The sequence below is a fragment of the Equus przewalskii genome, chromosome 16, assembly GCF_037783145.1.
Source record: "Equus przewalskii isolate Varuska chromosome 16, EquPr2, whole genome shotgun sequence".
Taxonomy (NCBI): domain Eukaryota; kingdom Metazoa; phylum Chordata; class Mammalia; order Perissodactyla; family Equidae; genus Equus; species Equus przewalskii.
Genome location: NC_091846.1, coordinates 76,124,219 through 77,264,907, shown reverse-complemented (window position 1 = coordinate 77,264,907; position 1,140,689 = coordinate 76,124,219). Strand labels below are relative to the sequence as shown.

At 40.6% G+C, this 1,140,689-nt stretch overlaps 1 protein-coding gene and 2 long non-coding RNA genes across 6 annotated transcripts; 1 reads left to right on the top strand and 2 right to left on the bottom strand.

Annotated features, from left to right (window-relative positions):
• Positions 1 to 199,292: 199,292 nt before the first annotated feature.
• On the bottom strand, positions 199,293 to 214,774 carry LOC139076534 (uncharacterized). Its single transcript, XR_011528258.1, has 3 exons — positions 212,837 to 214,774; positions 212,486 to 212,637; positions 199,293 to 203,592 (listed from the first exon to the last, which is right to left on the bottom strand). It is a non-coding gene; the product is annotated as an uncharacterized lncRNA (long non-coding RNA).
• Positions 214,775 to 439,957: 225,183 nt separating this feature from the next.
• MYO16 (myosin XVI) lies at positions 439,958 to 1,037,638 on the bottom strand. 4 transcript variants are annotated; one of them, XM_070579270.1, is made up of 35 exons: positions 1,037,213 to 1,037,638; positions 891,506 to 891,769; positions 849,805 to 849,875; positions 837,775 to 837,918; positions 807,252 to 807,360; positions 800,307 to 800,431; positions 791,543 to 791,668; positions 779,868 to 779,943; positions 777,053 to 777,209; positions 758,760 to 758,910; positions 750,102 to 750,212; positions 741,427 to 741,492; positions 731,826 to 731,953; positions 726,905 to 727,010; positions 718,917 to 719,034; positions 704,334 to 704,481; positions 664,201 to 664,312; positions 659,731 to 659,848; positions 658,869 to 658,940; positions 656,107 to 656,248; positions 628,791 to 628,863; positions 619,627 to 619,779; positions 615,205 to 615,405; positions 590,657 to 590,732; positions 584,528 to 584,703; positions 582,116 to 582,196; positions 581,417 to 581,622; positions 547,099 to 547,201; positions 529,553 to 529,649; positions 522,306 to 522,552; positions 520,146 to 520,417; positions 505,392 to 506,474; positions 483,034 to 483,192; positions 467,142 to 467,227; positions 439,958 to 441,334 (listed from the first exon to the last, which is right to left on the bottom strand). In XM_070579270.1, the coding sequence occupies exons 2-35, from the start codon at positions 891,729 to 891,731 to the stop codon at positions 441,107 to 441,109; spliced, it is 5,547 nt and encodes a 1,848-aa protein (XP_070435371.1). In that variant the 5' UTR covers positions 891,732 to 891,769; positions 1,037,213 to 1,037,638; the 3' UTR covers positions 439,958 to 441,106. The 4 variants fall into 4 exon arrangements, with proteins under 4 accessions (XP_070435371.1, XP_070435369.1, XP_070435373.1 ...); XM_070579268.1 differs by lacking the exon at positions 1,037,213 to 1,037,638 and adding an exon at positions 977,361 to 977,510; XM_070579272.1 differs by lacking the exon at positions 1,037,213 to 1,037,638 and adding an exon at positions 954,926 to 955,047.
• Positions 947,039 to 964,890, top strand: LOC139076533 (uncharacterized). The gene is made up of 3 exons (XR_011528257.1): positions 947,039 to 947,531; positions 953,283 to 953,430; positions 962,071 to 964,890. It is a non-coding gene; the product is annotated as an uncharacterized lncRNA (long non-coding RNA).
• Positions 1,037,639 to 1,140,689: the final 103,051 nt, after the last annotated feature.

The following is a 1,140,689-nucleotide window of genomic DNA, read 5'->3' as shown; positions in this document are numbered from 1 at the left end:
CTTTTCGTCCTCACCCCAGTAGGGAACCCCTTCCACATCTCTTTGATTTATGCAGCGAAGTGAAATACAATGCTGACGATTCTTGCTTCGGCAACGATCTGTATATAATACAACCTTGTAGTCACATGCAGTTGGCAGTTTGAAAATGCTGACCATCCCTTCAGGATCTTGTTAGGTTCAACTCTTCCAGCTGGGTCTCTTCTTGTCTCTTCAGCTTGTTCCCACTCCAGAGTTCCAAAAGATCCTGTGTAGCAATTTGGTGGTTTCCTGTCTGCTTGTCGTTAGCACCTCCTTGATTTCATGCTAGAACTACTTTCCTTGAAACCATCTGGACACTCAAGTTGCTCATGGCCTTTGTCACTGCACATAAAAAACTTCTGCTCTCTGGTTCCTCGGATCTGAGCTGTCCCTCCTAAGTTTTCTTTTTCTGCATTTCAGAATGTCCTCCTTTCACCTAGGAGCTCTAAAAGCTACTAAATTTTCTTGTCCTGCCCACCTGGGTGGCCCCAAACTCTCATCAGATAAGGTGCAACACGCTCCCATGTCTCCCAACCTTCCCGTCCACAACATTGTAAGTTCTCAGATGACCTCAGCATAAGACAAAAACATCAGGGGCCGGCCCCATAGCTGAGTGGTTAAGTTCGAGCGCTCTGCTTCGGTGACCCAGGATTTCGCCATTTCGGATCCTGGGTGCCGACATGGCCCCGCTCATCAGGCCATGCTGAGGCAGCATCCCACATGCCGCAACTAGAAGGACCCACAACTGAAAATACACAACTATGTACTGGGGGAATTTGGGGAGAGAAAGCAGGAAAAAAAAAGGAAGATTGGCAAGAGTTGTTAGCTCAGATGCCAATGTTTAAAAGCAAAAAACCCAAAAACATCAAGTTGGTTGGTAGAGTTTCCCAGAAAAGGTACATAAAATACTCACAAGTAGCTGATTAATTAGGATGTATTTAGCTGCAAGTCGTAGAAAATGCAATTCAGTGGCTTGAACCAGTGTTTCTTCAATGTTGGGGCTTATCCAAATCACCTGGAGTGTGTATTAGACCAGATCGCTGGGCTGGCTCCTGGACTTTCTTTTCGGTGGTCTGGAGAGGGGCCCAGATTTGCATTTCTGATAATTTCCCAGGTGATGATGATGTTGCTGGTGTGGGACCACACTTTGAGAACCACTAAACAGTAAAGGGATTTATGATCTCACATAACAAGTTCAGGGTTAGGTTACTTAGGCAGCTGAGTGACATCATTGGGGGCACAGGAGCTTTTCATCTTCTCAGTCAGCCATCCTCAGGATCTTGGCTTTTATCTCAGTGTTACAAGTGTTTATCTCAGTGTTATCCCCTTGTGTTTATAACATGGTCGTAGCAGCTCCAAACAGCACATCTTCCCATAATAATATCCAATAAAGACAGTTTCTCTTCCTTGGTCCATTTTTGGAGTGATGCAAACAGTCCCAGAGCCCCCCACCCCTGGCCAGCACCACCCCACTTCTCATTGACCAGAACTGGGTCCCCTGCCCATTCTAACATTGGTCCCTGGGAAAGGAGCATGTGCTGTGGTTGATTTACAGTAAATAAGATTCACCCTCTGTGGCTGGGAAGCAGTCAGCATCCCCTGAAGCACCAGGCTGCAAGATATTGAACGAAGGGTGGGTGTTGGTAACCAGCACTGAGAAGGGGTGGGGTCTTGTCAGTAGTAGCTGACAGTGTCCGCGACGGCTGCAGAAAATGAGCATGTGATCAAAACCATTTTCCAATGCAATTATACCTCAAATATGGGGTCTCCATTTGTGGTGCACGTACTCCCAATCTCCAGGGATTTTGGAAGGGGGATTTCTAATACAGTACAACTAGAATAAGACGATAAATTTAGCCTTATCAAAAACACAATAGTGATGCTGGCCTGTGTTTACAGAATTGTCCTTTTCAAGACTCCAGCCATCATTCTACCGCTCTGTTCTTCGTGTGTGTTTGTTTTTGTTATTAAATTCGGTGCAACATTGGAAGCTATTTTATGAAAGATCAAGATACAAAGGATGGAAAATTGGGCTTTGAAGGTGCATTAAAGTGAGGACTGCTTAGGCTAGAAAGGAGGAAGCTGCGGTGATTTATTGGGATCGGTTATGTTAGAGGCTATGGCAAGAAAAAGATGTGTCACTGAACTTCTCAAAAGAAGATATAACCAGAAAATGGGACAAAAGACACGAAAATACGTTCATTTTCCACAAGGAATAATTTGATAATAATGAAGATTATTAAATACGAATATTGACGTCAAAAGAATTTTAGATGACATTCCTTGGAGGCCTTAAAAAAGAGGACTTTGTAGCCATCTTTCTTTGAAGGGACGGGAGATTGCCAGGTCAGCCATGCAAACTCGGCCAGCCCTTCCCACCTGGCCGCCACATCACCCGACTCCTCGGTCGGGGGTGTCGCTCTTCTTGGTACTTGCGTCAACAGCACCCCGGACTTGTGCAGGGCACAGCCTCAAGCCCATATATCCTCGTCCTGTTTCTTGTCCTGGCGTCTCTGAGGATTAGGGTACTACTTAGTTTTGGATTTAAGCAGGGAAAAGAGAATTCTTCTAGTGTGTCTTACACCTAGTTTACTATGTTGTGAAAGTATGCAACAGAGCAGTGTTTAAGAGTCTGAAGGAAAGATCCGAAAACTTGACGGAGAGATCAGGACCCTAGCTCATTGCTGACCATCCTCTACCTCTATAAAATCATGCTCATAGAGCATCTCTAAATCATGGCACTTCAAGAGATCATAAAGTACACTGCAGCCAAAGTGACAGAATGACCTTTATAAAATGTGTGTGTGATCATATCTCCATCTTGGTTAAAAATTCTGCACCCCCTCCCCCACCGCCCATCTTATAGGAAAGGTCGCAATTCCTCAGCCTAGTAGACACAAAGTGCTTTGTGATCTGCTCTCCACTTGCTTCTTTAGGCTCACCTTCATGGCCCTCTCTCCCGTGTCCCACGTCTCCTGCATGTCCACGCCTAATCTTACGAAATCATGTGAATTGTACCCTGTTTGCATACAGAAGAAAACATATAACGAAACTGAAAGAATTGCTGAACCTGAAATAAATGTTATTTATCTGGATATATTATTTCCTAAAAGATCCCTGAAGAAAATTTAATGCAAAATATTAGAAGTATTTTTAAAATATACTTCTAAACGTTACACATCATTCCTTCACTTCTTCCTTCAAAATCTGAGGCCATTCATGTTCTCATTTCCTCTCACCACCCCTTTCCTCTTTTCCCTCCTTATATTTGTTAGTTACATTATTATTATTACACTGTCAAGGTAAAAAAATTACATTTCTTCTGTAATACAATTCACATGGCTTTAAAATATTCAGCCTTTATTTAAATTGACTCATTTCCTGCCGCTGGTCCTTTGAACACGCTTACTTTCTGAGCCATCTATTGTCTGGGTTTTGTTACTAAAAACAGAAAACTCAAAACTTTTTTCAAGAAACCTTTATGCTGCCTGAGTTGTCTCATATCTGAGAATATGTGCCTCTTGCCTTTCTAGATGAGGAATAAATTGGTTGGGTAGAATATCCTTGGGGCACATGTTCTTCTCTCAAGAACTTCATATGCATTCCTTGAAGTTGGGAAGCTTCACCAGGATGTGTCTCAGTCTGGAGCGTTTTATTTCAAATGCCCTCGGCGATACCGTGAACTCTGCATTTGCAGAGACAGCTTTTTCCTGATGTCAGGAAAATGTTCTTCTGTTACACCTTTGAATACTTGTTATTTTTAATTTGTTGAGTTCTCCACTTTAGGGACACTGGTTATTTTGATGGGCTTTATCTTTGACACATCTTCACATCTGTGACTTTACCGTCTCTCTGTTTCTTACCGTCTTTCTCTTGTTTCGTCTGCCTGTGTCCCTGAGTCGTTGACGTTTTCTCTGTGTCCGTGGTTGAAGTTTTGGTGGATCCTCCCTGTTCTTTATGTTTCTAATGTACGTGTTAGTGCGGAATCAGTGTTGATTTGGTCCTCAATTCATTGTCTTTAGAACTACATTCCCCCTTTTCATCGTATCTTGATTTTTGTTTACTAATTCATTTTTGAGCTCTTCATTTATTGAATCCAGAGTTTCTCTGAATGGCTTCTGAGTTTGAATCACTTCGGGGAGGTTGGGCTTGTTAAAGGTACCCGGCACGCTCTCTCTTCTAGCTAGCTTCTCCCCCTCTGTACCCTCTCCCAGTGTTGGCAACAGAGGTCCTGAACTCGTCACCAAATGTTAGTCCTTTTTTGACTGTGCCTTTGCATAAAAAATTCTCTTTGCCTGGGAGTGTTGAACGCTCCTTCCTTACCTGGAAATTTGTACTCAGTCTCCACGATGACTCCATCATGTGACTCGGTCAGGATAGGCTGGGTGGTGCTCCAGTGGCAATCAACTCCCAGATCTCAGAAGCTTATTCCTCACTCACAGTAACTTCTCCAAAGTGAGTGGGCAGAGGTGGGGGAGGACCGGAGTCTAGCTTTCTGGAGTCCCCAGGGACCCAGCTGATGGAGGCATCATTGTTTGCTCCACAATCGCTGTACACTTGATAGGACACACGGCCGATTGTCCACTGCCTCTTAAAACTTACACTCAGAAGCGAGACATGTTGCTTCTCCTCATTTTCCTTGGCCAGAGCTGATCCTATGGCCGCATCTTCAAAGGGGATGGGGAGCAACATTACCATGTGTCAGGAGGAGGAAATCCAGAAATATCTGGTGAACAGTTTTAGTGACAACACCACCTGTATTCAGCTCACTAAACAGAGCTAGTTACTCACTTCTCCGGGCTCCAAAACACTCTGCTCACCCCTCTGTTATAGCATCTTCCGAGCCTAACTGTATTATCTGATTACATCCGTTTCCTCCGTGAGGGAGCTCCTTGATGGGAAGGATCACGTTGCAGAGACAGGAGCTGCCCAAACTCTGCTGCCATCGCTGCAAAGCCACAGTGCTAAGATATTTACCTACGTTCTCGTTTCACATTCACAAACCCTGTGGGCTAAGGAGTATTCTGGACACGGAAGCTCAGAAAGATTAAACGACTTGCTCAAGGTCAGCCAGCTAATAAACAGCGAGTCAGAATTCAAAGCCCTTATTCCAGGTCCCGGCTCTTTCCCGCTGTGTTTTGGTGGAGATAACTCAACACGTGATACATGGGAGGCACTCAGCGAGTATTTGTTGACTATTTTGAATGACTACATGTGTCTCATATGCCACTATAATGGGACCAGACTAAGTGAGTTCGTCGTTTTGAATGATTAAACTGTATACTTGCATTATTTTCCAATAGCTTGTATATTGGCCTTATGAAGGCATAAAGTTCCTCAGGGAATTAATATACCTTCTCTGAATTATAGTAAGTGACCAATATTGAATCCCAGCACTCCCCCACCACTTCATGTGGATGGGAATTACATTTTGCTACCTATAATCAGAGAAGTCAAAACAACAATGCTTTAAACATATAAACGTCTATTCTCTCAGGTAAAACTAGATCAAATGTGGGCATTCCAAGGCTGGTGGTGTTTCCATCAAATTTCCTGGGACCAAGGTTCCCTGCCATTTAGCTCTGCCATCCTCAGTGCACATCTTCTGTCTTCAAGTTTGCTTCACGGGCCAATGTGGCTCCTGCAGCTCCAGCCATCACATTTGCTTTACCAACAAGACAGATGAATAGGGAAAGCGGAAAAACAGGGCCTCTCCTGGCTTAGTCAGCTACTTTATAAGTGAACCTTCTCTTTAAGTCTTGCAGCCTGGACTTTGGACATATGTAAAAGCTGCAAGAGAAGCTGGGAAACAGACTTTGAACTGGGAGCATTGCACCCCAAAATGAAACCAGGCTCTCAGTCTAAGAGGGGGGAGAATGACAACTGGGTAGACAAAAGCAGACTCTGACACATCGTATATCTGGATCTAACTTCAAACACAGCTGCTGCTTTTGCATTAACTTGATCACATGTTTTGATTTTTAAAATATACGTCTTTTATTGGGTTTCCTTCTCTTTCAAGGGTTTGTAAAGTAGTGTGACTGAACTGAACGAAGGCCTCAGTCCAGAGGCAGGTGGCTGTGGACCGTAATAAAAGCATGGAGCGTGGCGGACTGATGATTTAACTAACACGAGGTTCCTCTGACCTGTGCGACACTGGATGAGAAATAGATGTGTGGATGTGTCTGTGAAAAACGGCATAACCTGATTTTGGGAGAACAGCTCTGCTTTCTCAGGGAAAAGCGCACAAATTTAAAATTACTAAGATTACACGTGAACCTCAATTCTGGTAGCATGTAACCGAGCCTGGTCCCTCTCTCGGCTGCCCGGAGGCAACAGGGAAATTCGTTGAAAGCTAATTCACCACAGGAATCACTGGGCCTTGCAGAAAATGCACTCGGCTCTCCCTCTCGGAAGACATCGGCGAGCGCTGCCATCCCCACCAGCTGTGCAGACAGTTGCCTTCAAGTAGTCGAGAAAATGAGTCACGGTCTGGGCCTGCATGGCTGAAACACGTCACCGAGAATGCTTCCCTTCTCTGTTCATCTCTCCAGCAAGTGTTTATTGTGCATCTCCTCCACGTCTGGGGTTCCTCCAGGCCCTGGAGATGTGTGTGAAGAACTTGAGCCTCTGCACTCACAGAACTAGTGATGAACAAATAAACACAAAACATGAGTTGAAGACAAACAAGACAGGGGATAAGGACAGAGGGGGCTAGTGTTGGGGTGAACGGTGCCAGCATTATTCCTATTGGGGTTCAGAGAAGGCCTCTCTGAGAAGGTGACACTTGAGCAGAGCTCTGGGGGGCCCTCTGTGTGGATATTCAGAGGAAGAGCATCAAAGGCCTAGGGACCAGCATGTGCAAAGGCCCTGGGACAGGAACATACTTGACAAATCGGAAAAACAAGAAGGAGGCCAAAGATCGGTGCCTGCTCTTTTCACACTTTTTACAGTTCACTATTTAACTCTCACTTTAAATGAGAATCAGTTATGCAAATAGCCTATCTAAGTTTTGCCATTTAAATGTGATCATTAAGAGTTTTGCTTCACTGCATAATAAGAATGAGTGGAATCGGAGAAAGGACAGCATTAAGCAAACAAACGGGAAACTTCCTTGGCTTCAGAGAGCTGTTCTTTTGGGATGCAGGTATATCCCATGAGAAGGGGCAGGACGCGGGTGGGCTGGACACGAGTCCTGTGTGTTGTGTCTTCCTGCAGAGGGAATGTGTGATGCCCACGCACGCCGGAAGGGCTGTAAGTGAAACATCAGGCCGTAGTGCAGCTCTCGGAACCCGGTTTCTGCTGGGGGACCTGCCTCAGCTCTGCCGCTTCCACAAAGCACCTGGTTTCCGCAGTGACCCGGTGGTGCAACGACTGTCTTCGCTGAAGGACAGTGCGTAGGAGCCAAGGTTCTCGGCTGCTGAGCATGGTCGTGGCACGTGGGCGTGTGCCCATAAGCTGTTGTCTGTGGCCCGGCCCGTGCCCGCCGTGAGCAGCTGGTCTCTGCTGCAGGAGAATGCCTGTGCTGTCTCATCTGTCTCCATCGCGGGCTAACCCCACGGAGGACTTCTGACGACATCCACGGTTGAAGTGAGTTGGGTCCTGTCCTAGCAAGATCTCGATGCTGATGTATTCATCATCCCACATGTAAGATGGTTCATTTTGTGAGTCAGTGTAAGCAAAACTTACCAGGCTGCATATTTTCCTTATCCGCAGATATAATCATTGTTATTGCCTTATTGGTGTCTTGGTCATCATCGTCTGATAGGAAGTGATGTCTGATGAAAAGGTCCACGCTGTCCAAAGGAAGGCACAACACCAAAGTCATTGTCCCTGTTCTCCCACGGTGATAAGCATTGACTGACACGCTGAGGGCGGGAGATGGGCACGTCTGTTAAAATAACCAGAGACAAGGTTTAAAACAAGTGCCATCTCTCCAGCTGTGCTTTTACAGGACACCTCGCTCCACCATCCCACCCGCCATGCCAAGGGTCACCCAGACACCGTGATGCTCATTGCCACTTTGCAAGATTAAAGAGATTTGCTGTGTCACTGTGTCATGCTGGGTGCGGGTGAACAGGTTTCCCCTGAAAAGTAACAGAGGCCAGTATTTTGTGACGGCAACAGACGACACACACTGGGACCGTCTCTAGGAAGCTCCTTGATCCTGGCAGGTGTGTTCACAAGACCTCTCAGACTCCTTGCATCAGAGGAAGGGCAGCCTCTGCTGCCACAGAGCTGGGCCCTCCCTAAAGAACCATCACTGGGGTGGTAGCAGCCTTCGGGCTGGCCAGGGCACCTGCCAGCAAGGGCTCCGGGTGCTGCCACCCAGCTTGGCTCTTGCATCCCACTGGCTGCTCTTAGCCCACTGAGCTGGGTTGGGTTTATCCCCAAACACCGAGCCCAGCCTGGGCCCTTCCTCTGTGCCACAGCCGCTCCCTGTGGAGGCACAAGTAAGGGAAGGATGCCCACTGCCCTGGGCTCAGGAGCCCGTGCCCACTGCCCCGTTTGCAGCCCTAACAGGGCCCCATCAGCCACAGGCTGGGCTGTCAGGATCCTTTAGAGATGTCAGGCTTCTCCCTGGCCCGCAGCCAAGATCTTGTTTACTGCTCTCAAAGCAAACCCGAGCTCCTTCCTCCCGTCCGGTCCATTTTTCGAAAACATTAAGCTCTTGGCTCACAGTCAGTGCTTCCTGCTTTCATCTGTGAGGGCCAGCAACAACCATGTCCGGCCAGTGGCCAGAGGCAGCTTACCGCTGCCCCGGAGGAGGCGCAGAGGCCCCTGCACAACCAGGTCTGCGCTCGGTGCTTCGATGGCTGTGCTTTCCCTTGTCACCCACCCCTTCCAGGTACTGGAAGTTGGTCGACTGTTGAAGACGCCATACAAAGGGCAGCATGTGTAACTCGGGCCAGGGGATATAGAATTAAACTGAGACCTCTGCATCTAGTTCAATCACGCAGTCCCCCAGCTTGGCTGGACACCACATCTGCAACATGGCGGCCCCTGGGGTTGTCCTCCAGTGTTCTCCTAAGGCCTGGAGTCACTCCCCCTCCTGGCACCCACTAGAAGCCTAATTGAATGCGGCAGGAAGCAGTCACGAGAGCCTTTTAGCATTTCTCCTGTCTTTCAATTGTGTACTTTCTCAACAGGAAGCAAAGCTGGTGGGTTCAGAGAGTCAGGGCCCCTCCCTTCCACTTAACCTTCCCCTGCACATGCATTCCAATTTCAAAGGTATGTTGTTTTCCTTCCACTAAAAGTTTTGTCCTAATTACCTGGAGGCATCCAGGTGTGGCTGAAAATATGCTCAACCCCTGGAGTAAAAACCCACACCTAAGGGCAGCGAACGGAGGGGCAGGGCCGCTGAGTGCTGAGAGCAACCTGTGGCTGTTTACCTGGTGACTCAGTCAGGATGCAGAGGCCAGATGGCTGGCACCTTGCAAAGGCCCACGGGTGCTTTCGTTTGATTGCTTAAGAGTAAGTTCCCCAGAAAGGGGGTTTCACACGTCCTCACCCTTTCTGTAGCACTGGAGGTTCCTTACACTGCTCTTTGAGCTATTATCTTGGGGAATAAAATAGAACTTTTCATTATGTTTCCCTGGCATTCAAGGTTGGGTAGAAAGATGAGAGTTTCAATTATTGAACTGCATCAAGGTGCAAAGGTACGTAAATTTAAAACATATATCAAAATAGTTTTTGTGTCTTTTTCCATATAATAATTTCTAATCTTTATTTGTCGCTATAGTCTAAAGGCTTGTGTCTGCTCCAGGTTCATTTGTTGAAACACCAAAGGTGATGGTATTGGGAGGCGGGGCCTTTGAGAGGTGGTTGGTTACGAATGGGATTAGTATCCTCATAAAAGGGGCCTGAGAAAGCTCCCTCCCTCCTCCCCATGTGTGGATGCAGTGAGAAGTTGGCAGTCTGCAACCCAGAAGAGGCCCTTGCAGAACCGGCTGTGCTGGCACCAGGATCCCGGACCTCCATCCCCCAGAATTGTGAGAGGACATCGCTGCTGTCTGTAAGCCGCCCAGCGTAAGGTGGTTTTGTTATAGCCTGAACAGACTAAGACATGTGTCAGGTACCCGGTTGTGATCAGCACGTGGAAGTGGCTGAACTGATGCTATATGAGTACAGTTAACACTAACAGACAGCAAAAAGGGATGGAGTGGGCTCCCCTTGGTCTCTAGTAATGGAGACTGCAGGTAACTCTCCCAGGGCCCGGGAGAGAAGCCCAGGAGCCTTGATCCGAGTCCCACACAGGGCGAACCTCCCCCGGCTTCTTGCTCCTCATCAGCAGCAGGTAGAGGGGAGAGCTCGGAGACTTCTGCTGTTTTTGCGAGATAGGAAGTGTGCGTGAAGGCGCTCTGTGAAGAGTGAGTGAGGCGCTGTCCCGCGTGAGCATCAGAGCGGCAGAGGCGGCAAAGAGGAGTGTCGGCAAGCCACGTTGCTCTGCTTTGGTGCACACCTGAAACCACGCCTTCGAGCCTTTTCCTGAAAGGTGAAGAATCTGTTTCATTTCTTTGAAGGTTTCTCTTTGGAAGAACTTAAGTCAAATGTCATTTAATGCTATGTAATTGTGCTTCTCAAATGTTAACGTGCACACAGGTCCCTGGGGATGGGTTAAAATGCAGCTTCTGATTCACTGAGTCTGGGGTGGGCCTGAGTCAAGCTCCCAGACGATGCTCATCTGCAGGTCTGGGGTCCACACTTTGGGTAGCAAAGCACAGAGTGAGTGGGAAACGCATCCTGGGAAGAGAAGCTATCTCTTAAAAGTCAGTGACTCCGCTGTCTTCCATTCTCTCTCAAACTCTGCCTTTCCCAGTGGGCACCACAGTAGGGCTAATGAACCAGAGTGGAATAGGGCCATCGACTTGTGACTTGGCACTAGGGTATCTGTAACCAGTCATCCAAGCATCTCTCCTCTGAGACTGAAGTGCTGAGGGTCTTGGCCCCACTGGGTGCCTCCAAGGCAGGATGGCCTGGATCATCCTGGCATGGATCATTCCATTGTCCCACCGATGAGCCCACCCAGTGGAAGGGGTCTCTGCACATCTACCCAGACACAGGACAAGGAGCCTCCGCGGTGAGTAACTATATTTTTCCTCAGCATTTCCTATGTCACCCACGTGTCACAGAGGTCCATGCAAGAGGTGCTTCCTGGAGTTTGGGGAGAAATGACGAGCAGTCCTGCAAAGTCAAGGTAGGAGCTTCTTTCCTCCCCCTACTGACCCCCGGGCTCCTCCTCCATGAGGCCGTGGTATAACTTTCCTTTTTCCTTTCTGAGAATTTGCCCGAAGGTGCCTGAGGAGTGGTCAGTAAATCAAACTGCCTTTTCTTGTTTCTGTGCTGCTTGGTGGCCAGCATTCCTGTGCTCGGTAGGAAAGCCCCGTGATGCTAACCCAGATGTGAGGAAGTGATCCCCTTTTGATTAGACTGTGTGTTACACAGCTTCTTTCCTTAGCATGGTTTCCTCTCCCTGTCCCCTGAGTCAGCGGTCTTATCTGTCCCACTGCTTATCAGCTCAACAGCCTTTCCCGGATGCTCTCATGCCCGCTCATTACTTCAGCTCCCGACACCATACCCTGTGCTCTGTCCACTCCTCAACTCTGCCTTCCATGGGTCTCAACTTCACATAAACAACTCCCAGCTGTCCAGCTCGTAAGGTTGTCTCACAGGCACCTTGTGCTCAACACATCTGAAAAGCAAGCCATATTCTTGCCTAGACCTGCTCTTCCTCCTGAGTCCCCCATTCAGCGATTCTTGCCAAACATTCTCTCCATCCTCCTCACTACCACATCCTTCCAAAACACAAAATCTGGGATGGCAATCTCACAAAATCGTATGGCCCCAAATACCCTTTATATGCCAATGACTCAAATCTACATAACATCTCCACCTGTGTGTCTAACTCATGCCTCAAAATAAACATGATCAAAAAGACCTCTTTATCAAGCCAGCCCTGAAGGCCTAGTGGTTAAGGCTCAGTGCTCTCACTGCTTTGGTGGCCCCAATTTGCTTCCTGGTCACGGAACCACACCAGCCATCTGTCAGTTGCCATGCTGTGGTGGGGGCTCACATAGAAGAGCTAGGAGAAGTTAGAACTAGGATGTACAACCATGCACTGGGGCTTTGGGGAAAAGGAAAAAAAAGAAAGACTTCTTTATCTAACACAGCCCACCCCAACCCACCAGTCTTCCCCACTTTGGTAAATAGCACCACCATCCACCAAACACTCAGGCCAAGAAGCTAGAAGCCATCTTGGACTTGTCTCCATCTCACACTCCACATTCAGTCCTTCAGCAAATCATGGTGTCTTCACAGTGAAAGTATATGCCACCCCTAATCCAACCCCCTCTCACCACCTCCGCTCAGAGTTCAAGTCTCCATCACCTCTTGCTTGACTCCACACAGCCTCCTAAGTGGACTCCCCGGTGTACTCTTCCCCCTTCCTTTCCATTCTCCATACAACCGGGTGAGATGTATGCAGCATAAATCAGATTGGATCCCTCCCCAGTGGCTTTCCAGCCCACTTGAAGCAGACTCCACACTCCTTCCCATGGTTGACAAATGGCTGACTGTTTGTTATAGGCATCCATCCCACTACCGGTCTATACGTCAACACATTAATTTACCTTCAAATGTTTTGGATCTATGGGAGCAACTGAAAATGGGAAGGGAGAAAATAATGATCTAATTATTATTAGGTAATTAATATTCATTTGGATTAAAAATACATGCACACATTGACACATATCTGAATGTTCACACAGACACGAAAGTTTTAAACACAACCAATATATGAATTTATATAATAAATGCATAAGAATAGGATCCTTATAGGACAAATAGGATCCTGCATTTTCCTTTATAATGTGATGTCTACCAATCCAGTTCCAGCACATTCCGCTGTCTCTTGCTGATGACTTCTGCTTACTGCTACAGACATTTCCAGTCAAGTCACTTGCCCACCAGTTACTTCCTGTGGCACATGCCCCTTCTGGAACCTTGTCTTTGAGCTTCTTGCTCTCTTGGCTGTCCCCTGCAGCACCCTTCTCCGTGGTCTGGGGCTGTCCCTGGACACAGGCCACTGTGCAGTTTGGGGATGGAACTCTCATTTGCTTCTTGACAGAGGGAAATGCTGACAAGCAGATTAAGAATAAAAATACCAAGATCCTCTTTTCCTGAAGGCTTTTAAAATACTGGAACCTCAAGGGGAGATCTGGAGTGAATATGGAATTAGCTGTCAGGGGAAATCCTGAGGCTGAAATAAGTAGGATGTGGGAAAATAATGGAACAGCGTTCTTGGGTTTGAGTTCCTAAGCCACGGTGTTAAGTAATTGGCATAGAATCTGGCTCCTTATGTGACAGGATAATTTATTTCATACCATATAATATGTGACAGTAGCCACAATACTTTTCGGGGGAGATGGGTTACATAAAAATTATTATGTAACTTAGCGTTACTGTGACTTCAGTTATTTCCTCTTCTCTGTCACTTACAAAAAACTGATTAACAAAGAGTGAACAGGGGATGGGATGGACTAGGATTCAGGAAAAAGATCCTTCTCCTGTGTGACATTGAACAAATTATCTTACCTCTCTGGGCCCCACTTTCCTTATATGTGAATTATCTCACAGGTGACTGACTTAGACTCATTCAGCAAATATCTGTTGTAATCCTTCACCTTGTCTCAGGCACAGTCCCTTCATAAAATTCATTAATCTTATACTAAGTGACAAGCGTTAAAATGCATCGTATAAGAAACGCTGAAGATCCTTTACCTAATTCACTAAATGACATTCTGCATGACAGATTCTAGTGTCAACTAGCAACTCCAACATCCACTGAGGAAGTCTTACCAGAAGTTGCAAGTGATCAATTGCCAAGATTTCAAACTCCACAGTCCCCTGTCTGGCCACTCCCCCGTTCTTCTTCATTCCCTCCTCTTCCTCAAGCTTCCTGTAGCAAATTGATTGCAAAAACGGTCCCACATACTCCCCACTCCAGCCTTGCCCTGCATCCAGCCCCCCGTGATGCGCCTTTGAGGCTTCCTCCTCAGAAGTACAGTCTCTTTCTCCAGTCCTGAATGTGGCCAGGCTGCGACTTGCGGTGGCCAGTAGAACGTGGAGGAAGTGACGGGTACCAGTCCCATATCTAGTCCTCAGGAAGATTGCAGCTTTTGCTTGCTCTCCTGGAACCCAACCCTCGCCATGGAACAAGCTCAGGCTAGTCTGCCGGCTGACGAGAGACCACACGGAGCAGACACCAGTCAGTCTGTTGTCCCAAACATGTAGAGAGTCCAGTCTAGATTAGAAGTCAACCACCTGAGTCACAAACTCAAAGCAAAACCTTCGGAGCCAAGGGGAAGTCTACTGGTGTCTGCCATTGAGGTTCTGTGGTTGTTCAGTTCGCAGTAACATGTGACAATAGGTACCCTTCTTGACTTTGTCCCCCAGTGAATGGTTATCGCTCGTCCCTCTCTTCTCTCCATGGTTTCACCTGCCTTTCTATCCACCTTTATCCTGAGGCGGATGTTTAAGCAAAGATCCAGTTGAGAGATCAGCTGAGAAAGGCCTGATAGATTTCAAATTCCTGGCCCTAGGTGATCTTGTGGTCGGGGGCATTGCTGACCTTGGCTTGCAGGCGACACCCCAAGTCAAATCTCTAATTTCTAACTCCAATTTGGGTCTCTTTGATGCTTTGTTCTTCCTGTCTCTTTTACAGCATGGGCATTCTCCCTCACCTCCTCTGTCCTAACCAACCAACATTGGTCCTGGTCCTGCACAGGTGATCCTTGGTCCACACGATGTTGTTCACCAAGTGGAGCTCCCTCCTGCCTCCTCTCTCCACTACGTTCTCCCTCCTTTTCACACACCCTATCTTCCTTCCTTCTGCCTCATCCGTAGTCCGTCAGCTGTTCAATGAGCTCTTAATGGGAACCTGTTATGTGACAAGGACATCATTCCGGTTTGAGTCACTCTCAGTCTAAACAGTGTGGGCGGGTTGGTGGGAAACAAGCATGGGAGAAGATAAATGACTGGCTTGTGTCACTAGAGCCTCGTATCAAGAACAAAGACTGTTGGAGACAGCAGAAGCTGCAGCCACTAATTTGGTTTTGAAGAGTCAAGGGAACTTGAGAGATGAACTGTGAGCTCCGCCTTGGAAGGGAGGCAAAAAGGCCTTTTCCAGGTGGAGAGAAGAAGACAGAACGTGTCCGTCCCTTCCCTCCCTGGTCGCTCTCTCCCTACCCCTCTGCAGTCTGGCTTCGGCCACCGCCAGCCGAGGAAAGGGTTGTGTTGACAAGCTTCCAGTTACCAAAACAACCCATTGCTCCTCTGGAGCCCCCTCTGGTGACTCATTCCTGGTGAGTGAGGTCACGGCACCATTTCTTGAGTGCCACCTCGAACCAAACACCTCGAATCCCGTTTCACCCTCACAATAACTCTCATTTAAAACACGAGAGAACGCTGACAGAGAGAGCTTAGACCAAGTCCCAAGGTTTTGTGACCACAGAGGAGCAGGACCAGGGCTTACACCTGCGTCTGTCTGCTTCCAAATGTGTGCCCGCAGCCGCCCTGCCCTCCCTCCTGGGCCCCGGTGGCTGAGCTTCCCCGGCCTTCACCCTCCTTGAGTCCTCTGCTCTCTAAAGCTCATCTACCCCACGTTTCCATCAGTGAGCCTCTCTGTGCTTCATTTCCTTCCTCTGTGATCTGGCTCTTAGGTTTCTGCTTCCATCTCGCTGCAGCCGCCTCTCAAATCCCAGAAGCCAGGATCTTGCATTCATAACGCCCTGCAGGATGCCTTAATTTGGTTTTCCTCATGGCATCTTAAATTCAACACATCCAAAATTGGATCCCTGTCTTCCCTGAAAGCCAGTTCCACCTCTTGACCGCTTTCTCAGTCAATGAGGCTGAAACTCAGAGCGGGCAGCTTACTTCTGTCAGCCCTGCTGGCCTTCCCCACATCCAATCAATTTCTGTCTTTGAGATGTCAGTCAAATCCCTCCCATCCTTGCCACTCCCACTGATAACATGACTTATTACACCTAGACATCCCGTCCCGTTTCTCTCCCCTTCAGTCCACCTCTGTGGTGTGGCCAGGGTAATCATTTCAGACGCTGAGCTTGGATTATGTCACTGCTCTATGAACAAAACCTTCAGAGTTCCTCCTTGTTATGGAAGGAAGTCCAAACTAAATGTTGGTGTTGCAGCCCTTCCATCTCTAGCCCCGACTCCAGCCTTATGTCATAGCTCATCAGCACATCCACGGCCCAGGGCAGGAAGGAATCAGGCGCCCTCGCCCTGTATCTTCAAGGGTCCTGCTTTCTCCTGTCCCCTAACTCTGCCTAACTCCATCCTTGGAGGCCCTTCTCCCTTGTCATCTCCTCCTCTAAGGCTTCCCAGATCCCCTCAAACACATGACTGATTCAGAGCACTTTTTTGGGGCCATTTTTGCCCCTGAACTGGGGTACCTGCTTTATCCCTTTACTAACGTCTGCCATGTTCTTTGAAGTTCGGAATGAGTGATTGTCCCCTCTCTCATGAATCTTGACTCTCGCGGGTGTAAATATTTAGAAAATGGACTCCAAATAATCAGTTATGGTTATAGGAGCATGGTGGTAACTATGGTTTCCTAACTCAGAGGTAAGCCCTTTAGAGATGTGAAACTCTCCCACAGAGCAGCCTGGAGAGGAATGCCTGTGGTTGCTAAGGAGCAAACAGCTTTAGGGGAGCTTAGAGCTGGGGGTGGGGGGGCCTCTCACTGATGCAAGTTTTTGCACCAATCCTGTTGGATCCCTCAGAGAATGTGAATGTTTGGGTCTTTGAAATCATTTGTTTGTGCAATTGTGGGTTGGTATGAGAAAGCAGTCCTGTAGAGAACTAACTTGGGATTTTGAGAAATGACTTTTGTGGCCAGTTTGGGTAGGCCAGCTCTCCTCTTCTGTTTATTTTGGCAGGGCTGTTCTTGAAAGATATGATTATGTGTAACTCAGGCAAATAGATCATAAGTGTATATCCTTTTTTTTTTTTTGGCCTCTTGGGTTTAAAAAATCTATTCATAAGAGGAATCTTAGATGTTTCTTTAGAAGGCCTAACCAATTGATATTGGCATTTTGAGAAACCCTCTACCTGAATCCCTCATTCACTGAAAATTATGTTAAACTCCATAATGTGCACATTTTTTTAAACATGTGGAGACGTTACAAGGAATAAAATACAATCTGAGTGGGGGGCAGCAGAGGCCAGCTTTCCCTCCAGAAGCCAAGGTATCTTAATGGAAAATTAAGTTGTCCTCCAACCCACACTTCTCACCCCATCAGCAGCGAATACACAGATTTCCGCATCTAGTGAGTTGGATGTTCCATATTATGCTCTAGTTAAGGTTCAAAACCCTGAGGTGGTGTCCTAAAGGCAAACACACAAGCCAGCAAACCCAGGAGATTTCCTCTGGTTCACAGCTCCTTCTCCTCTTCCCCTCTGTTCTCCCTTCCTCCCTCCATCTTTCTCTCTCTCTCTCACTCTCTTTCCCTCTCCTTCTCTTCCTCCCAACCCTCTCTCTCTCTCTGTCCAGGCAGATGTTTCGATCATGTCCATTGACCTACTAGCTGCCATGACACCGCTGCCCACTCTCTTCTCCTTCCGACCCCTCTTCACTTGCTTGCTAGAACAGCGCACCTGCAGGTGTTCCTCCTTCCTCTCCGCCTGCCCTTATTTGGTCTGTTTTGCTTGTTCCTTTACTGGCCACACCTCCCAACATTATCCTGCATGCCTCTGGCCTCAGACGTATTTGCTGTCACCACGGTCACACCATCCAGTCCCATGGCTGTAAATGTGCAAACACCATCTATATCCCGATGGCTCTCCGCTTGACGTCCCCTGATCCGTATCCTGTGGCCTCCTTGGATTGTGCCCTTGGATGGCCAATAAGTGATGGGAGTTTAACACGTCCAAACAGAGTGCCCTCCCATGCTCCTTATCCTTCCTGCCGCTTCCCCACCCTGCTCTAAGGCAACTCCTTTCTCCCTGTCGCCTAGGCAAAAAGAGGTGGCGAACTCCCCGCTCTCGAGGGCAGGGGAGCCTGCTGTGGGTGCCTCCTCGCCTCCCACTGACGCCCCTGCCCAGCTGCCCGTCTGTCTGGATTCTGGTTCCTTCCTCACTGCTCTGCCTGCCTTTGTTCTTGCCTCCTTTCAGTTCATTCTTTATTAAGAAGCACTTCGACCCTGTTAGGAAAATAGGTCAGATGTGTCCCAACTTCACTCAGAGTAGAAGTCTAACTGTGTCCTGAAAACCTTTCCGTTGGGCTCCCAGCTCCTTCTCTGAAAGCTTCTCCTGGAAGCTCCTGTTTCCACTGGCTGCTGCTGCTCCCAGGTAACCCCATGGCCATATCTCGCCAGGTCACCGTATGGCAGGGCTAGGCGTCCACCCGTGTCTCCCACCTGCTCCCCATGAAGGGCAGCTCCCTGTGCCCCATGACCTCTCCCTCCGGCACCCATGGCCTTGTCTGAGGGAAGCCCTGAGCTGTGCTCTCCAGCCGCCAAGCTCTCAGCACCTGGAGTCATGGCTGCCCCAGGGCCAACTCGCTGGGAAGGCTCCTCCATTGCTTCCTTCCCTCCTCCTTCCCCTCTCTGCTTCCCCACTGTGCTTCCTGGAGTTCCCTCCCAAATACGTGACTTGAACCCAAATCCTTGGCTCAGGGACTGCAGGGTGGGGCGGGAGGGGCGGGGGGGGGGGGGGGATATTAAGAGTGTTACTTTCTCAGTCAATACTTCCCTGGCTACTTATTTAAAATGGAAACTCCAGCCATGACCACCAGGTTCTTATACGCCTTTCCTAACTGTCTCTTTTTGCTCCTTGTCCCTCTCACAGTTCTGTGCATTTTATTTATCTTGTGTATTGTCCACCCTTCCCACCAGAAGGCATGTGACGTGGGGCAGTGGTGTCTGTGTTGTGCACTCCTGCTCATTCAGGCCCCAGAAAAGTGCCTGGCATACAATAGGCATTCAATAAGTTCTTTGTGAATCTTTTGTCTTGACAAAATGGGACATTTCTTTTCAAACAGGTGTAACATTACAGAACCCTGGAGTTGGGAGAGGCCCCGGATAGAACTGAGTCCTACTTCCTTCTCAGTGCAGAGAGCCCGGGATGACCTTCCTGACAGGTAGTTGGGCATTGCCCTCTCCTGGAGTTATTCTTGTGATGGGGATTGGCGACGTTGCACAGGCTGTTCCTCCGCTAGAGACCTCAGCTCCAGCTGACGAACATTTCTAAGAGAATGCTGATTCCCAGGCAGAGCTCATGCTGCAAGGTGGGCAGGCTCCACCTGCAGCTCCGGGATGGACAACTCAGCCTCTGTCTGGCTGTCGAGTGGTTTGGGACTGCTGCGACGGCATCCGAGGGAGTTGCGGGCTCGTGGAAGGGGTTTCCCAGCCTTACTGAGAGGTCTTCTAGAAGTGACTCACCCAGTGGACTTAAGTAAGTTCTCAGGTGATCAGCCCAGGACTCCAAGAGGAGCCAGCCTGGGAGGGAAGCTACTGAGGATGGATGAGCAGAGAAATGGAGGGAACCTGAGACTGACGGCACGGTGGCCTCCTGGCTCCTCCAGTGATGGAGCAAGCCCTGCCTTCGGACTTAACAGTCATAGGAGCCGCTACATTTCTTTATTAATTAAACTAGTTTAATTCAGGATTTCTGCCATCCTACCTGGCACACACACAGTATGCAGGAGAGAAATATTGTAGACATATTTCCAAGGAATTAGTCAACCGTGAAGGAATTTCTGATGATACAGCTGATATCTGGTATGGCAGTCACCTTTCCATGGCACCCTAAACTCTCATCGCAATGAATCCTGACCTTCAGTAATCTCTTCTGAATTTTATAAATAAATGCTAAGTAGGGAAATAGAGTAAGTTTCTTTTCAGTCAATCAACTGGGTTTATTTATTTATACTGGTATCTACGTCCACATGTAAAAAATCCATTATATAAATTTTGAAATAATCTGCTCCTTGATATATAAATTTAGTTGCCTTCAGTACAGATTACCAGTTGTACCAAGATTATGCATTTTATAATTTAAATCACACTTGATTTTATAGGGAATAAAGAGTTCTCTAAAATCACAAAAAAATATGTTTATTTAACATAACTCGAGAAGTTCATGGAAACAGTCCAAATTATAATTCAAAGTTGAAAAGGATACATTGGGCTAAAGTGTCTAAAACCTGAGGAAGAAAGCATGACTTAATTTCATTGTCTTGGATGGTAGGTCTATTAAACGTATGTACTTAACTAGAAAATCAGCCCTGGCCTTATTAGATATCTTAAGCCCTACTAAGAATCTTCAATTTTTAAAAAATGGTATTAAAAGTTGCAAATCAGGACACAAAGTCTGCGAATGGGATAGGATGTTGGAATCTGAACCCTGTTGAACAATTTCACACAGTGAGTGGTCAGATCTCTGATGATCCCCTCATATGTATAAATTCATACATAAATACAGGAATTAAAACGAGTCAGCTCATTCATAAAATATGAGTTGTTTGCGCATGTTTTCCAAGCACTGCTGGGAAAAGAAAAAAGGGACAGAAAGAAGTAGGCTCCTGAAAGAGGTGACTTGCGTTGGAGATAATCGTCGGACGACTTTGCAGCGATTCTCCCACAGTGCACGCCCTCACCCAGCGCTGCCCGGCCCGCCTTGGTGGGCAAGAAGCGGTGCCCTTTCTCAAGGCCATATTAAAGCGCACGTTCCCTCTGACGACGCCAGTGAAGGCAGGACTGGCGTCTGCTGCCCACCTGGGAAAGTTTTAATGGTTGAACTCTGCACAGCCCGGCTGGGCGGAGCAGCGGGAGATGAAGCGCCTCTGCAGAACCAACCAGCCTGCAGGCATTCCCGAGCTGAGGAAAACACTTTAATTAATATGTAAAACAGCAGTGGGAAGAAGAGCCAGGTTAATGTTCAAACTACATCACTACGGGCAGCGTTCAGGTTGTGAAACCCGGGGACACTTAACAGGAGTTCCAGTCTAAAGGCGCAGACGGGCTGGTGTGCGTGAGCAGCATCTGAGGTGCTGGAAGCCCTTTTATCTACCCCCCACCCCCCACAGTGGTATTCCTCTTTCTGTGCTTAAAAACATTGCCTTTGACTTGCACACTGCTGTTTTTAATTTGCAAGGCACCCTCCACTTACGAAACCACCGAGGGCTGCCAGTGGCTGCAGGCAACTGTTTGGGCCCAGCCTGAAAGCAGCATGGACCTGGGAGAGCGGCTGCCTAACGCTGCTCTGCGCGGGCGGGAAACGTCCTGCGCTTGCCTGGGCCGAGGTCACGAACTCTGACCTGGGCAGAGTGTCGCACATCCTCGCTGGGCAGGAATCCACGTCCGGCTGAGCCCTGATCCTTCAAGGGGGGCGGTATGTGAAGACACGGAGCTGACAGGTCTTCCCTGGATTGAACTGGAACAGCTTCATTCAGTGTCTGAACGATTAACCCACTTAAAGAGCAGGTGCAGCGGCCGGAAGACTCACGGCATCTGAACACGCGTGTGCCTTTGACTCTCCCTCTTGAGGGCTCACAGGTAACTCGAGAGCAAGGTACCTTCGAACTGGCCCCCCCTCCTTAATCACCCTGCGAGGGAGGAGCCAGAGCTTGGAAGTGATGCCGTGTTCCTCCTGCCTCTCAGGATCCAGTAAAGTACCCTGTCTGGCCACTAGACAGCCAAGCATCTCCAAAATAAGGACATTTTCTCGGGTCACAGACTTCTTTTAAGAATTAAAACTTTCCTAGGAAGAAATCTATATTTCTTATTTGCACATGTATGCAAAATTTGCATACATTTTCATGGTTTTCCACCTACCCTCTTCTGGCCCAGTTAAGACCTCTCCTCTGGAGTCCCACCTGTCCCACCTCCTCTGCCTTTGTCTCCATTTGGAGCTCCACTCACGCCTGTATCTCGCCTGGGTTGTTACTATAACCCCTGGCCTTTGGCAAGGGTTTCCTTCCTCTCCGCCATGCTGGCAGAGCTGTCTGTCTGCAGGCCCCAGGGCTCCCCGGGGATCTGCAGAAGAAAGCCAGAGCACCAGCCTGGCATCGCAGTCCTGTGGGGTTCCTCTCTTGCTAGGGGCCTGCCAGATACCTTGCGTTTCCGTGGACTTGCTCACGCTGCCCTCCTGCTTCTTCCAGTACATCCTCTTGGCTCTCTTTATAAGTCCCCTCTCCTTCTCCGACTAGATAGCACATATTTTCCTCTGAGGCTCAGGCCATTCTCACTCCCGCTGGGAACATTCCTTGCTCCTCTGATGGAATCCTATGCCTCCCAGATATAGACTGGAGCACCCTGGGCCTACCTGGGTCTAACAGCTCAGTGTTGTCACTGTTGGCTGAGCGTCTGCCTCCTTCATTTGACTTTGAGCTTCTGCAATCACAGTTTCTGTCTTCTGTGTTCTCACGTCTAAAGATCCCAGGACAGTGGCAGCCCCTGATTCCTACAGGGAGGACGGTGATCTGTAGGAGGTGGTGATCTGGGGAGGGCACTTGTTTCGAAGCTGAATTTCATAGCAAGTACAATGTTCTAACTTACAGTCAGTGTATACTAGGGGTGGCGTGAAGGGTTGATGGAGAACATACAGGGCAGGGGTTAAAGCCCCTGTCCCTACCCTCCACCACCCCCTTGGGTGTTGCTCCTGTCCCTGTACGCAGCCACACTGCCAGGCACGTAAGGTGCTCGCTGCACATTTGTGGGATGCACAGATGAAGAGATGCTTGGAGGCTCAGAGGAATGGCTCTGGAGAGACACAGTGCAGACCTATGGGTGGAAGAAGCCAAACCCAGGAGTCGGAAGTCAGAGCCTCTAGCCGCCCTCTGCCCCGAGCCACATGATTTCTCTATCTCCGTCTGTCTGTCTGTCTCTCACACATACCTATACCCATGAGCCTCCCCACCTTTTCAAGGATGTTGCCTCGTAGGCTGTCCTGTGTTCCATTGCTTTGTACTCATTCCTCTACTCAGTTATCAAGCACGCCACAGGCCCCTCCCCTGGGACAGGCCCTCCTCCAGGCTCTACATTAACCACCGGACACCAAGCTCTTTATCCCATGGTGTACCCCTCACCCCAGGACCACTGCTTGTGGCTTCTTATTCACTTTCCCCTTTGTTCGGCTCCCGTCTCCACCACTCTGCTGAGACAGCTCACCAGCCTTCTGATTGGCAGGTCCAGAGGACTCTGCTAAGCCCACGGCCTTTGACCTCTGTGAGGTGTTTAAACCACCGACCACATTCTGCTTCGTTGGCAACACGCTAAGGCCACCACCACACAAATAAGCTCTGTCTCCTCACTTGCTGTTCGCTTTTCTCTGTTTTCCTATGGCGTCTTTCTGGGCCATTCTTTCTCGACTGATTTAGCAAAAGTAAGGATGCATTTCATTTCCCATCTTTCAACTCTTTCTTAAAAGATTTCATTTTCTGTCATTTTCTCTTCTTTGTTAGAGTTTTATATTGTTTTAGTTATGGTGTTTTCCAAGGCCAGATCTACACTTCTAGCCATGCTCAGTTCTCTGTGGCGCAGACTCTTTTCGCTAACTGCTCTCTGGTTAATTCTCCTGTTTAAATGACAGGCAACTCAGATCCATATGTCCAGTGTGCGTTCCACTGTGTACCACTCACGGTGTCATAGTCTTTCCATCTGTGTAGCTTCAAATTGCCTCGTTCTTCTTACAGGCATCAAGGGATGCCGCCACTCACATATAAACAAACAAAAAACAAAACTAAAAACAACCTCAAAGGAACTTATATATGGAAAACCATATTATTCTAAAATAATTAAATTTGCTTGCAATTTACAAAAAGACTCATTTTTTCATGAAGATAACACAACTATCTTGGTTTTGTTTCTCTTATTGTAAACAAAGTCAAGGCAAAAAAATAGGAATTTATTGGCTCATGAAACTAGAAACTCCATGGATTGACCTAGAGCAGTGGTTTTCAAATGGAGCGTGCATGGGACTCACCTGGAGGGCTTGTGAAAAGGTATTGCTGAGCCCCACCGGGAGTTTCTAATTCAGTGAGTCTGGGGCGGCTGAGAATTTGCATTTCCAACAAGGTCCCAAGTGATGCTGCTGCTGCTATGCCAGGGACCCCTCTCTGAGAAGCGCTGGCCCCGAGATTCTGGCACTGCTGGATCCCTGTGTTCAATGATAGTCCCAGGAATCTGCCTGTTTCTCTCTTCACCTCTCCACATTGTATTCCTCTGGGTTTATGTCCTGATACTGTAAGCTCCTGGCAGTCCTAGGCCTGCAACTCTTCAGATTTAGTAATTTCAGGAAGAGACTTTCCCAACATCCATATAAATTTCCTAAAAGATGGCTCTGGCTCCATGTGGGTCACATGCTCACCCCTGGACCGGTCACTTGGGTACCCTGTGGGGTAACCTGATTCTCCAGCCTGGGTCCCAAGTCTACCCCCAGGTGACAGCTTCTTTAGTGACAGCTCTCCTGCCCACTTGCATTCAGAATCCTACTTAACGGAAGGAACAGAGCGTAGGGCAAACAAGATGCGATAGGTGTTGACATACACCGAGCTGGGCAAGGGACTCAACCTCACGGAGCCTCACCTTACTTCCCCAGGTAATTGGTTCAATAATACCCACACTTCAGGATCACTGGGGGATTAGAAATATCACCTGCTGGAAACAGCCAGCACACTGCCTGCCACATAAAATATGTGGAATCAAAGATAGTTAGATATTAGGGGAAAATTGCTTCGTCTGGGACTCCTCCTTCTCCCAGTAAAGGTGGTTCATTAAATGCCTGGCAACAGGCAGGTGGAGCCTGATTATTTAATCAGCCAGGCATGGCAGATGCTCCCACTCCTGCAGATGGCAACCAGGACCCCAGTGCCACCTGGGACCTGATGTTCTGGGCACCCCTCGTCCAGTGGGGGCAAAAATTCCTTACCTGCCTGAGTGTCAGGGCTGGGGCTGGAGCCGCCAGACCATCCCCATATCAGGGCCAAGTGCATATGCTCCTGCTCCTTGACTAGTAACCACACCCTTTCCGTCCATTTATGTGAGAACTAAGGTCCTCCATTGGAAAATTAGGCATATGTTTAAGAAACACTCATTCAATTAGCACCTCTCAAGTGTCTGCATCCCTTTGGTTAGAGAGGCTGGGGCACAAAGCCGGCTCCTTTCTTTTGCTAAGGTTCCTTTTTGTGTGGCTCTCACTCTTTCTTCTTTGTGGAAGCCTTCTCCAAGACTTTGGTAGTCACAGGTCTGCAAGGGTGCTGGGAGGTTAAAATTTCCCTTCTGCTTAGCTGATAATTACAGCTCTATAGCACTTTCTTGCCTCTGAGCTCCAATACGCAGAGCTCCTCTAAGGAGCTTGTCTTAGGGTAATTAGGGTACTCTGTTGTTTGGGAGGAGGGGTGGGTCAACTACCTGAACGTCTTTGCTTTCCAGTGGTGGGCTTCCAACCATCCAGCAACCAGGAGGATGATGACTATGATAACTATTATTTGCTGAGCACTTATTCTATGCTGGCATTGAATCCTCACAAAACCCAGATGGGGAAACTAAGGCTTGGTGAGATAAACGCCTTGGGCAGGACCACCTAGCAACACACAGCACAGCAGAGCTGGAGAGCCAACTCTGCTCCGACGCCCCGTCTGCGAAGGCAGCCCTGGGCTGGAGTTCCCCTGTGCGGAACCGGGAACATGGAGTTGTTGATGTTGTTCTAAATTGGATTACATACAAATTCTCTCCCCCTGCAATCTTCAGTGAGATTCCTGGCAGTCGCTGAAGACTCACTGCTTAATTGTTGCCACCAGGGATTTTCTCAGATCACTGCTCTGGGCCCAGGGCCATCACGCCAATTCACCACGCTGAAGAGATGCCTTTGTTGGTGCAAAGGCAACCTCAGGTAATCCACGTTTTGATCCACCTCTGATCTTAAGCACCAAATTAATTCTAGAAGTTGCATAAGGAAAGGTCGACCCTTCTGTTTTCTTTGGGAGCGGCCGCCAACAGCGTGGTGGGTTGTGGGGGATGGGGCGAGCCAGCTGGGCTTTGTCCCTGCCTTCGCCCCCTCTCTGCTTCCGTCACCGGGCAGCTGCGTTTGAGTAGCTGGAGAGTCCTGCTCCCGTGTCACTGGCAAGCGCGTGACTTAGAATAGCCTGAGATTAAAATACTGGACTTCAAATCCCCAGGAGTCAGACAGCCCTGTCGCAGTCAACTGGGAGACAGCACAGCACTTCCCTTCTTGGCGGGTAGACTTATGTATTTGAGCTACCCTTTAATGGTTTAGAAAAGTTAAACAGAACCACAATTTTGGAGGCCTCCTATGGTTTTCTACCTTCCCTACAATTCGGATATGGTTGATAGGTGAGTGAACCAAGTCAGTGAATGAATAAACGAACCTAATGAAATCAAATGCTTGAGAAGACGAACGATGATAAATACGTCATCTAATTTCTATTTGGGGCCAATTAGAACTTCTTAAAGTTTTGGGACTAACTGGAAAGCATTCACACTTTATGGAGAAAATAAATCACTAATTTTTGGATATCTCATGCCACCATGGAGACCACACATTATTTACCCGAGAAGATTTACAATAGCTGTCCTGTAAACCTTTACAGTGCTGCATCCTGCGACTGTGCAAGTCAGGGCTCTCCCTCCACCTGAGTGGGGGCGGTTGAAAGATGGTGGCATCTGCCAAGGCTTTACTAGACACTTGAGGGGAGAACAGGCCTCGTTATCCAGGCACCGCACGCCATTGGGTCTGGCCACCTTTCTAACTGGCTTGTTTTCCCTTTTTTGGGGAGGTATCACCTGTCGAGGGAGGAACGCCCATCACCAGCTGACTGGGTGTTGAATTTAAGGAAGTCTGGAGGTGACCAGAGAAACCTGCGATTGAATTTTCGTATTAATGAAAGTCTGCGTAAATCAAGGCTCACACGGCTCTTACTGAATAAAATATTATACCTGGAGGCAGGAGGACGTGCTGTGTTTGACTATCTTCATTAATCTGTAAGTTTGCTGTGCAAGGCTGTCAAGAAGAGACTTTCCCTTCCGTATTTCTGTTTTCTCAGGTCAAGAAAATGTTCTTTCCTTCGTAAGACCATTCTCTTTTCCCTAATAAACAACTGACCATTTTTTCAAGGATTTATAAAGTGTCTTAGTCATATTCAGGTTCAAGGCTTGGCTGGGTATAACTGTAGGCGACCGCTGCCCAGCATTCTGCATTTTATTTTATTTTTTTCTGCTTTATCTCCCCAAATCTCCCCTGTACATAGTTGTATATCTTAGTTGTGGGTCCTTCTAGTTGTGGCATGTCGCATTTTATAACGATGATGTTTTACTCAGTGATAGTCAGGTCAGGTACGTTTTAATTATAAAGACCATTGTGGGGTCAGTATAGTAACTGACTGGAACTATAGACATGCTGCCCAGGCTGCTGGCTGTGGTCCCAGGCCAGGCTCTGTCAATGAAGGCACGAAGGCAAGGTCAAAGCTTAAGCTCAGCCTTTAGTGGGGCAGTCATCATGAACTCTGGAAAACTCGATACCTTAAATATTTTGGTATGGTCCAATCAAACAGTGTTCGTGACCTAGTTTGACAGTTATCCAGGAGGTGCAATAAGGTGATTTTTCTTTTAAACTACCTTATCAACCAAGCAGATTCTTCCATGTGGCCATCTGCTCATTTTGCAGCCCTCAGCTGTTCTTGGAGCCGAAAAAAAAAATTCTGCTGTGGAAAAATCAATGTACTTCTCTCACAGAGACTTAGATTTAATATGTCACAGGAATAGATGTCACAGAAATACCTAAATTGATAACACCGATTATAACTCCATTTGATTGAGAGATCTTGGGGTAAATTAAGCACGGCTCAGTGTAGGGTTAATCAGATTATTTAGGTTATTGTTTTAATAACGAATTCAGCAATTTTAGAGAGTAGACTAAGAAACCCGTAGCAATTTCACACTGAAAACGATTTCAGACTTCTGTCCTGTAGGAAAGTCTTGTTGAGACTATTTTCTTGGTGTTTTTGAAACTGTGCTTCTGTTTGTAGTTTCAAAAATAAAAGCTTTGAATCTGGCTCCCTTTGGGGTTCAGCAAATTATCGCAGTATGTTTTGGTTTGTATTTGAGGTTCTGTTTGGGGCGAGTCCCAGAGTTGGTGCCGCGTTTGTGACCAGGGCCCGATTTCATCAGAGCACGTCCACAGCAGGAAGAGCCAGGTTGGCAGCACACAGCCATGACTCCCCCACCACACCTGCATTCACAGCCACGACTCTGCCTTCGCGCCCAGAGGGGAGAGCTTCTAGAGGCTTCTCTACTGTAGATTGCCAGGGGTGAGCCTAAGGAGAGACAGCGAAAGTGTCAGTTAGCCGATGAACACAGAGATCTGGGTGCCTGACTTCTCTCCCAGCCCCAGCACACCTGCTGCGGTGTGAAACATGGCCCAGCGTGCTTGGGTTTGCCTCTGGAGCCTTGCGGAGGCTCCCGAATCCACCAAGGGCCCCTCGCGGCCACCCCACACCCAGCCCTCCGTGTCCTTGAAGCCTGCACGTGCTGGGCTCTGCGGCAGGCCATGGAGCCCCATTTTCACATTTGAGGAAAATCCGACTCACAGAGGACTCATGTTTGAAAGTCATAGGACAATAAATGGTGGAGTTCATTCAACTGCCTCTTGGCTCCCAAGCAGGTCTGTTTTCTATCTTGCAGCCACCGTGAACACAGGTAGACAGTAGCAGGTAAATTGTAAACTTCAACCTTTTTACAGGCAGAATATCTGTGAGGACCACAGGAGGATAATTATAAAGATCTCATGCAAATCAAATATTTTAATACAGCAAAACCAGATACCAGCAACCCTTTCTAGCTGACCTTAGCTGCATTGTCGGCCAAGCAGTATTTTCGTCAATCATCCATAGAAAACCTGTTATTTTTTTGGAAGCAGTGTCCCTCATCCTTGCCACAGAATGGCTTTTTCTGGATAAAAAATAGACTGTGGAGCCAGGATCTAGTTTTTTGTTCCCCAGAAGTGGGCTGCCCTATGGCTTGGGAGAGGGGGCAGGAACACACTTACAGCTGTTTCATCAAGACCCCTTCACCTTGACACTCGGAGTAAGACACTGTTCATCTGGTCGAGTAAACCCTGAAGGTCACCTAGTGGCTTGGTCACAAAATCTATATAGAAAACGAAATTTATATAAATCTCTACTTTTCATTTGCTCCAGATTAATTAAATCAAGCAGGAGACTAGAATATGCTGCCAATGCAGAATATGAATAAAATAAAGAAGTATTTACAAGAACTGTGATTACTGATTCTAGTATTTGGTAAAACTCAGAGTGTGATTCGCTGTAGAGGTGTTTTTGGTTTTTTTCCTTCCTTTTTCATTTGTCTTTTTAACCGAGGAATGATGTTTTCCATTATATTTTCCTTTTTTTGTGTTTTGTGGCTGGTTTGCCCCACTTACAGTTCTCACTCACCTTCCTGAGCTACATCTTCACACATCATTGCAGGGACCCTTTAAGTGAACAAAATAGTCCCTTTGAACCGTGGAATAGGTGAACGACCTTTTGAAATAAACACACACTCTGGTGCAATGCAGCCAGAAAAACCAAACGAATTGACAGCCAAATAAAAAGTGATCGGTTCAATTTAGGTACACCTGCCAGCTCAAGGCTGCCAGCCGGGAAATTCCTACGCATTTTCCTAAGTGGCTGTTACATAAAATATTGAAGTCGTACGTGTCTGTAAGTAACCATTGCTCTGGTATTTAAAGAGCCTTGTTCTTTTATTTTTCCTTCCCGGAATGGAGAATCAAGAGACCAGGGTGTACATACTGAAAACGAGAAACCAAATCAAACAGTGGCTTATTCTTTAAAGTAAACAGAGCAAAGGCTATTGGTGGAGATGTGGCCAAGAGCTGCTCTGTGCAGACAAAGAGGAGATTATGAAGACAAAAATCTCTTGCACTGAAATAGTCATCTTTAATGACGGAACTGCTTTTAATGTTTTTTATTTGCACGGAATGTTAAGGGTAAATGTTGCTGACAAATACTAATGAGAAAATGGGAAAGACTGTTTATAGATTTGGGGGAGCTCTGAAAGTCCCTTCGCCCTTGGCCTGCACGGACCCTGCTTCTCCTTCAAAGCCTCACTGCGACCCCTCCTCTTCAGGGAGCCCCTGGACCACCCCAATCCTTTCCAATCTCCTCTCCTCCGTATTTCTGAAACCCACGAAGTCGTGCTGTCAGTGCAACACTATGTCACTTGGTTTAGCTTTTTCTCTTTAGCCAATAACTGGGGGCACAAAGGCTGGCCCCATCCAAGGTTCATATTTGAAAAACAACAAAAACCAGAGTGCTTTTGATGAACTCTGTTCTGTTTTGTGTGGCATCCCAGTCTAGCCATCTGCACTGAAAGGAGTGGGGGTGCCTTACCTCTGTCTCTTTCCTCCACAGCCCCCAGCGCCATACTGAGCGGATCATGAATGACTGATGGACGGGTGGATGTGGAAATGTGTCCGGGTGATTGCACTCTGGCCTTAAAAGTTTATTCAGATATTTGGAACAAGATCACAGACTATCTCCAACAGCTAGTAAAATTCAGTCCTTTAGCCAACTGGTGGAAGGTGAGCAGGCTACCTGTAAAATTGCTCCAGGGTCACCCTGCTGCCAGTTCACAGACAACTGGACCCCTGCTCTGGGTCACTGCTTCTGATGGGGGGCTGCTCTCAGAGAACTGTAAAGTGCTGGGATGGTGGTGGTGTTTGGCTTCTCAGGTCTGACCCTGGTTGGAGCCGTTCTGTGTGCTAACACGTCTGAGCTCTTCGAAAGAGGGTCATTTCCACACGCTGCGCGATGTTGCAATGGGAGCTGGGTGTTTCCCGACGAGATGGCCGGACCCCAAGTTTCTGGGACGGGTCTCCTATCAAAAGTCCTTAAACAGAATATGGCCAAGGATCTAAAGCCCCTTTGTTAAGACAGGCATTGCCAACCCACCTGTTCACCTTAAAAGCAAATTCTTACTTTCGATTCCAACAACATTTCTTATAAATGTCACTCAAAGTACTAATTTTCTTCTTCCACAAAAGCAGTAGTCTCTCTCATACAGTTTTTTATGAAGTTCTGTTGAGAACTGTGAAATACTCAACTCCTGTTGTGTAGGGGGGACCAGCTACGAATTCTAAGTGTAAAATTAAACTTTACGGTCAATATAAGCATCGTCTTCCAGCCCTGATGATTAGCACTGTGACACTACATCTCCATTAAATGGTGACCGTGTGAGGATGGCATCATGGTATTAAGAAATAGATTTGGTATAAATAATTATTATCAGTATGTGTATATATATATAAATATATATATATATATATAGTGTGTATATGTGATAAAAGGTACGTGTGGTATATATACATTTATGATGTATGTGTATATATATATACTCATATGTATATAGACATATGTACATACACATGTACACACACTACACATATATTTTAGTTCTTTTGGATACGCTATTTCTTTGTAAAATACGTGTTTTTTCATCCCAAGAAAACATTTGTCTCACAAAGATGGACTTGAAATATTTAAGCTGTTGATTTAAAAATAATTATCCTTGAAAAAAGCATGATCTGTGTTCCATTTCACAGTGTCCTTTGATTCCTTCCCATGCCCTAAAGAATTACATTTTAAGAAATTTCATCCTTTCGCCCCTTCCGTAATTTACCATTAACTTGAATCAGGTGCCTGGAACACTTGAAGCTGTTTTGCCAAATCAGTAGGAGAATTTCACTGCCTTTTTTTGAGGGCTTCTTTACCTTGTCTTTTTCCAAAGTTCTTCCGCTCCAGAATCTCTTCTATATTAAGCAATAGAGTCTCTTTATTGGTAATCAATCTAATAAGTGATCTGTTTACCTGGGTTTTGTGTTGCCAGAAGAATTTCTAAATACTCCTTACAAAAAAAGAAAAGTATATTTTGTGGGAAGTAGAACTACCCCGTAGCTACTTACACTCATGTTCACAATCAGCACGTTGAATTAGGTATTTTGAATTAGATTTTTTGTGCGTCTCCCATTGATTTTATAAAAGGGCATTCTTTTTTTAAATTGAGGTAACGTTGGTTTATACTCTTATATAAGTTTCATATGTACAACATTATAATTTGACATCTCTATACACTATAGTGTGTTTGCCACCAAAAGTCTAGCTTCCATCCATCACCATAGAATTGACCCCTTTTACCCACTTTGCTCACCCTCCAATCCTCTTCTTCTCTGGTAACCACCAATCTCTTGTCTGTATCTACGAGTCTGCTTTTGTTTTGTTTGTTCATTTTTTCCCCATTCTATATGTAAGTGAAATCATATCACGTTTGTCTTTCTCCATCTGACTTATTTCACTTAGCATAATACCCTCAAAGTTCATCCATGTTGTCACAAATGGCAGGATTTTTATCTTGTTTATGGCTGAGTAGTATTCCATTGTATATATACAGTCATGTGGCACATGATGACATTTTGGTCAACGATGGACTCCATATACAACGATGGTTTCACAAGATTAGTACCATATGCAGCTAATGACGAATTTCTCAGAGCATGTCCCCATTGTTAAGAGATGAATGACTGTGTACCACATCTTCTTTATCCATTCATTCATTGGTAGACACTTAGGTTGTTCCCATATCTTGGTTATTTTAAATAATGGTTCAATGAACGTGGGAATGCATATATCCTTTCAACTTAGTGTTTTCATATTCTTGGATAAATACTCAGAAGTGGAATAGCTGGATCGTGTGGTAGATCTGTTTTTAATTTTCTGAGGAATTTCCATGCTGTTTTGCATAGTGGCTGCATGAGTTTACATTCCCACCAAGAGTGTACGAGGCTTCCCTAACAGGACATTCTTATTTCTCATTTTTGAGTTGTATTCAGTTATAGTTGGCTAGTAGGTATATATTAAATAATACTATGGTTTCTTAGGAAAAAGAGTTTGATCTTTGAAATAAAGCAGATTTTTTCTTATATTAAAATCAAACAACACAAGATCAGAGAAAAAAACTCTGAGTATAACCAAATATCCATTGAGGCTCTTCTACCCCAAAGAAGCTTCTATTCCCACTGTGCCATCAACTCGGTGACAATGCAACCTAATTCAGAATAGGACCATCTCCTCTGGGTCGCCTTTGGGGACAGCTTCCTCAGGAGCTTCTGAGGAGATGCAGATGGAGCCCCGGCTGCCTTCTGCAAGCTGGGTCTCTATGTGCACTGATGACTTCACAGCTTCTCCATGAGGAGTGTCCTCGGTGCTTTCTCTGGGACTGCCATGTGGTCATCCCCAGGCTGCCTGGGGCCATCCCCAAGGGTCCAGAATTGTGGAACTTCATCTGATTGTAAGAAGGAAAGAAACATTTTTATGCACCTATGATGCGTAGGCTCTGAACTAGGTGCTTTATATACATGACCCCATTGACTCTTTATTCCAGCTCCAGAACATTCAGCTTTGGCCGATCTTGAGCTTCAGAGCAGTTAAGTAACTTGCCCAGTCACAGAGCTGGTAAGTGGGGAGATGGTAAGGGAACCCAGGTCAGCATCGAGCCTGTTTTGCTGCACCTCTCTTACTGAGCTTCGTTGCTCTGTGACAGACGTTCTTGCTTTGTCCTATTCTCACGGCCTCAGAACTGCAGGCTCTTATGGGGTTCCTTATTCATGGCTGCAATTCATCCCCCAGATGCTCGGAGCTCTGTCACCTACCCCAACCCTGCTGAATATGAATCCTTAATGATACTTATATCCTGCCCACCATTCACCCATTCTTTCCTTCTTACAGCCACTCACTCCTCCAAGGTGTCGATTACATTCAAGGCACTGGTTAAGAATTCTCAGTTTCAAAGACACCCTGTACTTCCCTGGAATGCATGACTTCTGATCCAAAAATGACCATAATAATAACAGTATTAATAACAATTATTATTATTATTTATAGCGACAGTGTTATGGGTCGAATTGAGTCCTCTCCAAATCCATATGTCGAAGACATAACCTTAGAATGTGACCGTATTTGGAGATTGGTTCTTTACTAAGGAAGTTAAGGTAAAATGAGGTCTAGATTCGGCCCTAAGCCAATATGACTGACGTCTTTATAACAAGAGGAAATTCGGATACACAGCCATGCACAGAGGGAAGACGATGTGAAGAGATACAGAGAGAAGATGGCCGTCTACAAGCCGAGGCGAGAAGCCAGACAAGATTCTCCTTCACGGGCCCCAGAAGGAACTGACCCTACTGACCTTGATTTTGGACTTCAAGCCTCCAGAACTGTGAGGGAATACACTTCTGTCGTTTAAGCCCCCAAATCTTTGGTATTTTGTTATGGCAGCCCTGGCGATGTAATAAAAACAGCAATAACTACTGTATTTATGTATGTCACATAATGTATGCCTTTAAACATGAGCAAGATGTGGTGCAGAATGTTTTTAATGCAGCATCTCACGTAAACCTCCCGCTAACTTTAATGCTGTTAGTACCGCTGAGATTTAGACATTACAAACTTGCCCAAGACCACCCAGTAGTAGGCAGGAAAGCAGGGTTCAACCCCACACTTTGGGATCCAGAGCCATGGCCTCGATCAGTGGATTACTCTCCTCAGTCTAGCTCGTGAAGTCCTTCCTGTTTGCTGGATCTGAGCGTTAGGTGTCCCCACTGTGAACTGTTCTTCTATTTCAAATGTCAACAATGTCGTCAAAACAATGATTTTTTTCAAAGCGGTATAATGTTCAGGGGACATTCAATTAAGTAGGGGTTCTCATATTCCCAGTCTCCACATAGCAGAAAAAATCTGTTCGAATGAAGGAGGTAATCTCGTTAGTGAGCCATTACCTTGAACTGAAGAGCAAATACGCTTGTTATTTCTGGCAACAGCAGGTTTTGGTCCTGAGCAAAAGTGAGCCTGGTGCAATATAGAGTATACTTTTATGAATAGATCACTGTTTACAACACACAACCAAATGTTGCTTCAGAATCAGCTGGGCTTCCTGGCGTGTGGGTCAGGGGTTGGCAGTAGTCCGTTTGTGTGTGGCAGATCTCAGAGTGCTCCCGTGGGGATGAAGATTTCAGGCTTCCTCTGCCCCACCCCTCACCGAGGCAGCTGAAGAAGACGTTTTTCTCGTGGCAGACCTAGAAATTGACATGGAGGCAGAACGGAGAGTGAGGCTTTGAAAACCAGACGTTATAGACTGTACGTCAGAAATTTCGACAAGGCCGTCTTGGCAATATACCTTTCAAATGCTTCCATTTTGGGTTGAACTGTGGCTTTCTTAGTGGGTCTGACTTGCTTTTTCATATTGTTCAACATTTATTACTTTCTGTAAGACTTACTGATCTTACAAAGATTTTCATACAAAGATTCTGGGAGATCAGTATTTGGTTAACTAGTAGAACTTTCCCCTAAAATTGTTTAAAGTTCAAAATCTAATAGCAAGAGATGGCCTCTCAGTTTTGGTGGCCTTACTGGAACCAGATCGATTGAATTACTATTCCTGTCTGTTTTGCGGCATCCTTATACTAACCAGGTAAAACATACGGTGAGTCCAGGGGTTGTGTTGGTCTTCATTACGTTTCCCTCACCTGACTTGCTATTTTGAATTTTGTACATAATGAGAATTTGAGTATCCCTCCCCTTTTTACCCTAAAATATGGCTAGTTTTACCAGTCAGTCTATACATTTAGACAATTATTCTTTCTCAACAGTTAAGATCTTAAGGCGAGAGCACACTTGTCCTTTGGCAGAGAGAGGATATGGTGAGAAGAGCGGAGGCTGCGGAGTTCTGTGGGATAAACCACACACAGGATCGAGGTGGTTTAAAGGATGGATTGACAGCTGACCGGTGAGAGGTGCTCTACCATAAATGCTAGCTTTCCTTCCCAATAGACTTACTCTCAAGGAATCAGACAATTTGAGATCAGAAAGGAACCATCCCATTGTGGCCAATGGGAGAGAAACTTAGAGCTAAGAGAGACACAGTGACTTGTCCAAGGTCACACAACTTGTAAACGGCAACACTGAGATTACAAAACAAGTCTGATTATTAGTTCAGTATTTTTCGGCAGAATTCCAATGTTACCAGTTATTTCATAAATCAGACCCAGCTTGCAAACTGCCACAGGATGCTGTCTTGAAAGGCAATGACTGTGAGTGCTCCCCTTGTCATTTCATACCCAGTGCCTGGTACATAAATGGGGCTCAGTTATATCTGTCAAATTAAAGTGTAAAGAACAGACACGTCTTCTCTTAAGGATCAGTTTCTGATAATTCTAATATTCATTTAAGAATGCTAATAGTTTTGACCCTTCCTTCGCTCATGAATATGGTCACTTGAGGTTGAAAATAAGGAAAACGAAGTAAAATTCACCTGCGTTTTGCTACTTGTTATTCGTGAGAGTGAAAAGTTTCATGGCAACAGAAGATAGAAATCAACGGGACAATGGAGCTGGGAGGTTACTTTTGATATTTTCCATTCGCCTTACATGTGTTCCCCATGATCACAAATGGAGAAGTGGAAGAATATTAACAAAATACATATTTACAAAGCCCACACTCAGCAACTTTTGGTAACACTTCAGGCCATTAGGGTCCACCAGTACAGTTACAGACCCAAAGAGTTCAATTAAACTTCGAAAAGCTTGCTCAGCTCTGTTGCCTCTAGAAAGTCTATAGGGAAAAGTATGGAAAAAAATCTCAACAAATCATTTTCTCTATGTGGTATGGTTCCAAGAAAGCGTTGAGACAAACTTCTGCCCTAAATTGATCCATCTAAGTAGATACTGAAGGCAATGTAGAAATACTACATCCGAAATAGTAAGAACAATTATAAACAGACTCCTGAAACGTGGGGACGTGATGTCCCACATGGCGACTACAGTTAATAATACTGTATTGCATATTTGAAAGTTGCTAAGAGAGTAACTCTTAAAAGTCTTCATCACAAGAAAAAAATTGTTTTGCAACTGTGTAAAAAAGCGAAAAAAGAAAATTCCTCAAACAGAAGAGAAACTTATTTTTCTATTTGTTTAGCAATATAGTCTTTTGTGAGGTATCTTAGAAGAATCTGATGAGTTTCCAGTAGGTAGATTTATCAATACTTGCTATTCTGTTGACTGTGTCCTTTACCTTAAAATGCATTTATAATTTTTTAAAAGTCTGATCTTATGTGTACAAACACCCCTCAAGGATGGTCTAAATATATTTGAAGTAAAAAGGCAATAACTTTCAACTGTACTTAGGGGTTATTTTGTTTTTCCTCCAAGCTGATTCAAATTGCTTCTCAGATAATCTGGAAAATTGTGCTGAAATGGCTAATATCGCAAAGCACGAGCGATCATTGATATTTTTGGTAGAACGATAGCATCCAGAGGTTGGAAGTTTAGCGTGGAGACCAAAATGCTCTCTAGTAGGTGAATTAGTCTGTTTATCAACTAATCAGCAGATGTGTTGACTTGTTAACTTTCCTCCCCCAAGCCAGCGTTGCCTCCACCCTGGGCACTTTGCCTAAATCTCATTCTTTCTCTCTGAGGGCTGTCTGCTTAATCTTTCTGAAAGTGTTAGCTGATAACTTAAGGTGTGACCACTCCCAGGAGTATTGCATTTCAAAAGAGGCCTCCAAGATAGAAAATACCTCCAGGAAAGGAGCAGGAGAACGGGGACAGCGGTTAGTTTTTAACCTACTTGGAAGTTGAGTTCCAGGCCATTTAACTGAGCCTTCAGCTAGAGCCCCCTCTGAGCTCCCTCCTGCGCACAGTTCCCTCCGACTTTGAGAGCCGAGGACTCTCAGCGAGTTTCTTCCCTTTCCAGCATCACATCACAGTAATTTCAGCCTAAAATCGAGTTTACTCACCTGTGTGTTAGCTACAGATTGCAGCTGAGTGTGGTTGATTTCATCCAGAACAGAAACATGAAAGCTATTCAATTCCTAAACGTCATCTTAACAGCATGTGAAAGAAAGAACTCGCATTTCCAGGACCCTGTGCCTGCTACAACTATTCACGCTTTCATTAACATAGCGATATATTTTACGCTTTGAGTTTAAAATACAATTACAAATCTGGTTCCATACTTTCAGATATTTGAACGCGCTTAAGTATGAAGCATCTGATGTGCCAGGGTTTACTCGCTAAGGTGTTTTCTGCCCATGTGTGTATGAACAATATGTATATTATTTACAGTCATGTGCCACATAACGACGTTGCTGTTGAGATGGACTGCATATGTGACGGTGGTGCTATAAGATTGGTACGATGTGGTCTAGGTGTGTAGTAGGCTATACCATCTAGGTTTGTGTAAGTTCACTCTATAATGTCCACACATTGACGAAATCTCCTAACAAGCCATTCCTTAGAACGTGTCCCCATCGTTAAGCAACACGTGACTGTATGACTATGTATGTTAATAGTACATAGGATGTGCCAATATTTTCCACTTATTCTCAGATAATGAGAGTTATAATAATGATGATTTCTATGTTCAAGAGCAAACATTTCTGGAGTTCTTACTTATGGTCAGCCAACGCTAGACACTGGACATACATCCAGGAATGTATCTATGGAACTTTAAGTTATAAAGGTTTCTCTTATCACATTTCAATCTTTCTCCATTTTTCTCCTTCAGAAAAATGATAAAATAAGACACACGACTGCTTTCACGATTTAGGGAGATACGTTCAGTTTTAGGTTTCTTTAGCCTTTAGGGTTACCACTGCCTACTTTGCATGTGGATTGCTCAAGGACAACAGCTGACAACAGGAGAATATGCCTCCCAGAGCGACTTGGTCTTGTGTATTTAATAGTGACGCACGCATGTGTCCTGCAGACGTCCCCATACAGAGGGTCAGCTTTGTGGACTGTCCCGGAAGTGCAGGCTGGAGTTCGCTTTCCCAGCCTGCTCCTGCTCACTGGGTGCAGCCATCCGTCCCCATGTGGAAGGACCTATTTTGGTCCACGAGCAAAAATAAAATCAGCAGTCTTGATTTGCAAAATTTGGTGACTGCTTCGCAGTAATTTAGTTTTCAGATACTTACATCTCCAGAAATTCTTTTAATCTTTGCTGAATAATAATATTGTTTTTAAGTTTTGGGTCAAAAAAAAATGGCTTTCTCCCTGAAGCAAGGCGGCAGCTCTCCGTTCCGCAGACAGTTCTGCAGGAGGGTAGAAGGTCTGGCCCCCTTCTATGGGGTAACCTCCACGTGACCTAGGACAGCTCCCACACTTCCCGCTCCTAGACTCCTGCAGCCACCTGCTAGGAAAGAAGTCTAAAGATGTCCTATTCACCCAGTTTTCAGTTTTCCTAGTTTTCTTCTGAATGCTACTCAATAAGCCAATTTTGAATGACATATTTATTTATTAATGGATATTATTTTCACCCTCATTTAAAAAACAGTTTTCAATGGGAAATTTTTTTTTTTTTTTTAAGATTTTATTATTTCCTTTTTCTCCCCAAAGCCCCCTGGTACATAGTTGTATATTCTTCGTTGTGGGTTCTTCTAGTTGTGGTATGTGGGACGCTGCCTTAGCGTGGTCTGATGAGCAGTGCCATGTCCGCGCCCAGGATTCGAACCAACGAAACACTGGGCCGCCTGCAGCGGAGCGCGCGAACTTAACCACTCGGCCACGGGGCCAGCCCCTCAATGGGAAATTTTTTTTAAACTTACGAAAGTAGAGAGCATGGGACATGGAGTAGCCATTTATTTATCACCTAGTTTCAGCAATTATAAACTCATGACCAGTCTTGCTTCATGTGTATCCTTCCACTCTGACTAGAGTAGAAAATCGAAGTGCCTGGACGAGTGGAAAATCAATTAATAATCTTGGTGAGCAGCTATTGTGTGTGTGTTTGTGTGTGTGTGTGAGAGAGGGAGATATCCGTGGGATTAGGGCTTTATTAGCTCTTCCTCTTAAAGGTATTTTAATATGTAATATGGCTTGTGGACTGTTGTAATATTAGCATCATAAGCGTGGCTCCAGAAAGTATTAGGCCTACATTTTAATTTTAAACTTAATGGCTTAATGTGTATATTTGTAAGACATCACATATCCATGTGTAAATAGAAAAATACAGTCAATTTTCTGGAAGTTCATATATCTAGATAGCTGTCTTTGTCTGGATAAGACATCTAGTTTATGTTTAACAAAGAATGAGGCAAGAATGGGTTGTGGTCATGGACGAACAGAGAACCTAGGATCTGGTCACTGCAGGGTGACCTTAGGTAAATCGCTAAATCAATTGCTCTGGGCTACATTTTCCTGCTTCTTTCACTTGTTAATTAAATCTGTATTGAGCCATTACTTTCTGTATGGCACTGTGGGGAACACCGGGACAAATACGTCATCATTCTAGACACAAGGGGCTCCGATCTAGAGGATTGGGAGTAGGGGCTGGATATTCTCTAAGGCCGTTTCCAACTCTGGTAGTATGTTTTTAACTATTTGTTTGATGTTAATATTCTTTTCCAAAGAATTCACTATTCCTCCTTACTTACAGGATAACACTTTTAGTCTAATATTTGAGAATGACCACACTCTGACCCAAATCTGCCTTTCTAACTTACATTTCTACTTCTCCCCTACTAAAATCATTCTCTCCAGTTACAATGATTTCTACTATTATTGTCACCCCGACAGGGGATCATCAGAGTCCCCTCTGCTTCCTGGGCTTGCACAGCTTCCCTCTGAGTGTTCAATTTCCATCTGTTCTTTAAGAGCCAACACAATTCTTATCTTCTCTTTGGTGATCCAATAGCTTTAATTCCTTCCCAGGACCCAAGGTGTGACTTATGTGGAAGATCTTCAATTAACAGGATTCCATTTTCAACTTATGAAAGAGGTATATGTTCGGGTCTTTCTCAACAGCTAATAATTTTCAAAAATTACTTGATCAGTTGCTAAAGATTTTATAAATCATGACAAATGGATTCTCTGTTAATTGTTATTGATTACACAGAGTTCCAAATGTTTCGATATTTGGAAACACGTGGATGTCTTTAGCAGGCACATAAAATTTGTTTTATGATATTTTCACAATCTCATTGGAGAAAAAATGTCTGAAAAATTTTTTAAAATTATTTTCTTTTACTAACTCTGCTCCAACTAAAATGCAATCTTAAAAATCCCAAATGATGCTAATTCTTGTGTTCAGAGACCCTGACAGGCATTTGCAGCCCTTTCATGGATCCTGTTTTGTTTGAGCCTTGAAATAAACAGTGAAGTAGGAGGTTTCCAAGCTCAAGTGTTCTTTCACATCTAGTGATGAGGAAATCAGGTTTAACACCCACCTTTATAGTGCTGTACGGAGAGCAATAAACAAACCACAATCTGGTCTATTTGGGCTAATCTGTTAGCCACAGGACCTGAAAGCTGGAAATACATCTGGAATATGCATAATCTGAACAAGATGAAGTGAAAAGCGAATATGACTCCCAAGAAAAGACAGGGATTCTAAGAACGGTTGTGACTTTGCCTGCATGCTATATCACAGAGGGGTCGAGAAGAGTGGCTGGTCCCTGACTCCCCTAAGTCAGAGTCTGCCCTTCGGGGCTCTGGTCTCAGGCGTGCTGCCCAACCTCTGGGGCCTCTGCTTCCTCATCTGTGAAACAGGGGTTGTGCGAAGACTGGCGGGCTTCAATATCCCGGGAGGTCTTCTATCAGTGCCTGGCACACGCTCCACGGGGTGTGCTTGCTTTTCGTAGTAGACAGGTGAATTTGATCAGGGTGGTAACTAAGAGCCAGCTTCATGCCATATCTTGCTTGTCTATATTTTGCTCTTTATTCAGTTCATTCATTTATCCATGGATAAAATGAACCACTTTAATAACTGCTTCTCACTCATGGACTCATACTAATTACTTGAGTACCTGTATGTGGAAAGCAATGTGCTAGGTGCTATACATTTATGGAAGATGTAAAGAGCAGGTCTCCCCATCTGGGCTCATGGGGCTGCAGGAGTATCAGGTACAGGCCACACAACATTCTCACCAGGGAACCTCCGGGGGGCGTGTGAGCTGGGCACCGCCCCCCTCAGGAAGTCCCAGCTCCACAGGATGGTCAATGTAGCTTTCGTTCTCTTCACACAGTCCCTGCTGCTGGCCTCGCCAGTGCTCACCTGCTGTGACATTCACCAGGCTGGCCTTGCTCCTTGGGAAGCAAGGAAGGGAGGAGAGGATGCTCCCCATCCTGCCCCCAGGCCCTCCAGCCTAGAAAAGAGTACCAAGGACCACTAGCACCAGTCCCCACTCCTGTTTATCCTCTTTTTAGCCGATATTGTTTCTATGAATGCTCTACTCCAACCCTCTTCCCATGACACCCAGAGTATTTACACAGACATTCTGAAACAAGCATTGCCTTTTTGTCCAAAGATTTGTATCATGACCCTTTCCCTGCAATGATTTCCACTCTTTAAGTACTGGATCCCAATTTTTCTTCGGAACCACACTGTATTTCCATGAACTCTCCCAGGAGGCTCCCCGCCTTACTCTGCAACTGCTCAGCTCCCACTCCTGGGGCCCTGGAGAATTTCCACACCAGCTGCAGTTACTCCCTCCTCTCTTTAAATTTCTCCTGTGACAAGATGCGTATCACTTTGCATCAGGTTGCATCATACGATGTCAGAAAGCTGAAAGAAAACAAAGTGTTTTCCCCAGGGAACCAGGCACTCACAGCAACAAAAGGAGACGGGTGTGTGTGTGTGTGGGGGGGGGGGGGGGGTGGAAGGGGTGGTGATCTTGGGTTTCAATTGCAGAACGTCTACCTCTGGCTTTAAATAATCATTCTTTAGACCCACCCTCTATATTGTATTTTTTTCATGGACATTAAAACACATTCTTAGTTCTTAGGTGTTTTCTGAGGCTTCAAATTCATTTTGCTGTATAATAACCTTCAAGGTTCAGTACACGACTTGATTTTGTGTTCATCCCATTTCAAGGATAGCTGATTAAAACATCATCAACAATACAGGGGCACCTTGTGGAAAACTTCACCCCAGAACTAATATCCTATTGATGACTGCCCTGCTTTGCTAAAAAATCACTTACTGGGAAAGACTTTCTGGGGATCGAATGTTTTGAAATAAAAATTTATGTATAAAAAATGTGTGTGGTGTTGTTTTATTTAAAACGGAGGCAACAGTATGACTTGAATTTTATGTATTTTTAATTGTGATTTTTTTTCTGCTGGTACTCTTTGATTAAATTTCAGAAAAGGAACTTTACGTCATATGGATACTGACTTTTTCTCTGGGGAAATCCTGGTCCACACGCCAAGCTAGGATCTTTCTCCCAGGGTGAGGGTGAGCCGCGCCGTGCTTTGCGGGGGCCGTGCGCCTGCCTCACTACAGATGTGCAGTGGAGTCTAGGGAAGGTTTTCAGTGCACTGAACTTCTCTGATGATCAGAAATGCATGCTCACAAATGTGGGAAAATAAGTCACAGGCTGTGATCTGTCTCTAGTTCACAGTTCTAGGATAAGAGTAAGTAAGGTGAAATGAGTCCAGTTTCCTCCCCCGCCCACGCTTTCTCCATGGACAGGGAAATCAGGCCATCCCGAAAACTTTGGGGCTGAGGTCACCTGCATGACTTCTGCATCCCTTCCACAGGCCCACCTACTTTGAGGGGCATCTTCAAGACACCAGGCCAGGAAAGGGTGGGAGTGGAGATTCTATCTTGTGCTCTGTTCTTCCAAGATAATCTAGAGTTCTCCAAAGTGTCTGAGGACATTTTCTCTACTGCATTTCAGAAACAGTGCAACTGGTGCCAGTGCTGGGGGCAACAGTACGGAGGACAAAGGAGAATAATTACATGTGGACCATGACCCTCATTTTGCTTGCTTTGGTTCTGAGCATGCCTGGGAGAGTTTGATACCCTCTCTGGGAGGGTGTCATGTAGAAGAACAGGGCTGAGGGCAGGGAGTCCTCAGGCTAGATCCACGGTTCTGGACTTCTTCAGTCTGGGGACGATTAGTGGATCCACTAAAGGTCGTAGAACAAACCCCAGCAGGGCTCAGATTTTGGCCTTTGATGTGCTCTGTGCCAGGGCTGCGGTCAGAGCTGCCCCACTGTCTGCTCACTCCCCTCTCGCCCCTCTCCATTCCCACCTGAGCGTGGAGGCCTGGTCCCTGCCCCGCCCAGAGCTGGGGCTGCCTGTTGTGTGGCGTGTTTCTCCTTGGCCTTGTTGCATCTCGTGTCTCACACTTCTTGTTTTCCTTCCCTATTCTCCAGCCACACGGATTTTCTTCCTTGCTTGAGCACACCATGTTCCTGCGGCCTCTGGCTCTTTGCAAATGCCGTTCCCTTTGCTAGAAACACTCTTCACTTCCTTTGGGCCACGTGATTCCCATGGACCCTTCAAAGCTCACCCCAAACATCACTTCCTTAAGGAAACTTCTTCCCACTCCTCAGGTTAGGAAATTACGCTGATTTATGATGTTGCAGCGCTTCATCAATTGTTACAAAATAAGGTAAATAGTTTCAAGGTACGCTGACGGAATTTTATGCTTTGCATTTCCTGGTGTGCGGCTTTCTCACTTCTCAGCCTGGGCAGCCTCCTGCCCTGGGGGGAGGACGGTGACCAGCGATAATGCAAAGAATAGGTTGATTCAGTCACATAAGGGTAGGTAGCTTCTGGCACACTTACTAGGACATTTGAGAAATACACAGGGCCTGGAGGCTAAACTTTATGCTGAGAGAAAAAGATCTCCCAAGTTTGGGATCTCCCTTTTTGACAAATTCAAAACTAGGCAAAGTCGATTTGACCATGGGGTTTCGTATAAGGAAGGTACTGATGAAACAGAGAAAGGGGTACGGGCTGTCTGGTCCCAATCAATGGTAGGCCGAGAAGGCAGACAAAGTAAGGTGAAGGTAGCTGATGCTCAGGGTGCATGTCCACTCCCAACTGGGGGCCTCCTCTTCAAGGCTGACGGGGCAGGGTGGGGGTGGGGGTGGGGGTGGGAGTGGGGGTGGGAGTCCCATGCAAAAATCCAGAAAGATCCAGGGTAATCTGTTCAGAGTAAAGGGCTTTGACCATGCTTCTCACTGAGGACTTTGAGAGCAGATGTGGTTGTAGGCTGCCCCTGCTCCAGCACCCAGGTTACAGTGACAGTGACTTACAGGGCACAGGGAGATAGACCACAGGCCCAAGTTTAGCATCCTGGTGGCCAATGGCACGGAAAGCATCACGATATTCCTGTGAATCTGTGGAGGGAGTGGAAGGTAGCTAGAACATTCCAAGGGCATCTCTGTGTCGAAGGCTGCCTGCACCTGGAACCTAAGAGAAGTCATGGCCAGGGAGAGTGAGGCCCAGTGAGCACCGGAGTGGCTGGTGCCTTCGGTGAGAGCTCCTGAGGATACAGAGGCCAGTTGTTGGTCAGGCACACACTTGAGCTGTGAAGAACAGGAAGCCATTAGGACGCATCATTGGGATGGAGGGCTCAGCCGTCTCAGGGGATTATGTGAAGCCCGCACACATTAGTGGTCAGCATGTTCATAGTAATCGGCTCTGCAAATCCAGATCTGTATTTGAATCTTGCATCTACCAAATACAAAAGTAGACAACAATAGGTGCATTATTTAAACTCTGCAATTCTCAAGTTTTTCACTGGTAAAAATCTCATTTTGTTGTGAAAATTCAGTGAGTTTAAACAAGTAGAGCGGAAAGAGCAGTGCCCATTGGACAGAACCCAAAATAGCAATATTAATAGCGAATGCAAAGGAAAAATAAACAGTAGGCGATACAGCGGGCTCCTTCAAATTGGTTTTTAAAAGTACAATTCATTATGACAATATAATATCCAAGAATATTTATGAGCCAAATATCATAGGATCAAAAGATATTAAATAAAATCTGGTAAAAATACAATAAGAAATTGGCAAAGTACAGTCTTAGTATAAGTCAATAATTTTCCTATTATTATATACGTTAAGTAGACAAATGTTAAACAGAAGAATCAAATAATGTAATTAATACATTTTATTTACTCAATATTCATAAAAATTATGTTATCTTCAAATGTCCATGGTACAGTTAAACATTGACCGTTGCCTGTGTCTCAGAAGAGAGCTCCCTAACTCCCACAGGCCAGATTTTCTGACAAAAGCAGTAGAAGTAAAGTAATAACAAAAAGTCCAAAGTGGGGCTGGCCAGGTGGCATAGCGGTCAAGTTTGCACCTTCCGCTTGGGCGGCCGGGGGTTCGCTGGTTCGATCCCGGGTGCGGACATGGCACCGCTTGTCAAGCCATGCTGTGGTAGGTGTCCCACATATAAAGTAGAGGAAGATGGGCACGGATGTTAGCTCAGGGCGGATAGTTCTCACCAAAAAGGGGAGGGTTGGCAGATGTTAGCTCAGGGCTAATCTTCCTCAAAAAAAAAAAAAAAGTCCAATGCAAAAACTAAAACTAGGTAGAAATCACAGGTACTCCCTAAAAAATCCTTGAGTGGCAGAGAAAATTAAAACTGAATAAAGAGATTCTTTAGAAGATTACAGTGAAAACATCATTACCGTAATATATGGGATATAACCCAGGTTGTGCCAGGAGAAAACTATGTAAGTTTTAAAGGGTTTTATTTAGAAATGAGAAAGGATGGAAATAAACTATCCGTTCCACTCCAGAAGCCAAGCAGCAACAACAGGCAGAACCCACCTCAATGGAAGCATGAGGAAGAAACTAATAAGGACACAGAAGAAATTATTGAACAAAACCTGAAAACATTAGAGTAATCATAGTAATTTGAAGGTTGATTCTGTGAAATGAAATATTAACATGGAGAGAAAGGGGGAGAATGTGCAAATATTCAGCATTAGAAAGGAGAACGCACCAAGAGGAAGAGAACGCACCAAGGGGAAGAGCATGCAGGGACCCCAGCTCCCTCCTTCCCACCCTGGGGTCCCAGGAAAGATGCTCACTTTCCTGTGCCTCACCCGCCCCACTCCTCCTAGCGGGTTACTATCTGCAAAGTACTTAGAAGAAGATTTTTAACAGAAAATCTGTGCGTTTGTTAAGTAAACAAAAAATATGGACAGGAGATTTCAAAAGTAAAACAATACTGTGCACAGCCAGATGAGAATACATTTTGAAATCTAGCTGAAATGAATGAATTTCTAGGAAAATATATTTACTAAATGGAACTTAAGAGGTGACAGAAAACTTGAATTTATCATTGCTATGGAAGACTAACGACATTCCAATTGAAATATTCTTCTGTTGGTAGAAAAAAATTTTTTATTCACTCATTTGTTTAACAAATATTGGTTGGTTATTTGCTACACACCTCCTGCTGCTTGCATTCTAGTGAGGGTAAGATAATTTTTCTCATCTCCGTTTTTTAAAACTTTCAAAAGTAACCTGTACTCCTTCTTAAAAAAAAGAAATGGAGAGAAAGAGAATGAACTGGTGAAGATAAAAAGCAAATGGCTTTATCTTTTTTTCCCAATCACACGAGTCTGTTCTGTGTCCTTTTAAATGTTGATCTATCCATCTATCTATCTATCTATCTATCATCTATCTAATTACCTATCATCTATCTATTTATCTATCATCTATCTAGCTATCATCTATCTATCATCTATCATTTATGTATCTCTATCTCTCTAATTTATATGTGCATGTGTGTGTATTTAGCCTCTGTAGGATGAGTATCCATTTGTTCTGCAAATTGTTTCTTTTCCGTTACAGATGGCCCTCCATGTCAGCACATGGTATTATAATTATGCAAGTTTTATTCTCTTCAAAACAAGAAGTGCGATTGAACCTGCAGCAAAGGAAACCTAATTCCACACCCCTCACCCCTGCTACCTGCAGCAGAGCGGTCCAACGCCAAGGTTTTCTGGCTTCTTTTGGAATTCTTTGTGAGTTTCTCAGCTTCCTCGAGCTGCCACTGGCCCATTTGTATCACATTGTCCTCTTCTATTTTTCCGTTGTGGGAGCTTTTAGAATTTTCCTTTTATTTTTGGTGTTCTTAAATTTTCTCAGGGCACATCTGGATGTGGATGTATTTTTTCTTCACCCTGTTCTGTCCTTGGTGGACCATTACATAAGAAATGTCAGCTCTGGAAATATGCTTCAATTATTTCTCCTACTATTTCTTTCCCACTAACATTACTGTTCTCTATTTTTTAAAACCTGTTTGATAGTTTGGCCCTCCTGGATACATCTTGCAAGACTTTTACGTTTTCATTTGTTCATCTGTCTGTTTATTTTGGCTTTTAGGGCTGGAGTTTCCTTTGACTCTACCTGCTGGCTGTCTGATCTCCACAGAGGGGGAGAGCCTCGTCTCAAGAACCAGCTTGGTGTTCCCGTTGGATTTTTATTCTCTCTATCCCCTTTCAATTACTAGCGCCTCTTCCTTTTCTGGGACTGCGTCTTCTTCTTCTCCTTCCCCTTCCCCCCCCACCCCCCGCCCCCCTCCTAATTGTAGCCAATTCTGATTTTATGGGTGCAATTTCCTCTGTAATCTCTCAGGATCAAATTGGATTTTTATCATTGTTATTATTATTTCTGCTTTCTCTCAGGTGAGCTGTTTTATTTGGCCATCATTATCATTACCTTCCACGCTGGTGTTTTCCTTCTGTTCGGCGGCCCTTGGCTGGCTGGTTTTTATGAATGAAGGCCCGGTGGATTTACGTAGGCGGTGATTGTGGGTTTCCTCTGCAGCGTGCACATCTGTTTCCTGAGCAGGCCTCTTCCGTGAATGGCTAACTACAGGCCCCATATAAGTGGGTGAGGCATCGACAGCAGGAAGAGCAAGCGGGCATCCTGGGGACCGCCTCCCGCCCCACGCCCCTCCCGGGCCAAGCGCCAAACCGGGGAGGTTGTTCCCTGAGAGCTGATAACGCACTCAGAGATTTCCTAGCTTTTTCTTCACGGCTCCTTCGTTGTCTCAGCGATTTTTCACAGCACCCCTCAGCTGAGAGAACTTCCTAACAGTCCTCTTTGTAAGTAGTTAGGTCCAAACAGCTTATTAACTATTTATGTCCTAACGACCATATAGCTGTTTGAAAAACCAGTCGGTATAAATGGAAAGAGTACACTTCTCCTTCATGCTTAAACAACCCCCACCAATGAATGGTGGGCTGTAGGCGCCTGTTGGTTGCTGTACAACATCTCGAACCCTGGGATCAGACCGGATACTTCTTCCCACTTTTCTGGTCTACCTGGATTTACCAGTGGCAATTCCTTTTTCTTTTCTTTTTTTTTTTTTTTATCATAGCAACTGCTGAAAAGCTCGCTTCTCAAAGTTCCGACATCATGGAAAGCACTGCAGTGTGACCTAAAGCTGAAGCTGAGAGCTGCCTGGAGCGAGCATTTCGCGCGGGGTCTGTGAGCGGTCCGGGGGGGCTGTGTGTCCCCCTAGGTGTAAAGGCTCCTAGAGACCCTGCGCATGCGCGGCGCCCGGGCCGCGGTGCGCACTGTGGCTCCCAGTCTGGCGACCTCACTCCGGGCCGCCTTGTCTGTTCTTCCTCGCGCTCGCGGGACGGCCTGGGGTTACTCAGCCCGCATCGGCTTCGTTTGCCCCTCAAAAACCTCACCGGGAAATGTGGTTTCCCTGGAACACAGAGTTTGGCTTTATCTTTGGGAGGAAGGTTTCCTCTGACTGTCGTTTCTAAACTCTATTTTGGGATCGGGGATGGGGACTGAGTGACCCCCCACCCTGACCCCAAATCAGGTCTCTATTTCACCCTGATGTCTGGGTGGTGGCAAACTCTTTACGTTCTTGACTGTGCGCTCAGAGCTTTCTCCGTTGGGAAGTTTGCAACATTTCTATTCCACTGTTGTTCCCGCTTTTTCCGCCAGTACTGTCATGTTTTTATTTAAGTATTTATATCTTTTTTTAAAAAATGGAAATTTGGGAAATAGAAAAACTGCAGTCATCTGTTTAGTGCGCCACACTGAATTCTCTAGAGCTTCTAACTGGGCTGGACCACAGTTTTAATTCTTAACATTTTATTGGAATCAGAGCAGTGGATTTTGAATCATGCTGAACCTTTTCACATTCCACATTTTATTCTGTCAGTTATTGTCTAGCTTGACTTGAATCCTAAATCATAAAAAATATAACCTCCATGGTTTCTGCATTTTTAAAGAAAGATTTTTGAGGTTCAAAGTTAGCCAGTAATGTATTCAGGAGTTGGTAAGAATGGACACTGGAAAATAACTCTTTTCTGGGATAAGGATGACAAAGGCAGAACCACAGAGACAGATTGCCGCTAAAACGAGCTCAGTTTCCAATAAGAAGAGAACAGTGACCCCCCACCCCCAAGAAAACAGCGAGAATGCCAGCTCCCTGAGTGGCTGGACCCCACCTTTGTGATTCTGTAGTCAAGGCCAGACTAGGGGCAGATGACCTTGAAGGGTAAAAACTCGACACATACTTTTTGGAAAATGTGAGACACATTAAAAGGATACAACAGAAGTCCCTTAAATTATCCTAGTAGGAATCAAGGGAAAAATAGGCCACAGAGACACGTAACACACAGTGTGGCTTTGCCTGGCAGCCTCGTGGTGGAGTGTTTACAAATTGCTGCCAGCTTATACTTTATCATACATATGACTTTCTGAGCTGGAGGACACTGCCATGGGACAGAGTACCATATTTCCTCATCCCAACATCTCACAGAAACAAGGGACACGACGGTGTGCATTTACGTTGTGGCACCTTCAGGATTGTATTCAACATGGCAAGAAATAAAATTACCTGCAAACCTCTTCATGGGAATCGTAATCAGCTGTCAGAGTAATGTCTCTCCACCCATATGCCCTCCTTAGTGGAATCTGGGTTCCTCGTCTGTGGCCAAAGCTGTAAAGAGTAAACGTTCTAGGGGCATCTCCCATACAGTGATCATGTCAAGCCTGCATACTGGTTTCCAATACCACACCTATGTCTTGACGTCTTTCCCTTGATAGCTGGGTCTGAATTTCCAAAGGCTGTGTGAACACATGCACAGACACCTCCAACTGACCCTGTCCCAACTGACCGATCTTCCTCCCCACTGCCTCCTCCATGCCTCCCATAGGAGCTGATGACATTAGCCTGCATCAGTCTCCAGGTAAGAATGTCGGTCTCTCCTGTTTCACCTCAATACCTGGCACAGAGCCTGGCCTGCCTCTGATGCTGCCCTGCCATGCCCCAGGCCTGTCGAGTCTCTCAGGGAAATAGTTCTCAAATCTTTTCCTTTCCTTCCTTTCTTTGTGTCCTCACCAGCATCCTTCTAGCTGGGGCCCATTCTCTTTGGCTTGGAGCTTGTCCTGACGGCCTCTCCAACGCTGTCTCTCCCAAGACACGGCTGCCAGAACCCTTTTCCAGAAACACAGGTAGAGTCACCTTATCGCTCCTCTAGAGCCTTGAAAACTCTCAGTATATTCGGAGAAAAATCCAAATTCCTGGCAACGTGACTCAAGGCCTGGCACAGGGTGGCTGCAGCCTGCCCGGGTAGCGTCATCCTCCGTTGCATTTATCCACAAGCCGTGTGCCACTGAGCTTCCCCAAACACAGCTTTCATCTTCGCAGCCCGTTCTCTTCTCATGCCGAAATGAACTCCCCTTCGACACCTGGAGGCTCTACCCACACTCGAATGTCCTGCAAAAAGCCCATTCTGCAAGAAGTGCTTCACTCCTGAGCGTTCCTGCTGGTCCTGACAACCACTTCTGGGCTCGCAGAAACTTTGCATTGCCCCGCTCTGCGGATTTGCTGGTTTTGTTTGCCTATTGCTCATTACTTGCCTTCTCCAAGAAAGAAATTCACTTAAATGACTACAGCTTCAGTTCCAGACTAGTTATCCTTTTGCTACCTTTTTGGAGGCCAGGTTCTCCTTTCTTCCAAATTTACTAAGCAAAACACAATTCTTAAGAAATCTATAAACCAGAGAGCAAATTTGGCACCTTGGCAATATAAATTTCTTGTTTACTGAGATTTACCTGGAAAGAACTGAGTGAGCTGAAAATCTGGGGCTCTAATGAGCAACATTTGACCCTTCTGGAAGAATAATTTCCGTTGTATAATAGATTAGTTGTAAATTTTTGAAGCATGTATAAGATTTTTTTAAAGTTACATGGTGGTTTTGAAGCTATTGGAAGGCCTGGTAAGTTGCCTAGTTTGCAGTAAGTCCCATATGCATCAGAGTCCCTCCACACCCTGGTGGGATGGCAAACAGCAGATGTTTTGGGAAAGAAAATGGAAAAGTCAAGGCTGGGACAAAATATAATTTCCATCATAATTATCTGAGAAACTTATCTGGGAGCCAAATGTGGGGGGTGGTTTATGGCTGGTTCAAAAGCTGTGTTTGTGTTCTCCTAGTGGAGGGGGAGAGGAAGGGAAATGAAGTATCCAGGTAGGCTGGGGACTATGCATTTAAAAAACAGATGGAAGAGTGGAATCAATCCGCTCATCCTGGCTCCGACTTCTTTGTTTTGGGATAGAAGGGGTTTTTCTTCTTTAACTAGTTGTAAGGGAAATCAATGGAGAAAATGCGTTGACTAAAAAAATAATAATAATTTTATGAAAGACTTGTTGAAGAATCCAACTGTTTCATTCCAACTGCTAGGCATTCTGGGCGCCAGTTCCAGACTTATCATGAGTTAGCCATATTATCGCAACAAGCCAACCAGCGTCCCCAGGCCTCAGTTTCTTTGGCTGTGGAATGGGGATGTGGATGGGATAATGACATAGAGCTCCTTTGGTGGCCAAGACCCAGGTCTTCAGGGTTCTGTGAGCTGCTCAGTCGCTCATCCCTGCAATCATGAGATAACAAACCAGACTCACAGTGTGTTAGGGTCGGACACCATTGACTCCTTCCTTCTTTCCTCTTTTAGCTTCTGGGATGCTCATTTCTCTTTGTTCTTTTCCTTCTCTTTGGCTACACATTCTCTGCCCCATTTTTCCTCTCTGTTCTTTTTAGATATTGTGATCCCCCTAGTCACATCGCCAAACATTTTGTTTTCCCCGACTCTATATATGATTCATCAAAGGCAGCTGCATCCCTACGTATGAATTCAACTATCCAATTGTTCCTACTAGCTCAGACATCTTTCCGGAGCTTCAGACGCACATGTTCAACCCGCTATAGACGTCTTTGCTTTAGTGCCCCAGAAACCTCTCTAACTCAGTATGTCCAGAGCTGAATTCATTATCCCTTGCCCTTAATTGATCTCTCTTGCAATAGAATACTAATTGATTTCTTTCCCTTTAATGTAATCCCCTCCCATCCATCTTCCATACTGTCAACAGAATGATCCTACTAAAACCCAAATCTAATCATGTTTCTCTCATGATTAAAAATCTTTAGTTTCCCCCTTGCATTCAAAATTCATTAAAAACCTCCTTGCAGCTCTTCACAGCCCCGTCTTCGCTTACTTCTCAAGTCTTTGTTCTCTACCACTTCAACCTTTCAGGCATACAGGAAAGTTGATATTTTTCTTTGGTGCGCAGTTCCATCAATTTTGACTCGTGTAGATTCCTGTGACTACTACCACAGTCAGGACACAAACCAGCTCCATCATCCCCAAAACGCCTCTGGGGCTAGCCCTTTATGGTCAACCCGCCTCCGTCCCCAGGCCTGGCAACCACTATCTCTTCTGCACCACTATAGGTTGGCCATGCCAGGGTAGTCACAGTGTAAGCAACCTTTTGAGATTGGCTTCATTCGCTCACCACAACGTCTTGAAGATTCATCCAAGTTGTTGTGTATACTGAGCTCGTTCTTTTTCATTGCTGAGTCATATACCATCTCACCAAGATACCACAGTTTGTTTATTCATTCACCTGTTCGGGGGCATTTTGGTTCTTCTCAGTTCGGGGCAATTATAAATAGAGCCGCTGTAAGCATTCATGTCTGGCTTTTTGTGTGAACGCACTTTTTTATTTCTTTAGGGTAAATACCCAAGAGTAGGACTGTTGGGTCGTTTAATAAAGGCATGCTTTACTTTACAACAACCTACAAAACTGTTTTCCAGAGTGGATGCCTATATTTTTCTAAAAACATTCAGAGTTGATTCTGATGTTGTCTTAGTCCATTCGGGCTGCTATAACAAATACCGTAGACTGAGTAGCTTATAAACAACACCAATTTATTTCTCACAGCTCTGGAGGCTGGAAGTCTGAGATGCCGGCCAATTGGTGTCTGGTGAGGGTCCGAGTCCTGGTTTTGTAAAGGCACTAATCCCATTCAAGGGGGCACTTCCTTTATGACCTAATCACCTCCCCAAAGGCCCATCTCCTAACACCATCACGTTGGGGGTGAGGTTTCAAAGCAGGAGTTTTGGAGCAGGACACAAACATTCAGACCATAGCAGATGCACAGGCAGGTTTGGGAACCATGGCTGTGTATAACTGTTCACATGTCAGTCTCCCCTGTGAACTACAAGCTGCTAGAAGACAGAGACTATGCGTGTCTATTTTTGTAATCTCTGCACCCCTGAACCTAGCTGAGTGCCAGCACCCACTTGCTTCTACTGAATGAGCAAGAGAGGCGGCAGCTGTTGCTGTAATTGTCTGTGGGGGTGATAAGCGGGGTGCGAACAGCTGCACCCCCAGAAAGTTTGACACGCCAGGCAGGTAATTTTTAACACTCCCCACCTGCATGTAACAAAATTATTTTTAGTGATGATCATGGAATAATCAGTAATAATAATGATTTTCTTGATTTGTTCTTTAGTTTTTAAACAAATAAACTGCAGTTAAAAATAGTACACTTCTGTTTAAAAAATGCTCTCCCAATTCAGTAAAATATTTTATGAACTAAAATTCGCATTTAAGAAACAAAAATATTCCATCTTGCACGTCACCCTCTGTCTCACTATTTGAGATTTTAACTGTAAATAAAAGCTCAAAATGGTCACCGTGAAAGACAGAACTGAAATAACTCAAGTTCTGTTTCTTTGTCTTTAAAGTAACTGTTCTATTACTTCCGATTTAGAATCTGAGGTTCAGATGCAAGAATACGCACCACCACAGGGGTTGAAGGAGCACCTGGAGCAAGCTTGACCTGGTGCACACCATTGAGCTTCTCCCCTCCACAGGAAGGCAGGCAGCTGAATCCTCCTGTGTAGGGCCCACTGCATAATTGGGGTTCGCTGGATTACCTTTCGTGAAGAACATGGTGTTCAGTAATCCGTAAAAAATACAAATGCATTAACTGAAGTTTACTAATCTGTGTTAGTTTCCTAGGGTTGCAGTAACAAATTACCATGGACCGGGGGGACTTAAACAACAGAATTATTGTCCCACAGTTCAGGAGGCCAGAAGTCTAAAGTCAGGGTGTCGGCAGTGTGGGTTCCTTCGGGGGCTGCAGGGGAGAATGTGGTGCAGGCCCCCCTCCCAGCTCTGGTGCTGCTGGCGATCCTTGGTGTTGCCCGGCTAGTGGGCGCGTGGCTCTGGTCTCCACCTCCGTCTTTACGTGGCCTTCACCTCTGCGTGTGTCTGTTTCTCTTCTGTTCTCACAACGACACCAGTCGTGTTGGATTCGGGGCTCACCTACTTCACTACGACCTCATCTTAACTTGATTACACCTGCAAAGACGCTCTTGCCAAAATTCACAGGGCCAGGGGTTAGCACTTAAAGGTAAGGTTTTGGGGGACACAGTTCAACACACACACGTACACACACAACTCGACAGTGACAACTGCACTTGTTTAGAACTTAGATCAACAAATGCTTTTCTGCGTGTGGAGGAGTACGTGATCACTGCGTTTACAAAGATTAGCTTACTGTGATGATAAAAGCAGATCACTTTTAGTTGGTTTGGTTACTGTGCTTAAAGCCTTCCCGACAGGACAAACTCTGCACCCCTGGCCAGCACCCCAGCCCAGCCCCTGGAGCCACTGCCTCGGACCTCCTCAGCAGGCTGGGATAGTGGCTGAAATTCCTGCTAATGTTCCTTTTGCCTTCTGGTCACGCTTTCAAACAGACGTGGAACAGCATAAGGGAAGTTACGGGGTCCTTGGAGCACTGGACTAAATGCCACTTTTCTTCCTGGACCATGAATTTTACTCGATAGTAAGCAAATTTAATATAACCATAAATACAATAAGGAGTAGGTCTTCAATTTTACATATACTTTAAAAATTAAATAGGAGACAATAAAATAGACTGTAATCCTAAAGTTACTCTCCTGGGTCATTATGTTAAACAAATAACTTAAACAAAGACGCGGTGGGAGGAGTCCATCTCAAAACAGTGAGACATGGAGTATTTCCAAGTATGACTTCATCATCACTGTCATCACCATCATCATCATCACCATCATCACCATCATCACCATCATCATCATCAGCTCGCTCTCACTCATAAGTGGCCCTGGACATAATCCCCCATCCTTGTTACCTCTGGTGACAGTTTGTGAGCGCACGCTATCAGGTGGGAGCCAGCTTCTGTGCTCAGAGGAGCATCGTGTCCCAGGCTCTGGATATGGCTCAGAGCATGTGGGCCATCTTTTCCTGCAAAGAGCCGGGTAGTAAGTACTTTAGGTTTTGTGAGTCAGACCTGTGTCCCAAAGCTCGACTGCCATTTTAGCCTGAGGACATCCACAGACAACACACAAACAAACAGGCGTGGCTGTGTTCCAGTACAACTTTGCAAAGACAGGCGTGGACCAGCTTCAGCCCAGGGGCTGCAGTTTGCTAACCTCTGACATGGAGGAAAAAATGACTGAGAGAGCAGAGTAAGCATAGATAACATGGAGGAGGAGGCACTAAAGGTTTCTATGTATTAATTGTCTGTCTTGAGGGAAAATTTGTGGGTTTTTTTTTTTTTGCTGAGGAAGATTGGCCCTCAGTTAACACCTGTTGCCAATCTTCCTATTTTTTTCTCCCCAAAGTTCCAGCACACAGCTGTATATCCCACTTGTAAGTCACTCCCGTTCTTCTACATTGGGTGCCACCACAGCATGGTGCGATGAGCGGGGTGCCCGGGGCGGGGGGTCTGTGCCCAGGATCCGAACCGATGAACCCCAGGCCACCAAAGCAGAGTGCGCGAACCTAACAACATGGGGCCAGCCTCTGAGATTTTTTATACTTTCACAAAACAAAGAGAACCGTGACTTAGAGTTCACAATTTACGTCATTGATTTCAGTAGCTCTGATACTTCAAGCATTTGCTGTGCGTCCTCTGAGATACTGGGACATTATGGAGATGGCGGAAGGGCGAAGGCCCCGGACCTCACCATACGTCACCTGCATGCTCACCCAGGGAGCTGCTAAACCTGTGTTTCTCAGGCTGTGGGCCCTGACCATTTGCAGGTCAGTAAGCCAATTTAGTGGCTCATGACGTGCATTTAAAAAATAGACCTGGTCCGACTACATGAGACCAGCATGGAAAATAACAAGTGCATCCTTTGTAGTATGCAGTATTTTGTGACTTTTTGTTGCTCACTTGAACATGCATGTGTGCTAGGTTGCCACACTTAATCATAAAGAACTCTGAGTAGGAAAAGGAAGTTGTTTCGATGAAGTTAAAGCTTTGGAAAGAACACAGTCAAGTCGCTAAAATTTTTCTCAGTTAAGTTATATGTTTGTGCGGTAATAGTGAAAAATAAGGAAGCAACAAATCTAGAAAGATTCTGCATTTAGATTGTCTCCCGAGGGCTTCTTAAGTTCTTTAAATAAGTCTCAACTAAAATTTGAGAATAGGCCCTGAGGGTATTATTTACATTTAAAAAAAAGTACTAAATTCCAGTCCGCTGATCCATCTTTAAGACACGCCTTTCTCTCTGAGCACAATATTGGTGTGGGAGCCTATAGTGGGTGCACAGACGACTTTTCTGATGGCCTGCTGGGTCCAGCTCCTCCCTGAACCGCCAGGCCCGCAGTCCTGGTCCCTATCTGCTCAGACATCCTTGCTGCAGTCGGCAGGTACCCTTGCCTCCTGCCTGTGAGCTGAGGTCAACGTGAGAATGTTCTTCAGCAGAGATGAAGAACAGCAATTTCCAAGTCCTTCTTCCTCATGATCCTGGATCTTGGAATGGCTGGTTTCGATCTCCTCTTTCCACTGTCCCCTGGCCCCCTGCCAAGAAAGACGTGCAGCTCTGGGCACAGAGCACTAGCAGGACAGAAGATGGACCATACCGAGGCAGCCAGACGGGCCGCCCATCCTCCCTAAGGCTTCTGTCCTGCAGAGCCTCTCCTGGCTTGGCTCTTCCCGGAGGGCGTGCGCCTGCGCAAACGAGGCCTTTCCTCCTCTTACCTGGACTGGGTTGGGGGTTGGGACTCCACAAGCATCGGACCACCTCATTGCACTAACCGAGCTCCGGAGAAGCCAAGTAAGATAAACAGTGGCCCGTGACCACAGGCGGTCCCTGCTAAAGGCAGGGACAAATCGATGTTGAGAAATGTACTTCACGACCCAGGAACGCAACCCAGGTCATCATGTTGAGACAAGCCATGATTTGTAAAGAACGCACCACTCGACAGAAGACAATAAAAATCTTCTGCTTTTGCATAGTTTGATGCATTCTCCTTAGGAGGGTCTCTTTGGGGGCGGTTTAAACTGAAAACGAACGGAAAGCAGGAAACACTCGGTCTAGCGCTTGGTACCACCTCCTGCCTTCATGTCTGAGCCCCAGGTGGGCATCTGCAATTGGATAGGAGCCAGGCCATAGAGCTGCTCTTGGCTGCTGGACTGGGGACCACGTCCCACTGGTGGCAGCCGGCTGTGACCATGTCCACACAATTGGCAAATCTTAGCACAGGGGGAGAAATGTCTTGTTACCAGCAGGGCGGCTGGGAGGTACAGCACTGTGGCGGTTTTGATTATATTCCCTTATGGTGTGATCCATCAACGACAAATAGACACCATGATGTGACTACGTTGTCAGCTTTTCAGAATCTCTGGGGAGAGAGGGAGGAGACTAAACATTAAGGTGTAAATGTTATAAGTGAAAAATATACTTATTTAGCCCTATAAATGAGTGAAGCTCAAAACATCCAGCAGTGTTTTTATTAATGTTTTTTTTGTTAGGAAATATCGATGGCTACTTATTACATATTCATTATTAAAATATGTACATATGAAAAGAGAGACTAATATAACAAACCCTCACGTCCTCACCACCAAGCTTCGCTGTATGTTACTGGCATTTTGTCATGTTCGCTTCAGATATTGTTTAGAGAGTTAACAATTAGATTCTGTAGAAGCCTACCCCACTTCTTACCATCCTTTCTAGAATATTCTAAATGACCACTTTTGTAAAGCAGCACAGGTGAGCACCTGACACGGCTGCCTGGGTTCCCCTCTGAGCGTGACATGCAGAAGTGGTGCCGGCCGTGAGCCTGCGCTGCGGAGCACACGGCGGGAAGCGTGGAGCCCGTTTCAGACAAACGTCCCTGCTGCGTCAGCCTTGTTTTTGGTTTTGTGGCAGAGAAGATAGATTTGCTACTGCCAGGATGCGTTCTTCGCTGATAGCATCTTTCCCCCCAGCGTTGCCAGGAGGCACAGCTATGAAATAAAACGCAGCTCGGCTGGTCAGGTGGGACCTGAGCAGCCCTGGCAGACCCCATGGCCTGCCGTAATACAAAGGGTGGCGCTACCTCAGTCGCACAAGAGATTATGCTTCTATTTTCTGCATTTCTGTGAAAAGCTAACTTTCTAGTAATGTCCACAAAGCTGTTTCTGCCTGCACGGCGGATGCAGCCATCCGTCTCGGTGCAGGATGCAGGCGTTGGTGCCTTGCTGTTACCGAAACTTCCCTGAGCCAGCCAGCGCTCCACTCCCACCGCCGGATTCGCAGCAGAACAAAAATGGAGACTGCGGCCTGTGGTGGGACAGGGTGAGAGTCATCTCTGCACTTCACAGGGGGAGATGAAACGCCTCCTGGACACGTTATTCTGAGAAGTGATCAGGTGGAACCAGTACCCCGATGGCAGAGTGTAAATCTGTGAAACGGACTGCTGAGCAGTGGGCTTGCTCCGGTGCCTGTTTCCCTGGAAGTGGGTGGGGTTTGCCCAGGCCTTCTGCGAGGACCAGGCGCCCGAGCTCTGAGCGCGGCTGCTGTTCACACACCCAGGGCAGGTGGGGCGGAGCCCTGCTCCCCTCGCTCGCTTGTTCATCTGGCTGCTGATTTCAAAGAAATCTGGGCCTCAGACAGTTTTCAGGAGAATATGGAGATGTGCTTTGGCAGGAATCAGGGCACCTCCTCCAAGCAGACCTGCCGCCTGTGGTGGCCGGGCGTTGTCGCCAGCGCACAAGCTCATCCTTCTTTGCCTCCCATGCAGTGAAAGTAAATGAGGCAAACCATAAAAAGAATGCTTTGAAAACTCGCCTCTGAAGTTGAGGATACAGGAGTGCCTGGTGAAAGTGAAATGGGGATTCTCAAAAGTCAGACAAGTTCAATCCTAAGGACTTTGACTTTCTGCTTATCTCCTAAAAGAAGTCGTTTGGAGGCTATTTAAATGTGGAAAGCTACAAAGGCTTTGTGGACACATCGGCTCTAGGGGGTTAAAGAGCAAATCCAGCCCAGAGCTGGACACCTGCCGGCCCTCTTCCTGGAATGCTCCTGTCCCAGATAGCTGCACGCCTGGCCTTGAATTTCTCTTTCAGTTCCCTTTTTAAATGTCACCTTATCTGTGGGGCCTTCTCTGACCACCCGAAGTGAAACCTCCTCTCCAGCCGCATGTCCTGTTGTTTTTAATCTCAGCCCTTACTACCACCTGCCGCACTGTGTTACTAAGTGTGGTTTCATTGTTTGTCTCCTGTTTACCCCTTCCCGAATGTCAGTTCCATGGGAACAATGCTCGCTGTATTTTATCTGCGGCTCTGTTCTCAGTCCTGAACAGTGGCCAGCACAGACGGAAGAAGCTCCCGTTGATTATTTGCTGAATGAACGAAAGATTGAATAAATGACTAAACAGAACTTTTAAAACTCTATGTTCTTAGACTCCAAAGTTTATTTCCAGGGGGTCAGTGTTTGTTCCCGTTTGTGTTGTAGCTAAATAATGTATTTATATCTTGTTCAAAAGGGATGTATAGTGTCTCACAAAATGCACGGGGAATAAGATAAAAATAGATAATGAGATCAGAGCCAAGTGAAAAATCAGGGTGGCTTCAACTTTGCAGGCAGAAAACACATTTTCTGAAAAACGCTTTCTGGCATACTTGAAGACAGAACATAGGAAGCGAAGGATCTCTCAGGACAGAGGTTCTCCCAGTGGATTGCTGTGGAGGACATGTGTGCTGCGGGCTGAACCAAGGCTTCCATCAACCGAATCACACCAGGACCTTCCCCTGCATGCACAAGGTGGAGAAAGGACATGGAGCTTTCTCAATTTGAAAAGTTCTCCAATAACTTTTTCTTAAATCTTTGGCACATTCTACTGCTTATCTGCCAGAAAGCGCTTAAACGGATAAGAAAAAGAGTGCCGGAACACCAACCCTTAGCAGAATCCCCTGGAAACAGCTCACCGCGGTCGTTTGACAGCTGGGTTTTCACCGAGAGCGGGGCTCGTCATCGTGAGTTTGTGTTACATGCTCTCAATGTTGACATACCTTTAAGCACTAAAAAGAAAAATCCTGGTTTTGAAAATAGAGTTGGATATCAATATTTTATTATGTTTCATAACTTTCTGACATTTCACTCCCCAAATAATTTTAAGAACCTCTGTTTGGACATAATGACTTTATTGGGTAGTCAAAAACGTGAATTGAGGCATTCTTCCAAGATGATTTATGCCCAGAAAAGTGTTATTGAAAATAAGGAGGCGTCGGTTTTACTCAATTTTGTTCTTTTTTTTTTCCCCATGTGATGAAGATTAGCTTTTTCCATTGATCAGAATGCCCCAAATAATTGTTCAACATTTAAGTTGATGTGGGCCATTTTGTCACACCCTAAAATATCAGCCACAACATTACCCTTTAAATACAAAAGTCCAGATTTGCTCCAACACCTTTGGTCCAACATCTTTTATATTTGGCCTCCATGGGCTTGATTTGCTCCAAGAGTTTTGGAATGAGCTGGTTGCAATTATTCAGCAAATGGCAAATTGCAGGGGCACAAACAAATGACTGTAGAAAGCATGATGATCGCCTGTACAATGGTGCATGGATCTGTGTCAATCGTACCACTTCTCCTCCCCCTCTTCCCACCGGGTTTATGAGACACGGCCCTGGGGATTCATTCTGTGCGGATTCCAGCATATTGAACCAGCACAGGGGGCAAAGCCAACTTGAGCTGGACTTCTCCATGATGGACCATAGGGCCGCCTGGCCCCGCCCTTTCTCTCAACCCTTCCCTTCATTTTTGCCTGTTGACACAGGCTCTGTGGGTTCCAGATCTTAGTCTTCTATTTTTCCAGACGGTTGCCTAACTTTCCCCTTTAGCCTAAACGCAGCAGAGCTGTTTGGCGAGGGCCGATTGCAGTGGCTCTGCGTAATTTGCTGCAGTTTCAGCTCAAGCTGCAGAAAATCCACGTTTCCCGAGCGAGCCCTGCAGTAAACATCACCTTTTCCCCAGTTGACCTGCTGCTGTGCCGAGAACACACCCAGCCCTTCCTGCTCGTATTACAAACTTAGACTTGACCGTGGGCCAAGTTCCTTCTCACACTAGGTTTTCCATGAGCGCAGGGACTGAGGCCCACGTAGACAATACCTAAGTCTTTTTAGCCTCTGGGCTACAGATAGCTGCGTAACATTTATTTTGATTAAGTGAAATTTATTGTGAGGAAAACAACTGGAAGGTCATTCCTCGTGTGTCCCATTTTCAAAAATTTGTTGGTTTTCTTTCCAATCACATGACCCCCTTTACAAGCAGAATGTCTGAAATCTGACTTGTTTTCTCAGTCCCTCACTTACTCTGGGGTGCCGAAGTATCTCACCAGGGCTCAGCATTTGGGGCAATTACAGGTTTGTCCTGGAATGAGCCCTATTACACAGACGGATTATCCTGGCTCATGGGAATGTGAGAGAAGTCCAGGGCTATAGGTTGGTTAGCCGTGAAACACATTAGGAAATATTTTTGACGTACAATAAAAACAAATCGGAGAACTGGAAGCTTCTGGGTTAGGCTTAAGTGTTCTGGGAACGGGGTCAAATTATCTTACATATCCTCCAGACTTTGTATAGTTTAACAAATCTTCTTTGCTTTAAGAAGTAAAACTTTCAAACTGCATTATTCTTTTGGTGCTGACCTCCTCCTCCCCATGCATCACGACAGCAGGTGTGGACGGTTTTCTGGAGCCGACGACCCCTGTTGTGGTTTGCTTGCTTTCGTGACATGCGCACCTGCTGGGTTATGAGCTGCTTCTCAGCAGCGAGTCCCTCTCTCCACCTCTCTCTTCTTCTCCTCTACACCTGAGCACACAGAGCTCCTCCCTGGAAAATCACACAACTGTGTCAAATGATGTTGCAGCTGGGCCTTGGTGGGCTGGGGAGGGAGTGGCGTCCTCTTTCAGCCTCTGGAAAGCTGCCTTTCTCATTCTCCTCCGGGGTTATTTTTAACTTTTATGGTTTTCCCACGACTTCCCACCCTATTCCTTCCCCACCCCCCACACTGAGCTGCCCCTGACTTAGACTTTCAAAGAAACAAGAAATCACCACGACAAATTCCTCGACTTGCAGATCACTTCCCCACCAACTTACCTCTGTCCCTTCACATGTCTCTTTTAAGCTCAGATCAGAGGAGAAGTGAATCCTCTTTTATCAACTGACTGTTTGTGCCCTCCCCAAATTCGTATGTTGCAGTCTACCCTCCCGGTGTGATGGTGTGAGGAGGTGGGGCCTATGGGAGGCAGGTCAGAGTTAGATCAGGTCATAACGGTGGAGCCCCCACGATGGAATTAGTGTCTTTATAAGAAAAGGAAGAGACACCTGTGTTCTCTCTCTCTTCGCCATGTGAGGACACAGCAAGAAGGCAGCTATCTGCAAGCCAGGAAGAGTTTCCTCACTAGAAGCCGACCATGCAAGCTCCCAGATCTTGGAATTCCAGGCTGGAGAACAGTGAGAGACAAATCCGTGTTGTTTAAGCTGCCCAGTCTGCGATGTTTTGCTATAGCAGGCCGAATTGACTAAGGTAGCCTGTAACTCTTCAAGGAAACACTCAGTAGTGCTTTTTTCTTCATCAATGAGTCTATCTTCCCCCACTTGTATCTCTTGTCTTTTTTGCCACTACCTTAAAGAAACAAGAACAGACCCCCTATATACCTTCAATGTCAAATGTTCCCGTCAGCCGAAATCTGCTTATTTATCACACGTTCTCTGAGCATGTTTTTCTATACTCAACACTTCATTAGCATCACCATGCTGATGCTTACATTTCACACTCATTCAACAAGTTTATCTGGCAGACAGTTATGTCAAAAACTAGGTTGGATCTCGGAGCGAGGAAAAGAAAGAGCTACAGTACCCACCGGACTCAGAAATTATGTTGCTGATTTATGGGATTGCTTATCCATAAGCATCAAAATTCCAGAACTTGTGCCTTCACTGCTTATGCCCAGTGAGTGCCTGGTATGAACAAGGCTGAATAAATAGCTTCTGAATGAATGACCGAAGTTTTCTCCAGGAGGTTGCAGTACAGGAGACGAGAGTAACAGATCACAGCACAACTGCGTGTGTGGCGGGCCTGACGAATGTCTTCAGGGTGTGCTGTGCCAGAAACTGCTCCTGACTGGTTGGTGGGAAAGTTTTTTTGAGCTATGTCAAAGAGGGAAAAGGAATGGGTTGGGTGAAGGAGGAGTCTGTGTGTGGGGGGCATTCTAGGCAGAGAGATGAGAAGAAAGCTCACTGGAGAGGGGCTGAGAACAAGCTTGATATGTTCGGGGAGATTCTAGCAAGAGAGTTTCGGAGGACAAGAGGGACCATGTGTGCACTGGGGAGTGGGGAGGTTACAAAAGTGAGCTCCAGCTTTGTAACTTATGACTGGGGATCCAATGAGAGGGGATGTTCCAGTTGGCATTTATGGAAACCGTGCTGATTGCCATGCGAAGTTTATTGGGATGGGGCAGGATTGGAGTGGGGAGACCTTTCTGGTGACCTGGGTGGGGAATAAAGAGGGCTGGGCATTGGCAGTGATGGTGGTATTGGAGAGAAGACCACAGATCCATGCAGTCTTGAGGTTAGAGAGGTGAAGGGCTCACAGGGTGGGTGAGGAGAGACACCTGTGGAGTTCTCCTTGGTTTTAAAACAGGTTTTACTTTACAAACAATTGATTCTATGTTATTTATTACTCTAGTTTCCAAAAAAAAAAAACCAACCCAGCTGCTGTGCCATAGAGGAACAGACGACCAGTCTTCCTATGCAATGAGGAGCAGAGGGTGGGAGCTGGAGAACGAGGGGCCTCCCCCTTGTCCGGGCTACTGTGCTCTGGTTTCCAGGCCTCGGCCGGCTGCACTGACTGGGGGCTGTTTCTCAATCCGCTCCTATTGTCCTTCTCCTTAGCTGGCCTGTCTCCCAGATGCTGGCAGTGGGTTGATGGGCAGTCCTAGTTTTCTGTGTTGTGTTTTTATCCTTTTCTGTGTTTTCATAGATATTCTAGCAGGAAAGCAAACTGTCTGAGTCAGACACTGTTTAAAAGGTTCCATTTTAATCCTGAAGCACCTTCTGCTTGAAAGAACTGTTTTCAGGAAAAAAGTATCTTTTTGGAATGAAAAAAGAGTAACTAAAATGAACTACTTGATAGTCAGAACTTTCCAGGCAGTGCATGTGTTTGTGCAAGTGTGGACTAGAAGAGGCTAGGTGTAAAGAAATGCAGTGTTCTGGAAAAGGCATAGAATTTGGAATCACACAATCTGAGTTCTGTCAGCCGTGTGATCTTATCCTTCTTTAACCACTCTGACTTCATTTTCATCACTGGAAAGTGAGGTTAATACCCCATCATCCTGGATTTCTGTGAGGAATAAATGAGATAACTATTACATGGTAACTGTTCAGTTCAGTGGGTGATGATAATGAGACGACATATAATTGCAGAAAAGCCTCTTCCTCTAAAGAACCCAAAACAAAACAAAAGCATTGTTACAATATAGACCTGTTTTTCATGTTCTATATGGGTTCATTATAAAGAAGGACTTTTGAAATTCTTTCTAAATCAAAGATTTTTCTCTGATTTTGTAGTTCCAATTTTTTAAAATTTCTATGCTTTAGACATGTACATAGTAATCAGTTATGATTATATACAAAAAGAAAAGTAAATGTCATACTGAACTTTAAAAATTTTTTTAAAGATGACACAATAAGTCAATACTCTGGAATACAAATTGAATTTATATTATTTGTTGCATGTCACATTCTAAAGCAAAACCTCTTTTAAATTTTTGCATCTCTCATAGCCAAAAGGAGGATGGTGGTGATGTGGCTGACACCATCGTTCAGTCCCCGTAACTGGACGCTGGCGTTTCCTGTGAGCTTCTGCTCACTGCTCGGGAATGTGGTCTGGCCCTGAGATGCTATTTCACTGTGTCCTGTGGCCCATGGTGAGACATAGGTGACTGGAGAGTGGGACCCAGCAACACAAACCCGTATCCATTGTTGGAAATACACATTAACCCACGTGCTATGTTGGGATGAGACGTAGAGGCTGTTAAGACTCTTGGTAAAGGTTTCCAGCAGGCAAAGTACTGCCCTGGGTGGTCAGGATCTGGAAAGCCAAACAGATTCTACTTTGCGGATTGATCTAAGCCTTGCAACATCTAGGGAAATAAATTGAAATTGTAAAGTACAATGGAACTCAAGTGCAATTAGTTACAGCAAACACATCTTAAGTGAGCACCTAACTGCATTCTCCCATCTTTTACATCCCCACCCTCAACTGAGACACCTAAGGAGAGTTTGGGGTCTCCGGGACATAGACTATTGTCAGTGTCCCCATCTGTGGCTCTAGATCCAGCTGGGGTAGGAAGAGCTGATGAAACGCTCGAAGATAGTTCTCCTTGGAGGACATAGCTCTATACCCTTCCCTCTTCCTGTTCTCCGCAACTGTCACCACTGCTTCTGAGACCTGGTGGCACATGCTTCCCACTGTGTAACCTCTTGCACTATTGTTCGTAAGTTGCAATTAACACTACATCATAAATCCATGTTTTCTAGTTAACTGTGCGCCATCTTTGCTCTTCACTATTATGAGTCTTTACTTGGCCTCCAAGCCCTCTGTTACATGGGCCTGCTGTTATATCTGCCCCCTCTTCTCTTCACACCTCTGCTTCACAAGTCAAGCAGAGCTCCTCATATGGGCCCTGCAAGTGCAGCCCCAAATTTTTGCTCAAGGCGTCCTCCTGTGGAACACCCCCTCTCCATGCACTGAAGTCCCATTGCATCTTCAAATCCCAGCCACAGAGGGATCCCTCGTGGAGGTCAGCTCTCCTTAGGGAAGAATCACCCAGCTTTAGCCTCTGTCTCTTTTATGGCATTGACCATTTTCTGCCTGGTGGGGTTGTCATCCGTGGATGTGTTTTTGCACACCTTCTGGACTGTGAATGACCAAGGACATGGCCTGGTCTTGGTCGTATTTTAATACCTGTCTGCATTCATCACGCTATCCTGCCCCCGGTCCTCCTGGTTCAGGAGCTCACACAATGTCTATGTCTAAGAAACAGCATCAATAACAACAAGAATAAACCATACGCAAAGCTTTCTTTCTTTTTCTTTTCAGTCTCTACCCAAAAGCTTTGAAGTGAAAATTAGAGTTTTGAATGCTTAAAATTCATTCATTCAATAAATGAACATTTATTGAGCACCAACTATGTCTTAGGTACGTCCATGTATGCCTCCCCCCCCCCCCACCCAATGCCCACAGACCCCTCCCTCATAGCTTATTTCCTGGGAGGAGAAGGCAGATAATAAACTATAGACGTAACAAATATGTCACAATATAGTACGTTAGGATAGGATAAGTGCTGTAGAAATAAGACAAAAGAAATGCCCGGTGAGGGTCGGCCTGGTGGCACAGTGGTTAAGTTGACACATTCCACTTAGGCAGCCTGGGGTTCTCCCATTCAGATCTAGGGTGTGGACCTATGCACCGCTCATCAAGCCATGCTGTGGCCGGCGTCCCACAAATAAAGTAGAGGATGATGGGCATGGATGTTAGCTCAGGGCCAGTCTTCCTCAGCAAAAAGAGGAGGGTTGGTGGTGGATGTTAGCTCAGGGCAGATCTTCCTCAAAAAAAAAAAAAAGAAAAGAAAAGTCAGTGAGGGGGGTAGGGAATGCGCTAGGGGACAAGGAAGCTGCAGTGTTAAACAGGGTGGTCAGGGTGAGCCTTATTGAGACAATCTGACCATTCAGAGCAAAGCATGAGCCAAGTCTGCATTTAATGTTACGATTGTTCAAGGGGGTAATGGAAAAGAATTTCTATCTGCAATGTATTTATAAATAAGTCTTGTGTGGGTTTTGAACATAATTTAACTGTATTTTTTTCTTCAGCCTTACATGGTAACTCTCCCAGAGATAATGAAGAAATTAATTGAATAATGTAGCAGAGTTTTTATTAAAAGGGGAGATTTATAAATCCCACAGTAAAGGGCTTTGAATCCATCTCAATTTTCTAGCCAGGATCCCTGTATCTAATGTTGATCTGCTGTATGTATCTAGATGGATTCTCTCTTTTTAAGTCATACTCTCATCAGTTATCTCATCCATCTGCATGTTGTTTTTCTATTCTAATTTCACTGGTTTTCTCTTTGACTTTTCCTTCTAACTGCTTTTTGTCTCTGTGGTGACTAATTGGTGTGTTAGGAAATAACATTTATATTAATTGTATTGCATGCTGCCACAGCTCTGTAGTTGAAATTCAATAAAAAGTTGATTTTCAAAACAAATAAATTAAAAACTATATAGTCATGACTCAAGGTCACTATTTTTCTTTGAAGTTTTTATTCAGATAATTGTAGATTCCCATGCAATTATAAGAAATAATACAGAGAGACCCCACGTACCCTTTACCTAGATGCCTCCAACGGTGACATTTTGCTAAATGATAGCAGGGTATCACCACCAGCATGTGACATCGACACAGTCCCCAGTTAACCTTTGGTTTCCCCAGACGGCCTTGTGCTCCTCCGTACAGCACACAGCTGTACTGTTTTACAAATGTCTATAGATAGTCTCACGACCAGCAGGCTAGAAATTTAGGGGAGCTTTTTGTTATGTGTTCTCTCAAAGATTTTTTCTTCAAACAGAAAGATCCATCCCCTGTCTCCCACACGCATTCACATGCCACACACTTACATACACACTGTCACTTACACACACATACACACCATACACATTCACACCACATAAACACACACATTCTCACATACACGCTATGCACCACACACACCATACACGCTTACACACAAATCATATACACTCACATACACCACAATACATATACACACGACACACTCACAAACCATATATACACTCACACACTACATAAACACACACTCACACAAATCATACATACTCACATAATCACACTCAGATACACACAAAACACACACACATAAGTTATCCAGCCCTGAGATGCAGACTCAGCCTGTCTGGGTGGGACCTGATCGTCTGCATTTCTGACAGGCTCCCAGGTACTGCTAATGCTGCTAGTCTGGGGACCACGCTTTGAGAACCACTGGAGTTTGGGAACCATAGACCCATATACTGTTTCTTACCATCCGTTCGCCCCCATTCCTCGAATAACTGAATTGCTCTCTTGAGCGTCACATTGTTGCCCAATCTGATGGCCTTACTGAGATCTGTTGTCCTCTTCCATCTCTGCAGTGTCTGACCCAGTTGACTGCTCTCCCCTTCCAGAAAGTCCCTCACTCATAGGCTCCTGAGCCCTGTGCTCACTGGGTCTTCTTCCTGCTCTCCGGCATCCACTGGCTCTTCCCCTCCTCCCAACCTCTAGACGTGGTTGTTCACCTGGGTCCCCCCTTGACCTCATCTCTCGATCTATTCTCTCCTAGATCCAACTCACCCATTTCTAAGGTTTCCACCTTCATTTCTAGGCAGATGATTCCCAAGCCTCTGCTTTCATCCCTTGACTGCTGGGCTCCCATCCCCACTTTCTTTTTTTTTTTTTTTTTTTTTTTTTATACCTTAAAAGAATGAATTTTATTGTGTATGAAGTACATCTTCATGTAGTTGTTATTTACAAAAAGAGAGAAGTTGAATAGTTCACAGAATTATTGGAGGGACTGAAGAACCATGCTCAGGGTGAAATAGCTAGGAATGGTGCTGCAGAACCTGCTGTGTAATTGGTCTACTTGGGCCACCCTGTCTTGGCCACTGTGTCCTAGAGGATGCATATAGCAGTGCCTTGAACACACTGCCATCTTTGGCCCAGGAAGTCAAACTTGCTGCTGCTCCAGAACTCCAGAATGCTGCCAGTTCAAAGCCTTGGGTGGGGTGTCTGATCTGAAGGTTCCAGGCCATATACTAATGCCCAGCTGCAAGGCAGACTGGAAAAGTCAGTGTCAGTATCTTCTGTGATGGAAGTTAGACCACCAGACTCATAATCGAGGAACCCCAAACTTGAGAATCCCATCCCCACTTTCAATGGCAAAGCACCCCTCTCCTCCTGAACATCTGCTCTCACCTTTGACCGGAACCGTTCAAGGCATCGGAGTTCAGTCTTGCTTTCAAATCGGCTCCCCTCTTTCTGTGTTTCTGAGAGCAGCCCTGTTATCCTCGCTGCCCAGTTGGTATCTGAGCATCTCTCCGGACGCCTCTTAGTCCTGACCCTCTGTCCACTCTGCAGAGCCTTTCTCCTCCCGTCTCTCCCTCCTCCCATTCCCATCACAACCGCCGTCTGCCTGGGGCCTCAGGGATTCTCAGACAGATGGTACCTCTCCCTCCCACTCAGTCTTCTCTATCTCCAGGTCTCTAATCCCTCACTGCCAGGTCCGATTTCCTGAATGCAACTCGGATCATGCTGCTCCTCAGCCAAAACCTTGGCTTCGAGTCCAAAGTTCTCACCCTCTTGTTCAGGCTTCTCACTCCAGACCTGGTAATGGTTTACGTGTCACGTGCTCTAGTCAGGTCGATGGACGCAGCCTGCCTTTTCTCAGCTTGCTGCTTTTCCCGTTTGTCCTTCCTCCAACCCAAAATTGCCATAAGAATTTATCGTTAATTAACAAACACCTTTAGCACACTCTATTATGTGCCAGACACTCTTCTAAGCATCTAACTAGTACTAATTCATTTAATCCTCACAACCTTCCAATATAAGCACCAATATTTTCCTCACGTTACAGAGAAACTGAGGTAGAGAGGGAAATAGCTTTGTACTCTTTTTCAAAAGATACTGGAAGCTCAGCTCACTGAAGCAGGCATTCACTATGTGCCTACTGTGTGTGAAGTGTGGAGATGAATAAGATGTGGCCTTTATTGGGAGGAGCTCAGGCTCCAGTGGAGAAGCCAGACTCATAAACAGAAGATCTCCGTGGAGCATGGGGAGTGCACACGGTCCTCCTGGCGGGAAGAACTCACCCCGCTGTCCTTTCGTCTGCATCTCAACTTTGCACTCTCCCTCCTGGAATCCTTTGTCAGTTTCTGCCTCCCCGTGTCTGACCGTCCACCTCCTTCTGATTCCGTATCCTAGAGACGAAGAGCCTCAGCTTTAGGGAGGTCACAGCCCCGCTGAGGCAAGCGGAACATCAGTGCAGCCCGGATCGAAGGCCAGGTCTCAGCTCCAGCTATGGGCACACCATCATGGAGGAAGCAGTAGGATCAGAAAGCACAGTTCCTAGCATTTAAGGAGCTCTGGGGCCTACACCTTAATGTTATGTAAGTCTTAAATTTAAGTTACAAAATGCTCTTAACCTTCATTCAGCACGCACGTGTTACATTTCTACTGTGGGGCAGGCATTTTTTTCTGGGTCCCAGAATCAAGGGGAGGGAAGGATGAACCAGTCAGAAACCTCTGAGACAGCAATCAACCAACCAACCAAGCAGCAAGCAGAGCCTTCCATTGTGTGCACTGTGCTCCCCGTTCCAGATGTTCCCACATGGGCACTTTCCGCGATGATGGTCAGCAGGATGTGGAAGGAATTCATTTGTTTGTTTCTTTTGGGGTGCAGAATGTTGAGGATCAGCCTCTCCAGGAGGCACGTTAAGAGTCCACAGGGCATTGCTCAGGGGGAGCCACAGTCAGAGGGTGTGCTGAGGTGAGAAGGAGAGAAAGAGAGGCCAGAAAGCCACGTGGAGAGTGCACATGGGTCATAAGGGCAAGGATGGGGAGGCACTTACGTAAATAACAACGTGAAAACCGGGGAATCAGGTGAATTCTAACACAGAATTGTGGCCCTGGGAACTGTGTTTTTGTCACTTTTACCTGCCACTGTAGAGTGGGGTCTGTGAGAAAGGGCAGGCGCATCGAAATGCCTGAGGATTGCGGAAAATGATGTCTCTGTTGTCTCTTCATATTCTTATTTCCTTCAGGTCTACTTCATGTCTCCAAGATCTGTGGTTATAGGGACACGATGCCATTTCCCCTGTAAGCCTGTCCTTGGTGCCTAAGCAATTAAGAAATACAATTTCTTACTCAACGTTTACTGATGTGGAAACTGCGGCTCTGAGCCAGGGGGCTCTGTTGCCATCAGGGCATGGGAAACGTGCATAATGGAGCACACAGTTAGCGTACCTTGATTGAGAAATTAGCTTGCCTACAAACCCAGCTCGAGTTGGCAAGGAAGCCCTCTCCCGTAGATAGCAAAATGAAAATCTCCTGACCCTAGTTAACTAAAAGACACATTTCATTGAGTTGGGGATTTGTTATGAAATAGACAAAAGTGCCTGGTTTCCAGGCCAAAGTTATTCAAACAACTGAGGTCTTGGCCAAGTTGGCAGTTCCTTCTAGATGCCTCTTAGTTCCACTGCAGGTTCATTAAAACTAAAACCCAAAAGAGACGTGTGAGTTAGCCAGGAAACTGAGTAAACCAGGTCCTCTACAAAGTTTTGTTGTGACATTGGGTCCTTGTCCAAACCCCAGTGAACTTTGCCTTGAAAGAGATTATTGCATAAAAGTGGTGCAAGGTTAAGGCCTTGTGCGGAGGTGTAATGGATAAGGGAAGTCATTTCCGTTTTCATCTGTCATTGCCCCTCATTCATTTTATTTTATTTCTTTTGAGATATGATTCAGATAGCATAATACCCACCCTTCTAAAGTGTACGAGTCGTTTGTTTTTAGTATATTCCAAAGTTGTGCAACCATCACCACTATCAAATTCCAGAATATTTACATCACCCCAAAAAGAAGCCCCATATCCATTTGCAGTCGCTGCCCATTCCTCCCTACCCCTAGCCTCTCGCAACCACTAGTCTACTTTTTGCCTCTATTAATTTGGGCATTCTGGACATTTCAAATAAATGGAATCATACTTTATGTGGCTTTTTGTGTCTGGTTTCTTTCACTTAGAATAACATTTCAAGGTTCCCCATGTTGCAGCACGCATCGATACTCCATTCCTTTTTTATGATTGGGTAATACTCCATTGTGCAATATGGCACATTCTGTTTTTTGGTTTTTATAATAAGGAGATTTTTTAAAAGCATATCAGTGCAGTATGCTGTTTCTTATCGTACTTATCCTCACACGGTACTGCCTGCACTGTTGCCCCCAGTGTGCTCACGTTTCCTTGGTGCTGTGTTACTTACTCAAGCTTGTTACACTGCTGTGTTCTCATCCTGCCTGGGTTCTGTCTACTCTGTTGGCTTCAAAGTGGCTTTGACCACACCCTTGAAATGGGAGACTGCTGCTGGTCTGCAGTTGTTATTTTCAGGTTTTTCCTGAGATTCGCTCTCTGGGCTGGGGAAATACAGGATTTTCTGAACTCACTGATGAGAAAAGCATTTGCTAGCTCCAGTCCTCAGGCAGCACATAATTTTGTCTGAGTTGAGAGCCAGCCACGGGGTGTGTGTGGGTGTGGGTGGTGGTGAAAAGAATCAATCTTTGGTTTCTGATAGTCTTTCAAGATGTGGAGCAGAGTGCCCCCGAAACTTCGTGGTCCTCAAGGTTCTGTTTCCTCCTCTCCACTCCTGGGGCCTCACCATTCATAGTTACATGCTGTCCGGAGTCTGAGTCCGGGGTCGGGGGGGCATCCATGTCTTTAATAACCCATGTAGGGGCCAGAGGATCTCACCGGGCCATGCCTAGGGACTCAGCAGGACCGACTCAATGCAACATCGCGGAGGGGTAGAGTTGGTGGCCGGCCAAGTGGGGAAAGGGGAGGGGTAACCTTGAGTGAGAAGAGACAGGTGAGCCAAGGCCACTGCCTGTGCTCCTGTGGCTCCAGAGGTGACACCACCCACCAGGTGGGGGATGTAACATCACACACTGTAAGGCAAGGACCCTCCATGGGTTTACAGAGGAGCAAGCGCCATCCCACTCTCTACCCACGGAGCCATGTGCAGCTCTGAATGCTGCTTTCGTGGCGGCAGCCCGGAGCCGGAAGAGGAGAGGAGAGCAGAGTTCCTCCCTCGCAGGCCAGTGTCTTGTTCAGCTGTTCATCCTTCACCCCAACTTGGCCCATGTGCAGCACATGCAGCTTGCAGGATCATTTTTGAAGTCAGCCATGAAGCTTTCTGGCTCTTCTGGAACATTCCCTCCATTTTGGAGCTATTTTTTTTATTTTGTGTAGGAACAGAATTTGTAACTAAGCATGTCTCTGAGGATGCCTGAACCAAGAAATCCAGCAGACCCCTTGTAGATTGTCTTTTTTCACTTGTCTTGCACAGAGCCGTGAACGTGGAGTGGGGCCCAGGGTTACTACTTAGGTTTAAGTATTTGTTGCATTGGGGTTTACAAGATTGGCAAAAACCTACTTCAGAACAACATGGGGAGGAAAAGTCGCCCTTGTTATGGGGACAGTGGATTTGGGCCGTGTGAAGACTCGTTGTGCTGAGTCAATGAAGAAGCTGCCTGCTAGTGTTTGGTCTCTGAAGGCCTTGCGACGGCTCTCTCTGGTACAATTTAGGATGTGGACTTCCCCCTCAATTTCGGAATTTATTTTGTGATAATTGGCCCAGAGAAGATCAAAGAGGTTGAGTGTGGTTTGACCCTGAGGCTCCAGCTGATGCCAGACAGAGACAGGTGGGGCTCGCTCTCTCCCCAGACCCTCCTCTCCTTGAGGGAGTGAAGCAGGATCAAAAGTCCAGCCGAGCTGCTATTACCCAATCCTTCAATAAATCATCGAATGTAGGGATGCGGGAAGCCCCCGCCCCCCAGCAGCGCTGAGCAGGTGGGCACTGGGACGGGGGTGGCTCACTGCTCTGGGGCCCTTCACCCGGGCGCTGGGGCAGGATGCCTCTGAGTACATCTACAGCATCTGTCTAAGATCTGTCCTTAGGAGGGAATTTTCTCAAACTTTCTGATAAAAGCAGCACAGCTTGGACAAGTGGACACACTGGAGAAGCTCCAAAGTTCCTTGGACCATCAGGAAGGGCAGCCCAGCACGGGCAGGAGCCTGTCTGAACCTCTGAACTGGAGGCACAGCTCCGGACCTCCCTAGCTCTATCCAACCACTGTGGGCAGTCCAGGCCAGGCTGTGACGGCAAAGCACAGGGCTCCTAGGCACAAGGAGGTGATGCCCCAGGGAAGATGCCCTTGTTCAGGAAAGGCTAATTGGGCCCTTTCTGGGTCAAGACATGTTGAGCTCCACGCCTTTTTGCTGTGTATGTGCTGCAGACCCCAAGACTTGGGAGAGCGCATCTACAGCAAGGTCCTCAGCCCCAGGAAGGGACGAGAGGCCCCCACCCTGCTCCTCATCCTCTGCCTCTTCCGCTCGGGAGCATGTGGAGGAGCACACGGAGGGGGGGGGGAGGCGGCCGGAGGCTCAGCTGAGGCCAGGTGGGGGCTCCTAGGGCCTCAGAGTAACTGAGAAGGGGGTCTCCGATAACCCGCTGCAGATCTCGGGTATAATTAAAATTTGAATTACAACCTTTCATGCAAAAGCACTAGCAAACCGGATCCAAATACTTCATCTCATACCAGCGGGGCCTAATTTTACCTGACAGCTTTAAGCCATTTGGAAAAATATCAAAAGGAAAAAAGGAGGGTTATGTTTCTAACAGGGGAAAGGCTCAGGTAACGAGGTTCTGTCTCCAACTGTAAGCGTCTTTATAAGGAGAGTAGCCCACCTTTCTGCCTACCTGCAGCTAGGTGTTTTCAAAGAAGCATTCACTTTTTAACTTCTTTAAAATGCGACTTGTTCCTGTTCTTTCCACAGTAAATGTCTAGAGGGACATTTATCACATTATCATACCTCTGGTTGGATATAATTCTATTTTTGATTTGATTATTTTTATTTTTTTTTTTTTACCATTAGAAGCTGCTCTTTTATTCCCAAATGTAAAATTCTAGCTTCAAGGTAAATGGCTACCAGCAAACACCAAATAAGGCTGAGAAAAAAACCCCAAACACAAAATCTCACAAAGCCATAGATTGTAGAGGCTTCTAATCAGGTTTCAGAAGCTCCAGTCCAGACAGGCATTCCAAACAGATTCCAGGCAGCTCTGACCTCCGGGCACTTAGCAACGAGCAGCCTTTTGAATTTGCTTAAAACTATTAAGAAATAATTAAGTAGTTAAGGGTCTTTTTCAGCCTCGCTGAGGTTTGGGAGGTGGCTCGGTGAAAGAAAACAGCACAATCGCCCCGCCTCGTCTTCCTTTTAGCTGACCTTGCACGCTAATAAATTCATCCTGTATTTTTCTGCTACTGCCAATTTATGGCCTACAGGAAACTAATCTTGTACAATAACTACCTTCCTGTACTTAGTTCCTGAATAGAGCCAAATGGATTTGGTGGCGGAAGAGCTCCTCCGCGGTTCCTGTGAAACAATGCTGCGCCCGCAGGAGCGAGAGGCCCCGCGCTCTTGCAGGCTCCACCGTGTCGTCCTGTTCTTGTTTGGGCTGCCGTGGACTTAAGAACGGAGAATAAAAACAGCCCTCTGTGCGACGCCTCCCACAATGATCTCAGCCTCAAACGGGAAGATGTACGTTTGAAACGTGCCGGATAGACGCAGTTGCAGTGAATTTAGGGACAAAGACGCACGGGCAGTCGGCATCTCCCTGGAGTCTTTGATGAGAAAGACGGAGCTGCTCTCCGATTTTTGAAAATCATCACAAAGGAGTGAATTTTGTCATGAGCTGATGAAAGAGTTATGGCCTCATTTCAAAGTCAAATACGTTATTTGGGAGCTGGGGGGAGAGGAGAGAGAGAGGGAGGGAGAGAGAAGGAATTCAAACTTAGAGACATTTGTTCCATAGCAGTTTACAACCAGGTTGAGATTGGCGAGGACTAAAACAAGGGAATGTTGCCAAAAGGCAGGATGGTATCTGTGTGGTGTCTTTGCAGAGCTGCCAATCACGGAGCTGGGAAAACTCATTTTGTCCTTGAAAGAAACCCGAAGCCCTTGGTCTCCGATAAGCACAGGCCTCCTCAGGGCACTGCTTCCCCACTTCTGTCCACGCTGATCTGAGGACGGCACGTTCTCATCGATCAGCGCCGTGTGGACAGAGTCCACTTCCTGTATTAATTTAGAATGTTGTTCTAGAACTGTAATGAAGCCGCTAATGCAAAAGGAAATGGAGCCTTTTATAAAGGCCCGAAAATATCACCCTGACCAAGAGACGGGGCCGAGATGAAAGGAGGGCATAAATAATTGCAGCTGGGTCAGAGCAGGCTCACCTGCGTGCGGAGCTTTCAAACCCAGAGTGGAGGGCCCCCATCTGGACACACTGGGTTGGAACCCCTGGGGCCTGGCCGAGGGGCTGTATTTTCCAAAAGTCCCACCGGGGGCTGACAGGGTGAGCACCAGGAGTTGAGAGGGGCTGCCTGTGACCATCAAGTATTTCAGACTGGTGAGGAAGCTGTGGTCTCTGTTGACAGTAAGAATCTTGTGAGCATTAAGATTACGAATGAAAAGTAATAAAACCGCTTGTTATATATTGGGTGATACCATGAATGTTTTAAAAAATCTTTATTATGGTGACTAGCCAGTATTATCATCATCGTTATTATTAATATCAGTAGGATTACTGTATGATTCAAACGGTGCCTTTGAATGGTGGAAGTCCTACATGGGGCTGGGTGGGAGGAACTGAAGCTTCCAGAGTGGGCTGGAGTGAACAATGCAAGGATGATTGGCAGTGGCTAATAAGGAGATCAAAGAAGTGACTTTGTTCCTCATTTATTGAGTAGTCATTCCACCTCATGCTCCTAAACGTAGCTAGGATAATATCTACGCCTCGTGTTTGTGCAGCAGCCGTCATTTTTATAGCCTCAATCTTCCGTTCAGATCCCTGTCTCCTTCACCCGTTTGAGCCTGAACATGAAGCAGAAAGAAGTGACTGTGGTAGGACTCTCTCCACATGGCAGACTGGCCAGGAGGGGTCTAGACTGTTATCAAGAAGGAGAAAAGCATCAGGATTTGGCCCTCCTCCCCTCAGAGGGTTGACACGGTGAAGGGACAGGGAAAACCCACTGAACAGAGCAGGGCTCAGGAAGGAGAACCACTCAGCCCTGACATACAGCCGGTCGTGGAGGCCCTGCGCTGGGGACCAGCACTTTCAGTTTCAGCTCTTTGCCTCTTGTCCTAAGAGGCGCACTGAAACCCTGCTTTGAACAGTTGAGGGGCATCGTGAGTAGGGAAGCTCCTTGCAGACTTCCTCCACCTCTGCTCCTGGGAGCACTGGGGCTCCCTGCCACCTGCCCTCGCAGCACAGGCCAGGCACTCAGTGCATGTTGGGGGCCAAAAGGACACCCCGATAGATGGAGGAACACGGTGGGGCTGTTCTGGGACCCCAGCCCTCCCCAGGCTCTCCCTTCCGTTAGATCTCAGCTTCCCAGTGCTGTCAGGCGAGGTGGTTCAGCTGCTGCTCAGTGAGGTGTCGAGAGGACATCTCTGGTTGCAGGGAGGGAGTTAAAACCAGATGGCCTGGTTGGTTATAGCAACAGGCTGGCCATGGAGCTCTGGCCACAGCCACACGCCTTCACTGTATCCATGGGCGTGTCCTCCATGTCTGCTTTCGGTCACCGAGATGGTCCTTATCGATACAATGGCTCTATGGTTAGCCTTGAACATTGGTATTATTTACGTATTTGAAAGAAGAGGCTCAAGGAGAGCAAGGACGTCCAATGAGAAGACCCTCAACCCGGGAGCCCCTCATCCTGAGTGTATTGGCTGTGAGCTTCCAGTTGCAAGGCAAGATGAGACTTGACCTGCTGTGCTGTGACGATTCCAAAGCATTGAGAGGATATTGGCAGTTGGGAACAAGGAAGGAAAGCTGTCTGCTTCTAGGAAGAGTGGACATAATTGTGCAGACGGCCCCCACCAGCCAGCACGGAGGGTGAGCCAGGAACGCTGTTCCACTCCCTAGGCTGTTGGAAACATCACTTGTATTGAAATGCGCTCACGTGATTTTTGCTACAGAGTTCTGCCGTGACGAGGACTGTGTCAATGAGTGAAAGCCCTTAGAGTAAGGCCCTGGGAATCAGGGGAGCGCAGGGCTCCGAGAGCAGGTCGTGCGTGAGTGAGAGGGTGAGGAAGTCCTGCTCGTCACTCGCTGGCTGGGTGACCGAAGGCAAGCCACCAAGCACGTCTCTGTCTCAGGTTCCTCATCTATGGGAGAGAGAATAATTGTCCCCCTTCATAGGACTACTGTAATGATTAAATAGCAGAGTGACCTTCACCACATTATTTACTTATTTCTTCTTCTTTTTTTTATTGAGCTATAATCAGCATATAACATTATACTAATTTAGGTGTGCAACATAATGAATGATCCGATATTTGTATATATTGCGAAATGGTCATCGCAATAAGTCTAGTTCACATCCATCACCGCATGCCAAGTTATTTAAACTTTCTGGGACTCAGGTTTCACATCTCCTCGGGGGAGGGGTACCAATTAAACTCCCTTCGCAGGCTGTTTGCGATGCTCACGTGAGAGGTAGAGGAGAGCATTTAGCACACAGCGTAAATGGTAGCTCTGGTTATTTTTAGTGTTGCCATTATCCCCGGTCCTAAGATTCTCTGAGCTCTTCTCACTGGATGTTCATTTGACTGGGTTCCAAGGACAGACATTTCTCTGCTCGCTCTGGTAGAGCCAGTCAGCCTTTTCCGATCCTCCTGGGTTGGCAGCTGACGGATGTCATCTGTTGGTCTCACTGTCCTTTACTCGGTACGCTGGCAAACTGCGGGGCTTTCATCACCACGCGCTGCACCAGCACCCGAGGGCATGCCTGTGTCATCACAGCTAACACTCACGTGGCCTGGGAGCCACTCCAGGTCACTGCTAGGGAGAGTGGACGCAGGAACGTCCCTGGCGGTGCAGAGGCTGTGAGGGGTTCCAGGAACTTATTTTTATCAGAAGTTTTTATCTTCCCTTCATGCATAAAGGTACTACCCATAGAAAGTCTGAAAGAGTTTTTAAACAAGTGTAAACTACTTATAAAAACGTTGCAAGTACAACACTGATAATTTTTTCCTAAACCTTTTGAGAATAAATGGCCTACACAACGTCTCAAAACCTCTGAATTTTTAGCGTGTATTTTCTAAACACAAGGATATTCTCCTACATAACCACGATAGAGCCAACAAAATCAGAATTCACAATGATACGTCACTGCCACCTAATTCTCAGACCCCTTCATGTTTGACCTAAAAATATCCTTTAGAACAAAAGGATCCACTTCAGAACCACATGTCGCATTTAGTTGTCACATTTTTTTATTCTCCACAATCCTGGAAACATTCCTCAATCTTTCTTTGACTTCATGACTTTGGCACGGTGATGATTATGAGCTGGGCCTTTTGGAGAACTTCCCTCAGTTTGGCTCTGCCTGATGTTTCCTCACGATTCGGTCATGCGCCTGGCACGGACGATGCAGGAGCAATTCGTCTCGTTACTGATGGTGTTCACTGGACACTTGATGGGGTGCTGTCAGCTGCCTTCTTCACTTCTTTTCCCCTTTGTCACTAATATGTATTGGGTGGGAACTACTTCAGAACTATGTAAATATCCTGCTTTTCATCCAACATTTAATTTATCCATTTCCGTATTTATCTTTTTCAATATAGACTCATGGTTTCCATTTCATTCAATGGATTATAATCTGTTATTATTGAAAAATAGAAATGGCGAGCAATAGGATATATTGGAGTATATGAGGAAGACATTTGGTGTAAACCTAATTCGGCCTGACTTTGTTTTTTCCAAAAAGGGCCTGACTGTGGCCATTGAGCACGCATTGTATATCTGCTTTAAACATTTACTATGGCAAGAACAAATGGCCTTAAGATAAAGGTGCAGCTTCCCCCCACATTGGCATTTCCTTAAGGAGAAGCATCTTTCCCTAGGCTAGGAACTGATTGCTGCATTCACCTTTGACCACCCAGCTCACCTGTGACCACCCAGCTCGAGACAACAGACCTGCCATCCTGCTGAGTTCACCCAGACAGCAGACCTACCTGCTGTGTCCATCAATCGCCGTGCCGACAGAGCAGTCTCGTGACTATTGTCAAAGGGACATTTCAATCATATGTGAAACATCCTGTTTGGGGGTATATAACCACTCTGTGCACCCCACTTCTTTGGTGCCCTTTCTTCCTTTGGGAATAAAGGCCCCAGGCCATGGTCCTCAGATTTTAGTTCAGAATAAACTCTCCCAAATTTTCATTTATAGATTGGTTATGGATTATTTTTGTCAACATTATTGTCACTCATCTTGATGCTCAAATGTTCTCAGATTTGGGAGAATCTGGGAATGGAGTCCCTTCAAGCTGCCCTATGTGTCATGATTCTTTAGGTCCTTCTTCACTATCTGGTATGACAACAGGTTTCAGACTCATCCTCGCTGTGCCCTGCCCTGGACTGTAAGTCAGCCAGGAGCGCTGGTTGCTCTGAGAAGAGAATGGGATTTAGAAGCCAAGATCTGGGCACTAGGTGTGCTGATCTCAGCAGACAGAGGTGGTCACCATACGCATGTACACACACACCTTGATATCTATGTTTATTTCTAGATGTATCTACTCCATATTGAAATCCATGAGTTCACCCCAGGACCCACGTTCAAATCCAGCCCCACAGGGATGGTCCTAGCTTTTGCCCTGTTGGTATTTATAACTCCGTCCCCAACAATGAGCGCCCCCAGCCACTTTCTATCACCACTGCCACCCCTCCCCCTGGACTGAATACTCCAACCCTCCAGATTCTGTTTGGCTTCCCACCAGACCGCACCCCTACGTGGGCTTCCTCCTGAATCTGTCACTGCTCTCACATCCCTGTCTGGACTGACCCCAGCTGTAAGCTTTCCTGGTGCTGCCCGGCACCCTCCTACATGGACACCTCCTCCCTGCCAGGCTCTGGCACTTTGCTCTGGAGCCCAGCCCTTCCAATTCCCCTCCTCATCCAACTGGGAGCCTTACCTCCACTTACCCTCATCCTGCTCAGGCTCCCAATCTCAGAGTGCCCTCCCCCCAGACCCCATCCCACTGGACTCTGATGCCACAGCTGCACCACACACCTGTGCGCACCCTCAATTCCAGTCCTCCTTGACACCGTCGTGCCATCCCACTGGACTCAGACACCATAGCCCCACTACATCCCCTGGGCGCCCCTGCATCTGGCTTGAGTTCCAGTGAGCCTTGCCACATGCCACCCTTGCCCACTGTGCTCCTCTGTGGCTCCTTCCACCCGGCATGGATATCCACCTTGCTCCGACCCATGTAGTGTTAATAAAAGTTCACCCTGTTATGCCCTAGGCATTAATAGGCATGGAGATTGGTAAGGAGAAGACAACTTCTCACCCAGATCTACATATGGATCAGCAATGCCTCTGGTGATATAACTGGGGATGGATGGGAGACATCTTGAGTAATTGCTTGATCCAAGTTTTGATAGAAGCGCAGTGGCAGTAACCTAGCCAGTGGCTTCCATTTAAGTATCTGTAACTGGATATGCTTTTAATGTACTGAGCTTTTGAATGGAGCCCCCTTGTTTCTTTCTTACCATTAGATGACTCTGGAAATCTACCTGGCAGGTGAAGACACTGTGTCAGCTTTTTTCCCAGTGTGGTCAGGGCCCAGGGCAATGCTCTCAAGATTCTTCTTGTGGCCTCGAGAATCAACTTGTACCTAGAGGATGGACTCACTGTGCTGGGTATGCTTGCCCTGGCCCAGACTTTGCGTTTGTTAAGCACTTCAATATGCAGTAACGTGTTTACTAAGCTGCAGTGGGCATTAATGTTCACTCAGGAAATGCCAATAAGCCAGCCAAAGGAATTCTGAGGCCAGTACCTATTAGCAAAGGGGTGGCATATGGCCAGGGAGAGGAGGCCACCATGGGGAAAAGATGGCTGGGCAGAGAGACCTGCTTACGCGTGGTTGGCTCCTTCTCTCCTCGAGTCATGGAAGTTCCAGCTTCTCCCACCTCCTCTGAAGATACTGACAATCATTCTAAGGGCGTTTTCAGGGACAGCTGCCTGTAGATAAAGAATTTATTATGTGATAAAGTAGGCACTTTAAAAATCAAGTGGAAAATAACATTTTGGTTTAACAAATAATGCTGCAACATCAGCTAATGTTTGTAAAAACATAATAAAGCAACAAACAAAAAACCTTAGATTCCTACTCCAAAGAAAATACAAAAAAGTCCAGATGGATTAGTCCGTCAAATATAAAAAAGAAAAAATCAAGATCTAAACTAAAACATAGGTAGAAATATAACTAACCTCGGAAGGATGTTTTCTAAGCATAAATCAATTGAAGAAACTACAGAGGGAATAGTCATAGATGCGACTATGTAAAAATAAAACACAAAAAGGTCAAATGAAGAAAAACTAAGAGGAGGAACAAAATTAAAAGCCAAATACAGACAGGGTAAATATTTACAACATTTTGGACAAATGATTAATGGCCTTAATTTATGTAGATCTTTTGCCAATCAGTAAAAAGAGGATGATGATCCAAAAGAGAAAGTTTCTGAGGATAAGAACAACAAATTGGAAATGGCCTAAATGAACTTTGATCAACCAGAGAATGAGGGAAGGATATTCAAAATGCTCTGTCAGTCCTGATGTAAGGATAGTCAATCTGACATAGGTTGCAGTGACATATTCTGGTGTTACTTACAAACGAGGCTGAGAAAAAGTTGCAAGAAAACAATCTGAAGGAAACTCTTCATCCTGGCCCGGCGTTTTGCCAACCCCCAGCAGGCAGGGCCTGGTGACACAAGAACATCACTGACGAATCATCATTATATTTCGTTTCATGACCACACACAAGTTATTCTTGGGTAAAACGCATCATAAGTTTTTCCTGCTAGTTTTCCACCATGAGCATTCACTCCCTATCAAATAATCCATCCAATTAAAATAATAAGAAAAATAATGCTACTAGCTGACATTTGCTGCGTGCATTCCAGGTACGGTGCTGTATATACATAATTTTATTCAGTCATCACAGTAAGCCTATGAGGTGGGTTTCATTATTATTATTATCATCCCCATTCTATGAATGAGGAAATTGAGTCAATGCCTTGTCCAAGGGTCATGTTTCAGTTAGTGTCAAAGATGGAATTCAGACCCAAGTCCCAGAGTTCGGCTTGGTGCCCAGAGATCTGAACCTTGATGGCAGATACTCATCATCATCTTCATCATCTTCCCTGCTTCCTAATTCTTTAATTGGCATTAGTAATGGGCATCTCCCTGAAACATCACCGTAGAAGGAGTAAACCACCAACACACAATTCCTCTTGCTTTGAAAGGAAATATGATAATTGTGAAACGGAGCTCTGTACTCCAGCTAAAGAAAACCAATTAAGAAGCTTCCACAATGCACTCCCTTGTCTGCTCCTCAGTCCATTTTTTCTGATTTTATTATTAAGAATATAGATTCAAGATAGGCTTTTCCGAAAGCTAGAAGCTCTCTCGGTGGCTGACTTAGGCCTGAATTTTCCTTTTCGACACCCGTAGCCAGAGCTACCAGCTCAGACGTCTGATTTCTGACCTAGATTTTTACCAGATTTAAGCCCCCTGGAGGCAAGAGTCAGGTCTGCTTGCCTGTAGCTGTGTGTCCGGTGCCTTGCCCAGGGCCTCACTAGAGTGATTGTGCAATAAGATTTGTTTAATTTCCATCCTGCGTCCTAGGCTGTGCGAATGTGTGCGTTTATCTTAGAAAGAGATAATACTTAAAAGAAGTGAGAAATGTCTAAAAATTAGGTACCTTCAAAAGAAGAGTCATTGAGATGATTGGATAGTTTCTCCAACTTCCAGAAGTTTTATTAAAATCTTTTCCTTCTAATCTCTAAAAATGACTGGCCCCACAAAAATCAGCTGGTAAGTTAGGGGCATGCAGGCGTTTCCAGTGATTACGAACAAAGGCCGAGTTCCTTAGTTTGGCATCAATGGTCCCTTATGATCTGGTCTGTCCAGCCTTGTTCCCGACGGACCCTCCCCGCCCCTCTGTGCCCCACATAGCCTAGGGCTGCAATATTCTTGCAGTCCATCAACTGTGAAGGCTGTTTCACAGTTCAGGGCCTGATTCATGCTGTTCCTGTGCCCCCAGGGCCCCCTACCCTCTGACCTTTGACACCTTTCTTCTCTCAAGGTGCATGTCCAGTGCCCCATCTCTACAAACCTTTTCTCTGGTTGCACATTCTCAGTGTCAGGTGAACTGATCTCTCCTTCTAGGCTCTCAGATCAGTTCCCCGGGGCTGCTGCAACAAGGCACCACGACGTGGGGGCGTAAAACAACAGAAATGCAGCCTCTCATAGTTCTGGAGGCCAGAGGTCCAGAATCAAGGTGCTGGCAGGACTGATTTCTTCTGGAGGATGGAGTCTGCTCCATGCCTCTCTCCTCGCTTCTGCTGGCAATCCTTAACATTCCTCGGCCTGGAGACACGTCACTCTAGGCTCTGCCTCCTTCGTCACATGGTGTTCTCACTGCTTCTCGTCTCGCCTTTCTCTTCTTGTAAGGACTTCAGTCCTTGGATGAGGACCCACCCTAATCCAGTATGACCTTATCTTAAAGCTACATCTACAAAGACCCCTTTCCCAAGGAAGGTCACATGCTGAGGTCTGGGTAGACATGAATTTTGGGGGGACGCTCTTCAAACCAGCAGAGGTCCCACTCAAACATGGGGATGTCCTTTATACCAGAAAGTTGTCCTGTCTGGGTCCCAAATCCCAAAGTATAGACCCATGTCAGTACATCAAGAAATGCTCACTAATCCAAAGCAAAACAGAAAAGATATGACCGTGATAGACCTTTAGATTGGTGGAATGATAGAATGACTGACAGATCAGAACAGCTTTTCTAGCTATCCCCTCTTGGCAAGCGCTGTTCTTTATTCTGAGATTGTATTCTTCTTTTCTGTTTTTTTTTCTCTTTTATTTGGTGAGGTAGATCATCCCTGAGCTAACACCTGTTGCCAATCTTCCTCTTTTTGCCGAGGAGGATTGGCCCCGAGTTAACATCTGTGCCCATCTTTCTCTATTTTGTCTGTGGCGTACCTCCACAGCATGGCTTGATGAGTAGTATAGGTCTGTGCCCAGGATCTGAACCCATGAACCTGGGCTGCTGACATGGAGAATGCCAACTTAACCACTACACCACCAGGCCAGGCCCTCTTCCTGTTTCTTTTCAAATTAAAAAGTATTTTTTTAAATGAAATGATGGTATTATTTGGCAGAAAGAGTTATAGGGAATTATCCTCATTTTGAGAATCGTCCTTAACTAACAACTCTAAATCTGCCTCTTCTTTTTCTTTTTCTTTCTTTGTCATCTGCTCTCTTGCCCCATTTTTGCGGATCTGTGACACCCCAGTCTGGGACCACAGCTTTATGGCTTATTTATTTGTACATCTGTCTCCCTCTGTTTGATGAGAAGTCCTTGAAAGTAGCAATAGAATATTATCTACTTTCTTTCTTCACCGTGCAGCCTTTGTCTAGCTTGTCACATTCACTGAAGGAAGAAATAGATGGTGAGTGGGCACAGGAATTGGTGAGGGGTGTCAAGGCCTGGCCACTCAGCTACTTCTAACAGAATGGCCGCCTCTGAGCAAGACCTGAGGCTAAGGCCAGCAGAAGTCGGTTGTTGAAGAAGAAAGAGAGCAGCATGTTGATTTTCTCCGGTTTCTCCCTGGAGAGCAGCCTGAGTCTGGTCCGTGATGGGGGCTTTCTGGTGGACCGGTTTAGTGGGGGGCACTCAGGTAACGAGGCGGAAAGCCCCCAGGCGTGCTTGTTGACCACTCCTCCCAACGTGCGTCATGAGAGGGCGTCTAGAAAGAGCAAAACTAGGATTACTGTGTTGGTCATTTGTGCCCAAAAGTACTTTCCGTAAAGAACTCATTGGATGTACAAATAACTCTCGTGTAGCCCTGGTAGCTTTTAGAACGAATATTTCTCTTTTTCTTGACACTGAAATGGAAGAAGGAAAAGAGAAAGAGTGAAGGACCTATTAACCTGCCTGGAACGGGAGGCGGGGACCAGGGAACCGCAAGTTTCCCACTGTAAATATGGGGCTTCGGGAGAGCACAGGTCTGTGGCTGGGCTATCTGCCTGGAGGAGGGGAAATCGACTTATCAGTACAATTTTCCCAAGGAACCTTTCAGAAGACAAAGATTTTCCTGTTTTTAACTTTAACTTTTGCAACTTAATCCCTGTTTTCAGAGGCTCACTGGGAAATTTTGAGCTCCTCTCCCCAGAGCAAGCTGCCTCCGGCCCAGTTTCCACCCTGAAGACACGCCAATGCATCCTCATCCTCTAAAACTCAAGACCATTTTCCTTATGAAAGAAGCCACTTATATTCAATGTAGATAAAGTGCAAAATATAGATAATCAAAAAGAAGGAAAAACAACCCTTAATTCCCCTGCCCAAGGATAATCACACTTAAAATTCTGGTGATTGTGGCAGAATTCTTCTATGCATTTTACTTACTTTTACAAAAAGACAATCGTACCTCGCATTCTGTCGTGTAAACTGATCTTCTTCTCCCCACTTAACTCTGTCCCAGGAGCATCTTTTCCTGTCGTCAAATAACCCTGGCCATCACCATTTTGGTGGCTCAGCAATATTCAGTTGTGGAATATGTCCTCCTTTATTTAGGTAATTCTCTACTATTGTATGATACTTTTAATTAGCTCTGTAAGATCCCTTTGTAAATCTTTGGTAAATTCTGGAACCTTGTATTTGGAAATATATGTATTTATGTATAAACTTTTTAAAACACTGCAACTGATGGATATGTGGAAACCATGGGATGCACACAACACTGCACCCACTTCCTATATTTGTATCAAATTACTTGGTTACATAATAGGATTGGATGAATTCTGGGGCAACTGCTTCTTCTGGTCCCACATTATAGTATCAAACCACAGCCATAACCAATAGGTTCAAAACTACAGCGCCCATTTGGAAACAAATAAGGTTGTTAATGGGTATTTAAAATGGACTGATAGGCTGAAAAAACTTACGTATATTTATTTGGTTTCCCTCCATTTTCTCTGGAATTTGGCTCTTTCTAAAATGCCCTTACAGAAAAGGTTAAACACTGAGTATGCTGCCGAGATTGACCTCCTGAGGCAGGTGAGTAAGGCTGCTCAGCTGGGGCCCTCATGGTTTCAGAGCAGTGACGAGAAATTACACGAGCTAGTCATCGAATGCAGATGTTTATCTGCACCGGCATTCATCAGGGACAAACACCAGATCCACTTGCAATTTTTTCCCTACTGTTGGCAAGGCATTACCAAAATCAAAATTGAGCTGGTGTAAGTGAGTTTGGAGACTATATATATATTTGTTTTAAAATGATGTTCTAAAATTATAGCTGAAGCGTGTGGGCACTGGTCCCAGAGCACCGCATTCCCCTCCACGACAGCGCTGCTAGAGAGAAAATGTATTTGCTCTGCTAAGATTTGCTCTTAGGATTTTCGAATTTGTAGCTTGCAGGATCCCATCCAGAAAGATGAAGAGTTTTTAATCCAGTCTATCCCAGTAAGCAAATATATACCATTACGTGTGGAGCATATTGATAGTGCCAACTTAGACAGATGCATATAAATATAAAAAGAAGAACTTTGTTTATGTTCTTTGATTCAGGGTTTAAGATAAGAGAGAAAAAAGGAAATGCACCAAGGTCTGCCTACTTCCCTCTGAATCTCCCAAGACTCTTTCCTCTGTCAAATTAAGTAATTTCGTCTTTAATATAAATGCTTTCACAGGGCTTGATTCTTTTAAAAATACAAACCAAAGCTTTGCATTGCAAATCTGAGACTCAGGAATCTGCAAAAATGCAGTGTTTGGATTTTGACTGTGTGACAGCCTCAAGCATGGGCCATGGTCCTGAGGCGCATTCAACTCTTGGATGGTGGACTCCATGGACATCTGCTGACACATTCGGTGACAAATGTTGTTCTTGTTCATTCTGGTTGTCACCAGTAAAAATGGACAGCCATTTTCTCTTATGTGCATTTCTTACAAAGATGGGATAGCGGGAAGGAGAGTGCAGAGGCAGAGGAAAGTGTCAAGTAGGAAATGTACAGGAGAAGCAGAACTAAGCGATTCAGCCTTGGAACCATCAAAGGGAGGACTTCGTGAGAAACGAGGCAGCTGTAGCAAACATATTCAGAATGGCGGGCTTCCTCCTAACTGTGGCTCATCACGGGACAGGTTCTCAGATCCAGGCTAGCGAAGACAGGACCCACTGGCAAAGGGAGTTTTACCACTTTCCACACCACCACTAGACCAACTTCTTGCTCCTGTCCTCTGGATTAGAAGAAGTCTCTTCAGAAACACTTTAGCCCCCAGTTAAAGAAAATGCAGAAGAGAAATTTTGAGCATGTGGGAAGCAAGCATGTCGTATTTCTCCACTTTGGGATTTTGGAGAAGCACACTGAGTGCTGGGTTACCGTGGAGGCGGCCGTAGTAACCGACTCCTTCTTACTTCCTGGTTCTGCTCCTCTTCCCGCCTCTCCCACAGAGGGTGCTTCTCATCTTGCATCCAGTGGGCTGTCTTCTCTCCCTGCAAGGGACTTGCAAGGCCTGGAGCTGATAAGACTTCTGGGCCACCGATTCCTTCTGAGAGGTTCAGATGGAAGGTATGGGCCACATAAAGGCACTTGTTAATATTTAAGAATGCTAGGCCATGCTCTAAAATTTTTCATTCAATTTCTTACATTTTCCTCATAAAAGCTGTTCTATTTATTCTCCTTTTATAAATGAGGGAAGTCCTAGATATGTCAAAATTTACCCTGTTTACTCTTACAAAGGGGCAGCCAAGATTCAAACCGAGATGTTTCCCTCCAAAGCTCTCTGTCTTCGCCCGGCGAGCGGCCTTGTATTTCTCCCGTGAGTATTCTTCTGACATACCGTGAGGAATTCCCACAGATCGGGCCTGATCTCCCCCGCACACCTCTCAGAAACAGTAACCAGGCCAAGAGCGACGCCAATCTGTCCATGTGGCTTTGATTCTTATCCTCTCTTTCGACATTCCGGAAGGCCCTGGGATCCAGGGGGCTTCTACCCCAAAGCTAGGAAGAAATTCTGCAAGTGGAGCCTTAAAGAAGGTTGCTCAGAAGGCCTGTTATGGCTAAGAGTTGTGCCGTCTCAGATTAATCCTATTTCAGCTCTGCAAAGTCGCTTTGGGAATCGTTCCCACCCATTCTACTCACGAGATATGGTTTTCTCTTGTTATCCATCCCTGCTTTGGGAGAATCCATTGAGAAATCCCTTGCTTGTCATTTGACTGCATGTTATTTCTAAGTTCAAGAGGAAAAGAGGGAAAATTGGGAAATGAAGACATCCTTGGTTTAGAATTTAACTCTTCCCCTGAAATTGGAAACAAGCCTGTCGTTTATGTTGAAACTTCAGCCTGGCTTAGCTCACAAAACACCATCTATCAAAATTCCTAGCTTGCAGAGTCACTCTGCCAGACTCAATTATAGAGTTAATTCCGCCCTAACTGGAAACAGAGGTTTTGGTCCATTTCCTCTCCGAAATCTCTGGGGATGCATTTGATACAATTCCAGTGTGTCCAAGTTCAAGCCAGCTCGGTATGAATCAATGGGCACTTTCTGGCTCGTCTATGAATATAGAAACACACATGTGCACACACCGCCCCCACACACACACGTGCACGCACCCCACACTCACACACACACACATACCCCACAGTCACACACACACACACACACGTGGGCATGCACGCCCCCCCCCACAAGCACACACATGCACGTACACTCACCCACACACATGCACACATTCACTCTCACCCCTCACTCACACACACACATACACACACACACACGCACACACACACACATGCAGAATCCCAGGGTCCTTTCTAACATTTGGTCGGAACATCTTTGAAAAGGTACATTCTTCCTTAACATTTACAAGCCATACATGTTGACTTCTTTGTGTTCTTTTCTTACAATTTGTTTTCGTAGATTGCTGCCTTCATTCTCTTCCTCATTGCAAAAGTCACATTTAGACGAACAGGAACTGACAAGAACAGAACACTGTGTCTTAAGTGAACTCACCACAGAGTGTATTACAACATTGCTATCATCACATCGCTTCCTTCGACTGAAAGAATTCCTGCCAGGTCTGATCTGCAACCGAATTGTGGCTTTAACTCCTTGTGCTAAGAATATCGTGGGTAGTCTAACACAGTGTACATCATTATACACCTGCTCAGATGCGTGGAGAAAAGTATATTTGTACAAATATATGAAGGGTTACTCCTGGATATACTATTCTTCTCATTCATTAGCTTTAAGATAGTAGATGCAAAGTCTTCTGCTTTTTGTTCAACCAGATATATTAAGCAAAACTGCATGAAATTATCATCTTTGTAGGTGAAAGTGATTGAATATCATCAATTTCATATGTCTTACCATTAAAGATAAGCTTACATATTGGAAATTTCAGATATAAATAGGATTCTGACTTTTGACAATATTGTAAGACTTCTGACAAATAGCTCAAGACAAAGCATAAGATTTTAAAATGTATTAAGTTAATGGATTAAACTATGGTAAATTTCAAAAACAAGAATATGTAAATACTCGAACTTTCTAAACAAGGACACTTATGTTTAATAATAAGCCAAGCTATTGTATACAGTACAAGAAAGCATGTGCTTTAGTAGAAAAAGACAAGGTACAGAGTGTAATATGAGCAGATACGCACTTTTAGTGAAATGGCAGTATATAAAATTTTATTAGGTTCTTAAGATATTAATTTAAAAAATCACAATGTGGTCATACAGGCAAAATATACTCCTGAACAGGAAAAGCGCTTTTGAAAATTATATGTTGTATTACCACCAGAAACCCAGAAAGATAGATGAAACTAGAGCCACAAGAGGAGCAGGTGCATACAACTATAATTTAATAGGAAAAAACAGTAGTTTTGTCTTTCTTGTGTGAGGATGAACCAGTTTGATTTTAAATGTAGCTCCATTACCAAATCTCATGTGAGTTTTTCGTATAACTGGGAAGTTACAGCAATTTTTAACCCAAATTTTCAAATAATCAGTTGCTCACGAGGTCAAGTCATCCGAGGACACATCCAGTGCTCAGGGTTGGTTGTTCTGAGATGGGTCAGCTGGCCAACAGGTCCCCTTTAGGGCTCCCACGTGACAGAGCGCCCCAGGCCTCTGCCTTCTAGGACCGCGGTGAACAAACCTTAGATCCACCTTGGTCCGAATTTCATTTCTGAGAACGAAAGTAAATTGTCATTTAGCTGGACGGGTCCCTTTCTGACACTAGTTCTGGACATTCAAATCCCAGGCCTCGGCGTCTGACCACTTGAATTTGAGGTTCTTCTTAGTCTTAAGACCTCGGGCCAGTCACTCAACATGAGTGCCAGTTTCCTCCTGTGTAAAGCTGGGGCAACAGCAGTCTCTTCTTCAGAGAACGGAGGTGGGGGCTGAGTCCCCAAATTCACGTAGCGCTCTGAGCGCTGTGCCTGGCGCACGCCGAGCACGCCGTCAGTGTTTTCCGGAGAACGCTACGTGCCCCTGGATTCCTTTCCGTGCTGGGACTTTTAACCCTGGGTCTCAGGCCTTTGGCAATAAGGAAACACTTCATTTCCGGCTTGGGGGAGAAAACCATGACTCCAGCTTTATGACAGGAAATACAATCCAAACAATACCATTTTTTCCCCTAGACTCAAATTTCCTCCTTGAGAACTACGCGGCTGCCTTTGCTGAATCTCAGCTGACTTTTACAATAGTGGTTTCCAAAGGCTGGTTTCCTACGCGCATTCTGTGCATTTCAGGACACATAATGTATATATTTTTTCAATGTCAGAATTCTCTTGCCTAAATGATCTGAGGCGGGGCTCTAACTCGCCACTCTGTCACTTTTTCTACAGAGGAGAAATTCCTAACAGGGTCAAAGGGAGCATTTGGACGCCAGACTTCCTTGGTCTCACCGCAGTGTCATAAATCTCAGAGTTGAAGGGAATGTTCAATATTATTATTCTAATCCCTTCAGTTTGCAGGTGATGAAAGTGAGACTGAGAAAGGAGAGGGCAGATGTGTGCATCTACTTGCTTGCAACTTTGCAGAGTTTAAATACTACAGTCTAAATCTTAGAGAAACAGGACGCAGTAATAAGCTGCTCATTATAACTCTTATCTCCTCACTCTGTGGGCAGCAGACCTGACTGTTGAGCTGATGTGCCCAAACCATGAGTGTGGACATTCAATGGGGAGCAAAGGGTAGGGGAATCTTTCTTCTTTGTGACTGACAAAAAAATAAAATCCCAAGACTTGCAAGATCTCCACGTGCAAGCGCTGTTTGTCGTTTTGTTCATTTCCCCTTGGCATTGGTCTGACGGGCTGGGGGGCCGGCTGGGGCTCCACTGTTCGGTTAGTTTCCTGTGCATGTTTTCATTCCCACTTTTGCTTTTTGAAGTGCCTGGCTTCCAGTCATCCAGAACACCGTCTGAATGTAGCCTGATCTTTCTGTCAGAGGTATAAACAATTTCTCTCTGATCTGCCGTCACAAAGCAGCGCAAACCCAGACTGGTCCCCAGGCCTCCGGAATTTGGGTTTACTCTGCGTTAATGCCTTCATGGTGCTCAGATCTGGAAGGCATCCAAGACGGGAGGTATGCAACCTGTGCTAAGAGCAGACGTTCAAAGATGTTTTCTACCTTCTTGTCTCATAAATACTTTAAGGAAGTATTCATTTCATACTACTTTTTTTTCTTTTAAACTTTCCTCTGGGAAAATTAAAAATGAAAGACCTTATTATTGCTCAGCCTCTGAATTAGTTGTTACCCGCACATCAAGATCTCCATTTACCTGCTTACAATGCATTTGTCACTTTCCCTCCTTCTTTGTTTACTTTTCATATCATTATCTGTGTTTGAAATATTTTTACAGGTTCCAACCTTTAGCTTGGATGAAATTACCAAAGTTAGGGGAGCAAGCTGATGTTTATCTAGATTTATGTAAAAGAATTTTTTGTTGTTGCCGTTGCAAGTTCTTAAATGTTTATTGAATAAATGAACAAATGACTCCCATGGTTGGATCACCGCAATGATTGGAGAGAGTCATTTCACATTCTGAATGCTTATTTTAAATACCTATTTGCTGAGAATCTGTCTTCTTTAAATAAACTCGTTTTATCTTGGAATAATTTTAAGTTTCCAGAAAAGTTGCATTGATAGTACACACTATTCATAATGTTCATAACGTGAACATCTTATGTAACCATGGTGCATTTGTTGAGACCTTGCAATTAACATTGCTATGTTACTTTTAACCTTAACTGTAGACTTTATTCAAATTTCACCAGGTTTTCAGCTATTGTTCCTTTGCTCTTCCAGGATCCAACTCAGGACACCACACTGCATTTAGAACAGGTTGGGTTTCTTTTTTTCTTTTCTTTTCCTCATAAAATTGAAGGAGCAAAAATTCCCCCTCAGAAAGCATCAGTTGGTTAACTGTGTCAGGAGTTGGCAGGATTGATCTACAAAGGGCCAGATAGTAACTACTTTGGGCTCTGGATCCATATGCTCTCTCTTGCAGTTGCCATTGTAGCGCAATAGCAGCCACAGACGGTAAGTAAACAGATGGGTATAGCTTTATGTTCCAATAAAGCTTTATTCGTAAAAACATGTGGTGGGCCATATTTGAGCTTTAGGCTGACTTCATTGAGCTACGATTCAACATCACACCTGGTGTAATAATCCCTAAATCCTACCTTCTCTCTTTGTTACCAGAGCTGTGAGGGTCTTTGCATGCCCTGGGGGGAGTGGGCTCTCTGCTGAAGGGTCTAAACAGGCCTCCTCTCCTGCTGTCTAGACTGGAGGTGGCAGAATTCTCTTGACTGATTCTCCATCTGCTTTTATCTATATCCAGAAATCCTCACCCATAACACCAATTGAACAATCATCATAGAAATTTCAATTGCCAATTTCTGATTATTATCACGTGATAAGGGTGTGAGTTGACACCCGCCATGGGGGCCACTTTTGAACAGACTGTCTGGTAGATCTGGCTGATCAATTCCGCTTCACTGGACCTTGTTTCTGTGAGATCCATTCCTTTCATGTAGTGACACACAGAGCTTACTCCTTTGAGAAGTGTGCTATCATTCTGAGTTGTTAATTTTTTCACATAGACTTCATTTTTTAGAGCAGTTTTAGGTTAACTGAAAAATTGAGCAGAAGGTACAGAGACTTCCCATGTAGCCCCCACCCCCACAAATGCACACACTCGCCCAAAGTGATGGCTAATTTTATGCATCAACTTGACTGGGCCCCGGGGTGCACAGGTATTTGGTTAAACATTATTCTAGGTATTTCTGTGAGGGTGTTCTTGGATGAGATTTACTGTTAAATCAGCGGACTGAGTAACTCAGATCGCCCTCCATAAGGGGGTGGGCCATACCCAAGGAGTTAAAGGCTTGAATAGAACAAAGGCTGATCCTTCCCCAAGTAAGGGTAAAACTCCTTCTCCCCGACAGCTTTTGAACTGGGATGTTGGCTTTTCCTGGGCCTCAAGTCTGCAGGCCTTTGGCCTGGAACTTATACCATTGGCTCTCCTGACTCTCTGGCTGCCTTACTAGAGCTCTTGGAATTTGTCAGGCTCCATAACCACATGACACAGTTCCTTAAAATAAATCTCTTGCTATATATACATTCTTTTGTTCTTATTTCTCTGGAGAACCTTGACTAATACATCCACCATCAACATCCCCCACCAGAATGGTACATTTGTTACATTTGAGGAACCTGCATTTCCCATCATAATTGCCCAAAGTCCATACTTTACATGAGGCTTCACTCTTGGTGGTGTACATTCTATGAGTCTGGACAAAGGTATAATGACATATATCCATCATTATAGTATCAGACGGAATAATTTCACTGCCCTGAAAATCCTCTGTGCTCCACCCCTTCATCCCTCCCCCTCTCTGCCCTCCAACCCCTGGCAGCCTCTGATCTTTTGACTGTCTGCCCGGTTTTGCCCTTCTCCAGAATGTCATAATTGGAATCGCACTGTGTGCAGCCTTTTCATATTGGCTTCTTTGGCTTAGTAATATGCATTTAAGTTTCTTCCATGTCTTTTTGTACCTTAATGGTGCCTTTACTTTTAGAACTGAATAATATTCCATTGTCTGGATGGACCGCAGTTTGTTTGTCCATTCACCTACTGGAGGACATCTTGGTTGCTTCCAAATTTTGGCAATGATGAACAAACCTGCTGTAAACATGTGTGTCTGGGTTTTTGTGTGGACATGAGTTTTCAACTCATTTGAGTAAATAATAAGGAGTGTAATTGCTGGATCATGTGGTAAGAGTGTGTTTAGTTTTGTAAGAAACTGCCAAACCGTCTTCCAAATTGGCTGTACTATTTTGCGTTTCCACCAGCAATGAGTGACAGTTCCTGTTGCTCCACATCCTCACCAGCATTTGGTATTTTCTGTGTTCTGGATTTTGGCCATTCTAATAGATGTGTAGTGGCACCTCCTTGTTGTTTTAATTTGCAATTCCCTAATGACATATGATGTTGAATATCTTTTCATACGCTTATTTGCCATCTGTATATCTTCTTTGGCGAGGTGTCTGTTCAGATATTTTGTCCATTTTTTTAAGGTGGGTTGTTCATTTTCCTATTGTTGAGTTTTAAGAGTTCTTTATATATTTTGGATAACAGTCCTTTGCAGATATGTCATTTGCAAATATTTTCTCACAAGCTGCTGTGGCTTGTCTTCTCATCCTCTCCACGGCGTCTTTTGTAGAGCAGCAGCTTTTAATTTTAACGAAGTCCAGCTTATCCATTATTTCTTTCATGGACAATGCTCTTGGTGTTTTATCTAAAAAGTTATCACAAAATCCAAAATCATCTGGATTTGCTCCTATTTGTTATCTTCTAGGAGTTTTGTAGTTTTGCAGTTTACATTCATTTCTATGATCTCTTTTGAGTTAATTTTTGTGAAGGCTGTAAGACCTGTGTCTAGGTTTATTCTTCTGCATGTCAATGTCCAGTTGTTCCAGCATCATTTGTTGAAAAGACGATCTTTTCTCCATCGTTTTGCCTTTGCTCCTTTGTCAAAGATCATTTGGCTGTATTTGTGTGGGTGTATTTCTCGGCTTTCTATTCTGTTCCATTGATCTATGTTGTCTATTCTTTTGCCAATACCACACTGTCTTGACAGCTACAGCTCTCCCGTAAGTCTTGAAGTTGGACAGCATCAGTCCTCCAACTTTTTTCTTCTTCAATATTGTGTTGGCAATTCTGGGTTTGTTAACCTTTTTAAATTTTATAAGATTTTGAGATATGGATCCTTCAACCCTATCTCTTTCTGTAACATATCAAAATACGCATGGCATTTAATTAAGATTGCGTGTGTGTGTGTATATATATTCCTTGAAAATCTTTACTTATCTTGTAGACCCTGAGTTTTCCCTGTATTCTGAGCCTCCTTGGTGTTCACATACCCCTTAATTTTAAAAAAATTTTCTTCTTGAGGTAACTGTGTGCAGAATGCTGGTTTCTGGTTTTTAAAAAAAGTTTCTATAAGCTGCTAATGCCCCAGCGATCATCTGTAGACGCCGCGGTTTGGGATTTAGAGACTCCTTTATGCATCTGAGGAAAATGAATTTCCCAGAGTTACAAGGTGTGGTTTTTGGCATGTTTGGTAAAAAACAAACAATAGTAAAGCGGAATTTCTAGGAACATTCTCCTAGCTGTGAGTAAGTTCATTTATTTTCTGCTTGACCTGTCTAAAAGAATTGATCCTCCTGGGGTACCCCCAGGTTTCAGGAGAGCCTGAGGGAACTGTAGTTTATGGACAGAGCTAAAGAGAGTTGATGAGCATTGATGTCACGGAAGAAAGAATTGACAGCTTTGCTTTGTGACTAAAGACTGCTTGCTTTCTCCTTCTCCTGCCTCATCCGTGACTTTTTGGGTCCAGGAATGTGACTGAGGAAATTAAGAAGACTAGAAAATGTCATTACTAGGGGTTTAACACATGCTTGTCTAGATTAGAGTTTGACAGAGTGACTAATACAATCGTTATTAGAAAGAAAATTGGAAATTGTCCATTTTGAGATTGATGTTAACTTTTAAACCAGTAGTTTTTATTCTTTTTTTTTTTTTTTGAACTCTTTGGGAATCTCCTGGCAGTTATGGATTGGGTCCCTAGAAAAATACACAGTTACACAAAATTTTTCTTTATAATTTTTAAGGGATTCAAAGACCCTCTGCACCTCAAAATGGGAACCCATGCTTTAAAATCCTACTTTAGAACTTCCATTTTGAAAGGCATATACCATCTACACTATATAAATTCCTCTAAGTCGGATTTCATGGATGTGTATTCTGTCTACGAGGGCAGTTTTATTTTAATACTATAAACCAAGAGTAAGTAAACTGTGGCCTATGGGCTAGAATGGCCAGCCTTCTGTTTTTGTAAATAAAGTTTTATTGGAACACAGCCACAAACCCTTTGTGTACGCACTGTCTATGGCTGCTTTTATTCTGCAAAAGCGAAGTGAGGAGCTGGGACAGAGATTTTATGACCTGCAAAACTGGAAATGTTTACTATTTGGATCTTTTTAGAAAAAGTTGGCTGACTCTTTCCATAAAGAGTGAAATTTGGGAAAATGGAATTTATGGCTTTATGTTTAATATATGTCGATAATAATTAAGTATATTTGACTATTTATTTATTTATTTTCCTTCTTCTTCCCCCCAAAGTCCCCCAGTACATAGTTGTATATTGTAATTGTAGGTCCCTCTGGTTGTGCCATGTGAGACGCCTCCTCAGCATGGCCTGATGAGTGATGCTATGTTGGCATCCAGAGTCTGAACCGGTGAAACCCTGGGCCACCGAAGTGGAGCACCGAACTTAACCACTCGGCCACAGGGCCAGCCCCTATAATTAACTATATTTGAGACATTCTCCAAATCACACGACCTTGACATTCACGTAGCAGGAAGCTCAACGAGACTTGTTCTGTTATCTCAGAATTTGGTCTAAGCCTCCAAGCCAAAGGCTTTCACTAGGGTGAAAATGAGACCCTCCCAGGCCGGGACCTGCCTCCTCGACCTCATCGCTGCTCCACTGTAGACCTGGCGCTGTTCCACTCAAACCTGCCTGTCTGGTTCGTTCCTATATTGTCTGCTCTTGAGCACATTGTTGAGTAAATGAATGGGTAAATTCTAAAAGTCACCATTTCTTTCGTATGAATGGGGCATAATAACTTTCCGTGCAAGACTACTGTGAAAATCCAATAAGAGTATACATCTTAGCCCCTAGCCCTCACTCTTACCCAGCATTCCTACTTTTACTCCTTATAAAAAAAAGTAGAAACTGTCAGTTCTGAACTCACTAAGGGATACCCTAGAGAGGTTTTGACAGTTTCGTTCATTTATTTCTTCAGTAAGCGCGTATTGGACAGCTTCCATGTGCACAGCTCTATACACCATACTGGAAATAGAAAGGCAAATCAGACATTGCTGGGTTGTGCAGCTGGCGGGGAGGCTGGACTCCACTTCCTGTCTGTGAGCCATCGTTTCAGGGCTCTGTCTTCCTTCTTCTGACCAAGTGTCAGCATGGGGACGGCCCTGTGGGCTGGGTTTGCTCCAGTCAATGAATGGAGGGAAGTCCAATGTTACAAAAGTCTTGTGTAGTGAGCTCTGTTCATCTTTGTCAGAATCAATTCACAAGAGTGTGGATGCATTTGAAGGAGCAGGACCAGAATGAGAAGCGAATCTTCCAATTTGGCCAGTCTGCATCCTCCCGAGGGAAGAAGATGGGAAATACAAACACTGCTGGAGGTGAGAGCGTGTTGTGACGGACCAGCCAGGATGGGATCGGGGTGTGGTGTGTTCCAGGTACTCCTCCAGGTTTCCCAGTTGGAAAACCTCTGAGGGAGGGTTCACCCTGCACAGCCCACGGGTCCGACCCCATGGGGAACAGCGCCAGTTGCCGAGAGCTGGAGCCTCTCATTTGCAGCCGGTGGGCATCTGTGGGAAGTGTGGTCCGGACGGGGTGCCTCTTCTTCCAGCTGGCTTTGTCGGAGCCACAGGGCCAGAGCGCAGGGGCTGTTTGTTCTGGTCTTTGCAGTGCTAAGCCAGCCCTGGGCGCTGGTTGGGATGGCACATTGTCTCACCCGTCACAGGAGGATGAGCTGGAAGAGCCACATCTGTAACCTGTGAGAGACGGCGGCTTTGCTTAATGCTCAAAGGCAGTGTACGTACCTGTCACTGGACATATGCTTATCGTGACAGCCATCTGCCGGACTGGCACCTGGCCCGCTCTCAAATGCTGGTGCCAAACACAGATTGCGGAGGCATCGTCCCAAGGTAGACTGTGTATCAATAGGGAAAACGCACTGTGCCTGGCATGGCTGACTTCTTCACAGAAACAAACGAAGTGGGGCTTGCTTTCTTCTGCAAAAGGCCAGAACGGCTCCCATATTGAGGGATGTTGAGACACCGTAGGTCTTCGTTTGCATTAAAAATTAATATGCATTTTATTTACTACTCTAACATCTAAGGTATTTAAATATTTTTATCAATCTCTTAAATAGTGAATTTCCTTTCCTACTGAACAATATAAAGTAGCCGACAGTGCTTGTCACTTGGCAGCCATTCAACATCACATTTCCTGTCCTTTCACCTCCCTCCTTCAGTCCCCAACCAACACCAAAGAGAAGATGTGGTCAGCCAGCATTGCATTTCAAAACCCTTCAGTTGTCCATGGGAAGAGGTTGACATTTCTATACACAGGAAAATACACACTAATCTCACAAAGTTTTAAGATAAGGAAGATCATTTACGAAGAACTGCTCACTTGGAAATAGGAAAAAGAATTTCAAAAGCTATCGTTGCTCTCTACATACCTCTTCTTAAAAATGGGATGGGAAATCATCAGGTTTATAGAGCTTGTGTTCTCGATGGGGCCGTATAGTCCATGGGAGGCAAAGATTGATCCTTGGAGGACAAAAAACCCTTAGATAGCACAAGAGTCTGTGGGCCTTCAAACGACCACAGTACGCACAGATACACAGTACGTCTGTGACATTAAAATTTCATGGGAAGGAGTTAGGAAAGAAACGTCTAGAAAGGCTTCTTAAGGGGGCAATAATGAAAAGATTTGAGGGACACTGATGTACGAGCCAGCACATGCGATTACTGGAGCAAAAACCTGGGGCTAAAACATTGCAGTGTTCCCGCTCTTTCTTCCAGGGAGGGGCTAAGCAGGAGGCAAACAGAGTTAGTAGTTTACAGAAACATCCTTAGAGAGCCTCACCCACTGGCACTGAGCCCAGACAGAGGAAGAGACAGACAGGAGGCTCCCTCCAAGGAGACTGTATTCCAGTTGAGATAAGAAGAGAAAATAAGTCAAATAATTTTAAAAACAGAAGGACCTACTTAGATAGGTGGCTGGGAAATCTTCTCTGAAGACGTACCATTTGAGTTGAAACCCAAGTGATAAAAAAGAGCCAGCCATGAGGTGTAGAAGGGGTGAGCCTCTCAGACTGAGGGGTACAGGCACACCCAGAGGAGGCAATGGGCTCAGCAGACCAGAGAGGGGCCCAGGGTGCCCGGACAGCTGCGAGGAAAGTTCGAATCTGATTCTGAGATTGGGGGAGCTGTGCTGATTTGAACAGTGTCACCAGAAATTCATGTCCCTTTGGAACCTGTGCATGTGCCCTTCTTTGGAAATAGTCTTTCCTGATGTAATCAAGTTAAGAAATGGTGGTTAGCATGCGCCCTAATCCAGTGACTGGCATCCTTATATGAAGAGGGAAATGCAGACACAGACACACAAAATGCAAGACAGCCACGTGAAGACGGAGGCAGAGACTGGAGTGATGCCGACACAAGCCAAGGAGCGCCAAAGACTGCTGCCAACCCCAGGAGCAGGACGAGGATTCTTCCCTCCAGGTTCCAGGGGGAGCAGGGCCTGCTGACTCCTTGATTTTTGGACTTCTAGGATTTAGGATCCAGGACTGGGAAAGAATACATTTCTGTTCCCTAAGCCACTCAGCCCAATCCCAGTACAAGCCTTCCCCTGGGGGACCACCTCTGCTCCAGCAGGGCAGGCTTCAAAGGGACAAATAAATTGTGCTGCCTTGTGTTTCAGAAATCTTAACTTAGGCTCCTAGCCTGACTGAGCATCAAAGATCCGTGTGCCCCTTCGCGTGTGGACTTCGCTGTGTCACTGGGCAGTCTAACACCTGGCCGCTGGTCTTGTCCAGCCAGGATTTCAGGGGCGTATCTAGCCACCAAGAGGACCCTTATGGAACCCTCTTGTCACAATCAATATTCTTCTATGCAGAGGCAATACGGAAAATTTATAGTTCCTAATACATTGATTTTCTCCAGAAATTTATTGATGATGTAAAATTAAGTTGAACAAAACATGCTACATTTTACAATTATTTTTAATGTCTTTGTGGAATCTTCCTTTTAAAAAAACAGGAAGATTTTCTTGCTAAAGCATTCTGCAAGCTGCCGGGCACCAGCTTACATGTTGGTGTGACACAATGCAGAAGCTTTGACAAGGCGATTGTCCTCCTGAGGCAATCATTTTCCATGTAGAGCAAAACGTCGGGAAATTTCAGAAAATTAAGGGTCTTCTTGTTTTCTGACCTACAAGGGGTGATCCAGACTGATTTCTAGAGACTCGAGCTGGATAAGCTAAGATGCAGAGTAAACAGAGCATTCAGAAGGGCTTAGCGGGCTGGCAATTACATAATCAAACCCACTGGATCCACACCAACAAACGAAAATACTGTTTGGGTGTTTGTGGGAACCTATTGCACAATTTGAGTTCATTTCACTGACCGTATAATTAGTTATGAAGGCCCCTGACATAAAGGTACCTGGTGGGGTGGGGAAGCATGAATACAACAAAAAACTTCTTATTTTTGCATAACCTAACTTGACCTCATTTCTCCCAGAGAGTAGTTCATTTGGACAAATGATGTCCCCAAGGTGAAAAACTAAGGGTTTGCAGATACAGTGAAACTAACAAAAATGAAACAATTGGTGGAAAAAGAAAATCCAAATTAATTCAATGATATAAAGAGGTGAGAAAAAGTAGGTGGTTGTCGGTGTGAAAATTAATGACATGGAAGAAAAACGTGGGACTCCAGTCCTCTATCCCCTACCTGGTCAGACTGTGCGTCCTTGTCCTTTCTGAATGTGACGTGAGCCCTGGAAATATGAAAATGAAATATGGCAAATTGGTACCCTGTGGTTCTTCCGCCTCTGAACAGCACAGACTTTTTGTTATGATGGAAATCAGTATACGAAAAGAAATCAATCTGTCAATATGTTCTTGTTTTTCTCCTCTGGCAAGCAGCTCAGCTTATTTTGAAAGCCAGAAGGAACACGGACTGCCTCTTATAATGAAGTCCCCTCAGGAAGCCTAGCCTCTGGAAGTCACTCTGTCTTCAGGGACAGTCAGAGCTACTTAGCCTATCTGACCTGGTGACGGTGGGGACAGCAGGACCGCGTTGATGAGACGCGCTTCCTCTGGTGCGGTCCAAGCTGCGCTGCTGCCTGCTGTGGAGAGCGGGTCAGAGAGGGGATCCCCAGGGGCTCGCGCGCCTGAGAGGAACGTGAACTTCTGCACCATGAGAGAGATCTCGGGATGCAGGCCAACAGAGATCAGAGCACCTCCTTAAACTCTCAAGGAGCTCTGTGAGCGACACCGGGCTTACCTAGACAGGTGCGCTATTAGACAATTCCCAAGGCCCCTGAGAGTTCGCGGGGCAGAAGCAAGGCAGGGCGCTCTAACTCCCACGCAGTGGTTTATTGAGAAAAAAATGTTGCCCTCATCTGTTTTCTGTCTAAATTCCCTCTCCCCCCAGAGCCCCATTCTACCCTGGCCTTCTTATCTTGGAGGAAGGGAAAAAAGAATTTATATCTGTAGGGTATTCTTGCCAGACCTAGTAGATTCAATTGTTCAAAGCTCTTGGATTTGTGTGAAAAAATCAAGCATGAAAAGCAAAACTCTAAAACCTCCAGTAATTTGAAATACACAGTAAACGAGTGACAATATTTATCTTTTGGAAAAGACCTTTAAATAAAGACTCAGAGGAAAAACAAAAGAAAAATAATCATTTGGTATATTTCCCCAACATATTGGCTTTTTAATTGTCAGTGTATGCATTTTTGACTTCCGCCAAGGAATCTGCATCAGGGCTTATTACTGAAGATTGAGCATTACCAGGAAAGTCTGTTACTATGGCAAACGCTTTTATCGGAAGAGGAATGTAAATGAGAGTAACTCATAAAATGTACGGCTGAAACATGAACACAGGAAAAATTCTTCATTCTTGGGCTTTAGCATTTTAAAGGAGATGGTGACAATTAAGACAGATATTTAGCAATTGCTTATTATGTAAACAACCCTATTTTAAGAGCTCTGGGAGATACAAGGGCAAAAATGAGATCAGTTTCCTGGTCTCAAGGACTTTCCATTTTAATTGGGGTATGCAGACACAATCACATGAGAAAGTTAAAGATCAGCTCAAAAGAACCAGGAGACGATTACCTTAGTGTAATATATATATGATTAACTGAGCAATAAATTATTTAGATAATAACCATTACTGGAGCCCAGATGAGGGAGGTACAATGGGAAATGTTTGATCAAAAAGGCCTCATTGCAGAAGGGGTATAGACATTGATTTTTAATGGTGGATGCTGTTGGGTTAGGTCAAAGAGAAAGGATTGTGGGAAGGTTAAAATGTCTATTTGAAGGTTTAGGGGATAGAGTAAAATAGGGAATCTGGGAGAGGAAAAGCTTTTACTCTGATCCCAGATTAAAAAGATAAATGTGCCTACATTCTGGGGGGTTCCTTTTGAAATGCTAAGGGATCTGGATATTATTCTATAGGGAAGGAGTAGATGCTGAAGGGTTTTTATTGGTTTTGCTCTCCCACTTCTTTCTATGTAAAGAAAACTGTCTAATGATGACAACTGGGTCAGCCTTACCCAGCCTGGGGTCAGGCAGGGGGAATGGAGGAGGTCCTAGTTCAGTAGTTCACTTGCTTGCCATCCAGTCTTACTCTAGAGCTTGCTCTGAGGTTGGCAAAATGTCTCTGAAACGCATTATACGTTGTGTTTCCAGCCCACCCCTCACGTAGCTCAGCCTCTCCAGAGTTTAGGCTTTCTGCCAACAAGCCCCAATCTGTCTGTAAATCAACTTTCAGTGTCTGCTGTGGTATCTTCCCAAAGCTCACTGCCCACCTGCTAGAACCTGCTGGTTTCCAGGGATACAGATGCAGCCAATCCCTGCTCCTACCATGTGGCCGTGGGCAGCCCCAGGCTTTTGAGTGGAAGGCACGCACACTCCACACACCCTTGACCTAGCTTCAGACCATCTTCTGGTTGCCACTCAACTTTCCAGACTCACATTTCCAAGTGCCTGGTGCCAGAAAAGTCAAATCTTGATCATGCTTCCGTAGCTTGATGCTTAGACCTAATGAATACTTAGTCTCCACCAGGAATCTTGGCTCAGCTCTTCCCCACCCAGTCCACATGACAGCTAACCTACCAAGGGCAAGGAAGGTGATATATAGAACACTGCATTAAGAGCATTAAATTTGCCATTGTGTAAAATATAAGAAGAAAAATTGGTAGCAAGAAAACTAGTTGCGAGGTTTAGATGTACCCTGAGGCAAGAAGATCTGGGCTATAGAGGTGGTCCTGAACTTGAAAAGGAAGTGAGAGATATGAAAAAAAAAAAAGAAAAAAATGGATGAGGTTGGTGACTTCTTGATCCTAAGGAACAAAAAGAGAGCAGTTAAAGATGACTTTAAAGATGTTTAAAGCAGCTAAAGATGAAGAAGAGCTTCTAGCGTGGGAGATGGAGAGAATGAGGGGGCCTTGAACAGAAATAAGGAAATAGAAAGAATATTTAACAGGGGATCGATAGGTTGAATTTAATTTCATACTAAAGTGAAATTGGAACTTTTCTCCAATGTCTTAGAGTGAGAGATGCTGCTAGTGGGTGGTTTTGCTAGCGAAGAAAATATGGGAATAAACCAGTGAGACATAAAGGAAGTAGCTTAGGGCAATGTTAATATTTAAGAAGTTAGAGGGAGGAAGAGGGAAGAAAAACAATAAAGAGATAGAGAAGTAAGAGCCTAAGAGGTTAACAGTTGAACCAAAGTAATTTAGGGTCACAGAAATCAAATAAATAGCTCAAAACTTAAAAATAAATATGTCAGTCATGTCAAATGCTCTCGAGGGTTGTTGTGAATATGGAATCAACATGTAATTTGGGAGGGAGGAATTCACCGATGCTCACTGGTGCAATTTCTCCCGAGTGGTGGAGACAGAAGCCAGACTAAGCTAGTCAGGAAGTCAATAATTATAAGTAATTCTAGAAGTTTGCACCCAGATCTGGGTATGAATAAGTAGTAATTATTGAGAAATTTGGCAGTGAAAAGAATGCGGACTTCTGCCTTGTGTGTGCAGGCAAAGAGAAACAAGCCTTGCAGTTATGAAGACTGGAAAGACACAAGATTCTGGAATCAGTTATTTCGAAAGGGAAAAGAAGAAGGTGGAGTTTCTTTCTCATGACTCTCAACCTGTTTTGTCACTAAATTAGAGGTAAAATCATTTATCTGGAAGGGAAATAGAGGACTGGGAACTTGAAGAGAGGAAACATGGCAGGATAGTCATTATAGATTATGTGTTAGGGAAAAAAACAAGGTACAAAGCATTAAGGAAATCATAGTGGTGCAGCAGTAAGGGCCAATTCAAAGCAGAGAACACAGCGTTTTTAGCGAGTCCGAGCAGCTTGTGAGAACAAGCCCATGGAGCCTAAGAGCTGGGTGGAAAAAAACCTGTGAAGCTGACTCGAGAGTAGATCCACCCTAGTAGATGTGGCTGAAGTTCCTAGGGCGAAGGAAGTCCGTGTCGGTAAGAGTACAAGCAGCTGACCATTCAGTCCAATCTGGACAACATTTGAAGTTCAGGGCTATCAGCAGGGGTCTGGAGAGCCATAGGAGAGGGCCAGGAAGGTGCAGATGTAAAGATCTGCCATGGAGTGGAAGGCCAGGAGCAGGGACTAAGCGGGGGCTGAGCTGGTTCAGAAAGAGGATGTGCTGTTTCTCGGCTGGTGTGGAGTGATTAGGATCTGTGGAAGCATGGAGCAAAGAAACACATAGGTTGAGGCATTAAATAATCCCGTTTGAAATATGGGCCTTCTAGACCAGGGCTTCTCACCCTTGGCATTTTGACTCTCTGGGCTGGATCACTGTCTGTTGTGTGGGCTGTCCTGTGCATTGCAGGATGCTTAGCAGCATCCCTGGTCTCTACCTACCAGATGCTGTAGTGCTCCTCTGCTGTGACAACAAAAATGCCTCCAGACATTGCCAAATGTCCTCTGTGGGGGAAAGAGAGTGTGCAAAATAGCCCAGGGTTGAGAACCTCTGGGATGATGATAGCGGATTTCAAGAAACAAGAAAAAAATAACCTAGCAAAAGAGTTATCTAAATAAGAGCAGGGAGTTAACAAATACAAGTGATTTGCCGAATGGGTAAACAAAATGTGGTATATGCGTACAACAGAACATTATTCAACTTTAAAAAAGAAAGAAATTCTGATACATGGTACAACATGCATGAACCTTGAGGATATTATACAAATGAGAAAAACCAGACACAAAAACCCAAATATTGTATAATTCTATTGATACAAGGCACGTAGAGAGGTCAAATTCACAGAGACAGACAGTAGGATAGTGGTTACCATGGTTACCAGGGGCTCGGGGAGGGGAGAATGGGGAGTTATTGTTTAATGGGGACAGTTTCAGTTTAGGAAGGTGGAAAAGTTCTGGAGACGGATGGTGACAATGTGAATGCACATAGTGGTCAGGCACGATGCTACACTTGCCGTGGTCTCTGATTTAATGATTCCAGAAGGGCATTTAACAGACACCATGGTGTTTTGAAGAGAGAGGAGCAGAATCCTCTTGCATTGGCCTGAGGAGTGAGTGGCAAGTTGGCATCTGTATCAGTCAACTGGGGCTGCTGAAACAAAATACCTCAGACTTGGGGGCTTAAACAACAGAAATTAATGTTCTCAGAGTTCTGGATGCTGAAAGCCCAAGATCAAGGTGGCAGCGTGGTCAGTTTTTAGTGACGGCCCTCTTCCTGGCTTGCAGACGGGCGGCTGCCTTCTCGCTGGTCCTCAGGTGGCCTCTGCATTGTTCATGCACACTCCTGGGGTCTGTTTTTCTTCTTCTAAGGACACCAGTCCTGTCGGATTAGGGCCTCACCCTTATGACCTCATTACCTTCATTTAACCTTCATTACATCCTTATAGGCCCTGTCACCAAATACAGTCCCATGCAGGGTTAGGACTGCACTCGGTGAGTTTTGGGGGCACGCAGTCAGTCCATCTCAGCCTCCTTCTCCTTTTCCATTTAGACTGGGCCGTGAGAAAGGCACTTGAGACTACAGACAGCAGATGCTCCAGTGTGTTCCCGAGCGAGGCCAGGCTTTCCTTTAGGTAGAGCAATGGTAGAAAGCTGTGATTTAGAGGGCAGACATAGCAAGAGAAAACAGCAATCATCCAAGGGAGCAGAAACAACAGACTTGGACACGAGCGATAATAAGAACTAAATGTCACTAGTAAAACGCATGCATGGTTTATAACCTCAGGAATAAATGATGACCAAGGCATTTGTGTATATAGCAAGGAACAGCTTAAAACCCATGGATATTTACAACACTAAATATATAATTCCTTCTAGGAGGGCAAAATAACCCACTATTTTCCAATGCTATTAAATACTAATAAGTAGGAGATGGCCTTCTCTTTAAAAGCACTTGTGGAGATTTCTGCACCATGGGTCACAGACTTGAGTTAATCCCTGACCAGTGAGACTGAGACCGTTTAAACTACCAATCTTTACTGGCCCAGTGCTTTTTTCCTACTTATTCTAAAGGCCTAATCTTTCTACGTTTATATTCTCAGGCAGCTATGTTGAAATAAGTGGCATTTAGCTATTCAACATGATAAAATATGGTTTATGCCAGGTTTAATTGCCACAACAAGTGACATCAAGACTCTGTCCCTTGGCAGGAAACTAGACTGCAGCTTGGCTGGCCCCATCATTTTGGTCATTCCTGCGATGGATGGAGATTTCTGCAAGATGGATTTGACTGGTATTGATCGGGAGGAGAGCTTGTGTGAACAGCTGGGCTGGGCCAAAGTCTGGTTCAGATGTTCAACATATATACAACCATTATCTAAATGTACATTTTAAAATACAAATTTCAAAAAAGAGCTATTAAGGAGAAAGCATTGTATAGAAAATCCGTGTGCTTTTATTTCTAAGAAAATCAAATGAGGCAGTAGAATGCCAGCATTCTAGGTGCGCGGCACTCCTCGAGTTAGGAGCACACCACTAGCAAGTCTCGTTCCTTCCTTCCGTCCTTCCTCTATGGAACAAGCATTTATCAACCCACCTTGAACATCTCCTCTCTCTTAAATCAGCTCCCAAAGCTTGTGTGTGAGGCAGTGATCTGGCTTCTCTCCCTGTCTGCCCTGTGTTCACCACAGTGGATTTCCTCTCATTCCGTCTCCACTGCTCACGAGTCAGGCACGTTCCTTATGGCCTATGTCTTTGCCACATCTCTTTAAACCTTTTCCCATTCACCTCTTACTTTCCCAACTCTCGCTCACTAACTCAGGAACATCTTCCTTCCTCCCTCTTCATTTCCATGTGTCCCACCTACAATGGACACTGGATTCTTGGAACTGAAGACCTGTGTCTTCAAGTCTATCCCTCCAGAGAGGCAAACGTTCTACTCATACTCTGCCTGACAGTTGGCTTTCCAGGCTTCTTCATTTTGTCAGATAAGTGAGTCTTGACAGCCATACCTACGTCCTTCTGTGTTGCTTAACTCCAGTGCCGGGAACACACTGTCAATCAAGTTTTGGAAAAACCTGTTGGTGGCACACTACAAGTGCAAAATAATAGCTTCTGCTTACTTGCTCTCTTTTCCTAAAAAGTTGAGTCTTGATTAGCTTAGAACTTCTACTTCAGTAATTAGATCACTTATACTTTGTGCAGTGGGGTAAAATGGCAGCAATTCTGTGGAAACCATAGGCATGTATTATGGCATCGTGGACGACATTGTCCTGGATACATCTCCTGTGGGCTTGGATATTGAAAGACACAAGGCCTGTGAATAACTCAAGCTCCATATCTGTGCTAGACTTCCCGGTTAAACCCACGAGGACATTAACTTTTTAACCTTTTGATGACATATTGCTTTTCACTGCTGGTGTCCCATTAAATTTCGTTGTTACCGTCAAACCCTCAGGAATAATGGTTCGGTACCAATGTAATCCTCATGAATTGTGGTCGTCAGATGGGCATAGATGGGAGAGAAACATGACAAAGGGTCACCTGGAGCATTCCACACTCTTAACACCCTCTGGTCTTTATGTTTTCCATTCCACACCCCAAGTTCTTGCACAAGGAGGAAGCGTGTCCCTGTGCCAACACAGAACTAGCAGGCACCGAGGACAGTGCTGTCAAAGGATTCTTGAAGGTCGTCACATAGTTTTGGAAACCAGACCTTGAGATCGTGCTGGCCCCAACAGTAATCTTCGGCTCCATCAGCTCACTTCCATCTGTACTCTGCTACCAAGCTAGGCCCTGGGGAGAGACCAGAGAGGAGCCCAGGCAGGGAGCTGGAAGGCTTAGAGCACAGCAGAAAGGTTAGAGACCAAACACGCAATGAAAATTATGACAAACGTAGCCAAGAGTAAATGACGCAGTGGGAGCCTCATCGCTGAGGTCTCTAAACCAGCCTGAGGGGTCAGAGAAAGCCCTCTCCAGGAAGGGACTTCTAAGTGGAGATCTGAGGGTGAGAAGGGGTTAGCTGGGCAAAGTTGGGGGAGCTGGCTGAGAGAGAGCTGAGGGGAGAATGGTACATGGAAGAGTCAGGGGCGAGATTGTGTAAGAACTTGTAAGCCAGACCAAGGATGTCACATTTTCATTACATCGGGAAGCCCCTGAAGAGTTTTAAGCAAGTCACATTTGTATTTCAAAAAAATAACTGCAGTCCGCGAAATTGATTGGAGGAGACAGGAATGAATTTAGGCAGGAAGCAGCTGCACTGCCGCAGATGTAGGTGAGGAGGTTTGGTCCAGTGCGGGACAGTGATGGTGACGAAAGAAACATGGCCAACTTGTGCTGTCCAATTGAGATCGCGATGGTGAATTTCCAGTGGTGCCGACACACCTGGTTGTATAATGTGCTTCGGCCTCATTTGGTATCTTCAGGTTCAGATGAGGTGGGAACTTTGAGTCATTCCCCCTTGTTTTCTAGGCAGGTGTGGTGGATGGAAACTGGAGCCAGGAGTCTGGGCTTTGGGAAGAGAATGCCTGAACTTATTGACAAGGGAATACGAGCTGGAAAAATGGGAAAGTGAAGAGGCAGAGAGACGAGCACCTGGACTGCAAAGATGTGTGAGCCTGAAGGGAAGTTGTGCTCAGAGACTGAAATGTCTGATGCTCGTGGTACAGCAATTTTGGGTGGTAACAAGAGGAAACGGAGATAATTAGAGGGGAGTAAAGAACCTGTGTGGTTTGTCAGCACAGACACTGCATCCTGCAGGCTGCTGAAGGTGTGGCTGGGAAGGAAGACTCTGACCCAGTTAGCAAGCCTTCAGTCAATCCCTTCAGCGGCCTCAGGAGAACAGCAGAAGACAAGCCTCTCAGTTTGGGGATGTTGCCATAGCAACTACATGCCAAGCACCATTCTGGGAGCTTCGGACATACTCAAAACAAGGCAGACAACGTCCCACTTTCATGGAGCTTCCATTTCTGTGGGGGAAGATGGACAACACTCAACCTGTACATCAAATAAGTAGAACAGTAGAGAGTTGGATTTACACAGAGATTTTCACTATGGTGATGTGATAGCAGTGGACCACGAGGGAGCAGTTAAGCTGAGATCTCAGTGACAAGACGATGTCGAAGTGGGGTGAAGCTCTCACACAGAGAAATTGTCAGCCTCTTGCAGGCTGAGCTGCCTCCTCAAACCGCGAGAGCTTGGTTGCCCGGCGAGTTTCTCTCTGATGTCTGGACTTCCCTGACTAGGAGTGCTCTGTGCTTCACCCTGGCCCAGCGCCCCGTGTTGCCCCAGGTCTTCAACAGGCTGATGACCACGACTGCCAAGTGGGATTCCACTCCTGAGTGGAAGAAGGGGGACGGTGGCATCCCTCTCCATCATTCGTCCTCTGCTAAAATGGGATGGAGAACAGGCCTGGAGTAAAACCAGCAACTGCAGCCTGCACGTGTGTGCAGACTCTTACAGATATCCAAAAAGACCATTTCTGCAAGTCAAAAAAGGGGAAAGTCCATATTTCATTTGTCATCCCCTTCACTGTTACCTTTCTAAAAGCTAGGCCCAACTTTGTCTCAACCTGGTTGATTACAGGACCAAGTCCGAACCCTATGGCATGGCTCCTAAAAACTTCCAGGCTGGTTGGGTAAGTCTTCCACCCACTTCTTACCATGCATGCTAAACCCCTAGCAGTCCAAATGCTCATCAGACTCAAGCAGCTACGGTCCATGATTCAGGGGATCTGTCCTCATGCGTGGAGTACACACTCCTCTTCTCTTGGGAACTCAGCCTTTGAAATGAACTTGAACATCATATCATCTTTGGAGCCTCCTCCAGATCTTCCAGCAGCTGGTGCGTGCTCACTGGTCTCTGTGTGCATAACCCTGCGTTACGCTTCAGGGCAGAGATCACTCTTAGAGTGAACTATGTGGAACTGACTGTTTTGTAGATCAAAAACAGTCAAATATCAGCAGTTTCATAGAATTCAACCAAATGGTTATTTGTTCAACAATCTTTGTAGAGTAAAATATTTTGTTGTTGTTTTGAACAGAGTGTTTCAAGAATAACTTAAGTGAATTAAGGACAAGTTTTAAGCAGTATCAAAGTTAAAGATAGACAGACTCACTCAAAGATTACCAGTAAGTGAATAAGGAAATAGAAGAAAATACAACTCATAGACGTTTTTCACACGAGACAATGTCAATACATATCAAAGCATGACAATACAAATTTGACTTTGGTGAGAAAAAACTCACCTAAGGCACTTCACTCACTCTGAGACTCAAAGGATTGAGGTCAATGAGTAATAAACAAAGGAAATAGTCAATAAACAATTTTGGAGAAAGACGGAGGAAAAAAAGAAATGATGGTTGGCGATACATGTGACTTCCTCCAATCGCTGACTTTGATGGGCCTTGAACCTAAGTAAAAGCTGCAGACTTAGCCCCAGTGGGAATCTGTGGTGTCTGAGTTTATATAATGCCAACAACCATCCTTTTCAAAACTGAAAAGATTAGAAACTACATCTTCCCTTTGTAAATTATGGCTTTGTGTTTAACTGTCAGGAACAGTATGAACTGTGCAAACAACAGACTATAAAATTGTTACAAATCAGAAATCACGCACCCAGCTTCTCAATAACCGTCTATTATTGGATATTGCAGGCTGCGTGCAGTTCAATTCAGTCTACCAGTCACGAGCTTAATAATGAGATTACAGCAACCCCATTTTCACTTGATGTGAAAAGTTTATTAGTACAACTAAAACTATCAAAATAATCAATTTATAAATCTAAGCAAACCATGAGGGTGAAAGAGTCCTAGTAGATATTAGGGTCAATGTCTAAATCAATACGATTGTACAAGTCTAGTGACAAGTCAGATGTACAGCAGAGGATCCGTTTTGCTGCCGCAAATGAAATCACGAGCAATCAAATATAATTTAGTATCACAAAAGACATGTGGCAGGCATAATAGATCTAATTCTCCTCCTCTGATCAAGGAAGAAGTGGACTTCAATTATTGTTCCACTCGCCAGAAAACAGCTTGCTGAGGAAAAGAGATGTTCTCTACACAAGGGACAGAAATACAAAGGCCACAGTGACAGGGTAGCTTTACAGAAGTGGAATGGATGGAGCCAAGAGAAAAGGAGATTCTGATTTGGTCCATTTTTCTTCCTAACTGGCTGGACGTGGGTGAGCCATTGGCCCTCTCCTGGGTTCAGCATCTTCCTATGCGAAATCAAGGGATAAAGGTTCAGAGGAGGGAGAGGTCAACGAGCTGTACAATGTTTGGGGAGGTGGCACAACGTCACCAATGGCCAATTTGGAATCGTGGAGACAAGGGGAAGATGACTCCAGACAGAGCCCATGGCACAAGCAGAGTCTGGGAGGTGGAAATAGGCATCTGGTGTTAGAGAACAGAGAGTGAGCAAAACTGGCTGAGTGACAGGCTGGGCCAGTGCGTCTGACTCGTCTGGGGCGCCGTCGCAGACTTCTTGCTTTTCTTCTTGTTGCATCTGTAACCTGCTCTGCACAATCTTCAGGCAGTTTCATAAAGCTGCCAACTTGCAGCACCCCATTTGGGTCCCACACCGTGTCTATTAGTTTCCTAGGGCTGCTGTAACAAATTACTGCAAACTGGGTAGCTTGAAACAGCAGAAATTCACGGTCTCACAGTTCTGGAGGTCGGAAGTCTGAAATCAAGGTCTCCGCAGGGTCAGGTCTGTTGAAGGCGTTAGGGGATGGTCGAATCCTTCCCTGCCTCATCCTGACTTCCATGTCTCTTGGCAACCCTTGGCGTTCCCGGCTTGTAGAGGCATCACTCTGGTGCCTGCTTCGGTCTTCACGTCTTCTTCCCTCTGTGTGTCTCTCTGCATCCTCTCCTCTTCTTATAAGGACACTTGGGCTTAGGGCCACCCTACCTCAGGTCACCCTACCTGTGACCTTATCTTATGTTACCTAATTCCATCTGCAAAGACTCTATTTCCAAATAAGGTTAAATCCTGAGGTTCCAGATGTGTGTGAATTTTGGGGAGATGCTATTCAACTCACGACACTATATACTTCTCATTTTCTGCCAGGGGCTTCTCTGGCATCGCGTGGGATGCCCTCAGGAATCCAGGTGGTCACCTGTGTATGAGCTGCAAGTGGCTGTGAGATGCTGAGCATTTGGAGCTGCCAGTTTCTGCTTGTCCCTTGGGCCCTTGTGGAGCCGACAGGCAGCAAAGACAAGAAAGAAGCCGTGGGTAGAACTGAGCTTCCCTCAACACTCTTCCTTCTTTCTGGAATCTCGGATCCTCAGCTTCTGGCTGCCTGGTTGCTCTCGAATGCCTTCACACGGCTCTCTTTTGGTGCTTTGTTCAGCTTTTAGAGTTATTCTTGGAAGGGTTGCTCTTAAACAACCTCCTTGTCATAGCTGGGAGCAGAAGTCTGCTGTCTTCCTTAGCTCTGCAATCTGTCCTGCCTGTCACCTGCCTTACTTTTAGCAGGAGATCCTGAAGTACTCCATTAAATTTACACACACCACATCTCCTCTCGACTACCACCATCTCAGGACTATTTCTAATCTACTAAATCCCGCAAAGTGGCACTGTGAGCTTAGAAAGTTCCTTTATAGACACCATTCTCGCAACCAACACTGCGAAGCCATTAATGTGGATTTCACATCCCCAATTCGAATATGGATAAATTATCATGCAGAGTCGACTTATTGTCCCAGGGCCTATAGCTAAAAAATGGAAGAAAAAATCCACACGCTCATGCTCCCTAACTCCAAACAGTGCCGTGGGAAGGATTATTAAATTATTACTAATGCACTGTCAGGTGGCAAAATGAGGACTAGACATTTAGACCAATCATAATGCTGCTTTTATGTGAAATAAGTTATTCAAACATTGTCTCCTGTAACGTTCTATGCCTGCATGTTTCCATTTCGTTTAGGACACATATAACTAGTTAAACAATATTAGTCCATTTGGATAACTTTCAGGAGATAGGGCTTCCACAGGGAATAAGGATTTATTCCTCCCTATAATTAAATAGAATTTTGAGCCCTTTTCTCATTTACGGTCTAGGTAACCCCATGTCTTCTCGACCAATGGTCCCGTCCTGAGCCTACATTTCATGGGATATTTGTGAATGCGATCATGGTAAATTGCAAATCAGTCATTTAAGCTTTCTGCCTCAGTTACTCAATTTGTAAAATAGTGATAATTAGGCCTTTATTAGAAAAGAAGGAAGAAAGGGAAGGGGGGGAAGGAAATAAACCAAATACTCAATTTGATCAGAATATGAAGAACCTGGCATTTAAATGTATTAAAACACTTTTTATATGTGTATGATATTACTATTTGAAAATGTTTACATCAACTAACACTATGCTAAAAATGGTATATACACTTATTATATGACTGAATTTTAAAGATAGAAAAAAATGTCTTTGATATTTAATGACACTTTTCCTATTGCCATCAGAAAAGAATGCTAATATTCAAAACTGTATGGCCCTTGCAATTTATGAATTTTGTGCATAAGTATCATCTCACTTAATCTCCTCCAAGGAAAGAACTCTGGAAAAAGAAGAATGTGGAGAGGAAATGGAAGTTTTATGACACAAACATTAATTTGTCTCTTTCGCTGATTACGTTAGCCATCCTCCTGTGATCGTGGAAACTGTGTTCTCGGAAGCATTTCCCAGAAGGTGACACACACAACATGTGACTTCAGGTGCTTTTGGGGTTATTGGTTGTGTTTTATTTATAGCTGCCTTTTATTTATGGCAAGAGATACTGGCATATGGCGATACCGCAGTGAATACGGAGACTCAGCTGAAATCATCTTTAAATAAAACACAAAAAATATGAAGAAAAGATTAAGTAAATAATGGTTCAAGGTTGTATGAATCTGGCAAAAATCATGAGGTGTTACTCAGAGGGCCAAGTTGAGGGGACGTGACTATGTTCCTGAGCGATGATGAGGACAAGTAGCCCAAAGCAGGGAGACTTGATTGAAACAGAAAATTATTGACATTTTCAACCTGAATTGTCTTAGGGGCTGATGAGAGAGTCCTGTTTCCTTCCTACTTTTCGAATGTTATCTGTCAGTAATATGGGACATCCTTTCACTGTTGGAGGAGGTACCATCCACTGTGTTATGGGTGCCACGGTCTGGACATTAGGGGAGGCGTCTAGAACCAGTTCTGGTGCTTTAGGCCAGAGTATTTAACTGCAAAGGAAGAGCCACACACGTTTCCTCCAATCATACTGCAAAGATTCTACCACTGACTTTTTAAAAAGACTATTTTTTAGAGGAGTGAGGTTCACATCAAAATCGAGCAGAAGACACAGAGATTTCCCACATCCTCCTCTGCTCCCACACACTCACAGCCTCCCCCTTATCCCCATCTCCTGGCAGAGGTTTTTTTTTTCTGTTATCATTGAGGAACCTGGATCAACACATCACTATCTCCCAGAGTCCATAGGTTACATCAGGGTTCACTCGTAATGTTGTGCATTCCATGAATTTGGACAAATGTCTAACGACATGCATCCACCATTATGGTGTCAAACAGAGTATTTTCACTATCGTAAAAACACCCTGTACTCCGCCTATGCATCACTCCCAAAATCTTGGGCAAGCGCTATCTTTTTACTGTCTCTACAGGTGTGCCTTTTCCAGAATGCCATCTAGTTGGAATCAAACAGTACGTGGCCTTCTCTGATTGGCTTCCTTCTCTTAATGATATGCATTTAAGTTTCATCCATGTCTTTTCATGGCTTTTAGTGCTCCGTACTATTCCATTGTCTGGAGGTTCCCACTGACTTTTAGCAAACTTGAAAAAAATTACATACAAAAAAGAAATTCATGGCACAGAACACAATTTTAATGATTATATATTTAGTTTTTGCTTAGAAAATCACGTTTTGTCTATATATCAGAGAGTTGGCTTTCAGCTCCTTGATTTTCATGCTGTACTTTTTATTTTGTCCTATCCTGTTCCTCGTGATTTAATGGAAGGCAGGCAATGAGAGAAAGAGAAAAACGATGGGGAATTTTAGACAAGAGTTCCATCTTGTTAGACCGTGGGTTAGAGCTGGAGAGTGGGTGTTGGGAGCCGTGCAGAATTTGGTGACGTTGGGGGTGGTTAGTGGGGGTAACACAATCAAGAGGTGACAGGTATGCTAACAGGAGCCAAGCCTAAAAGCAGGAGCGCCAACATCTTATTTGTTCAACTTCAGGCTCATAGAAAATGTCCAATCTTTTCTCAGGGTGCAAGTTAGGGGGCCCAAATGTACAGAATGAATACAATCATTGACGCTCATAATCAGATAACGTAGTGGAAGAAAACTCAAATCCAACCATTTTTGCTGTACTATTCCTCTGAAGAACGGACTGGGGATCTTGACTTGTACACTTGCTTAAATATTTTTATTCATCACCTGCTCTATAAACAACACCACAGCCTTTCCCCTCTGGTTTCTGCCATAGGTCCCTGCCTTTGTTCATCAAACTTTCCTCACCAGTGGACTATGGTTTGTCTCTTATGACCTTCCTCCCAGGCTCCCCTAGAACGCCAAATGAAAAGTTGATAATGTTTTATTTACATTTTGATTTTTTTAAAAAAGCATCTGCTTAATTTTGTGAAGGCGCACACAGTTTTGGGGTGTATTTCTCTTTCACGTCTTATTTTTGCTGTTTGTCCTGCCGTAGTGGAGAGTCAATGATGTGTTGGAACTTTCTTGTATTTCTTCCTCAAGAGTTCTGTTTTCTTACTAACAGCCAGTGAGCCAGGTTCACCACCTGTTTTATCGCTTTTGTATGTTGAATTATGGAATGTGCTAATAACTGAGATATAAAATAAATGAAAAACATAAAGTACGTGAAAGCCATAAAAAAGTTCACGCTTTTGATATTCACAAACTGGTTTTGGATTAACGTGCAAATATTAACTACGAAAAATGATAAATTATTCCTGAATTCAATACTGAATTGTGTGGTGAGACTGCAGGGCTGTAGAGACCAAGGATAAACGATAAAGAGCTCTGTGTTGTATCAGATGGGATGTCTTGGTAGAGGGAATAGAATGGAACTGGTATTTAAATGAGAGCCTTGATGTGACAGATATTGTGAAGGATGGCAATAAGAACACAGGAGCAATGAAATGGCTTTGAGAAAGATCTTGATGTCTGGGTGTGACAATACCAGGTTTTTGTTTGTTTGTTTGTTTGTTTGTTTACTGAGGAAGATTCACCCTGAGCTAGCATCGGTGCCAGTTTTCCTCTATTTTGTATGTGGGTGGCTCCACAGCGTGGCTGATGACTGACGAAGGTCCGTGCCTAGGATCTGAACTCACAAACCCAGGCCACCAAAGCGGCGTGCACGAACTTAACCACTCTGCCACCGGGTCCACCCTGGCAATGCTTGTTTTTTTTTTTTTTTTAAAGATTTTATTTTTTCCTTTTTCTCCCCAAAGCCCCCCAGTACGTAGTTGTATATTCTTCGTTGTGGGTCCCTCTAGTTGTGGCATGTGGGACGCCGCCTCAGCGTGGTCTGATGAGCAGTGCCATGTCCACGCCCAGGATTCGAACCAACAAAACACTGGGTCGCCTGCAGTGGAGCGCGCGGACTTAACCACTCGGCCACGGGGCCAGCCCCTGGCAATGCTTGTTTTTAAAGGTCCTTTATTGAAAATTGTTAGGGGAACTCTCTTAGAAGAGAGATGCAGTCTTGAGGGGCCTCTGACTGCCAGAGTGAGGTGTCAGGTTTGCCTGGTTCACAGCAGAGAGGAAAACTTTCTTATTCCATCAGTGCTTCCTGATAGGTATTACTGATCTGACTGGAGAGATTTGGGAAACATATGAAAGTATAATGAGGAAAACAGAAGTCACTCGTCATCTCACCATAGAGGGAAGCACTGTAAGTATTTCAGAGTTTATTTATCCTGGCCTTTTTTTGGCCATATAGAGATAGACATATTTTTCACGTACAAATGGAATTATTCTCCATAGAATGTTAATATCCTGATTTTTAAAATTAATATTGTCCTATAGTTACTTTTGAAGTCATTTTTCTTTGAAATGTGTTGAATACTATTAATGTGTTCCCTAGTATTAAACTATTTTTGTATTCTTGGAATAAATTTTACTTGATGATGATGTATTATTCATGGAATATGCTACTGGATTAAATTTTCTAATTTTTAAAAAAATCTCTATTTATAAGGAAAATTGGCTGGTAGTTTCTCCCTTTTTTGTGAGTACAATTTTTTAAAAATACATCAGGCTTATATAAGTGTCACTGAATTAATTGGGAAGCTTTTCATATTTTGCCATGCTGTGGGGAAATTTAAATACAAGTCAGACAAACATTGCTGGTTTTGGGACTTCTGGTTCCAGCAACATGTTTGGCAAAATTAACATAGGATATTTCTTTTACAAATACCTAGATATGCTAAGTAAAAATACAAGAAGAACAAAAATTAAATAGACAGTCAAGGGGCTGGCCCCATGGCTGAGTGGTTAAGTTTGCACACCTTGCTTGGGCGGCCCAGGGTTTTGCCGGTTCAGATCCTGGGCATAGACATGGCACCACTCATCAAGCCATGCTGAGGCGGCATCCCACACAGCAGAACCAGAAGGACATACAACTAGAATATACAACTATGTACTGGGGGGCTTTGGGGAGAAGAAGGGAAAACAAAATACTGGCAACAGATGTTAGCTCAGGGCCAATCTTAAAATCAATTAATTAGTCAATCAATCAATCAATCCATAGCCAAGCTCCCAAGAAAGAAAGGAAACTGAAGATTCCAGAACTAAAGCTGGTAATGAAAAGTTACCTCAGTAAGTAGGTGGGCCAGTGGCACAGAGTAGTTAACAGAGAGAGGTTCCAGCCCACAGGTGATGCTAAGTCTTAATGTAAACACAGGGATCTGAGATCGGAGGAAGGTGCCTGCAGAGTCAGAGTTAAAGCTGTTTGCCTCACATTATGCTGCGAGCTTGCAGGATGAACGCCCTTGTGAAAGGATAGTATAAAAATCACATTCCCTGGATTTCAGGTTCAAATTATTTATCCAAAGGAATGACGGAATTCTTTCTGTTATATCAACAGTAATGATATTAGGAGAAAGACAAAGGAATATCTTCAAAGTTCTCCAAGAAAACAAATACTGCCAGTGTATAACTGTGATCCAGCAAAATATCTTAAGACAATAAGACAAAATAAGTTTGTTTTCAGAAAAACAAATGCTGAAAGATTTTGAGTTCAAGACACTTTAATTAAGGGAAATTCTAGCAGATATACTTTAAGCAGAAAGAAAGGTATTCCAGATGGATGTGTAAGACAAAAGAAAGGGTAAAGAGCAGAAAGTGGCAAAAGTGTAGGTCAATCTAAATGAACACGGAGTATATAAAACAATAATTATGGTTTCTTCCAGGGTTAAACATATAGAAATAAGTTACATGGTCAAAAATAACATTCCTGTTAGGATGGAGCGCAACAAATTTAACTGTTTTAAAGTCTGTATATAATCTAGGAGGTAAATGTTTTGGTTAATTTTAGACTTGAATAAATGGATGATGCATGGTGTAATTCCTAGAATATCACTAAATGAATAGAGAGAGTGTAGTGCCAAAGAAATAGAGAAAAAAATAGAATGAATAAATGGTCAACTTAAAAAAAGGAGAAAGAAGAAATGTAAAAATTAGGGGCAAGTAGAAAACATAAAGTTAAATAATAAACATAAATCAAAACATAGCAGCAATTCCATTAACTATAAGTGGACTAATTGTCCCAGCTGAGCCATGATGACTTTAGACTGAATGAAAAAAATAAATCTAACATAGAATAGAGAAGCATTCCAAAAGATTCAATTTAAAGGATTGAAAATGATATTTCATGAAATCTAACCAAAGAAAGATTATGTGGCAATATTTATATGAGATAGAATAAATTTTAAAACAAAAGCAATAATAGATATAGAGGTTATATTATAATGATAAAATGTTTAATACACCAACCCCTCCCCCCAAAAAACACCCAGAATTTGTATGTGCCTAATAATTTGCACTTGCTGAAATCTACAAGGCAAAAATTGACCAAAGAAATAGATAATTACAGTGGATGGCTTTTAACACGTGTCTCTCAGTAACAAACGCAAATAAAATGATACAGAAGCGCTGGACAACGGGATGAACAAAAATAGACTCAGTCATCATATATGTAACCCTGCATCTTTTCACTGTAGATTACATATGAGACATTGATAAAAAATTGATCATAGGCCAGGCCATTAAGCTAATTTTAACACATTTCGGAGGACTGAAATTACACAGTGTATGTTCTCTGAATATAATGCAATTATGCGGAAACCACCAAAGATAAGTGGAAGATTCAGGCAAGTTTGGAAGTTATGAAATACATCACCAAAGAATTCATGGGTAAAGGAAAACGTCTTAATGCCTAATAGAAAATAGAATACTCTGAACTTAATGATAATGAAAATACTACATAGCAAAACTTGTGGGTTGCAAGTAAACAAAAACTTAAAGGTAAATGTATAACCTTATTACATTAAGGAAGAAATGGTGAAAATTAAAGAGCTAACATCATCTCAGGAGTTGTATGAAGACTACTAAATAATTCCAATGAAATAAGATAAAAATTATAAATATAAGAGAAGAAATTAGTGAAATATAAACTTATAACAGAGTGTATAAAAACAGTTATAAAATTGATAAAATAATGGTGAAATTAACCAAGGCAAAAAAAAAAAAAATAAAGGCCAGATACAACTCTCAGGAATGCAGTGGGGGAATATGGCCACAGGTGCTGTACACATTAAAAAGATAGTAAAACCATAAGGTGATACTATGAACTACTTCTTGACAATAAATTCAAACACTGATTTATTTGTTTTTTGTGAGGAAGATTGGCACAGATGTTAGCTCAACCTTCCTCTATTTTGTGTAGGATGCTGCCACAGAGTGGCTTGACGAGTGGTGCTAGATCTCTACCTGGTACCTGAACCTGTGAACCTGCAAACCCTGGGCCGTCGAAGTAGAGCTTGCAAACTTAACAATTATGCCACCAGGCTGGCCCCTCGAACACTTATTTTTAAAATGAAAAAAATCTTAAAAATATATAACTTGCCTAAACTAACTAAAGAGGAAATAGAAAACTTGAATAGTCCTATAACCACTAAAGAGATTGAAACAGTAATAAAAAAGTTTTCCCAAACAGAACATTGTAGCAGAAATGGCTACACGAGAATGTTGTATCAAATATTCAAATAACAAACATTTACACTAATAGACAAACTTTTCCTGAGAGTGGAACATGAAGATATCCTCCATTATTTATTTTATGAGAGTGGCCAGGGAAATGATCCATGTTTTGTGGAATCTCAAGTAGACAAAATTTTGGAGGCTTTTTTAATGAGAAAATAAAATAAAATTATGAGTATGGAAATATGTAGTGGATACTTGATTGAGCTCGATGCAAGTCAGAATCCCAAAACTCAAACTTCATCAGCATCGTGGTAAATCTACCTCTGAGGCTAAGGAAACTTGAGCTTGTTAACAAAAACTGGCACAGAGAGTGTAATGAAAAATTACAAGCCAATCTAATTTGTTAACATAGATTAAAAAGTAAAAAAAAAAAATAGCCAATCATATCCAAAATATCTTAAGTGAGATAATATATCACGATAAAGTTGGGTTTATTTCAAGTGACAAATAGACATGGCAAGCAATAGGATATATTGGAGTATATGAGGAAACTATTTGGTATAAACCTAATTCGGCCTGACCTTGTTTTTCCAAAAGGGCCTCACCGTGGCTATTGAGCGTGCATTGTATATCTGCTTAGACATTTCCTATGGCAAGAACAAAGGCCCTTGAGATAAAGGTGCAACTTCCCTCCCCCTCCCAAATTTGGCATTTCCTTAAAGATTAAGCATCTTTCCGTAGGCTAGGAACTGATGGCAGCGCTCACCTGTGACCACCCAGCTCCAAACAATAGACTTGCTTCCTGCTACTCCCGCTGAGATAGCAGACCCACTACCTGCTGTGCCGACAGGGCAATCTTGTGACTATTGTAAGAAGGACATTTCAATTATATGTGAAACATCCTCTTTGAGGGTATATAACCACCCTGTATACCCCCACTTCTTTGGAGTGCTCTGTTCCTTTGTGGAAGGACTCTCCCAGGCCATGGTCCTCAGATTTTAGCTCAGAATAAACTCACCCAAATTTTCATTTGTAGATTGGTTATGGATTATTTTCATTGACATAAGAGTACAAGAATTGATAAAAATAGTTACTATAATTTATATTACATATAAACATAATTTACATTACCAGAATAGGGAAACATATGATTGTCTTAATAGATATAGAAAAAATATGATAAAATGTTAGTATTCGTTTGTATTTATATCCATTCACATAGCTTTGCAAGCATCTCTTAGCCAACTGGAAATAAGTGGAACTTCTGTTACTTCGTGAGAGGCATCAAAAAATAGCCTTCAGCAAATGTAATGCTTAGTGACGTAATTGAAAATCTCCTTTTCAGATTCTGAACCAGGCAGGGACGCCTACATTACCACTTCTATCAGTAGTGTATCTGGCCTGGAGCAAGGCCAGAGAAATAAAAGACACAAGAATTGGAAAGGAAGAAATGACAGTGTCATAATTTTCCATTTTCTATTTTATATGAGTATGTAAATAGAATATTCAAAGCCTCTATAAATAAATTATTAGAATTAATGAAAAGTTTAGTTAAGTCAATGGACACTAAACGGAATTGCTTTTCTATATATCAACAACAGCAAATTAAAAATGCAATAAAAACATGTCAGTTAAAAGAGCACAAAAATATAAAGTACTTTTATACGAAATTTGTGCAAGTATAATCAATGTAGAAAATAATGAAATTTTACCAAGAAACATCAAAGAAAACCCATATGGAAGGAAACATCTAAACATTTGTTTTATTAGAGGACTCATTATTAAAATATTTTAATTTTCTCATAATTGATCCATATATTTAGTAAAGTCACAATAAAAATCTCATCACTATTTTTCTCTGCTTTTTTGAGCAGCTTCAGAGCTTCCATGTATAATGTGTCTTGGCTCAAAGCCTTGGAAGAGATAAAACACACTCAAAGAAAACATGGTGAGGAATTTGTTCAAAACTTGTGGTAACTGAGAGAGTGTCCTATGAGCTTTGGGTTGGAGATATAGAGCAAAGAAAGAGAACAGAGCTAATGAACAGACCTGTGCCTATATGGACATTTGATATAAGGCATAAAGGGTATTGTAAATAAATGCAGAAAAGCCTTGACTTTTCAACTAGTGGCTCTGGGACAATGGGGTACCCATCTGGAGAAAAAGAAAAGAAAAGGGAAAAAAAGAAATATGAGTTCTATCTTACATCATCAAACACAAACCTCATTTTCAAGTCGTTAACGACCTAAAAGGAAAAATAATAAAATTTTTAGCAGATAATATAAGAGACATCTTTATGACCTCATAGTGAGAGAGGATCTTTTAAGCAGGAAAAATACTAACTATAAAAGAAAGTATAGGGGCCGGCCCAGTGGTGTAGTGGTTAAGTTCGTGCGCTTTGCTCCGGCAGCCTGGGGTTCACTGGTCCAGATCCTGGGCGTGGACCTAGCACTGCTTGCCAAGCCATGCTGTGGCAGCCATCCCACATATAAAGTAGAGAAAGATGGGCACGGATGTTAGCTCAGGGCCAATCTTCTTCACCAAGAAGAGGAGCATTGGCAGCAGATGTTAGTTGAGGACCAATCTTCCTAAAAAAAAGAAGAAAGTATACATAGATTTGATAATATTAAAAGTATGAACTTTTAAGACCTGAAACCATGAAACTTCTAGAAGAAAACATAGGCAGCATGCTCTTTGGCATTAGTCTTAGCAGCATGTTTTCAAGTACCATGTCAGACTGGGCAAGGGAAACAAAAGAAAAAATAAATAAATGGGACTACATCAAACTAAAAAGCTTCTGTACAGCAAAGGAAACCATCAACAAAATGAAAATACAACTTAACAATTGGGAGAAGATATTTGCAAACCACATATCAGATAAGGGGTTAATATCCAAAGTATACAAAGGACTCATACGTCTCAACAACAAAAAACCAACAACCCAATTAAAAAGTGGGCAAAAGATCTGAACAGAGATTTCTCTAAAGAAGATACATGGATGGCCAACAGGCACATGAAAACATGTTTAACATCATTAACTATCAGGGAAATGCAAATCAAAACTACAATGAGATATCGCCTCACTCTAGTCAGAGTGGCTATAATTAACAAGACAGGAAACAAGTGTTGGAGAGGATGTGGAGAGAAGGGAACCCTCATACATTGCTGGTGGGAGTGAAAACTGGTGCAGCCACTATGGAAAACAGTATGGAGGTTCCTCAGAAAATTAAGAATAGAACTACCATATGATCCAGCTATTCCTCTGCTGGGTATGTATCCAAAGAACGTGAAAACACAAATGTATAAATGTATAAATGTATAAATGTATAAAGATACATGCACCCCTATGTTGCGGCGTTATTCACAATAGCCGACTTGGAAGCAACCTAGGTGCCCATCAAGGGGCGAATGGATAAAGATGTGGTATATATACACAATAAAACACTGCTCAGTCACAAGAAATGATGAAATCCGGCCACTTGTGACAACATGGAGGAACCTTGAGGGTATCATGGTAAGTGAAATAAGTCAGAGGGAGAGAGTCAAATACCACATGATCTCACTCATAAGTAGGAGATAAAAACTACAACAAATAAACACAGAGACAGAGATTGGACTGGTGGGTACCAGAGGGGTAGGGTGGAGGAGGATGGAGGGAGGGTGAAAGGGGTGATTAGGCACATGTGTGTGGTGATGGATTCTAATTAGTCTTTGGGTGGTGAACATGATGTAGTCTACACAGAATTTGAAATATGTTATGATGTACATCTGAAAGTTTTATAATGTTATAATCCAATGTTACTGAAATACAAAAAATTAAAAAATAGGGAAAAAAAGAAAGTATGAACTTTTGTTCATCAGAAGACACCATTAAGAAAGTGAACAGCTAAGTCAGTCTCCAACGGAAGATATTTGCAACATGGCTAATCAACAAAAGACCAGCACCCAGAACATATAAATCAATAAGAAAAAAACAAACAAGTGAACCAGGAGGCAGACAGAATTCTGAAGGGGCTTTCCACCACGCATACCCAAATGGCCAGCAAACATACTAAAACAGGCTTGACCTTATAATTAATCAGAGAAATGCAAATTAAAACCAAAATGAGATACCATCACTCATTGAACAATTTGGCCAAAAAAAAAAAAGTCAGAGACAGTACTGTTAGTGTGGATGTGGGGCAAAAGGAGCTGTCCTGCAGTGCTGCTGGGAATGTCAACTAAACCTATTTGGGAAAACGTTGGCGTTCCCCAGCACATTTACAGATAGCCATACTTTTGACTCAAAGCTTCACTCCTAAATATACATCTAGAAAAACTATTGCACTTGTGCTTGAAGATGCCCGTTGAAAAAAATGTACAAAGCACGATTTTTCATAAAAGCAAAGCTTGGAACTAAGTCAAATGTCACCAACCATAAGCGGACAGAGCACACTCGTTCAGAGATGTGTGATGGAGTTCTGCGCAGCACTGAGAATGAACAAGCTGAGACTGTTTCCAATGAGGTGGACGAACTCCACAAACACATTTCTGAGGTGGGGGAACGTCACAAAGAACATGTTATGTACTGAATTGTGTCCCCCCTTCACCTCCCCAATTCATTTGCTGAAGCGCTAATCCCCAATGTGACCGTATTTGGAAATCGGGCCTTTAAAGAGGAAATTAAGTCTAGGTGAGGTTCTAAGGGTGGAGTCCTACGGGAAGAGGAAGACACCAGGAGCACATGAGCAAAGGCTACGTGAGGACCCAGCCAGAAGGCGGGCATCTGCAACCACAAGAGGAACCGACCTTGCTGACACCTTGATCTTGGACTTCAGCCTCCAGGACTCTGAGAAAATAAGTTTCTGCCATTTAAGCCCCCCCAGGTCTGAGCTTTACCGTTACGGCAGCCCCAGCACACTAATATCGAATACATACTTTAAATAAATGGTTCCCTTTACATGAGTTGCAAGAACAGGCAAAATTAAATGATATTGTTTACGAAGATGGTAAGACTATGAAGAAAAGTGAGTCAACGATTTTCATGAGAAGTCTAGACAGTGGTTTTCTGTAGGAGGAGTGAGCTGAGGATGATGGGGCAGGACTCCAGGGAGCACTTCTGGGGCCTGTCAGTGATCACATTCTTGCTCTGGGGTGTGGTTACACAGGTTTCTCTGTATAATTTCTTGTACCGTACGTGTGTTTTGCGTAGTATTCCGTACAAGTGATAAATGGCGGTTAAAAGAAAAATGCAGTGGACTGCCAGGCAGGTAATTTACGGCGGTGCTTGATTCTGTGGGAGGAGCCAGGAATGAGATGGAGAAGGCAGCTGGGGACTTCAGACATTACAGGGAACACTCTTTTTCTCAATCTGGCAGGTGGTGGCACAAGGGTGTTTGTCCCATTGTTATTTATACGTAGATATAGTTTATATTCGCCTTGTGTCTACTCAATATTTTAGAAAAGCAGTTGTTTAGAAAAAGGTGAAAAGAAGAATGGTATCTAACAGCTTCAGAAATTCAACTATTTTGCTTACAAAAGTGCCTAACAGAGTTGCTAGAAAAAATATAGGATACCCAGTTAAATTTGGAATTCAGGTAAACAATGAAAAAGTTTTAGTGTAGTTTGTCCCAAATATGGCATGGGATGTACTCATACTAAAACGTTGTTCACTGTCTATAGGGAAATTCAGATTTAACCAGGTCTCCTCTGTTTTTATTTATGGAATCTGACAACCTTCCTTAATGTCAGTGCCTGAACAATCCTGGGAATACCCCCTCCATACGCTTATTTCAGTGTGAGGCGGTGGTACCCAGCCCAAGATTTATTTCACTTTTTCACATCATTGATTTTTCTCTCTTAGCAAAGGACTGTGGCTCAAATTCCTTCATTCCTTGAGCATCTCTGCCTACATGTGTCCAAGAATAAGCTCATTAATTTGTCTCTAAAGCAAGATAACGATTTGGCTCGAACTTCCTTGTTTATGTCAAGGATGCCATCTTAGGATTCTTTGTGGCAAGTGACAGAAACTCAGTTGGACCAAATGTAGTCAAAGGAGTTTTTGGCCTCATGTAGCTCACCCACCTGAAGGGTGGAGGGCAGCAGGGCCTCAGGGATGGCGGAACCCGGACTTGAACTGCCTTAGCACCCTTCTCATCACTGCTCTCTGCAGGGTGGCCTCATTCTCACTAGGCTCCCAGGGCTCCTACTTCGACAGCCTGGGTTTAATTCAGGCTCTGCCACTTCACAGTGTGGTCCTTGCACAAGTTCCAGAACCTTTCTGTGTCTGTTTCCTCTCCTATAAACTCCCTTCCAAGCCTGATTCTCTAGGAGTAGAACCTGGGACAAGGATTCAGATGCATTTGGTTTACGGAGGGAATGCTCTCAGGAAAAAGGGACGGCGGCGGGGGGGGGGGGGGGGGAGAAAAACAGGTGTGGTCAGGGATGTGGTCTCAGCTGGAGTCTACATACCTTCTGTCTGGCTCCACAGGGAGCTCTGAAGAATGAGCTGCAGTACAAAGTTGGTCTCAACTTGAGGCAAGGAATTGGCCTTTGCACCCCTGTGCTGGCTGGTTGCAGGCTGCACATTGCCTCTTTGGGAGGCAGAGGTGGATAGGAATAACCTCTCAGGAAAAGTGGCTCCCATTTGGTCAAGGACAGTTGAGGAGAAGGGTACATCCCAGAGGCATTAGCAGCCTTGTCGCCCAGCAGTGAAGGGGGCCAGAGCAGGTCACAGACAGCTTCCTACACCAGGGATGACAGTAGGACCTAGCTCATGCGTCTGCTAGCATGATTGAACGGATGGATACATGCAGAGTGCTTAGATCATTACCTGGCGTACAATAGGCACTCCATAAATGCTACTTTATGATTATAATCATTTTTATTTTTACTGGTAGCTCATGAGAGGTATTATTTCTAGGGAAAAAAAATAGAAAAACAATACAGATATCAGTGTTTTCTTGGGAGTCCAGGATCCAAAGTTTGAAGAAATTGTTGGTTTCACCTTCCTCATCTCTCAGAATCAACCAGTCCTGGGACTGGAGCTGGACTTTTCAATCTGGGAGATCCTGTGAGGTGTCTGGGCCCACGCTCCTGAGACTGTCCCCTGACAGACCCTCTCTCAACAACGTCCTTGCTCACACACATCATCAGCCACGTGATGTTTTTCTCTTCTCAGTCTTTCTGTCTATCTCTTCTCTCTTTTTCTCTCTCTCACTCTCTTTCTGTCTCTCTGATTTTTTCCTTTCATAGGTAGGCCTTGATATCTATTGTAAATACTTAATTTTACCCAAATAATACATGCATGTTTAAACAAATTCAAACCGGAGTAAAAATGTATAACAAAACCCAGGGAATCCTCGTCCTTCAACCCCACTCTCCAGAGCCAACCACTTCCAGCCCTTGTGGAGGTTCTCTGTTTCTACCTCGTCCGCGTGTTTGTAATCTTGAGTCAGTAGTTATTAATCTTAGGCGTGGTCCTTTTCTTTCTGTTGTGAGGAATGAGCTCCTGCAAGCAGTTCCCTCTCCTCCTCTGTCCATCACATCCTCACACTGACGTTGTGTCACCACGTCCAGATGGGTCAGGAAGCCTGTCTACGTTTGTCTGTCTGTGAACCCCTGCGGAGCCACGGGCGTGCTACAATTGCATCTCCTTTCTTGTATAAACCTTTTAACTGGAGATGCATGCTTCACTTTTTTTCCTCATTTGCATTGAGTTCTATCCCCAGGCCCTCATATGTCTTAAATATCATTGTTCTTCCCTTGCGCTTGGATATTTTGACTGATTTTAGAATTCTGAATTGAAGATTATTTCCCTCAGTATTTTAAATGCGTCGCTCCATTTCCCTTACACCCAGCATTGGGTTGAGAAGCCCTGCACCTTCTGATTTCTACTTTTCAACATGTACCTGTTTTTGTTTGGTTTCGTGTTTAGACTTCACCTGCATAAGCACACTCTAAAGTGTTGCAGGGGGTGAGAAATCACTGAAGATAACTTTTACCCACTTTGAGCACTCTCACAGCGAGTTGGACCCCTTGATAACTGAATCGCGCCAAGGTTTCTCTCTTATGACCCTCTCTCCTCTGAGACCCTCGGTTGTTTCTTCCCGTGTCTTCCTTAGCATGCATGACATTTCACTGTGAGGCCCTTTTCAGTGAGTGCCTCCAGCACATCGATTAGACTGTCCTCATTCGGAGCTCAGAGCGCTCACTGTGCTCTTTATATCACCAGAGCTTTGCACAGCTTTTAATTTTTGCTCAAGAAACCGTGGTTGGTGACCCACAGTCCTACCAACTTTTTGCGCAATTCCTGACATTCCAGATCTTCAACAAGGTCAACATGTACGACAGTATTTTGATTGTTGGTTTTTAAACAGATTTTTCAACTCTCAATCAAAGGTCACTTTTGTTGTTGTTGTTGTAAGGCAGGGTTTAAAGGAGGGAGCAAGGAGACAGTCCTATCTGTTCCTGCTCATTCATTGCAATCTCTCCGTGGCTTTCTGTTCTAGTGACAGTCCCAACATACACAAACGTATTTTGCAAGTGGGATTTTGTGCAACACTGTATCAAATGTATTACAATTGCCATTCTAGACATATTACATCAGCTACATTGCTTTCATCTGTAAATCTTGTAATTCCATCAAAAAAGCAATCAAGTTGTCTATGGAATGATTTGTTCTTCACAAACACCTGGTGATTATGGCTCTTGGTTCCATTATCCCATGGACGCTTTCAGATTTCCACCTCTCCTTCCTCCATTATTTACTGGGGATTCAAGATGTGCACAGATAATTCAAATTTACCGTGTTTCACTGATTATTTTATAATGCCATTAAATAGGAATATAGTACTGTATTTCACAAATGAGGAAGTTAAAAACAAAGAAATGCATGAATTGAAGTTGCAGTGATCCAACCATGATTTTCCCTGGAACTGAAAACTTGGTTTTAACAGAGCCAACTTTGCCCATCCTTTTCTTTGAGGTCTCCCAAGCCCTTCCGATTCAGTGAATTTGTAAATGACCGCCACACCTTGTCTGCCCACATCAAACCAAAGCCTTTAGAGTAGAGCTCTTCTCAATGTATTTGCTTAAATTGTAGCCACAATGTTTCATACCTTCCCCCTTTTGTACAATTTGGGAACATTCAAATATTGTAATTTACGCAATCACCGAGGCAGAACGTGTCAGAGTGCACGGAAGACACGTAGCCCTCGGTCCAAACTGTGAAGGGGATCGAGCTGCAGTGCTCAGAGGATGGTTCCATGTGGCCAGCTCTGCTGCCCTCGCCCAGGGGCGCAGCACTGTGAGGCGTGAGTATCCACGCTTCCCCTGACAGATGATTAGGCCGTTGTACTGGGGCTAAGAAAAGAAAATGAAAGGAGAGAGATGGGGAAGTGGTGAGTAGGACACGCACATAGCGCGGCTGTCTTCATGTTCGGAACATGCAGTTCCTTTTATGTAAACCAGCTCTTTCTTGCCTGAGGGCCGTAGAAATTGGTGTGGTTGGTTAGGAATAGAGGGTTGAGCTGTGCTAGTAAATGAGGTTTTGAAATATCAAGTTTAGAGGCTAAAGATCAAATTTCAGTCAGAGCGATTCTAGAAAACTATTGGCACAATTGCTTTACGACATTGTATTCTGTTGAAAGATGAAGGAGGGAGAGAGGTGGCTACTTGGGGACTCTGCAGGGATTCCTAAGATTCTGGGGCACCAGGCAAGGCTGCCTCCCTCCACTGGCAGAGGCAGCTTCATCTCCTCAGACAGCCGAGCAGGAGAGAGGCGGCGTGGGCAGCTTGGGAGCTGGGCCCACGTCTCGCAAAGAGCACAGGTCCTGTCGGTTTCTGAAGAGGGCAGAGCATATGCAGGACCTGGTGCTCACTGGCAAGCCGAAATTTCTCAGGATGCTTGGTCACTTTACTTTAACATTTGGTGACTGTCTGTGGTTGAGAGTCAAGCATGTGAGGGAATCACAAAGCAGGTTTATAATTAGAATTTGCATGTATGTATTTAATCTCTTTTGCTTTTTTCTTGTAAAATGATGTGGTTTAATTTGTCTCATCTATACATTAATTAACAAACACACATGCAATTCATGAATTGAAGACAGAGAAGAAATTCCAAAAGCACTGGATCGAAGAGATCATGAATAAATATTTCGTACAAGGATACCAGGGAGGTTGTATCAGAAACTCTGCCATTTGTTGGATTTTATTGGAGCCATAATGGCAACCAATGGGTTACATAAACACTTCATGTATTTATAATAGAAATGCCCTGGACCAAATATACTCCATTTACTGTAGGGTCAAATATTTCCAGCTGTATGCGCCCCATGCCTGTACTTTGCACATAATTTAAGCCATGTGCTTTTTATTGAGTATAAAGTATAACATGTTTATTCTCAAAAACAAGTAAGACTTGCTCCTATTTACTTCGATTCAGCCAACTACAGTTAAAGATTGTGAAACTGGATGTTCCAGATTCACCCTTTCCCATCCAGAAAAGCAACCGCCTTGTGGAGACAGAAACCGTCTTCCGGGAAAGAAGGGCTGTGGGCTGAGGACACCTTTCCGTGACTGTGTTCAGGCCAGGCAAGCATAGGGCATCCAAAGCTTGGAAATGGGGTCTACTGCTCTTGGGGTGCACCAATGGGTGTCATTGGCATAGAACTCCCGGTGACTAATGTCACTGGGAATGGGTAGGCTGGTTTGTTTTGTTCTCTGCCTGTCCTCAGGGTATCACAGATTGCATTGGATTGTGAAATCCTTGAGGAAGGGTGTGAAACATTGCGTTGTTTGCCATACTCCAGTTTGTGGAAACTATTCTCCGTGCTTTACCTTGACTCCGATCCTCCACGGATTAGCACAGCAAATGAAAACAGTATGACCTTGAAGTTACATGGATTTGAGTTTTAATCCCAGCTTTGCCTCTCTGTGACTTTAGGCCTCTGGTAATCTGTGTGACTCCCCAGTTTCCTTCTGTGGAAAATGGTGGTCGTGAAAACTCCATCGCAAGATGGTCAAGCATGTTGCCAATGATGTATATGAAGCAGTTGGCAGAGAGGGGTCGTTCTGGAAGTTGTAGCAGGTAAACAGATGAGGGAGCATGTAGACTTTCTGGATCTTTTCTGCTTTGTTTTGTTCTTTAGCACTAAGTGCAAATTATCCTGAACAGCTGAGAAATGAAAATAGCTTTGCAAAGCTGAGTAAGTTTGTATTTCTTGTAAAAAACGTCTAATCAAGAGGCTATCAATTAGCTCTGATGGCGCATGACCTCTAGCTCCCAAATCAACATACTCTGCCTCGTCTTTTTCTCAAGAATTCAGTTCTTTGGCCAAGGTCAAGCGTGAAAGGGAGAAGATATTTCTTCAGTGGAAGGCAGTGGGGAAAGATTTAAATAAATTCTTTTTTTAATCTCTTTTTAAAAAAATAAAAGTGAAGTCATTCCAAATAAATACAGAGTAACTAGGAATACAGGTTATTAGGTCATTGATCAGAATCTGAAAACTTATCTGCTGAATTTCTCTTCCACTTATTAGTGTGAAGGATGAGATTTGCTGTAATGATCTGGTGGATGCTTACATTTCATCTGACTCAGTTCGTAGATCTTATTATAAAGTGCTTACTGGTGACACTGGGGTAGTTTCGCTCTGTAGAAATGTGTGTGCAAGGAACAGGAAAGCGTCCACGCTTGCTTGAGGTTGTGTGGTTTATGGATGGATGTGGGGATCTCACGGAAACCAGCTGCAGGCAGCACAGCTAGAGGGCAGGGGAACAAGAAAGTGAGGAATGCGAAGTTCCTCTGTGCACACCTCCCTGCTCCCTGACCTTCACGGTGTCTCATCTCCACCGGGGTCCGTGAGCACCCACTCCACAGCGCTCTCTGCAGGCCACACGTCCTTGCTTCTACCTGGTCTGACCAGAAACTGAGCACCCTGGGGCCCAGTTCATAGCTGATTCTCCTCATTCTCAGTGGTTCTGTTCTGTAAAGTTGCCACAAACACTTAACTAGTGAAAAAGGCACCTTCACTCCCAGGGGAAACACAGGGTTCGCTTCCTCTGAGAATCCGATCACATGTTCATCAGCTAATCAATATTTAACCTTGTTTGATGTGTGCTTCTGTTTGAAGACACCTTATTTATTACATATTGTCCATTCAGTAACATTGAACTCACAGCCCCCAGCACTGTAACTCAGCCCGAAGGAAGCTCATCTCACAAACGTCTTCTCCGTGAGGCACATCCCAGCCTCCTTGTGCCCAGGAACATAGCACTTTAGCATGGCACTCGGGGGACAGTGTAAACAGTGAAATCACCAACAGAAAGCATGAAAGTGCAAAAAACCTGACACTAGACTGTGAAAAGGCGTGCATTTACAGTACGAGAGATGAAACCAGAAAGCAGAGTGCGACCTCGGCTGAACTTACTTGGGAACGTATGGGTCGGGTGACTCAAAGATTTGCTGTTCTGTCCAATTCCATGAATGATCACAAAAGCACTGATAGTATTGATTTGGGGGTTACACATAAAGTTTAGTGAGTAGGTAGATTTGCAAAGGTGGAATCCATGAGTAACAAGGATCACGGGTCTATGACTTTGTAGCTCTTGTGGCCGCAGGCTCTGTATTTTGACCCAAGAGCTGTGGGAGAGAATCTGATTTGCTCTAATCAGGTGGCTGGCTGCCAGCCAGGATGGGGGGAGCGGATTTTGTGGGGGGCGGGGTTCTTACTTCCAGAGCAGCTGTGGCCATACTCTTCAGCAGGGAGTGTGGCTGACAAGGAGGAGAGACTGGAATGTCTGGAACATGGTTCCCAGTGGAGTCCTTCATCTCCTTTTTGCATTGCTGCAAAGAGGTACTTAGCACCCCAAGTACTGAGTGGATGTTAGAGGTCAGAAGTGCCAGGACTGCATTTTGTAACTGACTGTATGTTTTTGCTTTTCCTTACCCCATAAGATGTCACAGGAACCCACAGAAGGCGGGACTGACCCTGTGTAGAGGGCTTCTGTACTCACAAGCAGAATGGTTGTAAACACTTTGCTCAACCTCATTGGATCCTAAGCCCTATGTCCGTAAGGTGATGACACTGTTGCCTCTCAGGATTGCTGTGACGATCAACAGACAGCCTTCCACCTTCCAAGTGTATACAAAACAAGCCACGGCAATTTGGAGTCTTGGGCATATGGCCACATGACTGTATCAAGGCTTGCTTGTCACTGTGGTAGAGTAAACAAAGGTACTGAGGATGCTTCCACCCTGGGACTCTATCAGGAGTACTTTCATGGAGAGAGAACATCCACAGCCATACTGTGTCTGACTCAGTATGACTGATGCCCTCCAGGGTGCACCCTGAACCTGAAGGGTGGGGTGATGAATAGGTAACCTCTTAACCAAAAAGACAAGCTTTTCCATAGAGGGTGAAGTGTGAGAAGTCTCCCCATATCTCATGTATGTATTTTTCTTCCCTACATAAATAGAGAGGCTTTTGAATTTTCAAAATCCTTTTCTTCCTGGGCTGTGAAGTTATGGGAATGGAATGAATGGCCTTTCCAGGGATCCTCCAAGGCCCCAATTCTGATTTAAACACCTGGGCACAGACATAAACACACACAGACCACTGAAATCAAGCACTGTGGCAGTCAGCCTCTCGTGTGGAGGTGGATGGTCTGAGACCAGAGGCCCTGAGAGGGGCCCCCTGCTCACGGAGGTCCTGGCATGGCGGCAGCTTACAATGGAATATTGTCCCAGCAGTGAGAGCCTCCCACACATATGAAGTCATAAATGAGAGAAATAACATACCGAACTAGACATAATTCAGCCGGAGTCTGTAAGTTTTGTTTGAGTCAAATACTGGCCTCACCAAAATCTCAGGGAGGATGACAAAGGGAATGAAAGAACTTAATTCTGATAGCAGTTTAAAATCTTGCAGGTGGCACTGATTGCTGGTCCACCATTAGTGGTGGAGTCAGTGCTCTAATTTGTATGAGACATATTGTCTAAAATTCCTGCTTGACTGTTGCCTGTCCAAATGTTGAACAATAGGCGGCAAGAGAGCCCATTTTTAGGAACTAAACCTATTATAATTTCCTTCTCCCAGGCCTAGGCAGCCCCACTGCCACAATACTGGGGGCCCAGATTCCCTGTTCCTTTGCCCCAGATAGCTGCCATCTTTCCCTCTCTTGGGAGACTAGTTTGGTATCTGCATTTTCCCGGGACTCCTGCTGCTCCCTCAGCTCCTGCTCATCTTGGGAACAAAGTGGCTTAGCCTTTAAATTTTAAACTTTCCTTCCAGAATTACTGTGTATCTGGAGTGAGAGAAGAAAAAGTTTTTTTTATCTTAAAAAGCAAACCTCATCCTTGGGCTCTAATAATCCCATTGGGCACCTCTCCAGGCTGCCACCCCACTGTCTATACTAAGTTATCGTGAGCGAGGACAGTGAGCACGGCTGGGTATAGAAAGTCCTGTGGCTTGATAAAGCACTTCCCTCCTTGCTCAGGAGGCCCAGTGAGCAAGCAGGTTCTGGTCCCCTGGGGTAGAGAGAATGATGGCTGCAAGTACCAATACCTATCACTTATTCCTGAGAGAGAAGACATATTTGGGCTACCATTTGACTGAGATCTCTACAAGGGCCAACCCTGGATACGCTCAGTTAAGGGCTGAAAAAGAGAGGGCAACAGATGCTGATGAGGCTGAGAGAAACAACAAACTGTCTCACCCTGTGAGACAAGGCTCTGCCCCCAGGCATCGTGTGGCCCCTCATGTCCACTGTCTCGGTCTCCCCTCTCTCTCCTCTGAGTCCCAGGAGAACCATGATCCAGTAAGTGAGGCGTTTACGGGGAGTTGCCTGAGACCTGTGTCTTTCTCACTGGTCTGCTCTGTGTCAAACCAGTTAGTTATTTTGAAAATGACCTGGCCTGCTGCACAATATTGCCTTGGAGGGAAGAGGTATTTGTTTCACATAACACACGTTGTAGAAGGAGGATTGTCTGCAGCCGAATGAAGATAAAGCTGGAAATAAAGAGATAATATTAGAAACATCCATGGAGATGAGAGCGTGGCGTGGCTTTAATTGAGATGCCATTTCAGCTCTCTCCTACCATCCTGCTTAGAAGACTGTCGCCGGGACGACAACAGCCGAACGGGGAACAGCATCGAGGTACCAGAGCACTTGGCGAGGCAGGACAGCACAGGGCGCAGGATGATTTATAAATCCTCCTCAGAGCAGGCAGCCGTCTTCCTATCCGTTTTACAGCTGACTCCCCCAGCTCTCACAGACAGACTCGTGATATCTGCATTATTACAGCTTCCCTGTGTTCATCCCTCGCACTTCTGTAATGTAGGAAAGAGAGAGATTAATTGTATGGTGAAACTCTTCAACAATTTGCTGAAGCTCTGCATTCCTGACATTAATCTTTCCCCAAGTGCCCTATCATTAACTTGAAAAATCAACCGGGCAAAACCTTCCAGTACGTTCATGCAAATGGAGACACATAAATAGTGTGCAGGACGGGGATGGGGCAGGGCTGTCTGGCTGCCTGAGGATTGGTAGCAAGATGATACATTGAGCTTTTTTCCAGAATGCTTCATCCGTGGAACGTGCCATTTATCCCTAACCCTGCACTATCGAGTTAGAATAGCTTATTTTGGACATGGGCCTGGGAAGAGCATGAAAAACATTTCCATTTTCAAGTTGTTTTCAAATTATGCAAATAAAAAAATAATTTCTCTTTTGTGGTCTCCAAAAGAAAATCTCTTCTCCCTCTCCATTTGTGGAATTCAGCAACCAGCTGCCTTTACCTAGATTGTCGTCAATGTGGAAAGAAAATAAGCAAAAGATGTTTATTTGGAGACTTTCCCATAGAGTAAATGTTCTTATGATGCCAAATTTGATTAGTCTTATCATACATAAAATTGGCTTGTGCACTCTATTAATGTATTAATTTTGGAAGTTTTGGGTCTGCTTTTTCTGATAAGACTCTTCCACACATGAATTTATTCTTATGTAGATAGAGCTCTCAGTTTTTGCTCACAAAATCATGATGACAAGCCAGATGGAAGAACAGAGAGAGTTTCTACTGAGGGGAAAATGGCTCTTGAGTGGAAGTCTGTGGGAATGGATTTCACCCCAGAGGCTGCGTGGCTCTGTGCTGGTCACTCCTCTGTAATGTTCTCTCTTTCAGCCAGAGACTGTGATTTACGTTTTCCCTTACAGAGCTTGACATTAACTATTGGTGGTTTGAAAACGAAAAGTAAGCGTACACCGTTGTTTCACTGACTACAGTCATGCATGTCTCATTGACTGGACACGTTCCGAGAAATGCGTCATTAGGCACTTTCATCAAGCGAGCATCATAGAGTGTACTTACACAAAGCTGGATGGCATAGCCTACTACGCACCTAGGCTCTATCATACTAATCTTATGAGACCACCGTGGTATATGCGGTCCATCATTGACCAAATCGTTGTTATACGGAGCATGACTTTTGAACTCAATCTCTCGTGTCTGCAGTGAGCTGAATGTCCCCAGCACAGAGCATCCTCTCCCACATTCACATTCACCAGTTACCTGGCCTAGGCAAAGCGAACAATACATAATTTAAGTAAAAGGAGGTTAAATAAACAGATATAACTGGAGTTCTTGAAAAGAGAACAATTTTCTAGGTTTAGTTGAAAGTTATATACAGAAATCATATCAAACCTGTAATGTTTGTGATTGAAACAGAAATTAAAGTGGAAATTTAAGATGAAAAGTGACTCACCACAATTATATTTTTTCCTTGGTAAATAGTAAGGGATTTTATAATCAAGAAAGTCAAAACCTAGCAAAGGCTTGGATTTAAATAAAAAGGCATGTAGGTTTAATTTCAATTATTCATACAATTAATGTTTATTGAAAGCCTCATGGTGCGCATCTCAGTATTGAATGAGGCAAATGGTCAAGAAGCTTATAATTTAGACAGCCCAAAACAAATACTTGGATAATAGATAATGTAATTATATATAAACAGGTCACATGCAGGATCTCCCACAGAAAACCCACTTCTCTCTTGCCTACTCATGTCTGTAGCTGGGAAGAACAAAAGAATAGTTAGGGACCTCGTGATCAAGGATTTGTTTGGACTTTGATTACTAACTAAATTAATAATTTATTTTTATAAGCTACATGTTCAGCTTAAATTAAAGTCATTTGAGTTTGTGTGCAAGGTAAATACATTTGAATATTCACCTTTTTTTTTGTGGCGTAATATCAGGGAGCCAAGCTGGACTAAAATTTGGTGGAAACATTATTTATCCACAGAGATCATTTCCTTCAACTAAAAGTAATAATATTTATGTAGCACTTAATAAATGCAAGACACTATTCTAGGGCACACACACACAGAATGCAGTTATTTCTGTGAAGCAACCTTATGAAGAGCATGCAATCATCACCTGCATAAACAAAGGAAGGGTGGTAAAACATGTCACCTGGAAAGATGCCACTTTGACCTAGGGATTATTCTAAGCTTAAAGCACTTGAAAAACCACAGGTGCAACAAGGGCACTCTGTTTACCCCCTTTCTGAAAGAAGGAGATAAAATTCTTATGTGAAAGATGCCCTCCCTGTTCTAGGAGGAAAGAAACATTTTTATCTCCAGAGATGGGAGTAGAGGTGGAAAGAAATCTGTACAAACAGACTTTGTTAAAATAACTCCTATCTTTCTTTAGTCTCCACCTACTTTTCCATGATCGCCTCTCTTTGTTCAGCCTAGTATATGGGCGCTTAGGTTTTGCCATTTCTTTGGATCTTCATTGTTCTATGGAGACTCCCATGCACATATAAAAATCTGTTTGCTTTTCTCCTGTTGATCTGTCTTACGTCAATTTAATTCACAAGCCCAGCTGGAGCCCCTAAGAGGGTAGAGACAAAGTTTTGCCTCCCCTGCACTGACAAATTTAATGGTAGAGCCCAGTGTTAATAGAATTCTTTCTTTTATAGGCGTCTTAGGGGATGACGGTGATGAACAATCACACATTTATCAAATACCTACCATACGCCAGACACTGGAGATACAAAGATCGTCAAGACCTGATCCTTTCCCCAAAGCTCACCTTTTAGAGAGCGATGGACATGCAAGCAGATCAGTGCAGAGGTGGTGGAGGCCCTGCAATGGAAAATCCTGAATTGTGGAGTGGGGCATGCGATTCTCCCCAGAGGCGTCACAGAGAATTTGACACATTGAGTTCTCGGGTTGTCTCTTTCTAGAAGGTGGCCTGGCAAGTTGAAGTCATGGCAAAGATTCTCCAAGTTCTAACCACGTACTTGAGGCAATAAGGTGGTTCTGACTGTGATCTCTTACCGAACAAAGCAATGATCTAGTTTATTGGATCCTTAGCAAGTAAGAATGTGCATTTCCGGGCTTGTGACGTCTACTGTGAAGATCATGGTCAGCACCAGGAGGCAGGGAATGGAGACAATGTCCTTCAGTTCAAAGTAGAAGAAATCCTAGGTCTCTGGGGATAGAATGAAAACTCCTCCCACTTACTCCTGTTCTGTTCAGGAGAAAATCCATCAGCAGCAGTCGCTGGCATTGACTCAATATCCGGAGTAATAAGAGCATAAAAGGTAACAATAAAGGGAAACGAATACTTTGGAGAATTGTATAATCTAGGGATTTCAGCAGCTATGTTAAATTATTTACCAAATGTTTTTGAGGGTCAGGGCTTGCAAAGAATTTCGTGACAACAATGTACTGGTAGCAAGTTTGTGTGGAGGGTGTTGTCCAATAACGCGTATGTGTGTTCATATGTGTACATATATGTGCATGCCTGTGCGTGTCATTTAACTGTTTCAAATAGAACATGTGATGTATACATGCCACCATAATTTACCTAAGACGCTTCACCTAATCTCGTACGATCAGGCTCTCTTTCACATTACACACTCGTATCTAAAATCATGCACGTTCTACAGTTGTTTACTTATGCTAGCTCCAAAATGGGTAAGGTTGAACTCTTTCCCTAAAGCACACTATAAATTTTCACATGATAGCATTTTAATAGAATTTCAAGTATTTGTAGGTCACTAGCAAGCTGTCCTAACTTTTAAAAGGCGAGTAAATTGAACGTGTTATTCAAATCATGAATTCCTGAAGACTCACTGAGTTGGTTGTTCCTGGTCATCATCCTGGAGCATGCTGTGCATTTTAATTTGCCTAAGGAATGTGCCTGAAGGAAATATTTGGCCGTTAACACTATAAAAACTTTATCAGATAACTGGGCACTGGCTTCATAAAGGAGACGTAGCAATCATAAGAAAAGTCAAAAGTTCCAATTAGAATATATAAATAACGTCTATGGAATGGGAGGCAAGTCATGAGTTCTTCAGCCTTCCAGCCCTGAGGAGAACGTGTCCCTTGATTTCCCTCTGCTTGCACACTGGACTCCCTGTCTGCGTTAGGGAGATCCACTGAGGACCCCAAATTGATGCTCCTTCCTGCACCGGGGAAAGTTTAGGAGAGTGACTCTGCCATGTGGAGGGTACACAAAGGCTACAGGGGATGGCCTCCCCACAGTCCTGGAATCCTGGCACACAGGATGGCACAGGGATTTGAGAAGCTGTCAGCATGAAAAAAGGATACCATTTCTCATCTTCCTCAAATAGGATCGTTATAGCGTGCTATCATCACACTCTTTGAAATGAATTCTGAGGAATTAAGACACATTATTCACATGCGAGCACAAAAATCTTTCCAAGACAAATACTGGTGAGGATGCGGAGAAATTAGAACTCTCAGCCATTGTTGGTGGGAATGTAAAATGGTGCAGCCACTTTGGAAAACACTTTGGCAGTTCCTCAAAATGTTAAACATGGTGTTAGCATGTGATCCAGCAATGCTGCCCCTGGGTATATACCCAAGAGAATTGAAAATTTACGTCTATGCAAAAACTCGTATGCAAATGTTCTTATCAGCATTTTTCATAATAGCCAAATTGGAAATAACCCAAACGTTCATCAACAGATGGATAGATAAACAAAATGTGGTATATTTGCACGATAAAATACTCGATATTTTATGAAAAGAATGAAGTTCTGATACATGCTACAACATGGATGAACCTTGAAAATATTATGTTAAGTGAAAGAAGTAATACCAACAGGCCACATGTTGTGATATTTCATTTCTACGAAACGTCCAGAATAGGCAAACCCACAGACACAAAAAGTGGATTAGCGGTTTCCAGTGGCTTGGGAGGGCACTGGAGGGAAAGGGGCACTGCCTGTGGGTGTGTTTCATTTTGGGGTGATGACAATCACACAATGGCAATGGTTTCACAACTCTGTGTATATATTTTAAAACCCACTGAATTGTACACTTTAAAAGAGTGAATTTTATGATTTTGAACTATATTTCAATAAAGCTGTTATAAAAAAAGTCTTCTTGAGCCGCTTTAGATAGTCCAAGCCTGGAAACTCTGTAAAGGATCAAGATTTAATAGTTATTTTGAGATGTGTTATAGCCTGAAGATGAAATCAAATGTCTTTTAAGATAAACAAAGACAACAAAACAATGAGAAGTTATTTTTTCACATGTGTTGGAATTTCATGTTTTCAAACATCTGAAGGGAATCATCCATAAAATGAATCACAATGATAATAGATATGTTTTCGCAATGCTTTCACAGATGGTCTTATTCAAACACATTCCGGGTGATGATAAATACAGAAGCTTATGGAGTTACGCACTGTGAGACTCTGGATTGGAGCTGAGACCAGCGAGCAAGTTCTCAGAGGGAGCATTTTTACATGTCTTTGTATTTTCCAGGGCCTGGAGGAGGTGTTACTTGGAGGAAGAATTAAACCGGTTCCCATTTTAGAGTTGTCCCTTTCTGACGGGGCACCTTCAACCAGCAGTGAAATAAATATCCTTATATTTCTGAGATAATACAATTTTAAAGAATAGCCTACTCCGGGATGTGGTAGATCCTTGACAAATATTTCATGAAAGAATGTAGGAAGTAATAAATACATGAATGGATAAATATGGAGCACGTACTAGTGGATATAAGAGTGGGGCTCCCCACTGCACTTTTAAAGTTTGCTGCTTCTTTCGCCTCCAATATAAGCTTCGGAATTTTGAAGCATTTTTAAGAAATGAAATGATCCTAAAATATTTGTGGTCTGGTTTATGCGCAGAGTACGTCCCAAAGGGTTCTCTTGTTTCCTAACTACATAGTCAGTGATGCTAAGAACTTTAAATATAATGACATGACAATGTGCTGTAGCCCTCCAAACCAAAATGAGAACAATGTTTCCTGAAAAGCATCCTGGAAAGTGATTATTTTGGAGTGAAATCTAGTTCTCATTACATCATCTGATTATAAAATACTTTTATAGGAATTAAAGGGATATTGAGACAACGACTTTTCATCCATCTTTAACTATTGGTTTTCCCTCACAAGCCCAGGAAAACCAATATTCCCTATGAATATATGTGCTTTAAAATGTCCCCAATAGGAAAGCAATTAGAAACATATACTGGTTGCAGGGGTGAAGGGCAAGGGGAATATTGTTTCTGGATATTATCACAGTCTTTATCGAGATTCTGTGACACTTTGGGTCACTTGTCACTTCTGAAAACATTTTTAAGCAAAAATCAGCAGTCTTCTCTCATGTTATTGAATCAGCCTAGATTATAGTTATTGGAATCTGATGATTTGTTAATTTAAAGAACATGAAAGTCATCATTAGACTTTCTTTAAGATAACCAACAATGACTCGATCCACACCAGCCATTATCTCCATCAACATGTATTTATGAGGTCAGAGCTCATAGCCCGGGAGGGCAGAAATGGCAGTTCAAGTCAATTGATTTTTAAACATTTTGAGAATTCCTTACTGATTTATTTACATGGACTTGCACATTCTGAGATCAGATAAGAAGTAAGTACATCAGATTTCTCATGGGTAAATTGTTAACTTAAAGGAAATGGTATGAAAATATTACAATATTAGCCAATAGCACACATAGTGCTTTACATGTAGAAAAATATTATAGTCTGTCAACTCTCTTAAATTCTTCTAGAATTAACCCTTATTCTCTTTTTGACCAATAATGCAGCACCTTTTTCCCATCCTTTGACAGCTCATCATAACTCATAACAAAATGAGATCTCCATCACCTCCATTCTCAGCCGTTTCTCCAACTAATCCTGTTCGTGGACTCCCCTGTCTAGCCAAACTCTCTAAATTAATTCTTGGGCCTCTGACTTTACTGCCTCTATTTCTTCTTCCTGGCATTTTCTTCCATCAAAATCTTACTAATCATTCCTTAACTCCAAATCTATTTATTCTGTAAGATGGTCTCTGAATAATAGATTACAAGTATGTAACCCTGCTCTGAACGCTTAACAATTATTATCTGTATCAGACACGTGGCATACACATTTACAACTTTGTTTTGAAGCTAAATGTGAGCATGTCCATGCCCATGTAAGGTTCTGAATTCCTGGAGTTCCCAGACCACCCTGATTGATTTTCACAGGGTCCTTCACCCACGGCAGCCTTGCAGTGAACGCCAGACGACGGCACGGGAGCAGGAGCAGAGATGAAAACGGAGGCGGTTGCTGGTCTTGGAGGTGTCTGCGTGGTGAATGATTAGACCAGCACAGTGACACGCCTGCTCTTCCTCTGACCTGTGCCGTCGTTTTGGAAGTCGAGGTCCTCTGGTCACTAAGTAATCAGATGTATGGATACACTCCCTTGAGGTGCACTTGCGAAGGACTTTGATCGTCACACACAAAGCAAAGACGAGGACAGATCTGCTGCCAGCCTGCTCTTGTTTTTTGCAAAAGGACAGACTTCATGTAACACTTTTTGGTTGCAAAATGGCCATCTATTGCTCGAAATAGTGTTTAAAATTTCACTTTAGAATGCTTACGAGTAACCCAGGATGAATATAGTTATCTTAAGGTGAAAATAAATTAGATTTTGTAAATGAACTTGTAATTTTGGTCTCTCATGGAGCAGGATGTTACAGTAACAGAGCCGCGAGATTTCAGCAGGCACCACGAGCACATTCAACCAGGTCGATTGTTCTCGACAGGTTCTAACACAGACCCCGCGGGGGCAAAGGGTCAAAGGCAGGCGAAACAAATGCTTGACAATAATAGGTACAAAGGGCCCCTGTCCTTGGTGAATGATTAATCATAAGCTGTCATAAACAAAAGTGTTCTATACGTTTGATAAACAGGTTTGTAAAAGAGTACAGGAAATCCACAGGAAGAAGGTCACCTTTCAAAGTTAAATGTCAGTCATAAGACAGTTGGGTGGTATTCGGGGGTGTCTATATTTTTGAGGAGTTATCCTTTAACACTCTGAGTCAGACCAGGGGGCTGTGTCTGTGCTCCAAAGTTGGTAACATATACACATCTGTAATTAAAAGGTACCCTTGGCGTTCTCATGCATTTCTTCATTCTGCTCTCCATTCAGTAGATTATTTTATGCAATTCATTCCCAGAAGCTGCTGTAAGGGGACATCCCTTTTCCTCTCCTGTAATTTCTCTTCTCATGGGAATGAGAGAGCAATTAGCCATGACAGCCACTGGGACAGAAAGGCTGTTAAACTCATGTTGCAAAAATAGAAACAAAACACTTTGTCGCATCTTCACAGTAGCCTAAGAATAATAGTGTGACTATAAAAAAAGAGACTAACTTTTGGTTTTTTTTTTCACAGATGTGCTGGAACATATATACCCAAATGCATGTGACCATCCCTAGTGGCCTACTTGGAAGATTGCAGAAATATTTTCCAATAATTTTGCTGTAGCTCAGAACACTTCTGAAGTTCAATTTTGAGAATTATTTTGAGACTCACTTTGTCAGTCACATAAGAAAACGATTTCCTTCCTCAGTGCAAGAGTCAACCATTGTATGGGCAGGGTATCAGCACCCTTCTTGGTACCAAAGGGTGGAACTAAGCCCACTGTGCACACTAAGAAGTGATAGCAGTAAAGAATCTGGGCCAACTTAATGACTTATGGAAATTATGAAAGTGGAAAGGAAATGGCCCAGGGGATGACAGTCCTTTCAATCAGTCACGTGTCAATGGAAATCCCTGAGAAATGACTTCTTAGCTTTGTCACTGGAGGGGAAGTGAGGAGGTGCCCCTCTCTCTTCTCCCACCACGCCGCCCTCTTCCCCAACATGACGGTCCATGCGTCATGTTTCTATGGACAATAAGACCAAACAACAAACACATTAACTCCAGAAGCTTTTGGTTGTGAAGGGTAAGGTATGTGGTTGTAGCTTGGAAAGGAAAGGGAAGGAGGAAAATACAGACCCACATGTCCTCTAAAGATAGTCTTTCTTTTACATGTCAGAATAATCTTTTTTTTTTTTTCATTGTAGAACCTATATTGTCTTCTTTTCCCCTCTCAAGAATACAGGTCTGAATGATCCAAGAATGGAGTTTCCCACAGGAAACACTTTTCCTCTGCTTTGTATCATAGGCTTTGCCATGGAAAAGAGCCCCTGAATGGGTGCGTACCTCGAGGAGTCGTCCCGTGAGGTCCCTCTCCTGCACTGACTTGCCAAGGTGCCCCCAGTCTCTGGACTCCCTAGTCACGGTTCTTGGTTCCTTCTGCCCTCCTGGGCTGGATCATGGAGGCCAAAGCCAACGGGTTTGGAAAGGCTATTACAGCTCTGTGATTTTGTTACCATTTTGCACTGGAATTCTCCTTACGACATTACTCTGAAATGTCCTTCGATCCCTGGAACGTTTCCTATGGGAGAGAACTCTCAATCCCCCAAAATGATGCAAGTATTGAAGGACATGATGCATGCGACCCATATAGTGCGGGGCTGGGGGAGCTCATCTGATGACTCATTCCTCCTTCAGAAAACTCAGACAAGCCTGGCATGGTCATGACCTTGCTGACCTGACATTTGTCCCCTGTGATTTCTACCCATTGATTCTAGGTGTGTTCACTGCAACCCCACAGACCCTACAGATGACCTTGAAGATTCCTGTCAACTTTTTTCAAGTCAAACAGCCTCATTTTCAACTATCCTTTGTAAGATATGATTGTTCTTCTCCTATGTGGTTCCAGTTTATTTTTACCTACCAGACAAATGTTCAAAAATTACCATTTTTGATGGTTATATTAGTGTATATGCATATCAACTCATTGAGTTGTACATCTTAAATATATACAATTTTTAATTGTCAACTATACCTCAATAAAGCTAAGAAAAATTACTATATATGTCTCATACTGTTATACTATTTTGTGGTTTACTTCTTTTTAACTTCTACTTCCATTTCTTATTCTCAAACTATGCTTTAAATTATTCTAATTAATAATGGTGACAGGATTGCATATGTAATAAGCTCTTGTTATAGGCCACGTATTGTACCAAACATACTTCATTCACATCTGTCCTCTGAGATGGATATGCTCATCACCAGCATTTTACAAGTGAAAACCAGTCAAGCCACAGTGTTTGCAAGTTGAGAAGCTACCCAAGCTCACCTGGGAAGAGAAGGGCGAAGCCAAGATTCAAACCCAGAGAGGACCAGTTCTAGAGCCCACTCTCTTTTCTGCACTCTCTCCTACATTTCTGCTTCCCCTTTTTATTCTGAATATGGCTAAAAGGTCCTTTATGTTGCCTCTTAACATTTTGTATCTCTAGCTCTTTGGAACGTTAGCCTCACGGCACTATTTTCAGAGGTCCACCTTTCTCTCCCGTACTTATCTTTGGTTATGTCCATCTTCTAAAATTATGTACATGAGCTGTAAACAATCCGAGCCTGTACATTATCTATATCTGACTGACACCAGTCAGTCAACTATAAGTTTTCCGGCACGTTCCTTTTCTTCATTTGAATCAGCACTGCTTTTCAAGTCTTGTTTCATGGGATCTACTTACCTTTCCTCAGAAACTTTTGAACCGCCTTGCTGATGTCATGGATATATGTGTGAATTTGGAAAGCCTTTAGTTTTGTCTCTGCCTCCCAAGGTACCTGTTCCTTCCTTGTTATAAACCGTTAGTCAACCTCAATGCTTTTTGCATTTTAGGCCTGCAGGTCATATGCTGTCTGTCACAATTGCTCCAATCTGCTGTTGTAGTACAAATGTAGCCAGAAGCAATATGCAAAATGAAGGGGCAAGACGGGTCCCAATAAAACTTTATTCATAATAGCATTTGGTAAGCAGGATTTGCCTGTGGGTCACAGTTTGCCTCCCCCTGTCTTAGACTATAAAATTTCCTTTGAAAGATCAAAGTTGTTATCCAACATGCAACCATAGTGGATTCATGATTAAGTTCAACACAGTAAAAATCAAACTCCTTTTTTCCACTGAAATTAGCTCCTTTCCCAGATTTTCCTATTTCTGGCAATGGTAACAACATTTTCCAAATTGTACACATTTAAAAAAAAGGAGTCAAATATTTGATTCCTCCTTTTTAGCTAGCTGCCGTATAGCTCACATCTGTGTGTTTCCATTTTCATAGCTGTCATAATTTTATCACTTCACATCTGTATTTATATTCTTGGCTTTGGCCTGACATGCTTGCCTTCAATTTTTCTCTTCAACTCATCCTTAGCATGGCTTTTGGGTTAATAATTCCAAAATGTTGCTTTTATTATTTTTTCACTCTTCAGTCTTCAAAATCTACCAAACTCTGACCTCAATCTGTCTTTCTCCTTCTCTCACCTTCTATATCATTCCACTAATGCATTTCTCTTTTCTTTTTTGCAAAACCACTCTATTGAGGTATGATTGACATGTAAAAAGCATAGATATTTAATGTATGCAACTTGATGAGTTTGGGGATGAGTATACACCTGTGAAACCATCACTACCATCAAGGCCATAAACATACCCATCACCTCCCAAAGTTTCCTCCTGCTCCTTTATTATTATTATTCATGTGTGTGTGTGTGTGTGTGTGTGTGTGTGTGCGCTAAGACCACTTTTCATGCCATCTACCCTCTTAGCAAATTTTAAGTATGCAATACAGTGCTGTTAGCTATAGGCACTGTGCTGTATAGCAGATCTCCAGAACTTATTCATATTGTAGAACTGAAACTGTACCCTTTGACCCTCACCCCCCTGCCCCCGCCCCGGTTCCTCCTCCCTGTGGCCCCTGACAACCACCATTCTGCTCTCTATTCTATGAGCTTGGCTATTTTTGACTCCACGTATAAGTGAGCTCATGCAGCATTTGTATTTCTCTGTCTGGCTTGTGTCACTCAGCCTAATGCCCTCCAGTTCCATCCATGATGTTGCAAATGGCAAGATTTCCCTTTTTCAAAGAAAACGACTGAATAATGTTCCGTTGTCTGTATATCTCACCTCCTCTTTATCCAGTCATCCATGGATGGACGAGTAGATTGTCTCTGTGTCTTGGCTATGGTGAATAACGCTGCAACGAACCTGGCAGTGCGGGTACCTCTTGAAGATATCAATTTCGCAACAAAATTAAAAGACAATTTATGGAATCAGAGGAAGTATTTACAAACCATATATCTGATAAGGAGTTAATATCCAAATTATAACAGGACCTCCTCAATAGCAAAAGAACAAAGCTGCTTTTCTCTGACGAGGAAGTCTGCCCGGCCATGCTCGCCTACCCTTGTCCTTTTGCTCACATGATTTCCTCCGCTCAGAACACCATTTTATCCAAAAAATACCTATCCACTTTGTATCCATTTTCAAAAACAAAGCTCAATTCTTATCTTTTCTGTGAAGTTTTCTTTGTCTACTCTAGCCCATGATGATGTCTCCTGCCTCTGAATTCTTGTAGTATAGGTTGTCGCCAAGACTCATTTGTCATCTAGTCATATGCTACCTTGCATCATTTTCCAATGTTTCAGAAACGTTTGCCTTATTTCCCTAATTAGAGCAACGTTTGTCAAGGTAAGCAGCATAACTTCCAATGCCTGGTGGTGTTTGTTTTCATAGAAGTCACTCAACATTTTCGTTGTTGAATATATAAATGAATGAATACTGACATTCTTTCTTCCCCCTGCAATCCTCTGCCTTATCTCCTCATCAGCTATTGGGTTTCAATGGGGTGTAGTTTGTAAAAAAAGAAAAACATTAAATGAATTATCTTTATAGGCAATCCCCAATTTTCAAACTAGCTGTGTTTTACATGTTCATTTATAAGTTGAATGCTGAAATTCAAGCTACTTTTCCCACAGAGACATTATTAAAACTGGAGGTTATAATAGGATCCCAAATAGCTCCATCTGAGTCCATTGTTCCAATAAGTGGTTTGAAAACCCAGGCAGATGAAGTGGCCACACAAAAGAAAACAACTCTATGCCAGGCCCATAATTGAAACAAAAATGAATTAGGGAGTTTCCCTCTTGATTTTTTTGGGTGGGGCGGGAATATGCATGCTTAAGATAAGACAGATTTTATTATAGGAAAATAAAGTGATAGGCAATTTGTGAATTTACTAAAGGGGATTTTAATGTATCTTTAAAGGTACTAGAGATTGATTTAAAAAGTGTTTTTTTCCCTAAATATCCTATTTTCCTTCAAAATTAATGGCTTTCATTTTCTTTTAGACAGGATTATCAATGCCACTGCTTTTATATGTATCAGTTTTAATTGAAATCTTTTTGTTTTGGATGAAAAATGGATAGAAAGGCTTCATGAAGCATAGGATGCATAAATGAACCATCATCTGTTTCTTACAGCATGCAAACTAAAAGGGTTTTTACATTTTTAATGTAAAATACTTGAAAAAATTAAAAGAAGAATGTTTCCTATCATGTGAAAATGATCTAGAATTTGAATTTCCATGTTCATAAATAGAGTTTTGTTAGAACCTAGCCAGGATCATGTGTTTACGTATCGTCTGTTGTGACTTTTTGTGCCGCAGTGCCAGAGTTGAGGAGTCAGACAGAGACGCATATAGCCCTGAAAGTGAGAATGTTTATCCTCTGGCCCTTTACAGAAAATATTTGCTGGCCCCCGCTATGCAGCAATAAAATTAGCAAACAAGAGAGATTTCCACAAGTATAACGTGGAGTGAAGCTAGACTCAAGACTACATACCATGTAATCTAAGCAAAATCCATCTACAGTGAGGTAGGTCTGAGGGGTGGAGGCTCCCGGTGGGGGCAGATGTCTAGCTGGGGGGTAACGACCCAATTCTTGATCTGGGTTCTGGATACACAGATGAGTTCCCAAAATTCACTGGGCCCTTAGGATGTGTTCTCTTTCCTGCATTCATATTATACTTCAATCTTAAAAGCTTCCTTTAAAATAAAAAAGGAAGCTAGGAAGAATAGAAAATAATGATAAAAAGAGAAGTAAAAATAGAGGAAAGAAAATGTGTGCTGAGGAACAGATAGGAACCAGAAGACAGCGGTGCTGTCCGGATTCACCCAGGCCGTGGTGCGGAATTAACTAGGAGAGGGCCAGGGAGAGAGCTGGCCGGCCTGGTTAGGCCCTTTGCAGACAATAGCTGGTTTACTCATCACTATCACTCTAGGAGGCAGATAATATCGTCTTTGTTTTATAGAAAAGGAAATGAAAGCTGAGAAAGATCCAGTGTTCTGTGTAATGCTTCCCAACTTGTATGGAAGGACTATATTTTAATCCAAGAGGAAACTATGGTTTGTTCGCCCTTTTTCTGAAAGAGAAGGAAAAAGCTGATGTGGAAGAAATTACCGAGGTTCCCTCAATGACTGCCAGGATGGCTCAAATCCTAGAATGGCCTTGTTACACCATGGGGTGGGGAGGCGGGGTTGGGGGTTCCTGGGAGCATTCTGACTACAGCTTTAGGAAACAGAAATCCTATGTGCATCAAATATTTATATCACTATTTGGCATTCTTAACTCGAGAGGAACTTGCATATTTACAGTTTTTCATTTCTTCCACTTATGGCACAGATAATTTTCCAGTGTCGAGGTAAGATGCTTTATCCATATGTAATATCCATATGTAAGCTGTATAACCATTTTAATGGACTGTAATGTGAAGATCAGTTTTCAATAAAATGAAATACACTACTGAAAATTGGTGGCTTACAAATATTTTTGAATTATTCTTGACTATAAAGAGAAAGCAAGGAAACATCTTCTCTCTTGAAATGGAATACAGTTTCCAAGATCTCTTTTCAGGATCACTTCTATGTAGGCCCAAATAAAATACTGATTCTGATTGAGTTTATAGGAAAATTCAAATGGTTGAATTGAATTCAGTATAATAACAGCAAAATGAACAAATAAACGTCAAACTATGTGATTTCAGTTCGTGGGTGAGTCTAAAGTGAATATTTGTGTTTCTTTTATGTTCTTTACGCATGTGTGGTCTGTTCCCATGTGGGGCTTGGGATGATGTGTGGTACAAATCCCTGACCAGAATCTGACATCAAGACAGGCAGCTGAAAAGGACAGTTGGAGAAGCCTTTGGACGCTCCAGCACTTCCATAAATTATGCATGTGTTCCCACTGCGGACACTGGGAACATGGGCCAGCCAGTTTCCAGCCCCGTGGAGAGCTCCTTAGATGTTGGCTGTAAGTTCCTCGACTGACTAAAAACCAACAAAACAACAAAACCCCCTCATGCTTAAAAAATTAGCCCTCTCCTCCTCTTCTTTCTGTTTATTTCTCTTCTAAACAATCAAATACAGCGTGCTGGTACCATATGTTAAGATTCAGAGATGCCACTCGAGTTATACCTCCCAGTTTGAATCTACTTAACTTCTTACTATTGACAAATAAACCCAAAGTCTACACACATTTGTTGTGATACCTGCATGATCCTTCAGTCACTTCTCCAAGAATGTGAAGGAGGAAGGAACACAGCTTATTTCATTTAAATACGAATCTACAACTTTCCATCACTTTTCCCACGGGATAGATAACACAAGATGGAAATGTTATGTCTTTCCTCTGGAAAAAATGTCCATAGCTTTGTGTTTATTGAAGGGCACACTTCCAGTCACCTCTCAAGACAGAGCGTAGAACTGGCCTGGGGAGTGGGGTGAGGCTCACCGGGGCTGGCTCACGAGGAGGCGGAGAAAATCTTGTCTGTGCTGCTGACAGACTGGACTTTTGCCACCTCCTGTGCTGGCCAGTTAGGGAAGATTAGCGAAGGTGTGTGTCTATTATTATTGAAGGGAGTCCACTTATTGACTATAAACAGAAAGACCTTTTCTTTGATCCCAAGTAAGTCATCATAGCAATCCGAACCCTGCTGATGAGTGACTCGCAAATCCCTGTTTCCAGACGCGATTACCCAGGAAATGACCTCCGAAAGGAGCCAGAACCGTCCAAAATCAATAAACCAATGCCAGAAACGCCACACATTTTTATTTGTATTTCACGTATCAATGATAAAAGTGCTATTCTGGTAGGAGAGATCTGTAGATATCGCACATTTCGGCTCCTATACCAACTTAGTCTAGCATTGAAAGATGACGCTATGGATGCCGATTAATTCACAGGTGCAGGCGTGGCTGTACGTGTCAGGTGGCACCTGACCCCTTATGTACTGCAGGTGCGTAATGAGTGTCCTTTGGGCAGCGGTCACAGCCATTATTTGCAGATCTTGAGTTGTCACAGTGACTCACTCACATTTTTGGCAGCAAATTGACTTTTTTCCCCCCAGTTGGTTTGGTTATAAAGTGAGATGTGGCATATTAATGACTGATATTCATGTCAGGAGATTAAATTGAATGCACTGAAATCCAAATTGGCTATTAAGATGTAGACAGAGGAACATTAAAAAAGAGAGAGAGAGAGAGAAGCCACGGAGTGTTACCCGATGGCTTGTCTCAATCAGCACTTCCTCCCCTATAGCGACAGTCTTTGATTAATGATCTACCAACCGACCCCACCCCCACCCCAAGCCTTAGCTCCATCTCCAGGGTTTGCCTGTCAAGTTGTTCTGTTCTTCATTTTTTTTCATATGCTTTCTTTATCCTTAAACAGGAACATGCTTTTGTAAATGAGAGCTAGTTTGTTCCTATTGAAGATAAGCTCTGTTCACTCAGAAGACAGGAAACTGGTTGGGTGTTCATTAGGATCCTTGCCAGGGCGCCCAGTCAGGGACCATCAGAAAGGATGTTAAGGCCAAGAATGGGGTGTCTGCAGGAACAAGCAACATCCCAAACCCTTGGAGGTGCTGGCGGTCTAACCTACACCTGGGCTATGAACCTGGGAAATACTGTCTTCAAACTGCTCTGGAACAACTGAAAAAAAGATTTGTACATTAGACTGATATACTAGATCTGTGTGTACAAATGGTTTTTGTGTATATAACTTTGATTTATTATCGAGAACGGAGCAAAAAAGAATTAGGGAAAACTAACCTCTCTCTGGCATCTCTCTAATATTCCTTAAGACCCCTACCTTCTAATTATACTATCTTGCTTTTTCTCATCTCTTAATACTGCTGCTGCTTTGACAGGTGGTAGGATAGAACTGGGGACAGAAAGATGGAAAGCCTGTGGTTGGAAAAGGTGGAGGTATTAGGTATGAAATATTCCTAAAACCTAATACTGTATGCGGTATCTAATAAGCAATATATTATTTCATGTAATAATCAAAATGATTGGTGGTTTAGTTTATTATTCTCATTTTAGAGGTAAAGAAAAAGAGACATGAAAGTGTTAAATCATCAAGCAAACTGTATCTTCCTTCTACCCCCTGACCCCCTGTGTTAGTCAGGGTTCTAAAGAGAAACAGAGCCAATGCGATATGTTTGTTTTCTTTGTTTTTTTTGTTATAAGAAATTTTCTCACATGATGGCGGAGGCTGAGAAGATCTGGGATTCGCAAGCTAGAGACCCAGGAGAGTGTATGCTGTGGCTCCCGTCTGATTCTGAAGGCCCGAGAAGAACCAGGAGAGCTGACGGTGTAAGTTCCAGTCCAACGGCCAGCAGGACGCAGCAAGAGTCCCTGTTTCATCCTGAGTCTGAAGACCAGAAAGGCCAGTGTTCCAACTCAACAGTCAGGCAGGAAGGGTTCCCTCTAACTCAGCCTTTTTATTCTATTCGGGTCTTCAACTGATCGATTGAGGCCCACCCACATTAGGGAGGGCCATCTTCTTTACTCCATCTACTGATTCAACTGTGAATCTCACCTAGGAACATCCTCACAGACACACTCAGAATAACGTTTGGCCAAGGCTGGGAATCCCACAGCCCAGTCAACTTGACCCATAAAATTAACCATCATAACTCCCCATCCAAATTCCTATGTCCTTTGAAGATATTTGAACAGTTGAAAAAGAGGGTTACAGCTCTCCCTCATGCCTCTCTTGAGATATGTTAGACATGTCAGGGAAATGGATGATGACCATCAACAGTCTAGAGCGTGAGCTGTGGGTGCGGGGTGTTTGTGAGGTTAATGAAAGGGGTGATACCAACACGCAAGTTTGCAGTAGGCCTTATGGTGTTCTACACGGTAAGTACCTGCAAGGACATCAGATATGATCTGCCTTTCCAAATCAACTGACACCCACAGGGCTCCATGCAACTTGAATGCACAGATTTCTCTCTGAAACAGCCTGAGGCACATTCTAAAATCTCAGGGAGCCAAGCGTTGAAATTATTCTTTGCACCATTTTTCCTTTTTTGGGAGTAAATATCAGAAAGGAAGACAATTTACATGTTGTTTAAATGTCTGCCCAGTTTCATAAGATAAACCTTCAATGTTCTAAAAGAAGAATGGGCCTGGTATTGGAAGGTGCAGCTTCAACTCTGCTACTGCTGAAAGTCGTAGGCCTGCATCAAGGAGATTTTTCATGGAGAAACACACGCACACACACGCACATACACTTGCACGCACACACACACACATATACTTGCAGGTGTTCACACACATACAGACACACACATATGCATGCAAACACACCCATGCATGCACACAGAACAACTAAAAAATGAGAAGGGAAGGGAAAGATATGAGTTGAAAGCAATGTACCCCTGGGACATCTACTTTTCAGAGGCAATTTTCATGTCAATGGGAAAATAGAAAATGTGCAGAAGAGCTTGTATTTCAAACCTGAGGGAAGATTCTATCTTTACTCCCAAATTCCAGTGAAAGCTGTCAATTTAGGTAGGCTTTTTAAGTGAGGCTCCCAGCTCACCTCTCCCTTAGATGGCAGCTGGCTTGCTGTCACATATATAACGGAATCTCCCTCCCTCCCCCCCATCTTGAATGTTGTAGAAATCTATAGCTTTACTATTTTAAAATTAGTTACCAAAAACTCAAACCTTTCCCCTTAGATAAAATAACGCCTCAGTCCCATTTTGGCAATTTCCTTTTCCATCATGGTAGCTGATTAGAAGCAGCCCATGGGATTGTACTAATTTGAACTAATTCTTTTATACAGAGATGATATTGGCTAGGTTCTCCCTTTCCGTCATTTCAATAGTTTCTAAATTTTACTTCTCCCTGAGCCTCTGCTGGCCACCGGCCAGATTGAAGGCCATGACTCCTTACTCATTTCCCCCTCAAACAGCCTTAGACAGCCCCTCAGGCCCGCGCTTTGTCTCTAAGATGCCCCCATCATATTGTTTTCATGTAACGGAAGTTTGCTTTTTGTTTTATGGTCTGGGATTAGCTCAGTCCATTCATGGGGTCTGTTTCTATGAGTCCCCTTGTTCCTTGTTCCCGGGGGTCTGCCTTAGATGAGGGCTCCCATAGTCCAGATCTTGACTACTCACTCTGCATAATGGCTACCAGAGCCTCCTCCAGTATTTTGAATAAATACTATCCCTTGTCATAAAATGGAATTCTGAGAGAAAGCCTCAGTTAATAGACATCAATCAGACTTAAAAACAAATATTTTAAAGTCATATTCAACCACAAAATCATTTTTTACTTGAATTCATTGTTATCATGACTGATGGGCAAGGTTCCCCTGGACACCAGGCAGTGGTTCCAAAGACGTCACAGCGTGTAGGTTGCTTTCTGCTCACCATAGCAGACGTGCCTCAGCTATAGTTCTCCGTTGGTGCTCTATCCCCCCGAAGGTCCAGAATAGTGGAGCTGGGGTGCTCTGCAGAAAGATGCTCTGCACTGCACTTCTTCTTCCCTAAGCTCTTGGCAGCCTTGGGGTTTCTCCTCTAGGTCAGGGTAAGGTGCCGCTCTCCTTGGTAATGGATTTGTTTCCCGTCTTCCCTCTGCAACTTCATAAAGATTCTATGTATATTGTGAACGTGGGGGTGGGAGGATGGAGGGAGGGGCTACTTCATTGCTAAGTATTGTAAAAAGGATCAACATCATCGTTAAATAAAACATATGACACCTGCAGAGCTAAGACAAATGGAACTAAATCATTGGCCCCATCAGGAGAGTCACTTTGGGGAGCTACAAAATTCCCCCTGAGAATGCTGCTGTCGCTAAAACATAGCTCTATTCAGAAATGTTTTTCCAGTCATTTCCAAGGCAAATCTCTTTACTTATTATCACACTTCCTTTAACACTACTAACAATATTCTTTAGCTTCAGAAGTGACCACGCTTACTAAACTGCTATCAAGATGTTTGACTGTTTCCAAAAATAAAACTCTCCCCCAAAGTGTGATGATTTCCTTCACTGAGGATATTCAAGAATGCAGCACCTTTGGAAGGGAGTCTTTAAAAGATGGGTTCCAAGAACGTTTTGAACACGAGAAGGAACTTGAATTAAAAGCATGGTCTACCAGGTGATCATGGCGCCATTGATGAACGAGGTTGAAAGTGTTGGAGCTCCTGTGTTTGTATTAGCAAAGACATTCTACACTGTACAGTGGTACCCGAAGCGTGTGAGGAGAAATGACGTGAGAACCAGCATGCAGAGCCTTGCCGTGCGGGTGTCCCATGTTCTCTTCTGGATGCCGAAGAGCTGGGTTGTGAGTGGACACGTGTGACTTTCTCCAACCAGTACCAGTCAGAGGCCATCACAGGAAGACTCAGGATCTCCATCTGAATGCCTCGATCCTCCCCATTGTCTACAGGAAAGAAAAAATAGATACCCCTTCCAACCCAGGTCCCAGGGAAGATGTCCAGGAGCCTACTAGGGTAGCCGACCTCTGGCTGTCACCATAAAGATCAGCGCACGCTCTCCTGGCCTATGAAGGAAGTGAGTTTGGCTTAAGTAGGAACCAGTGCAGTGACCCTTGAGAAATCGTACATCCTCTTCCTCTTTTGCTTTTCTTTCTGGCAGGTTTTCATGAGAATCTGTGTTTATTGGCTGAGGGCAGATCTTTGTGTTCATAGTTAATTGAAAAGAATAAGTAGGAGGAAACGGTAGTTAAACTGGGAAGGAAAGGTTTCATTGACAAATGTGGGTGCGTCTAAAACAAAGTTTGATTTTCTTTTTTGTTGGTGGACTTAATGACCTTTCAAAATAATTTTTAGTCTCATGGACTTTTTACAAATCTAATAATAACAATATGATGATGATGCTAGCAATCATGGCTGGCAACACTAGGGTAATCCTTTTAAAAGCAGGCTGCTCATCCACGCTTTAATATCTCTGTCCTGGGGCTTTCAGACTTTTGCACAGTTAAGGGACAGAATCTCATTTTGAACACAGAACAATTGTAAGGAAAAGGTGGAGACCTGTCAGTATTCCTTGATGGTAGAATGCAATTGAGGCTCACAAAATCTCAAGGACTTCTCCAAGATCTCAAGGCTGGCGAGCTAGGGCTGGAGGCTGGAACCAGGTCATCTCACTCCAGAGCCACACAGTCTCTGTTCTCTCGAGATAGAGCTTATCCAGCATGCTTTGTCAAGCGGAATTTTCTAAGTGACTCTGGTGTGCGCCCAGATACACTATGTCAAGTTAATGACGTATCTCTCGTTTAAAACAAAACAATATCCCTCACAGTTGTCCCCTTGTGCGTAGATGGTGGCAAATTATTGTTTGCCAAGCCTTCTATCTCCTCCTTTTCTGTGTTCCATTGAGATCATGGAAATGCAAAGTAAATAACCATGGAGTAAAATGCCTCGGAGAATATTTATTTAAGAGTATTGTTCCAGGATATGCACAAAGATAAAGACTTTATGTAATGAATGAGACTCCTGAGGCCAAATACCAAGAAGTTATATTCTGTACCCAGCGTGTCCTGGCCAGGGAGAGGTCATTACGTGCTCCCTCGGGACATGCCCTTAAAAAAGGGTCACCTTGCCAACCTCAAAGCCAGTCCTCTGAATCCACAGGGGCAGGCAGAAGCTCAAGGAAAGGAGTGCAGGAAAAACCCTGGGGCATTAGCAGTTTGTCAAAACGTCAAGGTGGGAAGCAGGCAAACTGAAATCGGTTCAAGAGGGAGGACGAAGGAGACCACAGTGTGGCCTGTGGGAGCCCATGTGTGGGAGGTTGGACGCCGAAGAAGGGCCATCCTGGCGGCCGGGACAGAGTTCTGGAGCTGGAAGACTGGCAGCAGGGCGCTCGCTCTTCATCGCGTTCTTCAAGGGCCCAAAGAAGAAACAACCACGTTTGCTTTTGCTGTCACTTAACCTCTACTTGACTGGCAGGAGAGCCCTGTTAGTTGTGAACCCAGTGTAATAGCTTTCCCCATCACCCTGTCCCCTGCAGAGGGAACACACGCACAGAACCCTGGTAGCCGGGTCTGGAATAAAACACAAAGCAGGAAGCACACAAATATCTCTGCATAGTTAATGATTATTGACTTTTTAAATTGGTTTAAAAAGAAAAGCTTTCTGGATGAAATACAGATTTGAAAGGATTACCAGAAAGTGCGGCCTGAGCAACTCACTTATTTTACACCAATTCCTTGCCTTTATGCATTAAGCTCCACTGTTGCCCGAATTTCCCATAAACATATATCTGCAGTGCAAATTGTTTTACCACGGAAGATGCCGTCCATGCGATCTAATGGTGTAACGAGCAGATTTTTCATAAACAGACCTGTTCATTCACCAACTGCATATGAAGTGGGCTGTAAGGTGCTTGTGAAAAAAACACCATCGGATATGGCACGATCCTTCAGGGAGCCCCGCTGGTTGTTTTACATAATAAGAACATAAAGAATTGCATTTTATTGATATGAGAACACGTTTTATTGCTTTCTCTGATTTAGCATCTTTACCAAATGTAGTGGATTAGACTCCCCATTTCATTAAAGCAAGATTACTGGCCCTGTTTCATTATCGCAGTTCTGATTCTTGGGGGAAAAAAAAGAACCTTCCACATAGCTTTTTGTTACTTAATTGTTACAGTGGGTAGTGATCATAAAATTTGCATGGAACTTTCTTGGTAGAAATACACAGCAAGCACGGCCTCTATGTAGGGGGTGTGGAGAAAGCAAAAGGTTGTCTTTCTCATTTTTTTTATTAGATAGCTGTAGCGGGAGAAACCCTTACAGTTTACATGTGGTTGCAGGGATTTTCCATTAATCATTCACCATTTGATTGATCATATCTGTTGTACACTGACGCTCAGGTCAGTAGGGTACCAGAGAAACACCCAATTCATAGATGGAAAGATTGAGAACGTTAGCATCAGTAACTCTCCCAGGAAGGGAAAATGTGCAGATTGAAAAGCCAAGGGGAGAATGTGAGATGCTCCTAACTTCTCATTGGCTCCTCAACCCAAGACATTCAAGCAATGGCAGTGGGTCACAATCAAAGTTTTTGCTAATTGATATAAAAAATACTGTCTTTTCGGTTTCTCCTCTCTTGTCACAGATCCAAGAAAAACCTTTGTTTGTCTCTCTCCTGAATGTTCTGTTCCACTTGGATGCCTGCCTGCTTCCAAGAGCTGACCCCTCACCTGCAACCTCCGGCAGGTCCAGGCTGCCCACAAATCCACCAGCCAAGCTGCCGCGGGACCAGAGGGCACGTCTCCCTTTGACATAACTTGTTCCTTTTTCTGTCTACACTGGGAAAGGGGACTCTTACCCAGCAGCCAGAAACTGTGGGAGATGCTTCACAAAAGCACAGAATCTGCTTCCTGGGGGTGTTGAGGATGGAAAAAGACATCCTGTGTATGATGCTAGAACACTGCCTCCTGCCTAGAGAGGACACAGCGTGTGCCAGTTGGTTTCATTGGTTAGTAGCAGAACATTGATATCAATGCCATGATCTCATTTAATCTCCAAACAGGTTCTCAAGTACGAAGTCCCCTGAGAAGCTTCACAAACACTGAGCCCGATGTTGCTGGCACACGTTCTGATTCAGGTGGGGTGGGCTGACCGGGTTAAAACCTCCCAGGCGATTGTGACGTGCAGCCAAGGTTGAGAACCCACTGCTCCGTGAGGTTGAATGACTCTCCCCTAACTTACAGAGGAGGATAAAGAGGCCCAGAGAGGTTTAATCATTTGCTCAATGTGGCACAGCCGCATGTTGGAGATGTGATTACAATCCTAAATTTTCTAAGCTCGATATTCTTCAGACAGTAGCTCCCCACCCTGGCTAAGTATTAATCATCCAAGAAGACTTTACAAAGGCTCATCCTGTACCCCATCCAACATCAGACATCTTTATCTTCAAAGTTCCCCAAAAGAATCTAAAGTGAAAACTGGATTTGAAAATGATTTCGCTAACCTGAAAATGTACCACTTACATCTGCAGTTCCTGGAGTGGGGTTAACAGCATCAGGTCCAGAATTCCACCCCAGAGCTCCCAAACCAGAATTATGGGGTAGCAGCCAAAGATTTGGATAAAGCCTTCCTGGTGACTTTTTTACACACGGAACTAGTGTCTACGTAATGTGCCAAAGTATTTGTGTTTAGGTGGACTTCTCTCCGTCTCTCTCTCCTGTCTCTCCTCTTCTTTCCTCCATCTCCCCTCTTTCTCACTTTTCTCTTTGCCACTACCTCCTCTTTTGGTTCTTATTGTAATAATACTAATAATAATTTCTAAATTATATTTTATTTTACCTTTGTGTCCTGCAAGTATTTTTTAGTCAACAGAAGTATATAGAAAAAGATTTTCACATACACACACACGTCGTTTGTAATTGGTCTGTGTATTAAAAGAAAATGAACCCAGCTTCTTAGGATAAACTTATTCTTATACTGAAGACTTTTAGCAGAAAATTACACGTGATTCTCCTCTGTTAGCAAAGCTGTCTGAGAAGTGCAGTCTCCTTCATTCTCTGGCAAGCAGAGTTGCATATATGTTTGAAATTTGTTTCATTTCTAATTTAGATTAATCTGGTTCTATCCTTCCTTTCCTTGACAATTAAGGTCAAATGGTAAGGTATTCTTTTATTTACATTTGCTGAATTCACTGATACCAGGAAGGGGGAAAGAGATTATGCAAAACGGGGACAGAAGGAAGAAAAGAAGATGAAGTTAAAAGGACAGATGGAAGGTAATAAAGCAATTACTGGAAGGGATGGAGTGGAGGGGAAGAGTCAAGGAAAAAGGGAGACAGAAGAGGATGGATAGCTGAAGAAAGCTCTAGAAGATACTGAATAGTTAAGGGAGCGGAAGAGCCACATGGGATCTTTGCAGAGTTTTACCAAGTTCTTTCTTATTTGATCCTCAGACAATCCCTTTAGGGAAGCAGAACGTGTGTCAACAGACTCATGTAGCCGAGGAGAACTCAGGGTTCAGAGAGGCCCAGGACCTTCCCACGGTGATCTCCTTAGGAGGTTGGGGGTGAGAAACCAGAATCTTGGCTTTCTGATCATTCTTTCAGTTTTGCTTTCTGTTCAAACAATCTTATAAAAAGCACTCACGGACATCGTGTCTTCCTTCAAGGTGGTGGGTCCTAAAGCAAATAGACGTCGGATGTAGCAGAGAGCACAAGGAGGGCCCTAGTTTGAGCCTGGGCTTCATGGTCTGCACCTAAATTGTCACATAATGGGACAATCCTAACTCAGAACATGAGTTAAACACGTTTTGGTTCCTTTCTCTTCCCTAATTCGGGCCAAAGCTCAAGTTCCAATCAGATGTGAAGGCTTAGTTTCAAGGCAACTGGAATTTCGTTCATGGGGAGTCAGCTGATCCTAGGAGGCTGGAGCCTGTGGGTGCCCCAGGTGGCCACGGCAGTAACTAGATTGGCACAGTTGCAAGGCAGTGCCGTTGCTCCCCACCATGTCAGTGCACGTTGAGGCCACACTGGGCCAAAAGACACAACAGGACGTTGATGCAGTTTACTTTATGACGTGCCAGCGATCTCTTCCTTTTCTTTTGCATGTTTGAAGGAAGAGGTGCTTGAAATTTTCTGTCTGTGTCTCTCCTCCATGGCTTAGAAATACACAGGCGGAGGCCTCGCCCTCTCATTGATTTGCATGGCACACCCTCTAGGTTGTTTTTTTTCCCTATTTTAGAAATGTGGGAAGCAGCTCTTCTGTAATTGAACTCGAAGTCATAACCCCCTGCATCCAGAGCTTAGAGTAGACTGAGGTGTGGGAGATAAAATGGACATGAATTTTAACCAAGGGGAGCAGAAGGCAAAGATTCCAAGTGGGGAACCCGCCTGGAGCGAGGGATGGAATTGAGAAAACGGAGAGAGCGGAAGGCTCAGACAGTTGGGGGAAACGGGAAAAGTGTACAAACAGCCTGGATAAATGTATGAAATTTCGACACATTGTCAGGTCCCGGCACAGCAGACGCACAGGGAGCAGCACCTTCCTACCTCCCAGGCTGGCGATTTTAAAAGCCTGGGTTCACTGTCCTTGATCGTTTTATGTGCCTGCACTTCTCCTATGCTAAGCGGGGTGCATCACCGGAAAAAAACCGTCACAAGATTATGGTGTTTTTCCTCCACTTATCTCTAATGTATGTTTTATGAGCCAAAAGTCGTGTCATCTGAGAAACACAGGAGTAAAAACAGGGACACAAAGATCCTGCTGTGTGTGCAGGTCTTAGAAATCTGTTTTCCTGAACAAACAAGTTAGCCGAAAGAACAAAGTCTGAAAGTGAATCATAAACTCTTGTTTTGTTAGAGCAGAAACTGTGTTTGAAAACATCGATGTTGGGTTTGGGGGCACAGATGGGCAACGGAGGATCAGAAATTGACACTAAAGTTCCAGGAAGGAGACAGGTCAGCTGACAAGTCTGTGCTGGCTTTTCTTCTCCTTTCTTTTCTTTTTTTTAAAAAAAAAATAGTTCAAAGGCAAAGATAATATAAATTTTTCAACACATTGAAAACATCGTACTCTGTTTAAGGTTTCAGATAAACAGCTTTTAACTGTTGCATAAATGAATTTAATAAATGGATAAAACATTCTTAACATAAAAGCTTTGTCAGAGGCCCAAAATGAATTTTGAATTTGGCTTCACAGGAATTAATGTAAGTGATCTGGCGATGATTTTTTTTTTTAAAGCAAATCCTAAGGCTTTATGGATTATTGAAAATTATGTAACTGAAAGAAACCCTCTGAATTGTATTTCTTTCTTTACTGGAAGATGGTATTGCTTTTTTGAATGGGAAAGCAAACCACATTAAGTTTAAAAGTCCAAACACTTTGAGGCAATACTTTCAAACACTTTCTTTTCAGAACATTAACATATCTCCTGGGAAAGCTCTGGACATCTGAAGGAAACGTATGTGGCTACTTAGAATGTAAACAGACATTTAAATTACTTAAAAACTACTTAAAATTCATCTTGAACATGATGGTGTGGGGGTTAAGCCTAAAGGGCACAGGTTTCTATTTATATACACACGATGCTTGGGAGATATTCATCCATTTCTAAAAGTTAGCTGACTTTGAAAATATCCAAGAGGACCTATTCAAGCAAAAACAAAATATCGAGTAAAGCTTTAGGCAAATTATTTCAAAAGCAAAACTGAGAAGATTTTCCTTGAGTTTTAAAATAAGTGGATTATTAAAAGTTCCCCAATTTTGGATAATACATAAAAAACCCAGAAGCTTTAATTGTTTTGGAAATCCCTGGATCAAGCTCTGTGATCATTTCCATGTGCCTCTGACAGAGGAACTGATCAGTATCAGGCTAGACTGAATGAGTAGAAATATATAAAAGAACGAATTCTCTTCTTTGACTATCAGCAATAATTTTTTACTGATTTACAAAATACTTGATCAATACTGCCTCTGCATGCATGGTCACAACTAAAGGTCAAGGATATGAAAACAATCTCAGTTCTGTGCACACTGAGTTTTCAAACAAAGTTACTTTACTAGTTTCTCATTTTGTCGTGCTCTGTCATTGTGGCACAGGCAAATCATTACTTTGTTTCCTCCTGCTGAGCACCCACCGTGCTCAGAGGGCAGGTGGGCACGGCCGGGGGCCGGGGAAGTGCTCGCTGTTGGCCCGGGCCCTTCACCGCACGCCAGCTCCCGGGCACACGGTCCCTTTGAATGTTCTGTTTAGGTGCGGCACAGATGCGATTTTGTTTACAGGGCAATGGTCCTTCTTTTACGCTCTGCCAGGAATCCAGACTCTTTCCCAGAAATAATGCCTTTCCAAAGGGTAGATAAATATCCCCTCCCATTATATGGAGAGTTAATAAGATAACCGGAGAACTGCAGGCACACACCCAACAGCAGCGTGGAGTGTGCCTGCCCACAGCACAAACCTGTCATAAGGAAGACTGAGGGCATGCTGGAGTCAGCTAGGTGACCGGACAGAGCAGCCCACAGACCTGGGCCAGCCACGAGCGGCTGCTGTGAGCCCTAGAAGCAGAAGGAGCAAGAAGGCAGACGCTTGCCAGGCACCTAAGTCAGACAGCTAAGTCAGGAGAAAGGGGTTTGTGAGGAGGGCAGATGGGGAAGAAAGCCTTCACACACATTCAGCAGCTGACAGGTTGAGGTGTAGTGACAGAGAATAGAAAAGGAGTGGCTAATAAAATAGGGTCTGTTTCCTTAGAATACAGCCCAGAAAAGGAGCCAGACTCACAGCGGGGCAGCACCTGAGGCAGGCGCCCGCCCCTCCCTGCAGGTGTGGGCAGAGAAGGGGCAGTGCAGAGGAGAAGTCACCACGCCTGGGACTCAGGAAGGCTCTGCCCAGGAAAGCAGGGGGAGTTCTGCTGTAGAGGATGAGAAAGGATTTTCTAGATGTAAACGTGAAGGCTAAGTGTGTTCTTGGCATAAATCAATGAAAGGAAAACACACACCTGGGGCATGATGAGAATTTCAGGGTGACTGGAAGAGGGGTGTTATGTGGGGAAAGGAGGGGGATGGGATGGGATACATGGAGAGAGGAGATTCACGGGGAGTCTGGGTCAAGACTGTGAAGCACAAAATGAAGTCCTGTGGCATTTGGATTGGCTTCTGTGGAACATGGCTTGTATGTATGTGTGTGTGTGCGTGTGTGTGCACAGACATGCATGTATGTGATTGTATTGATGCTTATTTCATTAACTGAGAATGAGAATAGAGATGGAGGAGCAGACTCAGAGGGAAAGGTAACGATTTCAATTTGGGGCACCTTCCATTTGAAATGCTTTGGACCCTCCATGCAGACATGACCAGAATCCAGATGGAATCAAAAGTGTAAGGGAGTCTTTAACAAAATAAAACCCAGAGCAGTCCAGGCTGGCACAGGCAAGGGAGTGTCCAGGTGGGAGGGGCAGCCGGAGCCCAGGACTGAGTCAGCTCCCCTGGGAGGAGCACCCTTCTCACTTGAACCTGGTTGTGCCCACAGCAATATTTCTCGTTTTCCACATCACTCTACAGCGCGGCTAAGAACAGCCCGGATTATCTGAACAGACATAATCCAAGGTGAATAAAGGACTCACCAGAGAATATTCCTGGGAGATTTCCATTAAAAATAATCAGTGTCACAAACACTGTTTAACATCCCTATGTCTTCAGTTCTGAGCACACGTTGATGGTTTACGTTTTGCCATCTCTGAAGTTCACATGCACCTGCGAGGCTCTAATGGCCAGGCAGCCGTTCCCAACCACATGCGATGTGACCTACTATTCCGATGGCATGATGAGGCACTGAAAACCCCTCAATATTTCAGTCAACCAAACACTTAATGGATAATAAATCTCATTTGATAAAGATAAAGGGGTGGGTTCATCAAGGGCAATAGCAGTCTTGAAAGTTTGTGTGCTCAATAGAGCTTATAAACACACCAAACAAGAACAGATAGAGATGCAAGGAGAAACAAAGAAATCCATAGGCAGAGATTTTAATACCTTTCTCTCTCGATAATTGATAGGAAAAAATAGAAAATTGGTAAGAACATAGAAGATTTGAACAACCCTACCAACCAACTCGACCTAGTTGACATTTATTGACCAATCAGAATACACAGTGTTTTCAAATGCACACAGTGCATTTACCAAGATAGACTATACTTTTGATCATAAAATAAATGAAAGTGTATTTTCATACAAAGACATGCACAAAGATGTTTGTAGCGGTTTACTTTGTAATATCCAAAGTGTAGAAACAACTCCAATCCCCATCAAAGGTGACTGGATAAACAGGCTGGTCTGTCCGCACAGTGGACTCCTACTCAGCCGTAGACAGACGAAGTGCTGTGTGCTGCAACGTGGGTGGATCTCCCCGTAACTCGGCTGCAAGAAGGAAATCAGATAAAAAAAGAACTTGTATGATTCCACTTAAACAAAATTCTGGGAAATGAAGATTGATCTATAGAGAAGGAAATCAGATCCACATCTTCGTGGGGAGAAAGGTGGGGGTTGAAAGGAAGGATGCCAGGGACGTATCACCAAAGGGCATGAGGAAGCATTTGGAGGTGGTGGACAAGTTCATTTTCCTGACTGTGGTGATGGCTTCACAGACATACACATATGTCAAAACTTATCAAACTGTACAGTTTAAGATATTAAAAATCTCAATAGGTAGAAATTAGGAACCTGAAATGAAAAGAAAGTCTTATCTCATTGTTTAACCAGCAGTGTTTTTCTTCCTTTTCTGCAGGCACGTGAAACGATGGTAGTAAGGGGCGTCTGAGACTCAATAACCACAGGTCTACATACTCTCCCCTTACAGATCCCTTGTAACCGGTGTCTGAGAAGACAGGGACTTCACAACCTACGTGACCATGGAATGGATTTTTCAAGTAACAGGCAGAAACCGTTGGGTAGAGGGATAACGAAAGATCTGCAGAGAAAGGAGAATCTAGACTGCAAAATAGAAGTGTCTTTTCAAGACACACAGGTGTTACCCCAACTTCTGCTTATTAGCCCTCCTCGAGTGCAGTTAACTCTCCGAATGCAACACCATGGTTTGACTTGTCCACTATTTTCCAAGACTTTCGGTACAGCAGCAGAGGCCTCATTTGATTCTACTAGGTTCTGGAACTCGGAAAGATCTTGCAGCTGGAAGTTCGGGTCGGGAGCCATCAGCTTAGAGAGGCAGTTAAAACCTATTGAAGTTATAAATCCCCCAGCTCAGGGAGGGAGGGATTGGAAGAGAGACAAGCTCAGAACCTCAAGGAGGACAAACATGACGTTTCTGCAAAAGGAGCCTTCTAGGTCCTTTCATTAGACACAAGACTGTGATAGGAGAGAGTGAAGAGAAGATAATGGATGGACACAGAATGAGTGGGACAACTGCCTTGCCTTGTCCAACCCTCCCCATGCGCTGAGGGATCCATGGCCCACACTGCACTTGTGTGCACACGGATGGCTTATGATCACTAGAAATGACATGTTACCTGTCTAATGCATCATATTAATAGCTGGTAACAAAGTAACGCTACATGATTTTCCCTGTTAATATAATAACACTTCAACTTTTAAGAAATGCATATCTTTTCTCTCTCTAACAGTTAAGACATCTTGCAAACAAAACAAAAGAATACAGATAAACACCAAATGAAAAATCCAGTGGAATGGAAAGCAGGACAAAGCAGCTAAGTGTGTAAATTAAACACCAAACGTTAAGCTTTGTGGCCGCCGTGGGGAAGCGGGACACACGGTGCGGCCTCTACCATGTGAGACAGGGGAGCAGGTGGCAACTCCCGAGAGGAGAAGAAGGCTTTTCTCCTCTGCTACTCCCAGCCCTGAAGATTCGGATGCTAAATTGGACAATCTTATCGCAACAATTTCACAACAAATGCATAAATAGTATTCATTTGCAAGTAGCTTGAAGCAATTTTTAATAAGAATCAGACATAATATTAAGGCATAATTTCATTACAGTGTTATTTTTATCTGGTCATTGATTGGGTCCAAAGGTGGAACTTAGAATATCTCCATTAGAGCGTCCTTTAGGTTCTCTTCCTCAGCGTCATTTTCCTGAAAGCAGGCTTCGGATAGCAGCTGGATGGCAGAAGATGACAGTCGCGGTCCTAGCGAGGAACACAGATTCCTTTAATCACAGGTTGGGGACAGACACATAAATGTGAGCTGCCACATAAGCACAGGTGGAGTTAATTCTTCCCTTAAAAAGTTGGGGAACCCACAGCAAGGCTACCTTCTGAGGCCCAACGGTGGGCTATGGGGGCAGCTGATTGCAAAACCATAATTTTTCTCACATAGCAGTGCGGGGTCTGTCCCAGAACAGGAACTCACATTCCGTGGGGAATTCAGAGTTCTCTGAGGCAGAGCAGTGCTTCTGTCCAGGTTGTCTCCCGGCCACCTCCGTCACTGCTACCTGGAGTCCTTGCAAGGAAAGCGGACACCTGGACCCTACTCCACACCTGCTGAATGGGAATATTAACACCCAGCTGCCTGAAAGATTCAGGGGTCTGTGGTTTAACACGCTCCCCAGCTGTTCATAGACATAGGAAATTTGATCACTATGGCCAAAAAGGTTATAACTCACAAAAAAAGTCTCAGAGCTGGTGCTGCCATTTAGGCAGAGATGGAAGCACCCATCTTCCTTCCATCCCCCGTTTCTATTCCTTTTCGCTCTTCCTTATCTCCATTTCTTCCTTCCTCATGCATTTATTGAGCAACTACTGTATTCCAGGCCCTGTGTAAAGTGCTCAGGCTACAGAGACGAATGAAAGATGGTCTCAGCTCCTTGAGCCACATGATGTCCAATATGACTGACAGGAAGAGTTAACTACAAAAGAATGAATGGACTGAAATAACCTGGTCCACGGAGGTTTTTGATCACTTAAACGTTGAAGACTATCCACTCCAGACATCTTTGCTTTGACATGACGAGTTTCAGCCCATCTTTTTGAAAATAGATAGAAACTAGCACCATTGTCTCTTGTAACCATTGCTGGTCCAGGAAATAAAACTCTGAACTGTTTCTGTGTCAAGTTCCAGTGTAAAGAGCCTAATGTAGTCTAGGCTGTGTCAAAAAATTCAAAATCCAGGTGCCCTTCCCCTGAGCTGTGTTATGGAACCAGTGTCTGGGAGAGGCGAACCTCACAGAGTCTCCCTGAAACTCTGCTTGTTGGTGTAAAAAGAAGAGAGGGGTTACAGAACTTAAGCTCCAGGACATGGTGGGTATCGTGAAAATTTCACTTTGAATTCTTATAAGGTGCAATTCATAGACTTCAGAGACTCAGTCAATAGCAGACGTTTCCTGCACACCCATTGTTTTCCAGGCACCTTACAAACCTCTGGGAATTCAAAAATAAGTAACATTTACTCTCCTCCCTTACGGAGCTGAGGATCTAGCGACAGAGGCAGGTGAGCGCACACCGTGCACATACAAACTCGGCTCCTCTGAAATCTCTATTGGTCACGACCACATATTGGTGTTTATTTCTATTTCTCCTTGAGCTCGGTTTTCCTTCTGCTTCCGCCCTCCCCTCTCGCTCCTCCAGAGAGGGGTGTCAGTGCAGTGGCTCAGCTGCTTGTGGAGCCCAGGGCAGCTCCAGCGGGGAGGCAATCGGCTTGTGCTGGGCAGTCATGACTAGTGTGATGCCTTCCAAAAGGATGGCCTCACTTTCTGACTGTATTCTGGTATTTCTCTGTGGGATTGCAAAGGAAGTATGGAGGTTTCAGAAGCAAAGCCTCAAACTGTTAGCCCAAGATTTAAAAGTTGATGATCCTCGAAATCAGACAGTGCCTCTGTACAACAGGAGGCCAGGCTGAGCCCTGGCCCGCTCCAGATGCTCTCATTCCACAGGAGAACGACGCCCGGTGGGCGGTCAGGGGCAGAGAGGAAAGCGCGCCTTCCTTGGCAGGTTTCATGCCTCTTCCTCTCCACTTATACCCGCTTCCAACACACTTCCCCAAACTATCACGTAATTGCTGAGAAATCTGTCTGCCTTCATGGCACAGACGGCACCCTTTTTCTCTCCTCATTTTTCTGCTTTCGTTCATTCTTTCATTCATCTATTTCATAAATATTTGAAGGCCTTCCAGATGCCAGGCCAATGTGCTATTCAGCTGGCACGTGATGGTATGGCCATACTCTTGTAAAATACCCCCTCCCTTAGCATGCTGGGTGCCCAGCTCCTGCTGGACAGCACAATCCCAGTGCCTCCCAGAATCCTAAACATCTCATCACATACCACGATGCACATCCTCAGAATCCCTTCTCTACATCTGCCAATTGACGGAAAAGGAGACTAAACTCACAAAGTTTGGGGGTCGTGCTGCTGCCAGCATCGAAGATCCATGCTGCTTCTCAGTGCAGAGGAGATTCGAGGCAGCCAGATGGAGGTAAAAGAAAAGACAAACTAATTAGCTTGTCAAATTCTTCTAGATAGCGCAAATGCAGTAGACTCTTTTATAACGAGGCATCGTTCCCCAGTAACGTGGAGCTTCCTTTACCCTGATTCTCTCCATGGACCAGTTTTTGTTCCAAAGGTATTTGTGAATTAGCACAGATTTCACAACAGTTCTATAAGATGGATACAGGAACATTTTGCGACACTAAATAGGTCAGATTACTCTTAAATTTGTATGTATGTCGGTCTCCATGTTACAAGGATGAGGCAGGCTACCAATTTTTCACATGGGAATGTAATGGATATTGAATGCAAAATTGTGAATTATTTTTAGTAAAAGTGGTTAAGAGTTTTTATTAAGTTTTCAAAGGTACATTTCGGCTTGTTTGAATGTTTTCACGCAAAATTTTGTTATTCATTTGTTTATGGTTTGTACCTTGCAAGACTGTCATGAGGAAGATTCCTGTGCAAATAGTCCTCGAACGAACTTCTAAGGCGACTGTTCTGACCCCGAACAACATGCTTCTATTTTCGATTTTATTTAAAATATTCCTGCATTGAAAAATTTGAAAGGACTAAAGAAATAATTTGTGGATCCAGCTACTGATTTAAATGAGAAGTGTTACAAAAATGATAGACATTTATGTGATAAATTAAAATACTCTTATATTTTCTGCAATAATAATGATTCATCCCATACATCCACATTGCGATGTTGAACATGATGTGCAGAACTCATGGTTTATTTTCAAATCTATGAATTGCCTTCAGAATTTTACTTATAATTTCAGTTTCTGTTGCGTCAGCAGTGTGATGTTTGTCCAAACGGAAATAACAAAAACTGCCTAAAAAAACTAAAAACTACAAAGACACAAGAAAGATTGGCTAATGTGTTATTACTGTCAGAAGAACTCAAATTATGTGAAAAATTTCTTCATTATGGCACCGTAATTAGCGAATTTTTTGAAATATAGGCAAGGGAAATGGTATGAAATAAACACATAAGAATTTATTAATATTGTATATAATTATTTTATTACTCATTCAAACAGCTCCAGTCCATCCACAGAATATCTGGACCTCTGCATGTTTAATTATAAAGATGTATCTGTCAAAGTAGAGGGTAGATTGCGTTTTATTTAGCAGTTTGTTAGTGGCTTGGTCCATCTGGGCTGCTGTAACAAAATACCACAGAAAAGGTGGCTTATAAAGAGCAGAAATTTGCTGCTCACAGTTCTGGAGGCTAGAAATTGAGAGCAGGGTGCCAGCGTGGTAGGATGAGGGGGTCTCTTCTGGTCGCAGACTTTTTGCTGTGTCCTGGCGTGGTGGAAGTGGGAGGGAGCTCTTGGGGCCTCTTGTACAAGGCCGCTAATCCCATTCATGAGGGCTCTGCCTTCGTGCCCTCAGTACCTCCCAAAGACCCCACCTCCTAACACCTTCACATTGGGCGTTAGGATTCCAACAGGTGAATTTGGAGGGGACCCTCCGAGGTCAGGGGTGAGCCTGGATGAATGAATGCTCAGCCTTCCGCCAGAACTGATGCTCTTGTCGAGTCTAGGCCTTGTTTTGGTGGAATTATCAGGGAAGGGGTTTGAAGAATTCTTTGTCTGTTGAAGTTTTCAATGATTTAATTCTGTTGTTTAAAGAACTAGAAGGCCTCCCGCAATTTTTACTGCAGTTTCTCGCTCCAGTGGTCAGCTAAGTTTTCAGGTGTTTGGGTACCTAGGTAAACCAGGGTAGCACGAATCCAGACAATTATAATCCACGCAGAAACAGTGCCAAAATAATGAGAATCTCATTTCATTTCTCCATTTTCATAGAAAGAAACCAGGTTATCAAAGACAGGGCATGCTCAGTAATTTAGGCCTAAGAAATTTGACATTGAGAAACAGTGTAGGGAGAAATAAATTTCCCCCAACATTCAGAGAGGCACTCTCTCGAGACCTCAGTCTGCTCACAGAGCATAGTACCTGCACATAGTAGGTGTGCGTGAACAAACAGAGGAGTGGGTGAAACGTATTTGCACATGTACGTGACTTCAGAGAATAACTAGAATGACTGAATTCTGAAAACAGCTTGAAATTAGCTGGATGTTAAAGGTGAAGGGAGAAACTCTGTACCTAGAGCAATTTGGCACCTCTCAGAGTAACCGTGTGACAAGGGTTTTATTTGGAGCAGTTTGAGGAATCCAACCTTTTCCTCCCTATAGTCATCGCCACTGGGAGGCCCAAGTAGGGCAGGGAATAGGTGACGCATCAAAAAAAAATTTTTCCCCTTTTTCTTCATCTTCTTAGAGTTTTCCGTTCTCATCACTACATATGTGGCCACTTTTAGAAAACTATTTTGAGTTCGTAAGTAGCATCTTCCAGAATTCAAAGGCAAAAAGGACCGGGATTCCCAGTTTCCAACTGGATCCTCATCAGTTTAAAGAAATGAATTTTCTCTAAAAATTCACCTAGATTTTCCGGTGACTAAGATGTTTCTAGGTCTGAGGAACGCTCTTTGCAAAGCTTCCCTTCATAGGTCTCAGATCATAACGATTCCACTTAGCACACTGGCTTGGAGGTGGCGCAGTAATTTACAAATGAACTTTGCTAACTTACAAACCAGCAGTGGACTGAAACAAGGAGAATTCAAATTTTATTTTTTAAAAACATCAAAGTAGGCATGCCTATACGACCAGCACTCATTAATGTTAAGTAAAGGGTAACTTGTTAAACTTTAAAATGGCGAAGGTCAGTTGAGCATCGCAGGACTGTCAACATGATAGTAACTCGGCATCTTTAAAATAAAAATCAACACTAGCTGTATGCAAGCTTCCCTGAATCAGCATCTCTTCCAGCTTTACCGTGTGTACACAGGACACCTCACTGCCCTGAAATCTGTTTTCCTTAAGTCAGTTCCTTTGCCCTGTGTATTCATTGCTTCCTTAAGAAGTTCTAGAACCATTTTGACAAATCCCACTGCTTATGAAAGGGAGTCCCAGTACGGCATTTCCATATTATATGAAAAAAGTGCCCGAGTAAGAAATTAAGGAATAAAATGACTGGAAATCTACGAAGTCTCATGGAAGTCCCAGCGGCCAGATCCGACAGCTTTGGTGAGCTCAGAGCAGTCTTGCATCTCATTTCACACGCGCCTCATTTGCTGCTGAATCTTTCCTAGTTCTTTAAAACAAAACTATTATACTGGGTCTAAAGCCAGGATGAACACTTACTAATGAGTCTATATCCCAAAAATTAGATTTAAAATTTTAATCTTGACTGACTGTTACGTGTAACCTAAGTCCAATAAGGGTCTCTATTTAAAAAAAAAAAAGTCTGAAGCGTTATGCAGCTTTGGCATAGGCAGAGAAAGTGCTGATTTCCTATGCAATTATGAGCTCCCATTCCCCCCTCTTTTGGAAAATTAACATATTATGTAAATTATTTTACAGATATGGTGCAGATATCATTAATAAAACATGAAAGTGGGATCTGTGTTCCCAATTAGCATTTTCATTGTGTTTCCAGTCCAGTCTTGGCTTACAGCTTTCTCTACCTTGTGAAAAACTGTGTCGCCGTCATCAGAAACCTTCTCTACTTAATAATTTCAGCATGAAAAGTGTCTGTGCTGAAGAGCTGGTTGAGGAGGTCAGATGAAGGGTGAGGGAGGGGACCGAGGGAGGAAAGTCTCCCCAGCCTATCCTGGTCTCTACACTCTTTGCAAAGCCACTTGTGCACTCCTCATGCTTTCTGGCTGACGACATTACGGGCCTGTTTATGGACTCTCTGAGCAGAAGGTCGACTTTAGATACGGGAGAGTTGACTCTCTCCTAGTCAGTTGAAATATTGTTTGGTGGCTGGATTCAGAATTGTCAGCACAGCGGGGTTTGACCTTCCACGATTTGTTCTCGGGTATTTGTTTTTGAACAGGCGATGCGAGTTTTCTGTTTCAGGAGCGAGGTCTCTGGTAGGCCACTGCGGAACAAGTATTTGTTTCTACTGTTGCGGACATTTAAAACCAAAGATGCTTACTTCAAAGCAGCCCTCATCTCTCTGTCAATAGGCACATACTGCTTCAAAGGAAAAGCAGTTTTTTTAAAATACCGGTGGTGTAGTAAGTGTCATACGTCTTAACGAGGCGTCCCATAGATGAAGCAATGCTGATAAACTGCACAGAAACCATGGGAGGAAAATTACTTTGGAAGTTACCTCCCAAGCATGCATTCTAAAATTAATTTCTCAGCCTAGTGGAAACAATACTGCTAATAATTAAAAGGTGCGTGTTATCAGGGGGCCAAATAAGAAAGGAATTTACATCTCTTAGCTCAGATCAACTCGGATGAAATTATGTAGATTATTCGGCAAGAAAGTGGCCCTGCTGTTGCCTCCATTAACCAGATTAGGGAGGGAATGTGGTGGCAACTGAGGGCTGGGGGTGAATGAACAAAAGCCAGGCGTCTGACAACCCAGCCCAGCTGCAGCACTGAACGCACGCAAGGACTGTTGACTCTGCCTTGCACTCTGAGCTCCAGAGAGAAAAGGTGGGCCTAGCTACGGACAAAATGCCTGTCTCCTCTCAGGTCTCGGAATTCCCATTTTTGTTGTCAATCACAAGTAACCCTTTGCGATGCCGTCAGCAGCTCATAGGTGAGGACCCACCTGTGAAACCCTCAGTTGCCCAACAGGTAAATTTCAAGCAAAAAGAACACATCTGACCCACACCTGCCGCCAGTGTCCCGTTCACCACATCTTACAACACTCTGAGGATGCAGTGGCCCTGCACTCTCTCCCCCTCACACTCTCCCTGAGACTCGAGCTGCATTTAGTTTTCAAATATTTAACTGTAACCTGTTTAATATTTAGTAAGTCTAAAGGAATAAAAGATGAATTATTGAAGAGATTAATGTTTTTAAAGCCAAAAAAAAGTCACAGCCATGCAGCTTTGTTTCAAAAACTCATTTCACAGGCATTAATTTTTTAATAAAATACTGATTGTGCGATGAAGTACAGTATTTCTAATAAGCCCCAACGTTCAGTGGGAAGGGCGTTCTTATTTTCTTGGGCTAAATGCAGTCTGAGTTGAATTCTCTCCTATGCAGTTCCAGAAACTATTGAAAAAAATCGAAAGGGGTAGACTCTCCATTTTTCTCCTAATTTGTAACCTGAGTGAACATTTGAAACCCTGTGATACTGGAAACCTCCCTTGTGAAGGGGAGGATGTGTCTTTTCAGACCATAATTCAGCAGACAAAGGGATCACCGTTAGGAATTGTGTTTTCTGGGGGCAAGAGGAGAGGGAGGGAGCCAGGGTGGTGAATTCAAGCAGAATCAATAGGTGGGGCTTTGTTAATAGAGAAATCTAGCGCAGGAGCCAGCACAGATGGCGGAGTGGGGGAGGGGTGGGCATCTGGGAGGGAAGAGAAGGATGGTGGCTAATCTCTCCCCCCACCTTTTTCTTCTTATAGATGTAATTTGCAATATCATCTTGTATTTTCTTCTGTATCTGTGGTTGAGAAAAGGTCTGATCCTTGCATCCACCATTGCACCTCACAGGCACTCCTTAGTAATGCTTCTCAGGGAGTGGGTATTTTCAGCGGTATGTGGAAGTACTTTTAGAGAAGGCTCCATTGCATATTGTCTTAGAATGAATATTATAGACAGAGGCATAAAAGGAAGGCAAGTGAACCAGCTGTGATTTGGAGAACATTGACAGAATTGAGACTAGAAAACATTGTCACTGGGAGAAATTTTCGAGGTTATAAAATCAGACTGGAAAAGAGGGAGAGAGAACCTCGGATCCAGAAAAGAGGTTAAATTGTTTTAACTGGAAAAGGAGAAAAGAGTAAGTCCTCATGGCACACACTGCAAAGTGCACTCTCTGCTTAGTGACAGTTCGTGGGGATTGATGCCCACCCCTTTGCAGGCGGCATTTGTCAAGTTTACAAGTCCTCCTGAAGCTCAGAAGCAAAGGTAGCTGACTGGTGAGGGTCTTCTTCAGGAAGGGACTGGATCCTGTGCCCCTGGGCTGAGAGGCTCCAACTATCCCAGACGAGAGAGCTTCTGTGCTCTTGGGGACACCATAGCCTGCGCTGCTCTTAAGAATCTTTTAGAAGCGCTGAGAGCCATGTCTGTGTTATTCCTAAGACAGCACTAGGTACCGGGTGGTGGACATTACATTGGTGAGAGAGAGAAAAAAGACAGGCTAGCTCTGGAAAAGTGGGAAGTGACTTTCGAGAGATTCTATTTCAACAAGCTGGATGCATTTCCTTTGCGTTTATACTTTTGAAGGAATGGAAATTATCTGCTAAGGTGGAGGGCAGTTGTAGTTTCAGACAGAAACACACACTCCTGTGCTTAGCTTTTCACTGAGAAAATTCAAGACAGTGAAAACTCTTTTTTAAAAACATCAATACCTTCTATTTACAGAGCTTGCAAAAATAGTTTGAAGTCCAAAGCAATAATAGCCAATGCTTTAAAATTCTACACCTGCAAAATAAACCTATAAAGATCTTTAAAAACTTAGGTCAAAGGTCCAGAAATGTCTTTCTGAGTCTACTGTCTCAAGTTTGTTTTGTTTTGTACACATGGAGGTAGGTATTTTAAATGACTCACGAGGCAGTTTTTATGGCAACTCTTACAATCTGATCTGACCTAACCTACATTTTTGCTTGAGATAGATTTCTAGAGATTTTTTTGATGATTGCTTTGGTCAGTCATGTATTTTATTTTCCTGTGGTACAACTCGTGTATTTTAGAGAAAGGAAACTCTCCCAGGATAAGGATTATGTTATGAGAAATCGCTCATTGCAAATGTTTGTGACTAGTTTTAGATTTGCATAAATCTTTTCAAGCAACAACATTTTACTTGAAGATTATCAAGACTTTCAATCAAATAAAATGTTTTTCCATTTTTGGGGGGTAAAGGTAGCAAGATTGGGGAGATTTTTCATACAAAGCCCTTGTTACAACACACACACATACGTCCTTGTTTTTATAAAATAGTTTATTTTTAAAAATCTTTGGGAAGCCTTAAGGTGCTTGATGGGTTTGTCTTACCTGGATGTGCCCATTGTGAGTCTGCTCATGCACAGACAGAATCAAGAACCCACTTTCGTCACGCTGAGCCCTGACCGTCATGTGACACAGACACCACACCACATGTTTCCGCTTCTGCGGCTCTCCACCCAAATCCCCACGACTCTCAACAGATGGCCTCCTCTCCAAATTTTCGGAGATGAACATTCCAGGTTATCTGCTCTTCTCTGTTCTCCTCCACTGATTTTCGCCTTTCTTAGTTGCATCCTCTTCACGCATCCTTTCCTGTCCAGCTGGGAGCATGCCCCTCTCCAAGGGTGGCCGTCTCTGTCCTGTTGTCCATGTTGCCCCTAACCTTCTCCACAAGGCCTACCGTCTGCAAACGCATGCCCCATTTCACCACCACCACTCAATCCTTAACCATGTGCTATTTGACCTCTAGCCCCACAGCTTAATTGAAACTCCTCGTGAAAATCATTAATATGCATAAAATCCTCTGGTGCTGTTTTCCCTCTTTCTTCCTTGGTTTCCTCTGTCCTCCTTTCAGCCCTCACTTTCACTTCCCACACCCATTGCTGTCCAACTCCCACCTCCATCACTGTGCTGAAACTTCTCAGGGACCCAGATCCAATGGACTGTTCCCCTGATGTGGGAGTGGGTGACAGAGAGTGGCCTGACCCCAGGTGAAAGACTTCCACCGTGCTGAGCCATCACCTCCCTCTGCCTCCATGACCCCAGATGGGCGTTTTCCACCTGTCTCAGGATAGCCATCTCCATCTGTTTTGCTTAGTCTTCTCTTCCTTCTTGAACAATAAACATGAGCATTTATTGCCCGTTCCCTCTTCGTTTCTCAGCCCATCTATTTAGAGTCAGGGATGGGCATCTACAGGGCACCTGTGCTCAGTCTCGGAGGTGTTGATGCCATGCAAGCTGTGCAATCCTGCCTCAGTGAGACACGCCAATAAGAAAACGGTCCCTCAGGCTGTAGCGAGAGAGAAGTGCTATAACCGGCGTACAGAGCACGTGGGAGCACTAAACGGTACCGGCAGAAAGGGGAAGGGAGGAGGGATTTTTTTTGTCTCTTTCACAGGGACAAAAAGAGCGCTGTCTTCTAGGATCTCCAGGGCACTCAGTGTGGCTGGAGCAAGAGGGGAAGGTCAAGAGCAGAGTGGACAAGGCAGAAGACAGGGTGCAGACAAGATTGGGGTGCATTTTACACAGCTTTTAAAGCAGGTGGTACTTTAGCCTGGGTCACTGAAAGGTTTTTAAGCAAAGGAGTGAAATAATCCTATGTACATTTTAGAGCTTGGACTCTGATAGCTGTGTAGAAAACAGGCTGGAAGGATCCAAGTGAGAAAGCAGGCCAAGAAGGCAAGAGGCAGTTTGAAAACTTGCAGTAAAGTAAGCAGGAGAAGAGGGTCGTCAGAATCAGCATCATGGAGCCAAGAGGCCCACTAGTAATTTTTCACTACTAGTTATGCTGGCAAAATTGGGCAGTCTTTACTGGTAACTTTGATAGAAAAACCCCAGGGTGGGTTCTGATTTGCCCGCATTTGGTCCTGTGGTGAGAGTGGAGTCACTTTGATGGAACAGCCCGCAGTGTGGCTGAGCTGTGCTAGGGGGCAATGTCAGTCGTGTCTCTACCACATGGAAAGTGCTTCCTTCAGAAGAGTTCTTCTGTTAGCAGAAGAAGAGGAAACAATGCTGGCAAATCTAAAGCAAAGTATGTCTGTGACATATCTTTTTTCAATCAGAAGCACTTCTCCTGAGTTTCTGGTTGGCTGCATGAAGATGTAAATATAAATGAAGGGATCTGTCAAAAAATGAATTTATAATCTTCTCAGTGAGAATCTAAAAAAGGTTTTTCCACAAAATTTTTGAAGCCAATATAAATAAATGCATCCACACCACACCACACGGTTCCGTGACTGTGTGCATAGCTGTATCTGCAAATTCCAAAAGTCAGATGCCTTCCTCCCTCAGAGCAGAACTTTTCTAACTTCTGAGAGCTTTCTAGAAACAAAGGCTCCTTTTGCCCCAACGCTCTTCCATCTCTAGAAGAGAGTGTGATCGTCATCATACTTACCAATCCTTTTAAGTTTTTTGCTTTGCTTTATGAACTCCCAAACTTGTTCATGGGGTGGCAGCAGAAAGAGGAAGTGGGAAGAAGAGAAGAAATCTTCAATAACAAAAGTTGTCTGAAAGTGCAAGCTTATGTAATATAGTGGTAGGAGTGGGAAGCATCAGTTTTACCTTCATTCCACCAATAATATTTGAGCCCCTCGTCTATTCCAGTGCTTTCCGGGCTACAGATACAGAAATAGTGAAAGGTCATCTGCTATCGTGAAATTCACATCTAAGGTGACAAACCTGTACATTCTCAATTATAGTACAACACCAAGTGCTTTGAAAGAGGACCAAGAGAAAAAAAGTTCATGAAAAATCTTTGTAAGTCCCAATCCAGGAATCTGTTTATTATAAACATGTATTGAGCTGTGGGAGAAAAATAATAACAGTTATACATAATAAATGAGTAAAACGATGCTTTATGTTACATGACGTACAAATCACTTTAAGTCAAACTACCTCATTTGGTTGGTACATGTGTGAGAAAGGACAGCTTTGGGGGCCACCAGTAGTTCATTCACCTATTTCCCATATTTCTGACACTAAGGCAGATGTTGGGATTCTGGAAATGCATCAGTCATGGTTCCTACCATCAGAGAACTCATAGTCTATCGAAAGAGAGAGAGACAGAGGGTGAGAGAGAGACCCACTAACTAAAACCTAATGTGACACGTATTACAGAAGTCACAGTACAATGTGATGTGTGTGATAACAGACACATGCAGAAGCATCCTGGTCCACTAAGGGGAGAGCACTTGCCTTTGCTTAGACCATAGAGAAGATCATTTAGTGGAATTTGACCTTGAAGATTGAGTGAGTGTTTATGAGACATGTTCCCCCTCCTTGAGAAGGGGAACTCGAGCCTAACGCCAGAAAACACCAGAACCTACCTTTGAGGGAGACTCAATGGGTAGGAATTCTTCAGATGCGGATGTCTCTGAACGCGTTGGTTGAGAATGTACAAGTCTGTTGAATCAATATATTGAAACTAATATAACGTTCTATGTCAATTATATCTCAATAAAAACAAAACAAAACAAACAACAGATCTTCATCTTAGCCATATTTATCAAGTAGAAGATTGCAGCAATTTTGGTGTGGTTTAGGAGGCAGAATACCTTCATGCTCTTGCCTCACTTGGAGGGTCCCTGCTGAGGTTGCCACGCTCACTAAGGTCCACAGCTGAATGTGAAACCAAACTCTTTTACAGAAAGCTGGGCAAGCCTACTATTCTCCCCAGTATCTGGTGAAAGCTGAATTTGACAATTTGAGTTAATGGCTGAGCAAAGTTAGGAGACTTAAGCAAGGCTTTTTGCTTCCTCCTCCTCCGTCTCTGAAACCAGCTTCAGGGCAGCCACCCAGCACATAGGGCATCACAGCGAGCCGGCGCTAAAAGGCCAGCCTCGATCTGCTTACTGAAGATCTTCTCATCTGTAAATGCCAAGTGATCGGGCCGCCTGCCAAAACGATTTCACGAAAAAGAGGAAGAAGAGTGGCTGATGGGTGTCTGTGTGCTCCCGATAAGGCGCAGCCCCCATGCCCACTAGTAGAGCCAGGCCTGAAAGTCCAACCCATCGGATAGAGTTTTGTCCACCTGTGGCATGTGATAGGGTGGCTCAGGAGGGGCTGTGAGTGTGTGTGAGTGTAGGTGCATGTGCGTGGGTGTGTGTGACAGACAGAGATAGAGAACAAGAGAGGGGACTTTGAGCCAAAATTCCATCCTCCTTTGGGCAGACCTAGAGGAGGAACAGACTCGAGCCCCTGCCTCAAACCACGCTTTGGGCAGGGATGAAGGGGATGAAGAAGAAAATGTGAGGACTGGATTTCTATAAATATGTTATTCTGCCCTCGGGGAGCTAAGAGTCTAGACAGGAGCAGCATTTATGAAATAAAATGATCATTAATAATACAAATTAGCATTATAGATGAGTTGGAGAGAGCAAGAACACTGAGCAGGTGACATCAAGGACAGTCTCATGTCAGAGGCAGGATTTTAATTTAAATTTGTGATGGATTTTGTTTTAATAAACAGAGTGAGAATGACTTTTTAGATAGGTGAACCTGAAGCAATATTAAATGTTCAACTTCTTACCTGGTTATTCACTAAATCCTCTGATTTGGGGGTTAGGAAGTTGTGACAATAGCCAGGTAGCCTGATAATTTCACATAAAACACTTCTTCCTGTTTTATAGAACAAAATGTAGGTTTTACAGAAGAAATCAAGGAACAGAACTTCATCGATTGTCACTCCTCCTCTACTTAATGGCTCTGTATTTTAGATTCATGGCAATCATGTCAGCTGTTACACAATAACGAATAGCTTTCTTGTCTTTAACCACTTTAGTTTCTGAAGGTAAAGCTAGAATTAGAAATGTTAGAAGAAATATTCCCCAAGTATTGTGGGAAGACACCTCCTCATCCGACTGCAGATAAAGCACCTTGTTGATGCGTAGATCCTGGAGGTACAGACTTCTCTCATACGATAATCCAGAGGATGACTACAGCCACAAAGGATGCGGAGGAAGACTTGTCCATTGTGAAGATTCCAGGCATGGCGTCGGGGATTTTTTTAACCTCAGATCAAAGTGTGTGGAATTAAGGAAACTGGCCTTCATCACTGTCCTCCAGTATCCCACCATCGTGGCCACTGTCAGTATTTTCATTTTACAGATGAGAAAAAAATCCAAGGCTTCTTGGAAAGTCACCCAATTAGTGACTGAGCGTTTTCTTTAAACTCCATCTTTCTATCTCCATGTCCAGCTCCAGCAGCAAAGGATAGAGGATGTGGACCCAGAAGCAAAGTCAATCCCATTTAACTCTTGCCCACCGATGCCTCATAAGCTTCCTCTCCTCCCTGACTATGTGCCCGAACATTTCATGTTAAGATATTTCCATCTTTATGGAGCTATGAAAAGAGCACTTTCCCAGAATACATTTATTAATTACATGATCTTCCAGAAGTCATTCTTCCTCCCTCTGCCTCACTTCTCCATTTGTACACATCAGGAATGATAACATTTACTTTGAGTAGAATTATGATGATGTGCAGGTAATTTTATAATAGAGATTGTTCAAATGCATATTTTAAAATACACTTTTATATTACTCAAACCCTGTTTATTGAGTGTCTACTATGGGCCAGGAATAATGCTAGCCAAGGTGTAAGAGTGAACATAACAGATTCTTTTCTTCTTTCATGGAGTTTAAAATTAAATAGAGGAGGCAGAGATAAAACATTTACGTAGACAGAAAAACAAGCACGTTCTGAATAGGGTGCATTGAGGAAGATTAGCAGGGGTGTCCAATCTGATTTTCAGTATCAGGCCAGTCCTCTTTGAGGAAGTTACCTTTAAGCTGAGAAGCAAAGGATGGTTTGGATAGATCCAAGCAAAGGGAGGGAGATGGTACATTCCAGAGAGATGGGAACCGCATGTGGCTGAAGCAAAGCGAGCAGCGGCAGCTGTGGGTGCGGTGCACATCCTAAAGGGCTTTATTTTAAAAGCAAAGGGAAGTCACTTGATGATCTGGTTATAGCATAACCCGTCTCTCCTAGATTGTAAACTCTGTGATGCTGGAAACCAAAATAAGCATGTTGTTGCCTCTCCGGGAGCTGCAGACTCCGTGATTTGTTAACTAAATATTTGCTAACTAGAATGTCTTAAATGACAGAGAGCAAAAGTACGTTATGAGGTGTTTTTCTCAAGCTTTGCTGCAACTTGAAAGGCCCTTGAGCTTCACGAATAATAGAATATTAACTTTGTTCCTTAAAATAGGTATGTTTTGAAAACTAGAGGAAAATACTTCACCCAATATAGTCCATGTGTATATTTGAGGAATGACGAATAACTCAATGTATCTCATTTCTTTCCTTTTGAAATGCTTCATATTTGTTTTTTCTTATTCCCTTTGGGTTTTTCAGGATATTCCCATGATGCTGGTGAATGTCTCACGTAGCTCTTGGCTGTCATTTCACAGAAGGGAAAACAAACAGAAAGACCTCCGGGTAATTGTCTCCACATTCTGGACAGGGGTCAGTAGCTGTCCCGTAATCCTGCGCTCTTAGACTCGCAGACACCAGACCCGTGATGAATGTTTCATTTCATTGCTTATACTGTGAGCAGTGGGGTGTCGTCTCTGTGCACCCCAGAAGAGTCTTGGTGTCCTTACTTCTGCTACATTTATTAACGGCTTTTTATACCAGAGAATGATCACTTGACATCTCCTTCCACAAAAGGATCTGTAAAAACTGAAATGCTCAAATTCTCATTATGTCTTATATATGGTTTCTCAAGGCGTTTTTTGATGAATATATCCTTTTGTAAATTCATTATTATGACAATTAGGCGAAAAAATGGATTTAACACAAAATTCTCTCAGAGTAGTCTCTTAATTCTCTCAACTGAGTCTATTTTTCTCTGTCTTGAGTGAAAAATGCTGAGGGATTACTTTATTTTCATTTAAGCCATCACCCCCATGTGAGAAACGCCTTATAGGAATATTTTGTAGTGTTATCACTCAGGGAAGGGGAGTTTTTTGGGGGGGACAGTAAGGTGGTACAGAAGAAACTTGAACTTTCTGTAGTGCTAGGAATTCAGTGGAATCCTGGAGCCTTTTGTGTTAGCGAAAGCAGAGTGGAAATATTGACTTGATAAACATGAATCGAATGTCCATGAGGACCCAGCAGTGAACAGAACACAAGCCCTTCCTGATGCAGGTCTGCCTCTACGTGTGGACTCGGGGACCCACGTGAACTGGTGAAAGGCACTTGGCTGGTCACCCTTGTCGGGTTCTGCACCTGTGGTGACGGGAAGTGGGAAGGGTGATGGTTTTCCTCCCTGTGAGGTTACCACCATTAATAGGGCATCATGAAAGCAACTCGCAGGCCAAATTCCACCACGTGCCCCAACTTTCATTATCAAGTAGGCACAGAAGCAGCGAAGCAACCTTTCCTGTGCATTTGGTGAGGTCCCCACTTCATGTTCTTTCAGGCACTCTACCAAGTATTTTGCGTGAAAAGAAAAATGCAACCACATTCTGTCGACTGGATCTGCTAGTCTAGTGGTCTTCAAACATTTCTGCTCTTGTGTTCCCTAAAAGAATTCGGAAGAGCTGTGTGCTTCCTCACACAGTTAAGTTGAAAATGAGAATTTCATCACAAGTTGAATAGTTGCCTGATTGAACTTTCCATTATAGTGTGTATTGATATATATTTGTTCTAAATCTAGTTTTGTTAAAACCTTAGAGCTGTAGGTTTTTTCTATCACATTCATTTTTTCTACCACATTCATGTAAAATGATTATCAAGTAATCTAACAGAACGAGCCAATCCTCAAGGTCAGGCTGATTTGCTAAAGCAGGCTTACTTTCTGTTTGAAAAAGCCTGACTTGTTATTTTACTTCAACTAAATGTGTCCCCGTGACAACCATGTTGCTCCGAGTTCCTTCCGAAGGTGGGTTGGTAGGACACACATTGGCAGTGGAGCTGCCATGAGTTTGTCACCCAGTGATGTAAGGTGCTGCCCCTCAGTCTATCTTTCCTAAGCTTTCTTTGCTTCTTGACAAGGAGTCTGATTGTCATGTCATCCCTTTGCTTGGTGCCAGAGGACTTTCCCTCCCACCCCCATGCCAGTCCAGTCAGGACAGGTGTGTATGACTCTGGAAAAGTGGGAGACGAGACAGGCAAATGTGAGGGGGATTATGAGGAGGGACAGGATGCCATTTCAAGCTAAAGGAAAGAGAATCTATGCAAAGTAAGGATCCTAAAAGTGATCCCATTATAATCGTTGCTCCCCACACACTACCTACGAGTCTTCTACACCCAGGGGTCCGTGCCCTCCAGTTTGAGGACTGCTTGCCAATGATGGCTCTGGTGTAAATATAACAAGGCACCTCCGTAAACGACAAGAAATGGCAAATGCCCTGGAGAGGGGAGGAAGACTAGTTTGATTTTTGATGTTCTGTTGATATGTGACTTTCAACATTGGAGTGGGGATGTTCTGTGAGCACCTGGACCTTGTGGTTGGCCTCTGGCCCACTGAATCCTCCTTCCAGCTTGCTTCCATGGGCAACTCACCTACTTCTCTCTGAGAGAGTCCTTCCCCTTGTGTACTCAATCCCATTCACTCCATTTTCCTCAGGGACATCTCTCCCACAGTGTTCCACCGTCTTCATCCACAATTTCCTCCTATTCTCTGCAACAATCTCATCATATAAACAGGCTGTAATTTCTCCCATCTAAAAACAAACACAAACCAACCGTCTCTTGATTCCATTTCCCCTCCACATGCCCTCCCATTTATTTGTTTCCCTTTGTAGCAACACTCTTCAGAAGAGCTGCTTCTACACTTGTGTCCAAATTCACTCCTTCCATCCACTCTCAAACACACCCCAATCATATTTTCATGTCCACTTCTACACGAAACCACTCTTGTCAAGGCCCTCAATGACCTCCCTAATTCTTAATCCTCGGGTCACTTGACCCATCAACAATATTTAATGTATTTGGTCCTTTCCTCTGCCTTGGTGATTCCAGCACACTAGATTTTCTCATCTCCCTTCTTATGTCACTGCCTGTCCCTTTCAGTCTCCTGTGGTGGCCATTTCTCTTCTCCTAGACTTCCTAGTGTTTGAATGTCCAACGACAGAGGTCTTGACCCTCTTCTCTTCTAGGTCACCACTCATTTTCCCAGTAGTTCTCATCCAGTCTCACGGCTTAAAATACCATTGCCAAGCTCAACACCCTCTCTTTCCCAATCCCAACGTTGTTCAACCAGCTGTCTTTCAGCATCTCCACTTGCCTGTCTCTTAGCACTTCAAACTCAACACATCCAGTGCTGACTTGATCTGCCCCTCGCCCACTACCCCCTGCATGTTTTTGGTTCTGCCCTCAGAAAATTGTGTGCCCAATATCCAGACACTTCTTACTGCTCCCCTGCTGCCCCTGCCTCAAGCCCTCATAGACTCTTGCTGGGTCACTGGGATAACCCCCTAACTGCTCTGCCTTAGTTTACTCTTGCTCTCTTATTCTCAACACAATATCTAGATTGTCCTCTTTAAAGCACCGCAGGTTAAGGCCTTTGATTGCTCAAAACCTGCAGAGCCTCACCATTTTAATCAGCATTAAAGTCAGAGTTCTTATAACGGCCACAAATCCTACTAATCTGATCTCATCTTCAACAACACCCTCGCTACTGTTCGCTCTGCTCCATCTGCACTGGCTTCCTCCTCGTTCTTTAAACACACCAGGAATTGCCTGCCTCAGGGCTTTTGTACTGCTTGGTTCCTCTGCCCAGAATATTCTTCCATCAGATAAACTTCAAGTCTTTGTCCTGATTTTACCTTCTCTATGAGACCTATCTGGATAACCTGTTTAAATTTATGCCATGCTGTCATTTCTTGTGCTGCCTTTCATCCTGCTCTACATTTCTTCCACTGTATTACTTGGCACTTTATAACATGCTCTGTCATTTAATTGTCTCTTATGTTTAGTACTTACTGCTTACTTCCTTTGGATAGAATGTCAGCTCAATGAGGGCAGAGAGCTACGTGTGCTGAGTAGCATTTATCCCAAGAACCAAGAACAGTGCCTGGCACAAAGTAGATAAAATAAACCAGTTGTTAGTATGAGAATGAGCATCAAAGGTAAGAAATAAAAGAAGAAGATAAGTGCCAAATATCAAAACAGAGAATTTCTAAAAATGCCAGCATTAGATGGAGAAAGAGGTAACAGTGACGAACAACTGAGAAAAGCTCTTCTCCAGTGGTGGTGGACAACGAAGGCCTTGGAAGGAGTTTCTGGGGTTCAACATTATCAGTCAAGTTCAGGAGAGAAAGTGAGGAGTTAAGAATTGAGACTTGACGAGTAGCCTTGGGCAGGAAGAAGGCACTGTCACTCTTAGAGAGCTGAAGCGAAGAGTCCAATTGGACTTAGAGGCGCAGGCAGGCTCTCTAAAGACTAGTGCACATTCTGGAAACCAGAAGACTCAGAAATAAATACAACTCAGTTATCAGTGTCTAGAATGAGTGAATTCGTCCTTCTCCACCTCATTTTCCCAATTTGTAAAGTGAGCATGCTCTTGGTTTCTTACTGCTTCCAGAGGACAGCAAGTTTAAAAGAGAGAGACGGAATGGCTCGGTGTCCCCGGTGAGGAGCTCTCTGAACGTGGGGTCTTGCGGTGATGGCCCAGCAGGCTTGCAGGGAGCACAGCTGGCCAGACCTGCATTGCAGGCTTGGCTTCCTTCTGACCCATCAAAATGCCTGCCTGTCGGCAAGCCCTCCCCTGGTGCCCTGCATTTGCGGATCTGCATCTCACAATATTCACTGGCCCTCTTACAACAGACTGCCCAGTGATTAGAGAAGATGCTGTGGAAAAATGACTCATGTGGTCAAAGCCTGGCTTGAGTTCAGAAAATCCTTGAAAACTTTATATTCAGGAAGAATCTTGAGGGTGAAACTGAAGGAAGTATTTTTCTTCCTATAGAGAAAAAGAGGGCGGATCTCTCCCCAGCTTCTTAGTACTGATGCCTCAGGAACCCTTTTAAGTTACGTAAAATGCTACCTTATTGAGAATAATTGCATATTTGCAAATATTTAAATACTGTACCTTTTCAATCGTTTAAAAGGTTTTGTTACCATCTGATTATCAATATGCATCTACTCAGTTTCTACCCTTTACCCTCCAATTGGAGATGAAAATGCCAATAAAATCTTCCTCTCAGCACTAGGGTTTGTATATTATGAGAGAGATGTGGTGTTTTCCGTCAGTCTTTGTCTCTTGCATTAATTCAATGATTTGTTGTTATCAAAATCCCACTACCTGCCAGACAGTTTCTCAGTGCTCTGGCACTCGAGGAAGGGCAAGTCACTTTCTCTGTCTTGGGGGACTGTAATGCAACTGCTGAAACAACACTGAGGAGAAATGAGAAACAGGGCATAGGCTACTGGACAAATCAAAGAGGACTTCCTGGAGGAAGGGAGACAGTCACTGAATGACACAGCTGAAAGGCACCAACCAAAGCTCTCACTGCAAATATGAAGAAAGAGAAGCAGAGAGAAGCTATGGGATTTACCCAAAATGAAGGTAGAGGAAAGAGAGTCAGGATGGGCCAGTAGAAAAATTTTCAGTGCATATTTTTTAATGATACTGGAAACTATATACTGAGAGGAATATTGAAAGGAACAAAAAAGGATAGGAGAGAGAATCATCAGCTAACAGCCTGAGTTAGGGTACGGAAGACCAAATGGGCAGGTCGAGTTTTCCTCTCTGGTCCGAAGAAGGTGGAGACGGATCTAACAGAGCAGAGGACTTGAGATCTGATGTCATAGTGATGAGATGGCATTGCTTCATCATTCGGCAGAGAGAGAGGAGGCCACAGCCTACTCATCCCTCTCCTCTGTTATCTTCAGCTGGTAATTCGCCTTGCCCTTGAATTCTCCTTCACACCATTATTCACACACTGTCCTTGAGGGTCTCATTACTGTCATCCTGTCCAGGATCTCTTCATCCTCACACCTCCTGCCTGGTCCCCTGGTTCTTTCTCTAGCTGAAGGCAGCCAACCCTCCTTGACTAAGTGTTGGCAAGTGTTGATGTGGTTAAGCTGGTCATATCTTGTGTTCTTTCTGGGTACTTTTCCCCTCACTGACTTAAATTGTCGGACAAGTCTTCCTTTTTTATGTCCAGTGTTCTCACCTCTATCAAATTACTATCACCAAACACAGTTTTAATCAGGACATTCTCCAGCTCAAAAAACAAACACACACACTCTAAAGATTTATAATGTCAGGGATAAATTTCAGCCTCCTGGCTAGCCATTCAAGAGCCCCTGACACTTCGTCTTAAATCCCATTACTACCTCGTCTAATTGAGTGCATGAGTGTTACTCCGTGAGGGGTCAATAATGACTCTCTGCTGATTGTCTTAGGCTGCATGTTTTGTATTTTTTCTGTATCATTTTCCTACCTGGATTACCTTTTTTCCTTCTCATCAATTTCTGTCCAAATTCTACCACCCTTTCAACCACAAGTGCCCATCTCTTCTATAGAATCTCTCGGAATCCTTGCCCTTCTGAACCATTACTGATCATACTTCTACCTATGTTGCTTTTAAGTAACTCACCACAGCCTTCCTGTGTTGGAATTATTTCTCTTTTCTGTAGGTAAGCTCCTATAAATGAATCAGGTGCGTGAAATCTGGTATACAGAATGTAATCCAAAATTGAGAAGAGTTTGAAAGACCAACTGATTAAATGAATGAGAAGATTACCCCTCCTGTGTCATCCGAACATGAGTTAAATGAGACCACTGCTGGACCACGATCATCCAGGGAGAATTTGGGGGTCGTCCTGTATTGCTGTATTGTCATGCATTCAGGTGTGTATCTGCTGAGGAGCAGATTTCAATAATATTGCAATGGATCACCATTTTCTTCTAAACACTAACTTACAAAATGGAGGCTTTTGTTTTTTGAATGTATTTCAAGATAGAAATAAAAAAGCCTTTCAACTGATTTTTAAAAAACTTTCTTTTTAAAAACTGTGCCAAGAGTTCAAATGACAGCATGTAGAGAAGGCATTACAAGAGCTCGTGGTAAACCAACTTAAGACCCAGGTTTCAGGGCCACTGTTTAAAAGCAGATTTTAGCAATTGGCCTCGCTCTTACCACTTGAGAGCAAAAGACACTAGTCAAAAACATATCAAAAAGGAACCAAATGTTCAGTCACAGGAAATCACCTTTTCCATGAAAGAATAAAATAAAAGCTTAAGGGTAAATTTATTCCTCAACTCAGGAACTAGAAATCCAGCTTCAAATGTACACAGTAGTTTCAAGCTCTGCTGAGCCAGAGTTATCCCATTAATTATGGATGACATTACGTTTTAAACAAATACAAATGGTTTTGCCCTCACCTTTAGAACCTCCTGAAGCAAACGCTTTATTCCCAATGGGAAGCATTTTGCGCAGCTCAGGACCTTGAATTATTAGAAAAGCTGTAGTAATAGTATGCCATTAAAAAATAAAACGTTGTCTTGTTGATACCTGACTTCTGCTGTATTGTGTTTTGTTATGTAGTGGGAGGGAGCACAGGGGAGGAAGAACAGGGTTCTCTCTCCAATTACTGAAGATGACTCAACAGGCAGGATGATAAGGGAAAACTTCATCCCTGGCAAAGGATTGCACACATTCTGACATTTTCCCCTATTCTGGGCTCATGGCAGAAATCACTGATGAATGAAAGCTTTTCCAATCAGCCCAAATGCAATGTAAGAATTTGTTAAGACGTTGTACTCCAGATAGCCACTACCATTGATGGAAGAAGCTCACCTGGCATCTCAGTGGTAGCTTATCAAAGTCAGTAAGTCTTTCTTCTGGGTTACTATGGGCTTGAATGGGTTGGTCTGGTCTATTCTATTCTTCTCTAAGGTCCAAAGTGTTTTGAAAACTCTTTTTAGACTTTCCCTGCTGGACTGATGTGTGGCATACAGATGCCGAGACTCTGAGGTCTACACTTTTCTACAACCCGTTGTCCTTTTCCCACGTGCTAATCGCCCAGTTTGCCTCTCCAATATCAACCTTCAGGCGGTGCCCCATGGGAAGGAAGGCACTGTCTCTATGAGAAGGTGTTATGCCTGCCATTGTTCACATGAGAAGTCATGAGATAGGAAGCTCAGTCTGCGGATGTGGGGTGGGGTCTTTTACCAATTGCCTACCATGGGGCCAGCTGAAGTGGCGTCTGGTTTCACATCTTGTCACTCACCTTCAGGTCTTCTCCACTTGGCTCACAAATCTCTCTTGACTATCTCTAGAGTAAGAGCATGGTTTAATGAAAAGGGATATGCGATCCAGAATCAAAAGTCCTAGAGCCAAATCCAATGTTTTAAACAAACGTGTGTTGAGAGCTTACTTTGTTTTAGACCCTGAACTTCAGCCTTTTACATTCATGATCTCATTTAACTGCACAACACCTCTAAAGCAGGTTCACTTATTACCACGTCTACTGCGATAAACATGGAGGGAAGCAGTGCGGCAGAACGTCACAGGGAAACAATGGAGAAGCTATGATTTGAAGTTCTAGACAACTCTGGAGATAATGCTCTCAATCAAGGTACTCAATTGTCCCTTGCCAACTGTGTGAACTTGGACAAATTAAGCAACACCTCAGGCCCACTATCTTCCCATCCAAGTTTCAATTTTCTCACATGAAAAAGTGAATGTGATAATAACAAACTCGGAGAATTATTTTGTTTGTCAAAAGAGATGTGGAAGTTCTCTACAAGCATGAATGGCCCTAAAGAAGGTCATTTTCTGTTTTTATGAAGGAGGGAGGAGAACACAGTTTGGAAGAGGGAATTGGTGGGAAATAATGAAGACTTCACCGTGCCTGTCCTCAGAGCGTTCTTGCTGATGACATATAAGCAGCAGCAAGAGCTCAAGTTTTCTCTTCTTCCTGGGCCGTATGCCTGTGGGGCCGTCTGGCAGAGCAGCAATGACAGAAGCTCAACCTTAAAATACGTAAGATTGATATTAAAACAGAGAAGTTTATGTTACATACAGATGAATACATAAACCAGAAAGGGACCAAGAAAAGAAGGAAGGAAGAAAGAGAGCAAGAGAAGTCTCCAGTTCTGTGAAGTGATGGACTACAATCACAATGATAACAGAAGATGTGAGTTTCAAGACTTTGAGGGAAAATGTTATCAGTTCCTTATTGATTATGCTGATGGGGAGAAACCTATAGAGCGAGAATTTAGGCTTCAAAAATTCATCTCTTTTAAAAAGCAAGGAGGACCAGCCCCGTGGTCGAGTGGTCAAGTTCACGCGCTCCACTTTGGTGCTTGAGTGGCCCAGGGTTTTGCCGGTTTGGATCCTGGGCACGGACATGACGCTGCTCATCAAGCCATGCTGAGGTGGTGTCCCACATAGCAGAGCCAGAAGGACAGACAACTAGAATATACAACTATGTATTGAGGGGCTTAGGGGAGAAGAAGAAAAAAAGAGAAGATTGACCACAGATGTTAGCTCAGGGGCCAATCTTTAAAAAGAAAAAAGAAAGAAAGAAAGTTTACAAGAATACTTGTAATGCAAAATGAATAAAATCAATATTTAAGGTGATCAGGGTGAAGAGAAGAAAATAAAACAAGGCAAGGCAAGGCTGGGACACAGGAATGTATACCTTGTGGTCCACAGAGGTGGGAGGGAGGCAGCACATCTTGCTCCGAGCCTCCTAGCAGCCAAGTCAAAGATAAATACATGATTCACAATGTGATAAGATTAAACAGACAACAAATAAAGAGCAAGGCATGTGAACACTTCTTCTTCTGATATTTATATACAAGTGGAATTTCTCCCACGGGTCCTCAAAATTGGTATATGTGAAATTATGGGGATTTATACATTAAATGGTTTTAACAATAAGTTTTGGGAAGGTGATTCTTAAAATATCCATTAATGTGGAAAATCACAGCATTATGGTGCAGACACAGAGCCCTCTGATGGTGTGACTTGATTCAAGTGAGAACCAGAGGCATGGACTTCCCAGCCTCTCAGGGAAGTGAGTCGAGGGGGTCATTGCATATTCCTCTTCATCTGGTACCAGAGAAGTCGAGGGGCAGAACTGAACCCTAACTGTCAAATTCAGAGCCAGAACACACAGGGCTCAGAGACCCTGACATAGCCCAGATCCTGACCCACAGCTGCAAAAGGGATCTACTATCAAAGTAGTGTCGCTTTGTAGGACTGCATCCCACAGGGGCCACTTGGAGATGGGCATGGGGATTGACCATGAGCTGACTTCAGGCACAAAAGGAAGGCAAGGGTAAACAAAGAGGAAGCTTTTATAGCAAATGCTGCTACTCTTTCCTATAATCTTCAATAATCTATTGGCTAGTTGGGCTTCCTAACTAATTAACTATTCATTCAACTATTCCACAAATATTTATTGAGCCCACTTTGTCCCAGGACCCATGCTAGGCATTGGATTATGAGATCATCCCTAACTTCATGGAGCTTATACTATCTCAAAGAGGCTCAACACAACGTGTAGTCATATAAGATCAGGAAGTATAGGATGCCATGGGAGCAGAGGGCTAAGGAAAGTCTCCCAGGGCAAAATCAGTGGAGGTGAGATTCAAAGATGACTAAGAATTCACCAAGTGAAGGTAGTGATGATAGACATAGGAGGAGAGCATGCCAGGCAGAAGGCTAGGAGTGTCTTACATTTGTGGAAGTGAAAATATTCTACTATGCCTAGAAGATGCAGGAGTGGGGAAATGAGGATTAGCATAGAGAAATTCAGGCATGGAAAAGAAATAGAAAACAAGATAACTGATACATTGGTGCTATTCCTTTTATAAAAATTAAAAATTAATGGGAGTGGTTTAACATACCTTATTAAAAGAGAAAATCTCTCAGATTTTATATATATAAAAAACTAAACTCCAACCATGTGTCACTAAGTCTAAAATTATATAAATGGAAAACATATACCTGGGAAAATGCAAAGAGAAAGGCAGGATGGCAGGAAGGGAGGAAGAAAGAAAGAAAAGGAAAGAAGTGGCATAAATTTTATGCCATCAAGGCATAATTCAGGTACACATGAGAAGAAAAAAGAAAATATAGATTTGAAAAATACAAGCATAAGATGGAAATAAAATGGCATAGACTTCCAAAATGTTAAGAAAATTGGCTTCTTTCCTCTAGTGCTACCAGGTGAAATAATGCATAGTACGTAGCAACCAACTTTAACAGTAGTTGAAAATCAGATACAATGCTTTTGATTTTGGTTGTGTTTCCGTTCTGATTGTTTCTAATTGTGGTCATCACAGCTTGGGATATTTCTGTGCAATGCCTATTGATTTTCACACAGAGAAGAAATTTAAGGCAGAAATGAGTGACGTTGCTTTTAAAGAGTATAATGGAGTCAAAAGTCTTCCTTACGCTCATTCCAGCAACAGGATTTAGAAATGCTTTTGGACTTAAGTGGTGAGCAATGCAAGCTGGTTTGAGGGGCATCATACTCTTTCCTAAGGGGTCTTTTGGGGACACCTCACTGTAGATGTTTTCAACTAACTGGTAGCCAGTGCAACAACCCTGAAGTCACGTGGACACAGGATGGAAAGTTTATACCTGAAAGATGGATGCATGAGTCAAGTTGAAATGATTCATACTAGGAGGACAGAGATGACACCGTGGAAAGGGGGAGCGTGATAGTGACTCAGTGGTAAAAGGTGAAAAAGTAGGCTTGGTGTGGGTGGGATCGATTCGTCACCCACATTCCAGCTCATGGTGTTCCAGTTGGACACATGTGCACACATGCACACACAGCTCCGAAGGATGACTCCTACCTTGTTGACAGGGAGCGGAGCTCAGGATGCTTAGGGTCTTGTGTTGGTTATCCCCACATGAAAACGTTGTCTTGCAGAACTGATAGTAAATAACCAGGCCAAGAAATTAAATTAAGGCAGATCAATTTCATTCCACTGGGTCATAAACCTGGAATGAAATATGGTCGTAGGAAGAAAAAGCAGCCAAGATATCCGGACACTTGGCTTCGTATCCAGACTCTGGCACTACATAGCTGTGTGACCCTGGCCTTGGTTTCTGTATGTGTCTGGGGGAGGGAACGGTAGATGGTCTGGCTTTAATCTCCTGCTGTACTGCAGTTACAGATGCGGAGCAAGGTGTCCACTCCAGCCCTTTTGCAAAGAAGGCAGGAAATTATGCTGATGCTATCAAGAGTTGGTTATACATCATTTAAGGATTTCTGGCCTAGAGATAGGAGGAAGAAAGTGCTAGATGGGAGCACATTTACAGAGGGCTTAGGAAAGAGACAGATAAATGTGCCCCAGTCATGTACCAAGATATGGGTCAACCCTCTCCATGCAAGAGAAGTGCCCCCAAAGGGATCCAGAAAGCTGTCTCCTTTCATGCCCCAACTTAAAGCCCTTCCATGGCTTCCCAATTACCTTAAAATTAATGGGGTGAACAAGAAAGTTTTCAGAGAATCAACTCAAGGACCAGCTTGAAACTGAGATGACCCTGGGTCTCTGTGCTCTGCTGAGGGCCTGGGCGACTCGGAAGTGCAGCCCGGCATGAGGGCCATGGCCTCTAACACCAAGACAATGACAGGGTTGGCCTGGTCCACATCCTGGGTCGCCTCTAATCCCACGGTCCTCCTAGCTCATCCTCTGGTTGTGGGGGCCTACTCACCAGTTTTTGACAGTCCTTCCTGCCTCAGGGGTTTGGCCAACTCTCCTCCCTTCTGCCTGGAATGATTTCACCATCTCCTGCACTCCCATTTGTGATCTCTCTCCGCTTTCTAGACAGCTGAACTGCCTCCAACTTTGGGAGGCCTTCTTTGACCCATATCCCCCTGGACTGATCAGTAATAAGCACTGAGTCAGCTGTAATAACATAGTTATATACAAATACGTGTGGTTATGTGTCTGCCTCTCCCACCGGGCCAGAATCACCACGAGGCAGGTACTGGTTTTATTCCCAGTTGAATTCCCAATACCTAGCCTAGGGCTGTATGTAATAGACATTCAAATATGTGTTAAATAAATGAATAAATGCATCACTGCTCTTTGAAGACTTTCTAGACTTCTGTTATGGGTTGAACTAGGTCTCCCAAAAAGCTATGTTTGAGTCCTATCGCCCCAGTACCTGTGAATGTGACCTTCTTTGGAAATAGGATCTTTGCAGATGATCAAGTGAAGACGAGATCGTTAGAGTGGGTCCTAACCCAATATGACTGCTGTCTTTATAAAAAGGGGAACTCTGGACACAGACACGGACAGAGGGGAGACAATGTGAAGACAGAAGACAGCCGTCTACAGTGCAAGGAGAGAGTCCTGGCACAGATCCTCCCCTTATGGCCCTCAGAAGGAACCAACCCTGCCCACACCCTGATTTCCAGACTTCCAGGCTCCAGAACCGTGACACAACAAATTCTGTTATGAAAGGCCCCCAGGCTGTGGTGATTTGTTACGGCCACCCTAGGAAACTAAGAATGTTGAGCAACCCTCTCTTTGCCCTTCCTTTTGCCAGACAAGGGGGCAGTCCTCATTCAGACAGCAGGAGCTCGTGTCCGTGGGAAATTGTTCAGGACGACGAGCAATGGTCAGACTCGCTGTGCTGTGCTCTAAATATGGATACCGCACACATCAACAGTCACATCAGAGTGTGTTGAATAGTGAATAGCGTTTTATTCCACAGTCAGCTATCTGAGGGATTAGGGGAGAAAAAAGGAAATGTTGAACATTTTTTTTAAAAGATACGCTTTCCAGAAAATTTAGAAAAAAATTTTGAGAATGTCTAACATCCTAGGAACATACATGAACATGTATAAATGTGTGTGTGTCTGTGGTTTCCTAGTGTTTGCTGTCTCCAAAGCAAAGAAACTTCAAATTGATGTTATAATGCACCACTGCAGAGCAAGTTGCACAGGTGTCAGGTCATCGCCAGTGAGTTCCTGGGTTTTAAAGCAACTCTCCCAGCATCAGAATATTTAGTAATATTATCTATCAGAAGTCCAGGAAAAAACAACTATTGTGATGGTTTCGGTCTGTTTTTGGTTAGAATTGTATATCTATGTAGCTTGATAAATGTCCTCAAGAACGAGGTCGAACCTGTGTACGTGTTAAAAAAAAAAAATTCTAGGTTCACAGCAATTGTCCATCATGTGGGATTCTGCAGCAGAAACGGAGGGATGTCACCACGTGTGGTCTGGCAGATGAGCAGCACGTTTAGCACGTGGCGTGAAAGCGCTCACGGACTTATTGATAGATGTCTCTAGGGTTTGTCCCAGCAAGCAGCCTGGAGTTCCACGGAGCCCCACTTCGCTCACCATGGGCAAGTCCCTTCACCCCACGCCTTTCAACCATCGGGGACTCCTTTTCCTTCTTACTTTAAATTCTCAACATTCAGTTATTTAGGAGAAAAACAAAATACAGTTAGAAATCCCACACCAAATCAAGAACGTATCCATGCCTTGTACTTGAACAAGAGACTAAGTCTTTTCTCTGCCCATTCTTCATCCCTCAATGAGGTTTGGAATTCTGCCTGCGGTCAGGGGGTATTTTAAATGCCATAGAATTGAGGATGTTGGAGATAAATGTGGTTAGCTCTACTATTCTGTGATACAGGTGTAAGCAAAGTTATATGGGAACAGAGAGGAAGGGCAAATAATTTTGCCTCAAATCTTTTTTTTTTTTTTAAAGATTGGCACCTGGGCTAACAACTGTTGCCAATCTTTTTTTTTTTTCTGCTTTATCTCCCAAACCCCACCCTGTACGCAGTTGTATGTCTTAGTTGCACATCCTTCTAGTTGTGGGATGTGGGACACCGCCTCAACGTGGCCTGACGAGCGGTGCCATGTCCGTGCCCAGGATCTGAACCCTGGGCTGCTGCAGCGGAATGCGCGAACTTAACCACTTGGCCACAGAGCCGGCCCACCTCCAATCTTATATATTCGTTATCTCCTTTTGCGTGTGTCGGGCCGGTCAGACAGTACCACCGCGATTGCTGACTGACAGAGAGACACAGGACTCGGAGCCGTGCTTGGCGCAGGGCTATAGCTGCCACGTGTTGAATACAGGCCTCGCATCCAGGTGCTGGGCCCCGTCCTCTGCCTTTCGGGTCCTGCAGGATGAGAGGCAAGCTCAGCCTGTGAGTCTGCTCAGGAGAGTAAAATGAACGGCAGAAAAAGCTGGCACTGCTGTCGGGTGTAATTCATCCTTGTTCTGATTAGGCGATTGTTACATTCAATTGCACCACTGTCCTCTCTTTATTTCCTGAAGGCTTTGTCAGGATTTTTTATTTTTTCCTGAATCAATGAGCAACTGAGTTGAACAACAAATGCAAAAGTGGCACTAATTTTCCTACAATGTTTGAAAATGTTTATAGAGCCTTAATCTGTAAAGAATACCAAGAAGTCAAGGGTGTGAATATTTCAAATTCCTTCAAAATGTTCCTGTTGGTGAGGAGAAAAAAGACACAGCTTCGAAATTTCCAGAAAGTTTCCATTTCTAAATGCCTTCTGCTTTTTAAGTGATGCGAAGATAGGGAACAATTAACTGTTGATATATGTTCTGAAATCAGTCACTTATTAACAAGAATGCCCTTGGGAAAGTTATTTAACATCTCCAGGCTTCCATTTCACCTCATGTAAATGGAAATAATCAACTCTATTTATAGTTTATTAGCATCAAATGACATAAGACATGAAAAGTTCTCAGAATAGCACCAGCATATAGTAAAAACACGCTATTATTTTATCATTGCTCATATTGCTAAGGGCTTCACTCCAGAATCTAGTTTGATATTTCTTTTTCCCTCCTGCTTTGTTTTCGATGTTTTTATCCCATAATTGGGTTCTCTTACTGAAAGCTGACTTCCTCCCTGGATTCTGGACGGGACTATTAACATTCGTTACACTATTGGTACTCCTTTTCGTTCTGTTTAGTCAACCACTTTCAGCAGCCATATGCTTCCCCCAAAGAAAGGCAATTTATAACCAGATAAAATTGAAGAAAAACGTTTTCATGGCTCTTTCCAGACCAAATGACAGAAGGAGGGAGAAGAGCCTGCAGCAGTGCTAAGAAGGCCCTGTAGAAGGGGGCACCTGGGACTGTTGATAAGGAATAGACCCTGAGGACTCTGATCCCTCCAAGAGAAGGAGCCTGGAGAGCAGCAGCGAGTGGCTGGGCAGTAGTGCATCCTCCAGCTGGTCAGCTGGCCGGGAAGCTCTTCCTAGGGTGCCACACGAGCCTTTGAAGACTGAGCCAGTCTACCCTGACAGCATTCCCTGGCCAGGGCACGGGTCATCCCTCACACCCTTCTGGCTCCAGCTGTCCCAGGAATCCGGCATCCCCAGCCCAGCCCAGGCCAGCCTGTGGGCTTTCTGAGATGCATGTCCTGGCTTCCAGGAACCAGGGCTCCGGGAGGACAAGGCTTGGGTGCCCCCACTTGCTGGACAAGTTTCCTGCAAACCCTGACTCGGGCTGAAATGCAACAAAAGAGGAGAAAGTAAAGGCGTTTTGAGCTTGACTGGGGCATAAAGTGCTTGGCAACGTAAAACAATGGTTTTTTTTTCAGTACCGCTTGTTCAGTTCCTTCTCGAGGATAATAACCCCCTGAATATTCATGTGTAACCTTTCCAGCACTGTGTTTGGTGCTTATTCACGCTCTTGGTGTGGGTGCTGGTGACTCACACTGCCTGTTCCGGCCTCCTGATGTTCTTCTCCAAGCCCCCACTCCACGCGTATCCTCCCATGAGTTCTCCACGGAGGGCTTTGTTAGTCGTTGTGGTTGTTGTGTTGTTTCTTTGGGACTTTGACAGGATATGCGCCTCCGCCAGGGGACCAGCTCATCTGAGCCTTCAGTGCCCTCCCTCCACAGCCCTGCTCATCACACTTTGCCGACCTCATCTCCGAGGAGAAGAGAGCCACCCCTGCTTCCCAGTGGAGCTGGTCGTCACAGCTTCCTGCCTCTGTATCCACTTGTGGCAGGCAGAAGGATGCCCTCACCTTCCCGCCTCAAAATGTCTACTTCCCCAGAAGCTGTGACTGTGTGACCTTCCATGGCAAAAGGGACTTTGCAGATATAAATAGTTCAGGATTGAAGAAGGGTGAGGGATTGGTCCTGGATTATCTGGGTGGGCCCAGTGTAATCACAAGGGTCCCTGTGAGCAAAAGGAGGAAGCAGGAGAGTGACCGTCACAGTGATGCAATGTGAAAAGCACTCAACTAACCCTTGCTGGCTTTGAAGAAGGAGGAAGGTGCCACGAGCCAAGGAACACAGCAGCCTCTGGAAGCCGGAAGAGGCGGGGGAAGGGATTTTTCTCCCAGAGCTTCCAGAAGGAACAAGATTTGCAGGCAGCTTGATTTTAGCCCAGTGAAACCCACTTCAGACTTCCAACCTTAATAAGTGAAAACTAATGACTTTTTGTTGTTTTAAAGCCACCAAGTTTGTGGCAATTTGCTACAGCAGCAACAGGAAACTAATACGTCACTTTATCACCTTTCAATGTTGCATTTCCAGTAGTATTTTCTTCACCTCTTGTAAAGTATATAGACAGTGTGATGATATAATTTATCATGCAAACCAGGACCCTTTCTTGGGCGTGAAGGAAGGCAGCATCAGTAATTATATGGAGACAACAAGCATGACTGAGAACGTTCTGCTCAAACTGTGATGTGCCCTAGGAATACATGAGAGAAACATTCCTGATTCTAGTGTGTTATTTGGCTCAATTTTGCAGGTTTGGCTATTGCTTGTGTGGAACGTTGTGAGATGAAAGAAGCAAGAAGCAGACAAGTGACAATTGTGGGTGGTGGCCTTTCCTTATTGCTAAGCCGTCCCACTTCCATGCAATGACAGGCCATTTCTGCTTCTAGGAAGAGACTTTATTGTCCTCACCAGTCTTCTTTCCTAGTCGTCCTCACTCCTGATGCCTTTGCTCAATGTTCAAAGAGACGACATTCACCTTGGAAGAGAAATGGGAGGAATGGAGCTGAGACAGCATCGAAGACTTGCCCAGGGAGGAAATTACAACATTCAAGGGGCAAATGTTTTTCCATGGTTCCTGCTCTGCGCTGTTTCATCCTTCATCATATTCTAGCTCCATCATCCTAGAATTCCACATTCCGTCATTCCTCTTCTTGTTCTTATCAATAATTTAAACATGAAAATAAAGCATCAATAGACCCCTTAGAAGAAAAAAATGACAATTAACTCGGGACATTGGTTCTGTCTCTGAATTCATTCCCGGATAGAGCACAAAAGTAAGAGAGTTGATGGAAATCTGAACATAAACACAGTGAGAATTCCCTAGGGACTCAGACCTGCTGGTGTACCCACTGAATATGTGTTCAGAGAAGAGAATAGCACGCAGCTGACCAGTGCCACCCAATAAGAGAAAGAACACAGATGGAATAACTTTTGGCAGAGTCAGTAAAATTAATGGACAATACAGAGGTTAATTTAAAATAATAATAGTAACTGCTAGCACTTATTGAGACCTTAATATGTGTCAAGAACTGTTCTAAGCAGCTTTCCTACTTTATCTCATGTACTCTTTCCAGTAGCTCTATGACACTGGTATTCATCTCTATTTTACGGGTGGAGGAAACGAAAGTAAAGAGTTAAGCATCTTGCTGAAAGTCACACAGCTGATAAGAGGCAGAGCTTCATTTCAGACCAGGAGGCCTAGGCTCAGAGCCCACAGATCTAAACTCAAAGAGATGAGTGACCATAATGGAAATATGAGACGGGACCACGCCACCACCTAAAGCTAAATGAAACATTTTATATGGAAAATGTAACAATCAAAACAAAGAGCACAGTAGAAGGGCCATATAGCAGAATGGTTACAGCCAAAGTATGCAGAAGTGAGCTGGAAAATTAGGAGAAAATGTCTTGAAACACTTCTGATAGGGCTAAAGAGATGGAAAAATTCAAAAATGAAGATAAGAGAAATGGAGGAATGATGTTTAAGTGTCAAACTCCCCAGTAAAGGTCAATAAGTAGGAGAAAAACAATAAACAAGGGAGATAAGAATGACAGAGAACCTCCTTGTATTAAAGAAAGATGTAAGACCTCAGACTGAAAGGGCTCATAGAGTGCCAAGCAGGGCAGAGAAGAGAAAACCCACATCTAGATGTGTTAGAGGGAATTTGAGAACATGAGGAACAGAGAGCCTTGTAACGTGTTCCAGAGAGACTAAGCACATCCCCATGCAGAGGAAGTCAGACTGGTCTGAGCCCAGCCAACCCCCAGCTGAGTGCGGGAAGCCCACCGAGTCCCCCTTCCCAGTGCGGGAGGGAAGGAGGTCCTTGTGCGTCAGTCTGTCCATGTCAATTCTATGGACCATGAGCACAAAATCAATGCATTCTCTGGCATAAAGGGCTGCAGAGTGTTTACCACACAAGTTCCTCTTTGAAAACATCCTGAAGGACTGGCACCGAGAAGGAGAAGAGGAAATTCAGGCTCAGGTGTGCACTGTGATAGGTGGGAAGCAAGAGTAAGAAAATGCATTCACACATTTTTATTGTTTTCTCAGTAAGCAGTGGTCAAAACTTAGACCACATCAGCAACGCCAGCAATAACAGCAACAGGGGGAGACACACATCTACAGGAATCTGAAACTCAAACGTCCCCTGGGAGGTGGGGAGTCGAACAGCAGGACAGGCGAGTAACAGCTCAAAGATCAATGGAAAGAAGACCACGCACGTGGGTGCATACCTTGTTCCGGGGAGAGTTACAGAAATTGACTGACTGCATAAATTAGTAAGAAAGGTAGAATTGTGGTCTTAATAAAATAAAGAGAAATGTAAGAAGATTAGAGGAAGAATAAATTACTTTTTAAGCCACTAGAAAAAAAACCTACCTAATTAAAAATAACAAGGGAAAAAAGAAATAAAAATGAAGTTTAATAAATAAAACAAAATAAAAGTATCAGTAATGTCAGTAAAGATAAATTAAACTCATCAAAAGACAGACATGCTCAGATTTGGTGAATGAAGAAAAAACAAACAGATCCAGGAATGACTTGTCATGAAGAGGCACGTTGGAAATGAACATATACTGCAGTTTTGAAAATTAAAGGATAGAAGAAGGGTGTGCTCCCAAATCTAAACCAATAAGAAACTTAAGATGGTGATTTTGTTGCTAGGCAAAATGAAATTTAAGGCAAAATCATTACAAAGGACACAAAGGAGACACATCTGATAATATGACTATTTGACAAGATAGAAAACGGTGAGATGAAGTGTACACACAACCAACAGACATAACGTACACACATCAGGGACGCACGAAGCCGCCGTGGGGACCCACCTGCTGTCGGCCACGAAGAAAACGTCAGTGAATTCTAAACCTGTTCTGGATGTGATTCTCTGCCCCTGATCCAGTAAAATGTAACCAATAACAAAAGAATAGCTTTAAAATTCCATATATGACAAAACAAACAAAAACATGTTAAATAACTCCTGTGTTAAAAAATAAATAAGGAGCGATCTTGGGAAATCCTTGTAACTGAGTCACAGTGACAGCCCCACCTGTCACGTTCTGTGGGAAACTCTAGCATTGTGCCCAGGAGGAGGTTTGTAGCCATGACCACATTTATTAGAAAAAGGAAAAATAAAAAACAAGAGAATCCGAAAGCATCCAAATCCAAAAGCTAGAAAAAAATGAGTAAGCAGGAAGAAATAGGAAGTAAGGAAAATAAAATGTGCGAAATCAATAAAATTCAGGAAAAAATGATGACATAAATAATAACAGAATTTACTTCTCTTAAATGTTGGTAAAAACACAAACTCTGGCAAGAGAAAATTTCAAAGTTATACTGAAAGAAAAGGGGAAGTAGCAGATATAACTGATTCAGAAGCAGAAAGAATATTAGGAAGAATTACAACGTATTTTACAACTGAATTTAATTGAGTTTTTAGGAAAAAATCATAAAATGTCAAAAATGGTCAGAAGAAGTAACAGAAAAATCGAGTAGACACACAAAATTAAATTAAAATGGTAATCAGAGACTTCCCCAAGCAAAAACAAGGGCCGTCCGCACAAGTCAGTCCTAGCGGACTCTCCAGAGCAGCTCTCTTCCCAAAGGGGAGCCCCAGACGTTCAGAGGGCCAGGAGCAGTGAGGGCAAGACTGACTCCACCATGAGAGGAGTCCAGGATGAATCTTACACCCCTTCCACCGATCTTGTCCCCCACCTCACTGCAGACTTTCACGCCCAAGGTCAAAGCATAGCTTTGTCGTTAGACCACTCTACCTTAATCTCAGCTCCGTGTCTGCCACACTCTGACCACTACCTCCCATCTTTCCAGCTCCCTTCCCCTGGTTCTCGGATTCCCAGTGAACCTCAGGTTCTACCTGCAACCACACTCCACTGATGCAGTTTTCATGATCCCCCTGTCCACTGAGTTCCTCTCTTTCCTCATTATCCAGCATAAATGCCATAGCCAATCATAATCACCTTGCCCTTAAATATGTTTCAACCCCCTTGCTCCTCTCTTGCTTCATGGTACACACTTGTCAAAATCACAGGTTAGCTAGAATTCTCTGGGTAATCCTTGCCTGCATCAATTCAGCCTAAATTTGGCTGGAGAAAATCCGACAACCACACTGACCTCGTGTTAAATTGATAGTCAAGAACCTCAAGGGGGCTCTTGGTGCTTCTGGCGTTCATACCATGTTTCACCAGTCCATTTGCTTGTTCACTCACCTCCATGACTGTTTCACACTTTCCTCTCACTTCTGAAGCCCTAATAAGTGTGCCCTCCTCACTGTCAGCCTTCAAGTAATCAAAACGAGTGTGCTCACAGACTTCCATTAATTGCTTCAGTTCACATCCCAATATCTATAATGAAATACTCTGCCTGCCTCCTCTGTTACCAGAGGAGAACTGCTTTCACGGATTCCCCACATGTGCACTAGATCTCCAGGATATTATCCAACCATTCTCTCTTCCCTTCTATGTCCCCATTGTTTCCCTTTCCTGGGTCAATTTCATCACCACAACAATATGTTACGAGTTTTCCTAGCTTAAAAAAAAGAACACTGTGATCTCTCCATCCCCGTAGACTTCTCTTTAAAAGCAAACTCTTTAAAAACATTGTCTATATTCACTCCCATTTTTACTTAACCCCAATCCAATACAGACGCTCACCATACCTCTCATCTCCCCTCCCCAAGTCACTGACGGCTTCCTTATAGCCATTCCAGTCATCAATTGTCATCATTCTCTTACTTGGCCAACTATATTTAACAAAGCATTGTCCTCCCCCTCCTGGAGTATTTTCTTTTTTTGTCTTCCATGGTGGCAGCCTCCATTGGTTCTCCTTCTGTCTCATTGGTGGCTTCCACTTATATCTTTTGTTAGTTCCTCCCCGTGTTCCCAACCTTATCAATTTAGAATATGCAAGGGTTCAGGATCTGCTCCTCCCCACTCTCTGACTATATGCACTTCCTAGGTGATTTCATCCAGTGTTATGGTTTTAAATACTGTCTGTGTGTGGACAATCCCCTAATCTCTATCTCCAGCACAGATCTCTCCCTTGAAGTTCAAACTATATATCCAATTCCCGGCTCCCTATTTCCATGTGGATCTCTAATTAAACACATAAACTTGGTCTATTCAACACCAACTCCTGATTTTTTCTTCTTGCTTCCAAAATCACCCCCTCCCCCATCCTCATGCAGTCCTCCTGACCTAGTTGAAGACAATTCCAGGTACTAGGAGTCAGTTATTTGGAGTATCTTTAGCTTCCCTTTTCCTTTCCCATCCCATATTGACTCCACTAGGAAATCTTTTGGGGTCTACTTTCAAAATATATCCACAACCTTTATTCTCACCACTCTCCCTGCTGCTCTTTGGGTCAAACCTGGTTCATCTTCCTTCAACTGGTTATGAAATGGCAAATAGGCACCCTCATTCCTAGTAGAGAGAGGAGTGGGTTCATTCAACCTGGAGAGCATTCTGCAGCATTTATTAAAGGCAAGCACGCATATACTCTGTGAAGCAGAGAAGCCCACGCAGGTCCATATGGGGATACATGCAGCATCATTTGTGGTAGGGAGAACTGAAAGAAACCCAGGTGCCCAGCACTCAGTGGACAGATAAGTACATATGATGAAAACGTATGGTTGCATTTTATGCCACAGTGAGAAGTAAAATTTAGCAACATGGAGAGATCTTGAAAACAGAGCGTCAAGCGAAAAAACGAAACAGGATAGGCAGTACAAAATTGTCTATGTAGTTTAAGATTGCATTTATACTGTATGTCCTTCAAGGATATGTTTGCATCCAGGGACATTTAATAAAGGCATTTGAGTTGGTGCCTTGGTATGAAAAGAAATGCATCCGTGATGAATAACGAAGAAGAAAATAATGAAATAAAATAAAGCAAAAGTGTCCTCAGATAGACCCGTAACTACAGGGGGCTGTGACACCCAAATCTTTTCACTGGTAGGAAACAGAGAGAGGAAACTAAAGCAAAAAGAAGTTTTTGCAATTATCTTAACCCAATCTCTGCTTTAAACAAAAATACCTTCTATCATATCTGGGCTCCAGGCATTCTCTAGAAAGTAGAAACTTAAGGGAATCCAGTTGTCAAAACCCTTCTTTTACAGAAGAGCAGAGTTTTTTCAGGGAGAACTGCTGATGGAAGAGGGGTGGACTAGGTTTTCTAAGATGTCCTCGAACTGAATAAGTTACTAAAAAATACATGTTGCTCAACACACACATGCACACACACACACACACCCCAGAACTCTTTGAGGGCTAAAAAAAAATGTGAATAAAATAAAAACAGAACTGGGTGAAGGCAAGCACAGAAGCTAGTGTGCCAATGTTTGGGGACAGATGCCAATACTGGGAATCTAGTTTTGGGGATTAATGTGGCCACTAAGGGGAATGTGAGGTTGGGCTTGGAGTATGCTGGCAAAGTGGCGCGATTGAATTGGCGCCTCCTACAATTGAAGGGCGCCAGGACAATTGAATGGACAGCAGCCTCAGAGAAACCGTGGGTGAGAAAACCTGACTGCCTCCAGCGAATCAAAAACGTCTCTAACTTGGTCCTTTTGCAAAGAGAAAAACAACCTCCTCTGAGAATGTGGATCATAAGCCTGGTCTCATGTGGATCTGAAGCTCAGGCGTACACTACCCTGTGCTCAAGGAACCCCCAGGCTGAGCGTTGTATGAAAAGTTTTCAGGCAGGTGGCATCCAATATATTATAAAGCAAATCCCCTCTGGAGAAAATTATCTCCAATCCTGGTCCCTAGGGCTTTCCACATATTTCATTTGTCCAAATATTAGCTCACAATAAAAAACAAATTACTACACCATAAGGAATCAAGTCTCTATGAAGGAGAATAAGCAGAAGCCACAAGTGACTTATTTCAATTCTCAGACTTCACATACTATAGGGATCAGACAGAATACAAAATGACCAAGAAAATAGAGTATGAGGGAGGGATAAAAAGAAGAGTGGATAAGTGAGAATTTTTCAGAACTGATTAAAATAAATGAAACCAAAAGTATACACTAGAAGAAAATATAATGATATCTTCAAAGCAATGAGGAAAATAAATGTCAGTCTAGATTTCTGTACATGACAAAATGATCTCTCTAGATCAAGGGTGAAGTGATAATACTTTTAAAAAACAAAAACTGAAAGAATTCACAACCCCAGATTCTTCCTAAAGGCACTTCTGTAGGACCAACTTCAGAAAGAATGGAAAGCATCCCAGAGGAAAGTGTGGTGAGCAAGCAACCTGGGAGCACGCGCAAAGTCTAACCACCACTGGTTATGGAATGACAATTGCAATGTCTCATTTATTGGGTAAAATTAATACCATGAGATCATATGGCCAACAATAGCAGGTGAGCCAGATGGGGGGTGATAGAAGAGCATCCTGAGGTCTTTGCCTTGTCCACGAGAAGAGTAGACATACTGAATTAACTTTACACTTGTTATTTTAAATGGATATATAGATGTATGTCACATATATATAACAATCTATAAAATAAATGAAAGGAGAAAAAAGAAGTAATGATACAGAAAATAGAAGGACAAATAGTAAGCACAAAACGAGGTGGTGGAAACAAATCCACACCTACTAGGAACCACGAGGAATAAATTTGCTAGGTAAAAGACAGAGATTTCCAGATGGGATTTAAAAAATCAAATTATATGCCCCTTACAAGAGATATGCCTAAAGCATAAGAACATGAAAATGTTTAGGTAATTAATTGAAAAATGTGTGCCAGGCAAATAACAACCAAAAGAAATCTGACATAGTAATATTAATATCAGAAAAAAAGGCTAATGGGCAAAAACTGTTATTACAGATGAAGAGGGTCATTATATCTTGATTTAAGTTTAAATTGCCTAGGAGGGTATAATAATTCTAAATATTTATGGATGTAATAAAATAGCCGTAAAATGTAAAAACAAAAAATTGATAGAATTACATGGAGATATAGGCAAATTTATTAACAAACTTGGATACATTCATATAACTTGGTTAGAGATGGATAGGTCAGGCAGAAAATATTTCATACAGATAGAAAGATTTCAACCACACAATTAACAAGCTGGGTTTAATGGGCATATAATGAAACTCTGCTCAATAATTTGACAACACCATTATTTTCGTTACTACCAGGAATATTTACACAGGCCCTGTGCCACAAAATAAGTCTAAATGAATTTCAAAGAATTGAAATAAAGCTGGGCATATCTTCTGATTATAATGTAACCAAGCTGTAAATCAAAAAGAGGAAGATAATGTTCAAACACTGCATATATTGAGAAAAGTTTTAAAACTTCTAATTCATATGTCAAATACCAATTAAATAGAAATCAAAATGCAAATGAAAAATAGGCAATTAAACAATATTGCAAATACCACATATTAAAATATGTGGGAGACGGTTCAAGTAAGGCTTACAGGGAAATTTAGAGCATTATATTAGAAAAGAAAATTAACGAAATATTAACAAGCTAAGCTTCAATTTAAGAAGTTAGGAAAAGCAAAACAATAGAATCCTAAAAAGTGGAAGGAAAGAGATGATGAAGGTAAGAGTAGAACAGAGATACGATAGGGAGGTCAACGATCTCAAGAACTGCTTTTTAGAAAAGACGGCAAAATAAACCTCTGACGATATTGATCAAGAGAAGCGGGGGGAGCACAAATACTCAATAATACGGCTGCAGAGCGGATCATAGGTACAGATTTAGAAGGCTTTTAAAAATTATAAAAATTCAAGCAAAATGGACAAATCCCTAGAAATATGCCAAAACTGTCCTTTAAAAATCTGAGATTTTCTGTATTTGAATTAGAAAGCCTGAAAAATCTTGGACTTGAAGAAATTGGATGAATAGCTAAAAATCTTCCTACAAAGAGAACACTAGACCCTGCAGTTTTATAAGGGAATTCTTCCAGATTTTCAAGGAAAACCCCATTTCAAATATTTGCAAACTTCTTTTAAAGATTGGCACCTGAGCTAACAACTGTTGCCAATCTTCTTTTTTTTTCTTCTCCCCAAAGCCCCACAGTACATAGTTGTATATTCTCGATGTGAGCGCCTCTGGTTGTGCTATGTGGATGCCGCCTCAGCGTGGCCTGATGAGCGGTGCCATGTCCACTCCTGGGATCCAAACCAGGGAAAATCTGGGCCACACAAGCCGAGCACCCGAACTTCTCGGCCATGGGGCCGGCCCCTCCCCCAATCATTCTTGATACCAAAATGAAACAAGCCAAGTATGAAAAGTGAAAATTCAGGATAAATCTCATTCAGGAACAGATGTGAAATTCCTAGGTGTCACAATAATAGTAATAATATTGGGAAATCCAGTCCATACCTTGCCTCCTTGTTGTGGAGAGTCAGCTTCCACACATGTGCCTTCAGGCTTCCTGGCCGTTGCCTTCTCCAGGCCTTTCTTATCACCTTTTTTGGTGAAAGGAGAAGATTCTGGCAGACATGGAGCATCCCCTTGAGGGAGATTGGAGAGCCCTGCAGAAGGAAGGCAAGTGAGGCAGGATCAACAGCAATCCTGTTGATAATAAGCATCTACTCCGTGCTGTGGGCTCGTGTCTTTGTCCTCCTCTCCTTGAATCTGTGCTGAGAACCAGCTGGTGTAGGGTTGGTTTGCCTCGATCCTAATCAGGAGCAAAACAGCCTTGCCACAGAATGCTCTCCAGGATAAACAAACCTGATGAACAGATTCCATTCTTCCAAGAAAGACGGACATCAATCAAATAACCACACAAATAAATACAAATGTGCAACTGTGATAAGGAAGAACATGCAGCTCCTCAGGGTTCTAGAAGAGTATGTGATGTGGAGCCTGGCTTTCTTGGTGGTTAGCAAAGGCTGCGCTGAGTGAATAATATTTGATCTGAGATTTAATGAAGTATGAAAATTAGCCAGTCAAGGAAAGGAAGAGAAGATCGACCTAGGCAAAGGGAACAATATGTCCATGTGCCCCTACGTGGGAGGGAACAGGTCTTTCTGAGGAAATGGAGTCTAGGGAAGGAGAATGAGGCTGGGGAAGGAGCAGGGCTCAGTCAACCAGGCTCAACAGCCCACAGAGGAAGAGTGGACTTGAACTTAGACAGTCAATGGCTTTAAAAGAGGAATGACACAACCCAATTAGTCCTCTTCTAAAGCTCTTGTTATCTGTAGTATGAAGAATAGAGCAGAGCAGGGAAAATGGAGGGATAATTAAGAGAACATCACATTAGTCCAGATGAGAGGTGGTTGTAACTTGGACAAGGATGGCGGAGGAATGGGAGAGGCATGAGGAATGCCGATGAGATTCAAAAGGAGACAGGATAGATCTTTATGATTAGATAGGGGATGTGAGGAAAATGAAAGAATCAAGGATGGGCTAATAGAAAGAGAGAGACCATTCACTAATAGGAAACAGAAGAGAAGGACCAAGTTAGGGGTGAGGTGAAGCGAAGGTAAAAGTTTGTTCAGTTCAATGTGCTTTTGAGACAGCCGGGTGGAGGTTTTGAGTGGAGAACATGAGTCTGGACCTCAGAGGTGAGCTCTGTGTTAGAGAGGAATTTAAAAGTCATACGTGTATAGAGGGAAGTTTGAATCGCATCAATTATTGATGATGACAAATAGGGAAAGGCTATAGAGAGCCGAAAAGAGAGTTTGGGGACTTCAACTCTTAGAATTTGGACGGAAGATTAAAAAGCAGCAACAGAGAAATAGAAGGAAAGCCCGAAGAATGCAGAGTTATGGAGAACAAGGAAACGAGAGTGCTTTTTTCCCCTTTATTTTTTATTGTTGTAGGAAGATTAGCCTTGAGCTAACATCTGCCGCCAGTCCTCCTCTTTTTGCTAAGGAAGACTGGCCCTGAGCTAACATCCGTGTCCATCTTCCTCTACTTTATATGTGGGACACCTGCCACAGCATGGCTTGACAAGGGTGTGTAGGTCCACACCCGGGATCCGAACCGGGGAACCCTGGGCCACGAAAGGAGAATGTGTGAACTTCACTGCTGCGCACTGGACTGGCCCCATGACTTATTGCTTCTTTGGTGGAACTCTGAAATATCTCTCCAGGTTGTGCTGATATGGTTGGTATAGGGATGGCACTGAGAGAAACCATGTCCTGTATGTTGTACTATCATATGTGGGGCCCAGAATAACTATGGTTGCTGTACAATTATTCATCATCAAACAGAGACTAAGTGATAGTCATGAATTATTGCTTATTAAGGTAGTGTACATTTTAGAGAAGTTTTTAGCAAGGATTGAAAAAAGAAGATAGATCTTGCTAAGTTTCCGTTGACCAGCAAACAAGTTTGTGTCCATTCCTCAGTTCTGGAGAGCTCCCTGCCTCCCTGAGGCCAGTTACACTGGGTCACGGCCATCCTTTAGGAACCGGGGTGTCCTGGTTTCTCCTTTCAGCAGAGGGCCTACCCACGGCTGCCATCTTCACCTCCTAGTTGTCCCTACAAGGGTGCCCTTTGAGAGAGATCATGAGCACGCCGACAGACCAGGGGGGCCAGACTGAGGCCACACTGCAAAGGGACGAAGAAGGAAGAGATAAAAATTAAGATACAAATGATTTTGTAATTCAGGTTTTTTCCTTTCCTCAAATCTTTGAGGCTTCATGCCAAACAATAGCTGAGAAAAATGAAAAGGAAAAAAAAATGAGCATGTATGTTCAAAATCCTATATTTAAATTGTTCATAACTTGATTATTTTTGCTGGTTCTATTAATCTCCAGAAGAGTAGCTAAATGCAAATGCAAGAATTTTAAGGCATTAAAGATTATGCAGAAAAATCTGAGTAAAATTCCAAGAATATGTATATAGATGCAACATATAAATGATAATTTAAGGGCCTTTCCAAGAACATTTGCTTAATAAATAGGAACGAGAACGGGAATTTTTGCAATGCTAATTATTATACATTACTTTCTCCTTCCAAATCTTACAAGATGCTAGGAGATATGTTACAGGTATTCATTTGGAAGAGAAATAATCTTTAACATCTATTCATGAGCAGAATGGAAGGTTAAAGAAAACCAGAGTGTGTGGTTCAGAAAGAGTCTTCCGGAATATTGTAAATATGAATAGGTGTTTGTGTAGTGATGGAAAGAAAACATGTTTACTCAAAAGTAACAAAGATCATCACAGCCCCAGTGCAGGAAATGGGCTGGCCTAAGTCCATGCATCGTTTTAAAAATAGAATGTGGAGAGGCATGGTTTTGACCAAGATTGCTGTAACTACGCTTTCATTAAGGAAGAAGGTATCCTAACCCAAGGACAGGCTCACTCAGCTGCCTCTAAAGTGTTTACACTAACAGACTAATAAAGTCCGCAAGTGAGATCTTGGCACGAACTGGCCTCGGGTCGGCTTCCCGGAATGCAGAGGTCAGGCAGGAATTCAGGAACGCGAGCGAGGTCACCTTTCTTCCCGCTCTGGACGTTCTGTACCTCCTTCTGTGTCCCTGCAGGTACTGTCCTTTTCTTTCTCCAGGTAGCAGCGGATTTCGGCCAGTTTCATGGTCACCGTTCAGAAACTTAGAGAACAATGTCCAACGGTTCAGGAAGAATAGTGAAAAACAGCCTGCTGAAGAACGCGAGACCACACCGAGGAAAGTGAATGAACGTCCTCCTCGATCGAAGTGTTTATCCCAGATCTGTGCCTGTTTGTTGTCGCAGTTCTTTCGTGCTGGACTCACAGCGCTAAACACATAGATGTGCCTGATAAATTCTGACTCTTTGGTATACCAGCCGTGAAAAAAATCAAAACATGGACGTAATGTTGCTGTCTGCCCCTAAAATCCTGTGTAGGTAGATGGTGGAGGGCATTGGTTTCTCCACTCTGTGTTGGGAATGCTGTCCCTAGCCACTGAACGACTTCCCTGAGCCTGCACGGAGGATCAGCTCTCGCTCGAGGGGGGAGCCCTGGGATCCAGGTGCAGCGGCACGGGCAAGCCCCCGCGTACAGCTTGTTGCACGTTCAACTCTGCGGAGCCAAGGGACCGTAAACACAAGCAACTCATTACTCCAGTCTTGTAAGCCTCTTTTTCCCTTTAAAGATAGTTAACTATGCTAAATTTATTGAAAATAGGAACTGAAGTGAAAAAGACGACCTAGGCACGTAACCCGTTCACCGCCACCGCCAAGCTGAAGAGCTACCCTCCAGGGCGTAGCTGGAAGCGTCCCCAGCCTCTGTAATGAGTTTCTCAGACACCTTCATCACCTCACAGGTATTCTGATGTGGGAATGAGGAAGTGCGGGCTAAGCTTTCACTTAAATATCTGAAATGAGGAAAAAAAATGGTTCCAGCTCTCTTGAAGGTGCTGCGTTCTTATTGTTTGAAACCCTGAGATACGAACAGAGTATCTCTGTAAATTGAGTGAGAGTGTGCGTCCTCTGATGCCATTAAAGTGGCTTAAATTGATATTGAATCAAAAAGTAGTCAACTTATTTATTTGATTTTTTCTTATGTATTACTTTTCCTTCTCTCCTCCCTCCCTTCCCCTCCTCCTTTCCCCCTCCTCCTTCCTTGCTTCTCTCCTTCCCTTCCTTCTCCTTGCCTTTCCTCTCCCTATGTCCCTCAAGTTCCCCTACACACACACACACACACACACACACACACACACACACTCCCATTGACTTGTGCTGCTTCACTATCAAACACTGGCCAAGTAAAAAGAGAACAGAACTGTTGTGGCATCAACACGTCCCCCCACCAGGGTTAAAGTATATTCAGGATGCCCCCCTCCTCTGCCTCCCATTCTTGGAGGAGGATGGGAGGGTTTATATCATCCCCAAAAGGCAACTCAGGAGGCAGGGTTGGTTAGTTTTACCAGGCAGGCCAGTCTCTAAGGTTGCAAGCAATAAGACAGACTTCTTTGATTTTATATTTGTTTCTTTTTCCTCTTATGTTATCAATTTTGATTTTTAAAGAAAATAAGAATTATATATTTGCTTTATTGTACTTTGTATAACAATTCTTTTAGAAAAATAATAGCAATATTATTACTAATAATGTCATTCTGAGAAGAGCTTAAGGTTTTCACGTTTTGTCTTGGTTTTGTTTTGCATTCTCTTTAGTCCTCGGATTATATGCCACGGAGAAGGCACAGTGAAATTGCTGTGTTTTAAAAATCACTTGAAACAACTCTTCTCTGTGTGACTGTGCCTCCTTCTCAACACACAGTTGCGTTAATTTATACCATTTTGTTTTAATTTTTAGGTACTACTTTGTAAAATTATGTGTAATCATATAAAACATTTACATAATTCCAAAATTAAATCTGCAAAATATAGTATGGGCAATGAGATTTAGCTCCATCCTCTTGATCTTATTGCCCTTTTCCTCTCCATTTATAGATAGCCTTTTATAGACATTGGCTTAACTTTCCATTTTTACATGTATATATGTATGTATATATACACATGTGTACATCACATACACACATACATATATTTAATACATTCGGTTTCGGTTATTTAGTAGTGTGTAACAAATTTCCAGAAAACTGAATGACTTAAAAATGATCATTTTAGTACATCTCTCAGTTTCTATGGTTCAGAAATTCTGTGAATCAGCTAACACGCTCAGCTGGACAATCTGAGCTCAGGTCTCTCCTGGGGCCACAGTCAGATGCTGTCTGGAGCTGGAGCAGGAAATGGAGTTGCTGGGGGCAGCTGGCCATCTTTCGATGTAAGTCTCAGGGCTGCTCCATGTAGTCTCACTGTCTGGGCCAGTGGAGGCTTCCTTGCAGCAATGCAGCTATTGAAGATTACTGGGGTAACACAGAAAGACTCAGAAGTCAACATGAAGCAACCCCACTGGCCAGTGGGCAATACGAACACCAGTAATAATAACAAATGCTTCGAAATACACCAAATATGTTTAAATCCATTGGCTCACAGTGATATTAAGAAGTGAAAAAATATTTCATTGGCCTTCTTGCTTGTTTAGAAGATGCTAGAGAAACAACTATCTATTTGGAAGACTGGTAAAGAAAGCAAAAGACTCAAGCATCTATCCTGCCTTTCCTAAATGAACACAGTGTCATCAGAGAGTCGATGAGGGGAAGTTTCAGTTATAAAAGTTTCTGGCTTATGAATGAAAAAAGTGTTAGAACAGAATTAGAACGCCATCATTTTACCATCCACAATTAAATAATGCCTTAGTTAACATCACAGTTAGTGTCAGTTTCTAGCAAAGATAGGTGGCAGAAAAATATGTTAAACAACACCAGAGGAATGTAGTCAGCAAAATTCTTTTTTTTTTTTTTTTTGAGGAAGATAAGCCCTGAGCTAACATTCACAGCCAATCCTCTTTTTGCTGAGGAAGATTGGCCCTGAGCTAACATGCGTGCCCATCTTCCTCTACTTTGTATGTGGGACTCCTGCCACAGCATGGCTTGACAAGCCATGTGTGTAGGTCCACATCCAGAATCAGAACGGCAAACCCCAGGCCACTGAAGCAGAATGTGCAAACTTAACCACTGCACCACCAGGCCAGCCCCAAACAGTAAAATTCTTTGGCAAATAAATTGCAAAAAAACAAAAACAAAAAGGGAAAAATAATCCGAAAGTTAAAGGAACCTTAAAAAACATAACCAATCATTGTACTGTGTGTTTTATCTTAGATTTTGATTTAAGAAAACAGATAGATAGATAGATAGATAGATAATTGGAGAAATTCAAACACTGACATTTAAGAAAATTAAGAAATTACTATTTCTATTTTTTAGATTATGATAATCTTATTGTTATTTGATTTTTAAAGTCATTATCTTTTAGACATTTATAATAAAATATTTACAAATGGAGTGATATGATGACTTTGAAATATTCTACTGGTTTCAGTGGGAGTGGGGGAGTGTAAATAGGAATTTAAACGGAAGGATACTGGCCATGAGCTGGTGATTAGTAAAGCCAAGTGGAGGGGCACATTTGAATTTATTGTACTGTTCTCTCTACTTGGCATACGTTGTGAATTTTCCAGAATAAAACATCTTAAACATTTAGTACACATATTTCCTTTCTTTTTTAATTCATAAATATAAATGTATAGATATGTATTCTTTATATAATAGGACTCATCTTGTTTTATTAATTTTTTTCTTAAACATGGTTTAAATTTTTTCTATTGCTAAATACATCATCACTTATAATGGCAGGAAATTGGATATGCCATCATTCTTGTACATTTGTTTCCAGGTTTTCAGTGTTACAAACAGTGCTGTTCTGATTACTAGCATAGCTAAATCCTTGTTCATTTTCTTAAGAAAATTACCTAGACGTGTACTTGCTGGATAAGATATGCACCATTTTTAGTTTTTATTTTGATACTGATTGCCCCCATACCCTCCTACAAAGTCTCCACACTGTTGATGGCTGTGTCAAGGTGGACTCTTGTCAATATCGGTAGCATACTTTTTTTCACTTTGTCATTTTGATAGACAATAGCTGGCACCTCATTTTTTCCTGCATGTATCTCCCATGGCTTATGGCCAAAGGCCTGTACAGAGAAGCTCGGGCCTACAAACCTGGAATCTTCAAAACAAATTAGGCTGGAATGCATATTTTAAAAGAAAAGTTCCCTGTTTGATATTGATTGTCACTAAAATCTCAGGCTCATGACATAAGGAGTCACATCACTTTCAGATCTCTAAGAACATATTTCTTTCAAGATCATTTCCCCAAGAGTGGCCCATATTCAAATGAAGCAATTGATTTAATTTACGAAATCTTTTTGAGAAAGGCAACAAAACTAAAAAGATAAATAAATGCAAAAGAAACATCGTTCATTAATTTATCTTGCTGAGTCCTCCATATAGCAGTATTTAAAAATCATAGAAGTAGTTTGCTCCTATCTAGTGATAGGTATGGATCTCCGTGAGGAAGCTAGCCATGTTCTTTTGACCCTGACGTATTCACAAGTCTTCTTTTTCTAAAAGCAAAGGTTTTGTTTTTCCCCTAGACAACGAGTCCAGGTCGAATCTTCTTTTCCAAGCAGCTAAAATAATCCAAGAAAGTCCGGTCCACCCTGCCCTGGAGTCATCTCTGCCCTCTCTCACAGCTCACTCCCTTGGTGGCACTCACCTACAAGGCCAGGACGTATCCGACTGGTGCTGCCCAACCTCCGGGCTCTCACTCCTCCCACCTCCATCTCAGCCCTGCCTCCAAAACAGTGTTGCTGTGTGTGGACCTGACCTGACAAAGTGGAATAGTTCCAGGAGCATCTTGTCACATCTGTGGCCTGGCATACCTCCCGCATTGAACAGTTGTGTTTGTCAATGCTTCTGGAGAAAATTCCAAAGAATGTGTGCTTGCCAGGCCTTGAGAAGACACTGACATTTCTCTCATTTTGGTGATGAATTGACCATACTTTTGAAAAGAAAACACCCACGCGCTATGTTAGAACACTAATCTAAGAATGTTGGCGTCGTTCTCATTTGACACTTTCAGTCACTAGACTTTATCACCCCTGGAAGCAGCTTGCCCTGGTAAGCTCCAAGTTTAACAGTTCTATCTTCTGTCTTGCAAAACATCTATTCCCCTTTAGCTTCCATCCAGAAACAATAATCTATTAATCCTTTTCTTAACAGACAGCCATTCAAATATTTCAATTAATTGATCTCCCCGGTCTTTAGGAGAAATCCCCAGTCTTCCAAACGTGATTCACATGGTGTGATTTTGAGTCCATACTCCAGGACGGCCTCCCTGCAGGGCCAAGCAGGACTGTACTCCACGTGTCCTTCAGTCTCTATCAAGCTGACATCACTTCCCACGGCCCAGGACACAGGCCTTGTGCCCTGGCCTCAGTTCATCATCCACTAAATCCCTGACCCTTTCTTATGGAAGCTGCTGCTGGCAGGGCCCTTCTGTCCTCCATCTTGGATTTATGCAATTATATGTTCTCAGACCCAAGAGTTAAAATTCATCATGTTTAGAGTTGGCCATTGCACCAGCCCTGTCAAGTCCTCTCTGCATCTTGGTTCTTGGTCCATTGAGGCGCATCCTAGAAGCAGCAGCAGACGGCCAAGCAGGCAGTTTAAACCTCTCCAAGTACTATATACTGAGCACCGGTGGGGTGCTCTGAAATCTGGGACCTGGGAAGGTTCACACTTTGCTCGCCAGCATTCCCATATGGGTGCACACCACACAGCTTGGACAGGACAAGGAGGGGACGTCGGGGGCTCGAGGGCCAGCTCTTTGCTGTTGCCACCTCCATAGCTGTCACTGCCCCTATCTCTGAAAACCAGCAATTCCCACTCAATAGGTCGTGGGCCACTATTTTGGGAAGTACACAAGCCCCAAACCTCCTGATATTAATATAGGGTATAGACAAGCTAGTTTTTAGGGTGGACTCTTAGATTGTGAACCCAATAAGGATAGAGATCCTATCTGTTCCTTCTCTATTCCCTCCCAGAGCAGCTCCTAAACAGCTACAAGCACTGTAGCTGTTTAATTAGTATTTCAAGAATAATGGATGGAGGGATCCCAACTTTTGTGTCCTTTGCCATTTGTCAGGGAAATTCTATTGAAATCAGGTAAATCTTGCTGAAATTGTTTCTTTTTTCACTATTCCAATTGGCTTCCTTCACCAACAAATTGAGATTAATTGATAACTAGGAACATTGAGTGTGATCCTGTCAACCCACCAGACTTCCTGGTTGTCCATTTTTTTAAATGAAAACAAGTTCTTTCAGCTCAGTTAAGGTCATTCCTAGGCTTTTATGATTTTTGTCCTTTAGAGTGAATGGTTTGACTGTCACATGCACTCGGTCGTCATATTTGCACATCCCCTATTTGTGAATTAGCCTCCTCACTAAATGCATTTGTAACTCCGGACTCAAGCCTGGCAGTGCTCTCGTGGTCACTGGCAGACACGCACAGAGTGACCAAACATCTGAGCTGCTCGGCGTGAGCTCTCAGCTGAGATTGAGCAAGGCGGCCCTCTGTCTTCCTCTTTTAGCTCAGAGTGTAAGCAAGCTTGCTTTTGGTAGTCTATTTAGTGCCATTTTTCACGTTTTTGCGGGATTTTTGGTGCTTTCAGGGTTAAAGTGGCCCTGAGCACGGTGCTGAAGTGCCATCCAGGGCCCCTAAGCTCGGGAAGGCTGTGACGTATCTCACAGAGAAGCCAGGTGTGTTCAATGAGCTTCCTTCAGACACGAGTGGTAGTGCTGATGGCCAGGAGCTCTATGTTAATGAATCAACAACATATTTAAATAAGGTGTCTTTCAGGAGAAACACACATAAAACAAGGTTCTGAACTGAGTGGTTGACGAACATGTGTGACCAGAGGCTCACAGGAACCTAACCCTGTATCTCCGCCGGGAGCAAAGGTTCAGACTTCAGTAGTTCAGTGTTCTTGGTGACTTTGTAGAAGATAACTGCTGTGGATAAGAAGAATCGACTGTATTTCATACATCCATCAATATTTTTTCTTTCTCTGATTCTCCCATTCCTCACACTGCTTTTTTATGTATGTGATTGTGTTCTTAGATTAAAATGAATTTAAATGGGACAAAAGAGATAAATTGATCGCAGCTAACATCCAACCGGAGGAGAAGAAGCTGTGCCTGACACCACAGAGGTGGAGACATAAAATAAGCTGCAACTGATTAAGTGGCTGCTCTGTACAGGCCCCACATAAAGGACACGGGGCGTCATTCCCTTAAGTGTTCACAGCAACCGCCTTGTGAGGTGGCAATCGCCACCTGCAGTGATTTATGTTTGAAAACATTGAAATTTTGATGGATTAGGGAAATTCCCAGGGTGACATAGTGAGGAAGTCAGAATTGAACTTCAAACCCTGGTCTGTCTAATTCCAAAGTCTACACCCTGAACTACCTGCACCTGTCTCCAAGGTCTAAAGAAATTAAAGCAATTTCCTCCTGGGATGTTCCCTCCCATGGTGACACCACTATGTCACTAGCCTCCAGTTGAAAACATAAAAACATTTCCACACGGTAATTATTTGAACATTTCAGCTTCTTTAATGACCTATAGTGTGTTAAGGATGTATGTGTGTGTGTGTGTGTGTATGTGTACAGGAGACAGAGAGACGAGAGAGAATCATTCATTGGACATGTATGTCCCTTTTTCTCTTGTCTTATCTTCTTTCCCTTCTCATCCTCATTTACTTAAGAAAAAATGCATGGAAATTACCCAGATTTATTTTTCCTTAGGTTTTGTGTACTGAATAAACCAGCAGGACTGTTACTAACCAGCCCGCCTCCCTTTCAGACTTCTTTTGATAACAGCTCTATGTAACACTCTGTCCACGTGTTCTCTATAAATCAATGTTGGGTGGGTCACACGTGGGCCATTCTTGTTTCTAACATCCTCCTGCTTCCTGGCAAGCTCTTTTTACCTCAGTGCTGTAGCAGGAAATAATAACCCAGAAAGACTTAATTATTAAAACAGGAACAGTAAGAGCAAGGCTTTTCTCTGCAACACTGCAGACATAATTGAAACAGACTGTGCCCAAGCTTCTCGTGTCAGTTTTCACAATGTGTTCCTTATAAGATGTGTAGAGAGGAAACTTTTTGTCTTTTATCTTTTTCAAAAGAAAGAGAGGGGAAAAGTCTATTATGCTCACAGCATCAACTTATGTGAGGGAAGTACTAGGTGTTTATATGTTGGATCTGATATAACCATTTAGAGAGTTCAGCTGGCACGGATGGAAAGCGTGCACATGGGAACACACGCCTGCAAGGAGTCCATCCCCAGTGCCGAGGACAGAAAGTCCTTCAGGTGAAGCTCGTTGTCAAAGCTCATACACAAGGCAAGCCGTGGCCCCCTTTGCACTGGGAGAGTTGAGAGGCTAATATTATGCTATTTTGTCTCCTTCCTGGCCCTTGCCACTCTGAACTGATCTCGAGTATTTGCGCATTTGCTGTTTGGAGTGGCGACACCATCCCCTGCATAGCGAGCGGGGTGGAAGCTCTTTGCTACATTCCCGCCTCCGCCTAAGTTTGGCACATAGTACTGACAAGTTCCATAAGTACGTGTCCAATGAACGGTTATCAGAAACCAACAGGTGTCAGACAGAAAGCTTTGGAGAAACGGCCTGTTTCAGTGCATACGCTGGAAGAGAAAAGGAAGTCCAGCTTGCCCATCAACTTGCTGTTGAAGTACCATCAGTTAGTTAATTTCAGCCTCCAATGATCTGGGTGTCAAATAAGCCATTTAACCATTCAGTCCTATATACCTGAAAAGAGAAGTGTGAAAAAATTTTTAATTGGTCTGGAAACTTACGTGCAGGAAACTCTGCTCATTTATTGTACTGGCTGATGTGAGGAATTCCGGAAAATTGGTGGATAATTTTATGCCAATTCTTCTATGATTAATTTGAACTCACCTTTAGGTATGACTTATATGAAAAACAGAATATTGCTGTTGTCATATCCAATACTCTTTTATAATAAATCACGTGTTAAATCATTTCATAAGCGCCTATCATGAAAATAAGGCATATTTACTACGTTCAAACTTTAGTAATGCTCTTCTACTTTGTAAAGTATCCTACAGTATTTCCCTCCCATCCCCACACAGGAAAGAGGAGTGGAGGAACAAAGTTAAAATAACATAGCAGATTCTGCACCTCATCCTGCCCCCCAGGATGAATCCAGTTTTACAATGAGTATTTCTCTTGTAAGATAATGTGGCTCGTCTTTCACAAGGTGAGTAAACATCACTAATGCACTAACACGCCCTTGGCAATACATTTGTTTTCTGCTGGCTTATTTTAATGTTTGTGGCTAAAATCGAGTTGATATTTCTCCACAAATACAGCACTTTATGTCATCAACTTTCTGAGGAAACTGACGTCAATCCCAGCTGATGAATAGCCAGTGATTAAAAATAAATTGTTTTTGAATGACGTGCCATCATAATAACGTCTAAAATCTCCACAGAAACCATAAACAGGGGCGGCCAGGGCCAGCGTCTGTCTGCGTGTGTGGTGAGGCATGCCTTCGTCAGCCGGCCCGATCTGCACAGGCTTCTAGAAAACACAGTTTCTGTGAAATCTAGGTTGTCAGCATGAAAAGAAAGTTGGCAGAACATGGGGTTCTGTTGCTAGGCGATCCTTGGCAAATGTGATACGTGCACATTACGGCGTTTGCAGACACCTTCGGGAGAGGAAAGATTCCAACCGGAGGGGAACACAGTTTCCGCGAGATGGGCAGAAGTCCGCAGGTGCGAGGGTCGGGCATCCGCGCTGCCTGCCTGGGAAGCCCAGGCCTGGGCCTGCCCTAGTCCTAGTTTGTGAGTAGCCGCCTCGCTTGGGAAATAAAATTAAGTTCTGTTTAATATTTTGAGTCTAAGTACTTTCTGCCTGTGTCTACTGTTGCCTAACCTTTGAAAGGGAGAGGGTGATGGTTCTGCTGTGTTTCCATTGACCACTATGTGGAAAAGGAACTTTAGTAACAGCCATATGCCCAGGTGAGCAAGGTTACAGGGCTTTTTGAGTGCAAAAGAAAAGGGAAAAAATATTATTTAATACTACCGCATGGACTGTGGGGCAAAGGTCTGGGAAAATGCCAGGGGTCTGGCGATTTTTAGGATGAAGTTCCATCCAGTCAGACTGGGAGAGATCGGTTGGTCCAATCTCCTGTTTACATATCAGAAGACCTGGATGCGGAGGGGTTAAAGGGGCGGCCACCGTCACAGGAGTAACCAATGACCCCCCTGGGACCTGCGTCTAGCCTTTAAGCCTCTGCAGGGCATCCTTCAATATGTGGCCATGTCGCTGTGATAAACCACACGATAAAATATAGACACTGATCTTTGAGAATCGTAGAACCTTAATGTATTATCTCTGTAGCTCCAACGAAAGTTACCCCTAACGATCCAGCAAAGACTGTTCTAAATTAAGAGAAACTCGAATGAAGGATTTGGTTACAGTGTGACTGGCTTGCTTGGTGGAGTTGCCACGGCCACTTTTGCGTGCTCTGTTCTTTCAGTTGGTTTGGTCGTAGACACTTTCTTCTGCTTTTAACTAAATAAATCGTATTTTCTGGGCCAGTTGTTCTCAGTGAGAATTGACACCTTCGTTCAGATATTCTCAGCGCTTCAACCTGACACATGTGCCCATGGTAACAATATGGCTCTTTCTGGATTTTTTTGTATCAACGTTGTACTCAGTTATTCCTGCTTCCAAGTAACCATTGCACACGCATGCTGTGAGGTGTTCACCAGGTTGATCAGCAATCAGGAAACTGACAGGAGTAATCAGATGGGAGAAAATATTTCAGAACAATATGTTATTCTAAAATTGAGACATTCTCTACTAAGAAATCATGAGCCTGACAGTTAAAAATTGCTTGATAGGGATGTCCAACATCCATATCATTTCAATGTGGACTACTTTACCACATATAAAAGAACAGCATAATTGAAAGCCTCTCATAGTCTTTAATCCTCCACGATTGACACTCTTAAAATTGTGTTGTTAACAAATAGGAAAATCTCCAATGCAAGGATTTTTTTTTTGAGGAAGATAGGCCCTGAGCAAACATCTGTGCCACAAATCCTCCTCTTTTTGCTGAGGAAGACTGGCCCTGAGCTAACATCTGTGCCCATCTTCCTCCACTTTATATGTGGGACGCCTGCCACAGCATGGCTTGCCAAGTGGTGTATAAGTCCGTGCCCAGGATCTGAACTGGCGAACCCCAGGACGCTGAAGTGGAGTGTGCAAAATTAACTGCTACGCTGCTGGGCTGGCTCCCAGTGAAAGGGTTTTTGAAGCCTCTCTCAGAGGTTAATTCAGGAGCTTTGAGACTGAAGAGCTCATTCTCTGGCAGCATTTAGACCTGGCTGGGTTGGAAGCCTGGCTGTTACCCACTAGCTGTGACCCTGGACAAGTGACGGTCTCTTTAAGTTTCCACTTATTCATCTGTAAAATGTGGAAGATAAAGCTGCCTGCCTCTCAGGGTAGTCACAGGGATTAAATGAGTTAATATGTGTCAAGTGCTTAGTACAATAAATATTTGTTATCATTTCTTCATCTGTAGAATTAAGATCGTAAAAATACCTACCTGTGGGACTGTTGTGAGAATTAAATGAAATGTGTCAAGTGCCTAGAATATGCTTCATAACTATTAGTTAAAATGACGATGGTAATGAGCCTCCATTTTAGTGAATTAAAAAGATTATGGAGTCCATATTATTATCGTGGAAGTCCTCAATCGCCTCCCCCCTCGCGGTCTAGACCCCTGTTGATCCAGACTCTCTCTTTGTAAGAAGGCTTACCCAAGAGAAGTCTTCCAGAAGAAAAGCATACCTAACTTGAAAGTGTATATTCAGCATATGGGAGCTTCTGCTCATTCCCAAGGCCCTGAGATCTGTTTCAACTTCTCTCACCTGACCTAAATCTATGCGACCACGTTACGCAAGCTACAGATTTTATATCAGCAAAAAGGTGCATCATACCCTAAGAGCAAGTGCTCTCTCCTGAGGGCAGGTTGGTAAAAGCTACAGTACAATACAGCTTCCAAGTCAAACAGTCTGTCTCAGCAAAAGAAAGCTATAATTAGACTCAATGAGTTTACCACTATTTTCAATTCACAAATGATATGAATTACCAAAATTTATAAAGATGATCTAGCTGTAGTCACAATCATCAATGAAAGAAGGTGGGTTCTGTCATCACAAAAATCACTGGTTTGGTGCTTTTACAGATGGAAAATAATTGCAAGATTAAGGCCAATTATTGCTGCTAATTTAAAATTTCACAACCAAAATTTGTACATCCATCAGATTTTAAAGCACTTAATATTTAGTAAATAGTTACCATTTTTTTGTTCTATTTTGTACAAACACTTCAAAGAAGGAGATACTTTGTTTTAAAGGACGAAGGGTCTGGAATTAAAAATCATTTAAATGTTTACTCCTAAGAGGCAAGGAGGCATTAGAGGGGGAGATGTGGGCAAGGAATGGGGTTCCCACTTATTCACCAGTTTTTTTCGGAACTGTTGGGTGACACATCTTTGTTATTTCCCTGGTCACAAAGGAATTAAATCACAAATTAATTTTAAAGCTATGAAACAGAAAAACCACTACTGCCTATAATTACCTAAACAAAAATTTTTTTTTTAACTCTAGGATAAAAATCGAAACCAGAGTTGTATAATATAGAGAAAATAATGATAATAAAACACTGCCTATGAAAATCTGTGCCACACAGCTAAAACAACACTCACAGGATAATTAACAGGCTTAAGTATTTATTTATATTAATAAACAAGGAGTGAAAACCAAAGAAATAAACATGAAATTGAATAAATTAGAAAAGAACAATAAAACCCTACCTAACACAGCAGATGGAAGGGACTAACAAATATAAAAATAGAAATTTATGAATCAGAAGAGAAAAAACAGTAAAAGTGTTAAAGAATAAGAATCTTGGAAAAATTAAGACATGGATACACTCACATGAACTTATTCATAGAAACAAAAAGGCTAAAGCACAAATACGCAAAGTTTTAAACGGTTAATGAGGGGAAAACAGAAATACAAAAAAATTGTATGAATTGTAAAAGATTATTGTGGTCAAATCTATACACATAAATGTGAGAATCAGGATGAATAGATGATTTGGGAACACTAACAAAACTGACTCCAGATGACAGAAATGTGACAGCAATAAACAAAATAGACAAATTATCAAAGGAAGAAATAACGACAGTTGACAAAGAGCTGCCTCCCACTCTGGCGGGCTCAGAGAGTTTCGCAGGGGAATCCCAACGATCTTTCAATATTCGGATAACTTCAGTACTATTAAAATTGCTTCCGAGCATAGAAAAAGCTTCTGAATTCTTTTTATAAGGCTAGCATGGGCAGGAAAGGGAAATAAATTACAGGTGCATCTCATTTATGAACAATGAAACAAAAATACTAAATTGAATATTAGCTTACTAAATCCAAATTTATATTTTTAAAACAACCCTCTGAAGAGTGAGGGGGGTCTATTTTAAGAATTCAAAAATGAGTCAATATTAGAAAATCTATTAATATAATTTTTATATGAAAGTAGTAAAAGAAAAAAATCACAAGCTAATCTCCAGGGATGTTGAAAAGACATTTATTAAAATTTAACATCTATTCTCAATTTAACAAAATATCTTACCAAAGTAAGAATAAATTGATAAAAACGAGATACAAATATTTCTATATATCAACCCCAAATCCAACATAGTATCCTGCTTAAAAGGCAAACACGAGGCCTGCTCCTGTGAACATCTGCCACAAGCAATGATGTTCATTGTCATATTTGTCACGTTGTTTTGGAGAAACTAGCTGCGTCGTTAGATAAGAGGAAGGGATAAGAGATGTAAATTTAGGGAAAAAGAGGCAAAAATAAATAAATTCATGAACAGATTCAATATATACATGAATTTAGTAAGTGATAAAGATGGTCTTCATAATCATTTGGGAAAGGTTGTCTGATTATCTAATAAATGATGTTGGAACAACTGAATCGCCATCTGCAAGAAAAAATAATGAAGTGAGATTCCCTTCCTCATTGCCAACACCAAAATAACTCTCAGCTGGATTAAATATTTGTTAAAAACAACAAAAATAAATCCCTATAAACATATAAATAATAAAGGTTCACATGAAGACTTTTCTCAAGATTATTTAGAAAGGAGAAAGCTTTTCTAAGAATGCCAAAAACTCAGAAAACTCAAAGAAAGGGTTCATAAATGTATTACATTGTACGTTTTAGGACCCTTCATTAATAAAAACACCAAAAAACAGAGTAACGACTTATTCAGAAAAAATATTTTTAACATAAATTCCAGTGCTATAAATTGAAAACATGAGACTAGTTAACCTCTAAAATTCCTTCCAGCACTAAATTTCCACTAACTTAATGTATTTAATGCAATTTACATTTATTGAGCCATATACACTAAGCTTACCCTGGTATATAAAACAAAAAATCTGTGCTGAGTTCCTTACCCGCAAAAGAATCTAGAGTTTGGTTGAAGCAGCAAGATAAATATATGAGATAGTTAGAAGGGCTTGACAGAATGATCATCAGGAATTCTGGAAAGATGGTGTTGGTGGTGTCTGCATTGTTTTTGACCTTCCGGAAAGCCTATATAAAAATTGCAATTAGGTGATCCAAAAAAATCCATCAAAAACATTTTTTTAAAAAAAATTGTTACCTGAGCTAGCAACTGTTGCCAGTCTTCTCCTTTTTTTCTTTCTTCCCAAAGCCCCCCAGTACACAGTTGTATATTCTTGTTGCGAGTGCCTCTGGTTGTGTTATGCGGGACGCTGCCGAAGCAGAGCACGTGCACTGAACCGCTCGACCATAGGGCTGGCCCCCATCCAAAACATTTATAATAAAATGGAATAATAAGGTAGCCCCACAAAGCCCAAATACAAGCTGCTGGAACAAGCCATCAACATCCACAAGGCCTGCATGCTATGGACATGTATGTGGGGGGGATGTAGGAAGCAATGGGGATTGTGGACGGAAGAAACCCCCAAAGAGCCGCTAGATAGACGACGGGAGCTGTGTTGTTTTGGGAGGGTTTTTCCTGCCTCTGAGTGCGAGGGGTCTGAGGTAACGTCTAAAGGGGCGTGATCTAGACTGTGAACCCTTGGAAATGTCTTCCAGAGCAGGCAGCCTTCCAGGTCAGCCCCTGTACTGAGGAGGAGCTGCTGAGAACGATCATAACTGGATAGGATAATGACAGTAGAAGAGAAAGAAAGAGAAACTCCGAGCTGAAGTGGAGGACAGGGACAGAGACATGCAATGTCAAAAAGCAATTCACCATAGTTTTTAAAGCTATACAAAACAACAGAAGAAGGTAAGAAATCAATCTACAGCAAACCTCCTTCAAAAAATTCAGGAAAACTAAATTCGCATAAAAAGAGCAACAGGAAAGTATGGAAGTTAAATTCCATATAAAGTTACTCTAAGAAAAGACTAGAATAAGGATCAGAGTAACATCCCTATAGAAAATGAAGGCACAACAGAAAGACTTTCTCAGAAAACGTAACAAAACTGTAAGGCAGGGCCCAGCCTGGTGGCATAGGGGTTAAATTTGCACACTTCCCTTTGGTGGCCTGGGGTTTGCCAGTTTGGAACCCAGGCACGGACCTACACACCACTCGAGCCATACTGTGGCAGGCATCCCATATACAAAATAGAGGAAGATTGGCACAGATGCTAGCTCAAGGACAATCTTCCTCAGGCAAAAAGAAGAGGATTGGCAACAGATGTTAGCTTAGGGCCAATTTTCCTCACACACACACAAAAGAATGCTGTAAGGTACAATTTAAAAATAAGGTAAAATTTTAAAGAAAATCACACAAGACGTAAAAGAACAAAAATCAGAATTACAAAAAAATCAAAAGTGAGGTGGAAGAACTCAACAAATAATTATAAATATAAAATAAAAATTTTAGAAATACAGGCTAAACCAAAAAGAACACACAATTGAATGTACACAACTTATACTATGCTGAAGTGAAATAGAAGGTAAAAAGGAAAAAGAAATTGAAAAGAAATGAAGATAATAAAGAGAATGAAAGTGACAAACATTGAGGATGGGCAAAGATGATCCAATATGTTAATACTAGGAGTCTCTGAAGCGTGAAATCAAAGCAGGAGGTAATAATGAACACTAAAAGCTGTAATAGATAAAAACATTCCTTCAATTAAAAAACAGATTTGAACTTATAAACTGAAATAACACAAGATGAAGCTCAGAATATAACTGAAACAACCAAGACACGTTCTAGTAAAACTACTGAATTTTACAGAAAAAAAGATAATTCTTTGGCTTTTTAGGCAAAACAAGGCGTGGCTCTTCCAGGAAAGAAAATTGGGATATAATCTGATTGGTTTTTTTCCAGAAACAACATTTTGTGCCAGAAGAAAATGGAGTAACATATTTAAACTACTCAAGGAGAGAGAATGTGAGCCAAGAATTTGCTACCCAGCCAAACTGACCTTCAAATACACGAGACACAAACAGTAACCAACACTGATAAATCTAGAGAATTTTCTTCCCTGAGCTCTTCCTACTGAATCTACTAGAGAACAAGTTTCAGAGAACCAAAATGACTACAGAAAACCCACCATAAGAATTAGCAGAGAAAACTAAGTGTATAATTACTGATAGAAGTAAGACTAAATGAGGAATAAAGGAGAGAGCACAGCATAAAAGGGTTCTATGACATGATTGTAAAATGCAATATAAAAATTGGAAAGATAAAGTACAATATAAAAATTTTAACTATTTTTCATAATCAAAATTATAATTTTGGCAGCTAAGTATTATTCTGAGACTGTTATTTGTGTAATATGGGAAGCAATGAGTAGTTACAGGATGTTATAATTATCATCATTTTTGTCTTTGAGAGCCATGATTCTTGGTGTGGAAGAATGGAGACAGAAATTTAACATGGAAGAGGTCAAATATAAACTCTTTAGGCCTGAATTTAAATTGCAAACATTGGTATGTACTTCAGTATTTTATCTTTAAATAGATAATTAGGTTATCTATCTATCTGTCTATCCATCCATCCATTTTTCCCAACTCTTTCCACCAAGAAGTCCTAAAAGCAATGACCAACCAGGTAGCAATGAACATTCCTAATGCGGAGACTGTCGCCTTGAATTACCATTTCTTGTGAAAAGAAAACTGGGCTTCTTGGAGAAATGGCTGATCCCAGGTCTGTGGTAGGAAATCTGCAATGTGAGCCTGGAACATCTTGGTGTATCAGATAGCAAGGAAGCTATCAAAAGTCAGGACAGTCTGATCAAAAGACTCAGGAGCCAATTTTTAAAGACTCCTTCTGGCCAAAGATGGAAAAATTTGAGCTTCAAAAAGGATAAAAATTACAATGACTTGAAACCCATGGAATAGGTTTAAAGTCATGAGCTCATGATGATATTAAAAAGTAATGGTTGCATCTGGGAGATGACAGGGAAAAACTTATTGTCTTGAAAACTGGGTAAGTGTAAGAAAAGAATCAGGCGGTTTTCCCGGCTTCTTAAATACAAAATGTAGTTTGGATAACCAAATAAGAGATGAGAGAATATTTCTCCTTTCAAAATGGTTCCAGTTAATTAAAAAATAATAGAAAGAGGATATCATCATTTTGCAACTGCAGTGAAGGAATGGAGCTAGGCCCTAAGCATAAACAACAGTTACTGTCAAAGTCAATGAACTTTTGGATATTCTGTGCCTTCTGATGAACAATATGACATCATTTGTGCTCTTGCTAAAGAGATCAAACCTAAGTGCGATCAAGACAGTAGATTCAGCTGTCGATCTGCAGGAGAAACAAGAGACAGAGGAGCATGTGGAACTGCACCAAGAAAATGCAATTAGCAAAATCCAGACTGAGGGAGACTGCATTAGTCAAATACTGTATCTCAGATTTCCTCAACAGTTTAATTATAAGGAAAATAGAGTGATGAACAAGGTAACGTGACTTTAAAGAGACTTAAAAGCTATACCTTGGTTCTGGGTATTTTTCTATGTATAGGCTTTATTTTACAGTAAGAAGAATTTTTAAATCTATAATATAAAAATTAAAGAAAAGCTACTATCAGATATAATTTACATTCATCCCTGTATTGATTCTGCAAATATCTAAAGAGCCTTTTGGGGGTGCCACGTGCTGGCTCTGCACTGAGTATTGGTGCTGAGAGAATGCCAGAGCGAGCCAGAGGCTAAGAGTGAAGCCTGGGAACTTTCCGAAACCTGGGATTCCCTCCAGTTAAAGGGTTTCCTTGAATCTTGCTCAGTATCCAATCAATTGAAAACAGAAGTAAAATGCTCTAAGACATTTACGCCTGAAGCGAAGATCTGAAAGTAACCATCGTCTTTGCAGGTGTAATGAAACCAGTTCTGAACACAGTGACCTGTAAGGTTGGGAACATGAGAGAGGCACTGTTCTCATCCCATGTCCCATAGGTATTTGGTCAAATCTCAAATTATAATGCAGCAGAAGATGCAAAATGGCAAAATGAACACAAATGAAGTTCCGCCCAAACACTTCCTAACAGCACTGGCCCAAAAGAAAACTTTATAGAGGAGCCTTGCATCAAATCTAGATGCCTGAAGTTTGTGTTATGAATTAGGAAGCAAAGCGGTTTGGAGCTCTTTTAAGACAAACAACAAAGGTAACATCTCTGCGTGGTTCCGGCTTATATCCACGATGTAAGACAAAGATTGTCTTTGAGGAGAGATATTAAAGGACTGTAACCAGTGGCAAAGGATTTGGTCATTGGGAACATACCTTCATTTAGCAACATTTGATCCTTTTGTTTGAAGGCATTTTCTGTTGCATTTGTGTGTGAGAAAGCAAAGTTTCTCAGCAACCGTATTGTATGCTGACTGTCTAATCTGGTAAAATGAGTGGTTTTTTTTCTAGAAAAAGGCTATGTATCTAGTTCTTATAAACTGAATCCTTCAAGTGTATATTGCTTGATTATCAGAACTGTTTGGAAATTGATAATATTTTTGACATCAGAGTTTCCAGGTGAGAGACAAGATAAAGCCAGAGGGACAGCAGGCAGAGCCTGGATTGTTTTCCTCTGCCCACAGAGGAAATACCCACAGCTTATTCCCCTTTAATCTCTTATCCTCGCCGACAAATAGAAAAACCAAATGAGTTTTCTTTTTTCACCAGCAAACCCATTGACGAGTACGATGATAAACTGGTGAAGCATATGGCGCCCAATGGGACTAATTGGTTTGGACTTGGCAAACAATGCTCCACCAAGAGAGAGGTTTCTCAAAACAAGGCAGTATGGCCAATTTTTGTCATTTCCTCCACATTTATTAATGAACAAAGCAAGCTTTTTCTAAGCCTTTCAGTGAAGCTAGTTTTATCCCTCGGCTTGAGGAGTTAATTGGGCTGGCTGTCTCTGTGTTTTCATATGCTCTCTTCCCAGTAGATAGTATCTGGTTGCTTTTGATAAGACAGTGTTCAATTCACTATATAATGCTTACAAAGCAATATTATAGGACAATACTTATGGACCAATAATAAACAGTGGCTCTTTTCTTAGCTCCTTAGACTTGAGTGATAAAACTGAGAGGATGAATTTTTGTAATTAAGTTTGCAGACTGGCAAGCTGAGCTGGGTCTACCTCTTGGATCTACCAATCACCGCGCGTTTCTGGATAAGCTAGTTAGCCTCTTTGTCTCTCTGTCTCTTCTTTCGTAAAATAGAGCTAATGGCATCTCATATTGTGATGTAGACGCTCAAAAATTTTACCCATTACGGGAAATTCTGTGCTTAGCATCACAATTTCTCCACAAAATAGACATTTCTATCAAATTAACAGTGTGTTGAGGGTTTTATTTTTTAGAATTCTTTTAATTATATATATATATATATATAAAAGTCATGTACCTATATGAAAGGGATGGCATATTTGAGCATATCTGACCTCTATTTGGGAATCAGCCTTTAATCTTGTTGGAGTATTCTTTGGTCCATCTACTTGAGAAAAATTTAGAAGGTGAAAACTTCTGGGCCCTACTTCTAACGTTGAGAGGAGAGGATGTGCCTCACTCGATTATGATTTTGTGGTCAGTGGTCCTGCCAAATGCCTTCGTGTTTGGTATGAGCAGAAGTCTCTGCCCCTGCATTTGCACACATTGGCGGGAGAGCGGTTTGGTTCCGAGCAAGATGGGGAAGTGATGTGTCTTTGTTTGTCAACATCCTTTCCCAGCTGCCCCTGTTTCACTGGGCTGCTCTTTCGGTGGAAACTTCTCCACCAGCAGCAGAGTAGCCAAGGAGAGACTGGGATGGAATACTAAACAGAAAATGGCCAAAAGATTCAACCCTGGGTTCACTGCCAGGTCAGCTGGAAGCAAGGAGAAGGAAAAAGAAGCCAGGAGAATAATGACGCTGGGAAGTGTAGAACTTGGAACGTGGACAGCCCCGAGTGGACGTGTGCCAGGGAGTGTCTGAGTGGGCACCGTGCATGAGTGCACCCCTGCGGAGGAGGAGGAAAGAGATCTCACTGTTATCCCGTGTCCCCTGCAGGGCCCAAGGGCTGCAGAGGATTTCCTGGGATGTTGTACTTTATCTCCATGTACATTAGCTTTTTGAACTTTGGTAGAGCAAGATGTAGCCTGAGGGACATTAAAAAAGTGCCCCCTCAAATACCTAGTCTGCACCCACTGAATGCACAGTGTCCACGTTGCACCTCTTCTCAGATACAGCAGGGCCTGGGCAAAGAGATGGGAGTGCAAGAGAAGTAGACATCCTCCCCACCCACTTGTGTGGGTGGAGAAGTTCCTCGGTGTCAGTACCACATCTCCGCTCCCTTTGCCTCTGTGTCAGGTCCCAGGAGAACCATGGCACCGAGGAAAAGGGCAAGTAACAAAACCTGTGGCAGCTTCGTAAGAGCAGAGTGACGGTAGGAGGGGGAAGGGAAAAGAGAGGAAGCCTGCCCTGTCTGCTTCTCTGTGTTTCCATGACCTCTTGGGTGCCCTGGGCCCCCTCTGCTACAATCACTCCATCCTTGAGAAATTGCACCCTTGAGAGAAGGCCGATTCCACGGCTTCAGTTAATGCCTATCCATTAAAGCAGAGGCTTCAGCAAGGGAGGGAATCTTGGGGTTGGAGATCCCTGGTCACCCTTTTCTCTCAGCTGCAGCATCGGGACCTGGATCCCACGTGGAGGTTGCTCCTCCCACAGACATAGCCCCCACTTCCTTCTCCATCTTCTCCTCACCAAGATCTGCAGTTCCTGTGACAGAGACTCCACTCTCCTGGGCCCTCTCCCAAGCCTCCTGCTCCCTGAGGACCAATGACACCACTGCCCAGCTCTGCAGCACCTCCTCCCACCACCCACATTCTGGCGGAAAGCTCACCTCTAGCACCTGTGCTGTTGGCACTCCTCCCCTGACTGCCGGCACCCATCTCTAGTCATCAAAAGCACGTCACAGCCCAGGGGATGGCTGCGGTCATGATCTTTATGTTTTTAATTAAATAAAATAGAATGGAAACAAAAGTCAGTGTATATCATTTGGTAAATGCAGGTATTACTTAATAAACCTTTTGTCCCAGTGGTGTGTGTTTGTACGTGCACACACTCAGCTTTGCGTGGTAAAGTGCATTTCTTATCCTGGGTCATGGTCTAACATGCGGGAAATGACAGAGTTAGAGTAGATGCTCTGTGAGGCCAGGACTGACGTGTGGGATGTGCCCACCCTGCCCAGCACCAGTGTACACCTGACACCTGATGTCAACAGACTGGGCCTTGAACTGTCCAGATGCTGCAGTGGAGCTTGGCCCACAGCTCTCCTTAATTTGCTCCTTAAAAAGTCACTAACACTCAGGCATAGCAGATAGAGTGACCTACTTTCAATCCTCAGTTTTTTCATTTGATGTTGATGGACTCCTTCTTCTTGGTTCTTCTTTCTTGGTATCTCTTTTTTGCGTTTCCTCGGTTCCTTTGGTCTCTGCTTCTGCCTATCCCATAAACTGACTGTTCTCTGGGGCACGGCCGGTGTCCTCAACTCAGAACAATCACCAACGTGATTAATTTGGTCAAACTAACTTCCTGGGACTTGGGTGTTTAAAATGCTCTATTTTGATGATGTTGTTATCATCCTCTTATTTAGCATGACTTTCTGCTCGTAAACAATGTAACGGGTGGACACACTGCATGTGGTTATATTTTTCATAATTATGAAATGCATAATTTCAAAATTCATTTTATATACATATATATAAACTAGAGAGAAAGAGAGAGAGAATCCCTGATATTCTTTTGCCAGCTTAGCATACAATAGTATTGTAAAAATGCTTTGCACAGCATATGTTCTGTACCAGTACACTATTTGTGAAGATCTGTAACAAGAACACAATTACAGCAGTGATAGTGGGCTGGCCCCTTCGTGGTGCAGAGTACCATCTCCAGGCAGAGAAAGCCTTCCAGGAAGTGGCAGTTTCTAGAATTGATGGCTGGCCCTCTTTGCCAAGTTCTTAATGCATCGACGTGGTTGTCTGCAGTGGCCGTGCAGGACAATTAAAACATTTCCAAGCTGCATGTTCTGCTTTCAGAATTATTCACACCATCCAGAATTCTTCTCCAAGTCAGCCTTTTCCTGTAGGTTCCATGGTGTAATTTCTATGCAGCTTGTTGTTCCTAATTCGATAGCTAAATTGATCTTCAGCACCACATTTGGAAGAGGGAAATGAGGCTTTTAGAACTTGCTACAGATTCAGAGAGCTCTTCTCCTGGGTGTTGGCTACGGTCTTAGGAATTATTTTTTTTATCTAAGACATCCCTGTGTGAATAAAATAATCTGTTTCTTAAATGAGACAAACAAACTCTATTTTACCTTGTTTCCCCAGGGCTGTGAGGTCCTTAAACTGAGAGAACATCTTTGTTCAAGCCCCTGGGAGTAGCACAGCTTTCATTCTTCCTCTTGACTGGCATCTATGCTCTGCATTTTTCACACCTCCATTACGTGGACAAGGCAGGGTGGGAGCTGAGCATTACCTTGTGGAAGGCAGCCTGGATAACTTGGCCCCACGTGATAATTGCCCGTGCAGGAATTGAGGGTCTCATTCTCTGGTTTGCATGGTCTTTGGTGCCAGTAGGTCTTTCCCAGCAGCCTACATCCTGATGGGAACAACAACTTGCCTACTCCAATGGCAATTCTTGCATTTCTATATATACGATAGCATTTTCCTTCTGTGTGCCGTGCCTTGCAGTCTGCAGGTCTGCTGTCACTATGGCACCATAAGGCTGCACTTAAAGTCACATGTGAAGTTTGCAGCAATGGAGAAAGCCCTTAGTCTTTGGGGTACCATTTATTATTGTTTAAAATATTCATTTTTTTTCCCTGGGGGATTACATTTCTTTACCCATGGATATCAGGCTTGGCCATGGAACTGTAAGTGTTCCTTCTGAAAGGGGCATTCGGAGGATCATGGAAACCCAGCCCCCACCTCGCTGAGTGGCGTGTCACTTGTGTGGACTATGAAATGTGAGAGCAGAAGCTTCAAAACCTGGCTTATGGTTCCCCGTATCTCTCCTCTGAGTCAAGACTGACCATGTCCCAGGCAGCTACTCCACGAGACTAGGTCCCAGATAGAAGACAATACCAAGCAGAGCCAAAGCTGACCCCAGATGTACATGGAACATGGGCAAGAAGTAACCCTGTGCTGTCACGGCCCCCATGAGGTGAGGGATATTTGTTAGTGAGCAGTGCACCCTAGACCATCCTGACTGATACACTTTCAAATCTGTGAGTATTTTCTATAAAGTTACCACATCTTTGAGTCTGGAGCCACGATAAATGATTCTCTTTTGTTCCTCAAATTACAGGGTCTTTGTTCTATTTATCTCCTCAGTAAATATTCTGATATAGATATTTTTTGTTACAAAGTTGTACAATGGCTTAAAGAAAGGATGTCAACCCTGGTGATGAAAGACACGGGACAAAGGAGAGTGGCTGGGTGACTTGGAGAAGAGTTAGCGCCCACCGTGCAGGAGGCTGTCACTGAGAAGGGATTTGCCTGGGTGGAGGCTGCAGCTACAGCAGGTGCTGGGGGAGCTCAGAGCTCCACCGCAGGGCTGTGCGCCTCTCAAACACAAAGGCCCTGAGCCATTTGCCCCTCCTCATTCCACCACACGTTTACATCCCTTGGACTACGAGGGCATGCACAAATGTATATCAAAGCTTAAAAGATAGGAAACGGTAAATGAAATTCGCAAACACCATTGCACTGATATTGTACAACTTCCATACATAGGACCCAATAGTCCCAGAGACAGACTGAAAAAATTGGCTGAGTGGACCTCAATCATTTTAAAGACATATTTCTAACCGAACTACAATATAAAATTCAGACGTATGATGTTTATCTGTCTATGTGTTTATATAGTGAAGTATATTGATTTTGACAGGCGCACTGAGCACAAACGGCTCATAAAATACATGGAAAAGAGGAAATTTTTGTTGTTGTCTAAAACATTAGAACACCTTAGAACCAAGGATGCAAGTTTCTGGATAATAGTCTTCAGAGGGGTATAGGAGTGTGCTCACCGGGGTGGAGGCAGTGCAGAAATGCACGATTTCATGACGCTGTGTGGTCTTGTTTCCCCAGGCTATACTGGCCTTGAGCAGCAACAAGGGTGTGACTGATGATTACCATAGTACTGGGTACCTGACAAAGCCAACAGAAGCCCATATTCTCATTGTTTGTTAAGGTCCTGGCTGCCACCTTCCTGTTCCAAGTAGATTTTGAAGTTTTTCTGCACTGTTAGGTACAGACTCCAAAGGTAGATGATCTGGGTTCAACTCCCAGCTCTGACAAATTATGATTTCTTGGCCAACTCACCTAATTTCTCTTAGTTTTCTCATCTGTAAAATGGGAGTTTTGAAAGTACCTATCTCAGAAGATTGTTTAGCATAAAAAGTGAGCTCACTCATCCAAGTGCTTAGGAAAGAGACTAGCACTCTGACAGCTGTTAATAAATATTACCTATCCTCTGTGTTCTTTTATTTAATTTTGTCATTATTTGATACAGTTTTTGTTGGTTCTCTGCTCCATCTATCTCCTGCTTGCACCTACCTAAGGGCCTTGTATAACTTTATAAAACTGAATCTTGAGTATTTTGACTCTTCTGATCAAGGTGAAGTTACAGACACAGGATTTCTCTCCTACCTGAAACAACAGAAGAAATAGTCAAAAACACGAAACAGAGTTTTCTGATACCAACTATCAGCCAGCACAGGACAGTGATCCTTAGAGATGGAAAACAAAAAGGATCCTCTCCGTCCTGGCCACACTTCCTGCCAGGAGAGAGTCTCCACCTGCAGACGAGGAAGGCGATTCCCAGGAGGAATCTTTCTGTTTCCCTGAGTTGAGGAGACGGAGCTGAGAATCCGCAGAAAACAAAGCAGATGGAGCTCCCCCTATAAGGCACAGGGAGAAGAGAGCTGCAAAGAGAGGGAGGAGAGAGAGGAGAGAGAGAGTGGAAGATGTGCGGAGAGCTCCCCTAAGTCTTCAGCTGAGGGTCATGACATGCTCATGAGGAAACCACCCCCAGCTGGGAGAGAGCGACCTGGGAGGATCAGGCAAACAGTCCCTGGAACGCACACAAGGCTGGGAATAGCATGTGTTCCCGCCGGCCAGGGAGAAAAATGCTTTAAATTCCTGGGGCATCAGTAGGTACTCAGAGGGGTCTTACTTGAGTAGTGGGTGCCCTTAGCTCTGGACAAAAGGCTGCTTTGGTCCCCCTGACAGCAAGATGTTAAAAGATCAAACTGTTCCTAAGTAGCTTCACTGTGGCCTAGAACAAAGCCCAAGGATATTTATAGGAATATAGAAATATCTGTCACAGGTGCTGGCCTGGTGGCACAGCAGTTAAGTTCACACATTCTGCTTCTCGGCGGCCTCGGGTTCCCCAGTTCGGACCCCGGGTGCAGATATGGCACCACTTGGCACGCCATGCTGTGGTAGGTGTCCCACATATAAAGTAGAGGAAGATGGGCATGGATGTCAGCTCAGGGCTAGTCTTCCTCAAAAAAAAAATAGAAAGAATCTTTTAATAATGATTTTGATAATCATGACAGGCTTTATTTCATAAGAAAACTTTGCATCACAGATAAGATACATGATGCCTGCTGTTCAATAAAAAATTAATATGAAAAGAAGCAGACAAATAGAAACAGACTGAGAACAGATCTGAAAATGACACATGACCAAATTAGTAGATAAGGACAGTAAAAGAGTTGTTATACCCACATTTTATATATTGAAGAAACTACAGGAAAAATTGAGCATGTTAGAGACAGAGACTCAGAAGACACAAAAATGACTCAGATCAAACTTCTCGTGATGAAAACTACGATGGCTGAGAAGAAAAGTATACTAGATGAGATTAGTGTCAGAGGAAAAGATTAGTGAACTTGAAGACATAGCAAATGAAACACAGAAAGAGATGTGACCAAAAAAAAATTATCTGTTGGACAATTTCAAGCAGCCTCCCATCTGTATAATTGGAGCTCCCAAAGGAGAGAAGAGAGGAAGAATAGCAAAACTATTTGAAAAAATAATGTGCAAAAATTTCCCAAATTTTGTGAAAACTATAAAATCACTGCTCCAAGCAGCTCAACCAACCTAAGCACAAAAAAGCATAAAGAATGACACAAAGGGGGTGGATCAGGTGGCATAGTGGTTGAGTTCATGCACTCAGCATCGTCGGCCCAGGGTTTGCAAGTTTGGATCCTGGGCTCGGACCTAGCACCACTTGTCAAGCCATGCTATGTCAGCATCCCACACAAAATAGAGGAAGATTGGCAAGGATGTTAGCTCAAGGCTAATCTTCCTCACAAAAAAAAAGAAAGAAAGAAATTACGTCAAAGGTTTGGCATAACAGCAAATAAATATCTTAATTTTATTCCCCAAAGGCAGCTAGTTCTCTTTGTTTATTTAAGCCCATGGTGAGGAACTCATGACAGGTCCCAGGGCTTGATCTGGAGGGTCATTCATTGTCCTTGGTGCTCTTTGGGCTGACTCCAAACTTTGCCCCAGACATGTCCTCAGGCATTTCAAGTCTCTTCTAGATTCATTTGGAGTTCTAGGACTATCTCTGGCATTCCTCCATCTCTTCTGGCTTCCTTCTGCCTGCCTGGGGCCCCTTTGATTGAGTCTCTGTCTGGATGTCCTCTGCAGACAGAATTCCTAATGGCGTGTTCCGATATTCCTGCACACCTGAGGTGGGCAATCCTGCACACCAACCCTTCCTGTCTACCCTCCAGAGAAATTTACATTGCCTGTTAGTTTCACTTTACTGCTCCAGGCTGACTCACCTTTTTCTCCTGGCTGTCCACAAACATTGAGAGGTCAAAGGAAAATCTGCAGCCACCTGAACTCAGTTGTCGAAACTTTAGGGATCATCGTTTTTTTCTTCTTGGACATGACAGGCTTTATTTCATAAGAAAACTTTGCATTTGCTTTTCCCTTCACGTGGAAACGTCCCCTCTGCATTTCACAGGCCTGTGGTCTTTTCATCTTTCACATCTCAGCTTCGCTGGCCTTGCTATATCAAGTAGGTCCCACTGTTATTCTCCATCACAGCACCGTTTCTTTCCTTCTAAAACCATATCGCATGTGTAGTAAGGTCAGTTTTGATGGAATGGTATTTTTTTTCTTTCTCTCTGAGACATGAAAAGAGGTAGGATAGCTAAAAAAGTTGGGAGTGTGGTGGGATGATAGTTTAGTCATGAGCCCAGAAAGCTGCCTGTCAGTGTGTGACTTCACACCACTGACCGATGGCGCCCATCAGCCCTGGGAGGGGGAGCCAAGACATCCGCCTTCCTTGCACCTTCTGAAGCACAAAATGGAAACCTCTCCTTGAGGACACAGGTCACTGTCACATCACAACCTCATATTTTACCCTAGACACAAACCGGTTAATATTTTATGAGGCACTCATCAGTACACAGAGGGGTAATGGCCAGGTGGAGGGCTGCGGGCCACTTGTGCCCCTTTGAGGGTTTTATATGTAAGTAAAGTTGCTTTAACAATAAAAACACAAGATGAGGCTTGCTGTTCCTGGATTTATTCCCAGGACACACCATATAACAGAACGAATGAGTTTATGAGTTAAATGGAGGAGCTATGAAATCCTTGGATAAAAATGGAGCGTGTTTTAGTCTAAAAAAGGGGGAAATGCCCTTTCCATGGTGTTATAAAAGAATAAAGTTTTGGCATAACTAATGAAATAAGTTGTAGTCTTACAGAACATAAAGAAAAATACACGCAGTTAGTAAACTTAGGAAAATACTGTCAGTAGAAGAAATTTTCATATAGTCATGATTTTAAAATGCAATAAAGAATGATTTGGTTATGAGGCACAGGTAATTGGGAAATGATAGAATGTGCTAGGTGGATGATTTATTTTGCATTAATTAGAAGTTAGGGATTATAAAAAGACGTTATTATAAACAAAGTACTACTTTAAAAATAGCTCAGTCATATAATTCATTACTTAACTACAGTTTAAGAACTGTTTTCATTGCACTTATGTGCTCCTGCACACAGATAGTAGATATGTTTTTGACTTCATGAATTTTATGAGGATATTTTACTCATCAGTTCTATTTTATTATCCTCAACATATGCGTGTACGTTGAACAATCCATATATACTCAAGCAGTCTCCTGTTGTGCCTCTCATCGTTTGTACAAAGTATTTAAATGTGTTTTCTTTCCTTCCTTCCTTCCCTCTCTCTCTTCCTTTCTCTCAAGCAAATTTGCCCTCCTCTGTGGTGAAATAATGTAAAACACTTAGATAACTTTTCAAACACAAGAACACTCTACTTTGGAAGCCCGAATGTGAAGGCATAGGATTCCCCATGCTGAGGAATTCTTTGGAAGAGAAAGTAAAATCCCAAGGGCGAAAAAGGGTTCCTTTAATGGTAAATTTAATCAAAAATAAAGACCAATAGTGGCGAATGTAAGAAGCAAAGATCACTTATTGCTTATAATTTACAAAACTACACAGATGAAGCATATTAATAAGACTACTCATAAAATAATACAGAAAAACCATGAAAGAGATTTTGAAACCCTTTGAAATCCCTAATTGGTTAATCCCCGAGAGTTTAGGGCTGTTTTTCTGAGTTACATGGATGAGGAAATAGAGGGATTCTATGGCTCGAGGCCATGAAACAGCCAATAAAAGGGTAGAGCTTTTAGTCAACAGCTCTGTGCTCAGACCCCAGAGAGACAGCTTTTCCAGTTTACAGAAAACAAAACACAACAAATCCATTGCTGTTTGCTCAATGACGAGTTCAGTTGACAAGTGTATTTGCATCAGACAGAATCTGTTTTTGCTCTCTCCACTTTCTCCCACACAAAGCACAGTGCTTGGCACAAAAAGCATTTGTTGAAGGAATGAATGAAAAGAACAAACAGATAAACAAATAGGCTTCTGAGAGAATATCTGTGTGTGTTGTGTAAACTCGGAGACCAAATGTTCCACCACAGTGTTCCCAAAAAGAACCGGATCACGTAGGCAGAATCAGAAGACCAGGAAACGAGTCCGTTGACAGATTAGCACTGTGGACCATTCAAATGATCACTTCTGATAGTACGCCAGAAGGAGCTGGCGGTTCTGCTGGAAAGACGGTATGCTGGTGAACACAGCGCAGAATCTGGGCTTCTCGTTCTTCCCTACGCTACTTAATAAGAATCATTTTATTCTGTGTTTATGGACTAAGCAATAATACTGTTTAATAGCAAACATTTCCCATTTGTTTCTTCTTTTGAACTTCTTGCAGTGACGCTGGCAGCAAAGAGCTCAGTACTCCTCCTCACTTGGATCTGTGGGTTTTGTAGCTGAGGTTATGATACATGAAAATTTATGTAAACAGCAAAGGTTTAATCATTGAAGACTGTGCTCCCCTGCTCTCTTTGCCTGACCTTCCTGTCTACTGCCTAACGTGGCCGAGCACGCTGAATGTGAAGGTTTCACGCAGCGTTATTTTGTCAACCTAGCCATAAATTCACGAGACATCACCCATGCCCCCAGAAGTCCCTGGCTCTGAATGTTACCCTGATCCAGCCATCTTCCTCTTGCATTCTTCAGATAGGATGAGCTGCTGGATTAGAATTGAATAAAGCCAGATGAAATGGGACTGAACAGATATGCGCCAGTCATGTGAGCTGGCACCGCGCTTGAGCTTCAGAGTGGTGAGAACAGGAAAATGCTTGAAGGCCTTCTTCCTCAACATCTCCCGGTGAAATATTTTGAATAAGAAGAACTTTACGGTTGGTTGCAAATTAGAAAACAAACACGGAGGTCAACAGAAAAGCCAATAGTGAGCCATAGAATTATGAAAACATCGTTAAGTCTGCCAAAAATGGAAATTCTCCCAACAAGATCTCCTACTTTCTTTATCAAGCGTGAGAGTTTCTTTGACTATTAAAATCAGGAAGAAAGCCTTCAGCTCCAGGCTTGTTTGTCTTCAGGAAAACAAATCACTGTTTGATTTTATTTTTAAAACTTTTCAAATGTGAGTAGGAAATTTTCAGCCTATCAGCTTAAATTGTTCTACTTATTTGCAGCAGCATTAAATTGGTACATTAGTGATTTCCATTCTTGCTTTGCAATAGCACAGTACATTTCTAATTATATTTATTGTAAACACCTCAATCTATTATCATTGAAATGTGTTTTAATACACTTTAATTTAGAAAACAATCCACTCAACCATGATGGAAGAAGTTTATGAAGGGGAGGAGGATTGTTGAAAAACCAAACAATGAGAAGGTCATACAACCCCCGAAGGAGAATCGCAGTCCTGGGATCCCTCTCCTGACGTTTCTTCCAGTTCTTTCCCTTCATCTGTTGGCCCCTGACCTCAGAAATACACCATCATCAGTGAAAAGAACAGCTTAAGAAAACTTGCCCAAACTTCCAACATCCTTTCCAATTATTTCAGAATTTCTCCTTTGTGATTCTACACAGGAGAACTTGCTCCCATCCCTGGAGCTCATTCAGTGAACTGGGCTGCTTCTAGCATAGCCAAGCCTTGCCCATCAAGGTCTAGTCAACATCAGTTCTCACTCTGCTTTGGTTAGATGGAAGCTAAGTGTTACAGCCCTTGTTTCATGTAGGGAATCGCATTTCAACACATCTGGGTTTGAATTTTCACTCTGTTCTTTCCCAGCCTCAGCCAACTTCCATCAATCATCAACAATAATTGAAAACACTTAAGGCTTCTCTCTTCAAGTCCGGAACCAATAGCTGGATACTAGCTTTTACCCCAATGAAAATGAAGTTTGAAAATACTCTTTTGGGGTCTCAGGTCTGGGGGCTGAAGTGCCAAGCAGGGGCCTGTCGGAAAGTCCCTCACTTGTCCAGGCACAGAGTGTCCGAGGCTTCTGTCTTTCGGGTTCTTGGAGCCCTGCAGGTCTGACCTTGTCCCCGGGCACAGGCTCGCTGACTACCTTCACCCCATTCTTGTCAGACCTGTTGGCAAGAACTGAGCCCTATTTCTGATTGTGCTCCTCGTGTTAGTCATGGGCACAAAGTGATAAGTCTAACAAGGCCACCACCCCCTTTTTGTTTCTGCTGTTGTCCTGTCTTCTTCTCATAAGCTGAGCCTGGTTGGATTCAAGTTTGAGCCTCTCCCTTGAGTTCACATGTTAGGGGTTTGCAGCCTCCCCTGGATCCGCGGGGAGAGAAAGGCTCCCGCCCCCAGTCATGATTACCCCAAGGGCCAGTTCTTCTCCTCTTCTCTGGTCTTGCCCTTGTGGGAATCCATAATGACCCTAACTATGTGGGTTTTGTGTAAAGTCTCCTCAAGTGTAAAAAAATAATCTATTCTCAATGGTGGTTGTAATAATTAAATTTGGTAACGCGTGTGAATTGGCCTGGTAAATGCAGCATGATGGTTTTCCTATTTTCATCCTGAGTACGAATTGGTTAATCTCTAAAACACTCAAATGCTAGACATGGCGCTATTTGACTCATTGTAGACACTACATTAAGAAAAAAGATGTTTACCTGAGCGCAGACTGTGACTTGCAGGCCCAAAGACAGTATGTTTTCTCCCTTTTGTAGAAATTTGGAGGACAGCATGGGGCCTTGAGCATCAGCCACGGGGTCCTCAGCTGAGCTGCGTTTAAACATTGCCAAGTTTTGTGGGAACAGCCTGGGTCTCAAGACATCTTTTTACCCTGTCTCAATTTTACGCATTATTAAAATTCTCCCCAAAAAGACTGGGAGGAAGGAAAATAAACAAGATACCAGGATACTTTGGGCTATGGAAATGGAACACTGGGTGGGTGTATGTGGCAGATCCCATCTGCTGAGTGTCCAAAATTCAGACAAAGGGGCAGGGATTTCTGTCTGTTTTGTTCAATGCTGTGATGCCAAAACCTATTATAGTGACTGGCATAATCAACAAAGATTTGTTGAATGATACGCATTTTACAAGGGGGCAAGCAAGCCTTGGGGGAAATATTTTCAAAGCAGGATTCAATACGGCCTGAGTCTGACCTTCAGGTTATAATGCATTAATTACTCAAAAATATTCCCCTTAAATCTTAAGTTAAAAAAACAAACAGAAACTGATGTGGTTTTTTTTTTTTTATGATTTCTATTTTCATGTTCAAGTTTGGTGTTTTGTAACACTATCTGAACGAAGTCACCGTCACATTTAAGGGACAAGGTCAGCTGAACCGAGAAAGCAGCACAACAATACTCATAAAAGAAAATAGCAGTATCCATATCCATAAAAGCAAATTTTAATCCAATAGCTGAAAAGGGCATTAGCAATACAATGGCTATATGTGGCTAATGGAGAACTCCTATCTCCATTCTTTGCTGAATGAATGCATGGGTGCATTCATCATTTTTTCTCTTAAAAATGAACTCAATAAAACAAATGAGAGAGCTAAACTTTATTTCACATAAATGAAAAGAGATAGGCTGAAATTTACTTTGTTCCCTGAGGAAAAGGAAAAATACAAATGAGGTTTAGAATGAGGCTTTTGGAAACTAGTGATCAAAAGTCAGCTGTAGGAATGTCAGCTTTGACAGCATATGGTTTAGCAACGCCGTTAGCAGAAAGCTCAACCTTGTGTTAAGTTTCAGCTTGGTCTAAAAGGATGTACATTTGCTGCAAAGATTTGAATATGCTGCACATTGAGTAAAAATGTGTGTGTTTCAGCTATCTGTGGCTTTGCCCTATCCCACTCCCACCTGTTTTTCTTACGTGTCTCTGAGCCACCATTTTGGTTTAGGTGGGTCAGTTGCTGTGAATAAGGGCAGATATTCCTTTGGGCCATGAGCACAGACTACACCCCAGATACCAACCTCCTTCTTCTAAATGCATGCATGTCCTCACAAGGATGTGTGTGCAAATCTAAGAATGTGTCAGCAAACATAAAGGAAATAAATGAGAAGACATGACTTAGAAGAATGTCAAACCACTATTGTCATCTTTGACTGCCATCTGAAGTCCAGATGGAAAGAAACATCTGTCTTAGTGTTTACAATTTCCCTTCACACCTGCCTCCCCTCTGCCCTCACCAGGCTGACACTGTGTCTCCCAACGGCTGTGGGCAAATCGCGTGGTTAAGGATCAGATTCCTCATTATGCAGCATTCAGTAGGATGACCGCCTTGTGTATGAGGAAGAGCTGCCCCAATTCCGTGTGTCATTCACGTAAATCCCATACTATACTTTCTTGCTGTCCTACAGAACACTTTTGATTTAAAGGACTTCATGTAGCCTCACACAAAAAGGGGCCAGTGAATCCGTAGATGTTCACAGACACACCATAATCCACAAGACTGGTGTGTACTCACCTTCCTGGATTCCCAAGCACCCCTTCCCAGTGACTGAGCTCATTATGCTCCCCTCCTCCTCATGATGTTGTTTGCATGCACAACAGCATCTAAGTATTTTGTATGTGCTATAACTGTTATGAACTAGAAGGAGCTGCACTGAAGTTTATCTGTAACGAGCTATTTTTTAAAGTTATTATGTAGCCAAAGAGAATGGACAGGAAATTATTTAAATCCACAGTATATATTGTATGTCAAAAGAACCTTTGGGTAAGAGCTAAAAGTCAACCAAGAATTTATGAAAAACCTGAAAAAAAATGAAAAAGCATTTCTCATAATTTTGGAAAAAGTGTGCCAGACAAGAAATAAAATTATGAAAGAAATGGTTAGAAGACTTTTTTCTATAAAAATGTTAATCATACAAAAGTTGAAAAGGAACAAAAATGAAAGAAATAAGAAAACAATAGTAGGAAAGATGTTTGCATCAAATAAACCAGATAGAGGGTGAATACCTATAATAAATAAAACTGTCCACAGATACAATAACACTACAAAGACCACAGTAAATGAAAGAGCCTAGGATACGGATGAAAAACTCATTCCATTCCATTCCATTCAGTTTATATTCCATTCCATTCAATGGCATATAAATAGTAAGGAGAAAATGTCTCTCTTCCTAGTTATGAAAGAAATGCAAATTCAAGCAAGACCTGTAACCTTTTTATCCTTGTTAAGTTTTTTTTAAGGGATAGGGTTCCATACCGTTTGCTCTGTTGGAGTATTGCTATAAATATTAGGTGGTAGTATAAACTGATACTGTACTTTCTTGGTGAAAGCAGTTGCATAATATTTTAGTGCCCCAATGTTTCAGTCAATCTCTCATTCATTCAAGAAACATTTGCTGAGCATCTACGACGCGCCAATGATTCTACCATATGCTAAGGATGGATATGATAGATATTTTACTGCGCTCATAATTCTTACAGTTGTTTTAAGGAAACAGATATTAAAAAATAAAATAATACATGTTTTCAAGAGTTGGGGAAGCACAGTACAGTGTGGAATTGAACCAGATTATAGAGGTGGGGACCAGATGCCTTAAATCAGTGAATGAGACGGTGCTGCAACCAGACAACTGGTGAAAACCTGCATTTCCCAGATTAACCAGCACACGTGATCACCTTTATTACAGAGGATTTAACCTCTATGGGATTTTGAAAAGCTTCCCAACAAAGAAAAATTCCTGCCAAAGACCTGAAATTTGAGTAGAGTACAGCAGGTGAAGAGGGAAGGAAGAAAGAACATTCCAGAAGGAGAGCAGTGGGAGGGAGGCACTAAGGTAGAAGGAGGGGAGCTGCAGGTCCAGGAGGCTCCTCTGTGGTGAGTGCAGGGGAGAGTGCAGAGTCTAGGAGAGTCTGGGTCTTGCAAGGCCAGTAGGCAATGATGAGAATTTACTTCTTTATCCCCAAAACAATGAGAATCCATCTGGAGGGGACTAGCAGAGACGAGGCAAGACTTCAACTTATAAAATGTCTCTCTAACTGCAATAAAAATAACACTGGGGACAAGGAGGTAGGGAGGAAAGTGTATACCAGGATTCCAGGAAAGATAATGTTGTGATATTCTAGGCGAGCGCAGATGATGATGAGAGGTAGTCTTTAAACCGAAGTATAAACACCCTTTGAGATACACAAAAGTTTTTCATCTGGTTTGGGAACAAATGGGTAGCTTTAAGAAAACCGTTTTCAAGATTCTCAGATTCCTGATGTAATCCTTCCTAAAAGTGACCAGCCTGAAAATAGGCCTGCCGTTTGTATAGAACAGAACGTAGTTCTGCTTTCCCACCTCCCTTTCAGCCAAGACCATTTCCCAGAGTCCAGTTCAGCTGGGAACTCTTCTGGCAGCTGGGGAAATTAATGCCCCTGCCCAGAAGGGAGGACTGGGAGGCACTCTACATCATCCATGGCAATCCACTCCTTGCACCACTTGATCTGCTCTCCTAGCCTCAACAATTCACTCCACTGGGAACAGCTCCTCCAAAGTTCTAGCTGGGCTTTGCCTTGGGAATCTGTCAAGAATCAGGTTAATGTTATAAAATACAGATCACATCACTATAGCTGGTATAGGGCTTCAAATGATACAAATCACCTCCCTCCTTTACTACTCATTCTAGAAGCCCTTTAACCTTGGCCAGCATCTCTTCTGGTCATGCAGCTTACCTGTGGACCCAACAATCATTCCTAAGGAGCTCCAGCCCCTGCTCATCATTCCTTTCTTAGGCTGTGGCTGCTGCCTTTGTTCAGTTACCATCAAAATTGGACAAGGGCTTATCCAGAGATGCCTCAGTGGATCGCCTGATACCAGACATATTTTTTACCTGTTTCCATTTGTGATAGAAACCCTAGTTCCTCCTGATGATCATGGTCAATTACCTTTGTGAAGATGGTGGCTCTTTTCCTTGCTTGCTGGTCTTTTGGCACAAGGAGCTTGAAGTAACCGGGCAGGAGACATAGCTGAAAGTTTAATGGGACTCTTTCTGTGTATCATGATGGAAGTGTTCCACCCCTAAACCCACAGAGCCTAGAGTTTCATGGGACAAGAACAAATTCTCCAAGCAAGACACTGGGAGTAAGAGAAAATGGAGCTACTCCAAATCCACACTTTGGTCCTTGGATCCATGTATTCTACCTATTGGGGACACAACACGTTATAGTGGTATTTGATTTGGAGAGTATGATATGTAATGGAGAATAGTGTCTCATTATCACATTGTATCATCTCTAAGCTGGCACGTTAGCTCTGCTGCAAGAGGCTGCCCCATTGCCCTATCAGGTCAGCAGCCTTGTGGTGTGGCACGTGGGAGGACAGATAGATCCCACGGCACGTTCACTCCTCAGTAGTTTTGCTGTAACGTGGATCTCTTGGTCCAATACAGTGTGGTCAGATGACTAAACTTCTGCAAGTTCTTGGAGAGCGGTGTTGGCTGAAGTCCTGCAAGGTAGGAAAGGCAAACTCATAGTCAGAATGTATATCAATGCCAGGCAATATAAATTGCTGTCACTTCCTACTTAGTGTCACAACTAGCTACCAAGAAGCTAGTTGTCCTCCTCAAGGGTTGGTACCATACAAGGGGAAGTCAACACTGATCTCCGTTGCTATCAGGTTGGATGTTCTACAGTAGCAGTTGTCAATCAGACACGGAAAAGGGAAGACTTTGTTGTTGGGCCCAACTAAGCCTCATTTCCTGACACCATAGTACTCTACTCATGTGCTCATTGTGCCAGAGTTAGACTAGCCAAAGATAAATGCTGGCTGCCATCACCTGGCCAAGTCGTTCTGTCTACATGACTGCTCCGTATTTCTTCCATGATGGGTAGTCTCTGGTGGACATTAATATGCAATAGGAAGATTTGCTTACTTTGCGACCATTCTCTTGGATACATCTTCTGGCATCTTCCCTGGATGTCTGTATACACAATTTTCTAATCTTTTTCTTCTAGGCCCCTGATCCAGTATCCAAGCTACTTTCCACTGCCAATAGGTCCCTCTAAATTCTAGCCGTGCCCACTTCTCTTTCTACACAATGTGGATACCCAGGTGAAACACCTGAAACTCTGCCCTCTTGGGGGATTCTCCCTCACCATTGACTTCCGGTGCCATCCTGAAGGGGCCATAGTTTAGTGGCTGTTCATTCTCAGCCTGTACCCATGTACTGAGCTGACCCATCTTCCTCCCAAACAAGCTATAACATTTAAAGTTCTCAGTATCTAGTGATTAAAGGTATTTTGTTGGCCAATTCTTTGTTAACTTAATTATTATGCATTTATTGGACTACAGTAAAATTCTACTTCTTAAAAATTCTATAATTCATATTTTGAACATATTTTAGCCTTTATTATTCAACAGAGGCTTCACATTCTGTTCACGTTCAGTGCCTTTTGATGAACTTATGAGAAGTGGAGTGAACTCATTCAGATCTGTTTAGAGGCAGCCTCCAAGACAGGATTAGACATGTGAGAGATCAGTTGGGGTGGGTGCGGGATATGGGGTGGAGAGCATGGAGACCACAGCACAGGTCTGACTCCTGTGAAAGGAGAAAGGGAAGAGGGATTGAGTAGGAAGAGACTTGGTACAGTGCAGTTCCAAGAACGGGTCAGCCAGGAGAGTGGGGAGTCTTGAACTAAAGTTGCCCAGTGGAGGAGTCTTCCATCACTCTGGGAAGAGCCTGCTGGGTTTATTCATTGTCTGTGAACAGGCTGTGGGAAGTGATTATCGTGGTGGATCCAGAAAGGCAGCAGCTGGGAGGATCGATCATGTAAGCTCCCTACAGCAGGAGATCCGAGGGGGCTTTTTCATGGCAACCTCACCATTGTCCTGGAGCAGGACCCCTTTCTGTGGCCTGCATGGGGATTGACACCAGGAGAAACAGATGTGCCGAAGCCAGGCATCAAAATCAGACACACCAAAGCTTCGCAAATTACAGAAATACTTTCTTATTCTTACCAAAACGTTAAAATTAAAATTGAATTTCAATCAATGTAAGATTTCAGGGGAGATTTTCCCGGAATCATGTGATGCAGAACCTAGTACTATACTTTCCCGGTGATTGTAGGAAATATTAGCACAAAACATTTGCTTCATTTCTGAAAGTCTCCTAGCTTTCCTCGAATTATTTGTGTAAACCCACAACTGCTCTGCCTGTATGGAAGACCTGTGCTGTGTCCTGCCCAGATCCTCTTCCTGCGAGCTGATCAAAGCACCCTACGATTGGAGAAAGTGCGCATCCTGTGTTTTGTTGAATTCAAAAGGGACGGTTGCCTTATAATCACTGTGGCGTCTCTTAAGGATTCATTGTAAGTAAACATTCATGAATGTATCTTGGTGTGTAAGTTGCTATTTTTAGCCTAAACTGAATTTCTCTTTTTTTAAGCAATGGAAAACTTTCACTCTGCTACACACGTTTTATGCATTCCAAAATTATTTTTGTGATTGATTATTCAGAAGAAAGTACAATTTTTCTCATGGGATTTTTGGGGCAGGGAGTGCATCTTATGTGTCTTGCTTTAGGGCATTTGTTTTGTGCACATAAAGACTCCTATTGCTTGGCTCACATCTTCCACTTGATGGTGATGGAAAGTCTTCCTATGTTGTAAGTGGAGACTAAGTGCTTCCTCTAAATAGATAATCACAGTGAGTGTTGGAAAGAAGAATTATGCCCACAATAATGCACTAATAAGCCTCAGGAACTATTTGCCTTTGCTTTTTCAAGTTGAAATTGTCTTTTGGCATCGAATACCTAGTGGCAGTTGTACACATTTTAAGCTTGAATTAAAAATAATAAAGAACAACAGAGTTTTATAAACATATTTAGAAAAGTTAGCATAAATTCAAACATAAATCCAAAAATAAGCAGAACAGAAAAGTAAATAAATAAACTAGCCCCAAACTGAGGTTCTTTATTTGAAGTTCTAGCTTCTGGCTGGAATAGTACATTTAGCGGTTGCCGAAAAAATTAGATGTGGGAGGAAGGTCCTGGCACTTTTCTAACTCTTCTCATGAATCATAACTAACACTTAATACAGTGCTAAATTCTGTTGGATGTTGTACCTTCCTGATATGAAGGAGGTGATCTTTAAATCATCTAGGAAGAAAGGTTGGTGAGATGAAAGGATCAGTTCACCTTATTCCAAGGGGCTTAGAATGCTTTTCCATTTGGAAGTCCCTGGACCACATCATACTTTACAACTCCTGGATCTGCTCCGCCTTCCAGCTGTGGCCAGTCCTCCTTCCTAAGAAGGTACATACTCTCCTTATTGTGACCATGAATTTCGGGCAGGGTGGGTCCAACTGTAGTTCTTGTGACGACTCTTTCTTAATTTAAGCCAAGCCTGGATGCTGATTCTCCTCTGTAGAATTGAGTTTTGACCAGGGCGTGTGGTCCAATTGCAGCCAATGATGTTAAAGAACAGATTTGCTGGGAGACTTGGAAATACTTCTTTGTTCTTAAAAGAAAGACTCCTTGAGGAAGTGGAAAACAATTATAATCATGCTTGTAAAGCTTGGATTCACGGCAGCTACCTTGTAACCATGTGGGATATTAGGCTGAGGAGCAAAAGGAAGAGTGAGAAAGGTCCAAGAAGATGATGGAAAAATGGCAAAAGAACCTGAGCCCTTTTTGACCTGGATGAACTTGTCAGACTGTTGAATGATGGCTCTCATATCGACAGCAGGAGGTCAGGTAGATTCTGATATTTCCCACTTCAACAAATTCTTAAAATAGCTCCATCTATGGAGAGGCACTACTAAATCCTGATGATGAAGCATCTTGGGGACCCCAAGATCATTTCAGGGGTTCTGAGAGAAGAAAACTAACTTCAGAATAATGCCAGGACATGTTTACCTTCCTCTCTCCTTGTCCCATAGGGCAGGCAGAGCTTCCCGCTTTGCATGGCTTGTGGATCACAACAGATCCGGTGCGGAAGCAGACAGGAGAATCCGGTGGCCTTCTATTCAGCTAATCATTTAAGAGATTTTTTTAAAATGTTGAACGCTGCCACTCTTATCAGGAAATACTTTTTTGAATCATTTTTCATAAATATATGCTGTTTATGTTACCATGTAATGTATTTCTAATTAGTTATAACTGAGTTCATAAATATATAAAATTTTTTCTAAGCTCTAATTTCTTTCTTTTCTTTCTTTTTTTTGAGGAAGATTGACCCTGAGCTAACATCTGCTGCCAATCCTCCTCTTTTTGCTGAGGAAGATTGGCCTTGAGCTAACATCTGTGCCCATCTTCCTCTACTTTCTATGTGGGATGCCTGCCATAGCATGGCTTGGTAAGTGGTACGTAGGTCCGCTCCTGGGATCCAAACCTGCGAACCCCAGGCTGCCGAAGTGGAGCACATGAACTTAACCACTACACCACCGGGTCAGCCCCTTAATAATTTTTTTTTTTTAAGAATGTAAAGGAGTCTTGATACCAAAATATTTGAGAATTGCAGACCAGATGTATCCCTTTTAAATGAAAAAACAAAAAAACAAAAAAACAAAACCTCTTAGAGGTCATCTATGGTACCTCAAGGCTTTCATTTAACAAAAAAGCGTTGGCACCAAAATGAGGGTGTTCAGGTTCTCACGGGTACTTGTTGCTGCCTAGGACCCACACGGGGTTGCTGCAACTTCCTGATGCTTCTTCTCCCAGGTCCCCATCTTGTTCATGGTAGAGATGTCAGCGTTTTAGTCAGCTGTGGTCTGGGATGACGTTGGTTGAATTTTCTCTAATCTTCTGGTCATGTGCAGAACCTGGTGTGTCTTTGCTCCAACATATAAGGATTGCTTCTGTTTCTAAAGGCTCCAAAACCTACAGGAGTTCTGATAATCGACTTGATTTCACTTAAATGCTCAGAGTTTGATGATGATTCTCTTTTTACTAAACTTCAGCCTCTAGACCTGTCCCAATTTATGTCTCCAACATTGATGGCCATCTCAAAGATAACAGATTTCAGAAAAAAAGGGAGACATGCCATTGCCAGCAACTGCCTCTTTCTGGAACTGGAATTGACCTGTAACTGGCATCATTATAAAGTTCACATTAATTTATTCCTAGCTATGAAGCTAATATAGAGTTGTAATTTGGATAAGTTGTCTGCTATTAATTAAACTAATTAATGTGATGATTAGACTTGGTTAAAAATACTTTTTAATTTTACAACGCTGTGACTTCCTATAGATTTAGAAGAAAAAAAGAAACAAAATGATTAACACAAAGAAAACAATAAGAAGGGAAACGGCTAGGCTCCAAACAGCGGTCCTTGGATTCCATTGCCAGCCTTACACATAGACACCTCAGTTACCACTGGTCTACGGTCACCACAGCATACTTAGCACATGTCCACATTTATTGCGTCTGACTGAGAGAAACGAGTCCTGGTGGAGAGGTGGACCTGAAAATACAAGAGATGCAAGAAGTACGAGGTGGAGCAAGCTTCAGACGGATGGATAGAACCAAAGTGACAGACTGAATTCGAAGTACAAAGAATCTCTTTTTCTCTTTATCTGAGCCAAAGAGTGAATGGGGAAAAAAATTTAGAAGGTAGAGGGGAAGAAATTTGCAGGCATTTACTTTTGAAACATAAAACAGTGCACAGTTCCAGGCTTCATGAATAGATATTACTTACTTTGATTATGAATTTTGAAAAATGATTAGTTATTTCAGTATTGGGATCTCATATCATTCTATTCATCTGCTCAGCTGTATTGAACACACAGTAGGTACGCAAGAAACATTTTTTGAAAGAATAAACCAGTGTCTGTGTAGGCAGAATAATTGCCCTCCTCTCTAAAGATGTGCACGCCCCCATCCCCAGAGCCCGTGGATATGTTACCTCAATGGCAAAAGAGACTTTGCAGATGTGGTTAAGTTAAGCACCTTGAGAGGGGGAGATTATCCTGGATTGTCCTGGTGGGCCCAGTGTAATCACAGGGTCTTGATAAGATGAGAGGGAGGCAGAAGAGAGTGGAAGGGAGATGAGAAGATGGAAGAGGTGAGAGTAATGTGATTTGAGAAGCACTCGATCCACCATTGCCAGCTTTGAAGATGGAGGAAGGGGGCGATAGGCCAAGGAAGCTGGGTGTCTCTAGAAGCTGGAGAGATAAGGAAACAGATACTCTCCTAGAGCCTCTCCCAGGAGCACAGCCCAGTAAGACCTTGTCGGACTTCTGACTTACAGACTGTTAGATAATCAATGTCTGTTATTTTAAGCCACTGAGTTGGCGGTAATTTACCATAGTGGCCACGGAAAACTAATATAGTGTTCAATAAATACTTACTGAAATTGAACCAAAAGAACTTGCAAATATGTAATATATGCTACATTAAATATACATGGAGAGAGGAGAATTTAATGCTAGAGGTTCTGATGCGGGCTCGGCGAGCCAAGGAGTCGAAGGAAAGATTTCTTGGACTCTCAAGGTCTGGTAGCAGTGCTCTCTTATTCAGAGAATAGCAAGGGGACAGGACCCACGGGCCCTGAAGGGCTGCACGGTGTCTAGGGTTAGGGCTAAATTTATAAGCCAAGGGTACGTGACATTTTTACCAGATAAAGGAAAGATCATGCAAAAAGTCATTAAAATGGTATCGGTGCAGGTGGGTCTGGTTATTGTGTGGCCGTATAACTTTAGATATGAATCGAGTCATATAGATTGGCATGTGGGCCAGGACACCTTGGTCTTCTCTCCCTGGGGCAGCGTTGATCCACATCAGTTCCAATAATTAAGTTCCTGAGCTTCACGTTTCAGGATGTCACAAAAGATCGGACTCGATTTCAAGATTCAGAAAAGAAAAAAATTTCCCAATTATGAAACATTGCAACCAAGCTGAAGAAACATTATATGCCAACTTCTTTGAAGCACCTTGTAGAATGGTATTCGGAAAAGACAAAATATTAGACGGGACATAAAAATTACTGCATTTCCATTGCTTTAATATCTTTTTTGAACTTGCGTTTATGCAGCACATTAAAGTGATTTAAAGCCCATTTAGTGGCTTTCCTTTTGTAATATATTCCTTCGGAATCCTCACTCCCCTCTCTGGTTCATGACTCCTCTGACTAGGTAAGCCTTTGCTTTCAAGAGCTGTGCATGAGAAATAACGGTTTCTGTTAATAAAAATATTTTGCAGAATAGAAGACATATCTGTCCTTCCAATTTCTTTGTCTGACAAGATAATTAGGGATGCTACGTCTTTTTTTTCCAAGATAATTTTGATAAATCTAATTCTGATACATCGTCGTAGTAACTTGATTTCACACCAAAATCTGTATGATTGTAAACACTTTCCTTAAACCCCAGAGAATGGTATACTACTAAAAACTCTTTAATTTTTTCTAGTGGCCAAATAAATCTACTACTCTATAACTAGATTTGGAAAAGTGGTACAATTATTTCTTTCTATATTTTCTGGGGAAAAAAAGGTATTTTCCTTTATTATCCTTTAGTTTCTAAAAATAGCTTGGAATTAAATGTCATGTACCTTTGGAATTCATTTTATAAATACACTCGGTAACTAGGAAACTCACATTGTCATTATTTATAATCTAGGAATTCTTTCCATGGTAACTGTTATAAGGTCACAATTATGGAGCTGCAATGCAGCCTAAGAGGCTATGTAAGAATTCACCAAAAAAAGCCTCTTCCCAGGAGGTGGGGATGCCTGACGTCTCCATCACCCGGATTAATGAGGTGCGGCTTACGGATTTAAGCGAGTGGCTGCACCTACAGCTCAGCTCTGCCTTCTCTGCCACGGGCCTTCTTTTGGACAAGAAATGTTGCCAGCAGGACGAGTCCTTTCACTTCACAGCTCTTGGAGACTCTGTGTGCCATTTATAGTGTTTTCTCCTTCCTGTGACATCATGTGTAGTTAATGACACTCGCACACAGTAGGGCTGCCAAAGCCGGAGATGGCAGGGAGAATTGGGAGGCAGCCTCCGTGTGAGGCTGGGGCTACACAAGTTCATGTACAGTCTCCACCATGTCCCAGAGCCTTGCTGGGCAGCCTCCCAGGGAGCCTGTGCAGGGCGCTAGGCATTTTACCATGAGCATCTTTACCACCAACATTTTCCCCACATAACTAATTGGCTGTAAGGCAATTTTGCAGTAGAAGAAAAAATAACCGGCTGACACTTTGGTTTGACAGTTTGGTTTCAACTAGAAAATACGGTGATAAAACTTACTGGAAGTGTGAAATAAGAGAGTGAAAGGCAGATTGCACACTAGACTAGAAAATGATAACATAGTTTGCAAATCCTCCAGTGAGCACAGAGATCCCTCCCTCCCATCAAAACCAAATTTTACCAAGCTATGGCAGCTACCAACGATGGCTAGTCGCTCACAACATCTCTGAGAGTGTGAACTATCGGTTCTTAGCTAATTCGGGTACAACAGCTTGTTCTCTGATGCTGTCTTTACCAAATTTATCAGCAATCTTGGAAATCGGAGGTAAAGTAAGAATCAATTTCCTCCTCCTATTCACCCACCCCCACCCAAAAGAAATGGTTTCGTGATTCCTGAGGAGCGTAAGGTTCTTGAAAATGGTAAAAATTTTTTGTGATTTGATATTTGAGAATATAATGTGGACAGAATTTTTGTATTTGGCACAGAATCTGGCTTATATGATTGGGTGAAATACAAAGACCGGGCATGTGACAGAACATTTAAACATAGTCCGGATATACAGCATGTGTTTCATCACGTCTTTTTTAATGTCTTTCTTTTATTTCACTTTTCATTCATTTTATCTTTTGAGGCAAAATTACCTTGCAAACAATTAGCTATGTGGCAAAAATGCTTGCAGCAAAGATGCTTAGGGTGAAAGTACAGGACGCACCTGCGAAACAGGCTCCAAGGAACAAGGCCCTCTAGTCAGCTTTTACTCAAATCCCACAAGCGATGGAAACCAGCTCTTAAGTAGCTGCACAAATGACACTTGCTCCGAGACGCCTTCATAATTTGTTCATACTAATGAAGGACACGAACTCCTATCATTAAGCTGACAATCTTTACCGTGTGTCAACATCTACCCTAACCTGTCCCAAACGTGGAAAGAAGGTTGAATTAGGACAGTACGGTGATGACAGACAGCAGTCAAGGAAGATCCAGGTGTCCAAAAGTGATGCAAGAGTTTTGTTTTTCTTACAACCAGATTTGTTAAGAAGGACTTAACCCCTATTTTTTATATAACAGTAAGGAGAAACATGGTGTAATCAAACACTATAAAGAGACATTACGTGAATTAAGAATTTAAAGAATAAAATTCATTAAAATAAAGCTCTCATAAATGCCAGAAAAACATATAAGCTCGGAAATGTTTTTTTGTGGTAAATGACTTATTCATGCGATTCATTCACATGATTCCACAAAATATGCTGCAGCCACCTGGCCTGGCTTGGCCCCGCTGAAGTTCGTTATTCAAAAGACGTGAACAAGCAGCTTAAATAAATATCAACAAGAAGTAAGGGAAATAAGCACTATGATTAAATAATAACAAATAGAAATGAGGTGCTATTTTTTTTAAGCTATCAGATTGGCAATGACTAGAAAGTCAATATTTCACAGTGCACAGAAGATGTGGGCCCACAGATGGTCTCATCTGCTCTCGGTGGGAGTGAAAATGGGTAGAATCTCTTTGGAGAGCATTTTGGTAAAATCCAACAAAATGAAATGAATACTTTGACCTACCAATTTCACTTTGGGAAGTTACCTTAGAGATATATTCTCACATCTACACAAAGGCCTACACGAGAATTTTCCTTATAGAATTGTACGAAATAAAGTGGACAAAATCAATAGGGAATTGATTAATTAAATTAATGTACATCTAGAAAGTAGAGCTATTTTTAAAAATAAGACAGATAAATCTGTGCAAATATGGAAATTTATTCAAGATATGTTGGTAATTTTTCAAAAGATGGACAACAATGCAAAGGCCATATTCCCTTCAGTGTCATAAAACAAAGGAAAGGAAAAAGTATACATACAGGTGATTATTTATTATTTGTTGTTGGTAACATCATCAAGTGGATTCCAACTCCTAGTCGCCTCTGTGTCCAGCAGAGTGGGACCCTGCTTGGTTTTTTCACAACATCCTCTCACCCTCCAGTGCCGTGTCAGACAATGCTCTGCTGCTATTCATAGGGGTCTCATGGCCAGTTGTTTTGGAAGTGAGTGGCCAGGTGCTTCTTCCTAGCCTGTCTGGAAGCTCCACTGAAACCTGTCCACCATGGGTGATCCTGCTGGTATCTGAAATCCCAGGGGCATTGCTTTCAGCACCACAGATACACACAGCCACCATAGTATGACAACCAATATATGAGTGGTGTGGCTACCTGACCAGGAAACAAACCAGGCCGTGGTGGTGACAGCACCGGATCTTAACCACTAGGCCACCAGGGCTGGCTATAGGTGTTTATAGACCTAGAAAATTCTGAAAGATGCATAAGGAACGGTTAATGTTGATTTCTTCCAAGCTGATGATTATAGATCCATCAGAAAGATTTCCATTTCACTATAGTTCTACTTGACTCTGTGGGGGAAAAAAAGGTGTGCAATATACATGTGTTTCTTTGCATTGTAAAACTAATTAATTAAGATTTCCCATTTACTGATGAAGCATGCCAGCATATAGCTAAAAAGAATAGTATAGTTAGGCGGCAAATTTCAAAAACTGTATATCTTGACTCAGTATTATTAATTTTAATAAGTAGCCAAAGAAAATTATTTGGAGTATCTATTATAGAAAGCTATACATATATCCACTGAAGATTTGTTTTTAATAGCAGAATAATTTTACAAATAAAACAAGACAATTACTTTTGGCCATGATAAAGTAACTGGGACCAGAATAACCCCCCTGGCATAAGCAGCCAGAAAACCATACAAAATAGAGGAAGCAACCGTTTTCAGCTATCAGACAACAGAAAGCGTAGGGCTGTGTTCCAAGAGAGAAGAGAGATGCACAGGTTTCTTCTGATGACCCCAGTTTTCTGCCTAGAGGCCCTTTGTGGACCAAAGGCAGAGATGTGGAGCCCAAGTGAAGCAGGGTTAGGGGCTGCTGGTGGCAGGAATTTGTGGGCAGAACACAAGAGAGCAGGAAGCTACGCAGTGAAAGAGCTCCACACAATGCCTAGGGTCCTCACAAGTCTGTGGGCAAATCTGAAGCTGTACCTGTGTAGAGTAGGGCTCCCTGGAGCCTGGGAAAGAGCAGCTCCGGGAAGCTAGCAGCTGCAGGAGGTGCTGGCTTTACAGCATGCTGCAGACAGAGACTCCAGCCAACCAGAGACAAGATGCGAAATATCCCGGCATTCAATCACGGCCTGAGAAAGACCACGTCTTGGGAGAGGCCACTCTAGTTCTGTCCCAACACATTTTAAAACAAACCTTGAAAAGATTAAGGTGCCAGGAAATATCAAAGACATTATTCATCCAAGGTGCTACTGTAGAGCTGTTAACATGATGTTGAAGAAGAATGTTTAATAATGTAAAAAGACATTGTCTTACTCAGTTTGGGCTGCAATAAAGAAGTACCATAGACTGGGTGGCTTCAAGAAGAAACGCTTTTTTCTCAAGGTCCTTGAGGCTGTAAGTCTGAGACGAGGGCGCCAGCATGGCGGGTTTCTCCGTGAGGGCCCTTTTCCTGGTTTCATCCTCTTATTGCCTTTCTTCGGTGCATGCACACAGAGAGACCTGTCTTGAGTCTCTTCCTCTTCTCATAAGGGCATTAATCCCATCATGAGGACCCCACCCTCATTGCCTCATTTAGACCTAATCACCTCCCAAACACCCCATCTCCAAATGCCATCACATTGGAAATTAGGTCTTCAACATAAGAATTTTGAGAGAATGTATTCAGTCCATAGCAGATAGTCACCATATTATATTAAATAAAATGTGTGTGTGTGTGAGAGAGAGAGAGAAAGAGATAGAGAGAAGGAGAGAGCTGGAAATATACAACCTGAAATGCTAATAATATTTATGTCTGTATTTTCTATAAGGTCATGTATAACAATTTTCCAAAAAGCACCTGTTTTCGGCTCTAGGGTCTTCACAAATGTTATTTCTTCTCCTTGCAATACTACGTCCTCATTAGTCACTAGAAAACACACATTAAAACCACAGTGAGAGACCACCTTGCAACCATTACAATAGCTGATTTAAGTCAGTCAACAAATAATTGTGAGGAGGTTGATTCATTGAAACTCTCATGCATTGCTGGTGGAAGCATAAAATGGAACCGCTGTGGAAAATGATTTGGTAGTTACTTAAAAAGTTGGACATACATCTACCCTATAACCCAACAATTTCATTCCCAAAAGAAAGAAAACAAATGGCCACAATAAGAGTTATAGAAAAATGTTTGTATAAGATTTTTCCGTAATAACCCAGACCTGGAAAAAATGCAATATCCGTCACCATCTAGACACCACATCAACGTCGAGGGAGAGGTACAGACTCCGGGCCTTGGAAGGCTGGGGGAGGGGGAGGTGTAGGTAAGAGTAGGACTTGTTATTACCTGACTTTTTTGCACTATTAAAATTGTTCACCATGCGCACATATTTAATTTGAAAATATTCAACTGCATATAAATTGCCCACAGCATGATGAAACACGCCAGGGTTCAAGTAAGGAAAATCACACGGTTTTACACTATGTTTGGAAGCCAATTTTGGATTCTCTTTGAATCTGCAAATTCACATCTAGAAATGTATCTGAAAGATAACAAGATTGTCCTTTAGAGAGCTATTTATAATAACAAAAAATTAAAGGGGATTTAAATATCCTCAAAATAGTGGTTTGGTTGTGTCAGTTATAGCATATCCATACGTTTGTTACCAGGCACCACTCAGACAACGCTGTAGAAGAACGTTCGACAATACGAAACAGCATTCACCACACAGTGTTAAATAAAGACGTGCGTACGTGTGTGAGGTAGGGAAGGCCATGCTGTGAAATGCTAACAATGAATATGTCTTTATTTTCTATAAGAACTGTCTGAATTTTCCAAAAGGCTTGTCTTTTCTGCCTTGGAGAGTTCTTGGAAAGCTGTGTCCTGGTGATGATTCACGGGACTGGCTCCTCCTCCACCTTCAAATCCCCAGTATCTGCATCCGGGTCTTTTCTGCAATGGTCCCCAGACCTATGCTGCCCCCAGCAACTTCTTCACAGCTCTGTGTTCTTCACTCACAACTGCTTCTCTCTATTTCCAGTTTTGCAATGAATTATTCAATGTCTGATCCCCTCCCCGCTCTCTTTAGGCTGAGGGTGGGGACTGTATCTATTTTGATCATCACCTGTGTACCCAGTATGTAGCTTCATGCCTGGCACACGACAAGCATACAACACAGACTTGTCAGGTGAGTGAAGGAAGAGACAAGAGAACAAAGCTGCATACAGTGGAGCTGGGGTGGGGTCGTCACAAATTTACCCTCACTGAAACCTGCGTATGTCAAAAAGAGAGAAGAAACTTCTTTATCTGTAGCAAACCTGTCTTTCTCACAAGTTCTTCCCATTTTGGATAGAGGAAGAAGAATCTAATCAAATTTGCCATATTCAGGATGATCTGACGATTTGACCAGCCTCTCTGTGTCCCAGCACCCCTAGACCAGTGCCTGGCACATCTTTGATGTTCAGTAAATGTTCACGAAGAACTGAAATTAGCCTGTTTTGAGTAATTGCTCAGTTTTTCAAATTTCCTCCTCTTCTCCTTGTTGAATTCCCAGATGATGGTGCGATGCTTCTGTGACTTGCGGTGTTTAGCAATGGGGGGACAGTGGTCCTTGCGTTGTCTCCTGTCCCCTTGATTTCTAAAGGGATGTCATTTGTCCCCTCAGATGGGGGGTGTTCTGCTGAAACCTATGGCTGGTCAACTCCCGATTGTCCTCTAGCAGGTCTGGGTCCAGGTCTTCACATGATGAATTGGCCCCACCCTGACCCTTGCTAGGCTACTGATTCCTTGAGGATGGGCAGCGCTGTGCATGGAGCCCTTGGCTGGAGACTGCTGTGTAGCTCCAGGCTGTAGGCTTATTTCACCTCAGGGCAGTCTCCTCTGGCCAACCCAACTTTTCAACATTGCCCAGGAGTATATAGCAACTTCTGGTCCCTTCCTTTCTTGGGAGTGCTAGTCCAGTCTCTGTCTCTGACTAAGCATGATGAAGCCCCCACAAAGTCAGTGCATGGTACCTTGCAGCAAGTCTTCTCATTGAGTCCTGTCCTGGGCCCACTCAATGGTCATTTTCTCAGTCCCTGAATGTATAATAGGATTGACATATTTAGTATTTGGTAAAACCCCACATCAGGTCCTCGTCTTGAAGGATAAGGGCTATCAGTGGGGATGGTCTGAAAGTGCATCCCTGGTCAACAATATCACCTCCTGGGGCAGGGGTGGGACAAGTCAGTGACACCCCGAGGATCCATTGTACCCATTTAATTTACCAGGTTGGCTCCCAAAACTCCCACATCGGTCCTGAAGGATGCCAGTAGACTATCACAAACTCAACCACGTATTAGCCACAGTTGCAGCTGTAACCTCATATGTGGGAACTTGCTGTGCAGATCAAGATGACTTGTGGAATGTGGCCCTCAGGGCCTCAGCCAACACATACAGTGCTTGATCTACAGAAGAGATTTCCACACAATATCAGGCTGGAAGAGGGGGCCAACATCAGGAGAGGAGGTGCGATAGTGGGACTGCAACCACGAGACCCAGTGCTCATACTATATAACGCCCACCAGAAGCTACCAGCCAAATGGAGGGTTGGAATGGTCTGCTTAAGGTATGGTTGGAGAGCCAGCTCGAAGGCAGTACCTTTTGAGAAGGGAGCCCCATCTTGCAGGAGGTGCTGTGTGCATTTAACCAAAGACTTTTCCATGGTGCCGTGTCTCCTGTAGGAAGACTATCTGGGCCTGGGAAGCAAAGATTGGAAGTGGATGGTCTCAATTGTCATCCTTCTGAACAGCCATCTGAGGGGGTTGTGGTTTCTATCCCCCCAGTCCCAGGCTCAGCAAAGTTAGGGTCCTGATCCCTATTGGAGGCTCCCTTGGTCCGGGAAAGAGCAGGGATTCCATTGGACTACAGGCTATGTTTGCTGCCGGGACAACTTGGTCTCCTCGTGTCCAAGGACCTGCAGGTGAGAGAAGAACTCACCATCTTGGCAGAGGGGCTCCACCTGACCACTGTGGCGAGGTAGGGCTGCTATTAGACTGAGGAGGCAGGGAGAATGTGTGTGGTACCCAACCAGCAAGTGATGCTCTCTTGCCGAGTTTTTGACAATCAGTGGCGACATGAAACCACCCTTTCTGAAGAAAAGAATAATGACCAGGGGTTCAGAGCCTTCAGGTATGAGGATGTGAGTTCTGCCCCTAAGGCAGCCACTGAGACCAGTGGAGGTGGTAGCTGACGAGAGGAGAATCTAGAATGGATAGTGGACAAAGGAGATACAAGTATCAGTTGTAGCAAGTAGTGGCAAGGCGTGCAATTCTTCCAACTTTCTTCTCCTAAGTTTCTCCAGAGGAGAGAGGCTTGTCAGCATTTTGGAATGGCTATTTAACAAACATGTGGGAAGAAGTGGACCCCAGGGGCACAGCGGTGGACAGCAGTGGTTACAGAGCTGCACCATCTAGACCCCTTTTCAAGGAAGGACTTGTTGCTGCTGCAACTGGGAATGTGGGTGATGGACAGCCTTCAGCTGTCAGCTCAGAGCTGCCTCACCTAAGCGTCCGCCTCTCCTAGGACAACTGACATCCACTGACTGATCTTGATGGGGAATAACAGCTTGTATACCTCAGCTCAGTGTGGGAAGTCTGATGTGCCATATACATTCCAGTTTCCCGTGAAGGCAGCTGAGGCTTTGCTGGGGTGCCTTGGAGTTCAACCTCTCACTCTGCCATACTCCTGCTTCTCCTCCTTTCTTCACAATTGCTCACCCCTAATAAACAATATGCATCTCAAACTCCATCTCAGCATCTGCTTCCAGAGAGCCCAAAGTATAAATCCTAGCCAGCAAGCAGAGCAAATGGCCTTCTGCTTTCACCCGCCTGAGTCCTAGCTCCCAAGGTCGCCACCTCGGGGAGGTCAGGACAGCCAAGTCTCATCACCCACTCTCCTTACTGTTGACTCCTTTTTTCCTTCAACTCCTGGGAAGCTAGAAGAGATGGCTTTCCTCCTTCTACCTGTCCCATGGACACTTCCTCTATGTCTCAACTTCCGCCTTCCTGAGGAGGAAGCAGCCACTTTCTGCCTTCACTGGTGCTATCATGGTGGAAATCACATCAGGAAATACTATTTATAAGGAAGAGGAATTTGCTAAATATTTTGAAGTGTAACACTTGTTAATAAAATATGAGGACAAGGAAGAATGCCCCTCCTGTGAGACAATTCCTCACGGTCTCACGTTTCTCCATATTGTATGAGCAGAGTCACTGATGGCTCAGTTCTGGACTCTGTTGAAAGATGTTTGTGTAGCAAATATCCTTGGAAGATAGAGGTAGTACCTCCTTCCAGAGCAAAGAGTGGGTTTTCTAGCAGCCTTGGAAGACAGAGACAATGTCTCTCTCTGGAGCAAAGTGAAGACTGGCTTACTGTCCAATGTAATAGATTTGGGTTCCTCTCCTTTAAGGGCACCTGCTGCCAGTGCCCATCTGTGTTGCCCCTGGGGGACACAGGGGCAAAGCAAACTAATGCAAATAGGTGAATGATCAAGCTGCTTGCTCTGCTATGAGTAATAAAGTCTTCTGCCTCTGACTCAGGAGTCTTGTGCCTTTTGCCCAACATCCATGAAACTGTGCCATTCTAACCCGATGGCTTGTAAATAGGGTGGAATCTCAGATGCTGCTTCTTAGCAGCTCTGATGGAGCCCATAGGCCAGCATTTTTGGGTATAGACACTGAGCCACCCGTTTCATCATGTGTGGACACACTCTATTCTTCCCAACTTCCTTCGATCTTGAGCATCACTTAATTATGACTCAACTTGATTGTGGCTGGTTATTTTATGGCATCTGATGCTGAATGTTGGTCTCTCGGCTCAGTGAGTCTTCCTATTTATCAGAGCAAGCCCCCATTCCAGGAAGCACCTTGCTTGCACATGACTCTGCCAGCAGCTCCACCTGAGGGCTTCAGCCAAATAGCAGCAATTCAGTGGATGATCACACTGAGGCGGGAAATAAGTCAGCTCTTTGATCAAAGAATAAATCAAATGAGTGTTCAGGACTCTGCCAGGGTTGGTCGAAAGGAGAATATCTCAAAGGGATCTGGAGTCTAGAAATATTAGTCTGAATCTCACAAATAGAACATGCTCAATAAGAATGTAGTGAATTAATGAATGAACTAAAGCCAATTATTGGTCTTTAGGCATAGCACAGGAATAGCCACTCAGCAATTTTATGGAGAAAAACAAAGGCAACCTAAAGGAAAGTTAAACTTTGGTCTATAAGATAGAGTGTGAGTTGGCACATGATCAAACAGCTAGGATAGATGTAAGGGAAAAAGATACAACCAGTCTGCGGTCTCCAATTTAAAAGTTACGAGGACACGAGGGCACGAGGGCTGCGCTGGCTTCTCTGCCTCTTTGATGGTGTTGAAAATTGTATCTTCTTTTTACATTAATATTAACTCTCCATAACTAGTAATTTGACTTTAAAATAACAGTCTTTAAAGAATTAAAGGCGATTATAAACTAAAGCATTATATGGATGCGTATGTGAATATTTTTGCAATGAGAAGGTTTATTAAGTTGTGGTATTAGATTGGCAAGTGAAAAAAGACTGTGGCTAGAAATCACTAAAACAGTGGAAGATGGATAGGAAGGATTATTGTCTTTTACTTAAGAATGAGTTATTATAATACATCAACTTCCTAATATAGAATTTATTAAATTAGTGAAACAATTGTGACAATTACCTTATTGGTGACTGAACAGTCTTCTCCTGTAAACCTATCCTGATTAAATTTTGTCTGTTTCCCTATTTGCAAATAGGTAGAGGATAAGCTATTCCAACGCCTGGGTCACAATGTGTGACATTTTAGAGAATAAAGTCCTTACAATGGCCCCTATTCAATCTAGAATGGCGAGAAGATGCAATAGATGCATTGTAGGGGGGAAAAACAGATGTTAGAACAAATATCTTATTTTGTGCTTAAGTTATGTGTTAAATTTAGATTATAAAAATTCCATGTGCAGTACAAATTCCAATGGCATGAAAGCTTTGATAGGGTCATGGACAAAGTCTTTATCTCAAGGCTTAATTATATTGGATAAAATAATGGAAGGGAAGATGAACTGAATTCACTATCTTCGTGTGTGTGTGTGTGTGTGTGTGTGTGTGTGTGTGTGTATGAGTGCTGGGGTATGGTTGAGACGTCCCCACAGTTGTGGAACCAGATCAAAGGACTTTTTTAGATGCCCACTTTTTAAAGCATTCTTCTATGGAGGCCAAAGATATGAAGGGCAACATCTTCAAAAAAACCCCTGAACACATAATATCAAACAGCAGAAAATTAAATTAATCCAACAGGCAAGACACTAGTGCTCCCCAACACAAAAAAAGGTCAAAAAAGTTCAAAAAACCCCAATCTCTTACTAAACTTACAGATGTAACTTATAATAGGTAAAAACTACTTGAAAAATTACAGAAGATATCATGCTGACGTTCAGAGGCGCCCGACTGCTTTATTTAATCAACATATCTAATGAAACTGAAGAACTCGTGGAATACAGAAGTAATAGATATGCTGATGGTCAGCCAAGTAAGGAGACCTTCTCATGTGCCCTTGGGCATGAAGCCCAGCTCCATCTGGCACAGAGCAATCAGCCTGGTTTCCTGCTCCCCCTCTGTTTGCCGATGGATAAGTTAGACAGGGAGGAAGCATACTCACGGCCAGAACAAAAATTAGGATGACAGTGTTTCTTTGGCGTCTCTGCTGGACTTTCGTTAGTGACATCTCTCTCTGTCTCTCTCTCTTGCTCTCAATATGTACACTTGCATATGTACATACATATATGTCTATGCATACATATATTTATATGTATTCTATACAGCTATCGTGTATCTGTGCTTTGCAATTCCAAAATATCTTCACATATATTACTTATTTTATGTTTTTGTAGACATCTGATTTGGTGTATAAGACAGATATCAGTTTATTTGTTATTTATAAATCACCAACTAACAAAAGCAAAAACACCAGGAACATGTTACACGGCATAAAAAACTTAGCAATAAGACTGAAAAGGATAACACAGAATGCAAGGAAAATTAAAAATGGTATCAGATAAACAAGACTGAGGATGCTAAAAGGCTTGAGTACAAAACTTAATAGCCAAAAATATTATGGTTTTTAAATTCTCACTGACTAATTGAGAGGAGACCACAGGAAACTTTGGTTTGGTTTAGTTTTCCAGACAGAAAACTGAGACTCAGCACGGTTCAGAGATCTTTTCGGTCCCACCACCAGCAGGCGTCTGACTCCCAGTTCAGACCTGGGTCTCCAGGTTGCAGCGTTTGTGCTCTTTACCACCAGCACCTGTAGAAACCCAGGCTTACTCAATGCTAAACAACTAGTTACTAGCTCAGGTGACTCTATACCGCCAAAAAGAGCAATCAGCCGAGGCTTGATAACTGCAGCACAGTCCTTGCCATAATTTAGAATGTCTTCTAGCTCCAAGACAATCTTTATACAATTGAATGGGCCAGAGTAATGAGTATTGATTGTGACAACAGCCAAAACAGTGATTGGGTTGGGAGAGCCACGTTCCAATTCGTGGTTGACAGACAGACAGTAGGTCTACATTGAGGAAAATTTAAATGTGGTTTTAATGGCAAGAAATGCTTATCCTCGCTGGGTGTTGCTGATGCCCAAGCAGCTGCAGAGGTTCTCACTAGCAGGAAGGCAGCAAACCGCAGCCCCTGTCCAATAGATAAATGATTGTCTACCTCAAGCATTGCTGCATGTGGCTTTACGTGAGATAAATGTGCTGCCCCCCGCACACACACATAGAGAACAGCCCCTTTGGGTCTTGTACGTTCATTGGGTAGAAACCGGGAGAAGTGACCGGAATCTGTGGTGTGCAATACACCAGGATGCTTGTTTGGATGTGCCTGACACGCTTTGGTTTGGAAAACCAAAGCACAGAAAACTTGACTGGCTCACTCAAAGACCGCACACTGTCAGACTGGGATGAATCCACAGCACAAAGCAGCTTCCAGCTCGTCCTCCTCTGCTGCGAGCGCTCCGCAAACCACACGTTCTCTCCGCAGCTGGTGACGGGTTTCCATCAGGAATGATTTATCGCTGACAACTCTCACGTCCTCCTGCTGTCAGAGTACTTTCCTAAGCTTAGAGCAGGCAACCAACCCTCCTATTAGCAGCCCTAACTCAACTATCTTTCTATGTCTCTCCATATCTTTCAATTAACTCCAACCGAATTCCTCCCAGAGGATCTGACTTAAACTGATGTGCAGCAGAGCCATTCTTTCTCTGAAAATACATTTTTATTCCCAGCTCACTAGAAGTCGATTCTTATTTGGTTTGTTATTTTGTTCAACACAAATTAGAAGGAGTCCTTGCATGCATGAAACCAATTTCTACTGGACACGGGAACTGTTGTCTTCAAGAGGCAGCTACCATTAAGAGTTTCAGCAGCCATCGCCATTCTCTCTGGAAAGGAGAGCAGTTTTGTTTTAAAAATCTCTCTTTTCATCTTTTAAGATTTATATTATTTTTTATCATATACAGAAATACTTTGATTCTTAGTCATTGTGTGTTTTTCTCCTTACGGCATTTACACCATTGAAAATTAAATTCTATTACTCTTTTACCTTACAAATAACCGTAATTTATTTTTGTAATATGTAGCAAAATCCTTAACAATGTTTATTTTAATATATTAAGAATTTATTTCAGTATGCTGATATACTTTTAAATAATAATTGTTCCTATGATAATTTGGTGTTAATTTCGTAAAGAAAATAAGAAACTTTATTGTTACAATATTGACACACATTTACCCCATAATTCTTTCTCTGAGTGACATCATGGTGCATTAGGGCAGGATACAGGAAGAAGGGAGTAAAATGAGGTCACAACTCTGAATATAAAATTAGAGAAAACAATCCAGAGGGAAAGAATCCAAAAATTAACCTTGGTTGTGTCAAATAGCGTGAATAGTAAGTGACTTGTTTTCTTTATTCACTTCCAATTTTTCAGTGAGAGGATATTTTACCATGAGAGAAAAGTCTTGTTAGAAATTTTGCTTCATCACTAATGACAGCAAGTTAGTAGATGCAGGACAGCATAAAACTGACTTAATACATTTTAGGGAAACCCCTTCAATAACGTAGCTATAATTTTTCATGCTATTTTGTATTACGGGTTATACGCTGGAACATTTATACTCCTTGGTCTCCAACACGCCTGAAATTCAGTCACTTCTGCTTGGGATCCACTCTCCTCACTCCCAAGTTGCCACCCACCCTAGCTGCCCCCCGGAAGGGAAAGGGGACCACACAGCCTCGCCAATAGAAACATCTTCACTGTCCTGAACTCCAATCTCTCTCCCTGTTTCCATTTTGTGTCCACGTGGCCATAGAAAACAGGTCCAAACCACTGCCACCTAAGAGCAGGTCACATCTCTGAAGATAATCTCAAGTTCTCCAATTCCTTCTCTCTGAATATGGAATGATTCCCCCTCACTTTAGTCTCTAATCTGAACATGCATCTACAGAGGCTTATGAGGCATGACATTCCCTTTTCTACTTCAATGTAGGTGGGCAAAGGTGCAGCTTAGTCTCTGCCAACCAGATGTGGCTGCCTGGGATCTGAGGTGGGAGCAGATGATGGGAGAAGCAAGATGGTAGCTCAATCCATCTCACTCAGTGTTTCTGTCTCTCTCTCTAAATCTCTCCATCTCTTTCCATCCCTTTCTCAATATCTCTCTGTCTGTCTGTCTCTCTCTCCTCTCTATCTCTGCAGAGGCAGTATCAAGTTTCCAGGAAAGAGAAACACTATTACAACTGCTCTCCTGACTAGCACTGGAAAGCACAGTTTTAGGAATTGTTTCGGGAAGTTATAGTCCCAAGTCTGGGGGTAAAGCTGTTCCAGTGATTCCATAAACTCCACAACACACTCTCACTAAATTGATTTATTTTACTGAAATCAGCTTCTATTGTTTATGAATAAGAACTCTAGGGGCCGGCCCTGTGGCAGAGTGGTTAAGTCCACGCACTCTGCTGCGGCGACCCAGGGTTTCGCTGGTTTGGATCCTGGGCACGGACACAGCACAGCTCATCAGGCCATGCTGAGGCGGCATCCCACATGCCACAACTAGAAGGACCCACGACTAAAATATACAACTATGTACCGGGGGAATTTGGGGAGATAAAGGAAAAATAAAATTTAAAAAATCTAAAAAGAAAAGAACTCTAACTAGCAATTCTTTCTCTAAGGAAAAGCTTTCCAAATTTTCTGTATTCATGGCACTCTAATTGCCTCAGTATTTTTTTCACAACAAGCGTAGGCCAAAAGAAGTATCTATCGGGATAGATCTATTAAATATTTATTTATACTTACTACTTATTAAGCAGTTAGGTTCAAACACCTCATCTATTTTCATCCTAACAACTTAGTAGTCATTTGAAAAAATAACATACATATGTTGAAAAAATTTTATTTCACTCTTAAATAATCACAATTACTAAGGGATGTATATCTCTTGGTCACTCACAATCTGTCTAATCTTGGAACAGATTGAATACAAGCCCTTCTTTTCCTGTTTACATTGATGTTCATGTAGAACTTGCTTTTTATCACAGTAATAGCCAAAAATCCAACTTTACCAAGATATGTTGTCATCAAATGGAGTGTAACCTGATCTAATGTTGAAACTGAATTACTTCAAGCTGGTAGGACCTGAGATGGCCAACAGATGTGAAACATGGCTGTATTTCCCACAAATGCACAAATACTCTGTGTTCGCCTGGGTTCGCTGTGGCTGCCCAGGGCGCCTAAACACACAGTTTGAGAACCACAGCTCTAGGGTAATTTTATATTTCATCAAAATGCATGATACAAGATAATATACACAGTATCGTAAGATTCATTCATGTGTTCAACAAGCATTTATTGAGCGCTGTTCTCTGCCCGATGCTGTACTAACAGCTCAAGATGTGAAGATCTGTAGTTGCCGCAGTCAAGGACCTTGGAGGCCGTTGAGAAAAAAAACAACTGCAGATTCTATAATACGGATAGATTTTTTTTTTTATGGAAGTGTGTGAAAATGTGTTGGGAACACAGGAGAAAGAGAACCAAACTCTATGTAAGAATCAGATAAAGATTTATCAGAAAGTCAACACAAGGGGCTGGCCCAGTGGTGCAATGGTTAAGTACATACATTCTGCTTCGGTGACCCAGGGTTCACCGGTTCAGATCCTGGGTGTGTACATGGCACTGCCTGGCAAACCATGCTGTGGCAGGCGTCCCACATATAAAGTAGAGGAAGATGGGCACGGATGTTAGCTCAGAACCAGTCTTCTTCAGCAAAAAGAGGAGGATTGGCAGCAGATGTTAGCTCAGGGCTAATCTTCCTCAAAAAAAAAAAAAAAGTCAACACAAGCTGAAACACGAAGGATGGTCAGAACATATGTTAGTTGGAAAGCTGGAATGAGGGCATTCCAGCTGGGGAAAAGATGCTCAAAAGCCAGAGGTCATAGGAAACTGGTCTGACATGTTCTGGGATCACAGCTTGAGTTGGAAGAGGGAGAGGCACCAGCTGAGGCTGAATGCCAAACAGGGGCCCCAGCAGGACTGGTCCTACGACTGGTTTCAGCTGATAGTCTGCGGATGATGGTGCGATGAGAAACTGCGAGCAGGACAACCCTATCTGGTTCTCATGATTGAATGATGACTAGAGATATTTTGGCATTTGGGAGTTAGATTGGGGAAGAAAGGGGATGGGGACGTGACACCAAAACCAAGAGACTGTGAAAGAGGCATAATGCGGATAAATCCCACAAAAAGAGACACACATGTGGCTTACTTTTTATAATGGGGGAGGAGAGACAGATACTAAACAAATAAGAGAGGTAAAATAGATCAAGTGGTGATAAGTGCTAGGAAGAAGACTAAAGGAGATAAATGAGATAGAGATGCCTGATGGGAGTCCAGAAGGGGTGCGAGACGGGTTGCCGTTTTAATAGGATGGTCAGTGGGGCCCCACCAACACTATGACATTGGATTGAAGACCTGAGGGAGGTGAGTGAACAGAAGATGTGTGGATCTTGGGAAAAGCATCGCAGTGGTTCTTAACTGAGAATGATTTGCCCCTCGGGGACTTCTGGCTGTGTCTGCAGGCATTTCTGGTTGTCATAATTAGGAGGGTGGTGGTTGCTGATGACTAGTGGGTAGACCCCAGGGATGCTGCTAAACATCCTACCATGCACAGGACCCTCCTCCCAACAAAGAATCATACGGCCCAAATTGTCAATAATGCTGAGGTTGAGAAATCCTAGACAGAGGGAGATACTAGTGATGGCAAGTCCTAAGGGATCCCAAAAGCTGAGAGAGGATGAGTGTATGAATTGTAAATGTGACGATGGAGATAAAAAGCAAAGGCTGTATTTGCAAAAACATTTAAGGAGCAAAATCCACAGAATTCAGAGTTCGTTAGACATGAGCTAAACAGAGAAGGCTGAGTTTCGGATATCACTCAGGTTTCCGAGAAGAGCCGCTGAGTGTGTTCATCACAACAGGGAGCACACAGCGGGATGGCCTGGTGTGGAGGTATTAATGAACTTGATCGTCCTGCAATTCCTTGTACCTGGTAGGAGTTCGATATCTGTTGAATGACTGCAAATTGATTTTGAAGGTGTTCGAAAGTCCCAGGTGGAGAAATTGAGTGGCGGATCCATCACATAACAACATTTTCTTTTCTCCGTATCAGTGATTAAATGAGACTTTCTTCTTCACATTTGTTCACTTGTTTATCATCTCTCTTCCTTCTGGAATGTAAACTCCATAGATGCAGGAGTGTCTACCTTCTTGGTTACCATGTCTCCAAATACTAGAACTGCCCTTGTCACAGAGTGGGTGTTCAACATGTAATTGTAGAATGAATGAATGGATGTGTGCATATATACATACCTACATGCATACGTGCATGCATGCATAAAAAACACGCGTAAGCAAATATCTTCTCCCAATTGTTAGGTTGTCTTTTCGTTTTGTTGATGGTTTCCTTTGCTGTGCAGAAGATTTTTAGTTTGATGTAGTCCCGTGTGTTCATTTTTTCTTTTGTTTCCCTTGCCCGGTCAGACATGGGACTTGAAAATATGCCGCTAAGACTGATGTCAAAGAGCGTAGTGCCTATGTTTTCTTCTAGAAGTCTCATGGTTTCGGATCTTACATTCAAATATTTAAACCATTTTGAGCTGATTTTTGTGCTTGGTGTAAGGGAATGGTCTACTTTCATTCTTTGGCATGTGGCTGTCCAGTTTTCCCAACACCATTTATTGAAGAGACTCTCCTTTCTCCATCGTAAGCTCTTGGCTCCCTTGTCGAATATTAGCTGTCCATAAACGTGTGGGTTTACTTCTGGGATCTCAATTCTGTTCCATTGATCTGTGTGTCTGTTTTTGTGCCAGTACCATGCTGTTTTGGCAACTATGGCTTTGTAGTATAATTTGAAATCAGGGAGTGTGATACCTCCAGCTTTGTTCTTTTTTCTCAGGAATCCTTTGGCTATTTGGGGTCTTTTGTTGTTCCATATAAATTTTAGGATTCTTTGTTCTATTTCTGTAAAAAGTGCTGTTGGACTTTGATAGGGATTGCATTGAATCTATAGATTGCTTTAGGAAGTATGGACATTTTACCGACGTTAATTCTTCCAATCTAAGAGCACGGAATATCTTTCCATTTCTTTGTGTCGTCTTCGATTTCTTTCAACAATGTTTTATAGTTTTCAGTGTACAGATCTTTCACCTAAACCGTGTATCAGATAAGGGGTTAATATCCAAAATACACAAAGAACTTATACATCTCAACAACAAAAAAACCAACAATCCAATTAGAAAATGGGCAAAATATCTGAACAGAGATTTCTCCAAAGAAGATATACAGATGGACAACAGGCATATGAAAAGATGCTCAACATCATTAGCTATCAGGGAAATGCAAATCAAAACTACAATGGGGTGTCACCTCACTTCGGTCAGAATGGCTATAATTAACAAGACAGGAAACAACAAATGTTGGAGAGGATGTGGAGAGAAGCGAACCCTTGTTCACTGCTGGTGGGAGTGCAAACTGGTGCAGCCACTATGGAAAGCAGTATGGAGTATCCTCAGAAAATTAAGGATAGATCTACCATATGATCTAGCTATTCCACTGCTGGGTATTTATCCACAGACCTTGAAAACACAAAGGCATAAAGATACTTGCACCCCTATGTTCATTGCAGCATTATACACAATAGCCAAGATATGGAAACAACCTAGGTGTCCATCAAGGGACAAATGGATAACGAAGATGTGGTATTTATACACAATGGACTACTACTCAGCCATAAGAAATGATGAAATCCAGCCATTTGTGACAGCATGGATGGAGTTTGAGGGTGTAATGCTGAGTGAAATAAGTCAGAGGGAGAAAGTTAGATACCGTATGATCTCAATCATAAGTAGAAGATAAAAACAGCGACAAAAAAACACATAGCATTGGAGACTGGATTGGTGGTTACCATAGGGAAAGGGGGAGGGGGTAGGGCAAAAGTGGTGATTAGGCTCACATGTGAGGCAATGGACTATAATTAGTTTTCAGGTGGTGAACATGATGTAATGTACACAGAATTCAAAATATCATGTACATCCAAAAATACTAAAAAGAAACCTAAAATTAAAAAAAACATGCATATGGAACTCAGCAAAGTCCTAGGCTGGAAACAGAAATGGTGGAGTAGGTGTTGCATGTGTTTTGGGTGTGGTGATGATAATCTTGGAAAACATTAGCTCCTAGAAGAGAAGAGAATCAAGCAGGGAAATCAAACTTGGGAAACACCCATTTGAAGTCAAGGGAAGGAAAAGTCTGGAAAGGAGTGAAAGGAGCAGTCAGAGAGGTAGGGATCAAAAATAAAAAAGACAGCCCGAGAGTGAGGAAGGCCCCCTGTGAAGGAGAAAGTATCGGAAAGGGAGCAAACTCACGGTAATGACGGCTTACCCATTACAGTACGAGGAGGAATGGGAGGTGTCTTTTGAACTTGGCCAAGAGGAGACCACTAACCACATGAGAAAAGGTCATTCTAAGTCTTTGACCCTCCTGTCTATGCAGCTGCCTGATCATGAGCATAACCCTGACCAGAACCCCACCCTACCAGACCCTGCTGGACTCCAGCGCCTTCCAACACTCTCCTGCCTGCTCCCTCACTGCAGGGTCTTGGCCCGTCTCTACCGCATTTGCACAGGGTCCTTCCTCTGTCCAGGGTGCTGCTCCTTTGCCCAGGACATTCCAGTTATCACCGCCGATCATCCTTTCTCAGAGATTCCTGACCCCCTAATTGCAGTTTCTCACCGTCACCATTGCACCTGGCATGCAGGAGGCACACGATAAGTCATTACTAAAGAATTCAGTGGTGCACAGGGACCCCAGATCACAATGGGTTAAGGAAGTGAAGACGAGGGAAGGAATTAAAGAAAATAAAGTGAACTATTCTTTCTGGAGGCCTGATTCTTTAAGAAAATAAAAGTGTGAAGCTTAATTCTCCTAAATATGTTTTCATGCAGTCCATATTCCTTCATCTTGTCCCCAGAGTTAAGCATCGAGAAATCTTATAAGAATGCCCTGCCCAATCCCAGATAATAAGCAGCAATTAAGTAATATTTGCTGAGCACTTTCTGTGTGCTGGGCAATAAGCTCCAGAACATGAGGAAACTGCATCCTCAGCACAGCCCCGATGTGGCAACCCGGGTGTGTATATGAAAGGAGATGCTGCCGGATCTGCGTGCTGTTGTATTCTCCGCACCTGGGAGAGGAGCTGGCACAGAGTAGATGCTTAAGAAGCATTTGTTGACAGGAAAAATAAATAACTTGTACAAATGAAGAAACCGTGGCTTTCAAGAGGTTATTTAACCTGTGGAAGGTCTCTCAACTAGTCAGTAAGAGGGCAGGCATCTACGCCCAAACTCTAAAATGTTGCTGGAGCGCCACTTCTGATTTCTGCACCCCGTGTCGGCTGCTGGTGCTCTGACCTGAGGCATTCCAAACCTGTGTAAGGGCTCCGGATCCACGCCTTTCATAGTGTATCGTCAGATTTCCCGTATCTTGTCCTACTCACTCTCCAGCTTCGGCTATTGCTGAAAATGTGTGTTCTCACGGTGGATGACATGAGGGCAACTGAACAAAAACCAACGGCTCCTTTTAACATGATGAGTCAGGAACTGCCATCTTCAGGAGGAGAAATTAGACTCACTTGCTCCTCAGGCTGCCTCTTTCGTTCTTTCTCAAGAATCCTGGGATCAATAATTCAAGGAAGTTATCTCCGATCCATCACTGGTTTTCACCTTCTCACAGATAAGAGATTATTTCCTGGGACTATTGATTTCAGGATTCTTGAAAAAAGAGCCAGTGTCCCCCTGTGTGTGTAGCAGGGGGGAGGGAGCAGTGGCTGGGAAGTGACTGTGTGTGTGTAGGGAAGTTTCAGTGCGCTTGAAAACATAAGCATTCGCATCACCTCGTTTTCGTATATGCCCTGCAAGCATTAGCTCTATATTAAAATTTCAGTGCTCATACTGGTAAGATCAAAGATTCCTTGTTATTTAACCACAGTAAAGCTCTTGTCCACGCAGTTAATGAAAGCACGTCATCCTATAAGCCTGTTAAAAATGATATAGACGAAGTCTAGAAAATGCTCTGCAGGGAATGGTCTTATGCTGGTCCCTTTAGGGATGATTGAGATGAGCTAATAGGTCTCTTTCATGTCTAATTTATATGATTCTAATTATAGAGTCATTTTCATTCCTGTGGTTATTCTCATCTGCCAACATCAATGTGCTGTGCTTGTGACCCAGCCAGCCCTTCCTCCACTCTGCAGCTCTCTCTTGGGTCTTTTCTCAAACTTTGATATCAATCCTTTTAGGAGACATTTTTTAAATTGCAGACTTCTCCACAGCAGCAGTGTACATTTAATAGAACAGGAAGAAATCTAAGAGAGAACTCTCTTTCTATGACAAGCACAAAAAAAGCTTATTATGGGTAAATAGAGGGAAGCGATAAAGAACCTCCAGCCAAAGGAATGTGGCGACTTCTCCACGGAGTCTATGATCCTGTTTGCTGGTTGTGACTGATTATGATGTATCAAATTCACATTAAATATTTATGCAAACACCAAATATTACTGCAGAGAGGATGGAGTATGTTCCGGATCTAACACTTTGGGTGGCTTTTGCCTCTACTAAAATTCAGCAGATTTCAAATGGTCGTGAAAGCCCCAGAAAGAACCAGGCCAACCATGGAATTCTCTTGCTTGCTCTTAGGTGGAGGTGAGCATGCAAGGAACGCACATGCAAATTGTGGATCCTCTTAGGGCAGATATGTTTAACCCACAACAGCGTACCGTGAAGAGCACTTCTGAAGCCTGCATAGTGTGCTCTTTGCTCTTTCTAATCAAACAGCAGAGAGGAGAACAGGGCTGACAGATAAAAGAGCTCAGGGCAGGCTGCAGACCCCCTAGACGTCTTATTCCCGATGCTGGGTCCCTGGGAATGTGCTTCCCAGTGTCCTGAAGAGCCTTGTGGGAGAGCCCCATGTGCGAGGAGGGGAGAAAGGGATGGGCTGAACAAGGTGGCAGGCATTTCTGCAATGGGTTTCCCTTGTCTTCGTCCCACTTTAACTTAGTGGAGTACTGAAATCCATTGCTAAGGTGACCACATGCGTGTTTACCGGCGCTGTCTTTGTTTTACTTATCCTTCCATAGCACTGTTTTCTTCATCAGCTCTGTAGAGGCTGCACCATGTTTCCCTGTGTTTGATTTCCTCAAAAGATTGAAGCAGCGGTGGTGGTGGTGTTGGGCTGGCAGACATAAATATTCAGGCTTGAAAATCCGCACTAATCAAACAGTTTCCCTACGTCGTCTGCATACTTTGGTTAGTAACAGATGAAATTAACTCACCAGGCAATCTTTACAGGCACGCTTTCATCACTGGGGAATTTTAAAATAGTATCTTGAATGCTATACATTTTATGACACAAAGACACTACCTCCAGATGGGTATTTCTGTCTAAAGTGTACCCTGACCTATTGAAAAAGGAAAGAAAACAAAACAATCCCACAAAATAGTTTTAAGTGTGTTTTAAGTGTGGCGGGGTTCCCTGGCCCCATTAAAGCAGTCTGTCTCAACAACAAAAGATGGGATCAACACAGAACAGGACTGGAATTATGCATGTCATTTATAATGAACCTCATTATACAAGGGGGCCTCGTTCCATTATGAAGCCCTGCCGTTTACAATCTTATTGCTATTCAGCTTTGAACAATGACAAAGAAAAAATCCCCCTACCCCGTGTCAGAGCTAATCTTTTTTAATGCTCACAATTTTGTATTGTTTGTATATGCCCCTCAAAGAGAATTTTCCTGCTATGTTCATTCCACTCAGCAGGATGCATCCTTCACCCTACCCATGTTCGGTGTCTCACTTCCACTTTTCTTAAGAAACACTAAAGAATTCCATACACCGTTTGCTCCTGAGAAGTAAGGACACAATGGCCACCCCCACAGTTCTAATCTGGCATTATATTTATAAACAATAAGGTCCATTTACCATTCCACATAAGCCTCTAATTCCATCAGGGGTGTTTATGTGCCTCTCCATGACAGAATTATAGCTTGGTGCAGAGTATTTGGCTCAACGCTACGTCGTAACTATTTGTATGGCTCCTAGGTTTAATAAGACTATTCAGTATCACACCCTTTTTCTGCACATTTTTATTGCTCTTCAATAAATACATAGGGGAGATTCTGTTTGGTGCACGCATATTTTAAGGCATTTTGGGGCTATTATTTTTAAGCATGAACTCATAAATTCCAGAATATTGTTTTAAACACCTGAGCATTTCCTCCTGGTATGGCTCTCATTCCCAACACGACACCCTGGAGACCACACGTGTCTAGCTGGAGCTGTTTACCTGGGGTATTTGTCAACACCATTTATTTGTCTGCACTGAGAAGAGTGTCACGTTAGGGCCTGTGAAGAAACTGAGAAGAGATAGAAAAACTAACCTTTGTTCTGGAAGAGGTATTGGTCTGTTGTGTGGTTAAGGATGACGTGGAGGACCCCCCTGTGACTATGACGCAAGGACACCTAAAAAGCCAGGAACAGTGAGCTGAAGTGGAACACAGCGAACGGGGCACTAGATCCTCCTCTGCTCTTTCTCCTGCCCTGTCTTCTTTCCTCGCCTCTCCCTGCTGTTCTTCTTAGGCAGAGAGTCTGTGATACGTAGGTTTGGATTCCAGCTCCATTATTTCCTAGCTGACTTTGGGTGAGGCATTTAACATCACTGAGCCTCATTTTGCTCAGCTGTGGAACAAAGATAACAACAGTTCCTACTTTGTATGTGCGTTGTTAGAATTTCATTCACGTGAGATGCGTGTATAAATCACAGTGTGTGCTTCATAATAACCAGTTAATAAACGTGAGCTATTACTTACATCACAGCTTTTCTTTTCACCTGACACCCACTTTAATGAAATCAATGAGAGCATTGAATTAAAACTTGGGTTTTGGGGCTGGCTCCGTGGCCAAGTGGTTAAGTTTGTGTGCTCCACTGCAGCGGCCCAGGTTTCGGATCCTGGGCGCGGACATGGCACTGCTCATCAGGCCACGTTGAGGCGGCGTCCCACATCCTACAGCTAGAAGGACCTGCAGCTAAGATATACAACTCTGTACGGGGTGGGTTGAGGAGATAAAGCAGAAAAAAAAAAAAAGAAGATTGGCAACAGTTGTTAGCTCAGGTGCCAATTTAAAAAAAAAAAACTTGCATTTTGTGGTAAGCAAGGCAAGAAGGAAAACTATGTGTTACAGGGTTCTTATTATCTGAATCATTATTGCAACAGTGATCCGAGACAAATTAGAGCTCAGGTTGGAGACTAGCCAGCAACCATTGAAACATTTATGAAAACACGGGAGGATATTAGGTCATAAAAAGGGATGAGGTGCTGACACACGCCACAATACAGATGAACCTTGAAAACATGACACTAAATGGAAGAAGCCGGTCACAAAAGACCGCATAGTGCATGGTCCTATTTATATGAAATACCCAGAGTCGGCAAATCCACAGACAGAAAGTAGCTTAGTGGTTGCCAGGAAGTGAAGAGAGTGGGGCTGAGGACTGAGTGCTATTGGGGCCAGCGTTTCTTTTCGTAGTGATGAAAATTAGACAGCTGTGACCGTTACACAACTCTGCGATTATACTAAGAACCACAAATTGTACACTCAGAAAGAGTAGATTTTATGGTGTATGAATTATATCTCAATAAACTTGTTAGAGAAAATGTATATTGCACAGAACACAGCCAAATTCAAAATTCTGAGGCTTTTACTAAGGATCTTTACATGGTTTGGTAACTAATGAGTTATTTAATGTTTTTTGTGTGTGGAATTTATTCAATAGAAATAAATTCAAACAGCAACCAGCACACACACATACACACACACACACAGAGGAGATGTGAGGTTGAAATATTTCTGGAAATGCAGGAAGTCTCTGCCAACCCAAAGCTAATATGTCTCTGGAGTAGGAATGTGAACTAAGTTTGAGATTAGAAGGTGATTCTTGTCTACCCTTTTCTCAGAAACTGCCCTTCGCCCTTATTTGCTAGCAAAAAGCTCCTGGTAAAGCAAGACATCTAAGTAAGGAAAATTAAGATAATATCATGAATCATCTTAATGCTATAAAGGGTTTGGGTAATAAAAATTCTGGAAAATTTTTATCAAGAGTGCTAACAAAGCAAATAAAAATATTTAGATTTAGTCACCAGCATTTTTAGTATTATTTAATAGTGAGAAATTATTGAGTGTTTTAGACACTAAATATTAAATATAACTTTAAAAAGATTAATAACAATAGGAGTTTTTCATTGAAAATTAGAGTTATGAGCCATGTTATCACAAAACTTTTATCTATTCAAATAAGACAGTAACATTTGGGAAAATTGTAAGAATAAAGGCAGTAAAATTTCAATCATTATTGATGACAAGGGTTTCGCATGAAACAGTTTTAATAATTTCGTGTGAGATTTAATATTTTCAGCTTATGTTTTCTGGTGATCTTGGGGAGCTACAAGGAACGTCATCTGAAAAAAAATCAAACCTTATTCTTGGTACATGGGAAAAATACGTTTTAAAGAGAAAGATATACAATAAAATCATATTGGATTTTGTACTGATGCTATCAAGATAAATCCATGGAGAAAATCTTAAGTTTCAGCCAAAATTTAGAAACACTTGTACACATTAAAATTGGGCAGCATCAAAGTCATGATAACTACTTGTAGATGTGCTGGAAAAGACACAAATTAAGTAAATCACTTTACCGTTAGCCCAGATAAATCTCATGTTTCTGCTATGTGCCAAATAAACACCTGAGAAAATTAAATATTATATCTGAAGAGATAGGAATTCAAATAATGAAAACCGGAAGACTATTTCGCTGTCAATAGTAGTATAGCAGCACTGGAGTTGCAAAAGCAGTTTGAAAATTGTATCAAAATTTGCATACTCACTTTAATAGTAACAACATAGAAAGAGTTAAACAAATAATAATTCTTTTTGGAACTTGGCTTTAATAAAACTCATTCTGAAAAAGATGTTACTGTCTTTGGTGTAACGAGAAGGACATGTTTTCAGTTAGAAGGCTAGTCTGCTCCTGCCAATCTCCTTGGCTCGAGAGTGATCTGATTGGTAAAATCAAGTCAACCGATGAAGAGGACACACCCGTGAACCAGGGTTGTGACTTGGATTACAGAGCTATCTAACAGGCAGAACCTCTAACTACATAAATGAGACCAGAAAACATTTGGAGTATAATTGCTGTTTGTGCGAAAGAATCTGAGAGAGTATGTGACAGCAGACGAAGGACGTGGATGATGACGTAGCTTCTCTTCTCCCTCAGGCTGAAAGTCATCTAATGGCCGTCAACTCAGTAGAGCTGTCTCTGGCAGACTTTGACACAGGCACTACGTCAAATCATGACAAAGACTGGGTCATCATTTACCTGGTGATAGCAGTGTCGAAAGATTACAGAAAGAATTCCTGAACTATCAACGAATAATTTGGAAAGTAGTATGATGATCTTAGAGAAAGTTATGGTAAATGTCCCATGGAAACCGTTTTTTAAAATATGTGTAATTTAATTCAATTAATTAATGAATAAAGGAGATGTATTTCTACTTTTTGATTGATTCATATACATATATATTATTTAAATGATCATAATAGTTGTTAAAATTTTTTTTTTTTGGTAAGGAAGATTGTCACTGAGCTAACATCTGTGCCGTTCTTCCTCTATTTTGTGTGTGGAACACCGCCACAGCACAGCTTGATGAGTGGTTCTAGGCTACTGCTGCACCTGGGATCTGAACCTGCAAATGGTGGGCTGTTGAAATGGAGCGTAAACTTAACCACTATGCCACCAGGCCAGCTCCTGTTAAAATTTTTAATATCAAAAAAATGACCACTTTTCCGAAAAGGACATAAAATAAATAAATAAGAGCTAAAATTTAAAAAAAACTGAAATTAGCTTACATTGTGGGTTTAGTACAATTTCAATCTAAATCCCCATGGTAAGTTTTTGGGGGTGAGGGTTATTGGCAAAGTGATTCTGAAGGATGATCGTCCATATGGAATTGGAGAGTAAAATATTGAGAAAGAAGTACAACAAGGGGCATTCTTGGAGCCGGCCCAGTGGCATAGTGGCTAAGTTCACATGCTCCACTTCAGTGACCCGGGGTTCACAGGTTCAGATCCTGGGCGTGGACTTCGCACCACTCATCAAACCATGCTGTGGCATCATCCCAAATAAAGTAGAGGAAGATTGGCACAGATGTTAACTCAGTGACAATCTTCCTCAAGCAAAAAGAGGAAGATTGACAACAGATGTTAGCTCAGGGCCAATCTCTCTCACCCCCCAAAAAAAGAAAGAAAGAAAGAAAAAGAAAAAGAAAAAAGAAAACTAAAAGCTTTAATAAACAGTGAAATCACTTCTGTCCTGGTGAATGGATCAGTGGGTTAAACAGATGAATTAGAAACACACCAAGATATTGCAAAAACAGTAAATAATAAGGACAACATCATGAAGTTATGAAAAACAGGAGGATTACATATTACATTGTTCTGAAACAATGTATTATTTTTTTGAGGGGAAAAAACGAACAGAAGCAAATTGGAGTCTATCATTACATATGGTGGAAAATGCAGGGGGAATATTTCTCTGTTCTCAAGATGGTGAAGAATTTTATAATCACAAAGCATTGTAAGAGAGTGTGGTGGAAACAATCAATACAGTGAACTACATAAAAAGCTTCTCTATTTCATAAATCAGCATCAATAATATTAAAAGGTAAACAACACCCTCGGAAGAACAGCAACAAATACAGCAAACAGTAGATTAATGTCCTTCATGCATAAAAAGGGCCTAAATCAATAGATGAGACAATAGCACATCTAGGAGAAAAGTTTTCAAAGCATGTGAAGAGGGAGTTTATTAAAGAAAAAGCGTACAACTAGTATACGTGAAAACATACTACTCTTGCTTTCAAATTAAGCAACTTTCTCTACCATGTTAATGGCATTTTTTTCCTGAGGATACTTATAAAAATTTATGTGGTTTGCTATGGTTTCCCACTGCAAAGTTACCATTTTCCCCTTTGTAAATAATAAGTATCACATCCGGAGATAAGTTGAGATTATGTAAATACCTTGTATCTCATCGTTTTGGGGTACTACTTTTAGCATCCAGTGATGATTTTTGTTTGAAACAATGTTTACTGCGGTGTTTCCCAAATGATGATTTTCCATCTTCAACATCCTTTCTATATTAATTAGAATTCTACTGAAAGTTCAGATTTCCCCATTGATAGAGAAACCTGGCAGACACTACCACCTACGATGTCGACCAAATGGTGATTTTTTATTTCTATCTTTCTTGCTACATGTATCAATTGGGATTCTACTGTGAAGACAGATTTCTCCATCAGTGGAGAAAGCAGGCAGAAGCCACATTAACCAAATGATCAAAGCTATCATCATCAGTAATGGGGCAAATCGGTGTACGTTTCTAGGTGTGATGCACCAAGAACATAACATCTCTTCTGCCAAGAATACAAACTGAAATTTAGTTATGAAAGAATATCAGGTAAACCAAAATGAGGGACATTATATCAAACTGACCAGTAGTTCTCTGAAGCGTCAAGATCCGGGAAGACAGATAGAGAAATTATCCAGATCAAGGAGATTAACAAAACGGGGTAACTAAATGCAACTAACATGTGATCTTGAGTTATATTCTGGAAAAAACATGGACATTAGTGGAACAATTGGTGAAATTTGAATGAAATGTGTAGGTTGGATAACAGTATTGTACCAACGTTAATTTCTTTCCTAAGTTTTGTTTCTGTACTGTGGACACCTAAGGTGTTATCATGGAGGGAATGGAGATGGAGGATATACAAGAATTCTTTGTAGGAGTTTTGAAACTTTTAAAGTCAGAAGTTATTTCAAAATTAAAAATTAAAAACAAAAAAATTTAAGTGGAAATGAATGTATATTGTGGGTGTGGTGGGGCTCTTTAATTATACGACTTTCTAAAAATATTCTATTGATATACTTCAAGATACTTACAGTGTTTCACCATTCTTCCTCGCCACAGTTCTGGATAACTGTCCTAAAGAAATAATCAGAGTTGCAGGCAAAAATATATATATATTATAAAAAGTTTCATAACAGCATTTTAATTTTCATATAAATGCAATATATTTATATAAAGACTGCCATAGAATCAAAAAAATTGGGAGTAGATATTATTCAACAGCATAATATTTGGGAGCTTGGTGGGGGTTTTACACACAGGGAAATCCAAAACTAGACCAAGCACCTCAAAAGAACACTCATCCAAAGATAGAAATAAGTTGAAAGTCTTCAGATATATTTCATGACTAAATAGGTCTACCATTAAGTTAATGTGTTTGAATGAATCTTGTTACTTTAAGAAATATCACACATCTGGAAGAAAGAAAAGAGCCACGCAGACTTCATGGTGACTATTTGTGGCTTTAAGAGCTTCCTGGGCTCCTCTGAATGTTAGAAAGACTGATGTTAGAAAAAACACAAAAAAGACTGTATTTTTTACATAGCCTCTAAGTAAAGTAACTGCTAATCATGACTATGCTGTCCAAGAAATGGAGCCACTTCACAGTCATCATACATGAAAAAGCTTCATGATATCGGGTTACAATATACACTACACTTAAATATTTGGTGTGGACCTATAGAAAGAATGACAGGAGAGACAGACAGATAGATGATAGATAGATAGATGGATGTATGGAGGGAGCGATGGGTGGATGGATGGATAGATGGATGGATAGATGGATAGGTGGATGGATGGATGGATGGATAGATAGATGGATAGAAGGATAGATAGATAGATGGATAGATAGATAAGATAGAGGCAGCCACACCACACTGCAGTGGGTGTTGAGGATCCAGGAAGACTTGGTAGTGAAAACTAATTCCTATGGTGGTCTGAGCCCAATTCTTTGACTTCTTATCTAGGTCATGTTGACGCTGAGTCCTCTGCACACAAGTCTTTTCCAAGAAGTTCATTCAGGGAGGTGGACAGGCCTGCCTGCCTTTGATATCCCCCATTTTCCTACTACATTGCCCCCTCTGAAGGATTTGCATTTTGTAGATGAAATTGGTACCCGTGTGTCTGCTCTGCATAGGTCAAACTCTTCCCCAGGAAACAAACGGCTTACTCAACTAGTGAAACTGAAGAGAGTTTAACAGAGCGACTCTTTTTAAACATGAGGTTTGAAACATGTTGGTTTAGGGAAACCACCCAAAGATGGGATGTCATGTTGGGGCTAGCAACTGCAGAAAGCCCTCATAGTCCCCTGGATTGACTGGCTAAGAGGAGGGAGTGGTGTTCAGCACCTGAGAAGGTAGCTCCATGAAGCTGATAGGAGCCGTGGTCTGCAGTGGAGGGATGCCCCAATTCTCAGAGATCAGCAGGTGGGGTGCCCAGGAGCAAGGACTGTGCCTCACTCTCTGCACATGCTCTCATTTTCCTCTTCCCAGTGGCTGGCCCACTGGACGAGGAAGCTCTCAAATGCCCTCCAGCTAGGTCAACCTTCAGGTGCAGAGTGGTGTGGGGAAAAGGCAGAGAGGAGGTCTCTTGTTCAAGGCTGCACCTAGCTGTAAACCTTTTGATTTTTCACTCCCCCCAAAACCCAGAGAAGACAGGCTCCCCACCATTTCCTTCCTGATTACCTGGAGCACCTTAATGCACCAAGCCCAGTACCTGGCGTGTTAAAGGAAGAGATGGTGGAATTCAGAAAATCCTTCTCAGAGCAGAACAATTATGAAAATGCCCCAAGGCACTGAGAAATGGAATCGCTGACCCCTCTGAGCCTGAGATGAAAACAAACAAATCCTTGTCTTTGTCAGTAGTATCTTATGGGGGAAGAGATTCCCTATTTTTGTGAAGAAGATTAGCCCTGAGCTAACCATTGCCACCAATCCTCCTCTTATTGCTGAAGAAGACTTGCCCTGAGCTAACATCCGTGCCCATCTTCTACTTTATCTGTGGGATGCCTGCCACAGCATGGCTTGATAAGCAGTGTGTGGGTGTGAGCCCAGGATCCGAACCAGTGAACCTTGGGCTGCTGAAGTGGAACGTCCGAACTTAACCACTGCGCCACTGGGCTGGCCTCGAGCAATCCCCATTTTGAACATTAGAAGCTGAATCTTTCTCTGGGCATCTCTGATACAAAATCTTAATGTCCTCAAGGCAGCCGTGCATTTGAAGGATGAAACAGAAGATCTCATAAATGAAAATGAAAGAAACCCAACACATTCATATTCATGCATTTTTCAAACCATTCTTCCTATTTCTCTTACATAGGAAAAATAAAGAACTAGAAATAAAAACGACAAATTAACATTGGTTCTATCTAAGTGACGGTATTGTGAGAAATTCTTACTTTCTTCTTTTATGCTTTTCTTTTTTTTCCAAAATTTTCACAGGGAATATTATTCACTTTTATATTCAGAAAAAAAATCTTCTTTTCAAAATGACCAGAGTCATCTAGGATGATAGAACCCCGAGTTAGAGGGTATATTTGGGAAAATGAAGTAAGTCTAAGAGGCACATTACCCGTCATTTCTCTAGATACTCAAAATTATTTTCATTGAGAAATTTTGATATTTAGAGGTACACGTAGTTATATTCTATTAGCTTTTTGCAGAATCGCATTTTCTGAATTCTGTTATAGCTTTACCTTTTATTCAGTGTTGCTTCTCTTCGACAATTTATGAGACTTCATATGTACATGTTAAAAGATATCTTATAAGATAAAATTGCTCTTTTCTTTGAAACATCTGTGTCCCTTATGTGGCAGTTATAGGGCAATTTCCTGGGAAATTTATTATTAGAACAAGAGAAAGAAAAGAAATCTCAGGATAAACAGTGGAAATTGTGATGTGTAAGGCATGACTAAGAGATAATATGACCTCTAACACTGGAATTCTAGGAGGGCTATTTTCAAAGTTTCTTTGTTTTTATGCAAATAATTTGCACTCACCTTTTGCCTCAGTTTCTCTCAATGTGAGATTAGTTTGAATACATGTTCTAAGACAGTCGAGCTTGAGTTAATATTTGGAAATTTAAAAATATTATGATATCGGGGCCGGTCCAGGGACGCAGCGGTTAAGTTAGTGTGCTCTGCTTCGGCGGCCCCGTGGTTCGCCGGTTCGGATCCCGGGTGCGGACATGGCACCACTTGGCAAGCCATGCTGTGGCAGGCGTCCCACATATACAGCAGAGGAACATAGGCACGGATGTTAGCTCAGGGCCAATCTTCCTCAACAAAAAGAGGAGGATTAGTGGTAGATGTTAGGTCAGGGCTGATCTTCCTCAAAAAGAAAAAAATTATGATATCCACTTTCTTTCACAAACTGTCAGTTAAATAGATATTTTTTTTCAAGCTGTCATAACAAGTGCCCAATTAAAAGGTAATTTCTGCAAGAAACTGCTCTGTATCTTGAGCTTTCATTTTATTAGACAGGAATTATAGCAAATACCCAAGAATTTACTTCTTGGAAGAACTGAGTGGCCTGGCCAGTAATTGTTGTTAAATATTCTTCCTTCCTGCCTGCCTTCCTTCCTTCTCCCTCCCTCCCTACTTTCCTTCCCTCCTTCCATGTCTGTCTATCTCTCTCTCTCCCTCATACACACACACACACACACACACACACACACACACACAGAGTTTAACGCCAGCAAAGTGCAAGGCACTATTCATGGTAAGAATTATACTTTTTAATATGTCTATTATTCAGATTTGATAGAAACAAGGAAGTGTAAGTTTAGGGTGTGAACAAAAATGTTAAATTTTTCCCAGTTCTTCCTAACCTGCTGCATGATCTTGAGTACTAGCCATGTATCTCTCTACATTATTCTTAATATTGTTAGTCAGGTAGAAGATAGAGAAAAACCAAAAGCTCAGGTGACTTCGCTTTAGTGTCTGCAAGGATCAAATATATAATAAAAGTAGAATATATGGTCAAACTTATGGTGACACACTTACCTATGTGAAGGGGACAAGCTGAGAAGATGAGAAAATTGGAGCGATCAGCAGGAGGAACACTTCCCACTGCTGAGGAGAGGCAAGGGTGTTGAAACCTCTCTGCATGGACCCTTAGTGAGACCAGCCTGAATTTTCAAAATTGATCTTGCCAATGTAGATAAGGAATTACACATCCCAGATTAGAGTGGGCCACACTTTATATTTCCCTGACATAAAGGGATATGGTTAGCTGTCTTTCCTAAATAAAACTTTTAGAAAACCATATCTCTTTAAAATTTATCTTCTGAGAAAACAAACGAGTTCTACGAGCAGGGTTTTATTTTTAGTTCACTATGAGCTACAGTGAAACCTTTCATGTAAAATCTCTCTCCAAAATGGACCTTTATGGGAATTTTAGTTAGTTCTTTGAAAAGGGAATTTATGATTAGTTCAAAGTGAATAGGTTATAGTTTCTTTTTCCTGAGAGATCTTTTAAAAACCTGAGAAACGCGGTTCTGGAATTTTGTCTAAGTACAATGAAAAACAAAATAAAATTTCTTTCACTATGTACAATCAAAAAATGCAAGTTATTTGTCCCATGGTGTCTGATCTGGAAAATCTGTTAGCCACGGGGCATTTTTGTTCTTTGAAGATTTCATTATACCAGTGGAATAACACATAACGTAAGGAATGCACGTACAACGGGGAGAACACGCGCCTGTAAATTTTTATTGAGCTAATTCCCTTCATTAAATAGGAGAAGTCACTTTGAATCTCTGGGTTGACACCTGCGGAGTAATAAGCTTCGCGTGGATTATATTATTTCTATTTGATGTTTAATGTTTCTTGGAATCACTGCCTTTCTGTGGTTTTGATTTCTGAGGTTGAAGCTGGTGCATTTGCAGCGAGCCTAATTGGGAACTGGAACCGCCGAATTGTCTTAAAGCAACAGTGCTCCGGGCCCGGCTGTCCTTCTGGAGAGTCGGCGCGCTCCTTCCCGACGCGGGAGGCTGTGCTCCTCAATTGCAAGCAAACCGCTCTCTCCCGGTGGCAGCGAGGCTGCAGGAGCCTCGGCTCAGGCCCGCCGCGCGCCATGGAGCGGGCCACGCGCCCCGCAGGTGAAGGGACAGCCGCCCCGCCGCGGAGTCACCCCTCATCCTTCCCGCATTTCTGCGACGAGCACTTTTGAAATATACACATCCTTAAAGGAAGGCTCTGCGGAGGCCCGGAGGAGCGTGCTTTTGGTGTTGAGAATAACAGCCGGAACATGCGGTCTCTCCCTGTCTGGGCAGAATGGTACCGTCCCAGACAGAGAGGTCTCCACGGGCCAGACAGGCCACGGAGCGCCGCAGCGCTGGGCGCGCCACCCCGCCCGGGGGGAGCGGCCACACGCGGAAACGGCCGCCCAGGCCGGGGACGATCGGCAGGACCAGCTCCGAGGACAGCGTGTGCGTGGGTGTGTGGGTGTGTGTGTGTGGGTGTGTGTTCGCGCCTGCGCACGCATGTGCGTGTGTAGTTCGCGTGAGGCTCCTATTCTTGTACACAGATTTAGACACGAGCCCGATGCAGTAGCAATCCACGTGGATTTTTAAATGATAGAACTGCAAAGAGCAAATTATTTGGAGTCCTAGATTGCTTATAATGGACAACAAAATGCTGTTTGGATGTTTTATTTTAAAATTGGTTGTCACATGCAGAATTCCAAAACTCAGAATCCAAACAATTATGCAGACAACACCTGTTTCCTTGGATTCTGTCTTCAAAAGAAAAATGATTCAGAATAAATGTTAATGAGAGGGTGTAGATTTTTAAATCTTGACTTGATAAATTTCACACGAACAAAAAACAAACCAGTTCTCCTCATTTTTACACCTGGTTCACAGCTACAAAAGATGGGGAGTCCCTGGCTCCCCTGTGGGGTTGCCCTGTCTCTCATATGTCACAGGCACCATTTGTTATTCCAAGCAACTGTTGGACATTAGTAGACTGGAAACAAAAGCCTGTAGAAATTTTGGGTACAAATAATTCTTAAGGGTCTTACTTTGCTCTTAGACACATCCCTTATTGAAGACCACAGGGAAACCCAATTAGTCCCTTTCTGATATTTTTCTGTTCTAAGGAACACAGCACAAAGACCTGGCTTTAAGCAACTTGTACAAACTACCTGCTGATTTGGACACGGTGGAAAAAAGTCACAGTGTACCTCCGCGTTTATTCTGATTGGTGCCTATTAAATGATGAAAATTGCTTCCTCTGCTTACAGACAATTAGTGCAATTAATTGCCCTTGTCTAGAGATGAAAGATTTGAGAAACACCGCCTAAGATCAGGCTGTGGACTTCAACCAGAGACCCGAAGATGTTCTCTGCTACACGTGAACCATTGTAGAATTTTAAAATATAAGAATGTAGATATTTCTGCCACTTATTTCAAGGTGCAATCTTTAAACTTGAGGGGTAGGTAAATTTTCTGAAAGATACTTCCTAGGAAATTTTTCAGAACGTGTCCTTGTTTAAAAGAGTTATCCTGTTGGCAAAAGAAGGTGCAAGCAGGAACTGCACAATCTCCATGCCATCCTACTGCTCTGTGCATCCACAGACAGAAGACACACCAGAGCCGGCTTTTGGTGGGAAGATGACCTCCTCCCCTTGGCAGATGTGGAGGCAATGAATGAGTTCATCTTCAGACAGGCACAGGCTGGGCAAGGTGAAACATGGAGACCCCGGTCACTGAGGTTTGAGAGCCACTGGGTTTCCAGACTTCAGCCCACCAGTACGGTGGCCTCTCAAGGTTCTGGAGGTGGTGGTCAGTGAGAGGCTGAGCAGAGATCCCACACCACACGCCCAGAAAGCTGCCTCAGCTGTGCCTTAGTCCAAGGAAAATTCTCCTCCTTGCTTCCCTGAGCCTTCTTCCACTCCTGCCCCAGGTGGCAATCTGTGGTTTCCATGCACCGTGGCAGGGAGCCTGCCAGTGGGGTCTACCTTTGTCATTTTTCACCTGTCCTTACAGACTCTAGCCAAGGAGGAGCCAAGAGCTTGCTTGCAGATAGCCAAACGTACCAGGGGCTCCCCAGCCTGCAGATGGCCACACACAGCTGAAAGTCCGTTTTAGGGTGTTTTGTAGACTCTGGACATGTGGGCCAGCACTTAATTGTATGCCTGATAAATATCTAAAAATTGTTCTTGCTAGAGATAGGTCACCTGAATGGAGAAAAATGTGAAAACAAACAGAATGATAAAAATAATTAAAGACCTCCTAATCATAGCTATGTTACACAAATCACAAGAAGGAGCTATTATACTGAAATTGGTCCTTCCAAATACTGATTTAAAAGGTACAGAAAGGTTAAATCTGACTTAGAAAAGTTGAAATATTGGTTTCTTTGAATTTCGGTCAAGAAAATTTAAAACTATATTTTTTGATGTTTATATATTTAAGAAGGATATTTTAGAATATTTTAATAGAAAATATCCACTGTAAAAATAGTTTTCTACAGACAGGAAACAATTCATCTACTGTGTAGTTCTGTGGAAATGTTTATCAGTGTTCTCTATATAACATTAAAATAATAAATATTTTTCTCAAAAACTAAAAGTGTATATCCTTACATATCAAAGCATAGAAGTCAGCTGCAAAAAACTGAAAAGAAAATTCTTTCTCAATTTGGATCTTTTAGTATTTTCTTTCAAAGTAGCACTAAAGTGGGTAATATGATTGAAAGACGTGGAAAAGTATAAAATGTGGTTATGCTGGAGGGATGGGATTGTGGGAAAATTACATTTTCTTACGTGTGAGGTTTTATATTTCGGAGTTTTAAACAATAAATCGTGCTAACTTTAAAGTCACAATAACGTTTATTTTAAGTAAACAAAGAGAGATCACGTATTGCTGGGCTGCAAAGGAGGCAACACCTGCCCGTCATCCCCTTGATTCCTGGGGCTTGAGTTAGTCTTCACTCTCCGCTGCTCCTTTTCAAATTCCTTCTCAGCCTGCACTTTCTCTGCAACCTGAGTGCTCATTGTTCACTGGGTCCATCTTTTGGGCTCCTCATTTTATGCCCTCAATCCTAGCACATGACTATCCCACTTGACTTACTATTTATAACTTACCACCTCCACAGCTGAATTCAGTGCAGCCTCCAACATACCCACTTTTCTCCCTGGAAGCCCTAAGGCATGCCGTATAAACACCTTCAACTCAGCTTTCAAAGCTGAATTCACCGGCTTCGTCCAACCTTCTTTCTATCCTGTATTTGCAGCCTTCGGTCATTGAAGTCTCTATCCAATGGGAGACTTCAACGAGAACCCTACGGCTTTCCTCGATTGTCCCTCTGCATTTGCCCTCTGTAATGCCATCAATTTCTGCCGGTTGCAACATACTAAAGGTCTGTGTCGTGCTTTCCCTCCTCGCCATTGCCAAGAGCCTCTTGATTGGTTTTCCTAGACTTCATTCGCGTCCTCATTCCCTGACAATTTATCTTCTCTCAAGGCTATTGGAGTGACTTTTTTTTAAAAAAAAAACCCAAATCTAATCATGTCATCCCTCTGCTTCAGATCTTTCAATAGCTCCAGATTGCCCTGAGATGAATTCAGACTTTACAGCCCTGCCAGCAAATTTCATGATCTGCACTCTCATCTCCTAACACTAGCCTGAGCTGCTGGGCTACAAAAATCCTTGCTATTCCTTAAAGGAGTCCCATGTTTTCAAGTGTCCCTGACAAGGAACATGCAGCTCTTATTTTCCAGAATGTCCTGCTTCCATTATCCACCTGACAAAACTCCCACCTCTTATTTCAAAACTCCAATCTATTATCACCTCTTCCAAAGAGACTCCTTGAACACTGCAAACCAAACCGAGTTAGGAACCCACCTGGAGTTCATCACACTGAACCCAATCTCCTTCAGTCATCCTTCTCTGCCTCAGCTTGGGGCTCTTGCTGCCTTGGAGCTCTTTAAAGGCAGGCACGTTTTACATTCATTGTGGTGTTCCCAGCGTTCTGCACGGTGCCTGGCACATAGTAGGTCTTCAATAAATATTGGTTGAGTGATTGAATAGATAAGGGCTCTCTCAATAAATGGTTATGCCTATATGTACACAGATTTTGGAACCAAATATGATTCATCATTGTACCGTTCAGGTTAGGCCATATCTTAAGGTTTTTTTCTTCTTCCAAGCAGTTGCGCCATATTCAAAGCATCTTGGGCCTAAGATAATAAATGACATGGAAACGCAAATGAATTTTAGATAGACTCGTTGCACAGAGAGGCCTCCTGCTGAAGTTGAAAAGCATGGGTCTTGAGAATAATGTAAGACTGGGCTCACGTAGCAGCCCTGACTTTAGTCAGATCACTCAACCTCTTCGAGCCTCATTTGTTCATCTGTAAAAGGTGTCTGTAAGGTTTAAATATAAAATACCTACACTATATGGCCATCTCTTCAGGTAACGATGAGAAAGCTTTAAAGAAATCAACATCCTATTGTAGCCATTCTCAATTTGAGAATTTCTCATTCCCAACAAATTGTTCGAGTCTCAACTTTTTCCTTCAGATTCTCAGTTTCAGTGAGTACGTTTTATTGGATGTTATTCTTCAAATAGCTAAGCATCTTTGTGTCTCTATTAATTTTTGTCTAAATCTAGCATAGTTTTATGTCATTATGATAAGCATTTTATTTTTCTTAACTTCATATTAATTATCTATGATATCTACATACACATTTTGAAACTAAGACAATGTTTAGAAACAATAACCAATAATGTTGAATGAGTGTGCATCTCATAAAATCTTGACTCATTGAAACAGTCACCAACATATATGAAATGTCTCAATCCAACAATTTAACATTTCTTTTCCTTTGAGGCTGATCTACTGTACATTTAATTACCAATAATTGCCCACCAGGTATAATATTATAAGAACTAAATATCAATAATTAGTAATTGTGTAAGACAGTTTAATTTTTTCTTTGGAGAGATTTATTTCTAACTGTTTCTCCAGTGTGTAGCAGTTGAAATATTACATAATGGATTTTTATTGATTTTTAGCTGAACATTGAAGATGTACAAAATACATTTCCATAACTTTGATGGTCATGAGTTTCAGAGTGTATTGATTGGATTGATGTAATATGTTTGTTTAGAATATTAATGTCATGAGAAGAGAAAATGCATTCCAGCAGATAGATGTGACACGCTGCGTTGAAGAAGAAGGCGGATGAGGAGGAGAAGAAACGTTTGAGTTCTGATGCCGAGCATCAGCCTGATTTATGGTGTGGTTCAAAGAACCGCTCATCTCCTCCGCTGTTGCATGCTCTATGTAACAAGAGCACGGAATAGCCTTAGACTTCCTCCCTTTTAAGTGAGTGAGACCATAAAGCAGCAATTGCCTCTTAATGTGTTTGTGGAAAGAGGGCTTGAGAAAACACAAGATAAAGCTCTGATTTTCACAACAATTAGGCAAGTGATGCTTTTTCATCAGGGTCACTTTCAGAGAAATGATTCTTCGAAGTGAGTTGCAAAAGGGGTCCCAGAGGCCGAGTTATGGATGGGGTCCTTTTTTCTTCCTGAGAGAGGTCTGAAAAGTTCATTCAAATGCAAACGGCGTTAGTGACAAATGCAGTGTTAATTTATTTATCACAGTGACAATTCCGGCTAGATAATTCAGTCCTAGGGACTGTCTTTATATCTGAAATAACTTGACCACGGCAGAATCAATCCAGTGACTGTAGCCATTTCAGAAAATAAATCAAATCGAATATAGTCAATCCAATCAGTCGCCTGCCTATTGACCTGGAGGGTTGGAAAGACATAACTGATGGTGCACAGCCCGTAGGACTGCATCTTGCAGTCTTGGTGGAAGTAGGTTTTAAACTAAACCCCACCGTGTCATCGCCACCTGTTTCCTTTACATCGTGCGTAAGGAATAGGGAAAAGGCAAGGGTTTTGGAGTCAGATAAGATGAGAGTTTGAATCCTCTCTCTTCCTTTTATTAAATATATGACCACGGGCAAGTTGGCTTACTCTCTTATCATCTTCACCTATAAAGTGGCATAAGGAGACCTAACTCACAGGATTGCTATGAGGAACAAGTGTGCAAAGTGTACACAATCGCTGTTTGGTACCTGATGGCTTCTGCCCCTCTCCCCTAATTAATTCCCCGCTTCTTTACTTACTGTTGTTTTGTCTAGAGGTGGGAGTGCTGTAGAGATTTTAAAAATTATTTTTAGGTAATTAATTTTGGGATCTTAAAAAGTGGCCAAACACATCTTGACCCTTAACTCCCATTATATATACATATAAATAAATTCCTAATAGATAATATATCAAATGTAAAATAATACACTTTTTATAATACAATATAAGAGGATATCTTTATGACCTTGACTAGGAAAAGACTTCTTAAATAGGACCCACCAAAACAGTAATCATTAAAAAATGATAAATTGTACCACATTAAAATTAATAAATTCAGTTCACAAAAGAGACCATTAAGAGAGTGAAAATGTCATCTGCAGAGCACAGAGAGCTATTTGTAATTACATATGTTACACAAAAGACTTGTGTCTGGAAGAGGTAAACAGCTCCCACAAATCAATAAGACACAGACAAATAATCCAAGAGAAAGATTGGCTAAAAAAGCTCGAAGAGTCACATCTCAAAAGAGAATACCCAAATAAAACATATGAACATATGAATAGCCGTTGAACATACGAAAAGGTGCACAACCTCACGATTCATGAAGGAAATGCAAACTGGAGCCACAGTGCAAAACCATTACACACCCACGAGACTGCCCAAGTGTTGCTGAGGATGTGGAGCAAGCAGAACGTGCAGACATAGTGAGAGTGTAGAAGATATAATCACTTAGGGAGACTCTGAATCTCCTACCAAAGCACAATGTGTGCACCAACTGTGGCCCAGCAATTCCACTCCTAGAGACGTACCCAAAGAAATGCACAAGTTTACCAAAAAGTATATGCAAGAACGCTCATAGCAGCACTGTTTCTAATAGCAACCAAGTGGAAACAGTCCCAATGTGGCATATTCATACAATGGATATCATATAGCAAAGGGGAGGAAAACTCATCGCTACATGCAAGGCCCTGGGATGCATTCTCATAAGCATAGTGTTGATCTAAACAGGCCACAGCAAGAGTATATATTGCACTGCACTCCACTTATATAAAATTCAGAAACAAGCAAACTATTCTATGGTGTTAGAATTTATCCTTGAAGGGAGGTAATGATTGAAGGAGACATGGGAGATGCTTCTGGAAATGCTGGCAATGTTCTCCCTTGATCTGGATGCCAGTGACATAGACATGTCTACTCTGGGAACCTAACCAGCTGTACAATTATGATTTGTGCACTTTTCTTAATGTGTACTTCAAACAAAGGTGTTTTTGAAAGTTTCTGGTGACAACTTCTTGATGAAAATAATTCCTGAACATAAACACAATGCATGTTCGTTATCAAGAATTTGGAAAATGTAGAGAAAAAAGTTAAATTCATCTAAAAATCTACTACTCTGTGTATACACTGTTTGTATTTTAACATATTCCCTTCCAGTGTTTTTCCTCCTATTTGTACATTGTGTATGTGTGTGTGTAAAACATACTATCCAATAAACAGCATATCAGTTTTTACAACCTGCTTTTCTTGCTTAACAGTATGTCCAGGGCACTCTCTCCTGCCATTAACTATTCTTCAAGGTACTTCAAAAGCCTCCCTTTTCCAGACATGGCCCACTGCTGCATTTAGCCCATGGCCTTGACCATATGTACTTTCATCTCAGCATTGCTTAAACTACACAGCTGCTAGAGCCTGGAGCTAAAACTGGGTCATTAAAAACAGATCAATTTAGACCTAACAGGATCTAACCAACAGTCTTTGGCAGTGGGTGGCCCTGCCAAATATTACTTAATATTGTCATTGTTGACCTGGGTTAGGAGGCCCTTGCAGCATCATCCCCAGCAAGGAACAGCATCAATTGCATGCAGATTATGTCCCACACCGGGGTCCAGTCGCTTGCTTGGAGCACAGCAGTTGGGAAGATTGTGCAATAGGGAGGCTCCTGGGTCAGGGCGACCTGGGTCGGGTCCCCAGCTCTGGGGCTACCAGCTGTGTGACTCTGGGTAAGTGACCTGAGAGTCAGAGACTCTGTTTCCCAGCAGGAAAATGATAATAGCTCCTACCTTGTAGCACAATGTGGGTATTTACAATAGTACAGAGCAGAGCAGGCACACAATAAATGATGGAGACATTTAAAGAAGTAATGATCAAGTCACCCCCTTTCTTAGGAACCTTAGAGTGAGCTCCTTAGCATGGCAGTGAGGTCTCCATGCTGTCTTCAGCCTCCTCTCTCAGTAGTCGATGACATCATGACCTGTGTGCCAACCACTCAGGGTGATTTGCAGCTTCCTGAAGACAAAATAGCTCACACCTTTTTTTTCTACCTGGAAGCCACTTTGCCTTATTCCCTGCCCCCTGCCACTTATCCTCACCCATTTACTTTTCTAATTTATACTCACCTGTATGTTTTCATCCAGATTTGCTGTCTCATCATAGATATATTCTGTGATGCTCCCCTACTCTCAGGCCTACTAAGAGACCCCTCTCATGGATTCCTGTGGCCCCCTGGATTTAGCCACATCACAGGAATTATCACATTGTACTAACATGGCCTGTTTACTGTCCTGGCTCTCTCTCACACAGTAAGATTCCCAGGGTAATGTGTATTTTGCTCATCCTTATGTCCCCAAGGCCTGGCACAAGGTCTGGAAAATAGCTGCTGCACACAAAATATTTGCTAAATCCATGACCAAATGTTGCATCTTAATTTCATTGAGAAATAACTTCACAAGGCCAAGGAGTCTGGAAGTCAGAACAGCCAAGTTTTTTCTCCTCTGGGCACCTACATAGGAAACCAAATCACATCACAGGGAGTCTGGAAGACCTAGAAAAGTCAGAAGAATCTAGCATTTAGAGCCCCAGACTGAGGCATCTCATGCACCCATCTGACCATAGGGATGGGATGGTTTTCTTTTTCTGAAACTTTGTTGTTAGTGTATGGAAACACAACTGATTTCTGCATGTTAATTTTATATCCTGCAACTTTACTCAATACATTTAGTTCCAACAGTTTTTGGTTGAGTGTTTAGGATTTTCTATACATAAGATCATATCATCTGCAAATAATGGCAATTTTACTTCTCCTTTCTGATTTGGATGCCTTTTATTTCTTTGTCTTGCTTAATTGCTCTGGCTAGGACCTCCAGTGCTACACTGAATAAGAGAGATGAAAATGGGCACCCTTGTCTTATTCCTGATCTTAGAGGAAAAGTTTCCAATCTTTCACCACTGAGTATGATGTTAGCTGTGAGCTTGTTGTATACGGCTGTTATCACGCTGAGGACATTGTTTTCATACCCAATTTGTTGAGAGCTTTTATCATGAAAGGATGTTGTATTTTGTCAAGTGCCTTTTCTGCATCTGTTGATTTGATCATACGATTTTTACCTTTCATTCCATTAATGTGGTGAATCTCACTTATTGATTCGCATGTGTTGAACCATGCTTGCATCCGAGGGATAAGTCCTACTTGGTCATGGTGTAGGATCCTTTTGACGTGTTGTTGAATTTGGTTTGCTAATATTTTGTTGAGAATTTTTGTATCTGTATTCATCAGGGATCTTGGTCAATAGTTTTCTTTTCTTGTAGTGTCCTTGCCTGTCTTTGGTATCAGGGCAATGCTGGCCTTGCAAAATGGGTTTGGAATTGTTCCCTCCTCTTCAATTTTTTGGAAGAGTTTGAGGAGGATTGGCATTAATTCTTCCTGAAATAGGATGATTTTGGTCACAGGGGAAAGAATGCTTTGAAGTATTTGAATAAAGGTCTCACCCTCTAAACAATGGATAAACAATGGCCACCTTTGTGTCAGTTACTATAATTTTGTGTGTATGTTCACAGCCCCTTCCCTCCCCTACCATCCTCCTGACAAGCTTTCTTCAGTCATGTGATCTTCTACTATGTTGAAGTGAAGCTGTGTAGGCGTGAGAGCTGGTCTGTTTCTTTAATTTGATCTTCTCTCTCTGCTTTGATATGTGCTTATTTTATAGCTGGACTCTCTAAAATAAATATTAATTTTTTTAATGTCCAAGTTATTGAAAGGCATCTTCTTGAGAGGTACCCATTATAGACTAGAGCTTGTCACTGATTTTATACTATGAATATCGTATGACATAGTTATGATATATAATGTGGTTTCCAGTCTGAAGAACTTGCAATCTGACTAGGATTTGAACATATGAATTAAAAAAAAAACGATTAGTAGTAATTTATTATAAGAAAGAATCTTGAAGCAAAGAGTTATTACAAGGATGTTTGTCACAGAGTTAGTCATTTTAGCAAAATATAGAAATAAACTAATACTTGAACTTTTAAAATATAATGAAGTCTTTTGTGGCTACTGAAATTATACTTTCAAAGATGCTTCATAATGTTCCTAAGGATAATTCATTTGGAGAAGAAAACTAAAGAGCACAAATTCAAAATAAAAGGTCATTATTTGCTATTAATGTGTGAGAAAAATGATATGGATATTGGAAAAGAAGGAGTGATTAAGCCAGCAAAGTTGTGTTTAAAAAATGAATCACAGATCTCTTCTAATTTTATTTATTATTGCTATCAAAGTGTATCTTATATCTTTAATACTAGTGAGATTTTTCCTAACCTGTTATACGTAATTCTGGGTTCCTTGGAAATTTCAAGAATTTGGAATTGATTCAGAGAAGGGCCAGCGTGGTGGATGGGAAAGCATGTTGTAGGTTCCCACTTTCTATAGCTCTTAAAAATATGACTATACATTTGTTTTTCTCTATCCTTGTCTTAGGTTTGATCTTGTCTCAGTATTTGAAGATTCCAGGCTCATGCATTGTCCATTTATGATTTTTTTCTAGGAAAAAGTGCCTTCTAGGCAACTTCCAGAAGGCATTAAGCAATAATGGGTTTTAGTTTTGCAAAGAACCTTGAAGGTCTAGTGCAACCACTTTCATTACAAATGGGGAGACTGAGGCACAGAGAGTCTAGGGGACTTGCTAGGTACTTGATGGCAGAACAGTTTGCCCTGAGTGTCCTTTTCTGCTTGCCTCTGCTCACAATGTCTCTCCTTGTACTTGACATATAACCCTGCAGGGCTGTTTGGGATAAGGTTCTGCCATTTTGTGCCTCCTTACTGAGTGATGCTGGAAGGCCAGGGAGAAAGCAGGAGCTGAGTGATAGGGGAAGGATGCAGCTAATTCTCTGTGGGGTCGCGCAGGATGGGTCTTCCCTGAGCACGTTGCTGGGCAGAGATTTAGGAAGCAATAGAGAGAACTTCACGGAAAGTGTATGTTGTCCGTAAAGCATCCAGTTTAGCTCTGACTTGTCTACGTTCTGATGATTTATATATATATACTTTTAGAATTGTTTATTAATTTGAAGGCCTTTAGGAGATAATATAGTAAAGGGAGAAATAGTAAAAGTATATTTAGAAACATAAATTGACCCCAAATATTATGTTTTGGTCATTCCAGAGGAATATTTTCAAGAAATTCAGTTCAGAATTAAATTTGGGAAATAAAAATGGTCCCCTAAACATTTTTGTTTGACCAGGGGATATAATATAATTGTTAAGACAATTCTACTAAAGAAAGACTGTCTCTGCTTTGTTTTACATTAAATACCTTACATTTGATATTTTTTCCGTAAGATTCTCTAAATCACAGTGCACATTATAAGACGGGCATAATAACACTCCCCCACACTCCCTGTATTCTTCTCTCACCATTAATAAAATAAAACTCACAGTCAATTCTTTGATCTTCAAAGGCCAGGTGTAGATATTGGGTGAAACGGAATGTCGTGGTATTTGTGGGAGAAAATTATGGTTTTCTTAAAGAAAACTTGGGGAGGGACTCAGTCCCATGCTTTCCTGGTGTGGCCGATGGTGGCAAAGCTTCAGGAAGCTTCGCTGGACGTCCCCTGCAGGACGCTGACCAGGACACCCTTCACCAGATCCACGGTTGCACACTGCCCTCTCTTTCTCCAGAAAACCTTTTCGTAGGGAGTTCAAACGACTGCTACTTTCCAAGGCACAAAAGGAACGATGCAGGTATAACTTACCTTTGCTACTGCATGAAAGGGCCACGTGCTCACCCGTGCATCAAGTAAAATGGGACCTAATGGATTTAGCTCAAACCAAAGATTAAGAAAAAAAAGTCTGTTGGAGTCCTTCCCTTCGCCTTTCTTCAGTTTTTATATTTAAGGAGTGGAAAAATCAATAGAGCTGAGGGCAGCAGGATGGAATTATAGCTCACCGCCCTCCTTTGCTATATGCAAGATGTCATATGACTTCTATATTTGCTTTGCAATTTCCTATCATTAATCATTGATTCCTTGTTTATGCGGTCTTACTGTGATCCATATCTTCGTAAGCTCTCTGTTGTTTTATATCTGAGCTGACTTAAGTGAATAATCAGAAAACAAATCGCTGCCTAATATTGTCTCAAGATGAACTGAGGATTAATGTCTGGAAAGAATGGCCCGTGGTGCGGCTGGAATATCTTCCATCCTGTTGTTTGTATAAATGTGTGAGTCCTTCACGCTGAGATGATGCTCAGGGTTGTTTGAATAAATTGCTCAGAACATATTGTCTTTTCCACCACGGGGATACGGGCAATTTTTGTGTTTGTGTGTTTTTCCACCCTGTGGCTCCAGCAGTGGCTTCTTTACAGAGATGTCTCCTGTTCCCTGTGCTGGCCCTTTCCTTGGTCTCACTCGTGTTTTTACCCCATCTTTTTTCAGTGTGTTTTAGTTTGTCTGCTACATACTAATACGTTTGTCCACTGGGTGTTTCATTGTAACATTATTTCAAGATGTTTCACCATATCCTTGTCTTTCTTTTCTCTACTCATATTGTTTCTAATTTCCCTACCAGAACTTTCCATGATGCTCAGGACAGTCCAGGTTTTCCATCTGTTGTCCTATTGTCATTACTAGCAGTTTCCCATTTCATGCTGGAAAGTAAAGGCATTGAAATGAAAATTACAGTAGTCTCTTTACCCATAAAGGCATTACTTCCCCCAGATTTTATACCCACCTTCAGAGAATCCGTATGCCAGGGAAAGACTGATTGGGTAGGTACTTAATTTAGATCCATCTTCTCCTGTCATGTATGAAAACATAAACTGGGGCCAGACCCTGAACCTAACACCAAGCAGTAAGTCAGTCTTAACAGAATGCTTCTAAATGACAGCCAGTGTGGGGAAACATTTTAAAGTCCTCTAAACTCTTCTGGTCATTGTTATTTTCTCAGAAGCTGCATATGATTCTGTACTTGTCAGCGATGATTACTGTAGTCCTTATTTTCTTCCTTTCCCCAACGAGTATTTATTATGCCTGCACATATTGCGTACCAAGCACTGCTCTAAGATAAGTCTGTCTCAGTGATTGTATTGGATAAACTCTCTACAGTCGTGGTGCTTATTCCAGGGGTTGGAGGTAGAGTCATGGAATCAAAAGTTAAATAATGAAACAAAAAATCGGATAATGTTAAATCTTGTTTAAAAAAGAATGATGTGATAGAAACTGAAAGTTGTCACTGAGAGTATCTTAGAATGGGGGACCAGGAAAGCATCCTCAAAGAAGAGGGTATTTAAGAAGAGAACCAAGTGGCAAGCTGATGCCAGTCATGGGAGAGGATGTGTGGAAAATAGATTCTAGGCTGAGGAAACCATGAAAGCAAACATCCTAAGGAGGAGGGAGGTTGGCATGTTCAAGGAACAGAAAGAAGACCAGTGAGGCGGGAGGTCATGGGAAAGAGGACTAGTGTAAGGGGTAAGACCAGAGAGAGAGACAGGAGCTGGGTCACTAGGGGGTAGGTGATGGCAAAGAGCTCGGACATGTCTTTAGGTGGGTGTTTCACATGGCCTTGACATGCCATGATATACATTGAAAAATATTCTAACCAATAGGTATAGAGCAGGGCAAGGAAGGCACTTAGAGAAGCAGAGAGGCCAGGTAGATGTCTCCCATACACTCCCAGGGTGAAATGAAAAGGCTTGGGCTGGGGTGGATAAAGCAGAGATGGGAGAAGGGAACTTAAGCGGCATGTCTTGGGAGGTAGTCATCATGACTTGCTGAAGAGTCGGATGGAGGAGGTGAGAAAAGACAATGAATCAAAGATGCATCCTAAGAACTGGCTGGAGCAACTGGATAGAGAGAGTAGGTATCTAGAGTAGGTGATAATGGTGGGAAGAAAATGAAGAGTTTTGTGTTGTTATGTTGAGTTTTGAAGCCATGAGATTTACAAGTGGAGATGTCAAATGGAAAGTTGACTGTTGGCCCACAAGCCTGGAGTTCAGCACAGAAGACAAAGCTAGAGATATAAATTGGAGAGCCACTGGTGCTTTTGTTGTTAGTGCCACTGAGTGGATGCTGACTCCTAGCGACCCTGTCTACAGCAGAGCTGGATGCTGCCCCGTCTTTCTGCATCATCCCCTCACCTTCCAGCTCTGTATCACAGGGTTTTCATGGCCAATATTTTGGAAGTGGGTGACCAGGTCCTTCTTCCTAGTCTGTCTTAGTCTGGAAGTTCTGCTGAAACTTGTCTATCTACCATGGGTGATCCTGCTTGTATTTGAAATACTGTGGTGGTGGCATAGCTTTCAGCATCACAGCAACATGCAGGCGTCACAGTATGACAAGCAACAGATGGGTGGTGTGGTTCCCTGACTGGGGAAGGAACCTGGGCTGCAGAGGTGAGAGCACCAAGTCTTAACCACTAGACCACCAGGGCTGGCTCTTCGGTATGTAGATTGTGCTTTAGAAAGTCATTGGACAGAAAGAAAGCATAGAGAAGAAATGCCACCCAGACTCAGCATTTAGAATTTGAGCAAAGGAGACTGCGATGTAGAGAAAACATGAGAGCTGGTGTCGTGGAAGCTGAGAGACGACATATTTCAAGGGGGACAGAGTATTCACAAGTGCTGAATGCTGCTGAGAGGCCTGGACAGACGAGAAGGGAGGTGACACCTCTGGGTCTGGCAGCACCACCACCGGTGGTCAGCTGGGAAAGAACAGCTTCTAGGCAGAGGCCAGAAGCCCTGATGGGAGTGAGTTCGGGACAGAATGAAAGGTGGGGAAGCAGATGCAGTGGCTCCAGCTTCTTTCTAAGGGAGCAGAAAAATGGGGCTTTTATTAGGTGGAAATAGGAAATGAAAAGAGGGTTTTTGTTCTTTAAGAAAAGAAGCCAGAACACATTTGTATGTAGATGAAAATGATCCAGTAGAAAGAGAAACTGATGATGAAGGAAGAGAGGTGAGGGAGCAGAGAGGAAATAGACGGTTGGCCTTTGAAAGGAAAAAAGGCACTTCACCCTTTGAAACCTAAGAGAAAGCAGAAATATGGGAAAGCTCCAAGCTGTTAGACTGCCAGAGTTGGTAGCAGTAAGATGAGGGAGCTCCTCTCCATTTCCCTTTATTTGCTTAATGAAGTCTGAGGCAAGATCAGCAGATTCAAGGTTTAGGAGGATGTTATAGGGTGGAGGTTCAACATGGACTATTTTGATCTGACCGTGACTTGTACATCCTGAGATGACCTTGTGCCTGTACTCCAGGACTGGCTGGACCAGGTGCCCTGTGTGCTATGATTACACCATCAGAGTCCCTCCCAGTCACTGATTTTAGTGGTGCTTTGCCCAGAGGCTTGTATGCTCCCAGACAACATTCTGCAGTCTTGGCCCAGTCTCTATTTCCAATATTTTCTCACATTTCTCCACTGCACTGTCTTTCTTACTGTTCTTTCCTCTTTTCTTGAGCCTTACTCTTTCTGGGCCCTCATTCTCATCATTTTCCTGGCTGGAATATTCATATCCTTCTTCTGAGAGGGAAGTGGGCCAATTCTTTTCACCCCAGTTCAAATCACACCTTCAAGATGACACTTCCAATCACCTCTCTCTCCCTCTCCAAACTGAAATGAAAGAGTTCTGTCTCGGGACACCCGTAGAACATTCATTCATTTATCCATCCATCTATTCATTCACTCAACAATATTTATGGATCATCTACAGTGTACCACAAGTATGCCAGGTAGGCTCCAGGAACAGAGTGGTGAGCAAATTGACCTGGTCTTTGTCTTCACACAGCTTACAATCTAGAAAACGTGCTATGGTGGAGAAGGCACCCTCAGTAACTTTATACCCTTCATCCCTTATTTTTCCCCGAGCACCAACCATCCATGGTCGACTTCATTTTTTAGACTTCCTTGCAGCTAGGTATGGCATGTGAATAAGTTCTAGCCAATGCTTTATAAGTTGAAGTGTCATGTACAATTTATGGGATGTAACCTTAAAGGGAGAGAGCATGTCTCTCCCTTTCTTTTCTTTTCTGTTTCCTCATTCTGCTGTGTGGAATGTAGTTTTGACTCCTGGAGCTTGATTAACCATCATGGACAATACGGTGGAAGCCAAATGTTGAGTTTGATTAGCATAAGATTCTAGAAGGACCCTAGGTGCCTGGCACCTTCAGAGACACATTTGCCTCTATTCAGTTCTGCACTTTTTAAATAATAAAGTACAGCCTTGCTGGTTTAAACCACTGGTATTTCAAGTTTTCTGTCACACACAGTTGTGTCGAATTAAAATAAGGGCCAATGATCCAAACTGCAGGATTCTCTAAGAATGTATAGTATAATCCCGTCTATTGACTTGGAGCAGTTTTTCCGGAGTAGTAGACTTGGAGCTGAGATCAGAAGGAAGGTTTGAAGTTTAATACAGCCTTGAAAGGACAGTATTCCAGATGGGGGGAACGGTATTATAAAGACCCTAAAACAGGAGAGAATGCAGCCATTCAAAGATCCAAAGATTGTAACTTTAGCAGAGTAAAAGAGGAAGTGAGTGGCTCAGTGTGAGCAGTGTGAGCCTGGAGTGGTAGGCAGAGGCCAGACGACCCATGACGTCACTGCAGTGAAAATTTTGGTCTTTATTCTAAAAAGAAATGGGGAGCTATTTAAGAACTTTATGCAGATATTTTAATGATATTTCAGATGTGGGCTTTTAAAACATCGCACTGAATGCACTGGGAGAACTTATTCGAGATGAACAAGAGAAGGCGCAGGGAGGGCACCTGGGAGATTAACACCCTACTATGTGCTCCGTGGAAAAGGAGAAGGAAACGTCCAGAAAGAGTGCAGTCTCTTCAGCAGAAGATGGAGACTCCATGGGAGGATGGGTTTTCCAGCTGCATCTGGATTTCCCTTAGATGTCTGCACACATCATTGCTCTCCTCTGTCACATTACAGGCTGTATTTGATACATCTCCTACCCAGCAGAGTGCCTTGCTCACAGTAGGTTCTCAATACATATTTATTGATTTAGTTAACGGATGGATGAATAAACAATGGTTGTATAATTCTTCCCCAAGGAATCCAATGATGCTAGCAGAACTTGCTAGAAAGCTCCTTTGAGACTTGTTTATCTGCTGACTTTGTTGGTATTTGTAGCTAAGGCAGCATAATCTGGAAGAGTAGGTCTGATTTTGCAAATTCATTTGCCTATGAAAACAGCCCATCTTATGGAGCTATCAGTATGAGAAATAGGGATGGTGCAAGCTACGTTCTCTGGCAAACAGAGCTTCTGAAGAAAAAAGAATACAACTTGAACCCATTTACTCTTTTGCAATCATGTAGCAATAACTGTAGGAGGCTGTGGCTTTTTCTCCTTTGTAATAACGTAGGTTTGAGTAAGAAGCTTTGAGTAACAGATGATTTCACTACGTCTGGTTAATTATTATGGGTGGTTTATCAATTGATTTAATGCTTTTTACAAGCATCAGGAAACGAATAGAGAAACAAAACCAACACCATCACATATTCTGGGAACTGATAGTGACCCAGAGAATCAAATGTTCTGTGCTTAGCAATGTCATTCCTGAACAGTGCTCTCATTTCTGGGTGAAACATTCTGTGGTGGTTCAGAAGCCCTGGGTGACACAGAAGAGCACATGACTCCTATGTCGGCGAGACCCATATGACAAATGGAAGCAAGAATGCATGCAGGCCACCATACAGGAGCTGCTGAAAACAATGCTCCTTAAAAAAATTCAGAGTTTACTCCACATTTTAAGAGCTCATTCAGCATTTTGAATGATGGTGTTCTCACCACTGTGTTTGTGAAGAAGTGAGGAAAGCCAGGGAACCTGCTGAAGGTCTCCAGTAACCATGAAAACATGCGCGAATTGTAGTACTTCAAGTTCGACAGTTAAAGATCAGGGGGAGTTTAAAGATACCCCAGGAGGTTTCCCGAAAGGTGTGGAGGGATGGTGTTCTTTTCCAGCAGGTCAGTGTATTTTGCAGTTACTAATAATTATTGAAAGCCTATCGACAATCAATTTGTCTTAAACACTTCCTCGAACATGGTAAAACACATGATTTGAAAAGAAATTGTGTGAATGTCTGCATAGTCTCCATCTCTCCCACTTACAAACACACACACACACACACACACACACACACACATTCTCAACAAATAAAATGTGAAAGTCAAAACCTTATTAACCATTAAGTTCCCAGTTCTTAATCAGCAAATTTAAATAATATACTAAAAAATTATCAGAATAATTGTCATCCAATAAAACTAATAACAACTACTGAAAACAGTAGGTCAATCCAGAGGCTGTCTCACGGGTTATTTTCACTGCACAATTGCTTTGGGTCTCCATCTCACTTTGTGTATGTCAGAATTAACTCTCTGCCATTTTTTTAAAAAAATTGTAACTACACAGATGCGGTTTCCCTCCTTTGAAAACTTGGTTCCATATCTTGGAATTCTTTTAACCTAGATATACATTGGTTAGATAACAGTGAGCACTGATTGCATACCATATGTCAGACACTGTGGGAGATACTGTACTGGTATCAGCTGATTTATTCATTCAATTCTGCATGAATTTTGCAATTTGTATGTGTGTGTGTGTGAGGAAGACTGGCCCTGAGCTAACATCTGTGCCAATCTTTCTTTATTTTATGTGGGATGCCACCATAGCCTGTCTTGATGAGTGGTGCTAGGTCTGCGCCTGGGATCTGAAGCCCCGGCTGTGTGAACCCTAGGCTGCCAAAGCAGAGCGTGAGAACTTAACCACTACACCACCAGGCCGGCCCAATTTTGTGATTTTTATTGTGACTTAACATTCTGCTGTATATTCTTTTCCATATCATTAAAAGTTCTTAGTAAACGTGATTTTTAATGCCTGTGCATTTTATGGGATGGATATATCATAGCAGGTTTATGGGACTGAAACAATTGGATGTTTCCAATTTTTCATTAGTGCAAATAATGTAAATATTTTCACTTACTGTAATTGTATTACAATATTATTATGATAATGAAATCAACACAGTTACATCTTGGATGTAAATCCTCATATGTGTTTCTGATTGCAGAGCTAAGATAGATTCCCAGGAATGAAATGCTAGGTAAAGAACTTGGAACATTTTCTATTGAAAGCGTTTTTTAAAGGGGAATTTTCATAGCAAAAGGTATTTTACTTTGACCAGATTTGCCTTGTTGAAATGTAAGTTCAGGACTGAAAATCTGTTAATTATTCAGACATCTCCCCAAACAGGAGAGCTGAGTGATTTGGAGCTCCGAGCCCATTGGATATTTGCTTCTAAGCCTGTTCTGGTTTTACTCAAATTCTCTATGGAAAGTGGGAAAGAATAGTGCTCACTGTTCTGATGATCTTTGATGAGCAGGTATACGAATGCACTGACGATCTTCGACCACCGAGGCACACGAATGCTGTGCTGCTCACGAGTTGAGTGGAAAAGTGGTGAGCCAAGTCTTCTTGTTCAGTGGCAGTTTGAATGGTGCCAATGGCGGCAGGAGGTTTGTCAGGAGACCCCTGCTGAGAGGGAGCCATGCCTGAGCCCGGGATGGGATGTCTGTGAGCCAAAGCTGGGGGTGTCTAGTATCTAATGATGCTCTGCTTTTGCCCACTATTCAAGAGGACCATGTTTTCAGGTCTATTCCCATCAGAGCAAGCTAATCCCAACAACATTTGGTCAATATCTAGAGAATATCTCTCGGGCTCACGTGTTGAAATCTCATGAGTACCTTCCGTGGGGAGAACCAATTTGGGGGCCACATGGAAAGCCCCTGGCTTAGTAAATTGCTGACAACGTCATCTTCCTTGTCTCCTCTCTTCCTTGAAAGTAAGAACTGTGGTGCTTAGTATAGGACCACTCTGAGCCTTGATCAAGGGACTGTGTGCTAATCTGTACCTTTAGAACATCTGTTGGATCCAAAGAGAGTACGGGAGAAGCGGGCCACCTTAGTAGTCTGTGTGTTCTCTGGGACCATAAGAACTTAGCCAGTTTGCATCAGTGTAGCTATAAATAACTGGCCCTGACAAAGGGTTGTGAAGAACAGGTCCAGGGCTCTGAGCAGTTCAGACTAGGTTTGGGGTCTGTGGTCACCTGTATCAGGAAGAAAATCCAGTCCTCCTGTATGACATCATGAAACACTCCCAGGAGCTGAAACAATGCTACTGAATGTGAATGATCTGCCCTAAGTGGGAGTTTAAGACTTACTACGAGCCCACAAAAGACTCTTTTGGAAAGTTTATTTTGTGAGGTGATGGACAAGAAATGACTTTTAATTCTGCCTTGGAGAACATGCATGGTGCTAGTGCCACAAAGGCATCGCAGATCCATAATCCCACGGCCTTGATGCGGGTTCGGCGAGCCGAGGAGTCGAAAGAGAGATTTCTCGGACTCTCAAGTTCTCGTAGTATTGCTGTTTTATTCAGAGAATAGCATGGGGACAGGACCCAGGGGCAGAGAAGGGCTGCAATGTGTTGACGGTTAGGGCTAATTTTATAAGGCATGGGTACATGACTTATTTTTACCAGACAAAGGAAAGATGATGTAAAAAGTCATTAAAATGGTATCAGTGCAGGTGAGGTCTAGTTATTGTGTGGTCGTATAACTTTAGATATGAATCAAGTCATATAGATCGGTGTGTAGGCCAGGACGCCTTGGGCTTCTCTCCCTGGGGCAGCCTTGATCCACATCAGCCTCACTGGAGAAGAAGGACGGGTAAAATGGACCAGAAGTAGACAACGCGTCTGCAAGCCCCAGGTCAGGCAATGATCTTGGTATTGAAACAACCAAGAAATCTCAGGTCTACTCTATGCAAATGTCTGCCCCAAGGAAGTGACACTCCAAAGCTTAGATTCCCTCTACCTTTTCCTTGCTAATTATTCAAACCACTTATCTCACCCCCTGAGTCATGAGTCCCCCAGCTCTGAGATCAGACGTTTCCTTACAGCATTTGGAGATCTGAGCGGGCCCTGAATGTCTTGTTGTAGCCGTGTTTCTTTGTTTCCTCTTGTTTTGTCTGCAGCTAGAATCTCTCTGCCCGGAGTTTCCAGGCATTGGTCTAAGTTTTATACCCCAGAGTTGTACAAAAATGTGTGTAATCTACCTTCCTATCTTGTTCTTAGGCTGGTCATGTCCTCCCACATCCCCTCCAGCTTCCAACATAGTCATCAGGTTATGATGTTCCACACCCACCCCCCCAGCACGGCCTGAGCAGCAGAGAGAGTGGTAACTCTCACTCTCAGTTACTGTCCGAGTCGGAGACGGAGCAGCAAAGAGCCTGTGCTGATGCCTGTTAGCCTAGACGGCACCTCGTTGCCAAGCTGCTATCCCCATGCCACAGGTGCCGAACACTGATCCCAGGCCTTCCTATTCCAGATGTGGACTTCTCGCTCATTCTTGTTAAACCGCAGCTTGCTGCGTAGGGCCCCATGCTGCAGTGCATTTAGAACTTTTTTGGATTCTGACTCTGCCACCGTTGTATTTGTGCTCCCTCGTACTTTTGGGACTTGCAGATTTGATTAAATATTTTCTATTTTTGCATCAAGTCATTGATTAAAACGCAAATAGAGCACAAACTAAAGACTGCACACTTCCCTCCATTCTGACACTAATTCGTTAATCAGTGACCTTTGGGTATGATTATCTAACACTTACTGATTCTCTTCTTTTAGCCAAAGCTGGGATCACCATGGGGTGGAAGCCACACGCTCCCATCTTTGTATTCCTAGGACTCAAGAGAGTGCCAAGTAGGTGGCAGTCACAAATAGGTGTTGGTTGGATAAGATGCTTGTCATAATGTTTTATTTTAAAATTTCATCTAGTCTGTCAGGAAATTACAGAAGACCCTGTTCCAGCTCACCGAAGTCCATACAATTGCTCATTAAAATACTTCCATGAAATCCGAGTCTAGTGATCCTGTCCAGGACAGAAATGATGTTCTCACAGCTCGTTCTTCTTGACCCTCACTGAGCTGTCATTATCCTTGTGTTCTCTTCAGGTACTTTCAGACCATTATTTTAATAATTTGTTCTAGATTCTTTCCAGGGATCTACTTTAAATTCAGCAAGCTATAGTTTGCCTTAAGTGAATCTTCTTTTTGTTGTGGTTACTGAAACGCCATTTAATCACTTCTGTTTTCTGCAGTCTTTCCTTTCTCTCTCTATTTTTCAAAGATCACAAAGATGTTTGAGCGATCAAATCTACAAAAGTTGTCTGGCTCCTAAGATTTTGTTTAGGGCGCTCACGGACTGTCTACGCACTTTCCTCACATCGGGTTTCCAGTCTCCTGACCTTTACCCTGAGCTGACCTCCCCTTTGTGTCAGCGTATCATTACTTCCAAAATTATTCTCACGACAAAAAAACAGAGAGAGAGAGAAGGAAGGAAAGAAGGAAGGAGGAAAGGAAGGAAGCCTTTTTGTCTCAGCATTGTCTTGTCTCTGAAAAACAGAAGTTTGTATTGGGGTTACTTTGCCTCAAAAGGGGTGGAGAGAGGCCTGTGGGGAGAGAGGAGCGGAGTCAGGCGCTGTGAGCATTTGGGCCCAGAAGAAAGGATATTATGTAGCTAGTGCCCAGCTCCTTTTCCCTGAGTCGGGGAATAGGTTTCAATTTACAGAGGGAAACATTTAACAAAGACTGCATTCTTCCGGTTGCATGGGCATACTTTAAAACCCACATTTATTTCTTACCACAGCCACCCAAGCAATCTGGGATCCCACATAAACGTGCCGTGCCTTCTGGAGAGGAAGTTTCTATGAATATTTTAGAAACAACAACAACAACAAAAACAAGAACAAAAACAAAACCGGCTGGAAGAGTCTGAATCTCAAAAATCTCAAAATTCTTATGCATTTTGAGACCTTCTAAAACAATACGAACATTCTCCTTGGTAAGTCAATAAGAAAACTCACTCTTTGAAACAATAATGCTCTGTTTTTCTCAAGTTGAGGGACTAAAATAATGGAGAAAGTCCCTGTTCCTAATTTCTCTAAACAGATGAAATGTAAAAGGCATGTGGCTGGAGTCATCGCTGGGTAAACATAGCAGGATTGTGGACACACGAGAACCTCCCGCTTCTGGGCACTCGCACATTTTCCTTCATTCCCTGAAGAATTGCTAAACCCAGCAATTAAGAACAGTAAACACCAATACTTTGCCTTGAGGGGAATTGGGGGTTCAAGTTAAAATATCTAGGAGATTTGAAATCTGTAATTAAATACAGTCTTGGTCTTAAATATCCACAATCTCCCTTTGTCATTGACTTTCTACAGTAACTTGTTTCTGACTTGTTCTGTCTCAGTTTAACAGTTTTGCTTTCTTAGGTTATAATCTCCATAAATGACCACTTGATCCACTGCTCTTCATTCGTGTATTGTTTTTCCAGTCTTCTTAATTGGAATAAATGAACATATGGCTTGACTTTAACCTATTTTTCCTTGTGCTTAAAACAAAGGGGTATAAAGTTATTTATGGATAGATGCACTTGTTTAATTTCAATCCCAAGACCTCACCAATGTGAAATGGGAGTTTATGCAAAATGCAAAAAAAAGTTCTCACCCTTTGCTGTACCTCAATTCAATGGTACAACAAAAACAAAAACGGAACAGTGGTATTTTGGATAGCATTGTCTTTACTGAAAGGCTAATTGCAGTTGTATTTTGGAGAAAGGAAGTTTACTAACACTATCTTGCTGGAAACGTTTCCTAGTACAGTTGATTCTCAATCCTAGAGCTGCCATCTTCTGTAAAGTCACATGAACACAGCGTTCGTGAACGCCCAACCACCGCTTCTAGAGGAAATGCAAGGTTAGCTTCCTGCCAGCCTCTGGTTAGGACATTTTCACCAAACGCTCAATTCATCGCGCTGTTTTAGGTGTGTTTCATTTAAAGATGCTTCTTTAATGTATTTTGTTGGCTCCGTAACGTTGAGCTCACAGCCTTCAGCGCTGTCAGTCAGGCCTGACGGAAGCTCCTTGAACGCACGTGGCTTCCGCGTGAGGCACGTCACGGCCTCCTCGCTGTGACGGGATGGCGCCTTAGCGCTACACTTTGTCGCCATTTTAAACAGCGAAATCAACAACAAAGAGCACAAAATGTGACAAAAACACTAAATACCACAAAAAGGACCCTCGTCTACAGCATGAGAACTGAAACAAGAGGGCAGAGCGTCACCTTGTCAGACCTCAGCTGGGAACACACACATCAGATGACTCAAATTTTTGGCCACTCTGTGCATGTCCGTGAATTACCAAGAAAGCACCATGAGCACTGATTTTGGGGCTACAAATACATTTTAATAAGCAGGTGAATTTGGAAACCCGGAGTCTGTGAATAATGAAGATTGACTGTACTTCTGAGTCATTTAAAGTGTTTACCGCTAATATATTTTTTCCAATACCAACACTGTCACTTTTGAATATTCATAGCTTCTTTAGTTAACTTTTTCTAACTAGAAAACCCTTTGGAATTAAAAAAAAATTTCATTCTCACTAGAAGTGTATGAAGGTTCCCTTTGCTTCGTGTCCTCTCCAACACTTATTATTTCTCACCTAGTTAATCATAGCCATTCTGATGGGTGTGCGATGATGGCTCATTGTGGTTTTGATTTGCATTTCCCTGATAGTTAGTGATGCTGAACATCTTTTCGTGTGTCTATTGGCCATCAGTATATATTCTTTGGAAAAATATCTGTTCATATCCTCTGGCCATATTCTGATTGTTTTATTTGACTTTTTGTTGTTGAATCATATGAGTTCTTTATATATTTTAGAAATTAACTACTTGTCAGATATATGGTTTGCAAATGTTTTTCCCAGTTAGTGGGTTGTCTTTTCATTTTGTTGGTGGTTTCCTTTGCTGTGCAGAAGCTTTTTAGTCTGATGTAGTCCCATTTGTTTATTTTTTCTTTTGTTTCCCTTGCCTGAGTAGTTGTGGCTTTTGAAAAGATAATGTTAAGACCAATGTCAAAGAGGGTACTGCTTATATTTTCTTCTAAGAGTTTTATGGATTAAGGTCTTACATTCAAGTCTTTAATCCATTTTGAGTTAATTTTTGTGTATGGTGTAAGATAATGGTCTGCTTTCACTTTTTTACATGTTTTTACATTGCCTAATTTTCCCAACACCACTTATTGAAGAGACTTTACTTTCCCCATTGTATGTTCTTGGCTTGTTTGTCAAACATTAACTGTCAATAGATGTGTGATTTTATTTCTGGGCTCTCAGTGTTGTTCCATTGAACTGTGTCTGTTTTTCTGCCAGTACCGTGCTGTTTTGATTACTACAGCTTTGTAATATATTTTGAATTCAGGGAGTGTGATGCAAACTGGTGCAGCCACTATGGAAAACAGTATGGAGACTCCTCAAAAAAATTAAAAATAGAAATACCATATGATCCATCTATTTCACTACTGGGTATTTATCCAAAGAACATGAAATCAATAATTCAAAAATATGTACACACCCCTATGTTCATTGCAACATTATTTCACAATAGCTAAGACATGGAAGCAACCCAAGTGCCAATCAACCAATCAATGGATGAATGGATAAAGAAGATGTGGTAAATATATACAATGGAATGCTACTCAGCCATAGAAAAGACAAAATCATGCCTTTGTGATGACATGGATGGACCTCAAGGGTACTGTGCTAAGTGAGATAAGCCAGACAGAGAAAGGTAAACACTGCATGATTTCACTCATATATGGAAGATAAACAAACACATGGACGGAGAGAACAGATTAGTGGTTACCAGAGGAGAAGGGGGTGGGGGGAGGGCGAAAAGGTAAAGCGGCGCATATGTATGGTGACAGATAAAAACTAGATTATTGGTGGTGAACATGATGCAGTCTATACAGAAACTGAAGTATGATAATGTACACCTGAAATTACACAATGTTATAAACCAATATGACCTCAATTAAAGAAAAAATTCCCTGGTTGTTACTTTCCACACCTATCCTCTAATTTACTAAGGACTGTGTTTTTGTTTGTTTTTAATAAGTAAATTCAGTGATGGGAAAGGAAACTGTAGCAGATGTTGTTAGAGCCCCCCACCCATATCTCCTCAGCTCGCCCCAAGTACAAATACAACATGCAGACCGCTTGAGGCTTTGTCTTTTTGCCTGAGGACATTCTCTGTCCAAAGGAATATGCTAGACCCGTAGAGGGCAGACGACACCTCAAGAGTAACCCAATCCACCCGCTCCTTACCCCTCGGTGGGACGATTCCAGGACAGCTTCCCAGCTGGACTGTGCCCTGTTCCCCACAACACTCACCTGCACTTTTGACCTTCCCACATTTCCTGTCTCAACACCCCACTCTCTGGATTGCCTCTCACATTAACTACTTTTATTCAAATCCTGGAATCAGGTTCTGCTTTTAGTGCAACTCACGCTAAGGTAGAAACAATTTTCTCTGGGAACCCTGTTGGAACAATATGCATTTCTGCAGAATTGTTTGAGCTCCTGGCTTAGAGACACAGCAGGGCCTACTGGAATGGGGTCCTCTGGACACCGGCCCCTGTTCTGTCCCTGTCTAATTCCTTGGTGCCCATGTTTGTTTCTTAGGAGTGCCGTAACAGATTGCTGCAACCTGGGGCACTTAAGACAACAGAAATGTATTCTTTTACCATTCTGGAACCCAGAAGACTGAAATCCAGGAACCAGCAGGGCCTGACTCCTTCTGAAGATGCTAAGGGAGAACCTGTTTCAGGCCTTTCTCGTGGTGTGCAGTGTTGCCAGCCATCTTTGCCATTCCTTGGCCTGTAGATGTATCACTCCAGTCTCCGTCTCCGTCATTACGTGTGTGTGTTTATATCTTTTTCCCTCTTCTTGTAAGGACCGCAATCATTAGGGTCCACTCTATCACCATCACCATGTTAACCTGCTTATATCTGCGAAAGACCCTATTTCCAAATAAGGTCACATACACAGGAGGTTGGGACTTGAACATATCATGTTAGGGACACAATTCAAACCACAACTGTGCCTTACGTCCCTTGTCTGCAAAATGCAAGGGTTTGATGAAGAAGCTGGTCTCTGAGACCCCTTTTAGCTCTTTAATTCCATAATTTAGACTTCAAAGATGAGTGTCGCTTTTGTTGCTATGGTTCTTTTTCTCTTTATTCTCTTACCTTCCCATTATCACCAGAGTACAAATCCAATTATGGTTCGTCTAAGAAGAAATACACGTATCACCGCATATTAAAATATAGATAAAATAAAGCATAAATCAAATTGATGTCTCTTAAAATAATTATATTCTCAACCCTAAGCATTTAACTTTCTAACTCAATCTAAGATACTCATTTAACATTTGTAAAATATTTTGAAACACTGGGTGAAAGTAACAATTACTAATGACATGATTTTCCTCGAGGACTGTTATGTTGCTGAAGGTCTGTTGCTCAGGAGCAATCAAATGAAAAATTAATGTCAGAATTTTATCTGCCCAGGACCAGAGGTGGGTTTGGAAAGTTCAGAGTGCCTTCCACTCAGTTTAATCTCTCCTGCCAGGGCACGTGTCCTAATAGGGCCCATGGTATGTTATTTTTCTCTAAGCTATAATGTATTCTGCACAAGTACAGTGCTGTTGACTGGAAATGAAAATAACAGGTATAAATCATATCATTTACCCTGAGGAGTGAAGCTCTCAAAAGACCACTCTCCTTGAAGGTTGTTTTTTTTCTGATTGCTTATTTTGTAAGATTTTTACTTTTTTTTTTTAATGTTCTGTTTATGCTACAGCAGCCAGTGGACATGAAGGCGAATTACCCTTGGAAGGAGGCACACGAGTTGTTTACTGCGCCGCGGCAGGGCCTCAGGCATATCCGCTGAAAGGCAAGAAGAGGCTGACGGGAACAGAGCTGGACCCGCTGAGCCCGGCCCCAGCAAAGTCTGTTCGGCTTTGGTGACAGGAAGTCACATGTGGTGTCATTTTCAGCTGCTGAGAGAGACAGATGCACCCAGATCAATATCACTGTCCAGTATCAAAGACGTATTGTTATCTCATCGGGCATTTTCAACCAAGGAGAACAACACAAGTCTTATTCCACTGGAACCGCGGGAGCCTCCAGGGTCTTTCCCCTTTTCCTGGTCAAAGGGGAGAATAAAGGCTTAGCAGGTGATTGGGATTCTTATATTTGGAAACCCCCTTCAGCTAAGAGACTTTACGGTCATTTTGATCTAATCATATTGCTTGTTGGTGTCAGCGTAGAGTCTGTAAATGAGCTAATGACGCCCATAACCCTTCTGATCTTTGCTGACTTTCAAGAAGAGTGAAATGGTTCGTTTGTTTTAGGTACTGTTGAAGAAGCTGGTCACCATCCCACCTGCCGCATTTGTGCACAATGTCAAAATGCTCATGGACTTTTTTCTCAAAATGGACAATTATATATTAGTACCCTCGAGGTTGGGGAGACGAGAGGGATGAACGAGACTCTTGCTTCCAGAAGTTACCCAGGAGAAGTCAGGCAGAGAACTGAGATGGTCTGCTCTGAAACAAAAAGAGAGATTGGTTTTGTTTTTCTTTTTGCATCAGCGGGAAACTTGGTCCCATTTTCCACTGCACACTGTGGGTGACCATGCCGTTAGATATTGCCGTCAGGACGCTTTGTCACGGCTTTCGTATTTCTCTCCGGGCACATATACCATCAGACCCTGTGGTCTTAGCAGGCACATACAACAGGAATGGAATGCTATAAGAGCATTTCACAGTGCCTCCAACATCATTTCTACAGGCGTTTCCACAGGTGGCAGGAAGAGCCGTATTGCCACATGCCTGGAAAGTGGGAAAGCAGCAAAAATTTTTATATGCATTTTAGGAGCTGGAGATTAAATGACATCACAGAGGTCACCACAGGGCAGCAACAGTGAATGTTTGCTAAGTCCCTGCTTACTCTACTGCCCACACTGTGAACCGAAATGCTGTGGTTGTAAGGCAACTAGATTGAGACAGAGGTCAGCAAGCCCCTGAAAGAGCTGGGCCCCACGCTTGTCTTACGCAATTGGAACCTTTTCAGTAACTCACATTATGTTCCTTAATATGTATCTTTTCCTGACCTACCTTCACTGTTGACTTGTTTTGGTGAGAACAAATTCAGAAGGTGAAACTGTGCAGGAAACATGAGATCTGAGAGTAACACTCATGCGCTGTGACACTGGGTTTCACTGCCTTTCTCCTGGCGTCATCACCCAGCACAGAGTGCTTATTATCATAATGTTTCCATTTTCTTACAAGAAGAATTTCTAGTAAGAGAAAACAGGCCAACAGTGTATTTAATAAGTAATAAAAATACATTCTTAAGGACTGACTGAGTAGTTCAAGGTTTCCAACCTGAACCGGAAAATGGGCTTACATCCAGCACCCACTAATAATGTCCCTCCGGCCTAAGGCTCCAGTGAAAAGATATGCCAAGGACATAAATTTGGGTGCCTGTTAACATATTTTGAATTCCCCAAATCTGGAGTTTAATCATTTACATATTCTCATATCACATCGTCTGCCCAGTGATTTCTTCTTCAGAGAACCTTTAAACGTTAATTAATTAGATAATGTGTTCGTGCTGTACCTTTAAGTCCAATTCACAATTGCGTCTGGCATATGGTGCCAAAGGACTCTGTCCCTAGACACTACTGAAATGCACAGAGCAGCACGGCAACCTTCCCAGGGGGCCCGTTCCCCGCAGCGAGTTAGCAGAAGTGCAGAGGGAGCGCTGTCCAGAAAGGAAAGACGCCACACGTGCCTCTGAGCTCAGGAGAGACTTTGCAAAAGGAGAAAACATGTTTTTCATCTTTCATAATTAGCCTTTGTAAACAGGTAAGGAGTTGTTTTATTTTGCTTGGAAAAAACATACTGTTAATTGGTTCATTCATTTATTCATGAAACAAGCGTGAATGGAGTGGAGCGAGATGATGCCGGCCTGGTGGCTGAGAGCCAGAGGTGAGGGTGCCCGGCCCCTGCCTGCCACGGAGAGGCCAGTGAGAGGGCCGGCCGGGGACCCACCTGAGCAGAGCTGGGTTTACTTCCATAGACCAGATATAACTCGATGTGCAGGGGGTGGACATCGTGGAGAGCTGCCCAGGGGACCCTGAAGGACGGGCACTCCTTCCCCTGTTGCGGGGAGTCCCTCAGCTGGAGGGAGCTGCTTTAAACAGACTTTAGCCCCTCCCTTCGGCAGCCTCTGTCTTAGTCCATTCTGGCTGCTATGAAAAAAATGCCACAAACTGGGGCCTTAAACAACAAACATTTATTTCTCACACTTTTGGAGGCTGGAAGTCCAGCAGAGAGAGGATGAGGGGGCTCTGTGGAGTCCTTTCATAAGGGCACTCATCTCATTCATGAGGGCTCCACCCTTATGACCGAATTGCCTCCTGAAGGCCATCTCCTAACACCATCACACTGAGGGTTAGGATTTCAACATATGAACTTGGGGGGGACACAAATATTCAGGCCGCTGCACCTCTGTCCAGTAACTGGTCGATGCAAGCACACAACGACTCAGCCCCCAGCCTTAATTCCCAGCAACCGCCAAGCCCCGTCCCAGCTCCGAATCTGCCCATGGGATCGGTAAAGTCTCTGGTGCAGCTGCACCGCCGTTCACGGTCTGCACAGTCCTGCTTCCTGACTCCTGGTGGGTGCTGTTCCCAACTCCTCTCCCCAGTATGCTTTCTATATGCAAATACATGTCTCAGAGTCGGCTTCCTGGGGAACTTGACCTACAAGAGTCACCACCAAGGGCAGCCCAAGAAAGCAGCAGGCCAGCCAGCTATGAGGGCCATCACTCATGGAACACAGAGGACAGACAGCCTGCGGCAGGCTGTAATGCTGCAAATGTGAAGACTGCCACTGCAGGTAGTCTGGGTGGTGGGAGGAAGTCACAGGCGGATGCGTTATCGCAGGTGTTTCAGAGGTTCCTGGGAGCGATAATTATGAGGACTGTGGAATCCACTGTTTCTTGCTGAGGGCTATTGATGCATTCGAGCAGTGGTTCTCATCAAGGGTGCATTTTGCTCCCCAGGGGATGTTTGACAATGTAACAAAACTTTTTGGTTGTCACAACTGAGGGGAGAGAATCGCTACTGACCGACGTTTGCTGCTAAAAATGCTACAGTACACAGGACAGTCCCCCAAAACAAAGAATGATCAGGCCTCAAATGTCAATAGTGCCAACGTTGAGAAACCGCGCATTAGAGCAAGACAACGAAAGGCTCAGAGTGTTAATTTAAGGCACGTGTGGAAGTCAGCGGCCCTCTGTTATGGACTGAATGTTTGTGCGCCCCCTAAATTCATACGTAGACACCTTAACTCCCAGTGTGGTGGTATTAGGAGGTGGGGCCTTTGGGACATGATTAGTTTAGATGAGACCGTGAGAGTGGAGCCATGATGGGGTTGATGCCCTTACAAGAAGAGGAGAAGACACTGGAGCTTTCTGCTGCCGTGTGGAAACATACGAAGAAGGCAAGGGTCTGCAAGCCAGGAAGACAGTCCTCACCAGGAATGCAATCTGCCAGCACCTGGATCTTGGACTCCAGCCTCCAGAACTGTGAGAGATAAATGTCTGTTGTTTAAGCCCCCGGTCTGTGGTATTTTGTTATGGCAGCCTGAGCTTACTCAGACAGCCTCCTCAGCAGAGTATAAAGAGATTATCCTCTTCTTTAGCTGGAGGGCAGAGGAAGCTGAGAATGGAGTCAGACAGCACTTTGTTGTTATTAGGGTAGTGGGCCCCCTGGGGGAGACTAAATTCTCAACTCCAGGAAATCTCCCACACCGTGCTCAGGACTCTGACTTCAGAACAGCGAGGCCCTGAAAATTGGGTCAATGAACTTGAAAATCTTGAATCCCCAGGCACCTGTCCACCCTGTGCACCTGTGGAAGTGGCCCACGGGTCCCTGTTAAAGGCCAACACTCTCACGTCGCTTGAAGACTGTGCAGTGTTCTCTGTCTCGTGGACACGCCCACCGAGTCCTCTCAGAACGTGTCCCCACCTCTCCACATCGCCGTATAGCCCCACGAGGGAAGGGTAGCATCTGTGGTAGGAGGAAAGGGACCTTACAGGGAGGGATCTGGCCGACATTTTCAGCAGAAGCCTGGAGACGATATGCGAGGATGGATTCTGAGGGTGCTAGACACAATGGGGGCTGAACCTTGAAAAGGAGAAGAGAAAGTCTACTGATTTGGAGACTCCTATAATGCAAGATGTATCGCCTTAGCAAGCACCGTGGGAAATGCTGCTAAAGCCACGCGGGCTCTTGGATGCTTGGAGAACATGATGGGTCCCACTAAGTGAGCTTGAAATGCTGGAACTTCCATGGCAGATGACTGGAGTAGGAGAAAAGTTTCAGAGAAGGGGCTGTGCTGTGTAGGACCAGCTGACTGAAGTCTGGGAACCAAAGTGTCAGAAGTAGGAGTGACCAGTTTACCACCGTCCCCAGTGCCGTCCTGGGAAGTTGTGTGCTCCATACCTGTGACTCACTCTGTGACTTTGAACACCCTTGACCTCAGAGGGTGTTTCCACTTGAAGATGGTCTCATTCCATTTGAAACCACCACTGCCACCCAGTCCCATCCAGGTCCCCACACCAAGATGCCAGGGGGAAGGACACACTATCTTGGCAGGGGAAGGGGCTCCTGGGTTTCAGCTCCAAATGCCACAACAGGGATTATCAGAGTGTGTAGGAGCTCAGAGGAGAGTGAGGCCCCTTCAGCCGGGGGACTCTGTGGAGTCTTGGTGTAGGGTGGCCATATAGACGAGCAAATACATGTGCAAAATCATTGAGTCATTAAGAAATGAAGGCTTTTGATTGACTTTTTTTTTTGCCAAGGAAGGTTCACCCTAAGCCAACATCCCTTGCCAATCCTCCTCTTTTTTTGCTTGAGGAAGATTAGCCCTGAGCTAGCATCTGTGCCAGTCCTCCCCCATTTTTTGTATGTGGGATGCCCCCACAATGTGGCTGGTAAGTGGAGTAAGTCTGCTCCGGGACATGAACCCACAAAAACGGGGCCGTGGACACGGAGCGTAGGGAACTTTAACCACTCGGCTGCCAGGCAGGGCCCTGGATTGATGTTTTTTTAAAAAAAATGCCTCAGTACACACCTGGGCTGGGGATGGAGGCACAGATTATACATAAAGTGAAAATACTACAGGTAAGCAGTTCTCTGAGAAGATATTCAATTCATGTGTTGAATAAATGAAAACAAACAACAAAGGACTATTTTCTTCACTTATCAAATGGCAAAATTTAAAAAAATGATAATACTCGATACAGATGAGAGGTCTGTAAAACAGACTTCTCTTTCCATCCGCTCCCGGGATAGGACTCGGACGAGCTTGCAGATAGCAAATTTGTAATTAGCACAGATATCCTTTGATCCAATGATTCCTCATCTGGGAGTGCATCCTGAGGCAACATATTTAAATATGGGGAAAAAAAGCTGACGAAGAAATGTTTTTCAAAGAGTTGTTTACAAGATGAAAAGAGAGAGCAGTGGAGGGACTAACGAAACCATCATTTATCCACTCAAAATACTGTGCTGTCTGTTTAATGACTATAGAAACATTAGAATAAGACGGAAGCATAGGTAGAATTAATGTTGAAATAATATGGTAAATGCTTGAAATGCAATGTCAAATGTACAAAGTATCACAACATGGAGAAAGTGATTAAAAGTATATAAAATACTTCCTTAAAGATGGGTAACTTGTGTCAAAATAGGTACTACTTTTCTGTTATGTTAGAATGTTGGAACTGCTTTATGTGCAGAACAGTTAAATATTGTCCTGCACACAACTGACCCATAAAACACTGTGTCTAAAATATTTTCCTCAATAAAATATGAGTATAAATTAATAAATACACTACCCCCTTGCTGTATATATAATTTATGTAGTTATATGCCCTGCACAAAGGCTCTCAGCTCTGGGGGCTGACATCCAGCCCAGGAGGGGGTGCCTGATTCTATTTCCTCCTGCCCAGTGGGAGGAATTTTCTGGAAGGCAGGTGAGTGCAGCTGCTCTGGGAAGGAACACAGAGGGGGTTTCAGGCTGCTGCTCACCCAGAGGACAGCCCCGCATTTATTTGCTTTGCAAACAAATCCCATGAATAAAGTTATTTGCCCCCGGCGCCCCCGCCCTAGAGGACTTTAGAGTCAGATAGCCTCTCCTGGATATGGGGCTTGAGTAACTTGCGTACCTTCTGTAAAATGGGGATGTGTACACAAATTAGACATGGTGGAGGGTAGCCTTTCTGGTTGGACTTCTCTGTCTTTTCTCCTTCCCCGGCTTTTCAGCAAAGATCCTCCTTTCCGGGACCAGTTCTTGGGCTTTTGTGAACAAGCCGTGGAGTCCAAATGCTGAGGGCAGGTGCTGGGAAGCTGGCAGCATGCATCTTCCCAGGTGCTATGACCTGTGAGAGCAGCTGCAAGAAGATGAAATGGGAAGGAACAGGCGCAGTGGTGTGAGACTGTGTATCCACCCACTGCTTGGAGAAAGAAGGAGAGTAACTAATGAACACAGTTGCATTCAGCCAGCACTGACTGTTCTCTAGCAGCCTTTAGAGACACAGTGTGATGACAAAGTAACAGGACGTCGACCTCACGGAGTCATGGTGAGGACTGGGAAAAAATGCACATGGCACCAGAGAGGTGCCCAGCACCCGGCAGGTGCTCCAGATGTCAGTTTCCATCTCCATTCCCGTTCCTGTGGGATGGAAGGAAAATAGGGAAGCTCAGGTTGGCTGGTGAGGAGCTGCCGCGAGATTGGGAGCGGGTATGGACTGAAGCGGTTTTCACTTGCTGGGCTCCCATTATGCTGGGAGGTCATTTCTGAAGGAAAGTGATAGGGTGAGGGTGCCGAGGAAAGGGTGGAAGTTGCAATAGCAGCCTAGCAACCCAGGAAAAGATGCTGACCAGGGTCAAGGAAGGACAAGGGATGACAGGTAGATGGCAAGGAGCCGAGGATGAGAACAGTGGGTTTGGATCCCTTCGCTGTTAGACCCCTGGCTTTTCCTCCGGTTTTCAGGGGCTCCCTGGGAGCACCACTGGGAACCTATGTTGGTGTTTGTCTGTGCCATGCATTCGTGGCTGCTTCTCCATAACGGTACAGGAGGTTTCTCCTTAAGGAGACCACAAAGAGGGTCCTGAGCCAGCCTCTGACTCGCAGGCCTGGGGCATCATTTCAGCAAAGAGGGAAATGAGCAGCACCCAGTGCTGTTTATGTCCCGGGCGGCAATTGGAGGCAGCCTTGCCCATGAATGAAGCACAGAAAAGTGAGGGTTATTCCCTCCAGGTTTGGAGAGGAACAGGAAGCCCTTTTCTGGGCTGGCATGTGATGTGTCTCAGGGGCTTCTGTCCTGGGTTCAGGTGCCTGGAAGAGATGGGGCCATCCTCCTCGGTAATGCAGCACAGCCAGCAACCCACGTGGATCCCCTGGGCTGGGAGGCTGCGAAATAAGCAACCAGTAGAATAAACAAGCAATGAGAGTTCATCTGGGGGCTGCAAACCCCGGCCGGCAGAGGCAGCCCTGCGCACACATACTGCGCAGAGAAGGCCACGGGCTTTGCGTGAATCCCTCCCTTCAGCCAGTTCCAATTTAGGAATTGAGACTGGTGACCCACATGCTTTGAATGGATTTTTCTATTTTTGCCGCTGCCTCTGCTGCTGCCGACAGATTCTAGCATTTTCTACTCTTTTTACATCTCTTGCTGCCTGGATGGAGATGAAAACATAATACACCAGGCCTAGGCTGTTCAAAATCAGGACACCAGAGAAATTGGAAGAAAAAAGAAACAACATTATTTTTTGCAGCGTGTTATGTTTTGTCTGCCAGCCAATGGCACTTTGTTATGTCACTTGGGGAGGGGGGTTATTTACTATAAGTTAGCATTTGGGTGATACTACTATTTCAATGATCTTTAAAAACTTAACCTATCTCTTGCCCTGAAACATCAGCTGTAGAGATTTTGTACACAGGGCAAATATATAGGGACACACACACGCATACACAGAAGCTTTTCTTTCATGACGGCGACCTTTCATAAGCACTAACGTTGATTTGAAGAGGAATGTTAACACTTTACAGCAAGGCTTAGAACAGACTGAGGGGATGGAAAACAGGCATCATCTGATGAATTTGATGGAGGAGGACAATGAGTCAAGATCATTGTTCAGTAGGACTGGTGCTGGTTTGGCGGGAATGTCCAAAACATGACATCAGGGCCCGGCTCCCTTCAGCTGATGCAGGTCAACTCCGGGCGTCAGAGCAATGGGGTCCAGAGTGAACTGAGACGTCTTTTCAATGTCCCTGGGGAGCTGCTCTGCATCAGAAGCCATCTAGAAACTAAATGATGGAGGAGACAAAAACAAATCAGAAGTATTCCGCTTAGAATTTGTGATGTTTTTCCTGCCCTCGATACCTAGCATAATATCCGGTCAGAAATATGTGCTGGGAATTTGCCTCTCCAGTGAGTGGATAAACAAGGGAATACATTTCTTTGGAATTTCTTGTCTTTCTTTTCTTCGTTGTCAATCTTATTTGTCTGTTACGACTCAGACGCAAACATCTGCAGAAGGCTGCTCTTCTCACTTGATCTCTATGTCACTTATGGCCTGGCCAAAAAGACCTACTGTTGTTATGAATGTCTTCATCTGGGCTTCTCCTGACACCAGCGTTGCTGTTATTTAATATGTTCAGCGTCTAAGTAAGAAGGTGAAGGCGGAATTATGCAAGCGAGCTGGTGAAAAGAACCCATTCAAACACCGAATCCTGGGAGATTTACTCTTCTTAATTCTGGGAATGAAATAGTGTAACAAGATGGCGGTTCACACCTGGGTCCTGCAGGTGGGGTCTGTGAGGCTCACAAGGGAAGGGGGAGTCACTGGGTTGAAGAGATTTTTCCAAAGTAGGTTTGGCTCTCAATTCCAGAGCCTTGGCTATTGGCTAAGAAGTCGAGGTACCATATTAGTTTCTGGGGCTGCTGTGACAAAATACCACAGACGGGGCAGCTTAAAATAACAGAGTTTATTCTTTCACAATTCTGGAAGCCAGAAGTCCAAGGTGAAGGTATCGGCAGGGTTGCTTCCTTCCGAGGCTGTGAGGGAGAATCTGGTCCTCCTGGCTCCGGTGTTTTGCTGGGAATCTTTGGTGATCCTTGGCTTGGTCATGCATCCCTCTCATCACTGCCACCATCTTCATATGGCGTTCTCCCTGTGTGCACGTCTGTGTCCAAATTTCCCCTTTTTAAGTGATATCAGTCATATTGGATTAGGGCCTGCCCATATGGCCTCATCATAACTCGATTATCTCTGTAAAGGCTCCCTTCAAAGAAGGTCACCTTCTGGGTTTGGGAGTTAGAACTTCAACATGTCTTCTTTTGAGGGGGACACAGTTCAACCCATAGCAGGTGCCAATGAAAACTCTGCTCTGCCAACTTGTGCTTTTCCTTAGTGATATGGCCTGTGTCACCTGTTTATTGTGCAAGAGCTTCTAAGGCCCCTGGATCGAGCTTACGACAAGATCAGGAAGACTTTAAAGACAGCATTAAAGTGAAGTCTTGACTCTGGTCTTTCATAAGCCTGCTTACACAGGGGGCGGCCATTGTGATGCTAACTAGTTTTACCAGCATACGGTTCTTGGCAATAAGAGGCCTTGTACATAATTAGTTTGCATCAAAAAAAAACTACCCTGGCTAATATTCCATATTTAATAACGCCTATTTAACAACTCAAAATAACTGCATATCCTGCTCGACCATGGAACCTACAGTCCTGGATTCGGAGGGTGCCAATGGTATGAAGGGTTCATAAAGCAGACGTGTCTGTTGCTTTAATCTCACCTGGAGTGAGCTGACGCTGGCCCTTTGCGGGGCCCCAGCAGGGACACCCTGGTCCCCTCAGCAGCTCCTCCCTAAGAGCAGCCTCTGGGCCTGCCCCTCACAGCCTGTCCACACGCGGGACGAAATGAGCATGAAACTGGGGCCATTTCAACCAGATGGCAGGTGTGAGAGCTGCTCATACAAACCTTATCACAATTTTCAGCTTCGCTCAGGGCTCTTGAGGTCAAGGTGACATGTTCTGCCAAAAGTGCAATTTCTTAGAAACAATCTCTAGGAAAGTACTTTGTGCACTTTAAAACTGTGACACAGATGGAACTATTATACTATTATTATTGTCATCATCATTATGATTACTTTTTCCAACACGACTAGCGTTACCTTTCCATGCTCATGTGTCGCCGTGTCCCAGGCCTGGAGGGGCAGACAGCTGTGTTGGCAGCCTTTGCACATGATTCCTAATGACCCCCACTCCCGGCACTCATGCCTCTGTAGTCCCCTCCCCTGAGTGTGGCTGGATTTAGTCACGTCTTCTAATGAGTAGCACCGACAGCAGAAGTGCTGCATGCCACTCCTAAGGGCAGGTCCTACAGGGCGGGACTCTCTGTTGCTGCCTTTCTCTCTTCCCTCACTCCCTGTCTCTTCTCGACTGCTTGCTCTCATGAAGCTAGAAAGGCCCACAGGACAAGGGGCTGAGGGCAGCCTCTGGCCAGCTGCTCCCGGGGGACCTGAGGCCCTAGAGTAAGCTTACCAGGTAGTGAGGTTAGAAGAGATCCTTCGCAGGTGAGCTTTGAGATGCCTGCAGACGTGGATGATGGATTGACTGCAGCCTGAGAGACAGCCTGAGCAGAGGACCCAGCAGAGCCATGCCAAGGTTCCTGCCCATAGGAACTGTGAGTGATGTATGCTGTTTAAGCTGTGTTGGGGACTGAATTGTGTCCCCTCAAATTTGTGTGTTGAAACTCTAACCCCCAATGTCACTATATTTGGAGATAGGGCCTTTAAGGAGGTAATTAAGGTTAAATGAGGTCATAAGGGAGGGGCTATTATCTGATAGGACTGGTGTCCTTCTAAGAAGAGAGAAAGACAGCAGGGATGCGTGTGCACAGAGGAAAGGCCAAGTGAGGACACAGCAAGAATGTGGCCTCTACAAGCCGAGGAGAGAGGCCTCAGGAGGAAGCAAACCTGCCGACACCTTGGTCTCAGACTTCCGGCCTCCGGAACAGTGAGAGAATAAATTTCTGTTGTCTAAGCCACACAGCCTGTGGTGTTTTGTCATGGACGCCCCAGCAGACTAACATGAGCTGCTCAGTTCAGGGGTGATTTGTTACGCAGCAATAGATGACTAATATAAGAGTCAACACATGGTGGATTCACATTCACTCTGGTTCTGAAATTATCTCCATTTTGGGATTGAATACGTGGTGGCTGAAAGAAGTTGGCTCAGTTGCCTAAAGTCATGAAGCTCATCATATAGCTGCCAAGATCCACACTCAGGTCTGCAAGGTGAGAAGAGAAACGATTCTTGGAGGGTACCAACTTCTCAGAGATCAGACAAAGAAAAATCCTAGGAGAGAAGCTGAGGAGGGGCAGTATGAGTGATAAGAAGACAACTGATGTTGTCCCCTAATCAAAGGAGGGTTCTTCTAGGTTGGAATAGTGTTCCCGGCCACAGGCAGGAGAGCCATCAGGTAAGTTATGGGTTTTTGGGAAGTGTTCCGTGAGGAGTTTCAGTGGTTTAATAAGAACAGAAACAAGACTCCTGTCCAAAGAGTGGGAGGTGAGGAAGAGGGAACCATGACCCCTTCTTTAAGAGGTTTGATGGTAAAGTGAAGGGGGAATGTGCAATGGCTAGGTCCCCTTTTGGTAAATTCTGGTGTGCAGACCCTTCCTTACCTGATTCCTTTCCGTCTGATGATAGAAATTTAAGTCAGTTGGGTTTTGAATGCCCAGACACCGGCATACTGCTCTCTTTAAACATTTTCTTCCTTTTTAATTGATCCAGAATATCTCTGTGAAGCATGCCATCAGACTTTGACTGTTAACTAGCCAATACATGGGAAAAAGTTCAACATGGGGCATCAAGAGATCTGATTATAGTCTGTCTGTATGTCAGAGCAGATGCTCCCTCCAGCAAGGTCTTTCCAGCCCCAGTCAGCCCATGTGTCAGGGCAGTTCTATTCTTGTGCCAAAGAGAGGGTTGAGTTGGAAAAGACAAACTTGAGAATTTCTTGAGATTTTGATTTTTGTAAAATCCTATAAAGACTCTCACCGAGCCAGTCTTGGCCCAGGTGTTACTTAATTCCCATACCTTGGAGAGCACCTATGAAGCCAATGTGCTTTCCTAGTATTCTTCAAGCTAATGTTGTCTTTGTTTATGACTTCCCTTACCTTGATATCCAAGAAGGTCATGCTTATAAGGGACAATGATTTCTGCAAAGTTGCATATGCATACTCACACACAGTTAGTTGGACAGTGGGAGATTGACTCGTGTGTAGAGCAATCTCTGAGACGAGGTCTCAAAGGAGTTGAAGAAGGCTAAGGAATAGAGCAGGCCTCGGACAGGAAGCGGGAGGCCAGGGAGATCATAAGAGGAGGAGGTTGGAATGATGGATGCAGACATGTCTGTGGTGGAGCGGGTCATAGTTGGGTGTCCTGCTTCATCTCCATTCTGTAAAAGACACACAGATTTAGGTGATGCTGAGTTTGGTTGTTAATTTTCCAGTCATATAATGTGGAAATTCAGCAAGGATCCTGGAACAGATCCCACACCTTCTACAACAGAATGTGCCATGCAGTGGTGGGACTGGGCTGACAATCCAAATGGGTGGACATTGTTGGCTATGGAGAGGCGGATTGAAATGGAGCCAACTACAATATCATGTTGAAGTAGCAGGGGGAATTTTGTAACACTCAGAATGGTCAAAAGAGATGTGAGGCCTTCCATTTGTAAATTGTGACAATGTCAAACTAGCAAATTGCCCTGAGAAAGTTAAAGACAGCTTGTGTGTGCCGTCTGATGGACAGACCTGCAATGACCCCAAGTTAGCTAGACTAGCCCAGACTGCTCGGGCTCAAGTACCCATGAGGCTTCCCCATCACAAGAGGCTGTTGCTTCTCTATATAGTGCTTTTCATAAACCAAAACTTCTCCATCAGTTCATGTTTCTATTTCTTGTCTGATGGATTGGCTGTTGGTTTTGTTTGTCTCTATCCCCAAGAAAATGTAGTCAACGTGACATCTGAGCAATTGTGCCTCTTATTTCCTGTTGTCTCCCCCCCTCCCACAGCTCTGCCTGAACTGTTTGGTGGTGGTAAAATGCATGAATTTGTCCCCCATCCCTTCCCACCTGCCTATTCCTGAATATCTTTTCTGTTCTGCCTGTGGAAAGGGTGCAGGGATAATAAAGTAGGTCAAACTTCTAATTATGCCATTAATTTGCTTGATTATTTGAGGTAAGTGTTATAGGCTGAATTGCATCCTCCCACAAAAAGATAGGTTGAAGTCCTATCCCCTGGTACCTCGGAGTGGGACCTTAGTTGGAAAAGCGGTCATTGCAGACAATTAGTTAAGATGAGGTCGTACTGGAGTAGGGTGAGCCCCTAATTCAATGTGACTGGTGTCCTTATAAGTGTGACGACAGGCACAGAGAGAAGGCACGTGACAACAAAGAGAGAGGGTGGAGTCAGGCAGCTGCAAGCCAAGGAATGTCTGGGGCTTCCAGAAGCTGGGAGAGGCGAAGGATCCTCTCGCAGACTTCAGTGGGAGCCTGGCCCTGCCGATACCTTGATCTGTGAGAGGACGAATACACTTATGTTGTTTTAACCCCCCTGGTTTATGGGACTCTGTTCCAGCAGCTCCTAGACACTCACACAGTAAGTCTTGTGACTTCTCTAAGCATGGAATTCCTCATCTCAAAAATGACAATAATAACTGTGTCACTTAAAGAAAACAATTTAGGGAAATTAAAACAAGACCTTCTTCAAATTAATTCATATACTACAGTATGTTTCATCTTTAAAGTTCAGGCAGTTTGCCTCCTAAAACAGTGATAGAATGGTCCCTGTGCCAATTTTGCCACTAACTTGCACCCAGTTTCCTCGTCTTTAAAACTAGCACCCGGATGCAGACTCTGCTCATCTTCATTCACCCTCACAAAAATGCAACAGCTCTTACATATTTCATTTATTTTTGATTGATATCCCATCTACTTCCAACATGTATTTGAGGCAGCTCACCATCAAAACACGGATACAAGTTTTATGCATTCCAAGCATGATAACACTGCAAAGACAAGACAGTAAAATACATGATGATATATGGTTATGTGGTATACTACATGCAGAAAGGGTGATAAATTTTTGTGACTCATGTATGAAGATGTATCTTTCTAATACTGTGTGACTCGGGTTATTTCATTTATTTATTTCATCAATTTTGTTCTTTTGTTTTCCTAGCGATTTCTAGGAATGACAAACTGATCATGGTTTAATACAAACTGTGAATCTTGTAGTCCCCTGTGTGTGACTTATAGGGTAATGAATGGTGGGGGTGGGGTGCATTTTGAAGACACTCTCAGTTTTTCTGTCTTCAGGCAGTATTTCGTGTGATTGATCGGTTACAGGTCACACATCAATTTCTGTTTGGTCACACAGGCGGCACGCGTAGATCTGTGTCTATAGGTCTGCTCTCCAGCTCTGTTAAGCAAGACAGGGAAGCTGATAATTGAGAGTTCTGGCCTGGAGGGGTAAGGGCATGCCCCACTTTATTCCTGCTTTTCCCCCTAAAGCCTTCAAAGCCAAGTTCAAGTCAATTGTCACTTATCATTTCACGTATTTTTTGTTTTCATACTTTTTCAGCTAATTAACCAAACATTACTTTAAATTGGCATAATACCTTATAGTTAATAAATTGCTTTCATTTTTAAGTAATTATCTTGTGTGTGTGTGTGTGTGTGTGTGTGTGTGTGTGTGGTTGATCATTTCAACAAGAAGACCACTGATGGGGCCAGCCCCGTGGCCAAGTGGTTAAGTTCGCCTGCTCTGCTTCAGCAGCCCAGGGTTTTGCAGATTCGGATCCGGGGCACAGACCTAGCGCTGCTCATCAAGCCATGCTGAGGTGGCGTCCCATGTAGCACAACCAGAAGGACCCACAACTAGAATATACAACTATGTACTGGGGGACTTTGGGGAGAAGAAGAAGAAAATAAAATGATTGGCAACAGATGTTAGCTCAGGTGCCAATTTAAAAAAAAAAAGCACAAAAAAAATCACAGACTTTTCCCAGACGCTCTCTCAGGAAGTGGAAGAGCTGACTCCAAGGGCCCCGTCCTGCCTTTGTCCTCTCTGTCACGACACCAGGACCTGCAGGTAGATATCTCTGACTTCTCCTCGGACCTCTCAGAAGGTGCAGTACAGCAGGCACTCATCCACACGTGTTCGCCCTACTGATCAGGGCTGGGAATGGTTTGGGGGCAAGGAGCTCTTAATTGGTCACTACCTTCAGAAGACAGCCTTGTTGGGTGTTCAGTAAGTGGGAAACTCACCTCAGTGAAGCACCTGTTCAATGACAAGACTGTTAGAAACATGTCAAAATCTCTCAGGTTGAGGGAAGACGACAAAAGGAACCCCAGGAAGCAGCACATTTGTCTGTTATGGAGAAACAGGCTGAGTGATGGACTTAGGTGGCAAAAGGGGTGGCCCGACGGTAACCTTTCCCTGAGTTCAGGCAGAACAAGACAGTGTAGGGGAGGGAAGAGATGTGATTTGATTCTTCCCTACCTTTTCTCCCAAATCAACAGATTTCATAGCCCATTTGCTGTCAATGGACTCTACTAAATGGAATGCGCAGATTAAAAAGAAAAAAGGCAGAGAAGACTGCGTCCCATACTTTCACCATAAGCATCTTCACTGTAGACATCCTCGCCGCAAACGTTTTCACCACGTAACTAATTGGCTGTAAGGCAATTTTGCCGTAAAAGATAAAATAACTGGTTAACAGAGCCAGTTATTTCTAAGCACTTGATAGAAAATACAGTGATAAAACTTCCTGAAAGTGTGAAACAAGAGAATGTCAGGCAGATCGCCTGCTGTACTAGAAAATGATAACACAGTTTGCAGATCCTTCGGTGAGCTGTCATTCCTCCCACTCATCAAACCCAAAACTTTACCAAGCTACGGCAAATACAAAAGAGGCGGTTAGGCATTCACAACAGTCTTCGAATGCATTGATTATCGATTCTTAGCTAACTTAGACGCAACAGCTTGTTCTGGAGTGCTGTCTTTACCAAATTTATCAGCAATATTAGGAGTTGGGGGCAAAAGAAGAATAAAGCTCCTCCTCCTGTCCTCTCATAGAAGAGGTGGTTACGTGATTCCTGATAAGTACAAATTGCTTGAAAATGGTTAAAAAAAGAAATTGTGATTTGATAGTGGAGAACACGATGTGGACAGAATTTTGGTATTTGGCAGAGAACATGGTTTAGATGATTTCGTGAAATAAGGGACTGGGCATGCGTTGGGACATTTAAATGTAGCCCAGACATGTACTACAAGTTTTTCTACGTCCTTTTTAATGTCCCCTTTAAATATTATTTTTTGTTATTTTACCTTTTACGGTAAAATTGCCTTATGGCCAGTTAGTTACGTGGTGAAAATGTTTGCAGCAAAGATGTCCACAGCAAAGATGCTTACGGTGAAAGTACCTAAAACTGTGACCTGCCATCATCTTGAATCATCTTTGAGTTCTGCTTTCTATCTTGAACTGCTTTACCTCCCGGTGTCAGTCTTAATGGATCATCTCAAATATATCTTTCTTCAGTCTCTTGAGGGAAGTGCTGGACATGTTTTCCCATCTTAGGCTGGTGGTGGGGCTGATTAATCTTGCTACCACAAGCCTTGTATCCAGTGTGCGAGGGGGAAACACGGACGCCAGACTGTCCTTGTAGAATCAGCTGTTTCCTTACCACTTTGAGTGAAATACAGACTTAATGGGTCTGGGCAGAAATAGGAGACCAGACACAGGTGAGCTAAAAATTGAAACAGGGATCAGGGACAAGAGCAAAGGAGAATTGCACTTAATAAGCATCTGACAGTGTAGGGGATATTTTATGACTAATGCTAAACTTCAATTCCATCTGTCATTACAGGACTTCAAATTGTTTTCTTCTTCTGTGAATGTGTCTGAATGTCATGTTGTGACGTGTTTATGTGTCTTGAATGATCGGGAGAACTGAATCAACTCTCATGTTTACTTTTCACGTGTACATTAACTAGCTCATTTCGACTGGCTGAATACCGCATCTGGGATATGAAGGTATAAATATCATGGAGTCTGTACCTTAGGTAATATTTTGCCTCTTGGGCATGGTTATAGTTATTTGTTACAGTAGAGCAGGTTAGGTCTACGGATGAAGGGAAAAACTCATGGGTCTGGGTCATGTTAATTATGGAGAAAGTAAGATCTAGGACTTCTACTGAAAGGATATTAGAATTTTGTGGCCATGTAAGTAGTGTGTGTTGGAGTATATGGCAAGACAGTCTACATCGAAAAATGAATTAAACAACAGTGGCCTCTTATAATGATGAAGAATTATGTAAAGTAGAAATGTAAGAAGGATTATGGAAGTAATTGAATTGCTCTTTTTAGTTTTCTTGACACCTCTGCGTCATGTGGTCTTAGCACTCTTCCTCATTTATCTACCCCTGAGTAGACAGAGGGATCTGGATCTACCTAAATACAGTAGCGCTATAGACATATTAACAACCTATCCATTGCCAGCTAGTGAGCAAGTCATATTTCATAGCTCTAATGTAATCAGAGGCTACAAAATTTAATCAAGGGCTACAATATTTCATGCTTGTGAGGCCATTACTTTGAAATATTGTGTTTTTTTTTAAGCACAAGAAAAGACCAGTACTTACATTGGATTTTAAACCAATAACATTGAAATATTTAAAAGAACTCAGATGAATCTTTTTTTTTTTTAAAGATTTTAAATTTTTCCTTTTTCTCCCCAAAGCCCCCCAGTACATAGTTGTATATTCTTCGTTGTGGGTCCTTCTAGTTGTGGCATGTGGGACGCTGCCTCAGCGTGGTTTGATGAGCAGTGCCATGTCCGCGCCCAGGATTCGAACCAACGAAACACTGGGCCGCCTGCAGCGGAGCACGCGAACTTAACCACTCGGCCACAGGGCCAGCCCCAGAACTCAGATGAATCTTGTAATAGTGATTGGAAATCTTAAACCTGAAAAAATTTTGCAAGTAGCCAGTGAAGAACAAAGCTGTAATTTGTGTGTTTTCTCTATTTCCTCAAATAGAAGGTGGCTAGCCGATGGCAAATGCATAGTGCCAAGTCAAAGAGAGATAAATATTTCAATTATAATCATTGCCTCAATATTTTTTTCTGAATTGTTTTTAAAGCCAAAATATCAAAGAGTGATACTAGATGCATATCACGTGTGAAGCATGATCAAACTACCCGATATCCTGATCATGTTCATTTTGCAGTGGAATTTTCCAGTTTAGTTCTTACAGACCTCATCTTTATAAGGGAGAATACATAAAGGGGTTCCATGATCAAGCAATTTTGGAAAATACTATGTATTATGTCTTATTTGCCTTTTGGAAAGCAGCTAAATATATTTGCAAGTTAAAGATTAATAATTCCTTTAGTAAAGAGACATTAAAAATGAAATCATTGCCACTAGGCAATCATCACACAAAAGCCCAAAGTCATCTCTCTCCATCCTTTTATTCTGAAACTTGAACTGGCCCACAGATTATTGAACTGCATTGTAAAAGGTAATGAGATATCCTACAAACACTCAGAAAATGACACCTATGTGGCAAAACTATCTAATTTATATGTATTGAACCACATCACTACGGCATAAAGAAATCCTAAAATTGTTTTTAAAATAATCTCTTTGGTTTGTAATAGAATCCATAATTTCTTGGTGTTGCATTCCCATAGTGCGTGATTTGGCACTCTTCAAACTTGGATTAATTTTCCCCCTTATGACACCACTTCACATGAAGAAGCAATGGTGTTTAACCACAGGACCCCCTGATGCACAGGGTGGGTTTCTCTCTTCTTGCCACCTTATTGGAGACACCAGTGATCACAAGGAGAGAGCAGGTGACACCTGGTGCTTCCCCTCAGGCTCATGGCTTCTCTACCTTCATGACTCTCTACAGGGAAGGGAAGAAGGAAGGAAGGGTGGGAGAAAATTTAAAATACTCACGTTTTATGTTCCTTTATTTCATGAATAGTAATAGTGTTGTGGGTTGAAATATATCCCCCAAACAGATATGTTCAAATCCTAACCCTCTGTACCTGTGAGTATGACCTTATTTAGAACTGGGGTCTTTGCAAATGCAATCAAGTTAAGATGAGGTCATTAGGAAGGACCTTAATCCAATGACCAGTGTTATAGGAGAAAACACCATGTGAAGGCAAATGAAAAACAAAGATAACATTAGCTTGAAGAATCCCAGGAGAGTTTCTTGGCTGGGGGGAACCCCATGTGATGACAGAGGACGAGGCTGGAGTGAGGCAGCTGCAAGCCAAGCAACACCAAAGATGCCTGGCAAGAACCAGACCTGAGGAGAGGGAGCGTGGCCCTGCAGGCACCTCGGTCTAGGACTTCCGGCCCCTAGAACTGTGAGTTGATAAATTTCTGCTGTTTTAAGCCACTCAGTTTGTGGTACTTTGTTAACAACAGCCACAGGAAACCAACACAAGTAGCTAGTGGTTACTTTCTTTTCTATTTTAGGCATGGTGCTAGGCCTTGTCCATGCTTTACTCCTTACAACTGCTCTGGCAATAGGTCTGTTCTCTCCCACTGTACACAAACAGAAACTTTTGATTGTCCTGGAGCAGCAGCATTAACATTACCTGGGAAATTGCCAGAAATTCAAGTTTTCAGGATCACCCCAGACACAGTGAATCAGAAACTCTGCAGGTGGGCCCAGCACTCTGAGCTTAATGAGATCTCCAGATGATGCTGATGCACGATCAGGTGTGAACACTGGCGATGTGAACGTCCGAGTAGGGACACAGGAAAGATTTGGATGCAGATCTCTCTAACTCAAAAGCCCATGTTCCTCTTGACAACCTGGGTACATATGCACACTCACACATGCCCACACTCACATGCAACTTACACTCATACATGCCCACATGCAACTACGCACACATAAACACACACACAGCCGAACACACTCACACTTAAACGCACCCACAACCACATACTCACACACAACCACACACACACATAAACGCGCACACAACCACACACTCACACACAACCACACACATAAACACACACGCTGTCACACACACTCACACGTAAACATGTCTGAACACACACTTATTTAAAAAAAGAAAGAGAAAGAAAGAAAGGAAGCGCTGGGAAACAGAAAAGAAGGGCCAGCTTTGGTGGATTGTTCCTCTTCTCCTCCCAGACGGCAGAAGCCCAGGGGACCTCGCTGGTTTCTGTTGTGTCCTGGAGGCTCAGGCACTCTCTTATGGCTTCGAAAGAGTGTGTAATGATAACCTTTGTTTCTACTCTTATCTGTGTCAAGGCCAAAGGCTAAATGACAAAGTCCAAGCAGCCTCTTCACCCAGAAGAAGAATGAATGAACTCATTTACAACAATTTGTTTGCCTTTCTATACTTTCCTCAAGGATGTTTATGAACATGTCGACATTATATTTTGCCTAATACAAGCTTTCTTTCAGAATATTTTCACCTGCTACCCTATGAAATACTTGATGATCCTGACTCGAATCTGTGAAGTTTAAAGCATTTGCAAGACACATGGGTCTCATTTTCTAAAGGCTTAGCAACAAGGCAAAGCAGACCATTGCACTTGCTGACCTGGGAATAGAATTGTAGCGTCGAACACATTTGGTGACTCAAATAAGCTCTTTTTTCTTATATCGTGGGCATTAGCTAACAGTGTTCAGCTAATACACTACTTTGATATAATATTGGTAATATAATAATTATATCGGAAAAGCCAATTCTCTCCCCTGTGAAAAGAGATGAGTATACTGCTCAGGCGATTTCCTACTGTACGACTTGTGGGAGCTTCTGGGGACCCAGGGCAGCCCCAACTTCATCTGATTTGCAGGTTCATCTCTGCTCAGATGTATTTGTAGTTCAGAAGTGAGCATGTCAATACCCTTGCCTGGATGGTTCCTAAGATTTCTTCCAGTCTTTAATGCTTTATAATTTTCTTCTCCTAATCGGTGACTTGGAAGAACCAGGAGTTCTGTTTTCCTAGCTTTTGGCTTTGCCAATATCCTCCCCAGCCAACCCCCATCTAAGAAGCGTTTATTAGGAGGGATTTAGGTGGAAATATTATCAGAAAGACATATTCTTGTAAAGATTGCCTTTGACAATACATTGGCCCAAAGCATAAAAAAGTCTTTTGAGTCTGAAGTTGAATCAAGACTGTGCCTCCATCCTTCCCTCCACAGGACTATCTTCAGAGAGTTCATCACGCTTTCCAGTAGTGCGTCTCTGGAAGTGCAAAGAACTGCCTTTAAATAGCTGCTGATCTTCGTATCATTAATTTCCTGCTCCGAAAACTGAAATGCCTTGTAATTATCCAGCTGTAGGAATACATAAGATGGTACTAAATTTTGCTTAAGTACAGCCCATTGCAAAAACGGAAGTCAAAATATATAATTAGGTTGGCATTAACATTCAATAGCTGTGTGATCTCGGAGTGGCACAATGGCTGGGACATCCGTGAAGGACAGGCAGTCTGGGTAATGTAGCAGAAACACTTATCTAATAGTGTGCCCTCCTGTGCCCCTGTCATAGCGCCAGCATATTAGTCCTATTACCAGTCTGCGAGTACAGTAGGATTCCACTTTGCAGTCCCTGCCAAAAGAAACAGCCTCCCCTGTCTTAGGAGCAAATGTCTGCACACGAAAATGAAAACGAAAAGTAATTAGATTACAGGGTTTCAGGCTGAACCCAGTGCAAAAAAAAACAGTCCATCTTGCCCATTTACATGAATAAACATCCCACTATTCTTCCCAGAGGATGTTCACAGGGCAAGGGTCATGATTTTCCATAATGAATTCCAAGAAAACTCTTTAGACAAGGAAAGAAAAGTGGTTGCTTTGACCTATCACCTGCCTATAATCGTGATGAAAAGTCACTGGTGATTTTGTGACAAGTATGTGTTTCCCTTTCTAGTCATGATTTTTAAAACTCTGCAATGTGGCTCTGTCAGGCCAATTTAGACACCAGGCAAGAAGAAAATAAACATTTTCTGCTTAGAAGTTGCTTAAAGCACAGCGCATATTCTTAAGAAACAAAATGCTATTGTCAGTTGTTAGCGGCTGTCCAGTATTTAAGCTCTTTTGACCTATAAAAGGGAGGGTTTCAGCATGATAGCTTGGAAGAAAAAAAAATCCTAATTACTATTAATGAGATTCATTATAATGTGGAGTCTCCCAGCAATGAATTTTAAATGTCCCTTGTCAGTTTTTCTATCAACACGGCACAGAAGAAAACATCTGCTCCAGGATACCCATGGAGTTGCATTCTTATTAGCTGATATGGATAATCTATTTATTTTCAGACTTGTCATGTTGGTGGACGAGGGATCAATCTTTCCTTTAAATCGGTTTTTCCACCAAAAGCTAAAAGCTAGGGTGTTTGTGTGGTATGTTTTTAAAATCTTATATTAAAAATAAGTGAAAGGAATTAAACTTTAATTGCTTTTTTCTTCTTTTTTCGGTTTTTTCCTGTTTGGCCTAATACAAATTACCCTCGTTGCTTCTTGTTGTCAGATGGGGGAAATCCCTACACTATTATATTTCAGAAAAATCAAGTCTTTTTGTGAACAACATAATTCCAACTCTATCAGAAGCTTAATAAAATCTTCCTAGAAGTTACTGTCTTGAAAAGCGAGGCCCAATCGAAATAGAGTGTGAGCCACATAGGCAATTCTAAATGTTCTTGTAGCCACATGTTAAAATATAAAAAGAAATCAGCTTTCATAATATGTTCTATTTAAGCCAATAGATCAAAAATATTGTCATCATATAATCAGCGTAAAAATTATAAATAACTTATTTTACTTTCTGTTTTTCTGCACTTATAGCACTTCGCTGCCCACATTTCAAGAACTTGACAGACTGATGCGACCTCCACGGTGGACAGTGCCAGTCCTGAGGAAATGCTTTTCTCTCATCCTCATTTGAGAAACTGGAAGGTGATGATTAAAAAAAAAGTTTGCAATTATGCTTCTTTAGATAAAATATTGTTTGCAATTATACTTCTCTAGAATAGGTTAAGTATCACAGAGCTTTGAAGTCTTACTTTTCTGGAGTTTAAATGATGTGTCATTGCTAAAATACAAACGTATTTTTTAAAAGATAAGACATCTGAATGCATTGAGATGAATTTCACTAGTCAGAATGGCTTCCACTCTTTAGAAATATCTATATCTAGTCAAAGGTTTCAGTAGATATAAAACAATTTAAATTTTTCGTGTGTAGAGACAAATGATTTTTCACTATTTATTTATTTTGCATATGGAAATTAAACAATTTAACACAGTAAAAAGAAGTTTTATTCACAGTACTTTTAATTAGCAAACATCTGAAAATATGGTCATAAGAAAAGTGTAATAGTTTTTAGTAATCTTTTTTTTCATCTAAATCCAACGTAAACTTTTAGTATTGTTTGAGCAGACTGCCCAGAAATGGTGCCCACTCTGGTGACCTGACGGTTTCACTATTTGTAGTTCTTGTTGGCAATTGCCAGCCATTTATACAACCAAAGGAAGCATTTTCAATAAGTGTAAAAATTTTGACTACCTTGCATACGCTCTGTATTATTCCCAGCTGTGTGGGAATCAGGAGCATGTTGTATGTAAAGAAACGTGTGACAATCTACCTGGAGATGTAAATGACGTGAGAAGCTGCTTTTGACTACAAGGCAGAGAATGGCCCATCCGCATTGACATCCGCGTGGAGCACACAGTCAGTCAGTGCTGGGGGTTCCAGAGAGGGGAGCAGTCTCTCCCCCTGTGGCCGATTGGAAAAGACTTTTGGGAGAACATGTGAATGATGAACAGGTCTTGGCAACCTGGAAAGAAACAGAGCCTCAGGCAAGGGGAACATTTGGGGAAAAGCAAACAAACAGTGGCTGGCACGTAATTTTAGTAAAAAGAAAAATAATGTAAAACAGTGGTAGTCTCCTTAAGACACGGATTCATAGGAAATTTCCCTGAGTTATTTAAGCGGTCTGCCAGTGAGAGGACTGGTTCCACGATACAGTCAGGCGCCCCCTCACCAGGTGTTGAAAGAGGAATCAAAGAGACAGGAAAAAAAAGAATTGCAAAAGCTGAAAAAGCTCTTTCTTTATCCTTTGTCTTTAAAACAAGGGCCTTTTACTTGGCATTCATTTGTGAACGTTAGAAGCTCAAGACCAATGTTCAGTAACCCCTAGGCATCATTTTTTATCTCCAATGTCTCAATTATTTTTAAAGCAAACACAGAAAAGAAGAGTGTAGCGATGCAGATTTTTAAAGATTGGAATAAACGTCTATTTTTACTTGATACAGGTCAGTGTAGGCTGGCTGCGTGAGTTTGAATCTTACCTCTGCCATTTGGTGTGTGAACACAGGGGAGATGCTGGACATTCCTGTGGCTCTTTTTTTCTTATCTGTAAAATGGGTAAGATAATTGTATCTACCTCAGGGTTTTTAAAAATAGACTTTATTGTTTTTATAGAAGTTTCAGCTTCACAACAAAATTGAGCAGGCAGTACAGAGAGGCCCTGTATGCCCTGCTCTGACATAGACACGGCCTCCCCTCTACAACAGAGGGTACAGTTACTGCAATCAAAGAACCTACACTGATACACCTTTGTCACTCAAAGCCCATAGTCTACATTAGGGTTCACTCTTGGTGCTGTCCATTATATAGGTTTTGACAAAGTATATAGATTTGTTTTTAAGATGAAAAAAAAAAATGCAACAAGCTTAGAAGACTACAGGGCATAGATTAAAAACTCAAAATGTTATCGATTATTACTGATGTTATTAATTATAGCAATATATATATATTTTTTTTAAAGATTGGCACCTGGGCTAACAACTGTTGCCAATGTTCTTTTTTTATCCTGCTTTATCTCCCCAAACCCCCCCTGTACACAGTTGTATATCTTAGTTGCAGGTCCTTCTAGTTGTGGGATGTGGGACGCCACCTCAACGTGGCCTGACGAGCAGTGCCATGTCCACGCCCAGGATCCGAACCCTGGGCTGCTGCAGCGGAGTGCACGAACTTAACCACTCGGCCATGGAGCCGGCCCCTAAAGCAATATATTTTTGTCATCTTTTGAGATACTCATTTTATTTTCTTTAAATTATAGTGGTATGTCTGTAATATATATAAAATATATGATATGTAACATGTAATGTATATTTTTGTGATACATAATATAATGATATATCATACGATATATAGTGTTATATAATACTATATAATATATTATACATGTTATATATGCCTCCAGAAACTGATAAGCAGAATCTCTGAATTCAGACAGACACAGAACACTTTTTTACGTACAGCATCCTAGGGGCTTGGGTTTGGGGAGATACCCTCCAGGTGACTGGATTTGGGGACATGTGCTCTGGGAAATAGTATACGTTAGGCCTGACTCCAACGTCCGAGGTTTCTGATATTCTGGCTGACTTTGTGTGTGGTGGGCTTGTATTGGGGTCAAGGATTTGTATGTCTTTCCTATCACACGGAAGGTATGATTTGTCTCCTCTGGGCAATCACAGCTTCACGAAGGAGGATGTAATCCCGCAACTAGAAGATGTCTTGAACAGATAGAATTGACTTCCAAGGACACAGACCAATATTTCCTGGACTAAGATTCCGAGCAGTTAATAGCTTCATCGTGCTGGTCTACATCAGTAGGTTTGACACATGAGAATATACGCAGACAAATGATGTTAGCTCGGATCATGAAAACAAAGCTTCAGAGTTGGGTCATACATCTCCCCCCGCCCACCATTCCCCACGGCCCCACAAGCACAGCCCATCTCTGGACTCTGGTCGCTTATTCTCAAACTGGATACAGATGTCCAGTCTCCGGTGGTCCAAGGGCAGTGCCTACTCTTGAACTTCTAAGGCTGAGGCTACTGCATTCTTACTGTTTTTCCGAACTCAAGTATTTCTTAGAAATGTGTTAAATTTTCTCATGCTGTCTCTCACATGCTTTAATTACAGGGGTACTAGGGAAAGTTGGGGATGTCTTGGAACTTTTCAGGCATGTTGGACATGGTTCAGGTCCCTGGTTGTACCTGGTGAGGGAGAGCATCTACCCAGCCACCTGGATTTGAGGACACGGAGAACCAGCACTGGTCACTTTGTGATTATTCTCTAGAAGGTAACCGGCCAAGATCTGAAACCAGCTCTTCTAACTCTAGGCCAAGAGTACTTTCTCTTCTGCCGTATTCTCTGACCATGGTCCAGAAGTAACTGTGACTGCTCAGACCTGTGTTGGCTTTCAGTTACGTGCAGTATATTTTATGGCGGTCTAGAGGTTAAGATTCGGTGCTCTCACCGCTGGGGCTTGGGTTTGTTCCCTGGTCAGGAAACCACACCACCTGTCTGGCAGTTGTCATCCTGTGGTGGCTTTATGTTGTTGTGATGCTGAAAGCTATGCCACCAGGATTTCAGATACCAGCAGGGTCTCCCATGGTGGATGGGTTTCAGTGGAACTTCCAGACTAAGACAGACTAGGAGGAAGGACCTGGCCACCCACTTCCAAAAAGGTTGGCCATGAAAACCCTGTGAATAGCAGCACAGCATGGTCTGATATAGTGCCGGAAAGTGAGAAGATGGCACAAAATACCAGGCAGGGTTCCCTCCGCAGTACACGGTGGTGCTAAGAATCGGCGTGATTATCAACAAAGTATATTTTAAAAATTTGTTGTAACTATTCCTTTGAAGGCCTTTAAACATTCTCTAAGTATGTTAAACACTACCTCATCATTAGAAACGGCAGAACTATCCAGATTTGCCAGTATGGGAAGGTTACTCTTGCAAAGGTTTTTACAGAAACAATAATTATGTGCTTAGCATTTAAGCAGTTTTAATAAGTTTACAATCATTGTTGTTTGTTTCTGCAGGAACCCTGTGACCTACAGAGAATATGACAACAATAACTTTTGTCAGGTGTGCCCAGGTATCAGTGCCAAGGTTGGGACAGAATTCAGGGCATAGTCCAAGAGAAACCTGTTCTCTGTACCATTCCTCCCTATTCTGGATGCATATTTTCCCATTCAGGGTTTAATGTGTATTTGTAAATACTAATGTGTATTTACTGGCTTCAGGTGACTTTTTCTTTAACCTTAGAATTTCTGCCCCTCTGAGGGAGGCCCTAACGTGTCACAGAGGCTTGATTGAAATACCCTTCTACCAAGTTTGATGCATTCTCCGTTCTCCTGGCTGACTACCGGCTTCAATCCTTACCGCCCCGCTGTAGACTCCATCAGTGCCAAGTGGTTGCAGTTTGCTGAGCAGCCTGTGCTGTTGCTTCTGACCTTTGCACCTGCTGTCCTCCCTACCTGAGGCCCTCTCCAGACCCTTCATCCCCATGGAATACTCTGCTCATCCCTCAGACAGAGCTCAACCCAGTCTCCCCATTTCCTCTTCTCTGAAAGCCTCTCTGCTCCCCCTCCAGGACCGTTGGCCACCAGCCTTTTGTACTACAACAATATGGTAGAAATTTCTGGGTTTTTTTTCTGTTATATAATGTCTCTTGAATTTTGTGTCTATTTCTTACCCATCCTGACTGAGGAGAGACCTTTGTTTGAAAAAATCATCAAGATACGCACAACCAGAAGTGGCAAACGGAGGGACGCCTGAACGTGTGTGGCACAGTGCCAGAAGTACATGCTTTACCATTTCTTGGGTAAGTTAAAGAGATTTACTTTCATCACATATACTTCTACAGTTGGACATTTTCATGTCGTTTCTGGGTACTTCTCTATTCTTCACTCCCTTAGTTTTTTTTCCTGGTTCATATTCACTTTAGAAGTTTAATTTTTAAGAGTTCTGAAACAAATGCCTACAGCTTATGCATTCAAAGCGTAAGACCAACTTGTAGATTGTTCTCCTGGGAAATTTTAATTCTGGGAGGTACTTCTTCCATTCACAAGGCTCCTTCTAGTCATGTAATTATTAATTGAAGAGGAATTTATCTAATGATCTATTGGGCACCAGGCACTGTGCCTTTGCACCATGTCGGGAATCAGAATCTTGTTAGTAATGATTCTAAAGTATTTTTTCAAGTCAATGAAACTACAACTGCATTGAAAAAGTTAAAAAGGACATTAAGAACAGCGATTATACCTTAAACATGTCACGTAAAAAAAAACTTTGGGAGTTAGAATCTGATGTAGTCGATTCGTCATTCATTTTTATTCAGCCATTTGGAAGGGAAGCATTTTATGCATGTCTGTATCTGTCTAGCTATCTCACTAGCTGTCTCGCTATCTGAATCAAAATGTCAGTTGTGACCTTTGGAAGTATTCAGGACTTTGTGTTAGAAATGGTAATTTCTCTGTGTATTTAAATTCAAACTTCTTTGGACAAACATCATAATTTTTTTCTTACGTATAGTAGATTTCATTTAAATGAAAGTAAACACTTTAAAACCTTTGCTGGTAGAATTAGCAAACACCAATGACTGATAGTTCTATTCAGCATTTTCCTTTCCTCACTGATTTTCACACCCTTTGACATCTCCTCTTTGCTGCTCTTAAGGATACACCACATACTTCTGTTAGAGATTTTCATGCTATGACAGCAGGAAGAAATCCCGCCCACAGACGTTTAGGTAGATCAATACTCAGAAATCAAGGCAACTCCATGAAACATCAATAGGTAACAAATCTGTTCCCTTTCTACAAGATTATAATAATTATTGATTAGGCTCACTGTCCTCCAAAGTTCTAAATTCTGTTGAGAACAACTGGTTAAAGCCTTTAGAAGAGTGGGCTTGTCAAATTTCTCATTTTTGTATTTAATGTTGATATTTGAGACCAATCTTAACATGATATATGTGACCACAATCTTTGCTGACTTTGTTATTGGTGTTTCCATTTCTTGGTTATTGATTTGGAAGAGGTTTCAATATGTTAAAGAATTTTTAGCAAGCTGGTATCATTATCAAATTAGTGCCTTACAAATACCCATCTGGCAGAAGAGGGCAGATCTAGTGTCGGGAACCTGGCATGAAACATGTTGAACTAATAAAAAGGAGAAATGCCAGGGAATAGTGTAAGATAGTAGCAAGAGAGATGAAGAGAAGGTGGTAAAGTCAGTAAATTTATGGAGGTAAAATCAGCAGAAATTGGTGGATCTATTAGGTACACAGAGGAAGGGAAAGGAAAGAGAAAATAAAGGTTGGCTTGATCAATCCCAGGCCGTGTCAGGCTGTAATGAAATTCTAGGAAGGGCAGGCTAGGGAAAGTCCAGAAGGAAAGAAAGAAAATGATGAGATGGGTATAACTCATGGTGAGAGAGTCTAAGCAGCCATTTAAGACAGACAAGTAATTTTTTAGATCCTATACTATTACCAGTGAACTTGGTGAGAAAGAACATTGGGGAGGCTGATGATAAAACTATATCTCTAAAGAGTTCAGATTTTAAAAGTCAGGTATAAAAAGTAAAAAGAGGGACACATAATCAAGAACTGTTGTAGAAACGTGGCAACCAGTGCTTACTATCAGGAGGGGAAAGATAATGCCAGTGAGCTCACCTGTTGAAATGCCATGGGTAACGATGACAGCAATGAGATAGCTAATACTGACTCTGCGCTCACGAGGTGCCAGGCACTGTTCTAAGTGTGTGAAATGCACAACCTCTGTCCTTGAGGAGCCCTCTCAGGTAGCACTGTGATTATCTCCAATTTAAAAAGATGAAATCGAGTTGGTAGAGGAGAAATGATTTTCTAAAGGACTAACAGCCAGAGGAACTTTGTAAGAATGCTCAGAACAGGAAGTGCTATCAAGAACCACAAAAACCCACAGTTTTGGTCAACGTTCATAGATGACAGAAGGCAAAGCTGCTCCTCTGCTACGTTTTTTTTTTTCAATCTTCTCTGATGGCAAGATCAATCTTTCAAGGGAAGCAGGGGGAGCAGACATGGAGCAATGGGAAGTGGAGTTGCAGATAACTGAGCAGGTGATAAGAGAGCATGAGCTCTCGACAGGGATTGAGTCTCTAGGTCTGGATGAATTTTATCCCAAGGTGTGCAGAACTTCAATGTGTGATTACAAAACCAATTTCAGCTATCTTCGAAGAATCTCAAAGGAAGCGAAAGGGCAAAGCCGTGAGTGCTGGAAACTTCAAATAGACATATTTGATGACATTTCCTGGTAAAATTGTAGAGTGAATTATTAGACAAAAGATTTATAAGTCCTTTGGAAAAAGGAGTAATGATTTCTAGGAGTCAGCATGGTTCATTGCCAACAAGTCATACCTCATTTGCTTTCTGACGCTTTGACTAGACTGGCAGCTCCTGGAATGACATGGACACGGTGGATCTGGGTCTCATCAAAGCAAGTGACAGAGCCATTTTTAATATGTTTGTGGAAACACAACAGGATGACATGAACTGACTGAAAGTAAAATTGGATGAAATGTAAAGTAGTGAATAACTGTAAAAAAAAAAAAAGTGGTGATTAATGTACTGATACCAGCCTGAAAGGAAGTTACTAGCAGCAGGCCTAAAGGTTCCGATATGATTAAGTCCAGTCAAATGCTTTTATCATTCACTTACTTGAGAGCACAGAGAACTCACTTCTCAAATTAGTAAGTGATGTAATGATTGGGGGGAAGAATCCGCTACAGCAGATCTGCATCGAGATTCAAATAATCCAGACGTGCCAGTATGAGGAAAAAAAGGAAATGTCAGAAACTTCTTCCATACAAATCCTCCAAAGCAAGGTAGATACCCATCAATTCAAAGCTGGTAGGGATTTCTGCTTTTACCATGATGAAGTGACGCTTGTGTTCCTCCTCTAAGAAGTAACTCTAAAATAAGAAGTAAAACATAAAAAAGTAAATCTCATCTTTGAGGAAACAAATGAAAGAAAGAAAGAAAGGAAGAAAGAGAGAAAAAGAAAGAACAAAATAGGATGATGGCTTGTCAAAAGTGATGGTTTGTCAAAAGCAATGAATGTCAAATATGGAAGATTTGGAAGGTGAACACCTGTGGTCTCAGATTCCAGAAAAGGTCAACAAAGTCCATTTCTTCAAAGTAAATGGCCATCAAGAGGGCTGGGTCCAATCTCATGTTCACAAGGCGGGATTAAGGTGCTTGGGTTCGCCCTGGGAGCTGCCCCAGAATGAGTCTGGCTCTGAGGAAAAGTAGCTGAGAGAGGGACCACACAAACACATCATGGTGAGTCAGATCTAGTTAATTAATAGCAAACACGTGAAAGCCATCATGAGATTCTGTTTTTGGCAAACTTCAGATTAGCAAAGTTCAATACATTTTATTAGGTAAGACACTGTGCTAGCAAGGATTGTCATGAAGCAATTGTTTCATAATTTACTGGATTGAGTATGAATGTGAGTAACATTTAAGGAGGGCAATTTGATCATTTATAAAAATTTGAAATGTACATAATCTTTGATTCAACCATTTCACTTTTATAAATTTATTCTACCAATATGTTTACATGTTGGCAAGATGTGTGAAAAACGTAACGTATAAAGTACTATTAGATTATAAGCATAAAATAAATATCCATTAGTCCGTACTGATATAAATAAAAGAATAAATAAATAGGAGAGAATAAACAAATCTCCCATGCAGAAGGATTTCACATAATTCACGTAGATTCTTCACCCTCAAGGAGGATTACTCCCCACTTTACAGTGGAGGAACCTGACTGATGATCAAGGTCAACATCAACAGGGATACGTCATGTTGATGGAATGTGCCCATGATACAATGTAATAAAAATGGCACCTTATTTCTGGTGTAACCCTCCTAAAAACCCATAACCCCAGTCTAATCATGAGAAAAACATTGGACAAATTCCTTGCAGAGGCTTTCTACAAAATACCTGATGAATAGTCCTCAAAATTGTCAGGGTCAAATACAAGGAAAGTGTGAGAAACGGTCACAGCCAAGAGGAGCCTAAGGAGACATAACAGCTAAATGTCCTGTGGAATACTGGACGGGATCCCCAAACAGAAAAGGACAATAGGTAAAACTAAGGAAATCTGAATAAACTAAGGGCCAGGTTCCTAACAAAGAAGCAATACTAGCTCATTAATTATAACAATCACACGATACTAGCGTAGGTGTTAATAACAAGGGAAGCTGGCTGTGCTGGTATATAGGAGCTCTCTCTAGTATCGTCTTAATTTTTCTGTATTTCTAAAACTCTTATAATCATAAAATTTATTAATATTAAGGAGATGGGAAAAAATAGATATCACGACATAACAAAATCTAGGAGATGCTGCTAAAGCAATGCTTAAGAGCAAATTTTTAGCTTTAAAAAGTTACGTCAGAAAGGAAAACAAGTTCATAATCGGTGATCTAAACTTCCACCTTAAGAAGACAGAAAGATCAAGTCAAAACCAACATAATAGAATTAAAGAAAAAGACAGAATGAAAATCAATAAAATGCAAAAAGAATAATCGAGAAAATCATCATTGAAACAAAAGCTGGCTTTTTGAAAAGGTAAACATTATTGACAAACCTCCAGCTAGACTGCAAAGAAAGGAGAGAATGAGGGGTCTGTTCATGTCTTTTCCACACTTATCTATCATATTTTGCCCTTTGTCCCTCAATTTCTAAGAGATTTTTATATATTAGGGATATCAGCTCTTTGTCTGAGTTATTTGTTTAGAATATTTTCTCCTAGTTTTCAGTAGTGAGTTTTTGTCATATAACTTTTTTTGCATATTTTATATAGTCAAATTTAGCAATCTTTTCTTTTAATGAGTCTGAGTTTTGTCACAGAAAGCTTTTCTCTACACCAAGTTTAAAGAGAATTTACCCATTTTTCTTCTAGTACTTGATTTCTTTCATGACATTTAGTTTCTTAATCAATTTGGAATCTATTCTTAAGCATAGTGTGAGATATGAATCTAATCTTTTTATCTTTCTCCAGATGGCTACTCATTTGTCCCAGCCCTATATATTAAGTCCTTCTTTTCTCCAGCGATTTGAGAAGACTTCTTTGTCATATACTAAATTTCCATAGGTAGTTGGTCGAATTCTATACTTTATATATTTTTCCCACTGATTAGTCTGCCTATTCGTGCGCCAGTACCATACTGTTTTAATTATAAGAGTGTACTGTATGCTTTAATATCTGATAGAGCAAGCCCCCCCTCATAGCATTTGTTTTTCAGGGTTTTTGTAGGAATATTTGAATGTTAGTTTTTTCACCTGAATTTTCCAAGTTGTCTAACAGTATAAAACAGCTTGTTGGCATTTTTATTGATACTGCATTGCTTTTATAAATCGACCTAGGGAGAACATACATCTCCATGGTGTTGAGTCTTCCAAAAACAAGACTGACTCTCCATTTGATCGTCAACTTTCGCAGATGTCACAAACACTTTCAAATTTTTCTCATGTAGGTTTTGCACGTGTCTAGTTACACTTATTTCTAAGTATTAAATGTTTTATTGCTTCTGTAAGTGGGACTTTCTCTAACTGCTTATTATTTGTGTATATGAAGGCTATTGAAGTTTGTGTGTTAACTTGATATCCCACTGACTGAGTTCACTGAATCCTTTTGGTTTTGAATGTCTTTTTGTTTGAGTTTGTTTTATCATTGAGTCTCTGGGGTTTTACAAGTATACTATCATATCATCTGTAAATAGGGAAAATTTTACTCCTTTTTTAACCCATTCTCATGCTCTAATGGATTTATCTTGTATGTGTGCATTGGCTGGTACCCCTAGTACAGTACTGAGCGGTAGTGGACACAGTAGGCATCCTTGCTTTCTTCCTAATCCCGGGGGCAATGTCTCTAGTATCTCTGGAATTCGCCCTGTTAAATAACACGGCAGATTTGGGACTAAATCCGCATCTGTCTATGTATCTATCTGTGTGTGTGTGTGTGTGTGTGTGTGTGTGTGTCACGCGCGCGCACAAGCACACATGGTATATATATCCTTATTAAAAAAACATCTTTCTATTTTCTTCAGTATTTTTAATCATGAATGGGTGTTGAATTTGTTAAACACTTTCCTGCGTCTGTGGAGATTGAGAAGAAAAATGAGTTAGAATTAAACAAATATTTTAACTGAAGGCATCTCAGATCTTTTAATTTAAAAACAATCACTGAAATCACCAAGAAAATACAATAAACTATTTCCAATTTAAGGAATAAGAATCTTTTTTTCAAAAATGATCTTCCAGAACTTGTGTGCCCATGAACACACTTTGGGAAACAATGACCTTGTTCATCCCCATCCTCGGGCCTTTATTTTGTGTGTGGATAAAGGTGGTCCTGCAAAGGTTGACATGATCACTAGTTAATGTTAGTCAGAAAGGAAGCCTGCACCTCAGGACCATTGTTCCCCTGGTAGGCTACCTCTCAAAGCCATTTTCAGGAATTTTATTATGAAATCCTCTCTACAGAGCTCTCATGTAACAAGCCCAGCTAACTGGTGTGACTATCTTTAAGATCAGGCTATCAGGGGCCAGCCTGGTGGCATAATGGTCGAGTTTGTGCACTCCACTTTGGCAGCCTGGAGTTCCTAGGTTCAGATCCTAGGTGTGCACCTAGGACTGCTCGTCAAACTATGCTGTAGCGGCATCCCGCCTAAAATAGAGGAAGATTGGCACAGATGTTAGCTCAGGGCCAGCCTTCCTCACCAAAAAAAAAAAAATGTAAAACCATCAAGACATTTGAAGAAGGCAGCACATCATTATGGAGGTACTGAGCATTAGAAAGGAAAGAAAGGGAGACTTTAGAAATACAGAGTATGGACATTTTGAGCAAATTATTTTGCATGCGTTTTCTTTATTCCTTATGAATTACCGATGTTTATACACAGAAGTTAGAATATACAAAAGAATGAATTGTTTGGTTTGTTCCTTCTTTATTTTTCTTCTTCCCAGTGGCAAAGGAAGCGATATAGAGGGTAAAAAGTCCGTGGTCAAGAGTGTGGCTTTTTTATGAATTGAATTCCACGAATAGACTCCCCGCAACTGGAATAGAAAAAAAGGAGCCAGAGGAAGAGAAGGAGGTGCACTGAGCAGTGGCTCACATCAGTCTCTTTGTCTGGGCTTTTAGCCCGCTATTGGCGCATCTTCAAGGCCAGCTTTGCACAGCCTTAATGTCAATGGTGTGTTTAAGCTGCAAGCACCACAATTTGCTTTTTTCTAGGAGGATTTGTTTACATTGTCCTTCACTCTCCAAACAGACATTGACATTTTTACTGTCAAAACGAAAAACTCAGTTTTCCTTATAATGTGATAATATCCCCCAGCTTTTATCAGTTGTCTTAGGAAATGCCACTAAAAAGTGCCAGACCAGGTATGCAGTAATGAACAGCCTCGAATGAAAGCAAAGCCACCCAAAATATGCCATTTTTGCTCTTTGCCGCGTGTCATTGACCTTGCATTTTCATGCACACAGAAATAAATTTGATTTGATCTTCTCCAGATTTGATCTCCATCTATTCACAAGAGCTCCAGGATTTTAACAATGACTATAAACCAGGGTGCACAAAGGGTATATTGTACAGAGATATAAAGATAACATATTTATCTTGTTATGGCACAAAAATTGCCATTTTTGTATTGTGAGCTTTGTTACTTTTTCATTACAGCAAAATTAAACATTTTGTTAAGTGTCCACCTCTGGTCTTCAAGGTTTGCTCCTCAGCCCTCCTTCTCTGGGTGACACCTGCCTGTAGAACGTTTTGCAATTGACTCAAGGTCCCAAAGTTTCCCCTGATGCCTCAGCCCTCCGGCTGCAATGCAGTCTTCACAGTATTTCAAATCCCTTTGCACTAAGTTTGTATCTTCTGTCTGCTGGCAGATTTATTCTGAACCTTTAAGCTTATGTGCATTTTCACAGGAAAAGTCAGCCATAATGTCGCATTAACGAAGCTTATTCATTTAGATTGTGCAGGATTCTTTTCCTCCCTTGATGTGCGTATTTAGTCTCCATTAACGGGGAATTATGTGGACATATTGACATAAGAATAGATCCCTTGGGCTCTATGTGTAGAGTACATTTGTTAATTGGGAAGTGCTTTCAAAAAAAACAAATATCCCACAAATCTGAAAAAAATTAAAATTACTTTGGAAAGAAAGAGGAAAAATTTTGGCTGACTTGGGAAGGATCTGGTTTGAGAGGATGCCAAGCTATCGTTCTCAAGTATCGTGGAATGTTTTTTCCCAACAAGAGGGATTCAGGAAGAATCGCGGCATTAGTTGTTCCAGCCTCCTCATTTCTCTCCCAGTCCCCTCCTGCCACGGTCCCCTCAAGTCAAAACCAGTCTCTGTAGCTACTCTGCCTGTGGTGAGGAAAGGGGATCTCCTCCACCGGCTGTAGCGTGCCCCTTTGCAGACACAAACGTGCTCGAGCTCTGAGCTTCCCGCAGTGGAACCTGCTTTTGGAAGATTTCTCAGGTGGCCTTTGACGCCAGTGACTTTCAACCGAGGATCTTGGTTCATTTAAGATACCTTCCCTCGTATTTCTTCAAATTTGTTAGTTCTCAGCAAATGGCTAGCCTCCAGACTTCCTCGGGACAGCTTGTTTACCTGCCCCACGCTGTCTTATGGTGATTGTGGTAAACTTGAGCTTGTGAGTGACAATTTTGCATAGCACCGTACACACAGTATAGAATCCGTTTTTGACCAGAGTCCGTTTGGGGTCATCCTGTTCTTTGCGTGGCACATTACGTTACACTGCAGCTGCCTTGCATCTCATAGACTCTCTGGTTCAACCAAAACACATGAATAATTTCCTCCTCAAAGTGAATGAGCAACACAAGAGCCAGGTCTGCTCTGAGACTCTGCACTGGCTCGTGGAGGCCTCCTCAGGACTAGACAACCTGAACTGGGGTGACAACCTGCACAGATGGTGTTGGCAGCTGTGGGAACCAGGTGCAGATTTGGATGGGCTTCAGGAGGTTGTCCGTGTTGTTATGACGCTGTGCACACTGTCCAGAGAGGGGCGCGGAGGAAAGGGGAGCGGGCAAGAGTGCCAGCTGTCCCTCTGGTATGCCTGGGTTGGCACACCCCTGATGTGACCTTCATGTCACGTATATAAAAGACTGGCTCTATTAGCGTCTTTCCCAACCATGAGATGTCACAGGAGCCACACAGGGGACAGAGACAGAAAGTTAAATACTCATCAGAAGCACAGGAAATAGCAAACAAAGGCTCCCCCCTGCACCCCCCACCCCGTTTCAATTAGAAATGTAAATATATTCAGATGCTCTGCCTGATACACCCTAGGGTGGTGCTAGGAATTTTCTGCCCTAGGCAAGATGGTGGGGGAAAAAGAGCCACAAACTCGCCTCCCCCCTCACAGCTTACAGACCCTCCCATAATCAAGTCACTCAAACATTTCGCTGCCCCAGGCAACCACCTGCTCTTCCTGTAAAAACCCTCCCTGGCACCACTTAATTCATCTCTGCCCGTGGGTCCATATCACACATAGCCCATCTGAGGTCAGGAAAAACAATTCACATGCGTTCCAATGAGAAACAGAACATCTACCCAAAACTAGACTTCCTCTACGCTCCTCTTGTTAAACCTGGGATGTTTACTTCTTTGCGTTACTATTGTATTTTCTTTGGGATTACAATTCTAGGTAACTGCTTAGGAGGAAGGAAAGAAGGATGCTTGAATGAGATTTTTACCAGGAACAAGTTGTAGCTCTTTCCCTTCCCTTCTGACCACTTTTCCAATTTTCTTATTATTCTATGTATCACGTATCCACTCCAATGTTACCTGGCCAATCCCTATACAATTAAAAATAAAAGCCCTTTTGAAAAAAGGACAAAAATAAACAAGTCATAGTAATTGCTGCATAGAATAGTCTCTTGGTGTTAATGTATATGCTATGTATCTGTGAGATGCATGTACTGGGTTTGTAATATCTGCCACTGACATTTGTGGGGTCAACTCAGCTCAACTTGACACATATCAAAACAACGACCTGAAAGGCCAGGCTTGAATTTAAGATTCTCAGATTCCTTGAACCTCTGAGCTAAACTGGGAGAAGCATGGTTTGGTGGCGTAGCCTCTCTCCTCCCTTCCTATCCTTGGCCCTGGGTGCGTGAAGGTGGGCACCCAGCCCACAAATCCAGTTTCCATCCACTTCCCACAAACAGCACCCCCTTGGCTACATGAGGTTATGAGGACCCCTCAGGAAGGAGGACGGGACTGTGCTCACGGGCCTTGGATATAAACTCCAGACTGTTTCTCGGGAGTTGCTGGTTCCCAGGCATGCAGCATGTGGACTAAAAGTGGAAGCATGGCTTCAGAGGCATGTCTCTTTGGTCCTTTAGACATCTTGCCCCTTTAGAAGGGCAAAGCCACAGGATGACCAGAAAGGAGACTGGCCCATGGCTCAAGGCCCATGACAGGAAGCTCCCTCACCCGGGCCGGAGCTTGGCCAGTCGTCTTGTGTTGATCTCAGGAACTGGACCCTAAGGACAACTCCAGCCACACACTTCATATTCATTATCTTACGTAATCCTTACAATCCCTGCAGGGTGGGTGCCATTCCAAGCAAGGAAAGGGACCTTGGAGGCATCAGTTCATGTAACTAGTAAGTGCAGAGCAAGGATGTCCCCCAGCCTCTCTCAAGAGGGGCCTGCATCCCTCCCTACTCTCTGCCACAGCCCCTATGTCTCAACGTCGGGGACTTAGAACACATTACATAAAGATGAAAGGCAAAGAATTGAAAGCCTGCAGTTGATTCTGATAACAGTCCGGGAAGGAAGATAAAGTATTGGAGAGTCAGGAACAGCAGATAAAGGAAGGGGCTTGTAAATAAAGACAGAAGAATAGAAGACTAACTGCGGGCATCCGCTTAGAACAGTGAAGCTGCCCGGCTGGAGCGATGGAGATACCCAGACCTCCTGTTTCGACAAGTACAGTTCTGTCATCCCACTAAGTGTCCTCAAAGGGGCCCTTGTATCAGCATGGGCACGATTTGGCTTTACTGGTCTCCTGTTGTCTGTTCCCAAACTCCTCCAGCCTGTTCTTTCAAGGGATTTTGGAAGCTGAGGTCAGACACCTGTTTTACAAATGATGACTGCTTCAGAAAGCGGTTTATGACCTCTGTGATGAGCAGATTTATACAAGAGGCCTTTCCCATCTGGAAACTTAACACCCTGAAGCTCCGCACCTTTCTGAAACGCCCTCGCCTTTTGTTCTCATATGGCTGTTTAGAGTCATATTCCAAACTCTGAAAGTCAGGGGTTGAAATGACATTTCCCAGTCCAGGAGCCTCCTTCATCACGTCGTTTGGGTAGCGTTGCTATAGTAACCTCTAGTCTGTTTTATGATGCGCTGATGGTTACCAAGAGCATGACAATGGAGAAAAGATCAGGTTACAAGGCCAGCCGCCACTGTCAAACATCCTGTGTGACGAACACCCAATTTCCCAGCACAGAGTGGTTTCCGCTGCTCGGGAAGGAAAGGAGAAGTACACGTCACAAGGCAACACAGGTTTGCAAATATTGATTGCAAACACCATCAAACAACCGTGTCTGAATTGTGCTTTTGTCTTCCTGAGGCATTGAGTTGGTTCCCTATTCTTCGCAACTATTATCCTAAACTGTAAATGTCGCAAAGAAGAAATACAATCTGTGAAATTATTCTTCTGTGTTTAGATGGAAAAATAGACACAGTGGCTGAAAAACACCACCTTCCTTTTCCATCTGCCTTGTTGCATAGCAGTCTTTCCCATGCAGCATGAAGCAGCTAAACCAGCAGCAGTTGGTCGAGCTGTGAGCAGACAGCTCGGCATTCCAGGGAGGCGGCAGCAGAAGTGAAGTGCATTTAGAGGCCTGGGGTGGTGCAGTGGCCGCCACATAGAATTTTAATTGCCACCAATATTTGAATCAAAGAAAAAGTTATGCAGTGCTTCTTTGAAGTTTAACTGACCCAAAAAATTAAGAATATTGCAGTTACGGTTGAACCATTCGGTTCAGAAATAGATCCATTCTTTGGTTTTAAAAGACCACAAATACTCGGTACTCGAAGGGTAATATTTATGCCGTTATCATTGTCTTGTACAACACAAACAGGAAAGAATCCTGATTAAATTTAATGTGAAAAAGATGACCTGTTTGTCTGTTGCTTACATCATTTTTACGTCAACAGTTTGTCATCCTGCAAGATGAACGGGTTTGTATACTAAAAAAATCTAGGATCATTGGGAAAGCAAAGTGATTGTTAATTAAGGGTTGAAGCAGTAACAGAGATGCGTCCTTATGACTCATCCAGGTCAAAAACAGATTCTGAATCTTGAAACTATGCATTGATGATTTGATTTCACATGATAATACAGCACCACACATTGTCTCCTTAACGCTATGTGGACGGTTCCCCATGCTTGCGCAGGAGCTGACCAGCTGTGGGCCCTGGGCTGCCCCGCCTCTCAGGGCTTCCTCCTACGTATCAGTAAGAGGAGGCATTGGGCATCAGTGATTTTCAGCCTCCATTGCACATTAGGGTGTGTTTACACAAAATGCACATCTTAATATATAACACAGAACAATTTTACAATTTAATACTATACATGATAGTTTGGTGGTGTAATTTCGCAACCCAATGACTTTCCGTCACAGAATCCCCCAATCAAAGGGTTGCATTTCTGTAGCTGGTTAATGATGACATAGCCCAGGTGGTAGGAGGGTGTCGTGAAGTCTCCTGAGGGTCTACTTTCTGGAGGTGTCTGGCGGGCAGTCCTTAGGCGTCATTGCTCAGCCTTCAATTTCTGATCAACTTGGAAATATGCTCAGTGAGTGACAGTGGTGTTTCTGTTCAATGCTGGGACCAGTTTGAGCCACACCGAGGTGATTTTGATGGTCTAAGTCAACCTTGTTAGCACCGTTCTGTTATGCCCGTTGTCCAGGACTGATGTGTTTCTATGGATCCGAGTTACCGAGACCATTTTCCCTCCCACAGTGCTGCTGCTCAGCTAGTACCATCTCCAAAAAAGGGGAGTCATTCATCTGCAAGTGTAGAACCCTCAGATCTTTTTCACGATGCCCATGTCTATACACTGAGGCTTTGAATTACGATTGCTGAAGTCTTAACCAAAAACTGGTAGAGGCATTTGGTTTTCCTGCCATGATCTCTGCTCTTGCTCCCATTCACCCATTGGCCTACGGCACTGGCTTTGAGGCTAGCATAAACGTAATAAAGAAAGATGGTGCAGCCTCATTTGTGCTGTCTGCCGTATCCCCCTCATCTCCCACTTCTGGGTACCTGGAAGCATCACACTTTCTGTTCCCTGTCACGGAGTTAGGGCCATGTGACAGTGGTGGCTGGTGAGTTATGAGCTACGTGTGCTTGTCCTTATCAGGCTGAACATTCAATCACTTTTACGAAACACCCAGAAGAATGCACCTTTCTTTCTGCCACCTTCACAAGCAGTGTTCCTGCTCTCAGCCTCAGTTGCAGAATGAGGACTAAGCTGGTAGGAGAGGACAGTCCCCAGAAGTTGGGTGATGGAGATGTAGAGTGAGAAATAAACTCTGCTGCTGTTAAGTCTCAGAGACTCCTGGGTTGTGCGTTACTGCAGCAGAACCGAGTCTTATCCTGACATAGACTCTGGGAGGTTGTGTCACCTTTGCACATATTCATGCCAGCGACAAGCTATTCCAGTCCTATGAAAGTCTTGTGTGCTACCAGCCTCTGCTCTCATTTCTTCTTTCGGTATCAATTTCTACCTATTTTGACCAGGACTTTGATATTTACTACTCTAAAAATCTGAATACAAATTGGAGCTCTTTAGTTTTAAAACTACTTAATGTTGACTTGAGAACATACAGCTCAAGTTCTGGTTTGTTAGTTTTCACAGTTAATTTTTCTTCAAGACAGTGTCAAATGATGACAAATACAGAAGAGATCTTAAGAAGACTGGTGGCTTTTGATTTCAAAGGTCTTTAAGAGTTTCAGCAGATTGTCAGATCCCAAATCTGCCTGTGCCCTTGGCTCGGTACCTTTCGTCCTTTCTGGTATGTGCTGCAAATACCTTCTCGTAGTGGTAAATGTTCAGCTGTGTCCTCCCCTCTACAGCTCCCTTGTATAAGGCTGCTTCACTTGCTACAGCAGGGTCTCTGAAGAAGAACTAGTTTGGAGGAAGAATTAAGTATTTTTATTTCCATGCATCAAGGATAAAACTTGTATGTTTTATATGGGGTTCATTTAAATGTACCGATGCCATCATTTGCTGAGTGTCTCCTATGCTCTAGGCTCTGAATTAAGAGCTTCACATGAGTCATTCCACCTTCACAGCACTCTGTGAGCTGGGAGGAAGTGCTGCTCCCATTTCACAGAGGAGGGAAACTGAGCCTCAGAAAGGACAGGCGCGTTGTCCAAGGTGACACAACAGGTAAACAGCAGGGGGGTAAGTTTGGAATGCAGGTCCATTTGAACACAGCCAGTTGCTTTTCTAAGGACCTGTGCGGTGATCTGATACTTCACAGAGGTGGGAAGGAGAGCCCCACTCGGAGACTTAACCAGGAGAGTGTCTGTAGTCACGCAACCCAAACTACAAGGATCACTTTTCTCCCCTCTCCGTTACCAGGAAATTTAATTCAGAGATAACTGCGAGGAGGACGTGACTGGGTGGGGAGAAAAAAGTTTATCCAATTGCTTTTATATTCAAAAAGATTTATTATAGACAATGGGAGAGGAATGTGCCAATGACCAATGGCTCCAAGCGGCAGAGTTGGTTCCTTTAAAACATGCAGATATTGAACCAAAACCTACACTATCTTACTCTATTTCTGAGTTTGAAGGTGCACATACATAGCTGACACTCAAGCCGCATTTTTGTCTTTTTTATTTCACCAAGAGTTGAGTTTTTCCCATAAATTTACAAATAAATGGAGAATTCTTAATAAACTATAAAATCCGATTTCTGCAAGAGGTTTTTAATAGTGCAAAATACAGTCATGGGTATGGGAATTTAATGTTCTTTCCAAAGGCTGGAATGATTTTAGACTCACCCCAAGCAGTTCTCAAAAATAATAGCCCATATGACTATTCCTGTTAGTGACCGTCAGTGGCATACTACTTTCTCTGAAGTCATTCTGTCTAATTCACTTTAGGTATCAGTAATGGGCACTTTCAAACTGTAGCCCAAATGGAAATGATGATCCACTCAGCCATGCCATCGTGGGAGCAAGACAGAGCAGCCAGCCTGGAGTACAATTATCTTAATACACTCCCGATCCCAGTCTAATTTGCAGGGGCATATGTCTATTCTCATTTTCTCCCGAGATAATCCCATAAGACAAAGCTTCTACACTGGAGGAGTCTGCTACAGTGGAGGGTGCAGGGGCCCAGCTGCACACTCAGGATTCGCCTATGGAGTGGCAGGTTCCATGTCAGCTCTCTGCTCTCTTAAGCCCCCAAATCCCATGAAAGAGTGAACGAAGCCCAAACACTTTTTGCCTAGCTCCCACTCAGAGAGGAAGACGTCCAGCTAATTATCAGCTTCCACTCAACTAATTCATTAGAGAAATGAATGCTTGTGAAATTTGGGAGGCAGTTTTGTCACGCTCTAACAGCACTTGCTCATCAAAACTTAATTTCTACAAAGTAGAACTAAATACAGGTTAACCTTCGAAATAATAATAATAATAGAAAGATTGGGGTAGGGTTTGGAGAAAGGAGATGGAATCAGTTCCTTTGTACTGAAACAAAGCAGAGAAAAAAACTTGTTTTGAATTTTCATCTCTGTGTAGCTGAGTTTTACATAACAGTTTTGGTTTATTTGGGGAAGGGAATCACTTCTCAAGCTTCTGCTACATTTTGGAAGCGAAGGAAACAGACCTAAGTGAGAGGATGACATTCATTTGTGTGAATGATCACAATTGGCGTTCGATTCTCCGACGCAGAGAAAAATAATCTCTTTACTTAGTCTCTAGTTGACTAATCAGAGGGGAGGCTGAGAATATACTATACTTTTCTCACTAAAATATGTTACAGTTTAAAATTATGTTTAGTGATGCAGAAGTGCAACCCAAATAAGTATGAGCCAGGCAGCTTATGAGAGAAAACCTTGTGGCCATACACAATTCTAGAGGCTGTTTGGCAGGTGGCCACACATGGTCTGTTTCCTCTAATGCTCTGTTCTTTTTGACTGACTTCTGGATGCAAGCAAGTGGCGGAGACTCTAGCATGACTCACACCAAGCCCAGGGGGGATTTGCCATTTTTGGGGTGAAAATTTAGGTCACTACAGCTACCTGTACAGCCTAGAACCAACTGCCACCCAACAAACATTTTAAGAGATAATAGTTTCCAAATACATACAAAGTTGAGTTCTCTACCTTCTACTAAGAGAATATGCAGCACAGGTGGACCCCAATTTTAGCCACACCCCCCCAGACAAATGAGAGGATGGCTAAGTGCATCACAATTTCCCTGCGCTTTTCAAATCTTTCCAATTCAGTATTTTTTTCCAATGTCACATAACCAAAGGACAAAATACGCGTCTCTAATTGACAACTTCTCATCATTGCCTTGTCTTTCACTAGAACTCACGTGCAGCTATTTCCAGTGGAGACAGCAGAATCTGGGAAGAACATAGGGGATAGAATTTGAAATCCTTTGAGGTAATTCTGATATTCCAGCCTCCTCAGCCACGGGTAATACCTTGCTTTGTAAGAATTAGTGTTGTAAGTGGACAGTTCCCTAATACACTGAAATATAAGCTGATGACCTGATGGATCCTTCTCCTCCTCTTTTTTTTGGTAATGAATGAAGCACTGCTGGGTAGAGCCAATCCACCAGACTAAATCTACGTGGCAGGAAACAAGGTTTTGGCACTTCTGTTAAGACAAATCATGGTATTCTGACATGAAATGCGTGGGTTTTATCTTCCACGTGAAATTCCTTGTTTTGAGAACACTTCAGAACATTGACTTCTACCAAATAAAAAAGAGTTTTGGTGTTTAAATCATCTTTATTAGCCCTCAGTGGACGAGTACACTAGACAGCTTATTTTGAGCCTCTTGATTCCCTTGGTCTGGTCAGCCCAGATGCCCTCCCCAGTGACGGGAAGGAAGAACACCTAGAGACACAGGTGGCATCTACTCTAGGTAGGGAAAAACACAAAATGAAAAATTTCTTCACTAATATATCCTCTTGATTTTCCATGACTCTAAGTAACTGATTTGATCTATGATTTTCCCAAATTTACTAGATTTCTTCCTGAGTTAGCCAAGGGTTTTGGCATTCCACAGAGACAACCTGTTCACGGTACTACAGAGGAGTTCATATATGTCAACATGCTGTTGCTACTCAAGACGCATCGCCAACTGTTATTATTTGTTACGAATTTTCAAAAATAAGAAAACAACCATTTGATACACAGAGAGAGAAGTGGGGAGAGGGATTTACTTTAACGAACTAGTTCACACGATGGTGGAGGCACAAGTCCAGAATCCACAGGGTGGGAAGCAGCCTGGAGACCAGGGAAGAGCTGCACACACAGTTATTTCTGACTCTAGCATCATCAGTATTGTCATCTCCTAACATGAGGCTCAGATCACAAACAACCTTTCAGGACTCCCCGAGTAGATCCTGAACAGATGCTGAGGGATCTCCCAGGGGACTCACACGTCATCCACCCCAGCCAGGCAGGGATGAGCTGCTCAAGAGGAGCTCTCCAGTCCCAGGAGCTACTCTTTCCTGTCCTCACTGTGTAGAAGCAGCCCAATTTCCCCCTAACAATTAGGACTGATCACGCCAGCCAGTAGAGTAACCCCTCCTTTGACTACTGGTTTGCTGGTATGAGAAGCGAAAGTAGCCAAGAGGCAGTATCACCTTCTGTTTAATGGAACCATTGTGGCCCCTGGTGGAGGCATTCCTCCCTGGGGAACTAGGACCTACAAATCGTCAGAGTCCACAACTGCAAGGACAAGAAAGTGGTATTTTCTGGATGTTAGTGAGGAGAAAGGAATTAGAGAATCCATTCCACCTTGACTCCCAGACCTGAACCCTGGCAAAAAGAGAAAGATCACCATGCTTTGGTTGCCGACTCAGACAGCACCTGCCACACCCTGTGATACAGGAGTCCAGCACCACATTGCATGGCTACCCAGTTGCACGATAACTAAAATTTCCACAAGCTATTGACCTGTCTTATCGGGTCAGCAGCTTCAAGGCGAGGAGGTGCACCACGTGATGAGTGAATTCCACGAGCCAGAGAAAATTTCTGCACTTTGTTTGTGGGACAATGAGTTTCCTAATCAGAAGCAATGTTGGGAAGTGAGCATGGACTCTGCTGACCAGAATAGGACGTAGTCCTGAGGTCTGACAGGGGAGGTAGGTTGCTGGCCCTGCGAGCTGAAAACTAACAACCTCTGGTGGGCCTCATACATGGGTCTAGAGAAAAAAAATGCATCTGTCACACAATAGCTAAGACGAGGTGCGCAGGGTGTGCTGATTTGCTCCAACAATGAGATTGCATCTGGAAGAGCAGTTGCAGTTGGAGTCACCATTTGACCAAGTTTAGTATATTCTGCTGTCATTTTCCAAGATATGCACAGGCCAAAGAGGTGAGGTGAATAAGGATCTGGTAGGAAGTGCCATCCCTGCATCCTTCCAGTCCTTGGTCAGGGTACTAATCTCTGCAACCGGGGCGGAAACGTGGTCTTGCATTGTTCTCCTATTTCATTTAATAGAGGAAGAGACCTTAGCCACCACGTTGAAATTAATCTTCCAGGGTTTGAAATGTAGCTACTTGAAGGATATGTCCATTTTTAGAAACATTTACTTTCTTTATAAAATGTGTCTTCCTTGACACTTTTCAGTTTTTTTATATAAAGCTTTTTTGATAAATCTTTCTTCAGTCTGGAAATCTTTTCTATTATTATTCCTCCAAATATTTCCTTACCCCTATATTCTCTAAATCTCCATTTGTAGTTTATGCTGGACCTTTTGAATCTATCTTCCATGATTTTAGCAAACTTTTTGTGCTGTATTCTGGTTGATTTTTTCAATTCTAGTATCCATTTTAACAATTCTCTTTTAAGCAGGATCTGTTCTACTATTCATTTCCTCTATTGGGATTTTCATATCAATGACTATATTTCATTTCCAAGATTTTTCATTCAGTTATTGTTCACGTGTCTGGTTTTGTGTGTGTGTGTGAGGAAGATTGTTCCTGAGCTAACATCTGTGCCGATCTTCTTCCATTTTGTACATGGGATGCTGTCACAGTATGGCTTGATGAGCGATGTGTAGGTCTGAGCCTGGGATCTGAACCCCTGAACCCCAGGTTGCCAAAGCAGAATGTGCAAACTTAACCGCTACACCACCAGGCCAGCCTCTCACATGTCTGTTTTTATTTAGCAATTTCCTCTCCTTGTTTTAGCAATATTATGTCCTCCCATAACATTTTATACCCTTGTTTTACATTTCCTTTTTAGGTTGCCTCATTATTTCTACTTTCTTTGATGTGAATTCTCCCAGTTATCGAGTCTGGTGACTGACCTTCATGACAATGGGCTTTCTTGTGCTCCTTGTAAATTTTGCTTGAGAGTTCCTTTTCTACAGCAGATTTTTTCTGCTCATGTCCTCTTCTCCTCAGCCTGTTCCTCCCCCTCATTGTACACCCTGAGCTATATCTGCTTTTAGGAATTCTCAGACAAATTGCAGGTTTCCTCACCTATCTGCAACGCCACTTTGTTTCCATTCTTGCACAGTTGTATCTTATTTTTCTATGACATGTGGACAAAACCAAGTTTCTTTCTACAGTATCAGATACGCAGGCAGAGCTGCTTCAACCTCAATTCACTCTCATGGAGCTTATTTCTCGCCCCTTGGCTTCACACAGAGAGCTTGTTTCTGCTCTTCCACAATGCTTATCACCAGTTCTTCCATGATATGGAAGCTCCAGCCTGCAACATTCCCATCTAGACCTTGCTTGCATGAATGCCATGGGTTCAGGTCCTATTCGCTTCTCTCTCTATTCTTGATCCATGGAGATTTTGGTCTTGTAGAGCAGAGATGGGCACACTTTCATATTTTATCATTATTTTTTACATTTGTAGAGGAACTGGGAAAAATGGCCCGAAAATGTCATTTTGTATCTATCCAGTTTTCATTTATTTTGAATCAAGGAAACATTGAACCAACTAAAGTGAATTATATAGGCGGCTGACTCTAGGAGGTAAATTGAAATCAGTTCATTAGTTTACTTATACAGCATATTTTTCATCACCTGTAATATGCCAGACGCTTACTAGTCTTTGGGTAGCAAAGACTGACTTAAGCCAAGAAGGAAAAATTCCATTTGTATCACTGAAAAGTCTTCAGGAATGGTTGGATCCAGAAGCTCAATCAAAGTCCTCAAGTCCGTGTTTTGCACATTAACTTTATTCTTGCATGTTTAGCTTTCTCTAGCATAGCAGGAAAAATGTCCTGGGAATTCCAGAACTACATGGCTTCGGTGCTCAGAAAGAGGGAGATACTTCCTTTGCCAGAGCAATCACTGTGTTCAAGGGTGTGTGGTACTCACTTGGCCTGCTTAAAGGAAGCGCTGAGGGGGAAATCAGCCCTCCCCTAAGAAACTGATCTTTATGACATGCTTTCAGGTAGCAACAACAACGTTGTATTATTTTATTCTCTCAATCTCATACTCCTCTTCATTCTTCTGAACAAATACACTTTCTTTGAAAATGCATTTCTACATCTCCTTTCAGATTTATACCTTACCTAGTTTATTGTCCTATGCTTATCTTCAAAATGTATATTTGAGCTTCTTTTCAAATATGTATTTTATTTTGTTTACAGTTTCCCCTTATATTTCAAAATGTATACTCGGATCGCTTTCTAAATAAGTACTGCTAGCGTTGCTTGCTTTTAGGATAAGGTCCTCCTGCCCTGTGATCCCACAGTAATTCCTGGAGAGAGAAGAGCTGGAGGGAGGTGGTCTTAGGCTGCATTGAAGTATAAAGAGAATTTGAAAACTCGATGTGTTAAGCACTGAGGAACTGAGGTGTGAGCATTCCTTCTTTGTGGTGGGGGCCATCCCCCTCACTTCTTCCCGCATGCAGATAGGTAAACTACAAAAGCCACGATTCCAAATTTCTGAGCCTGAGGTGTTACTTTCATGAGAATGGAGCCATGCAATATATAGATCTGTTAGGTATATGGGGGCAATTCTTGAGAGTGTCGAGGCAGACTTAAGAAGTAGCATCTGATTCAAGAGGCAGAGTTACTTGTCGCCTGCAGTTTCAATTACAAATCACTGCAGTGCAGGGTGGAAGTGCAGTGACACACATTCGGAGTCCTGGGGAGCAGGGAGGAGCCACAGCAGGTGCCAGGAGGGGCGACCTGCTCCAGTTCTGCAATCTCGGGCGAGGCTTCTGGAGGAGGGGCACCTCCTGTGACTGTTGTGAGATGCAGGTGAATATAAGACATCTGTAAAGCAGGTCCCTGGGCCAACCTAAGTCCTCAATGAATGGTTGTAGTTATTAACGAAATATTCTTTAAGGCATTGGGCATATTTGTGTACTGACGTGGGAGAATTTCCCATGCTTTACCCCGAGGATGATCCAGAGCTTTACTCTAATATGGAATCTGGTCTCATTTTTACTTGTTTTGTTCTCAACGGGCCCATGTTGTGGGGAAGGGGAGGTTTGCTTAATTAGAGAGATGTGTGCAGTCTGGCTAGTGGTTAAACACGCCCTACAGTGGGCTCATTCCAAAGTTAACAATTATCTCAACACGATATTTACCTTATCAGGGAGAGTTGCGCTGTGTGCTGCTTCCTTCAGTGAGAGCCCCTACTGAGCCGAACTCAAAACAGTGAAGGCAAACGTTAGCTGTTCAGAGAGCAGAGCTCTAGAGCTGAGAAATGATGGGCATCAGGGTCATCTCCTGTGACACTCAGATCTTTACAACGAGGTCAGCTCTCCACACACTTCCCACGCACGTCTGATCTTTCCAGTATGTTGCATGTACACCTATCCATTTTTCTTCCAAATTGTGCCAGGCAATGTGGTAAAGCCCTGGTCAATTTCTTCTGCTAAGAACAAGTGAAACTTTTTGAAAACATTACCAAGAGGTCACCGTATTGATTATTTTTATTGATTATTTTATCCAAATATTTGCCCAATCTATGCTTAACTTACTGCAATGTAAACACAGTACTAGGATGTGGGGCGCATGGCAGATCATAATTGAGGTCATTGTGAAGCTACCAGAGAGAGCACTTGACAAAATCATAGCCACAGCTGTGTCTTTAACATTGATCCTATAAGCAGGGTTTTATACCTATTACACAAACTTGATTAAGACCTATAATTTCCACCTGACTCCTGAAATATTTTAAGATGGAGGAGGCCAACCGTCAAATTGCTATCTCCTTCTTGTAAAACGTTGAGATTTCTTATTTGACTATGATACGCTGAATTGCAGACTCGAATGGTGACCACGAAATCTTATGTAGATCTCCAAACTGTCAGCCCCTCACTGAGCCCGGAAGAATGAGCCTTTCTCTCTCTCTCTCCCTGGCTGTGGAGGACGCAAGAAAGCATGACAGCATAATACTTCTCTAAAGTACTGAAAACCTGGATGAGAGATTTATGGGCAAGAAGTAATTAGAGAATAATACAATTTGGTAGATAGCCCAGCACTTAACTGAGTATAAATAAGCCCAGATTTAGGAGAAGAGGCGTTTAATGTTGGCGGAATAAGAGAATAGGCTTTTTGAAAGAAGGCAAAATTGAGTTGGATGTGAAATACTTCCATTCCATATATATTAACTTTGGGCAAATAAGTTTTGGCAAAGCTGCATATATTTTTTAAATTAATATTAAATATTTGCCCCCAAATTTGTATATATACAGTCACGTGTCACTTAACGACAGGGGATACGTTCTGAGAAACGCATTGACAGGTGATTTCATAGTTGTGCAAACATCACAGAGTGCACTTACACAAACCTAGATGGTACAGTGTCCTACACACCTAGGCTATATTGTACTAATCTTAAAGGACCACCATCGTACATGTGGTCTGTCTTTGACCAAAACATCATTATGAGGCACATGGCTGTACATATGTTCAGCTGTGCCAAAAATTATTTATGCACAAAATGCAATAGAATAAAACAGTGCCATGCGAGATACTTTGCTACACACACACACACACACACACGCAGACACAGTGCTATATGTTTCAACAACGCTGAACTATTTGAGCACTCAAAAAAATGATGTGTTGCTTCAGAGTTTTATTGTACTCATCCTTGTCCTTGACTGCACAGACCTGTCACCCGGGAGCTTTCAAAGTTACCACTGTCTGAAACCATCAAATCTCAAATTTTGGGGGCGGAGTTCAGAACCTGCATTTTTAGGGCTTCCAGGTGATTCTAATGTGCAGCCAGGGCTGAAACACATTGTTTTGGACAAGCACCTGCCAGATTCTCTCTCTCAAATTCCCTCTGTCAGAGTTTTGTCTTCTAGGCGAGCCCTTATGGCCCCTTCAAAGTTCATCACAGGGTTAATCTTTGCAATAAAATCTTTGCTTTCTCCATCTTTCAAGCCACTTGTGAAGAGAGTGACTCTTTCCTCTGAATCTTCCACTAGAGGAAACAACAGGTGCACAGACTGTTACCATCCATGGAGCACTGGTTGTGTAAGAGCTGGGACAGCTTGGAAGCGGATCTTGAATTTCTGAGTACTTCGTGGGACCAGGTGAAGCAGCCCTCTGCCAGACTTGTGTGCTCCCACTGCTGCTGGCCCTCTTGCTCATGTCTGTCCCACTCTCACGCCCTTCCACGTCTCCCATGGGAGCACGTTATCGATAAATCACACACGTCCACATCCTTGACTCAGGGTTGATGCTGCAAGAACTTGACCTGAGACCTCCATTCATGGTTTTACTTATTCCTGGGCTGTGTTGGAGCTCACAAAGCCAATTGTGAGCATCTCGTCTCAATTCTTCCTTCAGTGAAGTCTTACTGATATCTTGAAACCAGTCATGGTGGGAGCAGTAACACCAAAGAAATTAGCAACTGCTAAAGTCAGGGCTGTTGTTTTTTTCTGAAGAGCTACTTGTTAAATGTGTCTTAGTACACCGCTGGCTTTTACTGTGGCTTTATTACCAAAGAATACATGAATAAATAAGGCACTTTGGAACTGGGTTCTCCCAAATCTTTACTTACCCTTTCCGCTTTTCAATAAATGTCTCATTCTGCACCAAATTCCTACACTGTTTCTGCCTTCCAAGCTGATCCCATCTTGCTCTCAGATTCTATCCAGGTGCTTCCCTCTGTCTTCCCCACATCTGTTGACTTTCCTGGGCTCCAACTTCTATCTTTGACCATCTGCATTGGTCCTCAGGAAATATAAAATAATGTTAACTCAGCTTCCAGGACATCAGGAACTCAGTTATGCTTTGAGATGCCTGGCCAGAGGAAGGTAGATATTCCCCGGAGGCTCAGGCCATGCTTCAGGCCCTTCCTAATGGATCCTGTAGAGGTGGCTGAGGACAAAGACGTTCTCCTTACAGGCACTGCTTGCCTGCTCCCACCACAAGATTTCACCCAGCACCATCCCACCCCCTCCCCTGGGGAGAGTCAGCTCCTCCTCAGATTGCTACATATTTCAGTATTGGACCCTGAGGAAGGTTCTTGAGCTTCTATTGAGTGTAAAATCATGGTGGGCTGAGTGTAACAGAGACTGGATGAAACTGTCTGAAAACTCAGCTGCATTCAGAAAAGCGAAGGGTTAGGTACCTCAACCATTAGTATGTGTCTCCACAAGAGCTAGAGCTAGGCCAGCTCCTCTGGACAAAACTTTCCAACACTTGCAACTCACTCTCTGTACCCTATGCTACAGAGCTTCCAGAAATTTCTCTGTGAGGATGAGTTGCGAATGGCACAGAGAGAGTAAAGGTCTAGAGAAATAATATGGGTAGATGCCATGAGAATAGGTATTTGGTAAAGCAACTGGTGAAATAAGTGGTTCAGTCATCCTTTTGATAGTAGAGGCAGAGTAGAAATTCAATTCGAGAATCCAGGAAATAAACCAGAGCTCCCACTTCGGAGAAGGAAGGCTCAGCACACAAGGTCAGAGCCAGAGTTGGAAAGATGCTTGTTCCATGGGGGAGGGACCCTGGGACTTTTCAAGATGCCTAAGGCCTTAGTCAAAGGTGGGAAGTGAGTGACCTGTCAAGAGCAGAAAATCAGCCCGTTCCCTGGGACCTTCCTACTACGAATTAGAAGCTTGTTTTCCCGTGGCCTCATTTCTCCTTCTCCACTGGATCATTCTGACCACCATCCAAACACACAATTATTTCCTCCAGCTTACTGCTCTGGCTACTTCCCATGAAACAAACCTTCCTGCATTTTCTACACTGTTGTCTTCCATGCCCCTTCCATTCTCTCTTGCACCCTCTCCAATTGGGCTACGAGCCCACCTTTCCACTGAAACCATTCTGGGAGGTGCTGATGGCTCCATGCTACTGCTCACAATGAAGAATTTGCAGTGTTCATCTCTTTCAGTTTCTGGCAGAATTTGATACATGTTACTCCATCCATCAAAAAAGATATTCTGGCTTTTCTCCTCCTCCCCAGGTTGCTCATTCTCAGTCTTCTTTGCTGGTTACTCCACATCACTCCAATTTCCTACCTTTGGAGTGTTCCAAAATTCTGTTCACAGTTCCTTTCTCTTCTTTACACAAATACCTTGATGACTTCAACCAGGTGCACGCCTTTAAATATCACCCACACGCTGAAGACTTCCAAATGCCTATCTTCAGTTCCGAACTCCCCCTTAAACCCCAGACTCATGTACCACTCAATATTTCCACTTGGATGCCTAAGAGGCATCTTGAATTTAACACCTCCAAAAGAGAATCACTGCCTTCCAACGTGTACACACACACACACCCCAACATACACACACACACACTTTTCCCTTCCTTTGGTCTTTCTCATCTCAGAACACTATCCCTCTAGTTTCGCATCTCTGACCTCTCCTTTGTTTCACACTCCACATCTAATGCATCATGAAATCAACTTGGCTCTACCTTCAAAATATGTCCAGAATCTAACCTTATCATCTCCACTCCACTGTGACTGCCCTCGTCCACACCACCATCACAACACATGAAGATGGTTGTGGTAGCCTCCTAACTGGGCTTCCAGGGTTCTTTCTTACCTGCCTACAGCACATTCTCACTCAGTGGTCAGCACATGCGTCATTCCTCTGCTCAAAACCCTCCAGTGGGTCTCCATTTCTCTCTGAAACCAAAGTCCCTGCAATGATCGACAAAGCCTTTCATGGCCCCTGTGTTTCTCTGACCTTATCTAGGTCCCGTGAGCACTTCAAACCTCACCACTTCCCCACGAGTCTTCAAACTCAGCAGCAGGCTCCCTCCCGAAGCTTTTGCCCTTGCTTGGAACTTCTCCCAAATATCACCTTTTGGTGGGCTTTCCCACACTATTTAAAATTGCAATCCTTCTCCGTGGGGACTGTCACTCTCACTCCCTAATTAGCTTTTCTCCTTGGCATTTATCACCATCTGACAAATTGTATAAGAGTTCCCTTCACGTCTCAGTTCTATCTGGTTCCTGAGTTGGGGTGTTGATTTTGAGCAGCAGGAGATAATGCATTATCTGAACTTATTGGTGTCTGAATTTCAGATAGCAAATAACAAGAATTTTGATAAGAGACTTATTCAATTATTTACCAGTGTATGTATAGTTTTGAAATTCGAATAGCTAAACTCGGGATACTTACTAAGTTTATTTATTTATTTTTGTTTACTTCTCTCCCTGAATCTGAATATAAATGCATGGATTTGCCTGCTTTGCTCACTGCGGAGTCCTCTAGAACAGCACCTGGCACAAAGCAGACATCCAATAGGTATTTGTTGACAGATGGAAGGAAGGAAGGAAAAAGAAAAAATAAGACATAAGCTGAGCAGAGATGGAGGTGGGGGTTGGGGTGGAGAGGGAGAGTGGTCAGAATAGATAATACCTTACGTCTCTCCCAACCCTGAAATACTGGGATTCAATGGTTCTAGCCCCATATTTCCAAACACAAATAGCAACTCTGGCCCCAAGATCAGGTATGAAACACAAATGTCTTTTGTGTCCACAAGTCGTCTCTGCACAGCTCCAAAAGCTTTGATGGATTCCTCTGTCATGAGCCTTGTTTCCTGAGAGTTGTCACTTTTTTTCTGCAGCTACCCTTGAAGCAGTGGTCTGTGTATGCTGTGGGTCTTCCATAAGCTTACCTGTCCAGACCTTGATGGTCAAGCTTGCCGCCGCTGCGTGGTCCTCCTTTCTCTGGGTGATGACAGAGGCTGCATCCCCGGCACCAGCTATGCTGGCAGCACTGGCCGTGGGGTTTCCGCATCCGGCTGTTTCAGCGATGCGGTTTGCAGCAGTTATGGCAAGTTTAGTGTTTTCCTCTTAAAACCGTCCTCACGATGATCTTTTGATACACTTGATTTTCTTTAACAAACTTTTTTCTTTTTTGCTTAAAATAGCCAGAGGGGTTTTGGTTTTCTGTGGGTTAGTACCAGCTCTCGGAGGGAGAAGTTTTAGTTTCTACGATCCTTCCTAATTCCTCTGGTGAAAAAGAAAGGGAACTAACGTTCCTGGTAGTTAGGGCTTTTAATTCTGCTTTGAAACTTTCAAGGTTGAGATGCTTGAATTCCTTTATAAATTATTTAACTGCAAAATGGCTCACGTGGACCAGGGTCTCGCAGCCTCGGCGCATTGCCGTCTTAGGCTGGATCATTTTCCGCCTGGGCTGTCCTGGGCACCACAGGACCTCTCCCAGCATCCCTGGTTTCCACCACAGAGGTCAATAGCTCTCTTCCTCCATCTCTGACAACCAAAATGCCTCCAGACGTTGTCCAATGTCCCCCCAGGGGCAAATCGCCTCCAGTTGAGAACCGTTAATCTAGAGACAGTTAAACATAATCTACATGCATTTCCTTGTCATGTTAGGAAACCAGAGTACAGAGACGGAACCGGGCACTTTATTTCTTGAGTGTGAAATTCAGAACGAATCATTTTAGTCCAATGTCTTCTTCTTTTTACATATTAAAAATAAAACAAAACACTTACTATGAATCACAAATATCCTAAAATTTTTATTGCTTGAATTTTTGTACTTCAGTTAGTCATCTCTCTGTTGTAAGAGACACCACACTTCAATGATTACATCATTTCTTGAAATGGCTTAGTAAGCTGTCTAAAGCTAAGATCAGTAGTGACACATTTGGAAAAGTATATAACTGTGGGAAAGTGGTTATATTTTAGGGGGTTTTTGTCCCTAAAATGAAACTTTGTTTCTATCAACCCAGTTTTCCTTCGGCCATAAAGCTCCGTTAGTTTCAAGTTCACGTTGTGCTTTGCATTAGTGATCATTCCACACTTTACATTTCAACACAAGTTTTATTAAACCCATTTATTTGTAATAATAAAGTAGAGATATTTATAGAAGTCTCATTTTTGAAAACACTATAAACACATATTACAAATCTAATAGACCATAACTAGAATTTTGATTTGTTGAAAATCTGTCGCTAACACAACAGAATTACTAAGTTTCCAGCATAGCTGTTGAGACAGGCTACGGCTATGAGCAATTTTTAAAGGTAAAAGAAAAAAAGTTCAGAAAATTATTAAGATTATAAATAATTGATTATCATTTATTACAAAATAATTACCTTTAAGCAATTATCACAGTTAACAAGTGATTGCTTTGGGATTATTTCTTAATTACTATTAAACAGCAAAGTACATATGGCATATGAAATTCATTGTTTATTATTATTTTTACAAGCACAGATGGCCTAGTACAATCAGGGAGACTAATGGAAAGTAATCTTTTTTTAATGTAATTACTACATGAATATGTCAAATGAATTTTTTCCTTTGCTAACGTTATAATGTTATTTAATTAAGATGTTAAGGACAGTAATTTTTCCCACCTAACCAGGCCAAAAGGAAAAGATATATCCAAGATATTTTTGAAACTTTATTATAGGGGCCGGCCCCGTGGCCAAGTGGTTAAGTTCACGCGCTCTGCTTCGGCGGCCCAGGGTTTCACCAGTTTGAATCCTGGGCGGGGACATGGCACAGCTCATCAAGCTACGCTGAGGTGGCATCCCACATGCCACAACTAGAGGGACCTACAACTGAAAATACACAACTATGTACCTGGGGGCTTTGGCGAGAAAAAGGAAAAATAAAGTCTTAAAAAAAACCCCAAAAACTTTATTATAAAAAATTTCTATTTCATAAATATTAATCACATTGGTACATCTAACCTTGCTTCTATCTTAGCTGAAATAAATGCCTTTAAAATATCTCATAATTCAGTGATGGTTCAGTATACCATAAAACTCAGGTGGTCCGTATGAAAATAATAAAATACATATTACGGATATGTGTATAGCTTTGGAAAGAATGGTGATGAGAAGGAAAGAGGTAACGTGACAGTTGCAGTGTGGCAGATAATTCGGATTTCTGCAGGTCTTTACTAGACCAATATGGCTACTCATAAAGATAACAGGATTCCACATCATTTTTGTGCATGAAGAACTGATAATGTAGAAATACAGTTGTCAGATGGACAGATGACTTTTTATAGGGCGATTTCTCTACCACCAGTACCTCCCTTCCAGGGACTCTGAAACCCACCTTGCATTCCCACAGATAAAGTCCAACATGAGCTTCGTCCAGATCCAAACAAAACCAGATAGAGGCAGAAAATAAGCTGGCAAAGGCGTGGAGGTCCGGGAGGTCTCACGGCTGTCGGGGTTTCCCAGGAGAGCTGATTCACAGCAAATCTCTTCCTGAGGCGTGGGGCACTTAGGTACTTAGCTGAAGTTTCCTTGCAGATCTGTGTTATCTTTGGGAGAAAGTGGCCTTGTGTGAAAACACAAAGAGTCAGCCAGCTTCCTATAGGTTGTAGGAGGATTCCTTTGGTCAAAACTGAATAGTTGGCTGGAAGTCTGGATCTCATGTCCGGTCAGAATTATTGCTTTTGTTCACAGATGGTTGCAAGATGGTGGCACATATGGTTATTTCTGACTCTAGCACCGTCAGTATTGTCATCTCCTAATATCACAGATTCACAAACAACCTTTCATTCAGATCTCAAACAACCTTTCATGCCTCCCCAAGCAGATCCTGAACAGATGCTGAGGGTTCTTCCTGGGGATATGCACACCTTCCATCCCAGACAGACAAGGAGGGCCTGCTCAAGAGGAGCTCTGGAGTCCCAGGAACCAGTTATGTTGGAATCCAAAGCCTGACTTCCAGTGTACAGTTGTGACCTTGTTGGGATTTGTGGAGCTTTTCCCTCCCAGTGGACACACACGCTTCCCTCTACTAAGACAGTGCCCAATTACCAAAAAGGCATGTTCTCTGGGGGAAGCTCTCCCTCCTGCTTAGAGGCAAAGTGCATAAATTATTTTCAAAAAATGGGAGGACTCAAGGCTGTGTGGCCCTCATGGCCTGTCCCCAGTGTGTTGCTGCCCTCCACCAATTCACCACCAGGTGCCTAGAGCTAGCCACTGGCCCACCACTCACCCACATCTCCAAGAGGAAGGACGGCAGCATTCCCCAAGAATCACTTCTCTCTGACTTTAGCTGAGACCATCAAGATCCAGCCTTGGGGACAAGTTGGAGTTCACTTCTTTTCCCCATTTATAGCTTTCTGTGCCCAAGGATTTATTTAAAGACTTCCCATGATGCTGGCTCAGGCCCTTATCAATAGACAAGTCGCTAGAATCTCCCTGCTTTTGTTCTTTCCTCCACTCTGCCATGAGAATAAACTTGCACAAGTAGACCTCAAAAGGCGTCACGATCCTGCTCACACATCTCCAGCAACCCCCATGCTGCTCTGCAGCAGTTAGCAAACCCGGCCACACATTAGAGGCATCGGAGAGTCTTTTATAAACCACCTAAGCTCAGGTAGCATGCACATTCTCACGTATCTCAGGACAAGGTGGCTTTCATTCTGTCCAACATTAAGCCTTATGATTTATTCAGAAAGTCTCACTAAATAAATAAAACTTTTTCTTAACCTGTAACTTTCGACGAGAGAAATAATGGAGAGGAACTAGGCAGAATAACCAAGGTTCTCTTCCTGATTCAAGAAATGAAAATAAAAGAGAAGAAAGGAAAAGAGAGAGAGAGAGAGAGAAAGCAAGGAAGCTACTGATGATTATTGGGTCATTTAGGCTGCTCTGCCAGGAGTCAGCCATTCCAATTCCATTCTGATTAAGCAACTATAGTACGCTAGTCTAAAGAACATTATGAATTGTTAGCTTCAGTAATGCAAAAAGGCCTTCACATAAACTGGTTTTGGTCACGAAGAATAAATGGTAAGTCCCATACACCAGACCTCACTGGGCTTTGACTATAAAATGAGTGCGTCTATACTGTATATCCCAGTGTTTGTTGTGTGCAACACAACCTGCCCCCTTGGTTGATATTAGCCCACCTCAAAACGTTTGCCAGTTATTTTTGCAAGTTTTTTGAGAACTCCTTGTTGTCCAGAAAGAGCCCTCCATGGTTTTCTCTTCCCAGCTTCTCTTGTCACCATGTCACTGCCTCTGCGGCTGACTGTTCTCTGAATGCTCCTCTGCTGTGTGTGGCTGCGTGACCAGGGACCTCAAAAAGCGTATCCTACTGCTCTAGGTGACAGACACGCATCTTTATTGCCATGGCAATTACAAGAATTCATCACAACCCGGATGTATCCAACCAAGGCTGGAAGTCTCCACCGTCATTGTCTTGGATGCTGGCTGTCCTTGAAGATGCCTGGCTCACAGAGCTGGCTTGAGAGGTCTGAGCTAGAGCTAATGGCAGCAGCACCGACCTGGATTCAGCCCTCACCCCGAGTCTGAACCCACAAGGTCAAGCAAAACACTCCATCACTACACCCACTCCAGCCTGTGCCGTGTCATAGAGTCTGGGCTGAAGCCATAGGGCTCACAGAGAAGAAGAATTTCCATCCTTTTTTAACCCAACAGTCTCTCTCATTTCCTACTGAGAAATTATCAAATCCTTCGAACCATTGACCCAATCAGTTACAGAATGTTATTAAATTGTCTATTTCCCAAAGTGTTGTCAGCACTATCCAATAGAACTTCCTGTAATCATGGAAATATCCCATATCTGTGCTGTCCAATATGGTAATGACTAGCCACATATGGATACTGAGTATTTGAAATGTGGCTAGTGTGACTGAGCCACTATTGTTAATTTATTTCAGTTTTAATCTATTTAAATTTAAATAGTCCCAGTGGCTAGTGGCTACTACATTGACAAACAGGTCTAGGTTATTCAGTGGTCATCCTTTTATAGATAGGTTATTTGTCATCTATAAAATTATGATTATCAAATCAAACGTATCATCCAAACATGTTCTAAAACCGTCTTTCTAAAGCACGATGCTGATTAACATCAGACCATCTTAATAATCTCCCTCAGATTCTGCACTGAGCCCTCTTCTGTGAAGTCCATACCTCTTAGCACGAGATCCACAGTCTCCACAGGCTGGCCCCATCCCCGCCTTGCCTACTTCACTTCCCAAGATTCGTCTATGCAACACTATTGACTTTAAATTAAAATTTTTGTTAAATGAATTAACCCTGAAATACTAAAAGTAATCTTTCATCCATCTATTTATTGAGCATAGGACCACAGTAATATTTATTGAGCTATTTCTTTGTGCCAGGCACTGGTAAGTAATTTCATGTGTTTTCTCTTATAATCTTCATAGTAACTTTACAAATTAGGTACTCTTAGGCCACTCTTGCTACTGAGGAAACTGATCCTCAGAAAAATAACTTTCCCTTAGTTTCCACTGTTAATTGATGGGACTGTGACAACGTAAGGTCCTTGAAGTGGAGGGTCCTGCCTCATTCAGTCTTTCACCCTCATCACCTGGAATAGTACCTGACAAAGACTGGGCATTCCATTGATGTTTTTTGAATGAGTACATGAATCAAGTTTTAAATCGGTCCATTTTCCTCCAACAGACATGTGTTTTTGACCACAACTATACCGCCCCACAATCAATTATTTCAAATCATTTGGAATTTAAGTCTCTCTAGAGCAAGAATTGGCAAAATCTTTTGTAAAGGGCCAGATAGCAAATATTTTAGGCTTTGCAGTTTGTAAGGTCTCTGTGTGAGTTGCTCAGCTGTTCCTCTGCGGTACAAAAGCAGGCAGAGACCGTAGAAAAATGAGCGAGTAGAGCTGCATTTCAACCAAACTTTATCTGAAAAAACATTTTGCAATCAAATCCAGGCAGTGGCTGGATTTGGCCCACAGGCTGTAGTTTGCTGACCCCTGCTAACTATTAGCAAGTGGAAAAGTTCCATTGTTTATTTAACAGGAAGCTGATCGCGTACATCGCGAAATCACATCCAATAACCTTGCACAGCAACTTCGACCTGAAGTTCCTCTCCTCTTTGTCATCAAAATGTCATCAGTGAAGTATCTTGCATTATTTCTTCCTCCTTTACATTACTAGAATGAGGATCTTTTATTCCCCTGCATAACTCCCTTCAATCCTGTTGGTGATAAATACCCCAGAGGCCAGGCTGAAAGTCACAGCCATTAATAAGGGTAATCACGTCTAATAGGAGCTCTGATTCATTTCCTAGATGCAAGCACACAAACGGAATTTCTGCTTACCCCGGATCTCAGATGCATGCACTCAATAGCTGGGATGTATTTTGCCAGTGAGATGGATAAATGATATCCAAGCTTTAGAAATATGGAATCCAAGGATGACTTTAAGGTTAATTGGAAAATGAATAAAAGCCAGAAGTTCACACTGGGAGGGAAACAAGGAGCCTGCTTCTAAGTGTGGTTCCATGTTGACATACTATCAGCTAGGTCTTATACTTTAGTGTGGGCATTTCATTTTTCCCCCTACATTATTGTATTCATGTTGTTGGCGTTGACCTTGAACTGATGGGAACTAAGTTCAGGTTTCAAAAGCAGACTCAGTTGTTAACCTGCTTTTGTTTCAGCTTGATGAACTTCTCCTGTGATCTGTCCACATCTCTGAGTACCTGAGCAGACATTGTCTGTGCATGTGAGTCGTAAACTCTCAGGAATCCTAGAATTTCAGTGGGAAGTATCTCAAGTGGACCATTCCAAGTCCACTCTCCCACAGGCTTGTTCCTTGTCTAAAGCCATCATTTGCGGCTGTAAGCTCGAATGCCCGCGGTCAGGCAGGGATATAAATGAGAGGGTAGACCTGGCCTTTGATGAATGACAAGGAAGGACGGTGGTGAAGGGTAGTTGCCTCAGTCTCTGGGATAAGGAGCAGTGGAGTCCTTCACAAATGGCAGACGTAATGTCCAACAGATGCCACTGGAGCGCAGCTCCTGCCCATCGTTGCCTTGAAGAAATGTGGGCCCAGAGCTTTCAAATCTAATTTTTGAGAACTGGTGTGACCATTCCAAATTTGTAAGTATCAGTAACTCTTGCTTGTTTTTCTCTCCACAAGGAAAGGGCCAGCCACATCTGGTCCAGTGGTCGTCTGCTTATGATCTCTGCTTTAGCTCTTTGAAGGCTGCTTAAGTTTTAGGGATCTCAGTTACGGAGAAGATAATCTTGAAGAGGGTGGTAATAAAGTCATTGTTAACAGCTATCTAAATGGTAAAAGCAAATTAAGAGGTTCCAGCAGTGGAAACTGTAAGCAGAGAGGTGGGAAAGCCTCTTTTATGAACGTCTCCATCCTCACCGAGAGGCCTTGCTGCTCCAGGGCAAAAGTATGAATGGGGGCCCACATAGCCCATGACTCAATTTTGTCAAGTTATGCACCAAAATTGCATTGAATAAAAAGTGTTCTATCATGGCGTCCCTCAAAAACATACCTACGTAGAGACAAAATGAATAATATATGCAAATCTACGATTTTAAGGAAGGAATGTCAGCAACCTATTAAAGGCCTGTAATTTAATTAGTATTGTGAATGTCAGAAGAGCTTTCTTCTGATATGGAGCCATCTTTACCAATGGAAATCTCCTTGACGAAAAGGTGAAATTTATACTCTATTTTTAGCAGTTAGTGGGAGATAAAGAGCTTTTCCTACGTCTGCTGGTTCTCAATTGCCTTTAGCTCAAAATAATCCATGAGCCAAAGAGGCATACTCGAGGTGGCATATTCTGGTACCCTTCATGAGCAGTGTCAGCCGAGGGCTTTTTTAGGGATGGAATGTTGTTTTAACAAGCTCCTTCCAATCATAAAACCTGACTAGTTAAAATTGGTTTTACAACAAAATTCTAAATATAGCAGTTAATCTCATGCGGAATGGTTTGATCTAATCTTTAATGCTTTGCTTTCTAGTTATTACACCCACAAAGGATGAAATAACTATGAATGGGAGGTACGGAAGGCAGGTTGTAAGTTTGGGGTGTCCTTCAGTGGGGGCGATGGGCCCTCACATGTTCTCACAATGAGACATTTAACTCATGCCTTGATTCATTCCAGTGCAGGGACTCGTGCTCAATTTTCTAGGGGGCCCTGGAAATTTAATTTGGCAGCACATGAAGACTCAAAAAGCTGATAACCATGGTTTTTGTAGGAGGGAGAACTTGTTGCCTGGGAGACGAGGGAGAAATGAAGATTATTCACTTTTTTGATTGTGGCACTTTGTGAGTTAATTACCTGTTTTATAGATAAGTAGTGGAATGACTGACTGAATGAAAACAGGTGCAGCAAAGAGACTGATGTGTAGCAAGAAGCCAATTTCATAACCCAGCAGAAAAGCATTGGTGCTCCCGGAAACCACTGACTCTGCCCTGTTACCACAACCCTGAGGGCTCCCTTGGGTTCCAGCTAATTGGGAAACCAGATGACAGGAGAAACTCTCAGGCAACTTTCACTGATAGAGCCCCCTCCCCTTTGTTAAGTGCACTACCTGGCGCCTGGCTGTGATCAGTTCTGTGCTGGCGTCTCCTCGCCAGTGCACACGTCCAGTGCACACTTCCGATTCTTCCTGCCAATGTGTGTGTTAATCAGGAATCGGGGGTGTTTCTGCCTACGCCTCTCTATGTCAGTTGTACTTTCATTGCAATTAGGTAAAGTAACTAACTATTGAGAGATTAAATACAGTGCAATAGGAGTATAAATACTCATTTCTATGAGAAATGAAGTTAAATTATTTGGAAGGATTTTATAAAAGCAAGATTTTCTCTTTTTTTAAGACTGTTTTTCCCGACAGATATAGATGAGGCAGCTGTAAATGCTAAGGAGAAAATTCTAGAGCTAAGTTATCTGAATTAAATTGTTTCATCCAAACTACTAAGTTCTTGATCTGATTTCAAGAAATCAAAACAGGAATTAACAGACAACCCATTGTCTGTTATCTGTGTGTGTTAACACCAGAAATACTATGGCGAGTTCAATTAGTGAAGCCATTAGCAAAAACGTCAAAGTGAGTGAATGTATATTTATATGTTTTAATAAATTTAAAAATCCTAAAATACGTATGCTTCATTGGTATAATTTTCTGCATTGATCTTTTTTTTTTTTCAGTTAAGCAACAACCAGTCACAACTCGGGAGCATGGTAGGATTTCCATTGTGTAGTCTCAAACTTGCATAGTGACCACATAGTTAGGAAAAGATGGCTTCTGTAGATGGTATCAGAAGTTGAAGGGTATCAGCTTCACATACAGGAGCCACACCCTTTCCTTAGATGGGGTTTGGGAGTAGTTATACAAGTCAGCTCTGTCTTTCCACTTTTATTTAACGATTCCTCACTTCTCTCTCTTTTTAAAAGGCACATTCCTTCTTCAAATAATCTAATCCCTTCAGTTAAGTTAAGGGAGCCCTTCCATTTTCTTAAAGATGCTCTGAACTAATTCTGCTCTGAACCATTAAGTTGGTGCATGATTTCACTCTTGAAAGGTGATCTTAACCTCACTCGTCTGTTGAGTTCTCAGAGATGGCACCTTATGTAACCTTTCCGGCATCCTGCAGCCATCAGTGCATCAATGTGTGCAAAAGCCAGTAAGTTACTGTAAAGATATTCTTCACGTGGCTTTCCCATATATTTGAACTCTTTTCCTAGCTCACTTTTTGAGTTAATATCATGATTACCTTAATCTATAAGAATCACCAATATCTAATTTTGTGTCCTTTATCAAAACTCTTTCAAGACTAAGGAATACCTTATGATGAGCGTATCTAATTTCAACGCCAGAATATGAAAGAAAAAAAACAGAACTACAGCAACAAACAATTTTCTTATTGTCATCACCAGAATAGGATGTTTCCTGTTACGAAGACTTCTCATGTGTTGAAATCTTCATATACTGTGGTGAGTGAAACTCGGATGGGAGGTCAGAGCTCAGGTGCAAAGCCAATGCTTCCACTGAGTGTCAGTTTGATCTTGGACAAGTTATTTTATAACTCTGAAAGCTGGTATCTGATCTATAAAGTTGTTAACCATACAGCAGTTCAGAGATAGAACCGAGTAGTCAAAACTAGCATTGAGGAAAAGGTGGACTGTCATATTAGCTTCCCATTTTCCCTCTTCCAAGGTATTTGATATGTGCTTGTCACCCCAGGAGGGTATTGCCTGAGCAGGCCACTCGACCTCTGACAACATGCTAATCTTAATGTCACAAAACAACTGAGTAGTGCCATCACCCTTTTTAAGCCACAGAAACTTGCCCTGTAAATGGCCCCATAATTAATTTGCCTGCCATACATCCGTTTGGAAAAGGAAGGCTGCCTGCCCCTAAGGTGCTGACGGCCACTGTTTCAGCCTTAGAAACATGCCTGGAGTTGAGATTTAGTGACAAAAACAATTAGTTCTCAGAATGGATTCAAAAACTTGCTTTTTATAAAAACAATTTATTTAAAGTACTTATTTATGAGCATGTCTACATTAGTATTCTTTTTTTACTATAATGTCAATTTTAATCTATTGTTAATCCAATGAGCACTAAAACAACACACTCAGTTCAGCAGACATTTATTGATTCCTTTGCTCTCCACCAGGCACGCTGCTAGGTGCTGCCGAGAACGGAAGGGTGCGTTCAAACAGCAGCCAGACTTGGCTCAGGGGCACGGGAAGTGGAACTGGACAGGTGCACAGATTCCTTCCTTCCATCTTCCTCCCTCCCTCCCTCTCTCCTTTTTTCTCTTCCTCCTTCCTTCAACGATTTGTTTAGTAGCTACTGTGTGGCAAACACTAAGTATACATTGGTGAATCTGTTAGATATACAGAGTTCACAGTCTGAGGGTGGAGACAAATGATAAGTAAGTAAACAAAATTTTAAAGTGCCCTTTTAGGCAGTTATACACAAGGAGAATATTGAATGCCAGCAGAATGACACTGTGTTCTGCGGGGCAGATGCTAATTGCACAGGAGCTGAAAGTCGTTGTGCCCCCTTCACCTTTGTTCGATGGCCTCAGATCCCTCTTATGCCGAAGCGTGGCCCGTCACAAAGGCTCTTGGTGTGGTGTAGTTGGCACTTTCTCTTACACATTCTGTTGCTTCAAACAGAAACACTACTATCTTTCTCACCCCTTTCAGAGGGAAGTTTTTTTTTTTTCATCTGACCCTCCAAAGCATTCTATTCTGTGCAGATGTTGGTGGCAGGATGTTAAAGAGTTCCCTGGCAAAAGAACAAGTCTGTCTTTCTAACAAAAATAAACAAACAGCCAAATGTGTAGGAGAGGCAGCGTTGAAAATAGCTCGGGATATTAGGCTATCTGGCTTTTATTAGAAACCCAGCTTTCCTCTCAGGGCCAAGCGGGCATCATTCCAGGTTGGAATGTAGTTAGAAAGTGAGTTCTTCTCTTTCTGCTGCCATAGCTTTGGAGGTAGAACGGTTTTTCTCTGGGACACAGGCCCCCGGAGGGGCCCTCAGTGGCCTATCAGCAGTGTGAGACTGAAACAGGCAGAATCTGGAAAAAATCCTAGATATTAGACCTTACAAGTCTTTTCTATTTGGATTGTTTTCCTCCGAGTGATAACCTCAGAAACCAATCCAGAATAGATTTTGCAAACAGTATGAAAAAGCCTAGCGGAAATCAATCACTCCTTCCCCCTTAAATAAGAAAGGGTAACACTCACAGTCGTGCCTTATTGAAACGGCAGTGACGAATGTGACCTTAAGCTGTATTCGGAATGACCCAGGTCTTCGACTGTACGAATTGAGGGAACCATCTGTCTATCACCTCTGATCCCAGGAAAACGACAGTAGTCTCTGGCACTTGTAACTGCACCGTTTCTCAGTGTTTTCATATAGACTATTTCATAATGTGCTTCGATATGAATTTTCCTGTGTGCTCTGGTGACGTATGTCAACAGTTTGAATTCAGATACATTGAAAAACAAGCTGGGGTGAAGTCACCAGCAAATGGGTTCCCTGGCTGCCCACTCTCTCTTCCCTCTCTCCCTTTACTCTTCCTCTTCTTTTCACCCCTCCCTTCCCTTTCAAATGATGACAGGTTGCCCTCCTTTAGGACAAATCAGTACCCAAAAGTAGGATGACCAGGATGGAGAGAAACTCAACAAACCCCTGCCTTGGGACCTGAGGCTAACGTGAAAAACTCTGGGCCATGCAAAACTGGGTGATGATTTGAAGACAGACAAGGCACAGTGAGGTTAGACCTTAAGTTTTGAGAGATTAAAAGAGCTTGTTTTATTATAAAAGTGATAACATGACTATTGTAAAAATCAGACTATGCTATAAATTATAAAGAAGGAAAAACCATCAGCAATATCTTCGGAAAAACCACTGCTAACGTTTTGATATTTGTTTCCAGATTTTTTTCTATGTTTGCATGTTTGTGTGTATAATTTTTAAAAATTTATGTTGTAATTTTAAAGAATCTGTCTCTTTAATTTTTTCCATGCTGATAAATATAGATCTATTTCCATCATTTTTAACAGACATGTATTGTACATATCTACAATAATTTATTTAATAATGCTCCTATTAATGGTCAATTAGGTTTCTGATATCTCTATTTAAAAGAGACATTGAACATTCTCATACATATATTTATACATTTGTCCTCTTATTCACTTGGATCAACTTCTGCCAGCGGAGTTGCTGGGTCAAAAGTTGCCAACAATTTTGATTCATATGGCCAGGTGGCCATCAGAGAAGTTGACAGTCTTACAGCCTCCTGAGAAGAGCATGCGCTGTGTTGATCCCAAGCAGACGGGAGAAGAGGATTTGAAGAGAAAGAGGAGCAAGCTCCTGGATCTTCCGAGGGCCCTTCTGACTCAGTGGCCTTTCCTCTGCACTCCTAGAAACATCTCAGACTAGCTTGTCTTCAGGACAGGCCTCGTCCAGCCTTGTCACTACTGAAAGAACTCTATCTTTTCCCCCCAGCTTTCCACAGATTTCATTATTATCAAGAAAAGACTACTGAGAAATAAAGTGGAGGTGGAAAGTTGTAAACGACTTCCAAGTGTTAGCTGTGCGCGGGAAGAGAGTCACAGGAGAGCTGGGTTAGAACAGGAAGCTGGAGAGAAGTCAGGCCACGGACCATGAGGCAGGAAGCTGGGCAATGTTGCTTCTGGCTGGGTGGAAGTTAGTCCTATTTTTGTGTGTGAAATTGCTCAATTCATCTCAAGAGATTCCTCAAACAATCACTATTTTACTCAGCTCATGTAATTTGCATTGAAAAAGAGTCTAGAAAGATCCACACTAAATTTAATGATTTTCTTCTGAAGGGTGAAATTAGAAGGGCTAGTGTGAACTTTTTTACGTTTAAATTTTTTAAAGTGCTATTACAACTATTTTAAAGTTTATTTTGAATTTTATGATTTTTATATATTTAAATAATTATTGATTGAGTAGATGGAATTTTAGCTGGAGCGGTTATTCTAAGTCTACCATAGGGAAAACTCATGTTGGAAAGAACAGGAATACTAACGAAATGGATCTCCTGTTGAAAAGAACAGAAGTAAAAATAAGTCACAGAGATAGAGATGAATATGCATGTTCCTTTTTTTCCCTCCTATATCCCACATTACGCAAATACGTAATAAGTCCCAGGAATGGCCAGGTATTGTGGTAAGACCTAGGGACACAGTGGAACAAACAGGTGTAGTTCCTACATGGTCCATTGAAAAATGTCAGATATTATTCAAGTCACTGCATATCCCTGAGTATTACAAAAGGCCAAGACTACGTGCCAGACACCTCTGTTTTCAGTGCTTTATGTCTTTCATTTTTCTTTATCACAACCACCCTATGATTTGGGTATGACCACACAGTACAGATGAAAGAGCTTAGGCAGTAAAAGTTTAAAGTAATTTGCTCAAGGTCACATGATATAGTTAATCAAATCTGATATATATTGATTGTAAGAAATACCCTGATTTTATGTACTATAAAAAAAAAGTGCTGCCTATTAACAGTATGAAATGCCATAGATTGAAAGGGTGATTCTAGAGATATTAGCATATGAAAAGATGTGCATCTTATGTCGGATGAAATATGGGAGTTAGCAAATGTTTAGAACTGTAATTTGAACACCAGGTCTCCCCTTCCCCCAACACACACTTTTGAAACTATACTATTAGATTATTGAGTACTACTCAACATTAAGCAAACGATGCTTGCTACTATAGGAGTGCCTAAGATTATTACTGTAAAAACACCTTCACTGAGGGGGAGGCTGGGAGTGAGTGCAGGGTGAGTTCGAGAGGTACTCTTACAGAAACTCATCATTGACCTAAAATCCAAAGACTGAATAAAAATAAGCCAAGAAAAAAAATTAACAGTGTTCTCTATGGACAGGAACATTATGCTTTAGAAGAAACAGAAGTAATCCAGAGACCGGAAAACTGAGAAATGGGGTAGGAATGTGTGAATATGGGGGAGATGCTGTAGGGGGATTCTGGGAGAAGACTCTGGAGAGGAAATTAGGGGGCAGAGTCTGCAAAGCTCAGTGGAACAAGGTTAGGATTTTAGTCCTATGCTGAGATAATGGGAAGGTGTTTGAAACCTTGGGAATGGCATAATCAGATTTGTGTTTGAAGAGAACAGTCATTTCTACTAAGTGGTGATGGAGAAGGAATTTTGGGGGCTGCAGTGGATATGGGCAGAGCAGCGAGGAAGGTGTCACATCCTGAGAACTGTGAGGAGAAAGCCTCACCCAACAAACGGTGCGGTGATTCCATGATTAGGACCAGCGAGTGTGCGCTGCCTAGTGGTGGAGGTAAGATCAACTCAAAAGAATGAAGACAAATATGGAGGGTTTTAAATCCAAGCCCAAGAGTTTAGACATTATTCATTCACTCCATAACTGCAAGAGTCATCTTGAAACCATGAAGAGAAGGCCAAGAAAACTGAAGACATCTCGGCCCAGATACCTCTGAGCCTCCACACCAAGGTCAGTAACTGCCCATCTCTAAACTTCTTCCCTTTTTGGTGAAGCTACTGAAGCTCTGTTGCTGTTGCATGAACCCTACAGCTTGACCTGCAGAACTGGATGACAGCCAGAGTCATTCACCGGGAGAGAGAACATTGGAATATATGTCAGTGTGGTCATGTAGAGGAGGGCAAGCATGCAAGAGACAAGAGAGGAACAGCCAGAGAAGTGAAAGAAGTCCCAGGAGAGTGTGGTGTCATGGAAGCCACGGGAGGAAATTCTTTCAAGAAGGAGGGAGAAGGTCAATTGCTTCTGGACTTCTAAGAAGTCAAGTTCATTAGTTCTGAAGAGTAGAGTATTCTGGTAACTGCTGAAAATAGGCCTAATCTATATTCATCCTCTCCTTCTTTCCTAACAGAACCCACTTTCATCTGGATAGTCATTATGCCCCCCTTGGCCCTGGGGGGTGGCCGTGTGATGAGCCCTAATGACAATATCTCCCTGGCCTTGCGGTTTTCCAGGGATTTTAAAGGCCACACTCGGCTTTTGCCCCTGTCTCTTTCCCTTGTTCCTAGAAGCCAGAAGCATGGCTGACAGTGGAACAACAATCTTGCAACTCTCAGGAGATCATGAAGATGAAAGTGACACTAAAGAATGGCATCACAGTGAGGTGGAGTCGCCTGGGTCCCTGATGGCATCATGCAGCCAGGCACACATCAGCCATGGACTTCTTGCTACATAAAAGTAATTCTGTAACAATCGATAACTCATTTAGGCCAGTATTTACTCTGGTTTTCTGCTATCTTCAGCCCTGTGCCAACCTAAGTGATGCAGTCACCTCAGTGAGAACAGTTTTGCTGTGATGGGGTGAACCCCGACTGGTAGACTGAAGAGTGAGTCAATAGAGATTACATGTTCTTGGGAAGACGGTCAAAGGGAAATAGCTGAGGAGACCCAGGGGGCCAGGGAGTGGTGGGAGGATCTTTTTGAATGAGAGAGACTTGGGAATATGCAAATGAAGATGAAAAGGGCCCAGGAGTGACGGAGAGGATGAATACATAAGACAGAACAGATAATTATAATCTATGATTACTAGGTAGTTGAGATGAAATGGGATCCAAAGCACAAGGGATAAGTGTGCTTTAAATTTGGTAGGACAGCCCTTCTGTGTAGCAGGAGAGAAGGAGGAGAGAGGTGCAATGCTTACAACAGTCTTTATAAATGAATCATAAATTACAAATATCCTTGATGGAAAAAATGTCTTGAGCATCAAAGACAGCGTTCTATATAAGGCAGAGAGTCTGCAGTTTTGGCAGTTGCCTGGGAGGTCATGGCATTACTGCAATCAGCAGGTGATAAAAGCTTGAACTGCTGGGATCATGGCACAAGCAGAGAGGAAGAAGGAGGGAACTTTAAAGAAATTTTAACTTTATGAGCTAGTTTCTTCAGATCTCTTTCATTTCCCTCTAAAAATCAGCCGAAAGGTAGTATTCATTGCTCGTTACTCCCACTCCAACTTCTGAGCACCGACCTTACCCCTGTTTTTGTAAGTTATGAGTCGGTCAAGTCTCAGCTCAAATGCTGTCTGAATTCTCTGTCTCGGCCATTTGGAAGTGAGTGTGTCCTGCCCTGAGATCCTCACCTTATCAGTAAGAATCTGTTTTACATTACCTCTCTTGTGTCCCTATTATTTCTTGTCTTGAATTATAATGATCTATGTTCCAGTTTCATCTCCTTCGTGAGATTGTAAAACCATTACCTCTGAGCACCGTCTTTCTATCATACGCCCCTAATCATAGCACACTGTGGCACTGCTAGGTCAGCACTGTTGCACCAACTGGACATGTGCTTTCAAAGGACATATTGAGAGCCTGGTTTGGATGTGAGGGGAAGAAGGAGAGAGATTAGCAAAGAGGATTCTTAGGTTTTGAAACTAGGAGACCAGAAGACAGATGGTCATCACTGACAAGAGGGAGAGAATTGGGAGTGATGGTTTATGGAGTGAAGACAATGAGTTTCTTTTTGCCTTGGCTGAGTTTGGGAAGACTTTGATGCTAAGCGGGGAACTGGATTTCTGACACTGCCTTGGAAGACTGCAGGCAAGGGGACCAGCTCCCAGGCAGACAGAGTTCCTGGTACCCAGCCAGACAGTTTACCTGCAAATCCAGGTGAAGCCAAGCTAATCCCTCAACGTCTCCCAGTCTGCTCTCCCTGACTCTTCCGACAGAGACGATGAGGATGGTAAGAAAACGAATATCTTATCCCACAGGTAGTAATAAAGATGAATTCTGTAAAAACAATTTTTAAGCTTTATAAGACTTTTGTATGTCAGTTGTTATTATTATGAAATGTCAAGAAAAAAAAAGATTTCTCATGAGAAATAGAGTGAGCTCTGAAGCCAGGTGCCATCTGTAGTGCCTACCTCATAAGGCTGTTGCTACGATTAAGAAGTTAGTGCATTTAAATTCCTTAGACAGTATCTGGCACATGATGAATACTCGCTAAATAAAAACAAAACACTTCCCACCATGCCCATTGTTATTCTTAGTCGGGTCTGTGAATTGGGTGAGAATGCGGTGAGGAGTGTCATTGTATAAAGTCTACTGATTAAATGAGACGAGAAACAAAATGTTTCTGGGGAAATTTCCTCCAGTGGGTTATTTGGGAAGGAGCAGAGCTCACACACATGGTATATTTTCTTAGAGCCAGCTTTAATTAGAGTTCACAATCTCCCGTTTCCCTCATATGGCTCAGGGAGATATGGCCCTGTTGTCACTTTCTGAAGCGAAGGAAAATGTTTTTCTCAATCTACAAAGAAGACAAATAAAACAAAAGCTGAGGTGTGGCAGAAGTTCTCTGTGCTCACTGTCCACACTCCTAAGTCCCTCACGGAAGAGAGAATTCAGAGGGAAGAAGCTTACTTTTTGGTTTCTGACTCTGTTTTGCTATAGACAGACCTCTAGGAAGCCATGCAGGGGCTGTGAATCAATTGGGCATGGGGAGAGGACTGGAGGGGACGCTGCAGGACACTGAATGCTGGAGATTAATGGCCAGCCCGCCCTCCTCACTCTCCCATCCCATGGTGACATGTCATCTGTAGAAAAGTTCTCCTTTGTACACAGAGTTTCCCCAGATTTCAAATCTTCCAATTAATAATAACTTAGATGCTTCCAACATGAAGCCTCTTGTAGTGAAGCAGTAAATGAAGATCAACTTGGAGTCAGCTGTCCTTGTGAGCTCTCCCCTTCAAACAGGAGAGCTGGCTGAGGGCCGTTCTGCTAAATTTAGCCTTTGAGCGGGAGGCCAACCAAGTTCCTGTTCCTACGCGGCCAAATGAGTAAGCGTTGGCTGTAATGACTTGTTTTGTCTCTAGTGATCTAGAGAGACTTTAAATTTCGATTGGCTTCAGAAAGCTCTGCCCTTTCAAATTCACTATTTCTCTCACAGCCATTCTGTTGTGAGCAGGAGATGAAACAAACAGTAACCTTCGCTTCCTTCATCAGAGGATCAATGTTGTTTAAAAAAAAAAGGAAAAAGCAAAGCAAAACAAAACATCTCTAGGCAACCAGTTCTTAAAAAAAAAAGAAAGATTTCCCTGTTAGCAGGGCAGCTGCCCAGAACACGTGTCGTGTCGCAGTATGTATGTTTGCTCCTCTGCTTTATGATCTAACACGTACTTCTGGGATGACATTCCCATGATCGTGATAATTGCCTCAAAGTCACCAGATTTTCAAATACAATGCCTCCCGCCAGTTGCCTTCCCTAATGTGATAGTTAATTATATGCGACGATTTAGCTGGACCACAGGGCCCAGATCTTTGGTCAAACATTATTCTAGATGTTGCTGTGAAGGTATTTTTAAGATAAGATTAGCATTTAAATCACTTTAAGTAATCCAGGTTACGTTCCATAATGTCGGTGGACCTCAGCTAGTCAGTCGAAGGCCTTAACAGAAAAGAGACTGACCTCTCCAGAGGGGGAGGGAATTCCACCTGCATCAGCCTTTGGACTCCAACTACAACATCAACAGTTCCCTGGTCTCCAGCCTGCCCATTTTGGACATGTTAGCCTTCACAATCAATCACACGAGCCAATTCCTTAAAAGAAATCGCTGTCTTATTCTCTCTCTCTCTTTCTTTCTTTCTCTCTCTCTCTCTCCACACACACACACACACACACACACACACACACATCCTATTGGTTCTGTTTTTCCAGAGAATCCTGACTAATGTGCTAATCATCCTATGATCCTCTATTTCTTACTTTCACCTTAAAGACTCAAGGTAGACATGCTGGGTAGGATGGCTAAGCCAGATTTAACAAATAAAAATACAGGCTGCCCAGTTAAACTCCAATTTCAGATAAACAAGAAATAAATTTCTGGTATAAATACATCACAGGCAATACTTGAGACATACTTACATTAAAAAATCATTTGTTGTATATCTGAAATTCAAATTTAACTGCTGTCCTGTATTTCCTCTGAAGACTTCGTCCCAGCATCACTATGGATGGAAGGAGGGGCTGGTTTGCTCCTCTCTGTGGTTAAGGTGTTGTGTAAGCCCAGCTCTTTCCTCCAATCTTTAGGCTTCCTCTTTGGGTTTGAACCTCAGATGAAGCCACCACCCTCCTTGTCAGCCCCTCAATATGCCATCCCATTCACTCTGATCACCTCAAAAGAAGGAAACTCTTAAAGAGTTTCATCATATATTCTATAAATTAAGATCAGGGCCACTTTCCTTATAATATAATTGTGGATAAGCTCTCACTCTATTTCTAAATTGGGGACTCTTTTCTTAATTTGAATAAACCTCTGCTGTATCATTTTACCTGTTGTTCTAAATGACTATCTTCCTCAGTTCTGCCCCCATATGACTGATAGATCATTTTCCTCTCTCCTGGGAACTTCAATGGTGTTTTTCTGATATCAAAATCATAATAGAAGAGGAATTATGATCAAGATCTATTACTAGAGGTCATCCCTTCTCATCCTAGGCCATTCATAAATGTTTGTGAAATGAGTAAATGAATGGTATTATTTAATTTTGTAGGTAAAAATAATCATAAGACCTTAGACTTAAAAAGTCCTGAGACATTATTTATTATAACTACTTGTCTAATGTTCAGCTCTTTCACTATCCTCTCATTGGAGTAGTAGTGAGCCATCAATGACAATTGATTATTATGATAGTTCATGTCTATTGGTATTTACCATGTTCAAGGCACAGCAATGTTAAGCAGGAGGTACCAATCTTACGGCAAGCTTACAGATGAAACAACTGGTGTGCATAGGACTCAAAGCTTTTTCAAAGCCACTTAGTGAGTCATGGGCACTGGGACTCCAGGCCTCTGCGGTTCCCATCAGCTTCTCTAAGTCACACGCCCGAGTAATTCCTGAGATGAGAAATCCTCATTAATGGGCATTTTTGTTTTTAAAGTTCTTCTTGAAAAGTGGTTCTCAAATTCTCCTTGATTTACAGAATGGAGATTGAAGAGCTGGTGAAGAATGTTCTCAGATGTGTACATTTGGACAGGTGAGAGCATCATCGAAGTACATGGGTCTTGGAATTGGTCAGGCAAGGGCACTGAATTTATGTAAGGGTCCCCTTACCTGCCTGGGTCTGAGGTGGGTGTGGGATTAGAGAAGCACACTACATCCTTCCACTCCAGTACACAGTTGACGCAAACAATTCTCATTCACTGAATCATTTATTCACAAGTAGTTATTGATCAGCTAAAATGTAGCATCTGTCAGCTAAAAGTATGGACTCTGGACCCAAATCTCTTGTGTCTGAATCTTGGCTCAGCCACATACTAGCAGTGTGAGTCTAGGCAAGTGGTTCACCCTCCTGCGAGTCAATCCCCGCATCTAGCAGTGGGGTAATAACTTCACTTACCTCATGAGATTACTGTGAGGATTAAATTAGCGAGCATCTGCAAAGTACTTGGTGTGGCCCATAGTGAGTGCTATGGAAATATCTGTAGTTGTGTAGTTGTGGTTGTGTTGTTGTGTTCCACGTGTAGTTCTGGGGACACATCTCGTTTACAAGATAGACAAGGTACAGGCCATAATGGGATTTATTTATTGCTAGGAGGATAGGCAAACTGTTAAAGAAATGACTATGCAATGTAATCCAGCTAATTATAAAGGCTATGCAGACAGACACAGCAAGGTGAGGTAAAGGGATGGTGGGCAGAGTCTTCTTTACAAAAGGATCTGGGAAGACAGGTGACTTCAAGCTAAGCCCTGTAGTCAAACATGTAAATGGCCCAGAAATTCCATGCCAAGGGACTGCCACAGAGTTATGGAAAAGTCAGCAAGGGTCTTCCGGAAGGATTTAGCTCGGCAGACAGGACACAGCTGATCTTCTTGGGAAAGGCAAGCTGAGGGACTTGCGGGCAGTGTGTTATCTAGGGGCCATCACAGGGAAAGCACTCAGGCTGCCCAGCACGGTGGCCCCAGTGCACTTTGTAAAATAATGGAAAATACTTCTGGGTAGGCAGCGCAGAACTAGGTTATGAACAGTCTTGAAAACCAAGCAAATGAGTACAGACTTGCTGTGGTGGGACATGGCAAGCGTGTTGAGAACTTCATGTGGCACGTTAATGTTGCTCTTTAAGGTGCAAGACTGGGGGCGTGCAGCCTGCAGTCACAGTGCCAGCCAGGAGGACGTGGCCCTGGGAGCCCCAAGCTTCCAATTTTGAGAGGAATATGGAGCATGGGAGATCCAAGAGGGAACAGCTCACACACGTCAGATTTCATGTGACAAGTGGCATGTGGGAGAGGAGAAAGTTTTCCCTGACCTCTTAGGATACCTGGCTGGATCTGAAAATTAAACTGAAAAAGACAGATTAACAGGAGAAAAGCATACAGATTTGTTTAATATAAGTTTGACAAGAGATTCTCAGATATTGAGGTATATGGGGTAGCTATTCCACTTCAAAACTGATTTGGCTTGAACTATAGAAGCCTGACTTACAACCTATCATATATATATTGTATATCTGCTTTAACCATTAAAGTAAAGAATGCATTAAATATTATCTCAAAGTAAAAGAATGCCGTCTTTTAAGATAAGAATGCGTACTTCCGCTCCTACACAGCCAGCATCCCACCAGCATCTGTGACACCCAGATTAATACTCCTAAAGATAAGTCCACTTTCCAGGACATCAGGGTCATGCTGACCTGCTAATTTGCAACTGAATACCTCTTTGAAACTTTAATGAATGTGTATTCTGTGTATGTTTCATATATGTTCTTTGTTCTAAAAATGTATAAAACTGTGCTAAAAATCATGCTTCTCCAGAATGCTTTCTTCCTTTATAGAAACTGCCTTCCCAGGTTATAATCCTCAGCTTGGCTCAAGTAAAAGTCACTTTATCTCTCTTATTTATAGAATGGTTATTGGTTATTTTGCATTGACAGGTTTTACATGACATGGGAGCCTTCAGAAGGAATGAAGACATGAAGAGAAACGTGAGTATTTTATGCTAAGTTTGGGGAAGAATGGACAGTTGTGGAGGAATTTGAAAGGTCAAGGAGTGTGAGGGATGTGTAGCCTGTTTGTTAGGAGTCTTCTGGCATCTCTTTGTTTTCTACACTAAGGATGCTGTTTACCCCAGTAATAGGGAGGACATCTCTTACGTGAGGGTCTGATGACCTACCTCAGGGAAGAAGGGCAGGAAGAATGTCAGGGTGACCTCTCTGCTTTTGCCATTTTCTCAAACTCCATCAGTTTCTGATTCTCCGGACGCCAAGGTGTCCCATTGTGGGGTCGCGTGTCCTGACTCCATCACGGGTTCGGTGCTTACTTGGGCGTGGGAGAATTTCTGTTTTCCTTTTTCAATCCTTGTTGATCAACAACAGGCCAATGATGAAGGAGAGGACAGAGACCAGAAGAAGCAGAGATAAGTGAGCAGGAGGGAAGAACAAGGAAGAGGCTAGAGAAGGATGGGAGGGGAGGGAAGAGGGGGTGCAGATCCCAGAGACCCCAGGAGACCCTGAACACTTTCTAAAGGGTCCACCATGACTGCAGTGTTTACTTTTGTACCATCAAAACTCTCCCATCACCTACCCCCCGCCTTCTTGAGAGACTGATTTTTTTTTAAGTATTTGCATTTTCTTCTCTGGTCTCACAGAGCTGGAAGGAGGGAGTGGGCATTTAAATGTGGCTTCAGATCCTCCCCTGAAAGTCAACCTTCTTGAGGAATCTCTCCCCAGGGCACTTCATGTCCTGGGACACAAAGGCTCCTTCAAAGCTGATCAACAAGGCCTCCTTTACCCTAAATAAGCAGGTGCCTCCCACCCCCGCCCCCAACAATGGTCAGGGTATAGCAGCCCAAGACACAGAAATCCCAAGACCAGAGAGAAAACAAAATAAACTGCAGCTCTGTGTTCTTACTGCAGATGGTAGCAATCCTGAGAAATGAGTCTTTTCTCTCCCGAGAGCCCCCAGGTATCAGTTCAGAATGTCCCCTTCGTGAGAACACTGTCAGGCCAGGGTCTGCATGCCCAGAGATGTCTCCATTAGGAGACTATTGTGCATCTTCCAGCTGTGAGGATGACGTGGAATGATGCACACTCTGGAAGGATGCTACTATTCTGTGACCAGAACGCAACACCGTGATTAGTAGTCAAATACTTTGAAGAGAGCTCTGAACTCTTCCTAGAAGCCAGCAGATGGACGGCAAGGGTGGTGCTTTCAGTCTCCTGGAAAGGGTTTCTTCTTGTCCTGCTTCAGCTGCAGCTTCTCACAGCCTTTCTCTCACCTTCTTTTCCTTCCTTTCCTACAAAGGGGATTCTCCATGCAAGCTGAAAATCCAGCGCACCTTCTGAATCTGAATGGTCACTGGAATATTGCCTTTCATGCTGATTGTTGAAGCTGAGCTCTCAGCAAACAGGCCCATTGGAACTGGTTAGAGGCGTCTGGATTTTAAGTGCATCTGATCCACTTCACACTTCGGGCTCCACAGGGGGAGGGAGGCGGGAGTCAGTCTGGGAATGCTGCACTTCAGATCTGTATCAATGCCTCTCCTTCCTCTTAGGACCCTCACAAAATTCACCCGCAAAAGATACCTACCTTTAATAGGAAGACAAACATCTCATTTCCTTCCAGAACTTTCCCCACTGATTTGTATGCATCTGGGCTTCTCTTGCAAAGCTGAGCTGTGCTTTGAACGTTCCTGGAGATCTGTTTCATTCTGCTCTGTGTACTTCACAGTTGTTCCTTCCCTCGTAGGCTGAGGACTCCCCTGGGATCCTCCTGGAATGTTATTCTGGTTTCTTGCTAGACTTCTTATTTGGCTGTGCGAGTGTGTGTGCGTGTGCGTGCGTGTGAGGGTTCACACAACATCCACTGTACCAGTACCGGGTGGAACTCTTCCACGAAAGGATTACTGAAGCAGTACTAATTAACTTATTTTCTTCCTTCTAATTTTTTTTTAATTTTGTTTCTGACATAGTAAGAATTAGAAGATTTTATTTTTCACTGGGGAAAAAAAGAAAACTTCATGCTCCGAATTACCTGCTTCAGGTTTCTAAAGACTTTGGACAGGCCAGGAAGCACACTCCAGTTAGATTTGATGCTTGAGGGCCCAGTACTCCTTCAGAACAAAGGAGCCTTCGATTTACACCTCTATAGGCTGATTTTAGCAAGTTCAATCTTCCCATTAACCCCTCGTAGCCATAATGACTTCCTAATACCAGTTAATTAACAAGTACTGGTGTGCCACCAAATGGATTCCTGAGAGCGTCTTTGGTGTGGTCCCAGTCTGCTAAAATGAAGTGCAAGCCCCTCCTTTGTTCTCCCCACCGCTTTCCTTGTGGGCTCACAGCACTCTGAATCTCAAATGAGCTGCCTAATTAATCCCCACGACTCTCCTGTGGGATAGGAAGGGCCGTCCATTATCTTCACTTTGCAGATAGTAACAATTTATAGGGTTTGGCTGAGGTCACAGGAGAATTAGCATCGGAGCCAGAATAAAATTCCCAGTTCCTAAACCCCTCTCCTCTTATCCTGTTCCCTAGACAACATCCTTTCATCCTCTTGGTATAAAATTAGTAAATGCAGCAGGACCTTACGGTGTGGTAACGAACTACTGTTTGGTACACGTGGCCTAGCGGCCATGGGGGTTTGTAAAAATGCACAGCCTGAAAAGGCACTAAAATATGTTTATTTTTGGAATATATCTTACAGAATGGCTTTTAGACCCCATGCGTGAATCTGTCTCCATGAAAGCAAAGTCATGCACGCGAATCGCCCAACATCTCCCCCGCTCAGGTATTCCCGTGCCAGGTTCAAGAGAACATGTTGTCCCTCAGGTGTTTTCCTGCTAATGAAGTGTGGGTGAAAGGTTTTGAACTCACCGTGTGCGGCGATGATTGCAAATGAGATGACCTGCACGTGCATATCCTTGTGTGGCATTGTTTGATCTCTGTCTCAGTGCGGTTAGTGGTTATAGTGCAACAAGAAGCTTCTTTCCCCACATCGCAGTAGGAAACATCTTAATAGCATTGCATGGCTGCAGTATAGCACGGTCTCTATTTTTTAGAGCTAGATATCTGACAGGGAAGGATATAAATCCAAGCGGTATTCATTCAATTCAACAAGCATTCATTAAGCACCATCTAATGACAAGCCAGTGCCAGGGGCTGTGAATGGGATCATAGGGAGGCAAATTTCCCAGAGTGACTTTCAGGTGACCTTTCCTGTGTGCTCATTTGAAAAATCAGAAGGGCAATGATGATCTCTTGATTCCCTCCAGCTCAAATGTTTGGGAACACTGTGATCGCTTCAGATATGTGTATCTTATTTTGATGTTCAATTGACAGAGAGTCCTATGGCTAGACTACCCACTCTCCCGTTAACAAGTAAACAAGTTCTTAAGCAGATTATGGGAACTAACTAATGAGTAATTAGATGCCTCTGTAAAGTCACTAGAATGGAATCCCAGGGTGGACCCTCTTAGAGAGAGAGTTCTTTGATAATGCAAACACATTCTTTGCATTCCAGGTTCCTACTGGGTTTCTGGATGGCAGAGTGAGGAGCATGCTTTGGAGACATGGAGCCCACGGTAGGAGGGCGTAGTTGACCCTATTAGCTGTTATCAGTCAGGAATATCTGGGTAGGGTCCCTGGAAATTCTAAGAAAATTCTGATTTTTGTTGCATCTGCTTCAAAAATGAAAACAATTTAATATAGAGATTATACTATTCTATACTTTCAGGCTTATCATCAACCTATAGCACTGAAAAGCTTTATAATTATTATTAACGTATTTGTGTTGATTATCAAAGAAATAGGCATTCTTTACATTTAGAAAATTGCAACCAATAAGAGGCATTCCATTTATCATGCATTTAACTTCTGAGACAAAATGAATAGTTCTCCTGATAATTATCAAAGCTGAATGTTTACGGAAGAAACACCCTCTCTATAAATCTTAAAAATTTCATATCCTTACAAGCGAATCACATCTCAAAATTTGGAAATCATTGCAAACATTTATTGACTATTTAAAGCTGACAAATGGTAAACAGGAATGTCGTTTCTTTCATTAGGACTGAAAAAGCACCCTCTGCCCCCCTCCCCCACCAAAGTCGGCTGTTCCCTTTGATGAATTGGTCGATTATTTCAAACAACATTGTTGCACAAATAGACATTAGCATGAATGATGGCGGCCTGTCACTTCTCGGGAATTGCATCCAGGGGGTATGTGTATGACAGCTCACACGTAGTTCAGGCCTGTATTTATGCAGCAAGAAAATAGGCTTTCTTCAATGGATCACTTCATCACAGGTGACTTACCTGTCTGAAAGACATCCTCACGTCAAAATCAGCAGACTTTCTCATGCATAACCAACTCATATTCCCATGAGAACTGAGGGGCATGATTAATCAGTTGAAAATAGTTCATTTGTTTAGTGTGTCAAACTCAAGAACAAGCCACAAGATTTAAGTTTTACAGGACACTGCCCTTTTTCGATGTTTAAAAGAAAACAAGAAAAAGAAAAGAGAGAGAAAAGAGAGTCAATGATATTTTCAATAGAGTCTCACAGAGATTGAACGTTCTCAGAGAACATCGAGGCCAACCCATTATTCTACATCCGAGAAAAGTGAAGCCCAGAGATGATAATAACTGGCACATTTTCAGAGCGAAAATCACACCTACAAGACCCTTAATAATACTTGTTGCTACTGGGGGAGGCCATGGTGAGGGGTTGTCACTCGGGCACCTCAGGTGGCATCACATGGTGGCACTGCCTGGATAAAGTTGCCATGGTCAAGGTCTTGCTCTCAGCTTTGAACTCCTGGAAAAACAAATCTGTCAATATTCCTGTGATTATTTGGATTCAGGGAAACTCATATAAATGCCAAAATATTAATTCAAAGAGATATCACGATTTTTCATGTCCTCTACATAGAGGACTCCCATTCTCATATTGCCCTTATGACGGGAGACCTTGTGATAACGCCTGAGACGCTGACTCAATCGGAAAGTTATGGAGCATCGAAAGGGCCAAGGCAGAGATTGACCTTCAGGAGGTGACAGCTGGTCGCCTCAGTTTTACCACTGAGGGCACGACTTTAGGAATAAGTTAAATCTGATTACATCACTGCCTCTTTTCTCTGAATAATTACAGCAAAATTCTGGCTCTCTGGAGCTCGTTCATCAATAATCCAGGCTGTGTTTTTCACAGTTAGTTTCCAGATGAGGTTCGATAAAATAGATTTGGTTTCACTTGATTGGATTTTGTTTACATCTTAATTCTCCCCTTGAACCAATCACCTTGGTTAGAGTTCTGGGTGCTGTCTTGATAAAGGTTCTTCTGGGACCTTGTCTCTTCTGCTTGTTTGCCACTTCCCAAAGAAGAGGGTTTAGGGTCCACCTTCCTCAAAACCCGTAGGTATCCGACCTTCTCCCAGCAAATGATACTGCTGTTGCACCCCCTGGGAACACATGACAGGAGTATTGCCCTCTGTCTACACGAGAGGGGACTCACCCAGGACCCATGGTTGCCAGGTAATGCCAGCACTTCTCTCTACTATTCGCATGTGCTGTGCCCTACTGAAACGGGAGAAGCTCCCAGCTCTGCACCCCTCCTGGCTAAAGGTGCTTTCCTTTCTTCCACAGGGGGTTGCTGGACAACAGGAGTCAGAATTAAGTCTTGCCAGTATTTTTATTCAGACTGAAAAGTGTTTTACTCCCTACTGGAACTAGAAATATAATCAGTAATCAGAATTATGCTGTATGTATTAAACACTTTAGTCACTTATTAGCAGGTAATTTCTTGGTTTGTTATCAAATATAGCAAACTATATCTATCACATCTGGTTTTGGTAATTTTTTCTTAGTGGGCAGCCTTAGGCCAATTCCTAGGGTGATGGGGACTGAAGAACAGCTGACCACTCCTCCTGGGAGGGCCCAAATGAACCTAGCGGCATCGGAAGAGAGATTATATGGGCAGAATTCCAACAGTAACTAATTGGATGTAGCGGACAAGGGGGAAGGTGATATCAACATGATTACGGAAACAATGATCAAAAGAAGGGTTTTATGGTTAAAGAAAGCTTTGGGGATTGAGATAATTGTTAGGTGTTTATGATTATTTTCCTGAACTAGGCTGCAATTTCTCTCTTAGCAGGGAACCTGTCTTTCAAGCCATGTAAAGCGATGTCAGGTGGGTCACTGCCCATGACAGCAATTTACAAGGAACGCCAAAACGTCCCTGGGAGATAGTGAGATGGAGAAAGTTTATTCTCTACAACTTCTTTTTGAAAGATTTCTGTACATGATTAGAAATAATATTTTGATAAAGTTGTTCGGGTTGGTTATGGGAATAATTTCTTCAAGAGGAATGCTTGAGTAATAACATATAAGAGTTAAATACTCTCATAACTTCAGGGCTTTTGTTCTGTTAAGCGGGCTTATAGGTATGATGGTTTCAGGTGGTTGGGCCGCAGCCCATGCACTCTGTCAGTGGTCCTTTCTTCTTCCATTTCTGTCTTCCTTGTTCAGTACTCAGTTTCTCTTAACATGTGTTTAACAAATCTTTTTAGCCTGAGGGACCAAATTGTCAGCCTAACAGGGTGCTCAAATATTTCCATCTGAACTTGCCTGTCCCTTTTTCTGTCCTACCAGGGCTTTCAAATAAATATCAATAATCGATATGATTTATAATAAACATCAATAATCAAAAAATACATCAAGTAAATAAGACCACAAGCTGCTTGGCTAGAAATCGTGACCCTACCACTTGCTAGTGATAACAGTCGTGGAATGCAGGGCAGTTTAATTAACCTTTCATGGTCTCTGTGTTCTCATCTTTAGAAAGGAGATGTTCCGACTCATCTCGTGGGGTTATGTGAGGATTAAATGAGTTAATACACATAAAGCCCTGCTAATAATTCCTGCTACATAGTAATTGCTCAATAATGTTAGTTACCAAATGTGCTCATTAAATAACAACTGGATACCCATCATTCTCCCAGCATCTATCCCCAACATTGCGGAACTTGATTGTATTTCACAGTTCATGTGACCACATTTCCTCATTAGAGTAGTCTTAACAAATAGGAAAGGCATTATGATCCTTTTTTAAGAGACCAAATTGATGATAGGAAAGGTTAAACGACTTGCCCACGGTATACGTGGTCTGGTCTTCTATAACTGAGCCAAGCGATAATTTTCCCCATGATGTCTTTAAAATAGCACTTCGTCAACCTGCATGAGGATCTAAGCCATAGAAACTCAGAAAGTGCCACAAAAGAGGGTGAAAAAGTTTGAGACTAAACACTTCATGTTGATATACAAATCCAAAGTCTGTGAGGTTAAAAACCTCTATTCTTAAATTGAAGAGTTATGGTAAAACCTCCAGACTTTTGGAGATTCTGTCTCAAGGGAAGCCAGCTTGTCTTAGGGAGGCTTTACACGCATTAGAGAAAGGCTCCCCTCCAACACGTCTTATGATTTTGTTAGAAGATGACACTACTGCCCTATTCTGGGAAATGTGGTGGTGAATATGCCAATCTATAGCGTTTATGATGGGAACCTTGTCCCGTGGCTTGTGGTCCAGCGACGTGCTCTCCCAGCACACGCCACTGCAGGCAGCAGCCCTGAGCCCATTCCCACATAAATCTGTAAAGGCAGGAGCTGCTGGAGGAGCTGCCCACACCCGAGGACCACAATCCCAAATGAAAAATGGGCCCACCGATTTCTACTTATGGCTGCACAACGGCATGGTGCCTATTAAAAGTTATTCAGTGGGCTGTTCTTTCTTCTGCGTATGAATTCTTGGTTATGCCTCTTGGGGCATCTTAGCAAAGATATAAATAAAAATGCTTTAAAATCAACCGTATCTTGTAGTAATTTTGGGTGACCTCGACTTATTATTTTCATGACTTTTTCAAACTCTATACAAACATTGAAAATATTTTTGTATGGACCGTGGTTTTTCTCTCTTTCTTTCCTTCCTCCTTCCTTTCTTCCTATCTTCTGGAATTTAGAGAACGTTAACTTTTGACTTTCTTTTTAATATCAGGAGCTCTATTATATTGCTGCAGATCTCAAAACTTCTTTTATTTAAACTAATGTCAATGATAAGTCACTTTTAAAGACATTACTTAAAAAAATAACATGGAAATTTCAAAAATATAAGAAGTAAAGTGAGAAGATACTAATTTCATGTACTAATCACGTAGCTTCAAAAATTAGTTTGAGGACAGTCTCACTTGATCTATAATTCCACTTGACACCCCTCCTCCCTGATCATTTTGAAGCAAATTCCATAAGTCATATCATTTCTTCCATAAATATTTCAATATGCATCTCTGAAAGACAAGGACCCTTTCAAAATGTAACCTCCATATTATTATCACACTCAAAAATTGACAATTCCTTACTACTATTAAATATCCAGTGTTAAATTTTTCTGATTCTCTTTTTCTAACTTACAGGTGTTTGATTCAGAATTTCCATAAAAGTCCATACATTGCAATTAGTTGACTTCTCTCTTAAATCTCTTTTAATGAGTATGTAGACTCTCCTTTTTTCCTTGAATTTTATTTGTTGAAGGAACTGGCTAGTTTATCTTGAAGAGATTTTTTTTTTTTTTTTGGTGTGGAAGATTGTCCCTGAGATAACATCTGTGCCATCTTCCTCTACTTTTTGTATGTGGGATGCCACCACAGCATGGCTCGATTAATGGTGTGTGGGTCCACTCCTAGAGACCAAACCCACAAACCCCAGGCTGCCAAAGCAGAGCAGGTGAACTTAACCACAATGCCACTGGGCCAGCCTCTTAAAGAGATTTTTACAGCCCACATTTTGCTGTGTACTTATTATATAATTCCTTTGAATCCTGTATTTTCTGTAAATTGGTACTTAGACCTAGAGTTTTGATGCGGTTTGTACCATATTTTTATTTTATTTTACTTTTTACGCAAAAATTCCTCATAAGCAGTATTTTATATTTCTGAACATGTCTAGCCACCTTTCTTTTTGTAGAGATAGCTGCTATTGATAATCTGTCTAGAATTGATTAAAAATAATTTAGGGGTCGCAAAATGGTGATATCTTAATGCGATCACTCCCTTTTTATTTGTTGTCTATAAAAAATATCTTTCCATCATATTCAATTACTCTGAGGTAAAATTGTTACAAATAAGGCAATGTAAGTGCTTGATTATGTCTTCTTATTTATTAGTTTTCAAACATTGAGTTATTTTCCTAATATCCTCTAAACATAACTGCTGAGATTTAAGTATTATTACAAAAATGTGAATTAACAACTTTGATGCATTTCAATTTATTACAGTTATTAATCTTAAATTTATGTTCAAATTTACTCATTGTTGGCTAGTGGTAGCCTCTTGAAGGTGGCTCCTGAATTCTTTGGTCATGAGTCCAGCAGTCTTTGCTAGCTTCTTGATTTCTGGTACTGGACTAGCCCTCTAGCCATAAATATCTAGAAAACTCCACAAAATATGTTTTTCAGATACCTTTCAGACAAAAGGCAGCACAGGAATATAATCCATGACAGGAATATAATCCACATAAGGAGGTGATCCCTTGATGCCTTAGCTTTCTGCCTAGAGGATTCTTCTGGATGATGGCCCAGGAACAAGGAGCCCAAGAAAAGCATGGGGGCTCACTGAGATGAGGTGACAGAGATCAGAGTTCAGAGGGCTGAGATCACTGGCTCAAAGGCAATTTCACAGGTAATGCACACTTTGAATTTGTGGGGCAGAATACCGGAGAGCAAAGAGCTACATAGAGAAAGAGCTCCCGATTCGACTCTGAGTATCCCTTGAATCTTTGTCTGAATATTGGTCTGGCTAATAGTAAAGAACAACTATTAAGGACAGATAACTATCAGGGGACTCCAAACTGAACAAGTGATGAGGTTTCACATGGAGCTGGGAGGTATTTGAGTCCTGTCTAGCCTGAGTGGAAAGACGTTATTGAACACCTAGGACATAAGTACAGGCAGATCTTGGAGACATTGCAGGTTCTGTTCTAAACCATCACAGTAAAGTGAATATTGCAATGAAGTGACTTGCCTGAAGTTTTAGGGGCTAGCCCCATGGCCTAGTGGTTAAGTTTGGTACGTGTTGTCCAGGTTCCCAGGTGCAGACCTACACCACTCGTTGGCAGCCATGCTGAGGCAGTGACCCACATACAAATAGAAGAAGATTGGCGTGAATGTTAGCTCAGGATGAATCTTCCTCAGCAGAAAGAGGAAGATTGGCAACAGATGTTAGCTCAGGGCAAATCTTCCTCAGCAAAAACAAAAAACAAAACACCACTTTATTCCTAAAAAATGCTAACCATCAGAAAAAAAATACTAACCATCATCCCAGGCTTCAGCAAGTCATAACCTTTTTTTCTGCTGGTGGAGGGTCTTGTAAAAAATGCAGTATCTGTGAAGCACAGTAAAGTGAAGCGTAATAAAACAAGGAACGGGGGCCAGCCTGGTGTTGTAGTGGTTAAGTTTGGTGTGCTTCACTTCAGCAGCCTGGGTTCATGGGTTCGGATCCCAGATGGGGACCTACACACTGCTCATCAAGCCATGCTGTGCTGGCATCCCACATACAAAAAGGAGGAAAGATTGGTACACATATTAGCTCAGGGCCAATCTTCCTCACAAAAAACCAAAACAAAACAAAGAAAGAATGCCTATAGAGGCTCTAGAAAGGCCATACCTTAAAAGTAAGGCCGAACGACCCTTGGAGAAAAGTTAATCTAAATCCACTCTGACAAAGCTTAAAAATACCCTAAAAAACACTTATAAGGGTTGAACTAGTGCTCAAATAAATTGCCTTCGAGAACAAAGCCCAGTGCTCTTGAAAGGAAGGCAGGAATCCAGACATAGAACAATATTGATGATGTCAAACATCCAGTTAAAATTGCTAGACATGTAGAGAAGCAGCACATGTGGCCCACGACCAGGAGAAAAATCAGTTAATAGAAACACAGCTGTGCCTTCCTAATTATCAAGCCAAAGATTTCAATTTAGTTGTGATCTTCCTACTTGCCATTGTATGGCCTGATGCCTGTGACCACGCCCCTCCGTCCTTGGCACCTAGAACACCAGGCAGGCCTGGGTACCCACTACTTCTACCATCCCTTCTTATTCTCTGTTGTTGGCTGTTGGGTAGGCCTTCTTCCTAAATATTAGTCTTCATGGTTTTTATTTCTTTTGCCTCTTTCTGGCCAATGCTACAAGTTCACTTGAACAGTCTGATTATTCCTATTTCTTCAACTAAACCCCTGTTTTTCAGAAGTTTCTGCTTTTATAACAATAAAAATATTATAGTAATTTTTATAATGTCTATATGCATTAGACTTCATCAAATCTTGTTAAATACATTATTTCCTTTGATTTTCATGCAACTCCTTTGTGATGGAAAATTCAAGAACTCCTTAACAAAGAAGGAAATGAAAGCTCAGTGAAATTAAGGTACTTCCTCAAGGTCACCTGTCTGGGAGGTGGTTTGGCACAACCTAGACTCTAGGATTTCTGATTCTTTACACTGTGCTCTTTCCAGATCTGTAGTTTCCTAGAGTGTATCCTTCATAACCCACAAGGACTGGACACGTGGTGGATTATCAGGTATTCAGTAGTCATGACACCTGCTGCTAAGAGATTGGCTGAGATTCATTTAACTTTGAAATAGGAAAGTCTCCTTTTTGGGCAGTGATGTGTAGACAGGGTTTCTTTCAATAATGTCTTTAAATGGACTGAGGCAAAGCCTGTCAGGTGATTCATGCATCACATTGACATTCCAGAGTCAGATTGCACAATGTGCTTTTGACTTTCTCCCTCTGAGCAATTTGAACTATTTGTGCTCACATGTCCTATCATGGAGTTATGTGCCAGCGTGGATGTTCAGTTTCACTATAGACGAGGATTCTTATCTGTGTGGAAACAGGCAGGAAAGTCCAGGCTAACTCCAATATGAGGCCTTGGGTTGCTTACATTTTGAATTCATTGGTATTCACTTTCTTTATAGGGAGCCCAGTGCCTTACATAACAAACATTTGCCAATGGTGATGATAGCTTCCTTATATAGCTCATGCCCCATCACTGCAGTTAGGAACGTGGCACACATTTTCTTCCCTCATCCCAGGAATTTCTGATATGCTGTTTGATGTAATCCCCTAGTTTTTGTTTTGATATCTGACCTGGAAAGTCAAATGGTTGGCCACCTTCTGACTTTTCTCACTTTGCCCAGCACATTCAAATGTGGGTGAAAGTCAGTGGTCCTCAGGAAATCAGTATCCTTCCTTCCACCTTCTACACACACACACACACACACAATCAGCAACAAAAACTGAGACACAAACACACACACAAATAAAAACAAAAAACATCCTGAGAAAACTAAGTTTTCATTGAAGCTCTCTTCTGTCCAGATCTATTTTATCATTCACAATTTAAAAGCATTAAGGTAAACCTTATTTTAAAGCAGTTTATTAGCAATATTTTAAACGACTGCCTCTGTTATGTGTGTGAATCTAACAACATCTTTATATTCCTCAGAGTAGCACATGGATTGCTTGCTTAAATTCTGAATAATAACAAAGTTAAACTTATGTTGTTTTCAGAGGAGAAACAAATTTCATATTTATAGTATTAGCATTTTAAAATCCTGTAAAATTTGTGTATTAGTGCCCTGTGCTTATAGTATTTATTTTACTTGGGATGAAATAAGATTTTGTAACTTTATATTTTTCTTTCTAAGTAAAAAATATATGCTTCTCACTAAAAAGTGAAAGTCAGAGTTAAATGAGGAAGGATCAGAGAAAGAGTGAGTTTGTGGTGTCCCTTCTGAATTCCTTTCTCTGTGCGCCTAAATTGTACACACATCTCACAACAGTGAAAGTGTGGGTTTCTCTTGGTTTTTGAGTTCTGTGTTACATTTGTCTCACACTTCATCACACCAGGGGTGTGTTCAGTGCCACCCCATATGAAGTGTTTCTGTTTTCCTAACGTACAACCACACACCACATCAATAGAACGTGCTTGGCGACAGGCTGTATTTCCTTTTGCAAATAGCCTAAACAAATGAAGGTCTATATGTTTCTTGCCACCTTGAAGCAATCAGGTTTAAAATGCAGTCTTGGAGCTAGTTGTGGCAATGGAGTTGGCATGAAAGCAACATAGGGTTTCATCGACTTATGTTTCTAGAAAATACACAGTGTTGATTTCACTAGAAAAAGCATTTACGTCAGTGGCTTAATAAATAGATTATTTGCGGGTTTGTTTGCCAGGATGCTCAAAATTTAAAGTGGAAGTTGGTAATAAAATAGCACTATATGTGTCCCCAGATCTTTAATTGGGATTCTCCAAACCTTTGGTAGCACCAGTACACACAGACACTTTTCATTCTGCAACACCATGGTGACGGCACTGTTCTATCTATCCTACTTAGAGCTCAGGACTTAACTGTCCCACAAATTCTGCGTGGGGGTATTATTATCTCCATTTTATAAATGAGGAAACTGAGGTTCATGTAATGTAAGTATTTTACCCAAGGCTACAAAGCTAGAAAGCAGTAGAGATGACATTTGAACTTAAATCTTCAAAACTCTTTTTTATTCTGTTTTAGCAATCTGCCTTTAGCAATCTGTAGGTTATTCTACATTTTTAAAAATATGGTCTCCTATGTCTGTGAGTGACAAGAATGCTTATTCTAAGTCTCATGAATGTTTGAATCAGGTGTGTAATAAGTCAGTTTATTTAGCCTGTGTGAGCTCTGTTAAAATGATTTTCCATTCAAAGGGAGACCAAAAGGCTCAGAACCAGGAGTCAGAAAATTTGGTATAAAGCTGTGAGTGTCTATCACTGTGTTCTGTCCTTGTACGAGCCTCTGAGGTTTTTGTGACATAGTTTGTTCATCTGTGTAGTAAAGGAATTAGGTAAAATAATCTCTATGATATTCCAGTGCTAAATTTCTGTGATTCCATATTGTATAATTTGGCTAAAATGCAGATTCTCTTTCCATCTCTGCTGCTTGTCGACTTCACAGTTAACAAGATAGAACAGAAAGAGGTTGCGGTTAGGTAAGATAGTGTGATCTACGGGGTTGAGCCCTGGTGGGCACAAGAATTGACTTTTACGGGTGGCCCCAGAGAGAACTCTACGTGTCCCAGAGAATCCCCAACCCAGGGATGACAGCTGGCCCTGGATCACACGGGTGTTGCTTCGCTGCTTCCAAAACGCCACCAAAATGGATTCTGGAAGTTCTTTCTCATTTTTTGAAGAACTTGGTTTTAGCTATCTATTTCAAAGTAATAGATTATTTGGCTGAAAAGTCCTGTTGATGCTGAAAAATAATTGCATTCAAATCAAACATTTAAAAGAAACAAAATGTTTTCTTCTATGCTGCTGTGATGTCAACCAAAGGAGCAGTGGCTCCTGTATTTTCCCATACCCATTATATTTCCTCTCAATGTATTGATGTCAACTAAATATGTAGATTTAAAAGTAAGCGTGAAGAAAATGTTTAAGCATTTTACTGATTTCTAAAAATATACACATAACCCTATAGCCTATATGTATTGTTCAATTTCAAAATCTGTCTTGATTCATTATTTAATAAATATATGAATAAATCAATTTATTATATAAGTGGGGACTCTTACTCAAATAGGGGTTTTGTAATGTTCTCAGACAGACTGAAAACATTTCAGTTCCCAAATTCTAGTATCGTCAGGATAGGTGAGGCTAGATTGTGCTGTGGTAACAGACCCCAAAATTTCAGCTCATGTGACACAAAGTTTTATGTCTCACTCATTGTCTCAGTCTGATGTGGGTCAGGAAGCTGTCTTCCAAGAATGTATACCCAGGATTCTGTCATCTTAAACATGTGGGAAAGAAAAGACAGAGAAATGTACAGAGATTGTTATAGTCAGGCTAAGAAGTAGCTTCTGCCCATATCCCATTCGCCCAGATCTGGTCACATAGCATCATACTATAAGAGGGGCTGGATGATGTAGTTTTTGGTGTGCCCAAGCAGGGAAAATGAGATGGGGTTTGGTGAAAACACTAGCATTGTCTCTGCTACAATTCCTTATTCAAACTTAGCTTGATGCTCCTTGGCAATAGCTCTCAAGAGAAAACAGCCAAACATATTTTCTTCTTGGGCCACAAAACCAAAGGAAAACTGAAGAACGGAATTGTTTAATACGACAGCAAGAATGCTGTAAAAAATATTTGTTCAGGGACAATGAAAATTTTTTTTAAGAAGTTACTGTTTGTGAACTCAAAGTAAACAGAACTGGCTCCTGAAATTCAGCAGAGGGCACTGATGTTGATTCTCCTTTGCACATACTCCTTTAAAAAAGGTCATGTCCAGGCCGGCCCGCTGGCGTGGTGGTTGGGTTCATGCGCTCTGCTTTGGCAGCCCGGGGTTCATGGGTTCAGAACCCAGGCGCGGACCTACACACAGCTCATCAAGCCATGCTATGGCAGGTGTCCCATATACAAAATGGAGGAAGATTGGTATGGATGTCAGCTCAGGGCCAATCCTCCTCAGAAAAAAATAAATTGAAAAATAAAGGTCATTCTCTAGACTGGGGAAAACGTCCAAAGGCACATGACTTGGTATCTCCTAAATATAGTTTAGGAGGAAAAACCAATAGATGGCGAGGAGTGGGGGACACCAAGGGGTCAAACAATACTTAAGTGAGATATCAACCAATTGTAGCTGTGGCTCTTATTAGGATTCTGACTCAAACAAGCTATAAAAAATGTGACACTTATGAGAAAATTAAAAGTTTTTACATTAACAGGATATTTGATGACATTAATAATTAAAAATTATTAATTTTTTGATGTGATAATATTATGATTGTTTCTTTTAAACAAGCTTTCATTTATTTTAGAGATACACGCTGAAATATTTAAAAATGAAATGATGTGATGTCTAGGATTTTCTTCAAAATAATAAAGGAGAAGAGTGAGTACGGGTAGAAATGAAACCAGATGGGCCTAGAGTGGGTAATTTTTGAAGCTGGGGTGTGGGTGTGGGTACATGAGGATGCTTTTTATCATTCTGTCTACTTTGTTAATGTTTCCCATTTCCCACAATAAAAAGTTTAAAAAAAACCACCTCAAAATGTAATGTTTTATTATTAGAGGATTAATGTTTTTACTCTTGACTCGTTACCTCTTTTTCTATATCTCTCTTTCTCTCCCTGCTTACTTTGCTTTTTTCAAAAGTGTTTCACTCTTTTCACCTTGACTATGGTTTTATCGGACTCATCTTTAATAATTTTGGTAGAGAACAAAGATGTTTCAAAATGAGGGCGTGCAGCAGAGCAACATACGGGCTTTGCCCATCCTGAAGCTGCGCCAAGTAAAGAATGAATGCCGTTCCGAGAATCTCAGGGTGTGAAAGTGATGTGCTAAGTGATTACCAGGATGGACTCAGTAGACATGGCCAGTTAAAGAATCGGTCCCTCTCTCATCACTGCCTGAGCCTCTCCCTTGAATTTTCATGATTGCTTAAAAAAGATTAAGTACCCTAGTAACAAAGGGTCACTTTCTGGAAAGAATACTAAACTACTTAGTTTAGCAAACTTGAGAGAACCTCCCTACCAAAAACAAAGAAACTTTTAGTCCTGATCTAGCAAGCTGTGCCAATTCAATTATGCTGAGAAATACTCTTCTCAGGGTATTTTGGGTCTTGCTTCCAGTCCTGAAGTTCTTGAGATTAGCCACTGACTGTTACCAGAACATTCTCTGGACGAGACTCAGCCATCTCACCAGGAGTCCCAACAGTGTCTCTGTAGCCTCAATTAGGATCAACTCTTGACTTTCAAAAGAAACAACAGTGCTCCTTTTTTTTTCTTTGGCTTCAGCACTCTTTATCAAAGGAATAAATGTTTATTTTTGGCACTTTGGGTGAGGGAGGAAGATTTATAAAGTTGCAGTTCATATTTTAAATCAGACCAAATGTTACCTGTTTTCCTTTCCAAGCCGAATTTCCCTCTCTCTCCTTAATCCGATTAGGTTCCTAAAGAATAGCACTTAATCATTGTATTGTTTTTCAGGCCCTTTAACTGAACTACAAATTATACTTTTCATATGAGGAAAGCTATTTTGATGACATTTCAGTATAGAGAATATGTCTTTCAATGTTCTGTGATCCTTTCTAATTGAATTTCCACGGTATCTTCCATATGATTTTTTAAAAACCTGTTGTCAGAGAAGAAAATCCTCCATAATCTGGCCATTTTGAGTGTCCAGGCTTTTCTTGTTACATCCTTCCACTCATTGAAATGGTTTCTAATGTGTTACAGTCATTCGAAGCCTTGTAATGAGCTCATAAAATGCCCTTGTGAACTATCAAGGCTGGAGTTTCGCTTGGAAAATAATGCCAGTATTAATTCAAGGAACTTTGCAGAAACCAATTAGCTTCCTCAAATCAACAATTCAGATCTGCAGGTGGTGTTTGGGGAATTCTTGATAACGAACACTTGGCAATATTGATCTAGAAAACTCTCTGTATGACTTTGAATAAATCCCATTGGCTCCATAGATAAGAAAGTCAAACTGTATTTGGCAACTGCTCTAACAACAATAGGAGAGGAAGTTGTTCTGCAGACCTGCCAGCCCTGTCAGAGCCTTTAGGAATCAGTCAGACGGAGAGTGTCTAGTGAGTTTTCACTTTCTAAATAAGTACGTGGAACAAAAAGACAGTATTCTGGCTCCACAGGACTATTAGCATTCTATGTAACATATAAAAAATTGCAAAACCATCTTATACTCTGCCTGGAACCTTACATGCTGAAGGAGTGTTGGAGTTAAGCTTTGGAAGAGTTAAGAATAACGGATGATGAGAAGAGTAGTGGAGTGGAGTGAAAGATCTATGTTGGGGAGTAATGACATAGAAATGCTAAAAGATAGGAGTATTTTATAAAACTTTGCAAGTGAAACATTGCAAAGTGAGTGTATGATTCAGATGATCATCATCACATCTCTTTTTCTATGTGACAATGGGGTCAGTTTCTCCTGAAGGACATCCCCATCATTAAAGATAGAGGATCAGAGGCAGTGAGAAAATGAAAGATTCTCCTTCTTTCTTGTGGGGTCCACTCACTCTAGCTGGATCCAGTTGGTCCTGTCTTCCCCACTCCATTTCATTTTTCTTTCCCAACTGTCTTTTCTGCTGACTTCAAACTGCAGCATCAGAACTGTAGGAAATGGTCTCCCATTGAATGTTTCACCAGCACGCATAGTTGCCTGAGGTTAAATATCTAAAACAAATCCTTTGTGATATAGTGGCTTATGATATCCTGGTGAATCTGCTTCCTTGATCAAACACTGACTCATTGAACCTGCTGGTCTCTTCCACCACCCTGCATTCACTTGTCACCTGGCAGTGTCTTGTGACCTTGGATACCACCCAAAGACTAAGCATTGATTTCTTTGCTCAGTCAGTCAGTTGGAAGAATTGAGCAATTGTCATGTGACAGTTGCTGTGCTAGGCACAGGGATACAAAGATGAATCTTTAAGGAGCTCTAGTAAGAGAGACAGAGATGTAAAGAGAAATATTTACTATGAAACTTACAAAGCTTGAGCTTTATACCTCTTCCCCTTGAGAGAGCCTCTCTCAAAGCCATAACTGATGTTTCTCCTTTCTTTTTAAAATAGCTTTTTTAAAGGTATAATAGGCATGTAATAAACTGCATATATTTAAATTATATAGCTTGCTAAGCTTTGACATGTGTATATGCCTGTGAAAGTATCAAAACCATCAAGGTGATGAGCACACTCGTCAGCTGCCAAAGTCTCCTCACGTTCCATTATAGTTCTGTCTGCCCCTCCCTGTGTCCTTAGGCAGCCACTGATCCCCTTTGTGTCACCATAGATTAGTTTGCATTTTCTAAAAATGTACAGAAATATGATACTACATTTTGTACTTTTTTGCCTATCTTCCTCCCTTTAGCATAATTATTTTGAGAGTTATTCATATGATAGTGTGTATCAAGAGTTCATTCATTTTTATGGCTGCGTAGCAGCCCATTGTGTGGATATACCACATTTGTTTATCCATTCACCTGTTGATGGACATTTGGGTTGTTTCCAGTGTTGAGTATTACAAATAGAGCTACTGTGAACATTCATGTGCAAGTCTCTGTAGGGACCTCCGCTTTCATTTCTCTTGGGTAGATACAGAGGAGTGGAATGGTTGGATCATACGATAGATGTATGTTTACCTTTTTCAGAAACCTCCAAATTGTTTTCCAAAGTGATTATACCATTTTACATCCCCAACAGCAGTGTATGAAAGTTCAAGTTCCTCCACATCCCAACCAATACTTGATATTAGCAATCTTTATAATTTTAGCCATTAAGTTAGGTGTGTAGTGGCATCATATTGTGGTTTCAATTGACCTTTTCCTAATGGCTAATGATGTTGAGCATCTTATTTGCCATTCATATATCTTTTTTGGTGAAGTATCTGTTTAACTTTTTTTCCCCCGTTTTTTATTGGGTTATTTGGTTTGTGATTACTGAGTTTGAGAGTTTCTTATATATTTGGGATATATATCCTTTATCAATACGTGTCTTGTGCCTCTTGTGTATTTATAAACTCTATTGTTACTTGCATAAACTTTTGGGATTATTATATACTCAATGAATTGAGCCTTTAAAGAAATGACTTTCTTTATCCCTGGTAGCCTTTGCTCTGAAATCTACTTTGTCTGATATTAGTGCAGTTATTTTATTTTTATTAGTTTTAGCATAATTTTTTTCTGTAATTTTACTTTTAATCTTTTTTGTGTCTATATCTATAAAAGAAACTGCATTTCTTTTATATAGTTTAGAGTTAGGCCTTGGTTTTTTGTCTAATCTGACAATCTCTGTCTTTTAATTGGGATATTTAGAGCATTTACATTTAGTGCGATTATTGACATGAGCAGGTTTGAGCCAACCATTATGTTACTCTTTTTCTATTTGTCTCATCTCTTCTTTTATTCATTTTTCCTTTTTTTCTGCTTTCTTCTGGATTGAGTATTTTTTAGAATTCCACTTCATCTCTTATGTTGGCTTACAAGATGAACATTTATATTCAGTTTGTTACTTTAGTGGTTTCTTTCAGGTGTATAGCATACATTTTAACCTTGTCACAGTAAAACATCCATGATATTATGTCACTTTACACATACTACAAGAATCTCACAATAGTATATTTCCATTTTTCCTCTCATAGCCTTTGTGCTATTGTTGTTATACATTGTATTTATATAAATATTATGAACCCCACAATACTTTGTTAATTTTTTGTTTTCATATTTAATTTTCTTATAAAAAGATTTTTAAACAATAAAAATGCCTTCTGTATTTACCCATGTAATTATAATTTCTGGTGCTTTTCATTTCTTCATGTAGAGCCACATGTCAGTCTGGTATCATTTTCCTTCAATATTTCTTTTCACAAGGGTCTGCTAGTGACAAATTCTTTCAATTTCTGTATGAATGAAAAAAATCTTCATTTCAGCTTCATTTTTGAGAGATACTTTGATAGTTATTGAATTCTAGATTGATAGTTTTTTCTTTCAGTACTTTAAAGATATTGCCCAGCTCTTTTGCGAGTTGCATTGCTTCTCATAAGAAATCTTCTATCATCCTTTGTTTTTTTCTGAATAGTTTGTCTTTTTTCTCTGGTTACTATTACACTTTTTTCAAAAAAATCACAGTTTTTGTACAATTTGACTATGGCATGCCTTGGTACAGTTTTCATCATGTTTCTTGTATTTGGGTATGTTGAGTTTCTTGTATCTGTAGGTTTATTATTTCATCAAATTTGGAGAATTTTAAGGCATTATATCTTCAATTTTTTTCTTCTTTAACCTCCTCTCCTTCAGGGAGTCCAATTATACATATTTTAGTCTCTTGAAGTTCTGACAGCTCAGAGATACTCTTTATATATATTTTTAAATTCTCTTTTCTATTTCATTTTGGATAGTTCTTATTTCTAGGTCTTAAAATTCACTAACCTTTCTTCTAAATATCTAATCTGCCATTTATCCTATCCAATATATTTTTCATTCCACATACTGTAGTTTTTGTCCCTAAAATTTACTTTTAGTTTTTTTTTTTTTTTTGGTGAGGAAGATTAGCCCTAAACTAACATCTATTGCCAATATTCTTCTTTTTGCTTGAGGAAGATTGTCGTTCAGCTAACATCCATGCCAATCTTCTTCTTTTTTGTATGTGGGACACCGCCACAGCATGGCTTGATGAGCAGCGTGTAGTTTCTGCACAAGGAATCTGAACCCATGAATCCCGGGCCACCAAAGTGCAGTGTGCAAACTTAACTACCACTCCACTGGGCCAGCCCCTGATTTGGTTCTTTTTTATATTTCAAATATATGTACTTACATTTTGAATGTATATGGTACAGGTATAATAATTGTATTATGTCTGCTAATTCTTGGATCTGTGTCATTTCTGAGTTAATCAATTTTTCTCTTCTTTATGCATTTGCTAAATGTCCGATATTGTGAATTTTACCTTGTTGGGTGCTAAAATTTGTGTATTCATATAAGTATTTTTCAGATTAGTTCTGGGATACAGACAAATTATCTAGGAAACCGTTTTATCCCTCCTTTTACAAGTTTTCAGACAGGGTTGTAGTAGTCTTCAGTTTAGCCTAATTCTTACCCTTTACTCAGGCAAAACTCTTCTATGTACCCTACCCAACGCCCTGAGAATCGGGAGGTTTCTAGTCGAGCTGATGGGAACAGCATTGCTCTTGGTCCTTTGTGAGTGCCAGACACTGTTACCGCGGATCCTTGGGTGGCTCTTTCCCAGCCTTGGGTCATTTTCTCACATGTATGTGTGTATCGTTAATCAGCTGAATTACTGAGGGGGGGCCTTCTGCATGTCTCCAGAGCTCTCTCTCTCTGTAGACTCTTCCTTTGCTCTGTCCTACTCTGAACTGTGGTCACTTTGTTCTCCCAGCTCCTTCTCCTCAACAGAGACCATCTGGATTCACCTCAGATCCCAAGTTCTGATCTGTGGCTTGGACATTCTCCCAAGGCAGTAAGGTAGGACAACTTTATAGCTTCTGCCATTTGTTTCCCATCTCTCAGGGATAACTGTCCTTCATTGCCTGATAGCCTGTGTCTTCAAAACCATTGTTCCATATATTTTGTCCATTTTTTCATTGTTTTAGGTAAATCCAGACCTTGCCCCTCCATCTTGGACAGAAACAGAAGTCTCATCGGATACTTAATGTTGGATTAATAAAATTGTGTTCATTTTCTTAAAGATCCTCCTCTGTCCTAACACATCAGCCTCCATCTCAACAAACCACACACCTCCCTTCAAAACACCCCTACAACACCAGTGAATACATCAGGATCTAACACGCTGAGTGCAATAATGGATGCATATTTTGTAGGCCTTCACTCCTAAGTGGATGACAAGGACACAGGGTTGGAAAACTTCCCAGAGAAGGTGACGCTGGATTTGTTTCCAAAGAGAAAATACGAGTGAAGACGGGTGAGGAAAAGAGCGTCCAAGGCAGAGGGGAAGGTAAGGAGACCCTAAAACTGCCCTCCAAGTGCTTCTTTTCTAAGAGGGAAATGCAGACTTTATTGTAAAAAAGAACATAAGAAAATGAACATGGTCATGTATGGCCTGGCATCTTTGTCAGGGAAAAAGGAAGAGAGAGGAGACAGTTCGCTTTAATTCAAAGTGACCTTCCCAATTCTTGAAACTAGAAAGGTCATTTGAATTAATGTTATGTGGCAGACAACCACTTAACTCCTATTTTATACAGCACAAAGAAGAAAAAGGAGAAGGAAAAAGAGGAGGAGAAGTAAGAGAAAGATGGAGAAGAGGAGGAAAAGGAGGTAAAAACCTCACCCTAACTTAGAGCACATGAATGAAACTATTCCTTAAATAGGAGAATTATTCTCCATAAGAATCAACTTTCCCACAGACTCTGCTCCAAGTCGTGAAAAGACATTGAGTTTGTCTCCCTCAGCCTTGCCGGCTTGCAGGCTTAGCCCCCAAATATCCCTGGGGCTACCCTGGTCTCCCCATCATTTTTCTCACAGACTTTGTACATCTTCCCTTAGCACAGAGCTGGAGTCTCTGAAACAAAATGAATCCCACTTACTGCCAACGTTCTACCCCTCACTCACTTTGCCATCACTGTTCTGTAGCCAAAACAGATTTTGTCTTTCCTCTTGACAGATGAACTCTTTTTGCTTTTCTGATATTGGTTTATGTGATGCCTGCTGTGTGCTGACTCCTTTTACAGAAGCAGACACAGATGGGAACAGGGGGAAAGAGTTGTAGGCAAGAAGCCCCCAAGAGCATAATAACCTGTCCCCTTTCAAGCTGTCCTGTGTTTAGTGCTCCTGGCTTCCTGCTATCGAAGGCCCAGAGGAAAATGCAGCACAGGACGCTCAGCCTGCTTACTTCAGAACAGATAATCCCACGGCATCACGGCGCAATAATACGTCTTATTATTCCTTAACGTTTAATAAAGCCCGCAGTGATGGAGGCTGAACATGTAATAAGCTGGTGTGGTGTCTGCTTTTTGAAAAGCTGAAACTCAAAAGAGACCAGAGCAGGCAAATTATACAGATGGACAAAGGATTGCAGAAAATAAGAAGGAGAGGAACAGAGACAGATGGCCCACTCCTCGGATCTTTTCTTTTTTTTCCTCCAAGATAATTCTTCTGGGTAAGGACCCCAGGACATTCTGAAAGGGATTTTTGTCTTTTGTTTTTTTTGGTCCCATGTGCTTGTTTGTATTTAATCAAGGTTTGCTGTAAACAGTGAAGCCATCTCCTCTTAATCATGCTTGCCGTTAGGGGGTCGAAATACAAAACTGCTACTGAAAATTACAGCTCTACTATGATGAAAAACCTTCCCAACACACTCCATTTTACATTTTTCCCATTGGTTTCCTAAAATAGGACTGGAAAGTGCTAATAGAGTGTTTTGGAACTCAGAGTTCTTTGTGGTTTTCTAAGTCTCTTTAAAAAGTCAGTCCTCCTTGCAGCCTTATCACCGCTAATCAGGGCTTACGTGTGACTGGAAAATTAGAACTTTCACACGTGCAGGCAGGAGACGTGGAGGCAGGTCTCAGAAAGAAAACATCTAAACAGTGATGTGATTACCAGGGACAGAATATCCCCTGCACCCATGTGGTTCTGGAAGTCACCCAAGTTATTAATAGCTATGGTGACAGGACTGTACATTATATTGTTTCCTCATCGAAGAGAACGGAATGTTAGGCGGTGGGGATTGTGACATGGAAACTATGTGGCTTGGCTCTGTTGTGTTTTATTTTCTCCTTTTGAGGGCTTTCTGTCCTCTGTGCTTTTTACCGCTGCTTGCGGGCAAACATCTTCATGAATGATGAACAAGAAATGACCTCATGGAAACCGTCTGGTGACCCACAACTGATTTAAAATAAGGGCATGTATTTTGATCACCCTCCAATGTATACAGAGGGTCTTAAAAGTGCTGTTTTGATCCCCTAGAGAATAACTCTGGACCTCTTTACTCTGAATCATTGAGTTGAAATGCCCGTCCCGTCCCAGGCTGGCTTCAGATTTCCATCTGGTCAAAAAGAGAGTATCTTTGTTGCTTCCGAGGTTGACATTAACTCAAAAAAGAGAGCACAGATCTGGGCCCCAGACCCCACTCAGCCTCTCGGACAAAAGCCAACTCCAGGCTCAGAAACGCAGTGAGTGCTCTGGGCCAGGTCAAAGGAAGGGACGAAGGAAACCACTAAAGAAATATTTTTTAAAAAATCTGAGATGGCACAAAATAATTCACTCCCTCATTAGTTGTTAGTGCATCTCTTCAATGGTTTCTTCAAAGGGACGTTACCTTTTGCATCTAGCACACAAAGTTTGAGAATTTTTGCATACATTTTATAAGACTACTTGAAGCTACCTCATCAGTCTTCATTTCCTTCTGCTTCTTCCAAGTTTTGAATGGCATATGGCAAGCTGGGGAGGTGCTCATCTCTCCTCTATGTTTTAGAATTAATTTATTATTATCTCCAAGCAACCTAATCTTGTAATGGCTAGATTTTGATGCTTTAAGCGTTAATGCTGCTGTTCTCTTACTCAACAGTCCAGATTGTTCTATACTCAAGACCTGGAGGTCTGGCTGTTTTGGTTTTTGTAAACCCTGGGGCCACTGTAAGCTTACCGCTTAGTAAGAGCTCAAAAATGTCAATTGATTGAACTAAGGTGTTCCTTTGGGAATTATCATGGAGGAATTCTCTCACTTTTTTTTTCTCTCAGAATAATCAGGGGGAATTGTATTATAGACGAAACAAATGCACAATAAATTAACTTCAAAAAAGTTATAATGTTGATCTAGTTCAATTTCATTTTTAACAATAGTCTATGTATTTAAAATAGGCAATGCACAGCAGCTCAGGACCTTTGCAACTGCTTTGATTTCAGGATCCTCCTAGATTTCATGGAGACTCGTACACAAATTCTGTAAATGTTCACTCTACAGTTCTTGCCCCAATTTTAGATTTTAAAGTAGCCTTCACACGTGGCCCCATTCTAAAAGAAGTGTGCATTTCAGAGCATTCCTCTCCTTATAGGTTCCCCACGTGGTCAGGCTAAATATTCTTTCCTGTTAAATCATCTTTTAAACCATGCTCGCAGTTTTAAAAAGCTACTGTTTTGGCTTTGATAGGCTCTGGCCCTCTGAATTCCTTGTGTTTCTCTGCCTTCTTCCTTGGGCTTGCCCGAGGCAAGGACTAACATTGTCAAATCATTGAGGGGAGGGCTTTATTGCCAATCTCAAATCATTTTATTCTCATCATTCAAAGAGAAACGTTACGTCTTGGGGATAAATGTCAGCAAATACTTGGAAGATGGTGGACTCACGTTTCCGGCACAGTTAATCCTTGAAGTCACTTTTGTGTTGTTGATTTTTTAAACATATATACATTCCTAAAACTAACTACTACCTCGAATGAGTTTCATTCTTCTCTTTGACCAGAGACGCGCCTTTGTCTCCTTTGGGATCTACCATCACTTTTATGCTTTCTGCTTGGGACAAAACAATCTTTTGGTTATTATATCCGGTTTTTAAAAAAACATCAATTATCCTATTATGATAAGAATCACAACATTTTGGAATTACCTTTAGGAGTTTACTATACATCCTTTCACCTCTCTGTCAACTATTCCTTGCTGCCGTACACACTACAAAAAAATGCAAGCTAACTGTTAAGCCAGGACTAGCACCTGGATCCCTATGGTTCCAGTCCAGTGCTCCTTATGAATGAATGGCTATCAGACTCCTGCACTCTGCACATCATAGTAACTGGCCTATTAATTTTATCTCTCCTGAGGTAAAACAGAGTAACAAATAGGACACTTATTTATTCTTTTTCTTTCCTTACCTCAGGGCTATCTGAAATCACATAGGAAAAGCAAAAGTTAAGTCTTCTTTTGCCATTCAAAGAGCTACAGATAGTTAAGTAACAAAGCAGTAACTCTACATAAAGTGACTAATGTCTGCACAGTTCACAAACTACTTTCACGTGTACAATCTCATTTGACTTTCACTCTGATGTGATTGGTAGATGTGAATATTACCCCTCTTTGATTTTTGAGCATATTTAGGAACATGACAGTTGAAAGAACAGTTGAAAGAACTTTTCGTGTTCCAACACTCTGACGTGGGGAGGCAGTGTATTCTGACACTAAATTCTACTTCAGTTAACTGGATTTCTTTTCTGCTTTCTCTTTCCTTTTTTACTTTCTTTCTTCCTTTTAAAACATAATTTGAATTTCACCATCTTTTTGTAAGTCAACATAGTTTATTCACATTCACTGTGATTTTGTATGTGTCTGGAATCATCTGATATTCTTAAGTTATGCTTTTAATCTACCATGCTTCCTAGTTGTTTATTGGTGGTTTATGTCCTGCCTGTGTGTTATTTAGTTGGATTAATATTCTTTTCCAGGTTTTAAATTTTTCTTCTATTTGTTTGAAATGTAGACTATCAATATCACTTCTTATAGTGTTTCTCTTAAAATTTTAGCAGAAAAGCCCCAAATTTGGTCAACGGGGGCCCTTTCAAGTCAGCTCCTGTTTTGCGTACACGGGAGAACACCCTTGCATCTGATCCCACAAGATGTTCCAGACTCACCTCCTACTTTCTCTGCTCCACTTAGAAACCTTGGTATGTGTGCTAGGGTGACTCACTGTTAATAGGGTCTATTATTTCTAGAGCTGGGATGTTTTTTATGTTATATTCTGAAACCTCCCAATCAAACCTGAAACCACAGAATTCTTTCCTGTCTTTCCTCATTCTATACCAGTATCTTCCTTTTCCTATGGTTCCAAATGACATGAACATGTTAATTCATTTGATCAATCCTGCCATAAAGAAAAAATAGTTCAGAATTATTTTAATAATACCTTGTTATCAACAAAGTTGCTATGTAAATTTCAAGATTTCTCTGAAGTTATTTTTGTCTTTGGACTACATTCTAGCAAAGATGTATCGTTAAAATACTTATTCACAATTTACCTGAATTAATTCCTTTATTGTATATGTTTGATTAGTATTTCAATATGTAACTTGGTTCATTTGTATCTATTTGTATTTAATTTTAGAATTTACTTTTTATTATTTTGATTACATTTTACTTTTTAATATCTAAAGCACTTAGTTGTGTCAAAATTATATAAAAAGGACACTCAGAGATTTATTATTCCCAATTCTATCCTTTCAACTCCAATTTCAACCAATCTTCTGTCATATTTTATTAGGTTTAAATTTATCTTATTCTTATTTCCCTTTTTGTTTCTGCCATAAAATATAGCATACCTCATATTATATTTTGTGGTTTGCTTTCTTCATTAAACAGTGGATTTTGAAATATGTCATACTAGTTTGTAGAGATCTTTTTCATTTTTTACAGATGCTTTTTTATGACTTTTTAATAACTTTTGAACATTTGCAAATCTGATAGGTAGAAATTTTACTCTGTTTCCATTCTGAGACTTGAAGCAACAGTAGTTACAACACCATGCTTCTGTTGAAGTGACCAGCTGTCTCTGTCTACAAAGTAGACCCAAACTTTCATGAACCTTGTCCACCTCTGGATGCTTTTTGTTCCTTTTCTAGTCCAGTCACAACATGATTCAATATCCTGTAACCTATGAAAATTCATTGCCACCAATACACTCTACATAAAACAGTAAGGGAAAGAAGAAGGGAAAATATGAACAATTGGAAACTCCAAATTTTCTTATTTTCCTATCTACCTATATTCCTATATCTATTCATCAATCAGTCAATCTATCTATCTATCTATCTTCCTACTTATATACATAGATATATACATAGTAAAGCAAGCAAGATCTATAGATAGCAAATTTAGTGCTCATTCTGAGCTAATTTGATATTTTTGAACCGATGTTTATAGCTTGCCTTACCTCTTCCATGTTCCTTTTGCCCCCAGCCAATTCCATCAGTAGCCAGGATTCTTTCCTAGTTGAGCACCCAGCTCTTGATTTTTGAAATGTCTTAGAATCCTACTTGCGTAGAGTTTTTGTACTCTATCACCTACCTTTCACCACTGAAAATGCCTATAATAGGATATGTCCTATAAGATTCCTTTGATTCCAGACATTCTTATTCCCACCCCTTTGTATTTTCCCATCACAATAAGGACCAATGGCTCTACTTGCACAGAATCCACTGTTGGTCTAGTGTATGTAGAATCCACCATAGTCATGTGACGTTTGCATCAGTGGAAAGGTTTCTTCCTTGCTTCTAAGACCACTAAATTCATAGAGCCCAAGGTTGACATCACAAGAACTTTGTGAGCATGCTATTAGGTGTAAGGGGAGTTACCATTCCCATTTTCTATCTGTGGATTCCTTACCCATGTGTTCTGGCTATGGGAGAATTGGCACCACATATTGGTCTCTGTTTTAGGTATTTAACTGCATTTAACAAGACAACACTCTTTCCTCACATGGAGTTGCATATCAGCTGGTGCCATGACTACATTTCCAGTGGAACATCTCACCATTCTTCAAGGCCAAGCTGCTTCTGGGTGATGAATGCCAGTAAATCTCACCAACATCTGTCCATCACCTTCTTTGCTTTTCTGTAAAATGAGGTTTTGGGTCAGTGATATTTTAGATGACACTATGACAGTTTTAAGACATTCTGTAACCACATGCATGGTGTTGCTAGGAGAGGCTTGACAAGAAAACGACAACAAATCCATAAACAGAATAAATGTCGATTCCAAGGAGGATGAATCTCCTCCTCCATGACTGAAGAGGTCCATTTTAACCGGGCTGCCACGGGGAAAGTGGCTGCTGCCTAGGGGATCATACTGGGTGCTCAGTGTTGGTCTCAATTTCTGGCGGTTTGGACATTGAGAAGTGCCAGAAACCAGATAAGACTTGGTGCGAAGAAGTCCATATTTACATCAAGTGATGCTTAATCGCCATCATTATCCCCATGGTCACTTTGCCCAAAAGTCCTTGGAGGTAGCCCTTGGGGTGGCCAAGAAATGAGGCTGACTGACATTCACAGGGTGGGCTCAATTTATGTAACACCCTCCAAAGTGAGTTATTTTTGTAAATATTAAAAAGTGACTCAATTCTGAAAGCTCAGCTTCATAATTCTGTCACAAAACTTGTCACCAAAATTCTTAATTTGTGTTTTCCAAGACCCAGATATCTAGCCAAAATGTTAACCCTTGCCCCTGAATTCGTATAGATCCCTACCTCTCACTATCTCACCTTCTGGGAAAATGGACAAGATCTGTCTGTCCACCAGGAAGATTTCACTAATCCTTGTCCTCTTACATTCTAATATGGAGACACAGAAGATAAACTAAATATATAAGCATGATAAAACATATGTCAGATGGTGATGAATGTTATGGAGAAAAATAACGCATAAAGGCGAATGGAGAGGGTAGAGAGATGGCAGTTAGGACTACATTGATCAGAGAAGGCTACCAGGGAAGGTAGAAAGAAATAAGAGTTGGTATAACAGGGAGTAAGATTAACTGAAATCCCCTTACAGCAGTGGTTCTCAATCTTGGCTGCATCTTGTAATTATCTGGGAATCTACACAAACTCCGATGCCTGGGTTCCACCTTCAGAGATTCTGATTTGATCAGTCTGAGATGTAGTCTGGGCATTAGGATGTTTGAAAGATCCCAAGTGATCTTAATATGCTGCCAAAGTTTTGAAACACTGCACATTACAGGGAAACTCCCCGAGGTGAGTTTAGCCTAAAGTCTTTAGGTAAGACAAGAATGGTCTCATGATAAAGGATGGAAAGAGCATCTCCCGCTAGCAGGGGAGGTTCAAGGGTTTGGGGGTCTTTGGGTATGCAGAGTAATTAATTTTTCTCACTAATCCCTGTTCAAATTCTTTGAATCTCACATTTTTGCAACAAATGCCTTGGTCTTAAGAGTCCTGTGAGTCCGCAAACTCCAGACTTATGATCAGATGCTGTGTTTTTACTACATCTGGCTCACAGCTCTAAGAGGTAAGCGTTCTTGAAGCCATGGAAGCTCCCTGGTCTCCTGACTATGCTGTAAGCTGAGAATTTAAAGCCCTGAACTTCTCATTTTCTACCTTGTGATCACTAATACGCCTTAAAACAACCAACAATCCATAGCTATCTTATTCCTCTTCTTGCCGTGCTGTTCTATGACGGCAGCCATGTAGCCCACCAAGAAAGTGGGCTTCATTTTCCTTCACTGGGCACTTTATTTCCCACAATTCTTGGGGATAATTTAAGTATCTCCTTCACCACTGGATGCCATGGACTACCAGCATCCCTTCCTTTAATGCCAGCAGAATCTTTGCTGCCTTCAAATTTAACTAGGTCAGAAAACGCGTTTCAGATTCTCATCTCCCTGAGAGTCTGTTGTCTGCAGCTACCTCTGGTATCAATTACTGTATTGAAGGAGGTTCAGGTGAGGAAACAGCCAACTGTAGCTAGTTTCCCCCAGATTTTTCACAGAATATTAAACAATTTGCAGAATCTCTGGGTGGACTGAAAAATAGTCTCTAGATCATGGGTTAAAGATTTCTGTACTCTAAAACCAGGTTGCTGGGGGAGATGCTAAATTGGACAAAATGAGGAAGAAGTATTCAGAATCTGGAAGCAGGTCCAGAGCCTGCCCCCCACCTGCCAATTTGGAAGGCTGTTCCCCAAAATTACCTACTCCAAACCTATGTCAACATAGTTCTGCTTGCTCCAATGACGGCTCTTTGGGCATAATTTCTCTCTCTTGTTGAAGTCACTGTCTTTCTTTTCTCCAGTACTCTGTGATCCCTGATTCTGCTTTCATCTTTTACTCTGAGGCAGGTAGATGTTCTGCTGAATTTGTTTGTGCTGCCACCTTAGGGAAGGGGTGAAATGCGCAACTATAGTTTCCATGAGATTATTTTCATGGGGATCTGGGAGGGATGAATGTACGACCAGATGATATTCTTTCTTGACTAGTCTGAGTGGGCCCAGGATTCCTGATACCTGGGGCACTGTTTTCCTCTCTGAATGAGCCTTTACATGCACTGATCCTATCAACTCTGCATGGCTGATAGTATTAAAAAAAGGAGATGTCTTGAGTTGTTGTACCTGGCTTCTCCTGCTGGGGTATCCCAGTTAACTCCTTCCAGGCGGTCCTGGACCCTATGTGTGTCCATGGAGTACTGTGGAATCTGCTCCCGCCATTGGCAGTGATGGTCTCCTGCATACTGTTTAGGCTGTGGTTTCCTTTTGCAATTCCGTTGTCGCTCTGTTCTCCTTTTCAGGGATTTCTCAGGTTTTCTCGTCCAACAAAAGTCCTAAATAGCGATTTAAGTATTTAAAAATGTTTTTTCTGTTACTTTTAAGGATTTTGGATGGGAGCAGAATGATACCATAAGTGCTGCAGCCTGATGCCTTGAAAACTTTTTCACTGGCTTTCATTCGTTTATTCATCCTTTAGCAGTAGGTTGCTGCATTCTGTGCACCAAAGACTATTCTAGAGTCTGAGGAATACCGAGATCTCTTAAATCCTCGTAGCTTAGTGGGAATGACAGAAATTAGGATACCGGTTGAGAGGTGTTGTACTGAAGGTATGTGCCGAGGACTCTGAGTCCTTGAAAAGGAAGAGTCACTTACAAGACTAGAGAACATCTGAGTTGTTTCCCATCTCTGAGACTTTCTACATTCTACATGGCAGCTGAGTCATATACCCGTCTCCTCATCCTATCCCTGACCATGTGTGTCTCAGTATGAATGCTATTTTAGAAAATACTTCCATCACTCCTTTAAGTAAATTAGGTTTTCTTTAGATTTTTGTGATACCCTGCACTTCACCAACATAGCACTTGACAACATCCCTTTTTAAATAGTTATTTGTGGAATTATTTGTCTAACTTCTTTTCTCCCCGCTGAATTGTAACTTCGTAGGAGCAGGAATTGTATCTGTTTGAACAAGCCCCTGTATTCAATGCCAAATATGCCGAGAAGGAGCTTTAGAAATATACGTTTAATTTTGAATAAGTGAACGTGGCTTTAGGTGTTCTATCCATAAAATAAAAGGATTTTCACAGAGAAAATTTCAGTGGGCTTCTCTGTGAATTTGGTACCAAACTATAAGTTCTATTTCCTGGTTGAAAAAATACAGGTGGAGTGCATTAACTAACAGCCTCATTCCCAGGCTCGTGACTAATCCAAGGTGAGCACGCAGTGATGCTCTCTTTCCGCCGCTCTCTCCGCCCTCCGCACCTGGCTGGGAGAGGAACAGGACTCTCCACTCTTGTTGGCTCTACAGCTCCCAGCGGACCTGTGGACGGCCAGGCAGCAGGGGGTGGGGAACAGTGCCTTCACACACTGCTGTCAGCGCTGTGGTTTCACGTCTCATCACTGCCTTATCCACTCTACAGTTTGGAGTGAGTGGAAGTATGACATGTGACCCATCCTCCTGTAAAGGCCATAAACAGGAGAGACTATAAACAGAGCTGAGGTAGAGGCGAAATAAAAACCACAGGAAACGAGAAAGTATTCAATAAGTAAACATTGGTTGGATACTTTGAAGGGTGGTTTTAAATTTTGGAATAGTTGTCACATTGATTATTTTCTAGAAGTATGCTTCTCAGGGTAAGAGATTTCATTATGTTTTCTTGTTTGGAGATGGTACTGAAAGCAGAGACCACGTGTCAACCGAATTCATCGAGATCAAATTTGTTTTGACTTCATTTCACCTGGCGTTAATGGCTTGACGGGAGCCGTGGGAAGACTTGTTGTTGATTAAGAGATGGAAATTCAAACCAATTCAGTGTTAGGTGTAACATAAACACCTGTAAACAAATTTTAGCTAGAAATTTTGAATCAGGAATAGTTATAAATGAAAATATCAGTATGACTTGAAACTAGCACAAAGCAAACTAGTATTTAAATACCGAGAGTTGTGCTGAAAACCGAGAACTAGTGACGTGTAGGTCATATCTGTAAATATTACAGCTTGTAAGACGGTCACAGCACCAAAAGCCAGAGTGAAAATGCGAGCACTGGGAGACAGAGAACAATGACTATTAGAAATGCTCCTGCAAAACCCAGCAATTTTGAATGTTTCTCATGATTGTCCCTCCCTGAAGTTCGACTTAAAGTGTACAGAAATTAAAAGTTTTGGTGGATACTTTTGCCTAGAAAGACGTTTGGAATCAAGAATTGGTGCTCCCTATGGGAGCAGAGGGAGTGAGTTGTGGGTTTCCTGGTTTGATGCAAATTATAACTCTCTGCACTCAGTTTTACCCACAGGAAAAGTTTTGGTGACATCATTCTGCCAAGTGAGTGTAGAAGATGGTTTGAAACCTGTGAGTCATGATTTCCTTGCCTTCAGAATGACAAAAATGGAGAAATCCTTAAGGAGGCAAATACAGTGCAATTAACAGCAAAAACCTGTCAGCAGTGCGGCTGGGTAAGGCCGTGGGAATCAGTGGAGACAAGGAAAAGTTAGGGAAACTTCGTATTTCACATAATTTTTTTTTTTGAATGTTAATAAGCATTCTTGTGACAAGGATTTTGTGAAAAATGCTTTTGCTGGATATCATTTTTTTTTCCTTTTTCTCCCCAAAGCCCCCCAGTACATAGTTGTATATTTCAGTTGTGGGTCCTTCTAGTTGTGGCATGTGGGATACTGCCTTAGCATGGCTCCATGAGCTGTGCCATGTCTGCACTCAGGATTCGAACCGATGAAACACTGGGCTGCCTGCAGCAGAGTGCCCGAACTTAACCACTCAGCCACAGGGCTGGCCTCTGTATTTCACATACTTTTAAGGATGTGTCTGTTACAGGGTATTAGATTGCAACTCTTTCTGCCTCAGTTTCCACTAAAAGCCCAGAGTGACAGTGTTGGGGCACCACAGTGCATGTGAGGCCCTCTCTATAGCTTGCTTTCTGTCACCTGGGCCCCTCGGCACGATTAAAGACATGAAGAGGGATCTGAGAGAACACCAGTGAGGAAAGCCTGTTGGAGGTCCCCGTCCCCACCTTTAGGGAGGGGTCTGGGATGCATGTAGCTTTCAGTGCTGATTAGTGAGAGGAGCTTCTGGAGGACACCGGGAGCATGGGGAAACGTGTCTACGCACGGGGGAGACAGAGCCAGGGCTGCCCTAGGCCTAATGGAGCTTTGGAGAAACCTAACGGGCTGGAGTTCACTGGCTACCTGCTGTGGAGGTGATGCCAAAGGGAGTTTCTGCACTGGGGTCCACCTGCCCTGCTGCTGTCCGTGCTTTGTGGAGGCTCCCCCAACAACTGATGTGGGCCATGCAGACGGAGCTAGCACGGGCACTTCCGGAGCAGGGCTGCTCACACCTCTATGTGCTCACGAATCACCTGCAGGTCTTGCTAAAATGGAGACTCTGACTCAGCAGGTCTGGGGATGGGCCCCCCGGTGATGTCATTGCCGCTGGTCACTAGACTACCCTTTGAGGGTCGAAGAGCACTGTCTGATGGGGTCTCCCGTAGAAGTTATGGAAATCTCAGGGAAGAGAGGCATTCCTCCCGAGGCCTCAGTCACACAGCTGAGTTCTGGCCACTGGAATGTGAGCAGAAGTGACCTGAGCCACTTCCACCAAGCAGAGACTGCCCCATGCATGGCTCCCTGCGCTTCTGTCCCCATCCCCTGGGTAGACAGGAGCACTCTGAGGACCAGGAGGAGGTTGGAGCCTGGAGATGGAAGGACCCTCAGTCCCTCAGTGTCTGGATGGCTGCTTGGGGTCAACGTGCACAGGACTGTGACTTAGGGGGGAAAACAAAAATACAAATGCAGGTTTATTGTGCTAAGCCACTAGATTCCATGGTGTTTGTTAAAACAGCCAACTTGAGTAATACACGTAGGTAGCATGGGAGACTCAGGACAAATAAGACAACTGCTCACCAGAGCCCAATGCCAACCTTCAGGAGTAAAATTGGGAGATGCAGCAACTTGTACCCCTAATGAGTGTTTCCTGTGAGTCACTGTGGGCAAACTTCTGGGTTTTGAATGCTCTGGGCACTGATATTCTGTCTTTGTAGGGCATGCCTTTTCATCTGGGGCTGAACAGTGAGCGTTCCTGGTGACACTAAGGAGACAATGTCACCTCCGATCTCCTAATTCCCTACGCTCGACGCCTTCAGCAGCTGCAGCCATGACCATGTGGGTTTCCTGTAGCCTCTCTTCTCTTTTGCTAGGGAAATTTCTTGCTTTTAAAATATGGAATGTTATCCTTTTACGACAGCTTCTAAGCCCAAGGGAATGACAACACGTCTCCAACTGCAAAATTTTCTGAAGAATTATTTCCCCCTACAATGCACATATATGTACAACCCACATAGAAAAGTACCCCAAAGGTTATATTTTTTTGATATTAGGACTGTTTATTCTATTCAAAAATAATGTCGATGAACCATAAGAAGGACTCTGTTGGGTGGACCTGCTCTTTTTGTTATCACTCAAGACCCAGTTTCATCTACTAAACCTCAAAATAGATTCAGTAAGGAAACATCTCTTCAGAACAGGGCAGAATTTATACCCTTTTCAACCAATTGTTTTAGATCATGGACCTCCAGCCCCTTTGTTTGCTGAAATCTTAAAAGATCAAAACCTCAAATTGAATTTGGTTTTATTCCACTTTTCTTTAGAGCTTTGATCTCCCCCTTGGAATTTATCAATAGTTTCATTCTCTTTCATTTTCTTTAGACTTTAGAAACTAAGTGGTGACATCAGGAAAATGTCATCTGGGCAAGCTCACGAGCCTGCCTTTGAAGCAGCACATGATCCCCGGGGCTATAGCGAAAGGCAAGCTAGCAGATATGCCAGGATGTCTGTCGATGACTAATTCAAAGGAAAGAAAAGACACATTTGATGCATTCCTATTATAAAACAACAATTGAAATGAATGCATAGATTTGTTCACCTTTAATATGTTCTTATGAGAAGACATCCAGATTTTATTCTGCCATTGTAAGGATCTGGTAAACTACATAAAATCCAGACTATATTGTGCTGATGTCAAGCCTACAAAAATGATATTTTAGGTATAAATAGATTTTTTAAAAATCTGAAAAGTGATCTGAGAAATTAGAAGCGGTGATAGACATGTGCTATAGGCATCTAATGAGACTTACCCTTTGAAAAAGTCTTCTTTAAAGTTTTACAAAGCATCCTGGATTTTAGAGAAACTTACTGAAACCACAATAATGGAGCATCCCAGGGGTCTGCAGTACTTAGGTAAAGTGAAAAACTACAAAGGTAATTCTTTCCAGCCTGTAACTCAGCATGCTGCAGCCGTTTGCTATATGGGTATCTTTGTAACTCACATGGGTAGAACACTGTAGTAGAATTTGCTTGATAAAGTCATTGTTTATGAATAAGATGTAAAGGAAGTAGAATGGGGGTGCAGAATATATTTTTAGTTTTTTGATAGCAGTGCTGTTGTTTTCGGAAACCATGAGCATCATAGTGAATTTACCATTGCACAATAAATAGAAATATAATTGCTTTCATCTTCATTACATGGATTTTCACGTGCAGCTAAAAACAATTTGAAAAATGTATTGAAATTACACTAAACTTTTACTTGGAACACAGTTGTTTCTTTCCAGCTAATTTAAGAGTGTTTTTCATTGAAAACTTCCTGATGAGAATTAAAGTAAAAATAAATCCTACTGAAGCCTAACTAAAGATATACATTTAAAAGTTGGAAAGAAATTAGCAGTGCAGAGTAATAGCCAGCGGGTGAAAAGCGTCCCGTTATAGAACGTTACTATATAATACCCTCACGCCGTTTATTGTGATGTGAGTTGAGTCTGATGTCTGGCTAGAAAGTGACAGCAATAGAACTTTGACAGAAATTTAGCCATCCTTCTAGACTATGGAATTCATAATATGCCTTTTGTCCAAGTTGTGTAATGTTCATATGTGAAGTTCATTTACAAATCTAAGATTTTAATTGGTTGCTGCTTTTATTGGATAGATTTATGTAAGCATAATCTTACTAAATTAGATACCACTATTTAAGAATAGTAATGATATATTTTTCCACCCTAGAAAATACACTTTAAATCATTTTAACCCACTATAAACATTTTGATGGTAGTTTTTAGAGACCTCTCATAAAGCATTTTTTTAAAAAGCAATAAGTTTGGGCAGTTTTGAACATAGGGTAATAATTCATACCAATTATACTGCTAAACATAAGGTCTCAGGCTCGGTAATATATCATAATTCATACCTTATGGTTTGATAGCAATTAAAATACCATCATTAAATATATTGCAAACACACGTAATTGTTGAAATCTTGCTTACGTGGAACAGCATTCAGTGCTTCATTATCCAAACAGTACCTCTGTTCATTTTCTTGACAATATCCTAATCATTAGAGAATCGTTCTGAGAGTACCTTTAATACACACACGGACTCAGACTTTATTTCCCATTATTAGGACTATTAATGCTACTACTACTGTGATGGCTATTAATGCTTTTGAGTCTCTGCCGACTTTTCTATCATGTAAGTAGAACAGGAAGAATCATGTGGTTCTAGAGTGGTGATTAACACACACCTGAAATCTCTCTCCACTGGGACAAAACCAACAACTGAACACAAAGGCCTCACTTAGGTCTTAGGAGACGGGGTTCTAGAAAATCTTTGAGGGGTTTGACTTCTAGCTCCAGAAGCTCAACAAACACTAGGTGAGACAAAGGGATTACTCGACAGATTAAATATTCACCATTTCATGATGCTCATGGCACCTCCAGCAGGTGATGGTCAGGTTCAGCTTATGGCCATACAAACCCTGACCCGTGACCTGGTTAACAGAATAGAGAGGGGTGTAGTCTGGATCCACACGCGCTTGGGACCCTTCCTTCATGTAAGCTTTCACTGTAATAGTCTTCCATCAAGGTTTCACACAACTGTGGATCCCCAAAAAGTCAGAGAATTTGAAGTTTTTAAAGACATATTTCTATAAAATAAGTAGAAAATTTCTGTGTATCAAGTTGAAACGGAAGGGGCTTTGGAATCGTAAAGATGAAAGTTCATATTCTGACAGCCTACTGAAAGCTCTGAGCTCCCATTCAGGTTCAGGACACAGATGATGATAATGGCCATGGAGGCAGGTGTCAGTGTTAGGAACAATACGTGCAGAGCACCCAGAACAGTCACAGCAAGTGCATTTCCAACAAGTTCTCACCAGGTGCAATGCTCGCACAGTTCACTTCTCACTCTGGAATAAATAAATATACTGTGTGTGTTGCGGGGAAATCCAGCTAAAACTTTAATTCAGCCAAGGTCATTAAGTGTTTACAAGGTGCCACGCATGGCTGAGGAAGCCACGTGAGCAGAGGAAAGTTTGCTTCTTCTGTTGTTGAGTGGCTCAGTTAGGAGGTCAGACGTCAGGGAAATAGAGGAGAAGGAGGCAGGAGTGGGGCCTGGTGGTTGTCCAGCTGAGGTGGCGTAGAGCAGCTCACTGTGACTGTTGGATGGCAGCGGTAACGTTGCCATTTAATAAGCATTAACTATGGCGTCTTATTTTCCGTATTGTGATGCTTTGGCATCTGGGCCTTGCTGATCCCCGAGGGACAGCTCTTCCCAGGACTAGCCAAGTCCTAGGGATAGTGAACAACCCCACTTAATCCAGAGCCCACACCCCAACTGCCCCCTTTATTGATCTCTCCCACTCCAGGCCACTATCCCCCTGCCCAGGGCCAGGAATCAGATAGCCAGAGACAGCCTCTGCACACCGAGGCCCACTGAACTTATTCCAGCCTGCCGATTCTATGCCTGCATATCCTGCAGTGCCCATTCCTTCCCACAGAGACCACAAAAGAACTAGCTCACTAGTGCCCTCCCTCCCTCTGCCTCCTGACTCACCCAGGTGCTTCTCCCTATGGCTTCCCCCTGGCATGGCATGCGACTTGTGAGTTTAACAAACTGTCTTTTCAATGGCAGTCGTCTCCTGATCTGTTGGCCTATTATATTATTCATAAATAACAAACATGTTATTCCTAAAACTGACACACGCCTACGTGGTAATTATATCTGAAAAACCATAAACCCTTTATTTTAAAGCAAACTACCAGAGCCCAAATCTTGCAAAATGCTGTGAGAAGAACATATGAATGGGGCTGAACGAGACTGTTCACTGCCCCTACTTATCTGATCAGGAGATAGAAGCATTCATGGAAAGCAACAACAACAAATAAATAAAACCACAGAAGAACATAGTTGTGCCCTTTTATTGGTACAGTAACTTTTCAAAGGCTGGTATGAATAACAGGTTCCAAGTAGCAAGACGTGATGGTCTGATGCCACAGCTCAGAACGTCCCGACAGCCAAGAGAAGCACATCAATAAACAAGGCAGTTGCAATACAGGAGAGTTGAGGATATAGAGCAGGTGAGCCATGCAGTGGAGCTCTGAGAAGATGAGCATCTTGGGATGCAGCATTGCTGCTGGAACCGGTAAATCTGAGCGTGCTTATTCGTACTGTGTAGACCTTTGAATGGATATGATCCTTTCATACCACCAGCTATGAATTTGAAGCCATATGCGTTTAAGTGAATGCCACGTAATTTCCTGTAACCCATGCTGAAGTCGGAGATGAGGTTTAACTAAAGAGCTCACAATCCACGTATCCAGAAATACAGGGCATAGGAAGGAACTGCCTCTGACTCAATGAATGAAATAGAAACATGGGACTCGGTCCACACGTTTGCAGGGCTGACACCGGCGAAGCTAAAACAACAACATAGTCTCAAGAGTTTTAAGTACTTTAGGTTAAAAAAAAGTGTGTGGAGGGGAAAAAACTGTAGAAATGATTTTTTAAAATCTGTATTTTGAAGAAAGGGAGCACCACCAATTGCATAAAGTTATAAAATACAGTAATAAACATGTAAGTAATGACCAAGTTTGCAATTTCAATAAAACATACACACCTACAAAGACATACAACATCCATCCTGTGGCGTGTATCATAGTAAAATGGCCAGAGTACAATAAACATGTGGTGGGACCACATACAAACACCGTACAGTGTGGCTTCCCCTGCCTCCTCCACCTGTCTCCCTCCCTCTCTCCCCTCATCCCACACTTTTCCTAGCCTTTCTCTTGCTCCCTATGGGTAGAATGGTCCTTTAACCACGGAGTCCGAAAATCAGAGTGTGTCCCCACAGAAAGGGTAAGAAAGAGCACACACGCGTGCACACACACACACACACACACACGGAATCTCGTGTATTTAACTTCGCTGTCCTGTACTTGTTCATGTAAATGTGTGGAGAGAGCACCCAGCATGTATCAGAGGCAGCCTTCTGTCGATGCAGCGTGGAATCACTATGCAGTTCTATTCTGCGAGTCTGCAGGCTGGGCCACGTCAAATGGTATTGTCCCAGAACTCAGACGGCAGCCGGCTGCAGGAGGCCCCCTCGGGCTTCTTCAGAAGAGTCGGCTTCTTGCAAGGAGGTGGGGGAGGCGCCCTGGGCTCCGGGTGGTGCAGGATTTGCTGCCAGTCTCCTCTCTCTTCACAGAGCTTCCGCCTCCAGTCCAGGAGCTCCTGCAGGGCCACACTTTCATTCTCTGAGAGCCTCAGCTGATGGATTACCTGTGGGAGGAGAGAGGGGAAAAAGTAGCACCAAATACTGTGAATGACAGAGAAATACAATAGCAATACCTGGATGCCAAGGGGCTGGACCAGGTGGAAAGAGAGAACACAGATTCTCTATAAAATCTCCAGGCATTCCTCCTCGGGAGACGGCAGCCACCTCGGTCAGCTGTGAACTGCTGAATTAAGATGATGAATGGAACCAAACACTCAGGATGGCTACACTGCTTACCGGCAACGTACCTCCAGGGAACACAAGAAAGAATCAAAGGTCTGTTTGCCCTTCGCCCTCTATTATTATAGACACTCTATGACATCTTGTACTTTCTCTTCATTTAATTTATCACAGTTGTAATTCTGAACGCAATAGATGCTTTTGAGTTTCTCATGCTTCACTCCATCCTAGCATCTACTCCTCCTTCCATGCAGTTACTAATTACTTCCCTGTGCAGAATGGGGTAATGTGACCCCACTCTGACCACCATGCATTAACCCAAGGAGGACCCCTACCCAAGAGGGCCCACTCACATCAGTGTGAACAGAGGACCGCACTAATATCCAAAAGGTTTGCCACTGAAATATCAAATGAGCTCAGCGGAGGCAGGGTAGCTGTGCTGGATAACAATGGCCACCTCTCTGGGATGGCAGCACATGCTCGATTTTGTGGGAGAGTGTACACTAGCAGCCGTGCGCTCTCTCAGACCTTGAGCCCACAGAAATGGGAACTTTAGGGGCCTTCACAGGAAAGCACCAAAACGTGCAATTTTATCAGCTACTTCCTCTCCCCTCCTTAGCGTACCCGAAGAGAGACACTCTGAAGCCTGAGCTTGCCCCCCGATGGCAGCTGGGGTACTTCAGGACAAGCAGGCTTCACTGCTGTGGGCTCCCCCTTCTGCCATCAGGCAGTCATCTCTAACCGCTAGACATTGCGGAAACGAATTTTTCTGTCAATTCTAAAGTGAATATGCTGGTTTAAAAAAATGAAATTCTGAACATTGCAATGGGAATATTGGGGAGAACTCAGAGGAATCGAGATGGCCCATCCCACTGCAAAGCACATACTGCTGTGTTCAGGTGCCACTTCCATCCTCTCCTTCAAAACAAAAGAGAATGAAACAAAGCAGGACAGAGTGGCTGGCTCTTTCGTGAGAACAGTCATGTGAAAGCAGCAAGGGTGGTCAGTGTTCTGGGACAATTTTAAAACCACACCTTCCCCTGGACACCGAGCCTATCGTTTCCTCGAGGAAGAAGACGGTAAAGCCTGAAATGAAGGCGATGGGCAGAAGGTTGATATACTACGTTTCAACACAGAAGCCGTGTTCAAACTCATGGCCAGAGTGTGTAGCTAGATTCCTGGAGCTGGTTATTAGCAAAAGAAGTTCTCCCAAATTGAATTTCTAGATAACCAGGAAAAAAAACCTGTGTGTGATTGTCCAATCTCTGCAGACATGCAGACTTCCACAGACAGTGGGCTGCGAATGCAGGGCGGGCCCCCTCAAAGGGCACTTTTCTCCAGTCTCCAGGACTGCGGCCAAAGGACCTGGAGATGAGACCTTCTCCTGCTGGGCAGACTCTTGTGAAAGCCAGATTGCCTGTACTGTCAGGAAAGTGAGCCAAGAAAGCGGGGTGGAAGGAGTGCATAAGAATTACTTATTTAGTCAACAGTTAAGAGTGCTAAATATGTGCCAGGTACTTTTATGAGCACCTTACAAACATTAAGTCACGCAATCCTCCTAAGGACTATATAAAGCACTGCTAGCATTTTCCAGATGAGGAAATTGAGGCACAGAGAGGTTAAGTAATTTGCCCAAAGTCACATGGAAAATGGTGGAACCAGGCCATCTGGCTCCAGGATGTGTCTTCTTAACTATTACTCTACAGCGCTCATTATTTACTGAACCATTGCTCTCTGGGATCTGACACATGCTAAAGACCAGGGTCCCTAGATCATCTTCCTTTCTTTTTCTAAATGAGATTTGAGCGAAATCTTTATGTTTCCTCCACTAATGTATTTCAGCTCCTCCATTTTCTCCACCAGCGTATGCTGTGGTGATTACATTTAGCTTCAGTCTCATTTACTCTGCGGATATTGAATATCTGCATATATGTTTCTTGGCACACATTCAGCACATAGGAACGATCTCTGAGAAATACTGCCACTGGATTTATTCTTATGAGAGAATATGTAATTGATGGAAGAATATCTCTAACATCTCAGTTGATTATATGCCCCAAATTTCCTTGAGATATCATCTTTCTTAAGTAACACAGCTTCATATTGATCTACTGAGAAAACAGGGGCCTTGCACATCTGCATAGGAATGTTGAAGCTCACGGCAGGTTATTGCTCCCATTGTAAAAGTGAAAAAAAGGGACAAATTACAAAAATCATATATTTAAAACATCAGACAGCTCTGGCAAAACTGAAAACTAGAGAAACCAAAATGCTGGATGGGGAGAGTCTTCCCGACTGAACAGAAAATTGCCAGTTGCTTTTTTTTCTCCTGAGTTCACTTCCCAATTCTGAGTTCTTCTGTAGGTCTAGAGGGCACTTTCTAAAAGAAAGAAGAACGGTAAAATATTTTGCAGTTGTGTGGGACTAGGGATGCAAATCAGAAACTTGAGGACCCTCAAATGCACGGTCACTTTCCCCAAGGGACAACCATATGAATGAGTGGTGCCTTAGGCCAAAAGCCTACAAAAAGCCAAGTGGAATCTCCTACGGTGATAGAGATGCTTCAGAACAAAGGTCTGACGGGAGCTGATAGCCTCAAACGCCTGACTAGTCTCATCTTCAAGACTTGCAGATTTTGAAATGAGCGGAGTGCCCAAGTGGAGAGTGGGGCCAAGAGCCCTGAACCTCAGAGCCGGAGCCACTGTAACTTTCAGCGCTGAGGAACGAAGATCTGACGGGCTCTCAGTCAAAGCTTAGGAGGGCGCAGCCTGGGGCATAGAGGAGAAGCCCACGGGGGCTGGATCTTCAACACAGGTTTGTGATGAGGTTGGGTGATCATCCCTTGCCTTCGCCTTCTAACAGAGAAGGGTGGAATCCTCTTAGGCAGAAAACATCACCTACAGTGTCTGTAGTTTGTTTACATACGATGCTGACCATGTGATGAGAAATTACTATACACATGAAGAAACAAGGAAATTTACCAAAAATCAAAAGATAAAGCAGATTCACAGAGGATTCAGATTTAGAGTTATCAGGTGAAGACTTTAAAATACCTATGATTAAATGTTTAAGAGAATAGAGAAAAAGATGGACAAATAGAAGAAATAGCAGAATAGACATAGGAATGAAAGGAGTGCCAGAAACAGAAGAGATACAAAGACCGTGGCAAAGTAATCTTCAAAGAGGTAAGTTTCCAAAACCTGTGAATGACATACTCACGTTTAAGAAGCTCAGGAAACCACGCAAAAGATAACACACACACTACCATCACCAATAAGAAGACACAAGGTAGATCATATGAAAAATGCCAAAGCCCAAAGACAAAGAATAAGCTTTAAAAAACCAGAGGAAAAACACTCATTACCTTCAAAGGAACAAGAGGGAGAGTGAAAGCTGGTTTCTATACAGAAACATTGGAAGCTAGAAAACAACGAATCACACGTTAAAGTACTGAAAGAAAGTAATCCAACCATACTCAGTGAAAAATATCCCTCAAAAGAGAAAGTGAAATAAAAATTTTTGGACAAACAAAAATGAGGAACTTTGCCATCAGAAGTCTTTTGTTTTAAGGTGAATGAAAATGATCCCAGGTGGAAAAATGGAAGTTTAAGAGACATTAAATGACACCAGAATTAACTCCCTGGGTAAATATAAATTATATGTGTGGAATGTCTCATAGACTTTAAATTTATGTAGAACAAGAATGCGCGCCAACAGTAACTGTCAAAGCCAGGAGGGATTATATGGAGCTTAGAGGTTCTAAGGTTCTAGGGGTATTAGAAAAATAATAAAATCTGTAAAAGCAATAAAATCTGTTAAGATGCAATACATCAAGGATGCACGTTTTTATTCTCTAGTGAAACTATGAAAAGAATAGTGAGATAATGTATAATTAACAAGTTAAATTGAGGGAAATGTGAAATAAATATTCAATTAATCTAAAAGAAAGCAAGAAGGGTACAAAAGAGAATACAAAAATAGAGGCCAATTCCTAACAAAACAGAGTAAAACATAAACTAAAAAAGTAAAATACAATCCTAATGTCCACCCAGAAGCTGGGGTTCCTCTTCCACGGACTGACGGCATCTGCTGTGTTCCTCTTCACGCTGGTGTCTTCAACAGACCATACAATTCTGACCTCATTACAAGCACAAAATATATGCAATCTCTGCTGCTTCTGAATCCTAAACTCTTCACAGCGGCTTTTCACAGTGATCAAAAGCATGCAGTAGGTGTGACCCGCTGCTAAGACCTTCATAATAGGAACAGATTTACAGGTTGAGTCACTCCACAGAAGCAGGCCAGTCTGCTGACTGACTTTCAGCAGCTGCTGATCTGAATTAGGCTGGAGAGAGGGATTTTGACACAAAATGTCCCAAATCCCCTGAGTCATTGATTCACTGTTTGAAAAAAAAAAAAAACAACTCTCTACCCTTTCAAATATTCTCGATGTTTACTAAAAATATCTGAATTCTCGGGGCTGGCCCCATGGCCGAGTGGTTAAGTTCGCGTGCTCCACTGCAGGGGGCCCAGTGTCTCGCTGGTTCGAGTCCTGGGCGCGGACATGGCACTGCTCACCGGGCCACACTGAGGCAGCGTCCCGTGTGCCACAACTAGAAGGACCCACAACGAAGAATATACAACTATGTACCGGGGGGCTTTGGGGAGAAAAAGGAAAAAAAATAAAATCTTTAAAAAAAAAAATATCTGAATTCTCAAGTATATCATAAAAGGCGAAACTTATACACACAAACCATTAGGACGCACTTTCTTAATGAGGATATTGATGGCTTCAATAATGTAGTGAGTATAGAGGAATAACATCTCTGAACTAACAGCCGAGGGCTTTCTACGCTTCCTTGATAAGCAAAAACTTGACTGATGTTTGCAATAATCAACTATTGCTCAGAATAAACCCTTTCATTGAGAGATCCTATGGAACTTTATTTTCTATTATGGAGATTAATAGGTTTTGACTAAAATCTAATAGGTGTATAAGGATAGTTGCCAGAATGACATACATGAGATGCTAAAAGATTAACATTATTGATCTTCATTTTAAAAAAACAAAGAATCTTCACAGGCTATGTCTTAAACGAAGGTTAAACTCCTGTGTAAGGATGGAGGATAGGAAACTACTTACAACATGGTGAAGTTCAGAGGGCATTTTAAAATTACAATCTGGGAGACAATAAATAGAAGATCAGAAGATGAGGACAGTATGCCCTGACTAATGATGTTTAATCTGCTTTACTTAGATTTATTAAATTTATTAGACTGTGAGGCACAAGAATCATATTTGTCACAGAGAGAGAAAGAGATTTAATATTTTAGAATAGCAAACAAATGCAAACATGGATGCTATTTAAATGGTCAAGTCATGTATAAGCAATAAAAGTATTTACAATATGATTCAGCACTGTAAAAAACATCTAAATCAGTGTTTCTCCATTTTTAAATTCCGTGTCCTGTTAGTAATAACAAAAATCCTCCCAGCTTCCTTTACCATTATTTGATATTTCACAGTAAAGTAAATATTATCGTTAAAAAGGCAACAATGATTTTGTAACAAAAATATGAGTTTTGATATTGAAAGGGAACCATTTCTTTTCAGAAAGAGAAGAAATAACCCTGGGGACTAGGGATGCCGCTGGAAATGTGAGCTTAGAGTCAGCTGGCTTCACACCAGGACTCATTTATCCTGATCTGTTTGTAGGATAAAGGATGCCATTTTCGTGTCTTTTAACTTAAAGCCTGTTTTCCACTGCTTTGAAAGATATATCTCCACCCCATGTCACCACTTCAGATAGCTAGTCACTTACGTACTTTCTTTTCTGGCATGTTTTATATTACAGTGTTTGCACACAAAATCACTATTGTTCAGAACCAGAAGGCAGCTGTTCTAACTGGAAAAGTCAAAATTGTCCCACACCTATGAACCTTTGGATGTCTATGCCGTACGCCTCTGTGCTCCACAAGATGACAAACGCCCCGCCTTTAAAGCAGCTCTTCGACATGCAAAACACCCAAGTGTCTTAACGCGTTGTACCGGGCATAGAGACGGAGTGGGCCCAAAAGAAGGAGGTTTTTCTTTTAAGCTTTTTCTTCTTTTTAACCGTCTATCCGGGAAAGGGGGTTGCACAGAGGAAGTCTACAGAGACTTCACAGAGGAGGTAACTTTTGATCTGAATTTTGAAAAATGAGATGGTCGCCAGGTGCAAAAAGAGGGGAAAATAGGCAGAGAGAGAGGTTTCCACAGGGGTGCGTGTAGACAAGTGCCAGTAATGACATCAAACTTCTTTCTTTAACAGCAAATCACAAACCCATGAGGACTTTGATGCCGGTCTAGGCAGAAGTGCTGTGGTTGAAAAATCTGGACTCTGAAGTCTGAGTGCCTGGACTGGAATCCTGAAGTTGCCATCTAGTGGTTGTGCACCCTTGAGCCAGTCTCTCAGTGTCCTCATCTGCAAAGGGGGAGCACGGTAATAATCCACCTGCAAGGGACGGCTGAGGACGAGATGAGGAATACGCGTGGGCTACTGGAAAGAGGGCCTTCAAGAAAGAGCGAGTGCCCTATAAACGTGCACTATTCTGATTTTGTTACTGTTAGCTCTTGGACTTGAGAAAATCCCTAAACATTGCTGAGTTATGATTATCCTGACGACTACATCAGATGATGTTGGATGAAAGCACTGCTCACAATTTACAGCCCTATATAAATATAACATAGTCGCTTCCTTCATTATTAAAAAGAAACTCTCATAATACTGAGCAACACACTGGATTTATAACATAACTATGATTTACACATGATTTAAAACTAAAGAGAGTGAAACAGAAGAGAATGGTGGAAGGTCTGGAGGCTGTTTTGAACTTTAGGAGCAAGATGAAAAGGGCATATGCAGATTTTAGTGAGTAATTTAAACAACTCAGATGCAATGTTTCTGAAACTAGGGTTTCTATATAATGTATTTTCAGGGGTCCTCAAACTCTTGGGACAATCAAACATTTTTTGCATTTTTATTTTCATACTCTTGACTTTTTTTTAATTTTTACTTTTTTGAGGAAGATCAGCCCTGAGCTAACATCTACCACCAATCCTCCTCATTTTTGCTGAGGAAGACTGGCCCTGAGCTAACATCCATGACCATCTTCCTCCACTTTATATGTGGGACGCCTACCACAGCATGGCTTGACAAGCAGTGCATAGGTCCGCACCTGGGATCCGAACCGGTGAAACCCGGGCTACCGAAGTGGAACAAGCGCACTTAACTGCCATGCCACTGGGACGGCCCCTCATAGTACTTTTTAAAAAGTAATCATGCTTTGGATCATTTGAATACTTACTTTTTAAGCTAGTGCTCAGCAAGATTTCATTTTTGCCTTTGTAGTTTATTTACAAGCAGACTGACACTAGTAGTAGTATTTACATTGTTACAAGTTAATGAGAAAAGAGTAGATGGATTTAATACGCAAATAAGCCTTTCTCCTCCAAGAAAAAGCTCAGCGATACCACAGTGGAGGGTAGGTTCAAAGGTTGCCCAGCAGTTCAAATAGAAAAAGTGGTAGATTCTCACCACAAGAAAAAAAACCCTGTAACTATGTGTGGTGATGGGTGTTAACCAGACTTATTTTGGCGATCATTTCTCAACATGTACAAATATTGAGTCATTATGCTGTACACCTGAAACTACTATAATGTTGTATGTCATTATACCTCAATAAAAACAAACAAACAAACAAAAACAAAGTTTCATGTTCCTGAAAAAAAAGAAAAAAGGTAGTAGAGACATGGCTTTAACCAAGGGCAGTAGACCGGAGAAATGCATGGAAGCTCATGGAATCTGACCCAGTACCACAGTCAGATGTTTAACAGTAATTTCGTTTCAGCTAAACAAAAGTATGCACAACAGGAATGTTGTAAATTTTAATGTTTTTGCTTTTGTAGGTTTTTGTTCTGCTATATTTGTAAATTGGCTTTGGTTTACAGCTGTCATGAGAGCTAAAAGGATAAAGATGTTTTATGTAACAATGTGTGTATACATTTATTAACATTATAATAAAATAATTAAAGAAACATTAAGGGTCAAGGAGAATTTTCTTTTCGTTTAAAAAGCATCATATGTATTATGCAAGTGGGAAAAATGTCGATTGATGTGGGCAGAATTTCCTGTGCGTAGAATTAGTTATGGCTCGACAAGACTAAGGGTGTCCTTTAGAGCCCAAAATGAGTAAATTAATCTCCACAGAGCACAAAGCATCCAGGGCGCGCACTCAGAGAACTTAAATGGAGACAGTGCGTGAATGCCTGCATGCACGTTTGAGAGAAGGGAGAAACGTTTTCACAACTATTAGACTTGTAGTTTTATTTTTTGTAAACTTAGAGTCATTTGGGGGCCTCACCTTTATCAAGGCCAGGGAAGGAAAAGGAAGAGAGGGCCTTCACGTAACGCCAGCCTGACTTGAACAAATTCTTATACTTGGGATGTAGTTCACATTTCACAAATTCAGATAAGGCCCTTTCAAAAGCTACAAAGCCCTGGGAACTTGTTAAAAATGCTCTGCTGCTCTGAAATCACACAGGGTGTGGGTGGGCCCAGACCCATTAGTTACTCTGAATTCAGACATGCCTGGATGGGTCTGAATGGCTAGTGAGTGGGGCCATTGAAAGAGAGTGGGACAGTCACCATAAACTTGGGGATGGCCAAAGAATGCAATGCCTTAGGTGATCAAATGAACTCATGTTATGGCGCCCATGTTTGTGTCCCCCCCAAATTCACATGTTGGAATCCTAACACCCAATGTGGTGTTATTTGCAGCTGGGGCCTTTGGGAGATGATTAGGCCATGGGGGTGGAGCCCTCATGAATGGGATTAGTGCCCTTATAAAGGAGACCCCCGAGGGCTCTCTCCCTCCTTCCTCCATGTGAAGTCCTAAGAAGAGGTCTGTGACCTGGAAGAGAGCTCTCATCTGACCATGCTGGCATCCTGAGCTCAGACTTTCAGCCTCCAGAACTGTGAGAAATAAACTTCTGTTGTTTATAAGCCATCCAGTCTGTGGCATTTTGTTACAATAGCCAAATGGACTAAGACATCCTATGCCCAGAATTATTATTTTGGAAGGCATGGCACAAAATGGCACTATCCTATAACAGATGCAGAGCCCAGGCTTATGGCAAAGGGCACAAGTTACCTGTCAGCTCGAGTGTCTTTGAAAACAATCTGGTTTAGTGGAAGATCGAATAATATACTTGGAAATTATTCCGTGACTTTTATTTTTAAATTTGGCATTCGGAAGAGATCTGAAAGCTTCAGAGCTTAGGGTATGAAAAAGCAGAGTCACAGTTTGCAGGACACTGGGACGACCTGACCCTTCAAAGAAACTGACAAATGAGTCCACTCCATAACCAGGCGAGGCCTGGTAGTATTCCTCGAGCTGCCCCCATGTGGGCTGCACTGAAGGGGAGATGAGCATTTTTAATTTAAAACTTCTTGTCAGTCTAGAACACCGAAAACCTGGCCTCGGTTGCACCTATTGCCCCCACGTTCTCTTTTCTGCTTTTAAAGAAGTCTAAGGGGAGGGAGAAGCTAAGCCATGTACACTCAATAGATACGCATGCCTCTGCACACCGCACTCAAGCTCCCAGCACGTGTGGGAAGATATATAAATGATTGTGGTCCAAGTTCATTTCCCTGTGGGCTGGGATACTCATCCTTGAACAAAATCCCTGCCTTTCAGCAGGTTTGTAACGAGAAGATTCCTTCATGGCAACAGTAATCCTTAGAAAATAGCGCTACTTAAGACACTGGAGATTACTCCCTAGACAACTCAGTATGAGGGTTAAAAAAATGGTTAATTCTGTTATTGAGAAAATCTTGCTGATTTGATATGTACAAGGTCAATACATGAATCAAGTTTCCATTTCCCCACCCGGGTTTGCAGAGTATTTTGTGTCCTCTAACGTCCAGGAGGTATCAATTACGTATGAAGACAGGGTCTGATAATGGCATGTAAAGACTGAGCTCATGCAAGCTCTACATATAAAGGGGGACATTTATAATTAGTTTGCTTACTTTCAGGGGTTAAAAACCACTAAATCTCTCACAGCCTGGAGAGAAATATAACATGATGTAAAGGCTTAATGAGGTTTATTACTTATGTATCTATTCACTAATTTTCAATAGTTTCCTATTGTGTCATTAACAGAGTTCTACAAGAAGAACTAATTAAAAAATGAGATATAAATTTTCTTCACTTCCTGTGGATATGCATTTCTATGAATAGTATTAATAAATGTAAATTAATAATCTGCAGCTGATTTTACCTTAAGTCTTTCCCTTCTAGGATAAAAATAGCCTTCGTTAAATAATTCACATGTAAAATCATGTTGCCGTTCATTTGTCACAGAATTGATTTTTCTATTGACTATTCACCCAAAGGTGAAAAGAGCCATTTACTGACATTTATGGAAATTAAAAGAAAGAAGTGTCTTGGCTGACTGCATAGTGAATATTAGTGTTTCAAATGCAAATCTCATTTCCACTCAATGCTAACAAGATGTTGAAGGAAAAAACGAAATTTGAAAATCACAGTTTGTAAATCCAGAGTCTACCTAAATAGATTCTAAAGATGTGGCACAAAATAAAATGTGGTTCAAAAAAGTCTTTGATTAATGGGTTGTATATTTTCATACTTCTGAAAAAAAAATCAAGAAAATGATCTGAAAACGAAAACAGCTTTTCTGGTTTAGGCAGAAAAGACTTGATCCTCCCTAATTCAGAGATAGTCCTTTACACAGCAATCCAGCTAAGCTCATTCTTGCCATTCTGTTTCCTGTGTTGCCAAAGGGTTAAATAAAGGGAAAAGCATCCCTTCAAAGGCAATTACAAGTTCTGTTGGAAACAAGAGTGAGTGAGGGGAGAGAGGATTTTAATTTACCTTATCTGTACACTTTGATTTCTTTAAAAAATTAACTGCTCTCTACTTTTTTAATAAGTAATATTATACTGGAAAACATTTAATATAATTTAAATGGACATTTATTTGCATTTTGCAGCTGATTTTAAGTTCACAGCTATGAATAAAAATAGACTCTGACAAGTGAATGTATGTTTCTTCCTATTAATGGAAAGTTATAAAATAGAAATTTACGATTGTATTGCACTTCATGCAATATAATTACTTTGTGACATTTTAGTATATGGATTTTGTATGAGCTCTGGTCTTTGCTTCAATTCACTTAAGAAACATGCCAGTATCAGTATAAGAGACTAGCAGATTGTAATTGATAACACATATTTAGAGTATGTTTATAGTAATGACATATTATAGTAATAGGAATATATGGAAAAACATAAATCTATTATATTGGAAACATAGAAAGTAAGAATAATTCCTTTTAAAATATTTTTCTTGGGATTATATGGGAGACTTGCTGCAAATAGCAGGAGGTATGATTGAGGATATTTAATCTACTAGATTTTACCCCTCCAAAGAATAAATCTGTTCATCTAATTTGCTTATTCCAAAATCTTCAATGCCACCGCCTTGCCCGAACCTAAAAAATTAAGTCCACGCCCCTTAGCATGTTACAGAAAGTCCTATATTTTCTGGCCACACGAACTCTTCCAGCTTCATCGTCATCCATTCTCATGCAGACTCTCTGTCAGTCCAATCAGATGGGCCCACAGCACACTCTGTAATTGTTTTTATTTTCTCTACAACAGTCCCAGTTTGTACGCCCAAGTATGGAACCATCTGGGGTTTCCAAGGCCCATTTCTAACATCATCTCCATGATATTGTTTTATATTCTTAAAGCATTTTCATATGTTCTTATCTAGTAGATTCTCATAACCATGTGAAACAGCAGGATCAGTATTATTAGCCTCATTTCATAGATGCTGAAATTCATCTTTAAAGCCCAAACTCACGTGGTTGCTAAGCGGTACAGTCAGAAGGCAAGTTCAAGTACATTGAGTTTAGTTGACCTTATTAGGTACTAATTACGTTTACCTTCCAAGAAGTTTTCCTTGTGTGCTAATCAATTAACTAATGTGCTTTAAATGATTATGAAATGGAAAGTGCTGTGATGAGCGCTACAGAACTTAGAATCACATGACATGACCTGCTCCTTCAACAGGCTTCCATTCAAAGGGAACAACAAGACATAAAAGCATAAAGAGTTAGATGAACAAAGAAGCTTAAACAGGACAGGACCCAAAAGGTCACGAGGCAGCACAGCATTAATTGACTAATGAGTTATATATGTAATTACTGTTGTTGGAACACAGAGAAAATAAGACTGAGTTCCAAACAACATGGCCAAGGAATTCATATTGGCTGTGGGGTTTGTTCTGGATTAAAAGGATGAGTAGGACAAAAGAGAAGAAAGGATATTTGGTTTGAGTAGTATAAGGAACGGTGTTCATACTTTGGTTCACATCTACATTTACAATTACAAACGACACAAGAGAGAGAAAAGCACTGTGCCATGTGGCTAGGACTTGAAGGGGCAATAGAGCTGTGACTAAGTCAGAAAGGAGGTAGGCACGGGTATGAAGGTGAAGGAAGCCAGGATGAAAACCGTGGTAGCAAAGTAGTCCACAGCCTTCAGAGGATGGAGGATCCAAGCTGAAGGACACTTCCCCTACTTGTTCAATTAGCCAGAGTCTTAATTTGCCTTGAGATGTAGGACACAGTTTACCTGCTAATTTATTAATTTCTCAAAATATTTTATCCAGAAATGACCACAACTTGTGTGTTATGGTGTTAAATAGAACTAAATAAGAATGAGGAAACTCATTTTATGAAACTGGATTCTAATAAAACTAGTAACTCAAATCCAGATAGATTTTAAAAATCAGTATGATCAGAAAGAGCTAGAGTTTAACAGCTCCTCTGGCCATGGAATTTACAGCAGGGGGGAAAGTATCTTCTTTGTCAGCAACCTTGACTCTCCCTCCAAAATTTAGTTACCAATTAGAGTCACTCACCTGAGAACTAGAGGTAAGAGAGGCAATTCTTTACAATCACTAAATGCACCAAAAAGGGCCTAAAAGTATTAAAACATTTCTCAGGGTGCCCAACTTGTTATAGGGGACTGACTTTGTCCCCGAGGAAAATTAAGTCCATTGGTTTTGAGGAATTTCTGAGAGACCAGTTGTTAAGAGTCACAAGCTTTGGTTTTATATAAATATGGCTTAGTGGCAGTACCATTGATCATTATTTTGTATTAGAATGTCTGATAAGCAATAGTCCAATAATTCTATCATTAGAAGATATGAACAAGCATGATTTTTGCTATTTTAAAAAATAAAGGTTGCTAAATAATGGAGGCTGAACTTAATTAAGTACTGTAAATAACAATGCTCAGCAGCAACATGTAAAATATTAAGCAAAATAAATAAAGAAGAGGTACCAGTTAGGATTATCCAAGATGCTATAGCAGACAAACCACAAATACCAGTGGCTTGACACAAAAGAAGTATATTGCTCACATTAAGGCCAAAATGGGTGTTTCTGATCAGTGGATGATCTTCCACATGTCATGAGCATATCTTGCACCTTCTTGGGTCTCAGATTATTCTGTGTCCAGCTTTTAGATGGGAATGTGCAGAGAAGATCAGGCAAAGGGAGGTTTGTAGGGCCCAAGCTTAGAAGTAGCTCACATCATTCTGGGTTCCTTTCCATTGGCTAGATCTCAGTCACATGACCACTCCTCGCCACAAAGGACGATGGGAAATGTAGTCTAGCTATGTGCTTAAGAAAAAGGAATGGATTTGGTGGGCACAGTGTCTGCCACTTGATCCTGGGGTCAATTAAGTGCCTTTAAGACATAGTCATGGCAAATCATGAGAGTACAAATGCTAGACAAAATAGCAAAGAGGAATGGACGTCAGGAAGGATTAGGAAGGAAAAGAGACAAGATTTTGCCAAAGTAGGCAACATATGAGAACAAATTTTTTTAATAAGACTTCTTTCCAAAAATAGATAATAAAAATCACCTGCAAGTGTATAAAATTAATTTAAATACACTTGGGCTTCAAAATCTAGGCTTTTTATATCACTGACTTCTTGACACTTCTTTCCAATATCATAGTTCATCTCTTTCAGAACCTATTTCTGACAGAGTCGGTAATACAAAATGACAGTTTCAAATACTAATGTAATCATAGAAATCAGAGACGAATCAGGCCTGGGAGGTCTGCTAAGGTCATAAAAGAAATTCTTCACCAATGCTAGCTGATTACATTTCGGCACAATAAAAACCTTTCTGTTCGTCTAGCCTGAATTTTGCTTTCAAAATTGTCAGGCCACATTAATGTCCAGAGCACATATGAACAGGTCAGGATATATGGGGCCCAGGTCCCTAGTGTCTCTCTTGCAATTCTCTGTTATCTTGAGCAGGAAAAAAGCTATTTGTCTCATATTTTCCACTTATAGAAAAGGCAAACATTTACCCTTTACTTAGATTCTGAGCTGATCAAAGCTTCCAAACCTGGTAAATGGTTTTGAAGAAAGATAATACAACAGTCATAATTGATATTATACATTCAGCTTCTGCTACAGTTCATAAAGTAAAAGTCTCCCTTTTCTAGAATTAACACTTATAACTAATGCTAATTTCAACTTCTCTTCATTTAAACACTAGTAATACACAGAGTTTCTCCACTCCAACAACACTGGCCATCTTGGAATTCAGGTGTGCTCCTGTCTCGGGCCTTTGCTGGTTCCCACCTGGGATGCTGTCCCCTGACGTCAGCATGGCTACGTCCCTGATGTCCTTACTCTATCTCTGCTCAATGAGGCTTTCACTGACTGCCTGGTTCAAAACTGCAACCCAGTCCAACCTTCCTCCACATCAATCTTGTCACTACCAGTCCTGCTTATCCTACTTAATATTTTTTATATGACTTGCTTCTTCTTAGCATATTATACGTTTTACTTAAACATTGTTTATTGTTTGCTTTCTCATGCTAGAATTTAACTTCCACGAGGGCAAGGATGCTTGTTTTACAGACTATAGTGCCTAGACCTGTGTCGCACACAAGTAGTTCCTCAACAAATATCTGTTGAATGAATGAATGAACCTTGAAAATTCAATTTTATGCAATTCACTTTATTATAATTCAAAACACTATATTCATATTATTATATGCTTTGAGTTGTTTTACACATTATGCATAAAAACATGTATATAATTGCAGAGTTTGTATACTCTCTATGTATGTATGTATTGTGTACATGTATACAATCATGTAAATTGTCCTTTACGGGCAACATAAGGGATTGCCTAGAGTCATTTTCATTGTGTGTGACTTTCACGTTACATGCCAACCTTAGAACTTAGTCATCATACAAAATGTAACTTTACTTATATTGGCAGCAATGCAACTGCCTGTGATCCTATTTACTAAGTTTATCGGTACATTTTTAACATGAGGGTGAGTTAAATTTTTTTTTTTTGCTTGAGGAAGATTAGCCCTGAGCTAACATCTGTGCCAGTCTTCCTCTACTTTGTATGTGGGTCACCACCACAGCATGGCTTGACGAGCGGCGTAGGTCCATGCCCAAGATCCAAAGCCACGAACCTGAGCCGCCAAAGCAGAGTGCACCAGACTTAACCACTACACCATGAGGCCAGCTCTTGAATTAAAATATTTGACAGAGTTAGGAAATATTTTATCAGTCTGCTCCTCTTAACTCATCTGAGGCTGCTACTGGTTGTCAATTACATTGAGCTGGCAATTTATTGAGTGCTTTGTGTTTGGAATATGAAAAAGATCAAAACGCATTCATTGCAGGCTCTTTACCCTCCAAAGTCTATCAGGGTGTAAACACACACACATGATTATAACACAACAACATAAGTTGCATAAAAGAGATAGGCATAAAGTTACAGGAACCAGTTTACAGAGGGCACTACTTTACTTGGAAGTGGGGCTCAAGGAAGGCCATGAAGAGGAAATTAATATTAAAGATGAGTCTGGAAGGCCAGAGAAAAATGTGAACAGTCCATCTCTGACAAGGTACTCAGCATTAGGAGGAAGCCAAAAGCATGGTCCTATGTTGTAAAAAGTGTGGAACAATTGTTCTGAGTACAGAAAAGTGTGAAATTACATTGCTAATTTACACTACTCTCAAAAATAAAGTTCAGGTAGCTTAAACTTCTAAATGTGAAAAACAACCTAAGCTTTAGAATAAAAAACAGGTAGCAAGATATCTTTATGGCAGCAGGGTAAGAGAGACTTTTATCTCTTTTTAATAACAGATTTTCTCAAATAGGGCAACAAAGGTACAATGCATAAAGATAAGGATCAATCAATTTCACCGTATTAACATTATAAATTTATGTGTGATAAATGCATAAGCTGTGCCAAGATGAAGTAAGCCCACTACAGCCCATTCTTCTCATTGATTAAAATCAAAAGTTTGTATCAAATATACAAACATCTATCTGAGGACTCAGAAAAGTAAACAAAAGGAAGTGAATTGTGGAGAGAATAAAAACTTGGAGAATGAAAGTAGAGTAAAGATGTTCTCAGATTAGAGAAAACTAAGAGAATTCATTGACCTGCTGTGAATGAGCTGCTAAAAGAAGTTCTTCAGGCTGAAGGCAATGGTACTAGAAGGAAACTCAGAACTTCAGGAATGAAGGAGAGCTGAAGAAATCTAAGTACTGGGATAACAAAAAGGATGATTTTTCTCCACCAAAGTTGTCTAAAACATGCATGACTGTTCAAGGTGAAAGCTACAACATTGCCTGGGAGAAGATATTCAATGTATGTAGACATAATAGATGTGACAAGTATGTAGATGTATGTAGATGCAACAGATGTGGCAACTATGTGGATGCATGTAGATGCAACAGATGTGACAACTACGTGGATGTATGTAGATGCAACAGATGTGACAACTATATGGATGCATGCAGATGCAACAGATGTGACAACTATGTAGATGTATTTAGATGCAACAGATGTGACAACTATGTGGATGTATGTAGATGCAACAGATGTGACAACTACGTGGATCTATGTAGATGCAATAGACGTGACAACTATAAAGTATGTAAGGTCAATAACAGAGGACACAAGAAGAATATGGTTGACCATAAATAGACTGAAAGGTAGGTGTGCATATGTTACAATTGCTAAATCAACCACCACAAAATAAGGCATATAAAGACATACAGCCAAAATACCAACAGATAAATTGAAGTGGAACACGAAAAAATATTCAAACAACCCACGAGAAAGCATCATGGTGAAAGAGAATCACAAAAGCAGTGGTAACAAACTAGAAAAAAAGAAAATGATAGACCTAAATCCAACCATATCAATAACTGTATCAAATGTAAATGGTCTGAACAAACCAATCAGAATACAAAGACTGTCAGATTTGGGTAAAATAAAGAAGACTCAGGCTGTCTACAAAAATCCCATGTTAATTATAGAGACAAATAGGTTAAAAGTAAAGGGATGGATTTCTTTGAACAGGAGGGGGTGAAAAACTTCTAAAAAGTTCTAGATTGCAGTGATAGTTGCACAACCATAAGAACTCACTAAGAATATGGAGTTACACACTTTAAAGGTGTGAATTGTGTCTTGTATGAATTATATCTTAATAAAGCTATTTAAAAAAAATTAAAATGATGGAAAAAAATGTACATTGTAGACAATGATCAAAAGAATGCTGGAGTAGCTATATTAATTTCAGACAAAGCAGACTTCAGAAAAAGGAATATCATCAAGGATAAAAAAAGAAAATTTCACAATGATAAATGGATCTACTTATCAAGAAGATGCAATATCTTAAAGGTCTATGTACCTGATAACAGAACTTCCAAGTACATGAAACAAAATCCAATAAAATTGAAAGGAAAAGTAGATAAAGTCGCAATTATAATTGGAGACTTTGGTGCTCTTCTCTCAATATTCAATAGAAAAAGTAGTCAGAAAATCAGCCAGGATACAGAAGAACTGAACAACACTATCAACCAACTTGACCCAAGAGACTTCCATGTCACTCAACCCAACAACAGCAGAATACACATTCTGTACAAGTGCATGCGGAAATTTCACCAAGATAGAACATATCCTGGCACATATATAACAAATCTTAATATGTTTACAAGAAGGGAAATCATACAAAGTATATTCTCAGATCATAATAGAATTAAACTAGAAATCAATATCAGAAACATACTCGAAAAATTCCAAAATATTTGGAAAGTAACAACATTGATCAAAGAGAAGGTCCTAAGAAAAGTTAGAAAGTATTTTGAATTGAATGAAAATGGAAGCAAAATATATCAAAATTTGTAGGATGCAGCTAATACAGATATAGATAGAAATTTATAGCATTAAATACTCATTAGAAAAACAGGAAGGTGTCAAATCAATGATCTATGCTTGCTATTTAAGAAACGAGCAAAAGAACAACTTAAACCCAAAGCAAGCAAAAGGAAGGAAATAATAAAACGTATGGAAATCAATGAAACAGAAAATTAATAGAGGAAATCAATAAAATCAAAGCTATTTTTAAAAAGTTCAATGAAGTCAATAAACTTCTAGCTAGACTGATTTAAAAGACACCATAAGCAAAGTGTTTGCCATGTATGCAACCAGAAGGAATATTACCTAGAACATGTAAAAAATTCCTACAAATCATCAATAAAGTCTCGCAAACTAGCCAGGAAATAGTAAAAGGATGTACTGGACTACCAGGTCTGAGTCCATAGGAAAGCAGTCCATACACCAGGGAAATGTTAACCAAAACCACCATAAGATCCATCTTACACTTATCACATTGGTAAAAAAATAAAATGACTCATTAAACCAAGTGTCTACCAGAAAAAAATGGGAAACATTCCCTTCTAGAGGTGTATAAATTGATTCAACCATTTTGGGGAGTAATTTGGCAAAGACTGCTGTGGTAGGAAATGGTGCATACCCGGAAACTCAGCACTTCCATTTCCAGGGGAAGCCTCTGGCCATTTTTTTTCTAATTACGAGTTGGAGGCTTGTTGAGTGATTTCATTGTAGCGTTCTTTGTAACAGTGATGACTTGGAAAGCTGATTTTGATAGTCTTCCACCCCACTTTGGCAAACTGTAAACATGTTTTTCTTAAGAGATGTCATGAACATATTTATGTAAAACTTATTTCTGAGAAAAGTTTTAATGCAGGAAGCGGGGCCAGCCCTGTGGCTGAGTGGTTAAGTTCGGTGGTCCAGGGTATCGCTGGTTCGGATCCAGGGCACGGACCTAGCACTGCTCATCAAGTCATGCTGGGCGGCATCCCACATAGCAGAACTAGAAGGACCTACAACTAGAATATACAACATGTATTGGGGGGCTTTGGGGAGAAGAAGGGAAAATAAAACACAAAAAAAGAAGATTGGCAACAGACGTTAGCTCAGGTGCCAATCTTTAAAAAAAAGAAAAAAAAACTGGGGGAAGCATGAATAATATAATTTTGTGTGTGTGTGTGAGTTGAAAGAGAGCTTACAGAGGCACCAGAAGCATCTGTGCTCATGCCCTGGTTGTTGGAATCTCTGGCCCTCTTGTTCAAGTTTGAGCATGAATGCCATACTGTCACTGAGCACTCAGCGTCACCCCCGCATCTCTCATGGAGACAGCTGGGTTAGGTTTTCTGTGGACCATGGGAGACCACTCCAATCGCCTCGCACAGATCTAGAGGAAGACAATCCGGCTGCCAGAGGCGCCGCTGCCCTCTGGGCCCAGAGACAGCAGAGTGTGGTGGTATCTGCCCTTCTGGGTGAGGTGGTGAGTCCCTATCGCCCTTCCTCTTCCAATCAGCTTGCTCCCTGCTGAGTGTGCTGCAGGAACACGAATGACTTGCCTCAGTGCTGGCCTGTCACCCGTAATCTCCTTTCTTACTGCGCCCGTGGACATCTTGACCTTCAGGCTTTTACATTTCACCTTGAGCTAGTACTCAACGTAAAACAACCAATGAGACTGAGATGTATCAAAGTGGAAAAAAAGAATCCCACTTCAACAACAACAAGAAAACAATTTGCAGAACAATCTGTATGGAGTGATACATTTACTATGTTGTAAAAGTATGCAAAGTATCGGTTATTTATGGACACTATATAATTTAAGAGCACAGCTGTACTCAGTCAAAGAGCAAAGTGGACAGAGGGTTATGCACTAATTCCAGGATGAGGTTTACCTTGCACGGCAGGCAGGGATGGGAGCAAAAATGGGAATATGTATTTCTCTAAAAATATGGCGCCAGAGTCAATATGGTAAAATGTTAAGATTCATTGAAGTTGGGTGTTTTATGAATCACTGTGTTTTTTCCTCTAAGTTTCCTCTAATATTCCATAACAAAATATTTTTGAAAATCACATACATGACATACTTTATCAAAATCCCAGATAAGTGTTGGGTCCTGCTGATTCAATCTAATCACCAACACATTTTAGGTAGCATCTACTATGTTTGAATCAGAATTGATGTTCAGAATATTGACCTTGAAAAAAAATAATACTACGATAATAATAGTAAGCATTTTTTGAGCACTTATAATATTGCAGGCAGCACGCTTGATGGGTCACATTTATTTTCTTTAATCAATCTGAAAAATAATTACTACTTTGTGTACCCACGGGTTAAACAACAGATATGGGATTCAAACCTAGTTCTTTTATTTTTTCTTTTCTTTAATTTTAAAACTTAAAATGCATTAATTCATACTGAAATTCTTGAGTTAACCAGAATTTCTACTTCACCCCATTTTCCCACTTGCATTGCCTGTGTGAGCATGCTGGCTAACGTCAACTTCCCGCCTGGAGGGGAGCACATGGTTACCACAGGACCTTTTTTCCTCTTCGAAAACATAGCCACAATTCTGATTTCTCCTTATTCTAATATTTCTTGAAACTGAATTCTTCACTAGAAAAACACTATGTATTTGAATACATTTAGAATATACATATGGTGCAATTTTGAGAAGGAAAAAATACGAAATATAGGATTTGTTTTTGTTTTTCTATTTTGCAAGTTTCTATATATCAATACAGGCTATGTCCCTTTTCTGTTGAAAATGCTGCCAGTTAACTCACACCATCAAATTAATTTACTGCCTTCATTTCTTGCACATAATATGGGAGTCACGAGTGGTGCATACTGCTTTCCTGCACCCTCAGCTGTGTGAAAGAGCTCTCTGTGCTGGATCTCCTTCTGTTGGTAGCCTACAAATGAAATATACATATATTTTCTTTTGAAAAGGTTATCTAGTTTGTATTTTCTACCACATGCTTTAGAATTATCCCTTAATGATTAAACTAAATGTGTCTACCTTTCGTTATTTTATCTGACACACTGTTTCTATTCCATGCCACAATATATTTCAAGCAGTCCATGTGACAAATAAAATGAGTATAGAAAGAAGGGACTTGGTTTATTCAGTTTCCTGCAACTCTTCAGTTTGTTGATATGTGACACTACAAACAGGTTTTTTTGAGTTCAGTAAAACAAACCACATAACAATTTGTTTCTTGATGTGGCTCAATTGCATATTGATTGGGTTATGGCTTTCATTGATGGTGTGTCGGGAGTGGACTAGAAATTTATTAAACTCTTGGGTGCCGTATTACCACTATTTTATCAGAGACCATCAATGATTTCTTACAACAAATATTTGAATATGACAGATAATAATAACTTTTTATGTACTTTAAAAAAACAATAATATAAAAAGAAGTTTGCAAGAAATATGACAAATGCCCACAATAAAAATCGAAGATCATAAACAACAATATTATTGTGGAGAATAGACAGCTGAGAGGAATAAAATGGCATGAAGTGGAAGTTGGTAAAGCTAAAGTGAGAATGTAAATACAAATAAACTATGCTCAAATGCAAAGAAAACATATCATTTTTCAATGTCAAGAGTAGACCCCTAAACAGATGTGTAACTAGCAATTTTATGCCGAGGGCAAGCACTAAACACTCTATTTTATCCATCCCCTTCTGGTACCCTCCTGCCTTCAGGACCCCCTTCCTGCTCTGTTCATGTTTTTGCTCTATTTATAATCCGTGGGCTTCCTGTGTCAGGTTACCTGGCCTTTGGAGTCAGCAGAGGATCGTAATTACAGCAAAAACGCTAAGAAGTCATTCTGGGTTAGAAGATGTTCTCAGGATTTCCCTCACAGCAGGGTCTTTTACCACTGAGTTACTTCTAAGGGATCTCATCATGTCAAAGGATCAAAATCAAAATTATTTTACATCTCACAAAGTGGCAAGTAGATAAATGGCATATTATTTTTATAAATGCTGTCTAATTCCAAAACCAATCTGACATGACTTCTTTAATCTAAGAAATTCCAGATTTGAGATCTGGGAAGTGTCACAAAGCCCCCCTCCAGGGCCAGTGTGTGGAATTCCATGATGTCACACACTCACTGCTGGTTTTATTCATGCCTGAGGGCTGCAGAAGGTCATGAATATTTGATCTTGGTTCACACCATGGACCTACCGGAGCCTTTTATCTAAGGAGCATAAATGAACACAGCCACATATGCGATATGGCTAGAGTCTCAGCTGTCACTATTTTCAAATATTTTAAGTGACATTAATTTTTACTACTTTTATGCAAAGTCATTATATTTTGAAAATTAAAAAACTATGATGGAATGGAACATAAACCACATTTTCTATATTCTGTACTTTGAGGAAAGAAACAACCACTATTTATTGAAGCGCTACCCCTATTAGAAAATGCTTTACTTCTATATTAAGAATAGTTTGTGCACTTTATATAAAAAGCACTTGTTTGGATATAAAGTGAATTTTATGGATGATAGCAGTAAAATCAGATTAGTGTGTCAGTCAAAATTCATATTTGCAAGTAACGGAAACTTACTCTGAACATCTGAACAGGTAGAAACTTTGTTAGAAGGCAAAAGAAAGACAGGAAGTTAGAAGGAAAGATTTGACAGGGGAAGGGGCCTGGCTCTGTGGCTGAGTGGTTAAGTTCGCGTGCTCCGCTGCAGGCGGCCCAGTGTTTTGTTGGTTCGAATCCTGGGCACGGACATGGCACTGCTCATCAAACCACGCTGAGGCAGCGTCCCACATGCCACAACTAGAAGGACCCACAGCGAAGAATATACAACTATGTACTGGGGGGCTTTGGGGAGAAAAAGGAAAAAATAAAATCTTTAAAAAAAAAAAAAAAAGATTTGGCAGGGGAGGAACCAAAGAGGATGCAGTGGCTGGCAGTAGACATTTGCTGGCTAACATCTACTGCAGCTGGAGGAGCCACCACTGCCAGATGTCATCCCTATGGTGACATCTATTCTTCTCGTACCTTCCATTACATGTCTCTCACTCCATCATCCCTGGTTGATAGATTGAGCCCACCTCACAAACATCTGTCTACCTCTCAAAGGAGAGGGGGGAAGGGGAAGTCTCTCCTGTCTTATTTTCATTGTGGTAGGTGAGAAACTTAAAACTGTGGCTGGCAGCTAAAAATCCAAATCATAAACGTTCACCCACGGCTACTTAGATTTTTGTCTTGGCCAAAAATTCTTCACATTTTATGAAAAAGTTGGATGACTCCTGCATTCCTTTTAATGAGTTCTGGTAAGTTCATTTTCAGAAACAGGACATATGATCTTGACATCCCTTCAAACAGTGGACTCTGAATTTTCCCTATGATCCTCAGCAAATTACTAAATCTATTTCCTGTTTTCTCTATCTACAATAATGCCCATTCATCTTATCTTCCTTAAAGGGATTTCATTAAAATCACTGATGATACTAGTTAAAATATAGACATCTTCAGAGAGGGACTCAATTTTTAGTTAACATTTAGTTTTACTGCTACATGCCCAATCAGTCCAGGAGTGACTTTAGAGATTCTCTATTTAATTGCATTAGTAGAAAATCTAAAATGCAACATGCCTGTATGTGTGCATATTTTCTCTATAAATGTCATACAAGAAGCATTTATGCTGAAAGACATGTGGACATCAAATGAAGAGTTTCACAAACTCTCTTATAGTGTCTCAACAGCAAGGAATGTGTCGTACTATGAGAATGCCCACACTTCTTCATGGAAGAAAATGAGTCTGGACTTCCATTTCCTTGAAAAACTGCACTGTGAGACAATAGGAGGCAGAGATGGTTTGCACTTGAAAACAGCCCCCATTGAAAATGGGGAATGGAAAATTATTCCTGATGACCTTTCCCATCCCTCTTTGCTTCTTAGCCAAATCTATGAAAGATTAGAGGACAAGTTACAGAGATCCCTATTTTATGCATCTTCTTTCAAAATTAACCCTCTTCTCTATGAACCACATTGTAGTGGAAGCTCTGGAAAGGATGTCAGATGGCCTATCACCGTGCTATCGTTAGAAGGTACAGGAGTCAACCCGATAATAAAAATCAAACCAGTGTTCATTACAAGTAGGTTCCCCTGTGAATTATCTTAGATAAAGCGTCTGTAATGCTTACAAGGTAAGGTAAATGCATCTCTAAGGAACAGAGGGGAGATGAGGACAATCTATTATTGCAACCAATCAGCATTTTCTTTCTATTTCAGGGCCTATATATCAGTGTAAGTGATTTCAGCAGATTGCCTCCCATAAGATTTAGTTTTAAGATTAAAATTATTGATTTTTCTCACTACTTCATCAGTGTTATTTAGAAAAATCTCAGCTGATAATGTGGCTGAGCCTACATAGTGCCAAATATTCAGATGAAAGCTGGTCATCAGCTGGATAGTTGATTTCATGGAAACATCTGGACACTTGACATAATGAAAGTTGTACCATGACTTCATACAACATAAGAATCCCATTGGTATACTTTGAATATATTGATAATAAAGTCTTTGATGTATTGCTGTTGTGCCCCATCTTGAATGCAAATTCAAATCTTTTTGAAGACAATTATTGAAAATAGTATTTTAAAATTCAACACAAAATGAACACTAAATTATATAATATAAATCTTTTTTCTTTCTAAAAACACTACTGTTTATTTTTTTCTTGAAGTGATAATCTTCTTTATTTTGGCGAACTTTTTAAGGCCAAACACAGTAAGCATATACTCGAACTCACTGAAACACATGGAAACAGTTTTGTGAAGTACAGTGCTCTGATCATACGTTATATTTTAAATGAACCTGGATTACCTGGAATTTGGAGGCAGTAACTAAGATATAAAGGGCTGTCATAAAACCACAGGTGCTTCAAGTATTTTGCTTCCATGTTATTGTCACTTAAAGTCCTCTCAGCTTAGCTGAGGTCATAGCGGAAAACATTAACGCCATTCAGTAGATTTAACCTCATCTCCACCTGACAGTGTTTTAAAACACCACATCATAAATTATGTCTACAATATTTCATTTAAAGCCATTTATTAATTTTTACTTATTTTGGACATTCCTCTTTTTTTTTAAACCAGCAGAAAACTGAAGTCAGCTGAGTAGAAGAGAGTTAAGCATGTCGAGTTGGAGAAACTGAAGGCAGAGATGAGAATGCCTGCCTTCTCTAGCCCAGTAAGAAAGGACGTTCTTGCCCATACTCAAATGCATCTCTTATTGTAATTTAATTTCAGTTATTATTGTGAACTTGTGAATATCTAGGTATCATTACCTGAGTGGTGTGACTCTGTCTCTGAAATGACGAGGTCGCTGTGCCACTCACAGACAACCTGGAGAATCCATCCTCTTCAGGCAAACCTATTGAAGTCAACACAAAGTAGCAGTTAAGTTGTGGGTCCTTTCCCTGAGTAAAATAAGCTGTGTACTTATTGTAATAAACTAAAACTGTTGCACTTCACGGACTGAAATGATTGCCAATAAACACAAGCTGAATAATACATTTTCCAAGGCAATAAGGGACGGCACAGTATTGCTGCAGTTCCATTTAACAAAAGAAGAAATATACTGGCAAAAGAGATAAAACGATGGTGAAGAAATATGTCACAACAGCACAAAAGTGAGCAAAGATGTACTAGAGGGGAGAAGGGAAACTTTTCTAGAAACTGAAAATTGTTTAATGAAGCACCAATGTGGGAAAGAGAAGCATGTGGACAAAAGAGAATAAATGGTTTCCTTGGGTGGCTATGAAGACAGAGTTTGTATTTCACTTGTGGGATAGCAGGAAGGCAAAGAAGGGATGAGAGGACAGATAAGACATAAGCAAGTATACATGTCAGATGAATTCTGTTGACTGTAATTCATTTCACACACAAAGGGAGGGAAGAGATTGGGTGGAATTCTACGAAGAAAAGGATGGGGTAGCTTTACTTTCACAACAGACCAATTCATAACAAACTATATAGGATAAATGATGGGTTTGAGGAAATTTACATACCCCCTAAATAATATAGAAGCACTTATGAGGCACCAAAGGATTTTATTAACCATCCCTCATTGCAGAAGCTGGGTTTCTCAATCTCAGCACTGCTGACATTTTGGGCTCTATAATCCTTGGCTGTGGGCTGTCCTGTGCATGAAGGATGTTGAGCAGCATCCCTGCTCTCCACTCTAGACACAAGGAGCACCCCTCCTCCTCCAGTTAAACAACCGAAAATGTCCCCAGACGCTGCTTAATATCCCCTGGGAAGCAAAAATCACCCCTGGTTGAGAACCATTGGGAGAGAGGGATCAAGTACCATCACAAGAGACTTATTAATAAAAATGAAGAGATAAAAATATCGTTACCCAATGGAATGAGTTCAACTCAGAGAAGTTCCAATTCTGAAGTGATTGCTACTCTCATCTGAAATCATAATTAGCCAACATGGCGTCACTGATTAAACATATACATGATTTCTAAACTAAAAATCATTAGAAATCATGGCACACTTTTCCAATTACAAGAGAGAGTGAGCTCCTCAGGGAAGTTCACAAAATCCTTCAAAACATAACAAGGCCTCCTAATTTATCTTCCTGTTAGATATACAAATGCCTTGGTATGGAGAGGCCAGCGTCATTGAGACTGGGCAGACTAGGGCCAGCATCTGGAAACTGACACGTCTACAGGTGGGGAGCATGTGCTGGAGAACTGGTCCCTGCCATAAGCCATAGCAACATCTAAAGTTGGCTAGGGGCATATTGTATTACAGACTGTGGAAGCAGGTGCATGAAAGGTTCCAATCAAACAGTTAGTGTTACAGAGATCCAGGATCTAAACAGTGCAAGGGAGCATGGGAATCTAAGAGCCGGCATGAGGTGGAATTCCAGGCAACTAGATCAGCAGATAATAAAATGTGTATCTGGATAGCAGGGCATGGCAAAGGGTTTGGGATTCACATGGAGGGGTGTCAAAGGTGTAGGAGGGACAAAGAGATGATTGACAAGCAAGAAAAATGCCCACTTCCAGAGAATCTGGCTCTCTGGATGTCTTACGGAGACCAGGAATCTGAGGAAGGGGAAGAAAATTGTGATCCATTGTCAAAACTAAATTAAAAATTAAAAGTTTGCCCTCCAAATCAAAACCAAAACTTCATTTAGTGAAGATACACACTCAGAGCCCCATCAATAGCATAATGTGCTTCATACAGTGTCAATTAAATAAGCTGAGACACGAGATACGCAGAAGAATAAATAAAAGTCTCTACTCTCGAGGAGCTCGAATTTAATGGGAATGACACTTAACCAGAACACACAACAGAATGACTTGAGGGAGTACAGGTAACACTGAGCAGGATCTTAGAGAATGGAGGGATTAATTCTGATTGAAGGGATTTGAGGAAATGAGATGGTGGAAGTGCCAAAGGATCTGGGTCTCCCAGGATGAGAAGGACTTTGAAAGGTGAACAGGGTTGGGAAGGCCAGCCTGGGTGAGAAAACAAATAAGATATGGCAATGATCCGAGATTGCTCCTCATCCAGGGGAGTGGCCTGTAGGAGGGTATGGCCAGAGGCAGCCTGAGGAGGTGTTGGAAGGTAAAGCAGGCCAGGTGTTACAGCACTTTCCATAACATTTCACAGCAATTTGACAGTATTCTGTAGGCAGTCAGTAGCTCTGTAGATTTCTGAGAAGGGATGTGACACCATCTTACCCACAGGGTGAGTTAAAAGGCATTTCTTACCTGTTGACTAAAGAAATCATTGACCCCAGAACCTGTGGCAGGGTCAACAGAACTAGAAGGAGTGAAGTAACAGCAGGAGGCACAGAAATGCTAAGGAGGTCAGAGGGCAAGATTTTTTTTTTACCAACAAAATATTTTATTTTGCTGCCATATTGCAAATAGTATTTTTTTAAGGCAAATGGTCTAAAAATGACACCAAAGGCACAAACTGTAAAGGAAAAAAAAAGGAGGAATGCTTCTTTATGAACATTAAAAAAATGTTAAAAATATCATAAAAATAAAATGCAAATTAGAAAAAGAACAATATAGAACATTTAAACACACTGAGTAAAAGGTTTTATTATTTTTGAAACATCCTACAAATCAAAATAAAAGACTTACCCTCAGATTTTAAAACATGGGCAAAGGATACTTACAGAAAATCAGAGAATACAAACGACCACTAAATAATAAACATGTTCATTTTCATTGTGTTCAGAAAAATGCACATAAGACTATGACTTACCCATTTTATCTATCAAGATAAGAAATATTTCAAAACTTTTTATTTCGGAAATGCCACACACATATAAAAGTAAAGAGACTGTGTAGTGAAACTCCACATACCCAGCAGCAGGTGTTGGGGTTTTCATTATTCCAATCTTGTTTTGTCTATTTCTCATTATCTTTAAAAAAAAAATCATGTAATTTCACCCACAAATTCTTGAGCATGTGTCTTTCATGCAGCTAAGGGATTTCCTCCTGCTGCTAAGAGGAACACTGTTCTGCAAAGGCCTCAGAAAAGCCCCAAGGTCTTGGGGTAGAGAATTCCTCTGTGGATTCCCACAGGGTTGAAGATTCCAGATGGATGTTGGGGAGACATTTAAGGTCAAGCTGGAGCGCCTTATTTGTTGACTTCCATTGGAAGGTAGGTTTCCAACACAGAAGGATTGCTTGCTCGCACGTATTTACGAACTTGCTCGAGTTTTCTCAGGGCCACAGCCTTCTCCCCAGCTGACTCTCAGGTGCTACTTCCCAGCTTACGCCGTCCTGTGTCCCTTCCTCAACATATTCTTTCTATGGCAGCAGCAGTGTGCCTCAAAGTGCTAAGCAGGTCCATTTGATAGGAAATCTTCCTTTGAAAAAAGCCACACTTGCCCAAATTATAGGAAGGGCTAAGGTCTTCTGAAACTATACCCAACCTACCTACCCCCAGACACCCGGCTCTTTTGCTCAAAGAAAACACGCCGAGGCTTGGGGGAAGGCATCCGCTACACGATGATCTGAGCCATGCAGTTGATACCGACACTCCACAGAACGTGCTGCTCTTCACTGCAGCTTGGCAGAGGGGAGTCAGGAAGCTGTCAACCTTGAGCGAAGGACCAGGCAAGGCAGAGGGGGGAGGCTCCGCACTCCCCTTGTGTAGTGGGTGCTGCTCAGAGCTTTAAATTAAACCTCCCCCAGGATGCTCAGGAGGAACGGCTTTAGGACGTTCTCCTCATCAGTCACGGTGTGGATCCAGCTCCCGCAGTTCCATGAGATTTATAAAGCGATTTTGAAAAGTAAGAGAGCCTGAGGTCATGAAGTCTACATGCAGAGCACAGTGGGCTTTTTAGGCTTCTAAGAAGAGAAAAGTGGGGCAGACTGTGGAAGGCGGTGTGACGGCATTTTCAGTGGTTAACCGGGTAGAATCTGCTCATCGAACTCCCTGCCATTTCATAGTGACCCAAATTTGTTTAATCAATAGCAATGAGGTTTGGATTCTCTTTTCATGTCCTCCCAGTTTACCAATTGCTCCCTAATCCTCAAATCCATTCCTCTCCTGGTTTCTAGGAAATTGGACATCCGTACCCTCCTATCTCTTTGACCACCTATTCTGTAGCTCCATGTCTGCCCTTCTCAAGGTATATATCTCAAAGTTTGGCACTCTACATGATTTTGTGGTCAGATTTTTTTCCCCCTCATTTATCTTTATACTTTTTTCTCTGATGCTATAAATGATCCCCATTTCTCCGGTTTCCTTGAAAATTCTGCCTCTTCTATTTTTCCATCCTGCAATCCTCGCCTAAACTCCAAAACTATAATTGTCACTTCTGTAACAATCATCTGTAGCCAGATGTCCTTCTCGGCTCTTGAACTCCAACTCCAACCCATGGAATTGACCTCCTCTTAGAGCTTCCTACTTCTGTTAAGAAGTGAATCATTCTCCCACCTTTAGTCTCAAGTTCTTGGAGTCATCTTTCAATCTCCTTTTCTTGCCTCTTATACCAATACACTCTTGCTGGGTGTACACAAAGGCTCAAGTGGAGGAACACAAAACTGGTACTCCCAACTTAAGTTTTTGTTCCATTGTTCACCCTGAATGATACAATCAGGTAAATTTCTCCAAAATGGCAGATAGCGCCCCCTCCACATAAGGACAACCCTTTCAGAGACACTTTAAATTGGCATTCAATGCCCTGTACACTCAACACTTTCTTTCCTATCTTACTTACTTATCTATTCCATCAACGCAGCCCATTCACACCCCTGCCACAAAGACATGGTGGGGTAAATCTTCTTCAGTGAAAGGTGTTCCCTTCTTGTCTGAATCCTATATGTTTTAAAAATCCCAACCTTCACCATGAAGTGTCCTTAACTATCCCAGCCCACAGGAATCTCCTCTTCTATGTGGAGGCAATAGAAAATCATTATTTAGGTGGTTGATTTGACATTTGTCACTGGCTGCTCTATTCTGTGATCTCTCAAGATGAATTGTCAACATTCTATGTATTTTCTCTGTTCGCACAAGAAGCACACCTTGAGTTGCTTAGATTTCCTATTGCTCTCTATGCATTGCACATTGCCTGCATGCAATTGGTGTTTAATAAATGCTTTAACTGACTGATGTGCACCCGGCTTTCACTAGGCTTCCTCCTGCCATTCTGCCCTTTATATTATTTTGAATCCTCCAGCCTAAAGGTAAAACAGATCCTTCCCCTGAACTCAACCTGTATATCCTGAGTTCCATTCATCCCAGAAGCTCCAAATTGTAATGTCTGTCATTGCCCTGAATACCAGTGTAGACCATCAAAATGATATGCATGTTTGACTACACATGTGTGTATTTGGGTCTATGTGCAAATAAGTCAGAAGGCATCAATTTTAGCATATAACCTCTATGGTCTTGGAGAAATTAATTCACTGCCTTGCACTTCATCTACCTTATACATATCATTTTGGAGGGTGTTTTTTTATATAAATCCTCAGGGATCTTCTAGCTCTAAAATATCTAAGATTTTTATGAGAGTTGTGTATAGGTAATGTTTATTGGGCACTAGCTTTGTGCTAACCTCATCATACTAAGTCTTCATAATCCCATGAGGCAAGCCGTGGGATTTGATATCCCCATTTTTCAGATGAGGAAATTGAGAACCAGAAAGGTTAAGTAATTCGTTCATGGTCATGGGGTTAGTAAGCATCAGAGCTGGGGTGTGAACCCAGGCAAACAGGAGCAATGCAACAATGCTGGGAAACTTAAGTTGGGCGCACCAATTTTGTGTTCCTCCACCTGAGCCTTTGAAGGCTGTGTGCACCCAGCAAGAGTATTAGAGAATGTATTGGTATGAGACAAGAAAAAGGGAGTGAAAGATGACTCCAAGAACTTGAGACTAAGGATGGGAGAATACTACAGCCTTTACCAGAGAGAAGGAAACGCAGTCAGTATTTCAATCCAGCCATTTTCAACCCTGACTTCTCAATTACGGTGGAGGAAATTTAATTAAATGAAGCCCAAATTAGAAATTATTTAATATGACTTCAAAATATTTTTAACCAGAAGGAGGAGTGGGGCAGGGCTTTCCAAATGCCCGAGGAACTTGCTTTCTTTGCAAAGCTACATTCTGTTGCTCAAAATAGACAATTGCCCAATATTCCAAATTGTCTAGTGAGGGCTTCCTTTCTCTGGAAGGTAGCCTTTGAGTCAGACAATAGTGTAAATTCCAAAGAAACTAGACAATTCCCACAAACAAAGTGAAGTGGTAAAACATATACTTGAATATATTTCACGAGCTCCAACCAGAGGCTCCTTTGCCAATGGTCTGGATCCATCTTGAGGGGAGGGATGGCTGATGAAAGCCATTCTTTGATGTTCCCAGATTCATTGTGGTTTGGTGCTCCAACTGTGCTAAGTTCAATATGGTGCTGGAGTCTATGCAGACCTCCTGGTTGCAAATGGTCTCACCCAGTCCTTCCCTGTGAAAAGTCTTTTATCACCACAGATAATCCTTACTGTGCACTGACGATAAACATGATGCAGATAAAAAGTAACAATCTTCACAGAATGGTAAATGTAAAATCAAATATAATGACTGTATTCTTTAATTGCCATTTTTCCTGATGCCCAGCAATAAAACGTATATTCATTGAGAGGCAAGAAAGAAAATCATCGTGAACATAAAATGGCCTAGCTGGAATCTTTTATATCTGTATTTTCCCACAAAATAAACATCCTTATATTCACAATATTTTGTTTGATATAACTAAAATGTTCTCACACTAAAAACTGTTCTCTAATCTAATGATAAATAACCGCAAGCCCAAGGAATAATTAAGTATACAAAAAAAGATCTAAGTCTGTGTTCACATCAGCAAAAGGATGGCAATTAAAGTAAGTGATAGCTATAATTACCCACACATAACTATATTTCAGCAAATGAACAAACAGATAATTATTTCTGGGAAGCAGAGGTAGCATGCAGATACTGGCATTCCAGAGAGAAATCGTTTCCTAGAAAATAACACTATTTCTGATTCAATTAGAACTTCAAGTTATTTTAAATATTTATTTCCATCTTCTGCCTTTATTTAGAAAGCACGTCGACTCCACGTTGTGAATTATGAATCAGGACTAATAACTGCTATAAGAATTTAATGATCAAGTATCTATCATATGCTGCACATGTGTAATACTTGTTCAGTTTTTATCACACTGACTCGGAGAAATTTCCTGACTCTGCCCCCTGCGTAGGACTCACTGGTTCATATGTAATAGGCAATATTGCTTCAATCTAAGAATCTAGGGAACTGTGCTGGATATTTTAATAATCATGGGAAGGCTTCAGGAACTCAGAAGTTCACAGTATTCACACAGAAGATCAAGATAAACATGTCAAGTTGCCTTGAAAGATTGAAATCCCAAATGAAAGAATTTTCCTCTTATATGTGTAACTCGAGATTTTCAAGCAGTCTTCAATTAATGACAACACAGAACTAGCTTTATTTTAAAATCTGGTTCCTAAAAGCATTTAAGGGACAACGTATGTTGTAAGTCTGTATTCTGGGGTTTGAACGTATCTATTTGTCACATGTAGAAGTTTAGAAGCCCAGTATTCCTAGAGAAGTAATTTTATATTATTAATTTCAGGAGTGTAGTCCACAGAAATTTCCACTTTGGTCTAGAGGGTCTTTTGTTTGTTCTGTTGTTTTTTGGCTTTATTTTGACTTTAGAGTAAAACTAAATTTTGTTTTTGTTTTTCTTGTTTTTTTTAAGCACAGCTTTTTACTTTTTTTTTTTGAGGAAGATTAGCCCTGAGCTAACACCTGCCGCCAATCCTCCTCTTTTTGCTGACTCACAGTTTTTTGTATTAAGTTTGCTAGGACCATTCCCAAGCCATAGCTTTTGCCTTTTGACTCAAAACACAGAAAAATTAAATACTTTGGTGAAAGAAGTTTCTATCTTCTCTTTATGGTAAGATATACGTCATCCAAAGTGAGCTATGAAGAATGACATGGAGCGAAATTTTAGCAAAAGTGATGGGTATGTGGCCATTTTTCTAAAATATTTGTGTATTCAGATTTGATCATTCTAATATATTTTAAATTCTCTTTTTTGTTTGCTGTTTATCCTTAAATACCCTCAAATTACAATTGAAAAAGGAATGAATTATCTTCTTACTAGGTGTATGCAAGCTTTGTGAAATATTCCTCTGTTACGCATTTGATGACTATTATTGTTACCCAAGTTCCATTTTTATTATTTTAATATTCAGTTTGAATGTAAGAGCATACATTGTTTTTGCTATCTTTACCTCCTTGCAAGGGGTTATCATCAGAGATTTCAGAAAGCAATCATTTTTTAAAAAAGATTATCTCTATATTTCTATCTAAACACACATAAATCTGAACATTACACTGTAACATGGAAAGTTTTACAAAATGCCTATTTTAATCAAATTGGAGCAGTACATTATAAACATTCTGTTATTTGGAGGGTGGAAAGTTGGGAGATAATTTTAGTATCTAACACAAAGGGCTTTGTTATTTTAAATCACGATAGTCCTATATCATGGCATGCTATGCATTGGTTACAATTAATGGCTAGCTGTAAACAATGCAGATCTATATTTGTTGACATAGAAATAAATTACATGATATTCCCAAGGGGAAAAAAAGCAGGCTATTAAAACTATATGTATAGTATAACTCAAACTTCATGAAAATAAAACCAAGTATATTATATAAACATAATATTTACATGAAAAAAATAAGGTTCTACACAGTGGAATATTAGACATATCTAGGTAATAGAATTGACATTAGTTTTTATTCTTTCTTTATCGTTCCCTGTGTTTTCCAAATTGTCACATACAGCATGTGCAATTTATGCAGGTTATAAAAATTAAGCTGCATAAAATTATAAATGTCATATGAATAATAATATATTTTTTAAGAAAGCTGTTAAAGTCAGTGAAGAGAAAATGTTAAGAAAGGCTAATATTTTGGGATCCTGGGAGCCTATATCATTCTTTGCTGAACTTTTGTCTGTTTTGGGTGGTAATAAATTTTTGGTAGCTGCAGCTCCTTTCTCTAGATGTCTTTCTTGCTGATCTGGAAAAGCCTTCTGTGTCTAACCTGTGTCATTACTCTCCCCCACTCTTCCACCAAAAAGTGTCCATCTTGTGAGCTGAATTCTTCTAACCATTACAAGTAATCCCTGCTTATCTGGTGGGGTAAGACTCGTAAACACTTTTGGGTTTTTTTCTGTGTGTGTGTGTATTAAAACAATGATTTTTTCTGAGTGCCAACAGAACATTCTCTCATTACTCCAGAGCCCTTAATGCTAAACTTGAACAAATCCTGCCCCCACCAACTGCCCACCTCCAGATTCATCCCAAACAGTGTGACGTGGTTAAAACTGCCCTGGTTAGTTTCTAGCCTATAACTGTTCTCGCCTTCCTCCTTGATAAATCAGCAGTGGACATCTTTGGTCAGCAATATGCTCAGCTGAAAACTACATCAGCACTGACGCTGAGGGCAGTCAGTGATAAGACGGTGGAGCCTCAGTCTCTGATGGCCATGGAGTTCCACAGTCCGGGTATCTAACATCTGTTCTGAAATCTCCCTTCCTCTCTCTTCCTCTACTTTCCCCAATAATTTTAAACTGTGGAGTTGTAACTACCACATGAATCAAGGAATAGAGCACTGTCAGCTACCCAGAAGTCCCATCATTCTGTCTCCAATAACTCTTCTCCTCCAGAGGAAGTCACATTCTGACTTCCGTGGTGATCCTCGCACAGAGCTCCTCATGCTTGCCAGGCAGTCTGTGATTCCGTAGAGCCTGTAGCAGCATCACGTTGTGGTTTTAATTTTCATGTCTCTAATTACTAATGAGGCTGGACTCTATTAAAAATGTTTATTTCCGTGCTTATTCACGTATTGCATCCAATTTTCTACTCAGTTGTCTTTTTTTGTTTATAATTTAAGTAAACTCTGAATATAATCCTTTATTGGCTAAATGTATGAGAAATATTTTCTCCCTATATATATATATATATATATATACTTTCCTTTATAGTTAGCACTCTTTTGTGTCCTGTTTAAGAACTGCTTCTTTCTTTTCCCACCTCTGAGGTAAAAAAGATATTCTCCTATAAATTTTTATTATTTTATGTTTGACTTTTAGATCTGTAATCTACCAGGAATGTTTTGAGTGTAAAACATGAAGTAGAGGTCAAATTTCTTTTTTTTCCTCACTTGGAGAGCAATTGATTACCCTTCCCCTACTGCCCTACAATGCCAATTTTGTCATAAACTAAGTGGCTATTTGAGCAGGCTGGGAGAGTTCTATTTCTTTTTTTCCCCTTTTCCTTTGTAATTTCTAGTCTCTGGAAGAGTTCATGTAACACGGGCATTACTTCTTCCTTAGAATTTTGGGAAAATTTACCAGAAAGCCATCTGGGACTAGACTTTTCCTTGTAGGAAAGCATTCAATTACAAATTAAATTAATTTAATATTTACATTATTACGTAGCTTTCCTATTTCTTTTCTCCATTTTGGGTAGTTGTACTTTTTTTTTGAGAATTGTGTCTGGTCATCTAAATTTACAAATTTATTTTGGCATAAACTGTTCATAATACACACTTATTATTTTTTAATTTCTGCAAGGTCTTGGTGGAGCCCCTTTTCCACCCACACAACTAGTTATTTGTGTCCACCTTGCTTATCTCTCTCTCACCTTTGCAAGAGAATTGTCAATTCATCAGTCTCAGACAAATTTTTTCAAAGAACCAACTTTTGGCTTTGTTGCTTGCTTTATATTTCCATAACTCATATTCTCATTTTTATTTTGTCTTTCCTTCTATGTTCTTGGTGTTCAATTTGTTGTTCTGTTTCTAATGACATTTTTAGCACCAATTTTCAGCCTTTCTTCTTTCAAAATAGTATATTTAAAGCTATAAATCTCCATTGATTAATACATTAGAAGTTTCCCATAGTTACATTTTCATAGTCATTAATTAGAAAGTTTTTTGATGATTTCTTTTGAATCCATTGATTACTTAGAGATTTCATTTTTATCTTCCAAGTAGATGAGAACTGTTGTTGTTTTTAAATACTTGCATGCTAGATCTTTTCCTTTTCTATCCTTTGACATTTAAACTTTCAGTATCCTCACGGTTTACAGGTTCCTTAGAAATCTTAGGCTTTAAAATATTGTGTTAATCAATTTATCTTTAATGTGAACTTACCAGATGACAATCTTTTAAAGTTTAACGGAATTCAATTAAGTTTTACGATTTTCAGATATGCTTTTCTATCTACCATCTAAGACCTTTCTATTTGTCTTGCCTTTCAGATAGTCCTATTTTTATCCTTTTTTACCATCTTTTGGATTGATTGACTTGTATTATTCTATTTTGCTCTTTCTACTGGTTTGGAAATTATATACCCCACTACTATTCTTTCAGTGGTTACCTTTGAAATTATAACCTGTTAGTTTGATTTATCAATGTATAATATTAAATATTGTTTTTATCCTCTTCTGACTTCACTACTTTTATATATAAATATATATATATATATATATATTTTTTTTTCTTTTGAGAAAGATCAGCCCTGAGCTAACAATCTGCCACCAATCCTCCTCTTTTTTGCTGAGAAAGACTGGCCCTGAGCTAACATCTGTGCCCATCTTCCTTTACTTTGTATGTGGGATGCCTGCCACAGCATGGCTTGATGAGTGGTGCATAAGTCCATGCTGGGGATCTGAATGGGTTAAGCCCAGGCTGCCAAAGGGGAATGTGCAAACTTAACTGCTGTGCCATCAGACCAGCCCCAGACTTCACTATTCTTTAAAATTGCTCTTTTTTTATTTTTATTTTTTTTTTGCTGAAGAAGATTCACCCTGAGCTAACATCTGTTGCCAATTTTCCTCTTTTTGCTTGAGGAAGATTCACTCTGAGCTAACATTTGTGCCAGGCTTCCACTATTTTGTATGTGGGACGCCGCCACAGCATGGCTGCCAATGAGTCGTGTTGGTCTGCACCTGGGAACTGAACCTGGCCCCCTGAAGCAGAGTGTGCCGAACTTAACCACTAGCCCACCAGGCTGGCACCTTAAAATTGTTTATTCTTTCTTGTATCTCTGAACATTCTGGGTCTGCCTTTGTTTAATTCTTTCAGTTTTTATTTTTTCTAAAAATATCCTTAACTCTTCCTCACTCTTACAGGAGTTTCTTTTTATCATTTATAAAATTCTAGACTGGCAGTTATTTCATTTGAGCATGTTAAATATGTTATTTCACTGTCTTTGGACTTTAATTGCTGCTCCTTTGAAGGTAATTTGCCTTTTTACCTCTGGCTGCTTTTAAGATTCATACTTAGTCTTTATTTTACCAGTGTTTCACTATGATATGCCTAAGAGTAGTTTTATTTTTTTTCTACTTAGCCTTTGCACTTTTTTTTTTAACAAAAGTCACATTTACAGACAGAAAGATTCGTCCTTATTAGATGTACATGTCTGCGAATGTGTAGGAAAACACGCAGTCCTGTCTGTCAACAGCACCACAGGCCCCTTTCCAGTCTTCTGTGGTCTGAATGTTTGTGTCCCCCCAAAATTCATACATTGAAATCCTAATCCCCAAGGTCATTGTGTCGGGAGGTGATCAGGTCAGGAGGGCTGAGCCCTCATGAGTGGGATTAGTGCCTTCATAACAGAGACCCTAGAGAGCTCCCTCGCCCCTTCTGCCACGTGAGGACAGTGAGAAGCTGGCTGCTGGCAGTCTGCAACCTGGAAGAGAGCCCTCACCAGAACGTGACCATGCTGGCACCGTGATCTTGAACTTCCAGCCTCCAGAATTGTGAGCAATAAGTTTCTGCTGTGTATCGTCACCCAGTCTGTGGCATCTTGGTACAGCAGTGTGAATGGACTAAACAGCAGTCCCTTCCCTGCCCCTGTAGCCAGCCTCTGGCAACCACGCATCTGTTTTCTCTCCCTACAGTTTTGCCTTTTCATAAATGGAATCATACCTATAGTCTTATTTTATTTATTTTTCGTGAGAAAAATTGGCCCAGAGCTAACATCTGTTGCCAACCTTCTTTTTTTTGCTTGAGGAAGATTGTTGCTGAGCTAAAATCTGTACCAATCTTCCTCTATTTTGTATGTGGGATGCTGCCACAGCATGGCTTGATGAGTGGTGTGTAGGTCTGGGCCAGAGATCCAAACCCATGAACCCCAAGTCACTGAAACGGAGTATGCAAACTCAACCGCTATGCCACCAGGCCAGCCACATACCTATAGTCTTTTGATTCTTTTTTCACTTGGTGCAATGTGTCTGAGATTCACCCATTTTGTCGTGTGTAATCGTAGTTCCTCATTTTTTATTGCAGAGTTTTTCCATGTGCTAGTCAGACTGCAAAATGGCCCCCAATGAGTCCACCTCTAGGCTCTCAAATTGCACGTAATCCACTCCCATTGAGTGGACCAGACAGATAACTCACTTCCAACAGAATGTGACAGAAGTGCTGGATGTCCTGTTTGAGAGTGGGCTGTGTAAAGACCGTGGCTTCCATCATGAATGCTCCTTCTTGCTTTCTGTGAATTGCTTGCTTTGGAGGAAGCCAGCTGCCCCATTGTGAAACCACCCTTATGGAGGAACCCATGTGAGCGAGCTAGGAAGTGGATCTTCTGAGGGCTGCCAGAAGCCACATGAGTGACCTTGCAAATGGAACATCTCAATCAAGCATCAAGATGACTATGGTTTTGGTCAACAGTTGATTGCTGCCTCAGGAGGGACCTTGAACCAAAGACATGCAGCTCAGCTACCCCCAAATTGCTGACCCACAGAAACTACAAATTAATCCCATTTGTTGTATGATACTCAGCCTCTAAGTTCTGGGGGTAATTGTTACACAGCATTAGATAACTGATATGACCCAGTCGCCAGTTGAAGGACACTTCACTTCCAGTCTTAGGTGATTATGAGTAAAGGCACCATAAGCATTTGCACACAGGTGTTTGTGTGGACAGCGTTTTCATTTCTCTTGGGTAAATAGCCAGCAGCCGGATTGCTGGCTCATAAGGAAAGAGTATGTTGACCTTTACAAGAAACTGCCAACTTAAACCTGTTTCTTGATACTTTCATCAATGTTGGAAAATTCTCTAACATTTCTCACCAAATCTTTTCTCTGGCTCACATACTCTCTCTTCTTTCTCTAGGATTCCAAGAATACTTTTCCCTGTATCTTTTATGCCTCTAAAGCATTTTCTGGAATTTCCATTCTTCTCTTTTGCTTCTTTGTGTCTCATTCTGGATATTTTCTGATTTATCCTGCACTTCTCCCATTTTTTCAAATGACTGTCTAATTAACTTTAAACTCATCCTCTATTGTACTTAATTTTATGACTGCATTCTTCAATTTCAGAATTTCCATTTGACACGTTTTTATGGTTTCCCATTTCTGCTGAGATTTTCATTCTTTTATCTCCTTGGGCATAGTAAACATACTTATTTTAAAGTATGTGCTTTTGAATTCCAATCTTTTGAGCCCTCATGGATATAATACAATTGACTGCTATTTCTGCTTGTAATTTTTCATCTTATTTTGTGTCTACACATGCCTGGTTCTTTTTGACTACGTGTTGAACTTTCTATCTGAAAATGTTTTCTTAGAACATTTTGAAGCCTGGAATGCTGTGGTTGTCCTTCAGGATAGATTAATATCTATATTGAATCTACGTCTATATCTCCATCTCTATCTCTGTATGTTTCTCCTAGGTACCTGGGGGCCCTGTCAATCCTGGAGGATGTCAGTCCAACTTCAGGGATTGAGATGATTCACAGATGAGCTATGGTTTCTGGTTCTGGACAGCTGATCCTTAGGATGGGTACTTTAAGCCTCACTCCACAATCTTAGCAGACCGTCAGCAGCACAGCCTGGCCTCTCAGCTGCCTTCTGTGGACTAGGCAAGTGTCCTGAACATCCCTCAGAGAAAAGCCTAGAATGTAAGCTTCCTTTCTTGGCTCCCATTGTTTTCGCCACCCTTCTTCAGTCCCTTCTCAGTATTTCAGTGTTTTGATAGTTTTCCAGTGCTTTTAATCACATTAAATAAACAACAACAAAAAAGTGTTTTGTCCAGCTCTTCTGGATATTCTCAGAAGAAGATTGGTCTGAATCTTCCTGGCAGCCATTACCAGAAACCCTGGGCTTCTTTCACCTGTGAGAGAAGTAAGCTATCTGTTTACGCCACTATTCGCCAGTTTTTGGATACACATAGTCAAGCCAGTTTCTAAATGATACATTCATTGATACATTCAAACTAAATACTTAAAGCCAGTGTGGTGTTTACCACGCTTTCAATATTATTTTCCTTCACACTTTTTAGATATAAGAAGAAGATTCTTTTAATTAAAAATATTCTTAGAGCATTCGCCTCCTCCTGCTCAGTATGAATCTGGCTTTATGCTGGTTCCCGCAGACCAAACACCCCAGAAAAATCTCTGAAAGTCAGCTCGCGCCCAACACAAGTTTGATTCTTTAACTTAACCAACAATATGTTGACAACGTGCTCTATAGTGATGTTTCATAGTTTATAGTCCGTTTTCCAATTTTTAAGCCTACTTCATTTTTATGTTTCAAATCCATTCTCCCTACGAAGTTGATACAACCTAAAACTTTTGTCTATTTACTTCTGAGTTTAGAAAGTGCTTACCATTTGAGATGGAATTTCCATTTTCAGCAGTGATGGCACTAGAGAGTGAATTAGATAATTGAATTCCGTGGTTATTTGCATTTCTATCCTGAGTCTCTGATGCAATTCCTGATGTACCAGGATCCTCTCGGGTAGTTAAGTTCATGTTAGTTTCAAAACCTAAAATAAATTTTAGAAAAGATTACTCTTTTCTGATAAAATGTACAGAATAAATTGAATAAAATAGCAGAAGGAAATAGTACAACTTATCAAATTAAATATTAATTACATTTGAAATAATAACAATAGTCCCTAGTCCAGTCTACGGCTTACGAAATATTCACCAAGTTTCGGCACAACGTTGTTAAACATAATAAGAAATACTAAATGGTGATAATTTCATAATTTATTATTTTCAAGCATATCTATACAGAACTTTTGATGTCATTTGACGCCAAATCCTTGTTATTATAACATGGAGAAGGCTATTTCCTAAAACAAATGTGGCAATAAGTTCATGTTTCCGGAGTTTTCTGAATTATTAAATTAAGCAGAGCTGAGGCAATCTTACAGCAACGAAAAAAACTAAGAAATATATTTTCAACATTATTATAAAATGTGTTATTATCGATTTAGGAATGCTAAACTTCAAAACTCTACTTCCACATTCTATATACTAGCAAAATTACCTAAATGCTTACTGCATGTCCCACATTCAGTGCTTTGACATAGAAGAACACAGAAGCCATGGTCCAAATTAAGAGCCAATGAAGATTTTTTAAATTATGTGGAGATTAATAAAGTAAAATGTAATGAACGCTGGGCTTTGGACTATGTCTAATTGAGATTTCTCCATAATTACTGCATTATCCTCAGGCAGGGTCTGCAAGTGACCAGAGTGTGCAAAGCAGGCACAACTGTCCATCCAGTGTCAGGCACAGACCTCTCCACCCCTCCTCCTGCCCCTCCATCTGTGTCAGACTCCCCTCCACCTGAGTCAGGCTCCCCCTCTACCTGAGTCAGGCTCCCCCTCCACCTGAGTCAGGTTCTCCTCCTACCTGAGTCAGGCTCCCCCTCCACCTGAGTCAGGCTCCCCCTCTACCTGAGTCAGGCTCCCCCTCCACCTGAGTCAGGCTCCCCTTCTACCTGAGTCAGGCTCCCCCTCTACCTGAGTCAGGCTCCTCCTCCACCTGAGTCAGGCTCCCCCTCCACCTGAGTCAGGCTCCCCCTCCACCTGAGTCAGGTTCTCCTCCTACCTGAGTCAGGCTCCCCCTCTATTTGAGTCAGGCTCTCTCCCACTGGAGTCAGGTCCCTGCTCAGACTGGCCAGGTGTACTTAGGATTGGCTCTCGCTTCCCTAGGGACCTCAAAAAAGCTCCAAACTCCTGGGGGATTTTGCTCAACGCCAAGGCTCTGCCTGCTGCTTCTGCTCTTGGTCTGTTGGCACAGAGTGGATTCTGGCTGTCTTTAAGTTAAGCCTTTCTGAAGTTTTAGGTTAACAAATATTCAGAAGTGATAATTAGCATAATTTGTTTGATTAGACGTTACATGCAGCAGAACAGTTTATGTCCCTGATCCCAAGTAGGGGAGGAAGGAGGGAGAAGACCAGCTAGCCCTCCAGAGCTTGTCTCCCACAGCTGGTCCTGATGTGAGCCTTTCTAACTCTTCCTCCTGGACATTCTCTCCCTTGAGACTTGCCCTGACACTTACACTCAAATAGCCCTAGAGGCCACAGGCATTTATCTGGATGTTCCATATGGATTTGCGTTTCAGTGCTGTCATGTATGCATTCCTCTGCCTGGAATATCCTGTCCTCTCATGAACGCTGCCTCTTCCTACCCACCGTGGGGATCCCTGTTCAGATCACCTGCATGGCAGTGACCGCTGGTTTAGGAGTAAAGCATACACATCAGAGAGCAGCTGGTCTGGCCAGGCAGGAAGGTGTGCTAGGGTTTAGCAGGAGAAGATGCTGGAGAGATAGAATGAAGGCAAAATGAGCAGGGCTTTGACAACCAGGCAGAAAAGTCATATTGAAATGATTCACTTTGAGCCACTGTAGCTCCTGACTCCTTGCACTTAGAAGACAAGCAGAGCCTCCAGCCAAGCCAGCGCGCGTGAGAGCAGTGGCCACAGTGAGCTCAGGTGACCTTCACCATCCTGCTTCTTGACAAGGAGCAGTCAGCCAACAGGCTGGAACTGAAAGAAGAGCTATTCAGATTAGTGAACATTATTTGCCTTTTTTCAATCTTCTGGAAATTGGGAAAACAGGTTTGATTTTAAAGCTGTCTAAAGACACAGACAGTCACCTGCTCTTACTTCTTTTAAGATGGTTTTTTAATTCTTTAATCCAGTTGTTAATTGAGTGCCTATTATGTGCCAGACACTCTCCAGGGGCGGGAGGTACAATAACCAATACAAGGGCCAGGCAGCTTGGAGCCAACCTCTCGGGAACATGATCGACAACAGAGAACAAGCAGATGACTGGAAGAGGGAGCCTGCCAGCTGGGTGGGCAGTGGGGCTGGGCAACCGAGGTTTTCAGGCAGTGTGGGGCAAGGAAACATCCAGGGGGGTTGCATTTGGCTTCAGAGAAGAAGGAGGGAAAGAAGCGGCTGTGTAGGAAGAGACCTCCCCACATGTGTGAAGGCCCCTAAGCAGGAAAGGGCTCACCCTTTTCAAGGAGCCAGGTAGTAACGTCCTAATGAGTCGGGCACGTGGAAGCAGAGGGCAGGTGAGAAAGGGCAGCGGGCATATTGCCCAGGGCAGGGAGGGAGGCCACTGGACAGGAGGTGAGGTTTTGTTTTCAGTGCAATGGGAGGTACCAAAGGGTATGAGGTGAGAAGTGCCATGCTGGGTAGACGGGGACAGTCCTCTTCCGTCTGCTGGTGCAAGACTCAATCCTGAGACACTTGTTGACTCTTGGTACGAATATTTGATGCTAGCTTCCCTCATAACTGATTTCTCTCTCTTAAACAATTGACGCATTTAAATTATAGTCAAAACCTCCAACTTTGCTCTTGAAATTTATAAAGTATTTTCATATTTCCAATCAGCAGGTTAAATTATAGCCAAGAAATGTTTTTAGATTTGTCATATAAATAAGGCTGTGATCCTTACATTATCCACTAAAATTTTCTCTATCCTTTTATCTTAAAAGCATATGTCTACTCAAGGATGGCTCTGGATTGGAATAAGGGAATAAGACCTTCTTAACATAAGACTTAAGAATTAATGGCCAACCTAATGATAATTATTCACATTGCTCTTATAACAATTACCATCTCCTTAGTGTTTATTACTCGCCAGTCTCCCACTAGATGTGGGACTTGTCTTAGCCCTTGTTTTCACAACAATTCCGAATAGTTGTCACTATTACGCCTATTTTCGAGATGAGGTCATTGAGGCTCGGGAAGGTTAATCTATGTGCAAACATTTCACGATGAGTCAGTGTTGCAGCTCGATCCAGACTGAAGCACATAGCACTCCACTGTCCACCCACACTCATTCCTACACTTGGCCCGTCTGTGTAAAGTCTGCCCTCCTTGGTGCATTGGCTGATGTAAAGCATAAGGCAGCTTCTTTTCTGTGGCTTTATTTGATCATCTATGCCTTTGTGGTAAGGAATTGGGAGCTGTAGGTTGAAAACTGTACCCTAGACACTGAAACAGAGTTGTGAAATCAATGTTGGTGTCCTCACTTTGGAGCTACCCTTATTCATGACTATTACCAAGGGGGTTCTTGGCTTACTAAATTCTGTGTCAGCCTCTGCTCATAAACGCCCTTACTCCAAGTTAAATCCAAACACGTAAAAGCATCTGTGCCCCAACTTGTTAATTTCCCTATTCAGCCACAATGACTGTCAACTGCAGAAACTCAATAATCTGATTTTGCTGTAAAGTGTCAGGTTAGTGCACAAACGGTTGCAACGTCCCTCGTCAAAATACACCCATTATCCTGTTGGTGGGCACTGAAGGAATCACAACAATAAAAAATCAAGTGGACACTGGCATTAAGTTTGGAGATGTCTTAGTTATAAAAGTGCATGTACAAGAGGCATGCTTTATGGAGACTTTTCAAAGGAACAGTACAGGGCAAATAAAATATCAAGCCCGTTCATGCCTCCAAGCAGTGGCCATCAGTATTTTGAAGGCAAAGAAAAGTCAGTCACACCAAAAGAAAATATTTGAGACTCTCAATGAATCAAAGCAAACAAGTAGAGAAGTGAGTACTGCGAAATCCTGAACAATGATTCAAGGTGTGTCTGCGTCATTCTGTATCTCCTCATCTTGTGAAATCAGTGGTTTGTGTAGCTCGTGGCATCCTCTGGTTGGGCGCTTCCTAATCCTAGTTGAGTCAAATACCCATGATGTTTTCCTTTAGCCTGTAAATGGGATTTCTCTGTGACCCCAGCCTGGTGCTGTTTTTACAGGTACAGGAGAAATGAATCACAACGAATCTGACTCAAAGATAAAGTCTTGGCCTTTACGTGAGGCTATGATTATCAAACACAAGTATGCAGTATAGGCACATTTAAGCTGAATCTTAGTCTAGTGAGAGAGTTCTAGCAAATCTCTAAATGTGAATATAAGAAAAAGAAAAAATCCTGCGTTAGTTTTGATATATCGAAAATATCACATCAGGTGGGTGTGATCCTCTGAAAGCCGGTTTTCAATAGAAGGGGACATTGCCCATCAGGGGACATTTGGCAACATCTAGAGACACTTTTGGTTGTCGCACTGGGGAAGGGGGGGCCACGGGCATCTAGCCAGCGGAGGTCATGGATGCTGCAAAACACCCTGCAGGGCACGGGACAGCCCCCCACGGCGAAGAACCATCTGGCCCTGAATGTCAATAGCGCTGAGGTTGAGAACTCTGCTTTTTTAATTGAAGAATAATTGACATACAACATCCTATTGGTTTCAGGCGTACATAAGCTGGGTCAGATCATGCCATTTTTCCACTTAAGGCTCTTTACTCCTTTCTTATTTTGTTCAGATTAAGGTCCCAAGGCTTCCAGAGGTTGAGACACCCTCCATGACCTGCCTCCCTGCTGGTCTTCCTCATTTCCAACTGCCCCCTTGCCACAGGCCGCCCCTGCATCCTTCTGCCGGGGAGAGCACAGGGTTCCTGCATCTTGTCCAGGCTTCGCTCAAACCTCCCCTCTCAGAAAGGGCCCACCTTCTAGATCACCTTCTAGAAAACAGCTCCCCTCTCCCCACCCAGGGCCGTCTCCGTCCCCACTCCCTGCTTTAGTTTTTCTGCCTCGTCCTTCTTCCCGCATGACACACTACCTTTCCCTCATTGGTTTATTTTCTGTCTGCTCCCTCTAGAATGTTGGCACCAGGAGCTCAAGCGCAGTGTTGGTGCTCAGAACAGTGCCTGCACACAGAAGGGCCTCAGTAAATATTTGTTGAAAGAAAGAGAAAAATAGAATGAATAATAATTGAATTATGACAACAAATTGCTATAGAAATTTTGTTTTCTTAAAGGAGCTACACTTTTTGTAACTAAAATAATTGACAAGTTTACTAACTAAAAAATTCATGTGAATGATTACGGAGAAATCACATATCACATTAATAGTTTTTCCCCATTTACATGAGATTATTGGAAACATATGACAGGATTCCCATTGTTAATAACACGCCTTTGAGTTCTAATCACTACTTATTCAAAATTATAAGGTAAGGAAAATTTCACATTGTGGGAGGTGAAACTTTTCTACCTATTCAAAGGGCCAGAGCTGTTTGCTTCCCGCCTGAGTGTTAACTGTGGGAGAAAGGACTTGGAGATATTTAAATGTATTCCTCACCCACGGTGTGAGATTCACATTTTCACTACTGTCCTACTAAATATCATTAATAATGCTTTCATTATTGTTCTACCAATCTGCAAGGTTCATACATATTTCATTTTTTAAAATCTTGCTTTACATGGCCTTATAATTTCTGATACCAGGAAATTGCAATCAATTTGGTAAGTGTTGGCTCTGCAATCTTGGTGGCTGGAGGTGAAAGAGGGAGGCTGACCAGGAGTCAAGTGAGTGGAGGTTCCAGACCCCACCCCTTCTTGCAAAAGCCACTTGCAAGGCAATGAATGCAGTTAACTCCTGTGTACCTGGCAGTTTTTGTAAACACACACTTTGCTCTGACTTATATTCTAATTTTAAATAAATGTTCACTTTACTCCCTAAATTTTTGTCATTTTTATTCTTTTTCTTAAAGAAGCCTGAACTCCCTGGACCCTAATTATATAAGCTTCAATGTCTGGAAAAAATGGAACCTGTCCCAGGCATAGAGAGATCTAGCAGAAATCTGTCTGATCAAATCCTTGCCCCTGGGGAGTCCACACTCACTGGGAGAAGAACAGGTGAGAAATCACAGAACAAGGCTACAGGGCAACATAGCCTCTGTTTGATGGTGGGTGTTGTTTCACACAGACCCTCAGGGCAATGTCCTCAGGAATTAGGGAGAATCCTAACTCCGCCCTAGTCACAGGACTATTTTGCAAGTTTACCCAGATAGGAGAGGTGTCAATAAATTCCTGTGAGGCAATGTGTCTAGAAGAAGAAATGGAGGCAGGATTTTGTTGGGGGAGAGTAGAGGTGAGATGGAAGCTAAGGAAAGAATGCAGATTCCTCAGGAGAGGAGAGAAACTTCTTACCAGGAAGAGAGAAGCTTTCTTGAATAAGTTTGGATGAGCTAGGGAAACATGGCGGGTATAATGAGTGACCGCGACAAGTGCTCACACCAAATCAACAGCTGGAAAAAACGGGGCAAAGGCCATAGTGGTGGGTCCATCCCCAGGAAAGAGTGAGATGTCCTTGAGTTGGTGGCCCCTCCAGGGGGCGCGTGAGAGCTGGATGTAGAAGGAAAGAGTGGTGAGAAATGAGACGACCACACTGCTCTTCCAAACTGGGAGATTCCTGCATTAATTCAACAAGTATCTATCAAGCCCTACAAAGTCCAAATTGGATGCCAAGATTTAGCTGTGAGCTTTTAGAAACATATATCTAAAAGAAATGATCGCTCAAACGCTTACATTCTAGAGGAGTGATAAGACACAATAAGTGACAGGAATGTATGGTACCAATTGATAAGTACAAGAAGAAAAAGCACAGATGACTGTAAACTATCTTGGGGGATTTAGGAATGAATAATCTGGAATAGTCACTGTGGGATTCTCATCCTACTCAGTTGAGTTAATGTTGGCTGTTTTTGTGTGTTAACGCCTTCAACACAGAAAACGTCAACCCATGTGGGAGGGACATGTGGGGTGCATGCTAACGGGTGCCCTTTCTCAGGCTTCTAGGTGGTGACTCAGCTCAAAGGGTGATTACCTTCGCCTTCAGGGTGCCTTCGATGCAAATGTTAAGGCAGCAGAAGACCAGGGGCTGAAATGAAAGCTGCGCAAAATGCCCCTGGAATCCACAGGAGAGTGGGGGGTGGGGGTGCAGCAGCTAGGTGGGCCTTTGGGGTGTGGGCAGGAGAAGAAAACACTGGATTCCGAAGCATGGACAGAAAGTGGAGAGGAGGAGGGAAAGGAAGCAGAAAGTGTTAAGCAGCAGAATCAGAGCTGAGTGCGCGGGAGAGCGAGAGGAGGCTGGCTCTGCCCACAGCGCTGCCCCTGGGAAGTGGGAGGCGTTTGGAGCTTATGCAGCATCACGAGAGTGGGTTCCCGCAAGTCTTCTGAGTAAGGGCACGACATGAAGAAGACTATTTTTAAAATGTTATTAATCTAGCAAACAAAGTGTACAGCTGGGTTAGCTTCGAGGAGAGACTAGAAGCAAAAAAAGGGCGAGGGTTTAGCCTCAGGCGGTGACAGAAGAAATGGGCAGTGAGGGAGTCAGCTGAGTTAAAGACCGTTTGAGCAGAGGGACCAGGAGTAAATCAGGACCAGCTAGGGACCAGAGGGGAGAATGAGTTTGAGGCTGCGCATGTTGACTTTGAAGTGACAGCCACATACACAAGGATTAAACTGAGTGACAGTTATTTGAACAAGAGCATTTAATAGGACTGAAAAGAAAATGTCTAGGAGAGACCTAAGAATTTCTCAGTAGGGAGGATTTCTTCCAGGAAAGTGATGTTCCTACGAGCAAGGTCAGAAGGCTAAGCAGAAGTGATAGTGGATCTAGACAGGCCAGAGAGGGCTTGGAGGGGGGGCACATGGGGCTGGGGAGCAAGGTGGGGCAGAGGGAAGAGCTTCACATGGCAGAGGGAGTCTGACAGGACCAAATGCCACAGAAAGGTCAAGGAGAATCAGGAAGGAATGAGCAACGGAGTGTTTCTTTAAGAAGAAAGCATTAAAACATCATTTCTCTCTTAGTTACCTTAACTTGAGATAATTTTAGAGTATATTTTGGAAATGTATGAGATAAAATCCAGGTTTCAGTAACACAGGAGAAAAACAAACTATAGCTGTTGGGCTGATTTAATACCAAGAGTGCTATGCAAGGCATAAAAAATGTGAAAATACATTTTAAACTCATTACTCATGCTCGCTATAATTCATTCTGCAACTCTATAGGAAAATTCCTCTTCAGAAAGGCTACTGCAGGGAGGGACTGTGCTTGTTTTTTCCTATTTGATTTTAAGGAAAAGTACAAATGCTGAGAGAGTTGTCTGGCGTGGTCCTGCTTCTTCTCAACTTCTTGTTTCTGAAATTTAGAAGTTACAGCTAGACTGTGCTTCCAGATACACATAGATGGTGTGTAATTAAATTTGGATTGGATCTCTTAGACCTGAAATCGGCGTCTAGTCTGTGTTAACCAAATCTGGTCTGTGTTACAAAGAAAAATGCCTTTTAAATCTCCGATTTTTCTAAAATCTATCATTGGACATGAGGAAGAAATACAAATAAGGCCTTATAAAGCTCTCCCACGTGCCCCCGCCTTCTGCTAGAACAAGCTTCTAGGCAGTGAATTAAACTTTTTTTCTTATACATGATAGCATAAACAAACATTTCGCATATTGCCTCAGAGAAAGACAAATGTCAAGTGTGAGGATTCACACAGACACAGTGGCTGATCCTAAACTTAAATAAGACAAGGGATTTCACCCGTTGGGCGTGTAACAAGGGACAAGATGTGAGCAGAGTGCTGTGTTACTAAAGAGGAGATGCGCATGCTCACGAAGGGTACACACTGGATTTGCGTATGTTTTGAACAACACAAGTCTAATTGACCCTACACCATGTGAATTAGACTTCACCATCCCTTTGCTAATAGTTGCAGAAATGTATCGAAAGAGGACTTCAGTGTCTAGTAGCAACTGATAACTGAGCACAGAGCCCTGGCTTCCCCTGTGATCACGCTTCTGATACAGCTGTGTTCCACCACAGTTACATTTCTGTAAGAACTGATGACTTAAGAAACAGAAAAATATAACACTGCAGCGATTGGAAAGGATGGGTGGGTTGAGAAAATATGATTACCTGACACGTATCCGACATGCTATAACCTTAAAAGGCTGGAGCTGGACCCCCGCATTTATTCCTCCTTTTTAATAATCCCTATGGCATAGCCACTCTTGAGGAGATCAGAATTCCTCTTGAACTTGTATTCTAAGCATCCTGCTGTGGCAGAAAGTGCTACAAACACATAGCCTCTGGGTTAAGTAGGGTAGAATGGAGAAGCTTCCTTGTCCCCTCCTCTTAGCTCTTGCCACCCACTCCCCTGCCAAGCCTAAGGAGAGGATTTGCGCTTGAAAACACCAACTGAAGCAGGAAATACAGTGATATCTTCAACAACATATGTGCTGAGCACGGGAAGAATGTATTGATAGTAAAGCTAAAAAATGACTGTCAGTATAAATAAGGTTTTCAGAACCCAAAAATGCACAGAAAATTATGCCGTGCCAATTTTCTTCTAAATTTAACTAACTGGATCCTTTTGTGCCCATCTATTCTGTCCCTGCCATAATAGGAAAAAAATCATGTCAATTGCTTTCCTCTGCCTGCACTTGGGTAGCTTGCCTTTCCTGTAATTAGCTGAATGTGCACACCTAAACAACAGGCCTGCTGGGCCCGGAGACCCGTTCCTCATGTAGAATTTCCTAGGTCATGAGGTTATTTATGTTGCTGTTGTTTTCACATTTCCTACATGCCAGGTGGTAAAGTAAACCCAGGAGTCCTGGACTGCATCGCCTGCAGAGCAGCACTGCCAGTCTCGGCAGTGTAGGCTTCAGTTTAGGTAAATGCTTTCTCCAGAAAGCAAAGGTAGAGCGGGCGATGCTCCCGCTCCTTTACGGGGAGAATTTAGTATTTGTGACACCTACATGGTGTCACGTGGATGGTAAGCTAGTGATGCCTGTCATCTGAAAAAAACAACACAGGGGAGCCCCCAGAACACTTTGACCAGTTCCCACTTCCTTTCTCAAGTAAACAACCAATGCCCAGAAGCAGATCCCTTTAGGATAAAAGACTATTTATTTATTTACTTATTTCCATGAAAATTGTACTGACTCTATTTTATGTCTTTGTATTTAATCAGCTTTATAGATAGCTAGTAATAGAGTCGCTCTTGGATTTTTAATGGATAAATGGCTTTAAGAATAACTACTTCAGTCCTTTAGAAAAATATAATCTATGGTTGGACAATTTTAGGGGCACTAGATTGTGCTCCAGTCTCAACACTCCTGTTCTAGTGCCTTCTGGCCACCCCTATCTCCACCACAAAAACCCCAACACAACTAGAGATGTGGCTGAATCACTGTCGTGTCATACAGGACAATAAACCTCTAACTGTCAGCATTAATTTCACTGATGCTTTTGCAGTGAGCGGGTCAGCTCAGAGAGCACCAGTAAAATCAGCAAAACTTAAAAAACAAAAAGCAGTGGTCTGTGCTGAGCCTTTTCAAAATTCTTGTTCAGAGCTGATCACATAATTTACCCACCGAAAATATTTAATGACCCAAAGAGCACAGGCCAGGACCAACCAGAACAGACGGGAGCCACACATCTTATTAAGTTCTTGCCCTGTCAACATTTGACCAAGAAACTGGGCAGGCCTGGGGCCAGGACGGCCAAGGCAGTGGATGGACTTGGTCACCGCGGAGGGCTCAGCACAGCAGTCATTTCCAACTGGCACAGAGATATTTCGATACTGTAACAATGGTATGGTGGTGCCCTGCACCAGCCCCACCTGCCCCCATGGGCTGGCTACTCGCTAGCAGCTCCGAGGTCTGAAATAATAAATTAAAAATATCCATGTAGACATAAATTCTTGTCAAAATTCTCTGCAGGCCACATGGACTGTTTCTTTGATGGCTCTGGTGATTGCGTCCTTCACCGGAGGAGGAAGATTGGTGGGAAAGACTAATTCCTCCTGCCTCCAAACCGCATGCGCATGTGACTGACTTTCCCTTGAGCCGTGACAGTGACAAATCTCAGGGTAGATGTCAGTGACTCAGGAAGGATGAACAGCTGAGACAGTGCAGGAAAGGCTAACCTGTGTCTCAAGTGGGTTCTTATTTCACCCGTAACACAGGAAGAAACCACCAAATGGCCACCCGGTGGTGTTGCTCCACTTCCCATATGCCCCACAACTAATCATTTCTCATACATCCTTTTGAAAGTACATATGTTTACACGTCAGTGAACATAGAAAAATCTTTTCCAAGTAGCCTGGTGTAGTTATTCCCAAATGCAACCTGATTCTGTCCTCATGCCCTGGAATCACTGAGTGCAGGCTGGAGCACACACGGGGGCCAGCAGGAGGGAGGGTCTCCTTGCACGCTGCTGCTCTCTGTCCGGTTGCTTTCGTCTCTTCTCCCCAATCCTTCCATATAAATCCTTCCTTCTAGACCAGTGTTTCAAAGGACATATTTATAGGCTGTAAAATCAATTTAATGGGCCACGATAAACATTTAAAAATGAAAAAGAGTAGAATGAATTGAATAAAAATGCAGTGTTTCACAGGCATTAAAAGTAAGTCGCGCTTTGTGAAACCTGAATAGTATCTTCACGTAAAATGTGTTTCTCGCTGCCTGCACACACTGGATTTCTCTTGTTTCTCTGCTGTGAGCTGCTTATGAGCAGACCTCTCATTTTATTTTTAAAATCCATACAACTTAACATAATCCTGGCACAAAATAGATCCTCAACGCATTTCTGAATAAACGAATAAATGAGTGAATCTTGCGCCTTCTTTTTTAATGATTTTTCCAAACCTCTTGGAAAACTTGAGGCACTAGCAAACAGAAATACAAAATATTATTGCTAGATTAATCACTCTGCCTGAAGTTAACCTCTGACCTTTCAAGCCCTGAAAAGAGGCACATGTCTTGGAGCCATGTCATAGAATCACTGTATTATCTCAAAAATGGCATATTTTTCTAAAATCATTACAGAGGGTTCCTAGGATGGATTGAATCTCCACAGAAATGGAAATTCTCTCTGATTAGCAGGTGGACCATCTCGCTGGGTTTTTCTAATGATCATCAGATTAAAAGGACATTTTCACGATCCCTCATCACCCTACACAAGCACAGGGCCTCTGTCCTGAGTCACTGTACCAGCCTCTGTAAATCAGACATGATTTCAAGTCTGGGGAAGCGAATGGAGGAGACCCCCCGCATGGCTGCACCTACACCAGTGAAATTAATGCTGACAATTAGGGTTTTACTGTCCTGTATGACACGTCAGTGATTCAACCACCTCTCTAGTTGTGCTACGGTTTATGTGGTGGAGATGGGGATGGCCAGAAGGCACGAGAACAGCATGCTGTGAGACTCGAGTGCAAGCTAATGTCCCTGAAATGGAGCAATGTAGATTACATTTTTCTCAAGGACTGAAGTAGTTATTCTTAAAGCAATTTATCTATTAAAAATCCAAGAGGAACTTTATTACTAGTTATATATAAAGTGGTTAAATATCAAAAGACAAGATAGAGTCAACACAATTCTCATGAAAATCAATCAATCAATCAATCCTCTTTTGCTCTAGAGGATCTGATGCTGGACATTAGTTGTTTGCCCAGGAAAGGATGTGTGAACTAGTAGAAGTGTTACGGAGGCTTCCCTACTTTAAATTAGTTGCTTTACTCCTAGATGTCCCCTCCATCCTGCTGTTGAAACCACCTGGGCCCTATCTGGTTGGTGATCTCATCAGAGAACTGGAATTGAGCAAAAGTAACTTCAACAAATGCATGTGACTTCAGGAAGCCATTTCATGGCTGCGAGCTTTGTCTTGCTTTTTGGTAACATGGAAATGCCTGGGTGTCGATAGTTTTCCCCATTGCTTTGCCCAAGTCTTCTCTCTCTCCCTCACTTCTTCCTGGATCACCCATCTTACCAAAGCAAAGGAGAATAATAGAACTAAAATCCAAAACATGCGTATTTGCCTGGGAAATACCCTGATATACTCACTGAGTATATGTCAGTTCTTCCTTTTTTTAAAGCAAACACGTCTTTTGGAAGAGTATGTTTCATTATGAGCCAGAGTTTTGGGTGTGAGGAAGCTCTTTTGTAGGTTTTTCAGAGACTTTAGGTACCGCACAAATTCCCAGGTGTCATGGTTCAGTGAGTGCAGCATTGTAAATCTTGGTAATCTCGGATCTAGCTCCTGCCTGTCATGGTTTGGGCCCTGCATATTTTAGGACCTACTCATCTTCGTGGGGAGCACAATGAACAATATTGTTGTTTATTGTCTTATTATAATTAACATGTATTATTGAATGGCAATTGGCCAGTAACTGCAAAGGTACAGTAGCCAGAAGAAGAAAGAAGTAAAAACCAGAGTAGAAAAAGGCCTGAGAAGCTTTGCACAGTGGATACCAGGTGACTGATGGAGACTCATGGAATGGAGCACTGGGTAAAGTGACAGTGAATATAGCCAGCTCTCGGGTGGTGTAAAATTCTCTAGGCTAATCTGAGGATTAATCATAAAAATGATTCAAGTAGGTATAAAGGACCTAAACACTGGTAGGTAATTAGGAAATAGGTTTTTGTCTTCCAATACTCTTAAGGAGGGAGAGAACATGGCACCAGTCCAGTCCATCTCTAGGAAAACATTCCACACACCACGTCGCTTCTAAGCATTTCTTCACAAAAGGAAGAAAACCCCAGGATATTGTATTATGTGGCAATAATGAGATGCAGATAGTCAGGAAGGTCTTTATTAACTTGCTTAAGGAGAGCAGCTGAGTGGCTTAGAGGATAAAGCACTGGGTTTCTCTCTGGAGCCCCCAGTGGGAGTTTAATTCACAATCCAGTATAGAGAACCATAATACACAATAGCTGCTTGCTTTAACGGGTTGATAGTATGAACAATATTTACTGGTTATGAAAGATAATCCACTCCTGAAAAGACTGCCTTTTTTTCAGAATCCCAGGTACAATGGATTCCACTCCCACTGGTGGTGCATTACAGAACATCTTGGTTGTGATGGCTTCTCTGCTGCGGTTGGCTCATCTCAAAAGTGATGCACTATTTACGGGAGATACATCCCTCTGGTCTGACTGGCATGCTAGTGGTTGTAGATTTACAGCCAACACGTTAAGGTAATTTCCCAAGATAATGCATACTATTCAAATGGTAACTTTGATCAGATTTATGTAAATATTTAATTGTCACAGCTCTCCACTGGTTTTGCTCCTGGGTTTCAAAGAATAACAAAGCGGCATGGCCTAGTGGAAGTACCAGGGTCACGAGACCTATGATTTTAATATTCCCCCAACAAATGTTTATTGAGGGGCTCTGAGTGTGGGCTGACTCTAGTGTCAGGGCCTCACAGCACACAGGAGGTTGTGTGCTATGTTTTAGGTTTTTATTCAGCTATGTTTCTAACGTTGCCATTATCTATATCTTTGTTTCTATATTCACATAATTTAGAAAATCATGAATTTCTGGCTTTTCTTTTTTTATAAAGTTGCTATAGAGACACATGATGAGGGCTTTTTTGAGTGTGTGTCTTTTTCCTGTCCCCATCACGGTGGCTGTTGAAAGTCCCTGCTGACTGTCTGTGCAGCTCTTAGCATCGTCCCTGGGACAAGGTGACAAGTGACGACACCTTTACTCTCTGGCTGGTCCTGCCGGGCCTCTGACACCCCATTAATAAGGTTGGAGCCCATATCCTACAGAGGTAAATGCTTCCTTAAGGAAAAATGAGCATTTTGCAAGTGAATACAACTTCAGTGTGTGTTTGTTTATCAGTAATTACAAACTCAGTTCCCAAGCAAAACCTTAGAGAGACTAAAATAAAGGGAGATAGAAAATAAGGACACATCGTTTTGAATGTAAGGAATTATCCTGGTGCCTCTTGTGTGCTGTGAGGACACACTGTGGGACAGGTGAGCAGAAGTAGAGACGGTGAGGACAAGAGGAGGAACAGGTGGAGATACACGAAAAGAATATCCTCTCAGCTTAAAAGCCATGCACGGATGTCCCTCAGGAACATTTATGACAGGTAAAAAAGCTTTATCTACCTCCTTCTTTCCTGGTAATGAGTTTATGTTTAACCTCAGAAGGGAATTCTTTTCTGAGACAGGGACTCTGTGTCATTCTAAAATTTTAATTGTTTTCGGATACTGAGAATGGCGTAAGAGAAAGAATCCAGGGGTTGGGAGAAAGGAGACGTGTTTGATTCCTGACTCTGGGACCGATTAGTTTCTGTGACTATAGGAAAATCTCTTAATCTCTCAAAGTCTCAGATTACTCATTAGTAAATGGGGATGCTAACCCCTGCTTCCCTCACCTCACACAGAGGCAAGGATCCAGCAGGGAGAGAGACGTTACCGAGATTGGCCAACAAGAAAAAGCCACTTACAAATATTACTTATCAACATTATTAACAGAATACCATTAACAAATGTTCCATTGCATTTCTGAGTATCTCCCCTTGTGTGAAATCACATACCTAGACTTGCTACTATCATTTCAGTTCATTTTCCTCCTCTGGCTCTCTGCACTCTTTGTCGGAGAGATCCTGAGAATTAGTGTTCAATTCCCGCATGAAGAAGAGAAACAATGGAGATAATTCAAGGCCTTGTCAGGAAGTTTCCAGGTGGCACCCTGATCTTGCTATGATTCCATGCAAGGCAAGCAGTGCCTTCTGTTGTCTTTCCTTGTCCTTCAACATTTGTGGCGATATTCTAAAAGGACCATGTGCCCTGAACGTGCATGTCTCACCACACATTGCTTCTTCTGGCTGCCAGGCCGATGGTCCCACCTCGGCACCCAGAACTCCATCACTACTCTTCCTCTACGCTCTTCCTGCTCGCCTGTCAGTCAGCCCAGCGGGTGGCTGGCTTTCCTAGACTCTGCGGCAGAAACTCACCCCTCTTCTGGGCCACTACCCACACCCGTGGGCACATCTTGTGGCAGTGGTCCTTCACCTTTCCCAGGTCACTGACATTTTGTGCCTCTTCCTCAAACAAGGTCCAAGCAAACCCCCAGGGTTAGCAGGCCACTTGGAGCTCAGCTGTGGACCCATCAATGGTTTATGACTCCAGGCTAAAGCCTCTCCCTTCTCCTAGAATTTCACTCATTGAAATTGGGTGGCCCCGTCTGCCTCCCACACAGTCTGTGAGAGGGCAGGAGCAACCTCAGAGCTCGCTCTTGCTTTTTTGGATTCCCATGAGCAAGCCCTGGGCTTACATTAAGCAAATACTTATTGGATGACTATAAGGGAGTCAGCCCTACAAGTTAATGCAAGTCCAGTTTACAGGCCCTTGGTTGCACAATTTCCCTGGGTAAATTCTTGGGCATTATAGAGAGCAGACACTGTAAATTGTGAGCAAATATCACAAACATTCACAACAAACATTAGGCATTTTTTAAAAAGATGTCCAATTAATACAGAGGACAAAGAACTTTATGCTCTTAACATAGGTAAGTTTGGCTACTGATCAATTTACCAACATCGAAAGCATATTTCTAAGTGGAGATGAACTATGTGTTATTTCTATTGGGCATTTGGGGCATTGGAAGCACTGCAACGTATGGCTGCAAGTCCTAAACACAGATCCTCTGCGTTACTGCAGAAGGGCCACGAACTTGATAAAAAAAAAGTCCTTTTCTCACAGAGAGATATAGTCTCCTTATGTCAAAGCTTGGGTTCATTGGCATGGCAAGGGAAGAAACTTTACACAGCTTGTCCTTGCCTAATATCCACTTAGTGATAAACGGGGAACTTGCTTCTCTGGGGACGTTAAGCTCGTCTTCCCAAAGGACTTACTCATTTGGAAAATGAGGGAAATTTAGTGTTGATTCAAAGTGGTTCCAGAATGCAGAGGAATGCCTTACTTTCACGGGAGGGAGATTTTTATGGGAGGCAGGAATGCAGACAGTAACACATCAGTAAACTATGTACTTGTTCTGTCCACGCCCTTTATAATTTTCATGAAGCCTCAGGCCACCAACCCCTACAAACAAATCACCAGAGAGAGAAAGCCTGTGTGTGGGGAGTGAGAAAGATTAACAGCTCTGCACAGGATAAAGTACTAAAACAGCCTGAGTATAGGCAAGAAGCCTACGGGATGTCATGTTGAGATTTGCATAAGGCCCACCAATTTCTTATCCTGTGACCTCATTAGAATGCGTCAGGGATTAACTTAAGATAGTGTCGAAACTTCTGTTTCAAACACAAGGAGCAGAGTGGCAATTTACAAACACTGTCCTTGAGTAAGTCACAGATTTCTGCCAGTAATCTGTGATATGACAGTGATTTTAAAGCATTCTTCTTGTTACTAAACAATGTATAAGCAACTGTACTTAAATCTGGCAAAGAAGTGTCTAAACCTCATAATATATTGATTTAAGATGCAACTGTATGTCTTTTGGAACACTGATCTTTCACACCTAGTTCTGTTTGGATGCCATATTTGGAAATCCACACCTTTTTTGTACTAGAAGGGGTCACCCGCACCCACGTCAGGGGCTGTCGTCAAAGTCCACGTAGAAGATCTTACAGGCTGGTGTTGTTTTGGTGGAAAGCTAACCCCTGAGAATTATTTTGTTTATGTCATGAAAAATGATGCCCTGATTTCCAGAAGCAGGCTTCTGTCTTGAGTGGCAGTCTCCTGTTGCGGAAGGCTGAAGGGATCGACTGGTCTGTATAACAAAAATGACTTAAGAATGAATCTTTTATTTCTCTTAAAGGACTTCTATAATAGAATATTTATAATATTTATTAATAAATTGATCTGACATTAGGATGTACTTCAAAATAATCCAGTAGCAGAGGAGGAAACTGGGAGGGAAAGGAGATAAACCAGGACCGGCCATGGTGAGAGCTCATTAATGTATTCTTTCCACTTCTGTACATGTTTGAAATTTTCCATAGGGTCAACTTTAAAAAAGAATTTCTTTTGAAACAAATGGCCTCATGGAATAAAAATATCATCTTGTAAAAATTTGCTTATATAACACTCTGATTTAAAAACTCAAAATACTCTTATTTGGAATTTATGCAATAATATAAAACATTTATAATTAACAGTAATTTCCATTTGGCTTGAGTGGTTCTTATTAAGTAAAAATGCCAGAAGGGCTAAATCTATCAAAAATGTTTATATCTGAAACTGATTTTTTTCAGGTAGATTTTTCATCAGATAAGTATTTAATAACAACCTTCTATATGAAAAGAAATATTGTACATTATTTTTGTTGACATCATTTTTATCTACCTGTTTATATCTTAAAAACCAAGGATGTACAGTAGCAGAAAATAATGAAACAATTTTTTGTAAAAATATTCTGCAAATCAGACTTTTCCTTAATTCAGCCTGGCTCCCCTCCACTTTCTCCTCCAGATTTCTGAGGCGTACTGCATTTTTGTCAATGTCCTATCATTCTGATCTCTTTCAATAAGTGAAGAATAACATGCTCATTTTATTTCACGTTCTAGATAAACTCAGCCAGACGCCGTGATGCCATTTGGAGCAATGGAGCGCCCTAGTGGCCTAAACAAGCCAATGAATCTCCTCCTTCATTTGAATTAGGTCTCAAAATCTTGAAACTAAGCAAGCGGAAATAATTAGCACAATAATATTAGTCACATTATGACTCCTGATAAAAAAAACATTTTGTGAATGAATGGGATAATTGTATCTAGAAAGGCATAGACAATTAAACATTTAGTCATTCTTAATTTTAAGGGCCAAGTGGCCCCCATATGGTATTTCAAAATTATACATATGTACTCTTACGAGCTGTGAAGTATGTTTGGCATTTTTGAGTTTACAGAACAGTTTTCTCCATCCAAACTGTATGACTCTCTTACTTGTTGCACCTCAGGTGAGCAAATATGAATTTTTAAAACTTTATCCTCTTTGGTTTTTTTTTCACTCCTGTCCTAGGCACCATTCTGTAGGTGTCCCTCTGGTGACAGGATTACTGCGTTCAAGGCATCCCCTATCTCTCACAAGCAGGGTGACTTTGAGCAACTGGATTAATCTCTCTGTGACTTAGCTTTCCCGTCTGTAAAATGGGGATAATAGTAGCAGATACTTCTTAGTCTTGTAAGAATTAAACAGTTATTAAAACAATGCCTGGGGCAAGTAAGCACTATAGTTACTTGTTCCTAATTTTATTCCTCCCAGGCTGCAGCCACATCTTTCATCTGCACAGCCACATATGGTCTACACAAGCATCTTGGACTCGTAGAATTTGTGTGACTCTGTATGCCTCATTTGAATATCCAACAATCTATAGAAAATGAACTGTTTTGAGGATCATAATATTTATGAAATGCTACAGCTAAGTCTATGGAGTAGCAATGGGGTAATTACACATTAAAAGACCTCATTTCCCATGCACAACTCACCGTCCATTTTTTTTTCACTGGAAATACCTATAGCAGGGTAACAACGAGCAGTTTAGTCTCCTCGAGATCACTTTCCAAAGAAGCGAGGGGAATATTTTGAAACCTTCTGCAAAATTTGCAGTATGAGTTCCCCACATATCAACCAGAAGAGAGAAATGAGCTGTAATTAATTTAGGAGCCTTGAGGCTGACTTAGCCACCCACTGGATTATTCGGTAAGAAACCTATTTCAAGTGAAAATAAGAATATCTTTAAACATAAAGAAGGTAAAGTAGAAAATTTAAAACGTTAAAAGGAAGAAGTCCCAAGATTATAATAAATCGTTAATAACAGGCATTTGATCCATTCAGAAGGAAATGGATTACTGGTTTCAGGATCAAACTGTGTAAACCTTAATAATCATATAAGCAGCTCCAGGGCTTAGCTCCAGCATTAAGATTTTTTTTTCTCCCACATCTTATCTTTAGCCCCTGTTACATTCTGAAAGGATAACCCGTATGATCCCATGAGAACATGTCGTGCAATTTGTAAACTTATTTCCCACATCACAGACCATCAGGAATCACACAGCTCTCAAGCGCAGAGCTGGGACTCCTGTCACCTGGTGTGTGGGGATGACCTGGTCTCATAATGCTAAGTTTTCTGTTATTACAGCTACTGTGCTGGGGCAGAAGTTGCCAATTCATGTATTTATGAGAAAGTCATAAGTGGCTCAAACCAATCTTTTCAAATTAAAAAGTGTTTTGTAAAAGCCCACAGTAGAAAAATAGATGTTTTATAATTTTAGAGTTGAATTAACAAGGTCGTACTTGAGGTTTTGATATGTGTTCTCAAATAGTCCTGGTTAAGGCCACCATAGGGAACTATAATTAGCAACTTCCTGCACTATGCCTGGAGGCCTCGCTATAATTCTCAGGATGCTCTGAGTCCTGGACTTAAGGATTTCTAAATGATGAGGCCTGTCCAGAAATTCATTACTTTTGCTTTCTTGAATAGAGTCAAGAAGAACTCACCCAATTCCTATCTACAATAAAATGAGGTTTATAAGGTTTTAGTAAACTTTGAGTTCTAAAAGCAAATATTAATTTGTTCATTAAATGTTTTTCTCTTAGATTCCACTTTGGTCCTTAGAATGAAACATATGATTTGTGAAATTCAAAATTCTCCTACTTACAAGCGCAATTTCATTTACAAGCACAATTTCATTTATTAACGGCCTATAATTAAGAAGAAATTGTTAGCTAAATGAACAATTAGCTTATTTGTCTGAAGAATAAATAGAGAGTAAGTTATTCATTCATTTGCTAAGTATTCTTAGCCTTGACCTACTTTTCACTTATTCAGTTTGCTTTCTAGATTTTCTAGAGTTTTTGTACCTAAAGTAATTTTCCTAATCAAATGATGACAGCTACCATATTCATGTATTCTCTTTAGGAGAAAGAGCAGGTTAATGAGTACATAAAATGTTATATCACAAGTCAAAATTTTAATTCCAACCCTAACACCTGACCCTAAGGAAAGTATTTAACCTTTTGTAGTTTCCCTTCTCTGTCAAGTGAGGATGTTAATAGTTGCCATCTACCTTGGGTTAATGACATCACGACTAAAGGGACCAGTTACAATGTCCTTAAAAAGAGGATGCTCCATATTAATGTAATTCTTCCACCAAATACAGAACATTGGGAAATATCCTGGTTTTTTAGAAAAGCCATCATTGGAAGACGACTCCATTCTTTGTCATTATTATGAGAATCTGCCAAAACAGGGCCTTTGGCACAAAGGCAACCTCATCTGAATGAAGCAGCCCGTGGTTAGATACTTACAGGAGTAAAGCAACATCCTTAAAGAGTATTTTTGCTAGCTACATTCTGCTTTTATAGGGACACAAGAATAAATACTATTGTATACAGGCAACAGTCTCCGGCTGCAACAGCCTAGGGCTGAGCTCACTTGAGAGGACTGTCAACCTCGAACTGGGCCCTAGGCCGAGCTGCCCAATGAGAAGACGCAAATAGAACAGAACCAAGTTAAAATGTCCCTCCGGTGGGGTACCCACAGAAGAAAAGCCCTCATTCAAAACAACATAAAGGTGAGGGGTATTAGGTGTAAGGTGGTAACTGAATACGTAATCTTCCTAGACGCCGGGTGGAAATGAGATGGACAGCAAGACAGAAGGACAACCGTGGGTTAATGGTGAACCGTACATCAAATGGGAATCCCAATGTAATGCTACAAAAATACCATTTCCATGATCTGAGGAAGTATTATTAGGAAAAAGAAATCAGCTGCTAAAATTGAATCTTGCTCTAATACTTATTGTCATAAGAATTTGTTAAACCCAGTTTTAGTGCTGTGCATTTTTACATCAAGAGCCTCTATCTGCAAAATGGAAATATTAATTCTTACTTACTTGGCCATGTAGTTCGCATAAGATTTTGTTTTAAGTTGATGTCTGCTCTGAATGACCACTACAATCACCTCAAACATTATTTTAATTATATATGTGTATGTGCATACGCCTCCACCTATCTGTCTATCCATCAATCCATCCATCCATCCATCCACCCACCCACCTACCTATCTCAATGTGCAAAAGGGGGATCCTGGTCCCTCCTGCTTACCTTCGGGTTCCCTGATTCTCCTTCCCGCCGCAGACTTCCGAAGCACGCTCCTACCGGAGTTGAAGAGACTGGTGAGCTCGTCCAGAGGACTGCCAAGACGTCTGGAGTTTGGGGGGCTGTAGGGCACCGGAGAGGACGAGTTGGAGTTGGCCTTTCTGTGGTCGGCTCTAGCTGCCTTCCCGGGGGAGTAAGGAATCTTGGAGAAGGAGCCGCAGGGCCCCGCGGCCAGAGCAGAGTTCGGCTTTTGCTGCCCCTTGGGCAGCTCGGGGCTGGCGGCAGCCGTCCCCGCGCCGGGCGCACCGGGCTCGGCCGGGAAGGGGAAGTGTGCGGGCGGCGGCGTGGGCGGCGGCGAGAGCCTGGGGGCCCCGTTCAAGACCGGGAGGCCGGGGGACGCGGGCCTGTCTGCTGCGTCCCCTTTTTGGTTTTTGCAATACTGCGGCGACAGAGGGCTCGCGCCTTCGGACGGCACGGGGTACTTGAGGTTGGTTTCCAGGACGGGCAGCTTCTTCACCTCCAGCGGCGTCAGGGGCGACTCGTCGGAGGCGGGGGAGCAGGTGAGCGGGGTGGGAGGGAAGACCAGGAGCGGGGGCCGGTGAGGCAGCAGGTTGGGGAAGGGGGCGGGAATGTCGCACGCGTCCCTGCAGGGCCCGGGCGCCTGGCCGCTCGCATCGCCGTCCTCCAGGGAGCTGGGGCTCCGACCGTCGCCCAGCAGAGGGGGCGACGCGGACTCCGAGGCGCCCACCGCCCGGCTGCCGCCGTCCTCGAGGGGCACGAAGTACTTCATCTCCTCGTACACGGCCTCGGCCTGCTCGGGGCTGCCGGCGCGGCCCACCATCTCGATGTAGACGGGCTCGGGCTCGGGCGCCGGCGCGGGCGGCGCAGGGACCCCCGGCACAGCCCCCGGGGCGCGCTGCGGGCCGCCTCTGCGCCGCGCGCCCGCGCCCCCCGCTGCCCCCGGCCGGCCGCCCGAGATCTCCTCCGAGGAGCCGCTGAGCTTGGTGTGGGGGCTTCGTTTGGGCTTCCGAGGAGGAATCTTTTTCATGGTGCTGTAGTCATCACTGTGCGGTCGGGGCCGGGTGAGAACTGAGGAAGGGACAAAGAAGCGACAGGAAGGGTTAGCGAGACCCCAGGACCCCACCACCGCGAGGACCGGACCGGCAGGCTGGAGCCGCCCTTCCCCGCGCAGCCCCCGCGCGTTCCCGCTGCGAGGACCAGGCCTGCATCCCTCTGCCCTCCAGGATCCCGGCTCCCCCGACCCTTCCCGAGACTGCCAATGAGAAATTGAGTTCTGATCTTGGCGCTGCAGGACATTTTCCACCCACCCGTTGAGGAAGACATAAGGGGGACAGCAAGGCGGCCCAGGGTCCTCAGCCATCTGCCGAGGGCAAGGGCCTGGCGAAGCAGCGGGAGAGGGCACTTCAGATGATGAGCGGCTGGAAACTCTCACACTTGTATTCTTGGGGCCTGATACAGGTGTGAAATATGTGTTGGCTGAACTGATCGTAAGGATTTTACAGAGCAGAAAATAGAAAGCTAGGGAGAGCAAGCAGATTAGCTAATTCGTGGCATATGGATGCTTCCTGCAGGAAATGCATAAGCTTGATAGTAAAATAATATGAACAAAACAAAACATCAACAAGAGCACCTCCATGCATGGAGAGATTTTTTAAAGAATTTTAAATAAATGATGCCTAGGGTGGATTTTACGATTAATCAGTGTATTTGAATCCTTAACAGAAACATTTAACAGAGAAATCAAGATTATAACATTTCACTAAGAGCTTCTTAAGTGGAAACTTCTTAAACTGAAAAAAGGGAGATATTTAGAAAAACAAGTAAGTGTAATATTAGTAAGAACTAATTTTGAAAGAGGGAGAAAACCTACTTAAATATGACTCTAAAACAATTATTAAAGGTTATGTTTTGAAAAAAAGAAATTCCAAAAGACTTCTTTTTCTAATATATTTTTACTATAAATTCTAATAGTATTTTATTAAAAAATAATTTTTCTGGAAACAGATGTTAATTTTAGAAAATTGCATTTTACTGAAGTATCTAAACTTCTCAAAAATCTTGAACTATTTTCCTAATTTGGTATTTTACTAAACTGTAGGAATTCTTGATATAAACACATCTAATTTTGTGGAGTTCCTGAGTTGTTTAACTGAGGCAGCCAGGTTTTTGTCTCACTATGACTGCACCTATGACACAGTCTCTGTCCCCAGTTTTGGGGAGACAATGAAATCTAATGGTTCAAATTGAAGGCTGTGAAGCCAGATAGGCCTGGATTCAAATTTTAGTATGAGCATTCATCCAATCATTCATTTAGCAGTCCAGTCAACCAGTCTTTTCTGAGACACCTTCGTGAATACAGAGAAAATGTATTCCTCTGCATACCTTCTTCTGCTCTAGTGGGGAGAGTCAGATAATAAAAAAAAAAAGTAAATAAAACAAATGAGTAAGTGCTATAATGTGTTTCAAAGTCATACATGCTATGAGGATGAGAAACAATGGACCACAAAAAGGGTGTGTGTGTGTGTTTGTGTGAGTGGCAGTGGAGCAAATTATAATTTTAAGAGAGGTCTTGGTCAAATCTCTCTCTTCTTCGGTATAGTCATGCATAGAATAGTGATATTAGTAATTATCTCAGAGGAATAAAATAGATGGATATTGTATGTAAAGTGCTTAGCTCAGATTCTGGCACACTGTAAACATGGAACAAATGGGAGACATCCAAATGAGAATGGGAAAGAACAAAGTTAATTTTCTAACTCAATGGACATCTTTGCAAGCCAGTATTACACAGGGTTCCCAAAAGCAGCCAACTTTGAAGAGCAGAAAATATGAAAAATGTACAAGTCTGTAATTAATAAGCATTATTCCAAAGGCTTTCAATGTGCTAAAGCATGGCAGCTCATAAGCTTCTCCTAGAAAGTTAATGAACCAAACAAATTTTTAACATTAGTATTATAGAGTTGTTCAAAGATTTGAATAATTTAAAGGATTTGTGGCAGATTGTATTTTCTGAAACTGGCTTCAACAACATTTTCAGTCCCACATGCTCTTCCAGAACCTTGAAACTGGGATGGTCTCTGAGACCGCTCCCGATGAACAAAATATGGCAAAGGGGATGCCACCTGCCTTCTGAGGCTGATTGTAGGCAGCACAGCTTCTGCCTGGCTCTCACTGTCTTGGGACTCATCTTGGGGCCCTGATCTCTATGTGAGAGTTCTCTTTACCCTGAAGCAGCCATATTATGAAGAACAAGTGGAGAGGCCCCACAGAGGTAAGAGAGATGCTGGGGGATCCCATCAGCTCCAACCTTCAGCTGTCCAGGTTTTCCCAACTCAGATACCAGACATGTAGTGGACTGAATTGTCAGACGATTCCAGCCCCAGCCAGTGTATGACTACAGCTGTGTGAGAGCCTGTGTGAGAATCGTGTAGCCAAGCTTAGCCAACGACCAGAACATAAGAGAGAGATAATGATAAAATCTTTGTTGTCATTTGAAGCCACTAAATTTTCAAGAGGTTTGTTATATGGCAATAGACAACAGAGAGCAATAATACAGATATTGGCACCTGGAAGCAGAGGGCTCCTGTGAAAAACTTTGAAGTTGTGGCAGTGACTTTGGGAAATTGGAGGAGTCTTGAAGAGACTGTTAGCAGAAGTGTGGTCATGTTCAAGAAAGCTCCTGATGAGGTTTCAAGGAAAGTGAGGAAGACATTGGAAGCTGGAGGAAACATGATTCTTTTTGTGCCATTTTGGAAAGTTTAGTGACTCTGTCACCTGCAGTAATGTGCTAAATAGAAAACACACTTAAGGAAATGGATGATCTAGCCAAGGAGATTTTTCAGGCAGAGTGCAATAGCTGCTTCTTGGATTCTTCTAGCTGCCTATAGTAAAACGTGACAGTAAAGAGATAAGCTAAAGAAAGAACTATTAATTGTAAAGGAGCCAGGACTTTCTGGGTTTGAAAATGAAATGGTTTCTCACTGCCAGACTGTCCAGATGGCAAATAATCCTGAAGTTAAGAAATGACTTCCAAGGAAAGATGAAATCTGGGACATTTTCAGGAAAACATTATCTAATGATGAATCCAAGATCATCGTTATGAAACCCTTTTTTAAGACCTTGGAAAGATTTAAGGTGGTACTTCATGGACCTTTTCAAGGCAGGAAAACTACAAGACTCCTAAGAACATCAAGAGTATTTCTCCACTTGCAGAAAGGCCAGAGTAGAGTAGAGAAGAAATCTCAGAGATTTATGGATGTGGCTTTTGACTAATGGAGTGGGTTATGAATTGATTCGCAAGAAACTCACAAAGCTTTTAAAGGAATTGAATCAGCTTGCACTGAAAGGGGCAGAGTCAGTGCAAAACAAAGAGGCTTTGGTGCCTCAAAATTTTATAAGCAGGAAGCAGGCTGAAAGAACTACCAGCCCCAAACATGCCACCTCTTGCAGATTAGGCATTAAAATTCAAAGGTGAGCCAAGGTTCCAGAACATGGATCTAAGAGCCACAGGAAATCATTTCTAGGCACCAGAAGCAAATCTTAATCAAGGTGCATGCAACATATGCCCAGGTGTTGTTTAGAACTGCTTTGTACCACTGCCTGCTGTATGAAACCTGACTTCTCCCTTTTCAAACAGGAGCATCCTGCACCTGTCCCTCTAGGGTATGTTTACTGTGTGGCAAATAGGTAACTTGTCTTCAGATAGAAAGGGGCATACTGGAGGAGCTCTCCTGAGCAGCCAGGATACCTGGACCTGACGTAGATGATGACATCTAGACCTTGGGCTTGAGCCTGATGTGATGATAGATGAAGCTTTCGGGAGTCTGGGGGAGAGGTGAGTGTACCTTGTTAGTGGGAAGGAAGTGAATTGTTTTTCCCAGAATGTGGACTGAGACAGATTGCATTTTTCAAAAATTGGCCACAATAATGTTTCTGGTGCCATCAAGAGATGGAGTCTATTTCTTCGTCCTAAACTTGGATGTGCCTTTGGGACTGCCTGATGGGTAGAATGTGGTGGAGGTGATGCTGCATGACTTCCAAGGCTCGCTCATAAAAGGTAAAATAGCATCCATCTGGCGTTCTTTATCCTGGAGCTTGTGCCTTTGACACATCGATTGTCCACGTAAGAAGTCCAGCTACCCTGAAGTTGCCATGCTGCACAAACCATGTGAAGAGACCACCTTGTGATAAAGATGCCCAAGCAGTCTCAGTCCTCAGACATCTGAGGCACCAGACGTGTGAGTGACCAGCTTTCAGATGATTCCAGCTACCACCTGCCACTTCATGAAAGACCTTAAATGAGAACCATCCAGATGGGCCCAGTTGATACCCAGAACCTGAGCGATAATAATAAAATGATTGCACTTTATTTAAATCACTAAGTTTTAGATGAGTTGTTAAGCAACAATATATAACTGTTATGATAGACCCTAAAGATTTGCTTTAGATGCAGTAAAAAGGTTTTTTTTTTTTTTTTTGTATTAAACTACTATAAATAAAAGTAGCATGGCTGACTAGGAAGCAGTTGAGAGACTGACCTCTAGAGTCAACTGCCTGGATCCAAAGCTTGGGTATGTGACATGGGACAGGTTACACCACTGCTCCCTAACTCAGTGTCCTCTCTAAAGAGGAGTCATGATAGTCCCACGTTATCAGGTAGTTCTACAGAGTGAAGATACTTAGCTTAATGCCCAGCACATAATAAACACTTGATAAGTGTCAGCTACTATCATCATAATCATCTTGTTATTACTGTACAACTAGGAATTAATTATGAGTGATAGAACAGGGTTTCTTAGAGTATGGTCTGGGGTTCAGCAATATCAGATCACCTGGGGTGCTTTACTGACAATGTAAATAGTGCTGTTTCCAGTCAGACTGCACAACTGCTAAATTATAATTTCTGGGAGTGGAGACTAGAAAGCTTCATTCTTCGTAAACTAAAATTAAAAAACCACAGTTGGAGAATTATAGTCTAATTTTATTTTATGGCTATTTCTTTGTGTGTGTGTGTGTGTGTCCACACAAGCACCTGCTAAGAGTTCATTTGCAAATATAGATTGAAGGGCTATTAAAAATGAATTTAAATTAAGAATTTTCTTCTCAAAAAACAACAGAAAAGATCAAATGAAACTAAAAGCTTGTTCTTTGAATAGATAAACAAAATCAATAAATCAATAAACCTTTAGCCAGATTCATCAAGAAAAAAAGAGAGAGGGTCCAAATAAATAAAATCAGAAATAAAAGAGAAGTTACAACCGACACCACAGGAGTACAAAGGATCATAAGATCCTACTAAAAATGCTTATATGCTAACAAATTGGAAAACCTCGAAGAAATGGATAAGCTTCTAGAAACACACAACCTTTCAAGACTGAAGCATGAAGAAATAGAAAATCTGAATAAATTGATTACAAGTAATGAAATTGAACCAGTAATTTAAAAACTCCCAAAAAACAAAGGTCTGGGACCAGATGAGTTCACAGGTGAATTCTACCAATCATTAAAGAAGAGTTAATACCTATTCTTCTTAAATTATTCCAAAAAATTAAAGAGGAAGGAACCTTTCCAAACTCATTTTGCGAGGCCAGCATTACCCTATACTAAAACCAGAGAAAGACACCACAATAAAAGGAACTACATCCAATGTCCCTGATGAACATAAATGCAAAAATCCTCAACAAAATATTAGCAAACTGAATTCGACAATACATGAAAAGGATCATACACCATGATCAAATGGGATTTATTCTAAGGATGCAAGGAGGGTTTAATATCTGGAAATTAATCACTGTGATACACCACATTAACAAACAAAGGATTAAAATCACATGATCATCTTGATAGATGCAGAAAAAGCATTTAACAAAATTCAGCATCCATTTATGATAAAAATTCTCAAATAAAGTGAGTGTGGAAGAAACGTATCTCAACATAATAAAGGCCCTATATGACAAACCCACAGCTAACATCATACTCAATGGTGAAAAGCTGAAAACTTTTCCTTTAAGATCAGGAATAAGACAAGGATGCCAGCTCTCACCACTTATATTCAGCGTAGTATTGGAAGTCCTAGCTACAGCAATTAGGCAAGAAAAAGAAAGAAAAAGCATCCCAATTGGAAAGAAAGAAGTAAACCTGCCACTATTTGCAGATGACATGATACTATATATAGAAAACTCTAAAGACTCCACCAAAAAACTATCATAACTAATAAATGAACCCAGTAAAGTTGCAGGATACAAAATTGATATCCAGAAATCAGCTGCATTTCTATACAGTAATAATGAGCTCTCAGAAAGAGAAACTACGAAAACAATCCCATTTACAATTGCATCAAAAAACAATAAAATACCTAGGAATAAATTTAACCAAGGAGGTCAAAGACCTATACTCTGAAAACTATAAGACACTGATGAAAGTAATTGAAGATGACACAAATAAATGTATAAGATAAACCATGATCATGGATTGGAAGAATTAATACTGTTAAAATGCCCATTCTACCCAAAGCAATCTACAGATTCAATGTAATCCTATCAAAATACCAATGGCATTTTTCACAGAACTAGAGCAAAGAATCCTAAAATTTGTATGGAACTACAAAAGACCCTGAATAGCCAAAGAAATCTTGAGAAAGGAGAATAAAACTGGAGGTACCATGCTCCCTGCTTTCAAACTACACTACAAAGCTATAGTAATCACAACAGTATGGTACAGGCATGAAAAGCAGACTCACAGATCAATAGAACAGAATAGAGAGCCCAGAAATAAACCCATGCATATATGCTCAATTAACTTATGACACAGGAGGCAAGAATATACAATGGAAAAAAGACAGTCTCTTCAATATATAGTGTTGAGAAAACTAGACAGCCACATGCAAAAGAGTGAAGCTGGACCACTATCTTACACCGTATACAAAAATAAATTCAAATGGATTAAAGACTTGAATGTAAGACCTGAAACCATAAAACTCCTAGAAGAAAACATAGGCAGTCAGGTCTTTGACATCGGTCTTATTTTTTGGATCAGTCTCCTTAGGCAAGGGAAACAAAAGCAAAAATAAACAGCAAGGGAAACCATCAAAAAAAATGAAAAGGCAACCTACAGAATGGGAGAAGATATTTGCAAAACATACATTTGATAAGGGGTTAGTATCCAAAATATATAAAGAACTTACATAACAATATCAAAGAGACAAACAACCTGATTAAAAAATGGGCAGAGGACTTGAAGACTGAGAAAGGCAGACACCACATAATTTCACTCATGTGGAAGATAAGCAAATACATGGACAAAGAGAACAGATTAGTGGTTACCAGCTGGGAAGGGGGTTGAGGGTGGGCATAAGGGGTAAAGGGGCACACATATATGGTGACTGACAAGTAATAATGTACAACTGAAATTTCATAATGTTATAAACTATTATGACCTCAATTAAAAAAAATGGGCAGAGGACTTGAATAGACATTTTCCCAAAGAAGACATAGAGATGGCCAACAGGCGCTTGAAAATATACTCGACATCACTAATCATTAGGAAAATGAAAATCAAAACCGTAAAGAGATACCACATTACACCTGCTAGAATGGCTATTATCCAAAAGACAAAAAGTAACAAGTGTTGGTGGGATGTGGAGAAAAGGGAACGCTTGTACACTGTTGATGGGAATGTAAATTGTCCAGCCACTATGGAAAAGAGTATGGAGATTCCTCAAAAAATTAAAAACAGAATTACTATATGATCCAGCAACTCCACTTCTGAGTATTTATCCGAAAAACACAAAAACGCTAATTCAAAGAGATATGTACACTCTCATGTTCATTGCAGCATTATTTAGAATAGCCAAGATATGGAAGCAACCTAAGTGCCTATCAATAGATGAATGGATAAAGACGTGGTGTGTGTGTGTGTATATATATATATATATATATATATATATATATATATATATACACATATACATACAAAGGAGTATTATTCAGCCTTAAAAAAGAATGAAATCATGGCATATGTGACAACATGGATGAACCTACAAGTTATTTTGCTAAGTAAAATAAGTCAAAGACAAATACCATATGATTTCACTTATATGTGGAATCAAAAAACCAAAACAAGTGAAAAAAACAAAATAAAACAGAAACAGGCTCATAGATACAAGAAACAAACGAAACTGGTGTTTACCCGAGGGAGGAGTGGTTCAGGGGCAGGAGGAATACTTGAAGGAGTTTAAGAGGTACAGACTTCCAGTTATAAAATTGATAAATCACAGGAATGTAATGTACAGCGTAGGGAATATAGTCAATAATAGTGTAAGAATAATTTTGTATGGTGACAGATGGTAACTAGTCTTATTGTGGTGATAATTTCATAATGTAGATAGATACCAAATCACTATGATGTACACAGGAAACTAATAGAATATTGTATGCAATTATGCTTCAATAAAACGAAGAAATTAAAAGTAAAGAAAGAATAGTCCTGTTGGATATGGACAAAAAAAGAAGAATTTTCTTAATTCTTTTTTTAGTCCTAAGATTTATGGGTAAAACATTTGCGACTACTTGAAAATGTGAATTTGAATTAGGTTCAGGGAGACATTTCATGGTCACAAGACACCTGTAGGGCAGGTCCCGGTGTCATAACAGTAACTTAAGGGTTAATGCCACATTGTCAAGCCGTCACCATTTCATGAACTTGACTCTTATCTGAGCTACCATGCAATGATCTAGCGTCATTTTTAGGTTCTGTTAGGAGATAAAAGTTTTCTTGTACAAAATACTTTCCCTTTAAGTTTTTTGCTAAGGAATGTCAAGTGACTTTTAAGCCACAATTTCCACCAGGATATAAGTTATTTGGCCCCATTCTCATTGAAAACAAGGTACATACCTATTTAAATAGTGAGAAATAAGAAATGAAAAGCTCTTTCATCAAGAAAATACAAATATGTGTGTGTCCATTTCTTGGCACAGGGCCTTGGACATAAAGGATGCCTAAATAAATGCCAGCTAGCTGGAGGCACGTACACGAGTGTATGTAGCATCGATTTACAACCAGCTACAAAGTGGACAAATAAGGCTTCTACTGAGCTGTGATATGTTTCAACCTTGTTTTAACATTTTTTTTAGTGGGAGGAGTCCATTACCTTTGCTCTCACCTAATCTTTACCCGTTGCACTGCACCTACGTGTGTAATGCGGCTTACACGTCCTTCCTGACTCTTTGCCGGGTCCCAGCAGGGGTTAGCCCTCCTGCTCTGTCTTCCACACCCTCCTATTCTCTTTGCTATCACTCTGCTTCTCTCAAAGTCTGTTTGCACATTGATCTCCTCCACTGGTCTCCAAAGCCTTCAGCAAGGAGCCAGGCTCAGGGAATACACTTAATTAATATGTGTTGAATGGGCAAATGTGTCGTAAGTTGAGAAACACGCCATCAGGTTCTCCTGTTATGTCAGAAATACATTCTCAGGACAGCATTCACGGGAGACCTAATTTCTGAGAAATATCAGGTAATAGAAAAAATTATTACAAGGGCTTCTGCTAAAAATATGCTGACAAACCAAGTCTGACCAATCATCTCAGATGTACCCTTTGAATCCTGCCAAATTGTGCTCATTTTTGACTTATTGATAAGAAGCTAATTCTGCTTTAATGAAAGCAGCACAAAGAAATATATTTCCATAACATGTATTTATTTTTCAATAAATATTTACTGAGTGCCTACTATGTGTCAAGGGCTGTTCTAGAATAAAGATGTAAACAAGACATAAAAGAAAAAGAAAAGAAACAATGTTATTTCCGAATTAGGCACAGAGGTAACCATTCTTGTATCTGTAGGTATAAACTGTGTTTTGTTGAGAATAGAGTTGTACAGTAGTTTTTTAAAAAAATTGTGGATTCCTTAAGGTATTCTTTCTAGGGAGTGGGCTGCTGGAGCCTGAGGGAGGATGAGTGTGGAAGTCCCATCACAGAAGGATGAAATGATGGAGCCTAGAGCTGCCCAAGAGACACCTGTCTTCCGCCATTTCACGGTTCACTTACCACCGTGTTGGGGAGAAAGGCTGCACCTTGAGTAGAGCATCAGCTCTCCAGAAGGGCACTGGAGCTGGGAGCTCCTCAGTAAAGAGAAAGTGAAGCCAGGGCCCTGTTCTTCCTTTTCTGGTCACTCTTTGCCAGACTTTTAAAAAATAGTACTTTCAAATAGTTGGCTCTACTTTGTTCATAGTTTGCAAACAAGTATTAAAATTTACTGACCCATAAAAGTGTTTCAAGCTTTTCAGGCACAAAAGTAGTGAAAAAAAATGAGCCTTCCATCCTTCCTCTTTACTATGAGCATGTTTATTGGATGAAAACCTATAGGAAGGGCATGTGTTAATCAGAACAGGACTGGGCATGAAGATACCACCTGTAACGTGGCCGGATTGTTGGTTTCTCTAAGATCTTTGGTCTCCATTCTCCAGTCAGATCTCTTGTCCCTCTACCACCTCCTGAACTGATTGGTAGCTCTATTTGTAAAAGAAAAGACTCTGAAGTCAATTTTTTAATAGGTCACAGGGAATGGCTCAGATAATAAGCTGAGCTCAGCTCTGGTCCTTGTTCTTATGAAATTTTAAATAGTGATCCAGTTTTCTTCCTATCTTTTGCAGAGGGAGGATAATTTTGTGACATATAATATCAGGTGCAAAAAGCTGAGTATTGCCCCTGTGGCAAAAACACGAAGCATTTAGAATCACTGCGGACTGATAGAACTTTCTGTGGTGACAGGACATTCCTTGGCTGTGGCTTTTGGGCACCTGCAATATGACAAATGACTGAGGAACTGAATTTTAAATTTAAATTTTAATTATTTTAAATTTAAATAGGCACATGTGGCTAGTGGCTACTGTACTGGACAACACAGGTTGAGAATGTACTAGAACGGTGTAGTGTTGAGAGAAATGTCTGTGCTACGATCGATTCCACTATTGTTCTACTGGGCCACCTTCAGCTCCTGTCACAAAGTCATAAATGGGACCAGTGCCACTGCTGACGGCTGGTTTGTCACATATGGGTGTAGCCACCTTTGCCTTTATGGGTTAGGAATCTCCAGCACTGACAGCCTGAGAGAATAAGTCTCTCCACTGGCCCCTGACTCCTAATGCTACAAGACCAACCAGCCCAGCTGCTCTGTCCAACTAAGCAGGTTAACTTTCTTAATCTTAAAGATGCAATGTAGAGCACATTCCTGAGCACAGAAGTTCACCTCCAGCCCAGAGATGTGGGGCTGGGTGTAAAGTCACTGGGTCTTAGGAATCATCTATTGTAAGAAAGAATACATAATATAGATAGTAAAAAAGGAACTGAGACATCGACTCTGCCTTTTACAAACCTTCAAAATGTGAGCTCCCTGGGGTGGGACTCAGTGGGAGAGACACCCATAAGCACCTCAGAGTCACATGTGAGCTGACATTAGGTTCTAAGAACCCAAATTTTCCATAAAAATCTTGTAGTCGTGTGTTTTGAACAGTGAGCCTTGTGATCCCCCCCAGGAAGAAAGGAATCTAAGAGTTTTACCTCTGTAGTCTCTTGCTACCTCTTCATTATTCTTTGTTTCTGTTAGTTTCTTTTACATGTATTTTTATCTCCTATGGTTCTTGAGTAGCTTGTTTTTAATTGACGCTTTTTTGCTGCCCGTGTTATAGAGCACGATTTTATCCTCAATATTTGTCTCCTTTCACAATGTGTCACTAGTTGGCACTTGATTACCCCAAAATCTCAACTCCAGGGCAGTGAATCTTATTTTTTTTTTTTTGAGGACGATTAGCCCTGAGCTAATATCCGCTGCCAGTCCTCCTCTTTTTGCGGAGGAAGACTGGCCCTGAGCTAACATCCATGCCCATCTTCCTCTACTTTATATGTGGGACGCCTGCCACAGCATGGCTTGATAAGTGGTGTGTAGGTACATGCCTGGGATCCAAACCGGTGAACCCCAGGCCACTGAAGTGGAGCACACGAACTTAACCTCTGCGCCACTGGGCTGGTCCCCAGTAAATCTTTTAACGTGCATACCAATGGAAAGTGTTTTCAGACTTTATAGTCTGTTCTGAGGCCTAATTATCCAAATTTATAGAGCTTGTTCAAATTTGGATGGTGCTCCATCTTACAGGCACTGCAATTTTCAATCTTGTTTTGTATTGTTTTTTCCAATTTCTGATGCTATCTTGAGTCTTTATTTCACATGCTCCACATCTCATTAGTATTATCCTTTTAGATACTATTCTTCCTCTTCCCGTATGCCAAAATAATCCTTTTTATTTTAATCATACCTTTTTGAGATCCATACCACAAATCCAGTACAAAGTTCCAAAGGTAATAATGGTTGAAATGTGATTTATTCTCCTTTCTCAGGGAGTATATTTATGATCTGTTTAGAGTGTCAATCTCTTCGATTTGGTGTAGTACATTGGGAGGATGCCATATTTCTCTGGAGCCCCGTTCTAGTTTTACCTCTATGTTCACATCTGTTTCCACCTGAAGACTCCCTTTTAGACGATTTCCCTCACGTCATTTTTCACCTTTCATTGTTGTCCTTATTACCATGACACTGAAAACACACGCTGGGACTCTTCTCCCCCAAGTTATGAATTTCTCCTACAGCTCCATCTAAGTATTATTGTAATATGACTCATACATTACAACAGCAACATTGCTTTTTAGTAAAATTCTCCTAAAGATCTATTCTTTCTTAAAGCTACCGATAAAAAGCATTTTTGAAGCAAGCTAGGGTCTACTCATTGCTCCAGGCTTCTGGTCCATGGTCTTTGCACGTTTCCATGGTGTCGGCCATCTTTTCTCAAAGGTGACCTTATGGCTTTGCTGTGCATTTATATTTTTGGTTCATTTATTTACCAAAGGAATTGTGTTCCATCCTATGTTCAGATGATATTTTCTAGTAAAACCTATGTAGCCACTTCCTTTAGAATTTCAACCCCCCACCCTACACTACCATCTTCTACCATATTTATTTTTCTCTGCAGCAACGACCTTCTAAAATACTCCCCGTATTCACTTGTTTATTGGTTAATTAACATCTGTCTTCCCCCACTAGAATGGGAGATGCACGAGGAAAGATAGTTTTGTTTGTTTGGAAAAAACTTTCTCTATTTTTCATAATTCTAAAAATTAATAATTAAGCAATAATAGTCACATGAACTAATCTACGAGAGCTCTGATTGAGAATAAGCTGTGATTTACCCTTTTTGGCAGAAATATTTGTAGACCACCAACGCAGACACTTTTGTTATCTAGTCCCAAAAGTTTCATTAACTGAATTCTGTGGTGCCCTGATTCTCCTCTGCATGAATTGTTTCACTTACTGCATGATAAAGCAGCTTTAATTTTTAATTAGATTGTGATAAGAGGGAAGCCTGAAGAATTTTTTTAGCTTTTTAATTAGTGAAAATTTACATGGACTAGCGACTGACTTTCTGAATTGTTCAGGTTTGAGGATCTTCATTGAATGTTGAAGTTGGGATGGGAGTTAAGGAAATAATACGTAAGTAGCTTTTCCCTAAGAGGCTTAGAGATTTAAATAAATGTTATTTATGTTTAATGATTAAAGAGCTGCTGGAAAGCCAACAATTGGATTTATTTCTATTAAAAATATATTAGGACAATAATACTGCCATGGGGCCCTCAAAGACCGGAAGTCAGAGCATCAATAACCCAACAAGGTGGCTTCCTCCTTCTCTGCAGCTAACCTTCATTTGCGGATTCCCTGGCTGCAGCCCACAGGCAGGCGCTCACAGCCTCATAGGAGGCACTCAGCCGCGTGGTGGGGTCCCTCTTTGGCTTGGGCGGAGGCTGTTTCCGTGGTGACGGGAGGCCACCGCTGTCATCCAGGCTGAACACCGAGTGCAGAGAAGGAGACCGGCTGGATGGGCCAGCCAGGGACTGGACCAGGCCGTCCACCGCCATGGGGACTGGAACGGAGCTGCAGTGGAAATGCCTGGTTCCACCTTTGTCTTCAGCTCTTGGGGGGAACAAAACACAAACAGCACCCCACCAGAGAGGCCCAGATGCATTATTCAAGTGATTAACAATGAACCTGCTCAAGCAGGCATAATCACAGCTTTTTGGTAAACAGCCTTCCCGCAGTGGCTGGAGGATGTGTGCACAGCTCTCTGGTGCCTGGCACACCCAGAGAGCCGCCCATCCTTCCAGCTCCTGCTTTATAAATGAGCACATTGGAGAGTCATCATTATGATTTTTTAAAAATCTCACAGAAACGCCATACTTCTTAAGGAGTGCCACATTTTCTCTCAGGTATTCACTGAATGAATTTTTCACACTCTGATTATTAAGCAAATCAAGAAACCAGAATTTCAATCTGCATGATAATTTCTGGGAAATCCATCTTAATAGAGGGTTACTGATGCATCAAATGCTGGGAGTTCATCACCATTTCCCCTTGCAAAAGAGTATATACTCTAGTTAAAACTATCAAAGGTTTACATTTTGGCTCATTCTTTTTCCTTTGCCATTTAAATTCCATCAGCAATTATTTAATTATGTGCAGAATTATTATTTTTCTTCTGTTACTCCATCTGGTTACCCAATGCCAAGTGAACTGCTGGTATTCAATAAATAAACAAATACTTCACTTAATTTTATATCAGGCAAATGAATATATAATCAAATTGAGAAATTGGGGTGGCTGTTTAAGCTCCAGCAGAGAAAATAATAAATACTATTCTGGAAGTCATATAAAATTAATAGTTATCTGGTTTAAAAAATTCCTTCTGGCTTCACATGTCAATGTAATCCTGTACTAGCAAGATGCCAATGCATTCATTTCACAAGGAGTCTCCGAGCATTTGTTTTTATAATTATATCTTTGTGTGGCAGAGCACCAACAGGGCTGGGATCTACCGCAAGGCAGAGCCAGACACCCGTGTAGAAAATGAACTAGATGAAGATGAAAGCATGGCACTCAGTGGGTAATTTGTTTTCCCTGTAATGTTTAATTACAGTTTTCCGTACAAAGGGAATTTTTTCAGTGTTTAATCACTGAGATATTTGAAGCTAATTAGCGAGAGACACATCACCATTTCCACTTTAATAAAAAATCATTTGACATAGGCAGTCCAGGCGAAGGGAGTCATTTTCAGTAAGAAACAACTAGATATTACCAAGGTCCTATGGAAAAACAAACATCTTCCAGACCGCAAATTAGGATTGAAAGGAGCCATTCTTGCCCTCCTGGGGAAGGTGATGAATCCGAGGTGTTCTCGTCATTCAGGGAGAGGAAAGAGTGATAAAATGGAGAAGAACCAGATTGTCCGCACGTTTCTGTTTCAAACTCAGCATCCAAAGTGAACTTTAAAATAAGAAGCTTTTCCCAAAGCTTTCCTTATTGGCAAAGAAAATGTGACCGTTTACTAAGGGAAATATAATATATAAAGCCATTCATTGATTTCACTACTTTTATGTTTTCAGAGTGGCTTGTCCATTTTCTTTTTCAAATTTCCAGAAGTTTCTTTGAGTTAGCCTTATATACATGACACTTGTATAAATATGTCAAGAAGCTAGTTATATATTTTTGCTAAGACAGAAATATTAGATGCCTTAAAACTTTGTGCTCAAAATGGCAAGTCATGCAATCATTGTGGATGAAGCAATAATTATTTCATATAACTAAACTAACACAGGTGGCACCTATTTCATGAAAAGAAAGCACAGGAAAAGCATCCTTTAAGATTGCTAGGAAGTTTCAAGTAACAAACTACGCATGCATACATGCCTTTTCCTGTAACTACTGTCATATTTGACTGAACGTTACAGTAAAGGCTATCAGAATTTTCTTGACTCCATTAGATCAATTACAGAGGTAATTAAAACTGCATACTATCTGTCTTTACCTTTTGGTTCCTTCCTCTGGCTTGTTTCTGGCCTCCAACTTCTCTTTGTGGTAAATAGCATTCATTTCGTTCCTGAGCCGGTCATTTTCGCGGGCAATGTCCGAAGCATTTTGAATGACCAGGGCATCATAGGTCTTCAGCCCCATGTCCTCTGTAATCTGCAGAAAGCTGTTGATGGACGTGACCTCTTGCTGTCTGATGCTCCTTTTCTGAAGCAAGTGCTGGCGTGCTAGAAATCCTCTTATAACTTCCATAAAAGAACATGATCATAGGTCAGTGAAAGGAGCAAAAGGGAGAAACCCAGGCACATCCAAACAAAAGTCACAATACATATATGTCTGAGCAGCTATAAGATAAGACACATTAACCCAGGATAAGAATTTACTAAAACATTCTAGTTTTGTGTTAAAAAAAAAGTTATCTAAATTCGGTAATAATAACACTAGAGTCAAAAATCTTTAGCCTGAAGGAGATTGTGCAGGTAAGATTTGTAATGAAGCTTCCACACGTCTTTTGGTAATACAGCCTGGATATTGATAGACTGGAATAAAATCAATGGGAAAGAACTAGGTTAGCACCCCAGAAAATTCTGGGGTGTGGCTTCAACTGGACCATTTTGGGACACACAGATCAACTCTCATTCTGTTGGATTGTAACAGAAACATCTGAGGCTCCTAGAGTTATTCTTTGAAAACGTCATGGGCATATTGTTAATAAGACTGTGACTCAACTCTTAGAAAAATTAACACTGCATTTAAGACTTTGAAAAGAGATTGCATAGAAGTCTAGAACATCCTTCCTGCTCTCCTGGGAAGCAGGGCTAGAAAAATGTGTAAGAATCGGGGAAATGAGTGAGTGAATACACTTTGAAATTGCTAATATGTCAGTAACAAGTATGAGACTTGAAAATAAAAATAATGACCACCAGGGTTGGTCTGGTGGAATAGTGATTAAGTTCACATGCTCTGCTTCAGTGGCCCAGGGTTTGCAGGTTCAGACCTACACACTACTCATCAAGCCATGCTGTGGTAGGTGTCCCACATACAAAATAGAGGAAGATGGGCACAGATGTTAGCTCAGGGCAAATCTTCCTCACCCAAAAAAATATATATATATAGATAGATAGATAGATAGATAGATAGACGACCACCATTTAAGGCACTTCCATATGTTAGGCACTTTATTCTATCATTTAATGCCAAAATTCAGTGATAATTAATATACCATTATCTCCATTTTCTACCCCCAAAAAGAGCAGTTTAATGAGGCTAAGAAAATTCCTCCAGGTAAACACAAGCAATGAACAGTAGAGTCAGGATTCAAATCTCTGTGCTTATGAGGCCAGACTCATTCCCATAGCCTCTGACCATATAGATGCGATCTTAGCTCTCCAGAGAGCAGACTACCCAGAGGGAAATCATAGGGAGGCATATTTGTGATCAATGTGAGGAAGAACTTTATTTATTTATTTTTGTTGTGGTAACATTGGTTTATAACATTATATAGATTTCAGGCATACATCATTATATTTCAATTTCTGTGAGACTACATCACGTTCACCACCCAAGACTAATTGCCATCGTTCACTGTACACATGTGCCCCATCACCCCTTTCACCCTCCTCCCTCCCCCCTTCCCCTCTGGTAACCATCAATCTAATCTCTGTATCTATGTGCCTGTTTGTTGTTGTTGCTCTTGTTTTTATCTTCTACTTATGAGTGAAATCATACAGTATTTGACTTTCTCTGTCTGACTCATTTTGCCTAGCATAATACTCTCAAAATCTATCCATGTTGTCGCAAATGGCGAGGTTCCATCTTTTTTTATAGCTGAATAGTATTCCATTGTGTACATATATCACATCTTCTTTATCCATTCACCCAGCAATGAGCACTTAGGTTGCTTTTTCCAAGTCTCGGCATTGTGAATAATGCTGCAATGAACATAGGGGTGCATGTATCTTTACACATTTGTGTTTTCATATTCTTTGGAATAGATACCCAGAAGAGGAATAGCTGGATCATATGGTAGTTCTATTCTTAATTTTTTGAGGCATCTCCATACTGTTTTCCATAGTGGCTGCACCGGTTTACATTCCCACCAGCAGTGTACGAGGGTTCTGTTTTCTTCACATCCTCTCCAACACTTGTTATTTCTTGTCTTGTTAATTATAGCCATTCTGACGGGTGTGAGGTGATATCTCATTGTAGTTTTGATTTGCATTTCCATAATAATTAGTGATGTTGAACATCTTATCATGTGACTGTTGGCCATCTGTATATCTTCTTTGGAAAAGTGTTCCGATCTTTTGCCCATTTTTTAATTGGATAGTTTTTTTGTTGTTGTTGAAATGTATGAATTCTCTATATATTTTGGATGCTAACCCCTTATTAGATACATGGTTTGCAAATATCTTCTCCCAATTGTTAGGTTGTATTTTCAGTTTGTTGATGATTTCCTTTGCCGTGCAGAAGCTTTTTAGTGTGATGTAGTCGCATGTTTATTTTTTCTTTTGTTTCCCATGCCTGGTGAGACACGCTATTTGAAAAGATGCTGCTAAGACCGATGTTGAAGAGTGTACTGCCTATGTTTTCTTCCAGAAGTTTCATGGTTTCAGGTCTTACAATCAAGTCTTTATTTCATTTTGAGTTAATTTTTGTGTATGATATAGGATAACAATCTACCTTCATTCTTTTGCATGTGGCTCTCCAGTTTTCCTAACACCATTTATTGAACAGACTTTTGTTTCTCCATTGTATGTTGTTGGCTCCCTTGTTGAAAATTTGCTGTCCATAGATGTTTGGGTTTATTTCTGGTTATTAATTCAATCCTGTTCCATTGAACGGTGTGTCTGTTTTTGCGCCAGTACCATGCTGTTTTGATGACTAAAGCTTTGTAGGATATTTTGAAATCAGGGAGTGTGATACCTCCAGCTTTGTTCTTTTTTCTCAGGATTCCTCTGGCTATTTGGAGTCTTCTGTTGTTCCATATAAATTTTAAGATTCTTTGTTCTATTTCTCTGAAAAATGTTATTGGAACTTTGACAGGGATTGCATTGAATCTGTAGATTGCTTTATGAAGTATGGACATTTTAACTATGTTAATTCTTCCAGCCCAAGAGCACAGAATATCTTTCCATTTCTTTGTGTCTTCTTCAACTTCTTTCAATAGTGTTTTATAGTTTTTAGTGTACAAGTCTTTCACTTTTTGGTTAAATTTATTCCTAGGTGTTTTATTCTTTTTGTTGCGATTGTAAATGGGATCATTTTCTTAATTTCTCTTTCTGCTATTTTCTTGTTAGCATACAGAAATGCAACTGATTTTTGCATGTTGATTTTGTATCCTGTGACTTTACTGTATTCATTTATTATTTCTAATAGTTTTTTGGTGGGTTCTTTAGGGTTTTCTCTATATAAAATCACGTCATCTGCAAATAATGACAGTTTTCTTTCTTCCTTTCCAACTTGGATCCTTTTTATTTCTTTTAGGAAGAACTTTCTAACAATGAGCACAGGGTACTAAATGAATGAGGTCATCCCTTGAGAAAAGAAGTCAGCTCCCAGGCCCTGAGCATGTCCAGAGGGCAAAATGGCCCCTTTCCATAGATACTGTGCACAGGTGCAGGCGGAGGAATTCCCACATGGGCCTTTTCACTCTAAGATGGCATCCCTTCCACTTCTAAGTTTCTAAGATTAGAAGGAGTTCTTCACATTATAACAAGAGCCTTAATTTCAGGGAAAACCAAAGTGTGTAGCAAAGACACTTTATTCTTGTCTGTAAGGGAGAGTGGCATCCTATAAAACATTAAGTGCCTTAAAATAGTTCGAGGTTACAGAAGAATAAATGTGAGTTAGCTGTGATATTCACTTTGATGCCTTTCCTTGATGAGAAGGTAGAAAGCTGGACACAATTCTCCACAATTATGGCTTCAGAGGCAAATAATATGCAGATATCTAAAATGCTTAAGTTTTTTTTTTTTTTTTTTCAGAGAGCAATACTAACTGTTTGGTTACTCTGAATGCAGTTGTACTACGTTAACTATAACAGAGTCATGCTGAAGTAATCCTCAGGGGAAAAATTAAACAGTAAAAGGCACAACCACACTTCCAGGAGCATAAAACGTGGAATAAAAGGCAGACGTGTTAACCATGCGACTGGCACATGGAGAGCAAGAAGCAGAAGAGTCCAAATTGATCTGTTTGCTTGCTCTTCTTGTTTCATTAAAAAAAACTGAGACATTGACTTTTGGAAGGGTGAAGGTGAGGGTATATTCAAGATGTTTCATCTCTTGGAATAAAGGGAAGATTATGTGACTATGCCAGACTCTTGTGACCGCTTCCTGCAGCAGCACTACCCACTGGGTTCACAGGCACCCAGGAATCTATGGTCCCACCTCAGGGGGACTCCACTTTCTCACACCTCATACTGGCAGCCTTTTAAAATTCTTTAAAAATGTCACACCAATTGCTAAAAATTGGTATCCTTAATAAGAGACAACTAATAGAAATAAGTTTGCTTCAAATAAACATTGATACTTGTTGTCTTTCTGACGATCACAAAAGACCGCTTTTATCAAACCTACCGCATTCGGGTTTTAACAGACAGTTTTCATTCAGGACAAAATAAACATATAGAGTCAGAGGGAAACTGTGTTAGGATTAACTTGAAATTAAAATGATTACATTTAAGACCAAAAATTACAGCTTTTGTCCTCCAAATATTGAGAACTCTTAAAAAACTGGAAATGACTTCAGATTATACAAATTTTGAGTCAATTTCATAGTAGCAGAAAGTATTGGAGGAATTGTTCCAAGAGACATAAAAATAAAATCAATAATTAATGCGGTGCATTTGAGGGCCTGTAATTTAAAAAATGCTTTTATGTCCATTATTTCATCTATGCAATATGAAATTATGGTTTTTATCTCGATGCCATTTTTTTTAGACCAGTCTCAATTTTTATCTTTAGAGGTGAAGAGAGAGCCAGAGTTCTGCTCATTTCTTCTGTTTCAGGTCAGTAGGGCACAGCAACTTAATCTTTGTGAATAAATAGAAGAGAAATTTCTAATGAGCACCCCGATGGAAGACGGGGTGCATTTCTTCTGGTTATAGTTAAGGAGAATTTCTGTGAGAACTCGATACCCTGTTCTGTGTCCGTGTAACGTGATGTGAAATGGGACTCTCGGTTGGCTCCATCGCTCAGGTGCTAAGCACTGGTCTTGGGAATGAGACCCTCCCGTCCGAGTTTCAGCTGAGGCTGGGCGGGAGACTCCGCATTTCTAACCAGCTCTCAGGCGATGTCGATGCTGCAGGTGCTCAGATGACAAGGCCGTTTGTGGGGCTGACCATACAAATAGGAACTGCAAAGGCAGTGGTCCTAAACAGACCTGTGAGCCCAGCCTCTCCCTACACTGCTGGAGGACGAAGTTAAGGAGGTCAGACCATTGTAAGCCAGAGAGAAGCAAGAGTTGCTGAGAGGTGGCGCTGGGCTGCCTCTGCCATTTGAGGCTCCCCCACCACCTCTGACCTCCAGGCTGGTGAAGTGGCTTTGGGAGACTACGCAGAGAACTTGACATGTGTGACTCTGGAGTTTGGAGGACACAGTGGACGGTGAGGCTGGAGAAGGCCGATGCTGCACCAGCGGGGGCTGCCAGGTGCCAAAGGCAGGGTGGTTCTGCTGGGAGAAGCTGTACCTGTCAGGGTCTCAGAGTGTGTTTCTCAGGCACCAGACGTGGTTTTCAAGAAAGAGATGCCTGCTTGGAGTCATTTAAAGAGACTTCTTCTTAGAGAGCACTGAGGCCTAGCCAGGGAGTGTCCTTGGGGTGCCCAGGGTCTGACAGGGAATTATATGTGACCGTCCAAGGAAAGGTCTTGCTAGTTCTCAGGTAGGAGCCCAGGTGAGTACTGAAATGCTCCTGCATAAGCCAAGAGCCATTTGACATCCGTCCACCAGCTGGAGGGACCCAATGCCAGGTCTCACTGGTGCAGGTCAGACACAAGAGCTGCCCTGCACCCTCACGTCTCCTTGCTCCCTCCCTCATCAGCCCTGGGAGGTCTGGGGGCAGCTGAGTAGGTAGCGGTGAGGACCACGCTGCTCCCCACCTGTGGGCCCTGAGATGGCCAAAAGGGACATTTTAATTTGGAATGAAGTTCTGAATTTTGAGTATTTCTTGGACTGGACTTGCTGGATTCTGAATGAGACTATCTGAGGGATTAGCCTGTAGCAGGACTTTTTATCATCAGGAAATGATGGGACCCCTGGAGATTTCATGAGGGGCGTACCTGGACTAGTCCCACGGGGGCTCAAATGGACAGAGGCTAAAGCCAATTTTTGCATCCTATATCTCAAGGTGCACTTGTTTTTTAACAGTTTCAACTATACCAGAGAACAAAGCTCATTATAGTAGGTCCCATCAAAAGCTAGCATATAGATTAATTTCTCCTTCTTTTACCTTTCTTTAAACATTTTATCTACGATATGTATAATAGTTAAATTATTAAGCAAATTAAAAATCTATTAAATATATATGTTTTATGTGGGACATAGTCATGATTTTTGAAATGTATCCATTTTTGATAGTCATTTGTGTTTTTATAGGAAAAAAAATTCTAAATGGAATCTCTCCCTGCGTCAAAAAGAAATAGATGCTATCTGCTGTCAAGGATAATCCTCCAAATATTATCATCACTTCACAAAGGAAAAATAAAGGCCAGGATTTTTCCAAGGCATATGTAGAATTACACAAAATGTAGTTTGGCTAATTGGCTGTTCCAGTCCTCCAAATTCTAGCATACCAGGGGCCCTGACTGAACTGGCCCGGGAATCTGGCCCCACAGCGGCACCTACGCATCCCTCCCACTGAGGATTCAAAGGTGCTCTCTGCTTGTCCTGTGCTCTTTGACAGGATCAACAAGCACGAATATTTGCAAGGTGGGGGATGCATAAATTGTAAGATAGGAATATCCCCTCTTCCAAATTGTGATTTAGGTGCAAGTTTGATGTAAATTTCAGATAGAATGACAACCCAATAATGCGGGAGCAGTGTCTGCACATGCTGATATAGAAACAGGTCAAGAGCAAGCTGAGCCACAGAGCTTCCTAAGCTCCTGGAGCTGGTTACCCGGATGCGATGTCATGGGATGGGTGGAGCAGGCCACGATAATGCAGAGCGCTCTGACACTAAACGTGGGGGTGTGCTAAATGATTGTGTATTCACAACTCAGAAATGTTGGTGTGTAATGGTTACCTTTTTGGCAGGTGATAATTTTTCTCTGCAGCTGTAGGCACAAATCATTGAGCTGGCCGGCATGCCAGTATTTTAGAAACACTTTTCGGACACCCATCTAAAAGGCAAACAGCAGGGAAACATTTAACAGCATGAAGATGCCAAAATGATGATGAGAAAATCATCAGGCAAGGGATACTTCCAGAAGAGAATTAGAAGGACTAAAGCTAACAAAATTAATTCCAGTATATCTTCGTATTTTTTTAAACACTGTTACATGTAATCAATATCCAAAAGGTTTTGTTCTAATAAGTATGGTCACAAAAGTTTGCAAGTGCCTACACACTACCGCTATGGAGGTTGCACTGTGCAGTGCAGAAGAGAAACATGGGCCTTGACTCTTTATGGGAAGATAAAACCACACCATCAAAGACCTCTGTATTCCAGAGCTGGACCCTCATCTTTCCTTGGCCATCCTTTTATTTCCTCAAGTCAAAGCAGGGAGGTTGAGTCTATGAAAAGGAAAACAAACAAGAAGACCAACGATAACCATAAAGCTGACCCACAAAATTGTTTCAATTTTTTTTCCACTGCACCGTATATTATTATAAATTGAATGTTTATACAACTGCAATTATGGAACTGCAGCACAAAAGAAAGATGTCTGCACAAAGTCATCCATGAGAAATAATCTTCCAGAGGCTTGCAAAAACAGTGCTGTACAATGAACACTAGTCTCTAGAATTCTTAAAAAGAAACTTCAGCAGGTTACCAAATCAGTTTCTATGAAAAGCTCTACTGGTAGGCATCTAGTCCACACGTGCTGCTACTGATGGAGAGAGCTGTCAAAGAAAATGCTTAAGAACAGATAATAATAAGCCATATCCATGCATTTTTAAAATAATTTTCTTGTGTGTCGTGCTTATTTTCTAAGTGGACACAGAACTGTGGTAGGTATGAGGAATGCCCTCCACAATATTAGTGCTCACAGTCTCTTAGGAGAAGCAGACATAAATAATTACAGAAGAGCCTGGTAGATACTAACATGAAGCGCTGGGGAAGCTCTGAGGTGATATTCTGTTAGAAAAGAAAAAATACTGCTTAGGCAAACCTTGTGATACGTTCATAATCATATTCTTAGCACTTGAGACAAACACCATTAAAATGAGAGGAAAACTAACACGTGCGCCCCCAAGCATGAGCTGGGGACATTAAAACGTGATAACACCCCACAGCCTATGTCATACATCACAATGACACCCGACGCTTGCGCGTATATACACCCCATTAGGTACTGGAAAGGTTTATAGGTCAGACTTGTCTTGTCTTCAGAGTGCTTGGCCAGAGGTGGTTTATGAACCTTTTCACATGGAAAGTGAGTTTATTCCAAACATATTTGTCACTTCCCATCTTTCTATCCAACTCTCCCCTTAGCCACGACCTGTTGTATTAAAGAAACACATAGTTTTGTAAGAGAGTGGGACCCGAGTCTTGCATTATAGCAGGTGGGATGGTTAGTCAGACCAACGGGAAAAGCTCTCAACTCCTGTCCTGTTTCAGAGACCACTGACTGACTAGATGCTCTTCTTCATCTAGTCTTCTTTTAGTTATTTGAAATTTGAGACAGTCCCTGGGTGGGTGGCTATAGAGAGTTGTTACCTTTTTTCTCATTGTATTGCCATTCTCTGTCCCTAGTTATTTTCCATAATTCATAGTCTTTTTTTTCCCCTTCCCAACTGCTGACTTATTTTGGCAGTCAACAGGAAGAACAGTTGGTACTGTCTGTGAGCACTGCAGAACAAATCTGTGAGACAGGCATCGGGAAGGAGAGAGCATGTCATCTTTCTGTTCATCACTGACTGGGGTATGGAACTCATTGTGGGAAACTAAATCCCAAAGGCAAAATTCATGCAAATCTGGGTTCCCAAATGAAACTCCAAAAGAGTGATAGCCAGCAAGAACTACACAGTGGGTGGAATCAGTAATGATCATTGGGGGAACTAATGTATAGAAGGAGCATGACAAGGAGAAAAGACCGATGGATAGAAATAGGAGAGCTGGATTCTAGACCCACTCCCTTAATTAAACGGAGACCTTGGGCATGAAGGGAGTTTGGTGGGATGACCTCTTCCAGTGACATTTCTAACAGCCATTCAAAACCCAAAGTGGATTTATCTTGAGAATTGTGATAGATTTGGGGGTTTCAAAGGATTTCCCTCTCTTTAAGTAGCTCATAGTTTACTGGGGAAGATGAACAGTGAGAAAACCCAGCAAGAATACTTGCTCAGTGCGACGACAGAGTTATGCCCAAGGACCATCAGAGAGGAGGAGGTAGCCAAGGTGGGATCAGGTAGAACTCAATGAGAAGCATGTTATCTAAGCCATTTAAATTTGCAGGATGAGCAGGAATTTTCCAGGGTATCTAGGGATGGTGGGAGAAGATGAACATGGGGCAGAGAATCTAGGAGGTGAAAGGCAAGAGCAGACAATGACAAACCAGCTTGGGGCACAGCTGTGGGAGGAGTGATGAGGGAGAAGCCTGCACACATAACTGGTGGCCACGTTGTGAAGAGCATTCCGGGAAACATGTCGATATTTCCCCATGAACAATGTGGACACACTGGGAGATTTAAAGAGGATCTGACCTAAATTTTATAAAGGCAATTTATGAAATTGTATTTAAAATTTACAAAGTTCCTTCTTAAAACTGTCTGGAGAATGGATTGTTGGCCTTGGCCTGGGAGTAGTTGGCGACGCAGGATGATATAATGCAGCTGAACACTCTACAACTGTTGCTTGCCTTTGGCCAACTCTTATTTACCTTTTACGATTGAAATCAAACCCCACCTCTATATTAGATTTTTGATGCCCATGTCTCCACTTCCAGTAGGGCTTTGATGACTTCCATTTGTATTCCTAAAGCATCCTATGAATGGTTCTTTATTTCTCTTGTATTGCATTGTATAATTGCCATTATACATATATATTAAACTATATTAATGTTAAAATATATAACATACACACACATACACCTCCTGAAGAACATGAAAATACATTATTGAACTTGACAAGTGGCAGGGACGTGGGAGAGTTGATTCAGATTGGAGACAGAAGGTGAGGAATTGGTAAGTCCTGGTATAAGATGAGTCAGAGAGACAGATAATAAGGTCTTCATGGATGAAAATAAGGTATGATGGACAATGAAAACATAAAACCCTGAAGATATTCAGCAAGCTGCTAACAAGTCATGGAAGTCCATAGCTTATAGAATAAATGATGGAAGGAATAAAAGTAAAAAGAAAAGTAGAAGGAAATTGGTCCACAAATGATGTAGACATAAGACTTAGGTTGGGGAGCAATGATTTAGCTGAACTCTCTCCTCCACTGAGACAAAGAGAGTGAGAAAATGTAAAACCTCATAATAGAGTATTTTCAGGAAACAGCCAGTTTTCAGTTCATATATGGAGGCTAAATTAGAAGGGTTGTAAATATGGAAGAAGTGGATTTTTTTCATGATATATTAGAGATTGCATAGGAGCCGATGGCAGGTAGTTAAGAAGTGGTCTGAGTGTTTCACATGACAGATCTGCATGTCAGGCCAGAGTTGGAGGTAGAAAAAAGGAGTTCTGCTGGAAGACGTGGATTGGGATAATACAAGGGAGGTGCAGGGTGGGAGCACGAGACACAGGGCACGTGCGAGGGAAGGGGGAATGCAGGCGGACGCATGTCATGGTGGGAGCCAAAAGCTAGGCCAGCTCCCAAAGCTCCTGGTGAGTTCTTGGTGTAGTTAGGCCCAGGGAAATTCTCCCTGCAGAGGTAAAACCACGGGCTTTGTCAGCGAGGAGGGCTTCCAGGCGTCCGATTCATCGGAAGCAGGAGAGGATGGAAGTCTGAATCCACATTACAAGTATTGTGCTAAGACACAGCTAAAGACTTTGTGGAAATCACTCGGTATTATGCTACCATCACATTCAGATGATTCAAAATTTTTTTTCAGAGGCCGGCCTGGTGGTGCAGTGGTTGGGTTCGCATACTCCGCTTTGGCAGATCTCAGGTGTGAACTAACACACCACTCATCAAGCCATGTTGTGGCAGCGTCCCAAATGCAAAATAGAGGAAGATTACCACAGATGTTAGCTCAGTGACAATCTTCCTCAAGCAAAAAGAGGAAGATTGGCAACAGATGTTATTCCGGGGCACTCTTCCTCACCGAAAAATAAAATAAAATAAAAACTTCTTTTCATTCAGCTATTTGGGTCTACTTTACACTTATCCAATGGACTGATTTATTTATTACCATATAATTTATTTGTGGATTAGCAATATTTGGAGATGCTCATCGGAAATTTGAATGTTTGACTATGCAGGTCTTTTAGCCATGTCCTGTTTGTAGTAAGTGTTTCTTCTCTCTTTAAAGAATGAAATTAGCCTTTTAGTAGTATTTGGAATTTCTTCCTCAGAAAATATTCTGGATAATGCATTTTAGTCCTTTAGTCCTCTCCTATCACTAACACTAAGGATCAGTGAGACATAAATCTAGGAATCTTTCTTTTCCAGACAAGATCAGATGAATTCTAACTTTTCAGGGATTTCCATTGTTTTTTAATGATGTTTACTAGGAGAAAAGTATAGGCCGTTTAAACTTTTTCTATGGAATGAATTCACGTGAAGTTACTCTGTAATCAACGCCTTAGTGTGCTATATCAAATCCAACAAATTCTTACTCATCCAGATGAGACCAAATGTTCAGATCACCTACAATCTTGATTTTAGTTGCATTCTCTTATAAAAAGGTGTTGCTCACAACTAGAGCAAAGGAGAGATGGAACGTTCTCCTCCTGAGCCCTCTGCCTGTGCGCTCCCTAAGCGCAGAGTGTTCTGATCCGAGATTAAAATGTTAATGTCATTCTGACTCCTGTAAAAGTAAACCATCTGTGAATTATAGTCATCGCTATTTTTATTAGAAAACCAGTAGGGTTTTCTTTTTTTTTTGAAGTGACAGATTTTAAAAGATTAAACAAAATTGTCATTGATGACTTCGAAAGCTTCAATTACTGCTACAGTTTTCAGGGGTTTTTTAGAGGTGCAGGCTGTGGCAGCACAGACAACTGCTGGAATGGCGGTTGGAGCGTGGATGGCCTGAGGCTGTACTAGAGGGAAATGGCACGGGCACCTGTAAAGCTGCTCTCCTTGTTCTCCTCTTCCTCCGCCTCACTGATTGCCGCTTCCAGTCAAAGACAAAGAGGAGGGTGGCCAAGCTTGCATGTAGCGGTTGTCCCCTCTCGTGGAGGGGTAGAGGGACCTACACTCCTGGCTTCCACGGCAACCCTGGGATCCTGCAGGAGTTACACATTACTGGCCTCACCTTTTTAGGGACATCCCCCATTCAACCACCTGTCACTGTCTGGGAGACCTGGGGCAAAACTCTCTTCAGAGTGATCTTTCTAAACATCAATCTCATTATGTTACTTTCATGCTTAAAATTATTTAATAGCAGGTCATGATTTTCAGGATAATGTTCAAATTCTCCTAAAATATTTACTAGACTTTCTATCGTATGGTTCTTTTTCAATGCATTCGGTTTTATCTATTCTCAACCCATATCATATTGCTTGCTGTTACAAAATAGGAACTTGTTTTTCTCCTCTGGCTTAACATATACTATTTCATTTTTCTTCAATACCTTTCTCTGAATCATCTACTGGATAAGCTCCTATTGAACCTTTAAAACACAGATGGCTTGGTGAACTCTCAGTTCAGCATTTACTTTACAATAATGAACTCATTATAATAGCATATCTATGTCACTAATGTACCTTATTTGTATCTCTATAATACCACTGATTTCTTGGTTGTGTCATTATTTGCATACCTGTCTGAATATCCAACTTGACAGTGAGATTTTTGTCGGCTGGGATAATTTTGGAAATATATAAAGGTCATAAGTTACATGTATTAAGGTGAAGGAAATGAAAGTAAATGAAATGATAAAATGGAAAAGGCAGAATTTCAAAGAAAGGGATTTTAATGGACACTAGCTATAACATGAACTCAGATATTTAAAAAATAATTTAATTAAATCTTAAAAAAATAAAATCTGTTTAAACCATTTGAATTCATTCATTTTATAAAAATGCATCTAATGCAGTTCAAGAAAATAGGTCTTAAGTTTCATATTTCTGGCGCCACCACATTTCTGGTCTAAGATAATTGCAAACCAACACCTAGAACTTACCTCTTCCTCTATTTCTTCACCTGCCCTTTGATACACATTGCCTCCAGTTTATTAATCTCCCAGAAACCTTCAATGATTCCATGTTGCCCATAAGCTGAAATGCATACTTTGGGGTTTAGCATTCAAAACTCTCCATAATACAATCTTTATTGATCTCTGAAGAGCTAACACTTTTTACTCCACTAAAAGGGATGCTATTTACTGTTATTTTAACTTCCCACACACTCCCTGAGAGCAGAAAACCAATGTGAAACTTCTGCAGATACCATCAAGGGCCTAGAGCATTCTACGCACAGAGTTCTTATTGACGGATGTCAGTGTTAGTGCTAGCTACTATCCCTTTATATCCATGGCTAAAATCATTGGAATGTTTTGTTAATAATTACCATAGATTATTTTAATCAGAAATAGTTTATTGTAAATGTGTATCTTTTGCTGCAAAAATTATTATTACTGATGAGAAATTAATCTTTAAAAATTTTAATCTCCCTTGCTCTAAAAATCATTAGCATTATTCTAGTAAGTACTTCTCATTTAAAGACAAGATATATAATAGCCAGATGCATTGCAAGTAGTCATCTTCCTTCACTAATATTAGCATTCTGAAAAAATGCCTTGGTATCTCTTAAAGTGTCCTACTCATGTAAATCTGTTCCCAGGTTTTCAAATCGCTTCATTGATGATGACATGAACAATACACTCTTTTATGTGTTTTGATGTCTGCATTGCTCTCCCATCAGACTTGTTTTCCTTCCTGCTGCTCTGAGAGTGTCACTGTACTCCTTTAAAACACTGTTCTTTCTACTTTTACCATGCAAAGCACTTTCTGTAGTTGAATATGCTTTCTGTACTCTGAATATGCTTGAGCACATTCCTGACCTACCAGGTAATGTCTTCCAAAAAGAAACAGCTCCCCAAACTCCAACACTTCCACACAGGCTCTGTATACAGTCCTTCACTCATTCTTGCTTCTATTTCATTTTCACATAGCTCCCAGGTACATTGTATCTTATATCATTCCTGATTTTCCTTATCTCACATTTATTCATCCATCTATCCTACCATGTGTCTGTCTTATCCATCTATTTACTCATCAGTCATTCATCCATTCATCTACCCACCCACCTACCCATCTGTCCATCCATCCATACATCCATCTATCCACCCATCCACCCATCCATCCATCCATTCATAAAGCAAACATTTGCCAAAGGCCTTCCTAATTCTAGGCACTGTGCCAGGCTCTAGGACCACAAGGATGAATATACTGTGGTCTATCCTTTCAAGAAGCTTGGTAGAACAAACATTTAACTACAATTCATCTTCTCCAGGCTGAATTCACATATTTTCCCCATTTGCTTTTTTGATTTAAGTTTCTAAGGATGATCATTATTTTGCATGTGTATATTTTACTATTAATATTTTAATATTTTATATTTTCATGGTAGTTTTAAAAAACTACTAAATAGAAATATTCTAATGTTCAGCCTGGCTCTGAATGTACTTTTAGACATCTTTAAATGGTACATTTATACTAAAATACAAGTTCTCTTCGTTATAAATAGACTATTCTTGAAGTTTAACTTCAACACAGAAAAGATAATTACAGCCACACACATCTAATAGAGTACTGTATCTTCTGGTATTTGAAGAAGGTGGTTTGGCTCAAATTACATATAATTGCAGGTTAAGAAAAATTAATTACTCTCACCTAGAACGGTATGACCCGTACAGCAAGCAGTGAGGAATAAAAACTACTATTTTGAGCTTACTAGTGAATTACTCACTGTGTGATCCCACATGTTATTTCATTATGGAAATCGTATCGATATACTAAAGAAGCAAATCTCTTCCTCTCAAAGTGACACATTGTGAAAAGCAAACCAAAGCTAAACCCAAACAAGGCTGATTGGCCTCAAAATCATAGAGGAAAGTGCATTGCATAAGTTAATGTATTCATTTAAGGAGTACCTTTAGTCTTTCTTCTTTATAAAATAGCCTCAATGATGTCAATACTAATTACCTGCCCCATGGAATGTGTATGTTATAAATGATTAACAGCAACATAAACACTATCACAGCTCAGTGTACCCACTGGGGCGTGTACAGACACACAGGCAGACGGCCCTTCCATCACCAGCATCTGCCAACTTACTGCCAGTGATGTATTTTGATGTTTGCTCTACTTCTAAAAACAGGAGTACTCATGGCACCTCATCCTGGGTATCTGATCTTATATTGTTCATGATATTAAAAATACTTACATAGCTTTCCTAATTTTCCAAATATCTGTTCTGTGGTGTGTTCACGTTTGCTTGGAGACTGACTGACACTTATTTTTGTGAACAATCTTCTGCTTTCGACTTCTGAAGGTCTTCTCCATCTTTTAGAGCTCCCCACATATTTTGCGCAGCAAATTCACACTTGTTAATAAGGGCTTCAGCATATTCCTGACCTAAACTAACATGTTGCTTTTAAAGGGGATTCCACTCTTCAAGTCAATACAACCTACTGGGCCCATTGACTGAAGGCCGCCACGAGGTTCTCTCCTGTCCCTTCACTGGTTAGCTACCCTCTTTGTTGGGTCTCCCAGGGCTCTGTCTTGCGTGAGCTACTACATCAGTTTGCTAACTGGTTTCCCAACTGTATCCTTGCTCTTCAACAATACATTTTGTCATGTTTAAAGCATAAATCAGATCATGTTCCACCTCCTCTAGAGAGTATCGACAGCTTCACATTGAACTTAAAATAGAATATTGAGCTTTGACTTACACAACATCCCACTGGCTCTGGCCCCCGCTTGCCTCTGAGTACCCATTCCCAGTGTGGTGATTCTGCCCCCAGAGGGAGAAACTGGTTCCTGATCTGCAAAAACACCCTTAGCTATTTCAAGGTTTGTGGCATGTACTAGGTGCTTAATTAAGGCTTGGTGATGACTAAATAAATCAGGAATTGGGGAAAATTAGATTGATATATAAGAAATGGAAATGGGTTAGGCATAGGCATAACCACCATTTTTTCAGACGTTTTTAAGAGACACATATTGTCAAGGAGGATTGATCATTGAAGGGCCACAACCATTGTAATAGCTAAGATACCTTTTGCCCCCAAGAACTAAATTCCTTAGTGATTCTCTCATTAATTTTTCTCCTTAGTGGAGCAATAATGAAATGATAAAGGTTAAGAAACACTGCGCTACAGCATCTCATCTCCCCTTCTCACCCAGTTCTCGGGGCTCCAGCCATCCTGCTCCCATCCGTTCCCAGAGGCTGCCATCCTCTCAGGGTCTTGGCACACACTTCTCCCCTAGACCCCAGCTCCCTGCCCCATCACGTGACTGGCTCCTTCTCGTCCTTCAGATCTCAGCCTATACGTTTGTCTTGGAGATGCTCTTCATGACCACCGCCTTATCTAAGCTAGTGTCCCTCCCAGGGTGGATCCCACCCTGTACTTATTAGTTGACTGTTGCTTCCTCCCCCTAGACTGTAAGCCCTGTGGAAGAGGGATGTATCATTCATTCCTAATAGCGCATCACAATTGCCTTGTGTAACTTCGTGGACATAAAGGTGCTCAATAAATGCTTGTTGACTCGATCAATCAATCCACCTGGAGTTACAGGACATTAGGCTGATTTCTAAGACATGAAAGTCAGATTAAGAACAGGCAGAACCAGTTTTCACTGAGCAATTGTTAAGTGCCAGACGTTATACTAAGCCTTCTGCATAATGACACTGAGAGGAAAAATACAAAATTACTTTAAAGGAGAAACTGTCACACATGTGAGCAAGGCTTGACTGTGGATACTTTCATTTCGAAAGAGAAAATGTGACAATAAGTAGAAGATTTGTTCATTCATTCATCCAACAAATACTGGTTGAGTGTCTACTCTGTGCCAGACCCTGTAGGGATATAATAGTGAAACACACACACACACACACACGTGTGTGAAAACATATAAGAAAAAAAGGGAGATAATATTTGTCCTCAGTGAAGTTCAGAGTGAAAAGGGAATGAGACACATTGACCAAGAATCAAACATCTGTAATGTTATTTTTAAAAATTGGGTGAATACACACCAGACATTTGGAGTAGTTCTCTCTAGGGGTTCAATTATGGATGATCTCCATTTTCTTCTTTAATTTTCTCTATTTTTCAGGTTTCTTATCAAGAATGAATACTACTTTTATAACAAAAATGTGTTCATATACATGTGTATGTGTATGTAAGTGATTAGTACAAGAGAGAAAAGGAAATGAATATATGTGCACATATATAGTAATTCCCAGTTATAATGCACATAGTACCAAGAGATACTCTTAGATCCTTAATTTTTATTTTTTTCAACATTAATAATTCCAGAGAAAAAGAAAGAATATAAGAGAAAGAAGAATGTTATAGGCTATTTTCTAGGTTGTACTTACTGTTGATTTATGAAGTGCTCCTTGAGTAATAAAACAAAGGTTATAAACCATTCATTTATTGTACTAATAAGAACCCACGGCCCTCATACAATTGTCTTGTCTTAGAAGATGTAAAAAAAAGTGGAGGGTGCTTAAAACTTTAACAGTTTCTCGCTCTTACTTTTATTATCTTTTCTCTTCTGTACTATTTTAGATTAATGAAATAATAAATCCTTCATCCAGCTGATTTTATTGAATGTTATGGTAAAAATGTTAATCTTGCAATTCTCAGCACCGTAAGAGTGAATCCTTCGAAGACCACATATTTTACAAAGACACTCAACAAAATCTAGGCCATTCTTTGAAAATTGTTAGAAGATGATGATGAAGAAAATAATTATTATAAATTTTTTTGTTGGTAATAAACACAAATAGGAGAAGTATATTACATTAAAATTTGGGGTTTGTCTTTTGTGAGTCTCACACACTCACACACACACGCACACACACACACACACACAGGAGAGTAAGTATCATATCATGTAGATAGTTGAGATGAAGTTGAAGTTCTAATTTCATTTCTTGCTTCCTGTCTGTATAATCTTGAATAAATCACCCAAATCTTCCTATGTTTGACTCCTCATCCTTAAAATGTTAGAGGGGATATAAAATCTCTCTAAGGTTATAATTTGAATTTCTCCCTTCTCCTATTTCCAGTAACAGGTATCATGAGCCCCCGCTTCAACAGGTCCTCACAGGATGCCCTTCTTTGCCTGTGCACAAAGTTCCTCTCACCCCACAGTTCTAGAAGCCTGTTTGAAACGACAGTGCACCTGTCACTGTGGAAGCTTCCTAACTGGAGGCCAGCCGCTCCCCAGCGCTGACTCTCCTGGGCTCTCAGAGTCTGTGTTCCGACGCGGCACCCCTGGCATCGCAGGAACTGACTCCGACAGATTTGTTTCTCCATTCGTCATCCCTCCAGATGGCTTTAAAATGAATATAGCATTCAAATAACTACACAGAAGAAATCATCCTATAACCAGTTGATTCATATAAAATGTGTGAAAATCAGATTATACCATTTATTTTTCCACTTAGAATTAGTTTCAAAAGTTTTCACTTTACATAAATGACATAACATGGCAAAGCACGCCTGTTCCACACGGGCCTCAGTGCCTGCCAGCCACTTCTGTGGCTTTGGGAATTTGGGGCAGAAAGTGATTGATTAAATGCTCATTGTTCAGGGCCTGCCCTGTGGCTGAGTGGTTAAGTTCGCGTGCTCCGCTGCGGCGGCCCAGGGTCTCACTGGTTCAGATCCTGGGTGCAGACATGGCACTGCTCGTCAGGCCACCTTGAGGTGGCATCCCACATACCAAAGCTGGAAGGACCCACAATTAAGATATACAACTATGCATTGGCGGGGGTTAAGGGAGAAAAAGCAGAAAAAAAAAGGAAGATTGGCAACAGCTGTTAGCTCAGGTGCCAATCTTTAAAAAAAAAAATGCTCATTGTTCTGGAGGGATTATTTTCAAAGCTACTTTAAAGTAGGACTCAACTAAAAATGCATATATTTAGATGAATAAAATACCTGAATAATTAAAAAACAAATATCAGAAGGTCAATAACTAGTGGCTTAATTAACTTATTTCCAAACTATAAATTAATTCAAGCTATGGGGATTTTTTTCCATAAACGAAGTAATTCACAGACTCTTCGTTTCATAAAGAAAAATATATCTAGTGAGACAGAAAACAGCACTGGGAGTTAGTCACGTACAGTCTCCTCAAATCACTTCAAGAACCTTCCATTCCTCTTTGAACAACTTACTTAAATTCTGCCTTGAAGTAAGGACAAAGCCCTGACTAGTCCACCATCTTCTTAAAATATCTCATTTCATAAACATAAACAAGAAGCCACCGCCAAGTAGGACTCCTTTCCTGACACCAATCATCGCGATTTTTCTTCACTTTTCTTCAACCCCAAATTACCTTTTGTTAAAGCAGTGATGTTGAGTATGTTAAGGGACTAGCAACATGAGTGAGTTTGCCAGAACTTGTGGTTACCAGTTCAAATCATGTGAAAGAAGTCTGCAGATTCCTTCAAGAAGTAAAGGCTAGTGGTATAAAATGCACAATAGGTTAATTATTATTTGAAAGAAAAATGTTTTTAAGAAAAACAGCTAGTGTGACTTACAGTTTTTTCACAAATGCTTAAAATAATTAATTTGACCCTATGTAATATTCTACTTAAATTGTATTTATGTAGCAGTTACAAATTCCAAAAATCATTTTTAATTACAGAAGTAATGCATGAATATCTATACCTTCTAAACATAGATATAAGCTAAAATTCCATTTGACTATCATCTCAAAACAATTAACTAGATGCTACCACTGTTAGGTTTTTGTTGTGACTTAGTCCAGATTTTAAAGATTCTTAAATGTCTATGTACCCATATAAAATATATAGTACGGCTTGGTAGTTTCCTACTGACAAAGACTCTTTTATTGGCCCAGCATACATGCACGGAGTGTCCACTGTGCATCTTTCTCTGTCCTCAATGCAAATCCCTTCTGATGGAGCTTACATGCTAGTGGGAGAGAGAATCAACAACTCTGTAGAAGATGTGCAGTCTAAGGAATAAGAATGAACCAGCGAGGAGGAGCAAATTGTGGGGGGCAGGGGGAGGGTGGAAATGGAAAATAAGGTGCAAAAGCGTACTAAGCAAAAGCATGCTCATCCCCGTTCCCCTCCTTCGCTTGGCAAAAGATGTGTCCTTCAGTCAAGTGAGTGCAACCTAACGTCCACCGAAGATACTTTGAGCTAGTCTCCAGGAGCAAGCTTTAGTCTCACGATTTCAGACTATTTATTCTCTGAGCAGGAGGGTGTTGGTTAATTATGTCTTCAACTCTCCTCGCTGTTGTATGTGTGCACTCACTGCAAGGAACTGATGTCTTTTTATTTGAATGTGTTTTAAAGCGGTAGGTAGAATAACAAAAGAATATGAAAATCATGGGCAGAATGGACTGACTTTATGTATTCAGAGAGAGGAGCCATCCATCATCACAAAGGAAATACCAGTGTGAGCAATATGATAATAAATACCAATATGAGCAAAGCCTGGCATACTGCAAACTGGGTGCATTTACCAAAATAGCTTAGTAAGACTGTTCTCAAACTGCCTTTGCTCAAGTAGTGAATGTGAAGCGAGTATTACCCTGACTCGCATCTCAACCAGCACCACCCATGAATTGTCTCCACCCCAGGAATCCTGTCTAGGTGGCCTGAGCGGCCTCTGGCTCTCAGCAAGCAATCAGAGCCAGGATGGATATTCAACTCTAGAAAGTCAAACACTTCTTCACTAGATTCTGGTTCTTCTTCTCCGTCTTCTCTCCCTTTTCCTTCTCTCCCCTTTCTCCTCTCCTTCTCCCTTTCTTTCAGAGGTGCAGTTCAGAAATACAGTCCAAAAGTCCTGTTCTATTTAAGGGTCAGTTGGCTGACAGTTTGGGAAAGAAAGATTCTGATCGGAATCGGCCGGCAACGGGAAGCAGTCGGCTTGTTTCTCCTTCATCTACTGGGTAAATTATAAACATAAAAAACACACTAACTACAAGAAGCAATCTGCCCTGACCAATAAAGGTACATATAAGTGCCTTTGATCAAAGGGCACACTGCAGTGCATAGTCTGTGCCTTTCAAGTTCTGTAATCTGAATAAAAGGACTTTAGATAGTTACATTAAAAGATATAGATCGAGTTAAATGCAGTGGAAAGAACACGGCATTGCAAGAGCTAGATGCTGGTCTCAGCAAAGTGGCCTTCGCACTGAAACTGAATATTAACTACATCTAATATTTGGATCAGTATGTTGATCTCCAAGACTCTATTTCCTCTTATCTAAAATGAGGTCATTAAGGCTCACCCTGCCTACTTTCCTTTTTCTGCATAGAGTTGTTATTAGGCTTAAATCAAATAAAGCCAAAAAACTCTGAATATTTGTAACACATTCTGTTGATGAGAGAAATCATTATTTATCAAGTAATAAAAGTTCCAGTGCCTCGCATACGCACTCTAAGCCCACGACTACAGAAAGAATGAGTTGCTCGCGTGGATTGGTAAACATACACAAAAGCACTGAACATCAGATGTCTTTCTCCCCATCTGAAATAGGGAATGCTGGTGTTCCCCATCACTTACGGAATTGCTGGAATGTACAAAAGTATGGCAACTATGGAGTTAGAATACCATACTGACGAGTCAAAGGCTTTCTTACACAGGGTCTGATTAATGTTGAGAGAGGAAGAAATCTCACAAGATCTCTGAGACTCATCAGAGTGACAATAAAAAGAATGTATTTTTAGTTAAGAGAATTGAATTTCTAGCTAACACTCGATGTAGTTTCACACAGCAAAAGATGACTCCAATCCTTCTGTCTTTTAGCATTGCTTTAAAAAATATGGAAAAGAATAACGATTAATTCAGGCTCACCATTCAAAGCCAAAGGATAAACACTGACTGCTTAAGAGAAACATACATTGTAACTCTTAGCAATTTGGGAATCACGCTACAGACACAATAACCATCCAGTAGGTCCTTATAGTTGCTTCAATCAAACAGCTCCTATTTACTCCTTGTCCTGATTAACCACCCAGAATATGGTAATGGCAAGTCTTCCTGTAACTATCAACACATTTCAAACAAATGTGGTGCCTCTGAAACTGAGGAGTCTGAATTTCTAGGACAGGAATAAATGATTTTTTCAAAAAATTCTTTTTCTGTCTGACTAGCAAAAAAAGTGAAAGATGAATAAGCCTTATTTCTGTGAAGTCGATGATTTCTCTTACAGTATAAAGTATATGAAAGGTTACATCTTGGAGAAGCTGAACACAGCAGTCTTTCCCAACTACTTGATATGGAACCCCCAAGCAAACATGCTCAGCGAATGAATGAATTTCTTTTTTTTTTATGGTCCTGTATTCTCAGTCTCCTTTGGGGAGTTAAAACATAAGGGAAAATGGACTTAATGCAATGAAATGGTAGCCCTTTCCCATCTTTTATTTTAATGCACTTTTTCAAACTCTCAATGCGTGTTTCAATTTAATGCCATCTTCAGATGCAATTTCAAGTATCTTAGCACTTGCAGAAATGGGGAAGGAATGATGGCCAGCAGGCACCAGTTTGTCTCCCAGCCACCTCCCATGTTCGACCCCATACTCTACCCAGGTGAGTCAGTGGACTGACGGCTGGTCAGCAATTGTGGTTACTGCCAGGCACTTTCTTAGGGGAAGAATTATTCCAGATTTTCTCACTTTTTTCCTACAACTCAAGTTTCTTCCTCAACATTAATAAAGAAATTACTCTTACCTGTGAATATTCTTTAAAGAAAAAAATACAATGAGAAAATCTTAGTGTTATGTACTCATGAACCAGTACTATCGAAATACTTACTTAAAATTTCCTAAAAGTTTCATTGCTTACTAAAAAGCAATGATTCATTTGAAATGACTTCGGTTAGCTCCTAGCTTGAGTAACAATTCTATATGTGAAACCACATCTTATGTCACTGACCGAGAGTGGTCAGCTGACATCATTCTGTTAGTAATTCCTCCTTCTTCCTTCTTTTTTTATCCACTCTTTCAGCACGGATGTGCATCCATGACTACTACAGACTGTGTGAGCTTCCTCCTTCAGACTGTAACTTAAAGTTCAACTCCATTATTAGTTAAAAAAAAAAAAACAGAAAAAAGATAATAAAGAAAGAGATGGGTGGCATAGACAATTAAGTCATTACTCATCAAGGCTGAAATTCTAGGTTCTTAGTTCTCTGTCGAAAAGGATGAGTGTGCTAGTGTCAATCCAGCATTCTCCATCTTTTTCATCTTGATCAGGCCACTTTTAGGCATATTCAGCAGTTCTGAACCTTCTGTTAAAGTCGTTTCTGAAGGGAGGCCCTTGTCTTTGGCCTCTTCAATTGTCATACATTTTCACTTATAGATGTTCTCCTATCATTTTTAAAATGAGATTTATGTCTGCTTTCCAGCACTTGGTACATCTTGCCAGAACTATCAGCCGCCATGCTCTTTGCCACCTTTGGGTTGTTTTATAGGTAGAAACTTCTGATAATCCCTGGTGTTGTGGACTTTAATTATTTCTCATTATTACTCCAATATTACCTTCTCAATCCTTTTAGGTTTCAAATCTCCTCTTCCTAACGCTAGTCCCAGGGGGCATTCTGATGTTGTTTAAGATATTAAACAAAATCCACAGCTGTGCCCTACTGTTTCTGGGGAGCATTTATTTCCCTTGTTATTTGTCTCCTGTTACTTCCTCCTTCTGGAAGTCCAGCTACCTCTCCCGTAGCTCCTGGACTCTGCCAGCCAAGAGGATCACAGAAAAGAACTCAACATTTTCCGTTATGAACCTTCTGCCATTGAGTGAATTTAAAGGACAGTGATATTTTCAGTGTGTGTTAAGGGAGAGGCAGAAGAGGAACAGAAAAAGGATCCTAAACAAGGCTTGGCGGGCCTGGGGAGTCCTGGTCTAGGAACGCTTGTGAGATCCAGCTGGGAGCCAAGAGATCGACGCTCAGTCCTCATATTTTAGCTTCTCTGACTTCTGCTACCTTTTAGAGACTTCAAAAAGCTTCAGTGACAAAGTCAAATCTGAGATATGGACAAACCGAACGCCCCTCCTGGAACTTCTCGTCAGCACCGTGAAAGGGGCCTTGGCCTCCCTGCCGCGTTAGCCGCATGCTGCCAACACCAGTAAATCAGAAAGCCTGAGGTGTCTCCAGGGACCACACTTAGTGTTCCGCCTTGCCAAACACGTCAAAGCAATCTGTTTTTGCCAGGGAGACTTTGGTGGTTCCCCACAATGACTCAGCTACTTACTCAAAATCCTAACCTGGTCTGTGCGCAGCCTGTGGGCCACTAACCTGCCAGCCTTGTAATTTACACTGCTGCAGAACACGGCGACATTTCTCCTCAGCAGACAGCTTCTTCTTCTCGCCCGGGAGTGTACTGGCCAATGGCTTATACCTGTGAAGAGTGGCAGGGACATGAAAGCCATGACTGAATTCGTCAAGCAAATGATTACATTCAAAGGGCTTGTCTGCATTACTGTTTCTTAAATTTTCCCCAGTCTTACTTTATCCCGTGAGTTCCCAAATCTCCATCCGCTGTGCATTTAACATTGTGCAATGTGAAACAACCATTAGCTTTTACAGGGAAAATGATTTTTTAAATGAGTCAAATATATTTTTCAATCCTTTCATATATATTTAACACTGTTATGCAGTGATGCAAACCACTTGTCAAAAGAAACTTTAAAGAGGAAGAAAATTAATCTATTAGTTTTCATTCAAATATTTAGAATGCACTTAAAAATATGCCTTCTAAGAAATTCCAGCATTCTTTATTACCATTTGAGAGTGAATCTAGATGTAGTTAGAATCTATAATAAAGGAATATCAAAACATCCAGGTTTTATTGAAGTGAGAGGTGGAGTAGAGCAGCTTCCTCTTCATCTATTACATATTGAGTATTTTAAATCCTCTAGAAGGACGTTTGGTTTTTTTGGAAATTTCTCTGAATAATTAACTTCCATTCCCTAGCTGAAATTCATGGCAAAATAATGGTTTCCTATGGATTTAAAAAAAATGCCTTTCAAACTTCTATCACTCATTTTTAAAAAATCTATGTAAAATTTTCCTTTGCACTTGTGATGTTTAACCCGACATATAAGCAAAACTGCATTAGAGGAAGAAGCAGGAGGAGGAGGAAGAAAGGGAGGAGGAGGAGGAAGAAGAAAGGGAGGAGGACGATGAGAAGGAGGAAGAGGAGGAGGAGGAGGAGGAAGAGGAGATGGAGAGAAAGAAATGAAAGAAACAGCAAAGATCTATGCACCTGCATCTGGTTGCATTGTGTGTTTATGATTCTCATGCTGGGCTGCTCTGGGAACTCAGTGTCAAAAGTTAAATGACCAAAGTTTCCTGTAAAACATCTTAGCTTTTCATCTAAAGTTTGTTGCAGCAAACTTGGAATCTTCTAAAATGAGTTCCTTGTTTCCTTAGGGCAACTAAGGAAGGAAGTACATTGCCTACACATCTTTATTTCCCACCCTCCCTCTGAGCAAGCACTGAGAGTACTGGGCATGTCCTGCTGACAGCCTCACTGGATTTACACACACTTCTTTATTTCTGCAAGTGCTACAGAGAAATGAGGTGCCCTGCACGTCAGGCAGTGCAGCAGTAACTGTGGGTCTGGCATACAACATGGACTGAGAAAATATACCTATGTGACTTTTTCAGTAGCAGACATTCATTTCGTTTCTTAAATCCTTAGCATTGTCACTGAAAATTCAGTATATTATTTGTCCTGGATTGAGAACTGTCATAATCTTGCTAGCCATGAGTCAGACAAAATAAATACATCAGCATCAGCAACAACCCTTCTTTCTCATATATGGATTTTTGCTCATGTATCAAACTCAGGGAACAGGAGTGTAAAAATAGCAAGTAGCAGAGACTGAACATGAAATTGTAGTGCCAGAGGCAAGGATATGAAAAATCTTGCTCATCATTTTGATCACACCAAATGGACTGAAATGATCTATGGTGACTGAAGTATTCAGTGATTTTATTTTATTTTTTATAAGAGGAAAGAATGTGATTTCCTACCCAGCAGGCACTGAAGTTGGTAGCTGTTTTTTTTTTCTACTGGTCATATTGTGGTTGCTGCAGTAAAGAAAAGGGTATTTCCAGGGTAGAACAGAGCAGAGCAATGGGTCTAATGGAGTATGCGTGTGTGGAGGGTCAGGACCTGGGAGTAAGGTGTGCAGATGGCAGTTGGGTAGAGTGCCTAAAGGGTTATGAACATCCCCGGAAGATGCTGCTGCATGACCTCAGTGCATCTGTAAGCAAACAGGGACCATGTTTCATAATGTTTGAGTGGGTCAAAGGTGACAAGTGATATAAACTGTACAATGTGTTCAAATAGGATTAGGGATCTAAACACGGCTTCAGCATCCAACGTTGCAGCAAATTTGCTATGAGGCCCTTGGCAAGCCACTGAGCAGGTAATTCTCCCCTCTCTCAGTACCGCATGTGTGTGTTCCTCAGGATGTGACACAAATTCTATGTTGTATCATAAACACTAGTTTAATTCCTATCTGTCCTCAAAGTGTGTGAGCTTCCCCAGGGCCTGGGGTCATCTTTGCATGTTCCTGGTGTCTGCTAGATTGCCTTTATATGGAGCAAGAATAAATGAATGACGGGAGGCCAGGAAACTGGGCTGGGGGCAGAGGAGAAGTAGCATTTCTTGAGCACTGACTGAGTGCAGGAATGTTTTAGACGTCACTTCACAGACTCCTCAGAGATATAGGAGGTGTGTATGATAATCTTTTAATAGTGCAAAAACGGATGGTCACAGAAGTTAAGTCACTTGCTCAAGTTCACACAGATGGTGTTATGGGTTGACTTGTGTCCCCCCAAAGGATAAGTGAATGTGACCTTATTTGGAAATAGGGTCTTTGCAGATATAATGCAGTTCAGATGAAGTCATCAAGGTGGGCCCTAATGCAATATGACTGGTGTCCTTATAAAGAGGAGAATGCCCTATGAAGACAGAGATACACAAAAAGAACACCAGGTGATGACAGAGGCAGAGACTGGAGTGATACAACTGTAAGCAAAGGGACACCAAGGATTGTTGATTACCACGAGAAGTTAGAAAGAGGCAAAGAAGGATTCTACCCAGAGTCCCAGATGGGCATGGCACCTTGCTGTTGACACTGATTTTTGGATTCTGGCCTCCAGAACTGTGAGAGAGCAAATTTCTGTTGTTTTAAGCCTCTGAGTTCGTGGTACTTTGATAGGACTGCCCTGGGACACTCATACAGATGGTAAACATGGCTGAGCTGGAATGTGAACCTAGGGCAATCAGAGTTCAGAGGGCATCTCTCCATCTCCATTGCTAAGGAACTAAAAAGCCCCCCCCCCCCCCCACACCTCCGATGGTTCTAGAATGGAAAAGAAAGAGATTGAACATGGAAGACTGAAAAGGTCAAACATCAGCACATCAGACATGCAGAGAGAAGAATTCTTGGTTCTCTGACCTTTGGGTGACTGGGCCTGTCTTTAACAGCACACGACAACTCATGATGAAATAGACTCATTCAAGCACTGGGGAAATCAACATGGTTCCATCATTTAGCCAGAGTTACACGACGAAATGAAATCACTCTAATTATCTTTTTATTCTCTTATAATGATCTCATTCTGGAACTTTGTTAATTATCATGGAGAATTGAATTGACATAGTTCAAGCATCTGAATACAGTGTTAAGAAGTCAGAACAAAAATCTTACACTTGGTGTTTTTCTCATTTTATATTGTTCTTTTGACACCTAAAATGGTATAATTCTGACATTTCAACCAAAAAGACAAAAACGTCATCTTAGACACGGTGAGGCACTCTATTTTAGTGTAATTAAAAACATCTTGTCTTTTGGAATGCAAATGTCACCTATAGGTGGTGTCACTGGTCTATCTCTGTGCAAAAACATGATATCACAGAAACTTCAGTCTGAGGGCAAATGGTAATAATGAGCCTGCAGGAAGCAGTACACGGGTCCTGAGCACAGGTGTGCTTGGAGATGAGACTTCTCAGCTCTCATTCCCCACACCCTCCCAGCCTCTGTTGTCCAAGATGATGTCCCCTGGATCCAGGAAAGATCCTTATATTCAGGCTGACATCTTCCCTGCATCTGAGATAAACCAACTGACTGTAAGATGTAAATTTTCATTCTTCCAGCTAACCCGCTCTTGTCTCATCCTGGTTTGGGGATGATTGGGATCTAGTTCCATGACCATACTGGGGTCCTATGGCTTATTCATTTGGACTCATTGACTCAATAACCAATGCTGACTGAGTACTAAATATGTACCAGGAATGCAGCGGGGAATAAAACAGATGAAAATCCTTATATTCTATGATGGAGACAGAGAGAAAGAAAGGTAAATGAGGAAGGATATCAGACATGATGAGAGAGACAGAAAAATAAAGCAGGAAAGGTTTCACTGTAAGCAAATATCTGATGGCGAGGAAGGAAGTGGTGGCGTTCTCTGGGGGACAGGAATCCAAGTGGAAGGAACAGCAGGTCCAGAAGCCCAAGTGGGGTGGTGCATGCCTGTTTGAGGAGTATCAAGGAGGTGAGTGTGGCTGGAGCAGAGCAGGTGAGAGGAAAGGTGGGGGAAGTAGATTCACAGAGGTAACCATAACAAGGTAAGGATGAAGATCATGCAGGTGACTCCAAGGACTTTGGCTTTGACTCTGAGAGTCCTGGGGAGCAAGGGTTTGAGCAGATGAGTCCCGTCAATTCACATTAAAAGAATCACCGGAGCTGGTAGGCTGAGAGTGGGCAGTAATGGAACAAGACGCAAGCCAGGGACACTCTCTGGAGGCTCTTCCCACAGCCCAGGATGGAAGCCATGGAAGTGGTGGGAATTGGTCCAACTCTGTCCATATTTCGAGGTAGACCCAAAAGGATTTCCTGATGGATTGATGTGAATGTGAAGGGAAGAGTGGATGACTCCATGGTTTTTGACCTAAGAGACTGGAGGAAGCTGACATTTACTGAGGTGGAGCAGACTGGGAACAGTAGTTATTTCCCAGACTAATCCTGCACAAACATAAGAGAAACAGTCAGTGCACCTGAGGTGGAGCAGACAGGAGAAATTTAGGTGGAGCTTCTGAAAGAGGTATGGACCAAATGTCAGCCGATGCCCCAGAACCAGAGTTAGTGCCTCCCCGGTTGCCAATTACTCAGCTGTGGTCAGTTTCTTCTCTGTCACGGCCTTCTGCCTGACTGGATAGGACAGCACTGACCATTTAGGAAACTGAGTCTGTTTCCATTCTGGTTTTGAATATTCAGCGCTCTCTTGGGGTTTAAACCTAAAGCTGTGTCAGATGCTCCCTTTGCCTCACTTCCCCTGTGACTGTGTCTCTGATGACTTTCAGTGTGCCCTTCTTGCCTAAATTTCCAATTTATAAGTCTGAGGTTTCAGGGCAGGTTCTATCACAGTTACTGAAAAATTCTTTAACGTGCACACTATTCATTAAGCACTTTCTCTACCCCAAGGATTCAAACACAAAACCTCTCCTTAATATACTCACAGCATTGGGAGGACAATGACATTCAAATAACAGCAGACTTCATGATACCTTACAAAACTATAAGTCAAAGAACCACATTATAGGTTGTATCCATTTTGGAGTCTCCATATTCTAAGAGAGATACAGTGAAGTAGAAGGAGCAGAGAAAAGCTAAAAATTGAGAACTGTAAAGTAAAATCTAAGAAAATGATGAAATAAATATTTCTCTTTTCAAAAGTGATTGTTCCTCCTAGTTTTAAGGAGAACTTTGACATCCTATCTCTTATGGATCTAGAGATTAAAAAAAAAACATGCAGTGACCATATAACTCGGGTTAAACACAGTAGTGGCTCGGTTAACCACTTTAAGAAGACCAGGAAATAGTAGAATCATTTCCTTAGAAAAATACAGGTATGCACACGAAGCCAATACTTGAACAACTCAGATGCAGTTTCTCTGAAATTGTTTCTGTTTGCTGAATATTAGCCTCATCTCTTCATTCTCAAAGAAAATTCCGCTGTGAAAGTTTCGGTCCCAAAACCTCTTAAAAATTAATTCAACAAATATTTATTGAGCACCTATTACGAGCAAGATACGCTGCTAAGAAATGCATAGGTTACTAAGATGTGTTCTGATTTCACCACATATGTTCAAATAGAAAGCATGACTTTTTTTGGCCAAAATTACATCTCAGAAAAGGTGTGGTTTTCTTATTTCAAGACCTTATAAAATTACTCTTATTATGGACATATTTTAATTACCTAGTTGAGAACAACAAGATAATGTTTGGGGAGAACCATCAACCTCCTCATCCCTCAGAAGGGACTGGATAATCCATAGCAAGAGGAAAACGGGATGTGGCTGGAGTTCCCTGCTGGAGGACTGATAAGGACAGGCAGGGAGGCAGAGGAATGGGCACTAGGGCAGGAGGCGGGACTGAGACTGGGCAACTGCAGAGCAGCCGAGGGAAGACAGAGTTTGAAAGGTGGTTAGCAGGGCTAAGTGTTGCGGAGAGGTTAAAGAGTGTCAACGTTGCAAAGGGGCTGCTGGATTGGTGGTTGGGGAACCAAGGGCAATGCCAGAGACCCATAAGAAACCATGTTACTAAGGCGTCAAGACATTGGCAGAAGGTGGAGAAGCCAAGAGCCGGGCTCCGCTGGTTCACGACATAAATAAAAGAAAAAGTCAATAGCTTGAGGGTGAGACAGAACCAAGCAAAGCTTTTTGGGTGTTTTGTTTTCCAGAGGCAAGGAAGAAGCAACAGAGCTTACAGGCAACGTTTGTAGAAATATACAAATCCTACACTCTATTCATGCTTATTTTTGTGTATTGCCATTTTTTTCAGATTATTTTGTTCATTAATTTTTAGCTCTGATAGGATGAGGATGCAGTTTCTTCTATGACCATTTCCTTGATATTTTCTCACCGGGGACTGCATGGCTTCCCTACCTGGCATGGACGTCACCAATGGAGCTGCCTGGCTGTGGTTAAATAGGGATGCATTTTACTTGTTCTATGAACTTGCCTGGATTGTTCATTTTGCTCGTCATAGTCATGCTCTCACAGTAAACACAGTGCAGGTGCAGAAGGGTGATTTTCTAGCTATTTGGGGCTAATTTCCAGCATTCAGAATGCTGAGTGGTGGGTTGATCGTAACAGCTGCCTAGCAACGGACTGACATGCATCATGAAAATAGTGAGAAGTATGAAGAAAAAGGAGCATAAGTGGGCTTGAGAGAGGAATAAAATCTATTTCAACGTGGAGAGTGGGGGAGGATAAGAAGGAGAAATGAGACACAGAGAGAGGATTTGCAGAAGTGCTTTTCAACTAAAGAGGAGCACTTTTTTTTTCTTTTAAAGAAAAGGATGTGAAAGCAAAGAGATAAAGTCAAAAATCGCCTAGTTCACACAAAAATCTATCGTGCTTTAAAGGTGCACATTCTTTCTTTTCTTTCATGACTCTTAGGGCTTAAAAATCCCATCCACCGTTGCAGTTTGTCCAGGCCTTTGCCACCTGAACTATCCGTCCTGTGGTGGGTTAGCTCTGCTACCATACAACCTCCCCATGTCCACACAGCAGAATAACACCCGCACTGTTCAGTGTGCCATATGGAGCCTTTATCATGTGCACCTGCTGATCGTTCTGTCTTCCACCAGCTTCCCACAGGTCCTCTGCATCAAGCCAATCAAACCACTTCTGATATTCCCACAGTTCTTTGCACCTGCTGTGCCCTCTGCCTGGAGCTCCTCAGCCTGACACATGCCCTGGTGTGTTCACCTATCTCTACTCCTGAGTCCCCCAACCTCTTCCTGTATATTTACAGGAAGGACAAGAAGGGGTCATCAGCTGTATTTTGCAATGGCTTTTGGGCCTCCTGGAGTGTTCAGGCCTAGAATTTGGTCTTGAGTTTATTTTTACATCAATTGGAACCAACATTCGGCTTATCCGTGCCCATCAGGATGTACATATGGCTCTGTTAAGGGAAAAAGAAGTCTTTACACTAATACTATGACAATCCCAGACCTACTGCTTGTGCCACTGGTCAAGACTAATTTCTCTTCTCTTTCCAAATTATGGTGAATAAGCTGCTGCCATCTTTAGAAACAGGGAACACCATTCAAAGACAGTGTGGCATTAGACATTCCTTCCTGGTTCAAGAACCCCTAGGAGTGAAGTCCTTGGGATAAGTAGGGAGGGCAGTGGCGGAAGAGCAGCCCCACGTCACTTCTGTTGGGGCCTGGGTGACAGGCATGGTTAGTGACGACCCTAACTTCTATGTGTAATCCTCTAGAGCTGAAAATGAAGCAGAGAAGATGAAAGGGAGGGAGTGAAAGAGGGAATGTGGAAGGGAGGAAAACCAGGAAGATTTATAAAGTGCCTGTAAATTCCAGAGATGATGACAGGATACTCCATATCATCACTGGATGTTCACAACCACCCCAGAATGACATTTAAAGAAGGCAGGTGATCCTTCAGGATTAACTTATAGTAGATCTAGGATCTTAAACCAGGCATTAGATTCTGAGTCTAGCGTGGCTTCTACTATATTACTATGGGGATAAAAACAGACATTTGTTTTTAAGCTTGAAAGGATAAAGGTAACCATCACATAGAACAATGTATAAATGAGGAATATTAACAGGACAGGAAACTCCATGCTACTCCCTTAAATTCTGTGTTCTAAATCAAGGTTATTTTCTCTCTCTCTCTCATTACAGTGGTCGTTGTTGCTTTTGTTATTGTTATTTTAATAACATTATTATGTTATTACTTTAATGCCATCACAGTCATTTTTTTAGGCATTTATCTATTAAGACTCTAAAACATCACATTCAAAATTGAATCTCAGTGTCTGACTTTTACACCACCACTGGTGGAGACCCAGAGGAAGAGAAAGGAGCTCACATGGAGGAGTGAAGGGAATTCCAGAATTCCTGAATAATTCCTGGACCAGCTGAGAGTCCTTGGCGGAGCCTCTTACCCTCCATCTGAAAATGCCCAAGATGATCTTTCAGCTCTCACTGTGTGAGTTCCATGGAAGGTGTGGTGTTTTCTTTTGCTATGGCTGTTAATGTGCTAACTAGCTGCAAGGTGTGAAGGGCCAGCATAGTGGTGGTGGTGGGTATGGATGACCGCATCCGAAATTCGTCCACTTCCACCATAGCCACTTCCTTGAATGCATCTCATTCCTAAGCCCATGGCAAAGCAGACCACCTGGAGATTTGGCCTTAATCATATGGGATTCATTCATGCACTTCATGTAATTAAGGCAGGGGGCTCTCTCATCCCAGATAATATGCGAGTTGAATAATAAAAAACAATGCTAAATTATACCTCAGCTCCTGGGATTAGCCAGTACCACTATGCAGATGAAAAATGAATTCAGAGCATCTGCTAAGAATTTACATGACAATGCTCTCAAGTTCTCTTACTTAAAGCCGGTCCCACCACTTCATTTTAATTGCTCAATGTAACAACATTCTATTTATTCAATAAATGGATGAAAGTGAAACACTAAATTAGAAATGCCCCAGCATGAAATATCCACTAAGTTCCATTTCCTGAGTAGCCTTTGCAACATGTAACATTTATTTTAGCCAGGTTTGTACTCGCTTCTAATTCAGCCTTAGGCTATTTTTCTACACAGAAACCCCAACTGTGCATGCAGAGCACTCCAGAGCCATCTACCACTGGGGACATTTAAGACTGTGCCCTCTTGGGGAGCCGAATATGTGATGGGGCTGGAGTAACAGTTGCAGGTAAAGGAACCAATCCTGCTGCTTTCTGATCTCATTACACATGCCCAGAAGGATGCTGAGTGCAATCAGTGCGTATGTTCAGACTGATGTGCTCTCATCCTTCTGCATCCGTGCTTTGCAGAACTTACTGGCTGAGCCACCGCCTGTATTTATCAGGTACAAGAAGAGCTTGTTTAGTTAAACTGAAAAGAACAGATGTTCATTTGTTGTTTAAGCCTAAATAAGAGACTTCTTCAAGCTATGCAGTTCAAGTAAAATTATCCCATTTCTAAAGCAATTTGCTCCTTAACCAAATATTCACCAGGGTCAGTCTGACCTCCCGTCTTTGCCTAGGGACAGGAAACCAAGGCAGATCGATTTATTGTTAGAAATATTTGTTATTCCAGTGTCTTCTCTTCCTACTAAATAGAGAAGGCAATTCTTCTCCTTGGAAATGACTAAAAAGTTTTATGGAGATTGGTGGCTAATGCCAGTTATTTATTATTTCAACAAGTTTATGTCTATTTCAGATATCAAATTGAGTCACTTACCACCATGTGAATCTGCCATTAAGAATATCATTGTCTTTACAATTGGTTAGCAAATCATGACGAAGTTAAGAAGGAAATTACTGTGATCTTCAAAGGAACAGGCTGCTGCTGGACTTGGATCACACTGTTTCACAGGAATGAGACTGTTTTTGCACATCTACATTTGAAAGAGTGTGACATGGGTTGAATCAAGACTTAGGGTTTGACGTCTGAATCTAATTATGTTTTTTAATTTTGGAAAGTATTAAATTTTTTTAAAAGACCACTTTATTGAGGTATGATTGATAAACAAAAAGCTGTACATATTTAATGTGTTGAAATACATTAGAAATGTATTAGAAATAAGTATACATCTGTGAAACCATCACTACAATCAATGCCATAAACATAACTATCACCTCCAAAAGCTTCCTCTTGCCCTCTTTATTTTTATTTTCTGTGATAAGAACACAACGTAAGACCTACCCTTTTACCAAATTTTTAAGATTACAATACAGTATTCTTAGCTACAGGCACTGTCCTGCATAGCAGATCTCCAGAACTTTTCCTGCAGAACTGAAACTTTGCACCCTTAGACGTTTACCTCCTCATGCTCCGCTCCCCCAGGCCCTGGGAAGCCCCATTGCACTCTCTGCTTCTATGAATTTAGCAGTTTTACATCAAGATTCCACGTATAGGTGAGATCAAGCAGTATTTGTCTTTCTCTGTCTGGCTTATCTCACTTAATATTTGGTCCTCGGGGTTTATCTATACTGTCACAGATGGCAGAATTTCCTTCACTTTTAAGGCTGAAAAACATTCCATTATATGTAAATACCACATGGGAAGTATAATTTTAAAATACAGTCAGCCATTACTTATAAAGACAAAATGAACATTTGTATGGTGAATCGGTAAACATTATCGGTAGTGAATATTAACATCAGTTGACTGAGTTATGTCATCTTGAGCTAAGAATGCAAGAAATATGGACATTTTAAGAACATATGATCTTAATGAAAAACTTAATGTAAAGAATGGAATTTCTATTTTTCTTCAATGAGACACATTAAATGTGGATATATTACTTTTGAAGAATATAAGAGAGATGCTTTGAAAATAGTGAGGGATAATTAACATTAAGAATTAGAATCCAGTACACTCATATTAAGAGGCAGAATAACATATGCACCTAGTTGTCATATGAAATATTGGTTTCTTATTGTCACTATTTGAAAATATGGTCTGCATAGGTCCAAATAAGAAAAGAAGCATGATATTTGAGATATGTTAGAAATTTAAGCATATTATTATTCACTGATAGGTACTAATATCTCTATGAAAGTTTTAATTCAAAGAAAGTCATGATTAAAATTGACATTAATTAGAATCCTATAGGAATAAATAATATGCAAAATGCTCTGTCTCTTAATGTCCACTAACATACCCGACACCTTTGGCAGAGCGCACACTTCAAAGTTCTGGTTCCTATTTATTGTTTCTACCTCTTACATGACTTCATTTGATAATTATCCATTAGGATTAACACATGTACAACAATTTGCTCGGTACTGGAAGCAGTGGTGAACGTGGCATTGTCCTGCCTTTGCCTGTCCTTTCAACAGAATGTCGGACATCATCCAGCAGACCCTTGGGAATTACCTACTTCCATAGAGGTGTCATCTTTGATTGCTTTTGACTAAGCTATTGTACAGCCCTGTAGGAATAGCAAACTGCTCACAATGCAGGTGATTCCCGTCCACAGCAACCCAAATGGTGTTTGTCATGGTGTTGCAGATAACTTTTGTCAGTAGAGAACATAAATCTCTGCAAATCAAATTTCCATTGGAACTGGTTTAACATCATATTAGTTTCCTCTTTTCATAAGGAGCTGAATAAAATCTTTGATATGTCCTCATAATATATTTGTATGACAGTCATGATTCTACCTTTTTGAAAGTTATATTTTACCACAATATGATGTGATAGTCAAGAATTAGTAAGGCATGGGTGAGCATTCCAGCAATAATCAAATCCAATATCCTCTCCAATCTCTGCAATCCAGCTTCTGTTTTTTGTGCACACAACTTTACCAAAATATCCTATGTCGTGATATTTCACAACATTTTATATGTCAAATCCAATAGCTATATTTCGGGGCTTTTCCTCCTGCCACACATTTCTGTTTTCATATAACAATGTTTGTGTAGCATAAGAAATTAAAGACTCACCCTACCTGAACAGCCTTCTCCCTGGCTGCCTCCCTTTCATCATGTTTCCCTCTCACCTGTCTCATGGCTTCTCAGTTTCCTTTGGAGACCTCATTGCCTTCCTCCTTCTACTAAATCGATGTGCCGTTCAGAATTTGCTTCCTGCTCTCCTGGAAGGTCTTCTCTGAGCAATCTCAAATACACTGAAGGCTATAACCATTGTTTATAAACTAGTGATTTCAAAATTTTCTGTATGTCAAACACAATAATCTCTTTCCTGAACTTCACACCAGTATGTCGAATTGCCTCCTGGACAGCACAGTTTGGATCTCCCAAGCACACCTCACGACCAACATGTCCCACTGCCCTCTCCTCCCACATACTCTCCCTTGCGTCCTTCTTCAGTTCTCTTCCATTCATCCTCCTCCCTACCTGTGAAACCTGGGAGTCTGTCAAGACTAGTTCATCAACATGTCTTGATTATTTTACAACCCATCCATCTCTAAAGTTTACGTCCTTTTCTTCATCTCAATTAAGTTCTCTCCATAAACCCTCAGCCACTTATTTCTTGATTATTATAATCAATAATCTCCTAAATATACCCGACTTGCCCTGTCTACTCAAATTTTCACACTGTTTTGTTCAACATCCTTCAGGGACTCTCATCTTCAGCATATGGTCCTACTTTTCATGGACAGGCTCCTTCATGATGCAGTCCTCACTTTGTCTTTTCCTAGTTAAACATCTCCCAGCCCTTAGGATCACGCACTCCTGCCATGCTGAAATTTACTGAATTCACCATTCTCCCCATTGTTGTGCTTCTGCACATGCTTGTGTGGACAACTGCCCCTTGACTTCTTTCTTGGTTAACTCTAAGTGGTCTTCAAGCCTCAGCCGAATGTCGTCCACTCCTGGAAAAGTTATGAATCCCTTCCCTGGGAACCTCCACTGCCTGATCTAGACACTGCCTGCATCCTCTTCTATCTCAGCTCGCCACCTTGTCATTTTCTATTTTCCCCAGCTTCTGAGACAGAGAATAGCCTATGCATTTCATATTTTTATCCTTAAAGAACCCCACAGTGCCTGGTATGTTGAAAACATTCAACAAGCTCTTATTGAGTGAGCAGATAAAAGAAAGAAGGGAAGAAAGGAGAAATGCGAGGAGGTGGGAGAAAACAAAATTTCAATGATTATTTAAATATCACTTTATATATGACTATAATTCAATCTATAATATTTATGTACATTTATTTATAAAGCAAATGTAATAAATAATACTATTTAATATTATTTTAGTAATAACTCAAGGATATTGTTTTGCTGGTGACCCTCCATTTATACAAATATGTAAAAACTAGTGATCATACCTTCGCATAGCATATTTTATTAGCCATCGAGTGAAAGCACAGGAATTTCACAACAATTCATTCTTACTTTTCTTTCTAACTTATATTAAGGGGTACTGGCCATTTTTGTCTTCTGGCACCCGGTTGCTATCTCCAAGGTCAGAGTCGGTGTCGGGTTTCTCGCTGACCCTCTCCACAGCACTGAGGAGGCACTGGTTACATTAGCCCCAGGAGTCCCGGGGAAGGGAGCAGGGGGATCATGAGGAAGAATTGGCAAGGCTGCCTCTTCTTCTCCAGGGCACTGTGCCCTGCCAATTGTGACCTAATAGCACTCTTTTCTTCATATTCATCTGGATTATTTAAAATTTTTACCAGTAGCCATTTTTCCTCAGATGTGTCTTCTTTTATGCTTTCAGATTGGGTGATGATATTAAAAGAAGCCTGTGACCGATTTATTTAAAGCCGTTTTTAAACCACCTAAAAGCCGTCTAAAATCAGGACTGCTGACTAGATCAACCTTACTGAAAATGACAAAACAGATCCACTTTTTTACCCAATGTGTAGTCTTCACTCAGCTAGCCTTTAGGTTTTTGTAAGAGGAAACTGTTCCATATGTGGCTGTAGACTCAGTGTGTCTCGTGGGAGGAAGTGAGTTCAGGATCTTCCTACGTCCCCTTCGTGAACAGGAACCAAAACTTATGTTTATATATAATGCATAATAAATGTGTTTCTGTAGAAAGATACATCTTACATCTGACCATAGATCTATATTATGAAAGGAGAAGGAGATGCAAACTATGACTTGCCAACATATTCACAGCCTGTTGCAAATATTTGGTGTGATGCTGATGCCCTTGAAAACCCTCTCATGCTGTCATAACTGCCACCTGCCAAGTACAATATCTATACACTGTAGAGGTTTCTAGGGAACCTGCCCTCATAAAACATTTAAACAAAGTGTCCTGCTCACCCACATGATTCTCGTAAATGTTTCTGGCCAGCATTAAGTGGGGACTCTCCTTACAGTATTCCTCAGAGGGCATGGCGCTCTTGACCCTTCATCTTGTCTCTTCTTGTTTGTCTTCTTCTTATGATATTTTTCACAAGTTCTCAACTACCATTCCCGCCTCAATCTACATCATTTTTCTCCTACCCAGCATCCTCAGTGAGTCATTCCCTAATTTAGAGATACAGTGGACAACCTGTACTCCTTATCTCTGGTTCTCTCTGCTGCAGAAACTCTTTTGGTCGCAGTCCACAGGCCTCACATTCCCATGGCTTTGCTGACACTGTACTCTTTGGTTTTCATCTAAACCCTAGCCATAATCTGGTGACATGCCGATATACGTCTTCTGCTAGAATTTTCTCATATTCAATAGCTTATTAGCCTTCTCTACCTCAGCACATCATAGGTACCTGAACCACTACGTCCAAACCCAAACTCATTCTCTACCCTTAACACCTGCTTCTCTGCTGCTACTACTTATCTCAGTTAAGGACACCTAACGGTGACCTAAGGCACCATCCTGAAACTCAGGCTAGACCTCTGGAAGTCATCTTCAGTTTTCGTCTGTCTGAAGGCCCGTGTTTATAATCACTAAGTGATGTTATTTTCACATTCCAAATATCTGTTTTTCCACATCTGTCTTTTCAGTCCATTCAAATTCACACTGTTTTAACTTTAGCTAAGATCATGTTCACTTAAAACCGAACTCCACTTCGCTGCTAGAAGTAGTTCTTAGCCAGAGGAAATCCTGCCCTCCTAGGAGACATTTGGCAATGCCTGGAGACATTTTTGGTTGTCATGATGGGGTGCTCCTGGTATCTAGTGGGTAGAAGCGAGATATACTGTTAAATATCCTACAGAGCATAGGTCAGCCCACCATGACAAAGAATTATCTGGCCCAAAATGTCAAGTGCCAAAGTGGAGAATTTTTGTGCTAGAGACATCTAGCTCCTCAGCTAATTTTTTTCTGTAAAGAGCCAGATAGTACATATTTTAGGGTTTGTGGACATACGGTCTGTGTCACAACTACTCAGCTCTGCCTTTGGAACATGAAAGCAGCTGTAGACAACATGTAAACAAATGACCATGCTGTGTGCCAATGAAGCTTTATTTAACAAGCAGGCCGCTCACTGGATGCGGCCCATAGGCTGTAGTTTGCCAACCCCTCACCTAGCTTAAAGGAAAACAAAACCACATTATTCTACTGTTTTAAACATTTAATGCCTATTAGTGACAGGATAAATTCCAAGTTTTGTATCCTAAAATATGCAGGTCTTGCTTCTCTCTCTGCTCTCATTTTCTTTGCTTTTTCTTATGCTCCTGCAGTGAGAATGTCTTTCCCCGTACACCTGATGCTCCTGCAGTGAGAATGTCTTTCCCCGTACACCTGATGCTCCTGCAGTGAGAATGTCTTTCCCTGTACACCTTATGCTCCTGCAGTGAGAATGTCTTTCCCTGTACACCTTATGCTCCTGCAGTGAGAATGTCTTTCCCCGTACACCTGATGCTCCTGCAGTGAGAATGTCTTTCCCCGTACACCTGATGCTCCTGCAGTGAGAATGTCTTTCCCTGTACACCTGATGGTGCTCCTCACCTCCTTCCCTTTATTCATCCTAGCCTTAATTGACCTCATCCTTAGGTCTCAGTCTAAGTCTGGCATTTTCTCCATCACCTCCTTCAACAAGCTTATTTCTCATCATCACTCAGAGTCCTCTAGGAACTTCTTTTGAGCAACTTCCATGTGGTGAGATAACAGGCTTGACTTCCAGGCTGCGATGACACCTGCAGTACTATCATCTTATGTGTCTATTCTGTCTATTCCCCAACTTAACCGGGAGCTGCTGCAGACTCTGGCGAGACTTATTCATCTTTGTATCCTCAACACTTAGAATGGTCTCAGGTCGCTTGCAGGAACTCAGTATTAATTCCAATGAAGAACTTTGATAGCAACGTCTTTGAGCTTTCAAGCTTTAGGACTTTAGAGAACACTTAGATAAGATTTAGGGCAAGAAATAAAATACCCTTTAGAGGGAAATAGAGTACAGGCATAATATAACATTTTACTTTGTTAGATTTTATTTGTGATCGCTACTTTTCCTAATTTTAAATACTTCAGTGAATGATGCCGAGAAAGTGTATCTGCAGCTTCATATGGACTTTATATTTTTAACTAAATGAATAAATAATGTATGAGAATCCTAAGGAAAGAATGTACAAGACATATATATGGCTTATACCTTCCAAGCCTGTTTTAATCAGGATTTTTGTTTGTTTCTTTGACACAGATTATTGCTAGTGTGATATATATATCCCCTGACCACTGAAATGAAATGGAAATTGCACACAGTAAAGGCCAAAGGGATTTGCTTAAATCTTAATTTTTTGAGCCTTATTCCTGAACTGATGAATGTCTGACAAATGGTTACAGCAATATTTGCAGGTAACAGTTGTTGCAAAGATTTCCGAGATAACATATGAGAAATATAAGTGAAGTGCACTTTTTAAAAGCACATGCTCTATTCTCGTTACTGATAAATTTTTGAAGTACCTTAAGGCTTTTTTATGTCTCTGAGTTCAAGCACTAATAGATTATTAATCAGAGAGTTGGAGATCTCCTGTTAACTCTGAAAATTCTACTGTGGGCAAAGCAAGTGGCACTTTCTTCCTGAGTCAAAGTATTTTTCTGTTGGTGCAGGGTTGGGGGCAGAGCGTTCGTAAGTCTGTTCAGAACCCTGCACATAAATGCGCATTTCTGACCATCTTGGTCATAGACGTTTTCAAGCCATGAATTCCCTAAGAACAAGAACGAAAGTTATCAGCTTCCTGGACAATTTCTAACGTGCTTAATTTTAGCTTATTTAAAATCCCATGCACATTCAAACAAATATAGTGTTCGCCTCCACTTCCTACCCAAAACTCTTGTCTAGCATCATCATTTTATGAAATACCAGCTGCTCAATGTTAATTTTTATAGAGAGATACAAGTCTGTTTAGGAAAAGTTGGTATACATAATCTGAATAATCAAAAGAGAAAAGTATACCATTATCCAAACTATCAAAATTTATCTTTAAAAAATACAAGCTTTCAAACAATACCATCATTTTAGGAAGTTCTCTGTCATAAGAATAGATTATAGGCGCTCACAAGATAGCCCAGGAACAATTTATAGATAAAGTACCCATCTAGTAGGAAACCAATAAAAACGTGAATTCACAGAGTTCTGCTTTCAGTCAAGACAGAGGAGTAGAAAGTGGTTTTACCTCCCATCCTCAAACAACTTAAAACTGGACAACATACGTGAAGCAATGGTTCTCAGGGTATTGGACACCAGAAGACGAAGATTAGAGATCCCCCGAGGGACAGGAGACAAATGAGTTAAGCCCTAAGATGCCCTCAGCTTACTTCATGGTTGGGGGAGGTGGATTCCAGGCTGTGGCACAAAGAGGGATGCCAAGTGAAGGCTGAGGATCTCCTCAAGTTAAGGCGATGGCACTGGGAGATGAGGGGTGCCAGGACAGCTTGAGTTCACCGGGCAGCAAATCTGAGAAGAGAGAGCTGCACCAAGAGAAGATCCCAGCGATCTTCAGAGACCCCCTCAAGTCTCCATCAGAACACTGATGAGCACACGCATGTGAATACACCGCCAACGTCTCAGAAAAGAACCACCCAAATGGAGGAGGGGTAACTACCTTATTCCTATCAGCCAGAGAGAAAAACCCAGCAATTCCTAGGGTGCTGGAGAGAGGACTCAATTGTTCTGCATCGGTAGTAAGAAATAATTAGCCCCAGACTACATACTGGCCTGGTTCCATCTAACAAAGCGTGAAAGCAAAACCTCAAAACAACAAACTCTTTCCACGTGACTTAATTGCTTCCTGGACCACATTTAAGAATATTTATAGAAACACAAAAATATGCACCACCTGAAAACGTAAAATTCATAATGTCTGGTATCCAATAAAAAATTACCAGGCATGCAAAGAAGCAGAACAATATGAGCTACAATGAAGAGAAAAATTAATCAATCAACACTGACTCAGAAATGACAGCTAATGAGATTAGTAGACTAATAGATACTAAAAGAAAAATAAAATATATTAAAGACATGAGGCGTTTTTATTATTTATTTTATTTTTTATTTTTTTCAGTGAAGAAGATTGGTCCTGAGCAAACATCTGTTGCGAATCTTTTCTTTTTCCTCCCCAAAGCCCCAGTACATAGTTGTATATGATAGTTGCAAGTCATTCTAGTTAATCCATGTTGGATGCCACCACAGCATGGTCTGATGAACAGTGCTAGGTCTGCACCCAGGATCCTAAGCAGCGAATCCTGGTCCACTGAAGTGGAGCATATGAACTTAACGACTTGGCCACGGGGCCAGCCCCCCATGAAGCATTTTTAAAAGATCCAAACTGAACTTCTAGAGATGAAAACTACAGTAACTGAAGCAAAAGATACATTGGATTGGATTAAGCATAGATGAGACATTGCAGAAGAAAAGATTAATGAATCTGAAGACGTAGCAATAGAAACTATCCAAAATGAAACACAGAGAAAAGACTGAAGAAAGATGAAAATCAGTGATGTGCACTGATCAGAAGGAGCATCAGTGATCTGTGGGGACAACTTCAAGTGTCTAATATACATGTAATTGCAGTTTCCATATGAGAGGAGATAGAGGGGAGGGTAGAAAAAATACTTGATGAAATTATGGACAAATTTTTTCCAAATTTGATGAAAGCCATAAACCCATAGATCCAAGAAACTCATAGATCCAAGAAGCTTGATGAACCCTAAGCCCAGGAAACATGAAGAAAACTACACCAAGGTGTGACATACTCATATCACTCAAAAACAGTAAAAAAGAGAAAACTCTAAAAGCACACAGGAAAAAACCCCACAAAATTGCTTACAGAAAAACGAAGTTAAGACCAACAGCTCATTTCTTTTTGGAAAGAGTGCAAGACAGAGGAGTAATACCTTTAAAATACTAGAAGAAAAATACATCAACTTAAAAATACCTTAACTCATAAAAATATCTTTCAAAAATGAAGGTGATGATGTCCAACACCAAGAGCAAACCATAATGTACACTATGGACTGGGTGATTATGATGTGCCAATGCAGGTTCATCAGTGGTGACAAATGTCCCACTCTGCTGGGGATGTTGATAAGGGGTGGGGGTGTGCTGTGCATACACGGGGTCAGAGAGTATATGGGAAATCTCTTTATCTTCCAATCAATTTGCTGTGAACTTAAAAGTGCTCTAAAAAATAGGCTATAAAAAATGAATAAATTGAAATAAAAAAAAATGAAGGTGAAATAAGCCTAAGATCCACATGCACACAGCTTGGAGGTGAGCCATGGATTCATGAAAAGCTTTACTGAGTCACTTTCCAGGGCTCCTCCTCCTTCCCAGCCTCACTAGCACTTTCTGGTTACTTTGGTCTCTCCTTTCCTGTCCTTCCACCTGAAGTCTGGGGCTTTATTGACCCCTCTCCACTGTGTAGCCCCATGACTGCATCTGCATCTGGGCAGAGCTGCAGGCTGACAAGAAAGAGAGACGGTCAATAAGCGTTCACTTTGCCCTCTTGGGACCATCACTCTCTGACCAGGGAGGAAGGCTCCCCTCCCTCAGAGAATTAGGTATCTGTGGGCCTTCTGCCACAGGACTGCTTGGGATGGGGCATGAGACAATGGAGGAAGTAAAAAACAGGGTATTTCCACAGGCTTGGAGTGTTCTGAGTTTCACATCCTGCTCCTGGAGCCTGAAGTAGAGAGCTTCTCCTGGAGCTGTTTCTGTTTGCACCAACACCCACTTCTGGGTTCAGAGCTGGCTGGATCCAGGCCAGGGGATATGGGGGAAAAAAATGGTAAACTCAGCATCAGCTCAATGGTGCTGTTTAAACAAATAGAGGGAAATTTATATTAAATTGATATGCTTATATTAGAAAAATATAAATAATATATACGCTTATATTAGAAAAGAAGAAAGGTTCCACACTGATAATCTAAACTTTCACCATAAGACTGGAAATAGAAGAGCTGAGTAAACCTCAAGCAAGCAGAATGGAAGAAATAACAAAGATAAGAGCTGAAATCAATGAAGTTATTTGAACAATTGTTTGAACAGAAAACAATAGAGATAATCAAAATCAAAAGCTGGTTTTTTGAATAAATAAACAAAATTGGTAAAACTCTAGTAAGACTGGTAAAGGAAAAAAGAAGACAGATATCAGTATCAGAAACAAAAGAGAAGATATTATCACAGACACTGTAGATATTAAAAGTATAATAAGGGAATGTTACCAACAAATCTGTAGAGATAAACTCGTCAATTTGGATGAAGTAGAGCAATTACTCAAAACCACAAATTACTAAAATCCAACCAAGATGAAATAGGCAGCATGAATATCCCCAGAATTACTAAAGAAATTGAATTCATACTTAAAATCCTTCCAATAAGAAATCTCCACACCCAAATGGTGTCACCAGCAAATTCCACCAAATATTTAATTAACAATGAACACCAATTCTACCCAATCTTTTCCACAACATAGAAGACAGGGCACAGTCTTAAAAAAAAAATGTTTGGCAATTAAATATTTAGAATATGTGTGTCTTCGGAATCTGTAAAGAACTCTAAAACATAATCAACCCAAGGAAAAATTAGGCAAGACATTTGAACAGACAATTTACCAAAGAAGACATATGGTGAATGAATAAGCCCACGGAAAGATGCTTGACATCATTAGCCACCAGGGGAATGCAAAGTAAAAGCACGCTGAGATGCTAGCACCTCTCCATTAGAATGTCAAAAATGCAATGACTGGTCAAACCAAATGCTGGAGAGGATGTCAGTACTGGAACTGTCCTAGCCAGCTGGTGGGAAGACAAAATGGTTATGATCAATTTGGAAAACAGCTTAGCAGTTTTTTAAAAAGTTAAACATATACTAACCACATGGCTCAGCCACCCGACTCTGTATATTTACCCCAAACTCCACTCCCAAATGAAAACATGTCCATACAAAGACTTGTACACAAGTGTTCAAAGTAGTTCTGCTTGTAAGAACCAGATACGGGGACAACCTAGATATCTATCAACAGTGAGTAAATGTACAAAAGGAACACTACTCATTAAACTATAGAGACACCCGACCATATGGTTGGATGTCTAAATTATTATGCTGAGTGAAAAAAGCCAGACAAGAGTAGACAGTTTATGATGCCATTTGTAAAATATTTTAGAAAATGAAACTAATTTACAATAAACAAAAGCATATCAATCTTTGTTTGGGGATGAAAAAGCAGGGATGGATAAGAAGGTGAGACTATGTAAGGGCATGAGGAGTCTTTTGGGGGTGATGGATATGTTCACCTCTTGACTTGCGGAATTGTTTCTAGGATGTAAGTTTAGGTCAAAATTTGTCATTTTTTTATAATCAAAAAACAGGCATAGTTTATTGTGTGCCAATTACATTTTATTAAAACTGTTAAAAATTTTTAGAAATAAACTCACACTCATAAAAATAATTTAGAGAAACTTAACAGAAAGTGTCTTCTGTACGCCTACAATAGAAACCAAAGTTCACGCTCCTTCTGATGTGTAGTTTGTACACTGAAGAAATACCAAAGGAGTATCTCCTTTTGGTGGAAAAAAGCAAGGAGGATGAATTCAGATGAATTGCGTCTGAGATTTTGATGGGAATCGCAATGCAGCTTGCCTAGTGGCAAGACGCTAAGATTACATAATACGAGTTTTGACAGTGTCCGGTCAACAGCAAAAACTATTAAATAGTAGTCATTTGTATTTGAAAAGTGTTACATTTTTGATGTTATAGCTATAAATATGTTTACTGGGTAAAGATTATTCTCAATAGGATATACTGAAGGGTAGAAAAAACAACGTCTATTATTCGCTCAGTGAGTTTCTAGCTTTTCAGTGATATCTGGTCATTATACATATAGTTTAGCCAATTGGTGTCCTAATAGTCAACTCATACTCAATGGCTGCATTTCTACATATGCCCACAGTTGTGTGTTGGTTTAAAGTATGTGAAAATATGTATCTCTATATCAAAATATGTATCTCTCTATTTTTTCCTTCAGGCTTAAGTAGATACCGCTTATACCTGAATAATGGGACAGAGATTAAAATGTATGCTAACAGAAAGAATTTTTTTCTTAGTATTTTTGAGTAATTTGAGTAAAGATCACAAAATTTAGACTCCATAGTATGATACAGAGATGCTCCATTCTTTTACCCAATACACTTATTCAACATTTAGCAATCATTAATGTAAAAAACAAACAGAAAGCAGAGACACATAAAAATAATAGATTTGCATACCCTAGTCTCCAAGAACTGCAAAAGCACTCAATTAGCTAGTGTAGCTAAGAATTCCTTGTACACAGTAGGTAATCCATACGTATTTGTGGAAGAAAGGAAGGACAGAAGGTGAGACTGAGGGAGGGAAGGAAATGGAAGAGAAGAGAGAGAAATGTTTAAAATAGTGATCCAGGACACATCAAGGTATCCCTAAGAAGTAATCTTTTTTGTCAATCTTCAACATTTGTTGTTTATCTGAATTTATATTTAACTGGGTATCCTGTCTCTTATCTGGCAACCTTACCTACCACACACAGGCCCCAACCCAGCCATCCACAATCCAGTGAGCCTACTGAGCCGCTGCGGTTGAGAGGCACTCACTTAAAGAATTTAGTCTGAAGAATGCTTGGGGGAGGGTGTTTAGAAACACGGATTTCATAAACAGTAGCAGAGGCACAAGGACAAAGAGTATTCCCTGGAAAATGACCAGAGATAATTAGAATTTTTTATTCATTATTTCAAGACCAACAACATAATTATTAGGCACCAATCTTGTACCAGGTCCTGTGTTAGGTACAGGGATCACAATCTGAAATAGGAGACTGGTATACCTCACTGAGGTTGCATCTAGATAAGATTGTGAGACGATACTACAGTATAGTGGGAAGGACAAACTCTTTATTCCAATAAAGATCTTTTCTATTCCAGTAATAAAGAGCTGGAATGGGAAAGATGCTATTAACATTGCATTTCTAAGGTGCATTGTAGCATGGCATATGGAAATTAACCATTCTCAGTGAACATACACCATGAGAGTATCGACCAAGAGGATCCTGTATGGTGAAGTCAGCGAGCCTGAGAAACAAGGAACAAGACTAGAACACAGAAGCTGCTGTGAGATGAGACCTTTAATCAATCACCACGAATAAGGGTACTGGCTTGGCTTTGGGGGAAATGCGTGCCGCGTTAAGAGAATATGTGTGCTTTATTTGGAGTAATGTTCAAAGCACAATAAAGGATTAGAAGTCAACATATGAAAGTATCTAATTAAAAGGTGCTGAACTAATTCAATTGTGGGAAGATGATTGTGGCATCAATGTTGGTCTTAACAATGGGGGTATTTGGCATAGAAAGTAGTTCATTCTGTTACTATACCTGCTCCAAACACACCTTCCACTGGGACAGGACTACTTTTCAATAGCTCTTGAAATGGCTCCTTTTAAAAGAGTCTCTTCCTAGTATTTCTATAAAAGTCAATCTTGAAACGATGTGATAATCTCTAATGGAAAATGTATAGATATAACTTTCTTGCTTTACTATCTTGTTAAATAATCATTTCTTTACTAAATCTAATGTATAAAGTACATTAGCTCTGTAGAGCTAGCTAGCTCTTAGCTCTGTAGAGACCTAAAAGAAGTTCCTTCACAAAAGGGAGAACATGATTTTGATGAATGCCACATGTGGTATTCTAGTTCTTGAATGTTCTTGAAAGTTCTAGTTCTAGAATCTTGAATTCATTGTTTAGAATATATTAAAAGTTTCTTCCTAATATAAGTTACTCCAGTTTTGACAGCTGCAGAGAAAGTAGCTGAGATCCTGTACAGAAATATGTTGGGATTTTTTTGGTCATAAATAGAAAGAGATTTGTAGGAATATTCATTTAAAGTTTAAAAATATGTTGTCATCACCATATTTTTAAAACTGTAGATTTTTTTTTAAAAAAACTGTGGATTTCTTAACAATAAAATAAATTACTTTTATACCAAAATTGAGTTCTGCTAAATGTAGAAATCTTTCTTTCATATAAATATTTACTTAGCAAATTGGCACAAAAATAGGTTTTCAAGTTTAACTAATAGGGTCTTACAATAATGTAGTTATAGTAGAGGATTCAGTGAGTTTATTGTGGAAACACTGTCAAGTGGGTCAGCTCTAACTGTAAATTACTCTTAGTTAAGAATAGCTTCTCCCCTAAACACAGATATCAATACAGCGTCTATTGTGATTTGATGTTTCCATCCCTAAAAATATTTCTACTGCATAAATTGATCTTCTACCTTTGCAAAGTCACAGAGAGTGCTTTTAGTTCAAAGAACAAAGAAAGAAACATCAAATGAAGTGATTTTTTATAATCAATATGAGTACTAATATATGCATTGTTGTATACTTATCAAATGACTAGAAATTTCAAAGAATGACTGAACAATGTTCATTGTTTTGGGAAGTGAGAATATTATTATACTGTGACTCAGGCCAGACTGAGATGGTCTCACACTAAAGTCTAAATGACTACCCTAAAAGGGAAATATTTAGGCATAATTAAACCAAACATCTTAAGCTGGCTAGATAATGACAACTATTTTGACCCACTAATGCATCTCATATAGGATATCAATGACTACTACATCTTGGACACAACATTTAGAGCTCAACTATAACACTACACAGAAAACTAAAACATTATTCATTCATATCTTAATTCATTCAACAAATATTTGTTGACAACCTACTATGTGCACATAGTAGGAAGTCTTCCTTAACAGAGCTTATAGTCTTTTGGGAATGACAGCGATTAAAGATTCCTGGTAATGAAATGCAATGAGACTCACAAGAAGATAAGCGCAGTGTGAAGACAGTCAGGGTGACCAATGTCCTGGTTTGCCAGGGACAGTTCCAGCTTGTTCTTGTATTCTTGTCAAAATTATTTATAGTGCCCCATTTCACTATGAAACATGCCCTGGTTTGGTCAATATACTCTACGGTTACCCTTGTCATTGGCAACATAAAACATTAGATTCTAGAATAATTCTGTGTAATATACTGCTCCAGAGATTAGGAATAGATTTCTAAATTTAATGTGTATATATTTAATGCCAAAATAACTTTATGTCTACAATTTACTCATTGGACCCTCAATGTGAAGATGATGAGAGACTTGGCAATGAATTAATGCAACATATGAGATCTGAGTTAGTCGCATCCTTTAAGACAACTACTATGGATTGAATGTGCCCCCCCCCCAAAAAAAAAACCTCATATTTTGAAGCCCTAATACCCAATGTGACTGTATTTGTCAATAGGGCCTTTAGGAGGTAATTAAAGTTAAAGGAAGTCATAAGGGTGGGGCCCTAATTCAATAAGACTGGTGCCCTTTTAAGTAGAGACACCAGAGAGTGCTTTCTCTCTCTCTCTCTTTGTCTCTCTCATTCTCAGGCTTGTTCTCACTCTCTTTCTCTCTTTGTGTGCACGCACAGAGGCAAGCCTATGGGAGCTCACAGGGAGAAGGCAGCTGTCTGCAATCCAAGGGGTGAGCCCTCACCAGGCACCAACCCTGTTGGCGCCTTGATCTTGGACTTCTAGTCTCCAAAATCGTGAGAAAATAAATGTCTGCTGGTTAAGCCCCCCAGTCTATGGTATTTTGTTACCGCAGCCCAACAGGCTAATACAATGACTGACTGCTCAGACTGTTATGCTGAAGAGTCCCCAGCTCAACCAGGACATCTGGAACCTCTTTAGCTAAGTCTGAGCCAAGTAAGAAAATGGAAAGAATGACTCAGAAATAGTAATTTAACTTATGCATATGGAATTTTGGACATTTAACTCAGAAAGGCAAGATAATCAGATTTGGTATTTCAATTCCTTTGGAATCGAATATCTCTGGACTTTAATTTAGAAGACGTATTAATCTTTGAACTTTCATTTTTCACTGGGAACTTGATAATGAAGAAGATTTATAGTCAAATTTGAAGAATATCTAGGCTACTGGAATTTTATTATTTGAATTGCTTTTTTTTGTATTTTAACGTTTTCATTTATTCTGCTTGCAGAATCCCTGAGGGACTCAGATGGACAAGCTGTCAGGACAGGGTTTGGGATGGGAAGTAGAATGCATTTATAGCCCCAAAGACAGAGAGGCCTTGAAATCATTAAAGTAAGGCCTTGTTGGCCCACTTCAGAATCTTTGGGTGCAAAATGTCTACTGCTTATCAGTGGTTCAGAAGGATACACGAAGAAGCAGTGGGGTGCTCATGACAGCGGGATAAAGAATGTTCTCAAAGACTACAGATGTCCCCCTCAGGGGTATAGCCACCTCCCCCCTTTGTTATTTATAGGTTTACTGGATGAGTCCACTGATTCCGGAACACGAGGCACTGCCAAGGGGTAGCTGAAGGAGCTTCCTTTTCTTTCCTTGTGTTTCCTTAGAGACAGAAGCAGGACAACACTCGGGGTCACCGTCTAATCCTTCACACTTCACAAGGGAAGGTGAAGTGACTGACCAATCTAATTGATAATTTTGGTGAGACAAACAGAGCATTCTCAGCTGTTTATTAACAAACTGCTTGCAAAGAAGCAGTTGTTTTCTCTGCTCTGCCAGGCTCCACGCCTTCCCTGAACAGTCTTCCTCATGGGGAGGTCTACCTGAGTCCAAGTTGTCTGTAACTTGGGGGGAATTCTGCCCAATTCTGAGTGTTTTTTGCAGGCGCTTTTGCCTCTTATGCCAAACAATGTCGTTCAACCTAGACTTTATGTGCAAGAAAGGTGACATCTTGATCATTTTTGTCTTCTAATTTTGGTGAAAAATTGGATAAGGAAAAAGATGATATTGATTAGCTTCCCTCAAAGATCCCAATGATGGCCTGAGGTTCTTTGTAGACTCCTGAATTATTAAGATCATTTAGATATAATGAATGAAAACTATCACGTACTAACGGTCACATTAAACAACATCATTCTTCTATAAACAGAATTAAATAACTTACAAGTAATGAAACAGGCAACTTCTAGGTAATTATTTAAAACTGTCTTGGTCCTGAAAGCAAGGTCATTTTGCGTTTATGTTTTGCTTGACATAATTTATAATTAAAAACATTAAGGTACGTCACTGGAGGGAAGTGGGGAAGCCCAGATACATCAAATGATAAATAAGATTCAGAATTCTGGGATTGAACTTTTTAATGTACTCCCAAAATTGTATTAAAAATACAACGCAACTGTCAAAATATTGAATTCATGCAGAAAATAGCTTCCTGTCTATTTTCCTGGAATAGCAATAATGACCCTGATTTCATTTGTTTCGTATTGAATGCTTACTCAAGTGGAATTACATATTCGTTTAAAATCATTTGGAATGGCCAGTTTGGGGTATTGTTTCCAAGGTTGTTATAAAGTTATTAAAGTCATTTTTATTTCCATTTTTTTACATTATTTCAAAGGAAAATGTGCAGTTCTGCATATTCAGGATAACTTTTCTTCCGCTTTCTTGAGCTAAGTTTTCAGAGGTCATCAGTGGTGCATCTGCATTCCATCACCCAGCTACATTGTTGCCATCGTATAAATTTGCAAGATTGAGTACGAGAATAACCGCAGTCCAAGAAACTCAGCAAAATGAACTGGGCTGTTTTTCGGGAAACAGAACAAGATAATCCAGAATGAAGCGCCCACCACTGAATGTTAGGAATGTCCAGGGATTTCTTTTCCCCATTGATGACATAGTGCCATTCTGGCATTCCTGTGCCTGTGGGTGCTAGTGACAATCAAGCCCATCAATCAATCAAGAGATTGCCCATCCTAATTAGAAAAGCAGAATGGTGCCAATATCAGTATAAATCTTGCATGTGGAGGAGTTAAAAACACCCTCAGGGATGAGATGGGAGACTCTGGGCCAATACCTGACTCCTCGGGACCTCCGTATTTTCAGCTATAAAACAGGAATGTTACTAATAGTAAACTCATGGGAGTGTTATGAGGATGAAACGAGATAATGCCTGTAAAGAGCTTGGCACGCGCAGTGCCCAATGCTCTGTCAGCACTGATAAATGTTACTTAAGGTAAATTGAAATCAAAGCTCTGGCAGTTATTAATTAAACAATAACTAACATCTATATAATAAGAGTAGTTACCTAAAAATGTTATTATGAGGAAGGGAATTTAAGTATAAAGTGTAGATTTAGACTTTGACCCACAGCAGGTACACAAAGATAGCCAATGGTGATGCCCTTGCTGCCGCTGCTGATAGCGACTTCCCAAGCCATACGACATTTAGACTCAGTACAATGCTTGATAAAATAAGAGTGAATTAATGAATAGTGAAGAAATGCATGTGAATGAATGAGTGAATAAATGATCATGGGAGATCATATAACTTGTTAGGGTAGAAATTAAGATCTAAGCTAGATTACGAAAGTACAAAAGCAAATATCAAAGTCATCTTTCATTGCCTGTCCTTTTTCTGTGGATTGTTTTCCAACTTTGTCAGAAAGGGGGTGAATGAGACTACATAAAGGGTTAGCTGCCCTTGGGTCAAAACCACCCACCTTCTGTTTCTGCCAATAAAGTTTATTGCAACCCTGCCTCACCATTCATTTACATACTCTCCACGGCTGCTTTCCACCACAAGGCAGAGTTCAGCAGTTGCATCAGAGACATTGTGGCCTGCAAGCCCACCATAGTTACCATGTGGCCCTTTATAGAGGGCGTCTGCGGATTCCCAGAGTAGATTATGGGGGAATTTATGATTCATATTCCACTAGGCAGTGTAACAAATTCCCAATAAAAATATACTTAATAATATTTAGGCTGAAATGACTTCTAGGATTATTTCTTATACCTCTCTCTCCTATTTTATATTTCATTGAAAAGTAATAAGTCCTCTTCCCTCTCTAACATCATTAAACCTTAGACAATCAGCCAATCCTGCAGGGGGGTTTTAGCAGAAAGAGCACAGTTAGATTTGGCAAAATTACCCTGAAGAAAATTCACGCTTTGCCAATTAAAGCTTTTAGAATATTTAATAGCTCCTGAACTTCTTAATTCACATTTCTATTAGAGCTGCATTGACAGGAACTGGCCTCACTTCTGTGTAACAAGGAAAACTTTTAGAAGATTCCAATCCAGATCTGTGACTGGTGATTTCGCTTCATCAGGCAGCCACTGCCCATTAGTTTAATCCAATAAACTGGAGTGTGTCTTCTTTCATCCGTCTCCCCACACCCAATTTAATATCACGGCTGTGTTCTTTCACTGCTTGACCTTTCAGCAACAACTGTGTCATTTAAACAAGCTCAATGATTCAGACTAATTCTAACAGGGATCTCATCCAGTAGCTGTCTCAAAGCACAGATCGTGCTCCCTCACCATGCCAAGCATAATACCAATCCCTGGGGTGCTTTCACTGGACAAGCCCTTCTGTCTTCTCCAAATAAGGTCACCTCATTAAAGGGTCAACCTCTCCCTGTAGTGATGTCGTCGTACTCTCCCCACCAACATAAATAAGCCCACGGATGAATGATGATGGGCATGACCCCTAGAAGCTTCCACCCAGGATCCAGAGTTAGATTCCAAAAGATGTCCTTCCTAAGTCTAGACGAGGATGAAAATTTACAGGATTAGCACCCTGAGAAGAGTAGAGATACATATCACTAAAATCTGGCACTGATAACCACTGAAAAGCTATGTTACTTACAATGTCACAAGACTGCAGCATATTAAAGAAAGCTTTGGAAAATGATGGTAGGGTACCCTACAAGGTACAAGGCATGGTACCACACCTTTAAGGACTCCTCAAAAGCACTTAATCAGCATTTACTCATATTATTCTCTCCCTCAACTCTTTAATTTGGAAAAAAAAAAGATAGTATTATATTATCCAACACATTGAACTCATATACACGTACTGGGGTGAGATGAAATAACGGCAGTTGATATGAATGGGCGTGGCTGTGGAAGATTATTGTTCTCAGTGACTTGCACGTTCTCCCTTTAAGAGGATGTGGTAGCTTGTCCCAAAGTTGGCCATTGTCAATTGCTTCCTTTTCACCAAAAAGATCTGGGTTGATCTACAACTGCTTTGACCAACAGAATACAGGGAAAGTGATGCTGTATTAGTTCCAGGTCCAGCTTTCAAGAGGACTGCAAGTGTCCTTGCTTGCTCCTTGGAACCGTGAGGCACCAGGGAAGAAAGGCAGGCTATTCTGCTGGAGAGAGAGGCCATATGGAGGAACACTGAGGAACCAGACAGGTGAGTGAAGAAGCCGTCTTGTACATCCAGCCCAGCTAACATCAACCTCTGCTGCCATATGACTGCAACTGTTGGAGAGACCTCAAGGAAGAATTGCCCAACTAACCCCAGTTAACCCAGAACTGGGAGAAATAATAAACTTCTATTTTATGCCACTAAGTTTTGGGGTGGCCTGATACACAGCAACAGACAACTGAGCCAGAAGTGTACACATTCCACTCTTTGTTATGTGTTTTCCAGTACCTCCTATGAGTAGGACACTTCTCTACCCTATTGATGTTGGCCTTGACCAAGTGACTGCCTTTAACCAATGGGATATAAGGGAGTGACATATGCCACATCTCAGCAGAAGCTGTAACAGCCATTGCCATTTCTCTTCTCCCTCTTTCACCAAAAGGGGATGCCCTAGATCTGGGCTATTTTTTAACTGGGGCCCATTATGAAAAAGAGACCCAGATGAGAACTGATTTGGGCTTAGGTGTGCTACCTTTAAACCATAGTCAAAGTACTGTAAGAGGGAAATAAGTCTTTGCTGTTTCAAGCCACTGACTTGGGATTTTGTGTAACACAGAATATATCGGTGTTTCTCGTGATAATATTTCAGAATGGTGTCTTTCATTTAAGAGAGATGATGGCAAATTTCGATTGAAATAAATTAGTAATTGCATTTCTACTGATCTGCCATTGCAAATAAGGATGATAAGGAGAAATCACGACTCCTTTCAGGTAAGGGGCTGATGAAAGACATGGAAAGATTTACCGAAAAGTATCATTTCCCATCTCCACTACTCTTTTAACCAAATAAAGTATAGCTATGGTCTTTGTGATGCAGAAACTTTACTTTAAACTGAACAACAATCTCCCAATGCCGGGTTCATTCTGAAAACGTTGATTAAATACCTACAATGCACAGGCGTTGTGACTGAATAAGACACGGTCCTAGCCTAGAAGTCATAGTCTAGCAAGACATGCATACATACAAAAAATTGTACTTAATTTTAAGAGACATTCATTGCATATACTATTTTAATAGAGATTAGTCCTGGCAGGGTAGATATGTCAAACTAGACTTGGAAGAACACAAAAAACAAAGGTAAAACAATTCTTCTAATCATTGTTATATATAACATTGTATACATGTATACACACACAGCCATGTTCACACACTCTCCTGGGAATGGAGTAATCATGCAGCTACCAAAGATTATTCTAGAGAAACACTGAAGGACCCTTTAATGCAAAGTTTCTTTGATTCCGTGACTCTTGGACACTCTAATAAAATAAAGAAACAGAAGAAAATGCACTAAATGCCCTTTAAAAATATTCATCTATTGAGATTAATCTATTTCATATACAATGTAGGAATCCACGCACTTCTCAAACTTCAAGTGCATACAGATCGCTTAGGAATCTCGACAAGTTTATAGACTTTGTCAGTAAATCCACAAATGCCTGAGATTTTGCTTTCTCACCACAGTCACTTTGATTATCAAACCATTCACATACGTCCAACCTTTGGCTGGGACAAAACCAAACCAAACCAAACAAAGACATTATCCCCAAGTCACTAGGCCAGTGGTTCCCGAAGGGTCCACACACCAGCAATGTCAGCATCACCCGGGGACTCATTAGAAAGGTGAATTCGCGGGCTTCACCTAGACTTACTGAATCTGAAACTCTGGGGTTGCTGTGCAGGAGTCCGCGTTTTAACAAGCCTACGGTGATTCTGATGGGCTCTAATGTTGGAGAACCTTTGTTCTCAGCGATGCTTGGGCAAGGAGTTACTACTGCTGAGTGAACTATAATTGATCCAGGCCTGTGGCCCTCTGAGACTGTATGCCACTAGCGGGTAATACCACCTGACCCCTCACCATGAGACAAACCAGGGGTCCACGGATCCCACTCCCTGTTGATTGTCACTCAGAAGGTCTGGCATGAATTTGGGAATCTATAATTCTAAACTTGTATATGGGCAGGTTTTAAACTCATTGATCCAAAGACCACTTGTACTTAAATGGGCAGGAGGGGCGACTAACTCCCAAATGACAACGTGTGGGAAATATATATACTCTTTAATAGGCCAAACATTTCTGAAGACCACGAATGATTCTCCACTGAGGGACCAGAAAGACACAAATCCTCACCTGATGCCTCTTAAAGCACAATGAGCAGCGACGGGACGCCACCACCCCTAGCCAACAGAAGCACAAACTAATTCTTATATTCAGGCTTAATGTATCCCTACGTAATGCCCAACTTTGCAGCTCTTCCCTATAAAGAGGAGACAGTGTGTCTGTTAGCTCATTAATAAGCGTCTCTGAAGTTTTTAAACAGAAATATTTGTCTATCTGAAATACATATTCTGCAGGTTAAACATACTCATTCCCCAAATAATTTATCCTGATATGTGGCTGATTTTATCTTCTCTCTTCTGAAGACAGTCTGTCTTTTTAAAATGGATGGCTCAAACGAACTCATAGGATGTTTATTTTCTTATTTTGTGTCTTTATGAAGTCTACCAAAATACACAAGAAACAAACGCTACTTCTTTCTTATGGAAAAACAAATGTTATAAGAATTGAACATAAAACTTTAGCCATAATGTAAATATCATACCCTGTGTTCTGAGCTAAGTATTTCCAATTTCGTGATTCAGTTTTTGGGTTGGCTTGCTTTGTTTTACTTTTGTAGCTTCGTCACACTAGTGGTTCAAATTGAACTTCTGGTCAACAAAAGTCTTAAAATCTCTTTTTTTAGATGAATAACTTGTCAAACAGATTTTTCCATACCATTGTTTTGCAGTTAGGTTTTAACCACAAAATGCTAGTTTCATACTTGTAATGTTGATATTATTTTATATTATTTTTAAATTTCATAGTTTTAATCTAAGATTACTAAATACTTTCTAGTTTTCTTTCTGCCTACCCGTTTTCATTTTTTGGTTGCCTAAAAACAGACATTCTCATTATTTTCACCTGTGGCTGTGTTCTGATAAAACTTTATTTATAAAACCAGGTGGTGAGCTGCATTTGGTCCATGAGTACAGTTTGCCAATCCCTGAACTAAAAAAGTCTTGTTCGTGGATGTAAAGGAAAAAATAAACACATATATATGTTCTTCTTTTAAATTATAACTTTTATGTAAATGTTATATGCAACAATTTTATAAATCTTCAAATGCAAGGAAATCCACAAATTTAGGGGAACATGCAAATGGTTTTCAAGCTTCAGTAAAGTTTAATAAATTTTTACATAAGCCTTATCAGTGCATTTCATTGTTTCCCAGAGTATTTTGTTTACGCAAGATAGAAAAATATAAACAATAAAGGCAATGCCAGAGAAGAAAACAGAAGATTCCTGTTACAATATCATCAATATGCTACACTGAACAGCGGACACAATGTTTCAAGAGCAGAATTTACCTTGACAGAAAATCCGAGAAGGAAAGCCGAACAGGGTATCCATACCGGATGATCTTCACCATCTCCAGGACCCCGATATATTGTAGCTGAGCAGACACATAAAAATTATCAAAGGTTTCTGGCAGCTTGGAGTTATTGGGCTTGATGCAATGAATAAAGTGTGGAGTGCACTTCTCAAGTTTTCCAGTGATATCCGTCAGAGATTTCTAAGGAGAGAAGTACAACCAAACTGATTTTCCAAAGAAGAAACTGACTGAAAATATAAAGGAGTTTTTTTTAAGGAAGATTGGCTCTGAGCTAACATCCTCTGTCCGTCCTCCTCTTTTTGCTGAGGAAGACTGGCCTTGAGCTAACATTTGTGCCCATCTTCCTCTTTTTTATGTGTGGGACATCTGCCACAGATGGCTTGACGAGCAGTGCTAGGTCCGCGCCTGGGATCCGAACGAGTGAACCCTGGGCCACCAAAGCAGAGCATGCAAACTTAACTGCTACTCCACCAGGCTGGCCCCTTTATCTTCAATCCATGGCTCTTTTATTTATCACACATTCTCTGTGTGTGTGTGCGCGCACATGGGTGCACATGCTTACTTTTTTCTGAAGTTATTTAAGTGGTCAAAAATGGGGAAAAAATTCTACGCAAACGCTCTACAGTTGATATAATCAAAATTTATGTTTTTGAAATCTGAAAACTTTACTAACCCTGAGCTGCGATGCAATGGTGACTGGAGCTCCCCGTTCTAGTCTTTGAAGAAATGTGGAAGTTCCTTTCTTTTTTAATAACTGTAACGAAAACCAAAAGAAGAAAACGGTGAGCAGATTTATTTCACTAAATTCCATGTAGAAGAAAGAAATTAACCCTCCCATTCATGTAAATTCACTTACAGGCAGACGTAGATTTAAAACAGACTATAAAAATGAGTACCAGATGATTGTCTGTAATGGTGCTATAAGTTGGGGAAACAGACAACCACCTGTACAATAACAACCGTATCTGCAACCTTTCCAGTACGCGGCTATCCCCACTCTGCACCCACTGTGATTGGAGAATAAACGCAGACCCAGACTCTTGGTGGTAAAGTAAACAGACCCTGGTCTCCTAGTTGTGCTACTCATTGTAATGTAGCCTACTCTGGGGCAAAAGGATATTATTTTATGTTACAAAGATTTGATGTTTTAACAATCATGGCTTTGTTCCCGTATGTTTAACTACACTTAGTTTGTTACACATCCTTTTCTTTCCCTTCCTTTTCTTCTTCTTCTTTTTTTTCTTTTAACTACTAAAAGGGGTTAGAAAACTTAGTCTGAAAAATAACAACAGATTGTTTTCTTTGATAAGTAATTATGTGTAGCTCTTTAACAAATTCATACGTTGCAAAGAGTATATGATAATGGAGATAAAAGAAGTCAGTGGAAATGAGCCAATGGGTGAAGAAATAAGGGCAGAAGGTAATTAATTAAATTCCACCAAGGGTTAAAAGGACCTCAGCCACTAATGTACTATTACATTTCACAAAATCATACAGACTTAGACCAAACATATCTATTGATCCAAAATCATTTATCTTAAAAGAAAAAGGTCTTGATAAAGAAAAAATTCTGATAAAATGTTCTCGTCAATTTGCTGCTGTTGCTATCACGGCAAGAGCACATTTCCTTCCATTAAAATGAACTGTCAAACTGAAACGATGAATTGTAACTGACAGCAGAATGTAAAACGAAGCCATTAGTCCAAGACCAACCTGTTTTCTACAAACACAAAGTCAAGTGTGATGCTGGTTAAACTGTGGGCAGACTCCTAACCTGCCGGTCACGGGGCGGCTGTGCAGGGATAGGACTGTAGGAAGGGAAGTGAGTGAGGAACGGAACATTTAAGGAATAAGCAAAATAAACAAATCTCCATCTCTTGAAATTGAACACTCAATTTCCCTTTCGGAGAGGAGGAAGTGCTGTGAATTATCTCCCTTTTGCAGTTCTTTGGGGAAAAGGCTAATGGAATGTATGCCTGGTAATGTTTAATAATTAAGGTTAGAAATTACAGTTTAGAAGTGTGTGGCGATTTCTTGCTCTTGATTTCCAGGATGATTGAGAAAGAAAGGGCCATAGGGTTCAGCAAAACCCTCAGCAACAGAGATCTTCCAAAGGGCGACCCTCTGTCTTTTTTATGTAAAAGAGGCCATTTTGGATGCAGTGAGATTGAATTCCAGTGCTGCAACAACTACATCACAAAATCTTTAATTTTAGGGTCTACTGGCTAAATACACACACACACACTGATTTCTAATATGTTATACACATTTCTGTCACTCTTCTAAAATAGGGCTGATTTTAATTATGCGTTTGTTTTAATTGGTAAGCTAAAATGCATTCCAGCAAGCTACAACAACTGAATTTCTAAAGTCGATTGTCCTGGATGCCTTCCCAAACATATTTCTCATCTTGTATGGCTGAACAGAGGCAAGCAAAACAAACTGGGTTACAATCAGGCCCTGAATTCTTAAATTTAAAACATGTCAGTTTGAAACAACTCTTCACTGAATTTTTAGTTCTATTTTACAAATAGTCAGAACCTTCAGGTTGTAAGTGCAAACACATTTATGGGGGACAAACACACATTTAAAAATTAGCATAATACAAGAATAAGTTAAAAATCCACATAATACACACTGAAAACATTCTAGCATCTGAAAAATACACTATGTCTCTAAGAGAAACTACAACGTATCGTGTAGAGACCTAAAACTTCTGAAGTTATTGATGCCCACAGAATAAGGTCGGGGAGCTTCTTCCCTCCAAGCCTACTGTCCCTGAAGTTTCTTCTCATTCATCACAAAGACAGTCATAGAGATGAAACATAAACAGGATGCCGCACAGACAACCTTTTATAAAATCACTAATTCTCTTTGCTATGGAACGTTCACTCTACTGTGCTTTCCGGTACGGTTCCCTCCTCCCACGATTATACTTCAGGTAGGACTCCTTTCTGTTAATTTTTTAAATTAAAATATCAACTTCTCTTCATTAGTATTCAGAATTGTGCCCTTTTTTAAAAAAAGAAGAGAATGTGCTAAGCAAACTTAAAAACAATCAAACAAGAATCTTAAAAACTCCCACCTTGCTAAGTTCTAGGTAATTCCTGTTTTCTCCAATCATTGAAGAAGCCGTCATTTTCTTACTGAGCAGGGCAGACTTATGTCCTCTGAATTTAAAAGAAGGATAGGAAGATACGAGGGATCCTGTTTGTGACAGTTTCGACTGGAACAAATGATTGATCACGACGTTTTCACTAGCTGGGAAACAAATAAACGAATATCGTAAGTGGCATTAAAATTATTAGTTAAATGGGCATTAAACTTACTCTTCATCTAAGTGTTTCAAACATTAAACATTCTGAGTGGAAGATGTAATTGCGGAGTCTCTCGTCTTTGCCCCTCTTTATTTTCCCCACTATTAATCACACCATTTGATGAATTCTGACCTTCCTTGACCTTGGCCAGGAGTCCTGATCCCATGTTCGCCTGTCTTCCAACTGTGCCCTCCGCCCTTTGCTCTCTGAGTGGCACTTCTTACTCTCCAGTCATTAGAACCAAATCTTACCTGCTCAGACTTAAGGGCCTTCAGCGCACTTGACCAAGTCATGAAGACTTATGGTTTCTGTCAGCAACTCCTGACTCCAGGAAAACAACTACCCAGGAATACATTTCCCCCGGAGCTACCCTGTCTCAGAGCAGCATGTAAATACTTGGGGAGAGAACCTGTCTCAGGTGGTTGTCTCCGTTGTTAGGGCCAAGAAGTGTCTCTTTCTGACCCAGTTAAGCTACAAAGGGAAAAGTAAGCTGACATATTTTAGATGTTAGGTTACACAAATTCTAATACTTCTGGGCCCATATTCCTCTCTCCACACCTCTGAAAAACTGGAGCATGGACGAATGGATTGTTGGTTACAAATATGAATAGCATAGTGAAAACTATACGGTGGTTAAGGATCTAGAAGGCATGTTCTTGTATCACCTACATCTGGATGTGGACAGGTTCTTTTTTTTTTGAGGTTGAGGAAGATTGCCCCTGAGCTAATATCTGTTGCCAATCTTCCTCTGTTTTTTTCTTTCCTTTTGCTTGAGGAAGATTGCCTCTGAGCTAACATCTGTGCCAATCTTCCTCTGTTTTGTATGTGAGATGATGCCACAGCATGGCTTGATGAGGCGTGTGTAGGTCTGTGCCCAGGATCTGAACCAGCAAACACTGGGCCACTGAAAGGGAGTGCATGAACTTAACCACTATGCAACCGGGCCAGCCCCTGGATATAGACAGTTTTGAAGCCTCAGTCTCCTTCTCTATAAAATGACCATGACAGTCCCTACTTTGAGGATCACTACATGATTAAAATGTGAAATAACGTGCATCAATCACTTAGGATCATGCTTAGCCCATCAGATAGTTAGCGCTGTCTAGTAGCAAAGCAGTTTAGTTTCTGCCTTTTCCACATCCAGGTTATTTTGCTTGCCCAAGCTAATATATTTAGTAGCAATGCGTACAGAAAAGTCACTACATTAATAAACAAACAGGGAACTAGGGAGAAGTTTCAGAGAAGGGAGACACAGTTGTGGAAAACAGGAAGGCAAAAAGGAGCCCTGGGGTGTTGGGTTGAAATCAGAGGTATCAAAGTAAATTCATGATTTTTAGTCTAATCGTACAAATCTATATATTATTTACATCTGTATCTTAAATTTCCTAGTTTTGAAACATCCTAAAAGTAATGACACCCCAGTAGAAATAAACTCGCCATGTCCCCAGGGCTTAGTGTTTCTTTGTACCATGTTCCCCTAGAGTGAATCAAGTCTTCTTGGACACATAGCTGATTCTAAATCTGAGGCAAGATGGATGATCCCGGAACATTTTGGAAGGCCAGGATGTCAGCAAGTGCTAAAGAAAGGTCATGAGAACCTGTCAAGAGGACAGAGGAGCTACTTGAAGGGTTCTCACCGGCCAGGTCTTGGGCAATTTTAGCATCAAAATAATGATAGTAAAGGATTACGATTCATCGAATAACATAAGAATCCACAAGTCGATATTGATAATAAATAAATAAATTAATTAATTAGTGAGAAAAAGGAGTTCTTATAGTGGAATGTCACTGTTGATGGAAAAATGGGGTTAGAAAATCATAATTTTGCAACCATAAGAGAAATCATCCATTTAGGCAAGAACCATTCATGTGTACAAAACTAATGGGTGAAAGTTTGACGAGAAAGAGAATATTTACATTGTCTCAAAGTACTTCCTTACAAATTACTCATCAGTTACAAAGAAAAAGCAGTGACTTTTGACTAGGGAAACACGACATTTGCCACCTTAACGAAGTGATCAAATGTCACCAATGATGTTTCAAATGGTCATCACGTGCTCTGAGCGTGATGCACTGAGAAGGACACTCTATCACATCTCTGGGATTCCTGCCAAGAACACATAACTGATGCCAACGTGAGGAGACAGCAAATAAACCTAGACGGAGGATCGTTCTTCAAAATAACTGAACTTTCGTTTTTAAAAATATTAATGTCGTGAAAGAAAAAGAAAAGTGGAGCAAATGACCCAGATTAAAGAAGACTAAAGAAAAATGGCAACTAAATGAAGCAAATGAACCTGAACTGGGGAAAAATCATTATGAAAGGCATTAGGGGGATAAGTGGTGACGTTTTATAGGGACTCTGGATTAGACCTTAGTATTGTCTCAATGTTAAATATTCTGTAATTTTTCTTTTTAGTTTGCCCCTATTGCTTTATTTGGTGTTTTACACAAATGACTAACAGAAATAGAGTAACAAAAGAAGCTACACCGCCCCCCAATACCAAATACGGCAGCTCCCTTTGACTGCTGTCTAGGGTGAACAACCCCCTCCCTCCTCCCAGGACACCGCTGACCACCCCCCACCCTGTGCAGGACAGAGCTGACTGGGTGATGGAGGGAGAAGTCACATTTGGGGGTTAGAAGAAGGGGCCTGGGAGACAGGGATTCCTTATATAAAAGAGGAAATTTCTACTAAAAAATAGTAGAAAAAAGGTAAGAAATCTATTTTGACTCCCCAAAAGGCTTACAAAAAACCCCAATGAAGCTAAAAATAACCAAAGCTCCCTTGTACACCCCTGAGGGAAGGGAAGGAGCTGGCACTGCTGGTGAGAGTCATAGTGACGACAACCTCCCAGCAGGCAGCAGCCCATAGGACAGGCTGAGCCCAGGCACCAGGGGAGTAATGAGCACATGATTGACAAGATACGCTATGCAGGATATGTTACATAAGATAAAGTCCTTGATCTTAGGAGATACACTGAAGTCTTTAGACACAAAGACGCATGTGACGTATGCTCAGGTGGTTCAGAGAACGTACGTACACACACATGCGCATATACATACACGCAGAGGGAAGGAAGGAAGGAGAGGGAAGACAGAAGGGGAGAGAGGGAGAGAAAATGATAGAGAGAGTAGAAGAAAGGAAATGAAAATAGTGAATCTGGGAAAAGTACCTATGGGAGTTCTTTGTGCTAATTTTGTAACTTTAAGTTTAAAATCATTTCAAAATAAACAGCTAAACAATATACATACAGTCCCACGGCCCTATTTAAAGATGTAAAAAACAATGATATTTATAGCAAGTCTATGTATGGATGGAACCATAGATAAACAGTACAACACGTTATTCCTATAATTGGAAAAAAAAGCCTTTAATAAATCTAGGAAAACTAGACATAAATATGGACCCAAACAGGTAACTGACTGGTTTCTGTCTTTTCCCTGCATCGTATGGTCAGGCTGCATGAGGATACAGGGGGACTAGTGTCATCCTACTGACACAAGGAGGTGCCATCATGCATTGGGACCCTAACAATAGGGCCCTGACCACAGCTGAGGAAATGGGAGGTGAGAACAGCTTCCTTGGGACATCAGAAGAGAAATTCTGCCATCGTTTTGCCTCCTAGAACCTGATAAAGAAGCTTGGTGAAGAGACAGTTTTGCCTTTCTTTCCTATTCCAAAGAGTCACTCGCTGTAGCCCACTTGCTCACGTCACTCTCCACACACGCTGCAATGGGAAGCATCCCTCTGGGGGTCTGTGAGCACTGCATTGGGTGGGTGTCTCTCTGCCAGGAAAATGGGAGGAGCTAACTTAGGTGTGTGCAGTTTATGAGCAGGTATGCAGAGACACGTAGAGACAAAAGACTCAACAGTTGTTAACATTATTGACAGTAAATCTGAGATTTTCCTTTTCTTATAAGCATACTTAATCGTCTGACTTTTGACTCTTTTTGCCTCTTTCTGAGTCAAGTGGACTTTATTTCTAGTCTCAGGCACAGACGAGAGCCCTTGCTGTATTTCCGCCTGAGCCAAGCCTCCAAGCTCCCTGCCTTCACTTGGGCAGGTGTCTCAGAGACACGCCTGTTTATTTGGATCCCACAACAGACCCTCCCACCTTTCTCAGCTTGAACTTTTTGATGATGAGAGGACTGAAGTAGATACTGTAAGCAAAGTACTTAGCAAGTTACCTGGAAATAGAAATTACTATTATTATGTATAAATCACATTTGCTTTTAATAACTATTTACAGCATCAAAACATTCCACAGGTTCATAAAATACTATCACAAGTGTGCATCTTTTGCTTAGACAATAGAATGGTTTAGCAACTATGGCCCCAGGGCCAAATTCGGCCCACTGCTTGTTTTCATAAATAAAGTTTTATTGGAACACAGCCTTGTCCATTTGTATTGTCTAAGGCTGCTTTCTCATTATAACAGTAGCAGAGTTGAGTGGTGGCAACAGAGACCTTACGGCTCACAAAGCCTACAGTATTTACTCTCAGCCCCTTTATAGAAAACGTTTGTCATCTCCTGAGTAAACATATAAGAGCACAATGTAAATGCTGTGCTCTTGCTCAGATATACTCATAGCCTAAAGTATTTAGAATAAAACAAGATTCACTTGTTTTCTCTTGGAACTTGTTAGCAAGTGTACATAAAAGAATGCCTTTAAAGTATAGGGCCTTTATTAAGATAAGCAGAATCGCAATATCACTAGCCATCATATTCTCATTCTAAATGTACATTCTATCACCGTGAAATACAAGAACAAAGAAAAAGGGTATCGCACCAACTTTAAAAACATGCTATTAGATCTTCATAAAATATATGGCTTAAAAGGAAGTACGTTATAAATGAAAGTTCAAATAATTGAAAACTAGGAGGAAGATATTTCCAATGATAATCAGTAGGATCAATTATTTCAATTCTTTCTTTCTACACGATATTACTCCAAGTCCATGCTTTTATCATTAGTCTCAGCCCTTAAGAGAATTCAATAAGCATAAGTTCTGAGAGGCGAGCGGAGTGATTCCCCGTGAAAAACAATATATTGCAACTGTGCTGCTTGATTTAAGGTAAATACATTCCTCAAAGCAGAAGTGATATGGATGTCTTATTCCCAGCTCAAAGACATCGGCTCTTTCCTGAAGGGCTGTTGTGTGCTTCTTTCTCCAGGAAAGGGAAATGACTCTACCTCGTTTACAGCAACTTCAAGCACAAAAGATGATACCTTTCAATTCATTGAAAAGCTTATTAAGAAAATGAGAATCATTGCAGAGCTGCTAGTAAGAAAATAACGACTAGAAAAGATAGAATTATATATATTGATATATATACACAATTATACCAGATATAAATGTAGTATGTAGTTTTACATATAGTGTGGAATTATAGATACAGGTATATAAAGTACTATGGTTCACTAAGTTGATGGAGCCTACAAATTTATATTGATATACACATATATGCATGTCTGTGTGTATATATAAATTTGTACGCTCCTCCTACCTCACGAGCGTTAGTTCTTTGTAACTGAAAGTACATCTTCAGCAATGAAATTCACCCTGCTGTGGCCTAAATGACTTTGGAAGCCATATTCATCTTCACTAGTCTTCACAAAAGAGCTTTTTTATATTCATATCACTAGAGTGGTTAAGGTGTTTTATATTTCTATCTGCTAAAAGCTTAGTTAAATTATGCTTTCTACTAGACTCCAAATTAAATTGTAACCAATGCACAGGGTGGCAAGATCCATTCCTTATTATTCTGGGCATTAGGAGGCAAAAGATATTTCAATTATCCCTTAGCTAGTAGCATATTTTATATGACAATGTTCAGAGAGAGAAAAATAAGGAACGTGAGACATTTTAACCGCGAGAGGGAAAAACTTACTTTTCATTACAAACAGAAGATTCTGTGAAAGGGAGTCCTTATTTTTTTCAATTGCTCTAGCAATTTCATACGTTACCTGCAATAAAAGAAAACAGCACAATTACTAATGAATGATTAAACATGACCACAAAACGAATTTCCTTTACAGGATAACTTGACTCAGCGGGAGTTTTCAATTATTCATAAAAGAAGTGTTTTCAGGGCTTCGAGTTCACATGGACGCAAGTTCAAAGCGCTGTCTGTGCACTTTCATTTGGCGCCCTAAACAAGGGCCCCCTCTCCTGTTCTAACGTGCGAAGCCCTCCTCTGAGCACGAGTTTAAGAGAAAATGGTAGGACTCAGACTCATGTAGCCCCCTTTATTCTCCAGGTCTCTTACCTGCTCAGAAAACTCACTAACCCAAGTGCAAAGACCCTGACACCTTGAAGGAATGTGATTTCCGTTTGAGGAATTCAATGGTCTCTATTAAAAGGGTCCTTTTGGATCATTTAAACAGTTTATCTGAAGTCTTTAAAATGAAGAATACATGTGAAACAATTAATTCTGGATTATTCAAAGGACAGTTTTCTTCCCCGCGGGTTACTGACAAATACCTTCAGACGACTTTCTTGCCCGATTTTACTGGTATTCCAGTCTGGCCTAGGAGACCTGATCTTTGAAGACAGATAAGTCTTACTGCCTCTCTCAGTCTCAGCTAAGTGTGAACTCCCTCTGTGGTCCTGAGAAGTCAGGTCGGCCATAGGCTTATCTGCCTCAACAGCTGCTTCTGCTCCTTGTGGAAATGTCTCCGGGACAGCACCACGGTTGGGTATCATAGCCTGTCCTTTGTCCTGGGTGGACCAGGACTGAGCTAGGGAGGGAGCCGACCAATGACACCTCTTCACGCTGCATCACTCATGAGGAGTATGGGCGGTTAGATCAACAAAGGCAATAATCACCTCCACTCCTTCGGGAATTTTAACTAGACAGCCCAGACAGGATTGTCCCATCGGCAGCAAGGAGGGACTAGACAGACTGAGAAAGAATCCATAAGAAAGAGGCTGTGTGGCCAGTGAGAGGAGCCTAGGAAAAGGCCACATGACCCCTAATGAGCCTTGATCCTAAATGACTTCCAAGTTCCAGGGCCTGACCATGTCCATCCTTACAATAAAGCCCCCTGAGTTTTTATTCTTTGCTGTCATAAGAACCTAAATGGCACAGTAGTCCCAAGACATCCTGCAGATTCTCAGATTTTCCATGAATTTGGATCCGAAGACTGGTTGAGCTAAGAGGCAGTGCCAAAAAACAAAACAACTTTCAGATACCCCCAGATCAATTCCCAATCATCCACCTTGCCAGGACAGAGTGATATATTCTGTTACATGTTATCCATTGTTAAATATGAACCATTTTATATACTCTAGAATAGTGGTTCTCAACCAGGGTTGATGGGAACCCCCAGGGGACACTTGCCGGTGTCTGGAGACATTTGTGTTTGTCCCAACTGGGGAGTGGGTGCACAGAGATGCTACTAAACATTATACAGTACACTGGACAGACAGCTCCACCACGAAAAATTCTCCAGCCCCAAATGTCCGTAGTTTGGGAGTTGAGAAACCTTTATCTAGAGGTTTGTCTTCTCTGCAAAGGGACAGCAGTGCCCAGGGAAACCATGGAAGAGAAGTCAGGACACATTTTTCTAAGCCACTCTGGATTTACATGGACTTTGCCAGGTCGTTTCGTGTCCCCGAGCTGATAATGCCATGCAGGGGCCTCCTCTGTATGGCTCCAATCTACAGTTCTGGCCCACTCTTTGCATGGGAATCTGATGACTACCTGCTTTTCTCTCAATACATTCCTTCCTTGTCTGTCTTTGCTCCTGGTATGGCCTTGTTTTGCGATGGCCTTCCTAACCCTTGCAGCAAAATTCTTACCATACCTTGAGGGCAGTGACTATGTATTGTTCAGCTCTGTCTCCCTGTAGCAAATGCCTTGTCTATTGGGCACGTTCAATATATATTTGGTGAAATGAATAGAAAGGTTTCGTTATATTGTGACCACATATAGCATAACATTGTGCCGTCCTTTTTTTTTTTTTAAGGTATATTTTTTGGTGAGGAAGATTGGCCCTGGGCTAACAACTTTTGCCAATCTTCCTCTTTTTTTTCCTCCCAAAGCTCCAGCATATAGTTGTATATCTTAGTTGTAAGGCATTCTAGCTCTTCCATATGGGATGCCACCACAGCATGGCTTGATTAACAGTGTGTAGGTCTGTGCCCAGGATCCAAACTGGCAAACCCTGGGCCGCCAAAGCAGAGCAAGCGAGCTTAACTGCTATGCCATAGGGCCGGCCCCCAAGTGCTATCCTTTTTAATTTAAGATCATGCTGATGAGTCTCTTATTATCACAAAAACATGTGCTTTGGAAAGTTCTCATGATTGGCACCCTGGTTGCACTTAGATACCCAGAGAAAAAGCTGAAGGTCTCCAGTTAAAGCTAAAGCTCAAAACATCCTAGTTGGAGACTCCAACTGGTCAGGTTACCTAGAAAAGGATATTTCACACACACACAAGCGCAAACATCTGACAAGGGCAATTTGATGCTTGTAGGAAGCATAGGGTTTAGCAAAAATTATTTTGTATAGGAGCAGGCCTGGTGGCATAGTGGTTAAGTTCACGTGCTCCACTTCGGTGGCCTGGGGTTTGCAGGTTCGGATCCCAGGTGCAGACCCAGCATCTCCCCTCAAGCCACGCTGTGGCAGCATCCCACATAAAATAGAGGAAGATTGGCACACATGTTAGCTCAGGGCCAATCTTCCTCACAAAAAACAAGTAAAAAGAAAAAAAGCAGTTTGTATAAAATTACTGAATCATAAAGCAGGTGAGCTTATGTATTTTTGTGATAATGGGCAAACTACTCTAGCTCTTTGAGTCCATCTTCATGTATTAAATAACATTCTGCAAGGGCCCTCCAACTTTAAGCACTTCTGATCCTACTCATAAGACGTGGATGATTGCAGTATTGACAGAATCCGAGCTGACAGCTCCATACAAGTATGAAAGACTACCCCAAATAACTCAGCTATTTTATCACAATTAATATAATAATGCAAACGACTGGGGATGTGTTACAGAAAACTGGCATTAGTGGAATGTCAACATCTGTTTCCAGATGTCTTTTCCCCTGATCCCAAATCTGGAATCAAGTATTTCCTCAAAGAGTTCTTGCATATTTTAGTGAAAAAATTAAAATCAGAGACCACCATCTGGACCCTAGAGGTACACCGTAACACATTATAAATGGGTTAGTCAATGTTTATAGGAGCATTCAGTGGACAGATCTGAGAAATACACACAACACACACACGCATGTGTGTAGACATATATACACACAAATACACACTCATATAAACGAAGGTTTTTCATTCTTTTGCTATAAAGATAAAATATAGCCTGATTCCAAATTTGGTCTTTTAACTATGATAATTTCCTCAATCCAATGAAGTTTGATACTGGCCTTCTAAAGGCAATTTGAAAATCTAAATAAATGATACCCACTCACGCCCATTTATTACGTCCATATATAACCTGCTCCTATCACCTCTAAATATTTCTCAAAGTTTTAGAAAGTTTAAGAGAGGTCCTGTGGACCCTTTACCCAGTCCCCTGCAATAGTAACATCCTGCAAAACCATCGCAACCTGGATGCTGACGTTAACGCAGTGAAGATGCAGGACATTCACATGACCGTGCGGATCCCACATCTTGCCAATTTATGGACACCTTCACCTCCCCCAAATCGGTTGAACACATGAGTGTGAGTCTGTTTCTGCATTTTATAACCTGTCCCATTGATCTATGTGTCTATCCCTCCACTCTGTCTTGATTACTGAAGCTTCATAATAAGACTTTAAATTAAGTAGGCTAATTCCTCCCACATTCTTCTTCTTTTTTTTTTTTTTTTAAAGATTTTATTTTTTTCCTTTTTCTCCCCAAAGCCGCCCGGTACATAGTTGTATATTCTTCGTTGTGGGTCCTTCTAGTTGTGGCATGTGGGACGCCGCCTCAGAGTGGTTTGATGAGCAGTGCCATGTCCGTGCCCAGGATTCGAACTCACGAAACACTGGGCCGCCTGCAGCGGAGTGCGCAAACTTAACCACTCGGCCACGGGGCCAGCCCCATCACATTATTCTTCTTTATAAAAACTGTTTTAAGTTTTCTAATTTCTTCACCTTTCCATATAAATTTTAGAATAATATTGTCTCTATCTCTATATCTAAACAAAATTCTGCTGTGATTTTGATAGGAATTACATTAAACCTGTGTAGCAATTTGGGGAGAAATGACTATTACTCTGTTGATTATCAGTAAATTGACTATTCCCTGTGTCGCCTTCTAATCCATGAACACGACATATGTCTTCCTTTATTTAGATATTTGATTTCTTTCATCAGCATTCTGTGGTTTTCAGCATACAGATTCTTTACAAGTTTTGTTAGATTTATACCTATTTGCACTTTTATGAACAACTGGAAATGTTTTTGTTAGATTTATACCTATTTGCACTTTTATGAACAACTGGAAATGTTATTGTATTTTTAATTTCAGTGCCCACTGCTAGCACACAGAAATATAATTGGTTATTGTGTTTGTGCTGTATTTTGCGACCATGCTTATAAGTTCTTTGAGTTTTTTTCTTTTCTTTTTCACTTTTTTGGTAGATCCTTGGGATTTTACACACAGACAATCAGGCCATCTACCAATAAGGACAGATTTATTTCTTCCTTCCCAATACGTCTGCCTTTTATTTCATTTTTTGCCTTATTGCACTTGCTAGAACTTCTAGCATGATCTTTAATAACAGTGGTGAGTGCACACATCCTTACCTTGTTTCTAATCTTATGAGCAAAACATCCAGTCTTTCATTATTAAATATAATGTGAACGGTAAGATATTTGCAGATGCTCTTTATCAAATTAAGGATGTCCTTCTATTCTTATTTTTTCTGAGCGTTTTTATCATGAATGGATATTGAATTTTATCAAATGCTTTTTCTGCATCAATTGATATGATTATGTGATTTTTTTCCTTCTTTATGGTGGATTACCTTGATTGATTTTCAAATATTGAAACAACTTTGCAACCCCAGAAAAAAACTGAATTATTCACAGTGTATGACTCTTTTTACATATTGTGAACTTTTATTTTCTAATACTTAAAAGTATTTTTGCATCCATATTTATGAGGGATATTGATCTTTGGTTTTCTTTCTTGTGTGTGTATGAACTAACCCTGTCTGGTTTTGGTATAAGGGTATACTAGCTTCATAAAATGAATTGGGAAGTGTTCTCTCTTCTATTTTCAGAAAAGATTTTGTAAAGTCAGTGTTAATTTTCCTTTAAGTATTTGGTAGAATTCTCCAGGGAAACCATCAGCGACTGGAACTTTTCTTTTGGGGAGACTTAAATTACAAATTCATCTCCTTGATGGTTGCAGGTCTATTCAAATGATCTATTTCATGTTGGGTGAATTGAGGTAGTTTGTATTTTTTGAAGAATTGATCTATTTCATCTAAGTTGTCAAATCTCTATCTGTAGTATTCTCTTTGATCTTTTTGTTTTCTGCAGGGTCTGTAGTGATATTCCCTGTTTTTTTCCTGATATTAGCAATTTGTGTCTTTTCTCTTTTTTCTTTGTCATTCTTACTAGAGGTTTGTCATTTTTATGGTTATTTTAAAAGAACCAGTTTTTTTGTTTCATTGATTTTCTCTATTTTTTTCTGCTCTTGGTTATTGCCTTCTGTTTGCTGGTTTTGGGTTTATTCTGCTCTCCGTTTTCTAGGTTCTTGAGGTAGAAGCTTAGATTATCATTTCAGACTTTCCTCTTTCCTAATATATGCATTTTGTGCTAGAAATTTTCCTCTCGGTGCTGTTTTAGCTGTGTCACAAATCTGACATGTTGTATTTTCATTTTCATTCAGTTCAACATATGTTTTTGAATTTCCTTGAGACTTCCTTTTTGATTCATGGATTTTTTTAGAAGCGCGTTGTCTAGTTTCTGAGTATTTGGAGATTTTCCTGTCATCTGTCTCATACTGATTTCTAGTTTGATTCCATTGTGACAGGTAAGCCCACTCTGTAGGATTTCAATCCTGAATTTGCTTAGTTTTGACTTATGGTCCAGCACAGTCTTTCTTGACACATGTTCTGCGAGTACTTGAAAAGAATGTGTTTTCTACTTTTGTTGCTTTGTGTTCTAGAAATGAGTAGATCCTGTTGGTTGACGGTGTTGGGTCTTCTATGTTCTTGCTGATTTCCTACGTAGTAGTTCTATCATTTGAAAGGAGGGTTTTGACATGTCCAGCTTAATCTTTCATTTTAACTGGCTTCCTCTGAAACCACCCAGCAGGGGAAGGGAGACACACCCCGTTACTGCCAGATAGGAGAAGCCAGGTTCTGCGCTCAATCTCCTCTGACATAAAAGAAGTAGGGATGCTCATTCCTGCTGGGTGAGGGTGAGAGTTCTGGGTCTCCACGGGGCCTCCAGTCACAGTTTCCTGGCCAAAGTCCTGATCTCCCAGTAGGCCTCCTCTGACATTCCCCCTGCAACGGGGAGGTGGGGGCACAATACAAATTCAGGAACTTAGTACAATATTAAAATCCGAAATATGCTTCAGTGTTTCAAAATGTATACACTAAAAGGAAAACTGTAATTTTAATGAATGTAACTAAAATGCTTTTTTTTTTTGCTGTTTTCACTTTAAAAAAAATTCATAGCAAATGAAGTGGCCACAGCTAAAAAGTTATTGTAATCTGGACTATGATAACTCACACGGTTTCTTTTTGTCCCAAATAAACAGAAGAGCTTGAAGTCAATTTTGAGAAAAATATGGAAATAGAAAACCAAAAATCTAACTCAATGATTGCTCATGTTGAATCCCGACAAATCTTCATTGTTTATGGAAAGACGTCCACCTCGCCTAATAAAATCCTTCCATATATGGCATATTTCCAGGTGCTTCTCATTGTACTTTTCTACTTGCTTTCTGACACTCTGCTGCCAAATTCCTCCCTTGACCTCAATCCTTCTTTCTGACAAATAAAAATGGCAAGCAATGGGATATATTGGAGTATATGAGAAAGCCATTTGGTATAAACCTAATTCGGCCTGACTTTGTTTTTTCCAAAAGGGCCTGACTGTGGCCATTGAGTATGCATTGTATATACATTTCCTATGGCAAGAACAAAGGCCCTTGAGATAAAGGTGCAACTTCCCTCCCCCTCCCAATGTTGGCATTTCCTTAAAGATTAAGCATCTTTCCTTAGGCTAGGAACTGATTGCAGTGCTCACCTGTGACCACTCAGCTGGAGACAACAGACTGCCACCCTGCTGTGGTCACTGAGACAGAAGACCTACCTGCTATTTCCATCAATCGCTGTGCCAACAGAGCAGCCTCGCGACTATTGTAAAAGGGACATTTCAATCCTATGCGAAACATCCTCTCTGGGGGTACATAACCACTCTGTGCACCCCACTTCTTTGGTGCCCTTTCTTCCTTCGGCAAGAAAGGCCCCGGGCCATGGTCCTCACATTTCAGCTCAGAATAAACTCAGCCAAATTATATTGGTTATGGATGATTTTCATCGACAGTTCCAACTTCTCCAGCTGTCAGTGCCAAGTCTGTTTTTCAAGGCCCAACTCTCTGGGGGACATCAAACCGTGGCGGAAAGAGCACAGCTTGCATGGCAACATACCTTCCGGGTTCCAGCTTCAACAAGTCCAAGGCCTGGTAGGTAACCCAGGTCAAGATACTGAGACTTCACGACTTCTCATCTACAGAACATAGAAGGTGCTGTCGCCCTCCCTCTCTGTGTCTGTCACTGTCTCTCTCTTCATCTCTCTCTCCATCTCTCTCAAGGTAATTTTGAAGATAAATGAAAAAGATTATTAGTACCTAGCTTTCCCTAGTCAACATACCTGCTTCTAATGCTCACTTGTCCCTTCTTCTCAGACCTATTTCACAATTTTTTTACATTGTTGACTTGAGAAGAACTCATGGGGTCACCTTGGTCAATAATTTGAGGCTGCTAAATGGGCTGCCATCTGAAAAGGAGACTCTCCTCCTGTACTCGTAATTTTATCAGTCAAAATCCATTTATTACTTTACAAAGGAACTGCTTCCAAACAAAACGAGCCTCCTGGGAGGGTCAGCCCCTTACCTTCCTGGGCCACCTACACCTGAGCATCTGGACCTCGCTGAGAGCAATGGCCTCTAGGAGGTGGAGGAAGCAATAGCTGCAGAGAAAAGAAACCACAGAGGCTGCAAAACTTAGTGGGACGAGGACACTGGGTTCCCAGGCAATTCAAAGGGAAGCGAGCCTCAGAGCCTAGTTGAATGGACAGAGGAACGTCTATGAAAGGAAGCCACCGAGGAGAAAGTCAATCTATCCTAGAAATCACCTCCAGCTTCGTGAGTCTGCAATGTCCAGAGAACAAATAAGGGTCTGTCCTCTCAGCTGTGCACCTCAGGATGGACACGATGGGCACTCCTGGAGCAGCAAGAAGCAGGTTTTACACGGAGGTCTTTCTAGGTCATTCGGGACAGCTATCTGCTCATAGGCTTACCCTTCCTTTTCTTGCTGTTTTGTTATTTGGGGGATGAAAGGAGAAAAATATGAAAGTCACAAATGATAGAGGCCGGGTCAAATGCTTTCCTTTTCCCTTCTGTCTTTACATAACTGAACCTCAGACTTTTTTTTTTCCCTCTTAAGGATTAGAAGATAGGATTCACACTCTAAGTGACAGCATCCCTCATGCGTGTAATAGAGAAATTTACATGCATACAGCCCAATACAAATCTTTAAGGAAACTGTCACGTATTCAAAGATTTACTTTGGCATGCTTCTGTTGAATAAAATGACTCCAAAGGAAATTTAGCATTTTGTTTACATTTCAGCAGTTAGCAGTGCACGGCTAAGTGCTTCAGGGTCATGCCAAACAGGGAGTGCAGCATGAGCAAGGGAGCAGGGCAGTATGCTGCTTTTTTCAAGAATTCGCGGTAACACTCCAGTACTGCGACAAAGACAATTACAAGATAAATTATGTTAGCTATACAGGAAAAGGGATTATAAAGCTTTCGCCATGGCTGTGAATCACGGGTCATGAAGACGCCTAGTTTCCAGGGTTGACAAAGAAAAGTTACAACATACCAAGCCACACGCATTTTCTTCCGAACTGAAGGCTGTCAAGCTCATGCTTGGCTAGTCACCAAGGAAACCGGAATCCAAAGGTGAAAGAGAGCTCCACAAATATAGCTCTATCCACTGCCACCGATTTTAACTCCCTGAATTGAGAGCAAGAGCAGTTGGCTTCCTCCACCTCAATAAGGGAGGTGCTGAGCTCTGCCAGGGCTGACGTTTAGTGTGTTCTTTTGTCTGTAGTCTCGGTCCCCTCCAGGAGCCTGGCACATAGTAGGAGGCAGAGGGAGGTTTCGGAGTGTGTGCTAAACTGAGCGCCTACTCTGCGACTGATACCTTTAGTGTTTCCGAAAACGTGGTTTGCAAATTACCTGCAGGAGAACATTCTCTGGTGCTTAATAAACAGGCACAGCTTTTAGACCTCAGGCAGATCTCTTCAACATCATTTACAGGCGTGGAGCCAAGGAGCCTGCATTTTTAACTTGCTCCGCAGTTAATTCTGGTGCACATTCAAGTTTGAGAATAATGGCTCAGGTACTAGTGACCTATGATACAAACTCTGTCCTCCTCTGTGACGTTGGCAGGCAATAAGGGAGCCCAGGGACAGGATTTGCAGAGGATAAATGTTTCCTGGGCATTTTAGATACAGAACAGCTATTAGAGCAGATATTGGCATGTATTAAAATTGATAAGTTTAAAATGAGAATACACAATAATTATATGGTTTCCCCTAGGCAAAGGTGTCAGACAATGGTGCATTCTATCTCATCTGTTTAGTCCATACACAGAACATATCGTGCGAAAAGCTGGGCTAGACTCAGGTGAAGGAGGAGTGAAAATTGGTGGAAGAAATGTCAACAATCTAAGACATGCAGATGCCACCATCTTACTGACAGAGAGCAGCAATGGTTTAAAACGACTTCTGACGAAAGTGAAAGAAGAGAGCGTCAAAGCAGGGCTGCATTTGAACATCGAGAAGACAGAAGTCATGACTACAGAAGAACTACCCAACTTTAACACAGACAATGAAGACATTGAAATTGTTAACGATTTTGTTTACCTTGGTTCAATCGTGAATTTAAATGGAGACTGCAGCCAAGAAATCAAGAGAAGACTTGGAAGAGGGGGAGCAACGAAAGAATCAAGAAAGCTCATCAAGTGTTGAGGAGGTGTCATTAGAGATGAAGGCCAAGATGGTCCACACCCTCATATCCCCAATTACTAGGTATGGATGTGAAAGGTGGACATGAAGAAGGCTGATAGGAAAAAAAAATGATTCATTTGAAATATGGTGTTGGAGGAGAGCTCTATGGATACCCTGGACTTCCAGAAAGACAACCAGTGGGTCCTAGAGCAAATTAAGCCTTAAATATTGCTGAAGGCAAAAACGATAAAGCTGGGGCTGTCCTACGCTGGGCACGTCATGGGAAGGCAGGACTCCTTGGAAAAGACAATAATGCTGGGAAAGTAGAAGGCAGCAGGAAAAGAGGAGGACCAAGTATGAGATGGATTGACTCCATAAAGGAGGCCATAGGCATGAGTCCACAGGAGCTGAGTGGAGCTGTTGAGGACAGGACATCACTCGTTCATTGGATCACCAGGAGTCGGAGTCCACTTGATGGCATGTAACAACACAATAATTATACTTAGGCTAAACTTTTTTTCTTAAGAGAGTTAGCATTTTATAAAAAACTGTAGAGAAAGAATTTTCAAGCACTTCTATCTAAGACCACAGCAATAGAACCTAGTACTTTTCAAATAACTCTGATTATTGTGGTGCCCTATATAAGCCATATATAGTGTGAAAAACTTGGGGAAAATAAAATGAATAAAATTGTGCTAACGTAAGAGGGGCAACGGACCAGGGGTTATGAAGAGGGTTCTGTTCTACTGTACACCCATCAACCTACAAAACCCTGATGGGACACAGGCTGCCATAATCAACTGTGGGAGCACGAGGAGTCAGCTTCTCTGAACCTCAGTTTATTTATTCAGTTGAGTGTTGAGTTGGGGCCAGTTCAGACTAAGTTTAATGATTTTACTAGTGTAGTCCATCAATAAAAAACTATTCTAAAGGATGGGAAAAGGCTACATATGGCCATAGTAAATGGGCATGAGTGGACACCATCTACTTAGATTTTCAAGTTGCTTGTGAAATGACTAATAGCAAAAATTAATAAATACAATCTTCATTGAATTTTGGACATTATCTGTGTTAAACGACTACGCTTGGTGAAAAAAAAGCAAGGAAAACTGCTAGGACTGATCTTTTAAAACTATTTTATAGGGGCTGGCCTGGTGGCATACTGGTTAAGTTCATGCGTTCTGCTTTGGTCGCCTGGGGTTCGTGAGTTCATATCCCTGGCACGGACCCACACATTGCTCATCAAGCCATGCTACAGTGGTGTCCCACATATAAAATAGAGGAAGACTGGCACAGATGTTAGCTCAGGGACAACCTTCCTCAAGCAAAAAGAGGAAGATTGGCAATGGATGTTAGCTTAGGGCCAATCTTCCTCACAAAGAAAGAAACAAAAATTATAAAATATAACACGTGTATTTATAAAATTTAGAAAATACTAAAAACAACAAAATAAAAATTACCTCTAATTCTTTTTCCCAGAGTTGGCCAATATCTCATCTATCTATCTATCTATCAAACCTATTCTTGCCTATGTATGTACTTTCAGAAGAATAGGACTCTTCTTTCTGCACAGTGTGCTGGGTAATGCCTTTCCCATCACATGCACTGTTGTCTCTGCAATGAATTCCTGCCCTGGTCTGCTCTGTGGTCCCTAACCGGGCCCTCCAGCTAGGGCTGCTGCAGGAGGCACTGGCAGAAGACTGCAGGGCAGAAGCCTTGGTAATTCCCATCCTCTCCCAGAGTGCCAAGTCTCCTCCCTGGCTCATCCTCAGCCCACTCCTCATGGCCCCATTCTTCTGGGGCGGGCCACCCTGGTTCCAGCCCGCATCTGCTGCCCTCAGCTCCTGGTCCGTTAGTCTCGTCTCCTCTCTGCCTCTCCCCAGCCTCAGAGGAGGTGGCTGCTTCCACTGGGGATGCACCACCTCTCTGTCCCGTGTCTCTTTCCACTGTTCCTGTGGAACCTATTCCCCACCCAGACTCCTTTTCTTCTGGAAGATTTGGCGTATTTTCCTTTCCAGGTTGCAGCCTGACTGACCGCCGCCATTCCCAATTTCTTGATTTGTCCATTCTGGTCTTGGTGCTGACAGCTCTGATGCTTCTACCTGCTCTGCAGCTCAAAAAAGAACAAGGACAGACACCGTGTTCGCCACCATTCCAAATACCTGAAGAAAGAGAGTATAAAGGAAAGCACAGAGAATGATGCAGGGACTAGAGGGGCTCATGGCTGGAGACAGACAAAGTGATAAGAACCATTCATTCTAGAAAGACTGAGTGTGAAAGGAGATACCGAAGCCTATGAAATGAATCACGTGGACAGAGCAGAATGGGTCCCAGCATCCCTGCAGATGCACCACCCTACAGGTTAGAGGAAGAAGAAATGAAAACTAACAGAGCACTACACCACAGGCTAGAAACATAAATATAATGGCTCTTCAATTCTTCATTCAGGCCCAAATCAGGAAGCTAACAGAAAAATGCTTGAGTGGCAGAACCATGGTCGTATACGCTTAGGAGAGCCTCTTGTGGCATTACTCAGAGATTCACTGCTTTGACTCCACTTGTCTTAGTCTTCCCTAGCTAAGACCTTACTCATGGCTTACACACAACACACTGCGGTAGAATGAGATGGCTTCGTCCGGCGTGCACACTCCACTGTGCAAGGCAATATGTCATGGACAAACCAAACTGCTACTTATATTATCACATCATTAATGTAGCTCTGATATGGAAATCTATATTTCCACATGTTTGAAGGGCTAAAAATTAAAGTTTCTCTAAGGAAGCTACCCTAAACGACAATTTAGTCATTTCAGGATATCCCAGATTGTAGCAGGGGTAACTTACATGTGTTTCTGGCAATACCGATATTTGATTTATAGATATGTGTGTGTGTCTATCTATCTATCTATCTATCTATCTATCCATCTGTCTGTCTGTCTATCTATCTATCTGTCTGTCTGTCTGTCTGTCTGTCTATCTATCTATCTATCTAACTGCCTGCCTGTCTGTCTGTCTATCTATCTATCTATCTGTCTGTCTATCTATGTATCTATCATCTGCCAATCCTGGTCATCCAGTGGTTTAGATTCTGTGCTCTCACTACAGAGGTCCAGGTTCATTTCCTGGTCAGGCAAGCACACCCCACACCCCCTCGTCTGTTGGTCGTCATACTGTGGTGGCTGTGTGTTGCTATGATGCTGAAAGCTTTGCCACCAGGATTTCAAATTCCAGCAGGGTCATGCAGGGTGGACAGGTTTTAGTGGAGCTTCCAGACTAAGACTGACTAGGAAGAAGGACCTGGCCACTCACTTTTGAAAAAATTGGAGGATGGTGCAAATAGACTGGACAGGGCTCCAGTCTGCCATCCACAGGGTCCGTAGGAGTTGGAATCCAGTCAGCTGCACTAACAATGACAAATCTATCTACTGTAGTTGATTTATACACCCATGTCTCTATCTGTAGATCTATGAGCCTACTGCTCTCACACCAATCTGAGCACAGGGTAGTGATTGTTTTATATGGCACACGAATAGCCATAAGCACTTTTACACAGTTTCTTTCCCCATCCACTAAGCCAAGAGGGAGGAGCCTTCACAGAACCTCTCGCACTCTGACCTGGTCTCACCAGTTAGAGAGATTGGGAACTGGTGATTGGCCCTCACTAAGGAGCACAAAGGCAGAAATGGGCAGTATGATGGGGATGGGAGGGAGGAACAGGCCCTGCTGCAACGGAATGGGCTGTTGGGCTGTTCTGGGGCAGCTCTTGAAAGTGGAGAGCATAGAACATATTCCATTTTTTTTTTTTTAAAGATTTTATTTTTTCCTTTTTCTCCCCAAAGCCCCCCGGTACACAGTTGTATATTCTTTGTTGCGGGTCCTTCTAGTTGTGGCATGTGGGACGCTGCCTCAGCGTGGCTTGACGAGCAGTGTCATGTCCGCGCCCAGGATTCGAACCAACGAAACACTGGGCCGCCTGCAGCGGAGCGCGCGAACTCAACCACTCGGCCACGGGGCCAGCCCCTAACATATTCCATTTTTGATGAACTACCAAGGGCATGTTTCTCATCTGGTCCACAAACCAGAGTTCTGTCACATCCTGCCCAAGAGCATGCTTGGGAAGCTGGGAATAATGGAATCCAACGGAGAGAGTCTATGAGGAATGAACACTAGAAACCAGGGCCCTGGGGGGAGCTCCCAGCCGGGAGAATCAGTATCTCCTAGGTCATAAGAAGGGCATTGGAGGTTCCCAGGGAGGAGCATCTCAGGGATACATGAAAGCACCCAACTGAGAGTTAGCCCTAGACATCAGAAGGTGTGGTGTTCATGAAACCACATTGTGACAATACAAGAGGAGTCAGCGCAAGAAAGGAAAGCAAATAGGATGCCTCGGCCACTGTACAGTGTCTCATCTGTGGTTGAGGCGTGAGGGGACTTAACTTTCAGTTAAATCTGTAGTTCTGATTATTATATAGGACTAGAAATTCTTCATCACTGAATTGAGTCTGTGAGTGCCAATGAAAGCAAATAAAGGACTTTCTATTACTGGAGAGAGCCCCAAAATATCACCGGAGCTGCCAGGGATATTTTATCTGGTTACCAGGGAAGGACTGTCCCTGCTGAACATATTTTAAAAAGCAGTGTGAGCCAAAAATAAAACTGAATCCTGATTACATCCCCCGAGTTGTGCATGTTCAACTACCAGGTACATGAAGAACGAGAGTGTTAAGACAATCTGGAAGATCTGATCTTTCAAAGAGAAAGCGAAGTCTATTATTCTAGCAGGGACAGAGAAGCTGGGAGGCAAAAGTGTTCACAAGCATAGTGTATGAACACGTGATAGAGAAGGAAGCCATCACTGCCACTAGTTCAGGTCTACCCTTAACAAGTCAAATCAGAATCATCACAATTTTGAAAAGTATTACCAGAGAAGCAAAAAGATGACTGAAATAGAGGGAGTATCGCTTGTAAAAGTAGTTATTCATCCCTTTCTTGGTAATTATTGCTTATTCCATCAGTTAGGGTGGGGAGACTATTGAAGTAACCCAAGAGTTTGAGGGGGCGATGTGAACGCAGGTACTGGGATAAGAAAAGTAGTATTTGGTTTCGAGAGATAAATAGGGGAGAGTAGATTGTATTCGATAATTAATTGGGTTTCTGATTTTACCGTAAGTGGAAAAGTGAGACAAATATGGAAAATCAGTCCTATTTATTTATTTACTTCTTGAAATAAGTTGAGAGGGAGAGAGTGTTTGAAGGTGACTAGGGAATTTAGTTTAGTTGGCTTCTGGATCTGTTGAATTAAGATATCATCCAAGTATGGAATTAAAAAGTGGATACACAAGTACGAAGCCCACAGGAGAAATAGTTAGACTGGAGGTTCATAATCATCTCATTTACGAAACTGAATCATGAGAGGATATACACATGACATAAAGCATTATCCTGAAAAACATCAATATTTATGCAATGGAGGTAAATTCACTTATCAGTCAAATTTATAACCCCTTTCTCCACCATGTTATTTACATGATGCAAAATATAATCCCTAGAAAAGAGGTGCTTGGGATTAACAGGTGATAAAAATGCAAAACTTTGAAATACACTCTTGATTTCAATAGATCACATCAGAATGTATGTAAAGATTGGATTTTAGCAGAAGAAATGAGATCATTTTCAGCAAATATAAAGGGGTCTGATAATTGTTCTTGCCTGGTTTCAGCTTTCTATCTGAGGTTTCATGTGTAGTGTTAAATTCATGTCTACAGCACCAGTATTTATAAGCAGAGGCTTCTATTTTTTACTTTTCCATTAAGTGATTCTATCTGATAGCTTTGCTTGCTTTCATTCTGATTCACTTTAAGTTGATAAACACTAATTAACAAAGACAGTTATTAGGAGCGCATAGTATTATTAAGAGTCCTTTTCTAGATATCTAGACTCTGGATGTGGACATGGCCGTGAAATTGACATATCTGAAATTTGTGAACATTATTTCATTGGTCCTTTTAAGGAAAAAAATACCAATCAACTAACAGTAAGATATCAATATTCCGGAAAATCTGAAGTTCCTTATTTATAACCTCTGTCAGCCCATGAAGATAATGGAATCTATTATATCTTTGAAGAAAGAGTAAGATTCCCTAAATGGGATCCTGAATTTTCTCTTCCTAACGGAACTCTGGGTAAGGAAACATTTATCTTGTCTCTTACAAAAATTTATACCAAAGGTGAAATTGATATAAGCAACAGAGTACCAGGAGCCTGGTGGAGTTAATTCTTATTTTTCTAAAAGTCTGCCCAGGAGGTGACCAAACACAAATGTAAATTGAACTCCTTCTGTGTGGGTCAAAATATCTTTGTCAAATAACCTTTAACAGTATCAGTAACAGTATTAGTTTAGACCAGACAGATTTCATTGTTATGTCTGGGGTTTTTGCCTGGAGAAAAGAAAGAGAAATAAATGGAGTCTTCCGCGTTGATTAAGCCACCACCTTTTCCTTTTGATTTCAAGGTTCACTTTCAGAGTCTTCTTGGGCCCACTCTGTCTCCCACAGATCTCCGGGGGTGAAGGCCAGCTGACAAGCCACAGAAGGTGTTCCCGACACAGGTGGAGTAGGGAAATTGAACAGGCCAAGAGGTATCCCCTGCATACACGTTACGTAAGTATGTCTAAGGGCAAAGAGGGCGGCTTTCGTCTGTGTGCCACCTAGAGTCTACTGCAGTATCAGTGAGAGAAAGACCTGCTTCTGAGAGGTCTGGGTAACAGCATAAATCTAAACGGACACATTTCAAACTTAGTTTATCCAACAATAGGGGTGGATCCTTTTCAAGGAGAAGGAAAAACTATCAGGTATTTATAGACGGGCCACAAATCAGTAACATCATCCTTTTTTCCACATGACTTTTTTGAGCAACCTTTTAGTAATATGTTTTCCGTAAAGGCCTGTGGAAGTCAGAAACATGATCAATAATGAGCAGGGTCTCCCTGTCTGGGATTACAACTCATCTGCAAGGATTGGTTTAGGGGCATGGAAAAGGAATCCTGATGAATACAATCAAAACCCACACACAGAAAGACACGTCTACCAGCACATCATATAAAAGGGCTATACATTTTCATTCTGTCATAAAATTACATCTCAGAATATGTATACAGATGGCAGAGAATGCTTTAATTTTCTTTAGGGGAATAACATTGAAAGAATCTTTTAAAATCTGTGGTAAAATTCTACACACCTGGATGCTCGATTAAAATATTAGTCAGAAAGCTAAATGGTAAAGAACAAAATTTTTTGCAAAAATTCTCTTTAATCAAGGTAGAGCTACTCATCATGAAAACAACCTGTATATTCATTGAAAAACAGAATGTCACATTAACATAAGTTAAAACATTTATCTAAATGTTTTCTCTTTTAGTATTATGTTTTCCACAGATGGAGAAATATCTCAATTTTCTACATTTATCTTCCGCTGAAGTCTTTCAAGTGTGATTGGAAGAGCAAAAAATATTTAATATAACTTTAATGGTTACATCTTCCCTGTCATCTGCTGAAGTGATATTGACAACTTTGTGATAAGTAAAAAGAGATATTCTAACATGATTGATAAAACATTGCTTTATGCAATGTGAGCACATTTATAAGATATAAGAATTGACAAATACATTTTTTTAACTAATAAATGACATTTTACCACTAGCTTAATTTGAGCAAGTCAATAGGGCTTCTAATATTCTCATATGGAAATATAGCCAGCTGGATGATTCCCCAAATATTTTCTGGCTTTCAATATCTGCAATTGATGAGTTCAAAATTTTGCTAAATATAACAGTATTCCTGCATAGAAAGACCTTCAGCTACTGTTGGGGAAATACAACTCACACATTTGCCACAATGTCTCAAAATAATCCTACTTGCACTTATTGCCTGCCCACCACTTAGCCTTCAGAACAAGTTTATGAGTTTCATAATTACATTCTCCTTAATTACAGACTTCATGAGTGCGTCAACTGAGGGTAAGTGTCCTCCTCAAGGTCACAGCAATGGAGCCCCAGTGTACCCCAGTACATCTTCTCTTTCCATACACCACACAGATTCCATGACTATAGACCATAAACACTGTAAGCATTTCACCACACACCGTGGTGGAGAGAGAAAAACACGCGGGACTTGAGGAAAATGAAACACGGTATTGTGACCTACTAGCCTGTAGTGGAGTAAATAGCGTACCCTCCAAATTTTTGTCCACCCAGAATCACAGAACGTGACCTTATTTGGAAATAAGGTTTTTGCAGATGTAATTAGTTAAGTCAAGATGAGTCCTATTGGATAGAGTAGGCCCTAAATCCAATGACTGGTCTCCTTGAAGCAGAGGATAAACACAGAGAAACATGGGGAGAAGACCATGTGAAGACAGAGGCAGAGATTGGGGTGCTGTGTCTACAAGCTTGGGAATGTCGACTGATGGCAATGCCTAGAAGCTAGGAGAGGAGCAGATTTCTCTCAGAGCCTGCAGAAGGATCCAGCCCTGCGACACCCGATTTTCGACTCTGGCCTCCAGAACCGTGAGAAAATAAATTTCTGCTGTTTAAGCCTCCTGGCGTGTGGGACTTTGTTAGGGCCACTTTGGAGACTCATACACAGCTGTACAATTTTTGGTGAATCATTGAACTTCACCAAGGCTTACTTACCTGAAAACCGACACAGTCACATTTATACACAAGGCTGTGGTGAAAGATCTCAGAAGGACTTTGAAAATTAGAAAATGCTGTGCAGGCATCAGGAATCATGACTGATCAGGGAAGGCAGAGATCAACAAAATTTGGATTAGGTCTTAGGTCAGGAACTTGATCCTTGGGAAGGCAGATCAGATTTGGAAAGAAAGAGGGAAGCAGCATTCCGGGTGAGGAAAACCACCTGAGCACAAACAGAGACAGAGAAATCGCCAGGGCCGCTTTCAAATGCATCGAATGTGGTAATGAAATTCTACCATGTTATGAGTTAAAACTGTTCACTTCTCTTCTAATCTGTAAATGCCAAACCAATGAGCACTTACGACAGTTTCCTAGGGCTGCTGTCACAAATAACCACCAACTGGGCCCACCAAAACTAGAGAAACTTCTTCTCTCACAGTTGTGGAGGCCCAACATCTGTGCTCTCCTGAGGCTCTGGGAGACACTCCTTCCTGCCTCTTCCAGTTTCTGGTGGCTCCAGGCATTCTCTGGCCTGGGGCTGCATCACTCTGATCCCTGCCTCCATGGTCACAAGGCCTCCTTTTCTCTCCCGAACCTCCCTCTGCCTCCTTCTTATAAGGATACTTGTCTTTGGACTGAGAGCCAACCCAGATAATCCAGGACGACTTCCTCATCTCAAGATCCTGACACTAATTACCTAAGCAAAGAAGCTTTTTCCAAATAAGATCCCATTTAAAGTTTCTACAGATGAGCACGTGGCCGGATCCTCTTGGACCCATTACAATATTAAAGTGTTTGGGGTGAGAAGGAGGCTAAAACACAGACACATCATCTTCGGAAAGAACAATATTGTCAACTTGATTTGCGTAAACCATCAAAGCCAATCATACAATGGGACACTTATCTGAGACCCAAAAAGAATCACTTCATGATAAAATAAATCATCAAATAAACAACTTTTAGACAAAGATATGAGCAGACAACACAAAGGTCAGATATTTAAGCGTCATATATTTTATAACTATTAATTTTGTCCTATATTTTCATTAATTTAATTTGTGTTACTTCAGATTGCTTTACTATCTCCTGATCTAGTCCCTTTCGTCACATTAAAATTTAGGAACTTCAGAATACTATGTCCTATTGGAGTTAGTTCAGAATCACCTTAATGAAAATTCAACTTTTCTAAGAGCCAATGTCTTTTGCCAAATCATAATTCTTCTTTCCTTTGAGATTCTTAATTTTAAAAGCCAATAAAATTAGACAAACTTCTGAATTTAACGCTTATCCATCATTTAAATCACCAGTAGAAGTTCAAGAGCAATTCCTAAAGCAGGTAATGCCACATATGATTTAAAATTTGCTAACACAAATAACAACAACAACAAAACACAACACACAGCCTTCTTTAATTCAGATTCATACTCATTAATGAGATCCTGTTAATATTTCATGCACAGTCTCTTCCCCATTTACTTTAAAATATTTCTGTAATGGAGATTGAAAAATACACCAGGCTCCTGTGAGTAATGAAAAATTCAAATGTGTTTAGGAAAGATCTTCAGCTATAATTCAAATAATGTTGCTTAAACATTTCTAAAAGGACCTCTGAGCCTCTGCTCCAAACCAGATTCAGAAGCACGGCAGGGTCTCGTAATTAGAGCGGAAGAGTCTGATGGGAAAGTCCATCCTGGTGGGGCTGGATGTCAATATCATCACCAACAGTAATGAGCATCCTTCCTGTGAGACGTAGGAAGTTTTCACTAACAAAACCAAGTAAACCAGTCATGGAGGAGCAAGTGGTGATGAGACTCTCCAGCCTGCCCATCTGGCCAAAGAGGAGACTACAAACTAACCCAAGAACCTCAGAGCCATCGAGCTCTCCTTTGGGAGCAGCTTTATCATCAAAGAGCTACTCACGAATGCTCATCCTACTGTCCAAAACAGACCCTGCATGCTGATTTTAAACCAATTAGCTCTTTACATCTCTTGATTTATAAAATGTAGAATGTGCTGCTTTTCTTGAAGATGCGATAGCTCAAAATTTAAGTACATGTAGCTACAACTGACGATTAGAATGGCATATAGCTTGACATATTGCCACAAATTACATATAATCTATGCTGTAACATGTGAATGAGTCCTTAGGGAGTCCTTGAGCTAAGACTCATTAGTATATCTCAGTGAAATGAAAGATTTTTATAAAACCACAAAACTGACTCTGGTTATGGAAAGTCCCGCTTAAAATATAAAGATGCTTTTACAGGGAAATTCATGATTCCATGGGGTTTTGGCTCAGTGGCAACTAATCTATTGGCTTTCTCTGCTTTGCTTTATTGCTATCAGAACTCAGTGAAATAATTATATTCATTCAAACCATTAGTTGTTTTTTTCCCCAAATTTTCTTAAAACAATTGAAATTGGCATTTTATTAAGCGCCTGTAGAACAATTTTTAAAGTGATCATTAAATAATTAACAAGTAAAATATTATGTCAAAACTCAGTCCCTTTCAGTATAACACAATTAGTATTTATTGAACATCTAATATATCCCCAAGATATAAATCAAACAGACTTATAAGCCAAATCAGGTATATACTGACTTAAGAAAGCTTACATGAATTTTATACCTTATTATAATTTCTCAACTAAATCCTATGAATTCAGTAAATACTTAATACAAAGAAAATATAAATTAAAAAATCTGAACACAGGACTAAAAGACCGATACTGTTGAAAGACTTTTTAAAGGCTAAATCTCTCAAATATAAAAGATAGTTTTAACACTTTGGGAAAATATATATACATATTTTTAGATTTATATATTTGTATAATATATTTATTTTATTTTATATATTATTTATATATAAATACATTATTTTATTTATATTTATAATATATATATTTACATATATATATATATATAAAATCTTCCATAACTTCCTCTCCAAATCCATCAGCCAGTTAAGCCATCACTTGGCACCATCTACTGTAACTTCTCACAGAGGTGCTCCCTGGCCTAACCGTCCCATGTCCCACACAGGGGCACCTCCTGTTGACCCCTTATCCTCTTCCTTTTCTATTGGCCTCCATGATTCTTCTCTTTCCTACTAACTTCTTCTCTCTCTCTTCTCCCTGCTCTTCCTGGGTGAAATTATCAAGATACACATTTCCAAAAATGTGACTATGTATCTACAAACAACCAGCCTCTTTCATCCCAGCATCAAGTGTTTTAGCATCCTCTTGGGATTCCCATTAAAAACGTCAAATTCAAAACATCTAAAACTGAATATCTTTCCTTCCAAACTGCCTCATTCTGCAGGATTTCCTCTCTGGGTTGGCATTAAAAAAATCCACCAGTCAGCGGGCTGAGAAAGCTCAGTGTCATTTCAAGCTCTGTCTCCCTCCCTCTGCATGTCCAGTCAGTCATGGTCCCCAGCCCTCTGCCTTCTGACGCCGCCTCCTCTGCGCTCCACGCTCCGGCTCCAGTGCAGTCCTGGCCTGAGTGTTTCCACAGCGCTCTGACTTCTTTCCCAATCCATCCTATGTCATGATGTCTGTTTTACTTACTTCATCCCTCACTCCGTCTAAAAATATTTGATAAGTTAACACTGCCAAGAGTCCAAAGTCCTAAGTGCCTGCATATTTATTCAGGATTTGGCCAAAATAACCTTTTTAGACTTTCTTTCCTACCATTCTCTATAGACTTAACTGAACTTCTTGCCCCATTTCCCAAACATGTTGTGGGTGGATATGGTGGGACGGTATGGAGCATTCGCCCTCGTTGACCTCGTGTACTGCAGACATCAGGAAGCCACAAAGTTATCCTTCCCAGTCTCCTTTGCTGTTAGGGTCTGAGCTCTCTGTGGCTGCCACTCGTCCAGCACTATTGCACGAGATTTAGAAGGTGGAAGTGGTGGAGGCCCCAATTCTGCTGTTTCTGTGTTTTCCCTAGTGAGCACGTGCTGAAGGTGTTGTTTTTCTCTGGCAGTGGAGATCTGCAGGCCCAGACACCAACTTGTTCCCTGCAGAGTACCAGCGCACGGGCATTTCACTGCCGGAGGTGGTAGCAGTAACTGAGAGTCAGTACCTATGGCAGCAGCTTCTCAATTTGGCTGGAGGCTTCCTGATCAATGACAAGGCTATGTTGGTAGCCCTGTCCTGTGGCATGGTTTTAAGGTCACTGGAAGGTTCAACATAGAGTCTCTCAGCAGTTACTTTCCTGCACTAAAGTTACTTTCTGCTCCAACAGCTCTGGTGGATTCTGTCCTATGCCACTGAATCCAGAGGGGCACATGTCCATTCACTTCCCAAAGTCCGTGTCTTTACTGGAGGCCCATTCCTTTTATCTTACTGAGTTCTGACTCGCCGTTGGAGGCCTAGATCACTTTTTACCTCCTCTAGGAAACATTTCTACACTTTTTTGGGAGCCAAATAATTGCTTCCTTCTCTGTGGTAATACAGAACTTTGTTTATGTTGCTAACGTTTTTATAAGTAAATTATATCATAATTATTTGTCAATTCACCTTTTCCTTATTTGAAAGTGAGATATTTGAGAGCAAGGAACATGTTTTGCTCAACTTTGAGTCTCGAATGCTCTGGCTTTGCTTATAGCAGAGTCTCAGTAAACATGGGTTAAAAAGGACTGAAAGACACCGAGTGTGAGAGAGTGACGGGATATCTCACCCTTGAATGTGTAATTTGTACTAAGTGCCAAATGAGGGGAAAAGCCAAGGGCTACAAATTCACAGGTGGAAGATATTAGATACTAACTGTAGATGGGAGGTGAATTGAGGACAAGTGAGATGTGGATTTCAGCACTAAAAGATGGATAAACATTCACCTGTTAAGAAGACAAGGAGGATATTTCAAGCTTGAATGTGAGAGATGCAGGACAAAAGTGAGCGCCTTAGAAAAATTAACCTGAACAGAGGTTTTGAATGCGGGGGGGTGGTGTGTGCGCAAATAAGTCATGGAAAAAATGATTGGGATCAGCTTGGAGAAGCCCAATATGAGCCTAGCCTGAGGAGTGTGAAAATGTTTACAGGTGAGAGCTGGTCCTTGGAAGTTCTGAAAAAGAAGCACGTGTTACAGAGCTGGTTAGGGAATCGACAGAGATCTGACAGTAGCTTTCTTTTCTGGGGTTGCTAGGCTTCAAGAAAAATAATTTAATACTAAAAACTATATTGAGGGTAAGCAAACTAGATGTCCAGTGTTTCTCTGGATTATGAAAATGTCTCAAAGTTCGTAACAGAGCCCTTTGTATTCAATCCAGGCCTCTTTTTGCTCATATGAAATTATAATTCTCGGAACATTATGAGAAGGATCATACTGCATGCTTCATCGCCCACGTTCTGAAGATGTGAAGCCCTCAACAGGCTAAAAGAAAATAGCTGAGAAAAGTACATTTGTGTGGGCTCTTCACCCAGTTTTCATTTATCAAAGCAATAAACTCGAAAATACTGCAACTTTAAAGCTCGTCCTTAGACCTTTGGTCCATCAGTGCACATCACAGCTGACGGCGCTCCTTTAACTTACCCTTCCTGCATAGTGCATAACAGTGAACGCTGTGCCTTCATCTTTGCGGGTGACATTCCCGTTGCCGTCCTTCGCGGGGGAGTACACTGCATTGGTGTTGGAGGATTCTAAGAGACTCTGGAGCTTTTGGGGGAGATCTGGTTCCACTGACCAAATCATTTGACTTTCTTCATCCAACAGAGAGAGAAATCCAGATGGCTTCTGAAAGTGAAGAAGAGAGAGTTTTCTTCTATAGCTCAGTTTAGTATTTGTGTTGTGGGTCATGCATTTCTTTCTTCATTACGTTCATATAAACACGCAGAAAATGAATTAGTCTTTACCTTTAATACACATCTATTCTCGCTCACTCTTGGGTGCCCGCCCCCTCGCAAAACTCTGGTGCAAAGTAGGTCCTCAACACTACTTATTGATTAGAGGAATGAAGAAATAAACGAAGGAGTCTATTATAATGTGATTAGAACACTCGAGTTATTAAGAAGTATATTCTTAACAAGAAAAATAAAATTTCTGACTACAGGAAAGTTGTAATTTTTCTTGACCTAAAGCCCATATTGAACACTTTATACTTAATGGTGGGATAAGTAACTTATGAAGAAACAAAACCTACAATGATGTAAGTCATAAAAATTGTGGCAAAATCCCACTCAGCATGAGGTAGAAATGACTCTATGATGTTCCGGTATTTTGATTCAGGAAAAAGAAAGTTTGAAGCTATAACTTGTAAAATTTAAATTAGAAGTCTGATAGTTTATAGCTGCCAAACACGGGAAGTAAAGTTGCACAGGAAGTAGGAGTGTAAAATTGATCTCACATGAAGGAAAATGCTGCTTAACAGAACTTCCCAACCTCTGACACTGTGTCCCAAACACAGAGCACCCTTCCGCCCACGGGGCGTACACATCAGTTGAATAACTTTTTACTCAGCGCTGTGTGGTTTATCTTTTCTTTCTTAGGAAAGTTCTTCTGTTGACATGTCAAATCTACCTTTTAAAATAAGGTAACATATTATTTGCTTACATTATTCTGCCATATATCTTAACTCTTCACATCGACTCTGTGCTTTCAAAAGTGTGAATACCATAAGAATAATTCTTCTCAGGATGTGAAGAAACCTGGACTGACCCCTATAGCGATTTCACTTTGTATTATGACCTGAGGTCACCAAACCTGCCACCATAGGCCTTTCATGATGTCATTTATTTGGCCAATACAAAGTCATTTCTTCATGCTAGTAGTTTTAAGCCTTTTGGAGTCTCCCGCTCCTAGTAAAGAAAACTCAGACTATATACAGTTCTCTGAGGGTTGCAAAAGTTTAATCATTCTGGTGCCACTCATAGGGAACAAAGGTTAAAGGAGCCAGCCCCAGGGACGACCTTCACCTGGTGGGGGCTCACACACCAGAGGGCGCCCTATTGGAGACATTTGGCAATTATGATGGTCATCTCTAGAATGAGCAGCCAGACAGCCTCCCTGGGACGGACAAGGAAGAACTGATGAGATGGAAAATGGCACTGGAAGAAATTGGGAATGCCTGTAACAAGCAAGTTCATCCAACTCAGCAAATTACTGAGATCACTACTACCTGGAGAGACTTGTCTTACCAACACAAACATGTTTTTTGATAAGAAAATTTGGAGAAGAAAGTCCATTCCAGGGAGCATTAGCCCAGCAGGCAATTCTGCATGGTACATCACAAAAATCTCAGTGTAGCCAGGAACCCCATGGTGAGGCCCCCTGAAGAGCCCAGAGGTGAAAAACCAAAAAAATAAATAGGTATGCAAAATGGATGGGAGAGGCCCTAAAACTAAACAGTCAAGGTAGGAAGTTTGCTGAGGACTGGCTCTGTGTGTAACGTTTCAAAAATCAGAAATTCTTTATTTCCATTTATAGCAAGCTATTTGTTGAACAATAAGTAAAATATTGATATTGTAAGATCAGAAGTCGTGCCTTCATCTGTCAGTCTGAGCATGATGTCACGGCACTTCTCTACACGCTGTTACCCTTACACACAAACACACACACAGGCAATAGAGACATGCGGTGAAGACAAACGGGGTATTTCAAGGCTGTATGCAAGCGTGCCCACGCTGCAGGGGCAGTGACAGTCTCCTCTTTGGAGATGAGAATTTTTGTTTGTTTGATGAGGCCTTAAATGGATGTTTCCGTAATTCAAAGACAAGGCCTCAATTAGTGTAAGGGAAGGGATCTATTCAGAAAGAGCTAAACCACCCTGCTCCAAAAGCAAGATGACATTGTCCAAGGAACGGGTGCTTGGTTACCAACAACATACTTTTTAAAGCATTATAATTTGTATTGTCTGCAAAATTTTAAAAATTCATGTGTGCAATGCTTTCTGGATGTTTGATATAAAGCCATGAAGGAAAGGTGGCAGACTTGGAAAACTTGCTGAGTGTCTGAAGAAGAAAGTAGAACATGGAGAATGAAGTCATAAAAGAGGATTAACGGCCTTCAATTCCTTCAGAAGTGAGGGCTTCGGAGAGACTGAATTGTTCTCCTGTAAGTGAGAGGTTATCATACGTAGTTTCATCTTAACAACGAAAAGCAGCAATATTGAGCATGCAACACAATGTCCTATGTCCTAGATGCCTGGAGCATCTGCTAAGAATCTGGATCCACACCCCCCTCAGGGACATGAGACAAACTTACGTTCACTGAAACAGAAATAAGGCCTGTGAGAAAATGGCAAATGCTTGTGCGCAGTAGGGGTCTATGGGTGCTAGAAAGGAAACAAGCAGCTTGTTTTGTTTTGTTGGGTACATGCTTGCCTGGTATACTGACCCACATCTTTCACCCTATACTTGATACGTCTTTTCATTCCAGTTTTACGGGTATCACAGAGGAGTAGCAGTCAACTTGTCCACTCTCATTTCCAACTCATACTGATAAAAGTCCTATTATTGAAATGATGATCCCAAAGACGAGCCCTCAAGGAGGATAGCCAAAGAGATAGAAACAACTTCATTCTCCTGGCCACTCTGTAGCGGTCAAGGATATCGCAGCAAGTGAGAATGAAGGTGGAGGGGCCTGAAGCTTCCTGTTACACAGTTAAGTATATATTAGTGTCAGTTTGAAGACGTTTTTTTCTTTGGTGAGGAAGATTGGTCCTGAGCTAACATCTGTTGCCAATCTCTCTCTTTTGGTTTGAGGAAGATTGTCCCTATGCTAACATCTGTGCCCATCTTTCTCTATGTGGTATGTGGGATGCCTCCAAAGCATGGCCTGATGAGCGGTGCATAGGTCTGAGCCGAGGATCTGAAACCACAAACACTGGGCTGCCAAAGTGGAGCATGCCAACTTAACCACTAGGCCCCTGGGCTGGTCCCTGAAGACGTTTTTTAATCGTAGATAGGTAAGTTATATACTAAATGTGTATGATGAGGGAGGGCTTTCTGGAGGAAGAGGGCTTCCTCTGTAAGTAAAAAAAAAGAATGTTGAATAGTTGGTAGCAAGAACAGGAGTATTTTACAATACTTGGAAAATGCATACAAAAATTTATAAATCTACATTTATAGAAACAAAAGGTAAAAAACTAATTACTCTGCTCCCAATAGCTGAATGGTACCAGTTTTAAATCATGTTCAAGTGTTTGAGATATTACGTGTAAGTCTCCATACAGTCATGCATTGCTTAGCGCTGGGGATATGTTCTGAGAAATGTATAGTTAGGCAACTTCGTCATTGTACTGACATCACAGAGGGCGTGCACACAAACCTAGGTGGGATAGCCTACTGCACACCTAGGCTGTGCGGTACTCACCTTATGAGACCAACACCGTGTATTTGGTCTGTCATTGATCAAAACATTACTACGTGGCGCATGACTGTAATGTCTTCACATATTAGTAGACAGAGATTGCTGTTTATGTGATCGATTTTTGTTTATATGACGGAGGTCTTGAGGCAAAGATTCTTGCATTGTAAAGTGAAGCAAAGATAAGTATGAGCACCTTCAGATCCCTAAGATTATATATATGTATACATATTTTTACTGCCAATTTTTCCAAACAAATTTAAAAACTTTGAAGATAAATAAAAAATATTCTGTTGAATTTGTTTTATGATATTGTTATCCTTAGATATTATTTTATAAAACATTAATTTTGTACATTGGGCATTTGTAACTGTGCCGAAAGGAGAGTTTTAGCAAATAATCAATGCTGAATATTTTTATAACAAGATAATCTGATATTTCTTGTCCTTTCAATGAATTGGTAATCCTTCAGATGACCCTTCAGAAAAAGGTAACTTGTGCTCCTCAATCAACACTGAAAGATTATAAATACATTGCAGAGTCTCATATACAAAGATATCTCAAAAACAAGGCCCTTGAAATAAATTCCCTGCCTCCTGTATATTTAAATGCATGCATCCTGTAAAGTATCTAATTATACTATATGAATACCTGGAAAAAAAACTCCAAAACTCCAGTCTGGTTACCAGGAGAATAAGCTGTTTCCATGGTAACTCCCTCTTGTACACATTCTGTTTGCTCCTGTAGAAAAAGCACTTCATTGATATAATGGTGCATCTTCTCATTGGTCATGTTGACACAAAGCTATTGTGGGGAAAAAGAAAACAATTCACAAGACAATATGGCCATGCAGATTCACTTGTATGACACATTTTCAGATTTGTGAAATACTGACTCAAGAATATTCAACAGCAATTAGTCTATTGAGATAAAGAATGACAGTATTGCCTGAAAAGTCAAAGTAAAGTTTTACTTGATATTGTTGACTTCATATGGTCTGATTATTCAATTTAAAGTGAGTATGTTAAAAACAACAAGAAGCATAACTACAACATTGACTTGCAAATTTGGAGTCTAAAATATATTTGAGTATTTAAATAATATTTCCAAAAAGGAATTATATTTGGGCTCTTGTCAACAAGTGAAGATAAAAGCTGGATTTGCCATGAGATCCCTGAGAAAGGACAAGCATTTCTTGCCTCCTTATTTCCGTTGCACATCCACGATGGGCAAGGGAACATGGTGTTTCTTTTAGAAAAATAACCAGTCTAAGTATTGTATCTAGAAACTATTTTCTTTATAAGAAAATTTTTTACATTCTTTCAACTGTCAATTTTTCTCTTTTCAGAAGACATTCCCATCAGAAAACAAATATGCTACTTCTTAAGCTTAAAGTTTTAATTTCTTAGTCTTAAAAATTATCTGAAAATATTAAAGAATAAAATAAGCCTGATCTAACCAAAATGAAGTCTTACTTCCACTCTATGCTACTCTCCTACTCCTCTGCTTCCTTTTGTAACAAAAAGCCTCAAAAGAGATGTCTTATCTCAAATTCCTCTCCTCTCCACTATTGAAACCCCTTCAAGAAAACTGTGCCCCCACTGCTCCACCAAAATTGCTTTTGTGGAAGTCACACAGTGTGATGTGTGCACTTTTAAATCCAACGTTCAATTCTCAGTGTTCGTTTTCCTTGACCTCCCAGTGATACTTGACCATCGATTCCTCTGCTTCCCTGGGGCACTGCCTCTGCTGTCTTCCAAGACTTCATACTTTCTTGGTCTCCGACCTTACTGGCCACACCTTCTCTATCTCCTTCTCTAACTCCATCCTGGACTGGTCCAGGGCTCAGCCTGTGGGCCTCATGTCTTCTCTATCTGCACCCAGTTTCTTCATGAGCTCATTCAGTCTCAAAGAGCATCATGTTCTCCCAGCTGCAGCTAACCACTATGTTATACTAGGTAAAATCCAAAAAGCATTGGGAAATATCAGAATTCAGTAACCCACTGAAAATAGAGATGAGTAATTTATATAAACCAAAATAATTGGTAAAAATTTTTAAAAGAAAATCAGATCTCATTTGTAAAGGGAACAATATCTAGGATTCTACTTGATGTGAAATGTGCTATGTTTATACAAAGAAAATGCCAAAGCTTTTGTAAATCACACAAGACTGCAATAGTCATCAGAGAAGAGAAAGACCGCCCTGGGTTCCTCTTTTCCTTGTACCCAAATTCTTCTCCAAGCCATCATAACATAACATCAAGTCACCATAATGCCTGCTGACTAGGAGCTCCTCTTAGACATCCGTGTCCCTCTAATGAGAGTGCATGGCTTCTCTCTAGCTCGCGTAAGAGCATCTCTTATGCTCCAGCTTCCAACCAGTGAGAAGAGTCACCTTCTCAAATGACCCCCACCAAGAAGGCTTTCCCTCTCCATGCAGGTGTCTGTGCCTGCCCATCGGGGTGTGGCTATTAAGGAATTAAGAATGGCATGCACATAGGAGGAAAGAGCCGTTTTCTCACAGACCCAGCTATTTGGGAAAATGGAAGTTTATGGGATGCTAGGGACATGAAGAAGTCTCACAGGGAAACTTTCTCAGGGAAGAAACAATCGTATCAGAGCGCAGGACGAGGGTCAGATCACAAAGAGAGTTCGTCCTGAGACAGGGTTGCTTTGCTGTGAAGTTTTTTTCTTCACTTCTTGCCAGGGTTAGAATTTTGTGCATAGGTACAGACAGCTTGAACATCTTCAGAAACGGAGTGACTGGAGAATGACAGGAGTGCAGGCATGGGCCACTGTGACCAAAGAGGGGGTTGGGGAGCTGAAAACTGTAGAGGTTCTTAGGACTGAATCTAGTCAAGTTATTTCAATGATGAATGTATAACAATATTTCATTATTGATACAATAGGTGGAGAATAATTGATATACTAGAAATATACAAAAATATTGGAATCCCTCTTTGCATCATCTTCTTCCTACCACTCCATCCATGGTCTCTTGACTTTCTTGAATTTTCTTCCTTCTATCTGATGTGGCCAGTAGTTAAGTAGAACTTTTCCTCTCTTCCCCTTAACAACTAGACTTTATGAGATATACGCAAAGCTGACAGTTATTTAAATTTAAAGGTAAACATTTCTTAGATAAACCTGCACTCCTGCTGATAAGTTCTCTAAATGCAAAAATATTAAAACTATAGTAACTTTGGTTAGGAATATACCATATAGGACATTTAACTTTACACGCTTTGTTGTTAAGGCAAAAACAGTTTGAATATAGATACAGACCAATAAATTCTGCACATTATAGCTGGAAAAGGGAGGCATGGAACTCAATATTTACATATCATATGAAAAATATTTCCTCCTTGTAACTAAGTCTACACATTCACCTCCTTGTATCATTAGATCAAAACTAAGTGATACCAGTAGATGAATATCTGTGTCTGTCTTATTCTACAGCGTATAAATCTCCAGGAATGATTCTGGAAAGATAAACCATTTTCTATAAAACTGTGTAGCATCTATCCACAGTAGTATCCCCACTGTGAAAGGAATACATCTATAGTTGCCCCCATTTTGATCATAAATGAAAAATAGAAATTTCAGAAAACTATTGTTAGAGAAAAAAAGTGGAAATTTAAAAAATTATTTCACTCTGCTTAAAAAACAATATTTTAAGGTGTTTCTCTCAATCTAATAATATGGCAAACTCTCTTAAAGCTGAAGTAATTTTGTTACTAAAGATCAATAAATGTTATAAAAGATTGTTAAAATTTGGGGTGAAATACAGTAAATGTACAGAAAACAAATGACTCCCTTATGGAATGGAAACATTGGAAACAATTCTCTTTGTTTATTCGATAGACACAATTGTAATTTTTCAAACTGTTTAATATTAAAAAAATACATTGAATCATTTAAGAAAAGACCAATAGATCCTATATCTCAGGAGTTTGATTTAAAAGCGGTTATGGAACGTGTGCCTAAATGTAACATATGTTAGGAAATAGGTTTCTCAGAAATAAACGTTGAAGCCACAAAAAATAAGGCGATGTCTCTTACTATGTGAAACAATAAAAATAAATCTGATAGAGGATTCCAAAATAAGAACATCAGTGGCTAATTCTCTATTGTACAAGAAACATCCAAATTATGTGACACTTATCTTTCCCCTCATTTTCAGATTCTCTAATTGAAAATACTTAGATGTGGATGTCTCAAGCATACTTAATATAATTCTCTTATCCTTTTCATTCAGAATAGATGCCAGCTCTGTAGTTAGAAAAATTCCTTTCGATGACAATCTGACTAAATCCTCCTGCTCTTGACCCAGCTGTAGTGTTTTGACTACTTGAGCATTTTTATAATAGAAAATAGATATTTTAATTGTTTTTGTTTACTAATATTTTATTGAACTGAACATTGGCTTCACTGAGTTGATCCTCTGTTTTAGTGAAAATGGTGACACCAAGTGGGAACGTGGACGAAGCCACTGGTAAATGAGAAAGAACTGGAAGGGGTCAGAATATCAGTCTTCTTTTTCTTCCCTTTTTTTTTTTTTGTTCCAGGAAAGTCTAAAGCAATCTGCCAAACTTTGGCTGACAGAAAAAGGATTTGGCCTGTGCTTTTGATAGAATAACAATTTGTTACTCTCCTGGTCAAAATGATCCATAAAACATACAGCTTCTCTGGTGAGCTTTACTATTTTAAGCTGCAGGATCCGATGGTACTTTGTGACATGGGGTGATCCTTACAATACGGCTGAATCTTGTATTGTAGATTACGCTCTTTGTATTCTGGAGGAAAAAAAGATGTAACTTATCAAAATCCCATGGGGAAAGTTCCAGCTTGATGTGCAAAATTGAGTAGCCTGTGGAGTGAGTTTTGACTTGTAGCTTTTATGACAGTGGTGCCTTCTGAAACAGAACACGTATTTGTATTTCTAACAGAGGAGAGCGATGCTGAGTGGTAAAGGGAACCACTGGGAGCATATGCAGCTTGAAGAAGAATGTTTTTCTAACTCATTTTGAAGTAATTGTGTACATTAACATTTTTTACCAGAATAGTTTGCGTTTCTCTATTCTGAATTGTTCAAAGCACTCATTGTTTGAACCAAAGTTAAATATAAAAGAGTGCTCTAGCACGAACTTCAAAACTGCCAGCAAATGTACCCACCGAGACTAATACAGACAATCACCATATGTCAGGTACCTGGTTGAAAATTGGAAAAATGTATTCCACCAAACAAATAGCCAAAATCATGGCAAGAATCTGCTTATTCTTGATGTATCTTCACTGAACTGTGTTCGTGTACATATGTGAGTCTGTGTTAAACACAGTCAGAGAACGATACAGTGTAAGATTTTTATAGGCAAATTAGTTTATGTATCTAGAAGCATAAATCTACATAAATAGTTGAGAACATCATTGACTTCAATGCAAAACAATCATTATTTTTGCTTTTTAACACTATCCATCAGAATTGCGTTTGGGTTTCATTAAATTTCCAGGTATTTCTCAGAGTAGACTTGAACGTGGGTGAAAGGTGAGTATTCATAGACGATAATGAACAATTATTGTGTTGCTTAATTAGCATGCATCCTTTTCTGATTAAAATACATGCTTTGTACATTAAATGCTGTTGGTAAGTGGTTTAATAATAAAAATTGTGCACCCCTTGAAAGCACTCTAGTAACAGGACGTGATTGCTTATCCAGATGGCCTATCATTTGTATTAATGACAAACTTAATTTCTTGAGTAAATTTTCACCAACTGTTCTTCCTTTATTTTTATTACTCAGTGAAATATATCTGAAGCAAAAATACAATAGAGCATGACATCTCCATCGCAGAATTAAAGCAGGAGATTAATGAAAGCTGACTGCTGTCGAAGGCAGAGCCCCGGCGTGAGACAGTGATTCGCAAGCCTCCTGCACGGTGGAATTAACCAGGGGCTTTCTAAAAAGGCTGATGGCTGAGCTGACCCCAAACCAATTAAATCAGAGTGGGGCCCAAACATTGATGTATTTTAAAGCTTTCCAGGTGATTCTAACATGTAGACATGGTTGAACACAATGAGATAGATGGTGGAACAGAGCATACACAAGCCATTAACTGATTTGCTCATCAATTGATATATTTATATATATATGTCGTACATTTATATATGTATGAGAGTACAGGAGTGATGTTACATTTCAGATATTCAGTATTTCCTAAGCATGTTCCGCAGAACACTCATTGTAGATGCCAATTACTATCTTCTAGAGAACAGTGAAACACAAACCTAGTGGGGAAACACTGAGCTAAGCTAACGGGCGTCTCTGCGGGACTTCTCAGGGCCTTTACTGTGCCAAGTGTACTGTGAATCTCCAAATTACTTTTTTGAAGAAAGCCTTGGGGCTTAAGAGGCTGCTATATGTGCTTTCCACAGCAAATCAATTATTGCTGATTTTGGCACATTATCTGTAAAGCGGCAGGTGCAGGGGGCCGGGGGCGGGGCAGGCAGTAGCTCTCTAATTTGTTTCAGCTTTAAAATTCTAGAATTGATTTTGCCTTCTTTGAATCTCCTATCATTGGGGAGCCTTTCTTCTCTCCACCCTGGTTTAGGAAAGGTCACGTTGACTTCTCTTTGCACCATCTATCTCAACCTGCTGATGAGACCATGCCACCTCTGCCAACAATCTGACAGGATTTAATAAAGAGAGGATGCCGGTGCTCTGGGCAGATGCCGCGTGGGGGGACTGCTGCCCTTGGAGAGTTCTGCATCGGAACCTGGGGCCGCAGACGCCATGAGCGCCCGCCGCCCGCGGGAGCCAGGCCCAGGCCCAGGCCCAGGGCGCCCCAGCTCCCCTTCCTTTCTCCTTTGTTTGTTGGCTTTGCTGATTTTAGCCCTTCCTACTCCCACCTCCCCTCCCCCCTTTTCTGGTGGATTGTTGTTTCTTAAAGGAACCAAACATACTTTCCTCCTCTGGTTTCCCTTTGAGATTTTAAAATCAAACTCTATGTAATAGGTTTTAAGCAAAGATGGATGGCAGTTACTTCACAGGCATAAAGACATCGTTTTTATACAGATCATCACTTTCGACAACATTTCCTTCAGTGATTCTATTACTTAGAGCACATAGATTAATACAATAAATCCAATATTCTAATGGGTTTAATTTGTGTCTATAATCTCCTTTAACATAAATAATCACTACTTGGGGATTTGAGCGATTGACGGAAGGGGTCAGCCAACAACAAACCTATTTGCTAAATTTATTGCCGTATTCTATATAACAACATGCTAACATCAGGATTGAAAAATACAGATAAAGAGAAAAAAAATTTAAAAAATATTTTGGATGATATCTTGTACATAAAATATATCCTTCAGTTTATAGAAAAGCCATGCCTGGGAGTCGGAAACATAACTTCTGGTCGAAATACTTTTATTTTAAAACTTTTGGCATGATCCTATATTGTTCATCACTTTTTAATGAAAAATGAATTTGTTTTTTCAGCAACAAACCTCAGCTTAATCAATATGCTTCCTCTTTTCATATTAATTTAATAATGTAAACCTAAAAACAATGACTAATATTTGATTTCTTCTGAAATTATTGTTCTTTTTCAAATACTTGTCATTATCCAGGATTAAATACAAAACTTAGAGGTACTTAAAAAACCACTGACCCTTCAGGGGCGTAGTCAGAAGGTGTCAGAGAGAGAAACAGCACAGCACAGAGAGCAGTGGGCTCTGGGGCCCGAGGCATATGCACCCAAATTTCCACTTGGCCCCAAAAAGGCTTCTGGGCTGTCCCTTAACTTTCCGAGAGAGGTGCTGTAGGAGTCAGAGATCATGGAGGAGAAGCACCTGACTCGTAGTCGGGGCTCAAGAAAGTGTAACCATTATTGATTATTAGCAGAAAACTAAATAAAACCATATTCTTAATTAGCACGTTTGGAACTTAATATCTGGACAGCTACTATTGCAAATTTGAGCTTTTTCCTGGCTCGTGGCCATTAATTCAATCCACTCTTTTCTAAAATGAACTGATGTACATTTTCAAACCCATTAATTCTTCTTATTACGTCTGTAACATTTCTTTTAATCACCCTGGCACTCTACACGAAGAAGATAAACCTGCATTATCTTACTTATTTATTCATATTAAGCAGATTTGGTGAAAAGCTCTGCTAGGGAAGAAATAATTCATGGCACGTAAAATTCATTAAAAGTTTTATTGTTTCTACATTTAATAGAATAAATAATGTCGTGTCCTAAGAGAAATACAAACAAATATTTTCCTGTTTTATTGTTTCTTCCTTTTTAGAATCATGTAGTGTCCTAAGAGAAATACAAATATTTTCCTGAATGCGCAGTAGTTAAAGCTTAGAAAATGTATACTAATGAAAGTTTAACTCTAGCTTTCAAAGAACCTTTGGAGCTGGAAACAGCACAGATCATTGGTTCTGGAATCAGATTGAAGATCTGTGTTTTCTCCTATGAGTTACTTAAATGATCTGAGCTTCTGTTTCTTTAGCTCCAAAATGGTGATATTGTTAAGTTACAAGGTTTTGAGGAAAAAATGTCATTCAATGTACACTGTACAGTGTACATGCTCAAAATTGCTTTCCCCTGTCTCATTTTTTTTATTTCCTCGAGTTTTCAAAAACTGTTACTTGAAGAAGACCTCCAACCATACTATTGTTAAACAAAGAATCCAATATTATTGCAAGAAGTACATTAAAATGACATCTCATTATTTAATTGCTTTGCTTATTTTTTTTTAAAGATTTTATTTCTTTCCTTTTTCTCCCCAAAGCCCCCCAGTACAAAGTTGTATATTCTTTGTTGTGGGTCCTTCTAGTTGTGGGATGTGGGACGCTGCCTCAGCGTGGTTTGATGAGCAGTGCCATGTCCGCGCCCAGGATTCGAACCAACAAAACACTGGGCCGCCTGCAGCGGAGCGTGAGAACTTAACCACTCGGCCACGGGGCCAGCCCCTTTGCTTATTTTTCTTTAGAAACATAAGTACACTATATTAGGGTTCTGCTATGCAAAGAAAATAAATTTCCTCATTCAGTTTTTTCTTAAACTGTGTTATCAATAGCTTGATGAGTTCCTGAAATGATTTCAGAAAATTCAGTATCATAGAGCAGAAAATATTTTAAGATGGAGTTAGATATTTAACATATGAATAATTTTAGAATCTAAATGTGGCTATTTCTACTCTCTTCTTTAACACTTACTTTTTAGTCATATTTAATCTGATTAAACTATTCATACAGTGCTATTAAGATACCTAAAGAATTCAGTGCTTTTTGAAGTGCCCTAAATTGTAAATGGGTTAAAAATAATCAATATCTCTTTATTCCATCATGAGTTTCCCATGATCACAGATATGAATGTCATGTAAAGATGAATCTACAAACAACAGCAGTTAGCATAAGAGAGAATTTCCATTCTGATTTTGGGCCAAGGATTCTGAAGACTCTTGCCCTGATTTCAAATATAGATGCCCTCTGTCTCTCTGGCCCAGTTGAAATAATATTTCCACAAGCACAATTCATGTCTTTGTCTAACATTGACTTTTAAAACAATTGCCTCTGTTTTAAAAAAATGATTATGCCAGTTGTTTACAAGACCACACAAAAATGAACACGTCCACAAATCAGGTACATTAATTTTACAAGATGGCAAAGTACTTTTTAAAATTCTGTGTTTGCAACTAATTATGCAAATAGTCTCTATTGAATTAAAAAGAGATAACTTACTAGTTGAAAAGAAACCATCAAAGTTTATAAAATTTCAAAAGAAACTCACTTACTTGTTCAAACTCATTCTTTTGAAATTCTTCAAAACCAAAGATGTCCAATATTCCAATATCCCAGGTCTGCGTGCTGTAAGGGAACAATAAAACCGTGAACAGGCGTACTTGAAGCTCTTACATGACCCCCTGCCCCTTGCTACTTCAGGTCAGAGAAATCCAGCCATTTAGGCGTCACTGCCCATTTGAAGTAAAAACATGCAAATAGTTATCTCAGAGTCTGGTGACAAACTCTGAAAGTAAGGAGAAAAGTATTCTTTTAATGGTTTGATTCAAACACAAATAGATTAACAAAAATACATTGATTTATAAGTTTAAAATGGAACAATACATGGGTGATTTAATATCTGCTTCTCTGAAACAGTCCTTGTGTCTGTCTCCTTTGACTACACTTCCTTTCTCTGAAGGAGTTTGCACTCACCTGTTAGTGGTTCTCACCAGCTAACGCTTGTATCTTGTTAGGTTACACAAGCAGTGAACCAAGCAATTTCTACATCACACTTAAGTACAATACAAGTCAATCACGATTAAGCCACGTGTGTGTTCTTTGATAGATCAAATTGAGCTGCATCAAAAATCATATTATAATCTCCCTACAGGAATTCTTATAAATAAAGAAGAATAAAGACCATGAAACTTGGATGTGAAGTTGCAGACGTCAATCTAAGTACTATTTCTTTTTTCAGCGTAAGCTATCACTCTTGGAATTTGCCAGTCTTGGATGGTCAAGTCACAGATGTTGGAACCCTCACAGTGAGTGAAGAAAGGAAAAAGAAACCCTGGTTTGTGACAGCAGCCCTGACAACCTGGGTTCTGTGGGGATGTGCAGGCAGCAGGGGGAGTGTGCATGAGGCTAATTCTTGTAAAGAAAGCCCCAGATGATTCCAGAATGCTGGTCACCAGGAGGGTACACACCCCTCCCTTTCACATCATTGGTCTAGATCATCAGCAGGATGACTACTATGCCCATTTTCTGCCAATGGGTCTGACAGTCCATCATCATTATGGTGTTTATGGTTTCAAAACCACTGTGCTTGTTGATGAAGGCATTTTTGTTGTTCTTGTTTCTTCTCTACTCAATCTGTCCAAACTGCAGAAGCACATTGGCAACCAACTCCATTTTTGTACCTGTATTTTGTTTGCATAATCATAATATTTTAAGGTCTGCCATATGTCACTTAAATGACCATTTTTTTCTTCAAAAAAGGTAGAGCAATGATTCTATGATATCCTGTCTCTAAGATTCTTTGTTGTAGACGGTACAAATACGAGCTTCATAAGTAGGCGGGAGAGTATTTTAAAAGCCTTTAATGTAAACTTCACATGGCAAAGAACATAAAGCAGGGAGGCAAAGGCAGACTCAGTCAGTGGATGTCTCTGGGTAATTGATGGAGTGTTTTAGAAGAAAAAATAAAGTTAGCATTGTAGCTCACCCTGTGTGCCCAAATAAACTCTACGTGGATTAGAAAGTTAAACGTTAGAATGAGAAACTATAAAAATGTACAAGAAAACAAATGTGGCCATTTTTTCTGCTTTCAGTTCTGGGAAAAATTTTTTTAGAAAATTTAAAAGTATGATTACCCAAATACGAAATTCTTTTGGAGAATAAACAGCACAAATAAAATTAAATTCTGTTAGAGGTAAGTATTATTTTAAGCTGCATTGCCTCTTGATTTCCATAGATTTTTTTCAACCTGTTGTTGAAAAACCTGTATGTTCAGTAAGACACCATCTTCCAGTCACCCACGCTTCCTGCCCTCCTGCTGTCTTTATAATGTGCACAGAGATGCTGGGAATGATGCTATCTTTATAATGTGCACAGAGATGTTGGGAATGATGCTTACTCGCCGGTAACAATGGTGCTGAGGTTTAGGATGATTGGCTGCTTTGTTTTGGGGGGTGTATGTGTGCGCGTATTTTCCATGGAATGAGCTACATTGTTTCTCTTTTGGAGCTTTAGTGACGAAGTTTGCCAGGTTTTTGAGTTGTTCAGTCTTGGGTAGGAATCCTGGTTCAAAGAATTTTTAGTTGGATAACTTTGGGCAAGTTACTTAAATTTTCTGAGCTACAGTTTCATCATCTATAAAACTGAGATAATAAATAATGTTTGTCCACCTAGATGCTTGTTACAATTAGAGATGATGTACATAAAGTTCTAGGATAACAGCCGGTATACACTGGTATACACATACATACATAGCTGGTATACATATCCAGTCACTGGAAGTTGCTTTCTTGAAAAAATCGTTTAAGCTTGCTATAGAAATGAAGAGGGTAGCTAATAGAAGAAATATAAATACCTAGTAGGCATATTAAAAATGTCAACGTCATTAAAATTGCAAGAGAAATAAAATTTTAAAAATTAGGGAGAGAAAAATATTTCCTACACTTTTGTTGGGAGTTTAAATTGGTAGATCTTTCTTAAAAAGCAATTTGGTTATGTGGCTTAAAGCTCTGAAATGTCCATATCACTTGAACCAGTACTTCCAAGTTTAAGAATCTGTACTAACGATGATCAGAAATGCCATTAAAGACTCATGAACAAGGACACTCATTGCTGTCTTAATTACAGTAACAACAACAAAAGAAATAACAAATAGCCTACAGTAAAGACAATTAATTAAATCGCATGCATCCTATGATGGATTAATTTAGTGAAACTGCCAAGTTAACAGAAAGCACTATACAAGTTCTGTATAAAGAATAACCCCTATGATATATCCAGAAGACCTACAAAGGAGTACAGTCAGCCTGAGAAGAGGAATAGAGATGGTTTTGTTTACTTCTTTTTATTGCTTTGCATTTTCTAAGGTCTCTATAGTGAAACACAATTATTTTTATAACCAGTAAATATTCAATTGATGTTTCTAAAGACACTATGAAACCATGAGAAATGTCCTTGAACAACAATAAGCTAAAAACTAAAGCTGGAAACAAAATTTATACCTTTTGTATCCTTATAGTAACTTATTGTATAATTTCAACCATGCTAAAAATGAATCCATGTCACAGAAAAAGTACAGCACGTGTTAACAGTAGATGTCCTAAATGGTAGACCAAGAGGTGATTTCTTAATTTTTTAAATGTTCTATAATACTCTTTATGATTAACTTCTCCTTAAAAGATGTATGATTAAGCACGTGCTGGGCATATTGTGAGTTAGAGGAAAGGACAAAGATAACCTTCAGGGCAGAGAGAAGAAAGTGGAGCCCAGCAGAGAGGGTGGGGCAGGTGTCTGGTCTTCCAGGAACAGAAGGTCAGCAGAGACCTCAGGAGGCAGGAGAAGAAAAGCAGAGGTGCTTCTGGAAGGCCACGTGCTGTTCACAAGTATGCACGCTTCCTGCCAACTTATACCAGAATCTCCCTCTAGCCTCTCATCTCCGACTCCCCTGCCTGAATCCCACCCAGCTGGCCTTGGTGGCAGTGGCCCTATAATAACAGCACTCAATGCTGGTAAAAGTCAGGAAGAAGGGCAAGAGCTCTCAGTGACATGATGTCACCACATAAGTCCTTCCCCTTTTCATAAGGATGGTGACTTCGTGTTGACAAGCTAAGGGTGGAGGCTGAGGCTGCCCAGGCATTTGTGGTGAGCAAATGTGTTAAAGATTCTGGTTCAGACTGGGGAAAGTAAATTATTAATTAGTAATTTAGAGTAGCATAAATCTGGTTGAAAGAGCACTCTTTTTAAATGACTTTTTTTCATATTTTATAGATACTGGTTTCCAAACTATATTTGGCTACAAAATAAAAATGCTATTAAAAAAAAGATAGGAAGGAAGGAAAGACCATTGTCAGGAGAAAAACTAAATTCAGGTTTAATGCATTTTAAGGATTCCTTTTGCAACTACTGACAGACATAACGTGTTCATTTTTTCAAAAATCTCTTTCATCATTTATGATGGAATGAAATATGTGTCTGTTATTGCAATAGCAACCTTGGCAAGAGGGTTATAAGAATTTGTAGCCAGCAAAATGCCCACACTGTGTAGCAGTCAGCATCACTGTCATTTCTCCTATTGATGTCTCCACTCACATCACACAGGCATTTAACTCAACATCCAATTTCCAGCAAGGAGGAGCAGACAGAGGTCATCTGATCAACAGGGATTCAAGCCTATAGGTAAAATTAACATATTAATGAGATGGTCTGTTTTAGTTCAAATTCTGCCTTAGAATTCTCCTGAGGGCTTTCCTGATGGTTAACAAAACTGTCTAACTTGCACTATTTTATTAGTAAAATACGACACCTTTCACACTAGACAAAATATTAAATGCCAAGGCATCTGTCTGCTTTTGATTTTGCCTTCCATGCCTGTGGGTATGGGAAGGGGAAACATCCCAACTAAAATGTCTACCCTAGAGCTTGGATGAACTAATTTTATTTGGGCAGAGAGGTCTAGTGGCATCTAGAAGTCAGGTTCTGTCCTCAATCATCCCTAGGCAAGGAGATTAACTAGATGGTCACCTAAGTATTTAGTCAGTTTAGGAAATAGCTGAATCCTGCTTGGCACAAAACCCTTAGACTGAGCCAGAGTTGAGTCAGCCCCTCCAGTGGGTCAGTGACCGGTAGGAACCCAGACAGGATAAGAATGAAATATAAAAGCATTCCAGACTCGAGCAGTCTGGCTGTCCAGACACACTGCCCTGGGGATCAGATGGACTTCCACAGAGGACAGTGGGTCAAAGTCCCTGGAGAGGTTGGGCTGTGCTACCTCATTCACCAACTCTACTGCCAATATGCCGTAGAACTCGGTTAAAATAAGTTCTGTTGTTGATTGCATGGTGCACCTTTTGTGGAGCCTAACTCTGCCCATCCCAAAGCTTACCTGAATTTCACAGGGTTTTCTCTAGTCTGTGAGATGAACTAGGGATGGAGAGGTGTGACTCCAGGATTGCATACTTTTGGGAGTTTCTCCCTTTCATTATTTGACCAAGCAAAGTACCTGAGGCTTATCATTTTCTGACAACATGTCAGAAACTGGGGAAAGAGTTTGCAGTTGCTGGCAAGGTGCACTAGAAGCTGGGTGGTGGGAGGGGCTGGTGGTTGCCAAAGCAGCCGCTGCCTCCTTCCATCCTCGCGACATCAGGCATCCTGACTTCGTTCCTAAATGCGGTCCTGGTAGCACTTCTCCACTGGAAATATAAGTTAGGAAGTGAAAAACTGGAGACCCCTTGAGGTGAAAATTGGACTTAATTAGCCTGGATAGTCAAGAAAATCCTGGGATCAGGGTGAAACCTAGAGCTAAAATTTTACCGAGTACTGTGTACCAAGCGCTGTTAGAAGCATTTAAAATGCCTTCCTTCATTTAGCCTTAAGAACTACCTATGAGATAAGTACAATAATCACCCCCATTGTACAGAGGAGAATATTGAGACAGAGGACTGCGATGTTTTAAGTTGCCCAAGGGCACACATTGGCATTAGATGGATGCGGGATTTGAACCCAGGCCGTTTGACACTAGCCCCTGTATCTGTAAGTCCTATGAGGTCCCGCATAAAGCTGCTTCCAATTATTCGTCCTTTAAACAAGTCTAATTCTGAACTGCAGAGAAACCAGGAAGGGAAGTCTCCCCAGGAGTAATGAGACCATAAATAACACAAGATCCCTTAAACTCTTCTTATCAGTGAAAGCTACAACCTACAGCTGAAAAGCATTAATACTCAGTACTTTTAATAAACATATGTCCTCAGTCATTATGAGCTAAATTTACAATAGTGATATATATGTATGTATTGTTACCAAAAGCATCTTTAGAAACAAGAATCAACATACCACACAATTTACTTTTTTTAAAACTATTAGCTTATATGAACTCTTACATTCCTAGTCTAAAACAGCCCTCATTTCAGAACAATAGCACTATTTAAGTAAATTATGACATCACTGCTCCTTCAAGTATTCTGCGGTTATTAAAAGCGATGGTTATGAAGAATGCATACAAATACAGATAAATAGTTATCACAATAAAGGAGGCAGATGCAAAACTGCATGCATTGGATGTGGAGCAACTGGAACCCTCATACATTGCTGCTTGCAGTTTAAATGGGAAGTTTCGAACATGATTTGGCTTCATCTGTTAAAGCCTATCATGCCTGCTGAGTGACTAAGAAATTCCACTCCTGGTACATTCCATGCACCCAGGGGAATGAGGGTGTGGGTCCACTAAAAGAAACGCACGGGGGGCTGCCTCGTGGCACAGTGGTTTAAGTTCACATGCTCCACTTCAGCAGCCCGGGGTTCGTGGGTTTGGATCCCAGGCACCGACCCACACATTGTTCATCAAGCCATGCTGTGGCGGTGTCCCACATGCAAAATAGAGGAAGACTGGCACAGACGTTAGCTCAGTGACAATCTTCCTCAAGCAAAAAAAGGGAGATTGGCAACAGATGTTAGCTCAAGGCCAATCTTTCTCAACAACAACAACAGCAACAACAACAACAACAACAAAACACAGACAGAATATTCATGGCTGCTTTATTTATATAGTCAAAAACTGGAGACAACCCAGTGCCCATCAACATCAAACAACTAACTAGTGGTCTGTCTATACGTGTTGTTACAAGGGAATACCTCTCAGGAATAGAATAATAATGAATTCCTGCTGCACTCAACATTCTAGATGCATCTCACATACACAGCATTGAGCAAAAGAAGCCAGACATAAAAACAGTGCATGAAGGAAGCTTCCCAGAGTGCTGGATTGATTCTATACCTCAATCTATGTGGATGTTATGTGGTCCTGTTGCACGTGTAAAGTCCATTGACCTGTATCCAGAATATGTGCTTGTCAGCTGTTATACCTCAATACAACAGTACAAAAACGTATGCTCACTAGGATCATGACTATGCATGGGGATGGAGAGATTATTAGCTGAATATTTGTTAAATGAGATGCCCTCAAATGCACATTTACCTTGGTACTGCTGAGCCTAACATGATGTTTGAGTAGTGACCTTTCTTACAGTTGACGCTGGCTAGTACAAGAGGCTCAAGCCCCAGTTGTTAACATAAAGGCATCAGTAGGAAAGACAATGATAAACAAGATGTTTGAGCCGTCCAGAGGTTAAAGAAGAGATGGAAATACATTCTTCAAGCAGTTGAATATCATTAGAGCAGTACTTATCCCATTATTGTTTTCATTTATGTTTGAGATTTATATCTATCCTCTTCCCATGTCTGCTGACTCTTTTGGCAACTTCCTACTGCTCTTTGAAAGCAGAGTTGCATTTCCTGGGAATGCCTTCAGACCAGCGACTTTAGTCCCTCCAACAAAAGTACAGAGAAGTAAGTTCTCACGTTCAACCAGTTATCTGGATAGCTGAGTCAGAAAGAAACTAGAGGGAGGCTCCTCACTGTTGACGTGTGTCAGTACGAGGAGGGGTGATGGATTTCCTTCAGAGCACACGGCAACTGAAGAAGCACACCAGGCCTGAAAGCTTTTTGAAAAAGCAAAATAAAACAACAACAAAATAAAATCAACTCAGCTGTAGGTTACTTGTGGTTTACCCTGCTGTCTAAAGTCAGTGACCAACTATATCATTCCATATGCCGTACAATAAGTAGTATTATATCTACCTGCCTCTAAACTAGGATCCTGTATCCTTGAAATTGGACTATCTTTTATAAATCGGCAACTGTCAAAATTGAAACCTATATGAAAATGCAAGAATTCTGTAGCTTATTTGTCTTTCAAGGAAATGTTTATTTCAGTCTTGTATCCAGAAGATGTCCCTCCTTTCCTTTTCGTCCGTGACAGTTGGTAGATGATTGTGAGACAAAGTGCAGCATCAGGATTCAGGACTTGCATCAGGCTGATCCAGTGCGTTTGGGAGACCCATGCCCTAAAAGGATCCATGCACACCAAACAGAGGACAGGCTTGAGAGGAGAGTGAACTCGGAAGGTGTATTTGCATTTCAAGTTTGGCTTTTGACAAGCCTGAGGTTCAAAGGGAAAATGGTGAGTCATGGCATATGGCCAGGGACAGTCAGGGAATTCTCAGGACAAAATGTAGGGAAACTCAGAAGGTGGGAAACCCTATTAGGTGGGTGTGGCTCAGAAGGCAGAGTAAAGGCAGGATCCCAATAGGGTTAGATAATCCAGGTAGGTCGGATGGGCCTAGTTTTCAGGATGCCATCAAAGCACTTCTCCCGCAATTTTCTGTGATATTCAAAGAAGAGACCTTTTTATGATTACTAATTAGGAGAAATGGAGTCTCTCCTAAGTGGGAACACCCTATGTGAATGGGTGGACAAGTGCTAGTAGGCACATGCTACTTTGCAAAGAAAGCCTGCCATGGCAAATGCTTGTGGATGGTGACAACACACTCAGAAGTCTAGACTCTCTGTGGAGTACCAGCCCTTCTGTGGAGTTTGGACTTGTTAGGGTAGAGCCAATGGAAGAGGTGAGCTAACCTAGGTCAAGGTTATGAGGATTTACAGGTGTTATCTGATCTGCAGGCTTTAAAATTCACCTCTTAACAGTGGTACTACCAATTCTCCTAAGACTCAAGGATCCATTTAATTTGACGCATTTTAGCATAATCTGTGTTGGAGAGGACCAATTCAGAGATCACCCATTATGGCATAGAGTAGTGAGGTTGCATTTGCAGAGGGAGAATTTCCATAGTGAAGACGTGGAGTTGCCAGCTGAGCCTTAAGAACAGGTCATTCAACTTAGTGGATATTTAAGGGAATTCCTGAATCAATCACCTCTTCCTGGTGGGGAAAACTTGCGTGGGCTGATTAATCCTGTTTTGCCTTTTCTTGATGTTAGATCGGTGCAGGAAGAATGCGATCGGCAGTTGTGTCAGCTGTTGACAATGAAAGAGATGAAAGACTCGAAAGAACTGCCTTGCAAATTGAAGAAGTCTATGGATAGTTCCTCCCTATTTCAGTCTGTCAAGTAAAAGGTATAGTGGAGGTTCACTACTTCCTTCAGCCTGTCAACAGTTAGAGTGTAAGAAATGGTGCCCATCCCCAAGCAGCTTTCAGTCTATTTGGGAAACTCCGAGCTTTAGTAACAGTGAATTACTTGCACACTAAGCCTGGCAGGAGATCCCCAGTCCACCAAGGCAGGCAGCTTCAGGCTCCAGCGCTCCTTCAGCTTTTTATACTGGCTACTGAACAGTTTCCCCAGCGTGTCCTCAGTTCTATGCTCAACTAGACCTGGATGCTCTTATCTTTAGTTCAAAGCTTCTCAGCACATTGTGCTTTGTGCCTCTCCAAGACAATGCACAGTCCTTTCTTGACCATAGGAAGCCCCTTCATTGAAAGTTTTTATTTGTTTTCTGAACTTCTTGGACTAATCCACAGAACATGCTCTCTAAAGCACTGTCCTATTGTAAAATATCTTATTCCTTCCGCGGTTCTGATGCAAGATTCAGATGGAGAAATGTATTGGAGGAAAGGAGGAAGAGGAGGAGGGAGAGAGAGGGAGAGAAAGGAGAGAAAATCAATAGTATATTTGGCATTTGTTTCTGGAAAAAGGATATTGACATTTCTCTGCATGGCATCTTTATTCTACACCTCAAAACAATTTAGAAAATTACAATTTACCTTTATTGTTCTGATTTCATCTTTGGCCTTGAGATACACATAATTTTCACTAAAAATCCAAATATTACTGGCAGTCTGGAGGACCATATCAATGAAAAAGGGTTTTTTTTTTTAAATTGTCAAAACAAAAATCAAAGAACATGTGACATTAAATCATTGTGACTTCAGCCACCCCAATCAGAAAACTGGGTTCTGGGGTAAACTACCAGTTGGTCCAATTTTTCCAACAGAATACATTTTAAGAACACCAGATATTTGGGTATGGCTGAGGTTTTCCAATGTACCCTGACTAAGGATGATTGACTCTGACGTCTCGAAGCCAAAACCAAGCCAGAGAGACACGTGAGCCAGGCCTCCTTTTGTAGGAAAATTGAAATAAGATTATCACAATTTTAGAGATTGAGAAAATTAAAATTCACAAGACATAAATGTCTTACTAAAGATTTCATTAATGATAAGTGTAGGCTCAGAACAGGAAACCAGATCTCTTTTTTTTTTTGTTTTGATGAGGAAGACCGGCCCTGAGCTAACATCTGTTGCCAATCTTCCCCTTTTTGCTTGAGGAAGATTGTAACTGAGATAAAATCTGTGCCAATCTTCCTCTATTTTATGTGGGATGCCACCACAGCAGGGCTTGAGGAGCGGTGTGAGGTCCACACCGGGGATCTGAACCTGTGAACCAGGGCCACTGAAGTGGAGTGCACAAACTCAACCACTATGCCACTGGGCCAGCCTCAGGAATCCAGATCTCCTGCTTCCTATTAACCTTTCAAAAAATTAAAACCGGGCCGGCCCCGCGGCTGAGTAGTTAAGCTCACGAGCTCCACTTTGGCGGCCAAGGGTTTCACCAGTTCAGATCCTGGGTGGGGACACGGCAACCGCTCTTCACATTCTGAGGGGGCGTCTCACATGCCACAACTGGAAGGACCCACAACTACGGGCACACAGCTATGCATCTGGGGGTTTTGGGGAGAAGAAGGAAAAATTAAAAAAAAATTAAAACCAAACTAAAAGACAAAATTACTAAATACATAAATTAACTACCATGTACTTGACCTTACTGTACATACACGAAAATGAAATCCACACAGCATTTGAACCCACTAGCCATAGACTACAGGAGAAAGTGCTGTTCCACTTTTCACTTATCATGCTTTTCTCTTTTTCCAGATTTATTGAGATATAATTGATATACAACTTTGTGTCCGTTTCAGGTGTACAACATGAGGGCTTGATACACGTATCCATTACAAAATTATCAGGCTTTTCTTAATAGAGTTCCTTTTCTCCCTTCACAGGAATTCTGTTTGAACCCAAACCCCATTTTTATGAGATTTTGACTATTTAGGATTGTAAAGAGCACTTCTGGATATCTTTGCAATTTAATAGGAAGCTTAGAAAAACATAAATCTTTATTACCAAAAAGTGTGAGAATTTACTGCCCAGAAGACGATAGAGCAGAGAGTTTGAAAACACCGGGAAAAGGGAATAATCTCAGAATCTCTCCAATCACTTGTGAAATGGGAAGCTGTCTTTCTAACAAGCGCCTTCACTTGTCCGTACTCACAGTTCGTGGTTCAAAGCAGCAGCAATGAAAATTACATTAATTAGATGGTGACTTGCAGCAAGTGGCTGTTGCTGGATAACCAACCACCCAAAACTCAGTGACTAAAAATAGTAAGCAGTTATTATGGTTCACAAGTCCTCTTGTGGGCTTGAGTAGCCTGGCTGGGGGCTGGCAGGCCTGAGATGACCTCACCCAAATGCCTTGGGGTTGGCCGGCTATTGGCTGGCTAACAGTGTCTCTCACCTTCCACGGGTGAGCCTGGGCTTACAAAAGTGGTGACGAGAGGAACCTGAGAAAGCAGATTCGTGCAAGGCCTTGGAATTGGCACATCATCATTTTTGCTGTGTTCTCTTGGCTAAGCAAGTCACGAGGACATCTCAAATTCAAAGGGAGAGGAAACAGACAACTTCTTGATAAGAGAAGTGTCAAAAGTCATATTGCGCAAGGCACGGATTCAGAGAAGAATAAATGATTGGGACCATTTTTGTAATCTACCAATCCCTCTCCTCTTGAGAGCGGCTTTTAAGTAACCCGTTTATTAGCTCATTCACCTTTTCAGTGAACATGCACTGAGCACCTCGTTTTGCAAAGCACTGTGCTGGATGCTGAAGACCCAGATATGAAGGAACAGAGAACAGTCTTGTCCTCAGGAACATGTCCATAGATTGAAATAAAGAAATCACATATATTTTAAAAGGTTAATTTTTAAAATTTAGCTTTAAAACTATGCTTTTGTATCACACTTCCAACAGTTTCAATGTGGGAGGCATTTTCTGAGAAACTCAGGTTTTAAGTCTGGCATATTGGAGTTCATACTCCAAGTCCATCACTTCCTGGCTCTGCGACTTGGGCCACTTGCTTAACCTCTCTGAATTCCAGTTTCTTTACCTGAAAAAGATAATACCTGCCTCTTGGCTAAGGTCAATATTAACTGCAATGATCCGCAGCTGAAAGCCCCGCTCCTTTCTAGGTGATATCCCGTAAATGAAACCACAACAACGGCCCCTCACCACGTAATCACCTTGGCAAACGGACAGAAGCCGGGCTTGGAAAATGCCTTTTGAATAAGACAGCATGGGAAGAGAGAAAAGCGAAAAGCAAGGAGCTGAAAAAAACTAAAAATGTCCCTCAGTCGAAAAGCACATCCTCCTCAACTAGAAAATTATACGGGAAAAAGGCAAACAGAATTTAAATTGTGGTTCTGACATTTCCCTCCTGGTGTTTTCTTCACCAGAAGCAGGGTCACCCAGAGCCGGAATGGGACACTCTGCTCTCATTTCTGAACGATACTGCAGCATTATTTTTTCTGGCAGAACTGCCGCTATGCTCCAATGACAGGCACGGAGGAGCATAATAAATACAGATTTGGTTAACTCTGTTGAGCAGGACAGGTTATCAGGAGGTTGAAAAGAGGCCAAATGCATTTCCCCAGTTAGAAATGAAACAAGAGAGTGGGCATGGCCAGCAGTGCAATGAATTTTATCCCTTGTATAAAATACACAAGCTTTAGCCTCTGCATTCTTGGCTCAAGAAAGAGCTGGATAAGTAGAATGCTAGAAGGTTCTTATTAGCTGTATAAATCATTGACTTTCTTACACATTTTATGGAATCTAATTGGCTTTCAAATAATATTTGCAAATCACATAATAGTCATTATCAAAAAGGAAAAACAACTACTGTTTGATTCTAAAAAGTCATTTTCTCATAGATCTGACAAATCTCTTTCTTCTTCCATCTCCTGAAAATACGTACTTAAGGGAAAAGTATACAGTTCTTTATTGGTCCAATAAGCTACACCATTCTTGAAACAATGTATCACATTATCAGATTAATATTTAAATTTAGCCACTATTGTGTGAATAATATACGGTAATTTTTATAATAAGAGTGGTAAATTTTTCTTTATTGAAGTTACGATAGTTTACAACATCGTGAAATTTCAGTTGTAAATTATTATTGGTCAGTCATTTTATAGGTGGCCCCTTCATCCTTTGTGCCCACTCCCCACGCCCCTGCCCCCTGTAACCACTAAGCTCTTCTCTTTGTCCATGTGTTTGTTTATCTTCCACATATGAGTGGAATTATACAGAGTTTGTCTTTCTCTATCTGGCTTATTTCACTTAACATAATAAGGAGTGGTAAATTTTTAACCATTATTTTGTATTTATTGTGTGGCAATTTAAAATTATTTTTGAGTATTATAACGTACACGATGCCTTGGTAAAACTCTGAGATTTTTTATTCCTCTGGATCCTTGTATTTGAAATAAAAATAGATCTCACAAAATAATGAAAAACAAATGTACAATTACAGAGAAAAGGTTCTTAGCTCTTTAGGAAATTATTATACATATGGGTGTTTTGGTAAAGAAATGGAGCAGAAGGAGAATTATTTAGAAAGCAGGTTTTGTCTCAGATATTTTGCTAAATTGTGTAGTTTGGGTTGTCATGGCAATAAGCACCGTCATTTCAATAAGCCTATGCAGAAATAGAAGTCACTCATACCAAATTCATAAGAATCAAAGAAATCTCATTATTTAATGGGAAAAAAACTCCCCACTTTAGATGAAGGAGGGAAAAACATGGTGTGTCAAATTTATTTTTCTGACAAACTGCTTGTTATTTTATCTCTGAAACAACATAAAGACAAAATATTTAGAACTAAATAACAAAGGAACTTGCTACATATAAAGCATCTGGGACGCACTAAGAAGGACTCAGGAGACACGTTACAGACTCAAGGTCAACAAAATCATCAGAAAATACGAAACAAATATTCCACTCAGAAAGTCACAAAAAAACAAAAAAGAAAAGAAAAATTCAAAGAAAGTCAAAATAGGGATATAGCAAAACTGCAGAAATCAGTAAAATAAATAACATAAACGTGATAAATGACAACAAAACAAAAAAATTGATTTTTGAAGATTAAATAATTCTCACAGGCAAGTTTCAAGGAAGACTTATCAATGACATTGGGGCAGAGGCTGAATAAACAACACCAGGAATGAAGAGCTGTCAATCTACAGCTGCAAGAGACTTTGAAGGATTAGAAAACAAAGCTGTGATTTAGTTGGTGAATACATTTAAAATCTTAAAGTGGACAATTTTCTGGAAAATATAAATGACAAAAAAGAAGCAAAATAATCTGATTAGACCTATAAACTTTAAAATAATTAGTATACCCAAGTCAGTCTTCCCTCCACCTCCCCAAAAGATTTTAGGGTTTTCACCAGACATTCAAGGCACACATCATCATCATTATCATAAATAATTTTAGAGAGAAGAAAACAGAGAAAGCTATTCAATTTACTCTTTAACATAAACTTGATAGCAAAGGATTGTAAGAAGAAAAAAAAATAAAATCTCATCTCACTAATGAAAATAAATGCAAACATCCTAAATAAAGACTAGAAAATTGAATCTAGTACATCATAACCAAATAGAGTTTGCAGTATAAATGAATAATTATTCGATATTAAAAAATATACATCAATACAACTTGCCACATGCGTAAAGAAAAGGAGAGAATTGCCACAATAATCCTTACCTATTAAGGTAAAGGAAAAACACTGGATAAAACTTAGCAGCCATCCATGATTGAAAATACTTAGTAAAGATTATGTACCGGAACTCTAAGTAAGCAGATTACTTACTGGCAAATATTTACAGGTAGTACATTAGTTTGGAAACAAGACTAGAATATCCACTATCCCAATTATATCAGCAGTGCTAGCCAATGCAATAAAATAAGAAGAAGAAATGAGATATGATACGACAAAGAGAAAAAAGACAATTATGATTATTTACATTACAAAACAGTAAGATATTCCACAGGAAAATTATTAGAACTAATAAGAAAAGTCAGCAGGGTTTCTAGATACAAGATCAAGATATGAAATTCAACACTGAGTGTCCCAATAAACAAATTAAAATGTAATAGGAAAATATCACTCATCAGAACAACAAAAAGCACAAAGCATGTAGAAAAAAAATCAAGTAAAAACATGCAATAAATTGATTAAAAATATAAACATTATTTGAGGAATAAAATATACATGAATAAATAGAAATATATAGAAATAAATAGAAATATATATTTGTGGAAGAGAAAGATCAATAGCCTAAAAAGGCCAATTCTCCCCATGTTAACCTCTAAGTGTATTTCTGGTCAAAATCCCCAAAGAATTTCTTTTTATGGACTGAGTCAAAGTGGTTATAAAATTCATATGCAAAAGTAAAGACCCAGGGACAACCAAAACAAATAAGAAATATAAGAACTTATTATGAGAACTTACTTATTAAAACAATATATTATTGATAATACAGTTTTAGTCAAATAGATTAAAAATCAGGAGGGGGTGAAAAAGCATTTCTAATAAATGGGATAGGGATAATTGAATATCTGACTGAAAAATATAAAATTATATCAATTCATCATATAAATAAAAATAAATTCCTAATGTATTGAAAATTTGAAGGTTTTAGGAAAAAGTGTAAGATGACCTTGGAGGAGGAAAAGTGTCTATGATGAGACCCTAAAGTCAGACGGCTCTGTATAACCAAACAGTTCTCACCATGCCTCCACAGGCACGCCACCACGGGGCAGTCAGAACCTGCACGGCAGCATTCAACCTCACTTGTAATCAGGGAAACGCAAATTAATGCTCTCCCTGCGATTTCGCCACTAAATATGTGCCCCAGGGAAAATTCTAAACATATATCTCAGGAGACACGTATAAGGATGCAACACTGTTTGCAATTGAGAAAAAAAATATAAAGAGTCTTAATGGTCCATCAAAAGGGAGAGAGATGAGGATATCGTGGTTTCTTTGTCCAGGGGAATTAATGCAGCAGTGACAAAGAATTAGTTTGCTCTTCAGGTATCAATATAGTTAAATCTCAAAAACCACGTGGAGGTAAAAAGAGAAGTGCAACAGAAAATGCATTATGAGAGCATTGCGTTAATTCTTAATGACTCAGAATGTTATCTATTTGTTATGAAAAACCATTATATAGACAAATAAAAGAACAAATTGTGGAACATTTGCACAGAATTGATGATATTCTTCTACATAGGGTGTGAAGGAGAGGAATCCAACTATGTTGAAAAACAAAAGGAACTTCAGCTTTTAGCTGCAATTGTCTATTTCTTTACGTTAATAAAAATTTGAAGCAAAAGTCACGAATGTTAATAATGCGAATTCTAAATAGTAGGTAAGTGAGTGACTTGACCATAACCCTTTGTACTCTTCTCGACTACGAAATCTTTTCCCCCAAAATAAAGACAGTTATTGAAGAAAGATATCATATGTTAAGTAGGGGGAAAAATCTAGATAAGAAGTCTATTTTTATTTTCACATAGATGCATTGCAGGTGTTTTAGTATTTCTGTGAGGCATTTGGGAATTAATAATATAAATTCATTTATTAAGAATTAAATACTTTACATTACAACTAAGATAATACACAAAATATCATTTTTCCAACTCTTAATTACCTATGAAGTGATGATCTAGAGTTTTAGATTATCTTTTTCACAGATATCTTTTTAATTTGTAATATCCATTAAAGAGCTTAAATCTTTATAACCATTGCAATAAAGTCCTAAGGGACAAAGATGAAACTAATAAGTAGAGTAAACATTTGGTTTTTAATTGGACTCGTTTACACGTTCAATCCCCGAATGAGAAGCAAGTTTCACTTCTTCCCAGTTTTGTGTCTCGTCAATAAAGACAGACAATCTCTATGACCTTTTATGAACTCTTAACAGCAATTTGTAAAGTATATATCAAATGAGGGAGCGAGAGAATGAGATTTTACTTAGGATTCTCAAGTGATCTTAAATACATCACATGGTCAGATGTTTTCCTGGGGAAATTAATTTCCAATTTTACTATCAAAATAACAGTGAAAAAACATTTAATTTCTAGACATGTTTTTCTTAATCTGCTTTTCTATCACCTAGTTAACCATTTAGATCACATCCTAGTTTATTTCAGCCTCAAAAAACCTGAGGGGCATTGAAAACTCTCACTGTGATTCCTTGAGCATTATGGGTGAGATGTGTGTGGTTTGGCAAAAATATTTCAATCAATCTTAATATTCTTCTGCTTTTCAATGGTCGCTGAGCCCTGCCCCACCCCACGCTGTCGAGAATCCCTGCAGGTCATCTCGTCAGCGATGCAGGTAGTCCCAAAGGGCAGACAACACTTGACTGTGGAGTCAGGTGACAATTACACAAGTTCCGTTCTGTATTTGGGGGCTGGGGGGCACACATTCTGAATGCATACATTCTGAAAAATCATGTTGCTTCTTTTCAATAAAATCCTCCCTAACCTTCTGACTCAAGAAGCAGGAGAAGGCCGCCTACTCTAACCCTCCTGTTGGAGGGAATGGTGGCAAGCCCTCCTCCAAAGCAGAGGTGACCTGTCTGTAAGGCAGCGTGGCGGGCAGTAATTAAGCTGTTATGTCCTTTTGAGATTTTCAAGTCCCAGCGAGGGACAGTTCTCATCATCTTGGATGCTCCCAATGGCTGCCACCCTTGGAGGAGATTAATCTTCAAACTCTTAACTCAAAGAGTTAACCTGTCCAATTGACATCATTTCCTTGCAAAAGATAAGACAAGTTATACTGTTTGTTTTTAATGAGAAAGATTGGCGCTGAGCTAACATCTGTGCCCATCTTCCTCCACTTTGTATGTGGGACACTGCCACAGCATGGCTTGATGAGTGGTGTGCAGGTCCCCGCCCAGGATCTGGACCTGTGAACCTCAGGCCATGGAAGCAGAGCACAGGAACTTAACTACCATGCCACTGGGCTGGCCCCAAATTATACATTTTTTTTCTTTTTTGTGAGGAAGATTGGCCCTGAGCTAACACCTGTGCCAATCTTCCTCCATTTTATGTGGGATGCCACCACAGCGTGGCTTGACAAGAAGTGCTAGATTTGCACCCGGGATCCGAACCTGCGAACCTGGGCAACTGAAGTGGAGCATGCACAGTTAACCACCATGCCACTTGTCTGGTCCCGAAATTATATTTTTTAAGAACTATTTATAACTGTTATGGCTACATTTCAGTTCTTTTAAAAAGTCATAAGTTGCATGCATCTGATACAGTTTTTAAAAGCCTCTTGGTTAAATAATTTAAGAACAAAATAATCACACACACGCACACACATACAAACACACACACCTGATTTGAATTTAGGCTTATGCATCCCGTGAAATACGCAGAGATGGTGAAAGGGCCACAACAGCGCTGTGAGCCCCTGAAACTCCAGATCCCAGACATACAATGCATTGCTAAAAACTGATTACACTTTGATAAAATAATAGTGTCCTAAAGTCTAAAGCATACCAATACACTCCCAACTGCTGCTGTATTTAATAAGCAGACCAAGGGTTTCACAGTGAAGATGGGTAATCTTTTCTGTATCAGTAGTGACAAAACCTCCTGCATAGAAAGCAAAAAACAGTCTACGGATGGAATTTGAAAGCTGTCATAAGATGTTAGGTGAAGTATTTATAGGTAATCTGTGCAATTAGTGTAGGTATAAACCCTAACCCAGAAGACGTTTTGGATAGCTTGCCTGCAGTGCAGCAGAACGACGCTCCCCACTAGCTCCATCGTCAGGTCCCCCAGAGCACTGTCAACTAAGTTTCTGATTTTCAGTTGCTAATGCACAAGATCCTTGACAAATACTCGATTACACCTGAAAACCGACTAAAAATTATCTCACAAAATAGATTAACATACTTACTGTCATATTTGTGTTTTAAAAATTATGTTACTTATCTATTAGGAGGCATCTGTCTATGTTTTTAAAAATTACAGATTTTATCTAAATTTAGAAAGAATTTTTAATTAAAAAAAGGTCAACAACAAAATGATTATAAAGGAATATTTTGACTTAAAAATCCTCAAGACTTAACGGAAGACTGAGCCACATTGAAGGTATTCATTCAGAACTGATTCATTTCCGTAATCAACAAATTATACTACAGGTACAAAGAGTCCTTGTTTTGGAGGGGGGTCTATTAATCCTCAGAAATTATATGGAAAGCTGTGTATGTGTGTGCGTGTTTATGCCATTTAATAGATTCTCAAATTGGACGTTGACCTAAAGAAGATGGAGAGACACCACAACATTGCATAAGGACGTTAAGTACTACCTGCCAGCGTCAATGAGAGACAAACGGAAGTCATAAGAAGTTTGGCTATCACTTCAACATAAACAGCAAAAATATTCTCCTCTGTTTAAAATCCTTGGAAATTCAACAAATATGTGCATATATACCACTAAATATTCAAAACTAATAATATATGAACTGAATTCTCAGTAGAACAAAACTAAGGAGAATTACCAAATGAAAACTTAAATCAATCATATGTCCTCCGAACCCAGTTAATTCACCATCCTTTCATTTCAGAGCACCGGGGTCAGGATTCGCCTCTCTGCCAGTCAGTAAGATGGTCTTCAGACCAATACAGATTCCCCAAAATGCTGATGTGGGATTTCTTTTTAACCCAGCCTGAAGAACTCTTCAAGGCTATCATTATTTTTCCTTATATGAAATATTTGTCCCCTCTAACTAAGAAAGAATAGCAAGTCTCACCTGATGAAAGAGTGCAATTTTTCTGAAGATGGATATTAAATTGTTTGTCACGACTTATTAGTGCAGATTCTCTATATTCATTGAGATGCTAACACTCTTTGAAATGTTGTCAGATGCTGGAGAGGAATGTGTTCACCTGGTACGGTGATAGGACCTGAAATTTATGTTCTACTGGACATGTTCTTTTTTTCTCATTTCAGAGAATTAGTCTTTAGTTGTGGGACACTGGGAAGCTGCTTCCTCTGTTGACATTGCGATCTTTACAATGACCTCGACAAGACGGTTGGGGAACACACAGGCCATTTGGTAAATGTGCTTATACAAATCTTTCTGGACACCTAGGACATTACCTACTGACTAACAAAATCACTTTCCTTATAATCAAACTATGAGAATTTAGAAACAGGATAAGATGCAAAAAATATCCTACTGATGGTTTCAGAAATTAAATCATTGAGTTGATATGTGGATTTAAAAAAAAAATTTTAAGGAAAGAAGCTTCAATGGCTCTTTAAAACAGTCCAGGCTCCTCACTGATATATCTGTTTGATACTTTCTTCTGTTATGTAAACAATATTACAGTTATACTGGGTGGGAGAGGCAAGATTTAATAGTTTGACAAATTTTGCAAGTGATATTTTTTTCAACAGTCTTCTTTTCTCTCTCCATAATCAATCTCAATCTATAGATTGAAGGACAAAGACTCTAGACACTGCCTAGCATGGTGACCGCATGCCTCCCACGATCACTTTCATATTTAAAGCCCGGAGCCTTCATTCCAGCTTGACAACCTTCTCCCACCTGGTTCCAGGTGTCCATAGGATCCACATGTCTACACAGCACCAGTTCCCTGTTCGTCCAATGCTTCTTCTACTGGGTCCAGGCACCACTTACTCACCTGTCCACAGTTAGGAATTGGTGTCCTTCCATGGGATTTTTTTTCCTCAGGGAACCCCTACTGATTGAGAAATATCATGTTTTCCAACCCATGTGGACCTTATTTTTGCAATAACGAAAGGCCACAACCCGTGCTCTGGACCCTAGTCAGGCATTCTGCAAATGTGTCACAGTGTGTCATAAGAGAAAGGAAAGGACTGTGGAAACCGATCAATGCGAACCCATTATCACTACTTATCACAAAGCAAGACTGAGCAAACATAGGGAACACCCCTTATGTGTTGGTAGTGTATGTGAAGAGTGACATTGCTATTTCTAAAAAAATAATTCCTCTATTTGCTACTCTCCAACTCAAACAGGGTTACTGAACCAAAATTAAATGGAAGAGAGAGACTATATCTTGGGTTTCCAACATGTTGTCCATCTGCACTTTTTATAACCCTCCCTTCTCCTTAGATACACCACCAAGAACCAAGAAGCCTTCTTTCCAGCCACAGCCACGATGATTTTACAGTGAGTTAGGCATGGTGCTGAAAACCTCATGTGCAGCATCGCATTTATCCTCAGAGAAACCTGGAAGCCAACCCAAGTTCTCCAACCAGGTGTCAAAGGAAGAGGCGTGGATACATGAGAACTCACAACAAAAATGAGTTGAAATGAACCATAGGTTTTGGTGTCAGAGGACATTTGGAGAACTATCCTAAGGTTTCTCTAACTCATTGAAGCTGAATGTAATTAATCACAAAGTTTTTCAATGTTTATGCTTAGGTCAGCTAAAATATTATAAGAATGTAGTATAATATAAGCATACTTAAACAACTGAAGGCTCAATGACAATCAAAAAAATCTCCATACGTATGCTTGAAACTCAATTTATTGACCATATTATATTTACATGTCAAATTGTGCCTTACAAAAACCTGGATTTCAGGACATGCAGACATAAACGAACAAATGAATGAACAAATAAAGTATATCTTCAACATCCCTCTATTGGGTTATCTCTTAAACTTCACCTTTTTATAACTCTCAGTCTATTTATTCTTAGGGTGTTTCCAATGGTAAAAAGGGCAATGATAAACAGGTTATATTTCTTAAACGTCCCCATATATAAACCATGGTATTCACAACTCATGATGAAATGAGTGGAAATAAACAGTAGGTTTTGGTGTCTAGAGACACTTGGAGAAGTCCCCCACAGTTTCCTAACCCCTCTGCCTGCCCAAGATGGTGTTAACCTGTGGGTGCTCTGCAGTAGTGAAGCTTGCACCAAAATTCTGATGAAGGTGTCAATTCAGGAAAAGATAATAATTTTAAATTTAACATTCATAATTCAATCTTGGGGATATAAGCATTGCATCATGAAACAGGTCCAATTTTAGAGGTTGTAAAATTATTTATAATTTTTTTAGAAAACTTAAGGTATTATTCATTACATTTTACTAAGAATCTCCAACCATTTATCTCATTTCAGAATCACACGGATAATATCCCTTATAAAAGTCAAATGCAGTTTAGAGCGTATCATTTGTTGAACAATTATAAAAAGTGGGTAACTGAAATGTCTGCGACCCCTCAAGTCTCTGTCCATTCCCAAATCCTTCTTGCCCTTAACCCAGAGAATCCTGGCCAAGAGGCACACCTGGGAGGGTGTGGGGACTCAAGCTACCTGTGGCGTGAGCCCATGTCTAATGGACTGCCCTGAGCCACAGGCAAAGGAGGGGGCAATGAATGCAGGAACGAACCCCCTTCTCACATCTCAAGGGCTGCAGGAGGTGGGGTCCAGCAGAGGGAATCCATGAGGAAGCCAACAGAAGGGTCAGAGACAGCTATCTTCCTCTCTAGGGAAGCCCCCAGATATCAGCGAGCCAAGATATCCCTCCCTTCCTTGCTCCTGCCCCCACTTCCCACGGGAGCTGAAGGCACAGCCTACAGGCTGGGTGCAGAAGCCCACCTCATTCGCTTCCTGGAAGGCAGTCAGCTGCCACCACAGGCCTAACTGCGAGGGAGAGAGGAGAATGCTCACCATTGGACAATTTCTGTTCAAATACCAGATATTTGGGGATGTACAGATTCATAGAATTGTAATTTATTTAAAAGAGAGTAGAAAAGTCTTGGGACCAATCTATGTTTTTTCTCAGGGCCAGAAAAATATTATCCTCACTGAACAAATTTTAAAGGAAAGTGAGACAGAAAAACGTGTTTTCCTCATACTGAAAATCGCACCTGTTTAATATAGTGGTTCCTCCAAAATAAGTAATAATACCACTACATGTTTGAAAAGTTGTGAACAACCCTAGTTAGAAGGTTGATGCAACGAAAAAACAAACGCTTTTCTTGTGGCCAATATGATATTGTTCATCACGCAACTTTTTCAGATCAAAGGTGAATTTAATGTGTCTCTAATTACCTTTTTCAAAGGTTTAAGTTTATTAAGTAAAAGAACAACAAATACTTAAGAGCAAGCCTTTCCACTTTGAATGTTATATTAAAAACAGCCAACCAATATCACAAACGACTTCTATAATAATGAGGCAAAATAAACCATGGAAGAGTAGAGATATTAAAGAAATTTTGTCAGAATCCTCCCTATGTCATAAAATTTGTTCTTAAGGTGATGTTCTGGAACCCAGCAGTTAGACCCTGGAAAGGATCCTAGTCAGAGCTACAGAGAGGTGCTTTGACAGAGAGGAGTCAACAGTCCCACAGTTTCTACACTGTATCTGCTATCACAGGACAGACAGGTGATGGAGCTCACTTAGGAAGCGGGAAAATCCTATAGTCCAGGATATTGCTGCTTCCTGATCAAATAGGCTAACTTAATGAGGAGAAGAAACGCTGCAATCATCTTAACGATTCCTGAAAGGAACGAGCAGACCACAACACAACGCTGTCTGTCTGCAATGAATGAAGCATCTGAGGAAAGACTTCTCCTTAGGGAGAAGGGCCATACCCCCAGGAAGGGCCTGGACAGCATCCCTCTGGATTCACTGAGTAAAAACTGGCCAGTGAAGAAAGGAATAGAAGGTCAATGTCCCTAGTGTCCTTAGTGGTTGTCAATTTCCCACATACGAAGCTATAGGAATCTGCGTATGGATCTCCATATGGTTTAAACACTAAGCATGTTTATGCCTATGCTCATCATTGGGTGTCAGCTGACAATTCACAGAGGAGTTGGAGCCAAAAAATACTACGAAAATAAGATCAAACTTAGAAGTTATTTGATATTATTTAAAATCAGATGTTAATAGTTAAATATTATCAGTTTAATGTGAACGATAGCAAGTTATGAATAAACCACAAGGGTATCCCACATATCTAGTGGTCTGACAAGACAGGTGCAGACATCTTCTCAACAACACTAGGGAAAAAGGCCCGAGTAACTCAGAATAGGAAGCCCAAAGCCCACCTACTTTACTGCATCTTTCAAGTCTGCTGACTGGACGTTAACACTCACATTTGTCAGCTGGAGATGCTCATGCCTGGCCCAGTGTTTCCTTTCATGAAGAGAAGCTCTGCCAGTTGTGACTCTCCTGGCCCCCAGTGGGGTGACCTATTCCACTCGACAGTGTGGGAGGTGACCAGGGCAGGCTGGCTCAGAGCTGCCCTTCGCTGGCCCCTCACGGAGCCGAGGCGGCCCTGCTCCTCCCGACCGTGCTCAGGCCCTGCCCACCCGTGTGCCCATGGGGACACGGGCAAGTCAGTCTAACTGTGGGCGCGGTGGTCAGAGGCAGCTCCTCCCAGGAGAGCCATGTCCTGTCATGTCTGCTGGATCACTCAGGGAACTGGTGTCTGGGCTCCCATAGGCCTTACCCCACGGTCTTATTTCTCAATTGATTAAGAATTAGACATGAAAGTGAGTGTTCTTAGGGAATCCCCCCAAAAGACCATGAAAGCCCTGAGCAAATTTGAACAGGTGGGTATTGGAAGCAGCAGGGAGGGAACGGCAGCGACCGAGGGGAGGAGCTGGCAAGCAGGTGACCGACCCAGGGAGCGTGGAGGCAGCTGGCGGTCTGTCAGGGTGGGGAGAACAGGGTGAGGCCAGAAAGAGCACAACTGTGCTGGCCTTACAGTGGATTCTAATGTCTTACAATGATCACATTCTGATACAAAGTTAAAAGATATATAATATCCTTTGCTTTAGGAGTCAGAAAAGTCTCAGAAAATAGTTAAAACACTAAAACTCTGATTATTATAGAGATTCTCAAAGGGAAGAGCATTGGAAGGGGGACTGAAGAAGCAGGCTGTGGTCCACGCATCCCAATTTCCTAGAGCCTTTGTTTCTTCAACAAGAAAATGTGTCTTTTTAGCTGTTCAACAGGATTTCTTCTGAAGGTAATTAATATGCATACACTTTGAGAACAATGAAGTTTTAAACAAATAGAAGGCATTATATTATTATCATTATTCCTTTTACCGAGTTGGACCAAATCATTCTCAACTAAGCCTCATAAATAAAGTTTGAGTGTGTTTCAATTTCTGCACTAAATGTGGCCCTGGAATAAAAGCTGCCTGGCCAGTTAGTCCCCAGCCTGCGGCATCAATGCAGGCAGCCTGCACAGAAATCACGACCATGGCAGCCAACAGGCTGGTAGAGGTCCGCTCATTACCCTTACTGACTCAACTTCGGCCAGGCAATCTTGGCCACCACTTTTGCTCATCTTAATTAACTAATCTTCAGCTTCTCCTGCATTATATGCCAAGATTTTCATCTAGAAGTGACCTATTTGGAATCTAGGTAGAAAAAATAGGATCTTTTTAAATCCAGGAAATGAATACAGCATTACAAGAACAAATATTTCCTCTGCTTCAATTTCACTTGTTTTCCCTTTATAACTTGTTAGTGTATATCTTATTCATATTTATTCTCTCATGCAAAATATACAAAAACAATAATGTGGAAAATATTTCCCATCAACATCGAGTGTTTGCTGAACTTAACCATGGGGATATATATTTTTTATATAATATTTTTTGACATGATTACAACGTTTCAAAAAAATTAAGGATTCATAGGCAATGAAAGCCCATTCTAAGTTTATCCAAATTTTGAGACCTTTCTGTGACTTAGGAAATGGGTCTGTAAATCTGAAAAACCTTAAGCTTTCCATGAATTTCAATGAGTTAGAAATATTGCAAACATAACCTTTCTTTGCATTATTTCGGGATTTAAATTCAGGTTTGGGTGACCCATGGGAGAAATAGAAAGGAAAAAATGGGAGTTACAATTCAAATAAGAATACTGTCTCTCAGAAGTTAAACATATAATACATTAATTCACTTCTAATTTCCCACTAATACCTATCCTTATTCATTTACTTAGTAAAGAATTTTAAAAGATGAGACTAACATCATAAATGTACACATTGACACAGTGGCAATATTCCCCCTGAAAGGGAAAGAATGTGTTTTCCAAGGTTTATGTTTGTATTTTTTTCTATGTGTGTGTTTAGTCAAAAATCTAGACTAGGCACAAGTTTTTTCACATATATAAATTTAAGGCTCTGTAAGATTTAAATGTCAAATGGAAATTTTCTAAAAGTTTCTGTGTGCAGCTAGATTTATATATTAATTTTTTCAGTCTACTTCAGCAGATCAGCCAATAGTTTATACAAGATTAATTTGGTAGATTTATCATATTAGTATCATTCTGTGAATATTCTTCATATTTAAAAGAAAATCACAAATTAATTGATAATAAGAAATAATAAAATCAAGAATCCTCCCCATATTAAATACTAAGGTATATCTGCTAAAATACAGGTGATGATACACCTCAAATGACAGACTCTATATGGAATATGCTGATCAATGTGCTGTGGGATTTTATATGTGTATATTTTAACGAGAATTTTAGTATCTCTTTGTCCTTGAAATCTTCTGAGATGTCTATATTTATTTAAAAACTTTCCCATTAATACGTGTTAGTTCTAATGTTTTCCAAGAAACTTCTAAAGGCAGTAATTTTCAGGAATTTGTTGAAGAAGTCTATATGGACAACAAAGAAATTCTCAAAAGGTTTTATTCAAAGACAAGCATACGTGTGAAGACTTCTGGATGCAATTTTGCTTTCAATGGCTTGCTCAAGGTCATTATTAGCGACAAGAATACTAACGAAGTTTTCCATTGATAAGATGCTACAGAGATCTATAATCTTTAGATGATCAAATAGCTCTGAAAAGCTACTGCTTAAAGATGATTAAGGCTATGAGTCAAAATGATTACCATAGAGACCCTTTGTCGATAATCCACAAAATAGGAGAAGAAAACAGAAAGAATTACCATCCGAAAAAAATCATCAAATTGGTTCTGAGAAAGACATGGGCTTCTCAACAAACTTAAATGCTTTAGCTATTCTTGGACTGCCTTCATCCTAGATTTATAAATTTTTTTATACTTCTTGGTACTCCAAGAGCCATATATATATACACGAGAGACGATTTGATTAATTCATCAGTGTGTGTGTGTGTGTGTGTGTGTGTGTGTGTGTGTGTGGAGGAGGGGATTAAATCTCTCAAAAATAGTCAATAAAACTCTCAAGTAAGATCACCTTGTTAAAATAAAATGTTGCAATGGTGGTTTAACTTATGGGTCAGTCTGCACTATGAAGCATCCTTAAGAGTGAGCCTTTTAAGTTGGCCATGAAGGAGTAACACTGAGGACCAGGGTCCATCAACCTACCTGCTATGCTCGTCTTGACCGTGGAGGCAGCAATTCATGGTATTCACCAAAAAGCTAAACAAACGACTGTACAGGGACTTGGCCAGGAGATCCCGGTAAAATTCAGCCATCTCTATAGTATGTCGCCGAATGATTGTGTCTCCTAAAATAGTAGAAAGGAGAGGCGGCATAAGAACAAGGGTGCCTTCATTTGGAAGCAAATGAAACTACATCTTCTACTTATCCCTCATACCTCCGTATACATCAAAAGATGTTAAAAAATATATTATGGCGCTAATAAATGAGGTCTCTGTTAGTCATCACATAACATGTTTCTGTAAAATGAGTGTCGTATACATTGCCATCTTATTTGCTACAAATGTTGACCACAGCTTTTGACCTCGATGCAGGCTGTGTAATTTCCTTTCAGTTAGGGAGCCGATTCTTTGCAGGCTCCTCCTAATAAGTGTTCTGATAACAGCTCACTGGCTTGGATATTGAATCATCCCCAAGGCATTGGGTAAACCTGGCCATCTGGAAAATTAGTCATATTTTAAATATTTTCAAGGAAATGATTTAGCTAACCAAAATGCGAGTCAGGAGTTTGGGAACAAGATTGAGCCCTAAGGTGGAAATTTTTATGTCATTCTCAAAGAGATGGTGATTGAATTCTTGAATGATAAGATTTTTAGAAGAGAATAGACTAGAGAAGAAACCAAGAAAAAAAAAAAAAACAAGTGAGGATGATTTGGAGTTGAGCCTATGACAGCATTTATGCTAGAGAGTCAAGAGGAAATGGGAAACTGCTATTCATATTCTGTGGCACTGGCTGACCTGGCCAACCATTGCAACTCAGGCTGAGCAAGGAGTCAAGTTATAGGATGATGAGTGTGTGAAATGAGGGTCGAGTAAGCTGTCCTTCAGTGGAGGTACAGGTCAGGAAGAACCACTTCTGAGACAGGCTGAGAGAAAAGGAAAAAACTGAAGCAGCAGGTAATGAAGAGTCAGGGAGCTATAAGTTCAAGGCCATCTGGATCAATACAGGGTGGCAGTGAAAGCAGGTGCGCCGTCTATGATATTATGAATTGAGGTCTCTAGAGTGAACATGATCGAAGGGTTTTGATGGGTCATCAACATGGCGGATGAGGAAGCAGAGCAGGACAGGGTAAACAAAAAGACCCCCATGGATTAAATTACAGGTATTAATGGTGAGTTCAATCTTTCTTTAAAAAGTCATGATAAATCATAATGCATTTGGAGAACCTCAAGAAACTTAATGTGGTTGGATGCAAGGGCAGTGGTAGGAAAATGGCTAAGAATGAAGCAGAAAAGTTAGTTATGGCCTGAATATTAATAAAGGACCCCTTATGTGACCCTGAAGGGATGAGATTTACTCTAAAGAAGTTGGAGTATCTTTGAAAGATCGTTATCCATGGATGAAAATCACATTTGCACTCAGAAAGATTATTCCTCAAGCAGTGTTGTAAAAAGGTAAAATGAGATAAGGCCAGACAAAAGATTACCAAGGATGTTCTTGCCATAATCTAAGGGAGGAATGATAAATTAAGGCAGTGGCAATGGAAATGAAGAGAAGGCAGTAAGAATCAGAGAGAGGAATGGAGGAGAGCTGACATGTGTCTGATGTACTCAGTGGAGGAGAAGCAAGAGGCGTCAAGAATGACTTTGGGGGCTGGCCTGGTGGCATAGGGGTTAAGCTCACGTACTCCGCTTCGGCAGCCCAGGGTTCCCCGGTTCAGATCCACAGCATGGACTTATGCACTGCTTATGAAACCATGCTGTGGCAGGCATGCCACATGTAAAGTGGAGGAAGATGGGCACAGATGTTAGCTCAGGGCCCATCTTCCTCAAAAAAAAAAAAAAAAAAGAATGACTTTTAGGCAGCCGAGTGGAGATAATCAGGGATTCATGAAGTCTGGTCACAGAAGAGAAGTCTAAACATGAGGCAGAAATGCTAAGCCACGCACCTAAATACCTGCAAGTAGGTCCAACAGGAACATAGGCAAGAACAGTGGTGATGGAGAGAAGAAAGATCAGATGGACAGTGTGTCCTCAAAATCACAGTAACGAAGAAGGTTGGTGAGGCAGTGATTTAAGGAGAATAACCAAACAGCACGGAGGAAAACCACTCTCCTTGCCCAGTGAACAGAGATGTGTATAACTTAGGATTCACCTCGGGCGCCAGATAGCATTAGATTCTAATTCCAAACATGCCATTTACTAGCGATCTGACATTCAAAGTTACTTAACCTCTTTGAAACTTAGTTTTCTCATTTGTTACAATGGAAATAGTTATGCCAACTTCATAGCGATTTGTAAGAATTTAAAAATTCCAACATTTATGCACTTGGCACAATTCCCATCAGTTCATAAGTGCTCAATAAACGGAAGCTATTACTATGACTGATGAGGCAGAGGGAAAAGGACGCTTTTCATTGGGGAGGGCAGCATGGCGCCACATAGGCAATGGAACCAACGTTTTAATTGAATAAATCCTCTTGGATTGATGACTTTATTTGTCTAAAATGAGTGATTAGCTAGAAAAGGTGACCAGTTAATCAAAATGGTCTCTATAGAGTGTAAAGAGTTTACAGTACAGAGTCATATCAAGTAACCAAATAGGTTCATAATGCTTTTCTCATTTGGCATCCAATTCGTAGAACCAGTTTCTCTAGGTGGGGAAAGGCAAGGTTATATTTACTTTCCATATTTCAAAGAAGACCACAATTGCACAAAGATGAAACTCAGAGTATAGAAACACTTACCTTTAAAATATTGGATATCAGTTGTCAAAGCAGACACCAATTCATCAGTTGATACTTGTAACCATCCAGCCACTAAATTTAAAGCAGCATTGAAAATGTAAAGTTAGTACCTATTTTTTGACAGCGAGAACACTGTAGTTTATGGTTATAATGTATAAGTTTATATAGACTCATTAGAAAATGTGTGTATTAAAGAAAACTAAACGACCACCTTAATTGTCCAATTCGACTAGAGAAACAGCTTATAGTCATTAAAATGTTAATGAGCTCGTGGGGCTCCTGCATTAAGTAACAAGAGGATTATTTTTCCCTCCTTGCCCTCACACATGGCCCTGAATGTTTTTTCCCAGTCCTTTGTTAAATTACTTTGATATGAGGTGAAGATACACTGGTCATTGACAATCTGTGATTTTAAGGTACTTTGAAAAAATCTGGTAGTGACTAACAAAACAACTTCAAAGAAGAGAGAGATTTTTGGCAAGATCTTTGAAGGGAAGTAATTACATTCTGTTTCAAACGTTCAGCTATTAACATGCCCCCAAAATATACTGGATGGCAGGGGTGGGGGTAGAGAACACTCAGAACAGTGCAAATAAACCCAAGGATGTGCTGAAGAATCAGTGCTGTCAATGCGGTGGGCAGCATGAGAGCATAAATGACATCTTGTTATTCATTCCCATAACCATTTGTAAGAAAGAAAGAAGAACAAATTGGATACAGTCCTCTTTTCGCCACCGCCCTCGCTGATTTCTACGGTGGAAGTTTATTCCACCTGGCTTTTCTGTACTGTGTCTCCATCTACTGGCACGTCTGCAAAACTGCACATCCGTGAGATGAATGTTAGAAGGTCTGTTCCACTGACCTTGTTCCAGAAGCTGGAGGTCAGAGACGAACGCGGAGTCGGCCTCAGTCAGAGAGGTGAACCGAATGTCTCCGATGTGTAATATGGCTGCTAGAATCACAAACAGATTCTCCACCTCCTACACATTTTACAAATAGAGAAAAGGACTAAGATTGCTTACAAGCAAGATTAAAAGACAAATCCTTTAAAAACCTAAAAGGAGGTTAAAAAACTGATGTGGAGCCTAGTAGTGAGGCTGTGATTTTTCAGATCCCAAATGTTCAAAAAGAGAACTACCAATCTCCAGCTCAAAATCAAAATCTCATAATTCAATGCACACTTCCTCTAAATCAATTGTTCTGTTCCTTAAACAAAAGAATATAAGGAAGTGATGCTCTGATAGAAATTACTAGTTTCTAGATAAGCATCATAATGAAAAATGAGTCATTGTGTGATGATGGTCTGACTGCCTGGATGTCACCTGCGAGGTCAGACTTCACGTGTGTCCTCCCAGGCGTGATACAGAACTGCAAATGGAAGCTCCTCACAGCCACCGTGTCTGCCTCACTAGAGAATGTATGTGATGGTTTCCATCTTCCAGTTATCTCTCTCATGAGATAAACCCAAGCTATGATTATAGAATTTTTCACTTCTGCTGACAAATTAAGGGAGGCAGAATAGAAACAACTATGCCCAGATAAACAAGATGCTAACTACTTTTTAAAGGTATTTTAAGGAAAACAGAAAAAATAGCTATTGGTAAGAGCTATATTTGAGAAAAAGTAGCAGGAAGTATGAGGATGTTTGCTGAAGGGATATTGGAGAATCTGGAATGCTGCATAAAGAAAGAAATTAGAAGCTTCTGCACAGCAAAGGAAACCATCAACAAAACGATAAGACAGCCCACCAACTTGGAGAAAGTATTTGAAAATCATATATCCAACAAGGGGCTAATTTCCAAAATATATAAAGAACTCATACAACTCAACAACAAAAAGTTGAACATCCCAATCAAAAAGTGGGCACAAGGGATGAACAGACATTTTCCCAAAGAAGATACAGAGATGGCCAACAGGCACATGAAAAGATGTTCAACATCACTATTAGGGAAATGCAAATCAAAACTACAATGAGATATCACCTCATACCCATCAGAATGGCTATAATTAACACGACAAGAAATAACAAAATTTGGAGAGGTTGTAAAGAAAAGGGAACCCACATACACTGTTGGTGGGAATGAAAACTGGTATAGCCACTATGAAAACAGTATGAAGACTTCTCAAAAAATTAAAAATACAAATACCATATGACCCATCTATTCTGCTACTGGGTATTTATCCAAAGAACATGAAATCAATAATTCAAAAAGATACAGGCATCCCTTTGTTCATTGCTGCATTATTCACAATAGCAAAGATGTGGAAGCAACCCAAGTGCCCATCAACAGATGAATGGATAAAGATGTGGTGTGTACACACACACACACAATGTATATATACAATATACAATACAATATATATATGTGTGTATATATGTGTGTGTATATATATACACACACACACACACACAATGGAATACTACTCAGCCATAAAAAAAGACAACATTGTGCCATTTGTGACAACATGGATGGACCTTGAAGGTATTATGCTAAGCAAAATAAGTCAGATGGAGAAAGACAAATACCATAGGATTTCACTCATATGTGGAAGATAGACAAAAAAACACACACATTTGGTCTCCCATAGGTAGAACAGATCGGTTATTACCAGAGGGGAAGGGGTTCGGGGGAGGGTGAAAGGGGTAAAGGGGCACACATATATGGCGACAGATGAAAACTAGACTATTGGTGGTGAACATGATGCAATCTACACAGGAACTGATATATAATAATGTACACCTGAAATTTACAAGCCAAATTTATAAGCTAATATGACCTTAGGAAAATACTTTTTAAAAAAGAAAGAAATTAGATCTTAAATTTAGTTTTGGACAGTCATTTTGTGGCAAGAAAGAAAGTCAAGAAAAAGTTGTAAGTTAAAAAATGTACTTCTCTAGAGTAACAAATATTTAGTGTGATGATATCAGTAGTAAAATTGATTACGTTTAATATGGGGCAAGTGACATAACCTTTTAAATTCTCACTTTCCTAATCCATAATTTGGGAATAAAAAGTTCCTGCCTGTGGAGTTTCACTGAGAACAACACTTATTTGCTTTATAAATATCCTGTTGAAACAATCTAGTCATTGGGACGTCCATGAATTTCCTGCAGAATCTCTAGTTTTCATCATGAGGTATGATTTTATTATCTTTAAAATGAGAGCATTGAAAAAGATGATCTCTAAGTAATTTCAGGTATAATATTCTATGATTTTGGCATTTCTTAAAAATGTTTTGGGTAACCCCTAAATCATAAATTAGTGCTTCAAATTTTCCTCATTTATGCTTGTTTGAATAACATTTTATCTCTTCCACTACTTGACAAGTTTTCCCCCTTTTAAATAAATCCAGTAACTCCTCATGAACTTTTCCAGCGTCCTGTGAGGTAGGCATAGGCACTTCTGGATACACAGAGGGGGACTTGGTTCCATTCTCAAGGATCTTACAGTGCAGTGTGGACACAGAACAGTGAAAACTAGCCATCATGTGAATTATAATGGGTGAATACCATGACAGAGGTGAAAATACCTTGCTCTGTGGGCAGAAGGCAGGGGCTGCTCTTCTGTGTCTCCTGAGAAACAATCTCCCACCATCTTGCTGGTGGTGGTGATGGGAGGGCAGCGGTGGAGGCACCTTAAAGACAGACCTCCCAGGACAACGATCACTTCCAGGTCTTGATTCAAGGGCCTCACCAGCCCAGAAATACCTTCCTTCCACTCTTATTGGACACGATCTACCCCTCCTGAACGGACTAGATTTCACCATCCAGTCACCCCAAAGGATCAAGATTAAGTGACGACCCCCACGTCTTTTGTTAGAATGCACATATTTCTTTCACCAAAAAGGCTGTTAGCTTCTCTATTAGATACCTTAGGTGGAAGATATACTTTGCTCACCCTGCCTTTCAGGTCAATTATGGATTTTTAAAACCCTGTTTCCAAGCAACTGGTCCTTTGGTAGAATGGTTCCTACCCAACGCTGTATCCCAGTTTCCTAAGGAAACAGAAATTTCAGGCATGGAGAAAGGGGGAAAAATGACAAAAAGGACAAGAATAGCAAGTGCAAAGACAGAAAAGTTCACATGGCTAAGTGTTAGTAAAAGACAAAAATTGGATAATCAGAACAAAGAAAAAAAGAAAGAAAGAAAACAAGATACCATATGATTGCACATTCCTAGAACTCCACTCTCAATGGGGCGAGGGTGGAGTGGAGCAAAATGCCCACATCTACGTCATTTAGGGTGAGTCCCCATTTTCTTACCCCTCCTGCCACCTTCCCATCCACTCCCACCCAGTTGCTGTCCCATTAGCTTTATCTACGTGGGCAAGGGAAAAAAGAAAGACCCAAATTCATCAACTTATTGGTTTAAGAAAAAGAAACAGAGCATATTGAAATCTTTGACTAAATCAGAGTTCCTGAACTACTGGTATACCACAGCTATCCACGTGATCTTATATTAATTGCTAATGAGCAACTGGCTGTAATTCAAAACGACACCATATGGAATGGGGGGAAGAGAGAATGCATAAGCAAAAGAGAGATTTGTGGGAATTCTGAGAGGTCTCAAGGCTTCGATCATTTCACGTCTCTTATTCACTGGATCTGTGCTGTTCAATTCAGTAACCACTGACCACACAAGACTATTTAAATTCAAATTAATTAAAATTAAGAAAAATTAAAAATCCATTTCTGCAGTCTCACTAACCACATTTCGAGTCCCCAGTAGCCACATGTTGCTAGTGGCTTTTATATCATACAGCACAGACCCTGAACATTTCTATGATCACAGAGATTTCTCCTGGACAGCAGAGGTTTAAATATTTTAAATTGTACTTTTTGGCCTCATAATGCTTGCAGGTATTTGGTGATTCTTTAAGGATAAAAAAAGCTTTATATTGTTCAGGAAGACGTTTTAATAAAGTGAGTAGATTACTTTTAAAAGTGATTCTTAGCAGTAAACAGTTCCTTCAGATTTGCCAGTCTTTCCTTGAGTTAGTCTATGTGAAGTTCTTTGATCTGTTTTGCTCACATGGTTCATTTTGGGCAAAGGTCTCCTTGACCAGCGTCTTGAAAACAGTGGCCTCTCCTCTTGTCCCTGTCTATTTGTCTTTGTAGTATCTGTGATCCTGAGCCCATGTTTCTGTCTGTCTCCCCCACTAGAATATAAACTCTAGGAGGCAGAGATTGGGGTTTATTCTCTGCTGAATCATGAGTGTTTGCAACAATTTCCAGAATTTAATAGCAACTCAGTAAATGTTTTTGAATGAGTAACTTTTATAAATTTGTAGAAGGTTGGTTTTCTCAGTGAAATGTTTACGATATGACTCACCAAGTTACTGAAGCCAACTACATTCAGAGCTTGTTTCAAAACAGTGAATTTTTCCCTGTTCAGAGAATGCTCTGCTGTTGACAGATCTTCTCGTAGGGTCTGGTTCAAATACCTGTTAGGATAACAAACACAAGGCATTATGGCTTGGCTTGTAGTCAAAATCCAGTGGTTAAAAATCACTTCAGCCGTATTTGGTCTCCAGAATAATGGAAATCACCTGGACATTGTGTACTCATGTGTTTATGAGGCTTTGGTACATAATGTCACGTGATGTTTCAGGAAGGAAAAAAAAAAGTTCTTGTTGTACCAGAACATATTTATACTGTTTTACTTGGTTCTCACCTTAGCTGTACTCTTCCTACCGAAAGGAGAAACTCACAATGTTTTACATATTTCATACAGAAATTTGGCGGGTCCTATCATATGCTTTGAAATTAATATTTGTATTAAAGATTTTTAATTTAGAGTAATTTATTATTTCTTCTTGTCAATATCTTTTAATTATGAGGTAGTTGATTAATTCATTGATTTGTTCCTTACATTCAAACATGTAGGAATCACTTACCAAATACACAATACTGCAGCTGAGGATATAAAGGTACCAGACTCACCCTTGGAAGCTCAACAGGAACAAAATAACGTACCCAGGGGCAAAGACAAGAGAAGATGGGGCCAGAGTACACTATGGAAGTAGAATAGGAAAGATGCACGCTAGGTGTTTGTAAGAGTGCAGGAAGGGGACCGGACCCACGGTGGGTGATGAGCAAAGTCTGTGGGAGAGGAGAGGCATCTGTTCCAATACTTGACACTTAAGTAAGAATTTGCCAAGCAAATGCAGGACTTAATGGTGTCCCTGGAATAACTAGCAACACATAGAAAAGCACACAGGATTGAGTGTGCATGATGAGTATGGGGAACTCAGGTATGTCAGCAAAATTAGAGCCTAAGGTGAGAGGAGCAAAGATTGATGAAGTTGGAGAAGAAGCTAGAGTTTTTAATATCTTGCAAAAGAGAGTAATTTATGTCTTGGAAGTGATGGGCAGTCCTGATGGTGCTGAAACAAAGAAATGTCATGATCAGACTGCTGTTTCAGAAAGAACATTCTGGTAGCCCAATGAAAGATTATCGGGAAAGAGATGAGGCAACTCAGAGTGTGAGGTGATCCAGTGAGAGACCAGCAGTGGTGAAGAAAAGAGGAGGAGAGAGAGAGGCATCGAGGAGGAGGCCGAACTGGCAGGATGAGGGGACAGATTGAATACAGAGGGAAGAGAAAAGAGACACATTAATGATGCTTTTCAAGATTCTGTCTGGGGAAACAGGATGGATAGTAGGTTCATTCAATGACAGAACGATCTCAAGAGGGGGAATATGTTTTTTGAGAAAGAAAGTCTTAAATTTTACATTAGTCATGTTGACTTTGAATTACTTGTTAAAGTGGAGTTCCAAGAAATAATTGGCTATAACAATCTGAAATTCAGACAGACTAGAAAATAAGATCTGGAAGTCATCAACGTGCAGATGACTAAAACCATGTAAGTGGATGAGCTCACTCAAAAGGGGACTAAAATTTTAGGAGTGAAGACACAATTGAATGTTCAGGAAAGGGAGCAGGAAAATTAAAAGAAATCAGAGTCATCAAAACAAAGGAATAACGCATTTTTAAGATTGTAACAGAAAAGAGACCATAGAAAGAAGGAAACGGGTGGTGTGTGGGGTGGACACAGACTGCAGTTGGTGGCCTGGAAGTGGGCCTTCTTTCTCCTCAATCTTGCCCATGAAGGGCTGAGGTGAAGCAGTTGAGAGGCTGGATAGGGAGTGGGAGAGACTTCAGAATGCTTATATACTGAGGTAGAAGCACAGAAAGACTGGAGAAAAGACGAAAATGAAAGATGTGGGGGATTTTGAAGAGAAAGAAGTTGCTGAGGAAGGAAGAGGGCATGGAATTCAGTAGAGTGGAGGGCGCACCTCCCACTGTGAAGGTGCTAGATAAGGTCATACACATGGGTCCAAGGGCTGGGAGCCTCTGCGGGTTGGGGTAGAGGAACCACTGCTTTGTGGCTGCGGTTTTTCTAGGAGAGAAAGCAGTTGAGGTTTAGATGACTAGGTGACGTTGGCTTGAGGAAAGTCATAAGAATCTAAGATATTTTCCGTGGGGCGGAGACATGATCATCCAGCAGGGAGACATCAGAAGTTTAGCTGGCACTAGAGAGGCCCAGGTGGAGCTGGAGACCAGCTTATGCGGTGGTTTCTCTTTCACCAGAGCTCCTCCACTGCCTGAGGTGGGATGGGTGAGTTAGGATTTGGGGCAGTGGAAGAAATGGAAAAGGTCAAGGGCAATAATATTAGCAAGAGATTGGGTTACGAAGGTCAGAGGCCATTTTGCCTAAAATTTACAAAATTTTAGTGACTAAAAAGTCTTAATGATTATAACCACTCTCAATTCTTCTGGTTTTCATGGAAGTTTTCCATCCCTCTTCCTGATGTCATCTTTTCTTTCTTACTTACTTGATGATCATTACATAGGTTAGTATTCCATTGAGAGTGGCCAGTTAACATCTTGTAAAGAACAACTAGCTCCTGTTATCATTACAGAGTCAAATATGAAAAATACCACTGTTTCTTTTAGAATTGTTAAAAAGTTGTCAATTGATAAGTTCCCCTTATAGCCACCTCAACTATTTCTTTAAACCTCCCCATCCACCATTTTAGGTGTCTTTATGGTGGAGAATTTATAGCAGCTATGACCTGTTCTATAAGGGAACATGAATATAATAGCATTTTTTTCTTCAGTCAAATTCTGGGTAGAAGAAGCCATGTGAAATTAACCCTGGTAGTTGCAGACAGTGCTGTTAATTACGTAACAGTCCAGGAGGAAACCAATCAGAATAGAGGATTTTAAAGGGCAGTTTGTCTAATGGCAGGAATGGTGCTTTAAAACTGGTTGTGAGGGGGCCAGCCCGGTGGCGCAGCGGTTAAGTTCGCACGTTCTGCTTCAGTGGCCTGGGGTTCACCAGTTCAGATCTCAGGTGCGGACATGGCACCGCTTGGCAAAAGACATGCTGTGGCAGGCGTCTCACGTATAAAGCAGAGGAAGATGGACACGGATGTTAGCTCAGGGCCAGTCTTCCTCAGCAAAAAGAGGAAGATTGGCAGTAGTTAGCTCAGGGCTAATCTTCCTCAAAAAAAAAAAAAAAAAAAAAAGATTGGTTGTGAGTATCTTCCTCTTTGCCGGAAAACTTGTTGGCATAAAGATGATCCAGAAAATAGAACTCATTACCTTGTATACAAATTTAAAATTTCTCCCAGTGTTCAATAGTGTCTAGGATGATTTCACTAGAAATATGGTTCTTATTTATCAGCCAAACTGTATCTTAAAATGGGAAGGTTAGTATCAGGAAAAAGAAGGCACTATAAGTTTACTTTTTGGCTTTTAAAAGTACTCATTTTCCCCTTGATATCATTTAATAATGAAACAGCACATGAGGACAGAGAAATACTTGAAAAATATACCTAGTAAAATGTTGAAACCAGAATCTGGAGACTTAGAGTTGAGTCCTATTCGACCCTTTCTGAAGAAATTTAAATCTTCATTTTATTATCTGTAAAATGTAGTAAAAATGGAGTAAAATCATTCTCCATCTCTAGCTTTTGGCAATTTTATGAGAATCGAATCAAGATACTGTATGTGGAATGCTTTCTACACTCAGGTTGCAGTGTACACATAGACTATGAGTGTTTCCTGGAAAGAATATGCCTGGCATCAATGGGGAGCTTGTAGTCAATGTGCTTTTTCATTAATGAGCCCTGGATCAAGTAACTAAGTCAAACGAAGTAAAGAAACATTTTGAGAAATTAAAACAATTATAACAAATGCTGTTAACAACGCAGAATGTCTTAAACTATAAAATATGCTTTCCTGTTCTCAAAGTAATAAACAGCTAAAAGACAACATCAGGGAGGGAGGAGGATGGAAGGGTGATTAGGCACAGGTGTGTGGTGATGGACAGTAATTAGTCCTTAGTTGTGAACATGATGTAATTTACACAGAAATTGAAATAAATAAAGATGTACACTTGAAATTTATATAATATTATAAACCAATGTTACTGCAATAAAACAAAAAAAAAAAACCATCACACACAAAAAAAGAAAAGAAAAGATCATAGCTCTTTTACACTTGAAAATAGGTAAGAATGATTGTGGGCCATCGGTTATAGACTTCCCCGCAGACTAGCTAAAACTCCACTGATGTTGTCCCATAATCTCAGAACAGTGCCAGAAAACCATGCTAGATGAATCGGTACAAAGGTTTCATCTGACTGACTTTCCAACTTTGTGACCTATTAATGGTCCCACAATTCCCAGTAGTCAAATCTTAGAACTCAATATTCAACATCTTTTATATCATCTCTTTTACGACTCAAAATCATATACTTAAAGCTCAAACAATCTGTTTATTTAATCGTCTTCTTTTAACTCATGCATAACTTGGAACAGTAACACTTGGCAACATATAGATATCTCAATGTGCAGAGTGAGAAACGTCAGAGACTGTCATTTGTCAAAACAAGAATTATTACTCATTTATTTTTAAAAGATTGGCAGATCAAGGGAATTCTCTGGATGTTGTTTCTACCACAGAGTAAAAGACTATAACCTGTAGGCTGTATAATGTTAAAAGTTATAGATGAATGAATACTATTTGACTAATTCTACCCAAAGGGAAAGGCGGTGGGAACTAACATCATGTGTCAAATCCTCGACTGGCTGTTTCAGAGGCACTTCACATGGATCGTGAGAAGATTGCGCCCGTCTAAGGGATAGGGGAACTGAAGCTTGTTTAAGGTCTCCAAGCCAGGAATCCACCCACCAACACTCTCTGTCCTCACCCCCCAGCGCTGCTCAAGCTCAGTTACAAGTTTCCTGCAGGGGAGATGGGAGGGGGAGGAAGAGCGAACAGCGTCCCCAGGCTTCTTCCTAGAGTTAAAAATGTTGCTTGAAAATGTCAGGGAGGACATAAAGTGGTGGAATTATTATTAAACATAGATCTATTTTACACAGAATGCAAAGTCTCATGAAGTTTTAAGATTTCATAGGCTGTTTTACTATTAATTTACTCTTTTCTGACTCAACTCTGTGCTTGCACTACAGATGTGAAGTGGAGTAGCTCACAGATCGGTGCAAGCCTAGCAGAAATGCTGGCAGGTGCATGCTGTCTCTCTGGGAAAGGGTCTCTGTCACCGTGGGGAGGCTTCCGGTAAAAGGCCCAGACATGTAGAAGCATCTTTGACATTAGAATGGAATTCTGGGATGGCTGAGACCACAGGGAAAGCCAGGGTGTTGCATGGTGAAGCATAGAAAGGAATTTGACAGTCTAGATCCTAATTGAAATCCAATAGACACAAATGTATATCTTAACCCAAAACTCACTGCACAATAATAAGATAGGTTGAGCATGAGTGAGTAAAATCCTAAGAATTTAGTTGTGCAAACATTAATCTGACCAAGGCAGTATGTAAATTTAGGCTGCATTAATGGTAAATCCATACATACTGTCCTTACTGTCATCATCATGATCATCATCAGCATCATCATTATAAATACCACTTCTTATGAGAATTTATTATATACCAGGGTTTTTACACAAATCCAAGGATGCTGTAAGAACCTAGCAGGAGGTAGGTATCAACACAACACAAGGGAACTATTTTCTAATAAACTTTATGGATAGCCATGCACTGCTTTGTTTTTGGTGAGGAAGCTTGGCTCTGAGCTAACATCTGTGCCAATCTTCCTCTATTTTGTATGTGGGACACTGCCACAGCATGGCTTGATGAGTGGTGTGGAGGTCCACGTTCAGGATCTGAACCCACAAACCCTGGCTACCGAGGCAGAGTGTCCACGAACTTAGGCACTATGGCACCAGGCTGGCCCTGCCATGCACTGCTTCTAAGATAGTAAGTTCCCCGTCATTAGTAGATAAGCTGAGGCTACACAGCCATTTAAGCAGGTTTGTTGAAAAAGAGATTCAAGGATCAGAAACTAGGTTGTGTTAGATGACCTCAGTTGATATTGGATGACAATATTAATGCTCCAAGCTACCTTATTTTGGTAAAATCTTGTGTCATTTTACATCAGTAAATTTCAGCGATGATTCAACTCCTTATGCTTACACTCCAGGAAATGAAGTGCACACGCACACACGTGTGAGGATAATGGACATGTGTGCATGTGCTAATCAACCTTCTACTCTGATTTATGAATTACCATAAATATCAAATGTACAAACGTACATTGGTACCTATCAAAATCTGTAGTCATAACAGCACATCTAGCTCTGATAGGACTGGATAATTCTATTTACAGTCCTATAAAGAAGCAAATGATTTGAACCAAAGTAAATTAAATGATGCAAAACTGAAGATTTATTTTGTTAACTCAATAAATCTCCAGTCAGTAAAATTGCGTGCTGGCTCCTCTGCTCAACGGTGAAGGAAAAAAATGAAATGAGATATTAAGTGAGGAAGATGAATGAAAACAGTAAAAGCACACCCTGATTTTTATCATGTGCTTAATGTGGATTATTTATTGCATAGCTCCATTGTCTCTGAAACAGGTAGGGTCAAGCTGATTCTGCAGGTCAGTTATATAAAAAAGTAGAAAATTTAGTCATATAACTGGAAAGTTATATCCATCCTGATTTCTGGAAGTAGAAGAAATATTCTACAAAGGAAAAGAACCAAGTCACTGTGTTTTTCTGAAGATACCTGAAGAGCTTGCGGTTCTGCCTCTATGGAAAGTCAGCCTTCATTGAATGTTCTTAGGTTTCATTAACAAAAAATGGACAAAAACACTGCAGAAATCAGGTAGTCCAACTTTTTAGAAATTTTGATAACACTGTTATCAACTATACAAAGTTATGTTTTAAATAAGTGAAGAGAAGATTCTTGACCTTAAATGTTGGTTGAGTTGGTAACTAAAAGGAGACTTGGTAAGACTGTTTCTCAGCAAAACTCTGTCTCTGCCCACTTACTTTTCATTCCTTCTCTCAGTAGTTTAACCAACTATTTGACCATGGTCATTTCTCCTTGAGGCAAATTCTAGGAAAAATAACTTTCTAGGTTCTTAAAGCGACAAATCACACAAAAATCCTAATTGATGTGAAAAGTGTCACTTAATGATGTTTCCTTTCAACAAGCATTTAATATGCAGGGATGTGCTAGGCAAAGAAATAGCCCCCAGGGAGAGAATCACGCAGAGCCTAGGGTCTTTGCCTTCTTGGCGCTCCTCATCCAGACACCAGTGCCATCTCATGTTTCACAACCTCCGAGATTTGTGTGTAATTTTACTTTCCGTTGGTTAACTTTAAGTCATGAACCTTTGGTATTTTTTTTTTTTTATATCTCCATGAATTAGTTTAAAAAGTCCTAAGGAAACAAAGCAGAAAGAGAGAAGGGATAGAAGGCAGATTGAAAGAACACATTCACAAATCCACAGGGGTTTGCTCTAAGTTGTGGGTTTATGGTACATTACTTTTTGCTCTTTCCCATATTCTCCAGTTTTCCAAGAATCAATAACTATTATGTATAATCAGAAAAAAAAATCTCTATGAAACTATGAATTTCAAAAACCTGGAGCATAATTCTCTGGAGAGTCACCCAGCTCGCTGTGTGTATCGATAATCTGTTTGTTTTATTGCTGAGCATTGCTCCACGGTATGGATGTACCACAGTTTGTGGAACCATTCAGCCATTTGAAGGACATCTACGCTGTTTCTGGTTTGGTGCTATTATGAATAAAGCTGCTATGAACTTTCATGTACAGGTTTTTGCATAAACGTAAGTCTTTGTTTCTCTGGGAAAAATGCCGAGGAGTATAATAGCTGGGTCATATGGTAGTTGCCTCTCTAGTTTTATTTATTTTTTTAAAATTTTTTTGAGGAAGATTAGCCCTGAGCTAACTGCTGCCAATCCTCCTCTTTTTTCTGAGGAAGACTGGCCCTGAGCTAACATCAGCGCCCATCCTCCTCCACTTTATACAGGGGACACCTACCACAGCATGGCGTGCTAAGCGGTGCCATGTCCGCACCCAGGATCCGAACCAGTGAACCCCAGGATGCCGAGAAGTGGACTGTGCGCACTTAATTGCTGGGCGACCAGGCCGGCCCCTCTCTAGTTTTATAAGAAACTGCCAGGCTGTTTTCCAGAGTGGCTGTAATACCAGAATTCCCACCAGCAATGCACGAATGATCCAGTTTCTCTGCATCCTCACCAGCATTTGTTGTTGTCACAGTTTTTCAGATTAGCTGTTCTGCTAGGTGGGTATTGACAGCTCATTGTGGTTTCACTTTACATTTCCCTAATGGCTAGTGGTACTGAACATCTTTTCATGTGCTTATTTTCCACCTTTATATCATCTTCGGTGAAATGTCTTTCGTCCATTTTCTAATTGGATTAGGATGGTCTATTTTTTTGACTGTTGATTTGGAGAGTTCGTCATATATTCACATATACATCTTCCAACATAGGTCAGATTTATAGCCAAAAACCATGTGTGTGTATGGTATGTGTGTGTGAGTGAGTGTGTGATGTGTGTGTATGAGGATGTGTGTAAGTAGTGTGCGTGTGTTGATACTTATGTTTTGTGGTAAAGAAAAACAGATCACAGAATAAATTTATTAAGCCCCCTAAAAACATATGGATAAAGTCAAGGCATGCACTAAATCACAGGAGGATTTTCCCCTGGTAACAGGAGTCCACAAGGGGAAACTCTTTCACAATGTGCTACACTGAGGGGTGAACTGAAAATGCTACCCACTGCCTATGGCACCACTCTGACATGAGGATTGGGAATTCAAGGTAGCAGTGATACGATCTGAGTGTCAAATACAAACAACGACCATTTGCAAAAAACTCCACGGACTTTCAAGGGCCTTCATCCTTCTCTGGGTGCTGGTACCTCCCGTCTCACAGTAGTACAGGGCACATTCAAACTGCAAACTTGCAACTAATAGGGGAATAAGTCCTGGAGATGTCATGCACAGCCAACAATACTGTACTATAAACTTTGAAGTAGCTAAGAGACTAGATCGTAATTGTTCTCAACACACAAAGAAAATGATAATTATGTGACAGGATAGAGGTGTTAGCTCATGCTAGGATGGTAATCATATTGCAATATATAAATGTATCAAACCAAGATGTTGTACACCTTAAACTTACACAACGTTCTACGTAATTGTATCTCAATAAAAAAAATCATTAATTAGCAAACAAACATAAAACAGTTGCCCTCCCTTCACTCACCAGGTGGGTTCAATGAACACAAAACAACTCTTGTGTGCTTGCGTGTGTGCCCAGGGCACAATGGCAATGAAGGCTCACACAAAAAGAAAAGATATTACTACTTAAAACCACGTGCACGGCCCATTCACCAGGTCAGAGCCTCATAGAAGACAAACACGATGTTTTGCTCAATATTTTAGCTGCCTCATAAATACAAGAGAACAATGTCCTCTCTATTGTGAGCAAAGCTGCCTTCTACTTGGGCATGTTTAATAAGTAAACAGAAACCGGATAAGGCAAAATCAAACAGTTGGCATCAATAAAGACAGTACTGTGTACTAGTTTATTAATGCAGATAGTAAACTGCTGTGTCTTGCCCACCCGCCCCCACATAGCTCCTAAAAAGGAAATTCTTTTCTTTATTGTTTTTAAACTATCTGGAAAGTATTAACCAATTTTAAATTCCCCCCTAATGGAGTATGAATACGATTTTTTATTAACCACAGGTTCAGAAACATAAATCTCCACCAATGAAAATGTTAATATATTAGCTGCAAACTGTTTTTTTTGGAGAGAGGAAATCCTGCCAGTGGTCCTCAGGAAAAGAACAGAATCCATTTAATAAATTCAGGAAAAGAACAGAATCCATTTAATAAATTACGCATTCAGAAAGACTTTGGGTCTTGTGACATTCCCGGAATAGTTTGTCCATATTTTTCTAATCAGTCAGAATATTTCTTCAAAACATCTGGCGGAAGAAATTCTAAACTGTTACCATCTTTCAAATAGTGAATGCTTATGGTCAAATAACTCGTTTCTTGAAAATGTCTAATTCGGAGAGATGTGGATTGAGACAGAGAGCAGAGTGACCTCATCCTGCAGAAAGGACCCAGGACAAGGGTTTGGGGCTCTGAAGCCAGGTGCGCACCCATTCCCCAAGCCTGTGCTCCTCTGGCAGGGGAAGGGCACACAGACACTCACAGAGGACCTGCAATATTTAAACTAGTGAAATGTGGAGGAAGAGAAGTTTTTACTCAGAATGCATGGCTTGGTCTGGCCTTCAAGAACCTGGTTAACAAGCCGAGGCCTCGGGGCTGCATCTGCCGGGTGTGGAGGAGGGGCTTTCTGTAATTCACACCAGGTCTAGCTCACACCAGACCCGGCTCCAGCTCTGTACGTGGGGAGGGCAATACGTACGTATTTATAAATATGCTTCAGCCAAGATTGAACAGGTGCTAAAAACGTCCTCAGGGGAAATCTTTATGAAAAAGCATTGTGTAAGGTCCTGCCCGTAACACTATAATGAAGGATAAACCTAAACATAACCCTGTCTTAAATACTGACTGAGGTGAGCACCTGCATTGAAACTCCTGTCATATGTAAATATTACAGAATATGCCTTTCAGACACAGGACCATTTACAGACAGTTACTGCTAATGTATGCATGGTTTCCCCGTTTCTTCTGGGACCTACTCACAAACTTGCATCCGATGATTATGCAGTCTAACTATGTGAAAAATACCTGGCTGACTGTCACCCCCAAAGAGATCAAGCAATCTGTTTCAACTTGGTAGGTCTAAAAGGGAATTTTAATTTCCTCTGCAATGAATTATTTCTATTATTTATCCTATTTCCCTTTCTTTTCTTTCAGTTTCACTGATGAGGATAGTTGCAACATGCAAATTTTTCTCCTCCTATACTGTGTGGAAATTTGCCTAATGGGGTTGATTCTTTGTTCACAGTGAATCTAAGAGGTGTACCGTCCTCCCCATCTTCCCCACAGCCTCCAGCATCCAGAGATCAGCTCATCCACCTCATGGCCAGGGGCAGAGGCACTCTCCATTTCCATCATTCAAATCACGCAATCCTGCAGGAGCCACTGACTCCCGGGATCCACTCCTGCTTACCTCCAATCTATTTTCTGCATTGCAGTCAAATTTCCCTTTTTAGAATGTAAATTTAGTGAACTCACTTCCCAAATCAAAACCCTTAAATGGCTTCCCATTGCTCTTAAGATACAAACTCAGGGCCAGCCCCATGGCTGAGTGGTTAAGTTCGCATGCTGTGCTTCTGCGGCCCAGGGTTTCACCAGTTTGAATTCTGGGCATGGATCTACCACTGCTCATCAGGCCATGTTGAGGCAGTGTCCCACATGCCACAACTGGAGGGATCCACAGCTAAAATATACAATTATGTACTGGGGGGCTTATGGGGAGAAAAAGGAAAAAAATTTAAAAAAAAAAAACAAACCAAAAAACCCCCACAAATTCTCCCGCCTGGCTTGCCAGGGCCCACATCATCACACTCCGCACATTTCTCCAGCTCCTGGTCTTGGCAAAGCCATTCCTCTCATTCTCTCTGAGGTCTTGCCCCACTTTCTTCCACCTTTGTGCCCTCACTCATCTGTTCTCTCCACTGGGAACACAATCCACACACATCCAAACCCCACAGAACATTTTGGGTAAGTCCCGTTTTAATTTGTATGCCATTTTCTCTGAGAAGTCTTGTAGGTTAGACGTCCTTCCTCTGAGCTCACCAAAACTCTTCATTTCCTCCAAAGGATGCTTCAACAGACTCTATCAAAATTGCCTGCACATGCATCGCCACACAAAAGGCAAGGCCAGCCTTGAATCCCACCAACATGGAACACACCAAGTAGCCATTCTTATTCTGGGTGTGTCTGTGAGGTTGTTTCTGTGTTAACATTTGAGTTGGAGTACTGAGTAAAGCAGGTTGCCCTCCCTAATTTGGTGGGCCTCATCTAGTCAGTTGAAGTCTTGAATAGAACAGAAAGGCTGACCCTTTCACAAGTACAAGGACACTCCTCCTGCCTGACTATCTTGAGGCAGGACATCCACTTTTCCTGTTTTCAGACTCCAACTGAAACAGCAGCTCTTCTTGGCTCTTGAGCCTGCTGTCTTTTGGGCTGAAACTGTCACCATCGGCTCTCCTGAGTCTCTAGCTTGATAACTGCAGGTTTTGGGACTTCTCAGCCTCCATAATTATATGAACAAACTCCTTGTAATAAATCTCTTTACATATAAAGATGTATTCCTTTCCCCACTCCACTTATTCACACATTCAAATATTTAATAGTTCTTATTTAACATATAAGAATAAAATGTCACCAATTTGATTCTTTCTGGACGGAGATCATGTCCTAACATTTCTGGTTGATTCTAGTAAAATCGGAGTCAATATTGGATGTATGGTAGGTTTCAGATACACCTGAAACTTTCCATATGTATCTCGAAGTTTCCATATATACCTGGTCGGTTCTGTTTATACCTGATTAGTTCCCAATATACCTGGGAGGGGCCACATGTAGCTGGTTGATAAATAAGTAGTGAACACAAACTCCACTCTTTTCCTTTGACCAAAGATGGGCAAAAGCAAGTGAAAAGTTAGGGCCATAAAAGTCAATAATTCTTTTGCCCAAATTAAACCAAAACCCCACAAATACTATAATGAAGAATTTATTGGGGAGATGTTTTAATGAAGAAAATCTAATATAAGAAACAAACAAGCAAATAAGTGACCAGAGGTGATAAACCTGCCTGAAATTCCTTTAGGTGTGGCCGGAGGGAAGTATGACAAAAGGGAAAGGAGGGAAGGAATGAGGAAATGAGAAAATAGTTCTAAACAGAAATATAAGTACTAGTTCACTTCGTTAGTTTGATGGCTTTTCCTGATAAGATAATTACACAAATAGAACTTAAGTGTCACCGAAAAAACTGCCAGTCCACGTGTCTATGGACGAACCCTCACGGTGCTGGCACCATGATAGCACCCCAAAATTATACTAAAATGTTTCTGTCATGTTAATAAGAAACATCAGCATCTCCATTTTAACAAATTCGGATATTTATAAGGAACTTAAAATGAGTAAAATAAAAATATACAGTATCTATAATTTAAGATTTTAAAAATAAAATTCAGGAAAATCTCCTTAACCACAACACCTTATTAAAATGTAGATGTACCCAGTAGTCTTGCCCAAGACCAAGAACGCAACTGATGAAGTCAGAAACGGGATATGAGAAAAGGTTATCTCAGGAGAGATTTATAAATGAAATTAAACTAAATATCCTAATTTTTCTTTTTGCTAAATATCAGTCCTCATTTAAAAGCTGAATAAAAGTGATTATGTTAGCACACACACAAAAACACGTCTTCACTCCTGACTAACGCTAAGAAAACCAAGAAAAAAGGGATGGAAGATGTGGGTTCTATTCCAAGACCTGTTATTCTATTGACCTCTCCTGGTTCTTATTTTTGGATATTTTCCAGTAGAGTATGTCTGCTAGACCTGTTGTTGTGACTATGAATATGCTACATATTTTTGATAGAATTATATATCATATAAAAATATAATTCACATATAATATTACAACATAGAAATTTTAAAAACTGAGCCAAGATAGTCTAAAAGAAAAAAGACTGGAAGGAAGTCATTAGTGCTCAAAGTAAGCTCTTTACTTATTCTCAGTTTACAATGAATTTCTTTGAAATGCTCCAATGTTTCCACCTGTCTGCTAAATTTAAACTACTTATTAATCACAACAAAACGCTATTCATGAAATAACAAATGGAGTTCAAATGATAGGTCAATAGTCTACTTAAGCGGTCCCTAACCATGTTGTATTGTTTTCTTAGGTCAAAATCCTTCTACATGAAAGAACATTTGCAGAAAAGGCCCAAGTGTGTGGTCTAAATGTTATTATATCTTTACATTTAAAAATTAGCTGAAAGTCAAAAATTCTGAAAACATTATTACTAAGGTCAGATTGACATGCCTTAGCTCCAGATGTGAAATTCTAATTTTGAGATGTTAATATGAGAAATCCAAGAAGTTACACAAGAACATTAAAAAGCATGCAGTTACACAGAAAGGTACTGAAACAATAAAAAATATTTAAGACTAATTTTTCCAGAGATGGATTCTGGAATCCTTAATACCAGCGGACAAGACTATTCTGGTCTTAATATGCTCATCAATCTAGAGGAATAATTAACATTCCGTTTTAACTTTTCCCTTAGATCCGGGGGAAATGAAATGATATTCTGACCTAGCAGAAATCAGATCACCCTTTTACTGTTACTACTACTGTTACTGAAATATTGTTCTTTATAGAAATAACTTTATAGTTTCCTAAACCTATTCCACTTATTAAAAACGTTAAAAAAATAAATTTATAAAGAGAAATACAATGGAGCTCAGATGCATCTTCACTATAAAATTTATCTCCAATTTTCAAATGTACAAACTGTATATTTCCTTAGAAATAAGTTTAAGTGGATTTTTGGCACTGTGGATTCTTTGAACATTATACCAATGCCTCTGGCATTTTCTTCCAGCCCAATCTGCTGCTTCCAATGACCCCAGGATTTATATTTAAGGTATCCAATACTTCAAAGAGTTAACCCTGAACCTCAACTTTTAGGAAAATAAAAGCTTCTAAAATCAGGAAGATTAGAATCAGTAGATATTTACTTTTGATTGGTAGGAAATCTAAAACTTAACGTTGGGGGGAAGAATTAAATTATACTAATGAAGTAATAGAGTTAAAACCCAGAGTTGTCGCTATTAAAAAAACGGGAGCGCTCATGTCCTCTTTCCCTTTTCCTCTCTGGCTTAGACAGGTGATGATGTTAGGAAAGCTGTATTTAAAATAAGGTGTGCTGGCCTCTGATTTTCTTTTCTCTTTTTCACCTCCTCTCCCTGAGTGATGTTCCCATCATATGCACTGCAGCAGCGGGAGAAAGAAGTCTGGAGGAGGTGAGCAAAAAGAAGAAAACCTCTCTCGATATATCACAACACAGACAGCAGCCTGTGTCTGCTTTGTTTTTCTTCCTCTGGCTTAGAGCCGGAATCAGCTGATTTGCTAACAACAACGACTGTAAATGTACTTCTCACTTCCCACTGAGCCACATTTTCAGATAGGAAATCTCTTCCTATCGAAATTGAAAATCTTCACTAAATGGAATCATTCACACATGCTAGCCAAAGAGAAAACAAGATCCATTTTAAAACATCAGATAATGTAGGACATTTAAAATGCTGATATTACCTTTAAACAACTGTCCTCTGTCTATATAATGGTCTAGATCCCGGAATTGCTGTGAGGTTTAACGATAGGCTGCCAAGTTATTTTTGCATTTCAGCAACACCATGTATTATGATGTGATCCTAGTAAATAATATTCTTGTAGTTAAAGCAGATATTTAAAGGCACCAATGTATCAACCATCATTTAATTTGCCCAGCGTAGGATGCTAAAAATACAGTGCTTATGTTTGGACAAAGGGCACTCTTAAAAATGTTTTCACACTTTTCCTCTTTTGGGCCAGAGTATTTTCTTGCATTAGACCGACATTCTTATCCTCACAGCAGATAAGCCAAGTTTTTTTCATTCGGCAATTTATCCACTCTATCTCTAAATGTTTAATTTAGTACCAATCATGCTTTCTTATCGGGGACATAGGCCTGAACAAACCAGGGTTTCCACCCTCTCATTATTCACTCACTGATAGGGAAGTTTTTAAACAAAAATGCACACTATGAAAATCGCTCTGATAGCGGTAACTGTATTGCAGTAGGTCTATGCTGCTTTGGTGACTTAGAGAAGCTTTATAAGGACAGACTTGAACAAACTGTGTGCTGGTGAGAGACAGCATTCCATGTCTTTACTAATATAAACTGCCAATTTAAGATAGTAAGCCTTCAGTAAAATAAATGAAAATACTGAGTTTCTACTTGTGCCAAGAATAGTGATTATTGGAGATTCAAAGATGAATGAGACACAGTATTTGTCCAGAGACATCATGCAAGTCAGCAGGAGAGAGAGAAGTACAAAGATCAAATTATAGTAATATAATCACACATTATATTAGATAGAATACTACTATATCTAACAGCAGGGATGATTTAATTATTGAGTCTGAAAGGCAAACTGATATTTAAGAAGGTGAGTGTTTTGTTTTTTTTAAATACTGAATTGCTGGTGCATGTTTCAACCAACAATTGGCTTGATCAGAAACTCTAAATGTGCATTTCAATTAGCAACGTAGTAAAATGTTAACAATTCTGTACGTGCACTTACTCTCATCAGCATATTCTCTAAGAGGCTTTATAATCTTGGAGATTCTTCAAACATTATAAAAATCCCTTGTCTAAGGGAGGTGAACTTGGAAGCAACGCAGATACTTAGAGGAAATGTGCTTGTAATAATAATTAGGCAAGACAAAGAAAAGATAGTCAAATAATCGAGTTATTATTTGAAACAATAAAGGAAGAGTTTAAGAAACCAATCTCTACTCATAGAAGAGGTAAAACGAAGTCCTCTTCTTGAAATGCAGACTTGTTGGCCTCTCTGGTATTCTTTCAAAGGTGGAATTGACTATATTACAAACTCAAAACAGGGTATATTTACATCAATTAATCCACAAAATTCATTATTGGATGTATGCATAATTGAACTGACTTCTAGAAGTTTAAGAGAATTCAAAGTTAATTAAGCAAAATTAATTTGCTTTGAGACAAGGAGGAGAATGTGTTTGCAGTACCCAAAGCAGTAAAACATGACATGTTAATTTTGGATTAACTTGAACTTTCATAGCTGCAGTGAGCTTTTCATAGCAATACAAAGAGAAAGGGCGTTTCTCCAATTAAATCAATGTTTGGGGAACATTTTTTAAGAAAACAAAAGGGCAAATGTGCATGCATGTCCGTTTTCTGGCCCCTTTGTGCATTGTCCTAGCTCACTCTTTTCATGGTGACTCTCGCACAGCTGGTGGGATCCTCCCCTCCAGGATGCTTTCTGAGGAGGATGGAGCAGGCAGCAGGGACTCAAGTGGAGGGTAGGATAACACAGTCAGTCTATTTTGAGGTCCCACCTCCTGCAGCGACTCCCAGTAACCTCTCTTTTCTGACTTCTTCTTACTTGAAATGGGTTCACTTCCACAGCAGGCACCCACAGCCAGCCTTGTCTCGAGCCTGCTCTCTCGGGAAGCTGTGTGAACTGAGCGCATCCAGCCCGTGGCTCACACTGATGGTAAAGGGCAGTCGCCATTACAGAAACACAACAGGAAGGTGGCCCAAGTTTAGTGGAACCTATTACAAGCGATTCTTCTCGTGAAAAACAAGGAGAGGTGGTTTACTGTGCAACATAGGCTAAAATACCTGAGTTTTATTTTATTCTTAAGGGATTCACTGTGAAGAACTTACTCAACGTGATATCAGAATCTCGTCACTTTAATTCTTCATCACTTGTAAGTGCTTTCTGCAGTTTATAGTGTTGAGGGTCTCTTTTTATTAGTAATTTATTTTGCAGAGGTTATCAGCAAGCAGCGCTTTCATGATGAGGGTTTACAAGTACAACATGCGGATTATTTCACCAAGTTAATGCATTTGATGTAAGAGACAACTGAGAAATAAAATCAGTCATCATCGCGTGACCTTCTGTTTACCATGAAATATTTAAACAGCTGAGATATTGCAGCATGCCCAGGACAAACTGTCCTCCACCTGGATATCACACACACTCATATTACATTATACATGACCCGTAGGTCATCCACAGTAGCGTGACGTCAGTATGTGTAACGCCACCCAGTGCCTTCTGTTGATGTTGATGTTTTTAGTACCTTATTTTAGATAAAAGTGTTAGATTAATCTATCTAAAAGTTAAAGCTCTGGACTTTCTATCTCTAACAATATACCCCAAATAAGCACAGAAGTACTTAGAATTTGTCAAAATATCTAGCTGTAATGAAATTTAGTAACAGCCGTTTCCTGGGTGGAGGTAAAGATGCTTACAATCACACACGTCGATACGGTCTATTCTACACATGTAGACAGTTCATACATCTTCAAATGACCCAGGACCTCTATTTACTCTGGATTTACAGTAGAGAGAAACAGAATTTCTTCAGACAAGAAATATATCATTAGCAAAGAACATGTTGCTTAGTAGACTTCTGGGACCATGCGGGCCAGATAAACGGACCGCATGCTTTCAAAGGGAGAGCGACATCTCACTGAGTAAGGAACAGTCCCTGAACCCCCCAGAGGAGACTGAGACTAGCACCTCAGGGTTTATGGGAACTGCGGCTTATTCTATTAACCAAGGGGCTAAGGTCCACATGGGGAAGAGCAGCACGTTCTTGGCCCTAGAAATTACATAAAGCCGGACAGTCAAGAGCCCACGACCTCTACACATCAGAGCAGAGCCTGAGTGGGCAAATGTCTCCCCCAGGGATATCATACCCGCAGCCAGCCCTCTCCCGGTTTTAGGGCTTAAACTAAGACTACATGTGTCCTTAAGATATTTTAACTAAAGAATTAACATAAAATGGTCCCAAACTGTAAGACTTCTGCAGCATTTCCCCAAAGCAAAAGGAAACCTGTGTGGAAGACTGACCCTTGGCCCAGATCACACAATTCTCCCAGATGGCCACCAAGGACACCAAGTCACACTCTAAAGGACAAACACATGGAGAAACAGCCCTCCTTGAGCAACTGCTGGCAGGTATAAGAAACAGCAATAGTAGAAGCTTGAGAACCGCAGATAATACAATGAATGGTTATAGATGGTATAACAAGCATCTTTAAGACAACCAAAAAAGTGGAAATATGAGAAAAGAACAAGAAACGATACTTAAGAGAAAGCAGATTTAAAAAAGAACAAAGCAGAACTCTTAGAAATGAAAAAAAAGTCATTGAAATTAAAAAGCAATGTATGCATTAAACATCGCATTAATCACTGATCACAATAGACTAGGAAACTATAAGAAAGCACTGCTGAAGTTACTCTGAACGAAGCACAGAAAGATAGAGAGAAAATATAAAAGAAAAGTTGGGGGAGGAAAGATAGAATGACAAAGGACAGCACGCATCTAAAGGGAGTTCCAGAAGAAGAGGAAACAAGGAAGAGGGAACATTCACAGAGATGATGGCCAATATTTGTCGGACTTGGTAAAATAAATGCTTCTGATGATTTGCAAATCGATGTCTCAAACAGAATAAGTAAAACAAAATTTGTATCTAGAATCATTGCAATAAAACTAGAAATCTATATACACACGAATGCGCACACACGTGTAACAATGCTTATTTATTCAACTATTTTATCTCACAGCTCCTGGGTGCCAACGATGGTTCCAGGACCTAGTTGATTAAGTCAGGGTCTCAAGTCTTAGGATACTTGCTTTCTGCGTAAAGATAGCAATGTAAACAAACAATATACAACCCATGATGAATTCCACAGTAGAGACGTGCACAGAATATACGAGAGTTCAGAAGATGGAGGACGACCTGTGACTACAAAGGACAAAGAAGGAGTCAGGGAAAGCTTCAAAGGACAGAGGCACCCAAGATGAATTTTTAGAACGAAAATGTTTACTAGGTGGAGAAAGAGAAGCCACTCAAAAGGAAGAGTGCGAAGGCATTCATTCACGCACTCATTCATTTAGTGAGCATCTGATCAAATTCATAATGTGTATTGGTACTCATGAACAGAAGACTTGGTAGGAGATTAGCTTAGACAGTAATAGAAAGAGGGAGAGATGAGTAATTCTTAGGCAGACTAGAATACCTCAGAGCAATGGTTTTAGAATTTTTTTCATCATGGAAACTTTGAATCTAAACCTCAAGGAATTCCAATATATAAAAGATGTAAAACAGAGCTGCTCAGATAGAAGAGGAGATGTGTGTATAAGTGAGCATGTTTGTATAAGTGTGTGTGTGCGCACACGCATGCTCACAATTGGAGCCCTTTGAGTCAGAAATCGCTGCCCTGATGACTGCATTTTATTTGTGAGTGTCTTTATTAGGTTTATTCTCCTTTACAGGTATTTGATACTTGAGCAGCATTGTTAAAAGAACAATTTCCGTGTGTCTATTTTATCTAAGTGGTTATGGCTGTTATATGCATGACTTTTTATTTTTGTACATGTTTGTTTTATAACCTAAAACTTTACTGAAATATACTTTGCCATGGATTTATTGGATTTTCTTGTGGACAATCATATCATCTTTAAATAATGGTAATTTTGTCTTATCTTTCTTGATAACATTATTTCTTTTTATTTTCTTCTCTTATCACAATGATTACAACTTTAAGATCAATACTACAAAGAGAAATTCTATTTCACAACTAAATATGATGTCTACTTAGGACTTAAGGTAAATAATTTTTTTTCTTGTGAAATATTCCTCTTCTAATTTAAAGAAAGATTTGGGAGTTGACTGTTAATGCCTTTTGGCACCTTTTGAAATGTTCAATTGATTTTTCTTGTTTTATTTATGGATGTGATGTGTACTAATAATGAAGTTTACTAATATTGATCACTGAGTATCTTTTAATGGACTGCTAGATTTATTTGCTAATGTTTTATTTATTCTTCTATATCTACAAGTCAGATAATGGTCTATTCTTTTATTGGTATATCTTTTGATGTGTTGATAGCATAGATATGCTGGATTTTTAAAAAATTTTTGACAATGAGGAAAGTCTTAAGAATTTTGAGAGGAACCCAGAGCCAGCCAATTCATCCTTCTTCAACAACATGAAAATAGCAACATGTTGACATAGTTACTTCAGATCTATTTTTTTCACAAAAAAATTCACAGATAAAGTTAACATCCCCATCTATACATTACTTTCCTTCCTTAGCAGATGAAATAAGTATGATCAATTTTGTTTCTACCTTTTTAGTCTTTGAAAATTTTTTTTAAATTATACATGTATGCACCTATAAAATACATAAGGTTATCTTGAGTATTTAAAATTATATAAATATATCACATGTATCATTCAGCAAATTGCTTTGCTTACTCAACTTTGGATTTGTAAGATCTATCCTTACATACATTTTAGATTCATTTATTTAAATTGTTTTAAAATACTCTACCATGACCACAGTCTGATTAAAGTATTGATTTCTTTAAATATGGCCACTGATTTTCTTTTCCACCTATTTGCATGTTTGAAGATCATGTCAGTGAAGACCCAGGTACATGTGTATTTATGCACGTGGGTAGGAAGCCCTAAGCCAGAGTTTCTCCACTGGGGAACTGCTGACATTTGGGGTCCCATAATTCTTTGTTGTGGGGCCATCCTGTGGAATGTAGAATGTTTTCAGCTCCCTCTGCATCTGCTCACTACATGCCAGTAGCACTCCCTTCCCAAGCTGTGACAACTAAAAACGTGTCCAAATGTTGCCAAGAGCCCTCTGCGGAGTAATAGTGACCTACGATGATATGTTATGCACATACCCAACTTTACCAAATATTGCCAAATTGTTCTTCAGATTAATCGCACTCATTTAAACTCTCATCAGGAGGGTGTGAGAGTGCCTAGCTCTTCGCATTGTCTGATTTTTCTTATTGTTGCAAATGTTTTCATCGTGAAATGATATCTAATTACTCTTTCAATTTGCATTTCCTTGATTACTTGTGAGAATATGCATCTTTTTATATGTTTATTAGAACGCTAGGGTTTCTCTTCTGTATATGCTGCCATCTGAAAATGGAACAAAGGATTTTCCTCATTCTTTAATTTCCTACAATGGTTTAAACAATTTTCTGTTCTTTGAAGGTTTGAAAGTACACGCAGAGAAACTTCCTGGGCATGGCTCCTTTTGGGAATGGAATGAGTCTAAGTTCCTTCTATGGTTATTCATTTCCTTTGGTTTTCATTTCTCTTAGAGTGAATTTCAGATCTGTACAAAAGATTTTTACTTATTTAATGTCCTTACCTCTGCAGTTATACCCTTTGTTTCTATCACCAATGATCAATATTTAGTTTCCTAGTGATTTTTTTTGGCTGTTTGCCTTTATTTCTATATTTAGTTTCTAATTTTATTACATCGTGGACAGAGAATATACCCTCTAGAATTTCTGAATTTGGGAATGTATTAAATTTGACTCTATGGCCTAAGACATGCTCAATTTTTAAATAAGTATACCATAAGGGTCTGAAATATAGTATTGATAGCACAGACTTTGGTATGAAGGTATCATTTGCTTACGTGATAAATCTTTGCTCATTTTTTTTGCTACAGGCAATTTAAGTGTAAAAGTAAATACAGCTTTAGGCCCATTCCTTTTCCGTGAATTTTTATTTACAATACTGCTCTTTGTGTGGTCCCTCACATAAATTTTAAGTCTAACAATCTGTCCACATATATGCTTTTGCCTAACAAACTTCGCCATTTTTCCTCGCAATTATTCCTATGCTCAGTTCTTTATAAATATCATAAGTCTTTCTTTTCTTACACGTTAACATCCACTCCACATGACTTATCCAAATGCAAGAATTTCCATATTTCTAGATGAGTATCACATTGCTGCTCAGATATAAAACACACGGAATTACGTACGTCAATAGCTATATAATATTTTATATAACACTTACATAGAAAATCATGATATGTGGTATATCTGATATAATTATATAATAACATAACATCATTAACAACTATCTTAAAGCGCATACTGGTGTAGCATATGATGAAGTGTCTGGCACCTGCATGAGCCTTTCGCCCTTCATCCTCAGAGCCTTTCCTCACTGCCAGGCTGACCCCGTGTGTTCTTCTCACTTCTTTTCCTAAAGACCTCAGGAATTCATCCTCGTTTCCTCTCCTTTCCAAGCTTTTTTCCATCCCTCCATCTTTGGCATTCCTCCTCTCTGAGTTTGCGGAGAGGAGAAAGCTCCGAAGGCAAGCACACAGATGCCTCTTTGGAAGAGTCGCTGCTGAACACTGAGTTGGGCAAAGACAAGCTGGGAGATTGCAGCAGGGATTTCTAAAACGAGAGACTTAGGAAGATAGAAAGTTCTAGAAATCCCATGGAGAAGCTTCAGACGGACCCCTTCCTGAGCAATTCCTGGCCACTTTACTGAAAACGTGTCTGGCGGAAAGCAAAGTGGTGGGGAGAGACCTCACGACATCGAGGGCACGCTCGGGCTCGCTCAGGCACACTCAGGTTCCAGGTCTGACAGATGGCTTCTGACGTTCCAGAGCTTAGGTCTCTCTGCACTTTATTTCCTTATCAATGCTATGCATTTTCTCCAACTCATTATCGGTGCACTCTTTGAATTGCCAGTTCTAAATAATACAAGACTATAACATACCATAGGAATAATGTATTTCAGATTGTAGTTCTGTTTGGGTTAAAGGCATTGCGTTGAGGCTAAGAGTACCAAAATGTAAAATAACCTGTGGCCGAATTTGCAGCGTCCTAGTGTGAAAAAGAACCATAGACAGATGTAGACGTTAAAGGGTGATAGGACAAATGAGATCCACCTGTGGGCCTCAGCCAAGAACGACGTCTCGAACAGCATGATGCCCTAGTGATTGGAGGAGTAGGCATTCACCAAATACAGGAGGGAGTGAATGTCCCAGATGGAGAGAGAACACAAGAAAAGGACACAGAGAAAACGAATGTGTCGTGCCCAAACACCAATGATTTTCCTAAGTGAAGAGGTAGTAAATAATGAATCACGTTTGCTCTTTAGCATCTTTTCTCTCTTATGCCTTCCTCCACACAACAGCAAGAAGTGATCTTTCTACAGTAGTGATTTCCAGCATCGCTTGGGGCATGTTAAACCTGTTGATGCTCCCTCCTTCCCAGAGATTCAGATATAATTGGTCCCAATGACCTGGACATTGAGATTCACCACCACGGGATTCTAATGTGCTCTAAAGAGAGCTGCCATCTCAGGTAAATTAGGTGCTGTCATTCTGCAGGCGCCAACCTTCCAGAGGTTCCCTGTGAAACCTAAATAAAATTCCAGCTTGTTGACTTGATTCTCAGATCAGGCCATCTGACTTGGAAATGTATTTATACTTTAGAGAGCTTTTGAAATTTCACAAATTTTCCTTTGAGACAAGGTAAAGTCAGGCAGGGCAAATATGCTTCTGTGTGGAATGGGAACCTAATGGATGGATGTAACATTTCCCTGGTGCCGTGGCAGGAGAGTGTTGAGCACATCACAGAAATTCAAGCCAACCTGAGTTCTCACAACAACCCCAGAAGGCAAGCCTTTCCTGTCATCTCTACTGATAAGGAAAGAAATAAAGTGCAGAGAAACCTAAGCTCTGGAATGTCAGAGGCCATCCGTCAGACCCAGAGCCCGAGCGTGCTCTCGATGTCGTGAGGTCTCTCCCTACCACTTTCCGCATTTGTCACTGTGATGGATGTATTCTGTAGGTAAGGAAAGAGCCTATCTAGAAAGGGCCTACCATTGGTGAGGTTTCATTTATGGCATTGCTCTTATTTCTCTCCAGAAATTGCATGAGAAATATCACTCCTGTTTTTCTTCTATGTGGTCACATGAGGCCATTGGTCTCCAGATACTTGTTCTGTATATACGCTCCTGCCCCAAGAACCTTTAGACTCAGCCCATATTTCCCTGTCACTTCGTCCTTTCTAGTCGCCCTGCATGCGTCTCCCTGCTTGAGCCCTGCTTCTCAGTTCTCCCACAGTCGGGGCACAAAGCATCCTCAAGCGCTCCTGGAACCTGGTAGGCAGGAGTTCGGAACATTTCTCACACTGCAATCGAGTTTGTACACTTTGAGTAACTTTAGAGCAGTGACCAACTCTTATTTTTGTATCCTGAGAAAAGCGCATTGTGCCTGTGATACGAGAGATCAGACCTACTTTGAATCAGTGAGAGAAAGATGAGTGAAGACTTGGGCCTCCTTGGATTGGTGGCCTGCAGCCTCTTGATGGCTAGTGTTCAAGCCTCCTCCCTTCTCTGCTCAGTACACCATTGGGACTCCTCAGTCCATTTCATTTTCAAAGAGCTCTGTGAACACGCAATGGCTGAATGATAAGAAGGAAGTCAGGGGGCTGAGCCGTCTGAGCATGTGGTTCTGAGTGGATGTCAGAGCAAGGTGGCTGCAGCAGCAGCCCAGTAGTGGCGACAGACTGGAACAGAGGCCCCATGCACAAAGCCAAGAGACTGAAGTCTGTTCTGCCCTCCAGGGGAAAACACTGGGCGTTTTCAAGGTGGGGGACCAGTCTTGGTGGGGGAACCAGATTTGTTAAGGAGAAAATCAAAATGATCACACCAAAGTGACTAAAAACTCACAACTAGAATTGTACCACTGTTTTTATTACTCATTTATAAGTCATCTTACATACACCCTATCTCTGAGCCTACCATCAACCATTCAAGATCATTAGAATCACCTCTACCTATAAGTAAGTCAAAGGCAGGGCTCAGAGAGGGATCACACAACTGTCAAGTATCACATGCTAGTGACTAGCTCAACCCTGATTCGTCTCTCTGTTACCATCTCTCTTTACTCCACTGTTATTCCCGAAAACAAATGCACTATAAGAACTTCACTGTTTTAAAGATGAGTCAAACATCTTAAAAGATGCCACAGAGAAGCTGTTGCTAGCGAGAGCACTGGCATTTCAGGATCAAGGGCACTCCATTCGTCATACGTCAAACATCCTTGAACTCTGGGGTGCCTCTGGGTGATGCTCAGCTAAATATGCAAAATGATGCTGTTTACTTAATTCTGAGCAACCCAATGGCAGCAGAACACAGGAACCAATGAACCCAAACCCCCTTGCTGGAAAGACAAGGACAGACCTTTGTAGGCTCAAAATGAGTCTTCTTAGACATGAAGATGTCATCAAGGAAAGAGATGTCACATTCAGAGCAATGAAATTCAGAGATCATTTACTTGCTGATATGAATCAACATGAAAAATTTAAGCTGAATACCTCAGGGTATGACAAACAGATTAAAATAGACTGAGGTGTTGAACAGAATCCATCAGCCTTCACACATAGCAGAAGGTGTGCAAACAGAGGTGCATTCGCAGGCCAGCCCATGTGGCTGAAGAGAGCCTGCCCATGCCCTCCAACACAGTCCCCATGGACTTCTCTCCTGTGAGGAGGAGACGCTCTGGCTCTGTGAATGCAGGGCTCTGAAGCAATGGGAAATCGAAGCACGTGTAAATCAATAAGTGAAGAAAGTTTGAGGACATCATTCTATTAAATCTGATTCTAAGTGATTCTGATATGATACAACTGACTTGAATAATAAGAATTTCTTCCTATCGAAGTTCAAGCATCATCGACCCTTCAGAACACGAAGGGAAGAGAATGGCTCTTCGAAGCACTTTATGAGTAATGATCACTCAGCAGTTTATATTTGCAAAGAGGAAGGTATTTGTGGAGTAGGGGGCAGAAGCACCGTTAATGACCTTTCCCGTGACTCAAACACATGGTCTGGACCTGCTGTGTTTCTGGAGCTTCCCTTAGATTAGTGTGACTGGAAGGAGCGGGGTGATGGAGGAGTCGACTCCACTAGCTTACGGTGTCTTAGGTTCAACTTACGTGGCTATGAATTGTCACAGCACTTCACACATCTTCTCTGTGGTGCCTAGCGGGGCAGACTGATGGAGCCAAGCATCCTACTCAAATGAATTGTGTGTATAAACATAGAGTTTACTGGGTATATTTTAACATAGTTTTGACTCTATGGCCCTAAACTGGTGATAGAAGGCAGTAGAAACTCTGCTTCCTCCAAGATTCTGTAAGGAAGTTTCCGACAGCTGAAAGAGTTCAATAACAAAAGACATATCAGTGTCAGAACAGACAAAACTAACCAAGTCTGAAAATAAACATCCTCAGGACTAGCACTGGAAAGCTCCAGGTTACAGTAAATAACCCAAACACGGACAGTCATGGCATCATTTTGAAAATCTTTTCTATCTTAAGCACAAACAATATTCTTGGGGATAAGAATAAGACATTCTCAATGACTTCAGTTAAACTGATACTTTCATACATTCCACAGTGAACAAGTATTTACTCAGAACCTCTTCTGTGCCAACTATTCCAGCCACTTTCACTTAGTCAATGATTTGAACAAACACCCATGCTCCCATAGAGCTTAAATTCCCATGGAGGGACAGACAAGGCACAGCAGATATCACAAGCAAGTAAGTTATAGAGCGTGTTCAGTTGCTGGGTGCTATAGAGGGAGGAAAGCAGGGCATGCTGAGAGGGCTTGGGAGAGAGGCGTCCGGGGTTCAGGTGGCAGTTCTATCAGGGGCTCACTGAGAATGGGGTATGTGAGCAAAGTCTCGAAGAGGTAAGGAAGTGAGCCAAGGTGGAATCTAGAGGAAGAGCATTGTGAGAAGAGGGATCAGCTAGAGCAAAGCCTAGCATGGGCATGTACCTGGGGTGTTCGAGGCATGAGATGGAGTCCATGGCGGCCAGGCAGGAGCCACAGGGTGAGTAGAAGGGAGGTCAGTACTGAGAAGGACCAGATCATTCAGAGCTGGGAGGCTGTGGATGGTCACTACCCTCGGGGAAATAAGGAAAAACTGCAGAGTTGGCAGAAGAGCAGTTCAAACAATCACTCTGACTATTCCATTGAGTTCTGGTCACTTATAGGGATGAAGAAGACATGTGAAGATGTGCGCCATCATCCAAGCAAGGCACACGAGTGACACCCTCAGGGTGGAAGCAGTGGAGAAAGTGAGAGGCAGAGCCAGCTTGATGGGTGGCCTGTGTTGTGGGAAGAAAGGTGTCAGGGAGGCTGCAGGGAAGTTTGCTCTGGGCACTGGGAGCCTAGAGCTGCCAGTGGGCGGAGGGGAGCAGGTTTGGGGGAGGGGCTCACTCATCAGGACATGTTCAGCTGGAGATTTCTGTTAGACGTCCAAGTGCTTAGGGGGGCATGTGAATAGATCTTCATATAAGAATTTGCTTCTTGTATTAGCTCCAGCAGGCAAATGCTTTAATAAGCTAATTCTTCTTAAGGCAACCAAGGCCACACACTGGTGATGGAAGATGGGAGAATTCTCTGCTTCCTCTGAGACTGTGGGGAAGCTTCATGCAGCTGAGAGAGTTCAATCATAAAAGAGACGCTGCTGTCAGAACAGACGAAGCCAACAGCTTACATATGGATGCCCCCACCCGGGTTCCAAATTCAGAGTGTACAAAGGCTGGCTGGGGAAGATCTGGCTTAGGAGAAACTAGCGCAAAATAGAAAATCTATGCATGTCCATTAATGATGAGATCAACGTGAAGTCCTGGTGTGGCAGAATCCCACAAACAAGCAAAAAACAGCAGAGCCCAGAGTACTTGGCCTGAATTCTGAGACTTCTGCAAGAAAGAGCAGGAACTGAGAAGGCAGAGAGTGAAGGAAGTGTGCAGGCAGAAAGCTTGTGGCAAGAAGCCTGACATACTTGAGGAAGTGAAAGCCGGAAGGCTCCAGGCCCAGGTGAGGGAGGGTGCATGGAGATGGGCAGGCCCGGTGGGTGGGCCCAGCCTGGCTGGAGGTCAAGTTTCTCTTTCCTTCTCCGTCCTCACTTTCCAGTCTGCACCATGCTGAGAATGAGACCCCGTAACCCTCGGCAAACTGCCGAAGCCACAGCCCTCCCTGGCTCGGACCCCTGCACTAGTGTGGCAGCCACTTCCTCTGAAACAATTCTCCTGGAGTCCAAGACTTGTTAGAAACAGTAATCATTTAGCTTCACTGTCATCACTTCATTTCCAGTTCCTGTATCTCTTCCCTCCTTCCTGTGTCTGAATGACCATTCCTAACCATACTTGACGGCATCCTCGGCCATCCCAGTGGGATACCCAGGACCAGGGCCATGGAGATGAGCAACTGTCATCTGTGCCCTTGGGCTCCAGCCTCTCCTTGTGTGTTAGAAGTCCTTTCTTTGACTGCTCTAGTCCCACTGTGGCTCCTTTTCAAATATTTCCACAAAATTTGTCACCTGCTATTTAGACGTCAACATTTGTAAGGCAGAACTGTGAGGTGTTTAAGAGAAGCCTGCACACAGCCCTGGTTACCGCGCTCCACACCTGTGACTGTGGGCGATTCACTCAACCTTGCCTTGTGCCAGGCTGGGCTGGGGATAAAGCGAGATGATGTATGTCAAGTTCTTAGCTCAGCTCCCTTCCTAAACTCAGTGCCAACAAATGTTGATTGTTATGATTTTAACTATGCCCCCCACACGCCTTTGGATCTGGCTGTGGATTTAGAAGAACAAAGAGCTTGGCTTCAAAGTGCTCATTCTTATCACTGCGTGGAATGTAATTTCAGAGTTGTGTGTACACATAAACACACACGTTTTATGGTAGGATGCTACATAAATATCCACACCGTGTTATCAATTTCAAAACTCACCCTGTAATATACACAGTGCATGTCTGGTTTGAACCCAACAGAATTCACTTGAGGAGACAGACGATCGGTGACAAATGACGCATTGCAAAATCTTACTGAGGTCATCATCTGTTGTGATTAAGTAAGTGCAGGTTTTTAGACTTAAAGGAAAATCTCTATCTGTTCCTACTCTAGCTGGTACAGAAAGGCAAAGCATTTGAGGCATTCGAATTGATTTTTTGCCCCAGGGAAAATGTGAAACGGGAAGTGTTCCAGAAGTGTTCAAGTTCTGCCTTAGGTCGTACTTTTCTCTGCATCTGGGTAAGGTGACACTCTCTTCCTGTGCTGTGAGGGAACGCAGAGAAGCCAGGTCGTGGGGCCCATGGGAGACCAGCCCCAGAACTCTGGGTATACCAGCCCCGGCTGCACCCCTTCACCCGCTACACAGCTTTCCATGTCGACTCTCAGTAGCCCTCACCGCTTCAAAAAGGCTGTGTTGATTTTCATCAAAAGATCCAGTTAAATTTAAATAATTGAAATAAGTAATTCATCACAGTGACATGATGAATCAATGCCTGGACTTGACGCACAACAGAAGTTCCGGAAGGTTCCTGGGCAGAGCTGCGCTGACGTGGAGACATAAACTGGCAAAAAGACTTCCTGAGGTTCCGCTTTTTCCACGTGCACTGAAGCACTGATGTTAACTCATATCTTTTGCATAATTATTACTTCACTTCTTCTCCTGGGACTTCCATGGAGAAGAGCCTTCTATAATAACAGCGACTATACCAGCTGGTCCTTCTGCAGTGCCGACCGGGGTGGGTGCCTCCCTAAGGGCTCTCCCGTGGCAGCCCACACAGTACTCACTCGCAAGAGTGCTCTGAGGAAGGCCCTGCTCCACAGATGAGCAAAGGGAAGCACAGAGAGGTTGCATGGTTTTCCCAAATTACCCAGCCAGGGAGAGGTGAGTCCTAATTTAAACTGTGTCCTGCTTTCAGCAGCTCACACGTATTTATTATTGAATATTCATGACATGCAAAAGACAATCGTCTCACACCAAGGACACAATCCCCGTAAATGTCAGCAAGTGCAGGACTTGACTTTGTAGGCTATATAGGTGTAATTTTGCTAACAGCCATTCACGTGTATCATTTCGGCAATGTGGTTATACTGACAGGACAAAGGACAGCACCTCACCTTCCACTGTGCCTGCCTATCCTATACTTCCTGTGAACTACAAAGGAAACTTGGGGGACCATTGGGGAGAGTGCAGATGACAAGCACTGATAAGAGATATTTTTGTGTCACGGTCAAGAAAATGGGGAATGGTCACTGAGCCAGCAAAGGGATGAAGCCAGGCTGGAGCAGACATGGACCTGGATGGTGGGTGATGGCTCACCTGGGCTCCGTGGATGACTCATGGGGCAGTCCTGTCACAGGGTGATGGTCACTCCACTCCTGTCCCAGAGGAAGGCCTGGTGAACACAGCATGTGGGTCTGCCAAGTCCAAGGGGTAGGAGGGACTACCAAGTGGGGCTGGGAGAGACTAAACACCGACCACATTGGCTGGACATCCATGGGCAGGCGGGACTGGTGGAGGGTCCCACCCGAGTGTGGATGCTATTTGCTATAGTCACAGGGCAGGTTTTGAAAAGAAGGAGACACATTTGCACACACACACACACACGGACCTGTGAATGTGTCCCTCTAAGATGGCAGTGGAGTCCCCAAGCAAACACTTGAGAAGACTGGCCTTAGTCTACAAGCTTCATTAGTGAAGTGAGGGATTGTTCTCTAAGTCCATGCCTGCTTAGTGTCTCGATACAATTCCTCATATTTTAGGATGCAATACAGTAATTTTTATTTATAAGGAAAATCTGTTTTAAAGGGAGAGAGACAACAGAGACACAGAGAAACAAAGAGAGGTTGAGAAGGAGGGAGGGGAGAGAGGGTCTTAAAGGTGGGCGGACCCTGATGTCAGCCACAGAAGCAGATGTGGAGGCCTTTTGGGTGAATGTTTGCTTTGTGGTCCTGAGGTAAGATGCGTCTTCACTTTGGTGAGCAACACAATGGCTGCCATGTTCTCAGACCTATGCACACCGGATGACACAAGCCACAATCCATCCCCCTAAACTTTTGGTGATAAATATGTTCTGTTCTACATGTCTATGAATATATTCACAATCGAAGAATATATTCATATATATATTTGGGGGGATTCTGAAAGTTAATGTGGTGTTATACCCCCAGTAAGGTTAGGGTTGGGGGCAGCATCTCCTAATCAGACATTTTAATTCTGGGGAAAACCATATGGATTTTCTCAATAAGTGATATATATATAAAGATTATAAAAATACTTATATCAATTCAGGTTTAAATTTTGCTTCAAATGAGTTCAGGCAGTGTCAGTTTTTTACCCACACGTGAGTCATAAATAAAATAAACTTTTGGTTTTCAGAACTTTTGGATTTGGGGAGTATGAATAATCAATTGAAGATCTACACTAAAGTGCTTTAAATTCATGATGACTCACTCACAATGACCCGGAGAATGTGTTACTACACCTAATATGCTGATTGGGAGAGCGAGACTCAGAGCATTTAACTCTCCCCTCATACAAGGGTGACTCTCTATTTTCACAACTGTAGGGAAAGACGCTGCCTAGCCATCTAGTTTCAAGGGAGTTTATCTTTTTCGCTTGGCAAAAAATAAGTTTTCACTTGACTGATACCCAACTCCACCCCTAAAAACTGAGACGATAGAGAGAATCTTAAAGAACACATCAACAATGCCTTCTTCTAAATTCCTTAAGGCCTGGCCAGCTCTGCTGCCTTCCTTCATCAAGGAGACTTTATTTGATAAGACAGAAAAGCAATGTTTATTTAAGATTTTTGAACTAGGGGGTTTCACAGTTAATTGGAATTCACCAAATGTCAATCTGACGTGGGCGTAGAGGGTGGGGTTGAAGAGGCAGGCAGATAAGAAGCTGTGCAGAGAGGTGGGTCTAGGAAGGGCCTGGCCAGGGAAGGAAGATGATATCAAAATGGTCAGCGCTTGGTGTTGCGTTTAAAGAGCAAAGATGTGTGAACGTTTGGGGATCATAGTATCTTCTTTTTGCATTGGTGACTGAGAAAATGGACACAATCAAATTGGAATGCCAAGGACTAGAAACAAAACTCTGAAAAGAGTGTAAAAGTCTAGGTTTGCTGAGGAAAGGTATATTTTCATCTGTCTTCCTCAAATGGTGACCGTGCAGACAGTGGCCTTACCATTTATGTATTGGAATACAGTGTAAATTTCTCAACTACAGGGCTTGCCATCACTCCTCCCAAATGGACAAACAGCTTTCAGTAGCTGAAAGCTAAGCTCTGGGGTCTGGACACAGACCACCAGGTTTGAAATCATTGTGCCCTCATTTCCTTTTTACATGGCCTTGGGCAAGTGATTTATTCTCCGGGTCTCAGTGTCCCCATCCATAAAACAGGCACCATATTAGTATCTATCTCAGAAAGTTGTTAAAATAATTAAGGGAGACAATCCAAGTAATTATTAAGCGTAGTGCTTGGCACTCAATAAATGTCACTGAAACATTGAATGCAGTCTTAAAAGTAGTTTCTTGTTGATTTTTATGTGCATGTACATATGTGTTTGCATGTTTATTTGTGCATGAATGCACTCTCAAAATTTTAATAATGCTACTATTCTCAAAAATTTGAAGAAGAAAGAAGAGTTGAGAAGTTAATTTTAGCAATGATTTTCTTGCTGTAGTAGAGGCAGTAAAATTTATCTGTAATGCAAATTCATTTACTATGTGGAATAATTTCAAAACTACTCATACAAATAATTGAGGATTGAACAGACTGGAATTCAAATATCACCTCTGCTCCATGCTGGTTAGTTAACCAAGTAACCACAGCTCTCAGTTACTCCATCTGCAATCTGAAGAGATCAATTACAACCTTCCACAGTCAAAACGAGTAGAAAAATATCGATGGGAAGCACTCAGTCAATGAGTAGTACTAGTTTCAGAAGTATCATAATAGCAACCACAAAACCAACAACCTCAAAAATAATAGACGCCACCATATCGTACACGTCAACCACTGAAAGGTAAGGTAGAAATCTGAGTTTTCAAGTTGTATTCAGATATCAAAATTCCCATATACCAGCTACTTAATAATATTGTGGATTGGGTGGATCACAGCGTTGTTTTAACTTTAATACCTCTGAACATTTTTGGGGAAAGATATATAAACCCAAAACTATGTGGAAACGTATGACAGTCTTTATTTTCAGGCCTCCTGAAGTAAATTTACCCTATTAGTGGTCCTGTGTATGGGTAGCTATTTGACCAGCTACTTGGAAAATCACGGTGGTGAGATGGGCTACAGTCACTCAGCAGTGGCAGACCTGTGTCTGTTGCTCAGGTTTCCTGACCATTATGTTCTGACACGGGGGTGACACTCCCCCCGGATGGCTGGGGGTCAGCCTAGTGGTTGGAGCATAATAGAATGGAGGGAACAGCCTTTGTGTTTAATTGTGCCTGTCCCCATTTTCACTTAAATAGTTTCCCTCTTGACTCTGGGATGAGGGATGGGCCTGAGGCCTAACTTGGGCCACCAAGATGGCCTCTTTGAGAGAGAAAAGCTTTGCTGCCTAAAATGTGGAAAGTTAGGGCTGTGTGTGTCACACTCCTCTCCGTGTTAGAAAACACATGCAAAGTAAAACAGACGTGTGTGTGTGTGGGTGTGTGCACATGCATGTATGTGTGTGTGTAAGAGAGAGACTGAGAGAGGCAGCACTCGAATTCCTGGATCTAGCCATCCCCATGGCGAGCACCACTGCTGTCTTCTCCAGTTACACAACCCTCTCAGCCCTCCTCCTTTTTCTTTCTTCCTAAGTGTGTTACAGGTGGGGATCTGACACTAGAGATCAAAGAGCTCTGATTAACAGAAAACTCGAAGCCAAATACACCTGGGTTTGGAATCCTGCTCGTCCACATGCTAAACTTACCAGCTAACTATCCTTGACTAAATTACACATCTGGGTCTCAGATTTATTACAAATACAATTTAGGATACCTGTAACTCATCCGCAGGGTTTTGAAATCTAAAGAGGCAGCACACAGTGCTTGACAGCCACGTGTTTTTCCCTCTCTCCTCTTTTGGGTAGAAAAAATTCAAGAATAGAAGGACCTGAGAAAGCCATCGACCTGACTCCTTCCTGTTGACTTTTCACAAGTGAAATGTCCCTGCTCATTTACAGAGGTGAGCTAACCCTCTCTATATTTTCAATCTTATAACCTTCAGCTAGGGTAATGCAAGCTCTTGTAGTTTCAAAATTTTTATTACACTACTGGATAAAGAAATGACCCCAAATTGCTTTTTATGGTAGTTAGAGGGGACAAACCCTAGAACATCATAAGTTAGTTTTGCTTAGCCAATTTTAACTAAAAACACACATACAGACGTTGACCTTGTGCTTTCCCTTCCGTTTTCTTTAAAATCTCCTGGACACGAGGCTGCAAAGCTGCAGGACAGCATAGGCTTAAGGTTAGGAGTCAACAGGACCTGGATTCAAATCTAGCTCCCGGCTGACCTCTGTCTTCACGTCCTGGGCTAGCCAGCGCAGATGCGTAGTGTGCCCTCCGCTTAGTCACAATGAGGATTCATCAAGACAAGGGAGATGAGCAGTAGGACGAGCTCTGTTTATGGAAAGCACTCCATAAGCTGTATGTACTACAATTGTGATTGTCACATAGATAATAATAGAGTCAGTAAGAAATAGGTTATAATGCCTCCTGTGTCAAACCTTTGTCTTGGGATCACCTTCACGCTTTCCTTGTCTAAAATGTGTGGCCAAGTAAATATTTTATTATATCACAAAATTATGAAGAATCACCCTCAAATAATATTTGTTTGCTCTTACCTTTTTTAAAAATTATGTGAGACTTTCTCAGATTAAGTTCAACGTGCATAATAAACCCTTTGCAAAAAATGAGCTTTTGCTGAGAGTTAATGGCTGCACTTCTGCTGTGACAGGCATGCTCCCGGGCAGCAATCACAAGTTCAAACACTCGGTGAGTCAGAGTTTCCCTTCACTGACACCCAAGGTTAGAAACAGGTCACACGCTCTGAGTCAAACGATTGCTTGCTCTCAGAGTATAATTCAAAATCTGACCTTTCCCGAAAATGTTATGATGCAGCTCCACGATCATTTCCATCATTAATCCATATGAAGGAAGATCAGGAATAACTTTTTTCGGTTTTGGAACCCAAGTTTTCTGGGACTAACGCCATAAAAGCCGTTTAAAGGAGCTTGAAGATCAGCAATTAAAGACTATTTCTAACTTTCATTCAAGCTTGATTCCCATGAACATAAACGACATTTATTCCCCAGATGTCATGTTAGTAATACTTACAAAAAAAACTTGAAATAGGACTTGAAAAATAAACAGCCAGGAAAAAAACACAAAAAACAGTAAATCATAGGAAGAACCGTAAATAAAAAAGAAACCTTTAGGGATGAGCATTGTTTCGCTGTCTGACTTTGTGGAGAGTGCACCATCTAGTGAGAATTCTCAATAAACACAATCTTATTGCCACCGCTGAAAATGTTAAAGACCCAGACACTTTTTTCTTGTTGCTGTTTTAACAATCTGTACGGGAAGGTTCTTGCACCAAGTGTTATAAATACTGTTTCCATGCAGTTAAGCTATAGGAGCTGATGTCTGTATCTGTACCATTTATATTCTATACTTGAGCAAGAGTGCTACCTGCTTATTCTAGGTATTGTTCCAAGTTCACAAACAGGAAAGTATTCTTATGTTAATGCTGAAATAAACGCCCATAAAATTTCATGTAATACTTTGAAAACTTTTAGTTCCAAAAACAGAGTCAAAGTTAAAAGAAAAACAAAACACTTTTGCAGCTTTAATTATAAAAGCATTAGTTACCATAAGGTTTTCCTCTCTTTAGGGTTCTAATCACATCAGAACGTATGATAACTATTGAGTATGCCCTCAGCTCACAGGTACTGTTATATGTCTGCTTGAGGTTTCATGCAGGTAATGAGTTTTTATTAATAAAGAAGAGAAAAACTGCATTTGAAGGAAGCAGGCTTGCAAGTTTTTCTAGTATTTGCTTAAGACAATACATTTCATCAAAATTTTATGACATGCTATAACATGGAATGAGCATTAAACGAGCAAAGAGAGATTCAGATGGTAACGCTGGGGCTGGTTTGTCCTATTTAATAGATATGCCAACATCTTTTTAAAGAAAACCAGATAAGTAGATGAGATGATAATAGCACTCAATAATAATGTTATATGTTTATATACACACATACATTCACACAACATATATATGTTTATATATATATACATATATACGTATTTATATATACATATATATATATATGTATAGTCATCTCTTTTACCTACAGTACTCAAAAGGAAGAGACTCAGAAAGATCATCAATTTGTGGAGGGTTAGAAAACTAGCAAGTTTAGATTTATACTACTGATTGCAAACAAGCCAAATAATTTCCAGAATTGTGGTACTTAATATATGTAATTACTAAACGAAAGACTAGACCCCAACACAAGTTCAAATATCATACAAATATAAACTCCTCAAACCTTACCAGCACTGTAAAAGTGGGAAGACCCACCTAACACAAATCACAAAAATATTGTGATATATAATGCATTATAACTTGCAAACAGCTGGTTTTATTATTAAAGAATACTTTGTGGAATTGTCATTGGACAAATGTTCCAACTGACATATTTATGAATCTGGAGTAACGGTATACGTTTTTATTGAAGAATGTTGTTTTGCGCCCCTTAGGCATTTATAATACATTTTAATAAAATAACTTCTTTGTTCAAGGAAATTGAATTATTCATGATTTTGCTGAGTTCTTTCCTGTTGGAGCTTCTCACAAAGCAACTCCTGACTGTTTGACTTTCTAAACAGCCTAAGTGAGTCCAAACTCTTTTGCAAAGAGAAATGAAGCTTAGAACTGGAGCTCCATAAAGAAATGCTTGTTTTCTCCCACACACTCACACACTTCAAAAGACTGGTCCAAACCACAGATATTTAATTGTTTCTTTTAATGGTAGATTTGATTATTGTCTTTTATTTGTCAGTGGCTCTATGTCCGCAATGCCAGGCATACACACGTACACATGTGCATGCACAAACACGCACACTCTCTAAACCAATGGTCTACTAAAGCTTTGAGTTTTCACTTGCAAGAAAGATTAGGAACACAGAAATCCAAGACTTCTTTTCTTCACAGGCAACCCTTGGACACCTAACCCACAGTTCCCAGTCTGATGCCATTCTTCCCAGGAACATGTCCCATTAGGGATATTCCATGTAGAAAAGTAAAAAGCTATTTCCAGGTAATGGTTTGTTCAATACTCCTGTTGGATAGGATATTCACTTCAGTACAAGCCTCTTTATGGCTTTGGGTTTGATTTCCTCCTTTAAAAACTGAGAGGATTCACCTTACACCTGTCAGAATGGCTACAATTAGACCAAAAATAACAAATGTTGGAAAGGATGTAGAGCAAAGGGAACCCTTACACACTGCTGGTGGGAATGCAAACTCGTGCAGCCACTATGGAAAACAGGATGGAGATTTCTCAAAGTATTGAAAACAGAAATACCATATAATCCAGCTATCCCACTGCTGGGTAGTTATCCAAAGAACTTGAAATCAACAATCCAAAGTGATAAATGCACCCCTATGTTCATTGCAGCATTATTCACAATAGCCAAGATGTGGAAGCAACCCAAGTGCCCATCAACTGATGAATGGATAAAGAAGATGTGGTATACATACAATGGAATACTACTTAGCCATAAAAGGACAAAATTGTCCCACTTGCAATAACATGGATGGTCCTTAAGGGTATGATGTTAAGCGAAATAAGCCAGAAAGGGAAAGACAAACAATGTATGATTTCACTCATATATGGAAGATAAACAAACACATGGGCAAAGAGAACAGATTAGTAGTTACTAGAGAGGAAGGGGGCTGGGGGTGGGCGAAAGGGGTAAAGGGGCACATACGTATGATGATGGATAAAAATTAAACTACTGGTAGTGAGCATGATGAAGTCTATACAGAAACTGATAAATAATAATGTACACCCCAAATTACACAGTGTTATAAACCATTATTATCTCAATAAAATAACTGAAAAAAAAAGACCGGTTTTGATAAAAACATTTCTAGTGCCCTGAAGCTTATAATTTCTTTTTCTTTTTTCATCACTTTTGCCTGGGCTACCACATTTGAATATAAGTGTTCTCTTTTTCTTCTGAATTTCTGTTGTTTAGGGGCACAAAAAACCCCCAAACAGTCTTTCATTTGAAATAAAACACAATTTTCATAGGCTTCCTTAACTTCTTGACTACTTTTCTCCTACTCAACATGACAAACTCTGTCTATACTCTTGAACATAATATTTTCAAAGATTTGAAAATTTTCAATTGAAATATTTCAAAGAATTGAATGAGACTGTTTATAATGCAAGGGTAAATTAGAATATGGCCAATTCATTCGCTTCCCCTGGCCATATGCTGCACCATCATTCAACCTCACAGCAGTGGTGACCACAGAAGTTGTCCTGTCACTTCTCCGACCCCTTCCAAGAGAACGGCTCCATCACCCCGGGAAACCCCTCATCTGTCCAGCTTGTAGGTGACGCCTCTACTTGACAGTCTGTCAGCTTCTCCACCTTCAACTCTCAAAACCAGCATGTTTCATCCTTGAGCCACACTCCTCCTCCCTAAGCATTCTTTAATTTTTCTCACGAAGGTCTCATAAAATTATGAAAACTCACACCATTCTTCTTGAATCTAATAACAAACGCCCGATAAACTATAAATCAGGTGTTAACAGATATCTGAAGCAAATTCTTATCTCTTCCAGAGTCTACTTCCTGAATGCCTTGCCACGAATTTACAAATTTACTGGTGAGTTTGGTTCCCTCTTGTTTCCTCCTCCCTCCTACTTCTCTTCCGAATGGAGTTTACTCTCCTTATTGTTTTGTTCTCATCCTAATGCAAATCTGAACCAGTCCTTGTGAGGACACACATTGGATCAGGCAGTGGGCAGAAATGCGCACAATACAAAGACATTCTTCAGCTCAGCATCTTTATGACCGCCTCACATCCATCACCATCCTATGACCACTGCATCCTCATTTTAACAAATGCTTCCTGCCTCCAGTGCAGAAAATCAGCTCCTCAGTCTGTGTGTGCTGTTCCGCTTAAGCCATTATGGAACCTCATCTGTTACCAATGAACAGTAATTTGCCAAATAATATTTCCCATTATTTCAAAGACTACCAAAGATTAGGAATGCATAACTAATGTCATGATATGTTATATCCAAAATACCCAAAAGGAATATAAAACCTTATATATGCACTAATTTTTTTATTCTAATCTGAAAACTGGGAAAACGGAAACATAAGTTATTATACACAAGCAAAACTTCACCTAAACATTCAATAAACTGTTATAACCCTGTTATACAGATGCTTCTAGCCTAACAGTATCCAATTATTCTCTTTTAGTCACCATTTCTTGTCCAAAAAACAAGAGAATTTTAAGACCACTGAAATGCAATCAGAACTGAAGACAGAACTACTACATAGGAAATATGTAGTCACTTACCGGTGTGCGCATAAATTATTAAGGTGAAGTCCATATTTTTCTTCAGCGGACAACCCATCCATCATCAAGTAGAAAATGAGAAAATTGCTCTGGCCAAGAGGTTGTGAAACAAGTCGGGACTTCTCTAGCATGTATGTATAAATTCTGGCTGGTTAAGAAAAGAAAAGCAATTCTGTTAAATGACATTATTAGCTTCATTTCCATAAATTTACAAATATTAATTAATTAATAAAGAAAATAATGCAACTTCTTTTCAAACACAGACCTTCTTAACAAAATTAATAGACTATTATTTGGAGAAGTTTCTTAGGTTTTCCAGATAAATTAAGCAGAATGTACTGAGAGTTTCAATATACTCCCTCTCCCCTCTCCCACACATCATTTCCCCTATTATTAACATCTTGCATTAGTGCAGTACACTTTTTAAAATGGATGAACCAATACTGATACATTATTTTTGACTAAAGTCTATAATTTACATTGGTGTTCACTCTCTGTGTTCTATAGTTCTATGGGTTTTGAGAAATTCATAATGTCATGTATCCACCATTGTAGTATCATACAGAATATTTTCAATGCTTTCAAAACCCTCTGTGTTCTATCCATTAATCTCTCCTTCTCTCCTGATCCCTGACAACCAATGATCTTTTTCCTGTCTCTATAGTTTTTCCTTTTCCAGAATGTCACATAGTGGAATCATACAGTATATAACCTTTTCAGATGAGCTTCTTTCACTTAGCAATATGTGTTCGAGGTTATTTTTTATCTTTTCATGGCTTGATAGCTCATTTTTTATCAGTAAATAATATTCCATTATATGAACGTACTATCATTTGTTTATCCATTCACTTATTAAAGGATATTTTGGTTGCTTCCAGTTTTTGCAATTATGAATAAAGTTGCCATAAACATTCATGTCCACATTATGTGAACGTAAGTTTTCAACTCAGTTAGGTAAATACTATGGAGCAAGATTCTTGGATCATATGGTCAGACTATGATGAGTTTTGTAAGAAACTGTCTTCCAAAGAAGCTGTACCATTTTGCATTCCCACCAGCAATGAAGGAGCATTCTTGAGGCTTCACATGTTTGTCTGCATTTGATGTTGTCAGGGTTCCTGATTTTAGCCATTCTAATAGGCGTGTAGTACTACCTCACCGTTGTTTTAATTTCCAGTTTCCTAAGGACATATGAGGTTGAACATCTTCTCATATGCTTATTTCCATTTGTATATCTTCTTTGGTGATGTGTCTCTTCAGATATTTTGTCCATTTTTTAAAATGGGTTGTTTGTTTTCCTATTGTTCATTTTTTTTCAAAGATTTTATTTTTTTCCTTTTTCTCCCCAAAGCCCCCCAGTACATAGTTGTATATTCTTCGTTGTGGGTCCTTCTAGTTGTGGCATGTGGGACGCTGCCTGAGCATGCATCAACGAGCAGTGCCATGTCTGTTCCCAGGATTCGAACCAACGAAACACTGGGCTTCCTGCAGTGGAGCGCATGAACTTAACCACTCGGCCACAGGGACAGCCCCCCTATTGTTCATTTTTAAGAATGTATATTTTGGACACTAGTCCTTTATCAGCTCTGTCTTTTGTAAATATTTTCTCCCTGTCTGTTGTTCCTCATTTCATCCTGTTAACAGTGTCTTTCACAGAACAGAAGTTTTTAATTTTAAAGATGTCCATCTTACCAATTTTTCCTTTCATGGACTATGGTGTTGTATCTAAAACATTGCTGGAAAACCCAAAGTCACTTAGAATTTCTCCTACATTTTCTTTTGAAAGTGTTATAGCTTTGTCTTTACATTTAGTTTTATAATCCATTTTGAGTTACTTTTTATGAAATGTCTCTGTCTAGATTCATTTTTTGCATGTGGATATCCTATTGCTGTAGCACAATTTGTTGAAAAGACTATTCTTTCTCCATCGAATTACTTTTTCTCCTTTGTCAAAGATCGGTGGACCATGTTTACATGGATCTCTTTCTGAGCTCTCTATTCTGTTCCATTGATCTACGTGTCTGCTATTTCACCAATACCACATTGTCTTAATTACTGCAGCCCTATGGTAAGTCTTGAAGTCAAGTAGCACCAGTCCTCTGACTTCGTTGCTGTTTGTCAATGATGTGTTGGCTATTTTGGATCTTTAGCCTCTCCATACAAACTTTAGAATCAATTTGTTGATATGCACAAAATGACTTGTTGGGATTTTTATTGGGATTGTGTTGAATCTATAAATCAAGTTGGAAAGGACTGACATTTTAACAATAATGAGCCTTCCTACGCATGAATATGAGATATCCTTCCCTTTATTTAGATCTTCTTTGATTTCTTTCATCAGAATTTTGTAGTTTCCCTTATAAGGATCTTATACCTATTTTGTTAGATTTATACCTCATTATTTCATTTATTGGTGCTAATGGAAATGGTGATGTGTTTCTAAATTCAAATTCAAATTCCTCATTGCTGATATGTAGGAAATCAACTGATTTTTGTATATTAATCATGGATCTTGCAACCTTTCTATAATCACGTATTAGTTCCAGGAGGTTTTTTTTGTTTATTCTTTTGGATTTTCTACAGAGATAATAAGACAATTATCTGTGAATAAATACAGTTTGATTTCTTTCTTCTCAATCTGCATGCCATTTTTCTGTTCCTTTTTCTTTTTTCTTTTTTTTTTTTAAAGATTTTATTTTTTTTCCTTTTTCTCCCCAAAGCCCCCAGTACATAGTTGTATATTCTTTGTTGTGGGTCCACCTAGTTGTGGCATGTGGGACGCTGCCTCAGCGTGGTTTGATGAGCAGTGCCATGTCCACGCCCAGGATTCGAACCAACGAAACACTGGGCCGCCTGCAGCGGAGCGCGCGAACTTAACCACTCGGCCACGGGGCCAGCCCCTGTTCCTTTTTCTTTTCTTATAACATTAGCTGGAACTTCTGTTATGATATGGAAAAGCAGTGGCAAGACTTCGAGATAGTCTTACTCTGTTCCTGACACAGAACTTCTGTCCAGAAATATAGTCTGAAACAAGACATGTCTTTGCCTATAACAAAGGCATCAAAAGAAGTTTTAGAATTTTCTTGATTAATGTCTCACAACTTGAGAGTACCAGTACTTGCTGTGCTATACATCAATAGACATTGGCTATGAAGTGCTGTGTTTTAGACACTAACAAGTATTACTATCAAACAGATCGCCAGGGTATATGGCCTCAAGGTTAAGGACCAGAAATACAGACAATAGTCTCGCACTGCTGGAAACACTGGAAGAAGCCCACTGCAGCAAAGACAACAATGACTTGAATCTATGCAGGTACAATTTAATATATAGAATGTACATTAGGAAAGTTTCAAGACCTATATTGAAATGATAAAAAGGACCTGAATCATGGTTTACAGTATAGTTGTTGACAATGACACACAGACTTCAACAATAAAGTCTGCATGCCGGTTAGGGTGCGAGGCAGGTGATGTGTCTGTAAAGTGACACACGCCCAGTGTGAATGGAGTCCAGCTATCTTCCTAGTTTACTGTGGCCTCGCATTTACTGTAGTAAGACTAATACCTAATATTCATTATTTTCATCCTCTACCTTTAAACATTACAAAAGCAAACAAAAAATAACCCACATCATAAAAACATGTTGCAATTTATTTCACAGTAGCTGAACAATGACGAAAGTGGGCAGCATGGGAATCACAACCTCAATTTTGCCTCAGAGCTAGCACCGGCAATTCAGAAGCTAGTGTAAATTAGAATTTATGGCTATATGTATGGCATGCTGAAAATGCTATTGTTTCTGGAGCATTCTTTTTATTTGAATTTAGGTTTATTCTTAACCTTATGAATGGTTAGTAAGCAATTATGTATTTGAATTTCAAATTCAACTGTGAATTACTGTAGTTTTCCACTTTAAAGTTAGAATTCAAAGTTGGTCAACAACTTTTTTGGATCAAAAGGTAGCAGCTTTTTCGGCTAGCCCCGTGGTCTAGTGGTTAAAGTTCCACACACTCCTCTTCAGTGGCCTGGGTTCATGGGTTCAGATCCCAGGCAGGGACTGACTCCACTCATCAGTCATGCTATGGAGGCATTTCACATACAAGACAGAGGAAGATTGGCACAGATGTTAGCTCAGGGCTAATATGCCTCAAGCGAAAAAAAAGAGGAGGTTTGGGAACAAATGTTAGCTCAGGGCAAATCTTCCTCACCAAAAAAAAAAAAAAAGAAAGAACAAAACAACAAGGTTGCAGTTCTTAGGAAGGCAAATGGATCTAATTATTCCCTATGTGTGAACTATAAACAACATCTCGTATAATGAATCTGCTAGTAATTATTCTAGAGTCCAGCCTCTAAAAGCAAAAATGTGAAGTCTCTCAATTTTGGTCTCACACAGAAAACCTACTTGAACAAAGGAACGACTATTACAGTGCTTTACCTCTTGTAAATTTCTTAAGTGGTCAATTTAGCCAGTCAGAATGACTACCATTGCTAAAATAAAGTCTCAGAATGAATATTCTTTACTAAGAAAAGTTGTCTTAGTAGACACCTTTCTAGAAAAGTTGTCATAAGTGCATAAAAAAAGGCTCTTTCAAAATATACCTCTAATTAGTGGCCCAAAGGAAAGTTAAAATTAGAATGGAGTGGCGTAGTTTCTTTTCCACTTCTCCATGAGTATTTAATCAGGTGGTAGTTTTAAGTTGAGGTCTTAATTATTAAATTTTCCTTACTTTTTTTTCCATCTTAAGCAAATTATTTGCTGAAAATACTTTCTGATTAAGATTAATAATAGCAACCCTGAAATAACTAACTGCTCAAGAGAATATTTTTAAAAATCTACACGCGGACGAAGTAAATTGCCGTAGTTGTTCTCTTCCAGTATTTTCCGGTCGTCACCTACAGAAAGATGAGGTGAGAATGGAGGGCCGAGGGTGACCTTCTGACCATCGAGCTTCCACACTCAGAGAAAAGGCTGACTTTACACCCACTTGTCCCAGCCAAGGTACAAGCTCAGTCTAAAGCAGCATTCAAAACTAATCACATTCCACACCATACAGTGACTTCAACACTTTTCATCTAAATTCAAAAACAGTGTAATTAGTAATCATCCTAGTTAGCTCATCTCCAGCAGTGAATAAAATTGCTGTGGATGAGCAGGATTCTGATCAGCAGGACTGAAAAAAAATCTTGAAGGAGCTTTTAGGTAGAAGGAAATGCATAACAACCAAAAATTCAAATTTCCGTGAGACTCTAATATTTTTCCAAATGGAGAAAATGCATGCCTTTTTGTTGTGTCTGAAATGAAACTGTGATAATGGAAGGAAATTGATAGGCTTTCAAGTTAGAGAGGTTTTAAAAATTTTTTTAATTTTTTTTCCAATTAATTTCACTGGGATTATAATGGTTTATAACATTGTGTAATTTCCGGTGTACATTATTGTTTATCCATTCCTAAATACTTGTGCTCATCCCTAGTAGTCTAATTTTTATCCATCACCATACATATGTGCCCCTTTATCCCTTTCACCCGCCCCACCCAAAGGGAGACGTTTTTGACTCATTCATGCAAATGTCCACACACAGAAAGAAACTTTCTGCTAACTGATTTCTTGACTTCACAAGACTTTTATTTTTTAAAAGTTGTAAGTCAGAAATATTCTTGACTAGAAATATATTTAGGATTCTCTATCTTTCCAGAAATCTACATAAGAATATGTTTCTCAAAAAGTTTTGGTACTATAAAAATATATACATTTGCAGTTATATATGACATAATGTAGTATAAGTGCCTGACGGTAAGCTTTTTTTTTTTGAGGAAGATTAGCCTTGACCTAACATCCACTGCCAATCCTCCTCTTTTTGCTGAGGAAGACTGGCCCTGAGCTAACATCTGTGCCGATCTTCCTCTACTTTATATGTGGGACGCCTACCACAGCATGGCGTGCAAAGCAGTGCATAGGTCCACACAGAGTATCTGAACGGGCAAACCTCGGGCTGTCAAAGCAGAACGTGTGAACTTAACTGCTGTACCACCAGGGTGGCCCCTGACATTAAGCTTTTGATTGACAAGACGTCCATTTAAAAGACATCTGTCTTGAATAAACACATTGTCAGCTACACAACTAGATAAAGAGCCAGGCTGCCCCCTCCATGAAGTTCCCCTTGCTTTTCCCTCCTGCATTGGCAATCACCAAAAGCAGACTATTGCTTAATTAATATAGCCAAATAGTCTCCCTTTCACACATATGCATTTCTTTTGACTTCATGATCATGGATGCTAGGGCTGCTATAAGTGAAACGTGCCTCAACTAGGTGTCGAAGCACAGTCCTAGCCTGAATCTGACACTACCAGTCTCCACATCCCTCTTAACTTCACTTTCCCCATCCACGATTGGGGAGAAAGAGATACAAAGGTCTCAGCTTCCTGTGGCCTCCACTTGGAAGGAAACACCACCTAACGCGCCGACTGTGCACCAGGTTTTTCAGACATCGCCTCCTTTAAAATCTGTTGCAGGTCTTTTCACGTTTAAGCCCAACTGGCTTTTCCCCAAAGCCCAGGCTCTTCGCCCTAAAAGGTGCTGCTCCTCAGAGGGATGAGATCAGCTAAAGCACTCTGAAACTTTTTAAAAGAATGTCCAACTGAGAGGACAACACTAAGGATAATTGATGATGATGACAATGAAGATGAAGACCGTCTTCTGGTCTATTTAAAATGAAGATTTGAAAAAACCCAAGGCAAAGGCCCTGATCTGTTCTCCATCTCATCAGAGTTACCTCTAAGGCTTAGGTTTCCCAAGTGGGGACGACGCAGCCTCGGCATATTTATCGGGAGACGTTTCTGATTGTCAGCAAATCTCAACGTCGACCTCAATAGATGTGTCACAGGGCACAGAAAAGACAAGGAGACAAGTATTCTTCACCTCCCACATGTGGGCTCTGGGTCCTCCTCCCTTTGTAGACCCTTCAGCACATTTCTGCTTTGCCCATGCCTACACGATAAAGCAGGCACTAAAGAAGCAGAAAAAGTATATGCTTCTATGCTTAGCATATATAAACTTCAATTACGAAGAGGAATTGACTCTAATTTAAAAAAATAATCCAGAATTAAATATTGATAACTTTCCGTATCGATTTCACACTCTCAATAATACACGTTCTTTGTTGTCACGAATGAGTTCATGACGGCTTTACACAACTTCCTCCCCAAGCTGAATAATGACTGCTTCACTTTATCGTCACTTCACGTTGCCCTTCTTTGGATTCATTAATACAACAAATACCTAACCTGTGCCTACTATAAGCCAGGGCAGACAAGACCTCTGCCATCAGTGGACTTATGTCCTAATAAGAGACACAGACAACAACCAACCAGACAAACAATGAAAAGGATACTTTCAGATTTTGACAAGTGCTCTGGAAGAAACAAGGAAGGAGACATGATCTAGAGTTAACAGAGCTGGGATGGAGTGACACTTTAAGAAACAGGGGTTTGAGGAAGAAGGAGGGGTTTCTCCAAAGATGCGACTTGAAACAAGACTAATACAATAAGTGACAGGCCACACCAGGAGAAGAGGTAAGAGACTGCTAGGCAGCTAAAGAGAACAAATCAAAGCTTGGTCTTAGACATGGAAGGAACCTAAGCAGTCCAGTGCGGCTGGGGAACGTGGACTGGGCTGGGGATAGGGGAGGACGCTGCAGTCCAGTGCGGCTGGGGAACGTGGACTGGGCTGGGGATAGGGGAGGACGCTGCAGTCCAGTGCGGCTGGGGAACGTGGACTGGGCTGGGGATAGGGGAGGACGCTGCAGACCCAGGCACAGTGGCCCTCACAGGCTGTGTTCAGAATGTCACTCTGGAAGAACTAGGAGCCAATCCTGGGTTTGAGCCAGGGACTGTCAGGCTGGAGTTGACATTTTGAAGAGACCAGCGAGGGGCTACCCTCTTAGGGGACTGAGAGGGGAAACAGCGGAGGTCTAATGGCACACCTGACAGTAAGTGTTGATTTAAATTTCTACCGAGCTACCACAGCATGTCATCTTTTTAGTTAACATGTATGCATTTAAATGAGGCAATGACCTGAAAAACAAGCAGTTCTGAAAACCACAGACAAAGTGGGCTGGGTCCGTGGCCTTCGGAGGGAAGGTTGTTACACACTAGGCTAGATTCAGAAAACGTGGGCACACAGGACGTCACTGAGAGCTTCTAGAGAAGTGGAAACCAGAAAGGGAGGGTCCTCATGCATGCTGAAACGGATGACGTTATGACTGTGGGGCGACTCAAGGGCCCAGAGTGGAGCAGAAGGGGGGTGTGAGGGACTGCCAGGAGTACTGGGGATGAGAGAAATGGGACGAGGGAGGAGGGAGCCAGCATATCCAACTTCTCCTGGTGATTCACCTGAACTCACACATCAGTGAGTCCTGGCAGAGCCCAAGTGCATGACAACACGCGAATAATAATATTTGTTTACCCTGGAATAAAAATGATCAAAGAACAGGACAGGCAGAGTAGGTTAAGATTATGACAGACTAGAAAGGAGTCGGTTTAGTCTCCAAAGACTTTACGGAAGCTACCTCCAAGGTTTTTGAAGTTTTAGTTAATAGTCTTCATATTACACAGTCTGATACTTTTCAAATCTCCAGCTTATTTTTTATTATTAAGAATGTACAATTCCACAATAAAATAGTTAGGAAATCATATGGAATCTCAACTAGTCTCGACATGCCTGGTGTTCTAAAAACCTTCCACAACTTCCATTATAGAGACGTTCGTCAAGGTTCAAGAAAAGGCCGTCTCTCTAAATGGTGAGAAAGGGGGAATCTCAGCTTTGAAATGAAAGTGAAAGAAAAAGAAAAAGAAAAAGGTGAGTGACTTACAGAGCGAGGTTAATGCAGTCAAAACTCATGAGGACCCTAGGAGATCAGGGCAATGACTGGACCCCTTTGTACAGAAGAGGAAAGTGAGGCACAGAAAAGTCAAGAGACCTGCCCAAGGTGAAGGTCTGGAAAGGAAAAGAGCCAGGACCAACCCAGACAGGGCGGCTCCAGGGCCTGTGCCCCCGCCCACTCCAGGGAGCTCAGGAACTCGGCGTCCTGCAAACACTGTCTTTGGATCCACCTGGATATGTTGCTGATGTTGACACACTGGGCACTCCGCACAGTCTGGGTGCAGTAAAAGCCTTATCCACTCTCAATTTCTACCAGGACTTAACAAGTAAGCGTTATAGGAAAGTGCAAGAAAAGGAAAAAATATCCCAGAAAGAGACCATTCCCTACCCCAAGGTAAGCACATAGGACAGTAAAACCCCATGTTTCCAGGGATGCAGTAAATTAAAAGTCCTTCAATTAGTGCTTAGTGAATAGCATTCTCTTCAACACAAATATCCCAGAAGGGGAGATACTAAATTGCCTGACAAATCATCAGGCTAGTAGCTAGATCTACCTTGGAGAGAGAGAATGTTTCAGTTTTGACCGTCTACCTGCCAACTGAAGTTGGAGACTGAACTAGACTATCCTAGGCTAAGCTAAGTATGCTAGAATTATGCTGTACTCACAGCCAACTCAGCTACGTGGAGAGCTAGGCGGAGACAGTGCACTTTAGGCCAAGACTCAGGATCACCTTCTCAGCACTGTCTTCATCCTTTTCACAGTGTAAGGCAGCTGTGGTGGACCATTTATGGCTCTGTTCTAAGACTGAGAAACTGTCAATTAAAAGTAGTTAATCTCCAATTAAATGAAACAACACTGAAAGGAACACAGGAGAGCATGAAGTCGGGTCTCTTAATTTTATAGCTGGGGAAAGAGGTGACATTCACAGGGTCTTATAAGCCAGTGGCGAAGCTGAAATTCAATGCAGATGCCCCTTTTCCACCATGCCAGGCTGCCTTGCATGAAGAAGCCTTTGTGTCTTGTTGTAGTTCACAAGAAGTGGGTGACTTGTGAAGAAATTCAAATAATAAAGAGCCAACTAAGAAAATCTGTACACATATTTTTAAAGATTTATGAACAATAAAATGATTAGCTGGTGAAAAGAATGAAGGAATATACTATATTAGTCTACTTTATCCATGCATATTCTGCAAGACCATTTTGCATAGCATAAAAATTTTCATATACACTAAAGTGAATGACAACCTTATATTTTTGTTCCCTTAAAAGACCAAAGATGATCCTGATCATAAGAGAATGAACTGAGAACATGCCATCTATTGTAGTCTCTGCCATTAAGTAAGCGCAGTTGTACATCATCCCAGGTAAAGCTCTTTGTACTCTTAGATGAAAAATATAAGTCATTAGGGATTCAGACAACGACACCTGAAAATACCTCAAGTCTCAAATGAAAGGCTCTGGATGAGTGAAAAGAAATCTTCACTGGCAAAGTCTTCCTCATATTTATACTTTAACCTCTTAAACCTAGACTACAATAAAGCATAAAATGAACCCATAAGCTACATTTTTCTGACCTCGTTTGAGGTGTACTCACCTTACTCCACTTGGATTAACTACTGTAGTGAACACTTACAATTCAGAAAGCTTTTACAGGGGACCGATTGGAGTGACTCAGCTCTCCTTAAAAATTGAGTAAAATACTTTAAATCTGTACCTCTTATTTTTCTTTCAGAGAAGAAGTTTCAGTAACAGATGAAATTACTCAGAAGTGTCAAACTGACTTGTAGCTTCTTAAAGTATTCCAGGTGTGTTTTGGGGAGTGACAACGACACTTGCTCTTAAACTGAAAATAACTTGAAAAGTAAAGACTCACACAGTCGTTCTCGCCGTATTCTCTGTGTGGGTTGAATTGTGTCCCACAAAAAGACATGCCTCAGTCCTCCTCCAGCACCTGTGATGGTGACCTTCCTCAGGGGATGAGGTCAGCCCACAGGTCGTGTGTCTTCCAGATCGGCACAGCCCCTACCTGCCCCGTTATCTTGCACTTATTCTACTTCATTCATTTACATTTCCTGGCTGGTCTCGTGGTCTAACCTTTCCATTTTATAGATAGAACTTAGAGAGTCTATGTGATTTGATCAAAGGCACAGAAATAGGTACAGTGTTAGGACCCGGCGTTTGAGCCTCAAGGCTTCTGGGGTTTGACTTCAGTGTGATGACATCAGCTTCACAGGCTCTTTGGAATCTAACAAAGACCAGTAAACACCCAGAGCTTTCAATCCACTATCCCTTTACGGCCCTCACGACTCCTTCCCGACATTAGCGTTACCTCTGTTTGCTCAATCGGCCCTATATCCATTTATTCACTCAGGATTTACCAAATACTTGACTCGGCCAGACCTTGTGCTAGACCCTGGGGATACAGCAATGAGCACAAATTTACACTCTGGTGGGGAAGATGGACAGACAGACAAGACTTAGCTCTTTGACTATTCTGCAAGCCTTTTAGGGGAGGACCCAATCTGATTTACTTTAGAGCTAACACTCAACACAACAGTATGAACATGTAAGTGTCCAATAAAACATGGAATAAGCTTTTTTTAAAAAGATGAAATCATACTGGAGTAATGTGGGTCTTAATCTGATATGACTGGTGTCTTTAGAAGAGGAGGAGAGAGACACAGAAGGCCTGGGACAAGGAGGCAGAGACTAGAGTGATGCCTCTAGGAGCCAAGGAACACTAGGCGTGGCAGCAGCCTTCAGAGGCTGGAAGAGACTGGAAGGATTCTTCCCTGGAGAGACCCGGGAGAGCACAACCCTGCCGCCACCTTGATTCCGGACTTCTGGCCTCCAGAACGGTGAGAGAAGACATCTCTGTTGTTTTAAGTCAGCGAGTTTGGGGTGTATTGTCACAGCAGCTCTTGGACACTAGCACACTCTATGGCATTCTCATGTCAACTCTGTTTATTCCACGCTGACAGGCACCAGAGGACAATACATGCTATCAAGTCACTCTGTAGTCATCAGAGCATCTGATCAACGGTTAAGAGAATGCTTATATTTGGACTTGGAGAATGGGGAGCATCCGCAACATCTTTAGGATGAGCTAGTCCCAGGGTCCTACCTCGGGTCACACTATTTTTAGGGCTGTTAGGTGTCTGCTCTTTCATCCTGCTTGAACACATCCAGTGGTGGGGTGAGAAAGCACGTTGCAATCATGAAGTAAAGTGGAAAGTTCTTGTAACTAAGTGAAGATACGCCTTCTCCGGAACATCTACCAACTCTTCACGGTACACGTCACAAATCTTCGTCCTCAGGACCCTTTCTTCACACGTGGTAGTGAATTTTGAAGGCACTTGTCCTATTTCCCTTGTGTCTGTTCTTTTTCAGGATAAACGTTTTCATTCTTCAGCGCCCACTCTGAAGACATGGCACTTGAGCTTTCATTCTCCTCATAAACATTCTCCCAACACATTCCTTTTATTTTTCTTCTTAAATACAGAAAACAAAGAACTCTGACCTCTTCAGACTCCCCCACCACTAATGTTCCAGGCTCTACGCTTTTATTCACGCAGTCTCAACTAGCACTGGCTGTATTGGTTTATTTATTAGCAGTTGTTTTATTCTTAATTAAAAAAAAAAACCATAAAAACAGTCATCAGATCATTTTGCCAGATTTTTAAAAGAGCACAGCAGGAAGCTACCAAATAAACAAACATAGGCTATAGGCACTGGGTTAAGGGCGTCCATCAGGAGGACAGAACGCAGGGAAAAACGATATGGAAAGTGGAGGAAGGTAGAGACCACCTGCATGGAAGCCTGGACTGCTGTTTTCCTAAGAGGAGAATAAACCCAGTTACGCTCAACATGTACTCAAGTTGTGCTCATAGCTCCTTAACGATTCGGAGAGCATTTCAGGCTCTGAGGTGCGTCAGGATCACCTCTATGAATATGTATTATCGCCGGGCCCAGGGTGCTGCCTGCAGACGCCGCGTGAGAGGTGTCTGAGGGTTTGATTGTGCTGACGCTGCGTGGGACCGCGTGCTAATAGACCGCTGATTAACGGAAGGCTCCATCAGTAAGTGTTCACCACAGCGCTTCCCAGTTCTTTTCTACACATGCATGTAATGCTTGGCTGAACTAACATTCCTGAAGAGGACATGTTAAATTCTACCCAGAAAAAAAGTAGACAAAATCAGTAACGGATAAGACCTTCAGTTACTGGATCTTCATCTTGGTAAAGGGAATATTGAACGGAGGGGAGAAGTTGCGCGAGTGATAACGCAGACAAGAGATTTCCCCTCCGCGCCAACTGCGCGCAATACCGGGTGGCCAGCCGCTGCTCCGGGTGGCGCTGGAATAGCGCCTCTTGAACTTCAGTATTTGTGTGAATCATCTGGGAATCCCGTTAGAGTCCCACTCCGCAGGTGTGCAGGGGGGCCTAAGATTCCGCATTTCTAACAAGCTCGCAAATTATGCCCATAGGCTCATGTTCGGGTCAGACATTGGAGCGACAAGGGGCTGGGACACGCAGCTTTGGGAACCCCCTACCGCCCAGCTTCTCCGGCTCCAGCCACAGGTCCCTGAAAGCCCAGGGCAGTGACGCTCTTAATTGAAGGGAGCAGACTGTGCCCTTGGCTTGGCGAGACACTGTCGCTGGGGTGTTATAACACTAAGACGTGAAGACCAGAGTTGATGCCTCGAGACATTCTCCCCTGAGGTCTTCCTAAAACGTAGACCTTCCAATGGGGCTCTTAGCCTTGGAATCAAAACAATAACTTTCCTATTGCGGAATCTCAGCCTCTAACTTCAACATCTGAAATTATCTCTTGCTACTCCTTTTATTCATATATCTTTTAACCAAATTTCACTTAGTAGTAATAGAATTTTGGCATACACTTACTGCAAAAGACAGGGTTTTGGTTTCCAAATTATGGTCAAAACTAACTTTTGTTTCCTGAAGGAAAGATAGGGTAACTTGAAAATGCCAAATAAAATCGATCTCTTTCAAAAATCACTGGAACTAACAACTGTGTGCTGACAGTTGTTATAAAAGTTTTTAAAATATTTGATCCTTCCAAGAAGATTAGGAGGGACACCAACAATTGTATTTACATTGTTAGTTTGCATGGATAATCTGTTTTGATTGAAAGATGTAAAATCTTAAGTGAATTTTAAATTAGTTAAATTTTAAATAAGACGTTTTCATAAAGCACACATTAAGTATTTAAAAAAATAAGAAACAGCTCTGTTTGGGTTTAGTTCAGTGATCATTCTGATGTTTTGATTTGTTTTAATTCAATCACTCTAAACTATAGATTCAGCTTTATTTGAGATAGATTTCAATGTGTGTTGTATGAAGAAATTATATACTCATTATAATTTATTTTAACTGAGTATTTAAGTTCACTTCTATGTTCAGCAAGTATGATTCATTTCAACTATTTTTGGTTTGCTTGCATATTATATAGTTTATACAATAATCATCTTGAAAAGGTTCACCTTCATTTCAAAATATTTTTCAATTCACAACACTTTTAGAACTCATAATCTAACATCTCAGATGCACGCACACACACTCGCACGTGCACACATACACACACACAGGCACACACAGCATTGCCCATTGCTGCCACACTTGGTGATTCTCTGCCCTCTTCTGGAAGCTCATGAGATCTCCCTTTGTTGATTTTAAACTTACCTCCAGTTAAGTGTTTTTTCCTCTCACAGAATTGGAGTTCAAAATACTTTATGAAGCAACTGGACAGATCATTAAGAGTCGTCTTGGCATGTCCGAAGGCTTCCAAGATGCACATGACCTGTAGTAAGAGAGACACGCTTATTGAACTACTTGTCTTCTTCCATGGAATTCGAGCATAACAGCAGAGACACAGGGAATGTTCCATTATCTAAGAGGTTTTCTATTGCCATATAAGACCATGTTGGATTTTTGAGGTCACTCTTTCCTCAACTGCAAAGGCTTAGCATCCTCTGTCTCAAACTGTAGCAGATGTTACGAAGATAATGATGGAGAGAGACCTCACTTCCCTCGCTTCGCTGTCCTCTCCGTGTCAGTGGAGGACGACGTTCTCTTTACACACATATACAAACAACTCAGCACATGTTAGTTGAGCTTTTAAAGTTGAGAAGAACAGTGAAAAGCTTTTGTAGCTTTCCAGGGGAGGAGTTAGAGTTAATATAAGCAATAGTCAGAATTTCTTTTAAAAATAGTAAATTCCCTTGAACACTGGCTTATTCCCCTCTTCTGAACTCGTATTTACTTTCCACACATACTTTTCAGCCCGGAGCCCCCCTGCGACCCTCCCTCTGCCCTGTTGTTGCTCCATGCCAACCAGGGTCTCCCGCAGGAGCAGGCGGCAGGGTTCTGGATGGAGCTGCTTTATTCAGTGTGCCTTATTCCATGTGCTCTCTTTCAGAAGTGGGGAGTTTGCAGCTTAAAATGCCCTTAATAAAGCTCCTCAGATCAAACTGACATCTGAAATTCTTTCTTGACGTGTTTCCTTAAACACTGACTATACAACAAACAGCATTTATTCTCACAATTGATTTTGTCTGTGATAATGGTGACGACCAAGCAAGTCTCCAAAAAATAAGGTTGGAAGGTGTTTTTCTTTCAAAATAAGAATACATTAACTGCAGTTCCTGCATCAGCCACAAGAGGGAGGACAATAATACCTAATTGATAGACTGTGTTCCTTATAATTTGTGGTGATAGCATCTTTTCATAATTTTATTCTAAATTTAAAAAAAAACCACTTTGCTCCTACCTTTCAGTTTTCTGGGGACTGCTAGATCAAGGCAGTCAGTTCACCTGGAAGTAGTTTATATTTTGAATGATTATAAAACAGTACTTTGATTCTAATTACAAATAAAAAATGTTAAAAGTTGTGGTAATAGTCAAATATATTAAAACGTCGGTTTTTTGAAGTTTTAACTTTTGGAGAGAAACATATTAAGTCTTTACAGAAACCCTATGATTTAGGTCTCTTTATAATAACCTAATATTAAATATCGTAACAGTGAATTGATGGTGACGGTAGAAATGTTTTCCGAAAAATAATATGGAATAGTATTTATGAGAGCCCTATTTTTTGCTTTTTTTCCAATAATTTAATATTAAATAAATATATAGTGAAATTCATAGTGTAATTATATCACATTTTAAACATTTATACTACTATATTAAACAACAGTTTAAAAGATCATAAAAAGAATTAGAATGAATTTTTAAAGATATTTTGGCTTCTAGTTATTTTGGTGCTGTATCTGCTAATAACCTGATTTTTTTATTATCATAGAAAAGGGAGATAAAAGATAATTCATGACACGTGTGCAAACAGGAAGTAAAGAGGGATGTGTGTGCTCTGGACTGAGAAGTAGCTGCCCCTGTCCCAGCTTTGCTGAGGACAAATTATGTGACAGTGAGCGAGTTTCACGACTTCCCCAAACCTCAGCTCCCTTTGTTCTAACGCAGGAATAACTCCCTCAGTGGTTATCAATGTCAGGGTCTGAAGCCCTCAGGGTGGTGCCTGCACATAGAAAGCAGTCAACTAAGAACACGGATTGCCTTTATGTTTGTTAATAACAACAGAAAACATTAACACTGGGCTTACTACATGCCAGATACTATTCGAGCTTTATATATATAAATATATTTATAAATTACACATATATGTATTACATATGTGTGTGTGTCTATGCATATATTTCTTATAATCCTCACAACTAGTGTCTCCATTTTACAGAAAAGGAAATTGAGAGAGTACCTAACTTTCCCAAGGTTCAGAGCTTGTAAATAGTGGAGCTGGGGTTTGAGCCCAAGCAACCTTTCTGCAGAAGTGGTGTGTTTAATCTCTGCAGTGTAGGGCTTTCACTGTTAGAAAAACACATAAAGACAAATATGGCATAAAAATAAAACCACTGAGCAAAATATAAATACTCACAAAGCTTTCTTTCATTGTGCACTGCTGGCTGGTCCATAACTCAAGTTATTTCACTGATGAAAGTGAAATAACCAGAGTGGCTTCTATCTTTAATTAGCCACTTGGCCAATAGGTGGCACTCAACAAATGTGTTGAGAAATATCGAGAAATGCAAAACTTACTATTATTCCACCGTTCACCTTGACTGAATAAAATAATGAGAATGTGGTAAACTAAAAAACCTTTACATAAATATATAGGCAAAGAGATGTAAGTATATATGTCCTCAGTACTTACTTATTCAAATTTTACTGGCGTGATTTTTTTCTATGCATATTGTATGGTGTGTTTTCTATAAAATTTTAATAGTTATGCCACTAAAAGTTATGTGCTATTATCATGGTCTTATTAACCTTTTGTATTTTTTAAAAGTAAAAAACGGTGGCCTCCTCAATAAAAACTAATGGCTTAATCAAGTTGACCTCATCATTCTGCTCTGTGAAAGCAGTTGCTCAATAAATGTTTATTTCAGTAATTTGAATGGAATTGAATGTTCCTTAAAGTTGAAACTCATTTGGGCCAGAATGAGTAAAAAGTCCCAGGCAGCCTTTTATTTTTTTTTTCCCAAAACATGACTTTTCTGTTCCAATAAACCTATTGCCACGGAAAATCCCCTACTTCCACAGTTTGAAATTCAAATAGAGGGATTAGAAAGAACAGCCTTCTTAGCTGATCTTAGCTGTTTTGAAATTGTACAGGAAACAAAAGCAATATTTATAGTGAGAGGATTCAAACCATCTGCCCACCGTGGAAAGCACATCTGAAGCCCAAGCAAAGGCCGAATGCAAACCACGCAGACCTTTAAGACGGTACATCTGAGGAAAAGGTTAACACGCTGAAACCTCACAGCTGTGCATCCCTTAAAACTACATGTATCACCTGCATGCAATTACCAAAAATCATGCCTGGAGCTCAGTGTTGGGCTCTACCTCACCTTCCAGATGCTGGTTACATGTCCTTCTCTTCCCCTGTGCACCCCGCCCTGGAGAGAAACTACCCCTCACCATGGCAGTGTGGAGCTTATAAACGGCAAGCTCCCTCCCAAACCTCTTCATTCTGGTCTTCTGCTCCCCACACTCCAGATTATAACCTTTCATTTATAAACCTTTACTTATGCCATCGATGTAGACCACAAGGAAAGTGGGCCTAGTCCTCAGCCTCTACACGATTCTCTGTGGAAGACCATCCTAATATGTCCTGCTTATGTCTCCACCATTCTTTCACTGTTGATTCGTTGGTAACTGCTGATCAGAGTAACCTCCAATGACTGCTCTTCTCTCACACTATACTAGCGTCCAGGGCAAACTTGTTTGGTCCAGCCTCAACCAGCATTTCCCAGGTGGAGAACCAGCGTGTGTTTGTGGGGCACAGCATGCAGGCCACCGCGTGGCAGCATCTTGCACTGTGTCTGCCAGTGTCCTGTCTCACTATCTTGAACCAACTCTAATTCAGCTCACTGGCTCCTCTCCTTTTAGGGCCACCTAACGGAGGTTCCTTTCATCTCATCGTGCACTGAGCTTCAAGCTCTCTGCGAAACAGTCCCATATAGCAAGAATATTCTTTTCTACTCATCTCCTTAATCAGATTTTTCTTTCATGCAGGAAGTATTGGCTCATCTCTTAAATGTACATAATTTCATTGAATCTCTGTGATGTTTTAAAGATTTACAATCGATTCCTAAGTTTATCCAATGCTTGTATTTAATGCCCACACACACACTTGACTCTGTGCAAAAACTGTGGCTGGGTAATTTTCAAGAACGTCTTGGACACAATGATATTCACGCAGATCATAATTTAAAGGGAAACCCAAAAAAGCGTAATTAACGTGAAGTTTAAGCCATACTCAAACCTGGGCAAAATTATTTCATGAGACTAGAAAACACTTATTTATGACATCCTCAATTTGCCATGAGAAATGAGTAAAACAAATGAATTGAAGTAGTTTTACTTGACGTTATAATATTGATTCCCAAATGCTAATTAATTTGGAAGAGTTAACTCTATCTTATCCAAAGAAATGCAGCTTAGAATGAATTCACTTAAGCTAAAATGCAAAGCCAATTTACATAAAGTAATCTAGAATGCATTTTAGAAATTACACAGCCTGCTCTTAAAGGATCATTTTAATAAATCATTGTTTTAGTCTATAATTTACAGTAGATGCTATTATTCTTTGTCATTACAATGAAGCCAATAGATCCTGCTATTCTATTATACAACCTGAGTCTGTTTTATGACCGTATTGTTTCATAAATTCTCTAATCCTTAAGTGTCAGTAGTCAGTATATTACAATATCTGAACAAAGAAAATAATTTATGCTATTCTTCCCAAGTTGACCCAAAATGTTAAAGTATTTTGAGCTATGCTGTAGAATTACACAGGTACTTGATACATAGTTTGAGCTTAATAAATGGTTATGAGTTAAAGTTATTAATGAACACATAAGATGCCATAGATATGCGGCAGAATTGATTTATTATACATTCTTCATAGAGAGAAAAATCTCCAGAATCAGGCAGAAGCTTGAGAATCCACAGAGCAAATTTAAGATTTAATTTTTTAAGGGCTTCTTACTCAAAAGTAGAAAATGTTTTTTATAACAATCTATAAATTAAAAATAAGTTCCTCTCATTTCTAAATGAGCAATCCGATACTAAAATTTCCAGAATGTTCCCATAGACAGAATGTTCCCATGACAGAAATAACTCTGCCCTGCAGCTTCGAGACGAAAAGGGCAGATGACACAAAACCAAATATAAACAGCACAATAGTCATCGCGCAATAGGTTTCTAAATGTTTAACATCTGGGCTTTGAGAAGGCATTGTGTTTGGGAATGCTCTAAGATAATAGCAACTGTTCTTATTCCAATGCAATCAGATACTTTTAAATATACAACTGCTGAATGAAATGCAGGTGTCTTTCTGCAAATGTGTGTACAGTGAGGCCTGGACAGGGAAGATTCCGGAGGGGCTGGCCATGTAAACTTGAGACTGCATTGTTATATTTGCAATACCTCACTTTGAAATACATGTCAAGCCAGAGTGTGTACTGCTATGACATGACCTAAGATGTGTACGATGCATTTTTCTTGTCAAGAGAATGATACACATATGTGGACAACATTTTCTTGAATACAAGAGCATGTTGATTTATTGTTAGCAAATCTTATATTCTTCTTGTGTGTGTGAGGAATTGAACGTAATTTTTGATACATAAGGTTAATGGTTTCTTGGTCTGAGAGATAACAATTAAAAATTTTGAACAAATATGTCTTTCCTAACTTAAACCAAAAAAATAAATGATGATTATTTTAAAAAAACAAAAGAGAGAGAAGGGGAAATTCCCATTGTCTAATTAAAGGTGGGTAAGACAGATTCAAGAAAATGACAATATTGGTTGTACACATCACATACACACACACAACACAAAATTTACAGGGTCCTGATTACATACAAATGGTTTATCCACAATAAATTTACTTGATAACACTAGAGTAAGTTAATTTAGGTTTGTGAATAATTAAATATTTCCTAGGTGTGCTAAACTACTGATAAATGTTTTATTCAGGTATTTATTCCTTCATTTACCACCTAGAAATTGACCCCTTACCATATGGTAGGTACTAAGCTGTGTCTCTGAATTCGAGGCAGCCACTTAATAGGTAATTGTTGAATAAACTAATAAATGAACGAGACCTCATGGCCCAGTTTGGGAGGGATATGTGTCCAAATGTGGCTTCAGCAAGAATAAGAGAACAGGGAAGTAACTCTATAAGGCTGGAGAAGAAAACGACACCATCCTGAAGAATGTCGGGCCCTGCTGACTTACTGAACTTGATCTAAAGGGAAAGAAAGTCATGTAATGGTTTTGAGCAATGGAGTTATGATACAAGCTGCTAATAGTTCACCAAAATCAACAGCTGAAGCTGAGCACATGGCTGCCTAGTTAGAGACAAGTTGTAACTTCACAGCTAAGTGACGAAGTCCAAGCCTGTCACTGTGAAAATAAGTGATGCACATCCTCCTTACAAGATAAACCCTCTCCCTGCTCTCGTGCTTCCTGTTCCTTTCCTGTCAGTTACATTGTGGATGCCTCACCATGCAGGTGGGGACAGTGCCCTGGGGAATGACAGAGCAATGAGTTAGAAGGAACCTGGGCTCTGATTGATGCTGGGGAGGAGAGCTGACCTGTCAGTCAAGACCAGCTACATGTACATGCATCGGGAGACCATCAAGAGTGGGGGAAGCAAGGAAACACATTAGGAGACTCTTGAAGAAAATCTGAGGACAGAAGATGACGGTCTCAACAATAGAGATGATCATGGGCCTGAAGAAAATTGGATGGATCCTAAAGAGCTGGATTGATGGATGTTGTTAATTGTGTGGGGGACAGAGAGAGGCTGGAGTCAAAGTGAATTCCAGATTTCTGGCTGTGGAAATCAGGAAGCGATTGTGCCATTTATTGTGATGGGTCACCTGGGAGGAGAACACTGGGGAGAAGGAAGACAATGAATTAAACTCTGGAGGTGTCTTTGAGGTGCACTGTGGGATGGCCAGGAAGGCTGTTGGAAAGGTGGGTCTGTAGCTTAAGAAGAGGAGGATGAGATTAGGATGGGGAGTGACAGCATATACATGGGACCCAATCACGGGGCCAGTGAGCACAGGCAAGGGCAGTGTAGGACTCCAAGTCCCCTAAAATAACAGGGGCGTACATAGGAGTCTCATTTTGTCTCAAGCTTAGAACGATCATCATGAAGTCCTATTATTCTGGAGTGACTTCCTAAAAATGTTGTAATGTGGAGGGTCAGCTCTGTAGGTAAAGGCTCCCAGAGCAGCACACTTTGGAGTTCTGACCATTTTCTTGATTGGTTATTGATCATCTTGCTGTCTGTTCCCTGCCGCTAGGGGTTCCCTCTTGCATGTGGAGTTTTCTAGAAATCCTTGAGTTTCTTCTTTCAATCTGCTGTGGCCTGGAAAAAACCTGTTAACAAAATTTGCTGGGACTGTGTGAAAACGAGAGAATCAGTCTATGGACAAGAACCTGTAGGTGTTTCCTTGAGTTACATTTCGGAGTTTATTGCATGAAAATTTTTAACTTTATTTTAGCAGCTAATAAGTCTTTTGGGTTCCTCCTTGAATCCTGGCAGTATTTTAGGAAGATAAAGTAGCAAGATAAGGTGTCTTTAAATAAACGCAAGTGTTACAGAATATAACTTAAAATCAGGTTTGGGGTTGAAAGTTTATTACCCGCTCATCAATGTCATTAAGGTTACTTTATGACATTACCGTTATCAATTCTTTTACATACATTGAAATTTTATCATCAGCTCTCAATAATCCCCACAAAAATTGATTGCTGGGCCAATCCCCCCAAGTGTATATAAACACCAAAGTGGCACTTTCTACATGAACAAAAATCTCTAACTATATTGCATATTTTCAATCCAACCCTTCTGAGTGAATATAAAAAGAGACTATGTTCAAAATATTTTTAAATATATGTAAGAAAATAAAACTTCACTGGAATAATATTAATTTGTATCAGGCCTCAATCTTTTTTCTTTATTTCCCCCAATTTTCACCAATTTATAGTTAAATTATAGTGTATTATGATGTCCCCTTTTATTTGTAAATTACGTTTTTCTTGGTTCAACATATTTTCCAAGACAAAGAAGAAACTTACATGTTTAAATTTGGAATCAAATATAGGCCTGCTGGAGCCTGATCTGCAGGCGAGGTGCCTGATTATTTGTTTGCTGGCTTCAGACTTTCCAGATCCCCTCTCTCCACTAAAAGAAAACAGAGGGAGAAAACACAAGTTTACTGTTTTGGAGAATATAGTACAAAATTAAATAACCAAAGAGACTTCTCAGACACAGAGACGGTGAGGGAATGACATAACTTTGAATGAGTTTATGGTATCATTTAACTCTTCTGTTTGATTCACTTATCCAAAATTTTTAGTAAATATATACTATGTCATGTGCCCTATGGTGTCTTAGATGCTGGGACCACAAATGAATATGATGCAACTTCCACCATCCAGTATCTCACGTTGTAGAACCACGCATATGGGTGGATTACAGCAGAAAGGCGCTAGGCTGAATATAAAGACACTATCCACTTGTCTTCAGCTTCATAAGTGAGAGTCAGTGAGCTGGTCCCAAGGTGACAGCCATCTACTGTGGAGGGGCATGTGTCATAGAGCCACATGGCCTGGCCTTGTTAAATCTTTCTCTGCCTTCCAGGAAAGACACTATGTCTTCCTTGGAAAAGTGATTACATCGTTTTGAACTTTCCTTCCCTTTTCTCCAAAAGGAACATAAAGCACGCAGCTGTTAAAACTAAGTGGGTAGGACTGTCAGCTGTGACTAGGGGAGCAGAGGGCCTGGCATGCAGCAGATCCTAAAATGGCCTGATTCCTCTGGAGGGTGCTGTCAGATCTGACATCCCATGTTTTCCATTTTCCTCAAATCTAGGAACAAGTACTAACTAAACTTGCTATTTCTAATGACAACATTTTTTATATTTCCCAGGCATACTTTATAACTTGTCTAATTTCTATAAATAACTATATTATATTCCTGACACTCCACAATATAGGGTTAACATAAAATTCTAGTACAATAATTACTATACCAAAGTGGTCTGAGATAAAATAAAGTTTTTACTGCATTCAGTTGGAATATTCATAAAAACAGTCTTTATTCATCTAATAGCTAAAACATTTAAAAAATATATAAAGCCCTTTACTAGTGCTCTCTTGAGTTTCTCCCTTGAACATTTATTCTAATAAATGTGATTAAAGGGTATTTGCCAGAAAAGAAGAGCTGAAATTTAATTCTGTCATTCAAGTGTCAAGTTGTTAATGATGCTTGTATTCCTCTCATCTGGGCTGACCATAAACATTTAACTACTTTCAGAACCACCAGCAAGCAGCCTCGGGCGAGCAGGTGACACGACCCACACACAACAAGCAGCTCCTTTTCTCAGTTCAAAGACCTATTCTTTTAACCTAATTTTAGAGCAGAAACAATCTAAATCTTTCATAATGGAAATTTAATTTCTACCATTATATTTGTTGTTACAAAAATTCTACTACCCAGCGAAATAATTTGATGTTTCATGAATTCTTGTTTTTATAGAGATTTTGCTTGGATTCATTCAGGGATCGATCTTGAAAATACCATTTTCCTTTTGAAAATATTGCACGTTCTCTCACAGGAAAGTTACAGTGGGCCTACTGTGTGCCAGAATCCATGTGAGGCTTTGGGGGTACAGAGGTGAAAAGATACCGCCCCCTGTGCCATCCATTGGGCATAGTCTACAGTAAACACTAAGTACATACATACATAACACATAACTACAGTGACATGGGACACAGCCAGCAATGTGCCCACAGGTGAAGGAGCAGTTGCATCTCCTGGAGAGAACCAGGGAAGACTTCTGGATAAGGTGAGCATTGAGCTGATCCTAGGACAGGGCTAGTATAGAAGGCAGCATTTATCCAATGCTAAACACTCATCCAAGGTTTCCTGAGCATCCACCGAGCAGCCTGAAATAGGTGGGGAGTCTAGAGTGCTGAATGTGGCTGACACAGTCTCTGCAGGGGTGGAAACCCAGAGGCACGCGAGGTCAATGGGCCTGACTGGGTGGTCAGGTGAGCCCCTCTCTCTTCTCCCTATCATTGTACTTACTCAATTGCCAGATGTGGGGGTAGGGGCAACGATCAACTCTCTTAGCTAGCTAAAATCACATGCATTTTAACCATCTCATAAAATCTCAAAATGGCCATATTTCATATAAACCTTGAGAAAATACAAGAAAATAAAATAAAAGAAAAGGTGGGCTATGATAGGCTTGGCTCCATAGGGATATCAGGTTAAAACTAAAAATCTTAGTTCAACGTGTTCAAGAAACATTCCTTGATCTGAAAATCCAAGTCTATGATTAGACTAGAAACTGACCAAGGATTCTGGGCTGTAACAATCATGGACCTATATTTCGAAGCTTATTTGAACAGCCTTGTCTGCTAAATCTGTACACGACAGAGGCAGACCCTATGCTGCTTATTTCACAAGTTACTTGTGTGTTCAGCATATAACATTAATTTAGGTTTGCTCAGAATACAGTTAGGATAATGAATATTTGGCATACATGCTCAAACAATTAATTAAAACCATCTATCAAGGCTTTCAGGAAATTAAAAGTAAGATAGATTACGGTAGACTCCAAACTCTCAGTCATAGCCTGGGACAAAGGACCGAAAATTATTAAAGACTATTGCTCAAGATGAGGCCTACTGTGCTACTGGGGCCTAAAATTATCAGGAAAGTGAGAAATAAAATTAAAATTTGGAAATAAAATTTTCTTGACCTAGTACCAAGTTATAGGACATCTATTCCAGGAATATTTGAGTTTTGATCCCCAATCCTAAAAACTATCCTTTGTAAATGCTACTTATGGGATACAACAGACACTCCATAAGTGATCTTTAGACAATGTATTTAATTGAATTCTAAATTTATTAATTTTAATGATAAATGGAGAAAGTCTAATCTTAGTCAAGACAACCAAGCAAGTAGAGAAGCTAATGAAAACACCAATCCTGAAAGAAAAAAAGAGAATGACTGAAAAGAAATCCTTATGGTCACAGATTTGTTCTTTGATTCTGAAGGCCAGGACCAGGGGATACTCTCTTGAAACTTGAATGAAGAATTCTTTTTCTCAGAAAAAGAGGTTGATACATGGCAATTTTAGCCTTATAAAATGTCCCAAAGGGATACTAGCTCTGCAGAATATTAACAAGTCTCACTGGGAAAATAATTCCATGAGCAAATACACATAGAGATCGTTGGGTTAAACAAAGATAAACAGATTTCTTTACTGACAGAACTTGCTAGACATTGTGAACTCTATAATAGGCAGATTCCCCAAGGAAATGGATCCATTGGCTCCTCTGAGCTTTGCTAAGGACCGATGTCTTTCACAAGCCATGAGCAACAGCTGGAGTGGTCTGCTTTAGAATCAAGTGAATTCAATAAGAATTTAGGTAAATCCATGGGTCTGTGACCTTCATTTTAGCGGAGATAGGGATGGGCTGTGGAAAGGTTATGTTAGCAGCAGGAGGCTAGCTATGCACTGGTATCTGGCTATGAAAGTGGTTCATCCTCACTCAGGCTCAGAAGCCAGACGAGAGGACTCATATCCCAGATACACCATCTATTAGACCTTAGACTAATTAGTCATCATTTACTAATTCACACTATTGAGCTCAAAGCCCAGATTCACTGTTTACTAATCATGAGACCCTGGACTAATTAGTTAACTCTTCTAATACTGATATAAATAATGGTGACAATAATACTAACATCAATAATAATACCTGCCTTACAAGGTTGCTAAAGCAAAGAATAACATAATACATGGAAAGCACCTAGTGGAGCTCCTGGCACTTAGTCCTCAATAAATATTAGTTGTTACTATTGTACACACACCCCATAATCTTACAGTTAAAAAAGGGTTTCTCTTTTTTATCAAAGCCAGGCCAGAAAACTCAATAGATAAAGCAGATAAAAACAGAGTTGCTAGATTCAAGAATAGGAGGGGCTACTCCCCCCATCCCCCACACCATGCCTCTCTTACCCCAGGGCACTTCTGAACAAGTGTGAAAAGTTGCACACTACTTTGAAAATTAGAACACTGCAGTGTGTGACCCATGGGTCTTACCCTCCCAGAATTTCTGATCAAATCGACAATGTAGAAGTATATAAACAAGTGCTTATGGAAACATCCTAGGATTCAATCCAGATTTCCATCCTCACAGGCTTTCATTTCACATCGACTGGATTTATGCAATGCTTTATTAACATAGACCCTTTTCAACCAATGCTACTGATGACACCTAAAGCAAAGCCACGAGTATTTGTAGAAGTCTCCCTCTTGCTGAGGTTTGGCCTAATCTAAAACATAATTCTCAATGCAGATCTTATTTTAACACCTAAAAATTTCTTTACTCCTCTGTCAATAAATCATCACATTTCACCTCCACATCTTGAGGCACACTTTACTTTTAGGTGTGAAGAATTTTTGCTCCAAGGTAAATCATTCTCCTGAGCATCTTGATATTTATGAGCTAATGTTACCATTATATTTTAATAAAAAATTACTTAGGATGTATAATTTTGTTGAAATCCGAGCAAATGTAAGTACCCGGAAGCAGGTGGGAAAACGCATTTGCAAGGTGGTAAGCTATATTCGGGGCAGCACCACCTTTTGGAGAACTAAGGTAGAGATTCACCAACATGCGGTGCCTTGCTTTCCCCGTGTTTTCTGTTTGAAAGCAAAAACACTCTGGTTCTAAGTTGTAAATCTTCAAAATGAATTGAGTTTCAGGTTAAGTTTGTTGCTATTGATCCAGCCACACCTGGGGCTATTTCTAATAACAAAGATGCTTCTTCTTTGTAAGGAGTCAAACGTACTTATTGCAAAGACCTCCTGGACTGCAAACTGCTGAGGAAGTAAATAAGCGTAAACCATAAGAAACACCAAGCCCCAGGGCAAAGCTGAGCATCTGAGATGGGGTGAGGGGCGGGTGGGTTCACCTGAGGATAAAGCACTGGGGTCGCTGCTCCTGGTAAAGTTGGTGAAAGGCTCTCTCGGCGCAGGAGAAGATGTGAGGTGGCAGAGAGGCGCTCGGCTGCCCGGTGCTGCTGAGGTACAGCTGGGAGACCTGAAAGAGGGCGAAGCAGGAAGACAAGTTCCTGTGAAAAGGTTCACGATCCTTTACCTCGTGATGCAACAGACTTATTTCCAATACACGAAAGCAAACAAATCTCTAACTTTGGACCTCATTTGTAACTTTAAAACATTGGAAACATTATGCCTTGCTCAGCACGTTTTAAGCATTCCTAATGACAAAATGGCAGCATACATTTGATCCTTTGTGACTTGGTTCACAGGCTTTAAATTATTCCGCTGTCTTTACGAAAAGCGACTCACAAAAATCAAGTTTAACAGTTATCCATAGTAAGCTGAAACTGTGGTCATTTACATCAAATACACTTTCTCTCAGCAACATTTAATTCCAGTAATGCAAGATAGCAAGGATTTTTAATGTGAATACAAGGCCATTGCAGCTAAAATGCCTATGCATTTACAAATTCCTCACTAAGACAAATTTAATTAACTTGATTTTAGTGATACAGTCATTTATGATGATTGCTATGGTGACTGAGTGCCAGTATTTTTAGTCCTTTTGAGTTTCTAGTGAATTCGATTACATTACGATAAAAACTAAATGATAGGAAGACTTCTGAGTCATGAAGAAATATCAGAAAAACTTAAGTTTTATTTTACAAAATAACTGGCGTGTATCTTCAAAGATGTCCAGGTTGAGAAGCTCAAGAGAAGATTGAGGACCTGCTCCAGACTGAAGAGGAAAGACCTGGTGGTTCAACACACACAGCGTGTGATGGTGGCCTTGATCTTTGGCTATCTGGGCATGACTGGGGCAGTGGGAAAGACTTGAAGGAGGCCTCTTGATGACACAACAGCAGTGTAGCAGTAGTAATTTCCTGATTTTGATGGTTTTATGGAGGTTACACAGGAGAATGCCTTTGTTTGTAGGAAATGCACAACACATGTATTCAAGGTTGATGGGACCACATGCCAGCAAGTTATCTGAAAATGGTTGAGGAAAAGTCGTTTGTATTTATCTGCAAACTTTCCATAAGTGTGCAGTTATTTAAAATAAGGGCAAGAATTTTTAAAAGTAGAATAAATAATCTACACTGACAATAAATAGTTGGATGAATTTCACAGATGTAATATTGAGTGGAACCTATCAGACACATAAGGGAACATACTATAAGATTCCATTTACATAAAGTATAAAAACAGGTAAAACCAGTTGACGCTGTTAGACGTCAGGTTGGTGGTACTTTGGACAAAGTGTTAGTGATTGGAAAGGAGCAAGAATGGGGCTTCTGGAATGCTGGTAATGTTCTGCATCTCAGTTCTCGTGAAAACGTACCCAACTATACACTTAGAAAGGAGCACTTTCCTGTATGCATTATATCTCCATAAAAACTTCAAAGAGCCACAATCATTAACACTGTGGTTCTGGTGCAGAGACTAGGAAACGAGCTCACTGGAACAGACCAGAGAACTAACTTAAGCCCACACAGGTGTGGGGATTGGTGTATGACAGGTGCCGTGTCACTGCTGCATCGGTAGTAAAGGATGATGTCAAGAGAACTGAAGATGTGTTTGTAAAGGAGACAAACGCTGCCCTCTGTCTCGTGCCATGTGTAGCAATGAGTTCCAGAGGAGTTACATCCCAAATACGCACGGCAAAGCTTAAAACATTTACACGCGTACCACAATGATCCTCTCATGATTGACGTAAGGAAATATGGCTCACAAACACAAACTATAACGGGAATGATGGCTCAGTCTCACAACATTAACCTTAACTCCTGTTCATCCACAAACGCCAGACATGTAATAATAAAACAAAAAGTCAAGCAAAGACAGAGAGAATAAGCTGTGTGTATAATCAATAAATTATTAGTATTTTATAAATGACTCCTACAAATCAATGAGAAAAACTGGAAATAAAATAAAAGATTGGGCAAATAATATAAGTGGAAAAGAATGGCCAATAAATATGAAAAAAAGATGCAGAAACTCTCTAGTAACCAGATAAATCCATACATACTTGCAATTTTTGTATTTTTAATTATTCAAAAATTAAAAATAAATATTAAAAATAATTAATAATAGTGATGTATCCATTATAATTCCTAAACCAACAGGGAGTTTTAGCCCAGCTCTTTTCTCTTGTAGGACAAATTTCTGTTTTATTTTAAACTTGCACTCTTTCACTTCTTTCCAGGTCTAACATGTACCTAATATAGTTTGACACAATGCTTTTAAACTCAACCTGCCTTGTAAAATCCTGCTGGGGATTTCATTAGATGTTACAGACAAAGAGAGACCAGAGACCCAGGAGTGGAGATGAATCCTACTCTGTCTCAAACCTGTTTGGGGTTACATATTCTCCTTAGGGGAATTTTTTCTAGAGATTAGGTGTAATGGATCTTGAGTATCTAAATAAAGTTTGTTCATGATGTTGAAACTAAAGACCTTTTTCAGCTTCCTTTTCTTTAAATCTTTTCATGTGCAGTTGAGTGTATATTGTAGAATATTTCATTGCTACCACCTGGTAATACTTTGCTTGGTGCTGACTCGATGCTCTATAAGTAATGTAAATGTGACATAATATTAATAATGTATATCCCATTTAATTATTTCTATCGAACTTTGAAGATTTTCACTTATGCAGTCCTAGTTTTCTGAGTTACTGACAAGCTATCTTTTATATTGCTTATCATTATCATTATCAGTATTATTGCACATTCTCATTTGCACATGCCTTCTCTCTCCACTTCACCATTCTCTCCCCATCTGCATCATTTGGCAACAGGAGGATTCTGGTCAGTGGGAATTTTAAGTGCTCTGTTTTAGCTCATGGATGAGATGGCATCTCCTCAGCCTCATTTGGGGTTATCGCTCTTTGCTGGACTCTGGTTCGAATGGATAAGGTCCTTCTCTATGGCTCACTTCCCTTGTTTTTTCCACTGTGTGTGATACTTCTAAATAAACTGCCAAGAGATAACAGGATCCTGCTACATCCTGATTTCTGAAGCCAATCACGTGTTCCACAGCTTCTGAGAGGGCCATTCACACGCCCCAGTGTCAGGATCCTGGGAACCCTTGGAACCTCCCTGACACCAATGGCTTGACTTGGCACGGGCTGTGGGTTTCACACTATACTATGAATATGTCATTCTACTTGCCTGATTAGATTTTCCACTCATTATTTATAGATATATATAAGGTGGCATATTCTGAAAAAAGTGTGTTTGTTTTTGCAAAAGATCAAATATAATTTAAAAAATATGTGTCTCTGGGCTCAGCATTTGCGTTGCTGAGGGTAGCCTGTCCTGCATTTGCTCTGGAGTTACGTGACTTGGATTTAAATTTGGTCTCTGCCAATCACACAAGTCTTTGAAAAGCTTATTTAATCCCTTTGAGTCTCAGTTTATCCATCTTCAAAGTGGAAATGGTAATTCTTATATGGAGCGGGTTGCCTTTTGAGATCAAATGTGATGAAGAGATCACATTTATGTGTAAAGCCCTTTGCCCCAGGCTTGCCCTGTAATAAACCCTAAACAACGCCAACTACTGATCTTCCTTCCCAGGCCCGCTCATCCATAGTAAGCCCTGTGCAGCCACTCTAGCTGCTTGCCAAACTCGAACATGCCTAGAAATGGGAATATTAGGAGACCAACAGCAAGTGGATCTGAAATCAAACACAGCCCTAAGCCTGGCATCTCACACTAGATACCAGATTACACAGTGGGACAGCTCAATCTCACTGACAAATAGAGGAGGAAAAGAGAACGAGTACTGATCTGTTTTGTATCGTGTGTACTCAAAAATATAATTGTGAGAAATTATCCCCAGGTATTTTATCCTGAATGGTGTCATCATTTTGCACATTGAGATTTCACGATGATCCATCTTCGGTCTGTGAACTCCACAGAAAAGGTAGCAATAAGATCTGAGAAAGCTTTCGATATTGATGTGTGAGGGGCCAATGCATATTTATTGCTGAAGCGTCTACTCTCATGACATTTACTCATTTATTGGTTTCCACAATGATACAAACATCTAAGACGTTCGTTCTTTCTCATCACGACTTCACCAATGCGTTAGACCTGGTTCTGGTGGCCGCCATCTTCCCTGTCATTGCTGTCTCCCACCCCCCCTTCTCCTATCATGATCTTTGTTTTCTATTATTTTCTACCTCATTCTTAAAAATAGTGTGAATCCTAAGTAATCTTACAAAAGGAACTATCTATGTGAATTATCCCTAATCTGGTACCCAGTATAGAATCCAAACATTATTTTAATTCAACTTCCCCAAACTTCATATGTTCACCTGAACCTGACTTTTCCTCATGAATTTCTTTTTTCTCATTTTCTTTTTTGCTATAGATACCCTTACTCTCCCAGACTCACAAATTCAAACCCTGTGTCTTCAATTGACCTTCTCCTCTCACTTCAGTCCTCAAATAAAATTACTCTATAGATACTTCTTATTGTCTTTTCATAGACTCACTCAATTTCTTCTCTTTCTGCCCACTCCATATTAGGCCCTGATAACCTTCCTCTTGGATTAATTCAGTATATACCTAACTAGTCTTCTTGACTAAATGTGTCTTTTTCTGAAACTGATGGCAGGCGACTTATAAACACTGTTTGTATTTTCTGCAAATAAAATCCAAATTCTCTAATTTAGCTTTATAATCTAGGCCTAAATCAGATTTCATGCATTCAACTTTTTTAACTTCTTGCTCTTATCAAATTGGTCTGTGCATTCCTCTAAATGGTCTTATATGTTTTCATCTCTATAATGTGGCTCCAGACAATTTTCCAAAATACACCCCCTGTCCCCTCTGCAGAGTCTTACTCATTCTTCAAGACTGAAATGCCTTTCTTATCCTGATACAATCTCCTTCACTCTAACCTCCTGACTTGTCAATTAATAGTGTGCCCTCAATCCTGCTATTTCACTGTCTTCAGGTACACGTGAAGTTTGTGATTACTTTTTCGCCATTATTTATGTCGTGTCTCTAGAATGTCTATGCAGTTCTTAAGTACAAGGAGACTCCTACTTAGCATCCCTAAATATTGAGTGCAACATATTGTATTTAATAGACTCAACTAACGTTTGTTAATTTGATGAAGCATTCTTGTTTCTGATTATAAGTTTACTTATTTTCCTAAAGCCTATTCAGAAAGATCTGGCTACTTTTCTATTTTCTCCTTTTCCTCCACCTGTTCATGTTTAAAATGAGTGATGTTACTTGCCTTCAACATAAGTGGGCAGCACCATAATGAACCCTTCCCTTTGGTTATACCTCATTTAGAACTGTCTGCCTCCTGGCCCACTAAGTGCCACTTCTCCTCAGCGCTTGTTAGCATCAGATCAACACTGCTTAGGGCAGTGAGCTATCTAATGGATGGGGCTGCTTGCTGTCATGTGTTTATATTAGTCTCAGAATGAAGTTTGCCACAAAGGCTGTTCTACATCCGTGATTAATGACCTGCTAGAAATAAAAAATGAATATTATGCAAAGGCTTAATATAACTCAGTTAATGGTAACAAAATAAAAGCGAGACACAGATGGTGCATGTGGACTTTTTCTTTTTAACACGAAACACAGCAGTCATTCTCTGAGTCTGTAAAATCTTTATGGATATGAATATGCTCAATGTTCTATCTTCTTCTTTTATTAAACTAATCAACACGGTATGAAACCAAATTATTTGAACAAAATTTATCACTCAAAATAATAAACATACATATAATTATAATCAATAGACACACAAAAGGAAATGAAACTTTCTCTTGTGTGTCCTAGGACAATGAGATAATTTTAACGTGGTTCAGTACATGAGTAGCTGATTTAGAATTACAAGGTACAAATATTGCTACAGAGGATGCCTTCTAATTCAACCTAAAAATTAAGTCCTTGTATCTACTTAACTATAATTTTACGGTTTATTACTGTAGATCAGGAAAGTACAAACTATTTCATTCTGCACAATGGATGTGAATTCCAAAAGCACCAGACACTGTACAATTTCACTATGATGTGTAAAAAGTGGGTAATTTGATTGTTAGTTTTACATCACTGCATATTTTACCTAAATATATTTATTTTCCCCATAAATTCTATGCCAGAGTCAGTTGGAAATGATGGATATAAAGGATGATACACATAATTTATGTGTTGCATTCGCCATTTTGTTTTAATGAACTGTTCTGGCAAAAATCTCAATGCATTATATCTTATTTCTACATTAATAAAGAAATATGTCTCTTAATGTTTCTCTCCTTATCTCTAACACGTATTTCTGAAAGAAGTGCAAATACAACATATTATTTGAAGCCATAAAAGTGCCATACTGTTGACACCCTAAAAACAAACCGCAAAATAACAGGTGTTTTCCATTACAAGATACAATTTCATATAGGTAATGCCATACTATAGCAATTTATTGTGTTAAATTTTCCCTAATACATATAATTTGACCTCCAGATCCATAGAAGCATTTAAATAGTAATTATATATGTATATATATATATATATTTTGAGGAAGATTAGCCCTGAGCTAACTACTGCCAGTCCTCCTCTTTTTGCTGAGGAAGCCTGGCCCTGAGCTAACATCCGTGCTCATCTTCCTCTACTTTATATGTGGGACACCTACCATAGCATGGAGTGCCAACTGATGCCATGTCCACACGTGGGATCTGAACCAGTGAACCCCGGGCCGCTGAGAAGCGGAGTGTGTGAACTTAACCACTGTGCCACTGAGCCAGCCCCTATATTTTTATTCAGTTATTTACAACTGACTTTTGCCTCACCATAAGATTCTTGTTAACTCTACCATCCAACGTGACACTGTAATATAAGCCAGGAACAATTCATCAGTAGTTAACTCTAAATAGCATATGTTCCCCCCTCTCTGAAAGATACATATTGAATTAAACAATAAGGGACATAGAATTTCAACCAAGCTTAGATATTGAAGCTAAATGATTGTCTGACACCAATGCAATAAAAATAGGTATGGCCTATTTTATCAGATAGCTATAATGAAGTAACTGGTATCAGACTATCTCACCACGAACAACCATAAAAGCTGGATAAAATACAAATTAAACACCTAATTAGAGGCCTCTGAAAATCACCAAAGCAGCTAGGACTTCGTGGATCAAGGTCTTGGAGAGTGTCAAAGACATCTAACCAAGAAGCTCCTCCCCATACTCTTTCCCACCATACATTGTCACTTTGCTGAGTAAAACTCAGAGGCCTCTTGGAAAATAAATGTAAGTGTCTGAAAAGCTGAGCGGAGATGTTAGCAGGCTCACACTGCTGGGGAGACACAAATTCAAGGTCAAGGCTCCGTAACAGAGGAAAGCCTAGATGGACATCATCCCAGCTTCTCATTTGAGACCTATATGAGGGGCATACCTTATGCACAAGACAAATACAAAGCAAAGGGGCCTTAACTGAGTCAACGTGATCTGCCTACAGTTTATGCACCCACCAGGCGAAAAAAATCAAAACTTCTTTGGAAGAAAATAACACTATCCTAGCTTCTATAGTTTTTTATATAAGAGGTTTGGTATTCAATCAACATTTTCCAGAAATGTCAGTAAATATGTCCACATAATGGAAAACCAATTGACCAAAACACACATACTAAAAACAGACCCAGATATTAGATATTATCATTAGGCTAGATTAGAATCATTATTTTCTAGTATTAGAGTTATTAGATTGATAATAATAATATTCTTATTAGAGTTATCAGGCACATTTAAAAATAAATCATTACCATATTCAAGAAATTAGGTGGCAAGACAAAGAATTTCACCAAAGAACTAGAATCTCTTAGTATAAAATGGAAATTTTAATATTGAAAAAATAACATAACTGAAATCAGCAATTTAATAGACAGTTTTATCTGCAGAGTCAAAACAACAGAATAGAGAATTAGTAACCTGGTCAGCCAGTATATGCAGACTGCAGATCAAAGAGAAACAAGTGTAGAATATAGAAAAAAATTGTTTATGTTTTCATAGAATTCATACAGCAAAGAAGAAATCACAATAGAAAAGAAAATATCTAAAGAAAGTGTGAAATATCAAAGATGCAGAATTATGTAAAGCTGTGTTTAAAGCAAAATAAAAGGCCTCAAATACTTATTTATAAAAGGAGGACATAAAATCAATGATATAACTATACAACTTAACTATCAAATCAAACTCAAAGAAGGTAGAAAGAAGAAAACAATAAAAATAAAAAGCAGAAATCAATTGTACAGAGAATAAATATACAATAGAAAAAAATAAAAAGTCAAGATTCTTTTCTTTGAAAAGACTAATATAATTAAAAATTCCTAGCAAACTGATTTTAAAAAGTCAGAGAAGGCACAAATTATCAACATATGGAATAGAAAGAAATCACTCAAAATTACACAAACATTAAAAAGATAAATAGCATTATGAATAATTTTATGCCAAAATCTTTTGAAAATTAAATATAATGAAGAGAATTCTTGAAAAACACAACTATTAAAAACTGACAAAAGAAGAAATAAAAAATATGACCAGTCCTAGATGTCAAAAAATTAAATCCAGAATTTAAATATTTTCCAATTCCTTTTATGGGTCCAGCATAATTTTGATATTAAAAACTAAAAAAGGGGCTGGCCCCACGGTGTAGTGATTAAGTTCACTGCGCTCTGCTTTGGCATCCCAGGTTCACGCGTTCAGATCCCGGGTGCAGACTTACACCTCCCATCAGCCATGCTGTGGTGGGGACCCACATACAAAATAGAGGAAGACTGGCACAGATATTAGCTCAGGGACAATCTTCCTCAAGCCAAAAGAGGAAGATTGGCAGCAGATGTTAGCTCAGGGTGAGTCTTCCTCAAGCAAAAAAAAAAAGAGGAAGATTGGCAGCAGATATTAGCTCAGGACGAATCTTTCCCAGCAGAAAAACAAAAAACAAAAAACCCCACAAAGAAAAGTACAAGAAAGAAAAATTATTCAGTTGCCTGAAATAATTTTTCCAAAAGCAATTTCTCTTTTAATTTTGACAGTCTCATAATTAAAACTGGCAAGTTATTTGGGAAAATGTATAAATTCCATATTATCCTTTCTTATTCCCATTGCTTTAACATCACAGAACTTCTCCATAAGAGATCATGATGTTCAAACAAGGACTCTAAACCAACTGATCTTGAATTACTCAAGAATGCATGGAAAACAGTGCAATATATTACTTAATTTTAGAAGTCTGTCTAAGTGACTACAATTACAGAGCAAGTACATATTATAAGTGCAAAGGAACCTCCTGATGAAATAACTTCCCTTTTCAGTGCTGCCTCAAGACAAATCTGAGTCATTATTACACAAAATCCAGTTAGAATTTCCTGAAAAGTTTGACCTTACCTTTTGTTTTGTTTTTTCTTCTTAGTCAATCATTTGATACAAATAAGTATGTCTGGTGAGTGTTACTGTACATTATTAAGCAGTATTTTAAATTTTATACTCACCATAGTGGAATAAATTGGAAGCTCTTTGAATGGGTTAACAAGCAAGAGGATATCCCCAATAAAAGTCTGTTAAAAGAAAAGGATATCAATAGTTATTGAACCATATAGATAGCACTTTTAAAATTAAAAATCACTGTGAAAATAGAGAGAATAAGTAAAAACCATACTTTAGTATTTTGATAATTGTTTTAAAAGCTTGTTAACAAAGAAATAGAAGAGTCAATGTCAAATAAAATAAAACCAATAGGCTTGTTCCATTGAACACATAACAAGCGAAATGATTGCATTCTAAGAATCTATCTTAAAGGGGTATTGTGAGAACCAGTCTGAATATAAAATACAAAATTAAAATACATGGGAAAATATACTGGAGGAAGTAAATAGGGTAATGAGTTCTATGTTGCTACAGAATAATAATAAAATGCATAACTGAAAAGTTAATTAAGCACAGTGAGCAAACAAGGATACTGTTTTAATTAAAAAATGACCAGAAATGAGATACAAAAGCACAAAGAACAGATGGAACAAATAGATATCAAATAATAAAATGATAGATTTAAACCCAACTACATCCAATGTAAAGCCACTAGATACTCTAATTAAAACACAAAGATTATGAACTGGATTAAAATACTAACTATGTGCTGCTTTAAAGAGAAAAACTTTAAATATGAAGACTAATAAAATTTAAAAGTTAAAAAATGAAGCAAGATATACGTGCAAACAATAATAGCAAAAAAGTTAGTTTAGCGATACTCAATTCATAGAAAATATACTTTAAGCTAAGAAGCAATACCAGTCACAAAAATGACAAAACAATCAGGAAGATCCAGCAATTCTAAATTTTATGAAACTAAAATCTATCACAAAATGTATGGGAAAAAAAACACAGCTGTTCAGGAGAAAAGGATGAATTCACAATGATAGTGAGAAATTTTTAACAATTTTTTCTTAGTAACTCATGAAATAAGCAGATGATATTTTGAAATAAATAATTACCAAGTTGACCAATTTATTTATACAGAACATTGTTACCAACAACTGCAGAATGTACATTCTTTGAAATTGAACACAGGCTAGTTTCACTATGTTTAAAGGATTTGAGTCACAGAGAATATATTCTCTGATCATGGTAGAATTAAAATAGAAATAAATAATGGATACATAGAAAATCACCTAATGTTTGGAACTCATGCATCTGCAAATAACTTAGGAGCCAAAGAAGGAATCATAACGCAAACGAGAAAATATTTTGATTACACCATATCATAATTTGTGAGATGCAACTAAAGCTATACGTGGTATGAAAATTATCAGCTGAAATGCATGTTAGAAAAGAATAAAGGCTAATAGTTAATGATCTAAGTATCCATTTCAAGGAGCTCATCAAAATATATCAAATTATGCACAAAAAATAATCAATATAAGAGCAGAAACTAATGGAATATAAAACAAAAGCTAAAAGGTGATCTTTTGAAAAATCTAATAAGATAGAGCATAACGTAACAAAACTGACTGAAGAAACAAGAGGAAAGGCAACACTACCAATATCAGAACTATGACACCACTACAGATCTTACAGACATGAAACAGGGAAGAGGATATTAGCAATCATATTGCTATTGAAACAGCTGAAGAGGATATTAGCCACTAAGTTTGGATATTGAGATAGGTGGACAACAATCCACCATCTCACTAAAACCCAATAAGAAACACAATTAGAAACAGAAAATCTAACTAGGTTTTCTCTGTAAAAGAAATTGAATCCATGTCTAAAGACCTTTCCACAAAGAAAACTTTGACTTATTCTTCCCAATGTTGACATACAAAATAAACAAATGTTATACAAATTATTCCAGAAAATAACAGAAAAGGGAACACTGTTTCATTTTAAGAGGGCTGCATAAACTTGATATTAAAGACATAACTAGTATATTTAAAGAAAGGAAAATTACAAGCTGTTCTCTCTCATTAAAATACATGCAAAAATTCTGAGCAAAATATTGACAAACTGAATACAGCAATGCATTCAACAGATAATACGTTTCAACCAAATAAGCTTTATTCTAGTACTGTAAGCTTGGCTTCATTTTAGAAGATCAACTCTTGAAATTTACAATACTAAGAAGTAAAACAAAAGTCATATGAGCATCTCAATAAATGCCAAAAAAATTGAATAGCATTCAATGTCCATTCGTTATTAAAAATAATAATTTTGAAAAATAGTAATATAATAGAACTTCCTTAATCTAATAAAAAGTAATTCTACCTGTGGCATAGCTACTGCAAACAACTTGCTTAATGATAAAACATTGAAAGCTTTTGCTGGGATTGGAAATGAGACAAGGAAGCTTATTACTGTCACTTCTAGTCATTTGTTTATTGACAGTCCTATCCCATGAAATGATGCATGAAAAAAAGTAAAGAAGTTACCAATTTAAAAGAGAAAAATAAAAAAGTTATTATTTGCAGTATATGGCAACATATGCAGAAAATCCACAAGAATCTCCATCTAAATTAATATTCACATATGAATTTAGCAGGTTTGATGGATAAAAGGTAAATATAAAAAATCAAAATTGTCTCTCTCTCTATTAGCCACAATTAGAAAATGAAATTTGCTTGCTATTTTCAACAAGAAAATAACATTTATTATAGTACCAAAACTTGAAAAATGCCTAGAGATAGACCTAATACAAACGGACAAGACTTCTACACCAAAAATTTAAGAATGTTTCAGAGAAATTAAAGATGACCAAAGGAGGGTTATAACATTCCATGAAAGGGAAAATCACTTGTTGTAAAAATTTTAATGATTCCCAACTAATCAATATATTCAGTGCAATAACAAATGAAAATTCAATCAAAATTGATAAATTGTCTTTAAAATATATATGGATCTCCAAGAGTCATGATTGGCCAAGACATCTTGAAGAACAGTCAGAAGTCTTTCTATATATCAAAATTTATTTTATAGCTTTTATAATTAATATATTTTGGTGTTGGTTTACAGACAGACAAGCAAATTCATACAATAGAAGACAGATTCTAGAGATAGACTCACTCCCCGTGGCCACCTGATTTATGACAAAGGAACCACTGCAATGCAGTGGGGCAGCCATGTGGGAAAAACATTAATCTTGGCTGTCCTCTTTAACCATCATAAAATCATTTCCACACTAGTAGTGTGCCTTAAAGGTTAAAGTTAAAACAACCAAACTGCAGGAAGAAAATATAGGAAAATACTTTCATGACTGAGGCCAAAATTTCTTAAGCAGAACACAAAAAGCACTAATGCTAAAGAACTTTGTAAAAATTACAAACTTCCATTCATCTAAAGACACTACGAGAAGTCTAAATTGCAAACCACAAACTGGGAAAAAAGGCTTCCAGTATGTACATCTGACAAAGAAACAATATCTTGAATATATAAAAAGCCCCATATGACAAGAAGAAAAAGTAAAACAACCCATTTATTTTTAAATGGCTACATAATTGAACTGGCACTTCACAAAATAAGATAATCAAATGAGCAACAAACAAATATTGGTCAACATCATTAGTTACCAGAGAAATTTAAGTTAATAGCTTAATGAGATACCATTGCACAACTCTCAGAAGGGCTAGAATTTGAAAAAAAATTAATACAAAAAATAATACTGATCATACTACATGCATAAGACTGTTTATAGCAGCATTATTCTTAATAACCAAAAGGTGGAAACAACTCAAAGGTTCCTCAATTGTAGATTAAATAAATAAATTAGGATATATTCCTATAGCAGCTTATCATACAGGAATAAAAATGGATAACTTCCACTATAAACCATAGCACAGATGAGTATCAGAAATATGATGATGAGTCAAAGATGACAGACGCTACAGAGAACGCTCTGGATGGTTCCTTTTATACAAAGTGAGAAACATATAACACTAACCTGTAAATGTATGTGCCATAATCTTTTGTAATGATGAGAGTAAATTGGGGAAGGGGCTTCTTATAATCCATTTCTTTATGAAGCTGCTGGTTACATAGGTGTGTTCACAAAATAAAAATTAATGAAGTCATACACTGAGTTGTGCATTATTCTCTTCATATGTTGTAATTCAATACAACATTTACTCAAAAGAAAGATTGGCCGGGATTTTACAGCCGAGTAAAGGAGAAAAGAAATAGGGGTTGTCCAGCTGGTATAGTGGTTAAATTCACCAGCCATGCTTCCATGGCCTGGGGTTCGTTGGTCCGGATGCTGGGCGCGGACCGAGGCACCACTTATCAAGCCCTGCTGTGGCAGGAGTTCCACGTATAAAGTAGAGGAAGACGGGCACAGATGTTAGCTCAGGGCCAGTCTTCCTCAGCAAAAAGTGGATGATTGGCGGTGGTTGTTAGCTCAGGGCTAATCTTCCCCCCCCCCAAAAAAAGTGAAATAATTGAACCAAAGAAGGATCTTATTAGTGATGCATCTGAAAATTATTGTTAAGTTCCAGAGAAGAAAAATAAGATTAGAAAGTAGATTGAGGGAGAATTAAGAAATCTGCTAATTAAAGAAGATGAAAAACTTTAAAATCAAATAAAAAAATCTCTAAATTGCATTTTTCCACTGAGATATAGTTTTTATATTGGCTTAATTGTTGCAGGAATTTGAGACTGTTCTTGAAAACACATTTTGTAACAAACGAAAAATAGTTTACAGGGCCGGGCCCGGTGGCACAGTGGTTAAGTGCGCATGTTCTGCTTCTCGGCGGCCCGGGGTTCGCCATGCTGTGGGAGGCGTCCCACATGTAAAGTAGAGGAAGATGGGCATAGATGTTAGCTCAGAGCCAGGCTTCCTCAGCAAAAAGAGAAGGACTGGCAGTAGTTAGCTCAGGGCTAATCTTCCTCAAAAAAAAAAAAAAAAGTTTATAAAGATGTGATTTGAATGTTAATGAGAGCCATAAAGCATAACTTTACATAGGTTTATGCCATATTCTGAAGACAGCATTTTGATGAAATAGAGCATTTTAAATGTACCGCAAAGAAAGAATTTTTTTTTTAAAGATTTTATTTTCCCTTTTTCTCCCAAAGCGCCCTGGCACAGGGTTGTGTATTTTTAGTCGCAGGTCCTTCTAGTTGTGGCACGTGGGACACCGCCTCAACATGGCCTGATGAGCAGTGCCATGTCCGCGCCCAGGATCTGAACCAGTGAAACCCTGGGCCGCCAAAGCGGAGCACACAAACTTAACTACTTGGCCACGGGGCCGGCCCAAGAATTTTTTAAACTGTAGAAACCTAGAGACTTCCTTCAGCTCATCGTTCTAACACACTACTTTTTTTTCAATAGCTTACACATGTTAAATGCTCAAAAGGGTCTCCTAGATGGAGCGGATGATAGGAGCGGTGGAGCAGGTATGGCACAGCATATTGCAGATGAGGCTTAGAGAACTAGGCTGGGCGGCAGTATTAGCTTGGGAAGAATGTGTCCATCTACCTAATTTCAAATAGTCTTGAAGTGAGAGAGACTTCAACTTCTGACGCCAGCTTGTCAGCCTTTACCTCTTAAAATGCTCTTAAAAGAAGACCTGCTGGATCCAACCGGGTCACCTTGCGGGGAATATTAAGTTATTAAGTGGCTGAAATGAGCCAGGCTCCATGTATGATTAATTAGATATTATGGGAGCTCCTGTGTTTATTTGGTGGGTTTTTTTCTCGATGAGTCTCAAGTTCTACTAGTGTTTGTAGAGGGAATATTGCCTACATGCTTATCGGCCATCTGTGAAGAGATCTGACGGCACATTCTATTCTCTCTGTTACTGTGGACAATAATTATTCAGGGAATGCAATGCCTTTATTCTGTGCATTTCCTAGCAAGCGGATGTCTCATCACCCGCAATTCATTTTCTGTTTGAGGTTTGGGAACTTCCTACTGCTCAGACTGTATGGAAACACCTCAACCTGATGTCCAAATGGAATGCTGTACACTTAGTTAAAAGAGCAACTCACAGATTGTTTTGAAAGATCATCTTATAGAACAAATGAGACTATAGCAAAAAGAGATGACAATCCCGGCTAAAATATTAATTCAGCTGAAATATTTCGTCTTGGCTTCGATGGACCCGGGGCACAGCAGTGGATGTTGTATTCTGTGTATAAGTTGAAGGTACGGCTGATGAGATTTGTACTAAAATCAGATGTGGGTATGGAAGGAAAACAAGCATCAATACTCTTACCAAGCACCTTGGCCTGAAAACTGGGAGAATGGGGTTGCCATTAACCAGGATGGGAAATGCATGAAAGGAGCATGTTGGGAGGGTGGGTGTCCAGATCAGATGATCAGACTGGAATATTTTAATTTGTATTTGTGGGGACGGAACATTTGCTTTCATTTCCGAATTATCATGCACTGATACTTTTGTAAAATGCAATAAAAACGAAACTGAAAAAAGACAAATACATACAAAATGCAAGCCCTGATTCTTATTATAATCAACAGACAGAAATTAAATCTTCAAATTGCTATAAGAGTTCCTAACGCTTACTCTCATTACAGACTGTAATAAATGTTCATATATCCAATGGTCCACAGAATATACTTAAGAAGCACTTATTATTATTCAATCAATAATGTTTAAATTGCTTGCCTATCCATTAGACATGAATTCAAATGCCATAACTTAGAGCACTCATCACAAAATTGATCCTAAACAATTTAGCTCTTCAATATTTCAGGTATAGAGGAAAGGAAAATCATGTCTCACACAGTGGCAAACTTATATTTTACATGAACTTTAGCAAAGTAGGGAATATTAAATCTGATTATCCAGACAGAGAGAGAAACCTAGTAGCAGAGTATCTATGAAGACGATCCACTGTGTCGAGGGGTTAGAGCCACGACTCCGATAAACAGGCAGGAAGTATTTATCATTTAAGACTAGAAAGTGCTTGGCCAGGCCTCGTGGTGAGCAAAACCAGCACGGCTGCTATTCTCTCTGAGCTCAGAGTCTAGCTCCGGAGCCAGACATTAATCAAATCATCAATGAGGCACACAATCACAAGCGATGGGAAAGACTGTCCAAAGTGACTTAACCTGGAAGGTCTGGGAAGGTTTATTTAAGGACTGAAGAACTTTTGAGTGGGAATTTATAAAACTAAGTATTTCATGGGGGATAGAAAGAGAACTTTAGGAGAAAGGAAAACAGTCCAAGGAAGTCCCTGACGCAGGAAGGAGGGCATGATCAGCGGCTAAGAGTCACGGATAGAGTTTGGGGCCAGATGGTGAATAAGAATTGTGGTCAACTCATGAAAAATGAGAAGGTGTAGGAAAGTTTTAAGACCGGGAGTTTCAAGATTACATTTGTTCTTTACAAAAATTACTCTAGTTCAGTGTGAGATCAGATTGAAAGGGAATGAAGTTTCCTCTAGAAAGTGAGAAGGCTGTTGGAGAAGGGATGATGCTGGCTTTGATGAGGATGGTGGCCAGAGAGATGAAGAGAGGTAGATTAAACGGATATTTGGGAGACAAAGTCATTTAAAAAGCATGAAGGAAATAAAGGGATTCAAAAATATTCAAGCAGTCGTATTCTGATAATATATTTAAGAAGTTAAAAAGAAGAATCAACACAGTGCTGGGAAAGGCCAGAGAGCGGAATAAAAACAGTACACAAGTAACAGGGTGGTAACAGAGACCCAGGTAATCAGGGATCCCCACTTTATGTCCATGACTCAATTCCATTAATTTTGATAGAACTATTTAATTTTAAGTGTATTTATAGTGGCAGGCAATTTATCCAAGTATTAAGATGTTGCATTGAATTTTCATAGGCTAATCAGCACCTGACAATTTATTACTTGTAAGGAAATCTCAGATTTCACATTGACGTGGAAATTACTTAATCACCTTCTCAGTAGACTAGGGAAAAAAACGTTATCAAAAAGGGATAGCAGACGTGCATAATCAGATTTCTCTACAGACGTTCTGATTGAATTGCTCAGAGTTGACTATAACAAAATCAGTGAGAGAGAGCAACAGAGACAGAGACAGAGAGGGGGAGACAGAGAGAGAGACAGACAGGGGGAGAGAGAGAGAGAGATTGAGATTATAGGATGTCTAAATTGCTATGAGTATTGGAAGAAATAACACATATAAACCAGGATAGAACCACAACAAATCGATTCTCCATGCTGTTTGTCATCTGTCATATATTTGTATCCTATTATCAGAGATGTGTGTAAATCATTTACTTTACAAAGATATTTCTTGAAAATTTAGAGGAACAATAGTTTCCTATTCACGCAAATAGAGAGGCAGTCCATGCGTAGTCAATTTTTCCTCTTTAGCTTCCTTTTCCAGATCTAACAGGCTAAGCTAAAGTAGATGAAACAAACAGCATTTTTATAAGTGATTTATAAGTGGATCCCGCTGGATCCAGCAAGATCTTCCACCACAATCATGGCAACAGGAAAGCTGTCTACCCCCAAAGTATTAACTTTGACTTAACAACTTTGAAATGTGGATCTTTGCTGAATTTGCCTTATAACTGGACCAGAACAATGAACCTGAACTCTGAGAAATCCACCTTAAGCCATCAGCGTGAGCAGAAGCAACAATAGCCCTTTACCTGTAATATCAGCACGACTGGAGGGTGAAAATACGCAACAAGACAAAAGCATCGCCAAAGGCAATTTCAAGGGCACTTACGTATATCTGATTGTTCCCAAAGCGCTTCTGAATTTCATAAAGCAGGCTGCCATCGTTGAGCTCACTGAGCGTTGCTAGGTCATCATTTGGAGCGGGAGGCATTAGCTTGACCTGGGAAAAAATACATAAGATCAATTCTAATTGCTTTCCAATCAACTTTCTTCACAGTTGGATATTCCATTTTCAATTACATGTCAAAGTTTAAAGACCATCTGAGTTCGAAACGGTTATTATAAGATGAAATGGTTCATGTCGAAGGAACAAAAAATTCAACTGCCCCAGAGAAACATATTCAGAGGAGAATTTCTGTTCTATACCCAGAAGCGTGCACGCACACTCACACATGCACTTACACAGACACAGCCTGAATGTCGCCTTACCTCTCTCAAAGTCAATAAGTCTGTCAAAATTATTTCAGCATGTTGACTCTTGCAAGTCCCTACTTATAATTTAGACAGCTCTGAACTGAACTGAGGCCTCCGGGAGACAGGCAGCTGAAAATCTCATGTATTTGCAGTGTTCCCCAAGCTAAAGCAAACTTCTCCTGTTCTCACGTTCCTGTTGTTCGCACGGCAGGCAAGCAGTCTGCCTGGAATTCAGTTTCTGCACACATGGAGGAGGAGGCTGCATTTTAAGAGTAGACACTAGAATTTTGGGTTGTGATTATTATTCTGCTCTACATTACTCTTAAGATTAAAGTAGCTGTGAGATTAAGATAACTCTGTCATAAAGAAAAAATGCTTTCCTATTCAATTTAACATAGAGTGACACAGGCTAAAAACTGGGCAACGTTTAAAACAAAAAAACCCATCAATCTATCATTTACAAGTTAGAAATGGGCATTGTTTAATGCAATATACGTAAGATATACTCTGAAAAGTAGATATTTAATAAACCAGGACAGCTTTGGTTTTCTCATGTCAAACACAGAGGAGCAAAAGAACAAGAATATTCTTATCAATGTTTCTGTGAGTCCAGATGCCCATAAAGCATTTTCAGTAACAGTAAGTTAATGTGTATTATTTGCATTTGTGACTGTATCCTATATTTGTATTTCCCTTTTATATTTGTATTTGCATTATATATTGTATTACTGTATGTTCCATTGCTAAATAATTTGAACTTAAATATTACTGTTTGCCAGCTAAATGTTTATGGAGTGAAAAATATTACACATTTCTAAAACAAGTAAATTTAAGACTATTTCTCTGACATTAGTAAATAGTTCACAAAATGTAATCTTTCTCATGAGTTCATAAATTCAGGTCATTGTTTTCCCAGACTGTTTCTAATCCTAATGCATTGATAATAGAAACTCAAATTCTTTACTGAGAATCTCAAACAGTCAGAAGGGGTCTGTTACGTCTTCCAGTTGGACAGCTGTAACGGCAGTGGGCTCTCTGGCATTGGATACGCAACCATTTGTATAAGTGGGAAACACACTATTCCAATAGCAACACATTTATTTATTAAAAAAATAATTTGTAAAATACTCCAGACCTCAGAAACGTCAAGAACAAGCCTCTTCCCTCCACCCAACATGCACACATTCAGCCAACACCTTGAGTTTATTATTTTCTGTTTTTGCAGCATTTAAAAGAAACGTTTCAAAATAAATTTCAGAATTAATATACAAAGAACATACAACATAGTTTGATTAAAATCAGTCATTTAACTTTGGGTTAGAGGCATAGCTTTACAGCTTTGATACTGTCAGAAACATTCACCTAAATAATTTAAGAGTGGTATCCAAAAACTAGAACTTGTTGCTGATAAAAATAGAAGTCATAATGTTCCAGCTCTCCTAATATTTTCTGGGTTGTCAAAATCAGTTTGGGGATTATGCTATGTCAGTTTTTTAATGTTATACACTTGGTTCCACCTTGTAGAGTCTCATAGGCCCCGAGTGCTGAGAGGCTGACCACTGTCAGTGAGGACCGCCCAGCCCCTCGCTGAAGCTCCCTGCAGGCTTCTTGACCAGGAAGTTTCTCATTCTGCGTTTTGCATCAGTCATGCTAACTCGGGTAAAAATCTTTCACAGTGATTTGAGCTTCCCCTCTCTGAATAAGGGGAAATTCAAACTTATCTAAATCTAAGACATCAGTTACTTGTATTCACTTGGGTGAACAGTGTTTAGATCCAGTGGTATCTCTTTCTCTCTGAGACCTTGAACGTTTTTCTTTCTTAACTTAAGTCAATTTCAGTTCTCTTACAAAATAGGGTAAATAAGAGTATGTCTTCATAGAGGGGTGTGAGAATTAAACTCCCGTGGAGGGCCTGGCACGGTGCGTGCCCTGCGGATGAGTGTGCAGTAACAGGGTGCATTGTTACGCAGTTAGTCAAAAACCTAGAAAGGGCCGTGGACACCAATGGCAAAGTCTCTGGCAGCTCCCTGAGGTTGCCTTTGGAGGAGGGAGGAAGTGGACAGCTGTAGAGGGCTCTGGGCCTGTCTCTGCTGCCCTCAGCAAAGATGCTCATCTTCCATCTGCTTTAGGAATTGGAGTTCTCTTTCCTCTATTTCTTTTGGGGGAGCGATCTGCTGCTACATAATAATTTTTAAAAGTTTAAATTCATTGATATAGTCCAACATCCTTAATTAGTAGATTCAGAACTTGAGGACCAGAGAGGCCAGGTGATTTCCCAGGGATCACACAGCTAATAAGTCAGAAGTGGAAGCGGGGAAAATAACCATTAGGTAACAGTGGAGAAATTCTAACAGATAATGAATAAACCTGATAACATATGTTCAATAATTTGCCTTTCCTTCTTGCTCACCTACCCTATACCAGCATTATGCTAGTGGTTTAGTACAAAGAGGGAAAAAAGATGTGGTATTTTACCTCAGAGTGTTTACAGTCTACTGAGGGAGAAGTAAGGACATAAAGAAGACATTACAGTTACAAAAAGTGCCACGCGGGCAAAACCAGGATGCTCCGAAACGAGAAAACTTGAACTTTTGATGGGATGGTCTAAGTCCTCCTTGAGGGAGTCATACTAAAGCCGACATTGGAAATAATTTTAAAAGGCCACCCTTTGGGATGTGGGAGCAGATGGTACAGGCCCCAAGGTCAGAAGGAGGTGGGTGTGGGGAGGCAGTGGATGTCGGCTCCCGAGGCCGGCGGGTGGAGGAAACGGCAGCAGATGGTGGGGGAGGAGCAGGTGAAGCTTGCCGGCCACACGAGGCTCTGCCGAATTCCAAGGAGCGTGGAAAGTCAGCGAAGGGCTGAAGCCAAGGGCTGACAGGAGCCGCCTCACACTGAGAACATGGTGCCCTGCAGCTTGTGGAGCGAAAGGTCGAAGTGCTGAGACCAGCTGACGAGCTCCAAGTGCTGGCGGCCCATCGGGGACTGGGAAGAGAAGGGGTGGATTGGCCGCAGATTTACTTAAGACAAAGAGGGGCCACCAGATTCAACTGTGGCTACTGAATTACGTTTGATTGATCACTTAGGACTGATTTGGACAAAATCGAAGGTTTACTTATAATGATGGACAATTTTCCTATATTCCAGGATCACACTTGTATGTTTGCCTTTAGATATAAAATATTTAGAAGATAAGTGCAAGTGGGTTAATCTGTGTTTTCCAGAAATGAAAAGACTACTGGCAAAAGTTTTCATAGAGATGCATAAAAGGGAACTTTCATTATCAATTTAGGGATGGATACAAATATATTTTCTTTCTAACGTCTTTGCAAGCATTTCCTGAAAGTACACAAACTTCTAATTACACATACACTCAGATATGCACCCCAGAAAACTAATATGTATGTATGTATGTGTATATACATATATATACACAAAGATTAATACATGTATATACCTATTCATGAATATACAATATATGATATCAATCAATATGATTGCAATAACTTTGAATAATGCAAATATAAGACAGAAGTGTCCAGCAACTTAGCATACATATTTAACTCCCAAAGCAATCAGAAAAAGGAGAAAAATAAAGAGCAAAATTTCTTTCTTCAGAAGCAATGATTTTCACTAAGATAGTATTCTTCTTATAACCACAACTCTAAGGAGCTCAAAGCAAGTTTCTGTGTACATAGTTAGGAAAGGCATGAACTGCACTAACAGAAGTCCTGCATTTGCTCCAAGAAGCTGAAGGAGCCACTGCAGACATCTCCTCAGTATTCCTGAGGATTTTCATCTACAGTGGCACAGCTGTCACATGGGTTAGAAAAAATACTAGGCTGACAGTAAAAATGTGAAAACTCCCTAGCCTGTTTGTGGGAATGAAACATGACAAATACAGTGTTCGAGTAGACAAAAGCAAGAATTCTTTGCATTTATCACCAAGATTCCAAAATGATCAGGAGGAAAGCTTTGATAATTGATCCTAAGCAAGGTTATTCAAGGCACACATTCTTTATACAGATTTCAAAACATTGTGACAGCTGATAACAAGTAGGAAAAAAATAAGAAAACATGTCTGTGAATATTTTTATGCTATAATTGTTGGCTCGATAGTGTATACTACCAATGTCTATCAAGCAGTTAGAAAAATAGTTAGAACAGAGATGGGATAAAGATGTAAAAAACATTAACATCCTCTCTAGGATTGGCCATTATGGTTCTTATGAAGATATATAAATATCCATACATATCTATATGTATTTCTAAAAGGAGATCTCTAGAACACAAAACAGACATAATTCAGGATAGAAAGTCAGGAAGAACTTAGGAGAAATACTTTGAGAAATGTTTCACAGTCCAAAGGGAATTTAAGTTTTGGAAATATTCTGAATCCTCTGATTCCTTGTCTCTACTTTTCGGCACTGCTTTGAGTGCTGTTTGCTTTACTGTGTCGTTTTGTCTGTTTGTGGTGTTTCTCCCTGGGGGATTAGTGATATACGTCCAAGGACTGAAAGTTTAGTGAGCAAACGACATGGTCTGACAAACAGAATAAGAGCAACAACATCTTGGGGAAAGGCAGTTATGGAGGAAAGAACTGAGTAAGAGGGAACTAGAAAAAACATGACGTTACTGGGATGGTCATCGCAAACAAAGGGGTGATAATCTGCCACTTTACTAAGCTTTCCCAAGTTTGAGCCTATCACCACGGCAGGGTAGCAGTTTCAATGTTTTTCTCTGCTTTTTTTATTCTGTCAGATGTTTCTGAGATAGTGAAATTTATTGGGTGCGTTCCCTCACTCTTCCTTTTTCAGCTGAGGATCGAAGTTTTTGTGGACGTGGATGTTGGCATATCTGTGGACCACAGGAGGAGAATTCTTGCCCGTCTCCAAAACCCCTATCTTACACATGCAGCTATGGAATGCCAACTTTCCCTCCTATTTCTAGAACTGTCACAAGTCATCAGGGCTCTTGAAAATGAACCAGGAGCTCACTGTGGTGTCCCAAAAAGCACTGGATACAGAGGAGAAGAGACACTTGTGATTCTAAGCAATTTGCTTAACTTTCCCTGAGTTTAAGTTTGGTCAGTTTAAAACTCAACTTGAAACTTGAGTGTAAGTTAGGTACTGAAAGTGGATAATAACTTGCTTACAGTGGTATTTTGAGGATCAGATAATGCAGATGAAGCATTTTTAAGCTTTGAAATGTTAACCAATATACAGTACTATTTTGTATTATCTTCTAAAATAATCTATATTTTCACTGATGAAAAAAATAAACCTGGGTAAGTGTTGACTAGAATTACTTGACTTAGGAAGAGATAAATTTAGTGAAAAGAGGACTTGACCCCTTTAGGAAAATCTAATATACAGTCAGTCCATATAAATAATAACAATAAAATTATTAGATATATCTTATTGAGTTTTTATTCTGTTCTTGGTAATTATACCATCAGTTCATAGCCTTAATCTGTCATCTTTTTTTTTTTTTTTTTGAGGAAGATTGGCCCTGAGCTAATATCCATGCCCATCTTCCTCTACTTTATATGTGGGACGCCTGCCACAGCATGGTTTGACAAGCAGTGCGTAGGTCCGTATCTAGGATCTGAACTGGCGAACCTTCAGCCGCCAAAGCGGAACGTACGAACTTAACCGCTGCGGCACCAGGCCAGCCCCTTTTGTCATCCTCATAACAAACACATGAGGTCAGTAATATGTGCCCATTTCACAGATGGGGCTTAGTGAGGTTAAGGAATGTCCAGAGTCATAGAGCTCCTGCAGCTGACCTGAACCAGAGCGAATCTTTATGACTGCATCATTCTTTCTCTTTATTCCCAGGCTAACATGCCTTCACCAAATGGAATAAAAAGTTGACCTGAATTGCAAGCTTGAACTAAATTTAAACAAATATATTCTGAAAGGAGAGAAAAGAGAGAGGAAGGGAGAGGGAAGTAGTTAAGAAGGGAGGAAACTAGTTAGAGACTGGAAGAAGAGGCCAGGGCAGGGAGTGGAGGAAGCGGAGGGAAAAGAGGACACAAGGGGAGAGAAGGAAGAATGTCTGGCATATTTCTCATAAACTTAGGAAAAATTCTACATTTTCAGAGGTGTTATAAAAGCGAATGTTAATTTTCATGATTATCAGAACCAAAAAAAGTTTAAATCGAGCCTTGAATATTCATTTAAACAGTTACCATTTGATGAGACCTATATTTCACAAAAATCTGAGAGGGGAGATGCTGTGCTTTTTGTTTCAATTTTTAAAAAATGTTCCACGTTATGGATTTCTCTTTAAAATGTCAATCAGAACTTTATTGCTTTGACAAGCCTTTTCTAAAGCCCTCCTATGAAACTCGAATGTATAATCCGGTCCGTGGACGGTGCTAGTCCTCCTCTGGGAGAATCACCTATGCAGCTCACAGCCAAGAACGCAGGATAGTGTGGTGCCTACAGTGGGAGATACGGGTGAGCAGGATATAGACAATAACCGAACACTATATACATAATATATGAACATAAAACCTGAATAATAGCTGTTCCCTCTCTAAGACCAAAGAAATAGAACATGATTCTAAGTGCTTTCAACGTCTAGGATACAATTTATAAAGAACTTAAATTAAAAACAGAACAGTCATTCTATAAGGATTACACTTGAAATTATGTTGTGAATGTTCTCTCACCTTTTTTAAGGTATTATTTTCTTAGAGCAGTTTTAGATTCACAGCAAAATTGAGAGGAAGGTACAGAGCTTTCCCATACACCCCTGGTCCTACAGAAGCACAGCCTCCCCCATTGTCAGCATCTCCCATCAGAGTGGTACATTTGTTACAATCGATGAACCTGCATTGACACATCATAATCACCCAGAGTCCACAGTTTACATGAGGGTTCACTCTTGGTGTTGCACATTCTATGGGTTTGGACAAATGTATAATGACATGTATCCATCATTATAATATCATACAGAGTAGTTTCACTGCCCTAAAAATCCTCTATGCTCCACCTATTCATGCTTTCCACCACCAACCACTTGGCAACCACTGACATTTTTACTGTCTCCATAGTTTTGCCTTTTCCAGAATGTCACATAGCTGGTCATACTGTATGGAGCCATTTCAGATAGGCTTCTTTCACTGAGTAATATGCATTTAAGGTTATAGAAGGTTCATAAGACCCTTAAACTTTGCCCTAAATTTTACCCAACATTCAATTTGCCTACTGCTATAGACTGAATTGTGTCCCCCTAAATTCATAACGTTCAGGCTTTAACTAATGTGACTGCATCTGGAGACAGGGCCCTTAGGAGGTAACGAAGGTTAAATGAGATCATAAGGGTGGGGCCTCGATTCCACAGGACTGGTGTCCTTATGAGACTATCTCTTTTTGCTCTATCTCTTTCCACCCTGTGAAGACACAGTGAGAAAGCAGCCATCTATAAGCCAGGAAAGAGCCTTCACCAGAAACCATATCATCCAGCACCTTGATCTTGGACTTCCAGTCTCCAGAACTGTGAGAAATAAATTTCTATTATTTAAGCCCCCCAGTTTGCAGTATTTTGTTATGGCAGCCGAGCTGATGAATATACCTAATAAAATTTAGAAATATTTCAAAATTACAAAAATTATTTATTAGTTATTTTAAAATAAAAATTAAACTTTTAAAAGAGGGTTTTTAGAAAACTAACTAAATCGTATTTAAACTATTCAAAATTAGATACAGTGAAACAAAATATTTCCAAGGATTACTCTGATATTTATAAAATTATTCTGCCATTTATAAAACATGAAACATATAAAAATCATTTATTTCTGTGAGAAAGATAACAGAAAATCCATTAATTTCTATAACCCCAAGCTCATCAATGTGATGTCTCATAACTTGGGCACTGGGGTGCACATACACACACAAACACACACACACACACACACACACACACACACGATGACGCCACCACAGTAACTTTTAAGGATAAATGAGTCTTGGTGACTGGTTTGTCTTTCTTATTGTTATGTGAAGTATTTTGATATCTGAAGGAAACAAAAAACAGCCTACATAATAATCAAAATGATGACTAATGATGTAACCGGAAATATTCAAGAATTAACATATTGGCTGAGCTTACATTCCTGGTATGTAAATAATGTATATATGGGAATTATAAACAAAATATTAACCTTTGCATTCATTCATTTATCTTTGAATGGAAATTAGTGGGTGCTTGTTTATGAAAGGTTAGATTGTAATGCATGATGTAATAGAAAGCAATACCAGCACGCAAGCAGTAAGGGTGTAATTACCTGCTCAAGTTTGGTGGGGCCAATCATGGTGGTGCTTTCAGGGGTGTTGTCCTGAGATTGTCTCTTGCACAGACCTTTTGTTGCATCTTTGAACATAATATCTTTTTCCAACAAACTGTCTTGCTTGGCAATTGGCAACGCCAGTGGACCGCTACAGGAAATAACCAATGCTATAATTAGTCGTCTTCTAACATTGCCGTATCAATCAAAAGTTCCCACGACAGGACAGCAGGGTATAGAAAGTATTTTATTCAGATAAGAAAGTTTCTCAACACTGCAGGGAAAAAAAATCTGTAAACTTTTCTATTAGCTCCAAATTTCAATTTCACCTTTAAAAGAAAAATACATTCATTTCAACCTCAGAAAAAAATGCTTATGAAGGTATATACGACAGTAATAGACAAATCAATAAGCAATTTAAATGCTAACGTTGAAACATACAACTGAAAAAAGCAAGATATTTAAATGTGAAAATCAATTGCAACCAAGAGAAGGCAAAATTATACAATTAATTAAAATATTGTTCATATAGGATTTAAAATATATTATAGAATCATGGGCAATATTTAGAGTTTGTAATAAAATAATAATAGGGTAATTAAAGGAATGACATATTTAAGGATTGTAATATTACAAAGAGAATAAGTTTTATCACTTACTTATAACTCAAGCTAGGCAAAAAAAAATAAATTAAAAGCTACTTTTCTTTTTTAGTTCTTCTGTAGACATCATTGCCAAGAAAAGCCATTATTTTGTAATGGTCATAAAAAAATAAACACAATCTAAATGCGTAATTTGCATTGTAACACTTTATTATAGTAAGACTTAAAAACTTATTTCCCTCAATGTTACCATGCAAGCAGAAATACATACATATTTAATCAAGTGCAATATATATAAACGTAATTATTTCATGTATTCTAACATAGTAGTTGTGATTCTAATTAAAGGTAATGCACTTTTTGGATTTAAAAAAATTCAGGTTTATTGAGGTACTACTTATATACAGTAAAATTCAATGAGTTTTGTCAAATACATATACAGTTATATATAGTTAGTTAAATATATATATGTTTGCATAACCCACATAACCAGCAATATATAGAATTTTATCACTCCCAAGTGTCTCTTTGTGCCCATCCTTTGGAGTTAATTATCTGCCGTAGCCTCCAGACCCTTGGAAGCCCTGATGACTGTTTCTTTCACTATTGTTTGCCTTTTCTACAGTGTCATATGAAAGGGATCACACAACCCGTAGTTTTTTGTGTCTGGCTTCAGTGACTTAATGTTTCTGAGATTCATCCACGCTGCTTCCTACATCAATAGTTGGTGTTCATTGCTGAGTGGCATTCTATCGAAGGATGGACTACACTTTGCCTATCCATTCACCATATAGGTTTGTCCGGTTTTTGTCAGCTGTGAGTGGAGCTTCTAGACACATTTGTGGACAGGTGTTTGTGGAAACATACGCTTTCATTACGTTGGTTAAATACCTTGGAGATAGCAAACTGTTTCCACAGTGGCTGCCCCAGTTGGTGCTCCCCTAAGGATAACTTAGAGTTGCAGTTTCACACCCTCGCCAGTACTTGTCTTCTTTTTTTAATCCTAGTTCTATTAAGTGTGTTAATGGCTTCCCCCTGTGGTTTTAATCTGCATTTTGATGGCTTATTTGACATAAGAAGCTCTCTTCTCTGGTAAAGCATGAGTTCAAATTTTTGGACTATTTTTTATTGGGTTCTTTGGTGTCAGATTATTGGGTTTATATATTCTGGATTCAAGTGCTTTATGAGACACACATGTAGCAAATATTTCTCCCAGTCTGCCTTGTCTTTATATTTTCCTAACAGTGTGTTTCAAAGAACATTTTTTTCTCCTATAGTTTGTGCTTCTTGACTTATCTAAGAATTCTTTTCTTAACCCAAGGTCAAAAAAGTTTTCTCCCAGGTTTCATTCCAGAAATTTTACAGTTTTATGCTTTTCATTTAAGTCTGTGATTCATTGTGAGTGGCTTTTTGTATATGGTGCTATATATGAGTCAAGGTTCACCATTTTTTCATATGACTGTCCAAATGTTCCAGCATCACTTTTGAAAAGAACATCTTTCTCCATCCAATTATTTGGACACTTCTGTTAAAAATCAATTGACCATATACATGTGGGTCTATTTTGGGACACCCCATTGTGTTCCACTGATATAAGTGTCTATCCTTATACCAATATTTCATGGTCTTGATTAATGTACCTTCACAGTAAGGCTTGAAATCAGATAATATGAGCCATCCAATTTTGTTTTCTCTACTCAAGGTCATTAACACTTTCATATAAATCTTACAATCTATTCATCAATTTTTATAAACATGCCTGTTGGGATTTTGATTAGCATTGTGCTCAACTGATAAATCAATTGGGGGAGAATTTGCACATTAACAGCATGGAATTTTGTTATCCATAAGAACAGTATGTTTTTCCATTTATTTCGACCTTCATCAATTTCTCTATTTTGTAGTTTTCAGCATTAAAGTCTTGCAAATAATTTGTTAGATTTATTCTGATGCATTCCATATTTTTATGTCATTATAAATGTATTTTTTACTTCAATTTCCAGTTGCTGATTGTTAGTATATAGAAATACAAATGATTTTGTAGATTAACCTTGATAGGGGAGAAAGAGAGTAATTTGAAGTGCTTCTTTTAGGATTCACAATGTTGCATTGTTTTGCAGCCCATCTCTATGCTGTCTTCCTACTGTACAACGGTCTAGGAAAGCATGAAGAAAGAGAGACTAGTGAAGGGGCTGCTTTGGGCCAGAACTGAGGGAAAAGCAGGAATAGCTAAAGAACAAGTTTCACTTCCTTTGAACCCTGAATGATGATGTTTTACAGTGTTTTAGTCAATGAAGACATTTCCAAGTAGACAAGGGGGCAGGGCAACGTATATTAAAAAGAGGCAGCATGGACTACTATAGCTGTAACAAGCATAACTTTTTGAGTCAGAAAAACTGCAAAGTTTGATGCATGGTTCTGCCACTTTGGGCAAGCATATAACCTTCTGTAAAGCCAACCTGTAAAAAAGGTCCGTAGGGAGGGATTGCTAACATAGTGCACATAAAGGGCTTAGCCCAATGACTACAGCAATAACCCGGCAATAAAATTAGCTGTTGTTATTTATATGTGTCCAGAACTTTGAATTTTCTGGGATTTTACTCTACAAGCTTAGTTAGTTGTTACTATTTTGTGAATAGGTACAGAAGACAAGAAATTCCTGGATCAGAGACAAAAGACTTATTCTTGGCAATCACAGCATCCAGAGCTTCCTGTTTGCACTGGTTATCCTTGGCCCCTGTCCCGTGGGGATGTCTGAGGGACAACACAGGTGGACCTAGATAGATGCCTACACATGCAGTGTGTTGTGTTGTAGAAGAGAAACCTGGCCAAAAGTCAAGTTACTTTTTGAGCAACCAGTAAACATTATACTAAGTAGCAGATAAGCCTGTGCCCCCGCTTTGGGACCGAGTGCTGCGGTCTCCTTGAGTGACTTAGTCACCTGCATGACTAACTAATTATGCCGTGCAGTCTGACAAACTGAGTAAGAATGTGGAGGGTGCTCAGAGCCCATGACAGACTGTCCTTCCCAATGGTTTAGTATTAATTTAAAAAATTCGCTATAAAAAAGGAATACTTATAAAAATTTCATATCCAGATCTGCTTGAATACCATCAAGTGATTAGATATCCACAACTCCCAAAGAAGCCTTATTTCTTCCATGAGCAACTTTGGAACAACACCTGCCTACCCTAACTTGTATTCATCATTCCTAGAACCCCCAAGACTTCCCTATGCTTCTTTGACATGAGAGCCCTTCAGATGTTTGGTTTCCTTATATTTTCTATAATTTGAGTGAACCACTTGCAAAACATTTTAACTAAATGGCATCTAATGTGTGACAGTCTCTCAGTACACACACTAACTCTTTATTTGACAACAATGCTATTATGAGGTATGTACCATTTTGTGTATGTGTGTGTGAGGATTGTCACTGAGGTGACATCTGTGCCAATCTTCCTCTCCTTTATGTGGGATGCCCCCACAGCACGGCTTAATGAGCAGTGCTAGGTCTGCGTCTGGGATCCGAACCTGCGAACCCCGGGCCGATGAAGTGGAGCACCAGAACTTAACTGCTGCGCCACTGGGCTGGCCCCAGGTGTGCACAATTTTTATGCCTATTCTATAGACGAGTAAACTGAGGGCCAGAGAGGAGAACTTGCTCTGGACACACAGCGAGGCAGCAGCGGACCGAGGTGTGAGCTCGGAGCTTCCCTTCTTAGCCCCCAGGTCGCACTGCCTACATCTAAAAATCCACCCTCACAGCTATCAAAACACTTCCTTACTTATCTCCCCTTGTATCAATCATTTCCTTTTTCTGTGTTATCATGAAATTTAAAAAAAACAATAGTTTGCATATACCAAATCTTTTGAATATAAAGCAATTACTAAAGCAGTGGTTTGATTGGTCAGGTAGAAACTAAAAAGATAGTTTATGAAATACACAAAATCAACAATTATAAAGTATTTCTAAAAGGAGGAAATAGTGAGTTTACTAAAATAGCTGACATACTCCTCTCTTATCTCAATTCTATGGCAGTGTTAACAGCAGGCTCCTCTGAGAGTCACAGTTGGAAAGAAGACTGCTCAAGGGACACAGCGACCTCATTCAAAGTCAGTTTCTACCTCCAGTTGGCTACTAGCTGACCGTCTAAGGCCTTCAGAACGTCACGATCACAGCTTAGCCTTTGCCAAAAGCAGGGCCTGGACTGGGTAACACTGAAGTGCGTACCAAGTCCTACGGTTCTATGAGACCAGTACATCATCTCTCTTCGCATACTTTTCACCTGCATTTTTAAAAATCATTTACACTCTCAGTAATAGCATAGGTTGTATAATCTAGTATCTTACTAACAATAATTTCCAGTAGCTAGTTGCAAATATTCTCTTATTCATATAAGAAGAAAACGATTCTCTATAATACAGTTGGATTGAATGGCAACGTATTAACTACTCATGCACGTATTTGCTACAGGAAAAATGCAAAACATGTACCTAGGTTGATGGCATGTAACAATGTTTTAAATATCTATGGAACCATTTCTGTTTAGGTTTCTATTCTACTTTTAAAAGGAAACATATTGTATCCACAATCATTGCAATTAACAATAGCATTCATATAAAGTAACTTCAGTGTTTTTAAATTTTCACTCATTATCCATCTGTAGAATATAAACATGTATTAAAGTGCTATTTTTCTAGAAAAAGGAATAATTTTATATTAGTCATTGGTATTTATTTTAATACTCATTAAGTGTTTATCATGGCAAACTATTTATGATATAAGATTAATTTTTTAAAACAAGATGCAATGATGTATATAGAGCAAAAACACAATAAAGAAGAAGAAACATATAAAGGATAAAAAGAAATATGGCAAATGATAGTAGCTTTGTCAAAAAGGTGGACTAATGATGAAGAAGAACTTAGAATTGCCTTCATCTCAACTAAACTTCATACAAGTTTCTCCCTGACTCGAGACGGCTGACCTCCTGCTTGGAACACTTACTTTAGAGAACTTTCAACTGTAAGTTTTCTCTCTGCCCCTTTGAGATGTAAACCTTGTCCCAGCCTCTTGTCTGTCTTCCAACCCAGGAATGTCTTTCTCAAGGACTTGGGAGCCATCCTGCTGAAATGTAATTATCAGGAAAGATAGAGCTGTCTGTCTCCCCATGTCTATGGGAGGGTAGGAGACTAAGTTCCATAAGCACCGATTAGCAAACTCAGTGGTCTGTTCACACTGCCCAACCTCCCCACTAACCTCCTCCTGTACTTTCCCACCAGCTCATCTGCACTCGAAAGCTCTCTGGCCTTTTGTTTCAGAGTCAAATTCAATCTCTCTCCTCTATTGCAGCACTCTTGGATAAAGTCTTTCTTGCATCTTTAACTTCTCTGGTGCAATTTTTCTTTGACACTAATGAGAGCTTTTTTTCATGCTTCTATATATTCTTCTGCACTTTCCAAATTTTCTTCAATGAGAAAAATTATTTTGATTATAAAAAAGAAATTATTAGGGATGGAAATTTATCAGGGAGAAAGAGAAAAAATAAGATTGAAATAGTACAATTTCTAAAAGAAGACTTTTGGTAAGGCAGACTCCATAAACATAAAGAAATCAAAATAGCTATCATCCAAGGCTAGTTTAGATTAATGCAGGAGAGGTAGCTTTAGCCTGACTGTAGAACAATATTAGACAGGACTATACCAGCAGACAACTAATTTCTGAACTCTACTGGATTTATTCAAGACTTACTTATTTCTATAAACATAAAAGGCATTTCATGCAGAGAAAATGTGCCTGTAGGAACCGGGATTTTATTTCTGAAAAGGGAAACAGGAATGTAATAAAATAAAACTAACAAAGGCGACAATTATTGCCCATTATATCTAAACCAATTTGAGAAAACTATAGGGAACAAATAAAACTGACTATATTGAGATATATCATACAAACAAAGAAAAATCGAACAGAAACAAATGTGAGGAAATGGCATATGTGACTCAGTTATTTTGGTGGTTAAAGTAATGGACCGAATAGATAGTTCTCAATTTTAATCCTGGGAACCTAGCTACACAAATTATTTATTATATGGAATTTGGGCTTTTCTACATCCATAAAATGTTACCGATCCAAATATTAATGTTGAATAAAACAGTTCTTGGAGAGTTTTGAAGTATTTGCTATCTTTAGCCCCTCAAAAATAACTTTAGTCTTTGTAAGAAAAAAAATTTACAATTTAAAAAACCATTTTGGTAAAATATTGCTTGTGTCTAAAACACAAATTAAAATTTCAACGTGTCACTTGTGGTTGAATTGGAAATTACATTGTTTTTAAGATATCTCATATTCATCTTAGTAGTTTGCAACAGATATCTACAAAGAAATGAAAAAAAAAATCTCAAAATTAAACTAAATTGACCCTAGCAGCTCTACGCACAGACGAAGGGGGTTTCTGAACACGTCAAGTTTACATTTGCTGGAACTGACTCTCTAGCATGTTCTTATTTTGCTGAATAGGTATTTAGTGAACGATATTCATATGAAACATTATCATTCATTTAAATCAAAGACCTGTTTAATAATCTACTGCATTTTTCAGACTTTTTAGTAAGTAAATTTGATATAATTTGGTAAAACTTAAGTTAACCACAGCAAGCACCAGAACACGCGCATTCAGTTTGTAATATGAAAAGAAGATGATGTGTGTATGTGGTGGTAGATGGAATAAACTGCCATAGGTAGTGAGTTCCTGCCTCTGAAACAGTTTCCAAAATAGAAAAAAACAATCGAATAGAAGTGGGAATGCCCATCCCTCCGTCTGCCGTCATCGCCTGTGAGTCCAGTTCTCAGCCAGCTTGGGAAGGCCAATGCGTTGCTCAACAACTTCTGAGGGATAGCGTAAATAGTTTAAAACTGGAAATCCGGTTAAACAATTCTCAATGTCTCCTTATGTCCCTATATTCTATGACATTTCTCCCTGTCCCCTACCAGACTATAGAATTTCTTTCTAAGTGTAAATTCTTAGGGAATTGACTGATAGCTTTATCAAGACTTTGTAAATACATTTTCAGATTTTGAGCAATGCTGTCATAATATTTGATTAGGAAACAGGCTAGATGTCGTGTAGAATTTATTACTAAAAGAAAGAATTTATGTATATCAAATGAGGATTTAGATGCAAAAGCCCTTACAATCTAAAGGGCAATATAAAAAATATAAATTAGCATTGCTGAAATAACTGTCCATTTAATTATTTTCTTTAAAATATTAATCTGAAATGAAACTACATAAAAAATTTTATCCCATAGTTCCCTGATTCTATGCCAACTAGGACACTTTTAAGCTGAAAGAGGCTTTATTAACAATTATCCTGGTAAACAGGCATAAAGGAGGAGTGGACCAAACCAGGACATATGGTCACTCCAGCTACAGGAAACTTGACTTCTGATAGTGATGAACTAAAGTGTTCCTCAGGTCATAAAAACCCATAGGCAGGGGCCGGCCCGGTGGTGCAGTGGTTAAGTGCCCACATTCTGCTTCGGTGGCCCGGAGTTTGCCAGTTTGGATCCCAGGTGCGGACATGGCACCACTTGGCAAGCCATGCTGTGGCAGGCGTCCCACATATAAAGTAGAGGATGATGCGCACAGATGATGGGCTCAGGGCCAGTCTTCCTCAGCAAAAAGAGGAGGTTTGGTGGCAGATGTTAGCTAAGGGCTAATCTTCCTCAAAAAAAAAAAAAAAAAACCCATAGGGAAAATTAAGACACACTGAAGAGTCAGTGTTATTGCCACAACTCCCGTTTTATAGAGTTAGGATGGAGAATGTACAGTCTCAGCCCTACACAGAGCAATTAAAAAGGGCTCCTTCGTAGAGAAGTGACTAGAACATGTTCTATTTGATGTCATATTAGCGCTTTGGGTTAAGCTAAAAGTCATCAGCACTGGGTTCAGGCATTCTCCAAAAGTTCCTAATAACAGAGGCCGGGGACAAAAATCGAGTCCCCCCAAATTGTGCAATGTGATCATGGCATGCTCAGCAGACCCGAGTTATGTGCACAGGACAGTTCAAGACCCAGGCTGCTCTAAATCCTCGAGTCTTCATTCCCAATATACCTCCAATACAGGTAGTACCTCCGATACAGGTAGTACCTCCGATACAGGTAGTACCTCCGATACAGGTAGTGGCCAGCTCACCACTCATCCTTCTTCCAGGGTTCAGATCTTGGGCCAATGCTGCTTCTCCAACACAAGTTCTACATTTGCCTGATGCTAGCTGTTTCTCGTTCTCTGAAGATTTACCACTTTAGATCAACACTCATTGATTAAAGAGAAACTTTGAGAACAATCTACAATTAGGAATGTTTGATTTTTGTTTTTTCCTTTGTGTTAACCTAGGACAGAACCAGTTAGGCGAAGACAAGCGACAGAGGATTTGTGGTGCATCTTATAGCCCAATCACAAAGCATGAAGCTTCTGATCGCCGGTCAGAGGTGTTACTGAAACCGCTTCCTTTAAATGAAATTGCTTAAGGAACTTTCACTCCAAATCCCTTTCCTGCTCATAAGGGGAAAAGTCTCTAAATAAGACACAGTTCTCTTTTTTAATGATAAGTGCCAATATTTTGAAATGGACTTCCATAGCATTTCTTTCATACATGAAGCTAGGATAAATGAAGAATGCTTCTGATCACTGAAAACATTTATTAAACGGTAGTAATAAAGTTCAATACACAAATACAAGGGCTGTGGTGGAAGTACTTTGCATGTTTATATATCAGTGATCATTTTCATGAATCCCTCTGGATGACATGCTCATAAAATCCAGACCTCCCACTGCCAGCCACAGCTTCCCTGACATCCATGACAACAGCACAAGAACTTCCAAAAGACTCTGGGAGTCGTGTTGGACTTTAGCTCAGGGGGTGCTACTTTACATTGAAGCTGTGCTGATTCGAAAATGCTCGGGTCTTTCAGGGTCAGCAGTAAATTCACAAAAAACAACTGCTTCACAGGAGTAACCAGAGATGTGGTGTTCAACAGTAGGAGCAAGGAAATTAATGGCCGTAGTGCTATTGTCCCTGAGGGTCTTGGAATAAAAGTGCACTTTTCAGTGCTCATCCAAGTGTCCTGGTCTAAATTACAGGGAGGTATTTCCTAAACGAATATCCTCATGTATAGTAGTTAGGCATGGGTCAAAGGCGCTCTCTCTCATATGGAAAACTTTTTAGATCTACATGGCAAGGTTGTGCATACTCTGAGACTACGGAGATGCTCAGACTTCTTCTTAGGCCTGTTCCCATCTTAGGCTGGAGAGCATGAGCAGAGAATCCAAAGATCTGCGTTCTAATGGCAGATGCCACTGATTAGCTATATCCTTAAGTCTGTCACACCTCTGGGCTTCTGTTTCTCCATAAATATAATGTGGATAATAATGTCTATATCCATCCCAAGTCATGGAGTTTAAATAAAGTTCAATGTAAATGACAATCGAAATTGCTTTGATATGCAAATCGTATTTACTTTCAACTGAACAACAAAGGCCCTTGAAGACATCCTTGTGTAGAGACAAGTTGGCTTGCTTTTGAATGAATGCCAGTTGAGCCTGCTTCATAAAATGTGGCACCTTCAAGACTTTCCACAGCCATCTACTTTAAGCCTGTTGTGTGTCTCAGGTTTTACTAAGATGAAGGACACGTTGCATAACTCATATTGTGTTGCTCAAAAATCCCCACAGAGAATTTCTCCTCACCAAAGGCCACCTGGCTGACCCCACCCTGGGGTCCCCCACACCAGCCCCTTTTCCTTCCTGCCCTCAGCTCTGCTCTATTCTGCCTCATCCCATGTTTTCCCATCCAATGCAGAGCGGTACCTTCTCTCTAACCCAAGTGCCAGATAACTGAGAAGCCCTGGAGAACCAGCTCCAAAACAAGCTAATCAAAGGATTCACCCAACCAACAATGGTCTCAGCTGCTTAGAAAGTAAGACTTTTTCCACATGGTCATAAGTTTAAAAGCAACAAGCTGAAGACCTAATTCTATTGTCTCAGTTTATAGCTAGAAGGTCTTTATTCTTTAGATGGTTTTGCTAACAGTTCACAGATGAATGAAAAACATCTTTTTTTCCTTTTTTCATTTCTCAAGCATTTATGTAGCATCGCAATGAGTCAGATATTGCTCTAAGCGACTTGGAAATATTAACTCACTTAGTCATCAAGAGCAACCCCATGAGACCCGTATTATCAACATGATCATCATGCTGTGGTATACTGCAGCACAATTCTGAAGCTGACCACCTAGCGTTAGCATGGACCTCACAAGTTAAGGGCACTGTAGGGACCTGAAATTGGCCACCCCAAGATATGTCTCTTTGGCATCAGGATTATTTGAGGCTCATTGCTTTTGATAAACTGGGACAGGGAAGGAGGCTCTGAGGAATGGAACTTGCCCTTTGTTAGGACACATTTACATTTGTAAGGTAAATCTCTATCTGTAAAAGGTGCCTCCATCTCTGTACCAGGAAGAAGAAAGGAGATGACCTTCTTTCTAGAAACTCTTAATCAATACCAAAGGCAAGGACTTAAATCTGCATTTTATTGTGCTTGTCTGGTAACCTTCTGTAACTGACTTCCCTCCCCCTCCCAATGTTGGCATTTCTTTAAGGATTAAGCATCTTTCCTTAGGCTGGGAACTGATTGCTGAGCTCACCTGTGACCGCCCAGCTCCAGACAATAGGCTTGCCTCCTGCTACGCCCACCAAGATAGCAGACCACTACCTGCTGTGTCCATCAAGCTCTGTGCCGACAGGGCAATCTTGTGACTATTGTGGAGCACCCTGTTTGGGGGTATATAACCACTCTGTGCACCCCACTTCTTTGGTGCCCTTTCTTCCTTCGGGAAGAAAGGCCCCGGGCCATGGTTCCTCATAAAGCTTTGTTTAATTTTCTCTTGCTATTCTGTCTCATGTGAATTTAATTCGTTCTCCAGCCAGACGAACCCACATTTGGGAAGAGGAAATGTCTTCCTCCCCTACAGCACCATCCCCAGCAAGGCTGCCCCCACTTCAAATGCTAGCCACAAGTTTGGGAATCTCCAGACCACCACACTTCTGACCAACTATTTACAAATTCCAGGGTTCCTACAATCCCTCTCACATTTGATAATTCACTAGGACAACTCACAGAACTCAAGAAAGCACTGTACTTACTATTACAGCTTATCATAAAGGATACAAATCAGGACCAGCCAAACAAACAGACACACAGGGCAAGGTCTGGGAGAGCCCTGAACACAGAGCTTCTGACCCCTTCCCCAGGAAGTCAAGGTTTGTCACCCTCCCAGAATACTGATGTGTTCACTGACCAGGAAACTCCATCGATCTTGTTGTCCAGAGTTTTCACAGAGGTTTCATTATGTGGGCATGGTTGACTCAATCATCGGCCATGTGTTTGAGCTCACCCCAGGCCTCTTTTCTTCCCCTGAGTTCCGGCTGGCTCAAAGCCCTAGTCCTTTAATCACTTGGTTAGTTTTTCCGGTGTGAGCAGCCCCAGCCCTGAGTCACCTTTGCATAAGCTCAAGTGCATCCAAGGGGCTCTTGAATAACAAAGACATCCCTATCACAGGTATTCTAACGATTGAGAGTTACTCTCCCAGCAAGCAGGGCTAAAGGCTGGCCAAATTCTTTATCAGACAATGCCCGCATTTTACACTTGAGGAAAAATGTCACAGAGAGGTGGATGAAATTGCCCAAGTCACAGAGCCAGTAAGTGCAGAGCCAGTATCTGAACCAAGGAGTGTGGCTCTGGGGTCTCTGTCCATAGTGGCCACACCACATGGCCTCACAGGTAATCTCAGAGAGTTAGTTTAGACAGAGTGAGTAAGGTCAAAGAGTGTGATGGATAACTTGACAAACAGATGGAAAATCCAGTCCCCTGCTGTTCCATCTTGCCTCGCAGCTCTAGCTGAAATGCAGATTGGTGCAGACTGGATTGCAGGCAACCCTTCATGCTTGTCATTTCTGTGGAAGGATAACTTCCTCCTGATTTCAAATTGTCTTCTCAAGTTGTCACACTGAACACTCCTTCTAAATTGTTCACACCTGAAGCTGACTGACCATCACAGGGAAACTCAGATCAGCCATTTCCTCTTTAAAGCCAAATTAGTTTTAGATTACAAATAAAAGTGACCTCACGGAAACAACATAAGATTGGGTACACGTGTGTGAGATGAGTCACGTTGATGTGGATCAAGGCTGCCCCAGGGAGAGAAGCCCAAGGCGTCCTGGCCTACATGCCGACCTATATGACCCAATTCATATGTAAAGTTATACGACCACACAATAACCAGACCCCACCTGCACTGATACCATTTAATGACTTTTTACATCATCTTTCCTTTATCTAGTAAAAATGAGTCATGTACTCATGCCTTATAAATTTAGCCCTAACATTCAACACATGCAGCCCGTCACTGCCCATGGGTCCTGTCCCCTTGGCTATAGCCCGTCACTGCCCATGGGTCCTGTCTCCATGCTATTCTCTGCATAAAACAGCAATACTACCAGCCCTTGAGAGTCCAAGAAGGCTTTCTTTCAACTCTTTGGCTCACCAAGCCCGCATCAACGTTACTTAAGCTCTGAGTCTCAGACAGGAAGGTACAAAACGAGGATAGTAATAGATAAAGTACTTCCAGGTGTTGTTTTGAAAATGAAATGAAATTTTCCATGTAAACCACTCTGCACAAGTCCTGATGCCCAGAAAATGCTCAAAAACTCTCAGTTGTTATCACTATTGTTATTATTAATAAGTGAAAACCCAGGGTTGTTCAGTGAACCACTCTGCTCCTCTTAGGGATTATGCAGAACTTTTGTGGATTCCAACTCAAAGACTTCATGACACAGAATATTAGAAACAAAAGTTGGCACTATCAAAATCTCTCAGTGATTAAAAACCCTTGGAGAGCATTTCCACATTCAAACACCAAAGGGCACATTCAGCAGCAGCTGTTTGATTAGCAGCAATAACAGTAAATGAGGCACTGAGATCCAACTCAGGACAGAAAAGGCGGCACAGGGAGGAGGCCCCAGTGGCAGGAGAGAAAGCTCAGAGGAAGGAATAGCAGTCAAGTATGACAATAGCTGTTGCAAATTTAAAGCAGAGAGAGGAAGCCTAAAGGCTTAAGAGATAGAGAATATTATGGCTGGAAGGACCTTTGGATTTAAATATAACCTGTTCATTTTGAGAGATGAACTTGAAAGTCAGGCAACAAATAGAGACCTTAAAAATGTTCATTAGACAGACAATATCTTAGAAGACATGGACTATAGGATCACCCAATAATATAGGAATTTCCTACTGATTACATGTTTAACCAAAGATAGGCAGTTGCTACTAACAGTGGGGCACAGCAAAAGTGACGTTCTCATCCCGGCTAAATCATGATTTACTGCCAAAAAATGCACACAGAGCAATAAACATGAATTGACAATGGAAAGGAAATTTGACTTGTTTGCTGAGATATTAGAAAAAGGAATCCACTCAATTGTTTCCTAATATTTTAGCAAAATACATTATGGGAAAATGTAAAATGTAATTTTCTGTGAAAAATGTAAAACAAGTCAACTTTATGACGTAAAGGAATAGGATGTTGGGGTTAAAATTGGTGAAGGCGGACGGGCAAGCATAATTCAGATGAGGTACGGCATGGTAAGACTTCCAAATGAGGGCTAGAGAGAAAAGGCGGAAAAGGAAAGACACTGAAGGAAAACGGTAGATCATACGGGAAAGAGGTGCGTGCTTCTCATATCAATGAATACCGCACTATTCTTTCGTGAGCAAAATAAAGAAATTAAAGGAGCATAAGCTTCATCAGAATGCTTGCTCCTGACTGAAGCAGAGGAATGCTGACAAATATTTCCATCTGTACTTGCTCTTTCCCCTTTTTCCTAGATTTTTGTTTTGTTCTGTTTTAATTTCTCCTTTCACCTCACTAAAGCTGAGGGACTTCTGGAAACAGCTAGAAGACCAGGCTTCAGAGTTAAAATTCAAGAATGCACTTGGTTTAAATGAATGAAACCTGTACTTTCACAGAACAATAGTGTTTATTCATTTTAATGAAGGGAACAGATTGAAAGGAAGAGTTTGCAGAAAACTACAGCAATGTTGAGGAGAGGAGAGACAGAAGACCCGAACCCTCCCCAAACACCAGGCCTAAACCACTGACTCTCACACAACTGGTTTGTGAAGAAATGCTGCTTTGTAAATGACGTAAGAGATTTTTTAAAGAAATTATTTATATTTCTTGTCAATTATGTCAGTTCTCTGATTCGCTTCATATATGTTCTCTATCAAAAGAATGGCATGTAGAAAATGTCTGTAGGGCCTGGGACTCCCATGTTCAGTAAAAGCCCCCAGGCCCATTGCAACCATGTGTCCTTCGGTTCCCTTCTGGGCAGGCCGCCCAGCTGCTGGGATTGGCAACAATCTAGGGCCTGGCCAGCCTGGATCCTCCCTTATCTCAAGTGAAGAACATCACGTCTTCCAGGGACACAGCCCCTCCGTGTGAGCTACTGTTGCTGGGAACGCTGGTCGTAGCAAGGACAGCCCCTTGGCAAGCATGCAGCTTTTGCTCCTCTGCCTAGTTAAGCAAGCTGCTCTCAGGGGGCGGTAGCGGGTGCGCATTGCTGTCCAGCTGGCCACCACCTGACCTTTCCTGTAAGTAACTCCTGATAAACCCATATGTCTCGTTTGCTGTCTCCAGGTCTTTTCTTTGGTCTCTCAGCAACCTATCCTACACTGCTCACCCAGATGGGCATGTGGTGGAACAATGTCCCAATATGTTTCAGTAAATTTGTTGACCGAGTCATTCACCACTGTGATATTAAATACAATAAAATAAGCAAGCACCATTTTTTTCCTAATCCATATGCAAATCGGTTAGCTTTACAGAAAGTTTTGACCTTTGTGTTTGTGGATTTGTTTATAAAGAAGTACTCAAGTGTCCATATTTTTCCTTCTCATACTAAAACAAAGTTTGAAGGAGTGGATTATTAAAAGTATTCTTTTCTGCATTGAAATATAACTCTCCTTAGTTGTTATTTCATATCTATTTGCTCCTAGTTCATATTTATTTTTACTATAAAGACAATGAAAATAATCAGATGAAAAGCATCAAAATCATGGAGTATAAAAGAAAATGTAAGAATGCATTTAGTTGTTACACTAGCCAAGTCTACTTGCCGTTTTTTTCAAAGAGCTAAAAAAGTCTAATATTATGATTGACTTGTTCTTTGATTTAACTTTCAATTCTATCTCTGAAGAAAGATAACAGCAGACTACAATTAAAAGTAGGTCAAATTCAGTATAAAACAATGCAAAGTTTCAAAGCTTTACTCAGAGTCAACGAGAGAAAAAGATTATTAGGACAATTATATTTAATCACGTAGAAAAAATAAGTCATTGATTAATCTGTTTAAAACCTGCTCTTCAATCAGCAATATAGAAAAAAAGAAAAAAGTACTTTTTTGGTAAATTAGCTGTTTTTGTTTTCTTTTTTAACTAAAGCTTTTTTCTCTTTCTAAACGAAGAAAACAAAAAAAAACTACAGACACATAGAGCAGTTAATATTTATCCCAAATAACTTATTATGAAAGAATTTGGTTTTAACTCAAACTTTTAATTCTGCTTACATACTAACGTCTCTACTGGGAAGCCCAGAACATAATCCTAAAAGTAAAGTGGAACGTACTGGGTAGTGATTTTAATATCAACACTTGGGAGGTAAAATTCTTCCATAGCAAATATTTGTATTACTCCTCTCATTCCAGCAACGTCAGTAATATCGCAATATAAAGAGCAAGGTCACAATATTCTCATCATTAATTCCAGGTCACATGAAATGTATCTTATCATTTAACTACTTCCTGACTCAACTCCAACTTTGTTTCTACGGCTTTCTTCCTTTTTCTCCCATATAAATGTGATACCATTTTTACCCCCTGTGGAAGTATGAGAGAGATAATATTGTATAAGCAAGAATGATCTGCGTCCGATCTCTTGGCTATAAATCTTGATCTGTCATTGCCCAGCTCTGTCATCTTAGGAAGTTGAGAGAACTTTAATAGGGCTTTGAAGATGTAATAAGATAAAACAAGAGATTCCAAGCATAGTGTCTGACATAAAAATCAAGCTCCTTTACAACAGCTAAAAAATCAAGTCCCATAATGAATACAATTTAGTTGTTAAGTAGAAGTCAATGCATTTATGCACAACTTTAGCCTCTGAATTATCTAGAGTAATTTTAAATTAAAAGTGTTTTTGAATACCTGTGAGGGGACAGGCTCTGAAATAAGAGTTTTCTCCTTTGAGCTCACTATCACAACAGCCTTGTGACACATCCACTGGAAACATCTTTTCTACTTCCTAGGAAGGAAAATCGAGTCCTGCTAATTCTGGGAATCTCTACACTGGGGAAGTGGAACGAATTCTCTGATAGACAAATCTGGGAAGAGTGTCTCCTTAGCTCCTCTCTCTTCTTGCTTGGAAGGAGCTGACCTACAGAGAGCACTACTTGTCCTCTTCCTACCTTTTGGAGCCTTGTCCTGGATGCCCCTCTTTTGGGAGACCTGATCTGGTTTACAGGTGCCTTGGCCCTCGTTACTAAAGCTGCCTCGTAATGGGATATATTTATAAAGCCTCTTAGCTGCCACATTCCGTGATGTCCTCTATCACTGACTGGATTTGGTCTCCATCTTTGCTGTTTGATTATTTCTCAGATTGTCCAGAACCCAGATAGTGCTGTTTATTCAGTGCACCCTCAACTATTCCAATATTAAACATAATCTTCATTGCCAAACAAGAAACAGTGTTCAGAGAAAGAAAGGAACTTCCTCGAGTTCCCAATGCTTGTCTATAGCAGATTTTCAACCTGAAATATTTTTTATATATTTAGTTTATTGAGATATAATCCACACAGCAAAAATTGCTTTTCAGCATATTCACAAATTCGTGTAACCATCATTATCTACCTCCAGAATATTTCCATCATTGTCAAAAAGAAACTCCAGATCCATTAAGAGTCACCCCCATTCCTCCCTCTCTCTGCTCCTGGCAACCACGAATAGACTTTCTGCTTCTATAGATTTGCCAGTTCTGGACATTTCATATAAAATTGAATCATATAATACGTGCCCTTTTGTTGTCTGGCTTCGTTCACTTAGCATAATGTTTTCAAGGTTCATTCTCATTGTAGTATGTGTCAGTATTTAGGAGATACTTTAGACAACAAGAAATCATTAGTTTTACACTTGAGAGAGAAAATGAATATTTGTTTTTCCTACTTTAGAAACTTTAGCTATTATGACAGACATTGGAAACCTTACATATCAGTTTAGCTAAAAACCTGGAGTGTGTTTAAAACATTTTATTTGTTCTCATGGTGACAAATTGATCTAATAACTGAAATACTAATGTTTGAAAAAAATAAGAGGGTTTTCATAAAAGTTTTCTAAACTCCTTATTGTAAACAAGTATTTTTTAGTAAATGTGTCGATATGCAGCTTCAGTTTTCTAACTTTTAGTTGAGAGACAGACAATATTGACTGTGAAATGACTGGTGACTAGAGAGGATGACAAAGGAGAATCATTACCTCTTCAGTGAACAAGGTCTGACTCTATCATTCTAGAAAGAAGGCACTTACAGCTTACTGGAAAGTGCTGGGAGGTCACGAACAATCTCTTCATACGGCTCCTCCTCCTGTGCTAAGGCAGGAACCGATAAAGGCTCCTTCAGTTTTTCTTCCCAGGCAATTTCAGCTTTCAGCAGCATTTCCTCAATATACTCAGATGCAGCGATATCTACAAGAAACAATAAGAAAATCAGAAAAAGTGGGTGTAGATAGCACAGAAAATATTTACTTTCGATAATTCTGAGATGCCTAAAATGCTAAAGTTTATCAACATAAGAAACAAAATGAAAAACATTAAAAGTTTCCAATATGAATAAAATTGCAGTCCTGCCATTTTAAAACACTACCTTGTTTTGCATCAGTGACATTTAATTACCAATGAAATAAAAAATATAAAAATAATATTCACTGGGTGGTGATGTGTAAAGCATAAAATCATTGAGAAGCTAAGCTTGAGCGAACTTAGTGTCACTTTATTCTCAGTGAAACTCTTCCTTCGTCTCAGTGAATATGAATCGAAATGGTGAGAACAGTTATGCCTTCCCAGCGCCTGGTGATTTTAAAACACGTAGGAGGTAGTCTATAAACAGTCTCCTAAATGGGCAGAAATACAAATAAATACTCAGTTTGCTATTAAAACAGTGGGTCTAGCCTCTCTCCATGATCCGTTTTTTTCCCATCTGAAATATAAATAATTATATTAAGTTACAAATTACACATTAACAGTGACAGCTGAACATATTTGGGCAGGAATATAGATGTGATTACTCAAATTTACACTTATTAACAACTGAAACTGAAAATCAATAAATCCTGAAGAAAAATTCACATTAATAACAATTAAGAACCTAATGGAGGTAACTGCTCCTTTTCAGTAGTCATGACTAAACTGCACGATCACCTGCGTCTATAAATTTGAGTTATGTGGCTTTACAGGCGAGCTGAGGTAATTCAGCCACCACAGCAGATATTCACACCAGGATTTCATCACCATTTGCCTTCGGTTAAATATATCTGCATGATGAGTTAGGAGAGCTCAGCTTCCTCACCGTGGAAGATTATTTCTGTCCCACCCAAGAGATATACCTCAAACTGCTTTTATCCCCCAGATAATTTTGTTATATGTCCATTCCAAATTCCAGGAACACAAAATAACAAGAATATAACAGATTATTGGTGATGATTTTCACTCGCTCAGTCATAAGGGTGCCTAGGTCACTGATCTCTTCACTATTGCTTTTATCGGATTCACTCTTCTTGCTGTTGGATGGGATGCTGGCACAGCCTGCGTTTACTTGAAACCTCTCACTGCATTAGAGCTCTTCGTCCCTTGTGTGTGAGAGAAGTATTTTCACTCAATCAACATACGTTTATTGAGAGTCACTAAGGTCCCATCACTGTGTCTCTCATGCTAATATGGCATGGAAAAGGGATGACACTTATGGTAGCCTTTGCATGACCAACATGGACAAAATTGTCTAAGAGAGTCATCATACACCAGGTCCGAGGTGACCAGGGCTGAGTCTACATGAGCAGTTTAGTCATTCACTGGGGCTTTAGGACAGTCAATTGTCAGTTGCCTTGGATGTCGGTTTTGGCACAGTTGACACTAGACCTAAGAGGTGAACGTGTGACTGGTGAGAGTCCAGGCAGCCAAGGCTCAATCATTTCTCCCTTCCCTGGGAAAGAAGCCAGGGATATGAACGAGAAAAAAGTCATCTTCCTTTGGAACTAGAGGACATGACTTATATTTCTCAATAAATACAGTTTTGAAAAAAGATAGAGAAAAGCTATAAATGGCTATTAACTCTTTCAATATTTACCATTAGGCATACTTTTGTAGATGATGTTAATATCCCTACACTATCACTAACATTAGCCTGATCTAAAGTGTCAGACTATTAAGCTATCTCATAGCGCTATTTGTTAAATCTTCAGTTTATTTTAGCAGAGAAGACGAATAAACATTAAACAAGGACACTTAATTCCCATAAAATAAGAAATAGAGCAAATCCCTCATCCTGTCTTAAACCGGAGGTTTATCAGGTAACCACACTCCCAAAGGTACAGCAAATACGAGGTCTCGGTATAAAGTGTTTTCAGGCAAGTAGAGGCATAGCAACAAGAAGAGTAAGTAGAAATAAGTCATTCAGATCAATTACTGCCTTCAAAATTGTTATATTATCTTGTTACTTATGCTGGACTTTTCTCTTCATTATTTAGAAATCTTTTATTCTTAATATACCAAAAATAACATGATTAGTAACTTTGTTGTCAAATTTAAAAGCTAAAAAATGAATGTGGCACCCATTTTTTAAATAAGTATATGAATATATAAAAGAACAGTGGTAAACAGAACTCTAGATATTTTCAAAAAGATATCTGTTAAGGAAGAGTGACATTAAGATTTTCAAAGTTTTAAATTAGGTTGAGAATGAATGTTAGATTCTATTTCTTGCGGTACAAATATCTGTGCAGAAAAATTACTATTATTGTTTAAAATAACACGCATGCATTTGGTATAATGAGAAACTAGTTAAATAATGGCAAAAATATATTATAAAGTAAGTGACGCTGCAGGAATCCCTGTCCTGGAAGTTTAAAGCGGGAAAAGCCAATTGCAGTGAAGTCCAAGGGGACTCTACCATTTAACTGCTCTCGAACATCCTCTTGTCATGAGCAGCGCTTACGAGAGTGTGAATCCTGCTAGAACTGGGGTGGTGTTCACAGAGCTTCGCAGGAGAGGCTGACTCTCATCTCCAGCTATGCTCATGAAGAATGACTTACACATGACGGGAAGGGAACAACAGAACCGCACACAACCTACCTGAGGCCTTCTCTTCATTGCAGTTCAGAAGGTTCGGATTTGCCTGATGCATCAAAAGAAGTTTCACCAGGTTTGTCTGAAACATTAAAGATAATTGAAATAGGAGACACCGGGCTGGGTAGTGAAGGTTCATCAGTAAATAACACACAGTCGCGGCCTCGAAGGGGCACTTCCATTGGAGTGGAGTGAGAATGCCTTAGCATAACCTACTAGGCTAAATGCTTCTTACTCTCCCCATTTCCAGTTCCTTCTTACAAAACGACAGATTTTCAAACTATTTCAGCAATGAATGCATTCAAACCAAAAATTACTTATCAAATAAGGGAGGAATTGCTGAGGATTTGAAAAGGTTCACTTAACACTTTCTAGGTTTACTTCAGGGCATCTTATGGGAGGAACTATATGATATAGTATGCTTTGTTTTGTTTTAACTTAGCAATCCATGAAAGTCTCATTTATTGATACTCTTCATTCATTCCAGCACCGTGGACAAAATGAACCTAACGTCACATTGGAGAATTAGAAAAACCTAACCTCATGCTGCAAGAATGAAGCAATTGGGTGAGAGACTAATATATTTTTAATATTTTATTATAAAATATATCATACCTACAAAGAGTATATATAACATATATGTACCATTGAGCAAGTAATGAAATAAATTCCAGTGCACCCAACTTTTTAAAATGTCATTCATGGTATCTTTGTGTTCCACCCCAAAATTATCCCTCTCCATATTTCCCAGATTTGACCACCATCATGAATTTGGGGCTGACCATTATTATGTTTTCTTTACATGCTTAGACCTTATGTAAGAAAACATCCCTAAACAACATATTGCTTCATTTCATCTGTTTGTGACATTTATAAAAATGAAATCCGAGTGTACATATACTTCTGTGCTTTGCTTTTGTGGCTTAACATTGCACATTTGAGCATCCTCAGAGATGATGGGTTTAACCAAGCTTCATTCATTTTTTTTCCTTTTTTTTTTTTGAGGAAGATTAACTCTGAGCTAACATCTGCTGCCAACCCTCTTTTTGCTGAGGAAGACTGGCCCTGAGCTAACATCATGCCCATGTTCCTCTACTTTATATGTGGGACGCCTGCCACAGCATGGCTTGCCAAGCGATGTGTGGGTCTGCACCTGGGATCTGAACTGGTGAACCCCAGGCCACCGAAGCAGAATGTGCAAACTTAACTGCTGTGCCACCGGGCCAGCCCCTTTATTTGTTCATTTTCTTGGTTGCACAGAATTGCATTGTACAAATATATCACAATTTATTCCCTTCTCTCAGTGAAAGCCATATGTAAGGCATTTATTTATTTTTATAAATAATGCTGCTATAAATATACTAGTTTATATATCTTGGTGCATGCATGCACGAGTTTCTTCAGGATATATATACTTAGACATATAAAACACTTACATTAAGTATGGAAAAATGTCTCTAATTTAAAGTCTCTAATTTTCTTGTTCTTTTTCAAGATAATTTTGTCTATATTAGGTACTCTGCATTTCCATATACATTTTAGGATGAACTTTTCAATTTCTGTAAGAAAGGCTGTAGGATTTTGATTACGATTTCTTTAAATAAATAGATACTATATTAGTTTTACATGGCTTCCTTAATAAATTACCACACAGTTGATGGTTTAAACAATAAAAATTTATCATCTTACAATGCTGCAGGTCAGATGTCTGACACAGGTCTCGCTGGGTTAAAGCTAGGGTCTTGGCAGCACTATGTCCCCTTCTGGCTGTAAGGGCGAGTCTATTTCTTGCCTTTTCCAGCTTCTAGAGGTCACCACATTCCTTGGCTTGCTGTCCCTTCCTTCATCTTCAAACCAGAAACATTGTCTCTCTGACCATTTTTTACATAGTCACATCTCCCTCTGACCCTCAGCCGGAATGATTCTTTGCTTTTAAGGACCCAAGTGATTACATTGGAACCACCAGGGTAATCCAGGAAGGTCTTCGCATCTGGAGATCCTTAACTAACCACAACTGCAAACTTCTTTGCCTTGTCAGGTTCTGAGGATTAGGGTGTGGGCATCTTTGGGGGCCACTATTCTGCCTCCTACAGAGATCTTAATAATATTCACCATTTCAACACATGAATACGGCTTACCTCTCCATCTATTTAGGTCTTCTTTAATTTCTTACTGCAATGCTTTATAGTTTGCAGTGCAGAAATCTTGTACATCTTTTCTTAAATATATTCTTATATATTTTATGTTTTTAATGCTACTGGAAACAACCTTGATAAATTCAATTAATGATTCTAGTTTTTTAATTTGGGGGAGATTCCTCTGGAATTTTTATTCTCCTTTCTTCTTTCCTAACTTTGTCTTTCGTTTCCATTTCTTGCTTTATTACATTGGTTAGAATGGGACTGGCTTTTCCAATCTGTGGGGTTTTTGCTTTTGTAACACTTGCTGTGGCCTTCTCCACCCAGGCAGAGCTTCTCGTCGAGGACTTCCAAGGTACCTCCCCATCCATCGATTATTGCTTTTGTTAGTGTTCTTCTTATAAAATTAATTAGGTTTTAAATAGTCTGTCCCATTGCTAGCTTTCCCACAAGCCCATTCAAAATCATTGTTTGGTTTTACAGAGCACAAATTATTTCAGTAACACTTAAATCATGTTAAGGAGAATGCTTACATTCAGAAGTTTGCTTTTATTTCCAAATATATACAGTTTACTAAAGAAAGAGAAGTTCTCTTGGAATCTGAAAGAAGAAATACATACAGAAAATTCCTAGGACATTAAAATAGGTACAGGAATGAGTTTTGTTTTATATTAAAGATCTGAGAGATTTGCTTGCTTTTAAACCATAGAGAAGGAAGAAATGGATGGAGGGAGGAAGGGAAGAAGGAAAAGAATAATGGAGAGCGGGAGGGAGGGCTGAAGGAAGGAAAAGGAGTAAGGAAAGGAGAAAAGCAGGGGAAAAAAAGGAAAACCAAAAATTAGGCAAGCTTGACTTTGTTTTTCACAAATTTGAAAGAACAGCAGTAAACCTAAAAGCATTTATAGCTTTTCAAAAACGTCAGACTTTCAGGAAATCTACCAATTCCTTTGCATTTCTGAGATCAATTCAGTCTTTGCAGAATTCCAAAGAGAAACTTGTGCAATCAGTCAACAGACCCCTCTCTCCACAGCTACAACTGTAACTGCAGAAAGCATTTAGGTCATAAAAGCAAAATGCTTCTTACGTGAAAAGCTTTAGCAATAAAAGTAATTCTATTTTATTTCCCGCTTGTAAAAATAAACATTCATGTGCAGAATGAGGAAGCTTCTCTCACTCGGGGAATTCCTTTCTTTTTGTTAAGTTTGTATTTCCCGTGCATTTCCAATTAGAAATCAGTGAAGCACACCACAGAGATCAGCTGAGCTGGCCGGTGCTCATTTCAATGACTCTACTCTAGAACATTTGTTTTAACCTCACAAAAGATCTTTAGGTAAATTACTTCAAATGCAAATAGGTAGTGTGTGTAGCCCAGTGAGAATTCATCTCCATTATCAAAAGAACTTTATAATTGCCAAAGCTATCAGAAGTTAAGGTGACTTTCTGTGCATATCTGTGTGTGTGTGTGTGTGTGTGTGTGCCCGTTAAAGGAGACTCTACATGCTAATATATTTAAACTGAAATTTAAATTCACATAAGTTGCTGAATACATAGTTTATTCATTCTTTGGATAGTTTTATTTCGGTTTGGTTAAATTTAACGATATTAATTCCTTGGTGGTCATGTAAATTATCTCTCTAAAAAGTGAAAAAATAGCCATGAGTTTTTGGAGATAGTTGAATTCCCCGTTCGTTAACTTTCACTTAAATTAATAAAGGGAAATTATAACATTAAAGGTCTGTGGGAATTCAGAATTTGTATATCCCATGCTCATTGGGACATACTCTACATTGTAATGAGCAAATGTTTCTAACTCAGAACTACCTGAAGGATTTCAGATCTAAAATATAAAAACATGTAAGAAATTGTTAACATTAACTCTATTTGTGATTCGACTATGATTCCTCATCAAACAAGTAGTTCTGCCTTCACCCCTCAACATACATGCTTTCTAACCCCACCAGTACTCTGCACAATTGTCCGCTCTCTTTCCGGAAACATGCCTCCTTCACTTCCCTGCAGCAGCCTCATTCTCCTACGTCCATTCCTCCGCAGACTCCTCCAAAGGAACAAGTCTTATACTGTTAAATATGGTGTTGCTCACTGCACTTCGCTCTTGCTTGAACTCCTTTTCCATCGTGCACGATTTTTTTGAGTAATCTGTCACAGATCTCTATTTCCAGCTCTACCCAAAACCTTGCACGTGCCCAAGTTGTCTCCTGGATATCTCTGTGAGGATTTCTCCCACTGACGAACCAGTGTCCAGGTGTGTGCTCACTCACTTGCTCTTCACACATTGATTCAGTGATGCATTGAGAAAGACCAGCATCTGCTAAACTAGGACATCTCTTGATTCGACTGTTAATAAATGGTAACTGAGTACTGAGTACTCTGTGTCAAGCCCTGTACTAGTAAAGAAGTAGATGCTGTACCTGCCCTGAGTTCTCACAGACTAGAGGGTGATACGGACAAATGAAGAGACAATTCCAACATGTTGTGATAAGTGATGTAATGTGGGAGATAGAGGGTGTTATGCAGGGTGTGTGAGCAGAGCCATCACATCCAAACCCAGGAAGTTAGAGTAGACAGCTGGCGAAGTGACATCTCAGTGTGGTCCTGCAAGGTAAGTGAGATTTAACCACTTACCAATTTCAGGAAAAGCAAAGAACATGAAAAGGATGTACACGGTGGCATATTCCAGAAATTGAAAGAAGCTCAGTACAGATATATCCTCCAGCCTGGTGGGGGGGAGGCAGGGGAAATAAAGCTGGAGAATTATGCAGAAGCCCAGGCACATGGTGCTCATAAACTGTGTTATGGAGTGGGCATTTCATATCAACAGCACTGGAAAGAATGTTGTGTTGAAATAGTTTGATGATGTTTGCATTTGGAAAGATCACTGTAAGTGAATTGTTGAGAACAGAGGGGAGAAGAGGCTGGGTTAGGAGGCTGAGGGGTTAATCTTGACTTAGACATGCTGATGCACTGGAGGAGGGTAGAGGCAGTGAGGCTGTACAGACTGACTGATCATGCTTATAGTTCAAATAGCTTAAAACTATTTAGTAGGTAGAAGTTTGTGGGCTGGGTGGTTTATTAGACATGAAAGAAGAGAGAGAGGTAGAAAAGAGGATAATGCCCAATTTTGTGATGAGTAAATGATAAATCAGAGAAGGAATAACAATTTGGGGTTGGAGAAAAGAAGATGATAATTCCCTTTGTAAACAAGTTGAGTTTGAGGACAGATTGATAGAGATTTCCCACGGGGCAATGGTCCTCATGGGTCTGGAACACAGAGAGAAACAGAAGAAGGCTTCGGGAGTCGTGAGCATGTAGAGAATTCGAAACTGCAGGCTTGGAGACTCCCCAAGGGCATGCAAACACTGAGAAGAGCTGGAAGCTAGGGCAGAGCAATGGATTCATCAATCCCATATGCTCAGAAGGGTGGGAGGAAAACCAGAGAGTGTGTATATCTTTTCCAAAGCAAAGAAGAAATATTTGAAGGAAAAAAACACTCTGACTATGTCTCAATTCTCATCTACTTGGGTAAAAATGTATTTGAGAACACAAACGACTCCTTTGAACATCAAGATATGCAGGTTGTATGACACAAAACACTTCTGAAGGGAGGATATTAGATTTTAGAATTTGTAAAATTATTTTCCTATCTTTTGTTGTAGTATCTCCAATCCCATTATAAACATTAAAAATACGTACAAGGCTAGAATCAAATTTTATGTCCAATTCATCAAATTTTATTTTATGTACAACTCAGAAAAGAATCGTAAAACCTAAAGATTTATTGCGCACATAAAGGATTCAGTTCCCACTTTTAAACGAGAACAGTCTTCTTTTTCTCACTGGAAAAGTTAATATATTTCTAAAATGAAGTTTTAAACCATATACGCCATCCCAGTATAAATATAAATAATAAATATTGCTATAAATGATGAACTATCTTCTCCATAAAGGTATTTATATTTGTAAGATATTTATAGGAAAGTGAAATTGATATGAATGTCTCAGAAAATACCATTAGTCTGTCTAAAATGTTAGCATTTCTAAACCCTTTTTTTTCTGAACTGAGATACATTTATTTACAGAAAAGTTTTTAGAGTTATAAATCTCCCATGCATACAAACTGATATTCAAATAAAACCTGTTTCTAAAATATCATTTCCAAAATGAATATTAAATAGTATTTTTATGAGTGAACAATTTTTAAAAAATAATTTGATATCATATGGTATTTTCTTTTCTTTTTCTTTTGTGAGGAAGATTAGCCCTGAGCTAACATCTGCTGCCAATCCTCTTCTTTTTGCTAAGGAAGACTTGCCCTGAGCTAACATCTGTGCCCATGTTCCTCTACTTTATATGTGGGATGCTGCCACAGCGTGGCTTGCCAAGTGGTGCCACATCTGCATCCGTGATCTGAACCGGAGAACCCCGGGCAGCTGAAGCGGAACATGGAAACTCAACCACTGTGCCACTGGGCCAGCCCCTCATATGGTATTTTATTGACAAAATAATCGAGATACAATTTACTTAAAATTTTCTATTAACATAGATCTCTTAGTAGTTCTTGTAGTCTGAATCCAGGAAGAATATTTAGATTTTGGTGTCATATATTCTAACAGGAAATCCTCACTCTAGCTCTCTGTGTTAGAGCTTTGCCTCTAGTTCTCAGTTCATCAATTTGCCCATTGAATTCCTTCAGTCACCCTGCTGGACACTGGGACACCATGGTGGGGAACGCAGCTCAAGACCCTGGTGTCTGGAGCTTATGTTCTGGTGGAGACCCCATTCAAGTATGTATAATGGAGCAAAATAGAAAAGACACATATGATCTTCAGACTCTATCCTTGGTACTGAAATGTATAAGGATTTAGAAAATCTTGAATTAATGGCTAGTCATTTTCTAGAGAAGCAGAGGATAAAGGTGAGATTATTTTTAAAATATGCCTCATTTGCATGTTATAAATGATAATTTCTGGAAAATTTTGTGTTGGTTATCTGTCTGTACAAATCTAGCAAATGTATCAACTGCCCAGGACACATCCCCAGGGATGTTCAGCTTGTTTGATGCAGTCACCTTCATCATTCTCAACAATCTTCTATGTAAAATTCCTCCTTTCAACAGAGGTTGATGGTTCTCATTGATTGAAGATCCTGGGGGCCACACTCTATGGGAGAGGAATTATTGAGGCTTGTTATGTTCACACCGCCAGCAAGTGGTAGAGCTTGTGCTCAGAGCCAGCCAGCGAGGAGGACATGGGAGTCCTCAGAACAAAGCTGGCTTCATCACGTAGTTGAGCAGAATGAAATATAGGCGTGTTTGTATGGGGGAGTATCTGCGAAATAGCAGAAAGAATAGGGGACCCTAAAAAAATACATTGTTTTTTAAGAGTTGGGGTCAAATATTTTGCAGCTGGTTTAAAAAAAATGGAGCAATCGGAAAGTGTTTAATTCACCATTAATAAATGATGAATGTTAGAAATGTAGCTGCTACACTGGAAAAGTAGTAAGAAAAATATCAATCTTAATTACTCTGCATCTAGCAAAGTAAATGCAACTTTTGAATCATATTTCCATATAAGTTCATGACTATGATCCTCTAGGCTGCAAACATAGATTTAGAAAACCTAAAGTTTGGGAAATTTTTCAAATGTGACAGGTAATGGGGTGAGAGTACGGATATCCACTAGTTCTCTCTGCCTTATCAGTCAACGATTCCTCTAGCTGTTGACTTTTGTGTGATGAGAATCTCCAGGAAGCTTTATGAAGGAAGAGGCAATTGCATTGGCCTTATGTTCCTATGTCGCCAAGGCTTGGCAGGCATCATGCTTGGCATATATGTTAGTCATTAAATTATCTTTTTATTGTTAAATGTAACTGTGTTTATTAAAACCAATTGCAAACCTTTTCACCATTTAGCCAATCTGTTTTATTAGTTTAATATATTCATCAATCTTTTGTCATGTTTATATAAATCATGTCTTTCTGTGACACAAATTTAATCTGACTCTGATCCTGTCTTTTAACACTTAACATATAATAAACCTCAATTATAGGCACTTTAAAAAAGTAGTTTCTTGGGTAGAAGTTTCCATTTCTGCAGAGTAGGGTTTCTTATGGATCCCTGAAAGGTCCATTCCTTATTTTCACAGAGAACTCTTGGCCTCTGAAATGGTAGGCATACTTTCTGTGTCTGTGCATTTCTTGCAAAAGGATCGGTATCTTTATCTGTCTGCCTAAGTGATAAATTTCTGATAACCACTAATTCTTTCTGTCTTAATCAGTACAGCTCCCAGGAATTGGAAGTGAAACATCTAGATGTTTCTGCAAAATATGAGTGATAAAAAACTGGTTACATTTAGGCATGTTTAACGCACAGAACCAAAGACAGCAATAGATGCCTTATAATGGAACAGTTATTTAAACCAATCTTCATTTCTACTCTGCCCCACAGGTGGGTTTCATGTGGAAATAATCATAAATTAACTTCTTTTCATCATTCTTTATCAAGCTTTACAAGGTTTTTAGAAATAAGCATTTTTTTTTCAACAGAAGCAGTTGTTTTAAAACACACGAACTTAGACTGGTTTCCTTCTGGTCCTCCTCGCTACCTACAATAAAGCCTGGAAATAATAAGCGCCTCAAGAAGAACTCTGAAGAGTGGAAGGAGGAAGGTGAACTGGCTCAGGATCCCTGGAAGGGAGGAGTCGCAGAGGTGCAGGGCAACCTACGTCCTCCCATCCAATAGGAGAAGGCACCCCCAGACTTGGTATTTCCCAGCCCAACCCAGCAACAGAAGGGGGCCAGGTAGATGCATCCTTCCCCCATTCAAACCATGTCCCTTTGACAGCATCAGGTGAGTCCAGCACCATGACCGGCTAACACTAAGTGCCAGGGCAAGTGCTCTTCTTCCACTGAGCCTGAGATTCCCCTCCCCCATGAGAAACAAGGATGGCTGGGAGGAGGCACCTGCAGGAGGGAGCATACCCACAGGCTCCAGCCCTGAAAGACTTTATGTCCCCGTGGAGATTCCCCTACCTGACCCAGAGACTTGGGATATCCCAGCCTGGGGAAACCCCTCCCACCCATTTGGGGGCACCAAAAGGAATCAGTAGGAAGCCCAGGGGCACCAGACAAACCAAGCAGACCAAAATAACACCTCAAAAGTCTGAAAATTAAACTACCATTGGAACCACAGCCCACTCAAGTAGACAAGGACCTGCGATGCTGAACTTCAACAGGGTGACTGCCTGCTAAAGTAGAAGATTTGTATAGGACCAAGATTCTCCAACATAATAGCCAAAATGCCCAAGATAGGGTTAAAAATCACCCATCATACCAAGGTCAGGAAATCACAACTTGAACAAGAAATGATGATTAACGACATCAACAGCAGGATGAATCATGCTAGAATTATGAGGATGACTTTAAAGCAGCCATCATAAGAACGCTTCAACAAGTAATTACAAATGCTCTTGAAACAAATGAAAAAATAGAAAAACTCATCGAAGACATAGAAGTTATAAGAAAGGAAGAAATGGAAATGATAGAACTGAAAAATCCAATAACAAATAAAATATACCAACTCATACCAAATATTTCATTGGACCTGCAACCAAACAAAAAAACCCCACATACTAGGTTCTGATAACAATCATTAAAACGTCTAGTAACAGAAATAATGACATATTTAGTCCAAGGCATATCTTTATAACAACGTTGTTAAATCTAGTCCTATTCCCCTAGAATTCACTATGTTCTGAAAGTGAGTAAAGGGAACCGATTTGTTACTCTTTGAAATGACGTCTGACCCCAAATTTAAAAGTCCAATCAGGAAAAGTGAAAAATTAGGTAAAATGAAAGCCTAATCCATTCAAGCTCGGGTAGTGTTCTGTTACATTTTACCAAGCTATCACTCACTTCCAGATTTAGCTCCTTCCAGAAGCAATTCCTGACAATAATGGGCACGTTTTGATAATTCACTGATTACCATTTCTTCAGCACATGCCAACACGTTGTATTCTAAGAAACAGTACTTGCTTACATGTTCTCTTCTCTATTTTTTTTACCAATGACAAAACTTCTCACCTGGTGTATCCCAGTATGCTGCTGTGGCAGAAATGGAGTACTGATGTATTGATGTTGTACTGAGGTATCTATCCCCCAATACTCCAGTAGTCTAGTGCGACTTGGGGACCCTGGATATCTGAGGCCAATGACTTCAGCCACCTGCAGCCTCATCCCCTTAATCCATCCATTTACTTACACACACTCACTTGCTAAAAGCACATTTTGGGGGTTGTTAATAGCCTGTTAAAAATATTTATTGAGGGGCCGGCCTGGTGGCACAGCGGTTAAGTGCGCACGTTCTGCTTTGGCGGCCTGTGGTTCACTGGTTCAGATCCCGGGTGTGGATGTGGCACTGCTTGGCACACCATGCTGTGGTAGGCGTCCCACATATAAAGTAGAGGAAGATGGGCATGGATGTGAGCTCAGGGCCAGTCTTCCTCAGCAAAAAGAGGAGGATTGGCAGTAGTTAGCTCAGGGCTAATCTTCCTCAAAAAAAAAATTATTGAATTAATCTTTTTCTAAAGAAATATTGTCAAAGCAAACAATGTTCTTACTAGTTTGAAAGATCTTCCCTAAGCAATGTGTTTTTTCTAAAATACTTGAAATGCAAACACTTTCAATTCTTTCAACAATGACACTACTCAAATTTTATGATAGATATTTTGCATACCAGTTGGTATTTAAAGAATTTAACTTACTATAAATTCAATGAATGTGCTTCTTACCCCAAACTAATGTTTGGAAATCAACAAGTTTAGCTGCAATATCCATATATATGGAAAACTGAGTTATTTTTCACACTATTACTACTAAGAATTCTCTAACACAAAACATTATACAAATTTTATAAGTTGATTTTAATATCAGTGAGTTATTATGAACATTATTCAATCACATTCACCCATACAAATAATTTAAAAATAAGTTGGAGTTTACTTCTTCTTCACAATATAATGGTACCTCACAAGAAATTAACTTGTACAATAGTAACTCAAGATGTATTAGCTATAGTCAAAAATCAATTCAGAGGAAGAACTCTGCTACCCATCCTTCATTCATTAAAATGAAACGTAATTTATAGAGAAAACTAAAATTTAATTTTGCTTTACACCTGCTAATTGTAGAAAACAACAGAATTATTGCAGACTCAAGCAATTGTAAGCTTATAAGGCTATATAACATTAAGAAAATAGTATTAAGTCCATTCTATAAAGAATGTTTACAAGTTTCGATTATTTCTCCACTGATTTTGATTACAATATACAGAATCCTCAGGGATGTAGATTATTATGTGTCCTTCTAAATGTTTTTTTAACCATAAAAGTATTTGTTTAGTAAAGTGATGTGTTAAAAGTCAAATTACATATGATTAGTGCATGATTTTAAATAAAAATAAAACTAAATATGAAATGATACATTGATTATAAAGTGATTTTTTAAACATAATTCAGGACATCATTTTACCTGGCCATACTTTGCTGCCAAATGGAGTGGGGTCCAGTACTGATTATCTACTATGTTGAGATCTCCACCATGTTCCAGGAGAAGAGATACCACCTCCTTGTAGCCACTTGCACACGCCATATGCAACTGCAACAAAGAGAGATTTTGTTACTTACCTTAAAAAGAGCAGTGACGCCAATACAGTTTATTCAATAGCTTAAAGAGAGCTATTTTATAAAGTATTCGATCTAAAATATAGAGACCTTTAAAAAAAGAGAAGATATATGTAATTTTATTTATTTGGTACAAGTGGATGTCATGATTCTTTGAAAAAGGCTTATGGGTTAGTTTTTTATTATTTTCCTTCTGACTTTGACAATCTGCACTTTTTCATATAATTTCTATTTCCCTCTCTAGTGCCCCCTTACGTAGCCGTCATTTTAACATTCTCTCGGTTTAGTTTCTTACTGCAATCTGAGATCTAGAAATGAGGCCTCAGGAACTAGAAAGACGAGACCAGCATTTGGAGAATTTTTCAGATGGGGGAATTCCTGTTTCTAAGGCAGCAGCTTTTATTCGTGAGTAAACTATCATCACATCCAATTTAAATTAGTTTATTAAGTAACTGCATGATTGAATTTGTAATCATAATAATTAAGAAGAGGGAACTATAAGGAAAAGAAAAAGAAAAACTAATTTAAAAGTAGTAAAACATGACTTCTAGGTTTTGTAGCATGGAATTTTGTAGGTCTCTTCCATTTTTATCAGAAAGACAAAATTACAATAAAGTCAAAAGCCTTATTAAATATCTAGATTTTGATACAATTTAGCAAAAACATTTGCTTTTCTACCTCTATACTTAATTACGTCTTCAATCTACAGTGACACTTATATGTATATTTCTTGTACTTTCAACTATACTAGACCAACAAATATATTCACCTAATTTAAGGCATAGAGATTAAGAGATCGTTTCATATCAATCTTCTTATAATTTGTTACATACAGAATTCATCATTAATATTCTAGTGAACAGTCCGAAGAATAATATATCCACAGGGATTTTAGAGAAATGTAATTTTAAATACTTGTTCTCCTAGACAACTAATCTTTCACCTGCTTCTAAATTTGTTCAACATTATTAAATGATCAGTCAATGATTGGCAGGTTACTCTGTGCCATATGCACTAACATCTGGATCTCAGAATTTCACTTCTAGTCTAAAACTACATTAAGAATGGGTCCATCGGTTGATTAACACCTGATACTAATGATGTCAAGGTCATAGGATCAGCCCCTTAATGAGTAGATTTGCTTTCTGTGCAGCAAAAATTGGGTTTAGCCCAACTCCCAGTCAGTCATCTTATGCCCTGCTCCCAAGGAAAAGACTAGAAGGAAAACATTCTTGACTCACTTAGTAGAAAAGCTATCCAAACATGAGCTACCAGTGATATCTATGGAGGCGGGCAATTTAATCCTAGGTAATTTCAAAACAAAAACCCTACCTTTGAGTACTTCCACCTCATCACAATGTACTGGAATTTGTTAAAATCATCATAACAAAATATCAGGAGCTTAGAGCCCTTACCTTCATTCTATCAGCGATCAACTTCTGAATCCATAAGCAAGTCACTAGACCCCATGGAGTACAGTTTCTCATCACTAAAATTAGCCTTAGAGTTAAAAAATTTAAAAAAGTCTGCTTTTGAAGTGGAATGTATACTCCTACCTTGCCCTGACCATGGCTGGAAGACATCAGGTGCCAAAATGGAACAGTGTTTATCACTGTGGTGTCTCAGAATTCTCCTCTCCTGCTATTGCACAGGGTCTTATGAGAAACACAGAGGTGGTGGTTGTTTCTGTACAGAACTAGCAGCAGCTATTTGAAAGCACGGTTCTCATGGAAAATTATCATGAGTTGGAAATCGCCCATCTAGTTACCATGTAGGACAGGACATTAGAGTGGTTCCACAAACATGATGCACAATTATAAATTATTTCATCTATTCTGTACAACCTGTGGTACAGTTATCATTGTCCTGATTTTGCGGTTGGGAAAATTGTGGCTTAGATAATTTAAGTAATTGGTCCAGGGACACATGGCCATTGTGGTCTGAAACCAGTTCTGATCTCCAGCACTGACATTTTGAAGTAGCAAAGGAGAGTGGACATCCGAGTTGGGCAGGCTAGAGTATAATGCTGCAGTATTAATACTCCTAACAAACCCTGCATTCATCCCATAAATTTATGGATTTTTTTGGCTTTTTTTTTTCCTTTTCTGAGGAAGATTTGCCCTGAGCCAACATCTGTTGCCAATCTTCCTCTTTTTGTTTGAGGAAGATTTGCCCTGAGCTAACATCCTTTGCCCATCTTCCTCTATGTTGCATGTGGGTCACCACCACAGCATGGCCATGGATGAGTGGTGTAGGTCCATGCCGAGGAACTGAACCCTGGCTGCCGTAGTTGAGCACGCTGAGCTTAACCATTAGGTCCTGAAGGAGAATGTTTGTACCCATTCACACTCCATCCAATAGTATGTGAGAGAACTCATTTGCATAGAACTTTAGGTTTTCTTGTCCTCACTATTATTTATTTCTAAAATGATTGCAAATAATTCCCACGTATTTAATTCCAACAATGCCTCCTTTTACATATTTATAGGCTAGTTGTATTTTTTCTTTTGTGAATTGACTCTGATTATTATTTTTTAAATGTTTTTATTGAGAGATGGTCATCCTTTTTTATTAATTTCTATGAACACTGCATATTTTAAAGATATTAACACTTTTAAATACCTGTTGCAAATATTACTCCTGGTTTATTATCTGCCTCCTAATTTTGCTCACTGTTTGACGCATAAATGTCAGTTTTAATTTCCGTGGTAGTCAATGACATGAATATTTCCCCTTGTCTTTTCTCCTCTTATTTTTCTATTAGAAGGGCCTTTGTCAGTTAGGCTTAAGTCCTTTCTTCTATGTAACGTAGAGAATAGGTGCTAATTATTAAGTCTCTTACTCACTCTTGTATTTGTGCATCTCATTTTAAAAAAAAATCTGCGTGTAAAATTTAAAATACACCCCCATTGGATTTGATCTTATTTAAGGTCTGTGACCCCACGAGTCTAAGGCTGGAAGATCACTCTGAGGCTAATGCCATCTTTTGATGAAAACTGTGTCAGGAGTAAATGAAAATCACTCTTGAGGCATAGCAATTCAAATACGTATAAGGATTAATGCAGATTTTTAACCACTAATTTCAGATCTCCCTTAATCTATATTTGTAGGAGAATGCTAACAGAGGATTTTTCCTATCTCAGTTTTGACCCAAGGATGAAGACTATATATAGATACATATCATATCTCAAAGTGAGACCATATACGGAAATTTGAAAATAGTCGTCCAAAAACTGCTTAGATGACTTTTGCCCTCTACCTCAAAACTGAGAGCATTATAGGTTTCAACTGGAGATAAAATGAGAATGAAAATGTTGGACAATTTTTGCAGAGAACTGCCAGTGTGGTAGGAGTCCACTTCCTCCTCCCACGGTGTGTGTGTGGTGGAGGGAGGGACCTGAGTTCCTTCCTGCTTTCAAGTCAAGAGAGACTGGCTTCAGCGACCCTCTAGAGAAGTTATGTGTCCTTGGCAGCTTGGCGGAGATACCATGACTGTTTTTGATCCCTGCCTAGTAAAAGTGAAGGGCAAGAGACGGGCTGGCTCTCTGCTTTGGTGTGCAATGAAGGGGCGTTATTGATACATTCAGATCTATATGCACACTTATGAGTTTGCAGGGGAAAAAATATACATGGAAGTTTTTCCGCAGGCAAGCTGTGTTCATTTCTGCTTCTCTGTCAGAGGGCTGCCTGAGGGAGCCAGCACGGCTCAGCAGAGAGAGGCGGGAGTATCAGCGGATTTCCCAGAGTTGAGGCAGGTGTCAAGGACCATCGTGATGAGCTGCGTCCGCCCAGATCTGGTGCCGGCTGCAGAGTCCCAGTGAGGGGCTTGGGAGGTGGTGTCTTAAGAACCCCCTCATCCTCGCAGGAGAAGGAGTCAATTTCTTGCCCAGAGAGCATGATATATCATCTCAAGAAAGGTCAAGTTGAACCTTCCTGCTGTCATTGCGTCTCCTCTTGCCCATCTGTCTCCTCCGCTCTTCCCCTCCTTCAACTCCAGCAACAGCGAAGAGGAAGAAAGAGGCAGGAGTGGCAATGGTTGACCGTGTGCACCCTCCCTTCCATGGACTTCCTGATCTGACACTGGGCTACCCGGGAGTAGGTTCAAGATTTAACTGAAATGAGGGTTTACCACCTGGGCCCACCGGTCCCCGCAGGATCTGTGCATAGAATTCACAGGGTTTGCAAACTTGGGTGAGAAAATGGTTAGTTTTATATTTTTCTAGCCCCAACTGAAATTTAGCAAATTCTTCAGTGATGAACATAGGCAGCACACTCGTGATATTAAAGAAATCCTAATATTTTCATATGATGTTTCTGTTGTAGCAGATATCTCAGAATATTACTCATGTTCAACTCTATTCTTAAGTCATGGTAATTATTAGATCTGTTAGTATGTTAATAAAGAAGCACATGCGTTAAAGATCACAATTTAATTTTAATATTATGGTTACTGTGTTTCAACATAATTGGGTTTACTTGTAATTTGGGCACCATTTTTTAGTACATTAAAAACATTATTCTGGGAGCCAACTGGTGGTGCAGCCATTAAGTTCACGTGTTCCACTTCAGCGGCCTGAGGTTCGCTGGTTTGGATCCTGGGTGCGGACCTATGCACCACTTATTAAGCCATGCTGTGGCAGGCGTCCAACATATAAAATAGAGGGAGGCAGGCATGGATGTTAGCTCAGGACCAGTCTTCCTCAGCAAAAAAAAAAAACAAAATAACCCCAAAAACCAAAAACCCATTATTCTGACAAGGAATCCATGATTACATCAGATGGTAGATGGCTAAAGTGGAGTACAGCAAGAAGATAGTGAGCCCTAACTTCATGCAAGCCAGGAGTTTTCATTTTTACATGGGTCCAGAGATTCTAATCTCTAAAGTGAGGCTATGTATCATTACATAAAGTAACCAAAGAGCTTTATTCCCTAAAAATGACCAGAAATCTAACAGCACTGGCTGAGGCTTCATCCAGAAGTAAGGATTGAACCACTACCACTGAAATACAAAAGGGGGACAAAAATAAAATTGCGTGATATTTGCATCTCATGAATAATTCTTTTCCAACAAACCAAGTAAATACGCCTTAAGGCCAAATGTGATATATCAAATCCTGTGACAAAACAGTAAAGAACCAGCACCTCCAGAATATATATGCTGGTTATAACAGTAGTATTTTCAAAGAGTATTTTTTTATATATACTCAAACTTAAGAACTAATTTTCACATGCTTGGTAACATGACTTTTTTTGGAATTGTATCCTTTTCTGAGGCTTTTGTTTTAATTTAAGAAGAATATTAATGTAAACTAAGTGACCTTTTTAAAAGACCTATGTTATGTTTGGTTATTTGATCGAATATTCTAAGAAAGGAAGAAAAAGTAACATAAAGACCATCTTACTAGAAGTTTATTCCTATTGAGCTTTTTGTTGATAGTTTCATCTCTTGTGTGCATACAATTCAACAGTAAGGGAAATTATGCCCAATTTTGAACCACAGATGACATTCCGACTGGAGATATAAAAATCAGCTTGTGGACAAAAGTGTCTTCTTATTGTTGTCATAACAATAAACAGGAACATACACTAGACATGCACCCTACAGAGAGACAGCTCCAGGGATGGCAGTCATTAACACAATGGACTGACCGACGCAGACATGAGAGTCCAGCTGAACAGTCTCTTGCGAAATGCTGTGATCTTCCAGGGACGACTTCCTACTCTCCTGCTTACTGTTACTTTCCTTGTAAGACGCTCAGAGATGATCAACACAAGATGTAGTTATTATAGAGCAATTATTTGCAATATTTATGTTCTCTATTCAGTAAAAAAAACTCACAAGTAATGCAAAATTGAAGATGGCTGAAAATGAGAGCAATTTATTGCTGTGTATTGATTCTTTCAAGAGCTTCTCTTCTGAAGTATGTAGGTCCTTGTATTTAGCAGTGATTGAAGCATGTATGCTGTTTTCATTTAACAAAAATTAGACTACTGGGGGTGAGCATGATGAAGTGTATTCAGAAATTGATAAATAATAATGTATACCCCCAATTACACAATGTTATAAACCATTAGGATCTCAACAAAATTACTTGGGGAAAAAAAAGTAAAACAAAAACAAAACTAAACAAAAAAATAAAGTTATAATATCTTCTGCCAAACGAAGAAACAAAGACTCTGCTGGCTTTCTCCCATGTGTTAGGCATTAGTGCATTACATACATTAAATGAACTATTAATTAAATAGCTCACTCCAATCCAGATTTTGACCCCACCACTCCACTGAAACTGTCCTAGATGGGCAGACCAACGACCTCCACATTATTAAGTCCAATAGCCAACTGCCATCTCCGTTTACTTGGCCTCTCAGCAGTGCCAGAGACTCTATGATTTCCTCCTCATTGTCACACTTCCTTCACTTGGCTCTGGGGACGTCTCATTTTCTTAGTTTTCCTCCTACCTCAGGAGTTCCTCCTTCTCATCTCCTTTCTGGATCTTCCTCCTTTCCTAGGCTCCATGGCTCAGTCCCAAATCCTCTTTCCTTCTGTGTCAAATTCATGATTCCATCCAGGGACAAGACTTCCAGTATCACGTACATGCTAATGTTCCCAAAATTGTTTCTCCAGTCTAGACATCTCCTGAATTCCAGACTCAACATCCAGCCACAAACTCAACATCTCTGTGGCAATGGCTAAGAGGCACTTCTAACCTCACCTTTCCAAAACTGGTCCTGCTCCTCCCTGCTCTAAGCTCCCTTCGTCCTCAGCTTTCTCTATCCCATTGGATGCCAACTCCATCACTCCAGTTGTTCAAGCTCAATATACTTGGAGTCATCCTGAAGTCTTTTCTTTCTCTCACACCACATTTCCATCAGGAAAACCCAATGGATCTTCTGTTAAGATAGAGTGAAATCAGCCACTTCTCACCACCTCAACTTCTACTGCCTCTTCCTGAGCCACAGCACCGCTTGCCTGGATCACAGGAACAGTCTCCTGACTGAAGTCTTGGCTGCAGTCTTGCCCTCTTACAGCTCATCCTTAACACAGCAGTCAGAGCGAGAGATCCTTTTACAATGAAAGTAGGATCCGTGTCCCGCCTCTCTTCAGAACTCTCCAGTGTGTTCCCATCTCACTCAGAGTAACTGCCACAGTCCTCACACAGGCCCACAAGACCTTGTGTGATCTAATCTCGGTACCTCTTACTTCTCTCCTATCCTTTACTCGGCTCAGCCACGCTGGCATCCTTGCTGTTTCTTAATCACACTATACCCACTCCCGCCTCAGGGCCTCTGCTCCTATCACTGTCCAGCCTGGAATGCTCCTCCTTCACACCTGCAGTGTGTGCAGACTTCCTTCAGGTCATTACTCAAAACTCTCCTTGTCAGTGACATCTTACCTGTTGGCCTATCCAAAATGTCGACAAAATGCTCAGCACGTCCCTGTCTAGCTTTATTATTTTCTCCTTTGCATTTATCATTAACATGCTATATACTTAGCTCATTTATATTGTATATTATGTGCCTTCCCCAATGAAATGGGAGACCATGACAAAAGGACTTTTGTGGTTTTTGTTCATTATTATTCTGTTCACAGGATGTGGTCAATACATATTTCCTCGATAAGTTAATTAGAATGTTTTAACATTTGAATGTGTTATTTTTCAATAAACTCTAAACATTCCTTGTTTTCTTTTCTTATAGCTTAGAGTTAGATTTTTGATAGTCTCCTGAAACTTATATTCCAAAGGCTGAAAGCAACATCTAAGAAGAGAATTCCATCTAGAGGTCTCAAGGCACACAATCGACATTTAATACATCAAAAAATTTGTCAGATCTCACAAAACTCTCATGCATTGAGTTCAGTCACTTCCTCCATCTACTGTGTTCAGCCTCACGCCATAGCTTTCCCGTGGCAGAAACCGAATCACTGCCTCCAGCCCCTTCTGTGCGCCGCGTGCTTCATAGCTTCATCTTCTCGTCCGCTGCCCTTGTTTACTCTCTTTTTTGTTTTTCCCTGTTTTTTCCATTTATGTCCACCATATTAATTTTAACCTCAGCACGCCTAGTCCAAGTAAATTTTATGGGTCGATAGGGCCAAATGTTCTTATTTAGATGATTAGACATTGTGCTTATATTAAAATTAATCCAAATTTAATTGTTCTGTTTTTAATTTACTGCAGCTGTGCCTGATAGCAATAAAAAAAGTAATGACGTTTGCTTGAATTTAGAAATTCATTTACCAGAGTAACTCACAGTTTGTTTTGCTTAAAATTAAAATGAAAACATTCTCCTACAAGTTCCATCTCAACAATCACATTGACAAAGAAATGCATTAAAAATTTATAAATCTGTAGGAAAACACACATAGAAGGCAGGCTTGAAGAAAATATATCAACATCTAAACATTGTTTTCTCTGGGTGGTGGCATAAGTGATTTGCATTTTCCTCTTTGCATATTTATGTGTTTTCCAAAATTTCTACAATGAATATGCATTACTTTTATTATCAGGAAAAAATACATTACTTAAAAGTTAACTATATCCAATTCCATAGTTTAGAAATCAATTTAAATTCTCTATTTAAGCAATATTTCTGAGTCAGGAATGTTCACTTACCAGAGTCACTCCTTCATCATTTTTCTCGTTAACATTTCCTCCACACGATAAGAAGTGTTTGACGTCGGTTAACATGCTCATTGGCCTCTGAAGTTTCATCTGGCGCAGTGAGGTCAGATCCACTCCTAGGGGAAAAGGAGCTTTTCAAACAGAATGTAGAGATGCTTCTCAGCAACTAGGGGTCAAAACTTAGTTTTATCTTACATTCTTTCAACATGTTCTTCTTTGAAGTCCCTCTCCCACTTTGAATTCTCAAAGCGTCTATAATTATTTGTCCTGGCATCCATCCTATTTTCAGCTAGAGTATGGTCTTGAATAATTTCCTCTTACTATAGCCCAAAGATGGGATACAATGCTTTATATATGCCAGGCTCTCAATGGATATCGGTTTTCGTATAAATAATTAATACACACTGCCCCAGTACCTTTGAGTACTTGAATTGAATTAAGGTGAGTCATAAAGATATAGTTTTTGTTCTCTATGATTTTCTGGCCAAAATAGTTGCTCCTAAAAGCAATGTAGTATCCTGGGATAGAAAAAGGACTTTAGTGGAAAAATCTAAATAAAGTCTGTAGTTTAGTTAATGGTATTGTACCAATGTCAACCTCTTAGTTTGGACAAACTAATCTAATTCCATGGTAGCTTATATCTCTGCATTTATGGATCCCTGTTCCTAGCATTGGTTCCAGGACAAAATAGGCATTTACAAAGGGGAAATAATCCATCTTATTCCAAGTGAAAGTAATAATGATGATGATGATGACATCTCCCTCTCAGCAAGTATTTGCTATGAACCAGCCACTATTCTGAGCACTTTCTATCTCTTGTCTGATTGAGTCCTTGCTGCAAACATGGAGAGAGAGCAGGGCACAGTGGACTCGAGCACAGATGCTGGAGGGATCCTCCTGGCCGTGCTGAGTCTGTGACTGACTTCCCCAGGGTGACTTTGGGAAAGCTATTCAACATGTCTGGTCTTCTGTATCCTCAATCACTCAGATAACAACATACATCCCAATGGAGCAAAGCTATAGGTAATATTTATAAGATCTGTCTACACGGCAGAGACCATATTAGCACGTTGCCTCTGTGCTATCATTTTCCCCTTAGAGCCCACCAGGTCTGCCTTACTGCATAGCCTGTTGTCTGAGTCTGGATGGACACAGAGCACAGGCGCTCAGGAGTCAGCCTGCCTGGGTTTTAGTGCTGTGTCTTGCATTTAAACTATTTGTGCCAATGAGGGCAGGCAACTTTTCCTCTGCCTCAGTTTCTCCATTTGCAAAATGGGGATGAAACTTCTTGTTTCACTAGTTGTGAGGAGAATGAGTTAAAACACATAAAGAAAACAAATAGTATTTAGCTTGCAGTAAGCACTCAGTAACAGTGAGCTGTCATTATTAGTCAGCCTTCTGGTATAGGGATTACATGCTATTCATTTAGGGAGATTTTCTCTGTTATAAGGAGGCAGAGAGAAACCAAACAAAATAAAGCAAAACGCAATATTTGAATAAGGTACCTTGTTCAAACACTCTGTTCAAAGCCAACCCATTTAGCAGAGAAATGAAAGAGGAACCCATTAACCATACCTCTGCTTCTGAGCCATCGTGCCCCATTTCAGAAGAACTGACACATTTCCCTTACAGGCACATCTGAGGTTTGTTAAGAACCAACTAAAACTGTCACTCTATTCTCATTTTTAGGATAATGGAATTTGACATGTGAGTTAATTTGGGAAAATATTATTTCTCAGATGCCAGTGTTCAATTTTGCACATTGAAGCAGCAGAAGGATCTGATGGTTACCCTACTCCAAGGCTACATTATTTTAACTTTTATAATGTTGCAAAGTTTACTGAAGTGGTATATATCTTTTAGATAATTATTTAAACTGTAATTAAAATTGAGTGATAAAAAAAGATTGGGTTCAGGGCCAACCTGGTGGCGCAGTGGTTAAGTTTGCACGTTCCACTTCAGCGGGTGGTCTGGGGTTTGCCAGTTTGGATCCCAGGTGGGGACCTATACACTGCTTGTCAAGCCATATTGTGGCAGATGTCCCACATATAAAGTAGAGGAAGATGGCCACGGAGCTTAGCTCAGGGCCAATCTTCCTCAGCAAAAAGAGGAGGATTGGCAGCAGATGTTAGCTCAGGGCTAATCTTCTTCTTCAAAAAAAAGAAAACAAAAGATTTGGCTCAAAGATAAAAGAGAAATTAAGACAGAGAGGTTAGCTATCACTTATTTCAGACTCATTTAAGTACAACACATTATGGGAAAACAATCTATTTCTGGTCACTGTTGTGAAGATATCAGAGGAGAATACTATGACATTGTCTTAAAAATTAATTTTAAATCAAATATGATACCAAATGTGATTCTTAGATTTTTGTTATATGTTCAGGAAAAAAGAACAAGTTTATTTCTGGTAATACAATAGAATGGAAATTCCCTCTCTTTTTGGTCAAAAAATTTCTTAAGCTCCTCCTGGCAAACACAGCTATAGCCCATAAGAAGTCTATTTCATAATGGATAATGGGCCAATCCTCTCTTCTTTCAAAGAAACTAGGTTTCATTTCCAGACTCTTTTCTGAAAAAAAAAAAATTGATGTAAGTCCTGCTTAGATTTATTATTTTGACAGGAATTTGGTAATTTCTTCAAATTTAGGAAGTAAGAAATAAAATCATTTACCTCAAATTCACAAGTTATTCCATGTGATATTAATTACTGCTATCTGATTACATTTGATAATATCAATAGAAGCTCATACAAAACTGAAACTACATTAACACCTTGAGTCACTCTCAAACCTATCTGAACTTTCCTTATCTGTCCCTCATAAGATAATACTGTTTTTTTTAACAATTCAACTTTTCCTTTTCTCCATGATCCATTTCGTATTGAGGGTACTGTATGCCTCAATTATAGATAATTTTATCATGATGCTGACTATGATATGACCCATCCCATGATCTTAGCATAAGATTCCCTAAACCCCTAGAGTTGAATCTAACCCCAATTTTTGTCTCCATAGTAAGCTTCCCAAGGGATCCAACACTTGAAGGAAGCAAAAAGAGTTGAGCAGGCAAATCAACAAAGTTGGTCTAGCAAAGAGAAACAGACATGTTCAAGCCCAAAGGATGTTGTCACCCTCTACCCCATCCCTTTCCCCAACCCTGACCACAGGCATAATGTGGGACTGCCCCAAGAAAACTGGGATGCACTGTCACCCTAACAATGGTGATTCTGATCAGGTCAGTGCAGGGATAGTGTTGTGAGTGGACATTTAATAAGCAGAAGAAAGATACAAGGACATTTGTGGACTGATTAACCTGGAGTACTCTGAAGAATGAATAGGGAGGGCTAAGACTGGAGCAAAAAGACCACTTTCCAAGGCTGGTTCAAAACAGAAAGACCAGGGTTTTAACTAAGCCAGTAACAGGAAGATTGGCAAGGGAGGTGTACGTATTAGACAGATGTAAAGGAAGTAGAATCTGCAAGATTTGGTGACAACTCGATGTGAGAGATTTAGAAGAAAAGTGACGTTCAGATTCTTGGATTCCTGGCTGTAACGGTAAAATGGAATATAGACAGAGTATGAAAGGACAACAATAAGTTCCATATTGGACGTGTTATTTCAAATTGTCTGATAGCCAAGTCAAGATACTTAATAAAATTGCATGTACTAGGCTGAAGGTCTTGAATGATATCCAAGCTACAGGAATACTCTTGGGAACAGGCAGATGGTAACAATGCAAGGAAGAGGGTGAGATAAGCTAGGAACAGTGTGGAATGATAGAAGATACTCAGAGACAAAGCCCTAGGAACCACCCACATTTGGAATCCACGGCGTCTGGACGTCCAAGTGGTGCATACAAAGCAAACTAAGCAGAAGCTCAAAGAGAAGGGAAGAAAACTATGGAAATATCATTGCAGGTAAGAGAGATTTCATAGAAGAGTGTGATCAAGGTTATCCAATGTCACAGGACATGAGGATATAGGAGGATGGAAGTGATGGCTGAGTAGAGTACCAAGGAGGGCAATGGCAGTCATTGTAGGGACATTGCCATGGATCCACAGGGGCAGAAGCTGAACTTCAGTGGGCTGAGTGGGGGAGATTAGGAATTCAAGAGAATAAACATGAGCTGCTTTTCCTGAAAGGATGAATTTAAAAGGAAGGAGAAAGGGCAGTGGGTGATGATGTATGTAGAGCAAAGTAAAAACTTTTGTTTTATTTATTTTTCAAGGACTTGAAAAAAATTATATAGGTATTTTTCCCATGGCGAGCATCTGTCCTGGACCACCTCGAGCTCTCCCAGCAGTGCTTTCTTTCTTTGCTGGTTCATTTTACAATCAATTGCTTTCCTTGAATGCCATCTGGTTTGCCTAGCACTGGAGATTTAATATGCATCAAATGCTCGATCAGCCTCCATGGCTATCTCGTTTTCCAGCCCAGGAAGCTGAGGCGGTGAGCTGAGGTTAATTGCTGTGCCCGGGTGTACAGTGTACGTCAGCAGTGACAGTACAATTAGAACTTGTGACCAGCAATTTTCCATGTAATCAACTTGCTCACGACCTCACCTGCCTCCTGCCACATGTGTCCTGATGTGACAGCACGATAAGTACTCTGATTTGAAACTGTATGATGCGGAGCACAAATTCAAATATTGCAACCACCTGGTTATAAGAATGCAGTGCTGAAACACCGGGCACCAAATAATCATAAAAATCTCATCTCAGAATATTGGAAATTTCTAAGGACATCAGCCCACACTGTCAGAACAGATAACTCTAAATGTGCACCAACAAAGGGACCAGAGAATAAATCGTATTAGACAGTATTTACTGGAATTATGGCAGCTGAGACAGATAAGTAGGAGGGACACTGGCAGAAATGGAACCAGATTGTGAATGAGGTGAGGGAGGGGCAAGACGGATGGGAAGGCAGAAGCCAGTGCGACAGCAGTGACAAATGGAAAACAGAATTAAAAATTTAAGAGATATTAAATTGAATTTGTTCCAGTAAACATGTATTTTACAAACTGATTGTGACAGCCATTGTTGTGACAGATTTTCTCCTAACTATTCAGAGTCAGTAACTTCCTCTCCTTTTTTTCCCTTAATCATTTTTTTTTTTAAAGATTTTTTTATTTTTTCCTTTTTCTCCCCAAAGCCCCCCAGTACATAGTTGCATATTCTTCGTTGTGGGTCCTTCTAGTTGTGGCATGTGGGACGCTGCCTCAGCGTGGTCTGACGAGCAGTGCCATGTCCACGCCCAGGATTCGAACCAACGAAACACTGGGCCGCTTGCAGCGGAGCGCGCGAACTTAACCACTCGGCCACGGGGCCAGCCCCCTTCCCTTAATCATTTTTGAAATCAAACTCTCAAAGGATTGCACGGATTTTTCTTTACATAAGACAGATAATCCTGCTTCTGCAAATACTAACATTTCTTATCGAACAAAATCCTTTAATGAGTTGGAAGGTTTATAAGTAACGCTGATTCTTTTACAAATAAATATACTTATTTTAGTTTCCAAAGAGAAATGTTTATTACTGTGCCTATTAGAAATTCAGGACGATCAGAAGAGCAGGAAGCAATCCTATGGAACTGGCACAGCTAAATAAAACACAGCCAAGTCCTTCATTCCAATGCAGAATTGGGCACTGCCAAGTCCGATTTTGCAGAGGTCCAAATAATAAACTTCTCAAGAGTGGAATGTGCATAACTTTGAGCATCATTCATTTTAGAAGTAATAGAATCTGTCTTCAACAAGTCACAATGGACAAGACGTGAAGAAACCATGCCATCTCTCATGTAGGTGCGAGAACAAGGAGGGAGGGAGATGCCGAGGGAACCAATGGCTACACCACACAGCCTGCATCCCATGCCGCTCTGTCACCCAAGCCTTAAGTGTGACCTTCAGTGGCACAGCTCTGCTCACATTTTCTGTAATGAAGATAATAGTATCTACCTTGCTTTCAGAATTAATGAGACTATATTTTAAGAATTCATGGCTGCTAAGTACTAATTATTATTATTCCAAGCCACCCCATCCTTTGATACAAGCGATCTGGAGAAGGCAAAAAGCAGAGCGAACAAAGAGGCAGATGTGGGGCTTTCTTAGAGGCGAGAAGGATAGAGTCAGAAGCACAGCGTGGCTCTTAAAATTCTTAACCTTTCTCTGACAGAAGATCATACTCAAAGGGATTGGAATTTCTTTGTTGTTATTTATACTTAAAAAAGAGAAAGAAAAAAAGAAGGGGCCATTTCTTTAGTTTAATATGATATCAGGCTCAAGCTTTCAAGTACCTCCCACTTTGCTGATGCTGAACTTACTCATGAAATTATATGCTGAGACTGTGCAATTAAACGTTCTTCGTCAGTGAACACATTTGGGGGCTCAGCCGCATCTTTGCAGGCTAGCATCGTGATAGTGGGGCTTTCTTCTAACAACGTTTGTTTTTCCAAGTGTCACTACGAGTGGATGCTGGGATGCTGTGCAAACTGCCCCTGACTTAAGCCTTCACTTACCTGCGTGTAATTGTTCCGAGGACCATCTGCTCCTAAGAGAATACACTTCAGATGACCTTGCTCTCATTAACTCAAAATTCAATTGTGCTGGTTCACTTCCCTTCCCATCCCAGTGGAGAATAGATTATAATTACAAAGACAGTCCCACTAATTATGGACTTTAGATGCTTGTTAAAATGTTCCTTCATTGTTGGCCTCTAGATTTCTGCTGGCTTGCAAAACTGCATTGACTAGATCCAAGATGCATTGCAGTAGGAGCAATGAAATGCTGTATAGACCTATCCTTATTTGACACAATCTAGGGAAACTGCACCACTCTAAAATCATGTAAGCACACCTAAAAATGTATATACACTTATCATTCTACCACTGTATCTTTTCATCTATCTTTCCATGGTTTTTCAAAGCATCAGCCCACCATTTTCATCCAGATAGGCCAATAGGATAGAGCTCGATTCCGTCCCTTCTACGGCATAGTCCAATGGGATATTTCCATTGACATCCTGCAGAAGGACATTGGCTCCAGCCTGTGAGTGAAAAGAACAAATATAACATCATGTATAGGTTAACACAGAAAGCTGATCAAAATTTCATTTCTATCTTAGTCGAGAAACAGACCAGAAAAGTTTACATTAGATATAACCCTGCAGAATCATGTAAGAAACTGGAATTAATTTTTAAGACAAATACATGAAATATGTTGTGAGAAACCCTGATGGTCTAAAAATATTCAACAGATCCTTACAAGACCTTAGTCCCAAACACTTCTGCCCACCCCTCTTTCTAAACCCTAAATATCCAATCCATGGCTGCTTAACCATGCATACCTCTGAGCTGGCTGCCCCATAGCCTGTCTTGTTTCTAACACAACAGAAGTGCCCCCTGCCTTCAGAGAGTCGAAATGGCAAACTCTTCTATGAACTCAGGCTGACCTGCCCCAAACTATCCTATTAAATCTTTAGGCACCTTGCTCTCCACAGAAACTCATCTGAGAGCTGTTCTCATACTATGATGTTCTAATAAAGGCTGGGGCTAATGGCTTCTGGTTAGTTTTTCTCTTTCCAGAAAGTGTTTTATAACAAAAAATATAATCTGAAGACATTAATGGATGGAGTATATTAATTATGGCTATGATACGTCTTTCAGCTTCACATGTCCTCCATCAAGCACCTCTGAGCATCCTGAGCACCCTTTGCCCATCCCAGCTTAAGTACAGTAACAGAGGGGCCAGCCAATGGTGGCATAGTGGTTAAGTTCACACATTCCACTTCAGCGGCCTGGGGTTCACAGTTCAAATCCCGGGTGCAGACGTACACACTGCTTATCAAGCCACGCTGTGGCAGGTGTCCCACATATGAAATAGAGGAAGCTGGGTATGAATGTTAGCTCAGGGCCAATCTTCCTCAGCAAAAAGAGGAGGACTGACAGCAGATGTTAACTCAGGGCTAGTCTTCCTCCAAAAAAAAAAAAAACCCCAAAATACAATGATAGTTGTGCTTTTGCTCTTAAAAAATTGGTTACATAAATTGCCACCATTGCTCCACATTCTTTAATGAGCTCCATAAAATTTATCAGGCATGGTTTGCACCTTTTCTCCAAGGGCATGGCATGAACATGTACCCATTGTCCAAGATTTCTCATGTGCCTCTCACTAACATGTCATTAAACTCAGGCCAGACAAATGAAAGTTCCCCCTATCCTTTTTACTGAATAGGAGTCTGTATTGCAATGTTAATATAGTTAATATAGTTCATATAATATCCAAATTCATAACTTTACAGAAAAAAGTATGTCACACTTATAACCTTACATATTAAAATGTGGGATTTTGCCTTTTGTTATTATATATATGCCTATGAGTATATATATAAATAGCTTGTATATATATACATATACAGGTTTTCCAAAGGACTGCTCTAAATATATTATAAAAACAAAACAAGGGGCTGGCCCGGTGGCACAGCGGTTAAATTTGCACATTCTGACTCGGGGGCCGGGGTTCGCCGGTTCGGATCCCGGGTGCGGACATGGCACTGCTTGGCAGGCCATGCTGTGGTAGGCGTCCCACATATAAAGTAGAGGAAGATGGGCATGGATGTTAGCTCAGGGCCAGTCTTCTTCAGCAAAAAGGGGAGGATTTGTAGCAGATGTTAGCTCAGGGCTAATCTTCCTCAAAAAAAACCAAAAAAAAAAACCCAAAAGAAACAAAAGGTAGATTAAAGTGGTCAAATACCCCATATTTTAATATTTTCCCTCCAGATAAACTGTGTTGCCAATTTCACCATCTTAACTGTACCACATTACATTTTCTATAACCATATAAAGATACTCTTTATTTGAATAGAGCAAGTTATATCTTTCAGATTTTCACTTATCTGAGGAAAACATGTAATTTTAAGGTACTAATGACTTCAAATTATCCTGCTAGTGCATTTAATTTTGGTTTAGTTATTCAGAGTTTGCAAAGAAATTACTTGAGGCAGTATTCTTAAGTAGACTTTGCTAAAGATTCCTTTCCTTTAATCTTCAAACACAAGAATAAGATTTTGCATACCTGCTCAAGCATTAATTGTTAAAGAATCAATTAAGACATAGAACTGCAGGGTGTTGTTACTGATTTCAACACTGATAGGTGGGAGATAATCAAGTTATTCTTTTTCTCCCAATACAAAAATCTTTCAGATAGAATCTTATCTATGCCAAACATCTGGGCACAAGGCGACAATGAACATAATTAAGAGTCATATATTATCAATAACAGCAAAAACAAATAGGAGAGCAACTTCGCGTCCAGGAAGGTCATGCACTTGGAGAGAATATTTTCTATTCTTTAAGAAGTCACAAAGCTCTTTCAAAGAAAGTCTGAAATTGAATCATGGCGCTGAATATTTTCACTGGGCTCATTCATTGAAATTGAAATAGTCACCTGCTCGTCTGTGCTGCTGAATTACCAGGTATTATTCCTTATATAAAAGTTGGACTTCCCTGGGGGCTGGCAACTTCCCTAACCACAGAGCCCATGTTATTCCTCTTTATATTCCCAACACTTACTACAGTGCCTGGCACGTATTAGGTACCAAAAAAGATTTATGGATACAAATTGAAAAATAAGAAGCCAAACACTGAACTTAACCTAATTATTAAAAATTGAGGCAAAGAGTTGTAATTTTCCTAATAATTCTTTTAAACTAAATTTTGACCTCTATTTTCAAGGATGTATATATACAATTTCAAAATCACTATGTGCATATGTATGGGTCCCATCTTCTCTCTTTCCAGATGGATGACATTTGTGAAAGACTCTTTCTTTCCTTCTTTCTCTCTCCCTCTCTCCCTCCCTCCCTTTCTTCTTTTTATTGCCACTGGACGTGGGTGACAGTGCCCAACCTGCGGTGGCCCTGGAGCTCTGCCCCCACTGCCTCTGCTCCTGGCAGATGTCCCTAGATGGGCTGGGCTATGTGTAATAAGAACATAGATCCTAAAGGATCCCCTGAGAAGCTGTATTTCTTGAATTAGAATTCTGAAACTGTACATCTATTTTAAAAAACACCATTGATAAGATTCATGGTTGATTAGCATTCTTAGTCTAACTCAAGTATTAATGCTCAATTTTAGTTGTTAATGGATCCCACTGGAAATACAGAGTTGATGACGTGTAGAGCAGGACTTTTCCTCAAAATGTCAGAAGACCTCTCTCAACACCATCGGGATGGTCTAATTTCTAGCATACGTAAAGGGAAATAATTCTTTACTAGAAATTATGAGGTATTCTGTTAATAATTATTTTAAAAAATACTTTGAACTACTCTGGAATATAAAATAAATTTTCTCAATTTTGTGAAGTTACAGCTAACAAATAATTCAATTCAACAAAAATATCACTCTTGACATTGTCTATTTTTATTAAGAGAATTTGAAAAAACATGTATTCAAAAATATAATTTTTTCTCTTCCAAGGCACGATATTCTTAAATATCTTTTTCAAAAATAATGTTCTTTTTACATTTCATATTTCATTGCACTGATGTAAGCACCCACTATATGATTTTTCAGCTATGAATATAAAAGCCAGAGCAAAGTTCTCCTGAACTGGTGCACATATTAATTATATTGTTTCCTTGGCTATACGTCTCAGTCCTTTCAGTACAGAATGAGAACCCCAACAGTAAACATTGACTTTAATTTTCTCGTGCGTTGGTGTGTGTGTTTGATTTTATGCATCATTGTTTTATTTCAGGTGATGAGAACTAGGAGGAGCTAAGGGGTTTAGACTAGATTTTTAAATACAGGACAAAGAATAGGCAAGCCTGCATTTATTTTATGATACAGAAACAATTGCCTTAGTAATCACTACACATTTTCTAAATGTAAAATATTTTAAAATAACTGAAGGCTGTAAATTATAAAAACATACGGATTAACAACTGTGTGTGTAAAAAAGATATTGAGAGTAAAGTAGATGGAAGACATGTATACTTTCCCATGATTCGAGAAAACTAATTTATATTCGGTGCCCATGGATCCCCTAAGCCCTAAGGGGTGTGTGTGTGTGTGTGTGTGTGTGTGTAATATCTTCCTAGTTTACATTCCTATACCCAATCACCAGATGTCAAATTTTTGAAACTGACAGCAGTTATCACCCTTTGTCTCACTGAAAGAAGAAATTCCAAGTTAAGAAAAACTTGCACTAGTAAGAACAGCTCAATGAAAATATCATCTTTGTGCAATACAGCCTGGGAGGCAACCCTTTCGGTTTGTCTTCAAGAAAATCAGCTAATCACAGCCTGATTGGTTTTCATCAAGAAAATTAAAGTAATCAATGCTACATGTGCAAAGTCCACAGAAACTCCTCAAACACTTTCTGCGGTGGAGGACTGGACTGTGCCCCCGGGAGCAGGGAGTGTATTTCCCCTCCTTCAAGCTGGAAGGCTGCTCCACTTCCAATTCATCAGGAACCACGTTCCTGGAGTACTGGCAATGGAGCTCAAAGATCTCAGCCCCCCACGGAGGGATCTTATTTACTACAGATCAAACGACATGTGAAAAAATAAGTGGACATTCCCTGTAAAGAAACAGTTTATCAGTTTACTTTATGTAGCAACTTAGTGTCAATGAATATACTTATTTGTTTCATTTAGTAATAATTCTCTAACACACTAACACTGAAATTTTAATGAGAAGTAACCAATGACATTTTAATAAACAGACACCACTTTTTATACGCTAACACTTTTTGGTAATTTTAAATTTTGATGTAAATTCAAGTTTACTCAAAGTTGCAAGAGTAGTACATAAAATTCCTGTTTACCTGCTTTGGGTTGAATTGTATTCCCCAAAAAAGAAAGGGTGAAGCCCTAAGCCGTCATATGTAGGAATGCGTCCTTATTTGGAAATATGATCACTGCAGATGTAATTAGCTAAGTGAAACCGAGGTCGTACTGGAGTAACCTACATGGCTGGTGTCCTTATAATAAGAGGGGCATTTGGAGATGAATATACAGACCGAGAGGGAAGATGGCCAGGTGAAGATGGAGGCAGAGATTGGAGGGATGCTGCCACAAGCCAAGGAATGTCTGGGGCCACCAGGAGCTGGAAGAGACAAGGAAGGGTCCTCTCCTAGTGGTCTCAGAGGGAGCAAGGTCCTGCCAACACCTCGATTTCAGACTTCTGGACTCCAGAATTGTGAAACAAGAAATTTCTGTTGTTTGAAGCCACACAGTCTGTGGTACTTTATGGTGGCCGACCCAGGAAAGATACTTTACCCTTTACATAAATTCACCAATTGTTTATACTTTTCCCCTCTTTTTTCTCACTCTCTTTTATTTCTCCTGAATCAGTTAAAATTGAGTTGCTGGCACCATGTCATTTACTCCTAAATGTTTTAGTATGTACTTCACAAGAACAAGGATATTCTCTTGCACAAAAGTTATCAAAATCAGAAAATTTAGCATTAATAAATGCTATTGTCTAAACCACAGTCTACATCCAAATTTCATTAATTTTTCCAATTCTGTCCTTGATAGCTATTTTCTCCAGCTCAGGATATAATACGGGATCACCCAGTACATTTAGTTGTCCTTTCTCTCCAGTTTCCTTCCATTTGGAACAGTTCCTCAGCCATTTTCTTTAAGACCTCCTCTTATATGTCCTCACAATCAGATTTTTGGCAGGAAAACCACAGAAGGGATGGCACGCTCTTCCCATAGCATCATAGCAGCAGGTACACGATGTCCTTGGTCCCATCACTGATGAAGCTAACTTTGATCACTTGGTTAAGGGGATGTTGACCAGGCTTTTATACTGTAAAGTTGCAGCTAAGAACCCCTGAGTTCATACTGGTATTAATAAATAAATAAATACCTGAATATAGGGGAAAAGAAAAAGCCCCTCCTTACAAAAGGATACCAACTAATAAATGTAGAAGAAATTACCATTCATTTTGGTAATCATTGATTCAGATGAGAGTCATCAAGGGATGCTAAAACTAGAGTGCAAGTTTGTTCATGAATAGAATATTTACATAGTCCTCAAACATCTTGCCACAAAATATTCCATTTAAATATAAAAATGCTGGCATCTAACACGTTAGGAAAAATAGAGAAATTCTGTGAGTGGATGTTTTGAATTGTAGATGGTTTCTTCTTTCTGTAGAAAATTTTGTATTCCTGTGCTAGTAGGAAAAAGTGACGGTCATCTCACACTAATATATAGGACACAAGCAATTATTTTAGGTCAGAAAGCATTTTGCAAACTTTAATGACACAGGGAACTGTTCTTTGAGACCAGAGATCGAGCGACAGAGATTGCCTCGACTCTCTCATGTATTCCAAACGTCCGCATCATCTGGACCTCACCCTCTCTCCAACCCATCATCTCCACCGACCTCTGGCTCGCTCTCCCCTGCCCATACAGGCCTCCTCACTGTGCCTGATACATGCCCCACTCCCACTGACGTTATACCTGCTGGCCCAATTGCCTGGAATATTTTCCCCCTTGGGCATCTTGAAATGGCTGTTCTTCTGCAGCCCTCTTCCTAGAATCACTTATCTAAAAGTCCCCATTCTCCAAAACTTCATCACTTGACGTTACCTCACTCTGTTCTAATTTCTTACAAAGATGATTATAATCCACTGTCTTAAATACACATGTTTATTTATTGATGACATCCCACACTATGTTTTATGCTCCATGAGAGAAACTACTTGGTTATTGCTGTATCTCTAGGATCTAATACTGTGTCTAGTACACTCTAAGTTCTCAAGAAGTAATTGTAGGTGAGTAAATTATTAATAACATTAAATTATATATTTGTATATATTTTGTCACTGAAAATTTTATATGTTAGAACTTTTGTTTTCTTTTGTGTTCTTATACAACTTTCCTATGATCACTGAAAATTGAATTTTATAGAATTTTCACAGGTCACAAAATATTATCCTTCTTTTAATATTTTCAAGCACTTTAAAATGTAAATTGTAGCTTACGGGTCATATGAAAACAGACAGTGGACCAGATTTGGCCCATGAGGCATAGTTTGCTGACCTCTGGAATAGAACATAGATTGTCAAATACAGACAAATACAAGCTGTTAAAGTCTTGTTTGAAATTTGAGCCCCATTATTTGAATTTATTTTCTTTCTCTTCCAGCTCTGCTGAGGTATAAGTGACATATACCATTGTGTAAGTATAGGATTTACAACATGATAATTTGATATACATACATATTTCATGATTAGAACTTTTTTTAAATTAGCAGTTTTAATTCTAGGAAAGCTAACTAGTTCTTAACATGTTTGTGGCCATTTGTATTTCTTTTCTAAGTTATCTTTGCAAGTGCTTTGGCTATCTAAAAATTGGGCTTGTGTTTTTGTTAATATTAAAAAGACTTGTATTTTTTAGCGCAAATCTTTTGGAGGAGAGAGCAAAAATCCTAAAAACCAATTTCTTAGGAATGCCAAGTGTTCAGGCATGATAAACCATAAAGGCTAATATAACTTAACTTGATTTTCATTATGTTCTCCTCAAATATAATTATAAAATACATTACATAAATTGTTTTAAATTTTTTTGAAAATCTATATTAAAAATATTTTATATTCATGTCCTATAGAGTTTGAGGGCATATTAGCATATTAATACCTCTGAGAAGCCCCTCACTAAAGAAACTAGTTAAAGATTGTCCCCCAATTTTTTCAAATTCATTGACCAATAATACCCAGTGTTTGAGAAATGCAATAATATTCACTGTTGAACTGTTCATGGAGTCTCGTATCACAATAAAACTTGCTATCCTACAGGAAATGCACATTCAAAAGAAAGAAAGATTTAGATAAGAACAGGAAGTCTACATGGAGTTTCTTACATAGAGAAAGTCCACCAAATTTTAATTACTTATTTTATGCTATCCTGCATTTATTACGGTAAGAACTACCTTTTGGTGAAGCTATTGGAAAATGTAAAATAGAATATTATACCTCAGAGAGCAGTAAAATATGGACACAAAGGGCAAGGGGGTGTTCCACTTACAGGTGGTAGGAAACAGGAGAGTGGGGAAGGGAATTTCAGTGGCATAAAGAAAAGACATGAGGGGCCGGCCTGGTGGTATAGTGGTTAAGTTTGCTTGCTCAGCTTGGGCAGCCTGGGGTCTGTAGGTTCGAATCCTGGGCTCAGACCTAGCACTGCTCGTCAAGCCATGCTGTGGTGGCATCCCACACAAAATAGAGGAAGACTGGCACAGATGTTAGCTCAGCAACAATCTTCACCAAGCAAAAAGAGGAAAATTGGCAATAGATGTTAGCTCAGGGCCAATCTTCCTTGCAAAATAAAAAGAAGAAGAAGAAAAGAAAAGAGTTGAGGCTTGGGGTCAGAGAAGCCTGAAGCCTGGTTTTGAGTGTGCGGTACTGCTCACTGGTTTTGTGACCAAGGGCAAACCATCCACTTCTGCCCTTCAGTTTGCAACATGGAGCCAACTCTTAGTACTGCACATATATTAGCTACCTTCAGTGTAAGCCCATTCAGTACCCAGCCCAGTGATTGACATAGAGTAGGCGCTCAATAAATTGTAGCTACGCTGAGAAAAATGGTCAGAAGAGAAAGAGTACCATATTAAACAAACTATTTGCAAAGACAATCATGAAGCATAGTCTATTAAATCACCCATCTTCTCATCTGGCATAGTTTTTGGCTAAACATAAAAATGCAATTCTTGAGGGCTAGCCCCTGTGGCCTAGTTGTTAAGTTTGGCGTGCTCTGCTTCAGCTGCCTGGGTTTGGTACGCAGGTGCAGACCTACACCACTCATCTGCCAGTGGCTGTGCTGTGGTGGTGGCTCACATACAAAAAGTGGAAGATTGGTGGTCAATGTTAGCTCAGGGAGAATCTTCCTCAGCAAAAAAAAAAAAAAAAAAAAAAAAAGATGTGAATCTTGAAAAGAATGGGACAGAATGAAATAACTGGTAAGAGAGAGGGAAATTCAGACCAGAGCTCCTTGAAATATTGAAGATGGTAGATTACTTCCCATCTTCCCCTCAGTCTTACTATACAATATATTTGACAATACCAGCTTAAGGAAACAAAATAATTTTAGTCAAAGGCAAGAAATACTTATAAAATGTCATTCCCAGGATATGCAGGCCCAGCAATGTTAAGAGTTCCGAGTGCAGTATTTGTAGCAGACCAAAACAAATAACAGAACGCCCTCTATTATTACTGTTATTGGAAAAACCCAATGCAACATACACTTTGTAAATCTCTTTCTTAAAAACAACGCTGATGTAACAAAATACATTTATGAATGATTAAGTGGAAATTTGAGGTACCTCTGAAATAAATCTCCAAAGAATGACCCAATTCATTTATTTCCAGAGAATTTGCTACTTAGGTCTTTGAAGTCTATCTTGCAGCCAGCGACCCAGGAAAGCACTACAGAACTTTCTCCATTGCTACAACCACTATAGGAGAGTGAAAAGAAAAGTTTCTCTCAGTTCTGTCCTGTGTCTTCAAGGACAAACTCCAAACGAATCACAACAAAGACAGCAGACTGTTATCATAAAAAGAAAAGCAAACCCATAAGAGTCCCCCACAAAATGAAACCTAACATCACAGAAGAAAATGGGTGGCAGATAATGATCCCAAAGGGCAACCAAATGCAGTCAGGAATAACCGATGCACATGTTCTTGTGGAGTATCTACCTTTTCTACCCCGCATTGCTTTACACTCCTTATTATTGTTGAAATGGGCAATTTGTAGGAATGCTATTTTATAAGGATCATTTAGAAGGCAACTCCTCTCATTCTGAAATATTTATGCCACCAAAAGGAACTGGTGAAGAAACTCTTAAACATTGCTTCCCTAAACTGTGGAATCACAATCTCTTTTGACAAAGCTCAGCTGAGACATCACCGTTGAAAGACCCATGGAAGTCAGGGAGAGAGGCTGTCAGGAAGAGTGTGCACCAGCAGAAACCCATAACAGGGTGAATCACCTCTGATGAGCACCCGTGAACAGGGCTGAGAAGGACGGACCCGTTATCTTGGCGGAGGCTGACCCTCTTGCATCTGAGTCAAACCAACCAGAGGACTGCTGAACTTCTCCCTGCCCACCATCACGAAACGTAAGGAACCGGAACTGAAGATTCATACGTCTCCAGTCTCAAGCAGAGACTTTCCCACAGGTTTCCATTGTTTAAGCAGAGAGAAAGAACTAGAAGCACATAACTTTCCTTTGGATTCTAGATTTTTTGGCAGATACCATAGGAGGCAATGCCATTGGGAAATCTATTTATTGATTAAGGAACTATGTATTAAGCCCTTATTATGATTCGAGTATACTTTGAGATTTTAATGATCACAAATTTTTATGATAAAATATTTAAAACCTCTATTACAACCATTTAAAATTTTATAACAGTTGAAATCACATTGAAACACATTTTTACAGTTCCCTCTATAAACTGTCCAGAGGTCAATAATTACTACTTTGGGGGCACATAAATATCTATGTATAGCACCGCTGCCATGCTAAGTAACAAACCATGTTAAGAAAACAAAACACGTAAGAAAAAAAGGTAACTGTAGAAATCCAAAATAACTAGGGTGTGAATAGCATTTATAGTCATACTAAATAAATCTCCACATATTGATATGACAGATGTTTGATGTGATGACAAGGGGAGGACGGGCACACGGCAGAGTGTGTGGATCTAACGGGGGTTGGGAATGCGCAAATAGAGAGCTGAATCCCTATCTTCCAGAATGAAGATGGAAAACCAAGTTTAGCAATGTAAACAAAACAGATATAAGAACGAGAAGAATCATCTAAAAGAGTTGAAAGTGGTTATATCTGGGAAGAAAAATTATAAGAGAAGGGCAGAATGGAAGGGATGGTCTGAGTTTCACAAGGATTTTAACAACCTTTGTAACACTATCTGGCTTTTTAAAATATGTTCATGTATAGAAATAAAAACCTAAAGCGAAAAAAACAATGGCAGGCATGAAATATTTCTCTCATGAGAGATTTATAGACGTAATCATGAAATGATGTAATTACAGTATCATAAAAATAGGAAAAAGTAATGAAAATTTGTGTAAAGTATCTAAAATAGGATAATGCTTGAGATTTATAATATGCAACTGCATATCATTAAAAAATCATGTGTGACAGGAAATTTTAAGGCCTGGAGAAATGCAGGAAATGGGTATAAAAAGACCGGTTACCAAGATATATATGCATGGCACCATATAAATTCAGCATGAATTTTACCTGTGTGGGGAAAAGGGAGAGAAGAGAGCGGGAGATTAAGAAGTACACCAAAAGATATTCAGGGCTGGCTGGGTGGCACAGTGGTTAAGTTCACACGTTCCACTTTGGCGGCCCGGGGTTCGCCGGTTTGGATCCCGGGTGTGAACACGGCACCGTGTGGCAAGCCATGCTGTGGTAGGCGTCCTACATATGAAGTAGAGGAAGATGGGCATGGATGTTAGCTCAGGGCCAGTCTTCCTCAGCAAAAAGAGGAGGATTGGCAGCAGTTAGCTAAGGGTTAATCTTCCTCAAAAAAAAAAAAAGATATTCATTGATTATCTCTATGGGATACAATTATTAGTGATTTTAAATTTTCTTCTTTACATTTGTGGGTGTCTTTCAATTTTCTACAAGAAACATGTATGATATGTATATTGAGAAATACATTTTTCAAAATAAAAAGTGAACAAAACTATGAAACAAGATGAAAACACATGACCATTCTTATGGCAAGTTTCAAATCTACTGAATCCAAAGATAAGAAGTGAAACTTTAGATAAGTTAATGATTATCTGGTGAGCTAGCTTGAGTAACACTTGAATCAATTAATGGCCACAATGTAATTAAAAGTCAATCTTCTAATTAAAAGATACAATTTTGTAAACAAGTCTATCGAGTAAGCGTGGCTGAGAAAAAGCCAAGGCAAGAAAGCAGAGGTTCCAGGTTAGTAAAGAGCTCATACGCTTGGGGTAAATTCAACATCATTTCAAGGTATTGCGCCAGTCACTTACGTCACATTTCCTACTAAGCCATTCGTTTCCTCTCGTGTGATGGTTTCGTGTGAACCACACGTTGGTACATCGTAAATACTTATTGACTAAGGCCTTGCATGAAAGGGCCTACTCTCCTAAAATTAGTTATTCATGTAATTATTCTCCAACACCAGTGTGTTTACTTTGCTTTTTAAAAAGCCTGTTTTTCTAATCTGAGCACTCCACATTGCTCTGAGAAAGTATAGCTTTTTCCAGGTCTGTTTACGAACAAACTGAAAACACAGGCAGTTGATATTTTCTGCCCTTTAAAACTTTGCACTAATGGGCTTCACGTGTGATTCATCTCTAGTGCCTTATGGTGCCAGTGCCAACACTTCTTTCTTTTTCTTTCTTTAGTCTAGAATATTCTATTATAGTTTTAATGTTCCGCATTGTAATATTTATGTACATATGAGTGGGAAACCATACAAAATTTAATATCTCCTTACATTTGAGTTATGGATGCAGTTTGCAACTTCCTGAGAATTTGCTTCTCTATGTTTGAATGACTAGCTTCTGCTCATGTTAGTTCTCCAGTTGCCCCAAGGAAATTCTCAAGGCATACTTCCCCTTGACTTTCATGACAATACAAGCTTCTGGTTTGCATTCTAAACCCAGCTTCTCTTTTTCAGTCTTCTTTGTAGCCTCCTGTTTCTCAAACAATCTTTAATCGGTTTACTCTGGACCCTCTTCCAAATGTTCTTTCTTCTCTGGGACCTCACATTTTCATGGGTTGATCTCCTTTACTTGAGGGCTTCTGTTATCATGTGTATTCACCTAAGACTTTTCTCTCTCTCCTGAGTTCCAGGACCAACTGCCTCCTAGACATCTCCAGGTGGATGTCTTCCACGGATCCAGACCTTAATATGTTCAAAAAGGAATGCATGGCCCTCTCACATAAAAAGATTTGTCCACTGGTGTTGGCTTTCTTGGTAAATTGCACCATTCCTCCCAATTTCCCAAAAACAGAAAGCTTGGAGTCACTTTTAAATTCCCTCCCCTTCTTTAGCTCCTACATTAAAAAAGTCAACATTACTAATGATTTCAAAATACATCATCATCAAAACATATCATCGTATATCGAAATATATCATCAATATTTCCTTCATTCCCATGGCTACCACCCGAAACCCCCAATCACCTCCCTGGGTTTTATGTAATGTTCTCCCAAAGGCGGTGCCTCCAGGTAGGTGCTCCTTCCGTCTTACTCCACCGCTGCCCAGTGTCTCTTAGATGAGGTCAGGCACTCCCTCTCCTGAGCTGCCACAGTAGTGTTTATCTACCCCATCACAGCACTCAGTGAAGTTAAGATTCGATGCATGGCATGCACAGAAATGTCTATGTCTATATGATATGTCTATGTCATATTAATGATTATACACTAAAAAAATGAACTAGTGCTTATGCTCATTTTTTACTTTCTCTCCTACACAAGACTATCAATGTTTAAGGCCAGAGATCCTGTTTCTCTTGTTGCTCCTGTATTCTCAGGAGCAAGCAAAGCATCTGGCACATAGAAGACCCTCAACAAGTAATGTGTTAAGGGAGTGAATGAATGAATGAATCCACATCATGAGTTAACCAGAGATATTTTTTAAAATAATGTTTCCATTATTATCTGGACTTTGAGAGGAAGATTCATGACTTACAACTTATTGAGGACCAATTTTATATTCTAAAATATTATTTGGAATTTATATTAGTTCAGAGAATAGAACCTGAGAGAAGTAGGAAATTTGACTGCCATGGGAAAAGTTTAAACCCCTGAGGAACCAAAGACCATCGGAGAGCAGATCTGTCACCGGTCGTCTGCAAGGTAAGGATGTGGGTTCCTCTCCAAACCCAGCCCCTAACCAGTGTCACACCTGGGACAGCTCAAGGAACGCTTTAAAGGAGATAATGGGACAAGATCCTTGCCAAACTCTAAAAATCCCATAATTCTGTTTTTTTTTTTTTTTTTAGGAAGATTAGCCCTGAGCTAACATCTGCTGCCAATCCTCGTCTTTTTTGATGAGGAAGACTGGCCATGAGCTAACATCTGTGCCCATCTTCCTCTACTTTATATGTGGGGCACCTGCCAGAGCATGGCTTGCTAAGTGGCGCCATGTCTGCACCCGGGATCTGAACTGGTGAACCCTGGGCCGCCAAAGTAGAACGTGTGAACTTAACCGTTGTGCCACCGTGCCGGCCCCTCTGTTCTCTGTTTTTGAGGTCTCCTTTCATATTTTAGTATCTGCAGTTCTCAGATGAGGATACAGAAGTGGTATAAAAAGTATAAGGCAATGGAGGTGTTCAAGGTGTTTCCAGTTTACTTGAAGAGTCCAGTTAAATTTACAAAACAATCCACATCAGCACCAACCAGCACAAGAAGACAGTAGATACAGAGAGCTGGTGGAGAGAGGGACAAACACGAACTCTGGAAATAGACCAATCTCAGGGAGTCCCAGTTCTGAAACTTTACTGGCTGTGGAAACTTGGGTAATAGGATCAAGGTGAGGTGTCATCTCACTTTGAGATGAGACTCAAGCAGATGTCTCTTAAAGTGTTTTTTTGTTGAGATTTTCTCATTATCTGTGACCTTCCAATTAATTCTCCCTAATACCAGACTGACACTCTCAAACATTCTATCCTTACATATTTTCACTACCTGTTAACTCTACTCATAGGTGGTAACAGAGATGATGACATTCAATTGTGGTAGAGTTGACTCCCTATACAGCGAGCTGCCCTTTTTCCTTTCCCTGGTTTCACTAAGTTTTGCCAGCTTTTAACTGCATTTTATGGCACCCTATATTTGTAAGAGAGTTTTTTAAAAGGTGTCCATGGTCAAACCTATTTGGAAAGCCTTGCATACTCTCTAGCCTCTTATAACTCCACAATGCATCATGGCATTGTGAAGCTGCCATATGTTGGGATGGGTCAGGATGAGATGAGAACTAATTTGTCCAAATACTTTGGGCACTGCTGAGCTAGACAATCAAGTTCCAGGCATGGTCTATAAGCATCTATTAGGATGCACCTTGACTGGGGATGCCCGAAACACTTTTCTATGGTACTCCTTTTTATTTACCAGTTTAATCACTTCATAATGGAAGCAAGTGGTAACTGCGTCTCCATGGATGGGGGCAGCAGGACAGCTGAGTATCAGAACTGAAGAAGCAATTCTAGAACCTGAGTTCTACAGCTACAGGGTGGGAAAAGCAACAATTTAGGTTGGACCTATTTCTAACAGTTCTTTAAGAGAACGACGTGTTGGATGATCTTACAGCTGTTATAGCTGTTTTGTGTTTCCTGGCAAAGATATCTTATATCTACCACCAAGCCTATGATCATAATGACCCTACCATCAAATGCCTTCTTCCTTCTGCTATATTTAGAAATTAAACTTACAGATTTATTCCATTTCTACTTCTTCCTGACTGACAGAAAATCCTTAGTGATAACTAGATATTCTTTGGCATCATTTTGAATTAGTTTTTTTGAAATTTACTTTCTTGGACCAAAGAAAAATTATCTTTTACTCTATATATTCTTTATTCATGTATACATTCCCACTTGACTTAATAGTCCTTAAAGTTTTAACCCAAAGTCTTTGCTAAAAGTCTGCAATTATTATAGAAAGGACTATAAACACTTTTGCCTGCCAAATTCTCCAATTCTCCCCCTGAATGTTTTCTTTTATATTCTATATGCCCAGGGCAGTCAAATTGAATTAAATTTAAATGTCTTAGTTGTATCACGCTTTTTCCATATCGTTTCTTTGATATGACATGCCCTCACCTTCTTTCTCATTTTCCAGGTAATGCAGTTGCTGCATTTCTCCTGAGTCTTAACTTGTCAACAACTTAACAAACAGTACATAGTAACTTGTGTCTACGAGATCAAATATCAAAAATATGCAAATGGTAATAAAAACAACTGAATAATGTGTGTGTTTTATGCAATGGTAATTCCTACTCCATCTACATAAAAGCAACTAAAAATTATTCACATTTTAACATAGAATTCCAAAATTCTGTTAAAACATCTGCAAGTTATCCAGCTCTTAAAGTAAAATCTTTAGAAGGCTTAGACGTTACTATTTTTTTCTTTAGCAGATGACAATCCTTAAAAGAACATAGCCTACAAAATCAGTGGAAGAGTGATTTTCATTTGGCAAGTCTTAGCTGGAGCTTTCTGAATTAAATTATATATGTAAAAAAGTATAGATCTCATAACATCTTCATTGAAAATGATAAAATACCTAAAGTGTAAATTACCTAACATATTTCCATTAATATTAAAATACCCAAATCTGGCTGTTGTAATAGATACAATATCGAAAAAGAAATGAGTGTCAAGAATCATGAATGAAGAAACAGGTATTACATGAAAGCATCAATCAAGAATATGCACTATTCTGGGTCTGATATTTATGAGTCCAAAAAAATAAGTGCATAGTTTGCACTATCCTGGTATAAAAAAGCACTTTTAAAATGAGGTTTAAAGATTGAATGTTTCTTTAAATTTAAATGTGAAGGAATTCCTGATTTTGTGGAGCTTGATTTATTAACAAACATCGCACTCAACTCCCCAAGATGAGTTCTGAATTGAATAAAAAATACGCCATCATCCACATCTAACAGCTAGTGTGACAGCTAGGGCTGCTCTTCTGATGGAGTCAGAAGACGAAAGGGGGACCACTGATGACAAATCAAAAGACAGACATTTCTCCATCTGCTCGGCACATGCGAACGACTTGATCCTTTTCCTCTCTCTTTGCTAAAAAGATTGCGTGATAATCAAGCGACCTCAGAACTAAGCTGTCTTAATAAGAGTGATCTCTTACAGAGGTGGTTCAATTAAAGTCATAGGCAATAAAATAAAAACTTATAAACGAGCTCTACCTAGAGGACACACAGCTAGGACAAATCCACATGGGACACTAGTCATCCATTTACAGGGAATAAAAATTGAGAAAAACACAACTTGAACCAAAAGTTAAGGCACTGAAGCCCTGACACATTGGCAGGCCTCTGGGCTGTGGCTTCTCCCTCATTAAGCAGTTGCATGTGGTCCGTTAGAACAGTGCAGACATAAGTGGCAACACGACAATACTGAAATACAAACATATTTTAAAACCAGCTTTATCATGAATTGGATTCTAAGTGTGACTTCAAGAACTTAGATGACAGATGTTTTTGATCTATCTGTACCTTCCAACCATCAATATGTGTTGGAAACTCCTATTATAAATTAGTTTTCTGAGGTAGGAAAGGAATACTGCAGAGACAGTGAAAGATCAAAATTTCAAAGCACTGCTTCCACGTGGAATTTATCACAGATGCAATATGCTTGGAAGTGAGTGGGTACTTCAATGATATTGGTTTAATGTAATATATTTACCTAATAATTTTCTTAGCAATAAATCATCCCATTAAAATACTTTTATTTTATGGGTCATGTTAAAATATGCATTCTTTTTCCAAGAGATAGAACTAGATTTTTAAATCACAAGTTTCTAGGAACTTTTGAAATTAAGTTAAAAGTTAAATGTAGTTTTAGATTTATGGTAATCACTGTTTTAGAAGTTTACGAGAATCTCTAAGGCAACTGTTACGGCATTCTATTTCAATAATCTCATTATACTTTAAAGAATAAATAAAGGGCTATTATATAAATTTTAGTATAGCCTTGCCAGTTGTCATATTAAGCCATCATATATATTTATTAGGTTGCAAAACAGTATGGATACCATGATATCAACTTTATAAAAACATCTACAGTATACCTATATACAACTACATATACATATATATATGTGATCATATGAATATATTATTTTCTATAAAAGAGGGCCATATTATCTGTACTGTTTTATAACCATCTGCCAGACTTGCTCCATCTCTCGTGACCATGGTCACTCTGGCCCAGACTTCCGTCTCCCCTTACCTAAGCTGCAGCAGTAACCTCACAATGCTAACAGCATCCACCCCGACCCTCCAGTCCTTTCTCCTCTGCACCTCAAGGGAGGTCATTTCCATGTGACAATTTGACCATGTATCCACCTATCCTCACTTAAAACTCACCATTGGTTCCTGGTACAGTTTCCCCTTTCATCTGATTGGGTCTCAATTATCTCTCATTCTCACTCATCATGCTCTCTCCACTCTCTCCAATCATCCACACTGGTCTCCTCTCAGACCTGCTCCTTCCCATCAAGGAGTCTTTATACAAGCTGTTCAACTATCTGGAATGTTCCTTCCTCCTCCTCCTCCTGATTAACAAACCCAGCTCATCCTTCAGATCTCACCTTGGTGATCAGCTCCTCAGGGAATGCTTCCCAAACCTTCTGTCTATCACATACCTTCATTTCCTCCTCCTGGACAAAGCTTGTAACTCTTCTTTCACTTTGGGTGTATTCCATAAAGAACAATCTCTCAGGTAGCAATTTCATGGTATTTCTCACCATGCAAGATACTACTGATTTACATGCTAATCCCTCTTCCTCTGGGATTCTGCAATAGCCACTCAGCCAAAAGAACCCACACAGGGTCCACAATTCACCATTTTTAATTGCAAGCCTTATTCATGCTGTCACCATCACAGAGGACATTGGTCCACTCATCAATATCAAAAAGTTTAATTTCTACCTGTGCCATTAGTCAAAACTGGGTTGTTCCAGGTTCAGTTGGAATCTTTTGACAGATTGACTTACTCTGGTATTTAAAATTTTTAGCCCTGTCTATATGGACATGAGACTCACTCCATTCCTTACTACTTTAGAATTTCATCTTTTCATTTAATCCTGTATATCTCTCATTTAAGTGTGCTTCATCCTCACTTCAAGTTCTCAATAGAGAGGCCCCCTCTTTTATTTATTTTATACCCGATCTAGTGCCACCTATGTAGAAGGTGCTTTCCAAATTAAATACGGTTGCATTACAGCCGTGTTGTATAATGATTTACATGCTGTGATAAGCATATGGGGGAGATATTTCATCATTCCCAGCTATTCTTGAGTTATAACGGTCGAAGCAAGGTCAGAGGGGGGAAATGGAGCATAGCAGAAATGCTATATGGTTTTTCTCCTTTAGTAAATACTTCCAGATGTATTTGACCCTACAGTAGAAGCTCACGTCCTATGTTAAATTACTGTAGGGTACAATGGCATAGCCTCTCTCAGCTAGGGCTCTAACTTGACTATTTTTTCAATTCTTCCAAGGGTTGCATTACCAGGAACATTCTAGAGGAATGGGCCGGTCATTTTATATGACAAGTTTCTTACAGCAGAGCATTATATCTTAATTCTTTTGCTGAAATCTAACTGGCAAATAGTTAGAAAAACCTCTCAATTGACTGCATCTAGTTGAGAAAGAGCCATATTTGTTGATATCCATGTAAATCCTCAGAGCTTTATTTGAATTTATTCCGTTTCACTCATGGAGGAAATAAAAGTGATAATTATATTCTACGGTAAAAAGAAATCTCTTAAATCACAACTACTCATTATTTTTCAGTGTGAAAAACTGGAAACAGCTTAAGTTACCCAAAAGTATTATAGCACCTAAACTATGGAACACTATTGCAGCCGCTAAACACATGTTTGGGCAAAATATTTAAAAACATGGAAAAATTTCTGAAGGTTAAAAGACCTAATATGAATCCAAGTTTTAGGTGTGTGTTACATACACACCCCCTCCCCCACAGACAAGAACTAGGAGGACATGTATTAAAATGTTAACATTGATTTTCTTGGACCAGTGGGATTGTAGATGACATTTTCTTCTGGTTCTGTATTTTCCAATGATTCTAAAATAAATATGAATTGCCTGTGTAATTAGAAAGAGAAAACATCTTACTAAAATAACATTCAGAAATTAAATCTAAATGCTTTACAATATTAATATAAATTATTAAATTTTAAAAATTGTCTTAAATATAGATTTAAGAGGTTATTTAGCATGAAAGAACAATTTTGAAGGGGAAATATAATTTACAAAAAATGGAAGATAAACAAATGAACAGGGTAAACCTGAAAAAGTTTTCCTTAGGTCTTGGGCACAGATGGTAGAGATGTGTGTTTTCCTAACTTATTAAGCCCAGGAAAAACCTAACATGCCCGTGTTTCTATTAGACGCCCATGAAAAGTATATAATGTACGCATTTCTCTGTTCTTCAAAGAATTTTCTATAAAATTATAGAAATGCCATGAAGCACACCTTTTTGAGTTTATGCTTTTGTATTTAAAGAGTATTTTTTTCCTCCTATCAGAATATAAGTCAAAAAGGAAAATCTTAATCACCAATAGAAGTCCTTGAAAATGTTGATTAATGACACAGTGTGTCACAAGAAATCAAGTTAATGCTATGTGCAAGCACAGGTCTTTCATCTTCCTGCATTAACAATTTATACTGCACAAAGGAGTGAAATCATGGAACCCCTGGGCCAACAGAAATCATGCTCAAAACAAGACAAATTTATTTTCAGCGATTGTGAATATAGTGTTTTTTGCCATAAATATAACACAGAAGTAATTGAAGTACTTCCAAATGTGTTAGGATTCTGACATTAACAGCCATGATTGAGTAAATTTCTGCATATTTAATATATCTTTACAGAAAAGACCATTTTCAATTTTTGTCTATAGCGTGGATACTGAGTACACTGATATGGCATTGGCCATGGTGTACTTCACTCAATCACTTAAGTGAAAATATGTTGACAATCATGACAAAAGTGCCAAAACCACCAAACAAACAGAATTGAAGAATACAGAATTGAAAAATCAAGGCAGTCTTTAAAAATTACTTTAATTTTTTCCAGTTAAATAAACTTCCACAATAGTTGAAAAAACACCAATCATGAATACTACCAGAATACTTGATTTTTTAAAGGATATATACCTTGAATTTTACTTCACTTAGAAGCGAAAAATCACTGACTAGAAAGACACATCTATTCTAATGCAAAAAGTGTTACTTTGTTCTTAATAGTTATGTTAAAATTAAGATAAAGTGATATATTTTTTTCTTCAGAAAAAAACTGGTAGTAAAGTGTCAGGTGGTATCGAGTTAGTATCAGCTGATAAAATAAATACATAAACCTTTGAATATTGTTTTCATCTATTTTTGAAGGCTTTGCACTATGGTCAACAGGATTCATCTATTTATATATCCAACAAGATGACAGTCGGCATTTCCTCTACATCATTATGCAGACGAGCCCTCTGGCTCTGAGTTCTGCTCCATGCCTACTATCAAAACTTTCTACTTGTTTTAACTCTTTGTGATATAGTAGGAACTTGAAAGTATTCAAGCCTGAAGACTTTAATTTTCTCAGTGAATTTGAAGGCGATATCAAGTGCTGAGAAGCAGATTAAATATTGTGCGTGTGGTCATTTACATAAAAGGTTGATAACGAGGCCAAGATCTTCTGCCACAGTTTTATTGGCAAATCAGACTTACCCTGAACCATTTGGCTCTATGACTCATTTTCTGGAGAAGAATATAACCTTCTGAAATAGCAGAGCACCCAGTGTCCTAATATTTAACAAATGCAAGTCATGGGCAGGGTAATTTATAACTAAACAATATCAAATTTTGTATACTAGTATTTAAGCTGGGACTAGTCTAAAGAACTAATGAGTGAAGTTTTGGAACGACTTAATTTTGATCTATTACCTTAAGCCACCTAACACAAAGTAATATCATTTACTATTTTGAAATATCATTTACTATTTCAGTCATGACAGAATTGCTGTCTTCCAGAAGTTGCCTACAGCACCCATTAAAATGATCTAGTTTCACATCGCCCATTAAACACAGTCCACGACACACTCTATCCAACAAGCAGAGCAATGACTAACACCAGATGTTCAAACACAAACGGCCAAGGATAGAGAAAACACTCACTGCTGTTTCCAGTACACACCCCGTTGTTATCAAAGTGAAACAATGATAAAGGTATTGCTGAGCCTCCCTTAGTTAATAACTCTCCACGGGGTAATATTTCCTCCTACACTATCTAATTTCAAGGAGTAAAAAAATCTTAAAAGATCTTCCAGTAATACATCATAGTAATAACTTAGCAATTTGCTATTGCCTGTCACCCCTTTAAAAAATAACAATAAACAAGCAAATGCCATTTTATCCTTCAGTTATGTAATACTCATTTCTTGAAATTATGTATAATAAATACCCTTTATAGCAAAATATATTAAATGGTTCTAGGACATGGGAAGTCTCAAGTCACATCCTCTCCAAATTTTCAACAGGGAAAAAAAAGACATCTGAGATGATGAGTTAGGAACATAGGTAATCATCTTCCCCAATACAAGCATCATACAGTATTTTACTCTATCAAATTATTTTCCTTTCAAAATAATAAACACTGAAATAAAAGTAATTTGTTTCTTATGATTCAAAATGCAGTGGACTGTTAAAATGTGCAGATTTGTCACAGCTTTAGAACTGCTAACAGGACAGAGTAGCTTAGCAACTGTGGCCACATTGGAAAATTGAACGTGAAAATTCGGATCTAGCATGCTGCAGAGAAATGCAAACCTTCAATCCAAGGTCACATCAGAGATGAAAACAGAGCGATGCTATTTAGAGACCATCCCCTACGAAATCACATGGGACAAAATAGCAAAGAAAAGTCTATTGTTCCTCTCTCAGCAAGCAAGTAATTGAGCAGATTCTGAGTGTATTTTCCAAACACTTACTCAAGGCATAGATGCATTGATACAACATGCCAGAAATATATGTACACGAACATGGTGAAATAAAGATTTTCAAGAGAATAAAACGTGACATGGTCTGAGTTAATCACTTTTCAGCCTCTGTGATTTATTCTTGAATAACAGAAAAGCTTCTTAAAATCTGGGAAGTAGAAAATTACCTTGGAATTATTTTAAAAAAATACAAAAAATTTGCATTATATATCATTGGTGTTTGAATATGCCACAAATTAGAAAGCATTTTAAAAACTGGATAATGCAGAATGTAAAATAAAAAATTTATATATGTGAGATGCTCAAATAATCAATAAAACAAGGTAAGTGAAAGAAAATTCTCAGTGGACAAACTGTATAATTATAATGTATACAATATATAATTATATATTAAATATAAAAAACTATAATACATTAAAATATTATTTTATTGGCAGGCAAAACATTTAGATTTGGGGATTTTACTCTACTACATAACCTCTCATATTAAATTTCTTTATATAAAAATTATTACATATTAACCATATTGCTTGTGTCCTAGAAATGCTCTGCAGACCCAGTGAGATATTTGTGAAACTTCCAGGAAAATGCGAAGCTCTATTCAACTATAAGATGGAAATTGTGAAAATAATGAGAACTTTTTGTGTCTAAATTTTGAAAACATCTTGTAGAAATCTATCATTTTTGACCCATCCCAATTCCTAAAATATATGGGTTTAGATGATCGCTATTTCATATCCATAACCTAAAAAATGTCAATTGTTTTGCTTAGTAATAAATATGGATGATGCTCATTATTCACAGATTCCATATTTGCAAATTTGCCTATGTGCTAAAATTTATTTGCAATCCCAAAATCAACAGCCGTGGTACTCTGATATTCATTCGTGTGTATATGCAGAGTGGTGAAAAATTCACCCAACACGCACGTTCGCAGCTGAGGTCCAACAAGTCTTCTTGCTTAGCTCTCATAGTGTAAACAAATGTCCTTATTCCATCTATTTAGAGCCACATTTTTGCATGTTTGAGCTTTTCATTGGTGATTTCCCTGTTTACAATGGTCCCCTGGTGTCATGCAGAGGTGCTGTCTAGTGTTTCTAAGTGCAAGAAGGCTATAACAAGCCTTAATAGAAAATATATGTGTTGGAGAAGCTTTGTTCAGGCATGAGTTATAGTCCTATTGGCCATGAGTTTGATGTTTATGAATCAACAATATATTAAAGAAGATGTCTTTAAGCAGAAGCACACACAAAACAAAGATTGTACAGATCTGTTGATGAAAATGTTGTGACTGGAGGCTTGTAGGAACCTAACCCTGTATGTCCCCTAGGAGCTATTGTTCAATATTCACTAATTCAGTGTTTGTTGTGACCTTACAGAACATAGTTACCACGAATAATGAGAATCACCTGTATGTGTAATATTTCTTAAATCTTGCCTCCACCACTATCATCCGGCCTTTAGCAGACAGACTAGCCTCTCTGTGCAACAGTCACCTCACCTGTAAAGAGCAGAAAAAGCTAGCACATACAAATTAGGATTTTGTGTGGACTGAGTGAATTAGTAATTGTAAAGCACATAGAAAAATGCCTGACACATAGGGAGAGCTGTATAAAAGCTAATTATTAGTATCTTCCAGAGTTTTGTAGATCATCTGACAAAAGTACTGACAACATTCACAGTAGCTACGCCTCCTACAAAACATAGAACATTTGTGTTTCAATTAAAATTCCACTGTTCAAATGCTGTTCAGTATATGGTGGCAACACACACACACGGACACACACACACACATCCCTACTTAACAAAAACTCAACAGTAAATAATCTGAAAAATCAATGGAAATTTTTTTTTTTAAAAGATTGGCACCTGAGCTAACAACTGTTGCCAATCTTCTTTATTTTTTCTGCTTTTTCTCCACAAGTACCCCCAGTACATAGTTGTATATTTTAGTTGTGGGTCCCTCTAGTTGTGGCATGCGGGATGCTGCCTCAGCGTGGCTCGTCGAGTGGTGCCAGGTCCGTGCCCAGGACCCAAACCAGCAAAACCCTGGGCTGCTGAAGCGGAGCGCGCGACCTCAACCACTTGGCCACCGGGCCGGCCCTGAAACTTTTTATAAATAGAGTTCCTGAAGGACTTGAAAAATGTGATTCAAATATATTTTTTCTGCCATTTTTAAACCCAACCCCATGACTTTCACCTACTCTAGCAAACACAAATTCCAACCCTCTGGTTCTCAGGCCATAAAAGGGGAAGTCATCCATGACTTCTGTCCTTTCTCTCAAGCCCAAATCCAACGCCACACCAAATACTGACAACTCAACCTTCACAACATCCAGATGTCAGCCCCTTCCCTTCCCGCCACCTCCACCTTGTCTAGCCTGGGTGGTGGCAACAGCATCCTGTGAATGTTCCCTGTACTGCCCCTCCCCCCTGCCTATTTGCAACCAGCAGCCAGGGTGATCTCCTTAAACAAGTCACCTTAAAGAAGTCAGACCATGTCACTTCTCCACTCAAAGCCCTCCAAAGGCTCCCCTGATCACCTGGGGTGAAAGTAGATGCTCCTCTCCTTGCAATGGGCTTGATTAGATCCACTGCCTCTCTGACTTCATGTCCTGCCCTGCCCTCATTCCCTCCAGGGAGCTGCACTGGCCTCCTTGCTGTTCCTCATCACAGGACACTGCCACACTGCTTTGCACTTGCTGTCCCCTCTGTCTTAACACTCTCTACTCCTTTCTTCTTGTCCCCTTCAATAATTCTCTTTAGTTGACCCACTATCTATTTTACTCATTAAAGTATTTGTTTTTTCCTGCTTCTCCCCAGGAGAATGTGAACTCCAAGAGGCAGAGATTTTTGCTTCCTTTGTTCACTGCTGACTCTCTTAGTCCAGATTAGAAGGCACTGAAACATTTATGGAATGAACGAATGTGCAGTCTCTCTTGCTCATCAATAAGCTTTGGAAAACGGAAGAACTATTGTACATGTAGCACTAAGCCAAGTACCACGGCTTTTAATTCTGGAAGTAAAATAAATTTCTCTTTTGAGATTGTTGGTAGGAACATATTTCTATAGTAATTACAATTTTTATAACAATATATTTCATCAACATTTATTTAAAAGTAAGTTATTTCTGTGGTTGGATGGTGGATTGGCTATAACAGTGGTAATGAAGCTAAGACCTGCTTAATCCATTGGTCAGACTTCTCAGTGGTACGCTTAGATTGCTTGCTTTTGCTCATTTTTGCCATTACCCTAGAATATGAAATGTCTTTTTATTCACTGTGTAGCACTTAGGACATAGTAGTCACTCAATAAACATTTCCTGAATGAATTAAAAGAAAAGGTAGTTTCCCTGAAGGCAGGAATTCAGTTAAAAATATTTGGTAATCAATATATATTAATTAAATCGATGAAGATAAAGATCAATAAATGAAGGTCACTGAATAACAGTAACTAACATATACATCACTTTGTATATGAGGTTGGATTATTCCATTATGTGAGAAAAAGGGAACTATAGAACCATGAAAATGTTAGTAATTTGAAAATTAGAGATTTAACTCTATGTTCATACATGAAATAACATCAATTTCTATTTCTCAGTTCTTCCTGGTAAAGAAACGCAATGTCATCAGACACTGAGACCATCTGTGTGCTGAAGTGGCACTTCTTCTAAGTAAAAGTATAGAATGAGTAGGATGAGGAATTCTAGAATCTGTAAAAGATGAATGTGACTATAAGACAGTATTTATTAGTTACAAAATGAGTTAATAGTAGTGATACTAAATTCAGGCTGACTTCCAAAAATGTGCCTGCCATTCTTTCACTCAATTGCTTATTTATGTAATCACTGAGTACACATTGCGTGTCTATAAAGTCCTGGCACCATTTTAACAAATAGTCATGTATGTACCAGCCAGCCACTTCTGCGACTTGCCAGAAGCTAATTATTAAGTATATGCCTAATTTGGTCCTCCCTGATGAACACCACTGATGTTTGCTAGATAAACAATTATTGAATATAAACCAAATTGTTCCAGGCAGAAGAGATGTTTACTATAAAGGCAACTGGCCATTACTACAATTGAGTTATTGCCATGGGAACAAATAAGAGTTAGAGAAATTGTATGAGATGAAAACAAAGGGAAAAGTAAATCATTATTTAAATAAGTACAATATATCTGAGGTGAAAGATCAAGAAACACAGGTAATGTGCTGATGATGCCAGCAGCAAGTGGGGAAAAATATCAAAGAATGGGGGATAAAATGAAAGCACAAAAAAAGTGTAGAGAACTCACTTCATCATAATAGAGCTATCATTAAGTCTGAAAACGACATGAGGCTGTCCCCAGTCAGTACCATAATTTAGAACTACTTCAGTTGTTATTCTTTTTCTAAGCATTTGTTTTTGGGAACGGGACTGGTGCCAGTGCTCACTGATTTCCTTTGGAAGACGCTGTTTAACCTCAACAGGAATTAGGCTCACACATATTCCTCAGTTATGCAAAGAGTCACTGGGAAGACCCAATTAATTTATGACTAAATATCTAACTTATTTCTACAATGAGAACGTACCTTGTGAATTGCCATCCAAGGCACTGTTCCCTGTAGCCTGCCCTAATCCCAGCTCTGGGTATAAACATGATTCATTCTTGTCCTTAGGGTGGTCCAAGTGGTTTGCTACTTCTAGTTCATCAATGTTATCTCTGATATTTATGCTGTGATAACAGTCTCTATATGCTGAAGGGGAGTCACTTGATGCAGTCATAGCTACTGCACCTTGAAACCACTACCCTGCCATGTGCTGAGCTCTTCTCTGGGTGACGTGTCCCTTCAATATTCAATTTTAAGTGTCATATGGGATGCCTAGATCAGGACTCAGTGCAGCCTCTATAAAGAAGTAGATCCTCCTGCCTTGTTCCATCAGAAATAGGAAACGGAGACATTCTAGGATGAAGGAAAGAAATCACGGCCTGCAGTGGAACTAAGAGCTGACAAACCCTGTCTGAACTCAGGAAGTTGAAGTCCTCATCCAGCAATTTGCATTGAGGAAATGGAAGAAGGATTTTAAAATTTCAAGCACAGCCACATGAATATTGGTTCCTGAGAATAAATATGGCCATTTTGCATACAGGAAACAAAAATAGAGAGCCTATTTTGGCAAAGCCAACTCTAGTGGTCTAATGGTTAATATTCGGTGCTGTCACCACCACGGCCAAGGTTTGTTTCCTGGTCAGGGAACCACACCACCCCTCTGTAGGTTGTCATCCTGTGGTGGCTACATGTTGCTGTGATGCTGAATGCTATGCCACCAGGATTTCAAACACCAGCAGGGTCAGCCATGGTAGGCAGGTTTCAGCGAAGCTTCCAGACTAACACAAACTAGGAAGAAGGACCTGGCCACCCGCTTTCAAAATAATTGGCCATGAAACCCCTGTGAATAGCAGTGGAGCATCGTCTGATACAGCACGAGAAGGTGAGAGGGTGGCATGAAAAGACCAGGCAGGGTTCCGCTCCCTGTACATAGGGTCACTCGGAGTGGCAATCCACACGATGGCACTAAAACAACAAATTTTGGCAATGGCTCTGTGTGATTAATCATAATTGGTTGGAGAAAATAAATGGAGATTGGCCTTGAATAGTTCAGTAACTTTACTGAATCCTCAACCAATATTCAGGAAAAAAAATCAGAACATAGGAAAACCACAAAAGCTATGAATCCAACTTTTCTATCCTATTCTCACTTAATTAAAGCAGCAACTTCACCCACGTCATCCAGGTGTTGAACTATCATATCAGCCAAGTACTACGGACCAAGCCCTTTCTTGAATAATCCAGCCTGGTGTTCTATGAGTTCTGAGAATTCTAAAGACTTCAAAGTTGATGATTTTACAGTATCAAAGGTCATTCAGTTTCCTTCTGTGATGTGTTTCATATTTTCTTTTCATATTAAGCAAATCCCATAGCCATTATGCTGAATTGTCAGTTTAGTTCCTCTTCAGCTCGATTTCTATAAAATGAATATTTGTTCTTATAAACGAGTTAAGTAACTTTTCGTGTCTTTTCCTATGGAGTATTAGCCCTCCAAACGTTTCTATATCAAGCTAAATAAACTTTATTTCCTTTGTCTTTCCTTATTAATTTAATACAGCAACCATCTTCCAGAATTTGAGAGAAACACATTTCCAGTGACATGAATTTCTACTGTAAATATAAATAAGTGTACATATTCTTGAGAGACAAATTAGAGAAAATTAGATCAAATTAAACCTCTTATGAAATTAAGGAAGTCTCAATTTACAGTCTTGCATCCTAAAATGCTTCCACTTATGATTTTAAAAAGAGGGAAGAGGGCAGTACAGTGGGGTTCATTCCATCCCCTAAAAAGATATGCTCGAGTCCTAACCCCTAATATCTACGAATAATCTTATATGAAAATAAGGTCTTTGCAGATCAAGGTAAGATGGAGTCATAATGCATTAAGATAGGCCCTAAATCCAATGACTAGTGTCTTTATAAAAGAAAACAGAGGACTACTTGGACACAGAGACTCAGGGGAGAAGGTCATGTGATGACAGAGGCAGAGACTGGAGTGGCACTCCTATAACCAAGAAACATCAAGGATGGCAGGGGGTCCCGAGAAGGAAGCCAAGGAAGGATTCTCCCATAGGACCACCAGAGAGTCATCCTCTGCCAATGCCTCAGTTTCAGGATTCTGCCTCTATAACTGTGAGATAACGAATTTGTCTTGTACTCAGCCTTAAAGTACATGGTAATTTGTTATGGCAGGCACAGGACACTAAGACAGGCAGCAGGGCCCATGGAGAAAAGACAGACCTTGTACAATGATCTTGGGTTCAAATCTATAGTTTGTTTTTTGGCCTATGGCAAATTGCTTAACATCTTTGAGCACCAGTTTGCTTGTGCGTAAAATCGTGAGGTCTTATGTGAAATAGTGTATGTGAAAACACAGGCACATACTAGAGCATCATTAAGGAACTGGATTATTTTTATTAATAAAGGAAAAAAAGCAAATCTTTCATTCTTACTCTTATGTTCCAGTATGTTTTCTAAAAAATCCTGCATAATTTCTTAAAATCTTTGTTAGAAATAACCTCACCAGAAAAGAAAATCTCAATTCCAAAATAATTAAAATACAGTGTGAAGCTCAACATGAGGGTCTAAGCTATAACCGAAAACAAGAGCACAAATAACTCCAATGACTTTCATATTTAAAGTTTTCATTTTCATGCACACAATTCTGTAGACATTTCTTTACCAGATGTAAACAAAAGAAGGAGATTCAGTATAAGCCATATCTCCTCATGATTGCACACTTTGTCGACTAAAAATTAAGAGAATGAAGTGAAAGAAACAACAATTATCTAACCAATTTAGTTAGGACTGACTTGCAGAGTATTGAGGTTTACAATTTCTAAGAAAAAGGCAAGAGGAGTAGAGCTTGGTATGACATCTACAGAATTTGTTTTATGAACTATGTGACCCACAACCTCAGTCTCTCATTATCTTGTAATTCCAGGAGCATAAGTGATGACATATATACACACTTTTTTTAACCAAAGCATTACATATTGTGAAATATCATTAATTAAATATGTAGCCTTTTATACGCCACGAAATCTTCAAATGGTAGTAAACTGAATTGTTTTACTTACTAATACAAGCAGCAGGACAATGTCAGGGTTATCACACGCACAAGCAATGTGCATTGGTGTCCAAAAGTCTTCATCCTGGTGGTTGACATTGACCCCTCTGTCAATCAAGATCTCTGCAATGAAGGCATTATCATACCGAGCACACTGGGGAAAAAAACCAAAGGAAATAAATTATTATAACAAACTAGGATAAAGTTTTCCAAATGTCCATGGATAGAAAACTTCAATGGCAATTTAGGAAGTTGAGAGGCAGAGCTAAACTAGGAAAGGATGCATTCATGTTCTCCAACTAGCCTACAAGTAAAGGGTCATATGGAAGCGTCTTCTTCATTTATTCTTGAACCATTTACCAGGATTACCTTTCTAAAGTACAGATTTGATCCTATGATGCTATAGCTTTAAAACATGCATAGTTTGTCATTGACAAAAGAATAAAGTTTCATGATTTTATTGCATCGAACAGACGAGACCCTTCAGAGTCTCTGCAAATTCTTCCATCATCATTCTCATATGTAGCCTTCATACTGGTTGCATAAAACAGCGAGGCCTTCCACAACATGCCATCTTGTCAAAGTTAACTGTTGTGATTAAAGAATCTGCTAACACAAGTTTTAATGATTGCATAACATATTTTGTAGATATTTCATAATCTACAAAATCAGACTCTCCAGGAACTTATTTTGTTTTAATTTTTTATTTACTATTTATAGTTAAAACTCATAAAAATAGTATACGTATAAGTCAGAACTGGTTCCACAGGTGTATGATTTACACAGTTGTGCTTAGATGGGTCTTGCACTTGGTTTAATGCTCTGCTGTTGCTATCTTGAGTTTTTAATATTTTGAAGCATCCTACATATTCATTTTGCCCTGGGCCTTACAAATTTTCCAGTCCTTGTATAAGTCTTTTTAACATTTATATCTATAGGATACATTAATGTTAAATGCAATTAGTAAAATTAGTGAAAAATAAATAAATAAATAAAGACCTATTATAGGTCAAATGCCTATCAGTGAAATTTCTGGGTTGAAAAATGTATGCTTTTTATAGGATTTGGATACGTAGAACAGATTTCCCTCTCAAAAAGAAGCACCAAAGAATACTACCACCAGAACTACTGCCATATCAATTTATTTATCCACCTACTCATTGGATAGCATAATTAAAAACAAATCATTGGAGGACTTCCACTTTTCAGTAACAGGGATAAGATTTACATTCTTGCCTGAGTCAATTGAAACAAAAACAAAAACACACAAACAGAATATGACCTCTGTGAGGTGGGGAAAAAACAAGCAGCCCTATTGTTCTGTGGCTCCAGCTTACTGCCTTCAGGGAGTTCCCAAGCTGCAGCTCAGAAAGGAGAACCGCAGCCAAACAGGGCCATTCAAGAGGAGACTGAACTGGAGCTCCAGAGAAACCAAGTTGGGTAGAATGCACAGGGTGGAGCGGCAGAGAGAACAGAGCTGCAGAGAGAGAATTCAAAGATCTGCAGAAGGTCTCCCTCAAGTACTCAGCTGAGTCATGATTGGCACATACATTCTAGGAAACCACGTAAGTTCAGTGAAAGAACCCCCTGAAAAAGAAGAGAACTCAGAGCTCATAAATTGCCAGAAATAGTGCCGAGTCCCCCCAGTCAGATTTAGAAAGCTCATAATTGATGGGGCATTGGGTAGAGCACCAGACATGGTTTGCTTCAATGGTGGGGAAATATTAGCCCTAAACTAGACTCTGCTCTGTTGCCACCTAAAAAATATTAAATTCAAGTTCTGAAAGGATCAAACTGTTTCCAAATAACTGCCCTCAAAATAGAGCTCAAGATTATGTATAGAACTACGAAAATATTCAGTACCCAACAAGGCAAAATTTACTATGTCTAACAGCCAAGAAAAAATTACTAGACATACAAAAAATCAGAAAAATAGTAACCTCAATGAAGAGAAAAAGTTATCAATAGAAACCAACTCAGAAGTGATACACCTGTTAAAATTCTTATTATAACTATATTTTCATGTGTTCAAAGAGATGGGGGAACTGTTAAACATGGTAAGCAGAGACACGGAAGGGCTCAAATTTAACTTCTGGAGATGAGACCTACAGTGGCTGAGATGAAAAATATGCTACTGGATTGGATTAACAACAGACCAGATATTGTAGAAGACAAGATCAGTGAACTTGAAGACAGTGATATAAATTACATAAAATGAAACAGAGAGAAAAATGACTTTAAATAAATGAACAGAGCGTCAGTGAACTGCAGGAACACTTCAGACAGACTGATAACCAAACAGATGATAGCACGGAAATGGGAACCACATGAATAAATGTATGTTTTCTTATTCATTTTATTATCTTTAAAATTAGCAACTAGAAGACAACACAATTTTAAAAATTAGGCAAAAGATTTGACCTGATATTTCACTAAAAAAAAGATGTATGAATTGTGGCTCGCAATCACAATATAATCATTGAAGGAGATTCATATCTTTCTCCATTACCTGATAGTCTCATGAATGTACAATAAATACAATGCAAAATCATGGTGTGAGTTCCTTATGGAGGAACATGTGAGCAGGCTTTAGTGTCAGGATGCAAAGAAGCATTTAGGCAACGGCTAACATGAAATTTGAGGGATTAGTTTCAGTTTTGAACTAAAATCTTTGTGTATCTGATGTTCCACATCAGTGCAATAATAACAAAGGGTCACTACCATTGGGGCCCGAAGACATGGACTGTGACCCCACCCACAGTCATTGGGTATAATGACTGATAAGGTAAGAACCAGAGTATCAAAGCTCAATAAATCTGTTTTAGAATTTGTGGCCTGGATCTAATTTGTTTTAGGAAATTCATATGCAAGTAATTCCTATTCCACTCTCTTTATCTTTTTGATAGCTCACTGCATAATCAGCAAGGATGTGACCTCCCCTTCTGTGCCTGTCAAGATATCCTCAACCTGCGCCTCAGGAATCCACATTTACAATTCAAAGATACTAGGGTTTGGCTTTTCAGTGTCTTTTACCAAACAAGAGTTAATTAGATACCAATGCTGAAAGTGATATCAGTCCCTCTCAAGTGATGTAAGTTTTAGATTCACATTTCAGAGGGTTATGAATAATAATTTGACAGCAATAAATACCTTCTAATCACACTTGTCTGAAAAGATTACGATGGCTGAACATTCCTGTTACAATATTCTTACAATATCATTGTTAGATAGTAAACCTAATTTTCCCAGGAAGTATTTGCTTCAAGATGGCAAATCTGTCTCCCAATTCAAGTTGTTCTTTACCACTTTAGCCAATTTCTGGTGACAGTTTATAGCACCATAAAAATGGCTGAACTCCCACCTTATCACCCTCAACAGAACTCTGACCCCACCAGTTATCTCCGCCTGGAGCTTAGAGCCAAGTCTCCCAGCTCTTCCTGTCACCATTGTTTACCTCTCAAAGGGCCAAGCAGGACTAGCTACATAATTTGTGGGAGCCAGTACAAAATGAAAACATGGGGCCTCTTATCAAAAAAATTATTAAGAATTTCAAGATGGTGACAGCAGAGCATGAAGCCAAGCATGGGCCGTTCTAAGTACAAGGCCCTGTGTGACTGCACGGGCCACATGCCCACGAAGCCTTCCCTGAACCACCAAGCCACTTACTCCACCTGTCTTCAGGGTTTCCTCATGTCCACACATTACTATTCCTTCTACTGAACCTCTGGAACCCAATCCATTTCAGATAAACTCTCCTCATCTGGAAATGTCCAGAGAACCTAAATGGAAATCTCTCTCTCTGGAAACACCATCTCTCCTACAGCCCTCTCCAGTGTAGATAACAAATTCTCCCATAGGGTCCTGAAAAGGTATGAGCATTTTCTGAGTTTGTTGTTGATTCTTCTAGAGTCAGTGCATATTCATCTTAACGTCCTTTTTTCCAAGATTCACCCTACCTTATGTACTACTCTCTTCTCCCAACCTGGTCACTCTCCTCTTTCATCAAAGGCTTAGGGACCATGATCACAGTCTTTGCTCCAATCCTAGCACTGTCAACAGATGAGGCATCATCAACATTGGGGTTACTCACCCTACATGAGAGCTTAAAATGTCTTCCTTGCAGTACTCCAGTAACCTTAGCCTCCAGTTTCCTTTAGTCACCCACTCCTGTTGGCTCACCATCACCAAGATTAGCTCCACTCTGAAATACTAAATTCTAATATCCCAATCTATGACCAAAATGTTCCATTCTGCCTTCTTAAAACATACTTAGAGAGCAACATGACGAATAGCTCCTTCCTAAAAGATGTTCACGGAAGTGACTAGGATTAGAAAGTGACAACTGACACTTCAAACACTAATTCAGCAGTTCACAGCTCCTCTGGCCATGCATTCTTTCACTCATTTTTCATTGTTCTTAAACAAAGGTAATATTTCTCAATGTACAAACTCAATACCATGTGTATTATTGATTCAGCTGAAAAGACTCTGAAAACCATAGAAACTAGACAACAAAGACAATTTTAAACTTAGAATGTGTTGTCTTTTCCCTACGTCTTGTTATAAGAGGTATTTTATGTTTTTTTAGTTCTTCTCTTTGGCTAATGAGTATGCCCTGAACAATACAGAAATCTCTCTCAGAAAATCAAAACTTGATACGAACATTAAGTTCACACATCAAATTTCATGGTTCATACATGAAAGTTATCTTTTGCCAGTTTTCTTTTTAAACTAGGGTCAGATCTGTACCACGAGTTTTCTCAATATCTATATATGTTCAGTGCAAATTCCCTTTCCTCTTCTCTGTACTGATTACAAAGCATTAGGGCAGAGGAGACCAGCAAGGAGTTACCAGAACAGCATCCAGTTTGATCCGGATATCATTTATTGAATGGCTATCATGTGCCAAGCACAGTTCTACTAATAAACCACCCAAAAAAGATCTCTGAATTCTCTGGGAGCTGTGGGGAGGGGAAGTAATATGATTTGTACAGTCCATTTGGATTAGCCATCATCCATTTTCTTGTCCCGTGTTTACAGGTTCTCAGTGGTTAAAAAAACTTGTCTACAATCAGAGACAGACAGAGAGACAGAGAGACAGAAACAGAGAGAGATAGACACAGAGAAAGAGAGACAAAGAAGGAGAGGGAGAGATTTATATCAGTAGCAGAATGATTTTGAATTTGTTGCAATTTCCAAAATTTCTGACATTACTCGGGAACTTCCATATGGTCCTTTGTTTTCAATGCCAGTCCCACAGGCCATCGTTTTCAGCCGGTGCTTGGATCCGTGCAAAATCACTCCCACTTCTCTGCCACTATATCACATGGAAGGATCATATTCATTACAGTGTCATCTTGAATATATTCCTTACCATTTTTGCTTTTCATGTATCTTCTCTCTGGTAAATATTTATACTCCAGATTACCTCACTGTAGATAAACTCCCAGAATACTCTGAGGTGAATTACAGTTATTATTTCCTGCATTATAGTTATAATGACCTGCATTCCAAACAGCCATAGCTTCCAGCCAATTGAATGAGACTCTCATTATGAAACAGGTCCTTACTAAAGGGATTCAGATGTACCACCGATGCACATCCAGAAATTTTAAACTCCTAATACGACTGTTATCCTTTTAAGTAAATGTAAATTCTGCTCCTTCAGCTGCAGGGCTGGTTTGCTTCATTGCGAATTGCCAAAATTTTATTAGGCAACACTATATTCCAGGCGCTGTACTTGGTAATGTATATGTAAAGTTGAACGACAAAGTAACTACCCTTGAGAAGGAGACAGTACAGTGGAATGAGACTGAGGGTATAGAGAGCACTCTATGGTGTCACAGTAGAGGGTACTTAACAGCCTGATAAGAATCGGACAGTTAAGGATGGGAACACAGGAGCTGAGTCTTAAAGGCCTGGGGGGCAGGCATTGAGATTCATGATCCATTAATTAATTAAGTATTCACTGAGGACCTACCATGTGGCCAGTGCCGCGCCAAGCCAGAGGGTTGGTATTATGAACTGGATATCATCTCTAAACCAATGCCTAAAATCAATGCGGCGATGCAGTCATAAGAGAGCTAAGATGGAGGAATGCAGTGAGCTGTGGGGCCATCTCAGAGAAGGACCCCAAAGTAGGAAACAGCATGAATAATACTGAGGAGGGATGAAAATAGCCATTTTTGGAATTACATATAATCTGGCATGCCTAGGGAGTCAAATAAATGATTAGAGCTGCTTACGGAAGATCTTTCTGAGTAGGTGAGTTTCACATTTACCTAAGGGAGAAATTTCCTTGATAAGACATTCCACTTCCCCTAGAAAAGATTCAGTACCAGTGGTTTCTTCAATGCTGGTTGATTGAAAGTCTTCTTGGAGGGGCACACAGTTCTAAATCTATGAAAAATTCCTCACCTACATGCCTTCCCCCTATAAGAAAGGGTTCTGACTCTTTATAAATTGAGTTCCATTGATGTAGACATAAACAAAATCTCACTGGTAACTTCACTAGGGAATTTTTTTTTATATTTGCATATATTGTGCAATGATCACCACAATAAGTCTAGTCAACATCCATCGCCACACGCAGCAACAAATTTTTTTCCTGTGATGAGAACTTTCTTTTAAAAGATTTTATTTTTCCTTTTTTCTCCCCAAAGCCCCCCAGTACATAGTTGTATATTTTCACTTGTGGCATGTGGGATGCTGCCTCAGCATGGCTTGATGAGCGGTGCCATGTCCGCACTCAGCATCCGAACCGGCGAAACCCTGGGCCGCCGCATCAGAGCGCTCGAGCTTAACCACTCGGCCACGGGGCTGGCCCCCTAAGGAATTTTTTGTAATTGATGTTGAATGAACCAGTTAGTTCTGTGTGGTATATTTACTCAAAAATGGAAAACCCACTCCTTTCAATTTCTGGTGGCTTTCCAAGGATCTCAATTTGCTCTTCTGTTGCCTTTTTACCCTCTAAGTCATGCACATGAGTAGCCATAGTAAAAATACACCCATAGCTGGATACTATAGGAATGAGTTAAACTCCTCGACTTGGACTTTCCAGTTACAGATGCCATGATTCTCATAGACCAAAGAGATACTAGATTTTAAAAAGTAAAACCTAGTCAAGAATTTGAATATTAAGTCACATCCTTGGAAAAATTTAAAGAGGCCATTGTTTACAGTCCATGGCAACACTGTTTTGTGTTTTCCAGCACTTTGCAGCATCCTGCAATCTCTCACCCTCAGACATCAGAATGGTCCAGCTTTCTCTCTCACTGACATCATCCTTTCACTTCCACCTTGCCCCTTCATTTGCCTCTCTGCTTCCTATTGCACCATCTGGTATGGATGTTCCAAGTCGCCCAAAAAACTCCCAAGGAACAGCCCCTGGAGAGGGCATATCATCTTCTTCTATGATTAATTTACTCCTGCAGCCTCTGCCGTTTCTCTTCTGGGAAAGCAAAGAAGGTGGAGTTACATGGTGGATGCCCAGACCCTCTGGCTTGGCGGGCAGGGCAAAGCCTGGGCAACTCCCACACATGGAGGATTTTCGTTCTTTAATACCTAGAGAGTTTTAAAAATAAGCTATTTCCTTAAAGATTTTCTCCAGAGTCCTAAAATTCTGCCTCTTTTCAAAGTATAATATTTTCTGCTTGATTTTAAAGATCTTAAGCTTTTGAACCACTGCTACTGTATAACTTGCTAATTATCTCTGCTTCTTAGAGCTGCTGAGACTTCAGAGAGACTCAGAGTGAAGCCCAAAGAGAAGCCCAGCTCAGAGCACCAGATTTTCTTGTAAGAGTAAGAAGGTGATTAAAACATTCCGAATTTAAGCTTCTAATGAAAACATAATCCTAACTCTTTTTGCATTAATTTCTTTTATTATATGAAACATACATGCTTATTATTTAAAATGTTCAAGGAATATGTAAAAGAAAAAAGTAGAAATTGAAAATTCTTGTCCCCTTCCCCCAACCTGAGTCACTGTCAAAAATTTCTTGTCTAGTCTTCAAGATTTTCTCTGCTATTGAAAAAGATGCTTTCTCCTTCCATCCCTCTCTCTCTCCCTCTCTCTCTCTCAGATTGTACTCTATGTACTATTCTCTACCCTGCTTTTGATATTTACCAATATGTCTTGGACATATTTGCAGACTTTTTGTAGCTTAATATTTTTAACAGCTACATGGAATTACACCGCTTAAATGCCCGTCTTTATGTTAAAATTAGAATTCACCAGGTCAAAGAAGAAGTATTTCCTATTTCTATGGTATTCTACTTAATTTTCACTATGGCCTGCTGCTGTCATAGCACAGAATCAAAAGAATTTGCATTTCATACTCCATTCAAGAGGGTTTTGTTACCATCAGGAGATCCTCCCCAAAAGCTCATTTATTAGAGGATGTAACATAAAACCCAGACAGCATTTTAGCAAAGCCCGTGGGATTCTGTTTTCAACTCCATAAATATCATAGTTCTTTCAAAGAGTTCAATCGGAGTTGTTGTCTATATTGCCCTCATGAGACTAAATTCTTGGCATGCAGATACAGTTATTTGTTGTCATTATTTCCCCTCTGTCTCTCACAGTGCCTGACACCTGCCATATGTTTGATGCATGAACTATTTAATGAAGGGTAGGTAAACAGGCAAATTTAGACATATTTGTTGAAAATTTATTAAAAAGATTATAAAACTAAAGATTTATTTTGAAGAAAAATATTAAAACCTGTTTCTCAAATATCTACCTGTAACACCGTGGGAATTACTAATTTCCAACACAGAAGTTCTTGTGGCACTTCTAAGAGAAATGTCCTAAAGAAATCTACACTTAAAGTCAGGTACTCAACGAATAATAATCAAGTTCAATAAACAAAACTCTGGGAAACCTCAACAATTTCCACAGCTTATTCCTGATGCCCCACACAAACATATGCTGCCTTTTTTCAAAGACATTAATCTGAGAATATATAATTAGAGCTTTCATGCTGATAAAGCATCAGCTTCATAACATAGCCTGCTCAAAACGTGGGGCGAACAGTCAGCTACTCACACTTGACATGTTAGATGGCTAAATTGCCTTTTTCAGTACCTAAGGCATTTTGAAACCCTGTAATTTTGTCTCTCTGGCAACCTGCAATTTTTCATTTGTTTTTATTTACTCAGTAAACCCAGGAAAAGGAGACAGCACTGAGCCCATAACCCTTCAGCCTTCACCAGGTTTTCTTATGCATATTCCAGATCCATCTTCCCCTGCTTCTTACTCTCACAACCTATGTCTACCGGTATAAAAACACGATATATTTGCATTGGATGCAGAATTAATAAAGTGTTTCCCATCTACCTTATCACTTTAATTTTCTCATTTCTTTTTTTCTTCTGATCTTACCATTTCTGAATCTTTATACTCTGTTACCTGGGCCTAAAATAGCTAACTTCTCATTAACCAAAGAGATCCTTTATCCTTAGAGCCATTTATTCATTCATTCATTTATGATGTATTGAATATTTACTATGAATCACATGCTAAGAATGTAAAAGTATCTAAGACAGTCACTGTTTTTGAAAATTCAGTCTAGCAGGGAGAAAAGGCACAAAATCCATTAATCATAATCCATCATGACAAGATCTATAGCAGAAGCAAGGATCACATGTTATGAAAACTTGGATAAAACACTAATTAAAACTGATCAGGAGGGTTAGGAAAGGCTTCAGAACTGATCTCTGAAGGTGGGGAGTGGTCTGGTTATTATCTTCTTTCACTATCACCTGGTCATCCATCTTCCAGCTCTGCTCTAATCAGGGGTTTATTTTTCTATCTCCTTCAGAAAACTAAACTCTGTATGGACACAGAATGTGTCTGCCTCTTTGCGCCCCTAATATCTATCACAGCATCAGATATTAACTGATTAAGTAATTAATGCATTAACTTACCCACTCAAATAATCTACTCCACATCTGCTAAGTGCCAGGCACTCCCCTAAGAATTGCAGATATAATGGTGACATATTTGGTAGATGTAATATGAAGAAGTGGCAGTCTTTCTCTCTCTTTGTATATATCTCTGTCAAACACACATACATAGTAATAACACATCCCCCACAATATCAACAATGAATTGACATGATTTGTTCACAGAAAAAGTCTGTCTTCCACTAGTCAAATTGGAATGACAACGTGTTTTCTGAAAACTTAAATGAACACCTTGTAGGTATCACTGGGGAACATACTGTGGAAAGAATATAGTATTTACAGTCAGAGGCAGAATTCAAGCTCTAGTGCCGTCTAGTACAATGTGAACCCACTATGCAAATTGTTTAACCCTTCTATTTCTCAGTTTCTTAACTGGTAAAGTGACATAGGCCTATTCCGAACCCCACAGAGCTATCGTGAATGTAAAAAAGAAGTTAATTTATATGAATCATATAATTTATATAAAATCGCATCATAAATAACATACTGTAATGCATATATTGATCAATAGCTAACCTATCAAAGGCACATTATAGCTTAAAAGTTATTTTCATATCTATTTGATCATCACAGCGTATACTTTGATATAGTGTTCATCGCAGTATCTGTTTTGAGTACAATGGTCCAGATAATATCCCCATGTCACAGATGGAAGAATGAGCCTCTGTGAGCTTAAATGTCTGTCCAAACTTCCTGAGAGGAGTAAGCATACATGAATTCACACGAGAGGAGAAAGGACAGAAAGCAGTTGGCATGTGCTCTGTTTCTCTCCTGTCATCTTCTGACTGGGGACAGGGAGGGAGAGGCAGACACTCCCAAGAAAGAAGCCAGGGGCCCTGGCATGGTCCCCTCGGGACCACGCTGATTACTGGACCTCCTGGTAAAGAGACCAGTGATACTGGCTGAGAGGAGAATCTATCTATGGAAGGCTGTCGGCAGCTCGTCTGGGATTGCTTATCATCATCAAACCTAGGAGCTAGGGACATGAGGCCTGGCTCCTTGAAGATATCATGTAAACCATGTAATGATCTGAGTGTAAAACAGAGAGGTTTTATAACCAAAACACTCCAGAGAAGGAAAAGGTAGTCTAGAAATCTTTCTTTCCATCTCAAGTAACGCCAGTGAGAAAGGCTTACATTCTTCCCCAGAGTCTCCTATCAATAGTCGGATTCGGAGTATTTTTTCTGTTCTGCTGAGCACATAATACGACTCAGCATCATACAACCACAAAATTAAGTCAGAATCTCCACAGCAGGGTTGGGAGGTAGGTGCGGGTATTTTATAGCTTCCAGGTGATTCCAGCATGTGGTCAAGGCTGAGAAGCTGTGCCAGGTCAGGGAGCTTCTGTCTGACTGATGCACGGCCTCTAACTGCACGTTCACTGGAACATGAAGGAATGCAGCATTTTTTCAATTTTGGTAGACAAGTCTGAATTAGGGTTTTTGTTATGTTAATCATGGTATTTTTCAAAACCAAGGCTTAATCTTTAAATTAGTCTTAAAGGTCACTAAGTCGAATCATTGTTGACTTCCCTTTTACTTAATTTTTGCCTTTAACTGAACCAGCAAAAATTTCTTGCACTTGAAGCTAATAAAATTTTTCTTTATTTGTTTATGTGGTTATTTTGTTTATTTACTCAATCATTCCTTGCTTTGTTTCCAAAAGAATACGTAAGTTTTATTCACATTTATATGAGCCATGAGTGAGGCCACAGAGTATAGTAAAAGTTCATTGGAACAATAAAACCCACTTGTTGAAGTAAAATAAAGATGATTGTTTGGGACTTTATAATTCACACAATATTAACTTGCTTATTTGTTGAATACTATTCATTTTCAAAAGCCTCTTCTTTAGGGTAGAGATTCTAATGCCATTTGCTAGAGATTATTTACAAACTAGAACGCAAATAATTAATAAATATTAGTTTATCATTATCCAAGTCTGTTAATTTGAGACACGCCATTTTTCTGATCATCTGTCAGATGTACATTTTGCTACTGAGTTTTGATGCCATAATTGAATCTCTGTCTCCTTGGTGTTACCCCAGGCTTGCGCCGGTTATCACTGATCTTACCAGATGGAGCAGGGACCCTCCTGAGGAAACGGGAGTGTGTGGGTCAGCCCCCTCCTTCAGGAGTCGAAGCGCTGAAAGAGTGAAAGAGGAGAAGGCAGTTAGGGCACATCCTTCTTCCACACCCTGAGCTACAAGTTGTAGCATTTCATTAACGCCTAAAATGCCAACAGCCGTGAAAGCTGAAGAAGATGCATCAATCGCCGTCCGACCTTATTTCACCTATCTGTAGTTGGCGGTGTTTCTCTTCACATTGAAACTCATTCCTTGGTTTGTCAATATAATTACCTATTAGCCATGCAAATTATTTGGAGAGGGGAACACATTCTTATAGTTTATTGTTTCAAAGTGCCTAGTTTATACATCCTTTACAGAACAAAATCAATAAACAAATAGAAATTACTTCTCTAGGCTCATGTGGGCATTAGTTCACTTGATTTTTGTTTTTTAAATTTGTTACGACCTATTGGCTTAAAACAATAAAAGTTTACACTTTGCACATTAAACTTCCACTCATGCAGTTACCCCTTGGCAGTGCTTACACTTCACAAAGCACTGTGAGACAAAGCCATTTATATCTAAATTAGCAATGTCAAATAGATCAAAATGTATGCCAATTATGAGAATAAATGCACAGTTGGAAGGTGACCTATGTTTCCATTAGAAGAGTGAAAGTGAATTCGTTAGTACACGGAATGCCACGGGCATTAAGAGATTGATGGCATTACATTCTCTGCCTCTTACAGTGGGATCGAAGACCAGCCTTACGAGAGGCTCATCCATTCCCCAAGTGCTACAGCAGTTTCCGTTGTTAATAGTAGTATCATAGTTTTAATAAAAATCTGCTAATGCCTTTTCCACACAAACGTAATGAAAGCAACAGTTACTCTTTTATTCCATTTTAACACAGAACTGCACAAAATGGCTCAGATTCAAACGTATACCTCCCTGAGCATACTGTCATTCCTTTAAATTTCTCTGTCACTTGGAATGCTACCTGAATGTACCTTCTTTTCTATGGTACCCCAATATTCTATGTGTCTAATGTCTGGTCTGTCACCATATTCCTCAGTTCTAACTGCACACCGTAGATGGCTTCATGGCTCTTGGCAGATATGGTTACTCCTGCACAGTTTCCTCTCCGGAAGGCTGTCTCTTCCATGATGTGTGCAGTGCGTGTGAGGAGGGAGACAGGTGAGCCCTCCAACACAGGAGTAACGTAGTGTGAGCAGAGACAGCCTGAACCCAGCCCAACATGCCCTCCATACTGCCTTTCCAGAAACCAGAGCATCTTTTGTCCAAACCTCTCTCCCCAGGGAAGTCTGATACATTCCTGTTGTCTCAACCAACAGCAGTACTTGGCCTGGCTTCTTTGATCTTACTCCTGGGCACCCCAGTCCTCTCCAGTAAAGCAGTTCCTAGATAGAAGCATGTCCACATTTATTCGTTTACCAAATGACGTTCCCTTGATGATATTCTTTCTTCAATTAAGAATTTAATTCTTTTCATAACCTAGATTCTCCTAATGTCTGTATTTTGTTGCAAAAAAAATTTCTCAAAGGTGGCCATCTTCCAGGATCAACTGTCACATGTAAGCATCGGGTGGTGGGTCCATCTGCTTACTGCGTGCCCTCCTTCTCTGCCATTACAAAAATCCAAGAAGGGAAGGCCCTTGTCTTTTCTTCACTGTGTTTCTCAGAACCACCCTGCTGTGTGGTATGCAGGCACTCTCATTCTCCCTTTCTCTGCTTCTCTGTTTACGTACTTATAATAAACAAATGCACTTCTTGCTCCCTCACATAATTTTTACTATTAATTTTTAAAAGTCCATTCAAGACAACAGAAAGTTCATTAAATATGTTTACCAATGAATTCCTCAGAAGATAAATAGCACTTTTGCCCTAACATTTATTTTTTTAGCAAATGAAATTATTCATCTTGAATTAACTAATATCAACACGGTGCTTTATAGGCTTTCTAGCAAAGCACTTGCATAAGTGTGATCTCACTACAAACACAGTGTGAGGCAGATCACATTGTACTAGTTAAAACATGAGTAAAATGCCATCAGATTTTTACATACACTCTGCCATACACATGCATAGTGAATTACACATAATGTGAATCAGTGACATGTTGGCCTTGGGGTCGGACAGATTTGGAAATGAGGCCTGGCCCCACTGAAAAGCTACTGAACTTCTCTATGCCTTAGTTTTCTCTCAGTAAAATAACAGACAATCGTCGGACTCATGTCATGCGGGGCTTGTGAGAATTAAAGGAGACAGCATATCTAGCATGCTTATCAAGCCTCCTGGCACTGGGTGATGAGGATCACAAAAGAATTTCTATTAGTATAGTTACGATAAGTCATAAAACACTATAGTAATACATCATACAATTCATACCCTAAGGCTTATTCTAAATTTTCTCAAAACCTTCTGATTATTAAATGTTGAATTTAAGTGCAGAATGTAAGCAATACAAATTTATCAATGTTCACTTGAAGGATGAGTGTGCAATTTATCAAGCAGGAAAATGTGGTGAAAAGGACGATGCTCCGGCAATGGAAGAAGGATGAGCATGGGGAAGTGACCAGTTCTTAGGAGTGGAACATTGTTATTCCTTGGAGAAATGTGTCATGGACACATTTGTACACCACACTACAGGATTTGGACATCATTTTGTGGCCAGCAAGGTGAAACATAGGATTTTAGGCAAAGGAGGAAAATATTCACTGGATGAGTGCTATGGATTGAATGTGTCCCCCCAAAATTCATTTCCCCAAAATTCATAATCTCCAATGTGATGTTATTTGGAGGAGGGGCGTTTGGGAGGTGATTAGAAAGTAATGTGGGAGGTAATGAGAGTGGAGCCCCTTATTGAGATTAGTGCCCTAATAAGGGGATGAGGAGACCAGAGTTTGCTCTCTCCACCATGTGAGGATACAACAACAAGCTCATTTGTAAACCAGGAAGCTGAACATCACCAGGAACCCAATCTGCTGTTGCCTTGATCTTGGATTTCCCAGCCTCCAGAACTGTGAGAAATAAATTATTGTTTAAGCCACTCAGTCTATGATATATTTATTACAGCAGTCTGAGCTGACTAAGAAAATAAGAGAGGGCAGCATAAAGGCTTGACGGGGTCTCTTGCTCCCACTGTCTGTTTAAATTCTAAACAGAAGTTCAGGCTCAGTCCAGGGACGTTGCTGCAATGAGGATGCATGGTTTTGTTGCTGAGAATACAGAATGGAGTAACCAACCTGGGATATAATGCGAATCAGAGTCACACTGCAAAGGGGTGTCTACAGGAGCACTGACAGCCAAGGTAGGGCTAAGCCATCAGGCCCAGGGAGACCAGTTTCTAAGGTTCAGAACATGGATGGGTAATCTCCACAGGAGCGGGCGGGTCTCGGTCATGCTGGTGAATGCTCAGGGATGCACGGAGATGGGATCCAGACCTGGAACAAGATCTCTAGATGGATAGAGGTCTAGATGGATGGATGGATGGATAGACAGATAGACAGACGTGTTTATAAATGTATTACACGTTTTACTGATACAGACGCTGTGTGGTCCACAACTTACAAATAATAATTAAATATACAGTACTCATTGTTGTAAATCCCATATAGCCAATTGATTCTCACAAAATGCTTTTGATGATTTTCTCTGAACTCTTGTATCCACAAGCAATCTATGGTTACAATGAGTGACGGTGACCTTCATATTTTGGTTGATATTTTCATTGACATTCCTAAGTAAGAGCCAGGGGTCAGCAAACCACGACCAGCAGGCCAAATTCAATCCGGGCCTGTTTTTGTACTAAGAATGATTTTTACATTTTTAAAGGGTGTGGAAGAAGAAAACAACAATAACAAGCAAAACAAAAGAATCAAAGAAGAATGTGCACACAGACTGTATGTGGCCCCTAATGTTCAAAATAGTTATTCTCTGGCCCTTTACAGAGTGAGTTTGCTGACGCCTGAGTCAGATTAACGTGAAACAATGAAGTATGTCAGAATGTCACTGATTTATCAGTGACCTGAGAGACATCTTTGCTGAATCAGGTGATGTTTTTTGAATAATGTAACCATATTTCATCATATTTCTTTGAGCTGTTGTCAATACAGTGGGTACTGACATAACACATTTTTAACCTACGTAATTAACATTTTATCCGTCACTTCTTTAATCCTGGACAATCAATAAGACAATAAATCAAGCCCTGATTTGTAGGAGTTACCAGTTTCCATGGTGTAATTCTCCCATCTTGGTTGATCTCAAGTCACCAATGTGATGTCACTGAACCCAGACGTGGGAAGAGATGTGAGACAGAACATAATTATGTGGCATTTCCACCACATAGACATAAGAGATGTAAATAACTTCAAGAACATAAATGAGACAAGAAGGTAGTGAACTAATTAGGAAGTGATGAGTTTTGAGTATTTATTACCCTTGTTTTTAATACAATCTACTTAATCGTGAAGTAAGTACGTTAATTTTTACCATAGGCTTTGTTTAACTGTTTCACAATCAACTCACAAATTCCAGAAATTTTAAAAAATTGGCTCTCTGGGGCTGTAAAGGTGAACTCTAGCACTCACACTACAGAGAACAGCCCCGAGATGGATAAGGAAAATTGCCCAAGAATGTCCGGGAATGAGAAGGACACTACACCAAGAACTCCAGAACCTCCTTCTTGCCACAGTGATGCAGTGATACAGAGCAACAAGCCCAGCCCTTCCTGCCTTCATCTGGACGGACATCAATCGGATATCAGGGAGAAAAGCATGGGGCAATTTGAGGAGTTTTTTGTTCTTAGATAGAAGGCCTATTTTCTGAAAGAGCCGTTTACATTATCAGATAGAACTAAATTAGAACCACAGACTGGATATTGACTGGTTTGCCCCTGGAAACCATGAGAGGAGCCTCAAGATTAAGACAAAATCAACTATTGACAAACGGATGAAACATATTCTTCACATATACAAGTTGTAGAGTGAGGTAACTTCCATGTCTCTGCTAACGGTAAAAAATGACATTGTAAGGTACCTAGGCATAAAGATATATATTAAAAAAAAACTCTATTTGCATAATAAGTCATTTATAAGAAAGAATTTTGAAACAGAAGGGGGCACATGTTTGTAAAACTAACCCACACTGAGCACTTTTCTACGTATTTAGGGTCTGACACTGTTCTAAGGACATCATGTATAGGAATTACTTTAATTGTCCCAGCTCTACAGGACAGATACTATAATTGTCACTGCTTTGTTAATAAGGAAACTGAGATTCTGAGAGATGATGTGATGGCCCAGAGCCACCTGAGCAGCACAGTGGATCTAGAACGCAAGTATGGGCAGCAGCATCCAAGGACTGTGCTCTTAACCAAAAGACCATCAGGACGCTTGACCTCTTCTGTCACAACAGAGTTGAAGGTGACCTTTCAACTCAGGAACAACAACAGGAATCAAGACCTATTTTAATGCCCTCATAATTACTAATTTTGTGGAAAGTTATCCAAATTTAAGTTTAAAAAGGTGCAGATTCGTAGCAACCTTGTAAAAATATGATTCGAATTGCCCGTCAAGTGAAACGGCACCACTTCTCTGAGCTTTTCTGTTATAATAAAATCTGCAAGGAAACAGCCTAAGGAAAAACAGCCATCTGGGGACCAAATAGAATAATGAAGCTCGGGCTTCCTTTTATAGTGTTACTGCTTGGCCCTGATTCAGCATGTATTGTATATTTGTGGCTTCATCATCAAGTTGCCACAGAACTCCATCAGGATGTCTGTGTGGGGGGCATGATTTGATATTTAAAAAGAAACATTCAGTCTCTAAATATTCAGCTATTGGGGTAAAAAGTAGATCAAAATACACCATAAAGTTTTGCTAAGGAGCTTTAATGGAATATGCAGCTGTCCCCACTGAATGTCCTCACTATCAGCAACAATAATGAAACCCAGCAGTCTACCTGATAACAAGTATTTAGTTTAGTCCCCAGATACTGCCGTGATTTATCTGTGTTGATGATACATACCACACTGATGATAGCAACTTGATGCTCATGCTCGTGAGGGCTTTGGCCATCATCTGAGCTCGAGTGGACACCTGATCACATGGAAATCTATGATGATTACTCTCACACAATTCCCATGATGATGGTGGGTCTGTATCCACAAAGATTTTACATTTAAAATTAACACAGGAAAGCAAGAATGGAACCAAACATAACAATAGGTTCTAAATTTTTTTGTACTGCAAAGGCATTTTCTAGAGAGAGGGAAGGACAAATACGTGGTAAAATGTTAGCCATTGGTAAACCTGGTTGAAAGGCATATGGGAGTTCTTTATATTATTTGCTCTACTTTTCTGTAGGTTTGGTTCCTTTTCTAAATAAAGTGTTACAATGCATAACAATAAAAAATGAAGCCAGTGTCATTTCTTCCTGAAATAATAATAGAAATATCAATGTTAGGACTTTTAAAAATGTAGATGGGAGAATTTCCATAACAATTGACAGTCCTCTAAGAAATGCTTTAAAAGGTTTATCTTATCTCATCAATATGTCAATAAAGGGAAGCAGAAAGCAGAGATATAGAAATTATGTTATCAACACCACAGAAATGTCTATTTGCACAGTAATGCTGCTTAACACATAAATTTCCTACCCTATGTAGAACTCAAATTTTAGGATGTCTAAGAATGATTTGAGGACTTTTTTAAAACAGATTTTCTTAGTTCAGTGCTTCTCAGCCTATTTTTCATTATTCTCCACCCTCACCCCCCAATCTCCCCCAGGGAACTGTAACACCACAGGCATTCTGTATGTCTCCTTATTTACTGTGCACCTATGAAGGGCAACAAACCATTTTTAAAATTAAAACTTCCCCCCAACAAAACCAACTTTTGCACCTTTGGGGGCTATTTCTCCCCATTTAGAATCCTGCCTAGTCCCACCTTCAGTTACCCTGATTCAGTAGTTTGGGAATGGGATCTGCAACTATGCATCTTAAAGAAAAACTGCTGGAGATTCTGGTGAAAATGGCCCCTAAAGGAATTTTGAGAAAAACTACTAGGATTTTACAATCTCAGAAAATTACTTCTGAGTGCCTCACTTATAGCAAGAAAATTTGTAAGGGGCAGTTAAGAATACACGGCAGATCCTTTCGCATTAATTTACCATCGAGAATTTGACCCCTACTGGTGTGTATGCTATAGAATCCCGCAGAACACATAATTGATTCTCAATAAACACATATTTAGCCAAACCTACCTAACAGGAATCTTGGTTTAGTGGGGCAACCTGAGAGGAGAAGGTCAAAGTTTTAGTGGATGGGGAGGCCTCAGAGCAGGACAGAGTCTGGGTCTAGGGCAATGATTCTCACCTCCACTATGCCTTAGAACAGCCACTAGAACTTGAAAAAGTAGCAATGTCACCAAATTCTTAAATCCAGTCCATTAAGGATGTGCCCATCTATCCACATGTTTTGAAGATCAAGGCACCTCAAGGATTACAATACTGGGAAAGGTGGGCAGCAGTTGAAATCAGTATCCAAAGGGCTGTTTAGCTTGTTTCCAGTTCAGTATGGCAATGATCATGACAGAGCCTAATAGGTTTTGAAGCTCATAATGAGTATCTGCCTGAAATCTATATTCAAGTGAGTTGCTCAGTCACACCTTAAATGGCTTCTTCTGATTTGGTTCAGGTCCACAGGCATCAACAGGACACTCAAAGATGTTACCAGCCACTCTCCTGGAAAAGGAGACCTGTGAGGGTGGGGCATGTGTTCAGGGCTGCATTTGAGTTCCAGACTTAGCAAGAGCACTAGAGACTAATCAGCTAGATACACCTTGGAATCAAGTAGGCTCAGGCCCTCTTTGCCATGCTGGCCTACTGGCCTGAAGCCAGTTAAGACTAATTTCATATTACTTTGCAACGCGTTTAAGATTTCTGCTTTCCTACCTAACTTGGTCAAAACTGGATCTGACTACGGCCTGGAGGTTGTAAGCCTGAGGTCCAAGACCTCCACTGCCAGCTGACTCAAATTCCCAATCCCAACCCAGTTGTGCAGCTATGACTAATGCAACAAATACGCAGTGAATGTCTTTTATGTGCTAAGCACTATTTTAGGAGGTGGAGGTGTGGCAGGGAAAAGAACAGAAAAAAATCTGCCATCATAGAGTTTATAATCTAGTGCACATCAGTGGAGAAGACAGAAGACAAACAAGAAATAATGACCTAGTGGAGGGATTTGTAGTTCCCTTGAATCAGTGGCTGAATATCCTGAATTTGTTTTGGAAAATTGTTTGCCTTTCATATCTTCAAATACTGCTTGTAATCCATTTTCTCCTTTTCCCTCTGCAAGGACCTTACTGACATGTAGCTGAAAAGATATTCAAGAAAAGGCTACTATCAAACTCACCTGTTCTATAGAATTGCTAACGTATATTATTGTGGTATATGTGCCTGGTGGGAATCGAGAATGGCCTCTGCATCTAAACCAATCCTAAATCATTAACTCTCTAAATATTCCGGAACAGACCCAAAGTGACAGTTTTATAACAACATAAACTTAACTGCATCATATTTCTTCAGACCTTGATGTAGGAATAGTAAATTCAGAATGTATACTGTATAAATACACACTTTATTTTTTGTTTTCCCTCTCTCTACAGTCCACTGTCAATTTATGTTACATAAGCTCTTTTTATTTGCCACTGCACTGCACTAACATCTTTGTAGGAAATCAGATGACTGTGTATGTGTGGGCTTCATTCTGCAATCTATTTTATTCTTTCATCTACTTGTCTATTCTTGGACCAGTGCTCAAGAGTTTTGATTATGATAGCTTTCTAATAAATCTAATATCTCACCTTGTAATACTTTGCTCTATTTTTATCTCACTGAAGAATTCAGGCATTTTAAAAAAACTGTCTAGCCTTTCTAGTTGTCTTCAGTGAGTCCAGTGACCCAAATCAGAAACTGCCAACCAGTTTTCAAAAGTGGTTATACCATTTTACACTCGCATCAGCAATACACGAGTGTCCCAGTTGCTCCACATTCTAACCAACACTTGATAATGGCTATTTAATGTAGCCATGCTGATGGGTATGAAGACACAGCCCCTTGCGGTTTTAATTTGCAGTTCCCCGGTGAGTTATAACGTTGACAACCTTTATGTAAGTTTACTGGTCATTGGGATATTCTTTTCTATGGTGCCACATCCAGTTTGTTACCCAATATTTTGTGGTATATTTTAGAATCTTATTGGTTTATAGAAGTTCTACATTCATTGCACATGGCTGTTTCTCCTTTATTTGTTTAACGTAGAAAATCATGGCAGTTTTCAAATGTTACAACAACCTTGCATTCCTGGGGTGCAAGCCATGATCTTTATTTTCTCAGTGGTCATTACATGATGTTCATTTTCTGATAAATCATAGTTGCATGTTTTCTGAAAATTTTATTGTGTGTTTTGCTTCAAACTGAAAGGTTAGAATGAAAAATTTGCTGTATTACTGTTGAAATAATGAGTACTAACATTTCAAAATGCTGGTTACAAAGTAATAACTATTCTTTGGTAAATCAGCCTACTACAAACTAGCATCAGTGAAAACAAAAACACCTATGCAAGGGGGAAAAGGACACAGGAGATGGCAAACTGCTCCACCATTTTCTGGGGCATTTCTCTCATCAAAAAAGCCATAATACATCCTTATCAAAAACCCCATGCCCTCTTTTGCAGAAATGGAAAAGCTGATCCTAAAATTCATGTGGAATTACAGGGGACCCTGAATAGCCAAAACAATCTTGAAAAAGAAAGAAAAATAAAGCTGGGTGACTCACACTTTCTGATTTCAAAATTTACTGCAAAGCTACAGTAATCAAACCAGTGTGGCACCGGCATAGGCTAGACATGTGGACCAATGAAATGGAACTGAGAATGCAGAATTCATAAGCCCACACGTCTCTGTTCAACAGATTTCCAACAAGAGTTCCGGATCATTCAGTGGGGGAAGGGAGAGTCTCTTCAACAAATATAATTGCAGGACAACTGGATATCCACAAGCAAAAAAATAACGTTGGACCATTACTTCACAACACATGAAAAACATTTATCCAATGTAGACCAAAGACCTAAACATAACTCTTATAACTATAAAATTATTAGAAGAAAATTTAGGGGTAAACCTTCACGGCCTTGGACTTGGCAATGGTCCCTTGGATATGACACCAAAAGCACAAGCAACAAAAGAAAAAATAGATAAGTTGGGCTTCATCAAAATTAAAAACTTTTGTGCACAAAAAAGTATTATCAAGAAAATAAAAAGACAACACATAATGGGAGGAAAATTTTGCAAGGCATATATCTGATAAAGGTCTAGCATCCAAAATGCATAAAAAAGTCTTACGAGTCACCAACAAAGAAACAAAATATAGGCAAAGACTTAAACAGGTATTTCTCCAAAGAAGATACACAAATGACCACCAAGTACAGGAAAGACGGTCATCATCATTAACCACTAGGGAAATACAAAGCAAATCAAAACCACAATGGGTACTACTTCACACTCACCAGGATGGCTGTACTAAATTTTAAAAATAAGGAAAAATAACAAGTATTGGTGATGATGTGGAGATATTGGAACCTTCCTACATTGCAAGTGGGAATATAAAATGCTTCAGTCTCTGTGAAAAACAGTTTAATGGTTCTTCAAAATGATTAGATTTTGAAAAATCTAATATCTAATACTAATAATCTATAATAATAATATTAATAATCTAATATCTAATAAAATCTATGTTTGAAAATCCTATATTACCATATGAGCCAGCAATCCCACTCCTAGGTATAAACCCAAAAGAACTGAAAACAAGTACTCAAATACTTATTCATGAATGTTTATAGCAGTACTATTCACAATAGCCAAAATGTGGAAACAACTCAAATGTCCACCAACTGACTGATGGGTAAACTAAGTGTGTTATAGCTATACGATGGAATATTATTCAGCCATAAAAAGGAATTAAGTACACACTACAAGATAAATGAGAATGAAAAAAAAACATTAAGTTGCAAAATAGGTTATACATTGTGTGACTTCACTTATATGAAATACCAACAATAGGAAAATCCATGGTGATGCAAAGAAGATTAGTGGTTGTCAGGGGCAGAGGGGAGGGGGGAATGGAGAGTGGCTGCTTAACGGGTATGGGATTTCCATTTGGGGTGATAAAAATGTCCTAGAGTTACCTAATGGTGATGGATGCACAACACTGTGAATGTGCTAAATGCCGCTGAACAGTACACTCTAAAATAGCTAAAGTGGTACATTTTATTTTAGATGTACTTTTATTATAATAAATAGGCATACTCCCCCTACTGTGATGCTCTTAAACTTTATATCCTTCTTAAACAATATATACTTTCTTATGATTATGTTTTCTATAACTATATTTACAGAATATCTAATGTCAAATAATTTTATTTGTGTAAATCTTGTTTGTTTTTTTAGTAATTCTGACGTAAGAAGGGAACAACTTTGGGGGATGATTAAGCCTTCTTATCTGTATAATATTCATCTGGAATTTTTTTCTCCAATGTGCTGAAATATGTATGTTTAGCCCCAAGAATAACCAGCGAGGACAGTTCTGAAATCATAGGTATAGTTTCTGGTCACGTAGAGTGAGTCCATAGAGCTGCTCAAGTCCTATCAGCACCATGGACACCAGTTCTTGTGGTTCTCAACTCAGCATCAAATAACCACATGCTCTTAGATGTTACTTGACCCTGCTATTTCCCAGTTTCCTATTTCAACCACTACCTTTCTTTCTGAGTCCCATTAATCAGGCTATTTTTCTTTTTTATACTCAGACATATGCCCCATTTAGCATTTATAACTATTGTCCCCGGAGAAGCTCACGTACAAAAATATGTACCATGTGACACATTAAGGAAGACAGATAAATGCTGCTCCTTAGGAAATTATCAATTCCAATTTCAATACTTGCCAGAGGCTTTAGCATTCAACAAAATCGAGTGAGCCTACCCCTTCCCAGGATGCTCCTGACCACAGAAGCTGCCAGAAAAATCCATCTACCAGTGTTAGGTCTTAAATGAAAGAACTGCCCTACAAAGGCAAAATCAACAGTACTTAATGTCTTCGCATGTTGAATACTTTATTTTAATTAACCAATTTTCAGTTTGTGTCTTAAACATTTTTTAAAATCCAATATTATGGGCACCAAGTTAGGCTGATGAATACCAAATACCTCAGGTAGTCTCAGAAGTGCTGAGGACATTTCTGTTTCATGAAAAATCAAGGAAGTATAAGGCATGTACGATGGACATCATTCTTTAAAGAGAAAGAACTAAAGAGAAATCTTCTCCTGGGGCCCCAGTCTGATTTAGCTTAGATCTATCTTGAGCATTTACATTTGATTCATGCTCTTTGTTTAAAAATTCATTATTAAATGTGAAGAGAAGGTCAAAAAGTTCAGAGGCCAGGATGAAAAATGAGTCAGGCATCAGGGATATTTCAAATGCTGTTATTGGAAGCGGTGCCTTTCAATCAGCTTAAAGACACTAAAAATAAATCTGCTTTTCTCTTGAAATGGGCACTTACTGTGTTATCAGCTAGTCAACCTCTAAACAGAGGTCCTGTTCTGTGTAGAGTACACTTTCCTGAAAGTTTGGAAATGTAACAGTGGTAATCGTCTCGGCTCTTTTTCCAGCCCGTTTATATTTATTAAATATATAACCAACTCTTAGTGTGGACTGCAAAAGTCACCCCTCTTCAAACAACAACAAAACATTGGTTTAGCTATAAATTGGAATGACTAAGCAAGTAACAGAGATTACTGAATAAGGACATCCTCCATGACTTTGGAATCAGGATGAAACAATTCTTTACAAAACAAACAAACAAAGAAAAACCAATGAGCAAAAACCTAAATGATCAAATGGGTTTTGCTAAGTCTCGCTCTCTCCCTCTCTTTCTCTCTCTCTCCTCTATTTTTCTGCACTACTCAGACCAGACTACTCTAGCTTTCTGGTTTTCCTTCTGTTATTTAAAATTTAATCTAATAAGCAAAAAATTGGCAGATCACACACAAAATAGATCCTGTAGAGTCAAACTCTTTCCTGAACTTCACACTCATTTAGGTTACATAAGCATCCATGCTGCTCAACAGGTATATGAAAATATGTAGAAAACAGAACTCTGGTGATCCCTTGCAAGTCTAGATGTTGTAAACATTAATGTTGGGCTCCAATTTGGACATGTGAAAAAGCAAATTGAAAAGCCCATATAAATAATAATATGTTAATATGTTGCCATGTTACAACTAATTAGAACCTACAACTACAAAAAGAAGTCTAATTTTACAAATAGAAGAGAGCGGTGACTCAGGACAGATAACAATGCTTAGTTATCTTATGCTATAGTAGTTCCCGGGGCTTTGATCCTCGGCAACATGAAGAACTGATACACCTGAACCAAACTCCCCCTCGCCCCCCAACTTTCACGCCGTTACAGAATGTGTCCTTTGAGGCTATGAAATTATTTGTTAAACAATGCTGTCTTTTAAAAAAAGAATCCTAAGAAAAGTTTTAAATCTTTTCAGGAATAATTGTATATTACGAATATTAATTTGTTATTAACACAATAGTGGAATGAGTTGACATTTGGCCTGATGTCGGTGTTACCCAAAACAGTACTGGAGGCAAAGTATCACGTAAATCTGACATTCACTGGCAAACTTAAGATAGGAACTTAAATAAAGTAAATAAATAGCATTTATTCTATTTTAGGCAGACTTTGCCCTTCTGGAAATCAGTTAAACACCTAACTATATGTAAATGTACTTTTTTACCTTAAACTTATTAATCCAGCTGCCATTTGATTAAGCGTATGGCATGAAATAAATCGCCCTGTGATTTCCAATGCTCTTCTTGCCCCATAGCATTTTCATCACCTCCTGGCTATGCAGCATCATGTTGGGTACCACACTACCCAAAGGAACCCACAACAATCCACAGGTGGCGGGACTGCATGCTTTGAAAAGGCCTGTAAGAAAATCTGATACAATTTTCCCCTCATTCCCTACTCTAAGTCATCCAAAAAATACTGCTACAAATTGATTTACTTTTTTCAAATTAGCCTGTTATCCATACCCATTTGTTAAATAATCCCATTTTTCTTCGACTGTAAGTTCTTTATCATATACTCAGTTCTAACAAATACTATTTGATAATAATTATTTAAACAATGTTCAGAATTTCTGTCTGACACATATGTTGTTCATCACTGCTTCAAATTTTGTCTGCTGTATTCAAACCTTAGCTCCTGAGGTTATGAGAACTTTCAGTTTTGTGCTAGACTAGAACCCTGTATTTTCAAATAATCAAAAAAAGATTTTTAGATTATTATCACATACCCAAGTTTATGCAAAAAGGATTTATAATAAAATTTGTCAACCATTTGTATATGTGTAATAAAAAACAGTTGAGCCCTAAACTAAGAAAAAGATAATATATTTTTTAATTATTTTTATTGGATCAAAAAGACTTAGCAACTTTGAAGCATTTAGTACAGTGGAAGCTACAGTCTAGACTACAGCTGACAGTGAAGATAGGCAGCTAGTTAGAAGATTAAAGAGTGAGTTGAAAACAGACAAGTGACATCTCTACCAAATCAAGGACTGAGATGACATCAAGGAAGCAATGAGTTACAGAGATAGAGGAAAATGGAAAATGGTACAGCAGTTGAGCCAGCAGGAGATCTACCAGATTACACCACGGAGAAGATGAAGAAATGGATGTTCCATCAGCAAATCCAACCAGAAATGACAGCAGACAGAAATGGAAGAACGCTTTGAACGGAAAGCCTTCAACACGTAAGAGCCCAAATCTACATGGTATTTAACAGCACGATTATGTGAGTGTATGTGTGTGAGACAGAGAGAAAGAGAAAGGTCTAGTATTTTGTGCCAATATGATTAGCTTAATTTCACTGATTACAATCACTTCAAGAAGTTTAATTTAAAAATTGATGTAATTACTTAGAACAAAGCTTACAGAGCATACATAGGAAAAAATTATGTCGAACAAAAGTTGATTGTCTTCTATTATTCAGACATACTAATTGGTTCGACATATCTCATATGTTGATGTTATCCTTGGTATACATGTTTAATATTCTAGTCTTATCCAACTTGCTTATTCTTTAAAATATTTTTAAAAATTTTCTTTTTCTTCCCAGAGGAGTTTTTGTTTAACATAATTTGATTACACAAAAAGTAGCTTCTAGTTGCTATTTTCAGCAGACATTTTTCCTTTATATAGTAAAGATATAAAAAAAGTAAAAAGGTAATTTATGATCAACACTGAAAACATAATTCACGTATAATATATTTGTGAAATAAGAATATAACCCATAGCATGGATAATAAGCATATTCGTAAATCTGTCGTGATGCACTAATTGTCTAATTTTAATTTTTCAAATTACATGTCACTACTAAAATAAGAATGAAAAAATTTATGCAGTGAAGAGCATGATTTTGCACATTGGGGGGTGATACATATCGGCAGCAGAACTTTCCTTCAAAGTTAGCACTGTGAACGTTTTATAAGAAGAGTTTAAATGCTGTGAATTGTAGTTAGTTCGCTTAATTCTGAAAGGTCCTTTTAAAACTATTTAGCAGTTAAGGCCATTTAATATAAAACAAATTTAAGGAACTATATAGTAAACAGAAGGTTTAGATTAATGAAATAATTTTTGTATTAATTAATTTCTTTAGAGATGTGGAATTCAAATGATGAACAGTTGTCAATGAGTGTGTGTGTGTGTGTGTGTGTGTGTCTGTGTGATGGAAATGGAGAGAGGAAAAGAGAGAAATGTAAACACATGTCTTTATTACCAGGCTCAAATCATGGAGAAGACACAGCAGGATGGGCAGTGGGCATACTATAGAGTGCCCCCCACAATCTCCTCTTCTGGTCTTATGTTCTTTTGCAACTCCCTCCCCTTGAGTGTGGGCAGGACCCATGACAGCTTCTAACCACCAGAATATGACAAAGTGGTGGGATGTCAGTTCTGTGACTCAGCTTTGCTAGTAGAACCATTCTAGAGACTGTTCCGATCTGGTCTTGTAATTGGTCAGTCACGCTGAGAGGCCATGTGGCAAGGGGCTGAGACTGGTTTCTAGGGCCCGAGACAGCCTGCAAGAAACCAGGGCCCTCAGTCCTAACCCACAAAAAATGGATTCTGTCAATGTAGTCAGCTTAGAAGTGGGTCTTCTCCAGGCGAGCCTCCGACCTGACAACACAGCCTGCCCGTGCCTTGACTGTAGACTTTTGAGATCTTAAGCAGAAGACTCGGCCAAGCCAAGGCCAGACTCCTGACCCACAGAAACTGAGAGATAAGAAAAGTGTGCTTTAAGGTGCTAAGTTAAATAATTATTTAAACAATGTTCAGAATTTCTGTCTGACACATATGTTGTTCATCACTGCTTCAAATTTTGTTACAGAGCAATAGAAAACCAATAAAGCTAGCCCAAAGCAATTCACAAAAACAAGTATATGAATTCAAGAAAAAATTAATTTCATAAGTTTTGAGTATCTGCAAGACAATTTTTTTTGTTACAGAGCAATAGAAAACCAATAAAGCTAGCTCAGAGCAATTCACAAAAACAAGTATATGAATCCAAGAAAAAATTAATTTCATAAGTTTTGAGTATCTGCAAGACAATTTTTTTGACCATGGATGAGGAAAGAGAGGGAGAAAGAGGAGCATAGACAGATTTTTTGGAAGCTTTTTGGCTACAAAAATTTTATTTAGGGGGAACATGGCAGAGATTGAGAGAAGAGAAGAAAGCCTTTTGAGTGGAACCAGTATTACCAAGTCAGGGAGGCGAGAAAACACAAGATGCACTTGAAGAACCATCTAGAGAAGAGCTAGACCAAGGGACACGCATTGTAGTGAAACTAGAGATGAGGACAAATACAGTGAGAACAAGTTACAAAAATCTAGAAACTGGGCAACAAGGAAAGGGGTCTTCATCTCGCTGGAGAAAGGAGACAGGTTTCTGAGGATGGGAATGACATAGTAACTAGGGTCTTTTAGGGATAACACTCATGTATTAGTATGTGCCATAGGTTGGAAGTAGGAAAGAGTGAAGGTAGAAACACCAGGGAGAAGATGATGACAATCGCTCAAGAATAGTCCAGGTCAGTGGAAACCCTGATCTTGCCAACTCAATCCAGAATAAGTATTGCCCAAACATAATCCTTACGACAATATGGTTGTGGCTCGTAGACTATTTCAACTTTTCATTGAGTTCATTAAGTTACAACTGAAAACAAAGAAATGAATGAGAAGAGTCAATGGGATTGCACATATTTTAGAAGACCAATTCTCCACCGGATAGAGACTGATGAAAAAGAAGGAGATTTTGCTAAAAAATGAGTCAGGAATCCACACACAGCCCTTCCAGTTCCTAGGCAGGAAGTGAGTTTGGCAGTAGGAAAAAAAATGTAAATAACTTGCAAAATAAAATAAGATTTTTATTTTAATCGCTGTTGAGCAAAAGAGCAAAAAGATGAGAAAAAAGTGAAAAGGTGAGAGAGATAGAGAGAGATGGCTGAGCAATTGTTGACACTCCGTCTCCCAAACCTTCCCCCAAGAGCTTTCACAAAGGCTTGCATGGGTGCGTTTTAGTTTTGTTTTGCATTATGTCCATCTTATGAGGCACTGTTTGACCTTTATATTAACAGAATTTGAGTCTATCTTTTGGAAGTCCCTGGACTTACTAAGCTGAAAAATTAGGATTTTAAATAATATTTGGAGAAGATACCAGGAGATGAGCTGAGAGCTGGCTCATGCATAGACCGGGTAGAATCACTCAGACAAGGACATAATTCCTTACGTTCTGTGAAAGTACAGGTGACATTCTCTGTCCCCATGGCAAGTCATCAGATAAAGAATTTCATTTTGAAGTTTGTCTCTGTATCACACTATTCTCGCTGTTCCTCAATTAACTGTTTCTTTTCTGCTGGAAACGAAGTAACGAGAAATACATTGGCTGTGGCGGTGTCTCAAAGCCTGCTGGGTATTGTGTGAGCTTTCCTGCTTTAACTTCTTTGCTGCTATTGCGTTTGTATCTTTCACATCTCAGACTCTCTACATGGTGCATTCATTCACTTTATAAGAAATGGCAGTTAATAAAAAGAGAATAGGCAAGAAAATAGGCTATTTGCCTGGGTTTGACATAGATAAGTTTTGACAATGAAGTTTATCGAATTCTTACCAAATATGATCATTGCAAACATAATCAAAAGTGTCTATTCCTCACTAAAAGATCTTTCTGAGTCATTCGGGTAAAACGATTCATTTAAACTATTGTAGTACAGTCTCATGATAAAATTTTGAGCTCTTTAAAATTATTGATTTTTTAATCAATAAATTATTGATCTTAAGTTATTGAATCTAAAATAATTGATTTAATTAGTATGATTGTGACATTTAAAGGCAAATATATACAGACTGAGATAACTAAATTTTCAATTAACTAAATTTACAATTATCCACAACATATTTTTGAGAGTTCTTTGTGATAAAAATTATAATATTACCTAAAATTAAAACAATAAAATCACCGTGACTTGGGGTTAGCAGCTTTAAAACTCATATAAACTAGGAAAATGAAATTCAATGTGGCTTCAAGTGCCATATCAACAATCTATGTCATTAAAGCTTGTAACATAAAGTTTTAAAATTGTAAATGGTATTTTATGTCAATATTTTAATCACATCTTCCTTGTAATAATTATGAGTTGTAATAAATATAACGAAAATACGTTATTTACTGTGATATCTTGATAGATGAATAATAAGAAAACTACCTTTTAAGAATTATTTACCTAACGTCCAATCTTTACAGGTTTGTAAGCTGGTATTACTCCATTTAACTAGTAATGATCCCAAAACTCAAAGACATTAAGCTGACTTGCACAATGCCATCAAGTTAGATAAACACCCAGTACAAGCTTCATAATTCACAAACTGCTAATTCCAAAACTTATCATCTTTGCTAAAATATATTTTCATGAAGCACTTTGATAAAGATACAATTTTTCTTCTTTCTTTTTTTTTTTTTTTGACGAAGATTAGCCCTGAGCTAACATGTGCTACCAATCCTCTTCTTTTTGCTGAGGAAGTCTGGCCCTGAGCTAAGATTCATGCCTACCTTCCTCTATTTTATGTGGGACACCTGGCACAGCATGGTTTGACAAGCAGTGCATAGGTCTGCACCCAGGATTTGAACCAGCAAACCCCAGGCTGCTGAAGCGGAACATGCAAACTTAAGTGCTGTGCCACCAGGCCGGCCCCTAAAGATACAATTTTGTATCCTCTCTCCCATGGCCCCTCAAGTGCTAACTGCATGGAAAGTTTGAGAGAAAGGAAGGAGGAAATTTTTAAGAGACTGTTCTCTGCTTAGATCAATTTCTACTTTTGCACTGAAAATAGTTTGCATTTGGAGTTAAACCTCATGAGAGATTTGACCCTGAGATTTTCAAGACTTCTAGAGCAATTCGATGGCAGCCTACAGTTCCAATTCAAGAGTACAATTATTTTGGTATACAGAACTTGGAGAATCACACTGTGATAATATTGGGAGAAATTTTAGAGTTCAAGCAATTCAAGAATGTACAAAATCATAATAGTAAACAATAATGAGAATTGTAGCTTAGACTTACAAAACTGTGAATTCATATTCATATTATCTCTGATGTAGGTACTACTTTCTTAGATGAGTAAACCACAGCACTGAAAGTTCCGTTAACTCGCCCAACTTGCTCACCACCTCCCAAGGCAGACTGTTCAGAGTACATAAAATCACTTCCTTCCATGGAGCTAAATTCTGTTTCCCCATAACGTTGAACCCCAGGCCTTCTCTGACCCATCGGATCCCACACTGAGCAAGTCTAAGTCACATGGAGAAGAAAAACCTAGAGGAATAAGTTCTACATGGGAAGACCTCAATGCTCAGAGCTATTCTGTCCTATTTGAGTCTTCCCTTCTCTGACCCAAACACCCTTTGTCCCTCTGCCTCTTCCTCATGCAAAATGGATTTCGGCTCCTCACTGTTCTCAAGGGCCTGATGGGCTTCTCTATATTTAACTATATTTAACCAAGGTCACCAAATTAAATTATGTTACCCCAGGCCTTCTTCCTTTCTTGTTTGGGAAGCTTTACTTCTATTAATGCAGACCTTGATTTTATTAATTGGGAAAGGAGAGCACTCATATCACACTATTATAACAAACCACACCTCCCAAATTAAGTAATTGATATTTTGGAATTTACATATGCCCTTATTAATTTTCCTATTGGTGGATTAAGCACACTGTTCAAATCTATTAAGTTCTTTTTGGATTATCTTTCTACAGTCAATAGATTCAATATATTTTCCACTCATCCCAGCTACAAAGTTAGGACACTCAAGCAGCCCATAAATAAAAGCTTTACAATGGACAAAAGGCAAACTCTCAGGAACAGCACAGAGGCTGTGATTTTCCTGCATTTGGCAGCTCAGCTCTGAAGGAGGGAGGCACCAGTCTGGTGTGGTTCAATGTGAAGAAAACATCAGCACGGAACACACAGAAGAGTCTGTGAGATTATAATTATCTCACTAAAAGGCACCAAAACCCCGAGGCCAGAGCCAGGCCAGGGACTCGCCATAAACACCTTTGTTACAGCTGTTTACCAAACCCCTAGGAACAGGACACTACAGTTAGCCTGCTAACCCCTGAGAAGTGGATTTTAACCTAGTTGTACTTGGCTGTGTGTATATTTATACCAAAGGCACCTCTTCAGTTAACTGCATAGGATTCTTCCACAGCGTGGAATCAGTCATTATATATGAGTCTCTGTTATTAGGCAATGTGTGAAGTGATGTAACTCTACTTCAAATTTGAGAATACGCAACTAAACCAAGGTTGGACCATATGAAATTGGCAACTATTCTTGGTCAGAAACGGTTGTACCCCCTGCAGTGCCCAAATCACACCAATGCCAGGTTTTTCACAAGCTGCCTCCCGTCAAAACGATGGAGTGCAGCAGGGGTCCCAATGCGGGCCCATTCCTGCAAGATGTGGGGCTCTCTGACAGCCAGCTTTGACAGGAGCACTACTTGTCAGACTAGTAGAGGGCCTTCTTAGAACTGTGCCGCACCATGAAACTTTCCCTGCTCCTACCTCTGCTTCCTTCTCTCCTTTATTGGTATTACGGGCTGACTTGTGTCTCCCAAAATCCACATGCTGAAGTCCTAAACCCGCCAGTACCACAGAAGGTGACTGTATTTGCAGATGGGGTCTCTAAAGAGGCGACTAAGGTTAAATGAGGTTGTTAGGGTGGCCCTAATCCAACCTGACCACTGTCCTTCTAAGAAGAGGAGATCAGGACACAGACACGTATGGACGGAGGGATGACCATGTGAGGACACAGCAAGACAGCCATCTGCAAGCCAAGGAGAGAGGCCTCGGAAGAAATCAAACCTTCTGACACCTTGATCTTGACTTTCTAGCCTTCAGAACTGAGAGAAAATAAATGCTTCTTGGTTAAGCCATGCAGCCTGCGGTACACTGTTATGGCAGCCCTAGCAAACTAACACAACTGGGGTCACACCAACAGTGTGTTCTGAAGGCTCCCAGCCTCCTTTGAGCCCTTCCTCCTTTCTCCTTGCTGATGTTTCTCCCAAAATCTCTTGCACATCTAATTTCATCTTGGTATCTGCTTTTCGGTGGACCCATACTAACACAGGTTCCTTGAAATGAAAAGTCAACCAAAATAAACCTGTTATGGACTGAATTGTGTCCTCCCAAAGTTCGTATGTTCAAGTCCTAACCCCCCATGTGATTGTATTTGTAGAAAGGACCGTTTAAGGAGACAATTAAACGATGTCATGAGGGTGGGATCCTAATCCAACAGGACTTGCGTCCTTATAAGAGACACCAGAAAGCCCTGGGTGTAGAGGACATGCTGGGTGGCAGCTGTCTGCAAGCTGGGAAGAGTCCGCACCAGAAACCGATTTTGCTGGCACCTTGATGTGGGACTTCTGGCTTCCCAAACTGGGAGAAAATTCACTTTCACTGTTTAAGCCACCCAGTCTATAGCATTTTTGTTACGGCAGCACGAGCAGACTCATACAACACCCTTCCTGCTCAAGATAATCCTACCAGGTGAAAAAAAAAAAAAATCCTCCACCAGTGGCACCTAATTATCATCCAGTTCCCATAGCCTTTCTGTTTTTGAAGAAGGCAACCTATCTTAACTTCTCCAGAGTTCCCAGACGCACAAAGCACGTTACTCTCTATCATTTGTCCCACTTGGAAAGGAAATTCAGAGGGTGAACACAGAGACCCTAGACTCATAGGTTTAACTTCAAGCCTTATCTTTCTAAAATTCAGATTGGACATAAAATTGTGTTTGTGATCTTCATTTTATTAGAACAAGAAAGTGATCTTGTTTTCTTATAGAATCAGTTTCAACTGAGAAGGAAATAGAGGCAATTGTCTAATCTATGTTGCCCCAGGGTATTCAAAATGGCTTCTAGAATCACACGGCTTGAGTGAGCTGAAATTATAGCCTCTTATATCATGCACCATATCTGCATGAAGCGGCTCATTTATCAGACACAGATTTCTTGCTTGTAGATGTTTCCCATGAGAGTCTGGTCATGGATTGTGATGTGCGGGTATTTCCTTTTTTATTTTTTATATTTCCAGACGTTGCTAAATCAATCAGTAGTGCTCTGCGTTTCTTGTGCTCAGGGGCTGCTACAGTCCAAGGAGGAAGGAACAGAAAAAGGGTTTCTACTATGAGCCTATCACAAGCTAGCAGCTCTGCTTGGGACAGAAAGTAATGGAAGACGTAATCCTGTCCTGAGTTTCATAGAGTAGGGAAGGTAAGACATTTATATCAAGAATTATATTAGAAGGCAGATATAAATAAGTAAATTCTAGATCCATGGATAAAATGCCTATGGGAGTACCGAGAGGAAGTATTATTCTTTCAGCTTAGGAAATCAGGGAAGATTCCTGAAGGAGGTACCATTTAATTCAAGCCCTGAAAGACGAACAGAATATAGACATTTTGAGATGGAGATAAGGATAAGAAACAGAGTGAGGAAAGTAACAGAGGCAGGGAACCAGCCTCTGTATGCAAGGCATGGCAACATTTCTGTTAGGCCCGATTCATCGTGTTCTCCAGAGGGATGATTGGGGCATGTGAGGCAGGACAATTATTTTTGTTTGTCACTGTCCCACAGACTGCACAATATTTAGCATCTCGGTCCCCTGAACAGAGACTTTCAGTGGATCCCAAGAGTAACTGAGACACACATGGCCAGCTGAAAACCATTAGAATCTAAGTAAAGCATCAGCACACATCGCAGTCACCTGGAGGGCTGGTTGAAACACATTGCTGGGCCCACTCCCAGAGTTTCTGACTCAGCAGGACTGGGGGGGGAGGGGAACCACACTAATCTGCATTTCTAAAAAGCTCCCAGGTGAGGGTGATGCTGTTCTCCTGAGACCACTCTTGAGTGACACTGTCTATGGTGCACAAAACAGAGAAATGGAAAGTACTACTGGAATAATAAAATTATGGAGGGTCATGAATGGCAACTAAGTTATAGGGGGAAAGAGTCTCTGAAGACAAAATCCTAACTACATTCTTATTATTCCATTCCAAACCCAAAGAGAGAGAAACACAAAGCAGCTGCATGGCTTTAGAAATCCCTTATGAAAGTCACATAGGAGGGTCAGAGAAAGTCTCTCTGATCAAGTAACATTTGAGCAGAGAGCTGAAGCAGGTGAATGAATGATTCATGTGGAATCTAGATCAAAAAGTGCAAAGGCCCTGAGCCAGGAGAAGGTGTGACATTTTTGAGGAAAGTAAAGGATGCCAGAGTGGCTCAGGAAGAGCATGTGAGAGGGAAAATAGGATAAGATGAGATCAGAAAATTGGCTGAAATAGGACAGGACAGGGAGCAGATGTCATAGGGTCTTCTTGCCGGTGGCAAGGACTCAGTAGTTATTCTGAGTGAGCCCAGAAGCCATTGAATATTTGGGGTACTAAATAAGCATATAGGGGCACTAAAAATTATTCAAGTGTTAGAAGGATTATTCTGGCTGTTGGTAGATGGATTGTTGGGGGTGTGGTTAGAAGCAGAGTGATACTGTAGGTGACTATTACAATAATCCAGGCAAGAGATGATAATGGCTTAGAGGAGAGCGGCCACAGAAGTGGGGGGAGGTAGGCAAATTATGAATGCCCTTCAGAGGTAGAGCCAACAGAATGTGCTCCTGGATCAGAGAGGGGTGAAGAGAAAGAGAGGAGTCAAGAAAGACTCCAAGATGTTTGACATGAACAAATGGTAGAATGGAGTAATTCATTGATGGAGGAGCTGGTCTTGTCAGGGAAAACCAAGAGTGTGAGAGTGGACAAGCTTGTACATGATGCCACAAGGACATGCTGTAGAAAAGTCTGACATCCAGGGAAAAGGTCTTGGCTGGGAATAAAAATTGGGGTTCTCAGTATACACATGGCACAGGATGCAGTTTCGTAGAGAGTGAAGGTAGATAGAGAATGGTCTCCTGTTTCTTTCCTCCAACATCTCTTTGAAGACACTCCCATCAGGCTTTCTCCCAATAATTCCCAATGATACCTCCCAATGATAGTCAAGTGCACAACTGGAAGAATGACGATCTTGAGAAGGCCAGAGGGAGGGAGTCTAGTGTGCACTTGAACCTTGTTGTCAATGGGCTGCTGTACAAAACAGCATTTACAAATGTCTATTTCCTAGAATTGTCTAAAGTCTTGGGATACTAAGGTGTTCAAAGTTTGAAAAGTTGAGGAATATCCTGCAAAGAAAACTGAGAAGGTGGGACTAGCGAGGTACATAGAGAACTAAGAGAGAGAACAGGTCCAGAAACCAAGTCAAGAGAGTCACTGGAGAAGGGAGACATGACTGAGGATGTCACATGCTGCTTCTAGTCGACTGATGGGGACTAAGCAACATCCTGAGAACTTGGCAACAAGGAGATCACTGACAAGAGCAGGTAGCAGGTTTGTGGAATCATTGAGAGAAAGCCTGATGGGAGTGTCTTCAAAGAGACAACGGAGGAAAGAGACAGGAGACCATGAGTACAGACAGCTCTTCTGAGGAGATTTTTTGTGGAATGAAAAGGAGGTGGTTTAGTTTCATTTTGGTTTGTTTTCTTTTTACTTTGGACAATATTACAGCATTTTTCTTCCATGGAAATCTTCCTGTGTTGTGGATAATGAAGTGGACAACGTGAGGAATGACAATCTTGACAAGGCCAGAGGGAGCGGGTCTAGTGGGCGAGTTTGAACCTTCTTATCAATGGACTGCTGTACAAAACAGCATTTATAAATGTCTCTTTCCTAGAAATTGTCTGTGTGCTGAAAAATCTCAGAAAAAACTCTGATAATATATTTCGTTCTGTCCCTTCTTGCACGCACTAAACAACTTCTCCGCTCTTATGAATGGTAATTCTACATTTTCCCTATGAAGCATTTTGCTCTGGAGTGCACTATAGTCATACTGTCAAACACAAAGATGACCTACAGATTGTCGTGTGGCTGCACTGGCGCACAAGCAGGAGTCTGGGCCTCTGACAGATTCCGCCTTTTTCCCATGAAAATTACAAGTCACTTTTTTTCTCTTTTCATAGACTGTCCCAAGCACAATGAATCAGAAAACTCTCGGTTTATACCAGCGGCAGCAGCACTGGCTTAAATTTGATGGATCAGAGATCTTAGCTGCGGCATTAACCCCGTGAACTAAAATTTTTGTTTTTTTCAGTTTCAATTTAATCATAACTTGAGAGTGTGCAGAGTTAGAAATTACAGGTTCTGCCATAATTCTTATTAGACATTTACCTTACTCAAAAGAAAGCAGGTCTAAGAGCAATATCGTACAGAGAAGAAGTTGACATAGAGGAGTAAGACTGTAAAATTATGAGACGAGATTTCATTGTACATATCAGAACCCATCATCTGCCTTCCTCTTCCCTAAAATATGGAAACTATTGGCTTAAAAATTTTCTTTAATGTGCTTTTTTAAAAGTGCTTCTATACTTTTTCTTATATTCATATAAGAAGACTGATTTTAAAAAGTAAGGAATGACACCTAAAAGATTAGTTTCTACCTTTATGCTCTTGCCGCCATGTTGCCATTCCTTTGGATGACCAGAAAAAGCTTTAAGTCACTGTCTCAAGGAGGAAAGGGGTGGCAATGTCCACATTGGGAATATGGAAATTCAGAACTGTCGCGAGTGCTCATCTACAGTTGAACACAGTTGGGTAAGACCCACAACCCCTCTTTCATATTCCAACTCCCAGCTTTGAAGAGCCGCTAAGGTCTCTGCAGACCCATGCTAACCTCCCCAACCCCAATCATGCCAAATGCCTGCAGTTCTGGAACATTACACTCTCTTCCAGGACTTCAGGTCTTTGATCAGTTTACCTTCAGCTTAGTTTCCTGACTCAGAAGAGCCAAGAGAAGCCATTTCCTTTGTCCCCTGCTCCTCCCACTCCTCTCTGACCCCACTGGCCCTGCCACCCATCTACCTTCTCCTATAGACTTTAAATACCCACAGCCTTTGTTTGCTGTAGCTGTCTCTCCTCCTGCCAGGTTGCAGAGACGAGGCTCTACTCCTCTCAATATCCCCAATACCTAGCCCACTGTTGTGTAAACTTGAAAGAATGAACCGTTAATTTTGAATGAATGAGTGAATGAATCAATGAAATGTGTTGAAGGTTGATATGCTTATCTCATCACTCATGAGGTGCTATTAAAATCTATTTGTAAAAAGTAAGAGAAGTAGAATAACATACGCTAGAGATGAGGAGGTTGAAGTAAATGAACACAGATTTCAGCAATAAAAATGAAAAGTCCTGACTTTTCATGTACAACATCATACAATATCCTCAGGAAAAATAATTTGTTCTTCAGTTAATGATTAATTCCAAACACTCGTACTGATCTCCAGGGTAGCTTAGACTTGAGAGCACACGGTGACCAAGCGCTCACAATCACTCACTACTTAGCCATTGACTTGACTTGACCGAACTCTACTCCGCCTTCTCTCCTCCCCACAGGCCCAGACTCTGACGCATCCTCAAGTTTAAGCAAACACTAAGGTGCTGAACGTCTTCCCCTGACAGCTCATTCCAAAAATAAACTGGCTGCAGAGAGAAAGATGTCCTGTCAACCCACCAATGACGCTGTCTGCTCACCCAAGCCCCTGGCCCCCCTCCCACAAAGCTCCTGCTAGCCCTGTTTCCCCCATCCTATAAAAGAAAAGCCTTTTCCATCCTATTTTGAGATGCTCACAGGTCCTGAGGTCAGAGCATTCTCCCTATTGCAATAGTATTTTCGAATTGAGTCTCCTTAGTTCAGTCCAGATTTGTTTTTATTTGTCAACAGGCCCTGGAGCTAGATTACCTGGGTTTTAATCTGAGGCTACCATAACCAGCTGTGTAAACTGTGAGCAAGTTGCTCAATGAATCTAAGCCTGATTTTAGACTTGTTCTGAGATCAGAGGTCTACAGCGAGGATTAAAGTCAGTCCATTTAAAGCACTTAGAACAGTGCCTGGATCACAGTAAACACTCCATCAATCTAGCTCTCACTAGTACCCTGGGAAAGTCTGTGATGGCTAATTTTATGCATTAACATGATGAGGCCATTGTGCCCAGTTGTTTGATCAAACACCAGTCTACACATTGCTGAGAAGGTAGTTTTTAGATGTATTAACTTTTCAATCAATTGACTTTGAGTAAAGCAGATTACCCTCCACAATGTGAGTGAGTGGGCCTCATCCAATCAGTTGACACCTTAAGAACAAAGGCTGAGGTTTCCAGGAGAAGGAATTCTGCCTCAAGACTGCAACAGAGAAGCCCTGCCTGAGTTTCCTGCCTGCAGATTTTGGACTCAAGACTCCAACATTAACTCTTACCTGAATCTCCAGCCTACCAGCCTGCCCCACAGATTGCAAATTTGCCAATCCCACAATTGCGTGAGCCAGTTTCTTAAAATAAATGTCTCTCTCCACACCTTCCCCCCGCCACACACATATCCAGAGCCCAGAGCACTTCCATCAATTCTTCCTCTCCCCCGGGTACCGCTGGGGGTCACTGGAAGCATCCGGCCTGAGGCAGGGAGTGAGCTGCAGGCTGCAAACACAGAATTAATGAGAGAGCCATTTCTCCACAGTTGCCAGAGAGGGAGAATGGCTTCAGCATAAGTAAAGAAGAAATTGATTCTCTCTGAAAACACTTTAAAAAAAGATCTAGAAGGGAGGTTCCAAACTCAGGATTTTGGACTAGACGCTTTCCCAGTGTCTTCTAACAACACAATCCAATACTCCGCATTCATTAAAACCACTGTTCAAAGAATGCATCTTTCCTCAGGAGGCCTGCATGTTACCACCACAGGGCTGCAGAAGAGATGAGGGAGGGAATTGCTGGGAGGGGTTGTAGGGAAGGGAGCTGTGGTCTGGGGTGGGGAGGGGGCTCTGGAGGGAAGGAGGGGCCAGGACAAAATGAGAGGAGGAGGGAGCAGAGTCTTATGCTCTCCACACTCAGTAGACTTGCAGAATGCTATAAGCAGACAGGACTTCCCTTAAGGGCAGAAATGAGCCCCATGGAGATGAGTCCTGGCTCAGGGACCCTCTTGCACCGCCACACACCACTGCTTTGGGCTGACCGGAGGGCCATTTGCATCCTGGAATACGGTGATGGAGGGATCAGTGTGCAGATGTCCTCAGAAACAGTTGCTAAATGGCAACGTATATACCAGACAGAAATTTGAGTGTCAAAATTGCCACCAACAAGAATGGAGGAATCAGAAGGAGGGAAAGGAGGCTCAGAGTCTGAACTTTTCCACTGCTCACAGCCTCCTCTCTGCTAGTCTCAACTGTGTTCTCAAGCTGCTGTCTGAACAGCCTCAAATGACAGTTACAGTGAGAATGGAGCAACGGGCTCTAACATTTCAGGGTCACAGAACGTTGGAAGTGGAAGAGGATTTAGAAGTCTCCTCCTCATTTACACCAGGAACACATGACTAATGCAGGGTCACCCTAGTCTTAGTATGGCATGAAAATTGAGGGAACAGAATGCAGCAGTTAATAACTTGGACTCTAAGGAAAGACACACGTGGGTTTGAATCCCAGCTCTCTCCCTTATTAGCACTCTGACCTGGAGCAACTTGTCTAACCTCCTTAAACCCTAGTATGCTAATCTGTAAAACTGAGGCAGTATTTGTATGTCCCTGCATTTGCTGGAACAATCCTACAAACTGGGGCCTTAAAACAATAGAAATTTATTCTCTCACAGTACCGGAGGCCAGAAGTCTGAAATCAGGGTGTCGGAGAGGCCAAGCTCGCTCTGTAGGCATTGAGGGGAGGAGCCATTCAATGCCTCTCTTCTAGCTTCTTGGGGCTGCTGGCCATCCCTGGAGCTGCTTGGCTTGCAGCTGCATCACTCCAGTCTCTGCCTTCATGTGCACATGGCCGTCTTCCCTCCGTGTTTCTGGGTCCAACTCTCTCCCTCTTTTATAAGGGCACCAGTCATTGGAGGAAGTCTCACCCTAACTGAGTATGACATGAACTTAACTTGATTATACCTGCAAAGACTCTAGGTCCAGATAAGGTCATATTCACAGGTGCTGGGTGGACAGGAATTTTGGAGGGACACTATTTAACCCAGTATAGTACTTCATAGGATTATTTTGGGGATTAAACGAGACAATGCATAAAGTGTTTAGGGAGATGATTGGCACATACTATGCTATATACATAAAACTATGTATATTATACTATATATATATAACATATATATGTGTATATATATATGCACACACATATATATAAAACACACGCAATGTCTTAGCAGAAAAGAATGAATGAAAATTGCTCAGTCAGGTAAATAATGTGAATTTTTCACTTTCAATCTGTTTCCAAAGGTACTATCCAATTTCTGTTTCTCATTATCTCATGTTTATGTTAATGCCCTGAGCTTATGTGTCTATCTTCAATCTTTTTTCCCTCTATTTCATTGTAATTTATAATACAATTGCCCCAAACATTCCTAAAGCTATGCTTTCATTCCTATGTATTAAAACCCACTCTGAATTACATGCCAATCGAGGTCATTAGTTAGCCACTCTTTATCGCCCCAATACTCTCTCTTAATTCCCTGTCAAATCATAATAGTAACTAACGTTTATTACATATGTAGTAATACATGACAGATGTCATTTTCAGTTCCTGGCATATATTATCTAACTAATCCTCACAGCCATTTATGAGAGACATTCACCTCTGCCTCTTAACCTTATTTGCAAAACAGGGAAGTGAGGCACAGAGAGTGCCCTGGTTGGGGGCGCACGGCTCCGAATATGAGGAGAGGGATGGAACTCATCATCCCACCTGCAGAGGTAGAACCCTTGGTGTGAACTCCCAGAGGTGCTTCTGTCATGAGGCTCTCCTGTCGGGAAGCTGCTTTTCTCCACCTCTGTTTGTGCACACAAGGTAGAGTCAAAAAGCCCCTTTCTCTCAACCTACAAAACTCCGAAACTTTCCACAGACAGAGCAGAGTTTCAGATTCATCTCATCCCCACCTCACCCCAATGAATATCTACTACAATTCCTTTCAAATGGATCAGTTCTAGTTTGTTTGTTTTATAAAGGACAGTATGTGTTTCCATTGAGATTATAAATGCTTATGAAGCACACTTTTTTCTCTACTTCTTTTCAGTTACTCTCACAGTACCTGGTAAAGTTGTGACTACGTAGCAGGCAGTTAAAATAATTAATACTTCTCAGGAATATGAATTTGGTATTGGTGAAATATTAAGGCACTCATGAAATTCATACAGAATACCTCAGAATTTAAATGGACTTAATTCCCAGCTCTTTATGATTCTATAAATGCTTTCGAAATGGGCACATTTTATTACCTAGCAGCTGTTTCCTATTAATTGAAAGCATCATAGGCCAGTGAACATAGCTCTGTGAAATTCGAAACTGCCCAGGGTTGCTGGATTCAGCATGTACAGGGGCTGAACACATTTAGCCTTCCAGAGCTCTGATGCAGACACGTGCCTGGAGCTGAACAACTCGTCCTTTGCGCTAAGATTTAGAAGTGTGTCTGTTACAAGTGTGTTCCTGTGTCTGCCTCAGAAAATACCTCAGTGGAGCTACATCTTCCCACATCTTCCTCTCCTCTGCCAAGTTAGAGGAATGGGGTCATTCACAGGTTAGCTTCCTGAGGTGTCTGTTCTCATATCTTTGAGAAGTCAATAAGATGGGGTGAATCTGATACAGCTGTCATTTCCCTCACTTTGCCCAGGCCTGGTGTCACTCTAGAACATGAAAGGTGCATACAACAGCATATTGCTGTGTCTTTTCACTGGGAATTTTCTTTTTCCCTATTTCTTCCTTAAAGACAGTATGACACTCTATATTTGCTTTACAACCCCAAATATCTAATACAGGACATACTCACATTAGTTGAATCCAACTATTCTAGGGAGGGTCTACCTACATTCTATGTGAAGTATATACTCCTAATTTTGAGTTGTAGAAATAATTACCCTCATGGAGCACTTAACACACATGACACCCAAATTTGTTCATAATACATGCATGTAGGAAACCAGAGCTGGGTACCTACTCGGTGAATTTGACTACCATTCTAAAGGTGGCAGGGCCTTGGTTTCAATTTCTATAGGGTTCAGCTTAAATCCTCTTATTGATTGTCACCTAACTGCCTATTTGCACAGCTGGTCACGGAGAGGTTACGGAGAGAGAATGAGGCTGCTTTCAGTAGAAGTCCATAGCGGCCACTGGGAAACAGTACCGGAGTAAATGGGTCGTCTTCTTATAGGCAGCATTAATTAAATGGCAGCAGTGAAAATTTATAATTGGCTTCTTTTTTATGCTCTAGGTACGAAAAATAAATAAAAATAAATTTTAAAAATTAAAAGAAATATAAATTATGTGCTAACCAACTACTTCACAATTTTCACTTCTATGCCAAGCTAGTGAATGCAAGGAGTGGGCTGGGGTGCTCATGAGCTCTAAGTTAACAGGCAGTCTCATTTCACGTTTCATTTAAAAACACTCAAGGAATATCTGAAATTTATTCTCTGACCCAAGGCTACATGTTTGGGGGTGGGGGTTGGTAGGAGAGTGAAAACTTGGTCCTAATGATTTACTTATAAATTTCTAAGGGAGGAGATGTTCAGTCTATCAATGGATCATCCGATACATATTGAGCATCCACTGCATTCTAGGCTTATTCTTAGAGGGTTCTGTATAATACACCAACAGTTAATACTTCCTGTAAATTATTCAGAGGAGGTGAAACCATCAAGGCTTTACAAATTTGCACCTAAATCAACATGACATCAAGATTTCTGGGCCAGAAGCCCAGGGCAATGGTGATGACATTAACTGAAATAGAGAACAGAAGAGGAAATTTTGGTTTGAGAGGAAATGGGGATAGATATTTAATTTTGAACATGACAAGTTAGAAATATCAGCCATCAGAAAGATGGAGTCCAGAGTTCAGCAGAAAGGTCTGAAAATGATTTGGGAATCTAGCGTGGGTCAAAGTGGATGCAATGAGAAAAGGTGAGGCCTTCCAGGGAGGATGGGTAGAAAGAGAAGAGTGTTAGGGTCAGAGCCTTACACCCTGGACCTCAGAACTTAGTCCTCTGCAGAAACTGGGGGCCAGGGTTCTGAGAGGCAGGAAGAGGAAAGAGAGTCTCACATTGTTGTAACTGATATTTTCCTTTTTTCCTAAGAGCCTACTTCAAATTTTAGGTTAAAATGGAGATATAAATGAAGTTGGACATTATGGGTCTGCAACTATGCTTAAAGCACTTTGTGTGGCTGAAACAAAACAAGACCTCAGCAAATACTTGGCAAATAAATTAATAAATAAATTCTCTGAAATTGTAACAAAAAAGGGGGCAGGGCTGATCAGGGAAAAAGGAGGAAAAATGCCAGAACATAGAGAACAGCTGTTCCCTCCTTTGGCCATTCCCTTGACAGTGAGCAGAGAGCCCACTAGACAAGGGGAAGAAAGAGTTTCCCACAGCAGCGGAGGCCAGCCAACGTGTGGAGTTGATGGTGCAGCTCATTTACCACGAGAAATCAATCAGCTTGAGAGGTGATATAAGTGTTCTTACCACAAAAGAAAAAACAATTTTAATTAAAAAAAATTAAAGGAGTGAGAGGAAAGTTCTGGAGGTGATGGGTAAGTTTATGGCCTTGATTCTGGTGATGGTTTCACAGGTATATACTTATCTCCAAACTCCTCAAGTTGTATAGAGTAAATATGCACAGCTGTTTGCATGTCAATCATACCTCAATAAAGTAGCTAAAAAAAAAAAGAAATCAACTTGAGAGACAGTATAGTGCGGTGAACAAAATATGGTTTCCACATGCAGGTAGACACGGGAAAGTAAACAGTTCTTCTAAGGCTCAATGTTCTCACGGTTATACTGGGGAGAAAATCCTACCTATTATATATGGTCATCAGGAGAACTAACTGACTCAAGTCATGTAAAGCATCACCAGGGCTGAGTATGCCTGCAAAACACTAGATAATAAAAGCATAAGGAAGTCACTCCATTGCCATTTATGTGACTTTTAGTAGGAACATATTGTAACATATTGTGGACTAATTAGTAAAAACTGACAGATATTTGGGAGAGCAATTCTAATAGAGGAAGTGCATTCGCATTTAACTTTTCTCTGCATACAGACACTTCCTCTCTCTCTCGCTTTAACTCTTCCACTCTGTCTTTCTCTTTCTGTCTCTCACCCTCTCGCTTTTCTTTTGCATGGTATGAGTCAAAGATAGTTGAATTAAAAGCCCAAAAAGAAAATTTAGAACAAATTTTCCTTTTTAGATGGAAAAGAATTGCTGAACACAGTTTAGACTGATGCAGTATATTAGAATGACAAGTTGCACACTAAAATATCACCAGCTCCCAGAAGAGAACAATAAAGCCTCAAAGATAGGAAAAATGCACTTACCAAAATGCAACATTTATGAAGTTCAACAAAAATCCTGAATTGCTTCTAAGCAACATGCTACAAAACTTGGCGTGAATAACATGTTGGTCTTTGATAAAGTGCATTTGATTCTTTATACTCAGTAAGCCAAAGGAAGTACTTGGAAATAAGAGAGGAAATTATTTATACAAATATGCAATCTGCAAAGATTTAAACAATAATTTAAATGGAAAGGTTTGTTCTTATGGCGATATTTTTACTGTGTCAATTGTATAAATGTGTACATTTGACTATTCGAATAGCTTAAAGATAAATGAAAATAGGACTATCTACCATGACTAAATGAAAACTTCTTCCTGGATACATTTCCAGGAGAAGAAAAACACACTAGAGAGGTTATGACACCTCTAAAGAGACTGCTTGCCTTCTCAATGCAATTTAACTTCTTAAATTTGCAAGAAATTAATAGTTTTCCTCTGATACAATGAGGTCTATTGGCAGTCATGTGAGAGTTTCCAAGGTAGATGAGAGACACAGAAGAAGTAATGGATATAACCACTACATCATACTTGGGTCACTCCAAGTAATGAAGAAGTGTACCATCTGCTGTGGGCCGAATGTGTGTATCTCCCCCCAACCCTGCCCCAAATTCATATATTGAAGCTCTAATCCTCAATGTGGTAGTAAGAGTTGAGGGCCTTTAGGAGATAAGTAGCTTTAGATGAGATCATGTGGGGGGAGCTTCCATGATGGGATTAGTGTTTTTATAAGAAAAGGCACAGAGACTAGAGCTTCCCCTCTCTGCCACGTGAGGACACAGTGAGAAGGTGGCCATCTACAAGCCAAGAAGAGTCCTCACCAAACAGTGAACTCGCTGGCACCTCCATATTGGACCTCTCAGCCTCCAGAACTGTGAGACACAAATGTCTGTTGTTTAAGCTATCCAGTTGATAGTATTTTTTTATGGCAGCCCAAGCTAAGACACGCTCTGTGGACAAATATTTTAATTTTACATTGCAATAATGTACTTAAAATGTAATAATTGATTAGAAATTCAAACTCTTTTGTTGAAATTTAAGGGGAATTCAACTATTTCTTCATCTTTTGATCCTAATGCTGACCTTAGTTATTGAACATCATCCTTGCTTCCATTAGCAATAGAAACTATTTTGGAGGAGTAGTAAAGTTATATAAGTTGTCCTTCTGAGGATGTTCTTCTCCAAGAATCTTTAAAAATTTTTCTGTTATTTCTGTCAAAGAGTAAACAAAATAGTGCATAGAAAGGATGTATTACAGTTTGTTGCACATAGCAGGAGCACAAAATACTGTGTATGTGTGTTCGTGATTGTTTTTTCCTGCTTCCTGTTGTCCCTATCACTTTGAATACCTTATATTGGTCATTACACCAAGCAAAATGTGGAACTTCACTATCCAGTTCTTTTTCTCCATTCAAAAACAAACACACAAAAATAACGTCTTCAACAAAAACCAGCTCAAAATTAATGATGGATTATTCAAACAAAACAAAAATTACTCCTTGCTTCTTTGAATTGAAAAGTCAAATCTGACTGCTTCCTTAGATTTTAGCATCTTTATATCAACATTCACATATAAACAACCTTCTATACGTAATCCACATTCATTTACTCCACTTAAAAATATACGTTAATGAGTCCTTGCCAGGTACTGGTGGTTAATGAAGGATCTTAATTTTAGGCAAGAAATATGAATGCCTATTTATCAGATTATATTATAGTCCGTCAAAATGGTATCTGTGTATACGTGTGGAATAATTTCTGTGAAGGCAACCTGAGGATAAACTGTACTCTAAATACCATGGGAGGGGCCGGACCTGGGCAGAGTAGGCAAGGGTGCACACTCCACTTCGACGGCCCAGGATTTCGCCGGTTCGGATCCTGGGAGCTGACCTAGTGCCGCTTATCAGGCCATGCTGAGGCGGCATCCCATATAGCAGAGCCAAAAGGATCTACAACTACGTACTGGGGGGCTTTGGGGAGAAGAAGGGAAAAAAAAAAGAAGATTGGCAACAGAGGTTAGCTCAAGTGCCAATCTTTAAATAAATAAATACTATAGGAGAATTTTAGGGTAGGAAATCAAATAGTTAAGAATAAGGACAAAGGAGTATAGACACCATGCCGACCCATTTCTGAAAACTTTGAGTCACATGTCATCCTTTTCTTCAGTTCTTATTTTTTATATCTAATTTCAGTTATAAGTCCCCTTTTTTCATAATGTGCTTCTCGGGTCCATTCATTCTCCTATTCTTATTCCTCCTTGCCTCCTCACTCTTAGCTGCCATAGCTCCTTCATCAACAAGTATATGATGCAGTAAAACTGCCACCATAAGCTCCATCATCACATCTCCATTTAGCTACATCTTTTCTCCCATTGCCCTGGATCGGAGGTTTCCAGCCCTCTCTGTGCACCACAACATCCAAGGCACCTTTGAAAACTGTCCTGGCCCCGGTCCAGACTGATTGAATCAAAATCTTTATGGGTATGGACTAGATGTTGGATTGGAAGATAAAATCTCTCCCCATGACCCTACCCTACAGACAGGGTTGAGATGGTCTTAGCCAAACCACACTCTCCCTCGGGCACCAGGCCTCATCAGCTGCATGCCCAAGGACCTTGTGCGGCAATTTTCTTCCTTTACTTGGGTGCCACCAGTTTTTCCCTCTCAAAAGAGTAATTTTTTTCAGCATATATTCATGCTCTTATTTCTCTCATCATTATAAAGACCTCTTGGGCTGGCGCCATGGCATGGTGGTTAAGTTTTGGCATGCTCCGGTTTGGCAGCCGGGGTTCACAGGTTCAGATTCCAGGTGGGGACCTACACCATTCGTCAGCCATGCTTTGGCAGCGACTCACATACAAAATAGAGGAAGATTGGCACAGATGTTAGCTCAGGGCTTGTTTGTTGCACCTGGTTGTTTTACCTCATTTCACTGAATTATTAATATCAGAGTTTCTTGGGACTCAGTCCTTGGACTTCTTATTTTTTTTATTTATTTATTTTTTTGGTGAGGAAGATTGGCTCTGAGCAAAAATCTTGCCAATCTTCCTCTTTTTGCTTGAGGAAGATTGTCACTGAGCTAACATCTGTTCCAGTCTTCTACTTTGTATATGGGATGCCACCACACATGGAATGATGAGCGGTGTGCATGTCCACACCTGAGATCTGAACCTGCAAACCCCAGGCCTCCGAAGCGGAACACATGAACTTAACCATTATGCTACTGGGCTGACCCCATGGGGTTCTTAGATCTTTACCTAAACTCCTTCCATAAGAGATATCATATAGTCTTTGGGCTTTCACTACCATCTATATGCTCATGCATCTCAAATTTATATCTCCAGCCAGCCCAACATCTTCTCTCTTATTCTGACCTCCTAGAGGCATCCCAAACTCAGTAAATGCCATTTCATTCTTTAAATTGTTCAGGCCAAAACAAACTTGATATTGTCTTTCAATCTCTTACTCCCTGTGGCAGGTAGGATTTGGGTTCCATAATTTTGCCCCCTGGTGTTATATATGTGAAAATGTTATGTCATCTGGGGAAAAGGAATTAAAGTCGCTAATGAGCTGAACTATTTTAAGGGAGATGATCCTGGATTACCCGGGGAGCCCAATGTAATCACATGAGGCCCTGAAAGCCAAAGAGGAAGGCAAAGATTTGGACAGAGAGATGTAAAAACAGAAAAGGAAACAGGAGGAATTCGAAGTATGTGACGGAGACTCAATCTACCATTGCCAACTACAGGTGGACAAGGGGGCTATGGGTCAAGGAATGCAGACGGTCTCCAGAAGCTGGAAAAGTCAAGAAAACAGACTTTCCCTAGAACCTCCAAAAAGGAATGCAGCCCTGATGATACCTTGATTTCAGCCCAGTGGGACCCATTCTGGACTTCTGACCCATGGAACTATAAGATAGTACATGTATGCTGATTTCAACCACCAAATTTGTAGTAATTTGCTTTGGCAGCAACAGAAAATTAATACACATCCGATCCCTAGTTCATCAGCATTTCCTGCCAGTTCTATCCTAAAAATATATCCAAAAATTGACTATTTCTTACCACACTCTTGTTCCACTTTGGTCCAATCACCGCCATTTCTCGCCAAGCTTACCACTAGAGCCTCCTAACCAGTTCCCCTGCTTCTGCCCCCCAGAATCCTTCAGTCAGTTCAGAACGCAGCAGCCAGGCCGATCCTGTTAACTCATAGTGATACGAGGTTTCCCTCCAGCTCAAAATCCTCTAACGGCTTCAACACTACTAAGCACCACAGAGTCCTTGCCATGACGCTCCCAGCCCCTACATGGTCTGGCTCCTCTCCTTCCACCCTTTCCAGTGAGGCATCTGCTGCCACCATGCTAGTTCCTCCAACAGGCTGGGATGCTCCCTCTCCAGGCTTTGTACTCCCCTGAAATGCTCCTCCCTAGATATCCATATGGTTAACTCCCTGCCTCCCTAAAGAGGCCTTCCTTATTAATGATTCATCTACTATACTAGATGTTTAACTTTATCTTATTGTTTATGGTCACCCACACTACACAGATGGGCATCATAGTGGTAGAGATTTTGTCTGCTTCATTCACAGCTGTCTTACCCATAACAAAGACTCAATAAATATTTGATGCATTAATGCACTTTTCTCATGAAAAATGACTCTTGGGTTTGTTCTTTTGTTCCTTTTCCTACTGGAACTATCCCAACCCAGCTCACTCTTCTAACATTGAAATTTCACCATGGTGTTTTTTATTGGTGTATTTTCTTCCAGTTCTTATCCTCACCCTTCAATCCATCCTAAAGATATATATCCCTGATTAATCTTTGCTAAAAAGGATTTGTAGCATATAAATTTCCTTCTTAGGGATATACAACGGCTCCTGCTGCATTCTGCTTCCAGATTAGACCTTGAAGTATCCGCAATAATCTTATCTACTTAAAACAAGCTCGGCAGCTCCTCGCCGCGCTTTCCTCTCCTTTCAGACAGACCTCCATGTTTAGGCTCTCCCACTTCTGTGTAGCTGCTCCCTCCTGCTGCTGCCCAAATGCAGGGTTTTCTCCTTTCCCTCCTTCAAACATCTAAACTTTAAGCAACCACCAAGATCAGAGTCTCTCAAAAATCGCATTCTCCAAGAAACTTTCTCCAACCACTCCAGTTCTACCAGACTTCACTTCTACTCATTACTATTTCATGATGACTTTTTTTTCCCTCTCTCTACTTAGACTGTAGGTTCTTTGAGGACAAGACTCGTGTCTCTTTCTGCTCTTTGTTCACACAAGTGACAGCAGAGTTCCATGCCCATAGCAAGCGCTCAAAAAGTATTAATTCAGTTTGTATGATTTCAATGTTTTCCCAAAACATTACAATATTTTGGGAAACATTGTAGTATAATATGTATTTCCTCTTGGAAATACAGTTTCCTCTTGGTCTCTGGGTTTATTATTTTACTATTCTTAATTTCTTTTTAACCCTAACTTAGGCACTGTTTGTCCCACAGATATGTTACACAAGAAACTTGGTGACTTTGCAAATCGTGTTTTTTGCTTCATTACTTTTAAATCAACATAGGATTTAAATGTAAAGGCATGCATTCTAATTCAGGTTTTCCAGATGCACTTGGATGAACCACTTCACTCTTTCCCTCGACACTACGGGAGGTCCTGGGATGGGCAGGAGGGTGCAGCGAGCCTGACTGACAGTGTCCCTGCCCCTCGATGTGCTTATAGCTTCATAGCTTCACAGAGGAGATGGACATTAAACAAGAGCTACAAGCAATAAGAGAATAATAAAATGGGAGGTGAGAGTTCCTTCCAGAGAATATGGTGCATTGGCTGCATCTCAGTGCCTCCACGTGTAAAATAAGAGGATTGGAGGAGAGGATCTCTTCGATACCTTCCAGCTCAGAGATTCTCTGCCACTGTCATTGCATTTTAAGAAAAATCAAAACTCAGAACTTCTCAAGAGTATTCCAGTTTGACTAGCAAGCCCAGACCAAACCATGAGATGAGCTACTTTAATCTTGTTATTATAGCTGCTATTGTATATAATGTGCTGTCATTTTTCTTAGATACAGATCCGCAATCCCTATTTGGAAGATTTGGGACCTTGTATGTTACTAAATTTATTATTTTTCCACATTGAATAGGGTAAAAAATATAAATAGCTCAGGGACAGTTTTACCACTGAATGAGTTACCAAAAATTTGGTTTTCAGAGTGACAAATAAATGGCAAGCAATAGGATATTGGAGTATATGAGGAAGCCTTTTGGTGTAAACCTAATTCAGTCTGACTTTCTTTTTCCAAAAGGGCCTGCTGTGGCCATTGAGCATGCATTGTATATCTGCTTTACGCATTTGCTGTGTCCCAAAGACAAGAACAAACAGCCTTAAGACAAAGGTGCAACTTCCCCCACAGTGGCATTTCCTTAAGGATAAGCATCTTTCCTTAGGCTAGGAGCTGATTGCTGTGCTCACCTGTGACCACCCAGCTCAAGACAACAGACCTGATACCTGCTGTGCCCACTGAGACAGCAGACCTACGACCTGCTGTGTCCATCAATTGTTGTGCTGATGGAGCAGTCTCATGACTATTGTAAAAAGGACATTTCAATCATATGTGAAACATGCTCTTTGAAGGTATATAACCACTCTGTACACCCTTCCTTCCTTAGGGAAGGAAGGCCCTGGGCTACATGGTCCTCACATTTGGCTCAGAATAAACTCATCCCAATTTTCATTTGTGGATTGGCTATGGATTATTTGCATTGACAAGAGATTTTGATTTTGAAATCTGGTTCATGGAATGTGGGTCTTTACTCTCTACATGCCTGTTTTAGATTAATTCAACTACTGGTTTTAGAGGCAATGAAGGTAAATTAATTTCTTTTGCTTCTTTGAAGTTTCTACACTTATACCTACAGCTGGAAAGTTTTCTCACTTTAGAACATTGGAAGGTAGATTCTAAAAACAAAAATAGAAAAATTCATACACAAAAATACATGAACGGTGTGAAACAATAGTCTTGTAAAGACAACTGAAATTTGGATTGAGTATCCTTAGTAAAATGTGATGCTATAAGCCAGCGAACTTTAAGAGGTAAATGAATTGACTCAAATCTTGAGAGGTTTGGGACTTTACTACCAAATCTTTACTACCATATCTATCCATAAATGGGATAACAATCACCAAATTTTGCAACACAATCTCATTATCAAAGTTAAAAATTTCATTGGAAAAAACCCTTCATTAACAATTTAAATCAACAATTTGAAAGAGAATCACTTACTTTTCAGGTAGGTAATTCCTTAAAAGAAATACATAACAATTTTATCAAAATTTTGCATTTTTTCACTTTTACTAGGAAACTTGAGACTTTTAACAGTGTTCATTAGAAAGAGTATTTTTTTCCTTATTTCAAGCAGTTAAAAGAAAGCCTCTAATATTTAAAAGAAATTCTATCCCCCATTATGCCACCAAGAAAACAAGCAAAAAACATGAAAACCACATCGGAAACATTTTTTCTTTTTGTCATGTACCTTCTTTGTCATCGTGGTGGATAATTGCATCCTGTATCATGTCAGCAAGGTTAAAATGAACCTTCTGATTCTTCCCATGCTTCAGCTTCTTCAGGAACCCTTCTTGCTTCTGAAAAGCCTTTTCTCGTTCATAGTAGGCTTTGATCTGTTCACAGCGCATGCGTTTCACCAGCCGCTGCCGTTGCCCAAGGGGAAGGGACTCCAGCAAACACTGGTCAATTTCCATTTCATGGGATCGAAAAACGTTACATAGCTGAAAGCAACCTGAAAGAAACGCAATGGAAAAGTTACCAGACCTACGACTCCAACCATGATCGCAGCACTACAGAGCACGGCTGATTTTCTATCACCCATCACACAAGCAGACTCTCATTCAATCCTCTTTGTGATTGACAGACAAAGGTGAAGCCCCCTCTACAGACTGGGTGAAAAGCAAAGAGAGTCGATGTCTTACTCAAGATTGCATAGTAATAAAGCAAAGAATAGAATTAGATATAGATATGTGGTTTTACTCAACATAATTACTAACAGTACATCCTTTCCTATTTCTTTAAATCCTCCCAAAGGCCTAAATGTTTTACCACTGTGTTGAGCTCCTTCATTTCATTGAATAATTCTGACTAAACTTTGCGTGTGAAATTTTGGCAGAAAGTCATTCCAAGTCTTTGAGAACACTTATAAAATTAGGTTTGCGTATCATGATGATTCTGCTAATCCAATTTAACACAATGTATGTATGCTATCAATTGTTTATATGACACAGTGATCATTTTCCACCAATTTAATGCTAAATACTTCTCCGTGCGATCAGTGACTTTCATTTCTAAGATATCTAAAGATGGTTACATATAAAGATTGAGAGCGAGAACAGAGATTTTTCTGAATATCATGGATACCATATTGCTGTTGTGGTCTTTGTCTTACAGAGATTGACAAACTGAGTTCTCTGTCCTGACACTGAAAATACGCACTACCTTTCAAGATGCTTTTTCCTACAAACGCCACTCAAAACATCTGTAATGAAATTGCACAAACTCGGATATTTGCCATGAGGTTAAAATTTTGCTATTGGCTGAAAATTAATGTTAGAGCCTGAAAATTCTAGAAACTGGCTCACAAATACGGGTTCAGATAAGTGTTTATATGTGTTTCTCTTAACATATTTATGCTGTAAGTCTCAAGCAGTAAGAGTAACCATGCATCCAAAAAATGTGGCTGATCTGGAAAGATCATGCAGTAAGGGGCTACTTCACCTCTGGAAAGGTGCCCTATTCCTTTCAAAGGACAACAAGTGGTGACAATATTATTTCCACTTCTGTTTCACTGGATAATTTGCAAAGCTTTATTTCACAATCACCAGGCATGACAGTCCTTCTGTTGCAAGTAATGTTCCATAAAGGCTCAAGACAAAAACAAAATCAAAGACGGTGATCCTCTATGGCCAGATACGTAATATATATAAGGGAGGTGGGGAGAGAAGTCGTGTTGGGGAATTTTGTTTAGTTTCTTAGCATTTGACGACATTTTAGAATCACATGTTTTCGTAACACTCTTCATAAGTATTTGTAAGAATGATGTTAGAAGTATCAAGTAATTACACATAGAATGTTCCCTTTCCAGTGACCTAAACACAAAGTGATGACAGTGATTCTGAAATAATGACACATTGCTCTAGAGTACGTTTGCTAAAAGCCATGATCGCTACCACAAACAGATTATCTGAGAGCTTATTAATAATGGACAGGAAATACCTTCTGCTTTCAACTCTGTTTAGAACACTGCACCAGGTTTGATTTATTGACTTTGATGCTGTGACACTGTGACTCCTGTGACTGCTCTGGTTTGTCAGTGGATGCCCAGGGAATCATCGGAGCCACTGAAAAACCTAAAGAAGTAAAACCAGTGACATTGCAGAGTGTCACGTGCTGATTAGCATGCAGTCCGAGGCACAGGATAATCTAATAAACACAACAGTCCTCTCATCTGTAGCTCTTAGGAAAGATCCCATGGTGAAATTTTCAATTAACTTTTAAGGAGTCTTCAGTGACAGCTCATGATTCATTGAGCAGCCCTCTCAGGCTGTCAGAAAAGACTGCTGAGGGTTGTTCGTAAATTAATTCCCTTAGGATTTGGCAAATCAGAAGCCAAGCTGTTAAATTTCAAATCCCCCATGAATAAAATATTGATTCTTAACATATTTTCTTGTTAAATAATTCTCCATGCTTTGATTTTTAATGGTCTAAACTTTGATTTATTTTATATTCTGAAAATGTATTGGGCACTGTGACTTCCTTTTTGTCATTTAAAGCATATGGTTCCTTATCTACTTCCTATAGTGACTCAAATTACAACTTGGTTAAATCAGTTAAACATCCTGAGCAAAGATTATTACATATGTATAGTTATTTTCTCATGAGAAGTGGGTAATTCTTGATGCTGTCTGCTTCAGTCACGTCTTGGAAATCTCTCTGGAATATCTTTTCCTGAGTATTTGTTGTTTCTGAAGCACGTAAAATTTTGATTCTCCCAGGTGGGGTAGATGCAGTGGTATTCTGAATCGGCCTGCACTGACTCAGGAGAGCATCTCTTCCCATCTCTGTGTTTAGTGACATCACATTGATAGCTTGAAATTGGCCATGCTGAGAGTGTGCCATGAAAACAGACAAACACAACAAATCAAAGATTCCATTCCCACCTCGCCAGAGCTGACAGTTAAAAATTTACCAGGACCCCACTCAGGACAGTAAGGGTGTAGTCTTATCATTCAAAATTCTATGATAATTTTATTGTTACTTTGATTACAATTTAACACTGTGGAAAAAAATAACTTCTCAGCAACAGCAACCTATGTTAGGGGAACGTCAATTTTTGTAAAATATAACACCAAAATATCAGGCTACACACAACAGAAGTTAATTTTTGCTCAGATAAAAAGTTAAGATAAGGGCTGACTGGTGAACGTGCTCTTCCAGGCAGCAGTGGCAGGACCAAGGCACCATTATGCTGTGGCCATCCTTGGTATGTGGCTTCTACAGCTGCCATGCTCCAAGGCATCAAGCCAACAGAAGGGACTGAACATGATCAAACACTCGGGCATATTTCCTAAGCCAGGCCTGGGAAGCTCAAAAATGACGTCTACTCATGTAGCTAAGGAGAAGAAAAAACTGGTTTCAGCTAGTCAATCTCTGCTACAACAACGAAAACATGCTCTGTTTCACTACAACATGTGTCTTTGTAACACTAATTACCTATACGTCATCGTGAGAATGAGGGCCGTGCAACACTGCAGTTGTGCTAGTTCATGTGGGTTTTTCTTGCAGGCAAAGAAAGCCGCAATAGTGGGAAGGAATTACAGTCTTTATGGGGAAGAGCCCTCATTTCAGTACCTGGGCAGGCAGAACCCATCAACCCTACTTCATGACTATTGGAAACGAGGGCCTGCCCAGGACTCATTCCAGGGGAGCAAACAACCTGGCCAGCTCAGACTCACTCTCTTGCAGCCTTAACCACACCCTGCCCAGGCTGTGCACATTATCACCTGCCGTACTAAGTACTGTTATTCTTAGAGCCCTTTGACAAAGTTCTAAAGTTTTGAGTAGACTGCCTGGAAACTGTTTCCCATAACTCTGTTATTTTTAGTGTGCTGTCTTATAGATTGATCGCAGCACACAGATGTGACATAGCTGATCCATAGAACACGTATTATCCTCAAATCTACACAAATGCTGCTGACTAAAATGCTTATACCATATATTTTCTTGTTTACTTGTAAGCCCTGTAAACGCAGGAACTTGGGCTGTTTTATCCACTGCTTATTCTCAGCATCTGGAATAGTAAGTATTCAATATTTTGTTGTTGTTCTTGTTGAATGAAATTGTTTATTTCATACACATACCAAGGGAGGTCACAGCATAATGGCACCTTGGTCTTCCCATCACTGCTTGGAAGAGCACATTCACCTGTCAGCCCTTATCTTAACTTTTTATCTGAGCAAAAATTAACTATTAGATTGCTGGCAGGAATATCATGTGTCTTACTAGGAGCTGATCCAGCACTCAACCTACAGTCGATAAATGCTTTATACTTCTGCCCTTACAGACAGGTACAATGATACCATACTTGTTGTCTGGTTGTTCTTCCTCACACCATCTGGCCTGACACAGTGTAGCCAAGTTTATCATTGCACTGGATTTCTAGATGGACAATTTTACTCTTTTCTTGGGGGGAGGGGCATCATATATATAGCACTATCCTACAATTCCTGATAAAAATGTATAGACATCTACCATAGCCAGAAGTCCCTGCGCAGCAAATGTGCTTCTCCATATGACAAAAATTGAGAGCCAGCAAACAAAATGCATAAAGGAAAAGGCAAAGATCTCTGTTAAGAAATAAATATGTACCATCTAGTAAAAACATTAGTAGCCCCATGCTTTGGTTTTGGAGGACCCTACACATGTGCCATGACCTCAGGACTATATACTGTAGCAAAGTAGAAAGATAAAGAGTAAAGTTACGGGGAAAGGGAACTAAGGAAATGAACTCCTGAAATTATTCTGTAGCACAACTGCCAGAAATGGCTTCATCTCAGTTAGAATGAAAATCTTCATGTGGCCATGGCACACTCAATGTGGGAGATTTTTATGCACATCTCTCCATGATTGCTAGAGTAAACAGGCAAAAAAGTTAGCAAGAGCGTAGATAATTTGATCTAAAGCACATTTATAGAAACTTGCACCCAATTTTCAGGGAAAAAGCTTTTTTCAAGAATTCATGGATGATTTATGAAATTAACTGTGGCGTAGGCCAAAAAGCAAAGCAAATTTCAACAAATACTGGAGAACTGAAATTACACAGATATTTTCTTAACACAGTTGAGAACTGGATATCAACTATAGAAGTAGAACCAAACCTCCCAATATGTCCAGAAACTTAAAAAGCTAATCCTAAATAAAGCATAGTTTAAGGACAAAAACATAATAGAAATAATGAGCTTTCAGAACTAATCACTGACGAAAGCAAGTCCACATCAAAATTTCATGGATAAAACTAAAATATTCATAGAAATGAATTTATAGCATTAAATGTTTATATTAGAATCTTAGAATCAATGAGCAAAGTACCTGATTCATAGTTAGAAAAGAACAATAAAGGAAGCCCAACAAAAAAAGAAAGGGGAAAATAATAAAATGAGGATATAATGAAATAAGGAAAGAACAAAGAGGAAGAAAGACATGAGAAATGGACAACATCTAGGAAAATATAACTTGCTGCAAGTATCTCAAGAAGAAATAGAAAACTTAAATAGATTTATAATCTTATATTAAATTAATTGTTAAAAATTTAATCACCAAAAAGAAAAAACTAAACAAACTGACAAAAAAAACACAGACCAAATAATTTTACATGTGTGTTAGGAGTAGATACTTGCATTTCCCCCAATTCTTCTAGAGAGTAGAAACAAATGGAAATTGTCTCAACCCATTTTCTGAGACTAGCATACCCTTGATACCAAAATCAAGTGAGGACACCACAAAAAAGGGTGTTACAGGTCAATCTCACTCATAAATGCAATGAATATTTGTAAATATTTGATATTTGTAGATATTTAATATTTGTAAATATTTAATATAAATCTCATTTATAAATACAATAAATATACACAAAAGTATAAATATGAGTGCAAATAGCCTACATGTAGATGAGGAAAATGAACCCAGGAGTGTGCAAGTTGTTAGTGAAATGAAAGGATGGCTAATTTTAGATCTGTGAATGTCAATCACTACTTTAAACTGTTTCAAATTTAGAAAAGGAAGGCCCTCTATCATTCCCTCCATTCTACCTCAAAATAAAGGTTTTAGTCAGCCTAGAAAAAAAGGGGAAAAAATAAAGGCCATAAAATATGAGTAGGAGCAAGAAAAAATTCAGTTATCATTGTAAACACTGTTATCTGTATAGAAAGACCACACACTCTAGGACTCAGCTGTTAGAAATGATGGTCCAGAATGTTGCTCAACACAAGTCGATATTCACAGAGAAGATGGAAGCTACATTTTCACACCTAACAACAGATGTGCAGCCTCACTAAGGTATATAAAAAATATTAACATATTTCACACTCATTTGATTGACAAAGTTGATAAACGTTGTAACATGGCTATTAAAGTGCAAATTGGAAATACTTCATTATATCTAAGATGTATCTCTCCTACAACCAAGATGTGTATCCTAGAAACCTCTTAAAAAATGTTGTAGCTAAAAATAAACAAATATGAAATAATCTAGCATGCAATGAAAAAGATTAGGAGTAACAAAAACCCACTTTGTAAACAATCCTCCCTTATTACTGAAGGAAAGAAGTCTATTTCGTCAACTTCTGTCTTCAGTATTTTCTACCTGTGGCGTTGGTAGAATAAACACTTAGATCAGTGGGACAGAACAGAGACCTAGAAACAGGTGCCCACAAATGCAGCCAACTGGTTCCTGACAAGGTGCAAAAGCAGGTCAAGGAGAAGTCCTTTCAACAAATGATGCTGGAGCAAGTGAACAGCCATAAGGAAAGAAATGAACCTCGACCGAAGCTTCACTCCTTATACAAAGATTAACCCCAAATGGATCAGAGATTTAAACGTAAAGCACAAAACTAGGACACTTTTAGAAGAATGTAGGAGAACATTTTTGAGACCTAGCATTCTTAGGCTCGACACCAAAACATGGTTCAGAAAAAGTCATTGATAAACTGGACTCTATTGAAATAAAACCTTTGCCGTGTAGAAAGACCCATTAAGAGGATAAAGAGAAAAGCTACAGGCTCGGGGAAAGTTCTTGCAAACCATATATCTGACAAAAGAATCGTATGTAGAATATACAAAGAACTCAAAACTCAACAGTAAAAAAACAAACAATCCAATTAAAAAATGGGAAAAAGACATGAAGAGACATGTTACTGACATAAATAGATGACAAATAAATACATGAGAAGGTGTCCAACATCACTAGCCGTTAGGGAAATGTAAGTTAAAATCATGATGACATCTCTCTACACATGTGTTAGAAGAGTTAAAATTAAAATAACACTTGTGACAATATTAAATACTGGTGAGGACGTGGAGAAACCGGACCTCTCACCATTGCTAGTGGGAATGTAAAACAGTACAGCTAGTCAGGAAAACAGTTCGCCAGCTTTTTAAATATCTACATTATGTGGTAACATTTCTAGGTGTGATTATGTGGCTCATCAAGACCATTCAGGATGGTTTCAGATGTGCTGAGGCGAAGGCAAATAGCAAACTTCAGACGCAAGCATGAGAAAAGTTCCCTCCGCAGGCAAGCGTGTCAGAGGAATCTCTCCTGGAACATTGTTAGGCCGCTGCCCAGTGACAAGTTGGCGGTCACCATGGAGCACCAACAAGAAGACAAACAAGAAAATTAGGATACAGTGCCTGTTTTTCTTGAGTGATTATTTTTTTATTATTAGTGGAAATGTTTTTGTCCTTCGTGAGTAGACCTGAAAAGCCTGGGAATGGAGTGGACTCGGGTAAAATGCTCAACATATATCTAGGCATGACTAGAAATAAATGCCTTATTGACCTATTTCTCCAAAAGAAAAATGAATCATCAGAATGAAATAAAAATAAATGTTACAATTTTCCCTATGAAGGGAAAGATAGCATACTTTATCATTTATCAGCAAGAATGGATAGTTATCTGAATCCATGAGGATAAATCATATGTCAGCTTGTATTGGCAACTTCGGGAATGCTTTCTCTTACAGACTTCAAATGTTGCGTGTATTAGTTAGTGGACCCTGACGCCCTGCTCAGAGCCCCTTTACTGGCTGAAGCACTGGTCCCCAGATACACTGAGTGCTGGCCCATAAGGATTCAGAGCCGTTCCCTCTGGAGAATTTCCAGCTAGGCCAGTCTCCCCAGGAGTGGGAGACTCTGCTCATACACCTTAAGTCACAGTCACTGATGACCCACACAGAGGTACAAAAATATGTCCCCTTGACTCAAGAGGAGACAACTTTATGGTATGATTTTCACCCCAGAGCAAATTGAATCAGGATGAGTATAGACCTCACCAAAGAATACATTGTTTTTCTACTTTTTTCTGTTCTATTCCCTGCTTCTCTAACTCCCTATGCATTTTCCCTGATGAGCATTCCCTCTCTATATTGTCATGCACTCCTGAATTTCCCTCTCAGACTCTGCTTCTAGGCGACACAATCTAAGATACATAAGATTATATACATTTATTTAAATTTTCTTTTAATTGTCATGATTTACTTCAAAGGGAAGGTTTTTTTTCATAGATGCAAAATTTATACAAACTGAACATATTTAATGATGTACGTTTTCAAAACCTGAAAATAACAGCACAAGAAATAAGATGACATATGCAAAAGAGTGAAGTTGGACCCTATCTTCCAGCATATGCAAAAATTAACTGAAAATTCATTAAAGCCATATACTTATGGCCTAAAACTATAAAAATCATGGAGGAAAACATAAAAGTTTCATGACATTTGACTTGGCTCTGATTTTTTGGATATGACACCGAAAGCACAGGCAACAGAAGCAAAAGCAGACAAACTGGACTAACTCGAAAACTTTTATGCATCAAAGAACGCAATCAACAGAGTGAAAAGGCAGCCCACGGAATGGGAGAGAATATTTGTAAATCCCATATCTAATAAGGGGTTAATATCCAGAATATACAAAGAAGTCCTACAACTCAACCACAACAAAAATCAAATAACCAAATTTAAAAACAGGCAAAGGACTTGAATAAACATTTCTACAATGAGCCATCACCCTCACGGCTATTAGCAATGACTCTTACCAAAATACAAACAAACAAAAAAACACCCAGAAAATAAGACTTGTTGATGAGGATGTGGAGAAATTGGAAACCCTTTGCACTGCTGGTGGGATCGTAAAATGGTAAAACCAGTATGGGAAACAGTATAGAGGTTCCTTAAAAAATTACAAATAAAACTACCGTAGGATCCAACAGTCCAATTTCTGGTGTCTGTCTGAAAGAAATGAAAGCAGGATCTCAAAGAGATATTTGCACACCTATGTTCACTGCAGCATAGCTCAAAATGGCCAAAAAGTGAAGGCGCCCTAAATGTCACAGAGGGACGAATGGATAAACAAAATGTGGAATATACACACAATGGAATATTAATCAGCCTCAAAAAAGGAAGAAAATCCTATCCATGCTATAACATGGATGTCTCTTGCGGACACGCTAAAGGAAATAAGCCGGTCACAAAAAGACAGATGCTGTATGATTCCACTTATATAAGGAGTCTAAGGTAGTCAGATTCATAGAAACAAACTAGAAGGGTGGTTCCCAGGGGCTGGAGAGAGGGAGAAAGGGGTAGTTGCTGTATAATGAGTACAGAGTGTCAGATTTTAAAGATGGAAAGTTCTGAGATCTGTGTCACAACAATGTGAATATGTTTAACTGCCTCAACTGTACACACAAGAATGGTTAACTTAGTAAATTTTATGTGTTTTACCACAAGAAAAAAAGTGGGATTAAAGAAAAGAATAAGACACAAGAGGCTGCATCACAGGGGTTTTAAAAACATATATACATAGTTTAAGTACTTCATGAAAAGTGTAGCTGCAAATTTATTGTTTATCCCACTTTATTAAAATGCTTGCTGTGAACTCGAAGTGGCCAGAAGTTAGTTGTCCAGGGAGGAAATTAGGAAGCTTACACACAGGTGAAGCACACGCATGCGTGCATGCGTGTGTACAGACACACACATTTATATCCATGCACCCAATGACTCTCCTAGCAGAGGTTTTATCCTCAGAATCAATTGTTATACTGTGCTTTCAGAGTTATTTTTTACTGCACATACAGCAACAACGAAACAAAGAACAACGAGGATTTCCAAAGACAACAGTATAATCAGCTTCAACATACTCCCTCAGAGCCTTAAAAAAAATCCTCCGTCAGCATTGAAGTCTTTAAAAAGTGCTAGATTTTAACATCCTTGTAATCAAGCTGCAGGGCCATATCCCTCTTTACAGAGTAAAAAATCATACAAAGAAATACAAATTACATTTGGGGAAGATATTGATGTTATGCCCTCAAAAGTCTCAGGAATTAGATCCACAATGCCTGTTTCATATAATCCTGCATTGAAACACTTGACCAAAAAATGAAGAAATAAACTTAAATAATTTGAATTCTTCTCAGGAAAGCCAACAATATTTTTCATTTCGCTATTTTACTGTCTTTAAATTTTTTAATTTATGTATCAAGTAAGTGTTTCTTGGGTTTCCATCCAATTATTAAGGCATGCTTCTCTAATAAAAGAATGTGACAAATGTCTTCTTTTTAAATTAAAATGGAAATAAAACAAATACACATGACATAAAAATTACGGCATACTCTAAAGTATATTTATTTTTTACATATCAATCTATACTTTTCTATGTTTAATATTTTCCTTATAATATTTATTTAATAACAAGTGATTTGATTGTGATAAATAGCTTTCCAGTGGATATAGATTTATAGTCCTAATTCTTTTTAGGTTTTGTTTCAGGGTAACAATAAAACTGAAGATTGTCACCTTGAGGTGACGTTCCTGGCTAATTAGCCAAATGGACCCACATGTCTAATTAAATCTATGGTTGATAGAGGGCACCACGTCATGAATGCTTTGTCCTGTGTCATAGGTGGTTCCAAAATCACATCCATGGGCTAATGCCCCGCACAATGATTTACCTGGATATGTAGAACACTGAATGACCAGGCTCATTTTCAGAGACAAAACAGGCACATTCAGGATCTGCAGAGCTTGGTGACTTGCAGCCCCACCTCAGGATATCAATTAGCTTTTATCTCATTAGAATCACACTCAATGAGAATTCCTCTGGAGAAATCTAGCCCCTTCAAGATCAGAACTGCCTGCTGATGGCTATTCTCAGATGCTTCGGTTGGCATGCCATATGGCTGAAATCAAACCCTGTCTTTTCCTGAATACCCCTGCCTTTCTAAACACCAGGCTCCCACTAGGGGTGTCTCCAAGATTTGGAACTGCAATTGCTGGCCTGTCGCTTACAAAAGAGGGTGATGCTATGGAATTAAGACAGGCTCGGACAAGCTGGATTCCCGGGTGGCTCAAGAGAAAAGCTCTCTTCCAGTTCACACTCAGTAAGATAGACTTAGACCCTCTGCCCCAAATAGACATTTTGGACCTTCCAACTTCAAATACTCTTCTCTCTGAATCCACATCCACACATCTCATCCTCAGTCACCATCTTCACTTCTGGTTGCAAAAGACTCAGCTCACTCTATTGCTGCCAGACTGTGTTTTCAACAGGCAAATTCCCCGGTGTTCAGATTGTCTCAGAATGGGGTCCCCGCGAGTTTCAACACACCAGTTCCCTCCTAAGGAAACAGAAGCCATGACTGGCTGCGTGACCCCACCAGTCAGTCATGCAGCTTCCTGGATGCCTTCAGTCTGCGTCCTGAAGCAACACTGTCAAATGAGCGCTGAGTATTTCAAGTACACGACCAGCGAGCACAGGCTTTACATTTACAGCTCCTCTTTAAATTCCTGTATTTTTTTTTAATTTGAAAGCTTGTGTATATCTATCCATGCAACTCTAATTTCACAGCTGTAAGTAAATTTTTTTTAAAATTTCATCATTTTCCTAATCTTGTAAAACATTTAATTTAAAATGTTACCTTCACATAAAATATTTGGCATTTGACATTATTTTGATATAAAATATTTCAGTCCTCAAATGGGCTGACACAAAATTGAATTTCCCACTTAATATTTAATTTTGGCTATATAGAGTCTTTTTGTCTCCCTTTCTTTTTGTAAAGGAAAAAATTTAGGGAAAAGTCAGATGTTGAAATTTCTATTATACTTTCTAGGTTAAGAAACTTTCTAGGTTATAGCTTGTGTTTTTAAAGGATTTCCATTGCCCTTTGCATCAGTTTGTAAGACATATTCAGATAAAAGATGTTCTTCAAGGTCAATTTAGGACTCAATGTCAGAACAAAAAGTACAATTCACGGATAAGCACCCCTACGTCCAACATAAGGACACTCCTTATCTCAAGTCTTAATTATTGCATTAAACACCTTTGGCTTTCATCCTTCACCACTCCACTCTGCTGGGAAAACTTCAAAAATACTTTGTCTTAATAGTAACCCAGAACAATGGTATAGTAAACAAAAGTAGCCAAAATCTACAAGCCCATCAATAGGCTCCACCTTGCCCACAAAGGATTACTACTAATTAGGGCCCCACACAAAAAGACCAGCCTTTTACATAACTTCCATCTTCATTCGTGTCTTCCTGCTACTCCATTATATGGAATTTGAAACCATCATTAACTACCTAGAGTGGCCTATTAATTTCTCCAGAAGCACCCTCCTTCTGGGAATCCCTTTCCTCTAGCACTTCATGTGATCCTAGTGGGGTTATTAAGAAGGATGCCCAAGGGGCTGGCCCCGTGGCCGAGTGGTTAAGTTCGCGTGCTCCGCTGCAGGCGGCCCAGTGTTTCGTTGGTTCGAATCCTGGGCGCGGACATGGCACTGCTCATCAGACCACGCTGAGGCAGCGTCCCACATGCCACAACTAGAAGGACCCACAACGAAGAATACACAACTATGTACCGGGGGGCTTTGGGGAGAAAAAGGAAAAAATAAAATCTTAAAAAAAAAAAAAAAAAAAGAAGGATGCCCAAGTGAAATGCCTGCAGGGCTGGAAATTTGACCTAAGTTGAGCCATCATACTGGCCCATACCTTGAGGATCAATGACTGGTCCTCATGTGGGGATATAATCCTAGTAGGGAAAATTCAGAAACCTTCCACGAGATTTGATAGGTGGACGTAGGGAGAAAAAAATAGACCCTGTCTTGTTGTTTTAATATCAATCCACTGGGATGTAGGCATGTGCTATCAAGGCTCATATCTTCTGAGATGAGAGAGAGGCAGAAACAGTGACAGAGAGACAGAGACAGTGAAAATAATATCCAGTTAAAATCCCCAGAGCCCAGATCCAGCAGTACCTGAAGTCAATGGAAAGTAGACTTTCAAGGTATGAGGGCCATTTTCCAGATATGAAAGCCAATAACCATTATGAGCTGATTTTCTGTCAATGGCAACCAAGTGACTCATATAACCTACAAGTCCATGGTAATCTTTTCTTTTTTTCTGATAAAGGATACATCCCTTTAGCACATCTACTTTATTTCTCTTCTGCCGTGAACATATAGCTGAGTTCCACAAGTAGAAGAAAGGTTTAAACTTTTACATTTCACTGACTATTTATTACATATTATTTATTTTAAAATAAGACATTTCCAAATTTCAGAAAGCTTCATGGTATGTGTTCCATATGTGCTGTGCTTAAGATGGAGACCAAAAATTCCCTCTAATCAGTCAATTCTCAGTAAACAAAGTATTCATTGAATGCCTTCTATCCACACGGCTAGGAACTAAGACATAAAAAGGTAGAAGTTAGGGGGCTGGCTCCATGGCTTAGTGGTTAAGTTCAGTGTGCTCTGCTTCAGAGGCCTAGCTTCAGTTCCTGGGTACAGACCTACACTACTTGTTGCTGGCCAGGCTGTGGCAGTGACCCACATACAAAATAGAGGAAGATTGGCACAGATGTTAGCTCAGGGACAATCTTCCTCAGCAAAACACAAAAATAAAAAAGGTAAAAGTTAAAGTCCCCAGTCACAAAGATATAACCATATAGTTGAGAATTCATATACACAAGAAAAAGTTGAGGCACAATGAAACTCAGTATTCCGTGCTTTCTCACACGGCACATGCCACACTGACGATTCCCAGAGAGTGCTAACACGACAGATCCAGAAAGCATATTCCTAGAGCATGAAAGTTCAGTTTAACCCTTCTTATGCCATTAGAGCCTAATGATTCTAATTCTTGAATTTTAATTTTTCCATATGAATATGCCCGACAAATTGATGCAAAAGTGTTTCCCATTGTGAAATTATGTTCTCATGATTAAAGGGATACTTTAGTCAACGTCCTTTCCTTCTCTCCTCCCCATAGACCATACACCCCACGAAGGGAGGGACCAGCTCAAGTTCTGCTCATAGGTGCACCTACAGAGCACATCAAGGGGGCTGCCATGTTCAAGGACTCAGTGATTCATTCATTCACTCATTCAAATGTATTATTAAGAACTTTCTATGTGCAAAGTTTAGTATTATACATTTGATGGTTACAAGTTTAACCATTCATTCCTCTGCACTCATATTGTTTACTAACTAAGATAAAGAGAATAGTCATGGGGACAGCCCGTGGCCGAGTGGTTAAGTTTGCACGCTCTGCTTCTGTGGCCCAGCATTTCCTGGCCCAGACATAGCACCACTCATCAGGCCATGCTGAGGCAGTGTCCCACATAGCACAACCAGAGGCCCTCACGACTAGAATACATGACTATGTACTGGGGGGCTTTGGGGAGAAGAAGGAGAAAAAAATAGATTGGCAACAGATGTTAGTGCAGGTGCCAATCTTTAAAAAAAGAAGGAGAGGATAGTCACCTAAATATATCTAGCTCCAAAGGAGATGAATAGATAAAGCGCTAAGTTAACTCAGAAGAGGAATTTAGTACTTGGAGAAGGTTAAGTATGATTTCATGGCATTTGACCTGAAATTTGATAACAGGTAAAATTTTGAAATTCAAAGATAAGAAAACATTTCTCAATTTTAAATTGAGAAAAAAAAAGAAGAATTGCAGCAATCACAGAAAAATTGGGAGTATTTAAGTTCAGTTTGACAGAAGGATACCTAAAGGTAAAAAGTTAGAAATGAAACTAAAACAAGAACGGAGTCAGAATATTTCTGAGGGAGTGAAAATAGTTTTACCATTTTTCGGTCTGCCGCAGGGAGCCACCAAAGATTTGTAAACAGCATTACAATCAAAATAGTGGACTCTGGAAAATCTGGTGGCTTCTCTAGTAGCCTGGATGGAAGCCACACAGGAGGGAGCACCGTCAAGATGCTACCCACTAGTTCAGGCCTAAGCTTATGAAGGTCTGAACGGGAGCGGGGCATCAGAGGGAGTGATTGACTCCAGGTGTGTTACAGGGAAGAGAGCGGAGGCCGAAAGCAAAGTGTGAAGTGCCTCTGAACTTTTAAACTGCGGTGACTGGAGTAAAGGAGGCACCCTTAGTAAAAAGAGGACACGACCCAGACTTGGGAAGAAAGACAAACAGATGTGTGTGTATAGCTATGATTACTATCCATCAGTTAATTAATTGATATGCAGCAGTATGTGTATTCACGGTGTTAACTGGCAGTGCACCAAGTAGGAACCATCCAGCAAGAAATTAGAATACTTTACAGATATCAGCAGCGTATAATTTCTTTAAACCGTAGGTTTATGGAGGTAAGAAACAAGTCTGACCCTGACTAATTAGTATATATTTTAAAACTTTATGAAAAAATGAGGAAAATCTATAACGTGATTTTGAAAGGAGTGCATTTGCTTATGTCTAAACCATATCAAAATAACCAATATTGTCCCCGTTTGACAGACTATACCAGTCACAGAACATTTTAACAAGATAATGCTAATGCTAATTTATAAATGCTATAGAGTGACATTAATTGGTTAATCATCAATTAAAGGAAGGCATGAGGACTCGCTTTGATGTATAGTAGATTTTATTTTCATAACTTTTAATATTCCCCTTTAATAGGACACTTTCTTGGCTGGTTTTGAATCACAAATGAACAAAAATGTTTTTCCAAATATAAAATGGGCTTATATGGCTTATCTGTGTGCCTCTGAAATCGTTGGACACGTGCTCAAAATTAATTCAGTAACACAGAAAGGCGAGAGTGCTAAACACTCCGATAAGCATGGATGATAAAACCTAAATACAGTCAGGGAATCATGTGCCACCAAAATCAAACTAAAATAAAACAAACAAACAGAAAAAGCCCTTCCTTGTTCTAATTTTCTTCTTTCCTTTCATGGAGACACCACTTTCTCCTCATGCAGACTTGGGATCACAAACTCGGGATTCAGGAAAATTGGAGTCCTGGTAGATGGGTCACCTACAGTCAGCTTGCGTCTTTGGCAGAGCTGCGGCGAGGCTGGGAGTAAATACTTGACCTTGAAAACACCCCTAAGAAGGGCTTCCTGCCTCACGCTTGAATCCTCACCTCCCTGTGCCCTGTGGAAGGGCTTCTCACGCTCTGTTCAGTCTGAGCCAGGAAACCAGCCACTGAGTGTGCTTTCTCTGTGGCTCCAGCTTCCTGCTGCTGGCCTAGGTCAAGAGCGGGCCTGCAAGGACGTATAGAGTACACACGGTGAGACGGGAAGTGCTGAGCTCTACTGTCACGTTTGGCCATATCCCTTGCTCACGATCCTCCTCGCCTCCTGATCTACCATCTTCCCTGGGACCTCATCCCTGTTGATCTGTCTTTCATAACCCGGTGTGTTTGTGCTGCAGAGTAACAGCTGGGGAGAACTGTTGCTGGAGGCTTTTCCCCAGAATTCTTGTAGGTAAATGAGATAGCGCTCCATATTCCATGGGAGGGTTGATGGGGAGGTGGTGTAAGGAGACCTGAGGCAGGGGAGGCAAGATGGAGATCTCTGAATGTGGAGAAACACATTGGGGCCTCTAAAGGATAGAAGGAAATGGGGCACAAATTGAAGTATACATGGTTTAGAGGTCATTTTCAATAAGAAAATTGTCGTAGATACCGGAAAAAGAAAAACTATTGAAACATGATTTCATTAAAGAATATTAATGACAGTCATTATGTGAACTGATTATTATTGATGACTCTTTCATTTATCAAATATTGTTGTGTCATTAACATGTGCCCAATATTATTAATGTAAGTTTGGTTTTAACACTAAACCAGGTTTGTTGTATGAGCAGTCATTCTTTGCCTGCCTAGATCTGGCACAATGAGCCCTCACCGTAAGGGAGGGATACAGGAAAGAGCCAGCGTTGACTGCAGAGATGGATGGATGGATGGATGGATGGATGATGGATGAAGGGAGGGATTGTTAACGAATCGATTGACTTTCACAGAAACACCTGTAACACCTGTGAAGTGAATAAGGATGAGATTATCAGCTACATTTTTCAAATGAGGACGTCAAGTAACAAGCCCTAGAAAAGTTCGGCGATTTACCAAAGATGAAAAAAAACTAGAAAATAGTTGAGACACACTAGGATGGGCCCAAGTGGTCCCATCAGTAACAGTTAAGGCTTCCTAAACGGTTGTGGATGGTATGTGCTGCCTCCATTACCCACACTGGCTACATTTGTAATCATAGTTCATACCAGCAGAGCATGCCACACCACGCTTTGCTGGGTGTATCCTAAACTGAGTTTGCTGGTACATCCCTGGGGACATGCTTTATGGATCACTGGCGAGATGAAAAGGGAGAAGTAAGACTTGTCTAGGATCCCATAAGAATATGAAGCAACCTGTGGGCCTGCCCTGATTCTATTTCTGAGTGCCCTGCGGGAAGGGTATAAAGTCAGTCCCCAAAGCTAATCTAATAGGTAAAGTTGTTCAGAGTAAAGAATAATGAACTAGACATTTAGGAAATGATTCAACCTTCGAATGGTTTTCTCCCCTCAATGATACTCCCCAGAAGCGACTTTCATATTCTTAAACCACGAGGAACAAAGAGGCACATCCTACGTCAATCTCACGCTTGTTATCAGCCCACTTGGGTGAGTGACTTCCTCTTTTTCTTCTAAGAGCCTGAATGAAGAAGAGCAGCCAGTTGATTTTCACGAAACCATTCATTAATTTGCATCTGTCTGTCCCGTCACTCCTCATTTCTAGATAATAAATAATTCAAGCCTCTTTCATCTTTCCATATTCAGAAGACCCTGAAGCTCTCTGCCTTTTATTTACTCTTCTCTCAACCACTTCCTATGAGCAAACGACTTTTCTAAATGAACTAAACAAAACAGAGTCAGTGCTCAGAGTGCACCATCGAGTCACGCAACGTCATAATCTCCCTTTCCATTTTACCATCTACTTTCAAGTGCAGAGTAGCTCCTAATTGGCTTTTTTAACTAAACTATCTGTAGAGATGACATATTTATGGAACTGTCTACAATGACGCTTAGTTTTCTGAAGATGTAAGTCAGTTTAAGCTCAAGAGTTTAAGAATCGTTTAAATGGACTCTGCAGTAATACGATGTCTTCTCTTCAGAAAGGAAAACATACTTTCAAAGCATGGCACAAAAGGGTCATTCTCATATAACAATCACTCTTAAAACTTGATATTATAGGTTCTATCCTAGCATGAATTTATTTATGAAGATTGGTGAAAATCAAAGTTTCCTTTATGTCAAAGCTCTTCTAAATCTGCATTGTTATCAGCATTATTATCCTTGTTGTTATCATTATTTTAATTTCTCAAGAGACTGAACGATGCTCAAAGATTTAAAACAAAAAAGGGTCCCAATACATAGCCGTTAATGAAAGCAAGTATGAAGACAAAGATGGGTTTGAGTTCAAAGATGAGGAAGTAGATACAGTGTATTAAAAACTATTCAAGTGTTTCCTATCTTAAGAAAAAAACTTTTTTGAGAACCACATCTGTCCACAAATTCACCTTTATCCTCTTTTCCTTTTAGAAGCCAAAGCTTGTAAGTGCTCCGTACTTGTGATTCCCTTGCAACGATGGCCAGGTCACTGCAGTTTGGATTGCTCTCCCACCTCCCCGTTGACACTGCCCAGTGTCCACACAACCAAAGGACTCCTGTCCATTGTCCCAGTGGATCCTCCTCAAACGTGTACCCTCATCTTGTCACATTGCGCCAGGTTGTGTAGCAGACCCTGCCTCCTAACACTGTGATGCTTATGTTCTTGACTGAAGATCTCTTAATACCTTTATGAACTCCTCTTCCTCTGTCTGCTTTTCAGAAGTTTCTGACCTGAGCCATCTATTTCCTTGCTGGCTATTTCCTCCCATATCACAGCTTAAATGAAATCAATATGCTGATGACCAATGTCTATCTTAAATAGAGATCTCTTGCCTGCGCTTCAGATCTGTATGTACAAGTACACACTGGGCAGCTCTCCTTGGATGTCCTGGAACTTCACATATCCAAGCCTGTCCTTCCTCCTTTGGTTCACATCAGAAGCCACACACACAGTTGTCTCAAACAAAAATCTAAGGGCCAGTGTTGAAAATTCCCTTTCTTTCATCCTCCACAACTACGAAATCGGTCCTAAGGCCTAAGGTTCCTGGTACTCAACTTTCTTCAAATTCATACACTTTTCTCCATTCTCAGGTCACTCACTCATAGGGACTCCCCTCCACCCAGGTGTGGATTGTCACAAGAGTCAGCCAGCTGGCTTCCACACTCCACTGCCACTCCCCTCCTCTTGTTCTCCATACTTGATCTTACTAACGCAAATCTTTGCCATCCACTCTTACACTTAAAGGATCTTTATGGATTCCAGTCTCTCTCAGGAAAAGTGTAAACATGATTACACAGCATACAGGCCCTTCATGATCTGGACATTCAAGTTTAGGAACGAAGAACATAGATTCAGTGTGGACGTTCTGAGTTTGAAGTGCTGATAGGGTATAGTGGTCTGTTGGGGTTTGATCTTGTGTACCTAGAGATCCAGACAAAAGCAGGACCAGGTATATTTTCCTGGAATCCATCCACAAAGATGCTGAAGATGAAATAATTAACATAAATAGGACATATATATAAAAAAGAAAGCAAAGCACAGAATTTTCCACTAATAAAACAGTAAGTTCTATTAATTCTATCTTATACTAAATACCTCTTATACCAGATGACACCTCATGATCCCCATTGCCATGATCCTGATTTAAGCTGTCATCTAGGCTATTGGATTGTCTGCTCCCCTTTCCAATCTCTCCTTTAACCCTTCCTCTACATGGCTGCCAGAGGGACAGTCAAAAACACAAATACGATCATATCCCTCACTCTTGAACATCACTCAGTGGACGCCCTCGCATGATGAATAACAGAAAAACTCATCACACATGTCCAAATATTGCACATTGCTCTCCTTTCTGCACCACATGCAACTCCTTTTCTTTGTCTTTTGAATGGACCACGCACTCACAATGCCCTGTTTTATACAGGGCCCCTCCTCGCCCCAGGCCCCTCCCCTGCTAGTCATCAGTAAATGCCTCATCATCTTTAAATGCCTTCTCACTCAGCCGAGAAGTTTGGCCCCGATCCTCGCACACCTTCCCCCCGGTAGAACTGGTGCCTTTCTCTGTCTTCTCTCATGAGACTGACTTACAGAAATGTCTCGAAAGTGTTTATTCACTTTCCAATCTCCCCTCTAGATTGTGAATTTCTTGCTGAAAAGAAATCTATTTATAAATATAAATTGAGTGCATAGCATAATGTCTGACGTGAGGGTTGAAAACAACAGTGTCAGTGGAAAGACCAAGCAAGGAACCGAGAAGGGCAGAATGAGTCAGAGTTACAAGGACACTTTTGCAGAAAAGCAAACAGGGGGAGACTTAAGTTAGAGATGGTCACTGAATCAAACTGGGCAAATATTTTGAGATAAATGGGAAACAAAAAAGAGAGTTTTATGTTTCAAGGAAATAACAGAAGAGAATGAAATCAACCTAAAGCATCCAGCTCAGTTAAGTTACCATGGAATGGTTAGGTCCCTAAAGTGAGCCCACCATTGAAAGCATAAAGATCACCCTTTCATTCATCAAACAAGCTACAGAAAGAGAAGGTAACACATTGTAATAACAGATGCCAAGTAAAGACATGGGTGTGGAGTCCTACAGATGTAATGACATATACTATAATAATTTTATCATTTTATGTATATTCTTCAAGTCTGTTTATTCACTTTAGAACTGATGACACAGGAATGATAGATACAGATATAAAAGATAGATGATACATGGATAGATAGAAAATAGAGATATATAGGTACATAGAGAAAGAGAGAGGTATAGATTAGATTTGGATTTAGATATGATATAGATAACTGACATTAAAGATTTATCTTTAGCAGCCCATTTAATGATTTCTATCTTTTTCTTAATTGTGTTAGGCTTATGAGTCCTGGATTTATCACTAGTATGAGAGCTTTACTTAGTTTTTCTTTTATTTTAATAATATTCAATAAAATAGTTGATAAAATATTAAAATATTCTTATAATTCTTATTCGTATAAGTATACTGTTATAAAGATAAATATCAGTTTGAAATACTTGTGCTATGTATCGAAATTAATTTATGTTGTAGAATCATAGATATTATTGATCAATGGATCTTAGTATAACATATTATTAAATTTAAATTGCTGGGTAAATTTTTTTCTTAAAAACTTGATTGGGATTTTTTTTTTGTCATTTAAGATTACTTGAACAGTTTTAGTACTAAATACAAACATAATTATTTGAGAATATCTAAGAAAAGTATGAAAAAAGATAATCGGAAGGGACTCACTTTATCATCTATTAAAGTTACTGTAAAGCCACAGTAACTAAAGCAATATGGCCATGAACAAGACAAATAGATCAGTGCAACTTAACAGAAACCAGAAATAGGTGCAAGCACTTTTTAGAATTTAAAATGTTGCCAAAACGGACTATCAATTTGGTGGATGTGGTACATGTAGAAATAGAAGGGGGAAAAGTTACTTTCATCTCACATCATGCACCCACCCTAATTTTACAAGGGTTAGAATTTAAAATGTAAAAATAAAAGCTTAGATTAAGATGTTGAGGACTAATCATTTAGCTTGAGGAATAATAGACAACCCAAAACAATAAATGAAAACAAAATCCACAAAAGAAAAGATAGCATTTCTATGCAATTATTGGAAAATTAGATGCCAACACACACCCAAAACAAAGACGAAAGAAAAAATAGGAAAGCTATCTTCAGCACATATACAGAGAAACATTAATATTTCCTAATATGAAAGATTACATAAAATTGGTAAGAAAAAAGATAAGCAATTCAATACAAAAATGAGAACAGATATAAAGAAATAGGGCTACCAAAAAATGGGGAAAACTCCTTAATTGTGAGTAAAATAAAATTAGAGCCTTGTGAGAAACTGTATTTCAACCATGGAGCTGAATACACTTGAAGACAGAGAGCATCCCAGGCTGGCAAAGATGCTGGGATACGCATTCTGTGCTAGCGGCAGGAATCTAAAGTGCAACAGCTGGAAAGAAATCTGGCAGTTTCTACAACACTTAAAACTGCACATGCCATTTGATTCAGCAATACTGCTTTGGTTAATCAGTACTCTAATAATACAAGCCAAAATACTAAAATATAATGTGTTAATGCCTATCAAAAAGGGAAGAGTTTATAAGTAAATGGTTTAATAAATGCTATGGACTATCACTTAGTTATCAAAAAAGAATACTTAGATATATATTTATTGTCCAGAAAAGATATCCTTGTTATTAAAGGAGAAAAAAGGACATCTGAGAGACAGCCATGATGGCCTAGTGGTTAAATTCGGCACTCGCCAGTCGCTGAACCACACCACTCATCTGTCAGTAGACATGGTGTGGTGGCATCTCACATAGAAGAACTAGAATGACTTACAACTGGGATAAACAACTATGTACTGGGGTTTTGGGGAAGCAGAAAAAAGATTGGCAACAGATGTTAGCTGACGGCAAACCTTTCTCTGCAAAAAGAAAAAAAAAAATCTAAGTTAATGGCACATATTTGGGAAAATATAGATGATGTTTAAAGCTACAGGAATGGATGAGGTCAACCAGGGATTCTGCAAAGTGTCAGCACCAAGCTCTGAGAAGGAGAGAAAGCTGGGGATGAGGTAGAGGAAAAGTCACCAGCAAAATAGGTGAAAAATCCCAAGAATTGTGAAAGAAGAGGTAGAAGTCGTGAGAAATTAACTAACATGAGGAAGGACCAGCGCCCATTGGATTTTGCCACGTGAAGGTGGTTTAACTAAAGTCGATTCAGTGGAGTGGTGAATGGAGCAATTTGAAAAGTAAAAAAGGAGAGGAGGCTCAGAGATCATGTGTACAGGCAATTTTTCCAAGGTGTGACTGTGAAAACAAAGAAATGGGGTGGTGGCCACAAAGGAACATGAGGTCAAGGGGACTGTTTGATTGTCTGAATGGGTCTATTAGTCCATGATGGAAATGGTGCAGTGGAGAAGGGATAGATGGTGCAGGAGAGAAGGGGATAACCGAAGGAAGGAGACAAGAGGGGATGGAGTCCAGAGCACATTGGCTTTGGATACGTGGAAGAACAATTCACAATTACAGAACAGAGAGGGCAAAGAGGAATACACATGCCAGCACCTTCATAGACTTAACGGTGGGAAGATGCAGGAGTTACATCTGACGGTTTCTATTTTCTTAGGGTGTGAGATTTAAGGGGTCCCTGGGTACGAGTAATCATCATGCCTACTGGGAAGACATGTAACAGCGTGGGAGAATATTGCCTGTCTGAAATTAAAACGAAAATAGTCTGCTTTTGCTCTTACATCCTCCTTCAATGATCCTCCAACTTTGCTTTGGCATAAGGCCAGACAAGTTGGAACACTGGGTTCAACCTGGGTTGGCGTTTGTCACTTGTGTGCAACACTGGGAGATAAGGACATGGAGTGGAATGGCTTCAATGATGGACCACGCATCTGGACTGGGCAAAAAGTGGGGCTAAGGGAGAGGGAGGCAATCATTGGACCAACATGTGCTGTTTCAATGAGGTGGTAGAACTGTTGCAGTGTAGGTTTTTTCTTTGTTTTTGTTTTTTTTGGAGAGGAATATTGACCCCGAGCTATTGGCCCTGGCCCTAATATCTGTTGCCAAGCCTCCTCTCTTTGCTTAAGGAAGATTGTCGCTGAGCTAACATCTGTGGCAATCTTCCTCCATTTTGCATATGGGACGCCACCACAGTATGGCTTGATGAGCAGTGCATAGGTCCACACCCAGGATCTGAAACTTGGAAGCTGGGGCACTGAAGTGGAGCCACCCACATAACAACTACACCATGGGGTGGCCCCTGCAGTGGAGGTTTTAAAAAAGTCAACATCAGGTACATTCGGCAAAAGATCAGGGAAGGCATTTTAGTGGAAGTAGCATTTATGAGAATGAGTGACAAGAAAAAAAGAAAGTGTTGTCAGTATTGTAAAATTTGTTTAATATGCAAAATAGCAGCCTTTCTGGTATAATTCATCCTTAGTTAGCAGTTCTTGAGAATACTCATTTTAAATAACTTTAACCTTCCTCCCACTGCAAACAGTGCTGCCCATACATTTAGGTAAGATTTGAACTAGGGGACATATAGGCCAGGCATAGGTGTGGCAACGCTTTGATTCTCAAGGCACATGAGGGAACTGAATAGGGCAGCCCTCAAGCTTCTGCTCCAGTTTGTCGAGAGTAAATGAGAAGTATAGTTCCAAGGTTTCATGTGGCACTAAAACTGTGAGCCCGTGACTCCCATGGGTTCCAGTTCTCATTTCTGCTTGCACCTCTGCAGAGGCATCTCACCAAGCTCACATGTCACGCTCACCAGGCACAACTCAGAGACAGAATTTCACCAAAGACCCATCCAAGGTACTTCTTGGCCAGAGATACAGGAAGCATCGGCACTTTTTGTTGTGGCATTCCTAAACTTTCCTGCTACATCTTGCTTCCACAATAATTTTTTATACTCTAGTTTTTAACATTTCTATATAACATACGTGGAACATGCAGAATTAGGCCAGTTTCCACAGAGTCAGAAAGGAATGTGGGTGGTGATCTGGGTCTGAGCCCTTTCTTTCTCTGAATATTCTCTCTTACACTGTCTTAAAGTTTTGATATCCTGATGTAAAAGTAAAACACGCCCATCGTACACAATTTTGAAAATATAGGATAGTTTACAAAAGTAACTCATAATTCCATAAGTATAATTAGTTATAGACACATTATATATTTAATTATTCACAATTAATTAACATATAAATACTTATATTTATATATAATTACTTACATTATAATTATATTAGTTATAATCATAACGAGTTATTATAATACCATAAGCCAGAGTTAACTACTGTTGGAATTTGAGTTTAGACCTTTCAGTATATACATGTTTTAACATTACATAATGGATATTGTCCTAGATGATTAAAAGTTCTTCGGAAGCATTCCTTATTGATCTCCCAACATCCTGCTATAAGGCTTCCTTTATAGGATCACTCATGATTCTGTGGTTGCATCTTTCCAGAAGCTCTTGCTCCTGCCCTGGAATCTGACCACTTCCTGCATGGCTGCCTGGCCTGGAAGTGGATGTGGTGAAGTGATAAACCAGGGTCAGAATGAAGAGACAGGCATGTGGAGGAAAAAGAGCTCACTCGAGGAAGGAATGGAAGTGAAGAACGTGGGCCAATTAACCTTGCCAATAGGTCACCCAATATAAGGGACAAGGAAACACAGTATGGGAACATCTTATGCACCAAGAACAAGGATAAAACTGTGGATTATGATCCTTATCAATAAATTCTTCTGATTCTGTAAATGCCCTCACTTTTCCTTCTATATTCTGCTCATCCTTCAAGATCCAGCTCAAGACTATGAAATGTTCCTTGACAAGTGGCACACAATGAAACATAATTCTGAACTCCTTTAACATATTGTACCATTCCACCAGAGGAGTTAGCATTTGACAATATTCATGCTTCTTTTCCATTTTATAGATATTGCCAAACATAGAGCTTAGAGCACAGTCAGGTCTTTGGTAACGAGTTGGTAATTACTTTGATAAATTCATCAAGAACATTTTTTCCAGGTATTTGGAACATTTCGCTATTCATTAATTTTAGATTTCATCTGGATTGTAAGAATTATCTCAAATGGCTCCATTGATCACACATCATCACTTCTTTGAATTTTCTGGAATTCTAAACTCAAATAATTCAGCTGAAACAAAAGTAATGTAAGGCAAGGAAGGGCAGCCTCATGTTATATTAAGTGACCAACTGCTCCCTGAACCTCCCAAGTCCATGTCACTCTGTCCTTTGGTGCTTTTCTGCCTGCTCCATGGCTGCCGCCCAGGTGTGTCCACTCCGCCTCATGAGCACCCAGGTTCCCTGTAGAAATGGTGCAGAGGGCTTCAGGAATTTCCTCTGCAGAGGCACAGACTGGAGAAATGCTGACATTCTGCCAGTGCAGCAAAACATGAGGGGCAATATAAAAACCAGCCAAGAGTGCTCCCTAGGCATATTTATCCAGGATAATAAGTTCAGGATTTCAGGGGTTAAAACAAAAGACTATTCTCGTAATTCCTAAATATGCTGCATGTCCCCCATTTCTATTGATTAACGAGCTGCTTTTCAAACTTACAAGCTGATCAATGAATTGGTTTTGGAGTTAAAATTGTCCTGCAAGCCAAAAGCATGTCTCTTTGGGGTATGCTGAAGAGTAAGGCATTTTTATCTTCATTAATCACGGAGTTTTAATTCCTTTATACATTCCCCACCAGAGACAAGAGAAAGGTAAAGATTTTCTCCTTCTTAATTATCATTATTTTTTCAGTGTCCGTTAATGCAAAACTCAAGATTCATCCAAAAACGTGTTCCATCAAATGTAACATGTGATGTCCTTTGCCAACAAAACCCTCATCCTAAGAGGAAACCATTTTCTATGAATGTCATCTGTCACTTTAAGACAAAGACATAAATGGACAGAAGTTTTCAGAAGTGCCACAGGAGAAAAAAAATGTATATCTAGCAAGCCATTTTTGCTATATATATGTCTCCTTGTTCTTTATTACCATCCAGAGAAGGTTTAGATGCAGCTTTTATCTAGCTTGGAAAATTCTGCTAATAATTCAGGCGTTAAAGAAACCCTTGATGGACCCATCAGAAAAGCCAATGATAAACTATTTTTCACCGCATATGCATTAGTGTAGAGCATCTGGCACTGGTGTCACTAAAGTCCCTGAGCACTGCAAGGTGAAGGATGCAAGGACAAAAGTTTACAGTCAAGGGTAATCCTAAGGATCAAGCTTACAACTTGAGCACTGAATGTAGCCTGAAGCAGTAAAATTTGATAGCAAAAGATCGACTAAATGGCCTCAGCCATATATTAATGAACTAAATTTTGATGCAAATGTTTTATTAATAGGTACTGATACCCAGAAATATCCTTATACATTTCCTTTTTATGGGTGGCTTTTTTTAATTGCTGTGTGTATGCATCTTTTCCTTAAAAAGCTGAAGTTTTGAACATTTCTATACAATCAGCATTTGGATCACAATGGAATTATTTCAGAACCTGAAATTAAGAGGAAATACATTTAGCATGTAAAACATCTTTCAAAGTCACCATTCTATGTCACTCATCTGGATGTGGCACCCCAGAAGACCTGCCTTAATTTTGAAATCTGCATAAAATAACATTTCAAGAAGACAACCATATGAGCAAAATTTCAAGCTTACTTACAGCACTTGATAAAATGATAGTGAGACATCTTTCCATCTCAGACAGAAATCTTGCTACGGGTTCCAGCATTCTCTTCTGCTACAACTGTTGTCCCCAGGAAATGCATTATTTAGAGCCCTTACTCAGGTAACAGTTTACCTCAGGATGCATTATTGAACCGAGACTCTGTTCCATGATCCTGCAAAAAGCTTCAAACTCATTCTCATTCAGCAGCTGGAGTTAAGATAAGCTCTCCGTGGGTCTGAAGCTACCACTGCTGCACGTGCTATTGTAGCACCCTTGATTGACACGGCTTCTGGTGCCACAATCCCGGGAATAGTCCGCTCTAATTGGTGCTCACGTGCAGACACATTCTGCCGGCACGGAGGTGTGCTGCAGTGCGGCGCTCCGGGTCCTGCCTGTTAATGGCTTTTCAATAGCTTTCAAACGGCAGCAAACTAGCTGATGAGTGGGCTGGAGGGAAGCGACTGAGGAAGGATCCTAAATCTTACTTGTGCACATTGTCCATGAGCCAAATGTGACCAGATTCTTAGCTGGTGGCAGAGCTGATTATTTTTAGTTGCCACCAGTTGCTGTGTGTGAACAAGAAATTGACAGCAGGATCTTGAAATAACCACCTCTTAGAATCAGAGGTCTTTTGATCTGCCTCTAGTAATGAAGAAATTACATTATATTTCACAACGCATCTTTTCGGTTGTCTACGCAGAATGTAAAACTTAAATTATCCACCAAAAGCTTTTGCTTTGTATATAGCTTTACAAATTTAGGATTCTGCTACCTCTGCAGCCTGCAGTGAATTTCACTGTACAACAGGGTGAAGGAAGTCTGACCGAATTGGGATCAGAAGGAAAGAAATATATGGTCTTCAAGGGTTACTGCGCTAAAAATAAACTTCATGCTCATAATGCCATAGCCATGTTAGCCAAAGAAAAAGGGCATATTTAAGTCACTTAAAAATGCAAATTAATATTTTTCCACAAATTGATACTTTTTATGATGATCTTCTCAGAAAATGAGTTGACATAGGCTGGAATTTGTGTTGCAGATTTTGAGGGCTTTGGAAAAGCAAATTTGAACGGTATGTTAAACTTGCGTATCCTCCTATAGCAAAGCCTAGGTCATGGATTCCCTTACTAAGCAAAACTGGAAGAGGTGTGCCTTCATTAAACATGAATATTAGAAAACTCAAGTCTATGCAACAAAGGGCCCCGCCTTCACTTTTCACAGAGGAATCATTCTAGCCATTTTTGTAGTGTGATACACAAGAGCAAGCTCAAGGTTTGGATCAGAATGGCCCAAGTTCAAAGCCAGATTCTACCACTTACAAGAGTGTCAACTTGGACAAGCTATTTAACTTCCTAGAGCCTCGGTTTCCTCATCTACACATGGAAGTAACCCCTGTCCTGAAGGTTAGGAAAATGCATATTAAAATTTTAGTTTACATTGTTGATGTTCGATGAAAGGTTGCTGTTACCATTAACGACGAAAAAGTATTTAGCTCTACATCGAATGACTACATGGGCACCATACTTGTTTTCCCAGGAATTAGAATGAGGATTTTCAGCCTTCATCAGTAATGCATATTCCTCATTTATTCATTCATTCCACAATTAATTCTTGAGAGTCATTGTTATGCAAGTCACCATTTTAAGTGCTTTTTAGGAATAAAAATATGTGGAAAACATAGCCTTTATATACACGGCATATGCAGTCTATTATCTAAGGTTTCCCTGTGCGTTTTGAAATGTTCCCTGATAAAAGTGTTAGGAGATAACTTTTTCTGTTTTCCAGCAGGGAACAGGGCTCCACCCTCCTACCGCAGTACGAGACGGCATATACGCACACAGCAATTATGACTGTATGTGAACGTTGTCAGCATCTCTTTGGAGAAGGTGCTCTCTCTACATATCCCTACCCCTTCTTCCTAACACAATGGTGTGCTGTCTACACACGTTCCTTAAATACTTGAATTTCTTAGTTTCCTGCAAATTGCGTGCTTCCACATAATACATACTCAACAAACATCTTAAGACAACTGAGTTCTATGACACCACTTACTCTTTAAAAGGAAAAAATTATGTATGAGACTCACAGAAGCATTGTGTGCGCTTGGTAAAGAAAATATGTTGTTGAAAATATGATTGATTTGAACCCTAAAATCTGTTATTAAATCACTTAAACCATCCTCTTGTAAGAACTCTGACCAAAGTCCCTTATGAAAATTAGCATCTCACCTCATACACCAGGAGCTTATCACCAAATGTGTTTATTATTCATTTACCATTTATTCCATAAATATTTGGCAAGTCCTTATGTTTTGCTACTAGAGATACCCTGGAAAGATGACTCCATCCCTGCCCTCGAGGAGCTTGTAGTCTGGTGGAATATGATTAATCGAGCTAGCACAATGTAGTGCCCTAGAAATTACAACACAGGAAATGCAGACTTCTAAAACATCATATGGGAGTAATATCCAGTCCACTTTAAGGACATAAAGGAGGCTATCCTGAGGAATTGACTCTAGCTTTATTAAAATACTTAGAATCTGTTTCATATGCATGGACTGTATATACATACAATTCCCCCAGATTAAGAGGTCCTCTACCTTTTGTCTCTGGAAACCACATACTCCTGCTCAAAACATTGGTAGAACTATGTTTATTTCCATAGAAATGCTTCTTTACATTTTTCATCATTATCAAACAAAAATTTGTTTCTAATGCAGGCATTAATACCAAGCAAAGATAATTTGGCTCTATTAACTTCACTCCCTTAATAAAATAGAAAAAATAATGGTAACTTAAAATTGATGAAAATGTCTTGATCTCTGTCCATCCCTAAGAAACTCAAATCGGTGTTAGGACATCCCATTGATCATTGCAGGGTTCTTTTAATCCAATATATTAAATATAATATCACAGTTGGTAATCATAGTAGCAAGTAAAGAACTAGATTGGATTGTATACATCGTTAGTAATTTATATAGTTTTCAGAATATGATCATTAAGTACAAAATTAAATCATGCATTTGAAAGAATGAGTTGTTTCTCATTGCTACAAAACTTACACATGAATAAAGTACAAGTATTTTATTATATTACAGAATTATTAAAATGGACAATTGTTCTCACTGAATGTCACACACAATATTTCAGAAGCAATTTCAAATAATAAAGAAATTCCTTTTTCTCTTTTATACACCAAACAGCTGCTCACTATTCACACTACTTCTGATGAAAAAAAAACCATGATTTCCTTCCTTTTAAATGTTAGCATCATTATACACCAGATTTTTTTCAAGTGAGGCTGAATTATTTCCCAGCCAAAAAAAAAAAAAAGAAATATGAAACTGGAATGATTCTAGTGATAGACAAACATTTAAAAATTATACATTTGCTTATTATTAAACATCTTTAAAAATGGGATATGTGTGACACACAGCTTCAAAATACTTTTTATAGTGAAAGCTCACAGGTGATATACTACTACATTTAGACTCCTGCTTGGAAGGCACTGTTATGCCAGTCTTTTCATAGATAATTCTTAAATCTAATTGTTCTGCATGTTTTCAAATTTTATTAACTGATGGAATTAAAACTAAAGTTTACAAACACCACTAGTTTAGGTAGGGTGCACATACATAGTAGGTTACAGTAAAAATTCCAATGAGTCCATAAATCACGTGCACAAATTGTTTGTAATGCAAATTCAAGCTCTGTGATGAGACATCTTTGCCTCTGCTCTGGGAATAGATTGGGGCTTATAAATATTAGATTTTGATGAAGCAAATCACACACAAGCTTAGCGACCCTGATCATCCCTCATGAAATAGCTTGGAGTTAAATTTATAGTATCACGAAAGCTTCTGGGTGCATGGAGTCAAGATCTCTCCTGATATTCTGGTTTAATAATTTAGGGCCCTACAAGGCTTACAGGGTCCTTTTCCTTCTGCAAAGAAGGAAAGAAATGAGTTGACAAGAAGAAAAAGGCACAAATACACTCAGTTCTTGCTAGAAAATCAGTCTCACTGGTCATCCCCAGGCGCCTTGTGACCAGGATCAAGCCTGCCTTACCTGGTTGATCAGCTCCCTGCCTCTCTGACTGTGTCCCTTTCCACAGCTTGCTAGCTGTTAGGGTCCATCTTGATTTCAGCCAGTCTATTAAGCCACTGGCTATCAGATTCCAGACACTTCACCTTCACACAGCTCACAAGTCTCCTACCAGAAAAAGTGGACATTTAACTTAGATGTAGGCAATTGTGGGGTGTACAGAGGAGGGAATTTACAGTGTAGATCTGCATGGCTGGAAGGAAAGCAGGGGTTAACGTGGACCACACTCTCTGTATTGGCAGAGCAGTGAGGATACTAACCCAGCAGAGCACTGCTTTAGTGCCTAGATGTGAATATGTAATGTAAGGGCTGGAAAATACTCATTAGCATTTAGACTAATATTTTCATAGAACAGCGATGTAAGGTAAAAAACAAATGAAATTTTAAAATTGCTCCAAAAATTACTCTTTGTGTAATCAATATAGAGGAATACAATAACATATGTATATATGTGCATTAATATGGAATATATATATATATATATATACATATATATATACACATACACAGGTCACATGGGATAGTCTATTTGCTCCATAAGAGCATCTGGTTACCCACATTCCTTTTGTGATTTTTTTCTCCCTAATCAAAATAAAATGCTTTGAATTCTAATAAGTATCAATTAAATTAGGTGTCTAGGAAAGGAAATTTGTAAAACACTTGCAAATTTATTCACTTGAATGTTAACAACCACTTTGAAATATCTCCAGCGTACATGTTACAACTATCTAGGCTGACTTTCCCATTTTCAGATATTGTTTCGCCTCACCAAAGTTTGACCTTAAGAGTTGGCATACTTAACTGTAAATAAGAAATGGACAGTGCTAGTTTATGTCTGTAAGACTGCACCTAGGTTTGTGTGCACATGTGTAACACGGGTGCATGTGTGCAAATAAATAAGTATTCTCTGCCTTGTTCTTCAATCCATCTGAGGGAGTAAACAGCTTTCTGTCCCTACCAGGATAGGGCAACGGATGAACTTTCATTAATGATGAGGGTAAGTATGGAGCTTAGAGATGGTCTAACCAACGGTTGAGAAACGCTCAAACAGTTGGGCAGATCTCTCCACAACTACCACCTACAAGGCAATACCTGAAGTATTTCAATGGCAAAAGATAGTCTCAATTTTCCTGAAAAGGATGAAAGGAATTTTGAGGCTATTAAATTTGGAGCCTCTCTTTCATACTTTCCCAATTAATATACATTCCTCTAAAAAAATATGTCTCTTGTGCTTGGGGACAGGGTTGGAGCTCCAGCGCCCAGCTCTGTGGCCCGTGGGAGGCTCCAGGGTCCCGCACCCGCCTGGCAGGGAAAGCCTCTGTTCACCATTAGCAGGGAGGCCCCGCCCAGAAACAAGAACAAAGGGAAGATCCCGGCGAGCGGATTCCCCAGCACGGCACCAGCCCGCCAGCTGCTGCTGGGCCCACGGTCTCTGGCTTGCATGGGTCAGTGCAGGGGGCACCCGGAATTCCCATGGATGTGCTTGGGGAATGGGTGGAGCTCCAGCGCCCGGCTCTGCGGCCCAGGGGGAGGCTCCAGGATCCTGCACCCCTCCCAGCAGGGAAAGCCTCTGCTCACCATTAGCAGGGAGGCCCCGCCCAGAATTCGGAACACCAGGAAGCTCACTAGAGCAGAATTTCCAAAAAGGCAGCAGCTTGCCAGCCACCGCCAGGCCCACAGACTCTGGCCGTGTCCAAGACGAGGCAAGGGGCTCCCAGAGATCCCGTGAGAGTGGTGTGGGGCAGAGTGGAGCTCCAGTGAAACAGCTACGTGGCCCAGGGGGTAACTCCAGGTTCCTACAGCAGCCTCAGTGAAAGCCTCTGCACAGCACTAGAGGAGAGGTCCCAACCAGCAATCACAAGGCAGGAAGGCCCTGGGGCAAAAGTAGCACAACTAGGTGAGCTAACAACGGACTGCAGAAGATACCCATAGCTCTGCTGGGACGTATAGTGGACAAGTGTGATCTTGTGGGCTCTGTTAGGGACAAAGTGACGATTATAGGTGATCCTGCTCCTGGCTGCTGGGAAAGCCCACAACACCGCTGCAGACCCCAAGAAGGGAGTACGTCTAAGTGGGCTGCAAAAGTAGGCACCAGCAGCCTGAGGCCCCCTTGTGATTGCCCCCACAACTGACAAGGGACCCCACAGGACCACTGTGACTACGAGGAGGGGTCCAGGTCCAGTCAGTAACAGCTGACAGGGTTCCTGGTTGGTGCAGTCTAAACACCTGCTCCCCCCCCTACACACACACCAGTCGCAACAAGTGGAAGCAGCAACTAAACTCTATCTCTATGCAGAGGCACAAATCCACGCCATAAAGCATTATGAAAAAATATATTAAATCTCCAGAACAGAAGGAAAATGATAAGCACCCAGAAAACAATCCCAAAGACAATGAAATCTATAACCTAAATGACAATTATTTCAAAACTGCCATTATTAAAAAACTCAATGAGTTAAAAGAGAATTCAGATAGACAACTCAATGAGTTCAGGCGCTATGTCACAAAAGAGCTTGATATTATAAAGAAGAATCAATTAGAAATACTGGAGATAAAGAACACAATGGAGGAGATTTAGAAAAATCTGGACTCTCCGAACAGTAGGGTCGATAGTATGGAGGACAGAATTAGCAATTTGGAGGATAGGAATATAGAAATGCTGCAGAAAGAGGAGGAGAGAGAACTAAGACTAAAAAGAAATGAAGAAACTCTCTGAGAATTATCTGACTCAATTAGGAGATGCAACATAAGGATTATAGGTATACCAGAGGTAGAAGAGAAGGAGAAGGGGGCAGAAGGCCTGTTCAAAGAAATAATAGCTTAGAACTCTCCAAACTTGGGAAGAGAGATGGAACTTCATGTGACAGAAACCAATAGATCTCCAAACTTTATTAATGCAAGAAGACCAACCCCAAGGCATATAGTAGTGAAACTAGCAAAAGTCAATGACAAAGAGAAAATACTAAGGGCAGCCAGGCAGAAGAAAATAACTTACAAAGGAAACCCCATAAGGCTATCAGCAGATTTCTCAGGAGATACCTTACAGGCTAGAAGAGATTGGAATGAAATATTCAAAACTCTGAAGGATAAATACCTGCAGCCAAGAATACTCTACCCAGTGAAAATATCCTTCAAATATGATGGAGAAATAAAAACTTTCCCAGATAAACAAAAGTTAAGGGAGTTCATCACCACAAAACCTCCTCTTCAAAAAATGCTCAGGAAGAACCTCATTCCTGAAAAATCAAAAAAAGGAAAGGGGTTACAAAATCCAGAACAAAGCAGGTAAGCAGAAGGATAATAACACAAAGTAACAACTCTCCATCAGGACAAAATGCAAAAGAACTGGAAAACAAGTGATAAAATGGCAACAGTAAGCCCCCATGTTTCAATAATCACTCTAAATGTGAATGGACTGAACTCTTCAATCAAAAGGCACAGAGTGGCAGGATGGATCAAACAACAAGATCCAACAATATGCTGCCTCCAGGAAACACACCTCAGCCCCAAAGACAAACACAGACTCAAAGTGAAGGGATGGAAGACAATACTCCAAGCTAACAATGAACAAAAGAAAGCAGGTGTTGCCATACTTATATCAGACAAAGTAGACCTCAAAGCAAAACAGATAAAGAAAGACAAAGAGGGGCAGTATATAATGATAAAAGGGACGCTCCACCAAAATGACATAACACTTATAACTATATATGCACCTAACACAGGAGCACCAAAATTCGTAAAGAAACTATTAACAAAACTAAAAGGAGACATCAACAGCAATACAATAATAGTAGGGGACCTCAACACCCCATTAACACCAATGGACAGATCATCCAGACAGAAAATCAACAAGGAAATTATAGAATTAAATGAAAAATTAGATCAGATGGACCTAATAGATATATATAGGACACTTCATCCAAAAACAGCAGGTTACACATTCTTCTCAAGTGCGCATGGAACATTCTCAAGGATAGACCATATCTTGGGAAACAAAGCAAGCATCAATAAGTTCAAGAGGATTGAAATAATATCAAGCATCTTTTCTGATCATAATGCTATGAAACTAGAAATCAATTACAAGAATAAAGCTGGGAAAGGGCAAAAAATGTGGAGACTAAACAACACGCTTCTGAACAAACAATGCATTATTGCAGAAATTAAAGATGAAATCAAATATTATCTGGAGACTAAAGAAAATGAAAACACACCATACCAAATTATTTGGGATGCAGGAAAGGCAGTCCTAAGAGGGAAATTCATTGCAATACAGGCTCACCTCAAAAAGCAAGAAAAATCTTACATAAACAACCTCAAACAACACCTAACGGAACTAGAAAAAGAAGAACAAACAAAGCCCAAAGTCAGTAGAAGGAGGGAAATAATGAAAATTACAGCAGAAATAAATGATATTGAAACCAAAAAGAAAGTAGAAAGGATCAATGAAACAAAGAGTTGGTTCTTCGAAAAAATTAACAAAATCGACAAACCCTTAGCCAGACTCACTAAAAAAAAAGAGAGAAGTCTCAAGTAAATAAAATTAGAAACCAGGGAGGAGAAACCACAACAGATAACAAAGAAATACAAAGGATCATAAGAGAATACTATGAAAAACTATATGCCAACAAATCGAACAACCTGGAAGAAATGGATAAATTCCTAGACTCATAAAACCTCCCCAAACTGAATCAGGAAGAAATAGAGAATCTGAATAGACCAATCACAAGTAAAGAAATAGAAACAGTAATCAAAAACCTCCCCCAAAATAAGAGTCCAGGACCAGAGGGCTTCTCTGGAGAATTCTACCAAACATTCAAAGAAGATTTAATACCTATCCTTCTCAAACTATTCCAGAAAATAGAGGAAGATGGAGCACTCCCTAACACATTCTATGAAGCCAACATCACCCTGATCCCCAAACCTGACAAGGACAACACAAAGAAGGAAAACTACAGGCCAATATCACTGATGAACATAGATGCAAAAATCCTCAACAAAATTTTGGCAAACCGAATACAGCAATACATCAAAAAGATTATACACCATGATCAAGTGGGATTTACACCAGGGACACAAGGATGGTTCAAAATCCGCAAGTCAATCAACGTGATTCACTACATTAACAAAATGAGAAACAAAAACCACATGATCATCTCAATAGATGCAGAGAAAGCATTCAACAAGATCCAACATCCATTTATGATAAAAACCCTCAATAAAATAGGTATAGAAGGAAAGTACCTCAACATAATAAAGGCCATATATGACAAACCCACAGCCAACATCATACTCAACGGACAAAAACTGAAACCCATCCCTCTCAGAACAGGAACAAGACAAGGGTGCCCACTTTCATCACTCTTATTCAACATAGTACTGGAGGTTTTGGCCAGAGCAATTTGGTAGGAAAAAGAAATAAAAGGAATCCAAATAGGCAACGAAGAAGTAAAACTCTCACTGTTTGCAGACGACATGATCTTATATATAGAAAACCCCAAAGAATCCATAGAAGAACTATTAGAAATAATCAACAACTGCAGCAAAGTTGCAGGGTATAAAATCAACATACATAAAATAGTAGCATTTCTATATGCTAACAATGAACTAACAGAAAAAGATCTCAAGAACTCAATCCTATTCACGATCGCAACAAAAAGAATAAAATACCTTGGGATAAATTTAACCAAGGAAGTGAAAGAAATATACAATGAAAACTACAAGACTTTTTTGAAAGAAATCGACGACGACATAAAGAGATGGAAAGACATTCCATGCACATGGATTGGAAGAATAAACATAGTTAAAATGTCCATAGTATCTAAAGCAATCTACAGATTCAACGCTATCCCAATCAGAATTCCAATGTCATTCTTTACAGAAATTGAACAAAGAATCCTAAAATTCATATGGAGCAACAAAAGACCCCAAATTGCTAAAGCAATCCTGAGAAAGAAGAACAAAGCTGGAGGCATCACAATCCCTGACTTCAAAACATACTACAAACCCACAGTAATCAAAACAGCATGGTACTGGTACAAAAACAGATGCACAGATCAATGGAACAGAATTGAAAGCCCAGAAATAAAACCACATATCTATGGACAGCTAATCTTTGACAAAGGAGCTGAGGGCCTACAATGGAAGAAAGAAAGTCTCTTCAACAAATGGTGCTGGGAAAACTGGACAGCCACATGTAAAAGAATGAAAGTCAACCATTCTTTTTCACCATTTACTAAAATAAACTCAAAATGGATCAAAGACCTAAAGATTAGGCCTGAAACAATAAGTCTTCTAGAAGAGAATATAGGCAGTACACTCTTTGACATCAGCTTCAAAAGAATCTTTTCTGACACCATAACCCCTCACATTAGGGAAACAATAGAAAGAATAAACAAATGGGACTTCATCAGACTAAAGCGCTTCTTCAAGGCAAGGGAAAACAGGATTGAAACAAAAAAAGAGCCCACTAATTGGGAAAAAATATTTGCAAGTTATTTATCCGACAAAGGGTTAATCTCCATAATATACAAATAACTCACACAACTCAACAACAAAAAATCAAACAACCCAATTACAAAATGGGCAGGGGACATGAACAGACATTTCTCCAAAGAAGATATATGGATGGCCAACAGACACATGAAAAGATGCTCATCATCACTAATCATCAGGGAAATGCAAATCAAAACTACACTAAGATATCACCTTACACCTGTTAGAAGGGCAAAAATATCCAAAACCAAGAGTGACAAATGTTGGAGAGGCCGTGGAGAAAAAGGAACCCTCATACACTGTTGGTGGGAATGCAAACTGGTGCAGCCACTATGGAAAACAGTATGGAGATTCCTCAAAAAGTTAAGAATAGAAATATCTTATGCTCCAGTCATACCACTACTGGGTATCTATCCTAAGAACCTGAAATCAGCAATTCCAAAAGTCCCATGCACCCCTATGTTCATCGCAGCATTATTCACAATAGCCAAGTCATGGAACCAACCTAAGTGCCCAGCAACTGATGATTGGATAAAGAAGATGTGGTATATATATACAATGGAATACTACTCAGCCATAAAAAAGGACAAAGTTGTCCCATTCACAACAACATGGATAGACCTTGAGGGTATTATGTTGAGTGAAATAAGCCAGACAGAGAAAGACGAACTCTGTATGACACCACTCATAGGTGGTAGTTAACATATGACAAAGAGAACTGATCGGTGGTTACCAGGGCAAAGGGGAGGTGGGGGGAGGGCACTAGGGGTGCAGTGGTGTGCCTACAACATGACTAATAATGATGTACAACTGTAATTTCACAAGGTTGTTAACTATCATAACCTAAATAAAAAAAAGAATTTAGTATCACGGAAAAAAATGGTTCCAGATCAAGTGGGATTAAATAAACAGAACAATCAAACACAAAAAAAAAAACTATATATGTCTCTTTAGCTGAATCGTGTCCTTATCGACAATTTAACCACCTCTGCACTTATCTACATACACATTAAGTTACTTATTCAGTTTTTATGCATTCTTTGAAATTCACCTCGAGCCGATTTAACCTACAAACTCTTCTCGATTTCTTTTTCCCTAAATTAGTCCCAGCCTTAATAGAACCCTCTCTTCGCTTTTCTTGTACAGTCAATCCAGATGTGATAATACAATGCTTTGCACTTTTCTTTAATTGTATCATATAGGAGGCCTCTTCCTACTTAGATAATTAGCTATTTGAGGTGTAGACCTTCGACTTTCTCTTATTTCCTATAAAGTCTAAAATATCAGGCAACATTCAAGGGTCATCAAATGAGGAACCTGAGAACTAGAATTGCTTTAAAGCATCTTCCAGGGTACAACACATAATGTCTGGAGGGATATTTTGTTAAATGCAGGATTATTGAACACTTGCAAAACATAATTCACTACACTTGAGAGAAGGAGAAGAAGAGAGAGACAGAGTGGAAGATAAGTACTTCACGCGAGCATGCGCGTACAAGCAGACTTAGTTTATTTGCCTTTGTCATATTCCCTACTGAGGCTCCTTCGAAACGGAGCAGGGGAAGATGCACGGGGGAAGTTTACATACTGATGACGTCCTTCCTCTAAACGAATTCCCTGGTTGCAAATGTCACTTTGGACTAGGAAGGATAAAGTGTGCTCTCTAGAGAGGTCCCCAAAATTTAACAGTATTTTTAAGTGATATTGAAAAGGAAATGTACAGCAAAATGTCCAAATCCACAAATGGTATTCAATTATTTCCCAAACTTAAAGGCTAAAACTTTTTGGATAAGTTGCAATAGCACTCATTGTTGGGAGACAGTTCTCCATAACTATTTTCTCATGTCTAAGCAGTCTAGGCTGTTGGGACAAAGAGCATTGGCAACCTTGGCTTAAGGACGATTGCGTAAAAACATGCCTCAGAAGCCAGAGATAGTGTACAGCTCTGGGGAGATTTGGAGAATTATCTCCCCAGGCTTATTTTCTCATATTTCAGGGTGCTGAAGCTGGAGAGTTTCTCCTCTCCTCTTTGGAGAAGTTTTGTTTACATTCTCTCTCTCTCTCCCTCTCTCTCTCTCTCCTTCTCTCTTTCTCTGAGCATGTGGGAAGATGTGCCAAAAGCCTATAAAAGCTTAGAGTTTTCTAATTCTGTGGTTCCTCTCCTGTGTCAGAACCCACTGAACATACAGGGTAATATCAGGCTTTCACTGCATTGTTCTGTGGGAGCTGGGGCTCAGGAAATCAGTGCTAGAATGCTCTGTGAATAGAAAACAGTCTGTTTTCTGATCCATGATCCATAACCTCATATTTTTTGTCAGAATTTCCCTCTCCTCCCTTCCCCTCCTCTTCTCTCCCCTCCTCTCTCTCTCTGTCCCTCACTCTCTCTCTTCCTCTCTCTCTCTCTAAATCCTCCACCGCTGCCCCCAACACTCCTATGAATGATTGGAGGTACTTCTCAGAATGAAGTAATAAATACAGGTAAGTTCTGCCCACATTGCATGAGGCTAATGAAACCCTGGAAAGATGTCATGTTCTTTCCATCACCAAGGCTCCTCCAGTGGATGACTCCTCTTTACTTTCACATCAGTGAATATGCTTCGATATGAATCTTGTCTCTGCCACTCCCTAAAGGTCAGACTACCCATTTGAAGCTCAAGTTCCTCAGATGAAAAATGGAGACAATAATACCTACTGCACAAGGTTGGTGTTCAGACTAGGTATTCAACAAGTGTATTGCCAACCATTATTTTTGAAACGTTGTGCACCCCTGATGATATTAACCTAATGCTATCTTTATATTAGTGAAAATATTTATTATGTGATTTGCCAGGAATGTATCACCACTCTTTGATACAGCCTTGTGGGTATCAATGACTAGTAAAACCCATCCACAGTAAATTTACTCCATGTTTCCTATGGGCCAGGCACTAAATACACAACTAACTTCACAGAATTCCATCAACCCTGGAAATATTTGTTGTGTACCACACATACGACAATTTCAAATCAGACCTAGGTATTGCCCTTTGAAGTTTACCAAGATTATATATCAGAAAATAGGAATTATTGAAAGATTATGCATGGGATCATGAATGCACTGTATCATGAACATACAGTATTATGGGGCAGACAACCAAAGCTTGAGAGTTTGGGGCATGTTTCTGAAGAAGCAGTGCCTAAGCAGATACCTGAGCAAGAACGGGAAGAAAGCAGGTTAAACAATGCTGGCACAGGGGATGTCACAGGGATGTTCATGACATGCTCAGATAAAAAAAGTTTGGTATGGCTAAAGGAGAGGTACACGGAATGGCCAGGTGAGAGTGAGACTAGAGAAGTCATCAGAGGTCAGGTTGCGGGGTGGGTGGGGAGGGTGGTTCTATTCCTTCTCATGAATCATAAAAAGACAGGGGAGAGTGGAGCTCCAGAGATGGAGATGATTAGACTTGCAATTTATGAATGTAACTCTGACTGCAGAAAGTGATTGAAGCAGGAGATGATAAGGTGGGGATCTTGTTGGAAGCTGTGGAGGGACTCCAAGGAGAGGGGCTGGTGGCCAGAGCAAAGGCAGTGGTAAAACAGGAGAGCAGAGGGCACGTCCTTCTCCAACCAAAATATAAGTTCCTCTACAACCTTGTCAAAATGTCCTCCCTGTATTTCTGTGTCTTCTTTGTAAGCCTCTCTCTTCAGATCTTCCATCCAGCCCTTTCCCCAGTGTCCTCATAAAGGTGAACTTACCTCATCTAATGTGCTATTTCTTTCATTTATCTCATGTCACCAATTCTAGAAATATCTTTTCTATAGAAGCCCAAACTCCAGAAGTTCCATCCATAGAAGTGGCATGGGAAGAAGGCTGGGATGCCAGACAAAAGTCACTTGAACTAATCCCCCTAGTATGTTTCGTCACTCTTTCCTCTCATCTTCAGTGTGGCTTCAATCTTAAATATCAGAACAGTCTTAAAACGCAGCTATTCAAAAAGAAAAAGAAATACATATAGAGTCATTCCCTTTAGCACTTCCAGAATAAACATTCAGATTAGTTGTAAAAAATAAGTAAATTATGAATGAGCTTCTAAGTGAAGAGTTTTAGAAAGTTACTTCAAATTTTTCTTAAGGCTTGATTTTATATAGCAAACAATTAAAAGTGCTTACTAGGTGCCAGGCACTATTCTAATCACTTTATAGGTATCAACGCATTTAATCCTCCTAAAAGATCTATGCAGTAGGTACTATTATCTTTTCTTTTTAACAGATGAGGAAACTGAGGCCCAAAGACTAAGCAAGATGTCCAATATCACACAGCCCTGAAGGCACATGACTGACTCACTCCCCAAGACGTTGGGGCCACAGTGTCCACCATACTCTTAATCACCAGCAATACCACCTCCTGCTCAGTGGTCAAGCCATTTTTTTTCAGATTCTTGAGCATACGAGGAACCCTCATCCCTTAGCACATACTTCTCCTTCTGTCTGGCACATTCTTTACTGCCTTTTTCACCTCCCAGCCTCCTCTGATTAACTCAACCCTACATACTACATACATATGGAGGGAAAGGAGAGGAAAAAGGAAGATGCACATAGAACAGACCTATAGGGAGGAAAAAGTGAAGAAGGTAAGAAGGTGGGTAAAATGAGGGAAAATAAGCAAGAAAGGATCAGAGGTTGGTGAGCTGCCTCCCTTTCTCTTTGCTTAGGTGAGATGCACTGATTTATTGCCATGATGCCTCCTGATTCTGCATCCTATTATGATTTATTTATGTCCCATGTGGGCTTCTTCTCAAAATGTTAATCTGATGCTAATACAATGATGTTTACTCTTATGCCCTGGAGTATCCATCACGGCCGGCATTGCAACGTGCAGGGTCAGTCAGCCATAGACGCGAAGAGAAGGGAAGTGTTAAGAAAAGATTTACAGATAGGAAGTAGGACTTTATAGAGGGAAGCGGGATAGATTTTTATATACAGGTTTTAAGGGGGTAGAGAGGAAAAAAATTTTAGATTCTTATGACATAGCCAAGTGTAGCAACTTTAATAAACTTTTAAAAAACGTGTTAACATATTATAGCTGCTAGCAATTATATTTAAGCTGTTAAGATTATAGAATTATTTCCAGAGCACAGAGGATATTGATATGCATCTCTAGGTCCCAATGTGGAGGTGCTGATTAAGCGGTTTAAGGTAGGTTATAGTGAGGTGGGTGTGAAGAAACATCACCGAAGAAAAGTCTCACATGAAGCTGATAGGAGATATTTCGAGGGTGGCAAATATATGGCTCTTCATTTACATGGAGCTCAAGAGCACGTAAAACTAATCTATGATGACAGCAGCTTTAGAAAGTGGACTGTTGACAGGAAAGGAACACAAAGAAACTTTCCAGAATGATGGAAATGTTTCATATTTTGATCTAGGTGGTGGTTACGCAGATATAAATATATACATAGATAGATAGAAAGACTTACTGAGGTGTAGGATTTGTGCATTTTACTGTATCCAAATTATATCTATTTTTTTAAGTGTCACAAAAAGTGACATAGTTCTTAACACAGCATCAAGAGGTACAGAAAAAGGAAGGATTTCCAAGGCATATAAAACTAAGGTAATTCATCTTACATTCATTCATTCAACAACCACTGACTGACAGGCTACTTATTTTATGCAAATACATGCATATAAATATGGAACAGTCACTGCCCTTCAAGTGATTTCCTGGCATGGTAAACAGGCAGTTACAATACAACACAGTCAATGCAAAGACAAGCTATAACAGAGCATCCTGGAAGCATAGAGGTGCATGTCATTCAGGGAACAAGAGTGCTCACAAATGTGAGAAAGATTGTTCTTAGCAGGGGACACCTCCAAAAAAGACAACGTGCATTAAGGCTGCTATAAGCCTTTTGTCTCCTGGAACATTTGCTTTGCAGATAGGAAGCGGCTAGAGTTGAACCTGTAGAGACAGACGGGGCAAGTCATAAAAGACAAGGCATGGCATAAAGAGGTTCCTCACCTAAACCACATTTATTTAATCTGTAATCCCAGAGACTCCTGTAGACTCTCCGGAGAAGGTCCATAGCTTTTCAAAGGGTCCGTAAACCCCCAAATTAAGACTTCTCTTGAGGCTGAGGGAGAGTGGTTAGCAGATTTTAAACAGATGAGAAGATCGTTAGACTCTGTGAAGGACAGACTCGAGGGAGATAAGATGGGCAGCAGGGAAGTAAATGAAAAGCTCTTATAAGAGTCCAACCAGAGATAGTGAGGGCTTGAAATAGAGTCGTGGTAGAGCAGACAGAGCAGACTGGGTAAATTCCCAGGAAGCAATGACTGAGATTGACAGGATGGGAAGTGAGACGCAGCTTGAGAAAAGAAGGAAGAAAAGACTGACTGCCAGTTTCTGAGGCGTGTGTGTTTGGTGAGGCCACCAGTGGGATCAGAGAGCAGAGGAAGGAGCACAGTGGAGGAAGCAGGTGTGGTTGTGGGAAAGGCATTAAGTTATTCTTGGGAGATGAGAAGTCTAGGTAATGTCCACAATAGACTAAGAAAGTGCATATAGGAGGTGTCCAAAACATCGTGTCCTTGGCTCCCCGTAAAACCATCATTTATTAATTCAACATATATTTATAGTGCTTCTGCTGTGCACAGGCCCTGTGCTGGTGCTGGAGAGAACCCAGGATGGAGTGGACATGGATTCTGGTCTGCATGCATTTCTTCTTCTATGTATTCCTTGATAACTATTCTTATGGAGTCTGCTATGCAGCAAGACGCCAAATCCTGAGGTCCAACCAAGGCACAAATAAAAGCCCCTGCCTGGGAGGAGCTCACCATTGAAATGACAGTATTTGGGTATTTACAAGAGTAAATTGATGAGCACCGTGGAAGGAAGGAGGAGAGTACACAGACCCACACTGAAGGCCTCTGCCTAATCCGGGGAGTAGGACCATCTAGTATACGGGATCAGAATCTCTGGGGGTGGGCCCAGCACTCTGGGGATCTAACAGGAGCTCCAGGTGATTCTGATACATATTAAGCCTGGGAACCCCTGCTCTAGGCAATAAACAAGCAAACAACAACAAAAGAAAAATAGCACAGTAAAATATTGTAAGAGAAATCAAACAGAAACAGGTTTCATTCAAGTAAATGAAGATGCTTAGGTATGGCTGGAACATTGAGCATAGGATGTGTGCACTGAGGGATGACGCTGAAGAAGGAATGAGAAACCAGACGGCAGAATGGTATATAGGGGTGTGGGTTTTATTTTGGGGATGACGGGGAACCACTCACAGGTTTCAAGCACTTGAACACAATGGACAGAATTGCAGTGTAGACAGCTCACTTTGGCTGCAGTGTGGAGAAGGCGCTGGAGTGGGGGCACACTGGAGGCAGAGAGGTCACACCAGGGGAGAGCTGTAGCAGCAACTCTGTAGAGAGGTGGTAATATCCCAAACTCAGGTCGTGACACTGGGATGAAGAAAATTAGATGACAATAGTTTGGGATTATCCAGTAAAGCTGAAGATATGCAGACCCTATAACCCCAAAAATGCACCTAAGGATGCCAGGACATAAGTATAAGAACGATCCTACGGCCTGTTCCATGGCGCAGAGATTAAGTTCGGCATGTTCTGCTTCAGTGGCACAGCTTGGGATTCCGGACAAAGACTTACACCACTTGTCAGCCATGCTGTGGTGGCATCCCATATACAAAGTAGAGGAAGATTGGCACAGATGTTTGCTCAGGGCTAATATTCCTCAAGCACAAAAAAGAAGATTGGTGACAGATGTCAGCTCAAGGATGATCTTCCTCAGCAAAAAAGGGGGAAAAAAAAAAGACTGGTCCTAGAAGAGCTGTTTGTAGTGGCATTAAATGGGAAACAGATCAATTGTCCCCCAGTGGAATGGGCAAATTCTGATATATACAACAAATACATACTCTTCATCAAAAAAGTTAGTGAAAAAACTATCTTATTCAATAAGATTCAGTGCACAGAAGAGCACATTAAGGAATGTAATGACATAAATTAATATAAATTTCCATACAGGGAAAACTAAACTATATCTTTTCCTGGATTTTTAATAATTTTTTTCAAAAAGGAGGAAATTAAGCAGCCTCAAATCTACCAAGAGGGCGGATTTTACAGAATTTGGGGTGGATCCATTGGCAGTGGGCTGGGGAGACTACAGAAGACAAGATCATCACGCCTGCCTGGGACCCTTTGAGGATCTGGTTGAGGGCCACAGATGTGAGCAGGATGTTAGGTTCAGAGATGGTCAGTTTCAGGGCTGCTTCTTGAACTCCCAGGGAAGCGCTCCAGCAGGGAATGAGTTATTTAGATCTACACAGCTCTTAGGAGGGCTGCCTGGGTTGGCAATGGGCATTTGGAATCAGTAGTTTACAGTCACGTGCTGTATAAGAACATTTTGGTCACCAAGGGACCACATAGACGGCAGCCCCATAAAGTTAGTACCGTATCGTCTACGTGTCTAGTAGGCTATACCACCTAGATTTGAGTGTAGTGTTCTGACACAAACACACTCTACGATATTAGTGCAAAGACAAAATCGCCTAACAACGCGTTTCTCAGAGCATATCCTCATCGATGCACGACTCTGTGGATGTTCTTTGGGATCCTGCACCCAATTCCAACGTGTGTGTCAGTTCAGGGGGAAGTTCTCACACAACAGCAAGCCGTTCTCCAGGCACCGGCTGGGTGGCCTATCGTTCAACTCAATTCAACTCAATTTGGACACTATCTACTCAGAGATAGTGTCAGACTCCACAAGTTAAGGGCTTAGTCTTAAAATATTGCTTCCCTCTCCCCTGACCCCCGCCACTTCAGACCCCAATCACAAGCCCAGGTTGGTCCCTTGCGCTTCTGACCAACTAACTATAAGTCAGGAGTTCCCGCTACCCCCTCCTAGGAGTCAATTAATTTGCTAAAGCTGCTCACAGAACTCAGAGAAACATTCTACTTACAGATCACCAGTTTATTATGAAAGGATAAAACCCAGGAACAGCCAGATAGATAAGATGCATAGGGCCAGGTATGGGAAAAGGGCACAGAGCTTCCATGCTCTCTCTGAGCTGCCACTCTCCCCAAATCTCCAGGTGTTCACCAACCTGGAAGCTCTCCAAACCCCATCCTTTTGGGTGTATATGGAGGCTTCATTACATAGGCATGATTGATTAGATCATTAGCGATTGGTGATTGATTCAACCTACAGTCCCTCCCTACTCTCCGGAAATCAGGGTGCCACTGAAAGAGTCAACCCTCTAATCACAAGGTTGGTTCCTTTGGCAACCAGGCCCCATCCTCAGATGCTATCTAAAAGTCACCTAATTAACATAACAAAAGACAGTTTGATGGCTTTCCTCGTTTAGGAAATTCCAAGTGTTTTAGGAGTTCTGTGCCAGAAATGAGGATGAAGATCAAATCTATATTTCTCATTATAAATCACAGTATTATAGATATGAAAGCCATGGGTGTGAGTAAGATCAGCAAGGGACAGTGTGTCAATCAGAGAAAAAAGTGCCCTAGAACCAAATCTTAGAAGTGGAGATGTCACAAGTGCACAACAGGAGGAAATAATAGACATCAAAAAGGTGGAAGCTGGGAGAAGTATTTCCCCTGTTTAGTCTTTTTATATTAGATCATACCTATTCCCTTTGTGCATTGCACGTTTTAGATTTCTAATTTTGCTCCACTAAGCTATGATCCCAACCTTAGCTGTATTTATCTTTGAATCCTTATGGCCTGGCACATGGTTATTTAATCAATACATTAATAAAATAACTTACATATGGTATACAATTAAGATATAAAATAGTAGTGGTGTTTTATTAATAATAAGTTCAGTGAAGAAATATTTTATCCTTCCTCTGACATTTTCCTGTATTTCCATATCCAATTACGATACAAGGAGATAAAAGACAGGTCTTCACAGCTCTTTCTTTCTACATTTTTTCCTCGCATTGAGTTACTGATGGATTCTGATAATTTTCTCAAAACAACAATAATTCCTAAAATAATGACATTTAATCTGCTTAGAGCAGCAAGTAAAGCATTCAGATCCTGCACAAAGAAATTCATAATTTTCTAGAACCACATGTGGCTTCAGGGGCAGAGAGAAGAATCTCTAGCTTAACTCACTGACAGATTGGTTTATATAAGAACAAGAGAAAAAGGACAGCTGCCTAGGGTTGGATTCTCAAGTCATTATCATCATATGACCCATCACCAAATGGCTAAGATTGAGCTAAAACAGAAAATGGAATAGATGCTACCCGTTGTTTTGTGAACTATCAAAACCGTATATGAAAACAGAGAGGAAATCAGCATCCCCAGGACAAACTGGCATTGCAGTTTGTTCAAAACATTTCATTTTGTTCTGAATGCCTGCTAACTGGTTTTACTTAGACACAAAATACAGAGAAAGTGAGCAGTTTTTCTTCTTAATGTCTATTCTGATGAGGATTATTTTAGGCTGGTTACTTTTAAAACTGCAGATGAGAATGGGGCTGGTTACTTTTAATAAAAGCAACTCTGAGGAGCTTGCCCTCAGAGCTTGCCTGCCCTTCGTTGGGAAACATTTACATTTGTAAGGGAAATCTCCGTCTGTAAAGATGCCACCCTCTCTGCACCAGGAGGAAGGCGGGATGGGCCTTATCTCTGGAAACTCTTAATGGGGCAGGCAAGGACTTAAGTTGGTTACTGTCTGGCAACCTCATGTAACTGATCCCCCCCCCCGCAACATCCTCCTTTGTCTTTAGCTGAAGATAATATTTAAGGGGTGACTTCTGCCATTTACTCAATCCGGTTTGATTCTTATCTAAAAGTTATAGGGGGGCTGGTCCCGTGGCCGAGTGGTTAAGTTTGCGTGCTTCGCTACAGGCACCCAGTGTTTTGTTGGTTCGAATCCTGGGTGCGGACATGGCACTGCTCATCAAACCACACTGAGACAGCGTCCCACATGCCACAACTAGAAGGACCCACAATGAAGAATATACAACTATGTACCGGGGAGCTTTGGGGAGAAAAAGGAAAAAAGTAAAATCTGTAACTAAACATAAATAAATAAATAAAAGTTATAGGACCACCCAATAACCAGACCCTACAGGCACTGATGCCATTTTAACAACTCTTTTTACGTATTCTTTCCTTTGTCTTGTAAAGAGATAACTCACATACCTATGCCTTAAATTTAGCCTTACTCTCCACCCATGTTTGCAGCAGCAATATGTCCGCACCAGCTCTGCCTGCCCATGGGTCCTGTCCCCACGCCAGCAGCAGCGGCAGCAGCAGCAGGCGGGGAAGCAGCAGCTCCTCCTGCCCGTGGGTCCTGTCCCCATGCAGCAGCAGCTCTGACTGCCCATGGGTCCTGTCCCCATGCTATTCCACACTATTCTCTAAATAAAAGAGCCCTATTGCCAGATCTTGAGAGTCCAAGAAATCTTTCTTTCGACTCCTCGGCTCACTGACCCCACATCATATTCCATATTCAATTTTCATTTGAACCTGTTTCTCTGCAAATATTCAATTTAATAAATAGTTATTAAAGGACTAGTACAAGAAAAATCTTTTCCTTAAAGGCTAACTTGGATAAGACGCTGAACAAAAACGCATGAGTCTCATCCTTAAGTACCTAAAAGTTTCTCCGGGGAAGGAGGGTGGACATGAAAATCATTAGCTAAATTTGGCACAATTGTTTCTGCTAAATAAAGTGCTTTATGCAGTGCTAAGGGGGCACTGAAGAGAGTCTGATTCATTCTAATTAGAGATATAAAGAACTGTATTTGAGCTGAGCAAAGAAAATGGACAAGGAAGTCCAGATTGCAGAACGGTATAAAAAGGGCAGGAAGGAGGGAAGTGCATGTTTTATTTTTATAATAATAGATTGTCCAATATGGAGGAAGATAGTTGTAAATGAATTTGTTTGGAAACTAAACAACTAGACGCAGAACAATCTGAATGCCTCTGGCAAACAGTAATCTATTCCGTCCTTTGGATTTGCCAATTCTGGATATTTCATAAATGGAATCACACCACACATGGCCTTTTGTGTCTGACATGTTTCACCTAGCTAAATATTTTCAAAGTTCATACATTTTTGTCTCAAGGATCAATACTTCATTCTTTCTTCTGGTGGAATAATAACTCCATTGTATGGATATACCACAACCGTTTATCTATTTCAATTGATGGATATTTGGATTGTTTACACTTTTTTGCTATTATAAATAATGCTGCTATGAATATTTATGCACAAGTTTTGTGGGGACATATATTTTAAATTCTCTTGGGAATATACCTAGGTGCGGAATTTCTGAGTCATAAATATAAAACTTATATTTAAAATTTTACAGAATTAGCAAACTGTTTTCCAAAATGGGTGCACCATTTGATAATGCTATCAGCAGCCTATTAGAGTTCCAGTTTCTCGACATCTTTGCCAAAACTTGATAATGTCTGATTGTCTGACTTTTTGATTTTAACTACTCTAGTGGATGTGAAATGTATCTCCTTGTAGTTTTGACACACATTTCTTTAATTTTTAATGATGTTGAACATCTTTTCATGTGCTTATTAATCACTTGTTTATCTTATTTGGAGAAATGTCTAAGTTCTTTGCCCATTTTTTAATTGGGTTGTTTTTCTTTTTATTGTTTAGTTACAAGAGTACCTTATAAATTTTGGAGAAAAATCCCTCATCAGATATATAATTTCCAAATATATCAGCCATTCCGTGGGTTGTATTTTCATTGTCTTGGTAATATCCCTTCTAAGACACAGATATTAATTTTGACGTAATTTATCTTTTATTTTGTTGTATCCAAGAAATTATTGCCTACTCCTAACCAGAGGTCACAGAGATTTACTCCTATGATTCTTGCTAAGAATTTTATAGTTGTAGCTCTTACATTTAGGTCTATGATCAATTTTAAGTTAATTTTGTGTTTATGTGAAGTATGGGTCCCATTTCCTTCTTTTACTGGTGGATATTCCGTTGTGTCAACACCACCTGCTGAAAAGCTTACTGATGCCCCAGTGGATGCTCTTGACACCTTGGTCAAAAATTGACTCATCGTAAATGTAAGGGTTTATTTCTGGATTCTGAATTCTATTTCATTGGTCTATATATCTAGCCTTAGCCAGTATCACACTGTCTTGATTACTGTAGCTTTGTAGTAATTTCGAAATTGGGAAGCGTCAATCTTATAATTTGTTTCTTCTTCTTTAAGATTGTTTTGGTTACTCTGAGTTCCACATATTGACATATAAATTTTAAGCTCAGATTATCAATTTATGCAAAAAGGCCAGCTGTAATTTTAATAAGAATTGCATTTACTCTGTAGACCAGTTTGGGGATCTTTGCCATATTTCCAACATTAAGTCTTTCAATCCGTAAACACAGAATGCATTTCTATTTTATTTAGGATATTAGTCAAATATTTATGTGTGGATTCCTTAGGATTTTCTATACGTGAGATCGTGTTATCAGAGTAAATCATTTTACTTCTTTCTTTGAAATCTCAATCCTTTCTATTTCATTTTCTTCATAATTGCCCTGGCTAGAACCTCCAGTACATTATTGAATTAAAGTGATGACAGCAGTCATCCTTGTCTTTTTTCCTGATCTTAGGGGTAAAGCTTTCAGTCTTTCACCATTATGTAAGATTTTAGCTGTGCCTCCCCACTCCTCCAGATGCACTTTATCAGGCTGAGAAAATTTCCTTTTATTCCCAGTTAATTAAGTTTATCATGAGAAGTTGTTGGATTTTGTCAAATTTTTTCCTGAGTCTATTGAGATAATCATATGGTCTTTGTCATCTGTTTCATTAATATGTTGTTAAATTGATTGATTTTCACGTTAAACCAACCTTGCATTCCTGGAATAAATCCACTTGGGCATGATGCCTAATTCTTTTTATATGTTTCTGAATTTGGTTTGCTAATATTTTATTGGCTCCTTTTCATTGTATATTCAGAAGGGGCATTTGTGTATAGCTTTCTCGGGATGTCTTTCTCTGGTTCTGCTATTAGGGAACTACTGGCTGCACAGAATGATTTGGGAAGTGTTCCTCCTCTTCTGTTACAACACTAAATTTCCAGGGTAGATTGTTACACATTAAAAGCTAACTTACATGAGCATAAGCAGCAGACATGTTAACTAATTGGATGTCAAGAGACGGAAGGAGTGAAGACGAATTTTAGAATGTCTCAAGCATATCCAGAAATGAGGGCACATTTGGATGCAATCACTCATTTACATATTTCCAATGTTTTTACAGGCAGAATGTCAAATCCAGAAAGATTATGTAGATTTTCCCAGACATGCAAATATGTTCTACTATATTCAGAAAAAGCCAAAAACAAGTATTTTCACATTTTCATCAAATTCAATTGAACTTCAGCCATCCTCAGACAATGTGTCCAAATTGCTCTCCTGACCTTATGTGTGTCCATAACCAATCCACCTTTCTAAGCTATAAACCTTATTTTACAACTTCAGTCCAGTTTATTTGTTGTGCTCTTCATCTCAGCTCCACTACCTAAATACTATATCACCTTCAAATTTGCAGTGCTATTTCTTGCTTCAGAGTCTCAGAGTCTGTGTTGGAGTAATCCCCTCTCCTCATCCTGGCTACTTCTCTACATAATTGCATCCTAGTTTAATTTCAAGACCTTGTTAAATAAGATCTAACTTTTCTTGGTTTCTTTTCTCATTCAGCAGGAGAGGGAGGGTCTACTAAGAGGAGAGCAAGAATAGGAAATGGGTATCACTTTATTTCATTCCCACAATCTGAAAGGGGGAGGTGAGAATGTACCTGGAGAAAGAGCTGTCAGGGATCAGCCTCTGCCCCTGCTCTGCCCACCCCACCAAGCTCACTGCCTCACAGCTGATAGATGAGGGCCCTTCCTCTGAGCTTCCCTCTATGTGGTGTAGGGATGATCTTAGCATCTATCACTTGATACATAGAGTTGATTAAAATCTCTACAAAGATGCACACACATGTGTGTGTACATGTAGAAATTAAAGGATATACTTTATCAGCACATGTCACCTGCCTTCTATCTCATTCATCTTAACATATAACTAGAACATGAAAATTTGGCAGGAAAAGATAATTTCTGTTTCATGCCTCTTGCCCATTTTGTTTAATAAGTGTTATGCCTAAAACCAGCAGATTAGAGTGGTGTGTTTCCATTTGAGCTCTGCACAATGTCCAGGTGAGATGAGTATGGCCATTTGCTTGCCTTCTCTGAGCTTCCATCAGCTCATCTGTTACATGGCACAGAAGCCCATTTGCTGGACTTCTGTGAGGCAGAAGTTCAAATGGAATAGTTGAGGCCCTAAATCACAGATGCAACTTCTCTTTTCAGTAATCACTAATTACCAACCCAATTCCTGGACAAGCAGCAACACTATTTATTCTAGTTTTATGTTCTTTAAACGGCCTTAAAAAAGCCTTCCTCATATGGGATTCTCTAAAGATTGTAGTATTCAAATTTTACAAGGCACTTTATGAAGCAGATGGTAAAACATAAAAGTTGTTCTGATTTTAAATTGAACTCAATCCAATACTGGCTACATGTCATTTTTCTAGTAGTTCCAAATTAATTCCTTTTCCATTTGTTTCAATGTGACTTCCAACTTAGAATTTTTTAATGACTAATTTGATTCATTGAATAGGTGCTTTTTATGGTCTTTTTTTTCTCCCTTTTCTGTCATTTAATGCAGATGAAAACAATAGATAAGTTCCACCACCCAGGCCTTTGAAACTAGAAGGCTCTAAGCCAATGCCTTCTTACATTTTATGCGGACTCACTTTTACTTATGGATAGCTAAATTACATGGACCTTTATATCATTGAAATGATACTTCTTTCAAATTTAGACAGAAGATATGACATCATTTTCAAAATGACATATGTGATATCTAATGGCTATCTTTAATTTTTAAAGTTCATGTAAGAATTCATCATTCAAAACATTATGGCTTTTGTGCCACAGACAGCTTTCCTCTCATCTTTTTTATTAAAATGAGTCAACTTAATTTTTTACTGAAGCGTCGGGAAATGAACTTCCAACAGAGCTTTATTTATCTGGAGAAAAAAAAAAATACTCTAACACATTCAAGGTGAAAGAAAAGCCAAATGCCCCTTTTCCTAACCATCCTCCAATTCTGTCCACTCAATTCTCTCAGCTTTTCTCCTTCCTTCTGTTTCAAGGTGACCTGTCCCCTGTGAGGATAGTGCTCAGCCATTTGCTTATCAGACCCTCTGCCAGATCCAACAGTTCGGAAGCCAGGAGTGAAGCAAATATAAAAAGGAGGATTTACTGTGAACTGCAATGTGAATGCAGCTGAAACTTAAATGCTTACACAATTTCAACAGAGAGCACTCCATCAGCATCTTTCCATACACATTTGAAATCTTCCTTAGACACTACTGCTCCGTCCGCTGGTTCATAAACCACTGCTGGGGCCTTATCTGTCTATTCCACCAGACGGGCCAACATGCAGGAGGATTGCAAACATGGTAAGAGGACTCTTCTCCGCAAAACACTCACAGTCCCCAAAATTTTGAGGAATAGTCCAAGAAAAAAAATTCTAGCACAGCATAATCATTCAAAGGGAGTCCAAAGAGAGGAAAAGGCTGAAGCAGGCAAACGTCAGTAAATTTGGCACTTTAGCATAAAGGCCTCTATCCGATACCACCCAAGAGTTGGAACGTACATTACACTCTTACTACACAGGTGCCAGTGCCCATGTTAAGACTTTCATGTGCATCTACTCCTTTAATCCTCCCCAAATCCCTGTGAAACACACACTATTATGACCTCCATTTTACAGATGAAGAAACAATGCCTAGAGAGGTCATTGTTCAAGGTCAGAGAGTAACCCCTGGAGACCTCTTTCAGGTATAGCAGTCTGTCCTAGAGCCTCACATGAACTTCCTTCTGCTCATACTGTCATTTCCTACTTCTCCCATATATTTTATGCATTACACTTTGTATTTGACTTTATTTGTATTTAATATATACAACTTTCTGGCAGACAATGCAGCTTTCTCTTCAACACAATATTTTTCTCCCCAGTATTCCTTCATGCGGCTATCATTCTTTCATTTCAGATTCCTATTAGTGCTGTTAGTTCTAGCCCATCTATTTAACAATAGAGTGCAATTTCATGAGACTTCTACTTAAATGAGTATTTATCTTCTTAGAATGTCCATCAGCATTCCTACATTTTTTCCACAGATGGTAGGGATCATCATAGCCTGTATCAGAAACAGAACAGCATGTGTATCAGCTTCAGTTCTGATTTCATACCATATATTTTCTTTTAAATTTAAGACAAGGAGGGAGAAGTGAAATTTCCCTCCTAGCAAACAGCTGAAACTTGACTTCTGCTGTAGTCATTGTGTTAACGTCCTTCTCTGAACTCCCTCTAGTGTTTTCAGTTTGGTACTACATTTCCTCACCAGCTTAATGACTCTCCAAAGTTGCTCCTTCATATATGTATTCAGCTGACACCACTGAGCATCTGCTGCGGACCCAGCACCACCAGTGTATGTGCCAGTGACCAAACAGAAGTGGCCCCTGCCCTGGTGGGGCCCGCGGTCTCGTGCCATGACAGGCATTAAGCACCGGGGGTCACACAATGGCCAGAGAGCCGTCCCAGCCATCTTTCCTTGCTTTGAGCCCCCTCTGGCTTTGTACCCACTTGGAGCACTTTCTCTCCCGTGAAGAGCCCACCGCCTCAGCTGGTTATATTGCAGAATCAGAAGAATGGGCCGGCCTGGTGGGTGGACCCCTGGAGAAGGCCACAGAAGGAAGGAGAAAGAATCCGCTCTCTATCGAGGGAAGTTCCAGTAGACAAAGCAAAGAAGAAACAAAGGAGAGTCTGAGAGGCAGAGTGAGTCTGAATGTTCAAGACCAGCGAGGTCGGAGACAGCTCGCGGGCTGGCTCGTGGCGAGGTTTGTGCTGTCCGGCAAGTGAGAGGGACTGAACCTGCTTTCTGGGAAAATCGACAAAATGACGCAGTAAGGACGAGGGGTTGTGGGCAGTGTGCCAGGGGCCACACAGTGGGTCCCTTTCAATGTCCTTCCATAGACGAAGATACAGAATGTCCTACGCTGATTACATTGCTCACACTGATTTTGGGTACGGGGGTGTAGTTTTTTAAATGTCATTGCCTGCACAAAGTGAGCAAATGGTTCAAGGTTTATTCAGGTTATTCACAGATATGTATGTATGTAGACAAAATTTGTGAAAAGTGCTATGAAAGTCAGGAATAGGATAATATGAAAGAAAAGCACAGAACAAGCATAATTTGATGGCAGCGGGGCAGGGTTCTGGCCAGTTTGGGATGAGAAGTGGATTCAAGATGAGTCATGCATGATGCACAGGTGTCAGGTGGGGCAGGAATTCCTAGGCACTGTGTAAGGCATGGGCCGTCCATGAGGCAGCAAGGGTAGCAGCAAATTATTGATGGATGAGCTGAAAAAATACCAATGTGGCTGCAGTGGGAGCGGACGCTGGAGGTTGGAGGCCAATCAGGTAGGAACTGCAAATACTTGGTAATAGGCATCTAATGTATCTCAGTAAATACAAGGTCATGTTTAAACACTGCCTTAAGCTGCCTTACATGACCAAAAAAATGTTAATACGAACCTTCCAGACCAGTAATGGAAACTAACATCAGACTTTCCAGAAATCTGCAAAACTGAAAGTGATAATTATCGAACGCTCGAATTACAAAGTGCTGTGGGAAAGAGATCCTGACCAGCTGAGAAAGTCAAGGAAAGCTTAAGGATGTTTACAGCGCCTACTTCAAAAATGGGCTGCTTTTAGACATTCTGAGATTGAGCTGAGGAAGAGCGCTTTAAGATCAGGAAAGTGTGGGGAAAGGCAGAGGAGGGAAGAACAGGGTAAAGCCCACGTGAGAAGAGCCAGGAGTTTCAGTCTGGCAGAAGCATGGGAGCTATAAAGGACGAAAGAGGGTCACGGGCTGTGCGATCCCATCGCAATGTTGACCAGCGCTGGGGGACGTGGGAGCAGGCTGCGTTCAGTCCCAAACTTCCATGGGCAACAGCCAGGGTGTAGGGCTTCCTTTCTTTCCACACCAACACCTTGGAGTCTGGGGATCAGCCCTCCATCAGAGAGATCTTAGAACACTGTGGGCAGTAAGAGATTTTTTTCTCCACATAGAGTAAGTCAGATGAGAAGTAGTCCTGTTATATAATCAAAAGGAAACATTCTTCCGTATATTACTAAGACAGGCTCCTTAGAAACATAGGTTCTTGGCACACAGAGCCATATTTAGCTCCAAGGTATAATTCTTTCACAGGAGTCTATACTGCGTCAATGAGTCAGTCTTTTAAGAAATGAGATTAATGTGTAACTATGACATGAGATTATATGTGTACTATATATGTAACTATGACAGGAGAATAACATGTAACTATGATAAGGAATACAAAGGCTTTGCTTTCAACCAGAACCCTATTACTACCACTGGATATGGTTTGTTCCCCACAGAATAGTCCACTGACAACTGCTAGATAAACAAATGTTTACACATGGATCGCATGTTTCAACAGTGCATTGTTCTGCTGGGGCATTCCAAATACATTCATCCAGCCAGACATCAACCAAACCATCTTTAAGTGCTATCTTGATTTGAAAGTGAAGAATGATAAGAAGTTTCAATTTCGATTTAAAGACATTACCAATCCAAACATCAATAGAAGTCACTGTCACTCATTCAAGTATTTCAAATCAAAGATTCAATATCTAAAATCACAAAAAATAACCTCCAAGATGTATATTAAATGAAAGAATATTATTATAGATTAGGACCATGAATTTTTGCCACCCTTGGCTCAATTTAGAAATAAAATATAACTAATCTCAGAGCCAATTAGCAATTCAGAACACATGCACTATCCCTAGTAGGAAAAACAGTCCATGTAATGCTTCACGGATTGATTACAACATTTTAGGATGATGTAAATATGTCTAGGATTTTCCGTAATTAGCGAAATTGGCTGTTCCTCCCTTCCCCTTCAGCCCCAGTCGTCAGGGCACACACCAGATCTAATTGTCTCAGCTAGTTTTTAGGCAAGATGTTTCATGATATTGCACAATATCCTCTTAGAATATATCCTCTTAAAGAGAGATAAATCGTTTATAATTTGTTTTAGATTCTAAATTCTCATTTACAGATGTTTTCTGTAGATCCTTTCTTTCATTTTCAAACCAACTTCTAGTTAATCAGGGCTTTCCTTGCTGTTTGAAATACAGAAGAAAATGAAAACTGGAAATTCTTCCAAGTTCTTTCTTTTGCAGGGTTCCCTCAATTGAGAGTATGTTTTTTCCACACCTGAATACATTCTCTTTAGGTTTGCCCACAAATTCAGCAGAAATTTTTCAGTCAACAAGAGAAGGTTCCAGAAGGAGAAATGGAAAATGGATTCCATTGGTGGTGGTTTAAAAATAAAAGCTCTTGTAAAGATACTGAATTATTTTCTGGAAAAAATATTCCTCAGTATTCTCTAGAATAATATAGGACCAAACCGTCCATTTATAACATGGCCTTCACTTAGTACTGCAAAGTCAAGACAGAATGATTTCTCAAAGCTAGACTCTAGGTCTAAATTACAATATAGCACATAAGTTTCATTCAGATTTGGTGACCATTTAATGTTTCAACTTATTAGTGACATGTTCTATGACTATTTTGGTTTTTGTAAAATATTCTTGATTGGGGGAAATTAAATTGTTGCCAAAACACATCGAAACTCTAAACATCTTAAAATCTAAACATAATGTTTCAAGATTACAATTATATATGAAAACACTACCAAAAAGTACATCAGAGAGGTGAGAGTTAATAAAAGTATAACTAGGCTTGAAAGACGTAGACATCTTAAAGACATTGATAAAATGTTGAATGTCTGTGTGGGTAGGAAGGATCAAGACCACAAATTAAAAAGTCACATTTTCTCAAAATGACTTTAAAGGCCAAGTAACCAAACCCTTAGCAGTGTTAGCCTAATTTCTACCTTGAATTACTCTAAATAGTGTGGGAAACACAAAGGACAGACTCAGGGCAGAGCTGAGGGAGTGGGGCCACAGTCTGGGATGCAGGAGAATATGTTCTTGGCCTGTGGGCCCTTAGGAATGTCTCATAATTTCGCTGGTACACAATCTCCAAAAGCATACTATACAGAAGAGATTAAAATCATCTCAAAACTTGAAAAAATTATTGTATTATCATTATTAACAAAAAAGACTAATCCTCAAACTAAGTTTTGGTTGAGCACATGATTTACAGTTCTCTAAATAGGAAAGAATTATTTTTTTCTCCTTTGTTTCCTATACATGTGACAAAAAAATGATGTCCCTTCTCATTTGAAAAAGAGAAGTCTTTTGAGATGGAAGCTATTGGAAGTTTAAATAATTTACTCTTAGGATGGCATGTAGCTACAATCAATAGCAGAAAATTCTCTAACTTGGGTTTTAGGAAGCTTTCTAATTTTTCGCTTCTCACAACACAGTCAAAGCCCATCAAATACTAGTTTCAAAAGCTTATTCCGTTGTATGCTCCCTGGGACACACAGCTCCAAAGGGAAAGGTGTGTTGAATGGAAGCACAGATTCCCAATTCTCTCTGACCTTCCTCTCAGAAAAGTGTTCTTTTTTTGGTAAGGTTTTTATGTGGGTCAAAACACCCTACACACTGAGTTCAAAGTCGTCTAAGAACCACTCAAGTAAAAAGGACCTCGTATTACAGTTTTTTGCTGTCTCTATTCACGATGAAAAATGTGTTATAGCTAGTTACCCAATTGTCAAAAAATATCCACTTTTAACAAGACCTGATGGAAAATATAAAATTGAGAAAAGTGAATTACTTATAAAAACCATAGTAAAATGACTAAACAGCCAGCATTTAAGGCAAGAGTGATTTCACCATCAGAGACTGTCATGGGCTACATGCAGTAAATGCCCCACAGCAACTGTAAAATGAAAGAGAAAAACAGTACTGCAGTTGATACAGCGGTTGCTAAGTTTCAAAGTATTTTCACTTCAAAGTGCTCGAATCTTTAACAGAAAGTCAAATGGTCCCATCACGACAGTAAGTCTAATGGGCCATTTTTTCTCCACTATTCACATTTAGGTTTTCAGTTTTGCTCCTTATTCCCTCCTAGAGAACTATTTTTAAATGTACTAAATTTTGTAGTGCAAAAATTTCTAAAGATGATCGATGGAACTTCAACAGACACAGTCTTCTCGGTGTATAAGCGTCCACAGAGGAATACGAAAAATACGAGGTTGACAAAAGAAAGCTCTTGGCTGCTCACCAGGTGCTAGACACTGTTCTGTGCACCTTACACACATTATGCACACAACTCTAGGAGGCTGGTAAAATGTTATAATCACCTACATTTCAGAGGAGGAGGCTGAAGCTGGGAGAAGTTCAGCAAGTTAACCAATGTCAAAGATCTGTAAATATCAGAGCTCTGCCATAATCAAAAACTCGCGAGCAGCTTCCGTTCATCAAGCCCCCACGTCACTCTCTCTCAGGGCAATGCTGTCAAAAATTTTGCATTAGAATCAGAGTACTAGAAAATGTAGTCTTAAAAAGTCAAGAATTAGGGTAAATAGGAGTAATCAGAGAGGTGCTGACTGTTCAGTTGAATAATTTTGTTTGCAAAAATAGGTCCTGGGAGCACATCTAGATAGAGACTATGCAAATGGATAGAAACTGAGAAAACTTCCCCAATTTTGAATAAAGTCTGCTATCATCACAACCGGATATTCTTTGGTTGACTTTTCTTTCATTATGAACAAGGGTTTGAAAAATCGAAGAAAGAGCCTCATTTCATTTCTGAACTCTCCCAACACAAAACTGGAAAAACATGGATGGTTTTGTGAGACAATTAGAAAATTTTACTAAATGGTGTCAGGAGCCAAAAGGAACCATAAACATTTTAGCCCCTCAGGAATTCACAGAAATTTCAAGGAAGGCATTTGACTTTTTACATTGAGTGGGGTTTCAGTTAATTTTATTCACTCACTGATTCCAAACACACTTATTGAGCACTGACTATGCGTTAGATGCTCTTCCACATAATGTATCTCTGTTTTAGATATAAGTGGACTGTGACCTCTAACTGACACTTGGGTTACAAATTAATAGTCTAAATGAGCACAACCTTCATTGTTTTCCCAAGGTATTTATGAAAAGGAAATGCCCACATGAGGAGTAAATAAACCACAGGGAATTTTGTTCAATATTCCAGTTGTTCATATTCAGGGAGTTTGTTCTCAAGGCAGAGTACAAGTCGGGCCAACAACACAGTCTTAGGTGCCAGTGAGAAAAATAGTGTGAATGGAGATCATAAGTATCTCTTCAAATCACATCAGAAACAACCACATATTTGTCCATTTCTATTTCACCATTAAAACCATTTTTTTTTTCTGTGAAATAGCTGGTCCAGCAACAAAAACCGGATTCTTTCAGGTTTTTTGTAGGGTGCCACAAAATACTAACATGAGACTGTCAGCTCCTTGAAGTCAGGGGTCTGAGTCTGATTCATTCTTTACCCTATCACACAGTGTCTGGCACATGGTAGGTGCTCAATAAATATCTGCAGAATCAATCAATAAAAGTAACGCTGATGTTGATCACTGCCCTCTTTCTCATTTCTCTCACTAACGCAGGTCTCTCCAAAGTGCTGCTGACTGGCCCTGCCAGCGCTAACAGCGGTATTGACTAAATGCCTGGTGTTTTCGGAGCTGGAGCAGCTGTGTCTCTGGACAAGGAAATGGTGGGCTGGTCAGAAGGAGAATCCATTCTAAGGTCAAGAAGGTAAAGGGCTAGAAAGAAGGGTCATCTTCTTCACTCTGCATCCCTGTTTCTAAACACATTTATATAGTCATAAGAATAGAAATAATAATAATTGGCTTTCCACTTTAAAACCATCCCATAGATATGGAACACTTAACAATGGTTATGAAATTCAATGTAATTTTATCCACCTTGACCGAGAGCATATGAAACTGCCATTTTTGTAGGCTAAAAGCAATCGCACATCAGCAGTTTCAAATGCTTTGCACTGCTCAAAATGAAGGTACCACTGATAGAGATCAGAAGGTGGAGGAGAGAATGACAGCAGGGGAAAGGCTGAGAGAGCCAACACTGAATTTGATAAAATGGAGCGTTAAGAAATACCATTTATGGTCGAAAGAACAATAAATACAGAGTTAGCTATGCTTTTTGAGCTTTCAAAGGTGACTGACCAGGAGAGAAACTAAAAATAACACTGCATGTATATTCAACTGAAGGAGTGAAAGGGAGATGGAGGAAGGGATAAACTAAGGTGCAGGATGAACTAAATCCTTATCCATGACGGGAAGACATCAATAGACAATGTCCAAATGAAATAATTGCACTATTGGTATATTGTTAGGAATCTGGAGGTAACTCCCTAAAGAACTAAAAACAAATAAATATAGTTGCCTCTGGGCTGCAAAACCAGGTGAAGACAGCTATGGGGTGAGAGATTATAGATTTTTATTAAGATCTCCTCAGTATCATTTGGTTTATTTTGACTATGGTATGTACCACTTTAATACAATTAAGGAAGTAACAAAAATGCCTAACTCATGGGTTTGCTGTAAGTCCTATATGTAATGAGATAATGCATTTCAAGGACTAACAGTGCTCGGCATATAGGAAGCATTAATAAATGGTGGCTATTACTTTTTTTAAAGTTGTTGTCAAGGTTGAAAAATTCAGACAATGTAGATACAATGAGCCTACAAAAAATACACCATGTTTTGTGAAAACAAAGAAAGATGTGTGCAGTTTCAGGTTATATTATATACATTATAGAGGCATTTCAAATGTATGTTTACATGCTCTCAAAGAAGATAAGTAACTGTTTTCCACTAGGAGCTTCAACCATAGGTGACACATGAGAATCTGCTACAGCACATGTAACTGAGAAAAATCACCTTCTTTCCTTCTTTGTCTTTCAAAACTTTGCCAATATTTCCTTTTTTTAATGTATGGTTCCCCCAGGAAGACTTTCAGAATTCAGAATCAATTCCTTTTAGTTTTAGAGCTAAGCTTTTTAAGGAGAATGACTGCATTAAACTGAGCTGACTCTAACTATCCAAAAGCAAAAGCAAAAACAGAGACGAAAACAAAAAGCAAAACAAAGAAAAAAGTCTGGTAGTGAAATAAACACATTCTAAAGTTAAGAGAGTTAAAATTTGCTTGTGGAAAGTGCAGGGTTAATTCTGCACGGGTTTTCCCTCCCCTCCTAAACAGAAGAGTGAACTAGAGCTGACCCACTTACCACAGTGTGGATGAGAGGCTCGACCAGAAGGAAAATACACCCTTTAGAAAGCTCTCCTCTGCCTTTCCTCAGCCTCCGCATGCAGATCTGGTCCACTCTCAGCGTCCCTCGTGTGGGAGAATTCTTCCCCCTCCCCCACCTTCCCCCAGGCAGCTAATGGTCGATTCCTGTAAGTCAAAGCCTGACTTTTCAAAAAAAGTCATTCCAGAAAACAAAGCAGCCCAGGTTGACCTAAAGGCAGCCCCCAATTCAGTGGCATGGCAGTTGGTCACTGTTCTTTCACGACTATAATGCAGCTCTTTAATTAACAAGAGGAAAGTCTTAAGTCTGCTTGAGGTAAGAAAAAGAAATTCGAGACTGGAGTTTGTAAAGAACCGTGACTGGTGCACTACTTTTTATCTCTAGAAACACTCAAAGTAGCCGGCAAGATGAACATCACCATCAATGCAATAAATAAAGTTAAAGGTTTACCAATAAGACACGTCACAGAGAAAGAACCGGAGGGGAGCAGGGAGAAGGACGAGGAGGTGTGACAGTCAGCAGCTTTATTTATTGAGGAATCAGAGGCTGCTTAGGGCCAAGTCCTTGTTTTGTGTCAAAACACTGCCCAGCAGGTGGAGAGGGACTCTGGCAGCCTAGTGATGAGAGGGCCGAAAGACTGGCGAGCGTCTGTGGGGGAGCAGCCAGTCGCTGTTATTACAGACGGGACTGGTCTGCCTCTAAAGAACGAATGTCACCACCTTAACCGCAGTGGCTGTCCTCATCACCAGGGAACCTAGCCTCATGTAATATTCAAAACTGTTTTTGAGGAAACTTAAAAAAAAAAAAAACCTCACGAAGAAGCTCTAAGTTGTGCCCACGTAACACACATCAGATTCAGACTTTTTCCTAGTCATGTGGGGCTGGGGAGATGTGACCTGATTCCGTTAATCCAATTTTGTGGAATGAATTAAACAAGCCTAATATTCCCATGAAAAACTGAAGCAAAAGGCAATGTGAACTATGATTTTCCGAACTGACAGTCCAGGCTTCTGTGACTGGTCACTCGAAGGAATAAATATCTACGTCGAAAACAATTAGAGTTTATTAAAAGGGAGAGACGAAATGTACAGGAACAGCAAATTCTCAAGAGAAGCCAAGATTTTGACATTTCTATTTCAGAAATACTCAGGCAATCAAAATACCCATGAAATATATAGATCGAATATATTCAAAAGAGTTCAAAGTCTGAAAAGGAATAAATTATTTTTTGATATATATAATCCAGAAGTCACTGTCGTTAGTTACCTTTCAGCAAAAGAAATCCATAACTGATCATAAAGAAGCAAGAAAATATTCCTCTTCCTCAACTTCTGTGAGTCTTTATATCACAGAAATTTTGGTTTAGAAGGGCACTCACTCACTCTGGGTCCAACCTCCTTCCCAGCACAGGGATCCCATGCCGCCTATGCTTGAATATTTCTACGGAGCTCACAACTGTCACCTATCAGGCAGGTGATGCTACTCGACCTACCATTTGCTCAGCAACACAGAGCTGGGGGAGCCTAAGAGAACTAATCCAGTGACAAGGATTGTGCCAAAGCATATAAGACAGGTGTCTGCACAGTGTTCCAGAGCCGTCTGAAGTGTTCAGCACCCAAGTGTCCCATCAAGGGGACAGATAATGGGGAATTCCAGGACAGGTAAATCGGAGCCAATCCTCCGGTGTACATATTCCAATGGATTCCAATTTGTCAAAAGATGGCAGAGCACTAATCACCTGGCTAGGGAGGAGAGAGTGGCTGGCTAGAGTAGAAAAAACCAGCTGGGATTCAAAAAGTGGCCTAATTAGTCAGAGGGTGGGGGAAACAAGCATGCATGAAGGTGGGAAGAGAATGTCAATGTTCTCCAGCCAAGATCCCCAGGAACACTCCTAAAGCTGAATGAGTTTGATAACTCACTCACTGCAGAGAGGGAGAATACATACCCCGTGCAACTGTGGGCCATCTGCATAAAACGGACTTATTACAGGACTTGGGCATTAGGTAATTTGGAGTGGGTTCCATTAAGCAGAGGTTTGGATCAGATGATGTCAGGACACTGGGTTAATTCTATGACTGTTAGTGCCCTTGAGTGGATTCTGACTCTTGGCGACGCTGTGGACAGCGGAGTGGACTCCTGCCCTGTCTTTCTGCACCATCCTCCCACCTGCTGGCACTTCTATTCACAGGGTTTTCATGGCCAATTTTTTCAGAAGGGGTGGCCAGGTCCTTCTTCCTAGTCTGACCTAGTCTGAAAGCTCTGCTGAAACCTGTCCACCATGTGTGACCCTGCTGGCATTTGAGAGGTGGCAATAGTTTCCAGCATCACAGCAACACGCAGCCACTACAGTATGACAACTGACAGACAGGTGGTGCGGTTCCCTGACCAAAACCACACCCTGGCGGGGGTGGTGAGAGAGTTGAGTCTTAACCACTAGACAACCAGGGCCAGTTAATTCTATTACTGGGTGTCAATAAATCTCTCTTAAGAGGAAAGATGGGAGCAAGGCTCAAGCTGTAATTGATCTGAGCGTCACTTATGTTGACCAGCATGGGGGACGTTTGTTAATTTCTGCAGCTTGAATAACGTTCATGTTTTTGCCTGTAATCATAGAGGATAACGGAGGGATCTCATTTTTGTCCTGATGCACCATAGACACAGAGTGTCTCACGTTGGTGCTTGGCAAAATCGTTTATGTTTAGTAGAATAACAGCACAGCCAAGCTGTGCATGCCAGGCAGCTCCTGGATGGCAGGGCTACTACAGTCTTCTCAGAGGGTAAGGGGCGTGAGGTACTTCTACTGGACAGGAGGCCCGACTCGCTGTCCAGCACTTAGGAACCATGTGAGCCCAGCAGACATCCCCCTGCAGTAAAATTCTCAGTGCGACTGCATCACAGGTGTTTGGGGGGCAGTGGCGAGCCCTGATCTCTGGGGCTGAGTTAGTGGATTCACAGGTAGGGTCTGAGGAAGGCAGGGTCTGGGGCTGGAGATGTCAACTCCCTTACTAGCTAGTCCAGTCCACGTTTGTCCAGTGTTCCAGGTAACAACTTCCCAGCGTCATAGGTCAAAACATGCCACCGTCTGTATTCCTCACAGGAAAACTATTTATCCGCAAGGCTTCAGATTGTAAAGAACAGATTGTACATTCTGTCATTAACAATGTCTTGACGTGTCCAGAGTAAGGAAACCGTGCATTCTAAGTAGCAGCTCATGCCTGTCCCTGTAGCTCTGGCCCCAGGTAACTTATTCCCAGAACCATTTACCAGCACTCTCTGTTCTGTTGGATAACCCAAGGCCAGCACTCCTCCTGCATCTGTCATCCAGCTTAAATAATACCAGCATTAAAACTTACATTTTGACCTTAAATTCCTCTAAAAGAGTTTCTTGAATATTCTAATTTATTTTAATCCCACTATGCGTTGTGTTCATACTAAATAACTGCTAACAAATTTTCCCCCATCATGAGGACTTGTCAGTCCATCTCGTAAGCATTATGTTCACCCCTACTTAACCACTCTTCACGTACTCATAGGTTTCAAGGGAGAAAATATGACCCTATTAGATAACATTGAAATGATAGTATAAGTATGAATTTCCTTGGTACAAGGTGAAAGCTGTTGTACTCCATCCACGTTCACCAGAACTAGCAACAGAGGGATCATCAGACTAGTTCAGCTTAAGCCTAACTCTATGGAGAGAGGAGTATTTTATTTTGAAGGAACTATAGTGATTATTTCTTCTGGAAAACAGTACAATGACTCACAAATTCAAGCAAACAAATAATTATATAAAAATCTTCACTTTCAACAGCAGCATACTTTGTTTCGTTATTTAAAAAACCACCTTTGCCATCAAACCCTATTGAGAATAACCCTATGCAGCTAACAAAGCATTGTAGACTGAATCCTATGTAGTACAGTGTAGCAGAATGGGCCACCCCAAAATATGACTGTGGGAATTCAGGACATGCCACCCCAAAATGTGCCACTTCCCTGTGCTGATTGGTTTGAGCTGAAGGCACGTGGAAAACAGCAGATGCACGGAGAGCATTTCTCTGCACTCCTCTCTTCTGCCCAGATGGAGCCCCTAAAAGGAACTCAGTGTCGTCAGTCTCCCCACCCCCAGAGTTCATCAACAGGGAAGACTGGCTCATCACAGGAGAGGAGGCTAGAAGTGGACACCACACCCAGATGCACTTTGTCACAAACTATCAGACCTCTCATCTATCTTCTAAGGGCCAATTCATCTTTCCTAAAAATCATTTACTCTCCCCTGAGAGGCCTCATCTCCCTTCCCCTTCCCCCATTACCAGGCATTTAATCCTGAACCATAAACCCCCTCAGGGAGTCACTGATTTTCCCTTGGGTATCCCCTGTATATACATGGGGTGTACATGTTAATAAACCTCTGCTTGTTTTTCTCTTGTTAATCTGTCTGTTATTACAGGGATCTCAGCTAAGAGCTTGGCGAGGAGGGAGGGGAAAATTATTTTTCCTCCCCTACAATAGCTAACTACACGGACACACACACACACATGAGATGTGCTCCCTTAAAAATTTGTTATGTCTCAAAAAGCGGGTAGACATATTTTCTTTCTTATTTTCTATATTTTTTTAACTCAAATGCCTCTATTCATAGAGTGCAAACATTGGCAAGTTTGCTGCTTTCCCTTAGAGCTAGAAACGTTCTCGTGAGTGTACCAGTAAAAGGAGAGAAGACAGGATAAGCTCTTTCTTTTCTTTTCTACACTCAGCCATGTCATACTCAAAGTCAGGACCTTTTCCAAATTTGCTAGAAAAAGACAGAATCAAGAGCCAAATAAAAGCCTATTTAACTTCTTTTTATTTGAAACTTCAAAGTAGGTCATTTACACAGTGAAAAGCACAAAGAAGAACAAAGAAAAAGCGGTTAACATACAAACGAAGCCTCAACAGCAGTAAAACCCAAATCCAAATACTCTTTTTCTCTAAAGCACATTGTCCAGTATTGTCAGGAGAAAGAAGTCATGAAATTGGTTTTGTTGTATGTTTCCTTCCAATCATTGTGAAAGGCCATTGACTGTACGCTAAAAGTGAAAAAGAAAAAAAAAAAATAGCCTAGCACTCAAAGTGAAAGGAGGGAGACATTAACCATTTATGAACCTGAAGCCAGATTTTTCTTTCTTTTAAAAAGCAAGTGGATCAATAGTTTCCGGTGAACTCAATTTTCAACTACGTTTGCAATTACTGGATGTTCTTCCTTTTTGTTTAGGAAAAAAACTTCTGTTCTTAACAACTAACCAAACTTCACGGAAGACTGAAGCTCTAACTCACGTTAAAAGCTATTTTCCTGGCCACAGCCACCAGGCTCCTGCCTCATATCCCCTCAAGGAAAGGCTTCTCAAACTGCAGCGTGCGCAGGCATCACGCGGGGGTCTTGTTCAAACGCAGACCGGATTCCGGGGATCTGATTCAGGATCTCAGACTGCTTTCCCAACAAGCCCCAGGTGATGTCAACGCTGCTGGCCCACAGACTGCAAGAGACTAGGGAACTAAGTCAAAAGTTCAGCAACCCATGAGCCACACCAGATTCAGTTTAAGCGCCATTAGAGTAGGGACTGAAACTCTTGATTTTTAATAAATTCAACCAATGACCATAATACACTGTATCAGTTTCCTAGAGCAGCCGTAACCGGGTGGCCTACAACAGAAATTTATTCTCACTGTACTGGAGGCCACAAATCTGAAATCCAGGTGTCCGCAGGGTTATGCTGCCTCTGAGGGCTCTGAGGAGAACGCTTCCTCACATCTTCTGGTTTCTGGCATGGTGGGCCATCCTTGGTGTTCCTTGGGTGGTAGACGCATCGCTCCAAACTCCACCTCCATCTGCACATGGCCTTCTCACTTTTGGGTCTCCTCCATCTCTATGTTGACACACAGCGTTTTCCTCTCTGTGTGTGTCTGTGTCCAAAGGTCCCTCTTCTTATAAGGACACTAATCATTGGATTAGGGGCCACCCTCTTCCAGCATGATCTCACCTGAACTAATTACATCTAAAAACCCGATTTCCAAATAAGGTCACATTCACAGGTACCAGGGGTTACGACTTTCAACCCAAAATGTGTGCACACCAAAGTTTAGGATCCACTAAAACTGGATCAGTTTCTCCACACTGATTACTCATTAGAATCACCTGGGGAACTTTCAAAATTACACCAATGCTAGATGCCAACCAATTAAATACGACTTCTCGGGGGTGAAACCAGGCATTACTATTCTTTAAAAACTTCTGAGGTAATTCCAGGGCATAGCAAGGGTTGAGAACCACTGTGTAAGACTCAGATTTTGCAGCTCTTTGTGAAAATATATAATGCTTTTAAATGGAATGTTTACATTTTTTTCTTAGCATGCATCAGAAAAAATATGCTGGTAATTTAGTGTATGCTAAAAATATACTATTTAGAAAATACAGGCTTTTTGACATTTCTCTTAAGGAACAGAAAAGTTTCTCATCAATATGACTGTAGGTGTTTGATAATTTCTTTAGAATGGGAATAATATAGATTATGAAATAGTTACTCCCATAGATAGTCATTATAGACATTTAGAAATAAAGGTACAGAGTTAAGGAAGAAAGTGCATTTGAGAGAATTACACTGAAGAAATTTGAACTTGAGAAGTTAATCTGAATAAATTCATAATTTATATATATAATTATATATATTTATATATATATAATTCATAATTCATAACCCCATTTTCAAGTCTATAGTATAGGACTGTATTTGGATTATTCTCTCCAAATTTTCCCCAATTTTCCCGAGTCATGATTTCAGAAAACACTTGGAATGACTTCTAAATTTTTAAAAATAGATAGATGCAATTTCTGGGTAAAAATTTAAAAAAGAAAAGAAAGACTGAGATGTTCAATATATATAGTCAGACCTAGACCCTAGAAAATACTTTGAAAAAGCTTAAATGATTAATATTGGGTGTCATTTGCTTTTTCGGATGGAAGACAATTCTATATTGGCATTTGCTTTGTTGTTACAGTGATTAGTGGCTAAACTAATAACTATTCTATGAAATAATGTTTCACTGTAACAATTTCATGAAATAATAAATTTTACTCTGCTTATTACCAGATGGTGTAAAGTAAGGAGCTGAAGACATACTGCTCTATGATAATCCAGAAGAAAAGAAACAGTGCATGAAGGAAAACAGCAACAGCTAGTAAATTGAGAGACACAGCACAATAAAATGTGAAAAGTAAAATACTAATAGGAAAGTGTGCCAAGCATATTAATCAGGTTAATGATAGTAAACAAATCACACAACTTTTTCAACAGGAAAAGGCAAAGATAAAGAAGTCGACATGAGGTTTTTGTAAACCTGAGACATAATTCATCATCCAGACCAGGACCATTGAGAGGGAGAGCTTGCTACTGGTAATTACACAAGGACAACAGCTACAATCAGGACTGTCTCCCAAACGTGAGGTGTGTGGTAACTGTAGTTTTCACCCAGTCTACCACTGTTCTTGGCTTTACCGTTCCTGCCACTGTCTTAGCCCTTGAAACACCTTTCTAATGTCTTTTCCATGATAAAACACGGAAGAGTACACATTTAGTCAATATCCATTCCAAAATGCCATCCACAAAATCCATAAACACTAAATCATTTTACGAGTAAGAATGGGCTAAATCACGCTGTGATGAAATCAACCCCGAATCTCACTGGCTGGAAAACAACCAAAGTTTATTTGTCTTCTATGTGACATGCCCATCAGAAGTAAGCAGGGGGTCACTATGCAGCTTATTCTTGAACACTGCCAGTCACTGTTTGGGAGGAAAAAGAGTGCCCAAGCCTCACACCACAAGTGAGTGACATGCCCTGGAAAAGACGTTTAACACTTTCTCTCTCATCTCATTTGCCCAAACTCATCACATGTTGCCACTCAACCAAGAAAGGCCTACAAACTCCAGTCCTGCCTTGGGTGTGGAAGAGTTGAAGTGGAACTATTTGCAAATGTAATTCATGACTACCATAAAGACATCTTCCTAACTCAGTATCTTCTTGAACCTTGCTCTTGTTATAAAGACCTTTCTGGTTGTGGGGGGCGTTTTTGTTGTTTTGGAAGGAGGAATGCTCCTCTCTTTTTCTTTTTTCTTCAGTATGTTTTTCTCTCTGATTTCTGTTTTGCTTTGTATCGTTTTTTTATAACTTTCTAACAAATGTATGTAAGTCTGCTCCTGCTACAAAACGCTGCAGAACAAACCATATTTTACGTATGTCACTTTCTGTACTAACTCCTCTATTTAATATTGAGCAAGCAATGATGCACGTCTGCACAATCTCTGTGATCGGTACAGCCGGGAAAATAGCCACATTTGTCAAAGTACAAATTAGGAGATCTTCCCCTCCCAAAACAAGCGAAGTGGTGATTGTAACACACAGGTAGCCTTCCTTTCAAGACATGGAACTTTGAGTAGGTTGCATTTGATACTCTGAGAAGCAGAAGGCACACACAAAATTCCATATACGAGGTGACTGCTACCATGTCAACTTAATATATGTGCACATTACGTGAGCCCTGAACAAGGATTTTAAAGGTCGTTATTCCTGAGTGATGGTATTGCAGGCCATTTAAAAAATACATATTTCCTTCTTTAGACATTTTCTTCGTTTTCCAGATACTCCTCAGTACACTTGAATTTATTTAAATTATTATTTTAGAAACAAATGTGCTATATTCAGAAGAATTTGTCTTCTTCTGCAAAGGTTAACTTATGGCCTGGATGCTAACCATTGCTCACAGGGATGTCAGGACTTTCAGCTCTTGTTAGAACGCATTTGCTTATATGGCTATAATAACCTGGTGTTTTAGAAATAGATTCAGGTCATTTCCACGTTCAAGCAGAATCCTAATGTGAAAAATTGATTATATGGGTATAGTGTTGCATGGTGGACAAAAATTACATATGAACCCTTGTTCTCAGTGGTACCAAAAATTAGCAAATTCTAACTTCATTTTATACTCCTTCATGAAGCACACCTTTTAAATCTTAACTAAAATCCTATTCCTAATCTATAGACTAAGGTATCTAACTATGTTGCTAAAACTTGCTGTTCAGTTCAAAATGTATAAAATTTTGAAACACGAGTAGCTGTTCTAACAGAACATTGTTTGCTAATTTATGGTGGTGAATTACCATTCTGCCCTGATAACTGACAGCCTCAAGAAGGACTTTAATTCATTGGTTATATAATTACTATGCCCTAAAAAAGAGTAGACAGGATTATCTGGGTGTTCTATTGAAAGAGAACATTTGCAATTTTGAATTTATTTCTAGGGGGGGAATTGAGAATCACACTGCATGCATCCAGATCTACTTGCTGTGTTTCTTTGGATAAATCAATGTCTCAAGCCTCTCTCAGCCTGCCAAATAGAGCTTTAATGGTGCCCAGCTCATTTTCTAATAATATTTTTTAATTTAAAATGTTATAAAGATGAAAATAATTTCTAAAAAGAAAAATTTTTTAAATAGCTAAATAAGGAGATTTCATAAGAAAAAAGGTTGTTTCCTCACTTTCAATGTAAAATGAGCATTTATAAACTTCTCTTGTTAATTTTAATTTAATCCTAATCTATTGTTCTTTATTCATTTACTATCAATTAATTTTTCTAATAGTCCCTTCTTACACATCTGGGATATATTGGTATGCGTGTGTGTTTTATGCATATATCACATATGTAAGTATATAATATTTCATTTCTTAAATGTAATATTATTTAAAATAGTCAGTGCTAATTGAGTGCTTACTCTGTGCCAGGATAAACTCTAAAGACATTTCTATGTTAACTTGTTGAATCCTCTAATAATTCATCAATCTCAGTTTACAGGTTGAGTCTTGGGAGTTTAAATTAATTTGCTGAATATTAAACATTATTATAAATAGCAACTAAATTATTGCTCCATCATTCAATTTATTATAATTTTGGAAAAATAATTACTTAGATTTTTATCTAAATATAAATCTAAGCTCAAATAAATCTAATTAATGATAACCCCTGGAATATCTCCCTAGTGGTTCACTATTACTCACAGTTCAAACATGAATTACAAGAGAAAATTAATCAGTTCTTGCTCATAACTAAATAACAAATTTATTATAGGGCTAAGGAGAGGAAAACCAATGAATCTTGGACTTTCCTTAAACATATTGATAAATTGTACTTCTACTGGACAAATTCTAAGACTAGAATTCAATTTATTATTACTCTTTAAATAAATAACTTGAAAAATTAAATTAAGTCATGAGTAATGGTAATCATTGTTATAGCTATAAGTCATAGAATTTTGTCCAAAGTTGATCTACTAAATATATACCTCATTTCAAATAATATTTATCAGAAATCACAAACAATATAAATAACTTTAGTTATAGCTACTAAAATTGATTCAAAAATGGTTTTAATAGAGACTAAATCTCAGAGACTCACTCCTTGCCTTGGATCCTTAATTTTTAATCTTTTGATAAATGTCTTCTCAATAGGATTTTAAAGTATTTTTAAATTAAGTCATACTACGGTACAATAAATGATGTGAAAAAGCAAGTTACCAGAAAGTATGATTCCATTCACACAAAGTGATGTATATCTTATATGGAAAAGAATATATTTTTTGTAAAAAAACTGGATGGATAGGTACTAAGAAGCTAGCAGTTTTTGTTTTCTGCCTGGTGATATTGACAAAAATATTAATTCCTCTATTTTTCTTATCCTTGTTTTCCAAATTTTTTACGTTGTGCCAGAATCAGCTTTGTAATTTAGAAAAATTACAGAGGAATACAAAATCCAAACATGAGTAAATTATTACCATTAATCATTTCAACACTTTATCAATGCATCTATTTTCATTTCATTAAATCCTCTTTCATGTTTACCCATGTTAATGCAATAATGCATGATATAATTTCACTTAAAATAATTGTAAAATTAGTCTTTGTGAAATAGTAACAAAAGTAAAACATACCACCTTCCTAACTCTTCAAAAATGCTGAGCCATCACTGGATCACAATGTTTTAAGTCCACTATGCTTACTTGTGGTGTTCATACCAAATTATGAGGTTCAGACCTGCAATGTTAAGAAAATTGAACATTTGGAATTTTAGCAACCCAACAGAATATTATAGTCATGTATCAGGGACGCCTGTCTAAGTAAACTCTCTTCTAGAACCCTTTGCATCTGAACACAGGAATTCCAAGTGAACAATGCCATCAACCCTGTCAACTTGATGGATGGCTCCTTTTTCCATCCTCAGGATGACTTACGAATATGCTCCAAAAATTTTCTCTTATATTACATCCTGTGTACTTTCTGTGATCAAAAATATGAAGACAATGTGTACAAAAGAAAAATCCTACATACTTTTTTTAAAAAGCAGAAATGAAAACAAGACAATCACCACTGCTATCATTTTTTTAAAAATGTAATAGCCAAAACACACACCATACAATTTAAAAAATCCTCAAATATTGTTTCTTTTTGAATATTTTCCTTAATATTCCAATATTTACTCGTAAACTTGACCTATAACATTTTCTGAACCTAAAATATCAACACCAAAGCTGAATATTATAATAATATTGCAATTTAGTGTCTTTTAAAAAATGATTTCCCATGCTTGATTCCATTTGGGGTGGATGATCAATCCTATAATCCTGGGAAGTTGGCAAAGAAGGTAATATTTTCACCATTCTTCATCTGCCAAAACCATTCATAAACTTTTAGGCAATGACTCCATGCACCCATAATGCCTAATGCAAGCCCCTGTCTTCCTTTTGTGTGAAAGGGTCTTTATCTCCACCCCCTCTCCATCCCGCTAACACTCTCACATCTTTAATTTGGCCAATCTTTCTTCATCCCTCAAGATTTAATGCCATCTTCACATGGCATGGCAGCCATCTCCAAAACGGTATATGAGATGCTTGGCAATTGTCCCTGCTGTCTGTTCCCACAACAGTTTCCTAATATTTACACTGTGAAGTGAAATATTCTGCTTAAATATCTTCCTTGCTCCCCTGGCTGGGTTGGTGTGCTAGGGGCTGAGTAGGGGTGTGTCACCTGCCTCTCCTGGTTGGAACATCTTCCTTCTCCTTAAGGATCCTCCAGTTCAGGAAGTTTGTCTATTTCACCTTGTACTTCCAGTATCTGTGAAAATGCCTCAGGAAGAACAGGCTGAACTCATAAATGTGAAAGTGGACAGACAGAACCAGACTGAGATACAAGGTCAAGAGTAAGGAAGAAATGACTCTGTGTTTTAGCATTGAGTTCAATATATTTTCACTATATTCCATCATCTCTTTGAATCTGAAATAGTCACAGATCATCAAGAGAAGGCTCTGAAAATCACACAATCATGATGAAAAGTACTGGAGAATCTGAACTAATTTACCTAAAAAAAATGTTTTCAAATTAGGAAAAGTTTTAGGTCTTTGCCTTATCCTAAAATGGCCTTAATGGTGCACAGAAAATATATTATTATATGTATCTAAATAATCTACAGTCACTCAAATGGAGACAATGAATATGCGTTAGTTCAATAAACTCATTGGGAATGCTGGAAGGATCTCAGCAGCTTCCCCTGATTCTAACAGTGCTGACATACTTCTCCTGCTTCATAACATTGCCTGGGGCTACCCTGTGAGAAATAGTAGAAAAAGAGGAAAACCTTGTGGGGCTGTGATACTGAGAGGTACAGGTTACATATACAAAAATAGGCAAGAAGAGAGGTGAAGGTTTATAGGTAGAGAAAAGACACTTCGCTTACTTGAAACTATCTTTGAACAAGAATTGGATAGTAACAGGATTTGAATATTTTGTTCAATTTAGCTTGCATATTATAAATGTATCTTATCTGCATACGATTTAGGATCCTGACAGTCAAAAGAATTTCAACCAAAATCTTTAATGATATTTACATTTACTTAGAAATTTAGGTGACACATAATTTGCCCTTTTGCCATATGATTTTAGTGAATCATAAAAAATCTTAGTAAGTTCTTGTATCTTTTTTCATTTATATAAATTAGGAACTCAAAGAATGATGCCCCCAAATGATTAAATTTATTGTATTAATCATATGAATCCATGTGGAATTATATACTCATCAACATAAAGTTAATTTAATTAAGATATCACTCACATCTTCTGCCATACAGAAAAAATAATTTTAAATTGCATTTTAGAAAGAAACGTGTGTTAAAGACTTCCACAACAATTCATATACATTTATTTTCCTCAATATCTTTAGACTGTGTAAACTGTCTATATGACAAATATGTTTATATATTATTTTTTGGACTGCTAAATTGTAAAAAATAGGTGGCTACTCCAGGAGAAGATTTTAACTGATTTCCTTTCACTGGATACCCTCCATTCCCTCTCTAAAATATCTTGATTGATGTTGGTGACACTCTGGGTTCACACTGCCACTAGTCTTGTGTCTAGTTGGCCCAGAGAATTCTATTCCCACCTGTAGAAATGTGAGCTTACCAAGACAGCATTACCTTTAGTCCCAAATATGAATGTGCCGTTTGTACTTATTATGGTTACAAAATTTAACTAAATAAACAGATGGATTGAGTACCAAAAAGATAGAGTTATTACTATGAAAACTGAGCTTAATACTTTGTAAACACAAAGTTGTTCAAAAGAATACTGTTCAACTAGTTGGAAGATAAACAATTTAAAATGCGTTAAGGGAAATTCCTAAAACCTAGGAAGAGGTCCCCATAGTGTAGTGGTTAAACTCGATGTACTCTGTTTTGGTGGCCCAGGTTCACAGGTTCAGATCCTGGGCACTGGCCCTACACACTGCTCATCAAGCCATGCTATGGTGGCACCCCATTACAACAAAAATGGAGGAAGATTGGCCCAGATGTTAGCTTAAGGCTAATCTTCCTCAGCAAAAAAAAAAAAAAAAAAAAAGCAAAACTAGGAAGATTCTGCACTCAAATGTTGCACGTGTGTCTTTCAGTTCTAGTTTAACCCGAAGAAGAATTTTGAACCTCGAAATCACAGGGTACATGTATGTGTGTGATTCAGTGAAGAAAGACCACTGGACTGCCAATCTGTGTACTTGTACTCATGAAAGCGCTACATCAAGTGTTCATATACATTTACATTTAACTATTTCAGGATATGCAAACCATAGCATTAATTAGAACTCCTTTATTGATCTTATTTTGATATTTCCTGATGTGAGTGACTTGTTCCAACTAGACAGAAGGCCATTCCAAGTAAAAAATGGCATGCACAGCCGCCATTGTCAGATGTGGTAGGAATTAGTAGGCAAGATGCAAAGATTGGCTCATGTGCACCAACAGGTATGACGGCAAACAGCTGGAAGTTAACGGGAGAGGCGTGAAGGGGAACAGTAAAGTCTTAGGCCGTAGGTTGAGCTTATAAAAATCTAACTTTTAAATTAAAGTCTTTCCTTATTCACCAAAGTTTAAAAAAAGAAAAAAATTTATTCACATCTATTTGGATAGCAAAAATCTAGGTAGAGAAGACTTGCTTATGAATTATTGCACAATTAGATATTTTAAAATAAATATCTAAGATAAATTAATAAAGTATATTCATTTCAAATACTTCTCTGCTTTTATTTTTAGCAACATGGTCTACTTTGTGGAAGTTCTATTGGCATGATTGACAGCCTTGCACACAGCCAGAAGTTGGAGAATTCCATGTAACAAGTGTGCCCTTGGTCACTCTATCCACCTATGACCAGAGTCATCTGCTATAACCATTAATTACAATACTCAAACAATGGACATGCTTCTTAATTCCTGTGTAGCATTTTCCTCTTGTGGAGATACCCCCAAAACTTGCCTTTATCATCGATAGGAATTCAGTTAGCAGCACTAATCCTCCATCTCTAATGTGCATACACACTGATTTCTCTTCCAGGCTCCAACTGACTGCTCTTTGGGATTATCATTGTAGATACCATATTTCTAACAACTTCTCTTTTTAGTTATTTAGCTCATCCCAAAGGCAATGGTGATTAGTGGAAAGACTCCAAGACACCTAGGCAAAAGACACAAGCTACATCACATCAATACACAATCTCAACTGCAAATAAAGAACTTCACGGGGCATGGGCCACCACTGTGATTCCAGGTCCCAAGACCCTCAGGAGCCCATTGGGTCTCTCTCTCCTTACCTCTCTAACTGGTGGTGTTATAGCCACATGAGCTTCCCCCTGGCCCCCCACTCCCACTACTAACTACTCTGGGCATCATGACTCTGTATTCCCTGCTTCCCAAATACAAGTTACTGGGGAAGAACAGTCCTCAGCAGGTTCCTAAGTATTTCCTAATATGCCAGAAAATCAACACTTAATTCTGTGTGTTGCAGCTCTTGACACATGGCAGCACGGGGCTTTCTGAGAGCCATTCTAGCACCCAACTATATTTGACTCAAGCCTCTTTGACTTTGATGATTTACTTGGGCAAGATGCTTTTCACTCATTAGCACATCTCCTCAGACATGATCCCACTATTGCACTACTGACCTCCAGCCCCAGTGAAGATCTTGACCTTTCCCCTCTGTCCCAGCCCCACAGAGCATAACAGGTAAGAGAACTGATCACCAAGCACCTCTCCATCCCCGGGACATAAATGTTGGGGGCAAGAGAGGGTGGGGGTGTCAGTGAGCGCTTATCAGAAGACAGAGCCACACCAGGTGGTGTCTCAAGGTAATTAGACCTAAGAATTGATAATTAGATGTCCAAGGACTGAAAAGATAAGAAGGAAATACTAAGGTGTCAAACAGAGGCGGCAACTACAAGATGCAGCTATGACCCCCAGAGTTTGGGTAGAAGCTTACTAGAGGGTACTGGAGCTGAAACCTGGTCTCTAGAGAGAAAATCTTGTCCTGCTGGTGCTGGCATGTTGGAAGGAGCATGAAAAAACCAGAATAATATGTTATAATACGCTACTTGAAAGAGCTGTTGGAACCAACATTTCTATTTCAAAATCAACCACACAATTTTGTAAAGAATATTAATATTTGCATTCTAGGACATCCACCTACATGAAATTTTGTAGCCATTACTTATGGAAATCTCGAGTGTTTGTGCCTTAATTTCAAATACATCCTTGTAATGTTGTTTATCCTCCAAACAGAAGTGTCTATATTATAGCAGATATTGAGTTTCTTTGGGGCTTAGGAATATAAGTTGAATTAAAAGTGCAATTGCAAAGTGATTTAAATTGGTTCGCAATCAATAGACAGATAGTTTTTATCATTTTTGATAGAACACTTTTTCATGCCACATAAATGACTTTGATGATTTCCATGCATGCAAAACTCTATACACGCAAAAGGGTGAACACGTTTGCTTCTCAATTACATTTTCCAATGAATGTCAGTTTTCTTAGTATTCTCTGAAAAAAAACCTTGACTCTTTCTATGTCTCTAATTATAATTATACACAGCCAATGTCCTCAATCTCTAAAAGCCACAAGGCTTTCTAACAGTTTCCTTACTCCAAGACATTCTCCATAATAGCTCCAGAATAATTTTTTAAAACTCCAGTTCCTTATGTCACAGCTTTAAACACCAGAACTCTAGAGCAAGGCCAGCAAACTTCTTCTGTCAAAGGGCACATAGTAAATATTTTGGGGTTTGTGGTCCGTACAGTCACTGTCACAAAATCGCAAAAGTAGCCCCAGACAACACAAATTAATGGGAGTATCAGTTTGCCAATAAAACTCACTTATCAAAAGCAGATGAAGGGCAAGATTCTCAATGGGATGGTGCAAGCAATGGCCCACAAGCCAAACCCAGCCCAAGCCCAGCCCTGTCTATATTGTCTGCATGCGTCATCCACACCCCGTCCCTATGCTCCAGGGCTGCTTCCCCATCACAAGGGCTAAGCTGAGTAGCTAGTTGAGACAGACTGCATGGACCATAGAGTGGAAACCATTTAATCCCTGGCATTTTACAGAAAAAGTTTGCCAGCTTCTGCTTCAGAGAAGAAAGTCTAAACCCCGCTTAGTGCATAGGACTTCAGGATCAGGCTCCTGCTTATTCCCGCAGGGCCTGCTACAGACCCTAATTTCTAACTCTGCCAAATGTCTGCAATGACCCAAATCACAATTCTCTGCCTGTTTGTGCAAGCTGTGACCTTTGTGTTCCCTCCCTACCACGTTCCTCACCAGGGGGCATAAATCCTGCCCAGCATTCAAGATCCAGCACAAATGTCACATTTCATGACAGCCCCCCAGACAGCTACCCCTAAATGGACCTTAAACCCACAGATCCTAGACTCCAATATAGCATTTAATAAAACACCTTATTTTGTAACTGTGTGTTCACCTACACACAGTGAACAGCTGGAGGGCAGTATTTTGCTGTCTTATTGTTTTACTTGGTCTCCCCAGTGACTCACATCACAAGAGTTACTATCCAATAACTGGAGGGAGGGGGAAGGAAAGGGAGAAAATTCAGAGGTTGGGCCAGGAGGATGGAAGAAGGGAGGAGCTAGGAGTTCGAAAGAGAGAGAGGGAGAGGCAAAAGGAGAGGGAGGGAGAGAAAGAGAGAGAGAAGGGAGGGAAGAAGCAGGAGGAAGGAGAGAGGGAAAAATAAAAGGAGGTGGAAGAGATGGAGGCGAGAGAGGAGACAAGAGAGGATAAAGCAGAGAGGAGGGCATGATCAAGGAGACAGAGCAAGCTAAGGAGAGGGCCAGGGTGTTACAGAGAGGCAGGATGCAGAGCGGGCAGCAGAAAGAGGTGCAGCGGAGAAAACCACTCCAAACCAGCAGACAGGGAGGAACAATGGAGGAGGGTACCTGCCGATACTAGAAAGAATCGCTTCCATTATTTATTGATTAAATAATTCTTTATTCAGTATTTTACACACAGTCTTGCATTTTAACCTTACGATAACTTTAAGAAATCAGTATTTTCCCATCTCACATATGATGGAGCTCAGGCTAAGAAAGAGATGTGGCAAAATCAGTACTTGAACCCTTGTTGTTAAGTAGGATTCATACTGTCTCTAAAAGAAGAGCGAGCGGCAGAGACCACACTCTCTCCTTCTAGACAAGGAGAGCATTTGTGCTGGTGTACATAGCTGCCCCAAATAAAAACTACACTTCGCAGCATGCCTTGCTGGTAGATGTGACTAAGTTATGACCAATAGGAGAGCAGCTGTGGCTATTTCCCAGACCTCCATTACTTAATAACCGCTTCCTGCTCTTTGCACTCCTTCCTTCATCCCTTGTACTTCTTGTTGTCAGGAACATGGGTGCCAAAGACTCGGATATCCTGAGGACAGCAGGCAGTAAGCTGGTGAGAGCTGCTCCCTGAGGAACTGAGCTCCCAGCTGCTGCACCAGCCCGGGGGTGCCTCCTCTGGACTTGCATGTGACAGGGCAACAAATGTGTATCTTGGTTAAGCCAGGATAGTATGGGGGTCTCTACCTCAGGATGCTAAATCTAATCCTAAATAATGCAGAGGGTGAAAGGGAGAAAAGAAGGCTCCATAAAGAAAATAATTTTGTAATCTTCTCTTCTATCAAGAAAATTCTTCAAAGAAAGCAAAATAGCTTTTCTATACATTTTTGCTCCATCTAGGTTGTATATATCTGCTGGGTTTTTCTTTTCAGTCTTATTTATCTATTTTCATTATGAGGCTTTTAAAAAATTTTTAGGAATTGGTTTGGGCAGCAAACATTGATGTTGGACTGCTTGCTAGAAAACTCTTTTTAGGTCCTGGCTTTATTTATTATTTATTGCATACCGACTTTGGGTTAATAATTCATCTTAGGGCAGACCCTAAGGGAAAGAAGACTTTGATTACAGAGTCCTGAGAACTTTAAGAAAAGTATAACATCATTAACCCCTTTTGAATTTACCATAAATCCTAAATGCAATAAGACTTTAAAGATATGATTTCTCAGCCACTATGTTTACAACGTTCTGATGCTGGAGTAGCAAAATAATGTGATCTGGAAATGTACACCCAACATACACAGTCATAATTACGATCACGCCACAGGACCAAGAAGAAAGCAAAGGAGTTGGGATGTGAAAGTGTCTCATAAAAGCTCATGGTGCTCTTGGTGATGTATATCCGGACCAGTAGTGTACATATTCTGAAGCCGAATGTGGAAAATTCATGGGCATCAGGACGCCAGAGGTTTCATTCCAACCAGACATCTTGGTGGGTAAGTTTCACAGATGGACGTTGATGCGCCCTAGTGAGAACACTGGCAGCTCTCTTAGAAAAAGGATGCTTAATAAACACACAGAAACAACCCAGCAAAGACAGATGTGGCATCATGGGTCGTGTGCCTTGTTTATAACATGCCTTTTCTAAGAGGTCACTTCTAGTCTTAAAGTCTTCAAATGGGCATCCAGTCCTGGCAGCTGCCTTGATATATCACTTTGTATAATAATCCTCATTTGAGTTTAAAATAGGAAGGTGACACAGATTCCAATTAGAAATTGTGTTACATAAATAATTTTCTCATTATGTAGCTTTCACTTTTCAAATGGCTGTTATACATGGCATTTTTAGTATTTTAATTCTTGAATTCAACCTGTCTCTAGTCGTACACATCGCACCAGTTGTGATTAAAGACTATGCTTAACAAACTGGAGAAGAAGAAATTCTTGGCAAGGAAAGAAGGAGTGTCTCACTCTCCCTTACAATCTCTCTCTCTCGGTAACACTTATCAGGGCCCCAATGTGAGAAGGGGAGAGATTTTAACTTTATGTCAGCTTAGAAATATTGATGATTTTCTGGCATTCAACATTGTAAGTTGTTGAACTGAAACTTTCTTGAGAATTAAAGTGACATAGGTCTTGCTGTTACATAAGAGTTAGCCCAAGAGTCATCAGGCCCGTCAGAATTTTCATCCAGTGGCAAAGGAAATACTGTCTTCATTGAGCAGGTTTAATGGTTCAGTAGGAGATAAAGTTTACTTGAAGGTTTATTTCATGATCTCCCATCAAGGAACCTGCATGCTCGATGAAATATTAATGCTACAGTGATATTTGCTTTTGAAACTAGAACATTCTCCAGCTGAGTGAGAGAGAAGAGATCAAAGAACTTCATCCTATTTCCTTGTTTGTCTAACCACGGAGCTTCAAGGGAGTTTCCTGAATTCCTCTGGAATTTCAGAGAGCCGGGAAAACAAAAGACACAGTGCTAGCAAACCCAGCCAGCCAATGACATATTCAGGAAAAATCCAGGTAAGCGAAACCCAACCAGGAGCAAACACAACAATGACGGCAGCTGACTGGCAGAGCCCTTGAAAAATACAGACCTTGACCTTCCAAGACTGTTGGTGACTCTATTCACTAATTACCTTTTTTTTTCAAATGGAGAAATAGTGTGTATGGGTGAAGAAGAGAATATGAAAATTGAGCTGCGACTACCCCTGCACCCTTGAAGTAGGGGAGTGGGCAGACTCCCCCACGTCATCTCTAACCTTCTCGTACTCCCAGGTCACGGTGTAGACAATTTGACCACCTTGCCTGACTTCATTCCTTGTTCAGAATCTATCCTCAGTCTACCCCTGGTCTGTCTGACTGACTCCCATTTCCTGGCAGCTAATTTTAATATGCAGCTAAGAAATTATAAATATCAAAACAGCAGAAATGTTGCATATGCACATTATGTCAATTAGAGTTTTAAAAAATATATGAATGAGTATTGGAGTTTAAGAATAAGTAGTATTTTTAAATACGTCCTACTTTAAAGAAATTACCATGCTTTAACAATGTTACTCTTTTCCAATTATGGAAGTAACTGATATTTATTGCAACACATTTTAGTAAATCTAAAAAGGTGAGAAAAGAAATATCATCCGTAATCTCACTCCTTGATAACCACTGCGCTGGATTAGATGAAAGCCTCAACTATGACCCTCTCTTTGCAGCAGGTGTATACACCCACACCTTTGCCCTGGGCCCTCTGCTGTGCCTCTCCATGGGCAGAAGCATTTGGGGGCTGGCCAGCTGATTTTCTTTAACCAACGGGATGCGGGCAGAAGTGGCAGCATGCCACCTACAGCCAGAGGATACAGGAATCATTGAGTGTTTCTGCCTGTTCGCTTAAGCTCCTGTCCATGTTCTCCTGGGAAAGAGTAGTCCCAGACAGTAGCTGTTCCTTCAGCCTGTGTCCCAGAATGAAAGACTCCTGAGGCAGAACAGAGCCCTGTTTACCTGCAATGGACGCCCATAGCCCTCAAGCAAGGTCACGAGGCAACAAGTGCTTGTTTTGGGTAGATATGAGATTTTGGTGATGTTTGTTGCTACAGCAAAAGCTGGTTCATAAAACCACTATTAGCCTCCTTCTCGTGACCCACTCCCCATTTAATTTAACAATCCTTTCAAATGGAGCTTTAGCTCTGATTTGTAAAGTATGCCATTAAAGTAAAGGTCATCAAATTCAAATTTTGAAAAATATAATCAGAATAGTAGCAGTTTCAGCAACTGTGCCACAAAAAGAATGATAAAGGAAGCTGATGTTTTTACATGGAGGGGGAGGTTCTAAGGCAAGGCAATATAGAAGGATTTATAACAATCAGAGCTGCAAAAATACAGAATGGGCTGCCTTATTCGGGAGTGGTCTACCCAAAGGAGATGAGTTCACACAGGGACTGAATGAACACTTGCAGGAATCTTATTGCTGGAATTCATGCATTGGTGGGGAGCCTGGTGTGGATGATCTTGATAGTTGTACACACATTCCAAGTTTCTACTCTTTACTTATAACTACCTAGAAGTTTGAAATCATGTTTTTTCTTCCAAATAAAATAAATGTCACTTGTATTTTCAGTTACTTAAATGATATAGATTACACCCAACTGCTAGTGAGAGTATACCATGGATTACAGGCCTTACAAAAACTTCAGAGTTTATGAAGCTCAATGCCAGCATTAAGAAAAAAGTAGTAAAAATGAGGTAGGGGTTGTGTCAGTGATTGCTTATATAGAAACTTCTCTCTAGTCAACTCAATTCCATGAAGACTTACTCGCGAAACATATATAGGAACTTGTAATCAGCCAACTTTGTTTTAAAAAAATATAAACCACTAGATTCATTACTTGGTTTTGTTTTCAAGTACACACACACCCACACACATGCAGGTGCAAGGCTGCAAACTACAATGGTGCACCTTCTCTCTTCTGCCATGTCCCGCACATTTGAAATTTTTAAAAGTATTTTCTACTCTCAGTATACAACTAATGAAAAGCTTAAATTATACTTCCCTACAACACTCGTGCTTGGTCTTTATTATTTTAGAAATTTCTCAGGTCAGCTTCAATATCATGATGTAAACGTCTGCCATCCTTCCCACTTTGGCGCCACTTGTCTTATTTTTTCTACTCTCCACAGTTCACCAACCTTGACGATTTTGTCTTTTCTTCCTCCTGGGGCTAATCCTCAGTTCTGAGCCATCCTCTGGTCCCCTGGCTTTCATCTTCACTGGATTCTCTTATCCTTAACCGGTGAGCCAACTCCTAGACTTCTACAGTTCACAGAGATTCAGTCACCAAAGAAGTATTTTCTTAGAGCCTGAGGAAAAAAATAATGGGAAATGCAGCACAAACTACTTGCCTTTCTACATCTTTTTTTTCTATTGTCTTAGTAATATTAAAACCTAATATAATCAGATCTAGATTTACTCATAATTAGTTATACCAAAAAACCAAAATTACAAAATTCTGTCAGCATCAACTTAGACCTCCTTAGCATGTTTTTAAGTGCTTTGTCCTTAAAGCTGGCTTCGAGCGAGTGCCTAACAGACCCATGAGATGTTCTAATTCAAAACCATGGCCATCTCAAAGGAAAGCCCTAATTTCAGTACAGAATCACTGAAGAGCATGGCTGCCACACAGAGTAATAGAAATCTAGAACAGCAAAGAGGCAAGAGTCTTAGCCACAATGGTGCCATTTATAATCAGGAACAGATTTCATCATTCTCAACGTATTTTTTTTTAAATTTTCATAAAGTCCTGAATTAAAAAAGCCTTCTCTATATTATTATCTCAGATATATACATGGATTTGGTATAACCTACAAAGGATTTCAGACTCTTGTGCCCCAAATTGGCAAACAGGTAAGAAAAAACAGTCTTAAATGTTAACTTCCCAGGCCCATTTGGCTTCACTGGGTGTCACAACAAACATTTACGGAAGAATTAATACCAATCCTTCACAAACACTTCCAAAAAATGGAAGAGAAAATGCCTCCCAACGCATTCTATGAGGCTAGTATTACTAAAACCAGGTAAACATAAGAAAAGAGGAAAACTACAGACGAGTATTTTACAAATATAGATGTAAAAACTCTCAACAATACATATAAGCAAATGAAGTCCAGAAACATAAAAAAAGGATTATATACCATGACCAAGTAGGATTTAGCTGGGAATGCAAAGTTGGTTTCACATATGAAAATCAGTCAATGCAACGCACCATATTTATAGCATAAAGGACAAAAAATACATGATCGTTTCAAATAGACACAGAAAAGCATTTGACAAAATCCAACAGCATTCCATGACAAAAACACTAAACAAACTAGGAAAAGAACTTCCTCAACCTGACAAAGGGAATCTATGAAAAACCCAGAACTAACATAATACTTAGTGGTGAAAATCGGAAAGTTTCACCTTGAAGATCAGAACAGGACAAGGATATCCGCTCTCATCACTTCTATTCAACATTGTAATGAAAGTTCTAGCCAGGAAAACAGACAACAAAAAGACATAAAAAGCATCCATATTGGAAAATAAAACCAGCTCTACTCACAAAGGCGTAATCCTGTATATACAAAATCCTAAAGAATCTACACTAAAAAAAAAAACTATTAGAACTAATAACTGAATTCAGCAAGTTTGTAGGATCCAAGATCAAGATATGAAAATTAATTGTATTCCTACACAATACCATGAAGAAATCAAAATGAAATTAAGAAAAAAATTCTACTTACAGACGCAACAAAATAATGAAATAACTAGGAATAAATTTAATGAAACTCCAAGATTTTTACACTGAAGCCTACAAAACATTGTTGAAAGAAATTAAACATCAAAATAAATAGAAAGACATCGCATGTTCATGGATTGGAAGCGTTAACATTGTTACAATGGCAAAATTCCCCAGAATGATCTACAGATTCAATGCAAACTTTTGAAGAAATTGGCAAGCTGATCATAAAGTTTATCTGAAAATGCAAGGGACCCAGACTAGACAAAACAATCTTGAAAAGAAGAACAACGCTGGAGAGCCCAAATCTGCCAATTTCAAAACTTACTGAACAGCTCCCGTAATCAAGACAGTATGGTACTGCTATAAGTATAAGCATGTAGATCAATGGAATAGAATTAAGAGTCAAAAATAAATCCCCATAGGGGCCGGCCCCATGGCCAAGTGGTTAAGTTTGCACACTCCACTTTGGTGGCCCAGTGTTTCACCGCTTCAGATCCTGGGCACGGACATGGCACAGCTCATCAGGCCATGCTGAGGTGGCGTCCTACATAGTGCAACCAGAGGCACTCACAACTAGAATATGCAACTATGTACTGGGGATATTTGGGGAGAAGAAAAAAGAAAAAAGAAAAATGAAGATTGGCAACACTTGTTAGCTCAGGTGCCAATCTTTAAAAAAAAAAGAAATGAAAAGAAAGAAGCATCTCTTTAATTAAAAAATAAATAATTGCTGGTTCGGATGGATCCTGGGTGTGGACATGGCACAGCTTGGCAAGCCATGCTGTGGTAGGAGTCCCACATATAAAGTAGAGGAAGGTGGAGACGGATGTTAGCTCAGGGCCAGTCTTCCTCAGCAGAAAGAGGAGGATTGGCAGCAGTTAGCTCAGAGCTAATCTTCCTCAAAAAACAAACAAACAAAAAAAATTAAATAAATAAATTAAAAAATCTCTATGTTTATGGTTAACAGAATTTTGACAAAGGTGCAAATGGGGAAAGAATAGCTTTTTAACAAATGATGCTGGTAAAATTGGATAGCCCCATGCAAATGAATAAACTTGGACGCCTTCCTAATAGCATATGTATAAATTATCTCAAAGTGGATCATAGATTTAAATCTAAGAGATGAAACTATAAAACTCTTAGAAGAAAACATAGGGGTAAATCTTTGTGGCCTTGGATTAAGCAATGTTTTTTTTAGATATGAGACCAAAGGCACAAGTGGCAAAAGAAAAAAGTAGACAAATTAGACTATACCAAAATTTAAAACCTTTGTACATTTGTACGGTTGATACCATCAATAAAGTGAAAAGATAACCCACACAATAGGAGAAAATATTTGCAAAACATATGTTATAAGGAACCAGTATCCAGAATATATAAAGAACCTTTACAATTCTATGATAAAACAACAATCCAACTAAATAATGGGCAATGGATTTGTATAAGACAGTTCTGCAAAGAAGATATACAAATGGTCAATGAGCACATGAAAAGACGCTAGACATCATTAGTCATTAGGGAAATTCAAATTACAACCACAATAAGATAACACTTCATATCCACTAGGATGGCTATAACCAAAATTCAGACAATAAAAGGTGTTGGTGAGATTATGAAGAAACAGGAAACTTCTACAGTGCTGGTGGGAAAATAAAATGCTACTGTCACTTTGGAAAACGATTTGGCAGCTCTTCAAATGTTAAAATTAGAGTTACCACATGACCCAGAAATTGCACTCCTGTGTATATACCCAAAGAAAATGAAAACATACATCCACAAAAAAACTTGTACCTGACTGCTCATAGCAACACTATTCATAATACCCAAAAAGCAGAAACAATACAAATGCCTATCAACTGATAAGTGGAAGAATCACATGCGGTATATCAGTGCAATGGAATACTACTTAGTGTGAAAAAGAAGGAAGTTCTGATACGTGCTACATGGCTACAACATTATAACGTTATGTTAAGTGAATGAAGCTAGTCACAAAAGACCACATCTGTATGATACTATATATGAAATGTCTAGAATAGGCAAGAAATCGATAGAGACAAGAAAGCGTGTTTGTGGTGGCCTAGAGCTGGGGGTAGGCGGGTTGGAATGGGTGTGAGGATTCTTTTGGCAGGGGAAAGGTGATGAAAATCTTCTAAAATTCATTGTGGTAATGGTTGCATAGCTCTGTGAACATACTAAATATTGCTGAATTGTACATTTTAAAGGGGTGAATTTTAAGGTTTGTGAATTATATCTCAATGAAGACGTCAAAACAAAAGTTGACATAGTCACATTGGTTCATGTTTATCATGGTCATGACATAAATTCAGAAACTGTGATTCATTCACCAAGTCTTCTTCATTTTATAACATAAAGCTTGTAGGTGCCATAAGTTTCCTCCCTATTTTTCAGGTAATCACAAAATATATTTACATCCTTTCCCATGCCCAAATTTTGATTTTATGTTTTCAACTGTCTATTGCCCATTTTTACTTGCAGTTTTTGCTGTATCCCACTGCAGGTAACAAATCTATCTTGTCACCTTGGCTGATAAAGCTACTCTCCTTGCGCCACCCTGATGGCCTCGCAGTTAAAGTTTGGTGCGCTCTGCTTAGTGTCATGGGTTTGGTTCCTGGGCAGAACCACACCACTCATCCGTCAGTAGCCATGCTGTGGCTGCAGCTTACATAGAAGAAGTAGAAGAACTGACAGCTAAAACATACAACTATGTACTGGGGCTTTGGGGAGGAAAAAAAAGGACAGAGAGAGGAAGATTGGCAACAGATGTTAGCTCAGAGCAAATCGTTCCCAGAAAAAAAAACAACAAAAACCTACTCTCCTTGGTCAACTCCCATGCTCAGTCAATCAAGATCAAAAGAATCTTTTCTCCAGGGGTCCCGGATCCAAGCTCTGAAGCTGGCGTCTACACTTCCCCTTCCCTTCACGCTCACTCATCAGGATTTGTCAATTCTTGATTCCTCTTTTAACTGTCCTTCCCTTTCTACTTCCACTCCCATCATCCTGATTCTTTATCTTACTATCTCAAGGCAAGACTGTTTCACATGCTCCTTGCCTAGCTTTTCTCCTACCTGTAGTTTCTCCTCATTTCAACTCATACTAAAAATGAATTCCTAAAATCTCTTTCGCTGTGGAATTTTTTTGCCTCAAAAATAATATTTCCTCATTACCTATCAGGTTAAGTTCAATCATTTGACACTGAAAAGCCTCCACATACTGGCCACATTCCCACTTTTTTCCATGTGATTTTCAGGTACTCCATATTCATTACCTTTCTATCCTAATCAAATTGCTCCAATTACCATCTTGAAACACATCTGATGGTCTCCAACCCCCGTATCTGTAAGATAACATTTTGCTTCCACTTTGAAATGTCTTCTTCTTTGTCTGCACCTTTCTATTTTATCTAAAGTTAAATTTCTACTCAATTAAATATTTCTTTCTCATCACCATAGTGAGGAGAGCTATGATTTAGAAAAATGCTTGAATCCCAGATTTACCACTTGTGTTAAGGTTCAAGCAAGCAACAAAACCACTCTACATTTCTAAAATGGGAACAATATCACCTACTTTAGGGGATGCTTTAAGAATTAAATAACATAAAGTAGATGAAGAACCCTACATGATACCCAAAATATATTTAGTACTCAGTAAGTGGCAGTTTTTTGTTGTAATTGTTCCTGTTGTTTATCATCAAAATCAGAATTATTTTCTCTTCTAAATAAAAATATTCTTGATTAAATAGGCTACAGTTCATATCTATAAAATACGCCATTGGGTTTTTTAAAAGAAATAAGCTCTTAGCCTACACCCTTACACCAATGCTTCTTAAATTATCTGTATGAGTTACATTAAAAAAAAAAAATTACTTATGGATACATATGTGGTCCTGTAGTTGAAATCAGGATCTTGAAGAGGTATCTGCACCCCCATGTTCATGACAGCACTATTCACAATAGCCAACACATGAAAACAACCTAAATGTCCATCAACAGATGAATGGATGAGGAAAGCACAATGGAATATTATTCAGCCTTAAAAAAGAAGGAAATCCTGCCATTTGCAACAACCTGAATGGATGGATCTAGAGAATATTATGCTAAGTGATATAAGCCAGACACAGAAAGACAAATACTGTATGATCTCAATCATATGTGGAGTCTAAAATAGCCCAACTCACAGAAGCAAAGAGTAGAATGGTGGTTACAACGGGCTGGAGGGGGAGGGACGTGGGGAGGTGAAAGTCAAAGGGTGCAAAGTTTCAATTCTGCAAGATTAATAAGTTCTGGAGATCTACCATGTAGCACAGTGCCTATAACTAACAGTACTCTGCCTTATACTTAAAATTAGCTAAGAGGGTAGACCGTATGAAAAGTGTTCTTACCACACACACACACACAAATAATAACAATAATAATAATAAAGGAGAGGAGGAAACCTTGGGAGAAGATGGATACATCTATGGCCTTGATTTTGGTGTCGGTTTCAGGAGTGTATACTTATCCCCAAACCCATTGGGTTATATACATTAAATATCTACAGCTTTTTACATGCCAATCATAAAAAAAAAAAACATAAAAATAAAAACGTGTGGTCCTGTTACAGTATTCAGCTCATACCACGTGCAACACATCACTCAGGTCCAACAATACCCTATCTGATCCACACCAGTGAAAAGAGTCCCCTGACCAGGCAATTGGATGCCACACGAGTGACACACCGTTCTAAATATTTCTAAGCATATTCTCTCAATGCCTGTACTCATTAAAGGCCAGTAAAAACAAAAAAAAATCATAGACCAGCACTGGTCTACATAAGTATGTCAAATAGCATCACAATTGTCCATAAAGCCCTTTTTAAATGCAAGTACTCCAAGCAGTTTGCAGAGAAATGGAACTCATCACTAATAAACAGTCACACCCTTAAAATCGGCATCAAATGATGTGCCAGTGTGCACTGTAGCAGTTATTTTACAATAAATAATCCCTTTTTCTATTCTTCCTACCTGTTCTTGTGCCCTCTGACACCTGGGGTACCTGCTGGGGAAAGGTGATTTGGGCAAGTAAAGCTAGAAGGTCTAGTTGATTAGAATCCAGACTCGAAAATGAAACAAACACATGGAGGGGATGAGGTTGTATTTAGAAATATTTTCCTCGTCTCCTGAGATTCCGTTTTGAATAGGCCGACTATCTTCATACCAGAAAAGATACCATTATTCCAAAAGTGACTTTGTACTAGAGGATAGATTTGATTTACTTATCTGAAGTGGATTGTCTTACTTATTGATTTATTTGAATGGCTTGTCTTGTTTAGTATTTTGAATACACATTTTTCCCTAAGGATGTGTGTTCCCAGCTCCGAATGAGTTCACACATAGGAAACAGGTATCAGCACTTGCATAGGAATGGATACATGCGTGACTCAGTACAAAGCACAATTTGGTCTACGGCATCATGTTAATATGCTCATGCCTCCAAATAAATACCAGTGCATGACCACAGTTTTAGGTCACAAAACAAAAGGGGAAACATTTTATAGTACCTAACTTCAATTTTAGCTAAAACATTTGTATCTTTCCATAAGAAAAATCAGCAGATCCACACATAACTATTAGAAAGTCACAAAAATGTTCAGGCAGCCCTGCTTTCGTTTACAGAGTTCCATTTTATCGCCCAAGGAGAAGCGCATCGTCAGCAAAGGTTGTGCCAGGATCTGGCAAACGTTGCCCTTGGACGTCTATGCCAAGAGAATAAAAGCGAGCAAATATTGGTTTCTGTTATGTAAACAAGTCATGCTCTTCTGTTCTACAAGTTGAGCTAATGGGAAAGTAGACAGCTCTTAGTATGTACCAGTCCCCAGAGCTTCAACATGTTCTAATTTCAAACTGATTATGCCTGATAAATTTATTTTGTTAATACAAACTGTGTTTAATATTAGATAGAAGCCTTCCAGTAATTGCCACATCACAGATAGAGCCTCCCCTCTTCTATGGTTGCTTCAGCAACGTTATGGGGTAGACAAAGCCTAGGATATGAGTTATAAATAAGACAAGAAAGGAAGCAAATCACATCCATTTTATCAGATTTCTAGAAATAAACCATTTATCATCAAAGGACTGCATCGACCAAGTTCAAGACAATTTGTCCCTAGAATAGCACCGTATAATAACAGTGTGCTAAAAAGGAGTTCTGAACACAAAAAATATGTCGTGTGAATAAATTACTTTTATAAAGCCTGATCTTAGGCTCCTTAAGTATTAAATTATTGCAACTTGTTTATTTTTTGACTTATTTGGATTACTTATGATATTTTATACTATCCAATGCAAAATATAATTTACCAAGTTATCTAAAAATAAATACATATACATAACTTTCATTTACATTCCCTAAAATGTCATTTCTCTAAAGATGTTCATCTCAAATGAGCAAATAAAAGGAGTTTAACATCCACAGTACATAACTTAAAATATTCATCTCAAATGTAAAATTCTGCTTTAGATATCCAAATTTAAATAAATGGAAACAAAATCAGTGTTACCTGAAATAAGTGCAGAGTGTCTATAAAAAACATACAATTTCCATAATATATTTAATTTTCAAATACTGTTTTACTAGAATATCCAAAGCAAATATTTAATATCATATTGATCAAGTCTATGTAATTAAAAATGCAGTTTCCTACCAGAAATTTTATCCTGACAAATTTGGCTTGAGCGTATTCCTGTGTACAACTGAATCAATTTCACACTTACTCACCTCCTTGTCTCTGGGAGGTGGTCCATTCATTGGTTTGATATCGCCATAGCAACTCTGAGACATGGTAACACGCCAGCCAAGCTCTGCTGTTCGAGTCCCAGTGTATGGTGAGCTGCCTCATGCAATTAGAAAAACTGTGCCTTTAGAAATGGGGTTTTTTTGCTCCTTTTTAGCCTGATATTTAAACACTTATATTTCAATTCCAATTAATGATAATTCAACACTAGAAAAGCAAGCAAATCTAAAGTTAATTCTTTCTGCTAGAGAGTACATTTATGCATAACTAAAATTTCCTAAAAGCCCTAATGAAAAGAACATGAGCTAAGGTCTATCACCATTGGTAAGGGAGTTAGAGGGCCTGTAGTTTATCTTAACAATTTTTAGATAACTAATTTCCAAGTTGAATATCTAGCCACAACATTATACTTTCCAATAAAAGGTAGTTCTCTAACATTAAAGCTTTTGCTTGCTAATTCTAGAAAATGTGGTGGAACATTGTTTTTCTTACGGGATCTTCCTGGTTTAGTGATATATTTTGCATCAGTTTCCTAGGGCTGCCAGAACAAAGTACCACAAACTGGGGGGTTTAAAACAACCAAATACAATTTTCTCCTGGTTCTGGAGGCTGACAGTCCAGAATCAAGGTGTCAGCAGGGCCGTGCCGTGGGGAGGAATCTGTTCCATGCCATCCTCTTCAGCGTCTGGTGGCTGCCACCCGCCACCAATCCTTGGCCTTTCTTGGTTTGCAGCTGCATTACTCCAGTCTCTGCCTCTGTCTTCACATGGCTGTCTTCCCTCCATGTGTCTCTTATAAGGACATAGATCACGTTGGATTAGGGCTGCTCTAAGGACCCATTTTAATGAATTTCATCTGCAAATAACCTAGTTCCAAAAAAAGTTCACATACAGAGGTACCGGGGGTTAGGACTTCAACATGGCTTTTGAGGGACATTATTCGACCCACATTACTGCCACTGAGGGGATGTATATATAAACTCAAGACAAATCAAACATCTCATCAGTCCACCGCTTCATTCATCTGTGGGTACGGGCAGCCAAGTAGTAAACTGTACAAACCAATATATAAATGAGTGAGAGAAGCGCTGGTTTAGCACACGCCAAGGGACAGGTTGTGACACCTGCCTTGGAGTCAGCACTGTTCTCTTACACATCCCTGCACTCAAGGGCACCACCCTGGGCCTTTGTAGCAGGTCCCTACTGGGAGCCATCGGTGGGCAACAGGAGCAAGAGGGAGGAGACAGCTCTGCCAGTCTGAGGGCACCTGCATCTATAATGCATTGGTGGAAGCTGGGATGGGTGGAGCGGCTTTGGCTGTGAACCAATGAATGCCTCCCTCCCCTCTTCACTTCCCTCAGACACAGATTTCATCTGCAAACACCTGATAGAGCCCTCCACTACACGTTTCTCTCCTCAGCTGCGAGTCTTTTGCAAGAAGATCCTATTGAAGGTCCCTCCCTCAGGAGACCCAGTCAGCAGTCAGCAGCTTTGCCCTTTGATTCAAAGTGGAGCTAAGTCAGTGTGACAGAGGATGCCTGTGCTCATGCTAAGCCCTCTCCCAAACGTGCAAGGGTGGGAGAGCAGGGGGACCTTTCCTAAGGCAAAATGCAGCGGGAGGTGAGAGGCCAGCAGGAGTCCCCAAAGCCAACCTGACTTCAAGGTAACACAGGTGAACTTGGCACAGCGAACACCTGGAGGAGGAGAGGAGCGAAACCACAGGAGTATGGAACCTTGGGGCCATTATCTTTGCTAGGAGAATCATCCAAGCTCTCTGTGGAAAACTGAAATCACAATATTTTTTTTAATTTTATTGCAAAGCACATAATATTTAGAATCCTTCTTTAAGAAAATTGAGAAAGAGTTTTTAATAAAAGACTATCTTAGCTATTCTCAGGGGGTGCTTGGTGTTGTCTGCTTGATTCAATCCAATTATCATGTAGCCCCACTATGTGATAAGATATGTGTATATATCTATCATCCATCTACCTGTCTACCTATTTATATATTTATGCATAAATATATAATTTTCTGTATGCTTTTCATCACTACATAGCAATAAAATTAAATAAGAGAGAAAATGCACGTGTAGTACTCAAGTTTCTATTTGCATAATTCTTTTTGTCTTTATAAGGATGGTGCTGAACGAGTAAGCATTTCAACTCTTTCTTTTGAATCACTTATTTACTTATCACTTATTATATTTAAATAATTGGAAACTTTTCTTCTCTTTTAAAGTTTTAGAGCAAACATAGCATTTTCACTTTGAGTATAGAAATTAATGGCAATTGTCCCCAACTTCAAGTAAACTACAGTGGTGCTGTTCAAACTACAGTTCATGAAACCAATTTAGTAGGTAGCAACCAGCGTTATTTCTAGACTTGAAAATATCAGAGTCTATCTTATATAGTAAGACAACTACTGTTTTGTGAAACTTTTGTTTCAGTTCTACATTAAACTTAAGTTTCAGTTATAAGTGTATATGTATGTGTTTGGGGGTGGTGTATAAATACGCTTGGTGCAGCATTAAATGTATTACTTAATGTGCACCATGATTAAAAAAGAAATCTGAAAGCCACTGTCCCCTCAGGACCTTTCCCATTCTGCATGTATACTGGCAGACATCGTCTGAGTTCAGCCTACCTGTGACTCTCCTTGACTTCTTACAGTTTTAGCTCACAACAAGCACTTGATGAAAACCTGTTGAATGATTGGATGAAATGATGAATAATTGGTTTAAGGAATACACACGGGTCCAAACATTTAACCATCCTCTTTTGAGAATAGACAACCTAATAATAGCTACTTATTAAGCCCATGCTACATGTTCAATGCTAGCAAATAAAATAGAAGAAATACATAAATTAGATTTCTGTGTGTCCTGAGTTTGCCCTCGTTAGATAATCTCCAGACCTCTTCCACATTTAGAAAGACTGTCACCAAAAGATGTGTGGAGGCACCTCATTTTCAGATAAAAGATGATCAAAGTGGATTTGAGAAGCTGGCGCAACCTGGAAAACATTAAAACTTCCCCCACAACGTAGACAATAATAAGAGATGGCTGATAATAAACAGATAATTTAGAATTGGAAGCCAGCGCCATAAAGGTCTCTTCTCAAGGCCAGAGAATGGATGAACTCTGAGACAGTATTTGTAGAAAAGATTAGGAGATGAGCACTGACCTCAGGTTTCTGCCTTTAGGTGAAGAAAAGCATTCCAAAAATGCCCAGGGAAGGAACTAAAAAGAAAAAGTCAGAGTAATATGACACATGACAGGGCAATATCACAGAATACTAGAAAAATTTTAGGAAGAAATGGTGACGCCTTGGTGGACAGTTTCTGTAATTCGTTGGCAAGTCAAGGCAGCATTGACTTGGACCCATGAACAGATTATAAAATAGTGAGTATTTGCCCAAACTGCAGAGACCCTCAAGGAGCTCCACAGTGCTCAACAAGAAGATCAGCAATGCCACGACGTTGAGAGAGAGCAGTGGCTTTGGGACGTGGGAGGATATTGGTGGTGACAACTCAGGTTCAGAACCAGCACTGAGGGAGAACGGCTGGCTCCAGCATAGAGACATGGTTTCAAATCACTTTTCCTTTTCTTCTGCAGGGCACTAGAGTGGCCAGCGGCAGATCACATGAGGAGGTGAGGGAAGCACACAAGTGCACGGGCACACTCCAGGGGGTAGCTGAGAAAACTGTGATATGAACACACAGAAGACACCACCAGGATGGCACAGGCTTGAAGTAGAACCAGAATATCTACATCTTGGGACAGAAACAAAACTACACAAATATGGTTTGTTATCAACACCATACCCTCGTATTCCCACCGTGGGAATAACTCAGCCTGGGATAATTCAGAACACCAACAGATAAAATGCTCAAAACTGTTCCCAGTGTAATTTGAGAGAATAAAACAGTAAGCATGAAATTACAGTAAATTATGATTAAATACTGTGATGGATGTAGACAAAGGAAGCATTCTCTCGAGGGCTTCTAATCCAGACTGGTAGGCTCACAGAAGCTTCTTAGCGAGGAGACAAAAGATCTGAGACTTGAAGGGTGAATGAAAGTTAGCCTGGCAAAGGGAAGGCATAGATATGACAGGAGGGAGGAGCTAGGTCATGAGGGCATATCACAGTGCACAGCTGAAACATATGCATGTACTGGAGGATATCCATTTGAGAATGTATTTGAGAATACTTAATTCTGCTATAAAGACAAGATACGCAAGCAGGTTAGATGAACTCATAAGATGAGTTCGATGCAAATTGTGAGGTAAGCTGTTAGTTTGTGAGATAAAGACAACATGTATGGGATATGTTAAGTATAGGTTATGTGTAAACAGGAAATTGTGCAACATAGGCAGAACTGAGAAGAGGGTTAGTGAGCTGGAAGACACACCAAAGATAGATGGAATAAAATATGTTTCAACAAACAAGAGTGTTGTGTGTTGTGTATAGATAGTAATGATGGTAGCACTAAACCATTATCTTGTCACTTCTGGGCTGACAGCTCTGTGACTCAAATTTGGCCATACACTGGTGACACCCAGTATACTCCCATTCTGGTTCCACACATTCCTGAACCAAGGAAGCATCAAAAGCCCATGTTTGCTCAGCAGACTAAAGATCAAGTGACAGCTATAACCAGGTCAACCCGCTCTCCCATAGAGAAAGCACGTGGCATTGGCCGAGGGCAACTTCTATGCATGGGCCCAGGCTCAAACCTCAGTTCGGGTCCTCATGACTACATCTACATCATCATCATCATCATCATCATCATCATCATCATCATCATCATGTGTCCCAGAGACTCAAGTAGTACAATCCTTGCCTGCCTGCACTCTGTCCTCTACATGTTAACTTACTCATCTCTTTCCTCTGTTCTTGTATCTTTTAAATCAAGTTAGTAAACAGAGTGATTTAGACATTTAATTTGACGTGTTTTGTATCTTTTAAATCAAGTTAGTAAACAGAGTGATTTAGACATTTAATTTGACGTGTTCTGTTCGGCATCCTCTGGGATAGCCTGGCTGGTAGTGCATTTGGAAGCTACGCTTGCATCAGGATTAGTCCCCAAACAAGTCACCATGAGGAAACCACAGAAAATTTAGTGTGCTTAGATTATTAGATGTTAGTTAAGGAGTGAGGAAAGATAAGTTGAGAAAAATAGGGGTCAAATCATAGAAAGGCTTTCCTACAAAGCTTAAGGCTGAATGATTTATCCCCTAGGCAATGCAGAATCATGGAAGCATTTTACAGAGAAAAAATATCATGATGTGTGAGATAATTCTGAAATAACTTTGGAAAATGAACTGGAGGAGAACCTGACTAGAGGGGGAAAGTACAGTTAAGGTGGTGCTGCATAATTCCAGCAGGAAAATAAAGAAGACTAAATAAGAGTTGTAACTGTAGGATTGATGAGAAGGAAACAGAGTCCAGAGACAGCAAGTGGACAAGACCAGGTGGTGAGAGAACTAAAAATGAAGCATCAGAGTTATAGCCAGTTAGGGTTAGTGGTTTCTATGGAAACAAAGATGCAGGAGTGGATTTGGGGGCAGGGGGGTGGTAATGAGTTCAATCTCAGACCTAGGGAGCTAGCCACAGGAAGAGGTCCACAAGATAGTTAGGAAGATGAATCTGAAATTTGAAAGATGCAGGCTGAAGATGTAGATAAGGAAGTTCCCAGGTATAGTTGCAAGATGAAGCCAAGGGGACAGCTGAAATTACTCAAGGGGATTGTGTAGTCTGAAAACAGATGAAGATGGAATAGATGGAGTTCTTTAGAACCCCAATATTTAAGAAAATTGTGTATAAAAATGACCATGTGAAGGAAAGCAAGGAGGAGCTGCTCTACCACAGGTGACAACGGTATTTTAGTATTACAAAGCTAAGGACGAAGTTACCATGAAGAGGCACAAAACAAAATGTCAAGTGCTACAAAGCATGGACTTCCTGATATTAGTATTTATCAAGTGCATAAAATATTAGATGCATTTTTAATTATGCATGATGCCTGTCGATGTAGTATTTCTATTTAAGATGCATTCTCAAAGAACAAGTTAACATTTCTGGCAAAGAAGGAAAGAAAGACAATGTGATACTGTTTTCCCAAATGCAATAATTCATTTTCAAAGCATAAGCAAGGATTCAATAAATGTATTCTAATTGAAAAAGCAAATTTAGAAGAGGATAGCTCTGGTAAGTAAATAAAGACAAATGATGATCATTACTTTCCTCTTTCAATTTAGCTTATTTCTATTACAGATCCACAGACATAATAACTTGAATAAATCTCAAAGTGCTATAAATGATTCAATATTATTTGCTTTAGTTAAAAGTCATCGCAGAACACAAATGGCAGATCTAACATCACCAGCTTGCTTTTCTATTTTAAATTTTGTTTGTACTCCAGCAAGAGGGAGGAAAATTATTTCTACACTTTCTCTAAAGAACAAAAGATACCACATTCAGGTCCAAGGTGTTTAGTCTACGTAAAGCATCAACATCGTTTGGTGGATCATTTTCTGACATCACTTGAGCATACAAGCTCTGCGTCTTTAACCACAAGTGCTATTTGAGTTAGACACTCTAGAGTACGGTGGGGCTGCATGACCAGGAAACTCAAATGTCTTGTTCTTTCCGAGACTCTGCGTGTAGCTCCCAAAGGGCTGCCACCACAGGAAGCAGCACAGCAGCAGCTATCCCAAACAGCAGATGGGGGAGGAATGGTGTCACCAGTGGCTAAACTGTCCCCCAGGCCTGCTGTCTCTCCTGATTGCTTATACGCTCCACTTCTCCTTGCCCATCAGCAATCTAGCCCATTGGTGCCCAGACACAGTGAGATGGTCTGCCAGCCAACTGGCCCCACCAACATCATGGACATGAAATAGAGCTGGATTCAGTTCCAACTGCACGGGAGACCATGGAAGACAGAAATCCAAGGTATCTTGCCCAGGGAGGGGCCAGAGGGTCTACACACAAGTTCATTGCAGGAAATTTGGGTTCATGGTTATTCCTTCTGCTTTGCATTATTATCAAAATTAGCTTCTATTTTAAGTCAAATTTGTAATTTTTTTAAATGAAGACTTTGTTTCTTTAGAGTGCTTTTAGGTTCACAGTAAAACCAAGAAGGTACAGAAACTTCCCATATACTCCTTGCCCCCACAATGCATAGCTTCCCCCATTATCAATATCCCTCACCAGAGTGGTACATTTGTTACAAGTGATGACCCTGCGTTGACACATCATAATCACCCAAAGTACACATGAAGGTTCATTCTTGGTGTTGTACATTCTAGAGGTTTGGAAAAACGTATAATGACACGTATACGACCTTATAGTATCATACAGAGTATTTTCACTGCCCTAAGTATCATCTATGATCTGCTTATTCATCTTTTCCCTCTTCAAACCTTTAGCAACCACTGATATTTTTACTGTCTTCGCAGTTTTTCCTTTTCCAGAATGTCACAGAATTGGAAGCATGTGGCCTTTTCAGATTGGCTTCTTTCCCTTAGTGGTATGCACTTAAGGTTCTTTCATGTCTTTTCATGAGTTGATAGCTCATTTATTTTTAGAGCTGAATAATATTCCATTGTCTAGATGTACCACAGTTTATTTATCCATTCACCTACTGAAGGACATCTTGGCTGCTTCCAAGTTTTGGCAATTATGAATAAAACTGCTATAAACATCCATGTGCAGGTTTTTGTGTGGACATAAGTCTTTTAAACTCCTTTGAGTAAATAGCAAGGAACTCAATGGCTGGATCATATGGTAAGAGTATGATTAGTTTTGTAAGAAAGTGCCAAACTGTCTTCCAAAATAGCTGTATCATTTTTGCATTCCCACCAACAACGAATAAGAGCTACTGTCACTCCGCATCCCAAGATTTTTTTTAAACCTTTAATCATTTTCTAGTGTCCTCTAGTGTGGTAGGAGTTGGGCTTTTTTTTTTTTTTTTTTTGCTATTTTTATATTATTTCCATTATTTCAATATTCTCAAAGTTTTCAATCTCACGTATCTACCAGCATCAGCCTTCTTTCCCCTCTTCCTACTCCTACCATGGCCCCAAGATCATTTTCTTTCTACCTCGAGGACTGACTGCCCCTCAGGCATTTGCTATAAACTCTACTATGCTCCATCATATGCTCCATTCTATCATTTACCTACTTACACATCAAATATTTACTAACTCTGTCCTCTATACATTTTGTATTGACTTCCCAAGCTACCATAACAAATTATTATAAACTTAATGATGTAAGACAACACAAATTTATTATTTTATATTCTGGAGTTCAGAAATCTAAAGTGAGTTTTACTGGGAAAAATCCATGTGTCAGTAGTACTGTGTTCATTCTGGAGGATCCAGTGGACAATCTGTTGCCTTGCCTTTTCCAGCTTCCAGAGGCTGCCTGCATTTCTTGATTTCTGGCCCCTTCCTCCATCTTCAAAGTCAGCAATGTAATATCTTCTAATCTTTCTCTGACACTCCTGCCTTCCTCTGACAAGGACTTCTGGATTATAGTGGGACCACTGAGATAATCCAAAATAATCCTCCCATCTCAAGATCCTTAATTTAATCACATTTGCAAAGTCCCTTTTGCCATGTACGGTAACATATTCACAGGTTCTGGGGATCAGGAAATGGACATCTTTGGGGGAAGATTATTCTGCCCACCAATATGTGAATCCAACAATCAAAACACTCCTCAGATTTCTGTCAACAATATTGCTGTCCAGTTGGAAGATATTTCTGTGAAATATATATAATTGAATTTTTTTCAGAATCATAAAAATGAAGCATGTAATTCAAGTTAGGGGAGGGGTGGCAGGATAGTTAGAACTTTCTGGATTATGGGGAAAACAAACTGATTCTCAGTGGATGAACAATAATCGATTACTTAAAGAGGAGGGATAAGGAGCAAGCTGAGAGTTGAGCAGTTCATGTGGGGAAATGAGAAACAGTCCATCTTTGATGATATAGAAAGTGTGAGGAGGCGAGAAGCCAGAGAGAAGGCTGGGCAGTGGGTAAGTGTTGTCTCTCCTCATTGCAGAGTAAAGAAGTTGGGATTTCCTTTTTAGGAAATGGAGAGCCACTGAAGGATTTAAGCAGAAGAATGATCTGCCTCTAAAGGAGATTACTGTGGCAGCTACGGGTGGCTGGATTTGAAACTAGAGACAGAAAAACTAGGCTCTGTTGGGCGCTGGTGCTGCGTCTGGGGACAAGACAAAGGTTTGACAGAGAATCTGGACAGTGGGAATAAAGCGAAGAGACACATTTAAGCATATTTTGCTATGAAGTTGCTAACACTAAGCAAGAGTATATACAAGAGGAGAAACTGGCTCGAGCTGGAAGCCGATGAGTGGCGTGTCAATCGCTAGTGGGGCACTGCATTGATGATGTCAATCAGAAGTCCAGTAGAGTGAGAATAGAGCTTGTCATAAAGCAAGACATTGATCACTGATTTAAAGGTTGTTACATCAAAATTCCTTGACCTGCTGCCTCCTGTTCGGAAGGGCTAAACACATGGGCCTCGTTGGATCCTCTGCTCTTGCTTCCATGGTTTCATTCACACAACGTACGATCCATTTCCACTCCAATTCTTTTTCCTCGATATCAAGGTAAGACTCCAGTTTCTTGAAAAACTTGCCAGCTAGTTTGTTTGAGGTTAAATTCAAACTTGGCTTAACCTCTCGACACTTTCCCACCTAGGCTGTGTCTGTACCTTCTCTGTGTCCAGACAACTCCTGTTTAAAAAGTTCATATAATGGACAAATTAAACAATGATGTGACCCACATATTTATCATAATTTGTTGTTTTTTCAGAATTAAGACTTCAGATGTCTGCCTCTCATATCATAGAATAAGCACCAACAACTCTTTATTGAATATATAATGCATAGAGAATGACATCGAGTTCTGAGAATAAAAAGGGACACAAGAAGTAAATGTTTTTGAGTAAATTAATAATATTTAAAGATTCAATTAGAAGGTTTCCAGAGGCTAAAACCCCACTCATTTTATAAGTAATGAAATTACTGCCCTCAGTTAAAGTTTTAAGCTACAACTACTACTGAGCATAAAGAGGTGTTACAGAAATACGCTCTGGAAGTGGATCTGGGTTTTGTTTTGTTTTGCTGTTGTTTTATGTGAAACAGAGACAATAAAGCCTGCCCTACTGAGTTATTGTGAGAATTAAATGAGATATTATTAAGAGAACTGTTGGACCCTTAGCAAGCACTCAGTATAGGCCAGTCCTTCTTTGTCTTGTGCAAACAGCAAACTCTCTGGATTCAGACAGAAAATGCAAATACCTCTAAGGCCAGGAGGCATGAAAGATCAATAAGAGAGTCCGGGTGAAGGGTCAACAGAGAGCAGAGCCTGTGGAGGTGGTGAGCTAGAGTGTGCCCAGGCGTCTGCAGAGAGCACCCCACTGCTCCAGTCATGGGCACAGGGCAACAGAGGCCTGGGCTCACCAGCTCCGCCAATCTGTCCAAGGGAGTCATGTAATCACACGGTTCATGTGAAAAAGTTTATTCAGCCTTGTTCAGGGAATAACAAAGACGGTCAGCTAAGTTTGCCATAGGTTTCCAGGCTGTGATCTCTCCTCTAGAGTTTATTTGCATTGAGCATTAATTATAATAACCTTCAGTTAAATAAAAGTAAAGACCAATCATGAAAATAGCCAAGACTTCATCTAAAAGTAGAGATGTGTTTGGGAGGGGAATGGTTAGGGAGAGGGAAGAAGCTTACCTATATCTACTTTTATTTATTCAGGAGGTATATTTTCAGTATTTACTGTGTGTCATGTACTATGAATAGCACTGGAGATTCATCCACGAACAAAACAAATTCTTGGGGGCCCGGCCCCGTGGCAGAGTAGTTAAGTTCGCACACTCCGCTGCAGCGGCCCAGGGCTTCTCTGGTTCGGATCCTGGGGGCGGACATGGAACCGCTCATCAGGCCACCTTGAGGTGGTGTCCCACATGCCACAACTAGAAGGACCCACAACTAAAATATACAACTATATACTGGGGGGATTTGGGGAGAAAAAACAGAAAGAAAAAAAAAAGATTGGCAACAGTTGTTAGCTCAGGTGCCAATCTTTAAAAAACAAAACAAAATTTTTTTCTCAGAATATAATTTTTTATGCAGCAAAACAGACAATAAACAAAGACATGTACTATGCTTCAGCTTTATAGAAAAAAAGTGTTTCACAAAGGAGTGAATGGATATATACATAAATATACATATTGTTCTGAGAATTTTAGTATTCTAAATCCTCTATAGCATTAAAAAAGCACAAAATTATAGGCTTACTTATATACTCTAAATTATGTAATATGATAAGATAAAATCCTATTATACTAAAAATTGTATTATATGAAGTATAATTTACTATGAGTCATCGTACGCCTCAAAATACAAATAAAGAAACCTTTCAAGCTGAGGTCTTCTAGGCTAAGAGGAATGGTTTTTTGTATGCTAAATGTTTCTAAGGTAGGCAGAGGAGCTAAAACTCATAATTAGAATATGTAGTATTTATTTCTTGTTAATAGCTATGGAATACCTGGTTGATATGACCCCAGAAACACACATCAGAATTTACAACCATATATATCAGGCAACACTATTTTCCCAAAAGAGCTCGACTTCACCCACAAGACTGCAAACCTGTGTGAGGAGAATATAAAATCTGACCAAACAAAAACGAGTTGACAGCAAATAAATTGGAACCAATAAGTAATCATCATACCTTATCATTTAATCTTTGCAAGAAAAAAGGTATTCTGGGCCATTCCTAGCCAACAAAAACAACCATTTAAAACCCTGATTTCTATTATAGGGTACACTTGGCATTGGGATGTACTGTCATGGTGTAATGGTTATTCTGATTGATTACTCTAGACCATTTTCTCCTAAATGAAATGACTCATGTTTGATAAAATGTATGTAGGTGAGCACGTGTGCACACACAAGTGCACACACACACACACCACGATCACACATCTGCAACAGAGCCTGGCATCACTTGTGGAAATAACAAGGATACAACTGAGTCTTTTAAAAGTTTTTAATGAAAAAAAGTATATTTTCAAAATTGCAGTTAATTACATTTTTAAATGAGATTGTAATAGGGAATTAAAATAAAGCATAATTATAGCATAAATTAAAGAACAAACAAAGTTCTTATTTGGTAAGAAAGGTATGTGTTGCTCTTTATAAACTGACTACAGATGTGAAATACCATCCTTCCACATCTTAATCTTGCACCCAGCTTCTGTTTTTTTAATATTTTTGCACCAGACATGGAAGGAACCACATAATGAAGGCCCAGGAGCCATTCCTACACTATTTAGAGAAATCTGTGCACTCACCTAAAATGATACGGAGGAGCAGGATATATGTAAATATTAGATAACGTTTCTTTCCTGAAAAACTGTATTTTTTTGTATAAGATTGAATCTCTTTTCTGATCATTTCTTTTTCTTTCTTTTTCACCTTATAAAAGTATTTTAACAAACCAAGGATAGCCAAGAAGAGCAAGAAGTACAGCCATGTGCCGCATAACAACAGCATATACACCGACGGTCCCCCAAGGTTAGTACCATATAGCCTAGGTATGTAGTAGGCCATCGAGGTTTGTGTAAGTACACTCTGTGATGGCCACACAACAATGAACTCGCCTAATGACGCATTTCTCAGAACGTAGCCCCATCATTAAGTAATGCATGCCTGTAGAGTAGGTTGGCAAATCTCCAAGTTCTCGACGAAATTATACCACAGTTGGCCTGGTGCTATTACAGCTTCCTCCAAAAAAAATGGAGAATAAGACCTCGATAACTGTGCACAAGAAGAAACACCTGAGTTGGGATTCCTTGCCCATTTTCTTTTACTAATCCATACTGTGCAACTAGTTACAATAATTAATGAATTCCCAAGAAATTCTATTTGCCCATTGGGGTCTAAAAGACTGAGGTGGACAGCTGAAATGAGAGTATTTATTAAGATCCCTATCATCAGAATCATTACCATCATCACTGCTGCTGCCTTCATTAGCAAACCACCGTGCCATCACCATCATCATCATGATAATCGCCATCTTAATCATCATCATCATCCACATCATCATCATATGCAGCAGTACCTTACAGCATGGTACACTTGTAAACTGATTTTTACCACCTGAATACATCATTTTTCCTCAAAACGAGCCTGCAAAGTAGATCACAATTTTTGTAATGAACTGCCTCATGTATTTCAAACATAAAGAAAACTTATCCTCAGACAAAAGAGGGTATTTAGGGACTTGCCCACCACCTTCTATTCGAAGGTAACCAATCAGCTCTTTGACCTAGAACTTTTGATGACTCAGCACTCTTTTCTCAAAACCATGCTGACTCTTGAAAAGTATAAATGAAGTGGTATCTGAACTAGAAGAGATGGTGACAAGTTCAAAACAAAGATCCCAATTAGAAAAGGAGGATAGGAACTGTCCTCATGACTCAGTCTGCACACTGAAGGGTGCCACTCATTTCAATTCTATCTAGTGGTCAAAGCCCTGCTCATCCAGCCTTACGTGACCTCATCTTCCTCAGCATTTCCATGGCAACTGTTCAACAACATGGTGGAAGTATTCATACTTTGGAAACTAGAAAATGCTACTATCAAAAGGCCCTCTGCCCTGGAGAGAACTAATTGTTGGTTAAACATTACAGACACTACTGCTTGTAGACACAGGCGAATTGACATGGGCTTGGTATTCAGGGGTCCTGGATTTTGTTCTGAGCCCTGGTATGAGCTTACTAACTGATTCTGAGCCAGTTCTGATTTCTGTTCTTTTCCTTTATCCTGGAGGAGGGATAACATTTACCACTTACCAACCTCACGTGATTCTGTCTCTTGAGTGATTTGAAAATCAGTTCTGCAATCACAAAGTTCAATTATTTTCATTATACTGAGGAAGAAAAACGAGGTGAGAAGTGGAAACACAAGTTCCCACCTCCACTGGGCAGCGGGGGCGGTCTGTGTTGCATCAATGCTGTAATGGGAGGAACAGAGACTGACTCTTGCACGTTGACGCTCTCCCAGCCTCAGTCATCAGCATCGGTGAGTATTTTCTCTGCTAAACTTTCAGAAAGCAAATGAGGAAAATAAACATTTAGCACTGGTAAAATGCCAGCCAAGCTTCATAATAAAGTACATTTGGGTCTGTGTGTGTGTGTATGTGTGTGTGTGTGAGAGAGATTTTCTCTGAGACACTATTCTCCAGAGATATTACACTGCCACATCACAGACTTTAAAGTTCTTGGATGCACATTCAAGGTCCTCTTGATCTTGTTTCAACATCCTTAAAACTAACTTCCCTAGAAGAGCCTATTTTCAGAAAAGGCCTTCTCAATTTTCTTCTGACAAGAACACAGCATAGAAGATGGATAGCTGCCCTCCAGGACCCATGTGCTCAGGGTATAGCCCTAGGGCTTCTGGTCAGAAGTGGCCATTGCTGCCTCTAGAACTCTCAGTCATCCAAATGCCACTACTCTAAGCCACATCTAGGTGGTCCCTGATCTTACTTTTGTCTGTACCTCGATTTTCACATGCAGTCAGAACACACTCAGGCCTGGGTGTCTTGTAACCACAAAGGCCTGCACTCCTGTAGAAAAATGGTAGCACAGCACAACTGAAAGGAAGTTCTGTCATCACGGCCAAGGGTCAACATCATGGCAGCCTCTACACCAGTGCTAGTGTATACTGAGAGATTATCATGTGGCAGACCCAAGCCACACATTTTCCCATTTGGTCCTCATGGAAACTATAGGGAGAGATCTCTATTTCAGGAAAGCTAAGAAGGTTTTCTAAGGACACAGAAAGTGGCAAATCTACCATGATGTTGACCACTGCACGGCGATGCATGTATGAATATGATATCAAATATTTTCCCACCTATGTCCATCATTACAGTCCAGTTTATGTAGAATCTAATTCAAGAGTTGTATCAGAAAATGGATGAAGCTAGTCCTATAACTACAATATATACTACTCATTATCCCTAACATTTTGAATCTTTTTCTTAAGAACATTCTCTTGATATATGCTTCCCCTGTTACAGAGGTATTAATTTCAATTTTAGTGATTAACACTGCTTGCATGATCTTGCCACATAACTATCATCTTGCAATGACACAAATGATCTAATACTCTTTTTTCCAGCTCACAACACTTCTGCACCCCCTTGAAAATTATGCAAGTGTAGAGCCAAACAAAAGCAAGGAGAACCTGTGCGCATTTCCGCCCATTAGGTTACTGGTGACAAAAGACAAAATAAAATATTGATCTCCTCTTTTGACTGAGCTTCCTGAGGTTTGCACCCATCTTCTTCTTAGCTGTGGACAGTGCAAAACCAAAAATTGATTACCACTCACTTCGAAGTCTGAGCTTCAAGGATCTCCAACGGCTGACTAGTTAATTAAATACGGTAACAGAATCCCAGATTAGAACTTTCTTCATAAGCATGCCATTAATAAACCCATTTTTCAATGTAAGAAACATCTGCACATAACCAGCATAATATTCCTTCTTAGCCATAGCATTTCATTCACTATTTGACAGATCATAAGTTATCTGACCCACAGGGAGGCAGATCAATTTACAGTTCTTTGTCCTGGTTTCCTGGACGAAACATGAAGTTTAATACATATTTTAGGTCATTCATCATTCATTTGCTCAAAGGAGAAAAATGCCAGTTTTCTAAGAACTGAGAACAGAAAGGGGAGAGATTCATGCAGATAATCACTATTCGACCAATTTCAGCGAAATGTGGGCCAGTTCTGCTTTGCAGTGTGCGTTCCTTCTTAGACTCATAAAACAGCTTACTCTTCTGCAAAACAGATATTGAACATTTATTTCTTGTGTGTCATGCAAATTACTAATGCTAAGAAGGATATTTTCTTAGAAAGATAGTCTCTAGCAAACACTGATCAAATTCATTTCTCTTAAGTACAGAACATGAAACACTGGAAAACAATTTTCCTGATAAACGACAACTCAGCATAGTATATTTTTTAATTTGGTAATGTAGTAAGAAAGCTGCAGGTGGTGCCCAGCCTGGGAAGAGCACCAGGTGAAGGCAGGGTGGCATGGGGTTTAGGCAGGAGCAACGAGACATGACTTGACGGTGTGTCCTTATCAGTCAAGAGAACTAAAAAGAATGAAAATTTGAAACACACATCTATTCTTTTTGGAATTTAGATCAAATATTCTTACAGGCACCAGGGACCAGATCCAAGTTTGGGACTGGTGCCTGGGATAGCACAAAAGACAGCTTTATATTGGGGTGCCATGTGAGACTTTTTAATTCATTCCACAAATAGATTTTGAGTGTTCCAGCCACTGTGCTAAGGAGTAGGGACAAAGAGATAAGTGGAAACTCTATCCCTTAAGACCTTAGACTGGAGTTGGACAGAGGCAAGTACACAAATAAGGACTGATCGTGACAGGACTTCCCCAATCCTTTGACTGAGAATGAGAGGCTTCCCTGGAAAATATCGCCTTACTCTCCGCCAGCTCCTGACACGTTCTCCCATTCATAGCTAAGCTTCCCTGGGGAATAATCACTGTTTGCTGTCTCCACTCCAGCACCTCCACATTCGCTCTTCTGCCCTCTGCGTTCTAGTCTTGACCCCCATCCCACACCCACACACACCACTAGTAAAATTTCTCACGCCAAAGTCACCAGTAACCAATTAATTGCCAAAATTAAGGATCCTACTCACTTCTCACCAAGGATGATTTGCCAATTTTAATATTGATTTTTCTTCCCAAAATACTGTATTTTCGTGGTTCTCTTTCTAAGTTTTGACTACTTCTCATCTCCCTTACCGTTTTTCTATTCTCTCTACCCTTTAAATATTGTGATTTCTTCTGATCCTATCTTGGTCCTTCTCCCTATTAGACTTTCAGTGATTTATAAATATAACAGAAAAAGTGAAAATCAGAAATAAGAAAGTCAAAAAATTTAACTCATATTACAAGTTTTAGATTTCCCTTCATTAACTCCTCTTCCAAAATTATTGCTAAGTAGTTAAATTACCTGATTTGCACCCAGATTTTCATCACTACTGAGGCACTGGACAATACATTCATTTTCCCCATATTTGAATGAGAAAATCAAGACATACAGAGGTTGTGTGACTTTCCCATGACTGCACAGTTTGTTAATGTTACTGCTGAGATTCAAAAACCCTACCTCGCCTCCTGAATTCATGGGCTGCAGCTTCAAGAAACAAAGGGATTCAATGCATTCTATATTCTAAGCAGTTTGCTGTCTCTTGGAACATTATTACCAAAATTTTTTTCCTCTGCAGCTTCAATAATTTAATAAACTCCTCCTGCTGTGAAAGTGCACTGTGGTAGCTGCAAAACTAAACCTCTGAGCTATAACAAGTTAGCTGTAATCTTGGAATTACTGATCCCAAAGAGGTTACATTAAGACTGAAATTGTTTTTCTCTCCTGAGCGACCCAGTTGAGGCAAGGCTGAAATAGATCACCAGGGAGTTAATCACTAACTACTCTCAGTTGACCTACAACATATATTCTGATGTCCTTGGTTCTTGTATTATTGCTGAACCTAGCAAAGTTCCTGTACTCAAGAAAATTAAGTATACAGATACCCACACCCACACAATAAACGTTGAGCTCCACAAAAGTGAAGCTTTCCTTTTTTTTTTGAGGAAGTTTAGGGTTGTGTGACTTTCCCATGACTGCACAGTTTGTCAATGTTACTGTTGAGATTCAAAAACCCTACCTCGCCTCCTAAATTCATGGGATGCAGCTTCAAGAAACACAGCCATGCTGTGGTAGGCATACCACACATAAAGTAGAGGAAGATGGACATGGATGTTAGCTCAGGGCCAGTCTTCTTCAGCAAAAAGAGAGGGATGGCAGCAGATGTTAGCTCAGGGCTAATCTTAGCTATGTCCGCACCCAGGATCTGAACCGGTGAACCCCGGGCCGCCGAAGCAGAATATACACACTTAACCACTGCGCCACTGGGCCGGCCCCAAAAGTGAAGCTTTCTTGTACCAGCTCGACATCACTAAAAAGATTCCTATTCCAAATGTTCAAGGCAAATCAAACCATTAATCTGGCATTAAGCAAAACCCTGGAATGTGCTTAGGATTTTATCATGAGCAACTGGATATGTAGAAAAAGAATAAACCATGATTCTAGCCTTCAAAATCTGAAACGCTGGTGAAGCGATACAGCTCTTGAATACCGGCTAGACATATGGCCACCTAGAATGAGGAGTGCATATCCCAGAATCCTTTATAGTTAGGTGAAACCATAGACTAAATTCCACCCACTGGAAGGTAAGAGAAAATGACAAATGCAATTTTCAGGAAGTGTCCTGAAAGGAAAGGGGCATGCCCTTCTCTCCAGTCCTTTGTCTTGATATCTGAAATGCAACATTGATCACTGAAGCTAGAGCTAGCAACTTGGACCATGGGAAGCCGCCACATAAGGATCCTGGTCCACGATGATAGTGGGGCCACCATGCCAGCCTCAGGCTATGCATGTTAATAGATTAGAGAGAAAAATAAATATCTCTATTATTTACCCCACTGTCATTTCGGATATTTTTGCTACTTTAGCAAAGCCTATTTAAAGTAATATACCTGAAGAGAACTGAGAACTGTTGATGGTTGGAGGGTTCTTTTTCCATTCCTCCTATTCCCTCTTTGTTAAGGAAATAAGGAAAAGTTAAGAACTGCCAAGTGTTGTTACTTGAACCTCTAGAGGTTTGTTGGCTACAGTTCCTGAGCCAACGAGCAGAGATTTCTTCCAAATGTCCTTACCCAGAAGTGGAGTGGGTGGAGATTCCACTTTCCCCACCTTCACTTTTGCTAAATGGAACTGGAAAAGTCACTGTGATTCTTACACAGTTAAGTACCTGATTATGTGGACATTCAACGAAGGCACCAGGTTTCAGCTCCTCTGACAGCAGCATGACCCGTTTTTCTTGCCGTGTTCTGTTACCATCACAAATCATCACCAGACGCCAAACCTGTCTAAGAACAATCAGACAAGTGTGGGATGTTCTGAGCACTGGCCTTCCTCTGGAGATGATGAATATTATGTCAACAATATAAATCTCTTTCTTCAGAAGCTATGGGATAGTCAAGATGAAACTGCCCACTTTCAATAAAAATATGTAGAAATGGTGGCCCAAGGGAGACAAATGGCTTCTGATTTCAACCCTAAGAGATAACAGTAAAATAATATTTTTGTTTGGAGATTCTCTCCTGAATTTCCCATTGGTGCAGCTGAAGCAATAACTGTCATTATTAGACACATGCACAATGTACAGACACATGAAACGTAAAGCCAGAACTGAAATCCAAAAAAAGAACCTTTAAAAACAGGGCAAGCAACATTTCAGTTATTTAAAACTGATTGTAGTAATTAGTTTGAGTTCTAACACTTTTAGCAATATCCAGCCTATCTGAGTAAACATCAATCAAGTATGCTTTCACAAGTGTACAAAAATAAGGGGGTGGAGGGAGGAAAGTCATATGAAATCTCCAGTAAAGAAACAGTCCCACTACTAAAATCAGAGAATCATTTGCAGGCTGCTGTGTATGTTCAATTGAACATATGCGGTTGAAATCAGTACCAAAAAATCTGCATTTTTAAATTCAACGCAATTTTTAATTCAAGGAAATACGGATTGATTTCTATGGGAAATAAAATGTTACCTCATATGGAAATCTGGGATGGTATTCAAGGGACTTTGTGCCTAGGTAGGAGAATCTCATTATATGGCAGCGTCACTTACCGCAGTCGCCTGTCACAGAAAGTTTTTCTTTCACATAAGTTCCATTTACTAAAATTATTTCTTAAGCCAATTCCTTTCAACGTTATGGAGGAGAGGGGCACATTTCCCTATTCAGGCAAATCAGAAACACCTGATAGACTTTTTCCAGGGGTAGCACCTACCCAGATATTCTGAGCCACACTTGACCACCACCTGCTCCCCACTCATGACTCTCACTGATGCACGATGATCGTTTTGGAAGTGAGTTGCTGTTACAAATGAGGGCTTGCTTTTTGTCTCACATGTGCTTGGGATAGAAAAACTATCATGAACTAATGCCTTCAAATGTGGTGTCACAGAAAACTCAGTTCTTAAGTTTTGTCAACTCCATCTCTGAAATCTCTCTGCATCTGGATCCCTCTTTGTTTCTGCCACTTCAACTACCCAAGTGGCATGATAGGGGAAAAACTGTAATAGTGAACTATGCATTTTTCTTGACTTCAATAGTCCCTAGTCCACCATTCACCTGACACGTGACTGAATCACAATTCCACAAGGCATTGCTGTGATCATGGCAGCTTCAATTCCCCCAAAATATGAAATGACTTGTACATGGAATGAGCCAAACTGTGAGGTTGAGGGCACATTCCCTAGAGACAGCAAAGTCTGCCCAAGCCTTCTGCCCTCTACTGCAAGGAGTTAGGGTTCAACCACAAAGTTAGAGAGAAAAATCCACACAAGACCACCCTCACTTCTGATACTGACTTCAGGTTCCTGGGGTTTTCCCAAAACCACCCTCAGGTTTGAAAATTCACTAGAAGGACTTAGGGAACTCACTGAAATGTATTACACTCATGGTTATGTTTATTACAAAGTAAGCATACAAATTAGAACCAGCCAAAGGAAGGGATGCACAGAGCAGAGTCTGGGAGGATTCCAGCGCAAACTTGCATTGTGCTCAGGGACGCCTTACGCTCACAGAATCAATGTGTGGCACACACAGCAGACTGTTAACCCAGGAAGTTCACCCAAGCTTTGGTGTTCAGAGTTTTACTGAAGCTTCATGAGGAAGGCACGACTGACGATTTATTGCCCATATGGTTGAACTCAGTCTCTAGGAAGACTAAAAACCAAAGGGCTCATTGCAAACCATACAGTGGTCTCTCCGGCATGGCCAGTCCCCACCCTGAGTCCATCTGGTGTGGCGAGCCCCATCCTGGGTCATTCATTAGAATAAACTATCAGATGTGGTTCTAGGGACCCACCAAACACTAATGTCACTAACAAAGACACATGCATCACGTGGGAAATTCCAAGGGTTTAATGGTTACCTCCAGGAGCCACGAAAAAGACCCCTCTTTGGTTGAAGCCAAATTTCTTACTATATAGGTTGCTACTATCTACATAAGCCCCTTAACCTGACATGAATGGCCCACTCCACCGCACAACCTGATTCCCTCTGACCAGCACTCCCAATCATGTTCACTAGATAACCACGCTTCATCATTTAAAAGGAAAATGGAAGTCATTAGACGAAATCCCTTCATCTTTCCACCAACAAACCTGCATCTCTACCTTCTTTTTCTTCTTCTTTCTCCTTCAGCTTATAATGAAACAAGTGTCTCTTCTCACTTCTTACCACCCTGTCTCCTCATAAACAAGCAGTGAATTACCTTCTCACTCTGCATCCCTCTTCAATACACTCCAGTTCTTCTCCTGACTCTGCCCAAACAGCTCTTCTTTGGATTACAATAAATTCCTTGTTGTTAATGCTGGTCCTCATTTGAGCCGACCACTTAGTGGGATTTTTCACAGGTAATTATCCTTCCTTCTTGAAATACTTGCTTCTTCTGGTTTTAATAATGGCACCTTCAGGGCTGGCCCCTTGGCCTATTGGTTAAGTTTAGCCTGCTCTGATTTGGTGGCCTGGGTTTGGTTCCCAGGTGCGGACCTAATCCACTCATCAGCAGCTATGCTGTGGTGGTGACCCACATACAAAGTAAAGGAAGATTGGCACAGATGTTAGCTCAGAGCAAATCTTCCTCAGCAAAAATAAATAAATAACGGCACCTTCTTTTAAACTTCCCTTTACTTTTATAGCCTAAAATTCCTCTGTCTGATCTTTCAATGCAGGAGTTCTTCCAAGAACCAGTCTTTTCCACTCATTCTTCTTTGACCCTGTCAGCAAATCCACACCCATGGTAATTAACTGTCAGCCACTGACTCTGATATTTTATTCTCAGGCCACGCATCTTTTGTGAGCTTTATGAAGCATAAACATGTCTCAAACTGAGCTGCTGCTTCTTCTATGTTTCCCATCCCAATAAGCAGTGCCTCCACCTACCAGTTGCTCAGATGAGAAGTCTGGTCATCTTCCTTACATCGTCCTCTTCCCCCAAAACCCACTTCAAATCTGTCCACACATCCTGTCTGTCTACCTCTAAAATGGATCTCTGGAATGTACCACCTTCTCCCTGCTCCTGCCACACTGGGCCACAGAGCTCTCCTTTGCCTGGACAACTAAGAGCATCCCTATGGCACATTCTACCTGCTCTTCTATCTCCTTCTGACATTGTCCACACTACCACCAGAGTGGTCTTTAACTTGGTCATATTATTCTCTTCTTTAAAACCTTTCCATGGCTGCATATTTCCCTCAGAACAAAGACACTAATCCCTAATACAGCCTCCAAGTCCTGCACACTCTGCCCTCTGACTGTCTTTCTATGTTCATTGTAACCCATCCTCTCTCTCGTTCTGACTTTCTTTTACCTCCTTGAAACCACCTCACCAAGCCAACTCCAGGTCTGCACAAATGCTATTCCTTCTTCCAGTAAGGCTGATTTTTGTATGGCCGAATACTTTCTAAGCCTAAAACAATGAAAGAGATCACTAAAGAAAAGATCCATAACTGTGAAAGTAACTAAATTAAAATATCTCCATTTCAAAAAGACTTCATAAATAAAAGCAAACAAACCTAGAAAATATTGACAACACTCACAGAAAAAAGTTAATAGCATCATATAAATGAATAAAACATTTAAGACCCAAATGGTAAATACTTAAAGACAATTATCCAAAATGGAAGTACAATGGTTAATAGTCATTAAAAACGTCAAAACCTGCTAATATTTAGAAGGACAGTATAACAAATACGTAACACAATTTTTTCTTACCATGAACTAGGCACTTACCTAATGTTTAGAATATGGCCATAATCGAATAGACAAATTCTCTGCCTCCACAGAGCCTATACTCTAGAAAAGTGGAGACTTAACCAAATAATCATATGTAATTAATGTGTTCATAACATAAGAAAACTAAAAATCTATTTTTGAAAATCAGAGTCCAATATTAAATTAAGTAACAGGGCTGGATATTCGATCTATGCAAATTTAATTTCTCTAAAAGAAACAATGCTAGAAATAAAGAACTGGTCTTATAATCCTATAACACCATATGACTAAATAATCATTGTCCCGTTCTCTGCAGCTTTTAGAACTATCCACCTTCTTCCCTTTTAATCCCTCCTCTTTTTTTTAGCACACCTCCTATTTTTCTTTTCTTTCCTGTTCATTTCTCCTTCTAATGACTCCCTATATGTGGTCATTGTTAAAAGGGGGCTCTTGTCCTCCCAGCTCTTCCTCTCTAGGATACACCCCTCCATAGAACTTGGAAGTGACTTGGAAGCAGCTGGGAGAGAAGAATTTGAAGCAGTGTTGGGGGATCTGAGCAGTAGGAAATGCAGAGCTCCATCAGCACCTAGCTCACTTTGGGAGCAACAAGGAATTGGGACTATGCACCCACATGATCAGTTAGAAAGGTTACTGGGGGAACAGCAGAAAATTGTTGAGAGAGATGTGGGGTTTCAGAAAACTCTAGTGAGAGAAAGCAAAGGAATACTCTTCAATAAAGTTACTGCTCTCTCACTGTGCTCTAATGGAGTAGACCTAAGAGAATACAGGCTGCACCATAGGTGGGCTATGGGAATGCTCAGCTTAGCTAAAATCAACGTAAGACCCGTTCTGTTGAACCAAGGATCATTGCAAGAGGTGTTTGGTATTCCCACAGAGTTATAAATGAGAACCCTGGTGGTTAATCAAATCAGCATTAATTAAATAAACTTCATTCAAGATGAGGCTGGTTTTTTTTTTCAGAATCCATTATAACTGACTCTGCCAATTCAGTGATGCATTTCACAATTAAGTATCAGGTTCAAGGAAAAAAAATGCCTTGAAGATAACTAAACTGGGGTCCATAGTCTGTCCCTGATGATCCATTTGATTTTACCCAACACCTTTAACCCATGAGCATGGGAAACATTGCTTGCTCTAGTAGAGCAAGGAGCTGACCTGACAGAGATTTCATAAAGGAAATGCAAATCCAAAATAAATATAGAGATTACTTTTCTTCTCCACTGGAATATCTGGGAGCTTCCAAAAGAAAGCACTTTATTAAGTTATGAAAATAGGTTTAATGTGGAAATATATAAGATTTTCAGATTGACAGTTTGACACATGAGGAAGTAAAACATTTAATGAAGAACATAGTCTCTTCAAGGATCATGGGTGCTGGAGTGATAAAAGCGTGCACGAAACTCTCCTTGCCCTCAGTACCCTGGGAATCCTGGTGATCCAGGTGAAGAGGTGAGAATCAAAGACCAGCACAAAATATATAAGAAAATTTTCATGATAACAATGAAATAAATATAATGCAATACATGATTACTTGACAGTTAAACTGTAGGCATCATTGGTGGCTAGTGTTGTGGTTTGGAAGTAGGGAGATTATTTCAGATTGGGGTGGGTCAGTAAGAAAGGCTTTCTGGAGGAAATACTATCTAAACTATGTTTTGAAGGATTTGGAAATGTAGAGAGAAAAGATATGAGATTATTTAAAATATGATGGCCTCCTTGGAGACAAAGAAAGAATAATTTGTGTGAAGCAAATCCAAACCCCTTGTTTTTTAAATTAAGGAAACATAGAGTGAAACTAGTTAAGTGTGTTCCTTGCACACCTAGTACACAACTCCAGTTAATGCCTGCCTCTACGACAAGGCTTTATCCATTCTACCATTGTGCTCCAAAGGAAGATGGCCCAGCTGGCATCAAAACTGCAGTTCTCTACTTCTGCTTTGCTAATCTTCTCTTTGGTTTTAGACTTGGACTTGAGACATTGCCACTGACCTAGCACCCTAGACTGGTTTAAAGGCTTGACTTGTCTTCTTCACTCTTTACCCTGCCTTCTCTTCCCTTGGTTAAGGTATTATCATTTCTTTTCATCCCACGTCTTCTTACAAGAAAGTCAAAAGCTGAAAAAAGGAAAGAAAGAGGAAAAGATGGAAAGAAGGAAGGAAAGAAAAAGGAAGAGGAAAGGAAAGGAGATGAGATGAAATGAAAAAGAAAGGAAAGACTCTATACTGTCTCCCAAATCTAATTACTTTCTTGCCCAATTCCCATCTTAAGTCTCTACTTCTCCTAGCCATGGAGTATAATTTAGGGAACTAATATATCCTAGTTAACACAAGAATTTACACTTTAAATCTTGCTATATTTATTTAAGCAGGATAAATCCATCCTTACTATGTTATTTTCTTGTCTTATTCTTGGACTTAGTGTTTCTTGTCTCAAATTCTATCCCCAGATCTTGATAAACAGCCTCAAGTTGTGCCATCTGGCCAAAAGGATAACTATTTGTAGGGTCCGTCTCTTTATGGGATTTCACCCTTCATCTCATTCACAATAATTTCACTTAAAATAACAAATATAAAAGAAGCTGTCAGATATGGTAAATACATATAATAATTTGGTTCCATGAAGCACTACTTCCACTTAATTACTTAAAGCTTCACATCTGTAGGGGGTTCTCAAATTTTTTTCTACTTTTTTACTGTAATCTTACTTCTTCATGACTCAGCAGATGCTTGGGTATCCTACGGTTTCTAATTTCCCATGTGTCAACCTTAACAGAATCAGGTCCCAGAGAATGGACTGTCACTGCAGTGAGGTGTTTACTTCAGAGACACATGGGATACGAGGGGATCCTAGAACAAGGAGTGTATTTTAGAATTCCATGAATAAATAGGAAAACTAACACCCTCAGTTTCAAAGAATTCTTTCATTGGCATACTATTAACAGAGAGGTTAGAAAGGCCAATTAAAAAGAACTTGATTTTTAATAAGTTAGGCAAAACAAACAGGAATACTACTGAACTAAGATTCCTATATTAATAACCCTTATAAATTAAATGAATAAATTGTGAAACTACCCTCTCGTGTTCAAAAAATCCTTCTATTGGCATTACTATTCCCATGGAGATGTTTGAACAGTCACTCTATACAGATTGATGACTCATATACAATGTAATTCTAACTGCCAAACAATTTTGAGCACCTATAGGAATCTGTGCCAAATGATTTCTTTAATGAGTGTGTATGGAAATGGAAAATTATAAGCCCCGTATTCTTTGATTCAGCATTTACTCAAAACTATAACTGAAGCCAGAGGCTACAAGCCTTAATTAACAGTTTAATAATATTAGGAAGCACGAAAAGAAATGAGAGACTATTGATATAGGGAATTTGATTAAACAAAGCACATATTTATAAACTGTTACATCTTGTTAAAAAATAAGACAAAGGTCGCCACATTTACTTACTAGTTACCACCAAACTCAGATTGACTCTACACTTAATCTGTAACTTATCATTGTAAACTTGAATTTCTAGAGAAACTCTGTAATGAGAAAAACAGTTTTCCTATAAATATTGAAAAATATGTTTAAATAATTTAAAAGTTCCAAGAACTATATTTATGATTGCTTGTTGTAAGAAGCTACATTTGTTAGAAATTTGTTTTTGAAAGCTGTGCTTGTTCATTTCAAGTTATGAGCCATTTTGTCATAGAAGGATGATTTTATCCACCAACCTCATGATAATTAACTTACCATCTGTGATCTCACAGTATTTTGTGACTCCATCCAAATTTAATAACCCGACCTTAATTGTCAGTGAGAGAACAAGATGGCACCATGTAATGGCTTTTTCCAAGATCAGCCTATTGCAAAACGAAGATTCGAACCCAGGTAGTTTGACAAGAAGTTTGTATCCGACACTATACTGGTTCTTCATGAACAAGGTGATATATTAGAGAGAAATATTAGCAGTAGAGTCAGAAGCATGATGACTAGGAAAGGAAGGCAGAAATAAAATAGAATATTCACAGGAATGGACTAGTTAATGACGCACTTGGACCCAAATTCAAATTTAGTGGACTGGGGAGTAAATGGGAAGTGAGAAATTGGAAACAGTATGTAGACTGCATTTTTGAGACTATTAAGATCCTTCCTCTCAACTATATAATTTAAATTAAAATTTCATGTACAAAATTTATTAATATAGCAATATTCAGCAATGATCTTGTTTGTTTTACCCACTTGCATTTTTTGAAAGGCTCTATTTCAATGCAATTAAACCATTAATTTATCAACATTTGGGGGGGAAATGTCTCCCCCAAAAATGTTGCCATGAATACATTTTAAGGGTCACTTAAATATTGTTGAGATCATTCTTTTTAAAATCCAACATAAACAGAAAGATCATTCTTCACCTGTCTGAAAGTTTTCTACTTTCAAGACATTTATGCTTTAATTTTAAGCCAGCATTTTTGAAATTTATTTATACATTTGTACTTAACAGAAATTCAAGTAGTATCAAACATTTAGTGAATCCATAAATTTTATAGTGGATTTCTGAGGCAATAGCACATATAGTCTAAAATTTTCATCAGATGTGGCATCTGTAACAAAGCCTCTAGCATCCAAATCCCAAAAAATTGCAACATATGCTTCCAAGAAAAAGAATAAAGTGTCTGTCCGATTACTGGTAATCGTAAAAGGGTAGGAACAGCTGCCAAAATCATTAGAGGTTGATAATCCATGTGTGTCTTTTTTGAGGGAAACAATCTGTAATTACTTCTGCATTCACCAGCTGGTGTCACTCCTGCCCTCCCCCCAAGAAAACTCAGACGTAGGGAGATGAAGAGCAGTGTCTGTTGCCAGCCTTAAAAAAAAGAAGAGAAATTGGCATCACTTGCTCAAGCAATACACACAGAAAATGTGTAAAATGAGTGAAACTAATTAATTCTACATCGTTTAAGTTACGTGCAATACACTCATTGAAAGAATCATAAATGTATGAGATTTTAGTTTCAAGATTCTTGTTAAAGCTCCTTTAATAAGATAATTAGCCTACAGGGCATGCTAAGCAACCATACCGTGATTCATTGAGTAGATGTTCTCCACAAAGTATTTGGCCACTCAATGTAATGAAAAATAAGATTACGGAGTTGGTGCTAATATCTAGATCAGTGGGTTTCAACAGGGGGTGATTTTGCTCCCTAAACATTTCAGCAACATCTGGAGACACTATTAGTTGTCACTATCAGTTGACACTATTAGTTGTCAAGACTGGGGTGGGAGGGTGCATCTAGATCTAGGGTAGAGGCCAGGGATGCTGCTAAACACCCTACAATACACAGGACAGGCCCCCAAACAAAGAATGATCTGGTCCAAAATGTCGACAGGACTGAGGTTAAGAAACCCTGACTAGTTATCTAGATGCTAATGAACTTACCACTTTACCTTTCTCTAGTGATGCTTCTAAAGGATCAGAAAACATCAATGGAATCAGGACATACCTAAAAATTACACAGCCAGCCACCTGATGGCAAGGCCAGAGCTTATTTCTGATACAATGCCCTCTTTAGATGGAAAGTTCAAACTATAAAAGGTTATTGCGAGATAGGGACAAAAAGCCATTCAAATGCACGTTCAAATGAAATTATAAAACATGACGACTTTCACTCATGGTCCAAGGACTGAGGACAGAGCGCAAACTTCACAAGATTTGGTCAATGATATTATTTCACTATTTCCATTATAAACAAATAATGCTTAACACCTGATGATTACTTCAAAGTTGGCAAATCCAAACAATTTAGCCATCACTTTGGTTGCTTCTTAATGTATATCTTAAGTAAGGCTATTTATCTTAAGCTGAGGCAACACTCCGCTAGGGGACATATTCAGGAGATCAGCGAATGAAGTGGGGCAGCATGGTCCACACCATCTGCACTCACTCATATTCCACCTATCAGTGTCCTAAGGTGATTTGATTACTATTCTCAATGAGACCCAGAGGTAATGTCTGTGCCTGTTCCATGACACCCTTGTCCTCACGTGAGACCCTTCCTCTCTGTTATTTCATTTCTGTATATAGACTGGTCATCAGAGCAGTTTGATTTTTTTTAAAGTTTTAAAAAATGTAAACTACAGGGCAATCATTTTAACCTGAAATCAGAAATAATATTAAATAAGCAAGTTGACATTTAAGATCATTTTCATATATTCAAAACTAATCTGTATGTAAAATACCTACCCGTTGCAACAATTTTACATCCAACTCCACTTACATTTTTTCTATGTTCTACCACCATCTCAATCTTTAGTTCATCATTGCATTCATATTTGTCATTTATCCTCATCATCACAGCACAGTTCCTGGTGCAGGTGTTATCATCTGGGTGCCACAGTCATTTTTCATAGTAGAGGCAGAATCTGAACCACTCGTGAATGACAGCATGGACATGGGTGAGAGTGAAGGCGTCTCAGAAGAAGAGAACATAACATCGGCACAAACAAAGACACAGAAGTGAGGACGCACACCCATGTGTTGAAATGGTCATGAGCACATGTCAGCTGTGTAACAGGCAAAGGTCCCAGAACTGGGGACAGAAGTAAGACACGCCCACTTAGCTGGGATGTTACTGAAGGACTCATGCAGACGACGTCTATGGTCCTTTCCCAAGCTGAGATTCTTTAATCCTACTGAACGTCGAAGTGAGAAATGTAGGTTGAGGCCAGGCTGTGAACAGATCTGACAATTTGAATGAAGAGATTGAATAAGATGGGTAGGCAGCGAGAAGATACTGAAGGTTTGGGGCCTACAGAGTAATGACCAAATTGAAATCTCCTCCATCTATACCCCATCTATCTTAGTGTCACTAAGGAGATGAATCAGGTAGTGACATGCAGGATGGATAGTGAATGGAAAATGATAAGCTCAGGGATATCACAGGAGACTACCAGCCATATCACCGACATTCTGGAAGTAAGGCCTGACACTGGGCAGTGGCAGTGAAAATGGAAGGAAGGAGAAAGACACAGTCATTTTGTGAGAAGAGAAGAGATCAGATTTGTGGTCCAAATGGATACGATAGAGGAGAGAGAAGACTCAGATTTTACTGGCTCCATTAATTAAACTAGGGAATTCAGGAGCAGGTGTAAGTTTAGTCAGAAAACTGAATTTCCTTTTAGATAAGTTAAATTTGAGGTTCGTGTTCAGTAGACAAATTTCTACATAGTCTCCAACTCTCAACTTCTACCTCCTCTGTGAAGACTTCCCTGACTTACCTCAATCAGACATGAGGGCTGTGTCGTCATTACTACCACTACACCGAGACCTCTTTCCATCCTAATATTCACCTTAAGTCTCTGCTACAGCTCATTTTCTATCTTCAATCTTATCCTCTGTCTAGGAAACTCCTATGTAGAAAGGGTTGGGGCCTTACTTTGACACTCTTTGTTATGGGTTGAATTGTGTCCCCCCCCAACAACAACAACAAAATACATATGTTCAAGTCCTAATGCCCAGTACCTCAGCATTTGACTATATTTGAAATAGGGTCACTGCAAACGTAATTAGCTAAGATGACATCATTAGGGTGGGCCCTAACCCAACATGACTGGTGTCCTTATAAAAAGTGGGAATTTGGACAAAAAGACAGATAGGTACAGAGGGGGGATGCCATGTGAAGATGAAGGCAGAGATCTACAAGGCAAGGAACACCAAAGACTGCGGGCTCCCCACCAGAAGCTGGGGGAGAAGCATGCAACAGAACCCCCCTCACCACCAACCCTGCAGACACCTTGATCCTGAACTTGTGGCTCCAGAACTATGAGACAATACATTTCTGCTGTTGAAGCCACCCAGTTCATGGGACTTCGTTACATCAGCCTTAGCAAATTAACACATTCATGAAAAATTAAATACTAGCATATTCTTAGAAATTATGTGATTCAAGAACTGGACTCCTCTGAAGTACAATTTTAAACCCATGAGAAAAAGAAGTAACAGATATCAAATGTAATGTATTCATATATTCATTCATTCACTCATTCATTCAGTAACAAATAGGAACATACTTGCCAGAAGTCTGCTTTCCAGCACATTATTTGGATCACTTAATTCATAGAAGTCATTGCTTCCTGAGTAAGGAAGAATTTGAGCATCTCCAAAATTCTGGCCCCATTCTGGGCAACATCAGAGCACGTTAAAAAGACTCTCCTTTCTAGTATATCATCGGTAGTGGTGCAAAATAGTCTCTGTGTTTGGTTTGTTTTCTTCTTCCCTTTATGACGTTGATTTTGCTTTTACATTTGGAAAGTAATTCATAACTATTTATTTAGCATCTTTTGTGCACAATGCTGGATATATTCTATTGAGGAGAAAAAATGTTGGGAATATTGCAAAAGAGCATTTATATAAATCTACATCATATTTATGTTGTTTGAGATAAATAATAATGAAATTGTGTTTAACATAAATCCAGAACAAAGTAGAAAATATACACAATAATAGGAACGTTTTCTGAATGTGTAATGCTCTTTTCTTTATTTTTCCACATTCAGATTCAGTTGACTACCCACAGAAAGGAAAAACCTTTGTATTTACAAAATAGATCATTAAATATAATTACATTTACAAGCAAAACTACTTAAGGTCCCAACTACCAGGCTCACAGGCAGATTCACAGACATAAAGAGGACAGTTATCAGTTTGAATAGTGCTATTCGCCAGCACCTGCACAAAGGTGAGGGGAGTGAGCAGCGTGCAGATCCTAATACATTTATCTTACTGCCGATGATGTATGAAACAGAAGGAACCAAAAACAACACTCTCCTCTAACAGATCTCTGTGTTAGAAGTATAATTTACAGATAATTAAAATAAATTGGAATCCATTTTAAAAGTTTCAATTGTTTGTCCTACTTGCCCAACACTGAACTGCAAAAAATAGTCAATACACAACAAAATCTTACCACATAACCTTTACTTTACTATCTCTATAACTCAATTGTACCTGTCTTTTAGGTACCCCATAAGACCCACAACACTTCCACGAACTCTCCCCGTCTACCCCAGTGTCACTAATCCGCCCTTGCCCCGAATCTCTCTAGCACTCACTGTCTATGCCACTCCTGTGGGGACAGAGTCACGCACTGGCTTGTGCTCTGCCTGACGCCTTTCCTAAGTTCATTTCCCTGCTCTTCATCAAGACTGTAAATTCCAGAAGGTCAGAGAACATGTCTTGCGCTGCTTCTTTCTCATACCTAGCACAATATGGATAAAAGGAGAAAGGGAAGGAAAGAGAGAAAACGGAGGAAGAGGAGGAAGAGGAGAAAGAGGAGGGAAAGTGGAAGAAAGGAAAGAAGGACGAGGAGGGATGAGAGAGGAAGGAGGAGAGAACAGATCTAGGCTGGGAACGGCCCATTACACAGAGTAATTTGAGTCCACTGGCTTAAATCCTAATAAATGCCAGTCCTCCACTGCCTGGAAGAGGAGTGTCAGAGCATTTACAGCTAGTTATTACTGGGAGAGAGAAATTTTACAGCCACTGTAATATCTTTGCTTCTGATAGTACACACTTTTATTCTATTGAAATCTCATTTGTCCTCTACGCTTTCAAATTGTATGTATCCATACCAGAGAGTGTAACAGTTTATTGACTTCAATGCATCTAAAGAGAATTTCAATGTATATTATAATTTAATAGACGTGTAAAATACATCAGAGTGTCAATAGATTTTTACTAGCCAATTTTCTCCTTGACGTATATCAATTTTGCTGAATGTATCGTATTACATTAATTCAAGGTATCAAGATTACTAATTTCCCCAAATGAGTACTTACAGGAAAGGTTCTAAAAAGAGTAAGAATCTCAAATTCACAATGCAGATATAAAAAATAATTCCTAATACTCAAATAGCAAATATAGCCTGATTACATCTGTGTTCATACTTACAAATTAGACTTTTTTAAAGTAAAATGACCTATGGTTTCATGATGATGATAATTGCATATTTTTATGTAATAGTAATATATAGAGATATGCGTATATAGAGTGCATATTATAGTTTTGAAAACGACTTTCACATGCATCATTTCATTTGATTCTCACTAAAACCTAAGCAGACCAGAGAGATCTTATGACACACGCTTCCTAAATTCGGGTACAGTCATACAGTGATATTAAATGACTCGCCCCAGGTCACGTAGAGGTAGGGAGAGAGGGAAGAAAGACGAAGGGAACGAAACAGCAATGGAAAGCCAGAGAAAATGAATATGTAAAAAGTTTTATCCTCACTTGTTTTATTTCCTCAGTGACAATATACTCAAAATTGTAGTAAGTGACTACCTTGTAGACTGATGATCCCAGAGTTATAGACTCAAGGACAAAAGGTTGGCTTCCTTTAGACGTTATTTATTAAATCAAATTCTTCATTAAAAGAGATTTGTACTAAAATGCACAAGTGCTTAACTTTTCAAAACTCGTACTTTCAGTCTATTTACGTAATGCCAGTAACTTCGGTTCCTTCTTTTAAAGGGAAGAGGAGACAGCAGAGTCATTCCCTAGGACACTTCCTTTGAATCTACAAATGATCTCCCCATGTTATTTTTACATAACATCCATTTATGAGACAGCTTTTGTAAACTCTGAAGAAAACATTTAGACTTTGGGTAAAAGTTGCATTTTTTTTCTATGTGTGTGTGTGTGTGTGTGTGTGTGTGTGTGATGTGTGTGTGATATTTTCCATACTGCTTATTTTGGTCAAATAAATCTTATTTGTACCATTATTTACATATTTCACATTCATGAATGATCTCCATTTCAGTATCCAATTTGCTTATATACGCAATACTTTCACACAAGAGAAAAACTAAATGATTAAATTCATGGCCTGAAGGAAAGAGAGGAAGGAAGGAAGGAAGACAGACTTCTAATCTATAGAAAAAGTCACCAGCTTATTTTATTTTTATAGAGCAGGTTGCACTCCAAGGACAGAGCTGGCTTCCTTACATTATCATTGGTGTGTTACAAATTGTTATTGGCCACTGACCTGGAGCCATCTGCTATGCAAGATTAAACCATTCTGTGCTCACCTGTGTGAAATCTGGACTTCTTGCCTCTGGGAAGATGATCTTGATGCAGATTTAGGAAATTTATTATGGTACTGATCTCTTGAGAAAAGGAAAATATCTAAGCAATAGGATTTCTTTTTTTCTATTTTCTTCAATACTTTTAAAGCAGCATCACCTATTCCAAGATGCTAAGGAATGGTGTTTCTTTTTTCACATGTGTCAATTTCAAGGCACAGCATCCAATTTATGTCCATCCTCTGGCCAGATTGAAGTTGTTAATTCTATTAAATTGTCCTGGAAAATTAAAATAATCAATGAATTTCTAAAGCACCTTGAATTCTAACATTCTTTTTTCTCAACAAAAACCCCTTCCACTGTAATTCCTGCTTCTATAATTCAAGATTATTCTGAACGAGGTAAGCCAGAACTCTTAAGAAGGCCCTATTAAGAGTTATTCACTATGGCTTGTGATTTTGCACAACTTTTTTTTAAGTATCTCTCCTTAGGTGTTACTTTTTCCTTCGTTTTGACTTTATCCCTTTTTCAAGTGGTAATTACTCACATGGAAAACACGTGCAACTGTCTAAGTCACATTACACATGGTGAATGGAAGCTATAATTTAGAACTAAGAAATACCTCTCTGTTCAAGAAGAAGAGAAACACTTTGAGCAGGATATTTAAGGTTACCCTGGATTTCCCTGTGTGAGGTTGTGGATTTTTCCTGCCTCTCTTGAAAGGGAGATATACTGAGAAGACTCTAAAAAATCACCCTCTAAACTCAGGACATCTAGACATCTCAGGGAGATGCTCTTCCTGTTTCTGTTTGAAAATTCTCTGATGGTAAGCTCCTGTTTTAAGATGATCTTTTCCTTCCCTTGGAATTATTAGAGCCCAAATTTTATTAAATTTTGAGGCTTATGGAGTATGCCTTAATACCATCTCCTCCCACCCCTCCCATTGGTCCAAAGTCGACTGTATACAGATAAAATAGGTATAATAATTTTTCTACATGAAAACTACAACATCCTCTCTATCCTTTTCCAGGGTGAACCTTCCCTGGACAAATTTTTCTCATTGCTCTTTCTGGGCTTTAACCATTCTAGCTTATTTCCTCTGTCTGTATTCCAGTTTTGTCAAATCCTTAATTATACATGATTCCCCAAAATGAATACACTATTCTAAATGTGAACTCATCTACTTAGGATATTAGACACTAGGTTTCAATTTCAATGGCATATCTCCCTCTATTATGGTGACACTGGGCTTCTCATGTTGAGCATTTGTCAACCAACACACACATATTTATTCCACATGTTCTGTTGTCAGGACCTGTCTTTGACATTCTGAACTTGTGCCATAGATATTTTGAATCCACTAACAGAGCTTACAATTCTCCCTCATATATTCCCCCTTGTTATTCTTAGTCCAAAATGTCAACCTATCACGATCTTTAAAAAGTTGATCTAAATCACCTGAAGTATTCATTTTCCTGACCCAGCCCTTCCCTCCTAGGTATACATCATACATACATATGTGCATATCTGCATCTAGGACGCACGCCAGGACTCGACAAAGCAGCATTCATTATTCATAATATACACAAACTGCAAACTAAAACTCCAAAGCTCAGTAATGTAGAATGGATACACACATTTTGATATACTCCCATGAAGAAATATATCCAGCAATGAAACTAAATAATACAACTCATGCAATAAACATCAATGATTCCATTCACATGAAGTTCACAATCAGACTGAAAAAAACTACATTGTTCAGGGTGAGTAGATGATAAAACCATACACAAAAGCAAAGGAATAAATACTATAAAAGTAAGGACAGTAGGTAGCAGAGTTGCATACAATTGTTTATTTCTTAATTCATGTGTTTACCTTATGATCGTTTGTTAAGTGTGCATTTATATTACATGCATTTTTCTGTATGGGTGTTATAGTCTTCAATAAAAATTGATTAAGATTTAAATTAATGGAATTAATTAGAATGACTGTCCTGTAACCCACAAACTTTCTAGGTCAGAGGTAGTGATGGTGGGAGTGTTTCAGGTGCTGTTCGATCATGGCTTTAGTGCCTTTCTCTTCTCATTCAACTTCTGCTCTATCTTGTGGTAGCTTTGTTCACAGGCTAGTTTCTGTCATGGTAGCAACATGGCTGCAGTAGGACAACGTGGAGAGAGAGAGACGGAGAGAAATAAAGAGAGAGATTCAAAAATGAAAGAAAAGTCTTGAGCCACACTTGGTTGGATCACATTCTTAACCCTGAGAAATCATCAGAGCAAGCAGAATACTGTTAAGATGATCAACCTAAGTCACACATGGTCCACTTCTGGAGTTTATTTTGGGTCAATTTCATCCAAACCATGTGGTTACTATGCAATAGGGAAAACAGTGAAATGAATACTGATTTATATGTACACATACATATATACGTAACACAACCACACTTAAAGACAATGTTATGGAGGGATATACGTCAAAGTGTACAGAGTAGATTTCCATAGAATAGAGAGAATATAAATTATTTCTTTTCTTTTCCTTTGGTTTATCTGTACTTTGTAATATTTCTATAACAATCACATGCCCTGTGTCTAGTTTCTGTAGGAGTGTGATGTCCACTCATGAAGTGCTCTTCAGATCGTGCATGTATCTTACTGGTCTTGATGTTTCGCTGGGATTTCATTTCAATCTCTTGCTCCTTAATGATTTGATGTTGGTCAATCCTCTACTTACATTTCTTCCTGTAATTATCAGGTCTCTCTGCCTATTCTTTCAACTAGGTCACATTAAAGTTGATTTTTGATTGTCCAAGGCTGACACTAGTCAATTAAATATTTTGCTCTAAAGGCAAACTCGCTCAGTGGAACCTTTCTAACCTCAGCCAGGTTCTCCTTTCCACAGATATGGGTCACAGCTGATCAGGGCAATGAAGCCTCCTGTCAAATACAAGAAAGAGTGCAGAATGCCTTGTTAAAATCAAACTAAACTCCAGTCTATGAAATGACATCAGCAAGACGGTGGAATAGGAAGCTGCAACCCTCGTCCTCCCACAGAGGCATGGACTTAACTAAAATGGACCAAAATTCCTTTACATAAGTTCCAGAAACCAGCTAAGCAGTTATAGTAGCCCAGGCAAGCACAAAGCCAAGAACAGCTACATTTAAACAGGTAAGAAAAGCCTTTACATTCTACCCACAGTCACCCTGTCCCCCAAATGGCACAGCTCAGTATGATTGGGAGGAAACTCCCAACTCATGCCTTCTCCCCTCAGGAGGAAAAAAGAAGAGAGCAACATGCGTTCAGTGTGTTCCAGTGTTGGGGGGCTGCCTGAGGGACTGGTTTTTCTCACACTTGGCATGGCATGCTGACAGAACCAGCACACCCAGAATGCCTGGAAGCCACTGAGAACAACAGGGAGCTCAGCAACTTGCTGCAGCACTGGAGAAACTGCAGCACCACAAACAGACACCAGAGGGAGCAAGAGATTACAAGCCGCTGAAAAAGAAACAGGCTAACCTCTCAGAGATGATGCAGCCCCACAAAGGTTGGAGAGGCTCACAGAATCACTACCTGGGCTGACTGGCAAAGGGTTCTCCTGTACAAAGCCAGTTCATAAAGACTGGGAGAGGCAGCTTCTTTTTTTGATGATGATGAAGAAGATTGGCCTTGAGCTAACATCTGTCACCAATCTTCCTCTTTTTGCTTGAGAAGGATAGTCGCTGAGCTAACATCTGTGTCAATCTTTCTCTATTTTGCATGTGGGATGCTGTCACAGCACAGCTTGATGAGCAGTGTGTAGGTCTGCACCTGGGTTCTGAACCCATGAACCCTGGGCTGCTGAAGTGGAGCGTGGGAGCCCAACCACTATGCCACCATGCCAGCCCCAAGATGGCTGTTTTTTAAAATGCCCGAGTCTAAGCAAAAAAAAAAAACTGAAATAAAATAAATTTCAAGGCACACAGAAAAACAGGGAAATATGAAATAACTGACAAAGAATTAAAAATAGCCACATTAAAGTAGCTCAGTGAGCTTAATGAGAACAAAAAGAGACAAGTAAACAATATCAGGAAAATGATGAATGAACAAAATGAGAACATCGGCAAAAAGATAGAAACTAAATATAGAACCAAACAGAAATTCTGGAGCTGAACAATACAATAACTGAATTGAAAAATTCACTAGAGAGGTTTAACATCAGACTTGATCAAGCAGAAGAAAGAATCAGCAAACTCAAAGACAGGTCATTTGAAATTATTGAGTCAAAGGACCAAAAAGAAAAAAGAATGAAGAAAAGTGAAGAAAGCCAAAGGGATATGTGGAACACCAAAAAGGGATCAATATATTTATTATGGGAGTCCCAGAAGGAAGAGAAAGAAAGAAAGGGACTGAGAGCTTATTTGAAGCAATAATGGCTAAAAATTTCCTATTTAAGGAAGGAAATGGACATCCAAATTCAAGAAGTCCAAAGGATTCTAACTAAGATGAACCCAAAAGACTCACACTGAGACAAATAATCAAATTGTCAAAAGTCAAATACAAAGAGAGAATGTTGAAAGCAGCAAGAGAAAAGTGACAAATTATGTACAAGGGAGATCCCATAATATTATAAGCAGATTTCTCAGCAGAAATCTTACAGGCCTCAAAGGAGCAGGATGATATATTCAAAGTACCAAAAGAAAAAAAACCCTGTCAACCAAAAATATTATATCCAACAAAACTGTCCTTCAAATATGAAGGAGATACAGACTTTCCCAGATAAACAAAAGGTGAGGGAGTTCATCTCACTAGAACTGCCTTACAAGAAATGCTAAAGGCAGTCGGTCAAAGTGAGATGAAAAATGCTGGCAGGAAAAACAAGACGTATGAAAATATAAAACTCCCTGGTAAAGGCAAATAAAAACTCAAACACAGAATCCTGTAATACTGTAATGGTAGTGCATAAATCACTTTTAATTATATATAGAATTTAAAATAGTTATAAAATTTAAAATATAAACATTTAAAAAAATAACTATAAAACTATGATAATAGATACACACTATAAAAAATGTAATCTGTGACATCAAGAACACAAGTTGGGGGTGGAGGGACATGTAAAGGAACAGAAGTTTTGTATGTGCATGAAGTTATTATCAGTTTAAAGTAGATTATTATAACTATAAGATATTTTATGTAATCCTCATGGAACCACAAAGAAAATATCTATAGAAAATGTACAAAAGAAAATTAAAAAGGGGGCTGGCCCAGTGGCACATTGTTAAGTTCACACATTCTGCTTCGGCAGCCCAGGGTTCGCTGGTTCAGATCCTGGGTGCAGACCTAGCACTGCTTGTCAAGCCACACTGTGGCAGGCATCCCACATATAAAGTAAAGGAAGATGGGCACAGATTTAGCTCAGGGCCAGTCTTCCTCAGGAAAAAAGAGAAGGATTGGCAGTAGATGTTAGCCCAGCACTAATCTTCCTCAAAAAAAAAAGAGAAGAAAAAAGGAACCTAAGTATGTCACTAAAAAAGATCAACAAAACATAAAGGAAGTTAGCAAGAAAGGAAAAGAACAAAACAGCTACAAGATATACAGAAAACAACAAAATGTCAATAGTGAGTCCTTCCTTATCAATAATTACTTTATATGCAAATATATTAAACTCTCCAATCAAAAGATGTAAAGTGGCTGAATGGATTAAAAAAAAAACAAGATAGAATTATGTGCTATCCACAAGAGACTCACTTCGGATATAAGGACACACATAGGCTGAAAGTGAAAAATATAGGAAAAGATATTCTGTTCAAATGGTAACCAAAAGAGAGCAGGAACAGTCATGCTCATGTCAGATAAAATAGATTTTAAGTCCAAATATTGTCAAAAAGAGACAAAGACGGACACTATATAATGACAAAAGCATCAGCTCCCCAGGAATATATAGCAATAATAAATATATATGCACCTAACATCTGAGCACCCATATATATGAAGCAAACATTGACAGAATTTAAGGCAGAAATAGCAACATAAAATTAGCAGGAGATTTCAATCCCTCATGTGATGGTTAATTTTATGTATCAATATGAATGGGCCATGGGGTTCCCAGATTAAACTTTGTTTCTGGGTATGTCTGTGAAAGTGTTTCCAGATCGATTAAGCATTTTAATTGGTGAACTCAGCAAAGTAGTAGATTGTCCTCCCAGTGTGGTTGGGCATCATCCAATCTATTAAGAGCCTGAATAGAACAAAAGGCAGAAGAAGGAGGAATTCTCCCTTTTTTTCCTGCCTCACTGCTTGACCTGGGACATCTCATCTCATCTTCTTCTGCCCTTGGACTGGGATTCACACCGTCTGCTCTCCTGGTTCTCTGGCTTTTGGACTCAGAATGAATTCTAGCACAGGCTTTCCTGGGCCTTCAGTTTGCAGACAGGATATTATGAGACTCAACCTCCACAATCATATGAGTCAATTATCAACATGAGCTGATAAAAAAATCTCCTTTCTGTCCTATTGGTTCTGTTTCTTTGGATAACCCTGACTAATACATCCCACTTTCAATAATGGCTAGAACAGCCAGACAGAAGGTAAACAAGGAAAGAAAGGACTTGAATGCTATAGACCAATTTGTCCTAACAGACATCTGCAGAACACTCCACCCAACAACAGCAGAATACATATTTTTATCAAATGCACATAGAACATTCCCCAGGATAGACCACATATTAGGAGACATTAGGTCACAAAATAGTCTTAAAAATTTAATAAGATTGAATCATGCCAAGTATCTTTTCTTACTACAATGGAATGAAACTAAAAATTAACAGTAGAAGAATAACTGGAACATTCACAAATATGTGGAAATTAAACAACACACTCTCGAAAAACCATTGGGTCAAAAAGAACATCACAAAGGAAATTAGAAAATATCGAGACAAAAATGAAACACAACATACCAAAACTATGGGATATAGTAAATCAGGACCAAGAGGAAAGTTTATAGCAGTGAACACCTACATTCAAAAAGAAGAAAGATCTCAAATCAACAACCTAACTTTACACACCAAAGAACTAGAAAAAAAGAACAAACTGAGCCAAAAATTAGCAGAGGAAAGAAATAATAAAACTTAGAGTAGAATAAAGGAAATAGAGAATGGAAAAATATGGAAAGAATGGAATGAAACCAAGAGTTGGTGTTTTGAAAAGATCAACAAAATTGACAAACCTTTAGCTAGACTAAGAGAAAAGAGAGAAGACACAAATAAATGAATCAGAAATGAAAGAGGAGATATTACAATTGATGCCACAGAGAAAAAAGGATTATAAGAGACTACTATGAACAATTGTATGTCAATATTGGATAACCTAGTAGAAATGGATGAATTCTTAAAATATACAACACGCGAATACTGAATCATGAAGAAATAAAAAAAAATCTGAGTACATCTATCCCTAGTAAGGAGATTGAATTAATAATCAAAAACCTCTTGACATAGAAAATTCTAGGACCAGATGGCTTCACTGGAGAATTCCGTCAAACATTTAAAGAAGTTGCTAGGACCAACGGGGTGGAACATGGGGGAAGCAGGTGAAAGTGATCAAAGGTCAACTTCCAATAATAAGATGAATGAGTTCTGAGGATGTAATGTACAGCATCGTGACCACAGTTAACAACACTATATTGCATATTTGAAAGTTGCTCAGAGTAGATTTTTAAGTTCTCACCACACACATGCAAAACTGTAACTATGTGAGGTGATGGATGTGTTAACTAGCCTTATTGTGGTAATCATTTTGCAGTATGCACATATATAAGATCGCTACTTTGTATACCTTAAACTTACACAATGTTATATGTCGATTATATCTCAATAAAGCTGGAAAAAATTAAAATTAGAATTATCATACGATTCAGTAATCCCACTTCTAGATACATATCAGAAAAGAATTGAAAGTGATCTGAAACAGATATTTGCACACCCATATTCACTGCAGCATTATTCACAATTGCCAAAAGGCAGAAGGAATCTAAATGTTCATTGATGGATGAATGGATAAACAAAAAGGGATATATACATATAGAATATTATTCCAGCCTTAAGAAATAAAGGAAAACTTGTCGTATGCTACAAAAGGAATGAACCTTGAGGACATTATGTTAAGTGAAATAAGCCAGTCACAAAAAGATAAATAATGCATGATTCCATTTATATGAGGTATCTATAATCAAACTCACAGACAGAAAGTAGAATATAGTTACCAGGTGCTGAGGGCAGGGGAGGGCAAGGGAAATGGGAAGCTGTTCAATGGGTACAGAGCTTCAGTTTTGCAACATGAAAAAATTCTAAAGATCTGTTACACAACAATTAACACCACAGTACTGTACAATTAAAAAGGTTAACATGGTTAATTTTTTTTTTTACCACAAAAAAAAAAATCTTGACACCAGGTAAAGACAAAAAAAAAATCAAACTAAACTCTACCATAAATTCTTAGAACATAGGAATCTTAGAAATTAATTCATCCAATTTTGTAGATGAGCAAAGTTTAGCATTAATTTTAACTGGCTTTATTCAATTAAGTAGTCAGATTTGTTTTCAATAACTTAGTTTTGTGAACTATTCTGCCTCCTTAAGCTTTTCTAAAGATTTAAAAATTGCTTGTGATGTGTGTGTGTCTGTGTACATGGTATATATAATTTATTTTTGATGAGAACTTATATACCAATTTATCACGGCCCAGAGTGCTTTCTGAAGCTCAGGGTGCGTGTCTTACCCCAGTTCTGTGGCATTTCTATAATTCTCCATCATGTTCCCAGATTACTAACAGCACTCACAAAACCACATTTGTGGTTCTTGCAGTATCCTGGCATGAGATTGACCTGAGGCTAACCTGAGTTCACTCAAAAGAGCTAAGTGAAATCTTTTTTTTAATTCCCTTGCCTGTCTTGGGCTTTAATCCAAGATTCTTACTTGCTTTCCTTTTTAAGCTCATTCTCTTTGATAAAGAGGATGGGGACCAAAATTCTGATGAATAGATCCACTATATCATCTATACTTTTTACATCATCAGTCCAAGCAGAGGGTGACCACTTGCTTGCTCTTCTTACTCTAAACGTGACAAAAATAAGCGTGTTTACTATCTTTAGCATTGTCTCAAATGTGCACTCACGCTGAGACTTAGTCCTGACCCTCTTCTTATGGCTTCACGTGACTCTTTTTCACTTTGCATAGACACGTATCCCAGTCTCCACTTGGTACACAGGTCCTGACTAAATGTCATCTCACAGGTGGCCATGGGGAGTGACATGACATTTCTCTGTGACTTTTTTTGCTTCCTCCTAATGATAATATATGACCACAAAACCGTTACTTTGCTCTGTAGAGTCTCCCGTTCCATTTATGCCATATCTGATTTTACAATTTCTGTCGTTTGGGCTCTAATTATCTTTCTTCCTAACATTTCAAAATCTACTCTCTTAGGATCTACTATACAGAGACTATTTCAACATAATACAAACTATGATGGTAGAATCATTTTTTCTAATATTTTTATCATATATATGTCACCAACAAGTTCTTATTTATTAACTAGAATCAGGTCCATCATAGCACTTCCTCTCATTATTTTGATGTTTCAATAATAAGCTTGTTAGAAGGCTAGTCAGGCTTTTTTTTAAGTAACCCAGACTTTCACAGAATGAAACTTTTTGGCAAAAATCTTGCTACATTGAACTCTTCTCCAAAGCAGGACAACGGCACATGATGTTCATAGAGCTCCTGCTAGGTGACAAGCCCTGAGCTAAACAGACACGAAAAATTTTACTTCATTTGACCTCACATTTAACTCTACAAGGCAGGCACTTTGATTACCCCATTTCACAGATGAAGCCTAGAAAGGCTTGTTCATGTATTCCTGGTCCCAGAGAAGTAAGAAGCAGAACTGAATTCCAACATATGCTTGTCCACCTCAAGTTCACACTCTCATTGACCATTTATACTACATTGTAATTTCCTGCCTCAATGCCTCTTTCATCATCTTTATTAGGGAAACTCTATTTATCATCTTTATGTGAATTCTCTTGTATCTATGGCTTCAGCAAACCCCTTCCTGAGAAATAATATCTCTTACCTTCACTCCAAAAAACTGTTGCTTCTTTCTACACAATACAAAATGAAAACAGCAAGCTAAAACCTATATAAAATATTTTCTCAGTATTCTGTTCTACTACATTTCTTAATTCCCTATGACAAAGTTCTTTTGTCTTGCTCTTGCATTTACTTTTAAATCACTGAAATAAATGTAAAGTTAATGACTTGCTGTTCCAAATCATAAAGATAAAAGTCATGTTAATAGACTTCTTAAAAGAAGATTTGGGAGCTCATGAAATTATTTCTACCCAGGGACTCCCAACCACATATTACTGAACTGCTTATAACCAAGAATCTAAATTAGAAAGAAAATGAGTAAGCCTGAATAAGACTTTATCATTCTTAAAGGAATTACTTAATATTTCAAATGTGTTCTTAAAAGGCACACAGTACCACATGCTAGCAGCTTTAACTTCCCAAGTTTATTTTTAAGATACGAATTCCAACAAAGAAAATGAAAAACAATGCATTCAACATTTTAGTTATGGAAAAAAAGAAGGTATTCAAATGCTGATTTTTATGCATAATTCAATTCAGTTTATGAAAATTTGAACATCAAACTCACCATTATCCATCCTTTCAATCATGTAGTTTTAATCAAAAATGCTCACAGTGATTTTTATGACTTATTTTACTCACACTACTTAACAGTAATGATGTCTATCATGATCATTATTTGTGGATAAATGAGAAGCATCAAAAACTTAAGAAATAGGGGCCGGCCCTGTGGCTGAGTGGTTAAGTTCACACACTCCACTTCGGCGACCCAGGGTTTCGCTGGTTCAGATCCTGGGCGCGGACATGGCACCACTCATCAGGCCAAGCTGAGGTGGTGTCCCACATGCCACAACTAGAAGGACTGACAACTAAAATATGCAACTACGTACTGGGAGGATCTGTGGAGAAAAAGCAGGAAAAAAAAAAAGAAGATTGGCAACAGTTCTTACCTCAGGTGCCAATCCTTTTTTTTTTCCTTTTTTTTTGAGGAAGATTAGCCCTGAGCTAGCATCTGCAGCCAATCCTCCTCTTTTTGCTGAGGAAGACTGGCCCTGAGCTAACATCTGTGCCCCATCTTCCTCTACCTTATATGAGGGACGCCTACCACAGCATGGCGTGCCAAGTGGGTGCCATGTCCACACCTGGGATCAGGAACGCAAACCCCAGGCCCCGGAAGTGGAACGTGTGCACTTAACTGCTGCACCACCGGGTGGCCCCCTGCCAATCTTTAAAAAAAAAAACACAAGAAATAAATGCAAGCTATCAACCATTTGAATGAAGTATGAATTACGCCTTCATTTTTTTCTTCTTAAAATTCAGTAAATGTACAACATATTTTTTATATGTCCAGTTTTTTCTGGTATTACAATTACTTATCCAAGTCAGTTTCCACATAAATTATATTGGATGTGACCTTCAGGTCCCATTGTTCCTCTGGATCAGGCTCCGCAAACACTTTCTGGAAAAGGCAAGATAGTAAATAGTTGAGGGCCATCGCATCTCAGTGGGTCGCAGATTCTTTGCTTTGTTTTCACTGTCCTTTAAAAATGTAAACAGCATGCTTAGCTTACAGGCTGAAAACAAATAGGCCACAGGTTGCATTTGGCCAGAGGGCTGTATTTTCTCGCCTCTGGCTGTAATGGTTTTCTATATGGCACTTGTCAAAGAAGCAAAATTTTTTTGTTCTCCTAAAAAGAAAGAACCTGGACTTTCAATTAGTGATAAAAGCACAGGATTAATAATCAGGGCTTTATGCAAGTCCTGATCTACCCTAAGCTAGCAGGATAACTTGAATAAATTCCTCAGTCTCTCTGGGTTTTCCTCTCCTTATCTGTGAAATGAGCAGATGATTTTCACGGCAGGGAGAAGGAGACAGAGAGAGTCAGAAGGCTCAGTAGGGTAGGATCTTGGGTGATGGGAGAGAAAAGCTACAATAAAAAGTGAGATGGGGCTCCACGCGGTCAGAGCGCACAGCGCTGTGGAGCTAGAATCTTCAAAGGGCATTTTTAAGCCTCTAAGGCAGGTTGCCTTTTGCTTTTGCAACACTTAACATTCATTCATGTAACATCTGCCAAACCTAAACACTCACACAGAGATGAATAAGGAAAGAGTAACCACAGTGCAGCAGGAGGTCTGACATTCAAACAGAGCAGGTGACACTAAGAGTTAAGCACAAGGTGTGCATGCAGTAAGGAGAGATAAAAGAGGGACAAGTATGGGGTGTGGGTGTTTGGGAGAAGATGGATTTGACCCTCAGCTGAGCAAAGTGAGAAGAAGGACATTCCCAGCGCAGAGGAGAATGAATAACTACACACTCAGAAATGCTAAGTTCCATGTGGAGAACTACAGGCAGCTTAGTGTCGTCCAAGGTAGAAGACGTGAATCGGGAGAGGAGGCTAGAGGGTTGGCAGAAAGGGGTCAAGAAGGACAACACAGGTCACAGGTCAAGTCGAAGAGCACGTGCTGCATGCTGTGGGCAACAGGAAATCACTGAGGTCTTTTCAGCAAGAGGTCTAATGGCCAAAGTTGTATGTAAGACAAATCACTCTGGCAAATGAAAGACTGGAGGTGAGGGAGCAGACTACAGCAGGAAGATGAATTAGGAAGCCATCTCTCAGCCCTGGCAGAGGGTGATGAAGCCTTGACCGAGGGCAGTCACAAAAGGTCAGAATCGAGAAGACTAATCTCAGCAATAATTTATAAGGTAAATTGTAAAGACTTAATGACTGATGGGAAATGGGAAGTGGGGGAGGGAAAGGGAAGAGCAAATGAATGAGGAGACTGTGCCTGGTGCTTCCACTATGGGAGTAGGGAAGAAAGCACAGGACAAACAGAGGCAGGCTTGGAGAGAGTGACAGAGATTATGAACTCCAGTTCGGACGTCTGAAATCAGATGTGGTACAGACCACTCAGGTAAGGTGTCCTGCAGGCAGACACAGGTCTAAAAGTACAAAAAGAAGTCAGGACTGGAGATGCAGTTCTGGAGCTCAGCCACATGCAAGTACAGAGTGGAGGAGAAAGCTCGTGCAATACGGAAAACAGGGGAAGCCGAGGCCCAAGGAGAGAGGGTGGAAGAACCCACTCGAGGAGACGGACAAGAAAAGCAAAGCCAAAGAAGGAGACAGAGGAACCACACGGCTAAAGGGTGAGGCATCAGCTGTCAAATTCTCTTCTGTGAGAGGCACAGAGGGCGGGCAAACAGTTTCAGTAGCATCATCTGAACAGAAGCTGGACTGCAAAGGGCTGAGGAATGAACTCGAATGAAGTGGCGTGATGCGGCCGACTCTGCCCCAGCTTCTTCCATCTCCACAGAAATAAACACATTGCAAAAACTATAAAATCAAGTTATTTAAAATAATTCCTTTAACACAATTATATACAAAGTATTATAATTCTGCATGGGATATAAAATAAATCAGTTAATATGATCCTGCCACTTAAAGTTTACAATCCATTGAAAAATAGCATCATCATAACTATTTCCGCTTCCCGTTACAGTTAGATAATATGAATCTACACTTCCTTAGAACTAATGGCCGGGTTTACTGTCAAGTCTTCCCAGTTACTGTAATCAACCACAAGAAGAACCAAGCAAGACAATCTTTGCAGATTCCTGTAGAACAGAAGGGGTGATGCTAAGTAGGTGGAGGAAGCTAGACGTGTACTCTTGAGCAACCATGCACCGTAATTCTCAAATGCAGTGCTCATGAGAATCACTTGGAGCTGGTTGGAGGGAGGGTCCTGTGTCCCACCACAGCCTCTGATTCCGCAGCTCTGGGGTAGGCTAGGGGAACCCACTCTTAAGAGACACCTCCTGGGTATCTAAATTAGGCAGGCCGGGGAGCACACTGTTCTGGTCCTTAGAAGTGTCCCATCTTCTTTTCTAAGTCACCTTACTGTGTACTTGAATGACTACTCATTCACAGGAAATATCACAACAGGAGGGTTAATAAATTTTTATCAGTTTACATCGTCTAAAAATTATTGGCACATTCCCTTGGGAAAAAAGTTTTCATTTTTTAAATGCTTAAAAGAAGCCAGCTGAGTATAAATGCTTGATTTAAATTAACTCATTAGCTCAATATATTCTAAAAGCATTGGCTGAATCCTTACTGAGTGCCACATCCCTCACAGGCGATTGGGACTGAAGGAGAAAACAGACTTGACGATGAGATAATCACCCACCTGTAGGAGAGCTCCCAGGAGCACTGAATTTTGCCTGGGGGCATCCACAGAGGGAGAAAGAACAGAATTGAGTGACGGGAAATGGGGAAAGTGGAGTGAAGGACCACGTCTGCCCTGCGTCCTTGGCAGAGCAGTCGTGAGGATGAAGCAGCATCCCAGGTGGAAAAGCAACCTACACAGCAGAGATGGTCAGGGGTTGTCACTGCAGCTTCTCCCTTTTTAAGAGTGAAGGCACTACACTGCCTCGGGCTGCTTCCTCACCTCAATGCACTTCAGGTGAAAATCAACTTTTTTTACTGCCTGGCTTTTTTTTTTAACCCACGTGAGTAAACTGTATACAATTTTTACTCTAAATAAGCGGTTTCATTTAAAGGTTTCTTGTTCTCATGACAGGCTCACTCTTTGCTCTCTGGAACTGTTAAAGAACAACGTGTTATTCCTAGGATAGAGAAGCATTAAGAACAAAGGAGTGGTCAGAGGAAGGGTTGGTGGAAGGAGACCCATACGGAAAGGGGTGAGGAGAGAAGAGAGATCACTCACATGAAAACTTACCATCTAGGAAAGGTTTCACCTGTGGGCCTTCCTCTCAAGGGGAGAGTCAAACCCTGACCTTCCCACACAGCGGACAGAGCCAGGCCCAGCAGCCTTGCCAGGATCTAGCTCCAAGACCTTGAAAAAATGACCTAAGTCCTCTGGGCCTCATTTTCTTCATTTGTAGTACTAGGGGCTCAAGCAAATCATTTGACAAGTGGACATTTACTCCTTGCACAAGTGCTCTCATGGGCCTGGACTTGCCTTTGAGATGAGATCCCAAAAGGGCAGATACACCTTTGAGGTGCTCAGCGAACCAAAGGCTCAAATTTAAAGAAGTATCATTTATAACTATCCCAGTTCCAACACAATATCTTTTCTCACTTATGCAAATATTTTAACACATTTAACAATCTGCAAGTTACGTACATCATATGGATACACACACACATATATGTAATAGGATCACATATGGATTACATATATGATTATGGTTTTATCCAAGAGATTTTATTTTCTCATTTCTTAAGGAGGAGGAAATGCTTCTGTGTTTATTTAATCCCTTTCAAGAACATTCATGTTCTGCAGTGGGCTCACATTTAGCGGACATTCTGCTTTTGCTGCAGGGGTACTGACTTACCCACAGATCACATTAACAGCCTAGCACAGAGCTACTGCAGCTTGTATCTGCAAGCCTTCTCAGACTAGAGGGAAAAAAATCTTTAAAGTATTTATTGCATGTGGAAAATGAAATACTTCAGCTATTTTAGCGTATACTGAACAAATCTTTTCACTCCCTCAATTCTCAAAGGACAAAGATAAACTCAACCATCGCATCATGCCCTCTGGATGAAATTTTATTAATTAAACTTATTATTCCTTTAGTAAATAAACATCACACTCTGGGTGATTTTCATAGCAAGTAATATATCCCCGGGGCATATTAATACTGTCTCTAAAGCAATGCCGTATATTAGGGTTTCCAAAAAGTCCATCAAATATAAACCTCATATGCTCACACAGGTTGATCACATGTGATGAGGCAGCGTCGCTGTTACTGTTAAGTATATGTCACATATGCTTGTATAATTTTAATAAACTAAACAACTTCACACAAAGACATGTTTTGGAGGACCCTTAACCCAAGAATGACCAATTACCCTCAAAGCCCTTAAAAATATCAAAAGCAAAATTTAATTTACTCTGGCAGTTCTGCAGTGATCCCATAGAAAGGAAGCTTGATGGTCCAGGGGAGTCTGTGGTTACCCCCTCCTCAGTCCTGTGGGTTTGATTTTAGGATGTCGTGGATGACTTTGGGGTCCCTGATCTTCCTATTCTAAGTGAAAATCACTAGGAGAGCATGGATAGGCTGCAGGGGCTTCATAAATACCCTTAAGAACCTGTGGCAAACATGTGCGAGGCATTTTAACCTTTACCCGAACAGAGATTCCAGACATTTCAGGAGATCCTCAAAGAAAACCACCACTCAAAGAGGATGAGCACTTCCAGAACCTTCCGCACTTAGGAGAATAAAGACCGTCTTTCCTGCCTGCCTTTCTGCTCCTTGACTCCTCTGGCCAATTCAGAGAAGTTAAGTTTTACTTGCCCTGCTCAGCGAAAGACAATCTCTCCTCCTCCAATGGCTAAAATAATCCTTCCAAGAGGCAAACGATTCACACACCATTCAAACGTATTTGGCTCACTCCCCCAAAACGGAGATCTGAGCCACGAGCGGGTAGTTACAGCTTTTCTACAAATGACAGAAATGCTAAGAGAACTTGAAGAAAATCATCTCCATTACCTTTTGGGGGCGTACAAGGTACCAATTAAACCCAGCACTTTCACCCACCTAGTTGGTTCTACCCAGCCAGGGAAATGGGGCAGGGGCTGCAGGGAACAGAAGCCATGAATGAAGAGTCCCCGTTGGGTACCACCCCGCCGACTTTGCCCACCACGTAGTCGCAGGCCTCCAAGACAATGGAGCTGGCATTGTCCGGTGGGGGTCGCGGTCAGGGGTCAGTAGGATCAGTGGAAGAGGCAACATCCCGGAGCCCTCCTCCACCCCTACATCTTTGTTCTTTGAAGTAGTCGCTCTTTTTCATCCCCAAAGAAAAAGAGAAAGAGGACAAACCCCCCGCCGCCCCAAGAGTGGTCGTGTAGGTGACGGCGCCGCTCCTCCCATCTCCCCTAGCAACGAGAGGATTCCTTGTCCCTCTAAACCGCCAGTTTCGCCTCCTCGCCTGGGCTAGGTCCAGAGTTCAGAGGGTTTCCGCTCTCGCGTTCACACATCTCCCCGCGTCCCTTTCCGGGGAAGGGACCGCCAGCCTCCTCTCCACGCCCCCCTTCTCCACGCTGAGACTCGGGCTGGGCACCCGGCGACGCAGGTGCGAGCACCTTGCGCCCTCCGGAGTCGCCAGCGCCGCGGGGCAGGGGCGCGTCCGCCTCCCGCCCGCCGACCTCCAGACCCGGAGGCGCGGCTGCTCGGCCAAGTGCCCCGTCGCACGGCGCCCCGCCGCCGCCCCTACCTGCTGGAGACTGGTCTGCGGAAGTCGGGTGCAGCCGGCGGCACGATCGCGACGCTGGGCTCCGGGGGCGCCCCGCGGGGGGCGGCGGCGGCGGCGGCGGGTCTCCAGCACCCGGGGCCGCGGCGCGCTGGGGGCGGGCGCGGTGCGCGCAGCCCGGTGGACCCGGGCTGGGGACAGCCGCTCGTCCCCCGGTGGGCTGCGCTCGCCCGTCGGCCGGAGACGAGGACTCCGCGGCCCCTCTCGCCCCTCCCCGCGCGCCCCCTCCGCCGGGCTGGGCTCCAGCTCCCAGGGGCGCCGCTCGCCCCGCTGCCGCCCTCGCCCTGCGCCTCGCTCTCCTGCGGCGGCCAGCACGCGGAGCCCGCCTCCCTTCGCTCCCGCCGGGGCGGCCCTCCGGGTCTCCTGCCTCCCTCCTTCCCACGCTCTCACGCGTTGTCTGAGACCGCGCCTCTCTCTCCCCTTCCAGCTCCTCAGATCCTCCCCTTCGGGTTCTCCCGCCTCTCGCTTTGCTGCGAGTCTGAGAATGGGGCTCGCTCTTCAAACTTTTCCGTCCTGCATTCTGCAAGAAGCGAGGGAGCAGGAGGGAAAGGAGGTCCTCTGTGCAGTGGCTGGGAGGGGTGCCCTGGAGCGGGCATCCCACTTGAGCAGTCCGACCAGAACAAAAGCCATCGCGGGGACTGTGGCAGTTGTCACCAGATGAGATGAGTGACCCTTTTTAAAGATACAGAAGCCGTAACAGTCCTTCGCCCACTGGTATTTGAGAGCCTCTGACAATCTCCCGAAATCTCCAAAATAGGAACTTGAGTGTGGGACAAGACGAACATGTGCGAGGACAACCCTTTCTCTAGGGAGCTGCTCTCTGTAGCAATTTCCACGACAAAATAGAAGGCTTCCACCCCCGTCTCCCCAAATTTCGTTCTTGGTTGGCTCTGTAAATATGTTTCACTGTCCACATTTTGCCTTGACGACTATATGTTATATGAATTCTGGGGTTAATGTGATATGTACATATATGTATACACACACATGGAAGTGTATAATAGCAAGGGCCTTGTATGTAAGACATACTCAATAACTGTTTATTCAACTGAGTTTATAAGCATATTAATTATTGGATGTATCTGAAAAAATCATATGATACATGAGTATATGGAAAATAGAGAAACTAGAATTGTCTGCACGGAATGTAAATTGCATACTTTGATGTTATACCACCTCATGTTCAGGAATGGGTTAAATAATGATTCTGAGGTACTGTTTTAATTTTTTCATTTATATTTCATATTTTTCTGCAATTTGAGATGTATTGTGTGAATTTTAAGATAGGATTAATTAAATGAATTAATCTACCTTATAGTTACTGAGACTATATGGAGAAGTTTTACATACATAATATGGCAAGAGAGGAGTCCCACATCAGGTTTAATTTACAAAATCATTGAATTTATCAAAGCAATTCAACAATAGTACTAAGAATAATGAAGACGAGTAAGAACGACTATGAATTAAAAGCAAAATAGATATTTCAGGACCTAATTGTTTTCTTGACATTTTATACATTGGCACCAAGAAATAGAAATGGGCTATGAGGAAGAGTAATTGTTCCTGTGTTTATTGTAATGCCTATTAGGTGAAACTGTTCCGCTTCTCTCTGTGTTGTCAGATTTGTACAGCAGAAGAACCTAGCACAGATTTAACTTCCCAAAAGTCAACTGTGCTAGCCAACACTCAAAATGCCACAGCCCTCAGACACACGCGGCCTATTAAGACGCTAAGGTGGATTCGGCTGGAGAGCTCATGCTTTGTATCCCTAAGTGCTTATATTTCTCAAATATAAGTTATATGTGTTTATATCTACCGTATATCTGTTTCTACATTATCAGCTTATAATTACAGGAAGAAACTAAAAGAAAGATATGTAAAGAAAACACCCATAAATGATAAACAATATCGTGTGTGTATTCCAGCTGTTCCCATCACATTCTGCTTCATGTGGTCATCGTAGTGGCTTCAAACACACAACTGGCTCTGATAAAATTTTAAAAAATGATTTGGCTAGCCAAGCATATAGGCAATATATTATTAAGAATGTCAATATTGGTTCAGTTCTCAAAGATAATTTCTCTCTTCAAAGTGAGATGTAAATGCTGGTTTGCCGTTGGCAAGCACTCTGTTTACATGGAGACATCCAATTCTGAAATAGCAATTCTTCTGCTAGCACAGAAGTGTGCATTATCCAGGTCTGGCAGCCCCATGAGGTGCATGGTAGTAAAAGAAGATTGCCTTAAACAGAAACCCCAAAGAACACGGCTACTCTTACATCCTGAATTAAAGTTTTTGTCACTTTTGAGAACATAAATTATTAGCTTCATCCTATTGAAAAGTGTGTGAAGTGAATTATTTGTCTTTTATTACACTCATAATCTAGTGTGCCTTTTATACGCCTTTCTCAGATAAACTGGAAATCTAACCATGGGAATAAAGTAGTTTGCTAATTCTTAATAGTTATTTGGGAAACAGAGACATTCATTCCCCATAAAACGACACCTCTAGATTAGTCATTTCCCTAAAAGTATTGGCATCTGCCTGAAAATGGACAATTTCAAATGTGTTACTGGGAAACACAGCATCATTTTTTATTTAAATCAGTGCACAGCTATAACTCCTGCTTCACAATTTGTATAAAAGTCTAGTTCCCCTATCTGTTTGCTATGGACTGAATGTTTGTGTCCCCCCAAAATTCATATGTTGAAATCCTACCCCCAAATGTGATGGGGTTAGGAGGAGGGGCCTGTGGGAGGTGACGAGGTCATGAAGGTGGAGCCCCATGAATGGGATAATTGCCTTTTTAAGAAGAGACATGCCTGGTTTGCTCTTGGCTCCTGCCATGTGAAGATGCAATGAGAAGACAGCTTTCTGCAGCTCAGAAGAGGTCCCTCCCCAGAACCTGACAATGCTGGCACCCTGATCTCAGCCTTCCATCCTCCAGGACTGCGAGAAATCAATTTGTATTGTCCATAAGCCACCCAGCCTATGGTAATTTGCCACAGCAACCAGACTGAATAAGACACTGTTCTATCAACTATTGAGGGAAGAGCACTGAAATCTCCAACTGTAAATGTGAATTTTTATATTTTTCCTTGTAGTTCTGTCAGTTTTTACTTCGTGTTAAGAATTTCTGGTTTTGGTGCATAATGTTTAACATTATGTACTCCTGATGAATTGATCCCTTTATCATTGTTCAAATGATCTCCTTTATCCCTAATAATATTCCTTAAGATGAACTCTGCTTTTTCTGATATTGTACGGCCATTCTAGTTTTCTTTTTATTAGGGTTAGCGTGGTACCTCATTGTATCTTTTTACTTCTAACATATTTGTGTCTTTATGTTTAAAGTGTGATTCTCTTGGAGCAGGTCATCAAGAGGACGTGGTCCCTGGTTAACCTGCCAACTGGCAATTTCCAGACAATACAAGGCTCTTCACCCTGTCCCCTGTTCTTGGAATGTATGTCTGCCCACCATTCCCACACTAGACGCCACTTTCAAGGACACACCTTTGAGAGAGTAACGTGTTGTTGAGACCATCTGGACTGAATTATGTGACTTAGCCCATTAAGACTTCTCCATAAACTTTGAAGATTCTGGCGGGTGGTATGGAGATCTACTCATCTTACAGCTGCACTAGACAAGCCTATAAATTCTCTGGTTTATTACACCTGCCAGCTACCAATCTGGAGTGGCCTGCCTCTCTCTCCCTCTCTCCTAGCCCTTCATTTATGGTGGCCCAGTTTCAGATTTCACCCCGGGGAACTCCTGAGGTTGAGAACCAACATCAACATACATTAGTTAGATGACATTCATAGAGATATGAGTGTCATTTTTATATGCAGATTTTATTGACAAAAAGAAAACTTCAGACATGGTGTAGTGGTTTTTGAGACCACATATGTGGTGTGAAATCTACTTATAAATCTAGGAGTTGTTCGTGAAAGTGTTTACAATTTTCTAAGTGTAAGAATGATCTGGAAACATTTTTTAGTTTTAAAATATTCCTACTTTATAGAGCATAATTGTTTTCTTTTGATTTATATATGTGTAAACTTGAATTTATAATTACCCATTATTTTTGTCCCTTCACTCCTTTTAGTTTCTAGCAGTCACTATAGGGCATCGATCAGTGGTCCTGAAAACCCCTGGGGTAAAGAAGATAACAACACATTTCTGCTCAATTCCCTTGTCAGAAGAATGTTCAGCACTGCCAGAAAGAATACAGTACAGTTTGCATTAAAACTATGTCAATTACATCAAAGGGTAGAAGACTGAGCTCCTTTTCACCTTATCAAACAAATGGCAGATTGCTTTCCTGGTGTGAGTATCAAGCTTTTAGAGTTGTGACACCACTGGGGTGTTTATCACATAAGCTCTGCAGCCCAATATGTCTCATAAAGCCACAGTGGCTCCTTTTCCTTCCAGGGTCTTCATTCTGTCCTACATACTCATCTCCTGGGTCTTATTACCTCAAACTTAGTCCCATGCAGGCTTTATGGTCACACAGACTCTGATTCCAGTTTAATTACTCCCTGCATTATCCTTATCTTTTCATATAAATGGACTTTTTACACACTAATCTAAATTGAAATGCATTTCCCAAACCAAGACTCTCAGCCCTGTTTTCATTTCTAGGAAAACTTCCTTGCTGGATCAATGCTATCATATTGAAACTGAGTCTGTCTCCAACTTTATGAAGTCTGCTTAAGCTGTAACTCTGAGGTTCATTTCCGCTCTGACACAGGTATTTTACTTGTTATTATGTTGCTAATCTACACAAGGCAGCCTGGCTCTTTTCCATTTCTCATTAGTGTTGTCTACATATTTTTAGAGACATGATTAAATGACCAGGATAAGTGAACATGCAACCTTAATACAGTTTCAACAATTTTTGATGATTGATATATGTTTGCTGACTTTATTATTGCAGTAAACACTTTCAACCAGCTGAATCTGACAGATCTAGTGATTTAAGTAATTATAATGGTGCTTCATGCTAATTAGACCAGAAAGGTAAGACATTCGTTTAAACTGTTGTAATTAACATTATTTTCTAAGTAGCCAAAGCAGCTTTGTGTTTCTTCTTGTAGGTTTTTAAAAAAATCTTACAACACTTATAACTGAGTTCAGTAGGATATATTGTTTATGATCATTACCCTCTTATATTTAAAATTTTGGCTTTTAGAATTTAAAAGGCAAAAGTTTTAAATATTTCTTCTTAAATATCTTGAGTTTTCCTAGCCCTTACCTACCTCCGCCATGATCTTAGAGTCTTAGATGATCTTAGAGGCTCATCCACGAGAGGCCGTCCAATCTTCTCCCAGGTCCCCGAACACACGCCAGACAGGCACTTCCGCTACTTGTCCTGCGTGCTCTGGCCCTCTCAGGTATCCTAGACTCTGTCATAGCTGAGATGGTAGGAAGGGTAGGCAGGGAAATGACAGCATTCCTGCAACCTAGCACCAAGGGGAAGCACGGGCGCTGGGAGGAGGAGAGGCCACCCTGAGAACTGGTTCTAAAGTTAAACATCCCAGGGGCTTGGAGAAGCAGGATGGGAGGGTCGTTTTTAGGAAATCAGCAGAAGAAGGAAAAGCAAAGGGAAGCCACAGGACTGGCTCAGCAGTCTGCTCACCTTCTGCATTCTGCTTCCTCCTTTTTATGGAGCCATGAAAATAAGCAAGCAGGTTCAGTGTCAGGCTGCTTGTAAGTAGGATACAGTCCTAAGTAAAAATATCCTCCTCCTACTGAAAAAAAATTCTTGGAACAGTTTAGTGGTTACCAGGGGGAAGGGGGTTGGGGGGTGGGTACGAGGGTGAAGGGGCAGATTTTTATGGTGATTGACAAATAGTAATGTACAACTGAAATTTCACAATATTATAAACTTTTACGACCCCAATTAAGAAAAAGAAAATTCTGTCATATTAGCTGAAATTTCTTACCAACAAATTCCTTTCTTCCAAAAGTGAAAAGAAAATATTTAAAAAAACAAAAATGCTTGAGAGCTTTGGAGCTGACCTATAGCAGGGAATTCATTTTTAATCAGTGTAAATGATGATACACGGTGTTTTCCGTTTGTTAGAAACGCGTGAGATACCCTTAAGGGAAGGTGGAAAAGAAAAGATACCACTGAAGGATGGAAGGAAATTGAACAAAGACTGGAGCTTCCCAAAGCCAGTTTTTCTGATTCTATAATTTTCCTGTTTCTTCTTAGCCAAGAGACCGGGCTGGATAGAAGTTCCTCATGAAAGCATTTCACATCTACAGGGCGCTTGGAAAACCCCCTCCTGCCCGAGGGCCGACGCACCAGAGGCCAGCCTGATTCTCAACCAAGGTCAGGCCTCTCTTAACTGTGCTTAAATCTTAAATGTGAATGCCAGTTTGCAACTGAGACCCCATTTGTTTCAATGTTGAAATCTACGTAATCAATCATTTTGCTTTGTTTCAAATCAATTGTGTAAATGCCATCACCTCTGGGCATTTTAGAAATTTCTTTGTACCAGAATACATTTGCCAGAGAAAATGAAGCATCATTTCAAATAAATCCCTAGACACCAAACTGGTGTGTTTTAGCCATTAGATTTTCATGTGGTTGTTCTTTATTCCTGTTTTATTAGAAAATCACTAAGAATGAAAGCAAAAATATCTTTGGTCTCTGAAAACACAATGTCCAAAATGAATTTTTAACAATTACATCTTGTTTTTTTTAACAATATGAAGTACACTTGTGAGGTGTGATTATTATTTAACTCACCATTCTCAATTTGGTTCCATCATAAAATCATTTTAAAATCTATATGTGTGTATACATTATATATATAATGGATATATATAATGTATATTTATCTCAAACATAACCTGCTTATGAACAGTATTCTGAGATATCTATTTATTTATTTTTATTTATTCTCCTCCTCTTTCCAAAAGAACATAAGACAGCTTACAAGGAGAAATATTATAAAGTAAAAAGAGATGACTAGGTTTAAAATAAATACAAAAGCCAAATAGAAGCAAAGCCATAAAATGAAAGAAGTAATTTGTGCACAGTACTGTGTAGGGTAAAGTCCTATGAAATGGCATCTATAATAAATAATTGATTAATAATATAGTGAGCATGGCCACTAAAGTTGGACCCCACGGTTGTTTCAGTCTAAGCAGTAAAAGCGAATGTAAATATAATCTATTTCAACATTTGTATTTTTCACAAGATAAATCTATACTGTTTGCTGTGGAAAAGGCGTGCTTCCTTTTCTTGTTATTTTGGTCTGGGAAAAATATGTTTCATGGGGCATATTATTTAGACACACACGTAACAAGGTTTGTCTAAGAAGCAGTGTTTCGCGAATGATTGTCGCTAATTTCACCTGTTAGGATACACAGATTTAGAAAATATTCAGCATCTCAAGATAGAAGCAGCAAAAATAACAATTAATATTTGTATATGACTAGATAGCTTACAAATCACTTTTATATACAATAGGCCTTTTAATTTTACCATTCTTGAAAAACAATGATTATCATTATTCCCATTTTCTGTGTGAGGTCACGAGCTTCAGGCTCTTGATCAATTGACCTAATGGGATGAGGAAAGGATTTAGAACTCAGATTAAGATCCCGTGATTCCAAATTGTATCATCTTTTCATTTACCTCACCTGAAATTGAGGCGTAAAGCTATGCTTTTTTTTTTTTTAAAGATTTTACTTTTCCTTTTTCTCCCCAAAGCCCCCCAGTACATAGTTGTATATTCTTCGTTGTGGGTCCTTCTAGTTGTGGCATGTGGGACGCTGCCTCAGCGTGGTCTGATGAGCAGTGCCATGTCCGCGCCCAGGATTTGAACCAACGAAACACTGGGCCGCCTGCAGTGGAGCGCGCAAACTTAACCACTCGGCCACGGGGCCAGCCCCATAAAGTTATGCTTTTATTCTAAACTTATCATTTATATTCTTGGTTTACATTAAAAATTTTTTCTTCTGACTTTTGATCAGAGGTAAATATATCTCAATGTATTGAAAAGAATTTCACTAGTACATAAGGTTTATCCAAGAAATTCTCCAGAGTATGTAAGCTGAGTGTCTCCTATCTGCCAAGGTGATTTAAAGACTGTTTCTCAATTTTTAATGTGCAGGTGAGTCACCTGGGAATCTTGTTAAAATACAGATTCTGTATCAGTAGATGTGGGGCAGGCCCCGACTCTGACATCATCGCATTTTCCATCATGCCACATTGGTCTCTGGAGCAATCCCCTATCGGCTGGTGTAGTTCTCTTCCATTTAGAGATTTTAGTATAAAGTATCTCCTTTGAGAATTTCACAGCACCTTGTTTATGTGTAAGCTTTGAATTGCTATTATCGATCTTATTTCACCCATAAAACCGAATCTTTCAAGGTCAATGGGTGCCCAGAACCATTCAGCTGGCTAGAGAGGCAATTATAAAGTCCCACCAGGGCTGGTTTTCTGATTCCAAAGCTCTTTCCTCTGTGTCACCCCCACCCCAGAGAAAGTGCTGTGACACTGTCTCATGCGCTGTTATACTGGGAGGCTGTGCATCAGTGATCGCAGGAGATGGCCATGTGGTCGTGGTGACCCAGACCGGCGGGAAGACTCGTGGGGCCTCTGCTACAGCACTTCCAGCTCGCCTCCTACCTCACACAACAAACCTGCAGAAGTACCACTCGGAGGGTGTACTTGCTGGATTGCCTTCTCCCTGAGGACCCCGAGACGGGGTTAGAAATGTGCTGAGTCTGTTTGACTGGTTTTCTGAGCCCGCTTCACAGTTTATGGCCCGAGCAGCCGCTCTCACCTCACTGCCTGCATTTCTCGTCCTGTCACTCTTCATTTGGGCTTTATTCAACTTCATCCTGTCCTTTACTGCTGTTTAATGACCATCTCTGTCCTTCCTTATCTCTTATCTAACTTCGATTTCACCTCCTTTTTCCTCTATTAAAGTTATGTAACAGGAGAATTTCCTGTATGATTAGCAAAGCAATTGAAAATGCATTGTTAGGTGCTTATTTTTTCTTGTGGGAAAAATGCAATGTGTCAGGAGTTTTTAATGCTTTTGTTCCTTAATCTCCTATTTTAAGTTTTACCACCTATGTGATTTTCTTAGAAGATTGCCTTCATCACAGTCAGAAGAATACCTTATGTTTGGCGGATCAACGCTCTGCCGAGTGTGGGACCTCAGGGTCCCATCCTCATACTGCACGGCCCATAAATGTTGAAGGATGGTAATGACACTTATGGTATCATTTCACGGTGAGTGCAAAAGGGGCAGCTGGCAACTGCCAGTAAGAGAAACACTATAAATTTCAGTGAAAAAACCACAACACTATACAATGATAGCAAGGGAACATCACAGTCCAGAGCAGTGGACTCTCCTTGGATGCCCACACTGTGAATCTGGTGAGCATCTTGTGATGTACATAAGTAATGTAATTCAAGAAATACAGCTTACAAACGAGGTCTGCCATCACCAAAGAAGATTTAGAATGGAATAACCGCACACTACGACACTGTCATTTTTTACCCCTAGTTTATACAATCTGTTAGCATAACAGGTATTGGGGATATGAAAAAGAATAGCACGATTCTTTGTCCAAAATAAACTTAGAGTAACTTTATTAAAAGCAAGAGCAACTGGGGCTGGCCCCATGGCCGAGTGGTTAAGTTTGCGCGCTCCACTGCAGGCGGCCCAGTGTTTCGTTGGTTCGAATCCTGGGCGTGGACATGGCACTGCTCGTCAGACCACGCTGAGGCAGCGTCCCACATGCCACAACTAGAAGGACCCACATTGAAGAATATACAACTATGTACTGGGGGCCTTTGGGGAGAAAAAGGAAAAAATAAAATCTTTAAAAAAAAAAAAAAGCAAGAGCAACTATGTACATTTTATATATGTACATGTGTATATGTGAAAGCATATAGATGTAGATACACACACATGCATATATATGCGCATGCACATATATGTAACAGAGCGACCATGTATGTATGTATGTATATTTATATATATATTTACACACACTAACATATGTTTTAAAAGATATGTGTTAGTATTATTCAAGTATTGTGTGGCCAATAGATCAGGAGATGACTCATTGAAAGGATGAGTTGTTATACTCACAGATCCCAAGGGGAGGGGACATGCCAAGCCACACAGGGCCAGGTAGAGAAGCATCAGGGTAGGCCAGGAGGCAGAGAGAGCGAGGGAGAATCTTGGGCAGCAGCCTCTATTGTGGTTTCTGCAGGAAGGAATGAAGGAGATGAGATAGGTAGATTTAGGATTGGCCAGCGTGAATAATTCCAGCATGCTCTGGGGTATACAGTCTGTTCTCAGTTGCCTGGTACCTGGCCCTGGGGTGATTAGGGGAGGGGAATAATGGGGAGTGTGAGAGCCCTATAAAGGAGCTGGTTGTGGTGTGGGCTCTGCATTGGTTGGTTTGCTTATGAAAGGCACACTTAGTTACAGGCTGCAGGCAGTCCCTCACTATCTCTAGGAATTGGCTAATCCGGGGCAGGACGGCCCTCCAACGTAATCAGGGCCCCATATTCCAAAGCATCAAAAATACAGAAATAAAAAGGCATGATCAACACAATATATAATAGATTAAAACACTTATGTAAAAGGTTCTATCTTTCATTGTATATAACCACAATAAAAGATGCTAAAAATTATGCTTATAACGCACTTTCACAAATAGTTTCTCACTTGATTGGTTGCAAAATCTTGCAGTGAAGATAGAGAAGTGCTATCGTAATTTTACAGAAAAAAGGAAATATAGCTTTTCTTTGAAATGTAACCTTCCTAGTGCAAAAAACACAGTCCAAATGGGTTAAACATTTGACTGTTAAAATGAAATTATAACACAACTAGGATAAATTATAGATGAGTTTTATATAATGTTGAGTTTAAGGGTTTTTTTTTTAGGATAACCACTGTCTTAGTTATCTATTGATGTGTAACAAATTGCTCCAAAATTTAGCAGCTTAAAACAACAAACACATATTATCTCAGTTTCTGTGGATCAGGAACCGGGACTGGCTTAGCCTGGTGGTTCTGACTCATGTTCTCTCAGGAGGCTGCAGTTAAGGTGCCAACCATGACTACAGTCCTCTCAGAGCTCAATTTGGGGAGAATGTCTTCCAAATTCACTCACATGGACCTGTCCCCTCCTGGTTTCCCCTCAGAGAGAGAGAGAGGGAGTGCACGCAGGAGCCCATGACAGAAACCACAGCCGTTTAGCCACGTCATCTTGGAAATGCCATCCCATCGCTTCTGCCGTGCTCGGTTCATCGGAAGTGAGTCCATATGTTCAGCCCGCACTCAACAGGTGAGACTTACAAGGGCCGGGGGCAGAGGACATCAGGCCACCTTAGAGGTTGAAGACCACACCACAAAATCGGGGAGCACGAAGGAAAGGATGACTCCTCACACACCCGCTTCAAACTGTTCTACATGTGCAGATTCAACACTGTGGGACACATAACAGACTGGAGAAATAGAAGAGTTGACAGAGAGCTTGTTAGTGGCCTAAATGTGTAAAGAGCTCTTAAAAATCATTTAGAAAATAATTAAATTAAAAAGAAGTGCTCCTGCGAGACTAAAGGGCAATTCATATTTCCATCAAATATAGAGGAAAAAATATTCAAGCATAGTAGCAATTAAACAAATGTCAATTAAAAAGTAAGATTATATTTTCAAATATCAGATAGGTAAAAATTAAAAAGACTTAGAACATCCAGAGAAGACAAGGGTCTTCACATGTACTAGTAATGATAGTACAAATTGGTATAGCTTTTCTAGAAAGTGAGTTGCTGATAAGTATAAAAAATTTTCATACACTTTGCGTAGAAATTCTCATTCTAGGCATCTAGAATAAGAAGATATAAAATGTCGCTACAGATTTAGCCATCAAGATATTTACTATAGAATTACTTGTATTAGCAAGTAAGTGGAAGCATTTTAAATATTCAGCATTAGAGGAATTAGATAAATAGAAAAATGACCCCCTCCCCTAACTAAGAAGTGCAAATGGGAGGATTCTCTTCTAAGTCAGAGAATGTTTAAAGAAGGCACCACAGCTCAGGTCCGGGACACACTGCCGAAAGCTGAACTGTTTTCCGAAAGTAAAAGGGAGACCCTCAGTTTTGCTGTGGAGAGAAAAGGGACAGAAAAGTGGGTGAACATGCAGAAATGAAGGAGAAGGGGGAGGAAGAGAGAGAGATGCTGAGATATGAAGCTTTAAAAAAATTCCTCAACCAAGACACGAATTAAGAGCAGTGATGTCTGGTGTTAGTAGTCAGGTTGTTTGCATTGCTGCAAGGTCAACCCCTCCGTCGCCCCAAATCTTCAGTCAGTCACACACATTGATGCCTTCTGTGAGATTTTTATGAAGGAAAATACCTGGCATTCATATCTTGGTGAGCGTGGTACAGACAGGGAGACCTTATGTGAGACTGTGAGAAGATTCGAAGACAGAACTGATTGAACCGATGCCCGAACATGGAGTCAGGACCGTTGCTGAGAAAATAACACCCCTAGCAATTTACAGAAATCCTGGGGAGGGCACTGAACTGTCTACTATCTATAAGGGGGGGATTTGGAGCCAATCTTATCCACAGCTTAGAAAGCAGGGTGACCTCAATTGCTGTTTAGATTGCCCATATCATAGAATTCTGTGCAGCCTTATAAACGAAGCTTTAGAAGAATGTGTAATGGCAAAGAAGGGTGCCTAAACTTTATCGTTTAGTGAATAAGTAATGCAGAATATTATAGCTAGTGCTGTAATTTAATCATATACATACTTTTATGTGTGAAAAAGAAGACAGAATATATACAACGTGTTAATAGTGGCTGTGTGTGGGTGGCAGGGTTAAAGTCATTTTTATCTTCTTCACTCATCTATATTTTATACAATAAAAAGCAGCACTTTCTTTCTGAGGCAATCAGATGTCCAAATCTTTGATCAGGCTACCTGTGTGTTTATGTGTCGTAGGTCAGGCCCCCAAGAAGCAGAACCTGAAACAGGGGTCCTTGTGTAAGCGATTGGCTGCTCTTCTCAGCAGGGGAGTAAAGGCAGCAGGAGAGGGCAGGCAGAAAAACTAAGCAAGAAGGGTTAGGTATCTCAGGCAAGCAACGACATTCCTATTTTCCCTTGTAAACTAGTGTTTACATGGCTGTTAAAATCCAAAGTTGGATGCCTTAATTCACAAAATGAGTACACACTCCTGCTTGGTTCAAACTGTTTTGGAAATTTTTTTCTCTATGAATGGTAATTTAAAGACCTAATGAGTAATTTGTAGGGTGGACTCCTTCATGGCTTTGCTTTGTCCAATGATGCCTCCTTTCTAACACTTTGAAGGAAGTATCTTACATAATCCGCTGTTAGGTTTAACAGACTGATACTTTCCCCATGAGAACCATAACACCATGATACAGTCTACCATTTTGGTGAAAAGTGAGGTCTCTCACCTGCTCCTCTTTACCCACTTGTTCAAGGCTATTTCACGTCATCATCTGGTCTCACCCATCAAAGTCCAAAGCACAAAGGGAAGCAATTGTATCCGCTTGTTTGGGCCCAGCTTCTCAGAGTCACCCTGGAGCCTTCTCTTTTGTGCACTTGTAATCCACGAGCAAATTCTATTGGCTCCACCTTCAAACCACAGGCAGAATCTACTCGCATCTCATCACTTCTGGTACTCTCACCCATTTCAAGCCATCATTGTGTATGACTTGGGCTGTGGGATTAGCTGCCGAACTGGAATCTCTGCTACTTTAACTCTCACTACAATCCGTTTTCACACAGTATTTAGAAGGATCCTTTTCAAATCCAAGTTGGGTCTCATTTCTCTTTTGTTCAAACCCCTCCAAAGCTTCCCATCCATTTCAAAGTCCTCAATGGTTACGGTCCTCATCCTGGCATCCTGTGGGCCCTCCCTCTCTTCCCAGAATCCTTGGGGTCCTAAAGCTCTTCCCTCTGCCCTGCCCCTGTATCTCTGTGGCTCCTCTGCTCATTTCTTTGGGTCTCTTTCTAGATGCCACACCACCAGAGAGGCCTTCCCACCCATCACGCTCAATCTTTCTTCTCTTCTCTGCTTCATTTTTAAAAGGCAAGTATCCTCATCCGGCATATTTTATGTTGACTTATTGAATTTCTGCCCCCTGAAATAGAAAGTAAGCTCCATAAAAGTGAGAACACAGTCTCTTTTGTTCATTTCTGTACCCCTGTGACTAGTGCTCGTTATTATTGTTCAATTATTTTTTGAATAAACAAATGAGTCCATAACTCAGGGATGTTCCCTCTCATTTACTCCACTGTCATGAAGTAACTCCTCTTTTTAAAAATTGAGTACTTCTCTTCTCTTTGCCTAAAACTTGAGAAACGTTTACTACAGTACTAATACGGCCACACTTGCCGTGGGGTACATGGGAAAGACCTATCCCCTTCACTTAATCAGTTTTTTGAAGTATAAGAGTAGATCTCAAAACCTAAGCCTTAATGGAGGAAAAAATAGCCCATCAATTGATATTTTTAACAGCCCCATTAAAGTATAATCGATATACAGTGAACTGCACATACTTAAACCTTTATTGTGTATTCCCATAGGATTGTTTATATAGATGATCATGTCGTCTGCAAATTAACACAATTTTACTTCTTTTCCAACGTGGGTGACTTATATTTCTCTTTTTGCCTTGTTGCACTGGCTATAACCTCCAGTACAATATTGCAGAGAAGTCACGAGAGGGAATGTATATGGAGATCCTAATGACACATATTAGGGACGTGAAGCTGTCTCATGGTTCACTGATGCTCTCAGTGTTTTGGGGTCTTTTTCGCTCTCAGTTTTGTTTTGAATAGTTTCCGTTGTTATGTCTACAAGTTCAATGGTCTTTTTTTCTGTAGTTTCTAAGCTGTTATTAAAGCTACCCAGTATATTTTTCTTGTCAGACATTGTAGTTTTTATTTCTGGGAGTTTGATTTGGGTATTTTTATATCATCCACGTCTCCATTCAACATGTTCAGTCTTCCCTCTAGCTCTGGAACTCGTAGAATACAGTTATAATAACTGTTTAATGACCCTGCTTTCTAATATTGACATCCCTGTCAGTTCTAGTTTCAATTGGTTGATTCTTCTCCTTATTATGGGTAGAATTTTCCTGCTTCATTGCAAGCCTGATAATTTTGGATTGAATGCCAGATCTTGTGAATTTTACCCTCTGTATGTTGGACATTGCTGCATTCCTATAAATATTCTTGATATTTATTCTGATATGCAATTTTGTTACTTAGAACCGGTTTGATCTTTTTGGGTCTTGCTTTTAAGATTTGGCAGGGGAAGACAGAACACCATTTACGAGGGTTTAATATTCTCCACTACTGAGACAGCCACTCTGGAGGATTCCACCCAGTGCCCCAGGAATAGTGAGGTTTTCCAGTCTGGCTTGCAGAAACACACACTCTCCCAGCCCTGTGTGTACTTCAGGTACTGTTCCCACTAACTCTCTCTCTTAGTCTTTCCCCCACCTGGCAACTTCTCACATCTGTATGATTATCTTCAAAACACTCAGTGGGGACCCTCTTTATATCTCCAGAACTCTCCATGTGCTATTCTCCCACATGAACCCTGTTGTTAACCTGACTCTCAGCTTGGTCTTGTCAAGCCAAGGAGTCTGCAGCCTCTGCCTCGTTCCTCATGGTACAATCTCAGAAGGCTCACCTTGGTCCCATCTCTCAGGGTCATTCTCCTTATTGTGTGATGTTCAGTTTCTTGAAAATCATCGTTTCATATATTTTGTCCAGCTTTCTAGTTGTTTCATATGAGAGGGTAAATCCAGTCCCTGTTAATCTTTTTCAACATTAACCAGAATTTGATCCCCTGTAATTGATATTGTCCAGTCCTCAGCCTAGATGAACTTTCAAAATATTCTCCAAAAGCTCGGTTAACTTCTACATTGATGCGTTTTTTTCCATTGTAGGACTTTGTAAACTAAATAAAACCTTGGCCCTAGGCCTTTATCTTTTTGTCTTTAGGCATGAGAAAGTACTTGATTTTAGCCCAGTCTCAATTTCAAAATTTATTTCCTCATACCTGGTATTCTTCTCTCCTTTTGATGTAAATGGAAAAAATAATGCTAAGAAAGTCACAGAAATCTATAATTCTTCAGCAAACGTTGCCTTTAAATAGTATTTACATATAGGAGAGTAAATCATCACTTGAGTACATTTAATGGATCATGAACTTCAATCTTGTCACTTTGTAATCCTGTTTCCTTGATCAGATCCTTAAACTTCTCTGTCTCGGTCTCATTTTCCTCATTTGTGAATTTACAAAATTATAGCGGCACAACTGTCTGGGGGAATAATGAAGATCATTTGAAATAGTGGATACAAGGGGCCTTTGAAAAATAGAAAGTGAAAGGTTATTGTATGTAGGGCCGCTCATATACCTTTGCTTTGAGGAAATTTAAAAGTGCTTTCTCTGGGGAAGAATCATAACATGGCCCCCAAATTACCAAAAGGCCGCTTTGGGGATGTACTATCTCTCCAAAGCACAGAGCTTGGCAAACAGATCTTGCCAACCCAACTCCGCCAACTGTGAGGCACCCGTGTGCAGGGCACAGCTGTGCACCTTAACGGGAGTCCAGGTGACTAGGTGTAGCAGATGCCTCTTGAGAATGTTCCTGTCATCCTACTTGTGTCTTTCCAAGACTAATACCTGCTTCTTCACTAGGGCTCCCTGCCTTCTCTGGACCTAACTCCATGAAAGTCTCCGTCTTCTCTAGCTTCTACTTCTTTTTCTCCACTGGTTATTTTCTGTCCACCTATAAATACGCTCAGATGGATCCATGAAATTGTCTCCCAGTCTCCAGGCACTACTCCTGAGTTATCAATCTCTGCCACTTTTACTCTTTATGATTGAATTCTGTATATCTTCTACCTCACTTTCTGTTCACTCCTCAAGCCACTGAAATATGGTGCTTGTCTCCACCACTTAATTAATACCACACTTTCCAAGGTCACCAACAATCTCTATGTTGTCAAATCCAAGGGATGCTTTTTCTGTTTATTTTACGTGAGTCTTTGTTGCCTTGTGACCAGTGAGCCCTTCCTCCTTCCTGAAAGTCTCTCCGTCTGGTTTCGTAACAGTCCCCCCTCTTGTTTCCCTTCTTCCTCTCTGCCTGCCCATCATATTTATGAATTTTTCCCTTCCCCTTCTTGCTTTAGTGCCTATATTTGCAGGATCCACTGTTAGCCTTCTATTGAATTTAGTCCTTGTGTTATCTCAGATCACTTTCTAAAGTCAGATCAGTGTATCCAATTACCGATAGTCATTTTAATTTAGATATGGTCCCTCTAAAAAAGCAGATTGACCCAAACAGAAATCAAATCATCAACACCCCCCCCCCATTTCATCCACCTCTGAGTGGTCCGCTGTCCCCATGCTGGCACCATCACCATGCCAATTTTTACACCCATTGCCCCTATTCAATTAGTCAACAAATCCAAGTGATTCTGCATCTTAAATATTTCTCAGATCTTTATATTCTGATTCACCGCCTCACTAGTAACTTCAGAGTTTTTTCACTCTTTCTTTAGATTACTGCCATAGCTTTTCATTAGCCTTTCTGTCACCAGTCCTTCCCGTATTCATTCATTCTGTAGATGTTTGTTGACTACCCAGCATGTGCCAAACTTCTTTCTCAGCCACGGTCAGTGCAGACATGAGGCTTCTCTCATGGAGGTTTCATTTTAGTGAGAAAGATGTGGGAGAGGGTCCCAATACAAACAAAGAAATTAACAACTAACAAGTAAAATATCAGTTACTGGTAAGTTCTACTCAAAGAATTTAAATTGTATGGAGAGGGAAATCCTCTCTAAAGAGAAGATATTTAAGATGTAAGTAGCATCTTATGAAGGTATGTGAATGAAGGTGTGAAGAAAAGTGGAGGATGTAGGGCCAAGATCGTTTAACATTCTATCAAAATTATTTTTCTAAAATAAAATTTTGTCATGCCATATCCTTCAATATGAAACTCTTCGTTGATGGGCTTCTGGGAGAGTTCAGGCCGAGCTTATTATCTGAGTGTGTGAAGTCCCATAAACATGGCTCCTATAGGCCTCTCTGGCCCCATTAGTCTCTGTCTAGTCTGTTCAGGTTGCTATAACAAAATACCACAGACAAGGCGGCTTATAAACAGCAGAAATTTATTGCTCACAGTTCTGGAAGCTGGAAGTCTGAGACCAGAATGACAGCATGGCCGAGTGAGGGCCCTCTAGCAGCTCACTCTTCTCTCTGTGTCCTCGCATGGCTCTCTGGGGTCTGTTTTATAAGGGCATTAATCTCATTTCTGAGGGATCTGCCCTCATGACATAATTCTCTCCCGAAGGCCACACCTCCTCATACTATCACCTTGATCATTAGGTTTTCAACATGAATTTTCAGGAAACACATTCAGACCACAGCAGCCACTAATGACGTAAGCAATTGCTTGCTATTCCTGAAATTCACCTTAATTATTGCCTCCTTTTCTCACATATTCTCTTTTCCTCTCTAGGAAATCCCTGCCTGAATGAGTCGGTGGAGTTGAGCATCACTATGGCTGTGTATCACCAATTGTTCCATACCCCACCCACAGCATACTGTGCAAGTCTTCGTTATCTGAAATAAGCTGGTGATAGACTCTGTACACATTCTGAGTGGGAAATTAATCCAGCTTCTGACTCCTAGAGTTCCTGTGATTACCACAATAAACACGCCTAACACGGAGACAAATCCAAGTGTAAAACTAAAGTCGAAACTCATGCAAGAGAATGTTTGAATTTATATTAATGGACAAAACAAAATATAATGTAACTCTTCTTTCTTTTTGCTCTTAAATTCCAACGAATGTTTAATATTGCTAACATAAACTTATGTATATACACAGTTACAACATATAAATGCAGAGGTATATCTACAATGATACTAGCCTAGTGTTCAAGTTCAGATGCTAGATTATCTTGGTCTTTACTATACCTGAACCCGTTCTTATCTCCCTGTTTAAATAAAATAATGAAAACCATACATCCACTAGAAACGTACTATTTAGGCTTCTGTCCCTGAATATAAAAGGGGTAGGATGATTGTTATGGGCTGAATTGTGGCCCCTCCCCCAATTTCATATGTTGAAGCCCTGACCCCTAATGGGCCTAATTTGGAGATAAGGTTTCCAGGGAGATAATTAAAGATAGACGGGGTCGTAAGGGTGGGAATCTAATGTGATAGGACTGATGTCCTTATAGGAAGAGGAAGAGACACCAGAACTCATCTCTCCACCATGTAAAAGTCCAGCCAGAAGGCAGCTGTCTGTAAGACAGGAAGTGTGGCCTCACCAGAAACCAGAATTTCCGGGACATTTATCTTGGACTTCTAGCCTCCAGGGCTGTGCAAAAGTCAATTTCTGTTGTTTAAGTTACCCAATGTGTGGTATTTTGTGATGGCAGCCTGAGGAGACTAATAAAATGATATAGAACTACTGAGTAAAGTAAGCTGTAATTTAATGGTGACCCTTGCTATGTAATCATCCTGAGTACAGATGGCATTTTAAACTTTCCTCAGTAATCCCCTCAGCGGACATTTGAAGACTGTGTGGGGTGAAAGGGTTAAGTAATGTTTAACCAGTATGTATACTTAGTTCTTTTTATCTCCCTGAGACTTGTTAGCACTCTGAGTATCAATTCACTAAGAATGAATAATACCTTGAATGACATCAGCTTCCGCCAACATGTAGGGGTTGCTATGGTAATGGAGAAAGTTTTTCAGAGCACAAAACAAGTACCATGCTTGATATATTAGTCAGCCAGGGAAAGCAGTCACATATAAGCTACAGCATTCATTCAATGAATAGTCATTTATGCAGCATGCATGTTAGCAATTCCGCTGTGTTTTTCTGAACATCAAAACTTTGGCAGTTGAATTGAGAATCTTGGCAGATTTACAAAAGTGGTAACACTCATTTTCAGAGCCTAGTTTTTTGTTTTTTTCTTTCTTTATTTCTTGGAACCCATATTTTCAACAGGTTCACAAGGTTTCTAATCCAAATGCCAAATGAAAATTCTCTACTAGGGCTCCACTCCACTGTTCACTGTAAAATCAGCAGGTTTCCCCCAGTCTAGTCGTTTAGAAATTATGTTTTTGTTGTTAATTATATTTGGGCTTTTCTAGTACAATATTTTATTATACCACCATTGTCTCTACATATTTCCTTAAGATTTTAAATTTACACAATTAAAATTGTCTGGGTCTTATTAATTACTCTTAAATCCCTCTTAATTGCTCTTTGCAAAAAAGGCTGCAAAACAAAAGAATGAAAGTCAACTAAAAATACAATGACCAATCTGATCTCATACGGTCAGATGTAGATTTTATTTCAATATGTAGAAAAGGATCAGTTCCTTCCCCCAGGAGCAGATTACTTGAAAAAGGAAGTAACCATTGGAACCAGAACCAAAACAGGTTCGTAAAAGTGAGGTATGCCAAACTGACATTATTTCCTTTCTTAATAATGTTATTATACTGATGGTGCAGATCAAAACCATCTAGTATATCTCAATTTTAACCAACTATTTAGCAGGCTCTCACATGACTTTTGTGCATAAAACTCCCAAATTCTAGTCCCGGTAGGAATTTCTAGCTCTGTGATGTTTGTAGAAGGTTGAAGCCAAGTTTTGCAGGCTTCCAGCCTACACACTGAGTCTTCTGTAAGAGAGCCAGAAAGTTGATAATGCCAACAATACTGACAATAACACCGGTAACACGTGACAATGGTATCAGACGATCAGGTCTGCAGAGCAGAGCTGGGTCTGCAAGAAGTCACTCCATTGATGTACATCTCTCTGCTTTGGATTTGTGATTGTTCAAAACTTGGAGAAAACAAGTCTTCTGTTTTCCCACCACATTGTAGCTAATAGTTCAGTGAAGGAAATAGACCTAGAAAACCAGAAATGAATGTTTCTGAGCAGTCTTGAAGTCCCCACGTTGAGATGGATCTCGCTGGATTAGACACGGGACCATGCAGTGACGTCTTTTCCTTAGAAAGGGATTTAGTTTGCAATTAACCCGTTCAAATATTTTTCTCAGCAATAAAGAAGAGCCACAGTCTTTAGACTTCGGTCATTAAATAAAGTAAGTTTCAGGAAAGAATTTATACAATTATTAGTTTGGACTTGTCAATTTTTTTTTTAATCAAAATATATTGACTCTTCTAAAGTAATGATTAACTTGCTGGAGTCATCAGGCTTCTTCTCTCTGATTGATATGCCTATGGTCAACTCAGTTTTACTTTTTACCAATCATTTAATTTTTAATGTGGAACAATTTAAAAGAGCTTTGACGACCCAATTACTCTGATTTTAGTTTTGCAATGATATTCTACATTCATATACAAAAAGCATTTTGAGAATTTGCAAATTGTTTTACTTGAAGCTGAAAACAAACAAAGTAGAGTAACATTTTAAAGAGACCATCAATCATGTGTATAAATGACCTGTCTTATATTTTTGGTTTCATTACCTAACTATATTCAACTCTGAGTAGAAATGGCCAAACCACAAAGTCTAGTTTCAGTTCAAGCATGACAACAAGAACAACCTGAACTTGGCTCTGATTACCTTCACTTGGTATTATAATCAAATTGGTTGATACACATCTCTGTGGATCTGGAATACATGGTGCTGTGTGTGAGCTTTCGTGGCTCCTTCCTTCCTCACAAATTCTTACCTGAGACAAGGTAGCACCTGGAGTCCCCAGGGAGTGAGGACCCCACCCCCCGCCCAATTCCTGATAACCTGGAATCCCAGGATAACCCGGGAATTGCGGGCACTGCTGCCTTTTCCACTGCTGTAGCTGAAGTTATGGAGACAGATGGCGGATGCCCAGCAGCACTTAATGGGTGTTCCTTGCCACATTTACACAACATGATTACTTCTGTATTCAGTTCTTACTGTGTCTTCAGGCCCGCTCTCCTTGTCAGAGAACAGGTTCTGGACATGGCCTGCCATAGCCACAACGCTCTGAGAAGTACTTCAAACCACTAGTAACTTAAAAACTGAGAAATAAATTAAACTACTAGTCATGAAGCTGTCAGGATATATCGAAGGGGCAGACACTATACAGAATAAACTGTAGTGTGGAGAAAAAGCACTGCGCAAGATTTCCAACTTTAGATAAATCTCCTGGGCTAACATGAGTAAAACCAGTGTCTGTAAACACATGCCTTCAACTGCAGTGTGCTGGTCAGGGCATGCTCGAAGGTTCCACAGCTCTGTTACTTAAAATCAGAGTGTCCTTGCTCAAGTAGCTTAAATACTCTTGCCTCAGTTTGCTCCTCTGTAAAATGGGCATAATGATAGCAACTGCCTTGTAAGTTTTTTAAGAGAGCAAATGATTTAATAAACGTAAAGCTGTCAGAACACGCCTGGTCCAAGTTGAGTATGTAAACTAGCATCATGTTTACTGCAGGATTCCTGGACTCTACAAAATCACCTCTACCCTCCATAAATTCAGGTTGAATTCCATGGCTATCTATGTATCCAGTACTGAAAACATTTTGATTTTCACTGGAATAGTCTCACTTTTCTCAGCTCTTCCTTTTTGAAACACACTTTGGGTGGAAAAGAGCACTTCTTCACTCTGCTTCTGGGCTACCATAGTCTCTGCTGGTATCAGAGGTGAAATTAGTGAGCAGATGCAGGTTTGAGACCTTCGTGAAGTGAGAAAACAGAAACCAGAAATGAGATGAGAAATCCTGAAAGTCAATGCAGAGGAAAGGCCATACAGGTAGCGTCAGTCTTGTGCTCCTTGACCATCTAGGCAGCTCTCGAGGCCAATGGCAGCTTCCTAAAGAATCAAAGAATAAAAATAATGATAATAATCATAACAGCAATTGCAGAAGCAGCAGCATTAGCACACACTGTAGTGTTCTAATTGTACCAACAGATGCGCCCCACAGTCCGTCCTCACCCTAGCAACCACCACTGTGAATTCTCATTTTATAACAGAATCAGACATAGAAAGTAACTTGCCCAAACTCATACAGCTTCAAACCAGGGTAGTTAGACATCAAGTCCATGTTCTTGAATAATACTCTAAACTATCTCCCAGAAATTACTTGAAATTGAGAGACTCAGCAGGAACCTTATCAGAAATCCTAGAGTCATTGATGAAAAACATCTCAAGATGCAGTGCTTCTGTAGACACATTGCTTAGCCTTCTCAAGAAGATAGAATTTGAAAGTGCATTTAGCCTTATTTAGAAGCAAGAATTTCATTGTCATGCTTTAGTATTTGTTTCATAAAAAGAAACAAAAATAACTATTAGAGAAGTTTAGAATAGACTTCATGTTTCAAAGAAAGAATAATGCCATTGCACACTTCCACTTTCTCCATCATTATCACGCTTAAAGTGTGTATAAAAAGTACTACTGCTCTCAGTCTTCTAAGAGAAGCTGTTAGTTTCTGGATCATAAGCAATCCTCCCCTAGGAGTTTATTCATAGTCCACTCACAGATAAATACAAGGTCTTTTGCCCTAGATTGACTATTTTGGTTGTGGCAAAAACGGGATAAAGTTTATACCATCCAAATCATATATTGCAAAACAAGCTTTCTTTTTCTTGTTATCAAAATTAGTTTTCCATTGAAAGAATTAAAATAATCCAGTTATACAGCTGGTTATCTGAACAGATTTTAAATATCACTGACTGGATAACAGAATCATTCATCTCTTCCTTCCTTAAACAGATATGTGATAAGTACATAAGTACTCAAAAGAGGTTGATAAGGCACCTTCATGGAATAAACACCTTAGTGGGGGAGAGGAATAATGAGGAAAGAAAGAAGAACATTAAAATTTTTGTTAGGATTAGAGAAGAAAGAGGGAGAGAGTAGTTTTGGAGACTATCAATACAGGCTACTTTAGTTAACTAGGGAAGGCCACCTCTGTTTGTGACTTAGACTGAAAAAAATTTACATTTCTCAATGAGAAAGATACATTTTGTTCATGTGGTCTAGTTTTAGTTTACCAAAATGTTTTCAAATATAAATAATTTCCAGGTAGTCTCCAAAAATAGGAATCAAACACACTTTAAAATAAACTTCCCCTTTTTTTGTTTTTAAACTCAGAACAGTTCATTCCAAGAGATCTAAAACAAATTCCATCCACCCATCAGGTCCTAAGAACCACTGATCTCTTCTCTGGTGTATGTTGCGCAGAGTACTCATGAGAACAGCTTTGGTTCAACATTTAGTATTTTTCTGGCTTCTTTTATTTCAATAAAATCTTAAAAAAAATTTTTAAGACAAAGCTTTGAAAAGTCAAGAACGCTAACTTGAAATCGGTTTCACAGTTTTTTATCTGATGAAGATCTTCTCCCTCTTAGGCCCGTAGTTCTAACCTTACCTGTCAATCATTTGGGTCCCTGAATAATACCCATGAATATTTTAGAGATGTGCCCAGCTAATAATAAGAAGGAAGGGTAGCTCCTGCTCTCCTGTTCCAAAACGTATACATTTGCTTTCTTTCCTATAAAACATGAGCCCAGATACCTTCTATTTACTTGCTATACTTCAGTAACAATCTATTTACTTGTATATCATTTCAGTTAACAATTAAATGTGCGTGCTGAGGAATAATTTTGAAAGTTAAATATTTGATCACTGCAGGAGACCCAGAAGATGTAAAGATTTTATGCTCTGGAAAAAAGCGCACCAAGCTGCTTCCTGGACATTTTTATACAGTATGTTGTATGCCCAAGCTGCTTCCTAAACGCAGCCTATTTATTTCTCATGTATTATGAAAAAGGTTTATTTTTTCTATTATTATAAACGCAATGAATGAATAATGTGAAGGGTTGAGAAAAAGATTAAAAATATAATTTATCTGTATCGCCAACACCCATAAATAATTATTATAAATATTTTGGCATATATTTTAAAAATGATTTTCTTATAAATTTGGAGACAGACTGCTCTTACTAGATGTCATTTCTTTGTTTCACTTTAAAACATATCAAAGAATTTTCCTATATCTTTAAATATTCTCCGAGAAGATAATTTTAATGGCTTAGCAAACATTTTTAGACTAAAAATATCTTACTGCAGAATATTCCACCACATGAATGTAACAAAACTTGTATTGAACCATTATTCCATTGTTTGACATTTTTGCTGCTTCCAAATTTTTTAAATAGAACTGGGATTAGCATCCTTGTTACATGAAGTCTTTGTGTATCTCGAATCATCTCTTTAGTATAAATTAAAAGTGTGATTATTGCATTTACAATGCATTTTATATGTATGGCCAAATTTTTCTTAAAAAGGTTGTCCAGACTCACACTCCCACTGGCACGAGATGAGAATGCTTACCCTCATCCTTTTCACAGGGTCTGGTTTTACTTTGCTGAAAGTTGAAGGATGTGTAATATTTGTAGGAGAGGAAGATATATATATATATATATATATATATATATATATATATATATATATATATATATTTGGCTATGTAACATAAATTTAAGATTTCGTAAGGCAGTGCTCAGATAAAATTTACTGACCTAATTATGTATGTCATCAAACAGGAATTAAATTAAACTAAGGCATTTCCTGGGAAGTTAGTTAAAACATGTCATAATAAAACAAAGGAGAAGATAAGAAAACAACTAATGATATAGAAACAAAAAGCAAGAGAAAGAAAAAAAGAAAGGGGCCAGTCCCGTGGCTGAGTGGTTACCTTCTCGCGCTCCACTGCTTCCATAGCCCGGGGTTTCGCTGGTTCGGATCCTGGGTGCGCACATGGCACCGCTAGCTCATCAGGCCATGTTGAGGTGGCATCCCACATGCCACAACTAGAAGGACCTACAACTAAGATGTGCAACTATATACTGGGGGCTTTGGGGGAGAAAAAGCAAGCAAAGAAAACAAAAGAAGATTGGCAACAGTTGTTGCTCAGGTGCCAATCTTTAAAAAAAAAAAACAAGCAACAAATTGGAAGTTTAAAATTAAAAAGAGATAAACAGAAAAGAAATGCTAAAAGTTGATTCTTTGACAACAGTCGTCATGGACTGTCTCTCTCATCTACTCCAGTGGACCACCACCACCTTCTGAAGTCTCATCTCCATTGCCAAGGAGAATCCAGGAGCCACATTTCCCAGCATCCCCCTCCCTATAGGATTTCAGACTTTCCAGCCCACCAGAAAGAGGGTCTCACTCTAGATTTGAATGGTCAGGGAAATACAAGAGAAAGTTGCTGGCAACAGGAGGACTGAGAGAGGACTGAAGAAGCTTCAATAACATGAAAAAGAAAGCACAGCAGTGTGTGAATATCTTGCAGAGTAAACAGAATCCAGCATACGTGAAAGAATAATGGCCCCTAAAAAAGAGATTCACTCCAGGAATGCACTTGTAGTTAAAGGCTGGGTAAAATATTAATATAAAACAAAACAAAATTACTATCTTGTCATTTCAGTCAATGCAGAAATGACATTTGAAAATTCCAACACCATCCTTGATTAAAGAAAAACATTTTTATAAAATAGGAACCGTTAAATATCTCCTTACTGGATGAGAAGAACAGATGTGGGGGAAAAAAAAAACAACGAACAAACCCTGGGTCCTGCTTAAAGAAGAGGCTCTGAGAACAGTTTGGTCTAGGCCAGATCAAGGCAGGAAGGCCCCTGATGGCACTGTCACTTCCTAGTCTGTTCAGGAGTACTAGTCAATGCAGAGAGACATGAAAAGAAAAAAATGTAAAACTGGAAAGGAGGTGACAAGTTCTTATCTACAGGTGATATAACTGTACCCCTAAATCCTGCAGAATCAAATTAAAATACTATAAATTACAAATACAATAAAAACTCTTAAATACAAGTCAGAAGTTGGTTCCATTAATGCAATCTCCCCAAATCGCTGTTTATTCTTTTTATCTTTAATTGAAAGAAAAACATCAGATTTACAATAATACCCCCAAAGGGAGGTTAAAATATGTTACTAAACTTAATAAGAAATATGCAGCATACATTGGGGATAATTTTACAAGTGTACCTACTCACATAGAGTAAAAGACAAAAATGAAAACATATTGGCCACTCATATGAGAGAAAACAGAAATTTTCTTAAAATGAAAAGAGCATGTAACAATCGGCAAAAAAATTACAAACAACCCAATACAACAGTAGAAAAGGATATAACCCATTAATACACACAAAAAACTAAAATACTGATTAACGTATAGAAAGATGCTGACCTTTACTAATAGTAAGGAAAATAAAAATGAAAGAAACAATGAGATAGGAATTTTCACTATTAACAAGAGTTTAAAATGGAACCAAACCCCAGATTGACAAAGTGGGGAAACACAAACTCACAACCCCACTGTTACTTTTGAGTACAAATATTGGTAGAAATTTTAGCGAAAAATTTTAAAAAACTACCAAATTTTAAAATTAAATACATTGTCATTATAACCTTTGACCCAACCTTCACCATAAAAATATCAAACATGCTTGATAAACAGGGCACTGACCAAATGTTTGCAGCCCACAAACATTTCAAAAGTGGCTTGGTTGGTTAATTAAACCAACAATCAATCTTTCTTGTGGCGCATGCAGGTCTATTTCTGCCTCTGAAAAAGTCATTGGAAAGAGCAGTGTTGGATTCCCAGGTGTTCTTCACTAAATTCTGCACTAGCCTGTGCTAACCCTAACCCTAACCCTAACCCTAGGGGTGTAGACCCTTAGAAAAGCTGATAACCAATCCTTGCAAGAGACGCTTACTTCTGCAGTCTCTGTCACTCCCCCACCCCAGAAGTGTGCACCTCTGTACCCTTCGTGACCCCCACCCAGCGCATCCCTGTGAAAAGAAGAAAAAAGCCTTTCTCTCATCCGAATTGAAACTTTCACCTCAGGATGCTGTTCTCTTTGGTCTTCAAAGTCCTCAACCCATCGATTATCCCATGCTGGCCTGCTTTTCAACATCTTTCTCTCTACAAACAATTTTTTTTGTTCATTAATATTTAAAATTATCGAGGTCTTTCCTTTCTTTTACCAAAAAAAAGGAAGAAGGAAAAGGTAAAAAGAATGAGAGAGAGAGAGGAAGGAAGGAAGAAGGAAGGAAGGAAGGAAGGAGAGAGAGAGAGAGAGAAAGAGAGAGAGAGAGACAGAGAGAGACAGAGAGAAAGAAAGAAAGAAAGAAAGAAAGAAAGAAAGAAAGAAAGAAAGAAAGAAAGATGCTCCTCTTTAATCCTCCTGCTTCCCAAGCTGTGCAGCAGGTAAACTGGAAAGATTTGACTACTTCCCTCACCCTTAGCTCCCAGGCGATCTCCTCGCTGCAGGATGGGGCATCCTGCCGTTACAGGGCTCTCTTGCTGCATCATCGTGGCCTGTTAACTTGTCTCTCCCTCCATCCGTGGAACACTTCTTGAAAACAAACTGTGAGCTTACTTACTTTGTATTCCAAGTCCCTGTTACCGTGCCTGGCACCTATTAGGTGCAACATAAATGTTAGTTGAATAAATAAATTAATAAATGGATGGAGTTTGGATTCATTTACTGTGGCAAGTATCCAATATTATGGAAGACGATATGCCAGCACAGAAGCGTGTGTTGACTCTGTAAATAATCATAACCGTTTAGTTATAATTATATGTGAATTATATACATGAATTCATATATAGCATATTTGAATTATATGATATGAATCCTAATACTGTCAGAGAGCTCATTTCTCTGAGTTTTTAGTGAGATTATTGAGACACGAATGCTCCTTGATTTTTCCAACTGTCCTAAATTTGCTCAAGTTCTTCCTCTGCCTGGAATTCTCTCTCTCTGGTCCTTACTCAAAATCCCTCCTTTCTGTACAAGGAACTCCAAACTGCCACCTCCTCTTAGATGCTCGCCCTCATTTCTCTAGCCATCAATGATCCCAATTCTTTCTGGTTCCGTAGGCTTTTGTTTCTTTATATCATTTCATTACATTGTTATTTTCACGTAAGTAACAGCAACCTCCATTGACTTGCAAGTTCCTTAACAGCAGAATATATACTGCTTTCCTCTTTACGTCCCTCCAGAGCCTGGTAGAAATTTTTGCACAGAGTAGGCACTTAATGAATTTTATTTAAATTAAATATTGGGGATTTCAACTTCAGAATCACCAAGTTAACAGAAGATTCTTGATTCCAACACTGCTTTCCAGTGTAAAGTTTCAGGAACTGGGCTAAGATTTTTACATGTGTTAACTCTTTTAATTCTCAGAACAACCTTGTATATATAAGTATAGTTAATATCATCATTTTGTAGATTAGCAAGATAAAGTAGCTTGCCAAAGTGTACAAATCTGATAAATAGTGTGATCTGAACTGTGATGCTATATATTTAGCATAGTTATATATTGGCAATGGATTTTTCCCTGATGTGTTTGTTGATCTACTAAAAAAGGAAAGAGAGAGAGAGAGAGAACTGTGTTTTCTTTTAGGTAATTCAGTTCAGCTTATTTTATCCAAATGTTAAAAGATAATTTTAATCTTTGAATTAAGTTGATTGAATTGAATTTTAAAATTAAACCATGGTTAATTTGATTGAATTTCCCTAGATTTCATACATGAAATATATGTCTGTGTGTATGTATATATACATATGTAATATATACATGACATATGAAATTTATATATAAAATATAAATATATATTATATAAAATATTTTAAATTACATATATGTATATATAATGGATAATTTAGTCTCTGAAATAAACCAAATTTATCTCAAGGATCCAAAATATGCAATGCTGCTTAGATGTCTAATTACACGTACTGAGTAGTTGCAACTCTCTCTGAAATGCTTATTTCCCTTCACTGATGGTATTTTGAGTCCAGGGGTGACCAGGCATCACTTTCGCTCTCTTTATAAATGATTAGTCAGCTTAGCCCCTCCCTAAGTGACCAAAGAACCATCTTCTATTCTGATGAATCCTCAGCTAGGCCCTCTCATCTTCTGTCTCCTTTGAGCTATTTACAGGATCTCCAGACAATAAGGGCCCTGTTGCATTCTAGGGTATACATTTAGTTCGTTGTTGTCATGGCAGTGTTCTTCTCTTGGTTACAGAGAAGTGGTCCTCATTTTGCATAATTGTCCCAGGTTGGCAAAAATCTCTCTCTTATCACTGGCCCTACATGATCTGAAGACCCTGTAGGGTAAGCCTGTAATGGATCCTTGGAAGCTGTGGTGTGGCCCTTTCTGCCCACTACCCCTACCCCACCTGCACAGCGGAATTTTTTGCTCCTCCTGATCTGATGTGCAGCTGAGCCCAATGTTGGGGAGGGCTGTGTGGCAAAGGGCAAGGCAGCAAAAACAGTAGGTTATCAGAACCTCTCAGGGAGATATTCCAGCTTAAATGATGCATCCTAGGCTGTCATGGATAAAGTATGAATACTCGGCTCCCAAGAGCTCTATCTGCTTTACTGGGATATTTTTACATATCTTATTCATTTATAACAGGATTGAATACCTTTCTCCACTCTGGGAGCTGATGAGAGAACCAAGATGATGGCCAGTTTGCTGTACCCCAGAGTGGTGTGGTAGATTGGTCTCTTCAATGGCCTGATTCCCCAGGACTTTGTAGTGTCCTCCCACTCTTACTCTCAGCTTGGCCACGTGACTTGCTTTGGTTAATGGTGTTTAGCAAGATGATGCAAACAGAGGTTTAAAAAACTCAGTGCATCGGTTCTTGTTCACTTCTTCTGCCACCATCATGAGCATGTGCCCAGGCTAGCCCTCTGGAGAACAAGAGCCACATGGAGTGAAATGGAGTCAATTCAGCTGAGGCTGTCCTGGATCAGCCACAGTCATTTGACTCCAGACAAGAGCAAGGCAAGCTGAGATCAGAAGAAACACTCAGCCGAGACCAACATAAACCACCAACCTGTCCACTCATGAGCTAAATACATGCTAATTAGTTTTAGTCATCACACTTCAGAATCATTTATTACTCAGCATTGTGATGGCATAGCTCATTGATATAACTGGGAATGCCTTTAGCATAAGGATTTCCTCTTATCAACTTATTTCAAGTTCAGTATCTATTAAATTCTCCATAAACTATTTTGCATAGGACCTGTGTTTTTCCTTGTGCATTTCACTGTATGGGAAACTCCTTAAAGACACAGATTCTATCCAGTTCACTGTTGTAGCCTCAGTGCTTAGCACATACTAACTGTTTGATGTATTTTTGATAAATAAATGAATTCATGAATGAGTGAGAGAGAAGATATTCTTTGCAAGCTGAGAATAAGAAGAGAACTGTCTGCTTCCGAGCTGAAAGAATAACAATGTCATTCTCCTTCAATTGTAGGTCAAGCAGAATGGAGTTGCTTGCCCTTCCCTGGCCTTTTAAACAGAGGGGGGCCTCTTCCTCACGATGCTGCAGAGATCGCAGAGTGACTTGAAAGTGAGTGCCAGAGGTTGTCCCTCCCTCAAGCTCCTCCTTTCATCTGCTTCTTCACATTGAAAGCAGATGCCACACATCATGCCACTTAATCTCTGATAACCTTGACATCTTCTTAATGTTCCAAATAAATTGCCTTTTATGAATCTGTATTGGAATGATAATTAGAATTAAGGAGCAGAGTGGAAGATGTTAATAATGCTACATACAGTTTTTCCATATAAAAAACATGCATCCAGTGGACTTTTTCACCTCTACTCTCCTAAAGATAACCGAAGCATGACAGAGTCTGCCTGTTTTAAATCTTAATTCATTTCATAAAGAACAAAGCAGTTAGAGTAAGATTTTATGCTTGACCCTAACTGACTTGATCAACTCTATTTAAAGAGATTTATAAGGTGAATCTGTTAACCTAAAGTCAAGACCATAAAATAAAGGCAAAACATTCTCAACAAACTTCTATTTCTAAAGATCAAAGTCTCACGTGGCCCAAGGCCTGGACAAAGAGTCACAAATTCTGGACTCAGGCGCTAGGCCTACTCCTCAGTAATGAAGTATCAACCTTGTTACTGCTTCTCTATGGAAATGTCAGTGTTAGTTTGGGGGGGCTGCTGTAATACAGTACTGCAGACTGGGTGGCTTGAGCAACAGAAATTTTATTTTCTCACAATTCTGGAGGATAGCAGTCTGAAATAAGGTGTCCTTCTGAGGCCTCTCTCCTTGGCTTGTACATGGCTGTGTGCTCTTCCCTGTGTCCTGACATGGTCTTCCCTCCGTGCACATCTGTGTCCTGAGCTCCTCTTCCTATAAGAACACCTGTCATGTTGGATTAGAGCTTACCCATATGACCTCTTTTTACCTTAATTTCCTCTTTAAAGACCCTATCTCCAAATGCTGTCACATTCTGAGGTACAATGGGTTAGCCTTCAACACAGAAATTTTAGGGGGACACAATTCAGTCCATAACAATGTCCAAGCCCAAAACAATGAGTTATTTTGAGGGTTAAATGAGATACTATTTCAAAAGTTACTTGTAAACCATAAAGCACTATACGGTGTTTATTGTTTGGTCATAATGCATCTTGTAATCCACCAGAATTTATTGCTGGGAATCAAGTATACTAAGTGCTGAGCTAGCTGCTTTTGGAATCATTGTACTTTAAAAATATATCACGTTAAAGAGAAAACAAAATTAACCCACATTAAGTGAAAGGCATGTAAACTAGGCAGATTTCAATAGGTGCAAACCTGAGTAATCTAGTCCTAAGAATGGAGCTCTCTGTAAGGCAAGGAGCGGCATCTGATCAGCCTTTTGAAGACAGAGTTAGGATTTTATGTGGTGGGAGGAAGAAGTGAGCACCTGGTGTCGCTGAAGACTTACTGTCCGCTTGGTATAGAATGAAGTCTGGCTGGACCCTACACTCTGCTGAGAAGTGGAGGGAAATAAAATTAACCAAGTATGACAGGGCTGGATTAAAGGAGACTTTAAAAGCCTTCCAGGTGAGTTTTAAGATAATGAATAAAATTTTGTCTAAGCCATAGATATAATTATTTCTGCATCAATGTGTTCATTCTTGATTTAACTATTTCCTAATATTAAAAATAGACAACTCTAAATAAAGAACAGAAAGGAAAACTCTTCAGTGTGATACTTACATCTGGATATGGTTTTATTCTCTTTATTTTCTGTCCACAATAATATTGGGCTGGCCTGTGTATTAGTTATCTATTGCCGTGTAATAAATTAACTCTGAATTTAGCAGCTTCAAACAACATTTATTATCTCACATAGTTTCTGAGGGTCGTATCCCCAGCAGCACTTAACTGGGTGGTTCTGGCTCAGGCTCCCTCAGGAGGTTGCAGTCAAGCTGTCAGCTCAGGTGGCCCGTCATCTCGCACCTCGACTAGGGCTGGAGGACCTGCCTCTGAGCTCACTTACGTCGTTGTGAGCAGGCCTTCGTTCCTCACTAGCTTTGGCCAGAGATCTTTGTTTCTTGCCACGAGTCTTTCCATGGGCTGCCAGAGAGTACTTACAACATGGCAGCTGGCTCCCACCAGGATTGAGTGGTCCAGGAGAGACTGAGAAAGAGAGAGAGAGAGACAGAGACAGAGAGAGAGAGAGAGAGAGAGAGAGAGAGAGAGAGAGAGAGAGAGAGGAGGGTGTTCTGAAAAACAACGGGGGGCCGTCTCAGAGGCTGATGCCATAGCCAGTCATAACGATATGCTGTTTCTTTAAAAAATCTTAGCTTTTGTCACCATTTGAAATTTTCTCTTTATATTATCAAGGTGAAATGAGTTTTCACCTGTTTCTTTTCATTATAAAAATAACTCAAGGGTAGAATCATTTGGGAGTTATGTTTATTGTTCAAACACCTTCCTTTGTGGAATTAATTCTAAGTTGAGTATTTGCATTACCTTGAAGACTATCAACCCAAACTAGCTGCTTTTGTAATTCTGTAAGTAAGATTTCAGAAAAAGAATAAATATTAGGTATAGATACATAGATGTGGGGATTAAAATTATACCTGGGGAATAATTCACTTTTAGCAGTCCGTTATAGTAGAGACAGATGAAGAAAAGATTGGTAAAATACTCAATACTTTTTTACTTTAGCAGAATAAGATATAAAGCACTATTTAAAGACTAAAATACAAATTAAGATATCTAAGGAAATTTAAGAGTAAAATAACACTCCTTGACACACAAATGATATTTATTATTTCTAGTACTGATGACAGAAGCAATTAAGCTGGGTAATCAGTGTTTTGGTTATATGGGTAGGAGGTGTCCTGAAATGTTAGTTCAAGCAGACAGATGGAGAATTCACGATTTCATGAAATGAAATGGAAAGTGAAGAATCTGGAACAATTGTCACTTGTAACTTGCAGGATATGAGATCTGAATTAGATGTCAGGCACAAACACTACTATCCAATATAAATAAACATTTTTCATGAGAAAAATTGTAAATTACATTTCTCAAAATATACAAAATGAGGAAAGAATAAATTTGAAGTTTGTGAAAATTAAGAAATAAATGTGAACATAATACCATCAGTTCTCTGCCACTAGTGTTTCTGAAAAAGATAAACTGTTGAAAGCACTGGAACCAATGATTTGATAGCTCCTGTATATGATCTCACAGCATAGGTGATTCATGAGTCTCGTCATCCTTGGAAAGGCACAGATCTCCATACTTAGGGAAAGAAGCCTCAGACTCATTTGGATAGTAGCAATGTATATTGAGAAAAATGTATATCTGTGTGTGTGCTCGTGTGTGCGATGAAAGGATCAACCAAGGCAACTTCGGGGTTGCATATGGACACAGGAATATAATATAACCAGGAAGCCAAATTTTATCTTCCTGTTTAAAGCTAGTCAAGTATTTGTAGATTGAGGACCCACAGCTGCCTTTCTCCTCTGTTCACAAGAGAAATGAGGATCGCGTCAGGATGCACTTGCCATCATGGAATCATTGAAAGTAAGGGTGCCTCGCTGCAGGTCGACCCCCCTTTCTAGCTGAGGAAGCTGAAGCTAATCAGCAGAGCTGCCCACAGTGTGAGACCCACACAGTTGCAGAGGGCACATGCTTAGAAGGACCTGCTGCTTGGTTTAATGCTATTCTGTCATCGTTGTGAAATTCTTAATCAGTTTTGAAGAAGGGCCCCTCATTTCATTTTGCACTGCAAAATGGGTCCTGCAAACCCTGAAGCCACTCCGGGCATCTGGGTTGATGTTCTTTCCATGGTTGACATAGCATAGCATTGAGTGACGGGCTCCACCTGGTACCCGCATGCCTTGAGTGCGATCCTTCACTCCATTGTGTCTCAGTCTACCCACCTCTAACATGGAGCTGGTGACAGGACCCGCTTCATAGGCTTCCTCTAAACTAAAGTGGGCAGAGCACTCGTCACTATGACTGGCACGGGGAATGGCATGCACATGTTAGCTGCCCTTTTTATTGTTTTGTTGCTGTTACTGTGGAATTGTTAAGGAAAAAAATCCAGTCCAGACTGCCAACAACCTGTCCAACAATACTCTACTCACCAAGTTGCATGTGAAAAAAAACCAATCAAAGACTCAAAGTTACTTTCTATACTTTCAATGAAGTAACTGATGTGACCAGCTGGTCATATACTTTTTAGATAAATCACACACACATATTTATATGTAAGATTGTGAGAACTTAACATTAACCATATGAGAGGAATACAGATAGGCATTTGCTCTGTTCAAAGCAAATACTAACCATTAATAATGTGCTCATTATCCAGTGACGGGCTATCCCGAGCATAAGAATAAGCCCTAGGGTTTTGGGGGAAGGTTGAGGTAGGCAGCAGGAGGTGACAGGGGAACAAGAGAAGTGGAATTGATAAAAGGCATGTGACGGTGTGGAGAGGAAACTACCCTCCGTATCCTTCAGTAGTAATGTTTTTGTTTAATAACTCCATGGACCCATTATCCCATTAAATGTCCCCACGTGAGTAATCTAGGTGTCCCCATTTCCTTCGGCTCTCATTTCCAAGGAGATAGCATTCAAGGAGATAACTATGTTTTCGTGAAATAGTGAAAGAGTAAGTTCAAAGTCCTTATGGACTCCTCTGTACAGTAACAAAGAGTTTATGAGAAAAATTTCATGTCCAATTTGAATACATAAGAAGACATTACTTTTTGCTTTTGATTGAAGGGTAAAGCACGGTTAGAATTCACTTTTAAATACATTAATTTTCAAGGTGCAGTTTAGTAAAAAATAATATGATAATTAAATATACTATAAACCTATGTGTAAGGAATTATGAGTTCAACGATTATACAAAATACTTTTTAAAATTTTAACTAATTTGAATCATAATATTAGCCAATTTGCACACCCCTAATATGATTCTTCCCTGGCAGAGAGCAGCAAAACAGACAACCAACCTTGTGGGAACGGTGCGTGTAATGAAACTCGAGGAGGGTCATGAGTCCCCTGGGTGACAGGTGTTATTAAAATTTGAAAGGACATTATTGTTACAGTTGGTCAGGGAATTTTGAATATTGGTGTTGCAGGCCATTATGGCCATCTGTCTTGCACAATGTGCCTAGCGATATTAAAGCAAATGGGAATAAGCAGCTATATATTTGAAATAAGGCAGAATACTTAAACCACTTATCTTGAAACACATGCATTCTCAATATGCTGTCATTTCTGAATTTCAGCCCCTAATTCTGCCTCTGCACAGGATCAACCCGTTTTCCTCCTTCCTGTTTACATCTTTCCAATATTTTCAGGTGGAAGCCTCACATCTAGAGACAGGAATGCAAATCGCTCGTGCTCTGAGTCTGAATCTATCATTTGCATGTGATTAAATTATTTGCATAATATTGTGCTCTTGGAAAAACATCCCCTAAAGAATATCTTCACCATTTTTTCCACCACACATAAAGTATGAGGCTAGAGGATTCTCCATTCCTTTAAAATATTTTCTAAGTGAATTCTTTTCTTCCTCTGATATTCACGTTGCTGTATCTCTCAAATTTTATCACATCTTCATGTCATTGTGGTGCACTGAATGTCATAGAGTTCATTTCTGTCTACTTAGAATTCTCAGGCTTCTCTGGTATGACAGACAGAAGGATTATACACCTCAGGGGATGATGATTCCTTGGTTATAGCTGAAGCCACACTGGATTCGCCTACCCTTCAGTTGCAAACTCCTATCTATTTTGCAATCTAGCAGGTCTTTTCCAGCACTGCTGCTCATGGCTTTCTAAGTATTTCCCCTGCTGATCGACTGTGATCCAGATTGCTGGTCCCTAGATCTATTAACTCGAATTACCCAGGCTAAACATTACCTTGTTATTTCCCGTGTGTGTTTTTTAACTTCCCTTGTTCTATTTTGGCCATTAGATTCCTTTCCTTGGTGGTGCTTACAGCAGTTTCCAAATTGGGATCAGTTCAGAAATAACAAAGCTATTGCTGTTTGTCCTCATTTTCCCAGCCAAAAATAAAGATGAATAATAAATTCAGTGTAATGTTAATCCCTGTAGGACTTGGTTAGTAAATTGTCTTGAAATCAGCACATCGTAATTTCATTGAATTTGTCAGTGTTTGGCTCTTCCATACTAAGTAATTGTGAACTAATTTCACTTCTTTAAGCTATCTTCTTACTTCTACAAAGTGTCCCACACATGATGAAGTAGCTTGAAAAGAAGTACTTTGTTTTTACCTTGAATGGTACTTTGGACCATGTTTTTGTGAAATAGTGAAAGAGTGAGTTCAAAGTCCTTACAGATTCCTCTGTAAATTAACAAAGAGTTTAGGAGAAAAATTCTGTGCCAAAAAGGCACCAGCTTGATCAGGCTTTGTGTTCATTTTTAGTATTTTGCCAAGAAAACAGGTGCTGAGAAGGTGTGTAATTAAGCAAAATACGCAATGGCGTCTCTAAAGAGCCCTAGCATAATTAGTGTACAAGGGATTTCTGTTCCTAGCTACTCCACGCCAAATTTGCCAGGCTCTGGTGTGTCCAAAGGAGGGTGGTCCAGCTGCAGAAGCATCTGAAAATGGGGATCTACCAGGAAGAGCTGAGAGAAAGGGGAAAGCTTAATTTGGAAGTGAAAGCTGAGAGAAACGTAATAATTGCCTTGTATATGCCAAGGTGTCATGCTGTAAAAAAGGGGTTATACTTAATCATGTGTTATTTTGGGGGGCAGAAGATGAAACCCACAGGGTTGCAAAAAAAAAGCAGGGAGGAGATTTAGTACCTAAAGATAATGAAACTGCAATGAGCTTCCTGGAAGGTTGTGAGCTCCCCACCACGCAGAGGCTGTGTGGACACTACTGAGCTCCTTTTGGCTGGGTTGGTAAGATGTGTGTGTAGGGGGGCAGGGAGGGCATGTTATCTCTGGGGTGATTCTCTATTGTTTTGTCTCTTATCTGAAGTTTAGAAAATTGCAAATAGACATGGAATCCTTCAGAAATAGGAAGACTGACAGTGATAAGAAATTTATAATCAGCAGAAGGAAAAAGAATTGGAATGCCCTATTTAGAATTTTTCTCCTGAATTGTTCTTTGTTGTGCTCTTGGCATATAGACCTTCAGTGTGAAGACCTCAGAAGTCATTTCTCAGGGATTAGTATGTATTAAAGATGGTTCTGATCACCAAATTCCAATGCAGGCGTGTGGGTGTGGGCCCCCCCCCTCCCCCACCACCACACCACCAAGCAGTTCTCAGCAACACCTGCTCCGTGTCCTACAGTTCAACTTGATTCTGACAGTATCTACCTGGAAACAGCATCAGATTCTGCAGGTTAAGGACTCAGTCCTACAAAACTGCCCTCCACTTAGGTGCCAATTGCAATTGTTGTCACCTGTGCTTCTGACCAACAGGCTTCAGACGAAGTTTTAATGACCTCTCTTTGGGTTCGACTAATTTGCTAGAGTGACTCACAGAACTCAGAGAAACATCCTATTAGATTACTGGGGTATTATGAAAGGATAAAACTCAGGAACAGCCAGATGGAAGAGATGCGTAGGGCAAGGTGTGGGGACAGGCCGTGGAGCTTCCATGTCCTCTCAGATCTTGCCTCTCTCCCCAAATCTCCAGGTGTTCACCAACCTGGAAGATCCCTGAACCTAGTTCTTTTGGGTTTTTAAGGAGGCTTCATTACATAGCCATGATTGATTAAATCAACGGCCATTGGTAATTGATTCAAACTCCATTCTGTCTCTCTGCCCCAGAAATCAGGAGGTGAGACTGAAAGTTCCAACCCTCTACTCTTGGTTGGTTCCCCTGGCAACCAGCCCCCACCCTCAGGTGCTTTCTACAAGTCACCTAATTAACATAACAAAAGACACCTTTATGGCTTTCATCACTTAGGAAATTCCAAGAGTTTTAGGAGCTCGGTGCCAGAAATGACGGTGAAGATAAAATATAGATTTCTTATATATCTATATACTATACTATATACTGTAAATCACAATGTCACAGTGTGTCACAGCCCAGGGATATGCTTATCTCTACCTAACTCAACTCCCTTAAACCAGCCTGTGGTTTTAAGTGACTTGGAGAATGAACCTAAAACTAGCTGAATGCACCAGCAGGATGAACGCAGGACCAGGATTCACAGCATCTGTGCAAACCGTAAACCAGGGAGAGATGCATGTTTATGATGTATCAGTAACTCTGAGGAAAGATAGATGAGTCAGAAGCAACTACTTTCTAAAACAAAGATGCAAATATAGATTTTGACATTATATACTATCCATCCAATTATAACAAAGTGATTTGCTTGTGAGAAAAAGGGCTTAAAGACAGTTTCTGATGATAACAGCCACTATTAACTCCTTCTCCAATATAGTTCCCTCTGAGGAACATGTTGGTCACAGGAGTGGCAGCACCTGGTGACATTTTCCCAGTTGTTAGAGCACAAAGGGACCCCTGTAACTAATTAGCTGCCCAGCTGGCACAGACCGATAGCTCAACTCATCATGAAGACAAACAATGACAATCCTATGTGCCTTTTGGCGAGGCTTTGATGGGGACAATCTCAGGGCATTTGTTCTGTATGTAGACTGATTCAGTTGCTGGTTGGAGCCCTTTGCGTTTGTAGCCTGAAAGCAGCCATAGACAATACACAAGCAAATGAGCATGGCTTTGTGCCAACAAAACTTTAGTTAGGGACACTGAAATTTGAATTTCCTATAAATTTCATGTATCATGAAATATTCTTCTTCTTTTGACATTTTCCAACCATTTAAAAATGTAGAAACCACTCATAACTTATAGGCCACACAAAAAACATTGGGGTTTGGCTTGGAGGCTATAGTTTGCCAACCCCTGATCTAGCATGCTAAAAAAACTACTACCTTCTTTTAAAAGAGTTTTTGGATATGATATGGCCATTCTCAATATTCAGAGATAATTGTAGTGATTATGATATCTATTGTGTATGCTGCTAGATTGGTGATTTTTCAAAGCATATCCACAGAGTTTATTGAAGAGTGCCATGATTAGTTGTTGTAATTGCTGTTCAATAGTCAAGTCCATGACTGTAATATGAGCTTTAGCCTCTTTCTTACAACCTACATGTCTGTTACACAACCACCCTGGTTCCTGGAGACTGCTGGGTTAAACATAAGCATCCGTGCTGTGCAGTTAAGAAAAGCATAGTTTCACTGGGGAGAATGAAAATTTCAAATTTGCAAAGTCCAAATTAATTACAGGCGTGGACTCTAACCTGTGTTACAACAAAGAAGCTTCGGTGGTAATTTTTGATCCTACAGAAAATCTGAGAATAGTTTACCAATCGTATTTAAATGGAATCTAACTGCTGAAGGCAATGTGATAATGGCACAAGTCAGTGTAGACACTGTTTATTTCCCTGACATTGGCATAATCCGTGAAGGACAATGGGGGCTTTCACTTATTCATAACTGTTTAGAATTAGGTAATGGAAAGTGACAAGGTTATCTAAATACAAATTCAATGTGAGCTTAATCTTATTCAGTTATAATAGGAATTTCAGCCAGGAGCTGGTCTAAGCTGAAAGATACCTTTTTCTAGGGCTGTGACTTCTACTCCCATCTCTGATTCAAATATCAAAGAGACAGAAATTAATTACCAACTACATCTACAATAATACACAGTTATGTTTACAAAATAAAATTCCCTAGGTAAAAAACAAAAATGCATAAACTTTGCTAGCATTTCCAACCAATATAGAGAAAGTTGTAATATACTTGAAAGTCAAATAGAATCAGTAGTTCATCTGCTGAGAGATCAGTGTCATCCATGGAAGCTTCAGGATGGGGGTGAGAACTGAATCCATTCGTAGACAATTTATTCAGTGGCAATTTAGACCCAAGCCAATATAATTCAATCTCAAAAGACTCCAGTCTTCTCTACCAATGGCAGAAGTTCAAGCTGAGCAATATCCCATTTCTAATCACAAAGCAGCCTGGCTGAAATAAATGCTTATTAGTTTTTTCCAGGGTGCTTACATTTTTAGCTTTTTTCCATGATGCTTACATTTTTAGCTTTTCTAAATTCTTGCCAGTATCTGTTGGCATGGTTATTTACTAACTTTCTTCCTTTTATTATATTTCTATATTTCTGAATTATTATATTTCTAAAGTAGGACATGCATCTGTCCTACTTTAAATAAAACAAAATAGAAACATATGAGTTTTACTGATAAATCAAATGTGGACATTTCTTTGTCTTGAGAAGCTGGACAATGCAGTGGTCAGTGGTTGAAGAGAAGATGGGTGAATAAGACAAAATGGGAGTATGATGCCAGGAGCAGCTTCTATCTTTCAATGAGAGGTGTTGAGAGCTGTTTACAGACAGTCAGAGTAGACAAGAGTTAATTCACAAGCCTTGCTTTTTATTTTTTGAGGAAAATATCATAGCTGCTCACCTTTGACTGAGTCCAGTTTTCAGCTTGCATAATAGCAAAAATGTAAACATACATTTCGGGATGAGGCCATTTACTTGGTTCATCTGAGCATCGAGTGGTGTAATCAGTCCACATCTGGACCAAACTTCCCACCTTGCATTGCAGTTATGTTGATTGAAGAAGTCTGTTTTATATTTATACATAATTTTATATTTTCGTCCTTTATAAAGTTAATAAAGTGATATTTTAAAGCTTACATAATAACATTTTAAGAATCAGGACCATAATTTCTGGCTTTGAGGGCATCCAGTTTACTCATTGGAGAAAACTATCCTACAGCATTTCTTCCTAAGCTTCCACGTGAGCTGTGCCAAGGTTTGGGGTGTTTCTAGTTTAGGCAGCAACCAGTTCTATTATTGAACACCTCTAGTATTTATGAGTTATTTCATAGTAATTGAACTTTTTTCGCCCTCTGTCTGTCAAGACTTCATCTAGAGGTAGAACACACATAGCAACATGTCAAATGTCTGGTGTTAGAATTGGCACACATCTCTTCTCACTAAATGCCCTTTGGATTTCCCAAGACAGAACCCTTGTATAAGTTCAGGCTCGCTCTCTGTGGCTGTTATCTTGGATTTTATGACACATCTCTCACCTGGGGTCTCTGGGGTCTCCTCAGACAAACTTGTTCAAGTTCCCATAGTCAATAAAGCCAAAGCAAAGTCCGGAACTTGCCTGCATGTTTCATTTTCCAGAACTGTCTCTTACTCTTGGATCCTCAGTGTTTTTGATTTGTCATCCCTGACAAAAAGTAGCATTTTACTACTAAGAAACGTGTGTGAGAGGAGGGGTGGAGGATGAAGTGAGCAGTTTGCTAGCATCCATCACTGCTGCATGTAATCTTTGAAAGCAGGAGGTAAAGTTACAGTACACAGAAAAATAGTTGCTATGTGTAAAACCCCAGAGAATCAAATTAAACGTGATTGAAAGAATGCTTGAGTTCAGTAAGCATACTGGTTAAAAATTTATGTACATATAGTCAATAGTTTTTCTATAGAACAACAATAAGCAAAAAGTATTCAGAAAAAAAGACTAAGTTAAAAAACAAAAACATAAATCAATTAGAAACAATACTAACAGTAAAATCTTTGACCAATGTTCTGTGACATTGACATTACACATTTTTCTGGAATTAAAATTTAGTAGAGGCATAAAAGAAAAGTATTAAAAATAAAAGATATTGGGGCCAGCCCAGTGGTGTGGTGGTTAAGTTTGCACGCTGCGCTTTGGCAGCCTGGGGTTCACAGGTGCAGATCCCAGGTGCGGGGCTAGAACTGCTTGTCAGGCCACACTGTGGCGGCACCTCACATAAAATAGAGGAAGATTGGCACAGATGTTAGCTCAGGGCCAATCTTCCTCACATACAAAAAAATATCAATTTATGCCCTACTAAAGCATACATTTCCTACAATTCCAATAAAATTTTTTTATTGTTATTTTTTCTAAAAATATACAATACAGTTCTAAAGTTCTTCTAAAACAATATACTGGGAAGAAGAGAGAAACAAATTAATGAGACACATGTCCTATAAGATATCAAAAGATATTATAAAGAAATAATTAAAACCTGGACTAGATAAGACACTGGATTACTGGAATAGAGAAAATATTTAGAAGTAGTTTTGAATATGTCTAAGAATTTGGTATACGATAGAAGTGTTATTTCAAATCAATAGAGCAAGGATAGACTGTAAATAGGGTTGTAAAAACTAGGCCATTTGGGGAGAAATTAGATACATGTATCATCTTTATACCAAAATAATTCTAAAATTGTTTGAAAAATATGTAAGTTGATATTTACATACCATTTTGGTGGGGAAAAGGTAATTTAAGTACTACCCAAGATTAATAGACTTTAATACTTAAAGATTTAAACTCTTATCTATGTCTCTCATTATAAAGAAACCCATTAAGAAAATAAAAATATATTTACACACATACAAGGGACAATGAATTAATACTTTTAATAAACTTAAAGCCCTTTCAAATCAATGAAATAGAAAATGAGCAACAATCATCTATAGCAAATTATCCGAAGAAAATATACAAATAGCCAAAAATAAATAAAATTTCTAATAATAAAAGAAGCTCAATAATGAGATACTATGTCATACTTATAAAATTGTGAATATTTTGTACTTTAAAAACACCTAATTGTGATAACAGTGTAAGCACACTGAAATTTTTATACACAGCTGGAAAATTAGTATTGTATTAATGGAGTAGACAATTGGATAGTATTATCACTTTGCCTCAACATTTATTTGTAGAAATACATGCTAATGAAATAATAAAAACTATTCACAAATTTCTGGGTATAAGGATGTTCACTGAAACATTGCAAAAGTGAAAATTTAGAACTAAAATTAATGCCCAATTATTGCTTTCTTCTAAATATGTTATATTTGTATGATAGAATAGTTTACAGCATTAATTAACATCTTAACATATTTCCAAGTGAATATTCTTTAACAATAAATCTATGTGGTAAAACTAGGCTCAAAAGCAGTCTTAAATGGGATCTCCCACAAGCAGACACACAGATAAAGATTCATGTGAAAGTGATTTCTTAGGATGTGTTTCCAGGAAAAACCATGATGGAGTAGGGTATTGGGGCCCGGAAGGGAAGAAGGCCCATCAAGGATTCAGCATCAAGCAGAGTCGTAGAGGACCACTTTTGGGCAGTCCTGTAGAGAGCTCTAGACACTGTGTGCAGTGCACTGAGTTGTCCCACTCAGATGCAAGGGGACTGGAGCATTTCTTCTTCCTGCCCCTCTGTCATTAGTTATGGATTCCTCCAAGGAACTCGTAAACCCAGGCACCATGATGTCTTGGCACGTAGATAGAGCAACATCCAGCAGGCTGAGGGCAGTCCTATGCCAGAGAGAGAAAGTGACCATTCTGGAAGGAAAGGCAAATTGGGAGCCAATGAGAAACAAATGACAAAGGGATCCAAGCTTATATGAAGTAAACGTTGGCAGAGTCTGCAAAGCATAATATATGTGTCATAAGTCTATTCATATGTATTCACATTTTTTCATATTTGGTACATATGGAATGCTATATGTGTATGTATATGTATACTGTATAAATACATACACATACACCTACATATACACACATATATAATGTGCTATCTGTGAAAGCACCATTTGTTCAACAAATTTATGGGGGTGTCTATTCTGTGTGAGACACAGTTATAGGTGTTCTGAATAAGTATATTTAAATGTGATAAATCAAGATAGAAGTATACAGGTGTATGATTCTCCTCTTGGTGTTAAGAGATGGTTCTTTACTTGCTTTGCTTTTCTATATATTTCATAGTAAAACATGTATTTTTAGGGCTATATATATATATATACACACACATATACACAGCTTTATATATATATAACTGTGTGTATATATATACAGCTTTAAAAATATTCACTCTTTGAACCAGCAGTTTATTTTAATTCTAGGAATTTATCCTGAGGAAATTATCAGATTTTTCTTACAAGAATATTTGTTGAAATATTTCTTGTTAAGGAAAAATTGGAAATAACTTAAGTAACTAATGCTTTGAGTGAGCCTCTTCAATTTGAACACCTCTTTAAGAAAAACCTAAGTAGAATTTTGTTTTCCTGAAATTAGCCATTAAACCCATTAAGGCAAATGGCTATTTCACGCTTCACTAGATTAAGCCAACTGAGACCCTTTAGCTTCTACGACTGTAGAAATACCAGGGAGTTGTTTGAAGGACAATCAAATTAGAATTGAAAGCCCTGGATTTCTTACTTCTTCTGCCACTTAAAATTGCTTAATAGGTTTTCCTCTTCTTCCTCCCTATCCTTCCTGTGCTGAAACACTCAAGCCTAATGCCACTGTGTTGGCTAAAGCAAGGTAGTCACTTGTTGTGGCAGTGGAGAATGGGCAACCACGGTGGCCCAGAGAGGAGGTGCAGAGCTGGAGTGTGGTGGTGCGACTCAAATGAAAAGGAGCTGTCTGTCATGGAGTGTCAGCCCCAGCAGTGGGAAAAGATTGTGTACCCTGAGGGGTTGCCTGCCCTGGAGGTTGAAGCCCAAGCAGGTTGAGGAGGGCATTCGTGTAGGGAAGAGGGTAGCAGTGGACACAGGAAATTGGCAATATATAGGGAGAGTAACAAAAAGTAAAGATCTTAAGGACGATTAGAATTATTTGGTTTTTTTTTTTTGAATTGTCAGAGAAAGGGGATATTAAAATGGAAAATGAGAAGACTAGAATAAACTTCTTGTGACGTTGGATCGGACGGAGTTGGATGTATTAGTATGAACTCATGGTTTTCAACATATGTAGCTAGATATAGGAATAAATATAAACGTAATTGTGTGTGTGTGTTCCCCTTGCTCTGTCTCCCGAGAGAGACTGAGACACCTCAATGAGAATGAGCAGACTTAGTGCCCGTTTTCCACCATAAAGAACCAAGGTTCTTTGGAGAAATGGTTGGTTTCAGGGCTGGAGCAAAAAAATTACAAGATGAACCTGTAAAGGCTTGTTTTTCCAGAAGAAAAGGAAGTGTTCCAAGCATGGTGGAAATGTCAAAAGGACACAGAAGCCAATGTGAAGGGACTGCACTGGTCAACTCAAGGACAAGTGGAGCACTGAAATAATGAGAGTAACAGATTATAACTCACTGAATAAATATGGAGACCCTGAGTACACACAGCTAAAAACAAGTTAATAATTTGAAAGCATGATGAAGAAACAACTATTTACGTATTTTCAAAGTGTATCCTCACAAAATATGTACAGAATATAAAGGAGAAAAGAATAGCTTACCAATGGAAAATCCTGGAAGGTACCACCTTAACCCATGATCAAAGTGAACATCATCAGTGTGGACAAATCAACATTGTGTGCCACTTGAAGGATGGAATGAGAACAGTCTCACTTCTGCAATATTCCAGCCAAAGACCCATAACCTGAGTCATGAAATCATGAGTAAGTATCAGACAGATTCACATGGAGGACTGCCTTGCTAAATAATGGTGGTGTAATCTTCAAAAGCATCAAGATCATGATATTCAAAGGAAGACTGAGGAACTTTTCCAGACTGAAGAAGACTGAAAAGATGGGACAGCTAACTGCCATGCCCGCATCAGATCCTTTGATATAAAAGGCTTTATTGACACGGTTGGCAAAACCTGTATGATGCCTGAGGATTTTAAGGTAGTCATATATCAGCATTAATTTCCTGATCCGGATGGTGTGTTGTGCTTTGCATTTTTCTTGTTGGAACACTACAGTATTCAGGGTTGATGGGCAATATGTTGGCCCCTTACTTGCAAGTGGTTCTGGAAAAAAAATGTTTCTAGGAAAATGCATATTTATTTACATACTACAAAGCATTGTTGAACATAAGTTATTGCTGTAAATAATAATAATAATATACTGCATTAACAGAACCATTCACCCATTATTCCCTCTTTCATCTATTCAACAAACAATTAGCAAACATTTCATTGGCATCAAGCTTTGTGCTGGGCATGGAAACGCAATCTCAAACAAGACATGCAGAAGCATGAAGGACAGACTAAGTAAATCATTTCTCCGGGCAGTATATAAGGGCTGTAATAAAGTAAAATGCAGATTTTGATGGGAGGGCTAAGCTGGAGCACATAAATTAGAATGCAGTGTCAAGAAAGGTTTATAAAATCATGATGCTTAAATTGAGTTTTGTAGGATGAGATAGAATTTGAAGAAGGGGAGAGAAACCATTTTAAGTAGAACCGACAGAATATATGATGCCTCAGAGTCATGAAACATGATATATTTGGGGAGCCCCAGGAGGCGCAGTGGTGCTGGAGTGAACTGTGCCCATGGGAGGGGAGTCAGAGGAGCGTTTACATGAGATAGGTGTATAGGAACTCGCCACGAAGGGCACAAGGTTCTAAGCTAAATCTTAGGTGATTTGTTAAAAAGAACTGGTATGAACTGATTTTCAGTACAACAAAGATCTTTCAGTGGTGCCAAATAATTCACTTCAGTTACATCAGCCTGGAGGTAGAAAATCGGGTGGTGCTGTATAGCCTCACATCACTGCCTCTGACTTGGGGTAGCCATTCTGGTCACTGTCACAGGGATTATAAGAGGAGATCAGATTTGGACAATGGACAGTTCAGGGGATCCTGATGTTGAAATTGCTGTGGGGTCTCCAAGGGAAGATATTAAGTATTTACTCCCTTTCCTGAACCTGCTGGATTCTCAAGGGTGCAGACAGCCCGTCTCCCAGAAGAGTTACTCAGCTGACCCAGTCTTCCTGGCTCCTGGAGGAGACTCAGGCAGGCCTGCAGCTTTCCCAGGCTCTGTAAGTCACAAGTGCAGTCTCATTTTGGCTTTTGAAGTGTCCCTGCTAGTACCCAGTCAAACTCCCCAGCCCTCATCCAATTTAAATTTCTCCCTGCCCCAGCCCTGGCCTGCTTCAGCCTTAGACGTCTGCAAAGGAGGAAAGGCGTCTGGCTGGCTGGCTTCTTTCTTCACACTCTCTCTTTCCTCATCTTCTGCTTTCCACGCTTGACTTCTCTGGGATGAGGTCCAGGATGGGGAGCAGAATGGGGGGATCGACCCCATCCTATCTAGTCTCTAGTTATGACCTGGCAGTGGTTCCCTGCAGGGGTGATGGATGTGTTGTGTCCAAAACTCACTTTGTCTTTTTTTTTTCAGTGGCCTTCTCTCTTGGCTTTCATGAATATCTCCAGCTGGGGTCCTCCTGTTGGAATTTCTTTGACTCAAGCCTCTTTTACTGGTGGTTTAAAACTTACCATTCTGCCCTGAATTTCCTGAGGCCCATCCTTCTTTGGGGGGGATCTCTTTCCTCCTCTAGGCATGCTCTGTTGAGTGGGATCCCTTTTAAGCTAACACCATGCCAGCCCCCAACTGCAGAGTTCACAGTTTGTCCCCCAAACTCACACATTTCCTCTTGCTGTGACAGTATTAGCTGCTTCCCACACGCTCACATTGCTTTGCTTTCCAAGCATCCCATTGGCAGCTCCACTCCTAGATTTTGCCTTTATGCTTTTGTGGTGTGTGAAAGTATCAGTTGCTCTGTCCCTCACACTGCAGGGGCACATGCCAAGCCTCCTAAAGATGCTCTTAGAGCCCCCTCTCATTTGATGTTAGCTGAAGGGAAGCCCACCTACCCTCTCACACAGGAACAGAGAGAATGCCATAGGAGTCCAACAATTCCTCACTTTCTGATACTTTCCATTCCATCTCCTTTTTATCAACAAGGTGGATGATGGGCTGGCAGAAAATCTTTACCATCTCCAAGCATTCCTGTTATCACATGCAGTTTCTTGGCGACTGTTACTCTTGTATTTTGGTTGAAGTGTAGGGCCTCTGCCCAAACCTTGCAACATCCTGTTTTAAGTATGTTATCTGGCCTAGAAACGTAGACCTAGGGGCTAACGCCTCCAGAGAAAATGCTGGATTCTGAGAAATCACTGTGATGTCCCTGTGACTGCTAAAGGGTTGGCATTTGTCCAGGAGTCCTAGAAAGACTAAGTTCTTTTTATTTTTCTGTCTTCATCTCTGAGTAGCTGCCATCAGGTAATCACCAGTTGTTAATTAGGTGAAGGTGAAATCTAACCAGCTTAGATATACATTTAGCATGAGTAAGCTGAGAAAGACAAATAGCGCTGCACACACGCTCACCCACTCACACTTTGCGTGCTCGGCTCTATACTGTCTAATTTACCTCACTCCACCTAAGAAGTAAAGGCTGTCTGATCCCTTTCATCTGACGTGAAGAACTAAAGAAAGGCTGTCAGCAGAACAACATCACTGCGGGCACATGAAGCATAAAGGAGCCTGGGCCACGCCCCCAGCAGACGCCAGCTTCCCAGCACCTCGTTCCTGGGGGCAAGCGCATGTGTTATATTGGTGACACTGCATGTTGACGCAGCAAACTGTGAGCTCAGCTCCGTCGGGAAGTAGTCTATTATTTGCTTTTCATAACATGGGAAATGAAGATAAGGGTTTTTGTTTTTCTAATTTTTAATTTGGTTTTATTTCAAAATAGGTTTATGCTTTTAGAAAAATTAGAGAACAATATAAAGACCTCTCAAATAATCTTTAGCTACATCCACCAATTATTTAACAATTGCCTTAATTTGTATTTGCTTTTTTTTTTCAGACTCCCTGAGGGTAGGATGGATGTATCAAGCTCCTTGAAACTTTCATATTTCAAAGTATATTTCCTAAGAATGGGACATTCTTCTATGTAATCATAGTGCAGTTATCAAATTCAGAAGATTTAACCTTGATACAATACTTTCATTTGCCATATGCATTCTGAATTTGTCAGATGTCTCGATAATGTTCTTTGCGGAATCTTTGTGTTTTGTTCTGCTTGTCCTTCAGTAAAGAGTCCAGTAAAGAACCCCTTTGGGCTGCCTCCTGTGTCCTTTTGACTTGTCCCCATGGTGTGTGTGTGTGGTGTGTGTATGTGGTGTGTGTGATGTGTGTGTGTGTGTGTGTGTTTGATTTGAACACTTTCTTTCTTTGTGGTAGGATTTTTTAATAGACTTAATTTTTTTAGATCACTTTTAGATTCATAGCAAAATTGAATTGAAGGTACAGAGTTTCCCATTATAACCCCTGTCTTCTGACACGCATAGCCCTCCCAATTTAATGACATATATTCACATTGTAGGGTCATACAGAATGCTTTCACTGCCCTAAAGGTCCTCTGTGCTCCTGCTATTCATCCCCTGCTCCGCACTCACCCCTGGCAACCACTGATCTTTTTACTGTCTCCGTAGTGTTGCCTTGTCCAGAATGTTATATAGTTGGACTTATACAGTGTGGAGCCCTTTCAAATTGGCTTCTTTCACTGAGTAATATGCATTTAAGTTCCCTCCATGTCTTTTCATGGCTTTATAGTTCATTCCTTCCTTTTGAGCACTGAACAATATTCCATCGTCTGGGTGGACCAGAGTTTATTTATCCATTCACCTATTGAAGGACGCCTTGGTTGCTTCCAAGTTTTGGTGAATATAAATAAAGTTGCTATAAACATCTGTGTGCAGGTTTTTTTGTGGACATAAGTTTTCAACTTCTTTGACTACCAAGGAGTGCAATTGCTGGACCGTGTGTTAAGAGTATGATTAGTTTCTTAAGAAACCGTCAAACTGTGATGCAAAGTGGCTGTACCATTTTGCATTTCCACCAGTCATGAATGAAAGTTCCTGTTGCTCCACATTCCCACCAGCTTTTGGGGTTGTCAGTGTTTAAGATTTCTAATAGGTGTGTGGTGGTATCGCATTGCTGTTTTAACTTGTGTTTCCGTGATGACGTAAGATCTGGAGCATCATTTCATATGCTTTTTGGCCATCTGTACATCTTCTTTGGGAGATGTCTGCTAAAGTCTTTAGCCCATTTTTAAAATCAAATTGTTAGTTTTATTATTGTTGAGTTTTAAGAGTTCTTTGTATATACTGAATAACATATTTTATCAGATATGTGTTTTACAAATATTTTCTCCCAGCCTATGGCTTATCTTTTTCTTCTCTTGACAATATCTTTCACAGAGCAATAATTTTCATGAAGTCTAGCTTATAAATTATTTCTTTCTTGGATTTTTCCTTTTGTGTTGTATCTAAAATGTCATCACAAAACCCAAGGTCATCTAGATTTTCTCCTATATTATCTTCCAGAAGTTTTATAGTTTTGTATTTTATGTTTGGGTCTGTTATCTGTCTTGAGTTAATTTTCGTGAAGTGTATTAAGGCCTATGTCTAGATTCATTTTTTTGCATGTGAATGTCCAGTTAGTCCAGCACCATTTGTTAAAAATATTGTCTTTGCTCCATCGTATTGCCTTTGCTTCTTTGTCAAAGAAGAGTTGATTATGTTTATGTGGCTCTATTTCTAGGACCTCTCTTCTATTCCATTGATCTATTTATCTATTCTTTTGTCAATACCACACTGTCTTGATTACTGTAGCTTTATAATAAGTCTTGAAATCAGGTAGTGTCAGTCCTCCAACTTTGTTCTTCTTCAATATTATGTTGGCTGTTCTGGTTCTTTTGCCTCTGTGAATAAACTTTAGAATTAGTTTGCTGATATCCATAAAGTGAATTGCTAGAATTTGGATTGAGATTGCATTGAATCTATGGATAAAGTTGTAAAGAACTGACATCTTGGCGATATTGAGTCTTTCTATGCATGGACATGGAATATCTATCCATTTATTTAGTTCTTTGATTTCATTCATGAGAGTTTCATAGTTTTCCTCATAGAGATCTGGTTAAAATATATTAGATTTATACCTAAGTATTTCATTACACTTGCTAATGTAAATGATCTTGTGTTTTTAATTTCAAATTCTACTTGTTCATTGTTGATGTATAGAAAAGTGATGAACTTTTATATATTAACTGAAGTCTCAAGGACAAAATTCTAGCTGGAACGAAGGAGAAATAAGTCTTCACACAGCCAAAGTGGAATGGAGCTATCACGTACTTTCTTGTGACCCTTTTGTCAGTCTGAGCCTTATGATCTTTGTAGCATTTACTAGAGGGCATATTTATAAGTATCCTTAGAGTCAAGAGAAGAAAGTTTGTGAGAATTCAGACATATTGCTGGTTAAATGCTAGTAAATGTTTAACAGCTGGCTCTCAGGAGAGGGAAGGAAGCATTGATTTATAGTGTTTGCCAATTTCTGTGGTGAAAAACCTCCCACCACAGTTGACTTCAAGCTACCGGTATGACACCCATGAACACAAAGTTAGAAGGAATGCTAACATCAGCCCTAGCAAGCCAACAGGGTCCAGGTCCATAACACCACTGTGTATGGTTGGGAGAAAGCCTCTAGACAATTAACACAATCAGGAGAATACCAGATGGGTAAGCAGGAGAAGTTTCATGAAAGTGTGATTATAGGTGATAATGAGTATCAGAGAAACCCAGCCAAACATACTAAGAGAAGTCCAGTTAGTCTTGGGGACGCTGCAGGAATGAGATTGGCCATAGGCATTAACTAAACCCTGTGACAGAGAGGTGACTGGCCTCCGGGAAAGCCGGTAGCAGGTGGTGGGCTCCTCCAGCTACTTCAGCAGGTGCAAGTCCTGAGAATCTAGTGGCTCATCGTTGGCCTGCTAGTCATTAGACTAGATGTTGCTCAGAAATGCAGCCATCCTGACTGTGGCACAGCCCTCCTGAGAGGACAATGTCCCTGCTTTTCTATCCAATAGCAAATGCTGGGACTAATTCCTCAGGATCCTCTTTGGACAGTTTCTGACCATATTAAATCAGCCGAAGGAAAAGTTCCTCCACTGTTGCTGAGCATTTTGTCTCCTGGTCTGACCTTGCGCTCTTGCTGCTTTCCTACTGCAAATCTAGAAGCCTTGTTGCATGATAAATTCAAGACCCTCACAATGGCCCTCAATGCTCTTCTGGATTGTGCTTCCTGTTGTTTCCCTGACTTATTTGCCTACCACTATCTGTTGTTCACTCACTTTGTTCTAGCTCTCGCCCTGCTCCCAGTTCCTACAAAGCTTCAGTCTCATCTGCCCTCCCCTGGTCTCTACTCTTGCAGACCCCTCTGCAGACTCCTTTGCTCACTCCCTCACTTTCTTCAATTTCTTCTCGAATGATACTTTGTCAGGGTCCTTCCCTGGGCACTTATACAAAATATCATCCTCATCTCCATCGCTCGCTAGCCCTTTCCCCCTGCTTTACAGTGTTTATCCCTTTGTGACATATCACGTATTTATTTATCATCTGCCTCCACACAGCCAAAGTACAGTTCTCTCAGAGGAGCGACTTTTCCGTTTTGTTCACTGTTATAACGCCAGCACCTAGAATCGGTCCTGCCACATGGAGATCCTCACAACGATTTTTTTTATTAAATAAGTGAATCTATTTCCATCTTTCGCTTTGTTCAAATTTGTTTGTTTGTCAATATACTCATTTATTAATTTCACAAATCTCTTGATTTTATACAATCTTCCAGGTACTGGAGATATAGTAATGAATAAGAATCATGATCCCTCGCTTCTGCCTTTGTCCCTCTCTGAGTTTCCCAATGACTGCCTTGTTGCTAAATTCAATGAATTCTTTTTCGTCCTTTCTGTAGTATTTGGTACTTTACCATCTCCTTTTTAAAATACAGTTTTCTCTTGACTTTATTCACCTTTTAATTTTCCTTTTACATCTCTGTCCACTTCTCAGCCTCCTTTGCTGTTTTCTCTCTTCTACCTAATCCCTAGGGTTGGGTGTTCCCTGGTCCTCTGCTCAAAACTGCCTTCTGTTCTCCTTCAAGATACTTTACCTACACAATCTTACATACTTTCATTTCTTTAAATATCACTTATATGTTGATGGCATTAAAATTTCTGGATCCAGCTCAGATCTTTATTTATCCTCTTATCTGTCTCTAGTTCCAAGTACAAAGTCCAGCACATTGTAGGCTCTTAACAATATTTGTGGAATTCTTTGTTAAATGATTCTTTCCTCTGAGCTCCAGGACCAAATACCCTCTGGGCATCTCTTCTTGAGGATAGCCCACAAATACTTTAAAATCTGCAAGCTCCATAGAAAACCCAAGATCTCCTCCACTGAACTCTGTCCTTTGTGTTTCTTTCTCATTGATTGGTGCTGCCATCAACATGTTTGTCCAACACTAGAAACTTCCACATCACTCTTGATGTCTCCTTTTTTCCTCAACCTCCTACATCCAAGTGGTCACCAAGTCCTAAGTGTTTCATCATCTAATTGTCTTTCAGATCACAAGAAGCAGAAATATAAGCTTCATCTTCAATCTTCAGTAAACCTAGGAGATAAACACCCTCAAACCAAAAAAGAAAACTGCAGAGTGTTGCCCAAAAAATTTCAGAAGGAGCTTGCAAAGTATATGCTCTCTGTATACTAGAAAACCTACGGCTCAGACGGAATGGGTGCAAAAGCGGATTGTGGGAGATTCTTTGGACCGGATGTAGGTTAAAGAAGAAGAGAAGTTGGAGGGCCAAATAAGAACCCTAATGTGTCCAGCTTTCTCTCTGTGTATACATAAATATATGCATATATATATACATGTATCCAGATACACAAATCTAAACATATGTGTGTGTGTGTGTATATATATACGTACATGCATTCATATAGCTACCACCCAGATCAGGATACATATTATTTCCAGCATCCAGAAGACTCCCTTGTGTTCCTTTCTAGTTCATATCTGGACCCTGAAGGCAATCACTATTTTAATTTCTATCATCATATGTTGGTTTTGTCTGATCTTGATCCATATTATAAAATGAAATTGTACAGCTTATTCTCTTTGATGTCTAGTTTTTCTCTCATCTTTATTTCTGTGAGATGCATCCAGGGCACATGCAGTAATCAATATTTCCTTTTTCTTTTCATTGCTGCGTAGTATTCCATTGTATAAACATCTCACAATTTTTTATCCAATCTCCTGTTGATGGGTTGGTTCTATCCTTCGGTTGTTTCCAGTTAGGGGCTATCATAAGTAAAGATGCTATGAACACTTGTATACAATCTTTTGATAGACATATCAACTCATTTCTCTCACAGAAGGTACATTTGCAGGTGGATATTGTCTCTGGGTTGGGAGAGAATAGGGATTTTTACCTTGTGAGAAGCCCTAGAACTGCAAATTGCTGCTGTCTACAGGGGCAGGCTAGGGAGGGCTTGTTAAAGTTGCTTATATGTTCAACGCTTAGTGCAAAAGAAAACTGCTCTCCTGGTCTTCTATCCTTAATATTGCTTTTGGAAATTAAGACTTCTAATCTACCATATTCACAAATGGATATTGTTTGTATATATGCAACCTAATGATCTTGTATATTGATTTTCAACTAGCCATCTTATTAAATTTTCTTTTCATATCATTTCATCATTTCATGAACTCATTTCATTGAATTCATTCTCTTGGATTTCCCCTTATCATTTTCAAATAATATTTTGTGCAAATAATATTGTTTTAAAATTTTATTGGACTTTCATTTTTTTGAATAAATTACATTAGCTAGTTGCCTTCAAACAATAAAGAACAACAGTGGTATTGGGTGTTCTTGATTTTATTCTGACTTTAATAAAAATGTTTCTTGTCTTTCACCATTAATCATTATGCTGGGTTTTGGTTTAAGATATACATTTGTAAACTCCCAACTTACTAAGAGCTTCTAGCAGGAATGATGTATAATTTTATCAATCAGACTTTCAGCCTTAATCAAGATGTTGCTTTTTCTCCTTTGATATATTAACATGTTATAATGTATTAATTTATTTCTAAGAGGAGGCTATTTGTCTATTTTCTTAACACTTTTCTTTGGTAATTTCTCTTTTATATTTTAAATATTTTCTGAGGTCAACTTTAGAGATTTTATTTTTCCTAGATATCAAAAAGCCATTAGATAAGTAAGAGAAAAGAGCTCAGTGAGAAAGTAAACTTTTGACCAAAATCTCTAGCAAAGCAAATTTGCATAGCAAATCTCTATCAAATGATTTTATGATGTATTTAAATAACAAAAAACAAAAATAGTTTTAATCTCTTTTAAAATTTACCTTGTCCAAAGTAGATATTAATTCCACCAATATTTGCTGAGCTCCGAATACGTTACAGACACTTTTCCAGGCACTGATGGTACAGTGGTGAAAGAGATGGACAAAATCCTCCCTCAAAACCCTCCCATTGCCTTGGGAGAGGGTGTGAGTGAGCCCATGTGTGCTGACCGCACAGCATGGCGTGTCCCAGACACCTCATTCCCTGCGTGCACAGTGCCTCCTACCAGAGAAGCAGCTCCACCCGGGGTCTCCACCTCAGCTCTTCAATGACTTTCCTCAGGGTTAACAACAATAAATAAATATTGTGCAAACCAACCAACCAAGAAGTCGCCCCTGCACCGTCTGTTCGTGCATGATTCCCGCCCTGGTGGTAAATCAGTATCACGTGAGCGTTATGTCTGTTCACAGAACGCGAGTAGATGATTCTGGTGTAAATTGTCTTCTACTAGTGCATATGTGCTGGTAACAATGAGGACATGTTCCTATGCAGTGAAAAGACTTTCAAACCCAAGTGAATTACACTACTCACTTGTCTTTAGCATTTCTCAAATTGATAAACTTCTGTTGAATTATCACTTACACATTTTCTTTAAAGTATTCTGTAGCAGGAATTTGTCTGTAATTATAAACTAGTTTTTGAATCAGCTTATTAAAAGGTGTGATGAATACCAGGTAACACCTGATCAGCAACGTGCAAGTCCATTGGTAGACACAGTGGCAAGAACCAGAACGACATAGCCACCTTGGCTCACCCTAGAGACCAAGAAGGCAAGACATATGCTTCAATAAGCGTGTTGTGACTGTTATCAATAAATATCTTGATTATATATTGTTTAGAACACATTGTACTAAAAATGCTATATTCCCATATTCAAAACCTTTAACAAACCAGGCTTTTGAAATACTAATTACAGTATAATTTTTGAAAAAGATAAAAAAGAAACACTTTAAACATTAGCATGTTTCTGCTACTAGATAAGATATTGCTGGTTTCCTATTCACTTGAATTTAAACAAGATTTTAAAGTGTATATAAAACATTCGCACATGAAAGTGTAGCTACTGCAATGTAATCAGCTCCTTTTTATTCAGACACTGATAAGGCTTTTGCGAAATTGGCTGTACTTGCTGTCTTATGTGAAATATATTTTAGTTCAGCACTCTTTACAAGCTGCAGAAAAAAACAGGGATTTTATCGTAATCTGTCTGGCTATAGCTATTAGTTTTTTGTAAACCTTAATCCAGAGTTTAGCATCTATTTCATCGTCTTAAAGTCAAAAAAGAAAAGACAAGAAGTGAAAAGAAATGTAAATTTGATTTATTATATGAAAGATAATTATTCTTTTATTTTTATAATGTATTCAAATTCTTCATGGAGAGGAAACTAATTTTAGCTAAATTCTTAAAGAAAAGGTACAGGCATAGGTTCTTAAATTAGTAAAGATCTTACAATATACAACTTCCCTCTTTAATCAAAAATTGATGACACTTACTTGTGTGTTAATAACAAATGATGTTCTTAGTCAATATTTGAATACTCTTCATTTTTACATGGTTTTACCTTTTTGTTCTGCTTACAGTTTTCTCTGAATTAAAAGAAAAAATATTCTACAGAGCCATGGTGGTCATTTCCTGCTATTTATTTATTAAGGCTAAACCTGAGCTAGCAGAGCATGGACCAGCCCAGCAGGGTTTCCTGATTGGTGCCCCAAGAGATATGAATAGGTGATCTTTGGGGGCAAAATGATTCAGAGATCAACTCTTCTGGGAAATCTGGAGTTGAAAAGTGAATCAGATATACTTTGCAGGGATTTCAGAAGGTGGGTGGGATGGTGGTGGGAGGGGTCACCTGCAGGTTCTGGGTCTTACCAGGCTACTGCTCGCCTGCTCCAGACCCAACCAGGACTGAAGGGTAGAGTCTTAGCAAATTTATTCAAGGACAAACTTCCTTATGGAAAACTAGAAATTTAACCTTTAGTCACACAACAATGGAAGCCCGCAACAAAATGAAAAGGCAACGTACAGAATCGGAGAAAATATTTTCAAATTCTGTATCTGATAAAGTGTTAATATCCAAAATACATAAGTATTCATACAACTCAATAGTAGAAAAACCACAATCCAATTAAAAATAGGCAGAGCAACTGAATAGACATTTTTCCAAAGAAGACACACAAATGGCCAAAGGTGAACGGAAAGGTACTCAACAGCACTAATCATCAGGGAACTGCAAATCCAAACCATAGTGAGATATGTCCTCATACTTGTTAGAACGGCTATCATCAAAAAGATAAGAAATAAATGTTGGCAAGGGAATGGAGGAAAGAACACTTGTGCACTGTTGGTGGGAATGTAAATTGGTGCAGCCACTATGGAAAACAGTATGGAAGTTCCTCAAAATATTAAAAATAGAAATACCATATGATCCAGCAAATCTACTTCTGGAAGGAAATGAAAACACTATCTCAAAGAGATATCTGCACTCCCATGTTCTTTGCAGATTTTTTACAATAGCCAACACATGGAAACAACCTAAGTGTCCATAGATGGATGAATGGATAAAGAAGATGTGGTGTACATATGCAATGGAATATTATTCAGCTATAGAAATAAGGGGGCATTGTGCTAAGCGAAGTAAGTCAGACAGAGAATGACAAATGTTGTATGATCTCACCGACATGTGGAATCTAAAAAACCCAAATTCATAGTTAGAGAGAACAGGTTGGTGGTTGCCAGAGGCAGGGGCAAAATGGGTGAAGGTAGTCAAAAGGTACAAAATTCCAGTTAGAAGATAAATAAGTTTTGGGGCTGTAATGTACAGCATGGTGAGTATAGTTAAAAATACTGTATTACATATTTAAAAAGTTGATAAGAGAATAAATCTCAAAATTTCTCATCACAAGAAAAAAATTTTTAACTATGTAAGGTGACGGATGTTAACTAAACTTATTGCAGTAATCATTTCACGATATATACATATATCAAATCATTATGTTGTATACCTTAAACTAATACAATGTTATACGGCAATTATATCTCAGCTTACATATTTATAAATAAATAAATACTTTGTCAATAGAGAACTTCTAAATCTGACATCCGTGTTTCCAAGACACTTTGTCAATTAAAAAAACTATATATCAATGTTTCTGTTCCTAAAATAGTGAACAGAGTCAGAAAAAAAAGAATTACTGTGCTTTCAGTACAAAGGCAAGTTGAAATACTACATAGATAACACAATCACCCCATATCACTTTTTATTGAGATGTAATTCACAGATGGAAAATTCACCCCTTTAAAGTGTACAGTTCAGTGGTTTTAGTATATTTGGAGTCGTGCGATCATTACCACCGTCGATTTCCAGAACATCCTCATTACCCCAAATGGGTAAGGTACCCACCCTACCCTTTAGCAGTCGCTCCTGATAGCCTTCTTGCCTTAGCCCCAGACAAACACTAAACTACTTTCTGTCTCTAGTGCTGCCTAGTCTGGACATTTTACATAAATGAAATCATAAAATATGTAGTCCCAGATTTTATACTTTCAAATAGACTTAATCCTGAATAAAAGAAATGTATCGTTTTTCTTTAGTTCACTGTCATACTATTATTTTCTTTTAAAAAGTTGTATTATAAGTTAGTATGTGAATAAGAGATCCTTGGGTCGATTAGCTAAATGTGTACATGGTGATGATGACAATCCTTTAAATTTTATATAAAGAAAAGATACCTCATCATCAATCGATCTTATTTCATTCTTTTCTTTTAAAACTGAGGTTTCTAAAGCCACCCCATGGTGACGCTGGTGAATCAAGGACAGTTAGGGTTACGATTTTCCCTATTAAATTGACTCACTTGCCTGGTTGTATAAGGGTATGCCTAAGTAACCAAAATCAGTAAAATCAAATTCCTAACAAAATTAGGCTGCAACATGTTCTGTTTAAAAAATGTTTATTCTGTCTTTACTGGGACGACGTATTGGAAGAAAACAATTTCTTCTGCCTGGTACAGTGGGAAAATTATATCTGAGAACTGTGAAAGTCCCTTAGTGCAAGACATTGGACAATAATTACAGTAGGATAGAATTGGACAATAATTACAGTAGGATAGTTACTACAGAATGGTATACTTAGTCTGCTTATGCTGAGAATGAAATAGATGTGGTCAGATAAGTGCAGTAGGGTTTAATATGTCATACATATAAAGAAATCCTGTGCAGCAGTAATGCTCACTAACCATGGGGGGAAGAAGGAGCTCCCTCACAGAACCACCTCCTCATCAGAAGCATTGGTCACCCAACCGGGAAAGTTCCCATTCCTACCTGGAACCTGCTGATGTGAACAGATAGAACACAAGAGCCGTGCCTCCCTCAGAAACACAAGGAAATAAAAACAAACAACAGAAACAAATGACTCCTTACTTCTGCCTCAAGCCATCCCTTTCTCTTCTCTTCACCTTTTCCTTCACCCAAGTAAACTTTCCCTGTGGAAAAGGGGAGACGATTTGAGTTAATGGCATGAGTTATGCATGAGATTCTCTCAACTACAAAATGTCATCTCTGTTGGTGGGCTACGATGTAATTTTAATCATTAATTTTTGTATTACATTAATATAGTGTCCCTAAGGTGCAAATAAATTACCCAAGACAGACTTCTATGGGATATTTGTTGCTAAGTGGCATATAAGAGCACTGGATACCTAGAAAAAAGGAGAGCCCCAAGGGTGGGGATGTAAGGAAATGAAAACTAATTTACTCTGTTTCACATGTATCTTTCAAGCTCCAGGAATTGTGCTTTGCTCTGGCCATACAGGGATGATTAAAACAAAATCACTGTATTTAAAGAATTCAATCTGACGAATGGTGATAATTATCCCCAAGGATAGTATAATATTTAAAATATAGGTGTATACAAAATATTATGAGGATGGATTTAAGTTCATATGAATGTTGGCACCAGGCCTGAGTGATGTAGAATAAGCTAGAATTTAGCAAGGAGTCGAGAAAGTAAAGGACTTTCTAGAGAGAAGAAACTACGTACAAAGTAATGGAGAGAAAATGTCAAGGTCAGAGAAATGCAAATTACTCAGCACACTTGAAGCATCACAAAATGTACAAAGTCAGGAACAGAGAGGCAGGCAAGGGCTAGTTCATTAAGGTCTTTTTTGTGCTAATAAAAAGAGTCTGTAGATTATCTGAAAAGCAAAAGAGAATCCATTGGAGTAATTTATGGAGAAAGGCATCATACTGACTCACCTTGGATAAGGTAAGTACATAAGTTGTCATTTTGCCAACAGCAAAGAGGATGCGCTAATGCAGTCCTATACAAAGGGTGACCCACTGATCTGCTGCCAGTCTACGAACTGTTTGTTACTTGCCCAAGATGTCATGTATGTAATCCATCAGAGTGTTAATCTACTACTTCATAACACACTGTTCAGTTCATCTGGCCCTTTTTTTAGTAGACTTTCTTGAAGAGGTAAATGACGTATTGATCTACATTCTGGCTTCAGCTCCCTATCTCCATGGACAGGCACTCTTGGTAGCATAGCTTAGAGGTTAGACTATAGTTTCCCTGCTGAGCAATAAGCCTCTCTGGATGGTGGATAATGGACTCCATAGGGTATCATCAGATGTGTCTTGCTCACTATTTCAAGTGCTACTCCTAGAACCGACCCCATCATGTGGTAAGTGCTCAAGCAGTGTCTGCTAACCAACGGATGGGAACAAGCCTAGAGTGTTATGACCGGTTATCATGCTAGTGAAATAGTCCAGGAAATAATGACTTTGCAAACCAAGCTGTTGTCCATGGAGCCAGAGAAGAGGGAAAGTTACGGAGATACTTACAAATTAGAATCAACCAACACATGGTTAATCAGATTTTTCTGGATGAGTCACATCGTAGAGATGGAGTGATCTAGAAAGTTGCTTATGAAAATTTCGTTTGGAGGATGGTCTGGGTGATGGTGGCAAATTCCTAGGTAGATTGCACAGGAGGATTATCAGAGTTTCGCTCTTTTCAGGTGGAGACATCACATTAATTAAGAAATCACATATACGTATCTTGGGCTTGCAAGACTTCAGAGTTAGAGATATAAATGTGGAGCTACCACCATATGCAGAGAGGGCAGGAAGGGGATGAAACTCTGAAGAACACTAAGGTTAAGAGGAGTGCAGGAGGAGAGTAGCCCAGACACCATACTAGGAATGAATTTTTGCAGAATTCGCAGGAAAATTGGGAAGGAATGATGTTACAGAAGAAAAGGATCAAGAAAGTTTCAAGAGGAAGGAAATGGTAAATACTTACAAATGTTCCTTAAATCATGTACAATACAGTTATTTTCTATTGCCACAAAGCTAATTATCACAAATTTAGCAGCTTAAGGCAACACTCATTTATTATCTCACAGTTTCCACGGGCCAGGAGTCTGAGCACAAGCTCACCGGACCTTCTGCTGAGGATCTCACAAAGCTGTCCTCAAGGTTGTAATCACGGTTGGGCTGTGTTCTCACTTGGAGCTTGAGTGGGGAAGCTCATTCAGGTTATTGGCATATTTCATTTCCTTGTGTCTACATGACTGAGAGTGCCTCACTTTTTCTGACTATCGGCTAGGGTTGTTCTCAAGACCTAGAGGCCCCCACCCTTCCTTGTTCCAGGAACTGACATAACATGGCTGTTGACTTCATCAAGCCAACAAGGAGAATCTTTCGCTTCAGTCGGCAAAAGTGGAATATTACATATTGTAATGTAATCACAGGAGTGACATCCCATCACTTTTGCCATATTTTATTGGTTAGAAGCAAATCACAGGTCCTGGACACACTCAAAGGAGGGTATCACACAAAGTTGTGACCACTAGGAGGTGGGTATCATTGAGGGTTACCTAAGAATCTGTTCGCCACATTTGATAAGGCCTGAAAAGGACTCAGTGGATTGATTTGTCAGTTAGGACATCACTGCATCCCTTAGAAGAGTTCAGTGAGTTGGTAGGGCCAAGAGACAAATTTCAGTGAACAGAAGAGAGAATGAGGAATCAGGAAGTGGAGACAATGAACATAAACAACTATTCCAAGATTCTTATCCATGAAGGGAAGAAGAGAGGATAAGCCTTTGGCTTTTTAGTGTCCAAGGGACAGAACCATGTGGTATTTGTCTCAGATCCTCACTGTAAGCTCAGAGTCTGATAAAGAGCAGCTGTTGAATAGGAATTCATTGAATGACAGTAGCCAGGGTGGATAAAATTTGGAGAAGTGTTTTTATAGTTGTTTAAGGTGGGACAAATTTAAAGATGTGATTTATAGAAGAGGAGTAAATGGAGAGGAAGAGGTTAAGGACATTAAGGATGAAGGGGAAAGGGGAGTGTTTGCTGCCAAGGACCCATAGGAAATGGGAGGCAATGGCATCTACAAAGCCACTGGAAGGTTGCTTTCTCCCACTTTCTTACTTGCATCTGATGCTCTTCCCATTTCACAGGGAAAACAGAAATGACTAGAAGAGCCCTTGCTCAGACCCACATCCCCGAGTCTCTCAATGGTCAGCACCAGTGCTCACATTTCTGTGTCCTCCTATTCCTAAGGATGAACTGGCTGTCATCCTATTAAGGTCACCTCTCCACAGGCACGCGGGTATCATTCCCTCTCCCCTTCACAGAGACTTCACTCCAGTACTTCTTGCCTCCTCTTCTGCTTCATCAGTTTTCCTCTTCAATGGTATCATTGCCATCAGCATACACACATGCTTTTAATTCTCTTAACGGGGCAAAAAGACAAAAACTAAACCTCTGCCTAATTCTCACCCAGTTTTCTGTTTCTCCTCACTGCGAAACTCCTGGAGACATTTTCCTTCACTCTCTCCAATAATGTATTTATGAATTTTATTTGTTTGTTTACCTAGATTTTTTAATCAGGATGCTGAAATGTGAAAGTCATCCTATATGTTCCAGCTGACAGTTTACAATGTGACGGAAAGGCAAGGATAAACATGATTACTCTTCTTGAAAATTCACTTCGTTTAGAAGGAGAGAACCACGAACACCTGCTCTCTGTTTATCCAGAATTCTGAAGGGAACTCAGTTTACCAAAGCAGCATGGTGCACTCGGTCTGTTTGGGCCAGAGGCTCACTCTAAGAGCTAGGACACGTCAAGCTGCTATGGGAACAGCCTCAGGCAGGGTTGACCAAGCAGAGTGCAGCCTCCCTGGGTCCTCTGCTGGTGTTGAGTTTCCTTGCTCTATAACCAGACCCATCAGGATGGAGATCACGTGCTGGGCCCCTCTGCCTACAGAGAGGTAACGCTGAGAAGCTGCACGTTTTAAATCGTTGATGTTACTTTGTTTTCTTGGCTTCAAAAAGCTTTTTTGCATTTCTCTTTTAACTTGATGCTATGGTTTTATTTAAAATTTGATTTTAAATTAGACAACAGGCTCTAGTCTGACGCTTACTTGCTGTTAGCATTTCCACTGTGGTCCAAATTTGACTTGCTTAAATCTGCTGTCTTTATGTGGCTAAGACAGGTTATTGCAATAGGACAATGTTTTGGTTCTTCCTCTAATTTTCTCTTTCTCCTCATCTTGACCACATAGCCATGATCTGTAATTGTTTCATAAATCCCCCCGGTGGGATTTTGGCTGGGATAAAAATAAAGGCAACTTGTCTCTCCCTGTCTTTTGTAAAAGCTAACCCATTAAGGAGATTACCCTGAGTTTTCTGGAGGCTCCTGGCCAAGAGCAATGCCCTGGGAGCCAGGCGGGGGAGTCCGAGAACGCCTGGAAGGAGAGTGAGATCTATGGTTCTGAGAGCAGAACCATATGCACGGCCACGGGCTCTCTGCCTCCATGCCTCCCTGTTTGGGGTATAGGAGCCTCTGCAGGTGGCAAGAGTCAGATGGAAATCGTGTCTGCAACCCTAGGGAGGTGGGAGTGTAGGTGCAGTGTTCCCTAGCATGCCCACCGGGCACATGGGGGTCAGGAAGATGAGTGGGTCGGCATGATTCAGACAGGCTGGTGAGTAGAAAGGCTTCCCCTTGCCTTGAGGCTTAATGAGACGCTGGATATACACACAGCTTCAGGACCTGAACACAAATGAAGTTGAATTTTCTGTTTTCTGCTTGGAATCCAGTTTTATCATAATATATACCTTGTTGACCTGACTCTGTGAATTGAATCAGCTACATTTATAAAAAGATTTGAATTTTGTTGATTTCTGTGTTGAACATTCTGCTTTTGCTATTTTACTCCCAGCTTCCACTTTTTTAAGCTACAGACATGTTTCCTCCAGGATTATTTTCTTGAATTGAGTTTAGTATTTAGTGCTTCTGTCTGTCACTATCCCACATAATAGAAAACATGAGGGACAAGGAGCACAGGTGGTTTTCATCACTGATCCTGATTAATTTGAGGATTTTTGAAAACTTAAAAGGATCATTGCAATCATATTACAAAATAACATCTTCTAAGAGGCAATCATTCTTGACAATGGTGTGTATCTTTTAAATTTATTTATTTGCACGGGAATGCATACACACATACATATTAATGAGCTCCCACTATATTTTGTTAATGCTCATTGGCCATATTTCATGACAGCACACCAGACTCATTCTTTTATTTATTAGCTGCCAATTATTGATTATTGTGTAAAATGATTAATTTATAGTTCCATACTCTTACTGATGGGAATATGGTTGTTTCTTTCCTTTGTGTTTTACTTTTAAAAACATCCTTGAAGATATTTTTGTGTGCACCTGTATGAGTAGATAAATCTAGAAGTGGAATTTCTGACTCAAAAGACACATGCATTTTTTATTTCGGTTGCTTTTGCCAAATCAATCTCCATAGTTAGTTCAATTTATACTCCCACAAATAAAAGACTTAAAAACACACAGGTGGTGCGAATTCAGACCCCACAGCAACGAGAGGGATAGCGTGTGGTTGCAGGTGCATTTGGGGTAAACTTTTTGTGTGTGCTTTTCCCGAGGCTAGGTGCTGGCTTACCTTTCTGGATACTTGGTTTTGAAAACTGAGAACTTTTTGTAATTACCTTGTACTTAGCCATGCATTTAAAAGAAATGTCTGAAAGTATTATCTAGCATTTTTTCAGTATTTTTTAGTGGGAATGTTGTTTAGCTTTTCTGATTGGCCATGTTGTCATATCTCAAAGCCTTGTCTTTTTACTTTGTTTCTGATGTCACTGTCTATACACAAGTTATAAACTTTTATGCAGTCATATTTGTCAGTCTTTCATTTGATAGCAAAGGTTACGACTGGCGGCATTTCTGTTGGCCACTGTAATATTTTATAAGTGTAGAATTAGACGAGTTATAGGACCCTGGTCTTTATGACTTTGGGATTTTTGTTATTGCTGCATTTACCTAAAATTATAGAATACTGTGCATTATTTAACCTCAGAAATCACCCAAGCATATGCGTGTGTGCGTGTGTGTAACTTTCTAGTTGGAGGGAAACATAAGAAACTGTAAAATTGCCTTTATTAAAATGACATCAGGGCCAGCCTGGTGGTGCAGCGGTTAAGTGAGCATGTTCCTCTCTGGAGGCTCAGGATTTGCCGGTTCGGATCCCAGGTGCGGACATGGCACCGCTTGGCAAGCCATGCTGTGGTAGGCATCCCGCATGTAAAGTAGAAGAAGATGGGCACGGATGTTAGCTCAGGGCCAGTCTTCCTCAGCAAAAAGAGGAGGATTGGCAGCGGATGTTAGCTCAGGGCTAATCTTCCTCAAAAAAAAATTAAAAATGACATCAACATTTACTTGGCTATAATTTTTTCTTCGCTCCAATGCATGTCAGTTTGTCTCTCCAAATTTTTTTTACAAGTATTAAGAAATGTCTGCCAATTAGACAGATTTCATCCTGGACATCTGACTACTGAAAACTCAACTCCTCATCTATCTAAATTTGTGTCGAAGATCTCTGAAGTATTATAGCTCTTCGTCTTAGAAGATGTACACTCAAATGTAGTATCAACACGTCCTAAATGTAAAGCTAAATTGATCTAAAATTTTCCATGGCGAGAAAACATGATGTTAATGTAACAAATTTAAAAGCGGGAAATCAGTATAACAGTTGGGTCAGTGCTCGTGAGAGTGCCAAGCGATCTATGTGATATTTTTAAAGTTAGATCTGCCGTTGATCTGTTGAACTGACCAAGTTGGTGGTAACCAGCATTTTAAATCAAGACCCTTCATTATCTGACTGAAGCTTTGTGAATATTTTAAAACCAGCAGTTAGGTTTTCACATTGCTAAATCAATTAACTGGTCTGTTGAGGAAAAGAGGCATCGAAGAAATGTGGTCCTGTCATAGAAATCAAACAAGAATGTGAGGGACCAAAGTTTTCATTGTCTGGGAAGATGAGTAACATAGTATGAAAGGAACACAAGACCTCTAAACTAAAAGACGAGTCACCTTCTGCGACAGTCACCTCCGCCGTGCTGTCCACTCACAATCTGCAACTGGATCCTTTACCCTTTGGCTATTTCTCAAACTAGAATTGACTTTAGAAATAGGCTCAATAAATTGAATGATATTGTGAAGGTGGAAATGATGTTCCCACGTAAAAATCTCTCAGTTGTGGAATTACAAATCTGACAATTAAGTCAGAAATTTTTACTAATAAATTCATTAATAAAAATGTTTTTAAATAAAAGGCATACAATTTAATATAACTTGAATTTAACAAAAGGAAAAAAGTGAAACTAAAGAAATTACACAAGAGATGTAGATTTATAATATATTCTATTCATGACAAGCAAAAAAGTATTACAAAAATATTTAAGAGCTTGGAGTCCTTCTCTTGGCTTTTTAAAATCATGTTTCAGTGTCAGACACTATTGATTGATTTCCTGGTAGAAAGATAATGAAATTAACATGCTTATATTTCTTTCTATGCCCCTCCAAGAAGCTATACTTACTTTTCTAACTTTATTGCTCTGAGAGGGTTTAGAACATTTTTTTTTCTGTTTCAATGTTTGCCAATTCAGTTCTCACAGGTGTTCAGTCTTATTCCTATATTTAAACAATTGTTACGCTCACCAGCATTCTTTTTCAACAGCTTCTCTTATTCTGAGTTATATCACTGTATCTATCTTTGTCTATCCATCCATCAGTGCATCTATCATGTATCTACATATCATCTATCTATCTATTCATCTATTTATTTACTATATAGAGAGGTAGTTTTCATCTTCAGTTGGTGTGTATGCATTTATTTGTTTCTCTAGAACTGCCTCTAATGACTATAAATACTGTATCTTTCATGCTTGGTTACTTTTTCTTCCTTGTACCATCTGCCTTTATTGTTTTATAAGATGTTATAAATTCTAAAGTAGAGTGTCAAAAATCTCACATCTTTTTTCAGAATAGCTTTCTCTTGGAGCCCTCTGTTCTGTTGCTTTCCTGTTCTCTGTGTCTGCTCCCTGTCTGTTATTGCTTTATGCTCCTTCATTACTACTCCAAGAGGGTTTGCTACAGCTGGATCCAATTATTGATTCCATTTTGGGGAACTGTTGCTTATTTTCAAAGAGCACATTCTAAAGTGAAGATGAATAGGAATAAACTTTATGAGTCCTTGTAATCCAAAAATTTCTTTGTTTTAAAATTTTATTTCACGGGAAGTCTTGCTGCAACAAATTCCTAAATTGAGTGAGTTTTTATTATGCACAATTCTGAAGGCATTAATCTTTTAACCTAAAGTTTTTGTTATGACTAACGGAAAATTTGACAATTTTCTGATTCTCATCTCTTTGTGGTGATTTTTATTCTGCGAATTTTAGGAACTTCTTTTTAAAATTGATGTTTTCACTTATTACAGTGATGTACTTAGCATCATTCTTTCCTCATTCATTTTGTTGGACATTTGTTATTCTTCTTTTATCCATAGACTTCTGATCATTGGCTCTGAGAAATTATTTTGTGTTAGGTTTTTGACCATTTCCTCCTCTATTTTCTCTATTCTTTTTTTCTGGAATTTATATTATTTAAAAATATTTGAGATCAATTTCTCGGGATGATCTTCCATATTGCTTATCTTTTCACTCAGATTTTCCATTTCTTTAATTTTTATTCCACTTTCTAGGATGTTGCCTTGATTTTGAATTCCCATCATTGTTGTTGAATATTTTAAAATTTCCTAAATCATAGCTTTAATTTCCAAGTCTTCTTTTGTTTTCAATCTTTTTATAGTATCTTGTTATTTTACTGGATGTTATTTTATGGATGAACTTTCTTCTGAATCTCTCTATAGATATTTCTTTTCTTCTCTTTCTTTGGGTCTCATCTATTTCCTGGAGTGTCAGTTGCTTCTGTGATGAGCTGTTTGGTTAATCTTGGTATCAAGAATTTCATTAAGTGATCCTGTGGCTCACTTTTATTTGAGATGGAAAAAATAAAGCTGCTTGGAAGCTCTGTTTGTATGAGAAAATCTTGTCAACCTGCAGCCTTGTCTTAGGAAGCAGGAAAGTAACTAGGAGGGATATAATGTGAGCATCTTTGTTCTGGGGCAAATTTCTGTAGAAAAGATCAATACAGTGTTTTTACCTGGTGAGTAGACAATTAATTGCTGAGGAGAGATGGGGGGCTAGTGTTAACTGACCTAAAACCAGACTTTCCAACAATCTTCTTATTTCATGCCCTCAGTCTCACTCCAGCCCTTTTTTGTAGCTGGTATTTTTGAGACTCAGTGCTCTCTTGGGGTTCTGCAGATGTCTGCCTCCTTGTCTATAACCTACTCCTTTTCTGCTCTAGACCTCTGTTAGTCAATGTGTGATCAGTGGAATGAGGCACGAGCATCAGAGAGGAGTTTGACAGAGATACAAATTCTCATATTCTACCCTAAACCTACCGAATCAGAATCTCTGGGGTGGCGTCTAGCAAGTTCTGTCTTAATACGTGACTTTTTTTTAAGCACAAGCAATTTAAGAACTGCTACTCTGGACTGCGGATTCCTCATCTCCACTTCATTTTTATCTTTCCTTTAACCACATTCAGACTTCCAGACATTACAGATTTCTCTTGTCAAGCATGTTTGCTCCTCATTTCTTTATTGTGTTTTCATGACAGAGGTCACAAATGTATGTGTCTAAGGGACAAAACAAATAAAATTAGTGAGTGAATTGGATGGATGACAGGCACAGAGTGAAAGGAATTATGGAAGCTGAAGAGCACAGGCCTTCACCTAAAGGTTGTGCCTGCCCATGGTCCACTCTGTCCAGCCAACAGTGTCCAAGTAGAGATGTGGGATCATTGTTGCCAGAGCCTCAGGTTGTCCACCTGGGGAGTGGGAGTGTAAGTAAGTGGTGATTTCCTAGTTTGAAACACTATGCATACCATCAACACAGTTTGTGGGCCATGCCTGTAATACTTTATTTTTATCCTTTTCCTTCTTTAATATTTTAGCGGTGGCTTGGCAAGAAAAGGAGATGAACCCCTGTTGTTAATTGGCCCCATTTAGAAAGAATCTTTCTGTTCTTAGTTTATTTTTTATTTTTCGGTAAACATCTGAAGGCTTTTTTCTTTAGTTTGACCCATAGCTTCAACTGAATTTGAAATTTTCTACAGTTTTTCTGTGAATCAACAGTGGTGGATAATGGCAAGGTAGAAGTCAAAGACTTGAGAAATTGTGTCCTTTAAATTAAGTGTGATCTGTCATCTCTGCTTTGGTGATTATAATTGGGCTAGAATGGACCTTGGACTTCAATGAAGACCTAGATGGCACTAAAGTCAAAAATGGTCCTGCTGTTCCTCCTTGTAAACAATGCTTGGGTTAACTGTCATATTGGATTCTCTTTTATCATTTACAATGTTTTCTTCCTCACTTGAATCATATGGTAAAATAATTCTAGATATTTTCTTTTTTGAATGTACGCAATTTTGTCTCACCTTCATTTGTTTCAGTATTATTGCACATTAGGTTTTATATCTTTATATATATATATATCTTTTATATCTTTATATCTTTACTCCCATTTGCAAAGAAATTTCAGTTATTAAGTAAAATTCAACACACTTCTTTTTGTAAGACCCTTTCTCATTAACACAAAAACTGTCCTCTAAATGATTTCTTCTTGCTTAGGAATCATCAGGAAATTCTCCACTATATTTCCTGTGAGAAAAAGTTTATGTTCTATGTTCTTATGGGCCATTTTGTACTGATGGCTCATTAATGGATTGTCCAAAGATTTCATGTAAATGGCTCTCATTTCAGAATCATTTACAGCCTGTGAAAGATGACTCTCATCACTTAAGAAGTCAAGGAATGAGGAATCTTGCTCATTTTCTGACTCTTCATTTTCATCTGATGGTAAACTTGAATCCTGATCAGTGAACAACATTGGGAGGCCAATGTTATCAATGTCATGATTCTTTCTTCAACAGAATACTTTTCATGGCCTATGTTTACTTGAACACATGCTTGCTATGTACTAAATTTTCATTTCAAATCTCTTCATGTACTTTATCATCATAGTCACAGAGCCTACTTCATCTTTTATGTTTTATTGAAATATAATTCACACACATAAAATGTACCATTTTTAGAGCGTAAAATTCTTTGTTTTTCAGTATATTCGGAGTTCTGTAAAAATCACTATAATCACAGTTTAGAATATCATCATCCCCCCCCAAAAAAATTTCATATCCATTAGCAGTGGCTCCTCATTCCTTTTCCCTCTGGTCCCTGGCAATCATCAGTCTGCTTTCTCTCTCTATGCACTTACCTATTCTGAATATCTCATGTAATAGAATCATACAGAATGTAAATTTTTCTGTCTGACTTCTTTCACTTAGCATAATTTTTTCAAGTTTTATCCATGTTGTAGCATATGTCAGTACTTCATTTCTTTTTATGGCTGAATAATATTCTGTTATATGTATATATCACATTTTGTTTATCCATTCTTTCATTAATGGACATTTGGGTTGTTTCTGCTTTTTAGCTATTATGCGTAATGCTTCTATAAACATTCGTGTACATGTTTTTTGTCAATACAAGTTTTCAGTTCTCTTGAATGTACCCAGGAGTGAAATTCCTAGGTCTTATGGTAATATTATGTTTAATTCTTTGAGGAACCACCAAACAGTTTTCAAAAGTGGTTGCATGCTTTGACATCTCTACCAGCAATGTATGAGGGATTTAGTTTCTCCACACCCTTGCCAGCACTGTTATTATCTGTCTTTTTAATTGTACACATCCTAGTATGTGTGAAGTGATATCTCATTGTGGTTTTGATTTGCATTTTTCTGATGACTGATGATATTGAGTATCTTTTCACGTGCTTATTTGCCATTTGTATATCTTCTTTGGAGAAATGTCTGTTTAAAGCCTTTGCTCATTCCTCACTTGGGTTGTTTGTCTCTTTATTACTGAGTTATAAGGTTCTTCATATATTTTAGATGCAACTCCTTTATATAGTATATGATTTGCAAATGTTTTCTTTCATTCCATGGATTTTCTTTTCAGTTTCATCATGGTGTCGTTGCAAGCACCTAGTGTACTTAATGAATGTTCTTTTTTTAAATATCAGGAATGGATATAAAATTTTCCTACCTGCTTTTTTGCTGTCAAAAGATTTATTTTATGTCACTTATGATATCCTAATATTGAATTAAATTTGTATTTCCAAGATGAACCGAACTGACTATGGCTTAATTTTATGTATTCATGTGTATATATACTTACAAGTATCTGTGTCTGTATCTAGATCTATGTATCTGCTTTTGTTTTATTTGCTTGTTTGTGTTTTGCCTCCTTGCTCTGACAAAGTTTGAGGCTAAATATTATCTTTATGGTAATTGAGTCTTTGTGTTCCTAATATTTTCAGATATAAATATTTAATACATTCTATTCAGTGCATGAAGAAGGTTATATATTGGCTGTCCAAGGCCACATATGGCCCATGGACATGTTTGGCACACACAATACTACAAACACTGGGACAGCACCCATTAAAAAGGCAATGCAGTTTTATTTGAAAACCCTGACTGAGTGTCCCTGAGCTCATATTCCCACCCAGCAACAGTCAGGGCCTGGTTTCTAGGTTCCCCATGGGGCAGGTTTTATGGGCTCCAGATTGCTACCATCTTCCGCAATGTTGATTATCGTTCAGTCATTGATGTTATCTTCCTGTCGCCTGTATAGAACTGAGTTTGTAATCTCTGGAGTAAAGGTCAGAACATTTACATCTTCATTTTAAATTTACTCTTTCATTTTATCTGCTCTTATATATATTGTAATATTTCTTGATAGATCCTATTTGCTCTGGGTGTCTGTGTGTGTGTGTGTGTTGAATGGGAGATAGATAAGGTGCCAGGTCCTTTGAGAATTGCAATAATAGAATAGACAAGTGCAATAATGGAAATAATGGAATGGAGGGATTTTCTCTAGCTTTAGTGGTCAAGCGGGCTTCTCTGAGAGAAGTGGCTGTCTCAGGCATTGAAGTTTGATTATCCCACTTTAAAGAAGAAGAAACTGATTCAGGGGAGATAAATTACTCCATAAAAGCCATAGAGATATGAAGAGCTAGATCTTAGGCTTATTTTACATTTAGCCAAGAGTTGCTTTTTATTTTTGCAATTCTGGATAGGAATTTTAACTCTTGTCACTAATACCAAGCTCCCCAAACCACTCCCATGACATTTATTTTTTTCTCCCCAAAGCCCCAGTACATAGCTGTATATGCTAGTTGTCTGTCCTAGTTCCTCCATATGGGACGCCACCTCAGCGTGGTTTGACAAACGGTGTGTAGGTCCTTGGCCAGGGTCCGAACCAGTGAACCCTGGGCCACCAAAGCAGAGCAAGTGAACTTAACCACTACACCACCAGCTAGATCCCCAGGATATTTTAAAAGTCATTTTAACCAGTTTTCCTTGTCACTAGCATGCAAGTGAAAACATGTAGGTCAGCTAACAATGATCTATTCTAATTTCTCAGTTCACTGACTATTCTAATTAACCAAAACTTAGCACCATCTATTCAATACCCTTCACTGGGTTGGATGTAACATGGGATGTGTGTGTTATACATAGAGTTTGTGCATTTAATAAGTAAGTTCTTCCATTAAACAAAACATCCTGGAGTCTTGTCAACCAGGCATCTTTCAAAGATAGAGGTATGCCATTGTCCTCAAAAGAAGTTGATTTATTTTTGAAAATAACACTCACCCATAATTTTAATAGTCTATATGAAATTGCTCTTACGTAAACACAGAGTGCAGCAAATTGTTTTCATTCAGACACACCCTATAAAGAATTATCTTATTATTTTTTAAAGTATGTGCTATATTTATATTCATTTTCAGTGAGTGATTATCATAACCTGACACATTGGGTTTATTACATACGGCTTCAAATTATATTAAAAACATATATATAAGGATTTCATTAATTTAAATAAAGCCATTATCCTACATAAACTAATTTGAATTGAATTGCCTTTTCTCAAAGCCAAAGTATTCAATTGTAAAATACCTGTTTAACGCATGATATAATTCATTCTTAATATCCAAGTTTAAAAAAAAGGAGAAGAGACAGCAGCTGTAATCTAATATTTTATTCTGCTATGTGGACAAAATGATAATAAATTAAAGTGATGGGAAGAGTTTTATGTACTTCATGTTGCTCAGATTCACTTTCATTATTCTGATCGCCCAACAGAAACCTTGCAGTCATGATCTGCTCATAAGAATTGTTTCTGTTGAAAAGAAATTTTTGTGGGGAGAAATCAAGCTTCACCAGTGACAGCTTTTTTCTTCACCAAGACAGGGAGGGATCCTTAGAGTGGTGCTAACCTGGTCTCATCACCCACTTCCAGGTCTGGTGCTCATTTTTGCAGGCTCAGAAACTTGGTTGGTAGTACTCCCAGAGGTTATCATGTTGCAACATAAGGACATCATTTGAAACTCAAATAAAAATATAACTACCAAGTGGATGGAATACTAGTGTTCCCCAATTATCAGTCTTGCCCCAAAGATGGGAGGATATGGAAGCCGAATTACAGCAAGGGGATGTATGGTCTTAATGGTTTTGGTCAGCATACTACGATAATGGACTGTATCATTTACTCTTAAGTTTCACCTAAGTCACTAACCAGATATTTACTTCGTGAGCCATGTCCTTTTTCATCCACAGTCAAAAGCTTAAATACTTAAATACTTTAATACTTCGAGGTATCTTAAATACTGTTTAAGGTAATTTGCATAGCCACTAGAGATATTATTTATTTTTGTATTTAATTCTCAATATTCTTATCACCAACTCTTGTGCAGTATATAAATATATTGGTTTATAGCTCATTATTCTATAAGAAAATCTTCAAATTAAATGAAAAATGGAAACTTTAAGGAAGATGCAGTTTTCATCTTTTCACATAAAATATCCATGGAAATTGTTTAATCGGTCGCTTATTAATTTATATCAGTTAAGAGTTTAGAATACAAGATATGTTCTGAATATATAATATTTTGTTCAGTCTTTTTATCTGCAGTTTTTTAATTTTAAGCACAGAGGATGGTTTATTTTTTATAAACTTTCACATAGCTTTCAGAGTAGACAAGAAGCATCAGAAATAGCAGAATCAATATTTCAATGACACTTGGACAGCAATACATCTTAAATTGAATCTGTCAATCAAAGCAAGGAAGAGGATTCATGCATTCATATAACAAACATTTATTGAGCTCTGTTTTGTCTCAGCTACTAGAAATACAGAAATAAGTAGATATAGCCCCTGTTCACGAGAAACCTACAGCCTGGGTAGGTGGTGGGATACGGAAAAACCACTTATTTTATAATAAAGCATTTGCCTAAGTAGAGGTATGTACAAATGGCTTTCCCATTTTAAATATGAAACTTTTAGGTAACTCTGGGGCCATCTAGAAAGGCTCCATAGAGAGAGTTGCATCTGAGCAGCGATTTGAGGGATAAAAAGGAACTCTTCAAGCTGACAAGTTGCATAGGACCCTCAAGCCAAAGGGAGCATCATCTACCAAGACAAAAGTATGAGAGAATGAGGAGGATTCTGGAATCTATAAGTAGTTCAGTACGGCTGGATGAGAAGGACAATGACTAACAGAACATAGCAGGAGGTAAGACTGGACAAGAAGGCAAGAGGCCAGTTCATAAAGGGATTTGCAAACTCTGGAAAATATTTTAGAATCTTAAAAGAAGAGGTGCTATTCTTTACTTCAACTTTTAATTTTGAGATAATTGTAGGTTTACATGCAGTTGTAAGAAATAACACAGAGAGATTCCACGTACCCTTGATCCTCTTCCCCCCAGTGTTACACCTGGAAAAACTATTTTTACATTGGGAAAATTACTCTGTTGGTGATGTGGAGATGGACTGATGAGAGACACAGAATGTGTCAAAGAACCATTCAGGAGGCTCATCCATGGCCCAGGAGAGAGAAAATGAGGGCACAGCCTGAGTCATGCCAGTTCAGATGGAAAGAGGGTGATGGATTTGCCATGCATTTATAATGAAAAGTCACAAGATTGGGTGATTGACTGGGCGGTAGGACCACAGAAAGAAAGGGGTGCAGAAGACTTCCAGATCCTATCCAGGAAGATGGGTGAATGGTTTACCAAAATAGAGCGTAGAGAGGGGGGAGCAGGTCAGTATCAAATGCCAGTAGGTGAAGTAAAACATTCATAATCATGATTAAATATATCAAATAAGCCATCGGTGTTCTTAGAGCATTTGGAGAGCTGCTGCGTTGCCCAGCCCAGCTCCTGGGGAGAAGAAGCTGCACTCACTTTGGCCAATTCCATCCCTCATTTATGCTTCAGTCCACTGCAAGCTGGCTTCTTGTTAAGTGGTGAATAGTGTTTAAAAGTTATTAGATTATAATAGATTTATGGGCCAGGAACGTGAGAATTCCTAAGAATCATGTCGTCCTTCTGTATAGTTCCCCAAAGAGATGCACATAAAGAAAAATGGAAAATCAAAGTCTCTCTGTAACATCCATTAATCAAGTGCCTGCTTCTTCGTGCTCGTATAAATGAAGTGGGTGTTGGAATTTAGTTTTAAGGTCTGAACAGAGCGACTCCTTCCTGCTAGGTCAGATACAAACTGTGTAACCAGCCCATCACTGATGTACCAAGAAGTAGAGAGCCCGGTCTACGAGAGCTTTCCTGTAAAACAAGAGAGAGAGGCAGGAAGATGGCTAACTCCTGCTGGGGCTCCTGTCCTAGACCTGACCCTTGAGGGATTCTGCAACAGCTGCAATCAGAGCGGGAAGACCAGACAGCTCACAGAGGCCACGACCTCTGTGCCTCCAGTGAGCCCTCTTTGAAATGTATGTGAATCTCTTTGAAGCCTCTTGCCAGTTTTACAACACAGCAAAGTCTTTCTCCAGGACCTGGGAGCCATTCTTTTGAAATGCACTCATTAAGGAAGATACCACAGCCATCCCCCAGTTTCCAGGTGGCGGGCAGGGGTAGGAGTCTAACGTTGCATAAATGACAATTAGCAAACATGGATGGTCTAATCACATCAACTAGCCTCCCTATAAGGTCCTCCAGCACTTTCCACTAGCTCACCCCATTACTTAGAGACCCATCTTTTGTTTCAGCAGCCCTGGTTCAACCTCTCGACCCTATCACATAGTCTTGAAACAAGGCTCTCTGCCTGTTGAACCCAGCCTGGAGTAATTTTTCTTCATCAGTTGTACTGAATAAAGCAGAATCTTAAGTAATTTATTTTCATGTTAAGAGAATGAAACATTATTTTAGAGCCCCAAATCGTAAAACGCACCAATACAATTACTGAGGAAAAAAAAAACTACATATGACACATTTTAATAAAAATATTTATTGTGGCTAAAGGTCAAAACTCATTGAGTATTGTCCAGCATACATTATTAAATGAGATAGTGATTTAATTGTCTTTAAAATTTTAAGGAGAGAGAGGCTTGGAATTAAGCCTTAAGTAAAATTTAAGGGGAAAAACATGTCTCTTTGTGTTTTCAAGGCTTCTTTTTGAACCGGTTGTATTTCTGAATTTAATCCTGCTAATAATACTGTTGGTGATGTGTAAAGTAAGACGGTGCAGCATGGGTTCCTGGCTGTGGTTCTCAGTCTGGAGAGGAGCCTTTTGAAATCCTCATGCCAGTGCTTCACTCTGGATCCATGAAATCTGCTGGACTACGGGAAAGGACAGAAATGTGGACTATTAATGCCATCTAGGTGATTGATCAAGAACTACGAAATTCCAGTGCTGTTTCTGAACCAGAGCTTCTCAAACCTTAATGTGCAAACGCATCATCAAGGGATCAGGTAAAAATGCAGATTTTGATTCAGTAGGCCTGGGGGGACTTGAGAATGTGCATTTCTCACAAGCTCCCTGTGATAAGGGCTTCTGGGATCACACTTTGTGTGACAAGATTCTAAACATTGAGTAAAGAATTTTCAACCTTGGCTGCTCATCAGAAACACTTGAAGAAGTTGAAATAATCCTGACGCACTGCTTCATTGCCAGAGATTCTGGTTTTACTTGGTCTGGTCTGGTGTGCAGCCTGTGCTTTAAGGAGGCTGAGGATTGGGTCTGCCACCCATGAACCAGGACCCCTGGCCTTCTCATGATGCTGTAGAACCGAGTGTGGACCCTGGGGGCCTGGCAAGTGTGGCGGTTGTCCCAGAGATCAGACATTATTGGAACCTTCCTGAACTGCGCCTAGTAATAGTGAATGGACCACAGTGGTTCTTTTGGAGAAGGGTGTTCAGTCACACAGTGGAAAGACGGGACAGGTCCATTTTGCAGAGCTCCTGATTGACAGGGGAGGGAGGGAGGCCTCACCTGAGAGAGCCAAGCAAACAGCAGGGGCAGGTCTCCGGAAGGAGGAATCCCTTTGGCTCCTAACATCAGCACTGTGCAATCTGCTGGGACTGAGAGCTTAGAATCCACAGGGGAATGAAAGAGCAATGGGCCTCCTCATCCTTGATCGACCTCGGCATGTCCAAATCCCCAAAGGCACAGCCTTCCAGATTGATCTGGAGGTAGCCATTGACCAGCTTGTGGCATCATAATATCTGTCAGACATAAACTCTGAACCCTGCAGTTGCTCATGAGCTGCAGAAATGGGTCCACAGGTGGGCACAGCCTGACAGCACTGATGCAGATGCCAAAATTTAATGAGTGGCCTTGGAGAAACCTGGAACCATGGAAGTAGTTTCTGTGGTGTTATGGCTGTGGGGCAGCGAGCCTCTGTCCACAGCAAGGGAGACCTAACGACCTGGAACATCGTTCTTTGTTAATAATAGCAGTTAACATTTATTGGACTATTACTAGTTGACAGCGTTCTAAATATTGTGCAAACGTTATCCAAGGTAGCCACACATGTACACTAGTGATAGGTGCTATATCCTTTTTGCACATGTGAAAACGAGGCGCAAAGATGTTCTATAGCTTCCCAAGGTCACACAAGGTCACACATATGCCTGCACCAAGACAGCTGTCTTCAGAGGTTGTAGTTTTGAGCATCGTGACCTCATGCCTCATACGTACAGTTCTGCCCCCCGACCCCATGAAAGTCTGGCCATCTCTAAAGAGACGGCTTATTCCACAACCAAACTGCTAGCAATGGCACTTCTTTCAATACTGCGTAACTGGAAGATGATTGCAACCCTTAATTTCGCATTTTTGTCACCATACCTGGGACTTAGGAGGCAAACATCAGAGCCTTCTTCGGGTCATTATTCTGTAACAGCTGCAGCTCCATATGTTAAGTGAATTTTGGTCGGATTGCTCTCATGTGAACACCAAGTGCTAAAATCAGTGTAATTGGAAGCTAGAGTTAATTACTAAGGCTTGAAAGATTTTAAAAAGGAAGGCTGAAAAAACAGACATTGTTTCATTCTTAGTTGGCCTTAATGTACAGAATTCCTGATCAGCACTAAGAAATATTTTCTGGGTAATAATGTAGCTTTGTTTCATAAATATAACTGTTATAAATGTTTCTCAAGAGCTATAATACTCTGGGTTAATACAATATTCTCACATATTAGTCGTAGTAAGCAAGTGAAATATTCTTAAAGGCAATCTAATATATGTTTTCCACAACAGATTATGAATTGGAAGAAATCTCAGATTTTACATGTTCCAGCTTCCTTCTGCCAGTCAGACGAATGATGGTAAAACTGAAAAGTGAGCCCCCTTTTAGTTTATAGATGAAAAAGTCAATACCAAAAGGCTTGGCTGGCTCAAGGTCACACCACTTGTCAAGGGCAGAGAGAGAATTAGAATAAGGATGCTGCAGAAGCTTCAACTCTAAACCTAACTGAATAAATGAGCAATGAATTGGCTGCCCTGGAGGCTGTTTGATGAAGAACTCTGATCCCAGCCCCACTGAGGCTGGTGTGGTGATTGATTGGTAATGTCTGCATGAGTAAGGGGCGGAGGAGGGAGGGCTGTGTCTGCCAGCCTGTATTCCATACCTTAGTCACAGGCACGCTGCCAAACATAATCAAAGTGTAAATTCTCTTTGCTTACAGAACAGTGTCAGCCAGAGGATCTCACTGAGTAAATCACGTGACGCAGAGAGCGGTGGGAGGGCAGTAAACATGTCTACGGAAATGGCTGACAAGTACTGAAAGGTAAATAAGAGAATGTCTATCTGTGGATGCTTTGGCAGGTACTGCACGGACTTGTATGATGTACACGCCCGTGTTGTCATCCCTGGGGACTACGTCAATTTTGTTCTAGTCTGCTCACCTCTTCAGATATTCCAGCAATACCTGTAGTATTTGAAAGTCAGCCCCAAATACACACAAACCTGAAAAATCCCTGATCTCTCCTACTTCCAGCAATAGGTGCTTCCCCAAAACCACTCTGCTCATAACACACCTGTGGTTTTGTACCTGCCCTGGGCCTCTGGCTTCAAAGTTCAGCAGCCTCTTAAGAAAGTGTCAGCATTGCTGGTCACCAACAGACTCTGTTGGTGAACTTTGCAACGGAAAAGAAAGAATGAAATTAGTGCTACTCTTTTAAGCTAAAGAGGAATAAAAAACTACATTCTTTGTTTGGGCATGTGCTTTGTTTTTATTTTTGCTTTGGAAATCTGGAGCTATTAAGTACAATTGCTTGCAGTCACTGGCAAGGCAGTAGGTGTAAACACAGTGGAGAAAACCGCCTTCACTAAGACATGGAAAAGATGAATTATACTTCTGGTGACAAAAGCTAGTGTGGACTGTCACTATGCTGTTTGTAATTCTGTTAACAATGATTTCCAAAGAAAGAAATGACCATTTTTAGCTGAAGTTTTAATGTAATAAGTGTTTTATTTTAATACCACTCTCCCATACCATTTTTTTAAAGTTAATTTTTATTGAGTTGATGACAGTTTACAATCTTGTGAAATTTCAGTTGTACATTATTGTTTGTCAGTAACATTGTAGGTGCACCCCTTCACTCTTTGTGCCCACCCCCCACCCCCTCTTTCCCCTGGTAGCCACTAGTCTGTTCTCTTTGTCCACATGTTTAAATTCCTCATATAAGTGGAATCATACAGAGATTGTCCTTCTCTATCTGGCTTATTTCACTTAGCATAATTCCCTCAAGGTCCATCCATGTTGTTGTGAATGGGATGGTTTTATCCTTTTTTATGGCTGAGTAGTAGTCCATTGTGTGTGTGTGTGTGTGTGTGGGATATATATATATATATATATATACCATATATTCTTTATCCAATAATCAGTTGATGGGCACTTAGGTTGCTTCCATGTCTTGGCTATTGTAAATAATGCTGCAATGAACATAGGGGTGCGTGGGACTTTTGGAATTGCTGACTTGAAGCTCTTTGGATAGATACCCAGTAGTGGGATGGCTGGGTCATGTGGTATTTTTATTTTTAATTTTTTGAGAAATCTCCATACTGTTTTCCATAGTGGCTGCATCAGTTTGCATTCCCACCAGCAGTGTATGAGGGATCCTTTTTCTCCACAACCTCTCCAACACTTGCTACTTTTTGTTTTGGTTATTTTTGCCATTCTAATGGGTGTAAGGTGATATCTTAGTGTAATTTTGATTTGCATTTTCCTGATGATCAGTGATGATGAGCATCTTTTCATGTGCCTATTGGCCATCCATATATCTTCTTTGGAGAAATGTCTCTTCATGTCTCCTGTCCATTTTTTTGATTGGGTTGTTTGATTTTTTGTTGTTGAGTTGTGTGAGTTCTTTATGTATTATGTAGATTAACCCTTTGTCAGATATATGACTTGCGAATATTTTTTCCCAATTAGTGGGTTGTTTTTTTGTTTCAATCCTGTTTTCCCTGGCCTTGAAGAAGCTCTTTAGTCTGATGAAGTCCCATTTGTTTATTCTTTCTATTGTTTCCCTTGTCTGAGAAGACATGGTGTCCAAAAAGATCCTTTTGATACTGATGTCAAAGAGTGTATTGCCTACATTTTCTTCTAGAAGCCTTATGGTTTCAGGTCTTACCTTTAGGTATTTGATCCATTTAGAGTTTATTTTTGTGAATGGTGAATAAGAATGGTCAATTTTCATTCTTTTACATGTGGCTGTCCAGTTTTCCCAGCACCATTTGTTGAAGAGACTTTCTTTTCTCCATTGTAGGCCCTCAGCTCCTTTGTCAAAGATTAGCTGTCCATAGATGTGTGGTTTTATTTCTGGGTTTTCAATTCTGTTCCATTGATCTGTGCACCTGTTTTTGTACCAGTACCATGCTATTTTGATTACTGTAGCTTTGTAGTATGCTTTGAAGTCAGGGATTGTGATGCTGCCAGCTTTGTTCTTTTTTCTCAGGATTGCTTTAGCAATTCGGGGTCTTTTGTTGCCTCATATGAATTTTAGGATTCTTTGTTCTGTTTCTGTAAAAAATGTAATTGGGATTCTGATTTGGATTGCACTGAATCTGTAGACTGCTTTAGGTAGTATGGACATTTTAACTATGTCTATTCTTCCAATCCATGTACATGGAATGTCTTTCCATCTCTTTCTGTCATCATCCATTTCTTTCAGGAAAGTCTTGTAGTTCTCGTTGTGTAGGTCTTTCACTTCCTTAGTTAAATTTACCCCAAGATATTTTATTCTTTTTGTTGTGATTGTGAATGGTATTGTGTTCTTGAGTTCTTTTTCTGTTAGTTCATTATTAGAGTATAGAAATGCTACTGACTTACGTAAGTTGATTTTATATCCTGCGACTTTGTTGTAGTTGCTGATTATTTCTAAAAGTTTTCCAATGGATTCTTTGGGTTTTTCTATATATAAGATCATGTCATCTGCAAACAGTGAGAGTTTCACTTCTTCCCTCCCTATTTGGATTCCTTTTATTCCTTTCTCTTGCCTAATTTCTGTGGCCAAAACCTCCAGTACCATGTTGAATAAGAGTGGTGATAGAGGGCATCCTTGTCTCATTCCTGTTTTCAGGGAGATGGTGCTCAGTTTTTGCCCATTGAGTAGGATGTTGGCTGTGGGTTTGTCATATATGGCCTGTATTATGTTGAGGTAATTTCCTTCTATCCCCATTTTGTTCAGAGTTTTTTTTTTTTATCATAAATGGCTGTTGGATCTTGCCAAATGCTTTCTCTGCGTCTACTGAGATGATCATGTGGTTTTTATTCCTCAGTTTGTTGATGTGGTGTATCACGTTGATTGATTTGCAGATGTTGAACCATCCCCATGTCCCTGGTATGAATCCCACTTGATCACGATGTATGATCCCTTTGATGTATTGCTGAATTCGAGTTGCCAAAATTTTGTTGAGAATTTTTGCATCTATGTTCGTCAGCGATATTGGCCTGTAGTTCTCCTTTTTCGTGCTGTCCTTGTCAGGCTTTGGTATCAGTGTGATGTTGGCCTCATAGAATGTGTTAGGAAGTGTTCCATCCTCCCCAATTTTTTGGAATAGCTTGAAAAGTATAGATATTAAATCCTCCTTGAAAGTTTGGTAGAATTCCCCAGGAAAGCCATCTGGTCCTGGGGTTTTATTCTTTGGAATGCTTTTGATTGCTGTTTCAATCTCTTTCCTTGTATTGTCTGTTCAAACTGTCTGCTTCTTCTTGACTTAGATTTGGGAGATTGTAAGAGTCTAAGAATTTATCCATTTCCTCTAGCTTATCCATTTTGTTGGCATACAGTTTTTTCATAGTATTCTCTTATAATCTGTTGTATTTCTGCAGAGTCTGTTGTTATTTCTCCTCTTTCATTTCTGATTTTGTTTATTTGTGCTTTCTGTCTTTTTTTCTTTGTAAGACTGGCTAGGGGTTTGTCAATTTTATTTATCTTCTCAAAGAGCCAGGTCTTTGTTTCATTGATCCTTTCTACTGCCCTTTTTGTTTCAGTAGCATTTATTTCTGCTCTGATTTTTATTATTCCTCTCCTTCTGCTGACTTTGGGCTTTGTTTGCTGTTTTTTCTCTAATTCAGTTAGGTGTAATTTGAGATTGCTGATTTGGGATTTTTCTTGTTTTTTAAGGTGTGCTTGTATTGCAATGAATTTTCCTCTTACTCCAGCTTTTGCTGTATCGCATATGAGTTGGTATGGCATGTTATCATTTTCATTTGTCTCCAGATTTTTTTGATTTCTTCTTTAATTTCTTCAATGATCCATTGCTTGTTCAATAGCATATTGTGTAGTCTCCACATCTTTGTCCCTTTCTCAGCTTTTTTCTTGTAATTAATTTCTATCTTTATAGCATTATGATTGGAGAATATGCTTGTTATTATTTCAACTTTTTAAAAGTTATAGAGGCTTGCTTTGTTTCCCAACATATGGTCTATCCTTGAGAATGTTCCATGTGAACTTGAGAAGAATGTGTATTCTGCTGTTTTTGGACGGAGTGTTCTGCATATGTCTATTAAGTCCAACTTTTTTAGCTTTTCATTTAATTCCACCTCCCATACCATTTTAATAAGCAATTGTTAAAAGAACTGATTAAAACTTTATGCTATTTTTGATATAATTAAATCAATCTACAATGGCAAACACTTTTTGAAATTATGAAAACATTTCCTATCATTACTGAATTATCTGAGGTTTATCTGGGAGTGAAAATGTTAAAGTATATAATTTACATGACATTGTTAAAATGTTTTACTTTCTAATAAAAAATTATCCTGCAACAAATCATGCCATTGCATTTTGGTCATACCTTTGAATTTTAAATAGCTCTAATATGAATGAAAAATTTTCTGTTACTATCTCCAGCAAATAATTCTATGCTCCATTTTAAATCTAACAAAAATAAGTCTCACTTCACCTACCATGCAATAGAGAGGAAAGGGCATAGAATTAGCTTGGTGGTCAGTAGTCTCTTGTGGGAAGATGAATGAAGTAAAATAGAAAAATAGCCCACCCCAATTATTACAGCCTTCCTGTGGAGGGACTTAGAAGGATGTAAATGAGTTCAAAATAACTGGAAGAACAGAATCATTTTATCAGTGAATTGTGTAAAATTGCAGCACTGATTATGAAGATGCATGATTCTAAAATAAAATGACTTGAATATTTTCATACGATTCCACAAACAGCTGCTCTATCATAGTCCACTGCGTTCAGCATAAAACAGAAATAGCCAGTAACCAGAAAAATAAACTTGTCTGTGCAGAAAAGTAAATATTTCATAGCAAAAGTAAATCACAGAAATAAATTTGACACATGTACAACACTTGATTTTTCTGTAATCTATACTTGTAAAGAAATATTGGAGCATTCTGGAAATCAGATGGCATTGGATATTTCAATACATCTTTTAATATAAATCTCAATGCATTTTATAGCTCATCTTCATTGTGCTGATTTTAACAGGATTTTTCAGAGACGTGATTTTTTTGGTCAAGGTTTAACAAAGCTTGTTTCCAAACTGAAGTCACAAACTATGAGCAAGACAAGTCCTCGAGGACGACTAGCAATGTCTGGGGACATTTTTGATGGTCATGTCTGGAGGGCGAGAAGGGGAGTGCCGCTGGCGTCTAGTGAGTGGAGGCCAGGGATGCTGCTAAACATCGGACAATGCACAGGACGGCCCCCAGGAAAGAATTACCCAGTCCAAAAGATCAATAGTGCCACAGCTGGGAAAACCTGATCAAACTGGATTATAAATCTGAATGAAACTATGTAAAATATATCAAATTCTTAAAAATAGAAACGAATTCTCTAGTCAGCTAATAGGCTACAACTTACTTAAGATACCTTCTAAACATACTTTGCAAATTAGACAGTAAAGGTTTCAAGGGAGAACATTTTAGAGGAGGATGTGATATTTGGGGGAATAAAATTGTATGCGTTTTACATCCAATTTTCTGACTCATATTATCTAGCCACTGTAGTTCACAGGAAGTGAAATTGTCCTCCCATTAAAGTAATTACTGTGGAAGGAATTCAGTGGAGCAATATAAAAGGACACTTCCGTTCTTAGCCTTAGCAGCTCCACCCAGGAGGGCTGCTGCCCTGCAGCCCCAGCGGGCTTCAGAGGAAACCCACGTGCTGTGTAGTCCACGTGCTTCAGCAACGACCCCTGAGTTGGTTCTTCTTATTCCCAAGCAAACATGGCTATGCATCCAAGCTGGAAGAGTAGGACAAGGATTTAGTACACGCGGATGTTCTAGAAGGTGGAAGCTCTCAGAGACACCTGGTGCTGGAGTACGCTGCGATGGAGCCTTCAGTGCACCAATCTGTTTAACCAAAACTGCAGTGAAGCTGTTCCCAAGCCCAGTTTACAGTGCGTGATTATGATGTATTCACCAATTTGGGTTATCAAATGGATACTTTTTTCATTACGCACATGTTGTGAATATTTAAAGTAGGTACAGAAATTGAAACAGGGTGGGATTTAGCTCATTGACAGGTAATCATAACCAGCTAAAACCCATAAAAGAATAAATTAGAACTTTGAAACTAAACTTGAAAAACATAGGTATCACAATTTATTTCTTTAGACAAGGTTGAATTGGCTGTCATCAAACTATCTCCCACACCCGCAAACATGGAATTCATGGTCAAAATATCCATTTGCAATACGTAACCTGTGTCTATAAATCATTGTTAGTGCCATCAAGTGGATTCAGACTCCTTGCGACTCCACGTACAGCAGACTGAAGCCCTGCCCAGTCTTTTTGCATCATCCTCTCACCTTCTTGATTTCTATCAGACAGTGCTCTGCTGCTATTCATAGAGTTTTCATGGCTAGTTTTTCTGGAAGTGGGTGGCCAGGTCCTTCATGGTCTGTTTTAGTCTGGAAGCTCTGCTGAAACCTGTCAACCATGGCTGACTCTGCTGGTATTTGAAATACTGGTGGCATAGCTTTCAGCATCACAGCAACACACAGCCTCTACAGTATGACAGCCAACAGGGAAATGGCGTGGTTCCCCGACTGGGAAAGGAACCTAGGCCGGGGCAGTGAGAGCGCTGAATCTTAACCACTAGACCACCAGGGTTGGCTGTGTCTACATTACCTACTTTTTAAAAATAACAATAAAAAAAAAAAAACCCTCAACACTGATCTTTCTCACTTAATAAATTGATTAAATAATTGTTTTTTAATGATTACCCAAATAGATGCTGATACCCGGGATAACTGAAATCCATTTTAAACTTAAGACTTGACTTACACTACTAGTTTCAAGGCCTCCTCCTTCGAAACCTTTTAGAAAACAAGCCGACTTAAAGATGAAGAGTTACACTCAGACATCTCGGTGTCAAACACTGAGTGGCTGTTGGAGAATGTTTCCTTTCCCAGATAGAACTTACTAGATAATAGTCCTTGAGATAATTCTAGAAAAATATCAGAGACTTTTCAACACGAGATATAGCACAGCCCAAATGAGGGCAGTAATTGATGCTGGAGTCTCCAGTTAGAGTCTCAGGATAAGGAGACGGTGTTGAGGAAAGGTCATGACAGATCAAAGCAAGAATGAAGATCTGAGTTCTTGAGTCAGATTGTAGATACAGACAAATTGATTCTAAAATTTATACAAAAAGGCAAAGGAACTAGAATAGCCAAAACAATTTGAAAAAAGAAGAAAATTGGAAGACTCAGGTGACTCAATTTTAACTCATTATAAAACTACTGTAATCAGGACAGTATGGTACTGATGAAGGAATAGATACATAGATCATTGAAAGGGGAGAGAGAACCAAGCAAGTCAATGGAGGAAGGATAGTTTTTCAACAAATAGTGATGGAAAATCTATATGCAAACAAAGAAACAAACAAAATTGAACCTCAACGTAAACCTCACCTCTTATTTTAAAAAAACCTCAAAATGGATGATGCAATTAAAATAAAAGATAAAACTATCATTTTTCAGAATAAAACACAGAAAAAAACTTTTGTCACTTTGTGTTCTGCAAAGAATTCTTAAATACAACACCACAAGCATATTCGATAAAAGAAAAATAAATTAGACTTCATCAAAATTAAAAACGTTTGCTTTGTGAAAGACGTGGTTAAGGAAATGAAAAGACAAGTTACATATTGAGAAAATATTTGCAAATTATATATGTAATAAAGGACTTGTATTCAGAATATTTAAAGAATTCTCTGAAGTCCAGAGTAAGAAAACAAACAATCCAATAAAAAACGGCAAAATATTTGAACAGGCACTTTACCAATGAATATGTAAACACAAGCAAAGATGCTCAACGTTTCTAGCTATTAGGTAAATGCTATTAAAATCATAATGAGATAGCACTACACATCTATCGGAGTGGCTAAAACTTAAACAAATGATGAATGAATGAATGAAAACTGACAATAGAAATTACTAGTGAGGATGAGAAGCAGCTGGAATTCTTATGTGCTGCTGAGAATGCAAGATGGCACAGCCACTCTGGAAAACAGTTTGGCAGCTTCTTATAAAATTAAACATACACTTCCCCTGTGACTGGCAATATCACTATTAGAAATGAAATTCTGTTCACACAAAACCTGTACATGAATGTTTATAACACTTCTATTCACAGTAGTCAAAAAACAAAAATGGGGCAGGCCTGTTTTTGCACCCCACTTTCCTCAACTGGCCCAGTGAAATAAATATTCTGCCTAATGCTCTAGAACGTTCTGACTCTTCACTCCATCTTGCTACTCAATTGGCCTCCAGAAAAAGATGTGTCTTCTGTTGGATCAATTTAAGGGTAACAACCTGGAGCTTTTGTTCAAATAACAGATGAAGAACATTCTCCCCTTTCTTAAACCTGAGATAAGTGGCAATAAAGGGAAAAAATCTGCAAACACATTCATGGGAAGAGATATGGGTATGGGCCTTCGGGGGAAGTGATTTGGTGCAGTAACTGGAGGACAGAGAGTAGACAGAGAAAATCTGATTGAGAGTCAGGCTGAACAATGGTCTCAGAGGGCAGGGAAGAGCCATCCTCTGGGCAGAGCCCATGGCAGGGTTCAAGTGTAAAGAGAGGCAGTGGAGAAGTGAACTTCTCTCCAAAAACCACACACACAACATGGGACAACCAGTAACGTCTAAAGGATAAAGAAGACAAAATAGCTAACTAGTGGAGTTCCTCTCTGAAGATATTTTGGAGGGAGAACAAGGAAAATGGAAATGGTTTCAGAATCACAGCATAAAGATGATCCATTTCCATATTTGAAAGTCCTGGCTCTTTCCCAATCATCCAGAGTAGAGTTTGTCAGTTCACAAGCCCACCAATAAATACGGAGTTTCTATTCAGCTTTCCCATCACCCTTTTCTTTGATGCGAACAATAGAGGACACAGTTATTTGAAGGACTCCTGTAATATGAACGGGAAATCTAAGACGAAAACGAAATGGCCCAGGAAGATCACTTCAGGAACAGAAAATAACAACAAGAAAGAAAACTGTAATGGAGAAATGCATACAATTCAAGAAATGAAAGAGGAAGAAGAAAAAGTGAGAGGAAAAATAAGCAACGTAGACTATCAACAGAGGAATTACAAATGGTAATTTATAGGGACTTCCGAAAAAGAGGGGAATGAATGATTAAAGAGTGACACATGATAATTTCTAAAGTTGAAGGGCAGAGGAATTCAATAGGTAGGCACCACGGGGAAGATAACAGACCTGCAACAGCGACTGTCAGGGCTCATTGCTCCCCATCTTATTCCTTTCCCCCTGGAGGAACCACGCACACATGCTTCACCACAGATGCCCGCTCCCGAGCCAGCACTGGGAAGGCAGCAAGAAAATAAAGCTTTGTTATGTTAAGCTGAAATTTGGGGGCAATTTTCCAGCAGGTCATACACTCTGACTAACACAGAAATCGGTACCTTGACTTGAGCTTCTGCTGCAGAAATAAAAATCTAAAATGTGGCAATGGCATTGCGATGGGATGGTGGTGGTCAGGGTACAGTTTGGTAGGGCGGACTGCAGGAAACTCATGCTCTGCAAGGGAAAAACACTTGGCAAAAGCATAGGCTGTGATACCGTGGCCCTGGGAAAGAGTTTGGAAAACAGAATGTAAGGATGTCTGTGGGTTGCAGTGGACTGAATTGAAACACATATTGCAAGAAAGAAATGAGCTCAAGAAAGAAATGGAGAATAATGTGCCTGAGGAAATCAGAGGAAGAGGGGATTTCCAAAAAAATGGGAGCCCTGAAGGGTTAGAGAAGCCACACTTCCAGAGCAAAATAGCAGGAAGACCTGCTATTTTCCTTTTTTAAAAAGGAAATAATGCAAAGGACCATTCACAGTGGGATGGATAAATAAATACATTGTGGTGTTTTTAAACAATGGAATATTAAATCGCAATAAAGAGAACTAACTATAACTACTAGTTATACGAGGACACCAGGCAGGAGTCAGGGGTACTAGTAATGTTCTAGATCAGTGTCGATCAAAATAAATAGAATGCGAGCTACATGTAGTAGTAGCTACATTTTAAAAAGTGAAAAAAGTTTAAATTTTTATCTTTTAAAAAAGATAAAACTATTTTTATACATTTTATTTAACCCAACATGAAATAAATTTTAAAAATTATTGGAATATTTTGTCTTTTGTACTGAGTCTTTGCAATCAGTTATTTTTCACGTTTACAACTCTCCTAAATTCAGACACTAATTTTTCAACAAAAATTTTTGATCTATACTTAGATTTTATAAATTTTACAGATAAAATGTGGATTCACATACTCAAGCTGTTCCAAATACACTTAAACGTGTCCAGTAACTGAATGGATGACCAAGTTTTGCAAGTGCATTGTAGATGCTCCAGGCCGTACGTGCCAGTGGTCACTGCACTGACGAGGCGGTTCCACAGCTTGGTCCAGGTTGCGGTTACACGGTGTGCTCACTTTGTGGAATTCGCCCGTCCATTGATGTTTGTGCCTTGTACATGTACGTCATTCTTCAATTTAAAGGGGAATTTATTGCTTTGGGAATAAGCCTGAGAGTGGGAATTGAATCAGGAGATCAATTCTTTTTATCTTAAGTACTTCTGCGCCGTTTGCTTTCTTATACATACGTATAACTTGACATTCTCTTAATTATATTTTAAAAAGCTTTTCAAGTTTTTATTTCATTCCTGGTAATGAGATGAATTCAATCCATTACGTTTACTCTGAGGCATAGCTCTGCCCCAAGTTAATTCACCCGATGAAGCCGCTGGGATGGAAAAACCTTAACGATACAGTGGTTTCATCATGATATATACGTACTTAACTTACTTGGTTAAAAGGCTTTTGAGAAAATAATAGTAGCTATTATTTTCTGGTTTCATGTTTTGTTTCAGAATAAATGTATTTCATCCTCAACCCTATGGAGTAGTTATCAGCATAAACGCCATTGTCCACATGTAGCAGTTGAGACACAGAAAGATTACACAATCATCACACATCTGGCAAGGGGCAGTGCAAGGATTCGAACCCAAGCACTGAATATAGGGAGGCTGAGCCACTCAATGAAACGTTTGCTGAATTTCTTTGTGGGATTGCAGTATTGTATCATCATATAGTCTAAAATATTCATTGATGTATATACACTCATCCATTCTCTGTAAATATTTTAGCATAGTGGAAACACAAGTGAAGTAAATAAGAATAAAATCATTCTGATTCCTTGCTGTGCTCTGCGCACGGCAATTCCAACAAAATCTCGCTCATTTGTCACAGCCCGGGCATGAGCAATCCTGCACGTGTTCTCGCTCACTGTCCTACTCTTTTCCACCCATGATGGTAAGCAACTGGTGTGGTCGCCCTGCACTGAGCTTGGCAGGTGCAAGATTTGCTAACACCGGCCAATGCCCTGACCTGTCACTCCAACACTTGTCTGGTGTGTCCTCAGCTGGTCTTCCCCTCTGCCCACTTCACGTTATCGCTGGCCTTGCTCCTGCTTGGAACCCACTTTAGTCTATTTCAGATTTCCTCAGCCTTGTTTTCTGCCTGAGAAGGTGGCTGACCATTTTGTTATTGATCAAAAATTGCATTAACTCTAGTATATTTTAAGAATAGAAATATGAGATATTCAATCCTCTTCCTCCCAGTGGAAAATCCCAATGCCCTCCATCCCCTCTGTGCTCTCACAGGATGCATAAAAGCTAGGATTTCCAAAGCATTGCTTTTCCTGCACTTCCCCAAGAGTTATCAAATCAATGCAATGAGAGATAGGTGGACCTGATTACTCAAAGTGACAAGGATAAGTAATAAAACTCGGGACTCAGAGAGTCTTCTTCAGTGATGGGCATCTGGATTATCTAAATAAGTTTCAAATATGTGCTTGTCTCGGTAGTTCAGGGAACAGAGGGATTTTTAGGTGTGTGGATAACAACGATACAAGATGGGTTTAGCAGAGGTCACAAAACTACATTGCCTTTCCTATGGGGCGTGTGTAAACAATAAGTGTTAGGAACTCAGCATTTGCTACTGTGATTACTGTGTGATTCGCTCTCCTCAAAAATAAAATTCAAAGATTAATGATAGACTCCTTCCAGATTTATATTCTACAATTGACAACCGTCTGGTCACATTTATGCTGTACATACACTTTCCATGAATACTGTTGCTGTAACTGATGGACCATGACAGGGAAAAAAGCAAAGTTCATATTGAAATTGCTTTTCCTAGTGATTCAGATTGACCATGAAAGAGTACTGTTAAACTCCTGTCTTGTAAATGGGACTTTTGACTGTTAATTGTTCCATTGATGAATAGGCAGCTGCTGGCTGACTCCAAAAAATGAATTGGCCTCTTTCAAGTACATTTGTAAAATCTTCTTGGGTTATGTGGACCCTCAAGCATTGAGTGAATAAATCTTTTTCTCCAGGAAATAAAATTTTAAGACTTCTAATGCCCTAAAGACAGCCTGACATATCCATCCAAAGAATAATTTACTTACCTTAGTCAGAGCACAATTACAATCAGTAAGTCCATATCTGATTCTAAGTTCTACATTTACGTCATAACTATCTCAAATCCCTAAATTTGGGATTATTTTAAAACACTCTCCATACTAAGAAAACTGAAATTTGATATGTACATACAAATTGAATAAATGGCTGTTTCTACTGTGGGTCAGAAACATTTCATTGTTTAAATAATTTAAATTTTGAACTGGCTCTTGAGAAAAAATTATGCAATATGTGTTTGTCTCCAAATATCATGCTATACATCCTTTGTCCCTCATTTCTTTAAGTCTCAAGCGGTCAATTAGTCCATATTATTTTCTATTCTGTGCTGATCTATTAAAGGGAGGGCTATAGCACTGGATGTCAGTAATGATACGTCTACACCGTAGCCTTCTGGGCTCCATAGTCTGCTGTCAGTGACTGTGGAGGCCTCTCAGAATGAGGACCACAGCACCTTGTGCCTTACGGGTATCCTGAACATCCCCCAATCCATTGATTCTCAACCTGGGCTACACAGAAGAATCCCCAGGGCTGCTTTTAAAATGTACTAATGCCTTACGCCTGGGTCCCATTCCCAGAGTTCCTGATTGAATTGGTCTGCAGTGTAGCCTGGGTTTCAGGAACATTAAAATTCCCCACAGATGATTTGAATGTGCAGACAGCAGGGAGAACCCCTGCTTATCACACCACCCCTCAGAGACCAGAGTTCTGCTCCACACGCTTACTCCTTCATTTGGTTTTTGCAGTGTCCTCGAGAAGTAGTCAGGACAAACCATGTCATCTTCTTTTTAACAGAATGGGAAACTTGGCCATAGAGACTTTGGGTTACATAGCTGATAGGCACAAACCGGTGGCTGGGGTCAAGGAGTAGAGCTCAAGGACATCATGTCCCACCATATCACACTCATTCTCATATGCGAAGGATGACAATGAGGGAGGCATCATCTACCCAGCATTAATTATAAGTCAACTGTCTATTACGCATGAAGGATGAACTTCATGTTTCACTTTGACTCATTTTTGTGATTTTTGTTTTTATTTTTCTTTAGGTTTGTCTTCATTAACACCAAATCCATTAAAGTTAGGGACAAGGCAAAAGAAGTGAAGGAGTGCTCAGTGGAAATCCTTGTCATGTATTATTCTACATCACACCTCTGCCTCAGCTGAACACATTAACATTCCAGCAAAATAGCATCAGCAGGAATTAATTCAGAGCAAACATACGGACAGTCTACAAAGAGTGTTATTATTCTTAAGTTTTTGTTGTTGAAATGCCTTCTAAGTATATACTTTTATAGTTATAAAAACAGTTGCCTAATAACGTGCTACACAGGATGTCATTGTCACTTCCATTGAGAGGTAAAAACTGTAGTGTCAGTCCACTTGTGGTGCTAAAATGACAATCTTTTCATTTTAATGTGCTATCTCTCTGGTCTGTAGCTGACATTTCTGACCTGCTATTGGGAGGACGTGCCCTGGGAATCTCCTCCATAGTGTGGATGGATATGTGGGTCACTCCATGTAAATTTCCTTTCCTTCTTTGTCTTGCTTGCATTTCTTATAATTTGATTTTTAAATTGTAACTCTGAATTTTTTTCTTGTGAATCTACAACAACTAATGGGTGATTTGGGGCAAGGACTTTGCCCTGTGTGAGCATACGTCCGAACACCTAGAAAATGTGGAAAATAATATACATCCCAAAGATTGTTGCAAGGATTAAATGAGACCATGGATGTGAAAGTACCTAGCAAAACGCTTGGACTGCAATAGATGCTCAGTGAATGTTATTTGAAAGCACTTAGTTAGGGCCACTTCAGTTCAGTAAGGCTGGGTTAGAATTATCAGCATTTGTGTTTGCCATATGTATTTTACTCTCTTGTAAATGCAGTTTATAAATCTACTTAAGAACTTTGTCGTATCTTACTGATTTTGTATCTACCACTAGTAGTTTATGCAATTCTGCTGCATGTATTTGGCTGTCCAATGTCAATCCTTCTGGAAGTACTCTATTCAGACACATCATTTATATGCTTCATGATATTATAGTACTGTCCTGCTTGTACGAGTATCCTATGCTGCATGAAAGACCTAATTCTGTATTTCTCTTTGTTTTTTTAAGAGAAAAAGAAAATCTTTGCTATGGTAGTAATTAACAACTGGTACTTGGGTGACATTGATAAAAAATTTACCCCAGAACAGCTGTAGTTTCTGTAATCTACAACCCAGCTGTCCCAGACGGTATTTTTAGCATTACACTCGCTAAATACAGGAGGCAGGAGTCAAAATATACTTAAAAGATAATATCATTATGGAGATTCTGGGAAGGGAACTGGGCTTCTTTCTTTTTTTTATTTTTTGTTTCCTGCAAATAAGTGAACCCTGATACAGTTGGCAAGTGTACCTCTATGGCAGGGTCAATAAATAATCCACCAACATACACTTTTGAAAATTGAAATCGTGACTATGCCTTCAGTAGTCTCATCTCTACTTGAATCCTATAGCCATGATCATTGCTGGTAGAAGAAACAACTCATGATTATAAAATTACTATTTCTTACCAAGAAAGTATTTATTGAATGCTTCCTAGCTGTCTAACATCCTCATGAATCATGCAAAAAGATCCTTTCTCTGTAGAAAAAAAACACACTTTACTATCTAGTTGGTAACCTAGTTGTAGTGAGTAAAACAATTAAGAACAAAATAAAATGCTCAATTGTGGGTGAAATATTTTAATATACAAACATATTTATTTACATTTGTGACAGAATACTTGTACCAGGAGAATTACTAATGACTGAACATTTCTGCTACCTCAATCCTTCTTCTGCACACACATTGAAGACTCATATTCCACGGTTATATAGTATTCAGACCCAAGGTCAGCCTTGACTAAGCCAGGTGATCCACTGTGAGGCTACAGTAGAAGCTGGTTCCACAGCCAGGCCTGGAAATCCTCTGACATTCCAATAATGACCACAGGCCCACTCTGAACATTCCAGGCTGACCAAGCCTCTGCTCCAGTCCCTGCCTCTTTATCTGTTCTCACAAGGCTGGAAAAAATATCTTACTAATTTTTTATTGGTAACATCCAACTTCAGAGCTTTAAATACTACTTGTTTGTTGATGAATCCCAAATTTATATCTACATGTCAGTCTTTTCTCCAAACTCCAGAAACCATATGTCCACCCATCTACTGGTCCCTCCATTTAGAGGTCCCATCATACTAGCATCAAAGACTTACGTCCAAAGCCAAATTTCCATATTCCCATCAATGCAATTCATCCCATAAATCTTCCCAATCTCAGGCAATGGCAGCTCTATACTACAAACCTTTGTTCTTGAGTCTTCTCCCCCTCTCACACCGCCAATCCTTATAGCAGTAAATCACGTGGCCTTTTCTTGCTGTCCTCATGGCCAGTTCCCTGGTCAAGGCCATCATTAACCCTGGGTTTGATTACTGTTCTAACTTTCTGCCTGCTTCTGCCTCAGCTGATCTGTGGTATGTTCTCAACAGAACCATCAGTATAAACCTTTAAAACATTAGTCATACCTTGTCACTCCTTTGCGCACAACTCTCCAAGAGATTCCCATCTCAGAGCCAAAATCCTTTCCATCTCCTGCAAAGCCCTATATTAACAGGCTCCCCGTTGCCTGTCTGACCTCATCTCCTGGTTCTTTCCTCATTCTTTCCACTCCAGGTGCCCCGTTACCCAAACAAGCCAGACACCCTCTGCCCAGCACCTTTCCACTCACTGCTCCCTTTCTGCTCCTGCTCCCATTAGCCACGTGACGGTCTCCCTCACTTCATTTGGCTTTACCTTAAAAGTCTCTCTTGTAGTGAGGCTTCCCGTGTCCATGCTTTCTAAAATGTCATTGCTCACTTCTAGTCCAGACTCTAACGTCTCCTCTGCCCCTCCTCCCTTTTGTATTTTCTCTTAAGCATGTATTACTATTACACCTACTGTGTACTTTATTTATTCAGCTTGCTTATTGTCTGTCTTCCCCACTGGAATGTAAGCTCTCTGAGCAGAGATTTTTGTCTTGTTCCTGACTGCATCTCCCAAAACTAAAACAAGACTGACACACAACAGGCTGCCAATTAAAATTTGTTTCACGATCCCATATAAGGCTTTAAAGATGAGCCTTCAAGTGTTGTGGTCTAGATAGCAAGGCATAGGATTGTGGTTTCATACATGTAACACCAAAACAGCAAATCAAGGGAGTACATTTGACTCATATTTGAACCCACTCATGTGGATTCAATAGCCTATGGATATGTGGCCTGCACATCTCTTTTCATGTCTGAATGTTATGTTTCAAAAATATCTGGAGCTTCCAAGAGTTTGACTGTTTTAGATACCGCTTGTAAGTAGAAAGTAGAATGGTGGTTTTCAGGGCCTGGGGAGGGGGAGAAATGAAGAGTTGCTTTCAATGGATGTAAAGTTTCAGTTATGCAAGATGAACAAGTTCTAGAGATCTGCTGTACAACACTGGGCTTATAGTTAACAATACTGCATTGGACACTTAAAAATTTGTGAAGAGAGTAGATCTCACGCTATCTCTTCTTACCACAATAAATACTTTGGTATTACATGGATTTGTCTCCTGTGACTGTAGAACCAACTTCTCATCAATGAGAGTTTCTTAAAAATTATTTGGTTGGTCAGAGAAGCAAAAACACCACCTTCCCTCAGCTGGAGACTGGACATACAAATATACAGTGGCAGCTCTTATGACAACATGGCATCCTTACAAAATACAAAGGCACAGTGGAGTTCCTCACCGTCAAGAGTCTTAAGCTATAACCACTCCTCAAATGGCTGAAGAAAGTGTTTGGTGAGCTCCTAGGAGCACCTTACTGCCTGTTGCTCAGAAGATGTGTTAAATACAAACAGTGAAAAGTTGATTGTCTGCACTACGGGACCTCACACTCTCCTTCGATGATGTTTCATTCTAAATGCCCCCTTCTCTGGTCGCATCTGTAACAGAAGGACAAAATCTAATAAAAATGTGTGGGGGAGTCCAACAGTACTGCAGGAATTGCTCCCTAGCTGCTGATCACTCACCATGAAGAGCTAGATTAAAATTTAACAAATGCCTACCAAGTTCCACTCTGTGGAGACTGAGTCCAGCACCCCTAAAGAGTGACTGAGTGTTCCTCGAGCAGAGGGCCCATGTCTTCTCCATTTTGAAAACTGTGAGTCTGACATATATCGTGCATATATCCGAAAGTGATTCTTGATAGAGTGAGACATGCAGCTGTTAGAACACATTATTGCATTTCAACTTTCCACTTAATATTTTATTTGTGGGTTTTTTTTGTTTTTTGTTTTTTTGGTGAGAAAGATTGGCCCTGAGCTAACATCTGTTGACAGTTTTCCTCTTTTTGCTTGAGGAAGATTGTCACTGAGCTAACATCTGTGCCAACCTTCCTCTATTTTGTATATGGGTCGCTGCCACAGCTTGGCTTAATGAGTGGCATAGGTCCATGCCTGGGATCTGAACCCATGAAGCGGGGCCTCCAAAGCAGAGCATGCCAAACTTTACCACTATGCCACTGAGCCAGCCCTTCCATTTAATATTTTAAATAAAAGCTGGTGTGCCTCCAAAGTAAGCCCGTTAGAACAAAGCAAGTGAGCAGACCTTGCCAGGGTAACTGTCAGCTTTACTTACAATTTCTCATCCAAGAGCTATACTGTTAGTTACTCTGTCAATATTATATTGATGAAGAGGAAAGCTAAATTCATCTTCCTGTCTTTCTCTTTAGGCTTCAACTCAGTGATTCTTCAATTACCTAGACCCAATGACAGGACATTTTTACTACACCATTTCCTGTACATCAAAGTTCAAAATACGTCAGATCCTCCCAACAATTTTTCTGCTTTGACATTAGGTAGTTTTGAACGTTTGTGTACATCACTTTGGACATAAGTGCCTTACTCAGCTGAGAGACCTCTTAAAGTCACCAGCAACAGGTCAAATGCATCCGTGCCTCTGTTTTGACTTTAAATATAATGGCTGTCAGAGGATTATCTAAGAAAGAGGTGCACTTGACGAAGACTGAGTTCTATTTTCAATCTAACAAATTGCCGAAACACAGTGACATTCTTTCTCCTATGGTAATTATAGAATTCCAGATTCTTTGAAATGTAGCAGAATAAAATTTAGGTTCTTTAAATACAGAATTATATCCCCAAAAGGCAAGAGGACAAACTGTGATCGTAGATAATACATTGTTCCCTGGCAGAACCAGACCAAAATCTCCAGAGGAAGAATCGCACAGTTTCCCTCTGCAGGCAATCACAATGCGCATTTGTCACTTTCAGGAAAAATAGAAGCTGAATACCGCATCTCTGGATCTCTTCTTGTTCTGTTGTCTTCTGACAGTGAAAGCACCTGGCACCTGCGACTTAGTACTGAAGGTCATCCTTTATTTTCACTCCAGCCTTTGCTTTCCTGGCTGAGATAATCCACAGTGACTGTTGGATTTATATCAAACCAAATGGATTTAAAAAGTATTATTAACACTATGACCTTAAGAGACTAAAGTGACAATATTAAACATTAACAAAATTCAAAGCTTTCTATCAATATGGTTTATCTGATGGTTTATTTCTCATTTCTTCACCATTTTTTACCAGTTTCTCTGTGTTTTCATTTAAAAGATTTTTGTCTTAACCTTTCTGTGTGCTCATCCTGTTCTTTATCTTCCAAAAGCTTCTTCTCTTCTCTACAATGCCTAACTTTGTCAATGAATACTACCCAAACTTATCTTTTCACAACACTTTTTAAAGAAACAGATGGCAATTGGCTGAGATTTGAGAATGTTTCAAGAATATCTTACAACTTATCATTTTTTCCCTTTGTTTACCATAGTACTGTAAAATTCCACGATTAGATATTTATTTTGGAGGTTAAATGCCGTCCTCACCACAAGAGCGTTATTTACAATGTGAAGCGTAAACTTTTGGTATGGATCTGGGGGGGGTATGATGGAGAAGGAGGAGATTGCTGCGTATTTAGAGCATATTCTTCTCTAGATATGTTTACATATATTCTTATTTAACGTTCACAGCAACTCATTTTATAGATGAGTAAACAGGTTTAAAAATTTGATTAACTTTTGCTAAAAACCCATCTGATGACTATCAGGTTCTAAACATGGTCGGTAAGTGTACGAGGGAAATGCTGAAAACCAGTTTCACCCTCTGCAGATTCATGCTCCTATCAAAATGTCTGGCTGATTTGTCCAATTAAGATTACAGGAACAAAGGCAATTTGCATTAAAGGCAAAATGCATGACCAGAATGACTCTGACTTTTCTCTATTCAAACCAGCTGCTTTGGCCTCATCAGGAGGAAACACAATGTGGGAAGCGCATGTTCTTTGGGGTGGTATACACTTGAGTTAAGGGACAAATTTTTCACTTTCTAATTATGTGACTAGGGAAAAACTGCTTAATTTTGATGATAACATAAACATTGTTTCAAGAATAAAATGCTTTGGGAATAAGAATAAAACAAGAATAAATACCTCATTAGACTACGAGGCACAAAGTATTTACTGAATAAACTAATGAAAGAATAATATAATAGTAATAGTAATAATAATAGCAACAGCGATGCTAGGAAGCCTAAGAAGGAAGGAAAGGTACTGCCTCCCACATCTTCCAAGCCTATAATCATGGCACAGGTTGCAAAACATAAGACAGAAATCCTCATGTAACATGAAGACATGTATTTTTACCATTGCTTTCATCTTGGTTTGTGCTCTGTGCTTTTACAAAGACCTTTTGCATTATGCAGTTTGAACGGACTTCAAACCTAATCTAGACTTTGTTTTTAAAGAGATTTACACCTCAGCTATCCTGGTCAAACAGGTGTAGGTCTGCTGTGTCCCAGCTGGGTCTCACCTGCTGCGTTAGGCAACCAACAGCTGAATATAAGTTGCAGACAGAAACACAGCCTGGCCAGTTGGTGCCACGACTTGTTGACAGAAAGCCGTATTTTGGTTATGCACATTCCCTTACACTTGGGAACGCTCCAGGTTGGGTTTTAAACCACAAGATCCTCAATTTCCCTTGAGTGAGTGCTTTACTGGAGACCTGAAGGCTATAATCTGGTTACAACAGAGAGTATGGGAGGTCAGTACAATGAAAGCTGGTTCCAGGAACTAAAAAAGAGCGGAACTATGGTGTTAGACTGTGGGTGGCTAAACACAAATTCTGCACTCTTTGGATCACTATAACTGTACAAGGAGAGAAATGAATGTGAGTCCTGGAATACATTTGAAATGGGTATGCCAAGGGAAGACAGTGACTCTCCAGACATGATGATTAAGCAAGCCAAGTTTGACTTGAGTTTGCCTTCCCAAATATTCAGATCTCTTCACCAGGCTCTTGAAACTCTGTCTCTCCATTTCTTACCTCCCCAAACCCCATTGTCCTAGCCACTTTCCACACTCTTATTTTCTCCCCCTCAAAAATCCTTCACATCTCTGCCAACTTTTTCCTATAACGTATGTATATGATTGTCTTCTGTCTGCTAAATAGAAAAGATGGTTTCCCACTTTTCCTACAAGGTTGAATTTCACTCCTTATGTGACATGTAAAGACTTCCAAAGTCCAAAAGCCATCTCACTTCCAGCCTTACCCACATCCCTCCCTTCTGGCCACAAACACACAGACACGTGGGGCCACTGGTGGGACTCAGCTCCTGGGATCTTAAATATTCCCCTTCATATGGATAAGCAGCTGTGCCAGCACCACCTGTTAAATAAGCCTTCCTTTTCCTACGGAACTAAAATACCACTTTGGTCTAATATTTTATCTCATGAATACTGATTGTGCTGTTTTTCTGGATTCTATTTGGTTAAAATTATTTGTTTACTATTTGGTTAAACTAATCTTTTTATCCATCCTTATGTCAACACCATATTGAGTTTCATTCCACTGGCTTTATAGTATTTGCTGACATCTGGTAAATAGGTTTTAAAAGAGTTTTCTTGGCTAGTCCTAAAGATTTGCATTTTCATATAAATTATAAGATCATTTCATCCAATTCCAAATTGGATAAAATTCTGTTGGAATTTTCGTTGTATATTTCATTAATTTTACATATTAACATTGGGAAAATGGACTGTTGCAGTATAAATATGATTGGCTTTTTGAAAATGTCAGAAACATTTTAATTTATTTATCGAAGGCCTTATTAATTCTTTTACAAAAAGGACATGACAAATCAAAGTAGCCATTTCAGACATCCCAAAGCTATTTTACCTTTTTATAGATTTTTGAGAGCAAGAAAAGAAAGATAAATGTTAAAAGGAAATATTGGTGGGGAACTTCTGGGTAACTGATGTAATGGCAGTCACTCATGTCTGAATCGCTTTGCACATCTTCCAAAACACTCTATGGATCACCAGGAGGAATCAATAGAACCACACAGATATTATGCCTTCAGCAAAACCACATAATGGAGAAAGCACAGCAAATCCAACAAAAATTACATGACAGAGCCGAGACCAATCACATCAGTCATATTGATCTCTTAGATCTGGTTCACAAAGCTAGAGCCATCTGTGAGCCACAACAAGAGACACACTCAAAACAAAGTGAGTCAGCCAGGCTAAAGCTAGAGCATATGGAAGGTACCCAAGGCCAGTGGAAACAATGAGGATGCTGGG

Excerpts from the sequence above, each read along its gene's own strand:
- MYO16 (XM_070579268.1), bottom strand. The coding sequence starts at position 977,436 with ATGAAAGCCAGGGGACCAGAGGATGGCTCAGAACTGAGGATTAGCCCC. Across the intron at positions 719,035-726,904 it reads TTGATTCCAAATTTAAACAT|GTCATGTGCATCTTGGAAGC; the intron begins GTAAGTTTCTTC and ends CTCTTACTACAG. Across the intron at positions 659,849-664,200 it reads TAGTTGGCTTCAGTAACTTG|GAGGTGGAGAATCTGTTTGT; the intron begins GTGAGTCATATC and ends TAAAATGTGTAG.